Here is a 1122646-nt window from a genome sequence, read left to right on the forward strand (position 1 = left end):
TGTAACAAAACGCTCATCATCCCAGGCATGAAGAAAGGGAACCGCTGCCTTAATGGACACTTACTGGGTTTGCTGTAAACAGGCATACTTGCACCTCCCACAATCATGTAGGGGCACGTGTTCTCTGGCAATGCTGCATTCCGCCCTGATGGTGGTCCCGGAGAGTCATATTCAAGGGGGGAAGGGGCTGCAAGCCGTCCGAGAACCAGAGGATCTACAACCAACCGATGAGGCCCCAGAGTATGCCCTATCCGCGGAGAACAATCAAAGCCCAGTATCCAGAAAATGAAGGTCGTCCAACTACATATCCAAGGCATCCACAGACAGGTTTCGGTTGTTCAATTCCGCTGAAACATTTTTCACCTCCCTCATCCCGAGTATCCAGGCGCGAGCCAACGCAAAATGGCTTCAAATTACGCGCTGGGAGCTGATCCAACTGGCCAACGACACAGAAGAAGGATTCAATGTGATCAAGGTGGAGCTAAGGGCCCTACGGCTAATGACAATGCAGAACAGGTAAGTCCTAGACCTGTTGACGGCCATGGATGGAGGTGTTTGCTGAAAAATATGGAGCGCATGTTGCACTTTCGTACCCTCTGCAGACGCGGACAATGGAACTCTGTCTCACGTTATTGCAGCCGCGCACAACCTGGCCGATAGAATGAAGGAAGAAGGAGGGTACCATGAAGCAAGCTCATGGTTCAATGACATTTTTTATGGGTACCCTCCTGGCTCGGAATAACTGTTAAACTATTGGTACCCATCATAGTCTTTTTGCTCCTTATTTTTTGTGTGTGCCAGCTAGGTCTTCAGTGCTGCGCAAACACAGTCCCCAATGGTGCAATGATGATGGTGACAATGGGCAGCGCTAGAGGAGTGGCACAGATGCCACATGAAGCACAAGTACAAACAAGTGAGGATCCGGGACCCAAATATAGAATGGTAGCATTGTACTATGATGGGAACATAGTGGACAGATTATAACACACTACGATAAAGGAGCCCGGCACACTAGAATGGTATAAGGAGGTATGGGTGGACTTGGAGGGAGATGGGGGGTGTATATACATAACCTTTACTCCTGATGAATATGCAAGAGCAGGAAAGAGCCTCTGGGGAGTGTGTAGGGCCTGGATGCCAATCAAGGGAACACCGACTTGGCGACGAAGCAGTAGCTGATGAGAAAGAACAAAGGAGGATGGGTGAACTGCAATATTTGTTACTTAAGTAATGAAAGGGGGGAATGTATGGGAGGAAAGGTCTTTTAGGGCCCCCATCCCCACCATTCCTCACCAACGTGCAGCCTATGACTCACCCAACAGCTATTCATGCACCTGGGCCCAGGATCCAAGATGGCTGCGGGCCGACACATGGGGCTGCACGGCTCATACTGTAGCATAGTACCAACTCCATTTTGTTACACCCTTAGACTCCATTTTGAAAATAACAAACTTAGACCTCGCTAACGCAAGCAGCTGAAGGGCTGCCCCTCTCCCCTCCTGACCGCACACAGCGAGCCCAGTGCCTCCCTCACCCTCCTCCCCTTGGCGGCTCTGCTGCAAGCCTGTTCTCACAGGAGACCAGGAACGAACAAGCTACATTACAAACACTGTATCTTTCACCTTCCGCATTCCATCATTGACCTGCAGATGACCGGGCTGAAGCTGGGGTCTGAGAAAAACAAGCTGCTTCTATAAAACTTGTCCTGTCCTCTCGCAGACCCCCACATTAATTATATATGCTGTGGATAATCCCCAACCATGTTCCCCGTTTGAAGTGCCAGACATGTATTCTAAGCCTGTGTGCCACCCTGTTTCACCCCTGCAGCTAAGCCATCTGAAGGGACGATAAATTTGCTTCAAGTCCATGAAATTGATTGTACATATTCATATTGAAATAAGATGGCCCTCACCTATCCCAGATCACACACAGAGTTATGAAATGTATGGTCGAGCCTTTCATTACTAATCAAGGATTACTGTTGCTGCACAATACATAAAAAAATGTATGGTATCCATATATACTCTATTATTTCCTAAAAATGTATAAGTTTACAAATAGGCAATAAAGTGTTGTAATATGAATGGTTTTTAAGGTAATGATTGCTGACTGCATAACAGAGTGTCCTTTGTAGTATTTGTTTACCATATGAGCATTGAGTTACGCAAGTCATATTATAAGCAGAACGTTGCAGACTCGTCCCTGTGCCAATGCACACACTAACCTATTTCTACCTCATTTTTAATGCAAGTCTTTTTGTTTGTGTCCCTCACAACGTAGAGAATATACAGCCCAACATGTTACGGGGCCGCTCCTCATCTCACCCCTCTCAGGTACCACCGCGCACACAGCAGCCCCCACCTATCTTCCCCCTCTGGCAGGGCCCGGATGTGAAACCTTAGCCCTGTGATTGATGTGATGCTACAAGACTGTTGTTGATAGAAGTTATTTTGTAACATGGTACTCATGATAAACGAAAACGTGTATTATATACAATGTTCATAAGCTTGCATGATCCTCGATGCACGTGTAACTACACTGACTTAATCCTACCTCGCATTTTAAATGATGTGCATGTAACCCTATAACCAGCCCTCACTTTCCTTCCTGTCTCAGGTCGGACGGATAACTAAAGGCCCCTATTTTATTGATAATGTGATGCTGTAACTGTAACCTCTCACCCCTCCACTAAACCTACGCTCAGTATCAGACCTCCCCTAAGCTCCCAGGACCACAATAAAACCATAAAACATGTTTCACACCCCAAGGCCTTGGTTAAAAGAACTATAGGTAACAAGCCTTTCATCCCGCTGCCTTTTTGATATACCAGCTATGTGCCCTCTTACCCGATAGTCTCCAAGCTCACCCCAACCCCGACTGACCATGATGGTAGTACATCTACTCTTGTACTAACATACTATAAATATGCCCCCCTTAGATCTAACAAAGCAGAATGATGGCGGTATCCCAGACATGTGCCCCCTGATAGAGTACCTAAACTCCTGAAGCAGCCCCTTTATTGTATAGTGTTTTTATGATGATGAAATACGAGCACCCAGAGTTATGTGCTATTTCTCTTGTGATGTTAGATTAACAACTGTTTAGGATTTACAGGGCATCATGACTGATAATGACTGTTGAATGAGTATGTGTGGCCACAAGGGCAAATGTTAGCATAGTCCAATATGTATCAATCAACTATTTCCTGACCAGAGCTCCACCCCGATGACTTCAGCTGACCTGCAAGCATCACGATGACACCTCAAGAAGCCTCGCCAATCGCAGAGCTTTACCCTTAGAGATGTATATGTGCCTCTACCCCATTGCCCAATCTCATCGATTCATGTATCCCTTAGCAACCACGTCATAGGTGACGTGGTTTTGTAACAAAATGTGAATGTTTGCTGATGTTTGGCAGAGCGCTCTCTGAGTTTGCAGAGTTCACTGCTTGCCCTATATTGGTTGGATAAACTTATACCTTTCATCTTCACCCGCACTTGGTCTTGGTCTCATTCCCAATTGGGGTGTGTCCATTATTGACTCTCATTGTGGAGTTTTAAATGCCTTTTTGGGGGACGCTCACTTTCAGAGGGATGGGGAAGTAAAAAGGAATACGGTTAGAGGGAGGTAAGGAAGGAAGGAATGGAAGGAGGGAGGGAAAGAAAGAAAGAAAGAAAGAAAGAAAGAAAGAAAGAAAGAAAGAAAGAAAGAAAGAAAGAAAGAAAGAAAGAAAGAAAGAAAGAAAGAAAGAAAGAAAGAAAGAAAGAAAGAGTGATTTGATTAGGAGCACATTTCTGTGTGAATTTAGGATGTATTGTCCGCATCTTAAGGTGTGCTCTGAAAGGCCCTTTATATCATTTGCTTATAAGCTTGGAATTTGCTTATAGGCTTGGAAGAGGTGGCAGGTGTGCTCTGCTCTCCGAGTGACAGTGAAGTGCAGTGCTCCTGAACCCATTGATTTCTAAGCAGGTTATCGCCACGGCCCTGTCTGCCGTGTATTTACCGATACGCATCTGCTGCCACTGTGTCGGTATCCTCCATATTATGCAATGAATGTTTTCATGCTGCATGAAACTCCAGAGCCCTTTACCTTGGCTTGCCAACGGGAGGGCCGAACAAGATGAGTAATTGTAGTGCTTTGCTCAATGTTCATAGGTATGATACGTCATGTTTGAGTGGCTCCCTGGGTTATCGAAACAGTTCCGAAGGTTACTCTCTACCTGCATGATAATAGCAAGGAGGTGTCTTGATGAAGTGGACGAGCGCATACCTCCCCGGCGGGGAATGAATGGCTGAAAGATCTAATATGGTTAAGCAATACGGACAAGAATATGCAAACCTTTGTGGCCTGCAAAACCGGCCCAAAAATATCTGGAACCCCTTTACTGCATACCTACTAACTGGGGAGAGCCCCTCGGACTGACCCCTTGCTGGGACGGAGGGTACGAGGTCACCAACCTGTGGCATCCCCCTAGGGGGGAGTAGTAGTAACCCCGGAGAGTGGTAAGCTCACCCGAATCCCCTTGTCAAATGTAATATGTCTCCATGATATTCAATGGCTCGCCTGTTTGCTCTATTGGTCGACATGAAAATGTTAAGATGCAATTCTCTGCTAATCAATGTTGCAATGCACGGTAACTATGTATGGCTATTGTTGATGGGATGCGAATCGTTCAATTAAAACAAGAAAAGAAAGTATATTTCGTCCAGATACAGCATTGCCGCTCACAATATGCATGCTATTTAGAAGCAAAAAGCATAACAGCCCTTTCAGAAACTTTGAAACTGTTCTGGGCTATAACATTGTTTTCATCACCCACTGCTAAATGTTTATAAGGCCTATCCCTGTTGCAATGAACATTTTTTTGAAACACCTTTAATTTTGAATACGGGAATGTCTTCAGAGTCGCCGCCCCCCGGCCAGAGCAGCGCCCAGCAAGGTTCAGTGTGCCACTACTGTGCTCGCTCGGCTCGGCTCGCCGGCGTCGCCGCAGAAGCACCAGAGCAGAGAGACAGTGGGTATGCGGGCTGGTCGCATAAAGGCACAGCCCAGCGGGAGATACACTGGGGGGCACACTGGGTACCAGGATGGAGGGGGACGGAGGGTCAAGCATACCCCCTGACGCCCCTCAGTTACGCCATTGAGGAGGATGGAGAAAGAGGGCACAAGTGCCAAAGGCTGAGAGAAGGTGGCCGCAGAGGGGGAAGGCAAGTTTTGTGATAGATTGGGTGCCTGCAGATCCAGCCATGGAGGACCCTAGAACAGGGCGGCAGAAAAAAAAGGAATAAGGTAAGGTGCTTGGAATCAAACGGACTGCCTACATGAGGCCTTTTCAGAGAGCAATAGGGGATCAATGATAAGCAGAAGCAGACGAGAAAATGCGTTATGTAAAAACACTGATAGCGCCGTGGTGAAAATAACGTGGCAGCATAAAACAGCTGCACATAAGCCTTTGAGACAAAGTCAATCACTGTCAAATCTGACATGAAATGTCCTGATGGTATTGCTCACCATGATTAAGAGACTCAATCAGTTTGTTTTTATTTGTTCTCGTGCCTTGTTACAGATCAGATTACTGAAAGCGCAGAAGTTGTGTGTTACTTTGTACGGCTTAGTGTCTGCTAACCGATTTTATATTTTTATATTGCTATTTACCACATATAAATAATTGAATTTGCATGCATATCATGTTGTCTTAATAATCCCAAATTTGTCAATGAATGATTGGTGAACATCCTTATGTTGGGAAAATGTCACGAGCAATAACTGGAACCGAGTTTTACACATAAACAAGTCAGCTGGTTCTGAATTTCAGGACATTACGCTCTCTGTGAAACATACCTTTCCAAGGTAAATATTTTCCTCCTGTGTTTGTTTTTCAGATCAGAACAGACTGTGCAGATATTGACTGGACAGACAAGCTTCTGTGTTGAAGGTGGTTGCCAGAAGCAGGTCAAACAGGCAAATCAAAAGCACACACGTGCACAACGTGAGATGACGTTATTCTCCACGCCGCACGCATTTCTTCTTTTTTTGGATGCATTTGACAAGAGCATTTTGGCCTGCTGCTGTGACGCCTTTCAAACTGTGAGGCGTTTCCTGAGCGAAGTGGGTTTTGCAGATTGGATGCCAAGAGGACTTGAAGTGCAAACTGCTCAAATAAAGAACGGAAAGGGTTGATTTCTCGAAAAATCAGATGGGAACTCACTAAAATTCAATCGACCTCATTACAACTTTGTCGGTGCAGAATGAACGTGCCTGTACTGCCGTATACCGATGCATTTCTGCACCGCAAAGTACAAGTTTGGCGGTGGGGTAGAGGAATTACTTCCAGCTAAAAGCTGGAGGCAATTCCGCCATCATACTAGCAAAAATAGCCTGTATTACCGGCACCAGTAATACCGGCTATTTCTACCGGCACCAGCAATACCGGCTTCCTTATGCAACACCCAATGTGTGTTACATAAGGAAGGGCATTTGATGCTATGTGTCTGAGAAGGGGTGGTGTTAGTATAGCCAGATGGAGATGTGCACAAGTTCTCTTTCCCTCCTGTCTCCTCCACTTCCTTTATCACAATGAACTTCGGGTATGATACAAACAGGCAAAGCCCACTTGCCACAGGGACAGGGATGGGACGGTTAAAGCAGGCTTGCTTTTATCCAATCCACTGTGGACTTTTGTCTATAAAAGAAGAGGTGTCTCAACGCTTCCTTAATTCATCTTTGAACTTCAAGACTACAAGAACATTTTATTTGGACCCTCATGGGAGAGCAGTCCTTTCTCGAGGCCTCCAGTTGTCAGGTGAAGGCAGGTGTTCAAAGGCAGAGGCAAGATCTGCTCCCTAACCATCCCCAAGGTACAATGGGGGGGGGGTCTGCTGCTGTAGCAAGAACTGCCTCTCTGACAACTATACCGGTACCCATGACTTCACTAGGGCTGAAGGATACCTGCAGGTGTTTGCCAGCCTCCCCTGTGTTTGGGAGAACATGAACAATTAACTATCTTGTCCCTGAGCCCCTGCATTGAGACTCAGAACAGCCAGAGTGCAAGATCTGCCAGGATTCCTGTTTTTCACTGTTGAACTGGTTCAAGCAACATTTCTAGCCTGTTTGACACATTTGAACCAATAGGACCAATCAGAGCTCCGTTTGGCACTCTCCCAATTTAGAAACGCTGTGTTGTACATTCAAACCAGTTTGCCGCAACACCCTACCAGCTAAGTGCTTTGTTGCCTCGGCTCGAACAAGAAGCTCATCGCTGCACCTCCCTGGTTTAAACTGCCTTTTCCAACCACCAGCATCTTCGTCACTGATAAATTCAACAGTCAAAATGACCCTGCTGTTCTCATCAAACAGCGATGCTCGAAACACTGCACTGAACAACTGACTTCTTGAACTGCACATCCAGTCACCAGCATCCTCATACCCTCACCAACATCCTCTTTGTTGTTCCTTCGTCGGATCTATGGACCCCCCATATGATCTCTGTGCTTTGTCCTGTCTCCTCCTCTCCCATTAATGATGGCACTCGCTGGGATGTCCTCATGGCTTCTTTCGACTCGTCCAGAGTCATCCTTAATGTCTACCTAAATGGCACTGTCATGGTCCAAGGTCCTCAGGCCAATCTCCTCCTCTTCGATAGGCGTTTCCCTCGCCTCATCAACTTCCTCTCATCTCCAGCTGTCCCCTCCTCTCACTCCCTGGCTACCTTACCCACTTTTTCCTCCTCCTCTGCCACTCTTCAGGCTACCTCCACAACTCTGCAGGGCGTACCTCTGATTTGTACCCCTCCCCGGAAGGTCTTTAAGGCCGGCAACCTTCTTCATCTTGCCACTCTCAACTCTCGCTCTGCTGTCAAACATGCCTCTGACATCTGCTACCTCCTTGAAGAACTGGACCTTGATGTCCTCGGTTTTACGGAGACATGGTTCACGGCTAGCTCTGTCACAAGCTTTGACACCCTACTCTCAGAGGGCTACAAGATCCTCTCCGCACCCAGATCCACTCGACCTGGAGGGGGCGTAGCCCTGATCTTTCCTGAGTGGATTCCTGCCACTATCATTCCCATTCAGATTTACTCCTCTTTTGAATGCCTTGTCTGCAGGCTCTCACTCTCTCCTAGCCACTCTCTTACTGTTGCTACTCTCTACCGGCCCCCCGGGCAAATCACCTCTTTTCTCTCTGAGTGGACCGACCTCTCCTCCTCCCTCGTGGCCTCAACCACTCAACTCCTCCTCCTTGGTGACCTAAACATTCACCTCGATTCTCACTGTCCCTCATCGCTGCTCTTTCGCAACCTCTGCGATACCCTCTCCCTCTCTATCTTCCCCTCTGGCCCGACGCACTCTGCAGGACACACACTTGATGTCTTGATCTCCCCTGGCTCCCCCTCTATATTCCTCTGACCACTCCTCTCTCCTGGAGTGACCACTGCCTCCTCTCCTCCCATCTCTCATTCTCTTCTCCCCAAGCCAACCACACCCCAACACTTCCACTTACCTTCTCGGACATCCGACCTATGAAGCGTGTGTCAGCTGAGGCTTTCGCTGCCACCTTCTCTCCCCCTCCTCCTCCCCTGGCTAACTCACACCCCGACACAACCCTGTCCCTTCTCTACTCTTCCATCTCTGATACTCTTGATGCTCTTGCCCCTGTCATGAGGATCCACTTGAAGTCCAAAGCCAAGTGCAATTGCTGGTATAATTCCGACCTAGCTACACTTAAACGTAAGTGTAGGGTGGCTGAGAGGAAATGGAGGTCTTCTTGCTCATCCTCAGACAAACTGGCCTGTCGCCTGCTCCAAAGGCAATACTGACTCTCTGTCCGCACTAAGAAGAGAGCCCACATTCAAGCCCGTGTCTCTGCGGCATCCAACAACTCGGCCGAACTCTTTAAAATCTGCAAGGAGCTTGCCAACCCTGCAGCAGTCTCCTCCCCTCCTCTTGCCTCCCAGGGTCTCTGCAATGCCCTTGCCTCGCACTTTATCTCTAAAACCCAGGACATCCTGTCCACCCTTGCCTCCCGTCCCCCTCCTATTCCCTCTCAGTCTGTGCTTGGAGACCCCCCTTTAAGGACCCGCCCCACCATCCTTCTCTTCCTTTCCTATTTTCTCCCCTGACGAGGTCGCTAGACAAGTCCGATCTATGAAAGCCTTGTCAAAACAGGTTCATCCCTGTTCCTCCAAAACCATCAAGGACCACATTGACACCCTCGCTCCTGCCCTTGCTGATTTTTGCAACCACTCGTTTGCCTCAGGATCCTTCCCCTCCCATCTGAAGCACTCCATTGTGCATACTCTTCTCAAGAAACCCACAGTTTATCCTTCCTGTCCGGCAAACTATCGCCCAATTTCCATTACCCCCTTTCTGGGAAAACTCCTGGAAAACGTGGCCATCTCTCAGCTTAACCTTCATTCAGATTCTGTTGGTTGTCTCCATGCTCACCAGTCTGGCTTCAGAGCGGCCAGAAGCATGGAAACTGCTCTCCTCAATATCCATGAAGATCTGCTCTCCAACCTTGATTCTAACATTCCCTCTGTCCTCATCCTTCTTGATCTCTCTTCTGCCTTCGACACGGTCAACCACACCATCCTGCTCAACAGTCTCTGTGATAATCTGGGTATCACTGATCAGGCTCTGGCCTGGCTGACCTCTTTCCTCTCTGATTGACCCTCCCAGGTCCAACTGGGGTCTTTCCTATCTTCTATCTTCCTCTCCACCTGTGGGGTTCCCCAGGGGTCTAACCTCTCACCCTGGCTTTTCAACCAATACCTGGCAACTCTCGCTCACTGCATTGCCATTTTCTGCTCAAATTTCCAGTGCTATGCTGATGCCACTCAACTCATTTTCCGGCTGCCCTCGGCCACCTCCTCTCCCTCTCTCATCTCTGACTGCCTAACTGCTATTCAGAAATTGGTGTGCCGCAATGATCTTTGTCTGAATGCCAGCAAGACGGAGATCCTCCTCATCGGCACACCATCTCCATCCTTTTCCCTCACTCTCTGGCCGGCCTCCCAATGGCCCTCCTCCTACCCCTACCTGCGAGACTAAGAACCTTGGCGTCATCTTTGACTCCACACTTTCCTTCTTGGCCCATATCTCTGATGTCTCTAAAAAGTCAAACTTCCTACTACACCTCCTCAGAGGTACTCTGCCTTTCCTCTCCTTCCCCCAGAAGCTCATGGTATCCCAAGCTCTGGTACTCTCTAGCTTGGACTATTGTAACAGCCTCTTTCTAAATCTACCTGCCTCTACTCTCCGCCCTCTACAACTTATCCAGAACAGGACTGCAAGACTTGTCCTTGGCCTCAAGCCCTGGGATCGTATCTCTCCAGCTTTGAAATCTCTTCATTGGCTCCCAGTGGATGCAAGGATTAAATTCAAAACCCTCTGTATTGTGCACAAGGCTTTCTGGAGCCTGGGTCCAAAATACCTTCAGCTATCCCTCCGCAAATACCTCCCCTCTCGAGCTCTTCGCTCCTCTACCTCTAACTCCCTCAGGGTCATCGTTTTTCAAAGAAACGAGCTGGGGGTAGATCTCTATCCTCGGCTGTTGCTTCCCTCTGGAACAGCCTCCCTGCCACTCTAAAACTTGAGGAGAACCATCTCCGGTTCCGGAAGCACCTCAAAACCTTCCTCTTGGCTTCTGCCTTCGCTCCCCTTCTCCCCTGCTGATCTGCTCTCTTGGCACTGTGCACCTGGCCACCCTCTGTCCCCTGGGCCCAGGTACCTGCTCACCCTGCCACCTTCCTGCACTGCCTCCTGGCCACCCCTTGCACTGGGGACTGTATCTGTACCCATACACCCCCCCCCCATTTTTCTTCTTTTCTGCACTTATTCAGACTTACCCAGTCTGCTGCCTTAAACACAGCATTTGCCACTTGCTGGCTGCACTACCACAGTTTGCCTCAATTTTCTATTTATTTTATTTATCTGCTCTCCTTGGCTTCTGCACTTTCCACTCTCCCCCTTCCATGCACTTTTTCCCTTTTCCCTTTCCCGTGCACTTGCGTGTTCTCAATGTCACTGGACCTAGTAAGATCGTTTTTATGTTGTGCTGTGTTCTCCCTTGTTCCCCTCCCTTGCATAGTCGCGCTCTGAAACACTTGTGTACGAGCGCGATACAAATAAAATATCATATCATATCATCTTTGCTGTCAAACCATCAATCGGCTGCCAAACGACCCTGATGGTCCTCGCAATCCACATTCTTCAAACACTGCATCGAACCGCCTCGACCTGCACATTCAGTCACCAGCCTCTTTGCCGCCATAGAACCATCCTTTAACTACTGAATGGGTTCCTTTATTTTGGACTGTTGTACTTTGCTATTTGGGTTGCTACTGGTTCATTCCCCCCCACACCCCTAAGAGTATAGCCTTCCCTCGACGCACGTTACCATAAAAGTTGAATGGCGTATGTCTCTTACATGAGCCTGTTTCTCCATTATGACTGGGATCACTCTTCTTTTGTAGAAGTGTGAGTGCTGAGTAGGTGTTTTAGCCACTGCTCATCCTTGTACTAATGTGGGGCAGAAGTTATTTTGTCACACTAAAATCAGTGGCAACTCCTCAATAATGGGCGAAGGGGCACCAACCCACCAGAACACTTGCCGATTATGGAGGAACCAAGCCAAGACAGTGTAAACATTGAGTGCTCCCCCGGCTGCTTTCTGCAGCTAAGAGAGTACTCTTCAGCTGGCTTAAACTGTGGGCTGGGGAACAAAACTGCCAAAAATCAAGGGTCTGGTTACTGAGGCATAGCATTTTTTACTGAGCATCTTTGGTAAAGCATGCAATCATATATAATTCTTGCCAAGCATGATAAGTGTTATTACCTGGCTAGGCTTGCATTTTGGTGCAGCCAGTCTAGTTATTTCTTTGGCATGGTATTTTTCACTGAGCATCTATGGTAAAGCAAGCATGATGTGTTACTACATGTTTTCATATTGTGACATGACATTTTTAATGGCAAAGCCAACTGGAGTTTGTTCTTAGGTGTGGGTAATGCCATATATTGGCAGAACCATTGTGGACATGTTTTCTTATAGTATCATTACTGGCAAAATGTGAAAAGTAAACATGAGTGTTTTCTTATATGGGAATACTGCCATATATTGGTGAAGCAAGCATGGAAATGTATGGACACAGACAGCGTGAAAATGTGTTTATACTGACATATATTTTGGGAAAAGTCATCATTAAAATGTGTTGGGAAATTCTCCTTTGCATTGTTGGTGACTTGCATCTATTGGATTTTTTCATGAGTTAGCCTGCTAAATTAATTGGGAATTGTCTGACGTTTTACACAATTTGTGACTTAAAGTGAGCTTTAAAATCCACAATTGTAACCCATTATTCAAAAATGTTTATCGTGAGAGAACACACCAGATCCCCCCTTAGTTGGTGCCAGTTCCCTAGCTATGCTCAGTAGATCTGACATATTTGGGGGAAATAAATAATGTCCCTCCAATTAGATAATTCAGCAGCCGCCACTACTGTTTTCAAAATGCAGAATAAACAGAAAAGTTGAATTTCATTTAAAATAAAAGCTTGCAGCTGCATTAAGAGGGACGAGTGTTGAGGCAGGCAGGGACAGTCATTTGGAGTAAAAGTTAGGTCTGGGTTGTGGGGGTGGCTACAGCTTTATGGTATTTTAAAAATCATTTGTTTCAAAAAAATGATCAAGAGCCGAGATTAGCAGGTTTAGATGAACAATTGTGAGTTCTTGCTTGCTCACTTTGCTCAACTAGATTGCTTGCTGAGTCCTAGATGCATTTCTTATGTATGTCTGTACCTTTGTTTTGTCACTGGTCTGTGTTCCATCACAGCACTCATTCATCACCTGATCTTTCACTCAACCAGATATGCAACTCTATTTACTAAGGTTGTGAGGAACCGTTTTGAGGTGCCTAATTGTTAGAACTCTGCGCCCTGTATATTGGTTTTGCACAATCTGATTCTTCAGGTCGCGTCAACCTAGGTAACAATGGATTCCTTGGTACCTATACTCCATTCGGAAGGACATGGTATTTTGTGATGGTTTCACTAAATTAAGCTAATGCGCCCATTTCTCCAAAAGATATTCAAAAGAAAAAATTCCAAAATTTACTTTTTGGATCTCAGCATCTATGTCAAAGACAACCAATTAATGACAAAAACATTCAGAAAGGAAACAGAGGCAAATTCAACACTATTTGCCACGAGTTGTCACCACAACTGTGTCATCAGAAACGTTCAAGTGGGGAATATGTCAGAGCCCGTCGAAACTGCTCTGAACGAGGAACATTTGAAGAAGAATGTCATCTGCTCTCAAGGAGGTTCAAAGCAAGAGGATATGGCACTGAAACCATTATCAAGGTATAGGGTAAAGCAAACAATTTAAAAAGGACAGAAACTTTAACTCCTAAAATCAAGACTACTGACAAAATGAAAGAGATTAGTTTCATCACTACATATTGCACAAATAATGGGGATCTGCGAAAAATCCTAAAAAGGAACTGGCATCTCTTACATTTGGACCCACATGTGAAAAACTACATTAACGATAGTCCATCGATTATTTACAAACAAGTAAAAACTATCAAAATTTTACTAAGTCCATCTTTACTCCCAGAATTGAAAAAGCCCAATGCAACAACATGGTTACCAAAACTGACTAAGGGTTTCAGGAAGTGTGGGACATGCTCAATGTGTAAACACGCCGTTGAAAATACATCAATTTATGAAGACAAATATGGTACCAATTACAATATTTTGGATCACATCAACTGCAAATCAAAATTTGTTCTATATGTCATCATATGCCAATGCCAGAAAATCTATATAGGAAGTACCATAATGGAACTGAGAACAAGAAAACGTGAACATATTTCATCTATAGGAAACCAGAACATGAATTTACCACTGGCTCAACATTGGCAAAAGGAACACCAATGGAATGACAAAGGATCTTTGAGATTTGTGGGTTTGAAAAAAGTGACCCTCTGTCCAAGAGGAGGAAATCATGAACTGAAATTACGGCAGGAAGAAGCCAGAATGATCTGTAAATTCCGCTCAGTGAAGAGAGGCTTAAACCCGGACAATGAGATGTATTCCTTTGTATAACATACATCCAATGTCTGTTTTTTTGGCAAATGCAATATAAGACATGCAATGCATAATTTATATATTTGTTTCTGTAACACACATACAATGTCTGTTCAGTTTGGCATCCCCATCTTTTACGTTAGATAATCTGTTATTGACACACATATCAGTCAGAGTTATGATTAGGGATACCCATTTGTATCAAGCCAACCACACACACAATTATTAGGGTGTTTAAACAGCAAAAAGATTAAATTTGCTTTTTAAATGGAACTAACTATTAAATAGTTACATCCTGCTCCTCAAAAAGTGAACTCACTTTCTGGTTTAGATATGACTAACCCAAATAAAGGTTCGGCCAATCACGTCCAAGGTAATAGTTTTCCTTTTTTCACACGGCAGTTTTCCATAATAAAAAACGTCTATAGCCAAAACATTATTAACCATTTTTGCTTTCTCGAAAAATATTGGATCAAGATAAAAACCTACGCATATACCAGTGCGTTCAATAGCTAAACAGATTAAATTTGGCTTTCAGGTCAACATTTCATTTAGCATGAAGAGTGTGGTCAAAACTACTTATTCTACACGTAATTCAATGTAAACTAGCCCAAAACATGGCGGATGTACTGAAAACTAAGGTAAGACAAGGTTGCCATGCAACCAGAACCAATAACAACATGGAGTCTGTGGACAGACTCGAACGAGGACAGATTTATACAGCACTTTGAAGACAAAGGTAAGGAGCCCACAGACCGTACTTTTTCATTTTATGAGGATTGCTTTACTGAAATAGAAGCACGCAGTTCCTCGTGCATACTGCCCTTATGGACTTAGATCAGTACAAGGGATTCAGTGAACGCGCATAATTAATGCAACACGCGGTTCACAACCTACGGCCACTAACATGAATCAAAATGTAATTTAACTGAGAGCCACAAACCTATCTATGCGTTCGGGAAGAAAATGTTAAACTGACCATTCAGCAATGTTTAAACACACGCATTATGGAAACAGTTATTGCACTAAAGGAGTATATTTAGCATTACTCAACAATCAGGATTAAAGTAGTCAACAGGCATGCACTTTTTGATAAAACAACAGAATATGGACAAGTCCACTTATGCTGTGTGGGTTTTTTTTTCCAAATAGTCTAACAGGGATTATCCCATGACTGGATGGAATAGCTGTGAAGATTATTGGTGTACATAAGACTGGGTAAGACGTCAAAGCACAGTAACAAAAAAAAAATGTTTTGTTTAATTAGAGAAAGTTATTTAAAACCAATTCAACCTTTCGGTTAATCTTATAATAAACATTATTTCTTATTGGTTTTTTTCTCTCTTGTTGAATACCCACAAACCTTCTACTAAAAACCCCCCTCCTAAAAATGGCCATCATTATTTTATTTTATTTTATTTTATTTTATGTTATTTTATTTTTACTGTCAGACAATATTGTGCAATGTATATGGATACACACAATGTGATTTTTCTTACTTTTCTTTCACATTTGAACTTGGCAATGAGTATATTAATTGCGGAAATCATGTTGCAATAATTATTTAATTTATTTTGTGGTACTCTTGTAATCCACTTTGTACTTTTGGTACGTAGCCCTGATTTGAAAAAGATGGTCAATCCGTCATCACCAAAGGGCATTTAACAAGAAATACATATATAAAAAAACACAGAGTGAATCACAAAAAGACTCTTGGAATTTTTTCTTTTGAATATCTTTTGGAGAAATGGGCTTAATTTAGTGTAACCATCACAAAATACAAGATATGCACCTCCCTTTGTAAACGGTACTGTACGAGGGACTGCTTCGACTATGCGTTTGGCTACCTATGTCTGAAATTTCTGTAAGAAATTACATCCCGAATGTTTAATAAATCCAAATAGAAAATAGAAAATACAAACAGAATAACATAAGAGTTGCTTATCTACTTATATTAAACCATGGCATTTTACATTTTCAATTGAATACACTTTTAGAGTATGGTGGATATCAAGTCCATCATTTTCAATTCACAATTTTTTCATTCAAGATTTTCACCAATTCTATTACTGGGATATCGGGTGTCGGAAACGGTAAACTGAGGCAACCTTGTATGAGGGCCATAATGTCCTTAGGTACTGAACACTGCTGTCCCCTGCACACTTTTAGTACTATCGAAAAGGACAGTCAAAATTCAAATTTGTTGTATGAGGATTCAATCTTAGATACTTATTATCAAGCAATTTTAAGAGATATACATTTACTAAGTCAAAATGTAATGGATTTTTCAATGCAATCTCATATGGAGTTGAAATATTAATCACCTGGCTAGCTTGTGCCATGTGCCCTCTTCCCATACATTTTTCAAAGAGGATTATTTGTAAAATGATTTGTTTCACAGTGTGTTGTCATAGACTTGTCTCTAGAAAGGGGAACAATTGCTGATGAGTACTCTTCACAGAAAATTCAGAAGATCAGATATAAGTAGCTTAATCGATATGCTTACCAATTTCTACATTTAAGTGTAACTACTGACAAACGTTTCTCTTCAATAGAGAGGTCAAATCTCGATTACTGACTAAATCTCCATCTTGTAGGGTCAAATTAAAACGGATGATGTTTAGACTCTTGTTCAAAAGTCAGGGCAGTTCTTAAAATCAGGATTAAAATAATCGTCTTTGTAAAATGTATGAGAAGAAGGCACATGGCACAAGCTAGCAAGGTGATTAATATTTCAACCTAAAAATGTAAGAAGTGCACTATATGAGACCTTATTATATCCTAAAAGGTATGAGTGCCTGGATAGATGATGGGAGTACCTGGGCATTTGACAGTTTTCATTATTTGTATTACTTTAGAGCTATATGAAACTGCACCGTATTGTATCACGTCTTTCTTTTCACAAAGGACAAAGACTACCCACGTAGCTCCCTTCAGGTCACACCACCAAAACATAACCTACCCCAACGATCCAGCTTATCTCCACTACTTTTCAACATCTACATGACCTCCCCTTCGGGAAATTGTCAGCAGCTCAGGCCTAACATGCTTCAACTACACAGACAAAACTCAGAATCACCTGCAGAGTAACCAAGGACCCAATGTCATCTATAGTCTGATTTTCAGGAGTCTTTTTAGCAGGATTTTGGTGCTAAAATGTTGAAGGCCATAGAAATCTCCAAAAAGATGAGTACAATTGGCATTCTTGTGTTGACATTTTTTAAGCTGTCCCATACAGAACAAAGGGTGGATTGTGTTCCCCTTAGCGGTCTGGATGCATTCTGTGACTCATGCAAGATGTTGTTGGTGTACATGTGGTCCCAGAGTTGCAGGTGGATTTGTTTTTGGGGAACTTTGTGGATGCGTGTGTGTTGAAAATATGCTGGTAGCTCTACAGGTCATCATGTTTAAATGTCGTTTTTTTAAGTTCCTGTAAAATTGATGCAATCAATTATGAGCCTCTACAACACTAGTACAGCTAGGGTATGTTGGAACCTGACTGGGGACTGTGGTGAACCAGAAGAAAGACTCAGACCAGAAGACATACTTTTACCACAGAAGTTGTATCTAAATTAAAGAAAAAGCCTTACTGACCCTATTGCTAATAGGGAAGCTCCCTACCTAAGAAAATAAACTGAGGATGCTTGTCAAAATTAGTCAAAAGTAATAAACCTTGTCCTCTGTCCAAATCCCAACTTCTACCCTGGCCCTACCACTTGGAAAAACAACTTAAAGGGGAAAGCGGGCAATATAGGTTGCCCACCATGTTCCTTGCTCTGTCGTCACCCAGTGCTTCCAGGAATCTGTTCTATTTTCAGTATTCACAATGATTTAATAGGCGACAGGTCTCCTGACTTTATCAGTTTGTGTTTCAAATAAAGAAAAGGTTTTCCTCAGGTATACAGCATAAACTCAGAGGTCAACATGGGCGGGAACTAAAGGGTATGATGTTCCCTTTTTGGGCAAATAAGTAATTGTTCCCTTACTTTATTTGGCTCAGAGCACCATTCCAGGATGGCAGTGATGGACACCTTTATTTATTTATCTAACATCCCCCTACTGCAGATTTCAATCCAGGTTGTGCTGGTAGCACAACAGTGTCACACCATGCTGCACTTTCTCAGAGGTGCCGTGTTGCTCTTGTTCAGTTGTATAGACTACATGGGACATAACACTCATTGCCAAGCAGTCACAAAGTCCCACTTAGCAGTGATCTCTGTCGTCTGCAATTCATCTTGGATTGCTGCAGACACAAAGTATGTACAGATAATGAGTGGGGTGTGTGACTATAACCCTAGGAGTGTCCCTTAAGAGGTGGTAATTCTGGGTGATTGGAATGGCAAGGCTGCTTAAAGCTGCATACTGTGAGGGACAATGTTTAACTAATGATGGTTATTTATATGCATTTTCATTCCTTGTGATTTTGTCGGTCTTGATAGTATTGTTGTAAACACACCAGTGTGGAGTGGAGAAAAAGAAGGCATGGTGTCTGAATTGTGGGGGGAGGGTTTGAGAATGGGGTCGGTGGGGATGGGAGGGAATTGGGGGGTGGAGAGAGAGTAAAAGGGGGCGGGGCACGGGGAACAAAGTTCCACTACTTTTTTTTACACTTAAACCACTGCATAAACTCTCAAGATCCCAAAAAAATAGTTAATTATCTCAGTGGTCTTAGATGAAGGGATATTTCTTTAATCCTTCTCCACCAACTACGTGGGTCTCTCCCCATGGGATTCCATTCTTGCTGGATTTTCATTTCCCCTTGGGATGATTCATTACTTGCTTTATAGGGCCCTCCAGATTCCCTTGGTTCTCTTGTTCTCGGTTTCTCACTTGATTCATAGGGGTGTGTGTATCCCCTCCTAGTATATCTTTCTCTTGGGTTCTGTGTGTTGCTTTGAGCCATTTGGCTGATTCCAAGGTTCGGTTCTTTAGGGCTCCTATAACCACTCTTATTATTTATGTCTGTCTCCTTCTTTGGACCTGGTTGCCCCTCATAGGGATATAGGATCTTTGTTCCTTCTCCTGTACTCAAGGTCTGGTCTCCATGCCACTCTCTACTGTGAGCATCCCGCTTACATTCTCCGTAGCAGGTCCTGCTCCAGCGAGGTGGATTGGACTCGGTGACACTGGCGTTCTCCCCAGCTCCTGGGCATCGTCTCCTCAACGCAAGCTGGAATGTTTCTTCGCTCGCTGCTATCTTTCTCTCTCATTTGTCATCAGTCATCATTGTCATCAGTTGCTCCGGTTTTGCAGAGTGTGAGCGGGGGACTCGTTCCTCTCTTGCTCGCTGGCTTCAGTGTTGTTTCCTGGGCTCCAGGCCCACCACGTGGTCGCACCTTCCCACTGAGCCGGCTCTACTAGGCTTTGCTGACTCCACACAGCCCTGTGCCTCATCGGACACATTTCTCATTCTCTTGGGCTTTTCTTGTGGTTTCTCTCAGGGTCTCCCTATGGACTTCCTTCTTTGTCCTTCTCTGCGCCACAGTCGGCTCCGCTCAGCAAATTGTTAAACTGATGGAGATGCAGTCTGATGCGCCTACTACTGGGTGGTAACAAGATCCTGTGGCTTTTATTTGCAGATGATGCAATTTTAATTTCATTAACCCCGTTTGACCTTAGAAAGCAAGTGATAGATTTTCAGGATGTTTCTATCCAAAATGGGCTGACAATAAATGGTGATAAGACCAAGTCAATGGTCTTCTGCCCACCACACAAATTAAATCTAGATTACACATAAAGGTGGATGGCCATATTATTGAGCAGGTTGAAAGTTTTGATTATCTGGGTTCTCGATTCATGAATAATGGCAGATGGCTTGTCACAAGTTTCACTTTTTCTCACCTGTTTTTCCTTGCTTGTGGACTTCTTGGATTCGAGTTCCTTCTTTCTCGCTGTTCGAGACTTGTACATGTTGGAGCGCGGCTCTTCGGGTTCCAGCGTGGGTGGCCGGCCGCCTAAGCCGGACGGCGTTCAGTATCCAGGAAGGTAGTCACGGATCCAGGAAGGAGGAGCATGAGCTTACGCTCGGAGGTGTAGGTACGCGGCACCGAAGGTAAGATGGAATTCGGGAAGAGGGAAATGACTTACGGGAACGTAGGAATCTGAAAGAGGGTTCCAGGAAGGAAAAAAGAAAGGTAGAAACTGTAGATAGCACGGATAACGGACTCGAGCACACGTCTAGCAACTCCAAGCAGAAGCGTTGAGACGTGCAGAGCCGCGGGGCGTGCCTGTTTTCTAGAAGGCAGGGTGTTGCGCGTTAAGGCCAGAGCACAGCGTTTCTGACCCATCGGCCATCTTGGAGGAAACACTGAGCTTACGCCGCGGTGCATCATGGACCACGAAGTCCAAAAGGGTCGAATTCGGTGGTTCATGACAGTATGCCTCCTCCTGAACCCAGAACCACCGGGTTTGCCCGGGGGACTCAATGGAATCTTTGTATTAGACGGGGGCATTCATGTTTGCTACTGGTTCCCAGGTACGCTCGCTGGGAGGATATCCTTTCCATTTGACCAAATATTGGAGCTGACCCCGTCTGTATCTGGAATCACATATCCTGGAGACTTCAAACTCAATCTGATCATTGACAAGCACAGGATTAAGTCTTGGAGCAGTTCTGGTGGATTGTACATAAGGTTTCAATAAGGAAGTGTGGAAGACCGGGTGAATCCTCGTCCAAGTTTCAGGAAGCTGGAGTCGAAAGGCCACTGGGTTTATGATTGCCTTAATGGAGAAAGTTCCATAATACTTGGGAGCCAGTTTATTTGGCCGCAGATGTCGAGGCAGAAGTTTTGAGGATAGCCAAACTTTATCTCCGAGTGCATAAGAAGGGCTAAGTCTTCGCTTGGTATCAGCATAGCGTTTGATGTCCATCCTGGCCTTTTCCAGGTTTTCCTTAGCCACTCTAAGTACGTTTACCAGTGTTTCTATCCAGGAATCAACCGCAGGGACCGGGGTAGGATGCGGAAGAACAGATGGTAGAACCGAAGGATGAAATCCTGGACTGCAAAAGAATGGACTTGTTTTGATGGCCGAATGATCAGAATTGTTGTAAGCAAATTCAGCTACAGGTATCAAAAGTGACCAGTCATCCTGGACCTTGGTTGCAAAACAGTGGAGATACTGTTCTAGGGTCTGATTTACTCATTCTGTTATCCCATTGGTCTGAGGATGATATCCCGAAGACAATGCACGCTGGATGCCTAATATTTGGCATAGTTGTTTCCAGAATTGGGATATATACTGGGGTCCTCTGTCGGATATGATCTTGGAAGGTAATCCATGAAGTCTAAATATATGTTTTATGAATATTCCAGCCAGTTCAAGCGAGGATGGCAGTTTGAACAATGGTGTGAAGTGAGTCATATGAGTAAACAAATCGATGGTGACCATTATGGTTGTATATCCTCTGGATGGGGCTAATGCCACAATGAAGTCAGTGGCGATGATTTCCCAGGGGCGTGTTGGTAACGTGGGTTGATGTAGAAGACCTGCAGGTTTCCTGTTGTCATATTTGTACTGATTGCACACAGCACAAGTTTGGATGTAGGTTCTTATGTCAGTAATCATTTTTGGCCACCAGAATTGCCTCTTTATGAGGCGGAGGGTAGTAATGATGCCTCGATGTCCTGAATGGAAGGTGTCATGTCAGAGGTTCAGGATCTTGTCTCTCAGCGTTTATGTGGGTATGGCCAGCCGTTTGTCTTTGAAAAGATAACCATCCTTTGTTACTAAGTTCCATTTATTGTTCGTGGAATATTCCTTCCAGAGATTTGAAGAAGCTGTTCTTGCACGGGTGTCTTCCAGGAGAGAATTTGCTTGTGCCAGAAACCCTGTTTTAAGGAACATCTTCGGAAATGCCCGGGCTTCTACATACCCGTAGTCACGACACCTGGATAAGGCATCAGCAACTATGCTACTAGTTCCAGGAAAGTGATGTATTTGGAATTGGTATTGGGAAAAAAAAGGCCCAACGAGCTTGGCGACTATTCCTGCATTCCAGGGATTGTAGAATTTGTAAGTTACAATGATCCGTTCGTACTTGCACTGGATGTTCAGCACCCAAAAATAGATGACGCCAGTCGGTGAAGGCTTTTCGGATGGCCAATAACTCCTTCTCCAGGACAGAATAATGGCTCTCACTGGAAGTCAAGGTGCGGGATAGGTAGGCTAAAGGATGTTCCATCTTGTCTTCGAATTCTTGTTTTAAGACCGCTCCAATGGTATAGTGGTTATAAATATGCAACTAAGACAAAAAAGAATAACAATTATGTAACTAAAAAACAAACAATTCCTGTAACAGCGCCTCGATGCCCGTGGGCTGTGTGAGCGCTTTAAAAATGTAAATAAATAAATAGTCAGAAGCATCTGTTTCCACCAAGAAGGGTCAATCAATGTCTGGTTGAGCCAGAAGATGACCTTGAGTAAATTTCAGTTTCAATTGTTGAAAGGCCTTTTCCTGAGCTGTGGACCATTTGAATGGTGTATCCTTCTTTAGGAGTGCCACTATGGGATGCACTATGTCAGAAAATGTGGGAATTCATTTTCTGTAGAAGTTTGCAAATCCCAAGAAGGATTCAATTTGTTTCACAGTGGTGGGTGCCGGCCAGGAGAGTATGGAGTCGACCTTGGCCGGATCCATTCCAATTCCATTGGAACTTAGCACAAATCCGAGATAACGAACAGTTTGGGCATGAAAGAGACATTATTCTGGTTTAGCCAGGAGTTTGTGTTCATGTAAACGTTGTAAGACTGCCTTTACATGTTCTTGATGGATCTCGGGGTCCTTGGAGTAATTCAGGCTATCATCCAGGTACACAATGACAAAGACGAACAGCATGTCAGAGAAAACTCTATCCGTAAATTGTTGAAAGACCGCAGGGGCGTTGGCGAGACCGAAGGGCATAACCAGATATTCGAAGTGGCCAAAGGGATTTCTGAAGGCCGTCTTCCATTCATCACCTTCCTTTATTCGAATGAGATGGTAAGCAACCCTAAGGTCGAGTTTAGTGAAGATGACAGCACCACGAACTGCCTCCAGGATGTCAGAAATGAGGGGTAGTGGATAGCGGTCTTTGAGGGTACATTGGTTGAGACCATGGTAGTCCAAACAAGGTTGAAGTTCTTTAGTGTCTTTCTTTGGAACGAAGAACAGAGAAGCACCGGCTGGAGATTTTGAAGGCCGGATGGTCCCATTTGCCAGATTGGTATCCAGGTATTCTCGTAGCGCCTTCTTTTCGGGTTCGGATAATATGAACATTCTTCCGAATGGAATTACGGCTGAGGCTTCTGTGTCAATGGCGCAATCCTCAGGTCTATGGGGCAGAAGAGCTTCAACAATGGCTGTTGAAAACACATCTGAATATGTTTGATAGATCTTAGGCGCTTGGATAATGTTGGACACACTTAAGGATGATTGCTTGTGGTTCTGGGAGCACACTGGAAGGGTTTGCATTGTGTCTTGAGAGAAACAGTGGTTCATACAAAATTCAGAACCCAGAAATAGGGATCCAGCGGCCCAGTTGGTGTAAGGATTGTGCCTCTGAAGCCAGGGCATGCCTAGAAACATGGGATAATGAGCGGGCTTTATGAAGTCAAATCAGAGCCTTTCTTGATGGTTGTTTATAGAGAGTTGTAGTTCCTTGGTTTGGTGAGTAATGGATCCAGAAGATAGTGGTCTGCCATCTATTCCTTCTACAGGTTGAACTATTGCCTTGGGTTCTCAAGGGATGCTATGAGTGACAGCCCAGGCATGATCTATGAAAATACCCATGGCACCGCAGTCCACTAGAGCCAGGATGGGGAAGGATTCTTTCTCAGTAGTTGTCAAGAATGTCTGGAGAATCACTAAGGTATTCTGTCCTGGAGTGTTCAAGGAACGAATGGAAGCGGAGCATGCATCTTTTTCCCGAAGCTGTGCTCCGCTTAGGATCGGGAGCTGGCATTTCCCAAACGTCGGGGTGGCGCTATTGGGTACTCTCTCACAAGATGTTTATCAGAGGCGCATTACATGCAAAGGCCGGTATTGATCCTACGAAGCCTTTCTTGCAGAGAAATTGGGCCACAGAAGGCACTTTATTTCATCATTCAATCCCCTTCGGAAAAGAGTGAAACTGGCTTCTTGAGACCAATCGGCTTCCTTAGCTAATTGCTTGAAGTGGGTCACATAAGTGAGAATATCTTGACTGCCTTGTTGAAATTCAAGAAGTCTTTCTTGTGCACTGTAGACAAGTTCTGGTCGATGAAACATGGCCTTAAGGGCATCCACAAACCCGTCGGAATTATCCAGGAGCGGGTCTTCCGAATTAACTAAGGGAGTCGCCCATGTTAAGGCATTGCCCGTCAGGTGAGATATCATAAATCCGACCTTCGCTCATGGTGTGGAAAAGTAGTAGGGCTTGAAGGTGAAGTGCACTAGACAGGAGTCAAGGAAGGAACGCAGGGACTTTGAAGATCCATCATATTTGTCCACTACTCTTCCTGCCAGGACGCTTTCTTTGACCGTGGAATCTCGGGACAAAACTAGTTGTTTTAACGCTGCGTTTTCTGCCTTGAGGTTCTGTTCCTCTGTAGTTAATTCTGGCATAACTCTCATGAGGTCTTGGACTGCGGCTTCCATGTCTGTTTCAATATCAGGTATTTGGCGTCTCAATCTGTAACAAGTTTCTCTTTTTCTCACCTGTTTTTCCTTGCTTGTGAACTTCTTGGATGCAAGTTCTTTCTTTCTCGCTGTTCGAGACTTGTACAGGTTGGAGCACGGCTCTTCAGGTTCCAGCGTGGGTAGCCGGCCGCCTAAGCCGGACGGCAGTGCTTAAAGTGGGCCGGAGCCTGCCGGGGCCGGGCCCCGGCAGTCTCCAAAAAGTGGGGCTGAGCCGGGGCCCTGCCGGGGCCCCGTCCCACCGCCCGCAACATTGGCAGGATGCATTATCCCGTCGCGGCCGCGGCCGCAGCCGCGACGGGAGATGCATGCGCCTGCCATGAAGTCAGGCGATCTGACAAAAGTGGCAGCCAACCACAGCGACGCTGTTACTGGCTGCCACTTCTGTCAGTCATAGTAACTGCCTCTGGTGACCCCTCGCGCGAGAGGTCACCAGAGGCGGTTACTGTCCCTTTGTTTCCCCAGGTCGCCGAGGCGTCTTTAACCCTCTGCGAACCTGGGGATTCCTCGACATATTTCAAGGTTTATAAAAGATGGCTTTGAAAGTACACATTTCAAGCCATCTTTTATAAAGCTTTGCTGACGGACAATTTTGTCCGTAGTCAAAGCTTTATAAAAGACGGCTTGAATTGTGTACTTTCAAAGCCATCTTTTATAAACCCGAAATGTTTAAAAAAAGATGGCCTGAAAACTAGGCAAATCGTAGGGTATGCACACAAATATATATAAATGTTATATATTTGTGTGCGTACCTTACTATGGTGTGTGTACTGTGCAAGCCATCTTTTCTAAACATAGAGATGTGTTACATATTTCCATGTTTAGAAAAGATGGCTTGCACAGTACACACACCATAGTAAGGTACGCACACAAATATATAACATTTATATATATTTGTGTGTGTACCCTACGATTTGCGTACTTTTTAGGCCACGCCCCTCCCACAAGCCACGCCCCCAAATGAGGGCCCCCCCTCGATTTCTTACCCCACTTAAAGCCCTGCCGGACGGCGTTCAGTATCCAGGAAGGTAGTCACGGATCCAGGAAGGAGGAACACGAGCTTATGCTCGGAAGTGTAGGTACATGGCACCGAAGGTAAGATGGAATTCAGGAAGAGGGAAATGACTTACGGGAATGTAGGAATCTGAAAGAGGGTTCCAGGAAGGAGAAAAGAAAGGTAGAAACTGTAGATAGCACGTATAACGAACTCAAGCACACGTCTAGCAACTCCAAGTAGAAGCGTTGAGATGCACAGAGCAGCGGGGGTGTGCTTGTTTTCTATAAGGCAGGGTGTTGCGCGTTAAGGCTAGAGCGCAGCGTTTCTGGCCCGCCGACCATCTTGGAGGAAACACTGAGCTTACGCTGCGGTGCATCATGGACCACGAAGTCCAAAAGGGTCGAATTCAGTGGTTCATGAAATGGCTAGCCTAACTCGAGAAATCTTTTCTCACCTTCAAAGGGCATAGTAATGCTATGCTGAAATTTCCCTATGAACAGGTAAATTGTGCACTTTCTCCTGCTCTTCAAATATACAGCATGCAGGCTAGGAAAGCTGAAACCTTTGGCACAGAAATATGGGGATACGTTAAATCCACTAGATTGGAAGTAAATGAGAATACATTCTTGAAAAAATGTTTTAACTTACCACAAAGTACCCCAAGCGTAATTTTACATGTTGAAACTAACCAAAACCACATAGCAGATGTGATTGCCTTTAATCCTGTTCCCTACTGGGTTTGTCTTCGGGCATCCTCCTACCTGGGAAAATATAGGGAGGCAGTAGCTGACTTATTTAGAATGGGGGTTAGCGGGCACCGCTTGTTTTCATTTTACTTCTTTATGGATTGATTAAATTGAGGTCTCAAGTACGTATGTTTTTTGGTCCGGTCGCCAGATTCCTCTCCTTTTGCACGATTGGGTGGTTCAAAATAATGAATCACCACCCAGGTCCTTCCAGCTGGCTGGCATAACTAGCCCAGACTTACTTTTGTCAGTAGCTGACTTATTGTCACAGAGTGGCGGTTTAAGCTTGCCCTAGTGTAAACACATGAAATCCATGTTGATGGCTTTGGGTTGTGAGGATTTGTGGCACGACCCTCAAAAGATTCAGTAGTGGTACAAAGAAAATATTACAGCAAGCCACAATAACTTTTTGAAAGAAAAGATTAGCTCAATTCGTGATTCATCTCTTAATGCAGCTGATTACTAGAACTTTAAGTAGTCTTTTGCTTATGACATTTATTTGGGCATGCGCTGGCCACCTTAAGCAAGTCACTTTCGGAAATATTTAGCTTTGGTACATTGCCTTTAGCTGGGCTGCAATATGCCTGGCATTTAGTAACTATGATATGTGTTCAGTCTGTTTTGCAGGCAGAGAGGATATGGCACACTTTTTATTCTTATGCCCCTTTTGTAATTACCTGACAGCACTCTATGTAAAGCCTATTTTTAACACTTGTGCCGCCTAGATGACGCACTTGCACATAACTACTGAGAGCACTTTTGTTGTTTATGCTGTATCTAGATTTATATATAGAGCATGGCTAAAAAGGCTCAAATATGCCACAGTAACCTAATTATATGTCACTGTCCTAGTAAATCAATGCATTGCATTGGTTGAATGGATGAAAAATGTATTGTAAGATTGTCCTTACGCATTGATTTACCAGCCTGAGTTTAAATCTGATCAAGGCAAATCTACGAGTTTATTATTTTATGAACTGGTATTGGAAACATACTTTTTTTACATGCCCATTTTGATTTGTATATGGAATTGTTTTCATGTAATTTATATATTGTATTGTTATGCTGTTATTGTGCTCTTGTTTCTTTTATGGTGTTTTATCCTAAATAAAGCTTGTGGCTTGACTTCAAGTTGAGGCACGATTTAAAAGCTTGCAGGATGATGCTTTGTGCCATCAATGAGTTGAAGAAGAACAGAAAGAGAGTGGCAAGACAAGATTGCCAGATTATGGTCTTGTAGATGTTTGGGGGTATGGGTCTTCAGGTGATCCTGATGGTTTGGTGGGTATGGGTCTTCAGGTGATCCTGATGGTTTGGTGGGTATGGGTTTTCAGGTGATCCTGATGGTTTGGTGGGTATGGGACTTCAGGTGATCCTGATGGTTTGGTGGGTATGGGTCTTCAGGTGATCCTGATGATTTGGTGGTATGGGCCTTCAGGTGATCCTGGTGGTTTGGTGGGTATGGGTCTTCAGGTGATCCTGATGGTTTGGTGGGTATGGGTCTTCAGGTGATCCTGCTGGGATGCTATCATTGACTATGCTCAGGAAGTCTTGCCTTCCGAAGTGGCTTCTAGTGTTAGTACTGAGATTATTTTGGGTACTCATTCCAGAGCTTGGTTGGGTGCTATATTTAGTTCTCTCACTTCCAGGTGGTTTGATCTGTAGGATTATATTGCTGCAGGTGCAGAGATTGAGCTTCAGGGTTGTCGGGATGGAGTAGGTGGATTGTTTTTGTCTCATAGGTTTTTGATTACTTTGATGATTTTGAATATTTATTTCTGAGTTTGTAGTGCAGACTCTATGTGGTGTGTGTAAAGAGCTTTTTTGGCTTTTATCAATTCTGCTTTGTAGGCCCAGAGTTGTGAGTGGTAAGTTGTTTTGACTGTTGGCAGATAGTTTTCCTCTAGGTTTTCTCTCATTTCCTGGTCTCGGTCTTGTGATGGCTGAGTTTTGGGGTGAACCATTTAGCAGCTTGCTTCTTTTGGGAACATTTGAAGGATTTCTTTCGTGCCGGGACATTATGTTTTTCTGAGATCAATTCATCTGGTGTTCCGTTCTGGTTTGAAGAGGAGGGGTGGTTTTGGAAGTTTCTATTTTAGTGAGAGGTTGGTCTAGTTTGACACCGTTCCAAGGTGTGACTGCAATTAAAGGGGCCCTGATACTGTCTGGTAGTGATGAAGGTGGTGTGAAATATTCACCCCACCTGCATCACTACCAACCATATTAAAATTATGATATGTATGGTCAGGTGGTCACCTCAAGGTATGACTTCTGATAGTGATTTGGTAGGTGCATACCCCTTTATTACAACAAAAGGTTAAATACCCTAACTGTGGTAGGGTGCTGTCCATCAAACATATGATTAGCTACCAAATCCATCCAAGTTGTCTGGGAATGTTTTATTTAGAGCACGAGGAAGCTGAACATTGATGCGTGCTACATGGTGCATTATGGAGTGATTTGCAATCTAGGATGGTATCTGATGGTGCTATGTTGGCATCATTTCAGCTTTTCTGCACAATTATTCTACCTTCTACCTTGCCAGTACAGTTGGCGAGTTTAATCTTGTAATCAAAATCAATGGTCTTGTGGTTAAACACTGAGCAGTGATCTATAAGTTAAGATTCTGTATTGAAAAGTAGATTTGTCTTTTCTTCACTGAGCAGGCCACAGTAGGCTGCTTTTTAGTTAAAGAACAGCATTGAAGAGGAGTTATCTAGTGCTGTGGTGTTTTATCTTTGTCATTTGGGAAACATACATGGGGTTTCCCGGACTGTTTGTTGGCTAACGCCAGAGTGACTTTCTTTAATTCAACTTCGATTAGGCCAATCAGGTTTTCTGGAAGTAGGTAGGAGGGGGATGTTTAAAGATAAGTAGCGTCATCTGTGGCTATTCATTGATTGGTGAACTTTCCAGGTTTCTGGGTATTTTTCTGTTGGTCACTGGTTGATGTCCATACTCGATCTGATGTTTTGCATTAAAAAAAAATCTTTGATGGAGGGTGTTTTTTTCTTTAACTTTGGGCAGGCCTTTAATATATAATGTGGCTTAAACCAGGTGGGAATGGGTCTGTTCTGGAATGTTGCAAGTATCTTGTGTGTTGTTTTGAGATATAAGAGGAGAGAGGTCTGATTGGTGAGCTGTTGGTTGCAACTAAGGTTTCTGTTTAATTGATTGGTTGGGGACTCATAATAGGAATCGGTTGACGTTAAGTCACTCCACTGACTTGTTCTGAAAGTAAAATGTTTGAGAGGAAGAAGAGAGACGGGTTCCTTGACTATGTTGTTTTTGTCCATCAGAATGACAGATGGCAAAACACTGAAGTTATGGGGGGGGGAGGACCGAACAGTGTGTTTTACAAGGGAGCAGTGGGGAACAAGTGGCTTGGAGAAGACCTTAGAGTAGGGATACTGGACAGTCAAGGGAGGAGGAGGAAACAGAATCTAAATATCAGTGGGTGTTTCTAGGAGTGTAGTCACACTGGGATGAACCTAGAAAAAGAATTACTGGGGAGGCACTTCGATCAAAACAAAAATACTGTGGGTGGTAGCAAGACCACAGTTGATAACACCTGGAAGCAAAATTGTAGTGGGGAAGCAGTAGGAGAGCAGTTACGTGGGTTGGACATGGAAGTATATTTAACAGTGAAGAAGACCTAGGAGCAAAATCACATCGGTTGTAACTGAAAGTAAAATTACAGTGGGGAACATATAGGAGCAAGACAACAGTGCCAAATGCCCAAGTATTTCTACTATACGCCAGGTTTTCCTACTTAATTCCTTAGCTGACATTGTATGTACTATTTATTACAGCGCTCATCTTCCAGGCACTGCAATTACATGTCCAGGAGTACCCATCACTGTGCAGGTATGTGAGTATACTAACACTTAAACTCTCAACCCTCCCTGCTCTCATTCTGTCATAGGTTTACCATTGGCTTCACAGGGCTTCCTCTCCGCCTCATAGTCTACATGAACGGCCACTGACAAGACTGTGAAGGCCCTGATAGCCACATTTCTGTATGTTTACCCTAGCTGCCCACATGGAGCTTGGAGGCTCATTTTATTCTCACTTTTGCTAGGCACCTTAGGAAGACTTGATATGAATGTTCAGGAACATAATATATTTTGTGGAGTTCCTAACTCAGATAACAGTTTGTTGTTTCCATAATTTCAATGAGAAAGAATGAATTAAGAAACTGTTTATTTAACGCATGTGTGTGAACATGTAAGACATTTGTCAGTATTGCCATTAGGAGGACAAGCCAGAAATATACAGCTCAAAGGCCCAGCAACAAAAATAACTCAAAAGCTATTGTCATCTTAAAAGCAAGTTATCACATTGTCTAAAAAACACATTTTCATTACTGAAATACACTTGATCCATGCCGTTATAACAACACCATTTACTCACTGGGGGTTTGCCTCCACTGTTTGCATCCTTCCTGCCTGGCTTGAAGCTTCCTCTTCTTGTGCTCGCCTCAGTCTCCCTAATGCCGTTGTGGAGAGTCAACTACAAATCGCCATGTGCAACTCTCTGCCCTTGACATGTGTAAATCTATTATATGTATTTGCTGAGTGGGTTTTCAAAATGGAGTCTTATTTACGTAAACATTATGTCACAAATGTTTTTCTAAAGTTATTTGGGATTACTTTTTCGACTCTTTGCCCCACATTGAAAAATCAAAGGTTATATGCACCTTACAATCAGTTAGGATTAGTTCAATGGGGCTTTAGGCACGAGGCACCAAAAACACACACGATAATCAGGAAACGTGTTTCGTGAAAAGTTCAAACCGAATGATCAGTTCCTACTGCTGTATGTAAATGCTTCCCATCCCTCTAATTCCTATGAATAAACAATGAACTAAGCGTATTACTCCCATTTGGCTGTGTGACAATATGTCATTTGCAATCAGCAATGCATAAAATGACATTAAAAAGCATGTGCATATATTGAAAGGTACATATTCAAAAGTACAATGTAATTCACTAATTAAAAGGAGCACGTTCAAAGGTCATAACATAGGTGTCTATGACTAGACGTGTGTATTCAATTTAAATATATGTGCTGTTGCTGTTTATTATGCGTACAAATTTGAGGCCCACATCATAACAAAACCCACTCACAATGTACTATAGTTTGGTCTTGCAAGCAGTTCCCCCATCTCTTTTGCAACTCACTGATGCTAGACTTCTGACTAGGGATGTACTGTAGCCTCTCCCCATCACATGTCCTGTGCTCCCCGCTTGGAGGTACGCTGGCACATATGGCTATGACATGATGGTCAGGACCAACGTTTGGCCTTCTTCACTTGGGTACCAACCTTTTCCTGCTATGCTCTCTCCCATCTCATCGATGCTGCATCAGGCTCTCATCCACATTTGCACTTGAAACATAGGTTCAGCTGCAGATCCAGTCCCTATTCAGTCATGGCAACTCCATTGTCCCACCCCTTCCATCAATATCGCTGCCAGGGGGAACAGGTATGGGGCGTGGGGCACAGTGAGCCATAATTGATTTAGAGAACGGAGAGAGCAAGATGTAATTTGATTCCATTACTGAGTCAATGGAGCAGATAGATGAGGCCTACATCCTGAAGCCTGTATGGGCACTCCGGCTCACTCTCCTTGATGCCGTGCAGTCCCATTCATGCACAAATCCCCACTGCCTGACCACCAATGCTTCGGCATATGTATTCCTCCATGTGCTACAGACTCAGCCCCAACTACTGGATTCATGATCTATGTCCACGCCCCCTTTGGTGCAATATTTCACAGATGGGACATCTCTCTTCATCCCGACTATTCCCTGACCTCCATTTTTGGATTCTCCGAAATGCTCCAATTCGACCTCACCCACTGTGTGGCTCTACAAAGGGCTCCAAACACTCAGTTTTGTGTTTCACTGCCAGTGGCCTTCATTTTGCATTTGGTTATGTGCACAGCCACCTTTGGTGCTCTGCTTCACTTAGGGACCGCATCTCACCTGCCTTGCTTTTCCCGCAACCTGCTCAATGCGGGTCACCTGAGAGTGCTATTGATGACTTTGCTGGAATGGCTCACTCTATTTACTCCTGCCTGCGGTTGAGTCAAGATGGCCAATCACAGGATCCCCCTCTCACCCACGCCTCTGTTGTCAACCAGCTCTTGTATCACCACATCATCTGCTGCATCAGCTCTCACTAGTTTTCAACTTCCTCACCACCTAGTTCCTAACTTGACCACCAGCATCTCAGCCAAGGAAGCCATCAGCTCCTTCTTCTCCTCTGTTCTTCAGAGACTTTCTTACATTTAGCCCGACCTGTGGCGAATGGCCTGCTCTTGGCCCTCCGCGCGTGAGCTTCCTCCTTTGTTCACCTGCTCTGTGGGATCGCTCTCCCTCTACTGATGTGCTTACAGCCCATCAAAGCACCACCATTCTCTTCAACCATACATCATCTCAGCTACCCTTGCATTCCTATTTTCCCTTCTCCCCTGCCTTTCTCCAATATCTCACTCAGTGCCCAACTGAATCAGCTGTCAGGTCATAGCCCTCATGACCATTTCACTTCACCAGCCTTGTTGTGTATTACAGCTAGCCATTTCGCCTGCATTATAAATCTGGCTGCCATTTTTGCCTGATCCTGAGCTTCTCCCACAGAGACCCCTGTCTCTCTCTGACTGTACTGCCCTTTCTTGCTTTTTCTGAAAAAATTCCTGACTTCCATCCTTTTCGTCACATTCATTGTGCCCAGGTGGTCGCTGGCTCCACCATCAGCCTCCGAGACCACGAGGAGGTGGAATCATTTGACCGAGCAGCAGCCACAAATGGTACTGATCTGAGGAGCCGTATCTGCCCGAAATCGCTTTTCTGCCGAATTTGCATTTCTGCACACGAGTGACGCTGCAATTGCCTAGACAGTGAATCTGCCCATCATCTTTCTTGGGCTTTGCCCATGCGAAACACGTGCGGCGAGCGTGTTCCGGGTTTTGCTAGCCCTGGGAAGCCATTTCATCATCCCGAGGCCATACACTTCGATCATGGCCGCCACCACCACTTGCTCTGCAGCTCCTCGACCGCCCACCCTACTGCTGTGGGGATAGGCTTAACCTCCCAGCAAATAGCCAATCCGGGTGCCGGCAGGCATGAGCCGGCCTCCAATAAAGGCGCTGACCAATGCCCACTGTCTGTCCCTGTCAAGGCGTTGGAGGGCTTGGTGGGTCCCGGCCATCTCCTCCCCAGCAAGACCTCATCCTCCACGACTTCTCAGCCTCATGGAACAGCCAAGCAGCATGGAGCCAGCTACCCCATGAACTTGTGCCTCTCCAGCTTTGTTCTCCCACCAAGAATACATGTGAGTCATGTCCTGGACATGGTTATGCCTTCTTACTGACTCACACAACTATTGAACCGAGGTGTGCCTTTGCCATTCTGCCTCTATGCCTTACTATTTCCCTTCTACTTAATGCATTTCTGTGCTTTTAGTAAATTACAATCCTGGTGTGTTTGAACAATTCTACACCCCTATTTTCTGGTACTCAAGTGCTTCTATTGCATCTGTTTTCTCGCTGGCTACTAGGCCGCCAGGTGAGTCTGTGTTCATGCTGTGCAGTCTCTCCTCTAACTTCCACCCTTATCTCTCTGCCACCCCTATGGCACTCACCGTCCTCCCTATCTATTCTAACTGCTATACTATCACCTATCCTACTTCTCTTACAAAGTATGGAAGGAAACACTTTAAACAAGACTTCCTGACCGCTAGAACCAATCTACCCATTGCAGACACCTATGTAGAGCAACTCCCAGACAGATTGTCACTGATATCCTCTTGTCTGCCCCCTCTCCAGATCTCTGCCTCCTCATCTTATCTCTCTTCTCACATCTTCATCCACTAAGGGTGGCTCTAGATGGGAAGTACTTTTAGCAGGCTTCTCATCATCCAGGTGTATCATTAATCGCAATGGCCCTATCATGGCACAGGGTCCTCAACCTTACCTCCTCCTCTTCAACCGGCGCTTGCTGTCCCTCATCAACTTCCTTCCTACACCTGCTACTCCTTCTTCCTCTCTTTCTGTCTCCCCTCCTCCGACCGGTATACCACGCCCCTGTACCCCTCATCAGAAAACCTTGAAACGCAGTGACCTGCTGCATCTAGCCACGCTCAATGCTCGCTCTGCTATCAAAAAGTCTGCCGACATCTGCCTCATCCTTGAAGACCTTGACCATGATATCCTTGCCCTCACTCGTGGTTCAATGCCAGCTCAGTCATTGCTTTTGACTCCCTTCTCCCTAATGGCTACAACATCATCTCCAAGCCTCACAGTAACCGTGCTGGCGGTGGGGTTGCACTGATCTTCCCTGAGTGGGTCCCTTCTTAGCTCATGCCCACCGAGCCATACTCCTCCTTCAAGGGGCTGGTGTGCAAGCTGGTCATCTCTCCCACTTCCTCCCTGACCATTGCCACTATCTACAGGCCACCTGGCTCTATCACTCGGTTCCTCTCCGAATGGGCTGATTTCTACTCCTCTCTCCTCACAATTACCTCTAAACTCCTTCTCCTGGGTGACTTCAACATCCACCTTGACTCCTCAGTCATGGTGTCCACTCTCTTCCGTGACCTCTGCACCTCGCTCTTCTTCTCCAATCTCCCCTCTAGTCCTACCCACTCAGCTAGACACACTCTCGATGACTTGATCCACACTGATCTTTTGCTCTGTGCCCCACTCACCACTCCACTCTCCTGGTCAGACCACTCTCTCCTCTCCTCTCACCTGGGTCCTCTTTGCCGTTTGACCACACCTCCCCCAGCTCTGCCAACCTCGTTCACAGACATCCGCCCAATGAAACGAGTGTCAGCTGCTGCCTTCACATCCACCTTCATCCCCCCTCCTGCAACTGCAGACTATACCTCTGACTCTGCTCTCGGCACCCTCCATCTCGCCATCACTAACACTCTCAACATTGTTGCCCCAGTCATGAGGATCCACCTGAAACATGCCACCAAGCATAACACCTGGTACGATTCAGAGCTTGCAGCCCTGAAACACAAGTGCAGAGCCGCGGAAAAGAAGTGGCAGACCACAGATTAACCCTCCGACAAACTGGCCTGTCGCCGTCTCCAAAGGCAATACCGACTTTCCATTCATTTCAAGAAAAGGGCCCACATCTAGGCCCACGTCTCTGGTGCATCCAACAGTGATGGGAGCCTTCACCATGTTTATCAGTACTCTTCTATCTGAAGACATAAGGTTAAGCCATGCACTATCTAATCTCTACCAATCAACTGGGCTGGTATTTAACCACAAAGGCCTTAGTGATTTGTAAAATATGAAGCAAAGAGTTAAACATATCTTGGTTGAGTTCTTCATTAAATATTCATGAGGCAAAACATACAAACTGTTGTGTTATATGGCATTTGTGTAGGGCCTAGTGCCATTGGTATGGCCTCAAAGCGATGTAGGTGAACGGCCTTCAGGGACCGAAGTCCGAGGTATGAGAAATTGGTAAGAGACTTTTAGAATGTGTGTGTGTGCATTTTAGCGAGTACAAAGGCAGGTAGGGGTGTCTAAGTCCCTGCTAGTGATCCATGGAGAACTGGCTTGTAGATGGGTGCTGTGATGAGCTGTTGGGAGAGTATGCAAGTCAAGGAGACTGATAATGTGCCCAGCTAGACCAAATTCATTTTGTGGGACTTAGCTGCGTTCTAGTGGCAGAGGTGTTGTCCGATATGAGTTTGAGTAGCAGATGATTGCAGACGTATGCAGGTGGGTGGGCGAGCCTTGGGAGTGATGAGACAATCTTCCATTGAGATGGAGTGCGATACATACCAGTGAGTCATGACTAATTTCTAGTTTCGATGAAGGAGTGCAGATCCTATCATGAGGGTATACAGGAATCCTTTCTGTGCGTGCTCGGTACTGTCTTGATGTCTCCTTGTGTGACTCCTTGATGCCCCCACCTACCTCTCTGGGGGTGATAGTTAACCCAAGAGGTGGATTAGGTCAGTAATGATGCAGAAGGGAAGAGCCAGGTCTTGCGTGCCTTCCGGAAGGCGAGGTGATCCTCTATGCATCGGATGCTAAATTGGATAGAGTTCCATATTGTGACTGTTTGGACAGAGAAGGAGGATCTCCCAATTCTGGCTGATCCTGTGAAAGGGATGACAAGGAGGAGAATTGTGCCTGATCTCAGGTTTCTGTTGGATCTGTAGGGGTTGAGATTGTGTTTTCGATATTCAGGACCTGTGTTGTGCAGAGCATGGAGGATGATGCAGATGGCCTTGAAGGTAGACCGTCACCCGACAGGGGCCAGTGAAGGTCAAGGAGGGCGGGCATGATGTGAACTCTGGGGCCTATGGCAAGAAGAATCCTAGCTGCAGTGTTTTGGACCCATTAAAAATGCCTACGTTGAGGTGCAGGGGCACCCAGGTATAGGGTGTTGGCATAGTCTAGGCGAGAGAGGACAATGGTCGTGATTTTGGCAACTCTGAGTGGGTATGTAAGGCAGGAGAAGATGCATCAGAGAATGCATAGATGTAGATAGCAGGATTTTAACACAGAGTTGTTGTGGAGTGATAGTGTCAGATCCGAGTCTATGGTGCATCCAAGGTTCTTTACTGCGCTGGAGGTAGAAGGGAGAGGGCCTAGGGAGGACAGCCAAGGTGTTGGTTGGGGGAGAGGGCAGTCTTTCCCCAGATCATGATTTCAGATTTTCTGGTTTTGAGTAGGAGGTGGTTAGCTGTCATCCAGTGGTCGATTTCTGTGAGGTATGAAGCGATGTCAGGGGGGTGTTGGAAGGGGTCCTTTGGGATCTTGAAGATGATTTGGTTGTCATCTGCATAGTGGCAGCAAGACAGGCTGTGTGAATGGATGATAGCGGGGAGAAGTTAAGGTAGAGGTTAAAGAGCAGGGGAGAGAGAAAGAGGTGCTGTGGTACTCCATTGGTGACAGGGCGTGGAAGAGAAGGAAGAGAAGAGCGGGCGGGTGGAGGGAGGATCGGACAGCCTGGACATGGGTGCAAAGGAGCGGGCAGAAGTGATGCTAATTTAGAGACGATGGTGATGTCTCTTTTCCACAGCTATGTAATGCAAGTGGTCAGAGAGAGTGTCGCAGAGTGCTTGGGTGTGGGATAGGGAGGAGAAGATGCAAAGAGGGTCCTTGAATTCTGAGATGATCTTGTGGAGTTCACTGCTGGTGTTAGGGGCATTGGTGATTCTGTTCCAATAAAAGGGGTTTTGGCCTTCCAAATTTCTGCCCTGTAGGCTTTGATCTGTTGGGTGAACAAAGTTCTATTCTGTTGTGAAGGGCCAGCCCACAATCTGTGTTCCAAGATGTGGTTTGGGATTTTGAGGGATTTGGGGGCAGTGGTGAACCATCTGGGAGATGTTTGTTGTAGGAGAACTTGATAGGGGTGAGAGGGCTAAGAGCTTCAGAGAGCCATTGGTGAAAATGACTGAGGGAGAGCTGATTCGGCTGGAGTGGGCGGGAAGGTAGGGATGCAAGCAGGGAGTCAGCCAGGTCCAGAGTTACTTTGACCTTGTTCCATAGTGGGAAGCGGGAGGCAGCTCCTGGGTTAGTCGAGGGGGATGGAGGGTCTGCTGTTGAGAGGGCAAGGAAGATTGCTGCATGGTCCGTCCAGATTAGCAATCGAGGAGAGAGCATCTAGGGTGTGCCCCGCTGAGTGTGTGGCCTAGTACCAATTGAGTCAGGTGGAGGGATTCCAGGTCCTCCAGGATTGGTCGTCTCATGGGGTTATGTGGGGCGTTGAACCACATATTGCAATTCCCTAGCATGGTGAGAGAGGGGTGAGTAACCAGGATGGGTGCTAAGGAGTCTCTGAGGTTTTCAGCAATATTTCTGGGCCCAGGGGTCTTTATATGAGTTAGAAGATGTGCGTAAGTATAGCAGTGATGCAAAATTTTACTAGGAGGGATTTGCAATCTGAGTCGCATGCTTGTTCCTCAGAGTGTGAAATGGAGAGGTGGGATTGGTAGAGGATGGCAATTCTACCTGTCCTGCTGGTTCTGTTGTGCATGATAAGGGTGTAGCCTGGAGGGAAGGCTGTGTGCGCAATGGGCCAGAAGTCCTGGGAGAAACAGGTTTCTGTGATGAAAAGGATGTCATGGCCTTCAGAGGATATTAAGTTATATATGTTGTGGTGTTTTTTTGTGACAGATCTGGCGTTGATTAGGATGCATGTGAGTCCAGTGCTAAGATGGTGTAGCTATGATGGGTGGAGTAGTAAGAGGGAGACTATGGGGTCGGTGGTGGCTGCCCACAGGTCCAAGGTCCAAAGGTAGAGTAGGCGAGCGGGTAGGTGATGGCATGAGCTGAGATCCTGTCAGGGGAGCTGTGAGGGGTCAGAAACTGTCTCAAGGTTTGCCATATTTATTTATTCATTTATTGAAATTAAATAGGGTTGAAATAAACGCCTATCTGCCCCTACCCTAATAAGAATGTTTGTACCTAGCAAACTAAAACTAAAGAAAAAAGAACTTGTGTCCAAATGTATCTGACCCTCACACACAATACACAAAGCAAATGTGTCTGCCTTCAGTTCCACCAACAAGTGTAAAAGTTCAAACTTATATTTCGCACAAAGAAATCCTTACATCTAAGGTTTGATTCCCTTTCAGTTTAAGAAGACTTTTGAAAGAGCTTAGTTTCAACAATGTTCTATTCAGTTCAATAAAATAAATCTCACCCTGCTTGTCTAAGGATTGCTGGTAGCCCTTCTTCTACCTAGGCTACTGCCACTGATTGGCTGCTGGCTAACCTTAATAGCTAAAGCTACGCCGGCGAGGCGTAAGGCAGCCCATTGCCCTAAGGACCACTGAACCAAGGACAATAACCTGTCCTGTACCTGTCCAGTCCTTCCAGCTGCCACTGCCAAACCCCCTTCCCGATCCTCCTCCAGAGCACCCAGCATGCTGACTAACCTGCATCTGACTTTTCCCACAAGCCGGTAAGACCCTAATATCAAAGTAGAGAGAGATGGATGGCAGAGTAAGTCAATATTATCTTCAGCGCTTGTACCAGTAATTGTATTATTGGTATAGAGGCTGCAGTTCTCTGTGGGGTGTGGGTATACTGCCAATATACTACCACCGAACAGTAATAATTAACAACAAAGGTCCCAGTAACATAGTGCCACTTGGTGCAAAATTTGGATTCCGATTGGGTGTTTATTTTGAATGTTGAGGCAGCCTGACACGTGTTTCGAGCTTTTCTAGCTCTTCATCTGAGGCTTGCATGAGGGATTCAATGGTCCAGTTCTATATAAGGCAAAAAATGCTCTTTCCATAACAGATTTCGCCGCATTTGCGAAGCATCAGAGTTGGTTACAGAACAGGCAATTTTTTGCCTTATATGGAATTGGACCATTAAATCCCTCATACAAGCCTCAGATGAAGAGTTAGAAAAGCTCGAAACACATGTCAGGCTGTCTCAACATTCAAAATAAACACCCAATTGGAATCCAAATTTTGCACCAAGTGGGCAGTGTTACTGGGACCTTTGTTGCTAACATCAAAGTAAACTCATCGACGATATCTCCCAACTAACAATATTATCGTCATCTACCGTCAAGCGACGCTCACATCCTTGCGCCGATCAAATTTTATGACTGCAAACGTGTAACTCACACGAGCCTTGAGCGCCAGATTGACTTTTGAGGAAATATTATCGAGCCCCATTGTTGAAGCCCCACTGTCTGATATAGCGCGCTACCCCTGTTAACCCAAATGACATATTCCTTTAAGCCCCACCTTTCTCGCAGTAACACACTCCTGTTGCCGGTAAGCTTTCCATCGAAAATTTGCAACCTACGTTGCACGTACCGCAAGTAGCGCTACCAGTAAATCGTTTCACCCACTCATCGCCATAATCCACAACTGCTTACCCGCTTGCTTTAAGAGTAACGGACCACACTGCAAACCAATTGAACGTATTATGCATTGTTTACCCCCTGTGACCTATGACCTGTATTATATGCAACGCTTTACATGCAAGTATCATATTATATCTGCTTTGATTGTACTGAAACTCAGCTCACTGCTCTTGCAAATGCCCTTACTGAACTAGCCCATTGATTTGCACCTGCCCATGCTTATGTTGAACTAGCACCTTCTAATCGTATTTGTCCTACACCCACCTTTGCCTATGCTGAATTAGCCTACCTGACCTGTATTTGCCTATACCAATGCTGAATTAGCCTACCTGATCTGTATTTGCCTATAACTATGCTGAATTAGCCTACCTGACCTGTATTTGCCTATACCTATGTTGGACTAGCCCACTTGACCTGTGTTTTCCTATACCTATGCTGGACTAGCCCTCTTGACTTGTATTTGCCTATACCTATGCTGGACTAGCCCACATGACCTGTATTTGCCTATACCTATGTTGGACTAGCCTACCTAACCCGTATCTGCCAATACCTTAGTCAAACTAGCGTATCTGATCAGCATCGACCTATGCCTATGTTGGACCAGTTTACTCCAATTAAATGCACTTGCCCATGTTTACGTTGGACTAGCCTACCCTAATCCGCATTTGCACAGAACTATGTCATCCAGTAAAACGCTGATGACCTCTTTACTAATCATCCTACTGCTAATCTACATAAATATGCCACAAACCAGGCACTCACCCTGTCCACTCCTCAACAGAAATAGTAGACTAGTAGACTTAGAGCCAGATTACCCTGCCTCCATTAGCCCAGAATGAATAACAACAAAAATCTAAATCCCGATCTAGCCTTAACACCCCTATGCCGTGCCATGAGCTGGCACCCAGACCTCGAAGTAATAGCAATAATTCTAACCAGCCTAAACTGACCAACAATGGATCTCAGAAACCAATAAACGTGTCTACTATATCTGGAGCTCTTATTAACGCCAGATCACCAGTGGCTCATGCCACAGAAATTGCTGATCTTCTATCCTCAAATGACCTTGACCTCCTAGCTGTCACGGAATCTTGGCTGCATGATGCAGCAGGTCCAGCTCTCACGCTAGCTATACCTGACAATTACCAAATAATCAGAATGGACAGGCCAAATGCCAGAGGGGACGGCTTAGCCATTATAGCGAAAGTCAACTTTGCCATAAAACTCCCGACTCCATCGCCACTTAAATCTTGCGAATTACTCATCGCCAAATTGCCTATCTCCAATTGCCGCACCCTAAGAATCTACCTGATTTATTGACCTCCAGGACCTATCGGCACCTTATTGTCAGATTTAGGCCACAACATGGCACGGAAACAGCTGTAAATGACCTTAAAACTCAAATAGATGAGCTAAATGAGAAAGGAAAAACTGCCATGCTACTCCTCCTTGACCTGTCTGCAGCCTTCGACTTGGTGGACTACGCAGTTCTATGCAATCATCTAGCGTCGGCAGCCCACTTCTAAAGCGATGCCACAGCATAGTTTTCTCCACGTTGACATCAGCGGACCCGATCCAAACAACATGTGGCGTTCTGCAAGGCACGTGCGTTTCACCAACCATGTATTACATAGTTACCAAGCCCTTATTTGACAAATTGCACAGACTGGGTGTCACCTACACAAATTATCCGGATGACACCCAGATCCTCATTCCTCTTTCGGGCAATTTCGTCACAGATACAGCCTTGGTAAATGAGATATAGCTCATCATTCAGGCATGGATGGCATCCCATGGCCTCTGCTTGAACAACGATAAAACAGAGATCCTTGTCCTTGGGTCTGCAGCCAACCAAAAACGGAACCCTAACTACTCCTCATTCAACACAGATGGCAATATAATTAAAGTAGTCAAAGAAGTGAAAACACTAGGATTCTACCTCGACTCCTCCTTAACCCTAAGGAAACAGGTCAATTCCATGGCTTCATCCACAGCCTACACTTGTAAGCTTATATGGGCATGTAGACCATTCCTAACAAAAGCTAGCTACATTATCCTCGCCAATGCACTAATACTGTCAAAATTGGATTACTGCAACGCCCTATACCTAGGAGCCAATAAATACATCACCGACAAAATTCAAACGCTACAGAACAATGCCCTCAGAACTGCCCTGAACATACCTAACAGAAAACATGTATCTAACATGAGAAGAGAACACCATTGGCTAAAGATTAGCGATAGAATCTTACTCAAAACAGTATCTCCTAACATTTAAGTGCCTCAATAACACAGCTCCCCCCCCATCTATTTGAGAGAATGGTTAGGAGAACTTCGACCCGCCGGGCCAGAGCAGCTAACTCCCACTGCCTAGAGATACCCATATTCAAGCTTAAAAAATCTGGTGGAAGCAGCTTCCCGGTTAAAGCCGCTCAGTCCTGGAAGGCTCTACCACAAATGCTTAGAACTGACCAGTCCAATTCCAGCTTTAGGCATAACACCCTTACCTGGTTACGTTCCAATGATGCATGATGTACAATAGCTCACCTATGTCACTATGTACTTTCCCCATGCCCTTGACTGTATCTTTTTGTATTTGACCTGTTGCCTCGCTGTATCTTTCTCTGTAACTAAGCTGTAAGTATTCTTGTACCTTTGTTGCGCCCAGTTACCTAAGGTTCGGTGCGCCCTACAAATCAAAAAACAAACAAACAAATGTCTTTCCATCCAACACGTCTTTCAAATGAATAATGTCTCCTTCACAAAACACTTCTTCAAAAATCAAACTGTTTCTTCCATGAAGTATTCTTCCCGAAGATGTAAAGTGGTTTAGAGGAATATAACAATACTTTTTTTTGTGGAATAATTTTGTATGGTTAGTCAGGATAATGTAATTAAAATAAAATATTTTCTTTCCACAACACAACCAATTGTCTTACTTTAACGCAACTGTAAAGCAACTGTTCCTTTCCTGGTCTACTCACCTGCCAGGATCAATTCCCACTTCAGACAATGTTGTTCCTTCTCCTGGTATACTCCCCTGCCAGGATCTAAAAGAATCTGTTTCTTCTGCTAGTGACAATGTTTTTTCCAAGCGTCTCCACATCTCATATGAGAAGATTTGTACAATGCTTGCCTCTCTCTATTGTCTTTTCACTGATGGCAATCCGGGTTTCTCCAAACTGATATCTCACAAGTAGAGAATTGCATCCTCTTTGCTCTTTTATCCCTTCCTTATAGTCTCTTGGATGGTGGCAATGTGGATTACAGATTTCCCCAAACTGATATTTCACAGTAGGAGAAATGTACCCTTTGTGCCCCTTTGCTATACCTGTTCAGTATTCAAAATCTGCTTTTCTTTTCAATTGACACCTTCAGAGTGCACCAGGGTTACCTTTGCTGTTAGGCCAATTCACTGGTTTTCCTGGAGTCTCCATATTGTGTCTTGCTGCTGCTGTGCAGTATTGCTGCATTAGGGACTTCAAAACACTGTCAAGCCCTCCTCCAGCTTCCCAGTTGGCCTTCTACCTCTCTGCCTGTAAGGTCGATGCTCTTTGGGTTGACGGTGACAACTCTTCTTCGGCCGTCTTTGTCTGCGCGCAGGACATCCCTGTAGCTCTCCTGCCTCCATCGGGTCTCCTTACACTCCAACTCTTTGGAGGTGCCCTCCGGCTACTCGGGAGTGCCTCTTCCCCCCAGCTGGGCTTCCTTCTGTGCCTTTTTCCACGATTCTACTTCCCGCTCCACATACTCTTCAGTGCCACACAAGTTCTCTTTCAACTCCTGCATCTCTCACCTGCGGATAATTTCCAGCTTTAAATGTCCCGCTTGGTTGATGGAAATAACCACACCTAGACTGCGTGTTCTTCTTAGCAGCACTTTTGATCATTGTCAACTCTGTGTTCTTCTTCCACGTCATAGTACCATAGTCATTATGGGTGTTGAAGTCCATAATGTCTTTACTCTTTTCAAAGGCACTTCGCCTCAATTGTTTGTTAGATTTGAATTTACTAGCATCTTTCTGCTACAGCAATAGTAGGTGCAGTAATAAAGGGTTTTGGATTACGGCCCAAAACAGAACCTTTACAATTAGGGTATATTACATGAGACCCAGAGATCCCTAAGAGGAAATCTTATTCTGTTTAGAGGGATTCGTATATACTGTTCTTTGGGTTTTCTTATGGGATGGACTTTCACAGTGACAGCATGCCATTAGATATTTGGGAATCCTAGGATCCTCATCCTTATAAGAAGAAGAATACTGCGTCCCTCCAATCAGACTCACCACTTCCCCCTAACAGCCATTTCCTTCCATGTGATCCCCCTTATAATGCCACCCCCAGGGTCAGGATCAGGCAGTGGCTACCTTCCCCTGGCCACATGGGAGGAAACATTAGGCTGGGGATCAGTGATGACTCTGCAGGATTCATCATAGTGCCCCATGGGCGATGGCAGTGTGTAGTGAAGGAGGGTTTGGAGTAGAGTTAGGGAGATAATGGGAGGTGAGGGGTCACTAGGAGTGGGCCTTATGCTCTGTTCTGAGGACTGGTGAGGGAGGCTGAGTGGATTGTTGGTGTGTGTGAGAGGTTTGTGTTGGTTAATGGTGGTGGGGGTGTGTGAGTGGGTAGCCAGGTTCTATCCCTGCTCTGAGGTGTGGAAAGGGGTGTGGATGCTGGGTTGAAAGGGGTGTGGATGCTGGGTTGTGGAGGGTGGAAGGATGGTGTGCAGGACAGTAATGCTGGATTCCTGTTTAAAGGGGGAGGTCAGGAAGATGTCTTCTATAGTCGGATACAGGATTGGAGGTTAGGCTTCTCGAGGACCGGGAGGTGTCTGATGTTAGAGCCTGGAGTGTTGTATGATAGGCTGAAGAGGGATTTCACTGGGTTGGGTGACTTGGGGGAGGCCGTAAGGGGGAATGTGAAAGGGGATGTCATGGGTCTGGAGGAGAGATATGGTGAGGTGTGTAGTGATGAAAGAGCCTGGGTCGTGCAGTCGTCTGTGTTTAGGGCATTCTGGGGTGCCCATGATGTGTGCGTGTGTGTGATTGAGGGTCAGTGAGGAAGCGGATTGAGGGATTGTTGCTAGGATGGCCTGGGCACCATTTAGGGAGGGGTGGGTAGAAGAGAGGAGGGAATATGAGAGGGGTCTGGTTGGGGTCTGTGTGAGGAGCAGGTGGTCTGGGAGAGTCTGGCTGGGGGTCTTTGTAGAATGGGTGGTGGGGTTGGTCCCGTAAGACTGGGGGGATGTGTTCACCCTGGGGATAGAGGATGACAAGAGTGAGGGGGTGAGTAGGGGTGGAGTCTGGATGGGGGAGTGGAGAGGATTCTGCTGTGCCAGAGTGCCTGTCTAACTTTGGAGCTGCTCGGCATATCAGAGGAATGAATATCTGATGAAGATTTAGTCTTCATAAATCGGAATACAGCCAGCCAGGATAAGCATAAAGGCTGGGTACTTTTGTATTTCAATTTTCTGGTGGCCGATATACACTGTGTACAAGAAAGATGACTAATGGAAGAGCTATTGTGTTCTAATGAATCTGTGTTACAAAAAAGAGAAAAGGGCCCACCAAAAAGAGGACTGGCCATTCTATATAAACACAAATGAGCTAGTATATTAGAGAAATTGATAACATACAGGGTGCTAATTTGACTGTTCTGCACGGACAGGCTATAAAACAAAGACACTTTAATACTTAGTATATCTTCCTCCTAGTAGTGATAGCAATATATTAGTAGAACAACTAGACTGGGAATTACAATTCATATCTAGAATATATTGCTAGGATGCTATAATAATGGTGGATGACCTTAACACCAGTCTGTCATCAGTGAGTTCTGGCACAGGGTAATAATTGCAATAGATGAATGCTGGGGCAAACCCAAGTGGATTCAAGCTCATGTCAGAATCAATAAGATAAGAGGCCGACAATTGTTGAATATCAATGAGAAATATGACCTATGATGTTTGAAATGAAGAGTTCCAGCAGACCTCTCTGGTAAACTCATTTTTCTAACAGAAGAGACTCACTGGAATATTCACTATATTTTAATTTCTCTGCAGGGATGAGGGAATGTACAACAATGGGGGGCAATCGGGGCATTATTGTCCTGAAGAGTATGCTTAATATAGGGGTTACCCAGAGAGATGCAGTAATAACATGCCAGGGATCATCAACTTGTATTTGAAAACTATACATATAATCAACATAGACTGTTGGTCCTAGAGGATATTTTATATATATCACCTAATGATGATAACATATTGACAAGGCGATGTCTCCTTATTATAATCAATTTGGACATAATTTACTCAAATAGAGGAGAGAAAGCCATATCGAGGAACAAACACACAATAAATCAACAAAAATTGTTCGCAAAGTTTAGGTGTATCAAAAATAACAAAAAAAAGAGAGCTTTATGGGCAGGGCTCATTGAACTGTGTTTTGGAAATATATAAAGAGAAAAAAGATAATATTGAATGCATCCATATATTAAGAAATTATTACCTTGAGTGATATCAGGATACAGGGATCGAGAAAGAGGACATAGATACATCGTTTAAAGCATGAAATAAGTCTCAAGGTCCTTTTGGGATTCCCAACAGAGTTTTACAATGAAATGCCAGGACGTGGCCTCTTACACTGGAACCAGCATTTTGTTGACTATTATAATAGAGGAGCAGACCCAGATTCTTGGAAAGGGAGTATAAAAGAAGGGGTTAAAAACAGATCCCAAAAATTATAGAATGATCGCCCTATTAGATACAACAAGCAAACCTTTTGCACAGCATCTTTTGGACTGCTTTAAGCATTGGTGCGCTGAAAAAAAAGATATTATGGAACAACACAAGGTTCCAAGCTTATCAGAGCACACCCCACAATTGTTTGTTCTTATCTACATGAATCAAGTCGTGTGATGGTGGGAAGACAACAACTGCTTTATTTTGCACATCTGTGGGTTCTTCCACTGCATTGGATTTCATGAATAGATTATCACAGTGGAAGCAATTACCGTTCTTGGGGTTCACCCAATGTTTTATTCAATTTATTATCAAACTCTTTAAAGACACATGGCTTAGAGATAATATAGATGTATTTGTATTTGTAATTGTATTTTATTGAATTTATATAGCCCTTTAATCCAAGGTGCTTTACATGAGAACATGCAAAATACAACAAGCACAAGATGGCAATTGAATCACAACTCGAAAAACAGTATAAAGAACAATTTACAATATTGCAGAGGTGAGGAGGGAGTAGGGAGGGGCAGAGGTGTGTGAGGGAATGGTAGGTGTTAGTGGAGGTAAGAGCGGGAGTAGGAGGGAATGCAAGAATGTGTGAGGAAGAGGAGAGGAAAGAGTAGGACTAGATGAGAGCAGGGGGTGGGGAGGAAGGAGGTAGAGAGGATGAAGAGGGTAAGGAAGAGCAGTAGTAGGAGGTGAGGAATGAGGGGGGGGAAGAACGAGAGGAAACGAAGGGTGCTAGGGAGGTGAGGGAAAAAGATAAGATTTTAGAGAAGAGCGAAAGGAAGGATAGGAGGGGGAAGAGCAGATGTGAAGGGGGAGACGTGTCCAGTGGAAGGAAGCAAGGAGTTGGAAAGAGCAGAAGCGGGAGGGGGCACAGGGAGGTGGCGGAGGAGAGAGTAGGATAAGATTAGCAGAGCAGAGAGAACGATAAGGGGTATAGAAAGTAAGAAGGGAGGAGAGTTAGGGGGGTAAGACCATAGAGGGATTTGAAAACAAGACAGAGGAACTTGAATTTGAGCTGGGAGTGCAAAGAGAGCCAACCTAGAGAGGTGAGAGAAGAGGAGATGGAATCAAGAGGTGAGAGAAGCCAGAGGGAGCGGATGGCAGAGTGGTAGATGGATTTGAGTGGGGAGAGATGAGAGGAGGGGAGTCCAAAGAGAAGGGAGGAACAGTAAAATAGTCTGGAGAAGATGAGGGAGGTAATTAAAAGTTTAGCAGCGTGAAAGGTAAGGAGGGGTCGAATTTTACGTATGTTGTAGAGGTGAAAGTGACAAGACTTGGCAGTAAGAGAAATGTGGTGAGATAGAGAGAGGTGAGGGTCAATATGAAGACCAAGGTTGCGGGCATGGGGAGAGAAGGAGAGCTGGGAGGGGAGAAAGAGAATGGAAGCGGGAGGGGAGGGTGGAGGAAGAGTGTTGGAAGGGAAGAAGAGGAGTTCAGATGGAACTGGACATACGACAGCCAAGATTTCCTCCTATCATGGCCTCAAACAAGGCAGCATTTTAGCTCCCATATTGCCAATTTTATATAGACCAGACATGCCCGAATTGTTAAGCAATGGTATAGTTGAGCCCCAAAATTGGGTGGGAAGACGTGTCAATCTTATGCAGAAGATACTGTCTGGATTTACCTGTCCCTCATATGGGGTTGCAATGGAAATGTAATACTTTACTTGAGTATTGCAAAATTCACAATGGACAAATTAATGTTTCTAAGATAAAAATTATGTTTTTCTCTGAAACTAAGAAGAGTAGACAATACAACTGATATCTTGACTCAAAACAATTAGAAATCATTCAGTTATTTCTGTATTTAGGTATAAAATGTGATTCTCAACTACTAGGTAAATCCCACCTGAAACTGCAGCAAGCAATCAGTTCAGTAGTAATCTCTACTTTAGGTAAATTGTCTACATGTAATGGGATGCGTAGTCTCTCAACCTTGTTGCAGGTTTATTATGTGAAAATCCCTCCTATAATCTTGCATGGGTGCACATGCTTTGGGTTAGGAACATTGCATAAATTGGACATTTTTTAGAGCAGGTCACGAAAAAAAGCCTATTAAACATAACAGTCTTCCACTCTGCATGCCAAATGACTAGAATGGGGACTAACCACACACTTTATAAAAAAAGGGTTAGCCCAGATAATTAAGACTTACGAGTCATTGGTACATAGAGCCTCAAACACTTTTAGGAAACATATACGCCAACCCAGTCTCAATTAAAAAAGTAAACCACAAGGTCTTGAGTCTAAAAATGGGACCTAGGAATAGATAAGGCCTTACTAGCTGGGACATTGTCCACTTGGGTTTTTAAAAGAATGATAAAGGTTCGTTTGAAGTTATCTTGTTTTATGAAGTACTTAGAGCATTGTAAAAAGATAGAGGCAGTATGATAGGCACGTTGTTACTGCTAGGCCTAGCATGATGCAGAGTTAGTTGGAAGAATTATGACACCCGGAAGTGCATTGGTTTTATCTTCATTTTAAATTGGGTAACCTTCTATTAGGAACGGAAACAAGGGTCCTGGAAGGTTACAAAAATATAGGCTTTGTCTTTAAAGTAGAGGGGATTACAAGATTTAACACATGCAATTTGTATTTGCCTGTGAAGGCAAGTCACTGAACGCTCAACCCAGAGACAATACAACCTGCTAGGGAAGAAAGGCCCAATTCGGTAAGGATAACAAGTTTTAATCTCACACACAGATGAGAGCAACAGTAAAGAACTCTGCTGCTAAGAACGTTCTGCCGAAAGAGGGTACAAGCACAGGCTTAAGAGGACACACATCATCATAGTGACGCAAAACATACAGAAAAAACCCATGTGACTGGTTGGTGTGCGCCTATATAGGATCCACCTACCCCATAAGGGATGCCAGGTCATTGGTTCCAGCCCAGTCCGTCCGTCTTCCATCACGTGGGTCCTGCAGGGATAAACTTCTCCTCAATTACGAAGGTCAAAGAACAAATTACCTATACTCCTAACACAATGCTACTTTATCATTATACTGTGCACCTGGAATGCTTTTAGACTGCCACAAAGGAAGGTCTAGGGCATTGTAACCTTCACACACATATTTCACTCACTCCCTTCCGTGGCATCCGTCTCTAAGACCTCCACCCTCTGTTTGAACTATAATGTATCCCTCCCAGCACCTCTCAATACAAATCATATGATTGTAGCTCAAAGACGTGCAATGTCCATACTCTGAACATTTCAGGACTTGTTACTTTGGGGTTGGTAGTGAAAGGGCACCTCGTACTATGGAATTCAAGGATCTTGAGGTTTAGTCAGTTATATGAACAATAACTTGTGGTCACCTGGGGATGGCCCGGGTCATGCTTTAGCCAGTGTGAGATAAGATGCACACCAGGCATCTCTTTATGATTGCGGCCTTGTAGGGCACATTCCTTGCGAGTAGAAAAACATCTTTGCAACACTGTTAGAACAATGAATGAGCTTTATGGCAGGCAGGGTTTGGATTGTCCTCATGGGAGCTCGGGCATAGCTGGAGATTTCCCGCGTATTGAAATTAGGGCCTAGTGCATGAAATGCCACATTCCCCACGCAGGCCTTGTCTCAGAACTATGGTTACTAACATCTACACAAAATGCACTAACATCTATACAAAATGGCAGTCTTGCTCCCGCCTTGGGCTACACTATTTGGGTTGATTATATTGGGGTGTGGTCCTACCATTGACCCCAACCCCGTGGCCCATCATAGTGCTTTGAATGCCACTCTCTTTCCTCTAAAGCGCTGAGGGGGGTGGGACGGGGTCACCCCCTTCTCAACATTCCCCCCTTTCACTACTTCTACAGTAACAAACTACTTAACACCCCTGCCCCCCCGCTGTCTCCTCTCTGCTTCCACATATTGTCCCCTTTATTGGTACCCACGCCCTGCATACTGACTGCAAACACTTCCCCCCTGTGCGCAAATTCCTCAGGTGAGCAAGTCATATAGATGCATCTCCCAGCCCCCGCCCAGTCCACCCAAACCTCTGTATAATTCTCTATTTCCGGGGGTGAAGTAATGATAGTGTGGCATAGGTGGTCAATTTCATTTCCATACAGGATGGAGAGCATTTCATGCTTAGGGACACACTGTGGGAGATCAGTCTGTACTTCAATATTTTGTGTCTTGCAAGGTGCTTTGAAACCCCAATTGATAGCATCATTCTTGCGCTATTGGGTGCCACATTGGCACAATATTGAAGGCCAAGTTGACTGGTGCAGAAAATAACAAGGATGAACACGATGATGGGCATCAACATCTTCATGATCGCTCCGAGCCACGACGGGTCCCAGTCAAATGCCATGGTGGACCAGCAACACTCCTGTACTCCTCCCTCCTTCTTCATGCGAACACCCAGGCCATGGACACAACAAAGATAGCAGGAGCCCCTTTCTAGTTCTGTTTTATGGTTTTTTCCCACTTTGAGAGTCCGCAGCCATCGCTTTTAGCTCACTGTACTTTTGACAAAGGAGTAATATATCTATTTGCATATCAGTCTTTGTCCCGCCTAGAAGGGCAGTCCAGCACCGAAATGCCAGACAAACCTCCTTCGAGCAAGAGTACCAACAGCAACCCAGACACGTGTGTCAGCCTTGTTGGGCATCGTCTGTGAGGTGGAGCTGTACCTCTCTGAGCACAGTGAGCAAGGGTTCAACGTCTGGGTTCCCCCAGGTAACTTAGGGTGACCAAGCCCAAGTTCCTTGCAAAATACAAAAAAGGTAGCAGGCGCCCCTCTCTAGAAAGAACATGGCATGATAATCTGTTCTGTTGCTTTTTCCCACTTTGAGAGTCCCCAGCCATCCCCTTTAGCTCACTGTACTTTTCACAAAGGAGGACTATCCATTTGCATATCAGTCTTTGCCCCGTCCAGAAGGGCAGTCCAGCACCGAAATGTCAGGCAAACCTCTTTTGAAAAAGACTACCAATAGCAAACCCAGACACATGTTTCAGACTTGTTGGGCCTCATCAGTGAGCTGGAGCTGTACCTCTCTGAGCACAGTGAGCAAGGGGTCCATGTCTGGGCCCAGGCCATGGACGGCTACAATGATGTGGGATAACAACATGTTCTCTGCATCCTCTGAAGGCACGGACGTGCAACAGGAATCGCTGAACTTTTTGCAAACCCCACCTTTCATTGCTGTTAACATGTACAGCACATAGCGGTTTTGCATTGCCATGAGTTTCAATGTATGTAACTCAACCATGATCACATTGAACCCGTTCTCTGTATCGTTCGCGAGCTGGACCAGCTCTGAGTGCACAATCGGCAACCATTTGGTATTTGCTGTGCCCTGCACTCCCGGCAACAGTAGAGATGTGAAAAATAATTCTGCTGAGCCTAAGAGCCTGTATTCATCTGATATTACAGCAGGCAATGTGGAAGAGTCTTTGGATATGTAATTTGATATTTTCATCCTCTTTAGTTGTTGGAACTGTCCTTTTCCTGACAGGATGTGGAGCTCTTGTGTAGGCAACAGGTTTTTCTCCTCTTCTTCAAATACGGGAGGGCTGGTCACCTCCACGGCAGGCAGTGCTCCCCCTTCATGTGTTCTTCTGGGTTTATTAGTAGCGCTGAGTGCAGCGTGGCTAGCGAACAACAGCCCCTCCATGATGGCGGGAGGTGCAAGTAAGCTTGATGACCACTGACCGAGTAGTAATCCATTAGAGCTGCCATTCCCTTCTTCATGTCTGCAATCTGGAGAGTCTTATTGCAACGTCATTCGAGCCAACAAAGACTGTACCTTTGCTGTGGAAACATAGTCCATATACTTCTTCGCTGTGCACTCACACCAGCGTTTCCATTGTTTCAATCCTCATCAGCTTTGTGATATGATCAGTCCATATTTGTGCGCAGAAATTGTCCACTCGTGCTATCATGTCCTTGTTATATGTTACCAGTCCTTCTACCAGGCAAGGTAGTGTGGTGTCCTGCCATTTGTTATCGACATGTTTACGTCCTTTCACCTTCAAATAGGGTAACTCCACACACTTGATGTTGTTTGCTTTATCATTGCTCTTCACAAGGTCTGGGCCGACCAATTGCAGTTGCACACTGTGTGCATGGAACATTCCTTTTATTCTGTGTAGCACAGGATGAACTAGGCATTGGGCCTCATTAGAAGGTTGGAGGTAACCATGCCGCTTTTAGCGGCATGGTTGCCTCCATACCGAAATCTGGGCCCGGCTTCCTTGAATGAGGAATTACCGGGCCATCGCAACCTTGGCGGACCCGGTAATTCCCCGTCCGAAGAACCCGGACCCGGTCCATCCCCATTCCCATTCGAGCCCCCATAGGGCTCAATGGGAATGGGGATGGAGCTAACAACGGGCCTGTTAATGACGGGTCCGTTGTTAGCTCCCTGGTCCCCTAGCGGGACCCGGTAAGGACGCCTGGTTTTTCCAGGCGCCCATTGCGGGTCCCGCGAGGAGATCTCGTAATAGGGTGGAACGGGTTTACCGGCACCGGCACCCATTCCGCCAACCTTATAGTGAGGGCCATTGTGCCTCTATAATTGGGACTGCTTGCAGTACTAACACCTTGGGAGCCCCGGACGTGTGGAATGAGTGAACACACATAACAGCTTCCATTCACAACGTTCCTTCCCATGCCACACATTTCACTATACCAAGAGTTGGTAAATTCGGGATGGCGTATATCCTCAATCGCATCCAAAACCAGCCCTTGATATCTATCATACTTTTTTAGTACTTCCCTTTTTATTATTCTGTACATGCTCTTAGGGGTGCCAGTTTTAATAGAACTATCGAAAATATCACCATACAGTTACAAATTCTTAAACAATTCTTGACTTACTGGAATCAACCTCTTCACTATCTCTCTCATTGCCAATTGTGCACACATGCTTGCTGCCATGATGTTCCTGCTATAATCATCACTAACAATCGTATGAACACTATTGCTACTCCAATATGCATTTCCATTATTATTGTTAGCAATCATGTTGCTGCTAATATATGAAAATCCACTAATATTATTAACGTTTATACGTGCAGTCCCATTTAAATATACAGTGCCATTCCCCCCTTTTTAGGGCCTCCCCTATAACATAATCTCCCCAATAAAGCCCCAATAGTGCCATCCATATCATAAATAGACCTGCAATAATGTTCATTCCACAATAGTAGGTATATGCCCATATATTTTCATTTGTGCATCTACACTTTGGATCCCTACTTAACAAACAATCATTTACAGTGAGAGAAAAAGAAAGGGCTAATAAAAAAGAAAAATATGGAGCTAGCAGCTGAGCTTCGGCCCATCAACGGAGTGCAAAACTGCACATGTATCGTGCCTGAACAGGCCGGTGCGGTAGATAGGATCCAGATACAACAGCCCCTCCTTTTAAGATAAATGAAGTGCTGTCTGGAGGTGCCATGCAGACGTAGGAGAGGTGGACCCAATATCGCAAGCACTTTACCTTCACAGTGAGGGTAGTGCAAAACACCACCTCGTAGGGCCCATGGAACAGAGGGTTGTTCCACCTATGCACAAAATTGCAAATGTACACAAAGTCACCAGGCAGCAGCGGTTGTGTGGTTATGCACTCAGGATCTGTCGCTGTCATGGTTGCTATGTCCAGTGTGTCTATCATCTGAATTCTGGGATGTTCAATCGGTCGGGAGACACATTTAATTGCCCACATCAGTGTGGTCAAATAATCTTTGAACTCATCATTTAACACTGCTGCTGCCCTATATGCGTCTGAAGCTCTTCTTACAGGGGCTATTGGGGTGTTCTTATGCTGACTAGTGACCACCTCGTGAGGAGCCAAATGGTGGTCTTTGCTGGGCTGTGTGCATAGACTGAAGAGGGCCAGGGGCAAACAGTACACCCAGTTTTTCTTCAATGTGGTACACAGTTTGGACAATTTGCTTTTGAGGAGCCCATTCATCCTCTCCACAATGCCCTTGGCCTGTGGGTGGTAAATTGAACACATTGGTGCTTAATGCCAAGTAGTGCTGTGATGTGCTGAAACAGTGTATTGATAAAATGTGTGCTGTTGTCTGACCTTAAAACCTTGCACACACCCCATAGAGGGAAACTCTTGCATACAAAAGGTCTAGCAGCAGATTTGGCATCCAGATGTGCACAAGGGCCTGCTTCCACCCACCTTCAGATAGCACAAACCACTACTATGAAATACCTGGAGCCAGTGCAACGCTCACCCATATCAGCATAATCTATGTGTAATTTACAGGACGGCCCAGTAGGGTGGGGTAAGGTGCCCCATAACGTCCATAATGTCATCCCTGTACTGACACTTTGACATGTGGTGCAGTGTATGACCATTTCTGTGATACTCTCCTGAATATTTTGTATAAACCAGTCCTCCTGTATATCTGCTGAAATGTGCTGCTTCGAACTGTGGGATGGGCAATGTGACTGTTCAAAGACTACCGTTAGCTGCTCCCTGGGCATCACTGTCTTTCCGGAGTTTTCTTGCCTCCACAATAAGTCTGTCAGGGATTGCTTGCATCCTCTCTGTAACCACAACTCTTTCACCTTTTCTGGTGCCCTTCCTTGTAATTCAATTATTTGGGGGATAGGCAATGCTGTATAAGGTATTGCATGTTCGCTGGCTGGTGGGGCGGTCACGATGTGGCATTTTATTTGGCAGATATGCCACCATTTTGGCTGCTGCGTCGGTGGCTACGTCGGTGGCTATGTTCCCCATAGATATTTTGTCTGTCCCATTAGTGTGGGCAGGGCACTTGACTTTGCGCAACAAATGGCTGGGATAATGCTTCTATCAGTGTTTCTACAGGGCCACATGCTGCACTGGGGATCCATCCAGCCTCCGAAACACCATCCTCTTCCAGCAGGATAGACTGAAGTGCACAGTTGTTGTGACGTACCCTGAGTCTGAATATATTGTGACCTGTCACTCTTGGGACGCTCTAAACGCTTCAATGAGCTCTATGACTTCCACCACCTGTGCAGAATAATGCATGGGCAATCTTCGCATAACCACTGTCTCGTACTCCCCTTCCTCAAGCAGTACCACCGCTGCCCCTGTATGTCTTTGTCCAACCTCCTGGTCAATTGTGGATGACCCATCGACAAAGAGTACCTCACCCTCCGTCAATGTGCAATCTTTTGCTTTGGGGATGTCATCCTCCTCCCCCTCGTATGTGGCACAGTCGTGCACCACCAGATCTTCGGCATTGGGCATAACCTTTAGAAAGGTGGCAGGATTCACTGTTTTGCACCTAACCACATGAATGTGGAGCTTTGAAATAATAATCTTCTACGCCGAAGATCTCTGTGTAGTCAGGGTGTACTTCGACCTTTCTAGGATGGCAAACAGAGAATGTTCCACATACAACAAAACTGAGCACCCCATTACAATAGTAGAACTTTTTCTACTGCAAATGTAGCAACTGCAAAAGCTTGTTCACATGCAAACTTCCCTTGCATCACTGAATCCAGTGTGCCGCTGTAATAGGCCAATGGCTTATGGCCGATAGTACTTTTCTGTGTCAATACTGCAGTCATGAGCTGGCCATCTGAATTTGAGAACAAATACAATTCCTCTGTGTAATCTGGAGTGGCCAGTATGGGTGCTGAACTAATTACCTCGTTTAGATCGTCAAAATGTTTGATCATATCCACAGTCCACTGTGATTTATGATCCTTTGTTTTTTTGTGCTTGCTTAAGGACTTGCAGAAGTGGTTTTGTGTATGCTGCATAATCTAAGATCCATGCCCTACAGTAGTTGCACAATCCCAAAAAACTTCTGCATTTCTTTAACTGAGGCAGGTCTGGGGGTGGCCCGTACTGACGCTACCCTGTCTGTTAGCATCCTTTTACCATTCGCTAATATGAACGGTCCCAGGTAGAACACCTCCTGTTGGCAGCATTGCAACTTTTCCTTGTCGACCTCATACCATTAGTAGGCCAGCAATTGCAAGAGTGTAATGGAATCTCTTGGCAGTGCTACTCACCGTCGCTACACACTAACAGATCATCCACATACTGGATAATCATGATGGGCACCTGAATATTCCCTAAATCAGCATGCAGTATTATTTTAAAGATGCTCAGGCTCTCACAGTACCCCTGAGGTAACCTACTATGTTTGAAACGCATCTGGCCCTGTGTAAATGCCGTGAGGTATCTCAAGTCAGGATGGAGTGGAATCAAGAAGAATGCATTCTTGAAGTCCGCTAGGGTGAAGTATGTGGATTCTTTGGGGAAACTGCATAAAATTGTTACAGGATTTGAAATTACTGGAAATTCTTTCTGTACCACTTCATTTAGGGGGTGCAAGTCCTGGATCATTCTCCAATTGCGCCATGTTGATTTATTAATGGGGTAAATCGCTGTGTTAAACAGATAGATTGATGGCACAATGATCCCCTGAGCTAGTAGGGCATGTATTGTCTTTCTAATACCCTTGTCTGCCTCCCTTGAAAATGGATATTGTTTTACCATGGGTAGCACTGTACCTGTATCCAGCGTTACACAGGGGTCAAATGTATTCATGCTGCACATTATATCAAATCTACAAATTGAGTTACATATTGTTACTTGTGCGGCTTTATAATATTTTGAATGCTGTAATGACACCATGGTATGTCCAATACACCTGATCTTGGGAAGTGCAAGAACCACTAATTCCAATAAAACCTTCTCACCAATTCACTTTTTCTCTCAGTGCATCTTGTGTCACGTTGGGGAGTGCCCGAACTGCAACTCCAGACATACAGTTTCCTTTCACTTTCGTAGCATGTCCCAGCACTTCCTGCACTCTTATGTTGATGCTGGAACCACGATTCCCAACACACGTTACCCTGGACTCTCTTCCAGTTTTTCAGCGCTCCTGGTGCTCCGGTTTAGAGTGACTGTAACACAATTCCCAGGATGCAGTTCTCATGTACGCTCTTCCAGTGTCTTATTAACTGCTCACACTCGATTGCACTCACTGTTTCCTCTTCTTCCTTGGACACCAGTTCCTCTCCCCTCGGACACCAGCTCATGTCCAAAAAGTCATCTCACCTCTCGGCATTCTTTGTACCATGCGCTCTTGGTAGACTTCATTCACCTGCTCTGGAGGGGTCTGGTGGGAGCCCAGTGATCCTCATTTACTTAGCAACTTAGCACCCCGGCGCTATCTCACATTGTATTCACTACCTGAAAAAAAGGGGATGAAAAGATTGGGATTATGGTTGCGCTATATGGTTTGATGCTACTAACAGCACATTGGTTTGAATCCTTGAAGAAGAGCAGATTGCTTGAACCATCTGTAGGCTGTTTCTCGAGGGATAGGCCAAAATGACCGAGGTTAAAAGGTCAGAGCACCAAAAGTCCGACCCCCATTTGTTCGCTTAGATATATGTGGGGGGGTAAGGGTAATAGAAAATGTATAGGCGTAAGGTGGGGGGCGTGTGGGGGGCCTCCCCCCACATATATATATATGCGTACAAATGGGGAGGGAATTCAGACTTTTGGTGGTCAGATTTTTAAACTTGGTCATTTCACACAGATCCGTTTCTCGCCATGAAAGAATCAAGTATGATGAGTCATACGCAATAATAGTGATAATAAAGGCTACTGAAACAATAGGCTGAGGTATGTTTCTCAACACTAAAAATATGATACATGATGATTCATATGCAATAATAGTGACAACAAATAGCAATGAAACACTGTTACAAATTCAAGTAGAATATTGTGTTCTCTGTAGTACTGTAGCCTTGGGATAATGACCCGCAAGCGAGTTATGTCCCAAGGAAAAGCCAGGGCCATATATTTGTGAAAGGGTTATTATCCCAAACGATAAGGACCCCTGCTGAAGTCTATAAGGCTAATAGCACATAGTTTTAGCAGCAATAATTGTTTTGGAGTTTTGGCTTTTAAGATTGTCTACATGCAATAAGTACTTTAATTGCAAATTTAGTTAAACTGGAGTCTGCTTTTGAAGATAGAATGCATTCAATACCAGTAGTTATTGACTGCACTCTAAACATTCTGATTGTCTGCGAGGTGAATAATGAACTGCTGATATTACTTGCAGGACGATGGGCCACGTATCCACAATACGTTTTATTATTTCGATTTCACATTCAGTTCACCTAAACTCAACTTCATCTTTCATATCATGCTCACCTGACTACAGCACAACATTTGCGTCAGGGACGTCATTTAGGGGTCACCAGAGGTCGCAACTGCGACCTCTGAGGTCTCCCATGCAACCTCTGTGGTCTCCCTTGCAACCGCTAAAAAAGGTTTTTATTTTTTATTTTAATGCACGCTCCCGGGCTGTGGCCAGCACCATGTGGCTCTTTACTTCTGGAGTGGCTGGCTTTCTTGTTCAGGACCCTTAAAAAAAAGAAGAAAAAGAAGAACAGGAGTGCCACAAGTCTAACACTTTCAGCAGTGCCCCTAAAGAAGAAAGATTAGGAATGCCAAATAATGTGTCTTTCTGGAATTGCATAGAATAATTGCTAGACTCATTAAAGGTTTATTTCAGGCACACTTCAGGGGGCGAGTCACTTATTTAGTCAGTTCATAAACGCCTCAACTCAGCCTTTAATCCTTCTGAGGTCGATAAAGGAGTACCAACACAGGTTGGGTTTTATTGGGTGTATATTTTTTCTATATAAAGCGCTTAAGCGTAAGTGCTATATAATAACACATCATTATCATTTGGTCATGGACGTCTGCCTGCATTCACAGTAATTTGGTAATGTGGGCCTATATACAAAGATCTTAACGATACATACGGCGATCCATTCTTGTATGAAATGTACATCACATTATAGTGATATTGTAACCATATTTTTTCGTAGTGTACAATGCTACGTGATACCACTTCCTGTTTTGTCAACGGGTGAAAGGTTGTGTTCCATCGCTTCCAGCCATATCACTTCGGAGTGGGGTCAAATGACATCACTTCCTGTGATGTCATCAGGGGGTCAAGGGTTGTGTGATGTCACTTCCGCTACCCCTGGCATTTTGGTGAAATGACGCCCCTGGTTTACTTTCACTTCATTCTCCTTTTGACCCATCTCAGCATTCTTTTTCATGTTGCTCTCAACTCGCACCAGCCTAACGTTCTCATCTGGTTTCTGCTACACTTTTTTTTATCACTCCCCAGAGTCATGGATCAGGTCATCTAATAATAGCCAGAAACAACAGATTTATGGGTCAGTCTGTCTTTTCTCTGGCAATGACACATCACCACACTACATAATGTACACATTAAGGGCCCGATTCATGGAAATATGTGCGTGGAAAATCAGGGATTTGCATGCCAATCTGCACGCAAATCCCTGTTCGGCGTTTAATGAAACCGAATGTGTGGGACCTTCCCTTGACCGATGAGCATTCCGCCCAGGTATGGCACGCCTCTGCGAGTGGAAAAGCGCCTTGCACAAGTCACCATGCAGACTGTGGCCGTGGCTTGCACAAAGGGCGAGGAAGGGGGAGGAACACCGAAAATGGGGAAGAACATGAGAGAACGTGGGCGTTATGAGGCACAGCCCGCACGCAGCCCACTGCACGCCCACTATTGCATGAAACAATACGTATTCAGGGATCCGACTGTGCAACCTCTTGGCAGGTTAATGGGCATGCAAAGCCCTCATACTATCCGCCACCCGAAGGCAGGCGTACAGACACTTGTGCATAGGAATCACTGCGCAGAGGTAAGATCGGGTGTTGGATTTAGGGGTACATGCACACAGCTGAGGTTCCGATCTAATTTAGGGGTGCTTGTGTTTTAGGGGGGTCTCTAATGTAAATGTTCCTAGTTTTACCCGAGTTATGATGAATTGTACGCATTTTGTATGGGTGTGGCGAACAGTTACAGGGGACACCGCACAGGGTCCTCGAGCGCAGGCCTACTTGCGGGGGGACCCCACACACTGTTTTGAGGGTGCATGTATTCACGCCCGGTGTCTCGCATAGGTTGCTGTTTCTGCTGTTTTTGATTTGCGCTTGGGCGTATTGGGGCATTCTGGCCGCGACTTGCGTATACGGTTAGTTTGCGCGAACAATTCCATAAATACACAGAGCATGCAGAAAAAGTTCTCCGCCCAGGCTCATACAGTGACATTCTCAGCGTGCGGCCGTTGCTGAATTTCTGCACCCTTTTCCATGAATCAGGCCCTAAAACTTTAATGGAGAATGTGTTCAAACTGTCCTTATTTCTCTGAAGATATGAGTACTCACATACAAAAAACATAATTCAAATTTTGTTATCCAGAGACATCTGTATTACATTGATTATACTCATAGATAAAAGAAGCACCGGGATGACTCGCAAAGGTGGACTCAGGATGTAGGGAGAGACATTGACACAAAATGCAGAGACATGGCATTTAAGCTAACGCATCAAATTCTAACTGATCAAAATTTCGTTTTTTGTTTGGAGTAGGCGGTATTTTACACTTGTCTAAATAAATCCAATCGAGCCTTATCAGCAAACTGTCTTGGGTATAACTGGTCTGTGACCATGGTCTGCAGGGCGCCTTTGCTTAACTAACCAGACTGCTCACTTTCTGGACCCATATAATATAAGTGGAGTTACTACCCGTGATGCACATTAGAGTGCTGTGGTAAGAAACAGCTCTTCCATGGCACGTATTGGGATTTTCTTAGATTGTCGTGGCTAGTGCCACAATAGGGACCCCAGGAAAACTGCGTAGCTACAAAAGAGCTCTATAGTATGAAAAAGTAAATCTGTGGAAAGTAAGAGATGCCATATGGAATCGATGCTTTACCTATCTGTGTGAAATGTGAAAGTAATAGGAGGTTTTTCAGGACCACTACTCGTGTATGACTGAAGAGTGCCTCCAAAACAAGCGAGAAGAACCAGTGAGAGAGGTTAAAACAGGCAGCACTACCAAAAATAAGCCCAGGATCACACAGGCCATTGAAAATATGCTCGTGGTCCCACAGAAGAGTTGGAAAGGCTGCAAAAAGAAAGGATTTCCTAACAGTAAGATGGCAGGTTTAATTAAAGCGGAGGCAGAAATAGGGAAGGAGGCACTATTTCTAAATAGCAGCTGTGTTATCACTGCCACATTCATTGCGTGGTCGATGGTATGTACCCTCAGCAATACCCTCAGCAATAGCCACCAGAATGCAGCTCCTGGTCAATACTGCCTCTTTATAAAAACACATCACCTTGATAAAATACCTCCAATGTTTACCTCCAACCAAGTGGACACATTTTAAAACGTCCCTTGTAATGTTTTAATTTGTTTTCTGTAGTGGAACGAAGTGCAAGCACTTACCTTCACTGCAGGAGAATTATTACCGGATTCACACCCTATAAACCATTGTATAATGTAATGCAGAGCAAAAGAGAATGGCCCTTCTCTGCATTATGTACGGTACATGGAATGACCCACTACCTTACATAATCCATTGCCATCCTCTAAAGGAGTGTACACATGGTAATGAAGGTACTAAATGATCCATGCAGATTTACCGAAATTCCGCTGTCGATATTTTGGTACTCCCACATAGGCAGTAGTCCTGTAATCTGTGAGCTACTCAGATTACTTGTGGCAGTAGCAGTAATTTCCGCAGTGTGACGTTGTGCTTCTTTAAGCTCGTGCTGATGTCACATGTCTGTGACCATGTCACTAATGTAATAAAAGGGATGAGTGGTTTCCCGCTCATTAGTCAGATCCACCAGCCTCCTGCCTCCTGTGGTTACTGCAGAACTACGCCAGCGCGGCCTACCAGGCAGAGGGCCTGCTCTGCAGAGCCCTTTCCTATGCCAGGGTCCGTGCGAGGCAACCCTGTCTCATGTCAGCAACAGCAAACACTCTGCATGGCAATTCTGGCTGTGTGTGTCCTCGGTACGCCCAGGCCATGGTCCAGTCGTGTGACCACGACTATCATAGGAGTCCATGTGCCCATGGACAACAAGGTGACCCCTGCAACAGTAATGATGTGTGTCGGCTGGGTGCCCCCACCGAAACCTGCGGCTGGCCTATGTCCCATGCAGACATCTCGCAATTGTCCTGTGAAGTAAGTGTGCTGGGTGCCCCCAGAAAGCGAATGCCTGGACCCTGTGACCCAGGGTTCCAGACATACCATTGGTGACGAGGAGGTCCGAGCACCCGTGGCCGGTGTTGTGGATGCAGCATCCGCTGTCAGGAGGAGAAGGGGGGTCCCGGGGGAACGCAAATCGTTTCCCCCGGAATGATTTTTGGCGCTGCACAGGCCAGCGAGCTTGTCTGCGCATAGAGCGTCCTCTGGGGTATTTAACGGGTCAGGGAATGTTCGGGAGCAGGCGACGGTTGGGACGTGATTTTGACCCAGGTCGTCTGCTCCCGAGCCTTCTCAGTGTGGGGCTGCGTAGGTGGCGTTTAGGAAGTGAGGAAGGCCAGGATAGTTATTTATTAGGGCGGGCAGGTTGATAGCAGTTTAGTTAGAAAAAAGAAAAAAAAATGACATTTGGAAATAGTCGGAGGAGCCGTACATAAGGCACCTCCTCCTAACTTTGGTAGAGCTCTTCTCTGGCTGGGTGGTGGGGACCCGGGGGGTGGGGGTATTCCGTGGGTGAGGGGAGAGCAGCTGCTCCAGCGGGTTTCAGCACTGTTGTGCGCAGATTTTGTCTGTTCGGGCCGGGTTCTGCAAGGTTTCTGGGGGGGAGCGTGGGTTCCGAGCGGTGTGTTTCACCACGCGTGGCAGCCTGCTCTTTCTGCTGCGGCCAGCGCCCTGCGTTTCAGTGCAGTGGTGAGTTGGGGGCCGTAGGTGGCAGTGCTAACTCTCTTAAAGGGGCAGCACTTTGAAGGTGAAGTTTCAGCTTCAAGCAGCGCAGTGACGGCTTCACGCTTTAGGTGACGGTGTTAACAGTACATTGTACAGCATTTCTACAACGTAAGTAAAGTGGGGGTCGTTTGGGGCAGGTTGCCTGCATTTTAGGTAGGTTAAAAAAAATTGAATTTAGGCTCATTAATTAGGGGCAGCCAGTCTGCTGTTGTTATTGCAATAGCGGTATCACTCAGGGTATTGGCCTTCTTTTCTTCTCTTGTGGTCCAGGCAGGCTGTGACACTAAATAAATAAATAGGTTTTAAAGGAAACAACACATTAATTTTGGCGGGCCAGTGAACTTTGCAAGCCAGCCATTTTCAATTGAAAAGTTTGTTGGTTTTATTTAGGGGGCCCTCGGTTGGTATATTATTGTCACAGGGTACCCAGGTGGCCCTGCTCTTTAAAGGGGGGAAGGCTCTGGGCTAGTTAGGGAGTTCAGCGGGGCGTTGCGCAAGTGCGCAGTTGCACTGCTTTAGCAGGATGATGGGGCAGGGAGCAAAAAAGAAGGGACTAGTGGATGCTAAGGCCCCCAGGGAGCATTGGTGACCATTAGTAGGGCATCCAAGGCCCAGCTGGGGGGGAGGGGGCTGTGGTTGAGGTTATGGGGAAGGGGAGGAAGGGTTAGGAAGGCTGCAGCGGAGAGCAGCGGCAGACGAGGCTCTTGCGGCGGTAGTGGCTTGTAGTCCTGCGGCAGGCAGAGGGGAGGTCTGAGAATCCAGGGGGAGGAAGATGAGGAGGGAGATTGACAGGAGAGCATCCAGGGGTGAAATGCATTTGGGCGGGAAGTCAGTTAGGGAGGTGATTAGTAATGACCAAGGGGAGGTAGGGGATGCTAGGAATGTCCAAAAAGGGGCAGGTCAAAGGGGCCATGGCGGTGGGGGTGGTGGTGATGGGGTGCAGATTGGGGTGATAGGACAGAAGGGCAAGGGGGGTAAATACCTGCGGAAGAGCGCAGGTGGGAGATGGAGAGAGAGGTCCCCATCAATTAGTGAGGTTAGGGAAGGGCGCGGAATGGCTCATAGGGAAGTGAAAGCAAAGGAGGGTTCTAAGGAAGCGGAGAGAGAACTGGCCTCACGCCCAAGGGTCCCAGTGACAATTGAAAATTGGACATCAGTATTTATTATTTACGCCAGTGTCTATTGCGAGGAATTTCCGGAGCGATGCGTGGCCCTACTAAAATACATGGATGTGATTAGGAAGGCATTTACAAGTTTTGGGGGTTTTGCGTGGGCGCGTTATAACGAGGAGTTTAGAGCAAAGTTGGTGGAGGACAGTCAGGTGGTTTGGGGGGAAATAGATATGGATCTCTGGTTACAATGGATGGCGCCGACGAGGCCAGCTCCAACGATACACACGGCAAGCGGCTTACCCATGGCTTACCAGCCCTTTCTTGGTCGCCCGCCCTGGAAGGGGAGGGGTTAGGAGGCAGGGGTCAGCCCTCAGCGGCATGTTGGGCTTTCAATAAAGAAGGCTGCATGAGGATGATGTGCAAATTTAAGCACGAGTGCAACAGGTGTGTGAGTCGGCATCCGATTACATATTGTTTTCAGGCAGGGGACAGTGGGACAGGGTAAGGAGCGGGGCAAGGAGGTGGGGGGAAGGACCACATGCCAGTTAAAGTCAGGGGGTTTCTGTAGGTCAGGCTCAGTTAATCGGAAAAGGGGGGGGGCACAAAGTTTGGTGAGAGGTTTTGGGGGTGATCCAAAGGGAGTAGGAGAGGGGTGAGGAGGAAGACGCTTAGGTAGGGCAGGGGAGGGCCGCAGGGTGGATGTAAATGTCAAAATGTTAAGGGGTGGTGGCCGTCGTTTGGAGGGCATGGACGACGGTGGCGAAGCCCTCATGCTTGCCGCACGACAAGGTGAGCAAGCTTTAAGGGGACAAGAGAGGGTTATTAGAGGCACAGAGTACATACAGAGAGAATGACGGAGGTTAAGAGGATATAGCAACTTCGAGCGTGCAGTAGTAGCCCCGGTTCACAGGAGACAGGGCACAGGTTAGGGCGGGAATTGAGTATGCCCAGCACGGGAGGAACTTGGCTCATTTGAACTTTGGTGCAGCTGGGGGGAAGAAGAGAGGTGATTGCATGGATGGGGGTGCAAGGGCAACCCTGGTGCAGTAGGGGGAAGAGATGAGATGGAACTGCATGGACGGGGGTGCACTGGGGCCCCTGGTGCAGGTGGAAAAAATGGGATAACGGACGCAAGGTGCTGGAGGAAGAGTACGTTATATGGATTGGACTGCATGCACGGGGCGTAGGTTTGCCCCTGGTGGATGGGTGGAGAGGAGTAATGAATAAAGGGCCTACATGGACGGGGGGTGCACTAGGGCCCCTGGTGCAGGTGGGAAACATGGGGTAATGGACGCAAGGAGCTGGAAGAGTAAGTTATATGGAGTGGACTGCATGGATGGGGGTGCAGGTTTGGCCCCTGATGCAGTGGCGGAGAGGAGTAAAGAGGAAAAGAGCCTGCATGGACAGGGTACACGTGGGCCCCCAGTGCAGGGTGGACAACACGGGGCCATAGTAGGAAGGTGAGGGTAGGTGGGGGACAAGAGTGAGCAGGAAGGTAATGTAATAGGATAGAGGAGAAAGGGGGTCTAAGTGGGAGTAGGTGCATTGTTTAAAGGAGGGGTGTTAAAGGTGCGAAGTATAGGGGACAGGTAGGAGAGGTGCGGAAGTGTTTCCGTAGAGGGAATAAGGAGATGGCCAGGTGAGGATGGGTTGCCTGAGGAAGGTGTTTAGTAGCGGTGGGAGGAAAGGTTGAGGAGTGTGGAACTCATTGATTTAGAATGGGTAAGGCACCTGAAGGTAGCTGGTCGGGCTTATCGGTTGATAAGGTGAAGATTTCAGGACGGTGGTGGTCTGGGAAGTTCAAAGGGTATATTAGGGCTTGGGTAAAGCGGCTGTTTGAAATATGGTCAGGGGTCTAGGGGAGGGCGGAATGTGGTTGGGTGGTCGTGAGTGGAAAGTGACATTGTAATTTCTTTTTCAGATGCTGCGCGGAGGTCGGGGGAGATGCCACAGAGTAGCTTGTGGGCCACTCTATTGTTAAGTGGGCGGGGAAGGAGGCGGATTAAAGGGTCTTTGACAGGCATATTGGATTGCAGCTACAAAGTGGCATTGGTAAGATGGTCCGGTTTAGGGGGGCTTCGGTGGGATCAGCGGCTGCCTATGTTGGCGGGGTTTGAGGGAACGCTATGGGTCTCCAGAAGGGGTGATCATTCATGCAGGGGAAAATGACCTGGTAAGAGATACAGGAGTGGCTCTTCTTAGAAAAATAAAAAAGGGATTTGGCATGGATTTGGGAAATGTGGCCCCAAGCATGTATAGTTTGGACTAAGTTGTTGCCGCAGAGAGTTGGAGGGGAGCGAGAAGTGAGGGATCTATAGAGAGGGCAAGGAAGGGATAAATAGAGAGTTGGTAAAATTTGGTGCATCGGCGGCAGTAAAGGTTTTGGAACACAAAGAAATAGTTTATAAAGGCTTCATGACCTTCACAGAGGATGGTGTCTATTTGTCAGTTTTTGGGAATAGTTATTATATGGCGGATTTGACCTTGCAGGGGGAAGAGATAGTAAGGAGTTGGAAGTAGAAAGAAATGGTATGGGTGGGGCAGAAAGAACACCTCGGTGGAGGGTTTTTCTGTTGCCGGGGGCATGGCCCCTTTAGATGTGGGGGGAAGGAAGCACAATGGGGGAATAGAGCGGGAAAGGATGGGGATGGTGCTGTTTGCACAAACAGGCTACCCCGGGGGAACAGGTATTGAACCTGGAGGGGTATGGCCCTGGGGAGAAAGCGGGACGCCTTGAGAAGTGGTAAGGAGACGGTAGGGAGCAAGGGATAGTTAGGGAGGAAGTGTTACTATTTAATTATTTATTTGTTGGGGAAAATGAAAGTGTTCAATTATTAATTGGTTATTAAAATATTTTGCTAGTCTGTAAGGCCATGGGAGCTAGGTAAGCGGTTATTTGTAAGCTTTTGCCTGTCACATTAAAGCGATCTGTTCCACTAAAAGTGAGTCTGGGTGTTTTGTGCAGTAAGCCAAAAGTGGTGGTGGGTGGCGCAGCTGAGCATCAAGGAAAGGTGGAGCCTGCTCGCTCTGGGAGCAAGCTGATGATGGAGCTGGCGGGGATCTGTGTCGAAACCAGTGAGCAGCTAGGCCCCAGAGTCCCCGGGCCGTCAAGACGGTGCGTGCCCAGCCCAACGACCCCCCCAAGCAGCACTGTTAGCGGGTGTTTGCTGTGATGTTGGAGCCGCCAGAACAACCCCAGGCCAACCGGAGGGGTGTGTCGGGAGCTCCTATTGTCAGAGCACTTGTTAAATGAATGAATGAAGTTGCGCACTGTCCGTGCACTCCCAGCTAGGTTCCCGGGCGTGTGTACGGTGAAAAGAAAGTGCTCTGTGTAGGAGCAGGAGAAAATGGATATAGCGTTCATGCCAGAGCACCCGGGCCGTGAAGGCGGTGAGTTTTCTGGCATACCCCAAATTTCGAATTCTCAAAGAATAAAATGAAAATGGCCCCTGAAAATCCCGGGCCCATTGGTGGTGAGTTGGAGGAAAAAATAAACTGACAAAATAGAGAAAGGAAGTGGTGAAGTAGCGTGGCTGCCCGCATTTGTGTGCAGACAAGCAGGCTGCATCCAACGAGGTTCCTGGACCCATTGCCAGGGATTAATTAAGCCCTGAAGTCGGAGTTATCATCATAGAGAGATTTCTCCTTCCTAGGCAAACCCGGGCCAGGTGGGCGGTGGAAAAAGAAGATGAACAGAAAATGCTCCATGGTTGGAGTTAGACAAGGAAAAAAAAGTGAAAAGGAGGAAGCGGTACAGCACAAACCACTGCTGCATCAACTGGTGTGAATCTCCTGACTGTGGAGTGCTGGGGGACGGCATCTGCCGCCAACATACCTTGATCTTCTCCAGCCAGAGGGGAGAAAGGAAAAGAGGTCCACCAACCCTGACTGTTACCATCAATGTGTACATAGTGCTCAGTATTTCTTTTATGTCCATAACTGCCTGAGTCTAAGGGTATGTGACTATTGTTTCAACTTACGAGTCTCAAGCTATCCGTTAACTACTGGGCGTAACTGGTGATTCCTTAATGTCCAGTGATATTTGTACTTTGTTTGTTCGTTATGAAAAAGAAGGAATGTTATGTTGTGCCCCTTTAAGGAATAAGGAGTCCCTACTAAGGGCTCATGCTGATGTCACATATCTGTGACCATGTGACCAATGTAATAGAAGCCATGAGCGGTTTCCCGCTCATCAGTGAGATCCACCAGGCTCCTGCCTCCTGTGGTTACTGCAGCGCAGCGCCAGCGCGGCCTGCCAGGCACAGCACCTGCCCTGCAGAGCCCTTCCTAATGCCAGGGTCCATGTCAGCAACAGCGTGGCAACTCTGGCTGTGTGTGTCCTGAGTGCCCCTAGGCCATGATCCACTCGTGTGACCATGACTATCGTAGGAGTCTGTGCGCCCACGGACAACATGGTGACCCCTGCAACAGTAATGATGTGTGTCGGCTGGGTGCCCCCAGAGAACCCTCGGGCTGGCCCATGTGAGGACAGGCCGCAACTGCTCTGTGTAGTAAGTGTACTGGGTGCCCCCAGCAACCGTCTGCCTGGGCCCTGTGACCCGGGGTCCAGACACAACACGCAGCAGTAATCAGGGAACAAATTTGCCTTTGCTGCCATGATGCACTAAGTTTAATTTGTTATGGAATATTGCACTCAAACGCACTTCTCCTGTTAAGCCTTAATAGTGAAATAAGTACAATTTAAAATATAAACATAAAAAGGCTAAGAACAATGTTTACATGTTGCAACATCGGTTCACCTCCGGACTGGTGCACTTTGCCATCGGAAACGTTAAAGCAGAATGTTTTCAGTTGGTTTAGGGGTTTGCAAACTGGGGCTCTGGCTGTCAATCCAGATGAGAGCAAATGGCGCCCATTCAAACTTTTCTCAGACATCTTCATCCAATACGGCGCTGACTTTGAAACGTGCATTGGACTGCAGTGATTTGAGAAGCCTGTTGCATCCCGGCAACTTGAGAAGCATGCTGTACCTCAAATGTCCCCATACCGATCACTTGTGCAGAAGATAGTGATCGCCATTTCTAGAAAAGGCTCCAAATTAGCATGAACTTTGAAGGGGCACAGTCACAAAACATGTGTATGCAAAATGGAGGTGTGGGAAAAGGTGTCATTTTCCCGCACAAACACTACACGTTATTCCTAGTGGGATTTACCAGCGGTTGGGAGCAGCCATCTGGACGGGGTAAGGTTATGCGCATGTGCAAAACTGTACGCAGTCAGAAAATAGTAGAACCCAGCAAAAGTGGCCTTTCCCCTGCTTCTCCCTGGGAGGGGCAATGCACAAGTTGATCAACACCAACAAAGATGTAACTTAATAGGAATTTACAAATATTTCGAAATGCGTTTGCTACAGCCTTCTATGCACTTAGGTTATGCCTGGGTGATTTAGGCGTAATTGATGCAAAACGAGTGGGACAGTTCCACAACAGCTGTCAGATTGGCAGCATTTGTGTTGGAAGTTAAAATATTCTTGGGAAAAATATTTTCGAGCAAGAGAAAACGGTATTTAAACGGTTAGTACTTTAAAAACGTGTTTTTCTCACTGACATGATGCGCAATGTATGCATTACATGACCGTACCCATGTCTACTGCTATTTTTGGTGCACCATTAGGCATATAAACACTTCAGCAGATGTCATAGACAGAACATTGGTGCACTAGAGGTGTTAGGAAAGAGTTCTCTTTTGGCAACTTTGCCTTCATAGTTCTATGGACCCCCAAATGTTGTGCTTTTTTTTTTAACCGGTCCTGACTTTTTACAGGGAAGTGAAGCTTCTCTCCCCTGCAGGGGTCGAAGTGTACAAAAAGAAGTAGTGGAGCTATGTTCCCTGCTGGTTTGCCCCGCTCTCCACAAATCCCATTGGCAGGCCCCTCCTACGCGCAATCCAAACTCCCAAACAAATATGCCTGCTGTTTAAGAGAACTTTCAGGGAAGTGAACTGAAGGGTACGATTCAACTTTCCTGCACTTTTATTTTATAACTAAGCCATTCCGGAATGGTTTCTTTTAAAAATAAAAGTATAGGAATGGTAAAACTTAATTAAAAAAAGAAGAGAAGCACTGCTCCAAACCGCTCGCACCCACTTCGACAAAAGTTCCCCTGGCCTTTTACTCATGCTGGTATGGATAAACTGATTCATGAGTTAGAGTATCAGTACAGGGAAACTATGTTTCTCTTTTGTCTTTTTACCTTTTATCTTTTTGGTAACTTTTTAACAGTGCACACAGCAGTTTACCATGCAGTGCAGTGGGGATAGTTTTGTTTCACCCTAGTCTTTTACGCCTCAGATGTTTGGGTACTTTTACATATGCCTAAAGACAAGCTAGTGGCAGCAATCATATTTTTACAATTTTTGCATTATTTCTAGCGTGCACATTTGTGTTTACCCGTATAGCTACTGAACATAGCTAGTGCCCTAAAATGGCCAGGCCACAAGATCTTGTTCTTTGGCAATATGGTTGTTTGGCCTTCTTCTTGCCTTGCCAGGTCAGGGAATCCTATATAAGGTCATGCACTTTCCAGGGGGCTAGTTATGCCTTTGGGTGTGAGTGACCCAGGGAGGGTCTGCCTGATCCCACTCCACATCTGTGGTGCCTGGGTCTGTCTGATCCCACTCCACATCTGTGGTGCCTAAAAGTCTAAGTGTGCGCACTACTGGCTGTTTCAATGGTTTAGTTCCTTACCATCAGTGGGCTTGGGCTTGCTTCCAGGCAGAATCTTTGATAAGCCATTTCTTCAGAACAGCGTTGGAGTCAAATATTAGGTGTAGAAGAGCAGCTGACTGAAGGTCAATGGACGGTCCCCAAAGAGGTCCAGCATCCCTTCCTGCGTTTGGCCTGGTGAAGCCCTGCTAGGCTATCTGATCAGTGAAGGCCCTGAGCAGTGGTGATTTAACCCTTGGACTGATGGGACAACCAATCTCAACACCTTCTCGAAGATCCAGTCTCCATGAGCCTTTGGAAGTGTCCCTGGAACACCTGGTGGACTGAACAGCTCTCCAGTGGGCTACCGCGCTAGAACCATTGTTGTTCCGCATTCATCACCAGAACATCGGGCGTCATCAGCTTATGGTGTACGTCGCCTTCCTGCCAAATTTCAGCCTACCAGCTTCAAGGGATCCTGCTCTGGAAGGCCTTCTTCAACCGTGACTGTAAGGATTCCCGCCGTCGCCTGTGCGCTTTGGGCATCGCTGCAACTCACCTTCCCCCATCTGGTGAAGTGTCCTGAAGAGGTCTGCATCAGTGCCTTCTGTATTTCTTCAATGCCAAGGGTTGCTTTCTGCTCCTGGAATCGATTGGAAGAATCCTTTCACCCACAGCTCCTGGGCACCTCTCACTGGAACCAAGGTGGGAAATCCTACCTCCAGCAACACTCAGTCAGCCCATCGAGCCCTCTGGGAAAATCGAAGTCAGGGTGGGTAAGAAAAAGCATAGCATTTGCCCCCCCCCCTTGTTTTTCTTAGAATAAACACGAGGTATTCCATTCCAATGCTTTTTGATTGTCGCATCTGAAGCAATTGTGCCTGAAGGATAGAAACACATTTTTACCTACCAGTAACTTTTGTTTAATATCTTCTCTTAAACCTTTCACCAACACATTAACTTTACTTACATCAGACACTTTCTGAGGAGAGGTATTGTGACCTTTGGGCACAAGGCGCCACTCTTCATAGGGATTGTATTCCTGAAGTTAGGACACATTTCGTGTGGCTTGGTTTCATTTTACTATATCACTTACTTACCTTCTTTTGTTACGTTATTGAATACATTCATAAGAACCTATGTTTACTGTACATGTGTTTATAACTGAGTTTTGTGCAATAGTGAACAGAGGATAGCACAGGGGCAACACGCTGTTCTTGGAAGAAAGACCAATCAGAGCAACAGAGGTTTGAATCCCTGATCCACACTTAAAAAACAAACTCAGTTATGGTATTAGGCGTGTTATACAAAAATATATATATATATATATATTGTCACCTGCTTGTTTCCTTTTCTGATGTGTGTTTTGGGACCAGAATAAAAATAGCATGTTTGTACTTACCTATCTAAATTGAATTATTGTGTGTTTCAGGGTGTGGACTTATTGTGGCCCCTGACGCCACTCACATTCTCCTGGCAATAGCCGTGACTGCTCTCTTCTGCTACCTTCATTGGGTTTTGGCTAACCTCTCAAAGTTACCCTCTTTGCTATAACTAGGGTGGCTACCTAAAATGTGGCCACCAGGCCAGATTCTAGGAGTCCATCTTAATAAGGGGTTTAGAAAATGTACATGGGTAATCGAGGAGCCATAGGTGCTGTGTTCCAACCACAGTAGTGATGATCACCTTTGGCCATTTTCTTTTACTTCGGCCATTTAATGAGTTAAAACAAGGGCTCATTAAGTGAAACAGATAAAGCGCTACTCATAAAATATAAAGTTTAAACAAATAAGCACTTACTAATCATTTGGACCTTCAAACCCGACATCGGTGGATCAGTCACAGATAGCACTTCCTGCCCTCCAAGATCAAGTTGTGAAAAATATCCCTTGCTTGCACACAAGTGGAGCGCGCTAGCCATCCCACGCACAGATCAAAAGGTATCTGCTGTCCAAATTTCCTTCTACATAGCCATCTTTGTCATGGAAATCTTTGTCTCTCCAAAAGATAATAGCTGGCACATTCCTATACCTCCCACCTTGCATACCTGCCCCGTAAGGTGAGTGATCTCGTATCATATTTTGGAGAATGGTAGAAAGGGGGGAAGATTTGAAAGCCACTCTGCTGACTGAGAATGCAAACAGTTTAAATAGCTTGTTCTGTGAGAAGGTGCCCACTCAGGAGGGTATAACAGGCAAAATCTACTTGCACCCCACACCACAGCCCGGTGGTTGGACAACTTGTAGGCCTTTGACTTTTTCGTAAGCAGAAAGAAAGGAATGCAGAACGAAGTGTGTTTACATTTGGTTTCACTTAATAGAGAAAATGGGAAAGGGTGATAAAAATACATTAGTTTTAGCAACAAGGCATTTCAATCCAAGCGTTGGTAAAGCAAAGGCCTTGCAGTAGGAGTTGGCATACTGTGGTCGATGCTGCACAAACTCATGGTGCTCAGTTTAGTCCAGCCATCTTTGGTTTCCATTTTTATATCCATCTAAGTTATTGTGCCTATTAATAATGACGGAAACGCACGACAAAGGTGCACTTTTAGGTGGCTGTCTCTTACATTATAGAGGTTAGATTCAGCTGTAAAATGAGCAATTCTAAAGAATACACGCTTCTTAATTTAGTAATTTATCTACTAAAATGTCAACAAGTCAGTGATCGGAAACACCGTCACTGCAGAACTGATGCAGAAGTTGAGCGACTTGAATTATAATGAAGGCTCCACGTTGCTTCCAGCGTTCAATCCAAGAACTGGTCTAAGGGTTTCTGTCAAGTGATCACTCCTAGGACATCATGCTGGTTTACACAGTCTCTCTGTCTCTGTCTCTGTCTCTCTCTCTCTCTCTCTCTCTCTCTCTCTCTCTCTCTTTCTCTCTCTCTACAAATTCAGACCTTGCCCACGGCTCGCATGCGCAACTTTCACATGCTACTCTGAGACATGGGAATTCCATACTTCCTCTTCAGAGGTGTTTTTAGTATTTGACACCGGTCCCAGGAGTAACTGTGCAGCTATTATTCACTATTTGGGGTTTTCGGTCCACAAAAAACTACAAGGAGTTCCTTGGTCTGTTTTGTGCCAATTGCTTCCTGGATCGTACAAAATCTTCTGGTTGTGTTGCTGACAGTAGTTACCTCTTTATTTTAGAGACTCCTTTCTTTTTGGCTTTGAAGTTTTGGTGGCGTTAGCCAACAAATATCGCCAAAGCAATTGCTACAAGAAGAAAGGGGTTCCAAGAAGCAGTCTTCCTGGTTGGCATGACAACTGGAAATGCAAACTCCAATGCACTAAATCTTCATTCCTGTAGTACTACGTGAATATAATCCAATAGTGGCTTGTTTAATGCCTTTTCTCCCAATCAGGAGTACTGTCATGTGTCAGTGTGACTTTCGCTGCAGAGTGATCTGTTTACTGCGTTACACTGCGACACAAATGCATTTACTATGTGTTTTGGTAGGCAGCAGGTTTCTAATTCTCGGGCTGGTGTACCTCCTGACCAGGGAGATGCAGATGTTAGCGTAAAAGGGGAGTGCAGGGCCCACCGCCAAAGCTGCCAGAGTGCCCAAAGGCACTGGCACGGGTGAGAAGTTTCTGCCCCCTTGCAGTGGCAACAGTGGCAGTGATGTCAGAGGCAGGGACCACAGTCGCAGCACACACACACTGCAGAGAGAGTGCCGCCCGGGCCACGCACCATATCACAGAGCCGTTACTGCTCTGTTCCTGAACTTCCTCTGCTAGTATAACGTATCACACAGCGTTCACCACGCACCAGGTGAATCGCTCGTTACTCAGGAGAGGGTCAAAGCAGGATTTATTTCAATGTGTTTCCTTGTTTTGCATACCCACAACACGCTTTATGGCTCTTCTCTGTGTCACTCCCGGGTGAGTGACGCAGCTTCATCTGTGTTTTGCCTTTGAAGGTGCACAAGATTATTTATTCCCACAATGATTGGGCAGCACATCCTGCAAAATGTGAAAAAGATTTATTTGGCACCACTTTCTCCTTATAGATAACATTGGTACTACTGACTACATGTATGTTTTTTTAGTGTCTAAGTAGTCCTTAGGAGACCTTTGGTTATTGTAATCTTTGACTCGAGTGATGATCACTCTAAAACGATGCAGTCATGCGATTCCGCGTGGATAGAAGCAGAGGCGTTGCTAGGGGGTGGCTAAGGGGGCTATAGCCCCTGGTCCTTTGGTTGTAGCACCGGATAGAATCTCAGGAGTTACAACCAAAAGACTAGCTAGCCCCCAGTCCCGACAGTCCCGACAATAGCGTAGCCCCGGATCTTTTCCAGACCTAGCCACACCCCTGGATAGAAGCATGGTGCTACCTAATTCGCAATGCCCTTTGATGCCGTTATTGCGTGTACAGGGAGTGTCTGTTACCCATTATAAGTACCAAAAACAAAGGGGGACAAGTGTTAGACCAACTTCTTAACCTGTTGGATGATCACACGCCAAAGAAGAAATAACATTTGTATAAATCAGGCTCGTTTGCTATCTGTACATACGTTTAGTACATAATTCTATAGGCAACATGTTATAAATATGTCGTGTCTTGTACAGCATAATTTACTGTGACACTTTTGAGGCCGTTAATCCTAATTGCTTAAGACAAAGCTCTTCAGTGTTTTCACTGTTCGGGCTAGTTGAAATATTTCGAGCGAGTCAGCTGGCCAAGCCTCTCCCTTCACTTTGTACAGGGGCTCCACCCACTCTGGAATTTGCAGGCCGGTGTGACTGTTTAAGATCCTTACGAGGCAGTTAATTGGAAACAGTTATGGCTGTGCAAAACGGCTTTTTGTGGTGGGAGCTGTCCGAACCATAAATTTCCTGCAACATGTATAACGATCAGTGCTTTTAGTGGGGTAAGAAACTGAGGGAGCGGGGGCTTTATTTGGGCGGAGGCTTCCATGGTGGGCGTGACCTGAAAAGTGCACAAACCATTGTAATGTATGAAAGCATTTATATATTTGTATGCATACCTTACTATGGTTTGTGTACTTTTCAAGCCACCTTTTATAAACATAGAAATATGTTATATATTTCTATGTTTATAAAAGGTGGCTTGAAACGTACACAATTCAAGCTATCTTTTATAAAGCTTTAAGAATGGACAAAACCCGAGGCGTCTTTGTCCGTTAGCTTTGCCAACGGACAAAGACTCCTCGGGCTCGGTGATCTGTGCTCTGCTCTGAGGCGTTTTTGACCCTCTGTGATCCCTGGGGCTCTGTGATCTCATGGAGCACTCAGGTTCGCCGAGGGTCAGTGACCCGGGGAGGGGAAACAAAGGGACCATACCTTCCTCTTGTGACCCTTTGCACTCACGCGAGGGGTCACGAGAGGAAGTTACAGTGACTGACAGAAGTGCCAGCCAGCCACAGCATTGCTGAAACTGCAGTCAGCAATGCTGTGGCTGGCTGGCACTTCAGGTCAGTCACAAAGCTGCCTGACTTTAAAATGGCAGGCGCATCTCCCGTCATGGCTACGATGTGTCATGCCATGGCGTGGTGCGACTGGGGGACCCTAAAGGGCCCTGGCTCAGCCCCACTTTTTGGAGACTGTTTGGGCCCGGCCCTGGCTGGCACCGGCCCACTTAAAGCACTGATGATGATATATATGCAATATTGAATTATCTGAGCAGTTCAGTGTCCACGGAAATTCGGCATGAAGTATGCAGGAAGTATTTTCTGAGGACTCTCGTGTTTGGCTGTTAGCCGACCTCAGTACAAGCAGGTTTACATGTTGCAAGTGAAACGGATGACTTTGTCGGCGGAGCGCACCTCAGCCACTAGTATGGCTTTGCAGTGCTTCAGCCGGCCTAGCATGCCAACATGAGGAGTTCTTTGTTCCAAGAGGGCTGTAGTCGGACATTGCACTATAAATTACATTTAAAAGAAGTGTTTTTGAGAGACATGGAAGGCATTACAGAAGCATGTGTGCAAATGCGTGGCATACAAGGTGAATTAGAAGGGATGGATGGAGGCATACACATGTGCAGCATGAACGATTATTAGAGGTGTGCAAGGCATGACATGAAAATGGTGAATAAAAGACGTTTGGTTACCTGGAAAGGGCGCATTGGGAGACATGGATTAAACCAAGGACCTAAGAACCATAGGGTTGCCACCTGCCCGGATTTAGTCCAGGCTGACCGTATTTGCCAAGGAACACAGGCAAGGCGATTTTCAGTCATCTAACACCACTGACAAGGATGTTCAGAAGTAGCGCTGACACTTGGGCCTCTGTGGGTGACCATTAGCAGAAGGAATGTTTCCCCTACTGTACGATTATCACCCTGCTCCCATTCTCTCTACCCCACCCACCCTACTGACATTCTCTCTACCATTCCCCCACCCACCCTAGCCCCATTCTCTCTACCGCACCCCATCTTCACTCTCTTCCCCACCCACCTTACCACACTCTCTCTTCCCCCACTCGCTACCTCCACTCTCTCCCCCCGCCAAACCCATCCCCACTCTCTCTACCCCCACCCAAGCTCCTCCACTCTCTCTACTCTCACCCACACACCCTACCCCCACTCTCTCTACCACCACCCACCAAATTCGCTCTACAACTCACTCACCCACCTCACCCCCACTCTCTACCCCCTCTCATCCTTCCTCTCACACACTTGATTTATTGGTTACCCTCTCACTCTCAACCTCTCTCACCCATATTTCCTCTTGCTCATCATCGATAGCACACTCTCTTAATCCTTTCCCCGCTTGCTCAATTCTCCTTCCTTCTCATTCTCTTGCACACCCACGCCCCATATCGGATCCTCCCACTTGACTGCTAAGAAAAATGGGAGATTCCATGCACCTAGGACGAGCAATCTCGACCTTAGCACTTAAGGGGTTAAACCTGTGCCCCCTCCTCCTTGCACCCTGGTGCCTATAAATGCAGTGTGATAAAGATAACATCTTTTCTTGCTTTAATACATCACTTAATAAGTAAGACCTGAGCGCGTCTATAGTAGCCAGGCTCGTCAGTGCACTCAGCAATGAGAATGTATCCCAGCTCCCTGAGACGCCAGCAACTCTGTCCTTAGCCAAGGGGACAGCTGGTGCTGGAAACGCCCCCGGACGCCAACAGGCAACAAGGCCCAACAGTCATCTCCAGGAATGTAGGGAGGGGTTGTGAGGTACAATCTGGCGTCCGTAGGGTTACCCAATAAAATACAACATTACTTTGCCCACATTACTTTTTAACTCAAAGAAACGTTATTACACACCAAACATAATGAGAAAGAGAGTTGGTACACAATGAGGTTTGTCTGCTGTGACCATCAATGTACTAAATGATCGAATGTTGTTAAAGTATGTAAGTCTTTTGAGTAATGTGCCGAGATGTCCACATCAGGAAGGGGCAGCTTTTTGGCAAGGACGTCAGTTCGCCAACATTCTATTGGTAGTGGAAGTGACATCACACACCATGTGACATCACAGGAAGTGAGATCCCATGACATGTATCCATTTTAACATGTCATAAAGTAATATTTTGGATGCCACATAAAGCCAAATATTCTTGACATGGTCACAAATTATAAGTTGCAGTCCCACATGTTCAGTGGCTGCCATCTTTTGCAAATGCAGCCTGAAATGCCCCAGTAATGACACCCAGTGCCAGTTAATGCCTGATGTCCAGGATAAAGTCATTACATTCAAGGCACAGCCTCATGTGTGAAGGTGCTGCTATCATATGAAAAGTACGACTCTTATGCATACAAAATGATATGTAATGCCCGGTAATACCTATGCTTCATGCATGAAATAGCTGAAAAACATAATGTGCATCCTCACATGTCCAGTTGCTTTCATCATATGTCAGGCACAACCCAAAATACCTCAGTGATGCTATATTATGCCAGTTCCTGGCTCAAATGCATACTACAGTCATCACATGCAGGACACAGTCCCACAAGTGTCGATTCAAATCAGACACTTTGGTGTTCACCCCTGCCCCGCCCAGATCATTCACCCACATGGTCTTCCTTTGGCTGATATGGATCCCCGTGTGCAGGTGCCACGTCTCACCATAGCCGCAGCCCACGTAAGAAAAAGCTTCATGTGTGGAGGTGCTTGTCATCTCCACCCCCACCCACAACCCTTCACTTACCTGTGATGAGGTGCGAGGCGTGAGGTTCTGGGTACCAGCGAGCACAATGGGCAAAGTGGTCACCCGCACTTCTGCTCCTTTTTCCAGTCTTTCCTCCGAGTGCACCCGGGCAAACACCGTGCTGAAGCAGTGAGGGTGGGAAGAGGGATCCTCACCAATATCCCTTCCCTGGTCTCTCAGAAACCAGTAGGAAGCTGCCTTGGTGGTATGGACTGTCCCTGTGGCCCCTGAACCAGAGGTCACAAGGTCAGAGCCGAGGGGAGCAAAGGAGTAGCAGCTGGCCCCCTAAGAACTGCAAAATGGTGCTGCTTCTATTGAGGCCTCAGCCAGCAAAGGGGCGGCTGTGCCGGAGCCTGGCCCTTGAGCTCTATGATGAGACTAGCTTTCAGCAGAGGGGGTCATTGTGAATATGGCAGAGGAGTGCTGGGGAGAAGCCTCATTGAGCATGGTTTGCATTGTTCAGAAGGCTCACACTCCTGACTGGGAAAGCTAGTGTCGCGTCACAATGCCTTTGACACACCTACATCTCTCTTTCACTGCTACTGCGAAGATAAGTTGAAAGCTTATATGTTCAAAGGCACTATCTTGAGGCAGATTCATACAATTCACAGAGTGCTACAGAAACTCTGTAAGCTGATGCATTAAGCCATTCTGGTTGTATCAATAACCAGCTGTGACTTAAATGCTTATGTTGCACAACACCCTCGAACTGATAAGCCAATGGAAAAAGGGGTCATTAATCCCTGATTTTAACCATCCAAGAGAGAAATATAGGTGCACACCTATATTCCTCATCTGCTTTATTTCTCGCATGTTCCAAAACACAGTAGTCAGGGACACTGGATGGAGGCTCTTGCGTTTCTGGAGTATAACATTAATTAGATATTGGATTCAAACTTGATCATTCCAGCTTTTATTGGAGTCATGCTAGTGTCATCACATTATTCCGACACCTTTGAGCCCATAGCATCGTGATCTAAATCTAGTGTTACTTAATATATTCATGCTATTAATTGGTGTTATTCTTCTTCTGACTATACCAAATAATATATGTACAATTAATAGAAAATATTATCCTTATAATGCTCTTATTGAGATATCACAACGGTCCGATAATATTATACTCTAGTAGTGACATCACAACTGACTGATTATATTATGACACTATGATTGCAGCTTTTACCATTTCTCTTATTAACCACCTTAATACCACCTTTACCACCTTTAACATTTCTCTTATTAACATCCCCTTCGAGCTCGTACTCCTCGACATCTCAGGCAGACTTTGACACTGTAACCACAGTACACTAATTATAAGATTTGAAGAAACTGGATTTCATAACGCAACTCTACAATGGATAAGATAATTCCCAATGGACAGAACAGAAATAACCTGTCTCCCCCCTTTTAGTTTGAATCCACGACTCATCATTACCTGTGGAGTTCTGCAGGGATCATGTATCCAACTGCTCCATCCCAGCATCTACATAACCCCTTTGATGGAGATTATAAAATACTTTGGGTTTACTTATAACAACTATGCGTTGACACACAAATCGTATACAAAATGACTGATGACGGAAACTTCAGCACCACCCTTAGTAACTGCCTCACACGAATAAACAAATGGATGAAAGCCAACCACCTCAAACTCAACCCAGACAAAACGAAATAATGATAAACTCACCACACGTTACACCTGAAACACTTCTACAATAGCCTTTGAAAATGGGGAAATTGGTAACTTCCCTTGAACATCTAAAGTGATCAAGAACCTGAGCATATTAATGGATAGTGAACTCATACTGAAGCCCCAAGTCAACGCAATAGTCAAAGGTTGCTTCTACGATCTCCCCGGTAATTGACAGATTATGCCCTACCTCGCCTTCGCACTCAGAGCAGTGGCCATCATCTCCCCAATTCTTTCAATAATCCACTACTACGCAAACAGAATAAACCGAGGTAGGTCGAACAACAATTTAAAAAATCTTCAACGGATTCAAAACACAGCCGTTAGACTATTACTCAGACTCAACCAGCTCTCCGATGAATGCATTGGCTACCCTTCCAAAAAAGAACCCGGTTCAAGGCCCTCTGGACTGTTCAAAGAGCACTTGAACGTCAAAGAGCAGAATTCTTTCAAAACCAAATCTCATTCTACCAACTAACCCGAGACCTAAGGTCAAGAAATGGTAGACTATTAAAAACCAGAAGACTTTGCAGAGAAAGACATGGAGGCTCTGCCTTTTCCACGGAGGTGGCCAAACTCTGGAACACTCTACCAAGGGTAAACCGCACCCTAAAGGCCAACCTGAAATTCAGGAAAAGTCTAAAAACCTGTCAGTTCAGTGCTAAAAACCTACACCGATCATTCAATGGAAACAACACTCATCAATAGTTAGAGTTTCATGCGCAGGCACTATCTAAGGAAATAACATAGCAGCGCCCAACTGTCAGCCTAGAACACAACACATGGCCCTCAGAAATCTTTAACTACTGTACATCCTTACTTCAAGGTGGCGCCAAAACCTTAACATAACACCTGCCCTTCCTCCCAGAATATCTAAAACTCAACACAAGAAATCTTCATCAACTCCAAAAGCCTATTAACTTTCACCACAACGCAGCTGCTGGCAAGAGCAATAATTGGAAAGCTCGACAGAAAACCCAAGAATGCTCAACACCTTTGACTAACCCTCAATTCCTCTCCACCTTACTCATGACACAGAAATGCAAACAAGCCGTTCGCACATGGCGCTATATCAAAAAAAATATCTCCAAACTTTGCAGATCACAAACTTACATCTCTAATTACAACCAACCTATACAGCCCCTGGCCAACAAACTCCCAATCTAAGAAAGGCCACCAATCTGGACACAGAGCCTTTGATTACTTTTACACTTCTCACCTAGAAAGCGTACAAGCAAGCAGAGCTCAGGCTATTTCCAAAATGCAACTTCAACACAAAGCACGGCAATCTTGCCTTTCCATTTACTCCAGACTAATCAAACCCATCCACTGTCTTACAGGTGCACCAAAGCGCCTAGCAACCATACAAACGGTAGCAGTGTGTGGTACAAGTCCAACACACATCACATTATTCTCTAGTTCTGATCTCAGTGAAGACTTACTGGTAGGAAGACATTGCCCTTGGTGGTCTGTCTTTTGCTTTCAGAAAAAGCAGCAAGTGTATTCACCCGTCAACAGATGCACTTTCCAAAAACAAAGCACAACCTTTAGCTATGCAAGATTTTGCAAACTTCAGGGCACCAAGAGCCTTCTTCATTTTCATTATAACATCATATGGGATAGCGCTATGTTATGTTGTGTCATACTATGCTAGGAAACATACAGTGTAGATAAGTGCATCTTGGAGCATGTATTCGGATCTGCAGCTGCTGAAGGACATCCGCCCCACCACCTCCGAATTAAGGGAAACAAATATGATTTTGAATAATGCACCAGCAGTGCTGGAAATGGAAAAAAGTACTTGGGGAACCCTCTCCTTCTTGGGGGAGTTTAAGGGGCCTGTGGGGGAGGAGCCAAAGGGCAAGGCCCCAGGCCAGGCCACAACACAGTATCTTCATATCAGAAACCTGCTATTTGCATAAAAGGAAAGAGCATTATGGGAACATAAGAATAACCATAACTTTAAATTTGAAACATGTCTGATAGTGATTCAACGGGAATCCCTTTTGATCAAGTAAAGGAAGTTGGGTTCTGCTCTTATCATTAGTCACAATTGTGATGAATTGCCATCTGGCTTTTTTAAAAATAAAATAATAAAATAATGCGGGTAATTCCATCTCTGAAAGGAAAATCTTCTAATCAGATTCCCCTTGAACAAACTCCATGCTAAAAGCCTGAGCACTTGTGATTGTATGCATCAGCAACCTGATTCGCAGCACCTAATCTACCAGTGGCACAGATCAGGTTCAGAGGCGACAGGTGCCCTCTTGACAGCTGCAGTGACACCCAAGTCTCTGCAGCGCATGGGCTGCATTTAAAATATGCACCCCTGTTCCAAAAACTATATAACCCTGAAGTTGTTGTCCTGGTGGCATATACAACTGTAAATATAAGCCATACCTGAGTGGACAACATCTCTCAGAGTTATTTCAGCCACATTAAATTTATATTGCACATGTGTCAACCCTGTGGCCAAGTTGAGCTGTGGAAGGGTTATGTGAATTCCCCCAGCAGGCTGCACTCGGCCCTAATGGCAGGAAGGTATCCTGGTGGGGTGCCTCTCTTTGTTTGTTTGTAAGGGCAGGTAACACCCTTCTCCCTGGGACAGCCTCTCCACAGGACGCTGGCCTTGGAGCAGAAACCAACAGCACACCAATCTCAACAAGCCAGGCTTCACAACAGAGTGCTGCATTTCTAAAGTCCTTTGATCCTACTGAGAAGGATGGTGGGCGGAGTTAGCAGCCACAGAGAGATATGTACAGTTTTGTGAGGGTTCCGCCATCTTGATTCTCTCTGCCTCTCTTTCTCTTTTCTGTACCCTCCAGTTCCTCTGGTGAAAAGCAATTTCGGTGTGACATCATAAGGGCAAAGTCCACACATTTCAAAAGCAGGGATTATAGCCCTAAAGCAGGCTAGCTTTAGTCCAATTACCTGGGGACTTTTGCCTGTAAAGGAAGGGGTCTTCCACAACATCTTCAAATCATCTGACCTCATCTTGAGCACCCCCTAAAGATTTCATTGGCTCCTGCTAGGAGAGCAGTCCTCTCTAAAGTCCTCCAGTTGTGAGGTAGAGGTTGGTGTTCCAAAGGCAGAAGGCAGCTCTGTCTCCTAAGTCCCCCCAGGCGCCATTGGAGGTGAACACTGCTGCTGGCCCTCTGTGCCTAGGACCTCACTGCTCTGTAGGTACCCCAAAGGTTTGTGCCAGCCTTCCCCGTGTTTGGGAACTCGAGAAACAGACTGATTTTGGCCCTCAAGACCCTCGAGTGGGACTCAGAGCACCTGGACGCCAGAACAGCCAAGATACTGTTGTCGATGCCGACGCTCTCTGAAACATGATTCGATCACATCTCTATGCCAAGCGACCAGAAGCACCAGTCGAAGCTGCCCTTTGGCATCAATTGTTCTCTGAACCGCCTTCCACTGTTCAACCTCATTCGCCACTGCACGCCGACAGCAAAAGTGTGTCATTTCCCTGGCTTGAACTACAAAGTACCACTGCCTTGCCTTGCTCGAGTCGCTGTCCAAAATGCCAGCTCCTTCACTGCCGCTCCTGTGAGTTGACCAACCCAACCCTGGTGTTCCCTGAACCATGACCGCTGAGCCTTCGCATCAAACAGACTTGCCTGCGAATCTTGATAACAGCACGACCGCCGTCGGTCCTCGACCGCTGAACCAGACCTGGTAACCACCCGATCCGCACAGATTGAACAGATGCTTTGAAACCTCAACTCCCCTTCAGTTCAACCCTGCCTCGATGCCAGCTTGCCACTGGGCCATAGCGACAGTCGCATCTGTGACCCAAGCCAACACTGCGTTTGACGCCGAGAAGCCTGGCTCGACACTCGCCAAACCCCAAGACATTTGCCGAAGGTATTTGACTGACATTTGCCCCATGGTCCATATTTGAGCCCTAGAAACGGGCTTGGCCATTTGTATCCCTTTTTGCAACTTGAATATCCTTTTGAACAGTATGGTCTTTTGAATGCCTTTCTCCCCTTGTCTCATCACCCAGAGTGCTGCATCTGTTCTATCTGTGCATATTCTCTTTTCTTTCTACAGTGGTGGGTTTTTACAGTGCTTTCTAGTTAGTTAGTATTGCACTCGGTGTGTCTAATTAAAGTATATATTTTTATAGAACCTTGATCGGACATTCCTTTATTTTGGACTACTATACTTCACTGTTTGAGTTGCTACTGAACCACATACACACCCCTCTTAAGAGCATACCCTTCCCTCTACCCATGTTACCACAAAAGGCGAAGGAGGTATGTCTCTTGACGGCGCCTGTTTTACCTGTAAAACATTGTTGGCTCTTGGTTTGTAGCAGTGTGAGGGATGAGTGAGCGTTTTAGCCTGTACTCATCCTTGTACTCCTGTAGGGCAGAAGTCAATGTGTCACAATACTAACCCTTGCAAAAGCAAATTGCAAGACATATATACCAATTTGGACAGCTGCTAAACAGTATATGAGTCTTTGGCTGTTTCTCTATTCACTCACCCACGAGGACATAGCAGGGAATTTGCTTTGCTAGCTCCTGGGCCTTGGGACACAAAAGGGCGCAAGACAATCCTTGCCAGCTCCATCTTGTTCCCGGCCATTTCCGACCCTGTGGACCCTCTGTACCAGCCGTTACAAGCTGTTCAGGGCATGCCAGGTTGGAGTTACCCACCTAAAGAGACAGCACTCGCTCGGTTTGCAACCTCGTGCTTTAAACGTCTCGGAACTCAACAAAGGCAAATAAGATATCCTAATAAAGTATGTGCCTTTTGGGGCGCGCCGTTCCGTATATTGTGATTCCACTGAAGAAGGACAGATTCTGCTATCTGTGAGGTAGAGTTATATCGCAACATTAGTGTTGCTTCTGTAATACGCAGCAGGCGTTTTATGGTAAGCACTGCTCTCTATCTCTGCTGGGCTTGTAAAATGGAGGTGCGGCTGGTAGCTTCTACAATGTTGACATTGTTCACCTGCCTCTCTTTCATATTCTCGTATTATTGTGGAATACGGCCTGTGCTAAAATAGGTATGTCGATTTAACTGAAAAGTAGCCCACACGTGACGTCTTTTAATGTACATCGGGCCGCAATTTACGCCTGCCCAGTTCTCTCGTGACAGAAAGTTGAGCAGAAAAAGCGGCCCTGAAAATGTTGGTCGGTGCCACAAACTCGCAATAATATGTTACTCATTGACTGATAAAAACATAGTCTGACTTGGAACCAGGCCAGCTGCATATTTCCGGGAACAGTATATTCCAGCCTGTGAGGACAAACACAGGACCTACAATTCAGGTCTTCACACACGGAGCTTGTGGGCATTTTTGTTTTTAGCTCTTTTTAGACAATAGGCAATACATTATTTATCTCCCTCATTTGGGCGAAAATAATGAACAGACTGTCCTCTGATGAATCGGTCTGGCTTGACGAACAGCCGTCCATCTGCTGCCCGAACCCGAGCGATGACGCACAACCCAGCCCCTCAGACAGCACTGGCTCTGTCTTCTTAAGGTAAACTTTGTTTCTTCATTTTACCGCGAATTGTTCAACTAGAATCGGATGACAGCAGTATTCAAGAGCGGGTGAGGGGACAGAGTGATATCGCTGGGGGTGAGGGAACAGAGCTAGGATGAGGGGTTTCAAATCACTTCGCCTTCACTGTTGTATACACGCCACACACAGAAAGCTTAGGCAAGCCGCCTCGTCTACAACTGCCCACGGCGCCCACAGGTCACGAGGCGCTGTATTGGCGGCCGAGCTGTGTGCTGTGGCCAGCCGTACACTGCGAAGTGGCATGGTCTCACGCCAGGGTGACCCAACGGCCATATCTGCTGCTCGTGATCACTGACTGATTTTTTCCAACAGCCATCCCAAATCCACATTAAATGGCAACACAAGTGCACGTTTGTTCTTATGCTTTGTCAGCTGACTAGAAGCATTGAAATGTCCTGTTCAACCTCACCTCAAAAGTGGCACATTTGTAGGTCAGTGATGATGACTTAGTTTTAGAGGTTCAGCATGTGCAGTATAAAATATCACCATTATCGGGGGAAGGCCTTACAAATCAAGTCTCGCTGACCCAATTTTAGCATGCATTTTCCCGGTTTAAGAATGCAAGCATTAGTTATCGCGTGGTTAGAGCACCAGGTTTGATGGCACAAATATCGCCGTATATATGGTCGTCTGGAACAGTCATAGGCGATATTTTTGGGGGGGGGATAATTTTTGGGGTTTTTGGGGGCAGGGGTTGCGGGGGTGTCCCCTGCTCCTTTAAACATAATGTGGGGGTTGCAGGGGTGTCACCCGCAGGTTCCATGCCTTAATATTGCCAGAAAAATATGGCGATATTTTTGTATGGCGATATTTTTACGGGGATATTAATACATGGAACCCTTTAATTGGACGTTAAGTGTAAATGGTGCATGTTCTCCTAGAGTATCTACATGTAGATGATTATTCAATAAATAAAGACATCCAGCCACATCCAGTTGTTAATATAGAGCTGCTGAACCCACATGGTCAGACCATGGATGTAAAACATTACACACAGAAGTAGCGCCGGCCTAAGCGGCGGCAGTGCCCCGGACAGTGAAAGAAAAATGTGGTGAAAGCAGCAGCGTCCTATTGTTATTAAATGCGCCCAGCTCCCACGCTGGAATGCCTGGCGCCAGCACTTGAGCGGGGTGCACCTTCTCCCACCACGCCAGCTCAGGTAGCCCTTGAAAGAGTCATCTGAGCTTGCGTGGCAGGGGACTAATGGGGCCTCGGGCAGTCGCCCGGGCGGCCCTGCCCTAAGGCGGGCACTCGCCCGGGCGGCCCTGCCCTAAGGCGGGCACTGCACAGAAGACAATGCAGTGTTCATGTTAGTTGTTATAAGTGTACCTAGATATCGGAAAGGTTAGCCTTATGTTTGAACAGTCAGGCAACTGGACCCAATTTCCCTATACACGCTTTAATACCTTGCGTGTTACAGGATACTAGATCTTGAAATGCAAGCAATTCATTTCCAGCCTAGACCTCTCGGCTGGAAATCAATTGCTTCCAGTTTCCTGTACGATTTGGTATGGCATAAACTGGAGCAGGGAGCCAGGGATCCAAACCTAGATTTTGGAAACCAAGTCCAAAATGGCCGGTCACAAACAAATCAGTCTCAAACATTTATGCTGCCATGTAAGGCTGCCATAGAGCACGTCGGAGACAATATCAATAGGAGAAAAAGATGGCCTTGTCAACATCCCAAAATCAGTGCTCACTTTGGCAAGTGACAAAAAGACTCTTATACTTATCGAATGTTGGCCATTCTCTATTAAAGTCCCGATCTCAAACAATCCCCCGGTTGCAAAATCCTATCAAGTATTTAGCAGATCCACTATGAAGAAGCAGTCCGCATTTGGTGGCCATTCTGAGAATCCTAGAATTTGCCATTCGTTGCATCTACACAACTATGACCCCTTTGGTTATATGCTTCCAGGGGAAATCTCTAGAAATTCACTTAAGTCAAAACTAGGCAATAACAGCCACCAGTAGAATGAGACACGTGGAAAGGGCCGGTACATTTTCTCAGGGTGATCCGAATACTACAATCATAGAAATAAAGTGTCATAACAAATATGCAACATGTTTTAAACAAATATTCAATGAACTGCCTTTCTTACTTCTGTTTGGTTATCCATAAGAATTTCTCTGTATGAAGCTGGGCTCTGCTCGATTCTGACGAATGTGGCAGTATCGTTAATCAGTTATTCGAAATGTCCTAATCACTATTCGCCTCATAAATACTCCATTCGCTACTCCATAAAGCAGTTATATTCTCTTATCACAACATCTCCTAAAATTGATAACACCTAATGAATATAGATTTTTCTTATAGGAAACAACGTACACTAACAACTACCCTTGAGCTGTACGCCGCAGTTTGGCTTGGTAAATTCAGATTGGCTCCTTGGCATGCAGGAAGCCTTCAGAACCTAATTTGAGACAACCCCTGCCAGTGCCTAAGCCTCAAGGGAAACCAAACGTAATACCCAGACTATCTACAGATTTGGAGAAATCGTCCCATCGTCAATCAAAATTTCAATGGAATATCACATTGTAAAAAACAAAAGGAGTAGCTTTCAATTATGGCAACCCTTTCTGTTCTATCAAGTCTCCCCCCTAAGATGCAGCCTTCTTTGAGACTCAGGCCGTCAAGTGTACGTTTGATTAGCCACCATAATCTGTTCCACCATCGGTGCCCCCAGTTTTAGTGTTAGGTGGTAGTATCTTCAGTTGACTATGGTGTCTAGAGTTAATAAAACTTCAGTGCACACGCGTCATTGAACTGCATCTCTCCAAACAACCGTAACATTAAAAACACCAAGCATTTAGCATAGCACTAGTTAATTCTGAAACGTCTGCACCTTAAGAAAAAAAACAAGAGTTGTAAAGAGAAAATTGAGGAAATCAAGCTTTGTGCCAGGTGAGCTATAGTGTAAAATCTTCCTCCCGGCCAACAGCAGTAAACTGTTCAGCAGTGTCAAATCACTTTCCCCTCAGGGTCCAACAATCAAACACACCCCAGAGTTTCCATCAGTGCTTCAGGAACAGAATCCGCTCCACAGAGTCCCCGTGCTGAGGTGGATTCTCCCATATGCAATGTGAAGTTCTTTAGTTGCATTGCTCCCTCATCAAACCTGGGGATTAGGAACGCTGTGTAGTGTTTAGCACCACCTGCATCTCCAGCTATTCACCACTTCCTTTAAAGCTTGTGGTTTCTCTGTAGGGTGGAGTGGTTCTGAGATATTCCCTAGGGGAATTTCCATCCTTCCTTAGGAATGTGTTCATTACCCCTGTTACTAATAAGCGAACATTGGACGTACGACGTACGACCAATATACCAATTTCAAATGTGTCGTTCATTGTAAATCATATGGAGCCCCTTGCTATTCACCAACTGTAGCGAACAGCAAGTGTGATATGTTAACGGATCAACATCAATCAGTCTTCCGTCCAATGACCCAATTGGGTAGTTTTCAACACCTTTTATTACAAAATTGTTTAACCAGAGGGAGTTCTGGGAATATCTTCTCTGATGCTTGACTGTTAACACAACTTGTTCTTCTTAACACCAACCTGCAGGAGGTGTGGTCCATGTTGGGCAAATTCAATTTCAACTTTATGCTAATGAATCACAGCACATTTGCAACTTGGACAGAGGAGAACGGAGACAGAGGAGAACGCTTTTTTCTCAGCTATGTCTACGCTATATGCGTTAACAATTGCACATGAGGCACCAATAACTGAAGACAGGCTAATTAGTTGGCATTAAATACATCAAAAGCAGACATTGTTCATTTTGAAATCACAAACACATTTGGATGCCCCAATTCTCTCAGTGCTTCGTACAGCAATTGGGGCTCTTTGTGATTCCAATAAGTCTGGTTCACTCCAGGCAGATGTGGTCACTAAATAAGCTCATTATCAGTGGAGTCCACCAAGGAATCTTACCCATGTGTTATGCCAAGCCTGGGGGAACTTTCTGTTCATTTCTAGACTTCACTGTGACAGTTCCCTGTGTATAGAATTTCCCCCGGGGCTGCTTAAGCCCTGCAGCCAGCTTTAAGTTGAAAACTATGGATCACATATAATCAGCCGTAGGAGCCCATAGTGACTCTATTAAAGTTTATTTAAAGATCCTGATCATAGGGCACATAGCTTTCTATAAAGAACAATCCCTTCATTCTAGAGTTTTGAGATGCTGACCAGTCAGGAATGAAATATCCATAATGAGTACCAGGTGGGGGCATGGCTTAAGCCTCCCAGCCAATGAGAAGGCTCAGAACCGGGCTTTAGAGCTGGAGGTTGCAATCTTCCACCGCCGGATCACAGGTAAATACATGCTGCCCATGTCCTGTTACCCTTCTCTCTATCCCCCGCCCCCCTTTTCCACATCTCCTCTCTACACCATCCCCCACCCCACTTACCTTGCACGGCCTGGTCCCTCTCCATGCGCATCATGGACCCAGCAATGGCCACCATGGAAAGGGAGAAGGGACTACATGTAGTTCCCTTCTCCCCAATCCATGGCGGGCATCTTGTTTGTATTTTGAGAAACAGCAAGCATGTTGTTTCTCAACTTTAAAAAAACACTGTTAGTACCCTGGTACAATCTGCCAGGGTACTAATAGCAATACAATCCTTGCATGGGGGGCATTATTGGGACAGGTAATGCCCCACACCACGTAGCCCGGTAATGCACCCCCAGCTCTGGTTATATTGCTTAAACAGTGGCTTGCTGTACATTTTTAAGTCTACCTACATCAGTTAGCTCCAATTTTGAGACCAGCCCCGCTAGTCTAATTTTTTCTGCAAATATCGTGAAGTTCCCTTGAGCTGCAATCGCACCTATATAAATTCACTGTAAAATAACATACACATTACATAGTGATTTACCAAAAGACTAGTTGCAGCCATTAATACATATAGAATGATTAAACAGTTAGGATCATCCCTCTGTCACTGGAATCGTACCATAATGTGGTGACATTACTACAATTGCGCCGGAGCGTGGTATGAAAATCACAACCCCATTACTGCGCCCAAGCAGAACTTAATTTGCAGGGATGTCCCCCGCTCTCCTTAGATGCAGTAACGAGGGTTGAGGTTTGCAGGGATGTACCCCCCTTACCATTACAGTAAGCAGGGGGGATAAGATATATTTTTAAAAAAGGTCCCTGCGGCATCCGCCCGCCACACATAAGTGGGAGGAACTGGCACTGCAGGGGTACAAGAATGTCAGCGGCACACACAGGAGTGTGCCACAGTAAAGGTAAGTGGATGGGTGGTCAGTTGGACCTTTGCAATACACTTGATTAAGCTTAATAGCAGACTTCATGTGGCTCACAACTGATTGGTTTCTGGGGGTAGGAAAAGAGATCATGTCCCGGCTCTTCCAGTAGAGAATTCAGCTCACAATTCTCTGCATCATCTTGAAATGCATCTATGTGGATACTCATGCCTACCTCAAAGGATTGCATCACACAGTATATTCCAGAACGCAATGTTTGGTCTATCGAAGATCAAATTGTTAATCACTAGGATTCTGTTAGATTAGGGATGCAAGACATTAAGTCTTGGGGCCCTGGCTTTGAAATAAATGACCTAATTCTATTTATCACAGAGAAGCTTTTTTAAATGTTTAGTTGAGTGTTGAAGCAGCATCTCCTCAGGCAGGTGTTGGGTATGGATTTCATTGAAGTTTGGATCAGCGAATAGAGGCACTATACAAAGGTTCGAACTGACCAACTGAGAGAAAAGAAAATTAAAAGCATTACAGCGGAGCCTCTTCTCCAGCCTGTTCCACCTGGCTGTCGACCTGCCCCAGCCATAACGCCTCGACACATGTTGTACTATGCGTCCACCACGGAGATCACAGTTCCACTACTTCTTTTGCCACACTTCTACCACTGATGTGAAGACTCACTCCCTACAAAAGAAAATAATGGAGCTTTTCATTAGGCTACAACAAAACCTGTTCTCAAAGAGATGTGAAAGCTGCACATTTATATGGTTACTGAATAATAATCTGTTGGGGCAGCACTGTCTTAAACCTGTCATTGAATGGATAGCCTATTATCAAGCCCAAGGTTAGACATACACTCTGAGGAAAGCTGCCATGCACATTTAACACCCCTCATCTTTCGAGTATTCCATACATGTGTTTACTGGTGTTTTGTGAAACACAGCCGCTGTGTTCACGCTGGAAGGGAGAAGGGAGTTGGAAGGGGAAGTAGAGAAAAAGGAAAAAGAATCAGGAGATCAGAAGCATCTGAAGGATTTATCCAGTTCCAGATTCCTGTGTAGTTGTTTTGAAATGAAGTCTGAGTCCCTCTGTACCATAACGTTAATTTCTTGAGTCCTCATTAGTTAGGATATATCATTATTTAAACTTTTATACAGACCGAGCACTCACCAGAAGGTCTCGGGCCGCTTTACAATGGTCCAAGGCAAGAGGTGAACAAGAAGTTACAATGTTTTCAGAACAGGATAGGAAGGTCAGGATAGATAAAAGATGACCGGGGAGGAGGTAAGGGAGGATAAATTGGGAGAAAGAGGTGCATTTTGAGGATTTTGAGGAAGAGGATTTTGAATTGGGCAGCACAGATGTGGGTGGGAGGACACCCCAGGCATCTCTATAACCTGGAAGACAGATATCGTTAAAATGAACACATTTGATTCTCTTGGGTTCATCTTATTTGGGGGCCATGCAGGGGGTGCATTTGTGATCAGTATTCCCTGCTGTGCCATGCGAGTGGACTGAATGGAGATCTGAGGAAAGGCTGGTTTCGAATACAACTGGGATCAGTGTATTTCCAGTGTTTCTAGAACCTTGTTTTGTGAAGCTGGACTACTTCCTTGCACTTTAATGCGTGTTGTATACATTGTGTGGTGATCTGTTTGAGAATGACCGACATGCACTTTAGCTGTGAATTGTTTAAAGAAAATGTGAACTTCAGTGGGATCGTTGAGTAGTACTATTGTTTACCGCTTTCGTTTTTGTTTACATATGAAGTAAGAACATAAGTAACTCCTGAATAACGAGCAACTGACTGAAGTACTGACAAAGCAGATGTATTGTACCTTCACACCAAAAGTATACTTAGATGCTTGCATTTTCCCCAGTTAATGTCAACCATTACCCTTTGCAGATACATCAGGTCATCAAAGGCAATAATGTCAAGCAGGTGTATTCACTTGGAGAGCGTTGTGTTCCTTGAATCGAATGTGCTTGAAATACGAAGGGTTACTTAATATTCCTTCTTGAAACATGCTCTTCCAATAGTCTTTCTAGTGTGGGACTTGGCAAATCTGAACTATTGCTGGGCACGAAAGGCATTCAACTGCAGCAGAACGATCCAGTTCTGGGCTAATGTGGTATGTCTTTAACACTGGCATGTGCATGGCTGCCTGTGCTGATTACATATGAGATTTAAGACTTAAAAATGATCTTATAGTCTACCCTTATGCAATTTGTCATATAAAATGTAGTTATGTCACATGGAATGATTGTTGAAGATGGACAACAGTTAGAATGTGGTGCTCTTCTGAGATGCTGAGTGGGGCTCGTATAATTCTACTTTTATTTGACTAAAGAAACGCTTAAGTTATTCTTGATATGATATGGCATTTATAACGCGCCTATACACAAGTGTTTCAAGGCGCGACGAGGCAAGGGTGGGAGAACAGAGGGAAGACAGACAACAATCCTACTAGGCCAGGTGTCATTCAGATCGTTCAAGTGCATGGGATTAGGGTAAGGGGAAAGGGGAGGATGCGGGGGGGAAGGGGGAGGGGACAGTGCTGTACATGGGATAAAAGAATAAATAACAATACGTAGCAGTACGGCCAGCAGGTAGCAAGGGTAAGTGCAGACAACATGTGTCGAGTGCTGGTAGTGGGACTGTAGGGATACAGAAACAGTCCCCAAGTGCGGGGGTAGCCAGGAAGGCAGTGCAGGTGTGCGACTGGCGGTGGAGGGGACCTGGGCCCGAGATCAGAGGGTGGCCAGTTAACCAGTGCAGTTTCGGTTTCAGCCAGGATGTCAGCAGGGGAGAGGAGGAGAAAAAGCAGAAGCAAGAGATAGGTTTTGAGGTGCTTCCGGAACCAGAGATGGTTCTCCTCAAGTTTAGGGGAGGCAGGGAGGCTGTTCCAGAGGGAGGCACCCGACGACGAAAGACATCTACCGACAACTCGTTTCTTGGAGAAGCGACTAACCCTGAGGGAGCTGGAGGCTGATGAGCGAAGAGCTCGAGAAGGAAGATATTTAGGAAGAGCGAGTTGAAAGTATTGAGGCCCCAGAAGGCCGTGTGGACGATGCAGAGGGTTTTGAACGTAATCGTCGCAGCCACTGGGAGCCAGTGTAGATTTCAGTCCTGAAGAGATACGATCCCTCGGCATGAGGCCAAGGACAAGTCTTGCAGTCCTGTACTGGATGAGTTGCAGAGGACGGAGGGGAGAAGCAGGCAGATTTAGAAAGAGGCTGTTGCAATAGTCCAGCCTAGAGAGAACCAGAACTCTGGAGACAGTGAGCTTCTGGGGGAAGGAGAGGAAAGACAGAATACCTCTGAGGAGGTGCAGCTGGTAGTGTGACTTCTTGGAGACGTCAGAGATGTGAGGAGAGAAGGAGAGTGTGGAGTCAAAAATTACCCCAAGGTTTTTGGCCTTGCAAGTGGGAGCAGGAAGAGGACAAAGAGAGGCCGGCCAGAGAGCAACAGGAAAGGAGGGAACGGCTGTGCCGATGAGGAGAATCTCAGTCTTACTGGCATTAAGGCAGAGGTCATTGGCGGCACACCACTCCTGGATAGCAGACAGACAGTCAGAGATGAGGGAAGGAGAGGAGGAGGCCGAGGGTAGCCTGGAAATGAGCTGGGTGTCATCCGCATAGCATTGAAAGTTGGGGATGAGAGCGGCGATGCGGTGGGCAAGGAGTGCCAGGTATTGGTTGAACAGTCAGGGAGAGAGGTTAGACCCCTGGGGGACACCACAGGTAGAGAAAAAGATAGTGGAGAGAAAGGACCCAAGCTGGACCTGGGAGGGTCGGTCACAGAGGAAAGAATTCAGCTACACCAGAGCCTGACCAGTGATACCCAGGTTATGACGAAGACGGTTGAGCAGGATGGCATGGTTGACAGTGTCGAAGGCAGAAGATAGATCAAGCAGGATGAGGATACAAGGGGTGTTAGAGTCAAGGTTGGAGAGCAGGTCTTCACAGATGTTCAGGAGAGCAGTTTTCCTGCTTCTGGCAGCTCTGAAGCCAGAATGATGATCATGAAGACAACCAACAGATTCAGTGTGGAGATTAAGCTGGGAGATGGCCAGTTTCTCCAGGAGCTTGCCCAGGAAGGGAGTGATGGAGATTGGGCGAAAGTGGCCGAGCATGAGGGGTCAGCAGAGGGTTTCTTAAGAAGGGGGTGTGTAAAGACTGGTAGGGGGTGTCTGTACTTCCGCTCTCTATATGGTAGAGGAGAGGCACAGAAGACCCCAGCCAAGATTCTCTATTACGGTAGCAATGGCCGAGCAATCAAGGCCTAGCTTCTCAGGAGGTGATGCAGGCTGGTTCTTAAGTACAGTGTAGTCCCCGACCCCCCACAAAGGAATGTCCACACACTGTATTACTGAAAACACAGTCTTTATATAATTAATATTCAAAGGTATGTACACGATCACAATAACGCACTTTGTACTCGGAAGTCAATAATGATAAATATATACAATTCTAAAGTGGTACCACCAATGTTATCGAATCTCATTAAAGTGCATCAACTGTACGGTTAAAATGTCACACAGATCAATAACAAGGACACCAGCAATAGAGATAGGAAGGAACGTAAGATGGTTGAAACAACAGGCAGAATGCTGGCCCCGTTACCTAGACACAGTTCTGTGTGGAGATCCCCCCACCTGGGCAACCTGTAAAATAAAGATATATAGCACAAGCCCAGTCCATATATTGTTCAATAGCCTTATTTCCTCCTATTAAGGTTTTACCCCCCCAATGTACCTGGTGGAGTAGAGTTCTCCGAAGATGCGTCGACCGATCCTTCTTGAGTGACTCCCTTTAAAGCAAGAGCCACGGATCGTCGAGGGGCTTCGAGGAACTCGGCGTTCGGTGAAGAGGAATCGACGGCCCTTCTTGAGTGCCCTCCCTTTAAGGCAGGAGTCACGGGTCGTCGAACGTCCGACGGTGAACAGGTTGAACTACGGCAGTGAAGTGGCAGCTTCGTTCCTAGCGGTGCTCGTCGACGACAAAGCCTTGGCGTCCTGCAAGGAAGAGGCGTGCGGGCCACCTCGGTGACGATAGTTCTGGACTGCAAAGAGATGATGAAGAACTGTGGCCCAGCAAGGGTGTCGAGTCGTCGGCGTCTCTGTGGTCCTTAGGTGGCAGGAATCCCACCGGCGGATGCTCCTCGGCACGTCAACGGTCGGGCCTTCTCCAGCAGGATAAAGCGGGCGACGATGCAGACGAGAGCGTCCGATGATCAAAAGGAAGTTCTTAGGCAAACAGGAGCACGGTAGCTGCGGTCGGCGACGGCAGTCGTCGACAGTGACGGACAACAGTCCAAGTGCTTCTCTTTGAGATTCCGCGGCAGTCCCTGTCTCGGGTCGGCAGCCTGTCACAGGTCTGTCTACCAGGGAGCCTTGGCAAAGATCAGCTGTGCACGATAGTCCCTCGTAGCTCGGGAAGAGGGCGCCTTACCAGGTCCTCTCTGGGTCAGTCCTTGGAGGCACAGCAGCTTTCAGATTGTGAAGGAGAGCAACAGCAATTCTTCTCGTCCAGCAGGGCTTCAAGGTCAAGCTTCAGTTACTTCCAGTTACTCGTTGTAGTGGACTTCAGCTTCTGAACACGATTCCTAGCAGTGAGAGGTCCCCAGATATACTGTTGATCTCCCATTCATTCCGCTGGGTCACATTCAAGCATCCAATCACGACTAAGGGCATTCAGGCAGACAGGCAGCCAATCAGGCACACGAGGTATTCAGGCCATTCACTTCTCTCCAGACACTCACAAGAAGTTATGTGTATGGGGACAAGTACCAAGCCATTCAACACTCCCAACTGCATTCATACCGGTTTCGGGCAGGGCTGTCTCAGTCATTGTGTCAACCACCAGATACTAGACATCCACAACACAGAATGCATATATTCGTCACACACTCTATTCACCCGGGTCCCACCCACAGGAGGTACCCACAACATACATCACCGGGAAGGCTCCAGCTAGTCTGGCTGGGCCTTCACAACAAAACCATATATGGCACTTCCATCCAACAGCCAGTCAGGCGGAAGTGACAGAGTCAGGGCTTCCCAGGACTTTGGAAAAACAAGGTAATGGGTAATAGAAAGCAAGAGACCGCAGGGGCCATTTTGTTTTCCATCCTGAATCAACGGATCCCAATGGCAGGGCCGGGGTATCTCAAAATGGAGGATAGTCCGCGCACCTGTCAATGTCAGCATGGAGCTGCCACCAGCCCATTCCCTGCTCTGCGGGCCACCCACAGGTGCCCAAAAACATACACTAGGGGCACATGGTTGCACCCCCAACCATGGGTGCCATAAGGGTATCCCACGGGTCCGTTCACCAAACCAAAAAGAGAGAGAGCTGCACCACCAGGAGTCTCACATGGACTCCTGCGCAGAAAACACGACAGAACACACAATAAAAACAGTAAAGGACAAGGATACGGAGGCCCTGTCCCTCTGATGCATTTCCAGCATCACAGGGTGCACAAGGGAGTGCTTCAGGGGGGATAGGAAGACTCCGGTGACGAAGGAATGATTGCAGAAATCAGCCAGGGCAGGAGCCAGGGAGTCAATGTGGTCCTTGGTAGTTTTGGAGGAATAGGGGGGAACCTGTTTCGACGAGACTTTCATAGATCGGACTTGTCTAGAAACCTTGTCTGCGGAGAGAAGGAGGGAGGAGGGGTGGCTGCAGAAGGGCCAGAGGAAGAGCAGGGAGTAGGGGAAGGGAGGGGATAGGAGGAGAGTGAGGACAGGATGTCCTGAGTTTTAGAGACGAAGTGAAAGGCCAGTGTCATGCCGAGGGCCTGGGAAGGGACAGGAGAGGTAGAGACTATGACAGGATTGGCCAATTCCTTGCAGATTTTAAAGAGTTCAGCCGAGTTGTTAGATGCCGCAGAGACGCAGGCTTGGATGTGAGCTCTCTTCTTGGTTAGGACAGAGAGCCGGTATTGCCTTTGCAGCAGGCGGCAGGCCAGTTTGTCAAAGGATGTACATGAAGCACGCCATTTCCTCTCAGCCATCTTGAACTCGCGTTTTAGGGTGACAAGGTCTCAGTCGTACCAGGAGTTGTACCTGGCTTTGGGCTTCACGCGGATTGTCCTGACAGGGGCAAGGATATCAAGAGTATCAGAGATAGCAGAGTGGAACATGGAGAGGGCTGTGTCAGGGTTAGAGTCAGCCAAAGGGGTGAAAAGGTCGCGGCGAAAGCCTCAGCTGACACGCGCTTCATGGGTCAGATGACCGAGAAGTTGGGTGGCAGTGATGGAAGTGGCGTGGCCTGAGGGGTAGGGGGTGAGGTGGGAGGAAAGGAGACAGTGATCACTCCAGGAGAGAGTGGTGGAGAGAGGAACAGAGAGGGGAAGGTCTGAGGAGATCAGAACATCCAGAGTGTGCCCTGCAGAGTGAGTCGGGCCAGAGGGGAGAATAGTGAGTGAGAGAGAGTGGCAGAGATTGCAAAAGAGTACAGAGGAAGGACAGGAGACATCCAAGTGGATGTTGAAGTCTCTCAGAAGGAGGAGTTGAGCGGTTGAGGCCAGGAGTGAGGAAGAGAGGTCCTCCCACTCAGAGAGGAAGGAGGAGAACTGACCAGGTGGACGATAGATTGTAGCCACAGAGCCTGCAGACAAGGAATTCAAAAGAGGAGTAATTTTGATATGACGAAGGCATATAAATCAATGCTTGCACCATGGATTAGGAGTGGTAGTTGCACATGGACAAGAAGAGACAATTGCATTTGCTTCTGGCACATTGGTGAAGAAGAAAGATGGTCCATAATATAAAAAGAAGTATTGGCTGTGAAATGGGCTATGGAAAAATGTCATGCATTTATCTGAAGATTGTATTTTGAGGTCAGGACAGATTATAAGGAATTACAGGATGTGCTGATGAAAAAGTGATTGGATAAAGTGGCATCACGCATAACAAATTGGGTGTGCTGTTTACAAGAGCAGCATTATGAAGTGAAGCATGTGCCTGAAAGTAAAGAACAATACAGTTGATATTTTATCATGGTTTATTGAAAACACTTATTAAATATTTAGTGAAATAGTGCCTGAAAGATACCAAGATCTGAATGTCAGTGAGCATTCCTTTGCCAGAAGCAAAATAGTCAGATGACATGAGAGAGGATGATGATCTTGAAGCAGTTGTTGAATTATTTTGGACGGGCACCTTAATCAAGGAATTATATAAAGGCATGGTTAATGAAATTTTTGATATAGTTAAAAAATGAAATTTACCTTGAAAGAGAATATGTGAGGAGAGGAGGGGATAGATTGCTGCCCCAGAATGATAAGGAGTGCAATTATTAATATTTACTATTTTTACATATTGACAACGCCCAAACCCAGGAGTCCCAGCGTTAGTACAGCATAAAAGCGGAAAGGAGGGTACAATAAGAAGTGGGTGCAGAGAACAAACTATTCATACTTGTCAAACAGCCATGTTTTGGTTCGTTTTTTAAGATAATGAAGGATAGCTCTTTCCGGATATGGTCAGGGAGTGTATTCCATAGGGTGGGAGTGGTAACGCTGAAGCTGACTCCTCCAGCTTTTCTTTTCTTAAAGCACGGGGTAAACAATAAGATACTTGAGTTGGATCTGAGCGAGCGTGTGGGAGTCTTTACAGTGATGCAATTGGTGAGGTACTGGGGAGCATCTTTGTGCACACAGCGATGTGTGATGGAGAGTGTTTTGAAGGTTATGAATGACATTAGAGAATTAGTAAGAACAAGCAGGTAAATTAGGGAATGCATCTCATGTCAATTAAGTAATCCAAAGTTGAGCGCAGTTAAGTAAATCACCCATGAGTTGACATGGGTGAATGTCCCAAAATTACCCTGGGAACAAGTCTGTTTAGACATAATTTTACCAATTGATAAAAATGCTGTCTCTGAAGTTCTTATCAAATATTTATCTAAATGAGCTGTAATCATGATTGCTACAGAGATTTAAAAAAATATACATTGCTATTAATTTATGGATAACATCTTTTAAAAAGAAGGCTGTTCTACAATTTTTTGACCAACAATTGTTAACAAAAATATGAATTGTTATTAATTTTATGTATACAATCTTTTAAAAAGAAGGCTGTACTACTATATTTTGACCAACAATTTTAAACAATTATTTTCTAATGACATGTAAGCGTCGTTAAAGGTGAAGGGTACTGTAATGAGCATACAAAGTGAACATTAAATCATCCTCAATCTAGTGGAATTTAAGGAATGTATAATACAATAAAGATACTATACCTTTAGCAAGAGATAAAGGAAAACAAGTAGAAGTAAATAGTTGTTGATGTGGTTGTTGGAAATAGATGTACCTCTCACCCCACAATTGGTGAAGTTGCGTTTGAGATTTTAAGAGGAAGAAAATGAAATATCAAATTGAGTCCAGGATGGGTTAAAAGAGCCAATATGTATGACACTGATTTCAATGCACCATGAACAAGATAATAACTAAAAGCCATTTGATAGGAAGAATTCTGCTAATATTATCAATCTTAAATTGAATAATATGTTAAGGATAAGGTTCCCTATTAGGTTTATTGCCCAAAATTCAAAATGTTCAAACATCTGAAAGTTGTGGAGGAATTCCACCTATCAGTTAAAACATAAGGTTGCAGACTTTGATGTATCGGCAGAATGGTGAAGAGTGACTATCAAATGCAAAGGCAAAGCCTAGGGAGATAAGAGATGGGGAATGTAATGCATGCGTCTCAATTTCAAATTAGCCAGGATGATGGAAACAGCAAAAAGAAAGAAATAAAGAAATAAGGAAGAGAGATATTTAGGTTGCCAGAAGAAGGGGAAACCGAAAGAAACCACATGAGTGGCATACATATTTTGTATAACACTCATCTTATTTTTAGTATGGAGGGGCACAATAAGACGCTTTGTGGATACCTTTACTTTATGCCCTTACCCCGCCCCATACCTGCCTCCAGCTTCCCAGCTCTCCCTGGGTTCTGAGATCCCCCGGTATGTGCTTCACTGAGAAAAGGGGAGGGCAATGAGGGAAATAGGTAACCAAGCGATGTATCTCACCCATATAGAAAGAAACACTAGGTTAAATATATACAAGGCGACAGAAGGATAGACAACTTTAATGCTGGTGTATGGTACCTTTAGTGACAAAGGTTATCTTATTTATGCAAGCGATCTCTGGTACAACAGGACTTTTCTTATCTTATATGAAAAAGGGTAAACAATACACACCAAGATTAATACACACTAATATTAAAGCATATGCCTACCTAAGCAGCTGCATAAAAATACTAAAAGGATACAAATATGATCTCAGTCTATAAAGTGCACTCTATAAATAAACTATGTACATAGTGCCCATACTTGACAGACAACCTGGCCAAGGCTGTCTGGAAGTCACATGTTGATCTGAAGGTGCTCTGTAGTGTGCATGTGTGTTTGATCTTCAATCCCTGGGCCACTTGTGCTGGTGGGCCAGGGCGGAAGCAGCAGGTAACGGGGCCCCAGAGGCCCCACCCGGGTTGCATCTGTCAGGGCAGGAAGGTCCTTCAGTTCCTTTTTAATAGGGTCATGGATGGGTATGTCAATGATGAAATATGTACTGTTCTGTAAACTAAAAACAAAACAATAACATCACATCATACAGAAGTTAATTGGGTGGCGCTGCACTTCAGGTGTGTGGTTTCTGGTGACTCCTCTTCTGGGTCCCTTCCCTCTTTTCCCATATTGTTCCCCCCTGGGTCAAGTGGTCGTGAGGCTTGGCACCACCGACTTGCGCAGGAAATCGTCTCTCAGGTAGTTGTAGGCGTTGGTAGCCTCTGGGGCCTTCTTGTCTGCCCCGTGGGGGTCAGAAGAGGCCTTCGTCTTCCGGGTCACATTACACCCCTGAGGGCCTCGCTGTGGGGCCTTAGTGGATGTGCTCTCTGTTTTCTCAGTGCTTTTTTACCCCTTGGGCCACTGCTTCCACTAACAAGCTCCCCAGTACTTCCCTGAAGCTGTGACCTAGGTCTTCTGCCTTATCTTTCACGCTCCATTCAAATTCTGACATTTTGTATGTCTGGGTGGTTGTGCCTCTATCTGTGTACAGTTTGTGTGGCATGTCTGCGCTGTGGTGCTTTTTATGTGGCCAGCACCTGCTCTGTTTAGTTTGGTCCTTAATTCTGTTCCCAGCGATATGAGGGGTTTGGGCTCACTCTCTCCCTTCGTGCTGGCAGGCTGCAGCGTGTTCTGCTTCTCTGTTTCTCTGAATTACTCTAATCATATGAATAGGAGTATGCAACCTCTCCCTTTTTGTTTGACTCCTTTGTTTATGTATGTAGGAGTATGCAACCTCTCCCCATATCGGAACGAATGGTGCACGAGTTTTGCTGTTCATCCGTCCGAGAGTGTAGCTTCTTTTTCTGTGTACCGCGTACTGTTGCTCACTTCCTCTGGAGTCGCTCTGGTGATGAGCATTCCTGAGGCCCCGCCTCCCAGAGGGAGCGGGCTGTTGCGCTCTTCATTGGCTGCGCAGCGGCCGGCTACAGTCCCTGATCGTGTCGGTAGTGCGACAAGGGACCGCGCCTGCCCCGCTCTCTCTCGACCTCGCGCTGCTCGCGTGCGTCTACCAGGTGGTCTGTCTCACATTCATTGCAACTCTGAGGTATTTATGGTTCTATCTTTGCTACGTACATCATGTCTATGCAACACAATCTAATATGAACACACATTCTCTCAGCTTAGAGAAAAGGCACTTATCTGGCTGAAGAGCAGGAAAAGAAGAGGCGGAGCAAAGGGACAGGAAGGACTAGGGGCAGATGACAGGACATAAGATGGACTACAGAAAGACTGTATTAAAGAGGGATATGTTGTTTTGAAGAAAAAAGAAATACAAATTTGGAAAATTTTGATTTTGTTGAAACTACTGAAGAGAGGAATAAACAGAAGTTGAACCATGATACTCGCCTACGGTCTTGACATAGAATGGGCGTTAGGGAGATCCATGCTTTACTATCACTGGGAGTGTTATGACAGACAAGGAGGAGGGAAGCATCATTCAATGGTTGCTTTCCTTACACATGCAAATGAGGTGTCTTGTGCTAAGTTAACAATGATCTAGGATTTTTAATATTAAGGCTGCGCGCGAGTACTTGCAGCATTGAGCACTCTAAGGGGAAAATTTGCTTTAGACTAAGCCATTTTGAGGATTTTCACTTCGTTATTTTAACCAATTGCTACGTGTTTAGATAGTGCTGTTGGGGCATTTTAGGTGTTATTTAGACAATCTATGTATGCTCTAATGAGGGTAGACTCCATTTACTGTTTACTGCAGGTCATGTTGTGTAGTGTAGGAGTGGTGTGACAGTTGTGGGTGGCTTAGCTGTTTAGCATTAACCTGTTTTTAGTTTAATCTGGTGAGTTGCAGGTCCATCTATTTTTACAACTTGTACTGTTATCTTGTTGCATGCACCTTTGCTAACCTTACTGTTAATAGGTGAATTGAACCACTATGTTGTTGCATCTGACATGATGTGCAGTACGTTGAGAGTGTGACACCGTCTAAGAAGTGAGGCTGTCGGATGGGAATGACAGTCGGATGGGTGTGGCACTGCCAAAGGAGTGGCGTTATTTGAACAAGGAGTTTCTTACTCGTGTTTTAGAGTGTGTCAGTGTCAAAGGAGTGGCATTTGTTGAATAGGAGGTTTCTTGCTGTGGTGTTATAGAGTGGATATTTTACCATTATAGTGTATTGTGATCACATTTATGTATTTGGCTTGCTAGCAATTATTTATGTTTAGTTGCAGACGTCTGCCTTTGTCTGAATTTGAGCTCTACTCCCTGCTCCTTTCCCTAAGCTTAGCTCCTATCGTTAATGAATCTATACCTGATTACCTTGATGCCTAATAAAAGAATTTACCAATCTTACCTGCTGTCTTCCAAGAGTTCATCCTTACAACAGCAAATAGTCATGGAGGAGATGTAGTTGTTCAATTCTGCTGAGTAGTTGTGTAGTAACTACTTTTTCCAAGATTTAGCAAGCAAACAGGCGGTTCCTAATGGGACAGTAGTTGGCCAGGTCATCTGGGTCTAGGGTCAGGTTTATCACAAGTGGTCTAAGGAGTCCAGTATTGAGGATGCCCAGGAATGACCCTTCTGTGGAGGAGGCTTTAATGATGCTGAGTAGTGCGTTAAGCACCGGGCCCATCAATTGCTTAATTCTGGAGGCCCGGATGATATTGTCAAAGAATGAAGTAGGTTTGAGGAAAGCAATTTGTTTTTGGAAGTCTGGGGGAAAGAGGGGAGATAATTTGGTCCAAAGGGGCATTGGGTGTGCTGGAGTGCAAGGGGGACTAATGCTCTATGAGGTTGTTTTGATGATCTGATGGATTTTGCCTATTTTGTCAATGAAAAGGTTCATTCTGTAGCATTCTTCTGGATTTGTTGCAATGAGGAGCATACGTAAACGCTAACTCATTAGTATTCATGAGGTGTACCTCAATGCTCATACCACATTTTTCTTATTCATAATGTATATCACCTGTGCAAGGCAAACTACTTGTCTAATCACAAAACGCAGGGTTGACCCGCACAGGCATCTGGCTTCAGATGTTATGCTCGAAGTTCCATAGAGACAGTGCAATTTCACATTCGCTGTAACTGTTTAAGGCGCACTTATCAATGCTGAAAATTATATTTCCAAACAAGCAGGTTCCTCAGAGAGGCCGATAGTGGTGGAGCAGTGGTAGTTACACAACATGACTCACTGCCCAACATTCCTAACTGCAGTATGCCCTCCATCTCTGTCTCTGATGGTTGTAATGACCCAAATAGCAAGAAATAATTTCAACTGAGACAAATAGATGTTTTTCAGATGAAGAGTGGCCGACTGCCTAGCCCAAGCCAAAGGTAAGTATGCCCTTACCAAGAAAAGCCCCTATTAAAAATGAGTCTGAAATTCTGTGTAGAACCCCTCACATTGCACTCTGTGGGTGCAGTTTAAGACCTGCAGTGCGCACTGCCCTGCACTCATCGTGCTGTTCCAGCTGTCGCCTGTATTCATCGCTGGCTGACCCCTGCGTGCCGTCTGGGGGCTTGAGAGGAGTTTTTCTCTCTATCACCATACCATCACTGCCGGTGTCCTTGTTGGCCTCATCCCCTGACGAGCTAAGTGGTCACGTGTCGTCACATGAACGCTACATCAAGAAGCACTCCTGGATGTCAGAGTTTGTGGTCTGTGGGAGAAAGTTAAGACTTGCAGTTTGCACTTCCCTTCACTCACCGTTGCTGTTCCAACTGCCACCTGTTTTCATCTGTTGGCTGGCCCCTGCGTGCCGTCTCGGGGCTCGAGATGACTTTGTCTCCCTGTCGACATACAATCTCTCTTGTTGGCCCCGTCCCCCACTGACGAGCTGAGCGGTCACATGTGGTCACATGACTGCTACATCAGGAAGCGCTCCTGGATGTCAGAGGTTGCAGTCTGTGGGAGAGGGTTAAGATCTGCAGTGTCAGTGTGCGGGTCCGTGAATTCACCGCTGCTGTTCCAGCTGCCACCTGTTTTTTTCTGTTGGCTGGCCCCTGCTTGCCGTCTCGGGGCTCGAGAGGACTTTACCTGCCTGACACCATTCATTGCATCACTGCTGGTGTCCTTGTTGGCCCCACTGACGAGATGAGCGGTCATGTGTGGTCAAGTGACCGCTACCTCAGGAAGCACTCCTAGGGCGTCCCCGGCCGTGGGTGTCCCATTAAAAGGGCAACCCATAAAAGTGCATTGTATATCACTGTTAGCCCGTGTTCGCCTATGCCAGCCCTAGGTACATTTATTGACGCTGCTGTTTTTGTTGCCAGATATTAGCTATGGCCGGTTTTCTGTATCTATTTGCTATTCTATGTTCCTCTTCCTTTGTAATTGATATGCCACAATGTATAGCTGTCCATTTCTCTGCTCGACCTGCTTCTTATTGTTCATCACGTACTCGTGATACCACTTATTTACTTTATCCTCCCTTATCCCCTACTAATTATTTTCTCTTGTCTGTCTATGTGTGGAACATATGTTCAGCATGTTAAAAATCTAATTCAATCCTTGACACTTTTTGAATTCCAATGTTCTGTTTCTCTGCCTCACCGAAACATGGATTACTCCTGATAATACAGTTACTCCTGCCTCTTTCATTACCACTTCTTCAAACTTTGGACACTCCCCCATAGTCATGTTAGAGGGGGCATCACTTTTCCAGTCCTCATGGTCTCTTGCACCACCAGTCTCACTTCCTTTATCTTTCTCACTTGAGTATCACTTTGCTCAATTCTTTTCTCCACATCCAATTGCTTTCCTAACTCTCCGGGTTCTCTTTCATCTTTCCTAGCGGATCTTGATTCTCTTCTTTCCCATCTTCTTCTTCTTTCCGCTCCATTTATACTTCTTGGTGACTTTAATCTTCATCTTTCTACTACTCATGCTTTTTTGCCTCACCTTCCTCTTCTGACCTCATTCTATTTAGCTCAGCTTCATGGCCATCCTTCTCATAATCTGGATTCTTTGCTTGATTTATTTTTCACCTCTTTTTCTCCAGATACTCCTGTGGTATTTCATCCCACTTATTTATTTGAACATGTTTTACTTTCATTCCCTCGTTTTCACCCAGATACTCACTCGGATCGCCCTCCCTTCTATTTGTCTTTCGCGTCATGATCTTAGTTCTTTCAATTCTACCATCATCCAATGCTCTTCTCTTTCCAGTGACTCTACCTCTGCTCATCTTGATTCAGCCTTACATTCTGCACTTGATCATCTCTATCCATCTTGTAGAACCTTCTGAGCCTTGCTCTCTCCCACACTTCATTCACTCCGTTCTGCCTTGACGTAAGGCTGAACACCGTTGGAAGAAATCCTGTGCTCCTACTGACCTGCTTACTCTATCTTCTCTCCATTCCTCCTACGATTCTTCTCTCCTTGCTGCTAAGAAACAATACTTTTCCTTGTGTACACTTACTCTTTCTCACCATCTTGAAATCTTTTTCAATTATTACACTCTATCCTCCTGACCCTTCCCTTCTATCTCCACTCTTGGCTACTGATTTTGCTGATTACTTTACTTCTTAAGTAGCTTCTCTTTGTTAATCTTTTCCCTCTTATTGCCCACCCTCTCAGTTTCCCTCTTCTATTTCTCCTTCTTTTTCCTCCTTTACTTCCCTTTCTGCTTCTTTTACTTCTCTATTCCTCACCAAGGCTCACCCTATGGCGTCACCTCTGGATCCTATTTCTTCTGCCCTAATTTCCTCTATCTACTCTCCTCTAATTCTCTATCTCACTGTTCTAATTAACTGCTCACTCGGATCTGCGGTTTTCCCATCCTTGTTTAAACATGCTGTTATCATTCCTAGTCTTAAGAAGTCTTCCTTGAACCCTTCCCTCTCCTCAAATTTCCATCCTATTTCTCTCCTCCCTTTTCTATCGAAACTTCTTGAGTGAGTTGTCTATGCTCAAGTTTCTTCCTTTCTTCATCTTCATTCTCTTCTTCCTCCTCTGCAATCTGGTTTTCGTCCTGCTCATTCTACTGAATCTGCTCTATTACACATCTCCAACTCGTTACTTTCTGCTAGGCATGGCAATCAATCTTCCATTCTTATTCTACATGATCTTTCTGCTGCTTTTGATACTGTTGATCACACTATTCTGCTTTCTTCTCTCTCATCTCTTGGTTTATCAGGTTTGGTGCTTAGCTGGTTTAAATCCTATCTTTCCGACTGCACTTATCCTGTTTCTCTGGGGCAGGCCAGTCTTCTTCTTGCTACCCACTCCTCTATGGTGTTCCACGAGGTTCTGTTCTTAGACCTTGTCTCTTTTCTTTATATACAATTCCTCTATCTGACCCTTTTCCTCATTCAACCTGTCTTGCCATTTTTACAGATACAATTCACAAATCTTCTCTTTCTCGTCTTTTTCCTCTCCATAACACTGTTTCCTCCTGGCTGTCTGCGGTCAAGTCCTGTATGGCCTCTTGATTTATTAATCTCAACCCCTCTGAAACTGAGGTTCTTTTCTTTCCTACTTCCTCCACTGCTCCTGTCTCTCCTCTTTTTGGTCTTCCTTTCCCCCGTCCTTTATTTCTTTCTGATCCTCCGCTCGAAATCTTGGTGTAACCTTTGACCCTTATCTTTCCTTTTCCCTGGACATTTCCAATACTGCTCACTCTGCTCGCTTTCATCTGTATAATCTTCAATGTGCCTGGCCTTGTTTATCATTTCAGGCTACTAAACTTTTTGATTTACTCCCTTGTTTATTCTCGTTTAAATATTGCTCAATTCTTTTATTAGGTCTTCCTTAAACTCATCCTACTCCTCTACACTCTGTTGTCAATTCTGCTATTCGATTGCTTTTTCAACGCCCTTTTCGTCCTTCTATTACCCCTTCTCTTCGTTCGGCTTCTATGCTCACTTTTGATCTCTATCTTATTTTTCACCTTCTAGGTTTCATCTACAAAGACCTTCATGGCCTGGCTCCCTCGCATCTTTGCTCTCGTGTTTCTTTGTATTCTCCTCTGTGTTCACTTCGCCATGAATCTCTTTGTCTTCTGTCGGTGCCTACACTGCCTTCTGCTTCTTCCCGGTTTGTTTTTTCTCGCGTCTTGCCCCAAAACACTGGAACGCTCTTCCCCTTTCTGTTCATGCTTCATTAATTTGGTGTTTGCCCTGCGTTGGCCCCATGCAAGTGATGGAACCTGATTCACGTGGGCATGCCTCGTATTATTTGAACATGTGCCGAGGCAATCAGAAGCTGTGGGTGTGCTCCTTGCAGGAAGTGGCGCACACTCACTTTGCACGATAGGATTGTTGGTTTCAAGGAAGCATTGTGCACTCACTGTGGGCGAGCTCTGCGCCCCTTCAAAGGAGAATTTGATTGCACCCTTGATAACCATGTCAGTACTATGGAGCTGTGCTCCCAGCATCAGAGAGGGTGAAAATCAGCAGGTAGCATATTAAGTAAACATGCTGTGCCACTCCCCAGTGCACAATGTGCAGTCAGGATAGGCGTTGTGTTTCGCGTGGTGCAAGGGCCAGTGGCGCCCGACGCAGCATATGTGCAGCGAGCCAGGTGCAACATGGAGCTTGTATAATCCGGCCACTTGTCTTTCCATACAGGCACCCAAATCACTGTATTGAGAACTGGTCTAAAACACATTTCAAGAATTCAGATCTTTAGGGTAGATTAATGTTTCCTCTATAATTGGAATATACTCTTAACCCAACCTCCATCCCCTCAGTAGACTGTGTACAAATGCATACACATATGTCATTGCCTCCTGTAAATTCAGTTGCTTTGCAGCACTGGAAATGCATGGCATTTATTTAGGACTCCAGGTCATCAGTTTAAGCAAGGGCTAGCAGATGCTTGGCCTACAATGCCCATGTTCTCTCGCCATTGACTACGCTGGCTTGGGTGTGTGAAGTGTAGGCCAAAACATCTGAAGGGCGACAGGTTGGCAACCCCTTTAGACCCGTGCTCATCAGCATTTCTGAGGAACTTGGCGGAACGCTGTGTGATACGGGTCGGGTTTTCAGCGGTTTGAGACATTTCGCATCTTCACTGTGTATTTAGTCGCTTCCAGGTGGTTCCAGAAGTGCCCGTAGGACCCCTAGGGTAGACCCTGCAATGTTTCTTTTGGAATTTTAATATAGCAGGAGATATGCAGATCTAAGGTCTCAGTGTTCTTGCGGGGTTCACTCGCTGAAAATCACAGGGATACCCCTTCTAAAAGGCCCCTTTCAAAAGGTATGACCCAATGCAGCGTCACAGCAGAATCTGCTGCATTTCTTACTTTTTCCAATAGAATGTAAGTGCTATTAACAGCGGTAAATACTTAAATCTATGGTTTGACTGATTAGTACTTTTTCTGAGAAAAATGCTCTTACTAGTTTATCTATTAAACTCAAGATGTATAAATGTACTTTTATCTGTGCATATTGATGTACACTCAAAAGCAATATTAACATGATGTGTACATTGGAAACTATCACCAGTGGGTGTTTGTGTTTCCACTGTGCAGGCTTAGTGACGTCAAAGACGAAGGCACATCAGACAACGAGTTTCCAGCCTGCGCCGGAAAACGTGTACGTCACGTGCGAACCTTTCCATGATTTAGCTTTCATTTCATCCTGCGTGCCCTTCACCTCACTGTGTTCGCTTCACTCGCCGCTCCGTTGGTCGAATTTTCCGCCCTGCTGGTTCTTTGCTGGTCTCCTAATTCAACATGCAATCTCCTTTTCCCATCGCAATCAGCTTGCTACTTACTGCCTGTCCCCTTAAAACAATTTTCCAGTCAGTTGAAGGGAGCTTGGATTTATTTGCCTAGATTATCATGTGTGTAATGTTCCAGAAAGAGCAGCAAATAATGGAAAGTCACGTGTTCTCACACAGCTACTAGCACACACCTGGGTGATTTGTTCATGTATATAAAGGTTTGCTATTTTAGTTCAGTGTAATTGATTGTTTACGAAATTCTAAGGGTCCAACCCACCTCGAGTCATTGCAATGTTTTGTCAAGGAACTCATTAGTGACTTGCAATATCCTTTTTATGTATGGTAGGGGATATACCTTATAATACGTGGCTATTCACTGCCATCCCCTTTAACACCTGGCCTCTTGCTTTATGTAATGTGAGAGATCGTCCAGTTGCTGCTGGGAATAATCAATGTAGTATCTGTTTAGTTTATTAAAAAACAACTAATAAACTAATATCACAGCTTCTGTATTGCAGAAATATAAGTTAAGCAGTTCAAATAAATGCATTAACATTTTTTCGTTTTGCCATTTAAGATAAGCCGTACAATGCAGATTCCTGCTCTCAGGTGTTAAATTCCAACAAGACAGAAAATAAGCATACTACCACAAACACATCATCAGTTAATGGCTGTGTCCCACAAAAACTATTTTACAAGAAAGGAATTGTAAAAGCTTGTAAAGGGTTTAATTAGGTGTTGCAATGACTGCTGTAATTCTCCTCTGTGCTGGTTCAAGCAGCAGTCATTGTCATATCACAACTGAAGTGTAATAACTAATTACAGAAGTGATATCATTTTTCTTATTAATGGTCAATAATGATGTCATAAAACCATGTTTGCAGGCTTTTATATAAATTCTGCAGGAGGCAATGTATTTAAAAAATGACGTAGAAAAAGGTGAGCCACACCATTCCACTGTCACACACGTCTAGAAATATAATCCCACAAAAATAATATCTATAATTTACAGATTTTCAAAAACAATAGGTTTATTATTATTAGCATCATAATGTTCATACCACTGATACATTAATAATATTAGCCACAAAAAATGGGTAAGTTATTGCAATGATTTCTTCAAAACGGAACGAGAAAAAAGGAAAATAATCATCAGGTTTACAACATTTCAATTTGTCAAAAATCACAAATATTCAATACAATTCCAAGAAATTAAATTAGGAAAACATTATTTTCTGAAATTGTAGTTCAGAAGGGTTGAACATCAACTTGGTTCATTCAGAGATATTCCTATCCCGTCTTAAGTGGCTGGGTCCATAAGTGGTACATAACTCCATTATCATCTCGATCTTGAAAGGAGTCCTTCGTAAAAACTGGAAGCAATCCAGGTCCATCTGACGATGGAATGACACACTTAACCCAGTGCTCTTTGAATAGCTAGGCTAATATGAAACCTAGAGTTGTGCTTGTGCTGTGTTTGTTAATAGAACGTCAACCAAGGGAGGCAGCCATACCTAGTGCAGTGTGCCTGACAGGGCTATTCTAATGGAAGTAGTCTTGTAGTAAAAAAGGAAAAAATATTCTGGCTTCTATGTCAAATGGATTTGTTACTTGTGTGATCAGTGTTTATTTAAGCTACCACCCCCCCCACACCACCTCTCTGACCCCCATTCATGTGAGGACAGGGCGAGTAATTTTCTGCCAGGCCAATTCCTTCCAGAGGGCCTCTGCAATATCTCAGGGCATACTGCATAGAAGAGCACTAATAGGTTGGGCGAGGAGTGATCCTAGAGGCTCAATATATAGAGAGAAAATTAACTGGAAGAGGATGGAGACCTAAAGTGCTCTGCTTGATACTTGACAGCGGTCTGATCTGAAATGACTCATCTGGAATGTTTGGTGCCTATTCGCTAAGTAAGAGGAGAACCAGCTAAGGACTGTGCAAGTGGATCCCATTCTGTACAACTGAGATCTACTTAGTCAAACACAGCCAAGAGATTTAGTAGGGACAGGAGGCAGCTGTCTACAGTCTATATAATCTGGAGAGCATTGCCAATAACCTACATTTGTGTGTGGAACCAGACTGGTACTCATGGAGTAGCCTTTGTTGAACAATCCTTTCAAATTGTTTCGCTACTGCTTTCTCAATGATTTCATGTATGAATGGTAGGCTGGTGATTGACCATTAGCTTGAGAGGACTTCCAGGACCCATGCTGATTTTCTTTTAGCAGTGGTCGGATTAATTCTGTTTTGAGGGATCTGGGAAAAACGCCCTGTTGGATGGAGGCTTACACAATGTGGAGTGATGGGGTGAGAGTAGTGCCAGATATAGATTTTAAGATGCCAGTGGGTAGAATGTTATCCATGAAGCATGCACGGTTTACTGGTGAGAACATGTCGGTAAGTTCATCAGGGGTGAGGGTCTAGAAGTCTCCCCAGTGTATTTTCTGGGGCTGATTGAGAATGGTATGGCTAAGGTTTGTGAGGCATCAATATGTTCACAAATGTATTTATCTTACAAGTGTCGACCGATTCTGAGATTATTGGCTCAGGTAGTGGATCGCAGCAGTGTTTAACAGCTTTGAATATGGCTCCGCTGTGGTTATTGGCTGCTGCTATTGTTGCAGAATAGTGGGTGGTTACAGCATCTGTGATGCATGTCTGGATAGTACTATGCAGGGCTTTTAATGTTAAGAGAGTGTCCCAATAGTGAGATTTACACCAGTTGTTCTCCTTTGCATGGATGTTTCGATTTCTGTCTATAAAATCCTGAGTTACCATGGAGCGGAGGGCTTTCTTCTGATGCCATGTTATTTTAACGGGGAAAGTGTATCTGCGAATGGTACCATGATTAGGTTAAAAGCTGATAGTAAAATGTCAACACTGGTGTTCTCTGGGTTTGTTGTGGTCAGGGACAGGCTGCTCTAGTTTGGATCATCTTGGGAAAAGTGCCTGAAGAAATGCAGAAGTAGACAGTGAAAACAAGGTTGCGCATGTTGCCTTTAAAGTGGGTCGGTATTAATACAAGTTGATAAATGTGTTAATTGACAAATGTGTTAGGACCACAGTGGAGAGGTCAAATCTATCAATGCAGTAAGAGCATGATTATGAAAAATAGCTCAATCCTATAGAATATCTATGCCCAGAGTCTTTTTTTTGAAGATGGGGTTGCGTACCCTTCCGTTGGCCTAAGTATGCCAGAAGTGGAAATCAGACCAAAGCAATTAATTGGCCTTAATGTAAAGCGAGCGAGAAACACTGAAACATTTTCTATTTCTATGGCCAATATATGAGGATAGGAGACATTCTAAAATCAAATCTTCATAAGGAACTTTAGTATTGGACTTTTGGTCCAAGGCAGAAAAGTATGTTAATCAACAAGTCAGTTGGCTGTTATATCTGATGGCTCTTATTTTCTATTGAGGAGTTTTGACTGAAGGAAACGCTTTTAGATACTGTACTGTGCGCATCCATCTGTTCATTCTAAGTCATGTCTATGAATACAACAGCTCATCAAACTATGGTTAAGAAAAGGTAGGTTATAAGTTTGGTTGATTCGTTTGGGGGAATATGGGTATTTGCTGCAAGTGCTTCGATCCATACTATATTCTTAGATTATACATGGGGGATTGGCTCTATCTACATTTGTAAACTGTATTTTATATCTTGCACTTTAACTCTTAGTCTACAAAGGAGACCTCACTGGTTAACCCAACACTGCATAGAACTGGCAAACATATGAATTGATGCTCGTTTCATTTAAGGTTTATTGCAGGACGTTTTATGCTTTATAGTTTTACTTCCTTTTTAGTAGCAGATGTTTTATTATTTCTATTGACTTTTTTATAGTAAGACAAACTGAGGGCTGCTACGGAATGATGTACCGCTTTACACTGTTCTTACATTTCTTCGTTGTAATATTAAGTATGCATGTATTTAATGAAATAATATTTATTATTATCTAACTTATGCCTTCATGGGACTAAAATCCCGAAAATAAAACTTAAAGAAAAGAAATGCAAGTTTTTTTTATGTTCATAGATTGTGTGCGTTTTTTGAGGGCCTTCCTAATCTTTTGGGTGGCCTGACTTCCAGGAGTACCCTACACATTTTTTTAGCACTTTTTGTTAAAAATATAGATGGTAAGTGGGCGTAGGGGTATTAATAAGACATGTGGGTTGTAGGGGGGGGGGGTGTGGTGGGTCTCCCCCCCGCATTAAAAGTGCTAAAAATCAATTTAAGAAATGACATTTTCGGCCATGCTGTAAAATCTTTGCAGTTAACACATAGATCTGTTCCAGGCAGATGGGAGATGCCAGGGAAGATGTTTGTTGAGTGTTCGAGTGAGGCTGGCATGAAGAGGTCGGTGATTTCATCCATAAAAGGCACACCCATGTTTAGTGGTTGTTAGATCAGGTGGAAGGAGGCAGTCTATTTCTGTGACAGGGGGTGGTAGCAGGTAAAGAGCTCCACGGAGTGTAGTGAAGGCAGACTCGAGATGGTGCCACTCAAGTCTGATTTGTGGATGACTGCAAGGCCACTCCTATCATTCCTGCACAATTGACTTCCTGTATGCTACATCTAAAGTGCGAGACACTGGCAGAGAGAGTCAGGTTTCGGTGATGAAGATGCCATTGAGCTTAATGGGTAGTGGTGAGGGCCACAATATCAGCTGCGTGTAGGATGACAGAGTGGCCGTTGATGAGCGCCACAGTGCATGTAAGAGGATAGGATGTGGTCGCGGTGTAGCGAGAAGAGGGATATATATGTGATTATGAGGATTAGCTGTCTATTGATGCTTCAGGTATGATGCATGTTTACAAGACCCTGGAATCGTAAATGTGCGGGTGGCTGAGGGCTGGGGAAAACGCATGGTGATTGATGTCTGTCCTCGGGATTGGAGAACACCTGCTCTGAATCTTGGCCCTATCCTGGCCCCATCTGGCCCCAACAGGTGAAGTCTTTACCTTCGTCCTTAGCTGAGGAAGTCAGCGATAAATAGGCTAGTAAGGCGTGCGTAAGTAGCGGGTGAGGAGGGGGGCTGGGGGTGCAGGAAGCAGACGTCTCTTAAACATGTTGATAGAATACCCATACCCTTTGTATGTCTAATTATGAGCCAATAGAAAGCGTGCTGTTACACTTTGGTTCACAATATTCGTATTGTTGGCCTATCGCATGACCCCTATTTCCTAAAACTAAAAGAAGTTGTATAATAAAATAAATTACTAATGCCATTCACATGTACATACAGACACAGTGCTTTATTTCACAATTAGTGTAAGAACTCTGATCAGATAAACCTAAATTCAAAGGGAGAATAAAGTAATCTGAAAAACATAGCACATGTTTTAGACTCACATTTATTCACACACACACACACTCTCTCTTTCTCTCTATCACACATACACACACACACATGCCTCCTATTTTCTAATGGACAGTTTTTCTTTAGTAAATGTTAGAATACCCACGTGTTCTGTGTGGTGCACCTCTTTCTTAATGTGTTCTCTTAATCACTAATAAAAGATGCAGAACACAAACACCATCGTGTGTTGATTGTTCAGCAGCTGACTAAAGCCAACTGCATTAACCTGCAGATCAATACATTGGCAAAAATATTCTGTTTAATTGGCCAACCCTAAAAGAAAACCTCTAATGGATCCAAACAAAGAAAACTTAATTGTTCCTTATCCCAAATGCCGCCTTTGAAAGCCATCCATCCATTCCACATTTGCATAATCAATCTCACTAGGAACGAGCCATCCCACACTTCTTCAAGTGCCCCGCAGAGTTACCTCAAATTCAAACACTCCATTGTTCTGGGTTAATCTCTTCATGTTCCAGGCTCCTCCCTCCAAATGTTTCTTCTTCCCCCGCCCTCTCAAATCTGAACCTGGCCTGATGAAGTTCTGAAGACTGCTTAAGACCCACCCCCCCCCTGTTCCACTTAAGCTTTGAAGCTACTGCTGCGTCTGTCACCAATATCATTGCAGACATGCAAGGCTCCAACCCAGATGAAGATCTCTGCACCCCCGTTTCCATCTAAACTCTATCCTTGCAAACCTTTCTGTTTCTCTCCTTCCCCACACCATAAAATGCCATCACTTCGGCGTGTAGGTGTTACAAAATGTCCTTTTACATGATACTGACATATTCATTTCCAAAGGGGTGACTTATCAATGAACTGGAAATGCATCTGCTGAATAGGATTGTATAGTTTCTCTTGAGCTGTAAAATATATATATTTTTTAAATTAGGTAAAAAGAAAGTGAATGAAGCAACAATTGGGCATGCATGTGTGGCATATAATAATATGTAGTTTTTGGCCCCATGGGGCCCAGTTAGTAGGAGCTACATGCTTGTCCCCTAAGGGAACACCTAGAAATAAAGACACGGACACCAGGGTAATAAAAGCATTTTTTTTAATGTGCAGTGTGTTTCTTTATTTACGTGTGTGTGTTTTGGATGAAACTATCCAGCCCACCATGAGTCTGGATGGAATGATAACAGTAGAAAAGAGAAAAGAAAACAAATTAATAGAACTCCACTGTCCAAGAATGTGCAGGGTAAGGGAGAAAAGGGAATCCAGTGAGAATTTAAAAAGCAAACAGTTGTAAAAAGACAGTTGAAACAAAGAGCAGAAAAGAGAGAAGCAGGGGAAAGAAGAAGAGAGGCTTACCTGGGGGGGTGGGGGGGTGGGGGTCGCTGCTTCGAGAAGCCCCCAATGGCATGCATCGATACTACTGGGTGGTGGCTGTGAGAACCCCTTGCAGAGACAAAAACATGAGGTCGAGCTGCTGATGCCAGGGACGGCTCAGCCACCCTGGGGCTGTGGCGGGTGTCGGCTCGCCCGGCAGCCACTCCAGACGGGCCCCAGGTGTAGGGTCAGGACAGATGATACTGACCAGCCGTGTCCCCTGATGGCCCGCCTAGTGGCCAGCGAGGTGGGTCCTTCATAAAAGTGTGTGAGATCCATCCAAAGAGGTGAAGGGCAGCAAATAGCAGTAGGTGAAGATCAGAGGCCCACTCCCTGTATATCAAGAAGCATTGTGGGGGGAGGGGGCGTGTACAGGCAGCACGCACAGCGGTGATCAGTGACAGCGTCATCTGTTGCCAAAGGGATGCCGCCTGAAGCTAAAATGGCCACGGGTGCGGTGGTGAGAGCGTTGCCATCCCTAGGGCACAGAGGACGTTGCCTGAATTAAAGATAGCAACTCAAGGCCCTGGTGGTTAGAACGGATCTATGTGATGCGACCGCGGCTGACTCTCCCGCGGCCAAAAAGTTTTCATGTGAAATGTACGAACCACAAAAGGTTTGTACATTTCCCATGAAAACACATGTTCAAAACCCCTACATACCCACACCCCCACCCACAACACACCCACGACACACACCCCCAACCACACCCTCAACACACCCACACCCCCAACATAAACAAACCCTACTTACCTTTTCTTCAGGCTGTGTCCCTGCGTCGCCTATTCCCTTTCACTTCCGTGATCGGGAACCGGCGCTGTAGGGTCCTTTCCTTTTCTTTTTTTTTTCGGTAGCTGCAGGCGTTTCCCCCGCAACCCCTGCTCACGCGAAGTGTCAAGGGGAACACCCCCGCAGCCCCTGTTTTTTTTCTCTTTTATTTCGGGCCCCCCGCAACACCCCGCTCACTATACCACACAGTATAGTGAGCGGGGTGTTGCAGGGGACACCCCCGCTGCCCCTGCAGTCTTTTGTTCATATACTTACCTATAATGCTACCACCAAAGGTTCAAACATTTGGTGTTCGAACCTTTGGTGGTAGCATTTTTCGGACTTTTCGTACGGTCTGACCTTTTTTTGTACAATTCCGATTAGAACAGGAGGGCCCCACAGCCAACGGGACACCCACAACATCGAATACAGCCATTGGAGTGGTGGTGATCTCAGGTGGGCCCCACAGCCATCGGAGCCACCCACAACATTAAATATAACCGCTGGAGTAGCCCATGTTATCAACTATTTCATTTTGAAGTGCAGTGCCCTTCCCTACCCTTTGGGCCTGGTGAATGGGGGTGGTGATTCCCTGGGTTTGGGGTGAGAGTGGTGCATACCCTTGCGTTTAATAAATGTTGGGGGTATAATTATAGAAGAGCATTACAGCAATACAGCTATCGCTGTCTGGATGAGATGAGAGAAGTAGTAGGGAAGATACAGAACATACTTGGCAAGGTCTTCTTTGGCCACAAGAGTCACATCTAGTCCTCAGTTAACTTTCCCAAAAGTGATCCATTCTGTGAATGTCCAAGAGAGATTTGGATAGTTTCAAGGGTTCACACAGATTATCCTTGTGGCCTGTAACAAATCTTCTTTAGGGGTCATAAATCTTCAGGAAAGTTTGGCAGAAGTTCAGGCAGGATCGGTTTGATTCTTAAGAAAAAGAACGTGCGGTAAAGAACTACAAAGTCAGTACGAAGGGAGAGAAAGGTTAGTGGAAAGGGAAGATGGGGTGAGGATCTGTTTGTGGGGTAGCAAGCGGAAATGGAGCACTGTGCATCTGTAAATGTTCTCCATATAGGACAGCATATTCATATCTGCAGAAAGATATCTCAGTAGGTAAATTCACCTGTTGCAGGGACCTGTGCGTATCCTGCAGTTCACAGGTTTTGAATCTGGGTCTGGCCAACTCAGTCATTTACCCTTCCGAAGTTGATCAAATTAAAGTTGAAGTGGCCAATTGTAAGATTTCGTATCAGGGCAACAGAGGTGGTCACATGTCAGCCATGCCTGGGTCTACTTTTCGTTGTTTGCGAGTCCATGCATTTAGCTTTATTGAGGTTTATAATATTACAGTATAGGGAACTCATAACAGACAGACCTCTGAAAAGGATATATGACTGTACATGAGTCAAACATGAATTAGGTGTGCGTTTATTGATTTATTTATTGTTCATTTGTAAGGCTCTTATACATCAGGAAATTGTGCTTCAAAGCGCCCACAGGGAAAAGGGAAGGGAACAATGGAACGGCAGGACAATGGACTATAATAACAGGGATGAGCAAAACATGGAAGCGGTCTTACTAGGCCTTGTGAACATTTGGATCGTGCAAGTGCAGAGAGCGAGAAGGGAAAGGGGAAGGGGATAAGAGCTGGAAGTTGCATACAGGGTTGATGTGCCAGAGAGCCAGTTGCAAAGGCAGTGACCACTAGATGGAAGAGGGGTCACCAGCCCATAATAAGTGCAGGCCTGTGAGGCAACACAGGCCAAGTGGTGCCCGAAGGCAAGTGCAGGGGAGGACGGATGCTGCAGGTGGTCGGTCGAGAGGCCAGGAGCCAGAAGGACACATAAGGGCCCGTCCACCAATCAAATTGACTAAGGAGTTTAGCATGGGAGGGAGAGAAGGAAGGTGGAGGAGAAGAGGAATGCTTTGAGGTGTACTTGAGACGATCCGGCTTAAGACAGAGAGAAAGGGGGGGCTGTTCCAGAGGAGGGAGGAGCCAGCCGAGGAAAGGGAACGGATGCCCGCTCTTTGTTTAGAGAAGCGCTTGACAAGCAGAGAGTTGAAGCTGGGGGGGATCTTGAAGAAGAGTATTTGGTATGAGCAAGTTGCAGATAACGTGGTCCCCGGCCCCAGACAGCCTTATGGATGATGCAGAGGGATTTGAATTTGATCCTTGCAGCAACCGAGAGCCAGTGGAGAGATTTTAGGGCTGGAGAGATGCAGTCACTGGGCTTGAGGCCAAGGATACATCTTGCAACCCTATTCTGGATTAGCTGGAGGGGGCAGAAAGAAGAAGAAAGTAGATTAAGGAAGAGGCTGTTATAATAGTCCCACCTGGAGTGTACCAGAGCTCTGGAGACATTCATCTTCTGGGAAAAAGTGAGGAAAGGGAGGGTGCCCCTGAGGAGGTAGAGTTGGAAATGGACCTTCTTGGCAAGGTGCAAGAGGTGAGGAATGAAAGAGAGAGAGGAGTCGAAGATAACTCCCAGGTTTCTGGTTTCAGAGGAAGAAGAGGGGGGAGAGCCCAATTTCATTTCTTCTCTCCTCAAAGGGATACTAGTAGTGAGAGTGTTTGCTAATGAAGAAGTCACAGTATCTATGTTCTGCAAGGAGGAGGGAATGGAATATGGATGAACTGAGAAACTCATAAAATCAATTTCCTCCAACAAATCATCCAATGGGTATGATATGATTTGATGTGGCATTTATAACGCGCATGTACACAAGTGTTTCTAGGCGTGACAAGACAAGGAGGGGGAAACAAGGAAACAAGGGAACACAAAATAACGATCTTACTAGGCCTTGTGTCATTCAGATCGAGACGGTTCCGTCGCACATATGAAAGAATCAGAGGAGTTGGCGTCTGGAGAAATAGCAGGCTTGGCTCTGCTTTTGGCTGACTTCCCTGCTTTCACATTCTTTTTCTTATTCAAATAGACATTTATTCATGCTGACTGTATGAGTGTAGTTGTGAGGGTTTGAATGCATTTTCTCAAATGAAACTGAAGGGCTTTTGCGCTTGATTTTTAGTTCTTTGTTTTTTCGTGAGTCTGATTAATTTTATGACTGGGTTGGTCTTATCGAAGATGTTGAAAGTCGGCTTGCAGGTGATATGAATGGGAAGTAAATCTTGATCATGATGAAGCTAAACAACTGGGCACAGCACATTTGCAGTGAGCGTCGAGTCATCTACTTGTTGATTTTGATGTTCATCAGAGCAACTATTGGAGGAAACAGGGACAACAACGTCTGTATGAGTACCTGCAAGACAGTTTGTGACTCTATCAGATCTATTAATCAGACTAGTTAGTAGGTCCGTTTGATTCGCTTTTTTATTATAAATGTTTTTAGGGACAACAAGGCAGTATTCATAATTCCTAATGTAATTTCAATCATAGAAGAATTATTGACTTCAGAGGGTGTTAGTGATTTTATGGCAACAAATATAACAACACTTACCCCAAAACCAGGAAAACATGGGTGGGAATGTGGTTCCTGTAGTCTCATGCAGATCCATTTCACTCCTAAACACAGATACAAAAATGTTTGTTAGGTAGAAAGTACACAGAAAAACCACAGTGTTCCCATCATTCATCATTCCTGAGCAAACTGGTTTCATGCTCAATGAAAGTTCACACTATGACAATGGAAGATCAGCTGACAATATAGCCCTAAGTACGAAAACTAAAAGTATGAGTTATGATTTTAGCGTTCAGTCCAACAAGTGTTCAATAGGCTGGAACAGCGATATACAAAAATGTTACTCCTTGATTTGGAACAAAAATCATTACATTCATAATAACAAAGTTCCAATATCCCAAGACTAATCTGAATGTGAAAAGAAGGTATCACAGACTATTACAAATCCACACGGGGTCAGCACGTTGGCTCCTGTCACCACTCATTTTGGGTTCTCGATGGAGATTTTACTTCAAAACTTTAGAAAAGGGTAACATATTCAGGAGTTGCATAATGATAGCAAATCCCACAAATTAGATTTACACAAAGTATACATTGCTTTCTTCGTGAAAGACAAAAGCTCAGTGATCCCAAATGAAGTTCATGAAGTGGAGCTTTTGAGACAGGGAGCAGGTTTTTTTACTCTACGACTAAAGGGCCAAACATTGTCAAGAGATAGGAATCCTTGTCCGAAGTATAACAAAATTATTGATTTGTTTGGGTACATGGAATGTTAAACTGCTGAAAACTACTAAGAAAGTGTGTCAATCTAACACCACCAACCTCTCAAACAAAATCACAAATTACCCTGATGAAGAGAGCAAGTTGGGGTTTTCCTGACTTAACAAAATCTTATCGAGAAATTAGAGGCATATAACACCAAGACCTCTGCATGTAGTTCAGGACCTTAATGTTAAGAATCTTGGTTTGGAAATATGTATACTTCAAGAGAAGTTCGTTGATTTTATTTTGAACATAAAAAATGCCGCAATTACTGTATAAAGTATTAACGTAATTAATTGTGTTGTGAGGGCTAGGAGTTTCACATGTAGAGAGATACTACATGACCAGACATTTAAAAGTCGGTTGGTAACAACGACATGTAGAAAAGAAGGATAGAGCTAGAACAGAATACGATTAAGACATCATTTGGACCTCCAGCATGCACTATTACCCAGGGCAAGGAATGGACTCTGTGGCTGCAAGGCAAATTATGTCAATATTAATTACCAGAAAATGTAGGTCCGGGTATGTCAAACTATTGGCTTCTAGCAGCCTCTGCTTCCGAATGTGTGATAGAGACAGCGAGGAGCTAGTTACCCAGTTCAAGTCAGACTGGATAACATGGGTATTTGGGAAAACAGGAATATTTACTCCATGCTTGGATGATGTGGCCAAAAGGCTTGGCTAATTCTATGTAGACGAACAACCTCTAATATTTACTGAAAACAAAGAAAAGTTTAACCTACATAAGCCAGAGAAGTTCAGATAGGTGCAATTGAGTCACTGCATAACAAAAACAGAGAGCAAGAAAGGATGTCACTTCAACCCTTCACCACTAGAGCACTTGCTTGGGAAGGGAATGAGACAAAATGGATGCCTTCCCTGTATCACATTTGGGCAATGATAAATGCACAACATGGTTGGGCTTCATGACCAGGTGGATGAAGGAGCTGGGAACAAACATCACAGATGATTCTCAGCAGTTTATTATAAAGAGGGTGCACAAGCCGTCATTGTGCACTACATTAAAAGAAAATATCTATACAATGGGTTTCTGATGATATTAACCCCAAGCTGCCTGAGGACATCTTTCCATAATACACATCCCGTGTGCAGGCACGGCTGTGGAGAGATGGCCAACATACTACATGTTTGTCGGAGTTACCCAGAGTTAAAACTATGCTTGAAGAGAATATTGGCAAAGATCAAAGACATAACCGATAACTTGGTGCTTTCTGAATGATTGGTTCAGCATTTTAGATCTTAATGATTAATTTCAATACCTTGAATGGGCAGTGTTTTAAATGTATGATACTTTAAATGTTACCAGACTCACTCTGATCTGATCCAAAATAGGAAAACAAAAAAGGAGGCACAACAAGAGCAGTGTGGTGTTAAACATTTGGAGTGTTACTGAAACTGAAAATCTATAAGCAACTTTGAAAAACCATGTAACTAAGTATCTGAAAGCATGGCCCCCTCTTCAGTGAAAGGACACAAAGAAATGCTGAACTGGCTATAAACGAAGCCTGCTGAGGAATCTCCATATTCTATACAATGCTGTAGAGTGAAATAAACATTAATCATGAACTTGGCCTGTTGATGCTGTAATCCGATTTCATATTTTAGTGATGTATCAGAGTAGATGTATGGTGGGGAAGTGGCAAATTGTTTAGATGGTCCAGCGTGTTAAATCTATATAGAAAAGTGTGCATTATAACCAGTCTCAATTGTGTTTTCAATAAATAAAATTAGACACATACATACATTTAGGCACATGGTCGGACTGGGGCATAAAATTGTCTCAGGCACAAATGAAAAAGTGGCCCACAGCGGAAAATGGCAATTCATTCCTTTTGTGACAGACTGGGTAGTACCCAAGGGGGAGGTTTTTGATCAAATGTGATGCAAATTGTGCATTTTATTTTAAAGAATATCTATTCAATAACACTGGTCAAAATTACTAGCAGCGTGAAGTGACTTATCAAACTGGCCACTATGGGTCAAAGAAGTGGCCCACTTTAACTCCAAAATCTCACCCACACTAGAATGTTGTGTTTTTGGTTCGGGCATAGCCCTGTGACCTGACCCTATAGGCCAGTCCGAGCCTGTTTAGACGAATGACTCCGGACTGTACAATAAAGGTCCCCAGCATGCACAATTACCAAGGGCAATGAATGGACTACTTTGCAGCAAGGCAAATGTTGTCATGCCTGGCGAAAAACATTACAAGGTGGTTGCACTGGTCATGCACATGCGCACGCAGGAAAGATGTTGGAATGATATTTAAAAAAAGAAAATCTGGTTAGTGAGCGGTAGCTGATGTACATTTTTCTGTTCAATGCACTTTGCGTCTGCACCCAGCAGACAAGGAAAATGTACAATGTAAAAAGAGGTCTTCAATCTGCAACAAATGCATGCACAGCAGTTTGATATGAATGCATGAAAAATGCCCAGACACAATTACAATGATTAAAAGGATGCCTGGATCCTCCCTCTACTAAAAACACATTTAGGATAATTAAAAGCCTTCCAGTTTGCAAACAGCCTGCTCTGCTACTATGTGCTGCCATGGAGTGCTTTTTGCTACTCTGAGTGGTTCTCCGAATATACCTAATGCTCTGTTTTTATCTCTGGTATGTATGGTTCTATTAAACCAGGGGTACTGCAACGTTATTAAAGCATTTGTTTAAGCCAACTCTAGAAATGTCACATGTCAATTCCTCATGGGGCAATTATCCCTCTCTGCCTGTTACACGATGGAGCAGCAGCACAACCCGTAAAAGAATGTCGGTTTCTCAAATCAGCCCAGAGCTCTGCACTCAACCACAATTTCTGTCACAGTTGTTTCATCCTGAGATGTGTTTAAGTCACACTCCATGTTCTTTAATCGTTTAACAACTTTAGAGATCACGTTTACCGTGGTGACTGGCTATGAGAGAAAGAGCAAGGCGTGCCTGCTGAAGTCTCTCACTGAATGAGTGATCAGTGCTCCTAACATCTCCTCTTCTGTGTAGGCATTTTCTGTCTCCGAATCAGTGTCCTCTCCTGCTGAGAGGCTGGGAAGTATTTTGCACAGTGGGGCTGCTGTGAGTAGCAATCTAGATAGACCTCTTGTAAGGGCTGACTCACGGGTAAGCATTATGGTGGCTTTTCAAGTCAGAAAGTATAAGCATGCCCGCCAAAGTAGTCCAGATTCCTTCTGAACGCTAAATGGAGCAGTAACACGTTCTCTCCTATGTCACATATGTTATGAAGCAAAAGTTAAGAGCTCTTCTAGTCAGTTTCTTACCACTATATGTTAGTGTGCTGGGTCAAATTGACAAGGAACCGGACTGCGTTTAAAAGGCAAAGGCGAATGCTTAGAAATAAAGCTTAGAATATACAACTTCGAGGCATGTAAGAGTGTGAAGCGACAACATTCACATGTCTTTCAAGTCAAACCTTCAGGGTGCTGTTTGACGCCACAAGTACATCAGTGCTCATTCACCAAAGCCACCGCGGGTGCGGAGGTGACATCATGCTCCCTTTGTTCTGATTCAATTACTGGAAGGGAATCCACAGGCAATAGATAAAGCAAACACATTCAATGCAATGTTCCGAATTGCACAAGGCCCCGTAGGAACGTTATTGTTATTTTTCTCCTAGCACAGCCCCCCCCCCACCCCCCCAATCTCCCCACCGTCTCCTTTGTCTTGTGGCGCCTGAAAAACACTTTCTCCTGTATAGGTGACATACAAATGTTCAATAAATAAATAAATAAAATGCAAAATAATACATTAACTTCAAAAGCCCACTGAAAGTCTTCCTGTATATAGTGCCACGTCCAGCTTTCCCAGGGCCAATATTAATATGTACCCAAAAATGTATGTCATAAAGAAGTTGAAAAAAACGTTGGTACCATGGAAAATATGCTGGCCATGTCGACATTGTGATATGATGATAAATGTATAGTGCCATAATTTGAAAGTGAAAGGTACACAACAAAGTTAAATGTCCAAGTTGACCACATCTAATGATAAAAAGGAGCATGGCTCCATATAGTCTCATGGAGGGTAGGCATTAGTGTCACATAACGCAAGTTGCTCAATCCCACATCAGCCAAACAATGTTGACCTCCTTTCTCTAGTTTTCACCTCCCTCTTCCAACTCAACTCCTTAACAAGGAACCTATCAACTCCATGCATAATATTCAATCCTCTACCACTGATCTTAAAAATAGAAGTAAACATCACAATACATGTGCTATTCTGCCCAGCGGGTACACAATACTAATCAAAATATAAGAAAGCAAGTTTCCAGAAGGAGTGGAAGATCAAATTCGAGTGCAGACCTGCGATGACACGAAAAGAGGCAGATGTTGGTTGGCTGGTAAACAAGGTTGGCATGTGGCCAAGCAACCTATCAATCACCACCATGCCACAAATAGGTTCTCAAGCTACCCCTGTGAGTCCACACCCAGTCTATGTTGCTTGGCAATCTCACCACCACACTCACACAATAATTAGACACGGGAGCTGACCTGGGAATTGTGACAGAGGCAGCATACATACGTATTTCACTTATTGAGGATTCAGATATTTCAGTGAGAAAAACATGCAAAAGCAATTACAGCCAGTGGGCCAATCCTAAATCAGGTGCTGTATAAAACGGGGCGCAATAAATGATGTCTGGGTGAAGGATGATGAGGGGAATGAGAGGGTTATATACACCGGGGACAGAACGATTTTCCCAAGTACTATGGTGGACTGGTAACCAGGAAAGACAGCTTACCAATACCTTCAGGCCGGGTCCATGGGCTACCCAGACAGGACCACTTTGCTACCTTCTAGCTCTTTTTCGGACCAGCTATGAACTCCTTTATGGAGATGCTCAGTTTTGACCCTGAAAATCAGAGATAGTGGGAAACACTGAGTAAGAGCAAATGGGAACTAAGAGAATGGCAGGGAGAGGAATCACTTGTACTCATTTAACATATCAGAACCTGAATAACACTCACCATATTGGCCTTGTGCTTATTCACTGCCAGAAACTGTTGGTCCACAAAAGAACATCAGGGAAGATCCCGGAAAGATAGCTCAGCGGCAAAGTGCTCGCCTTGGAAACAAAATGACACGAAGCAACACAGGTACGATCCCGGGGTCCGTGCTTAGAAACCCCCGGGTATTAAGCGTGTTATAAATACACAACTAAGAGACATAGTCCTGTAATAGTGCCCCGATGCCTCCGGGCTGTGGGAGCGCTTTAAAAATGCAAATAAATAAATAAATCACTGTCCCGGTCACAACTAGACACAAGACATGTATAAGGGCAAGAGCTCTGCCTGGTTCCAAAATGGCTGCCCGGGCCTTTGAGACCTCGTAAAGGCAAGTGGTCCTTCAGGTAGGACAGACAAATTAAATGAACATATAATCCAATCAGAAAGACAAACATTTTCCTCAACCTAGAGTAGCCAATACTAACCCAGGTTACAAGAACGAGGCACATACAAAGTTGAACAAAATCAATTTAAGTTTGATAGTTCCAGGAGTAATGGCAGCAACAGCAGTTGCGAGGAAAGGGCAGAGTGAGCTGAGTGACTCAGAAGAGGTGGCTGACCTAAGAAATCTGAACTTCCCAAGTCTGCTGAGCTGCCCTAGAGTGGTCAGTGGCTCCTGAAAGCTGAATGGCATGAAAAGGCTGAGGCTTGCGAGAAGTAAGAGGTGAGAGAAGACAGAGAGTAGAGAAGCCTCCGAGATATGAGATTGTGAGAATTCCGAGAGGGTTGAGGGAGGATATCAGACTAGGAATACTCAGAACCGGGTCTTGGGAACCCCAGTAGGAAACAAGCAGACTGGGAGTCCATAGAAACCCTCGACGAGAAAACAGTGTGATTTGACCAGAGGGTGAGAACATCAGGTGGTGGCTGAGAAAGTGAGCAAGGTACTCTATACCCGATAGCGTCAAGCTTAGTGAGGGGTAACCTATATCACTGGGACTGTCAAACAGAGTGAGCCGAACACCCTATCCCTGGAGGTGAGATGGGCACTATATCAATGTACGTAAGCTGGACACTATATCCCAGAGCCAGTCAAGCAGAGTGAGTTGGGCACAATATTCCTAAAGGTTATCAGGGCAACCCATCCCTTGGAGATACAAAAAGCATGCTAGGCACTATTACATAAAGACTGTCAACAAGAGCACAGATGCTTTATCCCTGGAAAAAAACGGAGATTAGACAGAGAATCCGAGGGAAACCAACACCCTACCAGTTAGGAAAACTCTGACACATGGGTTATCCCGTTCCTACACATTCTGTTTAAATAGTTCAGCGATTACAACATCATTTTCTGTTTTAGAGAAACCCCTAGGGCCTGCAGTCATTTATCCCATACATATCATGACAATAATACATTCTGCAGAACCTTATTACGTCAGTTTTCTGTTGGTCCACTACAGAACTCCAAACCTCATACCACCTTTTGTGAGAACTCTCTGCTTTCTTTATCAACAACGTTTCCAGAATTCACCATAATCTCTTCACAGCTAAATCCACTCTTCAGGCATTCATGCCTGACCCTCACCTCCTCCCTTTAACACACTCTTCCAAATTACTCTACTTTAATCTTCTTTGCTCTTCTCGACTGCCAAAACCCTAGAGTCCCTGCTTAATCCATACCACCACATATTCAAGGGGATTGCTCACATCCTTCCCAATAGGCTATGCCTCCTTCTGAACTTCCTGCTGGCCTCTGGCACCGCGCCCTCCTTTTTCAAGTAGGCTATCGACACACTCATCCAGAAAAGCCATACTTGGATCCCTCAGCACAAAACAAATATTGCCCAATTACAGATTTCTTCCTGCCAGCCATACTCCTTGAAAAGACACTGACCCTCCAAGTCCAATCATATCCTGAAGACAACAACATATCACAACCAGGCTGTTGGGCTGGCTTCTTCATCCTACATGGAACTGAATCTGTGATCACCTCTGTTGCTGAGGACTTGGGCATACTAGCCTACGATTGCGCAGAGGGTGCCTTTGTTCTCCTTGACCTGTCCGCTGTTTTTCACACAGTTAATGGCCATATTCTTCTTTCCTGCCTGTATACTGCTGGTATATTGAACTCTACTCTTTCTTGGGTAATCTCATTCTTATCTGCAAGATATAGGACCCTTACTCTTTCCAGTTCCAGCATCAATTACTCTATTACAAAATTCTCCAAGGCTCCTTGCTTTCTCTCCTTCGCTTCACCATTTACCTGTGATCCTGGCATATCATATTTGTTCCATTGGTTTCAAGTTCTATTGCATCGCCAATAACAGCCAGATCTTGAAAGGATTGGAACAAAACCCTGATTCCACCTGGAACAAGCCCTTCAAATTCAGATATAAGTTTAAGCATAAAAATGGACCTCTCACTCACCCGGACCTCTCACTCACCCCCGATTAAATATGAGGATCACCTCAGGACTTGACTATGATGGCAATATCTATCTTGGCCTCCCCTCCTTACTCGGACATCGGCTCCAAAAAGCCTATAGCACTGAGCCAATATCCTTCTTGGCCACAAGAAATCTGACCATATCATGTCAGCCCTCTCAATGCCACACTTGATTTTTACCCTCCAAGCCCATCAAGTTCAAATCACTTTTCATAGTACACATAGGTGTCAACAATCTTGGGCTATGATATGATATGATATTTTATTTATATCGCGCTCATACACAGGTGTTTCAGAGCGCAACCAAGCAAAGGGAGGGGAACAGGGGAGAACAAAAATATGATCTTACTAGACCCAGTGACATTAAGAACGTGCAAGTGCATGGACAAGGGAAAAGGGGGAAAGTGCGTGGAGGGGGAGAAGTGGAAAGTGCGTACAGAGGAAAGAACAGAATAAAGAATAAGTGGGATTAATAAATAAATAAATGCAGACAAGAAGGTAATGCAGCCAAACAGGTGGCAAGTGCATGATTAGTCAGATAGAGTATTTCTGATAAGTGCAGAGGAAGAGTGGGGCACTGCATGGGTACAGATACAGATCCCAGTGCCAAAGGTGGCCCAAAAGCAGTGCAGGAGGGAGGCGGGCAGGGTGCGCCAATCTTTCATTGCCTCCAAGTTTCAGCGCTACTGTACACACAGAAATCTGTTCTTCATTGGATAACATTCTCCATTTGTACCTAGTTCCTTTCCAATTAACATCCTGAACGGTGGGCATTGTCTGGCCCCAGTCCCCAAGTGCTAAACCATCTCAAATACTGGTTTCACTCCATTCATGACAACCTTACCCCTTGCAAGGCCCTGAAATTATGGCTTCTCACATATAGTGTGAAGCTGCTCTGTCCTCTTCATTCTGGTAACAGCAACAGGAGGACATTCTGGTGTTGAGCAATGTGCTATATACAAATCCTTGATGATGGTGACCAGGAGGCCGGTGAGGATGGCTGGTAGATGCTGCATGATGACAACTTTGCCTTCAACTCCATTGTCCCGTTCACCCTAATCTCCTCATATAACACATGGAGATGTTCAGGGATGACCAGAATAACCCCTTCTTCCAGGAAGAGCACCTCCTGGGGTAAATCCAGTAGGGACAGCTATTCTAACCAAAGGATATGGCCAATTCTTCCTCCTCAATAAAGCAAACCCTCACCCCAGGCGAAACAGCAAAGAAGGGTTGTGCCTTCAGAGATAGAGATAGAACGAGACTCACTCGCCCTGGGACCACAATAGCCAGGGAGAGAATGGCAGACCTTCTGCGGGGGTCAACGGCTGGGATGAACAGTGAAGAGCATGTGAGCTGACCTGCATGTGCTGGCCCGTGCACGGTAGCAGTGAAATGATTTATCAGATCCCTGGGAAAACAATCAATTTCACATGCGCGCAGAAATGGTGTTGATTATAGTGCAGGCATGGCCATGCAGGATCCAGTGGAGACTTTGCACATGGAAGAATTCCCAAGAGTCCATTGGTGATAATGCAGCACTGGTCCTGTAGGAACCGGCCTTAGTTCAGGAGGGGAGAAAATGAGATTGGAAGCAAAACGCATTGTTATGGAGCCATCCATGTGTGATAAAAGGTTACGGCTTGTGCCGACCACATGGTCATGTTGACTCCATATAGACTTTCCACTATGACTCATGAACCTGTGAAGAGGATAGAAACGTCCTTTAAACTGATGTGTCTCACTGCAAAGTCTGAACCTGTGAAATCGGAATAAACCCTTGAGGCTGTTAAAACTCACTGCAAACGTCAAAAATACGTTGGACCCGTTTTGGACTTTCTTGTTCTCGGATGTTCTCCTAGTGCTTTCTCGCAGTACACATAGTATCATTTGCGTACAGTGGGCCTGATTCTGAGGCCCATGATAAGTGAGAAAAGTGTCACATCGCAGAATGGCGCTATTCTTATTTATCTTGGAGCTCAGAATCCGGCCTTATTGTCTTAGAGGCCACCACAAATGCAGACTTAAATTAGAACTGTACACCGCTCCCAGCGCGTGCTACTGAAGAGCCATCTAGATAAATTCACGCACCAGGGGGATAAAGCAGGTCTCTGATAACAGAAAGATGATAAGGACGCAATCTCAGGTAACAGGCAGAGGCTTAGATATTGTTGGTGCGAGGAGACCCAATCGCCATGCCTCCCTGCAAATATGGTATTCCTCACGTTTCTGGAGTGCAACTTTGACTAATATTACCCACTTTTTTAACACAAACCTACAGTTGGTAAGTTTGGGTTAGAAGAAGGGGGGTTGGGAGAACGAGGAAAGGCGGATGGTCTTGCCCTGCTTTTTTGTGGTAAAAAAAAGTGGTAAAATCTTCCAAAATAATTTGGCAAAGTTGCATTTGGTGAATAAAATGCAAGGAAACCTCATAGGTCTGCAAATATCTGGGCACATATTCCAAGGACACAAAAATAACAACGTATGTGAATACAAGCCAACACAACTCTGTGAAGAATGCATTACCTACCTTAACCGGCAACATCACTGTGCTAGAAAGAGTAGAATGCAGTGAAAAGCCTGGGGATAATTAATGAATTAATTAAGATCCTTAAAAATGTTAATCAATACATTGAATAATCAGACACAAGACACTGATAACGAAACAAATATGGTTCGAAACAACCACACTGCCAGTGCACAAGAAATCGAACAACGGGTGGGCCAAGAGCGAGAATCAGTGAATCAATCAAGTGCAGGTGACGGATTCACCAAATGGCAATAATGATGTGGAGGGTCAAAGCAGGGTGCCTAGGATATGTTTTCTTTCTGTGTCATATCTAAGAGAATTGACGAAGACAACCGGATAACCCCTCTTGATCAATGGAAATCAGATCTTCGTCATTGGGACTTTGCCACTAGAAATGCAATTAGCACACATAGTGCAGCTACATAACCTAGTAGGAAGTTACAATTTACATTAGCTAGTAGTGTGTTTTTAAGCAGCAAGGTTCATATCTTCTGAACTTAGATTGGACATGTTTGGTTGACAAAAAGGCCTATATGTATAAGGTGGGACCTTAGGAGATACGGCATATTCATTTAACCTGTTGGAAACCAGAAGGATACCCATGTTCTTAGATCTGCCAAAATGATGGGGACGAATAAGGGAAGAAGAGGAAGCCTCCTTGAATGTGATGTTTGGCCAAAATCGTCAATACAAGTAGGGACCAGGATTCAAAGCGGGGAGGTTATTTGGGAAAATGTGGTTCAAATGCAAAGAGTGGCCCCAGAAAACCAGAGTAATGAGGAAATGTGACCTCAGCTGTCTCCTATCATGTGTTGGAAAATTGGAATTGGCAGAAAGGGAATAAACAGTGACAATAAATGACAAGTTCGATCAAGAGAAATCAGATAAAAATTCCCTGCTACCAGATGCATAGTTTAGCTTTAAGAGCGGATGACGGACTGAGAAAAGATAAAGAGCCTCATTACGAGTTGGGTGGTAGCCCTTAAATCTGGGGGTAACAGTATTAGCACCACCAATACTGCTCCGTCGGATCACGACAGTAATCCAGCTGGCGCTATTACAGCTGGGCGCTATTACTGTAATAGCGCTGACAACATAACAGACCTATAATAAGTACAGTACTGGTGCTAATAGCGCTGGAAAATCCCCCGGCTGCCTGCTGGAGGTAAAAGAACACAGGTGAGAGTAATAAAGCCACAGGTGCAAACAATGCACACAAGAGGTCTGCAAAAGACCCACCCAGGGCCCAAACACACTTCCCAACACAATGTTGCCATTTGGAACAGGGAGCTTTTTGACTTCTACATGCTGCACCTGGAGCTACAGAGGCCTGACAATCAGCCCAGGTCACAGGGAGCACATGGGCAGGGGGGATGAGGAGGAGGAGGAGACCAGCCCTAGCTAGGCGTGTAGCCACCCACAGAAGCAGTCCATCACCCTGGGCCCTGACTGATGGCCAGTTGGTAGCAGAATACAGGCTGCACAGTGCCGCCATCACACAGTTGCTGCACACAATTCCAGGGGGCATTGGGAGCAGTATTGCCATCAGCACTGCTGTGCCCCCATTCGTGAAGCTGGTGTCAGCCCTGCAACAACTTGGGACGAGCAGCTTTCAGCATACAGTTGCTATGATGCATGGCATGGCCCAGTCTACATTTAGTCTACATTTAGTGCAGTCCTGCGCCACATGAACCAACATAGGGCATTGCCCACCACCCAGAACAGGTGAATGAATTGAAGGCACAGTTCTATGTGATTGCACAAGTGCCCAACGTGATCGCTGCCCTAGTCTGCACACATGTTGCACTGGGTGCACCCTGGGACAATGAGGCAGCGTACCAGAATAGGAAAAATGTCCATTCATTGAACGTACAGATGACCTGTAGCCCAGACCTCACCATCAGCCAATGTTGCGCTTGCTACCCTGGATCCACCCACGACTCCATGGTTCTGCGCAACAGCACACTGCCAGATTACATGGAGAGGCACAGAGGACTAAGCACATGGATAGTGGGTGAGTACAAACCCTACCTGAAATGCATGAAATGCATGCCAAGAAATTAATGGGGGGGGGGGCAGAGCCACTGGAAGCCTTGCATGCATGCCACCAGGAGCCACAGCCAGCACCATCAGAGCACCAGTACCATGTACGTGGGGCACACAAGGTCACCTGCACACGTTCACCACACCTGGATCCACACAAGGTGATGTCCACACACTGCTCAAAACACTATAACACATGGTACCACAACAACCAGCATGCACCATGTCTGTGTTGCAGTGCTCTTTTACACCCTGACACCCAAGAGTAACCCCACCCAGGGCACCACACAGGAATGCAAAGTGAGAGGAATCCAATACCCATCCCCTAAACCCCTGTAGATGATCAGGATCAAACCCGGACATGTAGCTAAATCTCCACCATCCACTGAGACAGCCACATCCAAATACAAATGACCACTGGCCCTGAACAGCCAGTCATGACGGGACCCTCATACTGAGGGTCTGGATACACCATTGTGCCAATCACACCCAGGAAGCGGTGCAGGTAGAAAGTGGGCTACAAGGGTCATGGTGCTCATTGCAGAGCAAACCCATGGAACATGACTACACCATATTCCAAGTACAAGTGGTTACATGACTGTACTTCATAAGCAGGAATGTCACACACAAACCCATTCACATAGTGCAACATCCACCGGCGCGACTTCAGTCATCCCATGTGCAGAAAACTGTCATCCGCCACAGGACAGCCCATTTAATCACACAGGGTGCATGTACGAGTCAGACGATGCATGGCATGAACGATGATGGATGTATACCAATCAGACAATCACATTGCATATCCCTGTTGCACACAAGGAGGACCACAGTGCATAGTCTATTGGTGCGTAGTCCTTGCACACCCATTGAAGTGACATCGGCCTCATGTACTCATTTCATCTCATCCAGGTGACTCAGGATACCCGTAGCTCACCTGGCTGATGGCTCCTGTGCGCAATCCCCAAACACCAGCAGAGCAAGCATACAACAAAACCCACAGTAGGACACGCATATGTATAGAAAGGACATTTGGATGGTTGAAGGGAAGCTTCAGGTGCCTGGACCGTACTGGAGGGGCACAAATGTATGCGCCCGAAAAAGTTTGGAAGATTGTCCTCACTTATGATATGATATGATATTTTATTTATATCGCGCCCATACACAAGTGTTTCAGAGCACGACGAGGCAAGGGAGGGCTACAAGGGAGGACATACCAACGATCTTACTTGGCCCTGCGACATTGAGAACGCGCAAGTGCAGTAGAGAGGGAAGGGGGAAAGTGCAAGGGGGAAGGGAGCAGCGGAAAGTGCTGAGCAAGTGATCAAAAACAACATCTGCTGCCGAAGGAATGTGCCACTACCCCCTGACGTAGACGAGCAGCCCCCAGGGGATGAGAGTGATGATGAAAATGTGCCCGGTAACAGGGCTATTGCACACAGGGATGGGGTGAGGAAGGGGAGGTTGGCCAGGCAGGTGTTGATTGACAATTTCTTCTAACATGGTGAATGAGCACATTCCACGGGCAGCACTTGTAAAATAAAGAACACTTGTACGCAATCATGAATCTCCTTGCATTATGTCATGTTTGAATGGGCTTTAATGATAGTGGAACTAACCCCCTAACCCCACCAACTTCCCAGTACACATACCCACCTCCCACACCAACTCCCGAGCACACATACCCCGCACTCCCCACACAGTGCACATGGGTCCATGTGCCCGGTCCTCAGGCCAACAGTCCATTGTTTGTCTAACATGGACGTTGACGCTTCCCACGTGCACCGGCTTCAGGTGAGCGGCATTGCAAATGACTCAGTGACCTATGCCTGGGTGACCCCTGTAGGGACATCTTTGTGGGGGTGGTTGAGGTGGATGGCACCGATGCAGTCAAATGCAGCTGCTGGCGGAGAAGATTGTTTGACTCACGCATCTGTTCTGCATGTGCAAATTGCCCCTCGCACAATTCGCAGACTCGCTGTCCAAACTCTATTAGGGCCGCAGGGCATGCCTCCATGACCTTACGTGTGCATGCATTGTCATGCACCATGGACTTGGCCGCCCCCCTTATCGCACTGCTGATGGCCTTGATGTGGCGGTTGTGTTCGGTGGCCATGCCCTCGGTCCTCATCTGGCATACCTCTATCTCATCCAGGCGTGCCATGACAGTGTTGGCAGGACCTGTTCATGTGTCCTGTGTGGGGCTGCTGTGCCAGGCAGGACTGCGCAATGTTGTAGGGCTGCTGTGCCGGGCAGGGCTGCACGGTGTTGTAGGGCTTCTGTGCCAGGCAGGGCTGTGCAGTGTTGTAGGGATGCTGTCACTGGAGGTGGTGGCCTGTCTGGTGGGGCTGCCGTGGAGGGAGGGACTGCCAGCAGATAACCCATATGAGGGTGTGTCGTCATCCGCCACTAGTGTGTGTGCACGGCAGCAGCATGCACGAACATGTGGACTGTGAGTCTCCACATGCTCAGGGGTCCCTTCGGGTGTGATCATTTGCTGCACAGGACTGTGTATCCGTGTCAAGACGGATCCAGCATGCTGCCATTCACCGAATGATGTCCCCTCCTCTCGGGTGGTTGCACTTGTGGCCACTTCCACATCCTGGGAACACCCGGTGGCTTGGGACGGGCTTGGTGAGGTGAACCTGGTGGCTTGTGTGTGCCGAGGAGGTGGGGCCCTAGTAGTTTGTGTGCGTCAAGGAGGTGTGACACTGCTACGGTGGGGTGGGGTGGGTCATCCGCCTTGCCGTGTCCTGCTGGCCCTTTCTGTGGTTGTGGTGCTGTTGGAGACGCATCTGGGTGCACTCTGGGATGGACCTGCTTCCTCATCATCCATGTTGCCCTCGGATAATGCCTGCATGCCTGTAGGTAACATAGGGCATGGCATGAGGACAGAGCACCTCTAATTTTTATCATGCATTTCAGTACTTACAGGGGGGGGGTTGTACAAATCAGTTTCGCTCATGCTTGGGCCTGACCTGTTTTGTTTTGGCAGTGTTGGTATTACTGGGGCATGCTACGTGAGGGGGGACAGAGTTTGGAATTGTTGGCCTAGTCATTTCATGCATATGATGCACATGCACAGCTGGCATGCCGCAGTCAGTGAGGGGGGCTGGTACTAACCATGCCCACCTGACAATGCTGTGCCCTTGCCATGGATGTGTGTAACATGGTGCTGTCATGGGTGCCTGTGGTCGACCCCACGCACTGCACCCACTCACAGTGCTGTCGGGTATTCACACTGTGGATGGAGTGGTGGCCTATTCACAATGCAATTTGCAAGGGGGTGGTGACTCACCTGCAGCCTCCTGGGTGCCAGTGCCTGCCCCTGCTCTTCCCACTCCCTCAATGGATGCCATTTCTATGAGGGCGATGCACTGCTCCTGCCATGGTGCCAGCCCCGGTGACGGTGGCCCTCCCCCGGTCACCATGCTCTCACTCCTGTGCTGTGCCACAGAAGGCCCTACACCCGGACCTGCAGGTCGTTAATTCACTTGCTGCTGTCCTCACCATCCCTGGGGACACGGCCCGCTCCAGTGACCTTCTTGCTGATGTCTTCCCAGATGCAGTTACGCCGCTGTGACCCCTTCTTCTTCTGTTGGGGACCATAGAGTTCATCCTGGTGGGAAATCACCTCCTCCACCAGTATTGTGAGTTCAGAGTCCGAGAACTTGGGCTTGCACAGCCTATCCACTGCAGACTTGCCCCTCACACGCTCCTGGGACATTTATTGCAATTTGTTGGAGTGGATGGCTTCCATGGGCTCCGATTTTAGGTATATTATGATTTCCAAAATGGCCACGCTTTGTTTCCCGTTCCGGTGGCGACGCATTTCCTGCAGTGTTAATACTGTGCGATATTAGCGCATGCTAATAGCGCTTACCACTGGCGTTAACGCAATGTTCTCTATGTTTTGGGATTTCCAGCCACTATTACTGCTGAATGGTATTTGTGTTAATGCCCGGGCCATGTGTGCATGCCCACCGAGTCGTGATGGGGCATTGTCTACGCCACAACTCATGGCATTAATGCAAATAACGCTCTGCAGTAGATGCGCCCGGATACCGCCCAACTCGTGATGAGGCCCAAAGTCTTGTTTAGAACCTGGAATAAAGAACAATGAGATATAGGATGAACGCATCCCTATCAAAAATAATGTGATCTGTGATGTCACCATTGTGGTCACAGTCTGCGCAACAGGTGGCGCAAAGTTAAGGTGGCTTTAACTGAATTTCCAGGGTTTTGTTGCATTAGGTTCTCACCTTAACGTCCCTACAACTTATGTTTTTTCCTTGATTTTCAAGGGTTTTGTTACACAGTATTGTTCACCTTAACTTCCCTGCACCAAACGTTTTTTTACTTGAATTTGAAGGGTTTTGTTATTCCTTACACAAAGTTGCATGTTTTTAAATATTATTTGTAGCCACAGCTACAGCATCAGCAAATGAATTGCAGGATTTTAAATGCGAACTAACATGAGCATTGACTGGAGGGCTTTTGTTTGCAGCTAAACTACTGCCCCTGTTAACAGTGTAACCACGGAAACAAACAGACAATTGGCAGATTTGAATTACTGAAACTGCATAAAATAAATAACAATTTATATTTTTACAATCTGTGTTCAATTTTATCTATTTTTGTAACTTAAAAGGCAACCCTAAAAAGGGCTGTTTCGGGGGACGGAAAGAGGGCGATGGAATAGGGGAGGAAAACACATAAGAATGAAACATCTAACAAAGGGAATTAAAATAAAAAGCAACATATATATATACATAATTAGAGTGAGTAGGGACCACGCGCTCTTGTTGACACGATACGTTTGTGTAACAGTCCAGAAAATGTTTTGATTGAAAGACTTCTTCAAAACTCATGTGTTTGTTTTGAAAAATTAGTTTATTCAAGGTTTGGACAGCCGACACGTGTTTCGACCTCCTGGTCGTCCTCAAGGCTGTATGAGTCCCATATTCCAAATATTTACACATAACTAGACACAATTAAACATGAAAAATCAAATGACAGAGTTATCCAATTCCCAAGTGAAATAACAAATAAACAATAAAGCAAATGATTACATTTCATAGGCATTAGTTCTCAATAACAAAAAAAAACAAAAATGGATACCACATACCAGTTGTAGCAGGGGCGGGTTCCAATGAATGAAGGTCAGAGCCTGGAGTATTTCAAAGAGAAATAATGATAAATATATCAAATAAATTGAGGTCCAAGTAAAATTGAGATTCACAATTCACCAGGTTAAGCAGCCCAAAGTGAACAGGTATAAAACACAAATGTGTGTTGGCAAAGTGAATGATTGTTCCTGAATAGGAACTAGTACTAAGCATCGCTCTATTATAATATGATGGATGGGCCCTGTGCAAAAAGAAAAAGAAAATCAAAACAAAAATAAATGTAAACTCTGTAGGAATTGCCACCTGGAGTGCTTTGCTTGATAGACCAGAAAATGAATTAAATATCATCAGGTTCTGTAAATGTGCGTAAAAGAAAACCAGTGCTGACCAAAAACCACCACACATCCAGCCAAGTTACTTAAAATTAAAAGAAAACATTCTTACTGCAACTGACAATTTCCAGTTCAAATACTACAAATGAATAAAACGTGCATCACATCATGAACTCTTCTGACATGAATGTATAAGCATCAGAGGCTGTGCATATTGTCCTGAAATTGCAAGAAAACCGCAGCATACCTTCAAATTATGTTGCTGTCCCCTCATTCAGGCAAAAGCATAGAATCAATTCAAATGCCAGAAATTATTAACATCCCTCCAGTGGGTTCACAGCGTCAGTACTTCAGACAAAATGAATAACCTAGATTCAGAAGAATGAAGAACCTATATTGGTCTCTAGCAGTCAAACTTGCGCAATATACACGTGCCTTGAGTAATTGTAATCACATATTCCTGACACCATGTGTACATAAATAAAATGACACTGAGTGTTCATACAGAAATGACTCCCATAGCCAGATATTCAACTTACCTGTCAATCGGTATAGGACACAAAGTTAAATGGGCCAGATCCCCGCCATCAAAAGAAGCTCAATCCGCCATTACCTATTAACAAGTAACCGGCCAAGACGTCACAGAAGTGATGTAGGTAACGGCATGAAGTCGCGCGCAACCCGCGTCTGACGTCATGAACGTAAACAAAGAAAGAGCGATTCGAAAATATGTATAAGCACCCATGCATCAGACATTCTTGGATACAGAGTACTTAGCATTTTTCATTATTGACAAGTATACAAGACAAGGGCAAATAATACCTGTCCCATCAGATGAAATGATGAGTATGGTGTTATGAAGAGGCTGGCGCAGACAGGTAAGATATATTAAAGGTTTTATTAGTAATTGACAAAGGAAGAAGACCCCCAACATGTAGAGACTCCTCTCCTTCAGCTCTCTCCCCAACTGACCAAATTAGAACTCTCAGATAATCAACCAAGAACATTGTCATCAACATTCCATGACATCATACTTAGATCCAGCACACAGGAGAGAAACATCATGGAGGGCATTCTCCACTTATCTCTGATGAATCACTACAACACATCTTCCCCTTTTTTTTTTTTAACTTCATTTATATAACCTAACATCCAATCACACCCATAACTCAAAGGTGTCACGTAGATGACCGCAATAACTCACATAAATTGGTCCAGTCCTCACACACATACTACATATGCCCTCTCTTGACCGCAGCAATCCTCTCTTTATTCCATACTTGCCCTCCAGTCACACGTACGGCCCCTTTCATGACCGCCACAACTCTGACTGGATCCGAATAAAGAGACTCTCCTTTCTTCTTCACAATTCCTTTCTTGATCCTAACCCAATCTCCACACTCTACGCGCAACACCTTCTTACCTCTCTTCAAGTTTTCACGCGCCACCCATTCAGACTTCTTTCTCACCAATGACTTTCTTACTTCATCAATAACCAGATCTGTTTCCCGACTCCTGCCAAGCCACGGCGGACACGCCATGGAATAGGGCTTCCTGCCTCTCATCAGCTCAAACGGGCACAAACCTGTCGTAGAATGAGGCGCCATCCTTAGGGCCCAGATCCTATTCTGTATCACAGCCAACTTGTCCAATCCGCATTCTTCCCCCATGCGAATACTCTCCATCACACACCTATTCATCCTTTCAACTACACCATTGGATTCAGGATGATATAATGAAGTCCTTTTATGACGCACTCCACACTTCCTTAAATAGTTGGTGAAATTTCCACCCACAAATTGGGGACCATTATCCGTCAACAGACTCTCCGGTAGACCTTCACTGGAAAATATCTCCTGCAAAGTTTTTATCATGCTTTCTCCTGTCACATCTCTCACAATTTTAAAATTCACCCACCTGGAGAACAGATCCACCACCAGCACTACGAATTTTCCACGTCCATACCCCAATTCCACAGGACCCAGGATATCCATTGCGAGATCACTCCATATCCTGGACGGAAGACCTACGTCCACAAACGGTTGCTTCTTAGCTACCGATCCCTTCCCACTCCTGATACAAAACTGACAATTTTCTAAACAATTTTCTATTTCCCTGTCAAAACCCGGCCACCAATAATCTTCCCTCAATACACTTTTGGTTTTGGTAACTCCTATGTGGCCACTGTGTGCCAACTCTATCACTCTCTTCCTCAATCCAACTGGAACCACAGCCCTTCCCCATCTGAACAATACCCTGCCGATGACCGACAATTCATCCTTCACTTCCCAATACGGCCTCGCGCCTTCCGCTATTTCCACTTTCTTCGGCCATGCAGCAGAAACAACATACGGAACTATTTTATGCATATTCTCATCGCTCCTCATCCCTTCCAACCACTCCTGTTTGGACACTATACCATCTGTGTTGACAAACACCAATTCCATTTCTTCATCTTCCACAACTCCAGAATCACTTACTCTCATCCTCGACAGATTATCAGCCAATACGTTGTCCTTCCCAGGAATGACCTCCATCTTGAAAGAATGTGTTTGCATTCTGGTGACCCATCCTGCCACCCTGCGGGAAACCTTATCAAGGCCCTTGTTCTCAAATATGGCTTTAAGTGGTTTGTGATCAGTCCGAATTACGAACTCTACACCCCACACAAAGTTTTTGAATCGTTCCGCTGCCCAGAAACATGCCAACGCCTCCTTCTCGAGAACAGAATATCTCACTTCCGCTCCCTTGAGGCCCCTCGATGCATGGGCAATCACTTCCTCAGACCCATCGTCTTGTTTCTGAGATAAAACCGCACCTAAGCCACACTCACTGGCATCCACTGTGATGATGGATGGCTTTCTTGTGTCAAAGCAACCTAATGGTTGGGCTAAGTTTATCTCTTCTTTTATACCTTTAAATTCCGCCTCGCACTGACTATTCCATGCAAACTCAGCACCTTTCCTCAGAATTTTTCTCATCTCATGCACCTTGTCAGCATAATTTACCACAAATTTCTGGTAAAATTCTGTCATTCCCAAAAAAGAGCGTAATTCACTCTTATCAATCGGTCTTTCTATCCTCTTTATGGCATTCACCATTTCCTCCTTGGGTTTGATACCACTCCCCGACACTTCATGTCCCAAATAGTCCACTTTAGTCACAGCAAATTTGCATTTCTCCTCCTTAAGTGTGATCCCTCTTTCCTCGAATATCTTCAACACCTCATCCAAATTCCTGTCATGCTCCTCCAATGTCACTCCACTCACCAGCACATCATCCTGGAAACAGAAAACACCCTTCACCCCCTTCAACAAACGATCCATAATCTTCTGGAACACTGAAGAAGCGGATGCTAACCCAAAGGGCATCCTCCTGAATTGAAACACACCTTCATGTGTCACAAACGCCGTGACTTTCCTACATCCCTCCTCCAACTCCACTTGATGATAGGCTGACGTCATATCCAATTTAGAAAAGTACTTCCCTCCACCCACCATGGTTAACAATTCACCCATGTTGGGTAGTGGGTGCCTATCCACCAATATACACTTATTCAACTCGCGCATATCAACGCACAACCTCAGATCCCCTGAACTTTTCTTCACAATGACGACCGGGGAAACCCACTCGACCCCCCCTGCTCTTTCAATCACACCTGACTTGAGAAGTTTCTCCAATTCCTTCTTTACCTTGTCCCTTAAGACTAAAGGGACGGGTCTGAGTTTCGCCACGGTGGGAACACTGCCTCTCTTCAACAATATCTGATGCTGAAATCCCTTCACCCTTCCCAACGTCTCATCAAATACCTTCCCATGCTCTCTCACATACTTGCTATATGTCGAACACCCTTCCGCTACATGTAAAACTTGATCAGGATGGTTTGGATCCAATCTGATTCCCAAATTCTTTTGCTCTCTCCATCCTAGCAAAGATTGGCCCTTCTTTGTCACATACACCTTCCCCTCACAGCATCGTCCTTTAAATTCAAACTTACTCCAGACATACCCCAGCAAATCAATCTTTTCTTGGTTGTACCCCCCTGGACTTATGTCTGGCACCAATAATGTCGACACTGCCCCTTTCATTTCATCCTCAAATGCGCTTTTGGATATCAAAGTGATCTTTGACCCCGAATCAGCCATCATCGACACTTTACATCCGTTCACCGTCACAACAGTATATGGGCGCTCACAATCATCCGGGATATCATCCCTACCAATAACATTAACAGTGTTAACAATGACATTTTGCAAAGTCATTACAGTGTCATCTTCTGATGACCTCCCTTCTTCCTCTTCATTCACATATAGAACTTTCCTTTGATTCATTTGGCCAAATTGATAATTCTTACAGCACGTCCCAAAGTGTCCTCTCCTTTTGCACTTATTGCAGATCGCCTTCCGCCCTGGACACACCACTGAAGAAGCAAAATGGGTCGCACTGGCGCATCTATAGCACAATCTCTCATCCTTTTTATCTTCTCTTTGCGTTGATTCTTGATTTCTTCTTTCTTCTACATTGCTCCTCTCCTTCTGTTTGTTTCTTCCCTTCCTCTTGGTCTTCCCTTCATTCACCTTCAATACTTCCGGCTTGGCTTCTTTAGAATCTCCTCCTTCAGCCTTCGATAGCTTGGCTACACATGCCAACGAATGTTCCACACGTTTGGCTAAGTCCAATACCTCGTCCAAATTCGGCTCGTCCTTCAGCCACAGTTCCTCGCGTATCTTATTAGACCGACAATGCGTCATGAATTGATCGCGAATGTGCTCATCAAAACTTCCTTGAAATTTACAGTTTAGAGCCAGATGACGGAGGGCAGTTACATAGTCTTCCACAGACTCCCCCTGGGCTTGCATGCGCATACGGAAATTGTAACGTTCCAAGATCGTGCTTCTTTTTGGATTGAAATGTTTATCTAGTCTTATCAAAGCTGACTCGAAATCATTCAATTCATCCCCGCTTCCATCACTTGTTAAATGAGGGAGAGTCTCAAAAATTCTTTGGCCTTCATAACCCAGAAAATGAAGTAACAACGCTAATTTCCTTTCGCTGGAATATGCCGTTCCCCCGGCCGCCTTCATATAATGCATAAAACCCTTGCGCCATTGGGGCCAAGCAATCTTTGCCGCTCCCGGCGTGGGCATAAATGTGGGTGGTCCAGATATGCCAGGTAAAGCTGCCATGTCTCAGGGTCACAGTTCTATTTCAGAACAGAGTTTTTTTTTTTTTCTTTTATATGCACTAGTAATTTAAGCCCAGCGCGCTTGCTGTCACAACAGGGTTTTCCTCTTTGATGCAGGGATAACTTTGCTGTCAGGAGCCCCTTTTTGCTTCCACAGTTCACTTTCCACCCACTCAAATGACTCGCAGTAACACTGTGCCCAAAACAGCACTGTATCAGTTGTGGTTTACTCTCTATTACATGTGTTACGGTAGATAAGCTGCCCCCTCCTGATGACCTGTCCCTCTATTATGAGGAATACGGTACTTCAGCTCGAACCGTGTTCATTCCTGCTTGAAACACAAACAAATCGTGGGTTGGCCCGTGCAGGGATCCGCGGCGGCGTGACAGAAACATGCACTTACTTGGCAGTGGCCGCAGGGGTATGGTGGCCGCTCAACGCCTGGGACCAGCGGAGCAAGCTTCCCCCAAGCCGATGACGCCCGGCCAGCACGTCCCCAGACGGCACTTCCACTGGTAGGCGGCCGCCCGATGGCCACGTCGTCCGTCGCGCTGGGGGGCCGCTCAACGCACAGAGGATGCGGAGCAGCCCACAGCGACCCGCGACTTCTGCTGGCTGGGGCGGGACCGTCCCCTCTGTTCACACGGGCTCTGGGGCAGCACGGATCATCCCTCTGCAGGCCACTTCACACCGATGGGCCTCGACGGACGTCCCGTCGTTCGCGCTAGGGCCCGCTCGACGCACAGATGATGCGGAGCAGCCCACGGCGAATCGCGGCTCCTGCTGGCTGGGGTGGGAGCGCCGCTCCTCTTCGCCGGGCTCTGGGGTCTCTCAGGGTGGGTCTCTCAGCGGCCTTCAGGAGCAAAACAAACACGGCTGGCTGCTGGAGGTCTCCTTTCACCTATCCGCTGTGGCCAAATCATCCCATCCTCGTCGCCATTGTTATGAAGAGGCTGGCGCAGACAGGTAAGATATATTAAAGGTTTTATTAGTAATTGACAAAGGAAGAAGACCCCCAACATGTAGAGACTCCTCTCCTTCAGCTCTCTCCCCAACTGACCAAATTAGAACTCTCAGATAATCAACCAAGAACATTGTCATCAACATTCCATGACATCATACTTAGATCCAGCACACAGGAGAGAAACATCATGGAGGGCATTCTCCACTTATCTCTGATGAATCACTACAACATATGGCAAAATCAAAAATTAAATGCACGTGTCCATTAGCCTATCATCTATCAATTACAAGCATGGACCAGATGACAATTCCTATTGTCTCAAAAGAAATATGCTGTACTCTGGAAAATAGGTCGTTATTACACAACAAATAATTGATCACATATCTCAAAGACCCAGACACTGATCATGTGACTATGTGCTTATCCCAAAAGCGCCCAATGAGTATAATGTTCCATTAGTCATTATACTTACTATAGCAAATGTCCCAGATTGTTAATTTCTTCTTTAGATTACATGGAAGTTATACTCCAAATAAGTAAATTGATCATGAATCTGTACCTAAATGACTGGCAGTAAATACAATTATACAAAACATCCCAATATTGTCATGAGAATATATCTGTCATAATAATATTAAGAATCCGTTGTATCCACTGAAATATCTTCATAAATACCATACAAAGGGCCACATCAGGACTTGGGCGGTAACGCCGGTGCTATTAGCGCCGGCACTATTTGCCCTACTGCCGAACTCAACTGGCGCTAATAGCACCGGATCACGAGTTCGGCAGTAATGTTAATCCCCATTCCCCATTGAGCCCATTCGGGAAAGCCCCATTCCCCATTGGGCTCAATGGGGAAATTTCACGCTAATACCACCGCTGGCGGATTCCCCGCCGGCGGTATGAGCGTGAATTTTCGGTGGATTTCCCCCCAGCTCAGAGCTGGAGCGAAATCCGCCGAAGTCCTGATTTGGCGGACCCTTAAATCCGGCAGTAATAGCGCTACCGCCGGATTTAAGGGTTACCGCCAAAGTCGTGATGAGGCCCAAAGTCTGGTTGTAGATCACATGAAAGGTTCTCTACACAGTATTGTAAAGTTGATGCCATGCATCATTAAAATCATGTATTGACGGAATATAGTGATGCTGCCTGGGTAGAGTAACGAAACACATGCATCTCATGGTCAATGTTGAGTCCCCTCTCAGTACATCTCAGAAAACAGATAAGTTTAGATTCCATCTGTCTGAGTCAGAGTTGGATATTACCCCCTCTTTTGCTCCTGTTCGCTTGGTAAACTGTACATTGGCAGCCCAATTCGTCAGTTGAGATTTAGGATCATGGAACACCTAGCCAGTCTCCGGGCTCCGGAGGCCATATCACCTTTAGCCCTTCACTGGCAATTGGTGCACCAAATGAGCGATAAAGCTAGCCTTAGATTTGTGGGTCTAATGCAAGCGAACAGGAGCAAATGTGGGGGTAATATCCAACTCTACTGATAATAAATATCTTTTCATACCTTGTTTTTGACCATGAGATGCATGTGTTTCGTTAATCTACCCAGGCAGCATCACTATATTCCGTCAATACTTGATTTTAATAATGAATGGCATCAGCTTTACAATACTGTGTAGAGAACTTTTCATGTGATCTACAACCAGACTTTGAATGCTATTTATGAAGATATTTCATTGGATACAATGGATTCTTAATATTATTATGGCAGATATATACTCATGACAATATTGGGATGTTTTGTATAATTTTATTTACTGCCAGTCATTTAGGTACAGATTCATGATCAATTTACTTATTTGGAGTATAACTTCCATGTAATCTAAAGAAATGAACAATCTGGGACATTTGCTATAGTAAGTATAATGACTAACGGAACATTATACTCATTGGGCGCCATTGGGATAAGCACCTAGTCACATGATCAGTGTCTGGGTCTTTGAGATATGTGATCAATTATTTGTTGTGTAATAACGACCTATTTTCCAGAGTACAGCATATTGCTTTTGAGACAATAGGAATTGTCACCTGGTCCATGCTTGTAATTGATAGCTGATAGGCTAATGGACATGTGCATTTAATTTTTGATTTTGCCATACTCATCATTTCATCTGATGGGACAGGTATTATTTGCCCTTGTCTTGTATACGTGTCAATAATGAAAAATGCTAAGTACTCTGTATCCAAGAATGTCTGATGCACGCGTGCTTATACATATTTTTGAATCGCTCTTTCTTTGTTTACATTCATGACGTCAGACGCGGGTTGCGCGTGACTTCATGCCGTTACCTACATCACTTCTGTGACGTCTTGGCCGGTTACTTGTTAATAGGTAATGGCGGATTGAGCTTCTTTTACAATTGATGGCGGGGATCTGGCCCATTTAACTTTGTGTCCTATACCGATTGACAGGTAAGTTGAATATCTGGCTATGGGAGTCATTTCTGTATGAACACTTGGTGTCATTTTATTTATGTACACATGGTGTCAGGAATATGTGATTACAATTACTCAAGGCGCGTGTATATTGCGCAAGTTTGACTGCTAGAGACCAATATAGGTTCTTCATTCTTCTGAATCTAGGTTATTCATTTTGTCTGAAGTACTGACGCTGTGAACCCACTGGAGGGATGTTAAAAATTTCTGGCATTTGAATTGATTCTATGCTTTTGCCTGAATGAGGGGACAGCAACATAATTTGAAGGTATGCTGCGGTTTTCTTGCAATTTCAGGACAATATGCACAGCCTCTGATGCTTATACATTCATGTCAGAAGAGTTCATGATGCGATGCACGTTTTATTCATTTGTAGTATTTGAACTGGAAATTGTCAGTTGCAGAAGAATGTTTTCTTTTAATTTTAAGTAACTTGGCTGGATATGTGGTGGTTTTTGGTCAGCACTGGTTTTCTTTTACGCACATTTACAGAACCTGATGATATTTAATTCATTTTCTGGTCTATCAAGCAAAGCACTCCAGGTGGCAATTCCTACAGAGTTTACATTTATTTTTGTTTTGATTTTCTTTTTCTTTTTGCACAGGGCCCATCCATCATATTATAATAGAGCGATGCTTAGTACTAGTTCCTATTCAGGAACAATCATTCACTTTGCCAACACACATTTGTGTTTTATACCTGTTCACTTTGGGCTGCTTAACCTGGTGAATTGTGAATCTCAATTTTACTTGGACCTCAATTTATTTGATATATTTATCATTATTTCTCTTTGAAATACTCCAGGCTCTGACCTTCATTCATTGGAACCCGCCCCTGCTACAACTGGTATGTGGTATCCATTTTTGTTTTGTTTTGTTATTGAGAACTAATGCCTATGCAATGTAATCATTTGCTTTATTGTTTATTTGTTATTTCACTTGGGAATTGGATAACTCTGTCATTTGATTGTTCATGTTTAATTGTGTCTATGTGTAAATATTTGGAATATGGGACTCATACAGACTTGAGGACGACCCAGAGGTCGAAACACGTGTCGGCTGTCCAAACCTTGAATAAACTCATTTTTCATAGCAAACACATGAGTTTTGAAGAAGTCTTTCAATCAAGACATTTTCTGGACTATTACACAAACGTATCGTGTCAACAAGAGCGCGTGGTCCCTACTCACTCTAATTTTGTTTACTCAATTTCACCAGCTCCTAGTGGATGAGCTAGAGGGTGTGGTGATAACACTGCCAGTTATAACAGAATCTTGTCATACTGTTGACATAATTAAGGAGTGGTCAAGAGCGCACAGCTTAACTTTATCGAATCCACGTCTTTTTAATCCTCAACATATATATATATATTCACTGAAAAAACTTTGTTAAAGGGACGTTATGGTTATGTTGGACTAATAAAAACCTATGAAATTCAGTAAAAAAAACTTTGTTAAAGGGACGTTATGGTTCAAAGTAAAACCGAAAAACCCCTGAAATTCGCTAGTTATGGTAAGCTAAGCAACCATAACTCCCGCCACCAACATGCATTGTTAAGACTAACACCCAGGACATCAAAGATGACATCACAAATGTCATTGATGACATCACTGATGGGGAGTAATGTTTTTTAGGACATAGATTCGGAGGATGGCGGTGTTGCAAACCGGGTTGACTACAGGCTCAAAGGACATAGTGAAGTCAAAAATAACCCCAACATTTCGAGACTTTTACAATCGGAATATTCCTACAGTGGACGGTCAATCGAAGGGCAGGGGTGTGTTGATGGACTGGTGGAAAAATCTGATCTAAGGTGGAGGTTTCTGGTTGTCATCCTGTTGAGGATTTAGGAGATGCATGTTGATATTACATTACGGTTCTCCATTTTAGGTCTCTGGCAAATGAGGATCTGGAGATCATTTGCATAACATTGGAATGGGAAGGCAAATGAGGGAGGTGAGGGGTTGCATGTAGATATTGAAAAGCCAGGGCTTTATGACTGACACTTGCAGAAACCGACATGGTGAGCATGTAGGAGGAATATTAGTTCAGTTTTAACGATTTCTGGTTCAGGACCAGTATGAATCATTTGAGAACAGAAACTCCAATTTGGACATTTTCCTGTAAATTGTGAAAAAGGAAGTTGTAATCCACTGTATTGTAGATGTGTGGGAGATTTAAATGATGTAATCAAGGAAAATAAAATAATTCTTTTTGACAGTATTTTAAGAAAAGTTGCATGTACATCAGCAATGGCAACAATGCCTGGACACTATGCTCAATTGTATGTGAAACCATCAATAGCTGGAGAAAACAGGTGAATCGTAGCAGTGTCACGTTCAAGGAAAATACATGAGCGCTCCTCAGGTGAAAAGGCTAGTGAAATTAAGGCTTAATAGGAGGTTATGCTTGACCATCAATTTGGAGATCACTTCAAGGTCACAATATTGAGAGGCCATAATGAGGTTTTCAGTATGAATACATAGCTGGCTACAAGAGCTCTACGAGAAATATTCAAAGGTGGTCATAGATATGACAGTAGATGTTGAAGATGACCAAACTACTGAGCCCACATAATACACATACTATAGAAGCCAATAAGAAAGCCTGCTCTATAGCAACGGAATCCTATGCAGTCTTGAGAAATAAAGACAATAGCCTGCTGCAGTTTTGTGTGATGGAGGGAGTTCTGGTGCCCAACCAGACTCAAAAGTGAAATGATAAACACATAATATTACTATCAAACTGCACTGGCTAAATAAGTATCACAATAATGGTGAACATGATCAAAAACAAGGTATGAAAAGATATTTATTATCAGTAGAGTTTTTCAACACATAGTAAAAAATGAGAGAAACAGCCGACACGTGTATCGACCTGCTGGGTCTTATTCTAGGCTGCCAACACATATTTATATAAAGTGAAATAATTCAATAAAACATCCAAATAAAATGGTTACCACAGAAAAAGTGCAACCTAAAATGTATGGCTGGAAGGTTTTAAACAAATCATACCCACGGGCAAAGGTCTGGGCAACCTTACAGACCATGCTTGTTCAGTCTGCTAAGCCATTACAGAAGGGGAAACACCTGATGCAAATCAGGCATGCCTCCCCCCAAAAGGGCCAGTCCAGTCCAAATTGCTGGGTCACATCCCTTCTGCATCAAACCACAAGCATCCCCAGACAGGTTTTGGCCTTGTTGGGCATCATCAGTTAGGGGTAGCTTGGATCTCTAAGCCCGGCAGGCTCGGGACCCACGTCTGGGCATACCCATCCCACTTGGGTTGACTAAAGCAAAGCCAAAACCTGATGGCTGGAAGGTTTTGAACAAATAATAACCACTGGCACAGATCTGGGCAATCCGCCAGACCATTGTGTTTCAGTATGCTAAGCCATTAGAGAACCAAACTGCATCTCACTGATGAGGCCCAACAAGGCCGAACGAAACATGACTGGGGTTGCTTGTGTTTCTGTGCAGAGGGGACCTGGCCTAACAGTTCAAGCAGGGCTGTTCCCATTGGTGGCAGTACTTGACTGATTTGCATATGACTGGACTCCTTTTGCAATGGTAAAGATGGGCTAAAAAACTGTGGTGTGGAAGGTTGCCCGAAGCAGTGCCAATTTTTTTAGATTAATTCAAAACCTTCCACCCCTGACGTTTTGGGTTATAGTTTGTCTTCCTATGTGAGAGAGGGTATGCCCAGACGTGGGTCTCTTGCTCAGTGCACCATAGGGAACCAAGCTGCACCTCCATGATGAGGCCCAACAAGGCCGATAGATGTCTGGGGTTGCTTGTGTTTTTCTGTTCACAGGGGACCAGGCGTAGCAGTCCAGGCTGGGCTGCTCCCATTGGCAGAAGTACTTGATTGAGTTGCATATGGCGCAGACGGGCTAAAAAACTGTGGTGTGGAATGTTTCCCAGAGCAATGCCAGTGGTTCAGATTTCATTCAAAACCTTCCACCCATCACTATTTTGACCACAGAAAAAATTTGATCAATGTCATAATTAACATTTAACATGAAAATTAAGGAGATTGAAAGCACAAAAAACACATTCATAATAAACAAAATTATAATTGCATTGAAGTGCAAAGAAAAATAAAGTGGGGAGAAAAAAGAAAACGATTAAAGAGAACATCAATCATTATATTCCCAAAATAATCGCAACTCAATAGCAACGGTATCTCTAAACATAAGAGGACAGAGAAAGGAGGAGGAGCCAAGTCGGGGAGCCCAAGTAAAAAAAAATGGCAAACCATCAGACTAAATTGCTTTCTAGAGTTTTATTGACCATCAAGGAGTGTATTGCCAAGGTGTAACAAACACCACAGTGAAATAGGGGAGCAGCAATTATTCGCCGGTCCCAACTCTGATCTAATTCTCTAACTCACGAGTATGCCTTTAAACATCAAAAATGGTAGGGGCAATGTCAGTACATCTTGCAGGGGGCCTATCACTGTGTGTTACACCACTGGAGCGAATTAAGGGGTTTGAGGAGGCGCGAAGTATGAGGGTATGATTCATAGCTAAGAGATTTAATACATGATGGTAGGGGACCCCTTATGCCAGTTCTTGGTAAAAGGTGTCACATCATCAGAAGGAAACTACCACCAATCCTCATGTAGGGTTTACATTGACAGAAAGTAGATATGATATGATATGATACCCAGAGGTTTCTAAGCGCTGACCCGGTGCTGCTCTGTGTTGTCTTGCTTTCAAGGCAAGCACGTTGCCAATGAGCAATCCTCCCGAGACAACCTGGGAAGTCCTGCGCTATAGAAAGAAGTGGATCTTTGAATTATGTAAACCACATCAGCTTTCAGCCACAGGGTGCTGACTGCAGATATGTGTTACTGGTTACTGATAGATGACATCATAGTTTATATTGCAACTGATTGAATTATTGTGGTATTTGATTCTATTTCTCAACAACCAAAATATAATAAAGGTAAAACCATGTCTTGACATCACCGCTCCCTTACTCAGTCCACCTCACAAACGGACTCAGATCCTGCTCTAATGAGCCACACCATGCCACGCAACCGCCAGAAAAGATAATACCTCCTGGAGACCCCGCCATTCACCCTTTCACCACAAACATCCTCAAATCAGAAGCTATGCTTATAATAGCACACTCAACAACCACAAACAGAAGATGTTGCCTTGTGAGCCGCCTGGCACTTGCACACTGTCAAAGGGGTAGGACACAACAGGACTAGCATGCATCCAGTTTCCAACCTTACTATCCTGGAACAAGAGACTACATGAGATTCCAAATGCAACTCAAAAGTGATTTGCAAGAGGACAGGAGGGAATATAACCTGCTGATGATGACAGGTAGGTATATCATAATTCATTCTCACAAAAAGGCTACAGCATGCATGAAGCACACTCCCAGATTTGGAAACGGTGTTTGCATGTGGAAATAGGATATAGCACAGTGGTGGTACTATCCCCTTGCCCTAAGTTCTTTACCTGGAGAGTCATAGGGATTCAGTGTCATGACAGTTTGCATGTTGTTTCATGGCAGTCACCATTACAGATCAACACCAAGTTGTGAATATGATCATTTGCGTTCCATAGCTAGAGGTTTGGTAGTGTAGAGGATAGGACACTCGACTTAGAAAAAAGGAGCAGATTTCAGAGCTTCGTTCGATCCTATCCCACAGCCTGCTAACTTTTTATTTTATAAATGCAAATGCATACTGTCATGACCAAAATCGTTCTACAGATTGGCTAAGATTAAAATTAAATAATAATAATAATATTAGTATGAATAGTTGTGCAAAAAAAACTTTTACACCTTAACCAATACTCAAAGCCAGGAACTTTGAAGACAAAGGGAGCAGCTGTGGGAAGTGGGTTCCAACCACTCCATCAATGATCTTTCTCTGATAGTAATTGAAAGCAAAATGACCGCAATTCAAGTATCTTAGATTATGCAAGACTACGGTTGAACTCTCATGGCACCAATGTGTTGCTGTTGCAACAGCCCTCACCCTGGCTAATTTAGGTAACCCAACACTAAACAAAGAACTATTTCCGGCACTTGTTTCTGCAGATCATCTCAACTACCAAATTGATATTTTTATTAGTAGAAGGTTTCAAGAAATAATATGAATATTAATAAGATAATGTACAATAACAGGTGCTGATTGACATTATTAAGAATTAAGAATTAGTAAAAGGTCGGGATGCGATGATGCCCAGTGCGTACTGATGTACTGTGCTATATTTAAGCTTATAACCGTGTTTGTGTGAAATTCATACCTAGATTATTAGCAGTGAAGAAGATCAGAACCTCCACTTTGAAGGAAGGGACCACCCTAGAAAGTTGAGTTTCAACCTCCCTGCCAGTGCACTTACTTTTTAAAAATGAAATATGAACCCTCCTAAAATTGCCTAAAAATGCCCTACAATTAAAACTTACTGTTCAGATTTGCCCAAAAGCAAAGGAAAATATTGTTGGTCGTCTAGAAGGGGCTGGACTTTGAAAGCTCAAATGGGACCACAAGCACTGTTATCGTGCCTATGTTCTGTAATTCCCTTACGACCATTGGTCACCTATGAGGCAATCAAGTGAATATTGGCTAAATCTAGATATTTGAGCCTTGGCTAATTTTCCTAGTCTAACAAGACCCTGATATTTTATAACCCGTTGATAGACTAAACATTGAAGTGATGACATGCTATGGGTGTTTTCAGGTTTTCTTAGTAAACTATAAGCTGAAAAATAATTAGGGAATACTGAAAAAGCAAATTACTGTTCAAATTGCACAAAGAATTATTCTAATAATTATTGTGGAGGGGAGGTGAGTGTAGCTTAGCAGTTGGAGCGAGCGGATGTAACCCTGCTCTGCTCCCCAAGGACTTCCCAATCCAATGCACCGATTTGTCGCCAAAATCAGTAGATCGTTGATTTTGACCCAGCGCCAGATGTAGGAGACGTGGGTGCAGTTCCTGTATAGAATTTGGGGGAATTATAGTCCAGGACCATCGTTTTGTTTGCTTCAATAGCATCCTCACCCACGGATTCTGAGGCCTCCTATCAAAGATGGCCACTGTAATCCATGTATGCTACGTGTGCTGCGGGGCGAGTGCTGTTCCCGGGACATGGCAGTGATTACCTTTGCTGGAAGGGTGGTCAGAGCAGAACAGTTGACTGACCTGCCTGCACACTTGAGTGCTATGTATTTGGTGCCTTGCACCTTTGTATTGTCGCTTCTGCCCACAGCCTGGTCTGTCACCTCGTTTATGCTGGAAGGGGGTGGAAACATCATTGTAGACCCAGACTTGGATATGCCACAGGTGATGCACCCACAATGTTTTGGTTTGAGCCTGCTGGGTGACATTGATTGCTGCCCTTCCTGTGGTGACGAACATAGGCATTAATATCTTTACTTCCCAAGCCACACCACACTGTACTTATTTATGAACATCCCTTCACGGAAGCCCGCCTCACAGCACAAACAGAGCAAAACTGCGTGTTTTACGCTGAGGGGTCAGTCCCAGAAGACCATGGCCTCACCAGAGTGGACACCACAAACAGCATTAGAGACCCTAGGATACACGCATCATGGTGGATCAGATCAAATGCTACTGGTTGCAATAGCAGCACTAAGTGAGTCACTGGAAATGAAAGTGGGCGAAATTAGATTGGATGTTTCACTTCCGCGCCAACATTTCTGCAACCTCTCAGAGAAAGTTACTACCTAGGAAAAGGATGTCACTGAGATTGTGGCTTTGGTCACCACTCTGAGGGACAGATGATAGAACATAATGGTCACACCAAGACATTGGAATATTGAGCAGAGGATGCTGAGAGCAGAGCAAGGAGGAATAATATATGCATTATTGCCCTTCCGGAGTATGAAGAGGGTGCAGACCCCACACACTATGTGGAGAATTTACTCTTGCCATCAGTAAGGCCTGGGAAATTATCACAAGGGTTCATGGTGGAGAGGGCACATCGTGCACTACTAAAGAGACTCCCACCTGGTGCACCTCCATGATCTATCATCACGAGGACCATGAGCTACAGAGATAAAGAACTGATACTTCAGTACTGACGAGAGGGAGAAGTACTCAGAGGGGGCAACAGGAATGGCAAGTGCAATCAAGACGCAGGACTTTTGAGAGGGTCAAATTCATGCTGAGTTGTGCTCAGATATTGTATGTGCTCCTATTCCTGGCTAAACTCAAGGTATTGCAAGATGAAAAGGCATTATTCTTTGTTACACTGGAAGAAGTTTTGACATGGATGCATCAGCATAATATGAGCACGACCTTTGGACGATGGATCTGAGCAGTCTGAGAGGAGACCTCATAGAGGTGGCAGGGATGTCCCAAATCGTAAGACCACTGCATGGAACATACTGGAAAAAAGACCGGCATGCAAGCATGATCCTTCCAGGAACAAGAACGGATCTGCCTTCCAACACATACATGATGTTTCTGAATCCTTTGTGCCCTCATTGAGAACTTAAATGCTTCTACGTTCAGTATCTATTGGACATGCAGTGGTCCCAATCTGAAAGTACGCTGCCACGTGAAACCATGCCTGGCAACAGCCATTGTATGTGTCACTAACAGTTGGTGGCCATGTGAATGTTACCCACATGTCTCTCGGGGGTGACTACCTCATGCACGCCCGGAACCGCTTACATCCTAAAGGTGGTTTCCCTCGGTCCAAATCATCCTGCCTCCTTGGATTAGTAGTAAATCGTGCACAAGCCCTTGCCTGCAACAGAGGAGAGTATCCTTTGAGCCCCACACAAACCATTTCCCAAATAAGGCAGTCCATCATAATTAATTAATTAATCTTTTATATCACGCTAATTACTGGAGACCAGTCTCTAAGTGCGGGACCGCGCGTCTAACCTGAGTTGCTCTATGTTATCTTCCTTCCAAGACATACACATTCCCTCATAGCTATCCTGCTGGCCATCATAGATTCACCTCTCAGTAAGTTCATTAATAAACAATAACAGCCCGAGAGCCAGTGTCCCACAGTCAGAGATGGATGCTTGCAGCCTCACACCGAACGTTAAGTCTGCATTTGCAAGCCATCTTTCTATGGTGGAAAGTTGTGTCATGCCCCTCCTAACTGCTATAGAAGTGATTGAAAATGGCACGTGGCGTAAGCAAAATGTATAAAAGCCTTTAACGCATTTTGCTTATGCTACGCTGGGCCGAAAATTAGCCCCATTGAGATCAAAACAACAATATAGGACAACTACAACATAAGGCTGCAATTATATCCAACAGATGAACTCCTTGCATGCGCTGTTGCTCCTTTCCCCCTTGTGCTGTCCCTCCTCCGCCATTTGCCACCCCCCCTTGCGCTGTCCTCATAACCCCTTATGCAGTCACTCTGTCCCTCCCTCCCAATTGCACTGGTGCTCCTGCCCCATGTGCTGTCGCTCCATCCCACTTGCGGTGTAGCTCATTCCTGTTGCTCTATCACTCCTCCCCCCTTGCTCTGTCACTCCTTCCTCCTTGTGCTGACGATCCTTCCCCTTTGCGCTGTCGCTCCTTCCCCCTTGTGCTGTCATTCCATCCATCTTTGCATTGTTGCTCCTTCCCCCTTGCACTGTTTCTCATTCCCTCCTTGTGCTGTTGCTCCAGCTGCCTTTGCCCTGCCACTCCTTCAACCCCATTTGCACTGTCACTTGTTACTTTAAATTTACAATGCTCCTTTGTACTGTTGCTGGCCTAGCTTTCATCAAATATATTTTTGTATTCTCTCTTGTTCGGCAATGTATTTCTTTTTGCTCCCCCTACAGTGCTTCTCCCGACCCCTGCCACTGCCCTTCGTTCCCTCTCATGCATTCGTTTCTTATTCCCTGTGCTGTCATTCTTGGGCGTAATTATAGGGGGGACAGGGAGGACAAGTCCCCCCCAACATTTGTGGCCTGCCAAATTGTCCCCACATCTTTTGGCAGGGGAAGGGGGACCACATTGCAGCTGCTGCATAAGTAATTGGACAGTGCGAGCCTGGCTGGGGCGTCCATTAAATTAAGCGGGCAGCAGGTATACCCAGCGGTATACCCAGTGCGGCTCAGTCCCTCACCCTGGCTGGTGGCCTGACAATGTCACAATTCAGTTGCATCATATAAAGCATGCCTTTGTCAAATGATGCAAAAGGTTAGCATATTGCCTTATCTTTTGTCATGATTAAGTCTTCATAGACAGCCTACAAGCCATTCTTTAGACTTTTGTGGAATTGCATTCTGGTATTTGTAGTCTTCAAGATGGGGTGAAAATAATGCAACATTTGTACTCTTATTGTTTGACATATTTCAATAAGGATTCCTATATTGCTGGAGTACTATAAATCAATAAATCAAATAAATAAATAATAATAATTGCAGTGGTGACAAAGATAAGGTTAATAGCCGCCAATTATCTCGAGGCGATCAGCCAGCAGGGAGCTTAAACCCTAAATACCCACTGAAGAGCTCTAAACCCTTCTTTGTCAGAAAGTGGCTGATATGGAGGACCAGTGTTAGAAGGCAATGAGGTGATAACACTTCGGTGTATCCTGTAGGAAGAGAGAATGCACTTAGTAATGCGAGCGCTGCATGCACATTTTAAGCCTCAGAACGAAAATAGAGAGAAATTAATATATTGCTGTGTTACAAGACCGCTGAGTGCTGACTGGCAACACGGGGGCAGTTGCTGGGTGCCACCCCTGATGTTCGAGGTCCCTTCTATTTGAAAAGGTTGAAAGGCCCTGATGCCGTCCATGGTGAATGGGTATGGATTTTGAGTGTGTGTGTGTATGTATGTATGTATATGTGTGTGCGAGAGGCACTTGTCAGGTGCAGCATTTGTTTATGGGCCTCGAGAGGGCAAATATGAAATATTACATAGCTATTCTCAGACTGGCATTTTGGGGCAGCCAGTCTAGCCCTTTCTTACTGTGACTTGACTTTATTCTGGGCATCTTGATAAAGCCAGCATGGTATGTGTTATTAATTGGCTAGACTGTCACTTTTTACTGTTGTCAATGCAGTGAATTCTAAACTTTCAGAAGAATGGCGTGTCTTTAGAATGTAATTTTAAAGATACGCCACCAGTCTTATGCAAGTTATGACAGAGTATCGGCAAGGGACTGTGGTGTCGTACTTTAGCGTTATCCCTCAGAGCCACCATCCACCCTTCCTCCACCCCACCCCTTTTCTTCAGTTGTCATGTCCCCCTCAACAGTTTCAGTAAAGTTACTCCACTGCCTCCACATATCCACCCTCACTATCTGGTATCCTATATAAACAATGAGCCACAGGAGTATGTCGAAAGGAAATATATTCAACTTTAAAATGATGTTCCTTCATTGCCGCCAACCACCTTGCTATGCATGGAGTAGCCAAACCTGAACCCTGAAATGTAATAAGGGTTTGTGATCACCGCTAATGGTGTATGGTAGCCCATGAGAACATTCTATTTATTTATTAGCATTTTTAAAGCGCTCACACAGCCCGCAGGCATCAAGGCGCTGTTACAGGAATTGTTTGTTTTTTAGTTGCGTATTTGTATTTTGGTCTTAGTTGCATATTTATAACACGCTTAAATACCCAGAGGTTTCTACACGCAGACCCGGGGATCGAACCTGTGTTGCTTCGTGTCTTTTTGCTTCCAAGGAGAGCACGTTGCCGCTGAGCTATCCTCCCGGGACGAATATTCTGAAATATTAGCATGCTTATGCTTCTTTTTCTATAGTTGAATATTTGATTTTCCCCCAGAGTTCAAAATGCGATTGCTACAGGAACTTCACCACATCCTCAATCTGGCTCAATACTGCCCCCAACCGCTACACACAGGCATCGTCAGCCACAATTGTTTTAGCCTCCAGATCCAATCAATACAGTGTAGGCGTATTTGCTACCTCTTCCTTTAGATTACAGAATACCTTATCAACTCTTTCATGCCGCTTGAATTCTGTCCCCTGTTACAACAACTCCCTCAAAGCTTCTGCCTTAATTGCACAATTCTCTATGAATTTGGCATTATATTCTATTATGACTAGGAACAATCTTAACTGCTCCTTATTCTTTGGTGTCTCTACTTTGCAGAACCCCGTAACTATTTCTGGCTGGGTTCAGATTCCCTTTTGGGCCCAAAATGTCCCTTTCAATCTCAATTGTGACATATCTTTGAGCCAGTCCTCAATTAGTGGAGGTCTTTTCTAAATCCATTTTAATGCAATGCATCTCCAAGCTAAGAGCATGGCTTGCCTAGCGAAACAATGATTAACTTTCTTGCTCATGCCATGAAGCCCAGCAGGCAGCTAGATGTGGACTGTGTTATGTTCTGGTCTAGCATCCCCCCAGAACTATATCAGTTTGGTCCAGATTCAGGTTCTGTGCAGAGAGACAGCTGGAGCAGTACAGCATTAGAGGCGTTCATCTGATTTGTTCGGGTCATATGTCTTCAGCCTAGCTGGGGTATAACACAGCCTATGCATGAACTTGTAGTGTATCGTCGCTAGCCTCGCACTAAGCAATATCCTTCTCATCAGCCTGCTTATCTCAGACCTTTGGTCCTCCTGCAGAGATCCCTGTTCCACTTTGCCAGGGCTGAGTGTGGCTCTATCTGTCTTTTCTGTTGTATCTAGGTGTACATTTTAGAGATCATCATGGCCATAATGTAGCCTTCAGCCATCTCGTCTGCTATCTGGCATTTGGGTGTCAGTAATGAAAGGTTTGGCCATGTTTTTTTGGGGGCGGATCTGACTCTGTGATAAGATAATGTTTTTCTTTGTATGTTCCCCTCTAGCGGCATAAACATCTCGAGGATGAAGAATTCACACCCTCTGCTAGCATGCCATTCCATGTTAGGATGCCTAGCCTTTTCTACCCCTTCTTTATATATGGGTTCTTCATAGAAGCCATGCCCGGCTCTGCCAGCATGAGAGTGTACCGAGGGGCCCCCGGCCAGCCCATAGAGTCAGGGTTTTGCCCTGCAGTACTTTAAGACGAGATAGCTGCACCTCGAGATGGATGGGGGTGCAGGGTCTCTTACTCCAACACCAATCAATAAGGACAACTCAATGGTTTGACAAAGGAGAGTCCATTTAATGACAAGTACAAAAAAATGGGGAAACAGGGACATCAACAGCAGTGCGACAGCCCTTCTCGCTTCAACTCCCTCGAGCTTCGCACAACACATAACTTTCATACTCAAAACGCATCATAATCTGACATGTAACACTCAAAATTTAACATGCAATTCTATTGTTTGGAAATAGGTAACTTTAATATAGGCGCTATATCTGTATATATGGTAACGGGATGAGGGGATTGGGTAAATAATGTCAGGTGGGCACCTAAGCCTGTTAGGGAGAATTCTCTGTTTAGGCTGAATTTCCTAACCTAGTGAGTCCCCCAGAAGCTTTGCTGGATTTCTGGAGTTTGTTTTTTTCCATCCTGCCAAGAGTGAGACTCTTTTTCTCCCACTCTTGGACATGAATGTGTGTAATTCCTTTGAATGTCCATGTGTTCTATGGGCTATGGGGTCTTTTACTCCATAGGGTCTCATATGTTTTACTATGTTTGTTACAACGCACCTTCCATGCCGTAGCACTGGGGCGTCCTAGCGGACCCCCATCATAGACTCCATAACCGGGGACTGACTACTGTCTCCCCGGGCATGTAGAGTCACCATTGGCTTTACTAGACCTAAATTTACTAACAGAACTAGTACAAACCATCCTATTGTGGACGTACTAGTAGGGGTAATTCGATTACTGCTGGGTCTGTTATTCGAGGGGGCACTGTCCCGTCCCCCCTCGTCGAGTTTTGGCTTGTGGCAGTGGAAACTACTTGTTATATTCGACCCCGAATATAACCCTATGGGATTCTTCCCATTGTTGGAGATTAATACTTTTTCTCTCGTTAATCTCTAACATACCACCGATTTACTTATCTTAAATAGGTCTATCGGATGGTATTTTCTGCCAGAATTCGGTTTGTAAAATGGCGTCTGTGTTCGTCTCTGTGACTCCTAAACCAAAGGTTGAGCCCTTTGTACCACTTTTGGCGGGCTTCTGTACAGAGACCCTCCAAAGTGGTGCCATTCTGTCTGGGTTACCACAGGGGTGTGGGAGGGGATTTAGGCACCCTGGACCGAGTTGCCTTGCCAACTCCGGTCGCACTCTGGTGTGATTGGCCCAAGTGGTGAGCCACCCCGCTAACCACTTAGCGTGTTTTGATTGACAGCTAGGCTGAATGAATGGGGGTTCCCTGCATAAAAGCAGGGCTTTTGGGACTGGATCTTCAGAAGTCGCCACAGAACCTAAGAATCCGACGAGGGTAAGCTGAGCCGACCTGCAACGACGACACCTCCGGTGGAGCTCTGCGGAACCGACTCACCACTTCCTGACGACAGAGGAGATCTCCCTGCCGGAGAGTCTCTTCCCCTGACTGGTGGGAACAACCAGTCCTCTTTGCTTTTTCTTCGCTCCAGGACGCAGTGGTCGAATTGCCCGTGCAGAGCACCTCGGCAACCGGATAGTCACTACCCCTGTACCACGGCCAAAAGGTGGTGCCTTGTGACGGAGCACTCCGCGGCTGGTCTCTTCCCTGGTGGTGCACCGGACTTCACTTTTCTTCGACAACGAGATCATCTCTACTCTTGGCAAAGACCCGACGTGCATCCACCACCAGGAACAACTGCCCCCGCAGGAGCTGTCTCTCCACAAACAAGGTACCGTGTCCGCCTGGCTTCCCTTTCTGCCGGATAGAGTGAGGTGTCTTAATCCTCACCTTTCCATTGGGTCGCCTCCAAGCTTTCTTTAACGTGTTGTTCTGAACTGGTCCAATCTTCCATAACAATTTGCGATAAAGACTCGAAGCGCATTTCCACTGAGACACTTTTTGGGACATATCGCCTTGCCTCTCCCCCAGTGGGCCTGGCCTCTGAACTTTGTGATCTGCAGTAGACCCTGCCTTACTTGCCTTGCATTTGTCCGTAAAGTATTGGTACCGAGTGGATTTCATAACCTGCCTTATTTTTCTCTCCCGTCCTAACGAATACTAGAGTGCCATCTAGGTTAAAGCATACACCTCTGTCTGCAAATAAGTGATGCCGGTGAACCTAGACTTGTCGAACTATTGTTAGGGGGATTGATCTTTTTCTTCGTATAGTAATTGTGAAAGTTGTTTGCTGTATTAGTGCCAGAGTGTTTTCTATAGATGTGTTGTTATAAATAAATACACAGGTTTCCGCCTAACAAAGCCCTTCCTTCACAAATGACTACTGTAGACGTCACTAAAAGTACAATGTCTCATTCGTTCTACTAACTATAGGACCCTAGATTATTTGGTCCATTCTGATTGAGTTGGCATCAACCCCATGCATACATCTCCACTTTGCTTAGCAGCACACAGAACGGTGAATCAGGTGCAGGGTGTCCCCCAATTCACCCTGCCTTCCTTCAATCAATCATCACTTTATGGGCTATGTGTCAATTAGTTCACTGTGGTTGGCCTCAAAACCGCATCTTCTTGTCTCAAAAAACTTTTGATATCTCTGTCTGGGCCGGTGCCAGGCGTAGGTATGAAACCGTGCCTCTTCTCGCTCGGCTGGTCGCGTGCTAGTACACCATGTATTTGCCTCGTTTCTCTCCGTTTAGGCATTTGATTTTTGTTTCACCCTGCCACCTGCATTTGCTTTCTTATCTCGGTTCCTTAGAGACAGGATATTCTGTTCTTAGCTTCAATTAAAAGTAGCTACTGTCTACAGCTTCTATCTATGTGGCCTCGGCTTTCCTGACACGAGCTGCCTCTGCTGAGTTTCGATTCAGTCTTTTTCTTCTTGTTTTTCTTCTTGATGCTAAAACATGAAACTTCTTGCGTTTGACCTGGGATAACCTGGGTTGGTTCTGCTTTTTATGCAAAGTGGAGTCACACTTATACTATCGTGCTTTGTTTAGAGGTAGACTATGTACGATGGCGCTTGCCGCTCTATTATTCTACTGAGCATTGAAAGCCGCACTATTTTCTTCAGCTTCTTGCGGTTCCGAGCATATGTACTGGCGTTAGTTGATTGAATATATTCACCATGCTTTCAGCTTAAGCTCCCATGTGTTTCAACAACGTTCTCTTCTTTTGGGTTCACGATATCTTTATTCATGGCGTTTCGTCTCTTTGTGTCATCCTTGGGTCGTCATATCTTTATCTGTACATTATTCCGGCCCTTTGTGACATCATCATTCGCCCTTCATTAAGGATTTTCTGGCTTCTTCTTGTACAGTACTTAAGCAATCTTCATTTCGTTTCATTTGCTGGTAGAGTTTTCTCAATGGGTACCCCACTGCCCATGGTTGTCTGGCTATTGGTACTTCATTAGATGTTATTCTTCTAATAGGCACTGGGCAGAGCCCCACAGGGGCTCTCTGCTGGTTTATTTGCTCATCATACGTCACATATTTCGGTGTGAACATTCCTGGTACTTCAAAATGGGCGACTGGAGTCCAGACTATATTTGGGACCTCCTCTACAAGAGACTGAGTGGTAGTAGGCGTGGGTGGCCTAAAGCGAGCGCTATCTTATGCCATGCCCAGCGTGTGATTGCAAGTATATTTATGCCTCTGGGCGGTCCCTGATTCCTCCAGTTAGGGTTGTGTTTATAGGGGTTTCCCTGCTTACCACTGTTCATGTCCCAAGTGTGTTAATATGTCTGTGTATGGAAACCAAGCCTTTGTGTGGCTGGCCAACATGGCCAGGCAGTAGAGGTGCATGTTGAGAATGGCGAGTCTTCTGTCATATGGGAGAGTCAGGTCGTTCATGTTCTGCCTCAGATGTCGTCCTCCTCAAATAAGTTTACTAAGGAAGCTAGTACGTAGGTTAAAGAACGTTTTCATGAGGTGAATTGAGATTGCTTGAAAGAGGTATAGGAGTTTGAGCAAAATAACAATTTTAAGTGCTGTAGCCCCGGCTGCCATCGACAGGGGGCACTGGATCCACCTGTCAATCTTCCTGGAGATTTGAGGTGGAATGAGTTCGTAGTAGTACTCGTAAAGGACTTGAGTGGTGGTAGCCACATGTATGCCCAAGTATGTAACCGTGTACTGGCACCGTCTAAGTTCTCCAGTGACAGGGTTTTACGCCGTCGTTTTGGGGGTTAGCAGGAGTCACTCCGATTTATTCCAGTTAATTGTGAGGCCTGCATATTTACTGTATTCCTTAATGTCCGTTATAATAGGGTAAGGTTTACTGAGGGTTGAGTCACATATAATCTCATGTTGCCTGCACATGGCAGTAGTCTGTGTTTTTCGCCAATTAGAACTCCTCTGTCTGTGTGGTTCTGCCTGAGCCACTGGGCTAGTGGTTCTATCACAGACTCAAAAATCATTGGGAACAAAAGGCAGCCCTGTCTGGAGCTCTTGGCGAGACAAAGGGGTCAGAGATGTCAGTGTTTGTTATAATTTTGGCTGTTGGGGATGTGTAAATGATTTGCATCTGGCGCATAATTGGATCTGGTAGGCCGAACCGTGGTAGTGTTTGCTCTATGAATCGCCATTCAATGGAGTTGAATGTCTTCCTGGCATCATGCAGCACTGGAACCGCATTCTCTGCAGGGTAGATATTGGATATAGTGGGGAATAGCTGTGCAGGTTAGTCTGCCTGGTTCTGCCAGGTATAAGACCTGCCTGATCTGAGTGGATCAGGTTGCGGGTGTGTGGAATCCTTCTGTTCGCAAGCGCCTAGGCCAAGATATTGTAGTCTGTGTTGAGCATTGACAGTGGTCTAGAAAACTCACATTGTTCTGGGTCTTCCTTGGCTTTAGGAGGACTATGATGTTAGAAACCACAAAAGAGTCAGGGAGCTTGCCATTTTGATAGGCTTCTTAGAACATACTGAGCAAGTGTGGTGTAATACCCCAGGCGCCCGGGGGTTTGTTAGTGGGCATTCTTCGGATAACCTCCTTAATGCCTTCAAAGGTTAGTAGGGATGATACCATTTGCGTGTTGTCTGGTTGTCGGTTCAGGAGTGTAATTCGGTTTGGGAAGTCGTCTGATTGTTCCGGTTGTAGTGTGGTGTGGAGGTATAGTTTGTAGGAGGACTGAAAAGTTGAATTTGTTCATGCAGAGTTGGTGGTTCTCACATTCTCTGGGTTTATAATTGCCAACATCGTTAGTGGCTTCCTTTCTATCGTAACCAAGCACGTGAGCACTTTGCTGGGCCTGTCTTTCCCACCATAGTACCTGGATAGGTTGGATTTTGATATGTATTTAATTTCTGGTTCAGCTGTCTCAGGAAGGTCCTGCTTTTTTTCTCATATGTGCCGCTTGATATGTTGGGAGGGTGCTTTGGCTTGTCTGTTATGTAGGTCTTTAAGATCCCGCTCCAGTGTGTTGAGTCTGTTGCCTATATCCCTTGGGTGTCCTGTCTCTTTGGCCATACAGATTCTGTATATGTATAGTTTGCACTTTCCCAGACAGTTTACACACAGTCTGTGGATCCCATGGTTTTGCTGAAGACTCCACTGCCGCCGTTCTTATTTCATCACTGAAGATTTGATCTGACAGAGCTTTTGACTTGATTCAGCAGTTTTGTTGCAATCGGGGCCTGCTGGGAGGAGCCCAAGGCCTGAAAGTCTTCGCAGGAGAGGGACCTACCCTGTGATGTAGGAATTTGTAGTCTACATTTGCTGACGTGTCTTGAGCACCTGAGTCGTGTGTGTATTCCTGGAGTTCAGGATTGCTGTGCCTCCAGATGTCGACTAAGTGAAGGTGTTGTATAAGGTCTTCGATGGCATGTGAAGATTTGCTTTTGGGGCGAATGGATCCTCTTGAGCAGTCATGTGATGTGTTCCTGATCATGTTAAAGCCACCTTGTGACAGGGTGACTATGTCTGGGTGGTATGGTCAAGTACTTGCTGCTGTCTCAAAGAAGTCTGGGGAGTCTGTATTGGGGGGAGTAACTGTTAAGTATTTGTATGTGGATTTTACCAACCTCGCCCAAATTTAGGGGTGGCGGCTGACACACACACACGCCCACAAACACTTCCACCCGTGCATGCACACATCATTATACAACTCCTTGCATGCACTCATTCATAAAAACAAACACCACATACAGGCACACACAATCCATACATATACATTACATTTAAAAAACACCTGCGCACCTTCCACACACGTGCCCGCACTGCCACGGGGAGGACCGGATGACCCTCCCCTCCTCTCTGCAACATGAACACGCTGAGTCAGAGGAGAGGAATCGAATCCTGTCCCGCTACCCAGCTACGCGAGTCAGAGGAGAGGAATCCTGTCCCGCTACCCAGCTACGCGAGTCAGAGGAGAGGAATCCTGTCCCGCTACCCAGCTATGCACTACGTCTGTTGCACAGCACAGCCGAAAGGGCTAAATGATACAGACACAAGTTGCCGCTTCCTGGGGCTCTGCTGCACTGCCTTGTGCGTGCCAGCAGAGCCCCTTTTTATTAGAGAGGCGTCATGACGGTGTCATGACGCTCTCTCGCACAAAACACTAGACCCACACATAACAGGGCTCGCCAATAAACAAACAAAAAATGCATAGTGGGGCACAGTCCACCGTGCAAATAAAGCACACAGGGGGGACTGTGCTTCCTGCCACTCAAGGGAGGACAGGGGGTCGTGTGCCACTCAGGCGAGGAGGTGTTGCCCCCCCACCCATATCGCAGGCCGCCACTGGATGGCTGAGAAGATTATGACCTCTGCTCTGTCCAGTCTTAATTGTAGGTTGTTATTCGTTCTCTGTGGACACACCTGAGTGTGGCAGTTGGCGATGGTGATGTCTCTGACCTTCTTTGTGGTAATTTTGAAAATGTTTTGTCCTCAGCTGCGTCATTCTAGGCAGTGAGACTATCTCCTTTTGATGAGTTTTATCAGCAGGGCCATGTATAGGTTGGGCAGAGACCATACACTAGATCCCTGAAGTTCGTCTCATGCCGCGTTATGTGCATTTGTTCAGCAGGTGATAGTCATGACAATTATAATGTGTCCACGAGAAATGGCCTCATACGTTCTAGGGCAGTGTTTCACGGCCCTACTGCTCCCAGTTTCTTTTTATATTTCAATATTTTGTTTTTATCTTAAACTCGTAACAGTCGTATAGGCAGTTATATATCCCACCCCTCAATGCCTCACATCGTGAGTGCAGGGTCGGACTGGGCCATAAATGTGTCTGGGCACCAATGAAAACGTGGCCCACAGCTGTAAATGCCTATTCATTGCTTTTGTGACACTGTTTGGATAGAAACCAAGGGGGAGTTTTTTTATACAATGTGATGAAAATGGTGCCTTTAAAAGAATATTTATTCAGCAACACTGATCATAGTGTAATAACTGGCTCACATTGACCCAAATAAACCGGCCCACACCAGCATTTTGCGTTTTTGGTTCGGGCATGGGCCTATTGCCCTATCGCCCAGTTGGAGCCTGCGTGAGTGATCCATAACGTGCCCATACATTTCGCCAAATGTTACAATATACCGAGAACAGTGTAGCAAAGGATTCAGAGTCTTCCTATCGGGCTCCAATCAATTCCATCACATTCCAGTGCGTTCCCAGCGTTCCCGCGTAAAGCTCCAGCTCTTCTTATCCCGCATTCTAGGTGACATGGGGTTAATTATTCATAGTGGCTGGTCGTCTGGGGAGGGCGTGCGTTTATTCAAGCGTCGTCCCCAGTCCATGCCCCTGCTCCCCCGTTTTTCTCGTTTCAATTTACGTTATAGCACCCAATCTATGGAGGCACGATTACCAGTTTGAAATGCTGCTGACACACAGCTCAGGCACGACTCAAGTCACAAAACGAACGCAGCAACTAAACCCAGTGTCGCCTCGCAACTGTCCAGGGAAAGGAGAGACATTTGGAACTGTGCCCCAAGGTGCTGCTGTCCTTTTACAAACTGGCCCACATTTTCTTGAACACTTCTTGGTATGTGCACCCAAAGAAGCCAAGGTCAAAAGCAATGTTTTCACAGGGAAACATCATCAACCAATGCATATTTGCTTCTGGCGCCCGTGTTTAAAATAACCACTTAAGCAGATTGTGTGGTTAAGCCGGTAAGATAGCTCAGTGAGTTGAGCGCTTAATGCTGCGATCTGAGCGTGATCTGCAGGTCGCAGGTTCGAATCCCAGCAAGGCCAACTCAGCTTTTCATCCTTCCGAAGTCGATAAATGAATACCAATTTCGGTTGGGTGATTTGTATGTAAATATGTGCTCTGTAAAGCGCTTTGGATTAAGGCGCTATATCAAGAACACATCATTATCATTGCTGATGTCATTGCAAGAAAACTGTGGGCAAGCAGAATTAGTGAACAAGTTAAATGAATCTTAGTAACAATGTTTTTGCAGGCTAATGTTTTTTTTTATTAAACAAAACATTGTTTGGTGGGAGAAAAAAAAGTAGTTTTTCCCCTCTGATGAAATGGGGGAGAGGATAGAAGAGAGGGGAGGGTGGAGTTGAAATAATGTTGTCGAAGTGCAAAGGTAGAAGAAAGCCAGGTTGGGGAAAACAATTACAAAAAAAACACAGTAAAAAAAAAACTGAGAAGAAAAGAAGTGGGTTGGATGTGCAGGTGGGATCCAATGGGGTTGGCGGAGGGTTACTTCCCTCCACCTTTATCCCAAGGAACAAGAGAACATGGAAAATGGACTAAGAGTTGCCAGCTGAAAAAGCAATGTTAAAGTAATGGTTTTTTCTACGTTTTCACCCAAAAAAACATAGTGCACCCAAACTGGCTCAGGACCTTCCACCAGATGTAGTCTTTTGTTTCTTTCTAACTCTACACTGGTTTTAAATGGTACACTTGGGTATATCAATCGTCGGCCACAACACGTTGAGGTGTGTACAAATTCCCCACTGCAGTGAGAGGCAAGAATTCATAGGGCAAATGTCCCCTATCCCACCTCCATACAGACAGACCTCCCTTTCCATCTGTTTGCCTATTACTACTCTTTCCGCTAAGCCTCCAGCAATGCACATGCATTATAGCATCCCTGGCAGAGTAACTAAGCCAGAATGGAAATCATGTTCATCTATCACCCTGTGTCATATTGTATGCATGTGTGTCCACCCTGTGCAATATTGGGTGCATGCGTGTTTCCACATCTGACAGCCAAATTGTAACCTTGGGATCACGTTCAGCCATCACCCGCTTCTTCCTCTCTCTAAGCCAGGAGTGCATCGCTGGGCAGCATGCTTTTTCCAGTACACATTAATACTCTGGAGAACACCGCCCGCTGTGACAGTAATTTCACTGGCTGTACACAGTCTTTTGTTACAAGGTAACAACCCCAGCAAACATAACTGAATCGAGGCCACCAGTGGCCACAGCAGAGCAGCAGCCAATTTGTCCACCAGTGGAGTCCAGAATTCATTACCCGTAGATACCTCCACCCAGTGGAGTAACTTTACCGAAAATGTTGGGGGTGGGGGGACATGACAACTGAAGAAAAGGGGCGGGGTGGAGGAAGGGTGGATGGTGGCTCTGAGGGAAAATGCTAAATTACGACATCAGTCTCTTGCAGATGTTCTGTCATAACTTGCATAAGACTGGTGGCGTTTCTTTAAAATTAAATTCTAAACACATGGCAGCCTTCTGAAAGTTATAACACCACCGTGTGTCTTTAGAATTCACTGAATGGACAGCAGTAAAAAATGACAGTCTAGCCAATTAATAACACATACCATGCTTGCTTTATCAAGATGCCCAGAATAAAGTCATGTCACAGTAAGAAAGGGCTAGACTGGCTGCCCCAAAATGCCACTCTGAGTCTAGCTATGTAATTTTTCATATTTGCCTTCTCGAGGCCCATAAACAATTGCTGCACCTGCCAAGTGCCTCTCACGCAAACATATACATACATACATACACACTCAAAATTCATACCCATTCACCATGGACGGCACCAGGGCCTTTCAACCTTTTCAAATAGAACGGGCTTCGGACATCAGGGGTGGCCCCCAGCACCTGCCCCCATGTTGCCAGTCAGCACTCAGTGGTCTTGTAACACAGCAATATATTCATTTCTCTCTATTTTCGTTCTGAGGCTTAAAATGTGCACTTTGCAGCGCTCGCTAAGTGCATTTTCTCCTCCGGAAGGATACACTGAAGTGTTATCACCTCATTGCCTTCTAACACTGGTTCCTCCATATCAGCCACTTGCTGACAAAGATAGGTTTAGTGCTCTTCAGTGGGTATTTAGGGTTTAAGCTCCCTGCTGGCTTGTCGCCTCAAGATAATTGGCAGCTATTAACCTTATCTTTGTCACCATTGAAATTATTATTTATTTATTTATTTATTTATTTAATTTATTGATTTATAAGGCCGCAGACGGCAGGGCGCATAAACAAAAACACAGTGGACAAACAAAAAGACACAGGACAAAAGCGCAGGAAGAACCAGCGCGTCAGGGAAACAGCATTAGTTCAAGGTAGAACTATGGGTGCCTCAGACTGTTTTCACTCTAAGCAGGGGGCCCCCCCAACCATCTTCAATCCTGCCTGCCATCCACCCAGTGACACAATAACATAACATTCACAAACTTCATTCCACCCAGAACATACAAACAATGCATTATTTATCATACATTCAGACACAAAAGTCAACACACCCGAAATGTTGGTCTACGCTGACTTGACCTGGCTAAACTACATTGCCATGGCAGGACAGGACCTGACAAACAGTGCTTGGTGGGGGGGGGGGGGTGCACTTTTAATAAGAGCCTGGCAATTAGTAATAATTTAACACATTTTATTGTTAGCACCTGAGTTTGTATGCATACATTTTAAGGCAATTAAAATCATAATGGGTGACTTGGTACTTGCATGTCAGGGGAGTAGGCAGGGCATGGGAGACAGAGGGCAGCTCATTCTCACAGTTCTTAAGTGTGTTTGATTTGATTTGATTTTCATTTTGAGAGATTTGTAACACGCTCAAAACACACCTAACCGTATAATAGCGCAGATGGTATTTCTTGCTTAAAGTAGATAGCACAGAGTGTATTCATAGGCATATTCTAAAGAGGAATAGAACTCTAGTCACAACTCCATGATCAGATATTATTTGAACAGAAAAGTTTTTAGGGCTTTCGGGAAATCAAGCAAAGAGTCTGAATTCTGCATTTCCCTGCGAAGGCTGTTCCATAGTCTGAGACCGTATACCGAAAATCTTCTATCCCCTCTAGATACAAATGTAGATGAGGGGATAATTAACAGTGCTTGGTCACTTGAACGCAGACATCTGGATGGTTGATAGTGCCTAAACATGTCCTTAAGATAGTCCGGTGCCAGTTTCTGACATGGAGAGTCAACAGCTTTTAACATTTAAGGGGACTAGAATAGTCTCATTAGAATATGCAGATGCACCCACAAACTGTTCCCCTCTCCTGGCAACTCTTGCAGTCTCTAAAAGTTAGCCCCTCACTACAGGGTTAGCCGGCAGTCGGGGCCGGCCCTACGATTTGCGGGGCCCTGGGTGGCAAAAGATGTGTGGAGCCCCTTGCAGAAAATGATATAAATAAATGTGTCATTTATATCCGTAGGGATCAAACAAACTGACGTAATATTATGGTTGTAGCAATATCAGGAGTGTGGCTTATTTTGGAGCAGCCGACCGAGTGAGCGGAATCATATGTGGAGATGGCGATTGCAAAAGAAAGTACTGTGATGAAGAAGAGCAGGACAAAGGATAATGAAGATCACCGGTAAGAAATCCAAACATACCTAATGTGACTGCACGTTCCAAGGATGTAAGGGCAGGGATTGAGCCGGGTCCAGACAGGACAAAGTGCTTTTGCTGCAGAATAGTGCAATCTTAACTAAGCCTATTTACCGGAAAGGTACTGAGGCACTCAGAGGAAGCAAAGACGCAGGTCTACAAATGTCATCAGTAGGGCTCAAGTCCAGAAAAAAGAGTGGGGGATCATTAACATACGCACAGGGACTGAACACATCCTAAAGTGGAATACACACATTTAATTCAACTGACCTTTCCTAATAGAAGAAAATTCAAAATAGAAATGAGCATTGTTGTTCACAAAATGAATAAATAGCCGAAAAAGACAAAAAAACAGCTAGAGGAGATTTTCCAAGAACACTGCTGCAAAGTATAAAAGGTGTGCACCCTTTTAACCTAAAGATCTATATTGAAATAATCTACGGAAAGCAAAATACCAAATGTGCTTTGAAGACACTGTCATGTGGTTTTGTGGGCTCAAATACTGGTGGGCGAAAACTTGAGCAAAGAAGTCTTTTTGCATGCTGGCCTCAAAAACACAGAAGGGGGATGCAGACGCTGTCAACCCACATGTAATCTCAACTTGTACCCTGAAAATCAGCACAGGGCCAGGTAGAACATCTTCAGTTCATCAACCCCTCTTCCCACATCCATGGAACTGGGAAATCATCCCAACAAATGTGCCCCCTGATCCTTTCCCCTCCTCACCACAAAGTTTGGCTTTCAACAATACTCTAAATCGGACCTGAAAAGCACACACCTCAAGATTAAAGTACTCCAGCAATATAGGAATCCTTATTGAAATATGTCAAACAATAAGAGTACAAAAGTTATGTTATTTTCACCCCCATCTTGAAGACTACAAATACCCGAATGCAATTCCACAAAATTCTAAAGAATGGCTTGTAGGCTGTCTTTGAAGACTTAATCATAACAAAAGATAAGGCAATATGCTAACCTTTTGCATCATTTGACAAAGGCATGCTTTATATGTGGAGACTGAAATGTGACATTCTCCCCCACAATAAGTGCGAGCATACGAATGCTATGGATGAATGCTATGAATACCACCCAGTCCAGGACCCTGGCAGTGGCTCCTGACTTTGAATCAGGCCACCAGCCAGGGGGAGGGGCTGAGCCGCGCAGGATATACCTGCTGCCCGCTTTATTTAACGGACAGCGCAAGCCTGGCTGGGCTCCCCATGCAGCAGCTGCAATGTGCCCCCCCCTTCCCCACCAAAAGATGGGACAATTTGGCAGGCCACAAATGTTGGGGTGGACTTGTCCTCCCTGTCTCCCCCTATAATTACGCCCATGTGTGGAGGGAGTGAGTAGGTGACCCAGGTGGAAGCCACAGTATCGGCCTTTATGGGGAGATTGGAGTGGATGACAGAGGTGATGAAGAATCAGGAATTACAGACAGTATTAAACTACATAAGCCAATGATGGGTAGTTAAAGAGGTCAACATTTCACTGTATTTTAATGTCAAAGAGTGGTCGTGCAGATTGGAGTTCAAGGTAACCAGAGCTGAAAGACTAATACCTCAGTCGAGTTTGAGGTGGGAGTTGGGGAAACAAGCACAAAATGGTGGTATAGGAAAGAGTTTAACTGATAGAAGATTGAGGGCAAGATTCTGGTGGCCTGCAATGGATGCAAGGGTGGAAGAAGAGGTTGAGGCGTGTGCACCATGTGTGGTAAGTTATGAATTATTAAAGACACAGTTGGACATAACATCTGTTGGATACAGTATCAGGTGTGAGAGAAGATTGCAATAGATTTTATTATCAATATAGGTATCAGGAGAGTAGGTTTTCTAAAGTGTTGGCAGATTATGCATCAAAATAGTTTGAGGTAGGCTTTGTAGGCATCATAACAACATCTAAGGTGATCCAGTTTATGGAGTAATTAGCAAAAAGTGCACATACTTTGCATGGGTTCTGTAGACAGACATGTTAACACTCTCATCAATTGTTGATAATCACAGAGCAGACATGGAGTGAACGGGAGAATTGGCATGCTGCAGCATGATAGGACCTTCTGTGAACTCCCATCACCTGTCGCCTCACCCTGGCGCAGTGTAGTATGTTGCGTTGCATTCTGGAGCTGGTATTTTGGAAATGCTGGGTCCTAGTGCCTTGAAATGTGGTTTTTGGGGTCCTTTAGGGACCTTTAAGTTTTGTTACGACAGTTAAAATGAGCTTTGTATGGTCCTTCTATGACCACATTGATGTTTTACATGTTACGGTGCAAATATCCCAGAAATAGTGCATCCTAGGGCCTTGAAACGTGTTTTTCAAGTTCTGTTCCTCATGTCCAGACACTTGAAATGAGCTCTGCCCAGTCCTTCTACACCCACCTTGATGTTTCGCTTCTTCCAGGCAACCGTCTCATGTGTGAAGGGGCTGAAATCTGGGAAACGGGGTGGGATGTCCACATGTAATGTAGCCAGTGGGTCCTAACAGGTAACTGTGCAAAAGTCGGTGCAGGTTGGTGGAATGGTGTGAAATTGTTTGAGGAACAAACAAACAAACTGACTAACAGATCTTCTGTTTTATATGTATAGATTTTTAAGGGAAGGATATCCCAGAATAGTTGGGTCAAAAAAAGGTGTTCAGGTGTTATCGCCGGAGATGCATGAATACCTAAGGGTGAATGGGATAGAGAATTGTTGGCACCATTGTACAATGATATGATATGATATGATAAGTCATTTATTACGCACCTGTACACAAGTGTTTCTAGGTGTGATAAGACAAGGGAGGGAAGACAGAGGGAGGACAAGACAAACAATCTCACTAGGCCTTGTGTCATTCAGATCGTGCAAGTGCGAGAACGAGAAGTGCAAGGGGATTGGAAAGGGGGAAGTGCAAGGGAGAGGGGAGGGAAAACAGGGCAGCAATGCTCTGAGTAAGTGCAGCCAGGGCTGCACGGCTCTGGGTAGTGCAAGGAGAAAAAGGGACTGTAGGGTTACAGTTACAGCCCCTAAGTGCATGGTAGACCCGGAGGCAGTGCAAGGGTGACTGATCACGAAAGAGCCTGGTACCCAGTGGGACTCTAATGGTAGCCAAGCAAACAGTCGGTACAGCAGAAAGGTAGGTCAGCAGGGGATTAAGAACTAATGGGTTGGTGGAGCATGTGAAATTATTAAGGAATGCATACAGTTAGCACATGTAAACAGAATGGACGGTAGGAGTACAATAAATTATCGTTTGTTAGCATACAGGGATACACCACGTGTGGCAACAGGACTGGCACTGTTTGTGAGAATGAGAGCGAGATCGATGTGGTCCAAGGTATATTCACACCGGTTGCTGGAAAAAATTTGTTCTATGCACCACAGAAAAAGTCTTAAATAAAATATTATACATTACTGCAGCAGATATGGCAAGGGAAGTAATGGCGAAATCTTGAAGGGAAGGAAAGTCATCGTAGAAGACATTGGGGCTCATTCCGAGTCAGGTGGTCCGGTAAAAAAGTGGTATCCGAGGATACCGGCACTTTACAGGACTGCCCGACTACGGGAGTGCCGGTGGGGCACCTGGGTTATCTCCAGCTAAATGCTGAAGGTAAGCCCGGCGCCCTACCAGACGAAAAAGCCCTTGTAACTGCTATTGCACTGCCGGTGGCAGTAACAATGGCAAATCCGTCATTAAGTCCTTTGGGGATTAAAACCGCTCCGCCGGACCGTGTGCCGGAAACAGTATCCACATTTGCCAGTATCCTGGCTCCTCTACCACCAGGATACCGGCAGGGTCATTATGAGATCCACTGTGAGAGTGAAAAAACCTTTTGCAGTACAAAAAGGGAATTCTCAATAACATGAGCCCATGTAAGTAATTGGTGTAGGGAAGAACCATGTTGAAAACATAAGGGGATGGAGTTAAGGTGCAATATATGAAAGCAAGTGGGTATGCTGACGATGAGTGGTACAAATCAGTGCAAGAACAGAACAGATAAGGAGCGAGGAAGAGTGTGACGGAGAAAGAAGTAGGGGAACCGAAGATTTACAGGGTGCCACTGGTGGTGATGATGTGGGTGTGATGATACAAAGGCGTAATGGAGTAGCAGAGAGGATACAAAGGAGTGAGCAAAGAAGAGAGCTGGAAGGGAGGCCACGTGAAAGTAGAAGACCAGCGTGTTTCTGAGACTATGTATTGTATTGGTCAATTCACAATGGGAAGTAATCTCATTCCAAAGGAACAATAAATAGTTACAGAAAGTGCATATTGTAAAGTGTAGTGTATTAGAAACATTTCATATGCATAGGTTATCTTTAGGTATGTTATATTTTGGGCCAAGCAAGAAATAGAATAAGAGTTAAATATTATAATTGTTTTTAACTTTTCATTGTCCATGATGTGATAGTGGCAGGATTATATTTCTATTCATGGTATACCATAGCGTTTAAGGCGGGGGCATATATATATTGTAGTACTTTGCAAGTGGTGCTTGGCGTGTTCCACTATTCCATCATTCGAATAAAGGGACGGTTGGTGGAAGAAAGGAAGCTGTGACCTGGTAGACAGAGTTGCTCTAATTACTTGGAAAAAACTGTCAATCAACCGAATGTAATTTAGTTATAATAATTACCCACAAGGCTCTTCAGGTTCGAGTTGAATGTATCCAATTAAAGATCATCCCACACAAACTCAAGACAACGCTAAGATCCATAAACTACGCACTCCTAAAAAACGTGTGATACGTCATAAAGGGGCAAAGAGGACTGCCCTTCTCCAACATCACTGCCAAACTTTGGAAATTGCTTCCAAGGGGAATTTGCAAAGTCCAGGATCCCCAAATGTTCTGTAAAAAAAACAAAGACCTGATTTTTCAACACCCCTTAACCAACCAAGGTACTCCATCAATCACCAGCTGGACTCCACACCAAATCACCCCACTGTGCTAACTCCCAGGTACTCAATCTGAATAGTGCACTCTGTTTTGCCCATTGGTGCCAGTATTATTGTGCTACTATGAGTTTGCTGCCAGGTACCCAATGGAATGTTATTTGCCTTTAGAGCACAATCCATTCAGTGCCTTGTTGTGCTTTGCTCAAGAAGCTGAGTGAATGACTCACAGATATCACACCTGGACCCATAGCATATGGAGTAGCTCGCAGGGACCCCACCTGGTCCTCATAGCATAGGGAGTGGCTCACAGGGACCCCACCTGGACCTCACAGCATAGGGAGTTGCTCGCAGGGACCCCAATCGGACCTCATAGTACCCACTGCTGCATGCTTTCCATGTTCTCCCGTCCCACTCTCATTAAGGACCAATTGTTGCAAATGTCCACTGCCAGAGATACCAGCCCATCTTCTCACAAATACCTCTCCTGAACAGCAGTACTACCAAGACACCAAGACATCGTCCAAGGGGCACCCCCAACGAGACGTCACCAGGAACACAATGTATGGACCCTCTAATTTGACAACCAGGCCCTCTACTAACATCCATGCACTATTATTTTCAGCTTGCCGGTCAAACAACCTATAAGCAGATCATCTAAGCCACTCACACACAGCAATTTAATATTCCTCCCAACAGACATCAAGCAACAGAACACTACACTGCTATAACCAAAGCATGGACCATAGCCGCTATTAATGCATCCTAGCACCTTGGGTGCATGCAGCTCACCATTCTACTTCCAGTCTGCATGTCTCTACACAAAAGCAAAATTAGCTTGCATTTTCCCTCTCTCCCTACGAACCAAACCCACCCTCCTTGCTTTCATACCACGCCACAGAACTAAGAAGCCATGCAAATGGACCACCAGTGTGGTATAAAGGCCAGTAACGTGGGCCTCATCACGAGTTGGGCAGTATCCCGGCTGTAATATCGCTCAACTGTAATAGCATCAGAGCCCACCAGTCCAATGATGGGTTGGGCGCTAGCGATAAATCCCCATTCCCCAATGGGTCCATTGGATCCAATGGGGCATTTTCAGCGCAAATACTGCACGCTCATACAGCCGGCAGTAATACTGCCAAAAACAGGGCGCTAAATGGGATTTTCACCTCCAGGAAAACGCTGCAGGTAAAACAGCCCATTTATCGCCCAACTCTTGATAGGGCCAGCCCGTAAATGCGGCGGTAATACCATTACCGCCGCATTTAAGGGCTACAGCCCAACTCGACAATGTTTACACCGTTTATATGATGTAAACATAGAGAGCCTATTATCATATTTGGAGGGGCCATAAATAAACAAGTAAATAAACATAGTAACGCATGCGATGAGTGCCACTCTATCTTTCGTTTACAGGAAATAACAGGAAATAGACAGACTCTAACGAAAGCAAATAGAGCCGGGATGCAGAGAGGGTGGCAGCCAAGCCCTGTGGAAATGAAGCAAACAATTCACAGTGAAAACATAAAAGCATTCTGAAAAATTCTGCAAGTCATGGTGTGTTTAGAAATTGTGCTGAGGGTGTGTCCGGAGAAAACGCACGGTGTGGGTAATTTTCTGCCTCAAAGGGCAAATCTGACATCATTATTACATAACTTTGATTTTAAATACCCATATGTCAGGAATTGACTTTAATACATTAGACAATCTATAGAAATGAACAATTTAGACAAGAGAAAAGGCAGGTGAGTAATTTGAAAATATTCAGATCGGCCCAATGGATGTGATTAGCCCTCAGGTGAACAGTTTATGCGCAGCGGGGACTGTAACGGATGGCCCACACAACCACTCCTTAACTGCACCGGCCTTGTTTCAATTACAAAACAAAGCAAAAGTTGTCATGAAGATGTCCAGATTGAATAACAGCATGACGCCGAACAATTACTGCAACACCATCTGAGGCAGGTGCCCTCAGAACAGGTTATTAACGCTGATCTTTCTCCTGGCGGTAAAAGCACAAATATATAGATAATTATATATTTAGAGCACGGCCTGCTAGTAACCCTTTCTATTCCCCATAGTTCTGAAGCACGGAATTGACTTGCATGTCGAATGCACACAAAACAACGCATGTGCCAAGTGGAACACCCCCAAGGCACGAATGTATGTCGCCGTACCGGTTTCAAGGCAGCGAGCGTGCATTTCCGTCCAGTAACAAAGCTATAATTGCTATGTTGGCATTGCTAATAACTGTCAATCCCTTGGCTCCTAGGAGCAGGCAGTGTGAGGTGTGCAGTGCTGGCCTTTATGAACTGTGTTGATTGTGTATAACTTCCGTGTGCATGTACATGTAACCCCTGGCCCAATTAGTGCCGGGCTAGGTAGGGTTGTATTTCTCACCCCACGATGGAAAGCAAAATAAATGAATTCACGGACACCTGGCCAGGGAAACATACTTCATTCTTTGGATGAATGTTTGTAGTGGTACTTGGACTTACATGTGCTCCAGGACTGCACCATCAAGCCCTTGAAGGGACTACATGGACCCCTGCTGAAAAACAGTCACCACACACATGTGATGTAGTCATTGATGATGTAATTTGTGATGTCATCTTTGATGTCCTGGATATTAGTGTCAGCAGTGCTTGGCAATGGCACGAGTTATGGTTGCATAGCTTACCTTATCTGGCGAATTTCAAGGGTTTTATAACGTCCATTTAACAAAATGTTTCAATTAATTTGAAACGTTTTTATTAGTTCAAATTAACCATAACGTCCCTTTAACACGTTTTCATTGAATTTCATAGGTTTTTGCTAGTGCAACTTAACCATAATGTCCCTTTAGCAAAGTCTTTTCACTGAATTTTATAGGTTTTCTTTAGTGCAACTTAACCTTAACGTCCCATTAACAAAGTTTTTTTCACTGAATTTCATAGTTTTTTATTAGTGCAACTTAACAATAACGTCCCTTTAACAAAGTTGTTTCACCGAATTTCATAGGTTTTTATTAGTGAAAATGTTTCATGATGTTGCATCACTGAATATCAGTTATTAATAATTCCTCTTTTAACATGCATGAAAGAACAATAAACCTCCATTAAAAAACATATTTTTTGCAATGCATACTGATGTGCTACGTTATCAGCAGTGCATGCTGGGAATGGAAATCATGGTTGAATTGCCTAGGGCATGAGGCTCGAATTACCATGGGCTCACTGCCCAGACACCAAAGTTATATCACTATTTTTGTATTAACATTTTGACACTTTTGAAAAAGTAAAACACAGGACAGATTTGCTAAGCCATGCTAGTTCCTTGCTGATGCTCCTCATGCAGGTTTTCTGCAATCCGGTCCAGCGCTTCAGGCTGCAGCCACAAACAGAATCCCTTTCCCATTCAATCCTAGGGCTGCGGCCATGCCGTCTGCCCCAATAAGTAAATCAGAGTAGGCATTTGTCCTTGCAGAGTGCCAGGCCCACTGTGCAGGCACGAAAGTCATATCACTAGTTTTTGTACTAACATTTTGACACTTTGGGAAAAACGTGTCCTTGTCCAGGTACCAAGTTATATCTCTATTTTTTGTACTAACATTTTGACACTTTTGAAAAAGTAAAACACAGGACAGATATGGAAAAGCATGCTTTCAGGCCCTTGCTGATGCTCTTCACGAAGGTTTGCTGCAATCTCATCGAGCTCTTCAGGCTGTAGCCGCAAGCAGGATTTTATTTTCCCATTCAAACCTAGGGCTTCAGCCATGTCGCATGCCCCAATAAGCAAACCATAGTACACATTTGTCCTTGCTCAGGGCCAGGCCCACTGCCGGCAAAGTTATATCACTATATTTTGTACTTATATTTTGACACTTTGGAAAAAATAAGAGACAGAGCAGATTTGCAAAACCATGCTTTCAGAGCCTTGCTGATGCTCCTCGCGCAAGTTTACTGCAATCCCGTCCAGCAATTCGGGCTGTAGCCACGAGCAAAATTATTTGTTTTCTCCTTCAAACCTATCCCAATTTCGAAACACTTTACCACAAAGGCAGGTCCCTGGTGGCCATGGCCACTTTAACCGCTTTGCCAATGCTCCTTGCACAGGTTTGCGGCAAATCCGTCCATGTTTTATTTTTTGAAAAGTGTCAAAATGTGCATACAAAAAATAGTCATATAACTTAGCCCCCACTTGACAAGATCCATGCAAACTTTGCACAAATGTTCAAGTTTGGGTCTATAATTTTTTTGCAAACATTTGTGCAGCTCCGTCAACTGGCATCAAATGTATAAGCTGTTCAGGGGCGCTGTTGAGCAGCCAAGGGAAATGGCTGCCTACCCCTGTGAGCTCCGCACCAAAGCACGAATACCTTGCAAAAGTGGCGGTACAATCCGACTTTATCCATCCTGCTTGATACAGATCGGGACCCTGAGAGGCTGGCAGAACCACTGGCAAATTAGTGGATATTCGGTGGCCCCAGCGGTGACAGGGGTGACCTCCCGCTGTGGGGAGCCAGAGAGCCATAGTGTGTAGCCCTGTGAGCAGGGACAGCCTGAGGCACCAGGAGAGACCTGCTCGCTGCTGCGGCCGACTACTTGAATCCCTGCACTCCGCTGCCTGCCTACTCCATCTGGTGGGCGGGATGACCCATGACTCTGCCCAGCCCGGTCCTTGTGGCAACGGGGAGGAGAGCAAGTCAACCATACCCTGCACAGTGTGAGGCCTGAACAAGTGGTGGAGCCGGGAGGGAGATGTGCTGCTGCCGGCCAGCTGCATCACGGAGATCACTGCACGGATTACACCAGGAGGAGCTGGGGAGGTTCTTCCCTGGGCGCAAAGGCACCACAAGGTGAGATGCTCCAGCCCCCACTGCAGTCATATAACAGGCGATACGTGAGGCCCTCACAGTAAACGGCTCATCCTGGACCATTGGTCAGAGCACAACCTACTCAGAGCGGCCCCCTCTGCTTAACATCTAAAATTTGGGGGAAGCATAGGAGGCAGTCCCTCTGTGCTGCTAGGGCTGGGCAACAGCCTGTGGAGGAATCCCCCACAGAAGCACAGCTGACCCCACTGGGGGTCTGCATACCTGGAACCCTTGTTGTTGGACAACTGACCCAGCCCCTGATAGCTACTGCTGGACAGAACTCTCAAGAGGGCTACCATAACTCACTGTGACAAAATGCGCGGGAGTATGGAACATTCTGCCTGTTGATGAGGAATGTTTGATCACAGATTGTAAAGAGCAGAAGAATATATATTGTACACAAAGAGTCCAGAAAAATCAATGGGAGCAAGGGACGAAGAGTTGCAGGGCCTGAGGGATGAGGGGATTCTCAGAAGAAGGGATGGCACAAATTAACCAAGAATGTGGAAATGTCAGGAAAAAATATCTAAAATATCTGACACGGCTCAAGGAGCCAGAAAAACTTTATTTTTATCTGTGTTTTAAGGGTGATGGCACGATGCCTGTTGGCACAAATGGGAACTAAAGCTGTGCGCTTTGCACCGCTGATGTGGCTGGAGGTACATCTGCACTCCTTTGTGTGTTTTGGTCTTGTGGACAATTTTCCTGTAGACATTTACCTACAGCCTGGTGAAGTGTGTGCAGTCTCACTACGCTGCATGTGCCTATTCTGGTTATCCCTCAGGAACATTTGGTACTTGCCTACCCGATGCCTAAAGTCACATCTGTGCCCCCTCTATCCTCTGTGCCCCTTACGCCCCTTGTGTCATCGTATATATGGACAGATCAAAGACTTTGCTCCATCATGGAGAAACGGAACCATTGAGATGGAGCAAACGCTCTAATGATATATCTGCAACATCTACATTTCTTAGCAGTTCAGTACTGTTCAGTCGAACTGAGATGTTCTTGTTTTTCTCTTGGCCCCCGGTGTTCAGGCTATTGCAAACACAAAGTGGCTATTGCAAACACAAAGTGGCTCCAGGTCACTCGCTACGAACTCTTGTTGTTTGTGAATTCCTCATAGTCAGCTTGCAGTGTAATCAAAGAATAACTGTGTGCCCTGAGGCTCATCGCCTTGCAAAATGAGTACATCCTCGACCTCCTTACAGCTAGGGAGGGAGGGCTCTGTCAGAAAATTGGGAGCTCGTGTTACACTTTTGTACCTCCCAACGATTCAGAGAATGGAATTTTGACTCAGACAATTGTTGCACAACACAAGCTCAGGGTGGCCATGGAGAACAAAGCAGGAATCACAAATGGCCCTTGGTTGGACTCTCTTTTTTCTTGGGTACCTCAGTGTGAGAAACCAGAGTGTGTCTCACCAGGTAGTCCCCAGGGATCTCTCTCTCAGGTGGCCAGGGCACGGCCATCGCCTTTGGATCCAGACCGTGGAGGTGGACCAGTGCAGGAGGTCTTTGGGGAGTGGGGTTGGGGCAGCAGATGATGATATGTAGTATGCCCCCCTATTTTGTCTATCTAGCCCATCCTATTTCTTAGGATTTCCCGAGGTCCTAACCCCCCACCCTTTTTACACAAACAATGGGCTGAGAAAGTGGGTGACTGAGAGTAACAACATTAACTTTCACACATTGTACTGGACATGTCCCACTTATCGTGTCAGGCAAACTTGATTCTAAGTGCATACACCTGATACCAATTAGCTCTCCTCACACGAATAAAAGGCAGAACCTGCAGAAACACTCAGAGCAAGGCGGAACACGAGTAGGAGCAAAAGTTCCTTGGCAAAGGCAAATCTATTGGAGCAGAACAGCAGACCAAGGGACAAGAGCAGCGGGTCAAAATCCCCAAGAAATCCCTACTGGAGGTTGTTGCGAAAGACATGTGAAGAAGGCCAGACCCCACATCAGAAGGCTGCATTGTGTTTCAAGGATGCCAGCGACCCTCCCGGGTAAACGGCAGAGTTGGGGAGGCGTGGTCAAGCCTCTGGCACTAACCTTGACTCGCGAATTGGAAATCGTAAAACCAAGGAAGAAACACACACAGCCGGTGAGTTGGCAAGCGACCTGTGAGACCGGTGTGTGTTTAAGTTTGAAGTAGCAACATTATATCGCAAGTGGAGGCTGCATGCCTGTGTTGAGAGACGAGAAGAAAGGCAGACCTGTGAATGAACTATGAAGTAAGGACAGCTGTGAAATCAGTGATACTAAGTAACGTAGTGGTCTGGTGAACGGAAGTAGCCCACTCAAAGGTTTCCATGAAAGGTACATTGTTTGAAGCGACAAAATGAATGAATGGCAAAAATGAAGCAATATTAACTCCTAGAAAAGAAAGCCACGCAAATTCGAAAGTTTTCAACATCCGCCGCGGTCTGAGCCCAACAGAGGGGAGACCCAAAGTTTAATAGATTTGGGGCAGGAAGGCCCTTCGCAAGTTTTGTTGAACTTTGGTGTGAAAGGCCTGAGCCCAACAGAGTGGGACCTCTGTGAACCTTGTTTTCAGAGGTCTGACCACGAGACAGGAGGACCTATGTGTCAAAGTTCTGAACCCGACAGAGGGGGACCTGCATGAACGTTTGTGGAAACTTTATTTGGAAGTCTGTAAAAGAGACTGGTGGGTCTCGATCCACGTTGTTGAATTGTTTATTCTGTTGAAAACTGAGCCAGAGAGTGTCATCTTGCCTACAGGGACAGCCTTACTCTGTGAGGTCTAAAGTGGGGAGGAGAGATGGTTCAATCACATTTATTCTTTTGAACACTGATTTTCCCTTTGCATACATTTCTCCTTTATACACTTTGTGTACCAGAGATAGGGCAGGCATTAGGTTTTGGTAGAATTGGCAATTTTGATTTGATGAACTCCACTAGGACTGTTTTGTTTATCGTTTGATGTCTGTACTACTCCCATCTTAGTTATAGGGCAACGTAGGAGTTTTTCCAGCCCTAACAACTTCAATAAAGGTTTTTCAAATTGTACCCATTGTGCCAGTGTCATACATGTGAAACCATGCCTCCCCCACAGCAGTCAATACCTTAATGCCAATTTTTTCTTTGCCCTCATTATCTTTTGTTCTTGTCAGAAGTTTTTATGATGCTGTTCTACTAAGATACTGAAATCAGCTGCAATGATGACTGTGACCCTGTCCAAGGCTAGAAGCACTACCATTTTATATCACATGGGTACTGTGATTGAAGCTGTCTTGTGTCCTCCACCAAATTGGGATGATTGGGTGGAGCGGTGGGTATATTGCGGAAGTGGTGGAGGGACGAGTTAGGAGTATGCCCATAGTGGGACTGGGGTGAGAGATGGTTGTAGGGTTTTATTTCCTCAAGGAGATGGGTTTAAAGAACAAGAAATTGGTTTATTGATTGATGTATTAACTAAAGGGGGAATGTCGAGGTAGTCGATAAAAGGTCCCAATGAGAAAGAGGGTTTGCGTTGCGTGTACCATATTGGTGACTGGGTGGGGTGACAGTGATGTTTCCGTGATGCTGCCATTCAGCATGTATCTAGTGTAGTTAATGAGAATGGGATAAGTGTTACTGATACTACAGTAGTATCAATTTTTGTTTAGTTCATACATTTTCGATTCACACGTGTGCAGCAATATAATTTCAAATCTTCTGTATACAATGTAAAACAATAGAGATGTGTGCCATGCCATGTAGTGCCTAAAAGGTGGGCAGCGAGGAGCTTCATATGTGCATGCAAGATAGGAGATTTGCGCATGGAGAACCACTGTGAAAGGACACAGTAATCTTAAACATACATGCACGGACATACATACACGGGGTACATGGCAAAGGTACAAATCTGTATCCTGTGAGTCCTCTCATAGCTAGGGATTGTGCAGGCCCAGACACCTGGGATGGTGAGATGAACTCTGTGTGACCTGGAAAGCTGGTTGAGCAGGGTTGCAGACAATAATAGCAAATGGTCAGCTACGGCCAGGCTCAGGTTTTTATGGCTTAGTACTATTGTGGAAAGGAGATGTAATCTTTTTATTTTAAGTACATGGGAGCCTGTAATTGATTGTCCAGAGAAGTCTGGCCACCTGGTATAGTCAGCTCGGGGCCGCTAATAGACCCAGTGTGAAGGGATGCTTAAGAGCAGAGTTGACAAATGGTTTATAGGTTTCGATCAGGTTCTCAGGGATGACCAGGATTTGGCTAGAGGCCATGCATGATGAATTGTTAGTCGTATAGATTAGTGTGAATTCAACCAAGCTATATATAAAATCATTGGGCCTCATTATGAGTCTGCCGGTCTGGGAACTATGGTACCGGTAAGCTTGCTGATACCGTAGTTCCCGGACCAGCAGACTACGAGTTGTGCTCGCGGGTGCCTGTGTGCCCGGCAGCTAAGACCTGGCGGACACACAGGCAACCGCGAGCACAACACGTCGGATGCACCGGCACCATTCACGGATGGTGCCGGTGCATCCAGCTTCCCCATTCTCATTGAGCCCTATGGGGCTCGAATGGGAATGGGGAAGAATTTTTTTTGGCGCCTTGGAATGGGCAATTACCGGGTCCCCCGTCCCACTCCCGCCCTCCCAACCCCACTTACCTTCTTTTTGATCCTTTTTCGGGAGAGGACGCGCTGGGAAAAAGTGTTCCTAGCGCGTCCGCTCCCGATGGCCGCCAGCATGGAAAGGGAAAACAGACTCCGTTTTCCCTTTCCATGGCGGTGGCCGTTTTCTTGGTCGTTTTTTTTTTCTGTCCCGAAACGCTGCAGCGTTTTGGGACAAAAAAAATGCTTTTAGTGCCCTGATCACGCCCATAATGTGGGCCGGAGTACTAATAGCAATATAACCCTCACGGCGGGGGCATTACCGACTCAGGTAATGCCACGGGCATTCGGTAAGGCCCTCGCTTCGCTCGGGGCCTTACCTATGGGCCCGGGGCATTACCTGAGTCGGTAATGCCCCTGCCGCTCGGTCTATATTGCTTAATTAATGTTCTGCCTTTCTAATTGCTTTCCCCATTCATTTGCCCATTCATTTGCTTTTTTCCATATTTCATTCTTTACACTATTTCTGCTCATGAAAAGTTTTACCAATGTCCTTAACCAGCAAGTCCTACACAGATTGATTGCTGCATTGTACCACCTGTATTTTGTCCCCGCCTGTGCTGACGTAATTTCCAATTTCCACTATTAACATTCTGATAAATGGAAGGCAGCAGATTGTTCTTTGAAAAAGTACACCAAAAACCTTAGACTTACTTCTGTGCATATAGTCGAGATCACCAATTGCTCTAGTTGGAGTTCCAGGCGGGAATCCTGCTATCTGCCTTAGAAATTGGTTCTGTGCGGTTTCTAATTCAGGACATTTGGTATGTCCCCAAACTTTGCATCCATAAAGAACTATAGTTTACAACTTTACTTTGTAAACCTGTAGGCACTTGTCCAGGCCTTCTTGCTCCTTACAGATGATTAAATCCTAAAATACCTTAAGGTTTTGGGATCATCTTTTCAGCAGTATTCTTTATGTTCTTATAGCATTCCCTGTTTGAAGTAAATGTTAAACCCAAGTATGAATAATCTTTCACAATCTCTAATCTGGTTTTATCTAGATGCCAATTGTATACTTTGCCCTTCCACCCAAAAAACTAAATGTTTGATTTAAGCTTATTTGTCTCCAGTATATGCCTACTCAGGTATTCATCAGCATAAGTTAGACCTTTCAGGAGACCTGCTGGCATTAAATCCAAAATTACGGTATCATCAGAGTACATAAGCACGATGTTTGGCACCTATTTCTATTGGGATGGGCACACTCTTCTCCCTGCTGTGTTTTGATCAAAGTCTGGTCAAATCAGAATAACAGCAATGGAGCCAGGAGACAGCCGTGTTTTACTCCTCGTCTTGTGGGGAACGATTCTGAGCAGGTGCCATCTTTCTTTAAACAAACTGAAGTTGTGTTAGCTGTATAGCATAGTTGTACCAGATTCAAAGAGCGTTTTGGCATGACTAGCAAACCTGGTTTACTCCACAACATGGTGTGGTCCACTGTGTCGAAAGCCTTTTCTAAATCAGGAAATGCTGCACACAGATGACCCCCCCTCTCACCCTACTTCTCTATAATGGTGAGGAGGAAGTAGTGATCTATCGGACTGAATCCGCACCTAGCCCCTGCCTGATTTCATGAGCCCAGTGTTCTATTCTGGACTGCAATAGAGGGAGCAAGTATAGAAATTGGTCTGTTACAATGAGGATCATTAGTTCTACCCCTTTGGCACAATTGTGCTTTGCCTCCATGAATCCGGACACCTGCAAATTGCATTAAACATTTTTAACTAAATAGGGGCCCACCAGTCTGCTATCGTACTCCATGGAATGGGAACTTACTGCCATTGCCGGCACCCGTAATATCCTGGTAAAACCTCGATATCGGGTGCCAGTAACAGTAAGGCCGGTTTGCCTGTAACCCGCCGGTAGCACCTGCGGGTTACTGGTAAACTCATAATGAGGGTCATAGATATGATCTATTCAATGTTATGTGCACTTCAACAAAAGAACGGATATCCTGAGATAAATTTAGGCCTCGTCTAACTCTATTTCTAATGTCTCCAGCTTGCTCATTTGTCTTCTGCTCAATAATTCGGCCCGGAATACCTAAAGATTTTCTGGTGCTAGCAAATCCTTTCATTTGTACCAGAAAATCTTGCACTATATTGACGAAGTGCATAAGAGTACATGTCGCATAGAGGCGCTCATACTGATGGCTCTTGCTCCATTGAGCAGAAGGAGCCTTTTCAAAGGGCATCCCGAATTCAGAAATGGTATGCACTTTGAAATGAGCAGAACAATAAAATATACATTGCTCCTGTTTAGAACAGGCACAGGGGAGATGGAATACATGAGAGGGTCATTTCTCTCCCTTCATGCACTATTTATTGCAGTGTGGCAGCAGAGGTATGAACGGCTGCTAGGCCGCTAGGCCTCAAACTGTGTGAAATATTGTTTTCTTTTTTCCACACTCCTGTTACTAAGGGACGCCAGGGGCAAGGACAGCGCATCATTTGCACTGGCGCACATCCCACAGAAACATGCAGGGTATCTTTGTGAAGAAAGTTACCTTTAAAAAGCACTTGCTGTGCACAATTTCTATTTGCCTGATTCTGTTTGATCTTGAAGTGGAATTCCAGTTCTTAGGAATTTCTTTTTTTCTTGCTCACTGCAATTCTTACGACTAATGAACGTTTACAATGAGGCACGCATTCACATTTCATAGTTTCACTAGTAACAGCAAGGGTTGGGTATATGCTTTTTCTTTTAACTCAACCCCACTATGTTAAATATGAATTCCCAAAGGTTTGCCAATGTATTAGTGTTGCACATTACATATTTGTGTTCTAATATTTCAGTAATGCAGTTCCAAAAGGAAAGACCTTGTTAAATTCCTCCAAGCGCCAACGGCATAATTTTTGGCCCAACCTTTAATCAAATTGTGGAAATGCCTGAGGGACCCCTTTCACCAGTCCTTCTGGACTAAATAAAATACCTTGGTTGATGTAGGTCTGTAGCCAAGGTGATTATGAATGTCATCAATCGGCATTCTTCAAATAGCTTACATTCTTACCTTCCTGAACGCAAATGTTTGACCCTGGAAAGGACCAGGGCATGTTAATTCATGCCAGTATCATAATATGCTCAGCTTAAAAGAGTATTTTCTCATTTCATATGGCCTTACCGCTGTGATTTTAGTAGGTCTGTAGGAAAGGACTGTTTCATAAGAAAGCCTTTGCCATCTATACAAAGCACATGAGTATTGTTACTGGCTGCAAGACAGCACCCACTCAGGTTGAAAACGTGTACCTTGTAGTGTACTTTAAAACTGTTGTCCTTCCCTTTTCTTGCCACGGCCTTGTTGGTGACGGCAAGTTAAGTCTATGTACACATTAAGACACAAATAAAAAACCTTTTTACTTGAAATGTACAGAAAACTTTACAAGATACAAATTATTGTAAATAATTTGATTTAAAACGCTCACAAACCTTTGAGCAATTCAACTCCAGTCACGCAGGAATTGGACCATCAATTTTGTCTAATCGAAGTCTTAATAATCGTGACATTCTTATGGAATGCTCATTTTGTCTCTCCATAGAACAGTCAAGCATCCTGGTTTGTGCAGAAGTGAATCTATTCAGATCTGACAGCCCTCTGAGCACCAACATAAAGAATGGAGACTGGGCAGTCAGGTGACAGGCTTGCCCCACACTGAACATGACACCAGTCCCTTTAAAACACAGATAAATAGGGTCAGCATTGTAACAATGTTTGCCCAGCATGTGTTGATGGAAGCTGTGATCCTTTTGGGGGAAATTATATAGAAGTGACATCACACGACCCTTGACCTCCCCAATGGCATCGCAGGAAGTGATATCAGTTGACCCCGCCACTGAGTGACGTCACAAGAAGTAATGTCATTTGACCCCCACCCCCAAGTGACATCACAGGAAGTAGTGGCACACGACCTTTTGCCACTTGACATCACAGTAAGTGGCATCATTTGCTTTCATACACAACTCGAACGACAAGTTGCAAAACACTTGTGCCATAAGAACGCAGCTACCTTTCATAAACATTTTCGAATTGCAGGTACACATAATGAAAGATATATGGGAAAACTACACCAGCATCCCCAGATAAAGTGGGGGTTGAAAGCAGTAGTAGCATCCATTGGGCGGAGTCTGTCAATGCAATGGGCCGATCAAGGGCTAGGCAAGACCAGAAAATGGTAGTTGGGGGCTCATGGTCATGCAGAAGAGTTGAGAGAACCATCTGCAACCCATTGCAGCAAAATCGATAGCCCATACTCCTTTTGCACCATTGGTGGTTTTTGCTGCATGTGGCTCTGAAAGAACAAATGGGGGAGGATTATTAGAGGTATAGTGGGAAAGGCAAATGGTAATATGGTTTTGATGGGCCATGGTCAGAAGTACGCATTTCCTGTGTGTCAAACTGCTTTCTATAGGTTTGGCAGCTAGACCTGGCAGTATGTTATCCACAAGGAAGAACCCCACATTTGATAGGCTATATCACTTTGTGTCCATCTGTTCCGAGATGGGAAGGAATAACCAAAATATATTCCTCAGATGAAGCTGCTCAATGCTTCTTTGACCGAGTCCACAATTTGTATTCCCATCAAACACCTTGACTTCCAGTTCTTCCCAAATCGGACAGGCTCTCTGCCTCCATGCTGCATACGCGCATTGGTCTGCTGGCTGATCTGGCTAATCTCTTGCACTGCAAAGGGAAGCTGGGGAAAAGACTGCATGGATGCAGCTTGGAAACAAATAGGTTCCAACCCAGTAACAATGAAAGTTGCCCTGGCCCTGAAATTCCAAAGGCAAAACACCCTGTTTGGCCAGAAGTGGTCCCCGGTAAGCATATATGACTGTCGTGTCTAGCGCCTTTTAGTCTTATCAGAAGCACAGGGTCTCGAGAAAGACCTATGCATTGGCTTTGTGGAAAAGATGGCCCCTTGTCATCGAATACTCTGGACCGCTTAGGTTTGGTGTCTGTGCCGAACTGTACTAAGAACGCCTCTTGCAATAGTTCTGTGGCAGATCCCTTATGTGCCCATGTTAAAATATCTTTTGCATAAAAGGCTCCACAGAGCCTAACCCGTGTCCATGAGCAATGTCAAGCCACAGGTGGAAAGGTGACTACAGAGTATACTAATACACTGAGCGAGAGAAAAGAGGTCATGTCCTAGCTAAAAGATCAGCTGGACTTGAACAAGTAGGCTTTGTTTGTGTCAATAATCGTTATGCCTGGCTTTACCTCTCCCCTTATGCATGGGTAGCCATAGTTAACGTGGGATGTATCACTTGCCTTGTGTGTTGCATGTTTCCCTGAAGATATCCTCCCCATATTTAATTTTCTCACGCTCCCTTAGCTTCCCTGCTTCCGTACGCTACACCTTAGCTTGTACCGTTTACACTGCTACCATACTGCTACCTGGAAGCCTAGACCCTGCCGATGTTTGGTTGACTTTTATTAGTCCATGCTTGTGATCTGTATTTGATAGACTCCAGAATAGGAAGACAATTAAAAGAAGGTTTGGAGCCGGTTCTGAACAAGTTTATCTTGATGTATGTACTTTTTTGTCAATTATGTTGCATGCATCATTGACTAGCTAGGAATTGCTTGACAAGCATGTTGTGCAGTTCTAGCCTCCCCCACCCGCAGTGAACCCCTAGCTTGGTATCCTCTGAGATAGTTGCTACTAGTACAATCAATGTTACACTAGAAAGTCTAGCCAAAAAATACAGATATTACAAAGGAGGGGGGCAAAATGCCCAATTTCCAAGGAATCCCACAAGCTAGCAGGGTTTGCAGAGATCACAGTTGGCCCATCTTTCCTCACTCTTTAGATTATACTAAGGATGTGGATGCAATCCCTAGCCGATCTTTCAGACTCTTAAATAATGCGCGATGCTCAATGATATTATAGGCTGCGCGGCGATCAAGCAGTTGCAGTTTGTCCCGCATTGGCATCATTCATCAATTCATGATGCACAGATTAAGATACCCAATGTGTGCAAAACCTGTGGGTGCAAATGAAGGAGATGCACTGACACATCCCTTCACGTGCACCCTGAAAAGGAGTCAGAGAGAGATTCTTGACATTGCTGAAGGATAAGTGGATATCCCCCAGAGAAAGCAGTCCATCATACCCGGCCCTCTGTTCCTATTTGAAGGCCCTATTGTGTTGCCTCAGGCAAACACTGCAGCCCCCTTCTGGGCAAGTGCACTCACAATGAAGTGTGACTAAGGAATAAGAACTCCACTTTTTTCCTCGGCTTCTTCGTTATTGTTAAGTCACCTTGGCCATCCGCTGGTTCGGCCCACTGCCTTATCACACCGTATTCCAGGTTTAAGGCTCATATCTATGAGATGTGCACCTTCCCAGATCACTGAGGAAAACATAAATAATTTCTTTTTCTGATGAACCATTTAAAATATTACATATTTTTTTCTTCCAGCCGGTTACCACATTTGCCTGGAGTAGTATGTCTACATGTACTAACCCCCCCCCCCCCAACCACCCCTCCACTCCCCCCCACACCCTGCTGGGTCTTTGGCATCTTTCAGTTTCATTGCTAACTTAATATTGGATGTGCAGTTTCAATCGAGCAAATTGCAATATTTATTTAGAGTTTTTGTAATGCACGAAATTGCACCAAACTGTTTCGAGCCACTAATTAGAATATGTTTAGCATACTACTTCCTGCCGTAGTTGTTATTGGTAAAACAGACCGTAACATAGCAATAACAGATTGAGTAGTTGTTAAAGGCATGGTCTAGTAAAACATTTTATTTAATAAAAAGATAGGCAACATAAAAAAAAAATACTAGCATTCTCTTTTTTAAAACTTCCTATGTAAAATTTTGAGCTATTCAAGTTCACAATTCGCAAAAGCAAGCAGATGGGCGCATCCATTTTGTGAAATGGATGCCCTCCTGTGCTGGCTTTTGCTTTTGCGGCACTAATGAAGGAAAAGCCAGCCAGCTGCTTTCCCCAAATGGGAAAGCAGATTCAGGCAGAAACACAACGCGGTTGTGTTGGAAAACGCTCGGAGGAGCCTGAGAAACTCGGAAAGAAAAACCGCAGCGTTTTCCAACACAATAACGTTGTATTAATGTTTGCGGTCGCTTCAAAAGCGACCGCAAACATAAATACAACATTTTTAAAGCTGCGGTTTTATTTCTAAGTTTTCCGGGCTCCTCCAGCAGCTAGTGTTTATTTTTTTAAAAAAATAAATAGCACTTACCGAGATTCAGCTGCAGCTTTCCTGCTCTGGTCTCCGGTCCCTGTCCTCTGTGTACAGCACTAATGAAGGGAAAGCCACCCAGTGGTAGCTTTTGTTTACTACAGCTGGCTGGCTTTTCCTTCATTAGTGCCGCAAAAGCAAAAGCCAGCACAGGAGGGCATCCATTTCACAAAATGGATGCGCCCATGTGCTTGCTTTTGCGAATTTTGAGCTTGAATAGCTCAAAATTTTACATAGGAAGTTTTAAAAAAGAGAATGCTAGTATTTTTTTTATATTGCCTATCTATTTTTTAAATAAAATGTTTTACTAGACCATGCCTTTAAGAAAATCAAACCGTCTGCTGCCTTTCCTTGAAAGTGCGCGAATTCCAACTTTAAAACCAAAGGGTGGCCATTTCTGCTGGCAAAGCACACTCGTTATTGCACTTTTCTACAATTCCTCGGCATGAGCATCACAGAGTGTATGAAGCTTGTTTTACAGACACGGCCCAAAAGACAACAAGTGAATCAATACCTGACTGGAAGATTAACTTGCACAATAAAGTCAGGGAAGTTACAGGTGCAGATGGCTTCTGCCTGTCCCTCACTGCCCCGGCTCACATGGGAACTCTTCCCAGTGTGGGCAAGTACTGGTACCTGGCAAGGAGAACAAATGTATCCCACACTATCTCCTACTCCAGGCTAAAAAAACAATATTCCATCTGCCCCGGCGCCAAAACATTTCTTTGGGTTTCGAAATTCACCTTGCATTGTAAGAATATGCGTGAGTCACAGGAGGCAGTGCTGCAGCCAAGAGACCACATGCACACCAGAACAAGCCAGATGCATGGAAAAGGATCCCTTACTTCAAGCCTCACATAACCCACAATCAAATTGGTGTCCATCAAGCTGCAGGCTTCACCTGGCTGGTAGAGGGAGGACTGCACAGTGAAACCCAAACACGCCTAGACGGCTGAACAGAACAAACGCCAACAGAGGAGCAGCGGGCAGGGCCATTGGGCCAAAAGCACATTTCAAAACATTTTCAGTGAAAACCTGAGTGGACAGGTGAAGTGAAAGATCAATGGAAGATCAATGCAAATGGAAAGGAGAGGAATAGCAGGCAGGGCAAGGCTATACAAGCCTCACGCTCAGAACCGGGGATGAGGGGTGTTCGAGTGAGGTCAGAAGGAGAGTCAGTGGACCGCCAGATCAGGCGGCGGAGACTGGAAGGTGAAGAGAAGACTGTGGAAGAGTTGGATGAGAGTGCAGGCAAGATATTAAGTGTGAGAGATAGTGGCACCAGGCTTTGAGCGATTTAAGTATTGGTAGTGTATGTGTCAGAGTGTGTGAGGAGAGAACGGTGCTTAAAAGAGGGGAGTGCAAGAGTGGGGGCCAGGTGAGTATAGATAGTGTGGTGTAAGAGCCATACTGAGTGAAAGAGAGGGAGAGAGAGATAGAGAGAGGCGGGTAGTAGGAGAGAGGGAGTAGGTGCAGTGCAGTGGGATGAAGCAGTAGTAAGAGGGGAGGAGAGAGGAAAGGAGAAGGGAGTGAGGAAGGAGTGTGACATGATCAGAGGAAGAGAGAGTAATGAGGGAGTAGGGAGACAGAGAGAGAAGGAGGAAAGGACATTTAGGCAGAGGGTTAACTTAGAGGCAGGTAGAGGACCGAGTAAGATCTGTAGGGGAGGAGGAGAGGGAAAGTACAAGAATCAGTAGGGGCAAAAGAGCAGTAAGAGGAGAGTGAGAGATAGAGAGCGAGAGAGAGAGAGGGGAGAGAGAGAGAGAGTGAGAGAGAGAGAAAGACTGAGACAGAGAGACAGAGTGCACAATTGTGAAAACCCCATAATCCAAACATCCTTGAAATCTGCCTAGCAGGAAATCCATCAGAGTAGGGAACCCTTAGGATGCCCCAGATGGATGAAAATAGAACAGGCTATGATCACCACTAATATCTAGGTTAGAATAAGACAGTATGGGTTACCTATCTCTAGTTGTGCAGCACATGCTGTTCACCTGGGCTAGGAAGAGGGAGACAATTGGATCAACAAGGGTGAGATTAGGGGCCCCTTTAATCTGGCCTGCCTACATCATGCCACCATGTAATCTGTGACATTGACAATAACATGCATACACACAAGTCCTTGAGTAATTGAAGTCGTCTGTGGCAATACCCACACAATTAATGTCGAGAACATTTTAACAATATCACTAAACACAAGAGAATTACATAAATAGCGTGGTCCAACTATTCCCACGTGTACAGCAAAGAACAATAGAGGCATTTGGGAAGGGAGAACATCAAAAAAACAAATATTTATGTTTAAAGGTTGGGACAGACATCAATGACTAATATTTGTGAATTTTACACAAAGTACAATGTTCAAAAACATATGCAAATCACTGCATATCTAGGTTTTGACCTTTACGAATTTGATTTGACATGCCTTCACCAGGACCATTAACATTACTTATTCACCCAATGGGACACTTGCTAAACATGAAGGTAAGAATGGCAGAGACCCAGGTTCCTTCCTCACAGTCAATGGGCAGATCAGGAGGTCACAATAAGGTATTACTGCAATCACTTATATTTCAGGTGATCGATGTCATATAGATATGGCATAACATAGTTCTGCAGATCCTAAAGGTCCCTGAGACACCCATTGTGGACTAATTCAGAAGCAACTCCTTCCAGTCATCTAGTAATGTAATGCTTCACTAACTATGTGTAATGTGGATCCTATGCAGGAGTCCCTTCTATACCTATATACTCATTATAGGTGTCCCAGAAACAGGTTTAATCTATGTACGCTCCAAAAATCGAGTGGTCAAGCAGTCCCATCTTAAGTGAGCGGAGAGCCCGAAGATTTTTCAAAGGACTAAGGAAACATTTGTCAATGGATGCAGCTTACTTTTAAGGTCACCAAAGTCCCCTTGCAGACCCCCATGGTCCCTGATCGTAAACACTGGGGGTCATTACGACCCGGGCGCAAAGGGGTAATCCCTTTGCTCCCTATTCCGAGGTCCCTTTGCGGGTCCTTCCTTAACGCCTGGTTTTAGCATGCGTTAAGGACGGGACCCGCAAAGGGATACCGGGGTGAATAATGGTACCATAATTTGCGGTACCGTTATTGCCACCTTCCCCCTTCCCATTGAGCCCTAAGGGGGTTCAAATGGGAATGGGGAATGGCATTACAAATGGGGATTTACCGGTCCCGCAAAGGGAGAAATGGACCGGTAAGTCCCCATACCACCATGTCGGTGGCGGTACCGGTATTGGTGCTAGTCATGGCGCTAATAGCGCCATGACTAGCACCAACCTCGGAATGAGGGCCACTGTATTAAGACTGATGGAAAGAGTAAGAAGACTTTGTGAACATCCTTTGGTAGACTTATTTGGGCCCCCACTGGAAACCATTTTAATGCGGGCATATTGCTAGCAGAAAACAGTTCTATGTCAAGCTGTTTTTTCCTGTTTCTACCTTTGCCACATACGGGCTTTAAATTATTGTACTATTTTGATACCACCCCTTGTCTTGACCCTAAATTATTTATCAAATGAAAGTTTGGTATTGTGCTTTAATTTTTTCTGGTTAATCCAGTGCGTCAGAATGGGTTGTGCATGGAGATCAAACAAGCTACTAAAAGTGCTTTGATAATGGTGCAGCAGGTGCATAGTTAGGGCATATTAAACCGCTTTGTTTTCTCCTCTTTGTACTCGCCCACTATCTTTCTCACAGAAATGTACAAACTCTTTAAAACTACCTATGTTTTTCAACAGTATAATTAAATTATTTACATCATCAACAAGTTGAATCAATGAGAAATACATCTCATTCCAGGACATAAGGTATGGTTGTCCTTTGTCCCAAGCCACCACTGAAGATGCATCAGAGAACTGCAGAGTAGTCACGGCAGTAGTCCCGCTCTGGAGGACAACGCATTGCACTTACAAAACACAGGACAACAGACTGGATCCAAGCCAAGCTTCAGAGACAAAAACATTACCTTTTGGCATTCTTGTTCTCTTAATTCTTGATTTCCCTCCTTCACAACCGGTTGGAAATTGCATTTCTAAAAGATTGCTGCCACTTTGAGTGCTTTACAGAGGATCTTTGTGAGCTGAGTCCCTCTGTGCGCTACTGCCGCCACGCTGAATACAGCAATACCAACCAATACAACTATTTCCATGTTTTTTTTTATCCCATAGCAGTGAGAATGCAGCAGTCATGATATATGTTGTTGGTTTATGCTCTTTTCAATGAAAAGATCACTGTTGAGAGGGAGAAAGAGCAAGGACTATGAAAAATGTAATTACTATGAATGGAAAATATACTTTCTCTTTCATGCTGCTTTCCCTCCTTCCAAACCATTTGGGACCCAGATCATACATCTTAATTCCATAGAAGAGAGCATCTATGTTCAAATAGATAGCTCGAAAAAAGCATGTGGGCTAACCCCAGTGGCTGCCCTAAAATGTCAGAAATAGTGCCATGTCTCTGAAAAGAAATCCTTGCAGTGAACTGCCTGCTTTGTCCATGGGACCTACCTGCCACAGGTCTGTTACTGGCACTGATACTGACATTGGTACCTCAAAGGACCCATTTATTTTAGGAATTGAGGATCCCATCAAAATATGCGTCTCGTTCTCTACTCCTCTTCACGAGAAAACACAGGGAATAATGGAATTTTTAAACTGTTTTGATAATATAACTGTTGTGATAATGGATGATATTTTAAGGGGTCTAAAAAATGATGTTTCATCGCTGGCTGGCTCACTTAAATCTAATTTGTTGAATAACCCGTATATTAACATCCCCAATAATCTGGTACCCTTGCCCAAGCCTGTTAATGCAAGGGCGTCTGATATTCAGGTAAAACCCCTGCTCCTATTGGAGAGTGTAGTGAGAAATAGGTCGCTGTAGAGTTTGCACAAGTGCATAGCTCCCCCACTCCTGTTGCTAATATATGTGTCCCTTCTACTGTATACAACAGCAATACCATAGAGGAGGAATGTCATATGAGTCGCTGGCAGCGTCACCTCTGGTGTGTGTTATAGTGGGAGTTCATCCCTCATCCAAAGGCTCATTTGAATGATTGGTGCCCCTTATTAACAAGTCAACTCACTGGTTTAACACCAGAAGGGGTTGTCTGTGTGTTAACCCTAAAACCATATTAATGGCTCGTCATGTCAACTGGGTGGGGTTAACAGAGAAATCATAAGTGGAAACTGTATTGTGCGAACACTTTCCAGCCCATTCATTTGCCTGCCAGATAATTAACTTATCCCTGGGAACCCGCACAGTAAGGAACATATTTAGAATTTGCCATACCATATCCACCGACATTGGTATCAAGAAATTAACCGACACACACCACAGCCATGGATGGATTTTCCTTTGGCGCAGTGGATATATATGTCTGGGAGTATGTCTGGGAGTACGAGTACCAAATGTAGGCATATAAAGCCCCAGGATGTGCAGTTGCCCTCACTGACATCAAAGGATACGTTAGCCCTTAATGATATCCTAGTCACCCTCAGTAGATTTGAGTGTCTGTCCAATCTAGAAGAAATCGACTAACTTCCAACACACTTGATTCCGCAAACCAACATCCAGTCTCTCCATGTTGCCCTCCCATTTGCAAGTTTGTATAATACTACTAACTCTGTGCAGGAATGTTCAGAAGTCCCAATATTGAACACCCTATCAATAATAAGCTGGAATATAGCTGGGGCTCGGGAAATATTTATGTCAGCTGAAATTATTATCACATTTTCTAATGTTGATATCATTATTTGCAAGAAACGTGGTCTATAACTGATATTGTATTGGATGGTTATCGTGTGTATCAAATCAATGCCACAAAAATGCACAGAGGTAGACCTATGGGGTGTTGTGTCTCTTAGTGAAATCTTCCATCCACTCCAACAGGATTGGGGAACATAACAATTACAATTGTTATTTTATTTTATTTTTTGGATTTGTAGAGCGCACTGCAGCCCACAGGCATCGAGGCGCTATCAGGGATACTTAAGAAGGCTTGCTTGAGGGTTACAATAAGCGGCACAAGAATAAAAAACATATGACATTTGCTTTAGTCGGCTAAATTACAGAGAACAGTATTTTACATTGCAAATTGTATACAAGTAATCGGGTTGCATGACAAAGAAGACAAAGCGTTTTTGCTAATTAATTGTTATAATACCCACAAAAACATAAGGGTGGTTCATCATCATTGTAAGCATTTTCTGGTTGATCTTGTGATTCAGGACAATTTAATGACTCTTGCATTATCACAGAGGGTGAACTACATTTAAAATTAGTAATGGTTCTCCCCAGGACTTATTCGATCAAACAGATCATTTTTTAATAGGATTGTCAGAACCAAACATGATTGATCCCTGCATGACACCTACTGGCTTGATGTTCTATACCTGTCTTTTAGAATGGGGTTTGAGATCAACTAAGGGTCGTACCCCAAATTACATTCCGGGTAAATACACATTTAAGGGACATCAGAGATTCTACTCAATTGGCTATTTTTGCATCTCATTAATCCGGTGGCCAGAGTTACAGGATTCCTTTGTCCTAGAAAATCTTGGCAGTGACAACCATCAAATTGTGCTCAAAATCAAATGGCAACACAATCTGGGAAATTTGAACATCATAATACCATACTTAAGCCACGTGGAACTGAGTAGTGAAAGTGTCAGGTTGAACTGGTCAGGCATCAATGAAATCCTTCTAACACAACAGATCCTAATCACCAATAAGGATACTATCACTTATCTCCTCTCAGGTGATTATAATTCACCAGAGGTAATTGTAGAAGAAGTGTACACTGAACTGATGAACTACACATCAGACTGTTTTCTTCTTCAAGTAGGTGCCATAACCCTAGATCTTAAACCAGGGGATGGTTCAATGAAGAGTGGTGTACATGAGCTAAAAAACATCTGTTATCCTAACCACTCTAAAAAATTGCTTCATTATCGAAATGAGAGATTTCAACGCCCCATGCTAGATATAAAAATTCCATCCTGACTAGAATAAAGGTTCTAGATAAAACGCCTGGAACTCATTGCTTGCTGCTGCAACTACCAATGACTGCCCCACAAGTTCTGGGAGATTGTTAATAGGGTCCCCCTTTATATGTGAACCAATACTGGTGCAGCTTCTTCTGCCTAGGCATCCCATTTTCTAATCTATATAAAGACAGACACTGTGCAGATAATGCAGAAATCTGCAGTGGTGGATCACTCAATCCCACTGGAAATAAGCCTCTGCCTGCGCTGATTGAGTCCAACCCTAGCAGCTTTGCATTTTCAGTGGAGGAAATCCTAGCCACCATTAGTAAGCAGGCACCTGACCATTGGCCTGGTCCAGAAAGGATCCCTGCTACCCCTCTATAAAAACCTTTGGGAATTTTGGGCTCCAATATTAACTATTGGGTTCAATGCATTACTGAAGAAGGGACAGATCCCAAATAATTGGAAACACACACACATTTACCCAATTTATAAAAAAGGAAAGAGAGATAAGCCTGCGACCTACAGGCCAATCTCACTTTTAGATACCCAATTCAAAATCTTGGGGAGAGCTCTGTTTGGAAAAATTGAAATTGGGTGGAAGAAGATACTATTCTTTCTGACATTCCGTTGGGGTTGTGGGAAGGGTTAGGACTCTCGAACAGGCATTGAACCTATATTTAATAACAACCAATGATGTGCTCATTAGGCAAGAAGTTGTCTATTTAGCATTCATGGACTTGTCTAGCGCTTTTGACAGAGTCAATAGGCCCAAGTTATGGGACAAATTAATACAACTCAATTACCGCAAGGACCCAGTCGCCATATTAGAGAACATCCATACGGATATGGAGGCTTGTGTTAAAAGTGGCGGAGCGGGACACTGTACGCTGTACTTACCAATTGCCACTGTGGTAAGACAGCGGTGTGTATTAGCACCCTGCTTTTCTCCCTCCATATCAACAATCGTTAGAGAGCTCTAATTGAACTGGGAACCGATGTCCCCTAAATTAGGAAGTAAGCAGTTTTCCCCTTTCGGCTATGCTGATGACACAATTTTAATTGCATGTATCCCCAAGGCTCTCCAGAGTCTTATTAATGAATTTACCAATTTAGGGTCTGATTCATGGAATTATTTGCGCCGAAAAACGGGGATTTGTGCGCCATTCTGCCTGCAAATCCCCATTTGTTAAACAGGGATTTGTGGGCAGAATGGCGCACAAATCCCTGTTTTTCGGCGCAAATAATTCCATGAATCAGCCCCTCTATGTTTAATTTAGATCTAGAGGTTAACGCATAAAAGTCAGATGTTCTTGTTTGTATTTGACCAGGGAAAAGAGCTAAAACGCCCCATATTTAGGTGCAATGCTTCCACCAGACTGGTGGTTCAGGAATTTGACTATTTGGGTATCTGTTTTAATAGTACATTATAGTAGTCACTTGGAAAAGCTAACTAGCAAAATGAAACAGGCAATTGGTGGGGTATTTCACTTCTCTAAAAGGTGCAGATTGCAACCACTGCAAATAATGATTGAAATACATAAAGAACAAACATTGTTGGTGGCGAATTACTGGGTCTCGCTTTGGGGGTTTCGGAATCTAACACCATTGCACATCACCAAAAATAGTTTCTTTAAAGGAAATTCTATGCATGCCACCATCTGCACCTAATTATGACGGACACCAAGAACTTGGGATCATCTTTATCGAGAAGGACCTTATGCTGCAACCTGTCCTGCATTGGCTAAGAATTTGAAGTAACCCAAAAGCAACTTTAACTCAAGTCCTAATCAATGCATTGTTAGATTATAGACCTGCAATGGACATACCTTGGTTTAAGCAGATCAAAAAGCATCTTACTAAAATGAATACACAACAGCACTTTAAGCCAAGTCATTTTTTAACTGCATTGAAAGGCTGCACGACAAGCTACAGAGTTCACAAAACTTTTAAAACTGAGACATGTTGCAATTTTGTCTACCGCTATTCAGCAGTATTTAACCGGATCTGCCACATTTATGAACAGTCATTCATAACCCGTATAAGATTCCATTGTCTACCCTTTAGAGGGATTACAGCTACGTGGTCCGGTATCACTGCTGACAGCTCATGTCGTTTGTGTGGTGCCGCTGAGGAAGATCTGTTACATTTCATTCTTTTTTCCCAGCATATGCCCATATCATAGCAACAACAGTGATTCCACTTCTGAGAAACAAGGGCTTTGATCAATGTCGAGTTACTCTTTTTTTAATTACCGATGGTGGATTCTCCACTAGTAGGATGGACAATGCTAACATACCTCAAACACGCAGCTAAGAGTAGAAGGGATGTGTTGGCGTTGCTATGGGGAAAAAAAGCAAAGAAATGTATGAACATGCACTCCTATCAACTGTGATCCTTTGCTGTTACATTTGCACTCCTGGCTCTTTATTAAAATTAGACCTGTAGAATGTGTATGTTATTTAGCAATTGCTTCCTGTTCACAAGTTTCAAATCTGTATTTTGTTCTCTATCACCATGACAAACTATCACCCCCATGCACAACAACACTCATACCCGATAAATGGCGCAGGGAAGCCAGCAGCATTCACGGAGGCACACCGCAATAAACCTTACTCCTCCTCCTATTACAGCACGGATAACGGCAGCGTTCGCATCGGCTCACCTTGACAAACTATCGCCCTGATGCACAACAACACTCCTAACCGATAAATAGACCAGGGAAGCCGGCAGCATTCACTGAGGCACACCGCAATAAACCTCACTCGCCCTCGCTGCTCAGACTTTCGCTCCAGGGAGACCAGGAACAATGAGACCATGCCGCCCACATTGGACAAAGAAAAAGAACATTGCAGCCGTATTACATTAAAGCATACAGTACTTATACCTTACACCACCTCCGTGGAAACAGGCAACAGGCCCGGCCAAACATCCACGCATCATAGAATGCAGCTATGGCTATGCCATTCCGGTCTAGCAACGCACATAGTCGCCCACACTGAAACCCCTGACGTACCTCAACACCTCTGCCACTAGCATACAGCAACTACCAATGAAAATAAAATTCGGTATAGCTGGGCACACATCGAATCTTCAACAATAGAACTCTATCCTAAACCACCAACAGCATCCACCCACATGCCTGACCTTTGGGCTGCTTAGTGGAGCCTAGCTAGAAATCTAAATCCTAAACTGGCGAAAGTGCACACAAGCACCTTTTAAGCTAAACTCTTAGTATCTCCACCTTATCGACTGCGGTCACCGAGGGCGTCCCAATCACAAAGCGCATTGAGGCCATACAAATTGCGAAAGAGCGATATATATATATAAATACCAAATACAATACAATACATAATATAATTTTATGAATTGTGGCCTTTTGCTGCTATACATGCACTACTGGCACTTTACTAAAATCAGACTCGTATCACTTGAATGTTGTTTAGTGGTCGCAAGTTCAGATCTGTGTTTTCCTTGTATGTACACTTTTATGGCGAAGACGCCGAAATAAACAGGCTGATTCATGGAATTTGTGCGCCGAAAAACGGGGATTTGTGCACCATTCTGCCCACAAATCCCTGTTTAACAAATGAGGATTTGCAGGCAGAATGACGCACAAATCCCTGTTTTTCGGCGCACAAATTCCATGAATCAGCCCCAAAGTATCATTGACGAACTGACTGATGAAATCATTGCAGCATGTCCTCTGGTTGGGAGTGCATGAATCCCTCGTAGCACTGGAATGCCTTGCCATGCAAAGAAATCGTATATGCAGGGAACTAGCCTGGAGTCCCTTTGGTGCTTTCTCATCAGAGGCAAGACCATCATGGATAATTAAAATATAATCTGTGTTTCTGAATGGGTTAATTTTCTGGAGGCCGTATTTTAAAGCTCACAAGACATCCAGATTATTCAAGGGGTCATCGGATGTGTTAGCATGAGGACTGGGCTGAATGATCTTGTGATTGAGATGATAGTCGAGGGAATTTTGGGGGATGAAGGGTGCCATGATTTTGAAGAACCATCTCATCCCTGTGAAAATCAATGTAGGGCTCTTTGGGCAAAAGAGCTTGAAATTTGCCAATACGTATGTTTAATGGTATAGTGATAAGGAAAGAGGATAGAAGCCAAGAACACATGAATCCATGTGCTCAAAGATTTTCCATTAAGAAAAATGGAATAGAAGAACCAGACAACACGAAGCCATAGGCTCAAATGATTTATAATACGAAAAACAGGAAAGGAGACCCAGAACACACAAAGCCATAGGCTCAAATGGTTTACAATACGAAAAACAGGATAGAAGACCCAGAACACATGAAGCCATTGGCTCAAATGATTTACAATACGAAAAACAGGATAGAAGACCCAGAACACACAAAGCCATTGGCTCAAATGATTTACAATATGAAAAACAGGAAAGGAGACCCAGATCTCACAGAGCCATAGGCTCAAATGGTTTACAATACATAAAACAGTATAGGAGACGCAGAACACACAAAGCCATAGGCTGAAATGGTTTACAATACGAAAAACAGGATAGAAGACCCAGAACACACGAAGCCATTGGCTCAAATGATTTACAATGCGAAAAACAGGATTGAAGACCCAGAACACACAAAGCCATTGGCTCAAATGATTTACAATACGAAAAACAGGAAAGGAGACCCAGAACACATGAAGCCATTGGCTCAAATGATTTACAATACGAAAAAAAGGATAGAAGACCTAGAACACACAAAGCCATTGGCTCAAATGATTTACAATACGAAAAACAAGAAAGGAGACCCAGATCACACGGAGCCATAGGCTCAAATGGTTTACAATACGAAAAACAGGATAGGAGACCAAGAACACACGGAGCCATTGGCTCAAATGGTTTACAATACGAAAAACAGGATAGGAGACCCAGAACACATGAAGCCATTGGCGCAAAAAACTTACAATACGAAAAACAGGATAGAAGACCCAGAACACACAAAGCCATTGGCTCAAATGATTTACAATATGAAAAACAGGAAAGGAGACCCAGATCACACTGAGCCATAGGCTCAAATGGTTTACAATACGAAAAACAGGATAGGAGACCCAGAACACACGGAGCCATTGGCTCAAATGGTTTACAATACGAAAAACAGGATAGGAGACCCAGATCAAACGGAGCCATCGGCTCAAATGGTTTACAATACGAAAAACAGGATAGGAGACCCAGAACACACAAAGCCATTGGCTCAAATGATTTACAATACAAAAAACAGGAAAGGAGACCCAGATCACACTGAGCCATAGGCTCAAATGGTTTACAATGCGAAAAACAGGATAGGAGACCCATATACACAAAGCCGTAGGCTCAAAGAACTCAGTAATAAGAAAACATGCGATAGGAGATCCAGATCAAATGAAGCCATCGGCTCAAAAAAATGGTTTAACAATAGCAAAAAACAGTATCTGAGTTCCAAGATAAAATGAAGGCATGGTGATCTAGTGAGCCTTGCACCAAGTTCAGGTCCAGTTTCGCAGCAGACAGGATAAAGAAATAGATGCTGTTGAAATGGTGAGTCATTACATTCATTTAATAAAGATAAATGCACTTTAAAGAGTTCTGCAAAAAGGTAATATTTACAAGAATCACTGAAGATCCCTGCACCAGCCAAATATGTCTGGAGTAAGCAGAGGATATATCCTTTTTGATTGGATCACAGTAACACAAACTAAGCCATATACTTGTGTACTATTGCATCTTTCCTTGCTGCAATCATGGTGGCCAGATTGTCCTTCAAAATTCTCAGGTGAGCAAATCCAACAGTACTCTTCATCAACATTTGTAACTTCAGACGACACACAATGGCCCTCATTACGACCCTGGCGGAAATCGAAAAACGATGGCGGAAATGCAATACCGCCATCGAATAGCGCTCGGTGCGATTATGACCCGTCACCGTAAAGTACGATGCCATTAGCGACACCGTAGTGAACGCCAACGCTAACTGCACCAAGTACGCGCACGCGCGCCATGCGAAACCGTAATTACCACCATGGCGCAACGGTACGCGAATTCTGACCCTAGCGGACATATACCTAACGCCATCAAGCATGGCGGAAAGTACCATTCCGCCATGGTGAGAAGTACGGCATCGCGAACCAACCGTAAAAGGCCCTACTGAGTGCCTGTACACCACTCCCTGCCCACATTGCACAACTCCTCGTAGGTGCAATGAAGTCACACAATGCAACCAGTGAAATGTACAAGTCACCCATGCATGCCAACAAACAAATGAATCTAGGGGCTCCAAGTGCCTTGTGAGTGGCCATCCATATTTGCCATGGCACCATTGCCGTACTGATGCAGCACAGGCATGTGAAGGTTCAAGTCCAGCAACATGAACTGAAATATGAGACAAACAAAAACAGGCCCCCCATCGCTTGACACCAGTGTAAGGCAACATTCAAAGCAGTATCCTGAGTGAGACTGCACCAGCCCTGAACTCCTGCCAGTAAACAAACCAACCATCAGCATAAGCATGTACCACACAAGTTGGCAGAGTGACTGAGCAGCCAGGCTCATCTCAAGAGGGGCCAATGGGAGCTGCAGGGCACAGATGGCACGAATACAGAAGCTATTCCAATGGACATGACCTCAGTCTCCCTCCAAGAAACGCACGCAAACACAGGCACCTGTGACCAGCCATATTCTGATAATCACATCATTCCACCAATCCACCTGGCTGACCGGCATCTGTTACACAAAAGCTAATCCCCCGCCCCTGAGCATGACATCATTAAAACAGTCATAATGGCAGCCCCTATCCCTGACCTCACTGGGCTTCGTAGGCAAACGCGGCCAGTACAGTACCACGCAACTATACTCAGAAGCCGGAACCCAATGCAGATCTTCTCACAATACATCGCTCCACAAATAGGAATATGCTACATTACTTGCAAAGAATAACGCTACACGGTCAATATCATTATCAAAATTTCATGCACAACAAAATCACCAAGCCCATACAGCTATTAGGTCATGAACTCCAAAATATATTTCATTATTGTGGGCTGCATCCGCAATAAATGACCAGCTTCTTCTTGTGTGATGCCCTGTTCCTTCATGGTACACAGGGGCTACATTCACGTTCAAAAAGGCAACATGGAAGCGCCTAGAACCGCAGGGCCGTCCCATTAGGTAGGCACTAGTCCAGCTGAAAGGTCGATATGTTGCTCCTAGCCACTAGTACTGCGTAAGGGCATGTGGCCCATTGGCGATTGTCCCATAAGATCGTAATGGTGCTCCACTGATTAACACGAAGTAGCAGGTGTCGGGAGTAAAAGCCATCTGCAGTAGTGGCATACAGATGGCAGCGGCAAAAGGGTAGGAGATACCTGTCACCCAAATTAAATGAAAAAGAATAGTATGGGCATCAGAAATTCATTTGAATTACTCACTTCAATGATCACACTAAATCCACAGCCATATGCATGCTAGCCCACTCAAAAGGATTATTCCCACCCAAAAATCACTTGCGAATCATAACTATATAAATCGAGGTGAAAACACTATTACAAACGAGTCTCTGTGTGCATGCGTCTGTCAAAACAGAATCCATTAGATGGGATTAGTAACGTGCATAGACACAAGTGTTTGAAGGCGCGTCGAGACAGGGAGGGTTCAACAAGGGCAGATAGACGATGGTCCCACTATGGCAGCCCTGCATCACATAGCGCAGGGGAAGGGGATAGATTCCAAAAAGCCCTGTACATGGCAAACTCTCTATTAAATCATCTGTCCATGCATCCATACATCATTCCCTCATCCCGGTATGAAAACGCCTGATTATTTACTCACATAACATGTGAAATTTCCATTGATTCTGTGCATAATGCAGTCTGCAAAATCCACTGTGCTCCAGCCCGGAATTCCAGTGTTGTGAAGTAACATGTATTTGGGAACGTCCTGCCTTATCGTCCACTACGCTATTGCGCATCCCATACTATTCATATCAATCATTGCATTCTCGCCATGGCCCCTGTCCGAAGGACATTAAACAATAGAACGTTATATTTGCAGTCAGACCTGTGGGCGTCTCCTCGCCGCTAGCCGAAAACCGAAAGCGCTGTCCTTCGAATTCCTCATTTGCAACATCACGTCGAAAAGGCATCTGTGACCGCTTGAAATCACAAATCCATCCATGTAGTGCGGCAGTGTGTGAAAACGGCAACTGGCTTCACTCACAAATGGGACGCCCCGCCCGTCGGTGAACCTCGGTACAGTGCTGCATGAGGGTCCACCGTCAATCGAGTACTACATTCCACTGACCCTTCACAAGTTTGTTCGCGACTGCAAAGATAGTATGTGAAACAATGGGACCATAGCAGAATGAACATATGAACCAATATTTCACTGCCATCGGGATTAAATACATGATTGTAATAGCAAGATGCCATGCGTCGAATTGCAGCGTTGTGTGCGGGACGTGCACGCCCAAAGGGGATTGCAGCTTGCACAGGTGGAATGAATCACCACAGGTGGAGGCTATACAGCCTGAAAACACATAAATTGCACACCCAACCCCCTCCCACAACCACACCCACTCCAAAATGCTACCGGCAGGACTAGCGATGTTGGCCCTGGGGGACCTGATAGCACTGCAAGTACTCCAACTTCAAGAAGAAGACGAACACCAACTACTACAACAACCGGCCGCACAGAGGAGACGCAGGAGGAGGAGGAGGGCAAGGCAGGGCCAGCAAGGCCCACCAGCACAGCCACTACCACCACGCAGGCAGCCCGCAATCCCACGCCTCCGAGCACATCCGTTCAACCTCACTGATGAGCAGATCCACACCCTCTACCGTTTGGACCGGGACACCATTACCGCCATTGTGGAAATGACACACGATGACCTTGTCAGCATGATAGATAGCCCAACCGCCATCCCACCCCTATTGAAGGTGGTGTCTGTACTCCACTTCCTGGCCACAGGCACCTACCAGCACACAGTCGGACAGTTGCATGGCATTTCACAGCCACTGTTCTCACGGACACTATTGCAAGTGCTCGATGCCCTCCTGAAGCACGCAGACGACTACATCTCTCTACCGCGCTCGGAGCAGGAAATTACGAACACAAAAGTGGGATTCCATGCACTTGCCGGCATACCGGGTTGCATTGGTGCCATCGACTGCACCCATGTGGAATTGGTTGTCCCACATGCCATGAAGGCCCAGTACCGCAACCGAAAACAATATCATTCTCTTAATGTACAAATGGTGTGTGACTCCAACAGGATCATTACACATTGTTGTGCCCGATTTCCTGGATCAACCCATGATTCTATGGTCTTGAGGAACTCTACCATACCACGCTACATGGAGCGACACGCGGGGAACAGATCCTGGCTACTCGGTGAGTCTCATTTCATGCATGATAATGTGGGGTATGTGATGCGGCAATGACCTGGCAGGAAGGGGGGGGTGCGTACGTAGCAATGTCATTCCACAAACATCCTTTATTGTCCACATACAGGTGATGCCGGGTATCCACTGAAGAGATGGCTCCTTACACCACTCCGGAACCCACAGAACCAGCATGAGGAGGACTACAACCATGCCCACTCACGTACCCGTGTAGTCATAGAACAGGCATTCGGCCTACTGAAGACTTGTTTCCGCTGCCTCAGCAGGTCTGGCGGGGCACTCCTGTACCGCCATGAGAAGGTTGCAAAGATGGTCATGGCATGTGTCATGCTACACAACATGTGCGTACGTAGAAATGTGCCCATGCCCCCTGACGCAGAACTGCAAGCACCTGATGATGGTCATGATGAGGGTGGGGATGTGGCAGCACCTCAAGGAGTCCGCGAGGCACAGGAGGGCCGTGAAATTCGTCAGATTATCATAGATTCATGCTTCTAGCACTCACGCCTGGTGGCTGATACATGGACACGGGACTTGTGGCACTGTGTGTGTCTGGAACATGCACAATATGGACTGTACGCCTATAAAGGCCTCGTACACAAAGATCAATGTCCACACATCTCATTGGATGATTGTGCAATGTTTATAGCATATGTGAAATTATGTTACACACCCCATCGACCCGCCACCCAAGTAAGCCCAACACCCCCCCTCCACCCTCCTACCTCCCCCCCGAACACCAGTGTCCAAAGATGCTCATTGTCAGTGGGCAGACGCTATTGCAAGCCCCCTCTCCAGGTATCAGGGGCACCCCTGCCTGTGGAGCGCAGGTTCCTCCCAGATCTACGTTGGGGGCTGCCCTGGACGGAACTTGCAACGGATGATGTCTCTGCCTGCTCACGTCCATGCATGTCCCTAAGGGTTTGTGAGAGCTCAGTGAGCACACGGCGCACAGCGGCAAGTTCAGCACATACGTCTTTGGACGTCGCATGCAGTTCCCCCTCAGGCTCTCGGTGCTTCTCTCCATTTGTACTCTCAGGCTCTCGGTGCTTCTCTCCATTTGTACCCTCAGGCTCTCGGTGCTTCTCTCCATTTGTGCCCTTAGTGTCTCTGTACTTCTCTCCATTTCTGCCCTAAGTGTCTCAGTAGATGTTTCTATGGCTGCCTTAGTACCCCCACATTCATCAGCATGGTCCTTGAGGAGCGTGGCCAGTTGCTGCTGTTGCACGATCACCTGGTCGAGGGACTGTTGCCTCTGCTGTGCCATGGCCATTTGCAGTGGTGTCACAGAGGGGCTGATCACCTCATGTTGCCTTGCCACAGGGCTTGTGGGGGATGGCCAGTCGTCGTCTTGTGGGTGCCCCTGCGTGGTATCCTCATGGTGTACGGGATGAAACAAACAGGGGGATTGAGACAGGTCATGGATGGATCCTACATCGACATCACCGTTTTCTGTGTCGGAGCATGCTGCCATTAATGCAGTGTCACCTATGGTGCTGCTGCCACCAGAAGCAGTGCCTTCTGTGGCATCCATTGGGGGGACCTGTGGTGGTGCTGTTGTGGGCATGCTGGCTGCTGGGGTGCCTGTTGGAGTCCCCTCCTGTGTGCTGCCACTTGATTTGTGCTGCTGCCGTGTCTTGATCCGTGCAGCTGAGGTGGAGGGTCTTTGGCCGTTGGTCTTGGCCCTCTTTGCAGGTGTGCTGGTAGGGGTGTCCTGGAGCTCGTCGTTTGAATCGGACCCTGTGGTGGAGTAAAGGAGGGCGAGCGTTATTAATGGGTCTGTGGAAATTGGAATGGCAATGTATCACATGCATTGGGGTGGTACCTGAGGGTGATTTGGGTCAGGGCCTTGGAGGTGGTTTCATTTTTGTGTGGATTGAGGATGCAGTTGTTTTGCAGCCTGCAGTTAGGGTGTGCCTGCTGCACGTGTAGAGGGTGTTTTTAGGATTTTTAATTATTTATGTATTTAATGTGAGTTTTAAAGTGCGCTATAAGGCCAATGTATGTGGACGTTCTCCTGGACATGTGTTTCTGTTGCACTATGTGGACACATGGTACTTCACATGATTGGACATTGTGGATTTAGCATTGTTTTATTTGGGCCACCTACCTGATTCTTCGGATGTCTGCACTCCTTTCTCCATCCCTCCGACTCCCTCTATACTCTCCATTCCAATGGTGGAGGCACAGATTTCTTCCCAGGGGGTCAACTTGATGGGTGATTCCGATCCTCCCCCGGTAGCTGTGGCAATGTTACGGTTGGCGGATAGTATGCTCCGTACGCGTATCCGCAAGTCGTCCCATCGCTTTCTGCATTGCTGTGGGTTGCGGGGTGCGGTCCCCACCGCACTTACCCGCTGTGCCACCAGGGCCCATATGGCCTTCTTGTTCGCAAGTGCCGTCCTGGTCATTTGCGTCGAGAAGACGACGGCAGCATTCTCCTGGAGGGTCTCTGTGAGCACGGTGAGTTCCTCACGGGAGAAGTGGACCTGCCGCTTGCGGTCGCACGCTTTTTTCACTACTTTTCCCATTTTTATTGTTTTCACTAGGGTGGATGACGGGTTGGGATGTGTCTCAGGGTAGTATTTTTATTGGTTGTGTGGGAATTCTGATTTTATAGGTGTACGGCGTGCTGTTTCCCGTTCCGGGACCATGTTTTTACTTCCGTTTCCGTATATTTACGGTCACCGTATTTTCCGATTGCCGCTCATTACGGTGACCGCTATGATGGGTGGCGGAATTGCACCTAGGGCGCCGTACGACGGCGGTGAGGGGCGTTTTGGGGGCATTTCCGCCATCGCGGACTTTGCACTTCCGCCATGGCGTAGTGCTCGTGCCCGATGGGTCGGAATTAGCCGCACTTCACTCCGTCGTGCAATGGCGGAAACGCTATTTACGCTATGGCGGTCAGGTCAGTTACTTTCCGCCAGGGTCGTAATGAGGGCCAATGTGCCATTTGCCGCAATGCAATACCCTGCATCTCGGCAAGTCGGCTACTACACATGTATTACTTTTTCCCCAATGTCAGTAAGTGTAAAACTAAGTGCACCTTTCCATGCAAACTGCACTGCCTGTGCACAAGGTTCAGCCATATCATGCATGTTGCATTAGCTACTGTCCTGCTGTCTAATCGCTGCATGCCATCAATGGAGCAAACTGTATGAGCTTTGCAACCAGAACATTCGTAGTGCAGAGGAGTGGACAGGGTCTTTGAAAAAGGAGCAGACATGTGAGCTGCATTCGGACCTCTCTGCTATTCCTCAGCTTATGATCTATTTTTAAACTATAAACTGTTATGACCTTAATATAAGATTATAACCTTAAAATAAGATTCCAATTTTTGTTCTTGTATTGTAATCATTTTATTGGTATTTCAAAACAATAGTAAAGTACAGAATCAAACTGTGCTCTTATCTCAGCTGTTGATAAGTTTCCACATCTCATGGCAGCCATATTGCCGTAATTGAAACAATGAGAAAAGAGCAAAACAACAACACGGAAGCATTAGCAATTCTTCAGTCTCTTAGTGGCGTCCCTGAGCAGCTTTCTGTTTCCCTTGGTGTAATCTTTCACTGGCAGTTCATAGAAAATATTACGGTACGGAGCGGCATAGCGCTCTTAACCCAGCTAGTGAAATTCTCCCAATTCTCGTGAGAGTACAAAACACAAATCTTGAAACAATATAAACCAGGAAAAGCAGAAACAAGGAAGCAGGCCCTAAGTGCTGTGCCCCATATTCTACATTATCCCATGTTATCCATCTGGGAGATTTCACACAAGGCTTACGTGTGTTCCAGTAACTGCACGGCTCTCAGCCTGGGAAGGCAGGTAAAGTCCTTATTATGGGCATGAGCACAAGATAAAAAGCAACCCCATCTCCCGAAGAAGGGCTGAACCTCGTGGTTTGAAAAGTAGATTAAGATCAGAAAGAGATTGAAATGTTTTATGATTTTCTAGAATAATTGGTCTTATTTGTTTTTACTCTCTTTCTTTCTTTCTTAAATAGTGTTATTACCTATTCTTATTATAACACGTTTTGAGCTGTACATTTTTTTAAAAGGTTTTGTATAACCAAATACAAATAAATAAAAAAATTAAAGTAGGTCATCTTTTCAGCTTCCACAACAGGCCAAATGCGAGTTCACCAGTCCTCAGTCGAGGGTATTCTTCGGTGGTCGAAGTGCATGAAAAGAAGTAGTGGAACTATGTTCCTTGCTGGCCTGCCCCACTCGCCACAAACCCCATTGCCACGCCCCCTCCCATGCACAATACAAAACCCCAAATAAAAGTATAGGAACAGTAAAACTTAATTTAAAAAAATTAGAGGATCATCGCACTCTTAAGCACATCCGCCCCCTTCGACCACTGGTATTCTTGGTGACTTCCAGCAGGCCGCAATCATGGCTGTGGCTATAAGGAGCATAGTTCTTAGAAGTGGGATGTTCACACAGTGCTTGACCCCTGAGCTCTTCCCAAAAATCCCCAATAAGCAGATCATATGTTCTAGCGGCAGTGAATCCCAAGTGATTTTGTTAAGCGTATCCAAGATTTCTGTGCAATGACGCGTCAGCTTGGGGCATCTGCACCAAATGTGAATGTAAGTGCCAGCACTCCCACAGCCCCTCCAACACAGCCTTTCCTCCGGCCTCCTAGTGGCATACCTCATCCTATCCAGGGTTAGGTACCTCCTGTCAATGAATTTGAAACCTTCCAGAGGTACATATCAAAGAAACCATGCAAAGTAAAAGACGCTGATGAAGTCACTTAATTTCGTAACAGTTCCATTTGCCTGGATATGCCTCTTACACTGTTCGCCCCGACCCGCTCCCACCCCCCTCCCCCACTTGGAGAAATGTACGTCTTGAGTATAATCATTTAACATGAACATTGGGAGCACATAGTTGGCACAGCACAACATTTGGCAGCACCGTATCAACTAGGAATGAGTCTCCGATCCCTTGCAGTGTTCTTTTGAGTTTGACATCATTAAGTCAGATTTCCGAGGGTTCCTCTGACTGGGAGTCCGTGATAGGTGTGATATATTTATTCTTGAAGTCCATCCATAAAGTTTCGCATTTAGCTGATTTATTATGCAGGGAGGCTGTGATCATTTCCATCACGTAAATGCTCGTGGCCAATTTGATCCATTCGTTCTTTCCTGGGGCCAGAGGAGACTGCCATTTGATCGCTATCAGGGCTCTCGCCACCAACAACAGCTGGGGGGCCAGACCTTTGACCTGGAACCAGTCTTCACCGTCTCTTTCAAGGCCAAACAAAACCAGGCATGGGTCGAGCTCCCTTTGAATTCCACCGATCTCCTTAATCCATCCCAGGACCTCGGTCCAAAACACTGTGATATGCGGGCAGCTCCACCACATGTGCCAGTAGTCAGCATTTGATCCACAATTTCTCCAGCATCGCGGGCTCATTGACTGGAACATTTTAGAGAGTTTGAGTGGATCGTAATGCCACCTATGTAAGAGCTTTATGGCGTGCAGCTTATATTGATTGGACAAGGAGGATTTGGGTGCAGCTCTACACATTAGGTCCCATTGCGCGGGGAGTATCTCTTCACCAAAGTCTTTTCCCTGCCTGGTTCTGAGGGAGTCTGTGGATCCACCACCCGCTGCTATCAGCGTCTGATACATCACAGATATAAGGCCTTTCATTTCCGTTGTGGAGTCTAGTAGCCTCTCAAAGGCGGTAAGGTCTCTTCTCAGTTCTCTCTTTCCACTCTGGTTTCGTTAGCACCCCCTTCAATTGGAGAAAGTGGAATGTTGATAAATTACCTATCCCCAATGCTGTGGTGAGGTCCGGTAGCGTTATGAACAAGTCCTTTCTTTGGAGTTGCCCTACCCTCTCCAGGCCCGCCTCATACCATGACTGAAACCGTTCTAGATTTGGGATGTGGTCGTTTATGCCAGGAGACCACAAGTGACTGAGCGGGGATGGCCAGGTTGTGACTTCTCGCATCTCTTTCCCAGTGCGCCATATGCTCCATATGGTAGTCAGTATGGGGTGGTGTTTAATTTTCCTTTGGACCCGTTGGTAAGGTGACCATAGCCATTCCGCTACAGTGGCGGGGGACATGTAATGATTGTCCATCTATACCCATTGTAAGTGTTTGTGATCCCTAAGGTGTGGGATCAAGACACGTAACTGAGCGGCTTTGTAGTAAGTCATTAGATCGGGAAGGCCCACCCCTCCTCTGTCCTTCGGGAGCACAAGTGTGTCATATGCGATCCTTGGTCTTTTCCCCTGCCAAATGAATCGCATCATGATCTTACGGGCATCTGTGAAGAATTTTTTGAGCATTTCAATTGGAAGCATCTGGAAAGGGTAAAGGAAGCGGGGGAGGCACACCATCTTGACGGCGTTGATACGCCCCAGCCAGGAAATCGTCAATCGACTCCATTTCTCAAGATCTGTCTCGAATCGTCGGAGGAGAAGGGGGAAGTTGGCCTCGTATAGGCCGCTTAAGGTTCTGGTAATCTGAATACCCAGGTATTGCAGTTTCGTATGCTCCAGATGAAGCCCAAGTGAGAGGAACTTGGCAATGTTCTCGTCGGGGGTACCTTGGAGGGGGAAGATTGTGGACTTTGATTTGTTTACTTTAAAGCCGGAGTATTGGCCGAATTCTTCTATTAGGTTTAAGGCATGGTGGATGGAGTTATTGGGTTTGGTTACGTGTAGAAGGATATCGTCTGCATACAGGGGTGCCTTATATTCCATCTCTCCCAACCGTATACCCTCTATTAGGGGGTCTTCTCTAAGTTTTTGGGCCAGAGGTTCAAGGGAAAGCGCAAACAGGATCGCGGAGAGGGGACATCCCTGTCTGGTCCCTCGCTGTAGTGCAAACCACCTGGAATACTCCCCGTTCACAAATATTGATGCTTTGGGGGAGGCATATATTGCACGTATCCCTTCACAGAATTTGGGGCCTATTCCTACCTTCTGGAGGACTGCTCCTAAGAAATCCCACTCCACCCTATCAAAGGCTTTTTCTGCGTCAATGGATAGGAGAACCGGGTCATCTGGTAGATTGTGTGCTGCGTGAATGAGGTGCAAGGTTTCGCGCATGGTGTCCGCACCTTGCCTCCCGAGAATAAACCCGACCTGGTCGGGGTGGATCAATTTGGGCATTAGGGTTTCCAGTCTCGCGGCCAACACTCGGGCATAGATCTTGGCGTCGAGATTGAGGAGGGAGATGGGGCGGTATGACCCGCATAATTTGGGGTCCTTGCCTTCCTTAGGGATGACCGTTATGAGGGCTTTCTTAAAAGATTCCGGAGCGGCCCCAGTGTCCACTATCTCATTAAAGAGCTCTGTGAGGAAGGGGGACAGTTGGTCGCTAAAGGTCTTATAAAAGCCTGCTGTGAAACCGTCTTCACCCGGGGATTTCCCCAGTGTTAAGCGTTTAATTGCATCACGTATCTCATGCTCGAGTATTGGGGCATCAAGGAGCTCAGCCTCTGTGAGTGTTACTGTAGGCATGTCGATTGGGGACAGGTAGGAGGATATGTCAGATTGGGCAGAGATCAGTTCAGAGGTATATAGTTGTTCGTAGAAGCTGGCAAAGCATTCGGGTATTGAGTGGGGAGGGTCGACCGTGGAATTAGTGGTCCCTGTTATCTCTCTCACCTTACGTTCCTCCCTCCGTTCTCTTAGCCTAGCAGCTAATAGTGCGTCGGCCTTGTCCCCCTTCTCGTAGTATGTTTGCCTGAGGAATTGTAGCTTTGTCACCACCTGGCCATGTTCTAACAGTCGCAATTCTTCTCTTTTACGGTGGGCTGTGTCTACTTTAATGGGGTCTACCTCAGCATTATCTCTTACTTCCGCCTCCAGTTGGTGTATTTCATTACGCAGTTTATTTTCTATGATCTTACGTTCTCTTTTTTTAGAGGAGCCCTCGCGTATAAGTACCCCCCTCCAGGTGGCCTTCCCAGCTTCCCAAATCACCTGCTTGGAGACCTCCCCATTGTTGTTCACCTTGAAATATTCTTCGATCTCGGTCTCCATTTCGTTTTTAAACACCGCATCAGTCCAGAGGGACTCATTGCAGCGCCAAGATCCCGCAGCGACAGGTATATTGGTCCAGTTGACATCGGCTAAGACCATATCATGATCAGACCATGTTATTGGGACGATTCCAGAGTAGCTTGTGGACTCTGAGAGGTCGGGAGAGAGGAATATATAATCAATGCATGTGAATGTGCCATGGGGATGTGAGTAAAAGGTGAAGCCACTGTTGTCAGGGTGAAAAGCCCCCCAGACATCCCGTAGGTCGTATAGGTCCATCATGGCGGCAAATTCAGTACGGTCCCCTCTATGCTGGGTCCTCGGGCCCGGCTTGCCTGGCCTCCAGTCCACGGCGGGGTCTACCCACTGGTTAAAGTCGCCACCTAGGATGAGGTGACCCGCGGTTTCTAGTACAATTTTAGGGATCGTTTTCCTAAGGAATGCGATCTGTCCATTGTTGGGTGAGTATATTGTAGCAATTGTGACCTGGACTCGTGCGATCCTCCCCACTATGAGAAGGGCCCGACCACTCACATCGGACCAAGTCTTTTCCAATTCAAACCCAATTCCCTTCTTGACGAGGATTCCGACCCCTGCCTTCCTGAGCGGGCCGGAGCCCCAGAATTCCATGCCCCCGCGCCTTCCCAGAAGTCTCTGCTCCTCCCCCCGTGCAAATTTCGTCTCTTGGATGAGAAGAATGTCTATGTTAGATCTGCAGAATTCTCTGTGGACCAGTGATCTCTTGGTAGGAGAGTTCAGTCCCTTCACATTGACAGTCCCAACTCTCAGGAGACCCTTGCCTTTAGATTTCTCAAGTGATGCCATTGATGGTTCGGGTTCGAGGATCGCTCATCTGTTGCGGCCAGATAGGTATGCAACTTCCCAGTGTCATCTTGACTGTGACATTTTGGAGTGCGCCCAGTGATGTGTGTACATTACCCAAGTGTCCATGACTCCTCTCCTCTTTCCTCCTGTTCCGCCATATCTGGTGGAGCTCTTTTGAGCTTGGGAACTGGAGGTGCTGCCTGGGCAGCTGTTGACGGCGTCCGGTACGGACCGGATGACATTGTGCGGCCCGTTGGCGGACCATCAGTGGGGACCGTTGCATCACGGTCCCAGTCAAATATTCAATCACAACTTAAGGGTGAGCCCCCATCTCAATCCCCCCCCAAAAACATTATACAATCACAACAATAATGGTAACAAACATAATAAAAGTTTAACATTACGTGCGTTCCACGGTCCTCTCGCAAGAGTTCACCTCAACACCTAGTCGAGAGGGGTGCCCCGCCAGCAGTGACACCCCAACGACAGATCTTGCCTTTTCACAACTCTGCGGGGGCCAGTGTTTCGTCCTTCACCGGCGATTGTAGTCTGGCCGGGTCGTACACACTTCCTTCCCTTAATCATTATCAGGCGTGTTGTTTGGGCGTCTGTATTTTCTCGATCCCTTCACCCTCTTGCGCCTTGGGCCCTGGAGCTTCCACTGTGCTCCCGGTTGCTCACTGTCACCTCCATCGCTGCCCTTCGGGCCCGTGCCAAGGAAGTCAGCAATGCAATCTTTGATTTCGTCTTCAGAGCGTAGGACTATTTTTCTGCTCCCATGCTCAAACGTGAGCGAGAAAGGGTAACCCCATCTATAGCGTGTGCCTTGGTCCTTGAGCCATTTCGTCAGGGGGCTGCAAAGGCGTCGGAGTGCCAATGTTAGTGACGATAAATCCTGAAAGATCGTGATTTGGGCGCCCCCCATTGTGAGTGGGCCTCCGGACCTAGCTTTCTCCAGAATCCTGGTTTTATCTTGATAACGGTGAAACTTGGCTAGGACAGAGCGCGGGCCTACTATCTCATTTAGTAGTGTGGTAATGTCTCCTTTGGTGGCGCCAGCACTCGCCTCCGATGTGGCCGTGGTCATAGTTGCTGTAGGCCTGCTCGGCGGGGAGAACGGGTCGTAGGCAAATCTGGCTAGTTTATGAAGCGGGTCCATACAGTGCAACCCGGATTAGAGGAGGCACACGCCCCTGAGTAGGGGGCCCTACCCTCTACGGAGTCGTGCAAGACTGGAGGTTCAAAGCTGTCCGATAATTTTGGTGACTCGTGTAAGTTGACATAAAGTCATCGGAATTTGCGGTATGAGTTCCGTGGGGAGGAGCTGCAAATTCTCCAAGTAGTACTTCCAGAGTTGTGTTCTGTGGGGGGGGGGGCTGGCTGGGGCAGGGTCCGGTACCACGTTCCCAGAGGAGTCACCGTCCGTCGGTAGCGTCAAGGGCCCCAAAGCACACTGCAGAGAATGTAGGGGGCGGTAGCGTGAAGATTATCAGCGTTCCCCGATGAGCAGGGATCAGTGCATAGAGAGAGTTGAGTGGGCAGATTCTACCCCTGAGTGCTCGTTGTTTACTGGCGGTGCAGGATGGGGATTGAGAATGATGGGCCCTGTGGGGTGTACCCCGTGTGTATGCAGTGAGCCCCCAGGGTAGTGGGGCTTCAGTTTTCCGGTCGGGTCCTTCAGCGACCTTTACTTATAGTGCAGCGTCAGTGCACCTTCTGTTCACAGTGGCATCCTCAAGGGGTCTCCTTTTTACCCTGCGCCGTGGCCACCCAGGGCCGAGTTCGTGGTGTAGCACCAGAGACAGCTAGGCTCCAGGTCCCCGGTTGCTCGGATGGACGGAGTGGAATGCGCATAACAAATTATTCTTAAAGTGTTGCTCTTGAAAAGGGGCAGCAATTGTCAAGTCTGCAATCCTGAGCTTCGGACCTCTCCCCCAGTGTCTTGCTCCCGGGGTCCGTGCTTGTGATTGAGGGTACCTCTCACAGGGACACTGTTTTGGTGCAACTTCAGCCTGTTAGACAGTGGAGGGCTTAAAAGTAATTACAATTCTCACAATGTGCGCCATGCCCTAAGTTCGTGTGTTTTCATATCCAACTTTTCTCCCCTGGAGAGGGGGAAGCAGGCTCCTACCCTCGTGCTCTGGCAAATCCATACTGTGGTGGACAATGGTGGGAATATGCTTTAGGGGGCCGGGCGCTTCGCATAGAATCCCGCACCACCCCTGCCAACACCAGCGCGTGTGTTCTCACGTGACGGCAGTGAGGACCGGAGCCGCACAGGCGCTTGTAAGAGGGGGGGCCCGATTCAGTCCACGGGCACGGGGGGCTCCAGTGACAGGCCTCGGCAATCCGAGGCACCTCGGCCTCAGCTGACTGTGCGGGCTGCGCTCGACTGACTGTGCAGGGTGCAGCTTACCTCCCCTCTGACGTTCCGCGGGCAGGAGTGGGGATCCGCACCGGGGGGCCAGCGGAGGCACTCCTACATTAAGGGCTGCAGGCCGGGAGGACACGCCGACGGGCACTCCAGGAGTCGGGCGTCCTCCTCTAGGCAAGCCCGCTCTCCAGCGCAGCCGTGTCGGGTCAATTTAGTTTCACTTTCAGCTTCCGACGAGGTGAAACTTCGGATGGGGTTTTCCTGGGCTTCCCAGCCCCGATTTCGGTCGGGTTTCTTCCTGCTCTGTGGGGAGATGTCCCGACACCTTATTCACGGGTTTGTCACCGTGGGGGGGGTCGCGAAGTGGGGGCTCAACTCACTTCCCGGGCCATCGGCATCGGAGCTCACACGGGTTAGGTGGTCATCCGTGCGCCCCCTGGTGGCCAGTCCCTGTTCCATGTTTTATGTGTTTCTTGTTGTTAAATGTAAAGCGCCTTGGATTAAGGCGCTATATAAAACAATACAATAATACAAATACAATATGGTCCGATAGGGGTTTAACAAGTCATACAGGACTCTCAGTTGCACCACTCTATAATATCGCCTAATATTCAGCAGCGTCATACTACGCTCCTCCCTAGGCCAGTACAGAGTATTCCTAGCAATCCTAGCCTTGCCATTTTTCCCAATATAATCAGTGATATCCTGTTGCATCCTCACCATCGTCCTGGGAGGGATGGCAACTTGGAGGGCTTGAAAGTGGTACAGTAGGCGAGGCAGAATGGTCATTTTAATTGTGGCTACCCTTCTAAAACATGAAATTGCCTGCATCCCCCACAATTGTAGGTCTACCCTAATAGCTTCTAAAAAGTAGTTTGCTTGATATAGATCAGGAAGGATGAACAAGGATTCCCAGATACTTCAGTCTCCCTCTGGCCCATTTAAAGGGGGTTGTCGTTTACAGCGCTGCCTGAGTTTCAGCCCTACCAGAGATATTGAGTGGCTCACTTTTGTTCAAATTTACTTTAAATCCAGACGCCCGCTCAACGGACCCTAGGATCTCTAGTAGTTTAGGAACCAAGGCTTTACACATTTGACAGTGTCATGATCACATCATCTGCAAAGAGCGCTAACTTGTACTCAGTTCTCCTACATGGGAGCCCTCGAACACCCTCTTCCCCCCAATCCTTACTGCCAGGGGTTCCACCGTTTTAGCAAACAGGAGCGGGCAAAGGGGTATCCCTGTCTTCTGCCTCTGGAGAGCGAGAACCATCTGGACAGGTTCCCATTAGCTACGACCCTTGCAAAAATAAAGAGATAAAAAACCTCTCATGAAACCCTCTCCCAAGTTGCATCAATCCAGGACTTCTCTGAGCGAAAGGCCATTCCACCCGATGAAAGTTTGTTCAGCACCCAATCCCAATAATATTGTCGGGCTACCTGTACTATGCACAATGTCAATGAGATTTGTAATCTTGGTTGAACTAAGGATTTGGAGTGACCCAGTTAACTACGCTGCTATTGGGGAATTTGATAAAAAACACAGTGAATCGCATCAGAGAAAAACAACAGTGTCTTTCCCTGGCACACCTATTGACTGGCACAATAACGTGTGGGTACAATGTCTAACCAGATGCCTCGTACTGATTTAACAAAATTGAATCAATGAGAAGGTGAATACTGAATACAATATCGCAACATTATTTGTAAGAAGATGCAAATATTAACTCTTTCTCTGCAATCTCTTTATTGAATGTGGGGTGATCTTGTGCTTGTCAAAAGATTAACTGCTGTGTTTGCTCAGAATACGTTTTAAGATTGCAATGTTTTGGTTACAGGTGCTAAAGAAAAAATAATTTGATGCAACCCAAATGAGTTGGCAGAATTGGTTTATTTTTAAATAAAGAATTGCACGTAATTGTCAGATTGCTTGTTATTCAATAGAAGACTTAATTTTGAATTGTCCTTTTTTTGGTGTGGTTTTGTGAAAACTTGGTGCGTCCTTGTATCTTAGTTATGTCCTTTTTAAGTGTCCTCTGATGATCTTTTATTGTCCTTTGATCCTTTGTCCTTTGATCCTCTGATCCTCTACACGTGTTCACCACTTGGATGTGTCTCTTCAGGAGGAAAAACATTTTTCATTGGATAATGTGATTTTAAGTTGTAGTTAATACCATTAAGCTTTTGTGGAAGCAGAGTCAAATCTAAAGAAAAATGAGAAAATGTAAATTTGTTTTAGTATGAAATGGTCATAATCAATCTGATCTCATTGGGTTGTACGTTGTAATAAACTTTGAGAAGAGTTTCCTCTTCACAAATTGAGCTGTGCTTGATTGGCTTTTCAGGCACATGTAGAAACTTACCCTGCTATGTTATATGCAGGTGATTCCAGAATTCACCAGAATAATTCTCAATTGTGCTGGCGTATCCATAAAAGCTCTTCAATAACTGAAGACAAACACATTTGAAAAGGGAGAGAAGAAAAGTACAAGAATGTGTGTAAGTAGCTTCATCAATCCATGATGAAGAAAACTCGACATGTGATAAATAGTGACGTGACAAATTACCCAATAATAAGGAGGCTGCAGAGCCCAAAGCTTTACCCGTCATAGCTGGCACTCGCTTACCTTTAGGAATGAAGTGGCCCTGGTTCTTTCTTATAATAGGGCGCTACTGGGTTTCATTAAGGATAACCTGCTAAAATGTTCAGACCTAGCAGACCGAGAAGCCAGACTGATGTATCAGCCCGTACAGGCAAGGCGATACGAGGAAGCAGATAGGCCGGGCCGCTTCCTCTCGAATGCCTTCCGATGAGAGAAAAGGACACAACACATCACCGGGATCTTGGCCCAGTCTGGTAACATACTATTCACACATGACAAAATCAATAATGAGTTCCACCAATTGTATAAAACCGTATAGACCAATTGCGATATGTGCTCTGAAGCAGAGTTCACCAGTTACCCAAACGATATCCCACTCCCATCTCTATCATATGAAACACAGCTAGTACTTAATCGCCCACTCGCTCTAGATGAAGTTGTTGAAGCTATAACGGCTCTCCCATCGGGAAAGGTCCCCGGCCCCGATGGTATAGGAATCAAACTATATAAAGTACTCTGACAGATTCTGGTGTCCAAACGTCTGAAGGTCTGGGAAGAGTCTCTGCAGTCCGGTCAGTTACCACCTACACTCTCCGAAGCTGTTATTGCTGTACTGCTGAAATCAAACAAACCAGCTTTGGATATGGCCTCATATAGACCATTATCTTTAATCAACACTGACACCAAAATATTTGCCAAAATTCTATCCGCCTGACTCCTCCCCTTAATGTCAACATTGGTCTAACCAGACCAATCTGGATTCATCCCGCGACGGTCGGCTGCATTTAATCTGTGTAGACTCTTCTATATCATAACCCAAATAGATCCAAGGGCCAAGGCTGTGGCTGACTCGCTTTACGCGGAGAAGGCCTTCAACTGAGTCTCTTGGCGGTTCCTTTTCACGGTACTCCAACAGATGCAATTGGAGAATCACTTCATAAGTTTCATTAGTCTGCTTTATGCCAACCCAACAGCTAGAGTGTGCACTAATGGTACGCTCTCACCCTCCTTTCAATTGAGTTGTGGCACGAGACAGGGCTGTCCGTTATCTCCACTTCTCTCTGCTATGGCTGCCCGTTGTCTCCACTTCTCCTCTGCTCCAAACTTTCCACTCTCCCCCTTCCATGCACTTTTTCCCTTTTCCCATTCCCATGCACTTGCACGTTCTCAATGTCACTGGGCCTGGTAAGATCGTTGTTGTTGTGTTGTGTTCTCCCCTGTTCCCCTCCCTTGCCTAGTGGCGCTCCGAAACACTTGTGTACGAGCACGATACAAATAAATTATATCATATGACGATTGAAGCCCTGGGCTATATAATACGACGCAGACACAACCACAGGGGTCTCCATGTTGCGGTCCCACCACAAATCATAGCTCTCTATGCCTATGACACACTGCTATATATTCGCAACCTGGAACTGAAAATGGCTCCTTTACTCGAATAGATCCACAAATTCACAAAACATTTTGGATACCGAATTAACGAGGCTAAATCGGAGCTGTTCCCATTGACGGATGACACTCATATCCCAACAGATTTAATGGGATTCAGATGGGTGCCCCATACATTTAAATACTTGAGTATACTGGTCTCTCGATCACACCGCTCTTTACTTGCAGAAAACCACGAGACCTATTCAGTCTCATTGGTTGTCAAGCTGCAACTATGGGCAAGCTTCCCTATATCAATATACGGCAGACTCTCAATACTTAAAAATGATCGTAGTTCCCAAATTGATATATTACTTTTGCAATGTTCCTGTATGGCTGGACCGTTCTTTCTTTAAAAAACTGCACTCCCTAGTAAGCAAATACACATGGGAACGGGAACTCCACGAATGAAATGAGAGGGATTGACCGAGCCATTTGAACAGGGAGGCCTGATAGTGTCTGACTTTGAGCTCAACTACATATTATCACAGGCACAATATGCAGGTCACTGGTACACCTCGCATGATACCCCATCACATTTAGACCTTGAAGCATGTAGTGCTCTACCCTCAAACCTAAAATCAAACATCCTTGCCAATCAACACGTCGACTCATGCTCATTTGATCCGGTCCGCACAACAGTAAATGCTTGGTCGAGAATTTTTAAGAGACTGCGGGTCGGTTCCTTTATGGGGATGCCCGGGTCCCCCCCAACTTACGATAAAGATATCCAGAGTATGTGGGATACTGGAGAGGAGCTGTTGCTCCATGACCTCTTCCCCAACTGTACTTTTGTCACATTAGAAGATTTCAAGGCCAAACTGGGAAATAACCCAATTAGGTCACTTCAATACTTTAGAATGCAGATGGCATTCCGATGCCGATGGCCCTCGTTTCCCCAAGAGCCGATCACCTGCACTCCAGTAGAAATTATAGTGACCAGTAAAGACCCTAGAAGACTGTATTAGGAGTGGCAGGCCAATCAAATAACCAACAATAGAGCCAAGGGGAAATTGGAAAGAGATCTGGGTATAACAATACACGATGAGCAATGGCTGCGCTGGTGGTACGGATTGACGAAAGAGATCTCCCTAAATGTCAGTTTTAGGCTAATACAATTCAAGATTCTAAATCAATTGCACTACGCGCCTGCACATATCTCCAGATTTTCGCCAGCAGCTATTGATGAATGTGCAACATGTGGCATGGCAGCCGCAGACACCCTGCATATGTACTGGAGTTGCCCATGGATCTCCCAGTTTTGGTAGTCATTTGCGGTTATCCTATACGATTTTACTGAAATTCCCTCCACAGTGTCTCCCTCTAAGACCCTGCTGGAGGATATTGGGGAGGTTCCTGTAAAAATCAGCAGACTCTTCAATTTGGGTTGATTAATTGCTAAAAAATGCATTTTGAAGTATTGGAAATCCAGTGCAGCCCCCAGCGTCAATGAATGGCTCAGGGAACTGACATATGTTAATGATAGGGAAGAATGCTATATCTCATTAACTATATCTGTCTGTTGACCCAAGGACACATGGGGCCCATTTTGTAACTATCTACATATTTGTATTTGCATTTGTATAGCGCACTTGCAGCCCAGAGGCATTGAGGCTCTGTTACAAGAAATTGTAAGAGGATTTAATTCAATAACAGATGAGCAGTAGCAGGCTTGGTTACAAAAAAGGTGAGCAAACAATGGTGCACATGCAATACAAGGAAGGCAAAACATTTAGGCAGGTTCTGTATTTGTATTAGGGTGTAATCACTAAACAAAAAGTGTAGTTTTTGCGGAATGCTAAGTGGGAGTCAATCATACGTAAGTGAGGAGGAAGAGCATTCCAGTGTGAAGCAGCCATAGTGGGGAAGCTGGAGCCACCCGCACGGATTCTTTGTGTCTTGGGCATGGTGATCAGGTTGGTGTATTCTTTCCTCAGAGGCCTGGAAGAAGAGTATTTGTCAATTCTTTGGACCAAGAATGGGGGTGCCAGATTGTGCAGGTATTTATTTGCGAGTGATAGAGTTTTAAAGATAATCCTCTCCTTGACAGGGAGCCAATGAGCCTCCCTTCTAACTTCAGAGATGTGGTCTTTTCTTGAGGTTCCTGTGGCTGCCTGAAGGGCGTTATTTTGAACGAGTTGGAGTTTAGTGAGGTTTTTGTTGGTGGTCCCAAAAAGGAGGGCATTGCAGTAATCCAACCTTGATCCTATAATTGCCCTAGCAATAGTGAGGCAATTCTGTTGAGATAAGAAGGGCCTGGCTGCATTGAGAACTTTGGAGTAGTATGCCGACGAGGAGGAAATGGCATTGACCTGTCTGTCCATAGTCAGGTTGGAATCGAGGTAGACACCAAGGGTCTTGACATTGTTAGAGACCTTGATGGGTATGTTGTCAATGGTGAAGGCCCTGTATTTCTTATCCAAGTTGCTCAAGATGGTGGGAGATCCAATTAGCAGGAGCTTGTTTTTGGTCACTGTTAAGTCATAACTAGTTATCTGCCATCCAGAATTGGATTGGGGAGTATATATTGGTGAGAGTTTTCATGTCAGCATCGTAGTCCCCTGTGAGTGGGATAAGCACCTGTTTGTCATCAGTGTAATTGGTGTATGAGATACACAAGGCGCCAAGGATGCTGAACAGGGGCCTGGTGAATATGCTATATAGAGTTGAAGCGATACACGAACCCTGTGGTACTCCACATTTGAGATGGCTAGGCGTGGCACATGCTGAGTGGAGAAAACTTTCATGGATCTCTCTTGAAGGAAGGATGTGATCCAGATGCAAGCCTTTGGGGAGAAATTAGCCGCAGTAGAGAGATGGTGGCAGAGTGTGTTGTGATTCACCAGTTCAAATGCTGCAGATAAATCGAGGAGCAAGAGTAAGAGATAAGTAATCGATTTGGTTTTTAAGGTCTAGGAGAGCCATTTCCCTACCATGTCGCGGACAGAAACCAGACTGTCAGAGGCCGAGGAGACGGTTGTCTTCAAGGAAATTTTGGACTTGCAGGTAGTCTGCTTTGTCCAAAATTTTTGTAGGAATGGGATGGTGGTTATGGGCCTGTAGTTCCCCGGAACCGTAGGGTCAAGGGAGGATTTTTTAAGGAGTGGGCATACCTTAAGTCCAGTTGGGACGTGGCCAGACTGAAAGGACGCATTGATGAAGGCTGTCAGAAAAGGAACAAGGATGGGGGCAGAGTCTTTGATGAGTTGGGCTGGACAAGCGTCCCCTTTGCAGTTGGGGGACTTAATTTATTTGAGCAAGGCAGTGACTTTGACTTCAGTCATGTCTTTAAAGTCGAACGGTGTGGAAAGATCTGGCTTAGGGGCCATGGAAGGGTTACTATGCAAGTTAGCAATAAGGTGCATCAGGGCCTTTTGATGGCTTAGAATTTTAGCTTGCAGGATGTTAAGCTTTTCCAGCATGGCGGATTCAATGCTATTGCACCACTTTTCATCCTTAAGTAGCGTGGAGGGGGGAGTGGATGGCTTTTCAAGCTCTCTAAAGATAGTGAAGATTTCTTTTGACCCTGATTTAGCGTTGTCAATCCTGGAGTTGAAAGGGGTGGCTTTAGCCTGGATTATTTTGGATTTATATTTTTTGGCCATGACCTTAAAGGCCAACCTAGTGGCATTCGTGGGGTTCATTTTCCAGGCTGAGAGTGCAAGCCTCTTCTTGGAGCGAAGTTCCATTAGTTCCCAGGGGAACCACACGTTGGCATGTTTGAATTTTTTAGCTTTCTTGAAGGTGAGTGTCTTGATCACTGAAAGAAACCCTAGGTTAACCCCTAGAAAGTCCTGGACCTCTACCATTCTTGGATCGCGGGGAGAAATCAATACAGTGTTGGGGGTAGTGTTAGATAGTCACTTCCTGGTAACTCAATATGGTTGCCTTAGTTAGTTCCTGCAGGTTCTGTGTAAGTCTAGTTGTTTGCCCTCAGCCAGTATTTAAGCCCCTCCCACTGCGAGCTCCGTGCTTCGCGTCTGTCCTGTCCTGTCAAGCAAACGCTTACCACAGCCAGTCCGTGTTGTTAAGATTCAGATTCTCGTTCCAAGCCTTACGAAGGTTAATTCCCTAATTGCCCCTTTTAGTGTTCCTGTCGCTTTTGTTGTCCAGACTCAGTAACAGAATGTATACCAAAATTCAATCCTGTCAGGAACAACTGTCAGCGTGTCGCGCGAACGCTCGTTCCTGTCAGTCGGCATAAGGCAATTCGCATCAGCTGTTCGTCGCTCTTCATTGCATGCCGCAGTATATTATCACAGAGCTCGCCGAACAGCAAGTATCGTTTAAATGTTAAAATTCATTTCTGGTTACAGTTGTCAATACAGTTCACAGTTGCTGGGTAAAGCTTAGGAAGTTTAATGTTGTGCGGAAACGCGTATTTTGTTTCTGTCACCTTACCGCTGCATTTATAAGGCGCATTTATTTCCATGGCATTCTTTCAGAAGCGGGAACGTGTTTAGTAATTCCAGTTACATTACCGCTGCATAGTTAAGGGCTACTTCCACATCATTCTGTTAGCCCTCAACCCTGAACTTAGTGCCCTATAGGTCCACACAGGTGCTAAGCAACGGCAGTTTAAGGTTACAAATAAAAATAATCCAGCTTGTACTTCCGTCACTTGAATCACGCATTCACATGCTACAGATAGAGTTGCAGTGTTTCTTTTTAACTCCATTTTAGTCAGTTAGCTTTTTCTTAATCAATTCCTTTAGTGGTCACATGTTATTCTGAAGTACCTATCTTCTCTTAGTTATTACACCAACCCTGGTTGAGTAGCGCTGTGTTCACATCTTGATCAGTACTCCCAATTTTAGCACTCAGAGTGGTTCTCTTCATTTTCCCCTCCCCCTATGCCCAAGGAAGTTACCAGCGTCACAATTCTTCAGAACTAGAGCCCCTGCACAGATACAGGACGGAGAGCCCACCAAAAAAAGAATGCAAGGTAATGAGAAGGAGAGAAGAGACTTCCTTGCAAGTTATTAATATATTAAAGAAGATTGCAGTAATTACTAATAGAGTGTATCCTTCATGCTAGGAATTCTTCTGTCTATCACATAGGAAAATTGTTACAAGAGAAGTATCTGAGTGTAAAAACAAGGCTAGCTTAGAAGAGCCCTGTGTGAAGAGTTTCTGTGTGTGTGTCCCCGTGGAGTCAAGGTAAGCGTTACGGTGAGAGGGGCTATGGCATCTACCGCTTGGATGATGGTCAATTTAAATGCACTAGCAAGGGTAGAATGGTCTTTGGAGAATGGCGGCTGGAGAGCAGGCACCGTGAGGAAGGGTGCAATGTTTTCAGCAGTAAGTTGACGTGAACTTCTGGCAAGTGCCGCTGGACAAGGGGGCTAGGTTTCGGTGGCATTTTGTTAGTGTTGAGGCTGAATTGAATATAGTGGTGATCAGACCAAGGAATGGGCGTGTTTGCAGTGATTCGCACAGCCCAGTTGTGGTGACTAATCCAGTCCAGGGATCGTCCTTTGATGTGGGTGGGCTCGGAGATGATTTGAGAGAACCCTAATGGTGATAACGCTTTGTTAAGGGAGGAGGCACGGAGATCCTTTGGGTCATTGAGGCCTAGGTTTAGATCAGCCAAGAGCAGGACTTTTTAAGGCTATCAGATAAGGAAAGTATGAGGGTCTTGTGGAATTCTGCGATGGGAACCAGTGATCGGTAGACAATATGCATGGAGATGGTGCCGTTGTGGGAGAAGTTAATTTTGAATAGGTGGTAGTCATAGTTCTGACCTTGCTCTACTTTGACTTCCCTGATGGCATAGGTTTCTCTGGCAATAAGTGCCACTCCACCCCCCTTTGGTGAGTGCGGTTGTGTCTAAAGATCAAGTAGCCGGCCGGGATGGCAAGTGAAAGGGCAGGGCCTGAGGAATCATTCAGCCAAGTTTCTGTGATTATAAGGAAGCTAAGGTTGTCCTTGGTAATTAGGTCATGAACATCTAGTGCATGTGCTGGTAATGAGCGTGCGTTAATAAGCGCACAGTTGAATATGGCCGTCGGTCGGGGTGTACCCAGTGATGTGTCAGGTGGCGTGAGCTTAGAACTATTTGTGGCTGGGGCTTTCTCCTGTGGTTCTGGTACGGACAAGGATGGGTTGCACTGCGCAGGCGATAGGATTGAGTTGGCAATAGTTGCGGGCACAGACACAGAGGACATAATTCCCTTGTCATATGAGGGAATTAGAGGCGACGGCGCACCAATGGTCCTAAGCGCAGACAAAGGGGGGGGAAGTGACACCTTCATGCATGGGTACAACATTGGGCACAACCACCGGAATAGTAGGAATGCTATCAATATCACATGCAGTAGGCACAGGCATAATAGGCATTCCATCAGTGGCACAAGCGAGTGGTGGCATAAGTATAATAGCAGTAGGCACAGGCATAATAGGCATTCCATCAGTGGCACAAGCGGGAGGTGGCATAAGTATAGTTGTAAGCACAGGCATAATAGGCATTCCATCAGTGGCACAAGCGAGTGGTGGCATAAGTATAGCAGTGGGCACAGGCATAATAGGCATTCCATCAGTGGCACAAGCGAGTGGTGGCATAAGTATAATAGTAGGCACAGGTGCTAACATAGTAGGCATACAATCACTAACACAGGCTAGTGGGGCAATAGGTACAGTGGTAAGCATGTTAACATTGTGACTAACGGGTACTTTCCAAGGCGCAACAATATGTATGGGTACAGGCAGAGTCAATGCTTCATAGGCATGTACAGGTGTGCATGCAGCAAGAGCCCTAGGCTGTGATAGACTTTTGACAGCAGGTAACGTCAGGCAATAAATGTTAGTTGTAGGAGAACATTAGGCAAGATAGTGTTATAATTAGTGAGTGAATGTCGAACAGTAAGACTTGTTGTGATATGTAATAACCACGATATGAAACTGCTTTCCCGAAAACTGTTTATGCTGATACAACACGTTGCTGTAATTCTCTTGTTTAAATCGGTGCTATGGGTTACATGTCTATCACTGTACTAAATAAAGTTTTTAAAAAATCACATATGATTACCAAACAATTGTGAACATCATCAGATTCAATTAGTTATCAAATGAAAACGTTTTTCTCCTCCTGAAGAGCCACATTGAAGTGGTGAAACACACGTAGAGGATCAGGATCAAAGGACAGATGATCAGAGGAAAAAAAAGAAAAGAGGTTGACAGGATAGCAAGATCAAAGGATAATAAAAGATCATAAGAGGACACTTAAAAAGAACATAACTAAGATTCAAGGACGTACCAAGTTTCACAAAATCACACCAAAAAAGGACAATTCAAAATTAAGTCTTCAATTAAATAACAAGCAATCTGACATTTACTTGCAATTCTTTTTTTAAAAATAAACTAATTCTACTAACTCCTTTGGGTTGCATCAAATTATTGTTTCTTTAGTACTTGTAACCAAAAGATTGCAACGTTACAACAGTGTTGAATAGTGGATACACTGAATAGGAACAGGTGGAGTTGCTTACGACCATACAATCTATTGGCCTAATCGATATAAAATAATCTCATGAAATTGCTAACATGTGTTGGTCTTGTAGAGACAACAATGACATGTGTTAGCCTTATTAATTTCATAAAGCGTCAATGCGCAGCTCACACGTGTTTCAAGCAACCGCTCTTCCTCAAGGTTGGATGACGACTGCTCCTCACGAGCTTAAATGATAAATATGTGTGTTCAAATAAGCTGAAGGTAGCGCTTGTCGAGCGAGAAAGCAGGTGCCCGGCTGATAACCAGGTTGCCTCTGGCCCTCTGTGTGAGAATGCCTTTCAGCTCATCACAAAGATGGTAAATGCATGCGTATAGAGTAATACACTGAGCGCTAGAATACAATTGTATGCTTAGTCAAGCGTGATTCAGTGTAAGCACACACTTTGTGGAAGTTTCAATCGGAATCCGCAGACCTCTGCGTATGATAGCTGCATAGAAGCCCGTAAGGTTGGTAATCTTCCTAACATTGTCAGCCCCCTGGCAGCCTTGCACAAACCCTGCTTGATCCTCCCCGATTAAAGTAGGCAGAACACAATACATTTTCTCTACGGGAACTTGCCTGTTTTTAGCGAGGCTATCGCCTATAGAATTTCCTCCTTTGTAATTTCTTCATTGAGCTGTTCACGCTGCTCTACGGAGAGCCCTGACCTAGAGCATCCAGAAATTGACCTATCAGGTAAGGGTCCGGCTGCACATATGCATATAAAGAGCTATAGAAGTTGTCAAATTCACATAAAATGTCCTTGTTACTATGAACCAAGTCCCCTTTGCTATTCACAATGCCCATAAGTCTCCATGATACAATTCTGTTTTAATTTCCATGGCAGAATTTTCCATGCTTTGTTGCCCTCCGGAAAGTATTGCTGTTTCTCGAGGATCATGCTATACTCTGCCTGAGAAGATTATATCCCTTCTAGCCTGCTGGAGAGTTCTAAAGGCTTTACGAGAGCCCATGCTCCTGTGCTTAGTATCTTAATTAAGTAGCTCCTGGGTCAGGAGCGTGGTCTGTTCTCTTCTCAATTTGTTGGGAGCCCCTTAAAAACACCTTAAAGGCATCCCGATTTACATCTTCTGGGACCTGGCCTACTGGGTTTGTTAGGACAAATCTCTTATTTCCTCCCCAACCTCCTCCCGCACAATCGGGTCTTGCAGTATGAATCTGTTAAGCTTCCAGGATCCTTGGCCAGTTTCCTCCAGCGGGAAAGAAATGTTCATCAATACAGGGGCATGGTCCAAGAAATATATTGTTCCTAGCCCTATTTCCTTCACCCTTTGGAGTAAGTCCTCCCCCACCCAAAAATAGTCCATTCTCGAGTACATACGAAAAGTGTGGGAAAAGAAGGTGTAACCCCTGGTCCCAGATGAGGATGGCACCATGCATCCACCAGATAAGAATCAGAGATCTGGTTTATAAAGGGTACTTGATGGTTTCACTACCCTCCAATGCGTCCGCTTAGACTCATCCCAGTTGGGGTCCATAGGCTAATTGAAATCCCCTACTATTATAATGTGCCCAGCAGCAAAGCCTAACAATTCACTGAGCACACTGTACATAGGAACTCATTCTGCCCTGGGTTCAGCCAATAGATTGAAGCAAGAGTAACCTGCGTAGTTCCCAGCACCCTTGACACAAACAGGTACCGCCCCTCCTTGTCATATTTTGCCTCTAGCCCAGCCCTCTTTTTTTCAAATGGTGAGTGGAGTGAAATTAATGTGGAAATACCCTACTGTGAAGCCTACCAACATCCACCCTCTGAAGGGGAGTTAAAGCCCCTAACATTATGGGTTAAACAACTCAGCTCCTTATTACTAGTTAACATCATGCATGTAAAACAAAACCTTCAACCACTGCTAGAACAGGCCCATCAGAGACATTGCCACCACTTTTGGCTTCCATCAACCAGCAAAATGCCAAGCCATAACCTTTGACTAAGGTAAACAGTAACTTTCCAAAAAGCGTGAGAAAGTAGTTATGTCCCCACAGGTTGAGAAAACCCACCTGCCGGACAGCCTACTTTAACCACCTCAGGTTAGACACCCATGGCCACCCAGCTGGACATGCTCTGCTCGCCCATATCTACGACACAGCAATGTGTCTGTCTAGATGGTGAGTCATGTTAGGGCAGTGATCCATCACTACATCACAGTAAGACTATCATGTAGGCCTTCTTTTCCCACTTTTCCCTCCTGTGGCCCGAGCCCTTTCCAACCTCCATCCCCTTCCCCCTATTCATCCTGTGGTAATGAGACGTCCAGGACCCTGGTCGCCTCCTCCAGTGCCATACACCGCCATTGCTACCCCTCCCAGGTTAAGAGCAAGCCAAAGGTGAAATTCCATGGTTATGGGATCTTCTCCTGTCTCAATTTCCCCATCACCAGATGAAATGCACAACTCCTCTGAAGCATCAGAGCAGCCACATGCTGGTATATGAACAATTTATGATTGCTGTAGCAGATCTCCACCAAGGATTTGGAGGCCTTTAAGAGTTTTTCCTTGATTGTATACGTGTTGAACTTGATAATAATGTCTCTGGGCGGGGCTCAGGGACCATTCCACAGCAGACCAACCCTATGCACCCGGTCAACGCTGGTTCCATCCATCGCAATATCAGGGAACACCTATTTTAAAAAAACAGAGAACCCAAGCCCTTAAAACTGCTCCCTCAACATTCTCTTCTAGACCTTGGATCTGTAGGTTCTCCATTCTGTGCCTGTTAGTGTCTGATATTGGAGACCAGCTCTACCATTACCTGCTTGGCCCCTGCCAGCTCGCCCTGTAAGTGAATGATATCTTCCTGCAGGAAATTAATTGACTCCTCCATATCGCCTACTCTCAAGCCGATGTGTTTCATGTCAGTCATAATGTCAGTCAGTGATTTCTGGATCCCCTCTGTGGCCTCTGTAACCTCCTTCCTGATTGATAAGGACATTTCTTTTTTAAGGCCGGGTAGGCACTCCAGGAGGTCACCCTTAGTTAGCTGAGTGTCACTTGAACTAACCCCCCAACCTGCCTGCGATCTCCGATTCTGATGTTCTTCCCGCAGTATCCACCTCCCGACATGTCGCTGTGGGGGATCAGCAGAGGGACGTCACTGAGCAGGATTTGTTCTGTGCTTTGAGTGGCAACATGCAGAGGGCGTGCCCTTCCCCCCGCTGACAAATATGTTGTGATTTACTCCCCAAACTGGTCGGAGTGGTGGCTACCAGCATCCCCAGACCAGGAACCCTCCCAGGTCAAGGGCCGCGTCAAGGTACAAGCCGCGTGGGTCTCCAAGCAGGAGTTTTAGCCAACTTCTGGTCACCCAGGACAGCCCCCTCAATACTCCTGTGCCATCCCCACCAACACCACAGGCAGGGCTGCTGCCCCAGCCTTTTCGCTCTCCTTATCTTCTCCCACAGCCCCCCCAGTGGGCTCCCACCAGTGACAGCCTCCTTCTGCAGGCACCACTGCACTCAGCGGGGGAGGCCTCACACTAACACCATTCAGCTGCCACTTCAGGCCACCCGCTCCGCCTCCTTGGTGTATCCTGCAGCCAAGATCTACATGCATCAGTGCTGGAAGGGTACCCCACAGCCACCATCCCTCGTCTGCAGCTCGGTCTTGCATCTGGAATGCTGCTTGACAGGTGGTGAGTAACAGGGAGAGGCCCCACACGATCATCCGGGCTCCATTCACAGCCAATGTATCCCCCTCCCCGGCTCCAAGGATCAGCTCTGATCTCCATTCTGCTCTCCTGAGAGCTTTCACGATTCACAGAGCCTGTGAGCTCATCACTTCACACTGGCCTCCAGTGCCACCCTGCAGGAGAGGCGGCTCTGTCATGCAGGCTGTGGCCCTCTTCGCCTAAGGCCCTGCCTTCTCTCCAGGATTGTACTTCTCTGTAGGGTGGTGTGCTCTGAAGGGGTTAGCCGCCCTCTGGATCACGTGAGGACAGTGACGCAGCGTCACTACAGCTTTAGCCCACTCAAGGCCTGCTCCTCGCTCCCGCACCACTCGGCGGCAGGATCTTAATGGGCCCCTGGAGCCCAGACAAAGCAACCAGTCAGTGCGCCTGGGGTTCCAGGGAGGAGCTTTATTGGGGGATCACTGCAGCGCTCATTCACAATGGTGACACAGGGGTCATATCGACCAGGGCTGGCGGAGGTCCTCAAAAAGTGGCCATCTTGGCCACAGCCAGCCACACCCCCAAGATTCCAATTTTCAAAAAAAATCTTATTGTCTCTTCAACTGCAATATAATCTTCCTGGTGCAGTGGGTGAGGACTTCCTGGCAGGTCCAAGCATCCAACTTGACAATGCATGTGTGACAAATTTACGTCACGAAAACTAATATAAGCTTTTTCTTTATTTATTTGCAGCATGAGATTCACATTAAGGTTCAGTTTCCTACGGTTATGGCATCCTTAGAGCCTTGGCTTTGGCATTGGCAACTCCTTCCCTGGACTGACATGACCTCTTTCACACACTATGCTTTTCTTCCGTTTCCACTCTTTCCAATGTTTTGGTCCTGGATTCAGTAGCAAAGAGACCAGGTGGCGGTAGAAGTAGTTCCATTCGTGTTGGATTGGCCGTCCCTTTGCAGTCAATTGTCATTGTCAAGAAATGATTCTCCCGTTTGACACCTGCCCTCACCTGTGTACTACCTTCTGAATTCAGACATTCTGACATCTATGGCTGATGTATGAAAGATGAAAGAGCAAGGCTCCAATGTTATAACTCGTGCCAACATTTATGGTCCTCACAGGATATCACTAATTCTATTTAGGTATTCTAAAATGTTTCTGTAAGAAAGTCTTAGGATGCACGCTGGTATTCCTTTAAGTCATGCTGTCAGCAGCAGGAATTTTAGCCCTGCAGATGGGAGCCTTCATAAGAACTGCAGACTCCGAATACTTAGATAACATTGCATTCTAGGATGAGACACATCATATGAAGGTCGGTTTCAACCTGCACAGCTTACAGCCCCCAACTGCTACACATTCTGGTAAACCAGCTAGAACCTGGAAACCACTTGCATCCAATAACACATTGCACATTCCACCTGTATCATATGCACAACCTTAGATGTGTAACAGTCTTGAAAGAATTTACAAGACAACATATCTCCCAGTGAGCAATGTTTATAAATGATCACAACATTAATGCAAAGTGAATGTGAATGTAAATGCCAGGGGCTGTGGTTACCGTTAGCCACTCTCATGCAGACAGACCTCTACAGCCCTCACCACTTATCATATAGGTGATGATACTAGCAGTTAGGAAGACCACACAGCATCTGAGGACTACTGCGCCCAATAGCCCATGCACTCAATTGCACTGTATTGTGTCTACTTAGATGTCCTTTTTCCACTGCATTGCACTCTGCAGTGTGTGGAGAGTCCAGGGTGTTTATTTCCCTGCACTGGTTTTCTGTGAACTATGTTTGGAACCAGGCACTGTTCACCGAGGGCCCTTATCGAATTCACCTTGCCTAGTGAATTTGCTTTGTCACAGATCCAATCATTGCCAACGTGAACCTTCTCCTGGACGGACTTCTTTCCCATGCCTGCTTGGCCTGTCATTTATCCTTGTCTCTACATTAAATCTCACAGACCTGTTGCTGCCATTCCTTCTTCTGTTTGAATGGTCTGACTATAACTGCTACATCAGCCGGTCACCCTCTGGCCTCTGATTTCAACGTCCATACTGTTCCTTTAAGCCTCACTATTGATGGTTGACCAGCTGTTGTTTCTTCCAGTTAACCATCCTTTTCCCTCCTTCATCATCACTGCCCCTACTTTCTTTATCATTATTAGAAGGGGTTATATCACTGTGTTTTTGTGTTTTGGTGTTGGTCTACACCAAGCATCGACCCTTTGTGGGGCCTTGTGTATTAATTAGACTCAGATCAGTTCACGTTTATTGACTACCATGGTTTTACCAAATGATTGACAAGTAGAGATACAAGAAAACTGGCAATTCATTATTCTATGCAAAATCCAAAAACATACTAAAAGCACACGCATAAAATACAGCAAATATATTCAGATTATTTCAAAATCGAGCAACAAAACCCCCCCTCTTTTTCCACGCCCTCTACTAGCATTGGCTAACTTCAAACTGCACCACTTCATCATCTGCACACATGCAGAACTGAAAAGCATCCACAGGCCTTCCGATGCCAGGAGCCTTAACAATGGCTACCAACCATAAGATTGGGCCTCATTACGAGTTTGCCAGTCCGGATACAACAGTACCGGTAAGCTTGCTGGTACCGCTGTATCTGGACCAGCAAACTCCGAGTAGGGCTCGCGGGTGCCTTTCATTCCGCCAGGTTTGACTTGGCGGAATGAAAGGCACCTGCGAGCACAGCATGCCTGTAGCACAGGCACTGTAATGATTGGTGCCGGTGCTACAGGCATCCCCATTCCGGCACCCGCGAAAGGGCAATTACCGGGTCCGGCGGGGGCGGAATACTCCAGTAATTGGCCATTCGCGGGTGCCGGATTTTTTCGCAGGTTTGGAGGTAGCCTGGCTGTATTATAGGCATGGCTACCTCCAAACTTGCAATGAGGCCCAATGTGTGGCTCCACAGAAAAAGACACACAAATAAATATAACTAATATAACCTAAGTTGAAGGAGTGCTAAAGTAATAACATGCACCTTGTCATTTGTCAATGGGCCTCATTACGGGTCTGGCGGGTAACTGTGGCGGTAAAACCTGCATGTTGCCTCTGGACCTGTAATTAATTACCGGTGCCTGACTTCTTTAAAAACTGAGCTCAACCGCTTCAGAACGATTAGGATCAAATGGCTGTTCTTATTGTTAACAGTCAGCTTATCTTTTAATATGTTCACTAATGAACGTTTAAACAATCACAAATGATGTAAGAGGCTTAATATATCATATTCCATTCCAATTTCCATATAAACCAACTAAATATACAGAAAAACAAATGCAATACGCATACTTTATTCTTATGAAATGCTAACGGTAGTCTGTTAGGCATACTTAAATAGTCTTATGATAATGTATTCTGTATATTCAAATGTAATCTGTTTACAGTAGAAAAAGAATGCACTTTTTTAAAAATATTACATTACATTTCTACTATACTGAATTATTCTTAGTGTTGGAATTCATACAAAATCTAAATATAAAGGATCATATACCTGTCGTAATCTTTGAAGAGATTCAGTTTATAATTTCCTATTGTGTTCATTTCTTGTTTTTTTTATCTATTTCATCTATTTAACAGCATCTTTACAGATAAAACACAACAAAAGTATACAGAATATTTCAATTGCAGTTATGAATATAAAACTTATATTGTCTAATATATGTTTTGCTTGTAGGTTATCCATAACTAAAATATATTTAGTGAGTAACCTAGATAAGGGTAATATGAATAAAATAATGTATGTAAAAAGTTAACAGTTGTATAAAAGTTGGCTAAATATAGTGTGTGATAGGCTTAAAATATGAACTAAGTTTGAGTTCTTACCTCCATCAAATGTTTAAGGAACCTTTCAGCATTTCTGCGTTATCTGTTCGCTTAAGGAGTGATACTTGTGCTTATTGTCTCTTATAGCCATCTACATTTCTTCAAATCGCTGAATTCAAAATGGATTATTTATCTGAAGAGTTGATCTGTGTTCCTTCCATCTAAAATTGGAAAGCCTTGTATATTGTCCAACATAGTAAATAGCAAATGTCACATGGGCATCATAACGCTATTATATTGTCAGTGTCAAAGGTCGCAAAATCATGCAACTACATTTTCTCTCTAGATCCAGGGTGAAACACAGTATTGTCTTCAGCATCATTATTACAATTAACATAATGCAAACACTAGAATGTGCCTACTCTCCCATTGCTGGTTCAAGACATTTTAATTGTATCAGTTTTGACTCAACAATCCCTCAAATTTGAACACCGATTTTAAGAAAAGACAAGTAACTCACAAAATAACTTCTGAACCTTACAATTACACGCTAGACTATGCCAATGTTTTTGAATACATGCCCTGATTTTGTTACTCTTGATAGCGCATTTGGAAACATTCAGTAAAGATTGTTTTCTTGTAACCTTTTTAGAATGCACCCTCCTGTGTTAAACTCTGTACACTGGTAGAAGTGCACCAACCAAAAAAGTAGTGGAACTGTGACTCCAGCGGGGGGATGAGATATACAAGAGGGAGCAAGCTGTAACACATATTTGAAGGGGTTGTGAATGGCCCAGGTTGGCAGCCACGTGGGTTAAACAGACAAAATTAAGTACTCTGTGATGTTTTTCTTTAGTTTCTCTTTGTTGGTCGGTTAGTTGTTACGTTTATATATGAATCTTGAATATCTTGTGAAATCCGTCACCTTTACTCACTTAGTTTGACTCTGCTGGAACCCATACTTAACACCTACTTGAACAGCAGCTGCTTTAACAGGGGCCTGCCACTAGACAAATGTGTGCTGTAATTAATAGAATTTGGTAATTTATTACAAAACCTAGATAGCAAGACAGAAAGTCTATTATCTCCTCTGGTTGGAAAGACTCTTAGGGATGAATAATCTGCAATCCTGGGCTCTCCCACAGGAGTGCATTACAGGAGTACAAGGGACTAGTCACTGAGACTCTTACTATAACTGCACACGTGTCCAGTGGCAAGAAGGGGTAATCCCATGTGGGCAGCTGATGTTACAACTGCATCATCGATGCATTTAACTTGAGACACAATCTTGACCAATGTTTTCAAAAATCACAGTGACATAGGGTGTCCAGAGAGATAATGTATTAGTGTTACCTGTTAGTGCAGGACCTCCTCCACCTTGTGATAGTAAAGATTAAGACATATAGTTCCCATCTGGGCTGATATGTCATCCCATGACTGTACAGTGAAACAGATTTCAGTTTGGCTGTACCTTGCATAGGGTGGTAACATGAAAAGGTATGGTTTAACTTAAAAATGAACAATCCCGGAAAGGTGAAAGTGTTTGCAAAATAAGGTAGTGGAACTGTTAACAGCAAAAAATGCAAGGTTGCAGTACTCCGCTCCTGATAGTTCCCACTCACTTCAACCCCTGGAGCTGTATTATTCATAGCCACAGATACTTAATTATCAGGGTAACCTCAATGGGTAAATCTTTGTTCATGGTCACTAACAATCCTCTTAACTACCAAGAGCTGGCTATAGGGTACATTTTGATAAATCCAGGTGGATGAAAACTAAGGCAATGAAGAAGATTATTTCTGTAAGTGTGTTTGCGGAATATATTCATGTGATGTAGGGATTATTGCTACAGCCATAAAATGAATGCCAGGAGTGTCAATTCTGTCAGTGAATGATATTCTTGGGACTATCCTATTGACATATTCCAGAAAACATTGTAAATTCTCTAATGGGCTGTTCCAAGTTACAAAGATATCATCAATATACTGCCCCAGTAGTTAGGATACTTATGAGGGGTTTCCCTGCCTCAACAAAGCTAACTAAAGAGATGGTTGTCAGGATGTCCAAGATAAAGGTGCACTGTCCTGTGTCCAAAACCTATTCTGACCCTCACATTTAAATACCACAAACTACCATAGAGGGAAATAATACATTGGCCGTTGTACTGCCACCATTCTTCTTACAGAAACAGTCCTTTCCCTGGATTCCCCAATTGTCAGGGGAACAAGCCCTTCCCTGGTCTTGGTTGTGCCAGGGCAGCGAGCCTTGCCGTGGTCTTTGCTTCCATTTCTCCCACTGTCTATTTGGGTTGTCAGCAATCTTTGTCTTAGGTGTTTTAGGCCTCCAACTATGGGCCTATCACATGTGTTGGCCTTCACTGCATGTACTTGGCACCACAGAATTGTTATACATAAACAAATGTGTATGTTATTTTACTTGTCTCTGGGCCAGTTGGTATCACTTTATGAGTCTTATTCCCAATGGTTACTTCTAGAACTACTGGACCAGGGAGGGGAGAGCGGTTTAGAGGGTGGTAGGCTGGGTATTTCTAATATTAGCCTAATTAATCCCCTATTCTTGCTTGTGTATTAACCACTTTCCCCAAAGTATTTTTGCTGCTCAACACCCACCTAGGCTTCCTTGTTGGATGCTAGCCACACTCGCTCACCGTGCTGAACATGCCTTTCCACCCAGCCTCTTCTGCTTTCTCGAGAGCCTGTTAGCAGGCTTGATAGTCTTGGCCATGTGGCACCTTACCGTGGGTCTTTTCTCCGATGGCAGCACCAGTCCACAAAGCTCCATTCTGTTGGTCTCTCACCTATCTCCACTAGCTCCATTCCTGTTGTCTAGGTCATGTCCTGTTTGCTCCAATGTTTCTGGGGTTGTCTAACAGCAGCATGTGTTCCCTCTTTGGGAGGCGGTGCACCCAGTGTCCCAATGACTTGCGATGAACCCATTTGATCTTTCCATGGCTTGAGATTTATGAGTTGGAGTGACCCGGCACACTCTCTCTGTCCGCACTGCACTTCTATCCTAGGAAGACAGAGACAGGATCACTGCGGGAAGCTCTGGTTTCTGCTGGCTCTCGGGCTCCTGCAGCGGTCTGTCGCCAGTCTTCCTTCTTTGTAAAACAGCTGGTCTTTCGTTTTCTCCCCCTGGTATTCACACCATAGCATAGATGCCTTGCGTGGAAGCATTTTCCCTCTGCAGGTTCAGAGCGCCGTCCACGTTCCTACACCAAGTCCCTGTCTCTCTCACAGGTTGTGGGCTAATTGCTAGCCTTTCAATTTGACTTACTTCAGCTTCTTCTCGTGTTCGATAGTTGCCATACTTAAATGTTTTACTGGCTTTCACTCTCCCGTCCCAGCTCTCACTTATTGCAAAGTTACATGTTCCACTACCACAACTTCTGCAATCACTGCTGCTGCCTCTGTTGCCATGACTTCTCCTGCTACCACTGCCACTACTTCAACCACAACAACACAAGTTCTGTTTTTGGTTTCTTTTTATGGTCGGGTCAGCTTCCTTTATTTTATACTAACTAGAATGTTGCATCTGGTTTTGTATATACCTAAACCAGGTAAAAATATGGCCCCAAAGATTGACTCCTACCTAGGGTCGACCTATCTCTACATCCAGGGGTAGACCGAAAATGTAAGTGTAAGAAAAGAGATAGATACTCTGTGTTCCAAACAATACTCTCTCATAGAGGATTAGTCACATCTGGTTTTGTGCCTCTTCATGTGGCCTCCTCATCCCAGTACCAGACGTGGTTGGTTTTCCTGTTGTTTCTGTTACTGGTCTCATTTCACTGACCCATGATAATGCACATGGCGCAAGAAGGTTAGGTAAAGGAACATTGGGAAAACCCTTTTTGTCAGATTGGATTTTGGCCACGACATTAGTGTTGGTTTGGGTATAACAAGGGACATGTTCCTTGGATCCGTCAGATGTCATAATAAATTCCTTTGATGCACCAATGTGGTCGTCCGGAAGAAGAATCATTCCATTGCTTTGAAGGCTAAATTTTGAGCAATGAAGCTTCTGACTTCTACTGTGAGCAAAATGTTGCCCATATCAAATGTGCATTTGTTTACAATCTATAGAAAACATGTAGTATCCTTAATATATGTGCTGGTCTTCTATATGAATTGCTCTAAAAAGTCAATATAAATACCCAAAAGCTGTGGTAGGCTATTTGTAGCCGCTACTATAGTTCTGCCTAGTGGGTGTGTCGGGTGCTTATGTACTTTTTGAAGTAGGTACTTTAGGATTGTGGTAAATAGAACACTTTTTGTGTTCTCATTAATCCAGTCCTATTCCTCAAATAACTCCAATAGTTATTTCAAGGTGGATACAATCTGATTGGTAGGATCCATATCTAATTTGGCATACCTATTAGAGTACTCTAACTTTCTGGAACGCTGAGTCATATAGTCAGACGAATTTAAAAGTACAAGAGTACCATCCTTATCAGCTGGGGAAATTGTAATACTCTCGTCGCTATTCAAGGTTTTGAACAATCCTAATTCATGTCTTTTAATGTTATGATACCTAGGTTGTCTAAATGATATTTTGTTCAAGTCTCCTAAAATTGATTCATGGAAAATGTCAATGGAAGACACAGTAATCAGTGGCATAAATGTACTCTTTGGTTTGAGTACAGTGTAGTTGATATCTGTTTGTGAATAAATCGCAAAAGATTTACTTTAGTGTCAAAATATTTACTGCTAATGGTGGGACAAACCTAAGTTCCTACTGTAGAGTAGTAATGTCTCTCTGCCTAGCTTTGCTATGTGAAAGATAAATAAGCAAGTCCTCTTGTTCTATAACTTGGTCAGAATTCTGGGATTGCGGTCGCTTTATCCTCACCATGCGTGACCTTTTCCTCCACCTCCTTTTTTCTAAACAAGAAGCAAACTTAGATTGGTGAATATTCTGGCTTTTTTAGGATGACATTTCTTTTGAAGATTGGTATCTGAAAGAGTTGACTTTAAGTGGTGGACAGGATGATCTGCTCTTGTGCCACCTGGTCATTCAAGACTATGGGCCTCATTACGAGTTAGGCGGTATTCTGGCAGTAAATCTGGCAGGATACCACCCAAGGGAATTACTGTTACCACCACTTGGTCTGGAGGATTTACTGCCACATTATAAGTGTTGGTGGCAATGTCAGTTCCCATTAATTTGTTGTGCATAGGACTCCATTGGGGATTTCAGCAGAATTACCACCAGCAGAATTACTGCCACAGTAATTCCACTGATTTTGTTGATTTTTTGGCAGAAAGTGGAAGGATTTACCTCCAGTGTTATGCTGGAGGTAAATCCCCCACACCAGGGCCAAGCTCGTAGTATGGCGGAGAGGGAAAAGTGACAGTAATTCCATTACGGTCACTTTTTTCCCACACTGCCATACTCGTAATGCTGCACATATGTTGTTTTTGAGGAGAATTTGGATAACCTTAGACTTGTCCTTCAGTGGATCCTGTATACCACGATACATTTGGGCATATTGCCCTGGACAATTTTTACCTATCAATTGTTAAATGGTCTTGTCGCAACTGTCCTCACTACCTGAAGGCCGTAGAGGACAAAACATATTTTCTATGTATCTGTCCACTATACAGAAAGGGAGGGCACTATTGGTAGTAGCAAATTTTGTTGCATTTCAGAGTATTCTCAGTTTCAAACACCCTATTACTTTCTAACCTAACAACTGGACCATACGTAATTTTTGGGGTCGGCAAATATGTGATTTGCAGATAGAAGTTAAGGTCCCTTTGCTCTAGAGCGCCATATTGTGAATAGTGGAGTTTTATGAGAGAAAGCCAAGTGCCTTAAAATGCTGCATGGGTGCAGTTTTGTATTTATTATAGACATGTTATCTCCAGATACCAGATCTGAAGTTGCCGTGAGCATTTTAGGCACTTTTTTCACTCTACAAATATAGTGTTAATGAATGTCACATTGCCGCTGATGATCTCTTTTTAATACAAGCATTGGCAAAGCCAATAGTTTTGGCGTTTACTACTGTTGTGTGCATTTTGCATTAATATTTGTGTATTTTTTTGTATTTATTCTGTATTTACAAAGCGCTATATGCCAAAGCGCTGTACATAATCCCATCATCAGATTGCAATAAGAGCCATTACAATTTTATGAAGTCACTGAAAAAGGTGAGTTGCAAAAGCCAAAGAAAAAGTGTATATGAAGTCATAGAATTGGGCTGCACACCAATTGGTGATGCAGTCTCTCTGCAGCCAGTACTGCACTGGCTCAGGCTATGGGGCAATGGTAGAGATTCACTCACCCACAAGCTGATTATCTCGCTGGTTGACAAGGACTTGGGAGGTAGGGTCCCATGGCTGTCCCATATCAAGAAACAGCTGAGGGCGATTAACATGACGCATCTGTACCCACTCTGTAGTATGCTCTCCCGTGGAGAGATAAACCGATGGACTGCCCGCTTTTCTGAGTGTGTGCGCATGAACAGAGAAAGCATGGAAATATTGAAGCCAAGGAACTGAGGGCTAAGGACAATTATGTCCCTGGTTGTCCAGCATTATTTGTTATGAGCAGAGTTTCCGGCAGATTGCGTACTCATATCTAGGGCAAGGTTCAACTGTATCCCCATGCAGGCAATGGTGGCAGCATGGTCCGTGGGAGTGGAGGGGGGGATTGCAGACCGATCCTGTCCTGTGCGCTAGGCGCCTTACGAGGTCTTAGCCCATTTGGTATTCTTCTGTCCTGTTAATGCAAAAACTAGAGGACGGCTTATACGACCTATATTGCAGGAATTGGGCCTTGTACAATATCGGCCTGCCCTAATATACTTGCTATGGGTGGATACACCACGTGTGGGCTGGTGCTTACTCAGATATTTGAAAACATCACTTTATCTTCAGAAACAATTGCAAAGTATACCGCTTTGAAATGAGTTTATGTACACCCACTAATGATCTGTGTTTTGAGATGCTTCTTAGCTGCTATTCTTGTGAGGTTTCTATGATGATGTGTTTTACTGTGTTATGATTGGTATGTATTTTTGTATTTTGTATTAGTTTTATGGATTGTTTTTATGCATATCCGAAATAAACAGGCATGATGATGATGAAGAGAAAGAGTAAGAGAGCGTTCCAATGAAGGGGTGCAAGAAGAGAAAAAGAGCGGAAATGAGACTAAGCACAAGGGGAACAAGGTACAACTAAAAGAAAAAGAGACTGAGAACGAAGTGATCATAAAGGAACACAAAAAGAAACCAGGGAAAAAAGATAAGGAGGGGGCATTTAATGGAGAGATATAAAGACCTTACAGAGAAAATTAAATTTAAGTCAAGAATAAAAAGACATCCAGTCAAGAGATAATAATGAAGATGAAATAGAATCTCTTATAGAAAGTGAGCAGAGAAAACCAACAGAAGAATTAAAGATTGATTGAAGAGGAGCCAGGCGTGAAGCAGGGAGACCAAAAAGGGTACAAGAACAATAGAATAAATGAGAAAAGCAAGAGAAGAGATCAGAGGATTAGCAGAATTAAAAGGGTGAGAGTGACAGGGTAAGAAATGAAGTGAGTGTTTGAGAGGAAGGATGAGAGGGGGTAGGATGGATGGTCGTAGAGAGAGAGGGTAGGTGGTGGATGGGATAGAGAGAGAGAGCAGGTAGGCTGTGTGGGGGTACAAAGAGTGGGGTTGGGTGGGCGTGGTGGTGAGGCTAGAGGTAGGTTGGGTGAGGGTAGAGAGGGTGAGGTAGGGTGGGTGGGTGAGGGCAGATAATGTGAGTGTGAGTGGGTGGCTGGGGGTAGAGAGATTGGGGATGTGTGCCTGGGAAGGGCCGGAAAGAGTGGGAGTCCGTGGGTGGCTGGGGGTAGAGAGAGTGGTGGATGGGTGCTTGGTAAGGAGCCAGAGACATTGCAGGTAGTGTAGTTGGGTGGGTGGGGTAGAAAGAGTGGGGGTAGGTGGAGTAGCTGGGGGTGTAGATAGTGGTGGGAGGGGTAGAGAGAGGGAGGGTAGGTTGGGTGGTTAGGGTGGTAGATAGAGGGGGTAAGGTGTGAAAGTGGAGGTAGGGTGGGAAGGTGGGGATAGGGAGGGGGCAGGTAGGGTGAGTGGGGGTAGAGTGGGCATAGAGTAGGTGTGAAGGGTAGAGAGTGGATGGGGTGGATGGGGATAGAAAGAGGGTGTGTGGTGGTAGAGAGAGTGGGGGATGGTGAAGCTAGAGACAGCGGGGGAGTTGGTGTCTGGGGGTAGAGCGAGTGGGGGTCAGCTAGGCGGTGGTAGTTGGTTGGGGGCAGAAAACAGGAAGAACAAAGAAGCCTCTGGAGGACTCATTGAGACAGAATACCCAAACAAAACCCAACCAGCACATGTAAGGGTGGTGGGATGGGTGGGTGGGGGTTAGAGAGAGTAGGAGTGAAGTGAGTGGGGTTAGAGAGAGTGGGGGTGGGGGTGGAGAGAGTGGGCGTGTGGTAGATAGGCAGCCTCAGGAGGACAAAAAAACAGAGCTGTTGTCGAAAGTAGCCCAAAAACTACCTCATTGTATGTGAAATAGCCCAATATCGCAACCTTACATATCACTGCGTGGCTGGGAAATGAAAAGCCCAGCACCTGGCTTGCTTCTTACAAAGCTGCCTATTGGAGCAAATATTGTTAGGGTACTCCTCATTGGGTAGTACGGTAGAGGAGTTTTGAAAAATAAACTTTTGTGATTCAACATTTCCATGCCATAGCAGTGCCGGTTACTGTGCCAGCCAGATATTCTCAGTTCAGAACACCACTTCCCTCTCTCTTCTGCAGCAATGTTTTCAGCAATTTTGTGGTGCAAGCTCCACAAAAAATTCACCAAAACCAAAAAATGGTAAGTCATATGAACATCTTTAATTGTTTATTTATTTAATATCTAAGATTTTGTATGAACTGCTTTTATGGTTTTATGGGTCAATTCATTGCAATTTGTTTTATGTTGAATATTGGGTTTATTGCCAAAGACCCACGTTAAAACATATGTGATGTTGATGATGAGTTCTCAAACCAACCGTGACAGGGAGTATGGCTTCTATTATCAAAACTCTTAAAGTACACGATCATAATGGATTACAAAGCCACAGATAGACAGATGATCTCAGGTGGGCACTATTTCAGGTGACCCTAGGTATGGGAGGTAAAAGCATCATTGTAGCAGGAGCTATGAATGTGCCCCGGATCCAGTAATAGATAAACATTTTCCGATCGTGCCCCATCACTCGTGATGATGTATAACCTATTGCTTTGAAATGTATGCTGATGAAATCACCTGAGGGAAATCGATTACTCCATTTTTTTCAGCCATGCATAAATCCTTCTCAATAATGGTCTAATTTCCCATAACTAAAGCCCTCGTTGCCACTGGTCATGCAAGCAATATGGGGGCTATTCATATCGATTCACCCTCCACAGACTTTAAACCACTGAACTGGGACTGAGCATAGCATGCAGAAATATGGTGCTTTAATAACTACGTGCTGATGAATAATACATTTGCCTCATCCTGGCAGATATAGATTGAGAAGTACCTCGCCGTTCATATGTGCTAAGTTGCCTCTGCAGCAGGACTAAGGAAACAATCATGGCATTTTGTAGAGGTAATTGATAGTGAAGAATTGTTGCAACATGATGAATAAAACCCTTGGAATGTTAGAAGTAGATTTTCCACAAAAACCGAGCAACTCCAACCTGCGAGAATTATTAAAAATGAAGTGTGACGTTAACGTGAAATATATAAGAAGAGACAAGCGATAGGAACAATATGAACCTATGGAAGCACATAGAAAAGACTTCAAAGTTCTTATTTTACCAGATGAAGCAAAAACAGACTACACATTGCAGGGTTTTAATTGAAGAGAGATCTGTCGCAACAGCTTCAAAAGATGTAATACACCCATCCTCAAGGAGCTCCATTGGCTACAGCTTACACCACCTACAAAGTAGTTACAACCAAAACAACACTTAACCTGGTCAAGAAAATCACCATCTACGAAAGGCCAACGCACCACCAGGAACCCCAGCATCGCCAGATTAGAAAAAAGAACTGCAAGAAGGAAACAAATAGGAACCAGCCCATTTCCTGCCATGTACCTTGTCTCTGGAACAAGTTTCCATCTCAGATAAGACTCGCCCCCTTCTACCCTACAGCTCAAGAAGTATCGAAAGACCATACACTTCATAGACCATATTGCCAAACAATGATCGCTCCACTCAAACTATATTATTGTTACTGCTATTGTTATTTGGGTGTTTATTGAGTGCAGACCTAGCTTGGTTGAAGAAACACAGCACTTTACAAGTTATAGGGGGAAGTACACAGTGAGAGACGCAGACATACAAGGGATGTCGAGCTAACAAAAGGGAACGTGGTGGGCATGTGGGGTCAACAAGGAACTAGGAGAGAAAACAGGAGTGAAAGATCACTCAATCTCAGGTTAGGTGGGTAGTGTGTGCAGACCTAGTTGCTAGCGAGGAGCCATTGGTTGCAGAAAACAGGGAGAAGATTACTCAGTCTCAGTTAGCTGGGGAGTGTGTGTGGACTTTCGCGTTAGGGAAGAGGACTGTCTTGAGCTCTTTCCTGAAATGCAGAAATGATGGGTCAAGTTTTGTGTTGATGGGAGGAGGTTCCAGATACTGGGGACGTAGAAGGTCTGTCTTCTGGTTCTTCCTGCACTGGTGGAGTTCAGGTTTGCATATGTCCTTACTTATGGTGGATCATAGGCCACCAGAGATACAGAGTTTGTCAGTGAGGGATATAGGGGGCTTGAAGGCGATAGCCTTGTAGATGATGCAGCAGGATTTGAAGGTGATACATGCTTGCAGTGGGAACCAGTGAAATTCAATAAGGGTCACTGTGATGTGGTTGAATTTGTGGAGTCCTTTGATGAGTTGTGCTGTAGCATGTAAGACACATTTTGGGATGCCAGGGTGGTCGCCAGAAGGCCTTCTCCCCATCCTGATGTTCCCCTCCTTGCACCCTTTACCCATTTTGGCTACCTCTGCGAGGCACACACACTACCTGTAACCCTCTGCATGTGCCCGCTATGAAAAGTGCTCTGTTGCTACCCATCTGGTTTGTGGTTTATAAATTCCATACAGACATTCTATACAAACATATATGTGCGCTTTGGGACAGTATAACCATCACTTCTGCAATGGTTGTCGATGGTCTGTTTATGGCAAGGATTACATCTGAACAAGCTCCCTAACTGCAGGAGCCATTTAGACAGGAGCTTAAAGAAACACTTAAAGCAGGAACCTGTGACCTTTGGCACTACAGATGTTCTGCACTATGTCTCCCTTGATTCCTCACCATAGGCTATGCTTGCAATGACTGATGGGAGTTGTAGTAAAAACATCTTGAGAGCCAAAGGTAGAAACCCCCTTTATTAACGGAATGCCAAATGGGAGGAGCTGAGGGTTGGGATGACATTTGAGAGGAGTTTAATATTTTGACACATAAAATACAGAGAAAGAGCAGTTGGCTCCCTTGCAGAGGAAGGTCTTGATCACAATAATTCATCAGTGACAGAAGACGGAAAATTACTATGTGAGTTGCCACCCCGTCTTTTGGATCAATGAGGATGCGAAAATGTACTGGTGAATAGGCTTGGAAATGGGATGCAGACCCTGATTGACAACAAACTGGTTGACTTTATTGAGAGCAGGGATGGATAAATTACAATAGGCTCATGCTTGACTTATGAGCAGTAACAGCAAGACACGAACAGTGGAAATTGTACGTGGTGCAGAAAAGGCATTGGTTAGGGTAATCTGGCATTTCATCTTCATGGCACTACAGAACTATGGTATTGATGAAATATTTCTGGGTATGAACAAGGCTATTTATCGGTTGCTGGAGTGTACGTCCAGGTGAATAGGCTGCAATGCAATTTAGTTTAGCTCCAGTAAGGGCCCAGGCAAGGCTGCCGCTATCATCATTGCGCTTTGACCTGGAGACCCTGGATGAAGTCCACACACAGAGTGCACAGATGAAAGGTATGCGGGCTGATAGCAATGGATACTAGGTGGTTCTGTACACTGACCATTTGCTGGTCTTTGCACCAAACTCAGAAATATCTTCCCAGTGTGTCTTGAAGCATTGAAACATTTTGGAAGACTGACTGGCTATAAAATCAACCAGACCAAATACGTGCTACTGCCTCTCTTCTGGAATGTCTTCAGAGACATTTTCCACCCACCCCAAACCAGGCACGCACAATTTTCCTTTATTTAATCAAGTAATGTTTATGAATCTGTGACCCCCAAATAAATAACATTGTTGTACAGAAGGTCTATTTATTAACAAAATAGAAATAATTCCATCAGATCAAAAATAAACAAAGTGTTTCATAATAAAATCCAATAATAAGAAATAATCAGCACACTTGTCACTTCAGTTTTCAATGCTACAGTTATGGAAATAGAGATTTAATAGCACATACATCACCATAGATGCATAGAATTCAGGCGGAGAACGCATACACCATGGATTGAGTGCATGAGAGTCCAGGAGGAATATTTAATTTGTTAAAAACAACAAATAAGTTTAAAATATCCCTGCCTATCCAATTCTCGCTACTTCCCCTGTATTCATAATACCACACCCTTATTCAATAGACATGTCAGAATTTCAACAGCATTTTAAACTCAATTGCAACAAACTACAATGCCTTATGTAGGTGGCTTATAGAAAGGAAAGTACGTTCAACATATATGTAAGCTAGATTCCCTTGCATGATGTTTCTATTTAATTATTGTGTACACGTGTACCTTTCTCACTTTCAATGGGAAACTTTAGACATCGAGAGAATGGGTAGCAAATAATCACACTCTGCCTTTGGTCTAGACCATGTAGCTTTAACAACAGTATTCTTCTTGGTGGTATATTCAGAAATTACTTAACTTATATTCTATTCAGGTATGCACACAGTGAGATGTCCATTTGACTCTGTGATAAATATTCCATGCTACACGTCTTTGCATAGAGAAGGAGTGAGGGTATCTCATTGTAGACACACCATGGACATAGTATACCACTTATATATGTTTTTACAGACACACATACACTTCTGAAATGTTCCCTAACTTCCAGGATACACAATTAATGTATCTATTCCCACCCCTCAGTACTAACAAAGAACAGGGCCAGGATTTAATCTAATTCTCCCCATAGTACACTCCCCACAGAACTCTTATCACTATAGAACATACATATGAATTTCTTTTGGCTTTATCACAGACAGGTGAACACCTTCTTAAGAACTGGTTCAATTCTCCCCCTCTGGGAACAGGTGGGCATCCATCAGCAAGATGGGATAAGCTTTCCTCCACAGCTTGTCTGCTATTTCTTCCCCTGAAGAAGGCCTGGAGGCTTTAACTCCTACTAGGCCTCACGTTCAGGGTGCTGGTAATATTCCAAAATGGGTCCAAAAGGAAAGCAATCTATTCCTGCTCCTTCCTGTTGTTATCAATTCTTCTTTCTCTCCATTATTCATTGAGTAAGCGAGTGAGTCTGTCCGTCTTCCCCTAACTGAGTATGTATTGAATCGTATATAGAATCTTATACAGAATCTTATATCTCAAACTCCTAACTAAACACAACCATAACTATAAGGCACGAAAAACTGCACGCACTTCACTATACCACAACAACGAAACAAACCACACATAGCCTTGTACAACAGTACATAATGGCTACCAACCGAAATACACTCCTACGCACAGTGAGCAGTGTCAACCGAACTGAAGCTGCCAACAGCACACCACAACTCTCTTGCTCCCTTTTCCTACTGAGTCCTGCTAACTTACCCCCTACCACCTTGTGTTACAGAGCCACCAGAGCACCAAATAACCATGCAAGTGGTGAAAGTACACGGTATAGGAACCTTTAGCATAACATAACAGAACAGTAACCCCACCTTTTTAAGGTGTGTATACTTTCCCCAATCTAATTGGCCAATGTATGTGATTGGATGGTGTTCCAAAAGTGACATCACAGTAGATTTACCCATCCACAGTCATTGGGCATATTAATGAAGAGAGCAGTCTGATGGGAGTAACTTCTAAACCCAGTTTCCTTCCCATTTAATGAGATGTCATCTCAGGGATTTCTTGCATTAAACATTGCCACATTCTCATGTAATGAATTCTAGACATATTATCACTTTCCTAATTTGCTCACCAGATCCTTCTTTCTGGCACATATCAATTGTTGCAGTTTTCATCATAATAGCACAAATAATTACTGAGTTATAGATGTTTCCATCTAACTCACTTCTACTTTTATATACAAATTATTTTCCCATATGATATATGACACACTAGTGTGCACCATTTCTTTGTGAGAAAATGCAACTTTGCCTAACTTGCATTTTAAAAATGACCTCATACCATCGAATAGAGAATTTATAGCTGAACATTGCAAAATAAAAAATTTACTTTCTATGAGTTTCTGTTCAGGAATTATGGGTAAAATAATGAATCCTACTGTAAAGAAAATGCATTTTGGAGTATGCAGTTGGATCTGTCACCCACAGAGCATCTGGAGTCTTCAGTTCTTTAGCTGTTTGTTCAGGGCTAATCTTTACGAATTAGAGGCCTAGCTATGATAAGGCCTTTGAAGTTTGGTTCTTCAGGGCTTTATGCCTTTTGTCGCTGCCCCCATTAAGCCAGTTCCCCAGTCTGTAGATTCTTCAGATCAACCTTTGTTTTACCAGATATTTTCTTTTCTATCTGCATGAGGGTCTGGGACATCAGATTAGGCACCACAGATCTGCTGAACCCCCATTAACTGTTCCTTAGCTGATGCTCACCGTACAGAGATGCAGCCCATAAACGCTGGCTTAGGATTTACAGTCGGGTCCAGTTGTTATATTAATGGACCTACACCAGTTCATCTCCATGATAAAGTATAGTAGTGTAAAAATACAAATTCAATGTCCTAAACGTGTGCGCAAGTAAAAGTTAAGACAACTCTTTTGAGGAAGACATTATGCCCTGGTAGTGACGTAGCTGTCATGTATTATTGTGGTGGGACGTGGTATTTAGAGTAGATGTAGCTTTGCCACAGTGTAGAGAGCTTTCATATTGATTGTTGCATGGTAAAAACACATGTGAAGCAAAGCATTTCTTTTATTATATTATATTCTTTTTATCACACTCATTAGATTAAGTTATGTAGTGTGGATTTATTTTGATTCTGTAGGTTGAGCTTCAGTAAGTGTAGTTGTTAGTTGTTGTTTTGAGCAAGAGGTTTGCCATGATACTATAGGTCATTGGTCAAGGCTGCAGTTTTTGCCATTCAAGAGTGCAAAGCTGCATTATTTGAGCTATGGTTATTTAATTAAATCTTATTTCTGCTGCTGGGAAGACAGCTCCAAATAACCAACGTTAGGATGGAAAATGATGCCCAATTGTTTCCAATTCATTGTTGCAAGGGAGGAAGATTTCAGGGGCCTGAAACAAGACTCAAGACAGCAGTTACTTTCCCAGGCGATAGACGAATTAATACACAATGACTTTGAAGGACACAGAGAGTTATGCAATAAGGCCCAAACAGCAGCATTGCTAAGATACAGAACTAGGCTATGACCACAGTGCCCCCACTGAGAGTCAGGACATTTGGTTCAGTGATAAAAGTGTCTTGGTAAAACAAATAAATAAGATGCATTAATTTCCAGGAGAAGGGCCTCGGTCATGTTTCTTCATGCAGCTATTCATTGTGAGAAGACAACGGGAAGGTTGCTTCCAGAATTGGCAGCATGTATCAAGACGGGAGTCACAGTGTGAGCAGGTGTGGGGTCAGGAAGCCAAAAGGCCCAATTATGGGATGGGGATTGTAGTGTTCCATGGGTTGCAACAAAGTTTTGATCTCATTGATTTCCACTCACTGTATCATTGGTCTGTCTCAGTGGGGTGATGCTACTGTCCAATTAAGGTAGAGCATTGTTATCAGTCTCACCATGAATAGTGCCAACCAATCAAACAAATGCATTTTGTACCGACTATGAAAATTACATCATGTTTTAAGGGTGGTATTTTGTCAGTCACAAGAAGGGAACCTCCTATTGAAATGTTTAATGTATAGTGTTCTTTAGGGGCTCAATGATGAATAGCCAATGGGAATGTTAAAGTTAGGATTAATGCTGCATTTGTAGAATATGTTAATCTTGACAGTTTATGCCTTGAATATTGTAGCCCAGAGTGGGTGTGTTGAGATGGTGTTCAGTTCAGTTCTATGGACCTGTCTGATTCTCCCAGTCGATATTTGCATATAAAACTGTCTTTTCGTGCAAGTTGTGCACTCCATTTTGGATTACTTTTTGCATTACTTTTGGATTACTTTGGGGAACTGCACCTTTACAGTATCTGTTTTCACATCTCATTTTGGGGGAGGTGGCATGGGCAGAATTCAAAGGTAAGAGTAGTTCTGGCTTGCTTTAATGTGGTCCCATTCACAGGTTCAGCTTTTAAAATGTACATTTTCCTGTTCCACTTGATTTTACATTTTCTCCAGAAACACAGCAGCATAAAATAAAAATGTGTTTTTCTTTCTTGAAGCTGCTGTTCTCTTTCTACCCAGGTTAAAGAGTTACCTGTTTTATCAACAGTTGTGGGTTACTTTCTGGTACTTGAAATCTTTATCTCAGGCCTTGTCAGTTACAGCCTTATTTGAGTGGCTGCAAAACATTTCACATGTGTTTTTGCGTGTGTTTCCCAACTGCTGTGCGCAGGCCGCAGCTTATGTCTTGTTTTCAAAACTACACATTGCTCTACATCTTTTCTTATGAATTGGACTTCCCTCCTAATGTGGCATATGAGATGGGAGACAGAAAAATGAAAATATTTGGGAATCATCTTCCTGAGAGAAGGGAATGGGATGGTGAAAGCTAATATCAACTCATTCATTGCTAGCATTAAGTTATTGGTGGAGAGTGAACGGGGAAACACCAAGACCACACATAGCTTTCATAGATAGCATTTAGAAGGAACAGCCGCAGGAGATGCCACGCTCAAATGCCCAATCATCCAGTACCCATGGCTGACAAAATTAAAATTATGACATGGAACGTCAGAGGCATAAATAGCTTTGTCAAGCAACGTCGCATCCATGCATATTTAAAAAGGTGCAAGGTTGGGATCGCCATGCTCCAAGAGACCCACCTAAACGCTCAAAAACTCGAAGCAATAGCCAACTTTAATAGGATCCTCTTACTCCTCCTATGCTAGAGGGGTCCTGATCTGGATCAACCCGACCATCCCCCTCAAATTAATTGGCACCAAAACGGACGACGAGAGCAGGATGGCGCTAGCACACGGCACCATAGAGGGAAAAGAGGTATGTCTAATTAGCACCTATGCACCTCACCATGACGCAACAGTCTTCTTTCGCTCACTATACTCACGGTTTAGCCCTTACAGAGAGAGCACCATGTTTGGGGACGCGCACTACCTGCCCAGGGTGCTATCTGACCATTCTCCGTTGGCAATTACCTGGGAGGTGTTCCCACCGAGGCCTCCGATGCCTACTTGGAGGCTCAGAAGTGAGGTTCTGCTTGACACTGCTTTCCGCAAGCAAATAAGAGAAAGCACAGTGGAATATTGGCAGACGAACATAAACAGTGTGCGACACATAGGTACGGTATGGGAGGCATACAAGGTGGTCTTGAGGGGAGAAATGATCGCAACCGTGGGAGGTGCCCAGAGATGCATCATAGCCTCCCTGGAACGCACTGAAAAAGAGCTGGGGGATTTGGAGGGGAGGGCTGACTCAACCCCAGAACATCTGCAGAGGGAGATTGAGCTTAGACAAACCTGCCTAACACAGTGGGAGACTCTGGGGAAATTAAGTCACGCAAAACACATCGAGAAGCCAGGCCCTAGGGGATAAACCTGGCTTTATAAGAGGGAAGCCCCCCGGACACCTATCTGTCACATTTGCAAACCAGATGGCACTACAGTAGACACGAAAATAGAAATAAGCTCAGTCTTCTCTGAGTTTTATCAAGACCTCTACTCCAGCTCCACATCCCCCATGGACATCGAAATAGACGATATCTTGGACATCATTAAGCTACCCAAACTAGACACACAGATGGCAGAAGCCCTGGACGAGCCCATCACCCCTGAGCAGGTGCTGGCTACCATTAGATCCCTTCGATCCGGGAAATCCCCGGGCACGGATGGCCTCCCGGGAGAGTTCTACAAGACATACGAGGTGACCCTAGCCATTACTAGCCCAAGTGTTTAATGAAGCTTACAAAAATGGCACCCTCCCAGAAACCATGAGGGAAGCTGTTATTACTCCCCTACTAAAACCCAGGAAGGACGGTGAGGATTGCGGCTCGTATAGGCCCCTCTCCATGTTAAACGTAGATAACAAGATCCTAACGGCCCTGCTGGTGAAGAGATTGCGTAGAGCAGTCCCCCTACTGATCCACCAGGACCAAACGGGCTACGTGCCTGGGCGCTCCATCACAGAGAACCTGCGCAGGTTGCACCATGTCATATACAGCGCTGAAAACAGGCCACAGAAATACGCACTGGTGTCCCTAGATGCCACCAAAGCATTTGATTCAGTACGGTGCAAATGGCTATATGCCATCATGATAAAAATGGAAATAGGGCCTGCCTTCTTGAAATGGACCCAGCTTGTATACACCAACCCCACTGCCAGGGTACGCACAAATAAAACATACTCCAACAGATGGTCTCTCCACAGGGGCACGCAACAAGGATTCCCGCTATCCTCCATGTTATACATCATGGCCATTGAGCCCGTAGCAGCTTACCTACGGCAGGAATAAGGGGATAGGGGCATAGAGATAGACAGCATGACCCACCTCATCTCAATGTACGCCGACGACACACTTTTATATCTACACAACCCTGAACACCTACTGCCATATTTCCTAGAGACTCTAGACGGATTCTACAGATATACAGGGATCCAGATTATCAAGGACAAGTCTTGTCTCTACCCTCTCGCTGCACTATGTGGCAATGAAACCGGATCCCTCCCCCCCATGGCCCTTCAATGGAGGACAACCTCCTTCAGATACTTGGGAATTACTATACATCAAAACACCAAAACTGAACACATCCTCAATACGATAAGAGCCAAGGACGCCCTGGAGAAATCAATGGACTTCTGGGGGAAACTGCCGCTCTCGATGGCAGGTAGGGCTGGTCTCCTCAAAATGGTGGCGTTACCCCGGCTACTACACAATTTCACCAATGTCCCATTTAATATCCCCCCTCCATTCTTCAGGGAAATAAACAAGCTTTGCAGACGGTTCCTTTGGCAGGGAGGTAGACACAGAGTGGGGTTGGAGATACTAAAGAGACCCTATGAAAGGAGAGGCATGAAAATCCCCAATTTTGAACTATACTACTTGGCAAGTCAACTGAAACATGTAGTGAAGTGGATGGCAGACGAAACCACAACAGACACCCGACTCTTACAACCGGCTCTTTCTCGGCTGCTACTTAGGGACCTACTCTGGGTCCAGACTGGCGCACTACAAAACAGTCCATACCTGCAAGCCTCTGAATAAGCTGAAGGACTTAATATACATAACAGCGGAAAGATGCATAGCCATGGGATGGAAAAGCCTGAAAAACCCAAGCGTGGCACAGTGGTGGGGGGATCTCCTGAGGTGGGTGACAGCCGAAACCGGAGCATGGGAGACTGCACTACAAGAACAGAGGCTAGACACCAGTGGAGACCTGCACCGATGGGTAGCGCTCACGGTGCCATTGCTCCATCCCAGCGCGGTGGACACTACCTCAGACGAAGCAGGCAGCCCAAGCTCGAAAGCTGGCACAATGGAGACTGATGGACAAACAGTGGTCTTGGGGGGGGAGGGGCGGGAGGAAGGGGCGGGGAATTATAAATGAGCGAATTGTGAAAGTTGCACTGATAATGTTGTAAGTTTGGTTCACATTGTTAAAACTAATAAAGACATTTTAAAAAAAGTTATTGGTGGAGAGATGGGAAGAACTGAAAATGTTCATGCATGGCATTGTGTTCTTCTTGCCAGGAATTGTGCAAGCTGAGGGCCATGCTTGTCCAAATCAGCAGTACACTGGGAAAACATTATTTGGCTACAGAGAAAAGTCTAGTGTGGACAGAGGAAAGAAATACACTTTAATGAAGTTCAATACATAAAATAATTATAAACAAGTTTAAATACACTGACAAGTGTCCTGTTCAGATGTAAAAAAAACTATAATACGTCTTGTACTCTTTGCCTCATCCTTTTTGCAGCTCCTGCACACTACAGTCATCAGTCAAACTCTACATCTGAAAAAGAGCAGATATGTCGATTGCATCTCTTATATTCATCACTTTCAGTTGGTTTGACTCTCACATTTGTAAAATATTTTTAAATGTCGTTTCTCTTTCTTCCAACTGTAAGAAAGGCTTGGTGGAATGTTTACAGCGATGCACTAGAGTGTGATGGGACTAGAGAGCGGTGAGGAAGGGTGGGTGGGAGTATAGAGAGGTGAGGAAGGGTGGGTGGGAAGCATAGAGGGGTGAGGAAGGATAGGTAAGGGTTAGAGAAGGGGTGAGGGAGCATAAGTGTGGTAGAGAGGTGTTGAGCAGGGGCGTACCAGGGTTGGGGTGGATAAGGGCAGGATGAGAGCAGAGGCTGGGTTAGAGTGTGAGTTGTGGTAGTGTGTGGGCACTGGAGGGTAGAGTTAAAGTGGCAGGGGGTAGAGAAAGGGTGGCAGTTATAGTGGGGTAGTTAAGAATGAGGGGGTAACAGTAGGGATTGGGACAGTGGAGTGGTGTGGTGTGGGGTGGGTTGGAGCAAAGTGGTGGTGTGGTAGTGGAGTGGTGGCATGGTGATGAAGTGGGGTGTGGAGTGGAGTGGCGGGGTTAGTGCAGTGGTGGTGTGGAGTGGTGGTGTGGCGATGTAGATTGGTGGAGGTACGGGGTGTGGTAGTGGTATGTGGTGTTGGTGTGGACGTTGTGTGGGGTGGAGTGATATTTATTATTTATTTATGTCATTGTTTTTTTTATAACGTGCCTAATACGGTACTGGAGTTCGGTTTCTAAGTGCAGATCCGGGATTCAAACCTCTGTTGCTTCCCAGACCAGCGCATTGCCCCTGTGCTATCCTCCAAGTGCACTGTTTGGTGTGGTTTAGAGTGGCGTAATTGTGTTAAAAGGTGTGGTGTGTAGCATTGTGGAGTGGAGTTGAGGATTGGGGATCGACAAGTAGGGGTGTGGATGTGTAGGGGTGTGATGGTATAGGGGCATGATGGTGTGGTGGTGGTGTGGTGTTGTGAAGTGGTGTAGCATGTACATGCAGGTGTGGTGATGTGAATTGGTGGTGGTGGTGTGGATACGTGAGTGGTGGTTGGAAGCGAGAGGAGCGTGGTGGAGTAGTAGTGTGTAGCAAGGTTGTGTAGAGTGGAGATAAGATACAGCTGTCATCAATTGAACAAATCGACTGACATAATGACATAGATATGTTAGACATGAAGCACATAGACATCCCTGCACAGAGTTAAGCCGATATTTAGTTTTATTGCTGATAGACACGAAGCAAATACTTATGACTCACACAGTTAGAGGACTGACACACATACATATTTTGCTACGCTGAAACTGCAAAATGCATAAGGATACAAATTAACTGCTTGCTGACGCTAAACACAACTAACATGGACAGCCATGAGGATAAAGATGGAAGCCATAGGCACATTGGAGTGAATGGAAAAACCAAAATGAACTTCAGAATACAGGGAAAGGCTGACAGGCTGATCATGCTGAAGCATGCAAACCGGGCTTCCAGAGTGGACACCGTGCACAGCCTTGCCAAGGACATTTAGGGAATTAAAGATTGAAGATAACAGAAGAGACAGGACACCTGCAAGGGATAAAGCGAAAAATGTTCACAATTATAAGCAGGGGAGCTCTGTTCTGTGGTCCTCACACAAGTGATCAAGACACAGCCTAGTAATTCGAGCCAGACTGAGTTCCCATTGAACCGAAGTTTATACGGGTTCAAAGCCCAACGTTCTGTCTCAAGGCCTTGGAGATTGGAGATGGTAACTTGTTGGGAACATGCAGCAGCTTTGGGGTTGTTCCCACTACCTTCAATAGTTGTACTTGGCATGGTAACTGTTCAAGGCTCCAAGGCTGAGAAGATCCTTTCGCCCAATCCCTAACTGCCTTCAATGCTAAGCATATAACGTGTTGCACCAGCCAATCACCTTTACACTAACCTGTAACTCTGTATTAGTGACACATAGAGGTGGTCTCAGGAGGAGCAACCAGATATGGTTTACCCAATGATCATACTAACCCCTTATGGAATACATAAATAGTTCAGTTCACTTTTGAGATGTCACAGGGTAACAAAATGGAATGACAGGCGCCTGTAGAGCGAGAGCACTTGGAGAATTTTGCATTGCTCATATTGCAATCTCTGTCATTTGAATTTTTAATAAAGACAGTGAACTTTGTCCTATGGCTGGGTTTTCCATTCTTGGGGTAGGGGATTTCCAGGGCCCGGTTACTCTTGCATGTAAATGGGGAGACTGATAAGAGTTCCCCTGCCACTCTATTGCATTAGTAGTAGTGGTGGTACTGCGATGTGGTGGTGTAGAGTGGCAAGCAGAGTGGTGAAGTTGAGTTTTTGGTGCAGTGGCATGGTGGTGTGGTGTGCAGTGATGGTGTGAAATGGGTGCTGAGGGGTGTTCTGGTTGTGGTGTGGCAGTGCATGGGTATTATGGTGTAGTTATGGTGGTGTGAAGTGAATGTGTGGAGTGGTGTGGCAAGGTGGAGTGGTGGTGTTAATTGATGGGGGTGTTTACTGGTGGAATGTTGTGGGGTGGATTATTGGATTGGTGGAGTGAAGGAATGTTGTAGATTGGGGTGTGGAGTGCTGGTGGTGTGCTGATGTGGAGTGTGGTGTGAGGTGGTGGTGGGGTTCTGTTATTGGGATGTAGATTCTTAGCAGGTGAAGGTAAAGGGGTGGTAGTGGTGTGGATGTGTGGAGTGGTATGTAGGTGGTGTGGAGTGGGGTGGTGGTGGTATGGAGGGGTGTGGTTGTGTGAATTTATATGGTGGTGTGGAGTTGGGATGTGGTATTTGGGGTGTGGAGGTCGTGGTGTGGAGAGGTGGTACAGAGTGGCTGTGTGGTGTTTTAGTGTAGTGGTGTGGGTGGATGGTGTACAGTGAGGGTATGGGTAGGTGGTGTGAGGTAGGGGTGTAGAGTGGTGTAGTGGTGGTGTGGGCCTGAGGTGTAGTGGTTTAGGTTGTTTTGGTTTAGGTCTATGGAGGTCATGGGGTGTGGAAGTTGCAGGGATTTTAGAGCTACATTGGTGTGCATGTGTATGGGGTGTGGAGATGTTGGGGTGGGGAGGTGTATGGTGCGGTGGTGTGGAGTGATGGTGTAACGTGATAGTGTAGAGTGGTAGTGTAACAGGGTGGTGGTGTGGAGTGGGGCTGTGGAATACTGTGAAGGTGTGGAGTGTGTTTGACTGTGCGGTGGAGTGTGGGTGTGGTGGTTAAGTGTGTGGAGGTGTAGGGGTCTGGAGGTGAAGGTATGTGGTGGTGTTAACGTGGTGGTGGGGAGTGGTGGTAAGGAGCACTGGTGTGGAATTGTGGTGGTGTAAAGTGGTGGTGTGGTTTGGTGATATGGAGTGGTGTGGGGGTGTTGATTAGGGATGTGGGGTTGTGGTGTGATCATGGGGAGTGAAATAGCTGATAGTGAGACAACCAAAAAAAAGGCAGAGCAGTTAATTTGCCTCTCCCTGAAATGGAAAGCTCTGTTGTATGCCTAGAGCCAGGGGTGGGGGCGGGTTTGACGTGTTTTCAGGACTTGGTGTGGGTATCAAGCGATGACATAAAAAAAAAAACAGAGCAGACTCTGCTTCCCACCTCAGTGCTTCTGGGGTGAGGGTTGGAGGACATTTAAAACAAGCATTGACGATGCCAATAGTATTGGCGTTTACTGCTGTTCTTTGCATTTATAGCACCAGGGAGCATGAAGGAGCATGGAAGGTGTTAAAGGAGGATGCAATAAGGGGTGTAGGTGTACAGTAGAGCAAGGGAGGAAGCCATTGAGAGAGAGTGCCATCGATGGGGAGCAAGAGGAAATATGAGCAAGAAAGGGTGAGGGTAAGATAGTAAGAAATAAAGCAAGCGTGTGAGAGGAAGGATGAGAAATAGTGAGGGAGTAAGGTGAGTGGTGGAATACAAAGTGTAGGTGGGTGTTTGGAGGATTAAATATTATAGGGTGGGTGAGGCTAGAGATAGCGTGTGTGCTGGGGGTAAAGAGAGGGGAGGTAGGGTTTAGTAGAGCAAGAGGGGGTAGGATGTGTGGTTGTGGAAAGGGGGAGGGACTGTGGGGAGAGAGGGGGTAGGGCGGGTGGATGGGGTACAGAGAGGGGGTAGGGTGAATTGGTGTGGTAGAGAGTGAGGGCAGTATTGGTTGGTGGCTGGGGGTAGAAAGAGTGTATGGGTGTAGAGAGAGTGGGGGTATGCTGAGGGTTGGGTAGAGAGAGTGTGGGTAGGGTGGGGGTGTTGGGTAGAGAGAGTGTGGGTAGGATGGGTGAGGTTGTAGAGAGTGGGGTTTAGGTGGGTGTGGTAGAGAGAATGGGGTAGGGTAGGTGGGTATAGGTAGGGTGGATGGGTAGGGGTATAGAGAGTGGGGGCAGGGGAATGTAAAGAGAATGGTGGTACAGAGAGTGGTGGTAGAGTGGGTGGGTGGGGGAAGAGAGAGTGGTGGTAGGGTGGGTGGAGTTAGGGAGCGTGGGGGTAGAGAGAGTGGGAGCAGAGAGAGTGGGTCTAGGATGGTGGGTGGGGAGCGGTGAGTAGTGGGTGGGCATGGCCTCGGGGATTAGAATGGCATTGGGCTGTCAACGGGTGGGTAAATACAAACAACTCCCACACGCTGTTTGTGCCTCCTCGCATATCATCTGCCTCCTAGCTGTACTCCAGTACAATACTTTCAGCCGACAGGTGCAATGAAACCTAATAATAGCCAAACTAAAAACAACAATTGACAAAGCAAATAGTTTGGGCTTTTAGAAAACAAATCAATAGACATTTGGAAGTCATGTGCTAGCTATGTATGCCATCATAGGCCCAGGTGTTACAATTGTTCCCTTTGGTGCTCATGTGACAGGCATAAGCCTCAAATACCCTTATTGTATCAATACAAGAGGGGCCATTTTGCAGAATCTACACATCTACACTGTTGCAAGTGAAGTTTCCCATGTTAATAGCACCAGAGGATAAATGGTCCTGGTGCAGAAACAAATTATTCCAATCAACCAGGGCAATATTTGTCATTAATATTAATACTGTTATGTATTAGCACTAGTGCAAACTTTTCCCGTGTCCAAATATGCAATGAAAGAAAACATTTTTTTGCAGTGGGTCAGTGTTTTCCCTAGTGCTAATAGCGTCCAAAATTACATTTGCATGGGTGCAAATTGAACAGGTATGCACACCATTGACCGGTTTCGCTGTCGTTCTTCCAGGTACCCGCACCATTGTCAGGTACTACCATCAAATGTCCATGTACCATCTTCGCTACTAGGGATTGCTATAACATTCCCATTAGTTCACATCCTTGGGTAGGACGTGAGAAGCTAATATGGAAAGTGGAAGCTTGTCTTCAAAGCCACAGCCCATCTCCACCATTTATATTGCAAGGGCACGCCCAGCTTTCGCCTTATCTCCAGGGCCACATACACTACAGCATTCTGTGCTGTGTGTTTAAATTCAATAGCGTGGATGTGGAAGGATACACACTGAATGGAAAGTTTGGGTTGAATCACTTAGTCCAGTGAATCTCCTCAGCTCACCACCACGTACTTGCCATGAATTGGTAACGGATGACTGTGCCACCAATCCGCCAAAACAAAGAATGAAGTCCGCTCTGAAAACGGAATGGCATCGTTAGAAACCACTCACACACACTTTGGAGACCAGAAGGAATATTTATACGGACCCCTTCAAACAGGTATCAGGTAATATTATCCCCACCAAAAATATCACCGTATATATGGTCGTCGGGAACGGCCATAGACGATATCTTCAGTGGGGATAATATTTGGGGTTATTGGGAGCAGGGGGTTGTAGAGGTGTCCCCCGCTCCTTTTAAAATAATATAGCGGTTACGGGGGTTTCCCCCGCAGGTTCCATGCCTTAATATCACCACAAAAATATGGCAATATTTTTGTATGTCGATATTTTTGTGGAGATATTAACACATGGAACCTTCAAACAGCCCTCTTTGCAAAACAAATATTGTACATTAACTTTGTTTGAAGGTTCCCTTGCTTTTACATCCCTATCGGTTATAGGCCCGATACCTTGTGTTTGTAACTTCTGTAGTTATACACAATATTCCTGTCACTTAACATCACTTAATTAATCTTTCGTTATCTATGTTTTTAATAAAACTGCTTTTTTCTTTTCTTTTTTGTTATTTAATATTCGCTAATCACATACACACTCTGTTAAATTGTACATCAGTTCTCCTTTCGTTATTTAGTCAAAAACGGAAATTCATTGGGTCTACTATCTGTTTGCTCTCTAAACCGGAAGGGCACTGAGTAGTCCTTAAATCTTCAAACGTGGCTAGTGACACTCAATCATTCATCCAAGCATTCTACACTCATCTAACTCCCAACATGTTTCATTCCTCATACAATTCATCATCCAATGTGTCCAGGAAATTCATCAGGGGTGTTTACATCAAAAGTCAGTTATGTGACGTGAGCGTTTTTTCTTCTATTAGCAGTAGGTGAGTGATCTTCTGTCCCACTGCCCTCTTTTTTTGCATCTGAGCCAATACGGATAATGGTCTGGAAAAGCAAGTAGAAACAAAGACGGTTTAATTAATAACCTGTCTTCTTATGTTTACATTATTACATAGTACTGTCTTCCAATCACAGGGAAAGGGAACACTTAAATAATTCCTCCTTTCATTTCCTTATCTTACATCTCCTTTACTTGTTCCCAACAGGTTTTACATTTGATGTTAATGTGGTGGCCACAGGTGCTCCTTTTCAGGATAGGCAGATACTCATCTATCTGTTTAGATAGTTAGAAACCACTTCTTAGGTTCTTTGTCATCTAATATTTAATTCCCATGGGTAGTTTCAAAGCAGGAAAAAGAGAAAGGAATAAGGAATGCGATTGGGGAAAAATCGTTAAACCGATGGTTTCAGTGCTTCAAAACTAAAGTCATTTAGCACCAGAAGAACACACAGGTCCCTGCAGTAGTGTACTTCACACTTTTTGACCCACAACCAAGAAATGCAGTCTTCCTCTAAACACAAATGTCCAACTAGAAACGTCCATGGATTGCAGCGGGAATTGCTACCTAGGACCAGAAGGACTTGTATTCCTGTTTGGGATCCATTTAAGAGGGAGGATAGCTTAACGCCAACGTGCGTGCCTTGGAAGCAAGACCACACGGAAGCAACACAGGTTCGATCCCCGGGTCCGCGCTTAGAAACCTCTGGGTGTTTAAGCGCGTTATAAAATATGCAACTAAGACAACAAAAAAAAACAATTACGCAACTGAAAAAACAAACAATTCCTGTAACAGCATGCCCGCGGTCTGTGTGAGCGCTTTAAAAATAAAAATAAAGAGGTGGGGCAGGGGAGCAAAATTGCAGTGTGCTTAAATCAGTGGACATTCATTCCTTGCCACTCAGCTGGAGCTCATTTAATTACAAATAATATTCGTTTGATTTGAGTATTAAAGGATTTTCCAATTGAGGTTCATATTTGTTTCATTTTCATACTCAGAAAAACCTGCATCCATTTTCAGTTACATCAAACATTCAAAGATACATTTTCGCCAGGCACAAGTTACAAGTCACACCAAACGATTGAGAGTCCCGTTTTGCTTTTTCAAGGTGCGATAACAATTCGAACAAGATTGAAAGCAGTCCTATCACCACGGTGAAGAATTACAAACAGACCAGAAAATTATACCCATTCCACGCATGTGCAAATCGCCGCGACGGTAGGAATCTCCTAATTGCGCACTTCAGAAACGCAGGCACGTCACTGAAGGAAGGTTTTCGGCTGTTGCCAGGATCATGTGACTTTGTTTCTAGAGTGGCTGGCATTCTTGTTCAAGCCTCGTAAACAAAAACAAGTGTAAAACAAGTGTAAAACTTTGAGCAACGACCCTAAATAAAGAATAGGAATAACAAAGTTTCTGGAATTCTATACAATAATTGCTAGACTCATTAAAGGTTTATTTCAGGCACACTTCAGGGGGTGAGTCACTGATTTGGTCTGTTCTTAAACACTTCAAATTCACAACGCAGACAAAAACGTCCAAAAAGCATTCAGAGTAGAATAAGCATCCATTTCAGCCTTTTGCTTTTTGGCAAGTTGCAGTTATAACCTGTTTATTTCTGCCATTGTCTCTGTTACGATCATCATCAGACATTCCATCTCGTCTACTCAGTCACTTGACAAAATCCTTGTGCCTAAAAGCTTGTTTACAGTGTAGAAATGTTTGACAGTAGCACATAAAGTGGCCCTTGATTTAATTGTGCCACAATTAAGGCTTTGTTGTAATGTGTCTATCTTTCCTATCTCCATGGCATGCTGTTCAAAATTTTTGTTTGCATGTATGAAGTAACGAGTTCCCAGAGTACAAGTGTGCTGCTTTCCCTGCGCTACTCTAAATTCTTTAATACACAGTTATGAACCCTCCCAATGGCATATATTTTACCAACCTCTGAAGCCTGAAAGTAGATCCACGCAGGCTTGACATGTGGCCGACTTTGCACTAGACCTGCAGATGAACTGGCCTGCTGTTTAATCTCAGTTAACAGTTGAATGGTGTCCACTACAGAGTGTAATTTGCTTTCGGACTTTGAGAACATTCATATATGTAATTGGTCATTATACAATAGCCGGTAAGATAGCTATACCCGATAAGGTAGCTTAGTGGATTGAGCGCTCGCTGCTGCAATGTGTGTGTGTGATCTGCAGGCTGCAGGTTCGAATCACGGCAAAGCCAACTCAGCTTTCTATCCTTCTAAAGTTGATAAATAAATACCAAATGAGTACCAACACAGGTGTGGTGATATTGTATATATAATTGTTCTATATTAAGTGTAATTGCTATATAATAACATCATTATCAGTTGGCCTTGGATGTCTACTTGCATTCACAGTACTTTGGTAATATTGGCCTATACACACTGATATTAACGATAAATATGGTGATCCATTTTTGTATGAAATGTATATCACATTGCAGTGATATCGTAACAGTGTACTTAGGAACAATGCTATGTGATGGCACTTCCTGTTTTGTCAAGGGGTGAAAGGTGGTGTTCCATCGCGTCACATGATTTTACTTCAAGTTGGAGTCAAATGACATCACTTCCTCTGATATCATCAGAGGTCAAGGGTCCTATGATGTCACTTCTGCTACGCCTGGCATTTTGGCGAATTGACATCCCTGCAGAAACAAATATAGTTCATTGATAAGCTAATTAAACATATGATAAAATCTTTCCCAAATGGAAAAGTTGTGGTAATCGATGGCCTAACGGCAGAAGTCTATAAAGAAAATGCAGAGGAAATAGCTCTGTGTCTCCTACTGTCCTCAGTAAACCTAATTTCAGCTAGCTATTCTGCCTGAAACCATCCAGACAGTGCTAGTCTGTGATTTTAAACCCTGATAAACCACCACAAAGAGGTAAAACAAACAGCAAAACAAAGAGGCAGAGGGAAAAAGGGGAGAACACAAGCAGGCTCCCACTAGCACTCTCTGTCTCTTTGGGACTGCTGCTCCTGTTTGCAGGCAGCAAAGATATTTGTGGATTTATGGCTAGCAGGGAGCAACAGTGTGCTATCGATGGTACCTGGAATCCACAGAGCGGCGTGTGACTGGCAACTCTCACCTCACCCGGAGACTTGTTCCCCAGCTCCAACATGACCCGCATCTTCATAGCCATCCTCTACTTGTACAGCGGCTGCCGAGATAATTCTTTTAAAAAATCAGTTGAGTACATCAACCAGCAACGTGATCCTTGTCTGTGCCCTTAGCCTTCCGCCAGCCGTCTCTTCAAATAACTAAAGTTGGTAAGCCTAACTTCTCTCACCCAATGTGGAAAGAAAGAAAGAAAGAGTGCAAAAAGGGGGGTGGTTTTGGGTGGAGATGGGTGGGAATGGGAAGAAAATCCTATAGATTTGATTTAGAGATGGGCGTTAAATGGGTGGGACACATATCCAAAAAAGTACAAATCCATCCTCATATGTCATCTGCATTGAAAAACATTACATACCTGAATTCAAAACCCTTATTTGACGCTCTTATTTTCATGACAATAGTTCAGATTTAAAGGTAGCGCTTTCAGCGCCACCTAATAGCCAAAATAAAAAAACAAGCAGCCATTTCCTTCGTTGGGCCAACACTTGTTCTTGACAGAGCTAGGACCTCAAATAATGTAGCCAGTCCCCCACGCTACCGATTTGGGGATTCGGAATATAGCTTTTCAATGCATCCAGGGGAGCTGGAAGCAAGAAATTCACTATCCCCCTTTGCATATATATATATATATATATGTAGATTCTGTTATTTGGCGATTTGCTTTTGAGTATTTCTTTTTGTTTGATGGTTTGTTTTAATGCTGTAGTGTATTGGAAACTACGCCTTTTTACTGTGGTTTGACATTAATAAACATTAATTGATTTATTTTTGTATATTGGCAGTCTCAAATATGTTCATGCAACTTGAGTTGCACAATTCTTGACCAGCTAGTTTGATTTCTTTATTTTGATTTGATGAGTTATCTTCTAGTGTCTTATTGTCTGATGTTCAAGGCTTCGCCTATATTGAGGATACACTAGAATTGGGATTGTATCTTCCTCATACCTACCTTCTTGTGTTTAATTGGCAAGAAATTCACGGAATGCCCCACGTGGAATAAACATAGGATGTTTACTGAGACCTTGGAATGCAGGCAATCCCAGTGTCCCTGCAGGTCGCAGAGGCTTCCTGATTCTCAGACATTGTTTTACTGATTACATCAAATGCGAGGAACATGGGCGGGCTGAGTTGCCCCATCTGCGTTCGTGGGACACCTGAGCCCATTTGAGCTTTCAGTCCATTCACTACCAAAGGCCATGCTAATCCCTATTGCCAGCCATTCCCACCCACTACCTTGCCAAAACACATCCACTCCTGGGACGTCTTTCAGTTCACTTTACTCAAGCCAATAGCCCCATATCGCCCAAGGTCATCTCAGAGTCAGCCCTCGGCAGCACCAATGGCAAAAGATGTTTTGAGTAAGTGCAGTTCATTACTGCTCGTTCACAGCTCTGCTCAAGTAGGCCACTTTGAAATAAAGTTGTTGCTTAAAAAAGAAAAAAGGGGAGTTGGGGGCTGTGAGTAGTGTCGGCTCATCACACGTCCTCTAGTACTGGAGTGCAAGGTAACCTATTTATGGGAACATCATGACACTAATTTATTTATTTTTACTTATTTTATTGTTCAGTTATACAGCACTTATACACAGGCGGAGTGCTTCAAAGCTCTTCAAGGCGGTAAGAGAACAAGGAAGTACAGTAATCACTCTTAGGCCTTGAAGTTTCAGAGTGATTGACAGATAAACCTGCATACTCGGCCTGACAGCATTTCACCTAGTGCAAGTGCATGAAGTGTTACAGTAACGACCAAGCTAGGGAGAAGGGACACGAAAGGAGGTGGGTGGGGCTTCAGGACGGTATGCAGTAATTATCATGAATACCAAAATAACTAACACTATTTTAACGAACCTAAAATAACGAATTCCAAAATATTACATTTGGAAAAAAATTAAAAATGGGGAGGGGGATAACGGTTTTGGGGGTGGGGGAAAAGTATTAAGAACAAAAAAATTGGGGTTTTTTGGGGTGGAACTCCCTAAGAACAACGATAAAGGAATTTGATATTTGGGAAATGGTTATTATGGTGTTAGTTATTTTGGATTTGTTATAATTACATGTAACCGACAGGACAGACTTACTAACTATTCCTGGTACATTTAGATCATGCATGCGTACTTAGAGGTGCGAGGAAGGGGAGTTTGGGGGGAACAAATTAGTAAAGTCCAGCAGGGCCCTGGGTTAAGTGCAGAGAGGTTGCCTCGCTAATGGAGCGTGATATGAAAGTGCAGTAATGCTAAACATAGTGCAGTGGCCCGGAGGCAAGTGCAAAAGACTGGCGTGGGAGCCTGGGACCTGTAAGGCTCTGGGAGTGAACCAGGCAACCCGTCAGAAAAACTGTACAGAGGTAAGGAGGAGAAGGAGGGTGGATAGAAAAAGAACAGAGGTTAGCAGGGAAAAGGGAGAGAGAAGGAGGAAGAGAAGAGGAAGGTCATGAGGACTTTATGGAATTTAAGGTGCTCCGGCTCAAGACGGAGAGAGGCAGGGAAGCTGTTCCAGAGGGAGGCACCTCCAGAGGATAGAGAACTACCCCCAAATTTCTGTTTGTGAAAGTGGCTCACCCGCAGAGAGTTGGAGGAGGACGAGGGGAGGACTCTAGAGGGAGAGTATTTAGGAAGAGAGCGTTGTAGGCCCCGGGCCCCAGAAAGCTTTGTGGATTATGCAGCGGGTCTTGAACTTCATCCTTGCAGCCACAGGGAGCCAGTGGAGAGATTTAAGCACCAGAGAGATGAGGTCCCTGGGCTTGAGGCCAGGGGTAAGTCTTGTGGTTTGGTTCTGGATGAGTTGTAGAGGACAGAGAGTAGAGGTAGTAAGGTTGAGAAAGAGACTGTTGCAATAGTCCAACCTAGAGAGAACCAGGGCTTGCGAGGTGGTGAGTCTCTGGGGAAAAGTGAGAAAAGGCAGAATACCTCTCAGGAGGTGCAGTTGGTAGTGGGACTTTTTGGAGATGTCTGAGATGTGAGAGGAGAAGGAGAGATGACCCCTAGATTTTTTGCCTCATTGGTAGGTGAGGGCACAGGGCCTAGGGAGGTCGGCCAGTGTGAGAGTGGAAACGTGGGAGCAGGGGTCCCAATGAGTATGATCTCTGTCTTACTGGCATTCAGGCAAAGATCGTTGGCAGCAAACGAAGACTAACCTGCAGATAGACAGTCAGGAATGAGCGAGGAGAAGGCAGAGGGTAGCCTAAAAAAGAGCTGTGTGTCATCCACATAACACTGAAAGTTAGAGGTAAAGGTAGAGATCCTGTGGCCAAAGGAGCCATGTAGCTATTGAAAAACCAGGGGGATAGGTTAGATCCCTGGTGGACACCACAAGTAGAGAGAGTAATAGAGGAGAGAAAGGACCCAATTCCACCTGGGAGGGCCGGTCAGAGAGAATGGAGGTGAGCCACACCAGGGCCTGATCTGTGATGCCCAGGCTATCATGGAGATGGGTGATCAGAATGTTGTGGTTTACCATATCGAAAGCAGAAGAGAGGTTGAGAAGAATGAGGACAGAGGGAGAGTTAGAGTCAAGATTTGAGAGCAGATCTTCACAGGTGTTCAGAAGAGCAGTTTCCGTGCCTCTGGATGCTCTAAAGCCAGACTGATGGTCATGGAGACATGCAACAGATTCAGTGTGGCGAGTAAATTGAGTAATAGCAGAACAAAGGAAAGCCAAACTGTGTTTACTTTACTTATCAGCCAGCATCAGTCATCAATACAAGCAAAGCCTGCTTTGTGCATCCCTCTGTACAATAAGTGTCACACTGACATGAACGCTCCATGCACTGTGAAAGAGTTCCTCTGAATAATAACCCTGCACAAGCATTTAGCTCTCGGTTGCCATTCCTGTCCATCTCTCAACCTGCCATCACCCGCTGCGAGCATGTGAGCAGCTGACACACAACCACATCTGAGAGCCTTCAAAAGGTAGCCAGCCTGCCTGGATACTGTGTACCCGCAACGCGCTAGTGCTCTTGCAGTTTTATGTGAAGAAAGTGCATTGGAATCCATACACAGCAGAAGGCGTGAGCAATGTGTTAGGTGAAGGTAATGTAATGGATTACAGCAATCAGTAACAAAATGGTGACGGTTGGTTGAGAACGGTTAGGACCCGGAAAGATAGTGGTGGGGACGCCAATCTGACAGTTTGCCTAGGGTGGCAAAATTCCTACATCGGCCCTGGCAGCCTCATCATGTAACCGACCATTGGCTGAGATGGAAAACTCCTTCCCGGAATTCTGCCACTGTTTGGAAAGCGCAAAAGGTTGTACCACAAACAGAAATAGATTCTCTTATTGTGACCCCTGCACTCTTTGACAAATGATTCTTCATTTTTGACTCCTGTAACAATCAACTCCACTGTAAAAAAAAAACTTGGTACTGCAAGACGAACTGTGGAATTTTCCCCTGCAAATCTTTTTTCGGCGACTGCCCAAACGACCTTGCAGAAAGATCCACTAGATGCAGACAACTTTGTTTCTTCAAACAACATGTCTGTTTATGTTACCCTACAATCACTCATAAGATTATGCAATGTGTTGAACGAATATCTATAGAATAACTCGAGGATACTGCTTAATAGTTATCAAACTTCTAGACGTTGACTCTAAGATTCTGATTCTGAGTTTGTCTTTGTGCTTAGGAATCCAATTTCTCCTGTTTCAAATCCTCTTCATCCCCAGGAATCAGTGGTCTTGTCTCCTTGTGTGGATGAGCCTGCACAAACGGGAGAAGTTACTTCTGTGGATCTAGCAATGTACTCTTATCGAACACAGCGCCATACTGACCTCCTAATAAATCAGGCAGTCGACATGAATGTATGTGACAGTTCAAGTGACATCAGAGTGGCACCTTTTCTTCACCTCAAAAACTTGAACGTACATAAATACAAAATGTTACAAGAAATTGTGGCAAACAAGAGGAGACACTCGAAAAAGTTTCTGCAGTCTCCTATTCAGGGAGTTTTGAAAGTCATAGCCTTACCTGAGGACTCATCTTCTTTACAATCTTTGTCCCCTGTCCGGAGAAATCTCGAAAAAAGACACCTAAGGCTGCTAAAACAGGAAATCTTTCTAAAGTACCTTGTGGGTAAATTACATTCTCTCTTATTTTACTCCTTCAACTACTCTTCTGTTTCATTTGTCTGGTTTGTCTACCTTAGAAATTCAGGTTGTATTTAATATTTGATCGTGTTCTAGGTTTCTTATTTTGCTTTGTTTTTGTTTTTTCATTTTATTTCTTTCCTTTACCTTCTGTCACCTTACTCCCTGTATTCAGTTCCCCTCTGTTACTTCTTAAAGATTTATTTAGGAAATTATGGGTGAATAAGTATCACCTTGTGCATTTGAGATATTGTATTATGTTCTATTGCTTCTGTAAAGTTCTAAATGTATAAATAAAGTTTTGAAAAAGAAAATGAAAAAAAAGAAATTCAGGTTGTAAATATTTCACAAGAATCTAGTCCCTCACTATCTGAAAAGTTTGTAGAGGTAACAGCATCTGCGTCAACCGGCTTGAGGTTGCCTCTGTTTCTTGCACCAATTCTCCTCCTCCAGAGATCTGCCAAATTCATTGGCACATAAAGTTTCCAGGTACAAACAACCTTAACTATCCGCCTGTGGTGGCAACGATTCGTACAGCTCCTTTAAGGCCTCTTGCTACCAAGGAGGGTCGCAAGTAGAGGCCCATCTTTCTATGCAATGATTCAAATCCATTGCTCATTGTTTTTTAGCGTCTTTTTAAAGACTTACATGTTATAACATTGAATAGAGCGTACATTTTATCTTGATTTGCTTCTATTCCAATATTAAGACTTGTGAACTCATCTGACATTTAGCAAGTAGAACTCACAGATGATCGGGGGCACTGTTGTGTGAGATCCATGATTGCAGCTCCTCGTTAGAGGTCCGACAACCTGGTGCCGTTGGCGGGCGAGAAACTCCTTTCTAGCTGAACTGCTGATCAATAATTTGTTAGGCAAGACCCCCGAGCCTGTGGGCAACATTTAGCACCCAAAACCATATGGATCCTGAGCCCTGGAGAAGAGACGCGACGAGCAAGGGAAGGCCGATACATTAGAAGATAATGCAGACAGGATTTCAGCTGCCTGGGCAGATAGAGCAAGCTCTGGTGTGGCGTTGGAGGTGAGGAGCTGCGGATCTGCGCCAGAGGTCCCCCCAGTGGCACTGAGGACACCTGAGGCTGTGCGCCTGTGCTGCTGTGCCCACTGTGCGGTGGCCTGTGAGGCACGAGGCGGCGGAGGGGCCTGCTCGCTACTGATCTTGGAGATCCCTGCCTCTCTGTGGTCCCTGGGCAATGGCTGTAGGAACTGGACAGTAGCTTTGCCTGCTGTGGTGCTGCGGCAGCGTAGGGGAGAAGGTGCGATCCCTGGCTGGTCTGCTGCGGGTTACATGGGCTGTCACTTCGCCAGCGAATTGACCCCGGTGAGGGACCATTAACAGAGGAGGGACAGTGTGGTTTTACCACTGCAATGCGGAACTGTATTGGGCAGAGCCAATACACGCAGCCCCATTACTCCACCATCTACTAGGCCACCTTGCTCTGATACCCCATGGACATGTGGTGAGTCCACCATAGAGCCATTGCTTGGCTTACCTGGAGCCACCACGCGTGCGTTTATCACTGTGTTCTAGGCCACTCACCCCTGACACATACTGCTGCATCCCGCCGAGGTGATGAAAGGGGGCGTGAAGAAACAAAGCTCCATGAACTTGCATGCCAAAACTGCCCCAAAGAATTCAGATACTGGGATAGCAACTGAGGCCATGGATACTACTGCAGCACCCATGGAACTCTCTGGCACACAGTGCCTGATGGCCTGTATGCAGGAGGGGTTCTCGGGCAGGGCACAGCAAACTGGATGGCATCACAAGCACCATCGGATCGGTAAAGAAGCAGTTAACATCATCTCGAGTGCCCGTCCCCTCACCTGCATCATACTGGAAGAATAGCAGGAAGACTTTGCATGACACCAGGTATTGGCTCAATAGGCGTTATTCACTTGTTATTCACTTAGACAACCATATCGAATGTACCCTCGAACTGATGTGGTGGGAGGGTGTAGGCATACACCATTGCACATAAAAGAGCTGTAAGTGAAATCAGACCAGAGCATAGTGACGTCATGAAGAGGAGACACTAAGACGCACCAAAACGATATGCAAATACTTAAAGAATGATAATTTAACTGAAGTAAGAGAAACATGTATGCAGAGACGAAGAAATCATATACACTAAGAAGATAAATGAGATGAGAAGTAGCAAATATACATATGCAGACATGCATGATAGATAAGATATATAGAGGCCTGTTGCAGTAGAAACTATAACATGAGGAAAGCGGCCATGATGCAAAGATGGACTTCGGATCGTGTTAAAACTACATCAGAGACAAACCAAAGCTGCAAGGCTGAAAGACGCCGAAGAAACAGTTTTGTGCAAGGAACAAAGGATATCTGTTTAGCTGAGACTGAGGATGATACACCAAGAAATAATTGGAAGGTACGGAGGGAGTCAACACGGATAAGCTATGAATGAAGGACACATTTCTCTTAGATTAAGTAGAAGCGAGAACATTTGCAAGTGCCAAGTATTGAACAATCAAGGATGCAGAAAGCATATGCAAAAATTGACAAATTCGTGGTCTACTGACACGTGGTGCAAGACTCAAAAACAAGGCCTATCCACTAAGCTCCAATTGAAGATAGTGATGTACCTATACTCCCTTAAAAGTCCCAGAGAAGAGAACAATCAGCAAGGTCAGCTACAAAGGAGAAGTCTTGACTCATGGTCTAACTGATGAGAGATGGTAGGCTAATTGACCAAAGAGGGCAGTGGTCTGACGTTGTTCCCCACACCTGGGTTTCGTTTTGCTTACGTGCTGGTAACAAGCTGAATGTCCAAGGTTAGGAGAGTACACCAACCAATCATAAGGGGCTAGCTATCAGTTTAACAAAGGAAGTCCTAAAACACCAATCAAAAATAGCATTACATCTTCACCCAATATCACTTTCATGAGGCGAGCATGCATGCAGCCTCTTTGTTAAAAACACTTCCCATGTGTCTCTGCATTAATAGTCAGGCTCGATTCACATAATGTGCAGAAAACTATTTTCGCTTTCAAATTAGCACATTAAAAGTTGCATAGATAACTTTGTCCCACTCACTACCAGCGCGGTGAATAATGGTTTCAGATACACTCTCCATAAATCTATAGTAACAGGCCATATTAGCATGCCATGTGTAATTGTTACATTGGTAGAAGCACAGAGCAGGCATAGCCCAGATATTGGTAATGACCATTTGCGAATGTACCATGCTATATGCAATATTCCCAGCCTCATTTGTACGTACAGAGAACGCTCAAAGGAGGGTTGAATTTTGTCGAAGAGGGTTAGTGAGTTTCCTGTCAATTTACTGCATGGAAACTTCAGAGCATTCTAAAAGGAGGCCCATTGCTCTTCTAGCCTTTCCATAGCTTTCCCCCTTGCCTTTGCTCCGTTTTGGCAGAATTTGTGGATTATCCCAGATGGTTCTCTTGTCCCATGTATATAATAAATGCTTTATTTGGGCCAACCAGCCACAACTCTTTGCCCCTTCCAAAAGTAAACCAATTTTGAGAGCCTGCCGGTATGTTGCCAGGCTCGATACAGACCATAGTCTGACCCAATAAAGTACCGGTTTGAAAGCAATCTGGTTGGCTAAAGAGAAAACACTGAGGCGCGGTAGCACCAGGGATGTCTGGGCACTTGTAGGTAGCAGCAGTAACCTTTTCAGGAAAATATTCTAAGTACTTGACAATGGGCCGATTTAGAATAGCCCCACAGCTCTGCCCCGTAGAGTGCCACTGGTATGGCTGGTTTATCGCATAGTTCTAGGGCTGGGGAAATTGGCCCACTACCATGACTGGAAGAAATAGAGTATATTCCATCGCTATACTTCCCCAGGCTAGCCTTGGCCTTAGTAAGTTGATCAGACCAACCCCCTGACTCATGGAACCAAATTCCCAGATAGTCAAAACATTTGACTTGTTCCAACTTTATGCAGGCCAGGGCCAGCCACTTTTCACAGTTTTTGTAAATTCAGGGCATTTTTGACCTCATCAATCGTAATCGATCAAAGCCCTGGTTGGATTAGGTCAGTCTCATTTTGTCCAGGCTCAGTACCTGCTAGTGGATCTTGGTTTGCATAGTCTGGAGAAATGAGACTGACACTCTTCTGCAGGAATGTGCCAGTGGAGAGCCTGGTCGGGATTCTGCTCCCTTGATGTTAGTAGTCTCCAGAAGGCCACACTATCTCCCTGCTCCATTGCCATATCCAGCCCTTAGTATTAGGGCCTTGTATTTTCCCTGAGGTCCTGGTGCAGTGCTTATCCAAGGCTGCACCAGCTCTTTCTCATGACACAATGCCTTTCTTTGCCTTTCTACAGTCCACATCGTACCAAGCATTTGGCGCTGTGATCTTCTTTTTCAGTAAGCCTGTTACATACATTAGAAAGGTGGCCAATTTCCTGCTTATTACTTTGAATTCTGCGATGATAATTTTGTTAGACAGACCACTATTGTGGATGTTTCCCAGTTTATCTCTAATGGAATCATATACCTCTGACTTTCGGTCTCTTTTTATCCATGTAGCCCAGTTCGTAGTATTCCTTACAATGTCGAGGACTGTCGCGGTTTGGCTCCTGTACCGTTCTGGCTTCAGCAGTGAGCTTAATGCCTTTGCACAGAATTGCAGCACGAGTGGATAATGATCGCTCTCGCTTCTTTCGACTATTTCAAAGCCCAGGACCTTCGACCAGCTAGTGCCTGTAATGAAAATATAATCTATGCGGGACGAGCCATTGTGACCATTAAGTACTTTCGCTGGCTGGTTGCCTGATGTTCTACCGTTACTTTTTGGCAGAGCTGTCTTGAAAATTGGAATAGTCCAAGCTACGTCTTGGTCATCCCAGAGCTTTAATGTTTCTTTCAGAGGTTCAATCTGGAAGTTCATGTCTTCAGCGACCATACAAAATTCTCCTTGGAGGATCAAAAGGATACTTAGTTCGATCAGCTCCTGGAGTTCTGTCATGACTCGCCTATCAAAGTATAGTTTGGGTCGGTTATAGAAGTTAACTAGCAGATTCCACCTCTTTTGTTGCCACCGAGAGGACCTGCATGTCCATTGAGTGGGTCTCCACATTGGTCATCTCCACCCCAGGTTTATATAAATCAAAATCTGTCAGCCCCCAGATGGCCTGCCCCTCGTACCCCCTGTTGCTGGGATATTGTAATTCATGTACACTTGGAGATTCACAGGGCTAAGTGACCAAGTCTCCTGGAACAGCAGCACCTTATGTTTCCTGGCAAAGTTATACCAATCTGGGTCAGATATAACTCTATTGAGCCCTGCTATATTCCAGGAGATAATCTTTGTTGTGTGTATGATCATTTCAACACCACCATCCTGGCTCGGTCAGGCAGCTTGTTCCAGGTTGCTCGTAGCATAGCCCTGGTCGTGATCCAACACTTCGAACTTACTCCCCATCTCATTGTCGTCGTGGCATACCGTCAGTTTAAGAGAGGCTATGTAGCAGCATGCTATACAATGTTGCAGAAGCCAATCCACTGTTATTCTTTCTCTATAATCTGTATTATACGTATTAAGAGGTAGTTCAAGGTGTGCCTAACAGATAAGGGGCAGCAAATGATGTTATTAACACATATACATATTATAGATATATATGTTCTCTTAACCAATCCCTCCTCTCAATAGGTTTTATTATTTTCCATGTAGAATGACATCATAGCTGACGTACATAAGTAAAAAGCCTATGTGTAATAGAAAAGTAACTGAGAGTGAGTGAGCTGCAATTCGTGTGCTCACCAGATTTGCCTACTTTATTTGAGAAGACAATGAAGTAGTCCTTTGCCATAATCTTTGAGTCTGTCTGGTTTTTTAGGTCCGAGATCATGTATTATTTTAATTCCATTCTGCGCATGAGATATGCTCAAAGGTGCTAGTGCACAGATCTATCAAGGCACGACTGGAGAAAACAGATAAGAGGCTGAAGGAGGCCGAGGATAGGATGAGCATGGTGGAAGATGATTTAGCCACCCTAAAGTCTGAGATGGCAGCGCTGTCAAAGCAGGTCCAGGTCTTCACCAAGAAAAACCACAAGCTCGAATCGCGATCTCGCTGCAGTAACATTCCATTTATCGGGGTGCTGCAGAGCAACATCTTGCTCTGCGTGCACATCTAATTTCCACCTTCTCCCCTAACTTCCAGTGTTATGCTGATGACACATAACTCTTTTTCAAACTTCCCTCTGACCCTCTCCCTACTTCCTTCATCATTCCTGAATGCCTACCTGCCATCCAGTCCTGGCGTGCCTCCAATGATCACTGCCTCAATGCCAGCAAGACTGAGATCCTTCCCGTAGGGACTCCTGCTCCCTCTTTATTCCCCACACTCTGGCCACCCTCTATGACTTTGCCCCCTTCTCCTTCATCTGAAGCCAAAAACCTTGGAGTCATCTTCGACTCCTCTCCCTCCTTCCTCCCTCACATCCAGGACCTTGCCAGGAAGGCACACTTTCAACTCCATATCCTAAAAGCAGTCCTTCCTATCCTCACTTTCCCCCAGAAGCTCAATGCCTCTAGAGCTCTGGTGCTCTTTAGGCACCAACTCTCTGCATGTCAAGCGATTCGCTAAACACCAAGCTGGTGGCTGGTCTCTCTCCTCGGCTGGCTCCCTCCTTTGGAACAGCCTCCCCCTTCCTCTTTGTCTTCAGCTGGATCTCCTCAAATTCTGGAATCTCCTCAAGACTTTCCCTTTCACCTCCTCCTCCCCCCCTCCCTCCTCTGCTAAACCCCAAAGTTGCTTAGATTGGTGACCAGGGCCCTTATGTGTCCACCTGGTTCTTGGCCCCCACCTCCAATCGCCCTCAGCCTCTGTTAACTCCCAGAACATGCCTTAGGCATCCATTGGCCTGTGTTATCAGAGGCCTGCACTAAATTACTGGCAACTGAACATTCTTACCAAGTGATCTCTGCCAGCCACTTAACAGCTGCAACTTAACCCCTAGCTTTTCCATCTGTTGTTACTCCTAGTACTTATCACCTTCCCTCCCCATCCAATCTCTCTCTCTCTCTCCCCACTTGCACATTCTGAATGCTCACAAGGCATAGTAGGACACCCATCTCTTTCATTGTTATATTTGCTTTACATTCCCATGTTCCCTCCCCGTTGCCCTGTGGGCGCTTTGAAACACAATTGACTTGATGTATAAGCACCTTACAAATGAACAATAAATAAATAAAAATTAAATACAGGGGCACTGATGTCAACGGAATGGAAGGAGGCCTTAGAGGGAGTTGACATCCACTGAGTGATGCTGAGTACGGATGTCTCCATTAAGTGCCTAATCTTAAAATTGTACCAGGCCTTACTAGCAGCCCAGAGGATGGGGGAGGGGGTGGCAGACCTAGAAATGCACAAGAGGAGATGGGAGAAGGATATGGGGGTTGACTTGGATGTGGAGCAGTGTAGAATGTTGTGTAAGAATGCACACAGAACGTCGACTGCATGCTAACATAAGTTTCACGGCATTAAGTTGTTAAATAGATGGCAGTGGGACCTGTGAGGCTGGGATAGACCACAGATGTTGAGGGGGGTGCGGAAAAAGGGCGGGGAATTGGCAGACGTGGTGGGGGTGTGAGGTGATGCAGAGCTTCTGGAAGGAGGTTCTGGGTGGATACTATCCCTGGATAGAGGAGAGAGAAACCTCAACCCCAGGTTGGTGCTGTTTGGAGTGGAAGTGCTTGATGGGGAGTGGAGGAGGATGCCGCATATGGTCCACTTTCTCCTGCTTGCTGCTTGCTGCTTGCTGCTTGCGCCTGCCTGGCGGGGTGTTGGAAGAGGGCTTTGCTCCCTAGTGAGCGACAATGGGCTGTGACAGCCTGGAACATACATGAGATGCTGACCGGGTTCGCTATACGATCAGAGACCAACACATGAATTGGAGTGGGCGACCTTCCTTAGCAAGTATGGCCCTGACCTTGTGCCGCCTAGGACAGTATGAGGAATGTAAGAGAGGTGTAAGAGGGCGAGGCATGGCATTTCTAGGGGGTGGATGGTATGGATACGTGGCACCCTCAGACTGGACTCCGGACCCGGCCGAAGAACGTGGACCCCCCATTGCCAGTGAAAGGACAACTGTGCTGTGGTGTATTTTGCATCGAATTTCTAATACGCATCACTTAGCTACCCTGAGGGGAGGTTAGTGGGGGTTATGTTGGTGGGGACGGAGGGTTACCTGTTTTTGTTGGGAAAAGGAAAAGGAAAAGGAAAATGGGAAACTTGTTGGAATGTGAAAGCCTATGGTTTCGTTATGCATATATGTGTGTTGTGACACCAGCTACCCCACACACAGATGCACCCCCGCCGAAGCACGGGAACGCATTTATCTTGTGCTGGCCGAGAGTCAGAGGCGACAGGCTTAGAACTTGTGTCACAGACTGGCAATAACAAAACTGTTTCCTATGACTGTCTTTAATGTAAGCATAGGCTCCTTTCACTCTTTACTCACCAACGAATTATAGCACCATACATCACCAATCAGCTGCAGCACATGCAACGCTGCCTGCACTTATGAGCAATTAATGATGATATAACTTAGCCCTGGAATCCGCGAACTCCTCGGTAATAATACTCAAGCTCATAAATGTAAATGAGGCGTGACTTATGACCGTTGGACAGGTGACACCATTTATTTAAAATCCCATTCATGTATTCAACCTGCAAACAATGGGCGCAAATACGGAAGAGGACGCAAGGCAGCAGCCACGTCATGGGCAAAGAATAGCCTCATTTCAGAAATGACTCGACTTGACATGTTTACTTAAGCCTCCTTAGAAACATATCAAGAACACAGTCTATCATAGACTGCAGATGGGCTTTGTCATGAGGTGTGACTCATACATGATGAAAACAATCTTAACTTTGCACGGGTAGTATAGCTCAACTGGAAACAAGACGACAACAGAGCAACAGAGGTTCGAATCCCAGGTCCATGCTTAGAAACCTCTTCGGTATTAAACGCGTTATCAATAAACAATTATAATGAATTATAACTTGAGCTGACAGCGAGACCCTGAGATAAAGATTTTGCTGTCTTGTGTTCATCAATAACTCTGTTACTTGTACCTGTGTTTACAATGGCTACATTCTGCGTGACCGGTTCCACATGATGTTCACTTGCTCCAGTGCATTGTACTCTACGGCCCAATGACATACTGTCATCAGGTGAGTGCGCCATAGCCTGAGCTTTTTTAAAAATAATTATTATAAAATAATGGTGGCAATTCTGATTCTGAAAGAGAGATTTGCTAATCAAATCCCACTTTCATACTGTTATATGGCAAAAGCCTAATGCAAACATGTACCTTGCTCTGACCATCTCTTGCCAGCCCCAGCAGCTGCCCAGCAGCGGTAGTAAGGCAGATTTAAAGGGCACCTGTGCATTTCTGAACACAGCTGCTGGAATTCAAAGTTCTAACAGACAGAGGTCACTTTTTAACTGTCTGCACCTCTGGTTTGAAACATTATAAGGTCTTCTTCCAAAGATTCCAGTGGCTGGAGTGTTGCTTGCAGGGATTTATCTGCTTGCTGTCGGTTATAGTCCTTGTACCTAATTTAAAGGGGCTAGTAGATTGAAAGGTTGGGGAAACAAGATTTGGGCTCTGGCTCCCGAGGAGTCCAGCTAGAATTGTAGGGTCATACTGAATCAGTAGAGTTCAAGTTGTGGTGTTATTCAATTGAAGAGTTCGTGTTACTGCTCTGGGTTCCATTTTATGATGACTGTGGGGTGGTATGAGTGTTTTATATGTGATCCGGAGAAAAAGATGGGACGACTGGCATGACTGGTTTGAGATTTAGAAAGGTCAGATCTTTAAATCGGCCTTCAATTGAAGAGTTGGTGTTACTGCTCTGGGTTCCATTTTATGATGACTGTGGGATGGTATGAGTGTCTTATATGTGATCCGGAGAAAAAGATGGGACGACTGGCATGACTGGTTTGAGATCTAGAAAGGTCAGATCTTTAAACCAGCCCTCACTACCTGCACTTCTCATTTTTACCATATTGAGTACCTGGACTTCTCCAGGATGAAGGAGAGAACTGGTATTCAATTATGGGGGCAGGTGAAAAATAAAACATTTAAGAACAGTGATGAAGAAATAAGCCCCTGCAGCCTTTGTTGTGGAAAGTAGAGCCCGCTTCCTTTTTCTCTCTTATCCACCCACAGTGCCCATCAGGTCTCCTTCAGGGCGCACCATGCAGAACAAAAGGAGAATCAAACATGCAGCTACAGGACTGTTCGTGTGTTTACAAGAGGCGTGCAACACCATTTGGCTAATTGAGCTGTACCTGCCACTCACAGGGCCCTGCAGAGCTTCCAGGTGGAGGATATACCCATGATTACACTATCTGGGAGACCCCCGCACATGCCACACCTTAAGAAGATCCTTGCAATTACATTTGAACCGGTTTATTTTTTATTAGCTGTGCCTTTTCTTATTTGTAAATGTTTAGGTGATTGAAACTGTGGCTGTAATGGGATGTTTTCGTACTGAGTGCCCACTCACCACCCCAGTTACCCACCAAATATTGACCTTCTTACTAGGCCATGAAAGTGAGCAAAACATGTCTTTGTTTTTATCTAAGATGTCTGATAGTTTGGCATGCAACGAAAGAAAGGATTTGCTTTCATGTGGACATTCAAATATTGTTAAGACCATGCATAACAAGAAGCTGTACGTTTTTCTAAAACAATTAATTACGCAGGTGACCTTATCAGAACATTTCTTTTGTGTGGTTTTAAGTTCTGAAAGTAAAGTAGTGTAAAAAAAAAGAGGGGATTTATTTAGTATCGTATTTCTTTGCTTTCTGGGACTTGTAGTTCTCCTTTAGGATGTGTCAAATATAGCTGTGATGATATGATATGGCATTTATAACGCGGCTAGACACAAGTGTTTCAAGGCGCGATGAGGCAAGGGGGGGAACAGAGGGAAGACAGAGACAATGCTCTTACTAGGCCAGGTGACATTGAATCACGCAAGTGCAGGGGAGGGGAAAGGGGGAAAGTGCAGGGAGAGAGGGGGAGGGGGCAGTGCAGAACATAGGATAAACAGTAAAATAAATAAAGACAATCAATACAAAAAATAAAAAGTGCAGCCAGCTGGTGGCAAGTGCAAGGGTAAGTACAGACATCAGGTGAGTGCTGGTAACATACTTATTTATCGTAAGATGTTTGTATATGGATGCATAATGTCAAGTTGCCTTACTATCCCATTTGTGCAGTTTGCAAGTAAACTTCAAAAGATTGTGTTCTTGTAAGCCAAAACCGAAATATTTCCCAGCTACAACTCAGAAGGTATCTGGTCAGGTGCCTGAATTGCACAGTGGATAGAAATTGCATCTTCACAGCTTCACAAACTGTGTATCCCTCAGCAATTCATTTAATCTCATGGTGCCTTATTTGCAAAAATTGGGAGTTCTCAAACTCTCCAAACTTTTGAACATCCAAATACTGGTTCAGGAAAGCTATAAAATCGGTCTGTGATCGACAATCATCTTTGAGTGATTGCTGCATTAGACTGACAATTCAATTTAAAGTTAGATGTTGCTTGGAATTACTGGCTGAGAGGCCTCAGCTCATCATGCTCCCAAGGCCCAGGCTCAGAACAAAGAGGGACTTAGAGAGTTAAAGAGGGGGTGGGAACCAGACTGGAGTTGGGATGTGGGTAGGTACAGAGAGAGACAAATAAAAAGGGACACAAAGTTTGAGATACACAAGGAAAGTTAGAAATAGAAAACTATGCAAATGGACACAGGGTGAGATTAGTAAAAATGGCTCAAGGCGCCCCGGTATGAGCCCAGCGTGAGAGCAGCTTTTGGACCTGCTGGGGTTTAACTGTGACCCACTTAAAGTATAGATTGATGAGTACCTGCACTTCTTTTTTCCTTTAAAACCGCTGTCCGAGGTGTTCTTGATTTAAGTGTTATGCAGAGTCGAATGGCTGCGTCTCTATTTCTTCCTGGTTTGCGAGGCTGGTGCTCTGATAGTTCTTTGTGACTTGGTTAGTGATGGCTTTCGGGGTTCGGAATTGAGGGAAGCTGACCGCTATTTAGCTCCTGCTTGTAGACTAGAAGAGCATGGTTAGCTTGACACCAACAGCTACCAGGAGCTACTTTTAGCTCCTCAAGCCAACTGATGTCGAACAAACGCACCTATATGAATTTTATTCTGTACATTTGGGACAAGCCATGAATACACATAAGGACAAATCTAGAAGATATTTAAAGCAGAAAGGGTCACACATAGTGGACAAGATGATATATTAGGATCTTTTATGGGAGTTAGATTTGCAAAAAACTGTACTAGCTCCTGATTCTCCAGTGGTAGCTCCTGGTCACTGGATCATGCTGGGTGGTAAAATCTGAGTGGTCCGTGCCTTGGGAATTGCAGGATGATCTGGTTCATTTCAGTGGTTCTGGAGGGTCTTAAGCCTGAGCCTGGGGTGGGTAGAGGTTGAAAGGTTTGATTTGTGGGGTTTTTGGAGGAGGCATGCTAGTTTGTCTGTTGCAGTCTAGTGAACAGACAGATTTTCGATAGATTTTCCAAAGGCTAAGGGCCTGAACACAAATTTAGCGGTAGTGCTAAAAAACAAATGGTAATTAGTATTACTGGGTGTTTTACGACAAAATCAAAGTTTCATTTTTACTGGCTATCTTTTTGCGGTGGTAATTACAACCACACAAATGCAGTACCATATGCGATAATCACTGCTTGTAGAAAATAACGGCTCCCATGGACTACCCTGGCACTCCAAAATGGGTTATAGTGGAAAAGTCCACATGACTTGGAATCCTACCAGTGGGTAATTACTACATGGAGTAAAGATAACACGTTGATCATATTACCCATAGTAATATTGCCAAACTCTTAATCGGGCCCTAAAGGATCAACCTGGTTTAGCATCTAACACCGGAAAATGACAGGGTTTGAAAAAGCCCTGTCGTCTGGAAGGACCTGGTGTGAATAGTTCACATGAATGAGTGGTACACAATTGTATTACATATAAGTAGGTGATATTCGATTTCTGTGATTTTCACAAATATATAGTAGAAAGAATCGTTCTTGGTCTTCGATTGGTTTCATATAAAGAAGCATTTATTCTGGATACATAAGCATCATAGTGTTGTCCAATGTATTTCGGTCTCGTGGACCATCTTCAGGGACCCAATTCTATAAGAATAACCAGATACATTCTGTAAGTGTTGCACATAGGCAGGTGTTTACTACATATCATCATGAGGTGTGCAGTTGTCTATGTTACCTGTCTTTAAATGTGTGGCACCTGGGTAAACTTCCTGCCCTGTAATAGGCTATGTACAGGTGGGATACCTTGAGGTCAGGGCAGGGGTGCTGGCCTGGGTTGGTCTTGGATAACCTGTGGTGCAAAGTGGGTTGTCATTGGAAGGTTGCTGGGTTATCTGAAAATATACGTTTTCAATTTGCAGCGTCAATTGGTATACATACCTTGAATGCTTTCAAGCTCTTCTCCCACTTAATATTCTTACATCCTGATGTTCTAAATGGACATTGCAAAAATGGGGGTAAGTGTGCTAAACCCTTTTAGTTTATAGTATCTTTTAGTTGTTACATATGAAAGTTGTCCCATTGTGGTTGCACTTGGGCATGATTCCTCGAAATAAGGTGCTTACCTTGCTATTCTGCTTCATCCAACTTCTCTGGACATCAGGCATTATCTGCTGCAGATCTCTGTGTCCAGAGAGTCGGTTTAAATGGAAATAAATGGCACCGGCAATTTGCGAGCGTGATGATGTCACGGTGGTGGTGACACCATCACGTGCCTGCTGCCATTTTGCTAGTGAAAATGAGTAGAGCGTTCTTGTGGTGATGGTGGCGTGTCTAGTATGGTGTATGTGCGGGGTACCACGTATACATGGCTAGCAATATTTGTCAATAGACGTAACAAATGCATAATTTTGTTTACATTTCTTTTATTTTTTTATAAAAACCTTTCAGAAAAAAATGAGAAAAAGAACAGCTCTCCCAATACATTCCTTTACATCATTTCTCAACATATACTACAAAAACAAGAAAGTTACATCCCTGTTGTGGTACTCCCGTCAACTTCTTCCAGCAAATAGAAGGTCCACCCCCAGCTCTGGTAATTACCAGCAGCAAATACGTTACATCTCAATAATTATAATCCTTCAGAGCCTCCTACTCCAGCCTTAATACTTTTTCCACCAATCTCATAGCTGCCACATTCGTACACACATTAGTTCCCATCAAAAGCATCTCCCACCATTCAGTCGCCCTTAGTGATGGTAAACCTTTAAGAAGACTCTTCAAATAATTAGTTCTTATTATCGTCAGTTTCTTACAATCCACCATCAGGTGATATAATGATTCACTACAGCTCTATGTTAGCAACATCTACAGTAGGACTGTGCTTTCTCTAACTGCTTGCGAAACAGTAGCACGTTGCTCGTTGGGAGAACATTTGATCAAAATCTCAAAAATACATTGCGATAATAGGGCGAAGGAAACTTAGAATGATAAACAGGGAGGTTGTTAATCTTTATCCTGAGTATCTATCCAATAATGTGTCTGCAGTTTGTTCTTAACCTTGTCCGGATTGGCTACTAGCAATTCTGTAGAAGTACCTAGTAGTTTTATCCAACCCAAACATCTTTCTTTTCATTTTTCCAATAAGCAGTCCATCTTAGAAGACTTTACATTCCTTACAATTTCAAAGCGGGGCAAGACAAATGCATAATGTAAGTTTAGGCTTTAACAAGGATACTGGTTATACAAGGTTGAACACAATGCTTTGCACGTTCTTCAGTGTTCATGTGAGTACAGACCGTGATGCTCTTGCTGTACATACAAGGGTGGCGGCATGGTAATCTCTGTTTCATTCGCATAATCTAATAAGGTGCACAGCTTTAAAAGTGACTAGTCCAATATAGTAGAGGTACAAAAGCGACAGTTGCCCGTTTTGTTGTGTAATACATGTTGCTGAACAATGTACATGATTCAACTTGTACTTTTACAGGTGGGACAAACTAAAATGGTGTAAATGTTTTTTTTTGACATAGCTGAATTTAATCAACTTTTCAATGCATTAAATTACATTTCATAAAACAAATAACATTTCCTAAAACAAATAACATCATAAAACAAGTTAATTAGCATTCATTTAGTCTGATGAAATAGATTTCATATTTCATGGCTTGTGTCCAATAGATTAATTAGGAGTTTATGTTTCCTTCTTTGAGTTTTAAGTCATGCAAAAACCCAAATAGATCTAATTCTGACATATGTGAGAAAGCCTGGGTGAATCATTTTCCAGAGGGTTTCAGAAGATTGATCTTTATAGGGCTCCATAGGCTGCTTGAAATGTTTTAAGCGCTGGTCAGACAATGCGACTTATTCTGTCAGCAGGTGTTTCAGAGTCTCTTCTTGTTGAGCTTTGAGGCAGAAACGACAAAAGTTCTCAGAGGGTTTTATGATTTTCCATCGTGCTAGTACCTCTCGAATCGGCCATGGGTTGAATCGCAACCACATAAAATCATTTCTGTGAGCTTGAGATGGTGATTTAATGAGGTACTGCTCTGGATTACTATGTTTTTTGATAGCGAACAACGCAACATAAAAGTTACGATATAGATTACATTTTGCTCTGGTGTTAATCCAATCTCTATAAAAGAGATTGGTTTTAACCTTGAGTGGATTCTGCAAAAGAGTGGTTAGTGAGACATCGGCAAGCGCAAGTGCATGCAATATTAGCTTGCGCCACTTGATGATAAATCTGTCAGTTGATGAGAAAACATAATCTGACAAAATTCCCAGCACAGTGCTGGTCTGAATGGCAAGGAGACACTTTCTGAAAAGAGCTACCAGCTGCCCCATGTATCGAGCGTACACAGAGATCAGTCCCAGCTCATTGAGTAACCATGAGACTGGGGAACATGTCGGTAGCAGTAACAAAGCACGCCACTATCTCCCCTCCAAGTTAGTCCAGATCTTTTCTTGCAGAATCGGTTTTGTTTCTGCCGCAAACACCAGAATCAGTGTGACCTTCTGGGTATAGTAAGTGATGGCAGGAATGATGGTAAATTTACCATATGTGGCTTGTATCATTTTTGCCTGATATATTGAGGTAATCACCTTGTCTTTTAGTAGCTGTCTAAATTGTTCTACACCTTGCTGACTTGAAATTGTTGCACCTAGATAGATGTAATGTTGTACTTTCTGCAACTGGGCCCCCTTAAGAGTCCATATGAAATGTCTCTTGGTGCGTTTTTTAGCCGGATTTATCTGCAAGACCTTTGTCTTCTCTAGATTTATCGTGAGAAGATTTTCATCAGCATACGTTGCTAATGAATTTAGGATATTAGGACTATGTCATCTGCATACATAAGAAGCATCAGTGGTATCCTGGCCAGTTTAGGAGGATCAGTAATTAAGTTTGAAAAAGATCTTCCCAGATCTGAAATAAAACAAATTGAAGAGGGCTGAGGCTAGGGTTCAACCCTGCCTCAGTCGTCTATACGTGTTGATTGGAGCAGACAACCTGCCATCAGCAGTTAATCACACCTGAATGGTGTTTCCTGTGTGTAAGTCTCTTATTTGGGCGAGAATATAAGGAGGACACCTTGTTGCAACAATTTCTTATATAATAGCTCTCTACATATCGAATCAAATGCAGCTCTCAAATCTACAAAAGTAAGATACAAAGGCTGATTTAAACTACTGTGATGTGAAATGATGCAAGTAAGTGTAAATAAATTCACACTAGTTCCCATCCCGGGAATAAATCCAGTTTGAAATGGATCCCTCTTGTGGTGTTCGGGGGTCCATTTATTAAAATCTCTCAAGATGAATTTGGAGAACAGTTTGCCAGGGGCATCCAGAAGTGCGATCGGTATGTAATTACTCGCAAGTGATCGATCGCCCTTCTTGAAGATAGGAACCATCACAGATGAACGCCATGACTGAGGGATTGCATTTGTGGTTATAATTTGATTAAAAATGTTATGTTGCATAAGCATATTTGTTACATAATTTTGGATAAACCTTGCAAGTTAGGGAAAGGTAAATTGGACATAGCATTGAGGTATAAACACTTGGGTAGTATAAGCATGATACATGATACATGATGTTCGTGGATACAAACATGATACATAATATTGGATACACTTGACAAATCAGAGAATGGTAAGTTTGACATAGCATTGAGGTGCAAACACATGTGTGGTATTGATGTGTTTGACTAAAGTAAGAATACATGTGAATATAAATAGGTTGTGGGGTATGTGGTGGACATTTAAAGGAAACATGCAAAGTTGCACTCCTCATTCATGCCCCCTGGGTAAAGGGAATTGAGCCTTTATACCCAGAAGGTTTCTCTTTGGTCCAATAATTTAGAAATATTCCCGCCTCCTTCTCTTTTTTCAATGGTTTCAACACTTGGAGTCTCATTTGAAAGATTTGATATATGGCTTCTTGAAAATGTCGAGTCACTTGGGATTTGGTATTTCCTATGCGGATGTTTGACCGATGCGCTCATTCCAACGCAGTTTAGCTTTTCTTGTAGAATGACCAACATAATATTTGCTGCACAGGCATTTTATGCTGTAGATTATATTGCTGCTTTCGCATGTGGCATAATATTTTAAAAAGATCTTCCTCCCTGTGTTGGGATGATACACAACATCTCCTTTGTGTACTAGATTACAGTTGGTACATTGTAGACATGGCTAGGTCCCACATATTTGGGTTTTTTTGTTTGGTTTTTACAGTCACTCCTGACTAGCTTGTCCCTTATGTTTTTGCTTCTGGTGTCAGCGAATGTTGGAGGTGTTTCGTATAATTTGCCTAACGTTCTATCCTGGGAAAGATAGTGCCAAAGTTTGTTCACAATTTTCCTGATCCTTTTGCTTTGTATTGAGTACTTGGTCACGTAGCTGAGTGACGGTTGGTTCTTTGTGTTACTCTTGGTCAAAATGCTGTCTCTTGTGGTCTCTCCTACTTTATCTAAGGAGCTTGTGGTCCTATTTTCCTGGTAGCCTCTTGCTTTCAACTTGTCAGCCATATCTTTCAATCATCTCCGGCAGTCAGCTTCGTTTCAACAATCTTTTTCACTTCCAAGAATTGACTGTAGAGTAAGCTCTTAGTGGTATTGGATGGGGGAAAGCTTAATATGTGGAGCAGGTTGTCGCGATCTGTAGGTTTCTGGGAAAAGTGTGGTTTCTAGTCTGTTGCCTTTGTGTTTTACAGTAAAGTCAAAGAAAACTACCCTATATTTGCAGTGTATGGTGCTGAACTGTATTCTCTCATCTATACCATTCAAGTAGCAACTAAATAGTGTGAATTCCTCTTCTGTGCCTGACCATAGTCCAAAGAAGTCATCGATGTATCTGCCCCAATATTTGACGTAATTGTACCAGATGGGGTGTTGTAGTATGTTCTCACGCTCAAACTTAAACATAAGGGTGTTTGCGTAATTGGGAGCCATGGTGGCACCCATCGATGTTCCGGACACTTGCATGTAATGTTGTTTTTTATATCTGAAGTAGAAGTTCTGCGATATGAAATCTAGTAGTAGCAGAAGGAGTTCTTTGGATGCTTTCAATTTGTTAGCTTTCAGCAGTGTCCATTCCACTGCTTCTTGTCCCTGGTCGTGTGGTATGAAAGTGTATAAACTCTGTACATTGGCAGAAATAGAATGTTGTTACAATTTGGATAGAGGGTGTTGAGTATATTGAGGAAATGGGTAGTGTTTTTCTGACAACAGGACCAAACAAAAGAGAGAAAGCATACTAATTACTTAAGGTCATAGATTTAATAAGCGGTGCCCACTCAAATCAGAAGTCATTCACTTGGCATCTAACACCTGACATGGATTAATTATAGATGTCTAATTTTACAGCTGGGTTATACATGTGATAGTAACCTACTCTTAGTTATTGCAGCATGTTGTTATGCATGATGTGCATATAGGCAAGAGACAGGATACTTGTAATGAGAAAACATCACTCATAGTTCAACCACCTAATAGTTTGCATTCAGCAAGAGACAATGGCCCTCATTATGACCCTGGCGGAAAGTGACTGACCTGACCGCCATAGCGTAAATAGCGTTTCCGCCATTGCACGACGGAGCAAAGTGCGGCTAATTCCGACCCATCGGGCACGAGCACTACGCCATGGCGGAAGTGCAAAGTCTGCGATGGCGGAAATGACCCCAAAACGCCCCTCACCGCCATCGTACGGCGCCCTAGGTGCAATTCCGCCACCCATCTTAGCGGTCACCGTAATGAGCGGCAACCGGAAAGTACGGTGACCGTAAATATACGGAAACGGAAGTAAAAACATGGGCCCGGAACGGGAAACAGCACGCCGTACACCTATAAAATCAGAATTCCCACACAACCATTAAAAATACTACCCTGAGACACATCCCAACCCGTCATCCACCCTAGTGAAAGCAATAGAAATGGGAAAAGTAGCGAAAAAAGCGTGCGACCGCAAGCGGCAGGTCCACTTCTCCCGTGAGGAACTCACCGTGCTTACAGAGACCCTCCAGGAGAATGCTGCCGTCGTCTTCTCGACGCAAATGACCAGGACGGCACTTGCGAACAAGAAGGCCATATGGGCCCTGGTGGCACAGCGGGTAAGTGCGGTGGGGACCGCACCCCGAAACCCACAGCAATGCAGAAAGCGATGGGACGACCTGCGGATACGCGTACGGAGCATACTATCCGCCAACCGCAACATTGCCACAGCTACCGGGGGAGGATCGGAATCACCCATCAAGTTGACCCCCTGGGAAGAAATCTGTGCCTCCACCATTGGAATGGAGAGCATAGAGGGAGTCGGAGGGATGGAGAAAGGAGTGCAGACATCCGAAGAATCCGGTAGGTGGGCCAACTAAAACAATGCCAAATCCACAATGTCCAATCATGTGAAGTACCATGTGTCCACATAGTGCAACAGTAACACATGTCCAGGAGAACGTCCACATACATTGGCCTGATAGCGCACTTTAAAACTCACATTAAATACATAAATAATTAAAAATCCTAAAAACACCCTCTACACGTGCAGCAGGCACACCCTAACTGCAGGCTGCAAAACAACTGCATCCTCATTCCACACAAAAATGAAACCACCTCCAAGGCCCGACCCAAATCACCCTCAGGTACCACCCCAATGCATGTGATACATTGCCATTCCAATTTCAACAGACCCATTAATAACGCTCGCCCTCCTTTACTCCACCACAGGGTCCGATTCAAACGACGAGCTCCAGGACACCCCTACCAGCACACCTGCAAAGAGGGACAAGACCAACGGCCAAAGACCCTCCACCTCAGCTGCACGCATCAAGACACGGCAGCAGCACAAATCAAGTGGCAGCACACAGGAGGGAACATCAACAGGCACCCCAGCAGCCAGCATGCCCACAACAGCACCACCACAGGTCCCCCCAATGGATGCCACAGAAGGCACTGCCTCTGGTGGCAGCAGCACCATAGGTGACACTGCATTAATGGCAGCATGCTCCGACACAGAAGACGGGGATGTCGAAGTAAGATCCATCCATGACCTGTCTCAATCCCCCTGTTTGTTTCATCCCGTACACCATGAGGATACCACGCAGGGGCACCCACAAGACGACGACTGGCCATCCCCCACAAGCCCTGTGGCAAGGCAACATGAGGTGACCAGCCCCTCTGTGACACCACCGCAAATGGCCATGGCACAGCAGAGGCAACAGTCCCTCGACCAGGTGATCGTGCAACAGCAGCAACTGGCCACGCTCCTCAAGGACCATGCTGATGAATGTGGGGGTACCAAGGCAGCCATAGAAACATCAACTGAGACACTTAGGGCAGAAATGGAGAGAAGCACCGAGAGCCTGAGAGCACAAATGGAGAGAAGCACCGAGAGCCTGAGGGGGGAACTGCATGCGACGTCCAAAGACGTATGTGCTGAACTTGCCGCTGTGCGCCGTGTGCTCACTGAGCTCTCACAAACCCTTAGGGACATGCATGGACGTGACCAGGCAGAGACATCATCCGTTGCAAGTTCCGTCCAGGGCAGCCCCCAACGTAGATCTGGGAGGAACCTGCGCTCCACAGGCAGGGGTGCCCCTGATACCCGGAGAGGGGGCTTGCAATAGCGTCTGCCCACTGACAATGAGCATCTTCGGACACTGGTGTTCGGGGGGGAGGTAGGAGGGTGGAGGGGGTGTGTTGGGCTCACTTGGGTGGCAGGTCGATGGGGAGTGTAACATAATTTCACATATGCTATAAACAATGCACGATCATCCAATGAGATGTGTGGACATTGATCTTTGTGTACGAGGCCTTCATAGGCGTACAGTCCATATTGTGCATGTTCCTGACACACACAGTGCCACAAGTCCCGTGTCCATGTATCAGCCACCAGGCGTGAGTGCTAGAAGCATGAATCAATGAGAATCTGACGAATGTCACGGCCCTCCTGTGCCTCGCAGACTCCTTGAGGTGCTGCCACATCCCCACCCTCATCATGACCATCTTCAGGTGCTTGCAGTTCTGCGTCAGGGGGCATGGGCACATTTCTACGTACGCACATGTTGTGTAGCATGACACATGCCATGACCATCTTTGCAACCTTCTCATGGCGGTACAGGAGTGCCCCGCCAGACCTGCTGAGGCAGCGGAAATGAGTCTTCAGTAGGCCGAATGCCTGTTCTATGACTACACGGGTACGTGAGTGGGCATGGTTGTAGTCCTCCTCATGCTGGTTCTGTGGGTTCCGGAGTGGTGTAAGGAGCCATCTCTTCAGTGGATACCCGGCATCACCTGTATGTGGAGAATAAAGGATGTTTGTGGAATGACATTGCTACGTACGCCCCCCCCCCTTCCTGCCAGGTCATTGCCGCATCACATACCCCACATTATCATGCATGAAATGAGACTCACCGAGTAGCCAGGATCTGTTCCCTGCGTGTCGCTCCATGTAGCGTGGTATAGTAGAGTTCCTCAAGACCATAGAATCATGGGTTGATCCAGGAAATCGGGCACAACAATGTGTAAAGATCCTGTTGGAGTCACACACCATTTGTACATTAAGGGAATGAAATTGTTTTCGGTTGCGGTACTGGGCCTCCATGGCATGTGGGACGACCAGTTCCACATGGGTGCAGTCGATGGCACCAATGCAACCCGGTATGCCGCCAAGTGCATGGAATCCCACTTTTGTGTTCGTAATTTCCTGCTCCGAGCGTGGTAGAGAGATGTAGTCGTCTGCGTGCTTCAGGAGGGCATCGAGCACTTGCAATAGTGTCCGTGAGAACACTGGCTGTGAAATGCCATGCAACTGTCCGACTGTGTGCTGGTAGGTGCCTGTGGCCAGGAAGTGGAGTACAGACACCACCTTCAGTAGAGGTGGGATGGCGGTTGGGCTATCTATCATGCAGACAAGGTCAGCCTGTGTCATGTCCACAATGGCGGTTATGGTGTCCCGGTCCAAACGGTAGAGGGTGTGGATCTGCTCATCCGTGAGGTTGAACGGATGTGCTCGGAGGCGTGGGATAGCGGGCTGCCTGCGTGGTGGTAGTGGCTGTGCTGGCGGGCCTTGCTGGCCCTGCCTTGCCCTCCTCCTCCTCCTGCGTCTCCTCTGTGCGGCCGGTTGTTGTTGTAGTTGCCGTTCGTCTTCTTCTTGAAGTTGTAGTACTTGCAGTGCTATCAGGTCCCCCAGGGCCAACATCGCTAGTCCTGCCGGTAGCATTTTGGAGTGGGTGTGGTTGTGGGAGGGGGTTGGGTGTGCAATTTATGTGTTTTCAAGCTGTATTGCCTCCACCTGTGGTGATTCATTCCACCTGTGCAAGCTGCAATCCCCTTTGGGCGAGCACGTCCCGCACACAACGCTGCAATTCGACGCATGGCATCTTGCCATTACAATCATGTATTTCATCCCGATGGCAGTGAGATATTGGTTCAAATGTTCATTCTGCTATGGTCCCATTGCTTCACATACTATCTTTGCAGTCGCGAACAAACTTGTGAAGGGTCAGTGGAATGTAGTACTCGATTAACGGTGGACCCTCATGCAGCACTGTACCGCGGTTCACCGACGGGCGGGGCGTCCCATTTGTGAGTGAAGCCAGTTTGCATTTTCACACATTGCCGCACTACATAGATGTATTTGTGAATTCAAGCGGTCACAGATGCCTTTTCGACGTGATGTTGCAAATGAGGAATTCGAAGGACAGCGCTTTCGGTTTTCAGCTAGCGGCGAGGAGACGCCCACAGGTCTGACTGCAGATGTAAAGTTCTATTGTTTAATGTCCTTGGGACAGGGGCCATGGCGAGGATGCAATGATTGATATGAATAGTATGGGATGCGCAATAGCGTAGTGGACGATAAGGCAGGACGTTCCCAAATACATGTTACTTCACAACACTAGAATTCCGGCCTGGAGCACAGTGGATTTTGCAGACTGCATTACGCACAGACTCAATGGAAATTTCACATGTTATGTGAGTATATAATCAGGCGTTTTCATTCCGGGATGAGGGAATGATGTATGGATGCATGGACAGATGATTTGATGGAGAGTTTGCCATGTACAGGGCTTTTTGGAATCTATCCCCTTCCCCTGCGCTATGTGATGCAGGGCTGCCATAGTGGGACCATCGTCTTCCTGCCCTTGTTGAACCCTCCCTGTCTCGACGCGCCTTCAGACACTTGTGTCTATGCACGTTACTAATCCCATCTTATGGATTCTGTCTTAACAGACGCATGCACACAAACACTCGTTTGTAATGGTGTTTTCACCTCGATTTTTATAGTTGTGATTCGCAAGTGATTTTTGGGTGGGAATAATCCTTTTGAGTGGGCTAGCATGCATATGGCTGTAGATTTAGTGTGATCATTGAAGTGAGTAATACAAATGAAGTTCTGATGGCCATACTATTCTTTTTCATTTCATTTGGGTGACAGGTATCTCCTCCCCTTTTGCCGCTGCCATCTGTATGCCACTCCTGCAGATGGCTTTTACTCCCGACACCTGCTGCTTCGTGTTAATCAGTGGAGCACCATTACGATCTTATGGGACGATCGCCAATGGGCCACATGCCCTTACGCAGTACTAGTGGCTAGGAGCAACATATCGTCCTTTCAGCTGGACTAGTGCCTACCTAATGGGACGGCCCTGCAGTTCTAGGCGCTTCCATGTTGCCTTTTTGAACGTGAATGTAGCCCCTGTGTACCATGATGGAACAGGGCGTCACACAAGCAGAAGCTGCTCATTTATTGCGGATGCAGCCCACAATACTGGAATGTATTTTGGAGTTCATGACCTAATGGCTGTATGGGCTTGGTGATTTTGTGGTGCATTAAATTTCTATTCTGATATTAACCGTGTAGCGTTATTCTTTGCAAGTAATGTAGCATATTCCTATTGGTGGAGCGGTGTATTGTGAGGAGATCTGCATTGGGTTCCGGCTTCTGAGTATAGTTGCGTGGTACTGTACTGGCCGCGTTTGCCTACGAAGCCCAGTGAGGTCAGGGATAGGGGCTGCCATTATGACTGTTTTAATGATGTCATGCTCAGGGGCGGGGGATTAGCTTTTGTGTAACAGATGCCGGTCAGCCAGGTGGATTGGTGGAATGATGTGATTATCAGACTATGGCTGGTCACAGGTGCCTGTGTTTGCGTGCGTTTCTTGGAGGGAGACTGAGGTCATGTCCATTGGAATAGCTTCTGTATTTGTGCCATCTGTGCCCTGCAGCTCCCATTGGCCCCTCTTGAGATGAGCCTGGCTGCTCTGTCACTCTGCCAACTTGTGTGGTACATGCTTATGCTGATGGTTGGTTTGTTTACTGGCAGGAGTACAGGGCTGGTGCAGTCTCACTCAGGATACTGCTTTGAATGTTGCCTTACACTGGTGTCAGTCGATGGGGGGGCCTGTTTTTGTTTGTCTCATTTTTCTGCTCATGTTGCTGTACTTGGACCTTCACATGCCTGTGCTGCATCAGTGCGGCAATGGTGCCATGGCAGATATGGATGCCCACTCACAAGGCACTTGGAGCCCCTGGATTCATTTGTTCGTTGGCATGCATGGGTGACTTGTACATTTCACTGGTTGCATTGTGTGACTTCATTGCACCTACGAGGAGTTGTGCAATGTGGCCAGGGAGTGGTGTACAGGCACTCAGTAGGGCCGTTTACGGTTGATTCGCGATGCCGTACTTCTCACCATGGCGGAATGGTACTTTCCGCCATGCTTGATGGCGTTAGGTACATGTCCGCTAGGGTCAGAATTCGCGTACCGTTGCGCCATGGTGGTAATTACGGTTTGGCATGGCGCGCGTGCGCGTACTTGGTGCAGTTAGCGTTGGCGTTCACTACGGTGTCGCTAATGGCATCGTACTTTACGGTGACGGGTCATAATCGCACCGAGCGCTATTCGATGGCGGTATTGCATTTCCGCCATCGTTTTTCGATTTCCGCCAGGGTCGTAATGAGGGCCAATGTCCTTTTAACTAAATAGAAATCGCTGCAGGCTCTGCTTCAAATAATATGTACTAAGAGATGGTGGTTGGCAAAAGAGACACCACTCCCAACTCAGCTTCAAATATGCACTAAAAAAAGAGTCAGTCTAACAGAAGAGAACTCACTCAGAGCTCAGTCTCAAATGATAGGAAGTAAAAGATAGCTGAGCCAATTACGAATTTTTCTGTATTACCAGAGGTAATACTGCCAAACTCTATTATCATTACCACATGTGGTAATTACTGTGTGCCCCTGTAGGTCTACATAACATGTTATGCCAACCTTTCCCTTATTTCCCATTTTGGAGTCTAATGGGACTCCATTAGTTCTGGTAATTACGACTCCCAGTATATATTGCATGTGATACTGCTTTTGTGTGGCCTTAATTGCCATCACACAAAGTCAGCTGGTAAAAAGAGTTTTAAAAAAACCTCTGATTTTGGTAGAGCAGTTAAACACCCAGCAATTGTAACCTTTAGGGATTTTTTTTAGGGATTTTACCACTACTGCTATACTCGTGATCTGGCCAAATTATATATCACCCATGGGCACTGATTGCAGGTGGAAAGTGGGCAACTGCATCCTTTGGTCATTAACAATGGAGGCAGAAACCTCACTTTGCCATCATAGAGATGTTCTCAGTTTCCACTTTCTGAATGTGCAGCCCAAATGGCTCTGCACACTCAGTCCAGCTGGAGATATCATATGTTTTTATAACGCGATAACGCGCTTAATACCCACAGGTTTCTAAGCGTGGACCCGGGAAATCGAACCTGTGGTGCTCTGTGCCATCTTGCTTCCAAGGCGAGCACGTTGCCCCTGAACTATCTTCCCGAGATGAAACATCATTGACTTCAAAGTCATGCGCATCAACTGCACTGTTGGTAATAAAGTGCTTTTGAGCACAATAAGGGATCCATATCTGATGTTGAATTCTTAGAATTTAGAGTGATCCGTCCAAAAGTAGAAATCTACCAAGGTAGCTCGGCAGGTTAAGTGACTTGTTGAGATGTTACAAGTTTAAAGCTGGCTGTACATCTTATGGCTTTTTGTAATTCATATAGGTGGTGTAAAATGTACTGTTTGGCCAGGGAATGGGTTGGGCTGGCTACTTGTCAGCACAAAAGAATAATTTACTTTCAAATGAACAGTTTGGTGTGTGCACACAAATCATAAGGTATTTTCTCGAGTAGTGGAATAAAAAAAATTAAAAACTAAACAGTTTCGAGAAAACTGGCAGATTCGGGGAACCAATTAGAGAGGGCTAAAAGGCAATTAGACCCCTTCGGGACGCCTATGGCCGGTGGCCACTTTGTTGAGTATGGCCAAGGTCAAAGCACTCGTGTCATTAGAAGCCTTTATCAAGCATTTAATGAGAGTACGTTTTAATTAAAAGCCCAAGAATCACACTTGCTTAAATGCAGCAGCACACCAGCAAACACCTCTTGTCATTGTACCGCTACAGCCCTCAGTTCATGACAAAAGACGTGCATTTGCTCTTTGCTTAAGCAAACATATTTTTATGGCATCTGGAACGTTGCTGCAGGCTTCTGTGTATTTTTGTCCGGCAAACAGAAGTACTCGGGGATATAAAAGCCTTTATGTTGAAATCAACTTCCTGTGCAGAAAACAATGTATTTACATCACTGATTGAGATCCGTTCTCAGGAGAAATAATGGTGAACTGTCCTTTCAGTGGCAATTTCTTGGCAAAGTTTAAAACATGCTCAGAAATCATGCGAGAATTCCAGAGCCCAGCGTAACGTCAAGGACAGCCAGCTCCAGTACAGAACAAATAAACTGATGTGGCAGTAGTGAGATCCTCACAGCGCTTAGTGTTCTGTAGTGACTGTCTGTGGATGTAGTGAGCTTGTGATGTCACATGGAGTGTTGCTGTGTGCATGTTGGAATGTTGAGCAGAGGGTTCCACACTCAGTCAGATAGAGCTCCCGTGCCTGGGTGATGGGAGCCAGTGCTATGTCCTGTCCACACTCTTGTATGTAACCTCTTGCATATCTGACATAAGTGCTTAGTAATAAAGCTAAGACGTAGCCCCATGAAGCCTGGAAGTCACTTTATAACAATGGCGAGAAGTTGGTCTTGAAAAGCAGAACCTGCGCGCAAGAAGGTGAAGAGGATTGAAGAAACATGCTGCGGGTGGTGCAGGAAAGAGGTGGACAAAGAAAAGGACAACACTGCCCCCACAACCAGTAAGACCCATCACCCAGGACATAAAGGGGGAGAAAGCATAGAAGATAGCCCCATAGATGGCGGGATTGGCTACCGAAGAGGGTCAGTCAAAGCTAAATCCAGGGGCTCGAGACGCTGAAGAAGGGGAAGTACCTGCGCAGAGATAAGGGCTGCTTTAAGGATTTTGTAGTGAGGCTCAAGCAGTGAAGTGGATTGTCTCAAATCCTTAAGGATGTGAAGTGAAGCCCCCTTACATTTGTTAATGAGCTGAAGAAACTGCGCCTATAGATGACAAGGGACGTTGTCCCATAAGCAGAAGAAAAGGGACGAAGTGTCAGGAGGGAAGACTTTCCAAGCAGTAGTAGGAAGCTGCGATGCGAGAAATTGAAGGGAACGTGTCGACCCGTAGCGTGAAACTGAAGGGAACGTGTGGGCCCGTGAAGAGAAAGGGAACATTGAAAACTCCTGTGAAGTAAAGTTGACGCAATGTGCCCAGGGTGGCAGTAATTGGTTAGAAAAGATGCTGTAATGCCTGAAATAGGGCTGAAAAAATGTGCGTTATAAAGACTGTGCTTTATAAAGACTGTGCTTTGAAGTTTATTTGGTACCTGGCAGAGAAGGTGTACCGTGGGGGCAGTTATGGAAGCAGGTGATGTTTCAGCTGCGTGACGGTTGGGAGCTGGAGATCCGACGTGATCCTAGGCCAAGCTGAGCCTGGTGACGTCATTCACAGTGCAGCTGGTGATGGCGAATGTCAAACTCCATTGCTGATGCCCGCGCAAGTGGCCGTTTGCGCTCTGGATGGGGCCAATCAGAGCGTTGCGTAAGAAGATAAATCTAGCCTCGTAGTACAGTTAACGGTAAAGGTCAGCTTGCTGTTTGAGTAAAGGACTTTCATATGAGTCGCGTAGTACAGTTAACGGTGAAGGTCAGCTTGCTGTTTGAGTAAAGGACTTTCATATGAGTCGCGTAGTACAGTTAACGGTGAAGGTCAGCTTGCTGTTTGAGTAAAGGATTTTCATATGAGTCGCGTAGTACAGTTAACGGGGAAGGTCAGCTTGCTGTTTGAGTAAAGGACTTTCATATGAGTCGCGCGACATAGGAAGCTGAGGGCAACGTCCCATAGGGAGAAGGATGCCAGAGAACTTCAGCAGCATCTGACATTTCAGTAGGGGAACTGTATTAATTGGCTGTGCCGCTCAAGAAGAAGTGGAAGCGAAGTGGAGTGGAAATGCAATAGGGGCATGCTGTAGAGACTCAGACTGATGTGAGAGTGCTGTCACGAGGCAAGGGGAGCGAAGCGTGCAGAAGCGGCATTGCAGGTGCCCAGAAAGGTGGAACAATACATCCCTGAAGGCGGAAGAAGAATATATCCTTTTCATCGTATATTTTGTAGCGTTTGTGAGAGAAAGCATTATTGAACATGCATATGACGTGTGATTGTAGATGAAGAACACATATCCAGCAGTATATATGCAGATGTGTAATGCACTGTGAAAGATGAGAAGGAGTAACGGTAATGACTGAGGATGTGACTACGTAACAGTGTGAATATGCGTAGCATGTGTGTGTTGTGTTAGAGTGTTAGAAATAATTCTTTGAGGCATTGCAGCAGTTAGGTTGCTAATAAGCAACACAGACTCGTAGGAAGAAACTGTAGGACACAGTATTAGGTTGCCCAAAGAAAACATGGAGTTATAGGAGGAATTCGTAGGGCGTCATTTATCCTGCGTTAATGGATTAATAGTTTTGAAGTTATTCGTGTTTCATTAGGATGTTGCAATGCAAAATGAACTTTTGAACTGACTTTACTATATTGTGTAATGGGTGCACATGGGTTAGCCTGAAGTATGGTATGGGTCAGAGACGTTGTGTGATGGGTAGCGCCCAGAGTGTGTTTTTGGTATGTGGGTGAGTGCCACGATGGTGTTAGAGTGAGGAAGCGCCTCTGGTGTGGGTTTGTGTCACTATGGTGTTAGAGTGATTTAGCGCCTCTGGTGTGTGTGTCACAATGGTGTTAGTATGAGGTAGCGCCTCCAGGGTTAGTATGAGGTTTGGCTTGTATTCCAAGTGGATGAGTGTCACGCCGGAATGATGTACCTCGCCGCAGTGGGTATAGGAAGGTAGTGCCTTCACTAGAAGCCTGAAGGGGAATAGGAGGTAGCGCCTTCGTCTGTCTGAAAAGGTAGCGCCCTTACCAGAAGTCTGAAGTTGAATGGGAGGTAGCCCCTCGGATTTGATAGAAGGTCGTGCCTCTGTCAGAGGTCTGAAGTGAGTGTGTAGTGAGAGTGGGGTTGTGATATTTGTTTTGAGCCACACCCCTCTATAAAAGGGTGTACCATTTGTTTCCTCGTGTTGCCAGTGTGCCTGTGTGGGATAGGTGATCTGTGTGTTGTGTCATATCCTGTGTATGTGTGTAGGTGTAGGGTGCATCGGTAAGGAGGAAGGTGTGATATGTAGTAGTACCTGTGTGTGTGTTGAGTTTGGTAAAGGAAGGAGATGTGTTATGCAGTGACCGTGCGTGTGTGTTGAGTTTGGAAAAGACAGGAGATGTGTCATGTAGTGACCGTGCGTGTGTGTGTGTTGAGTTTGGTAAAGGAAGGAGATGTGTTATGTAGTGACCGTGCGTGTGTGTGTTGAGTTTGGTAAAGGAAGGAGATGTGTTATGTAGTGACCGTGCGTGTGTGTTGAGTTTGGTAAAGGAAGGAGATGTGTCATGTAGTGACCGTGCATTTGTGTGTGTTGAGTTTGGAAAAGGAAGGAGATGTGTTATGTAGTGACTGTGGATGTAGTGAGCTTGTGATGCCACATGGGGTGTTGCTGTGTGCATGTTGGAATGTTGAGTAGAGGGTTCCACACTCAGGCAGATAGAGCTCCCGTGCCAAAGTGATGGGAGCCAGTGCTATGTCCTGTCCACACTCTTGTATGTAACCTCTTGTATAGCTGACATAATTGCTTAGTAATAAAGCTAAGAAGTATCCCCATGAAGCCTGGAAGTCACTTTATAACACTTAGCTTAAGCCCTGGGTTACTGATTGGATGGAAAAAGTGCACGTTTCTCAATAAATATTGCCACCTTCAACATGGATTGTTGATTTAATTTTTTTTTTACGTTTGCAAATGGCCGATGTGGGTGCTCATGGGACAGGCCTGGATTAATTACAGCTGATGTACATTCCATACTCCTACTCACAGTTCGACCAGCATGCAGAACCTCCGCCTCCAGAGACAACCTCTCAAAAGCAATAGATTCCTTACCCCTAGCCTACCGCAGAAGAGAGGCAAGTAGGCCTCCTCCCGCTTCCAGAGCACACTATGCATTCACCAAACTCCTAAACTGGTGCCAAGGGTGGCAAGATCCCTGGAAGACAGGAGACTGGGAAGCAGTCTAGAACAAGGAAGAGGAGGACTCGTTTCCTCTAAGGAACCTGAACATTACCTTCTCATTCTCTTCCTTGTCCCAGCCCTAGCAATGTGGGTATGTTCGAAGCACCCACCAGTTGCACCTATAAAGGAAGACACTAGGAATGCTGAAACACTTGAGCGCTTTAAATAAAACGCGGAGTCCCAATCGGGAACCCCAAAACCACTGAACCAAAATTGTATCCAACCGATTTCACACTGCGGCACATGAAAGTCTGCAATGCTTAATGAATATTGAGGGGGATACCCAGGTGGCATCTATGATTAAGTCATGCCAGAGAGACACCTCTAACCAAGAAGCCACGATAGCCTAGGTAGAACAAATCTGGTAGCAGAACCCGATGCTGCTCATAAACCAAAACTTCTGTTTGCCCACCCGCCTATTTAAGGTAGAGGTGGCAGGCATCTTTCCTTGATGTCCTGCTTAAAAAGCCACAAACAGGGCATCGAGGGAGCGAAAAGGATCCATTCTAGTAAAATAAACTCAGACTACCCTCCCTGCGCCAGCACAAATGGGACAATGTACCAAGGGATGCATCTAAATGACAGGCAGCAGACAAAAAAGCTCTTGGGAGAATATGGAAATCAGGAGAGTAGAGTACCCAACACTCAGGAAGAAAATGCAGATGGGGTTTAGAAGCCATGAGTCTCACAGGGGTACGTAACCTTTGGCTCTCCTGATAGTTTGGACTACAACTCTCATCAGCCCCACCCAAGAGAGTCATGGTAAGGGATCATGGGAGCTGTAGTCCAAAACATCTGGAGAGCCAGCAGGTTGCAGACGCCTTCCAAAGGTGGAGAGTTAAGTAATGGCCAATACATATGACACTTGAACTGACACATTCTGGGGTCCACGTTTAGAAGGTTTAAAAGGGGCTAACATCAGCATTATAAGCTCAAAGGGGAGATGGCAAGCCAGAACCACAGACTGGGCAGATGGTGAGAAAGAAGGAAATATGGAATACATTAGAGGGATAACAGACCTTAGTGGAGGCCTGAAAAGGGGTCCAAGACAGGAAGTCGTCCAGAAAGAGGTGGATCACAATACCTGCGGTAACAAAAATCTATGTTTTTCGAATACAGGGATGTGGAAGTATGCCCGGTTCGAATCTATTGCAGTCATAATGTTTCCCCATTAGAGGAGCAGTTTTTGGATCATTTTGCAAGTAATTGTCTTAACCGAGAGTTTCACCTTCTTGAGAAGCAGAGCCTGCATCCAATCCGCAAAGTCATCTGCGCTACGAAGAAAAGTGATCCGCCAGATCGGGGCCTTTACTGTAGCGTTCTGTTTGCACTATTCCCTCTGCCCCCTATAGCCTTTTACCTTGATGCTCTGGCTTGCCTTTTTGGGGAGTTTCTCCTGATGGGAGAGTAGTAAGGTAAAACGCAAGGTAACCTGGCATCCTTTCGACCCCTAGCCCCTAGGCGACTATTCTCTTGGGGACCATGCATACCTAATAAGAGGTTTTGAGCCTTTTACGGTTTCTTAGCAACATTGGTCGGCACTAAATGTACCCTGGTAAGGCTGAAGTCTGGAAGAACTTGATCTAATTTCGTTGGGTCACAGTATTTCCCCTCCCGTCTGCACTTGCACGTTCTGAACACTCACAACGCATAGTAGGTTTGTCTCCCCTCCTGTTATTCTCATGATGACTGTTTGTACTAACAACCACAACACTGAAACCCCCTCCCAGCTGATCCACGTGATGAAACGAAGCTACAACATGCTGCTGCAACAACGCTTTCTTTACCAACCCTAGGAGGGTTCAGGGAGCCACCTCCACACAGCCTTACAAACCGTAAGTTGCCCTGATCCTGCTACAATTCGGCAGAATCTACCGCTGCAGACCACGAGGTCCATCCTGAAATGGCTGCGCCATTAATGTTTATGGGGTTGCCTAGCAAACATACGGAAGCCCTTCTGCCCATTGGCCTGCCGCCAACACTTCCTGGGAGAGGCCCTGCTGGAAGGCGCGACCCGGCCCAACCCTAAAGGCACTCCCTCAAGGCACAGGCCTGTCTGTGCCTGTCTAGGCCGGTCGTGCCGTGGACCGTGGCCCCTCCATAACTGTAAGTACCCACCCCTTATACTACCCCATCCTACATGTGCCTGACCAGCCACCTTACACAAGGTTCCCGATCGTATCCTTACTAACTATTGACTCGGTGTGCGCTCGGAACTCGACCTCTGGCCACACTTCTACCATCAAGTCGCCTTAAGAACATTGGTCCACGTGATCACCAGCAGGATTATGAGCACCAAACCCTGACCTGACTGTGTTTTATAGTAGCTTCCAAGCTACAGGGCATGCCCAGAGTATGCCATATGGTAACATCATGCCACACACAATGGTGTATCGAGCCCACTGTGCCCTACTGTAAGGACATTGCATTGTTGACTTAGTTAGCCTAGACCATTGATCAGTGCACTCAACCCGTACCATCATCTTGATGTCCACAGTTCACTGCATTTTGTTAATACCAGCTTGTCTATTTGAGCATTACAGCGCGATAGGTAAATCTAGTTTACAGTGCATTTTGACCATTCAGCCTTGTCCACAGATTGTCACATCTAACACATGCTGCTTTGCTTATTGACCTACCGCATCAAATGCGTACCTACCTGTGCATGGAGCGACCTATTGTGTGCGGCACGAATTAGAATTGTACAATTCACAGCCTAATGTAACGTTGTGTCACATGCTCTGCACTAGCCTTTGCTATCTGATCCTGATACTGCGTTTGCCACACCAGCCTATGTAATTTAAACAAACATGTTACTGCCACATCATGTCCCCAGATATTAGCCTATTCTGTGATATTTGCATTCAGCCTATTCCTTGATAATTGAAATTAGCCTATTCTGTGATATTTGTATTCAGCATATTCTGTGATAACAGAAATTAGCCTATTCTGTGATATCTGCAATTAGACTATTATGTGATAATTGGAATTAGACTGTTCTGTGACAACTTGAGCAGCATACTTTGTGATAACTCTGGCCCAGACTTTTATTTGAATATGAGCAAAATTCAGAGGAACCAGACACTCTTACTTAGGCCTCTACGCCACTATGGCAACCATTACTACCTTATCATGCCCACCCCAGGACAGAAACTTGAAACTTAGAGCAAGACTGTCACATCTCTATGAGCCTAAAACAAACTTCAAACTTACCCAAAACAGTATTCCTAAACGGAATGCCCCCCAAGCCTGTGAACCTTCGACCAGGGCAGGAGGGCAGGCTTAACAACCCTAACTCGGCACATGCCACCACTCCAAAAATTATTAAGAACACCAACACCCCTAAATTAAACGCACACCCACCCTATAGCCCAATCTACCTTATCTGGATTGCTTATCAACACCAGATCACTCATGGCACATCCCACTGAAATTGCAGACATCCTAACCAATGGGGACCTGGACCTGCTTGCAATGACCGAGTCCTAGCTTCATGAGGAAGCAGGACCCGCACTTATGTTAGACATACCTGATGGCTACCATCTACTCAGAGTTGACAGACCTAATGGCAGAGGCGGTGGCCTAGCTATCATCTCCAAAACTAACCTATCCACTAGATTGGCCACCCCACCATCATGTCAATCATGCAAGATACTCACAGCCAAACTTCCCTTATCAAGTAACCGCACTTTAACTATCCATTTGGTATATAGACCTCCGGGTCCACTGGGTACCTTCGAGGAGGACTTAACGAGCCTTCTAGCCAACAACACAAATGATTCCTCTCAGACCTTAATGATGGGGGACTTTAATCTGGCCTTCAACAACATGCCCAATCAGTAGCAACTATACTGACGGATCATGGGCTCACACAAGAAGTCCTTACCCCTACACATATCAAAGGAAGGACTCTCGATTGGGTGGCCGATCTGAATTGTAACATTGTTATCACTAACATTGACCCGCAATCTTGGACAGACCACCATCTAATCCCCTTCTCAGCCACGCTAGATCTCCTTAGCCCTAAATCTATTATCATGGCACCAGCACTCCCAACTAGAAGTAAAAAGGATATCACAGCGGAAACATTATTCCCTCATCTCCTTCCCTCCATTAACAACCTCACCAGCAATGCAGAGCCTAACTTATTAGTAGAGGTTTTTAACATATCCATGACCAAGGCGCTGGGCCTTATTGCACTTATCAAACTTCGCAAAGGTAGACAAAAATCACACCTTAATGCCTGGTTTACACCCCAACCCAAAGAATTAAGGCTCCAAAAAAGAATGCTTCAATCCACTTGGCATCACTCTCCTACCGTTGAGAATAAAACTAAGCTAACTGACCATTCCAAGCTCTACAAAAAAAGAAATAATTAGTAAAAAAAAAAATACCTTCAACGATAGAATCTCAAAGGCTAAGTCTAACACCAAGGAATTATTTACTAGCCTCCGGGAAATGGAAGCTCCGATCCCTCCCGTTGACAACGCCCCAAAAGACAAGCAATGGTGCACCAACATACAAAATGCCTTGTCGAATACAATTGCTTCCCTCCAATCAAAAATAGCGAATAAAAAGGCCTCCTTGCTGCCATCTGAACAGCAACCCACCGACCAATCCATACCGGATAGAACCACCTCACACTGCAGATTCACTAAAATCTCTATCCTCGAAATGGAGAAAGTCATACTCTCCCTAAAACCCTCTAATTACAAGGGAGATAGCTGCCCAGCCAAAATGATAAAGGACGCAGCTAGAGACCTAGCCCCTTTTATCTCAAAGCTTATTTTTATTAATGCCACCTTCAAGACTAATACATTGCCAAACAACCTTAAAGAATCCTGGGTTCTCCCTCTGCTAAAAAAACAAACTCTGGACCTCTCTATCCCGACCAACTACAGACCCATTACTACAGTCCCCTTCTTACTAAAAATAATCGACAGAGTAGCCTACCTTCAAATCCAGGACTCCCTTGAAGCCAACCACCTATTAGGATCACGTCAATCTGGCTTCCGCCCTCTACACGGTACGGAAACAGCCTTAATAGATCTTAAGACCCAAATCAATGAGTTGAAGGATAATGGGAAGACGGCTGTGCTACTCCTCTTTGACCTATCGGCAGCCTTCAATCTGGTGGATCACGCTGGTTTATGCAATCACCTCAGGTTGGTTGCCCATTTCTCAAGTGATGCCATAATCTGGGTTCAGTCCTTCCTAGCAAACCATATGATGAAAGTCTTCTCCCCCGAAGCCCCCGCTGACCCCATACAAACATCATGCGGTGTACCACAGAGATCCTGTGTCTCACCTACTATGTATAACATCTTTACTAAGCCCCTATTCGACAAGTTGTACAGACTGGGTGTCACCTACACAAACTATGCAGATGACACTCAGATCCTCATTCCCCTTTCGGCAACTTTCTCTAGGACACGGCCTTGGTAAACAGGATATACCTCCTCATTCAGGCATGGATGGCATCCCATGGCCCCTGCCTGAATGACGACAAAACCAAGATACTGATCCTAGGTTCAGAGACAAACCTAAAAAAAAACTGAGCCCCAGTTATGATTCTTTCAATATTGATAGCAACTCTATCAAGGTAATGTCGGTAGTTAAAACGTTAGGTTTCTACCTTGATTCCACATTAACCTTGAAGAAACAAGTCAACTCACTAGCATCTTCAACTGCCCACACCTGCAAGCTTATTCGAGCCAGCAGACCTTTTCTCTCCGAAACCAGCTGCATCACCTTGGCTAATGAATTTATAATGTCCAAACTGGACTACTGTAATGCCTTGTACTCAGGCGCTAAAAAATACATCACCGACAAAATCAGAAGACTGTAAAACAACGCCCTAAGAGCAGCCCTAAATATCCCCAATAGAGAGCACATCTCCAAATTCAGAAGAGATGTCTATTGGTGAAACATAAAGGATAGGATCCTTCTCAAAACAGCTTCACTTACCTCCAAGTGCCTGAACAACATAGCACTACCATATCTCTCAGAAAGAATAAACAGGAGAACCTCAACACAACCAACGAGATCTACCAAAGCCCACCTCCTAATGATTCCTAGATTTAAACGAACCACAGCTGGTGGTTCTGGCTTCCCGGGCAAAGTAGCCCTAGCATGGAATGCACTGCCTCTAGACATTAGAACTGAACAACCTTACCCTAAATTCAGATGCAACATGCTGAATTGGTTACATACAAACGACTGTTAACACGCACCTCACCTCCCTAGTACGGTACCAGATACCTATCACCCTTTCTCTGCTCCACTGCCAGCTGGCCGCCTTTGTGTCAGTCTTGACAGTCTACCTTACCCACTGTACCTGTTACCTACTGTACTATCTGACTATTTTATGTAAGATGTGACCTATTGCACCACACCCTCATCGTAACCTGCAAGTTGTAGCAAACTATATCATTGTATGCCTGTATCCATTCCATTGCCTGTAACTAAGCTTAAGTATACCTGTCCCTTTAGCGGCTAGCTACCTAAGGGTTTGGCGCGCATCACCAAATAAATAAACAAACAAACAAACAAACAATTAATTCAATTATTTATCTCTGTTGTAATTCATTGTCTACCTTCCCTGTCCCCACCCTGTTCCCCTGTGGGCGCTTTGAAACTGTTTTTCTAATTGTATAAGCACCTAACAAGTGACCAATAAATAAATAAAATAAATATTCAAGATGCATCGATTGAAGATGGAGCCCTCACAAATTACAGAGGCGCATATTCAACCCTAGCGGCCTTTCTGATGGAAAAGGGGGTGATGTGAGATGGGTGCTGACCCTTCTGAAGAGTCTATAATGATACGGATTGGGAAATATGCACAGGAACTCGGACTCTCCCGCTGGAAGGAGGAATAGGAGAAAGGCCAGAAGGAAACCTATGACACCCATATGAGAGAGGACAAAACGTTACTTGTACTCCTAGCGTGAAATTCAGCTGCTTGCATGACCATATCTCTAGTGTCAAATAATGTGTGCCCCAAAAGGGTATTTTCAATAACAATTCCTACTCAGAGGCAACCCTCTCGTCCAATATTGGCAACTAAACTGACATAAGATCAACATCAATCTATCGTCGCCAGGAGGTTTGAACAGTGCAACCCCTCCTCCAAAGCTGCAGAGAGTCAACATTCTGCATCGGTTCCCTGAGTTCCAAATGTCACATATGTAGAAACACGCCAAGAAAAATGGGATGCTGTAAAAAATTGTCTTTCCTTTCTTTTTTTTTTGTTTCATTTAATCCTTCTTTTCTTCTTTGAATATTTATTTTTCCTTGTTTCCTTTCTTAAGTCTTTCGTCCTTTCTTGTTTTCTTTCCTTTATACCATATTTTCTTCTGTCCATCTTTCATCTTTATTTATTTAATTAGTTAGTTCACCTTCTCTGCGTATTTCTTTCTTTCTTAACATATTTACTGGTATATGAATATCTTTCATGCATTCCACCTTTCCATCTTCACTTGTTTCCTTCATTCCATCTGTCTTTATTTTATTTCCTATTTTCGTCCGTATTTTCTTTCATACTTCCTTCTTTACTTCATTCCATCTGTCTTTCTATTCTTTGTTCTTTCTTCATATCAGTCCATGGTTTCTTTTTTTTAATTTTATTTTTTATTATTACTTGAATTTAATCAAAAGAAAATGATTTTTACAAGGTTTCGAAGAACAGAAAAGACAGGCAGACTTGCCCTTTTAGTGTGGACAGTTCAGCGTTTGTTTATCCACTTGTTTAGTTTCTAATCAGTCGGGTCAAGCGTTTCGTAGACTACTGGGCTGCTTAAATTCCTGTAGACTCTTTCATAGGTTGATTTATAATTTTTAGCGCTAGATTTATTAGCTTAGAAGCTGCTATGGTCCATCTTCTGGTTTCACCAGATATCGGTCTATTCCATACAGAGTCCAAGTCCACCGTTGTAGTATCGATAAGTAACAATATCAGGTAGGTGCAGTGGTTCTGAATTGTCTCCGGGCACACCAGCACCAGGTGTTTTAGTGTTTCTGGACAATATGGCATGATATTTTGGTACCATTTTTTGATATTGTTTAATGTGTCAAGCATATGTATATTTTGATACATATTTTGGAAAAGAAACACTATTAATTACACCCTGAGGACGGCCCAGAGAGGGCTGAAACACGTGTTGGCGTGGCGTTTTTTCAGTGGATTAAAAATTATGGAACTTTAAGAACGTTTGTGTTGTCAGTTCGCTTAAAACATACATATAATTTGTGGAGTTTACCCATACTTTTTGACACATTTCTCTCTACCAACAACCATGAGGAAGGAGAGAGTGAGGCACTCCACACTTTAGTAATCTGTTTCACTCCTCTGTTGACTGGAATTTCCTCAGAAAGGGTGCCTTGTCTGTTTAGTTTTATCCTGATCTGCGTGTCTGCATGAAGGGCGATGATTGGCTCCAGAATCTCTTTTGGGCAGTCCCAGTTTTCTAGTTTGGCCCAAAGCTTGCCTCAGTCGATTTTGTGAAATGCTTTTGATAAGTCCACAAAAGCCAGGTATACTTTTGGTGCCCCTTCTTTCACTTTGTGTTTTAGGATGTTAAGTAACAGAATGTTAACGGCGGTACTGCCATATTTCTGGCAGCCCATTTGACAATGATCGTTACATGGTGCGTTTTTATACCACCTTCTAAAGAGTTCAAGTAGACTTGAGGCATAGATTTTCCCTATGATGTCAAAGAGAGCTATTGGTCTATAGCTCTCCGGGTCTTCTCTTCTTCCTTTCTTGAAAATCGGTACTATGATGGCCCTCAACCAAGTTTTGGGATCAATTTTTTTCTACCACAGTGACTGAAGATTTTGTTGATCACTGCTGCCCAGTCGTTCGGAGATTGTTTCAGATCTATATTCGTCAAACCGTCTGGGCCCGGTGCTCTCAATTTTTTGAGTTTGGCAATCAGTTTTTCGATCTCGTCGGTGTTCGTCACATCTGCCCATGAATTGGTGGATTCCCGGTTTATAATGGGTTGACTAGAATTGGGAAAGTCAAAAAGAGCAGTGAAATGTGACGTCCATTGTGCTTCCGACACAGAATTTGAGATCTCATTTTCAGGTTGAGTAGTCATCGTTTTGATCAGTGACCAAAATTTGCCGGATCTTTTAGTGCTCAGTCTTCTCAACATTTCTTCCGAGTCGTGTTGATATAGTACCGCTCTTCGATGTTTTATCCACCTAGTGTATGTTTTAGCTTCTTCTTCCCAAAGTCTCCAGGCTTCCGAGGTATTCATTTTCATCGCGGTTCTCTTCAGTTTCCGCATGACTTTCCTTTTTTCTACTACCAATTTGTCATATACATGTTTCGGTTGTTCTGTTTGCTTTTTTTGTCCAGATACTGTTACTCTTTGGGCCAGTAAGAAAGGAAGGTAGTTTGGTCTTACATAACCGTCCGATTGTGCCTCCAAAATTCCCTCGATGTTGTAAACAGCGTTTATCTTTTTTACGTCTGTTGTGGTAAGGCGGAGCCTTGATAGCTGGTTATTTATTGCAACATTATATTTGTCTGACTGTTTGAATAGTTGCTTTCGTTGCCAGGCACAGTAAAGTAGGTTATGATTGCTGTGCACAGTTCTCTGTACATTGAAGTTTTTTATGGTCGGAAGTAAATGTGATCAAGTGTGGCTTTGGAGTTTAACCGTTCCCATGTCGGGATTGTATTTTGCTGTGGAAACAGAGATGCTATATTGCGGAGGTTTCTTGGACTTGTTAGACTTGTCCAAGCCTTTCCTCTTTCTGCTGCTGGACCTTGTGGAATCGGGTTCAAGGGATCGTCTGTGGTTTTGCAACAGTTTGCATTCAGGTCCCCGCATATGACAATGTAAATTTTTTCGTGTGTCTCATAGATCTTATCTATTGTTGCCCCCATATCCGAACAGAACGCTTCAGTTGTTATGCGTTGGGGGTTGCAATATATATTTATGACCGCCAGCTGCGTCTGGAGAGCTGCGTCTTTGCTGGTTGTTTTGCGAGTCCAGTTTAGCAAGATAACCAACATATCATAGGATTTTTTCAGTGTTGTGATTATGGTAAAACCCGAGCCTATTTTGATTGCGGTCAAGAGCCCCGCCGACGGGCGGCCCAAGAGACCTTTTGATGCCGGTGATATTTCTACCGTAAAGCCGTCAAGAGACGGTTTTTCTGCCAACCAAGTTTCCTGTAGATGCAGGACGTCAAAATGGCCGAGGTTGACGTCCCCTGTCATCGTTAGGTGCGTGTGTCCTCTTGTTTTCCAGGAACCCAGGGTATAGATGTCTGTGGGACTTTCTGGAGATTCTCTGTGTCCGGAAACCGAGGACATTGATCGTTGCTATTTTTTGCTTTTTGGAACCAAGGTTGATTTCAACCAGTTCCACGGACCCTTTGGAGTAGCTGCTTCTCTGGCCCCATTTGACTTTTCATCCCGGGTTTTCTCATCTCTCTGTCTTTGCCTCTTTGGAGAGTAGGTTGCTCGGGAATTGCCTTGGTTTTCATCCGCTTTGTGGTATCTGCCTCTTACTTGTTGCTTATTGCTCTTTCTATTACCTTCTGTGTCGTCCGAAAACTTTTCATCCTCGACTTCGGGTCTGTAGTGCCAGGGGTGTTTTTCTTCTTGGGACCTGTTGACTTCGGCAGTATGATATCCATTCCGCCCGTGCCACTTTCCACTTCGGTATGACCTACAGAGGTCCTCTGTTCTTGAGATGTAGTGCTGTTTTAGAATTACACCTTCTTTCTTTGTAGAGTGTTTTTCTTCCGATGGCCTCGTATCTCTTATTTCTGACAGGATAAAGCCTAAATGTTCGACTTCTTTGAACACTTCTCTCGACATGTCTTGAATGCTGTTTGACTTCACATGAAGGTATGCTTTTGGTATATTCCCTCTATGGTAGGGTTCCACGAGTTTAAGATCTTCAGTCCTTATTTGTCTCAGTGAGTCCATTTTCCTTGTTATCATTAGGACGTTTTTTCTGTTAAGTATCATATATCCTTCTGCTCGTTTTGATTGCTCAATTTTGAAAATACATACGTCTCCTTTACCTTTTTTGCTCTTTGAAAAATCAGAGTCAGTTTTTTCAAAGGTCTTTCGTGGTTCTACTAATAGTTGTTGCTAATTTTTATTTGTTTGAGTTTTTTCAGAAGGTTCTCTATTGGTCCCTTTGTCATGTTGACGTCTATGGGCGGTGTTGTCAAGGTCGCAGGTGGAGTTAGGGATTTTGTTTGTTTCTAGTTCGCTCATATGTTTTCTTGTGGGTAAATGTGTGATTTTGGCATGTCCCTTCAACAATGAGTTACTTTCCTCCTCCCTATTGGGAGTTGACTTTTCCCTTGTCTTGGGGTCAATTTCCCAATGTTGTGACAGATTCATGAGGTCTGAGTTCACCAGAAATTCGTCCGCTGATCTAGGCGATCTCCGCTAATTTTTCAAGCATTGACACTTTTAATTCCAAGGCTTTCTGTTGGTTGGAATTTTTGGTCTGTGTTGCTGTTATATATCCTTCTATGACCTTCATTTTAGTGTCCATGTTGGTGAGGACAGCAGTGTTATCTTGTACGCTGTCTTTTATCGACTCATAAAGTTTGCAAAATGGAGCTAAGGCAATGGTGATGGCCGACATTATCGTTAACATATCTGTTTTTTTGTCAGTGATTCTTTTGGGGTTGCTGTTGAAATTTCACTAAGACGCCGGTTCTTTGGTGAGGTGAAGGGGTTTGTTTGTCTATTATTGAAGCGAGGCGATTCAGAAGTCTCAAAGATAACTGAAGAGTTTAGTTCTTGTCGGGGCGCGGATACCTGGGCTGCAATCGGCCTCTTGTTGTTATGCTCTTCTTGTGTTCTTGACTTCAGGTCTCCCTTTTGTTCCCATCTGATGTAAGTTTTGTCCTGTGTTTATGTGGGCTTTTGTCCAAGCATAATGTTGGACCATTGCCTGCTGTTCTTGTAAGATGTCCACTTCGTTCGGTGGTGCAGTTTCTTCTGTGAAAATTTGCCTTGGGAGCGTAGTCGCCTGCTCTGGCGTTATTATGTTCTTTGCATTTGGCAGAAAGTTTTCCTTTTGATGCTGCATTTTATTTCAAGCTTTGCTCTTTGCAGATGTGTGGGCCATATCCGGATGCATGCTGGGCTCGATGTTCTACTGGATTTCCCCCGTCTGTGTTTTGTTTACACTAGTTCTTTTCTCTGGCCTGGTAACCTCTGGAGTAGTGTTTCTTTCCCCACCTCTGGAGTAGTGTTTGTTGGAGGGATTTCAAGGGTGGCTTCCAAAACCTCTGCATCCAATAGCTCAGTGTCTGTATCCAGTTTTCTCTTTTGGTAATTAGTGAAGAATGACTTAAGGGGACAAGACAACAGTGGCTTTGGTAGAAACTGTGCCATGGTTGTGCCTTTCTTTTGGGTTTTTTGCACGTGGCCATTGTATTTTTCCTCTTGTTAGAAACTGCTGGTTTTGTGGCGTGCTTCTGCTTGTTTGCTTTCATGTTCGCAAGATTTTGAGATTTCGCTTGTTTTTTCATTAGGTGTTTAGTTTTGGATTTGTCTCCCTGAAGGTTCGCTCTTCGGAGGGTTCGACTACTCTCTGCTTCAGTGTCTGGGTCAGAGTTGTCTTCCTCATGACTCCTCTCTGAGTCACTTTCTCTTCCCCCCTCGCTGACTTGGGCTTCTAAAAGATTCTCTCGGCCACTGTTATTTTAAGGGGATTGCAAGTTTGCTGGGCATGCAATATGCGTGGGTAGATGGGGTTCTGAATGTACCATAACTTTAATGCTAGTTTGATTGCCCGCCGATTGGGCGTTTTGTTTTCTGATGTCCTCCGATGTTTCGCAAATGCTGCTTCTGGTCTTTCTGGTTCAGGCTCCTGCACATGTGGGAAGTCTGCTCCACTGCTGCAGACGTCCCCTGTCCCCGCAGGAGCTCGCTCCTTGACTTTGTTGTTATTTGGAGCATATCCGGAAGCTCCCCCCATCGGAGGCAGCGCCGGCAGAGACCCACTGTTTCCCGACTCCGCACAACCGCATGCCTGCTTAGAGTCCTGCAGGGGCCTCCCTTCGGCCGCCTGTGCCGGATACTCTCTCGCCTCAGTGGTAGGCGGGACGCTGGCCGGTTCTAGATGGCTCACTTCTTTACTGGGCTCCTCGTGTTTCGAGTCTACAACGTTGGACACAGGCTCCACCGCCGTTGCTGCAGGTCGGTCATTTGTTCCCCCTGATTTAGTATGACTTGCTTCCAGTTCATATAGATTCTTGTTGCTCGTTAGACGGCAACGACTTGAATCCACCTCCACTTCATGGGTGGTGTCGGTGGTGATCTCCGGGACTTCGTTTGCCGCCATTGCCGCCATTGTTCGCTCAGCTTTTTTGGTGCTTTAGCAGAGCCGAGCTGGCCGCACTGGGTCTCTGTAAACATGGGATCTCAAGTGCCCGTTCCATTTATCCTGCGTTACCACGGACTGTGGCAGACTGCCTCTCACCTCGCCTCTCAGCTCTGCTCACCGCTCTGCGGTGTGGAGGCAAAGAAATAAGTAACTCCCACAACTGGCACTGTGGAAAGACTGCTGGACTGCGGCAGACTGCCTCTCATCTCGCCTCTCAGCTCCGCTCCTGGTTTCTTTTCTCATTCGTCCTTCCTTTCTTTCTTTCCTTGGTTCCGTCTTTACATCATTCTTTGGTTCCTTCTCTCCATCATCCTTCCATGCGTCTTTCTTTTTTCCTCTCTTTCCTTTCTTTTTTTTCTCCTTCCTTCTTTCATTGGTCTCTTCCTTCATTCTTTTTTCATTGCTTTCTTCATTCTTTCTTTTTAACTTTCCTTCATTGGTTTAATCGTTCTTTCCTTCTTTATGTATTTTCTTCGTTGGTGCTCTCTTTCATTCTTGTGTTTTTTTCTTTGCCTTATTTCTTTCTTTCTTTGGTTTCACCTTCCTTTATATCATTATTTGGTTTCTTCTCTCGTTAATCCTTCCTGGTTTCTTTCTTTATTTCTTTTGTTCTTTCTTTATTTCTTTCTTTCTTGCTTTCTGTCTTTCTTTCTACCTTTGTTTCTTCTGTACTTTATCCTGCCTGATCAATTCTTTGTTTCTTTAGTTGTTTCTTTCTTTCTATCCATGGTTCTTTCTTTTATCATTCCTAGGTTTCTTCTCTCCTCATATTTCCTAACTTCTTTCTTCTTTCTTTCTTTCTTTCTTTCTTTCTTTCTTTCTTTCTTTCTTTCTTTCTTTCTTTCTTTCTTTCTTTTTTTCCTTCTTTCTTTCTTTCTTTCTTTCTCTTTCTTTCTCTCTTTCTTTCATTGTTTTCCTTCTTTTCCCTCATTAGTTTCTATCTTTCTTTCCTCGGTTTCTTACTTCCTTTCCTTGTTTGGTTTCTTTCTCCTTTCTTGCTCTGCTTTCTTGTTTTTCTTTTTCTTTCTAACTTTTGTCTTCTTTGCCTGGTTTCTTCAATCAATCTTTGTTTCTGTCTTGCTTCCTTTTTTGCTTTTTTCCTTAACTCTTTCTTTCCCTTTCTCTCTTTCTTTTTTCTTCTTTTTTTCTCCAAAACTGTTCTGTTATTTTTTTTCTTCCCCCTATCAATATCTTTCTTTCTTTCCCTTTTCCTCTCACATCCATTCTTGTTTTAATCCCATCCATTTTGTTCTATTTCTGTCTCTCATGTTCTTTTTCTGTTTCTTATTTCTCTCTGCATTCTTTCATTCATTTTCGCCATGTCCTTCTTTATTTCCTTTTCTCTGAACTGAAATAACAACTTAATTTCCTGTCCCTAAGCGTTATGATCATAGTAAACTTCCATCAGCCCTTCCTGTGGCTGGTAGCAGCGTCTTTGCAATCTACCACCCTGGAACAAGGTGTAGGCTGGAAGTATTATATCTGAAGGAAGTTCAATGATACAATGGTGACACTGGAGCACACCTCTTTCCTGTTAGCCCCTATTATTATGCCTCCCCTCGTTCTGCCGCCGTGAATGGGCATATGTTCTCTCCATATATCTTCTTGGTTAGCTGGGTCCTCTGCAAAGTCAGCATATACCACTAGCCGCTGTCTACAGAAACCAAGTTCGGAAACGCCATTATAGGACTTTGGGGTGGGGAGCTCAAAATGTACCTCTTTGTTATTTTAAGAGGTTATAAAGTAATTTAAAAACAGAACATCTCATCCAACGCCCCAACACCATAAACATTGATGGGTCTCAAAAATACTAATGGAAAAACCTCTCTCAGGCCCACGAGATGCTGTAGTATTGACCATCTACACAACACAGGTCACAAGTTCAATATTCCTTGATGCGTACACGAGAAAAGAAAAGAGGGAGAAATAGCGAATAGAGGAAGCGTCATCGCTAATAGGAAAGGACTTTGTTAACGGGTTAACTGCTGTCCTATATAATTCATGGCACTTGATATTTGATCCAGTCCATTAATGGTGCATTGTAACAGTAACCATTCGGTCTCGATGATCAGTTGATTTGATTATGGATACTATGCAACAGGAGCAATGGCACACTCAGTGCAGTGGGAAAGATAGCAGACCCCAGGGGTCAGCTGGAGGGAGCCTTTTTGGTACTACTTGATATTTTTGTCTCTTTCTCCAAGGAGCCACAGATGTTTACTTCAATGTTTGAATTTTTTAAAAAATGATAGTTCCCTGTTAATCAAACTCATTATTCGAGATGTCCCCCTTAGTTAACATATGTATGGTTGCCATTTTAAATGTGCAGTTGTAGAATTTATAGTACCTCAATGCCCCTCAATGCACATCTCATTGCCCCTCAAAGCCCTTCCCAGGGTGACAAGAATAACAGGCATAGGAATCTAATAGGCCTCTAAGACGAACCAGGTATTCAAGTTTAGTGCAAAGGGCCTCGGATATAGAGAGCGAGTGTTGCAGAGAATCATTCCTCGTACGGCACATTTTCTGCAAACCACTTTAGCCGATTTCTAGACCGGGCATTCACAGAAATGTATATTTGTTGAATGTAACTGTCGGCCAGGTTTGCAGGAGGGGAACAATTTGGATAGGTATTCTGGGGTACTACCATGTAGAGCTTTGTGGTTGAGTATCATGGCTTTACATAGGCATCCCTCTTGGCCTGCATGCCACTCTAGTGATCGAAGGGTCGGTTTTATGTGGTCATTGCAGTGGGTCTTGCTGCCGAATTCTGGAGGGTTTGCAGTGCATTCATTGAAGGGAAGTTGGCTCCTTCTAGGATGGAGTTACAATATTCCAGTTCCAGTGTAATGAGGGCTGGAGATGCTGCCCGAAGATTTGAGAGGGAAGAGAACACGTGTTATGTTACGATGTAATGTAATATCTGGTAGCAAGTGTGGAAGTCGCATCACTCCAAGACATCTTCCCCTTTCTTAATACAGCATGCTGTCAAATCTACTAAATTCTCTAAGTTAGAATTGGTTCAGATGATCCAGAAGCCCTCACACCTTTTTAAGCTGGGACTTCCCTTCCGTGGCCATTGCTGCCACATCAAACTTCCCCAGTAATCTTTCAATAAACACCTCAACGTGTTCCAAGAGAAAGGGAGCTAGAGAGGGATACACATCAGGAGCCGAGGGAGGCATTCCCAGATAGGTGGGACAAATGGGACCAGATCAACATTAACATAGGCCATCAAGGGGTATACAGGAGGCCGTGGGGTACAGGCACCTATTAAGGAGCCTGATAATGCATCAGTGGTGCCAGAGGACCTGCAAGATGGCCAGGATCTGCAGGCAGCATGGACTCTTAATGGGCTCTTAGGGTTGCTGGAGTGGCAGGCGCTGAACACGAGCACCACAAGAACACTGACCTTGTCTCAAGTGTTTCTATGCCCCCTATGAGATGTTTCTAAGGAAAGGATGAAAGAGTACTTTGTGTTATGCTTCTCCCCTCCATTCAGCAATATTCAATATGAGAACACCACAGCATTGCGAAAACACGTTCTTAATTATTTAATACCTCAGCCCTAATTTATGTAAAACCAGCTGCTGCTGTCCAACCTATGCATCCAACTCACAAGGGATACTGGGGTGCTGCTCGGCCCTACCTTCTAGGCCTGCTGAGCCAGCTCTGCCAGGTACAGCATGTTATCTAAGTCCCACGTCATAAAATCCAGCCACTCGTGGGAAACCGCCTGATATTTTCAAGTGTGGAGCTGCATTCACAAAACATCTTATTGGGCACATCATCCAGGATTGATTCAGCCATTAAAAACACCAGAATGTCAGGGGCAGAAAACACACAGGGTTCTGGGAGATGGAGGAAGCTTACTTGTGCCTCCCAGGAAAAGCAGAGCAGCTCTTGATTGTGTGCAACCCGGGTTTGCAATGAACCCCTTAGATGATAAGTGTGAGCATGTTGATGTTCGTCATGAACCGAATCATTGTAGGCTCTGCCCACTTTCATAGGTAAGTGGTTAAGTCAAACATATATTTGAAAGCTATTGGCTCTGAGAGGGTAGCTCCAGGGGTGTAAGTGCCCTAAGCTGTCAGCACTGAGACGAGGAAGCAAGTCGACAGAATCATATTTAATTTTTTATGTGTATCGCAAAGGGAATGCATTTTCCACTGTTTTAGATCTGGCTGAAGAGGTCACAGATCTCAGAGGACGGTCTGATGTTGTGTCCTATGTGTGTACCTCGTGTGCTTCTTGAATGAAGTGAACAGGAGTCAAGGTAGAGAGCAACTCTGTTGCAGTGAGGGCTGTGACTCTTTATTACTCTGCTTCCAAGTACAGACTAGGACTCCGCCAAATGACACCAAGTAGACTCAAGAGGAAGAATCCCAATGCCCACCTCCCAGATTGTTTCTACAGCTTCTTTCAAATGCCACTGCTGGAATCTCAGACTTGGAATATATGACATCATCATATACATCACATCATTCCACTCATCACTACACACCTTCCTCCTTAAGGACATGGACAAAAAGAGGAGTGGGGAACGCCCTTATCAAAGTGAGCAATTAAAAAAGTAGAAAATATGGAACTAACATCCATCCCATACCCACAAAGGAGTTCAATGGAAGAACTTACTTCTAACACACACCCACATAACATCCCAACAGATTACACAATGCTTAAGTGTAACAACTCCATGACACCCCACCACAGAAAAAGATGATCATGGGCCTCATTACAAGGTAGGTGGTGAGGGATTACCGGCAACGGTAAGGACACTGGTGCCGGTAATCCCTTACCACCCTATTCCAAGGTCCCTTAGCGGGTCCCTTCCTTAACGCCTGGTCTTACCAGGTGTTAAGGATGGGACCCGTTAAGGGACTTCAGAGCTAATAAAGGTACCGCAAATTGCGGTACCATTATTAGCTCCATCCCCATTCCCATTGAGCCCTATGGGGGATCGAATGGGAATGGGGAATGGTTCCCGGAATGGGGACTTACCGGGTCCTCCAAGGTTGGAATGACCCGGTAAGTCCCTATTTCGGGAACTCGGACCCGTAATGCTGTAAGGGGGTAGCCATGGTGCTGATAGCACCATGGCTACATCCTACCTCGTAATGAGGCTCTATGTGTACTAGACTGCAGACACCACACTTCTCCTTCTTAAGGAATCAAAAACAGAAATAACCTATTCTGGATCCACAATCTCTATAAATACACTCTCTAATCAACAGTTTGCGAGAAAAACACCACACAACAAAAACACCATATTCAACCACCAAATTCCAACATAGATCCGTACAACGCATCACCAAATAACAAACCATGTTAAACTTGTCAGGCCCTACGATTGGGCAATTGGGCAAAACACAAAAGACGCGTGTGGCTCACTGGTGACAATGGCAGGTCACGGCTGCCGACTTTGTCTCTCCACTATCCCGGTGCACTTCGCTTCTGAATGCCACCAGCCTGGGAACTTTCTGCGCTGCACTGGCGCACGACCAATTCAAAAACCGCCCACTCCATATGCATCACGATCCGACTGACCCAAGCAACCGTTTGAACCAACGCCCGCCTTGCCCTGGGTTCCAAGATACATACGTGGGCAAGCCACAGAGCCCTGTTGGGTCTCTTCTCTGGGGGCGGTATCATTGGTGCCGCTACTCCCCTCACAGCAGTTTCCAGGTCCTTTCTCCACTCGTCAACATATGTTATGTTGTGTCCTAGGTGTGTACCTCGTGTGCTTCTTAGGTAAAGTAGACAGGAGTCAAGAAAGAGAGCCACTCTGTTGCAGTGAGGGTTGTGACTCTTTATTACTCCTCTTCCCAGGTACAGACTAGGGCTCAAGTCAATGATACCAAGTAGACACAAGAGGAAGAATATCGGTGCCCACCACCCAGGCTGTTTCTCACGCTTCTCTCAACTGACACTGCTGGAACCTCAGGCTTGGATGATGCTCCACAGTTCCATATATAACATCAGCATGTACATCACAGCACTCCACTCACCACTACAGCGGGTCGGTTTAATAAAAAAGGGCTTTTCTACATATGTGTTAATTCAGAAAATAGTGTAAGCCTCCCTGCTCCCTTTCTCCTTCCATCAAATCTACCCATGAGCTTTGCAAAATAATAGCACTGCACATTTATAATATAATACACCAAAATAAATTAATGTATATTTTTGTTAATTGTTGATTTGTTCTATTTTCTATCTTTATCTGGGACCACCACTTCAGGGTAGTGTTCCAACCACTAATTGTATCGTTTTCACTCTAAACTTCTAAAAAAATTGATCAATTTAAAAAATCCACCTTCCCGAAGCGAGATATTAGGTTAATTGCATCTGAGTCACCCACATGACTATTATCGCCTGCTGAGTTGTCTACAGTAAACAAAATGGTGGGTCACTATAACTTTAAGTTACCTTTAATTATCGATGCAGTTGCTGCATTAGGTCAAGTGCAAGATTGCCTCTACCCTTGCATGTCAGGGCTCGCGACAGAGTAAGTGTGGTGGCATTCTTTGCTTGCTGTGTTGGGACATTCCTTGTCTGCTGAAAATTTTGCTTGTTTAAGAACACGGGGACCTCAGTTTCGTGAGCACATTGTGTAGGTTAAACTGTCATATTTCTTGTTGCATCCTGCTTACCGGCATGCATTCATTTTTTATGACTGCTGTGTTTTTTTCATTTCTCTTTATGGCCTCATGCTGTTACTATTCCATTTGGAAGCGTGTCCTGCTGAGTTCCCACTTGGCCGAGTGCTTCAGCATGGAGAGGAGTGGCGGTTCCCTCCATTGCGTGAATACATCTTAATTTCCTTACCTGTACCCTCAAGTTTCCACTGTGTGTCATTGTGTATCTCAACAACTGTTAACAAGGATGGCAGGCCCAGAGTGGGGCAGTTCTCCAAAGAAGGCAGAAGTATGTGAAGATCCTCTCTTCTACAGAATTTCCAGTTACATGACCGGAGGCTGGCCCTCTGCCAAGATGGTAGAACGCAAACTGTTCTCATGGCAGCAGGTTAAAGGAGGAGCTCTCACTGGACAGAGGTTTGTTTCTTAGAGGTCAAAAGCTAGCTCTCCCAATTGGTATGAGGAAGGAGCTCCTCAGGCTCACCCATTCTGGGCACATATGTATATCGATCACCAATAAGTGCCTCTGCACAGAGTACTGGTGGACAAGCATTGGCAATCAGTTAAACCGACTAGTCAGAGAATGTGCTATGCCATTGACATCTGTCGAGTTGCTGGAAGGTGCCTGATCTTGTGAGACAGTTTGACCTTCTTCCCCATCATAGATGATACAGCACCATAATGTTTGATTATTATGGCAAGTCGCCGGAGTGCTTTCATAGATGCCGCCACTTCGGAGAATATCATTATGTTCCTCCAACCTATATGCTGAAGGGAGGGATGCTCTCAATGCATTGTCTCTGGCAATGGGATGTATTTTGTTCAGGGGAGGTGAAGGCTCTTGCAAAGGTGTGGAGTACAACATATAAGAACTTCAGTTTACCATCCCATGTGCAATGGCCAATTAGAGAGGTTCAAAACAATTCTCTGAAAAAAACTTGAAGCCAGTCTCAGCACCAGTAAATCCTGGGAGGCTGCCATACAATAGATGTTATAGAGTTATCGTAGCATTCCACACTCCACAACACGGTGGATCCCTTTTGAGGACAGAAGTGGTGGGAGATACTGGAAATGAAGTTGAATCCCTGATGGCTATTCAGAGAGCAAGGAGTAAGCGCATGTAATGGTGAGGAGGTTAGGGAGAGACTAAGGCAGAAGCAAGCCATCAGCAAGAACATGTATGAACCCACTCCCTTGGGGCAGTGCAAAACAGGAACGCAATGGTTGGAGATTGTTACCTTACTCCCTATGTCCTGGGAAGTTGAGATATTTCTTCCCACTGCTATGAATACTTGAAGTCAGGGGGACCTTGGTCCAGGTGAGCGATGGGAGAATGTGGATCATGGTGAGGGTGGTGCCCATGCCTGCTCCTGCCTCCACATTACAGCCTGAAAAGGGGGTGGGGTGCCCTGGAGCCAGTCCTGAGTCCAGGCCAGGAGAGTCAGTGGGAGCAAGAGTTAGCGAGCCAGAGACTTTCCCTCTGTCCAGCAGGTTCCATTGATTGGTCTTTCGTACTGAGAAGAGAGGTATTACATCATGCTCGCTTCCCTGCTTGCATGTTTTTTGTTGTAATGTTCATTTCTCTGTAGGAACTTATGCAGATGCTATTCCATTTGGAAGTCTGTGCCTGATGAGTTCTTCCTTGGTCAGCTAGTCCAGTGCTTCAGTGAAGAGAGCAGTGTTTCCCTTCATTACCCGAACAGATATATATTTCCTTACCTTGAGCCCCTAGAGTCCTCTGTGCGTCATCATGTATATCCATATATCTCTAATGTGATTGAATCTACTTCCAATAAATCCAAAGACTTATTTTCAACTGTAAAATCATAGAAAACCAACATTGTTGGACCAACACTTGAGGTACTTGTTTTGTGGGATATTTTAATTCTAAGATCATTACAATTTTATATATCAGTCCAACAGTTTCTGTTAAAATTCTGCAGTTTCTTAGAAGTGCCAATGTGCAAGTCCTTCGATATCATTGACTTAGCTGAGATGCAAAAATTGATTAATTGTAGTAAACCTAAACTGACTTTTTATGCTTGTAAAAAAGGTTGATCCTTGTCCTGCTTCTGAGATAATAGAGACATTTATATTTTTGCTCTAAAGTGCCAATCTTCTCTCATCCAAAAGGTTTTTCCCGAGGCCTTGAAAGTGGGGTATGTTATCTGGCTGCTAAAATACATCTTTAGATGCTGAGGGGTTATCAAATCATCCCACTTCCTTTGTGGGGAAATTTCAGGAGGAGGTGGTTTCATCTCAAACTTCTAGAAAAATCTTTTTACTCCTTGTTAGTTTGGATTTCGCCTTGGCTGCAGCATAGAGACAGCTACCCTGAGGAACTTTGAACTGGATGCTGGGTGGTCCTGCCAGCTTGTGCATCTGGATCTCTAGACAGCATTCAAGACAATTGACCGGTAGCTGCTCCTTGATCCCTTGCGCATTGGTTTGACATAGTGGGTTAGGTTCTTGACTGGGTTAAGTCCTTCCTGTCCAAGCAATCTCAAGTGGTCAGAACGAAATCAGCCAGTGTCCTGCTCCTGTTTCCATATAGTGTCCCAGGAGATGGAGCCTTTTTCCCCGTGTTTTTTAATATTTAGGTAGAGGCATTGAGTGATCTAGTGGCCAAGTGGAGGTGGTCTCTATGCATTAGTATGTAGAGGACACACTGCTATATCTGTAGTTGGCATCAGTTAGTGAGTGACACAGGCTCAATGGTTGCCTCATGAAGACTGAGGGTTCGATGGCCAATTATTATTTAATGTGTTCAGGTTTCTATTATTGTGTAGGAGCCAAGCGTTCCATGCTTGTGCACGGAATGCTCGTGGCGATTTGGGGAGGATGGTTGATCGAGGGCAGAGGCCGATGGATGCAATGTGGGGCTGTTAAATAATAAAGAAGCGTTAACCCACCTCTGCATGTTGCCCCTCATACTTCATATTGGCGACAGAGGATGCGGACAGCCCACAGCCAATGTCAATGTGGTAGTTCATGATACTGGCATGATCGCAGGTGGAGCGGAGCAGTGACTGAGGCAATTACTGTTGCTGAGAAGGTACGAGGAAGCAACTTGAGTGGTCTGAACACACGCTCAGAAAAAGAAAATACTTAAAGAAGAAAAAAAATGAAAAACCTAGTGGGCCTCATTACGAGTTTGGCGGAGCTACTAGCTCCATAGCTGCTGCCAAATCGGGCTCCTTTACCGGGTTCCCTGAATGGGGAATTACCGGGCCATTCCGAATTCGGAGGGCCCGGTAACTCCTCCCTCAGGGATCCCGGGCCCGGACCTTCCCGATTCCCATTGAGCCCCTATAGGGCTCAATGGGAATGGGAGAGGGAGCTAACAACGGGCCGATTATGACCGACCCGTTGTTAGCTCCCTGGTCCCCTCGCGGGACCCGGTAACGACGCCTGGTTTTGCCAGGCGTCCTTACCAGGTCCCGCGAGGGGATCTCGTAATCGTGCAGAATGGTGTTAACGGGTCCACATCCATTAGCAGAACCCGTTAACCCATTCCGCATGAGTCATAATGAGGCCCAGTGTCTTTGGGTGTGTGAGCGCCCGCACAGGCTACTAGCTGGGTGCGCAGCAACACACATGTGTAAACATAGGCCGACGATCCAGTGTAGACAAAGCTTAAATGCAGACATTCATCATCCTTGGGCGCTAATTACTAAATAGTATTTAGATGTAGTGTTGTTGCTTGTCTTCACCAAAAAAGTATATTGTGTCTGCCCAATATGTTGAGTGAGTTTGAGGGAAAGAAAAATCTTTGGGAGACTTAGCACCGAATAGAAACTTTCAATTTTTATTTTTTCCAAATGTCTTAGATCAATAAATCATATAAATTCCATGCAGAGTAAATATGGATTTGAACTGTGAACAAATATGTCGCTTAATTCTACATTGATTGAAATAATGGCATTGTAGACTCTTTGGATATTTATTTGTTATTGACCTTGTGTTAGGTTTCAGACCTCTGTATGTGGTCCTTCTTGTTTGACCATTCATTAGTATGTCAGCATTCCTCTCATAATCCCACAAGGATTTGGTTAATTTCTATTCACCTCTTATACCTCTACACATTCTCATGTTTCACCACATGATGTAGCTCCTCAGCAGATTTTGATATGTGATCTTTTGCTCCACCTTTCTCAATATATTTTAAGGATTCTCCTGATATTTCTGGAATGTCTAACATTTGGTTGTAAAAAGGGTGTCTGGAAACAACTGCCCAGATGGTGTCCTTGTCCACGCTCAAACTAATGGCTGACAATCTGTTTCCTCGGCAACGATTAAACAAATGAGTGCAGAGCCACTGAGCTACGAAAGTCACAAAACCACACCCACATAAGTGTGTATACCCGTGTCCATTTATATCATATTAAGAAGGCACAAAGCCACGTCGACATAAGCAAAAGAAAATTATAGAGGGAAAGCTACTTTATAACAGTAGATATGCAAGGATTTACAGTTCATCCGCCAGAATATATTTTCCCACCCTCAGGAACCAGTAATACCTTGGGCAGATTGGAAGGAGTATCTGTCAATTTATTTAAGAGCAGTAGAGCATGAAGGAGTGTCTCCAGAAAAGAAAAAGAAATTGCTTCTGCATGCCTTAGGACCACAAGGCCAAATGAAATTTAGAGAAATTCTATCACAGCAGAGGAAGCATGCAGTGGTGATATGAATATTTATGAGTTGACAAACAACTGGATATTTACTATATGCCAAAAAACAATGTAGCAATGAATACATAGCATTTTTATTCCAGAAAGTAGAAGCAAGGATAAAACAGGTGGCTCTACTCAGATTAGCACCTTCATGCCATTTTGGCACATGCATCACCAGTGATGAGCTTATTAGGGATCAGATAATTATATACACAAAGAATCACACACGCCAAGAGCGGTTGTGGATGTGTGGCGACCCGAGCAAATGGAGAGGTAAGCCCAGCATTCGAAGACTGGAAAGCACTAATATGGGACGTGGTTCACCCGTCGGATGACAAGCCCCTGAACTATTCTGCGTCCACCGAAATGTTATTGAACTAGATATGAAGCTAATATCCAACGAAAACACCAGCAGAACTATCAGATTTGGCACCATCCCGCCAACCCAACACTCTATGAACTCTGATGATTAAGAGACTAAATGAACCTGGGCCGAACCCCAGGCGCATCTAAAATGGCAAGAATATCTGTTGTTTAGTTAGTTTAATTATTGTTTGGCGTACTATATTTGTCTCCCTCACCCCCTTTCTTTCCTATTTGTTTTTTTTTTTACATCCCCATTCCCCCCTGTAATAATGAAGCCATAACAGATTGTTGTGTAAATGTTTGCAAAAGTTAAATGCCAATAAAATACTTTAAAAATAAATAAGTGGATGTGTGGCGACCCTTCCTTAACAGAAACCTTTGCGATTGGAAAAAAAGTAGAACACATGGAATTCTGTGCCAAAGCGTTAAGAGAAAAAAGGAATGAAGTGAAAGATAAAAGGAATAGGAGTGAGTCACAAGTCAACTTAATATTCATCTGGCATCGAGCCAACACGGGAGGGCTGGAGCCCTCTCACGTCGGATCAACGCTGCAATCAACTCAGAGGATTCCACATGAGCAGTAATTCCGTGTTCACTTCATGACCCCTAAGGAATCACCCATGAACACACAGCGCTCTTCGAGGGAGCATGGTTCCATGCATTCTTCCTAAACTGAGAAGTCACATCTGAGGTCCAGTTAAATTTGAATTTCGTGCTTCCTCAAAGATAGCCGCTGCGCTCGATTGTCCTTCCTGAGGTAGTTACCAGCTTTCTTAGGTGGCGCTGATTGGCTTTGCCATGGTTTATCAGCCTATCAGGCCAACCGTCAGGCGGAAGCCGGGACCTGCATCTAAAGGGCCGCTCTTAAGGGCCTGTCGGTGCTGGTTGGCACATTTCATTCATCTGGCGTCGAGCCAACATGGGAGGGCTGGAGCCCTCTCATGTCGGATCAACGCTGCAATCAAGTATGAGGATTCCACATGAGCAGTAACTCTGTGTTCACTTCATGACCCCTGAGGAATTACCCATGAACACGCAGCGGTTTTCGAGGGAGCACGGTTCCATGCATTCTGCTTACACCAAGAAGTTGCATCTGAGGTCCAGCAAAATTTAAATTTCGCGCTTCCTCAAAGATGGCCCTGCGCTCGATCATTCTGCCTGAGGCAGTGACCAGCTTCCTTAGGTGGAGCTGATTGGCTTTGCCACGGTTTATCAGCCTATCAGTCCAACCATCAGGCGGAAGCCGGGACCTGCCTCTAAAGGGCCTCTCTTAAGGGCCTGTTGGTGCCTGTCTGGGCCGTATGGGCCTTGGCCCAGTCACTCTGCCCAGTCGTCAGTGCGCCCATACCTGAATGCTAGCCCACGTTGCATGTGACAGAAGTGAGTAAATTGGTTGTATTATTAATGAATGCTACTGCTCAATTTCACATGTCTCCTATTGTTGCAAAGACGACTTAGATCATTTTATCTCAATTTAGCCTGCCGATGTTGTCTTCTATGCCCGACATGCCGACTGTTACATACACCTCGCTAGCACGATTATGTATTATACGGCTTAGGTCCTCACTATCGGTGGATCAGCCGCGGTACGGTGCTACTCTTATCTAGTTAGCATTGCTGTTAACTTGCTCGCTCACGGCCCTAACGGAATGATTAGCGTTTTTACTGAATACTGAATTACTCTGCCTAGTTTTCTGATCCATTGTACTGCGCTAGTTAGCCCCACCTAACTGAGTAATCGCTGATTATTGCCCCCAGTTACGTTGTGGTCACCATGCCCTCACCTCATCCTCCCTCTACTCACTGGCTAAGTCACTCCTTTCCACGCCGCCATGGTTTTGGAGGTGTCGAGCTACCCACATGTACCCTTTAGATTGCTCACCTCCTATCGATCTCACGACCACCTATGCCAATCACTCTCATGGTGAACAGTAGTAGCTCTGCCTCTCTGCTCACTAGCCATAAAATGTTCACTCAGTATGGATTGTACCCCACGAATTCCAAGGACATTGCATACTATGGCCGGTTTGTCTGATGTAGAATAATCACCCTATCAAAGGCTGAGGTAACCCCCACCATGCCCTCTGGTGACTGTTGGGTGTCCTGACCCACGTTTGAGCTATCATGCTGCAACATTTGGTGCTGTGGGCTTAGAAAATCCAAGATGGCCAAAAAGCCCACAAGTGCGCCAGAATCCAGGAGAACCACGCAGTTTGTACGCGCACCAAAATGGTTACCTAACTTGCCACCCACCAGTGTAAAGAAAGATCTTTTTTAACAAAATCCACTGTTACTGATGTCAAAAAGTTGCTGAAATTTTGACTCATTGGACCACTTTAAAGATTCAACCCTTTTGTGGGGTTCCACATAACCATCTTACTGTAAGGAGCCCCATCAAAACCCCATCAAAACAATGTTAAGCAAGGATTTACTACCATGTAAGAACCATTCCTGTTTGGAATGCATTAATCCAAGAAAAATCCCCAAAATGGTTGCATTACCAGTACTCACCACTATCAGAAAGCCGGCGGTTTAAAACAACACCAGACTTTTTTTTGTGTAAAACTGAATAAATGAACCCAAAGCAGGCCAAAGAAAGACTTACTGAGAGGTGGATCCAATGTAAAGTTATATTCTGAAGTGACTTGAAGGTTTATAACAAGACTGGCTGAGCTGTGGATTTCAGCAGTTTAAGTAAATGTGGACTGAAAGACACTAAAAATCTAAATGTTTAAAAGAAATGAGTGACCTACTTTTGAGTGTCACATAGGTTGCAATTGTTTAAATGTCATAGCTTTAAACTTAAAATCAGCATTCTAGCTGCATATGTAAAATGGTTAGTTTTATTTGAATGCAGAAAACTGGGTAACTAAAAGTGACATTAGCTGGGGCCTGGTTTAAGGAACTGAATTCTGCCCACCAGCTACCCCCGACAGGAGATGAGACTTGCACAACAGCTGTGTTCCCAGGCCTAGCTGCCTTTTGCTGCTCCCACCAAAAGGGATATGACACTTCTCTGATTGAATTACCTGGGCTCTGCAGGAAATTGAACAAAGCCCTGTCCTGACTCAGGCAAATGTTTTATTAGGGGGGCCGTAAAAGTGGCTTCCTCCTGGAAGGAAAGGGGAGGAGCACTGCCTGTGAGAGCAAGCTGGCTTGGCAGAACTGGAAAAACCAGAAATTCAACCTTGTGCTGGGGGGAAACCACACCCTGTAGCCAGAATATGGTTTTAGAAAAAGATGAATAACTCATAGTACGGACTTGTGAAAATTATTTAAATGATACCATAATTCTTGTGATTTTTCTGCCCACATTTTAAGAGGTTTTTAGAATCGGCGGCATGATCTGGGGGCAAACTAGCAGTTAAGAGGGTATTACTTAAAATGTATGCATGTTAAAAATCTGACACTTCATCAAGTAATGTCCATACTCCTTGCGCACATGTGTATAAATTTGGGGTAATGTCCGATATTACGAAACCAGTTAAAAAGTGCAAATGTTGCCATTTCTGAATGCAAGCTCCCAGGAAGAGCAGATTTGGACAGGGTATACCTCCTGTGATATGTGATGGGTGCATGTAATTTTAAACAAATGTGTACCTGTGCAAATATGTCTTTTGGGTCAAAATATAGATTGTGTGTAATTTGACAGGGGTGGGTTCTCTGTACCATAAACAGACCTCATCATGATGACACTTCATTTCATTCCCCCAATCAAGGGGAAGAGGATGAAGTGGCCAATGACAAGTGGAGAGGGGTAGGGCCTAGGAAGCTAGCCTTTCCGCCCATTTTCAAAACACATAAAAGCAGACAGTCAGGACAGATAGGGACATTCTATTCCATCTGCTGCGGGACGCTCTGCCGGGAAAATCCATACTTTACCTCCATCAACCTCCAGAGAGCCAACATAGAGACTTCAATCTATCCACCTTCAGAGACCAAGACTTTACTTCAGAATTTGTAGCAGAGAGGTCAACTACAAGCTAAATCCCTCTTTAGCAGGCCTCAAATCATTGCCATTATCACAGCCAGGCGAGCTGTTTGAATTCTTTGCAAGAACTCTTGCCATTTGCCAGAGAGCAGTCTTGTATCCAGAGAGAGACCAGCTGAACCGGAGACCGCTGTATCCGGACCCACAGACCTGATCAGAACCAGAGACCCAGACCAGCAGAGTAGAGCTGACCCCGACGCTGTGCGCAGAGACCGTCCGTGGCGAGTGAAGAAAACCTGACCAGATCCGTGGCGAGGCCCATTCTATTTCTAAATATATTGTGAGTACCTAGCAGAACTGTGCAGAACCAATATCTTAGTTAAAATAATATAATTCAATCTATTTTAATCTAACCAGAACTGTCTCCTAACTGTCACCTGTCATTTGCAAAGCTGTCACCTGTCATTTTCTAGTTGCTAGCTGTCACTTGTCACTTTGAAATTTAAAATTTCAAATCTGAAAAACGATCTTTACCATATCGCTCATATCTCCGTGACCGTTTGTCTTAGAGACTTGCAGTAACTTTCCTCTGAAAGCTGGGAATCTTGGCTTTTCAACGAACCTAGAACCGCATTCCTATTCCATACACTTTTGCCGCAATCGCGAAAAACGCACTCGCGAATTTGCCGCGATTTGCAAATTTCTCCACGTGTGAAAACAGCAGCTTCCTTGCTTTCCTTGCTAAAAATGTGTTTGCCTCTTTAGAACCAACCCTGAATCATTGCTAGAGTGAGCCTGGACTAATATTAACTTGACACCACTCACCCTGAACCTCTAGAGGGAATTAAAAGCATTTTAGCATATTTTTCACTTCATTGCCAGCACATATAAAAGCATTTTGGGCCTGTGTTTCAAACTTCTGTAGTCTAAGCTTGCTGGGGTGAACTGAATTACATTTGATTGCATTTCTGAGAACTGTGTGCTTTCCTTCCATTTCCTTGCATTGCATAAAGGAGGGAGGGGATTGCCAGAGAAAAGTGATTACATTGTTTTGTTGAAATCATATTGAGTATTTTCTGTATTGCACTTTCATTCAACATTGCATCCATCTGAACTTATATAAAGCATTCTCTACCACCTTATTCTTCTGTCCCTATTTACCAGTGTGCTACCTTATCCATTTCATGTCAACTCCTTAGTGATTATAAAGAAGTGTGCTAGTGCCAGATTCTCCGTTGTTAATCTTTATCATATCAGATTAAGTGTGATATTCAATTATTAATTTATTATAAAGTGTGATATATATATATATATTGTTTAAATTCTCAAATAAACCTTTTAACTTGCAAAACAGAACTACTTCTTGGCTCAGTGGGGTCAGGGGGATTCCAAGAGAGGGGTGTTATATAGGGGTAGTCATCCAGAACGCATGAACTGGACATAAAGATATATCAACAAGGGTTTCCATTCAGTATCCCAGACTAGGCATTGACTTAGCTGTAGTGTTGAATTGAATCCTCTTACATGACGCACTCCAGATTGTCAATGGGCCTCATTCCGAGTCCGGCGGTAAGTAACAGTAATTACCGCCATGGCGTAAATACCATGTACGATGTGGTCGGAAGGCGCTATTTCCACCATATTCCGACTTCGCATGCACGAGTATTCCGCCATGGCGGTAAACTCCCTTGCGGCATAGCGCAAAAGGTCCCGTCAAACCCCTTACCGCCATAAACCTAGACGTAATTAACACCATCGCCTTCGATGGAATCCGTAATTAGCGGAGACCGTAATTTACGTTAACCGTAAATTACGGCCACCGTTTAATACCGGAAACGGAAATAACGTCATCGCACAGGAACGGGAAGCATCACGGCGGCCATATTTAAAAACACAATCCATTGCAATCCTCTCCATACAGGACATACAGGACTCCATACAGGACTCAGATCGACCAAATATACAACAGAGAAGATCATCATGCCTAAAGTTCTGAAAAAGGGCGCTGCGCGCATCCGAAAAGAAAAATTCACCCAGGATGAGTTACAGGTCCTGGTCGACACTCTGCATGAACATGCAGATATCGTATTCTGCAGCGACATGCGTAGGCCCACCATCCTCAGAAAGAAGGAGATATGGGAGTTGGTCGCACAGAGGGTGAGCGCCATTGGGAACACCCCCCGCAGCACAACGCATTGCCGCAAACGCTGGGATGACCTCCGTCTCAGGGTGCGGGCCATCATGTCAGCAAACCGTCAGCAGGCACTGGAGACAGGAGGAGGCCCAGGCTCACCCATTAAAATGATGCCCTGGGAGGAAACATGTGCGGAGATGATGGGCACAGAAGCCATCGAAGGTGTGGGCGAAATGGATTGCGGTGATCCCTCATACGCTGATGCAGGTGAGTGTCATGAGTCCAAACAGTACATGCATCCCTAATGTAATTCACCGCAAAGGGCCGGCCAAAGAGTCACATCATGTTTGCTTCGTAGCCCCCCCCCTGCAACCATGTCGTAACAAGTGGGACCCAGGATGATGTCAGGTGCAAGGCTGACACCCATATTGGCCATGCCACACAGAAAGCTGGTCAATGTCACTCACCACAGTACTCCGCCAACATGATTGACCCCGCCAACAGTATGCTTTTACCATCCAAGCCAAGTTCACTCACCGACCAAAATATCACCAAGACGCTGCTCTCCCAATGTGTTACCATAGGCTTGAAGTCATGATGACCCCCAGATCATTGATCATGCTGTCTCTCTCTTGCCCCCCACAGGTAGCGGTCATGAAAGTGAGGAGCAGGAAGGCTCCCGGCCAAGTACCTCCTGGGACAGGGGCAGGGTACAGCGCATACCTGCTGGCAGACATAAGGCCCATACTACACCACCTGCTCCAGCAACCCCCATGGAGGGTACACAACCCCCACCCGCGCACCTGGACATGGCTGCAGTTCTGCCGGAAACATGCCCCACGCTGCACCCTGAGGAATCCAGCATGTCAGGGGAGAATGCTGCCATGTGCCTCCTTAGTGTGCCAGACAGCCCCACATCCTATTCCGTGGTCAACGTGGAGGAGACCAACGTCTACAGCCCTGAGTCACCATCATACAGCCAGGTTGCACACAGCGACTCCGGGTCGAGTGATGGCCCAGGTCTCACAGGCGAAGGGGTAACACCTGTCTCACATCAGCCCACTTCACCTGCCGAAACACCTGAGAGGCCTGCAGGCCCAATACCGAGCCTGCCAACCACATCCCCCACATCGGCCGCAGAAGCTGTGCACTCCCAGAACCTCAAGGCCATGATTGAGGAGTTTCTCCGGGACAACCGGGAATCAGGGTTGGTGCATCACAATGACCTGCAGGCTCTGGGCGAGGTCATCACTACATCCACAAACCGGCTCTGTGAGGTGCTCGGCAGGATTGCTGATGCCCTGGAGGCAGCAACCCCCAGACCTCAGCCCCAGCAGGAGGAACCCCCCTCCCAGTGCTCCTCCACACAGACTAGCCCGGTCCGCAGGTCACAACGCACAATGCGAAAATGATTCCTCATGCTCGGGGCGTGCCCATTGACTATGAAGCCACACACATGTGGCCTATGTAGTATTGATGGGACCATTGTGGGGCTGTTGTGGGGGGAGTGTGAGGGGGGTGAGGGTGTGCGTGGGAGTTGGGGGGGAGGGGGGTGAGGGTGTGCATGGGAGTTGGGGGGGAGGGGGTGAGGGTGGAGGATTATTTGTACACGTTTTCACATGATTATACAATACACAGTTTGGTGTATCCTGGAAAACAGAGTGGACATTGATCATTGTGCATGTGTCTTTTAATGTCTCACAGTGCATGTAGTACATGTATCCCCACACCCAGTGCCCAATGTCCTGTCATCCTCACCCCCTCAGCTGACTTGTGACTCAGAAATATTGGTCAATCAATGCTTGTCGCACGTGACGTCCCTCCTGTGCATCGGCCCCGTGATGCTGTCCTGCCATTCCTTCCTCCTCCTCCTCCTCCTCCTCCTCCTCCTCGTCCTCTGGTGGTAGCAGACCCACGTCAGGGGGCAGTGGCACGTTCCGATGGATGCACATGTTGTGCAGCATTGCACATGCCATGGTGATCTTGGCCACCTTCTCGTGGCTGTAGATGAGGGCCCCACCTGACCGGCTGAGGCAACGAAATCGTGCCTTCAAAAGGCCGAAGGTCTGCTCTATCACCACCCGTGTACGGGTATGAGATTTATTGTAGTCCTCCTGGTGCCTGTTTTGTGGGTTGCAGACCGGGGTCATGAGCCACGGCTTCAATGGGTAGCCAGCATCACCTGCATGAGAGTGGAATGAAGGTAAGTGTTCGTGCAATCATGGTGGAGAATTGGGCTAATCTGACATTGCAGCAGGTGTTCACTGGCCATGCACACATGTCCCAGGATACAGTCACCCCATTACATCGTACGATGGCGTTGACTGTCCCACCCTTATGCATCTCTCTACCCCACCCTTTACCACCCGGGTGGAGTATGCTGACAGCCTACTCACAGCCCCAATGGACTGCCATGGCCCATTCCGGTTACTCACCAAGCAGCCAGGTACGTCGTTCAGCATGTCGCTCCATGTAGCGTGGTAGTGTAGAGTTGCGCAGGACCAAAGAGTCATGAGTTGATCCGGGGTATCGGGCATTGCATTGTGTGATGGCTTTACTGGCATTACACACCATCTGGACGTTGATGGAGTGATATTGCTTGCGGTTGCGATACGGCACCTCCATGGCATGGGGAACCACCAATTCTACGTGGGTGCAGACGATGGCACCTATGCAATTTGGCATGCCTGCAAGTGCATGGAAGGCAGCTTTGGTATCATATGTCTCCTGGGGAGTCCGGGGGAGGCATATGTAGTCCCTTCTGTGCTTGAGGAGGGCATCGAGCACTTGGTTGAGTATCCGGGAAAATATGGGCTGTGAAATGCCATGCATGTGCCCCACTGTATGCTGGTAGGTCCCTGTGGCAAGGAAGTGGAGCACAGACACTACCTTTAGTAGAGGGGGGATGGCAGTGCTGATTTCTATTAGGCTCACTATGTCGTTATGTATCAGGGCCACTATGGTGGTTATCGTGTCCCGGTCAAGCCGGTACAGGGTGTGTATCTGCTCTGGTGTGAGGTTGAAGGGGGTGGGTCTGATGCGTGGAATTGGGGGCTGCACCGGTAGGGCATGCTGGGCCTGTCTCTGCCTCCTTCTCCTCCTGTGTATCCTCTGTGGTGGGGGCTGTGGTTGCTGTGGTTGCTGTTGTTGATGTTGTCGTTGTTGCTGCCTTGCAAGCAGGGCCTCCAGCTCCATGAATGCTGCGAGAATTGGTATCATCTTGGTGTGGGAGGTGGTGTGGTGTGTGGGTGTGCTCCTTTTGTGCTGTGCCTGACTATATGGACTCCACCTGTGCTGATTGGGTGCACCTGTTCCTCTTTCTGGCACTGTTCTGGGTTGTTAACACCTTCTCTGCGATGCCGGTAACTACGCCATGGCGTTAAGGTACTTTGCGCCCTTGTGGAGGCCGTTTTTACCGTGTCCGCTTTACTTGGGATCAGCACTGGTTTACGCCTTAGCGTTATTTCCGACGTGGTGTCTCGGGCGCGCGACACTGGTCCGCTATTTACGCCGTCGTACTTTACGGCGGCGGTAATTACGGTGTGAAGGGTCGGAATAGTCCACGGCAGAAAAGGATGGCGGAATTACTTTACCGCCATCGTTTTTCCATTAGCGCCATTTTTTTCCATTTTTACCCTTGGTGGCAGCATGCTGCCTACCTAATCGGCCTCACATTATGTGTGTACCTCCAAAGTTATCCTCACCCATCATACCTGTGGTGTTGCCTCCTTCACTCTGGTAAACTCGAATGCTCAGGCTATGCCTATGTCACTGCCCCCTCGTTTCCTGTTGCTGGTGCCTCCTCTATTCACTCTGTGCTAATAGTGCTATTAAGGTTAATGCCCGTACATTGCCTGCTCCTGCTGCCGTTGCATTTGTAACTAAGAAAGCTTCTTGTAATGTAACCAAATAAGTACTCTTGTAATATAACTAAGACAATACTCTTGTAAAGTAACCTAAAAAGCATTCTTGCAATGTAACTAAGAAAGTATTCTTGCTATGTAACCAAGGAAGTATTCTTACATTGTAACTAAGAAAGTATTCTTTCAATGTAACTAAGAAAGTATTCTTGCTATGTAACCGAGAAAGTATTCTTGCTATGTAACTAAGAAAGTATTATTGTAATGTAACTAAGTAGTATTCTTGTAACAGCGCCACAATGCCTGAGGGCTGCTGTGCGCTTTATAAATATAAATTACTTTAATTTTAAAAAATATTTTAAAAAGCAGGATAAGGAAAATGGAAAGGGCAGAGGTAAAAGTAAAGCTCAAGTCATGACTGAAGCGGAAGAGAAGAGCAGGAATGTCAAGAAATACATTTGGTACAATAAAGAAAGGAATAAATGTTTTTGCTGCAGGAGACATAGGCACTTTACAAACAAGACTTCTGTCCCATGTTAAATCAAAGATGTTTTAATTGTGACATGAAAGGTCACTGTCTTCTGGAACACAAAGAAGATTGCAGTGGTTTAAGAGGATGGAATATCAGATGAAGAGGAAAGCAAAGAAGAATGATGATGACATGAAATGCCCAAGTTGTGTGATATTAATTGAAAGCATTGCAATGTCAGTAATGGTAGATAGTAGTTCCCCACATACAATAATCACCAAGGAGAGAAGGGAACAACTGGAGGAAATTGGACTGAAAGTACAACTTAAAAAACTGGCTATTCCGAATCCAAGAGTGTATGAAGGCTCACGCATCACGTTGCTGGGTTATCTTCAAGTGTTGGTAGAGCTCAAAATAGCTTTGCTATAGTCAATATTTGTGGATAAAAAGGGAATAGAAATAATAGCATGGACAGTCCAAGCAGCATTAGAAATAAAGTTGGACCCTACAAAGAAAGAACCAGTATTAACTGTTCAACACAAAATAACATACAGCAGGTATACTTTGAGGGGTATGCCCACAGGAATATTTTGAAACAGAAGTTATCCCAGTGTTGCACATGTTGAAGAACCTACCATTGGCTCTGATGTATGAGGTCAAAAAGAGTTGCAACGGTTGGTGAAAGAAGAGAGAATTGAAGCAATAGAGTCATCTGAGTGGGTGAGTCCGATAGTAGTCACAATGAAAAGGAATGGGAAAAACTGGATGTGCATAGCCCTAAGAGCCATAAATAAAAGTATTTTAGTGGATACATTTCCATTACCTATAATTTCAGACTTGATAAACTATATCAGTGGGGCATGTGTTCACAACCTTGGATCTTTCAGCTGATTATCATCAGATAATGCTAACTGTGGATTGTAGACACTTAACATAATTTACTGCACCATTCAGGTTACTTAGGTATCATCGGATACCATTTAAACTAGCACCAGCATCTACAATATCTCAAAGAACAATGAGCCACATACTAAAAGGGAATGCAGTTGTTATTGTGTACTGTGACGAATCGAGGGAATTCTTTTGACTTTGATGAAGCAATGTGACATACTGGTATATTGGATAGCGAAGGGCTGTCTGAAATGTGGAGATGAAGGATGAGAAACCGAACAAAGATACTAAGTCGGGCAGGCAAAGTCGAGAGACAGACCCGAACAAAAATAACTAATGGTGACGTATTCCTCGAGGTTGTCAGGTAGTGGGGAAAGTGGGAGACCTTGGAGGGAGATGGCTATTCAGTACAAGAGTGTTCAAACTCATCTCAGTGATGATAAAAAGGTGATAAGAGAAGTGAAGTGAAGGAGAATCATTACAAGAGTGTTCATACTCATCACAAGAGTGTTCATACTCATCCCAGTAACGATAAAGAGGTGATATGAGAAGTGGATAATCATTGCAAGATTGTTCATACTCATCCAAGTGACAATAAAGAGGCGATAAGGTAAGTGAAGGACAATCATTACAAGAGTGTTCATACTCATCCCAGTGACGATAAAGCGGTGATAAGAGAAGTGTAGGTAAATCATTACAAGAGTGCTCATACTCCACTCAGTGACGATAAAGAAATGCTCAGAGAAGCAAATAAGAATCATTGTAAGAGTATTTATACTCGTCTCAGTCAAGATAAAGAGATGATTCCAGTGGAAGTAAGAGAAGTGAATGAGAATCATTATGAGAGTATCCATGCTCAGTCCAATAAAACTAAAGAGACGATAACAGTGAGAGAAAGAGAAGTGCAAGTAAAAGAGCATTCAAACACGGCACTGTCCAATTAAAGGGAACATCAATAAGAAGGAAGAGGTTATAAGAAACTACTTGAAAGAGAAGAATGAATCGACATATATGTTCGAAGACAGTTATAACACAGAGTAAAAAGAGAGTGAACAGTATACAAAAGGAGAGAACTTTAAGAGAGGGAATATGAAGGGCTGATAACAGTACCCTAGGAAAAGGAGAACATAAAGCTTTGTAACAAAATAACAGAGACAAGTTTTAGGTGAAAGAAAACCATTGTCAAGGCAGGAGATATCAACGTAGAGTCAACAAAATTCCATTTTGCGAATAAACCAAGGCTTAAGGAATTCTTGTGAGAACTGTATGAACTGATCAAAGAAGTCACGAGAGACTATTTGAAAATGAGCAATTGAACAGAAGTTTGCTAAGGGCAAAATGCAGGAGAAAGGAGTCATTCTCCTGTCTTTAGTTAGTTTAATGGTGGACAAATACGTTTCAGACATCACTGATGAGCACCTTAGTTCATTTTGTTTGGTAGGGAACACCCCATAGAAGTAGGGAAATGTAGGCATTTTCCCTTTTCTTTAATAAAAACACATTTGAAATATCTTGTAAGAGTCCTTGTCATTTTTCTGATCCACCACATATGGTTTCAGTAGTGGGATACTTAGGTCCCGAAAAAGAGCCAAACCCTGTCCTCCTAGAGGTATTTGGACAGACCTATTGATGATCTCCCACCCATTGGATTGTTTGGGGTAAAACCTGCCCTAGGGAACAGAACAATCGAACAAATACTTAAGAGTGGGTTACCTACTTCTCTGACTGCCCAATTACCAGACGATTCCAATTCAGATAAAAGAAAAGAACACATTGTATAAATTAGCAAGAGTTCAGAGGGTTGGGAGGAAAAAGGAAGTGAAAATTCCAAAATCTCTGAGACCAACCATACCGTCGACCTCAATATAAGTACTCTTGAGACACTCCTGCAGTGCCTAGTTAACCACAGATACAGGTGGACCAACACCACCAGGAAGAGCTAGAACTAATAAGGACAGGTACACAACCCAGTATAGTTCCCCATGAGGTGATACATCCTTAAGAAGGGGGAGAACATCTAGGGGCATTCGTTGTAAACTTTGAAAGACTCACCACCCAATTTAATTGGGATGAGGGAGTAAAGACCTGTTATCTTGCACCTCCATTAATAGGGGAGTTACAGGCTTCCTGCCAGAATATGAATCCCTTACGGACTACCCCATTTCTGGAAATTAAAAGAGCTTTATTAGAAGGGGTGTGTCAGACCGAATATTTCGATCAAAGAGGCGATAAGAGAAATTAAGGATAATCATTACAAGAGTGTTCATACTCGTCCCAGTGAAGATACAGAGGTGATAAGAGAAGTGGACAATCATTACAAGAGTGTTCATACTCATCTCAGTGACGATGAAGAGGCAATAAGAAAAGTGAAGGAGAATCATTTCAAGAGTGTTCATACTCCTCTCAGTTATGATAAAGAGACGCTCAGAGAAGTGAATGAGAATCATTGTAAGAGTATTTATACTCATCTCAATCAAGATAAAAAAGACAACCCCAGTGGAAGTGAGAGAAGTGAATGGGAATCATTATAAGAATATACATACTCGACCCAAACTGAAAATATGCTAACAGTAAGAGAAAGAGAAGTGAATGAGAATCACTATAAGAGCATTCATACTGAGCACAGTCCACTAAAAAAGAGAATGTCAATAAGAAGGAGGAGGTTATAAGAAACAACTCGGAAGAGAAGGATAAATCAAAATATATGTTGAAAGACAGTTATAATGCAGAGGAAAAAGAAAGTGAATGCTTTACAAAAGAAGAGAACTTTAAGATAGAGAATCTTAGGGGCTGGATAACAGTACACTGGGGAAAAAGATAATAAAGCTTTGTGATAAAATAACAGAGAAAAGCATACAGCGAAAAAAAACAATTGTCAAGGGAGAAAATATCAGCATAGAGTCAAAGACATTCCATTTTGAGAAGAAATCAGGGTTTAAGGAAGTCTTGAGAGAAGTGTATGAACTGATCAAAGTCAGGAGAGACTATATGAAAATCAACTATTGAACAAATGTTTGCTACTAGGCAAAATGCAGGAGAAGGGAGTCATTCTCCTGTCTTTAGTTGTTTAAATAGTGGTATGCTTAGTTTGATGGTGGACCGATTCTTTTAAGACATTTACCGACTACTGACGAGCACCTTAGTTCGTTTTGTTAGGTACGGAACACCCCATAGAAGAAGGGAAAGGTAGGCGTTTTCTTTTTCCTTTAATAAAAACACATTTGAAATTTCTTGTGAGAGTCTTCGTCCTCTTTTGATGCTCCACACTACCAAGTACTGTTTCAAGTTGTTTAGATTTGGTGGGGCAAGCTTTGATGTGCAGGCTCTGAGTGAAGGGAATGCCCTCCCCCTGCCAAAGCGAATGTCTCCCTCTCTGCTGGCTTTCAAGAAAGCCATCAAGACTCGCCTTTTTAACTGTAATCCTGGTTAAGTACCAGTGTAGCCGACTGCCCTCCTTTTCCTTTGCTTGTGCGTCTGTTTCTATTGTTTTATGTGCACCCTGAGGCCTGCAGACATGTGGAACGGAATAAGTGATTAAATGAATAATTAAATAAAATGATCTGTTGTGATGGAGTGCTAGACGTAGCTTTGCAGAGCTTATCATAAGGCCTGCCTGAGATGCATTTCCGTGGGGGTTGTGAGAAACCAGAGGGTGTCCCCGTGCTAGTCCCCGGGGATCTCTCTCTCAGGTTGCCAGGGCACGGCCACCACCTTTGGATCCAGACCCTGGGGTGGACCAGTGTGGGAGGATCACCTGGGTGAGGGATCTTCAGGGAGTAGGGGTGAGACAGCCGATGGAGAGATGCGGTATTCCACCCTTTTTTGTTCATCTACCCCATCCTACTTTGTAGGATGTTCAGAGGTCCCAACTCCCCAGCCCTTTTACACAAACACTGGGCTGAGGAAGAGGGTGACTGAGAGTAATAAGACTAACTCTCATACATCGTACTGGACATGTCCCATTAATCGGGTCAGCCGAAGTCAGGCACTTGACTTCAAGTGCATACACCTGATACCAATTAGCTCTCCTCACAGGGATAAAAGGCAACACCTAAAGACACACTCTGAGCAAGGCGGAACACAAGTACAAGCAGGCCTTCCAGGGCAAAGGCAAACCTACTGGAGCAGAGCGATGGACCAAGGGACGAGAGCAGCGTGTCGAAAACCCCAAGAGTTGCACTCTGGAGGACATTGCATCCGACAGGCCATGAGGAATGCATGGAGATGGCCAGACCCTGCAAGTGAAGACTGCATTGTATTTCAAGAATGCCAGTGACCCTCTGGGGTAAACGGTAAAGTTGGGAAGGCAAGGCCAAGCCTGTGGTACTAACCTTGATTCGAGATTTGGAAATTCCAAAACCAAGAAAGAAACGCACACAGCCGGTGAGCTGGCAAGTGACCTGAGAGACCGTTGCCTGTTAAAGAAAGTTTGAAGTGGCAACATTATATTGCAAGTGAAGGCTGCACACGAATGGATGAGATGTGAAGAAAGGCAGACCTGTGAATGAACTTTGAAGTAAAAAGACAGCTGTGGAATCAGCGATACCGAGCAACAGAGTGGTCCGGTGAAAGGAAGTAGCCCACTCGAAAGTCTCTGTGAAAGGTGCATTGTTTGTACAATGTAACAATAAAGCGAATGAAGTGCAAAAGCAAAGTAAGTAGAATTACCTCGTAGAGAAGGGGAGAGTGGAAGTTGAATCTTGAACTATAAGTCGAAGTGGTCCTGCGGAGGTCTGTAATGAAAGCTTTGCACATTCGAAAGTCTTCAACACCTGAAAGTGGTCTGAGCCCGGCTGAGGGAGACTCGAAGTGTGATAAGCTTGGGGATGCAAGCCCCTTTGCAAGTTTTGTGGAACTTTGTGATTGAAGAGGTCTGAGCCCAACAGAGAGGGACCTACATGAACAATGTGCTGAAACAGTATTTGGAGGTCTGAACAAGAGACTTTAGTGTGCAAGGCCAGGCGGGCCTCGATCCACGTTTTAAAACTGTTTATTGCACTGAGAACCTGGGCCAGAGTGTGTCATCCTGTCTACAAAGACCACCTATTACGTGGGGAGGAGATCTGATTTAGCTACCTTTATTAATTTGAACACTGATTTATCCTTTGCATATATTTACCTGTTATACACTTTTTGTACAGGAGATAGGGCAGGTTTTATGTTTTGTTAGCATAGGCCATTTTGATTTGACAAACTCTACTGGGACTGATTTGTTTATCGTTTGATGGTTGAGACTACTTCCATCTTAGTTATAGGGCAGAGTAGAAGTTTTCCAACCGCAGAAACCTCAACAATGGTTTTACAAATTGTATTGTGTCTGTGTCATACTTGAGTTACCATGCCTCGCCTACAGGGTCTACGTCCCCCCTTGTCAACTCACCAGGTCGGCCCAGTACATAAGCGGGGAAGGTTGTAAGCCAAAGTAAGATGCCTTGAAAGCCATTAGGAAGTCTCCCATTCCAACAACTAAAGGTGAGGTTCATTCCTTCTTGGGGTTGGTGGAATATTATAAAAAAATAAATTTGTAAGAAAGTTTACAGAGATAACACTACCTTTACTGATGTTACTGAGAAAAACAAAAGATGCTTAATTTTTTTAGAATAAGGATTGTGAGGAAGGTATGAGATTGATAAAGGAAAGTATTTTCAATGCGACTAGGTTGGGTGGAATTAAAATAAATGAGCCTGCGATTATAACAGAACGTGCTAGCATTAAGGGTCTAGGTACTGTGTTATCACAGAAAATAGATGGGAAAGAGAACGTGATAAGTCACGGATCTCAAGCGATTACTGACACGGAGGCTAAATACTCAGTGTTAGAAAATAAACTATTGACTTGTGTATAGGGTGTGCAGTATTTTAGACGGTATGTTTGGGCCGAACATTTGTTGTAAGGACGGATCATAAAAGTCTCATAAAGGTATTATCTGTCAATAGTATGTACAGAGCCACTCCCAGGGTAGGTAAATTAAGTTTAAAAGCTCAGGAATATGATTTTCGAATTACATATGTACCAGAGGTCCAGAACAAAGAAGCTGATATCTTGCCAAGATTTCCCCTGCATATGGGAACAATAATGAAGTAGAAGAGGAACATGAGTTAGTAGCGAGTATCTTGCTACAGAGTAATTGAGTGATTAAGAAGGAAGAACGGACTGATTTGCTGAGGAAGGATGCAGTAATGTTGAAAATAATGGCATTCATAAAAAAAGGATGGCCAGAAAGGAAATCTATTAGTGATCTAGAGTTGCAGTATTATGACGTTAAGGAGGAATTGACATTAGAGGATGGTGTGTTGTTAAGGGGACATCACCTTATTCCACTTCATATTGCATGGCAGAATTTTCTCACATGGCACATGAAAGTCACTGGCACTAAGAGAAAGATTAGCAAAAGATATTGGTCCCTGCGTTGATTTGTTTATAGAGACACAAGCGAGGGAATGTTGGCCACGTTGTAATTGTGACAAAACTATTAAGATTTTAAAAAAACAAGATGTTTTAGCCATTGCGGCTCCTGCTGGAGTGTGGGTGAGAGTAGAGATAGATATTTGAAGGTGCGTACCACATATTATGGACCAGAATTAATCTCATTTGTCAAAATCGCCTGAAATTAAATGAGTCTCTAGGGTAACTTCTGGTGTAGTCCTGGAATATTTGAATGACATATTTAAATGAGAAGGATATCATGAAGAAATAATTAGTAACAAAAGACCACAATTTAAATGCAGAAAGATGATGGAATTTGCCCAGATGAGGGGAATGAGGACATTTCCTACAAATGATCATCCTGAATCGAATGGGTTAGTTGCAAGATTTAACAGAAGGATAGTGGAGAGACTAGAGCAAGTGAGGAGGAATAAATGCATTAGTTGAAATGGTCTGGAGTGTTAAGTCGGCTCCTAATGGTGAGACTAGATTATCTCTATTTGTCTTGATGAGAGGTACACAACTTAATCCCCATTGGGTGAGTGAAAGATGCTGCTAAAAGGATGAGTTTAGGTGAACCTTATGAAGAAAGGAACCATAGGTATGAACACAATGGTTTTGGGGAGCACAAAAGGCACAGGAATATAAATGAGTTTGTCAAGTGGCAAGGGGCAGTCATGAGACCGGTTGTAGGGGAGTTAGCCAGAGTAATAAAATGGAGGGAAGTGGTGAAAGGAACATCAAAATATTCTGAACAATGAAAGTTGTTGACATTTTTACTAATGAGTTGAGTGGGAGGATGGCGCTATTTAGAAACTAGATAGAGTTTATAAGTGTGGCAAGAAAGGAAGCAATGGAGGCAGAATGTGGGAGCAGGAACACATGAGGAAGAAGGTGGATGGTAAAAAGAAAAGATGATTGTGTTGGGGCGATGATATATGGCCGAGTGGCTATGAGAGATATGGTTATGAGCAATGGTCATTGTATAAAAGGAGGGATGAGAGTGAAGGAAACACTTTACTTAAAAGTAACCATCCCCAGCAGATTAAGAATATGACAGCACGATATTAAGTACTATTCCTGGACTAAGTGTTCACATGGCTATGCAAAATATTCTATGTCATGACAGTTGTTCAGTGGGATTATGTGTTGTGTTTTTATTGTTGCGTAGTAGCTAAGCATTCTATGCTTGAAAACGCAGTGCTTGTGGGGATCCGGAGGATGACGGTTGATCGAGAGTATAAGCTGGATGCAGATGGATGTGCTGCATGGCTGTTAAATAATAAAGAAAAGTTAACCCACCTCTGCATGCGTGGCCTCATACTTCCGAATTTGTGGTGGCCCCACTGCATGTGGCCCTATAACAATAGAGGAAGAGGAAGATGTGAAACCTGTCATTCTAATTAGTGCAGGTCAGACGTACCCGAATCCTCGCTGCCGCTCTGATTCTATTGGTTTGGTAACAACACTTGGGAATATCTTTATCTACTGGAGAGGAGCCAAAGATCTGATAAATTGCAGCAATCTTTGTCTGGGTTAGCTACTGATATTGCGGTTGGGGTAGCAGATCCAATAAAGTTAGGTTTGTCAAAGCTCAATTAATGTTTGTGTGGTAACTGATAAATAACTGATAAACCTTAGGTTACCACGCAAGGTAGCTTTGTAAGCGTAGCGTAAAGCAGTAGGAGAGTTGAAAGGTGAATCAATTAGTCAGGGAGAAGAGTTAAGTAGACAAACAAGAGCTACATTTAGTGGGGAAGCACTTGGTGACATCCTCGGAGTGTGTTTGTTGGTACTATCTGGGGAAAGGATTAGGGCATTCCATATGATGTTTATGGTAGTATACATTCTATCCCATTTCGGTTGGGAATCCAACTGAACAAGTTCATTCTCCAATAGTCTTTTGTCAGTGGACTGCATTGTGAATTCCCGGTATGCACATATAATTTTAGAGGTCCCTATCATTTGGTTGACAATGCTGTGAGTAGATGTACTGGTGTATAGTTGTTTGAGGTTTCAGTGCTGGCATCGTGGTGGTTTTTAGCTGAAAAGATTTTGGTGCTAGTATCATGTTTGTTTCAGTTGAATAGCCATTTTATGAAGCTTAGGTGGTTTTCATTTGTGTGAAGGTGCAGGGCACAGAGTTTCCAGAGTTTGGTTGACACGAAGGATAAACACTGTCCTCTGTGACATTGCCAGTTGCAGATTTACACTGTTACTAAGGCGTTGTTGCTGTATTGAAGCAATCTTGATGGTGGGTAGTAGGTGAATTTCCTTGTTTTGGATTCTGTGAGTGGTAGTGTGCAGTCCCCTAGCTACACTAATAAGTAAATTAATAAAAAGCAAACAACGTACCAGCCGGAGGGGGAGTGAGGGGCTTTCCATTTCAGGAATATTTTCTATGGACAACACCGCTTTCTTTTGCCTGTGATATCAGTCCACATCATTTGTTATTTTTCTTCTCTATTCAGTGACTTTGGGTATGTGGAAACCCTTTCCCCCTATTTACAGTGGGAATGTACTGTTCAATATGAACAGGACTGTGCATATGCTACATAACTGCTGACTATGAGCTTTTCAGACCATTATGGGTTACTGAAGCAAGGCCAGTGGATTGCATCGGCATAAGCTGGTTTGGACAATGAGTTGGTCAGTAGGACTGGAAGCAGTGCTGGGTGTGGATGCCCTATGCCCCTAACCCTGATGGGGCAAGACAAGGAACTCCTTCAGGGAGTCCATGTTGAATCAGAAACATTATGAGTGTACATTATTGTCCACCACTAGTAATGAAGTAGGACTAATACCTCCATAAATTGTCTATGTGTGTAAGGATGTAAGGATGGAATAGCATGCCCAAAGGCCTAATCTACATCTTCCAGGACATTCGATTCTCAGATGGCCGATCCCATTTAAAACTACTAGTCTGGAGTGCAGGTCAGGTTACTCAGGGGGGAAAGGGTTAAAGGGTGGGCTGCTGTCTGTTTGTCTTGCAAGTTAATTAATCAATCACTTTTGTTTTACCATCACCTAACGTCACATGAGAGTCTGATTACTCAGTCATGGGCCCCTGCCGTGGAAGAGATGGTGAGCAATGCAAAGAGTGTTGAAGCAAATCCTCCATTTGATCGAGAGCCAATGGCATGTACAGGGGCTGCAGGGATGTGTTTGTGTCTTTTCGGTCACAGGAGCAAGAAGGTATTCCGGGAGATTAAGATAGAGGTTGTTGGTGTAGTTCAATCTTGAGTGAACAAGTGCAATAACTGTGCCAAGATCAAGAAGGGTATGATGTGTCGGATAGCACAAACCTGAAAAAAGCAGTGTCAGACTGCTGTCCATCATCAGATAGTTGTCATGGGCAGATCCCTATTTTATCTGGCCAGGAAAATGGTGTGGAGTTTGGTGGTGTTGTGCCACATGTCATAAGCACTGTTTTGGTTAGGTTGGGTCTGTTTGTGATCATGCAAGAGTCCACATCTGCAAGGCATTTGCTCAGGACCAGTGTGTTCATTGTAGAGTCATTTGTGAGCTTGTCAATTATTTGCTCGCCATCTCCTTAGTTGAAGCATGTGAGACCTGAATTGTTATTGGGTTCCATTAACTGGGTCATGTAGATGTTGAAGAGTAGAGGTGAGAAACTGGACCATTGGAATAATCCACCTGTTAAATTACGAGGACACAAACTGAAAGGGGTCATGTATATTGTCTCAGTACTCCTAGTTAGAAATGAGGTGGTGTGACATAGGGTAATTCTTTTTATTCCAGAGTCCTCTAGTTTTTTTGTAAGCTCTAATGGCTGATAGTGTCAAAGACAGCGACAAAGGTCAGGAGAATGAGTGCACTGGAAAGTTAGTGTGAGTATTGTTTTTAGGCTATTCCTTTTCGAGCAAAATGTGTATTCTGTTCCTCTCATTGACCAGTGGAAGAGATGCTGTTTCTGTCATATTCCCTTAGCTGTTGGTAAACAGATTTCTCAAGAAGTATGATGATTTCATGACAAAAAGTGTGGTGCAGATTGACCAGTAGTTTGCCGGATCATTTGGGTCAGGTTGTAGTTTGGGTTCCTAAATTGGTGGTTTGCAGATGTTGGGATGCAGGCATCTTCCTGTGAGCCTGCTGGATTGCTAATGTAGAGGAAAGTCTGGGTGAAAAAGGATGAATGGCTCTGAGTGTCAAGGTGGGTGGTTTTGTGGGTGCTAGGTTCCCATGTTGGCATGGTGGTATTGATCCTTTCCTGTCTATATAATCTTGGTTTTTAAGATTTATGTTACTAAAGTGTGTGGTGATGGAGTTGCACAGTTCTTTCAATGGTGTTGGTGCTGTGCTGTAGGGTTTAGGAATGTGTTCATGATTTTGAAGTCTTTCTTCTCACTGTGTTGGACTGATTCAATTTGATGTGTGTAATGGGCCTTTTTTGGTTTAAGTTTCCTCTCTGCAGAATGGAAGCTGTCACTTGTAGGTGTGAGAAAGTCATGGTATCAAGAGAGATGACACAGACAACAGAGATGTATTCAAACAAAGCTTTATTAATAATCAAGATGCTATAATGCCTAACTAACCCTATGCTATGGCGTGATTTCCCTGCCTAAAGAAATCTAAGGAAAGTCTGTGTCAATAATTCAAAACCTAAATCTGTCTGTGTCAAAAAACAATGCTTGTTCTCACAACTACAACAAAACTAGTGGGGGGATTACTCTCAACCAAATATAAGTGTTCCAACGTAAATGTTCAATGATTGATAATTTCAGTTCCTCTAAAGTTCTCTGTCTCAAAATCAATACAGTTCCAATGTAGACTTGCGGCAATAAGAACTGATCAAGTTCTGAGGTTGCCCTCTGCCGATTCACAAATATCGCAGTTCACATCACTTGCCGGTCTCAGGGTTCCCTTCCCCAAGTTCCAAAGGTAACACAGTTCACGCAACCCTGTGGTCTTGGGATTCCCTTCCCCAAGTTCCAAAGGTAACAATGTTCACACAACACTGTAGTCTTGGGATTCACTTCCCCAGATGAATATTCTCCATGTTGTGTTCTCAGGGTTTCCGTCACCAAGATTTACTTTCAAAAATGTATTTGTTTCTTCTGCTTACCAGTTGGCAAAAGATCATTGGGTCTACTTGTCCCTTCCTTTGGTTAACTTCACCAATGATTCATCTCTTTGCTGCTTTTCAACCTTTTGTGGTTTTTGGTCTCGGCGCAGTTATCGGACCACACGGCTCACCCATCATAGGTCACGCAAGCAGCAACCACGTATGCTTTGAGTCTTGATGTTGGAAATATATATACTAGGAAACTTTCTGGTCTAGGTGCAGTTACCAGACCGCATGGTCCACCCTTCATAGGTCACACAACCATATGTTTCCCAAAGCTGATGCTTTATAGTTCACAAGACAATACTTTCATTTCCTTGCAGGATTGTCATATGCCTTCCAAAGTGTTTTCTAACCATGAGACAATTCATTTCCCCAGACTTCTCTTGTAGTTGTTAATATTTTGTAATTTTGTTGAAGTAGCAACTTCATGTCATTGAATATATCCAGCATTGCAGCATTCACTTGGTTTCACTCTCACCATGCTTTCCTATTATTCGCTATTCAAGATGTACAGCTTTATGTTGTGTGAGTTCGATATAATGCCTTTCAGACAATTCAGTATGCAATGGATGCACGTTTTACTTGTAAGTGCTCAGCAGGTCTTTTCATCAAGTTCAGCACTCAATATTCGTATGATTGACTTATGTGGGCTCAGCAGTCCCCCAATTTGCAAGGTTTGCTTATGCAGGCTCATCAGCCCCTTTCATCAAGTTCGGTATTCATTATTAGGAAGGTTTACTTGTGCGGGCTCGGAAGACCCCCTCATCAAGTTCGGTATTCAATATTAGCAAGGTTTACTGGCGCAGGCTGAACAGCCCCTCGGAGCGCCCCGGAGTTCCCACTCTCTTTGAGAGCCTTACCAGATTGCTGCTGCTCCGCTCAGCCACTTCCCTCCTCCACATGGGAGAAGTAACTTGCCGGGTCGCCGGCTGCTTCCTTCCAGGTACGTCAGCCTCTGTTCTGGGCCGCCTCCGCTCCTCTGCGGCTTCTGCTCCCTGCCTCCCTCCAGATGGGTTCCCGGTCCTCCTCGGTCCTTTCGGCAGGACTCCTGGGATCTTCAGCGGGCACCTTAGCATTTCGGAATCGAGCCCTGCAGCATGCCACAAACTTGGTTCGGTTCTCGTTCTGCTCCTGCACCACCTGCATCTCTCACACTTCTCACACCTCTCATTAGGCATCCCTGACTTCCACATTTTATACTCTCTTTCATTAATAATGGGCTGCAGGTGAAACAAGATATTCCCAATTGCCTGACCTTGTTTAAGGTCTTTATTGTGACGTGTCATGCCGGACCTCTCTTCTTGGTCACAGTACCAGAGTGGTGTTGGCCATAGGAAATCTGCACTGCTCCTAGATGCCTCTTCTTCTTCTCAGTATTTAAAGGAAACTTACTGGGGATGATAGAATGAGATTGATAATAGCCCATAAAGGCTAAGGCAGGGGAGGGGGAGTCAGTATAAGAAAAGGGGGGATGCCATGTCTCGCCTTCAGGTACCCTCTCTCAAAACCCCAAGGACCCTCCACACAGGTGATCCTGCCTCGTTTGTCCACCCCCAGGGGATCCAAAAGCGATGACCAAGGTAATTTCTTGTCCAGATGTTCTCAAGCAATCAGTTTTCTTTTTTTGATGAGAATACATGTGGAAGTAAACAATTTTTAGTGACTCCTTTCTTTCAAGAGAGTTTGAAGGGCTTTAAAGTTGAATACTGCAAAAACAGAATTGGTCTCATTTGCGATTTATATTGCAGCACCTACAGATCAAACTGTGTCAAGGCGCAGTGCATGTCTTTCTCTAGGTGGCACTAGAGGTATAGATGGTTAAATGAGAAAAATAGTAATAAAAGAGCCAAGACCTTCAAAGCTTTACAAATTGTGGGAATTTGTTTACTATTCAAATAGCTGGGGTAAAGAGTTCCAGAATTGTGGTGCAGCTACAATGAATCTCATGTCTCCACTTTATTTAAAGGTGGGCTTGGGGACTACCAGTATATTTTGATCCATTGACCATAATAGATAAGGTGGTCTGTACCACTGGATTTCATTTTAGAGCTAAGGAGTGACTAGCCTATAAAGGCATTTGACAACAGGCAAAGAACATTAAAGACAATAAGACATCTAATCGAAAGCCAGTGAAGGGATTGACGGAAGGCCATGGTGGATTCTGCATAGAGAAAATAAAATAGTCAATCTTCAAATTCATCAAGGAAGCACCTACAAGAGGAAGGTGTAAGGAGATGCTCTTTGGAGGAGACATATTTTATAACATGAGCTTTTACAGAGTTGATTGATTTGAACATTTATGTCCAAATTGTGCTGCCAGAAACCCCCCACATATTTTACCCAGGGAACAAAACTCATGCAGATATCAAATAAAGTAAGCATCGGCCAACAGTTAGTAGAGACCCACAATTTGCTTTTTGGTCCAAAGCGAAATTTCATCAGGATTCAGTTGTAGGGTGTTATCTAGCACCATAAATTGTATCTGATTATGTCAGCTGATGGGATTATCTAGGTTGAGATGCAAGCTGTCAACTTGGATATAGATTTCAGTGCCAAACATGGTAACAAAGGTCATATTTGATGAAAATGTAATTCAATATTCAATGGTCTGACATAAATGTTAGAAAGTAAAGGGGACAGAAGGAAATCTTGGGTACCCTACAAACAATATTTTTGTAGGAGACAGATATGGTCCCAACTTTACTTGCTGTGTTCTGTCCTCTAACAAAGAACAAAACCATTTCAAAGTTTGTACTGATACGTGAGCATATTTTTCCAAACAGTTAATTAAAATACCATGATCGACCTTATCGAATGCTGCTGACCCGTCAACCATTACCAGGAGTGCCAAACCTCCTTTAGCCTTTTTTTCCAGGATATCATTCCAGAATGAGAGTAAGGCTGTTTCAGTGCATGCCTGGAGCATAAGCCAGATTGAAAATCATCCAGGAGTAAATTAGTCTCAATAATGGCATATGGTTATCCACAGGTGCCTTTGCTGTCTTTGCTGAATAAGATTTCCATACCCGGGGCTTCCGCTAGTTTTCTAGGGTGTGGTAAGGGTTTTTCTTTAGATTGCTCTCTTTTTGGTATTCCACACAATAACATTCTGGTTAAAATGACACATGCACATGGTATTTTTCTTTAAAATCATTTAAAGGTTTCATTTCTAGTTCTACTTTTTATCTTGTTTCTTGGAATTCAGTTCTTGCTAGCCTCCTTCATTTTACTCATATGTGATGGGGTCAGGTCCCACCCAACGGGTGGGAGGCCCAGTCCATGAAACCCGCCATGTGCCACAAATGTCATCAATGGTACCGCTTTTCAGCTCATGATGCCTTGCGGTACTCTTTCTTTCTGTGTTCGCTTTTTTCAGTTTCAGGACAACTCCCAGAAGGCACCTGGGGGCAACCAAGAAAATCCAGACCGAAACCACAAGAATGGAATCAGGAACAGCTAGGGTATGAACTGGGAGTTTCCCTGAAGAAGAGAAATGAGACACCCAACTCCCTACCTGCCAACCCCAGATAGATCCCAGGCAAATGGTGGGGCAACAGAAAATGAACTGGAAGTGAGGAGAGCCTACTGGTGGACAGTAGACACATAGAAACTCTCCTCAAACCAAATTGGTAACAAAGCACACTAGCACCTGAGGAATGCCACGGGGAGAACAAGCAACATGAGTCTCTGGCTGCTACAGCCAATGGAAGGGAGAGGGAGATGAGGGAACTAGTAGCAGCACTGTATAAAGGTAGACAGAAAGAGAGGCAGAGAATGGGTTGCAGTAATGAGGTCAGGAGGTGTGAAGGTGGACTGAGAGACCACATAGAGGATGGACGGAGGACCAGGGTGCTGAAGAGTTGGTGGCAGAATTGTTGCATAGTACAGGTGAGGTATTTGTGAGAGAGAGGTACCAGGGGTAGGTGTGTTTGTGTGTGTGTGTAGCATAGTGTGAGGAGGGAGGGGGTTCTGTAACAGGTTAGTGAGAGAGAAATAAAGATAGAGATAGAAAAGGAGAAGTGTATGGGGAATTAGTCAGAGTGAAAGTGAGAGCGAGGTGGTAGTGGGAGTAGAGGTGTGAGCAGAGTGAATTAGTAAGGGGGTGAAGGTAGTGGTAAAACAGGCAGAGAGACTATGGCAAAACATAGAGAGAGAACAGGGGTGTTGTGAGAGGTAAAGAGAGGACTGTAGTGAGAGGTATGATATGATATGATATGATGAATGTGTTTCAAAGCGCTTCAGGGCAAAGGAGGGAACAAGGGAAAATACAATCACATTCTTACAGGCCATGAACAGTAAGGATGTGAAATTAACTATCGTACTCGGCCTGACGATATTTCAGATAGTGCAAGAGCTAAGACATAGATAAGGAAGGGAGGGGTAGAGTGGGAAGGAAATGGAAACAGACAGGCGACTACCGTACTAGGCCCGATGACATTTCTGATAGAGCCGGATAAAAACAAAGGGTGAGGGGGGGGAGTGCAGAAAGGGATGGGAGGAACAAAACAAGTGACTATCATACTAGGCCTGACGACATTTCAGATAGTGCTGGAGGGGTCGTGGGGAGGGAAAAAACAGTAATGGGAGGGTGGAGGAAACAGACGAAGTTGCGATCATATTAGGTCCAGGAACAATTCTGATATAGTAAGTGCATAAAAGAAAGTAAGGGGAGGAGATAGGAAAAGGGAGAAGGGAAAGGAGGAGAGAAAAGAGAGTAAGCAGTCAAAAAGAGTGGAGAAGCAAGAGTGGAGAGCGAATACAATTGCAGAAGTCAGTAGTAACATATAATGTTGCAAGCCAGGATACAAGATGAAGATGGGAACAGCATGATTCAGAGCCACCATGAGTACAAGATGCAAAGGAAGTCCAGCATGAGAGTTGAGAAAGAGTGACGCACCGTGAATGAATGAAATCCATAAAAGTCAAATCCAGCATTGGCCACAAGACGGTGATGGTGAAGGAAGGCACCAGGTGGGCGGGGCTTGCTAAGTGGTGAAAAAGAGCAGCAGGCAGGAAGGCAGCAGGTGGGCGGGGCTTGCTAAGTGGTGAAAAAGAGCGGCAAGCAGGAAGGCACCAGTTGGGTGGGGCTTTCTAAGTGGTGAAAAAGAGCGGCAGGCAGGAAGGCACCAGGTGGGCGGGGCTTAGGCCAGGTGACCTAGATCCACTTGCACCTGCTCCCCAACTGCAAAGGAAAAGAAGCTGGAGGGCTCCTTAAGTAGGGAAACAGAGCGGCAAGCAGGAAGGCACCAGGTGGGTGTGGCTTGCTAAGTGGTGAAAAAGAGCGGGAAGCAGGAAGGCACCAGGTGGGCGGGGCTTGCTAAGTGGTGAAAAAGAGCGGCAAGCAGGAAGGCACCAGTTGGGCGGGGCTTGCTAAGTGGTGAAAAAGAGCGGTAGGCAGGAAGGCACCAGGTGGGTGGGGCTTAGGCCAGGTGACCTAGATCCACTTGCACCTGCTCCCCATCTGCCCAGGTGAGGAGAGTGGTGTAGTAAGAGGTAGTGAGAGTGATGTAGAGAGGAGGGGGGAGATACGTGAGAGAACAGGGAAAGAGAGAGGGTGTGTGAAGACAAGAGGGAGTGGGAAGGGAGAGGAGATGGTGGGAGAAAAGAAGGAAGTAATATCAGTAAGGGAGCAAAATGTAGTTACTGAAGTGAGACTGAGCCAGAGCACCTGAGATTGGCACTTTGTCCATCAATCCACTTTGGCAATCCTGGGAAGTGTTAGGATAGGGCATCTGTAAAAAAAATCACCAGAGGGAGCCAGATAGATAAGGCTGTTGCCTTTAAGCCCTCTTCACCAGGTAGTCCTTGATAGTAGCGGTTACCTTTCGCTATTTGATAACATCAAGATTTAGCGATGCCTGGGCTAGGGAGGTGGAAGTCCACGTAAGATGAAAGAGGGACGCCAAATAGTATACTCTCCTTCTCCAGCCCAGTGCATTACATTGAAAAAGTCTGCTTATTTTAATCTTGGACAACTTGAACAGTGTCACATTAACAATCAAAAGACTACTACTTAAATGGTATCACATAAAACCCGTGAATCCTCTCCCAGTTTCTGTGAATTATTAAGGCCATCTTTGACACTTACTCCATTGACAGTTACCCTGCATGCTATGGCCAGGTGTGAGGAGCCAAAAATGAGACACGGACACAGAGATGTTTGTGGTTACAAACTTTTCTTAACATAAAAAGGGTTGGAAAATGCCTCACTATCCCTAATCTAGAAGGAATTCCCCTACCTCAACAAAACGAATGAGTCTGTCCAGTGTCAAGAAGCCCAAATAAAGAGGTCTGTCCTGTGGTCATAATCCTATTCTGGACCTCACACGCCAGCTAAATTTTAATATGTAAGGGAATTGACTCTTGTGGTTTCCATGTGCTCAAATGTTCAAGTTCAACACAAAGGTATCCAAAGAGCAATGTTCACAGTTCAAGGAATCAACATCCTTCCCCAGATTCTTTATCTTAAGTTATACCACTTCAAAAAGAATACTTAAGTTCCAAAAGGATAAATCTCTCCCATTTGGGACGTTCGGCTTCTCTTGAGGTATCAGCTCCCATCCCCAAGCGTTCTCTTCCCCTTTTATACGTTGCAAATCCCAAGGGACTGCCTCTTCCTAAAGGCTCTCTTTTTCTCTATACAATTCCACAACAGTTGATTGGTTCAAGGGTATAGCCTTCCTTGAAGTTCTTTACAATAGGTATGTGGTCTTCACCTCGGACACTCTCCCACCAGGTCCTGTCGCACAAATGCCTAACTTTCACTTCACCTGGCGCACCTTCCTACCAGGACTTTATTACACATGCATCAACCGTTACCTGGTATACTCTCCTGCCAGGGTTTTATTATACACACACACTTAGCTTCACGTGGTACACTCTCCTTCCTGGAATTTGTTACACCACTTCTAAACTTCACCTGGTATACCCCTCTGCCAGGACTTTGTTAAACAACTCATACATATTCTATCATGCAGATCCTTAACTTCACCTGGCATACTTCTTTACCGAGACTTCATTATGTGAATCGCTCTTTCTTTCAATCCAAGGTTCAATAACCCATGTGTCACACCGCGCGCTCGCTCGCGGGCGCCACTTACCTGTCCTAGGGTCCCGGGTCCACGGCCGCAGCGGTCTCCTCCTTCATGGAGGCTGTACCCGCGGTGGCGTCTTTCCCCACGCCGACCCGCGGTCCGGATAGGCTCCGTGGACGCCGCCATCTTGCGAGGATCTGCGCATGCGCGGATCATCAGTATCCGACGTCCCACGCATGCGCAGTGTCGGAACATACGTTCCAAGCCTCGCTTTGATGCCGGGCTTTAACAGAGCACCACATACACAGGGACAACGCGTCTCAACACGGTTGTTACTGTGTATGCGCTGCTGGAGCCCTGGCATCCGTGCCTCAGCCGCCCCAGTTCCTTGCTCTGCCTTTTCCTGCCTTGTCCAGCCTCTCCTCCTTGTCCTCTCCCTGCTCCTTAGTCCTCCTACCCCTTGCTTCCCAGTTCTACTTGGTCCTTGCCTGCCTCCTGGTTAAGGGTAAGGGGAGGTCCTGTCTGGGTTCCTGGATTGCTTCCCTTCTGCTATGATAGTAGGATTCCCCTGTCTGTTCTGCTTGTCCTTGCAGACCTTCCTCCTTTACCTGTCTTGTGCCCTGCCGGTACCTGTGCCTTGCTTCCTTCTTGGATGTTCCGGAGTTCAGCTTCCACTATTATCGGTGTCTTCATCAAGCCTTCTCTGCCAGTGGAAACACTGTCCCGACGTCACGTAAATACTGAGAAGTGCCACCCGTGGCGTTGGGAGTTGGTTCAGTGCCATCCTGTCATATATCGTCAGGAGGGTATTGGGCTAATTTCTCGCGCTACCCATTCATCGGCAATAGATACTCCGACAGACTGGCAACCTCAACTCCACGGTCTCCAGGAAGAAAAGATAACCAGCGTTCTCGTGAAGACTCGTTTAACAGATTGAGACGCCTTTCCTTCAGTCTCGACATGGACGACATGCAGGAACTACGTGAAGAAATGCGTGCCATGCGTCTTGAAATGTCCACCCTCCGCCAGGAGAACGACACCCTTCGACAAGCGATGGGCCGGAGTTTGGCTAACCCCTCACAACCAGCTACACCACCTGAGAACTCCATGGCTTACACTACTCCGATGAAGTGATGGTGACCCGCGTCGAGTGGCAGAGATCTGTACACACTGTCGGATCCATTTCCAGTTCAGGTCAAGTCATTTTGGTCAAGACAAGGCTAAGATCGGATATATCCTTGGAAACCTAACCGGCAATGCACTTGCTTGGGCCGCACCTTTGGTCTCTACCAACAGTCCCCTGTTGGGTGATTTCGCTGCTTTCGAGAAAGCCTTTTTGGATGTCTTTAAACCGCCCAATTTGGCAGCCATGGCCCAGAATCAATTAATGGAGATCAAACAAGGATCAGGTGACATAATCCACTACATCAGTCGGTTTCGACAATTAGCAACCGATTCACAATGGCCCGAAATCACTCAGAAAACCTTGTTTCGTCGGGCACTACGAGAAGAGTACAAAGACGAATTGCTGCACATCCCGGAGCCAGAAACGTTGCCTGCGTTGGTGGAACAAGTCTTACGCATTGACCACAGGTTAGCTGAACGACGGAGTGAACGTCGCAGATCTGACAGGTATCACCCGGTCCTTCCGGTACAGAGCCCCGGACCAGCTGTCTCTACCGATGTGGGCCCAGAACCCATGCAGTTGGGTGCCATCCGAGGCCCGTTGTCCGAGGCCGAAAAGAAAAGAAGATGACAGCAAAACCTGTGCTTGTATTGCGGTGGTTCTGGCCATTTTCTAGGCACCTGTCCGCTACGCCCTCTGAAGAAACAGGAAAACTAACAGGCCCGTTGTTTGAGGCGAAGGCAGCAGCGGGCCACCTCTCTGAATCTGACCTTCCTCCTATGAACCCGGTGCCCTTGTTGATCCTGAAAGTCGGTGTTGCCTGGCTAGGGAAGTGTATGAAAACCTGGGCCCTTCTGGATTGTGGAGCATCCGGCAACTACATCGATGCCTCGTTCGCGATTGCCAATGGGATCCGTTTACATTACAAAGAACGACCAACAGTGGTCGAGGTGATCGATGGTTCTGCTTTGTCTTCTGGTCCAGTCTGCCAACAGTCCGATCCCTTGTGGCTCTCTGTGGAAGGGCATCTCGAACGGATTTCGTTGGATGTCATCAAGTCTCCCTCTTTTCCGGTGGTGCTGGGCTTACCTTGGCTGTTATATCACAATCCTCAGGTCGACTGAACCGCTCGTTCCCTGGTGTTCTCTTTGACGCGTTGTCCTCAGGACTGTGGACTTCACGAAATCTTTCCTGCAATTTTGGAGTCCCTCAATCCTGCTTGACGTATCTGCCCGTTTATGTGCCACTCAGTTGGTACCTCAGGAATATGCCGGATACCACAAGGCGTTCTCCAAGCCTGAGGACATACCATTACCGCCCCACCGGCACTTTGATTGTTCCATTGACATCCTGCCCGATGGGGTCATTCCCCACGGCAAGATCTATTCGTTGACTCAACTCGAGAAAGGCGTCCTACAGGAGTACATTAAGGATTGCCTCAACAAGGGCTACATAGTGCCGTCCAAGTCCCCCGCAGGATTCACGTTATTCTTCGTCAAGAAGAAAGAGGGCACTTTGCGCCCTTGTATCGACTATCGTCAACTAAATGAGATCACGAGGAAAGACAGGTACCCATTACCACTCATCCGGGACATCATCGAATCCCTGAAATCCGCACAAATCTTCACCAAGCTGGATCTAAGAGGGGCCTATCACCTGGTGCGGATTAGGAAGGGAGATGAGTGGAAGACGGCCTTCAAAACACCTATTGGTCACTACGAGTACAGGGTGATGCCGTTTGGACTCTGCAACGCCCCGGCCGTCTTCCAGCGGTTCATGGACGATGTCTTTTCGGACCTTATTGGAATATCTGTATGGTTATACCTTGATGACATCCTGGTTTTTTCTGACACTCGTACTGCACACGTTGCGCATGTTCAGGAAGTTCTCCGTAGACTAACAGCTAACGGCCTGTATGCCAAGGTAGAAAAATGTCAATTTCATATGGAAAGCATGGAATTTCTGGGCTATCTGATCAGCAGCACGGGAGTGCAGATGGATCCCGCGAAACTGCAAGCTATACGAGAATGGAAACCGCCACATGGCGTGAAGTCACTTCAAAGGTTCTTGGGCTTTGCCAACTTTTATCGACGCTTCATTCCACGCTTTTCTCAACTTGCCAACAGCCTAACCCGCCTGACCAGTACCAAGGTGCCGTTTCTCTGGGACACGCAGGCCGAGGAGGCATTTCTGGAATTGAAAAAATCCTTCATGTCGGCTCCTGTTCTTAGACATCCAGATGATGAAAAGCCGTTTGTGGTTGAAACAGACGCTTCGGACTACGCAATTGGTGCGGTCTTACTACAGCAAGATTCAGTCACGGGAACAGAGCACCCGGTGGCTTACTACTCACGGAAATTGTCAGCGAGCGAGAGAAACTATGCGGTGATTGAAAAGGAATTACTGGCTATGAAAGCAGCTCTCAAGGAGTGGCGACATCACTTGCTGGGTGGGAGGTACCCGGTGGTGGTTCGCACAGATCACCGTAATCTACAGTTCCTGCGCTCTTTGCAATGCAGAACCTCCCGTCATGCTCGTTGGGCCTTTTTCTTTTCGCAGTTTGATTTCACCGTCACGTACATTCCTTGTTCCCAGAATACGAAGGCTGATGCCCTGTCTCAGTCTCTGGAAAACAACGTTGAAGGTGCCAAGGAACCGGAGCCTCTGATAGCGTCAAAGCATTTTCTATCGATGGTGACTCCCCAGCTCCAACAGTTGATAGAAGCCACACGAACGGATCCCTCAAGATCACAGATACTACAACGCTCTGACATCAGAGAACGTGACGGCTTGTTGTTCTTTAAGGATCGTCTGTACGTTCCCACCTTGGAGCTCCAGAAGATCGTTCTACAGAATTGCCATGATTCCGTCGTTTGTGGTCAACGTGGAGTCCGCACAACACAAGAACTGGTTGCACGGCAGTACTGGTGGCCTGGATGGGCCACGCTGGTAAAGCACTACGTGGATTCCTGTCCTGTATGTGCCCAGACCAAGATTCCTCGCAAAAGGCCCATTGGTCTCCTGAAACCCACGCCTACGCCTCCGTACTCTTGGCATACCATCGCCACGGATTTCATTGTTGACCTGCCCCTGTCTGGTGGTTTCACGTGTATAATGGTGGTGGTGGACTGCTTCACTAAGACTGCTCATTTCTTGCCCTTTCCTAAACTGCCCACTGCCTCCCAGATGGCACAACGTTTTCTACACGAGGTGTATCGTCTTCATGGTCTTCCGGAGAAGATTCTATCGGACCGGGGATCTCAATACATCTCATCTTTTTGGGACCAACTGTGTCGGCATTTGGACATTCAGCGAGCCCTGAGTTCCGGCTATCATCCACAGACCAATGGGCAGACGGAGCGCACCAATCAAACCCTTGAGCAATACCTACGTTGTTATGCCAATGCCACTCAAGACAACTGGTCGGAATGGTTGGACACCGCGGAAGCGGCTTACAACAATGCTGTTCATTCTGCTACCGGACTCAGCCCCTTTTTCTGCTCTACCGGTCTACACCCCAGACTGCTGCCAGTTCGTCCTACATCTTCCAGTGCCGTACCATCTGCAGATGCCCTAGGATCCCTGATCCGCAATCAACATCGCCTGGCTGCCGGTACCTTGGCAGTGGCACAAGCACGTATGAAGGAACAGGCTGACAAGAGACGGAGCCCTGAGCCTGTCCTTCATGTTGGGGACAGGGTATGGCTGTCCTCCAAGAATCTACCGGTACGCAATTTACCAGTGAAACTGGCTTCCCGCTTTTTTGGTCCCTTTCGCATCATTGGGCGTGTTTCTTCTGTTGCCTTTCGTTTGTCTCTGCCTCGTTCTTGGAGGGTCCATCCTGTCTTTCATGTCTCTCTTTTGAAGCCCTATGTTCCCGATGTTATGGGTCGCACCTGTTCCCGTCCTGCCCCGGTTTTGGTTTGGGGGGTCCCTGAGTTTGAGGTGCAGGAGATATGTGATTCACGGATTTGGCGGGGTGCTCTGCAGCTCCTGGTCAGCTGGAAAGGTTATCCTGCTTGTGACCGCACTTGGGAACCGCGCTCCTTCGTGCATGCACCGCGCCTGGTTTGGGACTTCTATCTCCGCTACCCTTGGAAACCCGGTGCTCCGGGGTTGTCCGGGAGGGGGTCTGGTGTCACACCGCGCGCTCGCTTGCGGGCGCCACCTACCTGTCCTAGGGTCCCGGGTCCACGGCCGCAGCGGTCTCCTCCTTCATGGAGGCTGTACCCGCGGTGGCGTCTTTCCCCACGCCGACCCGCGGTCCGTATAGGCTCCGTGGACGCCGCCACCTTGCGAGGATCTGCGCATGCGCGGATCGTCAGTATCCGACGTCCCGCGCATGCGCAGTGTCGGAACATGCGTTCCAAGCCTCGCTTTGATGCCGGGCTTTAAAAGAGCACCGCATACACAGGGACAACGCGTCTCAACACGGTTGTTACTGTGTATGCGCTGCTGGAGCCCTGGCGTCCGTGCCTCAGCCTCCCCAGTTCCTTGCTCTGCCTTATCCTGCCTTGTCCAGCCTCTCCTCCTTGTCCTCTCCCTGCTCCTTAGTCCTCCTACCCCTTGCTTCCCAGTTCTACTTGGTCCTTGCCTGCCTCCTGGTTAAGGGTAAGGGGAGGTCCTGTCTGGGTTCCTGGATTGCTTCCCTTCTGCTAGGATAGTAGGATTCCCCTGTCTGTTCTGCTTGTCCTTGCAGACCTTCCTCCTTTACCTGTCTTGTGCCCTGCCAGTACCTGTGCCTTGCTGCCTTCTTGGATGTTCCGGAGTTCAGCTTCCACTATTATCGGTGTCTTCATCAAGCCTTCTCTGCCAGTGGAAACACTGTCCCGACGTCACGTAAATACTGAGAAGTGCCACCCGTGGCGTTGGGAGTTGGTTCAGTGCCATCCTGTCATATATCGTCAGGAGGGTATTGGGCTAATTTCTCGCGCTACCCATTCATCGGCAATAGATACTCCGACAGACTGGCAACCTCAACTCCACGGTCTCCAGGAAGAAAAGGTAACCAGCGATCTCGTGAAGACTCGTTTAACACCATGAACAACTTGGTTTACAAATGCTCTCATTTCTTTAGCAACAGTGCCATTTCCTTCATGGTGCGTTTTCGAGAAGTGATTCACTTTGGCCGGTAACCCACTTGCTTCCTTCAGGTTCGCCTGTTGTTTCTATAACTTCAGCTGAATGAAATATGTTTGCTGGCAACCCGGTAACCCTTCTTCCTTCCTAGGGCTTACCGATTGCCTCCAGCGGTTCTCTGATTCGGCGAGCTGCTTTGCACACGCCCTGTTGAGCATTGCCCTCCTGTGGTGTCGGCTTTCGCTGTGCAAGGTCCCTGCTGCCATCTCTCTTGCTGCAGTGGACCGCTAAACCCTTGTTGCCCTGATCTTGCGTTGGTTTCACCCCTCAGTCACCTGCCACAACTTGCTTACCTTCAACATAGTGCTGAGCGGTTCCACGGGCTGTGAGGCAGCTCAGCGTATGTAGCTCTCCTCCCTTCGATCAGATGCAGCCGGTTTGCTTTTGAACTTCCTGGCTTGCTTCCTTATTTACCAACAACTAGACTGCTGCGTTGGTCACCCGGTCTTCGTAATCCTCATTACTCTGTTGCTCTTCCTCGTGTCAGTCACTATGGAGTTACTTTCTTATTGGCTTAAAGGACGTGAATACTGAGCCTCCTGGGAATTAATCCTCACTACTCCCTGCATCTTCCACGTCCTAGTTGCCAACACATTCACCATAATGGGAGTTTGGGGATTAATCACAATAGATCTATTAGGAGGTGGGGATGAGTGCAACAATATGCCATTAAGGCATGGGGGACTGAAGAAACATTCCTGAAGGGAAAAGGGGGGTGTGTGCTTTCCTCCGACAATTTCTTGTCACTCTCCTGAGGTGTAGCTCCCACAGATGGTCCCTCCTAATATAATCGCCCCCAGGGTCAGGATCAGGTAGTGACTGCCACCCCTTGGCCATATGGAAGGGGGGGCACCTCAGGGACAGAAGTGAGGACATCATCAGATTCATTGCACAGGCTAATTGTTGGAGCCAGAAAGTTCCATCACATCATCTCCATACTGGAATTGTCTACACTGGCTGTTTCAACACTGAGTTATCTAGCCTCAGAATTATGGATATTATGTGGTCATCGTGGCCTTTGAAGCTAGGAGATCCTCTGGTTGGAGCTCTGTTGACTCTGGTAGTCATAAACCTTCAAGAGGTCATTCAGCCAATTGTGCTGTGTCTGTTAGAACTCTAAAATGTCCTTGTGAAAAACGGTCTCCTTTCTGACCCATTAAAAATCAATGAAGATCTGGTTACAGTTGCAATCATTTGGTTAGATACTTGTAGAGTTTTCTCTAAATACTTGCATAATTTTCTTTTATTGTTTTATAAGGTATTTTATCTTTTCAATTCTTGAATGTAAATTTGGAGAGTATAATCTGTTTGCAAAGCACTCTGATTCATTATTTTCTATCATGGGCCCGCTAAATAAGAAAATTAAAATAAAATAACAATGTTTGTGTTTGGAATTAACAACATAGATGAATTATCATGCAGATGCTTGCGGGTACACAAGCATCCCATTCTTGGGTCTTTCCTGATTTGGAAAAGCGAGCATAAACAATCTACCTGCAGCCCCTTTGGTGGGTGGTGAGGAGGTCCCTCGTATACAAGGACACCCTCATTCGCCCAATGTCTGTGTATTCCTCTAGTTGTGCAAATTCTTTGGGCCCGTAACCATATTTTGCAGGGAGAACACCACTTGTAACATTTCATTCCCTGCTAAGGGTCCTTTATTTTGTTCTCCAGAATCCTCTCAACAGAGAATAAAGTAACAGCTGGGAAAGGATTATTAGTAGATCTGAGTCGTTTTTACTGAGACTGGGGCCTGGTGCCCAGCAAAGCAGTCAGACGGGACAGTAAGCACGGATCTTACTCACTCTGTTAAAAATAATATAACCAAGGAAGGATTGCATCATAAAAATGTTTCTTCATATTCTGAATATTCTTTCGCTCAGCACAAAACAGAAAAATACTTACACAACCCACAAAAACGTCCCTCACAAGGCTAATCTCTTTATTAGTGCCTCCCCATTCCCTGTCCCATTAATGAAGTGCACCCAACTCTTTGCCAAATACTAAATCCTGCTGTTCTACTTTGTATTAGTTTGTACATTAGGCCTTTTCCAGCAACAAACCACAAAAGGACCCCATGCAGGCAAGGCTAGAGTAGCAAAGTAATTGAGTTAATGTGGTGAAGCACAGAATGTCACTTCTTTGCAACCTGCCGTTACAGCTGCCTTGGTTATGTAAATGGACATCACCTTAGAGGTAATGCAAATTAAACTGTACATTTAGAAGGGACGTTCTGCTGAAACAAAATAACTATATAATAATTGTGGGAGACTTGTTTGTTTGTTTGTTTATTTATTTATTTTTAATGCGCGCCAAATCCGAAGGTAACAGGGCGCAACAGTAAGACAATGCACAGCTTACAAGGTTACACAGTAGGTCAAATCATTACAATCAAAACAGGAAATGCATGAAATTACAGGTATGAATAAATGTTAAATAACGACATGGGTACATATATACAGGCAGGTCCTATAGGCGGTATATAGACAGGAGAGCTAAGGCTGGGTGGCAGGGAGAAGAGCGAGGATTAGTAGTCAGTGGAATTGAGCAGGTTGATATAGTTTTTTCTAAAATGTAGGTAGGGTTGATCTCTCTGAGCTCATGAGGCAGGGAGTTCCAGAGTTTAGCAGCTTTCACAGGGAAGCTGTTACGCCCAATCTTGGTAAGTCTGAATCTCGGCACAACAAGGCAGTTGGCATTACCAGTTCTTGTCGGCCTGATGGTCATTTTTCTCTTTAATCTGTCAGAGAGGTAGCTAGGGGCAGCGTTGTTTAACGCTTTATGGGTCAAGGAGGCAGTTTTGAACAGAATTTTATTCTGAGTGAAGATCCATTTGTGTTGCCTTCTAATGGCGGAGATATGTTCTCTTTTATTGACCTACTGCCGATCTTAAGGCGTTATTTTGAAGGGTTTGTAACCTCTGTATGATAGTTTTATTAGCGCCACTGTATAGGGCGCTGCAATAGTCTAACCTTGACAGTACTAATGCTCTGGCCAAGATCATGCAGCTGTTATTTGAAAGGAACGGTTTCCCTGGTCTAATAAGCTTACAAGTGTAAGCAGTAGTGGAGGCCAGAGTTTTCACTTGCTTGTCAAAGGACATAGTCGAATCAAGGTAAAGACCTATGTTTTTTACCTCCTCAGATACTTTGATGACATTTCCATCTATGGTGAATGCAGAGTATTCAAGACCTAATTTGTTGATATTGGAGTGGGTGCCCAGGATTATTAGCTCTGTCTTCTCATCATTCAGACATAGTCCATGTGTGGCCATCCATGCCTGTATGATGAGATATTATCCTATTCTCCAGCGCCAAATCCTTGCCATAATCCCCAGAAAGAGGGAGAATAATCTGTGTATCATCTGCATAGTTAGTGTAGGTGATACCCAGAAGATCCAGATCATCGAACACAGGTTTAGTGAATATGTTGTACAGGGTGGGGGAGACACATGAGCCCTGGGGTACACCACACGTGATAGGGATGGAGTCTGCTACTGCTGAAGGTGAAAAGACCCTCATGGATCTCTCACCCAAGAATGATTCGATCCATTTGATGGCTTCTGTGGAAAAGTGAGCTGCTGAATCCAAATGATTACACAGGACCTTATGATACACAAGATCAAATGCCGCTGAGAGGTCTAGGAGTAGGAGGAGGGCTGTTTTGGCCTTATCTCTCAGCTCATCTATCTCTGTTTTTAAATCAATCAAGGCGGTTTCTGTCCCATGTAGTGGGCGAAAGCCAGATTGCCTTACTCCTAGTAGCTTGTGTAATTCAAGACATTTTTGGATCTGTGTATATGCAACCTTATCCAATATTTTGAGAAGGAAGGGTACCGTTGTGATGGGACGGTAGTTAGTGGGAATGAGTGGGTCTAGGGTTTGTTTCTTTAGGAGAGGGAGTACCCATGATTGTTTTAGGTTGGAGGAGATGGTGCCAGTGGTGAAAGAGGCATTAATCAGTTTAGAAATTAATGGGGACAAGTCTCTGGCAGTAACTTTTATAATTTGAGCTGGGCAGAGGTCACCTTTACAGTTGGGCGGTTTAAGAGATAAGATAACTTTCTCTACCTCTAGGCTGGAGGTTTTAGTGAAGCTGAATCTAGTGGACCTGGTCGAGGGTGTGTCACTGGGGCCGAGGGTGATAGGAGGGTGCTGTATATTCAGGGAGTCTTTTAATGGTTTATTTTATTTTGAAGAGTCTTTACTTTATTGGCTAGAGCATTTTGAATGTCTGCACACCAAGTTTTATTTTTGATGCAGGTGTCAGGTATGGAGATCGGAGACTCAAGTTCTTTTAGTATGATAAAGAGTTCCCTCATACTTGAGTTGGAGTTACAAACCGCTCGTTGTAGGAGTTTTGTTTAGCTAAACAGATTTCATTTTTGTATTGCGTGGAAATTGTAGCTAGACTGACTTTGTTTTTGGTAGATGGGCATAATCTCGAAGTAGATTCACATTTTCTTTTTAGGAGACATAGGTCCTTTAATTGTGGAGTAAACCACTTGTTTAGGTGGGCTTTGGGTTTACTTGGTCTCAGTTTGAGTGGTGCAATCTTATCCAATGTGGTACGCATGATTTTATTGTATTCATGGACCAGGGTGTCAGGGTCTAGGTTGTCGGGCAGTGAATTTAGTACGGGGAGGATGGCAGGATTCACTTTGTCCGTAGTGATGTTCTTTCTATTTCTGGGTAGGCAAGGTTGGACAGTTTGGGCGGCCGTGGGAGGTGGTCTGGTGGTTGATAGTGTGAAGGACACAAGGGAGTGATCTGTCCAAACTAACAGCAAGATGGAGGTGATGGTGGCAGTGCAATTATAGTCGGCTACCCAATCTAGGGTTCTACCTTTGATATGGGTAGGCTTGTTGGTTTTTTGTGAGAGTCCTAATGCAGTAATGGTGCTGGCTATTTCAAGGGCATGTTTGTCTGCCGGGTCATTAAAGCCTAGATTAAAATCGCCTAATAGAAGTAGTTGTGACGTTGTTTTGAGGCTGTTAGGTAGTATACTGTACATATCCTCTTCAAATGTCCCGAGAGGGGTGGTCTGTAGATTAAATGGATAGTGAGTGACTGTGAGTTGGCTAGGGGGAGTTTGGCCGTAAGGATTTCACAAGATTGCAAGGTTTGAGGGGGGCTAGTCTCCGTGAAAGGCTTACTCTGGATATTATGGCGATACCTCCGCCTCGAGTTCCATCTCTGTCTTGCCTAGATATTGTATAGCCAATCAGGGAGTGCTAACATAAGCAATGGACCTGCGGCATTGTGTAGCCAGGACTCAGTAATGGAGAGGAAGTCCAATTTATTATCCGCTATTAGGTCGGAAATGTCTGTGGCATGGGCAACGAGTGATCTCACATTCAGGAGAGCTCCTTTAAGGGAGAGTGCCTCTGTTTGAGCTGTGCCCTGTAAAGGACTAAGAGTGTACTGGTCAATTGGTTTGGGTTTAGGTGGCTGAATGGCATTGGCACAAAGGGCCCGGTCAGATATAGGTTTGTTGGAATTCAGCGGCTTCACACCAGAGGTGCAGGCTGTCCTCTTGTTAACTGGGGGTAAGGATCTCATAAGGGGTTAGTGAAGTTTGGAAAGTCTTGCGCAGAGTTTTGTGTTTCTAGCAATAGTCGTCCCAGGGTATGTTGCAAGTACTCTGGATCCTGAGATATTACAGTGGGTAGGATAGGATATATTAAGGTTATTAGCTGTCATTCTCATAGGTATGGGAGGGACTTGAACAGTCCTGTGTGGGAGAGGCCACCAGTCACTATATTCTATGTCACTGGTTAGGGAAAGTATGGTGGCTACTATAGCCAACAAGATATTATTTTGCAATAGCATATTTAGCAGATGGTAATGTGGTAGGGTTACGCATCTTGGTAGGTCAGGAGCGTTTCAGGGAGCGCCTGGAACTGGGACAGCGTAAAGTGGGCAATATAGTTATATATGGATCACTGAGGGGATAATGATACAGTTCAGGTCGGCTGAGATAAGCACATAGTGGGAGGGAATGGGGTATGTTCTTAGCATCTGTGTATGCACAATCATATGTGTGGGGGCAGTACCATATAGGTGCAGATTGGCTAGATGCAGAGAGTGAATGTCAATAGTTAGGGGGTGGATCAAGAATCCGCCTATTGCAGTAAAGAATCAATGAGTACCTTAGGAAAAAAGTGGGGGCACACATTCCTGGCACAAGTTCCTAGCATCAGTGTATGCACAATCAAACACATGGGGGCAGTACCATATAGGCGCAGATAGGCTAAATGCAGAGTCCAACAGTCAGATAGAGGATCAGGAAGACCGTCAAGGCAATAGAATGGCAGATAAATACATTACATAAAGCAAGAGATTCTCCACGCGAATAATGTGCGCACCAGCAGAATAGGTAAGAGCAATGCAAGATGGCCATAGGTTAGATGTCAAGTCAATCAATAATGCAGTGCAAGTGGCCTATTAGGCAATGGGGTGGCAGGTAGTGCAAAACATAGTGAGGCACGTATTCAATGGGAAGTAGAAACGATGCAGTATACATAACAATAGATGTGATCCAGGTTTAGAGCTGTCATAATATGCAAGGCACTGGGCACATTAGTGCTACAAAGAAAGCATCGGACAGAATTGGGCTAGCATCGTAGGATGGAGCAGGTAGACACGAGTATGCAGAGACAGTAGCTAAGCAATCGGTATACAACGGGGAGAGAGTATAGACTAGATTCGCCCGTGGTGATTTAGTCATGACGTAGGGCAGGGCCAGGTGTTTAATGCAGGTAGTCCTTATGCCGATCAGCTCTGGGTGGATGGAGCCCGCATTGAGCAAACAGCGAGAACGAAGGCCGCATAGTACGCGATTTTCAGATGGGGCATCACATTCAAACTGATCAGAGAAGCAATTAAGATGTATTATGGGGCAATTCAAGAAGTCGGTGGAGGGTGGGTAATATGCTGACAGACTCATCACGCGACATTACAGTTACAATCAGCTAATGCGGCGCATGCAATATATTGTTTTCGGCTTGCTCTTGGGTGAAGACAGTGTAGGTGTTCAATGGCCATTGGCAGCATAGGTAGGATAGCAGTGTAGGGCCAGGGATAAAAGTTACCTTAGTCACGTGTTCTGTGAGACCGGCCACACTGACTAAGGGGGCTGGCCGACGGCGTGGTCGGCTGGTGACAGGCTGTGGACAGGTGCAAGCCGTGATTCCCGGGCCTTGTTGACGTGGGCCGGCTTCCGTCTGCCGGCTCGCAGGATAGTCTGTTCAAATTCGCCTGGAGGCCAATCGGTGGCTCGGGAAGTATGCTGGGCCTGGTTAGGAGGAACAAGGGCTGGCAAAACGGCAGTCGGCCATCTTTGAAGGGGTTTTCTGCCACGAGGTTGGCAATGGGATCGAGAAGCACAGCAGCGCAGGCCTACGGAGCCTGTTCAAGGAAGGCAAAGTGCTAGACTGCACAACGGAGCACTATTATCAATTTTAGTAGTGAAGTCCCGCCATATTGCGGTACCTTGTATTTTTCTAGATTTCTTGTGCGCGTTCATCAAAAGCACTTACCGACGAGTAGACAGCTTCGGATGGGGTCTCCATGTTTGGCCACTGCTCCTGCCTTGAGAAGAAATACGCTTAAATGATGATTCTGATATGTTTGGCAATTTTTTGTAATCTTGTTCAACGAGCGAGGGCATAGATCTCTGCACCTACGGCCGAATCCAGGGATTGCCCCAATGCCCATAACAGACAGGTTATTGAATTTTAGTGACTCACATATGGTATTTGGGTTGGCAAGGAACCACAGTGAATTTAGGTTCCATGAATTACCCATTGCAATGTTCCCAAAGGTTTGCATTGGCACACAGGATGTGTGCACCATGTTGGTGGATCAGTGGACTAATGCATCCACAGTGACCTATCTTTGCACCTTTCTGCATTTGTGTCTGCTGCATTTGCTTCAGCTTTGCTTATTTTTCAGGGAACAAGAAGAACAGCAACACAAATCTTACAGTGATAAAGTCAAATAAGAGCAGGGGATTAACAAAAGAATGCAAATGCAGTAGATGCAAATCCATAAAGATGTAAATGTACAGATGTAAAGACATGGGACTACATCTACTACAGGGATCTGTGTTTGACCTCTCGGTGACAGGTTTAAATCCCAATAAAATTGTTATTACACAGTTGGGTAACAATAAATATGTGTTATCTGACAACAGCACCAAGATACCCCATGGGGGGAGTGTGCACTCTACAAATACACCTGTTTTGTGTGCAAAACCATACATGAGGCCAGTCAGGTTATTTCAGATTAAATATGCAATGTTATTCTTAGGCACATTGTGCATCAAATATTACTTGGAAGCACATTTGTTCATCCGTCTATCATCTGTGAATGTGAATTTTTGGAGAAAGCATCATGTTCAGGCTTCATCTCCAAAGCTGGGGCGAAGGTGTGGACAAAGGATTGAGAGCTCTGCCAGGTGTCTCAAAATAGGAATTGAGATGAATAACGGCTGTGTGTTCGATTTCTTGCTTTCGCTAGGTTCTGTACATGTGTCCAAAACGTATCCTACAGCTGTTTGGATATGATGGATCCAATTTGGATGCCTGATTGCTACCCAGACTGATAACAACACTAAAATCATATTTGTTGATGTCTTTTCTTAACTTGGATTCTTGAAAAGACAAATGTGCCTCCAGTAGAGTTTGTCGAATATAATCTGACGAAATGAGAGTAAAATATGCAGATTCTAAAGGTCTTAGATAAGTGCTCGCCAAATAAAATACAAAATCAATAATTAAGAAAATATAAATTGTATTATTTAATACAGGCAGAAAAGAACATTTCTGATACATAGGGACAGCAAATGGGAACACCACATAAACATCTAATGTGTTGACACAGACTACACATTTCAATGGATAATACACAAAAACGTTAAATCATGAAATTCAGTAACTGTAAAAAAGAAATACACCCCTGCTCAAGCCCAGACCTGCATGTTTCAGTTCCATGTCAGAACAGCACATTTTTTTTATTGTGGGTAAAAACATAAAAACATTTTTACCGATTTTGTTACCGCAAAATCTGGGGTGGTGGCAACACCTTTCCTAGGCTATCCTGCACCCCTGTTTCTATATACCTAACACCACTCCCATATACCTGTTTGCAGTAAAGAATGTGGTTAAAGAAATCATGTTTCGGTCCCTTTTAATACGTTTGCGATCTGCTTCAAGGGCAGATAAGAGTGTAGTGCTGAAAACAGCAACCTAGACAAAAATTAATACTACATAGGGAGAGATTGATATCAATAGGACATACTAAATGTGACCAAATGTAAGAATGTACATTCTAGTGAAACTCTCACCTCATAAATGAGGATTCCTGCCATAGCAAAAAAAGATTGGAATTACTATCACCCACATTGCCTTGAATTAGGACCTAACGGGAAAACTATGATACAGAAAATCAAATAATAAAGGGATAAATATTCGTATCAATTAAATGTAATTAATGGAAATCAGTAACTACTTGATTTCACCAATGCCTACTAACTCAACCTCAGCTGTTAAGCCTAAAGAACCAGTGGTACATGGCTTCATGTTTTGATGGTGGATGTTTTGGCAGTAAACTAGTTACCCACTCCATTTTACCTTTCCTAGGATATTTACCATCTTAAACTACATACAAATATTATGTCAACAAGTCTGGCGGGCAACATTATTTTGAATAACCGCCCAGCTCAAGACAATGTAAACGTAATAAATGCTTTAATCACAGATTGTGTAGGAGAACTCCTTGCATATATTTCATTATATACCCTCAACATGACCCAGGTGATAACATGGGTGAACCTCACATAGAACTCATTGGCAGACCATGTTGACCCAGACACCTGCTGGCCCTCATCAGGGTAAAGGGTGCATGTATCTCCTCCTGGTTTCAATAGAGTCCTGTTCTGCCATCCTCAAAAATGGGTAGTTGAAGATTCTGGAAAAAGCATCTAGCACACTCTCACCTGGCTTTGCATCAGCAGAGTACAGGCCACAGTAATAAGTGACACATGCCAAGCTCATGTCGGCATTAGATGTCACAGAATTCCCCTCATACGTCATTATAGATTCCACTGTTCTTTGCTCCACTTCCACCCTTTTCAAGCTACAGTCTAAACGCCTGCTTGCCCCCTCGCCATATACCGAATATGCCTGCCTAGTGTAAACATACACCCTCCCTCCCTCCTGAGATAGTGTTCCGTTTCTACCCCCATTCTTAACTCATAGTAGGATAGAGTCTTATGGTTACATGGCATAGTGCAGTTCTATGTCCTTTGATTCAGTGTCTAGCCAGAGCCTTCTTGCTCTTGTACTTTTGGCAGCTGTGGTAAGGTGGTAAGAAACAAATAACCTCATCCCTAATTAAAGCTTTCAGCACATCCCAGAACACAAGGCCATCTTTGATAGAATGCGTAATTGAAATACTGACTCTATTATCTCTCCGTCTCGTCAGATAGCAGGCCAGTGTTCAATCTCCATGGCCTAGACCCACCCTTAAATCAAGGGTAATGCGTAAACCGAAAAGACCATGGACATCTTGCGTGAACCACCGTCCACTTTCATTTCATGTCAATTTTATTGACAGAGTGCCTGCTAAACGCGAACAGGCCCAGAAGGCTGTGCTTTGTTTAGTATGTAGGCTCCTAAATATAACCATGTTTCTGCAGCAAAAACCTCCTACATTGGCTTCCTGTGCCAGTGGGCGAAGTAGGAGGGAGCGTGGGAAGAAGTTGTGGGGAGAAGTTGAAACTGCACTGAGCGTTCCCTTAAACAGCAGCCGCATGTGTTAGGGGGTTTTGTATTGTGCGTGGGAGGGTGTGTGGTGATGAGGTTTGTGGGGGGCAGGCCAGTAGGGAGCATAGGGCCACTACTACTTTTCGTACCGTCCTGTGCAGAGGAGAGTGTAATTTGAAATCACGTGTCTGACTTTCAGACTTTCAGATGCTTAAATGGGATGCAGTGCAGTAAAAAAGTGAAGGCAATCCCACTATAAATATCTTGTGATTATTTTTAGATTGGGTAACTATCTTTGATTTACATGCACTGTGAGAAATTGTGTTTAGCAATGGAGTTCCCCCAGCACCTAGAAGGCTGTTTTCTGGAATTTTTTGCGTTTAACGGTTTTCCCACCCCTTCATTGTTCATTGTTTTTTTGCAATTCCATTTCGACCACTTTTACAGCACTGCCGAAGTATACATTTGGCACTGAAGTGGTGGATTTACCAAAATGCCATTACCCCACCCATAATCACCCAGTACATTCACAGGAACAAGCGGCAGTAACCGTAATGGAGTTGGGCAGTCATTCTGTGTAAATTCTGCAAAATGATTGCCAAACTCGAAGTGAGGCCCCGAGTGGTGCCACATTCCCCTCCCTGTACTTTGCGTGCTTGCAAAGTTCAGGCTGTCCTCTAAAGGTGGCCCACTGTGGGCAGTGCAGGCAGCTAAAGCTTGGAATTCTATGACATTTCCCTTTCAGTCTATTCGATTCTGACAAACCATTTTTGTTCTCCTAGGTTCTCAGATGACCAGGGCTGTGAGGCCCATTGGGAAATGGATGCGCTATATAAGTAAGTGTCACAAATCAATCATTCAATCAAGAACAGTGTAGAACCATGTGCAATGATTACCATTGATGCCAACAAGGATTTTGACTGAGTGGGGTAGAAGTAACTGAGATAAACATTGTTAGAGTTGGGAAGCACATGAAGGCATTGATGGACTAAGGTACAAGAGAATACACTTTAAATGTTCTACAGTAGGCGGCCAACCCACTGGATTTAATGTCCTCTCCTGGAACCTCATCCTCAGCTCTCTTATAATTACTGATAAGTTTTAGGGAAAATCTAAACAGGTCAAAGGTTTTTCCAATCTCATCATCCTGGCCAGAACACTTTTTTGAGGTTTGAATATTAAATGGACAGAATGGCGCTGTCTATATTTACTGAAGTCTCTTGAGACACACAGGGAGCTTAGCAGGACAATATTAAAATGCTCATGGAACGTAAACAGTGGAGTAAATTGTTGTTCGTATTGTGGGTAAAATCCACAGTATCAAAATTGCTCTGCTACCTAGAATCCTGTATATTTGTGGATTGGTGCCACTTGTCCTCTTTCAAAAAGACTTCCGTTGATAGAGGATGTCTTTAGGGATCTTTGGTGGGCAAGGAATAACAGATTGGCAATTCATATGCAAATTCTACCAAAAGGGGCAAGGGCAGGGGTTATATATACCCCAATATTAGAAAATACCACAGGGCATTGTCTCTTTGATTCTTGAATGCGTGTCTGGGAATACAGAATCTGGGCTAGCATTGGTTAGAATTGTGGAAGGTGCAGTCTTGTCAATAAAGGTGCTGGTGTTCTTGCCAAGGGACAAAGGGGTTTCTAAGCACATTGCTTTACCCTCTGTAATGTGTGTTATTTCTGAATTTAAAACTGCTATGGGAATTGGGTGGACACTTCCTACTGCTCGGGAGGCCTCACTGTGGGGGAACTGTCTATTTGAAACAAAAATAAAACTGGGCGTTTCCCCACTTTATCCCCGAGCTTGTTTTCAGGTAGGGTCGCTTTCCCACACGTGTTGGCACTGCCTGCGTATACAAATATTTTGGGGTGAACTCATGAGCTGGATAAGGGAGATTGCGGGGGCACAGCTCCTTCTAGACTCCATTCAGATGTTGCTGGGCATTCCAACAAAGGGCAGGGAGGAATATAGATTCCCCAGGATGTAGGAGGCAATGCTCGGGGAGGCTGGCGATTGCCCAAAGATGGAAAACTGAGCATGTCCCCTCCAAGTCAGAAAGGGAGAAAAAGATTTTATGATACTGGGAAAACTAACTGCAAGAATGGGGCCCCTTGATATCCTGCTGTGAAGAGAAAGGAGATGGGCCCCAGGCATAAGGGAAGCACCTTAGGTGGGATCCAGATGTGTGGTTAAGTGTTATGATATGATATGCTATGATATGGCATTTATAACACGTCTGTACACAAGTGTTTCTAGGCGCGACAAGACAAGGGCGGGACAGAAGGAAGGCAAAACAACGATCTTACTAGGCCTTGTGTCATTCAGATCGCGCAAGTGCAGGGAAGTGGTTGGAGGGAAGTGCCAAAGGGGAAGGGGAAGTGGAGAAGTGCAGGTAAGCAAAGTACAGCCAACTGGTGGCTCAGTGCAGGTAAAGGAAACTGCAGCCAACGGGTGGTTCTTAAGCACAGAGAGAGGGGCTGTAGGGTTACAGATATAGACCACAAGTACTGGGCAGGCCAAGAGGCAGTGGGAGGTGCCACTGGACATGCAGAGACCTAGGCCCAAGTTCAGAGGGTGGCCAGGTGACCAGTGCATGGACCAGCTGGGTCATCAGCATGGGAGAGAAAGAGAGAAAGTGGAAGCAAAGTGGAAGGCTTTGTGTTGCTTCCAGAACCAAAGGTGGTTCTGATCAAGTTTGAGAGAGGCAGGGAGGCTGTTCCAGAGGGAGGTCCCAGCCAAAGAAAGAGATCTGCCCCCAACGTTCTACTTGGAAAAGTGACTTACCCTCAGAGAGTTGGAGGGGGATGAGCGGAGAGCTCGAGAAGGGAGATGTTAAGGAAGAGAGTGCTGGAGGTAGTGCGGTCCCAGGCCCCAGAAAGCCTTGTGGATGATGCAAAGGGTCTTGAACTTGATCCTTGCCGCCACTGGGAGCCAGTGAAGAAATTTCAGTGCCGGACAGATACGATCCCTGGGCTTGAGGCCAAGGACAAGTCTCGCAGTCCTGTTCTGATAGGTTGTAGAGGACGGAGAGTAGAGGCAGGAAGATTTAGAAAGAGGGTGTTGCAGTAGTCCAGCCTAGAGAGGACAAGAGCTCTGGAGACAGTGAGCTTCTGGGGGAAAATGAGGGAAGGAAGAATACCTCTGAGGAGGTGCAGCTGATAGTTTGACTTCTTAGATACGTCACAGATGTGAGGAGAGAAGGAGAGGGTGGAGTCTAAGATGGCCCTAGGGTTCTTAGCCACACAGGTAGGAGTAGGAAGAGGGCCCAGAGTGGGCTGCTAGAGAGAGAGGAAAGGAGGGAGTTAGTGTTCCAATGAGAAGGATCTCAGTCTTACTGGCATTAAGGCGGAGATCCTTGGCGGTACACCACTCCTGGATTGCGGACAGACAGTCTGGAATGAGAGAAGGAGAAGAGGAGGCCGAGGGGAGCCTGAAAGAGAGCTGGGTGTCATCAGCATAACACTGAAAGTTGGAGCAGAGAGCAGAGATGCGGTGGGCAATAGGTGCCAGGTATTGGTTGAACAGCCATGGAGAAAGGTTAGACCCCATGGAGAAAGGTTAGACCCCTGGAGTACACCACAGGTATTGAGAGATATAGAAGAGAGGAAGGACCACAGCTGGACCTGGGAGGGTCGATCAGTGAGAAGGGAGGGCAGCCAGGCCAGTGCATGATCAGTGATACCCAGGTTATCATAGAGGTGATTGAGCAGGAAGGCATGGCTGACCGTATCAAAAGCGGAAGAAAGATCAGGGAGAATGAGGACAGAAGGAAGGTTAGGATCAAGGTTAGAGAGCAGGCCTTCACGGATGTTCAAGCGATAAGCTTCTGGGCTTTTGGCTGCTCTGAAGCCAGACTGGTGGTCATGGAGACAACCAACAGATTCAGTGTGAAGATTAAGCTGGGAGATGGGCAGCTTTGCCAATAGTTTGCCCAGGAAAGGAGTGTTGGAGATTGGCAATAGTTAGATGGAGTGGAAGGATCGGCAGAGGGCTCCTTAAGGAGGGACTGCACAACAAGGGAGTTCTTAACGGGGGAGGGGAAGGTACCAGTGGCAAAAGAGTGATTGCAGAAATCGGCCAGCGCTGGAGCAAGGGTGTCGATGTGGTCCTTGATGGTTCTGTAAGAACAGGGTAGAACCTGTTTTGAAAATACATTCATAGATTGGACTTGTCTAGAAATGTTGTTGGGGGTGAACAAGTGAAAGGATATGAAGGAAGGAGGACAGGTGGCCACGGGCAGGCCAGGCGTGGAGAAGGAGGAAGAAGAGGAAGAGAGGGTGGACAGGATGTCCTTAGTTTTAGTGATGAAATGAGAAGCCAATGCCGTACAGAGAGTCTGGGAGGGAACAGGAGAGGCAGAGACTACAGCAGGGTTGGCCAGCTCCTTGAGTTTGGTTGAGTTGTTAGATGTGGCAGAGATGCAGGCTTGGTAGTGTGCTCACTTCTTGGCAAGTACAGAGAGTCTGTGCTGCCTTTGGAGCAGGCAGCAGGCCAGTTTTTCAGAGGGTGCACCTGTAGCCCTCCACTTCCTCTCAGCCACCCTGCACTTGTGCTTGGGGGTGACAAGGTCAGAGTCATACCAAGAGTTGTACTTGGATTTGGGCTTCAAGCGGATCCTCATGACAGAGGCAAGTACATCAAAAGTGTCAGAGATAAAAAGATGGAGGTGAGAAAGGGCTGTGTCAGGATGTGAGTTAGCCAAAGGTGCAGAAGGAAGAGAGAAAGTAGCAGCGAAAGCCTCAACTAACACACGCTTCATGGATCGGATAACCGAGAAGGTAGGTGGCAGTGCTGTGGTCGGCATGGCCTGAGGGGTAGACGGAGAGAGAGAGAGAGAGAGATGGGTGGAAAGGAGAAAGTGATCAGTCCAGGAGAGAACAGTGGTGAGAGGGTTAGAGAGGGGGAGGTCTGAGGAGATCAGAACATCCAGGGTGTGCCCTGCAGAGTGAGTCGGACAAGAGGGAAGAACAGAGAGAGGAAGAGAGTCACAGAGGTTGCGAAAGAGTCCTGCAGGAGGACATGAAGCATCCAAGCGGATGTTAAGGTCTCCAAGGAGGAGAAGTTGAGAGGTAGAGGCAAGGAGGGAGGAGGAGAAATCTGCCCACTCAGAGAGGAAGGAGGCTGCCTGGCCGGGCGGCCATTAGATAGTGTCGACAGTGAGAGAAAGGCCAGGCGAGAGAGAGTGCCTGCAGACCAGGCATTCAAAAGAGGAGTAATCCTGCAAAGGATGATATAAGCAGGGATCCACTCCAGGAAGATCAAGGCTACACCCCCACCGGGACGGTTGGTTCCAGGCGCAGAGAGGATCTTGTAGCCATCAGGAAGGAGAGTGTCAAAGCACGTGGCAGAGATGACTGTGAACCATGTCTCAGTCAGACTGAGTACATCGAGATCGAGTTCTTCAAGGAGATGGCCAATGTCAGATGAGTGTTTGACCCCTGAGCAAGAGTTGAGAGTAGGAATGTGGAGCAGGTTTCCCCCCTTGTAAGACTTCCGTGGAGGGGTACAGATCCGAGGTACGGCCTGCGGAAGTGTTGTAGGTGCCCGAGGATGGGCAGAAGAGGAAGGAGGAGAGGGGAAGGTAGCCAAGGAGGAGGCGGTGGACACCAAAGGGGTGACGGAGGAAAGAGGCAACAGGGTGGCCGGAGAAGCAGCAGAGACAGTCATAGAGGTGGCAGAGGATGGAGGAGGCAGAGGAGCCAGAAAGGGGAAGAGAAGGGACAGCAGGAAAAGAAGGGACATTGATAAGGCGCGTGAAGCTTCTATCAAAAGGAGAATGTTGGCCTGAGGGCCTTCGACCAAGACAGTGCCATTTAGGTAAACATCAATGATGGTCTTGGAGGAGTGCAAGGGAGCCAGGAGGGCCTCCCATCGGGTGCCATCATTATTGGGTGAAGAGTAAAAGGAGAGAGAACAGAGACCATATGGGGGATCCATAGGCCTGGAAAGGGAACGACAAAGAGGATGTCGGTAAGCGTCTGTCTGGAGGAAGCACTGGTGTAGGTATCAGCGATAGGGAAGCCTGGGTTGGAGACCAGGATATCCATTTTGAACTTCTTCCTGCCAGACTTAGTGAGAAGGATAGGATAGCCGAAAGAAAAGCAGTTAGAGACGATAGGAGAGCACCATAGTGGGTGCAGAGGGGAGATTAAGAGGGGGTTAAAGAGAGTGGAGAGTGGTGGGCTAAGGAGCAGGTAGGCGAGGGGACACTAGGGCAGGGGGACACAGAAGGAGGGGGGCACACAGAGGACAGAGCAATGACGGAAAATCAGATGCAGTATATAGACAAATCAGTTGCCCATGGAACATAGAAGTAAAGAATGGACACAGCAGGGATGCAGGCAGTACAATGTAAGAAAAACAACAATGGATAACACGAAATACCAAAAAATAGGACAATCGAACAGGGGACCAAGAGGAAAAGGATGAACACAGCAGGAATGCAGGCAATAACAACCATGGATAACAAAACGCCAACAAACGGAACATTCGACCAGGGAATCTAGAAGAAAACAATGAGCACAGCAGGGATGCAGACAATGTAAAAACGGCCAACAACTGTGTAGAACAAAACCTCAGAAACAGTACACAATAGGTCAGGGGACGTGGCTAGGAAAGGGGAGGTGGCAAGGAAAAGGGGAAGGGGGCTAGGAAGGGGAAGGAGAGGGCCTGCAGGGAATTTGGGGTCTTGCGACTGAGTGGAGAGAGACCTGCCTAGAGTTGCAAGGGGGTGCACGCAGCCATGATGTGAGTGAGCGCATGCAATCTAGGATTGCGAGGGAACGCATGCGGCATAGGATGTGAGGGTGCCACACAGCCTAAAATGTGAGTGAGCACACGCAATCTAGGGTAGCGAGGGAGCGCACACAATCTAGGATTGCGAGGGAACGCACGCGGCCTAGGATGCGAGGGAGTACACGCAATCCCTCATAGCGAGTGGAACACACGTGGCCCAGGATGTGAGGGAACGCACGTGGCCCAGGATGCGAGGGAGCACACGCAATCTACGATTACAATGGGAACGCATGTGGCCTAGGATGCGGGGGAGCACAAGGAGCAGGGGTTGGGGGGGCCAGAGGTCCGGTCACAGAGGAAACCACGCGTGTGCCCGAGTGAGAAGGGGCACCAGGTCAGGGGGGTTGCATGGAGTGAGGCAAGCTAACTCTCACCGCAACTTCTTACCTGTAGCCGCAGACAGGAGGGTGAGGCTGTCCGCACTCACTGTCTATGCTGCAACCCCATCGTTGCCAAACACCTGCATCGCTCAACATTTTGACCTTGTCCTGTGAGGGCTTTGCCGCAGAGGATCCATGCCTCGGTTCTTATAGGCACGGATGCGTGGACGTAGCGAAGCATGCTACGTGTAGTCAGGCAGCATTCTCCTGCATACCTGCATCGCTCAACACCGCAGCATTGTCCTGCAAGTGCAGTGCTGCAGAGGGTCTGTGCCTTTGTTCTTAAAGGCATGGATGCGTGGACGTATTAAAGCGTGCTACGTGTAGTCGGACTGTGTCACCTGCGCACCTACTTCGCTCAACACCAGAGCTTTCTCCTGTGAGGGCTTGGTGTCCTTACCCTAGGCTGAGTGTTGCCCAGATAAGGGATAGTTGTTTGGAATGGGTTTGAGAGGTGGGGTGGTGGGGGTTGACCCATCCTGTAGATCATAAACCTTCATCCCAATGGTGTACTAATTGGGAGCCTATGTGCCTTAGTGTATTTGGAACCTAATGGTCAACCCCATGTGTCTTTTGACTGTTGTGGACGAGAATACGCGTAACCGAACTTGGACAAATGTTTACAGAGGTCTGGGCGGCGGGATGGGAAAGGGGAAAGTCTAACCAAAGTGTTTTTTGTGAATTTATTATGCTTTTATGATACATAAAATGCCAATAAAGAAATATATTTTTAGTTTTTTGTTTTATGAAACTGGTCATTGTGTATAAAGGCTGTTATACATAAAACAAGCAGCATTTGATGCCTAACGTTTATGTGCAACATTCTGCAGTCTGATCAGCATAGTTTCATGACCTAGCTGATAGACACGTGTAAAACAAAAATACAATTACGTACTGCACCTCACCCTTGTATAATAAGCAATTAAATCAAATCTGTCAGAAGATTTATGCTTAGGAAAGTTGTACCCTTAATTGATTTGACATATTCAGAGAACATTTTATTTATATATTCATCTGTTCCAAGTACTGGCCTTGGTGAAAAATATAGCTACATAAGCATCTATTCCAAGCACATGCCATAATCATCTATTCCAAGCACAGACCATGGCAATAGTTTTTGTCATGATGCCTACCTCCAAGGAGCCAGGTCCGACCCAGCAACCCCAGAGGCAGGCATCATTTCCCCCAGGGGAGTGCCAGCGGGCCCAAGCTGGGGCCCTTTGGACGCAGTCCTGGCGCCTTAGGCGCTAGGCTCATGTTGGACCGCCAGGCTCATAAAGCTAGACATGTGTTCAAGTGTTGTAATGTGCACTTACCTGATGCAGACCATGCTGCTACATCCAGGCCCTCTTGAGGCCTGAATGGAACTACTTTACCTGTGGAACTACTTTCCGCCTGGGTGTGGTCGGGGAAGGATACATACCTGATCGGTGGAAGGATACATACCTGGAACTTCTTCCAAAGCTATTTAAACCACACCCGATCAGCAACTCACGCTTCGCGTTTTTCTGCTCCTCGCAGCTGGACGCTCACTGTGTCAGCTCCTGCATCTGGACCTCAGCCACGCCTGTCAGTATCCTGGGTCACCTGCAAAGGGAGACAAAAGACCTTACCTGCTAAATCAGCACCACGGAGACATCACACCGACGATCCAGAAAAGGAAGACATCATTTTTAAAAGCATTTCGCTACGATCGGTGCAGCGCTGCATTTCACTCACCTATCCTGGACGCCTCCATCTTCAGCAGCGATCATCCGGATCCACAGCCACTTCCCAGAGCCTAGAGAGAAAAAGACAAGAACAAGGTGAGAGAAGGAAAGGAATAGGAAAAGCTCAGATTCCTTCTAAGACTTACCTGTTGGGTCATTCCCATTTAATTTCGGGTCTTGCCGCTTCCAGGCATTTTCCGGACCCCGGCCCCTATGGGGAAAAAAGACGAAGACATTGAATGAGCGAATGCAAAGACATTACCCGAGCGCTCATCCAGAACTTACCTGTCATTTACTGGAACTGCACTTCGGGTCGGCGCCATTTCTCCGGCATTCCAAACCCCGGCCCCTAAGGGGAAAAAGACATAAGCATTAGCGCTTGCTGCAACAAGACAATGAACATTATTATTAAGCTTGGACTTTTGAACTTGCAGCAGAACTTTTACAGTGCCTTACCTGAATAGTCAAGCTTACCTGAACTCCCATCAATCCTCAATCCAGTGAAGTAACTGGGTTTCAACGCGCCCCTGCATCAGAAGCAGGATGGAGAGCTCATCCTTCCTGACCCTAAGGTGAGACTTCACGGGGAATCGTGGAAGGGTATCGTGGAGGGTTGGAAGAGAGTGGGAGGCTTGAGCATAACTCAGTCAGTAGGTAATACTCCCTTTTCACGCACAGGGGAATATTCCTGCGAGCCAGGGAAGCCAGAGTAGAGGGGCCCTTCCTGTCCATCTTCAGTGTCCTGCACTTCACCATTGAAGAAGCACCAGCACTCAAAGCCAGACCTGCGCCTCCGTGGGAATCAGGTGAGCGTTACAGAACGCGAAGCCTACCCACAATCTCCCACCCGGGCGCTATGGAGACTTCCGAGACTGACCAGCTGGCCCAGCTTTTGGGGGAATTGCGGGCAGAGGTGCACTCAGCCCGCCAGGAGACTAGCGCTCTCAAAAGAGAACTGATCCTATCCAAGGAAAGAACTGATGACCTAGCCAAAAGGTTATTACAGGCCCAGGCAGGGCACACTCCTTTACCTAATTCCGGAGACATTTCCACATCAATGGGTTTGAATAACCCGGTACAAATCAATCTACCTGGAAACATGCCTTTGGCCCCGCCTGAACGTTTTGCGGGGGATCCCAAGAAATATGCCGTCTTTATGAACCAATGTCATTTACACTTTCTATGCAGACCCGGAGCCTTCCCTAACGACCAGACCAAGGTAGCCTTTATACTATCTTACCTCAGTGGCAGTGCTGCCGATTGGTCTATTCCATTGGTAAATCAGGATGATCCCATTCTCCAGAATTTTCAGGGCTTCCAGGCCAGCATGGAAAGATTGTTCGCTCGACACTCTCAAGGACAGGCCCTTGATAACGAACTGCTATCCTTACGACAAGGTAATCAGGATCTTCTGCCCTACATTGCCACCTTTAACAGACTGGTTGTGGAAAGTGGATGGCCAGAAAACAAAAGGATCACATTGTTTCATTGAGGCCTGCGCGAGAGCTTAAGGATGTTCTCGCTCAGATAGTAAACCCACCCCAGGTCTGCGCAGACTACATAGACTTGGTGGTTCAACTTGATCACAGACTTCAAAACAGAAAAGCAGATCGGTTCAAGTACGAAACCCGAATACCGATCAAAACCCACGCTAGCTCCAAGAGTACCGACGTATCCGAACCTATGCAAATCGGTGGTGTTAAAGGACCATTAACGCAGAAAGAACGAGAGAGAAGGCGGCAAATGCAACTTTGTATGTATTGCGGGACTTCCGGCCACTTTCTTTGAAATTGTCCAGTTAAACCACCTAAGAAGGTGGTTGGAGCTACTGATAACGAATTATTGACACCTGATTTGGGAAACGACCTAGCCCGACAAGCGTAGGGGTCCGCTTGCCGAGCTTGAAGACTAACTCTTTGACCTCGCATTTTGTCATGCCAATGGTGCTCGTGGACCCAAAACAGCCTCAGCAGTTGCATGCTATAAAAGCATACATCGACAGTGGAGCTATTGGAAATTACATAGACCGTGAATTGGCTTCCAGGATTAAGCTTCCTCTCCGCCCGAAAGTAACCAAAGACGTCATTACTACAGTAGATGGAACCGAAATAGCCTCAGGGCCTGTAACGCATTCCACTGTTGAAGTGACACTGGTGGGTCAGGACGGACATCGGGAAGCAATCGTGTTTGATGTGATCAAGGCCCCACAATTTCAAGTAATTCTTGGAATTCCTTGGTTAGAAACACATAATCCCAGAATTGACTGGCGAGCAAAGAAGATAAGTTTTCCTGATTGTGAAACCAACTTGTTATCCAAGTAATCCAGCTATGGGTCTATCCTCAGCAACTTCCACCCCTGTACAGTTACCGTCAGAATACCAAGAATTCCAAGACGTTTTTCAGAAAGAACAGGCTAACACGTTACCTCCCCATCGGTCTTATGATTGCCAAATCGATCTGGTACCCAATGCTCAACTACCTTGTAGTAGGATTTATGCTCTTACGGAACCTGAGAACCTACATTTGCGTCAGTATTTAGATCAGTACCTAGCCAATGGTTTTATTCGCCCGTCCAAGTCTCCTGTCTCTTCAGCTCTGTTCTTCGTGCCGAAAAAAGAGGGTGACCTTAGAACGTGTATAGACTATCGCGCCCTAAATCAAATAACGATTAAGAATCGTTATCCTCTGCCCTTGATCCCTGAGCTTATCGACCAGGTGAAAGACGCTCGTGTGTACACGAAGTTAGATCTCCGAGGAGCTTATCACCTGGTGCGTATAAAAGAAGGCGACAAATGGAAGACTGCATTCCGCACCAAGTTTGGGCTCTTCGAATATCAGGTGATGCCCTTCGGTTTGTGCAATGCACCTGCCGCCTTTCAGTACTTTATGAATGATGTTCTTCGGGAACTTATCGATGTCTGTGTCATTGTTTACATTGACGACATCCTGGTGTACTCTTCTTCAGAATCTGATCACAGAAAACATGTTAGGGCAGTTCTTGAGAAATTGCGCCAGCACAGGCTATTTGCAAAACTCGAAAAATGCGTTTTTCATACCACAGAAGTTGAGTTTCTCTGATTCATCCTGACACCTCAAGGAGTCCGAATGGGCTCGCGAAAGGTGGACGCCATCCTCAAATGGCCATCTCCTAGCTCAGTGAAGGGAGTTCAGAGCATGCTCGGCTTTGCCAATTTCTATCGAAGATTCATCCCGGAATTTTCCCGAACAGTCCAACCCATCACAGCTCTCCTAAAGAAAAACAAACGCTTCGAATGGACTCTTGAGGCCGAACAAGCCTTTCAGGACCTGAAAACCAAATTCACCTCTGCACCTGTATTGAAGCACCCGCACCCAGATCTCCCGTACATTGTGGAAACCGACGCATCCAGTTCGGCCATGGGAGCTGTTCTGTCGCAAAGAGACCCAAAAACTAACCAACTACACCCAGTGGCCTTTTGGTCCAGAAAATTTTCTCCTCCTGAAATCAACTACGCAATTACCGATAAAGAGTTACTGGCCATCAAATCTACTTTCAAGGCTTGGCGTCACTACCTTCTCGGGGCAAGACACACCATCACCGTAATTACGGACCACAGAAACTTACAGTATTTAAAGACGGCCAAAGCTCAATCTTCACGACAACTCCGATGGGCTCTATTCTTTGCGGAATTTGATTTTGTAATTACCTATCGCCCTGGCTGCAAGAATGGAAAAGCGGACGCCTTATCCCGGATTGGCATGGAAGAACCTAATTCGAGCTTAGAACCTGTGCCCATCATACCTGAGCAAAGAATCTTAGGCTTAACTTCATTGCAAACTATTGAGGACATCCAAACGCAAGTAAAACAACTTCTAGACTCTTCAACCTTACTGGAATGGAGTCAAAAGGGTCCTCATTACACCGTTAAGGATGACTTACCCTACTTCCAGGAGCGGTTGTTTCTACCAAGTAAAGAATTGCAAGAACTTGTTATTGCCCATCATCATGAATCTTTAATGGAAGGACACCCTGGTATCGCTAAAACGGAGGAAAAAATCAAACGCCACTTCTGGTGGCCTTCTTGGAGAAAAGACATAAAGTCTTTTGTTCTGTCTTGCGGAATTTGCGCCCAAAACAAAGCTCAAAAGAAAAGGCCAGCCGGCCTACTTCAACCCTTGGATATTCCACCGGCACCATGGCACACCCTGTCAATGGACTTTATAACCGACCTGCCTCCTTATGCTGGTTACAACACAATCCTTGTAATTGTGGACCTATTCTCCAAAATGCCCCACTTTATCCCTTTAAAAGGTTTGCCTTCAGCTTCCACCTTGGCCAAGGAATTCCTGGGGAATATAGTTCGCATACATGGTTTCCCTTCCGTATTAGTCTCGGATCGTGGAAGTCAATTTATCTCCCATTTTTGGAAGAAGAGTTGCCGATTAGCACAAATAGATGTGCGGTTATCCACCAGCCACCACCCCCAGACCGACGGACAAACCGAGAGAACCAATCAGACTCTCGAGCAATATCTCCGGTGCATGTTACACCAATCTGAGTTGAATTGGAAAGACATTCTTTGGATCGCAGAATATGCATACAACAACTCAGTGCATTCTGGAACCGGACAAACCCCTTTTTATACTTTGTATGGTCACCATCCTCGGACCTCTGACCTAGATCCACCTCTGACCCTGGAAATGCCTGCAGTAAATCATCTGCATTCCACAATAACCCGAGCCTTCAAAGAAGCAGCAAGTCATTTACAGCAAGCCAAGAAAAAGTATAAAGAAAATGCTGATTTGCACCGAAGTAAAACTCCTCCTTACCAAGTAGGAGACCAGGTATGGCTAGCAACTAAACATTTACCCCTCAAGGGCCCGCGAACCTTCAATCCCAGATTCATAGGACCTTACCCCATCAAGGCTATAATCAACCCAGTGGCCTTTAAACTGGATCTACCGTCCAACATGCGTATTCATCCAGTTTTTCATGCATCACTTTTGAAGCCAGTACAACCAGGAACCCGATTGTCCAAGCCTCCAGATCCAGTTCAAATTGAAGGGGAATTAGAATTCGAAGTTAAAGACATTTTAGACTCCAAGGTGGTAAAGTCGAAACTTGTTGACTGGAAGGGATATGGACCTCAGGAGAGATCGTGGGAGCCTAGTAACCATGTCCACACACCTCGATTAGTACAAAGGTTTCACCGGAGATTTCCGAACAAGCCAAAACCCCCGGAGGAAAGAACCTTGGGAGGGGCCTTGAGGGGGGGTACTGTCATGATGCCTACCTCCAAGGAGCCAGGTCCGACCCAGCAACCCCAGAGGCAGGCATCATTTCCCCCAGGGGAGTGCCAGCGGGCCCAAGCTGGGGCCCTTTGGACGCAGTCCTGGCGCCTTAGGCGCTAGGCTCATGTTGGACCCCTGTCCTGGCGCCTTAGGCGCCAGGCTCATAAAGCTAGACATGTGTTCAAGTGTTGTAATGTGCACTTACCTGATGCAGACCATGCTGCTACATCCAGGCCCTCTTGAGGCCTGAATGGAACTACTTTACCTGTGGGATTACTTTCCACCCAGGTGTGGTCGGGGAAGGATACATACCTGATCGGTGGAAGGATACACACTTGGAACGTCTGTCAAAGCTATTTAAACCACACCCGATCAGCAACTCACGCTTCGCGTTGTTCTGCTCCTCGCAGCTGGACGCTCACCGTTGTCAGCTCCTGCATCTGGACCTCAGCCACGCCTGTCAGTATCCTGGGTCACCTGCAAAGGGAGACCAAAGACCTTACCTGCTAAATCAGCACCACGGAGACATCACACCGACGATCCTGAAAAGGAAGACATCATTTTTAAAAGCATTTTGCTACGATCGGTGCAGCGCTGCATTTCACTCACCTATCCTGGACGCCTCCATCTTCAGCAGCGATCATCCGGATCCACAGCCACTTCCCAGAGCCTAGAGAGAAAAAGACAAGAACAAGGTGAGAGAAGGAAAGGAATAGGAAAAGCTCAGATTCCTTCTAAGACTTACCTGTTGGGTCATTCCCATTTCATTTTGGGTCTTGCCGCTTCCAGGCATTTTCCGGACCCCGGCCCCTATGGGGAAAAAAGACAAAGACATTGAATGAGCGAATGCAAAGACATTACCCGAGCGCTCATCCAGAACTTACCTGTCATTTACTGGAACTGCACGTTTCACTTCGGGTCGGCGCCATTTCTCCGGCATTCCGAACCCCGGCCCCTGAGGGGAAAAAGACATAAGCATTAGCGCTTGCTGCAACAAGACAATGAACATTATTATTAAGCTTGGACTTTTGAACTTGCAGCAGAACTTTTACAGCGCCTTACCTGAATAGTCAAGCTTACCTGAACTCCCATCAATCCTCAATCCAGTGAAGTATCTGGGTTTCAACGCGCCCCTGCATCAGAAGCAGGATGGAGAGCTCATCCTTCCTGACCCTAAGGTGAGACTTCACGGGGAATCGTGGAAGGGTATCGTGGAGGGTTGGAAGAGAGTGGGAGGCTTGAGCATAACTCAGTCAGTAGGTAATACTCCCTTTTCACGCACAGGGGAATATTCCTGCGAGCCAGAGAAGCCAGAGTAGAGGGGCCCTTCCTGTCCATCTTCAGTGTCCTGGGCTTCACCATTGAAGAAGCACCAGCACTCAAAGCCAGACCTGCGCCTCCGTGGGAATCAGGTGAGCGTTACAGTTTTAGTGTTGACCTCTGTCTTTCCTGTGTGAACGGGGTGGCTTGCCACAAATAACCACGCTCAAGACTGGAAGACGTTCAAAGTGTGTTTATTTAAAATGACAATTGGTTAGTCTAAGGAATTCATGGGTAGGTCTCAGGGCTTAAGAGTTTCTTGGGGAATTTGGCGTTAGGACCGTCCCTCTCTATCCAAACATCCCTGGTCACCCCCACCTCCCTTACCCAGGGGTATGTAATAGGATGTTAGTAGCCAACACCATGGGACCCCTACTGTCTCTTGTTCTTTTTAAGAATAAGTATGACTTCTCTAAGGCGTGGCTACCTGACTCCCGACGGGTCTTCTAATTGTCCTTCTCCTGGCCCTGCTTAGTGTTCCAAGGATGTTATGGGGTGGTGCCTCCTTCCACCCAAGGCCACTTGGTGATCTGGCACACACAGTCTCGCATGATCCTACTCTGCACTTCTATGTCCCAAGATACTGTCCTCCAACCGTACTATTCTGCCTCCAATCTCTCACCCAGTCTTTCCATCTCCATTCTTTGATTTGACTTCTCCTATTACTTCTCAATTCCTTCACTTTGTACTGTTGCTACCTTCTGTTACTGCTTGTTGTTCCCTTCCTCCTTTCTCCCAATCTACTTCCTTGCCTGTTGTTGTTCTTCTGTTATAATATGTTTGAATATACAAAGTCATACCAAAAGCATCCAAAAGGAATTGCTACTAATTTCATTAGGTGAATTAAAAGATTAATTTGAGATAGCCTCTAAAATGTCCTACAATTGAGATACAAGTCTAATCAAAGCCATCCTTCGATAAGACAAACCCATAAAAGTTCAGCAGCAAAGTCAGAATATTCATGTACAAATTTGGAAAAACAGAATTCCTGTAAAATCCATGATATATCTATAAGTGGTAAGAAAATGCTCCATTGACTTGGGTTCATACATTGACTTGCACAATTTACACATTCTATTATCTTTACTGATGTTTAATCTTGGAAACCTAGGTAAGGTGTCTCTGTGTCTAATCAGTAAGGCATATTCACAATGTAAGGTGTAGGAGTTTATGCTTTTCTCTATATCACCTCAATCCCAGTTGCAATATTTCTTTAGAAGTCTGGCTAGGTTTATATGAAAAGTAGAAATATCCACTCCGAAACACTGTAGAATAGTATCGCTCATTGCTGCAAAGTTGTTTACTGAAGCAACAGATTTTGCTTTCATAATAGATCTCACATTTTCAAATAAATAATTTTTTATGAGGATCAAGCATTTTAGTATAGAGGTTTAATGTCCTCTAAATCATGTGGTTTTCCAAAACAATAGACCCATTTTGAATCTTAGAATGCAATTCGGTAACGTTGAAGGTGAAGAAAGCACCCGTTTCCAAATCTCTCCTATGAAACTATTAGGAATTCCTCTGATGTTATCTAGTCTTAATTCTAAACCATTAATGGCATTAGGAAACTTTTTGCAGTGTAGTACTTAAGTGCCTGAATGAGTGAACATGTTGACAGTTTAAAAAATATTCTTTTTTACTTGGGCAGTCAGGTAGTTTGCCTTTTCACTGAGACTTTCTTTAAATTTACTTTTAGGTGTCTTATTGGAAATACAAAAGCCCAAGTAAGACATAGTTTTTACTATTTCAGTCTCACCCTCGGATAGGGACAAACAAACATGGCTTGTCTTCCTAAATCTAGTGAGTAACAACATTTATGACTTGTTTGAATTTAAAACCAAATTATGAATTTTTGCATATCCAGCAAACACACAATTCTCTTTCTAGCCCTATTGGGGTGTGGTGGTAAAAAAAAGAAAATCATCAGCATAAGCCAATCGATTTAATTGCAAATGTCCCAATCTCACTGGGAAGATCCTGTTTTTTCCCCAGAGTTTGGATATATGTGAAATATAAACTTTAAAAGTAAATTGGTGTTAATACACACCCTTGGCGAAGACCTGAAGTAGTTGGAATTGATCTGGACATGATCTCCTTAGTATTTAATATTAATCTTACTTGAATATGTGTGTTCCTGTGTCATAGAATTAGTAGTTTTAATGAGCCCTCACGGATAGACCACTTATTTAATTAATTCCACATGGCATTCCGATTTACCCAATCAAATGTACAAGAAAGATTGATACTGGCCATGTAAATTGTCTGACTTTGTTTCCCTGAAATTGCCAGTGTACTATTTCCAAAAGGATACCATTTAATGTGAGGCCCTTTTTATTCCTGAAACCAACTTGAAATTGTGTTGGTCTCCCTGCCTTTTTAGACCAATTTGCGATCTCCTTTAATATAATCACAGCAAAGATCTTACTTGATGCAGTTTATAAATGGGGGCTAAATAGGCAGTCATTGTGTTGGCAATGGTGGAAAATAGGATCTTCAATAAATATGAACAAAGATAGGGAATGTGTCTTATTGTAACAGTCACTATTTTATCTGGAACAGCTGCTCTTGAATATTTTGTATTCTTAATTGCATGTATCCTCTTGGTTAAAAGAGTCTTGTCAATCCTTTAAGGAGCGCAAATTGACACGAGTTACCTCACCCTCAGGTCTCGCAGCAGTGTATATTTGCATAACATGCGCCACACAAATCTCCTTATCAATTGAATTGAGCAATAATCGTGCTTGGGTAGATGCTTTTCTGTTAAGTAGGTCCCAGAATTTAGAGGAGTTCCTCACAGAAAGAGGGGTCAGTATGTGTTGGCTATCTTTCAAATGCATGTAACATGTGTGACCATTAAGCCAATTTTCGAAATTGTTAGGTCACTCTGTGTTTTTTTCCTTAAAACAAGTGTCCGCCTTCCTTATAGATAATTGAGAGATTCCTCAGTTTTGACCTTTTTTGCCTATTTTTCAAGACTACCTGTGTGTCATATGAGTGTTTAGCATCTATCAGTCTGAGGACACATTGCTCTTTGAGGATCAAATGAATAAGATCTCCCAAACTATTATTCCTGCATTTCGCAATGAACAAGGTTGTTAGAATCCTTCTTTCCTTATAATGAATGTACCTTATTTAAAAGGTCAGTGAACTTATCTATGACTGTGTAATGTCAACGCACCCTACAGCCTCTACCAGAGGGAATAACAAAAGACAACTGGACAGTAATTTCAAGCGAGTTCCTGAGTGGCCTCAATGTATAAGATAAACAGGCTTCATCACTCAGGTACGTGAAGGTAATATATAATGGGGAGCAGTTTTCTAAAAGTGAACTGATTACATATATGTAGTCAATTAACGATTCACTGTTCCCTGTGTGCCAGGAAGTCTAGTGTATAGCATTTTCAGACTCCAAGAGTTTCACATCTCTAAACCTCAAGGGCCCATCAATTTGCCCCAACCTGCCCCACTAGCCTTTACGTCCATCTATGTAGGAACAACTCTTGGTCGTTGTGTAACCCCTAAAGGGATAATGTCTGAGAGGAAAATGCTGTTAAGCTCCCTGCTATCAAAATATATACCCTATTCCCATCCACCAACCACTGATTTTGTGGGGTAATCAGGTCCTCAAAGAGTGCAGAGAGCAAGTGCAAGAGAGCATTTGAGATTTCAAGATTAGATTCCATTAGACATTCAACTAAGTAGTTTGTTGAACAATGACTGATCATTTGTACATATTTCTACATCTAGTAAGCAATCACTTTATCTGTCAATCAGTTCTCTGGAGGCTTTCAAATTACTATCAATTGTCATGGCTAGTCCACCCCTAGGTCCTCCTTTGGGTTCTTGTTTGGCAGGATTCCCACACGTTGCAAAACCTTGAAGGTGGGGTGATGTTGTCGGTCAGGTTTCCTGTAGTAAAATCAGTCCATAATCTGCAAAAGGTCTAAGGGCAACCACGTTTTTCAAAATATGTCTATGCCCCCTAGAGTTTCATGACAAAATTCAATTGACTTTGGACTAAAGATGGCTCATATGTTTGCAATTCAAAGTTGAGGAGGCTAGTGTTGTTGGTAACCACAACCAGTCGGTTGGCAAAGTACCCTCCTTCTTATTACCTATTGAATACGATACATATTTTTCTCCATTTTGGCCAACTTCACACTAGATAATTAAAGTATGCAAGTTGGATGCTCTAACGCTCTATGCACCATATTCCTTTCTTTTGTACACTTGAAAAAGTTCTCTGTGGTTGAAAAAGGGCAATGCCAATCTGTCTGAAACTGTCCGTTTGCTCCCAAACTAGCCAGAAGCTATTTTTGAATAAAAGAGGGCTACCATCCTATCATGCCTGCCCTGTTGAAATTCTATCAGCTCAATGTCAGAGAAATTGGTCATTCTTAAAGCAGCAATGAATGAAAATATTTGTAACAGCTTTGTCCAATTTAGGGACAAATTCATGGCTCTGCAATAGAGCCTCAAAACCAATTATTCGATCATCCTTGGTTCCTTCAGTCAAAGCCCTAGACTGGTTCATGTAGGAAATAGGAGTGGATTTTATAGTTGTTATCTTTACTGTGACAGGAACGTCTACAAGTGGACATTCCATCAATGGTGCAGACATAATCACAACATCCCCCTATGAAGTAGTGTTAGGACTACCTACTTCTGATGTTACAACCAGAGGAAAGAACTTTGAAATATGTTTTTGTTTCATACTTTTTTCCATTTTCTTTTTTTTTGGATTTACACTTTGTCTTCAGATTTGCATCATGGTCATTGCTCGCTTTCCTTATTGATGACTCTGGAAATTACAGCGTTCTTAGAATATTCCTTGATGAACGTATTTTATTAATGTTAGTCTTTGTTTGTGTCTTTGATTTATAACTGATCTAATAAGACCTTCTTTTGAGAGTTCAATAAAATGTACCTTATCTGATTTTTCCATTGTTTTTGAGACCTTATTATTCGGGGAGTTAGACAAATCTGGTGTCATACTCAATCTGTCCAGTTTAATGACTATTGGAAAAGCTGTTTCATTGGTTGTAAAGTTTAAGGGGGAGATGGTCTGATTATTATGTACTTTTTCATCTTCCTGGATTTGGAATGAGGTATTTCTCCCAGTCTCTGCAGGTCCTTCTTTTTGGATAAAGTCAATCTTTGTCATTAAATGGATAGAAATGTAGTGTGAAACTGCACCTCTTCTTTGATATTATTGTATGGTCTTACCAAAGAGTGCAAGACGGAGGATGGGAATAACATAACTGTGAGATGGTTTACTGAAGAATATTCTTCGTAAACAGAAGAGGCCGGGTTCACCAGATTGGGTGTAGCTTGAGCTGATTTTGGTGGAGCGGAGTCCATTGTAGTCAATTACATATTTCTGCACTGCAAGATCACGTCTATGTTATCTGGGTTCAGGTTTGTTTCATTTTCCCTGTAAAGGTTCGCAAATAGTCTTGAAAATGATAAATCCATCTAAGTTGATTGATAATGAATTGGGCGCAATTCCTTTGTTACTGCAGGTACTCTATGGGAGGCATTGTATCACAAGTATGAGACTGACACAAAGGTTACAAGTTTCAAAACCTTTATTAGAATCTTGGGGTTTCGAAAAATTCATACGTTGCCCTATAGCTATGATGGGAGTAGTCTCTACCATCAAATCAAATAATACAGAAAACACAGTCCTAGTCAGTCTATGTCAAATCAAAATGGCCTGTACTAACAAAACCTAATGCCTGCCCTATCTCTTATACAAGTGTGTAAAAGGGAATGTATATGCAAAGGAAAGTCAGCGTTATAACATAAAAGATCAAGGTGGCTGAGTCAGCTCTCCTCCCCACGTTGGATAGCACAGAGTAAGGTGGCCCCCGTAAACAGGATGACACACTCTGGCTCACGTTATAAAAAAAAAAAAAAGGCAGTTCAAAACGTGGGTCGAGGCCCACTTGGCCTTCCACAATAAAGCCACTTATTCCAGCTTTCCATAATTTCTTTCATAGTTCAACAAAAGTTCACGTAGGTCTCACTCTTTCAGGTTCAGACCTCTCAGGGCATCAATAGCTCACGTAGGTCTCCCTCAGTCGGGCTCAGACCTTTCAACCAAAATGTACCTGATTCAACGCAGATCTCCCTCAGCCGGGCTCCGACCTCACAATCACAGCACTTGCAGTGATTCCTTTCCCCAAGCTTCCTTCACATTCATTAGGGGTTCCCTTCCCGCAACCTATTTCATGTTTCTGGTCTCCCTCAGTCGGGTTTGGACCTTTCAGTGATGTCAAAGACTTTCGAATCTCTGAGGCTTTTACCATAGAACTCCACATAACCAGTTTGACTTTCACTTCAGCTCTCCCTTATGTTATTTGCCCCAATGTCTCTTGGTACTGGTAGTCCCATACCACAATCAGAAAAGTTCAAAGAAGTCTTCCTCTTCAAGCAATCACCTTTTAACTTCCCCTTTCGTCAGAGATATTCTTGACCATTGCACATTTCAGAGTTTGTTCACTTTGCTGCTTTATAACAAGACATCAGACATTTTGCAGAGACTTGTGAGTGGGCTACTTCCTTTTGCTGGACCACTCTGCCACTCTGTATCATTGGCTTCACAGTTATCAGTAACTTAAAAGTTCATTACTGTTTAGCTTTCTTTCACGCCTCTTCAGCATGCATGCAACCTTCAATTGTGAGATACACTGTTGCAGCTTCAATCTTTCCTTGGCGCAAACTGGCCTTTCATGTCTTTCATTAACTCACTGGTTGTGTGCATTCCGTTCTCGTCTCTGTAGCTTTGATTCCCGAGTCAAGGTTGATACCACAGGCTTGGCCTCGCCTCCCCAACTCTGCCATTCACCCGGGAGGGTGGCTGACGTCCTTGAAACACAATGCAGGTTTCTTCTTGTCTGGGATTTGGCTTTCTCTGTGTATCCTTCACGTTTTCCCAGAGTAATGACCTCCTGCAGGGATCTTCAGGGTTTCCCTACCCTTCGCTTTCGTCCATCAATCAGTCGTCCTGCTCCAATGGGTTTGCCTTTGCCCCTGAAGATCTGCTCCATCTCGTGGCTCACCTTGCTCAGATAGTGTCTCAATGTTCCCTTTTTATCCGTGTGGGGGGGGGGTTAGTGGGTATCAGATGGATGTGATTTAGGTTAAGTGCCTGACTTTACCTGACCTGATTAACGGGACATGTACAAAGAAATATGAAAGTGTTAGCCTTTTTACTCTCAGTCGCCCTCTTCCTCGACTCAGTGTTTGTTTAGAAGGGGGGGGTTTGGACATTGGAGAATTCTAAAAAATGTAATGGGGTATGGGCACAGGAAAGTGGGGATACTGCGTCTTACCATTGGTTGCCTCACCCCCACTTCCCAAAGATCCCCCACTTAGGTGATCCTCCAGCACTGGTCCAACCCCAGGGTCTGGATCCAAAGGTGATGGACGTGCCCTGGCCACCTGAGAGAGAGATCCCAGAGGACTAGTAAGTGAGACACCCTTTGGTTTCTCACAGTACCGTAATGTGCACTGAGGGCTGCACCATTACAGACTGGGAAATAGAATGTCAATTCCCCGCATAATTTGCCTTACCTTCCATTTTTCTTTGCTGGGTGATCAGGTGGTGAGCTGGCGGAGTCTATCAGGGCAATTTTGCTGCATAGTATATAGAGTGATCTCTGATGGTTTGCCATTGATGTAAGTGTATATGGAAGACAACTACATGTTAGAGGGAAGAATTTGGCTTATGGAGGTTTGTAGCAATAAAAATGAGTCCACTTTTAGCAGCAGCAATTACACTCTTTAAGAAAAAACATTCCTGCCCAGAAAATGCGATCGACTGCGTTTTCTCGCTGCACTTCCTGGACTTTCAATGTATTTGCAGTATTTTTCCCAGAAACTCATGAGAAGTACTCTAGGGGATAACTCTCTATCTCTTCCAAAGCCACTGTTGCTCCATACATCATCATCTCCCCTCTTTAAGCGATGCTCCTCTGAGTACAGCTTTGTCACTCAATAAGCCACTCACTTGAGGTGAAAGCAAAGCAGAGATGCAGCCTGCAGTCCTGAGCGAACAGAGCAGGCACTTAGCAGGGACCCATGCGCAGTAGGAGAGAGTGATTTTATATGACCTCCCCACTCACTGTAGTAGGTTTCTCTATCCGGTGCTCTGTTGGTCTCTTGAACGCACAGCTGATTATTAGTATTATGGGCAATTTATACTGTGCTTAATGCCTGACTCTTTCAGCTTCTAAGACCCGCACAGGTGATCAAACGCATGTTGCATGTCATCATTGTTTTCCCAGAGTAAACGAGTTCCCCTTGACCTAATTTCCAGGCCCAATGACAAGGATTGATAGGTTGCGAGGAGGAACTTGAAGGGAGGTACTGGTCTGCTGCATGCTCCAAAATGGAGGTGGATTTAAACCTTAGGTGAACCCAGCATAACATTGTCCATCATCTGTGTTGGACCCCGATGAGACACATGTTGGGCTTGTTAGAGAACAGTGGACACGGGTTTCATGTGTTTTAGGTTTGTGAGTGTACAGAAGATTTCAGATGGAAGTCCTTGATTGTGTAGAAATTATTGTAGCCTGTGTGATCTCTCAGGTGCCTGACCATGCTGGTGTTGTGAGGTTTCCCTTCCCGGATGGATTTTCCATATAGAATTGGGTTTACTGTGACTTTATTGGGGACAAATATAAAATCCTGAAGGCTTGCACAGCCTTTGCATAGCCTTTGGGTGATAACTGGATTGAGAGCCTATGTCTAAAGAAAATCAAGCCTGAGACATGCGACTCACAGAAGCCAAGGAGCTGTAAGAGGATATATGAGCCCGGTTTAATAGCTTATACATCGAGCTGTTCTTTGCTTTTCTCCTCTCTTTCTCTCCCGCTCCCCTTTTGTTTACACCACACTTGTCTTGTAACATGGTGTTTTATGTTTTGTTGGCAACAGAGCACAGTCATTGTGTCACCTGCCCAACTCCCTCCCTGTTTGGCGAATTGTTTCTCTCTAGGATGTGCAAGGTCAGCTCTGAAGCAGTAACGTCGGAATGTTTTCCGAATCGTTTGTCTTTGTTACTGTGAAAGACAAAATGCTTGTCAGTTTATTGAATTTGACCATGTACTGCTTATGATTGTTCTGTTTCGCTGTTGGAATAATGCTGTTGGTATCTAATGAGGATGGGCTTTTTCCTGATGCTCAAATGTTCATAAATTGTTTTTGTAAAAAATAAATAAGCATAACTACAGGAAGCCACGGATGTTCAAATATATACTGTGCATTCCTCAGCTTTGTACTACCATTATAACACACACTGATAGCAGCCCAGCGTATTGCACCACAGGTAGGTCATTTTGAATGTTTGCATGCTGTCAAGAGAGGTAAGAGACAGAGGAAGCACAGAGAAAGCCTCGCTGTTTTCATTGTGTGCTATTTGACGTAAACACGATTTGAACGACAATCGTAGACTCACCAAAGGGAAGGAAGCAAGAAAGAACCATTTGGTGCATATGATGTGTTCTAGCATGCATCAATATAAGGGAGACAGCATGAATCCTCTTGTAGTAGAAGCAGTGAACATGATAAACTGACCCTCTGCATGATATGATATGATGTGGCATATATAACGCGCCTGTACACAAGTGTTTCTAGGCGCGACAAGGCAAGGAGGGGGAAACAAAAGGAGGACAAAAAACGATCTTACTAGGCCTTGTGTCATTCAGATCGCGCAAGTGCGGGGAAGAGGGAAGGTGAGAAGTGCCAGGGAGGAGCGTAAGGGGGAAGTGCAGTTAACTCACAAGTGTAGCCAGCGGGTGGCTCATAAGTGCAGAGAGAAGGGACTGTAGGGTTGCAGATACAGACCCTTAAGTGCTGGGGAACCCGGAGGCAGTGCAAGGACAACTGGACATGCAGGAACCTGGACCCGAGTTCAGAGGGTGACCAGGTGACCGGAGCAGTCAGGTGCATCAGCAGGGGAGTGGAAGAGAGAAAGCAGAAGTGAAAAGGAAGTTCTTAAGTTGCTTCCGGAACCAGAGGTGGTTCTGCTCGAGTTTGAAAGACGCAGGGAGGCTGTTACACAGGGAGGCCCCAGCTAAGGAGATAGATCTGCTCCCAACTCTCTGCTTGGAGAAGCATCTGACCCTCAGAGAGTCGGAGGTGGATGAGCAGAGAGCTCGAGAAGGAAGATGTTTTGGAAGAGAAAGTTGGAGGTAGAGCGGTTCCAGGCCCCAGAAAACCTTGTAGGAAGCGGGACCGCATACTTTGAGGCCTGGGACTGCATACGCATTCATAATAATTACTCACCTTCTATTGTTTTCCAAACATTTAGTACTACAAAGTAGGGCAAAATGAGATATGATAGATGACCTGGGTTCAGTAATTAAAGGTGGGCAGTGGAATAAGGCTCCCAGTAATATGGCTCTGCATATATGTTAGCTACAGCAAAGAACAGCTTTGGAGTTGAAAGGTAACTAGCTAGAATGTGTAACCTGGGCCTTTCTTCGAAATATGATGGTAACAGAAGTACATTGAGCCTCATGCTGATGGAGTGCTTTAATGGGATGGAACTTTGGAAATGAGAGAGCTGGGTTTAGATTCAAGTATATCCGAGTATCCTCTTCTAGTTCAAGCAACATACTTGTCTATTGCAAGACCTCTATTGCGGCCAAAAGGTAGCTGTTATACTTTATTATTATTTTTTTTTATTTGCCTAATATGGTTCCCCAATACAGATAACCTTTTGCCAGTTTTTTAAATAAACTTAAAACGAACATTTCCATTGCTTTACAGTGTTTTCAGATTAACTATTTCAGTTCTTACTTAAGTTTTTTTTAATGTTGTCAAAGATTTTTAAAAGTAGTTTTACCAGTGCCACAGTCAATGGTATATGGTCCAATCCACCAATGTTCCATTGTTTGAGAACCACTTTAAAAAATATATATATTTTATTGCCATTTTATACATAGATACATATGACTTAAACGTTTCTTTATAAGCAATACAGGTCCATCTTTCGTACTTTAATTACACATCTTTGATAACAGTTTAACAGAATAACAAACACAAACTGACTTCACTTGATGGGTATAATAGACTACCTAGCGTTCCTTCATACAGCACAGATGTTCAGAGGTTCAACTTGAAACACATAGTTCCCACTATGGGGGTGGCACACTTGTCCCTATGTCTATATCGTACGTTAAATAGCATAACAGGAGGTTCTTGCCAACCCACAGATGGCATGCAAACGTTCACGGGGGCTTGTCATCCGAGGGGTGGAACATATCCCAGACCAGTGTTTTCCAGGAGTTGCAAGTGGCACTGGGATTTACCACTGAGCTAGCAGTCACACCGCTCCACACTCTTGTTTCCATTTCTGCCCAAAGCTCAAATTCCCTATGCCAGAGTAGATATTGTCGGCCCTTAGTCGATTTCCACACCATTGCAATGCATCTCTTACGCAGTATGCATGCCATGTCCATGAATTTCATGATGTGTTTGAATTTACCAACCCTAGGGTATTCTCCCAACAAACATTCCTTTGGTTTCCAGGTGTATCGTGTTATCCCTGCTCTTCTGCAGGCCTGTTCTATTTTTGCCCAAAATCCCTGTACTTGCGCACATCCCCAGAACATATGTATTAAATCAGCTTTCGCATCACCACACCAGGGGCATATTGGTTGTGCTCTACTGTTGAATTTAGCTACCTTGTGTGGCGTCATGTAGGTGCGGTAAAGGACATTCAGCTGAATTAATCTAAAACGAGAGTTCCTGGACACCTGCCGGGGTATAGCAGTATACGTTCCCACTCCTTATCGCTAATGTCTTCCCCCAGGTCCACCTCCCAGCGTTCCTTCAGCACCACACTCTTAGGATTAGGTCTGTCTGCCAGCTGGCCATATATTCTGGACACCGATCTCCAGCCATCACCCAGATTATGCATCAGGGTCAGCAAGGGATTTGCAGCTGGTTCCTCTGACCAATCCTCTATTTTCCCCTTTTACTACACTCCTCACCCTCTGGTTCCACAAAAACTGCCCCTTGGCTAGTCATTCCTGCTCAGGCAAAGACCCAAACTCCCTGAACACACACTCCGCATACAGGTCACCCCAGGTATAAACACCCCAGCCTTCCCAGTGTCTAATCCTAACCAAATCCCCTCGGTCCCTGCAGGCATCCGCTGCTATCGGGATCTCAGGTGAGTATGGGTGCTCAAGTTTCAGCAGTTTCAGGGTTCTATGCCATACTTGTCGTCCTAGTGTCACAATAATGGGCGTACTACCCAAACAGCTCAGTGGTAACCACAATATCTCTTTGAGTTGCGCCGGGGCTACCAATAGCTGCAATAATATTGTTTCAGAAGTAGTCTCGTCTGAGAGCCACTAAACTACGTGGCTAAATTGCGCTGCCAGATATTACCTCTCCAGATGAGGTAATTGTACCCCCCACCCCCTCTGTGGGGCAGGCATAGAGTTGTAAGCGCAAATCTTGTGCTATGACATGTTGCAGGCGACGCAAGTTCATGGTTGTACTGCGACCCGGGAAAAACCATTATGGTCCCCGTGTATTATGCCACCGATCACCCTGCGTAGCCGCCCAGACAATATTGTTGTTAATATTTTTACGTCATAGTTTAGCATGGCCAATCCCAGTTATCAGTTGCTTTTCCAGGTTTAGGGATAGGGATAATAAGGGTTTCCCTCATGCTCGCCTGGAGTTTCCCTTTTGTATAAGCTTCCTTGAACACCTCATGTAGCACTGGGGTCACTACCGACGCATACGTTTTATAGAACTCCGGGGGGAGTCCATCGCTTCCCAGCGTTTTGCTAGTAGCCAGTGTCTTGATTAACTCCCCTATTTCCTTGGTTGATATGTCTTGGTCTAGTGTCTCGCATTGTGTTGTACCCAACCGAGGCAGCCTGATTTCTTCCAACGTGCCCAGTATTTCCTCCTGGGGAACCAGGGTTTCGTGCTTGTAAAGTAGCCACAACAATAGTTTGCTCGGTTTGTCCCCCTCTGCGTGTGCCCTGGTGCTTTTGACCATATAGTCAAATTTAGACAGTCTCCCCCAGGCTTCCTGGCAGCTACTCCTGGCTTCGGCCAGTTTCAGCTCCTCAGTCCGGTGTGCGGATGTTCGGGCCTCCATTTGTCGTATGTCCTCCTCGAACTTCTCCAGTTCAACCTTGAGTGTCTTCCGGATACCAGAGAAAAGTGTTGGTAGAAAGGGACGTAAGGAAACTCCAGCGCTTGTACTAGCTAATAAGGTCTAGATTTGGCTGCGGGTGAGTGCAGAGTGTAGGTCGCCTGCCAGGCTCACCACAATAAGAAGTTACAAGTACAAAAGGTTACATTCACACTGCGCACAAATCAAAAAAGCCCATGCATAAGTTGCATATATTTAATTGGTTGCAGATCAGCCTGACACGTGTTTCGAGCTCTAGGCTTTTCTTCTGAGGCAGAAGTCATCATATACAATTGTGTTGTATAATCATACACAATAATATACACAATGGGCAAGACAAACCAAAAGAGCACAATGGCAGGGCAAATGGCCGTTGGTCGCATGAAAACATTTCCAGAAACCAAAAATATCACAAGGGTTCATGCAACAAAACATAAAGTTTACCCATCCATCAATGCCATTACTACAGATAATGCAAAGAGGATATCAGTCAGCGTGTATGCACAACATAGGGAAAAATGGGGGGGGGGGATAATGATGGGTAAAGAAAAACAAACACAGAAAAAGAGAAATCTAGTTAGATGCAAGGTAAAATGGTTCAGTAGGTGTGCTCAATTCAAAGTTCACAAAGGCCACATTATAAACCATGATAATAGAGAGAATGTACCTTATGGGATCCTGAAATCAATCTAAGTCACTAAGAAATATAAATTGAAAAATATGCAGATAATCAACTTTTGCCAATTCCATGTTTGAACAAATCTAACATTCAGGTGGCTTTGAGTTATTATTGCCACTTACCAATTGTTTAATGACTGTCGGCTCACAGTTTATGCAGTCTTTAACTAGAAATAAACAGTGAGCAAGTCTAATTAGATTCACATAGCCACTAAATTATTGTAAACAACAACCTGATATTGGGAAATGCAATTCCACATACCTACATATGCCGTGATTGCATAATTCCGTTAGCTTGTGTGAAATATTTACTGCAATCATGCATCAATTATGCAGCAACAATCCGTCCAGATCCATGTCCAATCATCCGTGGATTGATTATATAGCCCAATTAGTCATGAGAATAAAAGAAAAGAAAAGCATGCTCATTAATTCAATTATCTAACCCCATTATTACCAACATCAAGTGTGAGCAGTAGCCCCCACTAGACCCTCCAGGGGTCGTGCACAAAGATACCTAACCCACCCAGCCTTTCGGTGTAGACTCCATTCTTGATACTTGCTACCTTATAGCTAGACCCAATGCATGGTGCGTGCATGGGAAACAGGGGTATAAGCTCTGGTGGCTGCCATATTGAGTGAGTGAATCTCACCTTGCCGGTCCCAATGCGTGTGGAAAACAATGTGAATATTGATGCGCTTACTCATATTAAAATGTAATTACCAGGTTTCTGTATTACAATTTGGATAACAATAAGCAACTGCTTTAAACCGTGCTGGCATGAGGTTCAAGGAAGTTACTCTAAAACAATGCGAGAGCACGCTGCTTCCAATACAGCATCACAGTTGAGTTCAACCACTGTTTCATGTTGAGCGATATAGGTAATACGGCTTCTGTGCAACTTTGTTTAAACCTAATGCTCTGAACCGTGATAACGTGACATTCAGAGAAGTAAATCTAACACAATTCGAGAGCACGCTGATTCCAAGACGGTGTTGCAGTCTTGGAATTGGTTCATATTAAGTATGGTGTAAGCAATATGCAGCTTATGTGTAACCTTGTAGAACACATCATACATCCCCATCTTACAAGACTCACATGACACCAGAACTGAATATACAGATCATTGTCCACGCATCTTTTAAGTAAAGTCAAGGCTGTTGCCATGTAAGCATGAAGTTATGCATCTCCGACAGACACCAATAGGAGTATGCAAGTCCTCATAGAAACATAGATAATTCATGGTCTGTGTTACGCCTAATCAGGACTGTGCGATATTGGCAGATAAGCCGAGCTTCCAATTGTCTAAGCTTCAGTATAAGGTTACCCCCTCTCTGAGGTAATTAAACTTTTGCCAAACCCACAAATTTGATTGCTTGTTTATCATCCATTTGGTGGACCTTTTGCCAGTGTGTCGCTAGAGGTTATTTCGTGTCTTGATTTGATATAGTCGACAAGTGTTCGATCATTCTGATTTTGAGTGGCCGAATTGTGCTTCCAATATAATGAAGGCCACACAAGCAAATAATACAATAGACACAAAATTAGGAATTGCAATTGATAAAAGAATTCGCATAGTGTGTTCCTAGCCTTCCAAAAATAAACTGTTTTGGTTTCCAGAACATGGGCACACATTGAGCAGCCCCCACATTTGTAAAAACCTGTGTTCTGTGCCATATGTAACCAGGTTGGGCTACAATGTGGATTAGACAAAAAAGATGGACAAAGTATATTCTTCAAAGTACTAGCTTTGTTGTAAATAAAATTAGGGTGTGGGTCCAACCATGTACTGATGTCTTTGTCCAGGTGGAGCAAATTCCAGTGTTGTTTAACAATTAAATATATGTCTGAGCTGTCCGCATTGTAACGTGTATTTGTATTTGTATTTAGTTTATTTGTAAAGCGCAACCAGGCCCGAAGGCATCCGGGCGCTTAATCTTGCATAACACAGTTACAGTACAAGTCAATGGAAGGCAATCTAGCTCCACCTGTTTACAAAATGATGCAGAGGTGAGCTGGAGCTGTGTGATACATTTCAATTTGTTACTATGGGTTGTCTTAATACGTGTGCATGCTTTAGGGATGAGCAGATCCACTCTCTTCATATTGCGCACTGCCTGAACGGCTGTAGTTAAGGTGTGATGATCATATCCTCTTGCTAAGAACCTATTTTTTGTCAATTCACATTCCTGTTTGAAATCACCAATATTGGAACAATCCCTTCTGGCCCTAATGAACTCACCCTTGGGGATATTGGGGATAACTGACTTTTTATGGCAGCTCTCGGCATGTAACACTGCATTAACCAAAGTAGATTTACGAAATATTTTAGTCATAAAGCTTTTATCTGACATAGAGATTGTTAAATCTAAAAAGTTGATGCACGTGTCACTATACATGTGTGTAAATTGGATTCCCCAGTTATTGGTGTTAAGATATGTAACAAAATCAAGCAGGGATTCCACCATACCAGTCCATACTATAATCACATCGTCTATGAAACGTTTCCATACATATATGTGCTTTGAAAATTCCACATTGGTGAAAACAAATGGTTGTTCATATTGGTGCATAAAGATGTTTGCAAGAGCTGGCGCAAAGCTTGCCCCCATGGCAATCTCAATGACCTGTTTATAATAAACATTGTTGAACAAAAAAACATTGTTAGTAAGTGTACATAGTAGTAAGTCCTTAAGCATTTCAATTTGTTCAAAATATGATGCTGAATATTCATGAAATATATAGTCCACACTTTCAACCGCCTTTTGGTGATCACTAGAGGTATACAATGCCTTCACATTAAGCGTGACCAACAAGAGGTTCGAAGTAAACAGTAATTTTTCAAAGGTCTGTAATATGTGCATCGTGTCTCTCACATAGGTAGGTGTTTGAGCAGCCAATGGTGCCAGACATTCATTAATGTGAATGGAGATAGGCTCCATGATGCCACCACCCCCACTCACAATTGGTCTAACCTCCGGAATCCTTGTAAAAGATTTATGTATTTTAGCAAGGTAGTAGGCCGTAGGCATCACTGGTCCATCCACGGTTAGGAACTGTTTTTCCACATCTGTCAATGTGCCTCTAGAGTGCCATTTATTAAGCAATGTATCTACTGTTGCTCGTAGGTGATGAAGGGGTTTGTGGGTAATGCCTGATAACACCCTGGAATGTTAAGATGGTCAAGTCTCATTGTAATGTAACCCACCTTATTCATGATCACCACGTTTCCCCCTTTATCTGCCTCCTTAATTATTAGGGCATGGTTAGATGCTAATTTTTGCATGGCTCTCTGTTCTAGTTTGGACAAATTAAAGCATTGATGGATTAGTTTGCTTAGTCCTATCTGCCAATTTGTGAATATCCTTACTCATAGTCCGATAGAAGGTGTCTTTAATGTTGTCATTTGGAAACACAGGCAGAAACTTAGATTTTTTTTTTGTTAGTTCTTTCATTTTCAAATGTTGCTGTTGAAATCCTTGAGCAAGTCTATTATACTGATTCCCAGATCATGTTCAAAATCTTGTAAAGACATTATTACATGTGTGTTGAGCATGGTTTGCTGTGATATGTCCGATGGAACAGGTATGGTGGGCTTTGTTGTATATCTCTGAATTTGTGTAGAGAAGTATTTCTTCAATTTCAATTTACGAATATGAACTTAAAGAGATCAATTTGTATTTGAACAAAGTTGTTGAAGCCCGATGGGGCAAATGAGAGTCCTTTGTTGAGGACAGAATGTTCCTCTGGAGAGAGTTGGTATGTGCTCAAATTGCAAACTAAATCTATCTGTTCTGGTTCCTCAGCAATTGCTGGTACGAAGCTCTCACTCTGCGTAATATGGGTGGTGCGTTTCCACCGGCCATGTTGGCCACCCCTTGTGCCCCTCGGTTTGGCCCTGTGGTTGAAGTATTTGTGTACCACCCGCACCGGCAATGGCCTCCCACCTCATCACCACTTTCAATGCCTCCCATACTGTGCCCCACTATTCTACACTGCCCACATTCTGCTACAGATACTCCTCCAGCCCGGTTTTGAGCCCTTCCCTGAAAACTTGATCCGTCAAAGCGTCGATGGGCATACGCCACAACGGTATGGAGGTCTGGGACACTGCAATGTCCACTCCATTAGTAGCGGCGAGTGGTCTGGGGCAGCAGAGGAACCCTCTTTTTCGTTTAAGGGTGGGCCTGACTATAGAGGGTATATGGAGAATCACAATTAGAGAACAAGAGTCAAAAAACTACCCCTATTCAGAGACACAATATAAGAATAGGTCTGGGTGCAGCGCAGGGCTAGGTGGAGCAAATACTAGCCGTTAAACAGAGAGGTCGCAAAAGGATTCTAGATCCGTGAGAAAAACTTTAATCAAGAGTTTGACAAACATTTAAAATATACAGGCCTATAACCAAACATAAGGCCATAAAAGTGAAAATAAACCAAAGAGGAGTCATTTCAGTTACACATTTGTCTATACATTCTTGTGATGGGGTTAGTAGCATAGTTATTTGTGCATTTTCATGTACTACTCAAAATAGTTACCCAGGTTATCACAGAGACGGTTGAGCAGGATGGTAAGGTTGACCGTGTCGAAGGCAGAAGAGAGATTGAGAAGTTGAGGACAGAGGGAATGCTAGAATCAAGGTTGGAGAGCAGATCTTCACGAATGTTCAGGAGAGCAGTTTCGGTGCTTCTGGCGGCTCTGAAGCCAGACTGGTGGTCATGGAGACACCCAACAGAATTGGAATGAATGTTAAGGCAACTTTTGGCCAACTTTTCCAGGAGTTTGTCCAGAAAGGGAGTAATGAAAATTGGGCGATAGTTAGCCAGACAAGAAGGATCAGCTGTGGGTTTCTTGAGAAGAGGATGCACAAGGGAGTGCTTCAGAGGGGAGGGGAAGGATCCTGAGCCAAAGTAGTGGTTGCAAAAACCAGGAAGGGTGTCAATGTGGTCCTTGATGGTTTTAGAGGAACAGGGATGAACCTGTTTTGACAAGGCTTTTATAGATCGGACTTGTCTAGCGACCTCATCAGGGGAGAAATGAGGAAAGGACAAGAAGGAGGGTGGGGGTGGCTGAAGGAGGGTCAGCAAGCACAGACGGAGAGGGGAGAGGAGGGATAGGGGTGAAGAGGGTGGACAGGATGTCCTGGTTTTTTTAGATGAAATGAGAGGCAAGGGCATTGCATAGAGCCTGGGAGGCAACAGGATGGGTTGAGACTGCAGCAGGGTTGGCCAGCTCTTTGCAGATTTGAAAGAGTTCGGCCGAGTTGTTAGATGCCACAGACACAGGCTTGAATGTGGACTCTATTCTTGGTGAGGACAGAGAGTCGGTTTTGCCTTCGGAGCTGGCGACAGGGCAGTTTGTCAGAGGATGAACAAGAAGCTCTCCATTTCCTCTCAGCCGCCCTACACTTACGTTTAAGTGTAGATAGGTCAGAGTCATACCAGGAATTGCACTTGGCTTTGGACTTCAAACGGATCCTCATGACCGGGGCAAGAGCATCAAGAGCATCTGAAATTGAAGAGTAGAACAGAGACAGGGCTGGGTCAGGATGTGAGACAGCCAGAGGTGGAGGTGGGGGGGGGAGAGAAGGTGGTGGCGAAAGCCTCAACTGACACACGCTTCATGGGCCGGATGTCCGAGAAAGTAGGTGGCAGTGGTGGGGTTGGCTTGGCTTGGGGGGACGAGTCTAAATGGATATTGAGGTCACAGAGGAGTATAAGTTGAGTGGTAGAGGCCAGGAGGGAGGAGGAGAGGTCCGCCCACTGAGAGAGAAATGAGGTGATTTGACCAGGAGGCCAGTAGATGGTAGCCACAGTAAGAGAATGGGTAGGAGAGGGAGAGAGCCTACAGACAAGGCATTCAAAAGAAGAGTATGTCTGAGTGGGAATGAAAGAGTGAGAAATCCACTCAGGAAAGATCTTATTCCTACTAGACTTAGTGAGAAGGGAAGGATAGTCAATTGAGAAGTGGTTGGAAAAGACAGGAGAAACAGAAAGTACCATGGGGTGGAAGCGAGGAGAGGATGGAGAAACTGGTGGGGCTAAGGCAGGTAGGTGTGGGACAATAGAGAGTGGTGAGGTCACTGGGCTGGCAAGTAACAGAGATGCAACAGTATAAAAGCAAAATACAGAGAATTTAGCAAAAACAGCAAGATATGACTTTCTAGCAAAAACAGCAAGATTTGACTTTCCAATCAGGGATTCGGATGTTAGCACAAGGTTTTAAGAAGCACAGGGAGGACTCCAATTAGCGATCCGGATGCAGACAGGGGCCTTAGAAGTGGGCCTTTGTTAAGAGGGCTGGCTAAAGCCTGTCGGTCCCTGGTTCGATGGAAGAAAACACTCAGCAACTAATGGGAGTGCTGCACAGGGAGAGGGAGTTCAGCCAGCCTGCCTACACAACAAAGAAAACCAAGGCGGCCCTCTTGGAAGGGCCAAAAATCTGTCAAATAAGCAGGCAATAGTGGGAAAACTTGTGCTTTCAAAATAGCAAGGCAGCTTCAGGTATTAAAAAGCTAAAAAAAAAGGGCAGCACAATGAAAATGCCCAACAAAACAGTGATTTTCCAAAAACTTTAAGCAATTTTCATTGTTCTCCTTTCTTTTTCAATTTTCGATTTTTCAGGTTCAATAATTCCCCTGGAGGTGTTGTAATGTACAGAAAGTGCACCTACCTAATGGAGGGGTCAGCAGCCAGGCACAAACTCCACATGTGCAGGAAACAACAGATGGCCAGGAGGATGGAAACAGGACCTCACTCTGAGTGAAAAGCAGATGAAAGAAACCAGATTCGGGCAGTGGGCCTTGCTGAGAGGGCCGGCTAAAGCCTGGCGGTCCCTGGTTGGATGGAAGAAAACACTCAGCAACCAATGGGAGTGCTGCACAGGGAGAGGTAGTTCAGCCTGCCTACACAACAAAGAAAACCATGGTGGCCATCTTGGAAGGGCCAAAAATCAGTTCCCTCCACACATGCACAAGATCCAGATTGTGCAATGCTGCATTAAGCGCCAAGGGTGCCGGCCCCATGTTGTTCACAGATGGAAGTGACCTGTCCAAACCCAAGTCTCTAACACAATTGAAGTCACCACCCCAGATCAGAAAGCTTTCCCGCTATGGTGCTATTTTAACACATAGCATGTGGAGGTGTGATGGGATTCTGTGATTAGGAAAATAGGAGTTGATTATACAAACTTCTACATGCTCTATGTGGCCCCTCAGGATTAAGTACCTCCCATCTGTATCCACCTACACCCCCCACAAATGGAACGGATCAGCTGTATTAATCCACATATATATCCCTCGGGCATACTTGGAGTAAGCCACCCCATATCCCTGTCCCCCACCCAACGTTCATTCACTTTTGCCATTTCACTCTTGGTGAGGTGGGTCTCTTGTATCAGTGCAATGGCCATCTTTTCCCTGTAAAGGAATGATCTCACGTGGTTTCTCGCAAGTATGTGCCCATCCCGCTTACATTCTACATTAATACTTTGATGTTAGACGCAATGGACATGTGCAGTGACTCCCTTCCACCCCCTAGTATCCAGCAACCAATCCCACCTGCCCTCCCAGCCACTCCCCCTACCCCACCTTGGCGTGCTTACCCCTGCCCCTTGATCTGCACTGTGAACTAGACATTCCTTTTCAGTTACCCTTTTGTGTGAAGAACTTAACAACATCCAAACAACAAATAAAACAAAACATTTGCCCCCAGCAGCTGCTTCCTCCTTACAGTGCTCGGGCGCCTCTGCACCCTCGTAGCCCATACAGGCCATAGTGTGCGAGAAAAAAGGTGTTAGCAACAGGCCAACACGGCTTGTGTATGGGGTAGTCCTACAAGCCCCAGGTAGGTGGCTGTCGCCCCCATCCAACATATAATCAGCTGACGCAGTTTCACCCATCGACTGTCCAAACACAGCAACTAAAGGTAATGATGTCTGCAACAACTGGGTACCCCACCCCCAACATTCACCTGAGACAGCACTTTCTTCATGTAACAGGTTCCTCACCACCATCCAGGTTATTGTGCTCCAACCACATATTGGCTGCAGCCGGGGTCTCAAGAAAGGTTGCCTTGCCTTTGTAGATCACCTTCAGTCTCAACGGGTACATAAGCATGTATTTAATATTCAGTTGTCGTAGCTTGGCTTTAAATCGGTACTAAAGTGTTTCTGGTTCTCTGGACCACAAGGGAATAATCCGGATAGATGGCTATTTTGGAATTGTCCCTTTGTATTACCCCTTCTTCCAGGGAGTATTTCAGGATCACTTCCCTGCCCTGAAAATTCTGAATTTTTAGTGATCATTGGGCGAGGGTGTGACCCTGGTGGAGGCTGTTTCTGCAGAGACCGATATGCCCTCTCCTTATGCCCAACAAATCCTTGTGAGAGGTTGCCAGCACCAACTTCCTGTATTAGCAAGTTCTCCACATATCGTGTGAGGTTCGGGACCTCCAACCCTTCGGGAATTCCTAGCAATCCAACATTATTCTGGCGAGACCGCCCTTCCGCGTCTTCAGAACTAAGTTCCAGCACAGTGTTCCTCCTCTCCAGCTCTTTTAGCAGTAGTTCCAGGTCCTTTGCAGTATCGCTGGTTTCCTTCAGTGTGATTTCTGCAGTCGTTACTCCCTCTGCCAGATTGCACACATCCTGTGTCATCAACTGCTTGTCTACTTTGACCTCAACAATTTTTGTCTCAAGAGACGATCTCAGTGCCGCTATTGCCGCCAATACCTGATCGTCTTTGTTGCCAGGCTCTGGCGTCTCCTCCGCTTTCTGTGCCGTAGCGCTCTTCTGCATCGATTCACGTGACCTGGCTGCATTGCCGAAGGAGTCCACGATTGGGTTCTTGTTCTTTCCTTTAGCTGGGGACATGTCACTGTCTGCCAGCATAGAGGCAAGTCTTCAGTATTGGCTCAGCACCCGACTATTATGCTGCTATATTATTTCGAGTCTTCCCTGTTTTCTGCAGCAGTGGGCCGCACAGCCTCCAACTTCTGCTCATGGCAATGATATGTCAGGTTACCATGCAATGCTGTTTGTGGTTCACCTGTGCCTTGGGCCCTCCGTTGTCACGGTCGCCTTTGGGATTGCAGCACTGCCACCAAACTATGCATCAGCACTGCTGCACCCAACTCATATTTCTCAGTCCAATGCACTGACCTTAGATCCAATGATGAAAAGACTCTTTCCAGAACCTCCACTCTTTGCATATTCCAAGAGCAAATCAATGAGAGAACACCTCATTAAAGCAGATTTTTCAGTAGAAAGACACACTCAGGATACCCACAAAGGAACAATTCCTTGCCATAATTGTAACAATTGTAACAACTTAATCATGGCCAATACCATCACTCATCCACATAAAGGTTACAAAATAAATCTCCATCATTCTTCAACCTGCGATTCGAAAAATGTCATATATGGCATAAGATGCCCATGTGGATTATATTATGTGGGGATGACTATGAGGAAGGCGAAAATAAAATGGTCCGAACATAAATCAAACATCAGGACAGGAGCCATTAAATCACCAGTCACTCAACATTTCAAAAAAGAAAGACACAATATTTCACAGATCAGATTCATCATTCTGGATCAGATAAAAACACCAAGAAGAAGAGGAAATCTAAATAAAACTCTCCTGCAAAGAGAAACATACTGGATCGACAAATTGAATTCAATGCAGCCCAATGGTATGAATGCGGATTGGGATCCGAGTTGCTTTTTGTAGAAATGCATAGAAACCATAGACTGAAAAAGGCATGCCTCCTGGCATTTTCACAGTAAGATCTAAAGCAGGGCTCAACACGGTAAATAAACAATAATTAAAAAAAATAAATCAAAGTCACATGGTTTAAAGGACATGGCGAGTCCCATGGAGAACAAGTTGGCTATGTACAGTACACAATGAGGAATCACCTGCTTGGCATTGAAATATGAAGCGCATATACATCTCTTTTCGTGCTCACAACATTGCCCGATTAAGAAATTCCAAAAACACTGCAGCCAACTTTAATTGAACAACAGAGCGGCATAGTTTAATTATTAACCATGAAAGCCATAACAAGATGGCGCCCACGGCGTCCAGATGGACTATACACCGGTTTGCCTAGTAGCAAGCAAGAAAGGACTAGAAGCACGGAGTCCCATAAACAAAAACAAGGTGACAGCGCAGCAACCGTAACGTGATTCACACACTGTGGAGCGAACTGGAGGGAGAGGACTCGGAGAAGACGAGGTGAGAATATCACGCGAAGAAAGAGAGGAAATCGAGTGGCTTGCGGTGGAGCAGAGTTGGAAATAACGTGGCCGCACGCACAGCGTGCCATGGACCCGTTGCCCACAGCAGTCTATTGACACAGGTGAGGCAATATGATGCGCAATATCATACAAGCCAATCAAGACATTGAACAAGGGTTTTGTGACTGGGACACAGAGCTATGTTGTAGCGACTGTTCCCAGCACAAAACCCACCCCCTTATATTCATAAGTCCACATGAAAAATTGATGTTAATTCGTCCGTTACAGATTGGGCAAAACACGCACGGAGCACATAAGAACTGACGAGGCAATAACAGTGAAGCCAAGTTGACAAATATTAGAGATTGGAAGATTGGAGAGATCCACAGTATTTCAGGTACAATGGTCTTTTAACTGAAAAAGGAATCTGTTAAATTAAAAACAATACGAACAACAAGGACACAAGATCTAAATAGAAATATATGTTTAATTTGCAGATACAACACATTGAACTATAGAATTTGGTCGCACCTGATGAAGGGCACAGAGAGCCCGAAACGCGTTGTGCATTAAAGAAAAAGAGACTAAACAACAAACAGTCTTTCTCACCAATTGGGAGAACTTTTGAACCACAAAATCCCTATTAAATGATAGGAAATGAACTGTTAAAGGGACACAACAAGTTATATTGGTTCAAAACAAGCTGTGATAACATCCATATCCTTTGTATGTTAAAAAACTGAATGTAATTTGCGAATACAAGATTACATGAACAGAAATTGTTGAAATGATGGTTATTTTGAAAAATCAACCAAATAGAACAGAGATATCGACAATGTGTATTTAGATATCCTTTATTTATCATTTTTTGATTAAAGAAAAAATACGTTTTGTATGAAACTGCATTAAGAAAATTTGTTTTGCATGATTTCTGCCTAAAAGTGAGCACAGAGTACGATCATTTTTGCTAGAGTGATCTCACAAACCGGTTTATATTGGATTCTGTAGCACAGAATCAGACTCTGTATAGCACCTAAGTTTTTGCGATAACTCCATAAAAAATTACCTGAATTCATATCAAGTCTCATGTTAGCAAGGGGTGCTCCTCTACACCCAAATTTATCTTTGTGCTCCACAGCCTGCCATATCCCTCTATGCAACGGCTAGAGCGCTCGCAGGGGATACACATTCCAGTTAGCGCAGGTGTTCCCAACGTATTGCAAGGGGCACCGGTCGCTCGTGCGCCTGCCTGGACATCAGCCTTCGTCAAGCCATGTGTGTTATCCACCAGTGTCTCACTGCTAGGCCCTGAAGACCCTCTGCACTTGGAGATTATGGCACAATCACCATATACCAGTGATACGACAGACACAAGGTTCGATTTTCCAAGTACTATGGTTTATTGCAAAAATATGCTCAGTCGGCCGACTAGGTCTAACGTCTCGTAACGTGTGTCACCCAGACCTTGTGAGATGCAAAAGAGCGAACATCATACAAACAGTTACATATATACAGAAAAACAGCCTTCAAGGCACATCAGAACCACAAATATTTTGTATCTTCTTCAGCTAGGGTTCGTTGATTGACAATTATGACAAATATGACACATTATGACAAGTTTCTTACTCAATCATCTATTATACTTAGCAACAGTTGCAGACATTGTTCTTTGTTATAAAGAACATAAAGCACTCGTTTAGCAAAGATATTGTGTTCGCAACAGAGACACATTCCAAAGCACCTTATCAACAAGTTTCTATTCATGAACTGGGGGCCAGCCTGTTCTAAGGAAGATATGCGAAGGAAGACCACTAGGTTTTAACTGCCTATTTCTACAGCTTTAGTGAGACAGGCCGGCACCTGGGCCGCTGATAAAATGCTGTTTCTGCTTGCTTTCAAGGACTTCATGAGGGAGGAAAACAATGTATTTCTGTACTGTTTGGCATTCCTGTCTGGGCTGATCTTTCAACATGCAAGCTGTGGCCTCGTACCGTGTATGAGCTTTTCAGAATATAATATGTTTAGCAAAGCATTCGACAGAAGAGCAAAAAGCAAAAGAAAAAACTGCAGAAAATGGCGGATGTTACACAAGATGGACGCCCTGTGGTTTTATTGACGATTCTGTGTTGGCATATGATGCGATTGGTTTATGGCCAACATAATATACCTTCTATACTTGTTTAGGGTCATTTATAAACTTACAAACCCTCCTTTTGGCCATAAGCCAAGAGCATCATCCATACATCTCATCTTCATCTGACCATGTGTTTAATTCTGAACTGTGCATGCTACTGTAATCGTCATCTTCAATATTGATTGACATGAATTCCTTCATTGTTTCCATTTCGATATGTACACCCTTATTCAACATGGGAGTCCTTTTTTTCGTTATAGCATGTACACATTCATTCGTAATTTCAGAGCAAAAGATTGGTAGCCAGTGTATGCAACAACAGCAGAACATGAGGATCCCAAGTAATGTTACTAAAATTGCTATTAGTTACCAACACCATGAACGCAGCAGTTCCCAGAACCATGTCCTTATATTCAGATTCCAACCACCTGTCGGAGCATCAATGTCAGAACTCAGGATGTGCAATTTCTTGATTGCTTCAAAAATCGTAGGGGAGGAGTCACTTACAAATACACAGCATGCTCACCCCACGATTTTGCACACACCTCCACGATCAGCCAAAATTATATCTAGAGCCATTCTATTCTGAAGTGTCATTAATCTAACTGCTTTCTCTTCTAATGTCATGTTATACAATATATCGGTAGTTCCATTTATCGTTTTTTCTAACATCCTGGACAGTTTTCTTATATTCCATGAATCTATTGCTTGCCCCCAGAATGGTATGAATGATTTCGCTATGTCCTCTGCAATTAGTCCTGTCTCATCCCGCCGTGGCCTAGATCTGGATAGTCTAAATATGTCTGATGTTTTGGGAAGGAATACACCAGGGAAAAGGATCCCTAAGTAACACGTCCCTCCCCAATTTATAGGTAACCAGGGATAGGCCTGTTCTCCACATATAAAATAAACGGGATCACCTACATATATTGGTTCTTCTTTCTCAAGTACTGCAATATTCATGCATCTAGTGAATGTTCCTACTGGATAGGAACCCCTTTTTCTGTAAGCAAAATGGGACGGTACATGGACTGTAATTGATAGTATAGGAGGGAGGCACAACATCCTTATTCCCTACTGGATTCATGTGGAAAGTGATTACAGATGATTTATAAGGCACAAAGAGTCTATTTACTGGTTTTACCATCGGTTTTATTATTCTTGCCCTGTTAAATATAGACAACCCACCGGTTCCATTACCACTCTTTCGAACTCATCTATGTTTGTTCCATCCAATTGACCCGCATCACTCTTATTCCATTTCCTAAAGAATAGTGCACTCATTGATGCATAACATGCCGTATTAAGGGGTAATGGCTGTACCTACCAACCCATTCCTTTTCCCCCATGCTGGGGTAAATGGGAGCAGACCCAACAATTTGTCCTATTCAGGATAGTGTGAGTCATATTCATAATCAAAAGCAATGTGTTATTATCATATCCTCTTCTATGTCTTACTTCTAAAGGAGAAAGAGTATAAGAGAGCACATGTATCGGACTGTTTGTCGCAGGAGCATTCGTGGCAGGTAAAAACAAGCTTAAAGGATGCACAGTTTCCAAATACCAAAAGATTGGGACCAGTGTAATAAAGATGCAAAGTAGTGTCATAATAATTAACATATTTTTCCTACAGCAAATTCTTCTAGGTATTCTTTTAGTCTACATCTCTATAATATCATCAGCGTTGGTGCAGGAGGGAGCAGGAGTTAGTATAGGCATTGTCTGCAATGTCTGTCACGGCAATGTTCGTCACGAAGAATTTCTTCACAGCAGCACACGTTGGACAACAAAGCGTTCAAATAGCAGCAAAGCCTTCAGGCCAGTTCTAGTTACCCTGCTTGATAAATAAGTAGAAAGCTTATGTGATTCTGCACAGTGCTCCAAAATGTTAGAGCAAGCAGCAGATGTATTGGTACCATATGCCTCCCTGCTTGTCCCCACGGGCTCGCATTGGCCATTCACTTTCCAAAGGTAGCACCGGGAAGCCCCGTTTCAGAGCTTTCAATTTGATTCAGATTGACACAGCTCACACGCTCCACTTCCCTAGGCCTCCGATTCCCAATTCATCCATGTTGGGAACAGAGGCAAAACAAACACGCAGATCAGATCACTTCCGGTTTTGAGAACGTAGGTTGTACCTTATCGCTCCAGGTACTGTGTGATCAATGAATATTGCATTTTCATTTCCGGAGGCAGGCTTAGTGTCAGCAGCCTGTGATGCAATGTGTGATGATGAAGCAGCGGTTGGGCAAGGCTGAGGCACCTTTGGCCCTTTTATCTTTGTTGCAATCTCCCCAGGCCCTTTCTCTGGCTTAGGAAGCACTTCTGGCAGAGAACTGGCGATGGTGCCTTTGTGGTCGAGTGCAGCTGTTTCTCTTTCGGTGTTCGGATCAGGCAGCTCTTTCAGAGGGAATGGAATTCTTTTCGTATGCGTAGCATGGATCCATTCCTTTCGACCATCCACTCGGACTGCAGTCTGTGTTGCCAGGAGGACCTGATAGGGGCCCTTCCACCTCAGTGCAAGTGAAGATTTTCGCTCAACATTTTTCGTCAGCACCCAATCTCCTGGCTGCAGACAATGCCCCGGGCTATTATATCTGACAGGAAGAGCCTCCTGCACCTGCTGATGAATCAAACGCAAGTTCTGAAATAACAGTTTACAATAAGTGCTGAGCAAGGGGTATTCGATCTCACTTAGACGCTTAGGCTGCGGGGCGCTCCAAATATTTGCTGGTCCTTGCCTGCACAGACCTTCTCATGCATAACAAAGCTAATGGTAACGCATCAGGCCACATCAACTGACTCCCTGAGCATATTTTGCTAAGTTTATTCTTCAAAATAACGTTCTGGCGTTCCATAAGAACGGCACTCATCCGGTGTCTGGCAGAGTGGAATCTTTTATCAATCTTAAGACCTGCACAAATCTGTAGTATCACGGCTACAACAAAATGCGGGCCGTTATATGACCATATGACACGTGGCAGGCCAAAACGGGAATAGTACTCTTTTAGCATCACTTTCGCTGTGCTCATCGCTGTGCAATCTTTAAGCGGATAGGCCTCCACCCATTTACTAAATGCACAGACCACCACAAGGACGTACTTGAGATTTTGACACCTTTCCATTTCTATGAAATGAAAATGGATCACTTCAAATGGCATAGAGGGGGGACCAAAACTACCTACTGGAGTCGTGGTTCCTTTTCCAATGTTATGTTGCAAACAGGTCATGCAGTTTTGGACTAATCTGTCAGCAGTTTTTCTAATGTGCGGATTCTGCCATACTGTGTCTAGATGCTGAATCATTTTCTTAGCACATATGTGTGTGGGGCTGTGGGCCATAGTGACCATCGCTGTTACATAGGCATTGGGCAAAATCCATTTTTTACTTGTTTTATCCACCCAGCACCCCTCTATGTCTAATTCTGCTGTACCCTCAGACCAAGCTTTTATTTCATCTGCAGTTGCTTCTGTTTGCATCTCTTTAACTGTGGCAATTCTATTTTCTACCATGCAGGGTACCTCTTTTGACCTCTCAATACACATTTTCGTATGTAAATAGGTGGCAATTTGTTTTGCAATTTTGTCTGCAAATGCGTTTCCTTTTCCAACGTTACATGTTACTTTTTTATGCACTTCGCATTTCATTATTGCTAATCATTTAGGAAGTGCAAGAGCAGAAAACAATCTTACTATCAAAATGCCATGTTGGATCGTGGTTCCATGTGATATTAAGAAACCCCTTTCAGCCCATAGTCGACCAAAATGGTGTACCACCCCAAATGCGTACTGACTGTCAGTATATATGTTTACATTTAGGTTTTCAGAAATTTCACATGCCCTAGTTAACGCTATTATCTCTGCAGCCTGTGCTGAATTGTATGGGATTTGTTTGCTCTCTACAATACTCTTTAGTGTCGTGATGGCATATGGCTCTTTTTGTGGGGTATCTGTTATATCAATTCTCCCTTTCGTTTCTTGCTCAGTAACCATTAAACAATCATGGGGGAATTCTTTTTCACCCTTTCTTTTATTGGGAGGGGGCCTTAACTCAGCTGGATTCAAAGCACAACATCTCATAATTTGAATATTCAGTGCAAATTTAACTATTTCATATCTCGTCAGCCTGGCTGATGTTTTGCGTCTGTGTTCTATTTAAAAGAACGTCTACTGCGTGAGGCACCATTATGGTTAAAGCGTGACCCAACACCATCCCCTCGGTTTGTTTTACTGATGCGGCAGCCAAAGCAACAGCTCGCAAACAGCATGGTAAAGTGCTTGCAACAGGATCCAGCGCGGAAGAAAAATAACCTCATGGTCTATTTCTCCCTCCTTGGTCCTGGGTTAAGACAGCCAAAGCACAACCATTGTTCTCATGCACAAATAACTTAAAATTCTTTTCATAATATGGTGTGCCCAAAACTGGAGCTGAGCACAATGCATTTTTGAGCAGATCAAATGCTTCTTGACATTCCATGCTCCATGGCAAAGGCAAAGCAACATCCTTCTTTGTCAATGCCACCTTTGGTTTCACAATCATGGCGAAGTTCGCGATCCACTGCCTACAATATGAAGCCATGCCTATTATAGCTCTGACTTCCTTCTGCGTTTTTGGAATAGACATACCAGAGATGCTTTCTATTCTTTCTGGTGTCAGTCTTCTTCCCTCTTTCGAAAGTAGGTAGCCCAAATAGGCCCCCTCCTTTGACAATACTGGAATTTTTTCAATGAAGCTTTGTGCCCATGTGCTGCTAAATGTGTCAACAATGTAACTGTACTCTCTTTCCAAATGTCTTCTGTGACTGCGGCAATTAGTAAGTCATCAATGTACTGTAATAATACATAACCTGTTGGTAGCTCTAGCATGTCTAGTTGTTCTTTGAATGCTCTACTATAAATACTCGGGCTTTCAGTGTAACCTTGTGGAATTCGTGTGAATGTAAATGAACATCCTCCTAGAGTAAAAGCAAATAAATATCTGCAATCTGGATGTACTGGAATGCTGAAAAACGCATTCTTCAAATCTACAACACTAAAATACGATGCGGATGCTGGAATCATAGTTAAAATGGTAGTCATATCTGGGACCAATGGAAATTGGGGATCAACTACTTTATTCAATCCACGCAAATCAATTATGAAACGGTAAGGTATAACATTACCTCCTTTCTTATACACTGGAAGAATTGGACTATTGCAAGTGCTACCTGAAATCTCTTCAATTACGTATCGTTTAAACAAATCCGAAAGAATACATTTCAGTGCTTTCTCTCCTGCCACCGAGATCTTATATTGTGGAATGTGTGGTAATGTAATTCCTTCCTTTAAAACAATTTTCACTGGCTCTACCTTTAAACAGCCAACATCGTTATTGAAGTGGGAGAAGGGGATAACACCCTCGCCCCAATCTCATCCAGACCATGGCATAGGGGATCACGGCCCAGACACCCCCCACGAGGGGAGTTCATCTACTTACCAGATGACAAAGTACCCTGGTTCAAAAACCTACACATACGAGGACTATGCCCACCAGCACACCATGCTTAAACCAACGCCTGCGACATGGATCAGCTCGACTAAAACAACAACCATGAGTATTCACATCGTTAGAGATGCCATGACGACATAGCCAACAGACAAGAACACACGTGCCACCATGCACACTGTTCACTCACACACCAACCCACACGAAGAACATACTTAGTGCTATGACGTAGGTGACTGACACACCCACTGACATGCATCGTTGTTATTTTTCACGTAGGCCTTCTAAAGCACCGAAGAAACGCAAGACGCCTGAAGAGCTTGTGTACATGCTTGCTGATGCTTCTCTCGCCACTCATCCCCATGAGGACACCACCATGTATATCTAACGCTGCCTATGACACTCTGTCGCCCCGCGACCTCCATACTATGGATTATGTACCGCCACCCAGGAACTAGGCCCAAGTAGGTGGCAAGCAAGAGTCCTCAGGCAGGAGCCTCGCAAACGAAAACCCTTCCAGAGCGAAATACAAGTGCTGACCATGCAGAACGATCCCCTAACGAGAGCCCACAGCCAAGGCCACGATGTTGCAACCCGCACGCTGCGCGCCCAGCGACAAGGTTACACCTGCAGGTGCCAAGCCCTCAGAGACAGAATACAAAATCTAATGCTCATAATTCTGCTCCAGCTGCGGTCTCTCCACACGTGACCAAGCCGAACTGACAAGATGCCAAGCTTACGAGACGAGAAGCCGCCAGGGTCCCACGTCTGGGACAAAGGTTGCAACAACGAAGCAGAAAAGGTGGACACCTACAGCGATGGGAAAGACCTGCTCACCAGCCCATAAGGAAACCTGTCCATTGTCCGCACTAACACATAGTTGCACATTGTTTCTAATGTCAGGTACACCGCGGGCTGGTAACAGCGATTGTCCCAGGCTTGGCTCACAGGAGAACCAATCAGAATACAGGGGGCTTATTACTGACGCCACTACTCCTAGCCAATCACCAAGGGTCCCCTTGTAACAATTCCAAAGTAGCAACTGTCAGGGACAGCCCAAGTATACCACCTGACCTGTCCTCCACCACTAATATCTCTCCCCATAGGGGACATATACTAACCCTTCCACTTGGGAAACCAATCCGAAGTGGCAATAGGTTTTGTGATGATTTTTCCCAGGTGATGCAAGTAGCGCGTCATACTGCTGTAAAAAGGGCCTGCAAGCCCCACTAATGAGGAGAGCTTCTCCAGATGCATACGGACTAAGCGTATCCCTGCCGATACTCTAATAAACCACAGTCATTTCCTTGCTCCTTGTGTGTGTGTGTGTGTGTGTGTGTGTCATACTCCTTCTGGGAGGAGTTGAGGCCTCCTCAGCCCAGAGGTCCGCGGACGGCTCTGCCGGCCCCCGGGATAATCACCCCGACATTATCATTCATTGCCCATATACAAGTTGGTACTCTACTAAATTCAGTCGGTAATGGCTTAGACAAGAACTGTGATACTGCAGCTGTCACGACCCTCGCCTAAAACCCCCTCTGGCAAACCCATTGGCGGAGTCAGGACTCAGGCCTCTAGAGCCTGGCATCCTCTTCAAAAGCCCTCGTGGGGCCAGTCCAGGTGTCTATGGCGCCAGGCTCATACACCATGAAAAACAATGTGCCTGGGAACTACTTTATTGTATTGTCAGCCAACATGGAGGCATCCACATAGCTTGGTTCCTAAGAATCAAGCTATGCGGTCTAGTGTTTTGGGTGTGGTAGCCTAGGGACTACTTTACCTGGACTATGTTGTTGGGGCTATTTAAACCACACCTGAGCAAGACAACACGCTTCGCGTTACTTTGCAGCTTACAACGTGACGCTCACTGTGTCCAGCTGTTCCCTCGAACCTCGGAGAAGCAGAACCTGCAAGGAGACAAAAGGAACATCATTAGCAGCAGCATCTTACCTGCACTCTTCATCTTTAAACACTCGCAGCTACTGAGAACAGCTTCCTCGAATCTGCACGCCTCCCCGACAGAATGACCTGAAAGAGGAAGATGGAGGCAACATTAAAGAAAGCGGTAGAGACATTTACAAATTACAAACTGCTCAAAAGGCTTACCTGGCTAGTCGCCTCTCGGCTGTCACCACTCGGACATTCCACTCGCACTGAAGAACACCACGACCTACAAGGAAGGAAAACACAGGTTAGCAAAGGCAAGACTTTGCAGCGCTGCGCATAGCGCTTACTTACCACATCATAGCGCTCTTAATGCCCCATCATTTACCAGCGGGGCTCAACCAAGCCAGTTCGCCGCGCTGAAGCTCTGCATACCTAAGGGAGAAAAAAAGAGACATTTTAAACAAAGAAAGTCATGCAGGATAGCAACAAAACTAAAGAACAGCACTAAGACCTACCTGAACAATATCAAATGGGCCGGCGTCAGTGAAGTAACTGGACCGCACTCGCCCATGAAAGACAATGCGCCCCTGCAAAGAAGGCAGGACGGAGAGCACGCCTAATTCTACCACAAGGCAGAACCTTCCCCGCAGACCACATCAGGGCAAAGCTGAGAAGCATACCAGCGAGTAACCCGGCTGGGTGGCGTCCCTGTGGATACCAGGTGAGCGTAACAGGAGCTTTTTGTGGTGATATTGTGAAATATACTCCATCAGGAGAACAATGAATAACCGCACTCAATTTCTTCAACAAATTTAAACCCAATAAATTTTCACCGCAATTTTGTGTCAGAATAGTGTTATAGGTACTGATTGTGACACTGAACTCATTACTGGTGTACCTGCAAACCCTACTGAGACATTATTTTGTCCTGACAGTGGTATATCTGGAACCAGGTGATGGTCAATTGAACATTTCTGTGCACCTGTGTCCACTAGAAAAGTGTGCTCCGTATTCCCAACCTTCATTTCTACATAGGGCTCTTTCTGGTCTACGGGAATAGATACTGGTTCTAATCCCTGCCTTGGGCTGTCCTAGTAAAACAATACATCATCAGATGTAAAATCGGCAGAGTAATATGCGCTGGCCTGATTATCGAAAACATTTCCATCTCCCGTACTATTCTGCTGCTGCTGGTTTTGGTTCTGATTCCAATTGTGATTCCCCTGGTTATTCTGACTTTGTGGTGCTCTTGGGTTTCTATTCTGTCCTTGTGTTCCCAGGCGACCTCGATTCTGTCTTCTGAGGAAATTCCCAATTTGATTCTGCCTCTGCAGGCACTGTGCTCGCCAATGGCCTTCTTGTCTACAATAGGCACATTGATTGAGTCCAATTGGACCACCGTGCATGTTGGAAAAATTAGATCTGGTTTGTGCGTTCCTGCCACCTATGTTATTGTTTGCTACTTGTTGCATCAATACACTTGTTTTCAAATTCCCTCTGTCCTTTATTTCTTTCTCCTTCTCTGCATTTACTCTATTCTCATAATATTGGGCCATGTGTAATACTTCACTCTGTGATTTTGCTTGCCATGCACTTTCAGATGTCATTATTACATTTTGAATTTTCGCTAACAACCCTCGTACATACTTATCAACAAACAACCTTTTCCTGGGTTCAGTACTCAAATCTTGGACACTAAAATCTGCAAATACTTGTTCAAACCGATTAAAATAATCTGTCGCTACTTCATCTTTACACTGCACGCAAGCCGTTAATTTGTCCCAAACAATTCTTCTCTCAGGTACTAAAATTTTCAATTTCTGTACTATTCGCATGGGTAAGGCCAACATGACCGGCGGCGGTTTCTCGCCAGCTTTTCTGTTCGTATCACTCATAATCAAATTTTACCATGTATAACCCAAAATATCAATGTCATCTGTATTCCTAATCTGTTTCCATATGTCTACAGGAAGAATCACGGGAAATAACAGGTCAATATCACTAATTGTAAAAACAGACGAATTCAAAACGGACTCAATTTCCTTATAAAATCCGGCCCGTTTTTTTCTAAGATCAGGGATTGTTTGCTTAATATTATTTACCTCCTGTCCAGAAAAAGGGACATGCACGAACTGTGCGGCATAATGTGCTTCTATTACCTGCGCTGGATTTCCACCAGCAGCAGCAATCTCTACTTTCGGGACAAACGTAGGGGGCACTTCTCTCATAGGCAATTGTAAACCAGGTGTTTCCTCATCTGTCCGCTTGCTAAGCAATAAAGCTAAATCGAGAGAGAAGGCAGCCTTTCCAGTTTCAGGCAGAAATGCCCTTTTGTATATTGTCAATAAATCAGCGGGGGCAACATATTTTTTTCTTCAAACACTCATCTTGCAAATACTCAACCATTACCTGCAATACCTTCCTCTGCATCTCTAGTGTACACTGACTAAACATATCATGCACTTCTATTGGGGTAATAGTGACGACCGTAATCCATCTCAGCGCCTTTCGCATGCAAATTTTCATTTCTTCACTAACAGGTTTTAACGGTGGCAAAAATCGCTGCTGGACATATGGCACTACCTGCTGTTTCCCTCTCTTCATCTCCTCATTCAATTGATCAAGCTCACTTTTAAACACAAATAGCCGGCCTACATGGTTTTGTATTTCCGACACACTCTCCTGTATGCGAGAAAAAACATTTAGATCCCGCAACTCCTGCGGTGCCAATGTACCAGTCAATTATTTCCATTCCCCCACTAGATACTCCCCCATGCATTCTAACAATACCTGTTGTTCGCCAAGCCTTTTATAGTCATTCATGGAACTCTGCACAAATCCCTCATCGTTGCCTTCAATATACATTTCTGCCCACTCTTTCAGCTGTTCTTTCCTCTCTCTGCTAACAGTACTACGAGTTACTCTGGTGCTTTCTTTTAGCGGAGGCCCCACCTCTATAGGACTGTTTCCTGCAGCGGCTGCTAACTCATGCTCCGTCGGCAGTGGAGGAAATTGTGTCACGTGCACAGGAGGAGCTGGTGCAGACGGAACAACAGGAGTGGGGGTGGCAACTGAGGTGGAGGAGCAATGGGAAGAGGTACAATAGGGTCAATGCTACTCTGAGGACGTGCATTTCTTCGTTCATTCAGAGTTTTGTTTATTAGCTCATTTGATGTATGCAAATCTTGTTGTGGATATATTTTTTGTACGCCTAATTGAAAGGACCTGTCCATTTTGCTTAGATCCTCTGTCACTTTAAGCTCATCAAGTTCTAGCATTTTCTCTGTGTTTGATTTGTGTCTACGTGCATGTTTCTCCCTACTTCTCAGACAGAGATTAGCTTCCTTCCTCCAGTCTCTCATGGCATCGAATGCCGCTGGGCGTGCTTTCTTGCGTAGCAATACTAACTCTAAGTGTTCTATATGTGCCAATTCAAAAGTCCCATCATTAGGCCACTGCAAGTCTGATACATGTCTGGTCTGCGTATGCCAAATTGCGTTAAACATTATTGCCCCTATTCCATACTTCACATACATTTCAAACGCTGGCGACCCTGCGGGTGGCGCAACCTGGCCAGTTTCCAAAGATTGTCTACCGCAGTGGAAAAATCCCACTAGCCAGGAAGACAATTTCCCAGGCATAATTGATGGGAGAATTGATCTTAACTCGTACCTTACCCTGGGCGTTTGATCTTGCAAGAGCAACACTCAATCAATATCAGGGAGATTAAGAATCGGGGCATGACTCACCTGATCAATCAGTTTGTCACTTAAAACATAATTCGTCCCTAAACAGACGCAACCAAGAATCATCGTGACTGTGTACCTGGCTCAATCTGCCTCGTTTCGGGACCCTCGTCTAGATGCTCTCTGGACGCTGCTGGTCGATCAGGGAACGACTGTGTACAGATCTGCAAAGGAGTCTCTCATCACTTTTATAGGGGCGCCCCGAACACCTTTCGATTCCGGCTCGACGGCCTCGCCCTCGATTCGTTTTTGCCTTCTTCAAACTTAACGTATACGGTGGAGCAAAAGGGGGAGGGTCCCTATTCGGGCGCCATTTTTTTGCTAGGCCCTGAAGACCCTCCGCATAAGGAGACTAAAGCACAATCACCATATACCAGTGATACGACAGACACGAGGTTCGATTTTCCAAGTACTATGGTTTATTGCAAAAATATGCTCAGTCGGCCGACGTGTGTCACCCAGACCTCGTGAGACACAAGAGAGCGAACATCATACAAACAGTTACATACATACAGAAAAACAGCCTTCAAGGCACATCAGAACCGCCCATAATGTATCTTCTTCAGCTAGGGTTCAGCTAGGGTTCGGTGATTGTCAATTATGACAAATATGACACATTATGACAAGTTTCTTACTCAATCATCTATTATACTTAGCAACAGTTGCAGACATAGTTCTTTGTTATACAGAACATAAAGCACTCGTTCAGCAAGGATATCGTGTTCACGAGAGAGACACATTCCAAAGCACCTTATCTACTAGTTTCTATTCATGAACTAGGGGTCGGCCTGTTCTAAGGAAGATCCGCGAAGGAGGACTGCTAGAAAAATATAATTCATGTTTTAACTGCCTATTTCTACAGCTTTAGTGAGACAGGCCGGAACCTGGGCCGCTGATAAAATGCTGCTTCTGCTTGCTCTCAAGGACTTCATGAGGGTGGAAAACAATGTATTTCTGTACTGTTTGGCATTCCTGTCTGGGCTGATCTTTCAACATGCAAGCTGTGGCCTTGTACCGTGTATGAGCTTTTCAGAATATAATATGTTTAGCAAAGCATTCGACAGAAGAGCAAAAAGCAAAAGAAAAAACAGCAGAAAATGGCAGATGTTACACAAGATGGACGCGCTGTGGTTTGATTGATGATTCTGTGTTCGCATATGATGCGATTGGTTTACGGCCAACATAATATACCTTGTATACTTGGTTAGAGTCATTTCTAGACTTACATCACCACATGTTGAGTCCACCTACAGTAATACTCAGTGCCCAAGACCAGTGCCCAGTTAGTCTGAGAGCTCTGTGGCGCTCTGTGATCTCAGACCGAGGGCTGGTGCCAATTTGCTTCGCTTGCATAGCCCCGCTTGGCGCACTGGGGATGCTCAGCAGCCTTACTTCAAGCCGGTGCTCCGGTCTCCACCTTCGCCTCTCAATCCGTCTGTCAATCGCATCAGGATTATGCAACCGCAGTTGCTTGTTGAGACTCCACTTCCAGTGCAGCCTTACCACCTCTGCAACCCTCGCTGCAGTGCTCAGGTAGTAGTGTGAACAGTCAGTGGTTTTCGCTTGTTGCATGCCGTTGCCAGCTGTGCGTATCTCTACTGCGCCATCAGCGCAGTGGTACCCAGTGGGTGTCAATGGGCAGTCACCAGTTCTGTGCTTCACACGGGCCCCTGTTGCCCTTGCTGTACGTGAGCTGCCTCGTAGTCTGGCCCGGGTCCTTGTTAATTAGGAGGGGAGGACCCCTTGTTGCTTATGTGGGTGGCTTCTGCCCGCTCTCCAGGACATGCAGTCAAGCCTCCTACAGCGTGACACACATCGTTCCCGCAATATAATTACCTTTCAGGCTCAACCCGCCCTATACCGTCGTTTAACTGCTTTCTGACGTCCACTGCCCCCTCTTTAACCTCTTTCAGCTGCTGTGCTTAGCAGGATTTACTCTCCTTGCCTAATCAGTGACTTTGCTGGGTTGATCTTAAGATCGCTTGTCGCCACATATTTTTGCAGTGCTTCAAGTTGTCGCTGTTGTCCCACTGGTTTTTGGTCTAGCAGAACTACGTCATCTGCATGTAAAATGTGTCTTATCTTGACTGTACCCAATTTTCAGAGGGAAACATCTAATGTCGACAAAGGAGGCTTCAATGTCTGAAACAAACAGATTAAATAATTTGGTTGCCAATGGGCACCCTTGTTTAAGGCCTTTGTTGGTCAAAATGTCCTTCGTCAGCATGCCTAATCTTTCTAATCTCACTTGAAAGGATGTCTCAGAGTAAAGAACTTCGATTACTTCTACTGTATTGTAGAGGAGGAGCCGAGTACCCCCACCTCAACCGTTCCGCCCCTTTTACCTGTACGTTGGAAACCAGAGTATGTGACATACACAGAACAGTTGAACCAACAAAGGGAAGAGTATGGACTCTGTGCGGTACCAGTGAAAATACTGACATCAAAGAGAATCGTGAAGGCAAGGTTCCCATTGAGGAAACTGTAGTAATCTGGCCTTCAGATTAGCTGCGAGTGTGAGGTCATCTGCAGTGGAATGTTTGTGTGGAATGTTTGTGTGGAGGTGTTCTGCTGGTGACAGTTGGAGAGGAGAGTGAAGCAGTGAGCTGAGAAGATGGGTGTGGGGGTGAGCCCGGTGTTTCCCGTGTCATCTTGTGTCCCCTACCATCCCTGTGTCTTGTGGAGGAGTTCAGGACATGGACAATAAAGAACCCGAGAACTTACCTTGAAGTACTGGCGGTCCACCATACCTGCATAAAAGAAAATATGATAGCCATTTGAATGAAATCCCGAAGAAGCAGAGCCAATAAAGGGTAAAGAAGAAAGCTAACGTCACCAACCACTGCCAGTATATGTCACGCAGAGCTGAAATGACATACCTAGAAGAGATGCAGAGACCAGAGAATGCAGATATTCTATAAGGCATCAAGAAAGTATCAAGGATAAGTGACATCTTGGGATCAAGGTGTAGAAGCTTATGCCACAGAAACCTATGAAGACATTAAGTCATTTTACATGTGTACAGGTGCAAAAGAAATGCAAACACGCAAAGTAATCTTGAAAGCTAGCCTCAAGCCTTATAGTGAATAGATTGCGGCAAGTGCCAACATATATATATATACCTATGGACAATTGAAGGATGGATGTTTCCACTACACATTATAGTAGTGCTGGACAGTAGCAAGAAGGCCTCATTTCTAGTGTGTCGCAGTTAAAAAGCAAATTGAATTACAAAGTGAATCTCAGCAGACAGAGCTGGGTGAGCCAAAGAAGCCAAGGTCTTATCAAACTGGAGTAAACTGACATTGGATACAAATTGTGCGAAAGAACAAAACTCCTGTTCAGAAGCCATAACTATAGCAAGGAAAACATCAGAGGTCTATTAAAAAATAGTATTAAAAATGCACCAAAAGGCTTGATTCCATGGTCTCTAGTCCCATGGATGCATGAAGTTGGACGAACGAGATTATCACACCTACGCACGAGGGCAGACCATGCTTTTCACTCCCTAAATTTCTCAGAGCTACTCTCAAGGCCGAGCTTCAAAGCCTAGTTGACAGTAAACCACTGAGGTGATGATGGATTGATATGCTAATTGGTTGGAAGCAATGGTTAAGGTGAGCTTACCAGCACCTGGATGGCCTGCCTGCAGGCTGCTGGACGTAGATGGAAAAGTACTGACGGAGGTTAGAGTGCCAACCAATTGTAGAGGACTGCGTTTTTTAGGGGTCCTATAGTTGTGTGAACCAATTGGACATCATGTATTTAGTGACGGCCGTGGCTTGAGCAGCCATGAAGTAGGACGTGCTTCCCGTGTAGCTCCGGAGGATCCGACAGATGATCCGTAAAAACTACCTTTGAAAGTGCGCCATTTGTTCCAGAATTGATCACACGCGCACGGGAATGTATGCTCTGCTCATTGTATAAAGATCGAGAGAATCGTAAGCGTGAGTCTGGAGGAATTGCTCGACGAACGACGGCGGCAGTTCGGTCCATTGTCACACAAGATGGCCGACAACAAAGGAAACAAAACTAGGGTACCCGAAGAGGACGAATAGCGGCGGTGGCCACGGGGAAAGAACGACAATGGCGAGGTGAAGACGGAACAAAATCCCTGGGGGCTGTGGGCCTTGGGTCGTGGAGGCTTGGGCGCTGGCCTGGACGGCAGGGGCCCGAGGGCAGCAGAGGTGTGAAAATGCAGGCCGCACCACGACAAGCACGAGAAGCGCTCGCTCGGCATTGATCAGCAACTAGCAGCGGTGAGAGGAGGCGGATGTCGCGACTGCCTGGAGATCACCACGACAGTCGGTAAAGAGAGGAAATTATGGTTGGGGAGACACTCGGACGCTAGGGAGACCCAACCGAGGCCGGAAAATGGTGGCGCGAGGGGCCGTGGGTAAGAATAAGAAAAACAACCCCAGATGGATATTTTTGCTAAAACACAACAGTCTCCTGCGGCCATCGCAACCAAAGGCCCGATGGCACAGGCTGAGGGCGTCACAGCGGCTGATAATCATCAGATTTTAGAAGCCATTACGGAGCTGAAGGAATCTTGGGGGGTTGCGATGTTGGACCTACGCACTTCCCTGGAGGCTAAAATTGAAGCAGTGGGCATCGAAGTCTCCCTGCTGAGACAAGATGTTAGGGGACTGGCGGAACGCACAAGCAGCCTGGAGCGTGCGGTGAAATCTAACATGGACACCAGCACCAACAATGCAAAGGAGATCCATGTCCTTAAGCAACAGGTGGCCAACTTGGAGTCTCGAGCAGAAGAAGCAGAAGGGAGAGCGAGGAGAAACAATATTCGTGTGGTGGGTTTGCCGGAAGGTGAGGAGGGCCAGGACCCGACTGATTACATTGAGAACTTACTCCTACAAGGAATCAGGGCCGGTACACTCTCGCAGGGATTTGTGGTGGAGCGCGCACATAGAGCCCTCATGAGGAAGCCGAGACCAGGGGCCCCTCCACGAGGGATATTTGCCAAAATACTGAACTACAAAGACCGCAAGAAAATACTGGAGTATTTTCGGAAAGGTGGAACAATTGAGAGGGCCTCGAGCACTATCACGGCATACCCGGATTATACTATGCTGGTCCAAAGGCAGCGGTACAGCTATGTAACTATCAAAAGGAGGCTGTGGGCGGCTGGGATAAAATATATGCTGCTGTACCCTGCAAAATTGAAGGTCGTGCATAAGAGCAAAATGCATTTATTTAACACTCCGGAAGAAGCAACAACATGGCTGGATCTGCAGGGCTGCCCGGATCAAGACACGGAAGAGACACAAAATGGACGTGAAAAGTGACTCAGATACGGTCTGCTTACTGCTATGGCGGTGAGCGAACATCCCAAGGGCGCCTAGGCGAAGGCTGAGAACGATGGGCCTGGTTGTAGGTGGCTGATATTCGATAACATATTGCTGATTGTGAGAGACTTGATGGACTGGAATATAGTGGGGATTACATATATTTAAATTGTATGGCAATGTGTAGTTATTCGATTTGCTATTGGAGCAGCAGGGCAGAAGTACCCTACCCCCCGAATTATAGTTGTAGTAGGTTGGCCACTAGGGGGGGCCTCACCCTGCGGAGCTTCGAGTACCGGCGAAAGCCGGAAAGAGCTAGATGCGGGGGAGCCTGAGATCCAGGGATGGAGCTGGGCTACAGTTGGGGGGGGAGAGTGTTGGAGAAGGGATGGGTGGCGGGGGGAGAGGGAGTGGGAAGTTTGGTGTGTTTCTGGTTAAAGGGGTTTTGTAATGGGATGCGAGCCTATATGGATTGGATTGGAACTCCAAGTTAAACGGCACGTGGGGGGGAGGGAATGGGATCATACCAGGCCATGGGGGACCTTAAAATACACACATGGAATGTGCGGAAACTTAATAGCTATTTAAAAAGGAACAAGGTTATGCTGTATCTGCGCAGACAGAAAATAGATATTGCATTGCTGCAAGAAACCCACCTCACACGTGAGAGGATGGACATGATTGCGGGAAAGTGGAAGGGGGTGTTGGTGGGCTCATCGTACTCGGCCTACGCAAGAGGAGTACTTATATGGGTGGCGCCACATGTCCCGTTTCAGCGGTTGCAAGTGGTGGCTGAGACAGACGGGAGGATGGTTATGCTGAGGGTATTGGTAGAGAACAGGGAGATAAGTATTGTTAACACGTACGCCCTGAACCAGAACACAGCGGCGTACATTAGGACACTGAGTGCGAACCTGAGCGTGTGTGTGGGAAGCGCGGTGATCTGGGTAGGGGACTTCAACTGCGTATTGAACCCGAGGGTGGATAGATCGGACGGGAAATTGGATAGACCGGCACCTGCAGCCAGGGCGCTACAGACACTGCTTGATGACTTTGGGTTGGAAGATGCATGGAGAGTGTGTAACCCTGGGGAAAGGCAATATTCGCATTATTCGGCCCCACAGCAGTTATCAACGAGGCTGGACTATGTCTTTGCATCACCTGAAATGATAGCGGAGATTGCACACACAGAGTACAGGGCCAGGGTCCTCTCGGACCACTCGCCCCTGATTCTTGCATGGCAATACTGCCCCCCCGAGGGCGAGGATCCCAACATGGCGCCTACGAGCGGAGGTGTTGAGAGACCCCTTCTTTAGAGAGGATTTGCAGGAGGAGATAGTAAACTATTTTGAAACCAACACTGGGAGTGTGGACTCGGCGGGGACATTATGGGAGGCCTTTAAAGTTGTGATCAGGGGGGGCGGCCATGGCGAAATCCAAGGGCCTACAGGGTGGGGTTTCGGCTGAACTGAGGGAGACGGAAGCAAAATTGGAAGAGGCCTTAAAAGCCGGTGACGATACAGCAGAGAAACTAGATTCGATACTTAAGCTACAGCAAAAATGTGGTTGCCAGACATTTGGTCGAAAAAAATTGGTCGACCAGACAAATGGTCGAACCAAATGGTCGAACCAATTTGATCGAAAACCAAATGGTCGAATTTTTTTTAAATTTATTTTAACCCTTTTTTTTTTTTGGGGGGGGGTCCCCCCAACCCCCTTTTTTTCTCTAAAAACCCCTTTTTATATTAAACGAACACCCGAAAAATAAATATATAAATAAAAAAAAAATTTCGACCATTTGGTTTTCGACCAAATTGCGTCGACCAAATTGCAGTCGACCAGTTTTTTTTCGACCAGTTGACTGGACACCCAAAAATGTGCGTAATACTGGGAGAGGTTGCGTAACCTTAATTATAAAAAGTACATAGAGAGACAGCATGCGGGAGGTGATAAACCGGGGAGACTTTTGGCGTGGTTATATAAGAGCGAGACCCCCAGAGCCACAATTAGAACTATAGAGAGGGAAGATGGTAGCATAGAGGACACCCAGGAGGGAGTTAATCAAGCGTTTATTATAAAATGTTATACGGGGAAGATGGAGAAAGTAGCCGTGTAATGATAGAGGAAACGCTTGATGATATGGGGCTGCCCAAGATATGCGAGGAAGAAAGAGAGGAATTGGACTCCCCGATTACCCTGGAAGAACTGGGGAGGTGGTGAGGCAGTTGCCTACTAGTAAGACCCCGGGGACAGATGGGCTCCCAAGCAAATTTTATAAGGTATATATAGAAGAGGTCCTCCCCCCTGCTGCTAGAAATGATAAACGAAGCGTTCGAGATGGGCCACTTACCGGAGTCACTGAGAGAGGCTGTCATGGTACCTCTCCCTAAACCAAATAAACCTGGGCGTAGCTGTGGTTCCGTTAGACCTGTGTCAATGCTGAACCAAGACGGCAAGATATTAACTGCAGTCTTGGAGAATAGACTGAAGAGGGTCATTAGCAAGTTAATACATCCGGATCAAACGGGCTATGTCCCCCATAGAAACATCACCAATAATCATAGGCGACTCCAGAGGATCATTGAGTTTGGCAGTGGAAGTGATGAGGAAATGGCAATCGTGTCTTTGGATGCGATCAAGGCCTTTGACTCCGTCAAGTGGCCGTGGCTGCTGGCGGCCCTGAAACACTATGGGTTAGAGCCCGGATATGTAAGGTGGGCGAAGATTTTGTATAGTGAACTGCTGGCTAAAGTTAAGACAGGATCTGTGATATCAGAGAGGTGGCAGCTTAGCAGGGGTACTAGACAAGGATGCCCGTGGTCTCCTGTGCTCTACATACTGGCCCTGGAACCTCTCCCGATCTATCTGAGGCAACAATATGACACCATAGGCATCGAGGTGAACGGGGAGCGGCATTTGATCTCCCTATATGTGGACGACATGCTACTGTATGTGCGGTTTCCAGAGGAGAACCTCCAGTACATCTTGGAAGTGCTTGGGAGATACGCTGTGCTATCCGGCAAAGCGGTGACCCCCCCAGAAGTCTAGCCTGTTCCCGTTGGGGGGTATATAGGGGTTCCAGTGGAGAGGTCACCGGTTTTACAGGTACCGTAGGCGGTTAGTACTTTTCGGTACCTTGGGATAGACATATATCACACCGTTGGGGAGGAGCATAGGTGTAATACAGAGGTGGCAATCCAAAAAATTGAGAAATGCATGCGGTTTTTGGCGAAGCTGCCTTTGGCGATGATGGGGCGGGGAGTGATGCTAAAGATGGTGGTCCTGCCGAGGCTCCTACATTACTTCGGGAATATACCGTACCTGATTCCTAAAGGGTTTTTTACCAAACTGAATAGCATGTGTAGGGACTTTCCGTGGCATGGCATGCGAAACAGAGTGGTGTTACGGAAGCTTCAGAACTTCCATGACAAAGGAGGAATAAAGCTGCCCAACTACGAAGCGTACTATGTGGCGAGCCAGTTGCAGTATGTTGCCAAATGGCTATCTGATGAAGAGACCTCTGAACTTAGGCTGTTTGGGCGTGATTGTGCACCTTTTTATTTGAAAGACGTTATGTGGGCACCCAGGGCGGAAATGGTGGGGCGCCCTAAAATGATGCTACTAGGGTGGAAGGTATGGCGCAGGGCATGCCAAATGATGGGGGACCCGTCCCCATGCTCACCGCAGATGCCATTGGTTGTATTGACAGGGGCAGACGCTCAGCTGTGACTGATACTCCAGACCCACTGGGAACCGGCTGGGGTGGCAACGATGGGGGATATTTGGCAGGATGGCTCTAGTGTTACTTTTGAGGGGCTGCGGGAAGTAGCTGGGTTGCACGAAGGCCAGTACATTACGTATCACAGAATGGTACAGAGGATTAAGAGAACATGGCCTGAAACTGTGCTGTAGGAAGAATTGGACGCCACCATAGACGTGATACATGATATAGCTGAGGGGGGTCATGAGATTTCCAGACTGTATGAGATGTTGATGTCTAAAGTGGGGAAGGAGGTCACGCAGTTGAGCATGGACTGGGAAACAGAGGTTGCGGCCCAAATGGGAGATGGGATGTGGGAACGGGTGCAAGGGTATCATAAGAAGGTGTCTAGAAACGCGAGGCTGAAACAGATACAGCTGTACATAACACACAGGGCTTATATGACGCCTTGGAGGATATTGAGGTTCGAGAATGCAGGTCGGCAAGCATGCCCCAAGTGCGACGAAGAGAACGCGGGCATGGTGCATATGTTCTGGTCATGCCCGATCATAGAGAGTTCTGGAGGGGAGTAAAAGAGAAACTAGAAGGAAGAGGGGTCAAGATAGTAGTGGATACGGTGTGGGCCTGTCTGCTGGGGGGGTTCCCCAGACCACAGAAACTCAGGCATGTAAGCAAACTAAGGGACCTGGCTTATGTGCTTGCAAAAAGAAGGATTGCCATGGGATGGAAGTCATGCCATGTGCCGAGGATAGAGGTGTGGTGGAAAGACTTGCAAAAATGGGCAGAAGCCGAAACCATGGCATGGCAAGAAGCGTGTAGCAATGGGGGGAGGAGGGGAATGAGTCCCTGATGGCCTGGAAATCACTGATAGCCGGACTGTTTGGGTCATTAGACGACCCGACTGAGCCTGTGGAGGAGGAGACCGAACCACAGGGTGTGGAAACTGAAGGTTCAATGCAATAGACTCGCAAGGGGGGTGGGGTAGAGGGAGTAGTGGTTAGGAATTTAAAAAAGTGCATTGAAACTGTTGTAACATGCACTGTTTGTTTTGTTTTATTGTTTGTTTGTAAAATTTAATAAAAACCTTTAAAAAAAAAATGTATTTAGTGACGTTCATAGTGGGTTTTTTTAGGGGAGGGCTTAGTTGCCCCCCCTGATGTTAAGTAGCCAATCACATATTCCCACTTTTTTAGACTAATATGGATTGTATACTTAGATGTTCACTAAGAGCCAAACATCCATACTCATAGGTTTTTGTAGTTTGCCACATAGGATGACGTTGGTTCATATGTAAGTTAACGCCATTGGTGATGAGTTTTTCGTATAAGATGTCTGTTTTTACCAAGAATGTTTGAGTAAGAGGATCAAACGAGTTCGATGATGTTCGTTATGCTCCCTGTTTTAGATAATTGATATTAAAACAGTCTTCCTTTTGCCAACTACCCAAGTCATTTCGATTATTGATGTATGAATATAAATCTGCACCCCCATCCATCTCCAGGGTAATTGCTACTCATCAAAGTTCACTTGGTAGCAGAGGATGTTTCAGAGCCATCGACATGAGTAAACTTTAGAGTCCCGGCAATATCGAACGACCTTTACCATTCGGCAGAAAGGACGTGAAGCTCCCCGTAGATAGTGGTTAGTGTAATTTGGAAAAAGCCTTGCAAGTTGGGTGTGACAGGTCCCCTGATTTCTGATAGTATCACCTCCACGTCTACGAGAAGCTGATCGATCAGAAGTTTGAAGAGGCGGTAAAAATGGTGTACGATCCCGAGAGTCGGAAGACGAAAATGAGAGCGGTGAGTAAAACAGAGAGTTGGCAAAAGTATGGGTGATGAGTGAAGAAAAAAGTGAGTAACGAAGGGTGGCGGGATAAACATAGCGTGAGGTCAATAGAGTTATATATATGGGGAATGAGATACTGACTTGAGTGTGGCCAAGCAATAAAGTATCGTGAGAGAGTCCACGATAAGAGAATACGCTCTGGCCTCCGTTTTTTACAAACATATCAGAAGAAATGTTAACCTAGAGTCCCGTAGCGGATGACGTAGAAAATGGATTTGATTAAAGGCAAATCTAAAGAGGTTAATTTACACTCCGTATGGAGTATCGTAGAGGGCAAGACAAATCTTAGAGAAGCCTGTAGTGAAGAATACATGTGGCCGGTCGAGTTTGTCTGTTTGTTTTATGTGATTTTGAAAATGATGACATCATAAACGGAAAAATTAAATTGATTGTTTTTAAACTGAACTTGTTTTTTTTTTGCAAGATTAAAGTACAAATTGTGATTAAAAGGATTGGAGCTTGCGACGATTGGTGCTCGCTCATATTATGTTATTTTTCTGAAACGTACTTTTTAAATCTGTGATTAAAGCAAGAGAGTGTCAAACAGGTTAAGAGTAGAAGAATCGAGGATGGAGGATATTACTCCACTTGTGCATCTGTGCAAGCAGTTGCCGAAACATGCAGCTAAGCTTAGACAGTACAGTGCGGAATGGGTTAAAGGAACCGCTGATAAAATGTTTATGCCGTGGCCGCAAGGAGGGTAACTATCGAAGGCAGTGCTGCAGCATATGATGACATATTTGCATGCAGCATACACAGGGAAAAAGCTAGACAAGCGACTAGCTAGCTTACAGCTTTGGAAGATGTACAAGGAGGAGCGAGATGAACCACCTCCTGTAGATTGGATACTTAATGTATGCAAAGAGGGGGGTGAGGAGCCCTCTGCTCCCCCCGCCCCAGCTGAAATAGAAGACAAGAACAAGAAAGACGATGGGGTATACCCACTGAGGGAGCTTAAGGCAGCAACAGGGTATAGCAACCCGGCATATGAGTCGCCTATGCAAAGTAGTGACGAGGGTCCAGAGAAAAGTACTGAGAGAGATGTAATCTCTAAGGTCCCGAGGGACAAGGAGAGACCCGATAAAGAGAGAAGTGATTGAGCAAGCACATCTCTAGATATAGGAAGAGAAATAAAGTGATGCCAGGGAGAAAGAGACAAAGCTGATGAGATAGCGCTCTTACAGAACGAATGGATGGGTGGCCAGATTTTGCTCAAATTCGAAGTAAAGGCATCGAGGATGTAAGACAAAGGGAAGATCAAGACAAGCAAGATAAAAAAGATAAAGAAAGAGAGGAATGATCGAAAGACGAAGGATTGAAATGGAAGGATAGGCAAAGACGAGAGCAGTTATTTCAAGAGGAGCAGTCAAGAAAACAAGAGAGAGCAAAAGGACAGACAAAGAAAACGTGACAACAGACCGAGAGCCTGGAAAAGGAGATAAGGGATCCCGAACCAGAAGTAGCATGGGAGGACATAGAGGAATTATTCCCAGAATACGAGTTATTACCAGACCCGTCTAGAGTACATCCAGTGGACGAGTTTGACTCTAGGAGCATTGGGGAAGCGATCGATAATGTATATCATGAAATGAAAGCTCAGAAAGAATCAAAAAGGGAAGGGAAAAAATTATCGACTCGAGAGCACTGAGTTATAGGACACAGAGGGAGCCTCGTAGTACGAAGCATAAGGAGCTGTCTCTAGATAGACTGACTCTGAATAGAGATGAGGAGGAGAGAGGTTGTACGAGTTGGGCAGAAGACATGTCAAACGAAGACAGGGATATCTTCTGTGGGCAAGAGAGAGGGGATCGTATGTGGTCCTGAGGGATGTTTTTCAATGGATAAGGAAGTAAGATGGTCGGATTTACACGCACCTATACTTAGGGCGTCAGAACCATTGACACAGTCAGACCGACCTAAAGGGCAACTCCATGGTGAGAGGGGGAGTCGCTGCCTTATGTGAGCAGATTAAGATCGCTGATAGGAAGAAGGCGATGTGGGAATATTGTCCTGGCGGTGGACAGACAAATGATGAGAGATGAGAATGAGTTTGGGGCTTTGCAGTTTTCCTTATTGGAAAAAGGAGGAGCCAGACCACAGTATATACCATGGCCCCAGATGGACAAGGATAGTTTAAGGTGTAAACTCCCGAGTTTAACTTCTGGCGCTGGGAAGTGGATACATGAGTTAGAAAAATGACGGGAGTTAACACATTAGCTGTAGGGGAAATTAAGGGACTCCTGATCGCCATACTTAGTGAGAGAGCCGATGACGTATGGACAAGGGAAGGATATGCTGGTGTTACCACAGTTAACACTGCTCACAATGGAGCACCATTCAATAATTGCAGGGCAGCAGTCTGCAAAGAACTTAGAGTACTGTATCCAGACACGTCTGATATGGGAGCTATAATGATGAAAAAGATCCCGGACGGAGATGATCCGCTTGTTTACATTCAGAATCTTCAGGAACAGTGGAGCTTGGAGACGCGTGAATCTTGGGGGAAATCTACACCTGTGTTCGATCATATATTGTGCCAAGGGCTGCCAGACCCTGTACAAAAGCAGCTCAAGAAGTTAGTAGGTATAGAAGCCAAACCGTGGTCGGAGATTCAGCAGACCATTGCGCATTATCATAGAAGGAAAAGAATCGCAAAAAAGATGATGCTAGGAAAAGTGAACAGGAAAGATTAGTAAAAAAGAAACTGTCTAAATATGCCATTGAAGGGGCAATGTCGACTAGTGTAGATGGATCAAATTCACAGCAGATTGTAAATATGTCACAAGTAAATAACCAAAGGCAGTTTGACCAGAGCAATATTTGATTTGCTGCGCGAGGAAGGGGAGGATTTCGAGGAAGAGGTTTTCAGAATAATCAAGGGAACTGTCAGAATAATCAGGGAAGCTTCCAGAACAATCAAGGTGGGTTTCAAAATATGCGGTCACAACATGCAGGATTAGGAGACCACCTACATGTTGGAAATGCAGGATGACAGGTCATTTTGCTCGCATGTGTAGAAGTCAAGGGTTCGTGCAAAACGGCCAGTTTTTAAGAGGAGGGACTTCAAACCTGCCTGCGTATTCACAGCAGAGTGGTGATGGGGTTTCTCAGAATCAAACGCTGCAGCAACAGCAGGCAATGAGAGTTCAGCAGGGCTTGCAAACAAAGCCCGTAGCAGTCAACCCGCCGCAAGGGCAGTTGCAGCACTCGCCCATGCAGATTCAGCAGAGTACATGTACAGGACAGCTAATGACTCCTAGAGTCGGGGGTGTCAATGTCAATGGAGGGGATCCTTTTACAGGTAACGAATGAGGCTGTACCCACAATAGGACAGCTCATTGGGAGGGTTGATGTTTTCAGTACTATCTGTGATGCCGAATCCTCATGAGGAACCGAGGGTGGACGTCAATATAGGACGCAAACGTTTTTCGTAGACACGGGTGCAACACGCTCATGTATACAAGAGGGAACGTTTTCAATGTCTGCCAATGCCAGGAATACTTAAGGTTTTTCAGGAGCTGCAAGTAGAGTTCCTTTCACTGAAGAATTACCAGTCTCTCTAGGAGACTGTGACATGAAGGTGCCATTTCTATATTCAAGGCAAACATCTGTCAATATATTAGGTCGAGATCTAATGACAAAGTTGAACATGACAATTTCGTTTTACTGATGAATGCATAGTGTGTTCAACACCAGGAATGCATTATTTAAACATGAGCGAATTTATTTTCAGGACAGATAGCCATGAGAGCAATACCTTTAGAACCAGAGGTTTTTCATTACGGAGTATGCATTTTATTGACATGGTTACAGGCCTAGTAGGCAGAACGATGAGAATACCTGATGAATTTCTGTTTAGACCAAAAATACCTATGCGTGAAGAAGAGGGACACGTTTTTCCCTTAGAGCTGCATGCAGCCATAGTGTGAGATGAAATGGCTTTGCTTGATGGAAATGAAGACAAAGGCAGACGATGGTGTGCACTAATTGCCATCGGGGAAGGATACAGATTGACTGACGTCACTGATGAAGATCTATTTGGAGATCATCAATCTGATGAAAAAGTGCTATTTGATATGAGTCTTACCTATTGGGCGATACAATGCCACCGAAGAGACTAGATTGCCTTTGGGATTTGTTACGTCCCCTGCTACCCTAGACATGCATAAACAACATGCTGATCTAAAATGCAGCCTTTTAAACGTGCGTTCGCTCGTTGCTCATTCCATGAATTTCTATGATCTTCTATCTGCCAATGATTTTGAGCTCATGTTCATCACCAAAACTTGGTTGAGAGACTCCCCTGGCCCGGCCCTTGTTCAGGCCCTCCCCCCAAAGTGTGCTATAGCTCACCTTGACCGTGTGTCTTCCCATCCTGGTGGTGGGGTGGCCTTGATTTACAAATCCAAATATAAGGTGCTGTGCACCACTCCTTACCATTCTTTCAAAATGGAGTGCCTTTATCGGATTACAGTATGCTTTAATGATACTCTGTCCGTACTTTTAGTCTATCGGCCTCCAGGCACAGATAGCAGCTTCTGTACCATGTTTCCTGCTCTGGTACTTGAACTTCAGACTGTACATCCTGAGCTGATCGTCATTGGTGATTTTAATCTGCCTTTGACTCTTCCTAATGCAGGTCAAGTGGCTAATTTCATGGCCACTATGTTAGATCTAGGCCGTCCTCAGAGTGTCATAAACCCTACTCATATACTTGGTAATATCTTAGATGTCATTTTTGGTCCTGATGGTCTCATTAATATCAACTCTCCGAACCCTGTGGTTTGGTCAAACCACTTTCATGTGCCCTTCTCCTGTGCAAACAAGACTCCTCCTCCCCCTGTCCTAAACCAGCTGCTTTTAAACATAGATGGCGAGGAGTTAGTAACCTTGAGCTTACCACCTCCCTGCTGGCCCATTGCGGTATGGTGAACAGCTGCTCCCTTGTCCAGCCTAGAAGAGGCATTTACTACCACGGCTGACCTATTAGCACCAATGAAACTATCCAAACAAAGAAGCAGCCCCTCGGAACCATGGTTTACCGCGGAATTGCGTACTCTCAAACTTCAGTGTACACAAACTGAGAGGAAAGGGCGTGCCATGGATTCATGCAAAGCTAAATGATTTTCGTAGCACTCTTGCCACCTACCATACTGCCATCAACAATGCTAAGAAAGCCTATTTTGGCCATACGGTGGAAGAGGGTTTACATAAGCCCAAGGATTTATTTAATTTGGTACAATCTCTTTCAACCCCTATATCTAGTCGTCCTGTGGTGCCGTCCTCCCAGGCCACTAAAATATCGGCTATCAGAGATACCATAAATGAGGAGGCTAGGGCTCCCATGGCTAATAGGATCTACGTCGAACCTCCTCCTGCGATAGGAATCTGGTGCACCTTCCCTGTTTTTTCACACTCCGATTCAGTGGTTAAAATCTGCTTCTCCAGTGGATGCCATACCTCTGGCTCTTTTGAAGGATACTTCTGGCAACTTAATTGATCACATCACTTCTGCTGTAAATCTTTCCTTTTCCATTGGAACTATTCCCCCCTCACTTAAACATGCCCTGGTTATTCCTCTGCTAAAAAAAACTCATCTGATCCTGAAGTACTTGCTAACTATCGGCCCATCTCTTTACTGCCGTTTCTCATGAGGGTTTTGGAGGCTTTGGTGTCCCCTCTCCTGTCTACCTTCCTTTAGTCCTCCCAATATTTTGACGATTTCCAGTCCGGCTTCCGGCCGTGAAGAGGCACGGAATCAGTCCTGAACTCAGTATTGAACGATCTTGTATGTTTGGTCGATCAGGGTGGTGTCGGAGCCGTCCTACTACTAGATCTTTCGGTGGCTTTCGACACTGTTGATCATTCCACCCTGATCTCTCGGCTATCTGCTGCTGGCCTGTCAGGCCAAGTTCTAAATTGGTTCTCGACCTTCCTGGCCGACCGTTCACAATCGGCGTCTCTTCCCCCTTTTCGGTCTGCCCCCGTTTCTATTTTATGCAGGGTCCCCCAAGGCACGGCATTGTCCCCCATTTTGTTTAATGTCTACATTAGACTCTTGCTGGTTCTGCTTCAGTCCTATGGGTTTCAATTTTATTCCTATACGGACGATACTCAGATTCTGGTGCGGCTGGACTTATCTCAGTCTGACACAGCAGCCCGCGTAAGGAAGTGCCTGGAAGAGCAAGGAGGCTGGATGACCTCAAACTGGCTCAAGCTAAATGCAAGCAAAACAGAAGTCCTGGTCGTAGGCACCTCCTCTCCTCACCTGTTTTGGACCAATGACTTCTGGCCTTCCTCCCTGTGTCCACTACCTACGCCTGTTGCATCAGTAAGAAACCTGGGGTTAGAAATCGCTGCTTCCCTGACCATGGAGGAGCAGGTGGCAGCAGTATGCAAGACCGGCCCCTTCAAACTTCGGGTCTTAAGGAAGGTTCTTCCTTTTATTCCTGCTGCCTCTCAGGCACCGGTAGTTGCTACTCTTCTCCTAAGTGGAGTTGACTATTGAAACTCACTCTATACCTGCTCCGGCGGCTGTAGCTTCTCCAGAATGCTGCAGCAAGATCTATTCTTCGCCCACCTTTTGGAACGCACATGTCCCCTCTACTGAGACAACTCCATTGGCTCCCGGTGGCAGCTCGAACTATGGCATTGGAGCAGAGTATTTGCAAATGAAATTTGTGCACTATATTCCTACCCGCGCTTTTCGGTCTCATTCCGCTTTTCTGATAGCAGTCCCCCGGTTTAAGCGCACCCGTGTTGGCAGTCGTGCCTTCTCCGTTGTGGCAGCAAAGGCGTGTAATTAACTCCCTCTCGACCTGAAAAAGATTGCTGATCATCTTGCCTTCTGGAGAAAACTAAAAACCTTATTATTCTGAACGCTCCTCTTTGCTGGTATTAAGCTGTTCTGGCTTCTCAGCGCCATGATGCCTCCGGGCGTGCGTGCGCTCTACAAGTCCCATTAACATAACATAACATAACAAAGGGAACAGATCTCCAAAAGAGCTAGTACAGCATCAAAAGCCGTGAGCAAATCAGAGGCACTATTCTTTGTACTAAATAGGGCACTATGGTCACGAGAAAGAATGCACAAGGCCAAATGTATTCACAAGTTGAAAGAATATATAGTAGCAATAACCTTATTTGTCCTGAGCAAGTCCTCAATATTCTTTATCAATAACAATCTGTAGCTGCAAATGTACACATAAAGCATAGAATACTGCTATTGCCATTGGAAATGTAGAGTCATTGGCTCATAGGGTTCCGTCATTTTGCCAACAGTAATTACTTTGCGGTAATTTACCATGAAGTAATTCTAATTTTTTCATCGAATGTATTTTATATTTTTATTTGGAGGGTCCCCACCCATACCTCCCTTACCCCTACTCTAAACACCTCCCTACCCTCTTTTTAGCCCTTAGCCCAAATTTCCACAAAGTAATTAACTTGACGAAACAACAGGATATGGTTTACAGAATGTGTACTTAATCGTTTGTATTTATTATTGGACCAAAAGACAAATGTCCCAAGTCAAAGTTGCCTAGTTTTTAGTGTATTTATTATTGCACCAAAGACAAATGTCCAAATCCCAATTACCAACACGTGTTTCTACTAACTGGTCTTTGTCAAGGCAAATGAATCATTCCAATGTCCCCTTTGTACTGCAAGTTAATAATTAGAAAGCATTTTTGCACTTGTCATAGTATCTCTCATTAATGACCATTGTTGCATTGCTTGGACAGAGTATTTAACTCACAGCTTGTACTTCCTAATGCTTATTGGAGCCTGTGGTGCACTGTCTAATTGCCAATTAACATAGTTCACTTCCTGTGGTGCACTGTCTAATTGACAATAAACTTAGTTCACTTGGTCGTAGATCTGTTGAATGCGTATGCATATATCCATCTTGAATGGAGGGGCGAATGGGTCCGCTGCTGTTTTCAGTGACACTGCATCTCGGATACCCATGTACAACAAGGAACAGTTGGTAGAAACATGTGTTGGCAACTATGACTTGGGGCCTCATTACACGGTACGTGGTAAAAAAACGGCATTTACCGGCATTGCGCTATTAACGTGTCCGCTTTGGCAAGAGGCCGCTAATTGCGTACCATTACGAGTACGTGGACATGAGCATAGCGCCATGCTCGTAATGACCCTACCGCCATGCCGTTAAAGACCCCAAAAAAAACCTTCGCGGCACCGACTGATAGCACTTTCGACCTCCTGCACCACGCAAATAGCGGTCACCGCTATTAGCGGTCACCGTTAAATAGCGGAACCAGAAAATGCGTCATTGCACTGGAACGGGAAAGAGCACGGCGGCCATCTTTAAAAACACAATCCATTGCCATCCTCTGCCCCCCGGACCTGTTTCGACAACTGTGCCATCCCAAAGCCACAAGGATCCCCTCACCATGCCAAAGCCCATTAAAAAAAACACTGACCGCCAGCGCAAAGAGAAGTTTACGAACGAGGAACTCATAATGCTGACAGAGACCCTAGCAGCAAACTCTGATGTGGTATTTGCCAACGACATGCGGCGGGAGACCCTGATCCAGAAAAAGGCCATCTGGGCAGAGGTCGCTCTGAAAGTGAGTGCGGTGGGCACCACCACCCGCACCGTCAGGGAGTGCAGGAAGTGGTGGGACGATCTCCGCCTCCGGGTCCGCAGCATAATGTCTGCGAACCGCCAGCTGGCCATGGCCACAGGAGGTGGGCTGATTCACCAATTAAATTGAAGGAGTGAGAGGAAACCTGCGCCAGCACGATTGGCGTCGAATCAATCGAGGGAGTCGGGAGCATGGAGCATGGTGTGGCCACTACATCCGATGGAGGTGAGTGTACACATGAAACAATGCACTGTGAATGTTGAGGCACCCCCCAAATGTGAGCCCAGATTCACCTCATGGATGCGGCCACAATCATACATACACACAACCCTGCCCATGTGAGTGTCACACCACAACACACACACATGCATGCATCACCACAGACAAGTGCCACACAGACCCATGCATGGATGACCCACTCAACAGCCCCATCACCTGAATCCCCACCAATGAAGTCCCAATGCACAGAACAGCATGATGAACTGAATCTGCATGAAGCACGTTGAACCATCACCAATGCCATCCCCCTCTTTGTCCCCCACAGGCTCACATACAGACAGCGAAGAACCTGCCACTGCGACTCAGGCTCCTCCTGCCAAGAAAAACCCAGGGCACAGGAGACAGGGGACACCCCCACCACATCAAGGGGCACAGGGAGGAGTGAGCCCCTGCAGAGGGTCAAACATCGCAAGAGCGCCACTGCACCAATACCGCAGTCTACGCCAGCAACAATTGCCACACCCACTGATGTGAACCCCCCCACCACAGGTTACACCCACGGAGGGCCCACCCTCCGCTGCCACAAGTTCCACTGGTGAGGCAGCAGCCACAGCGCCTCTGTCAGATGTGGAGGACCCTATAGAGTTCACCATGCAAATGCACCCCCCAGACCCCAAGGAAGCCCTGAAGCAATTCCACGGCCAACACCAGGATCCTGTGTCCATGGCCAGTCTGGCGAGGAGAACACGGGAGGGTGCTGGAGCCCATCGGTGGCCTCACCTGATGTCCGGGATGTAGAGGAAGGCGCAGCAGCCACACCACGAGCTGGCCACAGTGGCCATGACCTGGCCACCATCAGGCAGCGCCAGGAGGACATTACAGTGCTGGTTGGGCAGCATGTGGAAGAGGCTTCCCGTCTCACGGGGGAGATCACAGAGACTGCTAGGCACTCGAGGGAGGCGATGGAAGCCTGTACCAACAGGCTGTGTGTGGAGATTGGCCAACTGAGGCAGGTCCTCACGAGCATAGCGGACGCGATGGACCGCCAGTTCCCACCACCACCACAGGGACAGACAGCCACATCATCTGTGAGTTCAAGGCAGACAAGCAGGCGCACATCATCCCAACCTCCTAATGGTGGTGATGGCAATGGGAAATAGGAACAGCAGGGTCTAGCTGGCACGTGTGCAGCAGGACACCAACATTGTGCAAGCCACACATGGAGTTGTTGTGGGGGGTGGGGGGAAAGGGTGTTTCGGGAGTGGTGTGGGGGAAGGGGGTAAAGGGTGTTTCGGGAGTGTTGTGGGGGTTGGGGTGGGTGAAAGGGTGGTGGGATAGTTGGGGACATGCACTTTTTCATCTCATTATACCTTAATACACTGGTGACTAGTTGAAACACAGGCTTGGACTTCGTCATTGTGTATGTGTACATTATTGGTGACAGGGTCCATTGTGCGCTTCACCACAGACACCAGTGCACTAATACCCATATCCATCCTACAGAGTTAAACCATGTGTCTCAGAATATTTGGTTGATCTGATGCTGTCGCACATCGCGTCCCTCCTGGGCATCGCCTCTTGCATGACCAGCATCCCCGTCACCTCCATCCTCATCATCATCATCCTCATCAGGCAGTGGCACATTCCGTCTGATACACATATTGTGCAGCATGATACATGCCATGGTGATCTTGGCCACCTTCTCATGGCCGTACAGGAGAGCCCCACCCGACCTGCTTATGCACCTGAACCGTGTCTTCAAAAGGCCAAATGTCTGCTCAATCACGATGCGGGTACGGGTATGTGCACGATTGTAGTCCTCTTCGTGCCTGTTCTGTGGGTTCCGTACAGGGGTAAGGAGCCACCTCTTCAGGGGATAGCCGGCATCACCTGTATGGGGGGGAAGAATGGGGACCTGTTACTGTTCACTTCAAGAGCGGCCTGTACATATCAGACAAATCGACTTTGCATTGTGATTGAAATCCACGATTACCAGCATGCATGCAGACGATCTGTGTGACTGCAATGTGCAAAGGTGAGCTCGACCCTGCAAGTGGACATGCCTGATTCATGCCTCCGACAGTAATTGATATGTCCTGGGTGAGGCCAGGTCTTAGGTGTCCCTGGGCCCAGGCAAATTTGGTACCACACTGCTAGTGTACTGCCATTCCGACATCGATGTTGCCATGCTGTGAAGCATCACTTCAGTGGTGCTATAGGTGTGTGCTTCAATGCTATGGCTAGGGGTGATCCCTCTGCATGCATTCAAGGGCACATTGCTGTATTGATGTTGTGCTGCGCTAATTCTGTATAACTATCTTGACGCCATGTTGGTGATTTGTGTATTATGTGGTGTGGCATGATGTGCAATGTGGATGTGGATGGATGTGTAATATTTGGAAACCTGGATTGTTCTCAATGTTGTGCAGCTTCAAATTGCATGTGGGTTCTTCTCAAGTACATTGTGGCCTTCCCTGATGGACATTGGCATACATCTGTATGTCCATTTGTCCTACGGACGACAGTGAACACCCAGATGGAGTATGTATCTCCCCCCCCCCCAATCACACCCAGTTGGAGTATGTATCTCTCCCCCCAATCACACCCAGTTGGAGTATGTAACTCTTCCCCCCCCCAATCACACCCAGTTGGAGTATGTATCTCCCCCCCAATAACACTGCCATGTGCTTGCCCTGCTACTCACCAAGTAGCCACAAACGTTGTCCGGCTTGTCGCTCCATGTAGTGTGGTATGGTTGAGTTCCGCAGGACCATAGAATCATGGGTTGATACGGGAAATCTGGCACAACAATGTGTGATTATCTTGTTTGCGTCACATACCATTTGGACATTGATGGAGTGGAATTGCTTTCCGTTTCGGTAGACTACTTCATTGTGATGTGGGTCCACCAATTCCACATGAGTACAGTCGATGGCCCCGATGCAACTTGGGATGCCTGCCAGTGAATAGAAGCCAACTTTGGTGTTTGCGATCTCCTGGGCAGTCCGTGGCAGGAATATGTGTTCACGTGCATACTTCAGGAGGGCATCGAGTACCTGGTTCAGCGTGCGTGAGAATACTGGTTGTGAGATGCCATGCATCTGCCCCACTGTATGCTGGTAGGTGCCTGTGGCCAGGAAGTGGAGCACAGTCACCACCTTCAGTAGAGGGGGTATGGCAGTTCTGATGTCTATGAGGCTCACAATGTCGTCATGTATCATGTCCACGATGCTGGTGATGGTATCCCGGTCCAGATGGTACAGGGTGTCTATCTGCTCAGGGGTTAGGTTAAATGGACTGGCTCGGATCCTGGGGATTGGTTGCTGCCTCTGTGGTATTACTAGGTGCCCTGGTGGTGCTTGCTGTGCCTGTCTTGCCCTCCTCCTCCTCCTCCTGTGTCTCCTCTTTGCTGCCTGTTGTTGCTGCTGCACTGCAATCATGTCCTCCAGCCCATGTAATGCTGCTAGTATTGGAACCATCTTGGTGTGTGAAGGGGTGTGGTGTGCTCCTTTTGTGCTGCCACAGTCTCCATTGCCTCCACCTGTGCTGATTGTGTCCACCTGTGGCAGGTGGGTCCACTGCTCAGTTCTCTTAACGGCTGTTTAACGATACCGGTATTCCCTTACCGGTAATGTTAATCCCTTACCGCATAACGTGTAATGAGGCCCTTGGACATTTGTCTTTTAGTCCAATAATAAATACACACGCTTAAGTACACATTCCTGTAAACCTAAATTATTCACAGCTCATCATGTTGGAGATGTAATCATCCTCAAGTAGTAGGTTCACTTGAGCATATGATTTTTTACTGCCATAGTCTATCCAAATTCTGGAAAGAGATAACACAGTCCATCATGGACATACTGCAGCAGAAGCCAAATACCACACTAAAGGAATTTTGCATCAACTCCCTTAATAAAGGCAACCCACTAAGCCCCAAGATTACTCAGCTACTAGACACATTGTTAGCATGCATGAGCCATACAGCTTATTACCTCTCATTGGAAAAACCAAGAACCGTCTTTTCTTAGAATTTGGTGGAATTCCATATGCAAATGCCACAGGCTAGAAAAAACACTGTGCTGGGACCCATGCTCTGTAGGGAATCTTACACAAATTTGGAAACCCCTAGAAAACGATCAAAATGCCATTCAACCAAATAATGGTCAAAACATGGAAGTCCGAAAACCCCCTGTAAAAACACCACATGGTACACCATATCACCTGAATGATCCATGGGCGAAAGAACAAGCAACAGGTGTCACCTCTCCCATTCACGGGCGTTGGGCGCAAACACAACAAAACTCATACATCTGCATCCGAGACAGGGTCGGATTGATTGATTGTTTATTTATTATGCGCTTATACACAAGTGTTTCAAAGCGCAACCATGCATTGGAGGGTAAAACATAGGGAAGACAAGGACAAACGTTCTTACTAGGCATGGTACATTCAGATTATGCAGGTGAACAGAAAGGGAAGTCCGTGGGGGAGGGGATATAGGGATAAGTCCGCCCAGTCCCGTCAGAACATGGGTTAATTTCAGGGAGATACCACTCTCATGGGTTGCAACCGAAGTGCAGAAGTTCAGCAGCAAGTGCAAAGCCCGGGGGCAAGTGCAGGAGACTGGCGAGGAAAGCTTGGGACCTGTGAGGCTCTGAAAGGTACATCAGGCAGCCAGTCAGCAAAACAGAGCAGAGGTAGAGGAGAGAGAGCAGAGAGAGGTGGTTAGCAAGTGAGGGGAGAGAACAGGAGGAGGCGGAGAGGAGAGTCTTGACGAGTTTCCGAAATTTAAGGTGATCCGGCTCAAGACAGAGAGAGGCAGGGAAGCTGTTTCAGAGGAAGACACATGCAGAGGACAATGATCTTCCCCCAAGTCGCTGCTTGGGGCATAAAATTGTTGTAGGCACCAATGAAAAAGTGGGCCACAGTTGCAAATGGCAGTTAATTTCTTTTGTGACAGACTGCACAGTACCAAAGGGGGAGTTTTTTGATAAAATGTGAAATGATATGATATATGATATGGCATTTCTAACACGCCTATACACAAGTGTTTCATGCAAATTATGCATTTTAAAGAATATCTATTCAGCAACACTGGTCAAAACAACTAGCCGCAGAGTGAAGTAATAATCAAACTGGCCCACGTTGGCCAAAAGTGACCTACTTTGACCAAAACACTGCCCCAGAATAGCATTTTGCGTTTTTGGTTCGGGCATTGCCCTATAGGACAGTCTGTGCCTAGTAAGAGACTGCAACCGTAAAACGCTTCTAACGGACCTCCATCAAAACTACAGCAAGGAGAAGGGGGGCAATAAGAACAAATTATAAGTGGACCCCGCGCCTCACAGACACACGTAACAGTATCTGCCCACCACAAGCTAATCCACAACCAAGTCCCTTATGTACTTGTGGATGGACCAGGTAGCCCCAGGGGTAGTAACAAATCTGTCACCTGCAGTAAGGCATGTTGCCATTTCTCAGATACTTTGCCCCACGCACCTACCCTCCTTCTCTCTACTTTATAACCTTTCGCCCAACCCATCTTTCCTCGTAAACCCAATAAGCAGGCCCCAATTAAGACCTGAATAGGGCACACAAAGGGTGAGCATCAACATTACAACTTAAAGCTAACCCCAGAATGTAGAGGGTTAGATCGAAACAGTTTCTAAATGTGAAACTCAAGAATCTTTATGTAACCAGAAGTGTTTTAGAGTATTATAACTATCTCTAGTTCAAGATGGTTGCTAAGATTTGCATCAGCTGCACCTCACTAATTACCTGTAAACATGTATATTATAAAAGGTAAATATGGGAGTGGCAGGGCCTTCTAGGAAATTTTAATTGCTTCTTTGAAATACCTCATTAAAAATATTTTTAAATCAAAAGAAGAGTGAAATACGTATTGGGCAAGGGTGTAGACCTGACATGTTCGCGAGAAGTCAGGCTCGACCCCTCGCGAGAGGACATGACTTGGTGAAGCCAGAGCACTGCCTGAGAAGCGACACTGAGCGCGGGTGGCAGACAGATACCACTGCAGCCACATTGATCCTCCTGCCACCAGCCCACCTGCTCTGCAGCCAGTCTCTCTCTCCATCCACTGTACCACTCAATAAGACAATTGTTTACCAACAAAGAGCACAGTACGTTTACAATAACCTTTTTTGTGTACATGTCGGCAATAAAGCCCTGTTACAAGTTACCAGAGTGTGCATCATCCATGTGTGGGCCACAACATAATTGGCGACAAGGATTCACGGATCGCCCACAACCATCAAGATGCAAGGAGCCACGCCACACCCGCCATTTTTACAGGCTCCAGGCAGGCCAGTCAATCCATGGCTTCAGTGGGAGCAACTGTTTCAAATGTATTTGGAGGAGGTAGGTGGGGCTGCTTACCCTGCAGCACAGAAGAAGGCTATGCTGCTCAATGCACTGGGAGTGGAAGGCCAGAACTTTTGTGGGTCTGAAACCCGAAGCTGCGGAATGGGAGGATGACGATGCTTATAAAGAAGCAATAAGGAGGATAGTGAAGAGGTTTTTGTCCAAAAAGAACATAGTCCTGCATAGGATCAGGTTTTAGAGCAGAAAGTAGGAGCTGGCGGCACTTCTGAAGACAGGATTTGCGATATGCTCATTGTGCACACCAACAATCGCAAAGTCCAAGACAAATTCATCCTAGAAAAAGAACTTCAGCAGGAAAAAGCCATCTAGATCCCGAGAACGGTGAAGGAAACATTCTGCAGGCACAAAGAGTGGGCAGTTAGTGTCTCAGTGACTGAGGTGCAAGTAGTACACTACAAAAGGAGGCGAGACAGATGGCAATGCGAAGCCAAGGAGGATACGGCAGGAATACGTGATCCAGTCAAGTACCATAGATGCACCAGCACCACTCACTTGGCAAATAGCAGAGATTGTCCCACAAGGAACAAGGAGTGCTCCAAATGCAGGAGGTTTGGACATTTTGCCTGGGTTTGCACGTGGAGAGGTAAGAAAGTAGTGACATGGTTGCAGAGTGATGGTGGAGAGTGATGAGGACAGAGATTAAGTTTCCTCAGAGGAAGAAGGATGTCCCACAGTCATTATGGTCAATAGCGTCACAGCTCACAGAGAAAACCCCCACTGCACCATCAAGGTGGATGGAAGCGAGACAAGAGTTATGGCAGATTCCGGCTCAGACCTCACCATATTGCCTTTAGACACATACAAAGGCATGTTGGCAAAGTGAAAGAGGAAGTTTGTATGACGAAGAACAACACTACGGTCTTTGGTGGAGTCACCGAATTTACTGGGATATATTCGAACTACCACGGAATTCAAAGGAAGAGTGACGAAGACCAAAGTATACTTTTCAGAGAGGGGCCCGGCTGTATTGGAATGGGATGACCAAGCCAAGTTGAAAATCAGATTGGACCCCAGTGTGGAGGGGCAGGTTTTGTCCATAGCCAGAGGAGGAGCGTCGATCACAAGAGAGGAATTTACAGAACTGCTCTCCGACACACCAGGGAAGATCAGGAACTATGTACACAAGATCCAACTGAAACAAGGCGCTGTTCCAGTTTAACACAAGGGACCGATACCAGCGACAGCAAGAAGTGCACGACGAGCGAAACTCGACAACATGCTGAAGGAGGGGACGATTGAAACGGTAGAGTCATCTGAATGGCTCAGCACAGTAGTCCTCATAGAGAAACAAAAAAACGGATGATCTACGAGTTTGCATGTATCTTCGCAGCTTAAATCTTGAAGTGGTATCAGACAGCTACCCTTTACCAAGCATCAATGAACTAATTCTGTTAATAAAAGAGGCCAACATGTTTTCGAAGCTCAACATGAGAGACACCTATCATCAGATCAGTCTGCATTGCGAGTCAAGACCCCTTACAGCCTTCATAACTCCATTTGGTACTTATCAGTTCACATGAACGCCGTTTGGCCTGTTCTCTGCCGTGTCGGCGTTCCAACGCATGATGGACTCTGTGCTGAAAAGCATAGGAAAACGTGTCATACTTTCGGGACGACATCCTGATTTATGCCGAAGATCAGGAAACGCATGACAAAGTGCTTTGCAAAGAGTACTGGCCAAATTGCAAGAGGCAGGAGTTAGGCTACTCTACAAAAAGTGTGCATTAAAGGCTGCGTAAGTGGAGTACGTGGGTTGTAAGATATCCAGGTCAGGGATCAGCCGGAAAAAGGATCTATTATAGGTAATCGTGAAGGCACCCCACCCAACAATAAAGAAGATCTAAGGTCGGATTTAGGCTTTTCCGAGTACTATGCAAAATGTGTGCCTAACTTCTCAGAAGGGACAGCCCCCATGAGGGAACTACTATGGGATGTTTATCCCATGTACTGCACTTTCCCCCTCCCCTTTCCCATGCACTTGTGTGATCTGAATGATACCTGGCCTAGTAGGATCGTTGTCTGTCTTCCATTTGTGCCCCCTCCCTTGCAGCGTCGCGTCTTGAAACACTTTTGTATAGGCACGTTATAAATGCCACATCATGTCATATCATAACGCACAAACAGGTTAATCAAAGGGGCTGTGCAACTAGCCACAGCAGCGGGACTCATAACACCCCCCGCTTCCCTCATAACACAGTTAAGAAGGCTAGCAACCCATCGTCTGACCCACAATGGGCCCACAAAGATATCGCTATTCCGCCTCCTCAGATGACGCAGAGCAGCCTCCGCCTTGGTCCCACCATGGCTGTCAAAAATAAGGGAAGATGACACTGCGGATATGGAGGAATTAGTGTGGAGATTGAGAAGAAACAAGGAACGCAAGAAACAGTGGAGCGACAGGAGGAGAGCTCCCCTTCGAAGTACCGTACAAGAAGGTGACCTTATCAAAATAAAACTGTCAAGTAGAGACCCCGTGACGGGATCCAAGTTTAACCGATCCGTGAGAGTATGTCAGCGAGGTACCAATCATGTTCGTACCCAAGATGGAAGGAAATGGAACCTGCAACGTTTAACATTGTACGAAAAGAGAACAACAGAGTTGCAGAGTCCAACGATTCAGGAACATGACAGTGTTGAGGAGTTTCAGCGGTGACAAGTCGCTAGCTGAAGCGCGGCCAGAATAAGAGATCGTACCATCAGAAGGAACTCAAGCACAAGAAGGTTACAGTCCAAGGAGGTGTGAAGTACAGTGGAGATGGAAATCTCGCCATGTAGTGGAGAGTTAGAAGTGACTCACCCACAAAGAGAAAGGAGAAGACCCAGACATTTTGCAATCTCTGTGATGGAGTAACTCTTTGTTGCTCAACAAAGGGAGGTATGTGGAGCTGACACGCTCGCGAGTAGTCGTGTCCGACCTCTTGCGAGGGGACACTATTCGGCAAAGTTGGAGCACTGCCCGAGAAGTGACGCTGAGCGCGGGTGGTGGACAAATGCCACTGCAGCCCTGTGTGCTCCTGACCCCAGCCCCGCACCTGCTCTGCAGCCAGACTCTCTTTTCATCTTCTGTAACCACTCAATAAGACAATCGTTTATCAACAAAGAGCACAGTAAGATTACAATATACTTTGTTGTGTACATGTAGGCAATAAAGCCCTGTTCCAAGTTACCAGAGTGTGCATGATCCTTGTGTGGGCCACAACAAAGGATTTTAATAAAATAGCAAATGTGCTCAATTATATAAATATTGTTCAAAACTGAGCACCCGAACTTTATTTAAAAGTCGCCTCTTCATTTAATTGTGCATAGTTTCGATTGTTCTACTTCAATCTGTAGTTAAAGTAGGCGCAACTTCTGGAAACTAAATGCTTTCAATCCTCGTGTACTGTTAGCTTAAAAATGCACGATTTCAATCGCACCCAAATGCCTTTTGATATGGCATGAAGTGTACCTCTTCCGCCCGATTTTTCCTCCCTCCTCCTAGCATGCGTAGCAAGCAACTGGTGCTGGGCAGCCTCTTGTCATCTCGCTCAATTGCCACCACAAGGAGCATGTGCTACCGGGGGACGGGGATGCAAGAAGCATACCCCTTGAATAATTTAGGGCACCCTAGTGACAGAAGCCCCGCCCGCCCATGTTTGAGCCGTCACCGCGGGAGCCGTAGCTCTTCCCCGCTGCCTGCCTCCCGGGGAACTCGTAGAAGTCAATGCTTCGCCGCTGTCCGGAACTCGTCTCCTTCCGCCCCTCTCCCCGGGAACGCAGCGTGAAACAAAGCAAAGCGAGAAGTTTTGTTTCACCTTTTCTTGTAGCACGGAAAAACAAGACCGAGTGCAGCTGCTTCCCGGAGCTAAATTAGACCTCACCCCCCGCTTCCCTCCAGCACCACTCCCCCTGGCAGACTTGTTGAGCGAGGTGTCTGTTTTTTGTGTTTCTCGCTCTGGGTCAGAGGGGAGTTGCTGTCTGACAGCGGGAGGTTCAGGCTGCTCTTGACTGAGCAAGGTGAGCCGCAGCCGGGGCTCTATCTCCCGGCCATGGTGGTAATGACGGAGCCGGTCTACGAGCTGGCGGAGGCCGCTAAGCCCCCAGCCCTCCGCCCCAGGAAAGACTCTAGGACGGTTACTTTCAGGTAAAGCATGCGCCGCGCTGGCCAGCGTGTTACTATTAACTTGCTCTTTCCTGCGCTTCTCCATAGGAACAGGCTTCAGTATTTAGGACGGCGTTGTTGTCTTATTTCTGCTACTTCGCAAAATGCATTCACTTTCACGATGAGTTCCCTCCCCGAGTCGGAGCAAACTGGGCTAATCCTTGCAAATTGAAGGCATAGCGTTCAGTAAGAAGTCTAGGAAGCTGACGTCTCGCATTACGAATCTTCGTGTTTTGCTTGCTGGCAGTTCAGTATAGTTTTATCGTATGTAATATCATAGATCTGCAATCCACCAACCTTAAACAATGGCAAATCCAATAGTTATGGCCTTTTGTGTAGGCGTGCGCCAATCACTACCATAATGGCTCCACCTGCCCATAAGATGGTAACAGCTGGAAAATGGTGTGTTAGATCTGTGCCTGGCAAATGTCCATCTAGTTTAGATGGACATTTGCCAACAGTTTCGGCTTTGTATAAGGATTAGATGATCTAATTCCTACACAAAGCCAAATCTGTTTGATTTTCCAATGCTTGTTTTTAAATGACGTCAGCCCAAGGACACGTACTGCTTATAAACCAGTGGCTGAAGGCACACTTGGTTAAGATGTTTATTGCTTCTGCAACATATTTAGAATTAAGCAATTAAAACCCCCTAACTACCAGGCTATTATGCAAGTCTATGCAAAACTTGGCACTTAAGGTGATGATGCTTTGAAAGGGCACTGGCAGGCCAAAGTTTGATGTTAAAGGGTGAAAGAGATCCCGTGAGAGTGTTGTGGGACACCGGATAGTTCCGGGCCCCCTTCTGCATTCTCAGTTTAGATGCACAGAGCAGTCAGTGAGTTGGTGTTCATCCTGCCGCATGGGGAGCCGTCCAGCACTTGATTTAGTCAATGACGCCATGTTGTGAAACTGCACGAGCTTGGGAGGGGTCCAGACATTGCAGGTGTGTTTTGGGTAGGGAGGGGCTGGTAATGGGTAGGAATGGTCATAGGGATTAGCATGGCCTTAGGCAGTCCATGGGTGGATAAATATACCAAACGCCCATGACCTGTGTTCCCTCCTTAGATCCCACATCCCTCCTACCTGTACTCTTATGCAGTTGTGGCTTAGAGGATACACTTTAGCACCACCTAAAAGCCAAAACTAAAGAAGGCTTTGTTCAAAAATGTGTTTATAATATATGGTAAACCACAACAATATTATTAACATTTTTAGAAGCCCATATTAAATTTTGATTTGACCACTTGTGCCTTTCTATAGCTACCGGGAAGTTAACAATTTCATGCTTTCACAAGAACCGTGTGTTCACTTTTGCCTCTCCTCTCAAACTCTTAGATGGTCATGAAAGTGGGGGAAGCGAAATGTTATTGGAGGGTGTTTGCACTGAAGTTAGAGGGGTAGCCGTGAAACCTTTTTTTGCACTGCATGCAACATTGGATGTGTATTGATTTTGAAGATGATTCGAATAAAGGCAATAGCCTTCCTGTGAGATTGCCCAAAAACGTGATAGGATTTAAAGAGAAAATGCACATTTTTATTGGTAGCTGCCAACATGGTAATGCTGTGATTTTGATGTGGTGTGTGGTTGACTTAGTCAGTTGCTTGTTTATGGTCAACGACTAGCTGCTTTGTACCATTTAAGCCTGAGGGAGGCTATGCTTCAAGTGTCTTCAGGCGGTAGGAAGGAATGCGCTGTTTAAATTGACTACGAATTGTGGACACTGATTTGTGCCCAGGCATAGCTTCAGATGACATAGTATTGTGCAGTTTTACCTAACATAATCTATCCTTATAAGGCATACATGCTGGAGAGTAATGTCTATGACCAGTAGATGCAACCTCCTTTCGGATGTTTACAAAGTCTAAAAGGTTGTTTGCAGAAGATATTATCGGGTGGCCTCCTGGGCAAGGTCTGACAACAATAATCACCTCTAAGGCCTTCTACCTCCCACCCTAACCGACATCATATCTTGACACACAACTCCAGCAACAGAATAACAAAGATTTGACACAGTCGAACATGCCTCACCACAGCAAGAGCATCTGCATTACATTTCCCTAAATATAACCTCACGGTTGATACATCTGCACTCCATTCTGCCAGGAACAGAGCATCGCACAACCAATGCATATTACCAGTTTGGAGCCAGCATTAACCACTACCCCAGACAGCTTGCAAAATATCTACACGTCGTGCAGAGCCCCACCTTTTCAGATCTTCACACATCAACATTGCAGCAAGGCAGCTATTCCCACACTTTAGGCACCCATGTGCTCCCGCGTATCCTGAAAATGACAGTAGGTGTGCAATGCAAGCCAAAGCAACTCTAATATGTGGCTGCATCAGGGCCTGTAATACATTTTAATTCTGCTTTTGTCAGTCTGCTGTATTGGAATCACTGGTGCCATGACTGGCTTGCGAAAACATGTATAGTCCTAAAAAATAAATGATCAAGCATGTAGGCAGGGACTATGCTTCACAAATGCAATTCTAAGCAACATCCTCGTGGGGGTGGGGGTGGGCGGGCATCAATAAGCGGGGCAGGAAGGGGTCAACATTTTGTTCAAACATGTTACACCTGTGCCATTGTAAAAGGAGTCCTCCTCCGATTGGACATAGTAAGATTCAATTGTTTGCCTTCAACGATACAGTTTGATTAAGCAGGCAAGTTAGGTACTTGGCCACATATATTCCGAGCTCCTGCTGGCGCCTCCCTCTGCAACAGCCTCTCTGAAACTTGAGCAGAACCATCTCTGGTTCCTGAAGCAGCTCAAGACTTTCCTCTTTGCTTCTGCCTTCTCTCTTCCCCTCCCCTGCTGATCTCCTGTCTGATACTTCACTGGTTACCTGGCTACCCTCTTAACCACGGTCCCAGGTCCCTGCCCATCCAGTTGCACAACTGCCCTGCCTCCTGGCAACACTGCACTTGAGGCTGTATCTGGAACCCTACTGTCCCCTAGCTTGCACTTATCGCACACTTGTTGTCTTTGCTTAACCCCTGCACTGCCACCTGCTGTCCGCACTTCTTTTTTCTATGTCTTTATCCTATGCGTTGCACTTTTCCTCCTTCTCTTCTCGGGCACTTTTCCCCTTCCCTCTCCCCTGCACTTGCTTGATCTCAATGTCACTTGGCCTAGTAAGATCGTTGTCTTGTCCTCCTTGTTTCCCTATTTTTGCCTTGTCGCGCCTTGAACCACATGTGTATAGGCGTGCTATAAATCATATCATACTCATGCTTAAGTTCAGTTAAGTTTTGTTTTTCTGGAACTACAACAATGCTGTCTTTTAGAGTTCACTTGCAACATACAGAAATCGTATAATAAAGCAACCTGCCAACATATCATCCTTTTAGAAATGTTAAGCCAAAAGAGCATCATAGCTTTATTTTCCACATCCTGAATAGAAGCCTACAAGTCCCAGAATGCAAAGTAGTCTGTTTTACACCACTACACTTGGAGAACCTAGACACATGAGAAAATAAGTAATGTGATGCACATAATCTCCTCCCCCGATGTTATGGATCAGTGGAGTCTCGTGTGAACTTCCCATTGTAAATATTCCATCACAGTTCATTCACTTATAAGAAAAGGTGCTGCTGATAGCAGAGTGGTGTTCCAAATATAATGTCCAACCCCTTGTTAAGTTTCTGGCTGTGAGCGATGTTGTCCCAGACACTTTAGCATCAGGATCCTGTCCGCCTCAAGAAAGTTCTTGGGGGTGAGCAAGTTCTCATGAGCCTTGGCCCACAATTTCAGGAGGGGCTAAAGCCCAATTAGCCCGAGGGTGTTGCATGCTCAGTAATACATGCAAATCACTTGATGGTAAGCACAGTAACCAAGCAAGTGCTCAATAGAACTCACACTGACCTAGAAGAATCCTTTAATTCTCCGAGTAACCCGACTCCATATTACTGATAACCAACCTGACCACGGCTTCATTGTACTCCCAGTAGTAGTTGTGTAGTACCCACAGTAACTAGGGCATCCCTATGAAGCTTGCACTACTGAACTGTTAGCCACTCCTCCCTTGAAGGCTCACTTGGAGAGGGCGAGGCTTTTGACCAAATGCTGAATATCCTTGCCAAGAGGTTTCAAATTGTGAGGAGAAAGCGTGGCTGGAGCTGCTGATATGCTGATGCTTCACACCAGGGGTGTTGCCAGGTCTGGAAAAGATCCCGGGCTACGCTAATTGGGACTGTCTGAACTCAGGGTTAGCTAGGCTAGCCTTGTGGTTGTAACCCTGGGGCTAAAACCAAAATACCCGGGGCTATATTTCCCCCCCCCCCCTCCCCCATAGCAACGCCTCTATTTCACACAATACTTATTATATAACATAATAACCAGGTTTGGGGTTCAGTTATGCTCTGCGCTGTCGCTTCTTTTTTTTTTAAAGGTGGAATTGCTGGACTGTTTTGATTGATTTTAACCCAATTGTTATTGTTTAAAAACGAATCATAGATTATCTACCAAACTCTTATGTCTGCACTACGAATATTAAATTTAAATGTTTTCTTAATCAAAGAGATTTATTCATCATTAGTGCCAATTATCTTGTTTAAGGTAGATGTGAATGTAAAAGAGGAAAAACAACAATTAGGAGTAGAAGTTGTCGCTTAATTGTTTTAAATGAAGAACTGTGTAAACATCATTCCCAAAATCTATTTCTCTTTCAGTAAAGAACCACGTGAACAGCAAAATTCACAATGTTTGTCTTCAAAATTGATGAAGACTATTTTTGCAGACACTTAGTGTTTCCCTTGTGAATGGTTTGGCGAAACAATTTTACAAATGTCACTGGATGCAAAATGATGTTCCTGAATATTGTTTTACTACATATGGCACCAACATGTTCTTTGAACACATTACATTATTAACTAAATAAAACCCCCAAAAAGTCCAAAATAACAAAGGTACAGATGTTTGTTACAAGACAAGTAAAAATAAATATATAAAATTGACTAAACATGAGAGACATATTACAGGGATCGAAACTAAGAGGATATCCAGCATTAACCAGTGGGCAGCAGCTACCACAGAGGGACAATTAGCTAGTACACAGCGTTCAGCAAATCTAACTTCCACAAACGATGCAAAAATGCCATTTTGTCCATTATGTATGACGCCTAATGCTTAAGTGATGTAGAGATGCGTCCTAATGTTTATTTATAGATTGTCCCAAATGCACACAGTGTTTGTTCTGCACAAGTTGGCCCGAGGAGCCAACGGTAGCTCCTGGTAGCTTTTGGTGTGAAGCTAACCAGGCTCTTCTAGGCTACAAGCAGGAGCTAAATAGCTCTCAGCTCCCCTTGATTTCGAACCCTGCCTCATGTTACTTTGAAGCAGGGAAAACAGCTTTTTGGTTATATTGAATGCAGATATAAGCATTTGAGAGTTTTCCATGCATACACTCACTTGTTGGAGACATAACTTAATTGTTAGGATGGGTATGTCTCGTCCTCCTTTTGTAAGCATATCACTGTTCTTAATATTAGCAAGTAACTCTACGTTGGTATAGCCTGACTATTTAGAAAGGAAAATAAAGTACACCAGAGATATGGTTTCTTTGCACAGCATTTTATAATTGTGTTGTTTCTTTCATATAATCCTGTCAATCTATTTAGAATTTTGACTTTTTTCATACAATTTTATATGTGGTATGTTGCCTTGAGTGGGGTCTGCAGGAAACATTCAAACATGTGAACTACTCATTACTGTAGGACTAACTTCCTTCTTTATAGAATCCTTTGTCATTGCGAATAGCATTTGGCTACAGAAATAAACAGTTGTTTTCAAATTGGGCAATGAAGTAAATAGACACAAAGTTATTGAATTAAACTTCACATGTATTCTCTAGGAAAATGGTCTTCAACTGCAATAATGCATGTTGAGGAAAGCTTGCCAATCTAGTTGTTGGCTGTTCATTAGTGTCCAAGTCCCTTTATGGCTAAGTGGTCACAATGAGGATACAAGCTTTTATAGAAAAATGGTTTGAAATTGGTCCCCTTCAATAGGTAAATGTTTGATTCGAAAACTTAAGAAATGTACATAGAGGTTCCAAAGCCTTACTTTAGGGTTTTAAATGCCTGCACTTTCACACCAACTGCGACTCCTGCGTTCGATTGGGGCACATCTTATTCTTTTAGGATGATGGTATGTGAGTAAAAATCAAAACAGTCTAAAAAGTTTGAAAAATATGGCATCCTCCATGTCCAATCAATGGACGGCGCCGTGTTTGTTGTGGATCCGAATTTAAATCGTAGAAATGGGATCTGATCCATCCGGATGCTTCATGTCAATCGTACATGGAGTTTTTTCAAACAATCCTTGATTTCTTTACGTAATCAGTTCATAGAGTAAGAGCAAAATACCCAGTTACCTGCATGCTTGTAATCCTTTTATTACATATTTTTATTTACATAGGAAATCGTGGTTTATTCGATACATTGGATGTATGTAAATATTAAAGTAAGAGTTGGGGTCATTTGTACAGTCCAATTGATTATGTAAGGGAGGAATACATAATCACTTGCACGTTAAGTCTTTTCCGTGATTCATTTACCGTACATATTTATAAATATATTCGCTGTGGCACAAGATGTGTTTTTAAGTAGTTGTGTGACTTTATTGTATAACTCAGATAAAATCACTTGTGCTGCAGTTTTTGTTTCTACATGTTAGCTATTCAAAGAAAAAAGAATCGTTCATTGAGGCCTGCATGATTGTTTTTAGATGAAAAATACCTGGTCTCTTTTTTTTTTTGGTTACATAACTTCTGTGTCCTCCCCTTTCTGTAGCAAAAATGTTATCTAGTCCCATACACCTAATCTTCATAATGCCCATATCTGGATGCTCTTGTTGCCCGTGCTGGAAGTGTGGGGGGGGAGGAGGGGAGCGGAGGTTGAATGTCCTTCATTCTGACAGCATGCATGTCTTCTCAGTCCTGATGTAGATTGTATTACAAATTCATACAGTTGCCTAAAAAGTGCCTTTTCAATTAATACATTTTGTTCCTGATTTCCCTATTGTCCATCGTGAGAAAGTTACATACTGAAGATCGACATTTGTAGAATCCAATTGCATTATCTAAGGGCCAGGTATTTTTTGTCTTTTTCATCGGTTTCATATAACTTGGACATGAATGTTTTTTGAGCGGTTTAGCTTTCTGAAGTATTGTTCAAGCATCCTATCAGTGTAAGGCCGTTAGATCGGGTCTAGTTTCAATATGTGGCCATTTTTATTCAACACCTTCTAGATTTTGGTACTCTGTCCACAATTTTTTGCATGCACCCTTCAAGGAATGCCTGGGGATGACAAACCTAGAAAAGAAAAATACAGCAAAAAACTCCAGTTAGGTTGTAGTACATTACGGCAGTCTACCATACAATTGGATAGCTGAAGGACATTGCTCCCTTACCTCTTGCTTGGAACATAAGCACCTTGCCATTCTTTACACCCTCCCATGTCCAAACCCTAATTTTGGCCCGGGCAGTTACTGCTTTATTGCTGGGGCATGAGTAGCTCTGAGGATCTAAGAGCAAGAGTATCACCCACCTATTTTGCGCAGGCAGAAATGTCCATCTCAAGTTGCCGGTAGTGACCCAGTCTGGCATCGCAACCCCTAACGTGCAGCTCTCCCATTTGCCCCTTGCTTTTTAAGTGCAGCCCCCTTGTGTAGATTTTGTCTCAGCAACAAGCTCTCCCTAAATAATGCATGTTTCCCTCGATGGATGACAAAAGCTGGAGCTGCAACGCTTAAGTCTCAACCTCCGACATGTGGCATTGATCAATGGTTCCAGCACCTTGAAACCCTGAGGGAGCTACAGCATTTCACATAGCCATCCAGGTTCCAGACCTTTCTCTGCAGTTGCCTCTGTGGAATGTGGTACCTGGCACGTGCACAAAGCTGAGCATAAAGGCGGGCTGCCAGCTCTACAGATGACCCGCCCAGATGAGGCCGTCGTTCACCAGTGACAACTGCACATTTTTGTGGCATGAATGATGCAGAGACACACGCCCAAAAAACGTGTGGTCTGAATAAAGACTGACATTCACACTTTTCATCTGATGATTATTTGTGAGATTTGCTCTTAGAACAACTAACTCCCTAAATCTTATCATATGAAGTCCTATTAAGGATGTCATTCACATGCATTTGACTGTGCGTTTTTGAGTGGAAAAATCATCTGTATTACCTGAATGTAACATTTGTTTAGCCATTTAGATCGGTCAGTGACTGGAGCTTGCTGTTGGTTAATGGTCCGGTGTGGGTAGTGGGGTTGGCGCGGTAGGTTCAAATCGCGACCCAGCTCTCTCAGCTTTAGATCCTTCGACAGTAGATACAATGAGTATCCTTAAATTGGACAATACTAACAGCCATTTCTGTCTGCACTGACAACATGCTGCCATAACAATCGCTATTTCAATAAGCATTGACCATGCCAATTGGGCTTGTGTCTATGGGCCATTGTTCTCTGTTACAAAGTGGTTTTCCTACCATTGTTGGATAGCGGCACGTTGTTTTCTAGAGTTTTGATTTTGCTAGTCTTTGGATCTTAAGCCGTGCAGAAACTGCAGCTAACCGTTTAAATGATTCCTTTGATTTTTTAGAAGCATAGTGCATTAATAAACCAGATACAAAGGGCCTGATTCATGGAACGTTTTCCTGTGGGATTGCGCCATTATAAAACACTTCCATGAATCAGGCCCTTAATGTATGCAGTGTTGACTTTAATGTTGGCTGTTTGCTTTGTGTTCTTCATTTACGTGTACCTTTGGTGTATGATTAGTCTGTTCTGTATGGTGTATTCATTTTAAGTTGCATACTGGCACTACATGGAACCTAGTTACAACATGTGCAGAAAGGCTTGTCTCAATTTCATTGTCCTCATTCATTCCAAAGAAAACTTTCTTATACAGTAACATGTACAATAATCTATTATTTAGTCAGTATAAAAATAGAATACAACTTTGTGCCACTAGCCCCTCCCTCATCTTGTTTAGCCCACCGTAAAAAAAAATCTACAGTCCAGTGTAAAATCACTCTCGGGTTCAATACTCGAGGCATACTTGGGAAGAATGCGTCTTACTAAAAGACGCTTCCAGAGCCTTTCTCATGGGGAGAAGATCACCCAAGTGGGAAGAATAAGTCACAAACTAATCGTCCCCATGAACTCATCTCGAAGCTTCTGCCTAAAAGGACCACGACCGTAGTATAGACTGTTTTTGCAAAAACATTCTCAATTGTGTGTGTTTTACTGTTTGTTCCTGTTCAGGTTGCAGATGTTTTTGTATTCCTTAACTATCTCAAATTGTATCACACAACGTTAATCTGAAAAAGGACTCTGTCAAACATTGGTGCATTCGCCTTAGAACCAAGAATTGCCATCACTTGTGTTTTAAGTGAAATTAATGCAATATGCAAAAAATTGACAATTCACAAAATGTCAGTGTTAAAACACTTTCAATGAATCTGTCTCGAAAATGGATAGTGGGCGTGGGCTTTATTCCATCACCACCATTGTAAATAGTGAGTTTATTATTGTTTACTACATTTAGTCAAACAACTACCTAACTCTTAGTCCTTAAAACCTATACTTCCTAATTATCTTTATAGAAATTCTTACAGATCCTCGGAGCAAAAAAAAAAACAGATTGAATATTCTCTGGCATCTGTATTAAAGCAATAGTCCCTCCCGGCTCTTGAGTCCACAATATCCTCGTTGTTTACATCCTAACACCATCTGCTTCATGATACAGAACCCTATGTGGCAATTTGTACGAAAACAGAAAAAAATAGGCAACAATTATTCAGCTCACCCCTATTACGAATACTGATGCACGTGTGTGTTTCTCTAGAACTCCGAACCTTGTGTACGTTAATGAAGCTGCTTTTCCTCCCCTCCCCCCGAAAAAAAACACATGATCACTAAGCCTGTATAATATTCACTGTTTGGTATTTCTCGTCCCGCTGTGTGCTTATTAGTTGGCATCGCTTTTTATGGAATTGGCCCATCAGGGAAATCTTGTTCTTCAACATAGAATGAATCCACTTGGTGAATTTTAATGTCCCCATGTCCCCATTTGTTAGTCCATACCAAAAAAGTGTATAGACTCTTTATTTTTAGCGGGGGGGAGTGGTGATTTGGAAAAAACGCTCCAAGCGGTCTTTCTAAATCTACCTTGCCCCTTACACATAGAGGTGCACGCAGGGGCCAACTGGCACAGCCAAGATGGTCACGGGAAGACAAAAGTTGGCAGTCGGGTAAGTATTTGTCTGTTTGCGTGTCTGTGTCTATGTTGTGGGATAGTGTTTGTAGTGGAAAAGTGCTGGGGAGAAGGGGTGTGTGTCTTTGTGTTTGTGCGTGTGTTTTATATGTGTGGGGTGGTTCAACAGGGATGGCTATGAGGGAGAAGGGGCAGGATTCAAGATGGTGCTTGTGGGGTGAATTCCCCCACACCCTCTCGATTTCAGGGATGAGGTTGGGTCGAGGGGTGAGGAGGGGGGGGGAGATTTTGGATTATAAAATCTGCACCAAATCAGCCAAAAAAGAATCAGTCTTTTTTTTTTTTTGCATGCAGCCTTTAATATGAAAGAATATCACATGGAACCTTGGTATACTCTCTCCTCTTCCTCTCCATCTACCACTTCAGCCCCCTCTCCTGCCGTATCTCTCTTCCTTTCTCCTCCTTCTCCCTGTTCACTCCCGATGATGTTTCTAGACAAGTCCGATCTATGAAAGGCTCGTCAAAGCAGGTGCTCCCCTACCCCTCCATAACCATTAAGGACCACATTGCTCCAGCCCTGGCCGATTTCTGCAATCGCTCTTTTGCCACTGTAACCTTCCACTCGCCCTTAAGCACTCCCTTGTGCACCCCCTCCTTTAGAAGCCCTCTGCCGATCCTTCCTCTCTGGCAAACTACCGCCCAATCTCCATCACTCCTTTCCTGGTTAAACTCCTGAAAAAGCTGGCCATCTCCCAGCTTAATCGACATACTGAATCTGTTGGTTGTTTCCACAACCACCTGTCTGGCTTCAGAGCATACAGAAGCACAAACACTGCTCTCCTGCACACCCATGAAGACTTGCTCTCTAATGTTCCTTTGGTCCTCATTCTCCTTTGTCTGTCTCTCCGCTGCAGTCAACCATGCCATCCTGCTCAATCGTCTCCGTGGCAACCTGAGTATCGGGCCCTAGCCTGGTTGACCTTCTTTCTCTCTGATCGACTCTCCCAGGTCCAACTTGTCCTTCCTCTCATTTCTCTCTATACATGTGGTGCAGTGTTCCCCAGGGCTCTAGCCTCTCTTCCCTGGCTCTTTAGCCCCTACCTGGCACCTCTGGCCCACTGAATCTCTACCTTCTGTTCTAACTTTGTGTTATGCGCATGACACTCGGCTCTGCTTCAGGCTCCTCTCAGTCCCTTCTGCTCCTTCTCTCATACCTGACTGTCTGCAATTCAGGAATGGTATGCCTCCGATTTCTGCCTTAATGCCAGTAGGACCGAGATCCTCCTCATTTGGACACATGCTCCCGCCTTCCCTCTCTCTCACTCTGGCCGCTCACACTGGGCCCTCTACCTGTGAGGCTAAGAACCTTGGTGTCGTCATAGACTCCACCGCTCCTTCTCGCCTCACATCTCTGACATCTCTAAGAAGTCACACTATTAGCTGCACCTCGTCAGAGGTATTCTTCCTTTTCTCACTTTCCTCCCGAGGCTAATTTCTCCAGAGCCCTGGTTCTGTCTAGGCTCTACAGCCTCTTTCAAAATCTGCCTGCCTCTACTCTTGGCCCTTTGCAACTAATCCAGAACAGGACTGCAAGGCTTGTCCTGGCCTCAAGCCTAGGGATTGTATCTCTCCAGCCCTGAAATGTATCTACTGGCTCCCTGTGGCTGCAAGGATCAAGTTCAAGACCATCTGCATCATCCACAAGGCTTTCTGGGGCCGGCACCACAGTACATCCAACTCTCTCTTCTAAGCATCTTCCTTCTCGAGCCCTCCGCTCATCCACTTCCAACTCTGAGGGTCAGACACTTCTCCAGGCAAAGAGTGGGGGGTAGATCTCTGTCCTCGGTTGGGGCCTGCTTTTGGAACAGTCTCCCTGCCTCTCTTGTGCAGGACACCGTAAGGTTTCCGGAAGCAACACAAGACCCTCCTTTTCGCTTCCGCTTTCTCTCTTCCTTGCTGATGCACCAGTCTACTGCGCAATCTGGTTTCTTGGCCACCCGCTGAATTTACGGGACCAGGCTCTTGCACAACCAGTTGCCCTTGCACTGCCTGTGGGCCTCCAACCACTTCGGAATTGTATCTGCAACCCTGCAGTCCCCTGACTCCCTGCACTTATGATCCACCAACCTGGCAGCACTTGCGCGTTCCATTGCACTCTTCCCCCCTCTCTCCCTGGCACTTCTCCCCCCCCCCGCACTTGTGCGATCTGAATGACACAAGGCCCAGTAAGATAGCTGTTTTGTCCTCCTTCTGTCTTCCCTTCCTTGTCTTGTCACGCCTAGAAACTCTTGTGTATAGGCACGATATAAATGGCTTATATCGTACCAAGAAGCTGCTGTTCCCTAACGCTATCTTTTGCCATTGAAAATGTATGATGGAAGAACTTACCCTTTTGTCTCACCATCTTTTTTAAGGTATGGTGTTTTACTTTGTCCTTATCTGTAATTCTGTCTTTCTGGGCCTCGGCGGATGTGCGTGACTGGAAATAATGCTCAGCTTTAGTGTTAAAAGACTTCTGCTGTGTGACGTTGTCTATGCTGTGAAGCATAAAGATCCCTGAGATCTTCAGTCTTTACTTGAATAACTCAGTTGTGTCTACCAATGAAAACTGTGTGTTTTATCTTTTCCAAAACTGCCTTTCAATGATCCACATGATTGTCATTATTTAATAAACCACTACGGTTTACCATTCCTTCAGTAGAACATTGTAGCATTTCAAATTATTTCCTGGCATTAATGGGCAATTCTTTCAGATGTAAATTGATAGCTCCACATCACAAGTAGCCCAAATAAGAACCTTTCAAAAATGCACTTGTTCCAATAAATCACATGATCATCCCATCAATAGCGTCGTCCTTGTATACTAAACTCTCGGGTGTCTTCCATCTTCTAATGCAAGGGGCAGCATTGGCCACCTCAATTCTATACATATGCAGAGCGCACACAATTTATTTGCCAATAGTCAAATATCACTAGCCAATGAAAAATTGTTCTAAATTTCTATCGCAGTCAAATAATGTATATAGTCGTAACTCCCCACATCAGACAATAACACTCTGCTTTAATTAAATGGCCTAAGGGCAGGTATTTGCAAAAACCTCTCAGAATTGGGGTGTCTGCCTACTATTAAATATAGCATATTTTTTAAACCAATGATGTTGTTCACTTGTCCGAATCGCTATCGACCAAGCATGTTTTATGTTCATGAAAGCTAGCCATGTTTAATGATGATCAAAGGTGTGAGTTCCCAGTGATGCTCTTATAAATGTCAACCAGAAGTGGTCCAATATTCTGTATCCCAAGTGTATTTACACACCAGCAAAGGTCCAAGTATACTTGGTGACGTTCTAGTGCCGTCTGTTGCCATTATACTGTCTCGTTCAAATCTCATCTTGGTGTATTGGTTTTAAACAACATGCATCAACTAAGTTAGACAAAAGAAAAAGGTGCATACCCTTTTTTATAACTATTTGTTTCACTAAACAACTGATTACACCTTATTGCGGTTTTCCAGTTTCCACCCCAAGACATTTTAAAATAATTTTCCCATGGAAAACACTTGCATATACTTTTTAAACTGCACTGATTTGAATGATTAACTTCTGCATACAAGACATTTTTCAGTTACTGGGGGCATCATTGAGGAGAGTGAGATACCATTATTGGGAAGATAGTTACAACCAATGAGAGGAGAAATTGTTCTGTGTAAACAACTTGGAACTCGTTGATTTACGTTAGCACTGCTGAGAGGAAAAAGTAGTACATGGGTTCTTTTTCTCAAATATTCTTATAAAGCTGACGCATCCACAACACTTGCAAGGCCCAAAGAAATGGCACCCAAGCAAGAACTCCAATAATCTCTATGTAATGTAGTCTGTCGCGTTCCAATTGTGTAAAGAAGAACATATTGCATTTGCATTCTTGCCTCTGCTTTACATACGTTTCCTCTACCTATAAGAGTACATTGATCGTGCTACCTACTTTGATAAGGCATAAAATGCCGTGCAGCAAGGCAATTTGCTATGCAATTCTATAGATTTGCTTATTAATTTGGCACTTGTGTAGCAAAGCTAGCTATTTAAGTTAACCTGTTCAATGAAAGCACATCTTGCCCTGTACTCTGCTCTTGCCTTCAGGGCTCTCAACACTTCTCTTTTCGCTGCAAGTTCAAAGGGACTAATGAGAAGAGAGTGCATCAGTAATCCTCTCCTCCACTCTAAGCGCCAAAGGCCTGTGTTGGGCGTTGGCCGTGCTAGGCAAGATTTTTGGTTTTTTTTCCAGGTATTTGCAAACCAAAAGTAATCGGGAGGATACTTTCATTAAGCAACCTATATCCTGTCCGACAAAGACAGGTAGGTATGTGCTAACTTAAATATTTTTAAGTCCTGCAATTCCATTCCTAAAAATGTTACATAATGCGTAATTACTTTTTTGCTACTGGAAAACACTGCAGTTTCCTGAAAAACCTAGTTCTGTAACCTGCTGTTCGCATTCATCTGTGTAACTGATGCTCAACCCATAACTGATGCCATACACATAGACATTCTGTCTTATCAACCTGTTGCTTTATGCCAGATACCCTGATTGTGGGATGGCCACACACAACACCATTCCACCTACTTTGCCCAGTACTCTGGCTGCTATGCCATCCACTCTGTTTATTCTCTTACTTTCTTTCCTCTTACATAATGGCTACACAAAGTTAACTAGATGTAACGCAAAGTAGTGATCATAGTTCCATCCATTCTGTACATCTGCAGATCTACTCCACAACCATACACTGTAGTTGGCTTGCAGAACTCTCTTTGCTCTATGATTATGACTCCACTGTATCTAAGCACATGTAGCAGAGAACTGGCTGAACTGTTTTTAGAGCCTTTTTATTATATCTATCTATTTATGTCCGTTCATGCTGCTAACCATTTCCATTTTACAGTCACTCATCCAGGACTTGCAAAATCCCTTAAGCCACTTGCATAGTCGAGTAGATTTTATTAAGGGTGAGTACTATTTGCCAGGGATGTTGACACTTATTTGTTTGCAGTCAATGTCAAAGTTTCACTGTTCATGGCTGTTCTCTAGGTGGCAGCAGTGTGCCAAACGTAAAGTGGGTTTGTGGTTACATGCAACATTTTACAGAAAGCACATTTTTAAATTTGTTGTCATCCGTTGTCGTTGGTTGGGTGCATTTCTCTTAGGCCAAGTAAGTAAACTAAAATACTCTGCCAGTTGGTCTAGAGGAATTGTAAAGAATTTGCAAGGCCTGATTTACTGCATTAATGTCTTTCTTCAGCAGTACACAAAACTGCTCTATCGTTTCTCTTTTTGTGTCTTGGGTACAATTTACTTCTGGTGACATTAAGCATATTAGAACAACATTGCTAATTTAAATGGGTTTGTTTGCTAATCCAGAGCATTTTAATTAGCAAACTCTGATAATCAATTTGTGAAAACTAATTTATGCCTTTGACAATCACCCCCATTTATACCCCGATCCCTCCCTTTTGGGCAATTCAACCAGAAGTTTTTAAAAGTCCAGCCACATGTCTCTATGACGTGAAAATGTTGGTGATGGTAATCTCCAGGACTCCTCCATGTTGTTTGACCATACAAGGTCTTTCATCCTCCGTTGGTGTTTAGCCATCAGAAAACCAAAATGAAGCAATTTCCACTTTCCCTGAGATGTCTCTTCATGGGGTAATCAGTATATTCATTACTTTCCTCAATGTCACAAATATCCCCTGCCAAAATGTAGCCAGCTTGGGACATTCCCACAACATGTGTAAGTCATTTGCAGCCTCAGATCCACATCTGGGGCATCTACCTGTATTCCCGCCACCACAAATACTCATCCTAGCGGGGTGTAGTGCCATCTGTTGAGCATTTCCATCTAAAGTAGCTGGGATCTAGTGTTCAGAGACACATCTCGTGATAGGGAGCACATGGTTCTCCACATGTTGTCCAGTATTTCCATGTCCAGATCTCTGGACCATTTCGTACAAATACGATTGGACTGCTCAGGTATGCGGCCCATCACCAATTTATATAAAGTAGATACTGTTTTTATCTTCTGCACTGAGTATGTATGTCCGGCAGGGGTCTGGTGGTTTGTCTGGGAACTCTCCCCATTTATTGCGATCGAAAAGGAAAATCTCAATCTATAGTATTGTTCTAGAAGTCAGAGCGGGTTCCAGACGCGTCAGGAATGGTGATAAATCTCCCATTGGGATACATGTCCCCTAGTGTTTGGTACTGTAAGAGGACCCTTTGTCGACGGATGTCCACATCAAGTGTAACATTCAGCGAGCGACTCTTACATAGGGGAAATTCCCTGCAATAGGGCTGTGTTACATTTCTTACATGACATAGCTTTCTCCATGCCAGAAGAGTAATCCACACAGGATCCACCAGTATGCCATCAACACATAGGGGTGGTGGGGGCAGTAACCATTAACTGAACAATTTGACGCAAATTATTTGACATGAGGCCCGATTAGAGGGACCAGAAACCTAGTCATCTAAGAAAAACTAATAGCCCAAGCAAGTTTTAGCTTCCCAATTGCACATATGACTAACTTCTAATGTTGTTTGATGTTTATGAAATTCTTTTTTAAGGGTCATCTTCCCCATTTTTGAAATATGTTTTAATCTTCTTTCTTTATAGTCAAAGGATTACCGATTTTAGTATATCCAGTGGTTTGCATTTTTAAGGCTTTTTTTTAGAGATTGCTAAATAATGCACATAGCAGTTTGTTAATGCCAACCAAGCTCTAGTCACCTTTTTATTCTTACTGCATTGGATAAAGTTGGTTACTTCTGCATGGGGCTTTCTGATTGCAAAATGGCTAAAACAAGAGCCTGGCTCTCTTTCCCGCCCCGCTGCGCAAATGCAAATTACAGCCCCAATATAATAGGCGCACGTTCTAATTGCAGAAATTGAGGTGCTTCTAGAATGGATTAATACCCCTAGGCTCATCATCCAAGGAAAAAATAAAAATGTGGCACCAAATCTTGCTGTAATAAATGATCTAACTGCTTGCACTAGCATAACCTAGACAATGAACGCAGAATTCCTTAAATAAAAGCACTGTTGTTAACCTGCATGAGGCAGCGTTTAGCAGAAAGGGCTAGCAGGCCCTTGGTAAAGAAGATGAGGATCCCCTAGCCAGATGCGATCAACCAAAGAACAGACCACCAAGTAGGAGGAAAGAGTTATAAGATTGTCACAGAGATCCATCCATCCCTCCTACGTTGCGGTTCTGCCACTCATGCTCCGAATAAGGACGTAGACGCAGAAACAGTGAATCCGAACAGAGAATCACAATTGTATAATGCTATCAAACTGATTCTCTGCATTGGCCCTACGGCCTGGTGAATCCAAACATAAATCGCAATTCTATAATACTATCAAACTGATTCTCTACATTGGCCCTACGGCCTGGTGAATCCGAACATAAATCACAATTCTATAATGCTATCAAACTGATTCTCTCCATTGCCCCTACGGCCTGGTGGGGAGGCTGTTTCTCCAAATGATAAACTTCCTGTCCAACATGGAGAAACACACATGGGTAAACCCAGCAGAATCTGAGATCATTGTCCCTGAAATTGAAGTGTAATCTATAGTTCTTGACATGTACATTGTAGATGCCAGTTTGCATTCCGAGATCAGGGGGAATCCAGAGAGTCCTGTCATATGTGCTGGCCATCTCCGTCCCTGGGACAGACGCAGGGTTGAGAAGATCTTCGTCACTGTTTTGAATGCAGCCTGTCCACCATTATTTGCTCTATTTGCATTTTGTGATAGCCGTTTCCTGTCACTTATTAGTTCTAGAGCAGCAGCTGCTCGGGTAAGCATGTTGGTTAACTGGTGGGTGGGCACGATGGGTGGGGTTACAGTGACTGACTGTTTGGGCACCAGTGGGAAGGACTTGCAGTAATCCAATGGACACTCAAAAGGGTTAAATGAAAATGGGTTTGCTAATGGATTTTATGCTCTTGGTATTTTCGCCTGTTCCTGGTGCACCACCAGTGCCTTTCAAAGCTTCCAACTACTATTTGCAAAGTGTGCACTACTGAAGGTGCTTCCTTGGAATTTTTGCGAGTGGCACTTGGCGAGGAATGGTTAGAATTGTGAGGTCTTCACAACATTTTACAGATCAACTAGATTATTATTTCGCTATCCATCGTGGTTTGGATAGAAATAGGCAACAAAAACATTGTTTGCAACTGTTCTGAACCATTTGTTGTCAAAAGGATTATGTTTGGCGACAGTTAAGTCATCCCACCATTTTCTTTTCTCTCTCAAGATACCTACCAAAAGCAGGGTAACTCTTAACGCTTGCTGTGCCCGATGCAGCATCTGTTCTGTTGGGCCCTTTCACCCAAGTGCTTTTTTTATTTCGTTGACATTAAGTAGGTTTTTGACTAGCTTGTTGTTCGTCTTTTGAAGGAATCTCGGAAAGAACAAAACTTCTGCACACTGCAACCTAGTGGAGCGCATAGATAATTGCAGGTGCTCTGTAATGTAAAGCAGGAGCTCGCACCAGTCCAAATTTCACTCGCCATTTGCGAGGGGACATTTTGCGGCCTGCGATATCTACCCTAACCCAGGAAGTTATTATTCTGAAAAACATAAGAACATTGGCCCCTATACTGAATTTACAGATGTCTGAAGCAGTAAATATGATATGGTGCAGGATATGTAATTAATCTAATGTTTATTTTCTTAATTGCCTATATGATATGAAATGTGTATACAGTTTTAATTAACCAATTGCACAATGAACTAAATAAAAAAATGTTATAAATATGACGGACCTTACACCATCACCCAACATCCCAAAATTTAACTCCACATCTAGCTTACATCTTTATCCATATGAAAAATCTAAACAGGTTAAGCGCAAATTGAAACAAAGAAAAAGATATTATACATAGATCATGGTACCCTGAACCCCTTGAAAAATGAAGACTAAGCCTTCAGCTCACAAACGGCTATCTTGCGGAGGGACTCTTGAGGACCTACCCACCTAAAGTCTGTTATCCAATTGAAAGCTTGCCGTACTCTTCTACCAATCAAACCCCCATGATACAAATCGGTATGTTACAAACAATACCCAGAGCAAGGGCAGGAATTCGAGGACAACCTTCCAATACCATTAAATCTGCAGCAACCCTCCTGAATTCAAATAAAGGGGGTTCCGCTTCGATTTCCAAATTACGAGCCCAGCCAACCATAACGCTTGAGTTTGATTGTCATCATCTTAGTACTGTAGACTGACCCCTTGGGTCTCACGCTGGAGAAATTATACTTCCTTCTGACCCTCTGTGAATTTTGGCACTAAGAAATATAAAAATTGTCATGAAACATCACTGGTCTGATAAAACGGAAGATCATAATTGACTTGACTTTATCAGATCTTATGATATCCTCTGCCTCCAGGAGACCTGGGCATTGGAGGCAGTTTTTATCGAAGGCTATTTCTATTTCCCAGCAATAAAGTGTGCTAGGGGTCGGACCAACGGGGGACTTGTAAACTGGAGAAGAGCATTGGAAAGTGAGTCTCTGGATGTTTTAGCCATTGTGTTGGAAATATTGGCTGGATCACGCTTGTTAATTATCAACATCTACAACTACGACTGTGGAGAGTCCATAGCATGAACGTTCTGAATGGAGTGGAAAATGATATTAATAAGTGTATTCTGCTATACACGAGCAAAGGCAATGTGATATTTCTTGTTACGTGAAATCTAAATGTTCATTTTAAACCCTTAGGTGTAATTGGGGGAACATCCTACACGAGGAGGGGCACTTCTTAGCCCTAGAGGTAGCTACGCTCTGGCTAAGAATTGGGCTGAGCGCTCTAAATGGCAAGCATAATGATGACGACTCTGCCAGACCAGCGGACAAAGGCCAAGGGCATTCCAGCTATATTGACTATGCCCTAATTCATTCTTCATCTTGGCACTATATGTAAAAACCCCTTAGCAGCTCATGGTTGCTCTCTGGGTGAATCAAGTTTCTATGTACTTCTTTGGGCGTATCCAATATGGTATATATTACCCTGCCGCAACCAACAAATGGTACGTCATTGTATTATTTAAACAATCGAAAGCTGATTAGATGGGACAATTCAGATTTAGAATGTGTTGCCGGGGCTGTATGAGAAATTGCTACGACCCATAGACTTAACATTGTCCCTAGAAAGGGAAGATGCAAAACTGATGCTTAAATCCTTCTGCATTATAGCCACTTCTGTCCAAAACTGCTTTTCCAAGCCACGCTCCGAGCTAAAGAACCGGTTAATCTGCAGGGAAACCTGGTATGAACGGGAATGCAGACTCTGCAAATTATTGGGACTGGTTCAGAAAACGGACCCAAATAAAATGTTTTTACAGGCACAATACAAATGTAGGGAGTTATTCTCCAAGGAAAAAAGAACACGCTGAAGCTAATTGGGGTACTAAAGGATTTGGGGAGTCAGTAAATGGTGGGATAAAAAGAACACACTCATGTGTAGGATTATATACTGAATCTGTCTGGTATCATTATTTCTCTAACCTATACTATGAAGATGTAGACATCTTTCAGCAAAGTCCAGTACCATCTGAAAAATCAAGTGTTTGATCGCCTGTGACATTTTTATTATTTGGAGTTAAAAGGGCAATAATGAGTCAAAGATCTGGGAAAGTGCCATTGAGCATCGGGCCTGGAATGGTATTTGAGAGGCAACTGGTAGATTGATTGCCTCCCAGAATTTCTTTTATTTTTTTTTAAACCTTCCCTTTCTTTTTGTTGGACTGATTGATTCAGTGGTAGCATCGTAACGCAGACATTTGCATAATTTGCTAAATTGTACAACGTGCCTATTTCACTTGGAATAATAAGGGATAGTAATGTGTAATCATTATTTCTTTGGTGAATGCACCAATGGTTGACTGTTGAAGACATTTCCACATAAGGAATGATTCCATTTCAGATCATTGCTTTCTACACATAGATGTTATTGCAATCGAACACAATTGTGCTGTTTTGCTTTAACAGTCTATACTACTTGTTGTGGTTCTTTTTTAGGCATATGCTTTTATACGCCGGAGTTCGAGTGGGTGATTGGTTTGTGAATTACTCCTCCCCCCTACTCCAATTGGTAGAAACATTTCCCACAAGGAAGACTCCAGCAGCACCTTTTTTGGATTCATATCTTAATGCTTTGTGTATTGAGCCTTGTAGTTACTTTAAACATTGTGTACATCTTTAATGGTGGATATATATATACTACACGTGATGGGGGCGGTGTGGGTGGCACAGTTATATTCCCTTTTTTCATATTGCCAGTATAAAAATACAGGTTTGTGTGTGAACCTGTAAACTAGTTTTCACTGTAATGATTGACATGAATAAAAGTGAGGTACACTTGAATGTTGACCTGAGCCAGTATAGTACAGGTGGACCTCCAAAAATTAAGTTTTATATATTTTTTTTTTTTACTATATGAAATCCAAGCAACTTCTATAAAACTCATACTGCATGTGTGCTCTGAAGTGCACACTCACTGGCGTGCACATTTTTAGGCATAGATTTACTGGATCGTATAGAAAATAAAGTAAGGCTGTGGTGCGTTCTGTGCCTTCTCAGGCAAGCATGTGATGGTCTGGGACAGCCCTATGGGTTTTTCTGAATTGCATGTTTGCTAGGCATTACCTTGTTTTTGCCATAGGGCAGCAAGCACTGCTTGTTGAGCAGGAGGGCCCTCAAAGGGTGAGAAATGTGCATAGGTCACTGGTCTCATGTGACCTGGGGTTTAATCCTGGTCCCCTCCAGGTGATCACATTTTGGAAGCATGGGCCAATCTCTTTACAACTGTGCACAGTTCTTTTATCCTATGAATGAAGAGTGCTTAGAAAGGGTTTTAACACCAGTCTGAAAGTATTGAAAATAAATAAAAACAACAATTGAATTAGTGCCCCACCCTGGAACAAGAGCTTCTTTATGTGGTTCATTGAGCCAGGAAGAATAGCTGAAGACCAAGCGCTTGAACAAGACCGCACAGTGAGTGGATATTTCTATACCCCTGTCAAACCTACTCTGCCTTCCAACTTCCTCCCACCCCAGACACCCCAAGTGGATAAATTGTGTACTACTTTGTGGGGGTTGTATACGAATTGTTCGTTTTACAACTGTTCGAATTGTGAAGGTCAATTGTAACATATATGTGGGGGGAAACCCCCCACAACCCCCCACTTAACGCCAAACCCCCCAAAACCTATATATATATATATATATATATATATATATATATATATATATATATATATATATATATATATATATATATATATATATATATATATATATATATATATATATATATATATATATATATTGTGACCCTTTAAATTAGGTCAATTGTTCATTCGAACAATTTGGGTAATACCCTTTGTGGGTAATATTGACTGTAAAAAGGTCAGTTACTAAGTACTCTGAACACGGATTCCCACGGATAGCAGCACTACAGACAACATCAGAATTATTATATTGTTTTATTATTATTTAGTAATATAATTGGTGCATGAAAAAACTTGCTTAGCATTGTTTTTGGGGGAAACAACTTGCACTTTTTTGGTGGTGCTTAAACCCAAGTGGTGGATGTGTTTGGGTATTATATGTGTTTTGACCGGTTTGGCGTTGTTTGATCGTAGGTAAACTGCAAAATGGACTGCATAAGCGTTTAAAAGTTACATTTGCTCGTAAAGAGCACAACGCGCCTTGGTGTTGGCTTTATGATGGCAGCATACCTAGTCAAAATACCCAAACCCCACCAAACTCACTTACCTGCTTGCTTGCCTCTAGGTCCACGGCAACCCTTCAGCTTTGGAGCCGTTCCTCTAATGCGGGTCAGATCTGACGCTGCAGGGACCCCTTTTCATCTTTTTCAAATGTCTTTATTTTAATTTTCTTTGGTCCCGCCTTCCACGCTGATGAAGCGGGGGACACACTTGCATCCCCCAAGGCCAAAAATACTGAACATGGAGAGCGGGGGACACCCCCGCAACCCCTGCTCCACATGTTCAGTATGTTTTATAATCGATTGAATGGTACTGGCCAAATTCGGCCAAATGTACCATTCGATCTATTTATAATTGGGCTAATACCCTTTGACCTGTTGTTGTGTTTGTTTTGTTTTTAATGTAGAACCTGGAAATACCGGTATAGGCATCTGACAGCCTGATTCAGTACCTCCAATATGAACTGTTGCAGAGATGCTTGTATAAGATACACCGGTGTTGACCCCATAAGGCTGCCGTCTTTGTCCCTTCCATGGCATGGCATAAAGGAGGCGGGAATGTGGAGAGTGGAAAATCGGTGTCTCTTTCCTTTTCAGCTGACAGTGGGGACCTGCGTCCAAGTAGAAATTACATACATTCAACAAAGAATCAGGATGTAAAGCTGGAAAGACAGTAGGAGGGCAGTGCCCCCAACTTAACTACAAGGAACTGTTGGTTACAGTGCTCAGAGTGCCCAGCTGATGTCATCCAAAAATAAATATAGAATTATGAATGGATAATTGTGGAAATGGGCATGTATTCCACCAACAGAGTTCCAAGGGACATCTGATGGTTCACAAGAGCAAAGCTCTTGTATGGAAACCCAAGACGACCTGTGCCTTTTTTCCATAGCTGCATCATATAACTTGGTAAATGAGTAGGGACGCGCACCCTCCCTTGTCTTCCATGTGTTGTGGCTTCACATCCTCTTTCCATTTCCCCCCCACCTCGTCTCCAAAGGAATAAACAACTTCACTTCCAGCCACTCATTTTTCAAAAAAGGTAGCAGGCGCTCCTCTTCAGAAAGAACATGGCATGATAACCTGTTCTGAGATGAGTTTGCAGCGCGCACTTTTTGCTCACTGTACCTTTCACAGATGGGGAAATATCCATTGGCATATCAGTCTTTGTCCCGCCCACATGTCAAAATTGACATGAAGCAAAATCATGGGCAAAGAAATCCAACTAGCAACCAGATCTCCTCCAGCCGCCATTAGATCACCCCAATCGCACAGTGAAAACCCCTTTCTGCTTTTCTCAAGTCTCTTAATTGACTGTCCTTGAGACTATCCATTCACTTAAACCCTCAAACTGTAAGGGAGACTCTTGCCCAGCTCAAACTGTCAAGCTTTGTGCGACCACTGTGTCCCACACTATCCCAGGGTTTGTTAATGCCTTCTTCAAGACCAGTGTTCCCAGTATTATCAAATCTGTGTGGATTACCCCACTCCTTAGAAACCATCCCTTGATCCCTCACTACCCACCAACTACTGACCCGTCACCACTGTCCCATTCTTGCTCAGAATTCTTGATCGCATTGCCTGCTTCCAAGTACAACACTTTTAGGTTTTAGGATGCCACCATCTCATAGGAGTAAGACAATCAGGGTTCCAACCAAAAAACGGCACCGAAACATACCAAAATACAGCACCAACCTTAAAATGCACGGAAAGCACATTCATAGCATCCAGGACTTTGGCAGTCTCGCCCTCCTCAATTTGTCAGCAGCGTTCGACTTGGTTGACCATGACACACTTTGCCAACATCTTGCTCAAAGTTTCATTTCTCTGGGATGCCATCGCCTGAGTTAAATCTTTCCTCTGTGAACCCACCTCAAGAATCTTCATTGGGAATTCTGCAGCTGACCCTATCTTAGTTCCACTGGGTGTCCCCCAAGGTTCCTGTCTGTCACCCACTCTATACAATACCTATACCAAGCCACTATTTGACATTCTTTTTTTTTTTTTTTTGCTAAAACATTTTTTATTGTTTTATACCACAGTCACAACAACGACATTTGAGGACTAGTATGTCCATCTATAGGTTAATAACAGTACATGTATCACCAATCACCAAAAGCATTTCCCATGACCATCTACGTATTTGTTCAGAGTCTCACCACCATTGTCCATGGGCTCTAGGGCCCCTCCTCTTCCCACCTCCCCCATATTTTGGAGGCTTTAGTAGGACAGCCTCTTGCATTGTATACTCTACACTCTATCATAGCACATGTGTCCATGTCCATTACCCGTTGTTCCAACGTCGGGGCTCCCCATTTTTGTGCAATGTTGTGCTTCATCAGACCCGCTGCTGTGTTCAAAAGCAGGCTTTCGCACTTATTAAGGACACTCTCATCTGGTATGCCCAGTATTAAGACTTTTGGGTCAGTGGTATAGTGTGGGCGAGGATCCTAATAAGTTCATTGCAACATGCATTCCAGAAGGTACGGATCCGGGGGCATGCCCATAGGATATGATAGAAAGTTCCCTCTTCCTCTCCACACCGGAGACAGTTCTATTTCGGAGCCCTCTTCTAGCCATATAGCATCGTTCTAGAGTAATACATTCTATGCAAGATTTTAAGTTGCACCAGCCGGATCCTAGAGGAGATGGCAACCTACCGGGGGTGCATTAGCACCTGAATCCAGTCTTCTGGGTCTATCTCTCCTACATCCACTTCCCATTTAGCTTTCAAGCTCGTCAGTTCAGGAGTGGCGAAGGACGTGATAGCATTGTATAGAATGGAGGTGCATCTGGTAGGGATGTATGCTGGTAGCATGTTACGTTCTATCAGTGTGTAGTCCGGGATAGAGGCATCTGCAGGTATGAGTTTTCAGGGCATGGGACAGTTGTATGTAATGGTACTGTTCGGTACCCGGGAGTTGGAATTTTAATTGCATGGCTTCAAACAAGGTTAGTTTCCCTTCTTCAAGGATGTCTTCAACTATCACAACCTGGCCCCCACCCATCGAGGCCATGGCTCGAGTTTCCCGATTTCCATTAAGTTGCTGTTTTGCCATAGGGGTTGTGCAGCGGTTTATTTTATTTTTTCCACCCTACAAACACCCTACAAACACGTGTCCTTGTCTCCAAACAGTAATAATGTGTGCCGCGGTTGTTGGCGGGGGGGGGGATCTCGGGGGAGTTTGGAATAATAAGTGCAGTGGGTCCGTATCGTGCATGGCGGCAATTTCAGGAAATATTTCCCGGTCCCCATGAAGCAGGTCTTTGACCACCGCAAGTTGTGAGGCCCAGTAATAAGTTGGAGGCGGGGCACCCTGCCCTCCCAGAACGATCTTTGGAGCGTGGTCAGTGCTATACGTGGTTGGCCTCCACCCCATATGAGTTCCCTGAGGAGGGTCTCTACCCGGTCAAATTCGGAGTCTGGGATCTTGAGTGGAGCATTCTGTAAGACAGAAGTTTCCAGTGGTGAACGTTGCTGACGAAACGGTCAATGATCGGTTGGTAATTGTGTGTTACATAGTTAGTGAGATCTCCTGTTATCCAGATTCCTAACTACCGAAAGCCGAGTTGCTCCACGGTACGGGCAGTCCTGGGGGTTAGCCAGCACTCCGCCCTTCATCGGAAAGAGAACGGATTTCCCCCAGTTAATTCTTAGTCTGCTGAACTCGCCAAAGCAGATGAGCATCTGTGTTACTATAGGGCAGATTTGGGCTGGATCCCCCAAGTATATTAGGAGATCGTTTGCATATAGGGTAGTTCGATCCTCATGCCCCTCAGGCCATCTAAATCCTGTCCAGACTGCGCTCTGGTGGAGCCAAAGGGCGAGTGGCTCAATTGCGATGGTGAAGAGGAGGGGAGAGAGGGGACATCCCTGCCGCGTACCCTTGCCAAGAGGAAAGGACCGGAAGGACCACCCGTTCACCCTGGCCTCTGCCTGGATGTTCGTATAGAGTAGTTTAACGCATCCCAGGAAGTTGTCCCCAAACCCCATGCGTCTCATGATTTCCCAGAAGCTGTCCCACCGGATTGAGTCGAAGGCCTTTTCAAAATCAATTGCCAATAGGGCAAGTGGTGTATCTATAATGGGAGCGCGTTCTAATGCTAGGTGGAGCTGACGCAGATTCATTCGAGTTGACTTGTGTGGCATAAAGCCACACTGGTCCGGGTGGACCAGGGTGTGAGCAACCGATTGCAGTTGGTTAGCTAGGAGCTTGGCAAGGATCTTGGCTTCACTATTAATGAGCTAGATCGGCCAATAGGAGGCGCATCTCTCCGGGGGTTTGTCAGGTTTAGGAATAACTATGATGGTAGCCTTGCACAGGTCTGGTGGGAGGGTGCCCTGTTCACTGGTGCCAAGCAGCATTTTGTGTAAGGGCGGGGGGTGCCAATTTGTTCCCACCTAATTTTTGCCAGGTTTCTGCCGGGAACCCGTTAGGGCCTGGTGTTTTCCCTGCCTGCAGTTGTGTTAGGGCTTCAACTATTTCTGTTTCAGAGGGATCAGAGTCTAGTTGCGCTCTCTGTTGTGTTGACAGAGATGGGAGTGTTATATCGTCTAACAGGGTTGGGTCTAGCGATGAGGTTGGAGCTCGATATAATTCGGCATAGAATTGGGTGAAGGCTTCCGCTATTTCGGCATCCGACTGGCACCTCTCACTTCGCGACGTGACAATCTCCTGGACACAGCGTTGTCCCTCATCCTTCTTTTCCCGCCAAGCTAACATTTTGCCCGCTTTGTCCCCAAGCCTTTTTTCTCGCTCTGGAGTCCCAATGGGCTTGTTTGGCGTTATCCAGCGTCATGTTTCGGAGGCACTCAGTGGCTCGTGTAAGGGACCCCTGAGTCTGAGGGGTTGGATCGAGAATGTGTTTATTCTCCCACTGGGCCATCTCCCTTTCTGCTTCTATTATCTTTTGGAGTTTTTCTTTATGCTCGCTGTCCAGGAGATTATCTCTCCCCACAGCACTGTTTTATAGGCCTCCCATATTATTACTGGGTTGTTCACTGCAGTTTCATTGATCTCAAAATATTCATTGGATACTTCGGTAAGGCGATCAACCATTTCGGGGAACCCGAAATAATAATTGTTGAATCTCCACGTTCTAGGGGGGGTTATGCCGTGCATCCGCACGCCACCATCGGAGGCGAGTGATCCGAGATTCCACGGGGAAGCAAGTCTGCGGACATTACCCTATGTAGGTCTGTGTTCGGGAGAAAAAGGTAACCCAACCTGGAGAGGGAGCCATGGGCTCCCGAGTGGAATGAGTAACCCCTAGTTCCCGGGTGTAGTTCCCGCCACACGTCACGAAGGCCCAAGAAAATTAGACAGCTTTGTGGGGGTCTCTGGGTTTGCGCTGTCTGAGATGGGTGCGATCTATGGCATTGCCCATGACGTTGTTGAAGTCCCCCCCTCTCCCCAATAATCCACCTATTGGGTTGATGTCTTCCCATGAGAGTGGTCAGTTCGTTTAGCAGTTCTTGGTCAGGGTGGGGAGTATATCGAAACAATGGCCAGTTTCTCACCCCAAAGGGTTCCTAGGATTAACACATAGCGACCCGAGGGTCCTGTTCTATGACATGGGAGGCAAATGCATTTGTGTATGAGAATAAGGGTGCTCCTGGATCCCATTGTGTACCCCGCATGAAATGCGGCCCGGTAATTGGTTCTATGGAAGAGGGTACAATGTGATCCCGCCAGGTGTGTTTCGGTTAACAGGGTCACATCGGGAGAGTGTCTGTTCAGCAGTTGCTTAATCAGGCGTCTCTTGATCCCAGAGCCCATCCCGTTCACGTTCCAGGTGAGCAGTTTGAGAGACTTGGGGCGATCAGTCGATAGCGACTGGGATTGTGCTGGTGCCATCTAGAGCATTCCCATTGGTGTGTGTTGTGGGGGTAGGGTCCCTGTGTATGGTCATGTGAAGTAGCTCATGCAAAGGGTTGTGATTGGGTTGCTGTTTGAGCATGTTATGGCCCCAAACTAACAAAGAACCTTAAAGACATATGGAACATACATGGTAGGTGATAGTATCAGGGCTTTCCTGCGGACATCTAAGCGGTCCTAACAATAAACTGTAATTAACAGTCCCTTGCTCTCCCTCCCCATACTCCTCCCCAAATCAAAGTATCTGTCGCCCCAACGTTGCCGGCGTTCAAAAGGAAACTAGTCCGCCAGCTCAAAAAACCTTTTAATGTGAACTGACAACTTACTATACGAAAAGTCCAAGTCCTGGGGTGGTGGCCTTCCAAATTCCTGGGTGGTGGCCTCGGGCGGCCGCTGTCTCTATGGTGGTTCTCTGGTAGCATATGAAGGGCTGGATGATGAGGTGTCTTGGGCGATGTCCCAGTTCGACTTCCAATATTGTGGTTCTGTCTGCACTTCAAAAGGGGGAACCAGGGAATCGGTGCGTGCGTCGTAGCAGTGTGGTTGCCCATAGTGTCACTTGTCTGCTTCATCCCAGTTGTTGCACATCGAGATCTGCTGCTTGTTCCGGGGGCATCAGTTCCTACCCTGCTGGGGGTCTCCCGGGGGGGCACGATCCGGTCGAGGGTGGGATCTTCTCTCCTGTCCCCTCGATCGTGCCGTCCAGTCATCCTCGACATGGGTCTCTGTCCATCTCCAGGCCTCCTGTGGGTCAGTAAAGTGTACTGTGGTCCCTCTATGATAGATCTTAAGCTGAGCCGGAAATAGCAGTCCGAATTTCACATTCATAAAGGATAATTGCCTTTTCAGTGGTTCAAAGGATTGTTGTGCACGTTGTACCTCCCGGGTGTAGTCGGGGGGGGGGGGGGCGGGGGGAGGAGTTGTGGGGGGGGAGGTTGAAAGGCTATCCGGGAGCCATTGTGAGTGATTGCTCCTTTCGTACGGGCCATCTGGAGTAGTGTAACGCTCACCTGGCTCCCACGGAGGCGCTGGTCCAGTCTGGGTTGCTGTGGCCTCTTCAAGCGTGAAGCGCAGAACTCGGTCCTCCGATTGAACAGGACCCCCAAATCTTGCTTGTCTGGCCCGTAGGAATATCCTTCTGCAGATGAGAAAGGGGAATTAACTGTCTGCAGAATAGTGTGCTTGCTTCCCCTTTTGCCCCCCTTCGTTCTTCTCTGACTTCCTCCAAAACCCCCGGTTTAAGCTCACCTTATGGTTTGGAAGGATGAACTCTCCATCCTGCTTCTGGTGCAGGGGCGCGCGTTCGTCCAGTTACTTCACTGGTTTTCAGAATGGCGCTGGCAAAATCCACTTGACTTTTCGGAGCGATACGCCGTAAGTATGAAGATTCAAAAGTTCAAGTGTGAGCCTCTTTTAATGTTGTCTTCCTAACCTGTGATCTGTCCTTTATTTCAGGTGCAGAACGAAGGCGATGCGTTGAGGGGTTAAATTGCCGACGGTAAAATCAGGTGAGTTAGTGATGAGGGCGACCCCTCTAAATGTCTTTATAATTCCCCAGTAATGTCTTTTGTCCTTCCCCCATAGGGGCCGGGGTGCGGTACCTGCCAAAGAAGCGGCGCTGACCCGAAATGTGGAATGGTTCACCACGAAAAGCCGGTAAGTATTATGGCTGAGAATTCGGCTTTCTTCCTGTGTTCCCTCTGCTCACCTTTTGTCTCTTCTTCTCTCCCCTAGGTGCAGAGATGTGGTGACCGGTGCTGACAGCCGCGATGGAGCCGGGAGATGTCTTGAGGACAGGTGAGTGAAGCGCGGCACTGCAGCGAGCAACGCGATGCTTTTAAATGGAAGTCTCTCTTCAAGAATGCTGGCGTGAAGATTCCGGATGCAGGTAAGAAGTTTGAATAAGTTCTTGGTTTTCACCTTTCTCTTCTCTTTTTTTTCCATACAGGTGTTCCAGGTTCGAGGCGGGCGTGGCTGGAGTCCAGGTGCAGGAGCAGACACGGTGAGCGTTCAGCTGCTGGGATGCAGAACAACGCGAAGCACGTGTGGCTGTCCGGGCGTGGCTTAAATAGCCTTGGAAGAAGTCCCAGGTAAGTATTCTTCCACAGCCCCACCCAAGTAACAAAATAGTCCCTTCAGAAAAATAGTCCCTCCTATGCCTCATTTGGCTTGGGTCTTCATGCAGCATGGTCTGCATCAGGTGAGTATGCAGCATGGTCTGCATCAGGTAAGTGCACCAAACACTTTCCTTTATGAGCCTGGCGCCAAAGGCGCCAGGACAGAGTCCAAAGAGCCCCTATAAGGGGCCGCTGGGCTTTTACCCAGGGGCATGATGCCTGCTCCCGGGGGTGCTGGGCCTGGCCTGGTGCTCCGGGGGTAGGCATCATGACAAGTAGTGCGTCTTTGTCTCGATAATTGAGGAGCTTGGCTATTACCGTTCCGGTCGGTGCTCCTGGGATGGGTCTGCCAGATGGCATCCTCTGGGCTCTTTCCACCGAGAAAAACTTGGAAAAGGGGTGTGGTGCAAAGATGTCCGCCAGCCACTGTTCTAGGAAGAGTTCCATGCTGGGTCCCTCTGCACCCTCCGGGAGTCCAAGGATGCGCAAGTTATTGCGTCGTGATCTGCCCTCCCCCTCGTCCACTCTGGCCTCTAGGGTCTTCAGGCGGTTCAGTGTTTGCGACAGCTGTTGGTTGATGTTTCTAATGTTGTCCTCCATCCCTGAGATGTGTTGCCTCTCCTGTGCAAGAGGTAAGCTTTTGTAAGTCGTGGCGGAGAAAGGATACGTCCGCTGCAATGCTATCTATGTTCATTTCCAAGGAGCAACGGGAACTGGCTATGGCTGCCATCACATCTTTTAATGAGAGTGCACCATCCGTATCGGGAGGGCGGGTGTTGGCAGTGGCGCTTGATCCGCTGGCTGAGGGATGCTAGCAGTCGCATATAGGTCCATCCTACTTTGCGTAGTCGCCTTCCGCAGCTTGTCTTTTCCCATCCTGTGAGGTGGGAGGTGGAGGTCTGGCATGCAGAGGTTTGAGATGTTGTGCCCCTTTATCGGGTCTGTCGGATGGCAACCGGGGCGAGCCGGATCAGCTGCAATACGGTTTGGTGCCCTAACAGTCGTCCCATGAACAAACCTCGGGCAGTGTGTGGTGGAATAGTTCTGGGCCGCGGTGCGCCTCCTCAGGCAAATCCAGCCAAAGCGCTGCGTGTTTCCCTTCTCTAGTGCTGCGGTCTTTTGCCCCGTTGCAGAGGGCAGTGTTTCCCATACTACCCTTGTGACCCGACAGTATTGGTTGGGAGGAGTGGGTTCGGTGGTGGATGTCCCCTGGTGCGGCTCCGTGGCCGTATTGCCTCCTATCTGCTGGATCAGGCGCGTTAGCTCGGTTACAGCAGGAGTGTTGTGGGAGGCTACGGTTGGCCAGAGCGTTGGTCAGCTGAGGGATCCTCCGGGTCAGAAGGAGGGATGCAGTGTCCCGCTGCGTTCTATTTTGACCAGGGTTTCTCTGCTGGGCGTCCCCCCCCACCCCAGTGCTAGTTGTGCGATCCGTGCTTTGTTGGAGTAGTGCAGTGCACTCCGTGCAGTGCGACAGTTCTGCAGGTATAGATGGCGTGCTATATGTGGGATCTGCGTTGTCTCCCCCAAGATGGCCGTGGGCTGAGTCAGCCGCAGCCAGTAGTAAGTAATATGGAGAGGGCGTGCCCACGTGAGCAGCAGTCCATGCACTTTATTTCCCCGAGGCAGTGCACGGTGGAATTGTTGGGGCCTGCCGGTGGCACAAACAGAGGAGACGGCTCCCTCCAGGAGATCACGCCACGGCCCAATGGAGTCCCCTTGCTCTCGGCCGGCTCGGTGGAAGAGCACAGGGACACGCTGTCAGGGTTCGGCGGGTTGCTGCAGTATCCAGTCCTTCCAACTTCTGGAGCTTTCCCGCTTTGAGACTGCGGTCCGCCAGTCGTCCGACTCGCCTCCTGCCCCGATCCGGATGGGGGAGCCAGGGGTCTCCGTGCTGGGTGCCACAGGCGTGCGCTCCCATGCCTGTTACTTCCCCTCCTCCCGGGACCCCGGCAGGGGGAGGCTGCTGTTCTTTGCCTGGGGTCTGCAGGCTGGGGGGGCGTGGTGGTGGTGGTGGTGGTGGTGTCTTCTCACCCACACCAGCCCGGCCGCGGACGCGCACCCGGAGTCTGTCTGCAGGATCACAGCGGTCTGGGTCTGCCTCCTAGTCCAGGGCACGAAGTATGGTGAGTCCTCCAAAGCGTACCAGGCGCATCGGTCGGTGCCTCGAATGGGCGCAGATGGTTCCCCACGGCACAGCCCTTGCGGGCAGCGATCCTCTCGAAGTCAGTTGATGGCGGCCATCTTAAGAGGAGGTTTTGCGCTAGCCGAGTGCACCAGGCCGTGTCTGCCCGTGCCGCTGGGTCAGGATCTTGCATTTCTTCTTCTTGCCAGGAATGCTGCATATGTTCCCCTTCAGGACGGTGTGTTTATATCCGGCGTTCATGTACGGAATCAGGATGGATTTGCAGGATATATGCAGCGGCCATGGGAGCTCCGATAGACTCACGTCCTCACAGCTCGCATTTTGGCCACACCCCCCCCCATTTGACATTCTTAACTCACTCGATATTTCATACACTAACTTTGCAGACCACACCCAAATCCTCATCCCCATTACAGGCTGCCACACCAAGGACACCATCGCCATTAACATGATTTACTGCACTATCCAAAACTGGATGGCCACTCATAATCTCTGCTTGAATGACAATAAAACGGAGTTACTTATTTTGGGATCCCCTCATTGCCAACTTGATGCTGCCTTTTCCTCCTTCTCCATCGATGGCACGGTCATCCCAGTTCTCAAACAATTGAAAACCCTGGGGGTCTACTTGGATGCTGATCTTACTATGAACAAACATATCAATGCCTTGACTTCCTACACTGCGAAATTCATCTCCCTGAGGAGACAATGTCTGTCACCGACCAACTGCCTCGCACTTACAAGAGCCATCACCATCAGCAAGCTTGACTATTGTAACTTTCTCATCCTGGGCTGCTCAGCAACCAACTTAGCAAAAGCTTCAACTCCTCCTCCAAAATATGGCACTCCGTGCTTGTCTTGTGCCTGCTTCGGTCTGACCACATTTCTGCTTCCAAGTGTGAAGTCTATTTGCTCCCCATGAAAGCCTGCATTGATTTCAAAACCCTGACTCTGGCATATTGCTGCATCTATAATGCTGCCCCTCTTTACCTGAACAAGAGTTTTTCCCAGACGCACCATCTGCATGTTCTCCGTTCCTCCAGCAGCATTTCTCTTGTCACACCATGCTTCAAAAAGTAGAGTTGGAGGAGTAAGCTTCGCTGTCACTGCCCCCTCACCCAGAAACTCTCTACCCCCAAATATCAAAGATGATCGTTCCTACACTACCTTCAAGAAACTGTGAAAACCTAGCTCTTCAATAAATATGAATAATGACACTCATCGCTGATCATTTACACAATGCACAATACTTGCACAATGAGCAGTCCGGTTTTAGAAGTTTTCATGGCATGGAAACAAATTTACTGGATTTGCAGACTCGTATGTTCTCTATGCTGGAGAAGAGTAGATTTGGGGCTGCTGGTTTTATTAGACCTATCTGCAGCTTTCGATCTGCTGGATCATCAAATGTTGTTGGATAGGCTTGCCTCTGTTGGAGGCCTTTCAGAGGAGGCGGTTAAAATCATTTTTGGAGGACCGAGAGATCAAGGGTCTATTGGGGTGAAAACTCATCCAAAGAGGAAATTACCACATGCAGAGTTCTGCAGGGGGCATGGCATGTTTGGCACCCCTACTCTTCAATATATATATATATATATCTATATATATATATCCTCCCTCTGTGTATAGAACTAGAAAAACTAGGTATTTTCTTTTCTAACTACGCAGATGACTTCCAGCTGTCGCTTGAGATCAGTGGGAATTATGAGGATAACCAGAGAAAGCTGAACCTTGTCTACCAAACTGTAAAGAGCTGTACTGCCTATGCTTAAATGCAGCCAAGATTGAGCTCATGATATACGGATCACAACATGCCAGAGATAACCTGAATCAGGACTTTGATAGCTTTGTGATCGATGAGAGTCAGATAAGAGTCACTTCTATAGTGAAAACTCTTGGCACTTACATGGAGGCTAGCCTTATGGAGGTGCCCGTGTAGAGGTGATAGTAAAAAACACCAGTTATCACCTCAAAGTGCTAAGACAGGTTGCACCACTAGTTTCAGAGAAAAATTGGCCAAAACTAGCAAGGGCAGTGATACTGCCACCCCTGGACTACTGTAACACTCTATTGGGTGGAGCAAATAGAGAGGATATCCAGAAGCTACAAAAAGTACAAAATGCGGCAGTACGTATGGTGTACCGGATGACTCTAAATGAGCCCACCTCAGTTGCTCGGAGGGAGCTGCACTGGTTGCATGTCACGGCAAGGATTCTTTTCAAACTTCTGACAGTATGTCGTAAATGTGTCTTTGGTTCTGCCCCCAGTACCTCAAGGAAAGGGTGAACATTTACCGACCAAATAGGGATCTTAGATCTCCTAAGGCTGGTCGCCTAGAAGTTGACCATATAAGAAGAGCACGAAGAAACGGTTGTGCTTTCCAAGTCCGGGCAGCCTGGAATGTGGTCTTTAGGCTGGGTGATTGATACACATCACTGGGACCATATAGAAGTGGAAGTGTGACTATAGCTGGAGGTTTGGTTTTGGTAAAATAAAGCAATTAAAGAGAGAAATTCAGTTTTAAAGAAAAGACAAATTCCACTTACACTAGATTTAATGGCTAGCAAAGAGGAACGCTACCCGTGAATATAAAAGTTACGCTGCAGTTGTAACCTTTCACGCAGTGTAACCCTTTTCTTTATGGAAAATTAATGTATTTAATCAAAATATTACTAAGGAGTTACAAGAAGGGGTGAATGAAAGAATGGTGGTAACCCTAGGAAAACGAGGACAATATGCACAGAGAATTTGAACAGTTGAAGACAAGTTATCAGGGTAGGAATAGAATTACTTGGAGAGTAGGACAAAGTAAAAGGGTCAAGATGGGGTAGGCTATGTTTTGCTATGGGATGGGGAAATGCTCACAACCCTCTCTTGAGTTAGGGATTTGGGACAGTCAACCGGGTTCTGGACTCAAACTCTGGTCACAACATGGCGGGTGCCCCTCACAGCAAACAGCTGGAAAAGTCTGGTCACTGGATGGCAAGGGTACGGCGGGCATGCAGTTAGTGGCCAAAAAGCCGGTCTGGTCTCAGGATGCTCCCAAAAGGCTACCACAGCTTTTCCCCCCTTTTTTATTGGTATTTTAGTGGGGTTTCTGGATCAATGGCCTTGCTGGGATGGGGCCAACTATGCTTTGGCCGGGCTGGGATAGGGTTAGCTATGCTTTGGGCTGGCAGTAGAGACTGAAATTTTGCAAAGATGGATCTGGAATGTCTGGATAGAGAGGCGCTGGAAATTCAGGAGAGAGTGTCCCTGCCTCTGTCAGACTCTCTTATTTATAAGGCATGGTGACATCAAAGGATCATACGGTGGGGCAGGTTAAGGCTGGGCATGCCTCTAAGAACTGGATTGGTCAGGGGTGATTGTTGCAACCTTGCTGTCAGCCGGTTGGGTTTCTGGGGTATGACATCAGATTTATGATGTAGGCTTTACAATGCAGAGGATCATCCCACAGTTACTTTTGCTCAAATCAGTCTTAACATAAATCACACATTTATACAGTTCTGGCACTCTAGCAAACTACATAGGCAGATTACATATTTCACACGGAGCATGGCAGTCCAATTCTCACGTTTGTAGGACTTCGTTTCATCCGTCTAATACTTTTTTGTAATTTTAGTGAGGACCGCTTCACCCAAAATTTCAGGTGTGTGTACATATTATCATAGGGCATATGCCCATTAATTTTTAACGTTCCATCATATGTTCCTTCCCCATGATTGACATTCTCCTGGCGTTTGTGTCCCAAACATGCTATGGACAGCCACGATATCTTGTTTTAAAGCCATGAAAATCATAGTTAAACTGTACAGCTTTTACATTACTGCGCTGTCCAGTTATAGAATAAACAGTCTTAAATGTTTGTTCATTAAATAGTCTTTTGAGCCAAGTGGGGCTGGCCTTTGTCCTTTAACTGGGACCATTTTTTTCAGGCTGCCAGCAAATGTCACCTTAGCCCAGGGTTGTCGTGGAGTTTTTCTTTGGAGCTTCTTGGTTTGAGTGGATGATTTTTGTCACTTCCAGAAGTCACAAGTGAGTGTCCAGAATCTATAGTCTCAAGCTGCAGCACAGACACAAGTCTGACGAGCGTGTGATATTTCTTTCTCTTGGCCTATTCAGAGTTTCCAAAGGCACAATTAGCACGCAAGTGTCCCAGAATCTATTGTGGCTTTGTTTGGGGGGGAAGGCCTCTCCTGTTGGTAGCCACCCCCAAGCAGCAAACCTGTTTGGCTAGTTCCACAACGCAGCCAATACCTTTAGTTATTTTATTGTTCTGCATCAGAACCATGTCTGTTTAAACAAAACATCCCATCTAGGTTTCTATGCAACACCTCCCTGACATTTCTAGGCAAGGACAGGGCCTTCTTCAAGATTACACTTTTAAAACTGACATCTTTCTCATTTGCAAAAGCACATTTTGACACGTGGTGAATGCTGCTGGGATTTCCCTTTCAAATTCGGTTTTCTCTCCATCTGGATTTCATTGTTTGTAGCCCTAGCCAATTTCTCTTACACCACAGTCTGTACAAGGCAGATGTCCCTTGAAATTGACATGGGCACAGAGAGCTAGGGTTTCTTTTTGCACAGTGTATTTTTGACACTTTGTAGCCAAAAGTCAAGTGCTCTTCCTTACCGCTGAAAGTAAAGTTTCTGGTGACTTCCCAGACCATGCCTGACACAGCCTGCCATTCTGTGACCGTGCTCTCTTTTGCTGGCACAATCTAAATGTGGATGGGCACAGCTAGATCTCCTGGGATCCGAACTGTGTAAGGTTGAACAGATGAGGAAGAGCATCACGGCGCCATCATTATAAATCATTTCCTTTTTCAAGGGGGAATGTGGATCAAGCAACAAAGCAGTGCTGCTTCTCAACTTTCTTCTTGGTGCATGTAACAAACACACTGGCATGCTTTCTCAGTGTGTCCCCTTTGTTCCATCCTGTCCAATAGGTGCTTGCCAAGACAGTGCAGCCATCATTTTGTAATTGCAAATGCAGTTTTTTTGCAAGGCAATGGTGCTTAAAGGAGCCAGCACAGCCATTCTGCTGTTAACTGCTGAGATGCAGCTTGGTGATGTGGGGAAGTACTGCTGAGTGGGTAAATGTATCCCACACTGATCAGAGAGAGGACCTGGCTAGGAGACCTCTCCCCAAGCTACGAGGGAACATCGTGCAAAGGCTGATCTTTATTGAGGTGCCCTGGGAACCAGTCCCGAAAGGCTGTCGACCGGAGAAGGGGTCCACCGAGAATTTTGAAGTAAAGCACCAGGACCTGGAGGATATCGAAGTCCATTGCCATCGACCAAGGCTCAAGGATTTCTGTAACCGCTGGAAGCTAGTCGAGCTGTTGCCCAGAAGTGGGGGCAGCTCGATGCTGTGCTGCTCGATGACTGGAGCTGCAACACGCCCACCTTTTGCAAGGTCTCCCTTGCCAACACTGTCGAACATTTTGTCCTGCCGGCGAAAAGTTGAGGTCGTCGGCTACTGAGGAAAGTCTGTCAGTGGGTTTCCCACCACCAGAAGCTGACAGATGCTCAGAGGACACTGACGACGTGAAGATACGAAGTCCAGCCCATGGTCGAGTCCCGATCGCCGAAGCTGTCCTGAGGTACGTGCTATGGCTACAGTACCAACAGGCCAGAGATCCGCCAAAACATCTTCTGATGCCTGCTGCTGGGCCTACACCCATCACTGAGTCTTCTTTGTGGCACCGAACTCTTTGCAATGAGTTGGACCGCACGCCTCATCTTCACAGGACTTCCACGATCGATCCTCGAAGAGCACCGTGTAGGTCGAAGCTGCATTCTCAACGCAAGTGTTTACTTTTCCTCGAGGAATCTTGACGCCTGGGGCTCCTGCTTTTAATGGGAGTCAACTCTCGAGAGATCAATTGAAAAATCATCGAAGAAATTCATCTATCTCGGGTACATTGGGGTGGCAGAACAGTTTGACCAGGAAACGAGACTATTTAAACATTAATGGCCTGGGCTTGTTAATACTCTTTTGTTAGTGAGAATTCTCAGAAATTTGCTAATTTCCTCCACCTTGGAGACCCCCAGCAACTTTGCTGGATATTGAGGACTTGATTTTTTTTTTTTTTTTTACCTGGAGAGAGTGGATTTTGTACACTGTTTCTTTTGGTTGTAGAGTCTGACAAACTCCATATGCATCATCTTTTGCATTGTGTCACACACCACTTTCAGTGCAGTGCCAAAGGGAAGTCTCACAGATTTCCCAAGGTTTAAATACCTTCTCTGGGATAAACTACTGTTTCCCAGAACAGTAAGGTGAAATTGGATGTATATTTCTTTATGTTCTTATGTGTTTAATACTTAGTGTTTTTATTTTGTTTTCATTTTTTTGTATGTATGAAATTAGAATGTGATATTGTTATTATTTGTAAGTAGAAATATATTGTAAAAACTGATTGAATTCAGTTATATCCATTTTTAAAAATAAATAAATGTGTCTTTACTTTTGTAGCTAGGGTGCTGGAGGGGTTACCTAGTATCCCCTTTGTCTAGCTTCTCATGTAACATTTTTATGTTACCCTTTCCTTGATGAATGGCTGGTGGCAGTGGTTTACGTTTAATTACTGTGGTGTGCATTTACCGTGGGCTGCATTCACAGCTGCAGTAAAGCACCCATGGGTGCCATTTTTGTCAACATGTCCCTGGTCTTCTTTTTTCGCCATTTGTTTGTGGAAAGGTCCTTCTTGAGATTTTCTCTGCGCACCAAACCAGGTTTGATCCCCTTGTTCGCTTTGCCTTCGGTGGGATTCACGAGTGAAGCCTGCTTCTGGCTCCAGAGTTTCTGGGGTGGGCAGGAAGTGAGGCAGGTGCCGAAACTCCCTGTGCTTAGTCTCCTAGGAGACCCAAATGCACTCTGTAGGGATTGGCCGGCTGACTGTCCAGTAAGGACAACCACCCTGCTGGGTGACTGACAGCTGGGCTGGAATGAATGGGAGAGACCTGAATAAAAGCCAAGGCTTTTGGCTTGGAAGGCAGAGTAGACCATTGGATGAAGGAACCAAAGAGGTACTTGAAGAGGACGCCTGCTGCAACTCCTGGACCGTTGGTTTGCCCCGTGAAGCCCTGATGCTGTGCTGAAACTCCAAATTCATATCGTCAGAGAAGCCCCCGCAAGGACGACTTCTCCCCTTGAGTTGGTGGGACCAATCAACTTCAAATTAAGCCACCTGGACATTCCCTCGGAGCTGGTTGAATTTCCAGAGAGTTGCTGCTGGAAACTGAAACGCCAGGGAGAGGAACACAAGATTGTGTGCATTGCTTTTAATCTGGCCAATAACTCCAGGAAGATGCTCTGGACTCCCAGGAAGCAGGATTGCCCGAGCCCCCTCAACAGAGTGCGGGACCCCAGAGGGAAAAAGTCCATCTTGACAGCCAGGAACCTCAGTGTTGCCATTTGTGGTAGACGCGAGGAGCTGAAACACCGAACAGCAACTTGTTTGAAGATTGCCAGTTGCGAGTGGTGACCATCCCATTGCAGTGCAGGAGTCCTCAGAAGTCAAAAACAGTGAGATCTGCAGAGCTTCTCAGGAACAGAAGTCATCTGCTGCACTTTTCTCTTCAATGCAAAGGTACTGTAAAAGTCTGGGAGAACTTGCCTCTTGCTGTAGAGTTGCTTGCACCTTCTGATACTCACAAATGTAACAGCTTGTGGCCCTACATTGATTCTTCTTTTTCCCCCAAAGATTTCTAAAACATTGTGCAAAGACCTTTCTACTTACCTGCAAAGAAGTGCTTCAGCTCATATAGACTTTTACCCATTGACTTTGGCTTAGCCTGTTCCACTGAATGGCTCTTATTGGGGGATCTAAAAGTATTTTCCTTCTTAAGAATATTTGTGGCCTCTTGTATGTTTTATGTATGCCAGGAGTTCAGGGTTGTTGTAGTGCACCCAAAGGGAACTGCATACAATCTTGCCTAACATCTTTATTACAGGTTACCCAGGTGGGGCATCCTCACCCAGAACTGCATATAGGTAACTGGAGAAAGCATTCTGCATTATTTAAACCAACTTGCCTTCCTTCCTATGATCAATGCTGTTACACTCTGCTGCCTGATTCGTATGTGATCTTATAACTGCCAGCAGTTGATGCATTTTAAAGGAGTCAATAGCTAAGTGTGGTACCACATAGACATTGTATATATTTGCCATATTAGAATTGCCAGAGTACAAAGTGTGTTATTAATTGATGTATATATCTTGAACCTTATTTTTATATGAAGAACTGTGTTGGCACATAACCTAATGTGTGGACTTTCCTTTGTGGGGGCTTGGGGACTACACTGTACTTAGGAACCAGCCCTCATCGCCTCCTGAGAGCTTTAGCCTTGGTTGCTCGTCCACTTCTACCATATAGAGAACCTTGGCTGCAGTGCTCTGTGCTTCTACTCTACAATATAGAGAGCATGAGTACAGATACCCCCTCCAGTCTTAACAGGCATGCATAAAATTGGTGAACCAACATCGAACACATGCTGCAAATCTAGTTGCCTTATAACATAAGGCGCCCAATAGATCCTTAAAAGCACTCTCATAATCATGTGGGTCATTTTAAAATGATTTATCAATGCCTGTTTAATTTCACTTACTGTAGTGATCTATTGGTTCCAATACCACTTTTGTTTTTTAAAAACCTCAGTTTGGTCCTAAGTACCAATTGTGTGCTTGATTATTGTTCCTAGAATCGGGCGATATCTTTCCCACATCCGATACTTCATGTCTCTAGATATATCTGGGATGGTCTTCCATTTTTAGTGATACAATTCTTCTGTTCCTGTGGCCCGCTTGTCATTCTGGTGCTTCTCATTGTATTAAAAACAACCTCTGTGTTAATCCCTGCCCCCACAACCTACTGTGAAATAGGCACGAATAGCCAGTAACACTCCAGTGATACATGGACACCAAAATGATGCATTCCTTGCAAATTCTTAAAAATGCCACTAGACCTGCAGTGAGAGTTCCTTAATTGACCTACTTCAGTTAAGAGACGTAGTCCCAAAAAGTCTGTTTTATCCGGATGCACTATGATTTGTTAAGTAGGCCTCTCAGGGCTTCCTTCCCCAAGCACAGGCCTCTTCCAACTTTAAAACACAAAATATATCACGGTTCCTTTCAGGTTTCTCAGGGTGCCCCTCTAATTCCAAACACAAATTCAGCTTGTCAGGATATACCTTGTTTCTATTTACACCTTCTTTTACTTTTCATACAGTAGCATCAGAGGCCTTCGAAAAGCCCAGGCTCTTTGCTTTTCCTTAGCGCGACCACTCTGACCCGTTGCCCCTCTCTGTTTCTGACTTGCACTTTTCCTTGATACCTTTTATCTTCAGGTGTTTATCGTGTCAGCTTGCATTGCCTTCTATTCCTTTTACTTTGTGGGGTACACCTGCACTATTCTTTTCCACTCTATAGTTCTTCTGTGCCTCTTGCACCTTCCTGCTTTATCTGCTTAACTTCAGCAGGAACGTCATACAAGGAATTGACATCACACACCTTCCCAAAATCTATCCCCTTGAAAATTGGTGATTTTAGGACCCTGGAAACTATAAGGTACACTTGATTTAGCAAATGTCACTACTTATATACATGCTTGTGGTTGCACATGCTAATTTATGTAACTTATTTTCTGAAAAATGTTTTTTTCTGATTGTAGAAATACCAACTGATCAAGACCTCTGATGAAGGCATTTATTCTCGAAACGTGTTTGGGCAATTAATTAAAATATAATATTCGAAATTGTGTGTATATATCTGTTTGTAAGAAAAGAATGCCTAAAATGGATATGAATCAATTGTGTCTAAATCTTCTATGGGCTCAGCATGAAATGGTTTCAACAACATATCCATTTGATGATTGTAAAAAGATATACATTTGCATAAGATGTACATCTATTATTGTTTGGATATTTTGGCCCATGACGGTGTGCCAGGGAACGGGCGCTCCCTATCCTTGGCAATTCTTTCTTGCTTTGAATAATGCAAAACTGGCCATACTCCCTGAACCGTATTGCAGGACAAGACGTCTTGCTACATTGGTCATTTTAAAGTGCAGAGGAGAGGCTGTTATTTACGGCTGTGCTTCATTTGTTTGCTCTCTGACCTTAGTTGATAACAGTATCGCCTGCGGAGTATCATTTTATCGCTAACAGCTAAGAGAAATTAATTTGTATTACAAAGCATAATACAGGTTCCGTTTTTAAAAATCCAAAAAGAGAAATAATTTTAAGGACTTTGGATCATGAACCCAAGACTTGGATGTGACATCCTTTCCTATGAATTTGGGGCCCCACAGTCCCCCCTCCTCTTAGGAAGGTGCGTGTTGAACTTGTACTAACTCTGGAACCTCCTGTCTTTAAACCATAGGAATGTAGTCCATTATTTGAGCTTGTAGAACGAAACGTGTGCAGTATGTACCCTTTTATTCGAAATTGATGACTGTGTAGTCCATAGTACGTGAACCTCCACTCCTAATTGGTGAGGGAGATTGTGTATACCAGAGATGACCTGGAAGCTTCCTACTGTGCTAGCCGAAAGCAAACTGATAACCACATTACATGTTTTTGAAAGCTTGGTTTGTGGTGTCCTGACCAATCCACTGTCTTCATGACGTACCGCTGCAAGACAGAGTTTTGGAATTCCTAGCTCCTGTAACAGAATGGGAACTAAAATTTTGAACCGCCAATTCTGGCTACATGTTATCATTGACGGGAAATGCAGGGTGACCAATTGGTAAGGACACTGTTTTGATATGTTTAGTTATAACAGTGGTTATTCATTATGGCAAGTAAATTGTTGTCCACGTCAAGAGCTCTACCATTCAGAAATCTTTTGAAAGAGAGAAGTGATCATTATTTGCAGATACCAATTTTCTGAAAAGGGTCTTAGCATGGAATGGGGTCATGAAACTAAAATAAGATTTGCTATCCCAGTGACTCGCCCGCGCTCACACAATTAAAAGTAGAACAATAATCCTAAGGCAGAAAGGAAAGACTGCTGCAGGTGCCAGCATGTGGGTGAGTTCTGGTGCCCCACCAGACTCGGAAGGTGGCCGGATTCCAATAAACACTGTCTCACTGCGCTGTCTTGCAATTAATTTATTAGCAGGTAAAACAATTTTGGGTAAGGAGCTCAAACATTGTTAGGAAAAAACACTGCCATCGCTGTTTAGACCCTCTGGGTCTTTGTCGAGGCCGTTTGTCCACTGAATGTGATTATTTGTTTTTAAGAGAAGGTCTCTTGTAAGGTGAGCCAAAGAAACCGGAATATTTGATGAGGGAATTTTAGTTGGGAAGCTAGAATGTTCAGTGAAACATTGCACTTCCCTTCATAGCTTGGTATCGCCAAGAGATTTTTGCTACAAGGAAAAGTGATATTCGGGTGATCAAATGGGTTGTGAATCAATATGTTTGCGTTTTTTCTGTGTGTGGAGATGATTTTTTTTCTTTTTGTGGACCATCGAGTTTGGAGCTTTTGAATCGCCTGCTGAATAAAGTTTAGTTTGGGATTTTTTGTATTGGGTCAAAGGGAGAGTTTGTCAAGTTGTTATGTCCGTCAAGGGCATCAACTAGGGTATGTGCTTCATAAGACACTATGATGTGTGTTGCAGACTATTATTTTCATCTATTTTTCCGAAGCTGAGGATTTTTCTTGTCTTGGAGGGCGTTATGATCCTCGCCCTCATTGTTTGTTTTTTATTCATGGACAGTTATACATTCACACCATTACTAGTGCTTCATGATAAAGCAACATGAAACCGTGTGCCGCAGTGAAGTCCTATAGCCCGTGAACAGCCTACCAACTTTTTAACTATAAAACATTTCCAATAAATAAAACCAGGTAATGGGGAGTGCAGGGGGCAAGAAGTCTCGAAGGGATTTTAGCACCCTCTCCCTCGTGGGGAAGAGGGTGCTGGTCTCTGCATCTATTAACTAAAAGGATGCCTAGCCAGGGACAGCGCCACATGTTTTCAGCCTTAAGGGTGCTGCTGCCCCTCGTCGGGCATTCCTTTAGCTAAGAGATGCAGCGATCACCCTACCTAAAGGGATGCTTGACGAGGGGCAGCAACGCCATTAAGACTGAAAAGGTGAGGCAGAGGCCTTTTTCCCTAAAGCTTTTAGCTCCTGCAAGTGAGCAGGCGCTTCAGGCTTTAGAAAAGGGACTCTGCCCTCCTGCTGCCTCACCTTTTCTTCCATCATGATGGCGCCGGAAAACACTACAACATTTTAGTGACTTGCTTTCGTTTACCTTTTTTTTAAAAAAAAAATGTGTACCTTTTTTTTAAACTCATTTTCAAAATGGCCGCATAAAGAAATAACGTCCCCAACAATCGTATGTTGATATGTAGAAGACCGGGATACGTGTAGTATTGAAATATTGAGCCTAGCACCCATTAGTGGTTGTCTAGCGGATACTTGTTCTGAAATGTATTCATTATTATTGAGTGTGGGCGGGTATACATGTTGTCTTAGTGTGGCTGGAACGGAGTATGTTATACAGAGGTCGTGCCACTCGGCTAGCATTATTATGTGCAATGTGTTGCTCTGCGTCTGGTTTCGAGCCGCCGGCCTAGCTGTATGCTGGCTCTTGGCGCGAGAGTTTTTTTATTTTTTAACTGTATTTATCCAGGCCCTACTCATTGGATCCATTTAATGGGTCTAGAAAAAAGTTTCGAACAAAAGAAACAAAATGAAAGGCCTGAAAGGAAAGTGGAGGAGGGCGGTAGCATCCCACATCCGATTACTTGACACCAACCCACCTACTTTTCCGTGAATTCGCGTATCCTTTTTCAAAACAAAACCGTGACAAAGCTTCCAAGTGTAAAATGAGAGCGAGTGGCGGGGTCAGTTTTCCAAAGACGTGAAACGTACGTTTGGGGCCAGCGCCTAAGGCACGTGCTTGCATTGTGTATTCGATGTAGTGTAAAGAAGCGCGAAATATGCCTGAGTGTTTTTTGGTAATTATTCAATAGGCTCTACATTCACGTTAAAGGTTGGTTCACGAGCAGTCGGGTGAGTGTTCTAATGTGCCCCCTGGAGCAGGGGAACTTCCGTTCGCTTTCTCTCGGCATTTGCGTATTTATGGGGCAAATTAGTAATAGATTTGGATTGCTTTTCTATATCTATATATATATATATATATATATATATATATATATGACCACGGAGCTCGTCAGAGTAGTCTTCTCAGTCTGTTGTGATCTGCGTGTGCAATGCACAGTGCTTCCAGAACCGCCGGTCAAGTGGCACAGCGAGTAGAGCGCTCGCTTTGACATCCGTGCAGAGCCTGCTAACGCAGGTTCGAATCCCGGCGGGGCCAATCTCAGCCTTTCATCCTTCCGAGGTCGATAAATGAGCACCACACACCGTGGGTAATAAAAAGCAGCGCTCAGATACCTGAGGGTTTGTAGCGCTATATAAAAGCCTAATTATTATTATTATTATAATGCACAGTGCTTCCAGAACCAGGTTGCGTTGTCGTGACTCCCAGGTGCTGTCCTGCTGGTCTAGTGCCATGATCCACGTGACTGAAAGTCATGCTCCTCTATCAATGTTTCCGTGGTGGCGGCGGCCTCCACTACCAAGGTGTTTAACAAGAGGAGATGATGAATGGTAGGATATCTCGTATTAATGGCAGACCAATTCCAGCGCCTAACATTGTAGCTGCTAGAAACCCCATCCACTGGCCATGCACGAAACCCGTTTTTCCCCCTCACTAAAGTGGGGCTAAAACGTGCTATTCTGCTGTGTCCAATGCAGTACTGTTTTACCAGCCTGTTATTGCCATTTCAAAGCGCAAGCCAACAAGGCCTCACTCTTTAACCCATAAGCCCTGACCAATGCCATGAAATGTGTCGGCACACCGGATGAGTTGTGGCCCTTGGACTTTGCCAGAGGGTGGTAAAACACCAATACTGCAGTAGCGCCCACGTGCACGTTACTACATGGTAAAAAAACAAAACAAAAAAACAGTGCGAATGTGGTGGGTGCGTAAGCCTATACCTCTTGTGACTGGCAGGAATGTCCGTCCTAGCACGAATTATTTATTTTGTGTGCATTCGTTTAGTTGGTTTGTGGAATGAAAACAAACTCAGTTATTTTACTTTTGAAATAATTAACCTTATACGTGGATGAGGTCCTCTTACTGCAGTCCCTGCACTGCCTACCTGCACTACGGGACTGTCTCTGTATCCTACAGCCCCTTCTCCCGGCACTTACCTTGCACTTGCCACCAGCTGGCCCTATTATTTATCTTGTATTCTACTAACCATGTACTGCACTCTCCTTGCACTTGCCACCAGCTGACCCTATTACTTATCTTGTATTCTACTAACCATGTACTGCACTTCCCCTCTCCCCTTCCCCTTGCACTTTTCCCAGTCCCCCTATCCTTGCACTTGCGGGATCTGACTGACACCTGGCCTAGTAGGATCGTTGTCTGTTCTCCCCTTGTCCCCCCCCTGCCTCGTCGCGCCTTGAAACACTTGTGTATAGGCGCATTACAAATGCAGTATCATATCATATCATGCTGCATTCAATGCATGGCTCATCGCATCCTCTCTCGGGCTCCAGGGTTGCTTCTGTGTGCACGCTCCCTTCTGTTGAACCATGGGGAGGCTAGTCCATGGCATCTTGGTTTCAAATATTTGTTTGTGCACTGAGACCTCTGCTTACGTGGAGACCACCCTCCCCACCTGCAACCGCAATTAGATGTCCTTACCGCCACTATCCTCTATTCTCTGCCGCAGCATGCGTCAAATGCGCCACCAGGTCCATCTCTATGAAATGCAAAACTCAACATGTTTAGGGAGATGGCCACTTCAAAAAGGTAAGGGGCGTTTTGGTAAAGCAGCAAAATTGTAGTTCAGTCAATCTGAGTGACTGACATTGCTGCTAGAGACCGAACAACTCCTGTAATCCAACAATGATGACTCGATTTTGTAGGTGGACAAGGGTCATCCAGACTGCTCAGATGGATAGTTGGGAAGCCCTGGCCATGTGTGAGTAATTAAAGAAGCAATCCCTCCGAGAGGGTTCCATTTGAATTCTGTATTTTGGCAACTGAAATTATTCACAATTTAGCTTCTTGTATATTGTGATCAAGTGCTGCATCACCTTTCTACCTGGGCAGTGATGGGAGCATCGCAGCCCACTCTAGTTTGGATAGGCGGAGGCAAGGAGTTGCGTGTCAGATGATTGGTCAGAGATCCATACGAGACTGTGGACTCCACTGAAGTGGCGCGAAGTGAGTTGGCATGCAAAGTGACGAAAGCTCAGTCGGTTCTGCTAGCAGACGGGCTACGGCCTAGGCACTGTCATTTTTTCTAGATTAGGGATCTTCAGTATCACGAAGTTTAGTACAACAGGAAGGGCGCACAAGTTGAGTCATGTGTGAAAAACATGGTACTCTTGCATACTAAATGCCAAGAAGTCGTCCTTTAATGATCCATTGGGTTACACCACTGCTTGAGGGCCAGTTAGTGCGCTGCCTGCAAGTAGCTGCTGCTTTAGGGTATGAAAACCGGCTCGTTTTCTTCACATGTTATCAAAACACACACTCCTCTAAGGTTGTAACACTGCAGAAGAAGAACAGAAGGTATGTACACAAATTACCCAAACGCTCAAGACCCTGCTGTCTTCTTCATAAAATCAAGTCATCTTTATTTCAGCATCAAAGTGCAACACACAACATAGCAGGCACGCACAAATAGAGCGCCATCCCACAAGTTTTAAAGGTCACTCAGCCTCCACCCTATATATATCCAAAATAAAAAGCCTCAATATAATTTGAGTAAATTTAGTCCAAATCGGGTAAACCACCAAGGCACTGTTGCTACTGAACTTGCAGAGATGGCTTTCGGAAAATGATGTCCTTTTTTGCAACTGTGAACAAAACAAAATTTGCTTATGAATGGGGGCTAATTTGGAGTGCCTAATTTTGATCTACATTTCAATCCTTTTGATACTGCCTTATTTATGGGCACACAGAGATATGGGGCCTCATTACGACCCTGGCGCTGATGGAATGAAGTGGGCCGGTATGGGACCGGCCCCCTTCATTCCGTCAGCGCCGATTACGAGGTTCCCTTTGCGGGACCCGGACCAGAAGTCTGGTAAAACCAGACTTCTTTTATCCGGGTCCCGCGAGGGGAAGAGGGAGGTAATAACGGGTCACTTGTGATGTGCCCATTATTACCTCCCTCCCCATTCCCATTGAGCCCAATCGGGGCTCAAATGGGAATGGGGAATGGTTCCTGCAAGGAGAATTTACCGGGTCCTCCTATGTCGGAATGACCCAGTAAGTCCCCATTGCAGGAACCCGATAAAGGAGCCCGGTTTGGAGGCAGCCACGGTGCTGATTGCCTCCAAACTCGTAATGAGGACCATGGTTGCCAAATCTTCTATACGTTTATCTTCCACAGACTCATTATGATTGCAATTGGCAGCATCAGAATTTCACTGGACAAAGAGAATCTTTATCGTTTAATTTGTAGTTTTATTAAGCTTGGTTGCATAACTCTTGATCAATAGATTTTCTACCTAATTGCCGTTCCTTACAGCCCAAAGTTAATTGATTTAATGCATGATATGCCAAAAGGCTAATCCTAAATTGATCTAGACCCAGTTTAGCTTTTATTGACTATTTAAAACCAGATTATGATGCGTCCGATCCAATGAGTGTGAAGGATGATCTTTTTATTGTTTAATAATTGCACTAATTTCCAAAACACATTTCCAATTGCTGGCATCAGATGGTTTTGGAGGCTTATGTATCTGGGCTCCTAATTTCATATTCTTTGCTTGTTTAATGAGCATATCTTGGCCACAGTCGGAGGGTATGCACTAGTGATGCCTTAATTACTGATGGTTATTCAGAGTTGTTCACCAAGGGTGTTGCCTCCATCTCTGGCAAATGTTAGCCAACTCGTAGTGCCAGTGCCGGGATTTCTAAAAGGAAAACAACCTGGGGCCAGACCACACAGAGAATAATACATTCGATTCAGGGGTTACAATTTCAAGTTCCAAGCTACTAAACTGGCATACTGTCACTGGCCCCCTCAATTCTGTACATGCGCACACCACACCATTTGTTGACAATTTGCACTCTCCATTGGCTGGTTGCGAGTGGATATTTTGAACCTTCTATCTATATTAAAGCTCTGGTGAGACCAGGTTCTAAACAAAAATGGAGTAAACTGAATTAAATGCTCAAATTCAAGATCTAGCACAGAGCTTGCAAAATGTACTCTCCCACTCGCATAGTCGAAGATTTTATGGGGGTCAAGTGTCATTTGCATGGTACTCTACCTTACTGGTGAGTCAGAGGCTGTTTGCCATTTACTGCAAATGGCAAAAGTTTCAAATTAGTTTCACTGGGCGTGGGTGGCCTCTGGGGGCGGGGCCATGGGGGCGTTGCACCAAATATGAAGTGGGCTTATGGTGGCCTGTACCATTTTACAGAAAGCACTTGTAAAATTGTTGTCACCTGACACCACACCATGGGTTGAGTGCGTTTCTCTTAGGTCGAGTAGGTACACTAAGTAACTCAATCTGCAGGTCTAGTGAGATTTTAAAGATTTGTAAGGCCTATAGCAGTAATGACCGTTATGATATGGCATTTATAACACGCCTATACACAAGTGTTTCACTATACACTAGTTGCTCTAGACGATTCTGAGGATGTGGAAGCCTCAGAAGATTGTCATAATGGAGCCCTTGAGAAAGTCGGTATTCTCAAACACTAGAGGAGCAACACTCAATGATCGATACTACAGTCAGGGATCCAGTTAAAAAATTGAGGTTTGTGCTATTTTAGTTACTATATTTTGAAGTTCCATTGCGGCGGGTTGTACAAAAGTAATTCCTATTCCGAAATATTGGTTTTTTTTTTTAAGCAAGTAGCAAATATTTTCGAACTATAAAAAAAACGGATTTGTTTTTTTCTTTTTTTTTGTCCGCTCAGGCAGTAATAATATTGGCGCTCCATTCTTTGGCACTTCTCCGCTTGTACTACTGATAAGAACACACCAGTGGAGCTGAGTAGGTGGAAGCATGGGGTAGGCTCCTATATGTCCAATGTTACCTTTTTTCCGGTGTAAACTTACTCCCTGTTTTTGGGGCATTTGCTTGTTTAAACAAGTGCATGTGGTAAATCGTAGCACTGGAAAAGCTGGATTTCACAATTCTTTTTGCTTGCTCAATGGAAAACAGCACAAATGTATAAATGGCGAGCCACCACTCGCACACTATCAACATGATACGATAATAGAAGATATCCCACTTGTTACTGGGAAAATAACCTAAAGGAAAAATTAACCATTTAAGCTTTGGAAAAGTTAGCGGAAATCAACACTTTTGAGAATTGTAATCAACATGGTCCAAATCTTTGATTGTGTATTTTTATTTTATTACAAAGTAGAAAGAGCAACATTTACAGGTCTAATAAAGTGTAGAATTTTGAAAGCGGCTAAAATAAACCTCACTAAGCTGAAATGACTACAAGAAAGTTTGTCAAAAAAATAAAGATGTGATGTGGCAGAGGATGATTCTGTGAAAACTGTTCTACTCGCCCACTTTGGGAAAGAAGTTCTCTTTAATGATGAAAACCGTGCAAAGTAAGGTCTGAAACCAGATGGAAATTCCCATCACTTGTTGGTAGGAGAGAGATCTAATTCTATTACATTCTCAGAAGTGAGTATTATGCGACACTTTCTCAAGCTATCGTATGCAAAGCAAAAAATGCAACTCCCAAAACCACCTAAGAATTGTTTTGTAGTTTAAACCATGGAACGAATGACCTGGCTTCCGATCTGCCTTTGGCCAGCCCCATTACATAGTGTCCTGTTTCTTACTCATTTTCTTTCTGTGATGCGAGTGAATGTCCAGCACATCCCAGAACAGCCCAGCGAGATGGAAACAGCACAAGGATCAGCATAGTGGGAGGAACCGCAAAGATGAGTCAGAAGAAAAAGCAAAACCGGAGAACAACCCAAACATCAACAGGCTCCACTAGTTGGAAGCCTTCTGCTCCAAACCTAGACAGAAAAGGCGTGGGTACAAATAAAGAAATACGCCCGAGCAGTGCATATTGAAACCACAAGCTGGGTATTATGCTAGGTCATAGGTTGTCACTAACCAAGCCACCTCCCTGATGCATTTAACGTAGTATTCGATTAAATATGTGCCCCTGGACCAGTCTACTGCTATCAAGGTATCCTAAAGCCAAGTGCCCAAAGTGAAGGCCTCGGAGTTCCATCGCCCCTGTGGCAGAATGGGTGCCGATTGCCGACCTGAGCCGTAACCTGTTGGATGCAGCGTGTAGGAGTGCCGATGAAACCAGCCTGAATGGTTTGCTCAGCTACACAAGTAACAGGGAATGCACCCCCTGGACTGTTTTTTGGTACTGTTGAACCCTTTTTGTATTCCTTAAGGCAAATGACAACTGTCTCAGATGGCCTCAATAATCCACAGGCGTACTTTTTGGGTTGATCGTGCTTTATTGAATTATTTTAATGCATTCGTCTCACTCCCAGACTCGCTGACAAAGGGAGTGCCTACAACTCGCTCAACCTCCACATGCGTTCCCTCATCCCTAGCCCCCACAACGTCCCCAATGCATTCTAAAGCAAGGTAAACCGTCCATCTTCTCCACCCCCCCGCCCCACTGTCTTTGTCTTCTTGCTCTCGGTTGGTTTTCTGTTGCTCCACCATTTGCCTGGGGCCAGTCCAGGGCTAGTAGGTTAGGTGTTATCCCAGCCCATTCCTTTGCTAATCTGGATTCAATTGCAGTGGTTCTGGTTTTCATGCTGGCCCCAGGTGCATTCTGGGAGTTGCTGTCCTGAAAAAGACAGTCCTCTAGCTAGAAGAGATTCTGACCCATATTGTGGAAGACACAGCGATACCAGCAATCGTCTACAACGCAAACCCTTGTTGCAGCACGGTACGGTTTGGGTGAGAGCGATGGCACTGAAAAGCCCCGGAGCAGCGTTGAGGGTGGACCCGGAGTGCCTTGATTGCAGTTGGCAAAGGGGCTCGCCCGTATACTGAGTAAGAGCACTTTGTTGGAGGCTGGCAGCAGAATAGAGAGGGGTGCTGGGTAGTGCCAGCAATGCAAGTAATTCTGTAATGGCAGGAGCATTTGGGACTCCTGAGAGTGTCCTGGATCCAGCTCTTAAAAAAACGATGAAAAGTTACGTCACACCCCGAATTGGGAAAGATCACTGAATTTTTCCAATCGGTGCCCTGCACATCCACCATGTAGCTGCCCAAATTCAGACCACCTCTGCTCTGATAATGATCATAGAGCAACTGTCTACTTTAAAAGATAGACCGCTAAATGAGATCGCAGATTCCTTTCTCCTATTGTGTGATAGCTTGGAGACAGAAATTACGATTTTGGTTCGCTATCAAATACATGAAGTATCAAGTGAACCTGAAATTCTGCAGCCTTTTGTCAGTCTATACGACAATGCACAAACTCCAGGTCCGGCTCTGGAATACACGCTGGTAGGTCACCTACCGTAGGTTGCAAGAGGGTCGCTGTCCTCTACAGCCCCCCTCCCCAAGACCTTGTCCCCCCAACACAAAGCCATGATTTCCCTAGAAAAATGGGATACAGGACCAATGACTGGTTTGTCTTAGTGCAGTAGAAGATTGTGCAAATAATCCCCTCTGGTGCTAGCATGTCTGGAAATACCAAACGCTCTGACGTCTGATGCCTGTCTGCAGGATAACTGGCACAAAAGCATATCAATTTTGCTAGACAAAGCTTTACAAGAAAAGGAGTAGTTCTCTCCCTAGCCCTCCAGCGTCTTGGGACCAAATGTACTGCCTTCAGCGAGGGATACCTGAAAGTAAGCTGCACCCAAACTTCATTCCTTTTTTAAGCCAGCCAACAAATGGTTCCACCACAGGCATACCAGTCACAAGGTGCTGGCCTGCAGAAGTGGCAGACCTGCACACCCTAGCCCTGAAGGCCTTTCACTCCGCCACCAAATTTGTAATTTAAGAAGTCACCACAGGAGCTGCAACCAGATTGACATCCCATCCCCTACTGCCACCTTGCTTCTTAGTGGTGGAACGGACCCACAAGTCTTGATGAATGATGAAGCTGAAGTCAAATGGCCGGGTGCCCCAAGATGGCCCCAAAACCTGCCAGACAGCTACCTCTAGTGCCCCTTGCATCATCATCTGATGACTCGTCCCAGAGGGAGTCGCTAGGAGATCTGCTCTCTAGGAAAGTTGTATTGGAATATCGGCGGAAAGTGCCAGATAAGTTGGAAACGAGATCTATGTCGTCCAAAAGGAGTGTCACCAGAACCAGTGAACGGCTCTCTTGTCTCCCCTTCGCCAGAACACTTGCTACCATGTTGATGGGGTAAACTCATTGTCAGTCATTGACCCCCAGAGATGGAGGAAGTCATTTGCAGGAGCTCTGTATGTGTTTACCCTCCAGCTGAAAGACCCAGGCAGCTGAGGTTTGATCCTGGAGATGGAACTGTCCCCGTCATTCCTCATGTTATCAGGAGGTTGAGGAAGTTCAGGAAATCTATGATCCTGATTGCTCCGAATCAAGCAAGGAGGACGTGGTACCCAGACCTTCTAGATATGTCCATCTCCCCTCCAATTCATCCTCCCCAAAAAGAGGACTTGTTCTCACAGGAGGGAGGTCACTTTCTTCACATAGAAATCAGAACCCTGAACCTTCACGCCTGGTTTCTGAAAGGTTAAGATATACAGATTGGGACCCTCCAGAAGACGTAATGGAGGTGTTACTTTCGGCCACAAAGCCAGCAATAAAAGCTCTATACCACTGCCATTGGAACAAATTTTGCGGCTGGTGCATAACTAATAATATTGACCCCTTTACCTGCGACAGTCCATCAGTGTTGTACTTCTTTCTAGATCTGACCCATCAGGGGTTGCAGGGTTCGCCTTCTAAGGGATGCCTAGCAACGCTTTCCGTTTTTAGGCGGGCACCTGAACAGGGTTCCTTTTTCAAAGTCCCTATTGTTCAGTTCCTGAAATGTCTCACAAACATCTTTGCTCCGGTCCCATTTATAGTACCGGTCTGGGATTTGAACTTGCTGTTGAAGTTCCTAATGGGAACTCCATTTGAACCTCTGCATTCATGTCCATTGAGAATGCTGACTTTAAAGACCATCTATATAATAGCAATTACATCTGTTCGTAGAGTGAGTTGAGCTTCAAGCTCTTTCTTCCAAGCCACCATTTACAACTTGTTTTAAGGATAAGGCAGCATTGAGGGTTCATCCCGCTTTCTGCCCATAAGTAGTATCTGAATTCCATTTGGCACAAAAAATGGTTGCCTGCCCTATATTCGCAGGAAGTCTCTAACCAGACAAGTTGACGAGCTCTTTGTGGGCTTTTCGGGTCACAAATTGGGACAAGCTGTAACCAAGCAAACCATTTCCCAATGGATTATTTTATGCATTTCTGAATTCTATGGTTTTGCAGGCAAAGATGGTTTGTGAGCGCATTCCACTCGACGAGTGGCTACTTCTTTGCCTCTTCAGAAAGGGGTGCCTGTACAAGACATATGCAGCAACTTGGTCTTCTTTACACATATTACTTCCTGGATTCTGTGTCGGGCCAGGAGGCTAAATTTGGCAAGTCTGCGCTTCACAGCATAAACCAACCATGAATTCTTGATTCCCACCGCTTTTAACATACGGCTTTGGGAGTCTATCAAGGATGAGGAATCCGTGGGAGGACACAATCCATTGGAAGAACCAATCACTTACCCCTGGTAATGTTCTTTCTACTGGATGTACACCTGGTAATGTTCATTCTTCTGGATTTTCCTCCCACAGATTCCTCATCGCCCTCTGAGCGTACCCCTCTAATTGGCGAGTAATTACATTGTTACAACTTCCTCTCTTTCAACGTCTGGTTAATAAACTTTTAGACGGCTGAGCAGAGGTGGGGGGGCACATGAACGGCGACAACGGGTTCCGCACCAGCTACGTATACCAGTGTCGACGCCACGGCCGAGAGCAGGACAGATGCTGTCAAAGGCCACAAGTCGACAATGTATGGCACTGTCTACTATGAAAAATGTTTCCGAAGCTGCAAGCAAACTTAAAAATATATATATTTTTTTTATTAACATTTTCACCAATACAAAGACCGACACCATGCGGATAATCTGCAACGGGCTAGCAGCTGCACACGTTTCAAACAAAGACTGAGAAGCAAATGATCCCCACAGTGCCATCATTGTCTCTATGCATAGTGCATCTTTTAGTCTTTCCTGTAAGCTTGTGTCTGATATACCCTTCCAGGTCAACGCAACCTATGTTTTCCCGCCTGCGTGCAGCTGAGCCGGACTAAACTGCCCAAACTTCTGAACATTTAGCCAACAAAACAAATGCATACCAACCCCTCCCACTGCACGCCTTCCCAGTGGTCTCTTTCCCCCACCAGACCCTATCCCTTCATACAACCATGCCCTCAGACCCTCTACTTCACAGCACAAGCTTTTACGGTGACTTATCATCGGAGGGTGTAAACATCTGCTGGACCAATGCATTCCATGCCGCAACATGGAATGCATTATTATTATTATTATTATTATCAGTGCTGGTTTCCCTCAGACCTCTATACACCGCCCTGTGGCACACCACTGTTTCCACCTCTGCCCACTTCTGAAGGTCACCCACCATGCCTCTATGTGGGCCCCCCCCCCAGTGACTTCCAAGCCAGCGCTATTCTATGCTTTGTCAAGATACAGATGAGGATTTCATCTCCGATATATACACTTCTGCACACCCTCTCGGGAACAGCCCCAGCAAATATGCCTGTGGTGGCCACTCATGCATTGTTATTCCACCCTTAAGGGCTTTATTTGCAACATCCTGCCAGAACACACTGTTTACTGGGCATGTCCAAAACATATGCAACATATTTGCAGATGTGTCCATGCATCTTGGGCAGCTCTGCTCTCCTGCTCACAGGAAACGTGAAATGTCTCTTGGGGTCAAGTAAGCCCTGTGTGTAATGAATAGCTGCAGCTGTTTGAATCTAGTGTTCCTAGACACCCTACGTGCATACATCAATACAGTGGCCCATTCCCCATCCGTGTAGGCCTGGCCCATCTCTTCATCCCATTTGGCCGGATTGTAAAATCTGTCCCACAGAGTGAGTCCGTTATCCAATCATAAAGTCTAGAAATTACATAGCCTCACTCTGTCAGGTCATATAGGGTGTCCAGCGTGTTGTCCCCCGCAAATCCCTCTCTAATATGCATACATTTTGTCACAATCGCCCTAAGCACCCTGTTGTATGTTAAGAATTGCCCTTGTGGTAGGCCATAAGTCCCAGTGAGCTCAGGGAAGCCCAGCATGACCCCCTCCTTGCATAGGTCCCCTAGGGCAATGACTCCTTTCGGCTCCCAATATAGTCTAATGTTGCAGACCAGCTCTTGGCTCACCCCATTGATTGCCGCCAAGGATATACGGGTCTCGCTTGCCCCCCAGTCTCCACAATCTGTCCCACAGTTTCCTGCCCAACGAGACCTATGCCGACGTTCTGACCTGACTAGTACAGTCACCCAAAGCACCTTCCTAAGGAAAAATGGCATAACTTCCCTCTGCAGCAGCTCGGCGTCCACGGAGACCTCATCAGCCAGCCAGGTTACCACGAACTGCAGTTGTCCACTCAGATAGTATCAAGTTGATTTTACCGACACACTGCACGCACACACGAGATAAATTACAGTTGGTATGTGTTTATTTTTATGTGTTTCGAGCACTTGCTCTTCTACTGAGGCTACAGGTTAATGTACATGCAGAATAGGCCAGTACATAGAATTACAGAGTAATGTATTATACATGGAAACAACCCAAACAATAAAGCAAAAAGAGAGTGGCAAGTCACCATACAGTGGCAATCATATTAAACACAAAGAAGCAAAGACATGTCTTTGATTGCTTCTTTGTGTTTAATATGATTGCTTCTGATCTCATAGGACTGATGTGCAATTGTATGGTGACTTGCCACTCTCTTTTTGCTTTGTTGTTTGGGTCGTTTTCATGTATAATACATTATCCTGTAATTCTATGTACTGGCCTATTCTGCATGTACATTAACCTGTAGCCTCAGTAGAAGAGCAAGTGCTCGAAACACGTGTCAGGCTACCTTTTTGGGAAATAAACACATAGCAACTGTAATTTATCTTGTGTGTGCGCGCAGTGTCTGTAAAATCAACTTGGTTCTGTCTTATTGGTGGAGGACTTGGCAAGTCCCCACATCCAGACTCACCCACAGCGCTCCTCACACCATTATTTATAATTCAGGTCCTTGCGCTGAGCCTCGCCGTCCTTGTTTGCCAACCTCGTTCACTCAGATAGTATGCCTCAAAGTATGACCACATACTTCCCCCCCCTCCTTTTATAATCCCTTCCGAGAGCCCCCCAACGATATTCAACACCTCTTCCCTCTCACTGCCAAGTCAAGCTTACAGAAAAACAGTCTCCGAATCTCAAACGATACATTCACAAAGTAATATAACAAGCGCGGTAACACAACCATTTTAAGCAATGCAGTGCGGCCCATCATGGATATCGGGAGCTTCCGCCAACAACCCCATCGATTTCTCGACTCCTACAAAACGGGTGAGTATACAGCTGATGATTTAATTAAAGCTTATCTTAGAAAGTCAAATTGTCAAAAATAATAAATGGTTCAATGGTCAAATGGTTGTTTTACCGCTTCAAAAATTCATTTTGATAGTTCCTCAAAATAACTGTTCCATTTCAAAAGTGCATTTTAATAGTTTTCGCCAAATTGTGCTTAGAAAATCTTTTGTTGTCTTTGTTTAAGAGTTTATTTTGTTCCTCATAGTTCTTATTCCATTTCAAAAGTGCATTGTGATAGTTCAGCATTCTGCTTGGAAAGTCATTTGTCCTGTTTTTTTTTAATTTGGTAACCTCTACATGTGTTTGCCCACTATAACTAAAGTGGATCATCAGGAGGTTTGGTAGTATTTCCTGTATGTAGTTTTCTTGAAAGGATATTTTTGAGAATTCTCTGCGCGATCTTTGAAAAGCGAGTCCTTACTTGTTAGTTGATTTACTTCCTGGACACACAACCTATTTTTGTTTTTCATCACTCTTCTCATTTGAGTGCCACAACGCCTCACCTTAGGGGACAACCCACCTGTTTACGCCTGTCTGGCAGAGTCTGTTACATATGTGCGATACATGCCCATCTGAAAGTTTACTGTCCTCTCCACACTTAAAGGTGGAGATGAATGAAGGCAGAATATGGTGGCAGTCTCTCACTGAACTCTTCTAGGCCAGGGGGTCCCAGGCTGACTAGTAAATAGATCAGGTGTCAGTGCCACTCGCTCTGGCAAATGGACGACCATTTGTTCATGTGTTAGTGTGTCTTGTTTTATCTCTTGGTATGTTACATGACCGGTTTCCTGAAGAGCTATCTCCCTGGCCGACCTCGCTCTGATTTTGATACGGATTTGAGTTCACTTATACCATAATGCTGCGAACAAAGTAAGAACAGGAAGGAACGGCGCCAACAAATAAACGAGTAAATGGGAACTGTGTAATACTAACATCTATGAAAATGCAACTTTATTTCCCCAAGAGTGTAAGCAAGCACTGAACAAGAAGAGGGTTAATTTGTGTTGCGTTATTCAGCTCACATGGGAACATTTCCTTGCTAATGAAATGTTACGTATAATCGTGTCTTTTGAAGCAGAAGTTGGCTTGTTTGGAGGGTGTGTTCCGAATAGTTGTAAGCAAGTTATTGTTCCAGTTGTTGCCCAATTCAACGGAAAGGTCGCATGTTTATTCAGCAAAGCTGGCTTGACATTTAAATGGAGTTCTAAATGTCAGCGTTTCTTTTTTTATTCTTAAAACAGGCTACGCGAGTTTGTGTCGTGCATTTTTGTGCACGGTGTGTAGTAAACAATTAGAGGGTGTTAGCTGTTATAAGGATGCAAGCAGAGTGCTTTGATCGCATATTGAAAAAAAAAAAGAAAACGGGGCCTGCTGCAGAGTCAAATATATGTTTAAACTACACTTGAACTTGCAATTTTGAAATGACTTGTTTTGGAAATGATAACTTATCAGAAAAAAGCTATCAGGGCCTCAACAAGTAAATTGTTTTCAATCATTAGAGAATTATAAACACCTATCCCACCAATAGTGAGCAAAGCCTGGTGTACCACTATTGGGGACGTTCTAGCCTCCAAAGTAAACACTCTTCAAAACAAAATCGCGCTCTAAAGAAAGGCTCTAGCACACACTGCTGAGCTCACCCCCATGCCACTGACCGAGGCCTTAGAAACTATACCCCAATTCCGTTTCAACGCAGTGACCCCCAACCCAGGTTGTTTGAGGGAACACTATAGCCTCCCTCAAACACTACAATTGTAAAGGCGACAACTTCCCTGCTAAACTAGTCAAAGCCTGCACCCACATTCTAACGCCCACCATCATCAAATGTATCAATGCCTCATTCAGCACGAATTCCATCCCAGCTAATATCAAAGAAGCTTGGGCAACTCCCCTCCTTAATAAAATACTCCCTAGACCCCACTATCCCCACAAATTACAGACCCATCACAACAGTCACTTTTTTTGCTCAAAGTCATAGACAAAATAGCGTATACACAAATTCAATCCTACCTAGAAAATAATCTCCTAGTAGGAGACGGGCAATCCATCTTCCGCCCCAGGTATAGCACTGAGACAGCCCTATTGGACCTGAAAAACCAGATGGACGCCATTAGAGAATCAGGAAACCTATGTATACTTCTATTGCTTGACCCATTGGCGGCATTTGACTTAGTGGACCACAATAAACTATGCCTAACACTAGCAAACAACTTCCACTTCTCAAAGGATGCTACATCCTGGATCAAATCATTCCTCTCGGAGCGAACCTCGAGAGTAGCGATTAGTGATGAAGCAGCTGATCCCATTGCCGTCCCTCTGGACGTCCTGCAAGGCTCCTGTCTCTCCCTGACCCTTTACAGCGCCTAAACTAAACTTCCATTTGCAGCCCTAGACGCCACGGGAGTTACATACACCAACTTCGCGGATGACGTACAAATCTCCCATCGCAGGTAACTTGGAACAGGATACTATCTGTGTCAACAAAATCTACCCCCTCATCCAGTATTGGATGGCAACCAATAGTATCTACCGCAATGGAGAGAAAAACGAGATTCACATAGTAGGTGCCCCCTCCCGTCTAAATAAGTTACACCCAGGGTATACTTCCATTGTCATAGACAGTACACCAATCAAAATATCAAAGCAAGTCAAAACCTTAGGTGTATACCTTGATTCTAGCCTCACCGTGTGCAAACACATAAATACACTTGCCTCATCCACGGCTTACACAGCCAAACTTATTTCACTAAATCGACCCTTCCTCACACCCCAAAATTGTATAACTCTTGCAAGAGCCCTCATCCTGGCCAAGATCGATTACTGCAATATACTACTACTAGGAACCTCCAAGAAGAACATAAATAAAATGCAACTCTTACAGAATAAGGCTCTGAGAGCAGCACCAGGTAGAAGCAAAAGAGACCACATCACACACCACAAAAGAGATGCACATTGGCTGCACGTACAAGCAGGAATATTGCGTAAAACTCTTGTGTCACCCTTTAATGCTCGATCTACCTCAATCAATGTCTCACACTCAAAACAACAGCAAGAACTCTCAGATCCAGCTCTAACGTTCATTTACGTGTCCCTAGATTTAAGAACACCAGTACAGGCAACTCTAGAACTCTGGAACTGTCTCCCCTGAAATATTTGTAATGAGCCCTCACACCCACAATTTAAGAAACTGTTAAAAAACGTGGCTCTTTAACAAATACTAACCGTATTGCTCTACTTTGTATACCATGTAACTTCTACTGTAGACTACTATGTAACTATGCCTGTAATTATTACCAAGCACTTCTACCATGTAACCAAGAAGTTTAAAGTATACTTGTACCCATAAGTATGTAAGTATTCTTGTAAAACTATACTGCGATAGCTTTGGGTTTGGGCGCACAATCAAATGCAATAAATAAATTAAATAAATAAAATCTCCTTTGGCTCGAAAGCGTGCTTTACGTGGGCGTCTACTCTTTGGGCAAATTGTATGAGATGGACAAGCCAATGAGTAATAAAACTACTTTCAATAAAAAAATAGGGAAAGGACACATGTGTCTAGATGGCTAGCTCAAGAGTAAAGAGCCAGCTTCTGACATGCTGCCAGTCTGCATTTCCCAAATAAATCCGGCATGGCACCCTTCATATTTTCTGATCAATACGTTGAACACCATTCATATGGTTATTAGTGTGTGTGTCTACTATGCTTGCAGGTTTTAAAAGCGTGAGGTATACATCCTTAATTACTATATAAAAACCACATAAAGTCTATAGTTTAGAATGAAGATTACCCAGGTTTACAGCGCAGGGAGTCCTAATTCTATTCAAGACACAGAGGCAAGCATTATGCTTAAGCTCCTCTGTCACTCTTCAGCAGCCTTCAAAGTCTGTTTTTCCTCAGTTTAAACATATATATAATGCGTTATATAGACGATTTGTTTGTGATCTGGAAGGGTACAGTATCAGGATGGCTCAACTTTGTTGAACATATGAATTCGATCAACCATAATCTAAGATTCACGGAGATACACAGTCAATCACTCATCACTTTTTTGGATGTGAACCTCAGGGTGGTGGATCAGACACTAACGTGCGAACTGCATAGAAAAGCAACAGGATCGAATACCCCCTTGCATGCCACAAGTGGACACCGAAAGAGTTTAATATGGAGTGTCCCATATGGCGAATTCATAAGGATTTGACAAAACGGCACAACGTTGGGGCTTTAGACTCGGAGAGCAGGATTACAGCACAAGGTTTTAAGAAACAAGCATATCCCAAACAAGTAATTGAGAGAGCATTTATAAAGGCAAGAGCACAGGACAGACACATCTTGTTGATATGTTCCCTGAAGCAACCTAATCATGATATGAATAAAGACACCACATGGATGATTCTCACATTTGACAATCAGTCTCTCATGATAAGGTGAATACTGCAGCGGCATTGGAAAATCTTATTGGCAGACAGAGACCTCACAGTCAGTCTGAACAAAAACCCAGACATCAGCTTTAGAAGAAATTGTTCCTTTAAGGTCAATGTGTGCAGATATGCCCAAAACTGCTCATCATTCAAACACCCTGTAACGGTTAAAACCGTGGAAATTCCAAACAAAATCGCATGAAAAACAGAATATGTGGTGTATGTTTTGACTTGTGGCTGCCAGAAATGCTACATCGGAAGTACAAGTGTAAATTAAAGATCAGAATTCAACATGTCGGAGCCATCCTGCACAAAGATCCCATCTACCCCATGGCCAAACACTTGACGGACTTCTATTATAATAATATAGAAAGTTTTTCTTACTTTGGGATTCATGCAATAAAAATTGGTCCGAGGGGACGAGATACAGAGGGAATGCTCCGGCAAAAAGAGACACGTTGTATTTTAGACTTCGAGAGCAAACAACCAAACGGGCACAATATTGATGAAGAACTCTACACTTTCTTAGTACAGTGAAACCATCTATGTGATTGTAGTTGGCATGGTTTAGATATACCCAGGATTGTTAATTGTGATCTCTACCCTTCTGTAGCCCTGAAAACATTGAGTAATGATACCTCACTGACACAAGATAGACAGTTATCAGTGTCTCAGAGTCTTATAATGTTTTTAAAATAATCCTTTGTTGCACTTTTTTCTTTTCTTATAGTGTTAGACTGCACTTTCCTTCTTTCTTGGGTATTTGTCTTTAACACTTGATACTGAGATTGCCATTTTGGTGGCTGATTTTATGGTGTTTTATCTGGATAGGCAGAAATAATGAGGTATGCCATTAAGGCACTAAACGTTGGATAGTTTCTGTGAAACTAGATGAGTTTGTGGCTATAAAGGCATTGGTCATTGAGAAAAAATATTTTTAAAGAATGCATTTTACACTTTACAGTCGGAATGTTTACATAGAAAAATTGCTGCTAGTAACTATGCATTATGCACTTTATAAATGTTTGTTTACATACAAAAACGCTGCTAATTATGAAGCAGTATGCACTTTTTCTGGTTTAATTCAGATGAAAAAATCCTGCTAGTAACTATGCACTTTGTAAATGGTTGTTGACATATAAAGATGCTGCCAATAACGAAGCACTATGCACTTCTGGTCTAATTCAGATCAGAAAATGTTAGCAATAGGTATGAACAGGGAATTGCGATGATTATCATTTAGCACTCTACTTCTCATGCTATGTTGGGCACTAAGCTTTTTTAAAGGTATCATGCGATCAACAGTCTGTTCATGATACTGCACTAAGCACTTTAATGACCATGCGTAAACGCAATATGCAAGCAGTTGTGATAACAAAGTTTAACAATCTATGTTCACAATGGGCAAATACCAATGTAAAAAACTATCAGTAATGGCTGCCACGAACACATACAGAAAATAGGTTCGGGAAGAACAACAGTCCTCTTTCTATCTCGATGTTTGTGTAATTTACCGGATATTTTAATGAGCACTGGGGAAAGGGGCAGTTGGTTGTGAACAAGTGGCAAGTGAGCCGCGAAACGCGCCAACGTTAGGTTTTTTTTGCCACACCATGGGAGCATCATAACTTGGATGATTTAAACTTTTTTATATTTTGCCATTTTGTTCGTGATTCTGGAACGTATAAATGAATAAAGGAAGAATGTTCTTGAATTAAAACGGATCCTGACTTTCATTAGCGACCACGGAGAGTGCGGCTCACCTCACTGATCAGTGGAAAGACATATGTATATATTTGCTTTTTAAAAACTGAACTACTCCGAGGCCTGAACTACAAACCCCATACATTCTCTATTGAGTACTCCGTTCTTCTGCAAATCCACAAATCGGGACTCCTTCACCCCTCTGTTCTATCACGCATGGGCCTTTTCCTCGTTCTTTGTGCGATTCGCAACTCAATGCAGTCCACCTCCTTAAACAAGACGACGAAATCCAAAACGAACTCCAAACATGAAATCCATGAGACACACAGCCCCTTGCTCAAGCCTCAAGGCTGCCAGCCTTAATAGCATACGTCGCTGCTTACCCTTTCTTTTAATCATCCTGGCTTCTAAGGCCTCCAATCTTTCCTGTAAAGGCTTTAAGCCTTGCGAAACTGCGTTTATAAAGTAGTCCCCAAGCACCCTCTTGAAGATTAGGGTTAGATCTGTCTTCTCAGCCACAAAGTCATGGTTGCTACCTTCACTATCAGAAAGTTGCTCCTGCTCAGATTCTCGTATCCTAAGTAGACCTGCCTGTGTCACTACCCCGTGAACTGACAAATAAAGCTTAACAGCTACAATAATGCAGGTAAAGTGATTACGTTTGTGCAAGTAGAGTACGAAGTAAAATATTGATATCGAGAGTGGCTTGGGCTAAAATGCTCAGTGCGCATTCCAGGCGCACCATCTGCTATATACTAGTGGCTCCGGCCCATCGCATGTAGGGGCTCCTGGAGGCAGCTCGCCCGGGCACAACTATGGCGACAAGGTTGCATGCGCGCTCGCAAGCCTTCGGGGAACCCAAAAGGAAACCGCGTGCGAGCTGGCATCCCGGGTTGAGCAGAACTGCTCACGTATCGGGCTCGCACCCGTGTGGGCAACATCACCTTAGTTATCCTTCTGATGACACCCTGCGCACGCCGTTGTCCTCCTTTCCCCGCAAATGGCAAAACGCTGCTGCAAATCTACACAGCTACTGCCACTTATACATTTTCCTGTTCTGCATCAACAATAAATGCCCCATCTCTGACAATTTGTCTTCGTTATTCATACATGTCACTTTATGATACCATCATAAATGTTTTTTTCTCTGAGCCACATGCACACGTTACTTATCTGCCTGAAGAGCAGCAAAGAAAGAGGCACGACCCAGGCAGGATTGACATAGAGGGGTGAAGGAGCCCCGATTTGTGGATTTGCAGAAGAGGGAAGAGAGACAGACTGACTGACTGACTTACTTGCTTATTTTATGGGGTTTTCTAATTCGGGCCTCTTGAAGTAGTCCTGATGTTTAAAGGCTGATGAAGAGTGGCAATAAAGAACCTTTAGCATCATTCGTGCCTCTGGTCTTGCCATGGAATGCAACTTGTTGTAATGTCTGAAGTTCAGCAAGCCATTTAAAAAAAAAATATAGAAACTGCATGAAGTTAAAGTGAGTGCTCACATTTTTCAGGTCTGCAGTAAGATGAGTCTGGGGTAAAACTAGTGCATCGTTTTGTGGTGTGTGTATCATTGGGGGCAACTATCTTTTCCTGAACATTACTGTGGATCTGCTGTTCCCGTTTTATATATCTGGCAAAATACTGAAATGTTGTAGTCATCACTATCCTGATGTGGGTGGAGCCAAGACCCCTCTTACTGAGAAGAAACCTGTACAACAGACTTGCTTCCGCATGGAAAGCAAGTGGCGTTGGCCACTCGCGCAGAAAGCAGTCGCACCTACTTTCTAGGATGGGAGGAGCATATTCACCCATTGGTGGACTGGAAAGTGTGGCTGGTGTGCATTCTGCTTGCTGCAATAGAGAACACACCTTGGCTTCCCCTGCAGGTAGAGATTGCCAAAGAAAAGGGATACTGAATTAGGATTATGTGGAGTTGGGTTACAAAATCGTTGAGACTTGGGAGGTAGGATTTTCATGTACTGCGGTGGGGTAGAGGGGAAAGAAACATTTGGGCAAACTGGGTGAGGAAATCTGACGGCACCTACAAATTAAATCCCTTATATAGTTCTTGTGCCGATGCCTGTCCTGTCCATAGATGCATACTCTCTGGGTGTTTCCCTAGACTTGATAGCTTTCCTCTTGGTCTCCACGGGAGTGTGGATCACTACTTTGGGATGTAGACATTAGACTATGGTTCCGTCCATCTCCTTGCGATCAAAACTGAAATGTGCGGAAGAGACTTACCTAAACTTGAAACTAGGAAGGGCAGCACTATTCAAAATATTGGCTCTCCCACGCTTCCTATACATATTGCAAAACGCCCCACTACACATCCCAATGAATGAATTCAAAAAGATGGACAACGCACTAAGGAAACTCCTTTGGAACAACGGACACCCGCGCATTGTGTTGGGCACTCTTCAGCGCTCCATCTGGGAGGGGGGAATAGGGCTCCCTCGCCTACAGTCCTACTATTGGGCTAGCCAAATGGCAGTAGTCAATGACTTGCTGCACGGGGACACCACATTGCCACACAATAGACTGGGGAGCACCGGAGGACGCGATAGACCTCAAACTGAACTTCTTTACAGGATGATATGTAACTCAAACCCCCAGTCTGTGCTATCACACATCGCCCGAGTTTGGAAAGACACACACAGATTCATCTGGTGGGGTGGGAAAGTCACCCCACTACAACCACTGTGGAACAAAAGGAACCTACCTTAGGTAAATAAGCTTCCGAGGTGGCGTATTTGGCTACAATACGGAATTAAAACAGTGGGCGATATCATCGAGGGGAGCAAATTGGTATCCTTTGAATCCCTGGAATCCCGATTTCACCTCCCAAGCACTGAACGTTTCCAATATACGCAGATACAACATGCTCTACAAGCGCACCTCCCAGCACTGGAAGACCTGGCCGAAAGCACTCCCCTCGAAAGAAACCTAGTCCAGGCAAATATCGAGACTAAAGTCACAACTACCATGTATAATGTAATTACCTCCTTTGCCACCACCGAACTAACGAGCCTGAAAAGCAAATGGGAAAGAGATGTAGGGTTTGTACAACCGGAAGACTGGGTGGGGGCCCTCATGTACCCTCGGGAGGTAGCCATTTCAGCCAGACTTAGGCTTATTCAGCTTAAAATACTGCACAGGATCTATTACCCAAGGGTGATGCTATATCGCTGGAGGAAAACAACTGACCCACACTGTCTACGGTGCAAGAGGCAGGAGGGAACCTTCTTCCACATACTGTGGGTCTGCATACAACAGTACTGGCAAAAATGTTGCGATGAACTTTCACGGGTACTGGGGAGAACGATTCACAGGGACCCAAAGCTGCTCCTGCTTGGGTTGGAGGAGGAGGGAGAAGCGTCCAAATACAAGAAGTTGCTCTTGTTGACGACCTCGGCAATAATGAAAAGGAACATCGCACAATTGTGGGGCTCGGAAACGACACTGCAGTACGAACAATGGGTGACAGACGTCAACATATGCATTGCAATGGAACGAAGAGTGTATACAGCCCGGGGGTGTCAGAAAAAAGAAGACAAAATATGGAATAGATGGGAGGAAGCTCAGTGATTGTACCAATCTGTACAATGGATGATGAAACACAGTGTACAAAAGCAAACCAATTTGACATATAGCGTGAGATACAATGGACATTGTAAGACCCTTTTCTCTCCATTTCTTTTCTTTTTCTTTTCTTGTTCTTCATTCGTTTAACCAAGAACTGTCTAATTGGTCATTGTAGGTTGAATGTTAATATGAAGAATGTATGTTTTGCAATGTTAAAATGATAAATGAATAAAATGTGTTATAAAAAAAAAAAAAACTTGAAGAGGGTGATGAAAAGGCAAAGATGGAGGTGATGATAGAAAGTTGGAAAGGGTGATGGAAAATGGAGAAAGCGGTCTGGATGGGAGATCTGAGCCCCATATCGTTCAGGGGATGCTCTTCAAGTCCATGTGTTTCTTCTGTGCACTGAAACCTGCATTTATAATGTGAAAAGCAACCCTTCTGTCCCAGAATGCAAACAAGTGAAATGTACTGAAGATGCACCCCTCCAACATGTATTTAATGATACTGGGCACGTCGACGAGTGGGAAAGGCTGTGATCAATGGGAGAGCTGAAGGAGATCATGCAAAATGGTGGCACTGGAAAAGATGGGTGATGTGCGAGAGCTGTGAAACTGGAAGAGTAGGAGAGGGTAATCCTATCGCAATGTAATATAATGATTAGTACCATGCTTGTTGACGCACGGGCATCGCAAATCCTGCTTTCCTACACGCTGCTATAATTGGCAGTAATGATCACTAGACCAGAAACGTTTTCAGTTTCTTTAAAAAAAACAAAAAAAAAATAAACTGAAGTGAGCTAGTTATCCGGGCTTCCAAAGGCTGGGAGTTCCAAAACACTGCCATTTGCACGTGCACTTCACGCGCGCAGTGACAACCAGATATGTATTCATTGAACGAAGAGACCTATTCAGTTAAAGCCAAGATGCCTGTGCATTACTGTATAGTCTTTTATGTGCTTTAGTACGAGCCTTACATGTGGTTGTATATACTACTGTGAGCCAGTGGAGTCTCTTGAGAATAGTGGGAATGTGTGAGGTGCCTCCGAGTATTGGTGAGTACTGTTTGCGGTATGAAATGGTAACCGTAGCCGTTTAGTAATGCTCTTCCTGGCACTGAGCAATGTGTAGCAGTAATATTATATCGAACCAATAATGACTCGAAGGATACAGCCACAGTTCTCTTTAGACGAAAGGGGTCGGAGTTGCTTAAGTAACATTAGGTAGTAGGATGAATAACTAATAATGGCATCAGCCACACAACACATAGAAAGGGTTGCATCCTGGGAGACTTATAGTGATTTGCCTTTAGCCACAAGTTTGATTTTTGTGTGAGCAATAGATTTTGCACCTTAGATTTAAGGTGGTTCGTGTATAAGAGAAGAAAACCAGTCTTGTTTTGATTTAGGCTTTGCCATTTAGACTTCCAGAGCCGAAAGGAGAATTTGCAAACCTGCTAAATTTTCCTCTGGATTTCCAGCTGCTCTTAACACAATGCAGGTGTCATTAGTGTAATTTTAGAAACGCACCCCCAACTCTAACTGAAGGTGGAGAGGTTACCGGCTGGGCAATAGTCATGAACGCTGAGGAACCGCGTTTTTTAGGACTTTACTGTTGGGTCCATATTCCTGAACAGCATGCTGCTCTTTTTGAAGAAAAGCACCAAGCCACTTGATCAGAGGTGTTGGGTTTTCGATGTACTGAGAGTATGTCTAGCATTATGTGATGGTCTAACGTGTCAAATGCTGCTGATGTATCGAGCAAAATCAAATGCCGGATCTTTTGGCATCGTTTAATGGCACACATTGACAGCCAACATAGCAATTCCAGTGCTATGATTGGGTCTGAAACCAGGCTGACGATCTCCTAACAACTGGAAGTCCTCAAAGTAATCTGTTCAGTTGAATTGAAGCATCCTCATTAAGTATTTGCAAATAAAAAGGAGCAATTGGAAATAGTCTATACCTAGAAGGTGGGGGGGGGGCGCGGTAAGAGGAAATTGTTTTTCAACAGCGGCGTTACCCCGATTTTTTAAACAGAAAACTGGAATGTAACCCCCCTCAAATGATAAATTATCAGTTTTGGGTACGAGTGGGGCAAAAATATCCAAGTGGGCCTTCATCATTTTAAAGGGAAACAAATCGCTTGGCCTGACTTTGCTGTTAGTGATTTATTTTATCGCGTGGATATTTTTGGTCTGAACTGCGCAGAAAGAGAACCATTTGTGCCTGGCTAGAGGGTTGCTGCTATACGTTGGGTGTTGCACCCTACTGACTTTGACAGAGATCCCAGTTTCGTTAAACCTTTCTGATGTCCTCGATCTGGTTAGTAAAAGATATTGTAACGCAACACACCACTGTTTAGAAGGTAAAGGATCTGCATGTTAACTTGGGGGAAGGGTGGGGTTACGTAGCTGAGTAAGGATTTTTAACAGCGCCTTAGTTGAGGTATCGGCAGTGGATACCTGCTCATTATAGCACTGTTTTGCCTCCATAACAGTCATGTAATAGTCTTTACAAGCAACCTTTAGGTGCTTGTATGAGATGGTGAGGAATGTTTTCATCTTTCTCTACGCAGCTCACACTGGTATTTGAGGAATGGCATTTTCTCATCTGTGTTTTTCTTCGTGTTTTTAACAAATGTAGTTAATGGGGTCAGAGGCTTGGTCCTGATTATATAAGCTGCAAGTTAGGATCAATCATATTGACTCAATGTGTTTGTTTTAAGATTGTATTTTCTTCTTTACAAAAACACCCACTTTATTTTATGTTGTGTTTGTGAGAGTAGGCATGAACCTTACTAGGGGGGGCTGGGACTCTGTAATTTGGGGATGTTGAGGAGTGATGTGATGGACAAAAAGATGTGGGCAACTGGATTCTCAGGCTTTTTGATTTTCAAATGTCTTGTCTGTCCATGAAAATGAGTGCAAAGGATAGGGCATATACATATACAAATAGTACTGGCACAGCATGGTGATTTGGCCGTAGGCCCAAAAAGAAATGCACACGGTAGCCTTCCACCAGAAGCATAGTCCGTTTAGAGGGAGCTTATGCCACTCCAGTGTTGGCTCTGAGCCCTTTATAAGTGGAGCTAAAAATGGCAAGGTCCATAATGAGCTCTAACCAGTTGGACTTTGACTGACCTTGAGAGTCTGTATTGCCAAAGATGGTGTAGCTCGCGCCCATTGAAGCCCTTCATTCCCCAAAACGAGACCGGAGTTTGCACTTTTGAATACCCAAACCAAGCCCTGAGAAATACTGATAACAATGGCTTTATTTAAACAAGTGGCTCTGTTTTACATGATCTGGTTACCTTCACAGCTGTTAGAAATGGACGGGTGAAAGCGATGCATGGACCTCGTGCATTCATGACTAATTCATGGTGCTGGAATCATGGGTGCATTTAATCTACTCTAGTAATAGAGCCAGGAATACATTGAAACGTGCCACTCTATGTAGACTATTATTGGGTCTAAATTAGCGAATTCACAGCCTGTCTGGCTATCAAGTGATAGGCTATGGTGGATCCCACAGAACCCCTCTTCCCCACCACTGAGTAAGTGTGGGGCAATCCTAAAATGGGTGCATGTTCCTGTGCTTCTTTTTTGCTTGTGGCGCTGCCTCCCCCTGTGACGTTGGGGCTTATGTCCCACCTCGAACGGTTTGCTTATCAATCAAAAAGCCAGATAAAGGATATGATATGTTTATTATATAGCACCTATACACAATGTGTTTAAAGTGCTTCAAGGAAGGGGAGAGAACAAGGGAAAAAACAATGACATTCTTACAGGCCATGAACAGCAAGGATGTGAAATTAACTATCGTACTCGCCTGACGCCATTTCAGTGCAATAGCTAAGACATAGATAAGGAAGGGAGGGGGAGAGTGGGAAGGAAATGGAAACAGACAGGCGAATACCGTACTAGGCCTGGCGACATATCTGGTAAAGCCGGAGAAAAACAAAAGGTGAGGGAGATGGGTGCAGAAAGGGAGGGGAGGAACAAAACAAGCAACTATCGTACTAGGCCTGACGACATTTCAGATAGTACTGGAGGAGGGGGGTTGGAGGCAACAAGTAAGCGTAGGGGGGCGGAGACAGACGAGGTTGCTATTATACTAGGTCCAGAGACAATTCTGATCGAGTAAGTGCATAGAAGAACATAAGGGTAGGAGATAAGAAAAGGGAGAAAGTGAGAGGAGGAGAGAACAGAGTAAGCAGTCAAAAAGAGCATAGAAGCAAGAGGGGAGAGCGAATACAATTGCAGAAATCAGTAATGATAATAAACATAATGTTGCCAGCCAGGATACAAGATGAAGATGGGAACAGCATGATTCAGGGCCACCATGAGCAAAGATGCAAAGGACGTCCAGCAGGAGAGTTGAGAAGGGTGACGCACCGTGAATCAATGAAGTCCATAAAAGTCAAATCCAGCATTGGCCACAAGACTGTGATGGTGAAACCAGAAGTAGGCTGGAGGGGATTGAGGGGGGAGCAGGGTAGCAGTATCAAGCAAAACAGGCAGCACCTGTGTGAGAGAAGGGGGGGGCACAAGGGAACAAAGGAGTGTTTGGGTATTCGAGGGGGAGGAATGTAGATAATACGCATTCAGTAATGTAGTCCATTCTCTTAACATTTTGCAGTGTATTTATCACTTACAAATCTAACTATGGCTGGAGTTCTAATATCTCTCAGTTGGAATGCTTACATGGATGCTCCCCAACCCCACAAACCACAGTTTCTGGCCGATTATGTGGTTTTTAGACTAACAGTGCTCTGCCCAAAAACAGTAATCCTGTAGCCCAGAGAACATTCACGTCTTGCCATGAATTGTTCTTTGTTGACGAGTTATCTGTGAAACAGAACGCAAAATGGTTTGCTTTGGAGGCAAACTAGCCTATGATCAGCAAGGGACTGCTCTGAGACATCCATGAACCTCTATTACTCGCGTGCACATTTTATCGCAGCATCTCTTCCTGCCCAGGACGATGGCACTCAATGCTTTTGGGGGATTGCCACATCTGCAAAGCAGTGCAGCAATGAGCTGGTAAAGACCCACCTGCATTGAAGGTATTTCTTAGTCAAGCTTTGTTGTACCCTCACAAACCCCAACACCGAGGCAGGTTGGTCTTCTTCGAACGTCTCACTGTAAATGAGTGTCAACACAATCGGGCATGAGCTGTCTATGTAGGGCCCATAAGACTACAAGCAAATAGACTGAAGTCACCAACTAAATCACTTGCTAAATTCTGGTATATGTAGTCTCAAACTCTCAAAATGGAGCAGCTCAACTCGTATTCCCTCGCCTTGGGCTCAAAGCGTTTTCACCTTACTCCTGGTCAAGCCTCAATGTTTCACTCTAGTAGCAGGGACCATCTGCCCGCTTATGCAGGTGATAGAGACGGATTGGATGCAGTATGGGAATAGTTCATCCTGAAAATTAGTCAATACATGTAAAATATCTATTTAACAGAGTGCACAAAAAACAAACTGTCCTACCATTTAAGCATCAACTGACAAAAAATGTACCCCCCCGTACATAAGGTTTTTATTACTTTACTCATATAAGTTAAGAGATGCGTCTTGGGCATTTGCTACTCTGCTTTTATCTGGACGAGCACTACTCTAGTCGGGCATTGCATTACACTGTTGGCTATAGCTGTGAAAGGAAACATCTCCCCAGTGCTTGCATTTTTTACCTTCCCTCCCTTCCCTCCCTGTTACCAGCCCTATAGAAAGGCAGCATAGTATTTTCGTGTACGCTTTAAAAACAGACAAGTACTCCCAATCAAAGAAAAATAGGGTGTACAAATAATCCAACAAAATATCGGGAACAGACCCAAAGAGCTTGCCCCTGCTTCCGATCAGGACTGTGTGGGTGGATCACTACTGCCGGAATAGCTGTGCCACAGAAAGCAGCTCTACTATTACTGCACAATCGGATAAGGAACTTGAACGTACAAACGTATCTTTTACGTTTCTTGATTTAGCAGGTGTGAGGAAGTATGGATTACAGAAAGAGATCTCCTTTATAATAAAATATATTATTTTACTCCCTAAAATAATTAACTTTATTCCCAACTTCAAGAACTAGGGAGTCAAACATCTTCCCATCACCAATAGCGTATATGTTGCCCTGGTCAATACTTTTTTGAGATGGCCATTTGTGCAACTAAGTAAAAGGAACACCAAAGGCAATATTTAACTTGTCGATCAATTTAAACCTGCATCAAAGAGGATAACGCAAGCAATTTGATAGCAAGACTGTCGGATGCAATGGGATCCATTGGCTAAACTAAGCCGTTCACCCTCACCCCAAACCCCAAATCATCCTTGCTATTATCTCGCTCATCATGTCTAGGAAAAGCTGTGCCAACCGCATCTACCTGCCTACAACCTCCCCAAAGCGCTACAACAGATCCAGAGCATAGAAGCAAGACTCCATCTTAGACTTTGCAAAAGAGAAGACATCACACCAGCTCTAGGATCTCTACACTGGCTACCAGTCCGGAAGACGGGCCTTCATTATCTATGCTTGTAGATCCCTTGCTACCAAGTTGACTCCCCTCCCCCTGCCTGCTCCCTTGTATCTCTGCTTCCCTCAATGTCCCCCGGCACCATGATTTGTGAAGTGATCCATTGCTATATCAAAATGCTTTCAGAGTAAGTTATGGCCAAGGAGCAAAATTCCTGCAAGGGAAAATCTCCATCTACAGACCAAAAAAGAACCCTGAAGGTCTTGCAAGGACATACGCCTTGAACCCAAACGTTACTCGAAAATCAAATAGGGTGAATCAACTTTTTAAAAAATGGCAATGAAACTCTAACCTTGCTCGGGGAATACACACAATAGAGGAACACCTGACCATCAAGAAAACTGTAAGAACATGTCTCCGACATGCTGAACTAGCACCATGTCCAAAGAGGCCGAACATCGTTCACTGCAGCACAATTGGTTTCAGTTAATCAACAAGCTACCTGTGTGACAGTGATCAACCCTATGCCACGACGATCATCCTCTCTTCCCCCCTAAACCATAATAAGACTCTACATACTCCTTCATACACAAGCTAACCAACTATATGGCTCCCATGCATGGCATCTATGATGCCCCCACGCTACACTGACACAAAACAGAAAAATTCCACGCCTCTTCCAATAACTCGTACAATGTCAACATGGCCAATGGAGTCCTACGCCACAGGGACACAAGGCCTCCCATATGGACGCTTGCCCCCACCGATCAGTACCACCTGAAGGCAAACCCACACACACATTGATTTTTTTGATCGTTTTTTTTCTTTTTTAACATAATCTTTCAACATGACAGCAAAAGCACTTGTGCACTTTCCCTCTTTTCCACTCTCCCTCTTCTCCAACTAACGACCAAGACGTTTGAGAAGGTAGGAGTGGGTCAGCGAAAGGGTGCATTGGAATAATACAGTTTGCAATTACGGCCAGAGCCATCATTGGATGTAGGGTCTTTCTGAAAGAGGCGTGATCTAATTTGTCTGAGTAGCATAAGCTTAACTTTCCAAAAAGGGGGAAGGAAACCCAACTCAAGGATGCACTAGAAAAATCAATGAACTACAGAAGGTTGTCCTTCTTGGGGACACTAGTCTAATACTGTACATATCATTAATAATACATTGCAATAAATACTCAAATAGAAGGCAATCGGAGAGGAATTAATAGCTGGAAGGACTAGATATTTTATCCTTTATTTTGAAATAATTGACCTTTGTAAAGAGCACTAAACCGAAAGGTACCTAGGGGCTGGGTACGGTCCAAAGATGCAAAGAAAGATTCCCATAAAAAGTTCTGGCGAGAAGTAGGAGTAGATCAAGTTAGTTAAAAAGCCACATTTTTTGTTGTTTTCTGAGTGCAATTGATAGTAGATATCATTACATTTATTAGACGAGTACATCAGTACTGCTTATTTTTTGATAAAATTATTTCGGAATGAACACAAACAAAATAACACAAAATTCCACAAGTCAGCAATTTCATTAAAAAACTTGTAAGTGAATAGAGACCCGCACCAAACAGGAAGAAATCAGTAAATTAGTATCAAGGATTGCATCGTGCAGGACCAAAAACTCAATCAGCAGAACTGTCTTTATTAATTATGACAGTTGAAATTTGCTAATGAATCTAGTCTATTTATTCAAGTTTTCCTATTTTAAAGAACATGCTTGGGTAACAACTTCAGTTCCACAAACCCGATTGTTACTGTACCTTGATAGAGTTGAGAGCTTCACACACATGCTGTTGAATGTTGAGGTTGAACACCTTATACTGTTGCATAGGAAGGTCTACTGTAGTGTGTGTGTCAATGTTTGTAAACGTTTTGGCATGTAGAGAGAGTGAAAATTGCCTTCCTCGGGACCAATTAAGAAGTGACCCTGTGCAGAAAAAGCGCAAGGTAACACCCAAATACTAACAGCAAGAATTGTCAAAAGTATCACTAAAGGTGAAAAAATGGAAACTACTTGTCAAACACATGCTCGTAGTGGACTTGGGTACATCAGAGGGAGAACGTGCTATATGTACACTCAAAGCAGTAACGTGGTAAAGGCTAATGCTTTAGAACCTGAAAATGTAAAAGAATGAGCACTGACACACTAGCAGCAGACTACCAAGTGTATATATAAAAAAAAAAAACAGCAAGATCCTACCTGTCGTTCAGACCGATGTGACAATTCACTACACTTCTCCCCGAGGTGGATACCCTTTCCATGAGCCCAGGGAGGTGAGGCTGCTACCCGATAGTCCCCTTGGGGTGGTATAAGGTGCGAGGATCTCATGGGGAGGGACTCTTCCATCCCCCTCACCACCCCAGGCAGGATGACTATCGTCTAGGGTATAGCCCTTGTCAGAAGATCACACCTCCACACGCTCAAGCCTCTCCTTTTTCTCGTACCCACTTTGTAGACACTAGACCTATGTACTGTTGTAAGGTAGATTACCTGAAGGGCCTGGAAAGTACTGAGACAAAGACGAACAACGTTAACATAGGTAATCCAAGTACTGGGACGAGGTGGAACACAGGAACAAGGAAGAGCAAATACCAAGAAGCAGTTGAGGGGTATAGACTTCCGTGGAGGCGTTGTTCCTTTATGCCATAAAAACCAAAGGAGGACTGCCTGTCAGAGAGACACAGCCAACGAGGACGAGATACCGTGAAGCACAAAGACTCGGAGAAGGCCAAAATGGAGCTGAGAGCAGCCCGCTCCCGAAGTCAAAAGGACGACTAGGCTCCATTACCCAATGGCGTCCAGGTGGTACATGGAGGCTGGCAGACAATGATATGAACGCAAGAAGCAGTGTCCATACAGTCGCTCCAAGGAGATCTGTGAGGTGAAGGCACTGAGACATGTGTGCAGCATACAGAGTCAGAGAGGGACACCAGGAAGAACCTGCCATGCTTCCCGGGAACAGGGAAGGTAACTGGAGAGGCGGGGGAGGAGGGGACCGGGTGGGGCTGGAAGTACAGGAGGCAAAAACCATGTAAAAAAATAACTAGCAGGACTATTTTTCTCTTGTCTGTACTTGGCAAGCGAGGTAGCCAAGGGGACATGAAGAGAAGGGGAGAAAAACTAGGGTGGAGGAACCAAACCAAGAGAGTGATGCAAGTCCTCATCTTTGTGGCAGTACTTGCCAGGGAAGTGGGTCAAACCAAAGGAGAGAAGCAAGGGTCACGGACCCTCCTAACATTCACAGTTGGGTGCTGTATGTGTGAAACCTAATGAGGAGAAGACCAGGGGAAGAGAGCCATTCCTTCTGGTTGTAAGAGATTGTTTTACAATTACCAGGAGAAGGGAATAATTCTCTTGGTAACTCAGACCAGGAGGAAGGTCCTACATGCCTGGGGAAGGGAGCCATTCCCTGTGTCTTTTTGAGACTGAGATTGAATGCTAGGAGAAGGGAGGCATTCCCCTGGCCCACGAAGCAAATATTATTTGTAACTTTGTGACTTGGGTAAGGGGGTCACTCCCCCTGGCTGTTTGAGACTGAATGCCAGGAGAAGAGAGGCTTTCCCCTGGAAGTAGGTTCCTTTGGCACATCAGCTAGGTTTCCAGTAAGTTGCTCTATTCAGTTGCAATAAGTTACATTAAGATATCACGGTAAGAACCACTGACACCTATCACCCATCCAAGCTCTCTCTAACTGCCTGAGTGTGGAACCTTTACACAGAACCTTCTTTCACTCATACCACAACATTCTCTCTTGCATCACCAGGCTCATGCATCCATCCAAAGCACTATAGAACAGTAACATTGTGTGGAACTTTGACCATTCCCCCTGGACAAGGGAGGCATTCCCCTGGGATCAGAGCAGTATTGCTTTATGCCTTAGTTTGTAGTGTAAGGACCTGAAGTAGGGCTTTCTTGATGGTGGACACTTTTACTTTAATATGCATCCTGACAGTCACCATAGATCTTTAGTGGAAGCATGGAAACAAACCCCTCTTAAGACTGGGCAAAATAGGTTTTCTCTTGCTTTTTTTAATTGATAAGTCTATCGCCCGAAACAACCGCTGATAGGAACCAATAGTGGAATAGAGGGGGCCACCATAATAAAATTGACATAAAGGGTCAGGGGATAGAAATCGCCCTTAGTAGAACAATCTTACCTGAGCACCGAATGCTCACGTGCTGGAGAAATGATGGGCGAGGGAAAAAGAAAGTCTGTGAAACATTTGTGGATATACATGATTCACAATGTCGGAACATGATGTTGTCCTCACGATGTAGCACAGTGAAGTCCCCGCGATGACCTGCGCGCCTAGAGTTAACCTGCACATAAACAAAAGTACAGCTAGTCTACGATCCAGACATGGCCCTGGTAGGAAACAGTGTAAAATTACAAAGAAATTAAAGGCTTGGGCAGCATCAGGGACAAAAACTCCAGAGTGGGCTGCAAAATGGACTGGCCTGAAAAAAAGGGGGTGAGGGAGAATGGGAGACTCTAAATAAAATGACAGCCCGTTGCAGTGGGGTAAAATTATAGAGGAACAAAATGAAGACCTGCGATGGCAAAGTAGAACTCCACGGATGAGGATATCCTATAGAAGAACGTTCTCAGAGAACTGTGGAACACTCAGTGTGTCACAATGAACTAGAGCAGAGGCAAGTAACACTCATTGAGCCCTGTAATGTGTGTGCATCTTGTGTTTCCACCTGGATTATTTATAAAGCAGCAGGTGTTCCACATCCACTACTTATCAAAGTGGGCCATTCTGGTGAGCCATGTGTCAAAAAGAAATCTCAAAGATTTCACAGAACTTTGCAATTGAAATTTAATTTTTCCAAACTGGATGTTTTGGTAGAGGTTTTGCATCCAGCTTACTGAGTACCAATAGGAATACGGTTTTGATTTTGCAACTCCTAGAAACTTAGTTGGTGGTGTTGATAAACAGGCAGGGAGTTTCATTGTTTGACTTTTTTTTCATTATAGCAACTCCACAATGTCCCTAGTCGGTGTACATGCAACACACCATCAAATCGTATAGGCTATGATCCATCAGTATTAACCAACGAACCAAACTAAGCAAATGAGTGTATCAAGGACTAACAAACAGGATTCTCAATAGGTAAGTGGTGTGATGGGGAAATGTACCCTAGGTGCCTTTGCCAGGAGGGCACAGGGCTGAAGCCTCTGCGGAGATACACAAAGACATACCTGATTGTCTTTATTCTTCGCAGAGGGTGTGAACAATTCTCTTTACCTCATATTAGAACTTGTTCAACCATTTACGTGTCATCAGAACCATTAATGTGTGCAATCTTTTTCGGCAAATCCCAAACATATCCAAATAGGCACGGTTCTGGATCCTTTGGCACATCCTCTTCTGTCGCATCTGCCAGCCAGAAGGCATAGGTTGCCTGACAAAATGTAGAAGTGGGAAGTCTTTTACTGCCTATTTTGTAAACGTGGGAGTTTAAAAGTATCTTATTCCTTATGGGAGAGAGATATTTTTTAAACTTTTTTTATTACATTTCCAAGAAAAGTACAGCAAAAAAATGCAATAATCAAGCAAGTAAAAAATACAACAGCATATCAGCAACATTAAACAATCTCTGTATACAAGTGAGTAGAAAGAAGAGAATGAGCAGAGAAAAGAGGGGAGATTTATAGGGGGGAAATTGGCATTAAACATATAATCCATGAAAAAATGTAAAACTTCTCAAACGTCAGAATATGTATCAAGAGTTTCCTTAACCTGAAAATACACCCTACTTGAAAGGAATGACAAATTACATAATCGACAAAGGGCCTGATATCACTTTTCCAAAATTTCAAAATGTATTTTCTTGGCCACTAAAAATGCCCTACAAGCCCAAAGGAGTAAACCAACTGGCAAATAGATGCCGTTCGGCAACAAACCCCGCACATATATCATGAGGTTACGAGGAAGAGGATGACCCAACACAAGATCCGCACATTGGAGGACCTCACCCCAAAAGCGCTGGACTTTTTGACACAACCAATATATATGCAATAAGGTGCCCACCTCCCTCTTGAAATTCCAGCAAGTGTCATGCTGGCTAGGTTTACAATGCTTCATCTTGCAGGGGCACCAGTAAACGCAGTGAGAGATCCGCTGTGGGGTATATCGCAAGTCCAAAACAATTTGGAACCTGGAAGTACCTGCACATATACGACCCCAATCACCATCTGAAAAAACACAACCCAAGTCGGAGGACCACCTAGATCTACCCTATTCTGAAGCAGTTCCAAACTCCTTTGGTATAAGAAGCTTGTACAAGAATAAAGCAGAGCGGCATGCTCTTTGCCAAGTGTAACATCTCAGGCGCACCATGCAAGGAGACGTTCAGGGGTGAAAAGAAAACCCCAACAAGGTCATATAACGCCTGATAACAGGGTGCTTATGAAGACCGCAGTTTGTATTTAAACCGTTAAAACTCAAAGTCCAGCATGGAAACGCCATCAAAGATGTGTCCCAGTTTCCAAATTCCAACTTTCTGACATGAAACCCAAGAAAGGGTGTGATTATTAATCTGCAGGGCCAGATTTCTCCACAAAGCGGATTCCAAGCCCAACAAATATCTCGCACCACAACCCTCGCAGCTTTTCTTCCACTCTTTCAAGACCTGCTTAACAAACGGCAGGGTCCGGTTAACAGCCAGTGTCTCGTTCATACAAAGCAAACAATCCAGGGGCATAGGGCTGTCCGAGTTCCTCTCAATAATAACCCTCTTTGCACAATCCACACTATCATCCCTTTGCCAGAAATAGAAGGTATGCAGTGAAAAAGCAGTATGATGCAGACTAATGTTGGAGAAAACCAACACCCCCCTCAGATGCGCTGTCCTCATAAGGACGTCCTTTGGGATCTTAGATTTACCACCTTCCTCCCCATAGAAACATACGAAAAACCTTATCCGCATCCCAAAGCAGTTTACCTGAGAGGAAAAGAGGAAGCATACTGAAGAAGTAAACCACTTTTGGGAGCAAGGACATCTTAATCGCATTAATTCCCCCCCCCCCTCCCCCCAGATCGTCGAGTTCAACCTCTCCCACTTAAGGCACAAAACCGCAAACTCTGCAATTTAAAGCTGAACAAGTAAAAAAAAGGTTGAACTCCAAACTAGAAATTCGTCTGTAATAAATGTTTCTTTGCACCCAGTTATTCATGCGTATTAAAAGATGTTTTTACCTCTCAGCTCAGGTAGTAATAATAGAGCTTCGTCCTGTGGGTATTCTTGTACTACTGATCTGAACATACCCTTTGGAGCTGTGTGTGAGAGAGCAGGGGAGAGGCTCCCTTGTGTCCATTTCCTATTTTCTTTTTTGTTGAAACTATTTTTACTCCTAGTTTTTCTTTTTTAGAAGTATTTTCCTATTTTTGGTTGGTTAAATGTGGCTGATAGACCCCTTATCTGTAGGGCTGCTACTGTCTATAATGTTGGCCTAGCTACACGTGGCTCTGTAATCCCAAACGTATGCTCATATAAAGAATGATACTAAAAAATAGTATTTAAACTCAGTAACAGTTCTCACTTGTGAGGATGGGGAGCTATTTTGCAATGGACATATACCCCCCTTTTTGACGCATCTATTTCAGTGGGCCAATGAATACAAGAAGGAGCCCATGGTGGTGCGATATAGAGAAGGAGACCAATCACAGGACTCATCTAATTAAAATTGTAGTGTCAAATGATGCTGGAAGGGTGGCCTTCACCCTAGTGAAAGTTTATTGTGCATTTGTTAGGCGCTTATACAACATTGTGTTTCAAAGCGCCCACATTGCAACAGGGAGGGAACATGGGATTGAAACGATGCATACAGTAAAGACACACCTACTAGGCCGAGTGAGTATTCAGAACATGCAAGTACAGAGAGAAGAAAGGAGGAGGGAGTGGGGGTATGTTTTGGGACGTCCGTGCCCATAGGTGAGCAGGAGATGTAAGTAGAAAGTGTAGTAAGTGCTAGGGAACGTTGAGCTGCAATAAGGGGGTAAGTGCAGGCCTACATTGGGGTAGGCCGGTGGGTGCTGAAGCAAGCCCTGTGTGTAGACTGAAGCTGAGGCGATTGAGTGTGGGAGGCCAGGCCCCCAGGATACAAAAGGGTGTTCCTATGGAAGTAAAAGAAAAAGGAACTTGGGTCACTTTCTCATTACCTGCCGACATACACCCAATTTTACTGAAGGAACTTGAAAGATGGTTGGGCCCAGGGAGTTTCAAATCTGGCAAAGGGGTCCAAGGGAAACATTCTTATCTGATTCCAAAGGGATTGTGTACAATCCTATAAACTTGATGCATAGTACAGTGCAAATTTAACCAGATTGCGGCCCCCAAAATGCCTAGTTTCTGTTCAAACAATTTTATTTTACAAACCAAAAACATAAGTGCATTTCTCCCAAAATGAAGTAAAACAGTTAATTTCCTGGGCTTGTGTCAGAATCCCAGGCCTAATGGAAGCTGTGGTTTCTTGATCTGATTTGGCAAATGATTTTAAAAGGCCTGCTGTTTTAAACGGCCATCTTGATACTAATTCCCAGATGTTACAAATTAGAAAGAAGGGGGTCGGGCTTGATGGGTAATCTGATTATGTAAACTGTCTATTACCTTTTTCAAAGAAAGCAAAAACCATTTGAGACTTATCTTTTCTTTCCTCGCAGATCAAATGAAGTCATCTGAATTTTGGTTCGCCCCTGAATATAGTATGCAAGGGCTCAGGATACAGTTTTGAAGTGGGAGTAAAGTTGGGAGTAAAATTATGTTTTTAGGGAGTAAAAAAGTGCCCTTGCCAGTGGGAGCATCATATAACTAAGTAGAAATATGAAATTCTAATGTTTTGGCAATAATCAATTTCTTCGCTCCTAGTTATTCGTGCACATTAAAAGATAGTTTTACCTCTTCTTACCAGGCAGTACTAAAAGTAGAGCCGATTGCTGTGGCACTACATATACTATTGGTGCAAAAATATCCATGGAGGCATGCAGATGAGAGCAAGGGAGAGGCTCCTATTTTTTGGTTGGGAGTTTTCTTTGTAGTCCCCATTTTTCGGCGATACAACCCTTAAATTGCAGGACTGAGTAGAAGAATGCTGTGATGGAAATTCTTTTGTACAGCTTGATCGAATAGTTCACAAAGTTTTGGCTGCTTGTTTGAAATCCTTAATTGCCAAATATGTCTCTTCCAAATTGTTGTTCATATTTGGAAAACCTATTCAGATGTGGATTGTATGGTAAAATACCCGAGCACATTTGCTATACTAACGTTAATGTTAATTAGGTATTTGCACCGCGAACCGTCACCAACGGAATTGGTCCCCAGGCGCTCTGGCGGATCTGCAAGCGAGAAGGTGGGGTGGGTTAGTAAGGAGAAGCGGGAGTAGGAAAGTGAGAGAGATGGTGTCCTGTTGGCAGCTTCAGTTGGGTATACACCGTGCGCTGAGCTTTGGTGCGAGTATCTGATCGATGTGAGTCCTCGTGTGCTGTTGGTGCGCCTTATGTGTTTGTTGTTGCGGTAGTCATTAATTTTTGTTTTTCTGTGTATGGATGTTTGTGCGAATATGTAGTGTAAATTGGATATTTTAGTGAGGCAAATCTAGTCATGCTGTAGTGTATTCAGTGTCATTGCAGTATGAATTAAGTTGCATTGTTTTAATAGGACTTCGACAGTATTGTGACTGGGTGGAGGGGGGGTTTAGGGACAACCTGCATTTCCCTCATTTCATTATTTGAAATGAAAAGAAAATGTTTTGAGTAGATTTACCTGTTTTTGTACCTGGTTCTGGAGGTATTAGATGCGTCATTCCTCCATAATAAACAACCCAATATAAAAGTAAATTTATATGACTTGGGCATTCATTATAAACCTATGGAAAACACTGCCATCACTCGAACTGCCTAATACGTAGCAATGATTTCCATGCCAGCCCAGAAACTAGTGTGTCTGCTTTCCAGGCCAGCCGAGGTCTTCTGAGCTTGGATCTCAGTCTTTTGGTGTGTTTAGAGGCTTTCAGGAACAAGCCAGAGAGGCGGTCCATTCCCCTCTGCGCAATGAGAAAAGGAACTGGGGACCCATCCCTTGAGAATTATTCCAGGGACTCTGCTTCCTTGTCCAGACACCAAGCCTAAGCCATGGCATGCGTATCCTTCCCCATTCTCTTGCGTTTGGGGAGAGAGGAGTTACCCTCACCTGGAGGGATAGAGGGCAATAAGACACCTGAATCTTCATGGCGGGGTGGTGGGATTTCCGATTACAATGCCCTAATTTCCCCTGCTGCCTGAAGTTCTAAACCCTTGCCTCTCACAAGAGCCAACAAAGCTGCTAGATTTCAATGTTTTGGAGGACGTTTCTCCAGGTCAGAGGCGATTCGTATTATTTTCCATGCTCCTATTTTACAGTGCCTAAGCAAAGCCAGATGGGCAGTATCTTTCCCTTGTTTAACCTGCCCATACGCACAGTAAAGTTAAGTTGATCACTGTGGCGCAGATCCGGTTTGCCCTTTGTCAGGGCGACTGGCTCTGTGGAGTGGATCTGGAGGACGCGCATGTTCCCATTCTGATGTGGGCACCTCATCACCACTTTCTGCACTCCTTCCTTGGCAAGAAGCAGTTTCAATACAGAGTTCTGCAATTGGAATTGAATGCAGCCTCCAGGGTGTTTACAAAGATGAGGGGAGGCCTTTGCAGTACAGCTCAGACTTCAGGCAATCCTGGCTGGTACACCCATATATGGACGACTGGTTGATTTGTACCTCCAGTCCTCGGCCAGCATCAGGGAGTCTGCATCTTATCTGGGGCATCCTGTTTCACCTAGCCTCTTGGGGGTTGTTATGGTCAACATAAGAACATCAGTGTTCCTTAAACTTTGTTTTAATTTATTTTTCAAAGACATTTTTACTATAGACAATAAACATACATGGCAATTGGTAATCATTACGAATATATGCACCATATGACAAAATGTATGAACGAAGCATAGTAGTGCAATTAACGAAGAGTGTGCCTTGCTCTTACTTGATTGGAATGTTCCGAGAATGGGCGCGTGTGGCTGGCTTGCATACCCCGGAGCAGACGTGGAGGGGGAGATGCAGCATAATGGTACCTTTTTGTGCGCTCTCCCGACCGGTCACCTCACCTTGGCGTGGTGCAGTGCGTTGCTGTGCAGATATCTCGGAAACGGTGCATCCTAGGGCTTTCAAGCCTTTGAGTTTTGTTTCTGGCATCTAGACGCATAAAACGAGCTTTATCCAGTCTGTTTATGACCACATTGACATTGCGGTGCAAATATCTCAAACGGTACCTGTTGATATGACAATTGACATATGCATTTGCAGTCATCTGTTATTTACTTGCTAATATTTTGTCAATCTTTGGGAATATACAAGAGCTGGATAATGCAGACTCTATTCAAAAGTCAAATTTGTATTTCTTTTAGTTTTTTATTCTCCTGAGTGGGTGTCTTTCCAAAATAAAATTCATCTTGCAACAGAATAAGCAGGGGCGTCATTTCACCAAAATGCCAGGGGTAGCGGAAGTGACATCACACGACCCTTGACCCCCTGATGACATCACAGTAAGTGGTGTCATTTGACCCCACTCTGAAGTGATATGGCTGGAAGCGATGGAACACAACCTTTCACCCGTTGACAAAACAGGAAGTGGTATCACGTAGCATTGTACACTACGAAAAATATGGTTACAATATCACTATAATGTGATGTACATTTCATACAAGAATGGATCACCATATTTATCGTTAAGATCTTTGTATATAGGCCCACATTACCAAATTACTGTGAATGCAAGCAGACGTCCATGACCAAACAATGATGTGTTATTATATAGCACTTACGCTGAAGCGCTTTATATAGAAAAAATATACACCCAATAAAACCCAACCTGTGTTGGTACTCATTTATCGACCTCAGAAGGATGAAAGGCTGAGTTGAGGCGTTTAAGAACACACTAAATCAGTGACTCACCCCCTGAAGTGTGCCTGAAATAAACCTTTAATGAGTCTAGCAATTATTCTATTAAATTCCAGAAAGACACATTATTTGGTATTCCTAATCTTTCTTCTTTAGGGTCACTGCTGAAAGTGTTAGACTTGTGGCACTCCTGTTCTTATTTTTCTTATTTTTTTTTTTTAAGGGGCCTGAACAAGAAAGCCAGCCACTCCAGAAGTAAAGAGCCACATGGTGCTGGCCACAGCCCGGGAGCGTGCATTAAAATAAAAATAAAAACTATTTTTAGAGGTTGCAAGGGAGACCTCAGAGGTCGCAGTTGCGACCTCTGGCGACCCCTAAATGACGTCCCTGAGAATAAGTAAGGAAAAGTAAAACATTACATTACCGAACCATCTACGCGCCTAGCATCCCAGTTCTTGTGACATGTTGCCATTGTTATTTGTTCTACAAATCCGATGCAATTAATGGAGATGCTTTTATTTGCTGTTAATTTATAATTGGTTATTTATAAGGCACTGAATACCCTTCTAAACACGGACCTGGCGATCGAACCTGCGTTGCTCAGCGTCGTCTTGCTTCCAAGGCAAGCGTGTTGCCCCGAGCTATCCTCCCCAGTTAATGTGGTGAAGGTTTCTCGCTATAAAATAAAGACATCGTGTTGCATTTCCTCTGGTCATCATCACACCATAACATTTTTTTTAAAAGGTGTTTTTTGAAAGGGTTCATGTACATCAACAAAATAAAAACGAACTATAATGGAGCAAAACTCACATAAACTGATAAGTGAATTTTGCTAACATCGAAAATAGAGGACGCAAAAAAGGTTTGGGTTAGGTATAGATTGGCCAAATACATTGGAAGTCCAGCACAAATGGTCAAGGGGTCCCCCCTTAAAAACAAAAACGTGCGCATTTAAAGCAATCAAATTCAGTTCAATATTTTTACCGAGCATGCATTTGGGAACTTAAGACTTGGATCACTTTTATAAAGCGCGAAGAACCATTGGGAGGGCTATTAATTTCCAGCACCGAGATTGAGGAAGAAATGTGAGGGGGTTGGTTACTCCGTACAGCTAGAGATTGGACTACAAGTGAGGTGGTTGCATTTTACCCTTTTGAGCCCCAGCGATTCTGTGTCTTTCTACTATTGTATACAAACTCTGTGAAAGCTCACCCCAGACAAGGACATGGATGCGGTGAGAGGCCATAAAACTATTAAAACCTTTTTCTGTGCCGTATAAAGGAAGTTGTTTCCTTCTCCCTCATGTAGTTTGTATTCTGGTTGCTCTTCACACATTACTTTTTTTGTCTTTTTGTTTTTACAGCCCTCTTAGAAGTACCCGTATACTTGTGGGTCCTTTTTAGCCTTCCTACGTAACTTCGCCATACACGCATATATGCTTAACAGTCTAAAGAGTGCTTGTCCATTTGTTTAAATCTAATGGGTCAGTGGACGCTTGCTTCATTGTACGGTCTTCTTCATTTTTTTTTATTTTGTGATTTCGTTTCCAAAACCTTACCCACTTGATAACAAAAGACAATTCGTTATAACGGAAGAAAATAACAATTCCTTATCATAAAATTCATCATAAAATGAGATTGCAGTCCAATATTAATCATCATGAGGTAGACACATTCTAATATTTATACAAGAGATAAAAGAAAAAAAGGGACTATATTCAGGATCATCAATCAATAAGCTTGTATCAATGTTTTGCCTAACATATTATTTAAAAACCTAATGAAGTGTACAAGTGCAATGATAATGGACTTGTTGCTGCCAGCTAAGAGGCGACACCACACAATTTCCCTATGGTTATTGATGAAGCCTGAAGTATATTTGCCCAGCCATCTTTTACTGATGTTAAAGGTCTCAAGACAATCAAGGAGAAGGAGTTTCCTGTTTTCTTTTTTCTGGTTGGAGTCAACCGATTCTATCCCCGAGTGCAAGTCCCCTGCGTGGGCCCCTAGTATCCAATGTGCATAGGTTGTTTAGCTTCAATCAAAGATATGTCACTCGTATTCTTCAATCAGGAAATATGTTAACTACTAAACAATTTATCAAATTATGTGTTTGTAAAGTTTGTGTAATTGTAATCCTGCAATGCAACCTATTGAATAGCCCAGACCATACAATTACTTTAGCTTTCCTTTTGTGTTTGGATTCAAAATTACTTCTTCCAAGTTAGACCCTATATTCTCGATCGCTGTCAGGCACTCCCTATACGTTTTGTTTAAAATGGACGCCGTATCAGCCAAACAACCCGCTTTCGAATCTTCATGTAACGTGTTTTTGGGGGTATTTAGGATTTTATGGAATAGCATCAGACTTTTGTATAAAATTATGGCATCGAGGGATTGAATGCCCAACTGAACCCGAACCAGGGCATCGGAAAATAGAGAGGGAGTGTGATAAAAATGGAGCAGTTTCTACAACAAGGACACCAGCTGGCTCAGGCTCTGTTTAATACGAGGCAGAAAGACCATATGAAGGGTTAATTGAAGCCATCTGATTGGAGGGAGTAATTGACAGGTCATTCGACCAATCACAGAAAAGAATATGGAAATGTAGTGAAATGAAGCTTTCTGAAAACATTTGTCTCTTCTTTGTTTTTTTTTCTCGGTTGCCAGGAGACAGAGGAGGAGGATTTGAAGAGCGACGGTTTTAACTGGGCTTATTGAGATATACCCGAGATGGGATGCTGTGCCGTTGCTCCGAGTTAAATACAAGATTTATTTGACATTATTATTCCAAGTGATCGTTTAAAGTCGCTAGACAATTCTTACAATGTATGTGCGAGAAAAGCTACAGAGAGGGAAAGCCGCGATGAACCAGCTGATCTGTCCAGAAGAATTGTGGAGGGCGGAGCTCGTAGGAGCTGAGGCCGCTCTGCGTCGAGCAGCTGATCCAGTGAGAAGACCGAGGAGGCAGAGTTTCTGTCATCGGGGACCGCGGCGTCGAACAGCTGATCCGCCGCCCGAAAACGAAGAAGGAAGGAGTTGCTGTCATCGGGAGCGTGGAGTCGAGCAGCCGTTACATCGCCAAGGGCATCAAGGGGAGGAGCTACGGTCAGCGGAGGCCACGCTGACGAGAAATACCGAAGGTGAGAAGAGACCTGAGTGACAGAGTGTAAGCCGGGCAGAGCTACGCAGAAGTAAACAGCTGACACCGGGAAGAGTGTGAAGAAGGGTGTAATTTAGGCTGACAGGAGCCGAAACAAAATAGAACAGCTGATTCCAACTGACGAGTCGAGTCAGTATATAAAGGAACATTGGGGAACGTTGATGCCATATGTCTGGTCCATGAAGATATTGGTACAGAACCGAATTTAAAGGAGGATCCGAGATATCCCCTCTCAAGACTTTCTTACATAAAGAGAGACTGGTTAATTTAAATATATATATTAGTGAATCCATGAAAGACTAAAAGGTTATGTTTCAATATCCGATAAACACAGTCAACCTGATTACATGTGAGGAAATAATCAACTTATAGAGACTATAAGCTAAGGTGGCAAAGAATTGAAGTTGGAGAGATTATAGGAGAAAGGTACAAACAACGTGATAGACCTTTAAAGATAGGAAGAAACTAACTTTACCAAAGACTTACCGGAAGTGTTATGAACCAATGAACTAGAAAAGTTCTATCCTCACAAGAAGATAAAGCAAGAAACCACCTGTATCCTTTTTTTTTGAAAGAAAACATAAAAGTTAGAAGTTGTTAATAAAAGTTCCCTTGGGAACAAGTTAATATTCAATCTCAGTCTAACTGTATTTATTTATCACTATTGGTCGCAAACCTCACAGGGAGGCGTAAACCTCTCTTCCATAAGTCTCCTTCAAATATGTCCAACGAAGTCCCATGCAGAATATTTAAGACGTCAAATCTGTACAACAAAGTAGGGATAATTTTCCCTTCTAATATTTCAACGAACGCTTTATCGTGAAAGCACAATATTGGACATAGATTTTCTGCATTTGGTCAGCCAGGTGAAATGATTTAACTTTCAGACTTTCCAAGATTAGTTTTCTGGGTCTTTTGGAATATAACGGGACCCCGCAGTAGACTATATGATCTGAGATTTCATAGAGCTGTTACTTAGTTGCAATTTGAACTTGTTAGGTTTCTTGTCATTTCTGCAGACCATTGCAGCTGATTCCTTTTGCATTTTTCTTCAGACCGTTTTAAGTGTAATTCTCTAGTGTTGGCAAAGAACATGTTTACGCCAATGGGTGCTAGGCCAAAGATCATTATATTGTCCGTTTAATTGTTAGAAGGTTAGTCTTTGCAGAAATTCGTGGTGGGTGGGGATGGCCTTATGGCATCTAGCCAGCTGAACATGTCAGCTAAATATAGGTTGAGGAGACCAGGTGACAGCATGCATATGATTCCAGACATATTTAATCTCACCTGAACAGTGGTATCCACGTGGAGTAAGATCAAGATGTTGAATAGCCCACTTGGGATACCCCAATTGAATAATGTGTCCAAAGGAGTGTCCTATTGACATTCGAAAGCAGATGTAAGGTTGACGCATGATATGAAATGATTGGTTATTTATAACACGCTTAATACCCAGCATGGACCCGGGGATTGAACCCGTGTTGCTCCGTGTCTTGCTTCCAAGGTGAGCATGTTGCCTCTGAGCTATCCTCTCGAGACCAATATATGCAATATATAGTGGGCTACTTTTTTTTTAAAGCGCTTTCTGTTTTAATAGGCTGACAACTAGACCATTCAAGGTAGATCCAATACCTGCCCTAAACCCAATTTGAAATGTATAGATTGCATGGGCTTTGAGGGCCCATTTTTCCAGGTCTCTGAGGACAAGTGAGGCAAGAATGTTGCTACTAGGGTATAAGAGGGCTATGGGGTGAGTGGTCACAAGATTATCCTTCAGCCCGTTCTTATATACCGGGACAGTGTAACTTTGACTCCAGGTTTCTGGAAGTATGAGCCTGGTATTGAGGTCACTGAAGAGGTCACATAAAATAGAGGACCATAGCGACGGATTAGCTTTTTTAGAAAAATTACATAAACCATCCTGCCCCATAGTTCTTTTCTTTTTAAGCCTTGACGATAATGTATTCAATCTCCTTTGGAAAAGTGTTTCTGCCAGCAAGGTGGTTACTTTTGATCAAATATCTTGTTTGTTCCGCGATGGCTGGTACATTTGGCGAGATAAAAGCTGCACCAAGCTGTTTGAGAAATTGGATTTAACTGGGCTAATGCCTGGAGTTTATCCATATGATTGATTCATTACTAAAAGGATTTTGAGTTGTTGCTAATTAGGGCATTAAACATGGCCTCACTATCTTTGGTGTGAAGTAGTATCCTGTGTTTCTTCATCCATTTTAATGCAGGTTTATCTTTTACGTATTCTACGTTGGTTTTACCCCAGGTTTTTTCTAAGATGGGTGTCGCTAGTCACTTGTCTTAATTGTTTTCTCCTATCTTGAACTGCTGCATCAAAGACATGGCACTTTGGAGGTATTTGGATATTATTTTAGATCGATTGTTTGTCTGCACCAATATTCTGCATAATAACCCCAATTGTCTCAATGAAATTACTGGAACTAAATGTAATCCTGTCGCCTTGAGCTAATGTGGACAAATGTGTGTGAAAATGTTATTTTGAAGTCGATTGTATTCGAATTCCCGAGTTTGTGGTCTCCAAATAAGGAGACCGAAGAAAGGGACTGTTTTAAACAAATCAATAGTCCGTTCTGGTTGTGCATGATTATTATATTCAATCCTTGTGATGTATAATGTGTCAGCTCTTTTAAAGAACTCATGCGACAAATATATATACATAGTCCATGCTATTGTGATTTGGTCCTGCAAAACCACATTGGGCGACATGGGTAATCGCTGGTTATACTGCCATTAGTTCTACATGAATCCCACATGACCATTAGGTCCGTACTTGTCTTCCTTCTCATCACTCACGCTTGACAAGTCTCGTTCATGCAATTGCAGTTTAGGTTGCCGTGATTGGATCATGTATGCTATACCAATAATTTTAAGAGCGCTGTGATCTGGGAAAATAGCTGATGTGGCGTCATCCTAATGGGGCTTCAGTAAATGTTTATAAACGGAATTGCATCTCTGTTCCATGACATACTCGCGGCTATGACAGCGCCGCATTGGGTGGGCCATTCAAATGCCTTTAGGCAATGGGCATTATTGAAACCAATTAAAATACAGCCCATAGGTCCTTAGTCAGCGTTTTTCAAGATTAACAAATAGCCATCAAATAAGTGTCAATCAGGCAGACCACTTCAAAAAAGAAGCACGTCATATTGTCGAACATAATGTTTGACTTGGGCCCCATTGGCGAAGCTGTTAATCCGCGAGCATTCCACGACCGTGCGATCACTTTTGTGGTGTTAAAGCTGCTCCGACTCCAGCTTGGGATTGAATTTGGAATTTTAGTTCTGCTATCCAGTTGAGCCTTCGGAACCATTGGATGGCATGCTATTTCATTACTACATGGTCTGGGTGATGATGTCTGGAGTCCGCATTAAAATGAGTGAACACTTGGATTTGCTTTGCATGTGTCCCTTGGATTTCTAAGTAGCACTCAGTGTTTTGCTCCATTTAATCATTGGTGGCCTCTTTGCTAATGACGATATATTGAATGTTTTGCTTATGGTGACCTTCGTTGTCACTCTGCCCTCTTTATGTTATGGACAGATCAATGCAACACTTATTACATGGTGACCTGGGCAACTGATGCAAATGGTGTGAACACCGGGGCGTATGATAGCATGCGTGGAAAATGGTGGCAATACTTTGAAAACAGTGCGATTACCTGGCTCAAAAAGATGACTGTACTTTGCAATGTTGTGAGCGGCAGCCAGGGGTAAAATAAATCAAGTTGCCAGTTAATAGCCAGGCATAAGCCATTTGACCTCTGGCAGGAATCTAGGTCTCATAGGCACAACCACACGCCATTTCCTATTCGCCAAGGCTGAATTATCACGCTTCAATGACTAGGGGCGAGTTACAAATGTTGTTGTGCCCTGAAATGAAAGCCATGTTGCCATATGATGGTACTACATGGTTACAGATGAATCCCCTTCCGTATGGTGAGTAGCCTTCTGTGATATACCTGGGTGTATCGCGCTGTCTGTGTCCTCTCCAGGAGCCGCCAGTGGACCATGGGGGATGAGTATAGCTGCCCCTGGGCAAGTTCTCGCCAACGCCAGAGGCAGGAAATCACTCTGAATTCAGATAATTCACAGTTGCTTTTATTTAATACACCACATGGACATTAGAAACACGTTAAAGCATGAACAGTTGAATTCTGCAACCAAAACCAGCTGAAATGATGTAGCAATATATGAATTATTCTGTAAACCCCTTTTGTAATTTATGCTATATGACTGTATATACATGCACATTGATGTAACTTACGATTCCTTACTCTTGTGATTCCCGTATCAACCCGTCTGTGTAATTTGTAACTTGATCCTTACTTAATTGATTCCTGTAGCTACCTGTTTGTGTAACTTATAACTTGTAAGATTAGCGCCCGGATGCTTTCAGGGCTTGGTTGCGCTTTACAAATAAATAAATACAAATACAATACAATCGAGGTAGAGCTGAAACGGGAGCCTGCGCCCCGATCTCGCTGTTCTGTTTGGTCTCTAGCTATGTACTTGCTCTGTAGTTCCTTTTGGATGGTCTGTCTCTCTATATCCTCTCGCGTGGAGAGAGCCCCTTCATGCTCCCTTGCAATGGGCGATGACCGGCGATCGCTTCTCTGCGGCGCTGTAAAAATCGCGGGTATTCAACACTGGACAGAAAAAGCACGATCCTCCAAAGCTGGGTGTCTCGATGAATTCAAGCAAACCTCCCTTTTATAGTTTTTGCCAACTGTGTAACGATTGAGCAACTTCTAGAAACATCCAGCACCTTCGGAGCAGACACATTCCATCCACTGTCAATAGTGCTAGTGAAGGCCATGCTAAAGCTAAAAATAACAAGCATTGCAAGAGCTAATCTGGCACAAAGATACATTTGTGAAGCCTACATGCAGAGCGTGTGCCGAGAGCTTGCTCAGAGCGTGTGCTGAGAACTTGTCGAGAGCTTGTTTCCCTAAATGTTACAGCAACTGAGAAAACACGTCCCTTCATTGGTTTTACATAACATGCGGCAGCAAAGCACACATACATTATTTACCCTGGTCTCTTTGGCTTTTCACATTCTTTTACCCCTGGTGTAACTCTTTCTGGCACCCTACACTAGAAAATGATGGAATGCCTGGCAATGCAGAAAATGTTTTCCAAAATTGTTGGAGCCGAAGGGGTAAATGACCTGCTCTATGCGGTGGGGCCTTTGAGCGAAGCTGAAGAATCCCTTTTTAGTTCTCTGTACCATACCAGAGGAGAAATATCCATATCCAGGTACGTCTTGCCTCGTCTGCAACGATAACCCACCATCGAAATGCTAGCTAAAAAGTGTATCTTGAACCAATGATATTGTAAGAAAGTTGTCTTTTGCCACATGGTTTCTTAATTTGTGTAGTTCAGCGAACACGAGGAAACATACTGTAGTTTATTGTAGCAGTAACAATCGGGCGGTAATGGCCCGGGACTCAATTTATAGGGCCGGGCGCAGTGAGGGCCTTAACGATGGGCCCTCGTGTCGTTGTCACCCGATACAGCATGTTCTGTGTGATATTCTTGCATTTTATAGCCTGAACACCAAAAAGACACATTTTTTGGGGTCCGTTTTTGTGTCTGCTTTAGAAAGCGGCAATAGCAGTTACTGGCCCCACCCTCTCCTGCTGGTTCTCTTTTTAATCGTGGGGGGGGGTTTAACCCCCAAAACCACCCCATTTTTTTTTCTTTCTTTCTCTTTCTCTCCCCCCCTCCACCCACCCTTCCCTTATACTCCTGCGACGACGACTCTGGGGCTCACAGAGCCTGTCAGCAGCCGAGTGCACTCGTGTGTGGCAGGGACGTGACAGTTCGATTTAGAAAGACCGCTCTGTGCAGTCACAGAGCGGTCTCTCGAAACCAAACTCTGATCCATTTGAAGAAAAAAAAATCTTTTCATTTAGGACCAATCCAGTCAGCGGGATCAGGTGTTATTGCTATTAGCACCCTGGGTTTTCAATCCATAAACCCGGGTGTGCTGTCATAAATGTAATTTGTTTAAATGAACGAAATACTTAAGATGGCTACCATGGAGATGGGTCGGGTTTCATGTGGAGCCCCTCTTCCATTTCCACAGTGACCCGGGAGGATGGAGCAACGGTGGTGGTGTTGACACCAAAGGAAAAGCGGGCAAGTAAGTCGGGTGGGGAGGTTCCCGAGGCGGGCTGGGTGAAGGCAGCCTTTAGGTTGCTCGGGATGCAGGCTTCGAACATAGAAGCCTAATTGGTTGGCTCCACTGCTCCAGGTGCTAATAATCAAGTAAAGACCGAGAAACATCGGAGAACCTTTTGGTCTCTACTCTGCATTTTGGGCCGGGAGGATAGCTTGGAGGCAACGTGCTTGTCTTGGAAGCAAGACAACACTGAACAGCTAGACTCGAGCATGAAGCGCGATTTTATAAAAGCCCAATATACATTTATTGTCTTTACTTTCTAAACATGCAATGCCCATGGGGCGTCCCTGTACCCTCACATGCCAAGATTGTATGCTGGTACCTACATGGTGGTATCTGGAGATGGCCAGGCTTGATCTGCTTATCTTCAGGCAACCCATTAGAGATTTGAGCCCACCCTAAGTGTAATCTCCCCTGCACTTATTGTCTGTTTTCGGTTTTTGGTATTAATCTTTTTAAAGATTGTGTTTAAATCATCCTGCTGCATTATGTTCTCTTGGCACGGTACATGTAATTCGTGTTGCTATGATCAATACAAATAAACATACTTTTGAAAATGGAACCTTAATTAAGTTTGCCAACATCAAATTCCTGAATAGTTTGTTGCTCGGTGGATCGATTCCTTAAATTTAATTCTGCGAAAAGATGTCATCCTCCTTGAGTGTTTAGAGGGACGAAAGATGTTGGAGATCCACTCTTAATCATAGAATTGTGAATCTGTTAACCATATTTTGCAATACATCCATACTTCACTTACACGGAAGTCCTGAAGGTGCAGGATGTTTAGACTAATAAAGGGTCCTAGAACCTTATTTGGTACTGACATAAAACCACAGTCCGTTGTGAGATTTGATGACCTTTTAAAATACGCAAGCGTCAGAAAGGAAAAAATCATATAGTCAGTATTCATCAGTGTACTCTCATGCATGACCTTTAAGAGGTCCTGAAAAAATGGACCTACTTAGTCTTAATATCTTCGTTAAAATCTGTATTTCTTTATTATATAAACATTAGAAGATATATCAAAATATAGCATACAGTACTGGACAATTATGACACAATCAAAATTCCATTCAAGGAAACATTGTGCAAGTCACAAACATAGTGAACTCATAGTACACACACCTCAACTGCCAAGGCAATGGATCACATACATTTGGCTTGGATATACATATTCATATGTATCAACACAAAATTCTGTACCGCCCTACATGTTTCTGTCCCTCTCATGTTTATCCTATGCTGGACATTCCACAGGGGTTGAAATGGTGTTCCTAAATGCAATGTGAAATTCAAACAGCCGGGCTGATCCCGTAGGCTTACTGCATCATAACCCCAATTTGCTTTTTCTCTAGCGAAGTTTGGTAAAAATAATGTAACACAAGCTTAGTCTCAATTCATTCCAACTAAGTCATAATTATAGCTTAAAGAAATTTAGGTGGTTTCCGCCCTCCCCACCCCCACAAAAACACACATGTCAACGCGCGTACTTGGAAACGAAGTCCATGGTGACACCCTGCGATCAAAGTTTGCTGAACACTTTCAAAGTCAATGTAAATTTAATCATCCACCTACCAGTAAATTTGGCTATTCTGCAAAGTGAATACATAATAGGATATTTTTAATAACCAGCTTTAAAACTGCCTCCAATAACTCAACTGATGGGTACCATATTCAAGTTCTGAAATCCTGCCTTCAGACTTCTTGGAGATGTTTTGGGGATACTTCTTCTTTCTTCCGTTTGTTAACATAGTTTACCAAATCAATCTTTCTTTCTTGCTGATCATCTCCTGATTAGTGATTCGAACATTCAAAAATAAATGCATGGTATAAATGGCCAAGTCACATATTCTAAAAAGGGCTATCGCAATATCAATATATTAATCGCCCTGATCAGGTTCTCACTTGTAGTGTAGACAGAACTCCAAAGATTGCAAGTACAAGAAACGCTGTTCTCCAAAAGGTCACACATTAACGATAATACACCCCAAAGCATTTCATTGTCATCACAGGGAAATACACAAAATGTGTTCTCTGCAGAGTGTTGTTCCTAATTCGTGGCACGTGGCACCTATGTCAAAAGACATTAATGTATGTAAATAATACCCACAAGGTAACACCTCCTTGGGAAATGGCCACTAAAGTCCCAAATTCACTATACCACATCCAAGGCAAGCCAATACTTGCCTCGTCCTGAGAAAAACTGCTCTTGTGTGAACCACCCTAAAACTACTGATGGTATTCAAAAGCAAAGTTTAAAAAATGGCTGCCTATAAATTTGGCACGTAACATTCTAACGCGGAATCACGCAGGGATGTCATGAGCTGGTGTGTGCTCTTTTACTGCGCCTCATGTAATTCTGCCACTGGGGCAGGTAAAATGTGTATCCAAATAGGATACTCAGTGTAACTCGATGAACCATAATGCCTAATACACTAATGGCCACTTCTAAGATACAGCCCGCAACATAGTGTCCTGCCAACATGACGCTCTGTGAGCCATGTTAATTTGCTACAGCGTGCTTTACTTTCTTGTTCTCATTAATATGCAGTTTCCCATTTGCACTCGTGGCAATCTCTTTCGGACCTTTGTTACTATAAAGTTTAAAGGAGACTTGTAGGACTAAATGTAACATTTTGGTTCTTGATAAAAAATCGGAGGATCATGAACACCCCATACATAATATTCAACTGCAAAATTGGGGATTACTAAATTAAATTGTGAGAATATATGCTGCATACAATTTGACCATGTATTAGGAAGTAGTCACTGATCAATTATACAAATTAGAAATCGCTTTACTTCAGTGATCAATTCAGAAGCCAAAAAGTGCAGGAAGCATAAAATACTGCTTCAACCAACAATTTACAGACTTATGTAGAATATCTTATCCATAGCACAGGCTCATCGGGCAAGGGCGGTTATATTCAATTAACATATTGTGACATGTTATGCCACTCCACAGGTCCATTCAGACAAAGAATATTACTTCTGATACGAAAATATTATCTTTGTTCCAAATTTAGCAGTTTCCTATTTATCTCAAATATTTGGGAGAATCGCCCAATGGATTTCTGTTATGGCATGTGAACAATTAATAACTAGTGGGGCCTGTTCAATCTTGTTTTTAATACAGCTCCTATGCTCGATGAGCCTTGTTTTACATTTCCTGTTCGTTTTTCCAATGTAATGCAAACAACAGGGACATGCAATTTAAATAGACTACATCTTCAGTATAACAATTCCAATGTTCAGTTATTCCCCATTCTTTTCCAAGCCCAATGTCTACAGTTAAGGTTCTGACCGTGCAAGCACACATGACACAGGACCCACAAGGATAGTGCCCAACCAATGGGTCCAAATCTCAAAATGTAGTTCTCTTCCTCGCCTGATTTTTCTCAGTTTTATCATTTCAAACAATCATGTTGTTAATGTTCATACTCCTTTTGCATCAGTGGCATAACACAAAATGTATGGGCCCCCCCTGCCAGACCCCTCTATGGGGGGCCCCTAAGCTCTCCCCGACATAGTTATGCCCTGCCCACCAAATTAGACCACGCCTACCGCCATATGCCCCGCCCATTCCCATTTTCTCCACTCATAGCCATTTGTCCGACTCATACATACTCGAAGGGAAATATTTAGGTAAAAACGCATTGAGTGAATGCCATTCATTTCTTTGCAATTGCAATACTGACAGCACCTGGATACCATTTAGCAACATGGTGATAGTATTTTAGGTCCCTTGAAGAAAAGTGTGCCAGCACCTTTACTTCTGCAAGTGGATAAAGCTTCTGCAAGGGATTGCAGAGGTTGCTACTGAAACATGTAAATATTCCACCCAAATCATGGTCCGATAAGTGCCCTGTGTAATAGTCCGAGGCCTTCCAACACATATTGGGCCCCAATGCGGATCTGACAAAACCAGAAAGTGTAATGCAAACCTCGAAAATTGACACTGATCTGGAAGACCGCTGAAGATGGAAAATAACCAACCACTCGCCTCATAAGCAGCTAATTAAACAGGAAACTGGAATGCAACTGGACATCTCTCAGCTTAACCTTCACACTGAATCTGTTGGTTGTCTCCATGACGATCAGTCTGGCTTCAGAGCTGCCAGAAGCACGGAAACCGCTCTCCTGAACGTCCGTGAAGACCTGTTCTCTAACCTTGATTCTAACCTTCCTCCTGTCCTCATTCTCCTCAATCTTGCTTCTGCTTTTGATATGGTCAACCATGCCATGCTGCTCAATCACCTCTGCGATAACCTGGGTATCGCTGATCAGGGCCTGGCCTGGCTGGCCTCCTTTCTCACTGATCGACCCCCTCTGGTCCAACTGGGGTCCTTCCTCTCTTCCATTTCTCTCTACCTGTGGTGTTCCCCAGGGGTCTAACCTTTCTTAATGGCTGTTCAACCAATACCTGGCACCTCTTGCCCACCGCATTGCTTCTCTCTGTTCCAACTTTCAGTGTTACTGCAGATGACACCCAGCTCTCTTTCAGGCTTCCCTCGCCCGCCTCTACTCCTTCTCTCAGTCTTGACTGTCTGTCCGCAATCCAGGAGTGGTGCGCCGCCAGTGATCTCTGCCTTAATGCCAGTAAGATGGAGATCCTACTCATCAGAACACCAGCTCTCTCCTTTACTCTCTTTGGCTGCCCACTCTGGGCCCTCTTCCTGTTCCTACCTGTGAGGCTAAGAACCTTGGGGTTATCTTCGACTCTACCCTCTCTCCTCACATCTCTAAGAAGTCAAACTATCAGCTGCACCTCCTTGGAGGTATTCTTCCTTTCCCCCAGCAGCTCACCGTCTCCAGAGCTATGGTGCTCTCTAGACTGGACTACTGCAACAGCTTCTTTCTAAGTCTTCCTGCCTCTACTCTCCGTCCTCTACAATGTATCCAGAATAGGACTGCAATACTTGTCCTTGGCCTCTAGCCCAGGGATCGTATCTCTCCAGCCCTGAACTCTCTTCATGGGCTCACAGTGGTGGCAAGGATCAAGTTCAAGACCCTCCCCATTGTCCACAAGGCTTTCTGGGGCCTGGGACAACACTACCTCCAACTCTCTCTTCCTAAACATCTCCCTTCTCGTGCTCTCCGCTCATTCACCTCCAACTCTGAGGGTCAGTCGTTTTTCCAAGCTGGGATTTGGGGGCAGATCTTTCTTTGGCTGGAGCATCCTTCTTCGGCTGGGGCATCCTTCTGGAACAGCCTCCCTGCCTCTCTCTGGAAGCAACCTAAGACCTTCCTCTTCACTTCTTCCGTTTTCTCTTTTCCTCTCCTCTGCTGATGACCCATGCCCTGGTCACCTGGCCACACTCTGAACTTGGGCCCAGGTTTCTGCCTTACCTGTTACACCTCGCACTGCCTCTTGGCACCCCCAGCACTTGTGGTCTGTATCTGTAAACCTACAGTCCCTTCTCTCTGCACTTATGAGCAACCCGATGGCTGCACTTTCTAATTACCTGCACCGAGCCACCCCTGGCTGCACTTTTTGATTACCTGCACTATCCCCCACCTCCTTGGCACTTCTCCCCTTCCGAGCACTTGCGTGATCTGAATGACACAAGGCCTAGTAAGATCGTTGTTTTGTCCTACCTCTGTTTCCCACTGCTTGTCTTGTCACGCCTAGTAACACTTGCGTACAGGCACGTTATAAATGCCATATCACATCAATGATTTGCACCTCGGATCACGAGACGCATGCTTTTATGAAAAGGTTGGTACCCACTGAGAGAAAGTTGCTCATCTGGCCTCTCCCAAAGTAACTAGTTATGGGAAGAGAGAGCAAGGACTGGCCACATGTACTCTGAGTACAAATCAAGCATAAACTACCAGCTTCTCCTCCACAGCAATATAAAAAGTATCAGATTTGGCAGCCTTTTCTCGTTTCTGTGCCAAGAAGCGGTTTGCTGAGAGGGGATATGGGCTTCAAATCAGTACACCAACAAAACGAAGCAACAAGGAGCAGATTCAGGCGTTTAAAACACAGGGGTTCTTCTTCTACCCTTAGAATTATCCCAAAACACACCAGCAACTCCATCAGGGCAGATTGCATAGTAGTAGACAGCCCCTCCACCCCATGCCCCTCAACTGGTGAGGTCAGCGAACACTCCCCATCCTCACCCCGGTGGTAGCAGAGCTGTAGACCGGAGATGACTGTTACCTCCTCTCTGCAGAAGCTTAAAGTGTTTAATTCAGCCCATCTTCCCATTCAGAAAAATATGACCGGTAATCAAACTAGACATGGAACCTGAGTTGTCCCGTAAAATCCAGTGGCAAATACGAATTTGCCAATGGGGCACGAGGTAAGGGAGTGAGTGGGCGTAGGGTGGGTGGCTGACAGCTGAAGGAACAGAGGTGCAGTGGCGTAAGAGAAGTTGCTAGGCAAACCAGAGGCCTGGAGAGGAAGATGGAGCAACCAGTGTGATATAAGCGCATAGAGGAATTGTGAGGTGTGTGCTCAGAGGGAGGGAGGGAAGGGCAGGCCCCACAAGAAAAACACGAGGACAAAAACCTCCCGACTCAGAGGGGTGGAGGTGGGGTCACAAAGAGAGGCGTTTGGTGGATGAGAGAATGACTTACTGATAGCGTGGTATTAGATGGAGGTACACAGACCTGTTGCAGTCGAGCAGAGCTGAGGGAAACTCATCTCTGACTCTACTGTGGAAAAGAGCTTTATCCGAGTGCAGTGCGCACATAAAATGGCAACAGAGGCAGCAAAGACTAGTTCAGAATGCAAGGAAGAAATCCAACAAGATCACGTGAACACTGAGTCATGTCGAAGATATGTTGGGTGAACGCGTTCATTCTAGTCAAAGTGCATGGAATTTCACCATTTCTATCATAACAAAATTGTTAAATTGTTTCAAGCTACATATATAAGAGGCAGGAGATGTTGGTCAGGAGTCAGGACTTTACTTAAAGGGTTCATCTAGAGAGTAAAAGCATAGGAAGGACTCGGTGAAACCCCAATCGGACATCAAACCGAAAGAAATTGTGGAATTCTAATGGTTGGTTGATAGTTTTGCAGGACTATTTACAGAGATGTTGGGGAGCAGCGTCTAAAGGCCGCTGTTTGCTTATACATACCAGCGGTGCTCACGGGATAGGCCACAGAATAACTTCACTCCAGCAGGTCTCGTTATTGCATGCTGAAATGCAGGCCGGCACAAAGAGAAACCGAGGGCAACATGGATAGAAAAACTTGTGCTCTGCCTGCCCCAAATCCGAACCTCCCATCAGTAGCAGAACACAAAATATACACTATACTAGTACATCAGATGCTTTGTGTAACTTTTCTGCCTTGGAAAACATGGACCTCGATACTAAAGTCTTAACTAATTAAGAACAGCCTTTCATAGTTAGGATTTAATTGCCATGTGTAATGTCTTTAAAATGCTTTTAAAAGTGCAGGATCAGTTGTTTTTTTATATGAGGTAGCCTATCGGCAGGACCTCTGCGCTCTTGGCAGTAAAGGTGTTTCTGGCCCTCTGAATTATGACAATGATATCCTTCTATCCGAATTTAGGAATTTTGAGGACACTACCTTGGGATACCTTATTTTACCAGATAAAGCATGTATAATATGCTGTGCTGAATGGCTGATCTCCCTTTTAAGGGGTGCCAGGAGGTGGGGGGCAGTTTCTTCATGCATCTTCTGGCTTCAACCTTCATGACCATCACTAATCTTTCAAAAGTGTTTTAACGAACCCTTGTGTGCTTTTGCCTTTTTAATAAAGAATCGGTATACAGGTTTGTTGGCTCGTGGTCCTGGATCTTTTTTCGTGCCCTTTAATTGGGTTTCGTAAGCTCTTACTGCTACCCCCACGTGATGGACCCATTGCAGGCAATGCAATTTCTTGCAATGTACAGCCTGAAACGCCCTGTTACCATTATGTACAATGTAAACTTCATATAGGAAGAGACTGGCATTGCATGCCAAATACGCATCTGCAGCCCAACATGCTGAAGTAGTGCCATCGTCTGTGGAAAAAGAGACAGTAACAAAGGGCAAATAATATATAGGATTTTAAGAAATAGCAAAGTTAGATAAAAGTTCAGAAAAATCAAAAGAAAGTTATAGATCGGTCAAATCATGTGGTCAATACTAAAACTTGTTTTGCATGTTGTCATAAATATGGAACACCTGAACCCTTCCCAGTGAGACCGATGACGTTCGTTCCTTCGACGTCACTCCAGCTTTTGCATGCATTCCTCTGCCCATCCGTCTGGTTTCCTGAACGCGTGCTTGACTTAATGCATCACTCGGCATATGCTGCACACAGGTCTCCTGATTCACTAAGGTGAAGGGACAGGTTGCACGTGGGTTGCAGCAGCCTCCCCTCCATGCATATGCAAGTATCGCGTGAACCCCCCAACTCTCAGGTATGCATTGATAGCTCTCCACCTATGTGGGTGGAGTGACAGGTTTTACATTGTTGCCCAGGTTTCGGTGGTGGAAATGGAAAATAAAAAGAAATTCTCATGCCGGGGAAGAGGCTTTCTTCTTGAAGTACAGAATGCAGCCAGGGGGGTGTGAAGACGGCGGTCTCCTTTATTCATTCCCCTTCGCTTGCAAACTGGCAATTCCGGGGGAATGGTCCTGCAAAGGGAGAGGCCCCGCGAGATCCAGTCTCATTGTGAATCAGAGGTATGCTCTGGGATATGATTTTCACCCCCTCCCCATCCCCGCCTGACCCCCGATGCTCTCGTGACACAGATTCTGTGGGCGCAACATAATGTCGAAAGGAACTTGCACAGTTCCTCTTTTGAGAATCCATCCACTCACCGCAGTGTTTTTCTCCACTTTGTGTGCACTTGGCACGTGCAGCTTTTGTGGATCTGCCGCCATGTGGCAAATCTGTGATGAGGAACTGAAAGATTTTGTCTGAAAACTTGTCATAAGGGATTGGCCAAGAAAAGGTTGCTTCTCACGGATTGTTGGAATTTGGCAATCGACAGCCGCACACCCTTCCTACACAGGTGATGGAGACATCCTGTTGATAACAGCAAAGTGAGAGGAGATACCGAGGCAAGGTTATTCTACCTGCCACAAGGAATACACTGTAGTGTGCTAGGGTGGCATAGAAGTGCTTGCAAAAATCCCAGCTCTTTATCACTTTCTTCGGCGTCGCAGGTGACTGTTGTGGGCCTGCAGAGATCAGAGCACACCCCCGGGCCCCGCTACCAGCCACCCAAGTTAGATTTTTTCTCTTATTTATTTTTTGTGGGCTTTCCACTCCCCGACCCTCTGCCCTGTTTACCTCCCTCTGCCCGCTTCCCATCCCGCCCCCTGTCCCCTGATTGGTCACCAGAAACCCACTTAGAACACACTTCCAGGGCAGCCCTGCCCGTTCAGCCCCTGTGGTAAAGGACCCAAGCTAAAGGACAACAGCTCCTGAAGAGGCATGTCCAGACCGTGTTATCCAGTAGTGCCGGCAGCCGTCAACCAGCATCAACCGACAAGGTAGGGGCGAGAAGAACAGTATGGATTCAGCAATTACTGCTCTTCTGTAAATTGCCCAATCCCAACAAAAATCATTCTAACCCTGATTAAGTCCTGTCTTAGCTAGATAGACCCACAGCCAAATAAAGCCCCTATGTAGTTTATGCCAAATAGCCATATCTTGCTAAAACAACCTTCATTCCTTAGTCATATATTACTTTAGGATAGACTGTCTAATCCAGCAATAGATTGCACTGAGAGTGCCCAGGCAAAACATTGCTTTCAGTAGATTGTGCCCCCTGCCACTTTGGCCACAAAACAGCTTCTCATATTTAGACTGCTTTCACTGTTGTGACCCCGTGTTGGGCCCTTTCTCCCTCTATTCAGATGTTACTAGTCTAGGTGCTGCTATTACATTTACTGTTATTGCATTCACTGTTGTGATACCTTGTTAGGCCATTTCTCCCTCTATCCAGGTGTCCCAGATCTATGTACTGCTCTAGGTACTGCTATCGTATTTACTGTTATTACACTCACTGTTGTGACCCCGTGTTGGGCCCTATCTCCCTCTATCCAGGTGTCCCAAATCCAGGTACTGACATTATGTATTCACTGTTGTGACACTGTGTTAGGCCCTTTCGCCCTCTATCTAGGTGTCACTAATCTAGGTGCTGCTATTACAAATCTAGGTACTGCTATAACATTTACTGTTATTGCATTCACTGTTGTGACCCTGTGTTAGGCCCTTTCTCCCTCTAACCAGGTGTCCCAAATCTAGGTGCTGCTATTGCACTTGTTGTTATTCCATCTACCGTCATTACATTTACTGTTACTGCTTCCACTGTCCCTGCATTTACTGTGGTGCCCATGTGGTAGGCCTTCTCCCCCTCTACCCAACTGTAGCTACTGCTATTTCATGATCGCTCTCCGGACTCCCGCTATCCTAGTCTTGATTGCATCGAACCTGATACCTTCCATCCTAGCCCTATATACACCCAGCCCCTCTCTGACGCTCACATCCCCCACCTGCTGCACTGCACTCGCCCCCAACCATGACTGACTTTCCTTTCCTGATAGGGATTCCACGACAACAAAGACCGCCTACCCCCCGCACAACCCTGGCCCTTCTGCACCACACCCATCCCCCTGCCAGAGCATAATGCACCCCACCTGGCTCATGTCCTCCGTACTAGCCCCTTCATTCATGACCCCCCTGCAAACCACATTAGATCGCCATCTCTGACCCCTGCACCACAACACACTTACTCCCCAACCCCATTCCCCCGCCCCCCAATCACCATCCCGTCTCTAACTCTAAAATCAGAGGAGCACTCTGGCATGCAAAACACAAGCACCTCCTACCCTCATCCCGCTCACTTGAGCCCAACCCCCCCTTTTCGCCCTCCCTCGACCCTCAGGCATCTATTGAGAATGACTGCCTGCCCCGACCCATACACCCCGTGCTACTTCCAACTCTCAGGTCAGAGGAGCTCTCTGGCGCTCCAAACAAGAGCACCCCACTACTACAGTGACATCCAAAGGGGCCTCGCAGGAACTACCCCCCCAAACCCGCCCAAGACCTTGGCCTTCAACGCCCGAGAAAAAACTCCTTTGCCCCTGTACTAACACTCGCCCACTCGTGTGAAGCTCCACGCCCCACCAATTTTTTCATCCCTCCACCAATCCCATCCCCCATCACCAGTCCCACACCTCCTCTCCACCAACACCAATCCCAGCATCTCCTTGACAGCACAGACCCACGAAGACAACCGCACCCGCTGAACTCCGCACCACTCAGCAACTCCCCCTCTTCACCTGTCAAACCCTCTCGCCCTATCAACCACACAACCCAGTCCCCGCTCAACCTACCCCCATCCCCATACCTCTGCGTCAAACCCTTTCCCCTCTTTCAACGCACCACATCTCTCTCCTTTCTAAAACCGTTGCCTCATCACCTTCTCTCTCACACCCCTCTTGCATCCCAACGCAATAAACGCAGAAAAGCAGACCGGCCCTCTCTCTCGACTCCATACCTCACCACCTCTTCTCCAGTCAAACTTACCATCTTCATCAGCCCCCCCCCAATCTCTCCCAGTCTACACCCCCTTGAACTGAACCTCTCACCCAGTAAACCCAAACCCTCGGCGCCCACCGGACTTGATCCACAAGCAACAACTTCCCTGACCCCGCAGACCACAGGTGCACCAATCGCCACCCCCTTCCCCTCCCCACCACATCTCCCGCATACCAACGACCGCCCACCTACTCTTCCCACTCCCCATCGACCTAACCCTCTCACCCCCTACCCCTCAAAGAGCACTTCCTTTCCCATCCCCCACTTCCACCTAACGGTCAGTCTCAACCACTGAGACTGAACCAACCACACCTTCCATCACAACGATCTCCCTACCCCCTGCATCTCAATCCAAACGAGCCCTCCCAGCCAAAAGCGTCAACAAAACGACCACACCTCACAAAGTCACCTGCCTACTTTTCAATGCCTGTTATGTGGTGAGAAACAGACACAGAATCTTCGACCTCAGACAATCCTGGCCTCATTTTCATCACTGAAACTTGGTTCACAGACAAGTTTGCACCAGTTGCGCATGAGGCATTCCCTCCCTGGCTACTTGCCTTACCGAAACCGAGACCTGCAACGCTAACTGTGAATCCCTTCTAGTAAAACTCTTATCAACCCTCACTAACCGCTTCCGACTCATACACAGACCCCCTGGATATGACTGACATTTTGCCAACAATGTCTGTGACTCGATAGCTACCATTCAAGTAAACCACCCAACACTCAAATTACTGGGGGACTTCAATATCTGGTACGATGTGCCCAACAACCCATGACCATACCCTTGATGCAATCTTCAGCTCCTATGACCTCATCTCTGTATCTAGTTCCTTACCGTTCATCTGGACAGACCACTCCACCATCCCTTTCTCTGTCCATGCACCAACCCCTCCACCCATGACTCTCCCTGTCCTCTCTCATGATCACAAATGCTGGAACAAAGTCAAGGTACTCCTTGATCTAGCTGAGGCCCTTCTTCAGAGTCTCCCAGCACGGCCAACCTCAGATAGAGACGAGGAAATGCCAAGACACACTGCGCCGAAAATGCAAATTTTTGAAAAAACAAAAGTGTATTTATTAATGTAGAATGGTCAGCCTGACACGTGTTTCGAGCCAAATCCGGCTCTTCATCTGAGGCTGATAAGTATTAATTGTGAGTAACACATATTGCAACAAAGAATTAAGCAAACCAAACATTCATAGTTGCCATGACAACAAGTACAAAGGGGCACAGGGGGCAGTAAGTGAAACAAGGCAATTAAAAATTCGAGTTGCAAATCAGATTCTAAAATAAATAATAAAACCAACTAATTAACCAACAAAATGAAGTTCCAATAATGTAATGGTTAAACAGTAGTGTATATGGGATTAGGAAGGAGGGGGGATAAGGAGACAAGCGAGGAAGGGTAAAGGAAAAAGAAAATTTGACAACAATCCATTAGTATGGCATAAGAGTACAGCGCGAGTAGTAACATTGAATGCCAAGTATCAAGGAGTTAAAGTCAATTTAAAAGCGTACCTTATTGAAGGAGGAAGGGTACAAAACGTAGAGACATAAATTGCCAATGTACTTCAGAGGGAAGATGGGGCAAAAAAAAAGCCAATTAGTGGGAAGCACTTCTTTTACACGTAAAGAGATGCGAGTATGAATTTTAACAATAAAGGTCACATACCTCTAAAGCTTCGCAATTGCGCAAAGAAAACTATAAAGGAGGATAGAGCGTAGCCACTGTTAGCCAAATTAGAGAAAAAACCAATGTAGGATTAAACAATTGGCAATAAGGCCTCACACAATCCCAATATTGTACAGTTAAGTAACCAAACATTAATCTGTGCAATGTCACTCAGTGCAATTACAAGGGGGTATAAAGAATCTTTCCAACAAAAGGGCCACTAATTGATTCATACAGTGTTTGACTAGTATACTGGTAACAAGAGTAACAGAGGCCAAGTACAGCTTTATATTGGTGAGTGATGTTATATATTAATACGGACTGCAGCGCCAGCGTGCCGCGAGCGCAGCCGCAATCAGTAATAGTTGTAAAGAACACAAGGGGTCGTGGTAAAACCACCTTACCTGGCCGTATACAGAAGGACAAGAAGAAAAAATGGCTCAGACGCGGGACGCGAGAGCACAGGGTCAATAAAAAACAAACCCCAACAATTAGAGAAAGGACTAGACTTAGGTCAGACAAAGTCAGGCGAAACCATGAGCGCCATTTTGAACTAGTAGAGAAAGGATTGAAAAGCATGCGAGGCAACAGCTAGAACTAACCAAAATCAGAAATTAAAATCGAGATTAGGGTAATGAGGCCGTTTGGTGATGAAAGGCACTGAGGAAAGGTAATAAAGATAAAAAAGATAACTCTTTAAAATTAGACTTAATCAATTATCATGTACTAAAAGGCAGCCTATACTTGCCAATTAAATGTACTGAGCTTGCGCTGTACTGCATATTTGACAAGTGTTGTTACACAATAAAATAAAAGTTAACTAGAAACAAGCTCTAAGGCAGCCGGATGTACTCTTGACTCCCACTTTCTCATTAGAGATACAATGCATGTTCTTGAAATTCTGCATAAATTGGACTTTGACCCGAACTGTTGGCTTGTAACTCTTGACGTGAAAGCCTTGTACACGTCCATTGACCATCAAAAAGCAATTGATTGTGTTCATATTTATTTCGGGAAACTTCGGCATCTCATTTTTAACACGTAGAAAAGGTCAAATAATTGCTCTTATTTACATGGCAACATAATGTGTTCGTTCCTCTTTTAATAATGTGTACTTCAAACAAGTGATAGGCATTGCAATGGGGGTTAGTTTTGCCCCAGCATTAGCAAATGCCTTTATGCATCATTTTGAACAGTCATATTTAGCAATTCTACTTATTGTCCTTACATACGTCCCTGGAAACGATACATCGATGATGTGATTTTTATATGGTCTGGTACCTGCAATACTCTCCAAGAATTTGTTGATTTTGTTTTTAACAATAATGAGTGGGGGATTCAGTTTACATCTACTTGCAGCCAATCTAAAATTGATTTACTTGACCTCACCATTCATCTGACTGACATTGGTTTGTCAACCACCACATTTCGTAAAAGTACATCTGTCAATGCCACTCTACACGCAGAAAGCTGCCATAAAAAACACATAATTAAGAACATCCCTAAGGGTGAATTCATCTGTGCAAGGAGAAATTACACACATTTGTCCGATTTCACAACAAAGTAATCTGATCAAATCACGCTTCGTAGCACGAGGGTATGATATTAACTGCCTCATAAACCTGCAGAGACAGTTTGTCAGCTGGACAGAGTTGAACTGCTCAGTCCCAAAGTTCGGACTACCTCATTAGCGGCTCAGAAAATTTGTCTCATTACTAAATTCAACTCTGACAGTTCCAGAGTTTACAACGTTCTCAAGAAACATTGGCACTTGCTCCACTTGGACCCGGACATTGCAAAATGGGTTGATCCAAACCCATTATTACACTTAGTAAAGGCACAAGCCTGAAAAACAAACTTTGTCCTTCTTTCATGAAACCTCTCAGTTCAGCATCAACTTGGTTACACGCAGCACGTACTAACGGATTCCGTAAGTTTGGCTGTTGTAGCATGTGCAAATATGCACTTGAAACCAAAATTATTTCCTTTGGGTCAGTGGGCCAACATACTGTGAACTCTTTCAATAATTGCAACTCAAATTTTGTGGTCTATTGCATAATTTGCACATGTGGCTTAAAATATATAGGTAGCACAATTGGCCCACTTAAGATTCGCATCAGGGAACATCTTGCCACCATCGGCAGCCAAGAATCAAAATATCCTTTGGCTGTCCACTGGCAAGCCCAGCATCAACTTGACAGCAAGGACCTTATTCGCTATGTGGGGCTAGCCAAGGTCCCCTTGCCCCAACGAGGTGGTAATTTACAGCTTAAGCTACGTCAATTAGAGACACGTTTTATCTGTAAATACTGCACTGTTTATAATGGCATCAAAATTCTGATCATGAATTTGCGGTGTTTCTTTAAATATGCATGATGTTTTGCAAAATACCTGGGTCTTTTTGTGCTGCTTTGGGTGCCCTAGAATTGCATCGTTGCGTTGTAATATTTTACATGTCAATGTTTGGACTTGCAGAACTTGCACCATATATATTATGTCTGCCTTAGAGCTTGTTTCTAGTTAACTTTTATTTTATTGTGTAACAACACTTGTCAAATATGCAGTACAGCGCAAGCTCAGTACATTTAATTGCCAAGTATAGGCTGCCTTTTACTACATGATAATTGATTAAGTCTAATCTTAAAGAGTTATCTTTTTTATCTTTATTACCTTTCCTCAGTGCCTTTCATCACCAATCGGCCTCATTACCCTAATCTCGATTTTAATTTTCTTGTCTGCTCAATTAGCTTTCTCTATCTCAAAATTCTTCATCTATTTCCTATCCTTTCTGATTTTGGTTAGTTCTAGCTGTTGCCGCACATGCTTTTCAATCTTTTCTCTACTAGTTCAAAATGGCGCTCACTGTTTCGCCTGACTTTGTCTGACCTAAGTGTAGTCCTTTCTTTAATTGTTGGGGTTTGTTTTTTATTGACCCTGTGCTCTCGCGTCCCGCGTCTGAGCCGTTCTTTCTTGTCCTTCTGTATACGACCAGGTAAGGTGGTTTTACCACGACCCCTTGTTTTCTGTACAACTATTACTGATTGCGGCGGCCGCGCTCGCTCGCGGCACGCTGGTGCTGCAGTCCGTATTAATATATAACATCACTCACCAATATAAAGCTGTACTTAGCCTCTGTTACTTTTGTTAACAGTATACTAGTTAAACACTGTATGAATCAATTAGTGGCCCTTGTGTTGGAAAGATTATTTACACCCCCTTGTAATTGCAGTGAGTAACATTGCACAGATTAATGAATGGTTACTTAAGTGTACAATATTGGGATTGTGTGAGGCCTTATTGCTAATTGTTTAATCCTACAATGTTTTTTTCTCTAATTTGGCTAACAGTGGCTACGCTCTATCCTTCTTCTTTATAGTTTTCTTTGCCGCAATTGCGAAGCTTTAGAGGTATGTGACCTTTATTGTTAAAATTCATACTTGCATCTCTTTACGTGTAAAAGAAGTGCTTCCCACTAATTGACTTTTTTTTGCCCCTTCTTCCCTCTGAAGTAGATTGGCAATTTATGCCTCTGTTTTGTACCCTTCCTCATTCAATAAGGTACCCTTTTAAATTGACTTTCACTGCTTGATACTTGGCATTCAATGTTAGTACTCGCGCTGTACTCTTATGCCATACTAATGGATTGTTGTCAAATTTTCTTTTTCCTTTACCCTTCCTTGTTTGTCTCCTTATCCCCCCCTCCTTCCTAATCCCATATACACTACTGTTTAATTATTACATTATTGGAACTTCATTTTGTTGGTTCATTCGTTGGTTGTAGTATTTATTTTGGAATCTGATTTGCAACTCGAATTTTGAATTGCCTTGTTTCACTTATTGCCCCCTGTGCCCCTTTGTACTTGTTGTCATGGCAACTATGAATGTTTGGTTTGCTTAATTCTTTTTTGCATTATGTGTTACTCATAATTAATACTTATCAGCCTCAGATTAAGAGCCGGGTTTGGCTCGAAACACCTGTCAGGCTGACCATTCTACATTAATAAATACACTTTTGTTATTCAAAAATGTGCATTTTTGGCGCATTGTGTCTTGGCATTTCCTTGTCTGTATCCAATTAACGTGGGATTGAATTGGCAGTCCACGCACACCCCCTAGACACCCGCTGTCTTCTTGCTAACTAAAAGTTTACATACAAGCGCTGTGGATATTATTGACTTTTACTGCCAATTGTTACTTGCAACCTCAGATAGTCCCTTAACCATTGAATCCTTTGACTCCTGGCTTAATGAATCACTACTTCCTCTCACCCCCTGCACCGTCTCTCAATGGACCGTCCCCAGGGCTTTAAGTGGGGTAAGAAATCGAGGGGGGGGGCCTCATTTGGGGGCGTGGCTTGTGGGGGCGTGGCCTAAAACGTACGCAAATCGTAAGGTATGCACACACATATATATGCATGTTATATATCTGTGTGCGTACCTTACTATGGTTTGTGTACTTTGCAAGCCATCTTTTCTAAACATAGAAATATGTATTTCTATGTTTAGAAAAGATGGCTTGCAAAGTACACAAACCATAGTAAGGTACGCACACAGATATATAACATGCATATATATATATGTGTGTGTGCATACCTTACGGTTTGCCTACTTTTCAGGCCATTTTTTTTTTTAAACATTTCGGTTTTATAAAAGATGGCTTTGAAAGTACACAATTCAAGCCATCTTTTATAAAGCTTTGACTACGGACAAAATTGTCTTAAAAAAAGCTTTATAAAAGATGGCTTGAATTGTGTACTTTTCAAGCCATCTTTCATAAACCTCGAAAAATGTCAAGGAATCCCCAGGTTCGCCGAGGGTTAAAGACGCCTCGGCGACCGGGGGAAACAAAGGGACAGTAACTGCCTCTGGTGACCCCTCGCGCGAGAGGTCACCAGAGGCAGTTACTATGACTTACAGAAGTGGCAGCCAGGCACAGCATCGCTGTGGTTGGCTGCCACTTCTGTCAGAAAGCCTGACTTCATGGCAGGCGCATCTCCCGTCGCGGCTGCCACCGCGACGGGATAATGCATCCCGCCAATGTTGCGTGTGGTGGGACGGGGCCCCGGCAGGGCCCCGGCTCAGTCCCACTTTTTGGAGACTGCCGGGGCCCGGCCCCGGCAGGCCCCGGCCCACTTAAAGCCCTGACCGTCCCCCAAATGGTAACACTTCCAAAAGCCAAAATAATTCTCTTGCGCGCAAATGGTCAACATCTAAAACCACTCTCAGCAGATATATGTTTGCACACCAGCACCGTAATTACAAATCCAAGATCAGAAAGGTGAAAAATGCCTATTGCAATAAACGAATCCTGAACTGTTGCAAAAGCGGCAAAGAGCACCACAGGGTCATCTCAGAATTCGTGACGCCTATTTGCACCACCACCCGGACCTCACCCACGCAAACACTCTGCGATTCCCTCTCACTGTATTTCTACAACACATCACTAGACTGGATAGCAACACTTAATACCAGATACCAATACTCTCCAGCCTCTCCCCCTGCCCCACAATGGCCCCTCCTGATCCCATTGATTCAACTACCGCAATCCCATCTTTCGACTCCTTCAACCCCATCACGAGAGATGAATCCCTTGATCCACTATCCGGCAGCAGACCCTCCGGATCCCCCTTGACCTCTCCCCTGCCTCTCTCCTAAAACAAATATTCTCCTCGACTTGTGCAGGAGAACTAGCAAGGTCCATACTAAATGACCCCCCCACCGCTGGGATCCTTCCAGAAGCGTTTAAAATAGGACATGTCAAACCGCTTCTAAAAAGGCATCTCTCGACCCCCTTGACCCTAAGAATTATAGGCCAATATCCAACACCCGATTCCTGACCAAACTCATGGACCGAGCTGCGTACTCTCAACTTAACCACTTCATAAAATCCAACAAACTACTCGACCCCGCTCAATCAGGCTTCAGGCCGCTCCATGGAACAGAAACCACTCTGATCTCGATCTGGGATGATCTCAAAGTTGCGGCGGACTCTGAGGGTTGTGCAACGCTGGTTCTCCTTGATCGGTCAGCAGTCTTTGATACTATGAAGCATCCTATCCTCCTTGACTGACTCGACTCCCCAAGAATCTGAGGCTCGGCAATCAAATGGATTGCCTCCTTCCTCAACAACAGGAAAAAAATCACTTTCATCTCCCCTTTTGTCTCAACCGCTTGCTTCATGAACACTGGAGTAACCCAAGGTGCCTGCCTCTCTGCTCTCCTTTTCAACCTTTATCTTCCCACCCTACCAAGGATCATCCGCGCACACAACCTCACCTGCTACGACTACACTGACGATACCAAATGATACTGAGAATACCCAAACAAGCCCTGACCTTGAAGACTGCCTCAGATATTGACCAACGGATGACGAGAAACCGCCTCCTTCTAAACCCAAAGAAAACTGAAATCGTGGTGTGCGGCAACACTGCCCTTCTCCCACAACCTCTCCCATGGCCCCCTTCCCTTGGCATCCCTCTCCAACCTCCAATATAGTCAAAAACCTTGGCTGCAATATGGACTCGGGCTTAACTCTCGCCCAGCAGATCAACAATGTATCAAAAGCCTGTCATTACCACCTCAAACTCCTGAGACGCATCTTCCCTTATCTCACCTACCCCATCAGACTTACTGCTTTTATGTCCATTGGGATGTTGAGACTGGACTATGCCAATTCCTTATACCTGGGTGCACCGGCATACCAACTTAAACTCCAAAGAGCCCAAAACGCTGCCACTTGACTCCTTCTTGCTCTGGGACACGGGGACCACATCTCCCCTGCTCTCTGCACCCTTCACTGGCTCCCTGTTAGACAAAGGGCCACTTTCAAAATCCTCTGCATTACCCACTGAGCGGTGCACATGACCGACCCAGCTTACCTATAAGAGAAGAGTAAACCCTACCTCCCATCTTGCACCTTGAGGTCAAGCACTGCCCTCCTACTAGCGATTCCAGCCTCCAATTCAGCCAGGATTGGAGGGTCCGCCTTCTCGGCTTTGGCTCTGACTCTGTGGAACTCACTCCCTCCGCACATTCAACACACCCAAGACTACATAGCCTTCTGCAAAGCTCTAAAAACCTGACTCTTTCCGTAAACGATGATTAGGTCCATGTAGGGCCAGTGAAACCCACCGACATTATGATTCATTACTTCAGCGACATTACTCTGGAAATTTCTACAGCTGACCGACTAATGTCACGGCCGACTGACCAATGTCCAGCCTGTCCTACAGCATCACTTCCTCAGTGTGACCATGTCGGTGTGAGATCTCTCCTGTCCTACAACCAAATATCCTCCCAAGACCGACTCTGCTACCCACCATAAACCACAACCAGAGACCCGAAAATGGGGTCCAAACACTCATAATGCTGAGCCTATGAATAACGACCCTCTGACCGAGAAAAACATAACTTACCACGGTCCTACCTGTGAATCCTCCTCAGAGTGACGCTACCGCAAAACCCGAGGGCTACCACTCCCAGCTCGTCCAGCTCCAGAAAGTAATCCAGTAACGAGTGGACCCATATGCAGGCAGACTGATAACATGACCTGGGAGTGAGAAACCTTTTCCCCCCAGGTAGTACACAAGAGCATTGGGTGAGTGTTGGCAATAAAAGGCCATGAGATTTTATTGCACAATTATGGTCCTAACAAAATATAATCATAATTACAGTAACCATAATATTCTGTACCTTGGGCATCAGGTCCCGAGGTTACCCCCTCTGGCCCGTGCTGCCTTTCTTGCCCCACGACCGTGTAGTCACCTTACAGCGACCTGTCTTCTTCCTCTTCCTTCTCGCCCTTTTTCTAGGGTGGGAGGGTTCTGGGAAAAAGAGACTCTGCATGCCCAAAGTACTCTTTTGTTTGGATCCCTGTGCAGGGACCCAAACTGGATCGCTTGGGTCCCTGTGCAGGGACCACAAACTGATTCTGGTTTTCTGCTGCAAAAGCAGGTCCTTATATTGGACCCAGTGGCTGGCCCTGGGTCCTTGTTGTGTCTTGTGTGGGGGATGTGGTTCCAGCCCCCAGGCCGGCAGGCGCAGACTGTCTCAGCACTCAGGGATGCTTCTCTATGTTGTGGCCCTGCATCCTTGCTTCCCGCCTATCCTGTGCGCTTGGCACCTATTTTGGAAGGAAGGGCGAGGTGTTGTGGCAGTGGTGGGGGAGAGGTAGAGCGCAGCCCCGTTTGTTGGGCTGCTGCTCTCCCCTCTCCCCAGCCTGGCTGCCATGGGGCACAGGTTACCCGGCCTCGCTTGGTGCCTGGCAGCCTTTCCCAGAACAATGGGCTCCTAAGAGTACAATTCCAATCCAGACACTCGCCTCTAATACTGCTATGTTCACTCTCTACTTTACAACAACACACAACAGAACGCAGCTATATCCCTTGATCAGTTTTGACCTAGCTGCACACATACAAACAATACTCCATGAGCACCTGAACATCCTGCTGGAACGCAGCTATACCCCACGAAGAAATCGGCCTAAATGCACACATAAACGTCCTACACAGGCCTAATGTCGCCAGAATGCAGTCTCGGAGACCAAACACCTGACTGCACACATTTGTCTGATCTCTCACTTTGGGAGGATAGCACAGGGGCAATGGGGCAACGTGCTCTTCTTGGAAGCAAGACGACACAGAGCAAAACTGGTTTGATCCCCGGGTACGCGCTTAGAAAACGCTGGGTATTAAGCGCGTTATAAATAACCTGTCATATCGTATCATTACCCCACTTAATGTTAGGATTCAGCTACCATCAGGCAATCCCACTTGCTGCACACATACTGAGTGCACCCAAGCACCCTATACTACACTACTCTCTCGACTGACCTGGACTGCGGCCACCAAGGGTGTTCACCCCAGAGCACTTTGAGATCATACCAATGATATATAGGGTGCTATATAAATGCTCAATAACAATAACTTGGTTGGTTGAAAAGCGATGCGATCATGAAAGAGCAGGACTGGTCTGCAAACCAACAGATCAGGCCATGAACGGTCAGCCTATGTTAAGTGATGTCCAACCCAGTGCCATGTTGTGCCGGAAACCACTGCTTTCCAGTTACACACATAAAGGACTAGGTGTTTTAATTTTGAATAAATCCATGCATTTCCATCCTGTGTTTCCGTGCAGTTTAAAATGGTTCCCGTTTAACAAAACCCTCTGTGTACAACTTTTCATTAGTGTGTTTGCTGGTGCCTCCTTAAGACAATTTCGATTACCTGACTGAAGCATTTCCCACACTGCTTCCAAGTAGGTTTCTCTCCTGTGTGCGCTCGCCCGTGCGCGGACAGATGATTAAGATGAGTGGCAGACATGAGGGTCGGACTCGCAACTCAGTGGTAGACCGGGAAAGACTGTAGCTCACCAGGCTCTGATCAGGACGGGGACAGCAGCAAGGCATCGCAGACGGAGAAAGTGAGGGTCAGTAGGAGACGGTGCTAGAGAGCCAGGGAGGGTAGGTTGGGAAACTCGAAGAGGAATATACTAGCCTACTTAGTTACTTACCTACGAGTCGTCAGCTGGTGAGTGTTCACCGTGGGTTTCCCATCTGCTAGTTTAACAGGCCAGGCAGGATAAAGTATTCTTTTTTTTAAAAAAAATTCGGACTCCGTCGGGGCGATGCCTGCTCCTCTCTGACTCAGACGACCCTTGTTGGTGTCTGGATTCGGCTCAGTCTGTCAGGCAGGGCCTGTGCAGAAGGTGCAGGCTTGCCTTTTGCTGCTTATACGTCCACTGGGCAGCATGCAGCGCACGCATGCGCAGCAAATGTGCAAGGCAGGCAGCAGCCCTGCCTGACCCAACTCCGGCCTCACGGCTACCACCGTGGTGGGTGGTGGTGCGTTTGCCAGCAGTGCGGGCGGTAGACACAGGCACTGCACTGCATCAAGGTCATCGAGGCACACTCCTGACCCACATAGGCCAACCCGGGCCACTGCAGAGAGCAGCCACTGAGAGGGAACAGCAATGTTGCTGGGTGGTACTTATGCCTCCCCCCTGCACCCTCGGCAGGGGCTCCCGTTACGCTACTGTTAGGGGTGCTTATAATCTGTTTATAGTTCGTCAGGGAGATGAATGGAAGATTGTCTTTTGCACCAGGTACGCCCTCTGAGGCCCTTGTGATGCCCTTTGTCCTCTGTAATGCCCATGCCACTTTTCAGAACTTTTTGAAAGACATTGTTTCATGACATCCACGATTACTACGAAGTGGAATACTTGGATGACATTCTAATTTATTGTCCTTCCTATGAGGAACACGTCACTCATGTTTCTGAGGTACTGAGCAGGCTACAACACTCATTGGGAGGATAGCTCAGCGACAACGTGCTCGCCTTGGCAGCAAGACAACACGGAGCAACACAGACGGGTTCGATCCCCGGGTCCGCGCTTAGAAACCTCTGGGTATTAAGCACGTTATAAATGACCTATCATATCATATCATTGTATGCCAAAGCCGTAAAGTGCCTCTTTTACGTCCAGGAAGTAGAATTCCTTGGATATGTGCCATCTGCTCTTGGTATAACCAGAAGTATCTGCAAGATTACAGCCATTTTGAATTGGATTGTTCTCAAAACAGTAAAGACCCTACAGACTTTCCTTGGACTTGCAAACTTCTATCGTCGTTTTATCCATAGCTTCTTTGCAATAACGGCCCCTTTAACAAGATTGGCCTTTTCCTGGTCTCCCAAGCAAGAAGAAGCCTTTGACTCTCTGAAAACAGGCTTTACCACCGCCGCAGTCCTGCAGCATCCCAATCTCCCATTGCTGGTTGAGGCTGACGCCTCCTCTTTTGCTCTTGAGGCTATTCTTTCTCAGGGATCTGTTGGACCCTGTGGCATTTCATTCACAAATGTTCAAGGACTCTGAGCTTCATTATACTGTGACCGAGAAAGAGCTCCTCTCGATCAAAGATGCTTTTCACGTCTAGAGACCTCATTTATTGGGTGCCAACGCACTCTGATCGCTGCAACATCCTAAATATGGCGTCCCTTAAATGTGCAAACAACCAGCAGGTACATTGGCACCTTTTCTCCCCATTTGACTTTATCAAACACTGCCCCGGTTCACAGCATGGTAAAGCAGCTTGGTTATCTCGCCAGTGGGGGTAAGGTGGAAAGGGTTTGGTCGGGTTGCAGGATTGTCCAGAAACCATGCTATGACCCTCACATTTTGTTTGCCTGTGTACGTCGCTGCCTGACCAAATTGATATGGTGAGCGAATGGGTTTTACACCATCCTGTTTCTCTTAAGGAATGGAATGTAGAATATCGAGAAGGCCCACCTTTTTTCTTCAAGGGGGTCCGTTTCTCCCCTCAGACCAAACACGGCAGTTGTAGTTACAATGGTCCCATGCCGCTAAGATTTCTCTAGGTCAAAGTAAAACGCTGGCACTTTTGCAACGCTGGTGTTGGTGGCCGAAAATGAAACCGGATACTGTAGACTACATTATGTCCTGTGCTGTTTGTGGTCAAGGTAAAATCTTTAGATGCAATCCTGCAGACCGCCTACAACCAGTGCCCATTCCGCACAAACCATGGTACATGGTGGCCATGGATTTAATTACAGATCTCCCTTTACAGAAGAAGCGGAACACCATTTGGATTATAGTAGACAGTTTCATGAAAATGGCCCACTGTGTTCCCTGCTCGGGTATACCCTCGGCCCCCATGTCGGCTGACCTATATTTCTGTGATGTCCTTTGTTTGTTTGATCTCATTATCATATCAGGAAGAGTATCCCATTTGACCTCTCGCTTTTGGAGGGCTTTGACCTTCTTGTTGGGCATAGATGTATGGTTCTCGTCTGCCTACCACCCCGAGACGGATGGACAAACATAACAGGTAAACCAGACCCTCGAGCAGTACCTACAATGTTTATATTTACAGTATCGGGATACTTGGCTCAATATGTTCAGCACCGCTGAATTTGCCTAAAATGCCCTCCATTCAGCCACTGAATCATCTTTTTTTTTTTTGTTTTTTATGGTCAACATCCATGCACCCTCCTTTGGTCGATCACTCTTCTTGTATACCCGCCACTGAAGCATGCTAAAGAGACCTTCAAATTGTCCACAACCGTCTTTGTTTACTGAATTTATTTGTTTGGTTACTGATTTTCCCCTTCTTTTCACAGCTGGCGAGTTCCTTGCGGCACTCCAGTTTGTCCTTCCCTTTTGTTCCATTGACTGGCCAGGGAGTAATATTACTTTCTCTGACTGGTCTATGGAAAAGGTCTTTTAGTTCACCTTGGACCGTTCACGACAGTCCTTCAGTTATGCGCTTCCACTCCAGAAAGTTGGCTGGTACCCACAGAGGGTCCTGCACGGTGCAGGTTCCTGGTTCTAGTGCGATAGGAAGCATAGGGGACTTGGTGCACAGCAGTTTATCCCCATTGTGCCTGGAGATGGGAAGGAAGCAGAGCATGCCAAGGCCTTCTGTCTTCACCTCTGTGTGATGGAATTTGAGACCCCCCAAAAGAGGTCCAGTAAATCATTCTCTGACTTGAGAGTCCAAAGATGAATCAAAGCAGGAAGGGATTCCTCCTCCTTTTTAAAGGGAAAATGTCTGTGGTTTGGCCCAAAGCAATCCTGCTGTAAGGGGTCCAATACAGACTGTTGTAACAAGCAAGGGCCTTCTGACATCCTACCCAAAGTGCCTCGTCCTGCAGGAAATGAAGGGGCAGAAGGTTAGAGAGCCTTGGCAGAAACCAAGAAGGTGGAATCTCTCGCCCAATCTCCCTCTCCCCTCTGGTCATTCTAACCCCATCCCCTTCTCGAGCCTGCTACCTTTAAAGGGAATGCCTCTGATCAGCACCCTGCTGCCTTTGAAGCACTGGTTCCCAGGAGATGTCCTGGGGAGGCTTCCTGTGCCTTATAGGAACGCGTTGAACGTTTTGCAGGAGTATGTTTTGTCCCACATGGCGTGGAGACATCCAGGCCAGGTGGCTAATGCACATCGGCTCTATCCTAGCTGATGCCCTGCCAGAGCTGACACTTGTATGTCAGATTGTTGTGGCTGTATACATTTGTGACTCTATCTGCCACCACCAGGGCATGGATTATTTTCAATATTAACATGCAACCAGGCTGACTAGGTTACACAGTGTCTAATTTGGAACAGGTGTGAAAGGGGCCCTTAGGGGGTCCCTTGCGAAATGGAAACAAGGCAATAACCATACACGAAAGGATGCACCAGACACAAGGTTAAAATTCCCAATGCTAGGGTTTATTGCAAGCAAAATAGTCCCAATTGGCCAATTGTGGTCTCGCGCCCCGCGACGTGTATTCTCTAGACCTCGAGGGACGCAAGAGAGCGAATTATGTACATCAGTTACATATATACAAAATGCATATCATACAATCAGCTATGATATGTTTAACACCCCCCTTTTATTGAGTTTCTTTGAACTCGGGATGATGATGGACATTTCCGACGAGTATGACAATTATGACACTTTCGATGTCTATTCTAGTAACAATGTGCAATTAGAAAGTGCAGAGGCATCTTCTAGTTGTTGAACAGAACACGGTGCTTCTGTTCTTGGAAGCAAGCTGCACGCGGGGGAAGAGTCACATTCCAATCTTTGCTATCTATGAGGTGCTATTCGTGTCCTGGGAGCCGAAACGCTCTAAAGGGTTTTGTGAAGGGGGGGCCCTAAGAAGAGCATAATTCAAGCCTTTAGCTGCTTTATTCTAACATATTCTACCACAGTACGAGACTGGCTGGGAGCTGTGAAACGATTAAATGCCCTGCAGCTCTCCCTCAAGGCTACAGAGAGGGAGCGTGGGCATTCCTTTCTGGGCTGCTCATGAGGAGTTTCAAAGAACTCCTCAGTCCTGCGGCCTTGCCCTTTCATATTCAGACAACAATGTCAACAGTTGAGCAGAGTAAGCAGAATTCGCAAGAATTGCAAGCTGCAAAGCAGTTTAGACAGAAAGCAATGAGCAATGGTTAACAAGCAAAATGGCGATTCTTGCTACGTTTAAAATGGCCGCTTGTTGGTCAAGCATAGCAGTCTGTATTTCTATAATTCTGTGCATAAGACGGTTGGCCTTCGGCCATCAAGATACGTCTTTCATCCAAATGAAGGGTATTCACTTTTCCAGATTGACAGGTGTGCTGTTGGATAAAAAGACACTTCTGCATACTGTCACTTTGTATTCCAGCAATACAGGAATACACATTTGACCTTTGAACCTGCCCTGTGCCACTGAGTGTCTGTAGACCATCTCAGCACCGCACAAGTGTGTTCTATAATTTTGGCATGGAGCATGTTAAGAAATGAGCATCTGATGAGCAGCCCTTCCTTTTCTGAAATAAAAGTATCCACATTTTATATAATATAAATCAAAAAAGCGTGGCCTCTTCGCCCCCACCAGATAGACATTCTGTCACACACCCTCAACCAATAGCTATCCTACGCTCCTACGCAAAGACCCACTGGAAACAATCAGTCAAACTGACATAGTATACCGAAGATTAACTGCTTAGGAGATTTTACAATATAAGTCATTGGGGCTAGAACCAAAAAACCTACTGTACCAGTCTGTAGTAAGCACTGTACCCCATGTATAAGAGAGCTCTGTTGGCAGTAAGTTGGTGGAGCCATCACTTCTTCACTTTTGATGGTCTTCACTTTTGATGGTCAGAGCCCAACTGAAGAGGGGGAAGCATTCTATCTGGGGCGCTATTTAGGCTCAACACTCGCAATCTCCAACACCATGTTTATTTGGAGAAATGATTCAAGGAACATCCCTTCCTATTAAAGAAAAGGAAGTGATTATGAAAGTAGTTTTTACGGATAGACTTACAAATGCTTCAGATTGAAAGTCAATAGCGTTCCCTTTATTAATGGTTGGCCCACACGAATGGGGAGTATGCTCATGTGTAAATGGTTGGCCTCTACTTTACAAGGTAGGCTCCCTAAATGATTTGCCATTAGGGTGTTGCTTTTGGAATATGTTAACACGATTTACAGACATTATGCGCATGCCACGATTGAGAGCATCGTGACTAGTTGGCAACTGGTGTCACTTTCTAGTTGGGCATTGGTTTGGTTTTCATTGCATTATTTGGCAATTTGGCCTTAATAGGGTGAGAGGGTAGCGGGGGTGGAAGCAGTGAATATTTACAATGCAACATCACAAAGGAATGTATTTTTAATGTCTTACATTGGCAGAACGAAGATAATTTATAATGGTGAGTCTGGTATTTTAAGGTGAACGGATTGCGTTTGTGTTTTGGCCTGTATATCTTTATTTAAACTTCAACTTCAAATTAAGGATACGTTTTTATGATTTTGATAGCGTAGTTCCTTTTTTCATTTTTGTGTTCTTAGATTTTTATAAACCTGCTATCATTTTCACTAATATATCTTCTCATTTTTCAACATTGAACTCGTTTCAATTCACATTAATAATATTTGGGCTACAAAAAAAGAACTATCGGAAACCATTAACTGCAAGAATACCAACCCCACAAAACGGACACAACCACCTGGACCCCTTCACTAACGTATTATACGCATGCTCTGACAACACCTCAATCAAGATACGCAGGCAATTGGACTGTTTTTCAATAGTCTCTCCATTAGCCGACAAGAATTCAAACGGATCAATCTAGTATTAAGCTTCAGTAAAAGAAGTCCTCATTAATCCCAAATCACCCAACTTCCACACTACACTCGGACCACATCGCACATGGCAGGTTCATGCCTACTAATACCAGATTAACCTTGTGAGCAACGTAAGAACACAGATCTTTACCTGGTTCACGCCACTCCTACCATACCAGATGATATCTCGGTGTCTCAGCTGTGACAATTAATCGATCTTCAATTCTCCCCTCCGGATAAAACACATACCCAAGTGTCACTGCCACAAACCATAGAGAACCATGCACTCAGGACTCTGGTACTTCTGGCCTGCATGTTTCACCTCAGAGTGGCCACCCTCCCTTCCACTAACAACTATTCTTGCAAATCCAAAATGGCGTGCCATGCTTTAGAAGACCACTGAGCCGACCAATATATGTTTATACCGTAAATTGAATTGCACTCAAAACATTTTGCACCTCCAGCTCCAGATAATGCCGCTCCTCCATCCAAGCTGGGTTGACAAGCGCCTACCTGAAACTCAATCCCATGAAAGTGTAATTTGTCCTACTAGGCCATCCAACAAACATGTGGCCATCCAAGGGTGGCTGAATTACTTGTACCTTAATGGATTCACTCTGGTTCATTATTGGCTGCAATCGCTACTTCAGACAACATAGCAGTGAAAAATCCCAAATTGCCTGTCATAAACTAGCACTCCTCCAGAGTGTAAAAACCTTTCTCCCATCTCAGGATTTCAGAGCCGTGGCCCAGGCCCTGGTAAGCTTGCACCACAATGAAAGGAGCCATCTCACCCTGGCCACACACCTGGACGCCACTTGAGGATATTCAACACACGCTCTGCATGCCTCATAACGGGAACTGAGGAATTTAACCATATCTCTTCCACCCTAATCGAATTACACTGTCTCCCCATCCCAGACAGGATACTCTTCAAAACCACCAGCATCGCATTTAAGGCAACTACTGCTTGGCCACCGGACTACTTGGCCAACACACCCATGGTTTAAGGTGGAACGCACTCCTCTACAAGCCAGACCAATGTGAGGCTCGAATAAAATGGCATTCTAAGAGGGAACCAGTTACTGAGGCCTTCACTTGCTACTTTCCAGCCTACTCGAACACCACCCTTGCCGCATCACTACTGCACAAATGCCGCTATAGTTCAAGAAGGAACCCATGACCCTGCTCTTCAGAGGATAAACTGGGGTCCTTTAGGACCTGCTACTTGTAATCTAATACCACCCTTGTGTTAAGGGATGCCCAAGCTATCATAACCTGCAATCTCCCATTTTAGCTGCCTATATTAATCGCACATTATTTGTACACTGCTCTATTACTACTTGGGTAGGTTTTGGTTTGTGCTATGCAGACCCAAATAGAAATAGTTTACACTATGTTCTAAACATTAAACCTAGTGGAAAAACCATCTCATCCCCATCTCCTATAGCTGTCCAAAGCTGATTGGAATACTGCCAACCACTGTCCCAGAGGTAAATGAGAGAGCAAGAGATGCATGGTTTGATGTTTGCCGAGCGAAGTCTGAAGGCGCTGGTATGTGTTCCCCATGCCTGCTACAAGGAAAAGGGCAGATTTACTTTAACACTTTCTTCAAATAATCTTCTGTGAATGTGTACGTGGTAATGCCTATGTTAAGCAGGCATTGGCAAAGCCAATAGGTATGTCATCTCAACTGGAGATTTCGTTTTTTGTCATGTGGACAGCAGGTTTTTTTGTTTTGCCTGCATTTAAAAAGCCAGGCCTATTGGCTTTTGTAATTTTTCTTTTTTATCAGATGGCTATAGAGACCGCAGCGCATGAGGAATGTGTGGTTCATTAGACATGTGATGGGCACATATAAAAAAACGATATCCCCATCCACCTCCCAGTTTGTAGCTAACACATATTTTCTTCCACGTTAAGATATTCAAGTGACTGCAAAGTAAACACCCTTTTTAGTAGCTCCACCTCTAAGCCTAAACGAATGCATAGGAGTACAGGTAGGAGAGATTGCAAGTGAGGAGGGTGTGAAACATACAGCTTGTGGGTGTTTGGTTGTTTACCCACCCATTGACTGCCCATAGCCATACCGATTCCTATGGCCAGTCCCACCCACTTCTTGCCGCTCCCCACCCCGAACACATCCTCCTTGGATCTCGTTGAGCCCACGCTATCAAGCAGTAGCATCAAACGTTAGCCTACCAGGATTATTTCTGAGCAGTCTGAGAGTTGATGACTTAATTGCAACTGCAAATGGCTACTGGTGTAAGAATGCATTTGCCAAGTGTCGCTTCATTCACTTCATGTACATCTTCTCCTTGCACTGACCTCTTTTTAAGCACAAGCGAAAACAAGTTTTGGCTTGCGGTATTACATAGGCATTTGCCAGCTACTGCATCATATAACCAGGTAATCGCTCAAGTTTTCAGCTTTGGCCATTGTATGGCCAGGTAGTACCATTACATCAGTGCCTAGCAAATGCCTATCCGAAACCTATAGAAACCAAGCTGTTGGCTTTGCCATTGCTCATTTAATTTCGGCTATCGAGTGGTGCTGTGGGCGCTTCCAATCAGCCGCAACTATTGTCCTGGGAGGTGAAGGTTGTAGAGAATTGCTGTGAGCAGTGGCACACAGCCTAGAGGGGGAAGTTTGGTTATTTACCCACCCACTGACTACCTATGGTCTTGCTAGTACCCAACATGCCATTACCACCCACCGCCTGCCACTCCTCGACCAGAACACGTCCCCTGGCATCTCTTCGAGGATAGATCTTTTTGGACAGCCTTCTGAAAGGTAATGGCTGAATTTTAGCTATAAATCAGCTCCTGGTATAATAAAAGCAGTCTTCATCCACTTGATTTATAAGCTGTGTGTTTCCTGACCTCTTTTCTTGCACTATATTCCTGTTAAAAAACAATCTTTGGCAAAGGAAACCGTTGTGTCTCTTGTGTATAGACTTTAGACAAGCATTTGCTGGATACTGCCATAGTTCGCTAGCTGTTGCCATCTTGTGGGCAATCAGAACGGAAATGGCGGCGAATGTACGATCCTAGCTTAAAAGTGTGCTACAAATTATGTGCCACAACTTACTTTGCAGACATTTTGGCTGCAAAGAAAGCTTTTTATACTCACAAAATTGAGACTTCCATCTGGCAACTCTTTGCGGTAGTGAGATCTCTCTCATCCACTGCCAGATTCTCCCCTTCTATTCCACCCACCCAGGATCTCTGCGATGGGCTGGCTGGCTGGCTCATTCATTGCAAAGATTGACATGATTTGCGCCATGATTGCCAAAACTCTAATGCAAAACGCCAATCTGGCTTCTTGTTCTTTGGCTGACCCTAATACCATCCCTAGACCCTCTACTTACATAGACCAACCATGCTCTGAGGAATGGTCCGTATTTTCCAATTTACTCAATCAAATGTCCAATCTGCTACTCTCGCATCAAGTCGGGGGGTCTCTCTCTGATGCTATTCATTTACTTATCATGAAAGATATTTCCTCTGAACTGTTGGCTGAGTTCACGATGGCAGTGAATACTTCCTGCCAAACTAGTTCTATCCCCTCTGAACTTAAAGCTGCCACAGTAAACCCATTGCTAAAAAACACCTCACTTGATCCCTCAGTGTCCTCCAACTATCTCACTTCTGCCGTTTCTTATGGAACTTCTTGATTCACTGGTTTCCCCTCTGCTATCTTCCTTTATGGAGTATACTGGGCTTTTCGACCCTGCCACTCTGGGTTCAGGCCAGGTCGGGGGACAGTGTGTGTTCTGGTCTCGGTCCTGGACGATATGGCCATGCTGGTTGACAACAGGGGGGGTGGGTGCCCTGATTTTATTAGATCTGTCAGCGGCTTCCGACACTGTCGATCACCCCATCCTGCTCGACTGCCTGACCCAAGCTGGAATCTCTGGCCAGGTTCACGCTTGGTTTGCCTCCTTCCTGGCCGACAGAACTCACTCTTTCACTTCCCTCATTTCTTTCTACTATTTATCCCTCTTCTTTGTGGTGTCTCTCAAAGTTCTGCCCTGTCCCCCATTCTCTTCAATATCTACATCTGGCCTTTTGTGTGCCTCATCCGCTCCTTCAGCATCAGATGTTACTCCTTATGCCGACGACACCCAGATCCTGATCCGACTGGACATCGATCAGGCTGAGATGTCGTCGTGCCTGAGGGGATGTCTGACAGCCGTCAGAGACTGGATGAACCAGAAAAGGCTCAAGTTGAATGGGGATAAGACTGAAGTATTGGTGGTGGGATCCCCCCTGACCTTTCACTTTGGGTGTCTTCCTTTTGGCCTTCCTCGCTGGGTGCCCTTCTGATTCCAGCTGATAAGGTTGGGAACCTGCGGGTAATAATCTCTGCCACTCTCTCCATGGAGCCCCAGGTTGCTGCTGTATGTAAAGCAGGCAACTTTCACCTGCATATTCTCAGGAAGGTTCTTCCCTTTGTTCCTACTCCTCTTCATCCGCCGGTGGCGGCCGCTATTCTGCTCAGCCGCTTAGACTATTGTAACTCCCTTTATGTGTCTCAGCCAAAGGGTCTTATTCAGCGGCTGCAACGGCTACAGAATATGGCTGCTCGGATTGCCACTGGTTCCCCTTAGGGTACCCACATATCCCCGGTGCTGCGGACCCTTCATTGGCAGCCAGTTGGCCAGCGCATTGTTTTCAAAACCCTCTGCCTGGTTCCTCGTGCCCTCCAGTCTCAGGGGCCGGAATATCTGTGTTCTATGTTCCTACGCTATGTTCCATCACAGCCTTTGCGGTCGGCCTTAACTGGCTTGCTTGCTTGTTCCCACCTTCACGTTGTGGTGGGTGAGCCTTTTCGATTGCAGCACCCCGTCTTTGGAATGGTCTGACGCTCCATCTAAAAAATCTGAAAAATCACCTTGCCTTCAGGAAGTGTCTTAAAACTTTTCTGTTTTAATACTGCTGCAGTGTTCCTCTCCAGAGCCAAGATGCCTTTGGTGAACGTGCGCTTAACAAGTATGCATAACATAATAGGTAGTACCATTATGACGGTGCCTGGGAAAAAATACGGATCCCATGCCTACACAAAAGCCAAAACAGTTGGCTTTGACAACACTTGTTTGAACTTTGAACATGTGTGTACTGTATTTCTATGACATCTGTTTGTTTCACGTTCAAAGAATGTGTGTTCTTCGTTGGACAGCACTTTTCTTTCACATTATTCATAAACACAGCATGTATGTCTGTGTCGACCAATGAGTAGGCACAGAAGTGACTTCATGGCTAAGACTCGTTTCGAGTGGCTTTCGTTTTAAAAGTGTAATCCAGTGGAGTTCAAAGATCTTATGTTGGCTGTAAGATGAGCTGTCCTAGCTTTTAGGCTCCCCTCATTTTACAGCCTGTTACTTGTGGTACTGTATTTGCAGTCGGTTCTAAAACTATTGAAAAGGAAAGTTAAACTACAGGAGCTAAAAAGAAAGCAGTGGCTTAACATCTCACACCTGACCAGCGACAACCATAGAGAGCTGTGCACGTTTGACACTGTAGGTGAGGCTAGTTGACAGTAAGAGGTTTGTCAGCGTTCCTACCCCTAGTAAGCTTCAGAGTTCTCTCTCAGCAATCGCTTTGTGTATAGAAAAAGGGGACTCCTGCCCAGTCCTACTGATACGTATCGTACCGACGACTTTTACTTCCTAAAAACAGGCAAATACTCCCAACAAACAAGCATTGGCAATGCCAACAGTTTTGGCTGTTGTGTCAGCATACTAAAGTCACTTAATGGCCAATTATTACCACTACAACAGTGCCAATTAAGTCATTAACTCGGAAGGCTACTTTGAAAACACACTGGCAAGCACTTCGAGTGCAAAGTTTGATGGCAAGGCTTCATTAAGGCGAGCTGAAAGTTTCCATAAATTAAGTGTTTTGGGCAGCGGGGGGAGCAGGAGCTGGGTGGGAATATCCATAGGGATTAGCATGGCCATGGGCAGTCTATGGGTGGGGAAATAACCAAGCACACCTTGTGCCTCTCCTGATATGCCATTTCTCCCCACCTGTATTCAAATACAATAGTTTGGCTTTTAGTTGGCTTTGCCACCAAATAGCCTACACAAAAAAGGGCGTAAATACTCCCAACATAACATGAGGGATAATGGGCACATAGTGGCACGCTTCCACTCACGCCCACTTACACAAACACACACCATGATGTGTGCGAATCGGGGTTAACAGCGGAAAGCAAGAGTGCCACAGGAAACGTTTTTTTTTTTTTTTTTTGCTTCAATTTTTCTCTTCAGAGTAATAATTTTAAAAACTATCTTTTAGTTTGCATTAAATACTAGGTGCAAGAAAGGATGGATTACTAAAAGCTACCTGTTTAAACAAGCATTGCCAATGCCAATAGTTTTGCAGTGTACAACTGTTTTTTTTTCTTTGCATTTTGCACATGTAGGCACCAGCGTGCAAGGAGCAGAGTGCAAAGTTTGAAAGGAGGATGGGGAAAAGGGGTGGGGGCGTGGAAGAGGATGAGAAGGAAGGAGACAAGAGCAAGGGAGGAAACGATAAAGGGAGGATGATGAGCAAGAGGTTGGTCCTTTTCCCGTCAGGCCCCGCTGTTGTGGAACTTCATCCCCCACATATAGGGGACATCAGCTGACATCTAGCTTTTATGAAAACATGGAAGAATTGGCTTTCCCCTCCTGTTGCCTTGCTCGTATTCTGATTTTTGTCTCGGCTGCCAACACCATGAAGGCACGTTGCTAACAAATGGTGCCCTTTAGCAAGGGTGATAATGGAAGACTGTAGGAGCTGAATTCGGACATGTAGAAATAGTGATGGATCCATTATAAACTGGGCATGCCGTTTAACTGCCGTCAAGTTGTGTGAATGCTTTTGGTAGTGGAAGCTTTCAATGCCCAACTAAATAGCAAGCAGGAGCCTGCAAACTTTGGCTCTCCAGATGTGTTGGACTACACCACCCATGATCCCTCAACATTGACAATGCTGGTTAGGACTGATGGGAATCCTAAACACCTGGAGAGCAAAACGTTTCAGACCCTTAGGATAAGATGAAGGATTTTCCTGGAGCCGTTGTCGGGGGCCACCGCTGCCCAAACCAAAGTGCCGGTTTAACACACCTTCGAGGCCATTGCTGATGTGTTTAGAGCCAAAAGGCCACACCCTGCCGGTGGCAGGCAACTAATATTTAGAAGTATACAAATGCAAAGCCCATGAAATACTTTCTAAAATCACTGCATTTGCGAACACAAAAAACATAATCAACTAACCTGGCGTGTATTCAAATGGACACACTATCGCACATGGTGGATTTTACCAAAACAGACCTGAATATGCATTCGCAAGGCTCTAGGCGTAATGGGTTCACTGTATGCAGCCTTCATATTTTAAGTGCCTTGTGTTCAGCCGCCACTGCTTGCAATCTGCGCGTGTGTTTGCAGTGCTCAGAGGGCACCCTGCAGTATCTGTGTAGTATTTGTAACGCCCTATGTGGGTGCAGGGTTTGCATCGAGCAGCTGGTGACGAATGTAGCGTCCGTGCAGTGAAGAGTGCTACATGTGCATTACGTCCCGGTAGTTCGTGTGTGCTGTGAACGCAGGGCATGCATTGTTTGCAATCCGAAATTAATGCAATGCCTTAACCAGCAGTGCCATGTGTGCAATGGATGCAGTTTATATAGTTTTTGCAGGTCGGTGTATGTAATGCAAATCATGTCTGCCAGTCAGTATAATGTGTGGTGTCAGCACTGTGCTCTTTGTGCAGTGTATACAGTTCAGTCTATCCTACAAGTCGCGTTTCCCTAGTAGTGGCAGGTGTTAGGAAAGATTTCATAATTGTATGTAATTTTCCCTCCATGTGTCAACCCCCAAACTTTTTGCTGTTGTTTTACACCCTGATCTAGACTTTGCCAGAGAAGCGCCGCCTTCCACCACACTCCTCTGGGCTTTCGCTCAATTCTTATAGGGAAACTGATATGCCCTTAAGACAGTCAGTACTGGGAGACTTCGTTTTCCTTAGTTCTTTCCTCATGTTGCAGCTTTTGTGCAACATGAAACAAGAGTGCACCGTAATTTACATTACTGCACTTTTGGGTCTCTAGGCATTCCAAAGGCCCTAGAAACTCTTGCTGGACTTATTATGAACTGTGCAAGTGTGTCACGGACGGGACTGGTGGCAGCTATCGTTTCTCTTGTGTTTTGAACCCTTTTTTGCCATGTTATCCGCGCTTACTGCGTTTGGCACAAATGAGTGGCCTGGCTCCAAAATGGCCATGCCACGAGGTTCTTTGTCCTGTCCGCTGACAGTCTTGCCCCTTCACCTTCCCCCAGGTCGAGCCGACCCGGGGCAGTCCTTATTTGGTCATGCACTTTCCCGCAAAAAACAACGCTTTCGCGGGCTTCTGCATGCCTTGTGTGTGCCTCCAGGATGTAGGCTGGGATGTCTGTTCCCAATACACATAGAGAGTCTAGAGTGCCCTGAATGCCTGGGACCACTGTGGTCCGTGATAGGTCCACGTATGGTGTGAGCAGATCGCGCCAAAACGGAGAGGACCCAATGGGAGAAGGGAACTTTGGATAAGAGGAGGCTGGAAACACCACTACCATGTCGATCTCCTGAGTTCACACCGAACAAGGGATAAGGAGCCAAGTATCCTGCAACGAGAAGCTGAGTCGAGGGACCGCTGGTGACCCGCTGAAGGTTTGGCACCCTGAACCGCTGCCATCCTGCGAGACCCCTCTGCATCTGATCGTCCTAGAAGGTCTGCAAAGGCGCTTCGACCCATCGGAATAGTGGGATCAACTATTCCCGGCACCTTCATCAAACCCTGCAAGTAAGCCTCTTCGGAAGTGTCCCTTGGCCAACCAGTGGGCTGACCAGCTTACGCAGGACGCTTTGCTCTGTCACCGCCGCCGTTTCAGGGAAGCCCTCGAAACTTGGTTTACTGCTTGTTCTGCGTCCACGGCACCCTCACACTGAATTTCGTACACTTGGCATTCCCAGGTCTGAAGTGAGACGAGTACGCCTGGACCAGAGTAAACGTGGTTGCCGTGTTGCCCTGCTGTGGTAACAACCTGTGCATGTCCACTGCATTTGGGACACCCTCTACCCTGCATCCTGCTATGCAGAATCTACACAGTGCCGAGACGTCCTGATCATCGCAGCTGAACCTGCCAGCAACGTGAACTGAACTGGAGAAGTCTGGATCTGCCTGCGTCGGGGACCGGTGAGTAGTCCACACCCCAACCAGTGGCCCCTCGCGCAGGAGCCCGTTTCTTTTCTACCGCTGTTGCAAAATAGCGACTCTATCCCGCACTCTCACCCTGCCTCTGCCCACAAGTGGGGGCCTTGCTTGAGTAGTGGGGACTTGTTCTGCATCGCTTCATTCACCTTCCTGAACTGCCTGATATCCTCGAAGAGGCTCTCTTTTGTCCATTGGCACCAGAGCGTGCAGGTACTTCTGAACATAAGGCTCCGCTCTTTGTAGGGCTCGGACTTCCTCCTAGTCAGATGTATTTCAGATGTCGAACTGGGTCTAATGATTACTTGAACTGCCTGTTTTCCTCCCCATCTAGGTGGTTTACATATTACGTGCTCCTAACTCCTTAGACCCCTCGGTCATGTATATATATTGTATTGATTGTGATGTGTTGGTTTACTTTAGTATTATTGTGAATCTTTGCTATGGTCGGTGTTACAAACGCCTTGTAATAAATGTGTCTATATTTTTAATATAACACCTGTCTGGAGTAATTTGTAAGTGTCCTTGCTTTGTGTGCTCATTGAGGTCTTTCCGTCACCCTTACCCCCTCTTGAGACTTATTCTTGACCGCCGCCATCGCTACCCTGTTTGGTCTGGCTTGTCCAGAGGTTACTCTGTTCCAAGAAACTAGGCTGGCCTTCTGAACTTCTGCCCCTCCAGGTCCGAGTTCAGAAATCCATCTTAACACCAGGTTTGCAGGTACTCAAGATTTCTGAGGGTTCTGGACAGCTGTGGCCATTTTGATACAATATAATGCACTCCGCTGCAGATTCCCGGCTCTCACCGCCTGTTGCATAAGTGCCTTACAAATTACCAATAAATAAATAAAATAAAACCAAAAAACATATCGTCATATAGTCCAAAAACAGTTGTCTGCTATTTTATAATTTTCCCATTTTAAATTTACTGAGGGATTGCCAGGGTTCAGAAGAACAAAACCCTGCCCACATATATTGAAAATGGGGGGCGTTTTGAATGGTACTGATCACAAACCCCAATGAAGCAAAAGGACGTCAGATTGTCGACCAACCTGGAGAACTTTCTGCCCTCCCCATACAATTATTTATGCCAAAAGACCAATGAACATTCCGAAAACGACAGGGGGAGCACATTCTGCTTATTACAATGGACCCTTTCCATCTTCACAAGGCACTGGTTGGTCTAATCCATTATAATAAGGTAGTGCAGGTCTACAGACCTGCCCCTAAGCAGTCAGCTGAAAGGTCTAGAGCCAATGTTAGAGATACTCTTGCATGTGGGTACCTATTTGCAGTTCTCTCCCCAATATGTTCACTGCAGACCTGTATACACTCAGGCAGGTAAGTGTCCATATGAAGCCCCCCCCTGCCCAAAGGGATCACCATGTTATCCGTCCGCTCCCCATTGTAACCGATCCAGACGGGAATGGCTGGGTGTGGAGACCTGTTACAGAATGTGACCCGCACAACTGCTGGGTGTTTTTTTAAAAATGTATTTATTATTTATTCACATTTATAAAGCACACATCAGCCCTCGGGCATCGTGGCGCTGTTACAGAGATACTTGCTGGTTACAGAGGATACAAAATACTTAATTAGATGATCTACATTGTTAAAAAATGGACAGGAACAAACATAGAGTAAGAGAGGCGGTGCAGGGAGAGAGCCCGGGTAGAGGGGGAGGATGAGGGAGTTGATTGAACAGTGTGGTTTTGAGGGTTTTGCGGAAGGTTGAGAGGGAGGTTTCTGCTCTCGGTGCGTTGGGCAGGGCATTCCAGAGTTTGGGTGCTAGATGAGGAAAAGCGAGGCCTCCAGCGTTTGCCCTTTTAATGGGGTATGCAGAGTTGGGTGGCATGGTGACTTCTTTTGGGGTGCGTGGAGGCGTCTCTGATGATGGTGTCAGATAAGTAGGATGGGGCAGAGGGACTGAGGCATTTGTGCATTAATGTGAGGATCTTGAAGTTGACACTCTCTTTAACTGGGAGCCAGTGGGTGGCTCACATAGCCTGCGTGACGTGGTCTCTTTTGGGGATGCTGAGGGCTGCTCGAAGTGCGTTGTTTTGTACTATTTGGAGCCTGTTTAGATTTTTTGCTGAGGTGCCTGCAAGGAGAACATTACAGTAATCCAATTTTGCTCCGATAGTGGCTCGGGCGATGGAGAGGCAGTTTTGACTGGTTAGAAAAGGTTTTATTGCATTTATAAGTTTGGTGGTGTAGGCAGAGGCGGAGGCAATGGCACTGACCTGTCAAATCATCGAGAGGGTGGAGTCAAGGAAAACTCCAAGGGTCTTAACAGAGGAGGAGACTGATATGACAGTGTTGTCAATGGTAAAGTTGTCATATTTTTGGTTGAGTTTGGGCAGTATTTCTTTGGGACCTAGGAGGATGATCTCTGTTTGTCCCCATTTAGGCATAGACATTTGGCAGCCATCCAGGTTTGGTTGGTAGTGTAGATTTGAAGGAGGGCTGCTACGTCATGGTCGTATGAGCCAGTGAGAGGGAGGAGTACTTGCGTATTTTCGGCATAGTTCGTGTAGGCTATGCCGAGCGAATCCAGTTTGTCAAAGAGTGGCTTTGTGAATAGGTTGTAGGTTGTAGGTTGTAGAGGGTAGGTGCAGTGCAGGATCCCTGGGGAACTCCACAATGGATGGTGGTGGGAGCTGTGTTAACCTGATCGGAGTAAACCATCTTGGCTCTGCCCTCTAGGAATGATGTTATCCAGGATTTGGCCTGTTCAGTGAAGTGGGCAGCGTTAGAGAGATGGGAGGTGAGGATGTTGTGATCAACAAGATCAAATGCAGCAGAGAGATCTAGGAGTAGCAGGAGGGCTGGTTTGCCCTTGCCCATTATCTCAGTGATTTGTGTTTTTAGATCTAAGAGGGCGGTTTCTATGCCATGGCCTTTGCGGAAGCCTGATTTTCTTTTGCCTAGGATGGCGTTTGAATCAAGGTAGTGTTGGATCTGGACATGGGCAGCTTTATCTAGAATTTTGAGGAGGAAGGGGACGGTGGTGATGGGCCGGTAGTTGTTGGGGCATGAGGGATCTATGGATTTTTTATGAGGGGGCGTACCCAAGCTTCTTTTAGGTTTTGTGATACAATTCCAGTGGCGAAGGAAGCATTGATGAATGCCATGATGATCGGGGTCAGCACATCGGCGCACTCTTTGATGATGGCCGGAGGGAAGATGTCACCTTTACACGTGGATGGTTTGGTGTGTTGGATGAGCTCTGAGACTTCTGTTTCTGTGACATCTCTGAAGAAGAGGGGTAAGGGGCTAGTGAGGAGAGGAGATGGGCATAGACATCCTGTCAGGTTTCGGTAGTGCTTTGCGTTGTGATTGAATTTTATCTTGGAGAAGTTTGATTTTGTTTCGGAGGGCTGCCTGAATGCTAGAGCACCACGCTTCGTCTTTAGTTATTTCGTCTGGGTTGGTGGATGGGGTGATGAGATCTCTGAAGATGGCGAACATTTCCTTGGATTTGGAGTTGGCTGTGGAAATGCATAGGTTGAAGGATTCAGATTTGGCTTTAAATGTGGCTTTTTTGAAAGTCGATGAGATTTTAAATTCTTTCAAGGTGAAATCATTGAGCATGGATTGCCACTTGGCTAGAGCAAGGCGTTTGTTCCTCAATTGGTCTATAGCATCAATGGCTTTAGTGAGGGTGTGGGAATCGATGTTGGCGAGAGAGGAGGAGTTGTTGGCAAAGGGTGGTTTAAGTTCTGGGATGTCTAAGAAAGGGAGGAGGTTGAGTTTGGTTAGTTTGTTGGAGCTTCTGACTTTAGCCGGGGCAGCATATGCGAGTACTTTGGAGGAAGGTTTAGTAGGGATCATGAATTGGATGCAATTATGATCCGTCCATGGGTGGGCTGAGATAGTGGTGATGGAAGATGAACAGTTGTAGTCTACAATCCAGTCAATGGTGCAACCTTTAAAGTGAGTTGGCTCTGTGACTCTATGGGGGAACCCTAAGTCAACAAGCTCTTTGGCTACTGAGGAGGCTGCTTTGTCCTTTGGGTCATGCAGTCCTAGGTTGAGATCCCAGAGTAAGATTTTTTTAGTGGAACTCTTTTTTTAAGTTGTTTCCCAGGATTTGGAGGAGGTGCCTTTGGTAGTCTGGGGCTGTACCTGGTGGTCTGTATGTGACAAGTATATTTATGGTACAGTTGGGACATAACGACAGTTTGGCGTAGAGGAGGTCAGCGTTATTTTCCCATGCTTGGTTGCAGAGTCTAATGGAGAGTTTCTCCTTAGAGATGAGAGCTACACCTCCGCCTCTGGATGACTTAGAATCCTGTCGCAGGATGGTGTATCCTTGGGGGAGGGCGAGAGAGATAGCTGGGCCTAATGCCTCATGGAGCCAGTTTTCTGTGATGGCAAGTAGGTTGAGATCATGGGAGGTGATGAGATCATTGATCTCGAGGGCATGCGTGGGGAGAGAACGAGAGTTGATGAGGGCGCATTTGAGGGTGGGAATGGGATGATGAGGAGTGGTGGCAGGGCTGGTGGTAGGAGTTACAGTGGAGCGGGGGGGGTGAGTTTGGTGCTGGAGGTACTAAGCAGAGGGGGGATTGGGGTGGGGTGAACCAAGGGGGGTGGCTGGCGGGCTGGTGTCTGCTGTGGGTGCAGGTACTTAGTAGTGGGGGTGTGGGGAAATGCAGTGGGAGTGCGGGAGCATAGTCAGAGGTTTCTGTCGTTTGTAGTGAGAGGGAGGCTGGGCTGCGATTTAGGCTCCGAGCGTGCCTGGAGAGCCTTGTGTGTAGGATGACATGACCAGCTGGTTTGGTAGAGTGGTAGCTGGGCATGATGGCCTTGGCTGGGATCGTTCGATGCTGGAGAGGTAGTGGTGCAAGGTGTGTATATGCGGGTAGCCTTGTAACTGAGTTAGAGAGAGGCTAAGAGGAGGGTTAAGGAGATGAGGAGCTGTAAGAAGGTGGTACCAGGAGTGTGGGGGGAGTGCGTGGATGAGCTGGCCTTAGAGTTGTGAGGGGATACATTTGTGGGTGAGGGTAGTGCACGGAGTATAGATACAAGGATTAGTACACAGTGTGAGAAGAGGAGAGAGTGAAGGTCTAGGCGTGGTGCAGTGGAAGGCACAGAGCAATCACAATCAATATTTTTCATAGCGTGATAAGAGGTACAGACTGTGTCAGGCTTGGTGCAGTGGGGGCATAAAGCATTTATTAACAGTTTTTACTTTTCCAGCTAGTGACGACGAGTCCGATCAGTGAAAGAAGGAAGTAGGTTCAGCGTTCAGAGGTGTGGAAAGGACGGGCGTGTGTAAAGTTAAGAACAGGAACCTACCGATGAAGCGTGGTAGGGTGCAGGGGTAAGTGGCGCGCTAACAGGCACAAACAGGGTCTTATCCCCCATGGGCCTTTACCAACATGGGCAGGCTTCCGCCTGCTGGCGGAAATGCTGCAAACAAAGAGGGTCAGCGTTGCTAGGCAACGCAGTAAACGGCCTCGTTCCCACTCGAGCGCTGTATCAGGCGGCCATTAGGGATCAAGATGCCTTGTTGTGGATGGATGGTGGTGCGTGTTGACAGAACGGAGCGGCGGCTCTGCCTCAGGCTGGAGTTGAGGTTCAGGCATCATTCCAGAAAGCACCCCAACTGCTCCAGCCTGGCTGCCAGTTATTCGAATGTTGTGTGGTGCCAGAAATTATGTAAGTTCATAGAGGGTTGTCTGACTTATGCTAATGGTGCTGGTCTTATGTGCTAGCTCAGGGCGGAGGTTTAAATATTGAGAAACACATAATCTAAACAAAGAGCACACGTTTTAAACATGCCATAATATGGACTTATTTGTTGTAACTGTAATATAGTATTATAATACATTAGCAATATAAGCAAGAGCCAATCATTTAGAGTGCTTTTTGATATTTTATAACGGCACCCGTTTCATTAAACAAACGATTTACTACAAGATGGCCGCTCTACTCTCTTGCATCAGAAGTAATGTGGGATGGTGTCTCACGGTGCCCTTGCGAGAAGGGAGGCCTGCATCAGTCTACAACTTAAAAAGATATCACTCCGTCAGAACTCTGCAGCTGTTTGGAGTAAGCAATGGCTTGTCATGGTGACAAGAGAACTCGAGCACTGTCAAATGGATAAAAAACAAGGCCAAGTAAATGGGGTAAAAAAGAGATCCAGCTGGTGCTTCGCCAAGCGTTGGAAAGTTACCATGCCAACGCCATACACTGCTCCCGAACTCCCCTTTTCCTTTTACAGTACCAATGTTTTGGCATTATTTTAGTGATTACACCACCAAAATGCACCAAAACCAAAAATTAAAACACATTTTTACTTGCCTACAAAGCACCCCTAATGATAATGCGGATTACTGTTTTACTCCCCAAGTCTTTTTACTCCCAACTACAAAAAATAGGGAGTTAACTGCCCGAAAGCAGAGGCATACTGGAAAGAGGGAACAAACCATATAAGGAAATTACCGGATTGTCCATCCCCTGGGACCCTGGCATAATTCTCTTGGGCGAAATAGGGGGAGGGGCGCTTCTGATTTCGGGCCCTATGCCTCGCCTGTGCACGCACCTCCTCCTGGCAGCAAAAGTCGCGATGGCCCGGCTATGGAAAAACGCAGACGGCCACTCAGTAGCACTGCGGTGGACCAAATGTTGGGACATAGCCGTCGCCGAAAAGGTTACGGCAATCCGGTCCGGCTTCCTGAACAAAGCTCTAAACATCTGGCTCCATTTATGGACTATGCAGCAAAGTATCCAGCCCTTACCAGAAGACTTCCATTAACCAGATGGCTCCAAGGTAGCGCGCTTTATTAAGCTAAAGAAGCAGGAAGGGAGAACCCAGGGCAAGTGGGCCCGCCCTTGGCATTGTGAAAAGACATGGACATGGACAAATATGAACAGTGCCCCAGCCATCTAAATGAGCTTATCCCTTGGCGTAAACGCATTACTGTATTGGTACTATCACTGAATATTGCAATATTGCAATGTTGTTGATGTTGTGTACACTTGTAAAACCCAATAAAATGTTATGAAAAAAAAATAGGGAGTTAAATGCTCAAATACTCCCACTTCAAAATCTTACCTGCTGCCTATCTGTTGGAATCATTATATGCCACAGGGTGCATACTAAACATGAATATCCCTGGGTCTGTGGGACACACATTGATTTGTGCCCAAACATTTGGGATGTGTCTTGAGTTCTGTGCAGCCTGACCCAACCCATAATCCTTGCAGGGTCAATTAAAAGAGAACCTTGGAATTAGCAAATAGTAGCAACTGTAATACTTAGCGCTATGCTATGAAAGTGCGAAGCTGTGGTAGCAAACTATATTTTACAATAAATAGTTTACATTTGAGAGCTGAGGGTGGGAATTGGGGTAGAAGATCAAGGCAGAGAAAGTTCTCATTCAACTCCGCCCGTTGCTCGAAGAGCTGACCAGCTGCGACGGTAGAGTGTGACATTACTGGTTGGGGGGTAGGGTGTGCTAGGTGCTTGAAACCACATTTCTTGTTCAGGGCCACACCCAAATCTTTCACAGACCTGCGCTACCTTCGCCATGTTCATTGGGAAGTACTGGGCAAGCAGGTGACCACAGTGCTCCATCAGGACCCTGAAAGAGGGGGATGTATGCTTCCAGATCTCGGCTATTTGTTTGACCCTGTGCTTGCAGCTCCCTCGTCACCTGGAGTCCACACAACTGCCTTGCTTGAAAGGATTACAAAACAATCTCGGCTTTAGGGTGGGCATTTATATTGGTCGCTTGACAGCGCCCCCTCACCAACAACTTCTCGCGAAAGCCATTCTATTGTTTTAGATACTTGAACGTAGCCAGTCTTTTGCTTTTCACTTTATGAGTTTGTGTTTGCATCTTGTAAAAAAATTGCGTGTGTGGCTTGGCTTGTAAGTATTGTGCAGCCGTGAGAGCGAGGTAAGTCATTCGGAATTGCAGTATAAGCAAAATGATTAGCAGCACAAAAGAGTTGTTTGGCGAAGTGTGCTATTGGAATGAAGACTGGAAACTAGGTCTAGCGATTGTTGCCAAGTGATGAGCCATAGCCTCGTAACGCGCAAACATTATCAGGCCGATTCATGGAAATAATGTGCGCGGAAAAATCGGCGCACTCGTGCGAAAACGTGCGATTCGCAGTGGCACAGAAAAAATCGCAGAAAATCGCACGGAAAACAGCGCACATCCATTCATGGAAGCACGGGCACGCGCGAAATGTGGGCTGTGCGCTGAGAAAGTGCGCGGCGCACGCTGGCGCACAGGTCATCGAACACCGTGCGATAAGGCCACAGCGAATTCGCACATAGCGCGGCGCACAGAACAAAAGTAGGCGTAACATGGGGCGTCACACGCAGAATGGGGAACAACTCGTGAAAATGTGGGCGTCACGGGGGGAAGTACAGGAGGCAAGTGCGCAGAACGCCCACACGCTCACCTACAACACGTATTCATGGAATCGAATCGGGAAAAACAGCGCACGGCCAAAGACGCGCACAGGCCCATACCCGTACGCCACAGAAAGCAGGCGGTAGCGTCCCAATACATGTGCGCTTAAAAAATACCGTATACACAGCTCAGCGATTGTGCCTGGGGGAGCGTGTGCGTGCATTCCAGGGGTGCGCGCGAAGTCATACACGCGTTTTGGCTGGGTGCGTGTACATCAGGGGTGCGCAAGAAGTTTCACATGCGTTTTGGCTGGGTGCGTGTATATCAGGGGTGCGCGAGAAGTTTCACATGCGTTTTGGCTGGGTGCGTGTATATCAGGGGTGCGCGAGAAGTTTCACACGCGTTTTGGCTGGGTGCGTGTATAACAGGGGTGCGCAAGAAGTTTCACGCGCGTTTTGGCTGGGTGCGTGTATATCAGGGGTGCGCGAGAAGTTTCACATGCGTTTTGGCTGGGTGCGTGTGAAGTTTCACACGCGATGGGGCCTGGGGGAGCGGGGTGCGTGTATTCCAGGGGCCTGCGGGTGGTTTCACACGCGATGGGGCCTGGGGGAGCGGGTGCGTGTATTCCAGGGGCGTGCGGGTGGTTTCACACGCGATGGGGCCTGGGGGAGCGGGTGCGTGTATTCCAGGGGCCTGCGGGTGGTTTCACACGCGATGGGGCCTGGGGGAGCGGGGTGCGTGTATTCCAGGGGCCTGCGGGTGGTTTCACACGCGATGGGGCCTGGGGGAGCGGGTGCGTGTATTCCAGGGGCCTGCGGGTGGTTTCACACGCGATGGGGCCTGGGGGAGCGGGGTGCATGTATTTCAGGGGCCTGCGGGTGGTTTCACACGCGATGGGGCCTGGGGGAGCGGGTGCGTGTATTCCAGGGGCCTGCGGGTGGTTTCACACGCGATGGGGCCTGGGGGAGCGGGGTGCGTGTATTCCAGGGGCCTGCGGGTGGTTTCACACGCGATGGGGCCTGGGGGAGCGGGTGCGTGTATTCCAGGGGCCTGCGGGTGGTTTCACACGCGATGGGGCCTGGGGGAGCGGGTGCGTGTATTCCAGGGGCCTGCGGGTGGTTTCACACGCGATGGGGCCTGGGGGAGCGGGGTGCGTGTATTCCAGGGGCCTGCGGGTGGTTTCACACGCGATGGGGCCTGGGGGAGCGGGTGCGTGTATTCCAGGGGCCTGCGGGTGGTTTCACACGCGATGGGGCCTGGGGGAGCGGGGTGCGTGTATTTCAGGGGCCTGCGGGTGGTTTCACACGCGATGGAGCCTGGGGGAGCGGGGTGCGTGTATTTCAGGGGCCTGCGGGTGGTTTCACACGCGATGGGGCCTGGGGGAGCGGGTGCGTGTATTCCAGGGGCCTGCGGGTGGTTTCACACGCGATGGGGCCTGGGGGAGCGGGGTGCGTGTATTCCAGGGGCCTGCGGGTGGTTTCACACGCGATGGGGCCTGGGGGAGCGGGTGCGTGTATTCCAGGGGCCTGCGGGTGGTTTCACACGCGATGGGGCCTGGGGGGAGCGGGGTACCACTCACCGTCTGCCTTGCATGTAGAAGAACGCGTAGCCAACACCCGCTGAGAAGTAATAGCGAGTGAACCCCAACGGATGGAAAACACACACACCGCACGAAAAGCACATACAGAGAAGCCCTGCCAGGGCAACGCCCGTGCGCGAAACTGCACAGACGCGCTTACGCTGTAAGGGCCTTTGGTCCAATGAAATCGCGTACGCGTGCTGACGCGCTTAGGCGCCAAGGCCCTTTCCTCGAATTTCACGCTGACGTGCAGGATTTTCACGTGCCAAATCACTCCGTATCAAGCTGGCCACGCGAAAACACACGGAAGACCACGCTCCTGCCCAGAAGGCCATATTACTGCCCCCCCAGAGCCCCGAGCACGCTCCCACCTGCCATCTGCTGCTGCCTGACTGACTGCCTGCTGCCCACGTGCCCTGCCATTTGCTGCCTGCACATCAGCCAGGGGTGCAGTAGCTGTGACCACCCCTGCTGGTACCAAAGACTCCCGACTGGAGTACCATCTTGCTCCACAGCCCAGCCCCAGGACACACTTGCCCACCCACTCCTGCCTCTGGGGTTGCCATGTCGGGCCCACCACCATCTGGCAGCACTGGCAACCCCCAGCCGAGGAGGCAGAGGGGCACCAGCTTCAGTGCCACCGAAGTTGGTGTCCTGGTGGAGCATGTCCTGGGGCATTATGATGCCCTCTTCGGACCAAGACGCGCCAACAGGGAAGGACGGGATAGGATCTGGGCGGACATCGTGACTGCCATCAACGAGGAGGGGGTGGCAGTCCGAAGATTCCATCATGTGAAGAAGCGCTGGGATGATTTGAGGTCCAGGACCCTCCTGAAGGCCCGGCGCCTCGTGGAGGGGGGCCGGGGCAGCATCAGTCCCATCCAGCTGAGGGTCCTGGAACGTATAGACCCAGCGCTCCACGCCCGGATCCTTCCGAGGCAGGCCCGTCTGGAGTTGAGCGGTAAGTGGTCAGGCATTGATGTGTGAGACGGGGCATGTTGCAGTGTGCTGGTTGTCTGATACTTGCCTGTATGTGTGACATAGGCCATGTACGTATGTGTGTATGCTGGGACATGATGGTCATGCATGTGAGACCAGTAATGTGTGAACCACATGGCTGGTGCATGTGTTCAACAGCAACATGGGGAGCTCTATGCAGAATGGACACATGAAAGCATGCCAGTCTCTGTTCCTGGACATGGGTGGGGGTGAGGGATGGGTGCTGATGGCGTGTACATGTATGGTGTCCATGTCTGTGTGTCTGACCTGCGTGTCTGTGACTTGTAAATGCCATGGATGCATGACACATGTCTGTGAGAATGTTCCGAATCACTGATGCAGCCTAGTAATCCTTGTATCCACTGTGTCTGGGGTGTACGAGTCCAGATGGATGGAACTACGGTGAGGTGTGTGCATGTGATAGGCATGAGCCATGATGCATGTGAGTCTCAAGACAACATTGTATGTTTCAAGAGTCCCTCGGACATGTATGCTAATATCCATAGCATGCGCCATGCCTGTTCCTGCATGTGTTTTGCCTGCACTGACCCATGTGTTGTGGAGGGACATGTTGGGAGTGATGTATGACAGTGCCACTCATCTGCTATTGCTTCCGGTCTAGGGAACCATTGTACAGTACCCTGATGCTTGTGTTCTATGTATCCCTCTACACAGCGCAAGGTGAAGAAGAGGGCGGAGACGGCGCTGTGGAGCCAAGCGGCGGGGATGCCCCCACGGCTGCAGCGGAAGGGGTGGGTGAGCTCCCACAGGGGCTTGCAACGGCGGAACACAGCGTGGAGACATCCAGGTTGGTGGTTTCCACGGAGGAGGAGGCCGTCACTTAGCCGCACATGGGGCCTGGTGGGGGCATCCCTGCTGGTGCAAGTGGTGCAGTCCAGGGCCAGGGGCAGGAGGCAGCACAGGTTGCCGTGGAGGTGCCTGTGCATGTCACTGTCCCTGACACTGTGACTGCACCACCATGCACCAGCAGGGATGCCCCATCCCAGGCGGACACTCTGGCGGCCCTCTCCTCCTCTGTGGAGACTATGCGCCAGTCGTGCTCCATGTCGTCTTCCGGCCCAGATGCCACCAGGGCCCCCTGTGGACCTGCCCCGACCAATGCAGCCAGCTCGGTGGGGATCCCATCCCTGCCACAGTCGGGAGTCGTAGGTTCAGCAGGGGTGGAAACCCCAGCAACTGCACCCCAGCAGATGGAGGATGTGCAGGCAGCAGGAGGCAGGGCACAGGCACAGCAGCAGCAGCAGGAAAGTGGGAGCCATGATGGCTCGGGGCCTTCGTCATCGGAGGGGCAGGCATTGGCCGGAGGGCAGGGGGACCCAGGACAGGATGTGTCTTCCGTGTGGCAGCGGTTGTGCCAGCGCATAGATGCGGAGCGGCAGCGGGCGGAAGAGGCACGGCTCACCATGGTCGGGGCGGAGTTCGCCATGCGTCGGGCGTTGAGGCGGGCTGAGTGCCTCGAGGCATCTCGCAGGGAGTTGGAGGTGGCCATGGCGTCGTCCCTGCGAGACCTCGGGGCCAGGACAGAGTCCCGCCTCCAGGACGTCGACATGGAGTTCGAGGATGCCCTGGCCCACAACATCACGGAGTGAGCCGCAGGACTTGCCCGCTGCCCTTGTAAATAGTTCTTGTAAATAGTTCTTTAGTGTTAAGTTTCCTTTCATTTTTGATTTCTTTTGGTTGCGCTTGGACAATGCACCACGTATTTTTATTTCTCTTTTTATTAGGTAGTTTTTGTTAGGTTTCCTTTCCTCAGTTGTGCTCATGGACACTGGATTGTTGTGAATAGTTCTACATTGGATTCTTTTTTTTTCGTTTTACATCACCATGGAGGAATGCTTTTCCGTTTATTTTCATAGTTGATTTTGATTTGTAGGCCTGTGACTTTGGACAACATAACTTTTGGATTTCTCTGGATTTTGATTTCTGGTTCTTAATTGTTTCACTGCCATCCAGCTTTTCTTATTATTATTCCCATAGTTGTTTTTTTGATTTGCATTGCTTTCATTTGTGTTTAATACATTTCTGCAGTCATACTTCAATGTGTGGTGTTCTCTCATTGGTTTCATGCATGTCAAGATGTGGGTTTTCACATTCACTTGCATCCATTGTGTGTGGGTGACGGCCATGTGTTCATTGACATACTTGCCATTGGGGTTGTATCATGTAGTTGCCTTTACTATGGGGGTGGTTGTAATACTTGGTGGGGTCTTTGTGCTGGGTGGGCTGGCCATAAGGGACATGATTGAGGATCGTCATGTGCTGGGGGAAGGGGCACATGAGTGGGACATGTGTGGAGGCCTGCTGGCAGGTGCCCCACACTGCTGGGGGGTGGGGGTGCTGGTGGACATGGGTGGGGGCCTGCTGGCAGGTGCCCCACACTGCTGGGGGGTGGGGGAGCTGGTGGACATGGGTGGGGGCCTGCTGGCAGGTGCCCCACACTGCTGGGGGGTGGGGGTGCTGGTGGACATGGGTGGGGGCCTGCTGGCAGGTGCCCCACACTGTTGGGGGTGGGGGTGGTGGGGAACATGAGTTGGTGATTATTTGTGCAAGGAGACATGTGCCTTTGCTGGGGGGCATGCCCATGTTGGGTGGGCTGCCTGCGGGACATGGCCAGGGATGCAGGGTAGTCCCCCTGTGGTGTGGGCTACCTGCAGGGGCCGTGGAGGGTGTACAGGGAACACCTGGGAGGACCCACACTGGCAAATCACATGTAGGACTCCCCGGCACCCCTGCAATACACGTACCGTGCTGAAATCGTGTGTAAAACTTTCTGCGCACCCCTGAATTACACGCACACGCTCCCCCAGGCCCGATCGCGTGTGGAAGCACCCGCGAGCCCCTGAATTACACGCGCCCAGGCCAATCGCGTGTGGAACTTCTCGTGCACCTCTGATATACACGCGCCCAGGCCAATCGCGTGTGGAACTTCTCGCGCACCCCTGAATTACACGCACACGCTCCCCCAGGCCCGATCGCGTGTGGAGGCACCCGTGAGCCCCTGAATTACACGCGCCCAGGCCAATCGCATGTGGAACTTCTCGTGCACCTCTGATATACACGCGCCCAGGCCGATCGCGTGTGGAACTTCTCGCGCACCCCTGAATTACACGCACACGCTCCCCCAGGCCCGATCGCGTGTGGAAGCACCCGCGAGCCCCTGAATTACACGTGCCCAGGCCAATCGCGTGTGGGACTTCTCGCGCACCTCTGATATACACGCACACGCTCCCCCTGGCCCGATCGCGTGTGGAAGCACCCGCGAGCCCCTGAATTACACGCGCCCAGGCCAATCGCGTGTGGAACTTCTCGCGCACCTCTGATATACACGCGCCCAGGCCAATTGCGTGTGGAACTTCTCGCGCACCCCTGAATTACACGCACATGCTCCCCCAGGCCCGATCGCGTGTGGAAGCACCCGCGAGCCCCTGAATTACACGCGCCCAGGCCAATCGCGTGTGGAACTTCTCGCGCACCTCTGATATACACGCGCCCAGGCCGATCGCGTGTGGAACTTCTCGCGCACCCCTGGATTACACGCACACGCTCCCCCAGGTCACGTGTGTTACTTCTCGCACTGGTACAGGGTTGGCGCAGCCCTTTGCGATGGTTTTGCGATCTTGATGGCTTTTCCTTGCGCGAGGGCGTTCTTGGGGGCGTAACTGGCGCTGCTGCAGGGTCGCTGCGATACTCTGCGCCACGGCTTGTTTTGGAGGATTAATCCATGAATACGATGTGCGCTGAAATGGATTTTATCGCACGCGGCTGGCGCAGACATTTGCACGGGAACACTCTGCGCCAGCCACGTGCGATACTTTTGACTGTATTTCCATGAATCGGCCTATATATGTTTTAGGTCTGTTTTTCAATGGTCTAACCCGAGCAATCTTGTTTTGCATCCCATGACTGACGCACCGCATGTTACTAGGAAATCCTGCGATTCATTCCGTGCAATTTAACATGAATTACGCCTCTTGCGCGGCAGGAGCAGCGGCGGATAAAGAAATGTTTGTTTCAAAAGAAACCCCAGTGCAAACCAGGAAAACAACTGCCCAAGACCATAGTCTGCTCAAGAAGCAATGGACTCTTGGCCGCATTTCAGTCTAGGCTGCGCAACCCATTTTTATGAAACGATGCACGTGGGTGTGAGGTCTGGCCAGCAGAAACGAAGACTACAGAGGCCAGAGGTACATTTCCGCTGAAGAAGCCGGCCGTTTCAGTTTACCGGCTTCATGATATGTCGTGTGTGCTTTTAGCGCCGCATCCTCTGCCCACACGGCAAGTCGGGATCTTAGATGGGCGGATGGCCAGATAAGACTGGCCTCTTCTCTCCTTCACTCCAGGAAGCCGCCCAAGGCTCCTCTCTTCAAGGGACAACCTGTCGCCCTTAGACCGCCCTGGTAGCACCTCTCCCAATTCCTTCTCTCCAATGTCTTTGTGCAGTGCGCCGCTCCTTGCTGGTATGTTTGCACTATATAAACCACGGCACAGACGTAGATACAAATGGCGGGGAATGATTCAAAATGTGTACATACAGATACAGTGGAGGGTCGGATGCGTTGTACCTTGAGAAGCGCAGTCTGAAGAGAAGCGCATGGCCAAATGTACCAGAGGACATCATTTATAAGACGCTGCGTTTATTTCTCTTGTAGGCCCCCTCGGACAAATGGTTTTGCAGCACTTCAGTGCGATTCATTTCTGCAGCCCTGGCATCAATCTTTGCGTGCATGAAGCTAATGGAAAAAGCACAAAAAAGTTCAATTCATTTTTTTGTTTCTCAAACGTAAATCCATGAAAATTAGCAAATGCCAGGTTGTGGTCAATGTCTCAGACGCTCAAATATACATAGGGTTGGATTGGCAGAGGTTTGGTTTGTACAAGAGCTTTTAGATCTAGCACATCCCAACAAATAATGATCCAAAAACGGTTTGTGTTTTTTTAGAGCGTGCGGGAGCGCAGTGATTCAGGAAGTTCCTTCAAAGGCAAAGTTACAAGGGGGTTCCCAAATCTTGGGCTTACGTCTAGACCTGCCACGAGTGACTTTTTCTCCAGCTATGGAGCCTAAGTATGTCCGAGCTGTGGCAAGGCTCGTGCACTCTTGGCCCAATTGAGCTCCAAACCAGAGCTCATGCCAAATTCTTCAATGCGCTTGACAACTTGGGTAATCTTCGCCATTGGAACCCGGACATTTACATCTGCATAAAGTGAAATATTATATGCCACCCCCTTGCTTGGAAGGCTTCTTTGCTCAGCCACCTGTCAAGAACTCCCACTAGGAATTTCAGCGGCAGGGTGGAAATCAATGGTGAAAGCAGACAGGCTACACAGACTAATTTCCAGACTGCTTTAGACACCTGGCCAGGGCCGGACTGGGAACAAAAAGTGGCCCTGGAAAATGTTTTCAAAGTGGCCCCATATTTTGCTGAACGAGTGAGCACAGCATGTGGGCCCAACCATTCTATCAAGCGATTATCAGTATACCCCGAAAAAATCTTGACTAAAATTAGTCAAAATGAGTGCACTTAAAGCATGTTTTAAACATACACGGATTAAAAAGTCATGTTTTAAATAAGTTATTGATCTCTCAAAGTAGATCTTCAGTGATAGAGGGACCTGGGACGTTTCACATTTTGCAGATGAGAAAAACAAATTCAAGCGTGTTTAAAGGTGCCCAGACAACCTGCATCCCTAATCCATTCCCTGATCCATTTCACCCTATTCCCGTGCTGGGAAGGGCACACAGATAAAAAGCCTTCAGAAACGAGCATTGGCAATGGCAAAAGTTTTGCCTTTTGGGTAGGCATGCCAGGCACTGCCACATTGATGGTAGCAGCTGCAAAGTGGTGAGACTACCTGGGCATAAAATAGCAGTGCCTGGTGAATGCCTAATATTGATACACAAGCTTAAACTGTTAAATTCTTGTTTTTAACAGGACTTCAGTGAGGGACAGGCATAGTGCTTATAAATGGAGTGCCCGAAGGCAAACCCGGTTGACATTTTTATTTCACCAGTAGCACTTTTATAGCTCCATTTCAGTCATTAACTCTCAGAAGACTGCTTTAATAAAAAACTGGCAAGCACTTACAGCACACACTTTGATGCTAAGGATTGATAAAGCTAGCACAAAAACATCCCAGGGGGACGTGTTTTGGGTGGAGAAGGGCAGAAAGCAGGTGGAAATGGCCATAGGGATTAACATGGCCATGGACAGTCAACGGGTGGATAAATAACCATACAAGATGTACAGGCTTTGTGTGCCAAAAGGCACCATAGGGTCAGAAAGTAGATAGTAGGATTCAGGGAATTCATTTTGGGAGGGCGCGAAGATCGTCCAGACAAGATCTGTGAATAAAATGTAGAGACCAGTACAATAATGATACGAGAGATGCTATGGTTCATACACTGCACATCTGTATACGTATACAATGAGATCCACACAGTCCACAATGTAAATCTCAATAACAAATATCCATGGCATGACTCTCCCCAGCTCCCCTCTCTCCATGATCCCGCTGTGTCTGCCCAGAATTTTGACCCCATGCTTTGCTGGAAAGTCTACATTTGAAGATTTATTTATGCAATGTCCTGGCCAGCACCACCCATCCCCGCTTCATGGTGATGGGATTTTTCAAAATGGAGGTAGGGAAGGAAACAGTGACAAAATACAAAATATCAGAGTAAGAGAGACACAACTCATAAAGGAGCAAAAGAGAAGGAGAATGTGTGAGAAAAGGGATGAAGGGAGGAGAGACAGATTCTAACAGAGACGTGAAGTATAACAAGAGAGAATAGTACATTGGAGAGATACAATCAGAGAGCAGAGAAAAAGAGATTGTCAGGGAGAAGGAGGTGAATAAGAGAGACATGTTTAGAGAGGCGTGAGTATTAGAGGAGTGGTAGAGGCCATGTGGAAGACAACAACAGAGTGTGCAGGAGAGAGAACAGGAACGAGGGAAAGGGATGACACGATAAGGAGTATTGGATTCTGCCTACTACACTAAGGAGGTTGTAGGTAGCACAGAGGATTGAGCAATGAGGTGCGAGGTGGCTGGTGTGTCCCCAGCATTCTACTTCTTGCAGTGATTGTTTGCTGTGCTGCCGAAACTTCATTTCTCCTTCAGAGGCTACCTTTCTTCTTTTCCAGCAACCTGCAGGCTACCCCACTGCTCCAGCAGCAGTGCCCTGCCACCATGCCACTCTGAAAATGTGAGCAGCAATATTTGCCTTTGACGTTGGTAATATAGACGCATCACTTAAGTGTTAATGTAATGCATTTAAGTGACAAGGATTCATTCATTTGTTGCTGGCAGCTGAAGAATGGTGAGTTGCATTTCCTTGGCATGTCCACAGCACAGTAGTCGATATCAAAGTTACAAGTCCACAGCCCAATCACAAAGACCCAAAAGTTCTGCCATCAAATACTAGATGCAGCCTCATTTGGCGAGGCACTGCCATCTTATGACAGGTTCAGCCTGCTTTGCCTGGCTGCTGCCAAGTAAACATCATTGTCTGCCAGGTATATATGATACAGGGTACAGCATCAGAGCACAGCAATAAGTACGTCAGTACTACCGCTAAGAGAGATCTTGGGGAAATTGAAGTAATAATGGGGAGAGAGAAGTAATGTGTAGAGAAAATAGTCTGTTTGGCAGGTTTCTGACTCTTGATGGAATAGCAAAACCCTTACAAGTTTACTGTTTTGCAGCAGGGAGGTGGCTGGGCAAATGTAGCTCGGGAGGTTGTTCCATAAGGCAGGGGCCGCCGCTGAGCACGCTCTGCCTACTCAGTACCCTCTGCCTACTCAGCATGGCTATCGGGAGAAGTTAGGAACAGTGCATCAGTCAGATGGTACCATGTGCCTAGGTATTGCACATGCATTACATATGCTTATGCTTTGACCAAATGCGTATATGGCGTTTGCAGGCTGCCATGTGTTAATATACTGGGTCGGGCAATCAGGGTTATGCCAGATGTTGCACTCCAGCTATTATGGCAAGTATTGAAATCCAGCGTTTATACCGGCTAAGGATCGAGTCCTGCATAACTGCACTCATAGGCAAACACTCCAGCGTATGGGGGCATCTAAAGTGCAGCTAGTGTGGCATAGGTGAAACGTAGTAATATCTTGGGATGAGTGGAGCTTAGATAGGGGAACTAAATATATCCTATTTCTGTGTGTTATTGAAGATGAGCTGCTCGTTGCCTTCAGACCAGGTGTGAGTAGACCATCTGTGCAGAACTACAAGTCCCACAATGCAATGCTAATAGAATACAGACCTGTGTGAACCACGTGCACCTCATCGTGGCCCTGCCTCGCTCCTGGACATCTAAGAGGGGCATGGTGCAGTAAAAAATGAAAAGACAGATATTCACAATTCCAGCAGAAGGACAGAGAACGACGCTTCTGCATGAGGATAGCTGTCATTATGCTGTGCAATTTCATACCATATGTATACTTGACTGTGTGAAGAAGGATGAGCTTCACTCAGGCTTGTTGAGCACCCTCATGAGAACTGCCAGCGTGCACAGTCCTCTTCAAACACAACTTTGGAGCCTCTCTTTAATATTAAGAAAAGGGGCTCCGGCAGGTGAGAGGCGCTGGCCTGGCCCCCTTTTGGCGTCACCAATTCACCTCACTGTGAATGCCCTGGGCTGAGAGTGGCCTTCCTTCATTCACACCAAGTGCCCACGCCTGCTCCATCATCAGGAGCCCATTGCAGGCAGGCAAACACATACTGAAGTTTGCTGCTGCCTTATGCAAACACACGGATAATATAATACAGCTGCATGATCCATGTTACATGTTAAATGGATCATGCAGCTGCATCATGTAGAACAGGTCTAAGGGCAGATATTTGAATCGGCATACATTTAGAGACGATTCGCACCTGAAATGGCAGTACCTGGTCCTGGACTCAGTCGTCGAACACTCAGCAGCACTGAGCTCGGTACTGGAGGCCCAGAGTGCGCAACCTGTGCTGTCTCCCGCCACTAAGTCAGCTGCTCCCTCAATTATCTAATTCTCACCTACCTTAGTGGTCGTCGATGTCGATTCGTTGGAAAGCACAAGCAGGTAGGCTGCCGCCTGGCTGTGGCCGGCTGCTCCCCTGCCTACTCTGCAGTGCACTTTAGCCACCCGGCTGCACCTGACCTGCGCAATGTGTGTTTAGCAGCAGGCAGGGCGCGTGCGGTTCCCAGGCACTCATCATCATGCGCAGGTGCGAGCTGCTGGGGAAGAAAAGCAATACGCCAGCATCACGTGCCTCGGTCGGTGGTGGCAGCAGCCAATTCAATGCAAATCCCCCAGGCAGATCATGCACGATCGTTGCTCCTCTAATTTTGTATCCTTCCGCTCCTCGCCAAAGAGGCCTGTGCCCAGAGGCCTACCGGGGGATGTCCCACCGGGACACCGGGCCAGTCCAGCCCTGCACCTGGCCCTAAAGAACCTCAAACAGTTTGGATATGTTGCCAATCGGTTGTATCCAGGGGTTGCGTGTGTGTCGAAACTGGCTGCTGCTAAGGGTTCCTTGCTACCTTCAAATTCATCCATCAGCAGCATTTCTTCACAGACTAACTGTTGTGTTCTTTGAGGGTTAAGTTGTGCTTGATACTCGTTCAGGCGTTTCGCTATTACAATTCCCAGCTTGGAGAGAGTTACGCTTGCTCATCTCCTTAATAGGCTTTAGTAAAAGGCTGAGCAGTGCCTCTCAGACCAAGAATGAGTGCCCATCTCCAGTACTTCATTACAAACTGCCCAGATATTGGGGGGGGCCAGGGCCCCACTGTAGTCACCATAAAACGCCTCCGGTAGGCCATTTCTGCCCTGGTGCCATCCGGCAACCTAGGTTATCGATCGTCCATTCAATTTCCGCCTCCGAGATTGGCTTCTCGAACACTAGCCTATCCTCAGAAGGTAGCAATGGTAACTTGGCTTTCTCTGACAATTCTGTAACCTATTCCTGGCTCATCCTAATGTGTCCCCTATGCAGTTAACTGTAGTACAAGCAACATGCCTTCTTAGTCTGCCCATGCATGACCTTACTCTCTGCTCTGCTCATTTCTGTAATAGTCTGGGAGCCCATTCCCTATTCACTACTCGAGCCTGGAGACGCCCTATTTCTAGCCTTGCTATGTCTTGTAGTTATATATGCTAAACAATCCAACCTTCTCCTACTCTAAGATCTGTTCACATACCCTCCATCTTTCAGCTCCACCTCTGGCTAGCCTCTCGTGTTGCTCCCATTAGGCCACTTGCATCTCAAGCTTGTTGAGATTATTTACAAATTGCTTTAACCTCAAGTGACGAGATGAAAAGGCCTTACCTCACCACCCTGAAGCAAATGTTCTCCTGGCTGCTCAAACCTTCTCTGCATAACACGTGGTGTATGTCGAAGACTTCACTTGCTCCTCTAGAAACTTGTGATGCTATGTTGGCCATTCATTGTGCCTTTCACATGCCCGCCAGGCCCTAAAACGACCGTTTGCAAGCACAGATCGGAATTATTTTCAGAAGCTCCAGCCATACAAAAATGATCTTCATATCATGGCGTCATCTTTTGGGATTACTGTAGACCGTGCAGTGGCGGTCCCAGAAATCGTATCTGTACCCTTTGTCCATGGGCCCCACACCCCTTTTTATTACAAAAAAAAGCAAAGCTTAACCTTTGAGGGGAGTACAGCACCCTTTTAGTCCCCTCTATTGTGGACTAACAAGAAAACCAAGTTATATTAAAAATGCATCTCTAGGGCATTGCCCAGATCTCTGATGGTGTCTCTGGCTGCCAGCATTTCAGAAGAAAACCCACGATTTATTTCAGGACCGTAGAGACCACTTTTTACAAACCACCAGCTTTACATGCATTTACATCAGGACAGATTCTCGCAGGTTATTCAAGGGGAATGGAAGCCCTGTTGAACTTGAAGCTTGGATTGGTTACCAGGGTCATTTTCACTTACTTAAGCAATCAGGCCAAATATTGTAGATTATTAGTTCACAAACGATTTGAAAGCGTTCCCCATGGATTCCAGTGCATACTAGATAGCATTCTATTCATGCATCACCATTTTATATAATGTGTAACTTATAATTATTTATTTATAAATAAATAACTATAGAGATGTTGCCTGACTTTTCAAAAGATATTGTTTTCTGGGCTTGTATGCCTTCCTTTTGTTCTTAGCAGGGCACGTGATCCCCAAAATGTAAGTGTCCGGATTTTTAGGGATTGGAAATATTCGTTTTCCTAACTGACAGGAACTTTCTTTAGACAAAGTGCTTTTCCGTTACCCGTCCCTTCATGGAGCTACTTGGAGCCACTGACGGTTGGTGACAATGTTGGTGCACCTTTGATAGGTGCTTGTGTGCAGGGTTCAGGAGGTGTTCGGTACGCACCAACATTTGAGATTGTTGCCCTGCTCGATGGCACTTGCAAGACCATTCTTCAAGTGCCTTTGGCTTGCTTCTCAAGAGCTAACTGCAAATTGAAAATGTAGAGTAAATTGATTGTTGTCTCCACAACCCAGGTGGCTCATCCGATCCCTGTGCAAATGGTATAGAATGGTAGTGTCCAATGACGAGAAGCATGTGCTCTTCTGACAATTGTTTACTTGTGTGCTTGCAAGCAAAATAAAGTTCAATTTCTTCTTTTCTACTTAGCTCCGAAGCAGAAAACGGTGTGGATGAGAAAAGGAAGAATGCAAAGGTGACCCCTACTGTCAATCTTCCCTTGAGCAGCGATGCAGACATATTTGATAGCAAGAAGAAAACCACACCAAGGTAATGTCTGCAGTGTTGCATGTGCTGTTTAAGGGATCAAAATGAATATTTGAGCAGGAGCTAAAGACAGACCTTTTGGTATGAGGCATCGCCCAGTAATCGGGAGCTCTAAGGGAAGATGTTGCTAGCACAGGGTGTCTTCCATATGGACTGCTAACTAACTTCTTGCCCATTTTATATGCAGCCCATTATGCTTCGTGTCTTCTTGGTGTGTCCTGACACCTCTTTATACAAATTTACAATTGTCGAGTTAAAATTGCACAGATATGTTTGGATGGCACCATTTGGCAGGCGGAGTCAGAAGTAGCTTCTGTTAGCTGTTGGTGTAAAGCTGACCAGGCTCTTGTATGCAACAAGTGGTGGCCAAATAGCTGCCAGATGCTGGAATGCTTCCCCCTCACAGGTTGCGTATAGGATACCTGCCACATTATTGATGTGAGGGGTGGAAGATGTGTATCTGTGGTACAACTGAATTATTATTTAGATCTCTGTAAATTAATGGGCAGAAAAATTGTTCATTGCTGCCATGGTCAACTCTGACAAAAAAACCACACTTGCTGCAGATATCTGGTCAATGGTTTGGATAGCGCTGTTACACAGCATTTCTAAGTTGATAAAAAGAGCACCTCTTGGTTGTGTAATTGCCACTCTCATTATCCAGTCTGATTTGCCAAATAAAAACAAGATTGTTTTATATAGGCATTCTTATTATTGGTGTGTATGTAAGGATGTGTGTTGGGGAATTGTCTTCTACAGTGTCTGTCTGTTGGTGCGGCTCACCAGTAAGAGCAGGGCAGCATGTCATTATGACGGTTTTCCATATGTCGTAGGGCAAATAGATTTAACATTTTGGTAAGTTGCTTCCTCAAAACAATCTTACATCACTGGGTTAGGAGATCCTCATTCTATGCTATTGGTTGGTGATATTTGCCTCTTGGTGAGTAAGAAATGATGTACTGTGTGTATCTATAGAATTGTGGTTGCAAGTGACTTTTTTTTGTTTTAAGGCCATCTAGTAGCTTGCAGCTTAAAAGTATGCCCCCTGTTAACATATTGAAAATATTTGCACGTCCCTGGATTGAAATTGGCAGGCAAGACCAATGCTCTGCATTCTCCCTTAATTTTGTCTGGATCGGATCTAAGTTTTCCACAACAAAACACTACCCCTAGTGCCTACTTGCATTCCCAAAAAGGACCAGTGTATGATATGCAGTGGGCAATTTCCTGAGATTGCCTCGTTTTTCTCTTCACACATGAAATAGTACTAATTTCTTCGAGTTAATTTTGAAACCACTGTACTTGCCAAGTTCCTCCGATATCCATAAACCGTTTATTCACCCAGGAGAATCTACAGTTTGTCGGGTATAATGATATTCGATCCAACCACCCTCCCGGCCTTTCAAACCCTTTAAATACGGCTCTCAAAATAAAAGTGGGATCAGTGGGCAGCTCTATTGATACCCCAGTTGTAGTGATTAACTTGGACTGTGGCCAGTTGGTTAGCACATATCAACTTTACCCATGAAACCTACTTGTTCCCAAACCCTAGCTTTCATATCACCGCCCAGACATCTTTCCACCATATTGAGTCAAAGACCTTTTCTGAATCTAAGGCTGTATAGCGAGGGGTCCCTGCAAAATTGTCACCTTTCAGAGTGCAGTGTACACCCTTCTCAAATGTATATTCTTGTGGCCCTCTGTGAATAATCTCACATTGGTCTGTATTTTGTGCCCGTGCAGTAACTGCTCATCACAAAGGCTATCGTTAAGGTAGCGTCTCCTAATGTACAACCCCCCTCACAATTCTGGAAACATCAACAGGCTTTATCAGGAATCAAAATGTTGTTTTATTCAAAGAAAATCACTTGACAGATGGTCCCATAAAGTTATGCTGGGGAAGTGGCTACAATATCGGCACATTTGTCATTGGGTGTGCAAATCTCACTATAAACTGTGCACACAGTCACTCATATATATTCATATAGCAAATAATTATTATATTTATAATCCCGAATAATACAATGTAACCAATAAGCAGCACATTTAAATCTGACAACATTGCCACTTATTGGCCAGTGTATTAAAACAATTTTCAGTTAACCACAGCTCAATTTGTATTAAATGGCAATTTTAACTTTTTATTTACTGCAATATCAATAACAAGTATTGATATCGGAGAAAGGTTACATGGAAAATCAACATGATATATGAACCGTATTTAGTGTGTATTCCTCCTTAGTAATTTAATCTCATGTAAATATGGTACTGTCGGTTTCTAGCATGTGCATGGAAGCAACATGCAAACTATATGGTAGGTTGCATTAGGGTCTACAGCCATGTTTTAGGACACTGTAGTATCAATTTAGAAACCACACTGAAGTGGTTCATTCATTGAACATAAGCATATCATTTTATTATTTTCTGATGAATGAATACCTCACCAACATTACTACACAGATTGGGTCCCAATAGTGCATGTCCCTCCCCCTGCTGTGCAATGTTGTGTGAGGAGTGAATGTAACTTGCTGTGACATCATTTCGGATGGAACTGGAAGTTATGCAGCATCCCCAATCTGTTTTTTTAAATACCTATGGTTTTCACAGGTCTCAAATTCTCAATCAATCCTGGAGATGTGGAAATGTGCACACTTTCACAAATCTGGTTTCGGACTACCCCTGTGTAAATCAGCAGGGTTTAATTTGATGGGCTTTGGATTTACAAAGAGCTGCTCTTTATCTGTACAATACTAAAACAAATGTAGCTTGTTTTTTTTAATTTATTTTTTAATACAGTGATAAAGCAAAGTACAGTTCCCACTTTACATGTTCAAGCTTTCTATTTTGAATGAGCTCCCCCTAGTGGAAGTTATCTCCCTATCCACCCTCTCTTTGGACTTAACAGAGAAATGGTTCTAGAGGGAATATGTCCAATTACATTACAGGATTTTCATGCTCTTTTGAATAATTCTTAAAGGCTCAGACGCAGAAAGGGGCCATTAAGAGTTTTCAAAGGAACTCCATCATCTAGCCATCTCCTGGTCTCTTTCTATCTCTAGGGAAGCAGGTCTGCTTTGGGTACAACTTTCCTCAAAGATAAGGCCTCCTGAACTCCAGATAAATATTCAAGCTCCACTCTCATCCATTTGGAAGAGGGATTCTCTAGCGTTGGATCTTTGATAGATTCAAATGCTGTTAAATATTCCCAGTTGTCCGCCTGGGAATCCTCTGCAATATTAAGCATTTTCCAAGATGTACAAGAAACTGTGTTCCCTTTAGTGCTCTCTTAGTGATATTTGCCCTTCAGCCAGAAGGCAGTGCCTCCCTTAACTCCACCTGTAGAGGCAATCTTCAGTTTATTTACCACAGTTTGAGAGTTGGGGGTCATCGCCAAAGTTCTTACTTTAGTCAACATTTTGTCCAAGGATCATTATCAATCAGCTTTACTTTTGGCATTGTTTGAAAGCTAAAGATAAGTATGTCACCAATGTGGGGTGGCTTGGTGCAATGAAGACACTGTGGACTTTGACTATGCTTCAATGAAGAGCTGTGCTTCGCTGCACCATAACAGGCCCCCAAAGAGAGCTCCCTCTTCTAAGAGGTCAAGAACCCATGTGGGAAAAGGGTGACCAAATACGTAGTCCACCTATGCTCCGAAGGACCCCGCTAGGCCATGCCTGACAAGTCTACTTCATCACACAAACCGGCCCCCTCATCAACACCTGCCCCCTTGTCAGCAAAAACCTTTTCGAATGCCTGGTCTATGAAATCCTTTCCAATGGTCGCATCTTCGAACTTCACCATTCCTCAAGCATTGACGACGGCCCCCTGCGACCAACAAGCCTTTGTCCACAAAGCACAAATAGCCGACCACTCAGTGGACCACCTCATGGCAGTGAAACCTCCTCTGCCTCCTCAGGCGACTAACACAACATCCAAATCTACGTGCCTCTCATCCACACACGTCACTAAGGTGAGGCCTAAACATCCCCCTTTCACACTTCAGCTTTTTGTTCCGCCCGTTGATAGACTTTGAGGGCCCAGGAGGGGTGTTTTCCAAGCATGAGGAGGAGGTATCTGGGTTGCCTCTGGCACGGCTCTCCTTACACCAGTTATTCGAAAGCCAACACTATCTCCAATGGACCTAGCAGGCCCCTGTAAGGAAGGCATGGTATCAAAGTAAGATTTTACAAGTGACCACAGTTCACGGGTGTTTATTGAACTTTTTTCAAGGGTGTAAAAAACACCTATCCAAACCTAAATCTAAGATGGGAGCAAGCTACGACCATCAAATAATACTGTCCTAGGTGAGTCTCGTCAAATAAAAAGGGCCGATGCTAAAAATAAAATATTTCCAATCCTTACAGCTAATTTACAAATAGTGTGGGGGTAATGTTAACAAAAAAGAAAAGTGTTCACAAAATGATAAATCAGGATGTTCAGGCCATTGGCCTCCCTTCCCCATGTTTTTAGCACGGGACAAGGCGGTTCACTCGCGCATAGCACAGTCTTGGGCTTCTTCGGCATGAGGACACAGTTCCTTTTACCAACATCAGGGCCTTCTGTGCCCAAGTCTCTTGCGTTCAAAGTCACTTGATTCAGAGGGCCTGATGTACCAAAAACAATGAAAAATAGTCCTTTCCAAATATTCAAGTCGGGCAAGTCACTTCGCCCTGGACCCCCCTCATCCGGGCTCGGATCCTTTTTATACAATTAGCCTCACTCAGCCAGGCCAGACCAATTTCACTTCATTGACTATCAAAGACTTTCGAATGTGCACAGGATTTAGCTTGACCCGTTGCAGGACCACTTCGATTTCACAGTTCAATTATTCTCACATGCATAGTTGGATACCAAACCAAGACCTTCGAGTGAGCACCCACATGATGCCAGACCACTCTGTATCTGGTACCTATTTCGGTTTCATTAAGTTCAATCACATACAAGTAATCTTTTCTTCATACAATGTTGCTGCTTGCAACCTTGTGCATAACACTGTCCAGTCTGCTATCAGTCTCTCCGACTAACCGGCTGTGCCGAATTCACTGGCGTGGCTTTGTTGTCGGAGCCAATGACAGTAACACCGCAGCAACCGCTTCTTCCTGCCTTGGCTATCTATGCGGCACGGCCATGTGTACCTTTGACGCACACTGCACCTTTCTTCAGTGGAAACTCCTGGTCTTATGTTTCTTTTCCTCAAGGCCTCTTGAAAGTCGCGGTTGTTCCCCGAAAAGGTCAAGGGAAATTTCCCCCTTGCAGCCCTCTCTAGTCTCGCCGCCTTTCTCCTCAGTTTAAACTGCCAGCTCGGAATTGTAGCTTTCTCGTGCATTTTGCTCTGTTCAGTGTGCTTTCGTGCTCTGCCTTTAATCCGTGTAGGTAAGTGTGATGAAGTCAGGTGTGTGTATTTATCAGTAATTGCCTGACTCTTGTGTTGTGACATGTCAGATATACGGCTCTAGTGTTAGTCTGTTGTCGCTCACAATGAACTGTCCGTGAGAAAGTGTTTGTGTCAGGAAAGGGGGGTGAGGGGTTGAGCTTCTAGGTATCCTACCTGATAAAATGGGAGGGAAAAGGTGTTACAGGGAAGGGGATACCACGTCTCACCTTTTGGTGTCTGCGTCCCACTTCCATTCCCCGAAGACCCTTCATCCAGGTGATCCTCCCGCACTGGTCCACTGTTACGCTCACCTGGCTCCCACAGAGGCGTCGATCTGGACTGGACTGCTGCGGTCTCCACCAATGTGACGCGTAGGGCCGAGATGACGGACTGGACTGGCCCACCTAGCTTTGTTTGCTTGCCCCGTAGGATGATTCTTCTGCAAGTGGAGAAAGGGAATTAACCACCCGTGGAGTTGAGCATAAATCCCCCCACCGATCACCTTGGATATTCCCTCTTATAGTCTCACCTGATGATTTGAAAAGATGAGCTCTCCATCCTGCATTGAGCGGAGGGGCGCGTAGATAACCAGTTGCTTCACTAGCTCGAAGGAATTGGTCAGTTCCAGGGCAATATTGACTCCGATATTCCCGGCAAGACGCCGTAAGTATGTAGTTCGTAAGAGTTCAAATGCCTGACTTTCACTCTTGTCCGATTCCTTGCAGGTTGCAGCTTGACCCTACTGAAGAGTTCCTCGTGGCAATCGGTAATGTTCTGGTAAGGATTTGTATTATCCAACACAGTTCGATAAAATAATGTCCATATGTAACCTGTTGCTTTCTCCCTTATTCAGGCGCTGAGAGAAAGTATGAAGTCTCGGAATAATCCTCAGGCGGTAAAATCAGTTAAGTCTTTTGTGGTGAGGAGGGTTTCCCTTGTTAGTCCCTTGTTTCACCTTGCTGTCTGTCCTTTTGTTTCCCCTTAGGAGCCGGGGTTCGGCTAGGATGCAGTGAAAGCTGCGCCGACCCTTGAAGAAGAACAGTACCCCCGATGGTAAAATCAGGTAAGTCTATGGGGGTATTCCTCTGTGTATTCCCTTGGCTCACCTTGCTGTTCTTGTCTTCTCCTTAGGTGCCGCGGTGCGGCGGTAACATGCAGGAGGATGCAGTGAAATGTGAAGATGCTGAGAAGGCCGGTGAGTTCAGCGCGGCGCTGCAGCAGGCGAGGCGATGCGCATAAAATAACTTCTTTCTTCCAGCTCAAAGGCGCGATGGATCGGGAATTCAGGTAAGGATCCAAGGTATTGCTCTTGTTCTAACCTTTTCTCCTTCTTTCTCCCTTTTTCTAGGAACTCCAAACTCGAGGCGGGCGTGGCGGAAGACGGGATGCAGACTTGCAGGCACTGTGAGCATTACGCTGCTGGATGCAGAATAACGTGAAGCGTGTGCTGCTCTTCGGGCGTGGTATAAATAGCCTCCAAAGTAGTCCCAGGTAAGTATTCCTCCCCAGCCCCCCCACCCCCCGAGTAAAAAAAAATAGTCCCTAGGTAAAATAGTCCCTTCCAAGCCTCGTTTTGCTTGGAGCTCTTGCAGCATGGTCTGCATCAGGTAAGTTTTAATCTATGAGCCTGGCGCCTATGGTGCCAGGATTGACTCTCCATATGATCCTGGCACAATAGGCGCCAGGACTGCACCCAAATAGCCCCTAGCGGGGGTTGTTGGACTTGCTTGGGGTTACTTGATGCCTGCAACCGGGGTTGCTGGACTTGGTCTGGGTCCCCGGGGGTAGGCATCATGACATTCACCCCCAGGAACTGGATCCAATAGCAATGGCTGTGTCCTGGCCACCTGGATGGCAAATCCCTGGTGACTAGCGGGTGGGACACCTTCAGGTTTCTCGCACCCCTCACTGCCAAGGTCTGCCGTGCTCTACCTGTCTATGGACATTTTGTGCACCTTTCAAAGTCTTGTGGCTGAGCACCAGACAAGGCTCCAAATATCCCTCCTCAGTTTGGACCCAGCACCCTGCTATGCTACCCCAGCCTCTGGTACCACACAGCCAAGCAGGACCGCATCAACCAGAGGAACAACCTCACCAACCGATGGATGACTCTGCATCCGGATACAGCCTCCACTCACTCTTCCTGAACGGGCAAGTTTGATGATCTTGTACCTGTTGATGGAGAGCCAGAGGAGCTTCTGCCAAGAGATTTGCCTCCGGATGTGATCAGAGCTTTCCATTTTGTCTTGACAAATCCAGGAAAGCTGTTCAACCTCCTCCCTACTGAACACAAGAAAGTATTCCTTTTCAATGGCGGGTGATGTTAACAGAGGAGAGTGGTATCCATGCCAATCTTGGGTGACATTTGGGAAGACCAGCTAGTTGATATGAAGAATCCCTTCATGTGGCAGTCGAAGTACTGATTTGATTAAATAAAATGTAGGGCACTGGATGATGCCCCATTATGCCTGCACATTCAGCAAATCCCTGACTCTGTTTTCTCATCGGCAGTACAAAAAAAATCAGCTACTCGTCCATCGCCCTGTAAAGTTTCCTTTCACAAGGAAGGCAGGCAACTTGATGCTTTCCACAAGAGTTGTCTCCTCAGCGGCAATGACAATCAAGACAGCCAACTCGCTCGCCATCTTTGGGAGGTATGAGGTTAAATTCAGTCCCATGCTTGAGTTCCTCCCTAACGCCAAGATACAAGATGCTTTCTGTGGCTGTTTATATTGCTGATATTGTATTGCACCAAATGGGCAACGGCATAGACCTGCGACAGCAAGGTTGACTGAAGGCCACACATTTTTAAACCTGAGGTGCAGCCAAAGGTCTGAGATGCCCTTCAATGGGGCAGATCTTTTTGGCGATTCATAAAGACAAACAGTCTTTATGGCCAGTTCCTGCAGCAAAGGCAGCCCATTAAGTTCTTTCAATCTAAGCAACTGCTTTTCATGATCCGGGAGACGCTCCTGCTCATCATACCACTCCCAGTCATTCAAGGGGAAATCGTACATCTCATACAACCAGTATTCGGCCCAATCGCAACCTTGCAGAGGTGCCCAGAGGTGCTGCAGCTGTTCTCAGGCCAAGCCAACAAGCAAGCTGGGCTCCTGCCCAGCACCACCCTTTGGTTTCAGCACCCCTGTGGGAAAGCAGCTGCCTTAATTCCAACATTCCAGCATCAGTGCAAGCAAACATCAGACAAATGCGTGCTTTCTATAGTGGCCTACGCTCATGCCTTTGAGTTTGTACAAAGGCCGCTGCAACCCTTTCTGCCGGCAAGCCGGAGGAACATCTTCATGAGCTTCAACTAAAAGTACTATTGCTCCTGTCCAAAGAAGCTACAGAGCGAGTCCCTCATTCGCAGAGGAATCTGGGCATCTAGATCTGTAAAAGGTAGGGTGGATGGAGGTCCATCCTCTACCTCAAATTCCTCCGATTGCAGTAGTTTCAAATGGTCACACAACAAATAATTCTCAACCAACTTGAGAAGGGAGACATTTTAGTGTCCATGGACATGTAGTCCTGCCTATTTCCACGTCCTCATTCACCACCTTCATTTCAAATATCTGGATTTTGCGGTAGAAGGGTGCCACTGCCAATTGAAGGTGGTCCTCTTTGGCCTCCAGTCTACCCCAAGGGTGATTACAAAATGATATGCACAAGCCATAGCGCATCAGAGTATGGGATCCAAGTCTTCCCATATTTGGACAACTGGCTGATCAGAACCCCATCCCTCAAACAATGCCTGCAGCAAAAGAGAGCCATGGAAGCCTGTCTAAATTTCTTAAATTTTTTTAAATTTTTTATACGGTTTATACAAACCTTTCAAAGAACAAACATACAATAAAACCCCTCCTCCCCATCTCAGTCTTCCCGCTTACTCATAGCAATCCATTCGTACCACTTATTGTATCTCATAACTCCTTAACAGTCCAGACTGAGTAAGGAACAGAGTGACTTAAGTAGTCCTTAGATACAATGTACAATAACTGCTGTTTCCTTGTCAATTATGCTGTCTTTCAAACATTTTTTCAATTCATCAAGAAATATTACTAGAGAGAACATAAGTTTACGGTTTGATCCATCAAACATCCGTTTGCACCAGTCAGCAGCACACATGGTCTGATATTTCAAGATTACAGGGCCAAGGGTACGAGTTCTCAGTGTACGTAAATTTGGGCAAAAAAGAGTTAAGTGTTCAAGAGTCTCTTTACCAGATTCACAAAAACGACAAGACAAATCTGTATTTGGTTTGCGTATACTTAAACGTTCTTTAGTATCCATTAAGTTTAGTCTAAACCACATATACAATGTTCTCGATTTTTGATCTGGAAATTGAGTCAAGTACGCTTGAAGATTCCCACATGCTCTTGCCTCACCTGGTACTTCAGATAATAGTCTTGTTTTGCGTCTTTGTTCGCATGTTTGGTGCCAGTCCGAGCTCCACAGTTTTTTTGTTGTTGCTAGCTCTGGATTTTCCAGCAACATTGATAACTTGATGTCGTGCACTTCCAGAACCTCCATGCAGAACTTGTTCCACATAAGTAGGGAGGTACAGTCGGACTCCTTCCTTTTAATATCTCAAACTGCAAGCTAGGTGTCGATATTTTGGTTTTCCTGAACAAACATAGTAAGTTCCAACTCACTCTAGCGTGCATTGAGAGTAGCCCCAGTTCATAACGAATGCAAGCAGTTGCAGTACCTCTTGGCAAGTGCAACACTTTCACCTAGAAGAGGTTTTCCAATGTGTTCCAAACGTCATATGAACACCCAAGTGCATTTTCAGCACCATAGATTATGGCTGGAACAGCTTTTTGTTGGTAAAAGGCTATGGTTGGTTTTAACGACAATTTCCCATACTGCCTATTAATTATGGCGGCTTGGCATGCCAGTTGCCGGCATTTAGATTTCGGTAGCTCTGCCCATGGAGCATCATCTGTATGAATTTATTCTCATGCCAAGATATCTTGTGTCGCGTGGAGTGTTTAACTTAGTCTTTTCGAGAAACCACTCTTGTTTCTTCTGGTTTTTCTTTACCATCCATAGGTTTTGCATTTTCAGTATCTCACACTTTTGTTTGTTAATGTGCAAGCCATTCTTACCCACGTAAACTTCTAGCGCATTAAGTTTGCGTTGCAATCCGATGGAAGTCATGTCTAGAAGTATTAAATCGTCGGCATACACAAGCCAACTCACGTGGGCGCCGTTTATCTTGTGTGGAAAAGAAGATATTTCACTGAAGATTTCACCAACATCTGATAGAAACATGTTAAAAATGATAGCGGCCAATGGACAGCCCTGTTTCACGCCTTTAAATGTTTCTATAGGCTTGGAAAGAGTCCCATTTCGGTCTAACCGAATTCTGATATTTGTATTGGAATGAAGGTCTCTAATTGCTTCCATGAGACTCGCAGGGCAGTTCCATGCCTTCAGTTTTTTCCAAAGAATTCCTCGATCAACGCTATCAAAAGCATGAGAAAAATCTAGAAGTGCCAGATGTATTTTTGTGCTTGTTCTTATGGCTTCCATTTTTAAAAGATTCAGTAGTAGATTGAGACCACAGCCCACACCTTTCACAAATCCAGCTTGTCTTGGATCTACATGGTTGCACTTACTGGCCCACTCCAGCAGCATCTGCTGCAGTTGAGTTGCATAGATCTTTCCTATAACATCAAGAAGGGCAATAGGTCTATAATCCTTTGGATTAGACCTATTGCCCTTCTTAAAAATCGGGACTACAATGGCTCTCTTCCCATAGGTCGGAGAATCTTGTTTACCCAATATTCTTTCGAATAGTGTCATACATAAATTAGTCTAGGCTTCTGGATTCCGCTTGATGGTATAATTCGTATGGCCATCAGGACCTGGGGTTCTAGATGCGTTGACTCTTTTTATCGTGCTTAACATGTCTTGCCGATCAAACTTCAAATCCCAGTGAGCCAATTTCGAGGAATAACATTCCTCCACACAACCCTCTTTACTGAACATGTCAGTATAGAAGGAAATCCAAGTGGCTTCAGAGATTTGATTTGCTTGCAGTGAGTCTTGAGGCGCAAATTTGTTGTTAATAATTTTCCAGAATTCTGAACTCTTATTCGTCATTTTAGTCCTCATGCTCTCGAGTCATTCTGCAAAAGAATGGCTTTTTGGGACTTGCACCAGTTCCTATGGGTTTGTCTGAGTATTTTTTTCTTTGAATCCAAGGCCTCCTTGTTTCCCTTCGATGGATTTCTTAGTTCTTGTCGCATTTATCTTTTGCACTGTTGTACTTGCAAATCAAATCTATGCTTATGAACAAATTCTTTGTGTTTCAAGCCTTGTTTATGCTCGGTAAACTCTGTTAGTAGATGACAGTATTCAACTTCATTGTAAGCTTGATTTAGATTAGCAACCATTTTTTTGTTTTACTTCTCCGTCTCCAAGTTCGAGACGTATTCTGCTCGAACGAACAGACACAGCATGAGACCAAGATGCAAAGGCTGATGAGCTTAACATGTTAAGGCTCATTATCAACATATCGTGGTCACTATGAGCCATCTGTTTGACCTCTAACCGAGTTGCTTGTGTGTGCACTACATCTGTCACAAACATATAGTCCAAGACTGAGTGTTGATTCAATTTTCTCCAAGTTGGATTTGCAGGGATGTCACCTGCCATGTTGCCATTTAACATAGACAAACTTCTGGATTCCATTGTACAACACCATTTGACAGCAGCTTCTTTACAAGCAAGGGTTGCACCTTTCCGATCAAGTTTCAAGTTTACATGCTTCACGCAGTCTGTGTTAAGATCTCCGCAGATGATCAAATTTGGAGCTTCAGCATCTTCAAACAGGGCATCTATTATTGTAGTTATCTGATCAATAAATGGTGTTGTTCCTGTCACTGAATGATTCCAGTAAACGTTAATGATGTTGAGGACATCAAGTACCCAATTTGTTTCACGTAAGGGCAAGACCTTTGCTGTCTGAATGAAAGGGGAAACGTTAGTAGAAGATTAAATTCTGAGGCCAATCGATTTCCTTACAGCGATCATCAAACCTGCCATTGGTCTTCCTTTGGATTGTTTTATTGCAGGATTTAGCGCAGTTTCAAAGTCTTGTAAGATAGGACAACCAGACAGCCATGTTTCTTGCAAATAAACCAGATCCACATCTTGAAGCCAGGGTGTTTGAAATAGATGGCCAAAACCTCTTGTGTTCCATGAACCCACCTTGAGGGTGGTCTTTTCTCCTGACACCTGGCATTATTGGGTTGAATTGCAGTTTAATGCAGACGCAATCCAAACCCAATCACTTATCTGATTGGAACTTTCCGGCTCAGCTCATCGATGGTAATTTTTATTTGATTTCCAAATTTCAGCGAGATGTCTTCATTCCGTTCAGTAGCGATCACGTCTTTCGGTGCGCATTCTGGAGCCTCAGTTACGATAAGTGGATCCGGGATGAAACTGTTGCGCACGTACTTGTAGTCGATAGAATTCGTACGGGCCTCCACTTCCAAGCACCTGTCTACGCTCTTATAAGTGTCAAACCCAAGAGATAGCAAGACGGGACTAGCTTCTAGTAAGACGTTGTAGATTATTTTAGAGTATGTGTGCAAAGTGACTTTATCATCTCTTTTTTTCATCACAGAATACCACAATTCTCAGGTCTTCTGAGGCAATCCTTCTTAGACTTGGAATTAGTTGGAATAAACGTAACACGTTGTGACGATTTAGGATCAGATTATCTGCGTTGTCAATTCTTTCTAAAGTCACTTTGTGGAGGTTCTCAGTCTGCATTTTGTTGATGACCGTGTTGGGGACATTCTTTATAGTCTAACGGGGACTCTGCGTGTTGCGACATGTTACCTGATTGTTGGCCTTTACTGAGGTCTGCAATTGCAGTTTTGACACTTCCATCTGCTTGTTTTTAAAACCTGTATGTTGATTATTCTCTCTAAAATTGGATGTATTCCGAGCTATAGAAGAAGGAATTACGTTCATAGGTTTAATAGGATTTACAGTCACTCAAGTTCTGAGCAGCTGATTGCGTTTGGCCTCCAACGTCAGAAATATGGGTGAATTAGACACTACTTCTTCCATGACAGAAACAGGATCTTTAATCAGCATACATGTTCGAGGACCTTTGGCCAATGTCGCTACATTTGGATTGTCAATTACAATCTTTTTTGGTGAGTCTTCCTCAGGGCTCACATTATTTATCTGAACAGCAGCAGTGGATTCTTTTAAATCCATTGATTTCTCGTCATCATACGTGGATAAGTTGGTCAGATCAATAGACTCCTCCTGTGCTTCCTTTGCTGGAACTTCGTCGCTTAAACAATTTTTTTTAACAGCTTGAGCTTGCCCTTTCCAGCTATTTGTGCTCACGGTTACATTTACTGTTTTTATGTTTCGTAGAAATGTTCTCTAATTATTTCCTTGTCTTATTTTTTTCAAAGGTTGATTTTTTTTAAAACATTTTTTGTCGTGGTACTGTTTGAGGCAGGCTTCACAGATTAAGAACTCAATAGTCCAGAAACATTCTTGAAGATGTCAAAATGTCAAATAAAATTGGATGATCTGCACTAGCCTTAGGCTCAGGGCACGACAAGCCAGATGCACTTGGGGACATCACAGTCGGGTTGTCTGCGACTGGAGCCGCTAATAACTTAGGGGTGACTACATGAGAGAAACCCGCGTTGTTCACCAAACCTGTAGCTCCGGCAAAAGTCTGCTGCCCCTACTTTGTTTTGGACAAAGAGGAGGCGACCTGACGATTGGTAAGAGCCAGATTCACAGTCGACAGACTACTCTTCAATACCTCAGCAAATTAACTAGATTCTGTGTTCTGTAAGGGATTAGTTTCCTCACTACAGCCAGACGTACCTTCAAAGTCCAATGTTGCCCCCTCCACTTCACCAACTCTCGCCGCTTGGTTTTTCCGTTCCACAGTACAAACTTGATTGTGGGCTGAGACTAGAATGACATTGTTTGTCTTACATAGATTGCCACTAACTTTGCTTGAAGTCTCAAACGTTGATAAGTCCCCTTGGCAAGCCGTACGTTGTTGTTTTTTTAGCTGAGTAGTTATTGAGTTCGACATAAAATCATGCTTAAAAGAGAGTTCCTGTTGTGCATCTTTAAATGAGTTGCAATTTGTCTCAAGACTAACACATTTTGTGTTCAGTAAGGCCACTAAGGTGGAAAGATCCTTGGTATTCTCATTTAAGTGTTCGTACAACTTCATAAATGGGGCCAAGGAGATGGCCATGGAGGATATTATGGTTGACTGTATCTCACTTAGCCAGTTATCATGATTGGCAAGGGTTTTGACCTTCCTAACACAAGCCCTCCTTTCACATGTGGGATTTCGGACCTTTTGGATATGGCCGCTCCATTAGCGAGGACTCTTCCAATGAACAGTCGGTAGAAGACAAAGAAAAAGTCACATCTTGAATAATAGGTGTCTGACTCTGCTTTAGATTTTCCGTTAACTTATTCTTTAGAGGGATGGACTGTTTTAGGCTGCAGTCCCATTTAGGTTTTTTTCTCTGTGAGCATCTTGGACTGAGCGAACTACTCACCTCCATTCTTCTACGTTTTATGAGGGCCATTCGTTGAGTTGTATTTACTAATGGACACTCATTACATGTAGATTTGTCATTAGTTTTTTTTTGTGTGCAGACAGTGGGCTGGTTAATAGAGCCCCGTTTATACCAAGCCGTGAGGCTCGGGCCTTGTTCAGCCAAGTTAAGTCAGACAATAACTTGTTTACCACATCAAGAGAATTGCATCGATTTACATTTACACATTGATTATGAAGAAAATCCTGAGACCTGGTATGTTTGGCATCCATTGACATACTCCGTAGGGGTGCGTTACCACACACATCATCGGTGAATTGAGTAAACACCTCCTCTTCTGAGGCAGTTGCAGATCAAGCACCATCCACCCTGCACGTTGCAAAATGTTCATTAGGGGCATCAGTGGCACTATAATACAAGGATCTCTTTCCATCTGTACCTCTTAAGGGCGTGTCTGTAGGCAAACGGTCTTGGGACCCCTGATTAAACAAAGCTTCATGCTGTAAACGCAACTGAATTGCATGGACTTTACTTTGGTCGCCGACATTGCCTGTTAATGCTTTAAAGGGTGGCCAAGCCAGTTCCCGTAACTGAGGGATCTTGGACGGACATACACACATCAGGTTACTCGTCACAAGCCTGTGCAGGCTATATTTAACAGAATTAATAAACTCCCCCGCTAACTCCACAGCAGACACTGCGGCTACAGCACACGGAACGTCTTTTTCGAAAGCCGCAGCTACACTAACCACAGACGGTAGCAGGGAACCTTTGATTGGAGGGGATGACAAAGCAAAATCTTGTGAGATTGCACTTTATCTTAGCACCTACTGCTCCATTTGGAGCCAAAGCACGTACTTTGTTCACCTCACTTGACGTTGCTTCCAAAGACCGCTCTATTGACAACTGCAGCCTATTTTCCTCTGCAGACGACAAGTTATTCACGATTGCATTAACACTTTTGGTTAAGAGCTGTATCAGCACAAAGAGCCCCTCCATTGGCATCCGCGTCTATGTCAGGTACAGAGTATTCTGCAGTGTCTGACTCATAAGGGTAAGAACCACTTACTTGATCTGACGCGGCTCCAAGTCGCAATGAAAATACATCCGAGACGGCTCGAAGGACTTCTGACTGTCCCCCTTTCTTAGTTTGGGCACGAGTCTTGAAAAGTTTTGCCAGGGGGGCGGCAGGCATCTCAGAGCGGCGACTCATTTTCAAAGGCTTTAGGCACTTGGCACTCAGCAGTAGTGGCAAACCGAGATCTGGGTCCGTCCACTCCGCAAACACGCAAAACAGCACAACAGCAGTACCTCGCCCTTTCACCAAGGGCTTACGCCGCAAGGGCGTTTAGGCGGCCTTAATGTAGCAGCTGACTCTCCTTAAAGGCACACGCACCTCTTGCAGATTGTAGATTGCAGTTCCCAATGTGAACAAATTAGTAGCGCTGTTTGGACAGCTCAGTACTTCACTTCAGCTTCCTCTGCCACACACAGCAACACAACAGCAGTACCTCACCCTTTCACCGAGGGCTTACCTTGTCTAAAATTCTTAGCCTTCTCAATTCCAAGAAGTCCTCTATAATTCTGTCTCAATGGATGCCGTTTCTTGGGGCACACTTGATACCATGACTTCAACTGCAACCTAGTCTGTCGGCAGGGTCAACACAGTGCTATCCAAGGTTCAAGCGTTTCCTCAAACTGGTTTCCTCTGTATGAGTGTCCTTTTTGGGCATGATGTCCTTGTGCATCCCACTCAATAGAAAAGACAGGCTCCACATGCGTCCCCTGCATGGATTTCTGGATGCCCATTGGGATCAGATCGCCGGACATTGGGTTAACAAGCTCTTCCTCACCAGTCCATTTACAACGTTCTACGTTGGTGGAGGGACATCACCAAACAGTGGTGTGCCTTTCACAGTCCTTAGCCATCAAGTAACTGTGACAAGACTCCTCCAATTAAGATTTGGGGAGCCCACACTACCAACCTTCACGCCAGAAGCCTCTGGTTCGTGGAGGAGACATCTATGCAACTTAGGGCAGTGTTCTGGACACTCAAGTCTTTCCTGCCCCATCTGCAGGGGGAAGTGGCGAGTTTGTTCACTGAAACCACGACCATCATGTTCTACATCCAATAACAGGAAGAACCCGAACGCTGATCCTATCCTTTGAGGCACAGGCACTGTGGAAATGAGCTCTGTCCTAAGGAATCTTTCTTTTCCCCCATTCACCTTCCGGGAATACGGAACACTCTGGCAGATTCTCTCTGCAGAGAACTCTGCTCCTGCCACGAATGAGAGCTTCTCCAAAGCCAAGTGGAAGTCCTATTCTGAACATCGAAAAAGCCTGATTTGGACCGGTTAGCCACAAAGGACAACTGCAAGTGTGACTCCTTTTGCCTGCAGGTCCCCTTAACAAGCCAACCTGAGAGAAGTATTCATGTTTCCGTGGAATGGGAGGTTCCTATATCCTTTTCAGCAGTGTTCACTCATTCCAAAGGTCCTGATAATTTCCAGAGCTTCCATCTCTGTCTGCCGCACCCATTAGGCTGCTGCCAGTGCACAACCTGCTTTCCAGGGACAATTTAATTGGTTATTTATAACATGCTTAATACCCAGAGGTTACTTAGCGCAAACCCGGGGACCGAACCTGTGTTGCACCGCATCGTCTTGCTTCCAGGGCGAGTGTGTTGCACCTGAGATATCCTCCCTCCCGAGACAAGAGCGAGATACTCCACCATGACCCATCCTTGGTCAACCTCACATAGGGGCTCCTACGTCCCTAGAATCTGATTTGACTAAATCTACATGCCCCAAAGCTGCAGGGATGTCCTCTCCAAGGCTCAACACCTTCCAAAATCTCTGTTATAGCAAAAAAGGAAGAGGTTCCCTGTTTGATGTACCAGTCGTGAGCTGGATGCCCTTAACCTCCAACTGCAGCAAATACTGCCATACTTGCGCTCCTTGACTACCATTGACCTTTCTCATTCTTCCATCTAAGTTAGTTTGTCTGCCATTTCCAACACCACAAGCACATTGATGGCACCTTCGCTGTGGTCTTGCGACTGCTGAAGGAATTTATGAAGGGTCATTTTCAGACATTCCGCCTGTACGCAAGCCTGCGAATGTAATGTTGTTCTCTCTATTGATGGGGGCCCTCCAGTCTAGTAATTGTATAAGGCCAGTATTAAGTTAGTCTCGTGGAAGACCGCGTTTTTAATTTCCATCCTCTTTGCCAAGAGAGTAGGTGAGATTCAGGCCCTTAATTTACAGCCACCTTAGCTCCCTCTCCACAAAGACCAGGTCCTCCGGCAGACCAATCCTAAGTTTATACCCAAGTTGCCATCCTTTTTTTCCACCACAAGGCCTTCTTCAGCTCTCCAATGACACCTGCTGAACCCTCTTTTCACTACCTAGATATCAAGAGGGCATTAAAGTACTACGTCCGAACGGTTTGCATGCTGCTGCTGGCAATTACCTTTCTAAAAATCTCCATATCCAGAAGGCTCTCTGCTTGTATCACTTTTTGCCATCTGCTTGCTAACAGGCCTCTTCCTGGTTGGTCTCTGCATATCCTATGAGAGCAGTCTTATGCCGCTCTTCTGGCAGGAGTGCCGCTGATGGACATCTGCAGAGCGGCTACATGTTGGGCTACACATAAACCTTCAGAGTTTGTGTATTGAAAAACCCTCTGCTGTGGAGTCTAGGAGTGGGAAAATGGTCTTTCTAAGCCTGTTCGCTGGAGGTGAGCCATCTCCCCCTCCTTGCGTGCATGCATGTGCATATTGATGCATTTTTACTGTTTTGTAATCTGTTTAACAGCATGTAAATCTATGAAAGATCCAATGCTGTAGAAGGAATGTTTGTTACCTTTAACTCCTTTCCTCCAGCACTGTTATCTTTCATAGATTCACATGCAACCCAACCACCCACCCTGCATGTGACTCATCTTTTCACTATTAAGTGCATTGTGCAAATCTGTATATGGCCTCCAGGGGTGGAGCTAAGGGAGTCGCTGCATATTGGCTGAAGGTTAATTGACTCAAAACAACACTATGAGAACACTAAAATGAATGCAGTTTCTTGTATTTCATTGAAACTGCTTAATGTTTCTGAGGATTCCCAGCCCAACAATGGAGAACATTCAACAGCATGTGAATGTAGGAATGATACCAGTGCTGGAGAACAGAAGCTACAGGTAAGTAACATTCCTTCTCCTCTTCAGCCTGCAAAATCCAGAGCGTTTTTCATTTCCTTTGAATTTCCATTTTTGTAATTGGAGTTCTTCCCACCCTGTCATTGTGACCTTGCACATGTTTCCATTGGCTTGCCTACTAGGCACACCATCTCAGAGCATTTCTCAGAGGTTGATCATATTTTTTATCCTATGAAAGGAGGCCGGGGGGGGGGGGGGCTGTATGCTCGGGACACTTTGGAATTCCATATCATATTTTAGTCCATATTTCACCATGGCAAACTGACACATTGATAGAATATGGATTTCTGGATTCACAGGGTCCCTGCAAATTCAGGGATATGCAGCATGAATGTATGCAATAAAATGAATATTCTTGATAATCCTACAAATCCTGTTTAAACTCCTGATAGAGGAGAATCAGTAGCAGCACTTTTCTTTTGATTCTAGGTCATATGGATTTGTAGTTGTGTGGAACATTGTTTCAAAATGCATTTCTGGTACTAATTCAAAGTTTCATTTCCGTGAAGGATGGAGCTTTGTGAAAGCAAAATGAGTCATGCAAACAGCGCTCAGAGGCCCCTTTTGTCTGAACTTCCTTCAATTGAACATCTGGTAGACTTTATTACATTGGGTAATGTCTAGAGGTGACATTCAAAGTGCATTCTGGCTCTTTGAAGCTGGAGAGTTTGGAAAACAGAGCTCCAACTATGTGGTCCGTTCAGATTCACAGTTTGATGCCTACGATTTTGAATTTTATTTCAGCTATTATACTGCATTTGGGTGAGCAAGGTCTAAGGTTACAATAACTCCATCTTATGTGCCCCTTACATCCGATGTAAAATAAGTAAGCCTGGTTTGTCTTTAGATGGTCACAGTAAGTAATCTGCTCCATTCATCTTGGCCTGATTACAGTGCTAAAATCTACCTGCCACGGCACAGTTGGCTCCCTCCAAAAGGGGAGGTAAACCGGGATGCCTCCAGACCAGACATTGCTCCCTCCCACTGCTAATTGCACTGGAACATTGCACTTCTGTTACCCTACTGTCCTCGAGGCATCATGCCGCAAGCTTGTTTATGGGGCCTTCAGAGCGCGTCCTCGAGTTCAGTTGGGTTCCTTAGCTGAAACTTTCTCCATCCGCTTCAGGTGGCCTCATGCACGAAGAGGCAAACCCGGACTTACAGCAGCTCCCTGTCTCTCGCAGACTGAGTCGGCATGGCGGTCCGGAGAACAGGGGCGATGGGCGGCAAAGGGGCGTAGGAATATGCCAAAAACACACATGATGACTAGTGTAAACGAGTTGGAGCGCAGCATTTCGCTGCTCTCCAGTGCACCCCACAAATCCTTTCTTGGTTGTACCCCCTAACTACCTCTCAAGGCTTTTTCTTCCATGTTACCTGGCCAAATACCAGAATTCAGCAAACTTGAACCTACTTCAAATCCACCATGCGGAGTACAAATGGCTCGGCGGTAGAAAGACACGCAAAGTCTTCCATTGGTTGGGCCACCTTCTCTACACTTCAGCAAGCTGAGTCAGACTTCCCAAATTTTGGAGAAGTGTAAAAACGTCCCCTCATCCAAAAGGCATGTGTTGTAGTAGCACTATAATTCAACAATTGCACCTGTCTTGAAACTTTCTGGACTTGATGCTTGCGTTTCCAATCCCCTAACAGCTAGTCCCAGTCCGGTAAAGCACCCAAGATCATTTCCAACATGACATAAATTGGTGTTGGATCCTGATAGTTGCTTTACTTAAAGGCTTTTAGCGTTGACCTACAGAACAGACTGTAATCGCCACTCTGTGGCAGCGAGCCAAACCGTTTCGGCCCAGCTGATTGGGCAGTGTCTTCCACAAAAAGGGCACCCACTCTTGTTGTGCAACTCCCTCCCCGCCTGGCTGTCGCTTTCAGGCCCACAGTGCGGTATGTAGTGATTTCCGATGCAAATAAATACATGGTAGGATGATCTCCCTTCAATTCCTCTCCACTAGATGATCACTTTGGCATGTGACAAAGGATGCCAGTGGCATATGGTAAAATGCCAGCGGCCCAGCCAAGGTAATCACAATCCCACTGAACCCTGCCGTTTCAGGGAAGATATTGCTGTCTGATTGCTATTGTACCAGGTGACAGTCTGTTTTAAACCAAATTTCTTGTCAGTGGGGCTTTAAATTAAGTATGCATTTCTCACTTGACCTGATGTGCCTAGATACAATTAAGTGTGTGATGTTACGTTAAAAAGGCCATAAAATAATTCTCAAAATGTAGATGGTAACGGTCAGTTCAAAGTTATGTAGTTAAATATAAGTATGGTTCAACATTTAAAACTGAAATCAGAATGTTTTATTTAAAAAAAAATGTAGTGCATCAATACTGATGTGTGGTTCGGGGGTTGACTTGATATTTTGGTTAGTGTGAGTTAACCTGGGAAGCACTTAATAAAATAATTTAAATAAACTTGCCAATTTAATACAACTGAGGATATGTGTACGAGTGTGTTGTTTTTATTTTTTAATCCTTGTAAAATACCAACTTATTGAAGAGAAGCTAAAATTGCCTTTTTATTTTATACTATTGTGTAGAGGTGGCTAGAGTGTGAAGAAGCAATATAATTTTATTTTTGTTGCACTTAATTGGTTTTGCATTTGCTAGTTTTATTTCAGATACCGAGAGCACCCATCCTGGAATTGGTATCCTACTGTTCTAAAGCGAAGAGCAGAGGAAGTGCATCTTCCTTCCCTTCACTTCTGAATTAAAAATGAAAGCTGGAACCCGACGGGAGGAGGGGCGGTTTCTACTTTGATGTCCATTTATTAAAACGACTCAAACCAATAAAAGCTACTAGGGTGACACTGCGAAGCCAAGTGATTTCAAGGTTCAGGCTCCCTCTTGCAGAACCCTACAGCAAGCTACACAGGAGTTTATGGAATCAGGGTAAGACCAGCTCAGCTGTTTTGAAACACAGACGTTGCTTTGCCTCCCTGCCAGAGAACATCAGTTTTATTGCAGGGCAACGCCAATGCACAGTTGGTCTCATTTGATAATACATATGGAGGTTCAGATTAAGTAAATTAACCCGGCAACTACTAAATAATGCCAATTCGTAGTGAAAGAGTTACATTTGGAGCTTTTGCATTGCATGCAAGCTTGATTACTGCACCATTTGCCATTACGATGGCTCGGTCTGGAATGTACCCCAGCCCAGAAGCCTGTAGCTCATGACAGTCCCTAGTTGGGATGTACCCTTACAAACGTGATCGAATAAACTAGCATGTTGTTGGAAACCAGCATCTAGCATACATTGCCCATTTCATTTGGGAGATGGTAGTCCAGTCCTGTGTTTTTCATCATCTTCTGGGACTTGTAGTCCTGACTTTATAATGCAGTACCTGAGTACAAGTTTCAGAAAGCAAATAAAAACTGCCCATGTGACCTAGAGGCAATTCAGTTTGTGGTGTGCACTATATAAAATGGTCGCCGTTGCTAGATCTGTCTGGGTCTTCCTAGGGAAATTATTCATGTGATTTCTAAAGATTCAAAAGGAAGCACCTGGCATAGTGTTGGTAGTTCCTAATTTCGATCTTATGTGCCCAATTGTACAACAGCTCAGTTCTCTCCCTATGGAGGTAAATACTGCGCTTAATGTTGCAAAACTCCTTTAAACAATGCTGCAATTCTAGCTCTACCAGATACGTGAAGACCACTTGAATCCACCACTACAACTTACAAAACTGTCCGTGTGCTCATGAAAAAGACTCCTGGCTCTTCTGCGTTGAAAGAAATTCTCTTTAGGAGGAATGAGGCTTTCACTTCATGTTGTATAAACCTGGAACTCCTCCAACTGTACCTCAATACAGAAACAGTCTTTCCAGAATGAACAATAATTCACTGTTCAAATCTAATAGGCCAAGAAACTTAAAACCTACTTGTTTGAGTCACAGGACATCCGCCTGAGGTGCTCATTGATCCTTGCTCCATATTTTGAGTGTCAAGGATAACACTTTAGTGCAATATAAGACCTATTGAAATGAAATCAAGACCACATATGATTCACAATTGTCTACATGAAGAGGAAAACACTTTTGAATACACTATGCTTATGTTTCCAAGGTCAATGCTATTGTTGTTGGATCAGACTAGAGAGAGCGTTCTAATGCACTGCTTATAAAACATTTTCTTTTTTTTTTAAAAAAAAATTTTTTTTGACGGCAGAGGTTCACAAGGCACACACATAGGCAACCAGTGTATATAACAGTTATAACATGGAGCAGCACATTGGTCAGAGTACAACAATCACAGCATTTACAACAGAGCATCATGAAGCTCTATACCCTCTCTTCTCATGTGAAGTAGGATTAGATCCCGATGGGGCAGGGGACAATGCAGACTCGGGTGTACCCTCGCTTTGTCTGTTGAGATAAGTGTTGAATTCAGCCTAGATGTTCTTGGGGCGAGAATGGGCGGGAAGTGTAGTCAGGTATTCCTCCTCACAGTTACGTGACCAAGTGAGCAGGCGCAGCCATTTTTGAAAGGCCGGGGGGGAGGAGCTTTTCCAACACTGGAGTATACACTTTTTGGCAATCGTACAGCTTACGTTTAGAAATTTAGCCAGGCGTCTAGTTTCATCAGTTTTCCAGGCCCCAAACAGGACTGCCAGGGGATCAGGGTCAACCACAGTTTCAATTATTGCAGTGAGTGTTTTCAGAATGCTTTCCCAGAAATCGGATAGCCCATTGCAGGTCCAGAACATATGTAGGTGATCAGCTTCTTCTGCACTACAACGAGGGCATAGGTGTACCGTGGTGCGGGTAAACCTCGAGGTCCTGTGTGGGGTGTAATAGAGCCTGTTTAGAAGTTTTTACTGCATGTCGCGGTGACGGAAATTGAGGGAGACTTTTTGGGTGCGTAGGCACATTTCCCCCCAGGTCTCGTCAGATATTTCTAGGCCCAGTTCATTTGCCCATTCATCGAGTGCCCTGAGAGCTGGGGCCATGGAAGTGTCCTGTAGGATCTTGTATAGTGAGGAGACGACGCCGCGAGCGCCGCCAGAGTTGGCAATATATGCGATCACTGGATTATCTGGGGGCTCATCTAGAAATGAGGGCCATCTAGTGCGGAATGCGGCCCGGAGTCTGTAATATTGGAGGGTCTCTAAGGCGGATCTGGTGTGCCCTTGTCTCCATGTTTGGGGATCAATGAACCTGCCTTCGGGGTAGAAGTCGGATAGCGCCTGGTACCCCAGTGACCCCCAGTGACGGGCCAGAGCTGTGTCATGTGTGGGTTCCAGGCCGGGGAAGGCCCACACAGGGAGCCATTTATAGTATGGGAAGGGCTCAGTTGTTGGATATAGCACACGTGTCCAGGCGTGAATGGTCGCATTGATTGGATCAATAGGAGAGTCAGGTGCATAATGACGATGCAGTATAAGAGACATGATGTTGGTACCAGCGGCTGCAAGTCGCTCTAACTTGACGTGCAGTCGCGCTGGAGAACCAGGGTACCAGTGAGTGGGGTGTTGGGCTTGGGCCGCAGTCCAGTAGAGTGTCAGATCCGGAGCTGTGAATCCCCCTTGTTGGTATGGAAGCACCATGTCCGTCCACTTCTTACGCACTGCACCGGAATGCCATAGGAACTGTGCGCAAAGTGTGTGTAGTTTAGCGAAGTACTCCCTCCCCGGCCATATAGGTATGTTGCTGAAAGTTTAGAGGAGCTTGGGGAGCAGAATCATTTTGATGAGGGCGAGCCGACCAGCCATGGACCGCGGGAGAGAACTCCACCGTGTTATTTTAGCATCAACTGTTTGTGCCACCGCCGTGTAATTATCGGCGAGTATGGTGGATTTGGTTAGGGATATCTGCACTCCCAGATATCTGACACTATCCGGGGACCAGCATAGGGGGTACTCGGTGGTGGGTTGTTGAGTAGATTTAGTAAGTGGGAAGATTTCAGACTTTGAGTAGTTGATTGTGAATCCGAAGTAGGTGCCGATGCGAGTGATATCTCTTAATATGGGGGTCAAGGTGGGTTGTTGGCTCTCTAATGTATAATAAAACGTCATCCACGTATAGGGATATGATTTCAGGGTCATCTTTCTGCCTTATACCCTTGCGGGCATGGCGTGCACGGACATAGTCTGCCATCGGCTCTATTGCCAGTGCAAAAAGAATCGGTGAGAAGGAACATCCATGTCGGATACCCCTGGAGAGTGTGAAAAGGTCCGATGTCAATAAATTAGCTCTTACCCGCGCCACAGGGCAGGTGTATAGTAGTTTGATGAACCCAATCATGTTTGGGCCGATGCCCATTGTCTCCAGCACCAGCCACATGTAGCTCCAGCACCAGCCACATGTAGCTCCAAGAGACCATATCAAAGGCCTTCTGGGCGTCCAGGGTGACCGCTACAGCCTGGACGTCCTGGTCTATACGGGACATAACATTAAACAATCTCCTGATGTTGTGGGAAGTGGACCTACCAGGGACGAAGCCTGCCTGGTCCTCGTGGACTAGATATGGCATAATGGGCAGAAAGCGGTTCGCTATGGTCTTTGCAAAGATTTTGGTGTCGAGGTTCATGAGGGAGAGAGGCCTATAGGACCCGCCTTCGTCATCAGGTTTACCAGCCTTGAGCAGAACTTTAATGACAGCTTCATGCTTGGAAGGGGGGAGGATGGAGACACGGAGTGCTTCGTCCCAAACTTCGAGCAGTATGGGGGCCAGTATGGCAACGTGCTCCTGGTAAAATTCGGTGGCGAGTCCATCCGGGCCCGGCGCCTTACCTTTGGGCAAGTCCGAGATGGCCGTCACCACCTCGTCTAATGTGATTGGGTAGTCCAGCTGGTCCAGTGTGGGAGGGGAGATCTCAGTAGTGGGGATCTGGTCAAGCAACTCGCGTATGTGTTGTTCAGTGTGTTCGGCAGGTTGGGAATAGAGGGACTTGTAGAAGTCAGTATTGCCAGATTGATCTTTGATGGAGGTGATCTGGGTCCGGCAGGATTCCCTTCTCACCAGTATCGCTAGTGTTTTCCCTGGTCTGTCTCCCTCGCCATATTTTCTGGCGGCCTGTGGGCAGCTTAAGTACTGGACTTCGTTGGCAGCCAGCGCTTTGTATGCCTGGAGTTCGTCGCTGATTTGGGCGAGTATAGCAGGGTCAGCACCTGTGGGGCATTGCAGCTCTAATTGCTTCAGTTTGGCTTCGGAGGGGCCAAGGGCGGCTCTGATTGCTTTGAGTACCCAGCCTCCCGTGAGATAACCATACCCCTGATGTATACTTTGAAGGCATCCCACCTCACCGCAGCTGATGTGCCCTGGAGGGAGTTGTGCTCAAAGAAGGATTCGATGTCTGCCAGGATTTCGGCCTTGAACACTATATCTTTGAGGGCCTCAGATTTGAAGCGCCAGGTGCTGAATGTCGGAGTGGGCATACCCAGCCTCACAGATAGTGTAATTGGACCATGGTCTGAGAATGTGCGAGGTAGGATCCAGGACCCCTCCACCCTGCCCATGGTTTCACTAGACACAAGGAACAGGTCCATCCTAGATGAACTGTCATGCACGGATGAATAGTAAGTGTACTCCCAACGCTGGGGGTGTAGTGTCCTCCAGACATCACAAATGTTAAGTGTCCGCATGTGGCCGTGTAGCCTGCATGCAGCACTGGACCGGGCTCGAGTGGCAGGGCCAGTTCTGCTCAGGACAGTGTCCAGAATAAGGTTCAGCTCTTCCCCCCCCCCCATATAGTCTGGATTCCTATGTAGCCCAGCAGTATGGCGGATACAGCGTCAAAGAACTCGGGGGAGTCCACGTTGGGGCAGTAGGTATTGACAAGTAGGTACTCTTTATTAACTAGTGTGCAGTGCAGTATGACATAGCATCCTTCAGGGTCTATATAGCTTTTATGTAGTATAAATTTAATTGACTTATGGATCATTGTGAGGACACCACTGGATTGGGAGGAATAGGAAGTGAAGACTCTGGCCGTGCCCCATGTCGGCGCCATGGTACTCGGAATGTGGCCATTGGAGTGTGTTTCCTGTAGAAATAGTACCTTACAGCTGTGCCTATTAGCAAAGGCCATTATCTTACGAGACTTGGTGGGATTGCTTAGCCCCCGGATGTTCCAGGACATTATGACGGCGGACTTTTCAGTGACAGATATCTAGTGCCATAGTGCACATGGTCCAGCAATGGTGTGAGCTCCCAGAGTTAGAGTCGAGAGTATGCTCATGGCTACAGTGCGCGCGCCGTGAAACCTTGTGTGCCTTGTTTTTTTAACACCCCATTCCCACCCACCACCCTCACCACCAACTCAAGATCAGCAGTGTAAACATCACCCACCCTCAACTGTACGCAGCTGACCCGTCCCCAACTTGGCCCAGTCTGCACAGGAGCTCAACTGGGGCTGACCCACAACAGAAGTGAATACAAGAACAGTGCAATCGCAGTAGGGTGCGCCATTGCCGTGCACAAGCACGCTTGGAGCCGATTGGCTCCGTTACAAAACGAGCAGTGTAGGCGGTCATGTAATACATGTCCCTGCTTTTCTAAGTGAGAAACAGGGATCTGCATGTGAAGCATAGCAGTCCCGTTGTCCAGCAGGCAGATTTAGCAGTTATGTGTTGCTTGACCCTGTAGCAGCTGATGAAAGGCAGAGGCCTGCCAATCAGAACATTAGAGACTTACATCCTGGACAACCAGAAGTGACAAGAGAGGAAGGAAAGTGGACTGGTATTGCATTAGCTCCCAGGTGCATATATGTATAGGATGCCAGGTGAAATGTGTGTAGTGGAGCTATGCACCAGAGTGAATACAAAAGCATGGTGGACCATGGATGCAACAGTGATCGGTGAGAGTCAAACAGCAAATAAACTTAACATTTAAATGGTACAGGGCAAGCATAAAGTTCAATCATTGCCCATGAGGTCGACAGCAGGAGGCTGCAGGGGTATGTGCGCTTCTATGAATTTCACAGCTTTGAACGGCACTGTGAAAAAGTACAGTTTGTTGTTGAACGTGAACTTCAAGCGTGCAGGGAATAGTATGGCATGGGGGATGTTCCTCTCTCTGAGGAGTTTCTTCACTCTGAGAAATTGGTGACGTTCCTGCTTCACTGCGGTGGAGAAGTCGGGGAAAATTCTGATCACCTGTGAGTCCATTCTTAGCTCTCCCTTCTCCCGTGCAAGGCGGAGAATGTGATTGCGATCTTTGAAACTCAAAATCTTCGCAATGATGGGCCTCGGTAAGTCTCCAGGTTTGGGCCGCGGCGACCGCGCTCTGTGGGCCCTTTCAATGGTGAAGAAGGGAGACTGTCGGGATTGCCCAGTAAATCTTTCAAGAGGTTCTCCACCGCCAGTTCCAGTCGACCCTTCAGAGCATTCTCAGGGACACCAATAATGCGTATATTTCTGCGTGATCTGGATTCGACATCACATTTGGCCCTGACCGCCTTCATGTCTGTGACCAAAGTGGATACAGTACCCTGGAGTGTGGCTACATTATCTTCGTTGGTTCCAATCCTGCTTTCAGCCTCTGTGATTCTCATTCCTTGCTGGTCTAGTTTGGCTCTGAGTGACGCAACGTTGGCGTTAATGTCAAGCTTTTCGTGGAAGGCCGCAAAGTTTCTAGCCATTGATTCCATCATCAACGTCGGGTCTGTGGCGGGTGCTTCGGCAGGGGGCGTGTCGTCAACTTGATTGCCTGATGTGTGGGCCGAGTCAGACCGTGGGGTGGCCCTAGTGAATTTATCCATGGCCCCGGATTTATTGGCAGTCTTGGATTTATTGGGCATCGTGGAGAATGGTATTTGAGTGCACAGCGCTCAGAGCAGGGTCTCGTACGAGCGTTTTACCCCAGGAGGCCGCGTGGTGAAGGGTGGGAGCCCCTCTCGAGCACCTCAGTAGAGGAGACACAAGTCAGTGAAGCAGATCACCAATCCACAGTGGTGTAGACGGATTTTAGGCGGGGGCGGTAGGGCCACCGGCATAAGGAGGGTGTGGGTATGGTGCTGGGGTGGTGTCGTCCTGGTGAGTGTGACCAGTTTATGGGCAGGTCTGAGTCTCTGCAGCAATCCGGGTAGGCAGCAAGAGCGCAAATTCAAAACGGTTTGTACAGGGAACCACAGCGTTTAAGCCCTGTTCGGTGTGGTAACGGCGATGTCAAATAGTGTCCCAGAGTCACGCCGATGCTGAGGTGCCAAGTTGGAGGGCGAGTACCGCGGCAAGTAGAAGACGCCGTGGTGGGGCTCCCCCTGGTCAGGGCGGCACCCTTGTCAGTTGACCCGCCGTGGGACCAGCTCGGCTGAGCGAGAGCTTATTCACCTGGAACAAGGGACCAGTGGCGGCAATGCAAGAGGGGGGAAGCAGAGGCCTGCCGGGATGCGGCTGAACAATGGTGCTTATGAGTGTGGCCACAACAATCGGTCAGTGAGCCTTGGGAGTGCCACTGGGCTGCAGCGCACGGGGATCAGCCCCAACTGGGAGGCGACCGGTGTCCGCTAGGGTGGGGGGGGCCGTGGATTTTAGTGTTCAATGTTCCCAGCAGCTCCTCACCTGCGTCGCGGCCGGCAGCCGGTTCCTCGGGAAGTCCTCAGGGGGGGGGGGGGGTTACCGCGGGAGATGGATGGTGCACTCAGCCTCACCGATGGAGCCGCGGAGGACGTGCCGCACAGGTAACAGCTGGGCGGTGCGGGCGCCGGACAGCTGGGAGCTTCCTCGGCTCCAGGCGTCTCACGGTGCAGCCCGGGCGTAGCTCTGCCGGGCAGTCCCGGCAGCAGTGTGGAGGCCCAGGGCAGCGCAGGCCCAGGCAGCGCGCAGCCCAGGCTTCAGTTGCCGGCAGTGCGGGGGCGGCCCGGCCCACGGTGACTCCAAGCAGCATGGGTCGCGCGCAGCACCCGTGACACGGGTCTCCAAGAGGAGAGGTCCGGCAGACACAGCAGGGGGATCGGGCCGGTAGGCAGTCCAGGCCTCAGCAGCGGGGCGACACAGGCAGAGGCATCTGACTCACTGGGCTACGGCGCGGCTCGGCAGCCTCGGGGGAGCGCCATGCAGCAAAGTAAGCCACGCGGGCCGTTCGTCGGCTCCCGAGGTCCGATTTGCGCCCAGATTTCGTTGGCACATAGAGGCAGGGGGTCAGGAATACAGGCACAAAGGAGAGGTTGACCGCAGATGTCCTTGGATGTATAGTGGCAGTGCTCGGAGCTCAAGAGCTAGGCAGCCATCTTGACGGCTGCTCAACAGCGCCCCCTTATCTAACTTGTGTCAATGAGAGCGTGAATCGGAAGAGCATTGGGTAAATTAGCAGTGCAGCAGTTCGCCAATGTCCTTGGGCCAACCACCTTCACAAGTATTTGAACTCCTTCTGTAGTAGATTCTCCTCTGCTGAGCAACTTACCAAATTGGCATGCATGTAGCCTGCTTATAGTGAGGTGATGAATTCCACCTAAACACTTTGGAAGGAAGTGAAATAAATTTCACATCTGAGTGCACAACAGTAGGAAATGTGGTCCTGTGATGTTTTCTTGCCTGGTGGCGGAGCGCTGCCACCATACTAGGCTTAAAACATGAGCAGGGCAATCCAACATTGTCTCTCCCACCCACACCCCCATTAGCTATGTCACTTAGGGGTCCCCCTACCAGTCTATACGTTTATTTGGTTTCCAGGTTTGTTGTTTGGGGAAGCGTTGTTCCTTATACAATTCCACACCGTTTCACCAATCTGCTCCAAATTTTGGCCAGTTACCTGTACCTATGAGGGAATGAAAGCATGGGCAATGGCGGGTAAATCTGCTAGTCTTGTATAATTTCTTTTGACATGCAACCCCGATTGATAAAACTATAGCCTGAATAGATACGCTCCTGATAGTGTTAGATTCACAGCCCCGCTCAGACTTTGGTGGCTGTAGGGGAACACTCCTTGTCCGAGGGTGCCTCTGTTGCTACAATCTGTGGTCAAAAGCGAGGAAGTTAGGATCTTCTTCTTCACTCTGTGAGAAATCTGAGGGTCTGCTCACATCTACTCTCCTGGGGTCAGGTGGCCAGGGATGGGCCATCGTTTTTGTTTCCCGACCCTGGGGGCGGACAAGCGATGGGGGAGCCACCTGATTGGAGGGTCCTTGGGGATTGGAAGAGGGTACCTGAGGGCGAGACATGGTATCCCCCTCCCCCACTTTCTGATAGTGACCGACCCTCCATCCCTTTATGGGCTATTGTCAGTCCTATTCCCTTAACCCCTGCGACTCTCCTCGAAATACTGAGACGAAGAAGAGGAGGTCTAGAGGAGTGCAGACTTCCTATGAAAAACACCACTATGGTACTGGGACGTTGGAAGATGCAGATCAAGGCACATCAACTTCCCCAATGGACCTGTCCCACTAACGAGGCTAGGCAGGGTCAGGCAATTAAGATGCTGTATGTGGGCATAGTTGAAATTAAGTACTCTGGTGAATATAAAAGGAAAACACGTGCTTGGAAATTATATTGAGCTGGATGGCGAGCAGGAGAGGTACCAGAACAAGAGCTGGGCAAACCAATGCAACAGAGAGCGAGACGGCGGGACGCTGTAAAACTGCCGGTGTAGTAGGAGAAAGCGCAGTGAGAAGGTTGTGTGTCAAGGTCGTTTATCCAGAGAACCAGAGGAATTGCCAGACGGGAGGCGTGGGGTGTGCCATTCCCGTACTTCGTGTGGCCAGAGAGGTGCTTGGTCCCCTGGGTAAAGCAGAAAGCCCAGAAGGGGCTGAGGGGCAGGTGGAAAGACCCTGACCTCAGGCCGGAAAGCCGCTGAAGGAAGGAGCAGCGAAGTCCATGACCAGTGAGTTTCTGAATGAGAAAGAAACCTGGCATCAATTGAGAGAGTACTGTATGCTTTGTAACAGTGTGACTGCGAGTGAAAGAGCCCTCGTCCCCGCAAGCCATCTGGACACTGATGAGATGTGGACAATAATAAAGAAGGTATGAAAATATATAAAGTAGCAAAGTGGTCCTGTATAACATTATACGCATTCGAAAGTCTCTGTGAAGGAAACCAGGGGAGCTGTGCACGAGTGAAGTGTGAGCGAAATAGAAATCCTTTTATAAAATCTCCATGGAAGTAGGGGAGCTACACAAAAACTGAAGTAAGAGCAAAGTGGCAAAAACTGACTATGAGAAACTGTGACTGAACTAAGAGTTTTGAGAAGCATTGGGGTGGCTCCCAGGAAATGGCTGAACCAGGAAGGGCCAAAGAGACCCCACCTTAAGAACCAAACAAGAGACTTAAGCAAAGCTAGGCACCTTGTTACACAACCTGTAATGGGTGGACTGTGTAGTCTGCAAGCTGTGCCACGACCAGAGGGTGGGCCTAGGTGTGAGAAGGAATCACTTGAGATACTGAAGTTGAAAGTCAGAAACGCTTGGCTTTGCATGGGGAAGGAAGTCCCGCAAGCAACACGTGAAGTGATATTTTCTGATGGAACTTTTAGGAGTTATACTTTTGTGTTTGGAAAAGAGGTAACGTTGAACATTGGTATGTTGAAGGATGACCAGGAGGGTCTAAGCTCGAGGCAAGGGGCCCAAGAGACCCTGTGAAGAAATAAATCTAGATAAGGAAAAGTTACTGTGAATTTTGCCAAGTGAATCATGAGCACTTGTGGAACTTTCTTTTCTCCAGTATGTGGTCCAACATGGATTCACATGCTCATGAATATTCCCTGTCATCAGGCTGGAAATCCTCGCTAAAACAAACAGTTTCACTTTCACTTTAAAACTGTGTTTCTCCTTTAAACCAATCACTGTCCTCTGGGTCATATTGACCCCATCCAATGACAGTCCTCTCCCTTAGCTCCACCCCTGTTGGCCATCTTCAGATTTGGTAAGTGTCACAATGCCTGCCCCCAGACATCCGGAACAGGTCCGTCTGTCCAGGGAACAGGCACCCAAGAAGACACAGGAATTCCCAAAACCCCGCCTAGGGGCTATATGGGTTCAGTCCTGGCGCCGTAGGCTCATATTGCCAACTTTAAACTATGCAGGTCATCCTGCAAAGAACTCATGTACAGGCCATCTTGAGGCCATGAAGGGACTACTTTCCTTTAGGAACTATTTTGCTGCTTGGGTGTGGTACTGGAACTTCTTACCTGGGAACTACTTTTTTGATGCTATTTAAACCACGCCCGAAGAGCAGCACACGCTTTGCGTTATTCTGCATCTTAGCAGCGTAACGCTCACCGTGCCTGCAGTCCAGCATCCAGTCTACAGCCACACCCGTCTTGTGTCCGGAGCCGATCCTAGAGAAAAGGAAAGAAGAAGAGAAGGTTAAAGCAAGAAGATTTCCATTTGGTCATCATCTTTTCCTGGAGCAGCCGTACCTGTGGATAAAGGAAAAAGACATTAAAATAAACTGCGTCGCATTGCCAGCTGCAGTGCCGCGCCATACTCTCCTGTCTTCAGAGCATCTCCACGACCCGGCGCAGCACCCGTTGAATCGCCGCCCGAAACATCAGCATCTGAAAAGACAAGAACAAACAAAAGGTGAGCGGGGTTCTGCCAAAGACATCCTTTTACTTACCGCAAGATACTTACTCGGAATTTTACCGCTCGAGGCATTGCTGGTCACCATCCTACGTTAGACATTTTCGGCAAGGCGCCGCACCTGCAAAGAAGATAGAGAACTATTGGTTAATTACATTTGGAACAATATTACTTGCTAGACAGTGCTTGGTACAAACTGACCCTTACCTAGGCGCTACCTTCATCCATCGAGGCAAACTCACTCCTTGGATCATGCTGCAAGGGAAAAGGTATGAAAGGAGCAAGAGTGAATTAACAGACATTTGAACTCTAAAAAGAACTATACATTCGGTTTACACACTACTTACCTCGGAGTCATTGTTGTCTGGAACTCTGCCAAATACCTTCGGATCAGTGAAATAACTGAACTTCTACGCGTCCCTGCACTCCACGCAAGATGGAGAGTTCATCCTTCCAAACAATAAGGTGAGACTTTATGAAGGGCAATACTGGAAGTTTTCAAGGAAAATAGTGTTAGTGTAGCCTCTCTACCACGGGTGGCTAATCCCCTTCACTGCTTTTAGGAAAATATTATTGCGGGCCAGGCAGACGAAACTGAGTGGGCAAGTGCAGTCGATCATCACTTCGCTACGAGACACACTGGTGGAGACAGCAGCAGTCCAGCTTCGTTCGACGCCCCTTTGGAATCCAGGTGAGCGTAACAGTAAGCATGTAAAGTGGCAGTGCGAACCAAGAAGCCACAGAGGGGATGGCGGAAGGGTTTGCATGTGAAGCCATGCCAAACCCCTGCTGGAGAACAATAGTTACAGGAAAGTAACTTAGACCTTCTTCAGCATGGGGTCTGGCATGGATTCACTTGCTGATGAAACAGCAGTACAGATGCGCAACCACAGGAGGTGGCAAGGCTCAACAGAAGCAATAAACATTCACTTCTGGAACAGACTCGCCTCAAATAAATAGTTTGCGTAGCACCGCTTGGCTGTACTGCCCCATCCAATGACAGTCCTCTCCCTTCGCTCCACCCCTGGTGGCCATCTTCAGATTTTTACCACACTTTTCAGTGTTGGGAGTCCTCAAATTGCTCTATGAGCCAATTTCGTGTGTTTTCTGATTTTTATCCAAATAGTTTTGACCGATTTTTGCTTAATTATCTTGAACGAAGGATAGAGGCCGGCAGCGGGGATCCACTAACAGCGAAGATCTTCATCCACCGTCTGATCGCCATCGAAGTTTTGAAAAGGCCCGGCTTTGGGCCTACTTCATGCCTTTCAACCATGAGTGAAGAGAAGATGGACAGTCAAAGCCTCTTCAATCTCAGCACGAAGTGTGGATTAAGGAACGTCTTAGTGGAAGATCGGCATCATAAATGCTTATGTTGCCTGCATCCGGACCACCATGTGGATGGAGGCGAGGTATGCCGTGGGTTCTCAAAGAAAACCAAAAAAGACTGCTACAGCAGACTTTCAGCATGGCTCAAGTCGAGCAAGGCCATGGACTCGGCCACGGGGCAGAGTTGAGCCTCATCTAGGACCGGCTAGTTTGAGGAGCAAACTTCCTGAGGTCGAGATCCTTTGAGGATGCCCCGCTTGTGGGGTTCCAAGAGAAGGCCAAGCTCCATGACGCTATCGCTGCTTGGTTCGCCACTGATGCGGGTCCCGCGTCGGGCAAAAGGTGATCACCATTGGCATCTACGGTGAGCCAACCAACGAAAGGGTCCTCTTCAAAGAGGAAGTCCCCAATCCTGGCAAAACTCTGTGTCCACAGATAAGCTGATGGACAAGTCCGAAGAGGACTCGACGAAGCTGGCGAAGATATCGTAGCATGCCAGGTCAATGGAGTAAACAATGGCATCATCGACAAGTGGCGACGAGCTAATCGTTGAAGTCAACGACGACTGCTGCGATAGCACTGAATGAGAGGGGGGCCACTCCACAGGTGTCCTTACTCCTGAGGGGAGATACAGCTGAGGAAGTAGCGACGAAAGAGGCGGCCACTCCAATGTCAGGGATGGACCTGCAACCGCACAGACCTAGCAGCCTCCTGAGAAGGAGAGACGGACGGTCCCTCAGGGGGAACTCCCCGGGAACATGTACCTCCCACCCTGTCTGTCTGTCTGCACTTGCACAATCCGAATGCTCACAAGGCCTAGTAGGACAACCTGTTCATTATTGTATTCAATTGCCTTTGTCCCATGTTCCCTACCTTTGCCCTGTGGGTGCTTTGAAACACAATGCCTTGCTGTATAACCGCCTTACAAATGCACAATAAATAAAATACTATATATTATTTTGCCTTCTCCATCCCCCCTCTTGTCTTGATGCATTTGAAACACAATTTTGGTGTATAGTGAGCATTACAAATGACCAATGAAATAAATAAAATGCAGTGAATAAAGTGAGGAAGAGCAATGGTTGAGTGTAAATTCAAAGGAGGGAATCTGACAGTTGGGAGGGTTGGGGGGGGGTGAAGGGTGTTTGAGATGGTAAGGTGGGAAGAAAATAGGTGCCCGACACCACTGCCTTTGCCCATCAGACGAGCCGAATAAGCAACGTAAGTCAATGATAGCAAGAAAATCAAGGGGAGGAGAGCTTGTGTGAACGTAGTCTTCGATGTATGAATGCTTTTTGCAAACAGACTGGCATTCCAAAGTGCAATGCAGTTGATGGGGCAGGGAGGAGTAGAGCAGTTTAGTTTCAAAGTAGAAGTTCTGAACCATGTCGCTCTCCCTGCCCCACTTAAATCCCATGTTGCTGTGTGCCCAGTTGATCCACAATCTGTCTCACCGGCAGAGTGTGCAGGGGTCTTGGGGCCTCCCAGCCAATCGGGAAGCTCGGAAGGCACCATGATATTTCCTGCATTCCGAGCCTCCTCAGAAGCGGAAGGACGCCATCTTCCCTGCCAAGTAGGTAAACCCTTGGTGCCCCATGCTCCCTTCCATACACCCTCTCTTCATTCCACAACACCCCACCTCCTCCACTTACCTGGTGCCACCTCTTCCCTTGCTGGCTCCCGGAACACTCTTATCTCATCCTTCCCCTCTGTGGTAATAGCCGCCAATGAAAGGGAAAAAAGGTTATATGGCTACCTTCTTCCAATGTCCAAAGTGGCCTTTTTGTTTTGTCGTTTCTTTTTAATTTGAGAAACGGCAACCGCAACATTTCTCCACTTAAAAAAGTGGTCCATTTGGCACAAGAGGCAATAAATCCTCCTACATTGATTACTTTGCATCTTCCTCTAATTTGCTTCATCTTTGTGAGCAGCAATGTACCATTTCTCATGGTCTAGGTGACCATTAAATGATAGCTCTCTATTAATGTTGCATGTCCAATGTCTGGAAAAAATACCTGAGTGGTGGGCACCACAATGTTTACTCACTTCTATTCTATGTGTAAATCTCTCAGTTAGTTTTCAATAATTTTAACCTGGACCTGCCAGTTTAAACTGGTCCTATAGCACAAGGACCTCGATAAACCACAAAAAAACGAAAACAAGGCAACTTTGCCTTATTATAACTGGCGCTTCTCAGTTGGCCGCTAGAGAGGGCTGCAAGTTCCCAGAATATTTATGTCCAATGTTCTAATAAAATCAAAGCATCAATTAAATCTGTGCAGTTTTGGCCAGGAATGTTTTATTCACATTCCTGTTTTTGTAATAAGATTTATTCTTAATGTTATCTGTTGGGCGATCATATGTTGCCATCAATATACATTTAGCCAATGCATTTCAGTGAGAACCTTCATCAGGGCTGTATATAGGCTCCTGATTCCATCATCAAGCTGAGCATAGTAATACATTTGTCAATACAAGTACGTTAAATGGTTTATATACAATACATAAACAAATTCACACATACCATTTTGTTTGTCCCACGAGTATTCAATTGGTACGCCAGAAAAAATAAATGAAAAACAGAAATTGCCATTTAGTATCAGCATTACAAACTCTATGTACACAGTTTAAGGACAGAAAAGTGTCCTACCTGATCGCTTTCAATGCGCTATCTCTGTCAAATATAATAAGCCCCAAAAGCTTTTATTTTGCAACGCTCACGGCTACATCCACGTGTGTTGCAGATGCATGGCGAAACTCATGTCAATTGTGTCTCTGTGAAAGAAACAGGCTATTAGACAGCCGTTCTAACATGTCTTTTGCGATTGTTTAGATCAAAGCGGTGAATGTTCTCCGACGCTTACCTTCAGTTCCTGCGTTGTTCTGCCTTCTGCAGAGAGACATGCTCGCGCATGCCTCTTAGTTCTAATTAAACTTTGCCTTGGAGACGGTGGCGAGGCGCCGTGGTCCGACAGGAATGCCGGAGCACGTACGCCTCGCGTCCCACCCCTTGGCGTTTACCCTGGGGCGGGGATGTCTCCATGACAACTCGTGAAACGCTATGTATAGCCAAGCTGTCAGCGCCGTTCTCGTGTGATTAACATTAGTTTCGGTCTGTTACTCTGAATGCGAGTGCATTGTAGCGTGATTGTATGGATCTGTAAATGAGTGTTATAAGTGTTGTATTATTTGTGCTGTTCTAAATTTCTCATTATCGCGGATAACTAGGTATAGCTACCCCTTTGGCGTCTACTAGCAAATGCATACTGGTTATGTACAAAGCTAACTATCATTAGTTATCATTATGTGTTGTATTTATGTCTTTATTTACGGGTTTCAAATGATAGGTCTTGATTCAACAGGCACAAGTGTAAATATAAAAATAAAAAAGTAGCGTTTACAATAAAAAGTCACGTAAGATTTTTGTCCAATGTCTGACACTTCTCGCCATTTAACTTTGTTGGAAACTGATCGTCCATACCTCTGTTCGTTGGAATTCTTACCTGTGCAACAAGCTTATGCATATGCTACATAAAGACATTATTACAGATGCTTCTGTTTCAAATTGTGGCTTAACCATTCTCGGGTAGAAAAGTGGAATAATTCTATCATTCAATCTATGCTGCGAAAATGGACGTGTAATCATGTTCCCACACATCCTCGACATGCTCATGCCTATAGCTCTGAGGTTCAGGCCCCTAAACGTTTCAAAAATAAGTCACAGAGATCTTAAATTGCACGAAAGTCTTGCGTCTTCTATATGCGGATGTCATTCTAATAGACCAAAAGGAGATAGGCCTCCAGCGTCAACTAAACAACTTGGCAGCCTCTATAAAGGAAAATTATCTGGAGCTAAACAAAGACAAAACTAAAATCATGTATTTTGAAAAAACAACAAAGAAAAATGAAAAACAAAAATGGTACTTACAAAAAATACAACTGGAAAGGGTGAAAAACTTCACATTTCTGGGCGTAACATTAAACAGCCCACTGGAAAACGAAATGCAGTTCACTCTGCATGAAAAGATTAAAACACTAGCCTCTCAGACCAAAGCGGTTGACTAGATGTTTCGATGTTTTTCACTGAGACCTATCCTGTACTTTTATAAAGCAAAAATTACTCCAGCAGTGACTTATGGAGCAGAGGCAATGCCAAAACTACAAGCAAAAATTTGGCAAAAGCTGGAAGGATACTTTTGGCGAAAAGTACTGAACTTACCAATGCCCATAGCCTTTATTCGGCGAGAACTAAGCTTAGTGTCACTAAAAGCGGTAGTGGACCAAAACACCCTAATGCTGTAGAGGAAGACCTTACTTCATCTATGACCGAAAATCCTAGAGATTATCCACAGAGAGATGGAAGGAGGAAAAAACAGCATGCTCACAAACTGGACAAAGATGAAGAAACCCAAACGAAGTGAAAAAGAAATTAGAAGAATGGGATTGGATACATTAGAGGCAGCATCCAAAAGCAAATTAACCATGAACCTCCCGATGAACGTAAAGAAGGTAAATCCAGTCTTGGGATACGTGGCCAAATTCCCACACAAAGTATTGCGCACCACTTTTATGCGAGTCCGCCTAAATCTCTTAAAAACCAATGAGATTCTGGCGATAAGAGGCAAATCCAGCACCCAAAAAGTGCTGCTACTGCAAGAAAGAAGACCAAGTGGAAACAATTAGACATCTGCTGCTAACCTGCCTTGGAACAACTGAGGCGAGAAACACCTACTTAGGAGGCTTATTTGCAGACATACATACGAAGAAGCTTGGTGGTCTCGCCTGATGAGTTGGTGAGAAGACATCCTGGGATCCTGGGTGATCGCAGTAGCAGAGTTCCTTCAGAACATTGATTTAGAGAAAGACACTGAGTCAGAAAGGAACAAAAGATGAGCAACATTGACTCGGGAAAATATCCTTGAAAGATCATCATACTTGTCTTGTAAAAATTGTAAACCAAGTAAATAAATCTTAAATTGCTTTATTTATCTATTCCAGTACACTTATATAGAAAAAACAGATCTGCAATACGCACAGAATCAGGTGTATAAGTATGAAACCTCTATTACATACCCTGGACAATCAAAAGATGATCCTGTATCTGTGTCGCAACAACAAAAGATCTGTATGAGCACACTTAAGGAAAGTTTCCTCTAATTATACAGTAAACCTAACCTCGTCTGTTTCGCGGGAGTATGGGCATCCTACTTTACTGATATATATTCAGTTTGCCTTTTCATTTTAGCAAAGTGGAGTATTTGAATCGTATAAGACTTATCACTTCCTCATGCGAATGGTCCGCAGCATATGTGGAATGGGCCATAATGAAATTAAAATGCTCTAAAGCTCCAGGCCCTCATGGCATCCCAGCTTGCGTCCTTAAACATGATCCTGGCTTGTGGGCCTCAATATTAGAAATTAAATTTGATACCATCTATCAGTCCAACATAGTAACTCAATCTTGGCTGACTTCCATTATTGTACCAATTTTTAAAAAGGGCAATCCAGCAGATCCTGGGAATTTTCGGCCCATTGCTCTCTTGGATGTCACAGCAAAAGTATTTTCTATTTTGATTTTAAGAGAATTAGAATCATACCTGAAACATAATATTCTGTCTCGTTTTCACATCGGATTCCGAAGATATATGGGGACTGCATTAAATGCCACCATCCTAGTCCATATACTTGCCCGGATTAAATTAGTAAATGGTGATCCTGTATACTTGCCATTTCTCGATTTGTCTGCGGCATTCGATTGTGTGATTCGCAATTTTTTATGGGGAAAGATGCTCACACTTGTTTTCTCTTCTCAACTTATTCTCTTACTCTCCAAATTGCATTCGAACACGACATATATGGTAAGAGTTGATGAACGTGGTGCTCTCACTGAACCTGTTAAGCAGGGGTGCAATTTAGCCTCCACGCTCTTTAATATTTACCTGAGCGATTTGAATAAGCTTTGGCACCATAGTGTCAGCTTTCCCATTAAACTTGGCAAACTGCACCTGCATTGGCTCGCCTTAGCCGGTGACGTTCTTTTGTTTGATAGAACACATTTCGGACTACTGGCAAAGTTGCAACTACACGCTCAATATGCACAGGATTTAAATCTTCACTCCAACGCCACCAAATCTATGATCGTCATTTTCAATAACAGGAAAAAAAAAATCTCTTCCTTTACTTGGTAGACTTATATCTTAGATTTAAACTTAATCAATTTTGGACTAATGATAGAATTAAAAATTGGTACAAAAACTAACAAGGAGGCCCTACTGGTTCTTATCGTTTGTGCTTCGTCTCAAATTGAAACTCTAAAACATTTGGTCATCTTTTGTGAGCATTTTGAAGACCAGAGAACGACAGTGTTTGGTAAAACCTACATTGGCAGCACAGTCTCGTCCAGAGAATGGCTTTGGATTAGTTGTGTGTGGGGAACCAATATTATTTTAGTTCTGTCCTTAACTTGGCTACTGACAATTATCTGTGATGCACTCTCTGCAAAAATGAATCGGATTATAAAGGAAAAGAATAAACTTTGGGTTTATGCTTAACTTTTTAATATTTACTTATTTTTTTATATTTACTTAATACAGAACAATGTTTCTGGGAGAATTTTAACCTTCTATATTTGCACCTTATTCAGTAATAACATGGGTGCGCTAATTCAGTTAGTGATTATGGACCTACTTGTATACTGGATCATAATCAGCTGTACTTTTTAGCCTTTGTAATATGGCTGTAGCCACATCAAAAATCTTAATTTCATGTGTTGAACTCGCACACCCCTGCTGTTTGCATACATGAGAAGTATAGTAATGATTTTGTGTTTTTGTAAATTTTTGCTATTTGCACAGATCAGTAGGATTGGATTGTTTCTTTTTCTTAAATTTTATTTTTAAGGTGATTGTATGTGATCTGTTGCAAATCCTTTTAATGTGTTTTAATCTATTGTAAATCCAATCTTGTTACAAATGCCTACTACATATGTAGACATAATGGTGCTTCGGTGTATGTTTACAGTTTTGTGATTCTTAAGTTGTAAAGGTTTGTTTCAAACTAAATACAACTAAATAAAAAAGATTTATTTTTTAAAACAGCATCCCAGAAAGTATTCCTGGGTGCTAATAGCAATGCAGTGCTCTGTGGGAAGGTATTACCGGTCTGGTAATGGCACGAAGCATACATTAAGGCCCTTGCTTTACTTGGGCTTATAACTCTGCCACATACCATTACCTAACCTTGTAATGCCCGCACATGTCGTGTTTTATTGCTTAAATGTACTCCTTTTTTAAGTCCACTAAGCAAAAGGGCCAAACAATTTGATGACTGGTTTGTGGGCACAGAACTGAAGCACATGGCACCTACTCATCTCCCATGTAGGAATTCAGACAAGGAATGGATAGGGCGGCTGGCATTTGAGTGCATAGCACCTCTAGTCAGTCCCATTGCCACCTAAAAATGAAAGCCCGAGAAAGTGACCCTTGTTGCCATGTAAAATACTTGACACATGTAGAGGGGTATAACTTTTATTTTTTTTAGGCCTCTTATGTCAGCACAGCATAAAAAGCAGGTTAATTCAAGCTCTTCTGATGCAATTTGTTCAAGTTTTAAGGCTCTTCCACTAGAACCTTCAGTCGTGTACATATTGCATGAGTGCAACACTTCACTGCTCAGGTCTAGCGTTCAGAAAGAAACTCAAACCCATTCTTTCACGCAAAATAACCCTCTTCCTCCCCCCACACAACAGCATCACCCTGAACTAAACTACACTGTGCTTGTAAATATGCCTATGCAATATATGCCCCGTCACACCAAGTGTAACCTTCTCTGTAAACACCTAAGCATGTACATGTGACCTTCACAGCTCTGGCTGTAACCCACCTTGAGTGTACCATTTAAATCGCTCTGCCTCCCTTCAGGCGAAGTCCGTCCTATATAAATACCCAAGATAAAATGATTAAAATGGATCTATTCGTGATTTAGATAGATTTTAGCAAATAATCACTGCAAACAATTTCCCTTGGACAGGACTGTAACCGATTTAATCTGTGCATGAATTTGACCTTGCAGTTCTTCTTTCCGAACACTGTCCCTGGCTACCACCATAGCAATCTGTAACCACGGAAACCTGGAAGCAGCCATAGCCATACACAAAAACTCAGACCCAGTAAGTACAATCTAATGGCTACACGCAAAGGCGTAAACTAATATCCTGTTCCCTACAGCCAGGCAATATTTTAACAAATGATCAGAGATTAGTGTTCAGATTTTTGAAATGATGTATACCTGGTTGAGGTTTATTTGAATGCAATTACTTTACACATATTTACAACTTCACCCACAGAATAGTGATTTGTCCTGAAAATACACAATGTTGGTGTAAGTGCTGAAGTCTTGGTTAGAGGATTAGTGTCAATATTCTGAGGTCTTAAAAAGGGGGGGTGCCTGGCTAATACCCTGATCCCCCAGGCTCCTTTACAAAAAGACATCACAAGAAAAAGATCAGGGTGAATTTTAGATGGACCATTCAGGTTAACTGTATTATTCCAGAACCAACATATTATAAGAAAACAATTTCCAAGTCAATCGTCATCATATACAAACTTGATATCTCAAAGAAATTCGATATACATATTGCACATAGTTATAAACATATAGGACAACCCGAAGGGAAACTTTCACTTTTACATACAATTGACAACCTGGGATGCACAATGGACACTGACCTGACTCTTTCACAACACATAAACACTGTCTCAAACTCCTGCTACCTATATCTCCGGACACTGAGACCCATTTTCCCTTACATCAGCTACCCCCACAGCGTGAAAGCAATTATTTCCATTGTCCTTTCCCGACTAGACTATGCAAACTCTATCTGGGCGCCCTGCCTACCAACTCAGAACCCTTCAAAGTGTCCAGAACTCCACAGCTAGGATGGCACTTGCCATCGGCCGAAGAGAGTACATCTCCCCAGCCCTTTGTACCCTCCACTGGCTCCCAATCAGACAGCAGGTCACTTTCAAAGTCATGTGTATTACTCACCAAGCATTACACAAGACCCTAAATACCTGCAAAAGGAAATCGCCCTCTATCACCCAACCAGAAACCTGCGATCGGGCACTGCCCCCCTTTTGATGATTCCCCCTTTCAAATAATTCTGAATTGGAAGCACCACTTTCTCCGTCCTAGCCCGGGGCCCCCACTTTCTGGAACTCTTTGCTGCTCAACATCCGACGCATAGAGTACTACCTGACCTTCCGGAGGGCCGTCGAGACATGGCTATTCCCCTCCGCACCATGAATAAACCTGGCTCAACCCCTACATTCTTTACTTAATCACAGAAGGACAGCAGAATTAACAAATCAACCCCGACTGATGAACCACTGTATTGTATTTGGATGAAATGTGATGGTGGCTTACATAATGCACTTGGATGAACTGTGAGGAAGGACAGTATGGTGCATCTGGGTGAACTTTGGATGTTGCTGGCGGATTGGATTGCGGATAGATTTCAGGGGTAGCCTAGATGTTGCATCTGGCTGAATTGTGAGGGTAGCTAATGTATTGTATTTAATTACTTTTTGATAAATTGGAGAAATATACAATGTACTGCATTTAAATGAATTTTCTTGGCGGGTAAATCTATTGCATTGTGAGAAATCTGAGGGGAGCAAATGTATGGAACGAAGACACTTAAATGTATTACATTTAGATGAATTTTAGGTGCGGCAAGGTATTGCATTTGGATTCATTTTTAGGGTAGCCAATGTATTGCATGTAGATTAAAAGTTTAGGCTGGTCTACCTGGGACTGCCTCTCAGCAACCTCCACTACATGCACTACCCTAAGGCACTCTGCACAACACCTCCACCTTTAGAAGGCAGCTATCACCCACAATTGAATTCGGTCTATCTGCACACATAATCTCTCCTGCGTCACATATTTTTCACAACACCTCTGCCACTAGAATGCCTCTACCCCCCACGATTAGAATTCCGGTCTAGCTGCACACATGAATGTCCCTCCTGGCTTTACATATTTTGCACAACACCTCTGCAATTAGAATGCAGCCATCCCCACACATTAGTTGATGATCTAGCTGTACACATAATGCCTATCTTGCATACACTCCAGACTATCCCCAGCACCAAGGCATTAGTCTAAAGCATATCGCACAACACCACTGCCATTAGAATGTAGTTATCCCCCATGTTAAAATGTGGTCTAGCGGCACACATAATGTTTCTCCTATTTCACATACTGGGCACAATACCTCTGCCATTAGAAGGCAGCTATCCCCCACAAGAAATGTGTTCTAGCTGCACACCATATGTCTCCCATGCTTCAAACAATTTGCACACCTCTACCATAAGAATGTAGCTATTCCCCATGATAAAATAGATGCACATATCTCACTCTCCATACTACCCCTCTGCACCCACCTTCTGCCAGCTCAACATGGATGACTTGCAGGGACTGGGCTATTCCTACCTACCTTAGTATTGGCTAAAATGCACACACACATTCTAGAACTCTGACAAATTTCCCATACCTTTACTTCGGACCCAAAGGATGTTCATCCTACAGCACGTTGAGACCATACCAATGGCGAAAGGCGCCATATAAATGCCCTTTACAAGTATAAAAAACACATTTAGAATTGCAACACTCTAGCCTACACAGGAATAGACCTTGTAAGGAAGGCATGGTATCAACAGTAAGACTGGCACAAGTGACCACAGTTCAAGGGTGTTTATTGAACTTCAACAAGGGTATGATAAACGCCTATCTAATCCTAAATCTACAGATGGGAGCAAGCTACTGCCATCAAATAATTATCCAGTCCTAATGGTGTCTTGTATAAATAAAAGGGCCTATACTAAAAAAACCTATTGCCAATCCTTTCCTCTGAATACAAATAAAGTGTTCACAAAAATGATATGTCAGGATGTTCAAGCTGTTGGCCTCCCTTATCCATGTTTTCAGCATGGGATAAGGCGGTTCACTCGAGCCTAGCACAATCTCTGGCTTCTTCAGCACAAGGATACAGTTCAATCATTCACATCAGGGCCTTCTGTGCCCAAGTCTCTTTGCCTATCAAAGTCTCTTCATGCAGAGGGCCTGGTACAACAAAGCAAACAAAGTTATTTTCTTCTTATAACTACTCGATTCAGGTAATTCACTGTTCACCCCAAATCCCTCTCAGCTGGGCTCGGTTCCCTTTAATACAATGATCGTCACTTTGGATCCCCTATTCCGGGCTCAGATCCTCTTTCACAATTTTCATAGGATATTCTTTCTCGGTTGTCTCATGGTTCACCTCTGATCTCCCTCAGCTGGGCTCAGATCCCCTTAATACAATTAGTCTGCCTCAGCCAGTTTCGGACCAATTTCAGTGAGCATCAGGTATCGAATGTACACAGGGTTTGAATGGACCCATTGCAGGACCACTTTGATTTCACAATTCCTTTTTACATTTGCCACCTTTCCGTTGGATACCTAACGGAGACCTTCGAAGGAGCACCCACGTGGCACCAGACCACTCTGTTTACGGTATCTGTCTTGCCTACAAATGTTCAGTCACTCATCTGCTGTTTAATTATATTAGCGTCGCTTGTCACATACGCTTCACACACTGTTGTCTTCAGTTATCGCTTAAAAATGTTGCTGCTTAGAACCATGGTACTATTCTCCCCAACTCAAGGCTGCGCTGACTTCACGGATGCTGCTTTGTTGTGGGTGCCAAGGACAGTAGCACGGCAGCAAGCAATCCTCCCCGCCGTGGCTATTGATGCGGGAGAGCCCCGGGTACCTCCGACACAGTGCAGGTTTATTCAGCTTTGATTCCAGGTCCTCCGTTTCTTATTTTCGAAGGGTCTTGAAAGTAACGGTCTCTCTCTGAAAAGTTCAAGGACACTTCCTTCCTTGTAACCCTCTTCGGTCTTGCCATCTTTCTCCTTGTATTAAATTGCCATCTTGGAACTGCTGCTTCCTCGTGTGCTTTGCCTTGCTCAGAGTGTTCTTTCGTACTCTGCCATTTATCCGCTTGGGGAAGTGCAGTGGAAGTCAGATGTGTGTAATGATCAATAATTGCCTGACCCCGTAGGACCATTGTATTGGGACATGTCAGGTAGACGGCTCTGATGTTAGTCTGTCTTCTCTCATAGCTGTCCATGAGAAACTGTTTGAGTTGAAAAAGGGGGTGGGGGGTGGAGTTCCCAACTATTCCCCCTGGCAGGATGGGGAAAAGGTGTTACAGGGAATGGGATACTGTGTCTCGCTGTCAGGTGTCCCACTTCACTCCCCAAGGACCCCTCATCCCAGTGATCCTCCCACACTGGTCCACCCTCAGGACCTGGATCCAAAAGCAATGGCCGTGCCCTGGCCACCTGGATGACAGCTCCCCGGGGACTAGCGGGTGAGACACCTTCAGGTTTCTCACAACATACAAACATTAATAAAGGGAATTGTTGTGTAGGTTGAATCACATTGTTACCTTACACCATCTCATCTTGTCACTACGGGTGATAAGATGATCTCAATCCAAAAATGTACTTATTGAACAATGTATTCACTTGACATTGTGAACAAAAGAATGTCAATACAGTGTTTCAACCCCCCAGAGATACTTCTGTGCTCCATCTCTTAATATTGTTGCCTTCATGAGGACTGAAGAGATTTGAGATGTGCCATTAGTGGATTCCTGTGAGTGCCGTTGTCTCTAGAGCAACAGAATAGAAACTATTGTGACTGAATCACCATAAAGTAAGTTTGTTTCTTTATTTTATTTATATAGCGCACCTGACCCAGAGGTACAGTTACATGGATAGGCATTGGTTGGTACATACATCAGTGCTAGACAGTTTAGCAAAAGGTGTTAGTCTATACACATACACAGTGGTTATTTAGTTCTTGCTGAGTAGTCATGCTATAACGCTGCCCCTGAAGTGCTCAAATACTTGTAGGGTCCTGATGTCGGATGGGAGGGAGTTCCAAAGTTGGGAGGCTAGTACGGGGAAGCTAGAACCTCCAGATCTTTTTAGGTTAAACCGAGGGACAGTCAGACAAGAGGTGTCTGTAGATCTAGTGATGTGTATGGAAGTTCTCCAAGTGAGTTTTTCTGTGAGATAGGGAGGGGCTGTGTGGTTTAGTGCTTTAAAAGTCAGACATAAGGATTTAAGTTTGATCTTATCATTGATAGAGAGCCATCCGTGTTGTATTCGGGTTTCAGAGATGTGTTCATTTCTGGGTATATTTAAGGCGGCTCTAAGAGCGTTGTTCTGCATAGTCTGGAGTTTGTTAATCACTGTTTTGTTGGCGCCTAGGTGATGCCTGTTGCAATAGTCTAATTTAGAGCTTATAAGAGCTCTGGCTAGCATGAGGTAGTTAGCAGTAGATAGCATGGATCTACAGGCTCTTATCAGTTTGCCTGTGTAGGCAGTGGATAAGGCAGTCATGTTAACTTGTTTACTGAGGTTAGAGGTGGTGTCAAAGTAGAAGCCAAGCGTTTTTACAGCTTTGGCAATGTGGATATTATTCCCATCTATATTGAAGAAATTGTAGTTGGGGTAAAGTTTGTTCGAATTGGCTGGGGAGCCCTCTAGGAGTAGTTTTGTTTTATCATCATTCAGGCATAGGCCATGGGTGGCCATCCATGCCTGAATGATTGTGTAGATTTCGTTTACCCAAAGTACGACTGTGTCATATGAGCCTGTCAAGGGTAGGAGTATCTGGGTGTCATCTGCATAGTTGGTGTAGGTGACATCCAGACGATCCAATTTATCAAACAACTGCTTTGTAAAGATGTTGTAGAAAGTGGGCGAGACGCAAGACCCTTGGGGCACGCTGCAGGTGATCGGTATGGGGTCAGCTGCTGCGGTGGGTGAGAATACTTGCATGGTCCTTTTTGTTTAGGAATTATTGTATCCATGTGATTGCAGATTTGGAAAAGAAAGTTGCTGTTTCCAGGTGATCGCAGAGTACCTTATGATCGACCTGGTCGAATGCCGCAGACAGGTCTAGGAGTAGCAGGACGGCCAATCTACCTTTTGTCCTTCAGGTCATCAATCTGGCTTTTTATGTCAACTAGGGCGGTTTCTGTCCCATGTTGAGGTCTAAAACCAGATTGTCGCGATCCTAAAAGTTTGTTGGCTTTGAGATAGTCCTGGATTTGTAAGTAAGCAACCTTATCTAGACTCTTTAGTAAAAATGGGACCATAGTGATCGGTCTGTAGTTGGTTGGAATCGTGTGGTCGAGAGTTTGTTTTTTGAGTAGTGGGAGTACCCAGGATTCCTACAGGTTGCTAGGTACTACACCGCTAGTGAAGGAGGAGTTGATGAGGTTAGTAATAAATGGGGCCAAGTCTCTGGCTGCATCCTTGATAATCTGTGCTGGACAACTTTCGCCCTGGCAGTTGGATGGTTTCAGAGAGGCAATGATTTTTTGTACATCCGGTACAGATACATTAGAGAATTTGAAGCCATGAAGCAATGGGGGTGGGGTTGGGTGGTTCTGTACTTCCATGAGGTGTTTAGTATTTGTTTGGTTAGTAAGTTGTTTGCGTTTGTATGCTATTTTGGTCTGAAGATTGGTAATTGTATTGGTCAACGCACTTTGAATGTTGGTACACCAAAGTTTGTCTTTTGTGCATATATCTATAGGTGGGTTGGGTGTCTCCATTTCTCTCAGGATGGTGAAAAGTTCTTTAGTTCTAGAGCCTGCTTGATTTATTCTGTTATTATAGGTCTCTCATTTGGTGTGGATTATCTCATTTTTGTATTTAGTGGATATGGCGACTAGGTTGGTTTTTTTCTCATGGGAGGGTGTGCGTTTCCAGAGAGTTTCTTGATTTCTTTTTTCAGTGTGGAGCACTTTTAATTCAGGGGTAAACCATGAATTCACATGGGCTCTTGGTTTGCTTTACGCATTTTGAGAGGTGCTATTGAATCAATAGCTTTGATCATGGATGCATTATAGGCATCTACAAGGACGTTGGGGTCGCTTTTGTTAGGTAAGGCATGAAGAGTGGGGATAACAAGGGACGTGATTGCCTCAGCCGTAATGTTCCACTTGTTTCTTGTGGGGCATGAAGGTGCTATGAGACAGGTTTTGTTGTTAATTGGTACTGTTGTCATCTCGAACTGGATAAGGTAGTGGTCTGTCCAGGTTTGTGGCAACAAGGTCTATTTATCCATTTCTGTCTAGTATATAAAGTGTGGTTATTCATAACACCATTTGTGGGACATGGCCAATTACCTTGAGGTAAGGTCATGCTGGTCACCACTATGTGGACGTCCTTGCAGATCTTTGCCCGTTTTCTTTTTTTTTTATACTTTATTTTTAATTTTGCATCAACCACATAAAGAGTCTGATCCATCCTGCGACCTACCCTAGGCAGAATACAGTATGTACCAGCAATGAATTTTACATAGTTTGTTCGCCATTCCATACTAGATTCTTATTCAGCTGCTGTAATCCAGTATTGTACATATGGAGCCGAGACCTCAGGTGGCCGGGCGTGAAGCAGTAAAGTTCGAATAAAAGCAGTTTCTACATCATGACTGTATGCAACACAACCCCCACGTGGGAGACTGTTTTGGGAATAAGGTGAATAATGCCTTGAGCGCGTAACGCACCCGGAATTACAAAAAGATCTGCAGAGCGGAGTCCACCCCCTCTCTCTCTTTTGCCTGCTGTAGGGAAAGAAACTCATGTGCAATAAAAACAAAATATCCCCAAACATAACAATGCCCAGCTTTGCCACCCACCGAAGATGGGCTTGCTCCCCCGATATAGCCAGCCCTGCCACATGCCAAACAGGTTGGAGGAGTGAGTATAGTGTGCAAACACCCATCTTTCCCGTGACGACCTTCCAGATCGCACAGGTGATCTTAATGTTCAGGGAGCCCTGAGGACCACAGAATGCAGCAGATCCTGGGTGTCCAGCGCCCTTTCCACTTGTACATGAGTTTGAAAGAAGTGGGTGGCATACCAATGTGCCAGGAAGTGTGCCTGCACTGGCCAATAATAACGTTCCAAATCCGGCATAGCCAGCCCCCCGCCTCCAAAACGTTTGTGTCAGCATATAATACGGCACCCTCGCCGGCATACCCGCGATAGCAGATCGAGAGTGAGCCCCCATAATCTTAGGAAAACGCTGCCAGATAGAAACCGAGGGACATTGAGGAAAAGGTATAAGAGTTTGAGAAGTGCAATAATTTTTACAATCGAGATTCGGCTCAACAGTGTGAGCGGGAGCGATCGCCATCTCGCCACCACCTCCTGGATCACCCAACCATCTGCCCATAATTGACTCAAAACAACTCTTCGACTATGTGACACCTCCACCCCCAGGTACCGGACCCTGGAAGACTCGCACCAGAGGCCGAATTAGTCCCCAATATCTCTCGTCCTCTCCATAACGGGAAAGACTCAGAACCTGAGCACCTCCTGCATCACTGGGTCCAGGTTGCATGCTGGGCCGCTGATGAAGAGGACTACATCATCCGCATATAAAGAGATGATCAGCCTATGTGGTCCCAGCCTCCGCCCCTCTCTCTCAGAATCGCTGCCAGTGGCTCCATCGCTAGAGCAAAGAGGAGAGGGGGAAGCGGACAGCCTTGCTGTGTTCCCCCTTCCCATATCAAAACTTTCAGATCTCGCCCGCCCTACCACAATCCACGCTGTTGTGTTAACATATAGTAGAGATACCAACACTATAAAGAGGCTGGATATCTGTGAATAAGTATGGCCATTCAACGGAGTCAAATGCCTTTTTGATACCTAAAAAAACTGCGGCAGCCTGCGACTCCTGCTCAAGTGCTGCCAGGACCCCAAAATGACAGCACAACCCATATGTCGTGTTCCTTCTCGGGACAAACCTGGCCTGATCTGCCAGCACCAGACGTGTCATCTAGGGGAGCAGCCTATTAATGAGCACCTTAGCGAATAACTTATTATTCATGTTAATTAAGGAGATTGGCCGTTATGATGCGCAGTTCTCGGCCGTGTGAGAAACCTGAAGGTGTCTCACTGACTAGTCCCTGGGGATCTGTCATCCGGGTGGCCAGGACACAGCCATAGCTATTGGATCCTTTTCCTGGGGGTGGACCAGTGAGGGAGGATCACCTGGATGGGGGTACACGGGAAGTCTCAGGGGGACACTCCCTCTGCCCCCCCCCCCCTTTCTGATAGACGACGGACAAACACCAGAGCCGTTTACCTGACATGTCTGTGGTGTGTGTGAAAAAAATGAGCTAAAAAACATGGTGCCGACACACGGCCATTTTGGGTATTCACTTCCATGACCGCAATAAAAAAAGCAATGAAAGAAGAGGCAAGGTCGCATATTGATGTCAGATGAACTAACTGTGGAGAATAGTTGTATTGTCGGCCGAAGGACAAGCCAGACAGGGAGTCGGAGCGCTCTGCAGGTGCAGTGATACGGCACACTGGGAACGAAAGCAGGGGGAGAATCTGGGTTTTCTCCACTTCTAACTGGAATATTCCACTCTTTGCCCCCCATGCTTATTATCTGCTCTTCGGGAGCATTCTGGTAACCCAGGAGGGGCGGGGATCGGAAGTAGCCCCATAAAGAGAGAAGGTAGTTACTGGAACAGTTCAGTTAGAATTTGGACCCCGGGTGTTGCAGTCTCACTGGGAGGGAGGTGTTACGGTCACCTGGTATCCACGGGGGCGCCACACGATACTGGATGGAGATCTAAGCGCTATCCCGGACCCCTCTCTGCTTGGTTATGTGCCAGACGTTGGGTAGCGCCTATAACGGGAGAATGGAGGGTTAAGATACTGGTTCTGTGATGGGTGGACTCCCACCTCCCTCTTGTCCAAATCCCCTCCCTTGGGGTTATTGCTCACCTTAGGTTTTTGTGCGTTGAACACTCCGTCCTGCGTCTCTGTGCAGGGGCGCATGGTTGGTGCGGGCGTTCCGTGGACCTAGTTGCTTCACTGGTCCGTGTGCCCTCATGTCTGGTCCAGACCGGGTGTTACTCCGACTCCGCTTGCTGTCTTCCAAGTGAGTTATAATGTCTTTTGCGTCTTTATTCTGTTTCTTTCTTTCCCTCCGTTTTCTCTGTCTTCTCTGCATCTTGCTCCACAACGCTGTTCCCTAACATTGTCTTTTTGTTTTCGCAGGGATGGTTGCTATCTCCGAGTTGCCGTGCTTATGGCGAAGACCACAGTGAGTTATTGATGCGCAGAGCGCTGCACTGTTGATTGGGGTTAATTGCTAACCTTATGTTCCGGAGTGATGAGCGATCCAAGCGCTACTTGCCCAGGTAAGTGCTTTGTTAATGCTGACCTTGTTCCTTCTCCCTTGCAGGTTGCGGTGAAACCCAGAGATGGGCGAGTTAAGAGAACCCCAGAGTGCTGCCAGGACTCGCTGCTTCCCCAGGTAAGAATTGTTATTAATGCTGTCCTTGTTTCTTTACCTTTGCAGGTTGCAGCAAACTCCGGAGATGGGCAACGTAAGCGAAGCGCAGGATGGATTTAAGACCGATTACTTCACAGTTCTTGCTCGCTAATGCTGTTCTTGTTCTTCCAGGTTATTAATGGAATCCAGATCTAGGGCTTCAGGATCAGGCCGCCGGAGAAGCAGATGAGCAGGAGCTGGACATGGTGAGCGTTACGCTGCAGGAGTGCAGAATAACGCGAAGCGTGTTCTGCTGTTTGGTTGTGGTTTAAATAGCCCAGGTAAAGTAGTTCCAGGCCCAGCCACAACCAAAACACTAGACCGCATGGCTTGGTTCTAAAGAACTGAGTTGTGTAATAGGCCTCCATGTTGGATTAAGGTCCAAAACTGGTATTGCTTTATTCCTGATAATGAGCCTGGCGCCAAAGGCGCCAGGACTGACTGCATGTATGTTTCTGATGGAGTTTTAAGGCCCTTGGGGCCAATGTGAAGGGCTTTAGCCCCACTGCTGCCAGGGGGCTGTTATACCTTAGGGGGTCAGGGGCATGGATTGTGACAGGAGGATGCTCCGCTCTATACCCTCTTAGGGCGAGTGATCTCTTTGCCTACCTGCTCTGGGACTAAGTGTTGTTGTGGCCGAGTTGAAGGTGTCTTCTGCAGCAATGTTAACTTTAAAGCTATTCTTATATGTTTTGTATTATTAACTATATGTTTATTTTTCCTTATGTATGTTATATTTGAATAAAGTGCTTATAACGAGCCATTCATATAACTTTTATAGCGAACGTGTTATGTGAGGTTATTTGCCTATGAGTCCAATCATTGATTTTCCAAAGGGCCGGGGAATGCAAGTGCTAGCTCTCCTCACGTGGCCAAGATAAAGCAAAACTATGTTCCAACACAAGGGTCAGGCGAAGTCGGGCAATTGACCAGAATCGCACACACCCAAAGGCACTTTCCCTTCCCCCACAGGGATAAAAGGTGGAGCGCAAGAGCACAGGACGAGCAAGGCAAACCGCATGACGAGAGAGCTATCCAAGCTCGGCAGTTCAAGAGGATGAGTAAGGTGCCGAGAGGTGAGAGACTGACCAGGAGAGCAGCGACCTTGCCCCTTCCGGCCCAAATCCACAACCAAACAGCAGAAAACGCTTCGCGTTATTCTGCACTCCTGCACTTCTATAGAAGTAATTGTAAGACTGCAAACAATAGCCCAAGTGTTTTGCAGCAGGTGTCAACGTTACACAGAGCGTGCCTAAGCTGATAAGCAGGACAGAGGGAGACGCCTGCTACCGTGGTACCGGCCTTGACTCCAGACATACTGAAAAGGAAAGCGGTACATCACAGCCAGTGAGTCAACGGGAGAACTCATCAGAAACCGAACTGTGTTGAATTAAAGTCGCAAAGTGTCACATTGAGGAAAGTTCAAAGAACTGTAAATTGTTAAGGGAAGACCAGCTGCAGAGGGGATCGGCACCACATTTGTGCTGACTCGAGAGACTCTGGTTGATCCCGTGTTGATAAACTACTGATTCCAGAAGGCCGTACGAGAGCTGTCAAAAGTCAAAGTGGTCATACAGGGGTCTATTAAAATCCCTGTACAGTCAAAAGTCTTTGATCGAGAAACCGTTGAGAAACGCAAGGGAAGTTAATCCCACAGCAAAAGAAAACAAAAGAAATTGTAAGGTGACAAGAGTGAACCCGGCAGAGGGATGCCAATAAAGAGGGGCAAAGTCAAAAGACCCAAGAAACAGTGTGTTGACAAAAGTGAACCTAGCAGATGGATGTCCACGGAGAACTGTTTAAAAAGACATTAAGATTTGTGAATGCCAGGGAGAAAATATCTTGGCAAAAGCCAGAGTGAACCCGACGGAGGGAAGCAAACGTTTGAAAAGGGTCTGAGCCCAGAAAAGGGAGATCCAGAGGTGAGAATCCATCACCCAAACGACACCTGAATGCAATCGAGAAGTCATTTTGAATATGGGCCAGAGTGAACCCGACGTGAGGGAGGCTGATATTCAAGAGGAGTATGCGCCCGGCAGAGACGACCCAGGGCTGAAGAATCGTCACCACAACTTCTTTTGTTGTTTGAACCTATCAGATACTCAGAAGCGGGAAAAACAACCTCCTGATATTGGTAAGAACTGTTTGAGGGGTCTGCGCCCGGAAGTGGGGGACCCACGGCTGAAGCAATCACCCAATTTACATTTGAAACTGAACTTCTTTTGTTTGTTTATTTTGAAACCCATCAGGTCCTTGGGGCAAGAAACTTTTTTTGTAGAAAAGAGACTTTACCACCGAAAGGTCCTGATACGTGAATCGGAACTGTTGTCTTGTGCTGGGAAAGCTTGAGAGTGTGCTCTGCTCAGGAGTCCCGCCTTGTCCTGTGCTCAAAACGTGGGGAAGGGAGACCCCTGGCTAACGCATCCTGACTTATCATTTGTGAACACTTCTTTCTTTCTTGTGAAACCCAATCACACACCCTTTTTGTATTTAGCGTAAGGAGTGGCAATAGGTTTTTCTTAGTATAGGCCCTTTTATTGACCTGATGCCACTAGGACTGCCTTATTATTATTTGATGGTCTTAGTTGCTCCCATCTTAAATTTAGGTTTAGATTAAGCCTTTTTTCCTCCACCCTACCTATACAGTTTAATAAACTCCCTGGAACTGTGATCACTTGTGTCTGCCTATTATTGATACCATGCCTTCCTTACAGTCATAGCAACTTAAATGTTTAGGGTTACTATGTGTACTGTTGTAATGTAGGGTTTGTCACAAGTACTTTTTAAAAATGTGGACTTTAAAAAATAAAAATAAAACTTTGCAAAAGGTATTTAGGCAAATTTGTTGCACACCTTTCTCTGCACAGCTGTCATGCCATCTTTAAAAACATAGTTTTATTTATTCACAGTTCAGTGTTGCTCTGCTTGTATACAGAGACCCTTCAAGAAGGCCAGTAGCAAGGCAGAGGCGGTAGAAAAGATAAGGTGTGGGGAGGCTACTAGGAAGCAAATGGGTGTCATTCAACACTTAACTCTTCCAGAGCCCCAACATGAGATTATCCTTTAGATCAGAATGTTTAGTGGTGGAAATGAGGTAAGGAAGGGTCAACTGAACAGCATTGTTAATGCGCTTGTGAGCCTATGGTAGTTGCGCTCCTGTGCGAGTTTCGTACGCAAGGTACTAGACCATTAACACTGTCTTGTAAAGAATTTAGACTTATTTGATTTATAGGTAGAAGATAAAACACCCAGAAAATGTGCTAAAACCGGAGTTCTACTCTGCTTAAGTATGAAGCAAATGCAACCATGTAAGAAGTGATTGGAAAATGTATTGAAAACCTAAAGCCAGTGGTTACGCATAAGGAAGCTGCCCTACAACCACGGCAAAATCAAAGGGACCAAATATCCCCAAGTGTATGTTAATGTTAATGTTAAAGGTCATTTGTACCGCGCACTATCGCCACCGGAGTGGTCCCCTGGCGCTCTGGCGGCTCTGAAAGAGGGAGGGAGGGGTGGGTTAGTGGGTGGAGGCTGGAAAAGTGCAAGATTGCAGTGATGTGCTGTTGGCAGCTTCAGCCCGGTGGTTCCGTCGGCTGGGCCTGGGGTGTATGCGGCCGGTAGTCGTCGTGTGCTGATGTGCGAGTCTGTGTGTTTTGTTTTGTTGTTGCAGTGTAGTGAAGTTCTTGCGGTTTGCTGTGCTAGAGGTTTGTGGTTGTGTTTGATTTGGAGTTTGAGAGGTGTATGCAGAGAAGGAAATTGTTAGTGGTCTTGGTTAGTTGGTATCTCTATCCTGGATTGAGCCAGTTGGGCTTGTGTAATCTTACACGACGGGATGCTTGTACGCCCTGTGCCTCAGGAGGTATGTGCCCATTTTTGCATTCGAGGCCGTTTGAGGATTTAGCTGTCCCCTCCGCCCGCTCCCTTAATAACTTTGCATGCTCCTCACCCCCCCCCACATGATTAGCGCAGCTGCTAGTGTCCATACTTCCGATTGTGGGGTGATTGGTGGTATCTCGTCCGTTCCACAGCCCTGTGGTACCTAGTTGTGGCTGTACGGGCGGTGGGGGATGGTAAGGGTTGGCTGGAGTCGTTGCTTCCGTCTCCCTGGGTCTCGCGGGTGGACCCCTGTGTCCAGCGTCAGCCCTACTGGTGCTCGGAGTACTTCTGTCGTTCTAGGGGTTTGTCAATGTCCTTTTTTGAGTCGTTTGTCTTATTGTTGTTTCGGTTTTAGTCTCTGGTGTTGAAGAGGTAGGTTATTAGTAATTTTCTGAATTTAAGGTGATCTGTGGTGTTCCTTATTACTTTTGGGATGTTGTTCCTGGTTTTCGCGGCTAAGTGGTATAAAGCGGTGCCTCCGAGTTTCTTCTTGATGTAAGGTTTTTGTTCCAATCGGATTTCGGATTGTATGGACAATCATTCTAAAAAGAAAGGGATAAAAATGAATATAGATGACCGGTTTACTTTTGTACTTGTTAACATTCTATCCTTGTTTTCGTTTGTAATCTTTCAGAATCTTATTTCAGGGGTTACAATGGCAGACTGCAAGCTACTAGCCAGGCACTGAAAGCCACTCAACCTCTGCATTCAATACATGTACACAGCACACCATTTTCTACTCACCAATGGCTAAAGGGTACTTCAGATTTGTACAGTGGTTGAAGTGTACGAAAAGAAGTAGTGGAACTATGTTCCCTGCTAGCCTGCACCCACTCCCCACAAACCCCATCACCACACCACCTCCTGCACACAATACAAACCCCCAAACCCATGCACCTGCTGTTTAAGGGAACGTTCTGTGCATTGCACTGAAAGTGCAAGTTTCAACTTCTTCCTACACTGTTATTTTAAAACGAAACCATTCCGGAACGGTTTCGTATAGGAGCAGTAAAACTTAATTAAAAAAAGTAGAGGAGCACCGCTCCCACTCACTTCGACCACTGGATTTGTAGGCCTTTAGAATCATTAGTACACGTTTAGAGGAAACATTTAGTCATATTTCAAAGAAGAATTGTAACACTTTAAGATGGCCGAGCCCCTAATGTTCAGATGTTCTGTTCTCCTTACTGTTGATTACATACATGTTGGACCTAAAGGTGAAAAGTGTTCTGCTTAAAATGTATGCACATGTCTTCTGTCTATTCATGAACACAAATTATTCACCGGCACACTCTGGGCCCAGGCTTCTAGCAAACAACCACACAAGTTTGCATTCTGGTATCTTTTGATAGGCTTAGACAAGAACATGGAAGGGGAAACATCAATAAATCAGATGTTTCCCTTATGCCTTCTTTTAAACCTGATTGCAATCTTCTAACCTGTTTCGAAATGTGCATACTGGGCACCCTTGATCAAAACATGACCTTTATTCATGAACTAAACAAAAACAATGGGGACTATTTTTGGGTATTCAGACTGTGTGTTGCCCAAAATCTTTTTCACACTAAGGAAGACACAGTTCGACGCTCGGTGTGTAGACACAGGGTGTTCTTGGTGTATAGCTAAACTTAAAGCTGCAACGCCATGGGCGTGCAGCCTCACACAGTAGAATCACCAAATTTGGTTCAAGTAGATAGCAAATGTTTTGCTGTATGTAGCTTTCCCGACACGATGCACCAATGCATCATAGCTGACAGTAATCAGTGTCTTTTGGCCCCCAGGTTCCGGGCCGTCTCACCCCCCCCCCCGGGCTGAGTTTCCAGACCACACCGAGTGGGTAAGCCTTCTCCCCTCTGTTTTGACTTAGAATTGCAGTGTTTTCAGATAAACCTATCACAAAGGTTTTATAATGGACACTTACCCATGCTCCATCTCTCTCCCCTCCCTCCTGTCACCCCTACAGGGAGAGGTTTTGAAGCTATGCAGACACTGCTGCCAGACATGAATTACAGCAGGCACACACTAAGATGCCTTGCCAAGCCCTGATGAATGTGGCCCACCAATTTTGTCCCACAGAAACCGGTCGGCTATAGAACGGCTAAACCTAGTGCACAGTATTACCCGCACAGGTCATTCTCGTTCTGACAAAGGACCCCCAGCCCAAACACCTAGGGGCTCTTCCTGTTTGAGGTGAACTACCTCCAGAGAGAACATCTACTGGAGAAAGTTCTTCACTGTTTTAAAAAAAAAAACTTAACCTGCACCTGCCCATACAGAGAAAATCCATTAAAATTGACGTTTATCTTCATCTGTATGGCAGCTCACACATGCTTGAACCAAGGCGGTATAGCATGTGTCTTTTAGCACAACACAAGTGCACTAGAGAGGACTCTGAAAGCGCAATCAGACCCATTGGCTTTTTGCAAATTCGTCCCCAGTCTTTATTCATGAACCCCATGAATGTCTGCACCCGCACGCCTGATTATACCCGACTGTATCTGGATCCATTGGCAGGTTGGCAGTCCTCCTGTAAGTCTGCCAGGTGTGTTCTGAATATACAGAAGCTTTCTTGTTTGCAGTTTGGCTGGTTGTTTCATTTGTACGTGAATGGAGGAGCCAAGAACTCTGTCCACCAGGTGTGCTCTGAGCAGACCTGTGGCTTGATTAAAACAGTGAAAACAAAAGGATTTATCTGCACATTCTAAATGCTCCATTATGCCACACACTCACTATGTCATCAGTCACCAGCGAAGGGAGATGTCTTTTAATGGCTTAGATTTATTGTGCGGCAAACGTATTAAATGTTGCAAGCCCGCGTTCTTCGTAAATGTCAAAACTTTCATTACCCGATGAAGCCAGTGAAGAGATTGCATGACCGTGAATGTGGTTTTCTGCACACTGACAATTTGCTCAGAAAGGTGTTGATCTATTAATGTACTGCTTTTTCGTTTATTTTCTAGATCGGCAATGTTAACACCAGACATCATTAATTCCTCTAAATTGGAGAGGAAAAAATCCAGCTTTAATCAGGTATAGTGCTTGCTTAACAAGCCCAGCTAAAACTGCATCATTTTATAATGCTTTTTGTGGCATACTTGTTTTTTTAAAGTTTCTTTACTATTCTGTTTTCGATAGCGTCAAGATGTCTAGCAAGAGGTTGAACAGCCCATAATTTATAGTTATGCATGAATCCTTTAATTTGTTCTATGACAATCGTGCAGTTTGAACATCCACCCCAATTGGATATCGGTTCATTGATCATCTAAGAGAGGGCATGGAATTGTGCGTCTAGTCGTCTTCGAGTGTTTCTTTGAATTTGTCTCTCTTCATTTCTCAATGTATTCTATTAACCAGTACTTTGGTTTACACAAAACCTTATACTGTAATGTAGAACATCATGTACAGTTACACAATTCCAATATCTTTACAGAACATTATAGTTGCAATGATTTAAGACCTCTGCTTACCATTCCCAAATCCTATTCCAAATGAGATCCTCCCTAGTGCTATTGCTCATTAATGCACAATTTTCAGAATGTTTGTTGCAAAGATCATGCAGTGCTAAACATACAATCGGATGATGTTTCTTTCTGATTTCTCTCGTTTACAATATTCGCAATTTCGAGATAATGACATTTTTTATTCTTAGCTCCCAGAAATTCGCCAGCGGACAATCAATTTAATCCAAATTTAAAAAAGACGTTCTGGCAACATTTCTCTGAATTGTAGTATATATGATTGGAAAGCCCTATACATAGGGTAAAAAATGTTAGTAGCCGTAAGCTATTCCGCTTTCTTAGGTGTTCAAATTGCTTGACCCTTTCCCAGAGAGGAACTTTTTTAATCACATTTTCCATAAAAATCCCTTCATTTATATTCGCCCCTTCCACTCCCCACTTTCAGTCTTTCACAAGCGCTTCTGTATTTTACCAAAACTATGTTAAAACCTATCTTGATGGCATTGTTTAAAATGCCATATAATTAATTTGCTCAAGTTAATAATCTTAAACTACATCAACTTTTTTTGTACAGCTATTGCATATAAGGATTTTATATTAATTTAAAGTCTAATGGCCTCCACTTGCAATCCCTGAGGCAGTCCAAAGAGACAGCATAAAATATTTCTATCCAATTTAGACAGCCATCTCAAATTCCATTCCATTAGCATGACTATGCCTTATAATGTAAGCAGCATCACTTTTAATTTATAGGACATACTTAACTGGTGGTAGCGGGACGAAGCACCCTCTGATCCATTTTCCTTTAAGAGCTGGTCTTACTTTATTTGCCTTTCCATGTTAATGGTAGGAGATTTCTTTTTTTTTGCCGAAAAGTAATCTTTCACCTCTTTTTGCCAAAGGACATAATTCCTTTTTTCATATATTGTTTCTGTATGTGGGCAATGGTAGGATGCTCCTTGTAGTAATAGAATCTGGATATTTGTGAATGTTTTCCAATACTATGGTTAGAAATGTGGGGAGGAAGACCAAGCGGTTATGTGTTCAAAATGTACATCTACTGTGCATGCCTTTACAATTTTATATTAAAAAAAGCAGAACCTCTAAATTAAAATAATGCAGGGCAAAGGTATGTTGCCTAATGACGTGCCTTGTTCTGACTAAGCAGGCAGTGATGGATACAGTGAAGTCCCCATTTCACAGAATGATGCTGCGGAAGCTGCTGTTAGGGGGTTGGGGGAGGTTAATGTGGGCATTGTGGGATGCCGAAGGAAATGCAAAACAGGGAAATCTGAGACTCCCTGCTTTATTGCATTGTCAAACAATGTATTCAAACCTTTTTTTCATTGAGTCTCGTTTTTTCTTCTTTCGGGATATGATGTACTGTGAAGGGATCATGAAGTAAGACAGAGACAACAGATTCACTTTTCTAAAATAAAATGGTTTATTTCTCAAATGTCAGGATAATAGTAAGGCCTAACTTGCCCTATGCGAAGGTGGGATTTCCCTACCTAAAGATACTAAGGATAGTCTGTGTCATTAAGTTCATCTCAAAGGTCCGTCTGTGTCCAAAACCTATACTTGCCCTCACAACTAAAGATCTACAATGTGTAGGCATGTCAGCAACCAAAGAAAGAGTTTTCAAAATAAAGTTGTGAGCATCCTCAAGCTCCTGGCTTGCATTTCAGCTTCCCCTTCCCCAAGTTCAACACAGTTCCACAAAAAGGCCTCAGGGTTCCCTCCTCCAAGTTCAACTCAGTTCACAAAGTCTTGGGGTTCCCTTGCCTCATAAGGCAGCTCTTCTAGTTTCCAAAATCAGTAAATTCAACCTTCTCAACTTTCACTTTGTAACTTTTCAGGCTTTTCAACGGTTCACATACCCTGATCCTTTCTTCAATCACTTTAGCATGTGTAACACACCACAGCCTCTGTATCTTGACTTACTTTGATTCTCTCCAAGTAAGGGTTACTCGGTCTAGGCGCAGTTGTCGGACCACATGGTCCACCCATTACACATCACGCAACGGATAACCCATGGCACTTTATGTTCACTTGTTCTCATTGGACTTCCTCTCTGAACCTGTGACATTAGACAACTTTCATTTCTTTTTCTCCTTGGCAGTCTCTTGACTCTGCCACAGCTTGACTTTCACCCAGTTCACTTTATTTGCTTTTCAATTGTTTCACAAGCTCTCATTACTGGTTTTCACTTGGCTCATACTTCCACGTGGTGCATCAAGGCTTATTGCTTTCTTTTTACTGTGTTCATAAATGCACATCACTTTCTTTTCACTCTTGTGGTATTTTGCATATACTTTGCATAACTTTTCCTTAGTTTGGTATTCAAGAACTCATAAAGTACTTTGCAGTTTGATCAGTATTCAATAATGTCCCATTTGGTTTCCAGACCCATTCATTAAAAGGTTTTATTCAAGCGACCTCTTCCTGTACCCAAATCCAGCCCCTGGAGCTCCCCCCGCATTAGTGCCCCCCCGCCTCCTCTGTCACTCACCAGTCTGTGGCCGCTCCTCCGGGTGCCTTTTGTTTCTTCTCCGACTTTCTTTCGCTCCCCCTTCACTTGTCAGGAGCTCCGGTGAGCAGCGCTCGCCTCTTCAGAAACCTGCTGCTGTGGTCTGCGAAGTCTTAGAGTCTTCTGTGTCCCACAGCTGAGCTTGTGGACACACAGCACAGGGTTCTGCAGAGCTCTCAACCCTTGTGTGGCCCGTTCTGGCCTCCGCATCTTTCTTGCACTTCTGCAGTGCTTGGTGTCCTTTTCACCGGCCCCTCTCTAGCCTGCTCCACATCGGATCGCCGCGTCCTCATTCCCAGGCGGGTTTCTACTTTCCTCTCGCCTGTTTCCCTTTTTGTACCTCTCAGTCCTTTGCCTGACCACAATTCGCCTTCTTAGTGGGACTTGCCTGACCATTGTAGTCGTGCTTCAGTCTTCTCACTACCATAGTGGTGTGCACTAAGGGAAGGGTGCATTACTCCCAGTTGCCTCTTCCTCGTCCCAGTCTTAAAGGAATATGAATGTGGGACAGTTTGTGTGTGTGTGTGTGTGTGAAAGAGGGCCAGACTGATAACCTAAAAAGACAGTGGGGGGAGGGGGCATAAGGTGCATTTTGACAAGGGAAAGGGGGATTCCAGGCCTCACCTAAAGACATCCACTCCCCAGGGTCCCACTACCCAGGTGATCCTCCCTCGCATATCCACCCCTAGGGTTGGGATACAAAAGCGATGGGCTGTCCCTGGCCACCTGAGAAGAGGACCCAAGGGGAGTAGATGGGAGGGGATGCCCTCAGGTTCCTCACAGTACAGAAAGTGCAAAGTGCTGAGGTTTTAATTTCAGATAGTATATTGCAAATAAGTTCCCCAAGTGACAAAATGCTTTGAAGCAATTTTAAAGTGTGACAGTTCAAATGTTGTTTCCTATGCAAATTGGCTAAATACCTTCAAGTTTGAGAGTGGATTCAATTAGTGTTTTTACTAAATCTGGTGGTTAAAGAAGTCTCCATTTGTTTTTCATGAGATTAAGAACTTCAGATGATCAGTTTACCATTAAACTAGTACCCTGTGTTTAGTTACGATAGCAATACAATAAAGTAAAGACACTGCCTTTTGTTTTTGACAATACCATTTGATGCTTTACAAATATTTTTGTGGCAGTCGATCCAATCCATAGTGAGGTGGTTCAAACTTCTCTCGCTTACTCGCAGGGCAGTACTTGCCAAAGCACTCCACTGTCTATGGACCAAACTGTGCAACAGCCTTCTTTATTTTATTTGTATTGGCAAGTTTTGTTGATTAAAAATGAGACTGTATAAACATCACACATAAAAAGGGAAAAATGTGTCAATTTTGAATTACATGATGCTGGGGATAAAAACTTGGTCGCGTTTTATGGGGCTAATGAAATTGTAAGTGATAATACCTGGCAACTGGACGTCGACCAAGGCTTGGTGAATATACTTATTCGTAAAGCCAGCAATCGAAGGGCTCCAGACCCTAGCAGACTTTCTAATAAATTGTTTAAAAAAAACACCTGGACATGTGGTTAACTGCATACAGATAGTCATACTCCACAATTATATGATTAGGCAATTACAAGTCTCGATTGACAATTTTTGTGCTGCACCGTGTCTTACATAAGAACCTCTCCCTCCCCCCTCCACCTTAACCCAACTAGCCTTAATATAATATCTTTCCTCTTCTTCCCGTCACTTTGTCCGTGTACCCATCTCTTTTATGAGTCTTAACTCTTCTTGATCCTCTTGGCACCGTTCTCCCGCGTGCCCTGGCTTAAATAAAGTTAGTGTGAGTTCTGTCCAATGTAGCCTATCCTCCCCAGGGTATTGCCATACCACAGTCTCAGCTATTGTCCATTTTTGCAAATCCCTCCACCACACTTCAACAAGCGGGCCTGCCCCTGATTTCCAGTTCATGGCTATGCAGCGCTTAGCCAACATATTTGCTAAGTCCTTCAGTTTCCACAGCGTCCTCCTATTCTTGCTCCTCTGGAATATGCCCAATATGCAGGCTGCCGGGGACTGGCCGTCCAATTCTATTTCACCTTTAGACATCTTTTGGGGAATGTCCGCCCAGAACTTCTTTATAGTTGAGCATTGCCAAAACATATGGTGCATTCCAGCATTATTAGTATTACATTTGGGGCAACTTTGTCTATCTGCACCTTTTGAATCCCGCTATTATTCTCAGTGTTAAGTAAGCTCTGTGTTACATGCAGTTGCAACAGGTGCAGTCTCGCATTTCTGGAAACCCTCTTATGATAATATAGATCCCTCAACCATTCCTTGTCTGTAAAGGACTTGCCCAACTCCGATTTCCTATTCAACCTAGTTTGCAGTTCCTCTCCTGAGTGATTTTCTAATAACAATTTTATAATCTTGATATAGCATGCCCGCCCTCTGAAATATTTATTATTGTTTCCACTGCATCACATCCTATCCTGTGTCCCCCAACTGATGGCCACCTTTTCTTAACTGTTTCCAGAATAGTTTGATGCAGGAGGTATTGACCTACATGTATTCCTGATATCTCCTGTAACTCTCGAAAACTTAGTAGGGTACCATTTCCCCCTCAGATCCCCAATTATAGCAATCCTACACACCTCAATAAAGTTGCACGCTGGCCTTAAAACCTCTGCTATCCGTCATTACCGCTGCCAGTGATATATTTGGTGATACTGAGTCTTTGATCTTTAGTTTCTTACATGTTCTACGCCACACTTGCATGCCCAGTTTCACCAAATGTGGGTATTACTTCGGCTCTGGTGGGGTTACCCATAGTAGGTCTTTTAAGTGTAGGTGTTTTATTGATGGCTGTAGGAGAGCCGTATCCGATGTAGGATTGTCCGCAAGCAAGCCTACCACATACTGCAACTGACATGCAAGGTAATATAGCTCAAAATTCGGTATTCTCAGCCCTCCTTTCTCATAGGGCCTCTGAAGTGTACTCGGCGCTACTCTATGCCTACCACTTTGCCACAGGAAACTGTCTAGTCTTACAAAGAATTGTTTGGGGGATGTTATAGGGGATATTCCCAATAGAATCTAGGTAGCGCCACTATTTTTGATAATGCTGCTCTCCCCATTACAGACAATGGTCTCTTACCCCAAAATTTCATTGAATTCACTATACTCTCCAATGCCTTCAGTGTGTTGTGCGTGTGCTCCTGCTTTGGGGTATGATAAATATCCAGCCCCAGGTAGCGGAAGGTGTCTGTCTCCGATGTGAGTGATGGGGCAGGTAGTTCTTCACCACCCCTATCGGCGAGCTTGGCTAGCGGGAATAAACAGGATTTTCCTTTGTTGATCTTGATCCCCGACAGCCTGCTATAGTTATTCAGCACATCTAATATGTGGTGCAGATTCACTTCAGGGTTTGGTACAGAGTGTCATCCGCATACATGGACACTACATGCCATGAACCTTCTATTCTGATTCCTGCTTCCTGGTATTCACTTAATGCAGCTATAGGCACCATTGCCAGGATATAGAGCATCGGGCACAGTGGGTAACCTTGTCTGGTGCCCTTCTGTAATTCCCATTTGTCAGAAAAGATGCCGCCTGTTCCGACTCTAGCCATTGGTTTAGTGTAAATCAGTTTCACCTATTTTATGTTCTTTGGGCCAAAGCCACATTTCGCCATTGTTACAAAGAGCCAATCCCAATGGATGGAGTCAAATGCCTTCACTGCATCTAGCGAGGCCACCGCACAGTGCTCATCCCAGTCTTTAGTTCTGCTAATAACGTGATGTAACCTCCTTTGAATCCAGGAAATGTTCCTGCCAGGCACATATCCCGTTTGGTCAGAATGTATCCGTGCGGTTATTACTTTCCTGAGCCTATTCGCCAATAGTGCTATAAGAATTATATTCTCCTCATTCAATAGGGACAGGGGCCTGTAGGAGCCTCAGTCATTTAAAAAAAATGTTTTTATAGGGCTTAGGTAATGGTATTATTACTGCTTCTCTCAGACTTCCAGGGAGCGTTCCTGTAGCAATGCTATCATGGACACTCTTAGCATGACCGGTGCAAGGGTATCTGCATATTCCTTATAGAATTCGCCTGGCAGTCCGTCCATGCACAGTGTTTTACCTGAGGACAATGTTCTTATTATGGCTAGCACCTCATTAACTGTTATAGGTTCTTCTAACATCTGCACCTATTCTATGTCTAATCGTGATAACTTTATACGGTCTAATACTTCCTGCAGTTCTCCACCCCACCCCTCGCAGGTATCCTAGTACAGTGCACTGTAATATTCATAGAATGCTTTGTTCACTACTGCCTGCGTGTTGCACAAGCTGCCCTCTTTATTCTGTACTGAGTGTATTGATGTCCTGCTGTCACTCATGTATAACCATGCTAAAACTTTGCTTGGTTCATCTCCTTCTGTATGCATTTTCTCCAAATGCTTTGCATAATTGAATTTGCCCAGTCCATCCCATTGTAATAGACAATTTTGTCTTAACTCTATTTCTTCCTGTAAATTATCTTCTCCTGCGCTTTTCTTTTCTTAACCCCAACTAATTCCATTTCAGTTCTGTTTAATTCTGAAGTGATTGCTTTGCGTACCCCTCCTGATCTGGCAATCATCTCTCCCCTTCTCACAACTTTGAATGATTCCCATAACGTACCTACTGATTTTACACTTCCCTCATTAAGCATAAAACATTCTTCTGTGTGTTACTGCATATGTTCCTTAAACGCTGTGTCTAGTAGGGACTCGCTTCTAAGTCTCCAAATTGGTATTGCCGGTCTAGGTGCAGCTATAACCCACTTCAGTCCTAATGGGGCATGATCTGACAAAACTCTTGCGCTATATTACTCGAATTCCCTCATGTGTTCCGCACCTGTAAAAAGGTAATCTAGTCTTGTATAGACTTTATGTGAAATGGTGTGGTGAGAGTAGTCCCTCTCATGTGGGTGGAGTGTCCTCCATATGTCTACAAGATCAAAAGATTGCAGGAGAGTATTCAAGACTTTTGCAGGCGGTGCTGGCCTTCTAAACTTGTAGTCCGATCTGTCCACCATGGGGATTAATGTAATTAAAGTTTTCACCCCACAATAGAACTCTATTTCTGTAAGGACCTTATCTAGCATATAGAGACTGGAAGAAAGTCATAGCATCATTTTGTGCGTAAGTGTTCACTATACATATCTCCCTATTTCCTAGGGTACCGTGGATCAGTAACATTCTGCCTTAGTCATCCTTCTTAGTGTGTAGTATCGTCAGTGGGACTGTCGGGGTCACCAAAATAAGAACCCCTCTAGCATATGCCGAGCATGTATATACCACTACCAGGCACCCCCATTTCTGGGCTAGCGTATTTTGTCTAGTCTTGGTGAGGTGCGTCTCTTGTAATAGGGCAATACCTATCTTGTTCCTGCGCAGGTATGTTATTATTCTGTGTTGTTTCACATAGTTATTAAGAACACAGATGTTCCAGGTCATCAACTTAATACTACCCTCCATTATATACGTGTGTAGTTATTATCTGCTTTTGTATCACTGTAAGCTTTTTATTTCTCAAAGATAAGCCTCCCTGTGTGACAGGACTTATTAGTACCGTATCAAGCTCTACCCCAGTTCCAATTAACAAAACTCCTCCCTCCCCTTTTCCCAACTGTCCCTTCCCCAACCATAACCGCCCAGCTATGCAACGTATGCTTAGACAAGCCTGCTTCTGCCCCCTCCCTTCCTAGTCAACCGACCAGGCGTTCAAGGCCCAACAGGTGAGTACCTAATAATAAGTACCCTAAACAAAAATTAGGGGGGCGTTAGGGTGTTACAAAGTCTAGTACCACCCTACCTCTGAACATTGTGTCCTTACATCATGTACTCCTGTTCCATAGCCACTATTCAGAAAAGCGACCGTTGTGCTTGGTCCCGGGTTCGGTCACAGTATCAGCTTTAAACCGCTGACCCTAACATGGGGTTCTCTGAGAACCTATTTCATGTCTTTGTTATCTGGCTAGCAACCAACATCAAGCGATTGTCATGATCTCTGCTTCCAAAAGATCAGGACTTGCCCGACTCCCTTGGAAGCAGACCCATAACCCCGGTTCCGAGTGCCAGCCAGTCCCAATTGGGACCTTTTGGACCCTGTCCTGGCGCCAGTGGCACCAGGCTCATAAAGATGCCCAGTCCCAGCGCTGGAAGCGCCGGGCTCATAATGCTTGGGTGGACTTACCTGCAGCAGACCATGCTGCTTACTTACCTGCCAGTTGAACCCCTGATCCTCTTCTGTTTGGGACTACTTTTCCTGTTGGGTGGGGCAGGAGCCACTCCCTAGGTTCAGAACGCTGGAACTCTTCTGGAAAGCAGGAACTCTTTTCTTACCTAGGCGTGGCTGTGGAAGGAGACACCTAAGCACTACAGGAGGCTATTTAAACCACACCCGATGGATGAATCTTGCTTTGTGTTATTCTGCATTCTCTGCAGCAGAACGCTCATCGTGTCTTCTGCTTCTGATCCTGGGCCTAAGGGAACAAAGGCTTACCATCCTGGAATCCAGTCTTCAGCAGCACCTGTAAAGACAAAGAAAGAACAGGTTAGCACTACGGTCTTCAGTGGCAGCGCATCTCTTACCTGGTCCATCGGCTGTCACCAACGCCTCGCTCTGCATTCCGGCATCTGAAAGACAAAGGCTTACCTACTCTTCGCAGGCTCCGGAGGTCTTCGCACTGCATTCCGGCATCTGAAAGACAAAAGCTTACCAGCTCTTCGCACGCTCCGGAGGCCTTCGGCGCTGCATCCCGCATCTGAAAGACAAAAGAAGGTGCGTTTAAAGACATTGGGCAACTTTATTACTCACGTGCCATTACTCCTTCCCACGCCGAATCCAGTGGGTATTCCAGCACCCTTCAGCTTCTCTAAAGCTCCGAACTTGTACCTGCAAGATAAAAGGGACAGTTAGTGCGCATCGTGAAGCAGGCTACAAGCGCTTACTTACGTGCTTCCAGGCGCTTCTATTCCTCACGGGGGTTCGATCCTCAACTCTCATCAGCCCGCCATCCGCCATCGCCGGAACCCTGCAAAACAAGAGATATCATTACAAAAGACTTAAGACATTTGAAGTGCCCAGAACTTACCGTTCGTGCAGTTAACGACGGACAGCAGTCCTCTGAGGTCAAGAGGCCTGCACCCTTATCCAGTGAAGAAACTGGTTACGGTACCCTGCCCCGAGGCAGATGGAGAGCTCGGCGTTCACTTACCTAAGGTGAGGGCGTTAACCTTTGGGGTTCTACAGGAGAAGAGAAAGGGAAGAGGAGAGAGGCACCCAATAACCCCAGTTCATTAATCCCATATTTTCTATCTGCAGACATCTTACTCTTCGAGTCAGACATACAGTGCACAGAGGTCCAGCCCAAAGAGCCAACCGTGTGTTACACATCACCTTTGAAGATACGGCATTCACCCAGTCAAGACCGGCGCCTCTGCGGGAATCAGGTGAGCGTTACAGAACACAAAGCCTACCGCAAAACTCCCACCCAGGCGCTATGGAAACCTCGGATACCGACCAGCTAGCCCAGTTACTTGGGGAACTAAGAGCAGAAGTGCATGCAGCCCGTCAGGAAACGAATGCTCTAAGAAGGGAACTGATTATTTCCAAGGAGCGAACAGACGATCTCGCTAGACAATTGCTACAGTCACAAGCCGGACAAACTCTGTTACCCGCATCAGGGGCAAATCTTCCTTCAACATCCTCTACGAACCCAGTGCAGATCAACCTACCTGGGAATGTACCTCTGGCTCCGCCCGAACGATTTTCTGGTGACACAAAGAGGTTTGCAGTATTTATTAATCAGTGCCGGTTGCACTTCTTATGCCGGCCAGCAGCCTTTCCAACTGATCAAGCTAAGGTAGCTTTCGTGCTTTCGTACCTTAGTGGCAATGCGGCAGACTGGTCGATCCCTCTAGTTAATCAAGATGATCCGGTTCTCCATGATTTTCAAGCTTTTCAGCTCAGTATGGAAAAACTGTTTGCAAGACATTCACAGGGGCAGGCCTTGGACAATGAGCTCCTTTCATTGCGACAGGGTAATCAAGACCTTTTGGCTTATATTGCGTCTTTCAACAGACTGATAGTGGAAACTCGATGGCCTGAGGACAAAAGGATTACGCTGTTTTATAGAGGTCTACGTGGAGAGCTCAAAGATGTGTTAGCCCAAGTAGTGAATCCCCCACAAGACTGTTCGAACTATATTGACTTAGTCGTTCAAATTGACCACAGACTGCAGAACAGGAAGGCCGATCGTTCCAAGTTTGATGCTCGAGTATTTTCCAAACCACCAACTCCTACCAAAGGAGTAGACTCCGGGGAACCCATGCAAATAGGGGGCCTGAAAGGACCACTAACTCAAAAGGAGCGGGAAAGGAGAAAACAGCTGCAATTATGCCTCTATTGCAGAAACTCGGGGCACTTTCTTCGAGACTGTCCAGTGAAACCAGCCAAGAAGGCAGTAGGAGCTGCAGTTACCAGGGTCACAAACTCTGAGCAGGGAAACGACCTCGCCCGACAAGAATAGAGGTCCTCTTGCCGAGCGTTAAAACCAGTTCAGTGACCTCGCATTTCGTGATACCTATGGTCCTCATTAGCCCTGAACATCCGGATCGATTACATGCGATTTGAAGCTTACGTCGACAGCGGTGCCATCGGCAATTATGTGGATCATGAAATGGTTTTGAGGATGAATCTGACTCTTTGTCCAAAGGCTGTAAAGGACGTCATTACTACGGTGGATGGTACGGAGATAGCCTCCGGACCAGTAACGCATACCACCCAAGAAGTGACGCTAGTAAGTCAAGATGGACACCACGAGAAGATCGTGTTCGATGTGATCAAGGCCCCTCAGTTCCAGATTATTCTAGGAATTCCTTGGTTAGAGAAGCACAATCCTCAGATCGATTGGCGAGCAAGAACGTTTCAGTTTCCAGAATGTGTCTCTACTTGTCACCCTCAACCTGGTGTTGCACTGGCAGCAATTTCCTCGGAGGCTCCCCAGTTACCTCCTGAATACCTAGAATTCCAAGATGTTTTCCGGAAGGATCAGGCTAACTCTCTACCTCCTCATAGGTCTTATGACTGCCAGATAGACCTGATACCTGGATCTACTCCTCCTTGTAGTAGAATTTATGCCCTCACCGAGCCTGAGAATCTTCACCTCCGACAATACCTGGATCAATACCTAGCGAATGGGTTTATTCGTCCTTCCAAGTCCCCTGCTTCCTCAGCTTTGTTCTTCGTTCCAAAAAAAGAAGGGGACCTTAGAACTTGTATAGATTATCGCGCCCTGAACCAGATCACCGTTAAGAATAGATATCCGTTACCTTTGATCCCTGAACTCCTGGACCAAGTCAGAAAAGCATGCATATATACAAAGCTGGATCTTAGAGGAGCCTACCACTTGGTACGAGTAAAAGAGGGCGATGAATGGAAGACGGCCTTCCGCACCAAGTATGGGCTATTTGAATATCAGGTCATGCCCTTCGGACTTTGCAATGCCCCGGCCGCCTTTCAATATTTTATGAACGATGTCCTCAGAGAGCTCATAGATGTGTGTGTTGTTGTTTACATTGACGACATCCTCGTTTATTCTTCATCGGAAACTGAACATCGGAAACACGTGAAAATGGTCCTCGAGAGATTGCGTCAACACAAACTTTTCGCTAAGTTGGAAAAATGTGTTTTCAACGTGACTGAAGTTGAATTCTTGGGATTCATATTATCACCTAGCGGAGTGCGTATGGATTCAAAGAAGGTCGATGCAATTCTCAAATGGCCATCGCCATCCTCCGTAAAAGGTGTTCAAAGCATGTTAGGCTTCGCTAACTTTTACCGCAGGTTTATCCCCGAATTCTCTCGAATAGTCCAGCCCATCACCGCCTTGTTAAAGAAAAACAAACGTTTTGAATGGTCTACCGAGGCGGAACAAGCTTTCCAGAATTTGAAGACTAGATTTATCTCTGCACCGATCTTAAAACATCCTCGCCCAGAACTCCCCTACATCGTTGAAACTGATGCTTCGAGCCTTGCCATGGGGGCAGTTCTATCACAAAAGGACCCAGTAACCAATCAGTTGCATCCCGTGGCATTTTGGTCCCGCAAATTCTCGCCTCCTGAAATCAATTACACGATTACTGACAAGGAACTTCTGGCTATCAAGTCCGCCTTTAAGGCTTGGCGGCATTATCTTCTGGGGGCCCGACACACCGTTACTGTGATTACAGATCACCGAAACCTGCAATATTTGAAAAACGCAAAAGCTCAATCCTCTAGGCAACTCCGTTGGGCACTATTCTTTGCCGAGTTTGACTTCATAATTACCTATCGACCTGGTACAAAAAACGGTAAAGCTGATGCCCTTTCTCGGATGGGAGTGGAAGAACATTTGATCAATCCTAAACCTGTACCTATCATTCCCGAACAAAGAATTCTAGGTGTAATCGCCACACAATCCATAGAGGAAGTTAAGGATAAAGCCAGGCTACTGGTAACTCCAGCAGACATACAGAATTGGCATCTGCAGGGAAAGGACTTTACGGTGAAGGACAACCTATTATATTTCCAAGAACGGTTATACCTGCCCAGCACAGATTTACAGAAAAAGGTAATCTCTTGTTATCACGATTCTTTAATGGAAGGACATCCCGGTATGACCAAGACCTCGGAAACGATCAAGCGCTACTTCTGGTGGCCGTCTTGGAAAAAAGATATCAGAGACTTTATAATGTCCTGTGGAGTATGCGCCCAAAACAAGAATCAAAAGGAAAAACCAGCCGGCCTCTTACGCCCTATTGACATCCCACCTCGCCCTTGGCATACGCTTTCTATGGACTTCATCACCGATCTACCTCCATGCTCCGGATACAATACGATCCTAGTAATCGTGGACCTATTCTCCAAGATGGCGCATTTCATTCCACTCAAAGGCTTACCAACAGCAGCAACTCTGGCCCGAGAATTTCTCGAAAACATCGTCCGACTGCACGGTTTTCCTTCAGTTCTAATTTCGGATCGAGGTAGTCAATTTATTTCTCATTTTTGGCGAAGTTGCTGTCGGTCGGCTCAAATTGATGTGAGACTTTCGACCAGCCACCACCCTCAAACCGACGGACAAACCGAGAGGACCAATCAAACTCTGGAACAGTATTTGCGCTGCATGCTACAACAAACTGAAAAAACTTGGAAAGATATCCTTTGGTTAGCCGAATATGCCTACAATAACTCTGTCCACTCGGGAACTGGGAAGACCCCGTTTTTTCTTTTATACGGTAGTCACCCTCGAACTTCGGAGTTGGATCCACTCCAAGATCTTGGAACACCAGCAGTAGACCACCTGCATTCTACAATCACCCAAGCCTTTAAGGAAGCCGTTTCTCACCTTCAAAGGGCTAAAGAACAATACAAGAAAGGAGCAGACCAACATCGGAAGGAAGCCCCCAAATATCAAGTAGGAGATCAAGTCTGGTTATCCACCAAATATCTACCTCTAAAAGGACCACGCACATTCAACCCAAGATACCTTGGTCCCTATTCCATCACTACCATAGTAAATCCAGTAGCGGTCAAGTTGGACTTGCCCCCTCACATGAAGATACATCCAGTCTTCCACGTCTCTCTATTAAAACCCGTGCAACCTCAAACCCGACTAACTACATCTCCAAAACCTATTCTAGTTGATGGAGAACTCGAGTTTGAAGTCAAAAGCATCCTGGATTCCAAGATCTCCAAATCTAAACTATTTTACCTGATTGACTGGAAAGGCTACGGTCCCCAAGAAAGATCCTAGGAACCTGCAGAATATGTCCACGCGCCTCGTCTAATCAAAAGATTTCATCGAACATTTCCTAACAAGCCCAAACCCCCGGAGAAGCCCGGTTTGGGAGGGGCCTTGAGGGGGGGGTGCTGTCATGATCTCTGCTTCCAAAAGATCAGGACTTGCCCGACTCCCTTGGAAGCAGACCCATAACCCTGGTTCCGAGTGCCAGCCAGTCCCAATTGGGACCTTTTGGACCCTGTCCTGGCGCCAGTGGCACCAGGCTCATAAAGATGCCCAGTCCCAGCGCTGGAAGCGCCGGGCTCATAATGCTTGGGTGGACTTACCTGCAGCAGACCATGCTGCTTACTTACCTGCCAGTTGAACCCCTGATCCTCTTCTGTTTGGGACTATTTTTCCTGTTGGGTGGGGCAGGAGCCACTCCCTAGGTTCAGAACACTGGAACTCTTCTGGAAAGCAGGAACTCTTTTCTTACCTAGGCGTGGCTGTGGAAGGAGACACCTAAGCACTACAGGAGGCTATTTAAACCACACCCGATGGATGAATCTTGCTTTGTAAGACATTTGAAGTGCCCAGAACTTACCGTTCGTGCAGTTAACGACGGACAGCAGTCCTCTGAGGTCAAGAGGCCTGCACCCTTATCCAGTGAAGAAACTGGTTACGGCACCCTGCCCCGAGGCAGATGGAGAGCTCGGCGTTCACTTACCTAAGGTGAGGGCGTTAACCTTTGGGGTTCTACAGGAGAAGAGAAAGAGAAGAGGAGAGAGGCACCCAATAACCCCAGTTCATTAATCCCATATTTTCTATCTGCAGACATCTTACTCTTCGAGTCAGACATACAGTGCACAGAGGTCCAGCCCAAAGAGCCAACCGTGTGTTACACATCACCTTTGAAGATAAGGCATTCACCCAGTCAAGACCGGCGCCTCTGCGGGAATCAGGTGAGCGTTACAGCGATATTAGCTTGCTAACTTTGTGTTTTAATCAGTCCATTTCTGGTGTTGCCACTCTCGCGTTGTCCATCCAATCTTGAGCTTCTTCTGGATTCTCAAAAAACAATGCTCGGCCGTTATGTAGTATCTTCAGCCTAGCTGGGAAAATGTACATGTATTTCAGCCTTGCTTTTCTCAATCTCTCTTTTGTGGGAATAAATTGGGCCTGGCGTTTCTGCACTTGAAAAATGTAATCTGGGTATATTGCCAGTTTGGCCGATGCTCTTTGTATAATTCCTCCAGTTCTCGAGAATGCCAATATTTTCTCTGTCCTTGGAATACTTTGGCGATGATGGGCCTCGGGAGAGCACCTGGCAGTTGATTCGTAATTAAGGATCGGTGTGCGCGCTCCACCGTGAATCCTTGTGTGAGAATTCCTGGGTCAATTTCTTGTAGCTGTAGGTTTTCAATGTAGTTGGTGGGGATCAGCTCCCTCCATTCCTTCTGGCAGGCCCAGGATCCTGATGTTCCTGCAAGTCTGGCCTTCTGCTTGATCAGCTCTGTCTTTCAGTAATTTTACTTTCTGCTGCAGTACTTTGATGTCTGCTGTTGCTTGTGTCACATCCTTGGTGTTATCCTTCACTTGTGATTCAATTTGTCCCGTACGTTCTGCTAATGAGTGCACGTCCTGCCTCAACAGCCCCACGTCCACCATCACTCCATCAATCTTGGCCTCCAACACGGTCTTCAATGCTGCTATAGCGGCTAGTATTTGCTGATTCCCCCCCCCCCCCCTCCGTCCAGTGCTTCCACCATACCTTAAGCAGGTTCCATCGACATTCCTCGTTTTGGCCCATTTTGTCACTTGGTATATGATTCCATGGTGGTCTGTTTACCTTTTGCTTTGTCTTTGGTCGCCATCTGAGGTGAAGACCCCTCCCTTATCCGCAGCTGCCTTATACAACTATCAGCCTGATGTGCCACTAAGTGTTCTTAAACTTCTTAGCTAGGCAGACTTTTTAACCCTGCACGCTGTGTCTGGTTTGCGCCGCCTGCGCAGAGAGTTGACCCTCCTGAATCCGCCCTTCAGGCCTTTCCGTGTTATGGGCAATCCTTGATCTTGGATCTTATTGTCTACTTGCATAAACTTGCATGTCTGCCTTGCCTCCGTGCCGACATCATCTTGGCTTTGTTGCTTATTGTCTGCATTATTCCCGTCTTCGGGCTACTGTTTGGCCTGTTGCTGATATAGGCAGCTTCCTTTACTACCTGTTGTCTTTCCTTGCTACACATGCCTTCTCCTTTTTTCCCTCACGTATATCTCTGTCCATGCGCTGCCTTAACGTTAGCTCGCCCCCTTCCTGCGTACCTTGTCTGTCGTGTTTGCTTTTTTCTGGTCTGGTCGCAGCTGGTCGGCCATCCGGATCCGAGGCCTCTGCGGGGTTCGCAACACCACGCTTTTCCGTCACAAGCCTTTCCAGCCTCTTACTGCTCTTTGTTGCAAGGGAACTCTTCTACTCTCCTTGCGGCAATGGGGCTTCTGAAGTCACCAGCACTCCCAGCGAGCAGGGCTACTCTTCTTACACACACAGGTCTTTCACCATACCCTTAGCTTCTTCTCGGGAGTGCCTGCTGTGCTATCTTACTCCGCTAGCCACCATCTTGTTTCGCTTTCTCAGTCGCTTGCGACCGGGGAATATTCTTCTTTACGCACTGCCTTGATCTCGGAGCGCTTCACAAGTTGCTCGCTGCTGCTGTCTCTGTTATGGTGCGTGTTCTTGTCCCTCAGTATTTCTTTGAAGTAGCTTTTTACTACGGATCAATGCAGGATCCAGCAGGAGCTGCAGACTGCACGTCTTCACTGCATGGCAGTTAGCCATGCCACCTTGGTCCTCAGTTCTGTCTATTCTTCTTAAGGAAATTGCCCTGGGTGCTCACATTCCGCAGTTCTGGCATAATGCCTATGTTATGCCTATGTTATTCCTATCTTTGAGAGGGGTGCGAGGCACGACCCCAGAAATGACCGTCATATTACATTTCTGGATGCATAGGGAAAAATCTTCGCATCCCTCGTAAGACATCTAGAAAGTTGGGCAATCGAAGCCAGTCAATTTAATTAAAAAAAAAAAATAATAAAAATAATAATAATTTTAAAAAAAGACTGGCTCTAGAAAATCTCACAGTACTACCATCAACGGGATCATTATAAGGTGTCTCCAGGACTTAGCAAGGTCAGGCAAATATGACTGATTTAGTTGCTTCAATAGATCTGTCTGCATCGTTTGAAACATAACAAAGGAAGGCCCAAGTCATAATAATGCAGCTCGTTCAATTTTTGGCTTACTACTCTCATGGTTCTCCCTTAATTTCCGCTTACTTTCCCACTTGGCTTCCTCTTCGCCTGCAGTTGATCGTTGCCTTTTTAACTCTGCCTCTAGTTAATTTTCTGTCTTTAGTTCGGGTAGCAGGACCATATTGTCATTCATTCCAGTTTTCGGGCTGCACATAAGGACTGGTGCGCCTTCTCATTCCTTGCACCTCCCCATGATTTAATATCTTGTACTGTTACTGTATTTTTCCAGAAGATTAAGGCTAAGATCTTCTCCCAGGCTTTTAGCAATGGTTTGATCTGGCTTGGTTCTAGTAGCAGGTACTTTGGTATGGCCCAGCACCAAAAAGCTACATTGGTATGTATGTTCACTTTACAAAATCGGATAGTATTACTGGCACGCCCTGTGTCGACGCCCATTTTCGAGTTTCGAAAAACAAACTGTAATACTCCGCAGCTTCCACTAGATGTCGGCCTATGCACAGCATGTGAATCTAAGCAGATACAAGCATCAGAAATACGATTACGGTGAGTAATGTATATGTATATATATATATATATATATATATGATGGTATTCGGCCCCCTGGGCACCTGTTGTGAACTTTTGCTTGCATAAGGAATCACTGATATGTGTATGCTCAGTGTTAACCACATGTAACTTCCTTCGAAATGCATTCTTGTCACATGCTTGAGCCCTGTAGACCAACCAGACAACGCTCCATATAATTTCATGCAATGATGCAAATGATCAGCACTTATGCGCTATCCTATGTAAAGATAAAAATGTGGCCAGTTAGACTGATGAGTGTTCAGGAGGGCCGGTTTCCAAAGTCCAATGCAGCTGCCTAGCCAGACATACGCACACACTCGTAGACGTGCACACAACCACGCGAACACATTTTGAATGGATAAAGCTTAAGGAATTTTAAAAAAGACTATTCCAGTGCTGAACAAATATAATTGAGAAAATTAAATGTAAGAAAAGACTAATCGACCAAACAAAATGCTGTACAATTGCAATGTTCATAAGTTGGAAGTACTGTGTAATGTATTTGAATATTACAAGGCTAAATGATTGGAGGGTGGTGCATAGGTTTGGGTGTTCGTCCCCATTCCTGTAACGGAGAAAGGCCATTTAGAAATAGAGGGGAAAATTAGGGAATGAAGCCAGGTGATTTCACAAAGAATACCTTTTCAACGTGTGTTTATCCACCACTGTGTAGCATTTCTGACTCACTCAGCATTGTAATAAAATGGCGCCCAGCCATGGCATCCTCTTTCTGACTTCACTGTGTCCATACGGCTACAACATTCTTGAGGAGCCGACTACGTCAAAAATCAAGGCCTTCGTGCATGTGTGTTGGTTTGCTAACACCCAAAGCAGATACTAGCAGCAGGAGGTTTCGGGCTAGTAATCAAGGTCTTGGACACTGCAAACAATGCTTTTTTGTGAGACTTCAAAAGCACTTGGCCGGTACAACTTCCTGGTATAAATGTAAGAAATGTTCTATTTATTCTTGGGACGTGTCTATAAGCTTTAAATCTGGTAGGATTCTGAATACTCTTAGCATATATTAGTTGTGAAGCCTTTCTTTTTAACTGGTTTAGCCCTTGAGTGTGGTACAAGTGTAATTTCTTTTGTCTGGGTTATGCGCTATATAAAGGGCGCTATGCTTGTGGTGGGATGGTGGAGGGTTGCAGGTCCTGTAATCAAGCTGAAGGCAGGCGTCCTTGTAAAGTGTAAACTGTGATTTAAGCTACCTGCAAGAGAAGAACAAGCAAAAGGCGCTATGCAGGTTCAATGCAGAGCTTTTTTTTTTTTTTCAACACTTCTTTATATTGCTTTTGTAAGAATAAGGAATAACAAAAAATAAAAAGGAAACATACAGCTTCCGACATGTCATCGGATCTAAGTTTACATTAAAGCTTTGTTTCAACAAACTGGCAAAACAGTAGAACTGAAGTCAAAAAAGGACACAGTGGGAGGGGGGACAGGGGAGACACAGAGAACATCAGTATTCACAGTAGGCTGTATCGAGAGTCTCTTTCTTGATGCAATATCTTCGGGGGGGGTGTACTCTTGGCCGGAGTTTGCCTAGCGACCAGGGAGGTGGGGGTTTATCTGTGTTGGGCTCAGGCTTGGCCTCGGGAGTACCTACATCTGATCTGCCACCGTCGGGTATCATTAGTCGAGTTTCTCCATCCATCGCAGGGTTGGGGGCTGTCTTGCCACCCCTGGGAACTGCTGCGTATAGTCCAGAAAGGGGGCCCAGATTTGGTGGAATTTGCTTCTGTTGTCGAAGCGAATGGCTGTGATTTTCTCTGCTGCCACGATCTCCCAACATTTGGCCCACCTCATTGGGATTGATGGGCCCTCGGGGGTGGGGGGGGTAGGAGGGGGTTCCATAGCCTGACGATTTTTTCTGCCGTTAGGAGGTGCGTGCAAAGATCAGCTAGGCGCACGGTTAACGGGAATTGTCCTTCGCCTGTCGCCCCCAACAGGATGATTCAAGGGTCCCACGGGATTGTGAGGCCTGTAATTTGATTTGGTCGAGGACAGTCCTCCAGAATTGGGACCCTTTAGGACATGCGCATAGTAGATGGTATAGTGTGCCTTTGTCTGAGCATCCTCTCCAGCAGTGCATCGGAATGGAAGGGTTGCATTTGTTGAGAATCTCCGGGGTTCAATACCATCTGTAACATACCTTGAAGGCTCCTTCCTTGTTGGTAACGCATTTGGAGCTTTTGTGTACTTGGGACCAAATACGGTTCCATTCCGTCAAGTCGATCTCTGCCTATGTCCTTTTCCCATTTTATCATGTAGGGTTCCTCTTTTAGCTTTGGTCCGTTTTATCGAGTAGCCTGTACAGAGTGGCCACTTTGCCTTTAGGGGGAGTTGCTGTGAGAGTTCTCTCTAGGGCTGATAATTCTCTACTTCCGCCTTGCTTGACTGCTTCGCTTGACAGCCAATGCCTAAGATGTGCGTATCTGAACCTTTCTATTTCCAGGACCCGGAATTTGGTCTTGCAGGCTTCAAAGTTCAGCGAGTCACCGTTTTCAAAGAATTCCGCAATGACGCGCAGTCCTCCCGTTTTTCACTTGTTGAAGCTGTTCGGTGTGACGCCTGGGGAGAAGTCTGGGTTGTCCCAGATGGGGGTGAGCAGGCCTATCGTGGTTCTGCGGTTCCATTGGTGGGCTGCTTTCTTCCAGCCCGTCACCGTGTTTCTTGTCGCCGTCAGTGGCCCCTCATCAGCGGGGTAGCCAGGGCTTCTCATGTGCGGTAGGCATTCTATCGCCGACTGGCACCAATTGTCCTCCAGTATCAGCCAACGAGGTCGAGGGTCCTGTAGTTTCCATGCAAAGGCATGGGAGAGCTGAGCCACAAGGCAGTATCTGTTAACGTCTGGGACCCCTAGGCCGCCCATCGCAGTGCCCCGGAGCATGATGCACCTTGGTATCCGTGGCTTTTTTCTTTCCTTCCCAGACGTATTTTAGAATGTCTGCCTGTAGCTTTTGGATGGCTATCTTTTGGACCGTTACTTGGAGGGCCATGCAGCAGTGGTACAGCAGTCTTGGGATTAAGTTCATTTTTACAGCAGTGATCCTTCCGAACCATGAGATTTCTTGCTTTTGCCATCTGGCTAGGTCCTTTTCGGAGTTCTTGCGAATAGTGGGCGGAAATTTGTTTTGTAGATTATTTCCGTTTTATTTGCCATTTAGACCCCCAGATAGGTGAGGTGCTGCTTTGCCCATGGGATCGGGTATTTGGCACTCAGGGAAGCCTTGCGTTTCTTTTGCACATTGATGCTCATTACTGCGGATTTTGTAAAGTTTACCTGAAATCCTGCTGCTTCTTTAAACTTTTCTAATTCCTGCCAGATCGCTTGCATGGATTTTTCTGGTTGGGTGGATGTCAGGAGTACATCGTCTGCATAAAGGGCTACTTTGTAGGACTCTCTTCCGACTGAGCGGCCGTGGATCGCCGGGTTCGCTCGTATTCTCTGGGTTCCATGGAGAGCGTGAATATGAGGGGGTTAGGGGACAGCCTTGCCCGGTGCCTCTTGTGATAGTGATTCTCTCAGACTTGATCCCATTCACCCTGAGGTGTGTGGAGGGGTGTTGGTAGTTGGGTAAGATCCATTTGGTAAAGTTTGGGCCGAATTTATAATGTCTTAGCCTTTCCTTGATGTAGCCCCAGTCCAGCATGTTGAACGCCTTGTGTGCATCAAGCAACATGACTATCAGTTCCGACCCCATTATATTAGCTGACTCGATTGTATTGATTGTTTGCCTGCTGTTGTGTGTGCCGCGGCCCGGGATGAAACCAGTTTGGTCTGGATGGATTATACTTGGGAGAGTCGGTGCCAACCTATTCGCCAGGATCTTTGCAAACAGCTTGGCATCGTTGTTTAGCAGGGTGATGGGTCTGTATGTGGCGCACTGGGCCCGGTCTTTTCCTGGTTTTGGAATGAGGACCGTCACTGATTCTTCCTTTGACGGGGTTGTGGAGCCCGTCTCGAGGAATGAGTTGAATAGAGTTGCTAGTTGTGGGGACAAGATGTTGGTGTATTTCTTATCAAATTGGGCTGTGAAGCCGTCCGGCCCTGGTGCCGTGTTTGTCAGTGTGTGGATTGTTTCACCCACTTCCTCTGCTGTGGTTGGGCGTTCCAGTGTTTCCAGTTGAAGGTGTAAAGGCGCTCTTTGGACAGGTGCCAGGAAGCTCAGCTGCGCCAGTTTGGATGTTGGGGGTCCGGACATGGTTTCTCTGTGATGTTGTGCCATGAGTTCGAGGATGTCCGGCTTTGTGTAGTGTAGGTTGCCATTCGGGTCTGCCAGGCATTGGATGTTATTCCGTGAGTGTAATTTTTTCAGCTTGTGCACCAGTAGGCGGTTCGCTTTGTTGCTTTTCAAGTAATAGAGTTGCTTTGTGTAAAACAGGGCCTTGGCTGAGCGGTCCGCCAGGTGCATTTTTAATTCAGATTTCGCTCTCTTTAATTCCCGTCCGGTTGCTTTGGCTTGGTGCTTTTTGAAGGCATTCTCCAGTTCATTGACCCTTTCCTCCAGCTTGTCCTGTTGTAGTTGGTTGAGTCTCTTGAGCCTCGATGTGCAGTTGATCGCTACCCCGCGGATCACGGGTTTCATTGCGTCCCAGATGGTTGCCTTTGAATTGTCATTGGTCGAGTTCTCTGCGAAGTAGTTTGTAAGTGCTTTGGCTATTTCCGTTCTGCAAGCCACGTCCGCCAGGGTTTGGTCTTGCAATTTCCAGGGTCATCTCGGGGCTTCTGGCATTCCCAGGGTTCGTAGATGCATAACGATTGGAGCATGATCTCAGATAGCTCTCAGGCCAATTTGGATATCCTCTACGCAGGGGAAGAGCTCACTGGAGGTTAGTAGTAGATCGATGCGTGAGTGAACTCTGTGGACGTACAAGTAGAATGAGTAATCCCTCTCCTTCTTGTTGACCAGCCTCCAGGCATCTATGGTTCCGGTTTCCCTCAAGAACTCTGCCATGGCCAGTGCTTTAGTGTAATCCTCCCTAGTTGGGGGGAGTGTTTTGTCCAGGTCGGGTGTTAGGTTAAAGTCTCCACCGATTAAGAGTTGACCCTTGGAGAATGCCCCATTACTGGTAAAAGATTGCGGAGAAAACGGTCTTGGGCGCTGTTCAGGCAATAAATCGCTGCTAGGGTGATGGGGAGGTTGACGAGAAGGCCTTTCAGTAGTAGGTAACGACCTTCCAGGTCCCTGTGATCTGGGTCAGTGGCAGGTTGCGGCTGAGGAGGATGGCCAGAGGAGGCGAAGTAGCGTTGGGTGGCGGAGGAAGGATATCCGATTTTCATCGGCGGCTAGTAGGTGTTACGCTCACCTGGTTCCCACAGGAGCGTAGATCGAACCCGGACAGCTGCGGCCTCCACTAGCGTGAAGCGTACGGCAAAGATGACCGCCTGGACGGACCCCCTCAGTCTTGTAAGCTTGACTCGTAGAAGTATTCTCCTGTAGATGGAGAAAGGTATTTAGCCCCGTGGATGTGAATGCAGACCTCCCCTCCCTGCTCCCGTTCTTCCCACTTGCCACCTCCGATATTCCCAGTCAGTGTCCTCACCTTATGTTTTTGATTGGTGAGCTCTCCATCCTGCGTGGCATGCAGGGGTGCGTAGATACCAGTTACTTCACTGGTTTTAGGTGTTGGGGTTCTGGACGGTTATTGAGTCCGGAGTTTGGCAAGTTTTTAAAGAGTTAAAAATGTCCAAAGTTCACTCTTGCACTCCCCTGTTGATTTGCGGCGGCAAATTCTGTCTGGAGGTGGCTGGCGGTGTTCAGGTAAGAATCTGTATTACCCAAAACTATCCTGTAAAGGTGCGTGAGATTAGCTCACTGTCTTTTCCTTTTTTTCCTAGATGCGGCGTACGGAAGGATGAAGCCTCCGGTGATAGCCAGGTAAGTCTTGTAATAGAAGTGATTGTCTTTTTAGTCTCTTTAGGCTCACCTTGCTTTTTCTTGTCTTTTCCCCAGGTGTTGAAAATCACCGAAAAAGTGACGGAGGCAGCGCTGAGTCGGAGATGCTGTGGGCTGGTGAAAATGGAGCGGCGCTGCAGCTGGGATGCAACGCGTGCCGGAAGAATGACCCTTCAGGCTCGGAGTCATGCAGGATCCGAAATCAGGTGAGGAATCGGATTAAAGTCTGTAATCTAACCTCTTCTTCTATTTTCCTTTCTCTCCTACGGGCTCCGTGTTCGATGCGGGCGTGGCAGAAGGCTGGATACAGGTTTGCAGACACGGTGAGCGTTACGCTGCTAAATGCAGAATAACGCGAAGCGTGTGTTGAAGATCGGGTGTGGCTTAAATCGCTTTGAAAGTAGGCCCAGGTAAGAAGTTCCAAGAACCACATCCGAGTGAAAAGTAGTTCTTGTGGAAAAATAGTCCCTCCAGGTCTCACGTTGGCCTGGATGCATGTGCAGCATGGTCTGCCTGAGGTAAGTGATGACTATGAGCCTGGCGCCTTAGGCGCCAGGACTGATTTCTACTATGAAACTGGCGCCTAAGGCGCCAGGACTGAACCCAGATGGCCCCTAGCCGGGGCTTCTGAGGTTTAAACATATGTCCGGATGCCTGCTTCCGGGGCGGATGGGCTTGGTCCAGCAGCCCGGGGGGTAGGCATCATGACAGCAGGTACGTTTCCTGTAAACAGACGATGTCCGCTGATGATTGGGAGAGTTTTCGCTCCACCGATTTCCTCTTGCCTGGGACGTTCAGACCTTGCACATTCCAGGTCAACATGGTGAGTTACCCATCTGACATAGCCATTTGGGTTGAGTGCAGTTGCTGATTGGGGCAGCCCCCCTATTGATGTTTGTATCTTGTAGCTTAGCTTGTGTTTCTGTGGTTCCCAATCCCTTCGAGGGAGGTTCCCGTCTCCGCAACTCCATTCTCCCACTTTGAACAAAAATGTGGTTTTACGGTCCAGCCTTCGACCAACGGGGCCGACGGCCGGGCCAACGCAGCCATCTAGGTTGGGGGCGATCACGCCTCTTGTGTTTCCAGTGTAGCGAGAGGTTTTCCCCACTGTGTAGGGTTTGAGTTCTTTTGAGTTAGGGTTCCTGCTTCTGTGGATCTCTGGGATTGTTCTTGTGGGGGAGCACCCGTTTGTTGGTTAGTCCGGGGGAAACTTGGTGCCTGGTGTCATGATCCCGGCAGGGACGCAGGCTGCGGGGCCTCCAACCGAACTTGGGTGAGTGGGGGTTAAAGCGCTGCTGGTCCATGAGCTGTCCGAGGGCTCATCTCACTGATTATTCGTTGTCTTGTTCTTTGGGGCAAGCCCACGCATCCTGCGGCGACCCTCGACTCGGGACCACGAGTTCAAGGGTTCTTGTCTGGCATCTCCGGGGTCGGCTGCTGCTCTGCCGGATTCCTCCTCCCCGGCCTCGGGGTTCATGAAGTTTTCTGCTTCTCTAGGGGAGGAGATCTGCTGTGATCTTCCCTCCCAGGTGATGGTCAGGGCTGTGGGGAAGCTCCACCGGTATGTTATATTCTTTTCCCGGAGCCATTCTGCCATTGGCTTTAGGGCTTTCCGTTCTGCTAATGTTGTTGTCGCCAGATCCTGGTAAAGAGATATTGCAGCATCTCTGAAGTGAATTCGGGCTGAACTCCTGGCCTCCCGCATTATCTCCTCCTTGACTCGGTAGAAGTGCACGCTGGCCAGGACGTCCGGGGGAGTGCAGGGATTTTGTCTCGCCCGGGTTCTATGCACCCTGTCGAGTTCCAGGGGGGCCTCATCCGGGAGGGTTATGATGAAGTGAAACAGGTCTTTCACATAGTGGGCCAGATCATCGTCCGAGACCGAGGTAGGGATCCCCCTCAGGTGGATGTTGTTGCGACTCGATCTATTTTCAGCATCCTCCTGTTTGGCTTCAAGGGCGTTACATCTATTCTCCAGAGCTGTGATCCTGTCCGTGCCTGCCCCGATTTCAAAATTTTGCTCGTTGATGGTGGTTTCTATTTCTTCGGTTCTCGCCTCAATTTCACCTCTCTTTCGTCCAGGGATGAGATTTTGCTTTTTCACTTCATCTGTCCCCCTTTGGTATTCCTTGGTGATGGCTGTGAGAAGGTCTTGAAGATTGGCTTTTGTGACTGTTTGCGTCATTGGTTCCGAGGCCACTTCAGGGGGAGGGCCTGCTGTCATGCCTTCGTTTCGCGCTCTCCCTTCTTGGATTTCTCTGCCATTGTTGTGGTTAGCAGGGCCGCAATGTCTGCTTGTTTCGATGGCTTAGGGTTTCTGGGCATTTTGATTCGATCGCTCCGAATTATGTGGTGGCGGCTCTGAGTCAGCGGACCACCTGGGGGGCTCGTGTTTGCATTTAGGAATGTTTCTCTCCCCCTGCCCTTTGAGGTGACGGCTATAGGGTGCTTAGGCGTGGGCCTTGCGGGGGTAGGATGGACTCCCCGGGGGGAGTCTTAAGTTCAGTGCTAAATTTGGGCTGCTGGCTCCCTTGTCTCGCTCCAGGCGGCCAGGTAATGCGGATTCGCGGGGTTTGCAGGCTGTGGTTGCTGGGGGAGGAAGTCTCTGAGCCTGGTGGGCAGGGCGCTTTGGATAGTCTCTCCCGGCGAGCCCCCAGCCCAGCCGCTCTCCCACTCCTCTGCGGGAAAGCCCCCCCTGTTGAGTTCAGGTTATGGTGCCCTCTTGGGTGTTTATGTGGGCCCCTCGAAGTCTGTGGTGCCTGTTCTTGTTCCCCTTAAGCCCCCACCTGGGTAGGGTTCAGCTGGTGGGTGTCCTGTAGTGTGCACACCCTGGCATGGCAGTTGCAGCCTTACCTCATGTCCAAATTGCGGGTTCGGGCTCCGGCTGCTGTGGGGGGTGCAAGGGGGCTGGGCTGTTCACCAGACGCCCAGGTCTCTGCCCACCGCTGGGGCTGTGTGCATTGCTCTGAGGCTGTCAGCCCTGTGGGGGGGAGGGTGCTCCGGTCCACAGTGATGGTCCCAGGTGCTCCAGTGCCGGCGGATGCAGGCTCCAGGGAGGGGGGGCGTTGATCAGGGCCAGAGTGTGGAGGGAGATGGGGGCTGGAATCTGGGTTTGCCTGGCCAGTCCACGGGACCCCCAGTGCGCATTCCCGCCCGCGGCTCACTGGTGGCAGAGAGCCCGGTCACTGCAGGGACCGGAGGGGATGCTTGTGCCTCGGGCAGTTCTTCAGTCAAGCCTCCCGCCCACTTGGTACTATGGTGGGGGGGTGCAGCGTTTGGGTTGCTGTTCCTCACGGCCCCGCCGCAGCAATATCGGATTCCCCAGAGGAGGAGCGTGTGGGCCGTGGAGGCGGGCTGCCTCGGAGCGCTGCTCTGCGCCCCAAGTGCGCACCGCACACAGGCAGCGGGGCAGCCCAAGGGCGGGCGGTGGGAGGGTGATGATGGCCATGGCCTCTGCAGAGCACGGTCCAGGGGATGGGACAGCTGAAAGAAGTCTGTGGGCTGCTTGTGCTGGGCGGCCCCCCGGAGCCTTGGCGGAGGGAAGATACCCAGAGGCGATGGATCCGGCGTCAGCCGCTGGTTGAGCCGGAGGCTGGGTAGCTGCAGCTCTCTGCGTTGAGTTGTCTGGGTGCTGGCAAATGGGGTTGTCCGGGTGCTGGTCACCTGCCTCCGAGGCCTCTGGGGACCCCTGGCCTTGGGGATATACTCTTCTGTCGGCTGGCGCGGGTCCTACATGGAGCCGATGGCCATTTTGGGATTGGGGCCCGGTGCCATTTCCCGCCTCACCACAGTCACCTGGAAACCTCGGGATCCGCTCAGTGACGGGTTGTGCCTTACCCCTTTGGCATCGGGCTGCCGTGATTTTTGTTCGGCTGGTCGGGCTCTCACTGGGGGATTGCTGGTGGCTGCGTGGCCTCGGTCGGGAGCTCTCACAGAGCCTGTCCTTCCGCCATGGCTCCAAGCCACGCCCCTCAATGCAGAGCTTTTTTGTGTTCTCTGGTTGCATCGAGTCATGCGGGTGGAACATTTAGAGGAGACAACCCCTGTAAACAAATCAGTGTGGAAAATGTGAAAATGTCACCACTGAATGATGGAGAAGCAAACCTGTAACTAATTGGAGGGCTATGTATTTGTATTAACCCTGTGCACACCCCCTTCCATTTCTGAACTTTAATCCCCAATGGTAATAGAGGCAGATTTCCTCCAAGAAATGCTTCACTTAACAAATTACATAAATATAGATCGTTCAAGATTAATCCACATGAATACATGCCTAGGCGCCCATACTCGCACAAATAAATGGCATAATTAATCCCAGTAAATGGGTTGATAAACAATTCAGTAGATATTACACTGACTGTGCCCCTGTACTTTGTTCAAATCACACTCCAACTTACAAATGCCCTTCGAAAGGTGAACAAAGCAATGCACACACTTTCCTTTGCAAAGTTATTTCATGTCGCTCTCCTAGCTCTTACGAGGCTCAAAAGAACATTCTCATTGTATAACGGCAACGCTGACCCTCGTTCCACTTGGCTTACTTTCCCAGATTTTTAGTAAACATTTAATTGGTTAAAAAAAAAAATGACCGACTTTTCCCAGTTCACTTTGTGACCAAAAAGTTTACCCACTTTATCAGCTAGAGGAAGATGTATAACTGCTAAAAGGTATAGTTGTTGGATTAAAAAGGCTTTAATAGTGGCAGTGAAACACATTTTGCGATTGACGAAAACTAGGAAAAAGGCACACGTGGAAGATTGGGTCAATGATATGCAGTTATCAGATGTTGAAAAGTATATGTATTATAGGAGAAATCAGGAAGAGATTTATTTGGATATCTGGTCAAATAAATTGGCTGCAAGGCTCTTTCTGCAAAGCTTCCTTCTTGCATCCATAATTGCACACATCTGAGTTTATGAAATTAGCTGCAAGGCACTTTCTGCAAAGCTTCCTTCTTCCATCCATAATTGCACACATCTGAGTTATGAACGGTCCGTGACCATCCACACCCAGCCAAGCTAAGCTAAGCATTGACTGATTTTGAGAGTAGTACCTGCCCCAGCCCGGGCCAACGCAAGCGAGCCAGCACATTTTTCTAATTTTCTTTGCATTTGTTTGTTCACTGATTCACACACACACACACGTTTATTAAAATATTGATTGAATAAGCAGGCCAGTAGCCAGCCCACCCGCCCGGTGTGCTGCTACTGTGTCTGACAGTAACTCCCGACCTGAACGAAGTGTGCCCTGTGCGTACGGCCGGCCGGTGGCTGGCCCGGCCGGCACATTGGAATTAATGCCATGATGGTCGAAGGCACAGTGGCCCAGCGTGAGCTGGTGTGAAGCCAGGGGTGACAACAGCACCCGCCGCCCCTCCCCTGGCTCAGCCACTGATTTGTTCGTTTACTTAACTCTGTTATGCGGAGTATTGCCTCTACAGCTGTTTCGCGGTATACAGGCTAAAGCACCCCAGTGCCCTTATGGCTTTCCCAAGGCTCACCGGTTCTTGCCGGTGACTTCTGCATCTTCCGCCGTGCAAGGGCTGCGTGCTGAGCCTTCTCCTTCGCATGACGACTGTACCAGCCCCTTTAGGTCTGGTCACTGTTTCGGCCTTTACTCTGGAGCTTCCCCTGCTCCCATCCCAGCCTTGCCAACACAGACTCCCCAACTCAGACTCTTCGCTACAGGATTTCTTCATCTTTCTCGCGTCTGTCCCTCCACACCGTGCCATTGCTGCTTCAGAAACTGCATTGGGATCCAAGAGACTCGGACCCTGATTCACAGAACATTTTCCTATGGGATTGCGCCATTAAAAAATACTTCCATGAATCAGGCCCTCAATCTTCTCCGATCTCTCAGGTTTTTGAGGTTTGCGGTATTGATCACATGATGGAAACAACTAGTATGCACCAGCGGGTTATCTGAGGGAGTAATCTTCATGACTTGGTTAATCATCCTTGTCTCTGTACGTTTTCCCTGTCACATATAATCACAATCAAGGTTTTAGCTTACTTCTAACACACACCATGACATGCATACATGGAATAGTGTACAGTTGTCATTCTGATCCAGAGGGAAATTGTATGTGAACTGTCTTCTTTCCAGGCTCGGTCTCTTCCCAGATGTTCCTCCCACACATAGCCACCCCCAGGGTTGGTGTCTGGTATCTTCTGCCCTTCCCTGGACACCTGGCAGCAGACTTTCCCTGATAGGTTAGTGATGTTAGTCAAGTTCATCACAAAAGCAACAGACTAAAGAACTAGTACTTGGTAGAGCCATTTTTCTCTCACCTCACCACCCCTCAACCGGGAGTCATGGCGGCCAATGGGTGTCTGGGCTACAGCAAACTTGGCACAGGTCTTGGAGCATGGTTACTGGGTAGGAAGCCTTCCACTCCCCACAGTCTCCTCAGCCAAACTTTCTTGGTGCTCACCTGATGGGACTGGGTTTTAGCAGTCCTTCCCCCAAACGTGAACCTTTCCTCAGTCTCTCCGGAGTTGCTGCATGCCAATTTCTTTCATTGTGCAAAGTGGGACCACATCCTTCTCCGTGTCTGTGGAAGGGACATTCTTCAATTTTTGCCACATTGTCTACTTGTCCCATGTGTTTCGGCACTCCTATAGTGGCCATCACATACAATGTGCCCTGATAAAGGTACCGGATAACAAAATGTAGCCTCTTCATTTACAATGCCTTACTGGGTATTTTCAATAGGACAATTTTGCACTGCAACATACAGTACAATTGATGACTTTAATAAACAGTGTATTACATTTTGTCCAATAGTATGGACATCATGTGTATTTGTAATGTTTTTTTAAATGTCCTTTTATCCACCTGTTTGATTTAATAAAGAAAATGTTTCCTTAGATGGGCATGAGTCTTTCTGTATTTTTCTGTGACATCAGATATTCTACATTCATCCAGGTTTTATGCATAATATGGTTAGTGTTCAAACAGTTGTGATATTTAAAGTGACAGAAAAAGGTTTTGTGGGTCTTCTGTGGGTGATTTTATATAAGGCCATGATCATATCTTTCCACTTGATGGGAATCGCTTAAAGCGGTTTTGTTTCAAGAGTTGCAAAACTCCAAACAAGTGGCATATGCACACTGCACTGAAGCACAGAGGTTTGTATAATAAAATACAGGTCTAAAATCACCTGTAAAGAGGAAATGCCAATTGTAACAAATTGGTCTTACTACAGCTCCAGACCCGGGACCACTTTGGTGTGCTGCTTCGCTTGGGGAACAAAACATTACATACAAAGTTGTGTGGCTGCTGTTGAGAAGATTTGTCCTCCAGAGATTGTGTGGAAAAAGAAAAACAATCTTCCACATGACGAGAAGTATCCTAACGATCTCATGATGTGTGCATTTTGGTTTGGGACAGAAGTGCAGATATGTTTGACTTGGCACTTTACCCATGTTTCCCTGCGCCGCGCATACTGATGATGCCATTTCTGCAGCATCACAGGCCTTAACTGACTCGCGTCACCGCGAGGGAAGGCTAGCCTGAGCAGAACTGTTACATTTATGCTATGTCAAGACCTTTTGTATGTTATATGAACTAAAAGATACTAGCTGGCCCTGATCCTGTTCAGTTTTAGTGTCCTTGCCTATATTCGTTTTTATCTTGCTATTAGGTTCGGTTTTAAATTTTCAGGAATTGTTATACATTTATATAAGTGTTCAAATTTGGGGGCTTAAAATTGGGTGGGCTTTCTGACAGAAGCCCGGACATTCTACCCCTCATGTACTTTGCCTGTATTATTTCCACATATTGTGCTCCGCTTTCTTAAACCTATTTTTGACTTTGATGCTTTGTACACTATATTACCCATATTTCCCATTGTTGTGCTACCGATGGCGCCCTCTCTGCAGGACCACAGGCCTTAGCTGACTCGCGTCTTTCAATGGTGTAGGTAAGACCATGAGAAAAGGTTCAAGAAAGACTATGACTAAGCTCTGTAGGAAGAAAGATCTTGTCTTGATTTTGGAGCTGAAACTAGCCCACACTCTAGCATCCATTAACACCTCATCAGGATGTGAGTTTTTTTGATCTTGGGACCAAAGAGCTGGAACTAATCTGTGATGCATACGTTTCTTTTAAACCCAGATCAATTAAGAAACAGTCAAACCCATGGAACTCCCAATCATTAGCCGTGATGAAACAACATTGTTGGAAATTGGAAGACAATGGAGGAAAACTACTAATACGCTCTCCTTTAATAAGGTGAAACTTGCAATCAAAAGATATAAAATCGCTTTCTTTGAGGCTAAAACAAGAGTTTCTCCATACGAAAATCCAACCTCTGTTGAACAAACCCAGAGAGCTCTTTGCAACCATTGCAAATTTCCATCTTCCTGCTGCATTACCGCGGGACCCATGCTATCTTTGGCTGAAGCACATACCTTTTAATAAGTTCTTTGTCGAGAAAATTACTTCTATTCAGGAAAATATCGATCAGGCGCATGGGCTCTTAGAATTCAGGTAATTTATTACCTCGCAGGAGGTAGCACACTTTGATTTCAGCCCAGTCTCTCAGGAGTCTGCAACTGGAAAACCAAGTAATGACGGGTTATATGCTATACCGGCTTGGGTTGCACAAAAACATGCCATGGCTGTTGCCCGTTTATTACAGTGTTTGATAGATCATCTCAAGATCAAGGCATTGTCCCTCTGGAATTGAAATTACTGTCTCACATCTATTGAACAAATCCTTTGCTTGATACAGAGCACATGCAAAATTACCATTCTGTGGCTTGCCTTTCTTGGCCGGCCAAAATATTGGAAAAAGTTGGAACAGGCGAGCTTCAGACACATGTGGAAAAACATGCATGCTTGACACAGATCAGTCGGGTTTTCGTCCAGCCCATGGAACCGATATCGCTGTGCTGGCAGTCAGGGACGACATTGTCTAAAAAGCTGACCATGGTAAGTTATCCATGTTGGTGATACTAGACCTCTCAGCGGCCTTTGATACGGTGGATCATGAGATATTGCTGTCTTGATAAGTATCCATGGGAGGAGTATCTGGCCATGCTCTACAGTGGTTTGGATCGTTTCTCCCTAATGGAGTGCAGCAAGTTAAAATTGAAGATCACCTGTCTAATGTACTATCTTCGATTGCGGAGTTCCTCAGAGATCTTCGCTGCCCTCGCTTCTGTTTAACCTATATCTTCAGTCTCTGATGGGTACATTCAGGAAATTTGATTTGAGTTGTCCTATGCTGATGACACCCAGATTTATGTTGGAGTTAATGAGACAGCAGAGTCACTACACAAAGTACTACAATGCCTATAAGAGGTAAGTCATTGGATGTCCATATATCGACTCCAGTTCAACTCCACTAAAACACAAATGATTATGCTTTGGCCTAACCATTTCATAGCAGATCAATCTAAATGCCTGCCGCCCCCCTGCTTCCTTGGTTTCCAGCTGACATTTGCTTCAAAGGTTAAAAACCTGTGGAGTATTTGGCAGTCTAATCTTGGTAGTGAACAGATTGGGGCCAAGGTGCAGGCTGCGTTCTACTCACTTCGCCTTTTGCGCCGTGTCCTTTCTTTTATTCCCCAGAAAGATCATGCCCCTGTGGTCGGATCCTTGATTGACTCGAGACTATATTATGGCAATGCATTGCTGGCTGGGACCCCGACAAACAAATGTCCGGTCTTCAGCGGGCACAGAACCCAGCAGTGAGACTTCCTTTCCAGGCTCCCAAAACAGAAGCGATTTCGCCCCTTACAAGATCTATTCATTGGCTCCCTGTCAAGCAGAGGATCACATTTAAGATACTTTGCTTGACCTTTAAGGCTATTCATGGTCTAGCCCCTCAGTATATTTCCGAAAGGCCTACTCGTTATGAGCCAGGTCGAACCTTGCGATCTTTGGAATTTTGTTAATTGGTTATACCACCCTTGAGATATGTATATCAGGGTGACGGGCATTTTTCGGTGTACAGACCAAGACTGTGGAATGCGTTGCCATTGGATATTCGCAGCATTACACAGTATTTGCGGCTCCGGAAGACCTTAAAGACTTTTTTTTTTATTTAGAGTTTGACATTCCTTGTACAGGCCTTCCCAGCTTTTCTTTTTCTTGTACTTCATGATTTTGGCCTCCACTGAATACACCTGCACTTAAATGCAGTTTGTTCTGCCTTATATGCTTTATAAATGCAAAATCAAATCAAAACAGCCTGCTTACCTTCAAGAGACTAATGACCAGAATGGCCAACTTGTACTAATTGGTAGCCAGTGTAGATGAGGCAGAACCAGGGTAACCTGTTCAAAATGCAAAACATGTTGAAGCATTCGCGCCTTCATTCTGCACTCGCTGGAGCATTCATGCTAATCGTACAGATGCTCCTGCATACAGTGCATTGCTTTAATCCGAAACATCCATACAGGGGCATGGATCAGTGATTCTAAGCCAGCAGACTTGTGGGAGCCCATAGAACACTGAATGGATTGAGATGAAAATATGCTGTCTTAATCACTGCAGCAACGTATGTATGCTTGGTAAAGATGTCAAATTGGGGGAAGATATTGGGCACTTGCGGAGCAAGAAGCGGTGCATGCCATTGACTAATGGCCCTGAGCCGCATTTTTTAACCTAATTTGTCTTGCCTGCTTCTAAGCAGTTTTTCTCCACGAAGTGTCTTCAGACAAACAGATTCTTGGTGACTGGAGCGCGATCTCACGCTTGTCTTGCAGTGAGACCTAGATATGGGCATTGCCAACATGCTAATGACATTGCAGACCTTGCTTGTGGATTAATTATTTATTACCTGCTTAATACCTTAGACCAGTCTCTAACAACTGGACCAGGATTCGAACCTGTGTTGCTCTGCTTTGTCTTACTTCCAAGACAAACTCACTGGCCCAGAGCTATCCTCCTGGATGATCTTATTTCTGGGTTTACATACACATTAAGCAAAAGAGGGGAGATGTCCGCTCCTTGTAGGACTCCAGAAAGGATGGTGACCTGACGCGTTACATACACGCTTTATCCCTCAGGAAAGTGATCCCTTGTAGGCCCCGGAGACGTGACAACTGCCCTATATGATCAGTGGTGTCAGATGCCGCAGGTCCGGCATGTACCCTGTTTTCGGCCACTTTCTACACCGTCTGAAATACTTTAGGGAAGGGTTTGAAAGGAAATAGTCATCAAAAACAAACCTCAAATACGTGTGTGATTTTATTTTTTTCTATTTTTTTTAAAAACTTGTATCTGGACCGTTCTCACTGATGCTGTGATCAACCTAGTCCAGCAACATTTTAATATCCGCCAACTACAGTGCCATTGTTCCAAAGATCTTAAATGCACTGAAAATATTTCTCTCCCTTAAATTAAATTCTGGTGTGCTTGTTAAACAAGTCTTTAATAATGCACATGCCAAGGTTATGGTTTCCTAGTATTCAATTGCAAGTAACGCGCTCCCATGTCATTCCAAAGAATCTTTGCATCTAATACATGGTTTTCTTTGCATTCTGATTCTTGGAGTCCTCGATTCATAATGGGGAAAGGCAAAACTACAGGTACCTAATTGCAAAGAATAAAACAGGACTGGATGAGCGTCTCTCGAACGACAAAGGGCATGTGCCATGTATGCACCCGTGTTGCTTAGTATGTGTTGAATGGTGTTTGTTACATTGATAGTAGAGCGGTTCTGTAGGAAGGCTTAATCACTGGCAAGCTTCTCTCTGGCATTTGAGTTGGTGCGCCCCAATAGGAAGTTCACATTTAAAAGAGCAGGTTTTTAAATTCAGTTTTAACCAGTTATTTTAATATTTTCTATTATGTTTGGATTTGTTTGTCTACAAATTTACATTTGCTCATCTAGAAGTGCATTTCCTTAAACATGCGTAGTACTAAAATCTCTTTACGGCCTTTTGATTTCTGACTGTCATGTTCTGCATGACCACTGCACCCCACACTATCGTCGTCTTGTTCCTCCACTCACCCCTGAGTTTGTGTGCTCCTTTTCCACTATTGGAATGCTGCTTTTGGAATGTTGATGAATATGTAATCAAGTTATCAGTGATGATTTCTGACAGATGTGTTTTTCTGTTTTAGTTCTCCAAAACAAACGCTCAATATCACAAGCTCTTCAAGGATGTCCCAAAGGAGGAACTAGTGAAACAGAGTAAGAATTTCCTGAGCTTAGTTTCTCCAGTGTTCCTCGTTTTGTTTAGACAATTGTTTTTTTTTTAATTCTGTAATAATTCAGTAAGCCACTACATTGCAGTTTTAAATGCTCAATTACTCGTGCAATACAATGGTCTGGTGTACATTGATAAAAGAACATGCAATGACTGCTATTGATCAGCAGTTCCTACGTTCGATGACTACCAAAAGTTTTAAGTTTCAGGAGTGGAAGTACGCTTTTATCGCAGGTGATGTAGACTGTTGCTCATGGTAATTGGTGTAGAGTTAGTTTGAAGAGTTCCAGATCAGCCATGCCTTGAATGGGTTGGTTGTAGCTTCTGTTTAAGGATGCTAACACTGGTGCCTCAAAGTATTGAAAACCCTATGTTCACCTTTCCGGTATGTTAGAAGTTGTCTATGCCCAGACAGTTGGTGTTGAGTGACCGCAATGGTTCTTGTTTTGGTTGTGAGCAGTGGATTCCATTGTTGCTATATCCATGTACAAGAACTGTGTGATCCTTGTTATGTGATTGATCATGCCCCTAATGTTAAATGTACTGTTCCAGCATATTAATCATTTAAGCAACTGACTGCAACCCAGGAGGTTTCAGAGGCTGCAAGTGGTACATCTATTTGGAAATTACATTGGGCTCGCTTTGGCCGAACCGTATTTAGCTTTGAGTGCACAAATGTGCCAGCAGTCCCCGCCTTTCTATTTTGATTCATTTTAGTAATGGGTGTAATTTTAAAGTGGCACTCCAGGCAGACCCAAGTCTGTGTGGGTTTACATCTTTTGCCAAAAGGAATCGTAAATGTCGCCTGCTGGGTCAGTGCCTGGCAGGAGGCAACAAACAAAGATTCCAAATGATTCCTCAGCAGCGCCATTCCATCATATTCCAATGTGGAGCAGGTGAAGATGGGTTTGTGGGGTCTATGCGGCTGGCACATTCAGTATTTATGATCTGTGCACTCCCTCCACCACAAAAATCAAGGAATGCTGAATTGGATACAAACAAAATGCAGCACAAATCTGTACATTCCTGAAAAGAGGGAGGGATGTTTGATGGGTAGATGATCATCTACATGTCTCTTCTTTTCCTGCTCACTTAACGTGGATCTCCACTTCATCTCTGTTCTTGTCCTATCTGAAGATGTAAGGTTGCATGTGTTTTGACAGACATAACTTTTCAAAGCTGAGCAAGCCACGCTTTATCTTACACTTGGAAACGTCCCCTGCGTCTCTTTGACTGTAAGCTCCAAAGTTTAAGCAAAGTGTTTTATAATCGCTATAGGTAGTTTTGGATTTGGGGAGCAAATCATTAACGTGTGAGTCCTAGTTTCCATTAATTCGCAAGGTTCTTAAAAACATTCCTATTGGAGTCTTTAAGCAGGCAGCACTGATGGATTTAACCCAATGCGACCAGCTACTCCCGTCTGTGCTGGGATATGGTCACATTTGAGAAGTAGGATGAAAGCCCTTGTTTGTATTATGCTATAAGAGTGCAGTTTCCAAATCATGATCATTTTCACACCATGACAGACTCTAAATAACTTTCATTTCACTTCTCCAGCATTGGATCTTTTATGGATTCACATGCTGTTTATTTTCCCTGTCGCCAGGCTGGGAATCCCCAGTTACCTTGATTTAGTAATTTTCCTATGGAAAAACTTGACACCTTGAGTGTCCCATCGATGACGTCGTGGGTGCTTTTGGTCCCCATCAATAGGACGTCCAGTGTTTAGCTCTGCCCCAGCAGCTTCCCATCAGATTTCAACCGTCTTTCAAGCTGGTGCCGTTCTTCCCTCCTCTGAGAAAATTACATTCTTCAAAAAATGTACATTTCTTCAACTTTCTCCAGCAGGAGCAACCGACGACTACATTCATGGTTCAGTTTATGGCCATGGAGACTCCTGGACCAAAAAAGTCCTTATTCATGCCTTGCGGCCTAAATAATTTGTATGAAGGCGATAGACATCTAGAGTGTCTTTACTGTCTTTACCCTAACCATTCCACAGAGGGCTGTGACATCTGCCAGGGTTTCTCACAATAAACCCTTAAAGACAGAAACGGTCATCTAATCTGTTGTCTCAATGAAGGAGCGTACCCGGCATCAGAAGTGGGGTTGTCACGGAGTGGGAGAGCTACCACTCACTCTGACAAGAGGTCGCCATCACGTCAGGGATCCAGGTCCGAAGACCTGTTGGTGTAAAAACAGGTGAGCCAAAATCGTCCATGAGTCACGATAAGGCCAAACACTCCTCTCCTCTAAAAAAATCAACAGGAAGCGGTGAGGGGGTCCCATATTGGGTCTAAACACTCGGCCAAAGTCCCGTCGACAAAGGCACCATCGGAAAAACCGAGGGATGAAGATCACGCTCTTCGACAAAACACTCGTCCAGGAGGTCCCCTCTGACGACGGACAAACACAGATCCAAATCGCGTCGTCTATAAAGAAAAAATGAAACGCCATTCATCATTGGAGTCTCGCAGATCCTCCTCGGGGCAAGAGTCCACGAGATACCTTCCTATGACCAAATCGTCGTTGAGATCCACTCCGACAATGACATCGATGACAACAATATCGTCTGACAACAGGACATCGCTCATCGATGAGCACCTCGTTGACAACCAAAAACATAAATCGCCCGGAAATGAGCCTACACAGCCGTCTACACCATTGACCACCATCAAATCTGAGACTACGAAGTTACCTCTACAGGACAGTATATTGTCCCCCAAGGGTATGCTTAAAACCCCAACAAGGGACACAGTAGAGCATGGCAGGGTTCCTCTAGGAATGTCTCCTATAGGTTACCCAGAGATCTTGCCAGAAGAGATTTTACAGCATGAAATCACTTCAGATTTTGAGCCTCCACCTGAAGAGTGTCCAGGGGTCACGGACTCTGATCCTGAGGAAGATACTTCCCATCCTCCTATTTAAGAACCGTCAAGAGGGGAGGACATGCCTCTTAAGAATTCAGACACCTACTCTACCACCTGCGGCAATGGGAGGTATGAATCCACAATACCCCCTTATAAACCCGCAATACTTGCTCTCCCTACAAGCGCTTTCCATAATACAATCACTATTGGGACAGCTTGATGCCAGGCTTCCACTTCCGCAGCCACAGACAATTCTGGCATATGGAGAAGACCAAGGTACACCGCAGCGTCAAAGGGTGGGACACAAGCTCCACCACCTCTTCGTCTCCTCACAGAGCAGACACGTGGGACACAGATTATCGTGACCAAGGTATGCAGGGTAGTCCTGCTCAGCCCTCACCTCCAGATGACATTGGGGCCTTCCTCTCCATGATGTCTAAAGCATGCCAAAAGTTTGGTTTAATTCCTGAAGAGGAAAACGACTTTTTCCTCTTTTTCGATACCCATCCTGGATCATGTTTGGCAGGAGGGCCTCTGTACTCTAAAATATCCATTTACAGAGCCGGCAATTGAAGGTAGACTGAATAAAAAGTTTAAGGCACCCAACACAACACCAAAATGTCTCACAACCCGCTTCAGTGTCAGTGGTATCAGCGGCAGCAAGTCGCAAGGCTTGTACGGAGCACAAATGCACCACTCTTCCAGACAATGAGAACAGAAAAATGATGCCTTTGGGGGAAAAAAGGTGCTCCCCATTGGAGCAACAACGGTCCAAGCAGCAAATGCCCAGGCAATATTTGCTCGATACGATCGAGAAATGTGGCATCGGTTCGCTCCTGTATTAGAACACTTACTGGAGCAACAGAGGAAGGAAGCCATGACGCTGTGCGTGAAGGGGAGGAAACCTCAAACCACAGCATTAGCATCGCTGTAGCTCTCGCTGAAACAGGGTTTAAACAGATTGGCAATGGGCTAGTCCTTCGACGGTAAGCATGGCTACGTTGCACCGATTTTCAGCAAGAGGTACAGCATAAGGTAATCAATATGCCATTTGAAGGGGAAAATATGTTTGGAGACGAGATTGATGAAGCCCTAAAAACAATGAAAGCAGACTCACACTGCTAGATCTCTTAAAACCCTACAAGGCGAACAGTCCTTTTGCTCCTTTCAAGGAGCCTCGGGTAATTCCAGATTCTTGTCCTCAAGGGACAACAATAACTACATTAGACCCGGATACTACTCGCAGGGCTACAAGATAAATTACCAGTCCTCCCAGTGCAACAGGGAGTACCACCAAGGACAGCAAAGCGCGGATCGGCCACCTCTCAAAGAGGTAGGCAGAACAAGGCCCAACAGTGACTGCCTCAGGGGCAGATAGTTGGGGGAAATGTGACATTCTTCCTCAGCGAGTGGCTAGCTAAAAAACAAAGGACAGGTGCGTGCTAGATGCCATCCAACACGGCCACTTGTTGGAATTCAAACACGCACAAATCCCATTACATCCTGTAAAAAGGTATTGCACCTGCAACTTAGAATTTTACAGCAGGAGGTGTGTCTAATGTTAAGAAAACGGGCAATCGAAAGAGTTCCTCATTCGGCAAAAGGAAAAGGAGTATACTCCAGGTACTTTGTCATCAAGAAACCAGACAGGAAATGGTGTCTTGTCCTGGACTTGCGAAATCTAAACAAAAACATCAAAAGGCAGAAGTTCAAGATGGTAACACTTCAGGATGTCATAAAGGCCATCTAGCCTCGCAAATATTTGGCGCTGTTAGACCTCAAAGATGCTTACTTCCACATTCCAATACATTCAAGACACTGAATGCCATTACCAGTTTCGAGTTCTTCCATTCGGCCTAGAATCGGCACCCAGGACGTTCACAAAATGCCTAGCACTAGTAGCAGCTTTTCTCCGAAAACAGGGCCACCACGTCTACCCATATATAAAGGAATGGTTGATTTGAGGGCCAACAGATCTGCAAACCATGTTTTCTCTGAGACAAACGGAAGCCCTTCTCCAACAATTGGGATTTGCAATAAATTACACCAAATATTGCACAGTTCCTTCAGAAAATATGGTGTTCTCCAGCATTGGTCTCTTTCATGGATTCACATGCGCCCTCCAACCTTCCCCTCTACAGGCAAACTTCCTCTACAAGGGGATATCCTCCAGCTAGAGTGGTTAAAATCTGAGGGAAAGCTGCTGGGGCAGAGCTATACACTCAACATCTTATTGGTGGGGACCAAAAGAACCCACAAGGATGTTGATGGGACACTCCAGTTGTCTTTTCGTTAGGAAAATTACTAAATCAAGGTCACCTGGGATTCCCAGCCTGACGACGGGGAATATTCACAGCATGTGAATCCATGAAAGATGCCACCGCTGGAGAAATGGAGTTACAGGTAAGAAACTACTCTCTTGTTAGGTCATGTGACTTCATATTTGGCTGGCCAGGCTTTGTTGCAGCTGCATTAATCGTAAATGATGCTCTTTAATTTTAGCTGCTTCATGTTGCTTCAATAACTTGGTTTTTCAGAATGCTTTCCTTATGACTTTGGGTTCATTGAATCATGAATTTCAAGAGTGCGGATGAATGTAATTCAACCGGCGTGTGCCGATCTCGAGTTCAATTAACAGTGACTGTGCTGCTTTGACTGGGCCAGTTATATTTGACGTGGGCATATGTCCCCTCGCTGCTGGCCTACCTTCACACCTCTGATCTGACTCCCATCCTTTGTTTACTCTCTGTAGCATTAACCACTGGATCTAGAAAATGTACTTTGAGGGCCATTTGAAATCAGCTGATTGTTAAATTGGCAGGCCTTGATCGTCTCATAACCACTCCTGGTTAGAAGACTTCTCTGGTTTATACTTCTTTCATCACTGAAAGAGGGGCGGGGCTAGAAGGATAATGCTTAATGCCTAGAAATGTTTGAAAGTGGCATACATGGTGTTTCCCAAAACCAGTGTCGGTTCAAAGAATGACTGCTATTTACGATTGTGTAATCCATAGACACAGAATACAGATGCACCAGGAGAAATGAGTTGTTCTTGGTTTTCAACAAATAGTAATGAAAATGTTGTAACGCAACATGAAATCAAAAGGAAAATTCCATAACCTAAAGGAAATAACAACATTAAATGTTTGACCGTGTTTTTCAAACATGACTTCAATACACATTACTCAATTAATAATAAGATGGGGAAACCCACTGGTTTGCCATAGCATTCTTCCAATCCCCCCACTATCTACACTCTTGTTTTTTAACAATGCTGTCAATTTTATCCCCTCCTTAAAACCTATCCACAATCACATTTCTCTCATCCATCCCCTGTTCTCCCATCTACTCCTCTCTTTCATTGGTTTCTCCTATTCCTTTTTTCCTAGTTGCCAGCATGCATTGCACTGCTCTGAGGCACAACTGTGCGATAAAAGGCACCCATATTCTTCCATTTTAAATTAAGTCTAAACCATATTCTTCTCAGAATTGTAACTAATTATTTAACCTAAACACATTTTTTGTAATATAATCTTTTCACAGTTTTAAAGTGGGAGCTAAACGCCCACAGGTAAATACAATGACATACATTCTTAATCCTCTTAAATTAAATTAGCCATCTCATTTATAATTTGTTTGTCATTTTTCATTGTGTTTAAATTTTAATTCAAAGGGAAAGGGGATATCTGTCACTAAGGCAATTGTAAATCGCTCACCTTAAATGTGCGACTAGCCAATACTTTATAAGTTCAAATCGTGACAGAGTGACTAAGCCTTGAGGTTCCATTTAAAGTTGGGCTCTATCGGCAATTGGAACCCAGGTTGCTTTGAATAACCAATCTGGTTGCTCAGATCACTGGCTTGGTCGACTGCTAGAAATCAGTAATCCATGCAAGCTGGTCATGGTCAGGCCACTCAGCTATGCCTCCCCTCACCCCCACATTAAACTCTCTTGAAGCAAAAGGTTCAATGTTTCACTCGCCTCCACCCTCGCACCTGCCTCCCGCTCCTCTGCGGTGACCATCATAGAAATTGACGAGGGGTGCTGAAGTAAATCGGAGACACTGAAAGCGCATTTTAGTAGAAGCTTTGTTTGTATGTGAGACGCGGTTCCCTGCCTGCGTCCATCGCCTCTCTAACTTCGCCTCCCCGTCTCCGACTCTCTTTCCATCCGAACCCCCAGACACTTTCCAACATAAACATTCCCTAGCTCGCAGATGCAGCCTCGTGTATAAATAATAACTTGACCTCATATTGCATGTTAAAGATACTACAGGTGCCTCTTTTGTAGTTTTTCATTGTGGCAAAAATGGAGGCCATTCACACCCTGAAAGTTACCCTGGGTGTAAATGGCAATAAACGCCTCCATGGCAGGCTGTACTGGCCAGTAACAGCCCTTAGCCCCCATAATGGCCCTATGCAATTCCCTGTATCTCTGGCTTTACTGCCATATTACAGCATTTGGAAACGGAAGGAATTGAAACAACCCACTGTAACTAAACGCGATGGTATAATGTGTCCTAATTAGAAAATGCCACGTTTAGTTTTCAAATTGTTTTTAAGAAGTATATAAATCATTTTTGTTCTTAAAAAGAAAGTGTTGAAACAAAAGCTCCCTAAAGGGAAAATGACTTCAAGCTTGGGAAAGGTGTCTGCGGGGGCAGTGAATGCGCACTGTGTTTTGCAGGTGAGATTTCTTGGACATGAAAGGGAAGGCAAGTTTGTAAAGGACCATTCTTGCTTGTCTACCACTTTTGGAAAAGTGTGTGGCCTTGAGATGCTCTGACAGACTGTGCATGCAGTGTCGTAGGTTTCCAAGGAAACAGCCGACTGGACTACAGACGGAGTGTTGGTTGCTTCTAAAGTTCTTAGTGTTTTTGTGTGTGCATTACCAACCACCCTCTTCAATTTAGCCAGCAAAGTACATGTGGCAATTGTGTAAGTCAACTCTGTCCCATTATCTGTCTCATGCTCTAAAATGAGTGCGTTTCTTCTTGGCGTTCATTAAGAGAAATGTGTTGCCCCCATGAACTCTACAGAAAATAAATGGCGACAGGGTAACACTTAATGGTTTTTCCATGTTTACACCAATTGCTTCCTGCTGTTACTCGAATTATTGGGCGCTTTGAAACAGAATTGACTCACTGTGTAAGCGTCTAACAAATTAACAATAAATAAATAAATATGAATGATTTCCAAAAGACTGGACAGTGGAATCACAAACCCGGCATTACAGGGTGCAGTCTTCTATAGTGAGATGAATGACCACCTCAGACATAAAATACATATTGACCCTGCATGTAAGCAGAGGAGAATGTCGGCAAAGTTAGTGGCTTAGAGACAAGACGATCATTAAATATAAACAAATCAAGGCTTCAGTTCTGCATGGTAATGGTTTGCCCCTAATGTTACATGGTAAGACATGTGACTCCCCACTAGGAGCACACATGTTTGGATGTGTGATTAGCTGTATCGGGGACTGTAGCACACACAGGTCTGGTTTTGGTAAGGTATACGAAGGGTCCAACCTGCAACACTCCCGTTTTTTAATCTATTATGTCACATTTTATTTTTGTACCTTTTTTGCTTTAGGTTTCACCTGCGCCCTTCAAAAAGAGCTCTTGTATCAAGGGAAGCTGTACATATCTGAAAATTGGATTGGATTTCATTCCAAAGTCTTTGGAAAGGACACTAAGGTTGGTTTAAGATTGTGTTATGCATTACAGGGATGGTGTTTGGAAAGCAAGTCATATATTCTTCAAGAATATTTATAATTACCTGGGTTATTGCCAACACTCCTGGCCATGTGCATAAATAATGCTATATTGCTGACCTGTTCGTGTTAATGGATTGTGGAAGCACTAAGTAGGTACAACCGGTGTGGAAACATTGGTCAGTGTTTTGGGGAATTGGATAAACGAGGAATTGTAAAATGTACTATACCTAAACAGCCCTTTCTAGCTCCATGGTTGAATGAAGGGTGCTTCCAATCGAACAGAAAACCTCTGTGCACTTCCTCATTTTTACCAGACAGTCTGTCAGCGATGTGAAAAGGTCATCCACCAGGCCCACCTGTACACAGGCCGATCAATAGAGCTTCTCCAGTGCATGACTGCTTCCGGGAATCCTGTGTGCTCAATTTGGAGCATGTAGAATCAAATAGCTTTTCTAGATCACTCAACAGGTAGTTTAGGACCCATTGGAGGCCCTAAATCTGCACTATTTTCCACTTGGGATAACCACAAAATCGAAGTTGGTGGCCTCACCACCTCGGCAGTCATACTCCAACATCTCAGCAGCCTTTAACACTGATAATCACAGTACATTGATTTGAAGGTTGGAATGAGAAACTCCTAACACAACACTACAATGGATGTAATGTTCCTGTAAGGGACAGAACAGAAATCTGGCTTGCTCCTTTCAGTTCGAACCCACGACCCATTACCCGTGGAGTTCCCGGGGGATCAAGCCTCTCACCACTCGACTTCATCTATATGACCACTTCAACGAAGATCTTAAATTGGTATGGGCTTGCCTGTTACATCTATGTGGATGAGCACCAAAATCATATACAAAGTAATAGATGAATACCCCAGCTCCACCCTCCGCAACTACCTCATGCAAATTACACGAATGACAGCTAACTGTCTTAAACTCAACCTGTACAAAACAGAAACCATGATAATCTCAACTAATGTCGTACCTGAAACATCTATACCATGGTCTTTGGAAATGGGTAACTGCTCTAAACCATCTAAAGTGAGCACGAACCAAGGCATATGTATGGACAACAGACTCGCACTAGAACCCCAAGTCAACACAACAGTCAAGAAGTGCTTCTACCATCTCGGCTCCTCGGCTCTCACAGATTAAATGCGCTACCTCTCCTTTGCACATAGTGTTGTCATCATCTGTCATATTCTTCCAAGAATCGACTAAGCAAACAGCATTTATCTAGGCATGCCAGATTATCTCAAAACTTCAACGAATCCAAAGCACAGTAGCTGGACCCCATCTCAGACTGAAATTCAATAGGAGGGAACTCGCAACAGTAGCTCTCAGAGCACTCCACTAGATAGCAATACAAAAAAATCAAGTTTAATGCCCTCTGCATCGCTCACTGAACACTCTACCAACCAGAGACCTAAGATCAAGAACAGTGGGGGCTGCTTATTTATGGCGGGGGGCGCCGCCCTACCTCTCCACGGGAGGGAGTGCAGAGAGAGTAACTTATTCTTTCTTATGTGTGCATTCATTTGTGACAAGCAGCGCAGCATAACTGCAATGTTTACTGTTAAATAAATATCTCACAGCATTGTCGGGGTCGCTTTATGGCTGGGCTTGACAGGTTAACACTGAGGGGCACGTCCCAGATCACGCAGTTTTTCAATTTGGTAACCCGCATCAAGCTCATAGGATCAAGCTGTTTACGTAATGATTTGTGACCAGAGGCTGGCGGGGTGCTAGAGCTGCGGCGCCGCCATAATAATTTGTGCGCAAACAACACTGTCAGTACATTCTTTCTGTCACTATGCTACTTAGTAACATAGTAACAGGATATCCATTGGCTGTTTCTCAGCCAATAAAGATCGTTAGGAAGAGAGTGTGGGTGAATGCGCACATGTGCCACCTCACAGCTCTTCATGTTGTTGGTGGCAAAGTCCGGAGAGCCAGGGTGTGGTCATGCAGTGCGGCCATGCCTACGTTTCCCTTTGCTTTTGCAGTGGTCCCGAGTCTGACTACACCCGGACGGTAAGTGCTAGTAACTTAAGTACTGTAAATTTGGAGAACGGTACGGACTCCAGTGCAAAGGTAAGATGGTGAGCTCCGGAGCTTCCCGCTGCCAGCCTCTGGCAGCGGGGATCGTCCAGAGCTCACCAACTAGGCTGTTGTTACCAGCTCTTGCTGCTGTCCGCCGCCGCCAGTCTTACAGCAAGACTTGCGTTATGGACAACCCGGCTGGGCATGAGCTTGGATTTTCATTTTTCCCGCAATCCAAGCTCATGCCCATAAGCCCATTTCTTTCGAGTCATGCTAATTATTTACGTTTTGTGCAGCAGAGGTCTCGTCTGAGACAGGACCTCTGCTGTGCAAAACCTATTTTATATAACCGTCTACATTTCAAGGGTTTAATGGTCACATAGCACATACTAACACCCTTTACTGTGTCACACAAACACCAGGTCAACATGCAAGTCCCTTTCTTCAATGTTTCTAACTGTAACTGCAAGAGTTAACATTGACCTAGCCCAGCGTATTCCACAAGAAGCAGGAGGCACCATTATTTTTCAAACAAAGAGCCATGTGATACGCCATTGTGAAAAGTGCATTGGAGAGTATCTTAGTGAGCATGGTGACATTTGTGTTGTCTACTGACATTGTTTAAGGGATCTTCATAGCAATTTATATTTGTGAGGCTGGGAATAATCCTTTTAGGGCCGAGCTGCAATTTACCACCGTCAATAAAAGAGTGCGCTACCAGTAGGTTGCAAAGGTTGAAGTTGAGATGAAAATCCATAGTGCAAATATGCATAGATTCTGCATTGGCAGAAAGCGTTGCTAATTGGAATGACATGTGTAGTTCACTCTGTCTCATGTAATTAGATGGATTTTTAGGTTCATTTTATGTTTCAATCTTGAGAAATAAAGTATGATTTTATTGTTCAACTAGGTTCATTTTTACGTGCAGGTTTTTCAACAAATCACGTTTTTTCCAGTTCTTGAAAATTAAGTCTTGCTGTGTGTAATAGTCCTGCAGATCAAGACTGAGTACCAGGTACTTCATATTCCCTAAATATTGGGTTAGAGGGCCATGTCATATGTCCCTATCGCCAAATTGCTTTAGAAAGCTAAACAAATGAAGAGGGTGCAGAACAGTGTGCAAATATAATGGCTTTCAATGCCGCCCCCCCTCCCCGGCCCCCAGTTAGAATACTCTCATACAAAAGTGTTTTCCTCTGAGATAGGATACTCGGAACTCGCTGCAAAGAGACATCCGTACCCTTAAGGACCACCTGAAACTCAGGGAGGCAAGAGGGGGTCAGAGAGCTTTTCTCTCTCAACTAAACAAACCCACACATTCTCTTCCAAAACTGCCAGAGCACCTGAAGACTATGCAAATGGCAGTTGCGCGTTGTGTTAAAAATCCTAATAACACAACATAACCTTTGTGGCCTCGGCCGACAAAGTAAGTAGAACAAACAGGGCACAGTGCATACCTAGTGCTGCAAATCAACTAAAGGAACTGTTCAAATAAATCTGAATCTCCTATGTGACATGCGGCTTACAGGGCGACCAAGGTGTGAGACCGGAATACACTTGGAGCCAGACGATGCCACCTACTGCAGGATGCAGCCCCTGAAGGTGGCATGTGGGGGATTGCCAAAGGCCCTGCAGTCCCCTTTAACACACTGGCAGCATATCCCATGACCACTCCAGCAAGGACATCTCCCTATTGTGCAGGAGGTGCCATGTAGGTGGGAAGCTGTGCACCATTGAGCTCTGCTGCATAGGAAGAAGTTGGTAAGCACTGTAGAGAGTCTGCTGCTCTTCTTTTACTCGATCCCTGACCCACTTGTGTATCTGGCAACCCACAGTCCGAGAGAGCTTGCAGTGGAGCATGGATGGAGTACTTACAGGCCTGGTAAAATAAATGTCTTAGGCCGCAGCGCAGTATTGTTGAAAACAAAAGAACATGTTTGAATGCAGGACATTCAGCCCACCATATTAGTTCTACTTGATGTCAAGTATGTCTGCATTGTTTTTGGGCCCACAGACATAATTTCCCTGGGTACTAGAGAAGGTAGCGCGTTCAACGCACAGCATTTGATTTCAATAAAAGAAAGTGGCAAACAGTTGGAGAGGAGGGGAACCTTGAAGCGCAGATGAAGAAACTGACCACTTATCAGAACTTATTTGCGGCAGGCCCACGATCTATGGAAAACGAGGACAAAACTGCCATGCTGTGTGCATTGGCATCATTTGCAAGATAGTTGCTGTATTGACGGTGAGGGCAGCGAGCGGATAGAACCACAGGTGACCAAGTCAAATAACCCAACCCAGGGAGCGATTAGAAGGTAATGAAACTTTGCTGCAGGAAGCCTACTTGAGGCTTTTATCCTACAGCTGACCAGAGCCAGAGACCACTGACAAAGAGCAGTGTGAAAAGACTACTGAGGGCTACAACCCAGATCCTACTGGTAGCCAGAAGACTACTGGTATTGGGAAAGAGGGAGGCTTTGATATCATACTGGGGATGGAGTCTGTCGGGTAGTAGAAACTTGGAGAACCGGAGAAGACCTGACAGGCTCAAATCCTGGAAGGTGAATCTTGGCTTGCGGTGTTGTACTTATTGCAGCCAGAGTAGGGCCCATGTAGCAGGGGAGACAGTCCTACCCAAAGAATACCCTACAGTAAGGGGACTTCCGTCTTGCCTCTGTAGGAGAGAAGTGAGGCTATAGCTGCAGATTCATAGAGGGCAACTCCTATTTTTGACACGATTTCAAAAGGGAAGCATCGGGGGAGATTTAAATCCATGGGGTTGAGTTAACTGAAGGATATCCTTGCATCAAGTTAATTATGCCTCCATCCTGACACTGTTCCTTAGTGTATTTGTTTTTTAGCTGCTAATGCCAGTTCCTGTAGCAGTTTCTCTCATCCGAACACTTGACACATGCTCGTTGGCGAAGTTCAGACTCACTTTACCGAACTGCAGTTTCAAGACAGCAGTTTACCGATTGTCCTTATTTTGTCCACCCTCCCGACTGTTTTGTCCCCCCAACTTCCTCCCACACACTTTTCTAGCAACCCCGTTTTTCTTTCTTTGGGATATTTTTCAATGTTCACAAATGGCATTCATTACCATTACTGCATTGTTATTCTTTCATATCCTGACCCTCTGATCCATGGTCAAGTTAACCTTAAGGGAAGACCTTTGGAATTCTGCTAGAGCCATGTGTCCAATAAGAACCCCAAAGAGTGCTTTTCTGAGAGGGGGTTGTTTTTCTTGTACCTCCTATATTCCTAATCCTGGTCTGTGTGACAAATCTGGAGGTTTTGTCCCTTCTTATTTGGAGGGAGCCACCCCCTTTGAGTTTAGGGAGGCGAGCTCGCTAAGCAAAGCCCTCCCTAGGGATTTCATAAAGTGGGACCTCACTGGGAGTGACTCCCCACCAGGGGACAGGGACTCCCTTTCCAGTAAGGAACTCCGCACAACTGAGACATTGTCTGAATTAATGAGAATACCAAAAGTGGATCTGACTTTCAGCTGTGGAACTCCAAATAATGTAGAAAGTTCATCCTAGATCTCTCTGAGGGGGTGTACCAGGGCCAGAGCGTGAGATGCACATAAATAATAGTAGTGGTTAAGGGAGCCCTAACAACCCAAACCTTTGAATTGCCTAAAATGTTCAAATTCACACTGAAAACCAAAAAGATATGCGAGGAGGAGATGCACATACTGCTACAAATCAAGTGAGAAACTGGAAACAAGATCTAAGGCAGCCTGCAGGGCCCTATAAAGCAAGTAAGGAATCGTCCAAAGGGAAAACCTGAATCATGCAAGACTGGAATCTCATGGGGAGAGACCCACATAGTTGGTGGAGGAGGGTTAAGTAAATATCCCTGTATCTACGATCGCTGAGATAATTTACTTTATTTGGAATTTGAGTTTATGCTATATACCTGAGGAAACCTTTTCTTTGTTTGGAACTCTGATAAGATGGACACAAACTGATAGTCAGGAGACCTGTCTCCTATTAAATAATTGTGGTAACTGAAACTAGGAGAGATTCCTGGAAATATTGAGAAATGGCAGAGTAAAGAACACTGAGGGCAGCCTGTATTGCCCGCTTTCCCTTTTAAGTTGTTTTTCTAAGTGGTTGAGCAAGTTTAGAAGTTTGGGTTTAGACGGAGGACAAGATTTATGATTTTTGACTCCTTTTGATGAGCACCCTTAGTTTAGTTTGCTAGGTAGGGAACTTCCCTCTTAGCAATAGGGTCTGTAAGGTATTTTCTTTAATTTAACAAAACTCCTGTAGTAAAAAATGGCTTCCAACTGTGAAGATTTAATTTCCTATCACAATATACTTGGTGTTCCTCAAGGCTCTGTCTTGGGCCCTTTCCTTTTTTCTCTTTATAACTCTCCTCTTGCCTCAATTATTTCTTCATTTGGGTTGTCTGACTAATATGCTGACGATACCAAATTATTTCTATCTTTGACGAATACTTGGATGCCGTCACTTCTCCACGATGGGGAGCCCCTTTCCATGAGGCCAGGGAGGTGAGGCCGCTGCTCTGTGGTCCCCCTTAGTGGACTGCTACTCAGTGGGAGGGTCTCATGGGGAGAGACTCCCCATCTAGAGACAAGGACGACCATCCATGGGGAAACGTGGTATGCCAACCCTTCATTACCGCACTCATTTCCTACATAACCTCCTATCCGTTCACGCAACCCTCTGTAGCCCACACTTCAATTTCTTTCTGTGATATTGACATGTTCCAACACAATGGTCAGGCAGAGTCTGGCAATTACTGATCATTACACACACGCACCTGACTTCAATCACACTTCCCCACACGGATAAAAGGCACAGCACGAAAGCACACTCTGAGCAGGGCAAAACACACGAGGAAGAGGCAGTTCCAAGATAGCAGTTTAATGCAAGGAGAAAGATGGCAAGACCAGAGAGGGTTGCAAGGAGGGGAGTGCCCTTGAACTTTTCAGAGGAAAACCTTTACTTTCATGAGCCCTCGATAATAAGAAACATAAGGCAAATAATTAAAGCTGAAGAAACCTGCATTGGGTGTTGGAGGTACCCGGGGCTCTCCCGCGTCGATAACCAGGGCGGGAGGAGTGTTTGCTGCATGGTTCTGTCCTTGGCTCCTACAACAAAGCAGCACCAGTAAAGTCGGCACAGCCGGTGAGTTTGGCAGACTGATAGCAGACCGGTCTGTGTTAGAACCAAGGTTGCAAGCGGCAACATTGTATGAAGAAAATCTGAAGAGAACAGTCTGTGAAGCGTATGTGATGAACAACGCGAATATAATTGAAAATTAAAGGAGTGACAGAACATTTGAAGCCAAAATAGATACCGTGTACAGAGTGATCCGGCGCCACGTGGGAGCTCATTCAAAGGTCTCTGTTAGGTATCCAGCTGAGAGGTGGCAAATGTGAAAAGGAATTGTGAAATCGAAGTGGTCCTGCAACGGGTCAAGCTAAACTCTGTGCACATTTGAAAGTCTTCGATAATTAATGCAAACTGAAATTAGTCCGAGCCTGGCTGAGGGAGACTAATTTTGTAAGAGAAAGGATCTGAGCCCGGCTGAGGGTAATAAGGGTTGAACCATGAGTCACCCAAGAAAGAATATTCTCTGAACATTGGAGAAGGGGATCTGAGCCCAGAAGAGGGGAATCCAAATTAGCGATCGTTGTATGAAAGGGATCTGAGTCCGGGTGAAGGGGATCCAGGGTGAAGAGTGAATCAATGAAGTACTTGTAAGAGGAGAGGAACTTTGTGTTTGTTTTGGTACATCAGACCTGCTGAATCAAGAAACTTTAATAAAGAAAGAGACTTGGGCACAGAAGGACCTGATGCTGGTTATAAAACTGTATCCTTGTGCTGAAGAAGCCAGAGAGTGTGCTATGCTTGAGTGAACCGCCTTGTCCCGTGCTGAAAACATGGGGAAGGGAGGCCAATGGCCTGAACATCCTGACATATCATTTTTGGGAACACCCCTTTCTTTTTCATTAACACTACCCCATACTATTTGTATTTAGAAGTAAGGATTGGCAATATTTTTTTTTTAGCATAGACTCCACTAGGACTGCATTATTACTTGGTGGTCGTTGCTTGCTCCCATCTTTAGATTTAGGATTAGATAGGCGTTCATCACACTCTTGTTGAAGTTCAATAAACACCCTTGAACTGTGGTTACTTGTCTGTTTTACTGTTGATGCCATTCCTTCCTTACTTTACGCACTCTAGTTATTTTGATAATTTGAAGATAAAAACCAACAAAGGACTTACCAAAGGGAGAAACCCTCACTGGAGGAACCGTGAGCAAGGAAGCGGTTCTGCGGAGCATCCGGAAGAAGCCAGTCAGTGCAGCATGAACGAGGAAACCGAGACGTCCCTGTTGGCTCTCGCGAAGAGGAACACGACCGAAGCCTGGACAGGAGAAGGTCCTGCGGCGTGAAGAACCTGCACAGTGTGCACAAACCCTAATGCACACGTGGAAGGAAGAGGCATGCTCTGGGAACGGCACAGGCCGTCGGATAAACAGAGAAGCGTGGGGCAGGCCGAAGCTCTGAGTTCCCCAGACCAACCTTGAGGAAGCCAGCATGAACCCAACATGTATCTGAGTTGCTGGGAAAGTTGGTGGGGGTGCAAAGGAGCTGTGGGAAACTCCCAAGACTTCTGAGCTGGGGTGAGGAGGGAAACCCTAGGAAAGAAACCCAAATACGGGCCTGGCACTCGCACCCAAAAAGAAAAAAATCATCAAAGTCATCATCCTCATCCTGGCAGTACCTGGCAGTAAAGTGAACCAGGTCTGCCAAAACCTAGAGGAACTTTTGAAAACTATCTTCGTGACAGTGCATTAATGAGAAAGGCCAGGGGAAGGGAAACATTCCCCCCTACGGTAATGAACTGTAACAAGAAGCCTGAGACAGGCAAAGGGAATTGAGGCATTCCCCCAGCTGTGGCAAATTGTAAAAAGAAACCGGAGGGAGGCCAGAGGAAGGGAGTCATTCCCTCTGGCTGTGTGTGGAGGAAAAATACTGAGAGTCAAACACATTCTCTGGGAAATTGAGCTACAAGATACCTGGAGAAGGGAGACTTTCTCCAGCAACCCGATAGTGAAGAAGCAAATATGGGCAATGAGGGATGTTTTTGGTTGAGATGGAAATTTACCCTTTTAGGTTGAACTGAAATTTTGCTGCTTGTTGACATTTCCACCTGGAACTTTGTTTTTGCAATGGAAATTGATTGAAATATTTACTTTATTTGTATAGCGCCTCAAGCAGGCCTGCATGCATAGGAGCGCTAACACACAGACATAGGGTCTCATTCCGACCTTGTAACACTGTTTCCGCTGCCTGATATCTTGTTGCCGCCGGGATATTACATGTCCCGGCGGCCCAGGATGTTAGATGGCAGCAACTGTAACTCCCCATTCCCGTTGAGTCCCATAGGACTACACGGGAATGGGGATATGGAAGCACCGGCACTGTTGCTAACGGTGCCGGTGCTTCAGTTAAAACCATGCCTGCAGGGGCTGGTGCACATCTATCTCCTTTATACTATGAGGTGCCTTTGGGGCGCCAATTGGGACCATCATCCTTGCGCTATTAGGCACTACTTTGGCACAACACCGGAGAGCCAACTGGCATGTGCAGAAATTAACAAAACTAACACAATGATGGGTACCAGCATCTTTACCAGTGTCCCAAGCCAGGATGGAGCCCAGCTAAAAGCAAGCGAAAACCAATCCTCCTTTCTTCATTTTGGCATCTAGATCATGCACTGCAGCTATGAAGTGTGACAATGTCCCATTTTCAGCATCTTCAAACAGTACGAACTCTGATATTTTTGCACACGCCACCTTCCATTGTCTTCAGCATGTCCAGGACATACCTGTTCTGCGTCGTCATCCGTCTCAGGGCTCGCAGCTCGACCCTTCTGCTGTTGGAATCTTTTTTGGGGTCGTTTGTCAACTGGATCAATTCCCAGTGTACAATCTGGAGCCATCTGGCATTGGCTCGTGCTTGCACACTGGGTAGCATTAATGATGCAAAACAATTCTCTGCTGTTGTGAACAGTTTATACTCTTCAGGTATTTGTACGAGTAACTCTGCTGGAGAGATAATTGGTTGCTCTCTTTTTCCTATGCAGCTGGTCATATGGTTCTTTCTGTGGGAGACTGCGAATGTCTGGTGGTGGTAGCGTGTGTTGTTCTGCAATCATCGGGGGCACTGTTGGTGCTTCGTCTGGCAGTGGCCCTTCTTTCAGGTGTTCTTCTGGGACTACCAACAGGGCTTAGTGCAGCGAAGGTAGTGAACAATAGCCCCTCCTGGATGGTGGGAGGTGCAAGTAAGCATGTTTGCCACACACCCAGGAGTAGTCCATCAGTGCCGCTGTGCGCTTTAGATCTGGAATCAACACTGTTCTGTTACATCGTTCATTCGAGCCGACAAAGACCGTTCTTCACTGAAAAAGCACAGTTCATCAGTGCCGCTGTGCGCTTCTTTAGATCTGGAATCAACACTGTTCTGTTACATCGTTCATTCGAGCCGACAAAGACCGTTCTTCACTGAAAAAGCACAGTTCATAAGTCTTTTCTTGATGCACTTTTTTTTCATACTTTTTTTTTATTTTCAAGAGCCAACAGAGTTACATTTCGTTAGATAGCACAATCTCACTTGTATGTTGCTATAACTATTATTCCAGCATAGTTTTGTGATTGTGTGTAGTTCCAATGCAACCTTTGTAATAAACTTCACAACACCCCCCCCCCCCCCACTGTTTTCTCCCTCCCCCATAACTGGAATGGTTCCGACTGGTTCCGACTCCACATCGATGGTTGCTGTTAGCTGTGGCTAGGCCATCTGTTCAATTACATTGGTCTTGCTTATAGGGCCGTTCCAACTCTTGCTCACCTGAGGAGCTTCACTTCAGAATTGTTCTCATCAGTCTTGGTCTGAAGTAACATGCCTCTCTCTCTTTGACAAAGTCTATGAATGGGACCAAGGTTGCCACAAATTTGTCTTCCTTCAGGGCTCCCAATTTCTCCATTGCTAAAATGTTCCAAAGTTTAACCCACCAGCATGCTATCACCGGACCCTCTGAGTTTTTCCAGGGTCATCCTCGCCGCCATTAGTAGGTGAGTAATGAGGGTGGCAGTGTTACCTGTTGCTCCTGATGCACTTTTACTGGTTTCTCCATTGCTGCAATCCATGTCAGTGTTGTAACATGCTCTGTCCATGTTCGTGAGCACGTCTGTTCCATGAGGATCACAGTCTTTTCTGGAAACGCCATGAGTCCTTCGGCTCAGCAAATGAGGGTTGTTTCTTGCCACTTGTTGTTGATGTACTTTGCTCCTTCGATCACCAAATATGGTTGCTTTAGACATTTGATGTTGGTTAGACTGGTTTTACACTTCGGGGCATCCAAATCGATAAGTTGAAATGTTAGTTGCTTGCTGGAAGGTGCCTTTGAGCCTACATAGTGCACGATGAATCGGGCATTGTGCCTCTATAATTGGTACTACTTGTGGTACTAGAACTGCTTTTAGTTGTTTGCCTACCCACTGCACTCATGCCGGAGTACCAACTGTTCGGGATGGCGGATATCTTTGACCGCATCCAGGCCTAGGCCGATGTATGCGTCATATTTGGGTTTGCGTGCTTGCCTTTTCGATATATAATGTCTTGGTAGTTTATTCCTGTCAATTGTGGTGTTACCACTGCTATTTGTGCCACAAAAGAGGTTTTTAATAGTTTGAAGTAATATCTCAAGCATTGTACTTGTGCATGCAGTAATACAGGTACTGGCGTTCGCTTGGGACGTACTATACATATATACAGTTGTGTTTGTTCAGTTACACTAAAGGGCGGCCTTTTATTCACATTCAGGTTTTTGTTCAGGTTTGGCTCAAATTACAAGGAGGAGGACAAGTTTTTTTTTTTTTTTTTTTTTTTTACATGCACCTATATATTTATCATTAAGCTAGGTGAGGTAGACTGGTTGTATTTATCTTTTAGGGTACTCGTGTAGAATTTGGTGGGGCCCTTCGAATGTCTGAGAGGTGCCTCCAATAGCGAAGCCCCTTTACCTTCACAACGAGAGGGGTGGAAAACACAACCTCGTAGGGCCCATGGAACCTGGGATTATTCAATGTTCACACAAAACCTCTGACATACAGAGGTTGGGTGGGAGCTACGTCAGCCTGCTAATCTCTTGTGTTTTGTGCATCATCTGGGTGGCGTGGTGCGATTTGTCGTAAGACGCATTTGATTGCACGTGTTAGATTGGTTCGATATGCCTTGAAATCTTCTCCTAGAATTGTCGCAGTCCTGTGGGCCTCCATAGACTTCAAGTATTACCACTACTCAGCCGCACTACAACATGCAGTATCGTGGTGGGATGCCACAACCAGGGGTGGTCCGAGTAAGATGTTGATGGATTGAACAGCGGAATGTCATTTGATCAACATACTTTGCTCTGATGACCCCAAGGTTAAAACATTCCCAACTGATTTACACTATGTTAAATATGGGCTTACCTAGAACCCCACAGGAATACAGCCGCATTGACAATGCAATACTTAACCACGTTGGGGCAACAATATTCGGCGGCCCATTCAGTGAATTCAGACACAAGTCTGGGAGAAATTGGGTTACACTACATTGAATGAACTACGCATGGATGGGGTAGTCGCCCATTTCATGAGTTTTGCAATCTGTTGCATGCACAGAGTGGCCAATTTTTCATATATTCTGCTACAATTGCTATGCTATGCAAAACATGGCCTGACTTAACCAGAATCCCTTCCAAGCACAACCGCACGACCAATATCTCTTCTCTACAAAGCATGCATGTCCTCCAGCACACCTCATGAGAACAGAATCAAATTCAAATGGGAGACTGACCTGAACACCACAATAAATGACTCTGAACGTTGTTAAAAATATCTATGCATGTTAAACAAGTTTCAACTAATGCCAGGCTGACGCTAATTCAATACAAGGTTGTCAACTGAGTGTGCATAACCCCTTCACAAACCCATACATTTGTACCTTGCCGTAGTTCCACTTGCCCAAGGTGTGCTCAGAAAAATGCTAACTTTCTACACCTGGTTTGGGTCTGCGGTTGAATTCAATCATCATGGCAGAAAATAGTTTCTCTCCAACATTACACACTGGAATCTGGCAGGCACCCCTTAGCTCTGTCCACTCGGAGGACTCCCCTTCCTTGGACTTGATAGATTAATCCCTACATTTGGGGAAGGGAGACCCCATCCATAACATCCTGACTTTGAACACTTCTTTCTTTTCTTGAGAACATTGCCCTACACTATTTTGTAACTTAGTTTTAAGGATTGTCAATAGTTTATTTTAGTATAGGCCCTTTTTAATTTGACAAGACGCCACTAGGACTGCCTTATTATTTTTTGATGGTCGTAGCTTGCTCCCATCTTAGATTTAGGTTTAGATTAGGTGTTTTTCTCACCCATTACACAGTTTAATAAATACCCTTCAACTGTGATCACTTGTCTGTCTCTACTGTTGCCACCTTGTGTTCCTTACAGAACGCAGACAGGACAGTGTCCTACTCTATCTGGAACACCTTTCTGTACTCCATTGATTACCCCTATAACCTGATGCCACCTTGATCTATACTTCGGCGGCTCTATGCATTGGCTCACAGTTATCTGCTTGTGTAATAGCATGCATATTTTCTGTTACCCAGTCATGCATGTATTGGTCTGATGGTCCCACACAAGCACAATCCAAAGGCTGCCCATGTCCACTACCTCACCTTTTTCTCCTTTTTTGTTATGTTGCTACTACTGTTGTTGCGATCTTTTTTTCTCTTCATTTGAAAATCAATAAAAACATTTAATAATTAAATTTTGGACTTGATGAGTAGTAGAGGCAGGGTGAAACATTTGCACTCACCACTATCCATTGGCTAGTAATATTTGGATGCTGGCAAGCAAGAAATGGTCTGCTGTGTGTATGTATAGAATGCAGGTGGTGAGTGACTTTTTTTTATGGCTGACTAGAAGTTTGCAACCTGAATGTCCCCTGCCGCCTCCCATCCCCCGGTTGAGGCACTAATATTGCAATTGCGTTCTAGGCACCATGATTCTTATCTCCAGCACTCTCAATTGGTCGCTCTGCCCCTCTTCTTTTATTCATTTATTGCATTAAAATTGTACAACAATTGTTTTAGTAATATTCTTAAATTAATCATCAATCAATGAAACAGAAGAAAAAATAAACAGTACGTGAAATAAAATTAATAAGATAGTAACAATAATAATGATAGTTTAGAATAAAAAGAACTACTAAAGAACTTTAGATCAGAGTCGTCAATCAGGTTTCTCCGACAGGGCCTGCATCAAACGGAATTTCAACAAGAAATTGAACAAGTGCAATTACATTTTTTGTTCTATGTCCCTGTATTAACAAGTTCCACCAAAGTCCAGTATCGTAGGCTATGGAATCCGAAAATAGAGGTCTAAAGTATTTTGTGCATAGCTCTCTCAAACCCGAGCATACCGTTACAGTGTGCACCAGGGAGTCAATCTTGGTCGTAGCACTACAAAACCGACAAAGGTTTCCTTTAGACAAACCCCTGATGGCTTGAATCTCATTAGTTGGATAGAGATTCAGACGGGCTCGCAGAAATTGATCTCTAATTCTTTTATCAAGAAATTGTTGCAGGTAAAGGCAGACGATATTCAGCTTGTGACCTTCTGATGGTAGGTGGGCTACTGAATGGTAACCATTAGCAAGTTCCAATGTGTGTATCCAATCGAGGGTCTTCAATTTTACTTTTACTCGAATTGGATTGGTCGCCAATTGGTCCAAAGAACTTCCAATTTCTTCCAGGCGTGTCATCATTTCCAAGCGCCAATCCCGCAAGGCTAGGTTAGCATCCTGCATCATTTTGTTGTAAATCATTTCCATGATGGGTGGTCTAGGAGTCAAACAACATTTTCCAAATAGGGCTAATGTAATTCAGATGACAGTACACCTCAAAGAAGACAATCCCAACTCTCTTCAGATGATGGCTATTGGGGTAGATTGAGGGATACCGATCACCTTCTTCCAAAAGACCCCCTCTAGGCAGGTCCAAAGGGTCTCTGAGATGGTGAACATGCCAGCGGTTCCATAGGCTACAGCTGGTATATCTTTAGCTTTTTAGAATCGTACAACAGGAAGGATGGAAAAACACCCACATTTTCTATTGCACAGGACTGGCTGGTTAATGCTCTTTTTTCAAAGAGGTGAGATAATATGGGAGCTTCTGACCTTAAATTACTTAGCCAGACACCTAGATATTTAAAGGATTCTACATGTTCAATCTTCTCATAGCCGATATGCCATAAGAGACGATTCTTAGCCCTCACAGATGTCCCAAACCTCATGGTCTTGCTTTTAGCTTTGTTGATTTCAAACCCATTTGTTTCTGATGTAATTTCGAAGGGCATCAAGTTGCCTCTGTAGGCCAACCGGAGACTGGTCAATGAGAACCACATCATCAGCATAGAACAAACGTGATGGCTGAGAGCCACCCACCTTGGGGGGAAAATGATCTTATAGTCTGGAAAGCTTCAGGCATGTCTTCCAAAAAGAAATTGAAGAGAGCCGGGGCCATTGGGCATCCCTGTTTCACACCTCTCAAATTTACAATTTTGTTGGACAACATCCCAGCGCGACTTAGTCTCACTCTCAGTGAGGTTTCAGAATGCATAGGCTTGATTGGGTGCAGAATTGTCAGAGGTGGGCAGTTCTTCTCCATCTCCATTTTTGACCAGAGCCCGGTCTACCCGGTAAAAAGCCTGGACTAGGTCCACAAAGACTAAATGGATCTTGGTTTTTCGTCGCTGTGCAATTTCTTTCAAGGTTTGTAGCAGGATGATATTAATCACGGTGCCCAGGACCTTCACAAACCCAGTTTGGAAAGGGACAAAACTCTCAATAGACAGACACCAGCCATGAAAATCGTCCAGGAGAATACTGCTGTATAATTTGCCAATAACGTCAAGGAGAGCGATAGGGCTATAGTTCTTTGGGTCATTAAGATCACCTTTTTTTTATAAAGCGTGACCACGATCGCTCTCCTCCACGAACTGGGCACTTGATGGCAAGTTGCAATCTGCTTAAACAAGACAGCTATAAACACTGCCCAGTCTTCCGGATACTCCTTAAACATTGAGTCAAACCATCTGGGCCTGGCGCTCGGGAGACCTTCAGCCTCTTTATTCGATCAACAATCTCAATGATGCCGGTGTGCATAACCCATTAACCTGCACACTTGGAACAGTCCTCATCTACTTCTATGGCCATGGTCGAGGTATAGAGCCTACCAAAATGGGCAGTCCAAATTGCCTCACTTATGGAATTAGATTGATCCTTTTTCAAGGAAGACTCGTCCATCTTAATCCGAGACCAAAATTCTCGTGGATCTTTACCGGCTAAGACTTTCAGCATGGCCTCTGCATCATTTTGGTATCTCTGAGATTTTGATGTGCAGAGCCAGTTCTTTTATCCAAGTTGCGCCATCCTGGCTTCGTTCAAATCGTTAGGCAATCTTGTATTTTTGGCAACTCAGGGCAACTTTCGGACTTGTCTTCTCTTGGCCACCAATACTGGTTCAAAAGTGTTTAGTATTCTTATCCAAGAGTCTTTTGTTTTTGGATGATAACTAAACTTCTCCAACAATGGTGAATATTCGACCAAAGACTCAATTTTCTCAAAATTTGATCTTAAAATTCTGATTTTATTAGCTGACAGTCTGAGATGTAGGCCCTTGTTACATGAATCTACCATTATAGGCGTGAAGTTCTGGCCGGACAAGCCAGAAGCTCTCCATTTCAGCTGGAGAAGATGGTCGCTGTGGTGTCTTAATCACGTGGAAACTATTCACTAAGGGGAGAAAATTGGCAGACACATAAATATAGTCCAATGTTGAAGTGAGGCCCATATTTTCCCATGTCGGCTGAGCTGGCAAATCGCCTTTGGTAAGTTCCACATATCTTGTCTTGCATGCCGTGGATCGTTATAGTTCCAGGCTTGAGCTTCACTTGATTGGACTAAGTCAGGGATATTAAGATCCCCACAGTTAATAATATAAGTCGACTGCTGGGTGATAAATGCGTCATCGAAATGAGTAGTAACCTGGAAATCAAGACCGGGTTCCAATACACATTTATGATTATGATTTTGCTGAATTTTTCAACTCCAACCATAGCTGAATAAGATTCCCATCCGATCACATCCTCTTGAATTAACAAATTCGAAGAAATGGACTCCAGGAGATTCAGGCGGTTACCTAGTTTCACCGCTGTGAGGAGTACTGCTGACGGACGTCCAAGACTTCCTTTCACTGCTGGAATGATTGACATCTCAAAACCGTCCAAGATTGGCGGCTTCCTCAGCACGTCTCCTGAAGACTAATCAAATCATACTCTCCCCAGTTAATTTCACTAGCTTTTAACAAATGAGAGAACCCCCCTGGTATTCCAGGAGGCCAGTTTCAGATAGGCAGGTTGAACTAAGGATTATACTGTGTAGAGTTCCCGTCGTTGATTCGTGATTTCACTGCTGGGTTGCTAAGACGAAACATGGGGCACCAAGGAACCTCCCAGCCAGGACTAGTCCGATGTTACAAGGTTGGGCCTCCTTGTGGGTTTGTTAGGGTTGATGTTACCCACCTGGCGAATGGAGGATTTAGCCTGAAAGGTGACATTTATTTTCAGGTCAGGACCTGAAGGGACCCTTCCCACATTCAGAGGGTCCAGATATACTGGTGGTATCTTAAATCCATCTGGCCCTGTATCCCCCTGAAATGGGGTCAAGTCATTGCAAAAGGTTTTTAGAGGTGGTACACATTGTGATTGATGTGACAATGGCTCTTCCGCCCCGTTGATGCACGTCAAATGATAACCCAACAACAGCAAGCTTTCTATCGAGTCCAACAGCAAATTTTTAACTACTGGCGATGGGATATGGAGAAACACAGAATCCAAACGTTTGTCGTCGTAAAATTCAATACGTTCAAATTCAATAAGTTAAAAGTCTGATGAACGTAACGGACGCAGGTTAGGAATGAAGTGGAATAATTCTAGAACCACGCTCCGGTTTAGTACATGGCTATTACTATGATCCAAGACTCTTTCCCATTTCAAAGAGCGAGTCAAGGGATTTATCTGCTTTGGTCTCACTCATACATAATCTGAGTGGTTCCCTCTGATGCCTTGTCGCCGCTCATATTCCAGCCTACTTTGGCGTTCATCATATTGATCCAGACCTTTTGAGTTGATAGATGGGTGGCCTATGTGCCGCTTTGATTGTCCGTGTTGTAATCTTCAAGCGGCCCAAAACTGTGTCTTTAGATCCCTTAAGCTTTTATCCCCAAATTCGTGGATGGGAGGTTCGTAGCGTCCTTGCTTGGACCCAAAGGGTTCCTAAGCTCACTTCTCTCAGGCGATCGTAGTGTAGCCCTTATGGGCGTAGAATCCTCAATAGATGAGCCCAGTTTGGGTGGAGGAGTGAGTGAAATGACATCAGATGCCATCAGGATCGGCGCCGGGTCAGGTGTCGCGCCCATATGACCCGGGCTCTCCATCAGTAGTTGAGGGGGATGGAGAACATTGACTGGTATCATACGATGGATTATGGATTTGTGCCTGAATCATGAGAGGCCCTCCAGGCACAAATATGAGCACAGAGGTAGCCTCACCTTCCGTTGGTGGTTCAGCTCCCTTTTGGGCGCTATAGTCTCCAGTGTCTTCTCCTCTAGCCCGCAGGTGGCTGAACAAAGAGCACCCTTCTCCAAATTAGGAGACGAATTGTCAGATGAATAGGGCGCCATCATGCTGCGCAAGGGAGCGACAACGGTTGCCGAGCTAAATATTAGATGCTCGGCGTTTAAATGGACCAGTTCAAGGGAAGGTGTCAATCGAGACGACACCCCCGTATCCCAAAGGGCATCTCGTGACGTCTGTGTGTCAAATATGTCCTGAGATTTTTTTACTGGCCAGAATGGCCAAGCGTCCCACAATCTTAAGTGGGTGGGATACTAGAATAGATCCAGTTTTTGTGGGTGCAATGTTATTACTCACCACCTGTTCATCAGGGTCATCTTCCATAAAGTCTGGGGAAATCCTGTGCATAGGCTGCTGCGTTTGTGGACAGCTCCTGTAATCACTCGAGGTCTGGTGTTTTGAGCTCCGTAGAAGCATGGCCTCGTCCATCGGCCACCGGACACCAGGCGTTCTACTGCACTCTGCTACGCTTCGCTTCCGGCTGATGTTTTGGGAGTGAGCATGAGCAGGAGGCGGAGCATCAGCAGTAGACAAGGCAGACAGACTCTGCGAGTCTCAGCGAGTCTGCAAATGTACACTGTAACAGCCAAAAGTCCTCATTTGTTGCAAATAATAAAAGCAGGTTGAGGGGGGCGCTGTAGCGCACTCGCAAAACGGCCCGTCTGAGACCCAAGCTCCTCTCCGGGACAAATCCTGATTAGGAAATATCCTATTTCGAGGCCACCCACGTTAGCTGTGCTGTTTGCCTGCACCTCCAGGTGCCTCCGGTCAAAATCACGGGGAAAATCGAAATCGTTTCGATCCAGAAATAGCCTCACAAGATACGGCGGGCTGGTCCCACATCATGGACTGAAGGAGAGAACCGCGCAATTGCTATGGGAGACCGCTGCTTAGGTCGCCTGCAAGTGCCCTGGCGGGGGCAGAGCTACACTCCAACATACAAACACTAGTGTCGCACCAGTCCCCGTAGAGCTAGAAACATTGGGAGACGGACTGTTGGTGCTGAGGACTGGGTACGAACTATTGAGGGGCAACGACAGTGTCTGCCGACTTGGAGAACTGGAGACTCGGGACATGGACACTGACCAAAGCCCCGTCCCACAACACGCAGAGACGAACAAAGCAGAGGCATACGGTGAATTGTACGTGAAGCGGTGGCAGCCGTAACCGGCACCCCCACCAGCGCTGAAGGTACGTTCCCAGTGACTTCCGAGCCTGCCTGCCAGCATAACTCTCTCCCTGTGGTGACGAGGCTGACCGCGACGTGACCCGCCCGGCGGAGCCACTACACCGCCAACCCTCGTCTTGATTCCCCCATGGCACTATCCTGATTCTGATTCACCTCCCCCATCCATGTACTGACGGGCAACACACCGCAGGGGTGTCACCCGACAAATGTTCCCGGGGAACCGCCATCTGAGGAACCCACGCCCGGAACGGGCAGGAACATCTAAGGCAGAATCTCCTTGCCCCCTGACCGAGACATCTGCTCTGCCCCGGCCTCTATACACCGAGACCCAGAACTGCAACACACGGCACGATATATAAATGGGGAGAGGCAGCTGAAACTAGACGTTCCACTGCTCAGAGGAATAAAGCCTAATACATTTCGATCAATGTGAAATAAACACACGGTGTTGGAGCTAGAATTCACCCCTAAGCACACGTGTTCGACCCCCAAGGACCACAGTCCTAATCAACCACTACCTATACAGGGCATACACCACCCGAAATCTGGTGGTTCACACCACCCGGCGCTACAGACTATATTGTGGTTACACGTGGGAAATCACAGTCCATCCTGCTAATAATAAAGCCATACACGGCCCCCGCCAACCAAGCAGGTGGTACCTGCCATTAGAATTGGATTCACCCCTCAACCCCTGTATGTACAACTGTAGCTCAATTGAAGCAGAGATCGCCCTGAAGTAGCCACGCATCGGCCCACAATACAGACTACGCAAGGACTACTTCTATGATCACGGCTAAATGCGGCACCGATGATTGTACTCTACACCCCTGCTCACATACAAATCGCATCCTCGTGCATGGTCCAGGTACTGTTAAAGGAACAACCATGTGCATTGTTCAGACCGATTAGAACACGCGGGCGGCCGTAGGTTGCCCTAAATTTACCACCAGGCGATGCCAAGGGGCACCAGTGCCAAGAAGAAAACGGGCCCGATGGACTCATACACAAGTTCCCAATCCTCGGCCTGCACGCCGAGCCCAGTGTCTGCGACACCAATGGATCCCCGGGGGGAGTCCAAATTTGATCACCTCCTTACCACGGTACAGAATGGCTTTCTCGCGGTAAACGTCAAGTTGGATGGCATCGTCTCCACCATAGGTTCGCTCCAAGCCCGAGTTGACAAGGAAAGTGCGAGAATTACAGACGCAGAAAATAGAATTGGACCAACGAAGATGCAATTGGGCAAAACACCTGTGATATATCCCTAATGAAAAACGAAATGTCTAAACTGCACACTAAATGCGACAATTTGGAGTCCAGATCACGTTGCAACAATATCCGTATAGTGAGAATCGCCAAATCCTTCTGTAAGGGCCCCATGGAACTGCATATTGAGTCTTTACTAAGGTCTCTTTTCGGTGAGAACTCCTTTGCAGAACACTTCAAGGTGGAGAGAGCACACAGCACCCTGGCCCCGTCTTCTAAATCAGGTGCCCCACCCCGCACTGTCATTGCCAAACTTCTCAACTGCAGAGACTGGGACGCAGCACTCCGCCTGGCAAGGGAGATGGGCCCACTGCAACACGGAAGCAACAATAACCATATATATCCGACTTTGCTGCAGGAGTACAGACACAAAGAAGATCTTATGATCCGGTAAAGAGACAACTCAGACTGCGAAAGGTCCCATACGCCTTACTGTTTCCTGCAAAACTACAGATACAACACGGGGGCCGTTCACATTTCTTCGAGCATCCATCAGCGGCAATGAACTACATTGAAACATCCATCCCCCTGCCACCGCATAGGGATGACCCCGACCAGATTGACCACCAAATGATGACATTAGAGGCCCCGATGATTGAAAGACAGCACAGCAGTATCCTTTTGCAAGTTCTATTCTCAAATGTGGGTGGACGGGTGGCACCGTCCAAATATAAGTTATGAACCCGGATGAGATGCGCTTGGTCACAGGGACCGTGGCAACAGCACGCACTCCCAAGGGATGTTCCACAAGTTAATGGGTAGGGTTCATCATCAGGTTGGGGCTGATGGTGCGGAGTAAAGGTACATAACAATGTCATGAGTATCTGGCGTTGGGGAGGTAGGGATGGGGGTATGAGGTGGGGTTCCCATCGACACCTGTTCAAGTTCAGGTGAGAATGTTAAATGTTTAAAATTGGAGAGTATTATTGCATCGAACACAGCTGAAACAGCAGTTTTGTCTGATTGTTCAGGGCACAGAACTGCACTCCTAGCGGAATATGACGCGGGGTAGAAAAGGAATAACTGTTAACCTCCTTTCTTGGAATGTCCGAGGTCTGAACAACCCAATCAAGGCCCGGAAAACTGCAGCCTATGTCACTAGACATAACCCCCAAATTGTATTGCTCCAGGAAACGCACGCACTTGGCCAGGTTTGCACTATTTTCCTCCCGAAATGGGGATAATTACGATATTGCACTGAGTACTCCACGCAGGCCGGGGACAGGGGGGTACTCACATTAATCCACCCGAAATTGGGATTCCGACCCAGAGATTCCAAAACGGACCCCCACGGTAGATATGTGCTGGTTTGGGGGGAGGTGGCGGAACGACAAGTAGTGATCATCAACACCTATGGTCCCAATATAGATGACCCTGAATTTTATAGTAGCATACACGGCATGTTAACCATAACTGATGATCCAGCAGTGATATGGGGGGGTGGGAAGGGGAATTTTAACACGATTCTTGATATAGATCTGGACCGGTCCTCTACCACCCCCCGATCCCCTACCAAAGCTGCACTGACCATACAGCAGATAATGCATCAAATGTCCATAGTGAATATATGGAGGGAAACACACCCACAGGAAAGGCGGTTCACTTACTATTCATCGGTACATGATTCCAAGTCGCGTATCGACTACTGGCTCATCAGCTCGAACCTCTCTGATATGGTATCAAACTATGAGATGCACCCCTGCACGCTTTCGGACTATTCTCCAGTATTAATGACCCTAAACATATGCAATTCCACACCGCAGACTAGAAGGTGGAGGATGCCCCCCGCCATACTGAGGGATCCCTGCGTGTGCGAAACCCTTCACACTGAAATTGAGTAATTTTTCCAACTTAATGAGGGATCGGTGAAAAGCCATACTACGCTATGGGAAACATTCAAGGTATGGGTCCGGAGGGCCATCATGGCCAAATCCACTGGGCTCTTGAGATCTGTCAGGAGGGAGTTGGACACAACGGAAGCAAAAGTTGAGCTATTGGAATTCGATTACACCATCACACACAGTAAAGAATCCCTTGCAGATATACATACAACACTGAGCAAATTTAATAGATTAGCTGATCGTGAAATCCAGTGTATGGCCACCCCAGCACGTGCCCGACAATATGGGGAAAGCAACAAGGCTGAGAGATTTCTGGCTCAGAGCTGAAAACAATCATTGTCCCATTACCAGTGTACGGACACCCCAAGGAACAATGGTGAACCGAGATCAAGATATAAATGACACCTTTGCTGAATTTTATAAAACCCTATATTCCAATCGTGACACGAAGTCAAAGGATGAGATAGCCAACTACTTACACATGTTAGATCTCCCAACGCTCACCCCGGAAACAAGAATAATACTGGACACCCCCATCACATTAGATGAATCACTGAGGCAATCAAAGCCCTAACTTCAGGCAGAGCCCTGGGATCAGACGGTCTGGGACCCGAATTGTACAAGGAATTCCAAGGCAAACTAGCCCCCATTCTATTGAAAGTTTGGGAAGAAGCCATGGAGCGGGGAACACTACCCGAGTCCATGTGTGAGGTAGCAATAATAGTGCTTCTTAAACCCCACTGACCAGCGCAAGACATGGGCTCATATATGCCACTATCGCTCATTAATACAGACGCAAAGGTTTTTGCAAAAATCCTCACAACTAGAATGCAGCCCTACATGCCCATATTAATACACCCGGACCAAGCCAGCTTCATGCCAACCAGATCTACAGCCCTAAATCTACGGCGACTCTTCGGAGTCATGGCACAATTAAATCTGACCGCCGAAAAGGCCTTTGACTCCGTCTCCTGGGCTTACCTGTTTTTGGTTCTCGAGAGGTTCGGTTTAGGCCAATATTTTGTTAAATGTGTCTGTTTACTCTATACGAACTTAAGTGCGAGGGTGCTAACCAATAGTATTTTGTCACCTTCCTTCTTGCTTAATAGAGGCACCAGGCAAGGATGCCTCTCCCCTTCCCCCATTCTATTTGCCTTAACGATGGAACCCATGGCTGAATCTGTGCGACAAAACACGCACTCAGAGGACTCAGAATGACCGGAACCCCGCAAATAATATCCCTTTATGCAGACGATACCATATTGTATGTCCGAGATCCGTTAGAGAACCTGGGGCCCATCATGGCGGATAGAGAGGTGTTTTCCAATTACTCGGGGATATAAAATTAAAGTTTCCAAATCAGAACTGTTCCCGCTCAACCCCAACACCAAAGACGTGTCCGACATAAATGGGTTTAAATGGTTCCCCGTACATGTCCGCTATCTGTGAATAATGATATCCAGAGCTAAAAATACACTGTATGCTGAGAACTATGGGGAATTTTTGCAATCTCTGTCCAAGCTCCAATTATGGACTAAATTACCTATCTATGGACAAATAGCACTCCTTAAAATGATAGTTCTCCCCAAATTACTGTACTACTTCTGCAACATCCCGATCTGGCCGGGTAGAGACTTCTTCATAAGACTTAAGACATTAACCACCTCTTTTGAATGACGGGGGCAAAACAGCCAGGCTAGAGTGGGCTAAAATGACAGAGCCATTTTCAAAAGGTGGGATATCTGCGCCAGACTTTGAGCTATATTATTTAGCATCACAAGCACACTTCGCAAGGCATTGGTTCGACCCAGACGATACAGCAGCACACATTCCCCTGGAAAAATCTGCCGCCTTCCCGACAGACTTACGGTCCATCATGTTTGACCCCAAGCACAGGGACTCCTGTAAGTTTGACCCCGTTATCACCACCACCCACGCCTGGTTTAGGATATATAAGAGAATCGGCCTCTCCACCCCATATGACCCAGAGATATCACTATGGAACTTGCCTGGCATAGCACCCACATGGCATGGGACCCAAACAAATGTTTCAAAATGCGTGACATGTTCCCAGATTGCAAGTTCTGTGAGCTGGGAGATTTTGTTGATGCGGTGGGGGGAGGACATCCCATACGCTTCCAGTTCCACCGACTGAAAACAGCGTTCGCCGCCAAATGGCCCACATTCCCGGCGGAAACCCCTATTCACGAATGTGTTAGTGCAATGACAGCAGTGTATGCTCAAGTGTCTCCCTATTGTACAATTTGGTTCATACACACTCTAAATCATGCAATAAGATCAGAGAGGCTTGGGAATGGGACCTAGGGGTGGAACTGAGCGAAACTAGCTGGTTGCGTTGTTGTCTACTAACAAAAGGTGTCTCCATGAATTCGGGCCTGAGACTAATCCAATTCAAGGTATTAAATCAACTCCACTACACACCCGCCAAGCTAGCTAAGTTAGTAGTTGGCCACACAGGCAAATGTCCCAAGTGCGACGCCCCTGGGGCAGATGCATATCGTACATATTGGGCATGCCCCTTGGTGTCCCAATTCTGGGGGGGAAGTGGCAGAAATCCTTGAAGATATCAACGACATCCGAGCCACACTTTCCCCACTGAAACATCTGTTCTGAGATATTGGTAAGGTAGCCGGGCCACCAGGCGGTTATTCAATATTGCATGTGTCGTGGCTAAGCGAAACATCCTGAAATGCTGGAAATCCACAGATGCTCTCAAAAAAGAAAACGTTCTGAAAGATTTGTCGGTGATAAATTAATGTGAGGAACAGTTTGTTGTAACTGTACTGTCGACTTGCCGACCCAAGGACACATGGACTCTTTCTTTCACCTTTACCTGTGTAATATGCTCCCTGAAGAAGACAATATCACACTGTGGCCAACCTAACTGACTATGATTATGTAATGTAACAATGCATAAAACAAAACTAACTGCCATGCTACCCTACCAACTGTTTTGTAATATATGTTCGATGTAACTCTCTTTGAAAAATAAAAAATATTTTAAAAAAAAGAAAAGCAGGTTGCAGGAGTGTATTCCAAGTATTGCAAAAATGTAGCTGGCGCTCCTCTCCAGAAAGAACATGGCATGATGACCTGTTCTGAGATGAGTTTGCAGCACACGCTTTTTGCTCACTGTAGCTTTCACAGATGGGAAATATCCATTTGCATATCAGTCTTTGTCCCACCCACATGGGCATTCCAGCACCAAAATGCTATGGCAATTCCTCTCTGAACAAGAGTACCAGCAGCAACCCCATACACATGTTTCAGCCTTGTTGGTCCTCATCAGTGAGGTGAAGCTGCGCCTCTCTGATCACAATGGGAGTATTCCAAGTCACGTTCCCTCCAGCACACCAGGCACTCTCCTGCCCCTCTTCATATGACAGCCACATCCTGTAACTTGTGGTGTCCTTCAGTGTTCAGTTTTTTTCCTCCCTTTTGATATATTTTGACTTGGTTCCTATTATTCATTCGTTTGGACTAGGCCATAACCATGCCAATGACAACCAGATGATGCAGAGGCTGTGTGGGACAATTTGCGTGGAGGGGTATCTGCTACCTTTGCATTTTTGCCTAGGGAGGTTTTAACATTTGCACGGCAGAGTGCAAAATGAAAGAGCAAAAAGGTGGCCCACACGCCTGCACGCCACCCTTTTGCATTATGCTGTGCAAATTGAGTAAATAACGGATGCTTTTTCTTGGTGTAAAATGCAGGCAGACTCTATAGGAATCCTCAATTTCCTCCAGCATGAAAATACATGCTTGCACAAATGCGTGGTGTATTTGTATGGCGGAGAGGAAGGGGAAGGCAGAATCATAATTTGTGATCTCCCTCTCTCTCTGCCATACAAATGAAAGAAAATCAGTTGAAAAGAGAATTCAAAGCACAAAAATATTACGCATTACTTTTACACTTTGTATTCATGTTCCACCAGGAGCGCAATGAGCTTCATTGTCGCTAATTTTAATGGTTGTGTTTATTTTGCATCTCATTAATTGAAACTCTGCTTTTTGATTCTGATTCATTTTAATTATTTCGAAATTGGGTTCTTGAAAATTACATATACAGTGACGAATCTGGGGGAATCGTCACCTCTCCTCAAGGGGAACCATCCCCTTTGGGACTAGCGCCAGCTATGCTTAACACCCCCTGGGGGACAGGGTAAGCAGGATTCCTCTGGGGTGACTTGCCCATAGTTGACAGGAACACCCCAGAAAGAAGTAAGTCACCATCCAATCTGCTCAGATGATAACGTTATGAGATTTATAAATTTATATAGGGTGTAGGTGGTATGAAAACCTATATATAACCTTTTATCATGGCTGAGACTACTTCTGACCATAACTGCCCAAATGGGCCTTCCTCCTGGAGGAGCTGTCCGAGAAGAACCAATCGGGAGACAGTTTTGGCAGGTCCCTGCGGAGTCCACTTACGTCAAGGAGATTACAGGACATGCAGCAGTTGAGAGAGCGAGAACGCCAGTCTCAAGGTGCAGCGCTGCAACGTGCACTGGAAGAGTTCTGCAAGGCAAACAAAAGACTTAAACAGTCTGGAGTTGTGGCGAGGACCAAGCTACTGAGACGGCCGAACCCCAAGGCAACAGATACCGCTTACACAACCCCACACTAAGCGAGCGGGAGGAAGGACTTGCCAGAGGCCAGAGTGAATTCCAGTTGAAGATTTGGGTAAGCGGCAGCAGGAAACCTGACCAGACGCACATCCCAAGGAGCGTCGCTTGCAGCAACCAGGTACGCAGTGGTTCCTGTGAAGAGGGAGGTGGCTGGCCAATTAAGAGAAGCCCCGGATTGGTGCGTGAGAACAAGTGAATCCCATTGGATTAGGCGTAATAGGATTCTGGACTGAGGGCCTATTTATGTATAGGTATCCTGACAAGTACCCCATTTGACTTTGTTGATCTAGAATAGGGCTCGGTCTTCTAGAATGGGGAAAGAATAGGCTTTGAATTTGAATGGAAGAAAATAACATGCTTGAACCATGCCTCGTTGTCCAAATCCAGATTCTGCTCTACCACAAGAGTTTTGGCATTGTAGGCTAGAATCCTGTGATGGTTCCCTACACCAATGGGGGTCTCAGCACCTGTTAATAAGAGATGTTGTGTTGGGGAAATTAAGTATATTTGCTCCTCCATTTGCAAAACTCTAAATCCTATGACTACGTAAGCATGTCTGTATTCTTGATCCTCCATTTGTAACATATATTTCCTGCTTTCCCATACTCTTATCTTCTCCTTATTTCCTTTAATCCGAAAACAAATGTCCGGATACGCTCAATATCACAGACAAGCACAGGCAGTAAAACTACGACAGTAGTGATATGTCTATTAATATAGCTTGAGAGATTGCTGGAGAATGTGTGCATATATGCATTGCATTCTGCTATGGTCCAGTGTCAGCGGTTTGATAGAAAGGTGAAGTCTCTGCAATGTTCAGGGCCAAGTGGAGTTGCCATATTCTTCAGGATTTATGGACCAGGAGGTGCATTTCTGCCACCTTCCTACCTATGAATTTCGGAGGTGTGTGTGCGTTCAGATCATATTTAGGCTTGAGTGCAGCCTCGGGTTGTTATTCATCCCCAAACTTTGGGGTCAAATGCATATTTTTTTCATATTTCCTTGTGAAATAACGAGAGTGCATTTCTTTATTTTCAGGCCTTGAATACCTCTGCGTCGTTTGGGTCTTTGCTCTGAAGAGTCACTGGGAAGTACTTTTTCTGGTATGCATGGCTCTATGGCATGCATCTGCTTGATTGTGATGAAATAGAAATATCATATTTTGTGCACTGAATGAATGCAAAACTCCTGCTCCGCCAACAGAAATTGTGCTCAAGTATACATTCAATGCTGATTAAACAATACCATAGAAAGCTTTCCAAGATGTCTGGCACGGGCACGCAAACATTTTGTACTGAAGGTGTTACGATCTTCTATCAAAAGGGCTACACAATGTCAGGGATTTTTCTGTGCAATGAAAATCAATATATCTGTTCATTCATGCATCATCTTTAATTTGATCCTATTGTGGAATCTTAGCTATACGCTAATACGAGGCACTATAAACATTACTGATTTATCAATGGATGAAATCGCTAGTTTGGCTAATCAGTCCTGTTTTCGAGGAGTGGAGGTGTTACTTGTTAGGGGCACGACATAGTCATTATTTATACCGACCATAAGAACTAGGACGTCATCAGGTCAGCCAAGTGTGGTAATGCATGCGAGGCAAATTTCAGAACGTAGATACCATCTTGGTGGATAGTTTCACCAAGAACTGACACTTCGTGCCTTGTGCAGGTCTTGTTTCAGCTCCTGCTTTAGCACAAATCTTCATCCAGGGTGTTTTTCATCTACATGGATTGCCATCATTGATGGTTAATGATAGCAAATCACAGTTCACAGCACGGTCCTGGAAAGCCTTTCTCTGACTGTTTGCCATTGATCAGTCTATTGTCTGCATAACATCCGCAAACTGACGCGCAGACAGAGCGTCATCATCAGACACTAGAATAGTATCCAACGTGCTTTAGTTTACAGAACCAGGTCGAATGGCTGTCCTTGTTAACATAGGCAGAGTTTGCATACAACAACACGTAACATTGCTCCATGGGATATCGCCATTCTTCTAAAGTTATGGCCTTCAAACCTGCAGACAACTGGTCAAGGGAGCAACACATACAGCAGGGCACACCCCAGGTGCAATATTTTGCAAAGGAAACCTGGTCACGACTGCACCGCCAATGCAGATCCTTTGGAGCACCAACCTCATAAAACCCTGATCCACACGCCAACGTGAAAACTAATCTCCCCAAAAGTCCTCCAATATTTAAAATAAACTGGTAATCCATGAACTTTTCGGAGCTAACCAGCAGACTGGAATCCACAAAACAATCAATGACCATCTTGGACTCATCCAACATCAAAGAAAGAACTGAGATAATCAAAAAATGGGTGACAATAACGCTAGGTGACAAGGCACCGGAAAAAAACATTCACCCCCTCACTACAGAAAACAATGGCAAGATGGTTCACACCCCACCTCAGAGCCCTGAGGAAACAGTAAACTAGAACAAGAATGGAGGAAAAACTACAATCGACAGAAAAAATCAAATACTCAAAGCCTAAATGAATTTACAATGAACGTATCCCAAACTGAAGCAACACCCAGAAAGGGAAGTTCAACATCGAGCTAAGAAACCCAGCTGCCTGTAACAACACACCCACACTCTCACAAAAACTTTGCAATGACCTTGCAGACCACTTCAAAAACAAAATCACAAACATGCAGCAAGTCATCAAGAGCATGCCCAAAAACCAACACCTCCCCTAACCAGGCAATGCCAGAACCAACTACAAGACTAAAATACTCTCGCCAATTTTGATGGAAAATTTCACGAGCCTAGTGACCAAAAGCAAGAGAGCAGGCACGCCAGCAGATCCTTACCCACCAGACATGTACAAGACCATCCTCACCCAAAGAACCCCTGCAGAATACTTACACAACCTCTTCAACTATTTACTAGCAACAGGAAGTGTGCCACAAGCCTTCAAATCAGCATACATCAAGCCATTCTTTAAAGATGAATCAAGAAACGTAGAAGATCTAACCAACTACCATCCAATTTCAAGCATCCTGTGCCTGGCAAAACTATTAGAAAGCTATGTGTACAAACAAATCCTGGAATATATCGAAAACAATCAGATACTAGACCAAGCACAAGTTGGCTTCAGACTTATGAGACAAACTGAAACAGCATTACTATCTTTATGGGAGCATCTTAAAAACCAACGCAGATTCAGTCACATTGGCACTAATACTGCTAGGTCCATCAAGGGCCTTTTACACAGACCACCACGAAACACTCATCAAAAGACGCAAACAAATCGGAATCTGCAACACAGCAATACTATTGTTAAAATCCTTCCTAGCAGAAAACACAGAAACAACGTGGCTAAACCCCTTCAACTCGGCACCCAGCACAACATCCTGCAGAGTTCCACAAGGCTCACCGCTCTCACCACTACTCTTCAACGTCTACATGACCCCTCTCATGAACCTCATCAAAAGACATGGTCTCACTTACTATGCAGACGACACACAAATGCTCTACAAAATCAACACAATTGTGAACCAGACCCAACCCTCGTCCACTGCCTCACAGAAATAAACAATTGGATGAGTACCAATAGCCTTAAACTCAGCCCGGACAAAAATGAAATCATGAGCAAACTCAACACCATGTCAAATTAACACCACATTCCATGGACTACCAGAAGGGCAAATCGACAAGAACCTTCCAAAGTGGTTAAAAGCCTTGGAATATTAATGGACAACGACTTAACACTCGAACTGCAAGTCAACGCAGTAGTCAAGAAGTGGTTCCTCCACCTACATACAATCAAGCAGATACTACCTAGCGTCACCTTCCCACATAGCACACATAGCACACTCGCCATCATCTCCCTCATGTCATAAATAGACTACTGTGAGGAGTCCGGAAGGAATGTTAGCCATGATTTTGGTTAAAGACTTTATTGAAAACAAACAGGGTTGGGAAAATGCCTCTCTGATATTGCTTTAAGAGGAATTTCTCTCGCAGTATAAACTAAATTCTAAGGTAAGGCTGGAAATGACTTTAACCTTGGGTGGTTTAGAAAAGTGTTCATAAAGGAAGAATGAATGGCTCTAACATTCTTCAAGTATAAACGGTAATTGCTCTAGATGGTGGTTCCCTTCCCCTGTATTTCTTTTTACTCTATTTCCAAAAAAACAGTTCCTTGTGTCTTTCTTGGCCATCAACAACACTAATACACAAAACTGTTTGGATCGGTAACTTTGTTTCTTTCAGAATTCCTGGTTACTTTTCTGCCAGGGGTTTACTCCTCCTCTCCTGGTTAACACAATACATTTTCCTAGTACTGATGTTCGTTCTGAGGCCCTCTTTATTTCTGATGAACAGAATCCTTGTCATTGCCTGGAATACTCTCCTGCCAGGAATCTGTTCATATGGGGTCTCCACCCGCTCCCAGAGTTGCACATATGCACATACTTTGTTGCATAATGTATCTTCTTGATATATTATCCTGTCCGTTTCCCCATGTACTGCACTGTATACATTCACATTTTTGTAAAGGTTTTGCTCGTAGTTAAATTCCCCCTTTTACACGTCCTTTTGCTTCTTCTCTCCTGCTTACTTTGTTTACAATTATTTGCATTCGGCGTGGTTGCCAAAACACCCAGGTGTACCCGCTGTCAGTGAGTGGGCTCACCGCTCTTGTTGGCGTTCCTGGATTCACCTGGGGTCAGCCGGTGAAGGTTTTCAATCTGCTTCTTTCTTGCAACCACTTCCTCTTCGTTTTCTGGTCTCTCATGACTTTTACTTGACATGCTCTGCTTCGTTCCAGGCTCCGATAAGTGAAGTACTGCTTTCTGTCACCTGCGAATGCCCAGGAGTCTCTCGTTGGCTCCTGGCGTTACCGCAGAGTGTCCTTTTCATGCAGCAGCTTCTCTCCTTTGTCGGTGAGCCGCTTGGCTCCATCACTCCAGTCTTTGTCTTTTAGTCTCTCGATCCTCCTATAGATGCGCAGCACTCTTCCGCCAGCAGCAGACATCAACTCTCTGCTTCTGCTCTTTAACTTTCCCAGGCACAGGTGTATACGAGCAACAACTGGAGCACTCACTGGCATTGTGGCCTCCTTCGCGCTGCATTTCTCAATTCCTTTTCGTCATCACAGAATTTGATTGGAAGAACTTGCGTAAACATTCTCAATGATTTGAATTGGCAAGTCATTCCTGGATGATTGATGGGTGGAAGTGGAGAAGGCTGTTTTATAATTTTCAGAATTATTGTTAAAGTTGGCCTATATGTTTATGGAAAAGATTTTCCCTATTTTTCATCATAAGAGGATGAGTAGATGTATGACAATAGGCAATGAGGGTATTAGATATGGGAGGGTTATCTTCAAGGGAAGATGGGGGATATACCATGTCTTCTGATGACGCCATGACATTGCCCTGGAAGTTGTCTCTTCCTGTGTGATCCTCCCGCATATAGCCACCCCCAGGCCAGGGTCAGGTAGCGACTGCCATCCCCTGGCCACATGGGTGGAGTTCACAGCCAGGAAATCAGTGACTACTCTACTGGATTCATCACACTGCGCTAACAGCATCTATCTCAGAATGCCGGACTAACTTACTAAAAAAAACTACAGCGTATACAGAATGCAGCAGCAAGACTACTCAGACTCACTGAGAGAACACATCACACCAGCACAAAGAATCAAAAAATAATTTTCTTTAAAGCACACTGCATAACCCACAGAGCAATCCACAGCCAACAAGCAGAATTCATACAGGGGAAAAATCTCCCTCTACAAACCAAGCCGCACACGAAGGACCAGCAACATTAGCCTCGAACCAAAACGATACTCAAAGCAGAAAGTTGGTGGATCAGCTTGTCCTGCATCTCGACAAAACTTTGGAACCCACTCCTGAAGGAAATACGAACAGAAGACCAGCTGAAATTCAGAAATTTGCTAAAAACATGGCTCTTTAACTCACTGAGCTAAACGGTAAACACTGTCAAAGTGAAACCCGGATGCCCCAACAAAATAAAGCATTTTAACACAAACCACCATAGACGAATATGAAGCCTGCAAGACCAACATGATCACCGCAGAGAAGGGCACAGACTACCATCACTAACCCTCCTAAAAACTATCTGATATCCTGCATGGTCACCGTCAAACACCAAACAAAACTCACACATACCTCTACCGCAGCAGAAACCCAAAGCCACCACAAAATGCACATACTCAGCAACACCCAACTAAACATAACACACCACAGAAAACTAAACCAATTACACACACAAATCATTCCACCCACATTCATACAACAAACACCACTTAACCCTTACCAACGAAAAACAAACTTAGCATGCACTGACCATTTTTTCCTAACTGAAGCTACCAACAGCACATAAAAGCGCTCTAGCGCTTTCCCAATCTATCCCACTAACTAAGCCCTCTTTTTTTTAGATTGCAGGAACACCTAGAGACCATATAAATGGCAGCAGTACGCTGTATAAATCACAATAACATGTTACCGGTTGACATCACACTGCAACCCCAGCAGCCAACAAATTAGTAACCTATACATCACAAATACAGAAACGAGTGCTAGTCCATCTACGTCTTGCCCAACAGTGCACTAAAACCCAAGCAGATGGACACTGCATCCCTGCACCCTCATACTGTGGGTTTGTGAGAGTGGTTATTGGCCAAGCACTTGTACTTAGTGGGATCTAAGATATTGCTGCCTAAATATGTTGGGCCCTACACTGTCCTTAGAGTGATCAATCATGTAGCTATGGAACTAGGATTACCTAATACGTGACGGATTCACACTGTTTCATGTGGCCCTCCTTAAGGAAGTAAAACCAGGGACACATCTTCCAGATTGTCCAGCCCCTATTTGTATCCAGGGAATGACGAATATGAGGTTAGGTATGTAACAAACCAGGTAGGTGTTCCCCAATTTACAACCTCAAATACCAGGGTTGGTCATATATTTTTTACACAAATGGTGTATGTAAGGTTGCCATTAATTGAATGAATCGCACAACTCATTGTAAATAAAACATGTTAATTTTTATCAAAAAGCCATATGGAATTAGGCCAATCCCTCATGACACAAACTTTTATACATGTGATTTGAATACATCAAAACAAATATTCATACAAATGATTTAGATACACCAACACAGTATTGGTCCCAATCAGAATACAGAAGACAATTAATTGATAACATGTGCTTCTCCAAATTTAATCCGGGATAGAGACGCCATACAGAAATACAAAACAATAATAAACACTGGTCTGATTCTTATTGTGTCCAGACTTCACAATAATGGATGCTCAAACAAGTTGGTAATCTATATAGTTGTAAGGTCAACACCTCAATATAACAAGAACAAAAGCAGAACATGTTGCAATTTCTTGTATTCAAAAACAGTAGTCTACTAGACGAGACCATAAGCAATATGGTCTTCAGTCTGAGCTTGGACAGGGCCCTAAGGCCTAGGTATACTGTACTAGTTTCAACCTTGTCCCTTTTGGGGACTGGTTTTCCTCAGGACTGGAATTTTCAATGAGGCCCACAATAGTTCTCATGAATCAAAAGGACGTAGGGCAAAGGACATGCCTTGTGGTACCATGATGTACTCCTTAATGATGACCCTATGCGGGTTCACCGGTTTATAGAATTTGGGGACCACTTATTAGGCGTTACATCAGGGTACCATGAGGCATGTTCTTTGCCCTACGTCCGTTTGAACAAAACTATTTGAAAAAATAAACAACCCTACATTTCAAGAATTGTGTTGATCTGAATAAAAGTAGTCTGTGATTACTCTAAATTTGAAACATACTACTTAGCAGTGATGGTCTGCTATAGAAAATCTAACTAGTCACTGACCAGCCTCATAAACGATCTACAGTAACCTTCCTTAGAGCACAGGCAATGAGAGGATTGGTATATACATTTGGAAACCTTACATTCTTTAAGAAAGTAACATTGAGAATGATTTGGAAAAATCTCTAGTTTGTGGGAAATGTTAACATAAAGAATTTGTAGTAAATAAGACGCCCTATTAGGGGCGAAATGGAAAATGTATTTTTTTAGAGATGTTAAATATTGGAAAAGCACATTGGAATGAGGCTATGAATATGAAAGTGAGATTAAATTAAGTTGACCACTTTACTGAATAACTAAAGAAAATAGAAGGGACCTAAACGACTGACTTTACAGTATTAGCCAGCAATACAAATACAATCCTTTTTGCCAGATCAGTATTAATGGGAGAAAGGGCTCAAGGAAAATGGAGGCTGTAATAAATACAACTATGGTAGACAGACCAAAATGATGCAACGTTATCAATTGGTTATGCACGAGACATGTATAGAATGATGGTTACAAGAAGAAATGAGATAACCGGTGGGAGAAGAAATTAGATGGGGGGGGGGGAAGCTGCAAGATGTGCACCTAACTAGCCTTATCTTGATGGTGGTTTACAAATGTAATTGTATTTAGATAATAACCATTTCTCAACTGTTATAAAAATGATAAAGTAAGGCGTTTATTGTGACGCATGTTCTAACCAAAGCATTGGGGTCTAAATGGATGAGGTCATGGGGAGGCCTTATTGCCCAAATATTCAAGCAGACCTGTCTGTGCACAGAAAAGCACCCTAGTATCTTTTGCCAGTTCTCTTGACACCAAAAAGGTTTTTGGGGCATTCGATGCTACACCAAATACAATGAATGAGTGGACATGCCATCCTGTTTTACGTTTCACTTTTGTTTCATAAGAAATTAAACTCTGTTGAATTTCTATAGGCTCCTATACCGATCACTAATTTCTTTTTTGTAATGCTCTCATTTCAGATTACCATTCCAGTGCCTTCTGTAGTAATGATCAAAAAAACCAAAACTGCCCTGTTGGTGCCAAATGCTTTGGTAATTTCAACAGCCACTGACAGGGTGAGCATGCTTTCCCTCCTTGCAGTGTTCCACAACCCGTGAATTGCCTCGGGTTCCTGACGCGGTGCTTACTAAGACTAATGCACATTGCAAATGGTCTGGGAAGCGGGAATGCCTGATAACCTTGTACAGAAGCCCCAAAAACACTATGTGCTGATCTTACTGACTATTTACATTTGTCATTTTGGTTTTATTTTGCAGCATATATTTGTCTCGCTCCTTTCCAGGGATTCCACTTATAAGTTATTGAGATCTGTCTGCACCCACATTGAGGTCAGTGTTTAAAATACCTTTTTATTTCTTTCACAAATGTTAGATTTTTAAAATATGGCTTTTTCGAAGTGAAGTGTGTGTCTCAACAAGTTACATTTTGACACTTGTAACCAAACATAGCAATGATGCGTAAGGGATCCCAGTTCTAGACTAACACTGCATTTGTGCTCATAAATAGGGGTTTGCCCCAGAGAGATCCCCAGAGTCTGGAGCAGCTACATCACCGCCCTTGGAAAAAGGCGGTGGGGGGGGGGGGGGGTCAGAGTCTGCAGCCCCTACCTCTTTGAAGTCCTTTTGCTCTTGATCCTCTCTCCATCGGACAAGCTGCATCCTCTGGCTATGCTACTTTCTGTTAGTTTACAGGAGGGGCAAATCTGGCCTTTGTGGGGTGGTAATAGGCCTCGCTTCAAGCACTGAGCGGACACTTGCGTGATGAGATTAGCGCTGGATCCTGACTTTTCATTCAATAGCAGTGGTAAAGCGTGAGCTGGCGCCTTGGTGAAGCGGTGGGGTTGTGTAATCGGGATATCTTGTCGAAGGAGTTCTTAAGTCATGACTACAGGGCTTACTGTCTCCTTAATGGGAGACATTGTTTGTTCTCATCCACATTTATCAGGAGGGATTCAGCCGAGACCCCCAGAGCATGCAGCCACTACTGACCCATCATAATTGAGCCACTTTCAGAGGAGATTAACATGTCTCAACTTGGGGGTGGGGGGGCAAGGGGGCCTGAACTGCATAAGGGGGATCATTTTACTTGCACCCTTTGCAGCAAAAGTGCCCTTAAAAAAATTACAGGCTATCCTGTTTTTATCCTGCAGAGGTCTTCAGGCAGTTTAGAGACTGTACCCCTGCAGTGTGCAAACATGTCATGATCATTAGTGACTTACCCATCAAGAGGCAACATTCTGTTTGCTACCTCGGTATGTGGAGTGCTAGGCGAGCTTGGATATATTGCCATGCTACTAAGAAAAGTACATCCCCTAGGGTGTGTCAGTATGGAAGGTTTGCTCCCTTTGCCAATGCTAACTTGTGCTTTTTCCTGTTTAAAGGGAAATGCTTGCTGTGAGGTAGCCTTGCGGAGAGCGAATGTTTGCATATGTTGCTTGATATGCAGTCTTTTCCTTTCTGGACGGCAAATATCGAGGCAACATAGAGCGAGGTGGAGTACACTTTAGCCTTCAAAAACATGTTTGGGGCGGGTATCACTCTACTAATATAAGAAGCATCAAAAACCCTTTCTGATGGTCTCTGCGAGCTAAGCTGGCGGCATGCCATGGGAGTCCACATTAATGAATGTCATGAAAATGACCCCCAAATAATAGTGCATGTAAATGTCTTTGCTCGAGCATGGTGACCTCCATGTAGCCCCATACTTTTTTTCTTTCCCCAGTCATTCCCAAATACCAAAGGCTTGGCTTCTGCTAGGCTCGTGTTCATGGTTGTGTATTGCAAGTTTTATAACATTTCTGGAGCAGTTGCAATCACTCCATAGCCTTGGAGGACAGGACTGTATTTTAGCATGTATATTTGCTGTGTTGTCCACGTATTTACCATGAAGGAGTAACACGAGCACACACATCCTTATTGGAGACAATTTGCTTTGCACATCTTTTCTCGCAGGATTGTAACCATTAATCCCAGAAGAGCCTGATTAAATCGCAACCTTGAATGCCTTAACCCTAGCAGTGTCCTGTCCATTGCATCAAACTCTGACATAGCCAAAAACGGTAATGGAATTTTGTATATACTTTTGCCGACAGCCTTTGATGTTGAGATTTACGAAATCCAGTTTGGGTCAAATAAATCATTCTCTCTTCTTCCACCCAAGTTTCTAGACGGGGCAGTAAGATTCAGCAGAGGAAATGTTTGCCTCTGCATCTCACATTGCTAACGTGCAATAGGGGAGGAGGGGTCTGTTTACTTCTCCTGCCTGCAGGTGGGACAAATATCCTCCCGTTCAATGATTCAGAGAGCACCAGTACTGTGTGCCTGCTTTTATAGCTGCCAACACGTGTCTGTTGGTTTTGATGTTCAGTTAGTAGTCCAGCATGCGGGGCAGGGTTTGTATTTTTTACTAATCCAAGTATTTTCCTATGGCTTGGTTTGAAGTCCTTTGGGAGGAAATTGATTGCTAATGGTGCAATCTGGTTCCCTTCCAGAGAAGCCCAAGTGCAACATCTCCATACAGATGTTTCACATGTTTTATCGGTATCGGGTAATAATGTCCCCATACACAATGTCGCCGGAAAACACCGTTGGCGACATTATATATGGTGACATTATGTATGGCGGCGGGTTGCGGGGATGTCCACTGCTTCCCTTGTGAAAAAAAAAGAAGAAACGGCATTTGCGGGGGGTGTCCCCCACATGTTCAATGGAATAATGTCTCTGCAAAAAAACTGCGACTTTTTTGTCCGGCGACATTTTTGCGGGGATATTATTATACGGAACCGTTTTATCCTCTAAATTGCTAATTGCTGGTGCCGTTTGTTTATTAAGTCTTTGTCCCTGATCATTGGATGCAAATACCTCATCTGGTCTTTTCTCCTTTTAATTTCTAACATTGGTGTTGACATTTTCCATGTGGTTTTCTTTATCTTTTCTTTAGAGATACCAGATTTCAGTATTCCCTGTCATCTGTTGGCCGTTCACTGTATCTTGCTGCCAGTTACCGGTTTGCTCTTCTAATTCCCTGGTTAAATAAAGTGTTTGACGTTTTTTTTATGTCATCTTTATCAACCATTGATCCTTTTCTTACGTATTGAATTTCATCACATTGTCCAGAGAACATTCCTAGATTTCTATCTGGATATTGCATTTGACCTGGGATATCACCTCAGCTCATACGTTTTTATCCAGGCACTATTTCTATCATTCTCTTAAGTCAACCATAGTTTATCCGTCCAGTGAAAGTTAATTTGAATTGTTTCCCCATTTCTCTTCCAGGTTATTTCAGGGGCGATGTTTAAATATTTAATGAAATCATCGCTCCTGGCATTAGGAGTATCCTGAAAGCTTCATGCCTGTGGAAGTATTTACAATTGATCAAAACATTACCAATGAAGGGAGTAATGAGTTAGTGTCCCAAAGAGATCATTTTCCGACTGACCATTGAAGACCTTGTTGTAACGCTTTTTACCCTCGCCATGGTTGGTCTAAAGAAGGAATTCATGACAGAGGAGCTGCGGCAGACTGCCTGGGGTATACAACTTGACCCCTTGAGGGTCTGAAAGAAAGGCATGGTCAGCCTACCTAATTTTAAGAGGGCAGGGAATAAATTCCTCTAACCTAGCTTTTGACAAGACAATTGCATGGATACAATATGCACCTTTTATGGACAATGGCAAAAGTAAATGCTTGGCCAGTAAAATTTCTCGCATGTAAACCAGTAAATGTGGGTAAACATGAAAAAGAAATGCATCCTTAAATATTCACCTCTCAAACACCCTATGGGGCCCCTTTGGCCTTTAATGTTCTCTTACTATAAGACGTTTATTTAATTTGGAAAGGCAGTGTAGTGCAGATGTCTGGAAATGTGGGGGACAGGCTTGTGATGTGTAGGGAACAAACAAAGATGCAAAAAACGTGTGCGCCGTAGGTGCAGCCTGCGACCCATCAGAAACAAATGGCAAGGGTGATGAAATATAGAAAGGCTCAAAATGGTGAAACATTGGAATCTTTGCCAAAAGGCTTCTATTGAAGAGGATGGAAGCCGGAGATGTTCTAGAACTCTCCCAGCATGTTCCCATGTCATTGCTGTGCATTGCATCATGGGGGCATAGATTCTAGCTGGAAGCAAATAATTTTTATCAAGAGGATTCAAACTTTTAACATTAACTATTCAACAAGGTTATGCCAAAGAGTATTGATCATGAATGTATTGAAGAATTGTATGCCCTCTGTATGACCAACAAAGGTCTCAAGTAACATCCATCCCCATTGCTTTTTTTTTTTTTTTTTTTATCGTGAACTACACCAACCTTGCAATTTTGACTTGATTTCAGAATATCAGTGTTGCAAACAGTCCCGTACCTTCACCTGCTGAAACCAGCTTTCGGGTGGAGCGGCCGACATCTTTGGCTTTGGTAAGTCACATTGTGCTTATGAACCTATTTATTACCCAACCTATATCACGTTCTCCCCAGTAGTTGGAATCCCCTCTCAATAAATCAATTTACCAAACCATCTAACCACTAAATACCTCTTTGCAAGCTAGCTTGGTCCATTTAGACTCAAGTTGGGCAAATGCATGCTTCCACATGCTATGATGTGCACAAATTGAAGTGGAAGCAAATCTGTGCTGAAACACCCTGTAAATCCTTAATGCTGTCAAGCAGTTCAGTGGATACAAGTAAACCGCGTTCTTCGAAAGTGGGGGATTCTACTGCACTCTTTTTATGGACAAGTAAAATGAATCTCCGAAGAGTCTCACTGGAGCTATGCAGTGTTTAGCATTTAGTTTAATTGCATGTGCTTTTCTTTTTCAAAACTGTCTCTGTTGCCATTGGTTTTCAATTGTACTTTTGTGTAAAAGGTGGATTTCTGGAAAAGGAAGCATTGCTTATATTTATCTGTAAGGACATGTGCACACTTGAACTCTGCTAGTGCAGGAAGGAGAGAACCATGAGACGGGCCTTCACTGCCTACGCCCGAAGACTCTGGAACCTACTCACTGTCAACATCGGACTCACCCCCCTCGCTTTTACAGTTAAAAAAAAGAACGTGAGAACCTCCTGTCGAACACCTAGGCCCACACACCCTCAACTCTCCACCATACCTCACACATGGTGATCTGCTCACCACTGTGTTTCCCCTGTTACTTGCCCTTGCCTGCCAAATTGCCCACCCTGCTCCTGCCCTTTTGCTAGCCCCCCCACTTCCTGTTTCTCTGCTCCCTTCACCATGTTCTTCCTCCTTTGATTGTAAAGCGCTTGATTGCTTCCTGAAGCTAGGTTTGTGCACAATAAATACTATAATAATAATAATAATAATAATAATAATAATACTCTGTAGCAAATATATTTTAGTTGTCAGAAAATATTGTTTCCTATCATAAATTCAAGGTTACCACACTAGAGAAGGTCATACCACCATTGCCGGCTGGGGGCTTCATGAGACCCACCGATCTATATGATGCATTCTTTCCTGCACCAATAGAGTCCATGCAAAAAATTATAGTTCAAGATGGTAACATTCAACAAAAAAATGCTATTCCATGTTTTTCACAGATAAGTGGACAACTTGTCAGGAGTGTAGGACATTTGAATTCCTACAGGTAACTGTGGACTTCATCCAAAACATGTCATGCCCATTTTCACAAAAAGGTTCCCTTGCTGCACACAGTGATGCACAGTCGGTGTGAAAATAGTCACGTGTGTTCCTAAGCCAGGGCAAGAACTGTGTAGAGGAACTTCTAAATATCTTACCTTACCACCGTTGCTAGACGTCCGGAAAGGGTATACAAATGGGCGATGGAAGGACCTTATGAGTTGTGTGGTGGGGGGGGAAAGCGGCGGTAATACCATTACTGCCGCATAACCACACCGCCCAGCTACGAGTTTGGCGGAAGGTTGGAGGATTGACCTCCAGATATGAGCTGGAGGTAAATCCGCCACTAACAACGTCCACACCACTTATGATCCTGCGGTAATGGTATTACAGTTTGGTGGAATGCCCCAAGATTATGGAACCTCCTACCCGTCAGCATCAGACTTGCCCCCACGCTCCTACAATTCAGAAAATGACTCACCCACCTCTTTAAGGATTGTCTCCTCAACATAGGCGTAGACTGGGTAGGGCCTGAGCTGGAAAGGCCTGCCCAAAATCTGTAAATGCACATTCAGCAGTGCTGTGTGGCCATTTACAGTTATTAATGTCACTGCAGGAGGCCCAACTACATGTGCTTCAGGCCCCATTGGTTAGACAATCCTGGCTACACCTCTGCTCCTCAACACCTATGCCATCACATCTCCCCCTCGCCACCTGACTCACTAGACACATCCGCACCTCTCCACCACCCTGTACAGCTGTACCCCTCCACTGTGCCCCTATGCATCCTACCCTCAACTGTATATCTGTTCTGTTACCTCCGAAAAGTGCTCAGTTGTGCATCTGTACTGTTGAATACCTCTGCAAAGCGCTGAGTTGCTTCTCAAAGTTAGGCCGCACTCAATAAATACCATAATTATAAAGTGGTATCTTGACGGATTTTCTGCCAAGATATTGGCAAACTCGTAATGAGCCCCGAAGTCTCAATAGTCAAATGCGAGGGTGTACTGGGAGGATCAGTAGTTTGCAGGTGCAGAAGTGTTCATATCACTAAAAGGATGGACCCCGTACAACGCATTACAAGGGTGACCATTCAGTGTACAGGACCTTCAGATGGGATGAGGAGACTGTTTTGACAGAATTGATAGTGCAGGACACCTGGACTTTCCTTGTAGCTAGTGATAATCATTACTTTTGGTTATGTTATTACTCAGGTTTCTTAGCACATTTAGGACCATTAAAAGCTGGCTTTCAACCACCCCCACATTGATGTTGGCTTAATTGGCTGTTAATTGCATTTGCTTTTGACCATTCAAAGGAGCAAGAAAACCTAAGCGGAGTACATTCTGATCTCAAGAAAGTCATGTGCATGGATTTCCAACATTTAAGTCATTTTATAGGATAATTTGTTGTTCGCCTATTCAGAATATCTTAGGAACTCGGTTGTGTTATTATCATTAATACTGTAGGGATGTTAATATAGAACGATCAAATAACTGAGGTAGCACTAAGGGTTCTGCTGCTGATCACCTTATAGCCCCTGACTTCCTAAGCACCTGTGAGTTACACTATATATGCAGCAGGAGTCCCGGATAAGTAAAGGAGAAAAGGGAGGAACAATTGAAATAATCAAGGCACCCTCAGAATTCAAACTCCTGACAGAACCTTGCCTTGTTCCTGTGCACAGGAGAGCAAAGGCATTAGGGACCGAATAAGCGGCTGGTAACACAGAGAATGCTGTCAAAATAATACATTTGGGAAACCCTGAGGGAAATGAGGCAGTGTTCAGAGACCAGACTGGGTGCAAACTGAATCATGAGCAGAGGAAAACCTGACCAGCATGTTAAGTTGGCACGCAAAACAGTAGAATGCTGCTTGTCGTCTTACATGATCATACTCTATATTAATCCAAAAGTGAATTAGTAGATTCTGTACTGCATCCATTGATGAACTAGTGTGAGGATTTTTAAAGATGTGCACCAACTTCACTGGGAGCTTTGGTTGCTTTCCTGAACATGCGCCATTTTGAAGTAGGCAAACGAGCCCCTCTGTTCCCTGGTGGAAGCCAGAGCAACTTGTTTTGCTGATGAGCCAGAAATGTATGTTACACAGAGACTTGGGACTCAATCCCTGTCCTAGACATCACCACCTGCCCAGCAATCCCTGCCCTAAAAGTGTGCAGGTCACTGATACATTTGGAGACCCACTGCTGTATAAGCGAGCAGAATGTGTTACTTGTACTTCAGGTCTAAATCAATCTGAGTGCATACTACACATTTGTGACTTCATAATGAGGTCCTCCTTATGGTGCTGGGCAATGATGGAGGCAGCTTTTAGTGCCAGGGCGTGTGGGGTATCCTAAGGGGGCATATGCAATATAAACTTTTGTCAGTGGTGGCTGTTTTTTTCCATTTGAGGTGCATTCATAGTTTCCCCCAAAATTAGTGAGCAGAGGAGTAAAGTCCAAACAAGGGTAGTGAGTTTTGAGGGATTAACCCTTCCATATCTCCACCGCTCCACAATGAATTATTTTTAAAATAATGAGGTTAAATGGTGCATTTACAGCACAGTTTGGTAGAACATGTACAATTGGTTTGGTGGAGTAAACTCATGGAAACAATGCAATTGATATATGCCAGGTCACCAATGCTACAATGATGAATCGCACAACATTTTCATGGTACTTGTGCCCACAATGTATTCCAGCATTGCAACTGTAAAACACGTTCATGGTGGGACCGACACCATCAGCAACACCCTCTAAAACACTTTATCATGCTATATACTTTTATATTCTGCATCATCATTAAAGTGTTTTACAGCAGCTATACTGCCATGTTTGCTAACATGCCAGTAAACCTACTATAAACACGTTCATAATACTCACACTGTCGGCAATGCCCTGTTAAAGCACTTTCTCATTGGACTTGTGCCCAAATAGCCCATGTTCATTATTCCTGTCTAACCAAAATCTATTCCAGCATTACACCTCGAAATGCTTTTCAAGCTTCCTGTGCCCAAATATATGTATTAATTGCTACTGTGAAACTCTTCATTGATGGTGCCCACATATATTCCAGGAGGGCCACTGTAAATGGTATTCACTTTCCTGGGACTGGCCCTCATGTTCCTGGTGTGGCAGCCACCATGTCTAACTGGATGTTGAGCAGGGCCGGTCTTTGCATCAGGCAGTGTAGGTGGCTGCCTGAGGTGCCAGGCTCTAGGGGGCGCCAGTCTGTCTCCATTATTAGTTTAATTACATTTGAACACAGACATGAATAGCCAATTCTTTGCCGCGCTCTGGATGTAACACAAGCACATCAATGTATAAACATCAAGCATTTTAATTAAGAGTGTAAAATAACCTGAAATTGCTTCTATTTAATATTAATAAATAAATAAATATTGGGCAACCAATATAAACAAAATAGAGGAACGGGCGTTCGGAATGTGGTATTACTCTCTAATACCACAAGGTAAGGTTAGGGTTGCAGACTGCAGAAGCAACAATCTATGTTTACAAGTCCACCATTTACATTTCTGCCTCACCATCTCAGTTGTCACTGAAATAATGCAATCAACTTGAAAATTAGTGAAGGTTGCAGGCTAAAAGCACTGTCCAGAGAAGCGATACAGCACCCACATGCGGTTATATATTTTGTGGGTCGTCTTCGCTTCCCTAGCACTCTGCAATCAGTCTTAAATGTGCCCCAAGCCAGGCTTCCCCATGCTGCTTGCTTTTGCTAAGAAACTGCGCAGGACACACACAGACACAAAGCTGCACCCATCATTGTGTTGCACACAGTCATATGCCGAGGCACAAATGAGAGGGTGTGGATAAATGGTGGGCACAGCCACCGGTTAGAATGAAAATGTCCACCCAACCCCTCACCTTGAGTGAATCAAGCAGAGCCCAGCCCAATACCCATGATCACCTTCAGTGATACAAATCTGAGAGCTGGAATCTTAAGCAAAACACATCAAACCCCATGACCCCCTCCCTTTATCTTAGTAAGACATTTTCGACTCCAGCGATCACACCTCTTCCGTTCATCATGTTTGGTAAGACGAACAGAGACAAAGAAGGACAAGGCACGGAAAATAAATGGTGGTGGTAGCAACACATTTAAAATGACTGGCAATTGACAATGTAAAACATTTTATTGTTAGCACCTGCAATCGTATGCATACATTTTTGGGCAATTGAAATCAGATGGGTGTTCATTCTTGCATGTCAGGGTAGTGATTGTAAATGTAGGGGCAGGAGGCCGTTAATTTTCACAGCAGAGCTTAAGTGTGTGGTTTCTGAGTGAACGAGAGCTATAACTGATTGTAACATTGAAGCTGCATTGTAACTGCCAATATTTTGGGGGGGTGCCAATGATGATTCCTGCCTGGGGTGCAATCTGGTCTAAGACCGGCACTGATGTTGAGAATTTGTGGATGCAGTTGTCTGTACGCAATAACGTTTGAACATGAGCACGATGTCAGTGTGTGTAAAGCGTGCAACACATGCACGCTTTACACACACACACGCTCAATAAAAATGTGTTGGGCAAACACAACTGCATTCACATATTTACATATCCGTGCAAACGCTTGTTTCCCCCAATTTTGTAAACATACCTTTTCACTGAGATGCTGTGTTCTTGGCTGTGGGCCGCCCTGCACTCTCCAGCAGAACAGGAATTGGGGATGCATGCCGTGGGGCAGCGTACAAAAAGTATGGCGCCGAGCCGAGTACAACTAGTAGCACAGACAACATAATCCCTTGGGGAAGAGGATGCTGGTCTGGCACAGCAGATGCTGTACAAAACAATGGAAACAAAAGCTTAGAAGTTCAGTGATCCTTGCTCGCTGAAAGCGCATGGCTCGGCAAGGAAGAGCTCGCAGCATGCATTTTGATTTACAAAATGTGTGATATTCCCACATATGTTTGCAAACTGCAATGCCAATGTTACCGCAAAGGGCAAGCATTTTGACTTGCCCACCTTTGCCCCAGCACCTCTACTGGTATAGGGATAAGAGTACAATCATGTGGTCTTTTAACCACTTTATTTTAAAATGCCACCGCAATTTGGAATTGCCTGGAATATTTACTCATTGATGTGCATAGAGAAGGTATTGAAAGGGGTAAAAAATAGTTTTTTTTACCCCATGCAGTAAAAGTCCAATGTGATCAGATCACATATCTAAGGTGGTATTTAAAAAGAAAAAAGGGTAGGGAGGTTTAAAATGCATGTTTATACTTATCCCACCATAACCCAAAAACCCCAAAGTGGTATATGCAGTGTTTATTTTCCCCTGCATTTCAATAATACACACATGAGGAGGTGCCCTCTGTTAAATGGATGTTTTAGTGAAGAGAGTGTGGACCAAAGTGAATGTTCTGGTCCTAATGCTTTTTCCCATGTCAACAGGATTTCAATGTGGACTTTTCAGAGCTGGATGGCATTGTTCGACATAGAAGACAAGAGCTGGAAGAATTTAGCAGCACTGGTTCTCAGACTCCCGAGTCCGAAAATTCCCAAGGTCTGCATATACACTTTGCTTTTTCCAGAATTTTCTGTAATTCTAATAGTGGGCAAATTAAAACATTCAATTTATAAAGATTATTTCTAGACTTTGAATAGTGTCTGTACACTTAAGCCATCTTGAAAGCGTATAGACGTTCTCATCGAACCATCCATGTTTTCCTTCACCAACTCCCTACTTGGCAAACTCTAAACCATGCTTTGTTTTTATTGGCTGCAAAGTATATGAGGCGTCTTTCTCATTATCAACTCATGGAACATTTGAGCTGACTTGAGGACCAAAAGCTGTGCTTGTATAGACCCGTGGGAGCTGTGTGTTGGCTGACATTCTGAATGGCTGCTGTTTACTACATATGTGTTCCCTGTCCATCCCCTCTGCTAATTATTTTTTCCCCTGCAAACTGGAGATCATTGGAATATGTGCTAGCTATGACCAACTTTTCAGCATAATGCTCCTTACATTAATGGCAGCTTTATCCCCCTTTGTTTATTTCTTTTCTCCACATACTGTAATCATGGTTCTCTTTCCATTTGTAATACTGTGCAGCAAGGATGATGTTTGCTTCAATTTAGGAGTGCTGTGAGGTCACTCTCCTGACAGATCAAGAAGAAAATTGAGGCTTATTACACTCTGCTATATCTCCCATGAACCATACAAAATAGAATTTAGCCAAAGGCAGTTGTTGCACCAAATGGAATCTTACAAAAGGGGCTGAGTAAGTGGTAAACTAGTAGCACAATGCAGGATTGCACACCTTTTTGAGATCATTTTCACTCCTAGAGCTTCCTAAACATTAGCACAAGAAATTGCACAGTTTGGGTGTGCGGGGCTTAGACACAAAGCTCAGCTGTGAACATCCTTAAAGCATGTTCAGGCTTCATTTGGTCTTCTCTTACAAAGAAGATCAAAAGGAGAAAAATCAAATCTTTTCGGAGTAGCAGTATATAGGAGGTGAGACATTGTTTGGAAATGGCTGGCATGTCCAAGTTTTTTTCAAACATGTTTTTATTAAGTAAACTAATTACAAAATGCAAGCAGCGTTTGGAGAGCCTGAGCCTGAAACGATCCGCAGCACTTTGGAGTGTTGCGGTGTGTTTTGGCAGGCGTAGGAGCAGGAACTGTGAAGCGAAGCGAAGTGAAGGCACGGCGCACCAGTGAAAACACGAGGCAAGGAAGCGCGGAGGCGTGATGGAAGGTGGCAGAGTTGGGGGCCTGTTCCACCCACATGGGGAGTGCCACACCCACACATGAATAGGCATTACACGCCTATTGAGCGGCTCCCCTTACCCCCACCTTGACAAGAACCTGACCAAAGCAGTGAGTGCATCCGGCACCCTGCAGAGGGAAGGGACTTGTCTTGATATGTGTGTTGACAGAAGGGTTGGGGCATGTATAGTGGGAGTGAGCAAACTGCAAATAGCTCCCGGGGCCTAGGTGATAGAGTGCTGTGTGAGTGTTTTCTGAGTCCGGTGAAGTCACATCAAAGGTCCATCTGCCCGACCGACAGCATGAAACTGGGTTCCATAGCGTGGGACACAGTTGGTGCAACACCTTCTGCAAACAGGCGCTATGCTCGATATCCAGTTAAAACGCAAATGTGGACGTATTCCCTAAGGAGTGGGGCAAAGCATCATATAGCGAAATTGGCACTCAAAATGCAAATCTGGATCTGATCACACCCATAACTCAAAGGATGATTCTACCGCTGTCTGACACAGCAATCCTGCAGCGAATCTGCCTAAACACAATCGGCAACATGAACGAATATTCCCAGCATGCAGAGGGTGGGTTAGGTAAGGTTTGCAAGTTTGCCTCGCTAGAGGTAGATTCTTTACAAAACCTGAATACAGAGGAGCAGCAAATGTATATCTCTGGGAGTTTTCACATGACAAAGAGGGATTGATAAATCTGCACACCTCAATTCAAGACTGCGTTAACACAAGGCTCTGCTCTTTCTGCGTTAAACTTTACTTTGTCACAGATGGCAAACTCCTTTGATCAAATTGTGGAAGAAGTGCGAGAACAACGCAACCTCTTATCCACAATGTCTTTGAAACTTACTTTCCCGGAGGGTTTTATTGATTTATTTTTTATTTCTTGGGCGCCAAGACAACACTGGAAAAAGCAACTAAAAAGACAGGACAGGTGACCAACGTGGTCAAGAGCGTCTAAGCGGGTGGGTTCTATTCAGAGAGGTATGGCTGTAGAGAGCGTTAGTTGAAAAGAACAGTTTTCAATCTCTGGCGAAAGGGATTGTACTCCTTTAACAGCATGAGCTCCTCTGAAGGCAAGGCATTCCAGATTTTCACGGCCTTGAAGGCAAGGCTCTGCCTAGACAACTGGAAAGAGCAAATTTAGGGATGTTGACCAGCACCAAGGCCGAGGAGCGCAACTTCCTTGGTGGCTCATGAAAGGATACAGTTCTTGAATATAGACTGGGGCAGAACCATATAAAGCTCTATGGGCTAGAGAGACAGCCTTCAATTCCAGCCAGGAGGCCACAGCGAGCCAATGGAGATCTTGCCTACTATCAGAAATATGATCTCTTCTAGCGCTCTTCGTGATAATGCAAACTACATCATTTTGAAGAGTCTGGAGGGAATGGTTGTTTTTCTTGTTGGCCCCAATTAATAATGCATTGTCATATTGCAATCTGGACATCAGAACCACACGGGCCACTGAGCAGCAACTGGATGCCGACAGAAAGGGACGCAGGTTTCTCAGCAGCCTAAGGTAGTACAAACCATTTCTTACTATCTGGTTGATATGAGCGTCTGCACTAAGCAGGGCTAGATAGAAGGCCAGAGTTTTAACACTATGTGAGACCGGAATTGGACAACGGATGCCGACAGATAGGGAGGCAGGTTTCTCAGCAGCCTATGGTAGTACGAACCATTTCTTATTATCTGGTTGATATGAGCGTCTGCACTAAGCAGGGCTAGATAGAAGCCCAGAGTTTTAACACTATGTGAGACCGGAGTTGGTCAACCACGAATGGAAAACGATCGATAGCTGGGATCTAATTTTGCTAGAACATGCTTGGTGCCAAAAACCAACAGCTCAGTCTCATCCCCATTCAAACACATCCAGTTGTTGCTCATTCAGTTCTCAGCACGAAGGTAGATGGTCTGAAGGACAGCGTTCTTGGCATAATCCCCTGATAACTCAAGAATTAGATGGGTGTCATCAGCATAGTTTGGGAAATACACTCAAAGCGCATCCAACAGTTAACAGAAAGGTTCAATATAGAGGTTGGAAAGAAGGGCGGACATGCATACTCCCTGAAGGACCCCACAGGAAATGGGGGAAGAGGGAGAAGTGGCCTCACCCCAACATACTCGAGGTATGATTCTGGAGAAATGATCTCACCCATAGGATTGAGTCAGGAGTGCAGCAACCATGTTTCTCTAAGGCGAGCAGGAGTTGGTCATGGTCAAGAAGATCAAAAGCTGCTGATAAATCCAACAGAACCAGCATGCCAGAGCGACCTCCATCCGAGATTCTCAACATGTGCGTCTGCAGATCTAAAAGAGTGGCTTCAATACCTTGGAGGGTCAACGCCAGACTGTCTGGGATGCAGGATGTTCGTATTCTCAACAAAGGCTTGTAGTTGGTTAGTAACACATCTATGAAGCACCTTGAGTAGAAAATGTCACTTGGGTCCAGTCATGGTTTTTTAACCAGAGGGGTGATGGTGGCTTTCTTTATGGAATCGGGGACTTGATTACTGACAAAAGAGGAGTTGACAAATCTTATCAAAAAGGGTGCAAATATATCCTTGTAGTCCAAGAAAATGTTAGAGGGAATGGTGTTGTCTGGACAATGTGAGAGGCGCATAGTCGAGAGGGGGGCCATCAAGTCGGCAAGAGAGATGGGAGCGAAGCTAAAAATATGCTCTGATCAGAGCAACAGGAGGAGGACAGAAAGGTAGATGTTTATCAGTCAAGAGTTTAGCTCTAATCAGCACAACTTGGTCCATGGGAGCTATAGCGATGAAAAGAGTACTGGGTTTCTCTAATTCACAATCTCAAAACATTTTTAGAATGGTTTGCTTCCCCCATTTGTTTGTTATAAAAAATCTTTTAGCTTCTTTATTAGCTGTCCTGTAGTCTTTGTGGAACATCTTCCACTGGGGTTTGTTGTCAACTGAAGGGCATTTAAGCCGTTTGGTCTCCGCCTGCCGTTTCTGAATTTTCATTTGGCATAGATCCTGTGTGAATCATTTCTGGTGAGAAGGATTGTCTCTAACCAGTTTGCTCCTAAACGGCGACACATGATTGAGTATGGAAACCATAAGGTTATTAAAGATATTGGTAACAAAAGGAGGGTCCAGATCAGATGTGGCTGACATGATGCTGCCAATGCAGTCGTTCAGGTCCAGCTGCATAATCTTCTTAAAGTTCCGGTTTATAACAGTTTTGTGAGGGTTTAGTGGTTTAGGAGATGGGCCAGGAGTAAGGATTGTAAAGGAAACCTGATAGCGGTCGAACCAGATGCAAGGCAAGGTGTCCATCACATTGACTTCGAGATGATTTACTACAACCCAATCAAGGGTGTGACCCCTAATATGAGTGGGAGCACTATTAAGGACATGGAAGTCAAGGTTATTTAACGCCTTCTCTAGAATGGTTGCTTGCTGGTCGGCAACGTCATTACGCCAACGGTTGACGTCCCCAACTAGCAAGGTGTAGCAATTGGGTCCTTGTAATTTATTGAGAAGGTGGAAGAGATCTTCATCAAAATTAGGTGTTACAGCTGGAGGACGATAAATCAGGACAAAGTTAATGCAACTATTCATTGACGGTGTCACTTTGAGATGCAAAACCTCACAATCCTTAAAGGAACAAGGTGATTGAAAGAGATTAAGGCAATTTTTTCCTATAATAGCTACTCCCTGCCCGAAAGGTGGTTCTGACAGAAGGTGCTGTAGCCATCAGCTCAATCAGTGGGCCACTAACTTCATTTAGCCATGACTCTGTGAGGCACAGTAAGTCCAAGTCTCCTTCCAGAATATAGTCATGCTTAGAGAGTGAGCAGGTGTTAAGCAGAGCACATTTCAGATTTGCTTTGACCGTATTGATGTTTGCAGACTTGGCAGGGGTAATTCCACTGGGCAGCACAACCAGAGTCGAGAGGCACATGCCACATTTAAGTCGGATCCTAACCTTTGGGCAGTCTGTTTATATGTACTCTTTTGTGAAATAATAAAAACAAAGATTTTTCCTTCTTGGGAAAAAAGCAAATATTGTTGTAATTTACAACAAGAGTGACTGGGCACTTCCATCTAATTACCGCCCTATTTCTCTACTTGACGCATCGAGTACGATTTTTTTGGACTATAATTCTGGATAGATTACAGATGTGGGCAAAAGAGAAAGATTTCATCGACAAATTTCAATCGGGTTTATCGGATGGGACTGAGCACATCCCATAAATGCTTTGTGATATATCTTTTGCAAACTCTGGCAAAAAAACTAAAGATGCCACTTTACTGTGCCTTTCTTGATATCTCTCTGGCATTTAATAAAGTAAATAGGAAATATTAGTGGGCAAAACCTAGGAAAATGGTATGCCCAGTGGCCTTGGTCAATATACTGACCGCGTTGCATACTGACACCAAGTTACGGGTCTGTTTAGACCAAGACGAAAACTATACAGGGTGGTTGAGTAGCCGCTGTGGGTTGCGTCAGGGTTGTGTGCTAGCCCCTTTCCTGTATAGCCTATATACCTGTGATTTAGGTGAAGCATTCAAAAACATTAGAAACTTTCCCACAAGGCTAGGAAACCTGCAAATAAATTACCCGGCCTCTGCCGACAATATTGTTCCTTTTGATCTAACAGCTATAGGCCTTGAAAGAGCATTGGTAGCATAAAATTTATATTTTTTAGCTCGTAGACTTGCAATTTAACGTGAGAAAATCTAAAGTTCTAGTGCTAAATTATGGCGGAAAAATCATGCCCAAATTCAGATGGTCTATAACTAAAGAACAACTGGAAGTCGTCCAATCCTTTGAAGTATTTGGGCAGCAAAGATATTGAGTCAAAAAGATCAAATCACTGTTACTGCAGTCGGCTGACCACAAAAGCGAGGCTGAACACTACAGAAACATTAGTATTTGACAGGAAGTTTAGGAGATATTCAGCTGTCACGATTATCAAATATTACAACCAAAAGGTTGTTCCATGACTGTTGTATGGAGTGGAGTCAGGCCTCCTAGCAAATACTTGGGATAAAGTGGAGTCAAGTGGAGGGGAGGGGCTACTTCCACTCCCCAAGGGGACACCTAGGTCCGTTATTAGGCACGAGGTTGGACTGGTATCCCTAACTGGCAGACTTGAAACAATTGCAATTATGTAGGGCCCTCTTGCTCCCTCCAGGGAATTGTTTTCTTGCAGAACTTCAAATTCAATAGTACTTCAAGAGTTCTGCTAGAAGGGTTTTAAACGTGTGTAAAATTACTAAGTAACTATGTCTTAAACATAGACAAGCTGATAGCGGCCCATGTAAATAAAAAGACCATTATTTTCAAAATGGATTGGATTAGAAATAGAGAGGCAGCACTGAATTGCCATCTATTTTACAATCTACACTATGAGACAAGAGCACATAACCTTTCCATCTAAAAGAAACATCCTTCTAGGAAGCATCACTGTGATATGTTACGTTTCAATCGAAATGTACTGTCCACTGGGGGAGTCGAAGGTGCAAGAAAAGGTATTGAGCGATCCTTGAGAACGTGTAGACACTGCTTTCAGTATATTGAAACGAGTCGCCATCTCCTGTTGGAATGTTCTGCCCTGGCTGATCTTTGCTTTAACATCTTTCAGCGCTTTGTGCAGGATGTGGACTTTCTCAATTCAGATGGGTTCCGGGCCAAGATTTTAAATGGCCATAATTTGGCTTTAGATGTGACAATTTTAAGATTCTGGGAGATTGCTCTGTGAAATTTGGAATTAATCAATGAATACGACGGGTTGGTGGTTTTTAAATGTTCTTAATGTGTATGCTTTTAAATCAGTTTTAAATCTGTTTAAAATGTGTTGAATGCTAATAGTGATTTGTGCTCAAATGTGAAATATGTGTAACTTCTTTTTTCTTTTATCTATTTCTGAAAAGGTTTATCTGTTAACCAAATGCAAATATACAATATATATTTAAATACAATCATGGCAAGTCCACAACAATCTCTCCTGAGACAGTTGATTCCATTTACAACAGAATCCTGGCTAATGCACACTCTTATTATGTCATGGAAATCACATGCAGGATTTTCTCGGGTGAGGTGTCTGTCTCTTAGCTTTAACAGCAGCGCTGCAGGTGAACAGAGACGAGAGCATGCAGGTCCCCCATGCATTCCAAGACTGTGTTTCCCCACCTACCAAATCAACCCGTTTTTATGCACTTTTTGTCCCTTTGACTTGTCGTTGACGGCATATTCTATGACCTCATCGGGGAGAGTTTTTGTATTTCCAAATTAACACAAAAACATACTCTCTGAAGCCAGTCAAATCCAGACATTTAAAGTCAATGCTGAGCCTCCAAGAGACCCTTTGCAGCTGCATGCAGCAAAAGCAGAGTATTAAGATTCCCCTAACTGTCGCCTGCAAGCAACCCTGTCAGTGCACATTAATATCTTTTTGACAGGTAAGTGTTCCTCTAATTGTGCTGATGCACCAGTTGCAAAGTGTCAATAAAAATTGTTCATTGCAAAGCTATTAGTTTTCATTTGGCCAGAATTCACATTATTAAAAATGCATTTTCATTCTCAGATAATGTGAGGTCTAATGCTAAATGGACGCTTTCTTCTTCTCAATTGAACACACATCTTATTACATTATATAGACTTAGTTATGTTTCCCATCAACATTCTTTTTTCAAAATGTTTTTATTTTTTTATAACTTTCAGTTGGTTCACATCCAGTACAGGTAATGCCATCACACCAGCATTGAGGTAAATCCTTATAAAGTACAGAGTACATACATTCATAAACAAGTCAAAGATGAGCAGCCGTATGTATCCTAGCCTCTAGGGCCGTCAGCACATCACACACCGTAGGAGTGGCTCAGCCATAAGTGTTCTGTTAACATTGTGACTTACTGGCAGCCACATGCTGCACGCCAAACCATTCCCATCAACATTCTTAATGCATATCTTTCCTGACACCTATTTTAAATGACCTGGTTCCCTTAGTGTTTAAGATTATCATTTAGTTGCTGTGCAGGATCGGTGTGACTACTCAGCCCACGTGGGAGAGGTGCCAGCTAATCGGGCGACCTGGAATGTGCGGGTGAATCCAAACATTGAAGCCCATGTTCCATCCTGACCACTGGCACCTCTCCCACAAGGGACAATATTTTGGAGCCTGTTTACCCCCTGTAATGTTCCCTTCTCCCTTCCTCCAGGATTCCCGCACTCCTTGTCCCTCCCACCCAAAACTACTGATCTGCCCCCCTCAGCACAGTCAACCTGCTCCTCACTGGACACCTGCAGCATGCAACGGGAGAAGTAAAGGGACCAGCTCCCTTTACTATTTGCAACAGCTGTCTTGGTTTTTAGGGGCCTTTTTAAGAGGATATCCGCTACTGGGTAAAAAAACATTCACAGCCCAGACTTTTGCCCGGGTGATTGTGGTGGTAGGACTTACTAGGCAGGTAAGGCTGCAAAGGCCAGGACCGTAAACCCTACACCCTGGCATTAGGGCTGCATTACCTGTTAATCAGCCACATCCTGGGAAGGGAAGCCCAGTTTTGCACCCAGCCATTGATTGTTCAATAAATTATCACCTATAAACATGTAAGGAGACTTAAACCTCTACATAAAAGCACACTGGGGTTAATCTAGATTGGCCTACATCTTTGGTGGTTGGCGTGATAGAATGCATTTGGTGAGGCCTGAATTCATATTTTATTATTTTTATTAATAAAATGATGTGGGTAGCTCTGTCTCTGAAAGTGGTGTCCGCTAATAAGAACCCCTTTATAATGCTCCATAGTAGAAAAGCATAGTGCACATGTAACTTTGCTGAGCTTGCCTACTGACATTGCTCAGCAACTGCCTTGTGATTTGACAGTCCCAAAGTGACATGCTTTCCTGCCAGCAACTGTTGAAACCAATCGTCCAGCATGTCCGGGTCAGCCTGGAACTGTGAACAATCCTGACCCTAAATTACATTCTATAAATATGTGCCCCAGGATATGGTGCCAGGTGACAAACCTAAATATAACCTATGTCTGGTTATGACGTTGTGATCTCTGAGACTCCACAATTCTGTTAGCCAAAGCATGTGCATTGTTTTATAAACTAGGTTTCTGGTGACCCTGCTAGTCGGGGCCTCCTGTATTTACTCCCTCGCTGTCTGGGACTGTGTTCTGATCAAAACCAGCCACTTGGGCTTTGTCCCATCATAAGACATTCTATTTCCTGGGAAGGGGTCGTTACCTGGAGTCCAGTGCTTCAAAGGGCAGGCCATGCCAGGCCAAAGAAGTAAAACCAGAGTGTTAATTAACAGAGACCATTTTTTTCTACGTAGCAGAGCAACGGGTTGGATCAGAGTAGCCCAGGAGAGAACTGTCCCATTGGAGAAGGGCTCCACCACTTTGTATCTTCCCAGGGCTCTAAACCTCCTATTCCCCTCCCCATTTCCTGCAGACAACACACTCTGGGTATGGCATCACCGGGTAAGACGATTCTGAAACCGCAGTCAGGATTGGTCTCCTTACAGAAGGCAGCAGAGGTCACAATTTGCTGCAGACATTTGCCTATATATTTATCTTTGGACACTTGAAGCAGGATACATCGAAAGCCTGTTTGGGAGTACAGTCTGCTCCAAAATCATCTGGCATTTAGGTGAAGACCAATATCTCCAAGGGAGATGCAAGCCTTTCCGCCTTCCCGCAACCATCCCAAGGGAATGTTATGGATGACCATCTGGACAGACCAGGACTACTGCATCTGAAACCACTGGTACTCAGGAACCTGCTCACTGTACGTGCCAGAAATCTGCAAATGCGCTTCTTTGTTGGGAAGTGCAGATGAAAGTACCTTGCCTTTGGATACCCTGGACAGCCAGCACGTAGAAGTCCAGCACCAGCTCTGGGCACTGTCTTCCAGCTTCAATCCAATCGCTCATATTGGTCTTGACAATTGCTGGTTCGTTAATCCGCCCCAGCATTTTAAAGCCAATCTCCATTGAAGATCTGCATTGCATCGTGGGATCCTTTAAAGCCTAGTCGAACAATCGCTGTCTTGTTTCTTAATGCAAATTCAAGCCAATCACCCTTTCAGGACTGTACTGCATCGTTGGTCCGTCTCTTGCCAACTGGACTGTCTTGATATCTGTGACCAGTGGGATTCCTCGAATAGAGATGTCTCCATGCTGATTCGACCCATTAAAAGCGCCTAGAAGTCTGACTCAAGTGCAACACAAAATGCCAAAGACAAGGATTTAAAGGTACTTGAGTGTTTTGTCTCCATGGCCCACCTTAAAGGACCCGAGTGACCACACTCTCTCTCAAGGCATCAAGACATTGTTTGTGACTATAACAATTGCAGCTGAAGTCATTGCAGGTGCACAAGTCTTCAAACCCAAAGTCACAATGTATTCCAAGGTCTGCATTCTTTGTGTTTTCCTTTACATGGTGGGTCATTCGTATTTTTATTAGGACCCAATTTATTTTTAGAAGTTTGGTTGGGCTTTCTTTTATTTTAATACCACAGTACTATTCTTTTTTGGTCTTCTTCTGTACTAGATCACATCCCTCCTGAAGTGTACAGCTAGTGGGGTTAAGGCAGGTGTGTAGACGGTGGTGGGAAGTGCAGCCTGGAAGTACCAGAATCTGGAGTATCGGTTCCAAGTGGTTCCTGGCAGTTTCCATTTGAGTATGTGTTTTATCTGGAGGGGGAAAACGTATATACTAATGGATGCCATCTTTCATCTCCTGACAATTGGGCACTTTTTTCCATTGTCCGGCTATTGTATTCCTGATTTGGAGCTTCATTTCGCATTGTATTGAGTGTCATCCAAGATGCCCAGTCTGTGCAACACAACCCTCCCAAATATGGTTTAAGGCAGGTCTATCAGAATTTCTGTCCACATCCAGTTGACAGAGGATTCCCAGCATGTTGGCAATGAGATGGAGTGCTTTGTATGTTCCTTGGAGAGATCTAGCTTTTTGTGCTCCTCCAGGGAACAGACTACAACATGGTTGCTATGTAGGAATGCTACATTTCCTGTGTTGTAGATCAGCAGGGTCAGTTACCAACAGGAATTTTCCTTTTCAATTAACTATTACTTTTGAATCTAATGCATGTCCTCTTGCGTGACTGGCTATTCCAGAAATCTGTCCCCTACAACCTTTGCCTGCCATTTCCATGGCTTGCGCCTAGTCCTATTCAAAGCAACCAGTTTCGTTTAAAGGGGTGTTTTTGTACCTATAAGTGAAACACGAAAGGTGCTAAACAAAATGGGCTAGTAGCAAGATCAGTTTATTGCATCCCAATGTGACTGCTTGGCATCGTATTCATTGTACAGCTCTCCATTTTAATAAATAAGAGTGCAATCTTCCAGATCTACTTTGGCCATCCTTTGGTATCATCTCAAGTGTTTAGTGTATCGTGATCGCCTCCCAGGCAAGGGGGTCTCAATCAAGTGAGGAAATTACTACTGCCATGCAGGAGCACAAGGATCAGTAGTAGCAAAATGACCTACTCAACCAACAGGTGTTCCCAATCATAAAGGTGAAGCAGGCACAGTGAAGAGAAATACCCCCTTCACTTTGTGTGGTAGCGTGGGCTGAAAGCATGCTATGCTCTTTAAAGGGGTGTGAATGTCATAACAAAAGCAACCAAAACAGCAATGGTGTAACAGTGCAAAACAAGGAATGTCCAATAAAGGTTCTATAATGTATATAAATATATATATTTGAACACACCAATAAGCAATAATTGTCTATAAAAACACTACACTAACCCACCCTTGTGGAAAGGACACAGAATATGCAGATGATGCAATCACTCTGGGTAATGTAGCAGGCGTGAAGGGCAAGACATTGCAACAAGGTCACTCAAAAAGATAGGTCTTGGCATAAAAACGTACGCATGGGTAGCTATGAGTCTCTAGTGTCACAAACGTGGACCATGGGGGCTGCCCCCGTCCCCAAATATATCTGCATCTGTTCTTAGGCGGTTCAACATCATCAAAGCAGGATTCTCAGCATTGTGTGCGCATGTCAAACCCGGTTCAGATGTGGCAAGTCTCTGATCGATGGGCAGTTGGCACCGATTATGGTTCGAGATGAAGCTTGGTTGTGGTTCCATGAGGTGTTCGAGTGATGCAGTTCAATGAGGCCACCAGGGTCGGTCCAATATTCGAGCTTGGATTGATGACAACGTTGCTGGTGGTTCAATGCACTGTTTGTGACGTGATGGCTCATAGGCTTCCGCAGCAGCAAGCTTCTTGTTCGAGCTGGAGCAGGTGACGTGCGCAGCTTGTACAATGTGGTGGCAAAATGGTTCGGTGAATCAACAAAGCCGTTGTATGTTTAAGAAGTGCCTGAAAGTCAGCACAATGGGTCCTTATAATTCGAAGGCCTTCGAACACGATCGACTCGTTCAGGGGATGGTTCAAAGCTGCAGAAAATGGGAATTCAGCTGTTTTGCTTTTGGTGCTGCAAGCCTCAATCCATGGGCTCAGATAAGATTGGTTCTTTCCGGTGGGGAGGGTAGCATACATCTACCGGTGTCCTTGGTTGCCGGTGCAGCTGGCAGAGTGTGCAGGGCTTGATACAGCAGCAGTTATCCCTAAGGTTTCCAGTGGGCGGGGCGGAGGGAGGTTGTTGAGGTACACAGCTTGCGTCTGCTTTGGCACACCTGCATCACCTCACAACTGGAGGACTTTTTGGAAAAAAGGCAGCTCTTTCAACATGGTCCAAATTAACACTTCTGGTCTTTTAGGTCCAAGAGGAATCATTGGAGGAGTGGGCGACACCCTTCCTTATAAAGGCAAAGGCCTATTGGGATTGGATGAAAGCAAGCCTGCTTTATGGGGTCCAAAACTTGTCAAGGAAACAAGTGACTTTTGGCTTCTTGCATCATACCCAAAGTACTCTGCAGAAAGTGTAGATGGGAAAGAAGGACAAGTCCACAGAAAACCAAGATGAAGGAACCCTGGCTGTCCAATCTAAATCTTCCCCCTTCCTAAGCATGCAGCTTCAAAGCCCTTTGGTATCGATACCATGGTGTGAGGCTGGCCCCTTTGCTGTGGGTGTGCCTCCTTGAAGCTTGGTTGCCAAGAGTCCTTCTGCTGGGAGTATCCTTGGCTGGAGAGTTGCAATCCAACCTCCCAAGAGATTACAGGAGGCACAGCCTTCCTACCTATTGTCCTGCTGGCTGAACAGAGACCGGCAATGGGACTAGAATCCAAATAGCCTTTTGATGTCTGGCCTGGGCTCAGTGTTGACTTGTGATACAAATCTGATGTGGCTTTAATAATTCGGCTTCCATACCTAATCCCAGGAATGTTTAATTGGAGATGACCCTGCAACTAAACTAATGGATCAGAAGTGCAGATTTAAATCCACCCTCTGTCTGCAGTGATTTTGCTGTCACAGGACCTGTCCAACGGCACCTGCAATCTTTGAATCTAAGTGCGCTGAAGATCAGGAGCTGCAGCTGATGAAGATGCATCATGGTACAGGTCTACAGTATGCCTATTGCATGGAGCTTTCTGATCAGGGAGATTGTTTAGCAGACCACCCCTTCTGAGATGGAATTAGCTGCATCATTTTATTATTTCATAAAAATCAAAAAAGCTAGTGCTTTCACACCCTCACCAGGTGGCAATTCCTTACATTGAGAAAGAAAGATTTGCTAATTCTGGCTCCTGCCTTCTTGGCCAGTTCACTCATTGTTATTCTTTTCGACTCCTCATTGCTTTTTTTACTGTATTATTTAGTCGTATCCTCCCCTCTTGTTTATCGTTTATTTTTTGTATGAGGTGACCTCATTTTGTATTTCATTTGCTCATTATTGTTGGACTTTTTTCTCAGTCTTGTTAGTTTGTGTAATTTTTGTTGTTATTGGTTTCTTTTGTCTTCCTTCTGCTTTTTCTGTCCTCTTTGTGTATTTTTTCTCATTTGATGTTATTGTACCATCTCACTAACTATTGTCAAGCGCTTTGGCATAAAGCGCTATAGAAACAAAATAAAACAAACTAGTACATAGTGCCACTAATTAAATGGGCACGTAACAATATACAATTATGTGTAACAAACAAAGGGTTAAAGACTGAGAGACAAAGGAAAACTGAAAAGAAATTAAGACTAAAACCAGGAGTAGTGTTAAGAAACAAAGTGGGCTTAATTACAACATTTATTGGGGCCAAAACAAATTCACAAAGTGGAAAACTTTTTTTCAGGGAAAGAAAAACATGGAAGGTGTATAGGTTTTGAATGTCATGGGGAAGGGAAGGGCAAACTCCACTTGAAGTATTCTGCTTTCCACCCATCCCCTTGCCTTCTCTGGGTCCGAGCAGTAATTGCACCGAATGTTCATTCTAACATGGCGTACTAGTTTTGCTAAGGATTCTTCTGCTACAGCTATGCCTCTCATTCAGTGCTCTAGCAGGACGACGCGGACTGTGTAGGCTCCTGCAGTATGGAGTAAGAGTGGTGGTGGTGTTTTGCTACATGCTTGCATGGGAAGTGCTTGCGTTCACAGCTCACATTATCGTTGTCCGCCACGTGTCCTGCCAGTTTTTCCATTTGAAAACCATTGAGTTACACACCCTATTTTATGATGATGTTGGTGTATTTTTGGAGGAGGCTCCCAAGGTAATTTGTGTGCAGGCATCCTAGAAAATGCCTGTAGCTTCAAGGCTTGAGGGCTGACTTGGCTTCTTGATTCCATGTTATTACACATGAGCTTTTTCATTTTCTTAGTTTGAGTACTGCTTATGTCCGTATGATGGACAAACGTACGTACGCACAACCTACGATCAATACAACTTCTATATAGTTGTGAACATCCATCCCCCTCAGCCACAACTTCCTTTATAGCTGCCCAACTATTATGCAAGTCTGTGCAAAAAGGACAAGCATACTCCTCTTTGGCCCTTAAGGGGTTAAATCTGCGTCATGCTGATCATCACATACAAGGTTTCTACCTTGAAAGCAAATGAAAACGTACCTTTGAATTGCAACCCGCTTGAAGGTGGCAGACTTCCTCGCTTACTACATGTTGCCTTGTTTGTTCGTGATCCGAGATGTGGACCCATCTGCTTGGATTGTCATTCTTAAAGTTGCATTGGCTTTGCCACATTTACATACTGCTTGTGTGCAATTGTCCTCTGTTCTTCGGTGTCCCAGGAAGACCGTCCCACGGAAGAACTGTTGGTGACTAGGTCACGCACTGCTGTCAAGAGAAGAGGTTGCTGTCCATGAAAACATAACCATCTGCTCCAAGAATTTCAGCTGGGCGTTGTTCGCGTTGGTAGGATTGTAGCACAGAAATACTTTTAAGTTGTCCTTGCCTCTTAAAGTACACCTCGTACGTTACATAGCTTTATGTTCACCCCTGTTTGGTGCAATGAGATGATATAAGTTGGTGGGTCTTGAGGCTGGGTTGCATGTACAAATTCTAAACTATACATTTAGGAAAACATTGGCCTTCATTTTCCTAGTCTATTTGTTCAAAACATTGGCAGCATCCACACACTCATCCTACTACCTATAATTACTGGGGAAAGACTGAAGAGACCTGTGTAAACTGAAAACAATGCCGAGTTGGCATGAATGGGTGATACACTAGGACCTGATGCAATACATCTGTGTTTTAGCCATTCATAGCAGGATGGCCTATCCCTGTTCTAGATGTGCACACCATGTTCCTTCCTTTTTTCCATGGTCAAACAACTGAGTACTGTAAATAGATTTGTATTTCCTGCTTATGCATTTCATTTACCGCTCTTTTCTGACAGAATTTCCCATGCAGGCACAGTCCGTTCTGAAAGTTACCAAGGCGGAGAAGACACCTATACACTCCGACATCCACATTAAACATACACACGAAGGAAAACACAGGGATACTGCGCGACAGGGTAAGGCGATGCACCCAACCTCATCCAGCGAGTTTTTCAAGTAAATCACTTTGTGGCTAACGTGTTGTCACTCTTCTCTCTAGCTGGCAGCTCCAGACTTCAAAGGCTCTACCATCGCACAACATCCCAGCAGCTGATGTCCCTGAATGTGCTCCTTGTTTGCTATGCAATTCTGTGAGTATCCAGTGATTTTCTTTTGACTTCCTTTTTTCCTTTCTTTTTTTTAAACCAGCCATGTTTTATTTAACTGTTGCAGCACAAAGTAATACAAAGCAGATCACTAGTACCTACTGTGACGAATCCTGTGGTGTCGTCACTGCTTTAGATGGGGGGGAAAAACCTTTCCATGAGGCCAGGGAGGTGAGGCCGATACCAGATAGTCCCCCTTGGGGGGTGGTACTCATCAGGAGAATCTCATGGAGAGGGAGGACCCCATTGAGAGTAGTGACCACTTCAGGAGAAGTAAATCAGGTAAGGCCTATGACTCGACCTCTGGGAATGGTCATGCTTCCCCCAGGACCGGCCGGTCCCACGATCGAATTCCCTCCAGTGAGGATGCCTCACCCGCGGTTGTCCTAAAGAAGTCAAAGCTGCATGCCACTGAACTCCCCCTTACCCACTCAACCCCCTTGGGTTCGCAGCGGCAATGGGTCCCAGCTCAGGAAGGACAATGTCACCATCGCCAACCACATCCATGACGAGCCTACTGGTGAGGGGCGCCCCCCTCTAAGGGAAAGTCCCTGACTGCTTCGAACCTTTGCTTGCCATCGGCAGACAAGGCTACGAAGGAGAGATCCAAAGTGGGCCCTTCGCTGCCTCTATCAGCGACGCCATCAGCTGCGGCGTCTCAACCAGCCAAGATAACATTGTCATCAACTGCCACATCATCGTCATCAACAACGACGACTGCTGTTGGCACCCCGTTGAAGACTCTGTCGACGGCCTTGTTGACAACAACGAATTGTTCACCACAGTCACAGCGACGGCTTCCCCACGGGTGGCCCTGCCGGCACGGTGTGAGGTAACTGCCATGGTTTCCGCAAAGACCCCTGGAAGGGGAACAGCAGCCGCTTCCTGCAGAAGTCCCATGAGAAAGGAAGGAGTAAGGCTTCTACGACCCCTAGGAGGGGTACAGAACAAGGGGCTGAACAAAGAGTGCCCATGCACATCTATACTAGCTCTGATGAGGGCAGTAAAGAGGGCCAGGCGCCCTTGTTGGAAGGTGGCTCACCACGGGGGTGAACCCTATCGTCTACCTCTCCAGAAGAGGCGTACCAGCCCAAACCTCCCCCTTTTCATTCCTTCTACACCTCAGCCCAAGGACGTTTTGTTGGACATTCTGACCAAGCTGGTATCAGTTTCAGCAGAGACTGCCGCCCAGGACCACGTTCAGGAAGACCACCATGGCAAACGCAGGTGAAAGGACCCTGCTGGTTCAAGACACCAACTGACACCACTGCTAGCGTCGTCTCTACCTCAGGCATTGACCCCAACAAGGGATCCTGCCACGCACACGGATACGGCAGCTGTAGCGACGGAGACTGAAGAGGCTGATGACTTTGTGCCAGTGGACAGAGCCAGCAGGCATGGATGACCTGCACAGGGCACCTCCACCAGATGTGGTTGGCTCCTTCCACTCAATGATGTACAGGGCCTCTGAACGTATACAACTGGTGCATGCAGAAGTGAGAAAGGAAAGGTTCCTTTATCAACTTCATGGGTCCAGGCGGAAAACCATCATGTCCGTGCCCTTGTTGGACGATATCTTGGATGAAGGCCTAGCGCTGTTGAATAATGCAAGCACCGCCCCACACAAGCGGTATCGGCTCCAGAATAAGTACAGAGTCCCAGATTCAGCCCCCAAGTGCCTGAGGTCCCAGCCTTCACCTGACTCTGTGGTCTCAGCCAAGGCCACGAAATGCTCTGTGAACCCATCATCCTCTGACCAGGACCAGGAGGGGAAGGAGCTGGATGGCAGGAGGAAGAGGATTATCTATACGGCTGCCTGCACCATTAAGGGTGCTAATGCCCTGGCCATTTTGTCCCTTTATGCCCTACAGCTTTGGTATAAGCTGTGCCTTGTTCCGGACTTCCTACCGGATGACAAGAAGTAGTTGAGCTGTTCGAGGAAGGGGGAAGTGTCCTCAGACCACACCATCAGAGTGGCGGTGGACACCGCGGACACTGGTTTCCGTCAAATGTGAAATGGAGTGTCTCTTCGTCAACAGGGATGGCTGAAAGACACCAATTTCAAGACGGACGTTCAGTCTAAAGTGTTGGACATGCCATTTTATGGGGGAAAACCTGTTTGGCAAGACAGTAGACGAGTCTCTTCAAATCATCAAGACTGACACAGACGGAAAGTTCGCTGGGTACCCTGCAGCAAATTCAGTCGTTGTTCTTACGCTCCTCAAGGGGAAAACCCCGACATGTCCTCTAAGGGCTACACCACCCCTTATCGGCAGCCTTCCCGCTCCACAACACAAAAGGCATACAGAGGTCACTCGCAGGCATACAGTGGTGGACAGCGTCGGCGCTGCCAACAGGGCAGGGCCCCGACACCGAAACAGGCCTGAACCGGCCATGGACTCTGGGCCCCAACTTGTGCACCCCAGTGGGAGGCCAGCTGGCTAAGTTCATCAGTGCGTGGAATACCATCACCACCAACAGATGGGTGCTATACGTTCTCGGACAGGGGCACACCTTGGAGTTCCAACGCTGGTGTCCTTGTATCCCCCGTGGCTCGACAGAACAGCACGTGGCTCAGCTGCTGCTGGACGTCCACGCGATGTTAAAGGGGGCGATGGAATCCGTCCCCCAGCACCTCCGGGGTGCACTCCAGATACTTTCTGGTCCGAAAGAAGACAGAAGAGTGGATGCCGATGGTGTCCGGTCAAAGGATCGACTCAAAAGGGTCAAATGACAAACGGCTTGAGTCAATTCGACCGAAATCAAAAGGATCACATTTTTTTAAAAAAATGTGTGTGTGTATATATATATATATATATATATATATATATATATATATATAATTTTAATTTTTTTTTTTTTTTTTTTTTTTTTTTGCTTTAGTATAGGTAAAAAACAGGGTTTTGGGGGGGGACCCCCCGAAAACCCCCAAAACATTTGACCCGTTTTTATCGGTCGAATTGGCTCGACCCTTTTGTCATTCTACCCTTTTGAGTCTAAACTTGGACCTATAACTGATGCCGATCCTGGACCTGCGACACCTCAACAAGTACTTGAAGTCCCGGAAGTTCAGGATGGTCATGTGGCAGCACGTGCTCGGCCAACTGGAGGAAGGCAATTTCCTGGCGTCCCTGGACCTGAAGGACGGCTACTTCCATGTCTCCATCCATCGGAAGCACTGCAAGTTCCTCTGGTTTGTGGTCCAGGGGCGACGTGATCAGTTCAAGGCACTTCTTTTCGGCCTGAAATCGGCCCTGTGGGTCTTCACAAAGTGCTTGGCTCCGCTGGCAGTGCACCTTCATCTCAAAGCCGTCCACATCTTCCCTTACCTGGATGATTGGCTAGTTGGATCCCGCTCCCATGCTCTGACGATCCAGCACATGGCAAGGACTGTGCGTTTGCTGATGGATCTGGGAATCCTCCATAAATTATCCAAAGTCCTGCTTGGAGCCATCGCAGAAAGCTCTGTTTCTGGGAGCCCGACTCAACATGGTGACTTGCCCGGCATCTCCCTCTGAAGAGAGGGGGTAGCCATCCTAGGGAAGGTGCAGCGCCCATCGTGGGTGTGGTCGGCTACTGTAAGGGCCATCAAGTCCCTGTTGGGCATGATGTCCTCCTGTATAAACCTCGTCCTCCTTTGTAGACTGCAGATGAGGCCTCTCCAGAAGTTTCTGGATGCAAGGTGGCTGCAAAACTCGGGATCCTAGACGGACATGCTCACTCACAAGGAGAGTTCCGATGAGCAATACAGTGGTGGGGGTGTGCACTCGTTCACGCAAGGGGCCCCATTCCAAGTCCCTCCTTACTAGGACACATTCACCACGGATGCTTCTCTGGAAGGTTGGGTAGCGCTCAACGGACAGTTGTACGCCAGAGGCCTTTGGCTGCCAGAAGAAAAAACACTGCACTTCAACGTCCTGCAGCTCTGGGTCGTCTTCTGGGCCCTTAAGTCATTCCTGCCATCGCTGAGGGCCAAGGTGGTGAGGATCTTCAAGGACACCACCACCACCATGTTCTACATTCGGGAGCAGGGCGAGACGTGCTCTCCAGGGAGGCCCAGGATCTGTGGCACTGGGCCATTCGTCAGGACATGTTTCTCGTCCCTTTTCACCTGGAGGTCACCAAGAACACCATTGCAGACGCACTCAGCAGGGAGCTACGTTCTTGCCACAGGTGGGAGCTTCGCCAGGACCAGGTGGATCGTCTATTCCACGAATTCCAAGTGTCAGAAGCTCGCCAGCAGGTTCCTGCAGCCAAGGAGCATGGGGAGTGCATTCTCGTTCCCGTGGGAGGGACTTTTCCTATGCACTTTTCTTCTGTTCCCACTCCTCAAACAGTATCACTGCAGAATGACATCCGTTGCTTCGGCGTGGCCACGACAAATCTGATATCCAACCTGCTACGTCTGTCGGCGGCTCCGTTTAGTAGCCTGCCACAATTTCCGGACCTTCTCTCTAGAGAGGGAGGGGCGATTCTACATCACGATCCATCGTCATTGAACCTCAGGGCCTGGCTCCTGCAGCCCTAGAAATTCTTCACCTGCAGAGTGTGAGGACATCCTGGCATCCAGAGCTTCGTCAACGTTAACGTGCTACGGTCATAAGTAGAAGTGTTTCTTCGTGTGGTGTCGGGCTCAGAAGATTACCCCTCTGCGTGCCACAAATCCGCAACTCCTGCCATATCTGCTTTACTTGGCCAAGGCTGGACTGGCTCATGCGTCTATCAAGGCGAACCTGGCTGCCATATCTCGTTACACCTGGCCACCGGGTAGGCTTTCCCTGTGATCGCAGACTTGTCAAGGAGTTCCTCAAGGGATTCTTCAGGACTTTTCCACCGGTGAGGGCTACTGCCCCGGCTTGGGAACTCAATGTGGTATTGACTAAGCTGATGGGGGCGTCCTTTGAGCCGATGCATCAGACCCTGCTCAAGTATCTATCGTGGAAGATTGCCTTCCTCTTGGCGATCACCTCAGCCACGTGGGTCGGGGAGATGAAAGCCCTGTCGTGCAAGCAACTGTACTTGTCCTTCCAGACTTAAAGGGTGGTACTCGGTACACACCCACCTTTATGCCGAAGGTGCCATTGGAGTTCCACCTCAACGAGCCTTTGGTGTTGCCTGTTTTCTTCCCGAATCTGTTTTCATTCTCTGGATGTTGCTCGTGCCTTGAAGTTTTACGTGGCACGCACAATGAGCTTTCACAGGTCCAAGGTTAATGAACAGCTCAGATGTTTTCTGAATCACGGAAAGGCCTTGTCGAAGGCTTCCATCTCCAGGTGGCTCTCCGGCTGCATCATGCATCAACTGGCTACCAGGCCGCTTCCAGGCCGGCCGCGAGCCCACTCCACCAGAGCCATTGCAGCAATGACATCATTGCACTCTGGTACCCCGTGCTCGACCTCTCTAGGGCTTCTGCGTGGAGGTCCATGCACAACTTCACAAGGTTCTACTTCGTCGACAGGGATTCCAGGGAGGCGTCCAGAATCGGCCAAGCGGTGCTAAGCAACCTGTTCATTTGAGGCGAGTCTGTTCCAGGGATGAATGCTTATTGCTTCTGTTGCCTTGCCACCTCCCGTGGTTGTGTATATGTACTGCTGTGTAATTGTTGTTCATGAGTATTCTCCCATGCTGGAGAAGGTTTAAGTTACTCAACTTAACTATTGATCTCCAGCATGGGTTCACATGGTATATATGCTATAAGTCATTTATAACGTGCCTGTACACAAGTGTTTCTAGGCAAGACAAGGAAGGGGAAGACAAGGGGAACAACAAAACAATGCTCTTACTAGGCCTTTTGTCCTTCAGATTGTGCAAGTGCAGGGGGAAAGGGAGAGGGTAAGTGCCAGTGGGATGGGGAAGGGAGAATGCAATAAGTAAAGCTCAAGAAAGTGTCGCCGGGGTGGCTGGTTCAAGGTAACTGCTAGGAGGCAGGGGACTGTAGGGTTGCAGATACAGTCGCTAGTCACGCTGTATGCCCGGAGGCAGTGCAAGGGCCTACTGGTCGTGAAGGAGCCTGGTCCCTATAAGGTTCAGAGGGAGGCCAGGTAACCAATTAGTGCAGCAGACAAGAATATCAGCACGGCAGTGAGAGCAGAAGTGAAAAGGAAGGTCTTGAGTTGCTTCCGGAACCTGAGGTGGTCCTGTTCAAGTTTGAGCGAGGCAGGGAGACTCTTCCAGAGTGAGGCACCAGCCGAGGAGAGAGATTGACTCCCCCACTCAGCCTGGAGAAGCGTCTGACCCTCAGAGTTGGAGGTGGATGAGCAGAGGGCTTGAGAAGGAAAGCGAGTTGGCTGTAGTGTGGTCCCTGGCCCCAGAAAGCCTTGTGGACAATGCAGACGGTCTTGAACTTAATCCTTGCCAGCACCGGAAGCCAGTGGAGAGATATCAGGGCTGGAGAGATACGATCCATGGGCTTGAGGCCAAGGATAAGTCTTGCAGCCCTGTTCTGGATTAGTTGCAGAGGGCGAAGAGTAGAGGCTGGCATATTTATAAAGAGGCTGTTGCAGTAATCCAGCCTAGAGAGAACCATGGCTCTGGAGACAGTGAGCTTCTGGGGGAAAGTGAGAAAAGGAAGAATACCTCTGAGGAAGTGCAGCTGGTAGTGGGTGTTCTTGGAGACATCCGTGATGTGAGGGGAAGAGAGGGTGGAGTTGAAGATGACACCATGATTTATTGCCTCACACGAAGGCGCAGGTTGAGGGCCCAATGAGGGTGGCCAGAGTGAAAGGTAAAGCGGGTGTAGGGGACCCAATGAGGAGGATCTCAGTCTTACTGGCATTCAGACAGAGGTTGTTAGAGGCAGACCATTTCTGAGTGAATGAGCAAGAGAGGAGAGCCTGACGGAGAGCTGTAGGTCATCATAACACTGAAAGTTGGCAGAGAAGGTAGAGATGAGCTGGGCCAGAGGTGCCAAGTAAAGGTTGAAGAGCCAGGGTGAGAGGTTAGAACTCTGAGAAACGACCCATGTGGAGAGAGATGTGGTGGAGAGAAAGGACCTGTGAGGGCCGATCAGAGAGGAAGGAGGTCAACCAGGCTTGAGCCTGATCCATGATGCCCAGGTTGTCGCAGAGATGATTGATCAGGATGGCGTGGTTGACCGTCTCAAGACCAGAGGAAAGATGGAGGATGAGGACATTAGAAAGGCTAGAGTCGAGATTTGAGTGAAGGTCTTCACGGTTGTTCAGGAGAGCAGTTTCTGTGCTTCTGGCTGCTCTAACACCAGACTGATGTTCATGGAGACAACCAACAAATTTGGTAAGGAGAATAAGCTGGGAGATGGGCAGCTTTTCCAGGAGTTTGCCCAGGAAAGGAGTGATAAAGTGCAGGCGGTAATTTGCTGGAGAGGAAGGATCAGCAGAAGGCTTCTTCAGGAGGGGCTGCACAAGGGAGTGCTGTACAGGGAGACGAAAGTTTCAGTGGCAAGAGTGATTGCACAAATCGTCCAAGGCTCGAGCGAGGGTGTCGATGTGGTCCTTGATGGCTCTTGTGGAACATGGGAGCACCTGCTTGGACAATACTTTGAGAAAGACTTTTTCAACCTTAGAAACAGTGTTAGCGCTCTGATGGAGAAGTGTAGCTAAATTGAATATGAAAAAAAGTAGAGATGCTGCAAATGGAGGGATGCCACAGAGGTTGACCTGGGCTTGGACAAAACTAAAACGAAGAGAAGCCCTCCTCTAGCGCTTCTCCAAAATTAAATGTTATAATATAGAGACTTTCTCGTTTTTAGGTTCCATTTGTCATTTTTATTCAGAATTCTATTGTGCTGTAAACAAATAGGGATTCCTTTTTACATCTTGAACATAACATATAAGTTGATGGGAAGACAAAAGAATGCAAAATTTAAATTGGTTTAAAGTTTTTCGTTGAGTTCACTAAGTTGCTGTGTCCCACGTTGTCACTTGAAAGTTGCGAAGCCTTAGTATAATTCACTCGACATTTGGGTTGATGGAGAGACAAAAGAATTCAAAATTTAGATTGGTTCTAAGTTTTTAGTTGAATTCACTAAGTTGCTGTATCCCACGTTGTCACTAGAAAATTACGAAGCCCTAGTTTAATTCACTAGGCAGTATTGGCCTCAATTTGAATTGGTTCAAAGTTTAGTCAATGTTGTCTTCACGTTGTTGCTCGAAAATTGCGAAGCCCTAGTTTAATTCACTAGGTAATATTATCCTCATTCACTAGGTAATATTATCCTCAACACGTGTTTCTCCGCCACATGGTTTATGGCGGTTCTTCAGGAGGAATTTGTAGGTAGATAGGCAAATGGAAAGATAACTAAATATCAAATCTTGTTCATGTATATGATGGTTCCTTTGATGTAGGTAATATTATTAATTCCATCCGGTTTGGTCATGTGAACGGTGTTTTCCTCGCTCTCTCGATACTGTCTGATGTGGTCAGTGAACTCCACATGTTGTGAATGGGTTTCACATAGAGTCGCGTGCGGAGTGACGTCATGCGTGTGTCGCGTGCGGAATGACGTCATTCGCACGTTGCATCACGTGATGACTTCACGCGCACGTATCTAATGGTTGTTTATATTTTTAAGAGCGCCATATTTGCTTGATCCAATTCTAGTGTTCCTGTAGCCTTGTATTTGTTGCAAAATTTACAAAGTAATATAGAGGTAAATATCTCTTATTATGATTTACAAAAAATGACATATCTCCTGGTCTGTGTTAAGACCTGTATGGCAAGTGTCCATCATACAAATCCATCTTGCTTCTTGTTGTCGAAGTCTTAATTGTAGATTCCCTCCTCTTGGGGCCGGTTTCAATTTTACTATTCCGTAGAATTTTATCTGACTGATCTGAGAAGGATGATGTGATTCTGTGAAATGATTGGCTATTGGTGATCTTGTATCTCTGTTGGTAATAGCCCTGATATGTTCACTGATTCTTGTCTTGAGTTTTCTGATCGTGCTCCCAATGTATAATTTTTTGCATGCGCACTGAATGATATATATAACAAATTGACTATTGCAATTGATCAGCTGTTGTATGGTGAAGTTGGTGCCGTTGGGTTTGATGACGGTTGTTTTACCATTTTCTGCATATTGGCACATGGAGCATTGACCACATTTGTAATAGCCTTTGATAGGTTTTTGAAGCCACATTGTTTGTATAGTGGATTTTTCATCAGGATATTTCAACTCAAAATGTGACGGACTGAGCATTTTTTTGAGATTGCTTGCTTTCTTGAAAGTGATGGTAGGTTTGACTTCCAGGATCGGTGTAAGGTCAGAATCTGATTTAAGGATGTTCCAGTATTTGCTAAGAATTTTCCGAATGATTGAATTGTTAGAACTATAGTTCGTGGTAAAATTGATGGTTCTGTGTGGATCGATCACAGTTTTGTCGATTTTGGGTCTTACTTGTAACAACGATTGTCTGGTCCTAGTTGAAGATTTCTGATAGCTGTTTTTGATAAGTTTGTTTGGGTATCCTCTGGAGATGAATTTGCTCATTGTGGATGTTACTTTCTGTTTGAAATCATCAGTTTTTGAACAGTTTCTTTTGACCCTTAGTATTTCACCATAAGGTATATTGTAGATGATGTGTTTGGGGTGGCTGCTTGAAGCATGTAGTAGACTGTTAACAGATGTAGGTTTAGTGTACAGTGTTGTACAGATGGTATTGTTATCGATATAGAAGGTGATGTCCAAAAAGTTGATTGAAGTTTGACTGTATTCTGTGGTTAGTTTCAAATTATAGGTGTTGTGATTTAGATAGTTGAAATAATCTTTAAATGCTGTTAATGGTCCGTTCCAAATCAAAAAGATGTCATCAATGTATCTGGCCCAAAAAATTATGTTGTTTAGGTGTGTGAATGATTGATGTTGCCAGGCAAATTCTATCTCAAAATGGCCCATGTAGAGATTGGCATATGATGGCGCATATTTTGCTCCCATGGCTGTGCCTTGTATTTGTCGATAGAGAGTGTTGTTAAAGATGAAAATGTTGTTTTGAAGGGTAAATTGCAACATTTCTAAAATCATATTGTTGTGATCGTTGAGAGATATAGATCGTGTTTTCAAGAAGTATTCTGTAGTTAGAAGTCCTTTTTCATGCAAGATGCTTGTATAAAGTGCTGTTACATCCATTGTAACTAGCCAATAGTTGTCATTCCAAGGTATATTGTCGATCAATTGGATAATGTGCGTGGTGTCTCTGATGTATGATGCCAATGAATTTGCTAATGGTTGAAGCTGATGATCTATATATTCTGAAATGTGCTCTGTGATTGATCCAATACCATTAATGATTGGTCTGCTTGTTGGTAGGTTGATGTATTTCTTATGAATCTTAGGTAGAAAATATATTGTTGGAGTAATCGGATTAGTTGTGATCATATATCGGTATTCATCTTCATTAAGTAGTTCCAAGTCTTTCCAATGACTGCTCATGGTTTTCCATTGTTCGCTGATTTTGATGAATGGGTTTTCTTTGATTTTTTCATAACATTTATGATCTTTTAGATGGGTGAGTGCCATGTGTATATAGTCTTCTGTGTTGAGTAGCACAATGTTTCCGCCTTTGTCTGATGATTTTATGGTAATCTCAGGATTGTTCTTGAGATTATTTAATGCTTGACTTTGGTTGGGTGTGAGATTATTCCTTATCTTGAGTTTTGCATGTTGGTTCATTTTATTGTTGATGTAGATGTCTCTGAGTTCTTTTTGAACTACTTTGCAGAAAGTATCAATAACATTTTCTGGAGGTAAGATTGGTGTGAATTTGGATTTTTCTTTAAATTTGGTTTCTTGTGCTAATCCCAATGGTATATTTTGTTCTTCCATGAACTTCTCCTTAGTATAGGGATCTGTCTCATCATTGATGTTAAGAAGATCGACTGTGAGTTCCACATGTTTAACTGTTAATTCCGATGGTACTGGTGTAATTTCAGTGGTGTGTCTTTTGATTTCCATATTTGCAAAATATTTCTTTAGTTTGAGTTTTCTACAAAAACTGTGGAGATCAACTACTGTGTTGAAATAATCATAATTACGACCTGGACAAAAGGTGAGTCCTTTATTAAGTGCTTGAATTAGTGGTGTCGTTAGTTCCAAACTTGAAAGGTTGATGACTAGGTCTTCCGTTGGGGTAATGGGGTCTGAGATCTGGTCTGTACTCTTGTTTTTTCTTCTATGTTTGCGTTTGATTCCTCCTCTCTTGCCACGTTTGGTTTTGGTAGAAGAGTCATAATAGGGTTTCTTTTTCCTGGTGCTGAATAATTCCTCATATATTTTTGTTGTTGAAATTCCTCTAAAAAAGAGGAAGAGGATCCAAATGAATTGTATTGGGATTCTTTGTTCCTGTTGGGAATTGTCATTTGAGATGCAGTGGGCAAGATTGATGGAGGTACGCTTCTTTCTTCCAATTCACTATCACTCACTGTGTCCGTATCTGAGGAAAGAGGAGTTGTAGCTGTTTTTTGTAGCTTGATGTATGCTGATCTGCCCCTTGATGTTGTTGTAGGTCTTTTATTGAATGTATAGACTCTTTTGAATTTATAGTCTAGTTCATCTCGCAAAAATTGTCTCTGTTTTTTAATCTTGATATCTGATGCGTATTTATCTATGATTTCATCTAGAATTTCATAATTCTTAAAAGTTTTCTCAGGAATATTTAGTTTTTCAATATTTTCTTTCACTTTGGTGATTTCTTGTATTAGCCGAATATGTTTTACTTTGGCATATTTGATTAATCTATGTATCATTTCGTTGGATGTGGTGGTAAGTAGTTGTTCCCAATCTTTGATCTCTTCTATATCGTCGTCTTCAAATGGAGGAAATATACAGACTCTTAGTCCTCGTGGTATGCGTCCTATCTGAAGGTATTTGTCTAAAGATTTGATTTCCCACCAGCAAGTAAGTTCTTGTTTGAGAAGTTTTTCTTGGGTTAAGAATAATTGTCTTAATGATGTATTATTGCTATCCGGTTTGGTTGTTGGATTTTCTGATAATCCCGAAAAGATGAGTTCCGCTTCTTCCTCTCGTTTTTCATAGTTCCTAATCATAGTGTCCTGACTGATGATATCGCTTATTGAGTTTCTCCTTTTAGAGCTGCCCACTGCTGACAGAATATATTGAGAAAGACTTTTTCAACCTTAGAAACAGTGTTAGCGCTCTGATGGAGAAGTGTAGCTAAATTGAATATGAAAAAAAGTAGAGATGCTGCAAATGGAGGGATGCCACAGAGGTTGACCTGGGCTTGGACAAAACTAAAACGAAGAGAAGCCCTCCTCTAGCGCTTCTCCAAAATTAAATGTTATAATATAGAGACTTTCTCGTTTTTAGGTTCCATTTGTCATTTTTATTCAGAATTCTATTGTGCTGTAAACAAATAGGGATTCCTTTTTACATCTTGAACATAACATATAAGTTGATGGGAAGACAAAAGAATGCAAAATTTAAATTGGTTTAAAGTTTTTCGTTGAGTTCACTAAGTTGCTGTGTCCCACGTTGTCACTTGAAAGTTGCGAAGCCTTAGTATAATTCACTCGACATTTGGGTTGATGGAGAGACAAAAGAATTCAAAATTTAGATTGGTTCTAAGTTTTTAGTTGAATTCACTAAGTTGCTGTATCCCACGTTGTCACTAGAAAATTAATAATGTCGAGTGAATTATACTAAGGCTTCGCAACTTTCAAGTGACAAGTAAATTTTGCATTCTTTTGTCTTCCCATCAACTTATATGTTATGTTCAAGATGTAAAAAGGAATCCCTGTTTGTTTACAGCACAATAGAATTCTGAATAAAAATGACAAATGGAACCTAAAAACGAGAAAGTCTCTATATTATAACATTTAATTTTGGAGAAGCGCTAGAGGAGGGCTTCTCTTCGTTTTAGTTTTGGACAATACTTTAATTGAACGGACTTGTCTAGAAACATCATCAGGAGTGAATGCTGGGAAAGAGGAGAACGGAGGAGGCGAGCAAGAGGGGCCAAAAGAGGTAGAGGAGAGAGAGAGATAGAATGGACATAATGTCTTTTTTAGTGGTGAAGTGAGAAGCCAATGCTATACAGGGGGGCTGAGAGGGAACAGGAGAGGTGGAGACTGCAGCAAGATTGGTCCGCTCCTTGCAGATTTTGAAGAGTTCTGCAGTGTTAGAAGCCACAGAGATGTGGGCTTGGATATAGGCTCTCTTCTTGGAAAGGACAGAGTCTGCATGGCCTTTGGAGTAGGCAACAGGCCAGTTTGTCAGAGGATGCGCCCTTCACTTCCTCTCGGCCCCCCTGCACTTGCGTTTAAGGGTGGCATGGTCAGAGTCATACCAAGAGTTGCACTTAGAGGTGGGCTTCAGACGGATCCTCATGACTGGGGCAAGGACGTCAAGAGTGTTAGTGATGGAGAGATGTAGTTGGAGAGGTCTGTGTCGAGTGTGAGCCAGCCACAGGCGTAGGAGGAGGCGGGAAAGTAGCAGCGTAAGCCTCCACTGCCACCCGCTTATTGGCCGGATGGCCGAGAAGGTGGGTGGCCGTGCTGGAGTCGGCTTCACCTGGGGGGCAGAGAGCATCAGGTGGGAAGAGAGAAGAAAGTGGTCGGTCCAAGAGAGGAATGATGAGAGGGTTTTTAGAGGGAGATGTCAGAGGAGATGAGAACATCCAGGGTGTGCTTGGCGGAGTGTGTCTTGCCATAGGGTAGGATATAAAGATAGCGAGTCACAGAGATTGTGAAAGTGCCCCGAGGAGGGGTTAGAAACATCAAGATGGATGAACAAGAAGTTGAGAAGTAGAGGCAAGGAGAGAAGAGGAGAGGTCAGTCCACTCAGAAAGGAAGCGGGCAGCCTGGCCAGGTGGCCTGTAAATGGTTGCCACAGTAAGAGAGAGGCCAGGAGAGATGGAGAGTCTGCAGACCAGGCATTCAAAGGAGGAGTAGGCCTGCGCATGAATGACAGAAGCAGGGAACCGCTCCGGGAAGATCAGAGCTACTCCACCTCCATGACAGTTGGTGCACAGTTCGGAGAGGATCTTGTAACCATCGGGAAGAGGAGAGTGTCAAAACTTGTGACAGAGCTGGCCGTGAACCATGTCTCTGAGAGACCGACAACATCCAAATCATGTTTTTGAGGAGTCGCCAGATGTTGGAGGAGTGTTTGACAGCAGAGCAAGAGTTGAGAGTAGCGAACTGAAGCAGATTGCCACATTTGAAATACTTCTGTGGAGGGATACAGGCCAAAGGGACACCATGTGGAGGAGGTAGAGGGGCCTGAGAATAGGCAGAGGAGGAGGAACGAGATGGCAGAGTAGACAGCGAAGATGAGGAGGGAGCCAGAGTGGAGGCAGAGGAAGAAGGTAGCAGAGTAGCTGGAGAAGATGAGGGGGGTGCCAGAGAGGTGGCAGAAGAGGGGTGTCGTGGAGGAGCCAAAAGGGTGTAGGTAGGAGTAGCAGAAGGAAGGAGGGAAGTTGATAGAATGTGGGAAACGCATATCGAAAAGGAGATCGGGCTGAGGGCCCTGGACCAAGACTGTGCCTTTCAGATAGACATTAATGATGGTCTTGGAGGAGTGGAAGGGGGTCAGGAGAACCTCCCACAGAGTGCCACCATTAATGGGAGAGGAGGAAAGAAAGGTGAGAAGAGAGACCATATAGGGATCCAGAGGCCTGGAGAGGGAACGAGAAAGAGGATGTCAGTAAAGATCTGTCTGGAGGAAGTGCTGGTGTAGGTATCGGCGATATGGAGGCGTGGGTTGGAGACCAGGATGTCCCTTTTGAACTTTTTCCTACCAGACTTGGTGAGAGGGATAGGAGGTAGAGTAACAGTTGGAGAAAATGGGAGAAACAGCGAGCACCATAGAGGGTGTGAAGGAGGTAGGATGGAGGACCCGGGCCCGAGTGAAGAGGGAGACTCTCAGCCCTGTGGCACACAACTCTGGATGTGCAAAGGTGGGGGGCGGGGTCACAACAAAGGGAGACACAGATGGAGAACAAGCGACACACAACAGTGAACTGCAAGCCTTGTGGGGGGGGATCTAGGCTGGGAGGGAGCCTAAAGGGATCCAGAACAGTGCCAGAGATAACGGAAATGCAAACACCCATGAACACTCTCCCTCCTTCCCCTCTGTGGCTCTTCATGGTTCATACTGCCACTTTACGTGCTTACCAAATCTGAAGATGGCCACCAGGGGTGGAGCTTAGGAAGATAACTGTCATTGGATGGGGCAGTATGACCCAGAGGACAGTGATTGGTTTAGAGGAGAAATTCAATTTTCAAGTGAAAGTTAAACTGTTTTTTCTTTTACTGAGATTCCCAGCCTGATGACTGGGAATATTCATGAGCATGTAAATCCATGCCAGGCCAATGCTGGAGAACAATAGTTAAAGGTAAGTAACTTAAACCAAACAGAACATCTGCATATAAAGAGATACTCTCGCCCGACAACCATTGCTAGTCCTTGGTGGGCATGCAGTCGTCTGATCTTAATAAGGTTCGATGTCGATTGCAAAGAGAATTGGTGACTGGGTTGTAATTCGACCCAAGTTTAAAGGAGCTGAGCAGCTACCCATTGCAGGGATCCTGGTTGATGGCTCTGAACATAAAAGCCATACGCAATCCAAGAAGTAGCCCTTCAGGCCCATCACCTCTAGTACAGTAAACAAAATGTTCAGTGATAAAAATAATCCACTGCTTTCTCAGCATCCAACGGTGCTGCAACTGCATGTGTTTCGGTATCAATCTGATCCATTACTGCAAACAGACCTAGTTAGGTTGAGGGCCATTGATCTACCTGGCAGGAAACCTAATTCAAGAGATATGGTCTTGTATGAGGTGTAAGATTCGGGGTATTTGTTTGGATTTACAATGAGCATGAAATCAACTTGCTAATCGGAGGCACTGGGCCCATTAAGAACACCTCTTCCCACACTTTCAGGAGATGAGGTGCCAACATGAATGCATACTCCCTATAAAATCCAGCATTTAAGCCATCGAACCCAGGGGTTTAGTTCAGAGATCGCAGATTGCTGTTAGAATTTTCGGATCTATGATTGTGGAATGTTTAGTGCATTGTTTATGGGGATGAGCACCTGACAGGTAGCTGGGGATTTCTGGTTGGGATTGGTCACCATTGCCATTTTATGGCTTTGCATGGTAATGGTGCAGTGCTATACGAATATTGTCTGGGATGTCTAAAGGACACCATTGACATCTCTCGGGGGGCCTAATTCCTGTGCAGCCTTGCTCTCCTAATCAACCAGGCTAATGCACAGCCAGTGTGCTCGCTTTCACCAGATCTACAAGCTAGAGTGGAGGCATATAAGAAGTGGACTTCCCTTTCTGAAGCAAGCCTGAATTGGTCAAGCTTACTCTTAAATGGGTGACTCTAGGGTTTTATCATTCGTTTGAGCTGTAAGAACTTTTAGTGATTTGATGTTGCCGTAGTAATTTGATGTTGCCTTCAAGGTTCGACATTGAACACCTAACTGCATGCAAGACTCCCATTTTAGCTAATTATAGTGTATTGTTCTCTCATACTGAACAGTTACTGCCGATGTCAAATAAAGGAAAGCATCTTGATTCGAATATGTCTGCTCTCCCATTACTACTATTAAACACTTGCTCTCTCACGGCCCGTGCGGCTGAGGTATCGTTCCTACTGACTGAGCGCTGTCCAGCACTCCTGGTCCTCAGAGACATGACTCCAGGGGTGATCAGCACTATGAATGTTGTATTAGCGGTTGTATTAGCTAATAAAGCCTTTTTCTCTTTTCAGTCTGCCGAGCCCATGGTCTGGACTGATCATTATTTGGTGACCTGCTCTCACTCTTGATGATCCATGGATTCAGCTGATATCTTAGGCGAAAACACACAGCTGCTGTTAACACTTCCTGCCGGTCTGGGATTATCCCCCCTGAACTCAAAGCGGCTTTGGTCATCCCCCTGATGAAGAAACCTTCTCTGGACCACACTCTACTTTATAATTTTCGCCCTATTTCTCTTCTTCCATTTCTAATGAAACTCCTGGAATCACTGGTCTCTCCCATTCTGTCCTCCTTTCTCGAATCTTCCAGTTTCCTTTTCCGGCCCAGTCTGGTTTTCGTCCAGGCAAGGGCACGGAGAGTGTCTTTGTCTCCATACAAGACGATATGGCCAGGCTGGTGGAAAGGGGCAGGTGTTGGGCCCTGATTCTTTTGGATCTCTCAGCGGCCTTCGATACTGTAGATCATGCCAACCTGCTCTCCCGCCTGGGCCAGATTGGTATCTCGGGTCAGGTTCTGGCTTGGTTTGTTTCTTTTCGGTCAGATAGAGCTCAAACTCTCTCTCTCTTCTCCTATTTACATCTAAGGCCTGTTACCTCGGTTGTGGTGTTCCTCAAGGTTCTGCTCTGTCCCCCATTCTTTTCAACATTTATATCTGTTGGTTGCTGCACCTCATCTGCTCCTTTGGCATCAGATGCTCTTTGTATGCCAACGATACCCAGCTTCTGAGCCGTCTTGACTTTGATCAGGCTGAGGTATCATAGTGCCTACATAGGTGCCTGTCAGCCGTGGGGGAGTGGATGGGACACAACTGGTTGAAATTGAATGGGGACAAAACCGAGGTATTGGTGGTGGGTTCCCCTCCTGATCCCCTCACTTTGGATTTCCTCTTTCTGGCCAGCTTCCTTGAGCCCGCTCCCTGTGCCCTCGAGGAAGGTGAAAATTCTTGGGGCGATTATGTCTGACAATCTGTCCATGGCCACTCAGCTATCTGCGGTCTTGCAGACAGGGCATTTTCAATTGAAAATCCTAAGAAAGGCGCTCCACCTGATTCCGACAAAGCTACGCCTCCCAGTGGTGGCTGCCATGATTCTGAGTAGGCTGGACTACTCTAATTCCCTTTATCTTGCTCAGCCTAAGGGCCTGGTTGGCCGGCTACGTCTCCAGAATCTGGTGGCCCAGGTGGCAACAGGTACCCCATATGGGTTTCATATCTCTCCCATATTGCGTTCCCTCCATTGGCTTCCAGTAGCCCAGCAAATTCAAATCAAAGCACTGTGCATTGTTCACCGTGCTCTCCGTGAACGGGGAGCTGAATATCTGGTCGTAAAGTTTATGCGCCATATCCCGAACCGCTCCCTGTGGTCGGTGAACGCACCCTCTTTTCGACTTAATCGGTTGGGGAGTGGGCTTTTTTGATTGATGCAGCGCAGCTGTGGAACACTCTCGCACTATTTATGAAATCATTATCTAACCATCTGCTCTTCCGGGAGGCTTTGAAAACCCATTTATTTTGACATCTCTGCACTCTGGGCTGATTGTGTTTTCTCCTGTTTCTGGTTTTTTGCCTCTCTAGAGCCTGATGCCTCTGGGCGACTGTGCGCTCTAAAAGTGACTATAACATAAAATAACATAGTCAACCTACAGTATTAACTTGCACTTAGTGCTGAGACTCATTTTAAGAAAATGTATTAAATCATGCATTGGAACTATAAAACCAAATCATGCTCCGAGACACACAGCCCAACCAAGCCAAGCAGTAACAAAACCCAAAACATTATGTCTAAAAAGGTGTGCGCTTCATCAGGTCTGCCAAAAAACGTTTTTTGCCATGGACCACTCTTACTCTTGAAGGAAAAAGCATGGCGTACTTGATGCCTTTGTCTCATAGTCTGGTTGACAGCGTCTACAACATATATTTTGATTACTATTTTAATTCTACATTAGGAGGTCATCACCGATATAATGCCTTCTCATATATATATATAGTCCTCCTCCACAATTCTTGCAATAAACAGGTGGTTTGCTCAAAATTCGAATTTTTCAAAAATAAAATAAAAAGTTAAATCTTATATGGTATGCAGCTTTATGAACAGTCACCACAACATTTCACCACCACAAGCAGCTTTTAAATGAAAATGTACTGCCTGCATCTCACCTCACTATTTCTCACATACAAACACTAATTTCTTTGATCAATTCCATTTGTATTAACATCTTAATAGTACGATCGTTGTGAGGCATCTGACGGTATCCTCACCTTTTTCCCCTTCATAGCATCTTGTCGGGTGGCCAGGGAAAGGCCATCACTACTAGATCCTGATCCTGGGGGTGGAGATGTGAGGGAGGATCACCTGGCTCCTTGGGGTTTGGGAGAGGATGTCCAAAGCTGAGACATGGTACCCCCTTTTCCTTGTAATAATCAACCTTACCCGCCTCCCTGCCTTTATAGGCTGTTGACAGTCACGTCCCCTCATTTTCCCCCATTCATACCACTATAGTACTGGGACGAGGAAAACGGGACTAGGAGTGGTCATTTCACCACTCTAGTACTGAGACGAGGAAGAGACCTGCAGACTGTTGTGAGGGTCAGGCTTGTCCAGAGAACTCTACTAACTGTGGTCAGACAATTGTGCTTGAGGACTCACTCCTGCAACTTGTCCAATAGTTGCAGGTGTATAAAGGGAGAGAGACCAGCAGTAGAGCATCTAGGCCAAGCCGTTCAGGCCTGAGGGAAGAGAAATCCTGTGGAGAAGGAGGCTGCTGAGGAGGCTCCTGTCGGGGAAACCAGGACGCTGGGTAGTTCCCAGAAGAGACCGGTGCCGAGGCCCGGGCGGGCCGTGAAAGGGTGACAGTGATGGCAGCCTCCCTGGTCGGGTGCATGTCGCAGGAGCTGCAGGGCACAGAAGGAATCCAATTGTTGCAAGCTACCGGCAGCATCCACAGGAAGCGAGCAGAGCTGCCAGCAACCCACAGAAAGATGACTTGAGTGCGAGGGGGGCTTGCAGCAGAAAACATATTTGCGCAGCCGAAGAGGAAAGCAGCTGCCCAGAGGACCCGTCAGGGACTGGTGAGTGTATAGGCGCTATATAAATGCCATATCATATATCATATACAAGGAACACTCGAACCAGGGCACTCCTGGGAGCTGTTAAAGGGCAAAAGTAACTGCCGAATAAATGGAGACGTGCAAGATGCTGTGAACCCAACGTGAAGGGTTGTGATGAACAATGCGAATAAGATGAAATATGAGCAAAAGAAAAATAGTTGAGCATTATTGAATAGCAAACTACAAGAAAAGCTTTTGACAAGCCTGTGAACGCTTTTAATAAGCCGTTGAACAGAAGATACGTTTTGTGAAGTACACGTACAATATATCAAAAGCAAAGAATGGCAAAGAACAAATCTTATGAAATGCCCTGACAAGCAAGTATTTAATATTACTGAAGAGTGTGAAAGTAATGTGGTGAAGGAAAAAGAGCACCACAGAGTGAACTATATGGAAGAACACGTGGCAAAGCCAAAAGGCTGGCAAGGAGAAAGCCAAGTGAATGTGATCCAGAACACTGGGGTAGTTACAAGAGAACCTGTGGGGGCAAGAAAGCCTAGGGTTACCGGCTGCGTGTCCTGTAATTGGTGTACCGTGTGGTCCAAGAACTGCACCTGGACTGAGTTACCCTATCTGTGAAAGCCAAGGAAACATACGAAAGCCTGTTCAAATGTATGTAAGAGATTGCTAAAGTGACGCAGAAGAAAGCAATCTTTTTGAACTGTCAAGAGACCAGAAGGAGTGTAAAGATGACCTGGAACTGGTCTTGAATATTGAGAGACTCAAAGTAAGTATAAGTTGGCAAGCTGGAAAAGCTAACGTCTTGGGAAAGGGAACCCTAAGATCTTATGAACTGTGTCTTCTTGGGGAAAGGAACCCAGAGACTTTGTGGAACTGTCTTAAACTTGGGGAAGGTGAGCTGGAAATCGGGCCCAGACCTGGAAGAAGCTCAGAACATTATTTGGAACACTATTTCTTTTGTTGCTGTCATCCCTACATATTGTTTAGCTTAATTTGTGAGACAAATGTATAGGTTATGGGTGCAAACAGACCTTTAAGTTGAACAGACTGACTCCGACTTTGCTTAGTTTCTTTAGGTAGGGAAATCCACCTTAGCATAGGGCAAGTTAGGCCTTCAACCATCTTAGCACTTAAGTTACTAAAGCTATTTTTATTTTACTTTGAAACTGCTGTCTGTGTCTTGCTTCATAATGCCTTCATAAGGTTCTAATTACACTTCTGATGCTTGTCTGTTAATATCTCAAAATCCTTCACATAACTGTAAGACATTTCCAAATTACATTTGTAACTGATGCAAAAAATGTGCTTTCCCAAATGACACCTGCAATTTATTTAATCAATCGGAGAACTGCATGTCTTACAGTTCCTCGCATAAATGTAGCGCTGGGTGTTTCCAACGTGTGTACGTTTTTTCAATAATTGTACACAATCCAAGAAGGCAAAAAGAAATACTTCGATAACAGAATCACAGAAGCACTGAAAATACAAAAATAACTGTTTACATTCATACACGAAACAAGAAACCCTCCAGGCTGCAACAACACGGACACCCTCAATGAAACTATGGAACAACCTTGCAGACCACTTCAAAAACAAAGTCAACACCATACAACAGACCATACAAAGCAAACACAGCCACCCCAACATGTGACCCACCAACACACCCGAGGACCTCCAGAACAAATTTCGAAGCTCTCCCCAAATATCAGCTGAGACTTTCGTCGAGCTGGTAAAAATAGCAATAAAGTGGGCTCCCCAATGGAACCCTGTCCGCGCGGACATATACAAATCAATCCTCCCTTCAAGGAACACCAGTGGAATACTACAGAAACATTTTCAATCAATCTCGTTAGGAAAAGTACTGCAAGCCTTCAAATCAGCATACATCGAACCGCTCCTCAGAGACATCGGGCAACGTGGAAGACCTTGCAAACTGCAGACCCATCTCCAACATCCCATACCCAGCAAAACTACTTGAAACGTACATCTACAGAATAACTCATTTCATAGAAGAACACCTACTGCTAGACTAAGCGCAATTAGGCTTCAGACCAATAAGAGGAACAGAAGCAGTGCTCCTCTCAATCTGGGACGATCTGATGACGAACGCAGACTCGGACTAACACAGCGCTGATACTTCTGGATCTCTCAGCAGCATTTGACACAGTCAACCACAACATCCTGTTTGAGTAATTGGAAGAATTAGGCATCACTGACCTGCCCCTACAACGGATTAAATCCCTCCTAAGTAACAGAACAGAAACCGTCTGGATCAAACTTTTTGAATCCACCTCAAGACAACCCACCTGCGGAGTCCCACAAGAATCATCCTTCTCTCCTCTGCTCTTCAACATATACATGGCTGCACTTACCAAGCGCATCAAAATCCATGGCCTCATATGCTACAACTATGCAGACGACATACAAATGGTCTACACTTTACAAGACGCGCAAGAAGGAAACACAGCATTGGAGAGCTGCCTACAAGAACTCTATGCCTGGATGAACTCAAACAACCTCAAACTTATCCCGGGAAAGACTGAAATAATGATCATGTCCAAAAGAGAGCGAATAACCACTACATCCCGTGGCCAACGGAACTTGGTACAGCGCCTGCCCCTTCAAAGATAGTGAAGAACCTGGGAGTTTTGATGGACAACAAACTAACGCTAGAACACAATAAATGCCATAATAAAGAAATGTTTCTTCCTCCTACGTGTAGTTAAAAGAAACCAACCATACCTCTCTTTTGCCCACAAAACGCTGACCATCATCGCGCTTGTGTCCACATTAGACTATGCCAACAGCCTATACCTTGGAATGCCGGAACGAGCACTAAAAAAACTCAGAACGCATCCAAAACCAGAAGCCAGACTCCTGCAAAAAATACCACAAAGAGAACATATTACACCAGTGCTAAAAATGCTACACTGGCTACCAATAAAACATCGAATAAGGTTCAAAGCAATGTGCATTACGCACCGAGCAATCCATGGCAAAGGAGCTGAGTTCATAGAAAAGAAAATAAACGTCTACCACCTAACAAGACCACTCAGATCAAACAACGACATCCACCTCGAACCAAAACCATACATCAGAAGAAAGTTCTGAGGATCGTCCTCCTCCCACCTAGCACCGGAATGATTTACTGAAAGATATGGAACACTGGAGACCACCTTCAGTTCAGAAAATGACTCAAAACTTGGCTCTTTGCCCCTGAACCAGAATAAAATAACCAGGAAACGAATAAAAAGGAAACCCACGCCCCAGGCATCATATCTTACATTTCCCCCCTGAAAAAGAACAGAGTAGTTCACAATTTCAATGGGCGTATGTACAAGCCAAACAGTCTAGAATTTCTCCTGGAGAATATTTCTGATTTTTTACAGTGTTTTTTTAAAAGAAATTATTTATTGGTTTTAACAATTTATAACCAAACCTATAACATTATCAAAGCGCACCTGAATACATGGTACACCCCGGAGCTCAAAACTCTCCGTCAACAAAAAAGTAAACTTGAAGCACTATGGAAATCAGTGCCTTCAGTAAACAACAAAACTAATCTCGCTAATATCTCCACTCTCTACAAAAAGGAGATTACACGCGCTAAGAAAGAATCTCTCAACACTAGGATCTCCCAGGCAAGCTCTAGCACAAAAAAGCTCTTTAACATCCTAAAAGAACTAGAAAACCCCACTCCTTCCACTGACTCTTGCACCAAGGATAAATCCTGGTGCACAGGGATCCAAAATGCTCTTGCTAACAAAATTTCAGGGCTCCAAACTAAAATTGACTACAAACGACAACAACTCACTCCTGGTTCTACCTCCAGTTCTACCCCTCTTCCCCCCACCGCCACCAGCTTAGGCTTTACCTTCAAAAAGGTATCCATACTGGAGGTACAGAAAATTATAGCATCTCTGAAACCCTCGAATTGTAAGGGGGATAGTTGCCCCGCACAAATCATAAATGATGCAGCCAGGGATCTCTCCCCCTTCATTACTAAATTAATAAACCTGTCTTTCTCCAACAACCTGGTCCCCAGTAATCTGAAACAATCCTGGGTCCTACCACTACTAAAAAAAAAAACACTCTCGACCCGGACATACCCACTAACTATAGACCCATTACTACCGTCCCATTCTTACTAAAGATTCTTGATAGAGTGGCCTATCTACAAATCCAGGATTACCTTGAGACTAACCATTTACTAGGAACTCGCCAATCTGGCTTTCGACCACAACATGGGACAGAAACGGCCCTTGTTGACCTCAAGTGCCAGATAGACGAACTCAAAGATAAAGGTAAGGCTGCCATTCTCCTTCTCCTCGACCTTTCCGCTGCCTTTGACCTGGTTGACCACAAAATCCTGTGCAACCACTTGTCATCGGCAGCACACTTCTCCCATTCTGCGGTCACATGGATTCAATCCTTCCTGGATAATAGGACCATGCGGGTCTTCTCACCCCTAGCAGCGGCTGACCCTATTCCCATTACTTGCGGTGTCCCACAAGGTTCCTGTGTCTCACCTACTTTGTATAATATATTTACAAAGCCCTTATTCGACAAACTGGACAATCTGGGTGTCACCTACACGAACTACGCAGATGACACCCATATACTCCTCACCCTATACGGTAATTACAACGCGGACGCCAAATGGATCAATGAAGTCTTCTCCATCATTCAGGCATGGATGGCCATACATGGCCTCTGCCTGAATGATTATAAGACCGAACTGCTTCTTGTCGGCTCACCTAATACCATCCGGAAACTCTGCCCCAGCTACACCAGCTTTACCATTGACGGCATCACCTTACCCATTGCCAAGAGTGTAAAAACCCTCGGTTTCTATTTAGACACAAATACCAACCTAGCCAAACAAATTAATATGACTGCCTCAGCCACTGCCTACACTGGTAAATTAATCAGGGCCTGCAGGCCATTGATCTCCCCCAACAACTGCCTCACTTTAGCCAGAGCACTCATTCAATCTAAATTGGACTATTGCAACAGCCTCTATGTAGGCGCCACCAAAACAGTAATCAACAAACTGCAAGTCTTACAAAACAACGCACTCCGTGCCGCCCTTAATATTCCCAGAAGAGAACATATCTCTGCTACAAGAATCGCTTGCAATTGGCTCTCCATCCAACAAAAACTTGACCTAAAAACCTTATGCCTTACATACAAAGCTCTTAACCATCTAGCCCCACCCTATCTCACTAACAAATTTACATTAAGACAGAACACTAGAACCACTAGATCCTCTAACACACTACAACTGACGGTGCCCAAATACTCCCTCAAAAGAGCTGGTGGATCCAGCTTCCCAACTCTGGCCTCACAACTTTGGAACACTGTTCCACTGGATATCAAATCCACACCTACCTTCCAACCCTTCAGAACTAAGGTCATGACTTGGTTACTCAACAAATAACCAACCATGTATGTATGCATTCCTAATGTACAAATGTTTCTTATTATGCACTAACTGTCTATCTGTTTACTCTGCCTCATTACTACTGTACTATTGGTCCCTACTGCTGCCTGTAACTTGATGCTCTAAGCGCACATATACCCCTGGGTCAAGAGCGCTATACAAATAAATTATCAAACAAACAAACGTTCATGATTCACACATCTTTAATTCCCTTCACTTCCCTCCATCCTCTCCCTCCCCCAAGACCACTGCCTGTTCATCAGTCCTCATTGTGCCAGCCATCGAGCCTGGGCTATCCGCTTCATCTAAGGTAGCGCCTGACGCCTTGGGATGGAGCAGTGGCACTGTTAGCGCTATCTATCGGTGCAGGTCCTTGCTGGTGTCTAGCCTCTGTTCTTGAATTGCGGTTCCCCATGCTCTGGTTTTGGCTACTATCCACCTCATGAGGTCCCCCCACCACTGTGCCTTGCTTGGATTTCGGGTACTCTTCATCCCATGGCTATGCGTCTCTTCGCTGTTATATATATTATCTCGTTAAGCCTATTCAGTGGTTTGTTTTTTCTGCTGTGTTTGTGTCTGCCCAAGATGCAGGCCGCCGGTGTTTGCACTTCCACTTCTATGCCCGCTCCTGCCACTCTTGCCTCCACTTGCGCCCAAAAACCTTGTATCACTAGGCAACCCCAGAACATGTGGGTCATTCCTGCCCTGGGTTTGTTGCATTTGAGGCATACCTGGGTTCCTGCACCCTTGAACTTTTATGGCTTCTGGTGTGAGGTATGCTCTATTAGTGATGTAGAGCTGGGTAAGTTGTAAGCAGGCGTTTCTAGAGGTTTTTTTATGATAGTGGATTATTTTCCCCCATTCTTTGTCTTCAAATTGTAGGCCCAGTTCGCTCTCCCACCTCGCCCTGCATTTGAGCTCATTTCTGGTCGTACCCTCCATTAATGCTTCGTAAAGTCGTGAGATTTTGTGGCCCCCTTTGGCTGTCTAGCATTGTTTCTATGATCTTGTGCTCCGTAGCCAGGGTGGCGGTTTCGAGCCATCTGTCCCTCATACCCTGGACCACCGCACTATGGAGCAAGAACTGTCCTGTAGGTACCCCTGTAGTTTCCTTGAGTTCGGTGAACATTAGGATCTCCTGTTCTTGTACCAGGTCTCCTAGTGTAGCTACGCTGTAGGGCTCCCATTGGGTACACATTTCCATTTGTCCCCAGGGGCTGTTTGCCATGATTGCTGCTATGGGGATTTGTGGGGAATACGGGTCCACTATCCCCATAGTCCTGCAGGCACGTTTCCAAAGCTGGGTCCCCAATTTGACGAGGTATGGACTATTTTGTAGTGCACCCACCTGAACCCAAAGTAGGTCCCTGAGTAACAGCCGAGGCAGAGCCGGTTGGAGGAGTCGGGTGTCTGTTGTGGTCTCGTCGGCCATCCATCGCACCACATGCCTCAGTTGACTTGCCAGGTAGTATAGTTCAAAACTGGGGACTTCCCTACCTCCCTTCTTGTAGGGTCTCTGCAGTGTCTCCAACGCCACCCTGTGTCTGCCTCCCTGCCAGAGGAACCTTCTGCACAGTTTATTTCTCTGAAGAATGAAGGGGGGGGGACATTGAATGATTGAATGGGACATTGGTGAAATTGTGTAGTAGGCAGGGTAGTGCCACCATCCTGAGGAGACCCACCCTTCCAGCCACTGAGAGCGGCAACCTACTCCAAAAGTCCATTGATTTCACAAGGGCATCTTTGGCTCTAACCATGTTAAGGATGTGTTCTGTTTTAGGGTTTCGGTGTATAGTGATTCCCAGGTATTTGAAGGGAATTGTCTGCCATTGAAGGGCCAAGGGGGGTGGGGGGACCCAGATTCATAGCTATGTAGTCCAGTGAGGGGGTAGAGGAAAGACTTATCCTTGTTGTTCTGGATCCCCGCATATCTGTGGAATCCATCTAGGGTCTCTAGGATATAAGGCAGGAGGTTTCAGGATTATGTAGTTATAGTAGTGCGTTGTCCGCGTACATGGAGATAAGGCGGGTCACGCCATCTATCTCAATGCCCCCATCTCCGTATTCTTGCCTAAGGTAAGCCGCCACAGGTTCAGTGGCGATAATGTATAACATGGGGGACAGCGGGCATCCTTGGCGGTTGCCTCTGTGGAGGGGCCATCTATTGGAGTATGTTTTATTTGTGTGAACCATGGCAGTTGGATTGGTGTATATTAATTGGGTCCATTTAAAAAAAGCGGGTCCTATCCCCATTTTCACCATGGTGGCGTATAGCCATTTCCACTGTACCGAATCGAAGGCCTTAGTGGCGTCTAGAGATGCCACTGCGTATTTCTGAGGCCTTTTCTCAGTGCTATATATGATGTGCTGCAACCTGGGCAGGTTCTCGGTTATGGAGCGCCCTGGTACGTAGCCCGTTTGGTCTTGATGGATCAGTAGGGGAACTGCTCTACGTAATCTATTCGCTAGCAGGGTTGTTAGGATCTTGTTGTCTACATTTAACATGGAGAAGGGCCTATAGGAGCCGCAGTCTGTTCCGTCTTTCCCAGGCTTTAGCAGGGGGATAACGGCTTCCCTCATGGTGTCGGGGAGGGTGCCGCTTTCGTAAACCTTGTTGAACACTTGGGCCAGTAGTGGGGCCAGGGTCTCCTTGTATGACTTATAGAACTCTGCCAGGAGGCCATACGTGCCCGGGAATTTTCCGGACGGTAGGGATCTAATGGTTACCAGTACTTCGTCAGGAGTGATGGGTTCGTTCAGGGCTTCTGCCATCTGTGTCTCTAGTTTGGGCAGTTTACTGATGTCCAGGACATCGTCTATTTCGGTGTCGGTCTGCTGGAATAGAGGTTTTGGTAAAACTCTGAGAAGACAGAATTAATTTCTTTTTGCGTGTGTGCAGTGTTGCCATCTGGTTTGCGTATATGACAAATGGGTGTCCGGGGAGTTTCCCTCTTATAAAGCCAGGCTAAGAGTTTCCCCGGTTTATCTCCTAGGGCATGGGTTCTCTCTGTGTATTTAGCATGACTTAATTTCCCCAGGGTCTCCCAATGTGTTAAGCAGGTTTGTCTGAGTTCGGTCTCCCTTTGCAGGTGTTCCGGGATTGAGTCAGGCATTCCCTCCAGTTCTCCAGGCTCTCTTTCGGTGCGTTCTAATGAGGTTGTGATGAAACTCTGGGCGCCTTCCACAGCTGCAATCATTTCTCCGCTCATAACCACCTTGTATGCCTCCCACGCCGTGCTTATGTGCCTCACACTATTCAGGTTTGTCTGCCAGTATTCCTCTGTGCTCTCTCTTATATGCTCTCGAAAGGATGTGTCGAGCAGGCCCTCAGCCCCGAGCCTCCAAGTAGGCATCAGGGGTCTAGGTGGGAACACTTCCCAGGTAATTGCCAGCGGAGAATGGTCAGACAACACCCTGGACAGATAGTGTGCGTCGCCAAACATGGCTTGTTGTTCTTTGCTCACGAATATGTAGTCCAGCCTAGTGTGGACAGCATGCGGTGGGGAGTAAAAGGAGTATTCACATTGTTCTGGGTGTTGTTCCCTCCACAAGTCTTGGAGTAGGAGCTGTTGTGTTAGTGTGGCTAATATTTTGGCAGGAGGGGATGGGCGGGTGTGTTTGTTATCTGATCTGTCCCGTAGGGGGTCAAGGGTGCAATTGTGATCTCCCCCCCCCCCATATCATGGTGCTATCTCTGTAAGGGCTAAGCAGTGAGTATAGAGAACGGAAGAAGATTGTTGCATCATGATTGGGTGCGTAGGTGCTGATTAGACATAACTCTTTTCCCTCTATAGTGCCATGTACTAGCGTCATCCTTCCCTCGTCGTCAGTTTTGGTGCCTATTAGCCTGAGTGGTATGGTCGGGTCAATCCAGATCAAGACCTCCCTGGCATAGGAGGAGTAAGAGGAACCTATTAGGGTTCACCGCCAGGTCTTGGCTATTGCTTCCAGTTTCTGCGCATTCAGATGAGTTTCTTGGAGCATGGCAATGCTAGCTTTGCACCTTTTTAAGTATGCATGGATGTGGCGCTGCTTGACAAAGCTGTTCATGCCTCTAACGTTCCATGTCATAACTTTTAGTCTTTCAGCCATGGGTATTGGGTGGTCGGGCATTCGTGTCCGGCATCACATGAGGTTGTGTTGCTGGTATACTGCATATGAGACTTACATGTGGGCTTGGTGTTTCCCGGTTCCGGTTCCCAACTTTAGTGTCAACTCCCATTTTCCCTCCCCCCGATAACTTTAAACTACCCAAACTAAGAACAGGTCCAGCAGGGTTTCCCCTGTTATGACTATCCCATTTCCGCTCCGTTTGACCGTACATCGGTCTTCTGGTGCCCTAAGGGTGGGTATGTGTACCCTAAAAATACTTCTGGGGGTAGAAGGATGTTCGTCTCCATTGTCTCACTATAAAGAATCCTTCCAGCTGCACTTGCACTTAGTCATTCTGTTGTCGAGCTAATATAGGTCCACGAACTTGCATACTGCCTTTTGAAGTTGGGCTCAGCGCGGCTTTCACCTCTTTTCATCAATGTCTGGAATCTGTTCCCTATCCATCCAGTCACGGGCTTCTGCCGGAGTGTCAAACAGGTGGGCCTTGTTGTTATGTATTACCTTTAATCTAGAAGGATAAAGGAGCATGTAGCGCAGTCCCACTGTTTTCAATCTGGCTTTAGTGTGTATGAATTGTGTCCTTTTCATTTGGACCTAGAAGGTGTAATCTGGGTAGATGGTTACTTTTCTGGAGCCTCTTTGGATCTGGCCACCTGATCGTGAATAGGCCAGAATGGTCTCTCGGTCTCTGTAGTTAAGTACTTTTGCTATCATTGGTCTGGGTGGGGTGCCAGGGGGGCTTTTTTAGCAAGAGATCGTTGGGCCCTTTCGGTTGTGAATCCCTGCGAGAGCTTCTCGGCACCTATTACCTGCAGCAGGAGATTCTCCACGAAATTCGTGGGGTCAGATCCTTCGATACCCTCCGGCAGGCCTAGAAGTCGGATATTGTTCCGGCGTGCCGGCCCTTCTGCCTCCTCGGCCCTATCCTCCAAGTTCTTCACTCTTTGCTGTAGCACATCTACATCTTTTAGAAGTTGAGTTTTGGCTTCCGTATTTTCTCAGACCTGGATTTTCAGTGTTTCGGTCCTGCAGGCCAAGGAGTGAACGTCTTGATGCAGAAGGCCCAGGTCTATGGCCATGGCGTCGATTTTGTTTTCCATTGTTGTTTGGAACATTTTGATGGCCTCCAGGATCTGGGTGGTGCTAGGTTCGGCTGTCACTGCAGTGGGGTCAGGCTGCACCTCTGTGATTGCCTCATTTGAAGTTTCAAGTCCTGTGGGCCCTCCGGCCGTGAAGGTGTCCATGGTGGTTTGGCGCTGTTTGGACCTTGCCCCTTTTGTAGACATCTCGCCCAGTTACTGGTGCTCAGTCGTCCCAGATGCAGGTCTGTTAGCTTAAAGACGGCGAGAATGCAGGGTAGTGCAGTATCGCGTGCACGCCGTTGTTCTAGTTATGGCCTCGCTGTGTTGGAGTGCTATAATATTCCGAGCTGTACAAAACGCTAAGGGAGGCCTGCAACCTCAACACAAAGGTCCCTGGCCTTCTCAATTTGCCAGCACAGGCCCACGTTAATCAAATGGATTTGTCTGTTATTGCCTGCTTGTACTACTATGCAATCATATACAACTGAAGCACTCGCCTCTGCCACTCATTCACAGTATCCTGTTTCATGTGCAAATCATGTCATTGAGGAAGAGAACGCTGTGCAGGCTGTGATGCAATCTATGCTCATATTTCAAACCGCATCTCTTTACACAATTATTGTCCTTTGCAGAATGAGGTACCAAACAGTTTACCGACTTCCAGTTATAGAGTGAGCAGAAGTTGCTGCTTGAAGTGTTTTGTCAGGTGTGAGAAAGCCTAGATGTCTTGTAATATGGGCCCTGTGGACCTCCCGTGTTTTGCTGCTTGTTTCCCCCCTTTGCCCCCTTTCTTCTTTCTTTTTGACCCCCCCCCCTTGCCTGCCCAGCTGATGGAGGATCTGGAGGTGGTCTCTGCGGGGTGGCTCGTATCCACGCTGGGGCCTATCTGGCTCTCAGGGCCTGAGGGCCGGTGCTTGAATCACCCCACTCGCCAGCCTTCCGGATGGGCCGTCGAGTGGATGGGACTCGTGCGGGTAGCGCCTCCTCCCTCTGTCTCTACGGGGCGATCCGCTTTGCTCGCCCCCGTGATTAAGCTCGGTGCGAGGGAGGGGTCGGGCGGCACCTAATTTTAGGCTGCCGGTGTGCGGGCTTCCCCCCCACCCCCCGGCTCACCTCTTCAGTGTTGCCTCGGCTCAGCTCGCCGTTGCGGTTTCTTGTCTCCTCCGAGCAGGTCCCGACAGCAACTTCACAGCCTCAGGGCACCCGCTTACTCCAGCAGGCTCCTCTCGTAGCAGGCAGGGTGCCGCCTCGCCGTCGCTCCTTCTCCCATCGGCGCACTTGGTCGTGTGGATCCTCCGTGGGCTAGGTTCTCAGAGTGCACCGCTCCCGCTGCAGATCGGGGTAGAGTGGGCGCTCTCACAGGCCCCCTTGTGCGTTCTTTGGTCTCCGGTCTGCCCTGCAGCCGCTGGGCTGGAGCCCCAGTGCCGTTGCAGCGCTCAGGCTGCTTCGAGGGCTAGCGCGAGGGAGCTGTCATTTTAGACTCGGGTCCGTGATTTCTTGGCGTGAGGTTTCAAGTTCATGCAGGGCACTCACGATCGTGAAAAGGGAGCGTGAAGCTTCCAGATGGTTTCCACAACGGGTGTAGTGGCTCGTGGGCTTCAGAGGCTTCCCCAGTGCATTAGAAAAACAGCTTATGATGGTCTCATCGCACGGAGCACACCCAAGACGCGTCCCCTTCACATGGCGGTCAGCCACGCCCCCCAGATTTTTTACAGTGTCGTTTTTAAATAATACATACACAATTTCTGAAATTAGTACACTTCACCATTAGGTAGCAATTTCATATACAGTTTATTAAAACAAATAGTGTGGCCCAATGCGTTTCGAGAAAGTTCTCTTCTTCAGGGGCGAATAATCTGTTCAAATATAATCTATAGAAAAAGTCAAACATAAATTTCAATTACAATTGTGTCTCTATCATTACAACAGTTCATAGTATTTTCAGATTGCTGTACAGTTGCAATTGTTTGCAAGTAGGTTTTGGGAGCATTTTTTGAACATCATTTCCAATCAGAAGTTCCAATGACCCCTATCCTGGACCTTGTGGTCTGTGCCAAAAACATCACTTATACTGTCTTGTCCTGGCTGGGGGTCTGATTTCGAAAAGACTCAGAACAAAAGAGAAGGGGGAATATATTTGACATTTTTGCATATTAGCCATCTTCAACATTCTCAAATACATGAATCACTATGTATTCTAGTGTCCCAGTTGTTCCTGGTACAAGGTAGTTTTTTACAGCAATACAGTATGCCTTATAATACTCTTAATAGCGCATAACTTTCTAGTAGTATATAACATGTACATAACCTTTATGGCAACAGAATGCCCTAATAGAATACATTCAATTACAATCTTGTAGAGCTACCAGTTTGTACCATCTGTCAAGAACGTATTCCGGTGTGATCCATACCTTCTAGACTGTTGAAGAGTCATAATACTTTGGGAATTAGATGACCTCATAAGTCAACTTTGGTAAGATTGTTTACTATCTTTTTCTCAAACCTAGTACTTACCTTATCCATTGCCACAGGTTAGGACTCTAAAATCAATCTATTTTAAGAAAGCAGTAACAGATTCACACTGAGACCGATTAAGGCATACCTAAATAAATCTGGTCTTTCACTAAATCTTGCCACCAAGAATGAATGAAATAGCTTGGGGTGGCTACTGTATGTGGACGCAGAGAAACCTTGCCCTTCTGCAGAAGTATGTCCGCTAAAATGATTTAAAGACCAATGCAAAAAAATCGGAGATCATAATTCTGAAACTTGAAAGGGAGGAAAACAAAAATGCAAAGTTGGTCGTTGAGCGAAAACCGGATTAGACCTGTCGAGCACATTAAATATCTAGGAGAACCAATAAGTGCCAGTGTCTTTGATGCCCCATAGGCTAAATGCTTAAAGGAAAAAGAAAAAAAAATGTAACAGCGCAGACCATGGTGACTGGGCGCAAGTACTGTAAGTTCTCGCTTGTCCCAATCATAGTTTTACAATCAGAAGGTAGCACCATGCTCACTTATGCAGCTGAGGCCGGTCTACGACGCCCCTGGGAAACCTAGGAAGCCCTGGAGGGTTACTTCTGGAAAAAGGTCTTGACACTACTGTTGTGTGCTCCCAGGGCGATAATTAGGCACGAAGTGGGCCTTCTCTTGCTTTACGCAAGAGTGGTCTGGAACTTGCTCCTATTATTCAGAAAGATAAACCTCCCTACTTGTCCACCACAATTTAGAGTACTGGTCGTAAAACAACCTGGAAGCTAAGACCCAATATTAAATGCATGGCAGACGCAATGTCAAATGATTCTATCAAACTAAGGTGCGTCTATGGAAACACTGTGCAAAAACCCTCTACTGGCAAGAGAGATTCTATGGGGGACGACTGGCGGGAAACAGAACAAAAAAGATAAAACTCAAAATTGCACACGCTTTCAGGAATCCTAGTAGCCTCTCTGAATGTGACACCCCTTTATCTGACAAGATTTCCCAATGTGAAACAAAGAGACCTATTCCTCAGGTTCCATCTAAACATCTTACGCACAAAGGTAACCCTTCTTAGATATGGAGAAGAGGTGCAGGATGATCGATGACGCCTGTGTAATATTGCCCAGGAAAGTCTAAATCACTTTTAAGGTCTTTACTAACAGTTTCGTTAAATCCCAGCATAAGAAATTGCCCATGCGCCGAATGAGTGGAAACTATAACAATTCTCTCTCTTTACTAACAGTGTTTCTTTACGGATGGATGAGCAGACAATATGGAATGGATGCAGGGCCTTGTGCAAGGTCCTGTATGGGGGGGGGGGACAGATGTTAAACTTAACTTCGCTCTTGTGAAATTTTGGAAATCACTTTGAAAAGACTGGGAGAACCTGATTTATGAAATATTTCTCGTCTCTACAACCTCTTTTGCATCCCTGGGCATCTGCTCTGCCTCTACTCTTCCTTCCTTCTTTCCTAATTTCTTTTCCCTGCTTGCACTTGTTTATGCCACATGTTTTGACGTAACTTACTTTCGTGCGCTCATATGATTTTATCGGATTGACGTTTTTTTTTTTTTTGTTGGATCTGGATGAAAGAGATTGGCAAAAGTTTAAATAAACTAAATGGCAAATAAATACAAACACATTTTTTAAACCATATTTGTTGACAAATTTGAGCTCCTAGATAGATGTACACAAACTGTTCTCTGAAAGCAATTGATTTGCACAGAAAACTGTCTTGAAATCAAAGTTACATCTCAAAGTAAGTTTTGGAAGCAGGAGGCCTCCAGGTTATAGTTATTAACATTTGTATGTCAAGCAATTCAAGGCAATTACATTTTGTTTCGCCATGATGTAGTGGAAGTATCACGTCTTTGTGGATAGACCAAGTGCTAGGTAAATGTATATAGTTCACTACAAGGATGATAGTTGTACACCCATGAGAAGAGCATACATTAGCACATTTATTCTGATTTCTCTTATAATTAACTGATGATACTTGGGATAGTTATTAGTCTATATACAATTGTTAAATGTATCTGTTGGAGAACCATCCCCTGGCACCGTTGAAGACAATAAAGTTAGAGGGGGGACTAAAAAGTGTAGACTCCTGGCTCCAGCTACTGCTCGATTTCATATCCCCACAGTATCCTACTTTAAAATTCTGTTTTAAGATATAGGGATAAGAGGGCTAAACAAACGAACGTAGAGCCCCACCAACATCGTGTGACAATGTGCAGTCAGGAGCCCTGCGCCCCAGTGTGGAAGCATGGTGTGTTCGTGAAAGGCTGAGAGGAGAACGTACCGAGCATACACTGTGGACACAAGATGGGGGAGGACAAAGGACCTGCAGCAGCAACAGCAGGCACGGCGAAGCAGTGCCAAGATTGGGATCAAAAGGCTTGAATATTTACACATGTGCAGGGGATCTGGCCTTGTCCCTGCGCTTCCCACTGGATTAATACTATAGGCTCACACACCTGAGTGCCTTGCCGCCTGTGGGATTTGGAGCGGCGGGCAGACAGCGCAGCAGACAATGTGGGCACGTTAGGTGGCAGCTAGAGGTGGTGGTTTTGTTGCCCCAGATGTGAACGGTCGCATGACTGCGAAAACAGCTACTGACAGGGCAAGCTAACCTGCGCTGAGGGGCCCGGACGACACCAGATGTGGAGAGACATGTTGCCAGGAACAATGGCCTACATATGAGAACTTTTGCACAAGCAGTAACAAGATGGGGCCAAGAAGGGGTCAGGACGGTTGTTAGATGGCAGAACATGCTGGGACTCAGAATTGAGTAGGCTGGATGCAGACGCTGCCGGGCAGTTCCCCTTAAGGCGAATACACCACGCCACGCACTACGGAAGCCCGAGGCATGGTGTTTCCGGCAGAGAAGGCGTGCCCATTGGCCTGTAGGAGCAGACTTAGGAGACATTGCCTTCAGAAATACGTGGGAGGACACAGCCCATTCGAAACACAACCTTGTAGGCCACCACACATCGTAATGCTCCGAAGGAGATGTCCCAGCACCTAGCTGAACTGGTGGATGCACGATAACGCTGAAGGGCTGGAACCAGACGCGCGGGAGTGTTAGCACAATGTCAGTTAAAGGATTGAGGGCCAAGAGCAAGCAACCCACAATGGAGACCTTCGCCAACGCAGCGGACCGCCCCCTGCCCCCCGACCCCGGTGCAGAGTGGAGCAGCCGCTTCCGTGGAAGGTACCCCGCAAAAGGATAATCTACAGGTCCTAGCCGCCATAACAGAATTGAGTGCCAAATGGGGGTCGGCTATGGCAGATTTGCGGACAGCCTTGGAGAATAAAATGGATGCAGTGGGGATCGAAGTTACCCTGCTGCGACAGGATGTCAGAGCACTGGCGGAAAGGACGAGTGGCCTGGAAAGTGTGGTCAAGACTTAACACGGATGTAAGCATGAAGAATGCGAAGGAGGTCCACATATTAAAACAAGTTGCTAACCTCGAAAATCGAGCGGAAGAAGCGGAAGGAAGGGCAAGACGGAACAACATCCTTGTGGTCGGCCTGCCGGAGGGTGAAGAGGGCCAGGACCCCACGGACTATGTCGAAAATATGATTTTGCAGGAGATGGGGTCAGACAAGCTCTCGCAAGGGTTCACGGTTGAACGCGCACATCGGGCCCTGATGAACAAGCCACAGGCAGGGGCCCCACCGCGGGCGATAATTGCGAAAATGTTGAACTATGAAGACAGGAAGAAGATCCTGGAGTATTTTCGTGAAGGTGGAACGATGGAGCATCCTCCAACATCAAGGCGTATCGTGACTACACTATGCTAGTGCAAAGGCAGAGGTACAGCTATGTGGCAGTCAAGAGGAGACTGCGCACGGCTGGTATCAGGTATATGCTCCTGTATCCGGCAAAGCTAAAGGTGTTTCACAAAAACAGAGCGCTCTTTTTTGACACCCCAGAGGAAGTGGCGAAATGGCTGGACTTGCAGGGCAGCCCAGAACAGAATGAGAAGCAGGATCCGCAGAAACACGACGAGTGATGAGAAGGTATCGAGACCACGGGTGGATGAGAGGGAGGGGGGCCCTTACATGAGGCTTCTGAACATTAGAACTACATGGTGTAGCCTATGGACTCTATAACCCTGTTGGAGAGGAATATAGCAAATTAAATGTGCAACGAACTGGGTAGCACTAGGCGTAGGAAATTCAAAATAAACAGGAGTGGCAGGATGGAGGCAACCTACCCCCAAGAACTAGTAGTAAGGCGGCCATTAGGGCGGCTTTACCCTGCTGAGCCGCGAGTACAGGCTTTGCTAGAAAGGGCTAGATTCCGGCGGTGCCTGAGATCCAGGGATGGAGCTGGGCAACAGTTGGGGAGGGTGCTGTTGGGGAAAGGTAGGGAGGGGGGGAAGGAGGGAGAGTTTGTTGTGTTTGTAGTTAGGGGAATTTTAAGTTGGGGTACGAGCCTGCATAGACGGAGTAAGCGATTGGAGCCGGAATCCATAGGTGAGGGACTTTGACATGCCATGGGGGAGCTTCAAATAATCACTTGGAATGTCAGGGGACTTAATAGTTACCTGAAGAGAAACAAGGTCATGCTGTACCTACGGAGACAGAAGATAGATATTGCCTTATTGCAAGAGACACACCTAACACGAGATAAGATGGAGATGATTGGGAGGAAATGGAAGGGAACCGTGGTGGGCTCACCATATTCGGCTTACGCTAGGGGTGTGATCACCTGGGTGGCACCACACGTCCCATTTCAGCTGTTACAGACGCAGGTGGAGACGGACGGGAGGATGGTGATAGTGAGGGGACTGGTGGAGAACAGGGAAATAAGTGTTGTCAATACGTATGCCCCGAACCAGAACACGGCGGCCTACTTTAAAACTCTGTGTAACAAGCTTAGCATGTGTGTGGGGAGCGCAGTGATTTGGGGAGGGGATTTTAACTGTGTATTAAACCCTAAGGTACACGGATCAGATGGAAAGATGGATAGGCCTGCCCTGTCGGCAAAAGCGTTAAAGACGCTGCTGCATGACTTTGGGCTGGAAGATGCATGGAGGGAGCGTCATCCTCATGAGAGGCAATACTCTCATTACTCTGCCCCACAGCAATTGCACACAAGGCTAGATTATATCTTTGTCACTCCGGACATACTGACGGAGATCACACAGGTGGAATATAAAGCGAGAGTCCTTTCCGACCACTCGCCCCTGCTCCTTGGATGGCAGTGTTGCCCCCCAAGAGCAAGAATTCCGACATGGCGCCTCAGGGCAGAGGCGCTTAAAGACCCCCTCTTTAGGGAGGACTTTAGGGAAGAGATTGTTAGCTACTTTGAGACGAATACGGGCAGTGTGGAGTCGACAGGTACATTGTGGGAGGCCTTTAAGGTTGTGATGAGGGGGGTGGCCATCGCGAAATCTAAGGGGTTGCAGGGTGGGATCCTGGCGGACCTGCAGAACACTGAGCGAGAACTGGAAAGGGCACTGAAGGGAGGGGACAGTACCAGCCAAAACACTGATCTGATACAAGAGCTGCAGCAAAAGTGCACAGGGCTCTGGGAGAGGTTGTGTAACCTTAACTATAAAAAAATACATAGAGAAACAGCATGTGGGAGGAGATAAACTGGGACGGAGTTTGGCATGGTTATATAAGAGCGAAACCCCCAGACCCCCGATCAGATCAATAACGAAAGAAGGCGGAGGGGTGGTGGATACCCAGGAGGCGGTTAATCAGGAATTTGTAAACTATTACAGGCAGCTGTATGGGGAGAACGGAGAGGATAATTGGGTAATGATAGCAGAAACATTAGAGGACATAGGACTGCCGCAGATCAGTGCTGAGGAAAGGGAGGAACTGGACGCACCGATCAACTTGGAGGAATTAGGAGAGGTGGTGAGACAGTTGCCAACCAGTAAGACCCCAGAGGCAGATGGTCTCCCAAGTGAATTTTATAAGATCTTTAAGGATGAGGTGCTCCCCCCGCTGCTAGATATGCTGAATGAGGCGTATGAGCTAGGCAGATTGCCAGAGTCACTTAGAGAAGCGTTTATAATACCGCTTCCTAAACCTAACAAACATGGGCATAGCTGCAGTTCTTATAGACCCCTGTCGATGTTAAATCAAGACAGTAAAATTTTAACTGCCGTTCTGGCAAATAAGTTGTGCAGGGTCATAGGCAAATTGATACATCCGGATCAGACGGGTTATGTCCCCAATAGGAATATATCTAATAATCTTGGAAGACTCCATAGAGTCATTGAATATGGTAATGAAAGCGAGGACGAATTGGCGATTGTCTCGCTGGATGCAATAAAGGCCTTCAACTCTGTCAGATGGCCATGGCTGTTGGCATCTCTGGCTGGCTATGGGATGGGTCTGGGATATTTGCAGTGGGCTAAAATGTTATATAGCGAACCGCTGACCAGAGTAAAAACGGGGTTGTGATATCGGAGAGATGGAAGCTTAAAAAAGGAACCAGACAGGGCTGTCCATGGTCCCCCATGCTTTATATACTGGCTTTGGAACCCCTAGCGATCGATTTAAGGCAGCAATATGACACGATAGGCATCCCTGCGGGAGGTGAACAACATCTGATATCCCTATACGCAGATGACATACTACTGTACTTGCGACATCCAGAGGAAAACCTCCAATATATTTTGGAAGCGATGGGAAGGTATGCGGACATGTCTGGTATAGTGGTGAACCTTCAGAAGTCTAGCATGTTCCCATTGGGGGTGTATAGCGGGATTCCCCTAGAGCAGCTACCAGTGTTGCAAGTACCATGGGCGGCTACCACATTCCACTACGTTGGCATAGACATATACCACACGGTTGAAGAAGAGCACAAGTGTAATACAGAGGTAGCCATCAAGAAAATTGTGAATTGCATGCGGTTCTGGGTAAGGCTGCCTTTGGCAGTGATGGGACGTAGTGCGATGCTAAAGATGGTGGTTTTGCCCAGGCTCCTGCATTATTTTGGGAATATTCCATATTTTATACCAAAGAAGTTTTTCAACAGACTGGACAGCATGTGCAGGGACGTCCTGTGACACGGCACATGGAATAGATTAGCCCTCTGGAAGCTGCATAATTTTCATGAGAAGGGGGGTATAAAATTGCCAAATTATGAAGTTTATTATGTTGCAAGTCAACAACAATATGTGGCCAAATGGCTCTCGGAAGAGGTAACCACCGAAACCAGGTTGTTCGGGCGGGACTGCGGCCCGTTTTATCTGAGGGAGGTTATGTGGTTGCCCCCAGCAGTAATGGGAGGGCACCCTGAGATGATGGTACTGGGGTGGAAGATGTGGCGTAGGGCTGGTCAATTGATGGAGAACCCATACCCGTGCTCCCCACAGGTGCCACTGGTTGCGCTGGCAGGTGGGGAAGAGCAGTTATGGAAGTTGATTAGGAACCACAGGAAGCCGGTTGGGATAGTTACGATTGGGGACATTTGGCAGGATGGGATCATAACAGACTTTGAGGAGCTGGGGATGGGAACTGGGCTACACAGTGGCCAAGATATCACATATCATAGATTGGTGCGGAAGATCATGAGAATGTGGCCTGAACTGGTACTGGAAGGAGAACCAGATGCTATTATAGATGTAATATATGATATAGCGGAGGGGGGCCATGAGACATCTAGGATATATGAGATGTTGATGACTAAAATGGGCAAGGAGGTGACGCAGCTGAGACTGGATTGGGAAAACGAGGTGGGAGCCCCGATGGAAGATGGGATGTGGGAACGAGCGCAAGGGTATCACAAGAAGGTGTCGAGGAATGCCAGACTCAAACAGATGCAACTGTATGTCACGCATAGGGGTGTACCTGAAGGATAGCCAAGTTCAAAAATGCAGGACGACAGGCATGCCCTAAATGTAATGAGGAGAATGTGGACATGGTGCATATGTTTTGGTCATGCCAGATTATTGAGAGCTTCTGGTGGGAGATTGAACATAAGTTCGCGGAGAAGGGTATCAAGATTGTGGTAGATACAGTATGGGCCTGTCTGTTGGGGGGCTTCCCCAGGCCACGTAAATTTGGGCACGTAAGCAAACTGAAAGATCTGGCATATGCGCTTGCGAAAAGGAGAATAGCTATGGGATGGAAGACATGTCACAAACCACGTTTGGAAGTATGGTGGAAAGATTTACAAAAGTGGGCGGAGGCGGAGACCATGCTATGGCAAGAGGCTAGTAGTGTTGGGGGGGGGGGGGGGAGGCTGAGACCTTGATGGCCTGGAAACAGTTGATAGCAGAACTATTTGGGTCAGTGCAAGACCTACCAGAACCCTCGGAACTAAATATTCCATACAAGATGCAGAATAGAACATTAGTAGAAATAGGCTCGTAACGGGGGGTGGGATACGGGAAGCAGCGCACGCGATTGAAGAAATATATAACTGAAACATTATTGTGTATGCTGCAAGTTTGGTTTGTGTTGGTTGTTTAACATTAATAAAAATTGTTTTTAAAAAAAAATGTTCTGCCAAGCATAATTTGTACACAGTTAAACTATTTTGTCAAAGAATAGTTAAGAAATATTAATATTGACACAAGACTTGGGGCTCATAAAGTTTCCAATTGAAGGTCTGAGTAACGTGTATTATTTATAACATCCAGGTGAATCTCGCTTGATTGAAGACATTATGGATTCTGAAATAAAAATATCTTCCATTTAATCTGGGACAGGCTCCTGCTCAAAGGGTAGCAGGTGCTTGAGACAGGAAGCCTATGGAAAATATTGGATCCTATCCATCATTTGTTTGTATGTCCGTTTTTTTACAACAAAATAGAACATTCCCCAGATCACCCCCACCCATCTGCCAGAGGTACTACACTTAGATCCATTCCGTGCCTATACCACATTGCACTCAAACTATGTCCATAATCTGTGTACTGTGTGGACACCATTTCTTCATATAGTCCTTCTGGAGAGAAGTCAGCACACCATCCCAGTCCTGTGTGAAGGTGGCTTGCTCTTCCTGAAGTACATACAAGGCCTATTCCATTGATAAAAAGTTCCATATCTTCCGAAGCCAAACCTGATCTGTAGGTATTAGTGCTTTTTTACACCTTTGTGCCACCTCAGCCACTCTGAGCAGGACCACAAAACTGCATTTCTGCGTTTTTGTACATGTCTTCACTTTTGGGTCCCAAAGGCCACATAACCACACCTCGATTTCTATGGAACTCAGATCCTGAAGCATTCCCTCCAAATGCACTTTACCTCAACCCAGAACGGTTGCAAAATTGGACAGTCCCACCAAGTATGTTTCCAATCCCCCTTGACTTTGCAGCCCTTCCAACTGAGAATTTATGTGGTTGGATACATAGTGTTAAGTCGCTCAGGAGTGTAATGACATTGGTGTATCACCTTATACCACATTTCCCTTATTTGGATGGAGCAGGTTAATTTTGGTATGATTCCCCAAAGGTGTTCCCATTGTTCTCTTGACGTGACCTTTCCTAGTGTGGTGCCCCACCTTTTTTATAAATTTCCATTGTACCTGGGTTGTATTGTTGTTTAAAAATCTGTACAGTATCGAAACTATTTATCTCAAACCCATATGTATCATAATATGTTTCAAAGGGCATCAGATGTTGCAGGGCCGCAGTTTTAATGCCCGAGCTGGATAGCCAATGTTTCATTTGGCTGTATTGCAATCTATCCTCTCATGTTATGCGATATTAAGGTCACAATCCTCAAATGTTCTAATTGTTACTGGAGCATGTCTCTTATTTTCGCACAGCCTGCTTCCTTCCATTTTGTGAAAGCTCCTCGTTCCATACATCGGAAGGAATGGAGATGGGCTCGGGGAAAGGGCCGCCTCGTTCACTGCTGAGTCCCACACTTCTGTCACTAAGCCCACTATCTTGCTGATTCGTACATTGGGTGGTCAGTATTTCCCCTTAAGCCATAATAGTATGGCAAGGGGTACACCCACTACTGCCCTTTCCTGTCTTGCCCACACCCTTCTGCCCTTCCCCTGCAAACCATTCCCTTATTACTCTCAATTGTGCCGCCACATAATACCTATAAATGTGCGGAAGCGCCAGCCCTCCCCTTTGTCTTGGAGCCATCATGGTGCTCATCGCTATCCTGGGGGGGTTTGTTTTGCCATATGTAGGACGAAATGAGCTTCGTAAGGGATTTAAAGAGGGTTTTCGGCACATGGAGCGGGAGTGCCTGAAAGTGATACAATATTCTGGGAAGGATCACCCTTTTTATTACCTTTATCCTCACTAGCCAAGAGACCACTAGAGGGTTCCACCTCTGCAGATCATTTTTAACTTTTGTCAGTAATTGGGGATCATTTGCTCTATATCTTTGATCTAGTGAATTTGCCAACAAAAACTCCTAAGTAGGTATTACCCTTCTCTGCTACTTTCAGCTGAGAGGGAGCTCTCAACCTCTCCAAATCAACAGGGTTGGGCAATAAATTCAATATTTCAGATTTCTGTCTATTAATTTTTAGACCTGAAACCACACCAAATTCCTCTAGTTCTGCCCACAGTGACGGTATTGACTTTTCTCGATCTGCTATTGTAATTAGCATATTGTCTGCGAATGCCATCGCTTTATGCTCTTCCCAAGCCATGTCTATACCTTTAATCTATTCCATATCCTGAATCCTCGCTAGGAGAGGTTCCAAATAGAATAGAAAAAGGTGGTTTCTGCACTCCTCTATTACTGCGCCACAGGGAGTTCGGTATCAACCAACACCAATTTCTCTTAGTTCATCATATATTTATTTATTTGATCGCCCATAAGGATGACACATGTTTCGGCCCCCTACATGTGCCTTTTTCAAATCTGGGCATAGATTGTTTAATAAACTGTGTACAAGATAGCAAAAAATAATAAACATAATTGTGAGACAATTCTTATATGTCATGTCAATAGAACAGATTCAATATTCATATCAATCATATTATCAAGCATATGACCCAAATGAATTAGCAATTTTTACAGAAAAACAAAAAATCACAAGTTAGTTTCCACACAATCACAATTAAAACAAATCGAGTGTAAACAGAATCACAAGTTTGTATCCACATAATAACAATCAAAACAAATCAAGTGTAAATCCATTATGAAAACATACCATCATGGCGCCCAGTTGGGTTGATCGGACATAAGAGAATATCGTGGAAGGAGGAGGAAGGGAAACATTGTGATATATAAGGGGGGGAAAGAAAAAAGATATAATGGACATAAGCTCAAGTTAGGTTAATTTTCATTTGCTAGTTTAACTTAATTTATATCTGCCTTGAGATGGGGCTTATGTATCATCGGAGTACAAATAGCTCACTGATGTCGTGTTCTCAGAAAGAGTCCCATCAGACTCACAAGCGCTGCACGCACTTAATCCATATAAAAGAAAACAATGGAAAAATATATTATTTTCCTGCGTAATGCAGAATTTCGGTCATAAGTCTACCATGTCAGGGTTCGGGTTTCCACTATTTCTACGTTCATTGTGGAATTTATGATATACAAATAATCGTTATCGGAAAGCGATTGGCAATAACTGTCTAAAAAGTATTTCTTGTTGCATACATATCTCGTATTGCACATGTATTTGTGTGTGCATTCGTAAAATGATTGTCGTCACAAAACATAGCGGCAACTAGAAGCCTGCCTATTTTCTGCGGACCTTCTTTCAATTGGGAGGCTAACAGGGTGGGCTTGCGCCGGCCCTCAGGGCTTACCTCAAAATTCTGGTTTATGCTTCACGCGTCGGGTTCTACTGTGAGCCCTCTCGGGCAGCCATGAAGTGTTTATATAATGTTGTCTATGTCTTTTTTGACAGTTATTGCCAATCTCTTTCCGATAACGATTATCTGTATATCATAAATTCCACAATGAACGTAGAAATAGTGGAAACCCGAACCCTGACATGGTAGACTTATGACTGAAATTCTGCATTACGCAGGAAAATAATATATTTTTCCATTGTTTTCTTTTATATGGATTAAGTGCGTGCAGCGCTTGTGAGTCTGATGGGACTCTTTCTGACAACATGACATCAGTGAGCTATTTGTACTCCGACGATAGGTAAGCCCCATCTCAAGGCGGATGTAAATTAAGTTAAACTAGCAAATGAAAATTAACCTAACTTGAGCTTATGTCTATTATATCTTTTTTCTTTTCCCCCCCTTATATATCACAATGTTTCCCTTCCCTTCCTCCTCCCTCCACGATATTCTCTTATGTCCGATCAACCCAACTGGGCGCCATGATGGTATGTTTTCATAATGGATTTACACTTGATTTGTTTCAATTGTTATTATGTGGATACAAACTTGTGATTCTGTTTACACTCTATTTGTTTTAATTGTGATTGTGTGGAAACTAACTTGTGATTTTTTGTTTTTCTGTAAAAATTGATAATTCATTTGGGTCATATGCTTGATAATATGATTGATATGAATATTGAATCTGTTCTATTGACATATCATAAAAATTGTCTTACAATTATGTTTATTTATTATTTTTTGCTATCTTGTACACAGTTTATTAAACAATCTATGCCCAGATTTGAAAAAGGCACATGTAGGGTGCCGAAACATGTGTCATCATTATGGGCGATCAAATAAATAAATATATGATGAACTAAGAGAAATTGGTGTTGGTTAATGCCGAACTCCCTGTGGCGCAGTAATAGATGAGTGCAGAAACCACCTTTTTCATTTACTACAAACGGAGTAGGGGAACTCTGTGTCTTCGTTCTCTGCATGCATCAGTGCGACACTGCAATACTATCATGTTGTATCAAGTCGCGGAGGTCTAAGAGTGACTATAAAAAAGTTCCCCAAGTCATATTGTTCCAAATAGAATAGATAGCATGTAAAAGAGGGTACAGGGGGGCATCCTTGTTTCGTCCCACAGGTCACAGCTGTCTTGTTAGATAGAGATCCGTTAATTGCCAATCAAATCAGAGGAGCCTAGTAATTAGCTCAGACCATATGCAAAAAACCTAATCCAAGCGCTGTTTGCCACAGTTTGAAATAATAGTTACCACTCGACTCTTTCTGCAACTAGCGAAATCAATAAAGCCGGTGTCTATGTAATGGGCGTTTCTTTTATCAGATGGCAAACCCTGCAAATTTCATCGCTAGTCTGTCTCCTATGTATAAACCCCCAATTGGTCTGGCCCTGTAAGTGTAAGCAGGAGGTCCATCAATCGATTCGGCAGTATTTTGGCATACGCTTTGGCATCTGTATTTATCAACGCTATAGGCCTGTACTACCCCGAAAGTGTCAGGTCTTTACCTGGTTTTGGCAGCACAATCAACCTGGCCTCATTCATTGTGTCAGTGATCATACCCTTTTGTCTGAATGAGTTAAATAGGTTCGTAAATCGTGGAGCGAAAGTGTCTAGGAGTTTTCTTTATAGAAAATCGTAGGGTATCCATCTGGACCTGGTGCCTTCTTTCTCAGAAGCATCCATATAACCCTCCTTCCTCCTGTATATCCTCTTCTACTCTCTCCCTTTCTTCCTGGGTGATTCGTGGCAATGGGACCTTGTTCAAATATGTTTCTTGTCTACCCCCCTCTGGGTTGTTCGTATGTATACAGGGACCCACAATAGTCCTGGAATATACCCAGGATGGTTTCATTAGTCGCCGCTATCCCCCCGTCGTTCTTTTTGAACTTCAAGGGTGTACTTGTGCGAATTTCCCTTTTTAGTTGTCCAACTAACTTATCTGCCTTGTTCACTTTTATATAATAATATTGCCTCATAAACAGTAGGGTTTTTTCAGCTTGCTTCATGGGAAAAACCTCCAGGTGAACCCACGCCTGTTTCAATGCCCTTTGCAGAGTCCTATTGGGACATTTATCCAATTCCTCCTGTATCTCTTTCACTTTATCCACTAGTTCCGCCTCTTGTGATCTTCTTTGTTTGTCCCTTGCTGCTTTTATCGCTATCAGATTCCCGCCTTGAAGGCATCTAACAGCACTTTCTCGGCCATTCCCTGGGACTCATTCTCAGCAAAATCTATATTGATGTTGTCCTTTAATGTTCCTGCTAAAATGGGATCTTGCATTATGTCTGTTGGAAATTTCGACCTCCAGAGGTCCCCAGCCATGTTACCTATTGTATGTGCATTAGCAGTGCCGCATGGTATAATAGGGAGATAACTCCCAGTTCCATCTGTTTGACCCACAGTGCTTTGGATGCCACCTGTGTGGCTCCCGCGCTCCTATCCACCTGAGGGACCCATTCTCTCCTGCTAATATTATGTCCCCTTTAGCAAATCCCTCCAATTGTGAAAGCGCCCCTCTTAAGAATCCATCTTTTCCCGTGTTGGGAGCATATCAATTTGCCAAAATGTAAGTTTGGGGCCCAAATGTTATGTTGAGAAAAACGATCTCCCTCCTGCGTCCATTCTAGTGTCCAGGACCTGTACCATTAATCTATCACTTATTGCAATAAGCACCCCTGTCATTTTGTCTACAGCATTAGCCAGATATAGCTCGGAGTAACCTTTAAGCCTTAGTTTCCCAATTCCCATTTTTCAGATGCGAGTCTCTTGGTACATTAGGCTATCAGGTTTCACCCCTGTCATATCTCTCGAACTTCTTCCTTTTTACTGATGTGTTCATGCCTTTCAAATTATAAAACAAGACTTTGACTGTTGCCATTGTGGTTTAGTACTACATATGTCCCATTATACTGCATGTAAAGATTCTCCACCTCATCCCCGTGCCAGATCTCTTCCTCCCACCCCCCTCATTAATACCCATAAACCAACCCCCAGTCCCAACAACCTACTAACCTTCACTTTCCCTGAGGAGAGCTAACGTTCCTATGAATGCCCGGATGTAGTGGGGCATCCTAAACCCCACTCTCGGATTCCAAACAGCCAGCCACCGTGCAGTGGCCCGCATGGGCTGCCTTCTTGTTTATTTGTAATGCGCACCAAACCCAGGGGTATCAGGGCGCAGAGGATACACGAATGCTTTCAGCTTAAAGTTACAAAGTTACATAATAGGATTACAGTGTTACACAGAAATAGCTACAAGTTACATAAAAGAATATAAACATTTGCAAATATTATATAGTAGGAAGACTGTGCGTCATACATGCGAAAGGAAAAATCTTTGCATAAATTACAAATTTAAAGAGTTAATGTACAGCATAAAATAAACTTTATCTATTTACAGCAAGGTCTAGTAGGTAGTAAGGGACGTGAAGAGAGAGTAGGTCAGTCATTGGCGAATTAGTGGTCATTTTCTCTAAGCCATTTGTTGATGTTATGTCTGAAGTTCAGGAACGTTTGGTCCGCCCTTAGGAAGGGGGGAGCGAGTTCCATAGTTGAGCTGCTTTGACTGGGAAGCTACTCCCTACAGCTTTGGTCAATTTGAACCTGGTAACAATTAGACCATTTGTGTTGGCAGTCCTAGTAGGACGGCTGGAGATTTTTCTATTAATTCTTTCCATAAGGTATGGAGGTGCAGCGTTGTTCAGGCATTTGTGGATTAGCGAGACCGTTTTAAGCAGGATTTTGTCACTGGTGGATAGCCATTTATTCTGTCTCCTTACCTCTGAAATGTGCTCTTTTCTAGTAATACTCTGTGCAGCTCTCAGAGCATTGTTCTGGAGAATTTGGATCTTGTTAACAATGACCTTGCTAGCGCCCAGGTAAAGGGAATTGCAGTAATCCAGTTTGGACAGAATTAAAGCTCGGGCAAGAATGGTGCATCTATTCTTGGATAAGAATGGTTTACCATCTCTGATCAATTTACATGTGTTTGCAGAAGCAGATGCCATGGTGTTAACCTGTTTAGCAAAGGTGAGGGTGGAGTCTAGGTAAAAACCTAGAGTTTTTACCTCTTTGGCAACTTTAATGATGTTGCCATCGATGTTAAATGAGGTGCATTTGTCGCCAAGTTTATAGAGGTTTATAGCAGTCCCCAGAATAATGAGCTCGGTTTTGTAATCACTCAGGCATAGTCCATGGACGACCATCCTTGCCTGGATGATGAGGTAGATTTTGTTTACCAAGGCCAAATTCTTGTCATAATCCCTGGTGAGCGGTATGAGAATCTGGGTGTCATCTGCATAGATGGTCTAGATAATCGAAAAGGGGCTTAGTAAATGTTGTACATTGTGGGTGAGACACAGGAGCCCTATGGCACACCACATGTGATAGGAATGGGGTCTGCTGCCGCTGAGGGCGAGAAGACCCTCATGATCCTATTGCTCAAAAAGGACGGAATCGAAGCTATGGCATACTGTGAAAAATGGACTGCTGAGTCAAGGTGATTACATAGGACCTTGTGGTCCACCAAATCGAAGGAAGCCGAGAGACCTAGAAGAAGTAGTAGGGCTGCAATCCCCCTGTCCCAGAGTTTGTCGATCTGTGCTTTGAGATCAATCAACGCGGTTTCAGTGCTGTGTTGGGGCCTGAAGCCTGATTGGCAAATTCCCAGGAGCCGGTTGGACTCTAAGTACTACTGTATCTGGAGATAGGCCACCCGGTCTAGGATTTTAAGTAAGAAGGGCACTGTCTTAATAGGCCTGTAGTTGGTGGGTATGGATGGGTCTAAGGATTGTTTTTTATGGAGGGGTAGGACTCAGGACTCCTTTAAGTTGTTTGGGATAGTGCCAGTTTTGAATGAGGCATTTGTTATTTTAGTTTTGAAGGGGGCGAGGTCCCTCACAGCATCTTAAATCATTTGGGCTGGGCACTTATCTCCCTGACAATTTGAGGGTTTAAGGGAGAGGATAATTTTTTCAACCTCAAGGATTGAGACTTTAGAAAAGCTAAAGCGTTGTTCTGGTTTATGAGGGTGCGAGGGGGTACTGACAGGTATGTCTGTATTGAGTATGTTTGCTTTTTTGTTGACAATTTTGCACTGAAGAAGGGTGACTTTGTTAGTTAAGGCCTTCTGAATGTTGGAACACCAGAGTCTGTCCTTCACACAATTGTCTGGCACTGGGACCGAAGCTTCAAGCTCTTTTATGATTACAAAAAGTTCCTTTGTGCTTGAATTAGCTTGTAAAATCCTGTGGTTGTACGTTTCTTGTTTGGCAAGTCATATTTCTTTCTTATATAGGGACGAAATGTTGATGAGATTGGATTTGTTTTCATCGGAGGTTAAGAGTCTCCAGGCGACTTTGCATTTTGTTTTTTCAGCCCTTATAGTTTTGAGGTGCAGAGTGAACCAAGAGTTCAGGTGAGCTCTAGGTTTACTTTTCCTCAATTTTAGGGGGGCAATGCTATCTAAGGCTTTGGCCATAGTTTTATTGTATGCATCTACTAATAAGGTAGAGGGGTTGTTAGTATCTGGCAGTGAATTAAGGGTAGGTAGTAGTAGCGGTATAAGCTTATTTGTTGTAATGTTCTTTTTATTCCTGCTTAGGATAGATAGTAGAGATGTCCTCCTCAAATGCACCAATGGGGCCTGTAGGTCTATAGATAAGATGAATAGTGAGCGTTTGTGAGTCAGATATGGGTAATTTAGCGGTAACAGATTCGCAAGATTTGATGTCAAGAGAAGGGGCAAGTCTCATATTTTCATGGGTACCAGGCAGGTAGTTGGGGCAAGTTGGGTGGAGGCTTGGCAGGCCAAACAGGAAGTGCATGACCATTCATGAGCTCTCTAGTGTTTGGGTGTGGCTGGCTATATAAGCCACAACCAAGATCCTTCCAGTGCTTCTTGTTGCTTACTGTGAGCTGCATCAGCCACACACTTGCCGTGCTTCAGATCCACCTGCTTCTGTTTACCTGCTCAGGACCATCTTGCTTCTGCTTACCTGCTCTGGATCATCTTGCTTCTGCTTACCTGCTCCGGATCATCCCGCTTCTGCTTACCTGCTCCGGTTCTACCCTTGTGCTTTCTCTACGCCGCAGCCTTCTCCGGTCAAGAGGAGAATCCTGCACCGGCACCTGTAAGCACAAAGAAGAACTTTGTTAGCGCGCGCACTTCCATAACGCTGCGCATACTCACCGAATCTTCTCGCTACGCTGGAATCCAGGTCAGTGGTCCGAGCGCTCAAAGCCCTGCAAAAGAAAGAAGAGACATTATTAATTGCGCTCGCTCCAATAACGCAGACATTATTCACTGCGCACTCTCTAATAACGCTGTGCATACTCACCTCAGTTTCTACTTACCAGACCACCAAGTCTCCAGAAGCGCTGATCCCAGTCTCTAGGCACTAGCACTCCATAAAGCATTCCTGCAAGGGAAAGGAGAGACATTACCAGGTGCGCTCGAACCAGTGACGCTGCGCATACCTACCAGCGGCTGACTTCTACACGCAGCACTACTCACCCAAAACATACCTTGGCAAATAAGGACAATACGGACAATTCCGGACACTCAACATCCACTGTGCAACGTTCACTTTGTGGAAGGACTATTTAGCTAGTGAAGAAACTGGCACATTGGACAATCTGCCTCGCTGTGAAGGCACATAACAGCGTGAGGCATCAGAACTCAGCCAACCGATATTGGCACCACCTCTACGAGTGAATCGCGCCCCTGCGAGTGCAGGATGGAGTGCACACCTTACTAAAGCTCAAGGTAAGCCCTTAAGGGACATCACAGCACAAAGAGAGAGAAGGGAAGGGCCCATGCATGAAGAAAGGGGACGAGTGTAAGACTGTGTTCCGTACCCGCTATGGCTTGTACGAATACCAGGTCATGCCCTTTGGGCTTTGCAATGCCCCGGCTGCGTTCCAGCACTTTATGAATGATGTGTTACGGGAACGCCTCGATGTCTGCACAGTCGTCTACATCGATGACATTCTGATTTACTCCACCACCCCCCAAGAACACGTAACCCATGTGCGAGCTGTACTTTGCAAGCTGCGTGAAAGCCAACTGTACGCAAAACTTGAAAAATGTTCCTTCCACGTCACCGAGGTGGAGTTTCTCGGATATGTACTGACCCCGCAGGGAATCAAGATGGACAATAGAAAAGTGGAGGCAATCCTCGCCTGGTCCTCACCCACGTCTGTAAAGGGAGTGCAGAGTTTCCTAGGTTTTGCGAATTTCTACCAACGCTTCATACCAGGATTCTCACATATTGTACACCCAATTACATCCTTGCTGCGCAAACATCGAAAGTTCGAATGGATACCAGCGGTGGAAGAAGCCTTCCGAGCCCTCAAAGAAAAATGTACCTCAGCCCCAATACTGCAACACCCACAGCCTGATTTACTGTACATTGTGGAAACGGACGCTTCAAGCATTGCCATGGGGTCCGTATTGTCTCTACAAAATCCCGAAACCGATGCCTTCCTCACATTGCCTTTTTGTCAAGAAAAGTCTCCCCAGCAGAATTAAACTATGCGATTTCTGAGAAAACTCCTAGCAATCGAGAGTGCACTGTGCGAATGGCGACATTATTTACTGGGAGCAAAACACACCATCACAATAACGGATCATCGGAACTTGCAATACTTACGCTCAGCAAAAGCTCAGTCTTCAAGACAACTCCGTTGGGCCCTATCCTTAATGGAATACGACTTTGTGATCACCTACCATCCCGGAGTTAAGAATGGGAAAGTGGATGTGTTATCCTGCATTGGCACATGAGAGGAAGTCTACAATGCCTCTAACCCGGTGGAGATCATACCCAGCCATAAAATTCTCGGCTTCTGCATGAGCCCATCTCAGTTAAACACACTGCAGGAAACAATAAAAGAAAATATGTCTGAAAAAGACCTAGAGGCTAGTGACTCGAAGGGAGATCAGTTCAACATTCAAGACAAACTACCATATTACCAAAAACGTCTCTACGTTCCAATTAAAGATCTGCAACAAGCAATTATATCGGACTACCACGACTCGCTATTAGAAGCCCATCCAGGTATAGCCAAAACCATGAAGAAAGTGAGCAAATCTTATTGGTGGCCAACTTGGCATCAGGATATTGCTACCTACATAGGTACTTGTGAGGTGTGTGCACAACACAAGACATCCAGGCAAAACCCAGCCTGCCTCCTTCAGCCAATACCCATTCCACCAGCGCCCTGGCACACAGTCTCAATGGACTTTGTCACTGACTTACCTCCTAGCTCAGGTTATAATACCATCCTCGTAGTAGTTGACCTCTTCTCCAAAGTGGCCCATTTCATAGCTCTGAAAGGTATTCCCACTGCTCAGACTCTGGCGCAGGTTTTTCTAGACCGAATCATCAAGTTACACGGATTCCCCACCATAATTGTTTCTGACAGGGGCAGCCAATTTGTATCTCATTTCTGGAAGAAATGTTGTGCCCTGGCAAGAGTATAAATCAGTCTGTCTTCTATCACCATCCTCAAACGGACGGCAAAACCGAGCGCACAAACCAGACCATGCGCTGTCTATTACACCAAACATGCCAAAGCTGGACAGAAATACTATGAATGGCAGTGCATGCCTACAACAATTCAACACCCTCATCAACCCAAGCAACACTCTTCTTCACTATATATGGTCGAAACCCCAGAACATCTGTCTACGACCCGCCAGAAAACATTGAGATGCCCGCAGTAAATAACCTGCATGCCAGCATCTTGAAAGCAGCCAGAGAGGTCAGTAAGAACCTGCAACAAGCCAAAGAAACACAGAAAAGGAACGCTGACCGCCATCGACGAAAAGCCCCAGATTATCGAGATTCGGTCTGGCTGGCAACTAGACACATTGCTTTAAAAGGTCCCAAAATATTTCAGCCAAGATACATTGGCCCATATACTATTGAGGCAGTGATTAATCCAGCAGCCTTGAGACTGGCGTTACCACAACATATGCGTATACATCCCGTATTTCATGTGTCACTATTAAAACAGCACACCCAGGAACTCGAACTTCCACACCTCTCGCACCCATTCAAGTAGGGGAAGAAGCACCAGAATATGAGGTAAAGAACATATTAGATTCTAAACTAGTACGAAAGACTCTGTATTAATTGATTGGAAAGGGTACGGACCCCAGGAAAGATCATGGGAACCCAGCACACACGTGCATGCCCCTCGATTGGTGCGGAAATTCCATCGAGACTATCCGGATAAACCAAAACCCATACACACAAAATCGGGAGGGGCCTTGAGGGGGAAGACTGTCGTGGGTACCAGGCAGGTAGTTTGGGCAAATAAGTTGGAGGCTTGGCAGGCCTGGCATACCACTTCCCGTTGCCAAACAGAAGTGCATGACAATTCATGAGCTCTCTAGTGTTTGGGTGTGGCTGGCTATATAAGCCACACCCATGATCCTTCCAGTGCTTCGTGTTGCTTACTGTGAGCTGCATCAGCCACACACTTGCCGTGCTTCAGATCCACCTGCTTCTGTTTACCTGCTCCGGATCATCTTGCTTCTGCTTACCTGCTCCGGATCATCCCACTTCCGCTTACCTGCTCCGGTTCTACCCTTGTGCTTTCTCCACGCTGCTGCCTTCTCCGGTCAAGAGGAGAATCCTACACCGGCACCTGTAAGTAGAAAGGAGAACTTTGTTAGCGCGCACACTTCCATAACGCTGCGCATACTCATCGAATCTTCTCGCTACGCTGGAATACAGGTCAGTGGTCCGAGCGCTCAAAGCCCTGCAAAAGAAAGAAGAAACACTATTCATTGCGCTCGCTCCAATAACGCGGAGACATTATTCACTGCGCACTCTCTAATAACGCTGTGCATACTCGCCTGAGTTTCTACTTACCAGACCACCAAGTCTCCAGAAGCGCTGAACCCAGTCTCGAGGCGCTAGCACTCCATAAACCATTCCTGCAAGGGAAAGGAGAAGACATTACCAGGTGCGCTCGAACCAGTGACGCTGAGCATAGCTATCAGCGGCTGACTTCTACACGCAGCGCTACTCGCCCAAAACATACCTTGGCAAATGAGGACAATTCCGGACACTCAACATCCACCGCGCAACATTCACTTTGTGGAAGGACTATTTAGCTAGTGAAGAAACTGGCACATTGGACACTCTGCCTTGCTGTGAAGGCACATAACAGCGTGTGGCATCAGAACTCAGCCAACAGATATTGGCACCATCTCTACGAGTGAATCGCGCCCCTGCGAGTGCAGGATGGAGTGCACACCTTACTAAAGCTCAGGGTAAGGCCTTAAGGGACATCACAGCACAAAGAGAGAGAATGGAAGGGCCCAGGGGAAAACGGGTGAATTCTGGTCTGACTGTACATCTTGTATTTGACAGATGTCCCTCCGGGCGAAACGGGGGAAGTGAAATCTCGGGTCAAAGGAGGCTTATCCATCGCTCCTGCAGAGACACAGGTGAGTGTAACACATATCTAGATTCGATTTGGCTATGATAGCTATGCCTCCTCCACGTGCATCGACCCTGTCTGCTCTGAGAAAGGAATAATTATCAGGTACAGCGAGCATTAGGGCAGGGCCTGCTGCTGCATGTAGCCATGATTCTGGCTAAAAAGTAAGTCTTCCGCTCGTATTAGGTCGGCTATCTCAATAGCGTGAGCCACTAGAGATCTGGCCTTTATTAAGGCACCCTTGAGGTCTGGGACAGGGTTTTCTTGCAATGGGTTAGGAGAAGTACCCTTACTTCTTCGTCAGGTAACGTAGAAAGGGGTTTATTCTGATGTTTTTTATAAGTAAGACCATCAGTTTTGGTTGTGGATGAAGTAGTAGCAGGATTATGTTTGGATTTAGCATTTTGAATGTTTGGTGGGCATTCTCTCCTATGGCCTATATTGGTCCTAGTGGCAGGTTGTTTGTAGAGTCTTATCAATCTGGATCGGAGTCTAATATTTCTAGCTAATGTGTGGCAGGCAAGGTAGGTTCGTTTTGGAGAAACCCTGGGTAGGATTATGATTCACCGGGAGTCGTTGGTCCGAATAGTAGTGGTCAGAATGTGATTTTGCATATGTCATATTCCCTGCAGGATCTTTAGTAACTATACCATGTTGGAAGTTAAAGTTCTGTTGGGGTGAAGAGGGGGTGGGGGGGTATTGCATTCATAGTGGATGGTGAGATATTAGTCATGGTAAGGTGAGATGCGATTATGGTAGGGTGACCTATGGTACTGATCTGTTGACTTAATACCAGTAGGGAACACGATAGGAGTGGATATATGGCAGTAGTGACATACATAGTGTACTCAGAGTCAGTTACTGAGTCGTATGTCTAAAGCAAGGATACTTTGCTGCACATTTGTACCCCACTGATAGATGGGCTGATAGGAACCATGTAGGGTTCTCTTTATTTTATAGAGATGGCGTTGAGCACTCGTTATTCCTCGGTTACCTCGAGATGCACAGTGTCGGTGCTAGAGGTGTTGTGGTGTGAGAGGAGGAATTCAGATGGGTCCCTGTTAGTACTGGGCAGGAGTGGGCATTAGGTACTGCACAAATTACATATGCACAGGTTACACAATATCAACTTTCAAACTGCGCATGCACCGTAAGAGGGGGCTTGGGGTGTAAAGCGAATTAGCAAGTTACAAGCATAGAAGTATACATCAGAGTCTGCTATATTCCAAATATTGTGTAGCCGTCTACAATAGCGGATATTCAGGTGTGCCTAAGCGTTCAATATTGGGTGTACAATAAGAACACAATATTACAATACACATGACTAGTAGGCAATGTTCCTTCATGGCACTATTGGTAGTGTCTTTAGCATATAGTGTGCACTAAAGCAAATCCATAAATGGCAGTATGTTGATCACAGAGATATCTACACTTGGCAATATCCGATGTCCACAGGAATTAGGATAGAGAATACATTTATAGTTCAGCATGAGACTAGGCAAGGCAATGAGCACTTACCAGGTAATAATGGGCATGTAACTAGGCACAGTATGGTATGAATATGTAAGGTAACGGGAGCTTAAAGATACAGAATACAGATGTGAGTCAAATATTGGCGCTAGACGGGGAAACATTTAAAAAGCAGGCACAGTCAGGTGCAGTAGGTAGATGCAGTTCAGCGTTCGGACTAAGCAGTCTGGGTAGTATTGAGGCCGGACCGCAACATTAGTCAAAACGTAGTAAGCAATTCGCCATTAACATGCACATTGGTCCCGTAGGCTGATTGACTGCAGGGGTTTGCGCAAGGTAGAAAAGTTACTAGGTAGTTTAGTAGCAGGGCAGCTGTACTATATATAGTCGTATCTGATGCGGTATGCAAACAAAGAAAAGGGATATCGGGAGAGGGTTTACGAGACGAATAGATGGACTGTGACTCTTACCTCACGTTGAGGCTGCAAAACATGGTGGAAAGGGTTTGAAGGACTGATCAAGGAGGTTGTAATCGGAGAGTGTAGACTGTAAGGTATGTGGAGCAGACCTCCGGCACTCCTGGCTCGGACAGGGTAGCCTTTGTTTAAAATGCCTTTGTTGTAGATGCCGGCTTCACCTACCAGTGAATCCTGATTGGCTCTTAAGGCTCTTACTTGATATGTGCATCACCTCATCCTGTGAAAGTCTAAAATTTCTCTGCCGAGGCCTCTGGTATTCCAAATAGCAAATCCCTTTTGTTTATTATTGAAGTCTATGCAAAAAGGACGAGCATACTCGTCCTTGGCACTTAAGAAGCCTGCATCAATTTTAGGAAGAGGCGTATGTTCACAGCCTTCCCTTCCCGTTGCCCTTGCTCGTTGCCGTCTTCCATCCCGAAGGCTTCATGCCCTGTCTTTCCAGTCGGTCAGATGTTCTAATGCTGTCGTGACCACTGATTTCATCCTGTATTTGCAAAATATGCTGTCTCTCCTCACAGGTCATGATCTTGTGCTACCTGCCCTCCCATGTGAAGAGCAGTCTGAATGGAAACGTCCATTGATATCGGATTTGTTTTTGGGCAAGAATCTCACCACAGGGCCCATGGCCCTTCTCTTTTGAAGCGATATCTGGGCCAAATCTTGGTATAACTGGACTTCACTGTAGTTAACCTTAATCGGGCCTGAGGTTCGCGCTGCCTATAGTATGGATTATTTTTGGCAAAAAGAAGTAACTGTCGTCAGCACTTCTCTAGGTCACGCACCCGGGCCTGCTCTTCTTGGGTCAACTCTGTATGCTCGATTCAATTAGACAGTCTCATCTCTGTCCCCTGAGAAAAGGTCCACAAATAGATTCTGCACTGTAGCCGTCAGGTCTTTATCATCAATGGATTCTGATAAGCTTTTAATTTGTATGTTGGATCTTCGTGATCGATTTTCTAGATCCTTGCACTGAATTTCCAAATTGTGTGAGAGGCGAGAGAAGTGTTCCAGGACCTCATTGTTTTTATTAGATTCACCCTCTATATCCTGTAGTGTCAACCCTTTCTTCCAATTTTGCCACATTGGTCTTCAACTCCTGCAAGGATTGTCTCATTTCAGCTTTCCATTTGGGCAAATTGGGATTGGATAGTTATCATGAATTGGTCCTGGAATTCTTTGAAGCACTGTGCAGATCTTCTTTGCGCATTGCAATGGCCACTAAATCTGGACTTGCCTGCAATGGTATTGCCTGATCCTCCGTGCCTCCTGAGGCGATGTCTCTGGCCCCCACACATTTTGAATGCTGCTAGCCTTGTTTTTCGTTGGGGGTTTCTGTCCTGCCATCGCTGCCTTTCCCTTACTGTTGGACATTGGGAGCATTTGTGTGCTCGGGCGATGTGTTACCTGATATACACTATCTGAGGAGAATATGAAAATTGCTCTGCTCTATGTTCCCTTTTTCACTGTTCCATAATGTTCCTCCATGTGCTAATGGGTAGAGATCCAGGGGTAAATTGTCCCTCCTGGCCCGTCACTTTCCAATGCTGAGGCTACGAGTGAATGGGATTGTAATTCGTTCTCTCTTCCTCTGCTAATCGTAACTGCATTCCCCTTACTTTCGTTCACAGTTACTTGTTCCCCGCTTCGTGGGGTGCCTCCTCAGTCCCTTTTAGAAAACCTCAAGAAATTATAGACGCTCCACCACCTCTTGCCAAGATTCTTCCGGTGTCTTCCCCAGTTGGATGGGGCAGCTGTATCCCGGGAGCGTGTCAGGCCAGCGGCATGCACCGTCTCCTCCTTTTCCTTAAGTCTGGTAGCCCGCACGGAACTTCAAGGTGCGTAGGGTTTAAATTTCCCTCACCTTTGTATCCCGCTTACAAGACCATCTGCGCTTCCAGGCACCCCGGCATTGCTGCTCCGGGGCGTTCAATTCCAACACCCCGGCTGCCATTTTACTTTGGGTACATTGCCGGTAACTGGCCCACCAAGCCTCCTGTCCCCATCTGTGTCCTGGTCCTGGAGGGGATGTCCTGCGCGATACGCACACCTCTTGCTCCCTTGGCTCTTGTCTCCTTGCGTCGGATCGCCAGTTCCAGCAGCACTGGGACCTGTCTGAGTGTGGATCGCTCCCAGTCTTCTCTCGACCCTCCACACCAGCCCCTCCTGTCACAATCTCCTCCAAGTCTCGATGCTCTAGGTGTGTACCGCCAATATTGGAGTGCCCCCGCGGCCATTCTGATCACACGTCACTTCTCACTCATGCTTATTGAGTGGCTCGGTGGGGACGAGGCTGCTTGCGCACCTTCGTCTCCAACGGCGACCATCTTTGAATCCCCCAATGACCTTTTTTTAAGAATTAATTTGAAAAAATCCAATATGTTAGTCAGTAAATGCATATGTTGGTGGTACTTAAGGAAGGCAATTATTTCTTCATACTGTGTCTCTATTTTTAAAAGGACCTTGTATCAGACATTGGACCAATGGGGAATTTGTACTATTAATGAATGGCAGAGAGCTGAAGATAATTGTGTTTTTTAAATATGTTTTACCATTGTAGTGTATTTAAGGCGAAAGCCAGACAACAACATTTTAACTTTGGCTGAATGCTGTCCTTGTGTACAAGTGTGCATACTTCAGAAGTTTGAAGGTTTATCTCAAATAAACTTGAGTGTAGGGTGTTTTCATTTTATTTCTGCTATTATGTTTGTTGATGTATTTTCTGTGCTACATGTTTGAAAATGTGTCCGTCCTTCTCTCCCCTTTCCTACATCAGTGTCTGTATCCTAATGTTTTCAACTTTCTACATGAGATCGAAAATAATTACCCTGGAGGAACGTCTCTCAACAATGGGTCCCTTTTTTATGGCAGAGTAAGTAGTTGTCAACTTATTTGATGAAAACTATTGTGTGGCCGAATGTTGATTCATGTCTGCTTGGTGTGGTCAGCGTGTTAATATTGATGCACTGACTGTGAACACACACCATTACCGACAGCAGTTGTAAATATTTGCCAGAAGCTTTTATCATGCCTATAAGGACAGTCCAATTAAAAAGGTTATCAAAGAATAAGACCTCAGACACCATTAACAAACAGTTTACTTTCACTTGTATGATTAGGTGCTAAAATAGCCAATTTGATTACAATATAGATGTATTGCGCGACTCCCACCCTATCCTTTTCCTTCTTTACAGCTGTGTAGTAAGGCATCTTATCCTAAACATTGATGCAGGTTACAGTAACTGGCTTCAATGTACTTATGTCTTTGCCATTGTGGGAAAGCTCCAGAAGTGGTAAGTGAGCAGGATAATTCCTCTGCCGTATGAGTGCACTGTAGATTGGAAGGAATTAAAGCATGATGCATTCACGGTTGGAAATGAAGGGTTGGGCATGTTTAACCGGAGAGGATTAGTTTCCAAGACCAAATACTAGCAACAAAGCGTGACCAGAGATGAGTTTGGATGAAGTGGTGAGCTGTTTGAGACATAGGCAGTAGAGATTGACAGACTTGGAAATTTAAATGTTTTGTGAAAGTGGTAGGGTTTTTCAATCAATTGAAACTAAAAAGACGATTTATTCATTAATGATTAGTCATTCCATAGGTATACTGGTATGTATGTGTGGGTGTATTTCCTTGAGATATTTGCCGATTCGGGCAACATATAGCTAGTAATATGAAGGTGCTCCAGAGCGGCAGGCTGTTTACAGTGAGCAGACAAAGTATATATATATATATATCTAGTCAAAATGTTTGTGGTGGAATTTGTGGCCAAGAGTTTTTCCTTGTACGATTCCACACTGTTTCACCAATCTGCACCAAATTTTGTATAGCTACCTGTTAGGACCCTCCAGACGTTACTGGCTACTTGATATTTGGACACCCCACCCAGTTCCAGGGATTTCTGCCTGTCACAATGTGTTTGTGGCTTTGCGAAGCGCGGTTCCTTATACAATTCAACATTGTTTCACCAATCTGGCCCACATTTTACATAGTTACCTGTTAGGACCCCCTGGGAATTACTAGCTACATGACATGTGGACACCCCACCCCTTTGCTTGGATTTTAGTACCTTCACACATGGTGTGGTCGTAGAAGGGCCCGTCCCGACATGAGGAACACAACTTGAGGTGCAGACCCAAGGACTTATGGAGGTGCGGTTTCCACGATATTTGCACTGCACCATGCCAGGGTGAGGAGACCTGTAGTTAGAGAGCACAGAAGGTGCCAGTATGCAGCAGCACACCAACTCTTGGCTCCCTCCCACCCCCCCCCAACGGGGCATGTCAGCCAGCCACATGCGCCTATTCTCAGTGCAGTTTACTTCTGGGTGCAAAGCACATCAAGTGATAAGCGAATCAGAACAGCAACCTACAGGATCAGTGTTATCATGTCTCTCTACAGAACCTGTTCCAAGAATGGTACTTATGCTAGTCAGGTAATAAATTGGTCAGACAGAAGCCACAGAGGTAAAAGCTGCTCAAATTTGGGAGTAAGAGGGCTGGTGTGTGAAGTACAGTTCCTTATACTGATTTGAGCAAAAGCTCCTATTATGACAGCATATAGTATGTGCACTCTTAAGGAATACGAACATGTTAATTTCAGCAATGCCTGGGAGACTGGCAACCATAAAAATGTCTAGGGTGGTTGTTCCAGGGCCTTTCCTTGAGGTGTTCCAGCCTCGCAGGTTCCTAGCTATGCTAACTAGTTTGTGAGTAACTATGAAAAGAAATGGAACTTAAATGTTTTTGTTTGGGATGGGGCCAAACAATAGGGTTTCACGTGTTTTTACTGCTGCTATTTTAACCTTTGGCATTTTCACAGCAGAGTATTCACCACTGCCGTTTTGACCACATTTATTTATTTTTTAAATAGGGGTGGGTCCTCCCCACCACCTCACACTGCCACCCACCACCCACTTACGCCCACCCCAAACGCACAACACATTTATATATAAATATATATTCAAGGAAAAAACTTTAGTTGAATGGACGTTAAGGTGACAACGCAACAAAACCCCTGAATTTCAGCCAAACCCACCTTAACTTTGTGCCCCCTGCTGCACACCCTATGACCACAATGATGACATCACTGATGACCCCACTAATTACATGTTGTATGAGAACACTAATGACATCACAAATAGTATCACTGGTGACCGCACTAAATGTAAAATCGTTTTAGCTGTGCCTCCTTGCTGCATTGATAGTACCTGGTGTATGAAATTAGTTTGTAGCTGTGACTCCATTTGACTTGTTTGATCTTACACCTAAAACCCTTCTGGCCTATTGATATGATATGGCATTTATAACGTGCCTATACACAAGTGTTTCAAGTTCAGAACCGTACTTTGCAGCATGCACACCCCCACCTCACCTCTCACTTCTCTCTGCGCTCTCCATCTCCCCTATCTTCTCCAACTGCTACACCATCACCTATCCTCCCTCTGACTAAATCTGGTTGGAAAAAGCATTAAAAAAGACATCCTTGCTGCTAACTGAGGCCTACAAATTGCACACACCTTTGTCAGTGCATCCTCAAGAGGAATCTTCACTCGCATCCTCTTTTCGGTCCCGTCTCCTTACCTATGGACCTCTCCCCTCACTGCCACTCTCGCACCTTATTCTTCAACTTCCATTAATGATGGCACCAAATGGGAAGTCCTCCTCGTGGGTTTCTTCTCTTCTCGATACTGTATCAATGTTAACATCATGGGCACAGTCCTGCATCAAGGCCCTCAGGCCGATCTCCTATTTGACTGGCTCCTGCTTTCTCTCATCAACTTCCTTCCATCCCCTGCCTCTCCCCTTTTTCCCCTTCCACTCGACCTCTACAGACGGATACCCCACATCCTGGCACCCCTACTCAAAAAACATTCAAAGACAGCGACTGTCTCCATCTGACAACCCTCAACTCACGCTCAGCCCACAAACATTCTGCTGACATCTGCCTTCTCTTTGAAGACACTGACCTGGACATACTTGCACTCAAGGAAACTTGGTTCAACGCCAGCTCAGTTACTTCCTTTGACACTCACTCATCCCGGACGGCTATCAGATCACCTCCACAGTGCTGGTGGTGGAGTTGCCTTAATCTTCCTAGAGTGGATTCCTTCTACCATCCTACCCACTCAACAGTATTCGTCCTTTGGGAGCCTAGTGTGCAAATTGGTCATCTCTCCTTCCTCCACCTTGACCATTTCTACCATCTATCGGCCCCCTGGCCAGAGGCGGTGCTAGGGGGGGGCTAAGGGGGCTATAGCCCCTAATCTTTTGTTTGTAGCCCCGGATAGAATTTCAGGAGCTACAACCAAAAGGCTAGCTAGCCCCCAGTCCCGACAGTTCTGACATCAGCGTAGCCCTGGGTCTTTTCCAGACCTAGCAACACCCCTGCCCCTGGCACTTCTATTTTCCCATCTGAGTGGGCGGACTTCTGTTCCTCCCTACTCTCTGCCACCTCCAACCTGCTACTACTAGGTGACTTAAACATCCACCTGGACTCCCCTTGCACAGCAACCACCCTCTACACTGACCTCTGCTCCTCCCTATCCCTATCCATTCTTCCCTCTGGCCCTACCCATACTGCTGGACACCAGCTAGATGCCATCATCCACTCCAACCTCACTCTCTCTTCTCCCCTGGTCACCACTCTCTCTGTAGCTCCCATCTGGGTCCCCATGGCCTTGTGACAACTCCTCATAAAGCTCTGCCAACCTCGTTCACGAACATCCGTCAATGAAACAAGTGTCAGCTGCTGCCTTCTCTTCCACCTTCATTCCCCCTTGTCCCACCCAACACTGGCATTTCTGCTGATTCTGCCCTCAGCAATCTCTGTCCATCACCAACACCCTTGACATTTTTGCCCCAGTCATGAGGATCTGCCTGAAACCTGCCTCAAAGCTCAACACCTGGTACGACTCAGATCTGCAGACCAAAAACGTAATTGCAGGGCTGCCGAACGGAAGTGGCACACTTCGGGCGCACCCTTTGACAAACTGGGCTGCCTCCTGATCCAGAGACACTACAGACTCCATCTGTGCCAGAAAAAGAGCTCACACTTAGGCATAAGTGTCAAATGCATCCAACAACATGGCCTAACTCTTCAAAATCTGCAGGGAACTTGCCAACCCATCCGCATCATCCTCTGCATCACAACCCTCCCACCTCTGCCCCCTCCTACCATTCACCGTCCTCCATCCCCTCCACTCCTGTCTCCTCTGAAGACATCATCTCCATGAAGGTCTCATCCAAACAGGTTGCTCCTTGCTCCTCCAGAACCATCAAGGAAAATATTGCCTCTCGCCCCTGCTCTGACCGATCTCTGCAACCATTCCTTTGCTACTGGTTCTTTTCCATTTTCTCTGAAGCACTCCCTTGTGCGCCCCCTCCTTAAAATGCCTAGCGTACTTCTGCCCCATTTCCATCACCCTCTTCCTGGGAAAACTGCTTGGGAAGCTGGCCCTCCCCAACTCATCGCAAATTGCGAACTCGCTGGCAGTCTACATGACCATCAGTCTGGATTCTGAGCACCCGGAGGCACGGAAACTGCTCTTCTGAACCCCCGTGAAGAACGGCTTGCATCTCTTGACTCCAATTCTGCTGCTGTCCTCGTCCTCCTAGATGTCTCTTCTGCATCTCGGAGCGGGCACTGGACTGGCTTAACTCCTTCCTAACTGACCGTTCCTCCAAAACCATTCTTGGCCCTTTCTCCTCCCCTTCCTTCTCCGCTACCTGTGGCATCCCCCAGGGCTCCATTCTTTCCCTCTGGCTCTTTAACATATACCTTTCTCTAATGGCATGACTCATTTCCTCCTTCTCCCCCAACTTCTAGTGCTACCCTGCCGATACACAACATTTCTTCAAACTTCCCACTGATGCCCTTGCACCCTCCTTCATCCCGGACTGCCTCTCTGCCATCCAGTCCTGGTTCACTGCCAATTACTTCTGTCTCAAAGCCAGCAAAACTGAGATTCTCCCTATTGGGTCCCCTGTACCATACTACTTCCCTGCATTCTGGCCTTTTTCCATGGGTTTTCCCCACCCCCCTCTACTGTAGCTAGGAATCTGAGTCATCTTCGACTTCACCCTTTCCTTCATCTCTCATATTTAGGACATTGTCAAGAAGTCCCATTTTCAGCCCTTCCTTCTCAGAGACTCTACCCTTCCTCACCTTCCCCCAGAGACTCAATGTTACACGTGCCCTGGTTCTCTCCAGGCTAGACTACTGCAATAGCCTCCTCCTTAATCTTCCTTCCTCCACCCTGCGACCCCTCCAGCATACCCAGAATCGGGCAGTGAGACTTAACCTTGGCCTGAAGCCCAGGGACTGCATCTCTCCTCCCCTACAAAGACTTCACTGGCTCCCAGTCTCAGCACAAATTAAATTCAAATCCTTCTGGATCATACACAAGGCTATCTGGGGCCGGGGGACCACTCTATCTTCAATGCTTCCTGACCAAATACTCTTTCTAGGCTCCTCCGGCACCATCTCCCTGTGCGATAAGCAATTTGCCAAACAGAGAGCTGGTGGGTGATCACTTACCTCTGTATTAGATTTGTTTGAATACATTTGGCCGAATGGTACATTTGACCAAATTTGGGCTTTACAGTTCGACCGAATATATTTGAACAAATTGGCTAATACACACCGATCGGTGTCCTTGATATTGGAGGCGGGGGACGGGGAAAAAAAGAAAGAAAAAGGGATCCTGCGGCATCGGAGCCAACCCGCGTTAGAGGGACTGATCCGACGCCGCAGGGCTGAAGTGGACCAGTCGACGGGAATAAGGTAAGTGGGGAAGATGGTGAGGGTGATGGGTCGGCGGGGTGGTTGGTTTGAGTGTGTTTCAGCCTCTTCGAACTAATCGCATACAGGCTGTTTTCTTTCGATCAGTTTGCCGTGATCAGTTGTCAGATGACCAAATGTATCTGAACCCTTTCCTTGGCTGGCTCGCTCCTGTTGAACAGCATCCCACCCCCTCTGCGTCTTGAGCAAGACCTTAAGTTCCGAAAAAGCCTCAAGACCTTTCTTTTTACCGCCTCCTTCTCCTCTCTTCAGTGCTAATCCCACAGCAGCGTGACTGAGGTGCAGGGCCCTTATGTGTCCTTGGTGCCTTGACCCACCACATCTCCCATCTCAGCCGCTATCTTTCCTTCTACTGCACTTACTTGGCTCACCCACTCATTGACGGTTGCACTTATACTCTTCTCCTCTCAGCACTTAACCTGAGCACTTCTCCATGAGCATCAAAGCACCTTGTCCCTCACCCCTCTCTTCCTCTGCACTTGCACGTTCTGAACACTCACAAGGCATAGTAGGTTTGTCTCCCCTTCCCTCAATTGTCAATATTTGTTTGTAAAATAAATGCAATTATTTATCCTTGCTGTAATTCATTGTCTGCCTCCCCTGTCCCCACCCTCTTTGCTCTGTGGGCACTTTGAAACAGTTTTTCCTATTGTGTAAGGGCCTAATAAGTGACCAATAAAATAAAAATATAACAGATTACATCAATAATCGCATTAGATATAACATCATTAATAGGTTAGCTCATAAAAACTTTGATTATCTTAATAACAATGTAGGCTGTGGACTAGGCCATGACGAAGGCTGTGGTCACTGGCCGTCACCAAACACCATAGCTAGTGGTCACTTAGTATTGTAAAATACCAATGTGCATGGTTAAAAGCCATGCCTAGTGGCCGTCACTGTTTTAAAATATACAGAGGGCAAGGTTGAAAGCTGTAGTCGGTGCCCATGGCTAATGGCCATAGCTAGAATGTTAGAATGTACAGTCGGCACGGCCAAAGGCCGAGGCCACTGGCTAGTATTGTGTTTAAGGCCATGGGTAGTAGCTGGTTAGTGTATATGATATACACCGGGCACGGCCGAAGGCAATCGCCAGTGGTTGGTTAGTGTTGTTTCATACATACAAAGTGGGTATTTTCGAAGGTCCTAGTTTATGGCATGTTAGTATTTTTAAATATACAGTTGGCATGGGCAAAACATGTACAAACTGCTCATGCTCACTAGCCATGGCTAGTGGCCTATTTATCTGTTAGAATATATAGTGGGGACAGTCAAATGCTGTGGGCACTGGCTAGCATTGTTCTAAATCCCATGGTTAGAGGTTGCTTAGTGTATATAATATACAGTGGACACAGCTAAAGGCTGTAGCCACTGGTGAAGGACAAAGTTTATGGTCTGTTAGTGTTTTAAAATATACAGTGCACATGGCTGAGGATTGTGGCCAGTGTCCATGACTTAAGGCCATGATTAGTGCCCATTAATGTATTCAAATATATTTTGCCATGCACACTGACCATGGCTGAAGGCCAGGTTTAGTGCCGGGTACTGTTGTGATGTCATTAGTGATATCATCATTGTGGTCATAGGCTGCGCAACAGGGGGCACAAATTTACGGTGGGTTTTGCTGAATTTCAGGGTTTTGTTTCGTTAAGTTCTCACCTTAATGTCCCTGCAACTAAAGTGTTTTCCTTGAATTTCAAGAGTTTTTGTTATTCCATAGATTTTTCCCACACATGGCCAGTGGCCACGGCATATGGTCGTGCCCACTGTATATTTTAGAATACGAACAGACCTTTAGACATGGGCTGCGACCATGACCAAACACTACGAGACCACTAGCCATGGCCTTTGGCCATGCCCACTGTCCATTTTAGAAAGAAGTGCTTGTGGTCTTGTAAGCGTCTGCACTGGGAAATGACAACCCAATTACAATCCTGGTAGCCAAATACTTGAGCAAGCTTGCCAATTTAAAAAAATCCCAAGCGGTTGCGTCAACCCTCTGAAAAAAAAGTTTTGCTGTCCACCCATATCTGTTCTTTACTTGTGCCATGAAAAGCAGCCACAATTCGGGGAAAATAACTGCACCAGTATCCGCAATTACAAACTCTCTTGCCACATCATGGGCAAATACTCATGACTTACTTGCCCTCCCATCATTTCCCCTTCTCTGCTTTATAAAGATACATTGAAAAGTACACATACCATAGTGTCACTCAAATATATAAATCCTTATAGTACTATTTTAGGCAGAAAGTGTACAATTGTGGCATTATTCCCCCCATCTTAACTGGGAGACTACAAATACCAGAATGCAATTCAGCAAAAGGAAAAACAATTGAGTGCAAAACGTTCAAGAACTGAGAGTAGCACAGTTTTTTAAAAGAATAATGTGGGTGCTGTGTGTTATGAGATATGTAAAACTAAGAAAACACATGGAATTCGAGACTGTGGACTGTCTACCGTCCATGCAGTAACCAGGACCGACTTTCCTTAGCTTCAAGTGAGGAAGGATCCAGCCCCCTCAGGCCATGTTGCTCTAAGAGGTCTTGTAACGTGGGCTCATATATTAGGCAATATGGCCTTGAGGGTGTTGGCCCTTTCTTCGCTTTGAACCTAAGCAGGGTCGGTCTGGTTACTGCATGGATGGGAGACCTAGATGGCTATCATGTCACCCGCGATGTCACTATAGCTGTAAAAGTATCTTTTAAAAAATAACTATAACCGTGGGTACGGAACTTCACATAACCTCGGCTATCAGTAGTCCTTTATAGCTGTCAGAAAAATAGCAGTGAATATCTGGAAAAATGACCAGAAAAAATGCTTTCTGAACCTCCCCAAGTGTCCCCTTTATCTGTGCCAGCTCCCCCATTCCACAGGTGGCCTCCTCACCTCACCTCGCGATTGAAGCTCTGTGCGCAGCACATCATTCTGATATTGGGGACCTGATATGTCACACTGTACATAACTGTATATCACTACCTTATGACTATGCAGAAAATATGTACCCTGTTACCCTTTGTTCCTTGACCCTGGCCTTACCTTGTACTTACCTGCCTATATTGTAACATTGTTGTCTGTATTTTTTTCCTACTTTTCATGTACTTGTAACTAAGTTGAGCATATCCTTGTCTGTTTGCGCCCTGATGCCCCAGGGTATGGCGCGCCATATAAATAATAAACTAAACCTCCCCTGCCCTCCCCCTTCCCCCCAGTCTTTACAGAAGAAGGATCTAGACCATCCTGGTTAATTGGTTAAGCCACATCAATAATATGAACCTTCTCAAAGCCGGTGCAGAAGATTGCACCAGATTTTTTTTTTTTTTACCAACTTTATTTTTAATCGGTTGCAGTCTTAGAGCAAATACCATCAATAGGACACAGACCTATATTAATGCATAATGTGATGAACTCTTTGGCTAATCCCCCCTCCCCCCACAACATCCAGCCCTATCCCCGTCCCCTCTCAAGCCCTGGCAGAACCCAGCGAGGCACATGTGACATTAACAATTGTGTAGGAATATCCCCTCCAAGTTCAAGTCATACTCTAGGATAGGGGACCAAATGTCTGTGAATCGGCGTAGCACCCCTTCTTTGGCCACTGTGACCTTTTCCGCCAACAGAATGTCCCAGATATTGACCCACCGCAGAGGCACCAGCGGACTTTCGGGAGATCTCCAAACTTGGGAAATCGGGATCCTTGCAGCCACGAGGGGCTGGGTAATTAGTTTAGCCGTACCCCCAGAACTCTGGTATATCCAAGGACACCCAACAAGTTAACCTCGGGCTCCATTGGAAGTCTGACCCGGCCTCAATTGAGTCACCCACATTCTCGCAAAAGGTTCGAGTAAGGGGGCACTCCCACCACATATGCAGATATGTCCCTTGAGTCCCACATTTCCTCCAGCAAGCTGGGTTTAGCGAACTCTGAAGCGGTGTAGCCGCTCTGGGGTGTAATACCAACAATATGTTAGCTTGAGGGCACCTTCCTTGTTAGTCACGCACTTGGAGGAGGAATAGGTTATTGTCCACCAAAGTTTGGTCCTATAGGATGACGTAGATCCTTCTCCCACTGGGGCATGTAGCTGTGTCGAAGCGTCCACATATCACCCTGCATTAGCCTATACAATCTAGAGATTTCCCTCCCCCTTCGAGAGACCTCTAGCAAGGAGAGCTCAGTGGAGCCCAGGTCACGCGTGGCCCCCTGTCTCATCAGGGGGTGCACTATCCTGTGCCGGATTTCAGTATAGGTGTAGCTCTCTCCCTCAGACAGGGAGAACCTTTCTTGCAACGTTCAAAGGTCTGGGATGATCGAAGAGTTGCAACAGAAAATGTAACCCCCCCATCCCCTTATCCATCTCCTGCATTTGGTGGGCCAACGGCCTGGGGAAAGTCTGGGTTATGGAAGATTGGAGTGCGCGGGCCTACACCTTTCAGTATCTCTGCATTTCTCATTACCCAGTGCCACGTCTACACTGTTGTTTTCATGGAGAATAGTAGACCCTGCCAGTGTTTTCTTGCTGAGGGTGGGAGGGGGGGGGATATGGCAAGGAGTTGAAGGGAAGTCGCACCCTGGACTGTTAAATGTCTACCCATTAAGGGGGGGGTCAGTGGGTGTGAGCCAGGCGAGAAAATGTGTTTGCTGTGCCTCTGCATAATAATTGTGTAGGTTTGGGACCCCCATTCCACAAATTCTGGTATTACCCTCCATCACTTGTCTAGGAATCTTAGGATTTCTCACTCAACATATAAATTGGAAGATCTGCTGTAATTGGAGGAGGGGAATTTGCAGGATCTCCACTGGGAGTACAGAGCAAAGGAAAAGGATTCTTGGGAGCAGATTAACAGACTGTGATCTGACCCATTAGAGAGATCTTCTGGCCCAACCATCTTTCGAGATCAGCTTCCAGCTCTCTAAAATGTTGCTGGAAGTTAGCCGCATACAGCTCCCTCGGGAGTGCTGAGATATGAACCCCCCATTTCTCATTGCACTTAATCGGGAAGGAGTGCCTAAGGGCCTCCACCTCTTCTGATGTCGGCCCCACCCCAAAGGTCCCAGATTTATGATGGTGACCTTCAAAACTGACTCCTTTTTTTAATATTCAGTGTTCAGTGTCGCACTGGTTTTCTGTACTCCAGAAATGCACAACGTTCTGGATGACACATGTTTTGTAGTAAATGTGTCGTTGAATATGAAAGAAACATGTCTTGTATTTGTTTAATCCTTGTTATTTGATTGGATGGTACACATCTGTACTACAAATTTGAAAGCTACAGTGTCCTGTTTGGTTTTGGTTTTTACTTATAAAAAATTGGTATGTTTATTAAATAACCCAGGGTCAAAGCCTTTGTTGACCTAACATTAAAAATTGCATTCTGTTTTTGTGTAGGAGCATATGAAAGGACTTTGTGTGTGATCTCTCAACCCTGATTGTTCTGGATTACTCAATAGTCTGGGTTTATCAGGGCAAAGAAAGTTGAACATTTGTGAGGGTGAGCATCACTTCATCCACGTAAAGGGACAATTTATGTTTGCCACCTATTCTTACCCCCTCAATAGCGGCATTGTTAAGTATCCGTTGAGAAAAGGGCTCCATTAACAGCACGAAAATTAGCAGGGAAAGAGGGCACATGAGTGAAATGGTATCTGTCCGCTTTCGTTTCACTCGCAAGGAGGTTCTCAGTGACCTGTAGTTGGCCAGGAACATCCTATGGAACAGAGGCCCAAAGTGAAATGCTTCAAGGGTAAGTTCCATAAAGGACCAGTCTACTTTGTCAAATGCCTTAGTGGTGTCTACCGCAATCCGTGCCAGCTTGCACTGCTCTAAGGTTGCAATTCTCACTAGGTTTAGGGCCCGGCTGATACTGTTGGCCGCCGTTCTGCCCAACACGAAACCTGTCTGATCTCCATTGATTAGTTTGAGGAGGACCATGGCTAGATGATTGGCCAAGACCTTGGAATAAATGTTAGCGTCAATATTGAGTAACGGGATTGGCCTATAGGAGGTGCAATCTCTAGGGTCTTTCCCCGGCTTTAACAACAGGATGGTTGAGGATTCCTGCATGGAAGGGGTTCTACAGCCCATTTGTCAGGAGTTGAACAGATCTGTGAGGGGGGCTAGGATTGTGGCCCAGAAGAGTTTGTAAACCATAGGAGTGAATCGGTCAGGTCCTGGGACTTTTGCCTTCAAGGATCTGATTATAGAATCCACCTCCTCAGCCGTGATTGGTGTGTCCAAGGCATCCCTATCCACCTCACTGAGGTGTGGGACAGCTGCCCGCTCTATATATTGCCTCTGGTCTGCAGCAACGCCGGAGTGGCTGACATGGTTTCAGTTAGGTGGGTCGCTGCTAGCTGCAATTTAGTGTCTTCTGCATATTGAATTGTTGCCTGTGAGTCCTGCAAGCCCACTTTGGTGTCTCGCCGTTGTGTTTTCACCAATTTTCTAAGCAGGAATTTATTGGCCTTGGCATAGTATCTCCATTTCGTTTTGAGGAGGGTCTGTGCCGTTTCTTCGGCATAGTGGGCCTTTTATTCCGGGCCACCTGAAGGGATCGGTGAGCTTTGGGAGACCAGCCCTTTTTATGCCTACTTTCTGCCTCCACTACCTCCCTCTCCAGCTGAGCCTGACCTTCAAACCGGCGGTCGGGTAGGCCGCCGCATGGGCTATAAGGTCCCCCTGGTTACCACTTTCATGGCCTCCCATATGACCTAACCTGGCATGAGCGCTCTCATGCAGAAGACGATGTTTAACGCTAATTATGTGCAAACGTCTAAATAATGGTTCTTTAGTGCCAGATAGCTATACCAGCCTCTAGGCTATGTTGCTCTCACGAAAGAGCATTGTTAGTGTGACTATCAGAGTTAGGTTTGAGCTGCTAGGACTAACTCCAAAAACTCGTGATTAAAACATAGATTGAAATTCCAGATGTGAGGATAAGCCCATGACACTCGGAAAAAGACATTATTATATGGTGTTGTGTCTTTCAAAGGCATTTCTGTGACCTAAATCTGATATTTTATTGAATGAAAGTTGGATAGGGAGATTTCTTTCTGCTCTCCCTTTTAGATAGGCGGTGCATCATCCGTCTCTTAGGGAGAGAGTCATTGTGATAGGGACAGGGTGTCCTTCATTTTAGGGACAGTCTGCATGTGTGTTTCACAGAATTCACAAGAGGATTGATTCATCTAATTTTTCATTGTGTTCTCCAATACCCTTCTTATGTGTTACGCTCCCATATGGTCACCATCGGCATTCACCCCGTGAAATTCTACTGAAAGTAATTTTGGATGGCCTTTGCGATTCCATCTCGGAGTGCCATATCATTAAGGATCGGATCATATAGACTCCAAGTGGGCCTGTGGAGGCTCATGGTCATGAATTTGGGCCGTTAGGAAGACCGGGCATGGTCAGACAGAGTCCTCGTTCCTATAGCCACCTCACCGACATATGACATAAGCTGAAGGTTGGCTAAGAGTAAGTCTATGCGGGCCGAAGTGCGATGTACGTGAGTGAAAAAGGAGAAATTATTCACCCCCAGGTGCCAACACCCTCCAGGTATTGACCACCCATAAAGACTTAAACGGGCACAGCAACCCTAGAGCAACTTTAAAATCGTATGATGTGGGTTTATGCGTTTTATCGACCTGGGGATCCAACATCCCATTAAAGTCCTGCCGCACCCCCTTTTACCACCTGACCCTCGATGAAGGGAAGCAGTTCGGATTCCAGTCCCAGTAGGAACACTCCCTGCCCCTCATTGGGGGCAGAAACCAAAACCAGGCTATGAAGCTGTCCATATAGCATACCTTTGGCCCCCATGTAGCTTCCCTCCGGGCAGTGCAGTGTCTCCAGCTGCACGAAGGGGACCTCTCTCTAGAAGGATCGCTGTGACTTCTTTTTTGGTTCTGTTGGATGAAAGCAATTGCTTAGAAAAGTCTCTGCTGTGCAGGTGGTCAAAGTCAGGCGGGATCAGGTAGGTCTCTTGCAAAAATACCACTGAGCTATTCAGGTCTTTCAGGTGCTGTAGGGTTGGTTTACGGTTAACTGGAGAATGTAAACCTTTTACGTTAAGAGTTACAAATTTGAGCTTCTGGTGGAGGGGGGTTCCACCTGGGGAACAGTTTCCGCCATGGGGAGTGGAGGGATCCGGGCGAGTGTAAGCCTACATCTGGTTTCATTATCGCTTCAGCTTTTTTGGAGCAACCGGGTTTTCAACTTTTTTAACCCAAACTCGAGCTTCAGCAACAAAACTAAAGCATTGATTGGCTTGTAGCCCCAATGGCCTGTGAGTGGCATTGTGGTGTGGCAGCAGTGGGAAGACCCTCTCCAGTTAACATCTGGGTGTTTTGTGAAAAGGATCAGTATTGGGTACCTCAGTGTAGTGCACTGGTGGTGTGTCCAGATTATACTTACACAGTACACTGTTATATTTGATTACTAATGGTGAGGAAGAGGAGGAAAGTGAAGCTTCTTGACTTCTGTCTGTCACCACCTCAGATGCTGAGGCTCTTTTTGACCTGGAAAAGGAGAAGCTCAGGCTTAAGGAGAAAGAGCTTCAGTTTAACATGGATGGCCATGTTAGAATTTGAGAGAGTTGAGAGGCAGAAGGACAGAGATCAGCATATGGAACTTGCCAAGATGTATGCTTCACAAGGTTCTTCCAGAGGATCTGGAGATGGTTCTGGGTCCTCTTCACATCCTAGATTCCCAGAAGATCTTCTTGGTGTTTATGAAGATAAGAATGACATAATTGATTGGCTTGTGACTTTTGAGTATGCCTGTGAAGTACAAGAAGTGGGTGATGCTGATAGAATTGCATAGTTGCTCAGCAGACTGCCCCATTCTGGCTGCAGTGCAATTATGGAAATGTCAAAAGCTGACTGGCAAGACTTTGCAAAACTTAAGCAAACTCTCATCTTAAGGTTTGAGACGACACCGATCCAATACTCAAGGAGATTTAGAGAGTACAAGAAAAAAGAATGTATGACTTGTATGACTTCTGTTGCAAATTCCTTAAAACACGTGTGTGGCTGGGTAGAGGGCTATCAAGTAAGTACCTTTTGAGGGTATGATCAACTTGAACAATTTTTTTGCCTCTTGTTCCCGAGAGCTTAAGCAGCACTTGGCAGACTCCAATGAGTTAAATCCAAAGAGACTGGCTTTGCTGCTGACTTATGGGTCTTGCATAGTGTCCCATAAGTACAAGCCTGCTTCAGGTAAGCAGGAGGAGGGAAAGAAGTAAAATCACCAGAGTCGGGTCAGGGTAGTGGGACTAATCATGAGTGGTTTCCCAAGCATGAGTGGTTTCTCTAAGCCTCCCCATGTGCTAAGATCCAATGAGAGTTCTTACACTTGTGGAGCCATTGACCACAAGAAGGGGGACCCCAGGTGTAGTGTAGTCCACTCTGCAAGTCTAGCCTTCTCTCAGTATGTGGTAGAAGAGATTGGAGGGGTGTCCTTTCCTTTAGATTCCTTCCCCACAGGTGAAGAGTCTGAAGGTAGTCTAGATTCTTTAGAAAATAGTAGTGCTGGAGCTTCCGCTCCCATCCCAGACATGCCCCTTAGTCATGTGTTCTCTGACGATAGTGTTCAGGTAGTAGGTGTACGTACCTCTACTGTTACGAACACTAGGCCCAGTCCTACTGAAGTAGCTTCCTGAGTGGTGGTAAACCCACAGAGCCTTGCCAGAAGTCCTGTGGGGGATACTCAGTTGACTGGTAAGCCCTCTCTCAATGTTCCAGTAGCACCTGTCAATAGTGCTGTGAGTAGTGAACTGTTCAGGGCATCTGTCAATGTTAAGAGAGCTGTTACTAGAAGAGTTCTGGGTGAGCTTAGTCTTCAAGACTTAGGTCCTGATAGACACTCACCCGACTCCTCAAACACTTGGTCTCAGAATCAGGCTGCCTTGTCCAAGCCTAAGGGAAAGCCTAAGCCTAAGGGGAAACCCATGGCCAGAGGAGTCGGAAGAAGACGCAGAGGGAAAAAGAATATTCCCCCTGTCCTACCTACAACATCTGTTGAGTTTGTTGGGTAGAGTCCCTATTCCAGGTTTGCAAGAAAGACTCCCAGAAATCCTTGGATCTTACATGACTCCTGAGCTATCTAGCATGCTGGTAGAGGAGATACCCAGGGATGAGATTAGTATGGGCTAACAAAGAAGGAAACAATCATACCTAGGCCTGTGGAGAAATGCCTGCTTCCAGTGGGAGGGTTTCCCTCCAGTGAAGGAAAGGATACAACAGAAAGGTGTGTTACTGGAAAGCAAGCCCACAGATCCCACCAGAGAAATCCTTGAGAGGTTCGAGGTTTCTCGGGATGTGAGGCCCTTCCTCCTGCAGGTGGGGTGTGACATTCCCCTAGTGGTTCATCCTAGTGTCAGTATACCACCAGAGTGGTCTCAAAATAAGAGTCCCAGGATAAACCCACTTCAGGGGTGTACCTCTCTGTCACCAGGTTGACGTAAGTGAAACCAGTATTCACATACTCCAGATTTCACTTTTAGGAGTGGATTCATTTGTACCAGAGGCAAGGCCTACTTTGTTTAGCCCTTTGACCCTGGAGACCTCAGGCAGTAAGTTGCAATTGGTGGTTGTTGATCACAACACCATATGCCTTAACGCCAGTGCAGTGAAAATGACTGCCAAGTTGGTCATTAATGCCTTACTGAATAACAGTCCCAGAGGTAGCTCCTCTACAGACCCAGTGGAAGGAGGATGAAGTGACCTGTCAAGTGCCACTTAGCCGTCATCCACAGGGAGGTGGTCTGAGAGAGAGAACTGTCAGTTCTCTCCTAAATTTGATTGAAGTATTAAGTAAGCTCCACAGGAGGTGGGACCTTCTCCTTTCAAACTTACTTTGTAAATCCCTGAACACCTGAGAGTGGTCTTGGCCTTGCCATGTTTCACAACTTGGCAAGGTGAACTATTTAATAGGCCTTGGTGGACCTGTCCAGGTTGCCATAAAGTGTACTATGGAAAGTATGGAGGATCCTATCTTGATGGATAGAATTGGAACCCTGCTAATGGCTACAGAGAGGGAGCCAGAAACATCTGTATTTCTCCCTACCCTGTTCCAAAGCAGCCCTTCTGATGTCCTCAGTGAGAATGACCTAGTGTCTCCTCACCTGACCCCACATCAGCAGGGTGAGCTGGATATTTTGCTGAGGAAATCTCCCTCCTTGTTGTCACTAGGAATCCTTATAACAGATTGGTGTAAACCAGACTGTATTCTGGGAGTTGGTGAACCCACCAAGTTTGGGTGTTGTGGTGGTTCAGAACAGAAGAGAATTTCTGACAGTTGGTGTGAGATCCACTCTGTTTTGGCACAAGGAGTATTTGAGCACTCAAGATGTCTAGAGTCCAGTTCTGATGATCTGGAAGAACATACAGGTAAATCCAGTTTGAAATTCTGCATGGACACTAGAGCTCTGTATTCTGTCCCCAAGACAGATGCCTACTCCCCACTAAGAGATAACAACTTGGTGGATCAGCTCTGTACTGAAAAGTACAGGTGCCTTTTTGATCTCTCTGCAGGGTACAGAAACATCTCTTGCAGGCTATGCTAAGGAGGAGACAGCAGTTTTGGCCTTTTCAGATCCTTGCTTGAGTGTTTGGACTACTGGATTGGTGGCTGCAACTGACACCCGTCAAATGAGATTAGACCCTGTTCTAAATGGGAATGAGGATCTCAGCAATGCATGTCTGGATGACATGGCAGATTCAACCCCCACTTGGAAGGATCTGGGAATAACTCAAGAGACTGGGTGTCGGTACCTTCATCAGGCCAACTTGTTCTGCGAGACAACCAAGTGTCACACTAGACAAGAGCCATTGGCCTTCCTTGAGCATAAAGTTGGTGTATGTGGGGACAAGAAGCAACCTCTTTTTAGTGAAGTACTTCATGTACAGAACTGGGCAACCCCCACTACCCAAGCCCAAGTGCTGACTTTCCTAGGCCTCACTGGAAAGCATAGGAGCAAAGTGGCAAGCGATAGCAATATCACTGCCCCTCTGACTGCCCTCACTCCTTCAAGGGGGCCTAAAGAATGGTAATGGAACCTTCAGAGGATTGGAAGAGACGTTTCGTAGTGCAGGCAGATGCCTATGACACTGTGATAGTGGAAAACTTTCAAACCTGGATGACAAAGGTGAGGAACAACCTATATGTCACATCAGCTACCAGTTTAGGCGTGGAGAACGGCGGTGGCCCCAGGTGGAGTAAAGATGTTTTTCCATCATATGGTGTCTTAAGAAGTTGAGGTCCTACCTCCATGGGGCTCACCTCACTGTGTATGCTCACCTTATGCCTTTGAAATGTTTGGTGGATATTAAGGAAGAGAATCCAAAGTGGCTCTGGTGGTTCATGAGTCTTCAGGCCTTGAACTTCACTATTGGGACTAGGCCAGATCCCAAATTTAGCAATTCTGATGGGTAACTGACTGGAACAGAGTACCAATCCAGGGGTTGATTAGTTCCCCTGTCCCTTAGGAATGACGTCTCTTTACTGCACCTTTCCTCCCATTTTTAATTGACCCTCAAACGTTTTGCTTTTTATTGTTGAATCTGACCTACAGTTTTACAGTACAGTGAAACCTTAAGCTTCACTACACTGTCTTATGTTCATCAGTTATGGGGAAACTGACAGGTCCTTCAGGCTGTCAGTACTGGGAAACATTATTACCCTTAGCCTTGATACTGATGTTACTACTTTGGTAACTTTTGTATCACTTTTGTAACTTGTATCATTGTACAAGGCATCTTACAATGCATTACAATGGGGTACACGTTTGTTTTTGCCCTAGACTAACACTCAGAGATTTTTGGGTTCTCTAGGTGTGCTAAATGGACAAACTGGTGGCAGCATGAGGTTTTACCATTTTTTGTGCTTTTCGGTTCAGCCTTACCGCGTTTACCGCGTTTGGCTACGAACTGTGGCTAGTGACCAAACATGGCTATGACATCAGGTTTTTTGCTTGTCCTTTGACCATCTTGTTTTTTAGCCTTCTTCCTGGCCTGTGAGGCCAAGAAAATTCTTATATGGCAGAGGCTTTTGGCGGGCTACTGGAGGGCTATGTGCATTTGCTGGCAGGATGTTGGCCAAGGACGTCATTTAGGGGTTGCAACTGCGACCCCTGAGGTCTCTTGCTGCTCCTGTGGTCTCCCTTGCTACACCTTTTAACAAAAACAATTTTTAAAAACAAATAAAAGACTAAAAAGGACAGGGCTTCCACAAGTCTAAGACTTTCAGCAGTGACCCGAAATAAGAATAGGGATACCAAATAATTTGTCTTTCTGGAATACTATACAATAATTGCTAGACTCATTAAATGTTTATTTCAGGCACACTTTAGGGGGTGAGTCACTAATTTAGACTGTTCTTAAACACCTCAGCCTTTCATTCTTCTGAGGTCGATAAATGAGTACCAACACAGGTTGGGTGATATTGTATGTATTATATATATATAAAGCGTTTAAGCGTCAGTGTTATATAATGACACATCATTATTTGGCCATGGACGTCTGCTAGCATATACAGTAATTTGGTAATACGGGCCTATACACACTGATCTTAATGATGCTTATGGCGATCCATTCTTGTATCAAAGTGGGGAAAAAAACACAACAGGTTATCATGCCATGTTCTTTCTGGAGAGGGGTGCCTTCTACCTTTTAAAAAAAATTGTATCAAATGTATATCACATTATAGTGATATTGTGACCATATTTTTCATACTGTACTTAGGAACAATGCTATGTGATACCACTTCCTGTTTTGTCAAGGGGTGAAAGGTCGTGGTCCATCGCTTCCCGTAATATTCACTTGGGCGTGGCGGTCAAAGGGCATCACTTCTGGTGATGTCATCAGAGGTCAATGGTAATATGATGTCACTTCCGCTACCCCTGGCATTTTGGCGAAATGACGTCCCTGATGTGGGCTGGGACAGTCTGGTCGCAATCCACAAACTGGTTTCAGTGTGTGTGAGTCCGAGTGTTATGCATGAGTTCCTGCCACTGGTCCTGATTGGACCACTGCCGGGGTGTATGCGGGGCTCATTCTGCTATTGGCTAGTGGGAGTTTCTGCTCTTACCTGGCTTTTGGGATAAGACGAGGACCCCTGCACGCACTCTACAGAGATCCTGGAGAAACCTGAAGGAGCCAGGACTTCTGTTCAGCTGGAAGACCCGTGAGGAGACCAGATACCTGTCTCAAGGAAACCTGGCGACCAACTTCTGCTGCTGTCCTGGAAGAGCCCTGTCTTGCTGTCGATCTTTAGCAGTCCTGCGAGGGAGCTGCGACCCGTGGAGTGGAGGGAACATCCATTCCTGACGTCTGCTCGGTCCCCTGCGAAGAAGATCCTTCGAAAGTGCCCTGGACCGCCCCGTGGCTGACCAGCTTTAAGTTTGGGGTACCCTGCTCCCTACGCCGCTGTTCCGAGTTGAGGCCTGCAACCTGGGGGATCCTCAGCTTGTCCGACAAGACTTACCTCTGTGAAATCTCGGAGTTCTAGCATCAAGGGGATCCACGATGGGAGAGAAAGTCTGACCGTGACAAGTGAGTCCCTTTGCGTCGCCGTGCTGCAGTGACCGCCGTCCAAAACAGCTCACCTGAGTTGAGTCTAGTCCTAAGAGGGCTCCTGCATTCTGTTTTGCTGCATTCTGCCAACGAGAGGTCTTGCACCAGCCAAATACATCGACCAGAAATCTGCTCGAACCTGCAACCGCTGCAAATCAAGGGCGGAGGCAGACGGTGGGAAAAGTAACCTCTGACCATCTATCAACCTGCCAAGTCAAGTGAAGAACTGGAGTATGGGGGGTGAGTTACAGTGGTTGTTACCTGCCCCTTAAACTGCCTTTAAAAGTTTTGCTAACTTTTATAACACAATGGCTTTGCCATTTCTTGCTTCCACAAACCTTCCCAAAGTTGGGGAAACTTTAGTTGACAAGTATAACTTGTCCTCTAACCCCTGGAATCGTTCACTGGACACCAGAGACCCTACCTTCATTTTTTTCCAGCGTTACAAACTGTCAGAACTTTTTCTGAACTTTTGGGCATAACGCCCTAGACAACTTAGGGAAGGACTTTTGAAGCTGGGGCTAATTCTCTGTGGACCTGTAGTGCATAAACTAATCTATACTTTCCTTTACAGGGGTTTGATCTGTATTATGCCCCACTCTAGTGACTGAATATATGTATTTTATTATTAGTGTTGTGATGTCCCCTAGTAAGATATCCCCTCTTGCGCTGATCTCCTATTTAGTTGTGAAAAAGTGGACTCGAGTGATCACGTCTGGAGAAAAGTCTGAGGACGAGCCTCTGCGACCCTGCAGCTTGTGAGTGCGGTCCAGCAGTAGCAGTGTCCTGTCCGGATGCATCGGGAGCGTCTGGAAAATCCTGCCCACGGAGTCGCTCAGGGCCTGGTCTGGGATCGAGAAGGGCACTCCTTTAATCCGTAGGTTATTCCTGCACTGGTTATCGGTCGAGGGCCTAATTAAGTTTAAAGTAGCATGTCTGATCTACAAATGTCTCAATGGCCTTGTCCCAGACTACCTCAGAGCAAAGGTATGCCTCTATAATCCGGCCAGAGCACTGCGCTCAAGAGACAGAGTTGTTGGATATCCCACGTTCCAAACTTGTCTCCAGAGGGGATAGGAGATTGAGTTTTTGGATCTAGGCTCTGGAACCATCTCCCATTGGAGATTAGAGCCTGCCAATCACTGGACCAGTTCAAAAAAGCTTTAAAAACCCACTTGTTTAGGTAGGCCGCTTGACTTTAGAGATACAAAGACATGTGTTTTTGACATTTTTTAATTCGGCTGTTTGGACCATCTGCGCCTGGATACAGTTGAGTCTGTCTTGGAGTGCAGTATAAATAATCAAAATCAAATCCACATTTAATGGCCTCATGATGGGTCACGCACCCCAGCTGGGTGTCCTCCACGTGTTATGCTGGAAATCACCCCGGGGGCGAGGCATCGCCCTCGAGGGACCAGAGTCTGGCGGGAACCCGCCCCCCACTGCTCACCTCGCTCGCCGGCTGGTTCCGTTGCAGCTAGTTTGGCACTCCAAAAAAATACTTTTAGGTTTTTAGTCTAGCCGAATGCTCATGGTTTCATTACCAGTGCCATTCTTTTAACTAGGCAATTAATTCCTATGTCAGAATATGATAGTCCAAGTAATTGTTCCAACTTGTTATATTCTCTAGTTCCGACTCCTCAGGGACCTTCATGTTTGTGCCAAGCGGGGGCACGTGGGATCTTCCATCCCTTTTATACATGAGACCGCTCTGCATACATACGTGACCAATCAGAGGTCAACCCCAACTACGATCTTAGTACTTGGCTAGGCGCATGATGTGCTAGCCCCAAGATTTCCCTCCATATGTTCCCCTCGGCTTTAGCCAACTCATATTGGACTTGTATTTTGGCTTCTAAACCATATATTATCGCAGGTACTGCGCTTTGTCTATGCACCATTATTACAACTTCTAAGCTATAGCCTGCCGTTTTTCTACAAATGTCTTTGCTGTTGCAATAAGGGCATGAGTGTTTGGCTCTAACCATGTCATTGGCTCTATACATTTTGTTTTATCATAATTTATGACCACAGAGGCATGCTGTTTGAAATCGTTTGCCGACCTAGTCAAAACCCCTAATGTGTGGTCCAGCAGTACCACGTTGCCTGCATACGATATCCAAGGAACATGATGCCGCCCTATTTTAGGAGGGAAACTTCTGGCCACTACCAATCATCCTGTGAGGTCTGCCAGAAACATGTTGAAGAGCATGGGCTAAGCACGCAGCCCTGTTTCCACCCTTTTGATGTATATCTCTTTAGTGCAAGCGTCCATGCTGTCCAACCTGACCTGTACACTTGTGTCTATATTATGTTATAATTTATATTTGGTTATTTATAACGTGCTTAATACCCAGAGGTTTCTAAGCGCTGACCTGGGGATCGAAGCTGTGTTGCTCCACGTCGTCCTGCTGTCAAGTGAATGCTTCAATATACACTGAAGATCCTGCGGCATCCCCACTGCTCGCGCTTGTTCCGTGATCTTAGTCTATCCATCGCATTGAACGCCGCTTTAAAATCGGTATACGTCAAATGTGGGGGTATTTTTCTTTCGTGCCTTGTTGATTAGTGTATTTAATAATGTGCAGTAGCCGAGCCTGCTCTGAATCCCATTTTGGAAGGTGCCCAAATTATCATCAACCCAGAGTTTGAGCTCTTCTAAAGCAATAGAGGCAGAAACCTTGCCAGGTGCCACCAACAAGGATAGTAATCTATAGTTTGCCGGCTCAGAACGCTGTTTTTTTAGTGTGAATGGGAATCTTAATGGCTTGTCTCCAAGAATCCCGGATTCAGCCATCTTCAGACTTTTTAAAATGGTGACAGTAGTATTTCACCCCCAACCTCCGGGTTGCTGTTCAGCACCATTTTAGAGTGGCCATCGGGCACCGTCACCCTAGATTTTTTCAATCTATTTATCTTCGAGATTATTTCCTTTTTATATAATATCAAATTGAGCAGAAGACCTTTAGTGCGCTCTTTCCATACACAGATATTACAGTTCCTATATATTGAGATATACACTACACGCTGAAATCTATCAGCTAAACACTGAACTACATTTCAGACAGCTTATATTACATATTGAACTATGTATACACTGCGCACACATTTTGCAGAGATTTATTTACAGAATATTTAGCATTATATATTGAAATATATAAGCACATACATTGTACAATTAGATACATCATGTACATATCGTATACTTACTCTAATCGACTACTTCCTCCCACGGATTTCTCATCAATGATGTCCATCTACCAGCGCTCTTCGCAAAACTTTCTACCAACAGGGGGTGCAGCACGTCTCCATGTCAGTTCAGCCTAATGTCTGTGCGCTACTAAAAACATATGAAATTCTGTAAAAAAAGCTTTGTTAAAGGGCCGTTATGGTTCCAAGTAAAACCAAAAAACCCCTGAAATTCGCCGGTTATGGTAAGCTAAGCAACCATAACTCGCCCCACCACCGTGCACTGCTAAGACTAACACCCAGGACATCAAAGACGACATCACAAATGTCATTGAATTTCAGGGGTTTTTAGTAGCGCAACCTAACCATAATGTCCTTTTAAATGGATGAAGTCCATTAGCACCCTAGGTTCCCAAAGCGGGAACCCGGGGTGCTAAAAAAAAGATTTTTCTTCCGACACCGGTATGCCGGCAGCGTCCTGGTGTAGGAAAGAAAATCCTTTACCAAGATGGCCACCATGGAAAGGGCCTCTCTTCACTTCACAACACGTGTGCGAGGTCTTCGCAGCTACGTGTTTTCAACAGCGCGTGTGCGCAGTTTTCACTGCTACGTGTTTTCCGTTAATGCCTGTGCTTTCTGCGAGTTTTTCTTCAGTGCATGGTCGGATGAGGCACATGTGAGCTCGGATTCATCTGTTTAGAGCGCGTGTACGAGTTTGAAAAAGATACACTGATACGTGCTTCATTCAACGCGTGTACGTGGTTTCTTAGCGACGTGTTATCTACAGCGCGTGTGCTTGGTCTTCGCAACTACGTGTTATCTACAGCGCATGTGAGCGGTCTTCGCAGCCATGTGTTTTCTACAGCGCGTGTGCGTGTTCGGATGAGGCGCGTGTGAGCTCGGATTCATCTGTTAAGAGCGCATGTGCGAGTTTGAAAAAGATACACTGCTACGTGCTTCCTTTAACGCGTGTACGTGCAGTTGTGTTATCTACATCGCGTGTGCAGTCTTTGCAGCTATGTGTTTTCTACAGCGTGTGTGTGCGGTCTTCACTGCTACGTGTTTTCCGTTAACTCCTGTGCATGGTCATCATTTCTGCCTGTTTTCTTCAACGCGTGTTCGGATGAGGCGCGCGTGCGAGTTTGAAAAAGAAAGTGTCAGGATATGTCAAAAGCGGGTAAAGTAGTTGTGCGCGTGCGCTTTACTGCGTGAGCGTGGTCTACACCGCTACATGCTTTCTTCGTGTTCGGATGATTTTTAGTTAACATGTTTTTTTGCTTCTTGCAGCGATATTCCATCCCATCCTCCTCGCCACTCACCTCCCCAAACATTATTTGATAAGTTTGACGAGTGCAATGTTGTGTTTTTTAATGTTTTACCGCGATGTCCGCGGACACTGGACGAGAATCCAAAATGGCGGGCGTCTCCAAAAATCTGACGCACTTCACGCTTCACCCCAGCCAATCGGAGAGCACGTCGCATGTCCGCGGACATGACGCACGCCATTTGGCCAATCCGTGTCCTGTCCGCGGAGCGAACAGGGAAGTGCGTCCGCGGAGCAGACGTAGATATCACAAATTTTTTTGCCTTGCGTCCTAGTCATTTAAAAAAAAACTACTGGATGGATTTACACCAAATTAATAAAAGCACGCCTTTGGTACCAAGCCGCTGCTCCTGCTGCAGATTTGGTGAAAATCCGTCCAGCGGTTTGGGCTGTAGGCGTGAGCAATGTTTTTTCCCATTATGTCTACGGGAAAAACTGAAGTTTTGGGACGCCCCCCTATAACTTTGCCTCCCCCCTCCACCCCACCGGACCAAACCTCTGCAAACTTTGCAAAATTGCAACATAATTCAGAGTGGGCCATATACTTTTTTTGCAAAGTTTGGCGAGGATTCGTCCAGGGGGAACAGAGTTATAAGACGCCCAAAAAGTGTTCTTCCTATGGAAACAGCAACTTAACCATAACTAAGCGGCCACTACTGTGGCTGTGTTAAATATATATATATATATATATATATATATATATATATATATATATATATATATATATATATATATATATATATATATATATATTGGTTGGTGACAGGTGTTCAGGGTTGAATCCCTCTGGGAGCAGCAAGGAATTCTGGTATCTGTAGTGTAGAGCTAGCCAGGATCCAACTCTCCCCCGACTTTATCAAAAGAGAGCACACATCCACCAGGTAATTGACCTCTCCAAGAATAGAAACAATCTTGTGTGGCCCTGTCCATTTGTCTATAAAGCGCCAGGCGTTATAGTTTCCATGAACTGGTCTGATTGAACATAAGCCAAATAAATCTGCAAGGCTGTCTGGTTAAACAAGTGCTTCATCAAGTCATTTCCAGCCTACAGATTATGGTTTGCCTCTGCCATCATTTGTGCCAACCTCCTCCGAAGGGCTAGGCATAGATCACCAAATTCAGGATAGGACTGGGGTAGGATGTCTCCTACCTTTCTTTCACCGTTGCCAAATGGTCTCTGACTTGATGGGCAAAAGGTCATTTAAAGAGGCATTGTAAAAGGAGATCCTGCTTACTTCCGGAAGGCTGCTCCTAATGGTTTGGTTGAATCTTTTAACCAATTTATTAGTGTTTGGGTGATCAATGGTGGGGAACCTACAAGTAACTCAAAGTTCATTTCACATAGCCTTCATGAAGTTAAACATGAAATTGTCCCTCCTATCAGAAATAACTTCCTTAAGGAATCTAACCTGTCTAAAATGTGCAGTCGGGCTCTTGCAACTGCCTTCATAGTGACAGTCCTCCATGAGATGTCTTAAGGTGTTGTAGTCCTCTACCACCAATTTTAGCTTCCCAAAGAAGTAGGTGGCTCAAGGGGACCAACCATGTCAATCTCTACCTTCTCAAAAAGAGCTTCCACTTTCCCTAACATGGCATTCTACTTGGTCCCCCATCTTAGCCAAGAAGTGAAGGGAAGTGACTGACTCTCTTTGGTTTTCTTCACACCCAGGTGACTGAGCCAAAGGCATTGGAGGACCAACTAGTAGGAAGGGTCTGAATGTGCAGGGACCCCAACCTCTTGTTGTCTTAAACATCAGTCCCTGGGTTCACTAAATAGGATCCCATAATTTTGAAAGATGTTCACCCTCATGCTGGGAACAAGGCTACCTTTCCAGGATTTCACAGTAGGGGAGACTCCCTTATATCCTTCTAAAATTCCTTCCTGGAGAATCTATCCACACCAAGAAGACCTTGCACTTCACGGTGGTCTTTGGGGTTCAATCTCTCCTGGTCCATTTGAACCTCTGGCTCCTCTCCATCTATGGAGCAGGTTCTGTCCCCCCAGGTGAAATATGAAGTGTTGCATGATGTGTAGACTATATCCCCCTTCCAACCTTAGGTTCCCCCTTCCCTTTGGTTCAGTCATTGACGCAGGCAGAAATCTCCTGATTGTGGCCTAGTGGCCAGAGTCTTGTATGGATCTCCAGTGTTAAAGACACCAGCCCAAATGTATCTAGGCCATTCCAAGCAAGATGGAGCCTGAAACATTTTCCTGAATGCTAACTGGAAAGGTTGCAGTCATGCCATTCATTGACAAAGTCGCAGGTAGACTGGGGGTTAAGGGGCACTACTGGTCTAATGGTTCTCAGAGAAGCCTTGGCAAGGTCCTCTATGCTGATTAGGGTTTTCTTAACCACTATCAAGCTTGCCCGTGTCGCTCAGGGTTGTGATTTCACTGCCTGTGATGAGGACCCTACCCTTACATTATTTTCTAGTGTTGCTAGGGATTTGAGTGTTGTGCCTTGGCTTCATAAGTTTCTACATTTACCCTGGCCTGTTCACTATTGGGTTCTTCGGCAGATCAGAAGGAAACACTGGCTTCAGGACAGAAAGTAAACTGATGGCTTGGCTCCCCAGGGATTTGTCCTTATATCTTGTGTACCGATCCCATGGTTAATGGCCTTGCATATCCAGAAGATACTGAATACTCTAGTTGGGGGAGGCTTACTTTTACCAACCTCTAATCATATTGCCTCCCCCATGGTTCTTAGCCCCTTTGTTTAGGCTCTTGCTTGGACGGCCTATTTGCTTGGGAGTAGCCCCCTTGACTTTGGAGATCGCCATTTGGGGCACCCACAAATCTGCAATTAGGGCTAACGTTTTGTAATCCAATACTTTGGAGTCAGTCAAATTCTGTTTACAATCGGAAATGGAAGATTCAAAGTTCTGTTCCAGCATTAATTAATGGATCATGCCCTTAAGAGAACACTTTGTGGCAATCTACTCAAACATGCAGGTTCATAAGAGACTCACACCTTACCCAAGTTCAGTTAACATTAGAAGAAAGATTGTACTTGGAAAGTGCCTTCCCAAACTTAAAAATCAAGGCCTTCTTTATGATGCATATCTTTTGCTCTGCAACATTCAACTACTGAATCGCCTCAACCACTCTTGGGAATCCTTCTCACATGACAGTTAGCCTGTTCTTTGCCATTCTCTCTATGCACCCTGCAAGCCATATCAAATGAACTTGGAGTGTTATTGCCCTCCTCACAATAACACTATATACATTCTCATGCTTACTCTTTTGGGAACGTAGGACTGATGACCCAGAGCCATTCCCATTCCTCGAGGCATTAGATCCTGTTGTCTTGGTTGCCTCAAGTTCCAGTTTAAGTGCTAGTTAGGTGAACACTGCCTTTCTTGGGCGGCCAACTGTTTGTCCTTAGTGGCTATCTAATTAACTCTTCCTCCTTTTCTGCTAATTCTGCCTCGAGTTTCTTGAAGGATAACTCCTGGACATTTCTATCGGTTTCGATCTGAACTCTCTTCAAATAAAGTTCAATAGACTGGAGTCTGACTCATTTTATACCTCTAAAAGTGGCTTTCTACTAGACGAAGTAATAGAAGCAATCAAGGCCATTTGCTGTGAATAGAGGGGTGGTGCGCCAGGGTTGTGTTTTGGTGCCCCTTCTTTTCCTGCTCTACATACATGGCATAATAGATGCATTAGAAAAGGGCGCTCTTGATGCCCCTAGAATTGCGAATAAGAAATGGCCCACCCTCTTTTATGCTGACTATGCGGTCATACTGGCTACATCTCCAAGTGGACTTGAGAAATTGTTGGCCATTTTCAAGAGTAAGTGTAGCAAGCTTGGCCTGGAACTGAATGCAAACAAAACTAAAGTTTTGGTCTTTAAACCTTCTTCTGCGAAGAATATTCCCTAGAGAATAATGGCAGATGGTATAAAGTTGGAACAAGCCTACCTGCAAATTAGGTTCCATGAGTCAGATGGCTGGTCTGATCAACTTGATAAGGCCAAGATTAGCTTGGGGAAATATAGTGGTGAAATACTTTTTTTTTTTCTCTAGTCATGGCAGTGGGGCAATTTCACCAGCTCTGGAGTTATATGATAAGCAGGCCTTGCCAGTGCCCCCTTATGGGTCGGAGCTGTGGGGTCACTCTAAATCTGTCCCATTGTCAAGTATCGAGAACACGTTTTTGACGAGATTGCCCTTAAGCCTGTGCTTTATTGGGTTAGACTGTGGTCTTCCCTGGGATTTTCAACATACGAGGAGGCTCTGACGAATTTTCTACTTTTGGAGGGGGAAAAGAGCTGCTGTTGGATGGGCCATGTAAAACATTTATTATATAAGTGGGACGCGAGAGCACTCTGGGATAATCCCTTGAACAATGGGAAACTCATTGAGCCTCCTGGATGAAATCCACCCCCCTTCTGTGCGTTCTTTGTGTGTACGAATGAGGATGGAGATATAGCATAAAGCACGGTGTTACAGGATCATGGTCAACCCTGGGATCAGGACTATGTCCACCGTGTGATTTTGCTAATGAAACATTAATACATTACATGTTAATTTGTCATGCCACTTTGGATCTAAGGAGATTGTATCTGAAACCAATTATTTAACGCGCAAGGAGTTTGTAACAAAGCTATTCATTTTTTATTGTGTTCAGATGATAGGAAGGTTGTTTTTATATCTGCAAGGTATGTGCATCGACCTTGGTTAATGAGGAAGAAGAGATATAGGGGAACTGTTTTTAAAAAAGACTGCGAGCGTGCTCTCTTCATAAAAGTGACATTAGATGACGATGTAATATTTGCAGCAGGGCTCCTTGCTTTGTTTTTACTTTACTTTTTCTTTTTACTTTTTTTTTACATATGTATATCTAATTCATTGTTCAGTAAATATATAACTCTTTGAATTTATAAAAAGTTTTTTTTTCCAAATTGGTTTTATTGATGTACTTAATTATTACAAAATATATCATCAATAATTAGCATTTCAATTAAAGCTTCATCAATTAAAGTTTTGGCATTTTCTCCCTTTCGAATAAGAAAACTTTTAAACTCCCCACCCCCCCACCTCCCTCCATTCCCAACCCCCTTCCTCCCTTCCTTCCTTTTCATCATCTGCAGTCTTGGGATCGTTACTCCAAGGGTGCTTTTGGAGTAATACCAAGTCAGTGGTCCAACTTCCGTGTCTATCCGTGCCGTCATTTATCATGAGTCCTTGCATCCTAGTTAGTCATGAGGTCCAGTTCTCCACCTCAGGGCCCAGCATTGGGCGCCCACCAAAGTTCATTCCGTTTTCCTCTATTCATCTTCATTCCACCCTTCCTTGATCAGATTGTTCAGCCCTTTTGAGGCTATTTATCTGGGATAGTGTATGTAGCCTGCACTGGCGTTAGTCTGTGAGTTCTACCCTTTAACTTCTCATCTCCTTTAAATGTTTCCTCCCCATCCGTTTCCCTCTGCTGATTCTCCAGGTCATACCTTTCAAGGAATGGTTCCGATGCCCTCATTCGGGGCAGGTCATGTACTTGTCTCTCCATTCTATACAAATCTAGGGCCTTCGCAGCCCATTCTTTTTCACTCAGAAGCCCTTCCCTCTTCCATCACCTCGCCAGGCATGTTCTGGCCACCAGTAGTAAGTAGTGTGGGATGTGCGGGAGTTTCACCCAATTCCCCTCCTCATCTTCATTCCAAACAGTACTAACTGGGTGTCCAACCTCCTTTCCGCTCCATCTATGCCCTTTATCATCCCAGAATTTCCTTCCAGTACTGCTGCACCCTGTCACACCCCCACCAAATGTGCCAGTAGTCCACCATTTGCCCGCATTTCCTCCAACAGTGAGGGTTCGCCCCTGGAAACATCTTGGATATTCTAACCTGGGTCCCACTGCCTCCTGTATAGGAGTTTTGAGCCCATGTAGTTTATATTGGCAAGCCACCGACATACGGTGTGCATTTACACATAACCTCTCCCACTCTCTCGCTTCCATATCCATTCCCATATCTTTCTCCTAGTTCTTCTTATGTGTGTCAATTACTCCCCCCTGTGCCTCTAATAGTGCCCGATACATTTTGGAGATAAGTCCCCACGTTCCTCTTTCTATATCCAGTATCTTTTCCGTATCTGTTCACTCTCTTTGCAGTTTTACCTTCCAGTCTTCTGACATTAGTACACCTTTTGAGCTGCAGATATTGGAACGCTGAGATTTTTCCTATGTTTAGTATCTCTTCTAGCTTCTCTGTCTATAAAAGTATCCCCCTTTAGGACCTGACCCACTCTCTCCAGTCGTCCCACGTCAAGCCAGTCCTGGAACCTCTCATGACCCACTATACAGTCACGTACCGGGGGAGGCGGTGCTACATATTGCTCAGTGGCGATGGCCAGGCCGTAACTCCTTCCATCTCCCTGCTCACCCTCCACAACCTCCAAAGTGGGCCAAGAATCCTCTGAAGGTGTACTCGTTTGGGGGATGCCTGGGCGGGCGTCCAGAGCCATTCTCTCAAAGTGACCGGCCTAAATTGTGGTTCTCTGTTAACCCACTGCTTATCCCTGTCCATATGCAGGTTGGGAATCGGGGCTTGCAATTGGGCTTCCCTGTAGTAGACGCGCATCTCGGGGAGCCCCACTCCCCCCACCCCCTTTCTTTGGGCTGCACAAGTAATCTGTAAGCCACCCGTTGCTTTTTCCCTGCCACAGGAATCATACCATTTTCTTTCTTGGGTCTACAAAGTGCGAACCTGGTATCGCTATCGGCAGAGCCTGGTATAGGTATAACACCCTGGGGAGTAGCATCATCTTTAGTGCATTCAACCTTCCCAGCCAGGAGATTGTTAATTTGGACCAGGCTTCAAGGTCATTGATGAGCCTGTGCAGTAACGGGGGGGGGGGGGGGGGAGTTAAGTACATATCATTTCTGTAGGTTCGCGGATATCCTTACCCCGTTGTATTTTATGCTATCTTTTTCTACTGGTATCCCTAGTCCTCACCAGTCCCTTCTTTGCTCCTCTATTTGTTCCCATAGGGGGAGGAGAGTTGACTTGCTGACGTTCACCTTAAAGCCCGATGCCTTCCCATAGTCTTCTAGTATCTCTAGTGTTCTCCTTATCAATCCCCTGACATCCGATAGGTAAAGTAATATATCATCAGCGTACATGCTTATCTTTTGGTTATCTTCCCCCACTGTAAATCCCTTTACCTGGTGGTCTTCCCATTTACCACTACCCGTGCTGTGGGCCTTCAGTAAATTGCCCTATTGCGCGACACATTCTTTCCCCCACTCCTATCTTTCTTAACATAGCGAAGAGGAATCCCCACTCCCCCCTATCGAAGGCCTTTCCCGCGTCAAGTGTTTGGTCCTCTGGGTTCCCCTTTTTGTGTTCTCTGAGCCCTAATGTCTTTCGAATCGCGTCCGGGCTCTGCCTACTGCTATAAACCCCATTTGGTCAGGATGTACCAAGCGATGCAATTTCTCTTCGAATCTGGTTGCTAGGATCCTCGTGAATATTTTCTCATCGAAATATTCCCCTAGTAACTTAGGGTGAGACCCAAAGTTACTTAATTATGCAAATTGACAAGGGGGGGTCCTGGTTCTGTTGGTACTCGTGTTCAGAGGAGAATTGCCTAGCATTTTGGTGCTGGACTGCCCCAAGGCAGGACAAAGACTGATATGTTTGGGATATTTCTTCTCTGTGAAAGATAGTGAGCTAAAGACTCTGGGTAAGTCTCTCGTAACCAGGACTAATGTCTGGCAGAGGGACTCCTAGGACCCCCCTTGTTAATTTGCATATTTAAGTAACTTTGGGTCTCACCCTAAGTTACTAGGGAAATCGAGACGTGGACCCCTTGCTCACTATTCTTAGAGAGGCACAGATCCACCCCACTGATGAGGTCCAACCAGACCGAAACACGTGTCTGGGGTTTCTGTGAAAGATAGTGAGCTAAAGACTCTGGGTAAGTAACCAGGACTAATGTCTGGCAGAGGGACTCCCAGGACCCCCCTTGTTAATTTGGCTATTCGACTGGAGACTGGGCCTGAAACACAGGATTTGTAGAGTTTAACTCCCTATTGTCTCTGTGTGCTTGAAACCCTTCTTCCCCGGGGTCCAACCCTTCCCTGTGATCCACAGCTCACCTTGTTTTCTTAGATAGTGTGCTCTCCGTCCTGCTTTCAGCGCAGGGGCGCGTTGATTGATGCGGGCTCGTTGCTGCCTAGTTACTTCACTGGCAAGAGTCTGACAGGTAAGTATGAGTCTTTTGAACAGTTCTCTAACTTCGTTCCTTTCCTTCCTTAGATGATGGCCGGCGTCCAGGGATGGCGGCGTGCTGCTGAGATGAGTAGCGCTGAAGGTGAGTGAGAGCGCGATGCGCAATGCACCCCTTTCGTATTTGCATTGAACTGAGTTATTTTTCTGTGTCTTTTAGGTGCCGCAACGTTTTCAGCGTGGATGCCGGTTATGAAGAACAAATGCGGTGGGTAAGCGCGGTATGCGGCGCCTCTAGATGTTTCCACGCTAACCTGGAGTGCGTTTCCCTCTTGCAGATGGATGAGAAGTTCCAGAGACCGAGTTCCCCCAGAACGGCTGGGATTCAGGTAAACGATTGAAGCTTGTACAGTATTTAAAAATAAGCGAAGATTTGCACAATGCTTATTAATGCCTTTTTTCTGTTCTTTTCCCTTTTCCTTCGGAAGCGGCGTGCCGGGATGGGAATGACACTGCCGAAGATGCCCGCAGAACAGAAGGAGCGATGAATGATGGGCAGAAGCGCCGCAAGGTAAGGCTGTTCCTAACAGTGTTCTTGTTCTTGCGGGAGCTGAGCGCAGAAGAAAGATGCAGGCCTACTGGAGACCGATCCGAACACGGTGAGTGTCACGCTGCAGGTGCAGAAAACGCAAAGCATGTTTCTCAGCCTGGGTGTGGCTTAAATAGCCTCTGGGTTCCCAGGTGTCTCTGGGCTGAACCACACCCAAAAGACTAGACTGCACATTCTGGGAACTGAAATTTGTGGAGGCATCCATCTTGTCCCCATCAATGCAATACAAGTCCAATCCCCAATGTTATCCTATGGGAGTGAGTGAGTGAGTCTGGTGCCACAAGTGCCAAGTCTGACTCCAAGTGGGTCTTTGGAGGGATGGAGAGGCCCTTGAGGGCCATGTAGGTGATCGTGGCCTGGCTCCAGCCTGACATCTTGGAGGGCTGGGGACATGAGGGGAAGGAATCATGACAGGTGTTGACTCCTCCGTGTGTTCACTAGACCTCGCGTCTCCAATGTCCTACCCCGGTGCCCCAGCTTGCCCTCCCCACTTTTCTGTCCGTCACCCTTTGCCTTTCTGTCCAGGCTTCATTTGCCTAGGAGTTTAAATCCTGTCCTAAGATATACAGGTCTGCTTCGATGTTTTGTATTGCATTAAATGCATTTAGGAGGAATTCCTCCTGCCATTGGTTGGAAGCATATATTGCTGCCAGCAGTACCTTAGCTCCATCTAGGCTACCCAGTAGTATCAGCAATCTGCCCCCCAATAGGTTTGTGGGTATGCACTCTTGCAACCTGCGCTGTTTGTGTAGGGCAATGCCCACTCCTCCTTTTTTGGTGTTCTGGGTTGCCCAATGAATCTGATCTATTCCCCCGCCTCTCAGTGGCCGCTCCTCCCCACTTATCACACACGTTTCTTCTAAGAAGAGTATGTGTAGCGAGGCCTTACAGAATTCCCTTACCACCAGTGATCTTTTGGTAGGGGAGTTGAGACCTTTCACATTTAGTGTGCCCACAGCTAGGCCCTTCCTAATCTCACTCCTTCCCATTATGGATGTACCCTCCTTACCCCCGTTTCTATCTTTTCCTGGCTAAGGACTCATCCCTGTTCTCATCCCCTTTCGCACATAGACTTCTTGTCCACCAGCCAATGTTTGCAATCCTCGAGCAAATCCCTTGAACTAATTCACAACCTAACTTTATAACTGTTAACACCACAAACTTGTTGTCTGAAGTAAGTTTCAGAGACGCCCTCTCTCTCACAGTGAGTTTTACTGACTCCCTCCAACAAATCCTTTGCATTTTTGTTTCCGTCAACTCTTCATAGTGGTTCTCATTCTGCCCTCGCACAGTCCGTACTCCGGAGCCTAATTCTGGCTGCTGTTCCATCATCTTGGGTACTTTGCGAGTCTGTCTATTCTCATGTATTTCCTTCTTGCTGGCCCGCTTCTTCTCCTTTGTGGGCCTGGCACAGGTCTTGCACCTTCTCTGCTCACGGATGGTCCTTGTGGGCTCCTTGGTATGGTCTCGACATCCGCCGTGAGATGACCCAAGGCCTGTTCTGCTTCTTACGCCGATGTTATTCTGTAGTCCACCCCCTCCACTTCAAATTGCAGCGATAAGGGGTGGCCCATCTGTACCTATCTCCTTTTTGTTCAGCCATTTTGTAAGAGGCCTGCAGGCTCTAGAATTGCCAAGGGTGAAGTTCGAGAGTTCTTGAGAGTTCCATGATTTTGGAACCTTCAAAGTCTATTTCTTGTTGTTTAGCCCTGTTCATTACATCCGTTCCGTCTTTATAGCTCAGGAACTTGACCACTATGGAATGTGGGCCACTTCCATAGGGCTTGCATTCTCTGTAGACTCTCTCAAGTTGCACTGCCTTTCCCCCTTTTGCTTTGAAGAGATGTGCTCTATACCTTCAACTTTGCTGTCCACCATTGTCATTCTGCCAGATAGGTCAGCTAGTGAGGCTTGTATATCCCCTCTGAGTGCTTTTATTTCAGGCAGGATATGTCTCGAGTCTTCTTTTGTTGAGAACATAGATATGTCCATTACAGGCTTCATTGTCTCCCCTGGGGACTTCTTAGCCACCTCTTCTTGTTCCCCTGTATGTGGTGCCTTTCCAGCCAGCTCCGTCCTGCCTATCAGTGCAGGAGCCTTCGTTACCCTTCTCATGGTCTTCAACCCCCTTTTCCTGTCTCGTATGGTCTTTGACCTCTGTACCCTTTTGTTCTCTTGACCATTTCCGTGGGTCCGAGTCTTAGCCCAGGCCCTCTTCTCTACAGATCTCATTCCTCACCACTTGTCTCTAGCTGCGCTGATTTTCTTCTCTTTCCCCACTTATCAGTGCCTTCACCCCCGTTTCACAGATCTGTTGCTGCCCTCCTCTATTCCCGCCTTCAGTGCCGGGGCCTTCCTATGTCTCCTCAGGCTGTGCAATGAGTACACCTTTCACTCCTGAGTGTCTCTGTTTTGGTTTTTACTGCGGGCGTCCAGTGACACCCCTCCCCCTGCCCATATAACTGAGCTTCAGTTGTCACCCCAGTGCCCATTCCGCTTCACCTGCGGTGGGCGAGGGTTCATCATTTGTGGAATTGCCACAGTTCCTCTCAGTTTCACCGCCCCAGAGTTCGCTTTCCTTGTTTATTCGCTCTTCCTGTCTGCCGCTCTCATCTCTGCATGTCTCTGTCCACTTGTAGCTGGCGGCCCGCTTCCGGTGTGTCTGTTTCGGCACCTTGCTCTGCTCATGTGCCTCCCCGCTGTCACCATGGTGACAGCGGGGAGCGGGTCACTCAGGTTTGCAGGGTCTCGATTGGGGTTCTCCCCTGACCCACACTGCGCTTATCTGTCCTCCACCACCTTACTCATGTGGAGGGTTCCTTTGTTGGTGGGCTCCTCTTGCCCTTCTAATTCAATTGCCCTGCACCCTTCCTTCAAGTCCTCTCCCCCGCCAACATTTTGATTCCGTCGGCTGCTGTCCCTGAACACGGGTGTGGCACATGTGCGCTACGCCCTGAGGGTCGGGGGAACGTCTGGGGAGCTTCTACCTCCCGACTATATTATGTTCTCCCCAGCGGGGATGAGGGTGGGGATGGCGGGTCCAGCAGTAATCTTCAAGCGGGAGGTGTCTCCTCCTACTCAGTTCCAGACTTACCCCGGTTGCCTTGCTTCCCGGAGCCTCGCACAGTGTTTCTAACACGTGTCTATGGGCTCAACAGGGGGACTGAGCCTACCTGCTTCATCCACCGGGACCTCTGCTCTCGTTCCGGATCCCCCACTTGGCGCCTGCTCCAGTTTCTGTGCTGCGAGGGAAGGCTCCTCCGCACCGAGGGCTGCCATCAACTTATCCCTTGTGTGGCTGCTCCTCCCTCTCTACTACCAGCTCTACTGGTTTTCTGTCGGTCCGCTCGGCGTACCTGCTCACATGCTTTCCACGGTCCGCCCTTGTCACTTCAGTGAATGATCCTCCGAGGTCCCTCTCAAGGGTCTGCTCACGACGTCTGCTCTTGCGTCGAATGCCCCTCGGCCCAGCCTCAGTCTTCCAGGGGGCAGCGGGAGGTTGTCTTCGCCGTCCGTGGGTTTGCTACGCACTTGAGTCATGGCTTGGCCTCGGCAGCCAGTTACTGATTCCGGCCCGCGCCTCTGTTGAAATTCAAAGCAGGCCTCTTGCGTGGCATGGTGCTTGTATCTCCTGTGCCGTCTGCCTTATCCCTTCCTACACGGCTCCAGTTACTCTCCCAGGTTCCATCTTCTTTTGGACGTGTCTGGGCTTCCATCTGTCGGGGAGATCTTCTCAATATCATCCCCTTTTTTCTGGAGGGACTGGGAGCTACGTGGCTATGCGACCATCTTCTCCTGTGCCCCCTTGTGGTCTCCATGCTAAATGTTTTTAAGCCAAATAAAGCTATTCAATTGAATTGAGAAGCTGGATTGGAAGGGGTATAGGCAGCACTGCCGTCTTGGTCCCCTCTCCTTAGCAGGAAGAGTATCTTGATAACCAGGATTGCTTTTGTAAACTGCCTTATTGTCAGTTACACTTGAACCCCTAGCTGTACATTCTACCTTATGTTTGTCAACCGTGACCTCGGCTAAGGACTCTGCTGTAAAAAAATATGCATGTTTTAACAGCAAAGAACCTCTGTAGATCTTTACTTTAAACACTTATAGCCTAGGTCTCTTATTGTGGGGATCACTGAATCTTTATACCATGAATCACGCCAATGCCACCATTTCAAGGTTTTTCTCAGGTCCTCTAGTCAGGGTTCAGTGAGACCAACCTCTAGTGTGTGCAAGTGGATTGCACCAATTTAGTCCAAACGCCCACTGATGAAAGTGGCAGAGCAGTCTGGCTTCACTCTAGGGACTGGAGGGGACTGGTATAGATCACACACAGACATACCAAATAAAATGGTCTAAACATGATTTATTGTAAAAAATAAATAAAAAAATATTCTTTGCATAGCAATAAAGACTACAGGAAAGTATTTACAAAATAGTACTGAATAAAACGGTAAAGGTGTCCAAGGACTCTGCACAGGCAGCAGACTTCCCAACGAGAGCAGCTGTGCCACAAAGCAACCTTTCCAACATTTCAGTCAAAACAAAACTGATCCAGATACACCAATGACCCCACCACCCCCCTCAGGATAAGAACAACTTGGTTGAAGCCGTGCAGGACTGTGAACTGGCTGTTCTTGCCAGTACAAAGATGGGGAATATCTTAAAGAAGGTTCTCCTGTTAATGTTGATCGAGAACATTACTTTTAGGAGGGGCCCAGGAGCAGCGTAGCATCCAAATGAGCCCTATGGTCTCTTAGCTCCCTTTGGATCAGATCAGGTGTTAGACTCAGGGGTTACACACATCTGCGGGGCGCTGGGTCACCCAGCTATCGAGTAACTCCCAAAGCACTATTCAAAGTGAAATATTTGTCAGCCATCTAGACCTCTATGGGCAGCCAAACTCCATAAAGGACACAAAACCAACCAAGGATGATGTGGATTAGAATGTCTTGTAGACACCTATGCTGCTCAAACTGGAGCCCAATCATGCAGTGGCTTCCTGTGCCTACTCTGTCAAGAGCCTGCTAGAGTGGATGCCCCAATATATGCATCACTGACAATAAAAACAATGGGAGACAACCTACAAAGTCAGTGGTTTGGATTCCAGAGCTTAAAACAGCAACATAGGCATTTTGGCAACTATACAGACCAAGGAGGCTAACTGTACAGTAAAATAAAATATCGACATGGCAATGCCATCCTGTAAAAGAAGACACTGCCCCAGTCTGCACCAAACACACTGCCTGGATGTGGAGGTAATAATGGGGGCAAACTTTAGTTGGGTAGTCAGTTGGATTTAAAAAGAACCTTACCTACCTAACAACAAATACCAGATTCCACATAAACCAACAAAAATACTTGGCTGCCTAACAAAGTGAATACAAAAGCAGTATAAAGAAAAATCTTAGCAAACGTGGAAACAAAGCCCCTGTGGAGAAACCAGGAATGCAGTGGTGCCCTTATATTTGCAATATCACTATCTCTCACAAATGATGCTATGTTAGGGACAGGGGAGACAACTCTGTAGTTGGCAAGCATGAACTAATGAAAGAGGGAAAATAAGTGGCTGTAGTCGCTCCTTATCGCGCAAGTTTAATGGCAAAGGAGTGCGTTTTCAGATTCTTATATCTGAGATGGAAATGCTCATATTTTTTTTTATGAAACCTGAAAATTAAATTAAAGTGATTTTCAAGAAAATAGGAAGATGTTACTTAAAAGAAGCCATTCGCTGCCCCCTACCTTCCCCATGTACACATGCAAACCATTTCTTACCAAGAGTCCTTTATTGCTAGGAAATGGCCAGTGATATGTGTACATTTTGAGATCTGCTCTGTTCCTTTGACGAGGTCAAGCCTTGATAGCTGGTCCATGGCATTCTCTTTCATGTTTGTGGAACACTTGCGTCCCATGCACACTCAATGGGATTCGCCAAAGACAAACAAAGTTCAAATTGAGTCTCTGTGTGATAAAGTACAGGCGTCAATTTAGAACATAGTGGGGTATCCCACGTTTTGCATGATTGTTACAGTAAGGTATTCAAAGCAATCCGCTGTCAGTAATGAACTTTCAGACTTGTATTCAAAAAAGCATTTATTTTATATTGTATTGATATGGATAGACAATATTCATCTCATATTGTACTTACACTGACAATTCAAAGGAATCAAAATACAATAAGTTTGACTGTAAAAATATTCAGGAAAAAAGAACCGAATCAAAAAAAGTTTTTTGTCTTTGGACAACCACATAGTGTGCATGGCACTTGAGTGTTCCACAGACCGTGGACACTGTTTCTCTTCGTTTTGTTAACCACGACCCAGGTATACACTCCCCTGCACCTCACTACTCACAATACACTAGTTACTTTCTTTGAATTAAAAGGTGTACAACTCTACAAATCCTTTTCACATTCTCTTTCATGTTTGCCAGCTTCTCGTTTCACCTCGGTCTCACGTATTTCTCTTCCCTATCTTCAGGCAGAATCAAGAAGGCTCATCTATGAGACCGTTGATCCATGTCAATGCTGATACCATCTGTGACGAGCTGACGACCAACCTAGCAAAACTTGACAAGGTACGGTTTGCTGTACTCCAGACATTGACAGTCCACTTTCTCACCATGTCAAACAGCTCAAACCTGTAGGGCAGTAAAACCAAGGGTATCCTTTTTTGATTCAGGTGCACGCTTAAATATTTTTTCATGCAATATAAACCTGGAAGATGTTCACCTATCCAAGGCGACTTTTATTTGTGTGCCTTTTTGCTCATATTTTAATCAGCTGGAAACATTCTTGCGCACAAGGCATTTATTACTCATGCTTCAGAGCATTTAGTGATCATCATATCAAGTGTTTATGTTGAGTGAAATCTGGCATGCTAGCCAGAGATGGACCCTGGTTACGTTGCTGTACTGCGAGGATGGAGCTCTGAACCTGCTGAATAGAACTTTTTTTTTTTGTTGGTCCTTAAAACAAATTCTAAATTAAAATCTGACCTTTGCTTCAGGGCAAAGTCATTTTGACCAAGACTTCAGTTTGAATCAGATTTTAACTAGATTTTTTCTATTGCCATTGCAGTTTGTACTAACTCTTCTCTTAACATGCAATGTTCTTCTTGTTTGAACTTATTTGTTTCATTGTCAGTCCTGGACTCCACCTTCTTGAATCATTACCTGATGTCAGAAACTTTAGTACTTGGATGTGTGGATATCCCAAGTTGTTTGTCTTTGTACACCTGCCTACTCTTCGAAAAACTGTTTCTTCAGTATCTTTTTAATGCTATCTTTGTTATTGAACCCTTTTACAAGTTGTTTTGTTTTTGGATTATCTACTTCAATACTAGGTCCATTGTGCCCCCTTGTCTGCTTAGCCAATATGTAGTTGTATGTATGTTTGGGTTTTTATATAGTATGAAGCTGGGACGAATAGTAGCACTGTGGAATGCATGGGCAAATGCCTCAAAATATACATTGGCGAGGTGGAGTCTGCAAGCGACAAGCTGCCAGTTGCTCTATTGGTTATAACTCGTAGAGGAGCTTTCCGAACAGTAGGGGCTTAAGTCCTTTCCTGAGCTGTAGTGACATTGGACCTGAGCCGATGTCTGTTGGGATGTTGTTCGACAGTGCAGAAGCGCAACAGGAAGTCTGTTTCCTGGTGTGCTCTTAATTGTGGTTTTCAGTTTCTCGTTAGTGCGGCTTCTGGAATTGTGCTGACCCTTGTAAGTGACCAGCTTTCGATGTTCACATTGCCCTGATTGTAATGCAAGAGATTTTGTAGATGATCCAGGCTCATATTGGTGAACAGTGTATATGCTTGAGTGTGTGGAAGATGGGTGTAAACTACCCGATACCAATGATTAATCTTGCTGTAGTCTTTTACATAATACCTCTTTAGTCGTGGAAGAACTGATGTAGGGCACCCAGCTAGAGTGTGTTCGTCCCCCGCCACCTCTGCCTAAGTGTGGCAGTATTAATGATGACAACTGTGGTACTGAAGTCAGGAATTGGTAGGAAGGTTTTTATACTGTATTATAGCAAAATATCTGTCATTACAATTTTCATATGTAATTAGACAGTACCCATTACAATGTTACACTCCAAAATACAGCTTTATCAACACTTGCCAATCAACATACAAATCCCACTGCATCATCATGTATATAACTTCCCAAATCATGCCTATACACACAGCATTCTAGACTGCACTCATGATATCTGCCTTATAGACAACTATTAGAGTACAGTAAACAATCCCTAACTCCCCTGTGCCTCCGATAGTTGCACTTTCCATCAAATCTTCATCAATAGCAGAGTATAGAGTTCTTATAACATAGGTCAACAGAATACTGCATGGTAATTATGAAGTTGCCAAATCACCCACAAATGCAACCTGGAGAACCATCAGTTAGCTTCTCGCCTCTTGTTTTTCTTATATGAAACATCCCGACCCAAACTACAGCATGCAGTACGCACGATAGGTGATTGTTTTCTTTTCCAAAATTGGTTCAGCAAATTCCCTTATTTCTTTTGGGCGGATAAGTATCTAACAGCAAGTACAATGCTCTCAAACCACCCCATTCCAACATGGTAACACCACCTTGAAATGATACCATTAACGTTCTATAATAGTGCCAACTCTGTCTTGGATCAGGATGTTAAATCCATCGCCCATTTCTCATACAATGGGCCTCTAGTAGATTTTCATTATTAACAACTTTTCTTCTTGGCTAAAATGATTGCCATTTTTAAACCTAGCCAAAACTTGCTCCGTTTTCTTCCAAGTAATTAAGGAAAGGATGCTGGCTTTGGGACTTTCCAACTTCCTTCTCCTAATAACTTCCACAATTTGGTATCGCAGAAAGGGCCTGCTTTGGAGCATGTAAAATATCTCATCGGTTTGGTGTTGTCAAGCTTTCTCAGCATATAGCCTGTAGATTATGGGCAATGAAGGTAATTCAACTGTTGCCTTAAATATGGCATTTCTACAAACCCCTCTTAACCCAATGCATGCTGTGTCACTGCTCATCAGTCAACACAACTCCTGATTCCTGACTCTGTCTTGCTCTAGCCTTCATCAATACTGGGGAAATGTTAGCTTGCATTTTCATATATTGGGTCCTCCCACAGCTCCAAAAAGGTACTTAAAACACCATAGTCGGTAAATTGGCATCCGTGGCCAGTGTTTGCAAGCTTCAATTCCCTCCGCAAGATCTCAAAGATGATTAACTCATCTCATCTAAAATCATATGACCAATCATAATGCCACCAACATTTTTCTACCTAGAGACAGCCGTCATTGGAGATGCATTCTGAAAAATCCCCATATTGGAGTTTTCTGCAAATGGAGTTTCCCATTTCAATCTCTACATGATGCAGAGCCATACTGCTTTGGCATTGGCAATTTCTCTAGACCCACTACATCCAACTTTACCCTCAGGCAGATAATCCTAATTTTTCTTTCCTGTACTATTAGCTAGGAGCGCAATCTCTGGCTGTGTGTGGATGCCGAGCAATGACACAAGTGAGGTAGGTGTAAGTATCTACAAACGAGCCTTTATTCATGTTTTTTCGGGATGGGGTTGGTGAAACACCTGCACGGTTTAGGGGGATTGACTAAAAACCAAACAGAACTGCTATGACCAATGTTTCTGAGATGGACCAACACAAAGTGAGGGGGCCAAAGTGTTCCCAACTTCAAATGAGTTTATCAAAAGAACCTAAACCTATACTTAATCAGACCTCCTCCCTCCAGGGACACCCTGTGCAATGGCCAACCAAAATATTCCAAAACCTAATCTCAAACTAGCCTATTATCCCCCAGGCTAATCCTAATCTAAAAAAAGGTCCACCACTCTGGCGGACAAAAGATCCACAACCTATCACTACAATGTTCAGCCTTATACTACAAAAGAATCCAAAACCCAGTGCATCAGCCTCTCTTCCGGGGAGTACTCGCAACTCTAAGGGGGGTCTTCCCAGTTGATGGGCTCTCCATGCTTCTTGTCCTTTCACCAATGGTCTCCTTCAGGTTTCCACCAGAATCCAGCTCTCCAGACCGCTGGGTTTCTGTTTGCTTCCAATGGACTCTAGACTCCTAGCAGGTTTTTAGTACTTTCCCGCCTAGCCTTTAGATGCCAATTTTTATTTCTCCCACACTTCCACCATCTCCCTGGGGGCGTCTCTTTTCTCTTTTGTAGTACCAGAATTCTCTACCTCTTTCTGGTAAGCAATCCTCAAAGGCTACCTCGTCAGACAGCAGTCTCTCTTCCAGGCAGGGAGCAGCGGTAGAGGAGTCTACCTCCTCTAGGTTTGAGACACCAAAGGACTGCCTACTGCCTCTCTCGTGCACGAGTATGTGGGCTTTCCTGTAAGCCTCTTAAGCTTCTTGGTTCCACAAATTGGGTAAGGGTCAGTTGAGCCTTCAGGTGTTATCCTGTTACCTCTTGGTGAGGTTTTTAAAATGTTTGCTGCTTCTGGCATCATCTTGGTTTTCTTTGGATGCTGTTTGGTGGTGCCACCCTTCTATGCCCTCATGAAAGGTGCCTACAAGGATGAATTCAGCTTACAGCACTACTTGCAAGTTTAAGCAAGCCAATCACTAGCGCGTGTCTGTTTTATCTGCGACTCCTGTCCGGTTTTGTGTTTTTATATGTCGGCTTGGGCCAGCAGCATTGGCTCTGTTATCCAAAATGTTTCAAGTCCCCAGTGGTAGCTGTGACTTTCAGCTCTCCCCCATATATAGGATGGTAAGAAGCTCTGACTCACCACTGAAAGATTTTATCTCATTGACAGATATGTGGTCTTCCAATCCATGTGGTCTTCCAATCTTGCTGTCATCAACAATGTTCCTAGAGATATTCAGTTATTTGTTCACTATCTGGCAGTGGTGATTGTGATTAAAACTGCTGATTGTACACCTTAAAAGTAGCATTGATGGTGTGTTGTGTCTTCTGTAGCCGCCTTCCCCTATCCCTCAACCTTATAACCAATGACAACAAGCTAGTCTCCTCCTCAAAGAAGCAGGATTACTTCTGAAGAAAAAGCCAGCTGTGTAAACGTTTGGGGCGTAGTATTAATTCAAACTGGCCTGCTCTCCATTTCCCACACAATCCCCATCATCCATCCTTGGTCATCTACAAAGCTTAGCCACACAGAGAAGAACTTAATTCGCTGCCTAGATTAATACTCTCTTTCATAAGAATATGTAAAACCATGAATCTACCCGTTCCATTGCATGGCTAGTGCACAATGATCCCTTTAAACATATCTTTGAGAGAACTGCTAAATGTACCGGTGGTCTACAAAGATATGGACCTAATTCGCACCCTCTTCTTTAGAGTTTAAATCCCAGACCTTCGAGGTGGCCAAGTTCCGCTTTTCCCACCGGAAGTGTTCATTCTTAATCCATCAACTACATCTCTCTGCCCTTTTACATACGCTAGTTTCCAAAACCTGCCAGATCCTACGAGGTTTCCTTTCATCCATCCACATTAGACTTGCACCATCCATGCTTATGAACAATCAGCTGTGCAGTCATCATATACCCTATCGAACTGCAACTTGGAACTTTTCATAAAGCTAATAACCAAATCCACCAAAAGAGCAATAGAGCAACCGGGAAAAGTAATAATCGCATACATAGTGTGCATCGTTTCATCAGGGGCGGGCAGGAGCCCTTCCTCCACTGTCTATCGGCTTCAGGAGAAGCACATCTAGGAGAATCGAGCCGGACCCTGCATCGCTCCTCATGCCTACTTGAGGTATCGATCATAGCATTTGAAAGCAGCAACCAGGTCCCTCAGATATAACAGATCTATGCTCCATCACATGGCTGATATTTTAGCCGTGCTATCATTTCCGCTTACGCCGTCTGAAAATGGCCGCAGCACTTTTGTCGCTGTCCAGTTGCTAAGCAACCAAATGCCAAAATCAGACAGCTGATTGGTCGCTGCATCAGATTTGTGCAGGCCAGCCTCACCAGAAGGCGTCAGCCGGCCTACATCCTAAGGGCTTCCTCAAAAGGGCCAAGCCTGTCTGCGCCTGTCGTTCTCCGGAGAAGCTGAGAGCCCATTACCTTGTTCCACACCCCCTCACAACTACAGGGTAAGAAGTATCCTAAATGTACCATACAACCTGCCTGATCCCATTTGAACATAACTCTAAACCTGCATCACATCACGTAGCTCTGCCAACACACCTACCGAGCGAAATAACCGTGTCGCTGATAGTCCTTCGAAAGCCTTGTACGAACATGTCTGCTCAGATGCAAGTCGAGCGTGCGATGGCATACACACCATAAAGTTCTCTCACCTATTTAAAGCTGAGCAACCGAACATTTCATATATTGTATCTTGTTCTGTTTGGCCATTGCCGCATGGTGCCCAACACCCCTGCTCTACATCCGCTTCATATCAATCTTCGCTCTTGTCCATTGAACCATGAGTACATGTGCATGTATGCACGAGCCTCTGAGCCCACACTTCCGTTCGCAATAATCACTAAGGTGTCTACATTACATCTTTGTTATAAGCTCTGCATTCAGATGTTTCATCAAGCCTTTTGTCTAATGATGTCGTAATACTATTGAGTCGCGATACTTGTCTTTAACGTGCATTTTTTAACATGCACTCCCTCTAATGCTCTTTAGTACACCCCAGCTGGATATTTACTCATTTTTAATGCGTGTATATGTATATGTATATATATATATATATATATATATATATTGCTAATTTCTTTTTTTCAAACACAATTTATTAATTTTCACACAAACATAAATCTCAACAACAATGTCTCACAATAATCAGAAAGAATGAAATGTACAGAATAACAAAAGCATCACAAATAGTTCAGACCAATAAATGACCAACCCTAGTGAAACAGTCAAAGTAACAGGAATACACAAAAGACACCACAAATGGGAAGAAGAAAGAAAAATAAAAGGGGGGGGACCCCACTCACCTTACCACAAGCACCATAGCTATCAAAGCAACCCAATCTTCACCTCAATCATAAAGCGCCATAAATGGACCCCATAGCTTCTTGCAATCCTCTTCCTTATCCTTATTACGATATGAAACCCTATCATATTGTGCCAAAATATTCAATTCTGTCAACCATTCATCAACATTAGGTTTTTTCCTCGATTTTCCAAATCCTGAGTATTAACTTAATCGCTATCATAATGGCCCTATCAATCCAGCAAGAATGTCTCCCAGCTCTTCCACCCTTATCTTTATGGGCAAGTAAAATTATATTAACTGCCGATCTCTGCAAAACAATACCAAAAATCAAATCTATCCTATCAATGACTGCCGTCCAAAACGCCTGCACTCTCGGGTAATCCCACAGTAAATGCAACAAAGTACCCCTATCAACATTACAACACTAACACAGATCGTTAGGCCGCAGCCCCAATTTAAACATCTTAACTGGCATCCAACTTCCCAACAACTTTTTGACTAATTAAACGTAAACCCATATCAGGTCCCAAATCCAAATTAACCTTCAGAATAGGTTTCCAGTCTACTTCAGAGATTACCTCCTGAACATCATCTGCACATGCAACTTGGAATTGCTCATCAATAGGCATGAATTGCATATAAGTACGTACACTGTATTCCGGACCCTCTAACAATTTACTAATCTCCGGTTTTTTGCCAATAGAACTATCAGTCATTTCCATCCTGCTATTTACCATAGTCCCTAAAGTCACGTATCTATTCCTTTCACTATGCCTCAAACTGTACCTCTGCTGTAATTCCACAAAACTCAACAACCGGTCCCCATCCATCACATCCGCCAGTCTCAGAATACCTTTATTTATCCAACTAATCCAATTCAAACATTTATTATCAATCTGCGATGCTTCGTTATGCCATAAAGAAGCATCAGAACTGAAACCATAACTTAGTCCATTATCTCTAAACCAGGTCCCGATCAACTGTCTAGTTGCCACTATCAGAATTAACTTCAGTCTCTTTCTGGGTAATTTATCCAAACTGTATAAATTCCGTAGGTCAAATAGAGCACAAATTTCCCTTTCCATGAGCAATCAAATTGGTTCATTTGCATTCCATTCTCTAAAGTAATATTTTTAAGTAAAAAAGCTTTGTAGTATTTTATTAAATCGGGGAATCCAAATCCCCCATCCTCAACTTTTTGCACCAGCATGTACTTTGGAACATGAGGTCTTTTTCCAGGACCCCACAAAAAAGAAGAAAAAAGTTTCTCAATTTTTAATAACTGTTTTTTATATAATATTAACGGGATGGACTGGAGAACATATAAGAGCTTCTGTAAGAGGACCATTTTAATCGCATTAATCTTGGCCCACAGATTCAGTGCCAATCTCTCCCATCTCTTAATCAATAATGACATATTTGTGTTTACCAAGTCCAAATTAAATTGGAGCAACTTTCTCAAATCACCAATAATATGAATCCCTAAATATGTAACCCCCCTCCAGGTGACCACTTACAATTCCACAAACGCAAAATATTACAAGCCCATTGGCTAGAAAATGGAAAGACCTCAGTTTTATCCCAATTCACTTTATGCCCTGATAATTCACCCACTTCCTGAAACATCGATTTTATTACATCACCACACACTTCAGGATTTGACAACATAAGAAGCATATCGTCGGCATACGATAAAACTTTAACCTCAACTTTCCCAACCATTATTCCTTTAATAATCTCACATTGTCTAATATAAGCAGCAAGTGGTTCTAACGCCAAATCAAACAAAAAAGGTGACAACGGACAGCCTTGTCGCGTGCCCCTCAATAGCTGAAATGAATTTGAAATCACCCCATTAACCAATACTTGGGCCCTAACATCCCTATGAATACATTCTACCATTTTCATGAAAATTGGGCCAAATCCCATTTTCATTAAAGTGCATTCCAGAAACTTCCAGTTAACCCTATCAAAGGCTTTTTCAGCGTCAAAAAACCCTATAACTTCATTCGAGTCTTTACCAAAACACTCACCAACCACATTCAACACAGTTCTGATATTGTCATAGCCATACCGCCTTGGAATGAAACCCACCTGAAACCCATCAATCAGATCACCCACACATAACCTTAACCTATTGGCCTAAATTTTAGTAAACATTTTAAGATCTACATTCAACATTGAAATAGGTCTGTAATTTCCACACTTAATATGATCCTTATTAGGTTTCGGGATCACAACAATCAAAGCTTCACTCATAGAATCACACATCATTCCCGATGCTATAAAATCGTTATAAAGGTCACACAAAATAGGTGCCAATTGAACATCACATTTTTTATAAAATTCCGAGACTATACCATCTGGACCCGGCAATTTTCCGTCTTTCATTTGTGATATGGCCGTACTAACTTCTGCAACCTCAATTGCAGAGTCAAAGAAAGTCTGCTTCTCTAGAGCCGATTTAGAGAGTGAGATTTTCTCAAAAAACGCTTTCAATCTATCAACAGTAGGATCACTGTCCTCCCTATACAGTTTTTCATAAAAATCCTTGAAACAGTCACAGATGTCCCTATTTCTATGTAAAGTCAGCCACCATCAGTTTGAATAGAAGTAACACAGGTATCGGTCACCAACCCCCTAAGCTTATAAGCCAAAAGTGTACCATTCCGATCACCAGATTCCCAAAACTTCTGTTTCGAATAAAACATACTTTTATCAGCCAGGTTTTGTACGAGTCCTCAATTCCGCTTCTAATGTATGCAATTTCAGCTTATTACAACCTGACTCATCATTAGCACAAATCCTCTAAATCTTTAATCTCCACCTCCAGATTATTAATTACTGCCTGATTATTCTTCTTTGCATGGGCAAACCTACTTATCAGTTCACCCCTTAAGACTGCCTTAAAACAAGACCAGCCAAATCTATATTTTCCTCAAAGTAATGTCCAATAAATGCATCCAAGCCCTCTGTAACCAAATTATCCTTTAGTGTGTTAGCTTGCATTCTCCATCTCCTTGATTTAGCACCCACATTGTCCAATATTAACTGCAGATCCAATAAAGCATGATCAGAGATACCCCTTTCTAGTATATTCGTGGACACAGTCTGACTACTCAAAGTATCACTAATAAAGAAATAATCATTCCTGGAGTATGAGTCATGGACAGGTGAATAAAAGGAGAATTCTTCCTCATCGCGATGAAGTTCCCTCCATATATCAATAAGTTTGTATTTAAACACAAACGCCTTCAACTCCTCACCAATCTTCTCATTGTAATACCTACATTCAGATTTACGATCCAACCTACTATTCATCACTAAATTAAAGTGACCTCCTAACACAAATGATTCACCCTCCATACCATCCAGCAAAAGGCCCAATTGACCGAAAAAAGATACAGCTGGCGAGCACGGTGCATATACAGTACCAATCGTCAACTTTTTTCCATCATAGAGTATGTCAAGCAATAGGATTCTACCTTCCTCATCCGCAACTGTCTTTTCAATCTTAATCAATAGGCCTTTCCTAAACAATATACTCACCCCTCTATATATATAGATTCGTAGCAATTCGAGACAACCCTAGAGTATTTGGAATGGGTCAAGTATTTTTCAGTTTGTTCATCTAAATGAGTTTCTTGAAGGAAAATCACATCAGCTCTACTCGTCCATAATCTTGCCAAAACCTTGTGTCTCTTCACAGCATTAACAATTCCCTTAACATTCCACGAAACAAAAGTCAATACAACCATAACTCTCTATTCAGGTTAGTACAATACATGCAGTATTTATCAAGGTCAAAGGCCGGGCCCCAAAAAATGAAAAGTAACAAGTAAGGGAAGGAGAGACCCAATAACAAAAGACAAAGACACATATACAAACAAACAGAAAACAAAATGTTTTCAACATTTTCCCAGTGCGATAAACATCAGACTTAAAATAAGCATAAATGTATACAACAGATGCAACATTCTGAACTATACCCACCAGAAACGAAACTCTATGCCCAAACGTTTAAGTATAACAAATAATATTGTCCCTATCATATTAAACTGTAAAATGTATTCATGTTAACCCTCTCAATGCCAAAGAAATGTATACTAATGGAGCAAACTCAAATTGCAATGTTTCTCACCAAACTCAATAGTACAACTCACATCACAACTATCTAAAAGTAACCATTAAATATAGAAGTTCTATTGTTCTACTGCTCAACCACAATCCCTCACCTTCCTGAACGTGAACAATATATACCACCCCTTAACCCACTAACCCCAAGGCCCTTACCATTCAAACCACTAATATGTAATTCTCCATTGAAATATGATCTCACGAATCCATCCTCCCTCCAATATGTAACCAAGGGGGTCACGTCATATAACAATGAAAACTATCAATGCATAAAGATAGAAAGTCTGGTTCCCCCAAATAGATCTGCAGTACATCTGAAGCATCCAGCACATAACATTCACAAATAGGGCTAACTACGCACTACCCCATCCCCCTTTCAAAGCTTCCAAAAAAAAGCAATCTATGTCCACAGCAGCGCCAGGTTTAAAAAAACCGAACTTCAAATTACCCCATACAACTGCCATTTGAACCTTAATGTGGAAAGTTTATAAAGGGGAAGGATGGCGGGATCGAAGAAAAACAGCAGATGGTACCACAAAGCCATTCCCAAGACAGCATGGAAAATAGGCCAAGATCCTCCCGCAATCATTAGAAGCAGTATTCTACAAGTTTTTTGGTTTCCCTTAAATGAACATTGATCCCCTGGATCAATTAGACTTCAATCCCTTTCAAGATCTTTTTTGCATAGACCCCCACACCACTAGACCATGGACATGCATGAGGTGTAAACGACCTCATGTCTTTAAAGATACACATCAGTGTAATGCCTACAGACCGCGTCATGCACCGACATAGGTGCATTTAAATACTGCAAAGGACGGTGTAAGCTCACAGAATTTCCGAGCCCTCTTGTTCTAAGCCCACAGGATGGGGAATATAATAATAATATAGATTTGCACGAAGGAAAGCATGCAGTGGTGGTTTAATAAAGACGAGAGGGGATGACTTCGCAAGCAGCCAGAATCATCCTCCAACCCCCATAATACTTAACATCAATCCCCCGCCCCAATGCAATATGTACATCATCTTCTACAGTATGACCGCTGACAAGCGCATGAAAGTCAAACAGCAGGGGCGTAGCATTAGGGGGTCCTCACAGAGAAGGGACATGCAAGCAAGCACAGTATGGGGCTCAAATCGCTACAATCATACAAAGAGACATAGGGTTGTTTTCAGTTCCGCTCCCGTTAGAATGCTGGTACTCCTACAAAGTCCCGGACAGTCACTTCACATCCTACTTGCAGCGAAACTTTGTACTGTCAACAAAAAACGTAATGTTGGAGCAGGCAGTTCGCTCAGTAATCATTAACAACAGGAGGCTCGGGGCCCCGGAGACCACAGAGAAATAAATTGAAAACAGTGCTTATTAATGCAGCCAAAGCAGTATGAAGTAACGCGCAAGGTAGGATAGCAGGGAAACCGTACATGTGTGGGCTGCAGACTGGAATGAGGTCAGGCCGCACTGTCTCCAGAGCGTCGCTCGCGGTGGGTGCTCCAAGGCCACGCAGGGCTGCCATAACGAGTGCAAGGCACCAGGTGATTGGCCCACTGATTATTGTGCGCTGCTAGCAGTCAGGGCCCACCTCCCCCACGCCTCATTAAAACTCTTCCACACACCTCCCCGGACTGAGAGGACGCCTCCACGTCCAATGGCATTTCCCCGTTTCGGGTTCCCCTTTCCAGTTGATTAGGGGGGTGGGGTAAAGGCAATGGGGAGGCCTGTGGAGCATAACCCCGGGCACAATACGATCTATGGCAGCAGCATTGCTTACCCATGTTCACATTGTAGAAATCCCAAAGGAGCAGACGGGGGCAACAACACCTTACGCTCGAACAGAACAGCGGACACGTTGAAGCATTGAATGCCGTATAAACCACCGTCATCTGAAATTGAGCTCATCAAAGACGGTGTAGGCTCACAGACTGACAGCCACGTATTCCGCTTCAATCGTACTGCTTGGATGGCTCACAGCAAATAAAGGGGGTGTGGCCAGCCGGGAGTGAACGCGAAGGCTGCAGCTTCTCCGTTACGTTCCATGTAACATGACAATTCAACAAGGTGCTTTCCTCCATACCAATAACACGGAAAGTTCAGGGCAATCATGGCGTATCTTCAAGAAACATAAACATTCCAATTCCGTTGTGATTAACGATGAATATGCGGCAGCCATTTTCTTCAATGCAAAAAACCATTGCAAACGTAAAAAATTATTGAAATAACAATTAAAAAACAAAAATGTTCAACAGAGCAACTACACAGGACGACAGTTTAATGTAAATCAGGTCTTCCTTTTTTCTTCCTCAGCCTGGCATTGGGCTCCAAACCTGATGATGTACCTTCCATTGGGTCCAGATCTAAATCCGTCAGAAAAGTCTCTGCCAATTTGCTCTCAGTAAAATAATGTAAGCAACCTTCTACTACTACCCTCAAAATTGCAGGATGAATCATATAGTATTTCAGATTTTTTTATCACGGGCTTTAATTTTAGCCCCAATAAAAGCTTTCCTCTTATCCATCACATCTTTACTCAAGTCTGCAAACACCATTATTTTATTGCCTCCCCAGGCAAGATCTTTCAGCTCCCGAGCGTTCCTCAACACTAACTCCTTCACAGGGAATCTCAGGAATTTGGCAATATGTCTTGGCCTCTCTCCCAGGGCTGGTTTAGGTCCAAGAGACCGATGAGCTCTCTCAATTTCCAAAGAAATAGCCACATCTATATTCAGCAATTTAGGCAAGTTCTTATTCAGAAAGTCGATTGCATTACCTCTTTCAGCATTTTCTGAAAAGCCAGCAAAACGAAGATTATTCCTCCGTGAAAAATGTTCTTGTGCTGACAGCTTCAAGGTAATCTTCTCATTAGCCACTTTCAATTCTCTGATTTGGTCCATCAGTTTTAGTCTTTACATCCACCACATTCAAATGTTCTTCCACTGAATCCACTCTTCTGACAACTGTGGTAAACTTTTCTTCTGACTTCAAAAGAGCTGCCTTTATCTCACCAATATCCCATGTCATTTTGCTCAGCATATCAAAGAGTTTATCCTCTCTGCTCTCTCCATTATCTTCTTTCTCTCCACCTTTTTGTCTTTTAGCATCTGGAGTAGTAGGAGTTGACATTTCCGGGATAATATAGTATATTTTTTCAGGGAAATAATTCAGGCATAGGAGCACAGCAGTTAAGCTGCCATCCCTGGAGCTGACAGTTCTAGAATTCCCTATAATGCTAAATTTACTATTGTTAATTCCTGCTCGCATGCACGTTGCGCGCCACATTATCACTGCCGCCATTGCATTATGACCAATGTTATTTAACACTGCCTAGCCTCTCTAAGAACGAAACTGTACACTGCCTTGCTGGAGCTCCCTTTACATGAAATGTAGGCAATTTAGCAGGCATCTTAGTCTTTGATCAATGCATATCGAGAGCTGCACTGTTTTAAACAGGTTTAGCCATATCTGATTCTAGACTCCGTATACATCTCGGTACTCACTTTGAGTTGTGCACTGTTAGCTACTACCAACTCAGCCTTGCCTCGTTTATTGCATCTCAACATAAGATAATTTGACAACTGGTATATTAAACACTAACTGCCTATGTATAACATGTATAGAACATTTATGCCTATATATAACATGCTTGCCTTGGATATGATCACTTTTACTGCAATTAGGCCCCATCTGGTCTCCCCACCAGTACCATTCAACCTCACTCCTAGCATTTACGCTCTACTGCTGTCTAACCATGACAAAAACCTACCTCCCACAGCCAGTGATCAGGCTCACTCCATTCATACCATCACTTTAACGTAACCATCCAGACGCCTCAATAAGACCTACTAAATTCCTACCTAAGCTATGGCCAGATTCCAAGATTCCAAACAAGAGTTCCTCTGATTGCTGCTAACCTTCTGGTACTGCCAACCAACCAATGCACCAATGGCCACTCCATCTAGCCTACACCTATCGGACTCCCATCCCCTACTATAATCAGAAATCATAGACTCCATTCTAGATTAGTAACTGATAACAAGCCCGTGCTCAGTGCCTCACTTAAGAAATCACTACCGATCTCTCAAAAACTTCTCTGCATCGGGTAAAATCCTACAAAAACCTTTGAACAACCACAATAAGACGCCAAAACAGGCGAAACTGAGTGTCACTCCTACCAACACCACCATCAAAACTATTAAGGGAGCTTTACTAAATGCTAGATCCATGGTAGCCCATGCGACGGACATTGCCGATCTAATTACAGCTGAAAATCTCTTCTTCTTCGCCATAACTGAATCTTGGCTACATGCAGCAGCAGGACCCTCACTCTTACTGGCCGTACCTGATAACTACTCGATCATAAGAGTTGACAGGCCTGACTCCAGAGGGGGGGGACATTTCCATCATATCTAAGACTAACCTAGACTTAAGATTAGCCACAGCTCCATCATTCTCTTCCTGCGAACTACTCACAGCCAAATTACATGTCTTTACAGGTACCATAACGGTCCACTTAATTTATAGACCTCCTGGGCCTCTAGGATCATTTGAGGAGGACATGTCAATTCTACTTTCAGACAACACTAAAACATTCTTGCAAATACTAATACTAGGAGATTTCAATCTAGGTTATAATGACCCCAACGATCACCAAGCATTAACAATAGCGAACACCCTCATGGAGCATGGCTTTAACCAAAAACTCATCCAACCTACCCATGACAAAGGGAGGACTTTAGACTGGGTAGCCAATCCCATAGCGCCACCTTGCCCCACGAGAAATAAACGGAACATCATAGCGAATGCCATCATGCCACATGTGATCCCTTACGCTAAATTCCTTAGAGAACATCACTGACCCAAACATATTAGTGGACGCTTACAACAATTCAATGACTAAAGCCTTAGACATCATCGCCCCTCTTAAAATGCGTACAGGTAAACCAAGAGCTTACCTGAACTCGTGGTTCACCCGAGAGTTAAAAACTCCATGCACCGAAAAACAAAAACTAGAAACCTTATGGGGGCACATCCTATCTCCAGAGAACAAAACCAACCTGGTGAACCTATTGACTAAATATAAAGATGAGATACTTCGTACTAAACGTGAGATGTACAACAATAGAATTAACCAAACTAGCTCCAGTATCAAAGAACTCTTCATCCTTAAATAAATGGAGACCCCCCCCCCAATACTCCCACAGATCCGTGTCTAAAAGAAAAACTTAGGTGCACGAGCATTCAAAATGCTCTCCCTGATAAAATAGCTACACTGCAAACCAAAATTGCTGACAAACTTCAGAACTTTCCTAATACAGCTACACCACATCTTAGCCAAAAGTCATCCACTAAACCTTCCAAAGGCTTCAAATGTTCTAAAGTCTCCATCCCAGAGGTACAAAAAATGATTGCTTCCCTCAAGCCATCAAGGTGCCAAGGCAATAGTTGCCCGGCCCAAATGATCAAATACGTAGCCAGGGACCTGGCGCCATTCATAGCCAAATTAATGCCTCATTCAGGTGTCTCACCCACTAACCTAAAGGAATCCTGGGTACTACCACTCCTTAAAAAAACAATTGTTGGACCCCACAATTCCTGCTAATTACAGGCCTATCACCATGGTCCCATTCCTATTTAAGATCTTAGACAGGTCGCATACGTGCAAATACAGGACTACTTAGAGGCTAACCAGCTCCTAGGGATTCGGCAATCTGGTTTTAGACCTCAACACAGCACTGAAATGACACTGATTGACTTAAAAAGCCAGATTGACAAACTCAAAGATAAAGGGAAAATTGCACTACTACCACTGTTGGATCTATCATCCGCTTTGACTTGGTGGACCACAAAGTACTTTGCAATCACTTGGCCACAGCAGCTCATTTCTCCCAGGATGCAATTACATGGATTGACTCCTTCCTAAATAATAGAACAATGAGATTTTTCTCACCATCCGCAGCAGCTGACCCAATTCCCATTACTTGTGGAGTACCCCAAGGCTCTTGAGTGTCTCCCACCATGTAAATTATTTTCACAAAGCCTTTATTCGATGAGCTAGATCTTCTAGGTGTCACCTACACTAATTATGCAGATGACACCCAGATCCTTCTACCTTCATCGGGTAACTATGATACTGACGTGCGGCTAGTGAACACAATGTATCTAATCATTCAGGCATGGATGGCGACCCATAACCTCTGCCTAAATGATGATAAAACTGAGCTTTTGCTCCTAGGCTCATCAACCAACTTAAACAAACTCAATATAGACTATACCTCATTCAACATGGATGGGAACAATATTCCCATGGCTAAAAAGGTAAGAACACTGGGTCTCTACCTAGATTCCACACTATATTTACATAAACAAGTCAACGCTACTGCCTCAGCCACAGCCTACACAGGCAAATTAATAAGGGCCTGTAAACCACTGCTTTCTACTGAAAGTTACCTTACCTTAGCTAGAGCCCTCATCTTGTCCAAATTGGACTTTTGTAAAGGACTTTATTTAGGCGCTGGTAAGTTTATTCTCAATAAATTACAAATCATGCAAAATAATGCACTTGGGACTGCTCTAAACATCCCAAGGAGACAACACAACTGGCTATCCACCAAGGATAAAATTCAGTTGAAAATGATGGCTCTTACATTTAAATCCCTGAATCATGCCGCCCCACCCTACCTAACCGAGAAATGTACCTTCAGATCCACTACAAGGGTCGCCAGGTCCACCAACACCTCCAGCCTGGTAGTACCGAGGTACAAGCTAAAACAAATCAGGGGGAGTTGTTTCCTAGTTAGGGCTGCCAAGCTATGGAATACACTCCCACCATCCTTAAAATGCCACAATCCTTCAAAAGTTTCAGGAGAAAATCTATCACCTGGCTAACAACAAATGACCAACCAAGATAACAGGAGCCCAATACGTCTAAGGCATCCCTTGGACACTAACTCCTTTGCCACCATCCATAGCTTGACCCTGTTCCAAGTTCTGTAACTGGTGTCCTGTCTATATGCAATTCCTGCTACTTGTAATGCACCCATTCTTAAATGTATATTACTATATTTTATAATGTGCGACATGCTTACTGTAATATTGCTCTAACTGTTCTGTATGATTCTAATTGTAACTGTAATTTTGTTCTAAATGCGTCCAGATGCCTCCGGGTTAAGCGTGCCATAGAAATAAACAAACAAACATAGTTATATGAACGTACCCTCTCTGTTTAACATAGTCCCTTACCCATGTAGTCATGCCCTATGTTATCGCCTCGTCCACCACACCCAGGTCAACCAAATACCTGGGGCTTGCGGCATAGCCCGAAAACCGATATAAAGGGAACAAGCACAAAGCAAAACATTTTCCCCATTATGTCAACTTGCATCTTTACTGCTGAATACACCAAGTCATTTATTTCAGGATGGTTGCTTGACATCTGTCTACATGTTTTGCTTCAAATGTTGGAGCATCATTCTAATCCCAGTCATGCAAGCCATCAGATTAAGCAAGACAATAATAAACTATCTGCATCATCAATAGCACATATCTGATAGCATGTCAGTCCGTAGACATATCCCTTCCTTGGTTGCCTTCCAATTCAGAGTTCTCTGTCTTGTTCTCATGTTCCATCTCTAACACATGTGAAGTTGTTGTGCTTCCTTGTCAGCGTGCATTCTCTTATTATGTTTCACATTATTTCCACCTTCAAACCTTGCCTTATGCCTTTCTGCCCAGTCTCTGGTCCCTTGTGGTGTTTTAAAAAAAAAACCAAAAGAAAACAGGCTCTATCCTCCAATCATACCTTAAGTTTACCCAGACATAACAGCTGATATTTAATTTGCATATTTCTCAGTTTACTTTTCACCTATTCAAAAGTTCTTTTCTGTTTCTTTAATCCGGGAAGGTCTCAACTATTCAGAGCCTTAGCCAGCTGGCCTTCTCCTCCTTGAAGCCTGCAATATTGCATCCCTTTCCTGAGAATTCAGACTCCTAGCATGGCAGACAGTAGGTTGTGCTCTAGTTGGAGGCTTTTTGCCCACATCTTGTGTCCCCGCTATATCATGAAGGCAGGGGACAGTTACTCGGGACTCGGGTATTCCTTATGCCATGTTCCCAATAAGGCTTCGACATCCAACCCCTCAATCTTCTGTTACACAGACCACTCTTATTTACTTGATTTTCACTTGGCCTCCTGTATACTTATTTCAGGTTGTCGAGTGAGCTTGGATAAATCTCCCATCATTTGTGTTTCTTCTGCAGACTTCTGTAACTCAGTAAGATACTTTATGCAGATCATGTCTAGCAGTGACACTTTGATTTACCCCCGCCCCCAACCAAATTGATTTTAGCTTCTAGGGACTCTTTGGAGTCCTTCATACTGCCAATATTTCGAAGGTAGATGATGTTGCCGCTGAACCTGCTCTTCGCGAGGGGGACTGCTCTGCAAGTAGGTCATATTCTGAAGAGAGCTGGAGTCTGCTAGGACAATTCAGTGGTAGTGGCAGCTTTTGGTCCCGGGGATTGCAGATGGCTCCTATTTGGGGGGAGAAGAGGGGACCAGGATTCTGAAGGATTTTGCAGTTAGTATAAAGCTGCTAAATATATGAAGTGAAGGGGCCTTAAAGGAATGGTTCGGTCAAAAATTTGTATTGTCCCTACGGGTCGGCTATGTGTTTTTAAGCCTAAATCTCACGATTTTACAAAACTTTCCTATGGACCTTACCCGAGTTTTCATCCATTAAACGCATGCAAAACCGGGCACCAGGGCGCTGCCATTTTGTGATAATCCTATCACTTGCCCCATCGCCCTGGCTGACCTGCTTTTGCGGTACTAAATCATATCCCCTGCCCCTGAGCCTGTCATCAGCAGATGCGTACCGCCCATTTCACAACGCCAAAGCACGTCTTGTGTCAACAATCGCTGCGCTTCAGCTAATGACGTGTCGCCATGGAAACGGCAGGAAGCCTCTTTACTCAATAAGTATAAACAGACCGTTTCACAACACACAGCAGCAGATTTTCGATTCCATTCCTCTCTCTGTGTTACTTTGAGTATTCTGTGACTCGTTTCTGTGCTCTGATCAGCTACCTTCGTTGCTTGTATCCCATGTGAACAGATACCAGTACCACCGCTATAAATTATTTTCGTTTTTGTTTACCACACAATGGCTACAATAATGCCCTACATGTACGAGCCAGAGTTTACCGAGGAGGAACTACTGGAAAGGGAAGCATGCGAAAATGATGGGGCTTCGGACGGCAGTTGGCAGGACGAATCAACGGATGAAGACACTGGACCTAGTCGCATGGACGGTGTTTCCACCTGGTGCACATGCAATCGGTGCGAGCTAATGCCAACCGAGGACAAGAACTGCTGCTGCTGTGAAAACTCGGGGTGCGTGGCCTACATTTCGGAAATCGAGCCACATCCGCAATGCGTCAACGAGCTGCCAGACTTCAGGGCAGCCTGCCTCACACGGTCCATGTTGAGGATAATGATGGTGCTTATGCACGAACTTCGCAACTCAGTAATCCGAGTAACGAGTAAGTATACTCTGCTTGTGATGCCACTCCTATTTCATGGTCTTCTACTATATCCAAAATTACATATACATATCATGATAACGCATGAAAGTCGTTCAATAATGTGCAGTCTCTAGATAGCATATGTCCAAGCAGAATGCCATTAGTTACAAGAATTGTCATCGACAACAAACGTTTAATAAACTTATCTTGTTCATTTAAAAACAGTTTGTATCATTCTTTTTCACAGGTGGTACCGGCTGTGGTTCCTTTACATGGTGGCTTCACAGGAGACTTGGACACCGCGTTCGAAGAGTAATACCCGCCTGTGCCGTTCGTGCCATAAGAGAAACTTTCCCGAGTGACAGCGGTCAGTACAGGGGATTTTCCCTCGCTGTGCTGCAACCTGACCTGTACAATGTGTAAAGTCTTGTATTTTTGTGCCATCAAAATAAGATACAAAATAAAACACCACATATATTTCAACAACGGTTGTTTCGATTTTTAAATTAATGAAGGAATTGTGTCTCCATTCAAGGATGAACGTCAGACATCTGTGCTCCGAATGGGTGAAGATCAGGTCGCTGTGAAGCGGGGTGCTCACTATCTAAGCTAACATAATATATTATCAATAATGCATGCACTAAATAACACTTGTTCAAAGTCCTTCAGTAGGTTATGTCTCTATAAAAGTCACACATATATCTATACTATCAATTAACATTGGATTATACAGGCCTTAGGTTAAGGGTCTTGACCACTATAATACACTGGTTGAAGTGTGGGTCTGTGCTCACAAGAATCTCCGGTATGTGTCATTTGTTATTGATAGGCAACAATATACTGTGGTGGGGGTCTAATTTTAGTTGGGGATCTGCTAGGTGGGCATCATGGCGTGGTCAGTGGTTTGGCACATGAAGAGAATACCTTGCAGGGACACAGGGTCAGAATGGGAGTAAGTTTCCACTGGCGAGGGTGCGTGGGCAAGGACACGTTTGTGGAGATGAACGAACTATGTGCTTAGTTCAGGCTGGTTCACATGCAGGACTGTGATCTCAGAGGAAGAGTGATGTGTTACATTTATTAGCTGTTGTAAATGCCTCTGGAGTTTTCCAGTCAGAGTGGGAACGAGGGTGGGGGCCATGTGCTCTGCGTGCTGTACTATCGCAGTGAGGCCTGGTCACCAAGATTGAGTCGAAAGGGGGTACAAAAATGGATGCCCCGTGTCCTGGTCAGTGGTCCCATCTACGCGAATGTCAACCAAAGTTAACATCACATAAGGGCAAGGGGCGAACCCACTACTGGAGGCACTTGGTCCGAGTTTCTACTGAGAAGTAAAGGATGAGAGGGGCCTGATGGCCCCTCACTCCCACACACTTGCCTGCACGCCCACCAGCCCATCCATCCACCCCTATCAAAGGCATTTCGCACCCGTGGATGAGCGCTGCCATGGTGTGCTGTCAGGGGCGATAACGGCCAAGGTGCCAAACACCATGTACACTTCAAAAGGTATCCCACGACAAAGGGGCAATCGCTCACATGGCCTCCTCAGACCCTGTGTCTCCAGGCAGGCCAAGCCTGACGCTGGCCGCCCCCCTGCAAACCACATAATACCACGACATACACACGTCATTCATTCACAAACACACCCCTGTTTCTAATACTTTATAACCACTTTGATATGTCTCATGAGAACATCTTTGTGCTTTGCAAGTCAACTCCTGAACGTTCTACCTGAGAAGCACTGAGATCTATGCTAATCTGCTCATCGTCCTGCCATCTGTGACCGCTTCGAGCAAACTCTTTCAGTGTGCTACCTGTGGCCATCTACCTGTTCTCCTGCAACATACTGCTCGGCCTCCTGAATCCAACTGTTTGTTGGTCAAGGTAAGGCCATGTATCCTAGTCATATTTCAGTCATTTTTAAATTTCGATCTATTTGCGATTAGAGTACCCAATAGTGCTGTGTTCATTTGGCTCATTACTATTGACTTGAGTTTCAATTGTTATGCTATCGATAGATCTATTTATTTTCATCTGTGTCAATTGTTATCAAATTGCATCCTTCGTGGGTCCAGTCTATAATGTAAGCATGTTTCCTTCTCGTGCAAGACAGAACATCCAAGGGACGAGTCACATGTTCAGAGTTTAGTCACATCATTTACAAATTTCTACAACTTATGCAAACACTAAGCCGCACATGATGAACTGGTATAGTTCCGGCGAGTAAAACAAACTTTGCATTGAACATTGTATGGTTCATTTACTTTTCTATCACATTTTTATTCATCAAGATTGTTTAATAATGTCGATATTTACTTTTCATAATTTTCAACAATGCCTGCCTGTTCGATTAGAAGTTGCCCTTCGAAGACCCATGCTAAATCTGAAGGCACTACAATGCATGTATTCCCGAAAACTGTTGATCGAATAAGAGAATGGGTCAGACATTGCAGATATCCACTAGATGAGCTTGAAAGTAGAGTCCAACAAGTCTTACAGGACAAGAGGGGTGATCAATACCGCATCTGCAGCCGGCACTTTTCCTCGAACATGTACGCCACATCTTGGGTAACAAAGAAGAATAAACGGTGAAAAACACAAATTGCTCGCAAACGCTATTCCCACTCTATTCGTCCACATTCCGCCACTGGTGAGTCAAGTGTCCGTTTTTAGCTTTAGGCCTTGCGGTAGTGTGTAGGTAGCCGAATGGATTAATTGATATTTTAGGTGTTTTCAATTTGTAATACTTTCGACATTGATATGAGTGTATAGCTTTTTGAATAATGACATTTATCAATATATTATTTTTAGATTTCATAACCCACAAACTAAATCTATAAATGGGCACAGGGAACTGTGCTATATTGCGCATTTTCAATAGCATTACTCAAGTATTCTGTCTCCTTACATGGCAATTTTAAATATTGGCATTTCATTATCAAACAATAATTTACCTTTACAACTGCTTGACTATCCCTTGAATCTGAAGCAAGAGCATTCTACTTCCGTGATGTGCTCGCAATTATCAACCACTTCTAGCGCGTATCAGGTAATCTTACTTGGCTATTTCGCTACAGACTTGTTTTATGCATGTCAAGTAATAGATTTTATGTATCATGTGATTATTTTACCAATTGTTTGGTTAGTGCTTACCAATTGATATACACCTTAGTTGTCATCCCCTGGGGTTTTTTTCAGTTATAATTGGTGTTATCCATACTAATACAAGTACTGTCTTTCAGGGGGATGCTGAAGCGTCCACCACATAGACAACAGCCTAGATGTTCTTCAGCAGCACGAGGTATGTATACTGATAGCTCCATCGACCGTGATCATCAGGACTGTAACACTTGTCGTTTGTTCTACACCATGTTTCATTCGTGGTTAGCTACTGAAATGTGCCTGCGCGGTCGACCCAAGTGTGTGCTATGTTTTCAATATTGTAATCCTTACTAATGCAAATACTATGTTTCAGGCAGTTGTTGAAGCGTCAACCCCCGCACTTGATGCTGAGCCTGACATTCAAGTAATTCCAGGGGAACTGGAAGCGGGACCATGCGGATACGAATCGGCGCAACAGCTTTCGGAAGTGCGCACTACATTTACAACATCCCTAGATATTCTTCAGCAGCACGAGGTATGGATACTGACAGCTCCATCGAGCGTGATCATATAACGTGATTCCATTTGCTATACTTTCTTCCCTATTAACGCAAGTACTGTGTTTCAGGGAGACGATGGAGCTTCCACTACTATCACAACATCCCATTTAGATGATGCAGATGTAAAGAAATCGGAGAAATAAGTCTATTAAATCTGATCATATTTAAATATTCCTTGATTCTTTTAGACAAAGCATCATTTGTGGTTCTCTTTATATGTACCTGTGCCGTCGACCCCAAGTGTGTGTATGTTTACAATATTAAAAACCATACTAACGCAAGTACTGTGTTTCAGGGAGTTGCTGATGCATCCTCTCCAATACAATCATTCATGGCAGTCCATGCAGAGCCAGAGGTATGGATACTGACAGTTCCATCAAACTAGGTCATCAGAGCTCGAATACTTGTCGTTTGATTGTTCTACACAGTGTTTAAATCGTGTTTAGCTACTGAGATGTACCTGTGTGTTCGTCCTCACATGTGTTTTATGCTAACAATATTGTGATACATAGTAATGAAAGTACTGTGTTTCAGGGAGTCGATGGAGCCTCATTCCATGCTGTCTATGCGGATACAGAAAATATAGTTGTTGCAGCGCAACAGAAGGGAAGAGATGCGGAAACTAATCGGAGCTACAGCATGCAGATGTTGACGGTCGAGTCAAAAAAGTTGCAAAGAATCAAAAATACGGTTAGTTATAAACAGTTCATAACTTAAGAAATGTTTTTGTGCTTGGGACTAGTTAATGTTTTTTTCCAGTCAATTGTACTATACTTTATCTTGTGTTTAAACTGAACATCTCTTTTCCAATCTGTCCTCTAGTTACCCGTGGGTCTATGAACTATACATACACAGACAGTGAAACGAATGAGAGATGTTGCTTGCCAGACCATTTACACTATGGAGGAACTATTAATTCAGACGCCGCGTGTTGAGACTAGAGATGCTCATGTCCACTGGCCAGAACATGAAATGAATGTGTCCGGAGAATCCAGTAAAGTTGTAATGGACCATTGCTACAGTGCGACTGCAACACCACAAGAAGATGATACTGAATGTATTGAAGATAGCTCTGAAGTAGTTGCAGATCAATTCACACAGTCTACGCCCGCCAAAAAATTGCCACCAAAAAAGCTGTCGACATTGTTGTGTTCTCCCATCAATGTTGAAGTAACAGATGTTGAAATGACAGAGAATGAACCAGCAGCAGCATTCACTGATGCATCAGAACCTGATATCAGCAATATTTCTTTCAATTCTGCTGGTATGTCTGCAACAATGCAGTCTGAAACAAGTGTGATGCCGGATGACAGTCTAATGAAAGAGGGCAAATACATAGTATTTGACAGTTGTTTGATGGATATTATAAGTATGCTGAAATGTGGGCATTCCGTCAGAGGGAAAGTATGTGGGAAGCCATTGATTCATGTGACTCGTCAAAACAAGGCAGTAACGTCACAATACATGCCGCCTGTTGATTAAATCATACGTTCTCATGGTCTGCACAACCGATGCTGGGGAAACTGCCAGCAGGCAATCTACTGTGTGCAGCTGCATCACTTTTTAGTGGCTCCAGTTTTAGAAAGTTAGAGTCTTTCTTTCAGTTTGTGGGACTCCATTTCATTTCTAAAACGCAGTACTACAAATTCCAACATGATTATCTATTTCCGGCCATTAGTGATGCTTGGAAAATTGAACAATTGCCTCTAGCAAGTACATTCGAAGGCAAACGATTCAGGCTAGCCGGCGATGGACAGTGCGACAGCCCTGGATTTTCTGCCAAGTACTGCACCTACCACTTTCATGACATGGATAGTAACAAAATTGTGAGTTCGGTGGTCGTGCAGGTGACCCAATGTAAATCCTCAGTGGCCATGGAGTAGGGTTTATAAAATCGGTGGAATATCTACAATCGAGGGGAATGCACATCGACCTCATAGCCACGGACAGACACGTTTCAATTGCCAAGACAATGAGAGAGCAGTTATGATGCCTACCCCCTGGGACCCAGACCAAGTCCAGCAACCCTGGAAGCAGACATCAAGCCATTCCAAGCAAGCCCAACAACCCCTGCTAGGGGCTATTTGGGTGCAGTCCTGGCGTCTATGGCGCCAGGCTCATATGGAGAGTCAGTCCTGGCGCCATAGGCCAGGCTCATAGATTTAAACTTACCTAATGCAGACCATGCTGCAAGAGCTCCAAGCCAAAAGAGGCTTGGAAGGGACTACTTTACAGAGGGACTATTTTTTACTCGGGTAGGGCTGGGGAGGAATACTTACCTGGGACTACTTTGGAGGCTATTTAAACCACGCCCGAAGAGCAGCACACGCTTTGCGTTTTTCTGCATCCAGTAGCGTAATGCTCACCGCACCTGCAAGTCTGCATCCAGTCTTCTGCCACGCCCGCCTCGAGTCTGGAGCTCCTAGAAAAAGGGAGAAAGAAGGAGAAAAAGTTAGAACAAGAGCAATACCTTTGATCCTTACCTGAATTCCCGATCCATCGCACCTTCGAGCTGGAAAAAAGAAGTTATTTAATGCGCGTCGCCTCGCCTGCTGCAGCGCCACGCTGAACTCACCGGCCTTTGCAGCTTCTTCACATTCCACCACATCCTTCTGCATGTTCCCGCCGCACTCCGGCACATAAGGGGAAGACAAGAACAGCAAGGTGAGCCAAGGGAATACACAGTGGCAATATTAGTTACCCCCCATAGACTTGCCTGATTTTACCACCGGGGGTACCATTCCTCTTCATGGGTCGGTGCAGCTTCCACTGCATCCTCGCCGAACCCCGGCCCCTAAGGGGAAACAAAAGGACAGCAAGGTGAAACAAAGGGACAAACGAGGGGAAACCTCCTCACCACAATAGACTTACTTGATTTTACCGCCAGAGGTATTATTCCCCGAGACTTCATACTTTCTCTCAGCGCCTGAATAAGGGCGAAAGCAACAGGTTACATATTGACATTATTTTATCGAACTGTGTTGGATAATACAAATCCTCACCTTATATTACCGGTTGCCACGAGGGATTCTTCGCTAGGGTCAAGCTGCAACCTGCAAGGAATCGGACAGAGTGAAAGTCAGACATATTAACTCTTACGAACTACATACTTACGGCGTCTTGCCGGGAATCTCAGTCCATATTGTTCTGGTACTCGCCAATTCCTTCGAGCCAGTGAAGCAACTGGTTATCTACGCGCCCCTGCACTCAATGCAGGATGGAGAGCTCATCTTTCCAAACCATCAGGTGACACTATAAGAGGGGACATCAAAGGTGATCAGTGGGGAGAACAGCGGGAGTAGGGGGGGGTTAACGCTCAACTCCACGGGTGGTTAATTCCCTTTCTCCATTTGCAGAAGAATATTCCTACGGGCCAAGCAAACGAAGCTAGGTGGGCCAGTCCAGTCCGTCATCTCGGCACTACGCGTCACATTGGTGGAGACCGCAGCTGTCCAGTTCAGATAGACACCCCTGTGGGAGTCAGGTGAGTATAACAGAACGCTAAGCCTACCCACAAATTCCCTCACGGGCGTTATGGATACCTCAGAAACTGACCAATTGGCCCAATTACTAGGGGAACTGAGGGCTGAAGTGCATTCCACCCATCAAGAAACCAATGCTCTTAGGAGAGAACTGATTTTGTCAAACGAGCGAACTGATGACCTTGCTAGGCAACTACTGTAAAGCCAGGCTGGACAAGCACCCCTACCAAGTACTGGGGAAATCCAGCTCCTGTGTCATCGAGTAACCCTGTGCAAATAAACATACCAGGAAATATTCCATTTGCGCCGCCCGAACGCTTTGCCGGAGATCCCAAAATGTTTGCCGTGTTTATGAAGCAATGCCGCTTGCACTTTTTATGCAGACCTGGAGCCTTCCCAAACGATCAAGCCAAGGTAGCCTTCGTATTGTCATATCTCAGCGGCAGTGCAGCTGATTGGTCAATTCCACTAGTTACTCGGGATGACCCAATTCTGCGGGATTTTCAGGGCTTTCAAATGAGCATGGAAAGACTATTTGCCTGGCACTCCCAAGGACAGCCCCTGGATAACAAACTTTTGTCCCTATGACAGGGTAACCAGGACCTTCTATCCTACATTGCAACCTTTAATAGGTTGATGGTGGAAACTGGATGGCCTGAGGTAAAACGAATCACATTATTTCATCGAGCGCTTCGAGGAGAACTCAAGGATGTCTTGGCTCAAGTCGTGAACCCACCTCAAGACTGCGCTGAATATATAGACTTAGTGGTCCAGTTAGATCACAGACTTCAGAACAGAAAGGCTGATTGAGCCAAGTTTGAGAATCAGTTGTTGGTGAAAACCTATGCTAACCCCAAAGGAGCAGATGCTTCAAAACCCATGCAAATCGGAGGGGTTAAAAGACCCTTAACCCAGAAGGAAAGGGAGAGGAGATGCAAATGCAATTGTGTTTATATTGTGGAACTTCTGGGCATTTTCTACAGGATTGCCCTGTAAAACCACCCATGAAGGTGGTAGGAGCTGCTGATAAAAGCCATATGGATTCAGACTCTGGAAACGACCACGCCCGACAAGCGTAGAGGTCCGCTTGCTGAGCTTGAAGAAGGATACTCAGACCTTGCATTTCATCATACCAATGGTCCTCGTAGATCCAAGGCAGCCATCGCGTATGCACGCAGTAAGGGCATACATTGATAGCAGGGCCATAGGAAATATGTGGACTACAAATTGACTTCCAGGATGAATCTACCTCTCTGCCGAAAAACCACCTCAGATGTCATCACCACAGTCAATGGAACTGAAATTGCCTCTGGGCCTGTAACTCATTCCACCGCAGAGATGACACTATTGGGTCAGGATGGGCATCGAGAGACTATTGTGTTTGATCTAATCAAAGCCCCACAGTTCCAAATAATACTGGGGATACCTTGGTTGGAAACATAATCCTTGTATTGATTGGCGAGAGAAGAGAATAACCTTCCCGGATTGTGCACAAACCTGTTACCCAAAGAAAAATATGAACGCAGGCCTGGCCACAGTAACCACAGCAGTCGTGCAACTACCTCCAGAATACCAAGAATTCCAGGATGTCTTCCAAAAAGAACAGGCGAACACCTTACCACCTCACAGATCGTACGATTGTCAAATCGATCTCATACCCGGTGCACAACCCCTTGTAGCGGGATCTACGCCCTTACGGAACCTGCAAACCTTCACCTACGACAATATTTAGACCAGTACCTTGCTAATGGCTTCATTCGCCCATTCAAGTCCCCTGCATCTTCAGCTTTGTTCTTCGTGCCCAAAAAGGAAGGTGACCTCAGAACGCGCATAGACTACCACACATTGAACCAGATAACTGTTAAGAACCGATACCCATTGCCTCTGATCCCTGAACTACTAGACCAAGCGAAGGACGCTTGCATATACACTAAGTTAGATCTCCGGGGGGCATACCATCTGGTACGTGTAAAAGAGGGTGACAAATGGAAGACTGCTTTTCGCACTAAGTATGGGTTATTCGAATACCAGGTGATGCCTTTCAGGTTGTGCAATGCACCAGCAGCTTTCCAATACTTCATGAACGATGTCCTTCGTGAACTCATTGACGTTTGTGTTGTCGTATATTGATGATATTCTAGTATACTCCTCTTCAGAATCTGACCATGTGAAGCAAGTCCGAGCAGTCCTTGAGAAATTGCGCCAGCACAAACTATATGCAAAACTGGAAAAATGCGTTTTTCGTGCCGTGAAGTTGAATTCCTTGGGTTTATCCAGACCCCAAGAGGAGTCCGAATGGACTCACGAAAGGTGGACGCAATCCTTAAGTGGCCATCACCAAGTTCAGTTAAAGGAGTACAAAGCATGCTCGGCTTTGCCAATTTCATCCCGGAATTTTCACATGTTGTACATCCCATCATAGCACTCTTGCAAAAAAAAAAACGCTTTATGTGGACTGAAGAAGCTGAAAATGCCTTCCAAGAGCTGAGAGTGAAATTCACGTCTGCACCTGTAATAAAGCACCCGCGCCCTGAACTTCCATACATAGTGGAAACTGATGCATCCAGTCTAGCCATGGGAGCTGTTCTGTCTCAAAAGGACTCTGAAACTGGCCAGCCTCACCCAGTAGCATTTTGGTCCAGAAAGTTCTCGGCACCCGCGTTAAACTATGCGGTTACCGACAAGGAGTTATTAGCCATTAAATCCGCCTTCGAGGCTTGGCGGCACTATCTTCTCAGTGCCACGCATACCATTACTGCGATCACCGGAACTTACAGTATTTAAAGACAGCGAAGGCCCAATCGTCACGCCAACTCTGATGGGCATTGTTCTTTGCCGAGTTCGATTTCGTGATAACCTATCGACCAGGTTGTAAGAATGGTAAAGCAGACGCCTTATCCCGAATAGGGATGGGAGAGGCAAGTGAACCCAAAACCAGTACCTATAATTTCCGAACAAAGGATTCTTGGCATGACTACTCTACAGACACTAGAGGACATTCAGGTAAAGATCCAGCAACTCTTTGATCCTACAGCTCTGCAGGACTGGGTAAAGAAAGGCCCGGACTACTCTGTCACCAATGACCTGCCTTATTACCAAGGGCGGCTATTTCTGCCACACAAGGAACTACAAGAGCTAGTAATTTCCCGTTATCATGATACCCTAATTGAGAGGCACCAGGTATTGCAAAAACTGAAGCTAAAATTAAGACAATTCTGGTTTTCCACCTGGCGAAAGGATATTAAATCATTTGTGATGTCTTGTGGCATTTGCACCCAAAACAAAAGTCAAAAGAAAAAACCAGCCGGACTCTTACAACCTTTAGACATTCCGCCTACACCATGGCTCACCTTATCGTTAGACTTTATTACTGATCTACCCCCATGCAATGGATTTAACACCATTCTAGTTATTGTGGATCTTTTTTCCAAGATGGCCAACTTTATTCCCTTAAAGGGATTACCTTCAGCTTCAATCCTGGCCAAGGAGTTCCTCGAAAACATTGTTCGCATACACGGATTTCTGTCCGTATTGGTCTCTGACCGGGACGGTCAATTCATTTCACATTTTTGGAAAAAATGTCAATTGGCGCAAATCAATGTGAGGTTATCGACCAGTCACCACCCCCAAACCAACGGTCAAACGGAGAGGACCAACCAGACTCTCGAACAATACCTGCGTTGTATGTTACATCAGACTGAGAGTAATTGGAAAGACATTCTTTGGATCGCTGAACATGCATACAATAATTCAGTACATTCTGGAACTGGACAAAGCTCCTTTTATACCTTATATGGGCATCATCCTCGAACCTCAGACCTTGACTCACCCCAACACTTAGAAATGCCCGCAGTGGACCATCTGCACGCTACGATTACACAAGCCTTTAAGGAAGCAACTGCACATTTAAAACAGGCGAAAGGAAAAATACAAGAAAGATGCTGATCGGCATAGAAGTGATACTCCACAATACCAGATAGGGGAACCAAGTATGGTTAGCCACAAAACATATACCTCTAAAGGGAACACAGACCTTTAACCCCAGATATTTGGGACCTTACTATATTAAGGCCATTATCAACCCGGTGGCTGTCAAGTTGGACTTACCTGCTAATATGCAAATTCACCCCGTCTTTCATGTGTCACTTTTGAAGACAGTGCAACCAGGGACAAGACTAACCAAGCCACCAGACCCCATCCTTGTAGACGGGGGAACCCGAATTTGAAGTTAAGAACATCCTGGACTCCAAGCTGATAAAGTCAAAACTTTTTTATTTAATCGACTGGAAAGGTAACGCACCACAGCAAAGGTCATGGGAACCTAGTGACCACGTTCATGCATCCCGATTGGTGAAAAAATTCCACCGAGATTTCCCAGACAAACCGAAACCACAGGGAAGAACGACTCAGAGTCAATATTGTTCTGGTACTCACCAATTCCTTCGAGCCAGTGAAGCAACTGGTTATCTACGCGCCCCTGCCCTCAATGCAGGATGGAGAGCTCATCTTTCCAAACCATCAGGTGAGAGAGATTATAAGAGGGGACATCAAAGGTGATCAGTGGGGAGAACAGCGGGAGTGGGTGGGGGTTAACGCTCAACTCCACGGGTGGTTAATTCCCTTTCTCCATTTGCAGAAGAATATTCCTACGGGCCAAGCAAACGAAGCTAGGTGGGCCAGTCCAGTCCGTCATCTCGGCACTACACGTCACATTGGTGGAGACCGCAGCTGTCCAGTTCAGATCGACACCCCTGTGGGAGCCAGGTGAGCATAACAGCAGTTCCCACAGATTAAACATCAATTTGATGTATGGCATCTTGCTAAATCAATCAATAAGAAAATCTCGGCTGCAGGGAAAAAAAAGGTTTGGAAAGTATTTCACAGTGGTCCCAGTCTATCAGCCACCATCTTTGGTGGAGCTCCTAAACTTGTGAAGGGTCAGTGGAAATCCTATTTGAAAAATGGCGGTCACTGATGCACCACTGTACCAACGTTCACCGCTGGACAGAAAACCTACATTTACACCACTGTGAACATGGCCCTTTGTCCCCAGAGGAGGCACGGAAGAAGTAGTGGTTGGTTCCATCTTCACCCACACACACAGCCATTGTGAAGATTGTTTTCGATAAAACTCTATCAAGAGATTTGAGGGGGCTGACAGAATTCTGTCACACAGGAGGTTTGAAGTGTTCCACCATATGTGCCTAAAGTACAGGCCAAAGCGCTTGCATTTCAGCATGCAGGGCATGAAACATAGGACTCTACTTGCGGTCTTGGCCCATAACGAGAATGTGTGCCGTGAACAATCTAGAACTACAGGTAATGTAGGGATGCTTCGCTACACTACGGCCTTTGCAAAAAGAAGTAAGCAATGGGTGATCAAACCAGTCTATGATGAAATGGAGTTCGACTTTGTTAAAGGCCTTATTGTTGCTGTACTCGAGAACCACAGATAGGGAATTTTGAGCGTTTCTGTGCAGAGCACTGATGCATTGCCACCAAACATTGCCACTGTGCCTTGTCCACCCAAAGAAGAGCTTGTTGAGAAGTACAAATCCCAGTTTAAATCATTATAATCTGATTGTCTTTTTGTGAAAAAATGTTATTGTACAGTGTACATACAAAGTATGCAAACCCTAACCCCTACCTTCACCATCCTGGGTGGCGAACAACCTGGGTGTCATCTTTGACTTCTCTCTCTATTCATCGCATATTGCTGACCTTGTCAATATGTGTATGTATATATTTTTGTTGATGTAACAAAGTTTCGCAATCTCATGTAAATGCTGCGCACTGTTAACCCAGGGGAGGCTTGTGTATTGCAAATAATAAAACAAACAAATCTCACTTTTAACTCAACTCCTCGGGCACTTTATACTTTCCTTGACCTTCCCCCAAAAAGTCAATATCTCCATAGTTAAGGTTCTCTAGGGCTGCAAAGCTCGCGGACAACGAGGACAAAATTAGGGGCCTTAGAACGTGCCAAGCGAGCCGTTGCAGATGGAAGAGAAGCCAGTTCGCATTTGCACATTGAGGCCCAGTACATAGATGGATTCGAAAATTCAAGTTCTCACAGATGGCTTTACTACGGGATGTTGCAAAGTAAGAATGTATGCTCATTTCGAGTGAAGGTCAGCAGCTTTGATTTTCAGCTTGCGGCCTGAAGAGGCCCACAACTCGCACTGGCAGTATAAGGTTCTATTGTTTTTTGACCTTGAGAGACGGGGACCATGCCGAAAGGACTTCATTTGAAGGAGGGGTGCAATAACGTTAGAGACGGTAAGGCAGAAAATTCGGAAACTAGACCGAGTTTCATGTTAGTTCAGTATACGAAAAATTGTTGTCACGAGCACAGTGGGATTTACGGACTGCATTACGCAGAGACACAATGGAAATTGCAAATATAATGTAAGTAACTCTTTAGACGCTTTTATACCGGAGTGAAGAATTAATTAATGGATGAATGAATGAAGAGCAAGTAAAACGTTTGTGGGATCTTCTTTGTAACGGGCACATGGGCATGCAGGTCCACATTCCACACGCATGTAGACAGTCGTTTCTCATTGTGTGTTAACCTCGATTTATTTTGTTAGTTTTCGCATTGATTTTAGAGCCGAACATACTCCATTGCACTATCCTTGCAAGCAAATAGTTTCTGATCGGCCGTAATAAATAAAATGAATAATAGTAATAAAGATCGGCTGGCGAGACTATTTATAATTTGTATGTTTTCAAAACAGGTATATCCTACCCTACTGCTACTGCCACCAGTTTCAGATCCTGGCAGATGGTTTTTTCATCCGCCAGCTGCAGCTTCTTGTAAACAATTGCACCACTTTGACGATCTTATGGGACGATCGCCAAGGGCCCATATGCCCTTACGCGGTAATAGCGGCTAGAAGCAACATGTCAACCTTTACACTGGCCTAGTGCCTAGTTGATGGAACAGCCTTGCGGTTCACCGTGCGACCAAAGTGCTTCTTTTAACGAAAACCAACACCCTGTGTACCATAAAGGAACAGCGCGTGACTCACGATAAACTTTTACGGATTTGCAGATCGAGAGAAAAGAAAAAAAATTCAATTCCGATTTAATATGCCAATTGCTGAATATTCTCTAAACATTTAATGTCAAATAAATGTACTTTACCAAATGTACTGTATTGCTGTTTGATTTTAAAGTACAGTTTCATATTCCGAATTGTGGCGCGCTGTGTTGTGAGTTGATCTCTGTTGGTTTCTGGGTTCTGTGTGAAATTGCGTAGAAGACAACTGGGCGCGTTTGCCTACGCAGCACAGTGACGTCACGGAGAGAGGCGGGGAATATGAATGTTTTGATAATGTCAGGCTCAGGGGCGGGGGATATGATTTAGTGATGCAAAAGCAGTTCAGCCAGGGCGATGCGGCAAGTGATAGGATTATCACAAAATTGCAGCGCCCTGGTGCCTGTTTTCGCGTGCGTTTAATGGACGAAAACTCGGGTAAGGTCCATAGGAAATTTTTCAAAAATCGAGCGATTTAGGCTTAAAAACACATGGCCGACCCGTAGGGACAATAACATTTTTTGACAGATACATTCCTTTAATATTCCCCCAAATTAGCAAGAGCGAATGAGCTAAGCATGGGAGCCCAAAATAATGTAGAATGGGTCAAGGAAATTCTCCTTCTCCACCTTATACCCTCACCCGGTGAACACTTTGTGTTAAAATGGAGCATTTTGCAACACATTGCCATACAATTTGTTCTCCCAGGAACCCATGAGAAATTCTAGTAAATGCCATGTTACCAGCAGTACACATGCATTTTACATTTTCATGAGGCTGTGACGACAATCTATGCCAGTAGTGGTCACTGTAAATTACTTGCATAAGGTTGCTGCCACAATAGAAATCTGCATTGCTGCTGCCCACCACCATACAGACACATGTATGCTTTGCATTTATGTTCACACGTATACCGAGACACTCACACAGAGTCTCACACATGCTGGCGCACACACAAAGTGTCACTAACATACTTACTGGGCTACCGACTCACTCAAATCTTGAACTCACTGCATGCTTTACAGTCAAACATGAATGTATACAGAACAAAACACTTTCCAACACTTTTTATTTTACACTTTCAAGCCAACGTGAGTGATTGGGACGCTGCACTTTTCAGGTGGGATTGAAACCCAGTGTTTCAGGAAAGGGACCTCCATCATTTACATCCACTTATTTGGAACACTAAAATGGATGCGATTAAGGGTCTGCCCTGTTTTGAGAGAGGCTCGTTGTGGGCCTGAATAGTTGTCAATTAAAAAGGGCTCTCCCACGGGAGAATTATGATCTGAACTTCTGCTCCAAGTTGTTTCATTATCTTGTAACTCAACAACTAACAAGTGTGGCGCTGTCATTGTGTAAAAACCCCATTAAAAATTCTATTAAAACCTTGGAGGCGGGGTAGTGGTTCCTCCGTTCTTGCTTTCACACCGACACGACACCTGCAAATTGCACATCTAAAAGGGCGCAAGACCTAAGAGGTTGACCATCAAAAACTACCCCACCCTTAATTGCATGAATGTATACAGCACAACACACTTTCCAACAGGTCTTCTGCTCCACAGAGAATCTTCTCTTGTAGCAGAGGAGGGGATCGGGCACCAGGTGGGAGCAAATGCATTTAACACTGACACCTCCTAGAAGGACTACAGCACGCAGGGGCTGTGCTAGTGCCACAGACAACATTGTTGGGTAGGAACTTGGGAGCAAGCATGCGTGCCCATCACAGCATTCATCCTTTTTCTTATAACCAAATCTGGGCACCAGCCCTGCAGAAGGCAGGAAAGCAAACCAGGCATAGAGGAGGGACTCAGAAATGGGCAACTGACAAGCCCCCTAGGATTTATCTATTTTCGTTTGCTGTGATGACTGGGCTTGTTTTTGTCTGGTCATAATGTTCTGATATGCGATTTGCCTTTTCACCATTGGGCCACTAACACTAAACTACTGGAATCACTGAGCCACTTGGTGCCCCCCTCACCTCCTTCCAAGGAGGCTTAGAGCAGGGGTTTTACCATGTGGTAAAGCCCTCATTCTGAGCCTCCTGATTGGCTGGTCGGCTGCCCGTACGCCCCACTGGGTACTAAAGTATTGTAATACCCAGGTAGATTGCTGCTGTTTTTGCAGGGTTCTGTGGTTCCCGTACTGTTTCCATATTAACAATAGTATTATGGGAAGATGGAAGGTAGCTCTCCCTAAATGTGGCCACAACATATCTTCCGGAAATTGCAAAGAAATACTGTTTGCCACCATAAAACAACAATTGTTAGGTTTTCCGTTATTGGTTTCCTGCAATGCTGCAATTATGGGACTGACACGCCCTTCTCTTTAACCTAGGTTTCTGTCCTTGCGACAGGGATGGATCAATGCCTCTGTGCTTCTAACAGTAGTGCAGGGGTCTGCAGATGTTTTGGACAACTCCCATCATCCCTAGCCAGCTTATTTAATGGTGAGGGATCACAGGATTCATAGTCTAAAATATCTTGAGCGCCACAGGCTGCAGATCACTGCACTAGAGTTTTTTAAACCCTGTACACATTATGTCTCGAGTGTTCTTCCTCTGGGGCCAATCAACCTTTCTTCCAATAGCCATACACTCCATGCACCCTTTGTCGTTACCTTTTGTAAATCCTCTTTTCAATCCTCCTCCACAGTGCCAGCCGGCGGTTGCAGTTACACCGTTCCCTTCAGCCAAACCTTGTAACCTGGTTTGAAATTTCACATCATCTTTCAGAAACCCAAGTGTGTATTGTGTAGCAATTATTAACATTTCTTTATATAACATAATGACAGGATGCATCTTTAAGTGTTCATTTACAAAAGTGAGAAAAGGCCTAAGCCGAAAGCCCAAAACTAGCACAACAAAAGTACAAAATGTACAGTAAGAGTTGGGAAGATAATGGGCTGAATGGTTCATTTGAGTGCTGTTAAAATGCTTATGAACACTCAATGAAGCCCTTGTGCACAGGCATTAATTTGTTTGTAAGCCATATTTTTTCATGGACCCCTCACTGCTGATTCCTCCTGCCACAACTTTCACCAGCATGTTGATTTGCTTCCGTGTCCTACTTAATGATTTGCATAGTCGAGGTAAAATAGTACTGTCCGCGGGGAACAAACTTATTGTACCAGTGATTGCAATACTAGGACATTAGTAACATATGCGTAACATGCCATCAAATGGCAGGACCCAAAAACCTCTTTAACCAAAGTTGTGTATAATCTGTGTACATGGCACACAGCCATACCTCCTTCCCTCGCACAATTGTACATCCCGCTTCAATTCCCACATTGATGAAGAGGGTTTCAGGATCCTAAAACCACCCCGCCCCCTCCCACCAAGTTAATGACTAGACGGAAGGCCAGAAAAGCTTGCAAACACCCATTTTATTTCAGACAAATCCCAAACGCACCAATGATTAACAAATACACTGAGAGGTAGCCTCTCAGTCAACCATACACAGACCAAGTGCAGTACAAATCTATCCATGTGTTAGAGAAGAACCAGTGGCCGTCGTCAGACACCTATATGGTCAGCCTGGACTAAGCACCAAGAAGCCATGTTGCTGACATGATTAGAGACACCACGACATAACAGCGTTAGACATGAAGCACGTGTGCAGTCCGCAGCACCACACAAACACACACCCAAATACATGAAAAACATGAGTGCACAGTTGAATGGTTAGAGGACAGATACATTGCTTTTATTATTTTGTCAGGTGCCAAATGTAGTAACGCAGAAACAGCAAGGTCAAGAGATTCAGAGCGAGCTTGCTGGTGCTTAAAGCCCATAGTCGAGTAAATTATGGAACCTGATCAAACCACATATAGCAAACCCATGGGGAATGTAGCATAACATGGACAATGTAGAAACCACATAAGGTTTAGAAAAATTACAGCAGGCCTCAAATCATTGAGCAGGAGACGTATGAGACGGGGCCCACAGCCAAGGTCAAGAGATATGGAGAGACATTTCAATCCCCAGATGACAGAAGGACCAGCTGGAGAGAAACAGAATAAATCCTCATAATTGGGAGTGGCTGGAAGAGCTCGATTTTGTGGTCTCTAAACAATGGACAGTCTTCCAGGGTGGGAAGAAGTTGATCCCAGCAGCCAGATGCAGACCGCTACAAGTGTTGCTATTGTTAGGAGAATATTCTCATGAGTCAAAGGTGGTGTACACAAGTTACAATACAGACACATAATTGCTCACATTACCATGAAGAGGTACACCATGAGCTGAGAACTCGTTCGAGTCCCAGGCCTTGGGAGGGGCGGGTGGGGTGGGATCAGCTCTAGCCAGCTACAGTTTAGAATTCCAGGGATGTGTAGCAACAGACCAATGGATAAGTCCACTAGTTATAGTTAGTGAATTGGGGATGGGAGAGGCCAGCCACCTGACATGTAAGAGCCAGTAGAATAACACGTATGAGTGATTGTATAGGTTATCAGACTCCCGATGGCCAATCCCTTACATCAATATATTTTTGGAGAAAGGCCCAAGTAGTGACGGAGCGGTGATGTCATTCTATACCAAAACTGGCCTGTGAGCTAGGAGACATCCGAGAAGTACTCAAATACACCTGTGTTCTTGCATTGATCCCTGTTTGTTTTAGTCGTAAAACCGCAGTTTGAACTTGCCGTTGACTGAGTCCTCTGTGTATACTTTCGGAACGAGTTGGACCCTGCAAGTCCGCAGACATCCAGCATCGTTCTGGCATACCTGGGAGTTCTCTCCAACATTGAAGTATCTGACAGATGACACAACGGTCATTGGAGGGGGTTGTGAAACATGGTTTAGAAGCAACATTTTGACTTTGATAGTAATCGTGGCTTTAGCATATTACTATAAAAAGTTATAATTTTTGACATATCAATTTACTTCCCAGTGCCTCAATTTGTAAATTGTTGCTCCTAGGTGCTATATATTCACTAAATGAAATGTAAAAATCATTTGACTTCCCAGTCAAATTGCAGGCAAGGACTAGAGCAGGCAATGAATTGCAGGAATAGTGCCTGTTGAATGCATGCGGTGTAGCCAAAGTAACTTGCTTAGAAATGTCCTAAACTAGTACAGGTTGGATAAATGCCTATATGCACAGGGATTTATTTAGAGCATAACATAAACTTACTCCACACAAACATCAAAAAAGGACGAATACAGTGTGAAGAATTTCTCGATTACAGGGATATTGTCTCCCCCAGGTTCTGCAAAGCCCAATGTTGTCTTTGGTCTATGGGGCAGCTTTCCTTTTGAAACACAGTCCCAAGTTTACGGCATCCCACTGCACTTTGGTTCAGCTTTACAAATGGAAATGGGTTTTGGTAGAAGCCTATGGGGTTTTAGAGCATCCTCAATAACCAAACCGAGATTGCCACCTTGAGATTGGTCTAGATCATCAGTTCCAGAATAGGGTATATAATAATATTAAGAGTTTTCTCTGCAAGGGACTATTGGTCTTTACCATAGTCTTTAAAATACAGCAGTCTAAAGGATATACCAGGTTCACGAGGGAGCATGGAAATGAGGCTGTGAGGGTATCTCTTGAGGTTTACAAGCCAGGTAAGCGGCGATTTATGGAGCAGAGCTATGGGGTAGGTGAAGTACCGGGAGCCTTGCAACAGTAGAGCACACATTCATAAAGAACCTGCTGGCATTACCATTCAAAGCACCAAATCTTCAAGTTTACTTGGAGACAAATTTAGAGAGCACTAGCTGGGGTACCAGTGTCCTGATAGAGTGTTGTCTCATGTGCTCTTGTCCTCATGTCAGCAAGTCTTGCTTCAGTTTGCTCTGGCATCACGTTTGCACTGGAGTATGTTGCTCTTGTCCTCTGGTCAGCAAGTCCAGCTGCTGTTTGTTGTTGTGTTCCTGAAGCTCTTGATATTGATTTTTCGCTTTGCATCAGATGGAGCTTTTCCGAGTGATGTTCGTTTTTTGTGTGGCATGTTTCAGTCACTCATTGGCTTCAGCACATTTGAGAAAGTGTCCAAGAAAGATTGATTGATTGCGCTCTCTTCTTGTGAATGAACTTTAGTAAACTGTAACCTTGCCATTTCCCATATTTGGAGTGGTGTAATAAAACGTTTTTTGTTGTTGTATTCCTATTAAAAATGCTTTAATAAACACTTTTGAACTGTATACGGTAGTAATACATTTCAGAGGAACAACCAACATATCAAACCTTTTGTTCAGACGCCTTTCCAAATTTTGCCTCCTAGTACCTACTGTAGTGAATCAGGGTGAGCATCAGTAAATGAGGGTGTCTACGGAGTGAATTATTTGCATCCAAACATAGACTATGATCTTGTCCTGCCCCAGACAAAAGACAAATCCATGCATAATTTGGTAGACGTTGGTTCAGGGGTGTGGATTTGTATAGCCGGTGAAACCTACACAAATACAGACTTTCAGTTTACATATAAAAATTACTTTGATTTGGGAAGTAAAACCTGTCTACTATTGGGCAATAGATTTGACGAATCACAACCGAGGTAAATACAGGGAGGCCCTGAAAGATGGCATGGGCCAGGAAGCGGGCAGGCAGCTGCCCTGGTTGTGCATTTGAAAAAAGATCTCCACGACATTGGGATGGGGGATTTGTGGCTTAATCCCGAACGCTTGAATAGGAACTCCAAAATCCAAATTAAAAACGCCTATTCGCTAAAAATGGAAGCTGGAGTAATGTCTAGGATTACCCAATCTATTTAATTCTCGAGATAGTGGCCAGTGAAGCAGGCGCGTTGGTATGAGGCTTACCTGGATAACATGTACCCCAAGCAGATGAGACCATTGTACACAATCACGCCTGGGGAAAGTGCCAGTGGCGAGCTTAAGAAATAAATGGAACAGCAATGTCTCGCCAATGTGTCCCTTTTGCCAAAATGAAATTGAGAGCATTGTGCATTTAGTTTTAATCTGCCCTTATTACCTGGAGATAAAGGAAAACCTGGTGAAAGCACTTTTTTAACTTCGCTCTGTCAGATCCACTATGGAGACAATGCTGCTCTGCAGTGCAGCCAAGGATGCCCTCGCAATCCATCCAACGGAGAATGAGGGCTAAGTGCATGCCCAATTAGACTGGGAGGTGAGATATATTTTGGAGAGATTTGTGTGCGACAAATTTTGCGTATCCATGTGCAAGCTTTAGGCTGTTTCAATATGTCTGATGGTGAAGAGATCAAAAACGTTTAAAGCAAAACTACTACGGTGCACATGGATTTTATGAATTTTAATGCATATGTAATGTATTTGATTTCTTTATAATGGAACGGTATGTGAAGCAGGACATTGTAATGTGTATTTTTGTAGGAGGAACCTGGATATCAGGAATGGTCCGATCACGTTTTTGACTTTTTCACTCATGTACTCTGCATTTTAATGTCAACTGTTGGTGTATTTATTTTGTATGGCTTTTATGGCACGTTGTTGTCGAAATAAAGTACAACATAAAGTAACACCCCTACAAAATCATCCGCCAAGCAAGATATCCCACAAACCATGGATCGCTGTAATATTTTACCCATTTTGAGACCAAGTACAGATTCACTAAGCAAACAAGCATATCCATTTAAGGCAGTTATAGGAATTCTCACTCTGTGTTTCAGGCACATTATTCTCAACCGCTTTGGCCAATCCGACTTGCATCGCTGCCCCACACATGACTATAATGACATCTACATTTACGACACTGGTGATGGTTAGGAATAATTGGCAATCAAGTGAATTTGCAATGTTTGCCAATGGCAAAATATGAATAAAAATGACAGCTGTCCGGGGATTAGCAACAATGATCCTGAGGCAGTGTCAGCAATACTGATGAGCAGGCCGGGGATTTGCTAAAACGATCATCTGGTAGGCAATTAGGAAAAATTAAGAGCAGGCGAGGGATTTGCAATATTATACTTGTAAACTATTATTATTAATACTATTACTTTCATTGTAAACCTAGCCTTACCCTCCAGCAACTCCACATGCACGTCACTCCAATTAACGGCATCCAGACAAATTACAACTCTACCCACTCCCTATGGGCTGTTTCCTCACCCTAAAAGGGAAAAGCACCACCAACCAGCCAATCCTTCACAGGCACATCCCAAACATTACTACACACATGCATTCACCCATCTGTCCCTTAAAGGCACATCACTTTAGATTTAGGAATTGGGATTGGACTATAATAATGGATACAATGTTAACATAACATTGCTGCTTGCAATCACTCTACACTGCTTTACAATTCTTCTGATATAACCGAGCTGACTTGTTGAAAATGTCTGTATGCCTTTTAACTTTGATAGTTTTGGTAGTTTAGATAGTTTTGCCAATTCAACAATCTACAGCTTCAGATTTTGTATGAATATTGTTAAACATATATTGGTCCTCTGGTGGAGGACCATTTCATATCCTTTCCTGTGAGATCATTGATGGGTCAGACGCTGTGCAATGTCCGATCAACAACTTCTATGACCTTGATGAAACAATGCATCTGATTCTAATCGTGATATCTGCATTTGTCTAGATTGTGTGGTCTTGGGCAAATATTGTTCCCCTCTGCTTCAGTTTTCTTATCTGAAAACTGTATTAATGCTTATTAATAAACTGGATACCAGTATGACTGGTTATATTTTATGCAAATGCTTGACACAGAAAGGCAATTGAAGTGAGTTGGTCAAGTGCCAAGAAGGTGACATTCGTACCTGAATATGCAAACCCTAATCGTGGCTTCCAAACTTGACCGAAATTGTTTGATCTTGTGCAAATCACTGTCCCCCTTAGATTCAGTTTACTACTCTCAATTTTTTTTGTTTTCCTCCATAAAAAATCAAACTTACTATTTTTTTAAAATTGTATTAGGCATTTGATTGGTTTAAAATAAAACCTTTACACCTGTACAAAACATTTACAGACAATACAATGTACAATGTATTTCCAAATCAATACTACAATGTTTCCAAATCCTAAAACATTATTCATATTGCTGTCTTTAAAACTTAAGTCAAACTCCTATTTTCATGTCCGGCTTTCCATAAAGTGACTATTAACGGTTTCCCGTTCATACATCTAATCCAGAAGTTATTTCTGTAGTTACAGACCTTTCCATTTTTTCAGTAGCCGGTCATGACAATAAACAGTGTTTCACAGTTTCCAGCTTTAAAGAATTATTACATAAACTACAGAAACACCCACACTTATTTTCATTCTTGGTCAGATTACTTATGAGTTCAGTAGATTAAATCTAAACAGCATACAAATCTGTCTAAATTCCATATGAGGGATTCCTTTCACATGTGGGAGAATGTTATAACGCTTACACAGAGGGTTTAGTTATTCCTTTGTTCATTTTAGTCCCGTACAATGAAGATCGCCCATGTTAACTGCACTGGTCAGTCATGATTCTATTAAAGACAAGGAGGCGGGCATTATGCTTTACTCTTTTATTGCCACCAATACAGCTATTCAAAATTTTAAACTTTTAAACTAACATATTTTCTGTTTGAGTTAGCAAAAGGAAAGCTTTTCCAGTTTAAAGGTTTTATCATTAGTTCGAGAGGCTCCAAACTGCCTAAACCTGCAAGTCCCATGAGCCTCTCCCTTTTAGGTAGTCCTGAGGCTGTACCATCTCCACCAACCCGTTGCCTGCCTCCTATATAAGAACCCCCAACACAAGGTTCATTCCTTTTTCTTTGTCTGAACACAGTCCAATGTCCATGTAAACTTCAACAAACTCTTGAACTCCTCAGCGAGGCAACTCCGATCACTCGACCGGCGATCCTTGCGTTCCAACGGGACAACTGGTTCCATCACGACATTAGGTTGTTGCGACTTCACGCGGGTTTCTGCGAGAGAGACAAAACATATCATGAGGGTGGGAATGCGGAGCCTTGTCACAAAACAGAAGGCATAATCAACACACAATGCTGTAATTCCCACTTTAATCGCATTCAGTTGGGGTGGATATAATGCTCCTTGTCTTTAATAGAATCAAGACTGACCAGTGCACTTAGTATGGGCAATCTTCACTCTATGGCAAGACGGAGGCGAGCATTATGCTTGTTCGAAGCTTGCCACCACCCTATTAGCCATGTCTGACACTGGTTTAAAATAGAACATTTTAAACGTTGATTCTGAGGACCAGTCCGCTGCTTTCATGATGTCCTGCAAGGATACTCCTGCTGAGAATGCCTTGGAAGCCATTGTGCCCCTTACAGAATGCGCGCCAAACAAGGTAAAATCTATGCCTGCCCATTGCATGACTTCCCTCCCCTACCTAGCTATTGTTGCTGTGGCTATCACATGATGGGGCTTCGTACGCGCAATCAGTAGCTGTGTAACGCTTTGCAGCCTGATAAGCGTGGTCGCAGCCTCATAGTCTTTAATGCATTGCGCCACACACAGTTTCAGGAAAGTAAGGATAAGAAATTACTCTTGAATCAGTTTTAGTTCTCTTTCACACGAAAGTGAGTGCGTCCCCTGCAAACACCTTTAAAACATAGTTCGGGTTGCACGCCCATTTGTACCCTTAATCTAAATGCACTGACTATAACAGTGGAAAATAGCACAGAGTGTAGGCAGAGGTGCGTGCGTGCAATATATTATGCATTAACTTAGCTCACTTTAACACGCCTCCTGTAGACGCCCCACCTGTGTGCAGTGCAAACCCTTCCGGTCAATGGCACTAATGCAAACAGGACCGACTCCAGCTTTCAACCTTCTAAGGTCAATCAATAACATGGCTGCCATTTCCTTCCTTTGGGCACCACTTGTTCTTGACAGAGCCAGGACCTCGAATAATGTAGCCAGTCCCCCTTGCTACCCATTTGAGGATTCAGAATATAGCTATTCAACGCATCCAGGGGAGCTGGAGGCAAGAAGTTAACGGAATGCCCCACGTGGAATAAATATGGGATGGTTACTGAGAACCAGAATGCAGGCAATCCCACTGTCCCGCGGAGTCTTCCTGATTCTCGGACATTGTTTTAGTGCTTACAAAAAATGCGAGGAACACTTGTGCCCGTTTGAGCTTGCAGTCCTTTGACTACCTAAGGCAATGCTAATACCTATGGCTAGCCACTCCCACCCACTTCCTGCCCAAAACGCATCCACTCCTGGGATGTCTTTGAGCTCGCTTTACTCAAGCCAATAGCCCTATATCGCCCAAGGTCATCTCGGAATCAGCCCTCGGCCCCATCAGTCAGGCTGCACCAACGACAAAAGATGTTTTGAGTAAGTGCAGTTCATTACTGCTCAGTCACAGCTCTGCTCAAGTAGATCACTTTGAAGTACAGTTTTGCCTAAAAAAGAAAAAGGGGAGTTGGGGGCGGTGAGGAGTGCTGGCTCATCACACTTCCTCTAGTACTGGAGTGCAAGTTAACCTATTTAAGGGAACATCATGACACTTTATTTATTTTTACTTATCTTATTGTTAATTTATACAGCTCTAATACACAGATGGAGAGCTTCAAAGAGGGAAGAGAACAAGGAAATACAGTAATCACTCTTAGGCCTTGAAGTTTCCGAGTGATTGACAGAAAAACTAGCATACTCAGCCTGACAGCATTTCACCTAATACAAGTGCATGAAGTGCTGCAGTAGCGACCAAGCTAGGGAGAAGGGATAGAAAAGGGGGGAGGAGGGGGGACAACATGCAGTGATTATCATGAATACCATTGTAACGAACCTAAAATAACTCATTCAAAATATTGAATTCGGAAAAAAACAAAAAAGGGGTTGGTAGGGGGGATGGTGGTTTTGGGAGGGGAACAAAAAATGTGCGGTTTTGGGGCAGAACCACCCCTCCCCCCAAAACGACGATAAAGAAATGTGTTATTTGGGAATTCGTTATCATAGTATTCGTTATTATGTTGTTAGTAGTTTTGGATTCGTTATATTTGCATGTAACCGACAGGACAAACTATCTAGCCCTGGTACATATAAGGTCATGCATGCATACAGACGGAGGTGCGAGGAAAAGGGATCTGTGGGGAACAAATGAGTCCAGTCCAGCAGGACCCTGGGTTAAGTGCAGAGAGGTTGCCCCGCTCATGGAGCGTGATCAGAAAGTACAGTAATGCTGAACATAGTGCAGTGGCCCAGAAGCTAGTGCAAAAGACTGGAGGGGGAGCCTGGGACCTGCAAGGCTCATGGAGGTCAACCATGCAACCAGTCAGCAAAACTGAACAGAGTTAGGGAGAAGAAGGAGGAAGGGATTTATTTCAGAGGGAGGCACCTGCAGAGGATGGAGATCTACCCCCAAATCTTTGAAAGTGACTCACCCGCAGAGAGTTGGAGGAGGATGAGTGGAGGACTCGAGAGGCACATCGTTTAGTAAGAGAGGGTTGTAGATAGTGCAGGCCCCGGCCACCGAAAGCCTTGTGGATTATGCAGAGGGTCTTGAACTTGATCCTTGCTGCCAGGGGTAGCCGGTGGAGGGATTTCAGTGCCGGAAAGATGCTGTCCCTGGGCTTGTGGCCACGGATAAGTCTCGCGGTTCTGTTCTGGATGAGTTGTAGAGGACAGAGAGTAGACGTAGGAAGAATGACAAATAGACTGTTTCAATAGTCCAGCCTAGAGAGAATCAGAGCTTGCGAGGTGGTGAGTCTCTGGTGGAAAGTGAGAAAAGGCAGAATACCTCTCAGGAGGTGCAGTTGGTAGTGGGACTTTTTGGAGATGTCCGAGATGTGAGAGGAGAAAGAGAGATTACCCCCTAGATTTTTTGCCTCATTGGTAGGTGAGGGCACAGGGCCTAGGGAGGTGGCCAGTGTGAGAGTGGGAAAGCAGGAGCAGGGGCCCCAATGGGTACAATCTCCGTTTTACTGGCATTCAGGCAAAGATTGTTGGCAGCAAACCAAGACTGACCTGCAGATAGACAGGAATGAGCGAGGAGGAGGAGGAGGAGGAGGAGGCGGAGGCGGCGGCAGAGGGTAACCTGAAAAAGAGCTGCGTGTCATCCGCATAACACTGACAGTAAGAGGTAAAGGTAGAGACCAACGGGCCATGTAGATATTGGAAAACCAGACCAGGGGAATAGGTTAGATCCCTGGGGGAACACCACAAGTAGAGAGAGTAATAGAGGAGATAAAGGACCCAAGTTCAACCTGGGAGGGCCGGTCAGGGAGAAAGGAGGTGAGCCACGCGAGGGCCTGATCAGTGATGCCCAGGCTATCACAGAGACGGGTGATCAGGATGTTGTAGTTTAACATATCGAAAGCAGAAGAGAGGTTGAGAGGAATGAGGACAGAGGGAGAGTTATAGTCTAGATTTGAGAGCAGGTCTTGACGGGTGTTCAGATGAGCAGTTTCCGTGCCTCTGGATGCTCTAAAGCCAGACTGATGATCACTGAGACAACCAACACATTCAGTATGGAGGGTGAGTTGAGTGATAGCAAAACAAAAGAAAGCCAGACTGTGTTTACTTCGTCAGCCAGCATCAGTCATCAATACAAGCAAAGCCTGCTGTGTGCATCCATGTGTACAATAAGTGTCACACTGACATGAACGCTCCATGCACTGTGAAAGTGTCCCTTTGAATAATAACCCTGCACAAGCGATTAGCTTTCGGTTGCTGTTCCTGGCCATCTCTCAACCTGCCATCACCCGCTTCGAGCATGTGTGCAGCTGACACACAACCACCTCCGAGAGCCTTCAGAAGGCAGCCAGCCTGCCTAGATATAGTGTACCAATATATGCTGGTGCTCTTGCAGTTTAATGTGAAGAAAGTGCATTGGAATCTATACACAGCAGAAGACGTTAACAATGAGTTAGGTGAAGCTAATGTAATGGGTTGCAGCAATCAGTAACAAAATGGTGACGGTTGGTTGAGAACGTTTAGGACCCGTAAAGATCATGGCGGGGGGTGCCAATCTGACAGTTTGCCTAGGGTGGCAAAATTCCTTGCACCGGCCCTGCAAGTAACATGTTATGATTTTCGTCACATCAATGAATTGTTTATGAAAGTTATCCTATAATACAGCCGGCTATGCTACACTGGTTTTGTTTTGGTGGCCAAAACATAGCTTGGACAGAAAATATGCATGGTATAACTTTGTCTTTCTCACGCTTTTATGTAAAGTAATTTTTTATATTGTTGACCTGTTTAAAAAAAAAAAAAAAAAGAATTTCCAACAATGCCTGCATGTACGGTTTTTGGTTGCCCTTCTAAGACCCATTACAAATCTAAAGGCACTACAATGCATGTATTCCCGAGGAATATAGATCCAATAAGAGAATGGGTCAGATATTGCAGATTTGCACCCGAAGAGCTTGAAAGTAGAGCCCATAAAGTCTTGGAGGACACAAAGGGTGATCAATACCGCATCTGCAGCCTTCACTTTGCCACGAATATGTACGACCAATCCAAGTACACAAACAAGAATCGACTCGGAACGACTCGTAAATTGCTCCCAAATGCAATTCCGACTCTATTCATGCACAGGCTACCTCAGGTGAATCACGGTTCCGGATTCAGCTGTAGCCCTTGGGGTAGTGAAATGGTAACTAAATGGACAGATAGGTGTTTTAGGTGTAAATGTCCCTTATAATACTTATTCATAAGATTGTTTTGCTTTATAACTAAACCCCATTTTGCCAAACATCTGTATTTGGTTTTAGGAGCATCATAGAAAATGTTTTATGGGCACAGATAACTATAATATAGTGCACTTTGAAATAAGCATAATCTTTTCGTAATCTGTCGCTTTACATGCCAATTTTTAAGATTAGCATTTCTAAATCAAATAAAATGTTCCCTTTACAACTCCATGACTATGCACTGAATATGAAGGACCAAGATTCTGCATCCATGTTTTGCCTGGAGTCAACAACAACTTCGAGCGCGTATCAGGTAGTCTTATTTAGCTATTCAGTTCTGAAAATGTTTTATGCATGGAATTTGAGATAACATGATCATATTTACGTATTGTGGTGTTCATTTACACAATGTTTCATTCATGTTTTTTTATTGATATGTACCATTGTCTGCATCACATTGTGTGTGTTCAATTTCATTTTTTCATCCATACTAAAACAAGTACTGCATTACAGGGAGATGGTGAAGCTTCGACTACAATTACATCATCCCTCATAGTTGATCCAGAGCCAGAGGTATGCGTACAGACAGTTCCCTCGAACGAAAGAAAGTAGGTCCTAGATCTGATACTATTACAGTGACATTATCATAAACTAGAAGTTTTTGCAAATTGTTTGATTGCAGCATTTTGATCAGTGTGTTTCGCACAGTCAGTAAACAGCCATCGATCAGGTGAAATTCAAAATTTTATTTTTTGACTAAATGACGTACATGGTGTACGAGTGTATCTGTGTAAACCAGGTGTGCGATGGAATAATTTGATTTCTAATACGAATTACATATTTTTAATGGATACCCTTTCCTAGGGATGTACAATAGATCGGGTTATAGAAGAGGAGGCACGTGGATCCGAGTCGGTGGACCAGCTTGCTGGTGCTTTCGTTACAGTAAAGAAGGTTTCACAGAAAAGCAAGAAAGAGAAGGTAATTTACCAAACAATTTCATTTTTAAAGTGTTTTGTGCTGGTGCCTTCATAACATGCTTTTTTTTAATGAAAATTGTCCAATATTGTATGTTGGATTTACATTGAACATCTTTTTCCAACCTGCCTTCTAGTTGCCCGATGGTGTACGAACTATGCAGACACAGACAGCTACAGAAATCAGAGATGCTGCTTGCCAAACTGATTTCACCATGGAGCAACTATTATTTGAGGCACAGCGTGTTCAAATCAATAAGCAGACTCGAGATGCTTTTGCCCAATGGCCAGAAAATGAATTTAATGTGACCGGCGAAGCCAGCGAAGTGTTGTTGGACCATTGCTACAATGCGACTGCTCCACCAGATGAAGATGAAACTGAATGTAATGAAGATGCTTTTGAATTAGTTGCAGACCACTTGACAGTCGACACCCGCCAAAAACGGGCCACCCAAAAACCAATTGACATTGATGTTTTCTCTGATTCATGTTCAAGTAACAGACGTTGAAATGAGAGACTGAAGCATCAATACAATTGACCGAGGAACTAGACCACGATCTCTACTACAGTATGTTCAGTTTGGCTGATATGTCAACCACAATTCAATCAGAAACAACATTAAAACAGGATGATAGTCTAATAAAGGAGCCCAAATACATTGTATTCGACAGCTGCTTGATGGAGATTATAATGATGCTGAAATGTGTGCGTTCAGTGAGAGGGGGGAAGTATGTGGGAAGCCATTGGTGAATGTGACTCGTGTATCACAAGGCAGTAACCTCAAAATATATGCCACCTGTGAAATGCTCCATGAAAAATGTTCATGGTCCGCTCAACCAATGCTGGGGAAATTGCCAGCTCGGAATCTGTGTGCAGCTGCTTTGCTTTTCAGTGGGTCTAGTTTCAGTAAGTTGTCCAGTTTCTGTGAATTTGTGGGACTTCATTTCATTGCTAAAACACAGTACTATAAATTTCAACGTCAATATCTATTCCCTGCCATTAGTGAAGCTTGGAAAATTGAACAAATGTCTATTCAAAGTACATTTTCTGAAAAACGGTTCAGGCTAGCTGGCAATGGACAGTGTGACAGCCCCAGATTTTCAGCAAAGCACTGCACAAAACCACTTTCAGGACATGGAAAGTAAAAAAGTAAAATAATTGTTGCGTTCGGTGATCGTGCAGGTGTCCAAATGTAAATCCTCAGTGTCCATGGAGAAACTTGGTTTTAAAAAATCACTGGAAGATCTCCAATCGAGGGGAATGTAAATCGACCTCCTAGCCACAGATGCATGTTTCAATAGCCAAGACAATGCGAGAGCAGTTCCTAAATATTCGTCATCAATTTGATGTATGGCACGTTGCCAAATCCATCAATAAAAAAATCTCAGCTGCAGGGAAAAAAAAGATTCAGAAAATATTTTACAGTGGTCCCAGTCTTTCAGCAACCATCTTTGGTGGAGCTCCAAAACTTGTGATGGGTCTGTGGAAATTCTACTAGAAAAATGGCGTCACTAATGCACCACTGTTCAAACGTTCACTCTTGGACAGAAAACCAACATTTCCACCAATGTGCACATGGCCCTTTGTCGCCGGAGCAGGAACGGAAGAAGTGGTTGATTCCATCTTCACCTCCACACAAAGCCCTTGAGAAGATTGTTTTTGATAAAACTCTATCCAGACATCTGTAGGGACTCACAGAATTCTATCACACAGGAGATTTGGAGGTGTTCCACAATATGTGCCTAAAGTACAGGCCAAAGAGATTGCATTTCGGCGTAGATGGTATTGTCATGATTCCTGCCCCTCATGTCCCCAGCCCTCCAAGATGTCAGGCTGGAGCCAGGCCACGATCACCTACATGGCCCTCAAGGGCCTCTCCATCCCTCCAAAGACCCACTTGGCGTCAGACTTGGCGTTTGTGGCACCAGACTCACTCACTCCCATAGGATAACATTGGGGATTGGACTTGTAGTGCATTGATGGGGACAAGATCGATGCCCCCACATATTTCGGTTCCCAGAACTGCATGTGCAGTCTAGTCTTTTGGGTGTGGTTCAGCCCAGAGACACCTGGGATACCCAGAGACTATTTAAGCCATGCCCAGGCTGAGAAACATGCGTTGTGTTTTCTGCACCTGCAGCGTGACACTCGCCGTGTTCAGATCGGTCTCCAGTAGGCCTGAATCTTTCTTCTGCGCTCAGCTCCTGCAAGAACAAGAACAACGTTAAGAACAGCCTTACCTTGCGGCACTTCTGCCCATCATTCATCACTCCTTCTGTTCTGCGGGCATCTTCAGCGGTGTCATTCCTATCCCGGCACGCCGCTTCCTAAGGAAAAGGGAAAAGAACAGAAAAAAGGCATTAGTAAGCATTCAGCAAATATTCACTTATTTTTTAAAGAATGTACGATCTTCAAACGCTTACCTGAATCCCAGCCGCTCTGGGGGAACTCTCCAGAACTTCTCATCCATCTCCAAGAGGGCAAAGACACTCCAGGTTAGCGTGGAAATATCTAGAGGCGCCTCATAACGCGCTTACTCGCCGCATTTCTTCTTCATAAGCGGTATCCATGCTGAAAACGTTGCGGCACCTAAAAGACACAGAAAAAAAACTCAGTTCAATACAAATACGAAAGGGTCGCATTGCGCATCGCGCTCTCACTCCCCTTCAGCGCTACTCATCTCAGCAGCACGTCGCCATCCCTGGACGTGAAATAAGGAATAAGGAATAAGGAAGGAAAGGAACGAAGTTAGAGAACTGTTCAAAAGACTAATTATACTTACCTGTCGGAATCTTGCCAGTGAAGTAACTAGGCAGCAACGAGCCCACATCAATCAACGCGCCCCTGCGCTGAAAGCAGGACGGAGAGCACACTTTCCAAGAAAACAAGGTGAGCTGTGGATCAAAGGGAGGGGTTGGACCCCGGGGAAGAAGGGGTTCAAGCACACAGATACAATAGGGAGTTAAACTCTACCAATCCTGTGTTTCAGGCCCAGTCTCCATTCGAGTAGATTCCAGGGAAGGGTTTGAGGTCGTAAGAGGTCAGACAGGCTGAGTGACGTCCCCGTGGATACCAGGTGAGCGTTACAGGTATGAAATATAGAACATTACTAGCGGTATTAGCGCATAATGATAATGTAGGGCATGAACAATCGGGGACTGCGGGAAACTTTGGGATGCTACGCTACGCAATGGCCATTACGAAAAGAAGCAAAAAATGGGTGGTCAAGCCAGTATATGAGGAAGTGGAATTCGATTTTTTGTGAAAGATCTTATAACTGCCGTGGAGATACATGCTCAAGGAATCGCGCGCAATTTTGTTCCGAGTACACGTACATTGCCACAAAACATTGCCAACTTGCCTTGTCCACCTAAAGCAGAGCTCATGGAACAGTTCACATCCAGGTTCAAATGATTACCATCTCTTTTTTTGATCAACAATGTTTTTATGAAGTGTCCAAATAAAGCATCCAGTTTGTCTTTTGAAATCTATCCTCTTTGTCAATCATTTTTTCAACAAGTTCCATTTTTACGAATGCCATACAATGTAACTCTGTGCTTTCACACTTCCCAGTTTCGTCGACCTACTGTGGGACATTCACTGATCAAAGTGGGTTGTTGGTGAGAAATAGCTGCACTCTGACCAATATATCCATGGGGACATGTGTTTGGGGTTGTTGCTAATGTAAGGAAGGAGTGGGTCGTTTTAGCTCCCGCACCCATACATTATACGCAAAAGTGACACCCTGCTCTTGCACTCGTCGGGGGGCGCATCCTTTGCCCTTCTGCTGCCATGGGGAAGAAGGCCCTGATATAAGCAGAGGTGGGGCTATTGCTCGACACACTTGGACTCCATTTTCTGTACCCTCGACTACAACTTTGGACTAGGCCACATTCTGTCATTGCGAAGTTTCCCCTACCCCTCAGCAGCGCAAAGAATAGCTAGCACTGACAGCCCCCACATTTTTCTTCCTGCGCCTATGCCTCACAAGTCCCTTTCTCATGGATGCGCCGAGACAAGATGTTGCAAACTAAGAATGTATCTTCATTCTGAGTGAAGGTCAGCAGCTTTGATTTTTTTTGTTTTGCTTGCGCGCTGAGCAAGCCCACGCATCGCACACAGTATAAGGTTCAATTGTTTTTCGACCTTGAGAGAAAGGCATGATTCCCCAAAGGAATTAAGGGAGGGGTGTAATAACACCAAATTTGATAAGGTTCACCATTCCAAAACTGGACAAAGGATCATGCAATTAAATTTTATGAAAAGGCGTTGATCTGAACGGTGTCTCTGCGTTACGCTGAGAGAATGGAAATGCCGAATATTATGGAAGTTTTACTTTCGGCCATTTATATAGATGAACTACTCAATTTATCATTAGCCCACCGTTATTGCTAGGTTACATTGTACTGGGTTGTTCTTTGTGACAAATTGCAATGACACGCAAGTACAACCTGTGTGTGTACTTGTCTTTGTTCCCAGGCACATGGGCAGTCCAGCATCGAGATGCTTGTAGACCACCACTCGATTCCCCCAGGTTCAACGCTAATATTTCATTAAAATGCTGTCTGTGTTATTTGAATTGTAGCATCAGCTTCCGCATCCCATTTCGAGCTGAACATACTCCATAGCACTAACCTCTGAATATAATTGTGGACTAGTTTTCACGTTGTTTTCTCTGTGTTGCCATTGCTTCACGTCTGTGTTCATTAGTTTTAACACGGGGCAGAATTAATCAGTAAAATGATACATTTTAATAAAGATCGGCTATTGAGTCACATTTCTGTTATGTTTTCCAAACCGCTACATCGTGCCTTTCTGCGGTTTCCATCGATTCCAGATCCCAACAGACAGGGTTTTCAACTGCCAGCTGCAGATACTTTTGAATGGCTGGGTCACAGTGACCCTTTTTTGGTATGATCGACACAGGCCCATATGCCCTTAAGCTGTACCAGCGATAAGGAGCAACCTGACATCGTTTACGGTGGACTAGTGCCAAGATGATGCCCAAGCCTTGCTATTCAAGGTGCGTCTAATGCGCTTCTTGTACCTACCCAAAAGGAACACTGCGTGACTCACGACAAACATTTGTCGACGGAGAAAAAAACGAGAAAAAATTAAGAAATTACCCATTTCATTGAACATGGCAATCACCGGATGTTGTCGAAGCGTTGATTGTTAAATAAAAGTACTTTTAAAATTGTACTGTTTTGCTACTTCCTTTTTAAAGTATAGTTTTGTATTCCGAATTGTGACACACTGTGTTGTGGGTTGATGTGTGTTGATTTCTGGGTTCTGCGTCACGTCACGTAGTTGATGACTGGGTGTGTTTAGCTACACTGCCCAGTAACGTCATGGAGATAGGCAGAGAATATCACTAGGTTTGGTGATGTCCGTATCAGGGACAGGGGATATGATTTAGTGCCGCCAGGGCAGTCCACCTTAGGTGATGCGGCAACTGAGCCGATTATCACAAGATGACGCACCCTGCTGCCTGATTTCGCATGTGTACAAAAGAGGAAAACTACGGTAAGGTGCATGGAAATGTTTGTGCGATCAATCAACGTATACTTAAAAACACATGCCCGAACCCTTGGGACAATAATATTTTTGAGCGCACTAGTCCTTTAACTGATAGAAAGATGTAAAACGGTCGATTTGATACCCGCCACACGCATTGAATATTTTCATTGGATGTTGCTGTACATTCTAACTTTAAGAATGAATAAACTCCAGGTATTGAACATTCTGAGTTACCATCCTATTGTAGTAAATAAGCCTTAGTAATGGCTCCAAAAAGATGGCATCACCAGATCTGCGACGTAGGCCCCAGAGGAAGTACATGGAGGATTCCTCCAACAGCTCCAGTCCATCTCCAGCCTTAAATTCCCAGCCTCCTTCCCACACACACACTCCTAGGTTGTCCCCGTTTTGCAGCCCTGAAGCAATAAAGGTTGATTTCCTGTTAAGTGCGTGGACCAAATGCTGTGACCGGTGAATAAATGAGGTTGAAGTACCAGATGCTGGAATAGTCACAGATTCCTATTCCTTGACTTTAAGGTACTATGTTAATCTTAGCTGCACTAGAAGAAATGAACTGAGTCCAATAAACCCCAGGCAACATAGAGGTCCCACCTGAGCAAATCCATTTTTTGGCTTGGCAGCACCGCTCATTAATTTCAGAGAGGCACCATTGTAAGAATGATGTAAGGTTCAGACTTTACCCTAAATTGGGGGAACCTGTGAAGTTCATAAGAAAAGATACCATGGACTTTGGAAGGTACAAACACAATATCATTTGTGGTGAGTTCAGGCCACCCGCCGTGCAGGTCTCAGAAAGGACTTTATCTGATGATTCTGCCGGCCAACGGACCTGCAGCTCACGGATTTCATAGAGCTTGGAACATAGATGCAGGAACGTGCTTCACAAAATGTCTGAAATCAACAAATGTTTTTGCATGTCTGCTCAATAGCCCTACCCAAGGAAGCTCACAGAGCCCCACTTGAAATAGAAAGTCTAATTGAAGTAACAAGGGAATAGAACCTCGGTGGGTGCCAGCAAACACGGCTGCCAGTGAACTGAGATCAAGATGGCTCCTAGACTTGATGTATCCTTGGTGAGTTGGCCCATGCTGTGTCCGACTTGCAAATGGGTAAGACATTCACGGTTTGTAGTTCCCACAGACAAAGGCCAATAACACAACATACTCATGTAGGAACCAACGGGCAATATCTTTTTTTTTTCCAGTATTCAATGCCCAATACAACAAAACACTTGAGCAAGTGTCAACATAATCAAACCTCCCGTCAAATCCATCCCCTTCCCCGTCGCTCCCCCCAAATGCAAATATTCCAATAGACTACATTGGTCAACCAGCAATTTTTAAACAATCTGTCTGTACATGGACAGATACAATGGAGGAAGGAAGGAAGGATATGGAAGTGAGGATTTGGAGCTCCAGAGGAGAGCAATGTATGGTGGAGCGATGAATAAGAAAGCTATCGCAGCAGGCATCAAGAGTTGGAGGTGTTGAGTAGTAGTTTGTTGGAAGGGAACCTTTTGGGAGGAGAATAGTAGTATGGAGGAGCAGAGGCAAGAAGGTAAGAGGGATGTGTGGATCAGTTTGGAGTAGCAGTAGTGAAAGTGTTCATAGCAAAACAGCAGCAGAAAGGAGGAGGTGGAGGAGAAAAGAACATCAGATGGGATGCGGTGGCTTCGGAAAAAACAAGTTACAAGAGCAGGAGCATGGAACCTCTGAGAGGAAAAAGAGAGGAGGTGGCAGACTTTAAAGAGTAGTCTCGAGAAAATTGCAGTGCGGAAACTGGAAGAGAAGCAGCAGATCTGGTGACAAAGTTGAGGAGCATTCAGGAGGGGAGAAAGAAGGTGCTTTACACGGTTTCATCCGAAAAGACCGCAAATATATGTCCAAATGCGTGATTTGGGCGAATTTCGGCCATTCAGAATTTTTCGCCGGCCTAAATCGCGCATTCGGTAATGGGGATTGCGGGGGGGGGTCCCCTGCACATTTGCTCACTATATTGTCCCCCGCAGTCTTCCCCCCCCCCCAAAAAATAAAGGGCTGCAGGGGTGTTTCTCGCAACCCCTGTTCACTGTATAGCATAGTGAGCGGAGGTTGCGGGGGACATCCCCCACAGCTGTCCCAACAGAAAAAAAGGAAGGGGAACAGGTTTCACAGGGACCAGCAAGTCGGAGGCCAGGTAAGTAGGGGTTTGGAGTGTGGCGGGGGTGTGGCCATGGGTTTGGCCAAGTCAGAAATGTTCAGGGGAGAAAAGACCGAAGGTTATTTCGAAAAAATTATCTTTGGTCTTTTCTCCCTCGAAGATTCCTACCTCCGTCATTCAACCCTGAACCCTTTAGAGTACTCCAAAAGAGAGGATCAGAGAAAGGGGTCAATGAAACACTAGTGCTTTGCAGAGAATCAAGGAAGAAAGAAGCAAATGGGAGCATTTGGTGAGGATCCAGGTGAACAGAGTGTAAAGAGGGGACCAATGAAAGATACTAAGTGAGAGGAGGGCTAGTCGAGAACCGGGTAGCTATGTAGTCTTTTGTCTTGGTTACCTAAAGCGGTCTCAGATAGCCTGTCAAGGGAGTAAGCCTAAGAGCCTTGTGGCCCAACAAAACCCTGTAAAGGCCTCGGAGTCTAGACACCTGGGCACAGTCCAGATGACCGAAGGACCCAAGGTTGGTGGTTCTGGTTCGGTTTCTTGCAGGTGAAGGGCGAATCCTGACATGAACAAAGAAACTGCAAGCTACTGTAACAGCCCTGAAAGAAGTTACAGGATACTTAAACTTGTTGGTTCCTGCCAAGAGGCAAAGCCCAACTGAGAGGGGAAGACCTGCAGGCCATAGTCTTCAACAGAAACATTATTGGCTGTGTACGGTCCTTCTCCTGCAGTGATTTCAGTTAACTCTTTTTTCTAGTTTTTTGCAGTTGTAAAATATCCCTTTTGAAACCAACAACCTGGTCATTTGTTGATCCCCTGGCCATGGCAGGGCCTAATTCAGGGTTGAGGGATCCCATGTCCAACCATCCTGACCTCAAAGGGAAAGTGTTCAGCAAGAAGTATTACATTGCTTAGGTCAGTACACAATTGAGGGGCATTATCTGCTACATACTGCCACAAGGAATTTTGCAGTGCCAGCTTTATAGCCCTGGTAGGCTAGATACCCTGTGTGCTGCTGTGGTCCCTACTTGGCTGGTGACAAAGATGGTGGTCGCATTTCGTCACAGTTGTCAAAAAAATTATTAATATAGATTACATATAACCACGTGGCCCCATCATGGTAAATGTAGTTTCTGTGCACTTCCCAGTTGCTGCTGCATTAGTGTTGCTTTATAGTGGAATTGCATGCTGAAATACATGTTTGTTTGCCAACAGGTGCTTTAATTCAAAGAGTGTACATATGCAAATGCACAAAGCAATGGATGTGTGCATATGTTTGTAAAAGTAGCAGTATGGTAAATGTTTCCAGCCAGTAGCTATGATATGGCAAGCATGCTTGTGATCTGATAGGGTTTTCTGACTTAAGAAAATGACCTAATTTCATTTCAGAAAAGTCCTAATAGTGATCAATTAAAAATACGTCAAGGCACGTTGGGATTTGATGGGGTAATGTATAATGGTAAACTGCAAACGAATCATTACTTGAAAATTAAACCACCACCAGTCTGCTCTAAAAGATGACTGTAATAAACATGTGATTTCTCTGGAAAAATAAGTTGGTTGGCATTCAAGAAAGTTCTCGATATTCAGGACTAATGGCAGAATTGAAGCATTTAGTATAGATGTAGCAAACCAGAGGGAGTATAAACTAAAGATTAGAGCACACATAGTTTGCAAAAACTAGCGATTACCAACACTTGGAGGGTATAAAGCAAGTTTGGTCTTCATGTATGTGTTGCAAATCTTCAACCAATACTTGTAACCCAAGCAATGTTTCCCTCCCTTTAGATCCAGAAAAACCTGGAGAGGCTGCTTGAAGATATGGTGTGAACATTTGTCGTGCTCTAGTCCTGCATCATACACCCTGTCCACGTAGAAGAATGTCCTGGAAGACTCTGCTGGACAGAGTTGGTCTACTATCATTCTGGATCTCAAGTTACATTTGTATATATGTTTAGCCCTTTGAGAGAGTCTGGATCATTTATGTGCAATAATATAAATGTTTATTTTTGTATGGGATGGCGGGTGTCCATTTTCCTACTCTCGATTGTGAAATGAGACTAGAAGTACTCTGAACCTTGAGGAGCACACTTTTAGCTGGCATGGAGTCCCGACTGTCTTAGTGTTGCATTGTGGGACATTTGTTTAACTTCTGCACCTTACTATATGACTATGGACGCACGCACCAGTGCATTTGCAAGTGTGGACTGGAGGTTTAGAAAGGTGGGCAATGCCCCAAAATGATATGTTGAAAGGTCAACGTATTTGGTTCTTCTACTACTATTGACATTTCATATGTTCTTCTTGCATCTATGTCAATGATAGTTTCTTCTTAAAATAGTTTCTTTATCACGTTGCAGTATCGGCCAGAGTACTGCTCACATTAGGGCATTGAAGTTCTATTTCATTGACGCGCCATCATGAAATATGTTGAGATTTTTGTGTGCATACCTAAGCGTGAATGACTTGATGGTCCAGTCATCCCTTTATGTCCCAATATTGCCAAGGGTACTTCAGTGATCTTTTCTAACGTACTGTTTGATGTTCATTTGGACTGTAAGTTTAGAGGCACTGGGCTATCTATTGTGATGTCGATAATAAATGTTATAAAGGTTTTGGAGGAATACAATGTTTTTATCCAAAGCTCATCTATCATGGACAGGACACATGTTTCCAAGTACTAACAACTCTCGGAGTGGTTGTTAGTATTTCTTCAGATATAATTTTACTTGTCTCTTAAGTTGATGGTTTTCCAAAGATTCGTAACTGCTCAAGAAGCATAAAATAAAATTATCTTTTTATATTTCAATTTTTCTAATGCATATTTACAGTGTATCTTGAATTGGCACCGACCAATTTGAACAGACATTCCTAAAAACTTTGGGTATATTTGTGGTAAGAAGATTTTAGTGTTGCACTGAAACTGACTGTTCTGCCTACTGACAGTTTGGTGTAATCACAATCTAGGGAAAAGGCACCAAACAAGGAAAACTTTCTGACCACTGTAAAAGAATGCTGACATTAGATCAGTAGTTAACTGGTAAAACCCACAAAATTAATTGAATGTTAAAATGTGAACCTTTCACTTCCTCCTTTATTTAAGCGTTCTTTAAATTCCTTCCGCTGATATGGGCCACAAGACCTAGTGACGCTAGGCATAGATGTTTAGTTTCTGATTTCTGGGATTCTTGATTGTATTTCTACATATCAGTGGAGTTATTTGTGTTGCACTGTAATCGACGTACTGCTTTTCTATGTACATTAAAAAGAAATCCACAACTGAATGCCAAAAATGCTCTCATTGGTTTAGGAATTAAATATCCTATTTTTTGTTTTTATTTTTGTTTTACAAATCTTAGGTCAAGCAGGAGATTGTGTAATTGGGGCAGACTATGCAAATCTGTGTCCGTTTAAGGGAGCCAAGGGCAATGAATTGCAGACAGAGTGACTTCTCTGCATAACAAATACCTGCCTTCTTTAAGAACTAGTTGCTTCTCCTAGTACGTGTTGTAAAAAAGAGTGACTTTGCCTGCAAATAAGCCATAGTTTACAGCATGCATAGAACATGTCATGGTTTATGATCATTTTCCTTAAATGTGGAAAGACACATGTCTCAGAATGACTCAAAGCCAAAAGGTATTTTCCCTGTTGTCACATTAAGCAGACGTTCAAGTGTGATGAGGTTTAGAAAATCCTCACTAAAACACGTGTTATAAACATATAATCGCTATGCTTTAACTACCTCTATTAAAAGTGCAACTTATCAAATGAATGTGAAAATCAACAAAATGGTGTTTAGGTTTTCAACTGTTATTAAAAGAAGAAATTCAGGCTTGGGCATTAATAAACTAAGATGCTGATTTACTTGCATTGAACTATGAAGTATATGGTGGGTACTAAATGGGCTACTAGTCCTAATGAAAGCCATATGGTTTCTTAGTATCCATATTGGTAGGGTAAATCCTCTCATATTTTAACCATTTCTGTGAAATGTCTGAAATTTTGGTAAGAAATAAAACAAATCAATGCAGGTGTGTGTGTTCGTGTTATTTGCAGTGAATTCAAGTAACGATATAACAAGGTGGTTCCTCGCATTGTAATTTTTAGTTTGTGTTCTCAATGGTTCACTTGTCGTTTATAGATTTTCATGAAGGCTAGTACGAAGTCTACATGTGATATGGTCTTCTAGGCGCACCCCATAGATATTGATACATACACTGTTTTCCCGCCACATAACCAGTATTTGTCCCACTGAGGCAACAATCACAACAGGACACAAGTCCTATCAAACGATTGTCCAAAAAGCTTGAGATTTGTATAGTTTAAATTGCTGAGCATCCTACCCACCAGGATCTTGGAACAACAATCACAAAAATATGGGGCTCCAAGCAGAAAGTTAAACAAAAAACAATGCATAGAACAAAAGCAATTCATAAACCACATTCTATCTAAAGATGAGTTGGAAAAATGGTGTTATTCAAACTGATGCTTCTCTTAATGCTGGAAACCGAATATTGGCTAAAGTTTAGAGTACAATTATAGTAGCATACATTATTCTCAAAATGCATTTTTCTATTGGATATAAATATAATTAAAGCTATTATACTTAGACAAATTGAGATACTTTCACAGGGCATGCTTTGAAGCATTTTCAAGTACATGCATACTATGAACAAAAATACATTGCATTTGACTTGATCAGAGATACAAAATATTTGTGTGCGTGTAAGGTGGCGGTCGCGGCCCTATAGTTAAGGTGAGTAGTGAGTTACATAGTAAATCAATACAATGAATAGCTAATAACCTTTGACTCATGCAGCGGATTTTTCTGACATTTTGCTGACAATTTTGTACACCTGTAAACCTTCCCCAAACACTAGTCTACAAAAGATTTTTAAAAAAATAAAAACAGTTATTAAAATTTAAAAAGCACTTTCGGCCTACCACCCATTAATTTCCCCCAAAAAAAGGTCAAAATGTGCTCCACAACAGAGCAAAAATGTGCTGGTTGGATTTCGACCAGGTCCAAAAGAACTTGGGCACAAAGCGATCATTTTGTGGTTTGGTGTTAATCTGTCCAGTAGTTTTTGAAATATGTGACGGAGATGGGGGCGCCCCCTTCTCTCAACATTATACTGATAGCCCCATGATGAATTGCGGCAGAAAGCCTTTTCAGAAATGAATAAGTCACCATCTTTTTTCTGTTGCTAGAGATACCCGCACGTATCAGGGGGGAGGGGAAGCAGAAAAATGCCATTTGGAGGCATACAAACAGAGAAATGGCATTGGGGGCTCAGGGGGCGGAGAGGACACCATTTGAAATTTGGCAGTTCGAGGTGGGCTAAGGACCGAGTTTCTGCACAGTTTGCCATAGCCGCAAATATTCAGGATACCCGCGGCAACCGGAGAAGACGAGATCGTCAATGAGTCACTCGGAACAAGTGTTTGAGGGGATATGGCAGAGCACTAAGAAGGCAAATTGGAGTTTGTGGGAGTGGGATGAACTTGCCATAACAAGAGGGTCATTTGGTGAGTGAGTGGGGGTGCAGGGTAAACATTTTTTTCCCACTTTCTTTCCTGATAATCACGGATATCCGAAACTACTGATAATCGCAGCTATATGTAGGTCATTTTTATGATAGATGCTGCTATGAGTCCAAAAAAAGGATATTTATACAGCTACAGTGAAGTCAGGGGTGAAAAAACACTAGCCATGGCCAGTGGCTTGGTAGCCTTTAAAATGGCTGAAATGTTCAGTGGGCACAATCAAAAGCTGTGGCCAGCAGCCTATTAGTGTTTTAAAAAATACAGTGGACACGGCCAAAAGGCAGTGGCCACTGGCCATGGCTAGTGGCCCGTTACTGATTTAAAATATCCATTGGGCAAAGCTGAAGGGCCAGTGGCGCTGAATAAAATACAGTGGGCACGGCCTGAAGCCAGTAGTGCAGAAACAAAAACAGTGGGCACGGCCAAAGGCCATGGCTAGTAGCGTCGAAAAAAAAGATTGTATAGCAAAACCCTTGAAATTCAAGGAAAAACTTTAGTTATAATGGAGTTAAGTTGACTAAACATAACCAAGCCAAAATGTCCAGTCTAGGGGTGCCCGTGACAAACTTTCTCTTGGCAAAATATCACACAAACCCGTCATGCAAGTGAAAGGTTATTAGCAATTAAATGTCCAGGTTTCGTATGGAACTTGATACTCAACTTAACTATAGTGCGGCAACCGCCGCACTATAATATAACAATTTGTTTGTGGCGGGATTTATGGCAAAGCGTTGTTCCTTATACAATTCCACACCGTTTCTCGAATCTGCATCAAATTTTGCATAGTTACCTGTTATTACACTCCGGACATTACTGGCTACATGACATTTGTACACCTCACCTCTTTCGCCAGATTTCAGCACCTTAACACATCAGACGGTTGCCTGAAATCGGCGAAACATGAATGTGGTCATAAAAGGACTGGTCCCGACATGAGGAACAAAACTCAAAGTCCATGCCTGTCAGGAATAAGGGCTGGTGCCGCCGGGGAGTAACTAAGTTTGCTTATTAAAGCATTGGTAAAGAGAACTACATTTCCCAGCATTCCGGGGAGGACCTGTAGTTCAGCGCAAGTTGCCGCGCGTTGCCAGCTGCAAGTAATGAAGGGCAGCATAAAGCCAACACGCTCGCGCCCCCAGGTGTGGCTTATTTTGTGTTCCTGGATGGGTGTGGTCAGAGCGAGACGTGAGCGAAGCTTTCCTTAAAGCCCGTAAGACTTTGGAGCAAGACGAAGCTGGCAGACTGGCTGGCAGCTGCTACAGCGTTTTCTTCAGACTCCGAGTGATCCCGTGGGGCCGCTCGAAGCTCAGATAAGTAACGGGCACATTACGCTGGTAAATACTGGGGAGCAGGATGAATGCGGGCGGGCTGGCTGACAGTGGTTACGGCATTTTCTTCAGACTCCGATTGGTCCCGTGGGGCCGCTCGGAGCTCAGATAAGTACTGGGCACATTACGAGTTTACAGCAAAGTGTGTGTTTTCAGTGAATCCTTGTTAAGGACTTCGATGCTTAATACTCGTGTGTTTAAAGGCACACGGCAGAGTGCGGAAAATGTTTAGGGTTGCTAAATCGGCAACATACAGTACAGGACATTCAGGGTTAGTGTCTGTTTGGGCACAACAGTGATCTGGTGTCCCTGTCTGGGCATGTACATTATGGCTATATGTGTTCAGTGTTGCTTCAGCTTGCCCAACGGGCCATGTGTCATGTATTTTATGTATGGAATCTAATTCCATTGTTGGTGTTCATCTATGCTTGCTATATGTTTATCTTGTTACATGTTCACACGTATTAAGGTGTGTTTATACGAGTTAGAGGTAGGCTGGAGGCAAGATTAATAGCGCATACCCTATGTGTTTGGTTTAGTAAAAGAACTAGATAAGGAGGTTTTTTCCCTGTGCTTCCCCTTTCCTATCCACCTTAGGAGTTCCCTATCCCTCTATCCGGTGTTCCTACATCCCTACCCTACCCTATCCACAACCTCTTCCTAACTCCTCTTCCCCCCATTGGCTGCCACGTGGTGTCCTGTGTATATAATCAGGCGCCTGTGCCAACCACGGGTGGAGGGTCGAATTTATTCGGCTTCTGTGGTTCGGGGGAGAGTGTCGATTCCTCTCCTCCATTATTGTGTGCAATCTGACAATGCCCTAGGATGCATGGTTTCCAAGATATTTGCACCGCAACTAACTGCACCATGGCAGGATGAGGCGACCGATGGCGTAGAGCACAGAAGGTGCCAGTATGCAGCAGCACACCAACTCTGGCCTCCCCCCAACGTCTGCTCTTGCGTATGTCAGCCAGCTACACGCGCCCATTCTCATTGCAGTTTACTTCAGGGAGCAAAGCACATCAAGCGATAAGCAAATCGGTACACTGACCTACAGGATCAGTGTTTATTTTATTTAGGTATTTCTAAAGCACCGAAAGCCCGAAGGCTTTGGGGCGCTGTAACAATAACACAAGACAATCCATTTAACATGGTACAAGGTAAGTAGAATCAGGAGGCTCGGTGAGTAAGAACTGAAGGGTAGGTGCGCTGGAGTTATAATGGTGTTATCATGTCGGTCTACAGAACCCGTTCGGAGAACGAGTACTTTTGCTGCTAGTGTGTGTGTATGTATGTATGTATATATATATATATTCAGTAAAAAAACTTTGTTAAAGGGATGTTATGGTTAAGTTGCGCTAATAAAAACCTATGCAATTCAGTAAAAAAAGCTTTGTTAAAGGGACGTTATGGTTCCAAGTAAAACCGAAAAACCCTTTAAATTCGCCAGTTATGGTAAGCTAAGCAACCATAACTTGCGCCACCACTGTGCACTGCTATGACTAATACCCAGGACATCAAAGATGACATCACAAATATCATCCATGGCTGCTATTGCTACATCAGCCTCAGCACCACCCCCAAACACTCCACCACCCCCCCCCCCCAAGGGCCTGCAGAGGGAAACACGCATGAGGATGTAGAGAATGATTATGAAGAGAATGAGGTGGAGGGACGCCCTACTACCAGCACTCCCTGGGAGTCTTGGGTGTGGCAGTTGTTTACCGTTTATGGTAACGCACCTGTCACGGTTCATGCTCCAAAACATCAGGTGCACACCAACCTGCCCAGGGCATCAGCATCCATAGGGGCCTTTAAGGCCCCAAAGGATCCTTTGGGGGCTTCCTGGACTCGGTCCTCGCGCTGTTGGCGCCAGGCTCATGCTGCCATCACCGATATGGAAGTTTCAAACAAGTGAACCAAATGTAGAACAGTCTGAGGCAGGCTGGAGGGACTACTTGTCTGGGGAACTGTTTGCTAGGGTGTGGTTGCTGGGACTAATTTACCTGAGGACTACTTTCCGAAGGTTATATAAACCACGCCCTCAGTACAGAACACGCTTCGCGTTATTCTGCACTCCTGCAGCGTAATGCTCACCGTGTCTGTTACCTTCAGGCCAGTCTTCAGCTACTCCTGTTCAGTTCTTCTCGAGCTACCTGCAAAGGAAGGAAGAGAAAGGTGAAGAAACAGAACTAGACTCTTACCTGAAGCTCCGTGTCTTCGTCTGCTGAGCTGAAAAGGAAAAGACATCAGGTTAGCCGCGCAGAACGAGAAATCCACATCTCTATCCTGGGCATTGTCAATACTTACCTGAGGGCTGCTCATTCCGGCGATCATTCGCCCGCTGCTTCGGAGTCGCTGCACCTGTTGCACATAAGAAAAAACATCAGGTTAGCTGCGCATTGGGAAAAGCCCGCATTGGACATTAAATTCTTACGCAGCGCATTACTCACCTGAAGGCTGCTTTTCCTAGCGGTCCCGCAAGGCTTCCCCATGCGATCCATCCCGGAGATACAGCACCTGCAAAAATACAAAGAACAGCAGGTCAGTCGCGCAGAAGGACAATAGCGCATATAAAGACTTACCACAGAACTTACCTTGGAAAAACAACTCCGCGTTCATATTTTCGCACCAAAGGGAAACCTATAGGAAAAAGGCACAGAAGTGAACTTGGGCATTTTGAACTCTACGTCAAACCATATCATTGGTATTGGACTTACCCATTTGAGTCAATGTAGTCTGGACTTCTACAGGATCAGTGAAGTAACTAGATCCTTGAACTCTACGCACCCCTGCATACTGTTGCAGGATGAAGAGCCTGGCATTCATAAAACTAAGGTGAGGCATAGCAGAGGGGTGTATTAGAAGACCACGGGAGGTGGGAGTAGGCCTTCCACCTTACAGTTGGGTAACCTTTCATTTAGCCTTTTAGGCGCACCTTGTGACAGAAGCAGATTCAGAGGGGGCACGCGAAACCACTAAACATCGGACCAGCCAGTCCCGTTTGGCGCCTCTGTGGAGACCAGGTGAGCGTAACAGTACCAAAAGCACGTGCGGACAAGGTCACCTGTAACCAGTGCAAATTAGTGCTGAGTCGTGGGAGACGTGGTGCATACAGCTTTGGTATGACATCCATGAAACGACACCTAACTTCATTCCACGGTGCGGACATTCTCAAGGTTGTACCTTGTGATGAACGTAGTAGGTTGAGTTCCTCCACAGCAACCTCCGTTTCCGCTCCTCTCACCACAAGAGACATCCCTCCAACTGCTTCACAGGCCATTCGCAATGCTGTTGACACTTACCTTTTGAGGGTCACAATAGTGTGTATATACTGTGATGGAGTACTCTGCAGGGGGGGAGAGTCTTCTAAGTGCTTTCGAGACTACCGTTACGGAGCACCAGAAGACCTACCTACCTAAGCAAGGCCCACCCTACATCTTCCTCTCTCCACCTGCGCTTTCTTATCCCCGTGGTTGATGTCCCTTCCTTACCCTCCTTTCCCCTCCTCTACTTGTGTGTTTTGTGTAAAAAAAGCCAATAAAATATAAAACAACAAAAATCCCCCCCAAAAAAGGCTCTTTTCAGAGCCGTCTTTCTCAGTTTAAAAATAGAACTATCAAATAAACAGTGCAGGTCCTTGCGCATTTTTTAAAAGTCTGCAGACAGTCTTAGGACAGATAACATTTTGGGGTGCTGCCCTAGCAAAACCAATGCACTTTTCTCTGGGAGTAAGTGGTGGCTCTGAAAAGAGCCTTTTTGCGGGTGTTTTGTGTGTTTGAAAAACTTGGAGTCGTCACCATCACATGCAAAATAGATTAATATAATTCCATTTTGTAAATTTCTAAGAAAAATCTGTTTGCCAGCATATTAAGATGAGCTCCATCTCTGCAAAAAATGAATGTGCTACGAAACATATTTTCATTGTGAAAAGAGGACATGCCAACATCTCTTAGAAAGGCACAAACAGCCTTATTGGCATTGCGCCTCGCTTTCTCCATTTGTGGACCAAATAAAGAAGAACGCAGCCACATTTGTCATTGCGCAATACGAGCAAAAAATTACTTTGGAATTTGGAAACATGTCCATGACCGTCTCAAGTCCTTTTTTCATTGCAAATTGTAAAGAAATTCCAGGCACATGTCCTAAACTGTTCCCTCCACAATGAATTATATTTGTCAGGATGACGCTCTGTCTGTAAAGTAGCACAGAGCGGTACCAAGTCCAGCCACTTCATTCCACGCACTCCATGCGAGTACACTTCCACATGAGGGAATCCAAGATCTGCAGATACACTACAACGTTCTGCATGCACCTCCAACCAATGTATCCATGAGTCTCCCAAAATCCAGATAATCTGTTTTCGAAAACGCACAGCCATAGCTATCTGTTCGTCTCTCAAGAAAAAGACATCCTCACTAAATCTCTCCTTACACAACACACCCACTAAACTTTACTGACCAATCCCTAGCTCAGTTCATTATCATTTGCATTCCTCTCCACCCCAGAATGCCCGTATGGAATACGCGCTGTCCGCAGACTACCGCCATGGGCGGGGGAGGGGGGTTTCTTCTTATTTTACAACTAAAATCTTCACAGAACCTGTTCCAAAGCATTCCAAAAGAACATGGCATTTCCCAAAAAAGATAAACAAACACCATCTGCTTCAAAATAAGCAGCATTACTCGAAACAATATTCTCGTTATAGAAAAACATTCCAGCTCTTAGCATGAAAGCACGCATGCCGCGATTGATTGCACACCTAGCAATGTTTTGCTGAGGACAAAACACAGAACTGTTGTCCCACATTGCTCTAGACAGTAATACAGAAAAAAATATTTTCGCATTTGGGCAATATTGATTACTACTTGAACCAACTATTCCAAATCTGCCAACAAAGTAGGGGAACTCACGTAGGCCAAATGGAAAGCACCATAGTGCTAAACTACCACAAGTGGACTGTTCATCCTACGCAGATCTCTACAAACTTGGATAATTGCCTCTGCATTGCAGTCAGTCACAGCGCTCCACACCACCTCCACTCCGCTAACATCGAAATTGTTTGCCACATGTCTGCATTGAGAATACTGCTGTAAACCATGGACAAACATATCTCCCAGCACCAAAACCCTGACGTTCTGCACCTCTGCCATCTTCACTACACACACACTCTTTCTGCAAAATTCAACAACGTCAACATCTGATTGGCTGATCCCTACAGTCCCCTTTCCATGCTGGATTTGCTGGAAAACCCTGTATGTGGCACGCCCTACCCGCGGACAGCCTCAGTGTCCGTGTGGCACGTAACTCTTAGCCAGCCCTTCTACCCTTTCCACATCACTCTTGGGTCCATTCCCTCATTGGATATAGCTAAGCAGTCACACAACCATCCACCAATCACATCCAAGACCTCTACATCTAACTCCATCATCAGAGTTCCGCACTTCAAATGTACTATTGATCACTCTGAATACAAGTCTCATATCATTGGAAAGCACCTACTACAAAAACTACTGTACAAGTCTCGAAGATTTCTACTTACAGCTCCATGCATATCCACATGCATGATTACAAAGTACAGGAATGCATATTTTATTCAGAGTACATGTACAACTCTTATGATTCCATATAAACAAAGTAATGCCACTAAATCTGCATAGCCAATACATACATGCCAATGCTCCTGATTTATCCGCGAGACTCCCAATTTTTCATTGAAAAATCACACTATTTTTTACTGTCTCCCGTATGACCTATACATACATTCCAACCCTCCCGATTTACGCGCAAACCTCGATTTTTCATTGAAAAATGTCACCATTTTTTACTGTCTCCCGCCTAAATTAATGCTAATCCCAATACAATCGTATGAGAAAAATAAATGTACCCGGTTGCTGTGGTGAAATCTCCCTCTCAGGTGCTCCCGATTGTTCGCATGTCTAGTTATAATATGAAATTATTCAAATGTTTCCCATCTACTATAATGAACTATCACTTCCAAACCTCTCCATCTACAACACAGCTGTAAAAAAAAACAAGTGAATGTCATGAACTTAAAATTCTACTCATTTGCGAAGCATGTTGAACTAACATACTGTAAAGGCTGCACATAGTGAAATCAAATGCATGCATACAATATGTTCAGATATCAAACAAGAATACTACCACAAAAACATAAAAATCAACGTGTACATTAACATCAGTGCTATAAACACTATAAACACACAAAATTACGAACTTCTTCCTTTTACAATTGCAGTGAAGACCACTCCTGAAAATCAGCAGCATCTAAACTACAAACATATCCGAAGAAACCTGCTCATTCCACAAAAAAAAGTAGAATACTACCTTTATATTCTTACTTTTCCTCAAAGACAGTGTGGTTCATTCATGTAATTTGCGCACCAAAAAAAACATTGATTCCTAAACCATTCTGCCCACAAATCCCCATTTATTAAACCGAGATTAGCAGGCAAATGGCACACAAATCCCTGTTTTTTTGGAACACAAATAACATACTCAACCCTTAGAATGTTAGTACTACAAAACAAAGAACAGTTTTAATTTTACACCATTACGTTTACTATTAATGCTTCTCCTCACCACTCGCTCACTTTCTACTCTTAGCTGAACCGCAGTGTAGTAACATACAAACAGAAGAATAGCCTTCCCAACTCATGGTAATTGCCCAATGCATATTCACACACCACCACATACATCTTCCCCATCAAACTCATACACGCATGCACACAGCACACATACATTGCAAAACTGACCAACCCATAACTTCTTTTTTTTATAACAGACCCCAAAGAATGCCTACCAAAAAGCAAGTCCGTAGAGAGCCACGCAGAAATAGAGCAAATGAAAATAAGTGTCCAAAATAAGCATCCATCTGTACCAGAGTTTGTACAACACGTTCAAACAAAACGGCTAATGCAGTCATTTAGCAAAACAAAAGAAGCTTCTAGTACAGAAACTTTGCCTCCTCTATCGAAATGTAAAACGAAACAGACTAACAAGATTTCAGCTATCACTACTGCTAACACTGCTCCTATAAATCTTGATGTAGTGGCAAGTAACCATACCAAAAAAAGTATTTTAGCAAAAATGTTCTGCCACAGAGTCCTTCAAAATCTTATAAAAACAGGAGCGAAATCATGCACAACCCTTAAAACCTACCGTAGAAAATTATTCCTGGAAGCTCTCGTAGACAGTGCAATCCTTCTCAAAAGGAAGTTATTTATTTTAGTTTTAAACAGGGTGAAACCACTAACAAAAATAAGTACTAAACTACAAAAAAAACTTCTCAATAAACGAAATGTCAACAAAAATAACTTCTTAAATATCTGTGGAGGTGAATGGAGTCGCACCACAGCACCATATTTTAATGAAGAAGCATACAAACAAAACCTAACAAACACAATTGCCATCCATAGCAGTGGACGAGGTTATGAAAAAATGAATAATACCATTATGGAACAAGAAACACTGCTTACAAAAATATTCCCAGAAAACCAGAACGTCCAGTATACAAATGGCCGTGCACGTCACTGTTTAACATTCCCAACAAATCTTTCAAATCTTTACGGCAGTTCCTCAATCAGTATGAGAAAGGTAAAGACACAATCAAAATGTTAGTGCTTCAAAATATGGATACCTGTCCAGTGCGCAAATGCACAGGACTACAAATACATTTGTTAGCCTGCATTTCAGGACCTATTTGCAAAAGCATTTTCCATGATATCAAAATGATATCAAAACATCATTCAACTGTAAGAAATCTAGTCTACAAACTGTACTATGCTAAAACTCCTGCTTTAGAACTAGCCAATTTAAATAACACTCTTCTACATGGTACACCCAAAGACCTACAACAAGAAATCGACCGTATCCAGAGAAAATATTTTGGAAGTGAAAGCTACTAACAAAATGCAATAGCTTTAGAGCAGACTAGCAACAATTCTGCACATGGCAACCTTCTACTACACACATCCAAACAGAAATACTAAAATTTAAAAGTACATCTCCTGAAGTACCAAACCATGAGTGTGTGTTGCCGCAGAACTTTTTACAAAAGTAACACAAAAACTATAGACGTAACATACAAAATGGAAGACAATGAAGATTCCAAATGGTTTGAATTAGCTATCTACCTTGTAGCAGAGAACAAATACAAAATAGGTGACCCCTTAAAAATGTGCAGTTACTGCACTACAAAACTTGACAACAACCAAACTCCTTCACGTGCTATCACAAATAACTTGGAATTATTTCAACTAACAAAATGCCTGCAACAACTCAATTTGTATGAGAGCATCATAATTCAAACAGTGCAGCCATTTCAAGCAATAATACGCCTTCAACCAAAAACAGCAAAATTACCTCCCTCTGAATTGGTGAAAGGCATTTATGGCAAAGTAGTTTATTTACCATTAGATCTGACAGAAAATGTGCACACTCTAGGAGTGCAACGTCCAATAGAGCAATCTTTAATTGTCTTTAGTAAATGGTGTACCAACAAAAGACGTAAATAATTTGCCAACAACTTGTGGACTTGAATAAAGTTAGACAAGCCTTGAAATATCTAAAAGACAATAATGAATACTACAAAGAAATAAATATTGAAAACAACTTAAGGGAACAACTGAAATAATTCAAGACTCACCAGAAACTAGTCAATTTGAACTTCTGGATCCTGCTGCAGTATCCAATATTTTAGGCCATTATACAATTCATCCATTGCACTCTAATGACAGCATAGATGATGCACTAGAAACTTACCAAATGCGACAAACCAAAGGTTCACCAATAAGCATATGGGAGAAAAGTATAGAAGCATTGGCTTTTTATGTACTATTTCCTACTGGCAAAGGAGGAAGGCACGATGATAGACCCACTCAGATAACAGCATAAGAATACCGCTCATTACGAATGTATTCTGAAGATCCCAGATTTAGACAAAATGTGGAATACATATTCCACCTACTCTTTGAAAGTGAACTAGCAACTCTGCGTTACGGAGTTTAACACATATTGAAATCGGGAACCCACTTTCAAAATATGTCGGCTATGCAATTAATACAAAAAGTGCAAGAAAAAGATGAGGTTTTACAAACAAGCATTACAAATCTGTTTGCAAACATGCGTGGTACGAAAGAATACTGGTTCCGAAGTCACAGAGATATAAGTTGTATGATCATAAACCTTGGACCACCCACTTGGTTTGTTACATTAAGTTGTGCAAAATATGCATGGGAAGATTTATTTTTTATTTATTTAAATTTATATAGCGCGCAAGTAACCCATGGGCATTGAGGCGCTGTTACTTGTAAGAGCTTAGTTACAGGCAAAGAGGCATTCATCAGTACATTATGTATTCAACAGGCATAGAGCTGCTGTTTTGGTTGGTACAGTTGGTCATTAAAAACAGTTTATGCACTGGAACATAGGAGATGTAATCAACTGGTGCGAGGAATCTTATGTGAATAAGATGGTTTTTATGGATTTGCGGAAGGTGCAAAGGGAGGCCTCACCTCGGATTATAGGAGGTAGGGCGTTCCAGTGAGTGGGTGCGAGATATGGGAAGCTGGAACCGCCAGCTCTGGCTTTTTTTTACTAATGGCACAGAAAGCATGTTAGTATATGGTGATCTGGTTGGCCTTGTAGAAGAGACGGGGTGGATCCTTTGGGAGAGGTAGTCGGGGGCAGTAAGGTGCAAGCACTTGTGAGTCAGTGTCAGCGTTTTGAAAATGATCCTTTCTTTTATTGGAAGCCAGTGTGCTCGTTTTCTGGCTTCCGAGATGTGTTCTCTTTTGGCAATGCCTTGGGCTGCCCTGAGAGCGCTATTCTGTATGATTTGTAACCTCTGTAGGTTTTTGTTGGATGTAGCTAGGAAGAGTACATTACAATAGTCAAGCCTAGATCCAGTGATGGCTCTGGCTATGTTAGTGCAGTTCTCTTTGGAGAGAAAGGGCCTGACTGCGTTGATTAGTTTGGCATGATATGCAGCTGCAGAGGCTATAGCGTTGACTTGTTTATCCATGGATAGGTTGGAATCGAAGTAGACGCCAAGTGTTTTGACTGATTCTGAGACAGGTATTTTGATGGAGTCTATGGTGAAATGACTAAACTGGGAGTCAAGATTTTTCAGCGTGTCGGGTGAGCCTACCAGGAGGAGTTCAGTCTTGTCTGAGTTGAGGCATAGTCCATTGTCTGCCATCCAGGCTTGGATGGTGTTGTAGAGGTTGTTGAGGGTCATGGAGTCAGTGTCGTAGTTGCCAGTGAGGGTGAGGAGGATCTGTGTGTCATCAGCGTAATTGGTGTATGAGATGCCCATGGCGTCAAGGATGAGAAAAAGGGGTCGTGTGAAGATGTTGTAAAAGGTGGGTGAGAGGCAGGAGCCTTGGGGCACACCACAGAGTATGATAGTAGGTGAGGCGGATGCTAGGTCCGAGAATACTTGCATGGTTCTGTCTTCTAAGAAGGAAGTGATCCATGCTGTGGCTTCAGGGGAAAATTTGGCCGTAGAGGCGAGGTGGTGGCATAGGACGTCATGATCCACGAGGTCGAAAGCCGCGGATAGGTCAAGAAGTAGGAGAAGTGCTGGTTTGCCCATGTCTCTGGCGTCGTCCATTTGGTTTTTCAGGTCAAGTAGGGCGGTTTCGGTCCCGTGACTGGGGCGGAAGCCTGATTGTCGGAGTCCTAGGAGTTTGTTCTCTTCAATGAAATGTTGAACTTGCAGGTATGCTGCTTTGTCCAGTATTTTGAGGAGGAAGGGGACACTGGTGATAGGTCTATAGTTGTTGGGGGAGGTGGGGTCGAGGGTAGGTTTTTTTAAGAGGGGGCGGACCCAGGCTTCCTTGAGGGAGGCAGGGGCTTTCCCTGTAGCAAAGGAGGCGTTTACAAAGGCTGTAAGGAAGGGAGCTAGTGCTTCGGCGCAGTCTTTGATAATGGTGGCTGGGCATACATCACCTTTGCAATTGGAGGGTTTGATGTTCCTCATTATGTTGGTGATGTCTTTTTCTAGAATGGGTTTGAATGAAAAGGGTTGGGGGGGGTCCGGGGCTGGTGGTGGGACAGGGGTGTGTGTGTTGGGTAGGGCTTGCTTGGTGGCTAGTATTTTGTTTTGGAGCAGACTCAGTTTATTTTTCATGGCTGCTTGTATATCATCACACCAGGCCTTGTCTTTGGTGAAGTTCTGAGGGGCAGGCGCGGGTGTCTCTAGCTCCCTGAAAATGGCAAAGATTTCTTTGGTGCTGGATTGGGCTTCAGAGATTCTGGATTCAAAGGATTTGGCCTTAGCTAGGGTGATTGCTTTTTTATATCTAGTGGAGCATGATTTAAAAGTCATCTTGTCTTTGTCAGAATGAGACATTTGCCACTGAGTGAGGGCATCCTTTTTTTCAGTGCGGAGTGCGAGGAGGTCTGGGGTGAACCAGGAGTTGGAATGGGTGGTGGGTTTGGCTTTACGGGGTCTAAGGGGGGCAATGGAGTTAATGGCTACTTTGATGGCAGCTTCGTAGGCTGTTGCGAGTGTTTCTGGGTCTGTGGAGAAAGGGGGTCTGAAGGCTGGGCCTTGGAGGAAAGGCAGTAGCCTTTCCTTAGTGAGTTGGCGGGAGCTTCTGGCGAGGCAGGGTGGCAGTGGTTCGGGTGGGGGGGGGGTGGTGGAGTAGGTGGTGAGGATGCTGAAAGTGATGATGTGGTGGTCTGACCATGGGCTGGGAAGGTTTCCAGTGATGATGAGTGGGCATTTACATGATTTCCTATGCATATCAAACAAAAACAAAACACACATAGATATACTAACACCTGGAGAACTTTGCTCTCTAGATCCTGTTAATGTTTCAAGATATTTCCACCATCGTTTCATTGCTATGCTACACTTTGTTTGTAATAAAACTGTGCCTCCCCTCGGAGAAGTACAACACTTCTTTTGGAGAAAAGAATACCAGGCCAGAGGAGCACCACATATCTACATGCTTTTATGTATTAAAGATGCTCCTAAATTTGGTCAGGACAGTGATGCCACTGTTTTGCAGTTCATCCAAAAATATCACTTGTGAAATCCCTTCCCAAACGAGACATAGTGACCTTCATGCACAAATTGTACAATTTCAAAGACACAAATGTGGCAAATATTGTCATCGCAAATACAAAAACAAAGGGAAATACTACACCAAATGCCGCTTTGGTTTCCTTAGACCAGTTACAGAAACAGGTGAAGTGAACAACTTAATGTCTTCAGTTAGACATAGTGTTAAAGGTAAATCACCTAAGAACACGTATTACATAAAAAGAACAGAATAATCAAAATATATCAATGATTACAATGCAGTCATTGCCCTCTTATGGAATGCAAACATAGATGTGCAGTACATTGCAGGCAATTTCACTGCAGTTGCACGATATGTTACAGCCTATTTAACAAAAGAAGAAAAAACAGAGCTTCAAGACCTCTGGAATGACCTATCATTCGACAGAACACTATCTCAGAAATTGTACAGTTTAGGCATAAAGACATTCTCTGATAGAGAATGTGGCGTCTACAAATTGTCACGATTCCTGCCCCCAGCCATCCGGCATACCAGGCTGGAGCCAGGTCACAGTCACCAACTTGGCCACTAAGGGCCTCTCCATCGCCCCAGAGACCTACTTGGACTCAGACTTGGCACCTGTGGCACCAATCTCACACACAGCCCTAAGATCCACTTAGCATTGGTCCTGCAATGCATTATGGGCCAATGGATGCCCCCATGTAATTCAGTTCCTTGAACTAAATGGGCAGTCTGGCCTTTTGGGTGTGGTTTAGCCCAGAGATACCTGGGATACCTACAGACTATTTAAACCACGCCCGGCACGAGAAACACGCTTTGCATTTCTCTGCACCTGCAGCGTGACACTCACCGTGCTCGGATCTCTCTCAAAGAGGCCTGCTTCTTTCTTCTTCCTCAGCGCTCCTACAAGAACATCATTAATAATACTCACCTTGAAGAGCATCCCGCTTCTCCCTAGCTCTCCTCCAGCCTTGCGGGTTCCTACGGCGTGGTCATCTCCATCTCGGCACGTCCCGCCCTACGAAAGGACAGAAGAACAGAAGAAGAGCGTTGGTAAACTTTCTGCAATGCCTTAGCTTTCTCTCGAAAACAGCAAGGAGAGTTAGACCCTTACCTGAATTCCACTGATCGGACAACTTTGGTTCCGGAACATTCCGCCGATCTGAAAAGGGGAAAAAAGATCATCAGGTTAGCGCAAAAACACTTAAGAGGCGCCGCTCATCGCGCTTACTCACCGCAGCTCACCTCCTTATCTCGCTTCCACGCGGAGTTACTGCGGCACCTAAAAGGATATAGAAAAGATAAACATTGGTTAGAATGAAAGAAACCAACTAGCAACACGCTCCGCACTCCTGCTCACCTCAGCAGCGCGTCACCATCTGCAAGATCTTCACCACCTAAGGAAGGAAAGACACATAATTAAAGAGACTAGAGCCATCAGAAACTTTTGCAAGGCTCATCCACTTATCGGTCGGGCTGAAGTCACAGCAAGCCCTGTCAGCCGGGCCCGTGCCAGTGAAGCAACTAGGCACCTTCCAGCCCGCATTACCCAATGTGGCTCCGAAGGCAGGACAGAGAGCGGCCCACATCAGAAAACAAGGTGAAAAGACAACCAGGGGGGGAAGGTTGCCACCCATGGAAGAAGGGGGGGGCCAGGCAAGCAAAACCAACAGGGAGTTGACCTCAGGCAATCCTGTGTTTCAGACCCAGAGTTCACTGAACAGATTCCAAAGAGGGGTTTGAGGTGGTCGGAAGCCCAGACAGGCTGAGTGACGTCCCCGTGGATACCAGGTGAGCGTTACACAAAGCTGCAGATCGTTTAACCGGTACTGCTTTGTATGGAAAATATGAAAATATAGTATGGCTAAGTCTTGGTCCTGCTAAATCTAGAAAGAGTTCTCGAATCATATGAGGACATAGAAACAATAGCCAAAAATTATCCCAACAGCCAAGAGATTTTGAAAAACAATTTACTAGACACAAACTACCTGAACAGGAGTACCACTTTGGAAACCATGTGTCTATATCACATATCCCAAAACTTTGCATACAAAAATAATATAAAACCCGATGAAAACAAAGGTAGATATATAGTGACAGATTGTGAAGGCAGCTTAGTGAAACTTACCAAACGAAGCTTAATTAATCATATCAAATTGTCACTAAAAACTCCTCAAAAGAAAGAACTATATTGCATGTCCCTGCTACAACTTTTTAAACTATGGAGAAAAGAGGAAGAGATACTAGATAACTATGACTGCTATGAAGACTTTCAAAGCAAATGAAAGCTCTATCACCGATGTGAACTTTGCGCAGTACAAAACAATGTTGCACAATGAAAAGCAACACGAAGAAGAACTCCAGGCCCAACTAGATAAGGACACTCCCGACAGTAGTCAACCTTCTGTAACAGGAAGCCAAGAACCACTGGGACAGCCACTAATAGCAAATGAGGCAGAATTGGCTATGACAGAAGTAGAAAACACCATGTGTCACTATGAAGAAGGTACAGAAGACTTAACTGTACTACAATCAAAACTTAAAGACCAGTGCACCATTTTTGAAGAAGTAACAAAAGAAATTGCACATGGTGTACAACACGAAAATAAACAATGTACCTGCGAAAATTACAAACCTATACTGCTATATGTCAGTGGTGCAGCTGGTTCAGGCAAAACATTCTTAAACTCAACAGCAAGTTCCTTCAGCAATTGACAAAAAACAAACTGTCAGCTGTTGTAACTGCCCCCACAGGTATAGCTGCCTACACCATAGGCGGTGTCACTTTACACTGATTACTACTCCTTCCAGTAGAACACAAAACAAATTAGACTATTACAAACTTTCTACAGAAGCTGCAATGGAACTATGCAGAGTGTTAAAACAAATGGAAATGCTACTAATAGATGTTGGCTAATAATAATGTTGGCTTTGATTCACCTCAGATTACAAGAAGTACTTAAAACAAACTACGAAGAGCTCTTTGGAGGAAAACACATTATTGTTTTTGGAGATCTTCTTCAATTGACACCAGTGAAAGGTGAACCTATTTTTAAAACTTTAGGACACAAACTCTGCCGTAAAACTGTTGGCAGCATAGGAAATGTCAACCTTTGGAAACATTTCCAATACAGAGAATTAACAGAAAACATGCGCCAATCTGCAGACCTCACTTAAGCAAACATTTTAAAAAGTATTAGAGTTGGTGTACTATCTCAAGAAGCACAAGAAATATTAAAAACCTGGCACATCCATGAACTTTATGGCGATAACTCATATGCTACTGATGTTATGGAACAATTGGGCACAAAAATGTCAATTGTATGGCCTTAATACCAACTCTTGCAAGATGTTCCAAATTCAATGAAACCATGTTGAAAAAAGAAATGCAACCAATAATTGAAATTTGCTCCACAGACAAACTGGACGTACATGGTATGACACTACCCATGTGTCAACAAGCCACAACAAGACTAAATACCTTAGAAAATTCTATCTCCAAAACAGCTGGGTTGGAGAAAATATTAAAATTATCCTTAAACTGTAGAGTAATGCTTAAACGTAACCTTGGCGTGGAGCAAGAACTAGTTAATGGAGCACTGGGTACAGTTGTTGGCTTTCAAACATACCCACGTGACAACAACATTTAGTTTGTAAATATTCTCTTCGACAAACTTTCAGAAGTAAAAAGGATAGGGCGCTCAACAGCTCGATTCCTTCTCTTCAAAGACATGTAGGTACGCAGAGAACAATTTTCTCTAACTCTTGCATATGCAGTCACCATTCATAAATCCCACGGTCTTACCCTAGAAAAAAGCATTGATAGAAGTTGATAACAGTCTTTAAAGAAGGCATGAGCTACGTAGCATTATCACGCTTACATACACATAACGGTCTATTTCTAATCAACTTTGATGCAAGTAAAGTAAACGCTGATATTCCTTGCATTTTATAATACAAAAGACTATGTTCACTATACACCCCCCACCTAAAATCACATCCTGTTCCACAAAAAGGGAAAACGTTGTAAAAGAAAACTAATTCAAACTGAAATGCAACAGGATCTGACTACAAATCCTGCAAAGAGAGCAAAAGAAGCTAATACTTCATCAATTACCACAACCAAAGAAGAACCTATTAGTCAAAGTAACTCGGTACTTCTTCAAAGAAGCAACACACACTCCGAAAAAATTACTTGGACACAGAACTATCTGGTCCATTCAAATTTTCAAATGTAACTGGTGTAAGTTGCTACGCAAATGTAGCAATGAATATTCTATTTCAATTGCCACCAATTGTTGACAACATTTACTTACACAATACACACCAATTGTGTTTGCAAATGTTAGTCCTTCATAGAAGTGCAACAAACAATCTTGACAACAAGTATAGTGTTCACGGAATAAGACAAGAATTGGACTACTGTGCTAGAATGGTGAAATTCACTATACACTCACAAGAAGATCCACAAGATTTTCTAATGTACTTACTACAAGTACTGGAAAACAAAAACATACCTATAAATGAAATCTTCCAGATTTCATACAGGTGGAAAAATACATGCACTCTCTGCAACAATGTGACACAGGAACAAATCCCTAATGAGCGCTTTGTTTATGTATCCATACCGAATTGTGAATCCATTCCATTTCAGCAACTTGTACAAAATGCAAACCATGGCAGATTATGTACTACCTGCAATTCAGATAATCGCTCGACCTTACTAATACAAACACATAGTAACTACTTAATACTAATGCTTCTACGTTACAATGCAGATGGTACCAAAAACAACTGCAAGCTGACTGGATTCACACACGGTCAAGTATCACTTGGTAAGAAAACGTTCACAACAATAGGTATAATCTACCACGCAGGAGCCACAACCAATTCAGGTCACTACACTGCATATATTAAAAAGAAATGTGGATGGTTTGAATGTAATGATAGTAGCATAACTCTAAAGCAGAGATTACCATCAAATCTTACAAATGCTTATTTAATCTTCTTAAAACCAAAATGTAATAACTAATCTGTACTTCAACACTAACAAAAAATCAATTAAAAAACTATAAACCGTTAGAATACGCCAACGGGTATCTAACTGGTCCAAGATTCTATAATGACCAAACGGATAAATGAATACCACTAAATTGTAAGAAAAAATAGACAGAATACGCCAACAGGTATCTAACTGATTCAGAAATCTGCAACAAGCCAACATTAACCAGAAACAAAAAGTGAACACAGTAAGGAAACAAACAAATAGACTGTAGCATAACAAAAAAACATTTTTTTAATCTGACAAGGATTTTTTTTCTCCCAGACCCAATGATTTGAAAAACAAGCACAGAAACTGAGCAAAATGCACAGTACACTGCACTAAGTATAATTTCAAACATTTGATTGGTATTCGAATCTATAAGTTTCATTTATGGCTGTGATATGATGTGGTGGTTGTGGCCAGGGCCTAGAGTCTTGGGTGTATAGCCTACAGCCATGCACCCAAGACTCTACATCCTGGCCACAACCACCACAGTATATCAAACCCATGGTGGCTTATAACTTCACTGCTTATAACTCCGGTCTTGGGTGCATGGCCTATGGCCTGCGGCCATGCACCCAAGACTCTAGGCCCTGGCCACAACCACCACAGCATATCACACCCATGGTGGCATATAACACAGTATCAAACCCATAGATTGAAAAAGTTTAACTGCGACATATACTCAATTTTAAAGTCTGCTGACACCACGCGTGTCCTTCGAACAGTTTCAACTTGCCTGCGCACAGCACGGACGGGAATACTATCCTTTGGACACCCCTAATTTTCAGTAATTAAGAACATGCCGGACAGCGCGACCACAGCTAATACATCATTAGCACCTGCCACCTAAACAAATTAAGTGTTTGAGTCATCTCTTCCTCTCTAAACCTCCCCAAGCACTCTTGCACACCAAAACACTCCCCAAAACTGCATTTCTCCTCTGTTCGCCGCCGCGCTGTCAGCGGATCTAAGATGTCGGGCGCATTGGAACAATCTGACGCACATTACGCCTCACTTCAGCCAAATCCGCGAACACGTCGCGTGTCCGCGAACATGACGCGAGGCCATTAGCCAATCGGTCTCCTGCCCGCGGAGTGAACAGGGAAGTGTCTCCGCGGAGTGGACATAGATATCACTAATTTTTTTAGACCTACTTTTTGGTCGTTTTAAAGTAAACTACTGGATGGATTTTCTTACAAAAGCACGCTTTCGGGACGAAGCCCCTGCCGTAAATTTGGTGAAAATCCATCCAGCGGTTTGGGCTGTAGGCGTGCGCAAAGTTTTTCCCCCATTCAGTCTATGGGGAAAAAAGTTTTGTGACCCCCCCCTATAACTTCGCCCCCCCCCGGACCAAACCTCACCAACTTTTGGAAAAAAAGTATATGGCCCAAAAGAGTATATCTGCAAAGTTTGGTGAGGATTCGTCCAGGGGGAGCGGAGTTATAAGCCGCCTTAAAGGGCTCTTCCTATGAAAACAGCAACTTAACATAACTACACGGCCACTACCGTGGTGTTGTGTGTGTGTATGTATATATACATATTACATGGCCACGGTAGTGGCCATGTAGTTATGGTTAAGTTGCTGTTTCCATAGGAAGAGCCCTTTTTGGGCAGCTTATAACTTCGCTCCCCCTGGACGAATCCTCACCAAACTTTGCAGATATACTCTTTTGGGCCATATACTTCGCAAGAAAATTGTATGGCCCACTCCGAATTGTTTTGCAAAGTTTGGTGAGGTTTGGTCCGGGGGGGGGCAAAGTTATAGGGGGGGTCCCAAAACATTTTTTCCCCCCATAGACTGAATGGGTGAATGGTGAAAATTCGTCCAGTAGTTTTTAAAAAAATGAACAAAAAGTAGGTCAGAAAAAATGACCATTCACCCCCACCCCCACTCATGCCCGTGTCTCCCCTGTTCACCCCCACCCCCCGCTCATGCCCCGTGTCTCCCTTCTTTCCCCCCCACCCCTGCTCATGCCCCATGTCTCCCTCATGTTCCCCCCACCGCCCGCTCATGCCCCGTGTCTCCCTCGTGTTACCCCCAACCCCCGCTCATGCCCCATGTCTGCACTGTTCCCCCACCCCCCCGCTCATGCCCTGTCCCCCTCCTGTCCCCCCACCCCCTGCTCATGCCCCGTGTCTCCCTCCTGTTCCCCCACCCCCGTTCATGCCCCGTGTCTCCCTCCTGTTCCCCCCACCCCCGCTCATGCCCCGTGTCTCCCTAGTGTACCCCCCGACCCCCCGCTTATGCCCCGTGTCTCTCCCTTGTGTACACCCCAACCCCTGCTCATGCCCCGTGTCTCCCTTCTTTCCCCCCACCCCCTGCTCATGCCCCGTGTCTCCCTTCTTCCCCCCACCCCCGGTCATGCCCTGTGTTTCCCTTCTTTCCACTCCCCACCCCCTGCTCATGCCCCGTGTCTCCCTTCTTTCCCCCCACCCCCCGCTCATGCCCCGTGTCTCCCTTCTTCCTCCCACCCCCCGCTAATGCCCTGTGTCTCCCTTCTTTCCACCCCCCACCCCCGCTCATGCCCCGTGTCTCCCTTCTTCCCCCCACCCCGCTCATGTCCCGTGTCTCCCTCGTCTTCCCCCCTCCCCCGCTCATGCCCCGTGTCTCCCTCCTGTATTCCCCACCCCCTGCTCATGCCCTGTATCTGCCCTGTTCCCCCCGCTCATGCTCCGTGTCTCCCTCCTGTTCCCCCCACCCCCCGTTCATGCCCCGTGTCTCCCTTCTGTTCCCCCACCCCCTGCTCATGCCCCATATCTCCCTTGTGTACCCCCACCCCCGCTCATGCCCCATGTCTCTCTCCCTCATGTACCCCCCACCCCCCGCTCATGCCCCGTGTCCCCCCCACTCCCGTTCATGCCCCGTGTCTCCTTCCTGTTCCCCCCACCCCCTGTTCATGCCCCGTGTCTCCTTCCTATTCCCCCACCCCGCTCATGCCCCGTGTCTCCCTTCTTTCCCCCCCACCCATGCACCATGTCTCCCTTCTTTCCCCCACCCCCCGCTCATGCCCCGTGTCTCCCTTCTTCCCCCCACCCATGCCCCGTGTCTCCCTTCTTCCCCCCACCCTTCCCCCCCACCCCCCGCTCATGCCCTGTGTCTCCCTTCTTTCCCTCCCACCCCCGCTCACGCCCCGTGTCTCCCTTCTTTCCACCCCCACCCCTGGCCTGTGTCTCCCTTCTTTCCCCCCTGCTCATGCCCCGTGTCTCCCTTCTTCCCCCACCCCCCGCTCATGCCGTGTCTCCCTTTTTTCCACCTCCCCCCGCTCATGCCCCGTGTCTCCCTTCTTTCCCCCCCACCCCCTGCTCATGCCCCGTGTCTCCCTTCTTCCCCCCACCCATGCCCCGTGTCTCCCTTCTTCCCCCCACCCTTCCCCCCCAACCCTCGCTCATGCCCTGTGTCTCCCTTCTTTCCCTCCCACCCCCGCTCATGCCCCGTGTCTCCCTTCTTTCCACCCCCACCCCCGCTCATGCCCTGTGTCTCCCTTCTTTCCCCCCCGCTCATGCCCCGTGTCTCCCTTCTTCCCTCCCGCTCATGCCCCATGTCTCCCTTCTTCCCCCACCCCCCGCTCATGCCCCGTGTCTCCCTTCTTCCCCCCACCCCCCGCTCATGCCCCGTGTCTCCCTTCTTCCCTCCACCCCCGCTCATGCCCAGTGTCTCCCTTCTTCCCTCCACCCCCTGCCTCCCTCCTGTACCCCCCACCCCTGCTCATGTCCCGTGTCTCCCTCCTGTACCCCCCACCCCCGATCATGCCCCGTGTCTCCCCTGTCCCCCGCTCATGCCCCATGTCTCCCTTCTTCCCCCACCCCACGCTCATGCCCTGTGTCTACCTCCTGTCCCCTCTAACCCCGCTCATGCCCTGTGTCGCCACTGTCCCGCCACCCCCCGCTCATGCCCCGTGTCTCCCCTGTCCCCCCCACCCCCCACTCATGCCCCGTGTCTCCCCTGTCCCCCCCACCCCCCACTCATGCCCCGTGTCTACCGCGTGTCCCCCCCCACCCCCGGCTCATGCCCCGTGTCTCCCTCGTGTCCCCCCCACTCCCGCTCATGCCCCGTGTCTCCCTCGTGTTACCCCCCCCACCCCCGTTCATGCCCTGTGTCTCCCTCCTGTTCCCCCCACCCCCGCTCATGCCCCGTGTCTCCCTCGTGTACCCCCCACCCCCGCTCATGACCCATGTCTCCCTTCTTTCCCCCCACCCCCGCTCATGCCCTGTGTCTCCCTTCTTTCCCCCACCCCCCGCTCATGCCCCGTGTCTCCCTCGTGTTACCCCCCACCCCCGCTCATGCCCCATGTCTGCCCTGTTCCCCCCACCCCCCGCTCATGCCCTGCCCCCCTCCTGTCCCCCACCCCCCGCTCATGCCCTGTCTGCCTCCTGTTCCCCCCACCCCGTTCATGCCCCGTGTCTCCCTGTTCCCCCCACCCCCGCTCATGCCCCGTATCTCCCTAGTGTAACCCCCGACCCCCCGCTTATGCCCCGTGTCTCTCCCTTGTGTACACCCCAACCCCTGCTCATGCCCCGTGTCTCCCTTCTTTCCCCCCACCCCCCGCTCATGCCCCGTGTCTCCCTTCTTCCCCCCACCCCCCGCTCATGCCCTGTGTCTCCCTTCTTTCCACTCCCCACCCCCTGCTCATGCCCCGTGTCTCCCTTCTTTCCCCCCACCCCCCGCTCATGCCCCGTGTCTCCCTTATTCCTCCCACCCCCGCTCATGCCCTGTGTCTCCCTTCTTTCCACCCCCCACCCCGCTCATGCCCCGTGTCTCCCTTCTTCCCCCCCACCCCGCTCATGTCCCGTGTCTCCCTCGTGTTCCCCCCGCTCATGCCCCGTGTCTCCCTCCTGTACCCCCCACCCCCTGCTCATGCCCTGTGTCTGCCCTGTTCCCCCGCTCATGCTCCGTGTCTCTCTCCTGTTCCCCCACCCCCGTTAATGCCCCGTGTCTCCCTTCTGTTCCCCCACCCCCTGCTCATGCCCCATATCTCCCTTGTGTACCCCCACCCCCCGCTCATGCCCCATGTCTCTCTCCCTCATGTACCCCCCAACCCCCGCTCATGCCCCGTGTCCCCCCACCCCCGTTTATGCCCCGTGTCTCCTTCCTGTTCCCCCCACCCCCCTGTTCATGCCCCGTGTCTCCTTCCTATTCCCCCCACCCCGCTCATGCCCCGTGTCTCCCTTCTTCCCCCCCACCCATGCACCATGTCTCCCTTCTTTCCCCCCACCCCCCGCTCATGCCCCGTGTCTCCCTTCTTCCCCCCACCCATGCCCCGTGTCTCCCTTCTTCCCCCCACCCTTCCGCCACCCCCGCTCATGCCGTGTCTCCTTTCTTTCCCCCCCACCCCAGCTCATGCCCTGTGTCTCCCTTTTTCCCCCGCTCATGCCCCGTGTCTGCCTTCTTCCCTCCCATGCCCCATGTCTCCCTTCTTCCCCCACCCCCCGCTCATGTCCCGTGTCTCCCTTCTTCCCTCCACCCCCGCTCATGTCCCGTGTCTCCCTCCTGTACCCCCCCACCCCCGATCATGCCCCGTGTCTCCCCTGTCCCCCGCTCATGCCCCATGTCTCCCTTCTTCCCCCACCCCACGCTCATGCCCCGTGTCTACCTCCTGTCCCCTCTAACCCCGCTCATGCCCTGTGTCTCCACTGTCCCGCCACCCCCCGCTCATGCCCCGTGTCTCCCGTGTCCCCCCACCCCCCACTCATGCCCCGTATCTACCGCGTGTCCCCCCCACCCCAGGCTCATGCCCCGTGTCTCCCTCGTGTCCCCCCACTCCCGCTCATGCCCCGTGTCTCCCTCGTGTTACCCCCCACCCCCGTTCATGCCCTGTGTCTCCCTCCTGTTCCCCCCACCCCCGCTCATGCCCCATGTCTCCCTCGTGTACCCCACCCCCGCTCATGACCCATGTCTCCCTTCTTTCCCCCCACCCCCCGCTCATGCCCTGTCTCCCTTCTTTTCCCCCACCCCCCGCTCATGCCCCGTGTCTCCCTCGTGTTACCCCCACCCCCGCTCATGCCCCATGTCTGCCCTGTTCCCCCACCCCCTGCTCATGCCCCATGTCTCCCTTCTTCCTCCCACCCCCGCTCATGCCCTGTGTCTCCCTTCTTTCCACCCCCCACCCCCGCTCATGCCCCGTGTCTCCCTTCTTCCCCCACCCCGCTCATGTCCCGTGTCTCCCTCGTGTTCCCCCCTCCCCCCGCTCATGCCCCGTGTCTCCCTCCTGTACCCCCCACCCCCGCTCATGACCCATGTCTCCCTTCTTTCCCCCCACCCCCCGCTCATGCCCTGTGTCTCCCTTCTTTTCCCCCACCCCCCGCTCATGCCCCGTGTCTCCCTCGTGTTACCCCCCACCCCCCGCTCATGCCCCATGTCTGCCCTGTTCCCCCCACCCCCCGCTCATGCCCTGTGTCTCCCTTCTTTTCCCCCACCCCCCGCTCATGCCCCGTGTCTCCCTCGTGTTACCCCCCCACCCCCTGCTCATGCCCCGTGTCTCCCTTCTTTCCCCCCACCCCCCGCTCATGCCCCATGTCTCCCTTCTTCCTCCCACCCCCGCTCATGCCCCGTGTCTCCCTTCTTCCCCCCACCCCGCTCATGTCCCGTGCCTCCCTCGTGTTCCCCCCTCCCCCCGCTCATGCCCCGTGTCTCCCTCCTGTACCCCCCACTCCCTGCTCATGCCCTGTGTCTGCCCTGTTCCCCCGCTCATGCTCCGTGTCTCCCTCCTGTTCCCCCCACCCCCGTTCATGCCCCGTGTCTCCCTTCTGTTCCCCCACCCCCTGCTCATGCCCCATATCTCCCTTGTGTACCCCCACCCCCCGCTCATGCCCCATGTCTCTCTCCCTCATGTACCCCCCAACCCCCGCTCATGCCCCGTGTCCCCCCACCCCCTTTCATGCCCAGTGTCTCCTTCCTGTTCCCCCACCCCCCTGTTCATGCCCCGTGTCTCCTTCCTATTCCCCCCACCCCGCTCATGCCCCGTGTCTCCCTTCTTCCCCCCCACCCATGCACCATGTCTCCCTTCTTTCCCCCCACCCCCCGCTCATGCCCCGTGTCTCCCTTCTTCCCCCCACCCATGCCCCGTGTCTCCCTTCTTCCCCCCACCCTTCCCCCACCCCCGCTCATGCCGTGTCTCCTTTCTTTCCACCCCCACCCCCGCTCATGCCCTGTGTCTCCCTTTTTTCCCCCCGCTCATGCCCCGTGTCTCCCTTCTTCCCTCCCGCTCATGCCCCATGTCTCCCTTCTTTCCCTCCCACCCCCGCTCATGCCCCATGTCTCCCTTCTTCCCCTACCCCCCGCTCATGCCCCGTGTCTCCCTTCTTCCCTCCACCCCCGCTCATGCCCAGTGTCTCCCTTCTTCCCTCCACCCCCCGCCTCCCTCCTGTACCCCCCACCCCCGCTCATGTCCCGTGTCTCCCTCCTGTACCCCCACCCCGATCATGCCCCGTGTCTCCCCTGTCCCCCGCTCATGCCCCATGTCTCCCTTCTTCCCCCACCCCACGCTCATGCCCCGTGTCTACCTCCTGTCCCCTCTAACCCCGCTCATGCCCTGTGTCTCCACTGTCCCGCCACCCCCCGCTCATGCCCCGTGTCTCCCCTGTCCCCCCACCCCCCACTCATGCCCCGTATCTACCGCGTGTCCCCCCCCACCCCAGGCTCATGCCCCGTGTCTCCCTCGTGTCCCCCCACTCCCGCTCATACCCCGTGTCTCCCTCGTGTTACCCCCACCCCCGTTCATGCCCTGTGTCTCCCTCCTGTTCCCCCCACCCCCCGCTCATGCCCCATGTCTCCCTCGTGTACCCCCCACCCCCGCTCATGACCCATGTCTCCCTTCTTCCCCCCACCCCCCGCTCATGCCCTGTGTCTCCCTTCTTTTCCCCCACCCCCCGCTCATGCCCCGTGTCTCCTTCGTGTTCCCCCCCACCCCCCGCTCATGCCTGCCCTGTTCCCCCCACCCCCCGCTCATGCCCTGTGTCTCCCTTCTTTTCCCCCACCCCCCGCTCATGCCCCGTGTCTCCCTCGTGTTACCCCCCACCCCCCGCTCATGCCCCATGTCTGCCCTGTTCCCCCCACCCCCCGCTCATGCCCTGTCCCCCTCCTGTTCCCCCCACCCCGTTCATGCCCCGTGTCTCCCTCCTGTTCCCCCACCCCCGCTCATGCCCCGTGTCTCCCTAGTGTACCCCCTGACCCCCTGCTTATGCCCCGTGTCTCTCCCTTGTGTACACCCCGACCCCTGCTCATGCCCCGTGTCTCCCTTCTTTCCCCCCACCCCCCGCTCATGCCCTGTGTCTCCCTTCTTTCCACTCCCCACCCCCTGCTCATGCCCCGTGTCTCCCTTCTTCCCCCCACCCCCCGCTCATGCCCCGTGTCTCCCTTCTTCCCCCCACCCCCCGCTCATGCCCTGTGTCTCCCTTCTTTCCACTCCCCACCCCCTGCTCATGCCCCGTGTCTCCCTTCTTCCCCCCACCCCCCGCTCATGCCCCGTGTCTCCCTTCTTCCCCCCACCCCCCGCTCATGCCCTGTGTCTCCCTTCTTTCCACCCCCACCCCCGCTCATGCCCCGTGTCTCCCTTCTTCCCCCCCACCCCCGCTCATGCCTCGTGTCTCCCTCATGTTACCCCCCACTCATGCCCCGTGTCTGCCCTGTTCCCCCCACCCCCCGCTCATGCCCCGTGTCTGCCTCCTGTACCCCCCACCCCCTGCTCATGCCCTGTGTCTGCCCTGTTCCCCCCACCCCCCGCTCATGCTCCGTGTCTCCCTCCTGTTCCCCCCACCCCCGCTCATGCCCCCTGTCTCCCTCATGTTCCCCGCACCCCCCGCTCATGCCCGTGTCTGCCCTGTTCCCCCCCACCCCCCTGCTCATGCCCCTGTCTGCCCTGTTCCCCCCCACCCCCCGCTCATGCCCCGTGTCTCCCTTCTTTCCCCCGCCAGCCCCGCTCATGCCCCCCCTTGTGTCTCCCTTCTTCCCCCCCACCCCGGCTCATGCCCGTGTCTCCCTTCTTTCCCCCCACCCCTGCTCATGCCCTGTTTCCCTTCTTTCCCCCCACACCCCGCTCATGCCCCATTTCTCCCTTCTTTCCCCTCTCCACCCACGCTCATGCCCCGTGTCTCCCTTCTTTCCCCCCACCCCCCGCTCATGCCCCGTGTCTCCCTCCTGTACCCCCATCCCCTGCTCATGCCCCGTGTCTCCCTCCTGTACCCCCCACCCCCTGCTCATGCCCCGTGTCTCCCTCCTGTACCCCCCACCCCCTGCTCATGCCCCGTGTCTCCCTCGTGCACCCCCCACCCTCCGCTCATGCCCCATGTCTCCCTCGTGTACCCCCCACTCATGCCCTGTCTCTTTCCTGTTCCCCCCCACCCCCCGCTCATGCCCCGTGTCTTCCTCCTGTTCCCCCTCCGCTCAAGCCCTGTGTCTTCCTCTTGTCCCCCCTCCTATGATGCCCCTTGTTGACCTCTTGTTCCCCACACCCCCCGCTGGTGCCCTCTTGTGTTCTCTTTATACACTCCACCTTCCCTTTCCATGGTGGCCATCTTGGTAAAAGATTTTCCTTCCTACACCGGGATGCCGCAGGCGTCCCGGTTTGGGAAGAAAAATCCTTTTTTTACCGCCCGGGATTCCCACTTTGAGGACCTAGGATGCTAGTGGTCTTCATCTATTGAAAAGGACGTTATGGTTACGTTGCACTAACAAAAACCTATGAAATTCAATGAAAACACTGTGTTAAAGGGACGTTATGGTTCCAAGTAAAACCGAAAAACCCTTGAAATTTGCCAGTTATGGTAAGCTGAGCAACCATAACTCGCGCCACCAACTTGCACTGCTAAGACTAACACCCAGGACATCAAAAATGACATCACAAATATCATTGATGACATCACTGATGACATCACATGTCTAGCCCCTTCTTTTTTGTTCACTGCCATATCTAGGCCAGGTGGGTTTATTTACTGACATTCAGAAACTTAACTTTCTAAAGATATTACATTTATAGATATTGCTATTCTCACATGTTCTTACACTACTTTCCTTATAATTTAATCGCATCTTATGATGTACATATATAGGGGTAGAAGCAGGCCTGAAACACAGCAATCATTTTTGTGTGTGAATACAATCATGTAGATTATACACATTTGCTAATGGTACTGCCTCTTGTTTGCTCACTTTACTCTCCATATATAAGCCCCATATTTGTATGCATTGTAGTCTATTTATGTTTTGTGTGTATTAGTAGAAATATGTAGTAAGTGATGCATTATTAGCTATTTAGTACATGTTTCACAGTACGGACAAGTCTGATACAGAAGCATTCACCATTTTATTATATAACTTTGGAAAATTACAAATATAGCACCTCTGTGGTGTATGCTGCAGCCAATACCTACATTTCTGTTTGGGTAGGTTCCTGTACTAGAAAGAACACTGCAATGGAATGTTCTTTAGAACGCTACATTGCGTGATGAAGTATGTAATTTATTACACATCTCCCGATAATCCCTGATACTTTTTTGCCATTACACATTCACAACCCCTTGTATGAAAAGTAAATGCACATGTGATGTCATCAGTGATATTTGTGATGTCATCTTTGATGTCCCGGGTGTTAGTCTTAGCAGTGCACAGTGGCGGCGCGGGTTATGGTTGCTTAGCTTGCCATAACTGGCGAATTTCAAGGGTTTTTCGGTTTTACTTGAAACCATAACGTCCCTTTAACAAAGTTTTTTCACTGAATATATATATAATTTCAGTGAAAGAAACTTTAGTTAAGGGACAGTGTAAGGTGAATAAGTTAATTGGAACAAAACCCTTGAAATTCCGTGAAAAAACTGAATAAGTGACTTCATAGGTGATGTCATGTCAGTGATGTCATGGGGTGCTTATGGCTGCGCAATGCGGACCTCATAGTTAAGGTGGCATAGCTTCCAGAACCTGCCAAATTTCAGGAGTTTTGTGCATTAAATCTGCACCTTATCGTGACTTCAACTAAGTTTTTTTTCTGTTAATTTCAAGGATTTTTTTGCATCAGATTGTTTCACCTTAACAGTGCTTCAACTAAAGTTTTTTCCTGAATTTCAAGGGTTTTGTTACTATTCCTCCTGCAACCTTTAATTCTGTCTTTTTTCCGAGACCATACCTGATGACATATCATTTGTTTTCCATATCTGTTCTTTTGCTAGGCAACATCAGGTTCAAGTATTTCATCTTTTTTTTTGTCCACTAGATATGTGGGGGCTAGTAATGGTGTGCTATGATGAGAAAGAGTGAGTTGGTGGTAGTGGAGAACTGGGACAAGGAAGAGTGAGGTGGGGTAGTTGCATGGGCGTAGGACATGAGGGGATGGGGGGACAAATCCCCCCCCCCACAATTTTAAGTGGGGGGATATAATAGCTTTTATCCCCCCCAGAATTTCTTTCTCTAATATACACTTTTTTAAGTTAAATTATTTAATGGTGTGTTTTGTGGCTATTTTCTGTGTTCAGGATCCGAACCCTGGTTGTCCCAATTGAGGGCGGGGAGCTTGGCTGCTGTGCCATGTGGAGCTACTTGTAAATATGCCGACAGATGTCAGTATCATGTTCTGCTTCTGCAGGCCGCTTTAGTACCACAGTTGGCCTTGTGCGCCCCCACGACACAGTCTTGCTTAAGCAAGCAGCTCTTGTTTGCCAGAGATGTCGGAGGGGCTGGGGTGGGATCATTGTGACCACGCAATGAAAATATCACAGTAGCACTGCCGCTCGCCTGGAAATGTTCAAAATAATATTAACAAAAATTGTGCAATTTCTTTCATGTGGCTTCTTTCCAAACTCCACACTGTACATTTCAAGCGATCCATAGACACTGTGTACAGTAGAAGCCTTTCAGGGTAGCTCAGCAGGTTGACAGACCGATGCTGAGATCTTATATATTCAAAACTACAGGTTGTTAATCGTATGACTTTTTGCAATGCCTTATAAAAAAAGTGTTATAAAATGTGTTTGGCCAGCGTATGGGTTGGGCTGGTTGCTTGCTTATATTCAGGGCAGAGGTGGGGCTATTTCTGCATCTGTAGTGAAAATCAAAAGTTGGCACCCATGAACCCACTGTTTAATTTCCTAAAAACTGCTGTCAGCACAACAGAAGCATTTATTTGTGATTAACCAGTTTGACAAGCGTATAGCATCTTTATAAATATAACCTGTGCTAAAACACAGTGGGGCACACAAAATAAGAGTATGTGGGGTGTCTGACAAAAAAAAAGCATTTCAAAGAAAACTAGTGAACGCAAGCAGCATTTTACAATTAGGAAATTACTTTTTTTTTTTAATGGAAGTGTGAAATGCACATTTGGAAAACAATAGTGTGCCTAGCGTGTAGAAAGCCTGCATAAAATGCAAAGGAAGGGGCACAAAAGTTACAGGATATTTGTGTGGTAGTCCAACAAATATCTCTTTTTGAGACAGCTACTAATAAATAATAATGCAACAAAGAGGTTTTTGAAGTTCTTAATATAATTGTGAAGGCATAAAGGTTGGAGACCCCTGCTCTAGCGACTTCACCTCAATGCCACGTTTGTGTGTCTCATTCCTGCAGTGCCATAAAACACCACACTGGGTCCAGGACCAGAACGCCCCCGCCCCTTTCCCGCAGTAACAGAGCACCTGGGTTTTCTCCCTGCTGCGCAGTGCCAGAACACACACACACCTTTTCATCCAAAGTCTTTGTCACTGTAGTCCTAGGTCAAGGGCTGTTGCGAGGAAGGGGGCGCATTGCTGGCTGCCCCCCATTCACATTCGCTCCATCTTACTTGCTGGTATGCAGTGGCAGACCACAGCCTTTTTTTTCCCCACCGCTTCCAATGCCCCAACAAAACCCATCTTTCTTTCCACAATGCATACAGTGCCAGCACACACACCATATAACGTTCTTCCCTCAATGCATGCAGTGTTAGATCACCCATACTCCCCAACATAATGCATGCAACGCCTAAAGAAAGCACCCCCAGAACCCACGCACCCTAGCTCACTTTGACACTTGCATGCAGTGACGAAACACAGCCCATCTATTTCACTGCACCCCACTACACGCACTGTGTAAAGACACACCCTTTCTCCCCCCCTCCTCAAGCGCATGTAATGCCAGAACACACACCCCTCTGACTCCATAAACCCTAATGCCCCATTGTTGGCCCTGTCTCCTCCCTTCACCCCTTGGCCACAATGCATGCACTGCCACACAAGGTGGCTCGCTCCCCGCTGCATGCAGTGCCACAGCGGCACCCGTGTGCCCTTAAACCCCCCTTTCACTGCAGTGGTGCCACCCTTGCCCCTCCCCGGGCTCTCCATCACTTCTGCATGGAGAGCTGCATGTGCCACTGCCACGGATGCCATTACTCCCTTGGCCGGTCAATTCCAGGGTACGCTCTTTGTCGCCAGGCCGCCGTGTCAGTGTTGCTGTCCCTTCTTGGCCACATCAGTCAACATCCCGTCACTCTGTGTGGCCTCCTGTGAGATTTCCGGAAGCATTTTATAACAAATTATTCACCTTGAAAGGTGGACCTAGCCCCAAAAGAAAACATCTTCCCCTTGTGGCGATATTTTAGCACTTTTGTATATTCCTGGCACTCTACAATACTCCATCCAATATTTGGAGAACCAGCATACGCTGCCTTGTACAAACTGGGGGCGATACACGGCCGGGAGAGAGAAGGGGGGAGGGGATAATGGAACTACAACACAGTGCTGGTAGGTGGAGGGGGTGTCGAATAAAATTGAAATGTGTGCATTTCTTATGCTGTTGTTGAAAGGCAGAGCTGGGGGAGTAGAGGCAGTCATGTGTCAGGTGGGTCGGGTGCGTCCATGTATCTTTCTGCGGGCAGTAAAAGAAAAACAGATAATATTCCAGAAGTATTATAGATGCTGGTACTTCAGAGACTGTGCTAGGGCAGTTACATGTTGATTGTGCCTACATAAACCTTCTCTTCTTCTGACGGCCATGAAATGACTGCCACAGAATTGTGTAATGTATGAATGCATGGGTATTATAAAGCATTAACCTATGTGGAAAGCAGCCCTGTACATAGGCGATGCACCCAGGCGGCTATTATTAAGCACCGGTCCCCCTTAAAGACCAGTAGAGAAGAGAAGTCAATCACATGTCACATGTGCCCAACAGAGCCCTTTATCTTGCTTAGAACAGTAAAATGAGAGACATTGAAATGGGGAAGATTAACATCTGCAGGCTTCCTACAAGGTAGTACTTAAGGGCATTCTCAAATGGTGCCAACTAGAATGGCTTCATTGCGCGCCTGACAAACTGGTCAAAATATGATAAAGATTTCTCCAAAATGTGTTTACGCGAAACGCCAAAAGTAAGCCACACACCTCTCACATCAACCTCATTTGAGGGGTGCCACCCTCCTTGGGATCAGCTTCACCCTCACAAAAAACCAAAGGTTTTTCATAATCTAGAATAGGGTGGGCGGACTAGTAATCCCTCATCACCGCCAGAATATATGTGATCTAATTTGCTTTTAATGGTATCACCACTACCAACATCTGAATTCGCCCATCTTGAAAGGTCAGGTGGTTTAGCTGTCCCTGGAGCACCAGGCAAGTATCTGCAGCGTGTAAAATACAATGTCAGCTTACAAAAGTTAAAGTAGACTGTCTGCAACTTCTTTTGCGGTGCCCCGCGCCTGCGCATAATGAACGTGCCCAGGCCGGGAGACAAACTGCACGTGCCCTGCCTGCGCAGCCTCAGCCTTTGTTTTTCCTGAACGAATGAGAAGCCAAGCAGCGACACATGCTTCAGTTACTCTGTGACAGCGTGTGTTATTGAGGGAGACAGAGTGAGGCAGACTCCTAGTCCGACTGCGACTCTAGCTCCACCTGAGTCCTCAGCTACCGTAAGGTAAGTCAAGTGGCGTGGCCCCTCCTCTCCCAGGTACAGGGCGCCATGGGGAGGATTTATTAGAGAGAATGTGCCATTGCCAATGTCAGGTATACAGTTTCTAAGCACGCGTGGCACGTTGCAAAACTGATCAGGAATCCTGGCCTCTTAATGTTTCATGATGAAACATTAAGAGGCCAGGATGCCCTGATCAGTTTGCAATGTGCTGCGTGTGTTTAGAAACTGTACAGCTGATGTTGGAACACTTTCATGAATTGAACATCGAGGCCCTGCCGCCCTCAGGTTTTTCAATTTTCAGTTCTTCAAAGTGTGCCCCAGCCAAAGAGGAACATCACATTGGAATGGCTCTTCCTTACTGATGGGCAGCCATGGCTCATATTTAAGCTCCAAGCATTGGCCAGCACAGGCTTGCAAGGCTGCACAAACAAAATACGGAGGCCATTCACCAATACAGCAGAGGATCAAGGGTGCACAATGGGAGCCGCTATTGACATGTACATGCAGTTTCTATACAAATGCCAGGCACAACACTGTTTAATTTATTATGTATTCCCTTTTTTAAGGAGAAGGGCATCATGATTAATTTTGCTGCTTACACTAGTGCCCCTAAACCGTCAGGTTACTTTGAGATTGTTTCCAGTTTTTTTCCTTAGAGTTTGATCAAGCTGGCCGTACCGGACACGTTTCTCTGCAAGAAAACATAAAAAATTCTATGAATGAATCTATAACTGCTTCCCATAATGAGACCTGATCCCCCAGCTGGAGGTGACATCTATTGCTGTGACACTTTGTCCCTCTTCGCACTCACTCAACATGCTTAGCATATATGGAGCAACAAGAAACTCTGTTAGAACATTTACAATTGAGGCATTTCGTTATAGTGTACATTGCCAACTGAGTCACTTCTAGGTGATCCTAAGTAAACATATAGAGAAACGAAATGCACAGAGGGGAGGTCACACGATTCGCCCAGGATCACACAATCTGGCAAAGACTGGATTTCCTCCAAGATGTCCCTGTACCCCAGGCCTGGCTTGCAAAGTGCAGACACTGCCAGAGATATCAGCCTGACATAGCATACGAAATCCTCATGAAACCATATGAAGTAAAACGAGGATGAGCCAATCTCAAGAAGGGCCGCTACGTGACATGTGTGCTCTTTTCCATAGTAATGTCAGTAAGGTAGGCAAGGGAAAACACTTGATGTATACTCTAATATCAGTAGGACTCACTTAAGGCACACCCCTCCACCTCTTCCCACCAACTCACACCTGCTTGAAGTTTGAATGGTACCACACCTAAAGCTTGGTCTCTGCCATGAGGGCTATCTGCATTTCTCTAGTTCAAACCCAGCAGCAGGGTCCACTTAACCTTTCATAAATTCAGTGCTGTTCAAATGAGGGTAATAATACTTGTTATTACATTGCCTAGAAGCTGAAAGCATATAGCATGAAGCGCTATGACCAAAGTGTTATTATATTCCATAAAACAAAATACTACCAGCACAGACCTGAACTCTGTCCCTGCCCAAAAATAAACCATTTGTTGGTGGCCATCCTGCTCATCACTCAAAAGAAATCAAGCGCAAACCTTCTGTAGGTCTTGGCTAAACTTCACCCTGTTTTATTCATCCTGGTTGTTTCTGTCAGCGTACTTGGGTGGTCGCAGTGCAATCAGATTTTGGGGGTAGAGCCTCGGCAGTATGTGGAATTAGTGACTTCTCTGTCTTTCCCCCCTCCCAAATATCCATGCTCCTGACTATTTAAGAGTTAATGCTTGCAGGTATCAATGGTCCCTTTAAAGGTCATGGATCTGGCATGCCTGTCAGGGCCAGTGCAAGGAATTTTGCCACCCTAGGCAAACTGTCAGATTGGCGCCCCCACCATGATCTTTACGGTTCCTAAACGTTCTCAACCAACCGTCACCATTTTGTTACTGATTGCTGCAACCCATTACATTAGCTTCACCTAACTCATTGTTAACGTCTTCTGCTGTGTATAGATTCCAATGCACTTTCTTCACATTAAACTGCAAGAGCACTAGCATATATTGGTACACTGTATCCAGGCAGGCTGGCTGCCTTCTGAAGGCTTTCGTAGGCGGTTGTGTGTCAGCTGCACACATGCTCGCAGCGGGTGATGGCAGGTTGAGAGATGGCCAGGAACAGCAACCGAAAGCTAATCACTTGTGCAGGGTTATTATTCAAAGGGACACTTTCACAGTGCATGGAGCGTTCATGTCAGTGTGACACTTATTGTACACATGGATGCACACAGCAGGCTTTGCTTGTATTGATGACTGATGCTGGCTGATAAAGTAAAGTAAACACAGTCTGGCTTTCTTTTGTTTTGCTATCACTCAATTTACCCTCCACACTGAATCTGTTGGTTGTCTCTGTGACCATCAGTCTGGCTTTAGAGCATCCAGAGGTATGGAAACTGCTCATCTGAACACCCATCAAGACTTGCTCTCAAATCTTGACTCTAACTCTCCCTCTGTCCTCATTCCTCTCAACCTCTCTTCTGCTTTCGATATGGTAAATTACAACATCCTGATCACCCGTCTCTGTGATGCCCAGGGCATCACTGATCAGGCCCTCGCGTGGCTCATCTCCTTTCTCTCTGACCGGCCCTCCCAGGTTGAACTTGGGTCCTTTATCTCCTCTATTACTCTCTCTACTTGTGGTGTCCCCCAGGGATCTAACCTATCTCCCTGGTCTGGTTTTTCAATATCTACATGGCCTGTTGGCCAACAGGATCTCTACCTTTACCTCTTACTGTCAGTGCTATGCGAATGACACGCAGCTCTCTTTCAGGTTACCCTCTGCCGCCTCCACCTCGCTCATTCCTGACTGTCTATCTGCAGGTCAGTCTTGATTTGCTGTTAACGATCTTTGCCTGAATGCCAGTAAGACATAGATTGTACCCATTGGGGCCCCTGCTCCGCTTTCCCACTCTCACACTGGCCAACCTCCTTGGGCCCTGTGCCCTCACCTACCAATGAGGCAAAAAATCTAGGGGGTCATCTCTCCTTCTCCTCTCACATCTCGGGCATCTCCAAAAAGTCCCACTACCAACTGCCCCTTCTGAGAGGTATTCTGCCTTTTCTCACTTTCCACCAGAGACACACCACCTCACAAGCTCTGGTTCTCTCTAGGCTGCACTATTGCAACAGTGTATTTATCAATCTTCCTACGTCTACTCTGTCCTCTACAACTCATCCAGAACAGAACCGCAAGACTTCTCCTTGGCCACAAGCCCAGGGACCGCATCTTTCCGGCGCTGAAATCCCTCCACTGGCTACCCGTGGCAGCAAGGATGAAGTTCAAGAAACCTCTGCATAATCCAGAAGGCTTTCGGTGGCCGGGGCCTGCACTATCTACAACCCTCTCTTCCTAAATGATGTCCCTCTCGAGTCCTCCACTCATCCTCCTCCAACTCTCTGCGGTGAGCCACTTTCACAAACAAAGATTTGGGGGTAGATCTCCATCCTCTGCAGGTGCCTCCCTCTGAAATAAATCCCTTCCTCCTTGTTCTCCCTAACTCTGTTCAGTTTTGCTGACTGGTTGCATGGTTGACCTCCATGAGCCTTGCAGGTCCCATGCTCCCCCTCCAGTCTTTTGCACTAGCTTCTGGGCCACTGCACTATGTTCAGCATTACTGTACTTTCTGATCACGCTCCATGAGCGGGGCAACCTCTCTGCACTTAACCCAGGGCCCTGCTGGACTGGACTCATTTGTTCCCCCCAGATCCCTTTTCCTCGCACCTCCGTCTGTATGCATGCATGACCTTATATGTACCAGGGCTAGATAGTTTGTCCTGTCGGTTACATGCAAATATAACGAATCCAAAACAACTAATACCATAATAACGAATACTATAATAACGAATACTATAATAACGAATTCCCAAACAACACATTTCTTTATCGTCGTTTTTGGGGGGCGGTTCTGACCCAAAACCGCACATTTTTTGTTCTGAATACATTTCCCCCACCCCCAAAACCACCATCCCCCCTTCCAATCCCTTTTTTGTTTTTTTTCCGAATTCAATATTTTGAATTCGTTATTTTAGGTTTGTTATAATGGTATTCATGATAATCACTGCATACCGTCCTGCGCCCCCCCCCCTTTTCTATCCCTTCTCCCTAGCTTGGTTGCTACTGCAGCACTTCATGCACTTGTATTAGGTGAAATGCTGTCAGGCTGAGTATGCTAGTTTTTCTGTCAATCACTCGGAAACTTCAAGGCCTAAGCGTGATTACTGTACTTCCTTGCTCTCTTCCCGCCTTGAAGCACCCCATCTGTGTATTAGCGCTGTATTAATTAACAAAAAAATAAGTAAAAATAAATAACTTAGTGTCATGATGTTCCCTTAAATAGGTTAACTTGCACTCCAGTACTAGAGGAAGTGTGATGAGCCAGCACTCCTCATAGCCCCCAGCTCCCCTTTTTCTTTTTTTAAGCAAAACTGTATTTCAAAGTGACCTACTTGAGCAAAGCTGTGACTGAGCAGTAATGAACTGCACTTACACGAAACATCTTTTGCCGTTGGTGCAGCCTGACTGATGGGGCCGAGGGCTGACTCCGAGATGACCTTGGGCGATATAGGGTTATTGGCTTGAGTAAAGCGAGTTCAAAGACATCCCAGGAGTGGATGCGTTTTGGGCAGGAAGTGGGTGGGAATGGCTGGCCATAGGTATTAGCATTGCCTTAGGTAGTCAAAGGACTGCAAGCTCAAATGGGCACAAGTGTTCCTCGCATTTTATGTAAGCACTAAAACAATGTCCCAGAATCAGGAAGACTCCGCACCCTGCAGGGACACTGGGATTGCCTGCATTCCGGTTCTTAGTAAACATCACATATTTATTCCACGGGGGGCATTATGTGAACCTCTTGCCTCCAGCTCCCCTGGATGTGTTGAAAAGCTATATTCTGAATCCCTAAATGGGTAGCGAGGGGGACTGGCTACATTATTCGAGGTCCTGGCTCTGTCAAGAACAAGTGGTGCCCCAAGGAAGGAAATGGCAGCCATGTAGGCCTTAGAAGGTTGAAAGGTGGAGTCGGTCGTGCTTGCATTAGTGCCATTGACCGGAAGGGTTTGCACTGCACACAGGTGGGGCATCTATAGCAGGCGTGTTAACAAAGTGAGCTAAGTTAATGCATAATATATTGCACGCATGCACCTCTGCCTACACTCTGTGCTATTTTCCACTGTTATAGTCTGTGCATTTAGATTAAGGGTACAAATGTGCGTGCAACCCGAACTATGTTTTAAAGGTGTTTGCAGGGGACGCACTGACTTTCATGTAGTGAAGTGTGAAGGAGACACAGGGCACACACGAGCATGCAATCTGCACAGTGTCAGTCTCCTAGTGTGGCACAGGCAGTACAGCAGAGCACACATGTTAACACAGGTACCAGTTCCTGCTAGGGGGATTTTGAGAGGAGGAGGGAGTGTGCGACGGAATCAGGGTAGATCCTATCAAGTCAAGACAGTATACAATTAGTGTGGAGTTCTCACCTGCGTGACGTCGGACTGTTCTCAGCACAGGCTCCAGTACAGGCAGGGCACAGCCCCAGGGCCGCTCTCACAGCACAGAAGGGGCCGCCGCATCCAGGACGGGTGGCCTACGTGACAGGTACTCACTGGCCTGGCGCACCGCACAGCCAAAGGCTGCTGCCGGCCTCCAACCAGGGTGCACAGGCCACCACGTCTGATGGACGGTGGACCGATTCAAGTTAACAGGCTCAGGGAAGGGAGCTCAGCCAGGGTGCACAGTGCACTGCAGCATTCCCTGAAAGAATCACACCATGACCATCACCACGGTCGGTCAAGACTCGAGGGGGCACGTATGGTGCTTCGTTCATGGCCTGGCACGTGGAGTGTGAAATGTGCAGGTGCCAGACCGTGCCAGCGCTGGCACGCCCATGCCACTCGTGACCCTGACCCGACCCCAACCTGTGCAGCATGGCGGCGCCCCCTGGTCTGCTGCTGCTGCAACCAGCCTCAGCCTACAGAAAGTCAGGGCCCGTGCTATCACAGGCAAGACAGTTAGTATACAATTAGTGTGGAGGTGTTAAAGCAGCATTTTGCCGCTCTAACATTTCCACATATAGGCAAGTGCCTAAACTTGCCTAGTGATAGCACCGGCCCTGATGCCTGTTCCAACTTATTCTGAGAAGCTATATGGAGTGGTTGGTCATGCAAGGCATGCAAGAGAAAACATGTGAAATGTAAACCAGGATATTGAGGGTGCTCTGAAGACTGAGGAGAAAGTGCTGAGTAAGTGTGCAGATGATAGTTGTGGGGTGCTGGCCATGGGGGAATGGGAAGGGAGGGACTGGGGTGCACTGGCCATGGGGGAATGGGAAGGGAGGGACTGGGGTGCAGTAGAATGTGGGACTGCAAAATGAAAAAGGGTAGAAAGGGTGCAGAGGACAGAAAGAGAGATGAGCAAGGGAGGGGAGAGATGGGAACAAGAACGGAGTGCAGATGAAATATAGGGATGGTTTGCAGCATAGGGTGACCAGTGTGTGCAGTGGAGAGAGGGGTTCAGGAAAGACCAGAATACAGGGAGAGTGGTGTAGGGCAGAAATGGCATACGAGGTGCTTCAAGTTTTGCAAATGAGAGAGAAGTACAGACAGAGAGGCGCATCTCGGGCAAGTACTGAGTTAAGTACCGCTTGGCTGCGGTGTTTGTTGCTGCTCGATTCCGTTCGATTCTGCTGCTGCTGCTTACCATTGCTGAGGATTGGTGTTTTCCTGTCAGCAGTGAAGCTAATGCAACAACACCAGGCTGATTTACAGAGACAATTGGCCCGCCTTTGCCGCACAGGGATTGGCCAGTTTTCTTGCCTTCCCCCATTGGACGTGTGTATTTGAATCCAATGCACACGCATCAGGCGCGCGCCTCTCGGGCAATTACTGAGTTAAGTACCGCTTGGCCGCTGTGTTTGTTGCTGCACGATTCCGTTCGATTCTGCTGCTGCTGCTTACCATTGCTGAGGATTGGTGTTTTCCTGTCAGCAGTGAAGCTAATGCAACAACACCAGGTGAACAGATTGTGAACACTGTGCACGAGCCTAGACTTGAACATTTGCTGACTCTATTTTGTCTCTATCCCTTAGGCTGATTGACAGAGACAATTGGCCCGCCTTTGCCGCACAGGGATTGGCTGGTTTTCTTGCTTTCCCCCATTGGACTTGTGTATTTGAATCCAACGCACGCGCATCTCGCGCAAGTACCGAGTTAAGTACCACTTGGCCGCTTAGCCGTGCAGCCACAGAGCGACGGTAGAGCTGAACTCATTTAACATTTGGATTACTGTGAATATGCACTAAAATTACATTTTCTTTTCAGGTTAGGCAGGCCGCAAAATATATATTTGCTTTGGTCTCTTGTACAAGCTTTTGTTATTGTTTTATTCTACCTCATAGTATACTGGTTGATCATTATACTTTATCCTGTTTTTGTAACTTTATCTTTCACTAATGACCGCTTATACCTCTTATAAGCTAACAATTAACATGCCTCCCATTGTGCCGTTGTCGCTAGCAACTCAATCCAACCTATTAACACACCCATCACCACTAGACTCTGCCTTGTTACCTCAAACTTTCTTTTCTGCCACCCCACGGTCTGCTAATAAGCAAACAAGATTTCCATTCAATCTTCAAAGTAGCAGATCTGGCACATCGCCTCTTACTCCTGTTACTATTTCATCATGCGAGGTACACACGCCTTCCCCTCTGACAATCGGGAAAGTTAATGCATCCCAATGCACGCCCTTGAGGCGAGTTAACACTCAACCGATTTCAGATATGACCATGATGGAATCTACTAAAAATTGTCATATTGTGCATACTTCGAAGTTGTCTATTTCTCCAATTGCATTTCCCCAACTATTTTCAGATTCAGTTGCGCTTTCAATCCATGCCAGCACACGTGAGTCTGACCTCTCCCCTAGAGGGGTTGAATGCATATCTAGTGTTACCTCTGAAACTTGTGCCTCTCCTCATGTGAATGAATTGCCTATTCTCAAGTCTTTTGCACACCCATCACGACGAGAAACACCAGATTAGGCACCCACACTGCACCACTACCCCATACTAAAATGAGCATAGGCACTGCCCCTCTCCCCCCACCACCCCAACATGCCTCTACACTACTTCACACTAAGACCCTCACTACCACACACCACAACAAGCACACTTCACCCCATACTAGTACAAACAAAAACATCAAAGGCACACAACACCCACCTCCTAAATGTGCACTACTGAACGTACGCTCCCTACCTGCACATGCCCTCGAGATAAACGATCTACTCTCCACACTTAATCTGGACTTACTTTGCATCACCGAATCCTGGCTCAATGATGCCTCCTGCCCAGCCATCGCACTAACCCTACCCACAGGCTACACCATCCTTAGGCAAGATTAATGTGATAAGATTGGAGGGGGAGTCACCCTTATCCACAAAGACTCACTATCCATCAGATTAGCAGACCAAAGTACATGGGGTGGTAATGCTGATATCCTATCAGCCAAGCTTACGCTCTCCCCCAATAATCTAATCAACATCCACATCCTATACAGACCTCCCGAACTCCCAGCTGACTTCCAAGAGCACCTCTCCCATCGACTCAGCAACAACATTAAAAAGTCCTCCAAAATCCTTCTATTAGGAGACTTAAATTTAGGATACAATGATCCTAAGGATAAATCCGCCGCAACCCTAGCTAAAGAACTCGCAGACTTAGGTTTCTCCCAAAGAGTCCTCACCCCCTACTCACTCCAAATGCCGCACCCTTGATTGGGTCATGGATCACAACTGTGCATCCAACATTACCTCAAACACTGCCCTTCCTTGGACGGACCACACATGCATCGAATTCCTCATCCCCACCAACCCTAAACCTAAGACTCTCACCCACGCACCACCTGCCACAATAAGAAGTTCTAAAAAACTCAACGCAGACAACTTGCGTCCCCACCTTAAAAGCCCCTGCCTAGCACCACCTTTCTCTCAGGACCCAAATATACTATCAGCTATCTTCAATGATACTCTCACCAATGCCATAAATTCTATAGCCCCACTTGAAAGCAAGAAGGAAAAAAAAAATAATTTCACTGCAATTCTTGGTTCTCGGAAGAACTCCATACCCTCCGAGCTCAAAAGCACCAGTCGCTATAAAACTGGCAAACGGATCCGAGTGATCTTAATAAGAGCCTCTTCAAACAAATAGCCCTCCAATATAAAAAAAGCCATTTTAGCAGCAAAATCCAACTCCTTCAATGATAGTATTTCTCAAAGGCCAACTCCCAAGCTAAAGAACTATTCACAATCTTTAATGAATTAGTCACTCCTCCGGCTACCGCTGACGAGATAACTAAAGACAAAGCCTGGTGTGCCAGCATTCAGTCCGCCATGCTCAACAAAATAAAACTCCTCCAGAACAAAATCCAAAACCACTGCAAAGCCCTCCCAAACCAAAAAACCAACCGCCCTACACAAGACAAGCGTAGTAATCTCAATCACGCTCAATTCTCCTTCAGAAACGTCACTGAACCCGAGGTCCTTAATCTCATCAAAAACCTCAAACCATCCATCTGCAAAGCAGACATTTGCCCTCCCAAAATCATCAAGGAATGCGCCAATGACCTAGCACCCCTGATTACTGCCTTCATTAACGCATCTTTCCAAACAGGAACTGTCCCAAACAATCTCAAGGAAGCCTGGGTGCGTCCACTTCTAAAAAAGGCCACACTTGACCCAGCGCAACCCAAAAACTACAGACCGATAACGACAGTCCCATTCCTCCTAAAAATCCTGGACAAAGCAGCTCACATCCAGATCCAATCATACATAGAAGCTAACTCCATACTAGGCAAAAGACAATCTGGCTTCCGTGTCGGGCATGGAACAGAATCCGCCTTATTAGACCTAAAAAATCAAATCTCACAGATCATGGACAAAGGCAAACCTGCCTTGCTGCTTTTGACCTGGTAGATCACCAAACACTCACCACCCACCTCACCCATGCAGCCCATTTCTCTAATCAAGCAGCATCCTGGATCACTTCCTTCCTTGAAGGAAGAGCCATAAAGGTCTACTCTGACACAGCTAATGCAGATCCTACCACTATAAACTGCAGTGTCCCCCAAGGATCTTGTACAGCCCCCACCCTCTATAACCTCTTCACAAAACCCCTCTTCGACCTACTTGACTCCATGGGTGTTGCATGTACAAACTATGCAGACGACACTCAAGTACTTTTACCCCTATCTGAGCTCTATCACCAAGACGCCACAGCCCTTCACAACATCTCTGCCACTATCCAAGCTTGGATGGCAATCAAGGGCCTCTGTCTTAACGGGGAGAAGACTGAAATTCTCATCCTGGGCCAGTCAAACACATTATCGAAACTAAGCCCCCAATACAACAACTTCAACATAGACAACTCAACCATCTCCGAATCATCCTCTGTCAAGACTCTAGGTGTTCACATTGATGCAAATCTATCGATGACCAAACAAGTCAGCGCCATTGCCTCTGCCTCAGCGTTCAGCACCAAACTCATCAATGCCATTAAACCCTACTTATCCACCCCCAACCGCTTGGCCATAGCTAGAGCAACTATAAGAGCCAACCTCGATTATTGCAACACCCTTCTAGCTGGCACCTCCGCCAAAAACATTCACAGACTGCAAACCACACCGAACAATGCCCTCAGAGCCGCCATGAGCATCCCTAGAAGAGACCATATATCCCACACCAGACGTGAAGCCCGGTGGCTCCAGGTCAAGGACTGTATTACTCTGAAAATCCTCACCATCACTCACAGGTGCATCAACAAAACTGCTCCAGCATACCTATCTGAAGCAATATCAAGGACCACATCCACTCGCCCCACCAGAGCTCAGTACACCAACCAGCTACACATACCACGCATAAAGAGAGCCACAGCGGGAGGTCTAGGCTTCTCCTATATTGCACCAAAACTCTGGAACTCACTCCCTGCCAACCTTAGAGCTGAAACTTCCATCTCTGTCTTCCGCAACAACCTCAAGGCCACTCTCCTCAACTAGCAAGTGGAGGACTGCCTCCTCCACTTCTGCCATGTATATTGTAATATAACACAAATGTAATATAACTATATTGTAACCTTTGTATATACTGCTAATGACTATGTAACTATATTGCAACCTGTATATATATTGCTAATGACCATGTAACTAAGTAACTAAGCTTTGTACTGTAACAAGTGCCACAATGTCCTCGGGCTGTTGTGCGCTATATAAATACGAATAAAACAAACAGAACAAACCAAACAAACGTCCTAACAACCCTTATCCAATTGACAATTCGGCGCAAACCATATTAATGATTCGACCAGCTCTCACAGCAATTAATACCACTGTGTATAGTTTGTGTAAACTTTTTGAATCATTAGACTCTAAAGTCACTCGTCAAGCTCTCCAATTTGAAGAATTGATGAAATGGCTGTCTTCACAACAGTTGTCTAAAGACTTCCAAAGCAATGATTCCCCCCGATGAGTCTGTTATCTTGATCTCCTGGCACTTGGATGTCTGTAATAAAAACGTGTCCAATGCACAAATACCGACCCAAATTCCACTGGTGGCAACTCCCGTTGTTTTGGCTCCCTGTCCTCTTCCGCCAATCTCGGGCATAATAGGCCCCGTGGCATCTCATGTGGAGAAAACTACTTCTCTGTTACCAATTCCAATCTTGTGTGACGATGCTCCCCCTCGACTTGTGGAGACACCAAATTTGCAACCCTTTGTGACCGATGGGCAAAGTCATCTACAACAACTGAAATCCAGAAATCCCAAACTCAACAATAACAAAAAAACTCTGCCATCCTGATCAAAAAAACAAAAAATATGATTGGAACGAAAAAACCCAAAAGTACTCCCAACACCTTTTTTAAAGCATTTGGCAAGTCAACAACTCTGCCTGTAGCACCTCAATCTACTGCTACGGCCCCTGGCGAACCAGAACAACCCAAGCCAGCGGGAGTAACCAACCAGTCCTCACTACCAACCTCTAATACCAGTGCAAACCCAAAGTCAATTGCGACACTTTCTCCACTATCGCAATTGGTCCACTCATTGCGTGAGGTGCAAAAAATTCCTTTTCACGAACCAAATACATTTCTTATTTCCTCTGCGTGTGGCAAGGTAATTTTGAACACTGATCGACAAATGTCAGCAAAATCTGGGTCCCTGGACACACCAGTGCCACCACAACTGACAATGGTTCCTTCGACTCAGCCAAAATCGGTATCCTCTGCCCCTCCATCGCAACAGCCTCATTTATTGGATACCACCGTGCCTCAGACTATAACTGATGAACTTAAAAAAAGAGTGGACAAATACTTAGCCATTAATCTTGCAAAGACATTTTCTCAAATAGTTGGCCAGCCTCCATGTCGGCTAATGTGTCCCGAGGTGTTAAAAATGTGTCTGGCTTTCCTCAATCTACCCATTCAGTCAATTCCAGGGATGTCCAGATGCAAAGGAATGCATGGTCATCTGAACTCCCTGGCACTCCGACCACTCCTAAATGGACATCCCGTAAATCTTAAATCCGGCTGCCCTCACGACATTTACATCCACAACGTGCAAAGTTTCATACATTGATTCTAAAATGCAGAGAGGGATACCACCCTGTAGATGACCTAAATTGGCAAAGTGTCCTGAACATATGTGGTGAAATTGATGATCTGTGTAACATCTCTACGTTGGACATAGATCAGATTGAATTTTTAACTGATTCACCGCTCTCTATAGTCAGACTTTGGATTCCCTCAGGTGTGGTTTGGCACTCAATATGGCGCAGCAAAATGCTCCTATTTGATATGGGATTCCTGCTAGTGGAGGACCCGGAGAATGCCTTACCGAAATCTAAACCATCCACCACAATGCCAAAGATCTATCAAGGAACTCGTTGTGAAACCAGAGAGAATTGGGTGACTGAGAGCTCACATCAATAACCATTAAAATGCAATACCCCAACAAAATTAAGTGTTGTCAGCTGGAATTCTAGGGGTCATAGCCATCTATCCATCTCATTTAGAGAGATGTGTGAACCTCACCACATCATAGCGTTGCAAGAGACATGGGTAACTAAACCTCCACTCTGGGACAATTATGAATTGTCTTTAATTCCAGCCATCCCTACGGGAGGGAGACCATCATCGGGACTTCTTGTTGCTGTAAAGAATAAAGCAGGTCTCTCCATTGTGCCATGGGCTTCCGTGGGAATACATATACAGCTAGTTAAGATTACCCATGGTGAGAAAGTCTTTGCAGTGATTAATATATACAGAAATGTTAGCATACCTGACGAAATTTGTTTTGCTGGCCTTCGCGACATGCTCCAGCTTATTGTATTAGACAACTCGATTATACATACCATCTTACTGGGAGATTTAAATCTAGATTGTTGGAAGCATAAGCCACAAAGCCAAGCAGCGTCTAAGTGGATGGCACTCATGCATGAGCGAAATTATTACATGGTGAATGGTTCAGTTCAGGGTGACGTCCCAGCCCATTACACATGGCATCCCGGTTCATCTACCAGTATAATCAACTACATTTATGTTGACATTAAACTATTTCAAAGGATTGAATTATGAACCATCGAAGATCACCCAAAGAGTGATCAAAGCATATTTTGCTTTGATGCCAAAACGAAGCGATGCCTATTATAATGGTAATCTGGGAATCAATAGTTCATGCACACGACTCAGATGGAACCTGAGTACATTGAACCAGTTTGAGCATCTGCTTACTGATAATTCGAAGATACTCGAGAGAAATGAGTATAAAGACTTGTTACACTCCTTTGCTCACACAGTCACAATTCCCCAGTGTAACATCATCAGACATCTGCATGCCTTTGACTCTAATATCTAAAAAAAAAGAGCTGAATTTAGGATGATCAAAAAGCAAATTCTAACGTCAACGTCAGCATTTCAGTGGGTGGAATTAAAATCTATTAAATGCAAATATAAAAATTGGTTGCGTGGCCGAAAGTCAATTCTATTTCAGCAAGACAGCGAAGCCATGGCTCACGCAATGCATAACAAAAATTCCTCTGGAATGTGATATTTGTTAAATATTCACACTTGCCATCAGCAGGCAGATGCTCATCTTAATGGCGTGTCGGAGCAAGCGGTGGGTTAAACATTTTTCAACTCTATATGCTGACTCAAAGTATGCTGAATGCATCTATGAACCAGTATCCACATCCACCTGGCAGGTGGAAGCTTCCTACGAAACAATTTACAACATCATACAAAAGATCAGTTTGTCGAGGGCAGAGGTCCTGATGGGCTATCTAATCAAATGTTCAAAACATTTCCACAGATATGGGCCCATATATTGTCAACAATATTTAAAGACATATTACATACACGCATCATCCCGTTGTCATGGAAGTCCTCCATAATCATTCCCATATTTAAAAAAGGCGATCGAACAGTCCCAATGAATTATCGCCCAATAGCGCTACTAGACGCCCCAGGTAAGATCTTCACCAGGCTGGTACTTTGTGAATTTAACAGCTGGACAGGGACCTGCCACTTTCGCGACGCCAACCAGACAGGGTTTATGGCGGGAATGGGAACGAACATCAACCTATTGACCCTCCATGCCATTAAAGGCCAATGTCAGGAGATTAAGCAACAGGTCTTTTTTGCGTTTATTGATCTAAACGCAGCTTTCGATTCAGTCAGCCGCCTTCTACTAATGAATAAGTTAAAAAGAGACAATTGTCCGACTCCTCTGCAAGACAGTATTCATTCATTACACTATGCAACATTTGTCAGAATCCAAATAACCCTGGATGGACTTCTGTCAGAAATAATTCCCACATTTCGGGGACTAAAGCAAGGGTGCTTGTTGGCCTCTGCAGTCTTCAACTATTATATACATGATGTTAAAGAGCCTCTGTCAAAGGTCATCTCAGATTCCCCCGAGCTGAATAACCATCAAATACAATCACTCATGTATGCCGACGACTTGGTCTTAATCTCTAGGACTCAGGTTGGATTACAGCGCTTACTTGATGCGTTCCAAGAATATGTTCATCTGAATGAACTATCAATTAATCCAACAAAAACGCATATTGTACAATACTCCCCTGGACGCGTAGGGCCCCTGTCGTTTGTCTGGACCATTGGCTCGACCCCGGTTGGGGTAGTACCAAATTACTGCTATTTGGGTATGATCTTTGAAGGGAAGTTGAAAGCACAGGGCCAGTTGGAGCAGGTGGAGACCAAGTTAACCTCAGTTATATCTCAAGCTCGCATTATCATGTATAAATATGGTAAATTTTCAATCTTGCCGGCGTGGCATTTCTGGACCAAGAAAATCGTTCCAATATTGCTATATGGCCTAGAATCCATGCCAACTGAGTCCCCCTTTAAATTCATTCAATGGGAAGCCAAATTCTGGCGTTCAGTGCTCCACCTGCCCCAATGTACACAGATACCATGGTTGAGATATGAGCTGGGGTTGCTTTCACTCCAGGCGCATTACAGCTGGCGTCTGTGTTCTTTATTTAGGAAATGCCTGCTGTCCACAGGGGAAAATGTATTGTTGAAAATCCTTTCACACTATTCTTTACTCTTTACAGCTAAACATGCATTTGTAAATACCTGATTGGACAAAGTTTATCATACTCTAGCTAAAGCCGATATAACTATCGACCTGCTGTTGTCCTATCCCGATAAAGCAAAACTGAAGATTCAGCAAACCGATTGGATTAACACTTGCGACCTTTGTCTAACCTTTTGTGATGGTGACATGGCCCGCTTTCCACCGAAAAAGGTGGGCATTCTGCTACCACATTTGATACGATACCCTTCACCTAAACACTGCCATGACATACTATGCCTTCGCTTTAACCTGTGGGTCACAAGTGACATAAAAGCAAGGCGCTGGCTTGTACGTGCAGATCAAAATTTATGTTGTTTCTGTAAAGTTGACACAATTCCCGAGACTCTTGTTCACCTGATCACAGAGTGTCCAATGTTAAGATCGAAAAGAGAACTTGTATTCACAAGACATTGTGAATATTTGAGGAATAGATCCCAAACTGAATGCTGGGCGGCTCTATTGTGGTGTAACAACATGGCAATACAACTTGCTGCTATTAATTTTGAACGCAGCCTAAATTTAGAAGAGAATGTGGCACTATAACCATAACTGTCAATGGCAGATACCAGGGAACCCAAGGTTAATTGTTTGGCAATAATCTAATCGAATTGATCATTTTATTTTGGTTGAATAATATATGTATTTGAGTTTGTCCTTTGGAGAAAGTGCAGAGAGAAAGTGCAGAGGGCAGTGTGTCAGAGGAGTGACTTGGTGTGGGGTGCAGGGATGGGACTTGGGGAAAAAAGGGTGTACAGCAGACAAGAATGTGGAGTAGAGAAGGGTACAGAGGGGAGATTTGTACAAGGAAGAATGTTGTCTCGCCTGATTTTCACAGATAAAGGGTGCAGTCACAAATGCATCTTCTTCTAACGCTTAATCCATGCTCACGAGGCCTACACGAGAATGATTAGAGGTCGTTTGTTCAAATAATTGCAGATATATGCACTACACCATACCTGTCTGCACATTGATTGGGCTTGATAATACACAGAGTGGCCCCCCTCTCCCAGGTGCAGGCCGACATGGGGAGGATTTATTAGAGGGAACGTGGGAGCTCAGGCTCAACGCTCTCCCACTGCCCCAGTGTCATCTGCGCTCCTGTCTTGTTCCTCTCCAGGAAGAGACAGTCACAGCAGGAGGTTGTTCCTGCATCAACTCCCTTTTCACTCAATCCTACCTGCAGCCTAGGTCTGAAGTCAGGACTATCGTTAAATGAGGTATATATTCACCTCTGACCTGTCCTGTAGTGGGTGCTGGTGCCAGGGTGCTTGGAAACTTGCCTTGCGACACAGCGTCATGTTATTTGGTCTATCTTGGCAACTTTCATGGGTTTTTGGTGGATGGATGCCACACGGGCCGCAGACTCCTTTTACGCCATAACCTATTCCTTTAAAAAAAACACTAGAATGTTCTAAAAAGGTCACATAAAGTGCCAGTTCTGGTTTAGATAAAGCCACTGACTTAGGGATGTTTACTACAAAGCCCTGTGTAGGTAATAACTTAATTGGAGCTGCGAACATACAACTAGTGTAATACAAATGTCAAACTGAAAACCGAATCGGAAAGGGATGAATGAACTGGACTCGGACAACCCCCAGTACAGACTGCGGAGGTCTCCCTATGCGAATAAGCTCCCACGGCACCTGGACGAAGGACGCCGGTTAGAGGGGAACACAGGTGACACCCCAACTGAGACAGAATAAACTCCCCACCCAACAACTGCACTCGTCCATAAGTTGCCACCGGGTACCACAGCATAAGGGAATTATCGGGATATTAGCAATCACCACAATATATGAGCTGTGGACATGGGCATGTGCGCTAACAGTATGGGTGGGGAGGAGGACAGAGGTGAAAGGGACCTCGAAGGCTGGACGGACCAAGATCTAGACAGGGGATCCGGGGCGCTCCCGAACCCCACCTGGGGAAATTAGCCCCACGCCTCAATTAAGGATAAAGATGCCAACTAACCAATTGCACTAACAATTTCCCCCTCTGCATACACCTCTCAAACTCCAAACCAAACACAACCACAACCCTACAGCACGACAAACCGCAAAAACTTCATTACATTGCAACAACAAAACAAAAAACACACATAGACTCGCACAACAGTACACAATGACTACAGGCCGCAAAACACCCCAGGCACAGCCAACGGACCCACCGGGCTGAGGCCGCCAACACCACATCACTGCTCTCTTGCACTTTTCCAGCTACTTCCTACTAACCACCCCTCCCTTCCTCTTTCAGAGCCACCAGAGCCCCGGGGGACCACTCCAGTGGTGATAGTGCGCGGAACAAATATCCTTTAACATTAACATTAGCCAGGGATGCCTTCATCCACTCTATTAGCACTATGCATGTCCTTCACTGAAGTCCTGCTAAAAAACAGCAATGGCAAGTGTTTGCTTGTGTATATATATTGGGCATTTGCCAGGCACTACTATTAAATGTCCAGGTACTTGCACCATTTTGCAGCTGCTACCATCAGTGGGTACCTAATACCGCTATGGCAGTGCTTGGCAAGTGCCTTTTCCATGCCTACATTAAAGCCCAAATGGTTGGCGTTGCCAATGCTTGTTTTAAAACTGCATTTTTACCCAATACCAGCTAACTAATGCATTGTAGACAAGTTTTAATAGCGGCTACCATAAGCCATCTTGGTGACCCAGAAAAAAATAAAGCAGAGCCTCGAGATTCAAAACAGCACTTGTTCTGCTATCCATGTAAATCCAATGAATACCTTGGTGCCAAGGTATGATTGCAGCCCATACACTACTGTAAAGGGGATCAAGTGGAATACGATAGGATGGGCTGGCGATAATCCATCAAGCATCTGCACTTAAAGCGCAGGTGAGAGTATTATAAAAGATGTCTCTAAATGTCCATCGCTGGGAGGATTTTATACTCTGAAACTGCTTTTCTTTTTCTTAATTTTCTTCGGTTTTCTTTTCTTCTTTTCCCTTATTTTATACAGGGATGATATATGTAATTTACTACAAACTGCTATTTTAATTTTGTGAAAAGTCGAGTTCTTTGACTAAAACACAATAAATAAATTTAAAAAGCAAAGTCCCCAAGGTGTCCCCTATGATCCCCAGATTTTATGGGTCTGACTGAGATGAAGAGAGGTCGAGTTGGTGGGGTACTGCGATGAGGAAGAGTTAGTGGGTACTATGAAGAGGGAGTTGTAGTAGTGGGGTACTGTGATGAGGAAGAGTGAGGTGGGGTATTGCGATGAGGTGGGGCACTGGGGGAACTAGGTCTAGTGAGGTGGAGTTCGTGGGGGACTTCGAGGAAGATGGATGTACGATCATGTATGTGTTTCATTGCACACTTTTAAAGCAAAAATAAGCTTAATTAGCACAATAACCCGCCGGTGCTTCTGGCAGGTTGCTGCCAACCCTGTAACACTGTTTCTGCTGCATGACATTCCGGTGCTACCGGGATATCATAGGCAGCGGCGGTGGAACTGTTATTTCCCATTCCCATGGAGTACCATAGGACTCCATGGGAATGGGAAACCCGAAGCACCGGCACTGTTAGTAACGGTGCCGATGCTTCAGGGAAAAGCATTCCGGTAGGGGCCTGAACTCCCGGCAGGTCTGGCCTTCTGGGAGGTCTGTGCCCTACCAGCAGACTCGGTCTGGTGGTCCGGAATGGGTGCTGGTATGTTGCTACCAATACCGCAATTTCCTGACCACCAAACTTGTAATGAGGCCCTATGTAAAAACCTTTATCAGTTGGGGCACCAAGTCTTTAAGAAATTATAGGCCACACAAGGCCACCTAAACAAACCAAATAGCCCACTGTAGTTTGAGGGTAGATGATGCGAAGCCCCCATAGAAACCATCCAATAGAAAAGCTGTTTGTTTAGTAGGGTGACAGTAGAAGGGATGTAACTTTTTTTAAAACTATTCTTGAAAGCCTCTCCAATGATGTGTGCATGCTCGATTTGTGGTTGTGCATTTACATCCTTGTAATGCCAAAGCAGCCTCACATTGCAAACCTAGAGTCTTTAAACCTTGCCGCTCATCCGTTAAGCAGAGAGGCTGAGCTGCAACTACTTCCATCTCTGTAATAGAGGCAACCTGAGGGTGGGTGGGGTTGATATCGACATACAGAGAGCCTACAATCTTTGACAGCAACTTGGAAATCAGAGGATGGAAAAAAGTCATAGAGAAGTAATTTGGGACAAGGAATAGACATAGATCCATGCCCACTGCACCTGCATCCCGAATTCTGCACAAAAAAAGGAGGAATAACATTATACGAATGGCAAAATCTGTCACCAAAGAATATTAAGATCTGACTAGAAGCTTTGCGTGAGGGGCGCAGATCCATCGATGATGGGTGTTGCCTGTTCACTATTAAATTCAGTAGAAACTTTATATGGACAGAAGGTTTGCCTCTGTGCAACTGAACATTTGTTCTGCGATATCCAAAAGATCTCTCAATTTTGTTAAAAGATTCACATCGATCTATGTCAGTGCCATTGGTATGGACCCAAAAGCCCTTTGTTTTTATTAGAGAATATAATGCCAGATGTGCCTGATGCTCAGCTGCAATTCCACTGGTTGGATGAGATGCTGCTCTTTTAACCGGACCATTGGCCGTGGGTTGACCAGTCCATCGGGGTAGCTCTACAGCCCTCTGGGCTGCCATCTATAGATCGGGTAGTTGGGCTCTGCGAATCCAATCATACACCCACTTCAAGGTGTTCTAGTGCAAGCTACCATTTAAAGTTTCATCCTGATGTCCTTCCTTTGTATTCCTTCTGATCTGGTTTTAAGCAACTCATGGCATGGTTAATCTGGCATTTTACTTGAAACCAAGGCACCACAAACACTGTTACCATCATATCCCTCTGGGCTCAAAACCATTCCCTGACTGTTGCGTGTGGTACAGGTGAGCAGTTGAAGGTACCTTTCCTTCACCCTCTGTGCTCACCTTGGTGGGAGCAAACGAGGACTCGCATCTGCTAGTATTGAGGCACCAATGAAATACAAATGGATGCATCTCCTCTGTGAAAGTTGCAGTGGGCGGGCACCTTCCCATATTACAGGTTATTTGGCTATGTTCGTTCTCGGCAGAGGGGCTTTCAGACCTTTTTGTAAACCACTTGAATACATCATCTGAACTGGGATCAGCAGAGTATAAGGAATCCCAATGTCTTCACCAACATAAAAACTATTAGTATGACTCTACTCCTGTTCAGACCTTGGGACCAGGATAAGCCAGTATTCCATGTTTGGATGAATGTGAATACCATTCAAATGAAGGAAACCCCACTAACAGTTCTATGAACTTTGTAAATATCCTGTGCATTGTTTGAGTCAGAAGGGAGGATGACATAATGAGAATACTGCCTTAAAACAGCACACTGGAGATACTACTTGCGATCCCTGAGAAAGTATATAAACATTAGAATCCTGTAGGTCCAGTGATGTCCTGATGCATTAGCGGTAGGATTTTCTACAGTGTTTCCATCATGAAATGAATGAATCCAGCTGTTGAGCTTATTCGGGTTCAGGAACACTCAGCCACCTCCTGTCGTCTTTGGGACCATGAAGACTAGACAGTAGAAGCCTTCCTCTTCCTCCGGAGGGACTGTGACATTAGCCTTCTTTTGTAACAGCTCATCCAGAATGGTCTGTAATGCATGTTGATGAATCCAAGACTTCAGAGTATATGTCCACAACACTACAGATCTTACAGGAATAAACAAAAATTCTATTGGGCATCCACTCCTCCTTATCCGATAAGTCCAACTATCCTTCACAACGCTCTTCCAATTCCAAGCAAATGCATGTAGGCAGCCACCCATCGGGTGCACCTTCCGCAAGGCCTTGCATTCCTGGTCTGGACTGCTGGTTCTTTGGTGCAACCAACGGATTGGGACTTGCCGTTGTCTCCACTGGCCAGATGTTCTCTGAGCCCTTGGAAATCCTCTCATTGAAAATGGATGCAACAGTTGTGTTCTAGGGAACACCTTCTGAGGGTGCTTGTCCACCCAGCAGTGACAACTAGGAAGTACCATCTTCATAGGACTTTTTCACCATCTTGACAATCTTCAGAATGAACAGCCTGCTCCTTTTAAAAAAGGCAAATGAATAGTTTTGCATAGCTGGCTGTCAACAACCTTCCTATCTCTTATTTAGAGGTTGATTCTCCCAGAACTTCCTAAAATTGGGAATGGCAGGACAATGAAGGAAATCATCCCAAAAGCAGAATTCTTTCCAAAAGAAGGAGGTGACTCCACTAAGGAAGCAGACAAAGGTCCATTCTGTGGTTCCTAACCATACTGGGAAAGCGTCTATAGCAACTAAAGTCATGACATCAAGAAATAAAGTTGATCTTTCAAGAGAATTTCTGCAATGTGATCTTTCCCTTAGTTTAGAGAAATGGGCTTAAGGGGAAGTTAAAGAAATTCCTCCCCTGTTCTGGACAGTTGGAGTCTTTTTCCACTGCTCATCTTGCAGGTACATGCTTTGGCATCGCATAAGCACTGCTGTGATCTTATGCGGATTAAATAACTATGGGCAGAAGATCTAGATCCAGATATTAGACCGTCTTCAATGCTAATAAACATAGACTATATGGTTAACAACTTTAGCAACTGGCTAGCAAAATTCAATACCCCACACTTACCTGCCACACTTCATACAATTTCAGAGTGCCGTTTTGCACATCTCTCTCAATGAGTTGCACCCCTTCTGACATCATCAGGGTGCAGAGGTGTAACCACTTTATCGGCACCTGCTCTGGAATATGCATATCAAATGTTTTCGCAGTGTCTATCTCCCTCATGGAACAGAGGTACATCTGGAGGCAAGTGATGCCAATTTCATCATTGGGAAAAACCTGCTGTCACTGGGGACCAAAGACCTTCCCTGGTCCATGGTATAATCAGCTGCGAAAGGATGATCTCGCCCATTAATTCACCCTTGTTTTTTCCAGCAAGGGAGCACATCTTCTGTACACCAACATACCCAGCTATTGGTGAGCCTCTTCGTCATGCATGAGCAGAAGAAAAAAGCAGGAAGAGGGTATATCTTCAGGTCACCTTGATGACCCATAGGTGAGGAGAGCATAATGAGGAGGAGGCAGATGACAAAAACATTTAAATTCTTTACCAGATACTATTGTGAGATAAAGAGCACCTCTAAGTGTGTGGAAGTTGATGAGGCAGGTGAGTCGGGGTGGGGGGGCTGTTGGGGGATTAGTACAATATTTGAAAGCGGAGCAGATTCCATTAGAAAATAAACAGTACTGATCTTGTGAGGACAGTAGATGAATCAGAGTTTTTGAAATCATTCTGGCAATAACTTGCTTGATTATACATGATCCGGATATACACTGGTAGGATTGTTCAGTATAATTATAATGACATCCAAGCAATGCAAGAGTAGACCTACAGGAAGACGCAGAGGCTAAGGCAGCCTTGGTATGTGCTCAAACTATATGCTGCCAGGGGTAAGCAGCATTGTCAATAATGAGCTGACAGCAAAGTACAGATAGGCCAATAAGTGGGGGTAAGTAGTCTGTTAATTCTCCTAGTTGAGGAACGTTTTTAGTTGTCACCTGAATTACACATCTCTTAGGTGGGCTCCCAACATCTGTAGTAGTATTCAAACAATGTCACACTGTATAACTGTGAGTAATAAAAACATAGTTTCTTAGAAGAATTTTAGTAAATCAAAGAATGATTAAGGATACATAACTAAAGAATAAAGAGGAGGTTCATTGTAATACCAAGAAGCCTTAGAAGCTTAATTTGATATATTTCCCCTTGCAGTGGGTGGGGGGGGGACACATTCGTCTTTATAAATGTGGACATATAATGGATATTGTATGGGTCAATTTTATTTCGCCTTGGTGTAAAGCGCTCTATAAATCAATCAATCAATCAATCAATTAATGGACTCTAAATATATAGGTTGCTATAAAAGAAAACATGATAGCTATACATACACTAAAAAAACACCTCTCAGATAAAGGAGATACTCATCGGTGTTCACAATACAACAATAGGTGTATCTTGAAATTATGTGCAACAAAACATCACATAGTTACATGGAACAGATCAAACATATTTCAAACCAAATAATACAAAATGGAATACACTTCATCATTTGAAGTGCAAGTTCTGTTGATCAGATTATGCAGGCAGTGATTCCAGGCTGGACCACTACCTATCTAGGCTGACTGTTGAACTAGATTACAATGCAGGTCTTTTCAACCTGCATCAAGCCAGGTGGGTATGTTGAGATGGATTGTTCCAGATTCGAGGTGCATAGCAGAAAAGCAGGTTCTTTCTTTTTCACCTTTTCGGCGTTCCAGTCTTGTGATGGTGTTGCAGCAGATAGATCACTGGCTGCCTCTAAGATTGAGGTTGCTGCTTTGGTGTTCTGTTTTGTGAGGGTAGTGTAAGGCTTTGGATCAGGGCACAACCACCATCAACGTGGAAGAGCACTAGGGTCTAGAATAGGAATGAAAGTTAAAAAGTGGTGTTGGGGGGTGCTTTTGTGTGCCGATGAAAATGGCCGCCTAAATGAAGAGCTCCGCACTACATAATATCATGTTGATAAAATCCTGCAGATTGAGGGAACACAGAACCTAGAGATTGCAGCGGAAAACCATCAGAACATCACTGCCCTTGTTGGTTGAAGCTGGAGGCGCTCAGCACCTCGGAACACAAAGATCAGGCACAACTGTCTGTTTCCCGTGCAGTGGCAGTGGACCGGACGCGTGCCAAAAGGAGGCAGACCACTCTGGGAGGTTTGTGAGCTGCCCAGGAGGTTGAACAATGTGGGACGGCTACGCCGAGACTTGCACGTGCTGCGCGACTTTCCGGAGGTTCCCTGGGTCGCAGGGGAAACTTCTTCCATCAAACTTGACAAAACTCAGATAACCGCCGGTGGGCAGCTGGAGGCAGACAGCAGCCTCAGGCAAACCGCAGAGGAACCAGGTACGTGGCTGAATCCCCCTGCCACAAAACCTCTACTAAATGGTGCGGCTGGCACGCAAAGAGTGCCCCGCCACCTGATCCAGGTGGCAGACACTGAACACGGCGCCCAGCATTAACACTAAGCAGCCATCCTGCATTGCAAGCCTGATACACTGCCATAGTACTCGCTGCACAGTGTGAGCAAACACTTTTAGGGGGAAATCATCCATGGCTGTAACAGCAATACTTGCAGGAAGAGGAGAAAAGAGCCAAAGGAGCAATACTGACAAACCCCATAAATGTAAGGCCGCTACTGACATAAGATTTAGAACAGAGCCATAGTTTTTACATCGGCAAAGTAAAGTAAACCGCCGGAAATTCTCCCTATGTGCAAAAAATGACCCGCAGTGGCACAAAAGGAGGTAAAAACGGGCCCATGGATGCATCCACCAACATGCCACGGCCTGATGAGGACACTGTGGGCTCCCCAGACCTCCCTCCTCCCCCAATGACACAGGCACTTACCAACAAGGGCACGGATCCCTACATGGTGGCAATGCAGACAGGGTTCACGGCGGTGAACAATAAGCTAGACAACATAGGCAAAAACATATCCTCAATAAGAGCAGATCTACAGAAAGAAAGCGCTCAAATTACTGCAGCAGAAAATAGGGTGGGGGATTTTGAAGATGCAGTAACCGTACACGGAAAAGACATTGAGGAAATTAAAAAGGACTTAAAAGCAGTCTGTGTAAAGTGTGAAGACTTGGAGTGCCGATCTCACCACAAAAACATCAGGGTGGTGGGTATGACTGAGAACACCCTCAACATCCCCATGGAAATGTTCTTGGAGGATGCACTGTGAACAATATTCCCGGAGGCATAATTTTCAGCCCAGTTCCTCGTAGAGAGAGCACATGGGTCCCTGGCTCTGCCACCCAAACCAGGAGCTCCACCACGGACAATTATTGCCCGACTACTAAACTACTGGGACCAAATACTCCAGCTGGCACATGAAAAAGGCACCCTGCAATTCGATTCGACCAGAATCTACATATACCCGGATTTCTCCACAGGAGTACAAGCGGCCAGGCGTAATTTCGACTAAGTCAAGAAAGCCCTCAGAAAACAGAAGATCCCACATGCCATGATGTGTCCAGCCAAGTTGAGTGTGCAGCATGCCGGCAGAGCCCACTTTTTTGAATCCTATGAAGACTCCATCACCTACATTGAGCAGAATATCTCGGCTCCACTGGGCGACGGCTGACACTAGCTACATACTTTTATATATCCTCAATGATCACTGCGGAACAACCTTGTCAGGCATAATCTGAGAAGGCCCTTCAAACTCGACTGAGCCAAATAGTGTGGCTTGTACCTGTTAAATGTTTAATGCTACCAGTTGGGGTCACACGTTGCCTCCTACTGTTTCAGACTGGGTGTTCAAGAAGGGGTATACACTGTCAGGTTGGGGCAATGGCGGGGGGAAGTTGGGCAAATGAAAAAAGGAAAAGATGACAGTCGATCATGGGAAAGTTGTACTAGTTTGGATCTCGTTTGGATCTCGTTTGGACACGCACTTTAACACAAGACTCACCGGAGTGATGTCTGGGCCAGACCACACTATTGAACTACTCACATGGAACATTGGGGGATTGAGCAACCCAATCAAGGCACGAAAAATACAAGCCTTTGCTAAAAGGCATAACATTTGGATCTTGATGTTACAAGAAACCCATGCCCAACACAAGGTGGTGGACTCTGTTGCTCATAGCTGGGGACCTCTGAGACTAGGCAAGGACTATTCGATGCAGTCAAGGGGCGTCATGACCCTCATACACCATACCCTAGGTTTCCAAGTGACTAAGTCCAAAATTGACACAATGGGGAAATATGTGATCATATGGGGACCATACTGGGAAAACCCACTGTCCTGATCAACACATACGGACCAAACATTGACGATCCAGACTTTTATGTATAAATAATAGAGCTCATATCCACACTGGATGCCGCTAAAGAAATATGGGGTGGTGACTTCAACACCAGTCATGGGTTTGCAAAGATGTCAACAATGCCATGAATAATGAGCCCAACAAACCCGGTTTTCATGCTTTGCTTGCTGATTGATGTACATTTCTTTGGCATTTATGCACATAGGACTACATGTACTAGAATGCAAACCATAAAAAGGACAAGGTGAAGTTCTGACGCATCACATGGGATAATTTGAGAGCCCTTCTGACTTATGAGAATACAATTTGCGTCTTGTAACATACTTCTAAAAACACCAATAGAACAATATCCTCTTTTCTTTATTGCAGGAGGCTCATAAGCACAAAACCGTTCAATATATCAGCCGTGGCTCCACTGTGAGTCTTATGGCAAGGGCTGTGACTTATTGGTGTGGAATGGGATCTACAAAAGGGCTCACATTTGTTTTATTTTGTATTTATTGGGTATTTATATTGTGCCTACAATGTGTGTCAAGTCGCAACAAGACAAGGGTGGGGGAACAGGGATGACCCACATTTTTTTCCTACTAGGCCTTGTGACATTCGGATTGTGCAAGTGCAGGAACAAGAAGTGTGGGGGGTATGTCAGTCGGAAAGCGCGTGCCAGGGGCGGCCAGGTGGACAGAGCAGACGAAAGTGCGGGGAAAGGAAGGTCCATGTGCTAAGTGCGAGGTAAGGGACCGGAAGGGCTCAAGACGTACAGTCCCAGCCAGGCTGGTGGAGGGGGCCCTTAAGGGCAAGTGCAGGTTGAGGAGGAGGAGGGAGGGGGTCAGGGAAGACCAAGTGCAGGGGAAGACTGGACGAGGAAGGCCTGGTGCCCTGTAATAATCTGAAGGAACCAGGGTTCAGCGGAGACAAAAAGCAGGGGAAGACGCGATGAGGAAGGCTGATGCCCTGTAAGAATCTGAAGGAACCAGGTAGTCAGTCAAGCGGCAGATGGGGGACATTAGCGGGGGAGTGGGAAGGAGTAAGAGAAAAGGAAGGTCTTGAGATACTTCCAGAACTTAAGAAGATCCGTCTCACGTCTGAATGAGGGAGGGAGGTCATTTCAGAGGGAGGCACCTGCGTAGGAGAGAGAACTACTCCCCACTCTCCTCTCTGTTTTGAAAAGCGTCTGATCTGCAGAGAGTTGGAGCTAGAAGACCAAAGGGCTCTAGCAGGAAGGTATTTAGGGAGAGAGAGAGTTGGATGTTGCGGGGTCCAATGCCCCAGAAAGCCTTGTGGATGATGCAGAGGATCTTGAACTTGATCCTCGCAGCAACTGGGAACCAGTGGAGAGATTTTAGGGTTGGAGAGATGCAGTCCCTGGGCTTGAGGCCAAGGATAAGTCTTGCAGTCCTATTCTGGGTTAGTTGAAGGGGGTGAATGGAGGAGTTAGGCAGATTAAGGAAGAGGCTGTTGCAGTAGTCCAGCGTGGAGAGGACCAGAGCTCCGAAAACATTGAGTTTATGGAGGGAGGTGAGGAAAGGGAAAATGTCTCTGAGGAGACACAGCTGAAAGTGGGCTTACTTGGCAAGGTCTGGGATGTGAGGAGATGAGGGTTTGAAGATGACACCAAGGTTTTTTACCTCACAAGAGGGTGAGAGGACCCATGGAGGGTGGCCCGAGTGTGGGAGGGAAGGAGGAGTCAGGGGTGCCAGTGAGAAGGATCTCTGTCTTACTGGAATTAAGGCAGAATTCATTAGCAGTGCACCATATCAGACAGGCAGTCAGGAATGAAAGAGGAAGAGAAGGAGGCATAGGAGGGAAGCTTGAAGTGTGTGTCAACTGCACAACACTGCAAGTTATGAGAGAAGGTTGAGATCAAATGGGTTAAAGGGGCCAGGTAGATGTTGAAAAGCTAAGGTGAGAGGATGGAGCCCTGAGGGACACCGCAGGTGGAGAGTGAGATGGAAGAGAGAAAAGAGCCCAGTTGAATCTGGGAAGGTCGGTCAGAGAGGAAGGAGGACAACCAGTCCAGAACCAGGTCTGTGTCATGACCCTTGCCCCTGGCCCTCACTGGCAAGTCAGCCTTCCAGTTATGGCCAGGTCAAAGGCCTTCAACCTCATCCAAGACTCTCTTGGAGACAGTCCTGGCACCTTTGGTGCCAGGCACATAACCATCATGAAGACCAACATTAGAATGGGACTATTTACTTGGGACTATTTAACTTGTGGGGGTTCAGCCAACATGGAAGCACACACATAGCTCAGTTACAAGGAACTGAGCTATGCGGTCTAGTCTTTTGGGTGTGGCAGGCCTCGGACTACGTTAACTGGACTACTTTGGGTGTGGCAGGCCTGGGACTATTTTACCTGGACTTCTTTACCTGAGACTATTTAAACTGCACCCAAACAGCAGAACATGCTTTGCGTTATTCTGCTGTGGGCAGAATAATGCTCACCGTGCCCAGTTCTTTGATGCCAGCTTACCTGAAACCAAGGACCTGCAGAAAGAGAAAGAACACTACGAAACTTCAATCCATCGCTGACTTCAGTTCCACTCACCCGAAGGTATGAACTCCATCATCCGGCACCACATGCATCCTGGAATACCATAACCTGGAAAGAGGAGAAAGAAAGACAGCATTAGTAAGCGTTTACTCACGTTTCCTCCCGAATGAAGAAAGCCACACAATTCTTACCTGGGTAGGCATCTCCTGGTCAGTATCATTGCTGGAACATTACGGCGCTCAGCGAGGAACATCGCAACCTTCAAGGAGAGAAAAGACACAGGTTAGCAATATAAAAGGCGAAACAGTGCCGCGCATTGCGCATTACTCACCGGACAGCATCGAGCACACCGCACTTTCGCCTACCGGCCCATGCTCATCTTCTTAAACTGCATGACAACACCAAAATACCTTTCCATACCTAAAAGGAAAGAAGCAAGACATTATTATTCGAACTAAGAGGAACATAAGAACTGCATATAAAGACTGTAAAGCAGCAAACCTACAGAGTCGCAGCAGGCCTGGATTCCCACAGGGGGCTTGCTCCAGTGAAGTAACTTGGTCGCTGCTCACCCCCACATCCACGCGCCCCTGCCACGAGGAGCAAGATGGAGAATCCACCTTTTACAATATTAAGGTGAGGAGAAGGCCCAGGGGGAGGAAGGAGTTGAGGCCAAGGGAGGTGGGAAAACATAAAGACAATCTGGTATTGAATCCAGCTCTCCTATATTGCAGACCCATCTTTAACCAGAGGCCTTACCAAGGGACCGGGAGAGGGTTCGAGAGTGCAAATCATCCAACCAGGGCTGGGTGGCGTCCCCGTGGATACCAGGTGAGCGTAACAGGACGCAAAGCCTCAATAATATTATCCACCTGGGCATCATGGAGACTTCAGAGATTGACCAGTTAGTTCAGTTGTTGGGACAATTACGCGCTGAAGTACATTCAGCCAGGCAAGAAACCAACGCTCTTAGGAGGGATTTGATAGTTACTAAGGATCATACCGATGGAATAAGTAGACAATTGCTCCAATCACAGGCAGGACAGACCCCATTGCCTGGTAACATTCCGCCAGCACCTGTACCAACTTCTTCCACCAATCCAATTCAAGTAACCCTTCCTGGGGCAGTTTCTTTAGCTCCACCTGAACGATTTACAGGGGACCACAAGAAGTACGCAACGTTCATGAACTAGTGTCGTCTTCATTTCCTTTGCAGACCTGGGGCTTTTCCCAACGACCAAGCACGGGTTGCTTTTGTCTTGTAATATCTGAGTGGTAGTGCTGTGGATTGGTCGGTACCATTGGTAAGTCAGGATAACCCGTTGTTACATGACTTTGGGGGTTTCCAGATGGAAATGGAAAAACTCTTTGCTCGTCATACCCAAGGCCAAGCATCAGACAACAAACTTTTGTCACTCCGTCAAGGAAGTGAAGACTTGCTTACATATATAGCAACATTTAACAGACTAGTCGTTGAAGCTGGGTGGCCTGAGGAAAAAAGGACCACACTATTTCATCAGGGTCTACAAGGGGCACTAAAGGATATCCTTGCCCAAGTGGTTAACCCACCTAAAGACTGTGGAGAATTCGTCAATCTTGTGGTGCAATTACATCACAGATTACAAGACCGAAAAGCGGACCGGATAAGGTTAGACACTCGAGCTGTCTATGTCCGGTCAAAGGATAATGTTCCACGTACATTGGAAAACACGGTAGAACCCATGCAAATCGGAGGTGTACGGCCCCCTTTAACTAAAACTGAAAGAGACAAGAGAAGGCAACATAAATTATGCTTATATTGCAGAAAATCAGGCCACTTCCTCAAAGAATGTCCAGTGAAACCACAAAGGAGAACTGTTGGAGCCACAGAGAAGGAAGATAATAACAAGGAGTCGGAAAACAACCAAACCCGGCAAGCGTAGTGGTCCGCTTGTCGAGCGAGAAGGAAGAGCCTCAGACCTCACACTTTGCATTACCAGGAATTATGATCAATCACCAACAACCGTCTTGGATGCATGCTGTCGAAGCATACATAGACAGCGGAGCAGTTGGGAATTATGTAGACCAAGATCCGGCAGCAGAAATGGGGCTTCCCTTATGCTTTAAGTTGACTACTGAAAAAGTTACTACTGTTGATGGGACAGAAATAGCTTACGGACCAGTAACCCAATGTACAGCAGCACTAATCCTACTGTGCCAGGATGGACACTGAGAATCTATTGCATTAGATCTCATCAAAGCTCCACAGTTTCGACTAATCTTAGGGATGCCATGGTTGGTAGCTCACAACCCTCTAATAGATTGGGGTGCTAAGAAGTTGGCCTTTTACGATGATTGTGCTTGCACCTGTTAGTACCAAGAAAAGGGGAAAACAGAATTATGTACATCTGCTACTCCTAGTACAGCGGCGATTGTACTGGATGTGACTAGTACTCTAACAAATTAATACCAAGATATTCAAGACGTGTTCCAGAAAGAACAAGCCAATACTCTACCACCGCACAGGCCCTATGATTGTCAGATCAAACTCATACCTGGTGCACAAATTCCTTGTGGTCGAATCTATGCACTTACTGAACCAGAAAACCTCCATTTGAAATCTTATCTTGATCAGTACCTGGCAAATGGATTTATCCGTCCATCTAAATCACCGGCAGCCAGTCCCTTATTCTTCATACCAAAGAAGGAAGGAGATTTGAGGACTTGCATCGACTATCGCACATTAAACCAGATCACAGTAAAAGACCGTTATCCACTGCCCCTTACTCACGAATTCTTGTGGCAAGTCAAAGACGCCCAAATCTATACCAAACTGGACCTTAGGAGGGCGTACCATCTTGTTCGAGTGAAGAAAGGAGATGAATGGAAAACTGCCTTTCGCACCAAATATGGCTTGTATGAATACCAGGTAATGCCTTTTGGACTTTGCAATGCTCCTGCTGCATTCCAGTACTTTATGAATGATGTTTTGCGGGAGTTAATCGACGTTTGCGCCCTGGTTTATATTGATGACATCTTAGTGTATTCTGCTACAAAAGAAGACCATGTCAGGCGTGTCCGCTCCGTCCTTACTAAACTCCACCAACATAAACTGTATGCTAAACTCGAAAAATGCTCTTTTCATGTCACCGAAGTGGAATTCCTCGGTTTTATCCTCACACCAAAAGGTATCGGAATGGATAGGCGCAAGGTAGATGCCATTCTTAACTGGCCGTCACCAGCTTCATTTAAAGGAATCCAGCGTATGTTGGGCTTTGCAAACTTTTACCGCCGATTCATCCCAGATTTTTCCCAAATAGTCCATCTAATTACATCACTATTGAGAAAAAAACAATAAAAAGTTCCATTGAATCGAAGAAGCAGAGAAGGCCTTTCAAGAATTTAAGAATAAAATCACTTCTGCTCCAGTTCTACGGCATCCTCGCCCAGACCTCCCATATATAGTTGAAACAGACACCTCTAGCATGGCTATGGGAGCTGTTCTCTCACAAAGGGACCCAGGAACTGGCCAGTTACACCGTGTGGCCTTCTGGTCACGAAATTTCTCACCTCCCGAACTCAACTATGCTATCACAGACAAAGAACTCTTGGCTATAAAATCAGCTTTCAAGGCATGGGTACACTATCTCCTTGGTGCTAGACATACTGTCACGGTCATAACCTATCATCGAAACCTGCAATACCTAAAAACAGCAAAGGCTCAATCATCCCGTCAACTGCGGTGGGCTCTTTTCTTCACTGAATATGACATTGTGATCACCTACCGGCCAGGAGTCCGAAACGGAAAGGCTGACGTCTTGTCCTGCATGGGTGTTGATGAAAAGGTATACATAACTCCAGATCCAGTAGCCATCATTCCAGAAGACAAACTCCGGGGTCTTACGACAACATTGACACAGGGTGAACTCCAAAACAAGATCCAACTCTTAATGGATCCCACTTTCTCACAAGAGTGGTGTACTCAAGGAGAACATTACAACATTAAAGACCAGTTACCATATTTATACTTGCCAAGTAATTATTTACAAGAGGAGGTTATTTCGGGTTATCACGACTCCCTGATTGAAGATCATCCTGGAATTGCCAAAACTCTAGCTAAAGTAAAACGAAACTATTGGTGGGCCACATGGCGTAAAGACATCATACAATGTATTCAATCTTGCAGTGTTTGTGCACAAAACAAGTCCCAAAAGCAGAAACCAGCTGGTCTTCTCCAACCATTGGAAATTCCTCCCGCACCATGGCACACACTGTCCCTTGATTTCATTACAGATCTACCTCCCAGTCAAGGATTCAATACCATCTTAGTAGTTGTAGACTTGTTCTCTAAAATGGCACACTTTATTCCTTTTAAGAGTCTTCCAAATGCATCCAATTTAGCAAACGTATTCCTGGAGGAAATCGTACAGCTACATGGCTTTCCATCGGTCTTAATCTCAGATCGAGGTAGTCAGTTTGTATCCAACTTCTGGAGGAAATGCTGTTCAATGGCCCAAATTGACATTCGACTATCCACAAGTCACCATCCTCAAACAGATGGCCAAACAGAAAGATCAAACCAAACCCTCGAGCAATACTTACGTTGCATGTTACATCAAGTGGAAAGACATTGTAAGGACTTGTTATGGATAGATGAATATGCCTATAATAATTCATTACACACCAGCACTGGACAAACCCCTTTCTACACTATATATGGTAGACATCCACGTACTTCAGAATTGGATCTCCCAACCCTTTGGAAATGCCAGCGGTTAAAACCCTACATAGGACTATTTCCCAGGCCTTCAAAGAAGCAGCAGAACATTTACTCAAAGCTAAGAACAGACAAAATAAATTTGCTGACCAACATCGTAGTAAAGCCCCCGAATATCAAATTGGCGACAAGGTCGGGTTAGCATCAAAATATGTGCCCACAAAAGGGACTCGGACCTTTCATCCCCGATAGCTGGGACCTTCTATTGAATCCATAATAAATCCAGTGGCAGTTAAATTAGCCGTACCACCCACTATGCAGAATCATCCTGTGTTTCACGTATCACTCCTGAAACTGGTACAACCCGGTACTTGGGTTACAACACCACCAAAACCAGTATTAGTTGACGGAGAACCAGAGTTTGAAGTAAAGGATATCCTAGACTCAAAATACACCAGATCTAAACTATACTAGTTAGTTGATTGGAAGGGATACAGCCCTCAAGACAGATCATGGGAACCTAGTGAATACATCCATGCACCTCGCTTAATTAAAAAGTTCCATCAGAATTACCCAGCCAAACCAGGACCAGGCAGAAGTGCCACCGTGAGAGGGGCCCTGGGGGGGGAGTGCTGTCATGACCCTTGTCGCTGGCCCTCACTGGCAAGTCAGCCTTCCAGTTAGGGCCAGGTCAAAGGCCTTAAAACCTCATCCAAGACTCTCTTGGAGTCAGTCCTGGTGCCTTTGGCGCCAGGCTCATAACCATCATAAAGACCAACATTAGAATGGGACTTTTTGCTTGGGACTATTTAACTTGGGGGGGTTCAGCCAACATGGAAGCACACACATAGCTCAGTTATAAGGAACTGAGCTATGCGGTCTAGTCTTTTGGGTGTGGCTGGCTTGGGACTACTTTACCTGGACTACTTTGGGTGTGGCAGGCCTGGGACTATTTTACCTGGACTACTTTACCTGAGACTATTTAAACCGTACCCAAACAGCAGAACATGCTTTTCGTTATTCTGCTGTGGGCGGCGTAACGCTCACCGTGTCCAGTTCTTTGATGCCAGTTTACCTGAAACCAAGGACCTGCAGAGAGAGAAAGAACACTACAAAATTTACCTGGAACAGTATCCTGTCTTCAATCCATCGCTGACTTCAGTTCCACTCACCTAAAGGTATAAACACCATCATCAGGCATCGCATGCATCCTGGAATATTATAACCTGGAAAGAGGAGAAAGAAAGATAGCATTAGTAAGCGTTTACTCACGTTTCCTCCCGAATGAAGAAAGCCACACAATTCTTACCTGGGTAGTCATCTCCTGGTCAGTATCATTGCTGGAACATTACGGCGCTCTGCGAGGAACATCACAACCTGCAAGAAGAGAAAAGACACAGGTTAGCAATATAAAAGGCAAAACAGCGCCGCGCATCGCACATTACTCACCGGACAGCATCGCGCTCACCTCGCTTTCGCCTACCAGCCCATGCTCATTTTCAATCTGCATGACAACACCAAAATACCTTTCCATACCTATAAGGAAAGAAGCAAGACATTATTATTCGAACTAAGAGGAACATAAGAACTACATATAAAGAATGTAAAGCAGAAAACCTACGGAGTCGCAGCAGGCCTGGATTCCCACAGGGGGCTTGCACCAGTGAAGTAACTTGATCGCTGCTCGCCCCCCCATCTATGCGCCCCTGCCACGAGGAGCAAGACGGAGAATCCACCTTTTACAATATTAAGGTGAGGAGAAGGCCCAGGGGGGAGGAAGGAGTTGAGGCCAAGGGAGGTGGGGAAACATAAAGACAATCTGTTATTGAATCCAGCTCTCCTATATTGCAGACCCATCTTTAACCAGAGGCCTTACCAAGGGACCGGGAGAGGGTTCGAGAGTGCAAATCATCCAACCAGGGCTGGGTGGCGTCCTCGTTGATACCAGGTGAGCGTAACAGTCTGTGATGCCACAGGTATCACAGAGCTGATTTTATAAGGGTGGCCTAATTGACCATGTCAAAGGCAAAGGAAAGGTCAAGAAGGGTGAGAATGGAATGAAATTTGGAATCAAGATTAGAGAGCAAGTCATCACGGGTGTTCAGGAGTGCAGTTTCCATGCCTCTGGCATCTCTGAAGCCAGACTGGTGGTCATCGAGACAACCAACAGATTCAATGTGGTGGATAAGCTGAGAGATGGCCAGCTTCTCCAAGATGTCGCATATGAAGGGGGTAATGAAGATAGGGTGGTAGATAGCCGGACAGGAAGGGTCAGCAGAAGGCTTTTTGAGGAGAGGATGTGTGCTTGAGGAGTGAGAGGAAAGATCCAGTGGCAAAGAAGTCCTTGCACAAATTATCCCAGGCCGGCCCTAGGGAGACAATGTTGTCCTTGATAGTTCTAAAGGAGCTGGGGAGCACTTGTTTGGGTGAGATTTTCATAGAGCAGACTTGTCTAGTAACCTCATCAGGTGATATGGGAGAGAAATAGGTGAGTAGGAGGTGAGGGGGCCAAGGGAGGCCTGAGAACAGATGAGGGAGAAGGGAGTTGTGTAGAGGAGAGTGGGGACCGGATGTACTGAGTTTTAGTGATAAAGTGAGAGGCCAGTGCAGTGCAGAGGGCTAGCGAAGGCAGAGGAGAAATGGAGACTACAGTAGGATTTGCAAATTCCTTGCAGATTTTGAAATGTTTGCTGTGTTAGTGGCCCCAGAGCTGAAGGATATAGGCCCTCTTCCTCAAGCAGGTGGAGAGTATATATTGCCTTTGGAGCAGGTGGTAGGCCAGTTTGTCAGAGGATGTGCTTGAAGCCTGCCACTTCCCCTCAGCTTCTCTTCACTTGCGTTTCAGAGAGGTCGGGTCGGAGACATACCAGGTGTTGTGCTTGGAGGCAGGATTCATGCAGATCCTTATGACCGGGGCAAGGATGTCAAGGGTGATGGAGAGTTGAAGGTTAGTAAGGATTGTCTCAGAGTGAGAGTCGGAGGAAGGAGTTTGGGGTTAGGGGGAATGAAGGTGGTGGCAAAAGCAGCAACGGCACTGCTCTACAGATCATGTTTAGTGTGCATCTATGTTCCCGGCCATCTGATGGGAGATTCCTGTCCATACGATGCCATTCCAGCACTGCAACACCAAAAAATACATTTCCTGGAAACACAATCCACATTACAAAACAAACATATCCCAAACCACAGATCCTTCATTTGCTGGCAATTAAAGCACATCTATACCAGAGAAAATACACTTAGAAATGCCATACCAATTGGCTTTCCTAAAGCGTGTTTACTATGGCTCTTAGACCGTCTGTGCTGGTTCCAGGACAGGGGCGCCACCAAGGGGTGGCCAAGGCCACCCTTATAAAAATGCTGCCCCCCACCAACATCGGCAACCCCACGAAAAAGCAAAAAGTATTTTCTTTAACTTTTTTGCTGTGCCCCGGGGTCAGAGAGCCAAGTATGATGGTGGCCCCCCATTGATGATTTATCGCACATGCTCAGTCAGTGGACCCTGTGCACTAGGAAATAAACGCAGCCTGAGCCTGGATGCGCGCATTTCTGCTTTGGATCGCGCTTCCAGCCAGGCTGTGTTTATTTCCGGGTTTCCATTCTCGGCTGCATGTAGGTTATTGTGTGCAAAAGGCTTTTAGGAACAATTGGGCAGGGTCGGGCCAGTGGTTTAAGTCTTCGGTTCGCCATCGCCAGAGGTAGAGGTTTTATTTTGTTATTGAATTGAAAATAGTGTTTCTGTAACAATATGCATTTTACTGAATACATGTGTACAGTTTCATGAGCTGAGCAGAGCTGTCATAATCTGGATATCTTTTGGTGTGGTAGCAAGTGCTTGCTTATGGCAACTTATTCTAAAGGCACTTCCATGGTGCCTCCAAGTATCAAAGATTGATGATACGCCTTGAAATGTCCTTTTCTGTGAAGTCACTTCTGTTGATGCAATCCATATGCACATTTGGAAGTTGGCATATATTTTGCCCCAGAGAACCTGTTTGGAGCTTTGATAGATGAGTTTCCCTGCATCTGTAATGATTCTGCAATTTTCTTTTTTTTGTTATGTGTTAAAAATACCATCTGCCACTAATGTTACCAAAAAAGTAGATTTGGGCAGGTGTGGAGGTGTGAATGAGAGCATATGGAATTGAGCGCACTGCATTTGGGGGAAAGTAGCAGGACTTTTTTAGCGGCTCGCCCCCCACTCTATCAATGCTGAATACTGACCACCATCATAGAATATTCTCTTGCCTCATCCATGTTCACTATGTTCACTCGATCTTTCGGTCTGGGTTGCTTCCTCCCTGAATAATGTGATCGAGACACTTTAGCAAACTGTCCTTTCCTGCTAAATTTCCAGCACACCCCTTGTATTGCTAAACAATCTGGGTCCGACACCATGTGACCTATGATTTCACATTTGGAGCTTGTTCCTACTGATGAACTTCCTCGAGCACTTGGAACTTTGTTCTTCTTAGTCACCACTGCTTTGATACCCTGTGCTGCTGAAAGTGGATCCGGGGTATTCTTAATAACGCTTACTGCCTCTTTGCCCGGGCAGTTCATTAATGTGGTATGTTTGTGTCCATCCAAAAATGTGTTGCCACTCATTGCTAGTAAATAAAACTTGAACAAGTCTTCCCACTCTGTAATGGGTTCTCCGGGACTGTCCAAGAACATGGCTGGAGGTGTTATTCCCAGACTCGCCATTCTGTGTTCCTTTTCTGCAACTCTCCCTTTCCACAAAACAGGATAATTCAGCTGTTCTCTTCCACAATCTTTACTCCACATGCAACATTCTCTGCTAGCTGGGTCTTTAGTGGCACCACACTTACCGTGTACACTAAGTACATCTACCTGAGTAGCCACTTAGATTTGGCTGGGCTCTTCCTGATGCGGTAGCAACATGTAACATCTGTATGGTTTTGTGTTATGTTTTGTGAATTCACGATGACTAGTTGCACATATGGCATATCACATGTCTTTGGATGGGCTGGGCATGAATACAAGAGAAGTAACTATGTGGATTCCCTATTAGTGGTACCAAGGGTTGTTATAATTTAGTTAATTTTTTGATGTATGATGTATGTGTGTGTGTGGAGTGGTTTGCTTGTAGCATAAGGATTTTTAGAGGTTGGTGTCTCGTGGGCTATATTTTAGGATTGTCTGCATGCTTGAATGTGATACTGGTATTAGTCTATGCGCAACAGATAAATTGGTTAGTTACTGTTAAATAATGGCACTATATCAATATGCAATTCCTTAACTCTCATATATACATACTTTTCAACTGGACTATGTACTACATCGGCTAGATTTCCTGAAATTCAGTTGTGTTTGTTTTGGTCTGCGACCCCAAGATTTCATGTGACCTTATCAGGCCACCCCTATGAACAATGCCTGGGGGTGCCACTGATCCAGGATGAGAAACGGGTTCTTTGATACCGTTTTGATAGTGGGAATTTCAAATACCTGTGGTAACGCAAGCCATTTTGTCTGAAAGAGTGGGAGGGAAAGGGTGCAGTGCAATTCTTTTAAACGTAAAGGATTGTGCAGTGAGCACACAGGGGGGTATGCAAACTACCACACATTGTGGCCCCAGAGTTAAAATAAACACAAGCAGATCGGTGAAGGCAACATGAGGAAAGTAGCTCCCCCAGTCATACATAATGCACTGCATGGACACAAAGCAGTGTGTATCCCTTACATGAACAATTAAAACGCTCTATATTTACATACGTGATATCATTTATTGAAGACCTTTCACAATGGAGACTGTATCGATTACACTCAATCTGTAATAGTTTAGTCCAAGGAATCAATGTATGGCCCGTGCCCTTTCTGCCAGGGTGCTTGTGTGTGCCGTGCTACACAGAGGGCATGATTCATAGAGATACTTATTGGAGCAAACCCTACGGAGCACATCCGACCGGCACCTGCTTCCTGATTCATAGAGGCGAAATCTGGAACAAATCCGGAAAAGTCTGGAGCATTTCCGTGAGGACCTTTGTCAATTGCATTCCAAAGATGCTCGAGGGATTTCTCGATTCATTATGGAGCAGGCGGCCCAGAGGCGTTGCTACTGGTGCTGGGGTGGGTGGGGCTATAGCGTCGGGGTCTTTTGGTTGTAGCCTGGATAGAAGTTCAGGTGCTACAACCAAAATGCTACAGCTAGCCCCGAGTGCCGCCAGTCCCGACATTCACTTAGCCCCTGATCTTTTCCAGACCTAGCAACGCCCCTGGCAGGTGCAAATCAAAGATGCTCACGGGAATCGCATTTGCTCCATTGTAATTCTGCGGGACTCCAGCCCAAAAAGGTGCGACTGGAAAAATTGCACAGCTGCAAAGAAGTAGATGCACCTTTTGAAAAACAGGGGAACTTTGTATGTTGTTTAAGAACTCAAAGGCATCAGCAGGGATGAAGTTCATAATGCAATACATAGTAAGGTTTCATATTAAGCCTGAGGGCACGATTCATAGAAAAAGCACAAATTCCCTGCAAAGCAATCTGCCCGTAAAACTACGCTGCGCCTTCCTGCACGCGAAAGCATGTTCTGCACGTTCTGCATACGCATGCAATTTTAACCTCAAAGTAACCCAAGGCGCAAGTAGCGCCCGGTATGCCGACGACACGCCCCCACGCAAAGCAAAACCAGCGACATATACCGACCTTTGCGCCGACTTTATCCGCACCATCACCCATCCTGGCAGAACTGCGGGCTGTCCACTTGCAACCAAGGCATCACCCCGGCGACGCTGCGTATGAACCCTTGTAACCTAAAACTGCACCACAATAATCTGCGTACCATTTTGCGTAGCTCAAGGGAGCGGTCGGTAAACCTGCGTGCAAACCCCTGTAATTCAAGTCTGGACCCCTCTAATCTGCATACGAACACCCCTAACTCCAAGCAGCATTTCAACTACATGCCATCACCCCAATTTGCTATGCAAACCTCAACTTTGCACATTGGATCCTATGCTCACAGTATTTGTATTTTATTTATTTGTAGCGCGGCCCAGGGGCAACCAGGCGCGAAAACTTAGAAGGCATATTACATATACTACACAGCATACATATTAGTTTTTTGTCCTATTTACAAGTATTACAAAGAATGTACAGCACCATAGACGGGCTTACATTTACAGTAAGGTACAACAGTGATATTCTGGAGCATGTACAAGCCAAGAGTCAGACACAAATTAACAATAAGATACAACATGTGCCCACAGTTTGAAATTGGCATATGAACACATTAGGTAGGACACGATTGTGAGTCGACAAAAGGCTCCGGCAAATACCCCAGGGGGGGGGCTCCCTCAGCTTTGAGCAAAAAGCCAGGTTTTGGTTTTTCATTTGAAGGAGTTGAAAGAAGGCTCTGTCCTAATCTCGTATGGAAGGGAGTTCCATAGCTTTGAGGCCAGAACAGGGAAGCTTGTGCCCCGGGCAGTTTGGAGTTTGAATCTAGGTAGGATAGGCAGTGAAGCTGGGCAGTTCTTTGGGGTAGAGAGGACGTATGCAGGGAGAGGCGGTTAGAAAGGTAGAGGGGAGCCTTGTTGGTCAGGCATTTATGGGTAAGGGCAAGTGATTTCAGCGCAATTCTATGTTTGACGGGGAGCCAGTGGAAGTTGGTCCTAATATCGGATATGTGTTGGTTTCTTGGAATATTTAGCGCCCCTCTCATGGCGTGGTTTTGGGTAATTTGTAGTTTATTCAGGTTGGATTGGCAAGTCCCCAAGTAGAGAGCACTGCAGTAATCGATCTTAGCCATAACAAGCGTTCTAGCTAGGATAACACTGTTGGGGGTGGTCAGGAAAGCTCTGTAGGCAGCAATGAGTTTGCATGTATATGCCGACGCTGATCTAACAGCATTAGTTTGTCTTGTCAGGGACAAGGTGGAGTCAAGATAGATGCCCAAGGTTTTTGTATCCTTGGACACTTTAATGACATTTCCATCAATGTTGAAGGATTGATAGAAATGATCTAGTTCATGCAGTCGTTGAGCAGAGCCCAAGATGAGGAGCTGCGTCTTCTCGTCATTAAGGCAGAGTTCATGTTGGGCCATCCAAGCCTGGATTACCGAGTATACTTCGTTCAGAGCCTTGGTATCTGCAATGTGATCACCTGTGATGGGGATGAGTATCTGGGTGTCATCAGCATAGTTAGTGTAAGATACACCCAGATAATCAAGGACATCGAAGAGTGGTTTAGTGAAAATATTGTAGAGTGTGGGAGACACACAAGGGCCTTGTGGGACCCCACATTGGATTGGGGCTGGATCCGCTGCCGCTGAGGGGGAGAAAACCCCCATATATCTGTTGTTGAGAAAGGAGTTGATCCATGCAGTGGCTGAATCAGAAAAATATGCGGCGGAGCGGAGGTGCTGACACAGGATTTTGTGATTAACCAGGTTAAATGCTGCCGACAGGTCGAGGAGTAGTAGTAAGGCTAATTTCCCATTATCTTTCAGGACTTCGATTTGAGTTTTCAGGTCTAACAAGGCTGTTTCTGTCCCATGCCTGGGTTGGAAGCCAGATTGTCTTAGTCCTAGGAGGTTGTTGAGTTCCAAGTAGTCTTGAATCTGCAGGTAGGCTGCGCGATCAAGAATTTTAAGCAAGAACGGGACCGTTGTAATTGGCCTGTAATTGGTTGGTATACTCGGGTCTAAGGAAGGGTTTTTTAGCAGTGGGATCACCCGGGCATCCTTAAGATTGTCAGGAACAGTACCTAATTTAAAGGAGGAGTTGATGAATGCTGTTATGAAGGGGGCAAGGTCATGCGCCGACTCCTTGACGATGGGGGCAGGGCAGGAGTCGCCTTGGCAGTTTGACGGTTTAATTCTATTGATAATGGCTTCCATTTCAGCAATGGTAAGTGGGGAGAAGGCAAACGGTTTGATAATAGGTGCTGCCGCGCAGTGCTCTGGGCCTCCTATCATGTGGCTGCGAGTCCACCAGGTTTGCATGTAACTTTTCCCGACATGAGGTTGCACGTTGGGTTCCATGAATTCGGTTAGATTTGTGCTTGCTGGGCGTGAGATTTCACTCTGTGGCCCGTCCCTCAACATGCCCACATTATTCCTCATGTTGCCTGCAAAATGGGACTATGCATGTTCTGCCCCCTATTTAGTTCTTTGTGTAGGCCCTTCCCACACTTTGCATTGAGTGTCACACAAAGTGCTGGACTGCACGGAGAGACGTGATGGACCTGCGCAGTCCCATCCATAAATCGCTGAAAGAAGCTTTGCGCGCTGAAAAGTGAACAAGGTCACTTTTCATCACGCAAAAAATTCCATGCATCAGGCCCTAAGACTTTTGTCTTAAATCAGAAAGGGCACACTTTATGAATACATGAGCTATGTGTAATTGCAAACTACATAAACACCAGTGAAATAGACAGTGGTACTCATTACAAGTGTGCCGGTCTGGAAACAACGGTGCCGGTAAGCTTACCGACACCGTTGTTTCCGGACAGGCATACTACAGGTCTGCATGCCGGAACCGCTGTGCCCGGCAAGTCTGAACCTGCCGGACACAGTGGCCACGGTAGGCAGACCATCACGGAAGCACCTGCACCGTTAAAAACGCAGGTGCTTCTGTGTTCCCCATTCCCATAGAATCCTATTGGACTCTATGGGAATGGGGAATTATAATTTACTGGCGCCTGACATTCCGGACCGCAGGGGTTGTAACCCCCGGTGTTACCGGGAAGTCAGGCGGCGGTAAATCATTACGGGTCTGGCAGCAACCTGCCGGTAGCACTGGCACGGTTACCACCGGACCCGGAATGACGCCAGTATCTGCAACATACTGCATGCGAATGCTGTCACTCGCAATACTTAAATCGGAATTCCTAATCCAAACTAAAAATAGCTTTTACTTCGGCGTCCTCTCCAGGAAGATGATGGCTGGTGTTTTCGCAGCTTGGGCCTATCTGGCACTGTTTCTTCTTCTATAGCCAATACAAAGCATCTGGCCATGTTATTATGTTACTATGAAAGTATAGATGGAAATGGTTGATTCCCATACATAGTCAGATCTTGTATTACTTTAAAAAGCAACTTTGGCACTCATTATATTTGTGCAATGGTTTTGTGTGTGGGGGGTGGGGGGCACGTGTGTAGCGAGTATACTGCCAGAATCATAGTAACGTTCTTGTATTCCGGCAACCTTCCAAATACCTTGACTTGCTTTTTCAAACCCATGGCACACTCACTCTTTCTTATTTTCATGTCTATATGTGTTTCTTATTACGTACCATTGTTTTATGTTTCTCCTAGAACCGTGTGTCTACCATAACCTTTTCCTTCTCAGCTTGGACATTATAAATATATTATCATTTGTAAACATGCCATTATGAGACCGCATCCAGTGGGGTTGCTGGTACATCCTTTGAGGCGTTATTTATTAAAAGCAATGGTACACTGATGAATGGGCCAGAGCGCACGAGACGCTTGGCTGATGATGCCCAGATGGCTCTTTGAGATCCAGGCGCTGAGAAGTGTCAAGCGGTCTGGACCAGAGGAGTTACTGGCGGGCTGAGGGGGGTATAGCCCCAGGTCTTTTGGTTGTAGCCCCGATAGAAGCTCAGGGACTACAACCAAACGGCTAGCTAGCCCCCAGTCCCGACATTAGCTTAGCCCCTGATATTTCCACACCTAGCAACACCCCTGTTCGGCACACTTCAACAATGGACTTCTGTGGGGCACTTAACGCGAACCTGAAAAGTTACTGGCATGGGAGGAGGTGGGTAGCTCAAGGTTAGCCCCGGGACGTTACCTTTCTAGAAGGTTCCAAGTCGGGTGATCAGCATGGCAGATTCATCTGCATCGATGATGGACTAGTGCAGGAATGGCAGACGGACTTATTGTGAGACTGTGCTTCCTAAGCAGAGAGAGGCAGCTGCCCAAGGATTGTGAAGGCTGTTATTTGTGTTTCTTATATTCGGATTCAGTTTCCAAATTGTGGTATCAAGCTTCATCAGGTAAATCACACTCGGGGCAGGAGTCAGGTAAATATAAAAGGAAGCTTGTTTATTAGTTACAGGGTTTCAGTCTAACGGTGAAACCTGGAACATCTAGGCTCCTCAGGTGCCATGGCTCACAGGCCAGTCCATTCTATATTACAAATGCACTTGGCATACTGCACTACTGCTCACCGTTCTGTAACCAATAAAGGTCAGGGTATGGGGGTGGGAGCAGGTTACTGCCAGAAGGAGGAATTGCTGTCAGTGTATCCTGTTCTATTGCAATGCAATGCAATCACATTCTCTGTCCTTTGCTGCTCTTATTGTATTGCGTGAGCTTTGTTTCTCGGAATTTGGTGCCGAGCCACAGGCCTGTTGCTGCTCGAAGAGAGAACCGGCTGTTTGCGAACCTTCTTCCTCAAAGTCCTCGTGGCAGCAAAATGGAGAAGTAAAGAGTCCTTTTGAAAACTCTAGCAGGGTAGTTGGGAGGAGACTGACTGTAAGTGAGGATTTGCTTTGAGCTGCACAAAGGGCTGGATGTTGATGGAGTAGCAAGCTCAGATGCAGAGGGGAATCTATGGGAAGTGCAACAGGTTCAATAAAAAGGCACAGGTGTCTGTAATCTTGAAAAAGGGGTATCTGTAAAGGGTTGTGCTTGGTCGGGATTAATAAATGCACAAGGGCCTAGCATCTAAACATATTACATGACACAGCCAGTCAATGCATGCAGTTAGTTATTCAGCAACTGGATAGACAGCCAGTGAGCCACGGGGACTCACTATAGTCAGGCAGAAAAATTGGACATTGCTCCCAGTAGCTAGAGGGTGGGAGCATGAGCCGGCAGGGGGCAGCCCCTGGAGCCATGTGACTGGGATATGAGCAAGTCTTTCTCCCTTCCATATCTGCTGAGGTTTGCTATGCATGAGTGTTTCCTTCCCTCTTCAGGGCCATTAGCTTTTTCTTGTCACCAAACCTTTCCCCTTCACAGTGTTTTATAGTCTGGGAATGTGTGTGGTTAAAGAAGTTCAGAAAAATTGGCTCCCTAAAACGATTTAATAGCGGGGCGATAAGTGCAAAGGTCAGCAGATCTAGCCAGAATCATGGGTAATAAGTGACAGTCCGAAGAGGTGGTGATAACATCAATGATAACCCCAGCACACTATGTGTACAATAAATACAGTAGCAGAACATCTAGGTATTTATAAGAATGGTATGCAGCTCCTGCTGGAAGGTACTTTCCATATCAATGAATCGTTGAATCTGAAGCATTCATTAGAACTTAAGAAGGGTAAGGTGTGTCCAAAAATGGGGTGCTTATTCTGATTGGCACGAGGACTCATCAGTCAGGCAAAACACATCTAAATTAAGGGGATTAAAAGATTCTGATGAGAAACTAAAATGGCAAATTAGAAACCTGAGGAGAAACAGAAAACAGAATTGGATAAGGGGCTAGAACCCATTCTCAATTAGTAAATGATAAGAGAAAGAGAAGACAGCAGAGGATATAATCATATTTTTTTTACTAGTGTCCAATCGAATACTCGAAAATGATCAGCCCAGTTCCCTAGGTTCACTGAAGTCAACTGCTATGCAGTCTGGTCAGGCTGACCAGACTTCAGTTTTGCAGGGTTAAAGTTTATCTCGGACCCACAGGCTAGCTGCACAACCAGTGCCCATTTCCCAATATCCATCTTTGATTTTCTGTATTTCCTGAATCCACCCTTAGTGACAGAACCACCACCACATTCTCCTACTCTGGAATCTAGGAAGTTGGGCTCCCTAAGGATTTTAAACAATTCCTGCTGCATCCCCTTTCCCATTGTCCATTACCTGGTGAGTGACCAACTACAGAAGGGAGACAACTTCCCTTAATGCAACAATCGGGGCTTTCCACGTATGGAGAAGAGAATGTGTTCACTATGCATGCCCTGTGGTCCCTGTTAGACCTAAGAAGTCTAGTTAAGGAATTCCCAAACATAAGAGAGGAGCCACATAGGTGTGCGGAGGAACTGAAGATGGTCATGCAGTGTTATAACCGGTCATGGGAAGAAAGGAATCAGCTACTGCAAGTGATTATGCCAGTATGCCGGCTTGTACAACAATGTGTTTAGCTTATGGCTGAGCCGGGAACAAGAACATACTTGGTGCAAGCAAGCGAAAGACTGTTGAATTCAGTTTCCGAAGTGTGCCGCTGAAAGACAGATATGACAAAAATAGATAACTGCAAGCAGAACAAAGGGGAATCTACAGCAGATTTTCTGAACAGACTCAACCTTGATTGGACTAAGCATTCAGGGACAACAAAACCAACAGATACTGTAGTAGTAGTGAATGCCTTTGTTGTGGTTAAAGTTGCAACAGCAGCTCAAAGTGATCTCTGTTGGGTGGTAAACAAAGCCCTTATCTGAACGAGTTACAATAGCAAATCTCTACCTAAAGTGCCGAGAACAGATTTAAGAAAACACAGAGAACAAACTCATGGTCTTGCAGGGGAAGTGGTACGGGTGTTGTAAAAGATCCCCCAGGAAAATGGGTTTGTGAGTCATACAGCTTGTAATTATTGTATGTAGGAAAGTCACAGGAAGAGTAAATGCCTTAATCAACACTAATAGAATTTTCAGCCACCACTCCCAGATCTGCCCCCATTCTCAAACCTGAATACATGCCCCAAACGAGGACCAGTACAGAGGCGCCATAGAGAACATTGTTATGAATCCACTGTACAATGTGATAAATCAGGGATTTTCATCCCTTCTCCCCAAGGGGGGAGGAGGGGTGCACCCCCTTTGAGGCTAGGGTGGTGAGCCCGCTCGCAAGACCCTCCCTACGGGTCTGGGCAAGTGGGACCTCACTGGGAGCGATTCCTCCTTAGGCAACAAAGACTCCCGTTCCCATGGGGCACTCCCTAGGCCAACCACCATGCCTGCATATATGGGACTGCCTGGTGGAAAAGAGTACTCTGGAAAAGAGGGAGAAGACCATCAGAACTCTAAGTTAAAGAGTGGAAAGAGCACTCCCTGATAAAGTGTCCAATGTGTTGTGAATTAAGACTGTCAAGTGAATATAATATGGAGGGACATAGGCCAATAGGAAGATCCCAGGAGAAGGGACCTCCTAATGTAAGTCAAAGTATACAGAACCTAAGAAAGGTTGAACCGCAAGAAATCCCAAGGACAATCCATATTGTAAAGTATGCAGAGGACTTCCTTGTAGCTTCACCTTTCAATGACGACTATATACAGGATTCATCAGTATTATAGACAGTGGCGCCACCTCGCCTGACTGACAGGCAGAACAGTTCCCCGTCTCCTTTATATTAATGGGGAACTGTGCTGCCTGCCTCTCTCCATGGATGTGTCCCCCTCTACGCTATTTCTTTTTGTTTCAAACGTAGCTGCGAACAATCCGGCCCTCCCCATAGCTGTGGGGTGCATGTGGATGCATGCAGGCAAGGTAATTGTATTTATTTTATGTGTATGTATGTATGCATGCATGTATGGATTGTATGCATGTATTTCCTTGTGTGTGAATGGTGTGTGAATATGCGGGTCAAAGTGTTTCTGTGTGTTGCATGTGTGTGTGTCAGCCGCCACCCCTAAATGGCATTCATTTTTGCTTTACCCTGAATGCACAAAGTACTGTGCATCCAGGGTAAAGCAAAAAAGGTAACTCAAGTGTTATTGCGTGGATAGGCCGGCCTACATTAAATGTAGGCTAGTCTAATTATGTAATAACACTTATCTTTGCTTTACCCATGACAATAATAATACGTTTTTATATAGCGCTACAAACCCACAGGTATCTGAGCGGTGCAATAACAGTTATTATCCCACTGTGTGGTACTCAATTTAACGTTAGAACGAGCGCTCAACTCTCTGTCCATCTGACTGGATGCTAAGTTACTGTCCATTGAGGGTAAAGCAAACATGATTTGGCTAGACTTGCCTACTTTAAATGAGACCGGACACTTCAATGCACCATGTTAAAAAAAGACACTGACCGTAGCACCCTGCTCCACTACACAAGTTATCACCCAACCACTCTGAGAAACAATCTACAGTATGGGCAGTGTCTAAGGGTTCACCGTAATTGTACCTCGATAGAGGATCATCATGTGCATGCACAGAAGCTAGATGCCAGATTGAAATGAAGGGGGTATCCCAAACAAGTTGTGAAACATGCCCGCAAAAGAGCTAGATGTACCCCTACGGAAGTTCTGCTGGCCCCTAAAGCTAAAAATCAACAAGACGGACTGAACTGTGGCCATACGTACAACCATCAAACCACGAAAATAAAGGCTATGATCAAAATATTCTGGCCACTGGTTCAAACCGTACTTCCAAAATAACCTGCATGGGCGTAGGACATGGGGGGAGGGCAGGGGAGACAAACCCCCCCACAATTTTAAGTGGGGGGGATACAATGGCATTTATCCCCCCCCCCCCAAGTTTGTCTCTCTCTGCAACGTTTAAAATACGGTCTGCAGCGGCAGACTGTCTGTGCAGTGATGCATGAAAACTTCAGACTGTCTGCAGGCTGCAGCAGCGGGTAAACCAAAAGCTTTGCTCGCTCATGCGTGCCCCCTACCCCCGTGCCTGCACATTAGGAGCATGCCCAGGCCGCGGAACAACATACTTCATGTGTCCAGAGTGCGCAGTGCACTGCTGCGCAGCCTTAAGCGGCTTCCAGAACGAAGGAGATTGGAGAAGCAAGCCAGGCAGCGACGCGTGCTCCGAGTCCTGAGCGACTGACAGCGTGTGTATCGAGGCAGGAGAGAGACATAGTGAGATTATCCGACTGCTGCGATTCGACCTCCTGAGAGATTTCAGCAGGCTCAGTTTAGCTACTACCATACTTTTAAGGTAAGTCAAAGTGGCCCCTAAACCCTCTCTGCTCAGGTGCAGCACCCCAAGGCCGCGAGTGCAGGGGGTGGATGAGAGGGGCACAGCCTCTGCTCCATTTGCACATTGTTAAGTATAAAAATGTTGCAGGCTGATTACAATGCAGGGGGTTAATGCGCTGCGTACACGTAGTCCCCATTCTTCTGTGTCTCTGTTTATCAGCACACTTTGCCTCATTCCTGCACCTCGTCGCACAAAAATACACATAGCAATAAAGGTCTAGTGCCCCTGCCTGGTTTAAGGTGGTGGGCTGCGGCGCAGGGCCCGGGGGAGTTTAGGCATTGGTAAAACGTGGCCCACCACCATGTTCGCTGTGAGCAGTAGGAGTTAGAGATGTCTGAAACGAGTGGGTTGTGAGAGGTGGGAGGGCCGGTTGTGGGTGGGAGACCAGGTGTGATCTCTAAAGGTTCTGCAGTGGGGGGGGAATTGGTAAACCAGACTAGCCTGGCTTAGTGGTATTCTCCTAGGTCATGGTGCAGAGTGTGTCTCATTCTTGCCTTAATGGCCTCGAAGTGGATTTCATATTCCATAGCCATTGGGTGTATGGGGGGGGGCTCTATGTTGATACTGAAAGCAACAATACACTATTAAAGGTTACACATCTCTCTTAAGAAAATATTGCACCGCCCATTTAAGTACAGCAGTAGCCCAGCTCACAATGGCTAGCACCGCCCCGTTACAATTATGGTTGCAGCAGTTCTGCTGAGACGTAAGACTGTTGCCCCATTAAAAGACTAAAAGCCCAGTTGAAACATGCAGAACTGTCTCAGAAAGACTAGAGGGATTCTGCTCACAAGTGCTGAAGCTGTGCCTTTAAAAGTATATACCTGATCTGGACATCCCATTCAGCTCCAGGTTTGGAAGAGGCGCATGCTGGGCATACTACCGCATTTGTGTCAATTATGACTCTTTGCACAGCCCACCCACCAAAACTGCACAGAATGCACAAAACAACCCAGGTGTTTCCTCCAATCTAAATGGCTAACATGTGCTATAAGATAAACATGGTGGTTGTAAATCTGACTGGCCAGAGCACCTATGACTGGGCGACATCAAAAGGAGCAGAATGTGATGCATTCCATGTTGGTAGGTGGAGCAGAATGTGATGCATTCCATGTTGGTAGGTGGAGCAGAAAGTGTTGCATTCCATGTTGGTAGGTGGAGCAGAATGTGATGCTTTCTGTGTTGGTAGGTGGAGCAGAATGGGTTGCATTCCATGTTGGTAGGTGGAGCAGAATGTGATGCATTCCATGTTGGTAGGTGGAGCAGAAAGTGTTGCATTCAATGTTGGTAGGTGGAGCAGAATATGATGCATTCCATGTTGGTAGGTGGAACAGAAAGTGTTGCATTCATGTTGGTAGGTGGAGCAGAATGCGATGCATTCCATGTTGGTAGGTGGAGCACAATGTGTTGCATTTCATGTTGGTAGGTGGAGCACAATGTGATGCATTCCATGTTAGTAGGTGGAGCACAATGTGTTGCATTCCATGTTGGTAGGTGGAGCACAATGTGATGCATTCCATGTTGGTAGGTGGAGCATAATGTGATGCATTCCATGTTGGTAGGTGGAGCAGAATGTGATGCATCCCATGTTGGTACGTGGAGTTGAATGTGATGCATTCCATGTTGGTAGGTGACACATAGTAGGGTGCATTCCATGTTGGTAGGTGGAGCAGGTTGTATTGCGGGTTCAACTCCTCTACCAGCAGACGGTGCCACATACATTTACCATCCTTAAATGTGGTAACATCGCTGTGACGTGTTGCTTTTGTCCCAGTACATGGCATCAGCATTAATGTGCTATTGAATTCCATGAAGGACTGCTGGATAACTGGAAGGCACGTCGGCTCGGCTGGGTTTCAACCTTTAGCCTGCATATTAAACATATATCTCTGTAGAGACACACAAAAGGTATATCCCCCAGCATTGGAACTTAGGACTTGCAGGTTAAATGTAGATCTCTGCAGCAGGTGCATTTACCCCCTGAGCTGTATGTACAAACTGGCTTGCGCTGCTGGAAGGCCCCTAAGGTTGAAGCAATGCCAGTAGTAAGCAAGGATTCCCTGACTTTTGAATGGCTGTGCATCAGCATTACTGGTGACTTAAAAGAATATCCCATTCAGGAATCAGGAGATCAATAAACCGGCCGTGCCTCTAAAGCACTGGTAGGCCTAAGGTCTGACACAGTAATGCAGGCTACACACACTGCCCACCATTGTACAACATACATGCCCACACAGGGGGACAAATCTATTCAAACACTGTTCCTGTTTAGTGTTTTTGTTCTCTTCTTGGCATCAACTGTTGGTTCTGCGCCAATACAAGCATAGGAGATCTTCTGAGAAGTGCAGGTACTGTTCCTACGATTATGTACACCTGTCCTGCTGGAAAGTGCTGGTACTTGAGCAGCATTCCTTAAAAATTCTTTTGGCGTTCATATGTTCTTTGCATGTTGCATTTATAGGCACCAGGGTGCAAGGAGGTGAGCGCAAAGTTTGAAGGCAGGATGCGGTAAGGGGTGCTGGATGAGAAGGGGAATAGAGCAAAGGAGGAAGCCATTGATATAGGGTGCCACTGATGATGAGCAAGAGGCAATATGAGCGAGAAAGGGTGCAAGTGAAAGGGTAACATATAACGCGAGTGTGAGAGGAGGATGAGAGAGAAGAACAAGTTACTTCTTACCTTGTAACGTTCTTTCGATGGGATGTTCCTCCGAAATATTCCTTATCTTTGATAGATCATCTCCCAGCTTGCTGGCCTCGGAATTTTTTTTTCAGTAGAGGGCGCTGCGCGTCGACGTCCCTCAAGCCGATGTCCCTCGACAGCCTCCGTATCGGCGCCGACGTCACCACGCGTATAAAAAGACTCGCGCAGCGTCCGTTGCTCAGTTCCATTTTGACGTTAACAGTTGTTTTACATGAATTGGTTATAGACCTTGAAGGAGCGTAGGCTGCAACCACAAGGGAAGTATTAATGCGGGGATGGATGGGAGGGGCGATAAGGAATACTGCGGAGGCACATCCCATCGAAAGAACGTTACAAGGTAAGAAGTAACTTGTTCTTCGAAGGGATTGTGTCCTCCGACGTATTCCTTATCTTTGATAGACTCCCATAGCAGTGGTGTGCAATTGGAGGTGGGAGTAAAACGCCATGTTTCCTTTTAGGAATGAACCGAATGTAATACTGCTTTGCCAAACCTAGTCTCTTGACTAGGGGAGGAATCCAGGTTGTAAAACTTGTGAAGGTATGTGCGGACGACCATGTGGTAGCCGCACATATGTCTCGAACCGGAACCCCTCTTTGGAGGGCCGAGGAGGCTGCGATACCCCTGGTTGAATGAGCCCTAAGATTTTGAGGAGGCTCTTTCCCTGGTAGTTTGTAACATTCCAGGATGGCCAAAATAATCCACCTGGAAATGTTTTGTTTTGTTATCGGTAGTCCTAATTTGTGCCCTGAGTAACCTACGAACAGTTGGTCTGCTTGCCTAATCCTAGCAAGTCTGCTGATGTAAAAACTTAAAGCCCGCTTTGGGTCCAGCATATGTAGCCTTTCTTCCTCTTTCCCCGGATGGGGAGGCGGATAGAATGAAGGTAAGGTAATTTTCTGAGTGATGTGGAATTCAGAAACCACCTTTGGGAGACAATTAGGCTTCACCTGTCGGACAACTTTGTCTTTATGAAAAATTGTATGAGGGGGTTTACAAGATAGAGCTTGCAATTCGGTCACCCTTCTAGCAGATGTTAAAGCCACTAATAAGACAGTTTTAAGGGTAAGAAATCTTAGCAAACAAGAGTGGAGTGGTTCGAAAGGAGTACCCATCAGGAAATTTAAGACTAAATTTAAGTCCCATAAAGGAACCTGGAAAGGTCTTGGAGGGTAGACATTAGTTAATACCTTTAGAAATTGAATTACTAAGGGTAATTTGAAATACGAAGGCTCCTCTGCAGTGCGCTTGAAAATTGATAGTGCTGCGAGATAGCCCTTGATAGTGCCAACTTGAAGGCCTGAATTTGCCAAGTAGAGTAGAAAGGATAACACCGTTGGTGTACCACATGAAAAGGGGTTGATATTCTCTTCTCTACACCAGCTGCAAAATTTGTTCCAACGGCAGCGGTATAAAGACTTTGTTGCTGGCCTTCTGGCCGAAAGCAACACTTCCATGACGTCATCAGGGAGGTCCCAATCCTTGTATCTCAACCTTTCAGAAACCAGGTGTGAAGGTTGAGGGTTCTGATCTCTGGATGGAGAACCTGACCTCCCTTCTGTGAGAGAAGATTCTCCTTGAGTGGAAGACGAATTGGAGGGCAGATGGACATGTCCAGAAGGTCCGGGTACCACGTTCTCCTGGCCCAGTCTGGGGCAATTAGGATCATGGTTCTCCGGAATCTTCCCAACCTCCTGATCATTTGAGGAATGACGGGGACTGGTGGAAACGCACACAGGAGTGGAAACTCCCAGTCCACTACGAACGCGTCCCCTAGAGCTGCTATTGGGGGAAATTTCCTTGAACAAAACAGATCGCACTTTCTGTTGGCAAACAGATCCACTTGAGGGGTTCCCCAAAGGGCGAAGATCTCCTGAAGGACTTCCTGAGCCCTGCCTGCTCAGAGCGTCTGCCGTCAACTTCTTCTCTCTGGCTAGGTGAACTGCCGATAGAGAGATTCCTTCTTGAATTGCCCAAAACCAGAGCTGCATTGCCTCTCTGCACAGTGGCAGTGATCCTATGCCTCCTTTTTTGTTGAGGTAGTGCATGGCCACTGTGTTGTCCGTTATTATCAGGACATTTTTCCCCTGTACAGATGGCAGAAAAGCTTTCAGCGCTAGTCTGATTGCTCTCAGCTCTAACAGGTTGATATGTAGTCTGGACTCCGATGGAGACCAAAGACAGCTGATGGTCAAGTCTTTGGTATGGGCTCCCCACCCCGTGAGTGAGGCATCTGTGACTACTGTTATTTCCGGCCATGGTTGCCAAAACAGTTCCCCCTTCAAGATGTTTTTCTGGCAGGCCCACCACTGAAGGTCTTGGGCCACCTTGTCCGGAATCTGAAGGAGGTCTGTCATTCTCCCTGAGAATTGCGACCACTGAGTTCTCAGTGCCCACTGAAGAGATCTCATTCTCAGGCGAGCCTCTGGCATAAGGAAGATGCAGGATGCCATGAGGCCTAGCAACCTCAAAAAGGCGAAGTCTGGGAGACATTGGGCATTTTGAAACTTGGTGACCATCTGCAGAATATCTTGAGCCCTCACCTCTGGTGGCGAGGCTTTTCCCAGGGAAGTGTCCAGGACCGCTCCAATGAACTGGAGTCTCTGTGATGGTATCATCTGTGACTTCTTTAAATTGAGGGAGAAGCCCAGTTTGTGAAGGAAGTGGTAGACATAATCTAGCTGGATCTGAGCTTGTTCCGAAGATACAGCTCTGATCAGCCAATCGTCCTGGTAGGGGTAGACGTGGATCCCTTCCCTCCTTAGACTTGCAGCCACTACCGACATTAGCTTGGTGAAGACCCTCGGGGCAGAGGTCCGCCCAAATGGCAGAACTCGAAATTGATAATGAGAGCCGCCAATTGCGAACCTCAGGTATTTCCTGTGCTTGAGATGGATTGGCACATGGAAATAAGCATCCTGGAGGTCCAGAGATACCAGCCAGTTCTGGAGCTGGAGGGCCTGAAGGATCTGAGGGTTACTATCTTGAACTTGTCCTTCCTGAGGAACTTGTTCAATTCTCGTAAGTCCAAGATAGGTCTCAGTCCTCCGTCTTTCTTCGGTATGAGAAAGTAGGGGGAGTACCAGCCCTTGTTCCTCTCCGCTACAGGTACCGGTTCTATGGCACCTTTCTCTAGCAGGTCTACAATTTCCTGCAAGAGGAGCGGATCTGGAACTTTCAGAGAGCTGTTCCCTGGTGGATGACTCTGAGGGATGCGTAGAAAAGGCAGGCAGTAACCTTGGGCAACTGTCTCCAATGCCCAAGCATCTGACGTAATAGCCTGCCATTCCGTCAGATGTTGAGTTAACCTGCCCCCTACTGGTGTTTTGTGAAGAGTCTCCTCATAGCGGTTTGGAGGCGGCTGATGCAGATGCCGAGGGTAAAGAGGCACCTGCTGCTGCTGCAGGTTTTGTATTTTTACCCCGTCCACCTCGGGTGAATTTTTTCTGACCCCTTTGAACCGGCTGTCCTCTGCCTTTTCCGAATGTGGAATAAAAGCAAAAGGACTTACCTCTCCAAGAGATTTCTGAGGGGCGATATGGTGTCTGGCGGATTGCAGCTCCTAGGGATTTTGCTGCTGCCTTTGATGTTTGTAGTTTTTCTAAACTGTCATCCGCCTTCTTACCAAACAAAGAAGAGCCGTCAAAGGGCATATTCAAGAGTCTGCTTTGCACATCTGGAGCAAAACCAGACTTTCACAACCAAGCAAATCTCCGGGTTGTTGTACTTGCCGCCATTGGCCCTGCTGATGCTGTCAGCAGAATCGATGCCAGTTTGAAGAGATTCGCACATAGCATCTTTACCATCCTTGATGATGTTTAGGAACGCTTCCCTTTCTTCTCCCTCCGGGAGGCAGTCAGCCGCTGATGAAGCACACTCCCAAAGTGTGTGGCTGAACCTTGCGAGCGTACAAGTAGCATTGATGGATTTCAACGCCATGCTACATGCGGAAAATACTTTTTTGGCCATAGAGTCATATCTCTTATCATCCCTATCCTGTGGAACAGTAGGGTAAGCCGATCTACTACCTGCTGAAGTAGCTGCCTGAACAACCAGACTCTCTCCGGAGTTGGGTGTTTGGATAAATATTCAGGGTCAGCAGAAGACACCCTATATTTATCTGATATTTTTTTGTTAACTGCCGAGATTACCTCAGGTGTTTCCCAGTTTGCCAATATTCTCCTTTGTAATGCCGCATGAAATGGCACCACAGGATCCTCCTGTGGACCTTTGACCAAGATGTCTGTGAGGTCGTCTTGCTGAAAAGCAGGTGAGGGTGTGGACCACCCCATAAACTCCATTATCCTTGCCATCAAGGTTCTATAGGGGGTTTCAGCATGTTCCCCTGGGTCTGGTGTGGCAAATTCCACTTCTGGGGAAGTGTCCAACCCACTTGCCTCCTGTAGGGATTCATGGAGGTCTTCCAACCTACCTTCCTCAGAGGTAAATTCCTCTGGTGCAGGAGTTGCAGATCCCTGCAACTCAAAAGGTCTTTCCTGATCCGAATCTTCCCTCTTCTTCATAAATAGAAGATAAGACTCTGGAGTGATCAGGTCTTGAAAATGGTATAAATCCCATTTCCAGAGCAGAAGGAGCCAAATTTGTCATGATTGGCTGAGAAAATGTCGACGTCGTCGACGCGGACGTTAAAGGCTTCGAAGCCATCGAAGCCATCGAAAAGGCGTTGAGAAATGTGGTAGAGGCCTCAATGAACTCGAGAGTATCGGGATTCTACTTGAGGTTGTCGACGACATTCTCGTGCTCGAGGCTCTGGGTATGGCCACTGGCTGTGAGGTGGCCGTGGGTTTATCCTTTCTCGGCATCGACGTCAGCGTCGAAGACGGCGTCGACTCGACTGACCTGTGCGTCGAAGAACCCCTTCGATAACGGCGTCGATGTCGCCGATCTATGTGTCGAAGACGCAACTTTGCCTTTACTCGAGGGTTCGTGACGCTCTCGAGTGGCTTCTTTCGCCGGGTACTGCGACTCTTGGCTTTTTGATTTTTCGGGTCTTTCACCCAGGGTATCACCCTCAGCAGTCTTCGAGGGGGTTGAGGCCGCTTTCGCAAAGACGCTTAGCATCTTTTTCCTGAATTCCTTCCACTCAGCCTGAGAGCTATGTTTTGTGGGGCAGGAGACTCTTATTGGGGAAGTGGAAGAAGACAAAGACGAGAAAGGGGATCTTCGATGTCTCTTTTTTGAATGCTTAGATCTCGAAGAGTGATGGGAACTGCTTCGAGACCTAGAACGAGAATTTCTTTTGTGATGGCGAGGAGACGAATGTCTCGACTCCGCCGAGGAAACTTTCGAAGAAGTTTTAACTACCTTACCTCTCTCGAGCTTCCCCTTACGCTCCTTCAAGGCTTTCGCCGTCATGGACATGCAGTCCTCACACTCCGAACATTGGTGCTCGATTCCCAGGCACTATAAACAGATCCAGTGAGGATCCGTCAACGACATTTTGTTTCCACAGTCTCGACATTTTTTGAAGCTGGACCGTGGAGTCGTCGGTTCGGGTGAGGAAGCCATCGAGTACGAGTCGGTATTCGCAAGGAATAATGATATATTTGACTGAAGAACTGAGCAACGATATTCCGAGGCCCCACGAAGCGTGGAAAAACACAACTGAGCAACGGACGCTGCGCAAGTCTATTTATATGCGTGGTGACGTTGGCGCCAATACAGAGGCTATCGAGGGACATCGCCTCGATGGACGTCGACGCGCAGCGCCCTCTACTGAAACATTTTTTCCGAGGCCAGCAAGCTGGGAGATGATCTATCAAAGATAAGGAATATTTCGGGGGACACAATCCCTTCGAAGGTAAGGTACGTGGGTGCGAGAATACAGGGTATAGGTTGGGTGGGGCTAGAGAGCTAGAAGGGGTAGGTGTGTGTGGGTGGGGGTAGCTATGCCAGAAAAATGCACCAAACATCAAGAAGTAAAGCATCACTGAAATGCTACCTTCACACTGCACAGAGCTCTGCTTCTAGCCTACTCTGCGCCTGGACCAGCATTGCCAGCTGGTTCGGTACCTCCCAGGAACTGGGAAAAACAAGTATTGGCAAGGCCAACAGTTTGGGCTATTGTAGAGGCATGGGAAATGCACTTGCCAGGCACTGCCATAGTGGTATTAACTGGCCATTGATGGTATCCTGTGCGAGTACTTGGGCATCTAATAGCTGTGCCTTGCAAATGCCTAATACTTGTATGCAAGCCAAAACTGTTGGCTTTGACAATGCTTGTTTATTCATTTGTGTGAACAAACTGGGTGTGGGTGTGCTGCTCTGCAACCTTTTTCCACACATATTACTGTCTCTTATCATGCATCTAGGATGTTTAGAGCAGGATGTTACAATGATTTTCATGGTGTGGGTCGTGGCAGTATCACTTGACACAAAGGGACCAAGGGGGGGTCTCATGCCTGAGTGTACCCTTATGTATTCGCACAATAGCAGACTCAGGTTGATCAGTTCTGTGGGGGATATTGTAGTCAAATATTTAATTTTTAATTTGGGTTCGCCATCTTGTGAGGTACTTGGGATTGCTTAAAAACTGCTTCATAGATGAAAAAAGATTTGTTTAATGAGGTTTCTCTATCCGCAGGGTATAAAAAGAGAATACATATATCTGTATTTCTATTGGATACTTGTATTCATTTTTCAAAATTTCCTAGAGATTCAGATCTCCCATACTGTTTCTTCTGCCCTGGTCTTTTTCATAATTTTTTCAGAGTCCAGATAGGGATATTAGTGATTCCCATCTTTTTTTGTAGCGGTCGTGGCAGGTCATCTTTTGCTAGATTACAAGCAAGGGTAAGCAGGCCGGCATGGGTTGGGAGGATTTATTAGAGGGAACGTCATATTTATACATTTAACACGCGTGATTTGCAAATGGAAGTTGAAACGGAGAAGAAGCTGCTTCCTCTGTCATTATCCAGGCAGACAGTACATGCACCACTGTGTCTCGACTTCACACAGTGCTCTGTGTAAACGAGAAACATCAACACAATGAAAGACTAAAACACAATAAATAAGTTAAAAAAAGCAATGTAAAGGTCAAAAGATCTATGGAAATATCTGACTCATTCCTGCTTTAGAAGCCCATCGAGAAGGACCACATTGTGCAACTTGAGACCCATTGGAACATGTGAAGTTTTAAATTCACTAAGAAAATGCCAGATTTTTAAATAAACACCTTTCGAACTGCAAAACAGCCAGTGTTGTTTACTGTACCCAGTGTCCCTGCGGGTTAAACTATGTAGGCCAAATAACACGACCTGTGCACAAGAGAATCACTGAGCACAGGTCGAGGATCAGATGCAGGACCATGTCAGCACCCTTGGTGTCACACGATGTTCAAAATCAACACACTCAGGGTGACATCTAGTGGTGTGTGCTTGAGGTGGTAGTGAATGCACGCAATGCAAGTGCCAGATGTGTAGCTGGATCTCGGGATCCAGCCAAAGTCAGCCCAAAACAACCCATGCCAGGAGAGCTCTGTGTTAGGCAGAATCACATGCATTACCCTTGGGGAACACTACCTGCAATTAAGTCTACAAGTGCCAGTACAATTTCACCTTTGGTACAAGCCTGTACTACACAGTAATGTGGTAGCAGTGGCTGAGCACCCAGATGTATCTCAAGAGAAAAGTGAGCAGTAGAACAAGTTACACAAAGGACCAACAAATACAGTGATTCAAACAAACACTTACTCAAGGTTTCTTGGTAAAAGAATATACATTTATTTACACAGTAATTTGGAAAACATTACACTAGCAAGAGCAGCTCAATATCATATACTAATATACTACAAATACACAACCAATAGGTTACTGAACAAGTTCAGCTCCCCTGACTCCCCTGAAGTGGGAGCAAAATGGCACTTCAGTTACTTTAAAAAGGGGTAAAAAGACAAGGTTATAAGAAATGAAGCACAAATACTTTCATAGGCAGGGCAAAGGGTTTCAATGAACTACAACCAGCAATTAAGTTCATAGGCCTGGGCCAAAGTCAATGGTTCAGAGCCTTTGTATAGGATAGCACAGTTCTAGTAGTAAACGGTTAATTCTTTGCCACGGATCTTAGAAGAATTCGGTCAGACGAAAAGTTAGATGTTGGTTTAAGGAAGGACAAGCCTACGAAGTCAGAAAGTTTTGAAAGGGGCCCCTAGGGGTCCCTCGTGCTATGGAAACAAGGCAATAACCAAAAACGAAAAGATGCGCCAGACACGAGGTTCAAATTCCCAATGCTAGGGTTTATTGCAAGCAAAAATAGTATCAATTGGCCAATTCTGATCTCACGCCCCGCGACGTGAGTTTCCTAGACCTCGAGGGACGCAAGAGAGCGAATTACGTACATCAGTTACATATATACAAAATGCATATCATACAATCAGCAATGTCATGTTTAACACCCCTCTTCATTAAGTTCCTTTGAACTCGGGATGACGATGGACATATCCGACGAGTATGACGATTATGACACTTTCGATGTCTATTCTAGTAACAATGTGCAATTTAGAAAGTGCAGAGGCATCTTTTAGTTGTTGAACAGAAAACAGTGGTTCTGTTCTTGGAAGCAAGTTGCACACGGGGGAAGAGCCACATTCCAAGCTTTGCTATCTATGAGGTACTATTCGTGTCCTGGGAGCCGACACATTCTAAAGGGTTTTGTGAAGGAAGAGCACAATTCAAGCCTTTAGCTGTTTTATTCTAACATATTCTACCATCGTACGAGACTGGCTGGCAGCTGTGAAGTGATTAAATGCCCTGCAGCTCTCTCCCAAGGCTACAGAGAGGGAGCGTGGGCATTCCTTTCTGGGCTGCTCATGAGGAGTTTCAACAAACTCCTCAGTCCTGTGACCTTGTCCTTTCAAGAATTGCAAGCTGCAAAGCAGTTTTAGACAGAAAGCAATGAGCAATGGTTAACACGCAAAATGGCCATTCTTGCTATGTTTAAAATGGCCGCTTGTTGGACAAGCTTAGCAGTTTATATTTGTATAATTCGGTGTATAAAATGGTTGGCCTACGGCCATCAAGTTACAGCTGCATTCAAATGAAGGGTATTCATTTTTCCAGATTGACAAACCCTCCTTTTGGCCGTATGCCAAATGTCTTATTCATTCATTGTATCCTCCTCCGATGAGGATAAATCTGGGGTATCTATGTCTGAACCATCTTCATCATTAATGTCTATAGCCATGAATTGTTTTACTGTTTTTGTTTCCTCAGTGTCTCTGTTATTTCAGCCATGCGTTTGTTTTCCTCTCGACACCACGTGCATACATCCCTTAGTACATCCATCAGTTATTTCAGTGCAAACTATTGGTAAGCATTGTATGCAACAGCAGAATGTTATGAATATCCCAAGTACCATCAGTAGTATCGAAATTAACTTCCATCCCCAAGACCGCAATAATCCCCAAAACCAGGATCCTATCCCCCAACCCCCTTCTTCAGTAGAGTGTGTGGAACTTATGACGTGTAATTTCCGGATCGCTTTAAATATCGTAGGGGAGTAATCATCTATATACACACAGCATGCAGTTTTTACGAGTTTGCAAACTCCCCCACGATCAACTAATATTATATCGAGAGCCATCCTGTTTTGAAATGCCATTAGTCTTATTCCTTTTTCTTCTAACGTAATATTCAATAAAATATCCGTTGTTGAATCTATTGTTTTTTTTATATTCCAGACAGTTTTCTTATATTGTAAGAATTTTCTATTTGGGACAAGAATGGTATAAATGATTTGGCTATATCCATTGCTATCATGCCATCCTCGCTACTCCTTCGAGTTCTACCTTTTGTTCGTCTGGCTACTTCTGCTGTCTCCAAGAGGAACACTCCTGGAAACCGTAGACCTAGGTAGCATATACCTCCCCAGTTCCTAGGTAACCATGGATATGCTTTTTCTCCACATATAAAGTAAACAGGGTCCCCTACGTACACAGGTTCTATTTCATGTTTTAAAACCACTGTGTTCAGGCAGTTGCTAAACGTTCCTACTTTATAGGAACCCTTTTTCTGTAGACATAGGGGAGCAGTTTTGGGGCTGTGATCCACTGTATTGGCAGGGGGCACAGCATCTTTATTCCATTCATCCCTCATTCGAAATGTCATTACTGATGTTTTTTCTGCTGGCGGGGTTGGTCTATTTTGCCTATGTAATCTATCTAGTCTTGTTATCTTTCGTGTATTCTTCATCATGGGTTCTAGTGAAAACACGCAAGATCTTTGGAATATGGAACAACCCACAGGTCTCATGATCACTTCCTCAAATTCATTCATATTGGTCTCATCTAGCTGACCCGTATTACTCTTGTTCCATTTCCCAAAGAACATTGCACTTAATGTTACTTCACATGAATAAATCAATGGCAACGTTTGTACATACCAGCCTATCCCTTTCCCACCGTGCTGTGGTAAATGGGCGCAAACCCAGCAATCTTTTTTCTTTAAAACCGCATGGGTCATGTTCATGATAAGCAACAATGTATTGTTGCCGTATCCGTCTCTACGTCTCTCTTCCATTGGGGGCAAAGTACCAGTGATTACATGAACCGGGCTTTCAGTAGCTGCTTTTGGCAAAAGTGTTTCTAATGGGTGCACGTACTCCAGGAACCATAGTGTAATAGCTGTTATTGTTGGTACTACCATACTTAAGAAACACAGGACCAATGTCCAAATCAGTACCTTATTCCTTTTACCATGCTTTTTCCCTAAATTTACAGTCTCTAAATCTATCATCTTTTCAGCAGGGGTACAGGAGGAGGCTGAAACCGGTCTTGACTTGTTCTTCATCGTCATTCTTCTTGCTGGCAAAGTTCGTCGCAAATGTCTCTCGTTCTTGATGCCAAAAAAAAGTTCAACGAAAAATGTCACAGTTCAATTCTACCAGCCTTTTCACAGCCTAGATCACTTATCCACTCCGAGCAAGATTAGTTGTTCTTTCTCCCACTGCTCAGACGATTTCTGAACAGTTCTTTATTGATAGAGTACTATGTGCATCCAGCTTGTCCCACTCTGGCTTAGGACACATGTACTCTATCAGCCTTAGTACTTATGTGCGTCCAGCTTGTCCTGCTCTGGCTCCTGACACATGTACTTTTATAAGCGCACTGAGGAGCCGTGAGTCTTGAATTCTCCGACTTGCACAATTCTCACACTTCTCTCCTCTACGCCCCTGGCTCCTACTCCATCCGTGAGTGGAACCAAAGGCAAATGAAAAGCACCAAAGATCTGTGGATCACTTTGCCTGGCGAGGCCGCAAATTATACCGATTCACTCCTGGTATTGTATGATCCGTGAATAGTGCCGTTGCATTTTCAGTATCAGGCTCAGTGTCAGCCTGTGGCACAATGATGGGTAGCGATGAGCGCTGTGGCAATGATGTAGTTTCTTTCTTTGGCTTTTGTGCATTTGCAGAATCTGGTGGGCGCCAAAGGGGTACACGCGTTGTTTCTGCTCGTGTTTGCAATGCAGGGTTTGTGTCGCTCGGCAGTGATGTTTCTGCTGAGCAACGTTGGGGCACTTTTTGCCCTCTCTCCTTACTGGCAGCCTCCTCAGGCTCTGTTTCGAGTTTCACTTCTCGCTTGCACTTTGTTTCAACTTTCACTTCTCGCTCAGGCTGATCCTGTGGCAATGGACTGCCAACAGTTTCTTTCGTTTCCGAGACCGTTTCCTTTCTCTGGTCGTCGGAAGTTGTCAGCAGTCCTGGGAATCTTTATGCATGTGTTGCATGGATCCATGCCTTCCGTCCGTCTACTCGGATGGCCGTTTGTTTCGCCAAAAGTACTTGGTATGGGCCGCGCCACCTGGGTGCTAATGCTGTCTTCCGTTCAAAGTTCTTTATTAAGACCCAACTTCCAGGCTCCAGCGAGTGCCCCAGTCCGGTATATCGCACTGGTAACGCCTCCTGCAACTGCTGATGAATCAAACGCAAGTTCTGCATTAAAAGTCCACAGTACGTGCTTAACATAGGATGCTCGACCTCACATAATCTTTTGGGCTGCGGTGCGCACCATACATTTGCTGGTCTCCCCATTATAATCTCATAGGGGGAGAGCCCAGTCTTAGCCTGCACAGACGTGCGCATGCACAATAGCGCTAGGGGTAATGCATCCACCCAACTCAACTTGCTCCCAGTACAGATTTTTGCTATCTTTGACTTCAAGATACTAACACATATTTGTAGTTCTGGCACCTTTCCATTTCTATGAAATCAAAATGGATCACCTCAAATGGCATAGAGGGTGGGCCAAAACTACCTGCTGGAGTCACGGTTCCCTTCCCTACATTGTGTTGCAGGCACATAATACAATTCTGCACTAGTCTTTCTGCATTCTTTTTTATGTGCTCATTTTTCCATACTGTGGATAAATGCTGTACCATCTTCTTCGCGCAAATGTGGGCAGGACTATGCGCCATTAAAACCATTGCAGTCACGTAACAATTTGGCAACATCCAGTTCTTTGTTTCCTTGTCCACCCAACATCCTTCCAAATCTAACTCAGCAGAGCCCTCAGCCCACCCCTGAATCTCTTCGGTCGTGGCCTCAGCCTGCATTTCTTTGACTGTGGCAACTCCATTCTCTATCATACAAGGTACTTCCTCAGTCTGTACTGTCATCATTTTATTTCCCAAATCTGTGGCTGTTTGCTTCGCAATCCTGTCTGCAAATGCGTTTCCCTCTCCCATTTTACATGTTACTATCTTATGCGCCTCGCACTTCACTATAGCTAGGCGCTTTGGAAACGTGAGTGCAGACAACAATCACACAATCAAAGGGCTATGCTGAATCCGGGCCCCATGTGATGTCAAGAAACCCCTCTCAGCCCAAAGTCGGCCAAAGTTATGAACCACCCCAAAGGCGTACTGGCTGTCAGTATAAATATTCACGTTCAAATTCTCTGAGAGTTCACAGGCTCGGGTCAGTGCTATTATTTCTGCGGCTTGCGCCGAATTGTAGGGGATTCTTCTGCTTTCTACAACACTCTCTAAGGTAGTAATTGCATATGCGGCCGTTGATGTGCCATCAGGTAATTTAAAACAAGAGCCATCACAAAATAACTCCCCATCTGGCTCTTTCTGTGGGATATCGCTCAAGTCAATTCTTCCCTTTGTTTCTTCTTCAGTGACCATTAAACAATAATGGGGTGGTGTTTCATGGTCACCAATTTCTGCTATGGGCAGTGGCATTAATTCTGCAGGATTCAATGCGCTACACCTCATAATTTGGATGTGGGGTGCAAACAAGATGAGCTCATATCTTGTCAGTCTAGCTGAGGTGAGGTGTTGCGTCTGTGTCCTATTTAATAGAACGCCTATAGCATGTGGCACCATCAGAATTAAAGTGTGCCCCAATACTATTCCTTCCATTTGTATCACTGACGCAGCAGCCGCTGCGACAGATCGCAAACATCGTGGTAGTGCGCGCGCTACAGGGTCCAACGCGCAAGAAAAATAGCCACACGGCCTATTTCTTCCACCTTGTTCCTGTGTCAAAACCGCCAATGCACATCGTTCACTCTCACTCACAAATAGTCTAAAGATCTTTTTATAGTTAGGAGTGCCTAAAACTGGCACAGCACACAATGCAGCTTTCAATTGCTCAAACGCTTTCTGACATTCCTCATCCCACTGTAAAGGCATCTCTGCATCCTTTTTAGTCAACTTTATCATCGGCTTCACAATCAACGCAAAATTACTGATCCACTGCCGACAATAAGAGGCCATGCCTATTACAGCTCTCACTCCTTTTTGAGTTTTTGGAATAGGCATACTAGAAATACTTTCTATGCGTTCTGGTGTTAATCTTCTCCCTTCTTTCGAAAGTAGGTAACCCAAATAAGACACTTCCTTCTGATTATACTGGAATTTCTTCAAACTTGCCTTGTGACCATGGGTCGCTAAGTGTGTCAATAGCAATATAGTACTTTCTTTACAGATCTCTTTTGTGTCAGCAGCTAATAACAAGCCATCTATGTACTGCAAGAGTACGCAACCTTTGGGTAATTCTAGCATGTCTAGCTGTTCTTTTAGCACTCTGCTGTAAATGCTTGGGCTTTCTGTATATCCTTGTGGAATGTGTGTGAATGTGAATGATCGACCTCCTAGAGTGAACGCGAACAGATATCTACTGCTTTTATCCACTGGAATGCTAAAGAACGCGTTCTTCAAATCAACTACACTAAAGTATTCTGCAGTGGCCGGTATCAATGTCAGTATTGTTGTGACATCTGGGACCAAAGGGAATTGTGGGTCTACCACTTTGTTTAATGCGCGCAGATCAATTATGAAACGATAGGGTACCTCGTTGCCTTCTTTCTTGTAAACTGGAAGAAGCGGGCTGTTGCACGTGCTACCTGCAATTTCCTCAAACACCCCCAATCTCACCAGGTCAGTAACAATGCTTTTCAATCCCTTCACACCTTCAACAGAAATTTTATACTGGGGCATTCGTGGTAGTGTGACACCTTCTTTCAAAGTTATTTTTGCTGGCTCTATTTTCAAGCATCCTACATGGTTATCATGCATTGCCCACAGACAGGTTGGTACTCTACTTAGCTCTTCTGGCAACTCTTTTGACATAAATTCCGTCACCGGTTCATCGTGAAGCCACATCGTGAGGAACACCCCGTCTGCCGTACAATGTATGACTGCCCCCAATTTTCTCAACAAATTTAACCCTAGCAAGTTCTCTCCACAATTTTCTGTCAAAAGAAATGGACACTGTTCCGTAAATGGTCCTATTGTAATTGGGACAGCTTCGGACATGGGGTTAATTACTGGTATACCTGCGAACCCTACAGAAACATTCTTCTGCCCCGACAGTGGTATCTCCGGAACCAAGTGGTGGTCTATCGAGCACTTCTGTGCCCCTGTATCTACAAGGAAACGGTGCTCCTTATTCCCGACTCTCATTTCTACGTAGGGTCCTCTCTGATTCACGGGAATAGACACTGGTTCCGACCCCTGCCGTGGGCTGTCCTATCGCGAAAATAACACATCGTCCGATGTGTAGTCACCGCTACTGCTATAATATGTGTTTGGCTGTGTATCAAAAATATTCCCATTTCCCCCTCGATATCCTCCACTCTGATCATTTCTCTGTTGGCCCTTCCCGCCCTGATTTTGGTTCGAAACACTTTGGTTCAATGCCTGGTTCTGTTGAGCTTGGTTTTGACCATAGGATTGGGTTTGAGTACCTCCATTGGTATTTCCCTGCTGCTGCTGCATGCTATTTCTGCTTGGGCCGTTTGACCCCTGATGTCCTCTATAAGGCCTTCTCTGACCAAACCCACCTCTATTCTTTAGGTGCGGGCATTGCGCTCGCCAGTGTCCTTCCTCCTTACAGTACGCACATTGATTTAATCCCAATGACACCCCATGCATATTATTCAAATTTCCTCTGCCTTGTGCATTTCCTTTACCTCTATTGTATCCAATGACCTGCTGCAGTAACACCCCTACTATCGTTCGCATTGCTTCTTTTCTCCTCTCCAATGGGTACCCATTACATATCTCACTTACTTCCTTTACTGACGTTCTTTTGTTCGACATCCATCGCATTGTTTCCCCTACCCATACCTGCAATCTTTGTTTATCACCTATTTGTCCCGGTACCGGCAAATGCTTTATACCACCTGGAAAAACTCTCGGCCATGATTTTTGCATATACAACCTTGACGCCTCCTTCCTACCTTTCTTAATATACTCACTACTATATTCAGGTGTAGCAAACATCTCAGCATATCTTGTCTTCCATTTCATTTTTTACTTCAATGAGTTTGTGCATATGTTTTCTTACATCCTCATCTCTTTGCTCACTGCATGCTAACTTATTCAAATCTAACAATCGCTGTGGCGGTAAATTCCCGAGTATCTTTTTCCATTCTCCCACCAAAATTTCCCCCATGCATACCAACACTACCTGTCTCTCGTCGCTTCTTCGGTACCCATACAATGAGGCTAATGCTGCCGTCCCATCGTTTCCTTCTATGTACATTTCTGCCTCTTACCGTAATTCAATCTTTCTTTCCTTGCTGATCGCGCTGCGAGTTACCCGTCCAAATCCTGTTCCTTCAGCCCCGCCTCTCGCCTCCCCGGTCTCAATTTCGACTTCGGGAGGGGCGGATGGTGCTAAATCTGTCTCTGGAGCGGGAGGTGCAGATGGGACAAGTGACACAGGTGGCCTCTGTGAAGGGCCTTCCTGGATGCTGGGAAATTGTGTGTCCGCGGTCTGCACTTGTGGGAGTGCACGCGTTGTGGGTGGGGCTTGGGTTAATGCTTGCGTGAGGGGAAGTGCTTGGGCTACGGGAGGGGGTATGAGAGCTACTGGTTGGGCCTGCGCAGTCACTGCTGGCGTGTTTGGTTTCGATTCTGGTTTTGGGCCTCGACCCGTGTTGGTTAACAAATGTTCCATTAATTTGTCTGCTATGTGTAGTTCCTGCTGCCGGTATATTCTTTCTATGTTCATTTGGTCACGTCTCGCTTCCCGTCTTAGACTTGCCGTCCACTCCTCCTCTTCCTTTTCTTCTGCTACCTCAAGCTTCGTTTTGTGCCTACACGCATGCTTCTCTCTACTCCTAAGTCGGAGCATTGCTTCCCTCCTCCAATCTTTGACAGTCTCAAAAGCTGCAGGTCGCGCTTTCTTTCTAATTAGCACCCTTTCTAGGTTATCTATCCTTCCAATCTCAAAACTACCATTAATCAGCCACTGATGGTCAGGTTGCTTTCTAGTTTGCCTATGCCAAATTTCACAAAATATTATCGCACCCACACCATATTTTGCATACATATCATAAGCCGGCGTTCCCCCAGGCGGTGCACTTTGGCCATATTCCAAGGACTGTCTACCGCAGCTGAAAAGCCCAGCTAAAGTGGACAGTACTCCAGGCATGTTTCTTTAACCTTCCCCTTTGGTTAGCTAACTTTTACCTGGACATTTGAATTTGCAATATCAACACTCTACCAAAAATGTGGTTTTTCTTTGAATCGGGGAATGACTCACCTGATAAAAACAAGTCGCCTGTCCTAACGCAACCTCTCCCAACGTCGTATCTGCGCTTCTCTGGCTTCTGCCTCGTCTCGAGACCCTCGCCTCCTTTGCCCTCTGGCCCGGTACGTCGATCAGGGATCAGATGTGTGCAGATCTGCGGAAGGAATCTCTCCTCACTTCTACAGGGCGCCCCGTACACTTCTTGATCCCGACTCGACCGTCCCATCCTCGCCGTTCTTCCGCCTTTACTCCGTTACAACGTATACGATGGGGCAAGTGGGGGAGGGTCCCTGTTCGGGCGCCAACTTGAAAGGGGCCCTTAGGGGTTCCTCGTGCTAGGGAAACAAGGCAATAACCACACACGAAAAGATGCGCCAGACACGAGGTTCAAATTCCCAATGCTAAGGTTTATTGCAAGCAAAAATAGTATTAATTGGCCAATTCTGATCTCACGCCCCGCGACGTGAGTTTCCTAGACCTCGAGGGACGCAAGAGAGCGAATTACGTACATCAGTTACATATATACAAAATGCATATCATACAATCAGCAATGACATGTTTAACACCCCTCTTTATTAAGTTCCTTTGAACTCAGGATGACGATGGACACATCCGACGAGTATGACGATTATGACACTTTTGATGTCTATTCTAGTAACAATGTGCAATTTAGAAAGTGCGGAGGCATCTTTTAGTTGTTGAACAGAACACGGTGGTTCTGTTCTTGGAAGCAAGCTGCACACGGGGAAGAGCCACATTCCAAGCTTTGCTATCTATGAGGTACTATTCGTGTCCTGGGAGCCGACACGTTCTAAAGGGTTTTGCGAAGGGGGGCCGTAGGAAGAGCATAATTCAAGCCTTTAGCTGTTTTATTCTTACATATTCTACCATCGTACGAGACTGGCTGGCAGCTGTGAAGTGATTAAATGCCCTGCAGCTCTCTCCCAAGGCTACAGAGAGGGTGCGTGGGCATTCCTTTCTGGGCTGCTCATGAGGAGTTTCAACAAACTCCTCAGTCCCGCGACCTTGTCCTTTCATATTCGGACAACAATGTTAACAGTTGAGCAGAGTAAGCAGAATTCGCAAGAATTGCAAGCTGCAAATCAGTTTTAGAATTAAAGCAATGAGCAATGGTTAACAAGCAAAATGGCGATTCTTGCTATGTTTAAAATGGCCGCTTGTAGGTCAAGCATAGCAGTTTATATTTCTATAATTCGGTGCATAAAACGGTTGGCCTACGGCCATCAAGTTCCGTCTGTCATTCAAATGAAGGGTATTCATTTTTCCAGATTGACAGTTTCACAAACTTTCACCGTGGCCGAAAAGATTTCCGTACTGCGTTTGCACAGTACCTTTACAGTGGAGAAGAGCTGTAGCTGAGTCAGTTGTTCCTGGCAGTTTGAGCAGATCGTGCTGTTCCTGAGCTTCAGTCATGGGGACAAGGAGGACGTCGGGAGGTTCCTGCACTGCCCAGGAAAGAGGCCACAAGCTTGGCAAAACGTTGGTTTAAGGTGTGAGTGCCTTAAAGACCACAAACTGGTATCCTTCCCACTGGCTATCTGGTTTTCTACAGCACTCTGTAGAAAATTCGACCAGGAGGGGACGGTGTCCAGGCGGCTTGCGAGTTGGTTGTTCTCACCAAACTCAAGGGAAGAAGTTAACCTTGAAGGGCTTCTCTGTCGATGGTGTTTCAGGCAATTCGGACCTACAGCAGGGCTTTACTGGTCATTCAGGAGTTGCAGCAGTCGTCTTCCTTCAGCTCGTCTTCGGTTCTTTCGTTCCAGTGGTCGACTCTGCTTTCCAAGTCCCAGGGACCTTCTTTTAAACAGTTTTCCCCCATTCATTCCAGCCTGGCTGTCACCCACACAGCAGGGTGGCTGTCCTTGCCGGACAGCCAGCCGGACAATCATGCCAGAGTGCATTCAGGTCTCCTAGGAGACTAAGCACAGGGAGTTTCGGGCACCTCACTCACATCCTGTGCATCCCAGACACTCAGGTGCCAGAGGAGGGCTTTAGCACTGAAGCCCGCCAAAGGCCAACAAACAAATGGACCAAACCTGGTTTGGCGTGCAGAAGCAAACACAAGAAGACCCTTTCCAAAAAGAAATGGCGAAAAAAGTTGACCGGAGTCTGTTTTTACAGATAGGCCTTGGGCGCCATATTGAAAAACATGGCTGACCCGATTTTTAGCTACCGTTGCTCGCGGTTGGGAACAATCATGGTAGTTTGATCTACACCACTGCCACCAGTGATTTCAAGTAGGAAAGGGTAACATTTGACTGTTACATGAGTGTTTTGACTCAGGGGATGCTAGGCAACCCCTCCAGCACTCTATAGGAAGATAGTGTGTGCTGGGTCTGTACATGTAAAGGGACTAGTAAAGTCAATTTAACTTTACATGCTCTGGGAGACAGTAGTCAGTCCCAGAGAAGGTATTTAAACCTTGGTAAGTCTGAAAGACCTCCCTGTGCCGCTGCACTAAAGGTGCTGTGTGACACACAGAAAAAGATGATGCATATGGAGTTATTTCAAATCTCCATAACCAAAGAACACAAAAGTAGAACACATAAAAATACATGGAAGAGTGGGGAAAAAAGTCTCACATTCTTCCCAGTTAGAACAATCAAATCCTAGAAATCCAGCAAAGGTGCTTTCTTTAGGCCTTCAAATGCTAGAGTGCAGTCCTCATTCCACCGGACCTTTTTAGGGAATTTGAGAGAGGAGACCACATTCAAGGGAGAGGCCATCGTCCCATAGTTCTCTATGAAGTTCCTATAGTAACCAGTGAGGCCTAGGAAGGCTCTCGCTTGGGTTTGAGTAGTAGAGGTAGCCCAGTTTTGTACAGCTTGTACTTTGCTTAGCAATGGCCTGATTTCACCTCCTCCTACCTCATGCCCAAGGTAGACCACTTTACTCTGACTGATTTGACATTTACTTGCCTTTATGGTCAGTTGGGCCTGCTCAAGAGCCTGCAAAACATATCCTAAGTGGTCAACTTGTTCTTTCCAAGTAGGGCTGAACACTGTAATGTCATCCAAGTATACCATGCAGAGGTCCTCCATCCCATTCAGAACCTGGTTAACCATCCTTTGGAATGTAGCAGGTGCATTCTTTAGTCCAAAAGGCATTACCTTAAACTGGTAGAAGACTGCTGGGGTTGAGAATGCAGTTTTCTCCTTGGCATGGTCTGTCAGTGCTATTTACCAATAGCCTGAAGTGAGATCAAATGTACTGAGGTACTTGGCTGAACCAAGTTTGTCCACCAGTTCATCTGCCCTGGCTAAAGGGTGGGCATCAGTCTTGGTGACTGCATTAAGAGCTCCATAGTCCACATAGAATCACAACTCCTTGGATCCTGCCTTTGGTACTAGAACAACTGGACTAGACCATGGACTGGTAGAGGTCTCTCTTACCCCGAGATCAAGCATCTTGTTGACCTCCTCCTTTATGTGGGATCTTACATGATCTGACATCCTGCAACCTCTACTTTTATCAGGTAAACAGTCACCAGTGAGAATATCATGCTGGCCCCAAGGGGTCAAGCCTGGTGATAGTGAAAACAGGGAGGCAAACTGATTTAACAGAAACTTGCACTCCTTCTGTTGTTCATGTGTCACATTAGAAGAGAGATTAACTCCTTCTATGTTCTCATCTAAACGCTGGCTTCAGAGTAGGTCAGGTAGAGGTTCACTCTCCTCCTCCTCTTGAGCTGAAGCTAGAAGCAAAGCTCCCAATTCTGGTCTTGAGACATAAGCTTTTAGACAGTTGGTGTGAAAGACTCTGGGAGCCTCCTTAGGATTGCACCAGATAGTTGACCTCTCCAAGTTTGCCCACAACCTTGAAGGGTCCTATCTATTTGTCCTGTAAGGCCCTCTGCCTTGTAGGTACCATAACTAGAACTAGATGGTCTTGAGTAAACTCAACCATGTTGGCCTCCTGGTCATGCCAATGCTTCACCAGAACCTGATCTGCTTTCAAGTTATCTGATGCTTCTGTCATCATGTGTGACATTCGCCTCCGGAGATCTATCACACAGTCAGTGACTTCACTGGCTTGGGGGAAGAAGCACTCTCCAACCCCTCCTTAATCAGGGCCAAGGGGCCTCTAACTGGATGACCATGGAGAAGTTCAAAGGGACTAAATCCAACTCCCTCCTGAGGGACTTCTCTATAAGCAAATAGAAGGCATGGCAGTAATGGCAGTAGAAGGTCCCACTTTCGTCTAAGGGGTTCCTCTAAAGCATCTATCATGCTCTTCATTGTATGATTAAACCTCTCTACCAATCTATTTGTCTGAGGATGGTAGGCAGTTGAGAACTTGTAAGTTACTCCCACAGTTTTTCCACATGGCCTGCATGTAGTGGGACATAAAATTGGATCCCCTGTCAGAGATAACTTCCTTAGGAAAACCTACCCTGGTAAAGATACCAAGTAGGGTCATAGCCACAGCCTGAGATGTAACAGTTCTCATAGGTATGGCTTCAGGATACCTAGTAGCACGGTCTACTACAACCAGGATAAACCTGTTTCCTGAAGATGTTGGAGGATATAAGGGACCAACAATGTTGATTCCTACCCTCTCACAAGAGACTCCCACCACTGTGAGAGGCACCAAGGGTGCCACATTCTTGGTTCCACACTTGCAAGAGATTTGGCAAGTGTGACAGCTCCTACAGAAATTATCTACATCAGACCCCAATTTAGGCCAGTAGAAATATAAAGAGAGTCTTTCCTTGGTCTTCTTAAAACTTAAATGACCAGCCAATGGTATCTCATGGGCTAACTGTAGGAACTGGAGTCTGCTTTCAAGAGGCACTACAACTCTTCTGTAGTCCCCTGTGATAGGCTGAGTCAGTTCACTGTAGAAGAGGCCATCTTCCCAGTACAACCTATGCTTCCCTGGCTCTTGCTCATCCAGCTGGGAAGCTGCCTGTTGGCGAAGACTTTCAAGAGTACGACACTCTCTTTGACCTCTGCTGAAGTCTGCCCTACAGGGTCCACCTTCTGTCAGGAAAGACTGCAGCTCAGGATGGTCTGTAGGATCCAGATCCCAACAGGAACAAGGTCCTCTTCCAGCTCTTATTCTTCAGCAGCTGATTCAACCACACAAGGTTGTTCCACACACTCAGCCTCAGCTGGTGGAGGAGTCCCAGGTGTGACTTTGGACAGTCCTTGTTGGTAGCACAGGAGTGCTGGCTGGTTTCTTCCTGGAGGTTTTAGGTTTCCCCTTTTCCTCCTTGTTCCTGGACATTGCAGTCAGTAAATCCTGTGGACTGGGAGTTAGAGTTTCCTCTATAATCTCCTCTTAAGAGCCTTTTAGGGTACTCTCTCTGGCCTTCCTAGTCTGCTCCTGTTTCCTTTTGCTAGGAGGCCTGGGGGTGCTTGATACAACTCCAAGAGTTTTTAAGTCATTCCCCAATGGGACTCTCCCAGGTACTTCACTCTGCACACTTACCAGATCTCATCCAGTGACATGACTGTCAAGATACCTGTAACTGTAGAAGCATTTGGACAGGGCCTCCAGCAAGCTTAGTTAGGTATTTAGGTGCCTTAGCAACATCCTCTACCTTGAAAAATGATTCATCAACTACAGTAATGCTGTCCCCAGTCTCTGATGGCAGGGGTCTCCTGACCATTCACAAGAACACTGTCTCTGTAATACTCTTTAGTATTGTCTGGAATGGAATTGTAAACATCTAAGTTCTGCTGTTCCCACAGACTTTCATGGGTCCCTCAGCCAGTAAGTGAATGTTTCCACTTGCCATTGGTACTTCATCCTCTGGGGAGAAGGCTATGGAGACAGTGTGGATCCCTGAAGGTTTTCCCTTACATCTGGGATCCCCTTTCACATGGTCAGTTGACCCACAAGCATAACATTCACCAAATGTCTTTATGAATGGGGGTTTGTTCTGACCTCCCTCTGGTTTGGCACCAGGAGGTACACTAGCCTGATTTGGTTTCCCTGGTGGCTTACCCTTGCTATGTTTGGAGCCTTCTTTTGGAGTGGAGGTATTGGAATTCTCTTTATCTTTCTTGTGCTGCTTTCCCTCTCCTTATTATGAGTTGCCCCAGAATCCTTGTGAGTAGCCCTGTTGGCAACCCACAAGTCAGCAGCCCTTGCTAACTTCTTTGGATCAATTTCCTTAGAGTCAGCCAAGTGCTGTCTCAGCTCAGGAGAGCAGGCATCATAAATAGATTCCAACATAAACAGATTTCTCATACCTTCATAAGTGTTAACTCTGTAACCCTTAACTCGCCCATCTAGGTTTTTCAAACATTCAGTCACCCAGGTAGCCCAAGGGGTACCATCATGCTTTTTGAGGGTTCTAAACCTCTTAAGATACTGGGAAGCGGCCTTCCCAAACCTAGCTATCAAAGCTAGTTTCACACTTTCATACTCCTTTCTGTCTATATCCCCCATCTCCATTACCACATCAGTTGCAACAGGGGGTAGCCTAGAAAAAAGCCAAGGAATCAGCTGATTCCCTGTAATGTCTTGAATCCCATGGTTATATTCAAAAACAGCCAACCAATCCAAAATATCAAGCTTAACCTCATACATACACTGCATCTTTGGGCATGCGAGGCCTCTTAGGACTGGAAGACCTAGAAGACTCTGGGAGAGAACCAGTTTCAAGAGACAACTTTTTCATTTCAAGTGCATGATTCAACTCCATTTCTCTGAGTTTAAGTTCTTGATGTTTGCTTTGAGTTTGGGCTTGGATTCTTTTAAATTCTAACTCAAGACTCATTCTTTCCAAAGAGACAAATTCAGGACTGTAAGCAGGTAAAGGTAAAACAGGGCCTACATTTTGAGACTCTTCTGCCTCATCTAACTCATCCATAACATTTGAGCTGGGCTCTGAAACATTATCATACTCATCAATATTTTCCATATTTGCTGCAAGGGTAGGGGTTTCAGACCCACTCCTCAGACTTTGATATTGCAACAATGTTTCTATCAATTCAACCTTTGTGCCTTTTACAGTGAGGGTCCTAGCTTTACACATATCTCTCAATTGATCAACTGTTTAAGTGAGTAAGGTCTCCTGTCTGTAGCTTTCCATATCAGACATGATAAAACAATTGCTTCTTGTAATAATGGAGGAGGCACACACTGGATGAGGGAAGTACCTTTATTGGTAACCAGCCTGAGCCCAGCAGTACTCAGCCTGTGTTGATCAACCCTCAACTCAAAGACACCAACTGTTCCTCATGGAACACAGAACCCCCAGCAGAAGAAAACAACAGGTAAGAAGCCAATGTAGAATTATACACGTAGAATTTCACACTGAAGCAACACTGATTATAACACTTCTCTAGTGCTGTTTAGCCTTGTGAGGGTTATTTGAATAAAGGTAAGAGTAGCACTCTAAATGTAACAAGTATACAATAGAGAACCATTTATTCAAATTAGTGGATTTTATTTTCTTTTTCTGTTTTAAGTGGAGCCAATTCTTCAAAGGCTTGATTGGTAGCTTTCTGAATGACTGGGTGAAGGTGTCTAGTGACATATGTTGATGTAGCGAGGGCAGAAGGGGATAAACCTTTTCCTTAAAAGCCTTACTAGTTACTGCCTTCCTGTTAAGCCAGGTTCCCAGGGATTTAGTCCTAGCCAAGTGCTGTGACTGTATGTCAACAGTATGGCATATAAAGTTAACCATGTAGTGATCATACCAAGCACATTCTAGAATTGATGTAACTATTATTTCCTGTTTTTTTTTGCCAGTATCCAGTCAAGTATATTGCCTGCATTGTGGGTGGGATTTCTTACTACCTGTTGGAAGTTAATAGCCTTGAATGAAGCTTTCAGCTCCTTTGCCGTTATGTCCTGAGGGTTGTTATCCCATAGGTTCAAGTCCCCAAGAACAACAAATGCTGAAGTGTCCTTCGAGATGTTACCAATACTGGCCATTAACTGTTCGTCAGATTTTGGGGTTTGTCTGGGTGGACGATAAAAGAATAAAAAGCTTATGGAGGACGCATAGTTAACATTGAGTTTAATGTGAAGAGATTCCCAGTGTTTCAAGTCAGGAGTACTGGAAGTGTAAATATTTAAGTACTTTCGCTGTTACAAGATGGTAAAGTTTCAGTGTTACAAGATGGTAAAGTTTTTGATGTGTACTTGGCGATGGTGATGTGAAAAGCCATGCAGTGTGGGCACTGGGTGCTGGGCTTACATACTGTCAGTATTGAAGTGGATAAGGTAGAAGCGCACCTTAAATGTGCTGGGTTACTATGCTGTGTGCTGATTTGTTGAAGTAGGGCCAATGTTGTGAAAAGGTTGTGGGTAGGTTGGTAGTGACACAATACTTTGTGAATGGGTGTGGGTAGGGATGGTGGAGGCTCTGGTATGTTTGTGAATCTGCTGATAGCAACCTCTTTTTGTGAATGGGTGCAAGGCAGAGGTTCAGTATGTGATTGGTGGATGCGTGTGCAAGTTGGGTAGGAGTGCTGGTGGCAGTGGTGTGTATGTGGATTGGTGTACTTGGTGATATGGTCGCATGCATGGTGCCATTAAGTTGCAGTGCCTGTGTTTAAGGCCTAGCCTATTGGGCGCATGGCTGAATGTCGTAGGCTATGCATTGAAGAGCCTATGACTTGAGGAAACCCACGTCACTAATGCAATTTTGACTGTGCATCTGGTAGAGGGTTGTGACCTGTAAAGAATGGTTGTGGAGTATATTTCAGATGCCATAGAGCAGTAGAAGTGAGCTGGCAGGTGTGTATGTTTGGTTCCGCAGGTGAGGTCGCTGGTAGAAAATGGTAAAGTGTTGGATGTGTGATTGGAGATGGTGCAATGAAAAGTCACGCAGTGTGGGTACTGCGTGCAGCAGGGGAGTTGCTAGGTCTGGAAAAGACCTGGGGCTACGCTGATGTCGGAACTGTTGGGACTGGGGGCTAGCTAGTCTTTTGGCTGTAGCTCCTGAGATTCTATCCGGGGCTACAACCAAAAGATCAGGGGCTATAGCCCCGTTAGTCCCCCCTAGCAATGCCCCTGGCGTGCAGTGTGTGCATACTGGCAGTATGGTAGAGGGTATGGTTGAAGTGCAGCTTCTATGGGTTCTTTACTATGCTGTGTGCAGATTTGTTGAAGTAGGGCCAATGTTGTGAAAATGTTGTGGTTAGGTTGGTAGTGACACAATACTTTGTGAATGGCAGTGGGTAGGGGTGATGGAGGCCGTGGTATGTTTGTGGATGCTGCTAATTGCGACCTGTTTTCGTGAATGGGTGCTTTATGGTGTGAGGGAGTTGGGTTGAAGTGCCTCTATGTATGTTACGTTAGCTGCCCACATGTTTGCATGCATGGATTTATAGTGTTGTGCTGGGTGTGGGCAAAGGTGGACTGTTGTGTGCATGGCGAAAGGTGTGCTGGGTACGCTGCAGGATCATTGTGGATGCTGAAATAGGGCATCCTGAAGGAAAAGTTTCTGGTGGAGGGGCTTTGTAAGCAAAGGGAATGTGTTCTCAGAGTGTTTAATGGGAAATGTGGAGTTGTGTACAGAAATGATAGTGTGCAATGCCGAGGTTCAGAGTGTGATTGGTGCAGGCGTTTTAGAAAATGTCATAGTCGCCAATAGGTGCCACTAAGGGAGTGTTGGAAAATTCAAGTGCAAAGGGAAGAAGTATTGTGTCTTCTTTACTGTGGTGTGGCCTTAGCTGTAGCTGGGAAAGCACACGTGCCACATCATGGCCTTCTGAGCATGGAGCTTTCGCAAATGGAACTGTGGGGATTCTCCAATGAGGATTTGAGGGTTTGGTTCACCGGAAGGGGCAGTGACATATTTACCCAAAGTTCGATGCATTGAGGTTGGCAGGGATGGACAGACAACGCGTGCTTATAGTCGGAGATCCCTTTGTGCATGATCTGCACAGGTATGCCGCGGAAAGAGGTTTCGATACTGACTTTCAGGAAGGAGTGCATTCTTTTTGGGGCACAGTTTATGAGTGGGGTTTCGGGTGCATGGATCTCCTTTGCAAATGTGTGGCCTCTGGTGGTCGTGCATTTTGGAGGACTACATTTGGGGCACATGACGTGGTCACGTTCGCTCGCTTACTTAAAGAAGTTGATAACAGCTGTGATGTGGATAGTTCCTTCTGCAAAGGTTATTTTTCCATAGATGACACCAAGAAGACAATGGGAGCTTGGCAGTGTAATTTGTCCACAGCCACAGGTTTGGAGAGATGTTGGATAAACAGAAGCATGTGCAAGTTTATGTGCAGTCCTGTGATGTTCTGCACCGACTATGAAACCATTAATAACCAGCAAGATTTGGAGTGGTTCCAAGGAAAGGCATTTTTTTTTACTTCTATTGGCAATGCTGTTGTGTTTCCCACTCTGCACGAAGCGTTGCAGAGAATCCTGTAGAAATGTAAGATAAGCGTTCATCTTCAGTCCAGAAACATGTTAGGAGGAGAAGCAAACAGACAGTGAGCAAATGAGAGAAAAACAAGAAAAAAAATGTATGAATGTATGTACATAACAAAAACACGACAAAAAGAAAAAAAATGTTTTAGATACAATCCTAAAGACACAATACCCACCCCTGTCTTACATTGCCCCCCCCCATTCCCCACACCCTCTGAACCCCCTCCAGTTTCTAGCACTGTAATGCCATCGATTCTGCGGGACTTTGAGGATTAGACGTGGCACATCTGGGTGTTTTTCGGATGGCAGCTATAGCATTGGCACAGTGGATGCTAAGCCATTGGCCAGTGTGGTGGCTGGTTATGGTGTGTACACAAACACTGTGACAGAAAGTCAGTTTGTGCAGATAAATGTAGGAGGGTATGGTGAAAGTGTGCAAGGTAAGGGGCATGCATCCTGTTTGTATACATGCACTGCACGCACTTACTTAACGTTGCTAATATACATTCCCTGCTGCGTTTGTGGGATGTCTTTTCCGACATTTGTAGTACATGCATTACAATGGGAAGACCATATTATGAAGTGTACAAGGTACGTGGCAGGCATCATGTTGTTATGAATGCAGTGTGTGCATCATATGATATGATGTGCTATGGTATTTTGTGCCATTTGTATCGTGCCTACATACAAGTGTGTGAAGGCGTGCCGAGGAAAGAGAGGTGGAACAGAGGTCACACAGAGACATTGATTCCTCTAGGCCAGCTGACATTGAGAGTGTGCAAGTGAATGGGAAGGGGGGAGGGCAAAGTGCAGTACATGGGAACAATAAAAAAATTGAAATACATGCAACTACGGCCGGTGCTGGCAAGTGCAAGGATAAGTGTACACATCAAGTGGTGGCTGGACTGTTAGGGTTCTAGAAAACAGTCCCCAAGTGCGGGGATTGGCAGAAAGTCAGTGCAGTGGTGGAACTGTAGGGCAGGAGGTGGCCTGCGGCACAGATTATGGAGGGGAAAAAGAAGCAGCACATGGAAAGGTTTTCAGGTGCTTTCAGAGCCTACAATGCTTCTCCTCAAGGTCCAGGGAGACAGAGAGCGTGTTCCACAGGGAGGCCCCAGCAGAAGAAACACATCTACCACCATCTGGTTGCGTGTAGAAGCAACTGACCCGCAGAGAGTAGGATGCAGATGAGGGAAGAGCTGGAGCAAGCAATTATTTAGGAAGTGAGAGTGCAAGGTATTGAGGTCCCAGGGACCAGAAGGCCTTCTGCATAATGCACAGGGCTTTTATTTTATTTTTCGCAGCCACTGGGACCTATTGCAGACATTTTAGTCCAGCAGAGATATTATCCCTGCCGTTCAGGCCAAGGACATGTTGCGCACTCCTCTTATGGATGAGTTGCTGAGGGCGCAGAGTAGAAGCTGGCAGAATTAAAAAGAGCCTGTGGCAACAGTGCAGCGTACAAAGCACCACAGCCGTGCAGACACTGACCTTTTGGAAAGTGATGGTAGGTTGCTAAGATACATTCAGTGGTGGCTTTAGTGGCTTCTTTTTATGAGTTATGTAGTAGGTGGGTTAGTGGGGAATACTTTTCGTAGCATTGTGGGAAGGAAAGAAAAGAGTTCCTGTTTCGCTAATATAGTGAATGATATGGGTAAATGAAAACATTGCAATCACATACCAACAAATTGCCACTTCATGGTAAGAGATTGGAGGTACAACAGTATGCTTTTTAAACACGTAGTAGACGCTTAGAGGTAGATATCGTGCGCAGAGGCACTTATAACAGAGTTGTGAACATAGTGCCAAAAAAATGTTATACATTTCTTTTGTGGTGATGGGTGCTTATGTGGATGAATGTGCATGTATAACTCCTGGAATGTTTCACTGACCTTTCCACTGGACAAGCTTTCCAATAACAGCACACGTGCAGGCTGATTTTGTAACGGTACATAGGAAGTCTTGTGGAGAACTAACATTGTAAGATGCTGAAGTCTTGGAGGGCATTGGTGGATGCGTGTGCGAGTACTTAGCAATACCTAATAAGGGTGTGGTGGGAAGAGGATAATGGAAAGGGAAGAAGGACTGTTCATGATTTACTGGGGCACGGCTCTCACAAATCTTTAAGATCCGCACGTGCTACATTCTGCACTTTTGAACATGCTGGCCAATGGAAATGTGATTGTTGTAATTGTCCAATCAGGAGGTTAGAGTGTGCGTCACAGGAAAGGGCGGCCATATTTTGTTTCATTACTCTGTGTAGTGAGGCTGGCAGAGATGGCGAGATGCATAGTTTTCATAGTGGGTGATCGCTTTGTGGTAGCTCTGCTCCAGTACGCCGTGGAAAGAGGCCTTATTGATAATTTGAATTTGGATGAAGTGGAGGGTTTGTGGTGCAGTGTCCCTGTCCGTACTTACGACCATTTGCTTGCAGAAGTGGCCACTTTAAGTACTGTACACGTTGTGGTAGTGCACTATGGAGCATTGCTTTTGGGTTCCATAGATTGTGCAAATGAGTACTATCAAATGAAAAAGATGATGAAAGAAGTGCAGTGCATTTCTGCCACTGCGAAGGTGCTTTTCTCATGTATACCACCAAGTCCAGTATATAACTATTCCAATGAATGTTGTCGGCAGCCAGCGGTGGGAAGGCGTCTTATCAACAGAAGCATGTGTAAATGTGTGCATGCTTCTGGGATGTACTCCTGTGAGAATGACAACATTGGTTATTGATATGTGCACCTTCTCAATGGAAATGGCATTTCATTGTCGCCCAGTGGCAATGACATTTGGTTTTCCAATCTACATGCTGCACTGAAGACGCTATCGTAAGAATGTGAGGCGCAGTGCAACAAATAAAAACTACTATAAAAGCCCGAAAAAAGAGTTGTTACTGTGGAAGCTGTTTAAAAAAAAATTAAAACTGCTTTTTTAAGAGCCACCACTACAAAGGACATCCCCTACCTTGGTTAACATTTATTCCCCTACTCCCATGCACGCACACCTGGAAAAGTCAGCGGACATCGCAACAGTTGCAGGGTTGTATGTGTAACATTCGCGCCTTTTGCACTTGGCCTTCTTATATTTGGGACTGTGGAGGACATGGGATTGCGCAATAAGCTTTCTGGGTGTGGAGTGCACGCACAAACTGTGGTATAGAGTATATTTGTCAACCTAAATTCAGAGGATGAGCTCATGGCTGTGTGTTGTACGAGTCACAGCGTATGCTTTGTGAGTGAATTGCACATACATTACTTGACAGTGAATGGAAAAAGAGTGCGGTGGGAGTTATGTGTGGAGTGTATCATGTTGGTTTGTACAAGTAGTATGGAGCACCTACAATGAAGTGATTGCTTTTAGTTTGTCTGTGTGAGACTTTGGTGACGCTCGATCCCGACGATATTATTGTTGTTGATTGTGGAGGGGCAAATGCACACCATGTAACACGATTTTCAGTGCGGTTTGTGCTGAGGGAGGCAATAGGCCAGGTAATGCTTCTGTTGCCAATCTCCTGCATAATTTTGTATCCCAATATGTAGACACCCATGTAGGTGCGTTATTTTTTTATTTGGTCCGGAAATGGGGAAAGCGCAGTACATTGTGAAGAAGTGTATTTGTATCTTTTTACAACTTGTGCCATTGTCGTGCTGTACAAATGGGAATCTATCATTTCACAGCACAAACAGCTTTCCCCACAAATAACGTTCTTTCTGATATTACTGCATTTCTGAATTCTGCACGATCTACACACATTGCCTTGCTACCCTTTTTGGAAGAATAGGAATAATGTTTGTGCTTAATAATAATTTACAAGACGATTCCTGGTAACATAATGGAATAAACCAAAACATTTTTTTAAATATACTGGAATAAACCAAAAGAATTTTAAGAATAAACCACCAAAAATCTTTTATAAGCGTCCGGAATCAGCAATGGAGCACGAAGAGGAGGTAAACATAAAATGTATCTGTTGTAATATGATCACAACCAAGAGACTAGATTTACAGAACAAGGTCTAATTGTTCATTCAAACCAATCAAATGGCTTTTAGTTAGGAATATTAACCTAATTTCCTCTTTCACCAGAGTACTTCTAATTGTGTTACAGCCAGTTGCAGTGTGTATCTTCTTTAATACTGTCCATTCTGGATCATCACAGTCATGGCTGTTCGTCAAAAAATGACCGACCATAGGCGCTGCAATGTTTTTATTCCTAATGCAGCTCTTATGTTCAGTAATGCGGGTCTTCACTTTGCGTTCGGTTTTTCCAATATACAATTTAGGACAGGAACACCAAATGGCATATATCACTCCATTGGTATTACAATTTGTGAAGGCATGCTGTTGCCAAGGTGTTGTAAAGCCTATATCCACAGATGTGGTACGTTTGGTAGATGAACAACATTTGCACATGCCACACGGGGCATGGCCACTTGGTCTACCAAAATGGGCATCCTAACCGGTCAGTGTTCAAGCAATAATGGTTTGCAAAAGTGTGAACAGATGCCCAAGTTGCTGCTTGGCAGAGGTCTTGAGCTTGAAGCCCCTTTTGAAATGCCAACGGGGTGGCTACTCCTCTAGTTGAATGCAACCAGAAACTATCAGGAATGTCCTTTTCTGCTATAGAGTACCATTCAGGGAAGTACAACATATTCCATTTAAATAGGGTCTGTTTCTTTACACCTTTACCTGTTTTAGGACGGTGTGGCCTACAAGAAGCTGATCATCTGATCTGAAGCTGTTTATTCGGGTGATGTAAAAACTCAATGGGGGTCATTCCGAGTATGGTGGTAGCCATGGAGAAATTAGCTCCATGGCTGGCTCCCATACCGGTACCGAATCCGGTTTGGTTCAATGGGGACTTACCGGTCCATTCCGACCCTGGAGAGACCGGTAAGTCCCCATTGACCAAACCATTCCCCATTCCCATTGAGCCTCCATAGGGCCCAATGGGAATGGGGAGTGTGCAAATAACGGGCTTGCGAATGGCAAGCCCGTTATTTGCGCCCTGGTCCCCTAATGGGACCCGTAAGGGACGTTTGATCCGACCAAACGTACCTTACGGGTCCTGTTAGGGGACCTCGGAATCGGGCGGTAGGGGATTACCGGCACCGGTCTCCTTATCGGTGCCCGGTATTTCCCTACCGCCCGACTAGGAATGAGGCCCAATGCCCTTTTTGGGTCTAACTTGTGCAGCCTCTCCTCTTTGGATGGATGAGGTGGACGATAGAAAGCTGGGAAACACATTTTTTGTGTAGCGTAAAAACTCGGACACCATCAAAAGGAATGGTATACCCTGAGCTGACCTTGTACCTTGAGAAGATTGTGAAAGGTGGTTTACACGAGAGGGCTTGAAGCTTGATTTTCCCTGCATGCAGATGAGATAGCTACGAGGAATGCATTTTACCACGTGAGGGGCCCAAGCTGGCAAGAAAATAACGGCTAAAAAGGTACTCCCATTAGGAAAGTAAATACTAGATTAAGGTCTCAAGCCGACACTACGAAAGGGGTCAGGGGAAAAGTATTTGCCAGACATTTTAGAAACTACATCACAATTGGTAACATGAAAAATGAGCCCTGTTTGTACGTGTACTTGACGATGCAAAGCGCTTCCAAATAGATATTTGACGGTTGCGACCTGTAACCTTTGCTTGTCAAGATGCAACAGGAACTACAGTACCTTTGAATTATCGCACAAAAACAGATTAATGCTTTCAGCCCTGCATCAGCTGTAATATGTCTTTCCTTGATTTTAAAATTTCTTTCGCGCAAAACCCTAAGGACCAAGCAGCAAGCTGCAACTAGGCGCAGATCTTGTCAATTGAGAGTAGAGAATACGGTGCAGTGGCTATTCAGATTTACACCTTGGCAGCAGTACAGAGCCTGTGCCACTTGTCTTCTTGGCGAAAGCAACATCTCTGTACCTTAACCTTTCAGAAGCCAGGCGTGCAGGTTTAGTGGCTGAAAGCTCAAGTAAAGGACTGCACTGCAGGCCGGCTCCCTGAAGAGGACAAAGTGGAGGACAGATGGCCATGTCCTCCTGGCACATAACCCGGAGCACCTAGGATCATGGTTGTTCCGTACCTACTTGACCTCCTGATGACTTGACCGGTACAACAGAGATCAGGGGGAACACATACAGAAGTGTAAAGTTCAAGTCCACTATGCACACATCCACCAGTGCTCCCCTCGGGGGAAATCACCTGGAGCAGACCAGCTCGCACTTCCTGTTGGAATTGGATGTGAACTGATCCACCTGAGCAGTTCCCCAAAGGGTGAAGATCTCCAAAATACTTCCTGGCACAGTTGCCAGTAACAAAAGACTGAGCCCTGTTGGCTCAGGGCGTCCGCCATCATGTTCTCCATCCCAGCTAAGGGAACTGCTGACAATGGGATATTCTACTTTAACACCCAAAACCAGAGCTTAATTGCCTCCCTGCAACGAGGGAGTGACAGTACACCACCTCCCTCGTATGTGTAGTGCATAGCCACAACGTTCTCCATCGTGATTGGGGCAGTCTCCCCCTGTATTGAAGACAAGAATGTCATCAGTGGCAGTCTGAGGGCCCTCAGCTCCAACAGGTTTATATGGATCTTGACTCTGCTGGAGACCACAGCGCGCTCACCGTCCACTCGTTTGCGTGAGTGTCCCAGCTCTTCAAAGAGGCCTCCGTAATCACAGTTTACCATGTCCATGGTTGCCAAAAGGGTTCTTCTGCCATCAAGTTCTCCTTGGGAATGGACCACAGGAGGCCCTGTGAGACCCTGTTCAGGACTTGAAGTAGGTCAGTCAGGCTGCTTGAGAACTGTGACTGTTAAGATCCGAGGGCCCACTGAAGAGGGCCTCTGGCACTACAAAGATACAGGATGCCATGAGATCCAAAAACTGGAAGAAGACCAGGGCGAGCAACATGTGGCCGTTCTGGAATTTGCTGACCATTTGTTGAATGTGCAGCGCCATGTCCTCCAGAGAAAAATCCTTCCCGGAGGAAGATTCCAGAACCGCTCCAATGAACTGGAGCATTCAAGGTGTCACGTGTGACTTCTTGAAATTGAGGGAAAAGCCCAGTTTGTGCAAGATATGGCAGGTGTGGTTGAGAAGGCCCAGAGCTTGTTCCTGAAAGCAGACTCTGATCAGCCAATCGTCCAGCTAGGGGAAAATGTGAATTAATCCCTCCCTTTCTCAGACTGCCACCACCACTGCCAACAGCTTGGAGAACTCCCTGGGGGCAGAGGTGAGCATGAAAGGCAGAACTCAAAACTGGTAGTGAGAACTGCCAATGACGAACCTAGGGTACTTGCCATGCTTCGGATGGATCAGCACATACAAGTAAGCATCGTGAAGGTCCAGCGCCACCAACCAATCCTGGAGCTCCAGGGCCTGGCAGATCTACGAGTGTTACCATCTTGAACACCAAGGAACCTAAGACAGACCTTGTGAGAGTCCGTTAGCGGCGTCGCAGTCCTGAAACTTTTTTAAACCAATGCTTCCACCACCATTTTACACATCCCTTTGCACTCTGCAGAGACAAAGATGAAAATTGACCGCAGTGAATCTGTTGGTATTTAGGCGCAAACGTAAGCTGTGTCTGCTGGTCAATTTACACATTTTTGAAAAATGTGCTTGTGTGTACAGTCATTCAGGTATTTGCACTCTTAACATGAGGTATTTGCCACCAAAGCCCTCTGCCAACTGAGTGCATCATAATTGTGATTAATGAAAACATTGGATTTTTAGAGTTATTCTAAATAGCTCTCAGACATTTTAAGACTGAAAGGCTGCAGGCAAGAAGGTATTTAACATTCAACAGCTTCATTGTGCAAGGACTGCCAGCAAAGGTTCAATTTCTGGTAACTGAGCCCACACGGATATATAATCTTCAGAGAATGCGCCAAGCACTGGCTTCTACATTACACGCTGCTGTGGGGTGCATTACCACATCCGCAAATAAAAGGTTACTCGATTGATAAGTGCTCACTTTCTATGAAGTGTCCGTTTCAATAATGGCATACGAAAGGCATATGTTGACTTAGCACTTCAATAAACAGCCTCACAGGTGTTGTGCCTGTTTTAATATGTACATATCTTTAACTGCTAGTGTTTGCAAGTACGACTGGAATGCAGATTCTGGCGGTTTGTTGGTATGCGTTTATTCTGTTCCATTAGTGTTCTAAGGCAAGAGACTTTGAATTGGCTAATTTCGCAATGTACTTAAACATGATATAAAATGTCAATAGGACGTTTTTCTCTGTGCAATATTAAGTATTGCAACAGGTGCTGTTTTACAATAAATGTTTACATATTATGGGCAGATGCCTCAGTAAAGAGGTTGCCTGCCCCTAATTAAAACAAAGCCACACCCAATTCTGCAAGCAGAGGTATATTTTTCTTGAAAAGTAACGGATGAATTGTAGGGAATTAGGTAATATTCTCTGAAGAATACAGTCTTTCCCCCACAAATCCCTCATCTTTTACATAGCTTGAGGCAGAGACTGGATTCACCATCTGAAAGTAGCCACTAAGGTCGTCAGAGCGACACCTGCCTTACTTCCTCAGAGTGACATGGAAGTCACTGGCTCTGGAAGTAATGTCCTATGTAAGGAGCAAAACGGGTCTGAGATCCCTAAACACTGCACCCCCCCACCTCCCACCCCCAACGTGGCACAGGCCCCAGGCTGGGAACTAAACCGTTTTTTTCGTCTTCTAACAATCCTTTTTTAAATGATATCCCTAAAGAGTTTGGGATTGAAGCCTTGCTGGAAGGTACGGTATCAACAGTAAGACAGACGCAAGTGACCACAGTTCAAGGGTGTTTATTGAACAGGAAAAAGGGTTTCTAATCCTAAATCTTCAGATGTGAGCAAGCTATGACCATCAAATATTAATGCAGTCCTAGTGGTGTCTTGTCAAAATAAAAGGGCCTATACTGATAGACCTATTGCCAATCCTTACCTCTAAATACAAATATTGTGAGGAACAATGTCAAGAAAAGAAAGAAGTGTTCAAAACATTATATGCCGGGATGTTCAGGCCGTTGGCCTCTCTTCCACACGTTTTCAGCACGGGATAAGGCGGTTCACGCAAGCTTAGCACAGTCTCTGGCATGAGGATACCATTCAATCCTTAGCATCAGGGCCTTCTGTGCCCAAGTGTCTCTGTCTTTCAAAGGGCATCATCACGAGTTGGTCAGTATCCCAGCTGGGATACCGCCCAACTTTATTTGCGTTAGCGCCCACCCATCTGGCGGTATTACTGCAGGATCACAGGTTGGGTGCTAACTGTTACTCTCCATTCCCCATTGGACTTAATGGGGAATATCTGGTGCAATTACTATGCGGTAATAGCGCTGGTGGTAATTGCACCAAAAATGGGCATAAGCTGGTGGTAAACACACCAGACTCGAGATTGGGCGGACTATTAAATGCAGCAGAAACACTGCTACCACCACATTCAAGGGGTAACTCGCAACTTGTGTTGAGGCACAAAGTCTCTACATTTAAAGGGCCTAATGCACCAAATAAACGATAAGTTCTTCTCCGCTTTTAGACTTTCACAAGTACTCAATTTCTTAGGCAATTCACTATTCACCCTGGATCCCCTTCAGCCAGGCTCAGATCCCTTTTAACACAATAAGTCTCCCTCCTCTGGGCTGGGACCAATTTCAATTTGAAGTGTAACTCGTAACACAAACTTGCTTTAACAAAAGCTCTTAGTTGATCTCCCTCTGCCGGGCTCGGACCAACTTCACCTGCTTTCTTTAAATTCTTACTATCGAAGACTTTCGAATGTGCCCAGGGTTTTGCTTGACCCGTTGCAGGACCACTTCGATTTCACAATTCCTTTTCTGAACACATTTTCACCTTGCGGTTAGATGCTTAACAGAGACTTTCGAATGAGCATCCACGTGGTGCCGGACCACTCTGAATATGGTATTGTATCTTGGCTTCAAAGTTCAACCACTTATCTGCTATTTAATTATGTTTGTGTCGATTGCCCCATACGCTTCATACACTGTTCTCTTCAGTTATCACTATACTATGTTGCTGCTTGCAACCTTGGCTTCAACACAGACCGGCCTGGTATCGGTCTCCCCAACTCACTGGCTGTGCTAACTTCATTGGCGCTGCTCTGTTGTAGGAGCCAAGGACAGTACCACAGCTGCAAACGATTCTCCCCGCCTTGACTATCGAAGAAGATCCCCGGGTACCTTTGACACACAATGCAGTATTCTTCAGCCTTAATTCTGGGTCTTACATTTCCTATTCTTGAAGGCTCATGAAAGTAACAGTTTTTCATTGAAAAGGTCAAGGACACTTTCCTCCTTGCAATCCTCTTCGGTTTTGCTGTCTTTCGCCTTGTATCAAACTGCCATCTTGGAACTGCTGCTTCCTCGTGTGCTTTGCCTTGCTCAGAGCGTGCTTTCGTGCTCTGCGTTTTATCCGTGTGGGGAAGTGTGATGGAAGTCGGGTGTGTGTAATGATCAATAATTGCCTGACCCTGCCAGACCATTGTATTGGGACATGTCGGGTATACGGCCCGGGTGTTAGTCCGTTTTGGCAATAAGATTTCATTAAAGGAACCCAGAACCGAAAGCACATAAATGCTTCACTAAAGCCTGGCCCGATCCAAACCAGGGACCACAGGAAGTTGAAGACTCTACTTGCAAGTTTGAACAAGCTGGAGAGAAGTGTGAGGGAATCCACTGGTTGCCCCTTGGCAGACTTTCACAACAGAGGTGCTTCCCATGAAATTGCAACTGTAAATATCCCCCGGAAGCAAGAGAGCAAATTCAGATGGATAGCCTGCTCTCTGATAGGGCTTCTGCGGGAAGCCAGACTGATATTTTAAACATCTTGGTTGACCAAACTTGCCCACACGAAACCAGGATACCCCCTCCGGTTGTAAGGAAACGAGAAGGAAAACCGACAATTTCACACACTGGTGCACCTGGGAGAGCTGGAGACTGTCCCCTAACACAAACTAATAGGGGGGGGGGGCAAAGGATAGAAAGAGGCATAGGGATGAGTTAGTTTCTGAAAGTTCTACTGAGGAGTTTGCTCTGACCCACCCCTCTGACATAAACCTCGATCTAAGCTTGGCTGTGGCGCAGCAGGAAGAAGTAAAAAAACAGGTGCGCAAAGGTAGCAAGGCCAACGACGATTCATCAATTAATGCCAACTCTATGGCCACACTGTCTCTGGTAAATATGGCATCTTTCATGAAACTTTGAGGCAATTGACTATTTAAAGGACCAAACCACCCTAATTGCCATGTTACACTCCAGAATTACATTCGTTGAAGGGTTCGTCTCAGCGCTCCAAGGAAAACTGGACACGAACAAAGAAGATACAACAAATTTACTACACCAAATACTAGATCCAATTATTGAGAAAAAAAGACTGAGACGTTTGCTTCATGAAAAAGGAAACGGAAGCATGGACAGTCTTACTGAAGTAGAACAACCTCGATCTTGGTCAAACTTGGACTCTAACCCCCACAGACAGGGCGGGGCCACGTTTACATAACAGAGCTGGTGAAAAGGGGACCAAGTACCCCAAAGCCAGAAATTACATTATTCAACTCGAAGATTTGCGTAATGCTGTGGATAAGGAAGAAGAGCGGTCTGCCAATCCCAGAGAGGATGATGAGGACATAGTAAGAACAGGAGGAAGTTGTCAAGTAAACAAAGAGGTGTTGCCCAATCTCAGGTCAGATGGACTCCTCAGGATGTCTTGCCCCCTAAACCTAATATCGATTATCCTTTATTTACAAACTTGAACAAGCAAAAAAAAGACTACAAAAGCAAAACTACAAAGTCAGACGGATAAGCAAAATGAAAACCTTAAAGGAGATGCAGTACATACTAACGCCAAGTCAAACAGTTCTCGTCAATATTTTTAGAAATGAACCCTCCCGAAAGCCCAGAAAGAACTTAGCCACTTTCTGGAGTAAAAACCCCAAGAGGCCAAAAGGACGGCACTTGAAGCACCTAAGACTTCCCCACACAAGTACAGGGAATACTCCTTGGGAGAGGATTCGATCATGGAATGGATATTAAATTACTCCACATACTCTGATGAGATCAAAAGGTAGACCCTGTTATTTGTACAGCAGATGATATTCAGGGAGACGTCTCGAATACCCTGGGGCTTTCAACAAATAAAAGAGGCCCGGCACTGTCTGGAACGGCACAGTGGAATGCCTTTAGGAGCAGAAGCGCCTAGCCTTAGTTTCCAATGCAGCCTTGTGGAGCCTAGAATCTCCCATAACAAGTTTCAGGGCATGCCCTCCCCAAATGTCTGTCCACCTTCAATCAAGTCTGACAGATCACAGGAGGGCTCTAGAGTTGCCAAAAGGCCCAACGAAGGGGAAAAGATAAACAAAAACAGTTGCAATTGGGATCCCAGCTTTACCCTTGAAGGGACTTCCCAGATAAACGATGGTCTAACTCTGAATAGAGCACACATCCTCAGAATGCTCCATCGGATCCCAAAATTAAGAGGCAATACAACAGATGATATTGCTGGTTTGCTTTTCCCATGTGAGGAATGACTGTATACATTTGCAATACATTTGGAAGACGACTTAATAAGAGATGCAATCTTCGAGAAAGCATTGCATATCTCCACTATGGGCTGCACTCTATCGGAAACCTTGGCACCAGTTCTAACTGGGGGAATAAAAGGGTGTTCCCTAAAGCTTGGAGGGATGATCGGACATCATATGGAAGGGGGTGAACTTAAAACGAAGTCAAACTGAAATAAACTCCAATGACACCAACAAAGAGAAAAAGAGCAGATGGGGGGGGGGGGGGTGGGGCGGTGAGAGGTCACCCCTAAGTATCTCTGTGGATAATTCCACCTTAGCTGAAAGAAGAGTTACCATACAACAGGATCGGGAAACCCAGTGGGCACAAGAATGAATCATGGGGCTGGTTGGCAGAAGCCCTGGTGGTAAAAAAAAAAAAGACGAGCCTAGCCACCCTCCATCCCCTTCCTGTTTGATTGGGCCTTTGGCTCCTGAAACACCAGGGGCTTTGGTCATTTATTTGGCAAGGAGGAAATCAGAAACATGGAATTTAAATCAATTTAGGCAAGTAATTCTGATTAAAAGCTTGGGGATAAGAACCAACAAGCCAGAATGGTTGATACTATGTAATGTCTACTGGAACTCAGTGGAGATAGAGGATTCTGTATTCATCAAGGAGATCATGACGCTGCTAGACAATTGAACAGAACTGTTACCGGACCCACTGATTGTCATATGTGGGGATTTCATCATCTAGAGGTCTCAAATAGGGTTGTCTTCTGGCTCCATCTTTGTTTAGCCTCTCCTTGTCGGACCTCACAGCTACATTGAAACAAATTAAGAGCAGCACCAATTAAATGCCCAACTAATGGGCAGAGGATTCAGAGTCCAGTCACCTGCACTTGCTGAATCGACAAGTCAGGGGAGATATCCCAGCTTGACCTACCTGGTAGCAGGGTGGTTGCTTGAAGGTGCTCGACTACTTTTTCGGGTCAGTAAACCTTCTCCCATGGGTAGCATCTCTTGAAATAATTCTGTCACTCTTGAGTGACGATAACATAATCAAGCTATCCTGTACCGGAGTTCCCTGTCCTTTGAAAGAACATTACTCCTGCCCAGTAGGGATTAACCAAGGTCATAATCGTCTTAAAATTGACACGTCAAGAATTGGGGAACTGACTGATGACTTCAAAGCACTCCAAAACAATGAGAATGGAGTGGGAGGACTTTGCTTAAAGTACCCAAAACTCTTTTTGGCGTTTGAGGAAAAAGGGAAGGTGGGCCCAAGGTGTGACTTCCGGCACAAACACTCATTCCAATGGGACCTTGTTGCCAGGAGGAAAAAGATTAGGCTGGACATAAAAAGGATCAAAGTGGAAAACCCCTTGACATCATCTGATTTGATTAAAGTTAGAAAATCACGCTATAAAATCTGGGTAAAAACGTATAAATACAAAATGATCCAGGAAGACACTGAATTAATGCTGCAAAAAATCTCTAAAAAACAGGTGAAATTTGGAAATTCCAAATTCAGCAAACACCCCTATAGCGGCCTTGCAATGCAATGCAGTAGCTGAAGAGGAATGGATATCTCACTTTACAAAAGTGTTTAACGAGCCAGAAGAGGCTGCATCCACTGAAAATTCTAGCAATGGTATAGAGCGGTCCTTCTCTACCGAAGAAGATGAAATCTATTTGCTCATTTAAAAAGCTAGTAGTTGGAGAGCGCCAGGGCCTGATGGCTTGACGAATGCTATCCTCAAAGAGGAACCAAAACTCTGGGCAACATTTCTGGGCTCTCTATTTGAACGTGTAAAGACATTTTAAAAACTGCCGGCAACCTGGAAAAAATCTATAGTGGTCCCAATATTTAAGAAGGGCGACAGGACAAACCCCATCAACTATCGTCCCATTGCATTGTTGGACGTGATTGGAAAGGTGTTCGCTAAATTGGTTCTGGTGGCTCTGGACTTGTGGATACTCTTATTAGGGAAGCTGGACACTAGGCAGTCAGGCTTTGTAAGGGGAATGAAAACATCATGGAATGTGTTCATACTTAACCTATTGAAAAGCGGTTCATTAGTCTCCACAAGAAGATGTACTTTGCCTTCATCGACCTATCACAGGCGTTTGATTCAATAAACCGGAACAAGTTGTGGAACAAACTGGCCAAATGGGGTGCCCCTTGGACATACTAGAAGCCATTAAAGACATGCATACTGACACGGAGCTGCAGATAAAGATGGACCAAGGGGGCACCCTGTCTCGCTCAATAACAACATCTAGAGGTCTCAAACAGGGTTGCCCTCTGGCTCCATCTTTGTTTAGCCTCTTCTTGTCGGACCTCACAGTTACACTGAAAAAAATTAAGAGCTTCCCCCCCAAACATTGATGGGGCTCCTATTGACCATCTGATGTACGCAGATGATTTGGTCCTGATAGACCAAACTCCTATGGGATTACAGCACCAATTAAATGCCCAACTAAATGCCGTGAAACATATGAGAATGGTTTGAAAATCAACATTAATAAATCAAGTGTTCTGACGATTCAATCAGCAAGAGGTAGGAAACCGTGCAACAGAGCATGAAACATAGAGAATGAGAGGTTAACACAAGTGACATTGTTTATATAGTTAGGCAGCTGTATAAACACGTCCCTGAGAGAGGTCCACCAGGTAAACATGCTGAGGTCCAAAATACAGTCCCTTATAAATCAAGGAAGGCTGATCGAAAAGAAATTCAGCAAATTCTCAATCATCCCAACCTTAACCTTCTACAAAATGAAGGTTGTTTCGACAGTGACTTTTGGGACTGACACCTTTGGTGAAATTCCAGGAAACACATGGGACACTTTGGAAGCGCACTTCTGGAAAAAGTGTGGAAAATCCCAAACTGTGTGCCATCATCCGTGATAAGACAAGAACTAGGCTTGATCTACATGTACGCACAGGTCATCGGGAAGAACTTGAATTTGTTTCGTAATTGTATCTTGGGTGTCCTTGTACAAGGCTTTGGTGTATTAAAAGAGGCAATTGTGGGTGGCCGTGACAATGATCTACAAGAATGGAGAATATCATGCTGTGACGTTTTAAGATATCTGGGCATGACTGAAGATCAGCCACTGACTAATCCCACTTCAATAAAAGTCAAGCTGTGGCAACAGAATTGGATTTGGACCCAAGAAAAAGCAAGCAGAGTGAAATGTTGCCATCAGGAAGTTGTTGTGTGTAGGCCCTATAACGTCTTACCAAAATATCTGTTTCCGTGCCCAAGCAACTGGATCAGATCCAAATTCATGCTATTTCGCCTGAACTTGCACCCTACTGAGGAAATATTGACTGCACAGAACAAAGATGGTCCAATAAACACTGACTGCAGACTGTGCAAAGTAAAGAACGAAAAAGAAACACTCAAACACCTAGTCTTGTTCTGTAGGGTGCTGACTGCGCACTGAACGAATGGTGAAGCTGCGAGTGTTTTTCGAAGAGTTCAGAACATGTGATGGCAATGAATGGTGGCAGTTTTGTATCCAGGGGGAAAAGATGTCACTAATAATTGCTTTGGTCATTTGTTTGGAGAATGTATTAAAGCACATTAATGAAAACAAGTAAGACCTTCTGAGACAGAAAGAAAAGAGAACTGTATTTAATAAACTCTTGTTTTCCTTTTTGATATGTCTGTTGGGAAATGTAATGTACATTCTGTAAAGGTCAAAGACTTACGATAAAGTCATAATACGTTTTAAATACCCTTGATATTCTTGCCCCAGTCATGAGGATCCACCTGAAAAATGCCTCCAAGCGCAACACCTGGTACGACTCTGAACTTGCAGCCCTGAAGCGCAAGTGCAGAGCTGCAGAACAGAAGTGGCAAACCTCAGGCTCACCCTCTGACAAACTGGCCTGTCACCTGCTCCAAAGACAATACAGCCACTATATCCACACCAAGAAAAGGGCCCACATCCAGGATCGCATCTCTGGTGCATCCAACAACACGGCTGAACTCTTTAAAATCTGCAGGGAACTAGCCAACCCTTCTGCAGTCTCCTCTTCACCTCTTCCCTCCCAGGTCTTCTGCAACGCACTGGCCACACACTTCACTGCAAAAACTAAGGACATCCTGAGCATTCTTGCCTCCCCCGCTTCCTATGGCCTCTCACCCGCCCTCTGCCTTCTCGCCTCCTTCTCTCCTATCACACCTGATGAGGTCACCACAGTTGTCTGCTCCATGAAGGTCTCCTCCAAATAGGTTTCCCCCTGCTCCTCCAGAACCATTAAGGACAATATTAGCTCTCTTGGCCCTGCACTTGCTGACTTCTGCTACCACTCTTTTGCCACTGGATCTTTCCCTTCCTCCCTCAAGCACTTACTTGTGTGTCCCCTCCTGAAAAAAACTTCTGCAGACCATTCTTGTCCAGTCAACTACCACCCCATATCTATCACCCCCTTCCATGGGAAACACTTGGAGAAGCTAGTCTTCCCCCAATTGACCCCGCACACTGAACTTGTTGGTTGCCTCCACGACCATCAATCTGGATTCCGAGCATCCAGAGGCACGGAAACTGCTCTCTGCTCTTCTGAACACCTGTGAGGAACTGCTCGCATCTCTTGATTCCAACTCTCCAGCTGTTCTCATTCTACTTGATCTCTCCTCTGCATTTGATACGGTCAACCACTCCATCCTCAAAAAACGGATCCAGGATACCTTAGGTATCTCGGAGTGGGCACTGGACTGGCTGACCTCCTTCCTTAATGATCGTCCTTCCCAGGTTATTCTGGACTCTTTCTCCTCCCCCACCTCTATCTCCACCTGTGGTGTGCCCAAGGGCTCCAACCATTCTCCCATGCTCTTAAACACATATCTTGCCCCCCTTGTACACCTCATTTCCACCTTTTCCCCTAACTTCCAGTATTATGCAGATGACACACAACTTCCCTCTCCCTACCTCCTCTATCATTCCTGACTGCCTATCTGCCATCCAGTCCTAGTGTACTTCCAATGATCTTTGCCTCAACGTCAGCAAGACTGAGATCCTTCCTATTGGGACTCCTGCTCCCTCTTTCTTCCCCTCTGGCCATCTTCGATGGGCTGGACCCCCTTCTCCTTCATCTGAAGCCAGAAACCTTGGAGTCATCTTCAACTCCTCTCTTTCCTTCCTCCCGCACATTTAGGACCTTGTCAAGAAGGCCCAGTTTCAACTTCACCTCCTCAAAGGAATTCTTCCTTTCCTCACTTTCCCCCAGAAGCTCAATGTGTCTAGAGCTGTGGTTCTCTCTATGCTAGAGTACTGCAATAGCCTCTTCCTTAACCTACCCTCCTCCCTATGACCCCTCCAGCTAAACCAGAATAGGGCTGCAGCAACGGGGATTCACCCCCTATCCCTGGCCTCAAGCCCAGGGACCGCATCTCTCCAGCCCTAAAAACACTCCACTGGCTTGCTGTTGCTGCAAGGATCAAAATCAAATCCCTCTGCATCACCAATAAAGCTGTCTGGGGCCGGGGAGGATGCTACCTACAACTTGTTCTCATAAATACTCTCCCTCCAGATCTTTACGTTCCTCCGGCACCAACTCTCTGTGTGCCCAGCACTTCGCTAAACAGCGAGCTGGTGGCCGATCCCTTTCCTCAACAGGCTCCCTCCGATGGAACAGCCTTCCTCTTCGTCTTCAGCCAGATCTCCTCAAATTCCGAAAGCTCCTCAAGACTTTCCTTTTCACTTCCTCCTTCCCTTCCTCTCTCCTCTGCTAAACCCCACAGTTGCTGAGATTGGTGAACAGGGGCCTTATGTGTCTTCTTGCACCCTGGCCTCTCACACCCAATTGACATCAGCCTCCACATGCTCCCAGCACTTGCCTTGGCACCCACTGGCCTATGCTACCACAGTGCCTGCACTTATTTATTGGCAGCTGACCACTCAGCACTTACATCTGCTCACTCTCTAGCACTTCCCGCCTTGTACATCTACCACTTACACCCCCCTCACTCCCTCACCCTTTCTCTCTCTCTGCACTTGCATGTTCTGAATGCTCACAAGGCCTAATAGGTCCGCCTCTATCTTTCATTGTTCTATTTTTATGACTTTAATTCCCATAATCCCTCCCTGTCGCCCTGTGGGCGCTTTGAAACACAATTTACTTGATGAATAAGCGCCGTACAAATGCACAATAAATAAAATAAATTAATAAAGAGCAGGGATGGGACTATTTGCTTGAAAATCAGTAGACTAGGCATTCTGTATGCTTGCAACTCCACTGTCCTGCAGTTGATCAAGATCAAAGGTACTTTGCCTTAAATATTTTCCTGATCTGCAAGACCCATTTGGATTCCAGGATTGGTGTCTAAAAATGCGCTTCTTTGTGCTTGATGTTTTGAGGAGGAAGACTTGCACTTAGAACTGGACCTTTTTAATCTGCAGCAAAACCTTTCAAAGGCGCCGCCAAGTAGGGAGTTTGACGTAGGGGAATTGTGAACTGCTTCCTCTAATTTTCGGTTTGTTCTAATTTTGTTTGGCCTTGGGGGTTTATGGTTTCACATGTGGTTTCAGTGTCATGATTGAGACCCATACACTGTGACACCACTAGGACTGCGTTAATATTTGATGGTCATAGCTTGCTCACATCTGAAGATTTAGGATTAGATAGGTGTTTTTCAAACCCTTTTTCCTGTTCAATAAACACCCTTGAACTGTGGTCACTTGCGTCTGTCTTACTGTTGATACCGTGCCTTCCTTACAGGGCCCAGTTGGGGTCCAGCAGTCTAGCAGCTGCAGGGAACTGCTCCCACTCTGCTTCGTTCCGCGAGTGAGGCAGAGTACTTAGGGGTTCCTCCTTTTCCAAAAGAGAGAACAGCAAAGTCAGACTCACAGCGGTCTGTACAACACGGCACAGCACAGGGATCAGGGAACTTCTCTCACCCTCACTCTCTTAAGGGTATTAGCAATGGCAAGACAGAGGTAGAGACTGTAGTGGGGAAAGAGGGGGGATGAAGGTGGATGCAAAGGCAGAAACTGGCACTTGTTTCATCACAAGGTTGGCAGGGCTGGGGGCGGTGCGGTCAGCGGGCTGAGAGGACCTAGGAGAGAAGAGAGGATAGAGTGGTCTTACCAGGAGAGTGGGACAATCAGTGGGGAGGAAAGTGAAAGATCAGTTTGGATGAAGGTATCAAGAATGTGTCCAGATGATTGGGTAGGACCAGAAGGGATAATGGAGAGGGAGAGTGAGGAGCAGAGGTCACGGAAAAGAGTGAATGTCATTCTTGAGGAGTCAAGGTGGATGTTGAAATCGCCTACAGGAAGGAGTTTAGAGGTGTTTGTGAGAGGATGAGAAATCAGCCCATTCAGAGAGGAACAGGGTGGTAGAGCCATGTGGCCTGTAGATGATGGCAATGGTCAGAGAGAAGGTGGGAGAGATGACCAGCTTCCAAACTAGGCTCTCGAAGGAAGAGTAAGCCTGGGTGGATAAGAGGGAAGAAGGGACCCACCCAGGGAAGATCAGAGCAACCCCACAGCCAGCACGGTTAGGGCGAGGCTTGGGAATTATCTTATAGCCATTAGGGAGAAGGGAGTCAAAAGCAGTGACTGAGCTGGCCTTAAACCACGTCTCAGTAAAAGCAAGGATATTGAGGTCAAAGTCTTCGAGGAGGAGGCAGATGTCGGCAGAGTGTTTGATGGCAGAACAAGCATTACGTGTGACCTTTGAAGGTTTTCCGAGGAGGTGTACAGGGGCATGGTACACCAGTCAGGGGGAAGGAGGGGTGGGAAGAGACAGTGGAAGATGGAGTAGCGGGAGTGGGAAGGAAGTTAATGAGGGACAGCATGTGCCTGTCAAAGAGGAGGCGGTTAGGTTGAGGACCCTGAACTAAGATAGTGCCAGTATGGTCGACATTAATGATACACCTGGATAATGCGAAGCCAGCCAAGAGGACTTCCCATTTAGTGCCACCATTAATGGGTGAGGATTAGAGAGGAGAGAGAGTAGAGATGAGGATTAGTCATCAGGGTGTCTTTTTAAAGTTTTTTTCTTCCAGACTTTGTTAGAGAGGGAGGATAGGTAATAGTGTAGTAGTCAGAGAAGACAGGGGAGATGGTGAGTGCCATAGGGGCGGGGGAGGATAATAGGAAAAGGGGGGGCTGTATAGCACAGTTCAAGCACAAACCCACCAGGTGGCCTAGTAGCCAAGGTAAAGATGCACCGAGAATACTTTAGTACTACAGATGGGTGCAGAAATGTTAAAAACACACCAGGCTTTGAATTTGCAAAAAGCCGCAAAATGCAGAGTCGTACCAGGTGTTGCGCTTGGAGGCATTTTTCAGGTGGATCCTCATGACTGGGGCAAGAATATCAAGGGTATTTGAAACGTATTATGACTTTATCGTAAGTCTTTGACCTTTACAGAATGTACATTACATTTCCCAACAGACATATCAAAAAGGAAAACAAGAGTTGTCCAATTATTAAATACAGTTCTCTTTTCTTTCTGTCTCAGAAGGTCTTACTTGTTTTCATTAATGTGCTTTAATACATTCTCCAAAGAAATGACCAAAGCAATTATTAGTGACATCTTTTCCCCCTGGATACAAAACTGCCACCATTCATTGCCATCACATGTTCTGAACTCTTCGAAAAAAACACTCACAGCTTCACCATTCGTTCAGTGCGCAGTCAGCGCCCTACAGAACAAGACTAGGTGTTTGAGTGCTTCTTTTTCGTTCTTTACTTTGCACAGTCTGCAGTCAGTGTTTATTGGACCATCTTTGTTCTGTGCAGTCAATATTTCCTCAGTAGGGTGCAAGTTCAGGCAAAATAGCATGAACTTGGATCTGATCCAGTTGCTTGGGCACAGAAACATATTTTGGTAAGACGTTATAGGGCCTACACACAACAACTTCCTGATGGCAACATTTCACTCTGCTTGCTTTTTCTTGGGTCCAAATCCAATTCTGTTGCCACAGCTTGACTTTTATTGAAGTGGGATTAGTCAGTGGCTGATCTTCAGTCATGCCCAGATATCTTAAAACGTCACAGCATGATATTCTCCATTCTTGTAGATCATTGTCACGGCCACCCACAATTGCCTCTTTTAATACACCAAAGCCTTGTACAAGGACACCCAAGATACAATTACGAAACAAATTCAAGTTCTTCACGATGACCTGTGCGTACATGTAGATCAAGCCTAGTTCTTGTCTTATCACGGATGATGGCACACAGTTTGGGATTTTCCACACTTTTTCCAGAAGTGCGCTTCCAAAGTGTCCCATGTGTTTACTGGAATTTCACCAAAAGTGTCAGTCCCAAAAGTCACTGTCGAAACAACCTTCATTTTGTAGAAGGTTAAGGTTGGGATGATTGAGAATTTGCTGAATTTCTTTTCGATCAGCCTTCCTTGATTTATAAGGGACTGTATTTTGGACCTCAGCATGTTTACCTGGTGGACCTCTCTCAGGGACGTGCTTATACAGCTGCCTAAGTATATAAACAATGTCACTTGTGTTAACCTCTCATTCTCTATGTTTCATGCTCTGTTGCACGGTTTCCTACCTCTTGCTGATTGAATCGTCAGAACACTTGATTTATTAATGTTGTTTTTCAAACCATTCTCATATGTTTCACGGCATTTAGTTGGGCATTTAATTGGTGCTGTAATCCCATAGGAGTTTGGTCTATCAGGACCAAATCATCTGCATACATCAGATGGTCAATAGGAGCCCCGTCAATGTTTGGGGGGGAAACTCTTAATTTTTTTCAATGTAACTGTGAGGTCCGACAAGAAAAAGCTAAACAAAGTTGGAGCCAGAAGGCAACCCTGTTTGAGACCTCTAGATGTTGTTATTGAGCAAGACAGGGTGCCCCCTTGGTCCATCTTTATCTGCAGTTCCGTGTCAGTATGCATGTCTTTAATGGCTTCTAGTATGTCCAAGGGGCACCCCATTTGGCCAGTTTTTTCCACAACTTTTTCCGGTTTATTGAATCAAACGCCTGTGATAGGTCGATGAAGGCAAAGTACATCTTCTTGTGGAGACTAATGAACCGCTTTTTCAATAGGTTAAGTATGAACACATTCCATGATGTTTTCATTCCCCTTACAAAGCCTGACTGCCTAGTGTCCAGCTTCCCTAATAAGAGTATCCACAAGTCCAGAGCCACCAGAACCAATTTAGAGAACACCTTTCCAATCACGTCCAACAATGCAATGGGACGATAGTTGATGGGATTTGTCCTGTCGCCCTTCTTAAATATTGGGACCACTATAGATTTTCTCCAGGTTGCCGGCAGTTTTTAAAATGTCTTTACACGTTCAAATAGAGAGCCCAGAAATGTTGCCCAGAGTTTTGGTTCCTCTTTGAGGATAGCATTCGTCAAGCCATCAGGCCCTGGCACTCTCCAACTACTAGCTTTTTAAATGAGCAAATAGATTTCATCTTCTTCGGTAGAGAAGGACCGCTCTATACCATTGCTAGAATTTTCAGTGGATGCAGCCTCTTCTGGCTCGTTAAACACTTTTGTAAAGTGAGATATCCATTCCTCTTCAGCTACTGCATTGCATTGCAAGGCCGCTATAGGGGTGTTTGCTGAATTTGGAATTTCCAAATTTCACCTGTTTTTTAGAGATTTTTTGCAGCATTAATTCAGTGTTTTCCTGGATCATTTTGTATTTATATGTTTTTACCCAGATTTTATAGCGTGATTTTCTAACTTAAATCAAATCAGATGATGTCTAGGGGTTTTCCACTTTAATCCTTTTTATGTCCAGCCTAATCTTTTTCCTCCTGGCAACAAGGTCCCATTGGAATGAGTGTTTGTGCTGGAAGTCACACCTTGGGCCCACCTTCCTTTTTTCCTCAAACGCCAAAAAGAGTTTTGGGTACTTTAAGCAAAGTCCTCCCACTCCATTCTCATTGTTTTGGAGTGCTTTGAAGTCATCAGTCAGTTCCCCAATTCTTGACGTGTCAATTTTAAGACGATTATGACCTTGGTTAATCCCTACTGGGTAGGAGTAATGTTCTTTCAAAGGACAGGGAACTCCGGTACAGGATAGCTTGATTATGTTATCGTCACTCAAGAGTGACAGAATTATTTCAAGAGATGCTACCCATGGGAGAAGGTTTACTGACCCGAAAAAGTAGTCCAGCACCTTCAAGCAACCACCTGCTACCAGGTAGGTCAAGCTGGGATATCTCCCCTGACTTGTCGATTCAACAAGTGCAGGTGACTGGACTCTGAATCCTCTGCCCATTAGTTGGGCATTTAATTGGTGTTGCTCTTAATTTGTTTCAATGTAGCTGTGAGGTCCGACAAGGAGAGGCTAAACAAAGATGGAGCCAGAAGACAACCCTATTTGAGACCTCTAGATGATGAAATCCCCACATATGACAATCAGTGGGTCCGGTAACAGTTCTGTTCAATTGTCTAGCAGCGTCATGATCTCCTTGATGAATACGGAATCCTCTATCTCCACTGAGTTCCTGTAGACATTACATAGTATCAACCATTCTGGCTTGTTGGTTCTTATCCCCAAGCTTTTAATCAGAATTACTTGCCTAAATTGATTTAAATTCCACGTTTCTGATTTCCTCCTTGCCAAATAAATGACCAAAGCCCCTGGTGTTTCAGGAGCCAAAGGCCCAATCAAAAAGGAAGGGGATGGAGGGTGGCAAGGCTCGTCTTTTTTTTTTTTACCACCAGGGATTCTGCCAACCAGCCCCATGATTCATTCTTGTGCCCACTGGGTTTGCCGATCCTGTTGTATGGTAACTCTTCTTTCAGCTAAGGTGGAATTATCCACAGAGATACTTAGTGGTGACCTCTCACCGCCCCCCCCTCCCACTCCCCATTTGCTCTTTTTCTCTTTGTTGGTGTCATTGGAGTTTATTTCAGTTTGACTTCGTTTTAAGTTCACCCCCTTCCATATGATGTCCGATCATCCCTCCAAGCTTTAGGGAACACCCTTTTATTCCCCCAGTTAGAACTGGTGCCAAGGTTTCCGATAGAGTGCAGCCCATAGCGGAGATATGCAATGCTTTCTCGAAGATTGCATCTCTTATTAAGTCGTCTTCCAAATGTATTGCAAATTTATACAGTCATTCCTCACACGGGAAAAGCACTCCAGCAATATCATCTGTTGTATTGCCTCTTAATTTTGGGATCCGATGGAGCATTCTGAGGATGTGTTAGAGTTAGACCATCGTTTATCTGGGAAGTCCCTTCAAGGGTAAAGCTTGGATCCCAATTGCAACTGTTTTTGTTTATCTTTTCCCCTTCGTTGGGCCTTTTGGCAAACCTAGAGCCCTCCTGTGATCTGTCAGACTTGATTGAAGGTGGAGAGACAATTGGGGAGGGCAGAGGGCATGCCCTGAAACTTGTTATGGGAGATTCTAGGCTCCACAAGGCTGCATTGGAAACTAAGGCTAGGCGCTTCTGCTCCTAAAGGCATTCCGCTGTGCCGTTCCAGACAGTGCCGGGCCTCTTTTATTTGTTGAAAGCCCCAGGGTATTCGAGACCTCTCCCTGAATATCATCTGCTGTACAAATAACAGGGTCTACCTTTTGATCTCATCAGAGTATGTGGAGTAATTTAATATCCATTCCATGATCGAATCCTCTCCCAAGGAGTATTCCCTGTACTTGTGTGGGGAAGTCTTAGGTACTTCAAGTGCCGTCCTTTTGGCCTCTTGGGGTTTTTACTCCAGAAAGTGGCTAAGTTCTTTCTGGGCTTTCGGGAGGGTTCATTTCTAAAAATATTGACGAGAACTGTTTGACTTGGCGTTAGTATGTACTGCATCTCCTTTAAGGTTTTCATTTTGCTTATCCGTCTGACTTTGTAGTTTTGCTTTTGTAGTCTTTTTTCTGCTTGTTCAAGTTTGTAAATAAAGGATAATCGATATTAGGTTTAGGGGGCAAGACATCCTGAGGAGTCCATCTGACCTGAGATTGGGCGACACCTCTTTGTTTACTTGACAACTTCCTCCTGTTCTTACTATGTCCTCATCATCCTCTCTGGGATTGGCAGACCGCTCTTCTTCCTTATCCACAGCATTACGCAAATCTTCGGGTTGAATAATGTCATTTCTGGCTTTGGGGTACTTGGTCCCCTTTTCACCAGCTCTGTTATGTAAACGTGGCCCCACCCTGTCTGTGGGGGTTAGAGTCCAAGTTTAACCAAGATCGAGGTTGTTCTACTTCAGTAAGACTGTCCATGCTTCCGTTTCCTTTTTCATGAAGCAAACGTCTCAGTCTTTTTTTCTCAATAATTGGATCTAGTATTTGGTGTAGTAAATTTGTTGTATCTTCTTTGTTCGTGTCCAGTTTTCCTTGGAGCGCTGAGACGAACCCTTCAACGAATGTAATTTTGGAGTGTAACATGGCAATTAGGGTGGTTTGGTCCTTTAAATAGTCAATTGCCTCAAAGTTTCATGAAAGATGCCATATTTACCAGAGACAGTGTGGCCATAGAGTTGGCATTAATTGATGAATCATCGTTGGCCTTGCTACCTTTGCGCACCTGTTTTTTTACTTCTTCCTGCTGCGCCACAGCCTAGCTTAGATCGAGGTTTATGTCAGAGGGGTGGGTCAGAGCAAACTCCTCATTAGAACTTTCAGAAACTAACTCAACCCTACGCCTCTTTCTATCCTTTGGCCCCCCCTATTAGTTTGTGTTAGGGGACAGTCTCCAGCTTTCCCAGGTGCACCAGTGTGTGAAATTGTCGGTTTTCCTTCTCGTTTCCTTACAACCGGAGGGGGTATCCTCCTTTATAGCTGGTTTCGTGTGGGCAAGTTTGGTCAACCAAGATGTTTAAAATATCAGTCTGGCTTCCCGCAGAAGCCCTATCAGAGAGCAGGCTATCCATCTGAATTTGCTCTCTTGGTTCCGGGGGATATTTACAGTTGCAATTTCATGGGAAGCACCTCTGTTGTGAAAGTCTGCCAAGGGGCAACCAGTGGATTCCCTCACACTTCTCTCCAGCTTGTTCAAACTTGCAAGTAGAGTCTTCAACTTCCTGTGGTCCCTGGCTTGGATCGGGCCAGGCTTTAGTGAAGCATTTATGTGCCTTCGGTTCTGGGTTCCTTTAATGAAATCTTAATGCCAAAACGGACTAACACCCGGGCCGTATACCCGACATGTCCCAATACAATGGTCTGGCAGGGTCAGGAAATTATTGATCATTACACACACCCGACTTCCATCACACTTCCCCACACGGATAAAACGCAGAGCACGAAAGCACGCTCTGAGCAAGGCAAAGCACACGAGGAAGCCACAGTTCCAAGATGGCAGTTTGATACAAGGTGAAAGACAGTAAAACCGAAGAGGATTGCAAGGAGGAAAGTGTCCTTGACCTTTTCAATGAAAAACTGTTACTTTCATGAGCCTTCAAGAATAGGAAATGTAAGACCCAGAATTAAGGCTGAAGAATACTGCATTGTGTGTCAGAGGTACCCGGGGATCTTCTGCTTCGATAGTCAAGGCGGGGAGAATCGTTTGCAGCTGTGGTCCTGTCCTTGGCTCCTACAACAGAGCAGCGCCAATGAAGTCAGCACAGCCGGTGAGTTGGGGAGACCGATACCAGGCCGGTCTGTGTTGAAGCCAAGGTTGCAAGCAGCAACATAGTATAGTGATAACTGAAGAGAACAGTGTATGAAGCGTATGGGGCAAGCGACACAAACGTAATTAAACAGCAGATAAGTGGTTGAACTTTAAAGCCAAGATACAATAACATATACAGAGTGGTCCGGCACCACGTGGATGCTCATTCGAAAGTCTCTGTTAAGCATCCAACCGCAAGGTGAAAATGTGTTCAGAAAAGGAATTGTGAAATCGAAGTGGTCCTGCAACGGGTCAAGCAAAACCCTGGGCACATTCGAAAGTCTTCGATAGTAAGAATTTAAAGAAAATAGGTGAAGTTGGTCCGAGCCCGGCAGAGGGAGATCAACTAAGAGCTTTTGTTAAAGCAAGTTTGTGTTACGAGTTACACTTCAAATTGAAATTGGCCCCAGCCCAGAGGAGGGAGACTTATTGTGTTAAAAGGGATCTGAGCCTGGCTGAAGGGGATCCAGTGTCAGTATGCACACAATAATGGAGGAGAGGAATCGACACTCTCCCCCGAACCACAGAAGCCGAATGAATTCGACCCTCCACCCGTGGTTGGCACAGGCGCCTGATTATAGACACAGGACACCACGTGGCAGCCAATGGGGGGAAGAGGAGTTAGGAAGAGGTTGTGGATAGGGTAGGGATGTAGGAACACCGGATAGAGGGTTAGGGAACTCCTAAGGTGGATAGGAAAGGGGAAGCACAGGGAAAAAACCTCCTTATCTAGTTCTTTTCCTAAACTAAACCCATAGGTTATGCTCTGCCTCCAGCCTACCTCCAAAATCGTATAAACACACCTTAATACGTGTGAACATGTAACAAGATAAACATATGGCAAGCATAGATGAACACCAACAATGGAATTAGATTCCATACATGAAATACATGACACATGGCCCGTTGGGCAAGCGGAAGCAACACTGAACACCTATAGCCATAATGTACATGCCAAGACAGGGACACAGAACACTGGTGTGCCTAAACAGCCCCGAACCCTGAATGTCCTGTACTGTATGTTGCTGATTTAGCAACCCAAAACATGGTCCACACTCGATCGTGTGCTTTTGAACACACAAGTATTAAGCATCGAAGTCCTTAACAAGGATTTACTGAAAACACACACTTTGCTGTAAAACTCGTAATGTGCCCGGTACTTATCTGAATTCCGAGCAGCCCCACGGGACCACTCGGAGTCTGAAGAAAATGCCGTAACCAATTTCAGCCAGCCCGCCCGCATTCCTCCTGCTTCCAGCATTTACCAGAGTAATGTACCCATTACTTATCTGAGCGGCCCCACGGGACCACTCAGAGTCTGAAGAAAACACTGTAGTCAGTCCGCCAGCTTCGTATTGTTCCAAAATCTTACGGGCTGTAAGGAAAGCTTCGCTCACGTCTCGCTCCGACCGCACCCATCCAGGAACACAAAATAAGCCACACCTGCGGCTGCAAGCGTGTTGGCTTTATGCTGCCCTTCATTACTTGCAGCTGGCAACGCGCGGCAACTTGCACTGAACTACAGGTCCTCCCCGGAATGCTGGGAAATATAGTTCTCTTTACCAATGCTTCAATAAGCAAACTTAGTTACTCCCCGGCGGCACCAGCCCTTATTCCTGACATCCAGGGTGAATAGTGAATTGCCTAAGAAATTGAGTACTTGTGAAAGTCTAAAAGCGGAGAAGAACTTATCGTGTATTTGTTGCATTAGGCCCTTTAAATGTAGAGACTTTGTGCCTCAACACAAGTTGCGAGTTACCCCTTGAATGTGGTGGTAGCAGCGTTTCTGCTGCATTTAATAGTCCGCCCAATCTCGAGTCTGGTATGTTTACTACCAGCTTATGCCCATTTTCGGTGCAATTACCACCAGCGGTATTACCGCATAGTAATTGCACCAGATATTCCCCATTAAGTCCAATGGGGAATGGGGAGTAACAGTTAGCACCCAACCTGTGATCCTGCAGTAATACCGCCAGATGGGTGGGCGCTAACGCAAATAAAGTTGGGCGGTATCCCAGCTGGGATACTGACCAACTCGTGATGATGCCCTTTGAAAGACAGAGACACTTGGGCACAGAAGGCCCTGATGCTAAGGATTGAATGGTATCCTCATGCTAGAGAAGCCAGAGACTGTGCTAAGCTTGCGTGAACCGCCTTATCCCGTGCTGAAAACGTGTGGAAGAGAGGCCAACAGCCTGAACATCCCGGCATATAATGTTTTCAACACTTCTTTCTTTTCTTGACATTGTTTCTCACACTATTTGTATTTAGAGGTAAGGATTGGCAATAGGTTTATCAGTATAGGCCCTTTTATTTTGACAAGACACCACTAGGACTGCGTTAATATTTGATGGTCATAGCTTGCTCACATCTGTAGATTTAGGATTAGATAGGTGTTTTTCAAACCCTTTTTCTTGTTCAATAAACACCCTTGAACTGTGGTCACTTGCGTCTGTCTTACTGTTGATACCATGCCTTCCTTACAGGGCCCAGTTGGGGTCCAGCAGTCTAGCAGCTGCAGGGAACTGCTCCCACTCTGCTTCGTTCCACGAGTGAGGCAGAGTACTTAGGGGTTCCTCCTTTTCCAAAAGAGAGAACAGCAAAGTCAGACTCACAGCGGTCTGTACAACACGGCACAGCACAGGGATCAGGGAACTTCTCTCACTCTCACTCTCTTAAGGGTATTAGCAATGGCAAGACAGAGGTAGAGACTGTAGTGGGGAAAGAGGGGGGATTAAGGTGGATGCAAAGGCAGAAACTGGCACTTGTTTCATCACAAGGTTGGCAGGGCTGGGGGCGGTGCGGTCAGCGGGCTGAGAGGACCTAGGAGAGAAGAGAGGATAGAGTGGTCTTACCAGGAGAGTGGGACAATCAGTGGGGAGGAAAGTGAAAGATCAGTTTGGATGAAGGCATCAGGAATGTGTCCAGATGATTGGGTAGGACCAGAAGGGATAATGGAGAGGGAGAGTGAGGAGCAGAGGTCACGGAAAAGAGTGAATGTCATTCTTGAGGAGTCAAGGTGGATGTTGAAATCGCCTACAGGAAGGAGTTTAGAGGTGTTTGTGAGAGGATGAGAAATCAGCCCATTCAGAGAGGAACAGGGTGGTAGAGCCATGTGGCCTGTAGATGATGGCAATGGTCAGAGAGAAGGTAGGAGAGATGACCAGCTTCCAAACCAGGTTTTCGAAGCAAGAGTAAACCTGGGTGGATAAGAGGGAAGAAGGGACCCACCCGGGGAAGATCAGAGCAACCCCACAGCCAGCACGGTTAGGGCGAGGCTTGGGAATTATCTTATAGCCATTAGGGAGAAGGGAGTCAAAAGCAGTGACTGAGCTGGCCTTAAACCACGTCTCAGTAAAAGCAAGGATATTGAGGTCAAAGTCTTCGAGGAGGAGGCAGATGTCGGCAGAGTGTTTGATGGCAGAACAAGCATTACGTGTGACCTTTGAAGGTTTTCCGAGGAGGTGTACAGGGGCATGGTACACCAGTCAGGGGGAAGGAGGGGTGGGAAGAGACAGTGGAAGATGGAGTAGCGGGAGTGGGAAGGAAGTTAATGAGGGACAGCAGGTGCCTGTCAAAGAGGAGGCAGTTAGGTTGAGGACCCTGAACCAAGATAGTGCCAGTATGGTCGACATTAATGATACACCTGGATAATGCGAAGCCAGCCAAGAGGACTTCCCATTTAGTGCCACCTTTAATGGGTGAGGATTAGAGAGGAGAGAGAGTAGAGATGAGGATTAGTCATCAGGGTGTCTTTTTAAAGTTTTTTTTCTTCCAGACTTTGTTAGAGAGGGAGGATAGGTAATAGTGTAGTAGTCAGAGAAGATAGGGGCGATGGTGAGTGCCATAGGGGTGGGGGAGGATAATAGGAAAAGGGGGGGCTGTATAGCACAGTTCAAGCACAAACTCACCAGGTGGCCTAGTAGCCAAGGCAAAGATGCACTGAGAATACTTTAGTACTACAGATGGGTGCAGAAATGTTAAAAACACACCAGGCTTTGAATTTGCAAAACGCCGCAAAATGCAGTGCAAAAAGGTGTGCTAAGATGTTAAAAACACACACCAGGCTTTGAATTTGCAAAAAAGAGACACAAAGGTGATGAAAGAAGGAATAAGTGAGATACATAAGGCAGGAGGCTGAATGGTGGAGGCACACTTAGAGGGGAGGCAGTGAAAGTGTTCAGCCATCATTCACGGGTAATTCGGCAGTGTGTGTAGAGTTTCACAGGCCCAAGTTTGTGGTGTAACAGGTTGCCTTCCAGGGGGTTGTTTCATGGTTTGCTCCGGTGAAAAGGGAGGCGGGGGCCCTCTGTGCCCTCCTAGTCCCAGACTGGGCCTTAGTTGGGGGTCTTTGTGTCAGGGGCCATTACAGCGTGCCAGCTTCCGACTGGTCCTATGAAGGAGTGGAAGACCAATCAGCATGTGGCAAGGAAGGCAGCAGAGCACTCTGGTGCTACAGGGAGGCGGGCATTTTAGAAGGTGCTGGTCTCAAAGCACCCTGTAGCAAAAAATTGCCACAACGATATTTAGCAGGCCTCAGCCCTGTGAGTTTGAATGCAGTACAGAGGCACTGAAAAGACAAGCCTAGGTAATAGTATAATAGTAGGTGATAGGTCTGGGAGGATCCTCATATTCCTGATGTAGGTTGCCAATCTATTTAAGCAAGTAAGCCCTTGATAGCGGAGTCAGCCTCCTCAAAGCGCTGCCATCCCAATGCTCTGGTCTGCTTTCCTCCCGGTGTCCTTATCATCGGGCCGGCACGCCCGTGCCAGCCATCCGCTCACCTCCTTCGCCCGGGTTTCCACCACTTAGAGGGATTTCAGGGGACCGCTTCCACTTGTCGCCACTCTCTAGAGGGCCCACTCCCGATGCAGATCATAGCTTCCCGCTGCCACTGTCTCATTGCAGATCCTTGCAAGGGACTGCTCCCTTCTTCCTTTGTACCGTGGGTCTCGGCGTGGAATGGCAGCTCTCCTCTGATTCACTCCCCCGACAGGCAGGCTCTAGAGCACTGCAGCCCTGAATGCAGCAGGGCTGTGTTCCGAACAGACTTGTGCCCCACGGTTGCTTTGGGATGTGGCGCCTCTCTCTCTTCTTCACCGTCATAGGTCTTGCACTCTGGCTTAGCCTGCAAGCAAGTCATCGGGCCGCAGGACCTCACAGTAGTACTTAATGGGCAGATGACTCGCAGGTTGCACATGGGTCGATCCGGTTCTGTGTACTCCCCGGCGGGCTGCGGCCCACTTCCTCTGGCACTTCTCGTTACCTCAGCTGCCCCCTTCATGGGAGTGGCATAATGGATACACAAGGCTCTCTGGATCACAGAATAAGATCCCAAAGTGAGCACAAGCCTCGCTGCCTCCTCTCCTTTACCCGAAGCCAACATTTTGACATGGTGTTCTGCTTTTCAGAAGCATGCAATGAACTTAGAATTACTCACCCCATTACACAGACTAAAAGTTCTTGGACATAGGAAGGCAATAATGCACACTCAGACCATTAGTTACAAAATATTTGGCTCTTTACAGGCCCTTTAGTCACACTAAAATAAGCATATATATATATATATAACTGTAGAATAAATACAACTGATTATACATGAATACATGAACAAGGACAGGTATGATAGATATATATCACCATTAGTGCAGTTGTCAGAGAAAACCTACTCTCGGCCACGCCAACACTACCCAGTCCCAAGGGTGGTAGGCAGAGAGATCACGCCTCAAATAACGGAGTCTGGAGCAGAGTATCCTCCCTCTCAGCGAGACGTCATCAACCGGGGTTCCTATTCTCTGTCTCCTATCAGGATACCTGTCTTCTTAAGGGGAACAAATCCCTCCCCCTCATAAATTGCTGACTGCCCCTGGCCGAAGGACAGACTGCAAGCATGGGAGGCAAGAGCGGAAAAGTCCAGACAGTGGTGGAAAAACCCAGCTCATCTCTCGGGCACTCGTTCCCAGCACCCCTTATCAATGCACCTACACATCTCTGACTCCCCTCTCGGCTCATCCTTGAGTGAACAATGTGAAAACTGTCCTCCATAATAAGCTCATCTGCTTCACACTAAAATATCACAACCATTGCAGAACACATGTCTGCCTTCTAACTGAGCTCACAGAAACCTAGGCTTTCATTGCAGTTTGGAAGTGAATGATCAAAATAGCAGCGCCGGCGCCATGTTTTAACTTATTTTCGCACACGCAATGCACATAGTATTACTCAATTATGAGTTTTTGTGTCGGTGATGCCGTCACTGAACTCAACTCCAAAGTGGGCACTAGACTCCACAGAAGACTATGGTGGTTCAGCTTTTGTTACCGCATGTTGGACCATACGCTCTTCCAGTTCATCCTAGCGCTCCATAGGACAAAAGAAAGCAGGCCTTGGTCTACTCTGACAAAATATTCAGCACTGAATCGAATCTCTAATCTGGCTTTGAGAAGTTTGGATCAGCCTCTGCTGTCCAGGATGAGTATCGAGGGTGCAGGCTGTGGTGTAGCTTTTGGGTACCTCTTGAGACCTTGAGGGACAAAATATTAAAAGGGACATCAACGTTTCTTAATTCAGATCGTCAAAGTCGCAAAACCACCTGAGCATTATATGAATTCTTCCAGAATACATTAAACAAGCTCAATGGAATATCCAATCTAAGCTCATTTGGCAGCAATGGGCAGGTGACAGATAGGTAGGATGCCCAAGGGTCAACAGGATAGAAAAATACTGTTGTGCCAAGGAATCGAATTTAACAATGCTTAGAGTTGGATGGCCTTTCCACTCCCAATACCTTTTCTGAATGGTTGCACAGGCATCCTTGATGGCATTTGTATCAAGGGCTGTCTAGTCATTCGAACCCATAACAAAACCCTTTCTTTACATAGGACAACCAGGGAATTAACAGGTGTTTTAAGTCCTAGTATTTCTAGCAAGGTACATTAATACACCTCTACATAGGAATTGGAGCAGAGAAGAAGACAGTACACACACTGCTTAAATGCATCCTGCAGTTGGATTCCCAATTCACACCGTACAGGGCTCATAGAAGTTCCTACAGGCAGACCAATAAGTTGGCGGAGGAATTTATTTTCCGTTTTTTATTTTTAACTTTATTTATACCTGAGTTTGGTTTCTAAGTGTGGATCCGGGATTTAAACCGCTGTTGTTCTGCGTGGTCTTGCTTCGAAGACCAGCACGTTGCCGCTGTGCTATCCTCCAGATGGCAAGAGTGACATGGAATTCACATGACCTCAAAGTTCAGCACCTTAAAGTGCTGCTGAGAAGGCATTTGCCTTAAGTGCTTGATCAATCAGCGTAGCCCAAAACTACAGACTGCACATTCTGACCTCCCCCACCCCGCAGCCTGGAATGATGTGACAACCAAATTCCTGAGCTGGGGCAGCCAAGAAAGGGAATCTGTGTACCTGGTAATCAAAGGCCGTTACCACCCCCAAGATACTAGCACTGATAATACTGGGTCTCCTTAGCGGGCCCCTCCTCCCAGCCAACAGGATCTTGGATTTAGGGACATTGATGATTAAGCCCTTCTAGTCACACTATAAACTAAAAGATCCCAGGAGGTGATGAAGAGCAAGATCTGTGCAAGCAAAAATCACAGCATTAGCCACACAAAGTAGACCGGGACATCCTAAACCATCCCTCTAGCATAGTAACGTCCAGTAATTCAAGAAAAGTCACAGCCCCTGTGAACTGGAGGCTTTCAGCCCTTTTAAAGATGAGTAGTGGTACCCTGGAGATAGATGGGGATGCAGATTATAATCAAATATAAATAATTAAGACGACACAAATAGTTTGGCATAAGTTTGTCTCTTTTAATGCAAGTATTTAAAACAAGGAGCGAAACGAACATCAGCAATCGCTCGATACTCTGACTCTCAACTACTTCATAAAAAAGATGGGTTCTTATACCCATAAATGGTCATAGCTGACGTGTTGACCTGCGTCATTACCAACGTCATCCTACGTGGCAAACTACAGAAACGTATCGGGAAGCGGGATTGGTTCTAAGGGAATAACTAAGCATAGGTTCTATATCTGTATGGAGCAACGGAGAGAGGTAATAGGATAGTTAACATCAGGTGGGGCAACTAAGACCTCCCTTCATAATGGCCACTATGAACGTCACTAAATGTATGACGTCCCATTGGCTACACAAACTATAGGACCCCCAAACTACGTGGTCCTCTACAATTGGTTGGCTACTAACCCCCCTCAGTAATTTTCCACCTTCGTGAACAGCATGTAGACCTAACAACCAGGTGCGGGTAAGCTTGTCTTGATACCAGCTTCCCACCAATTAAAAATGTGATTCATCATCACCTCAATAGTCCAGTGTCAATTAGTGCTTTGAAGTTAGCCTTGAGTCTGTACTGTTCTCTGAGAATTTTTAAAGGCTTATGGGTACTACCCAGCTTCCATGCGTGGGTGTGATCTTATCTGTTCAACTTTCTTCCATCACTTGACTGGACACCATGAATTGAGACATATTGTGCATTTGATTTTATTCTTCAGTAGTCCTCTGGCGTCTTTTGTTTTTGCTTGACCTTCTTGAACAGGAGCTTCTGTTCTTTCACGTTAATTTTAACCAATGTCAGCCAACTCCAGTTTGATAAGACCTTGGCTTTCTTGGCTCAGTCATCTCCTTAGCTGTACTTTTATTCTGTTTAGTTCAATGGCTTTTCTCAACTGTGACACTAGAATGAGGCCTTCCTCGTTGTTCAGTACCGCTTTATGCGTAGTGGAAGCATTCATTCTTTACTTAATCCATATGTATCTATGAGTTATATAGGCATATGTTGGCACTTGCCGCGGTCTAATCTATTTAAGCATGTGGCTAGCTTCATGATTGCTTTGCTACTCTGTACACGTTCAAACTAAGTTTCTTCATCAGGTTTGTGACATAAGTTTCTTCAGCTTGATCCCAAGATGTCACTCATGCTTAGTACTCTTTGTTCTTTATAAATCGTCTGCCTCTCTGATCTGGTTATCTTTCTATATGGGTGTCCATTCAGCTTTGTATAACGTCACCATTCATCCTGGTCATTCAGTTTCCTTGTTTCATCAGGAATCTCGTTCAAATGGCCATCATATTGTCTTGGATGCAAGTATAGTTTCCTCAATGGGTACTTTACCTCGCATATTCTCTTGGGTATAGGTACTCTTATGGGTACTGCACATAAACCAGCAAGGAGAAGAGCATGGACTAACTGTTCAGTATATGTCACATATTTTGGTTCATACATCCCAGGTAATGTAGGCGGGGCAGATTTATTAACCACTCTCACATCATCTTCAATACCTAGACATCCTGGTCTGAAGAAATGCCTCTTAGGGACCCATATTTTTAGGACTCCCTTCAGGCATCCAGCTGACTTCACATGCTCATCCTTGTTTCATGTCATGAGCATGCACTGTCCACTTGGCCTGCAATAAATCCATCTTCCCACATACTACTTATAGTCCTTTGGATACAGGAACTTTGTTACCTCGGGTGCATGGATGCTGGTCTTGTAAAAGTCTCAGATTGCTTCATCAGTTAGATCTTTAGGCTTCCATCCTGGTTCAAAATCAATCATGATTTTCATCCCTATGGCTTTCTTTGCTGTCTTCTTGCATTGTGGGATTATTATCTTAATCACACAGAATCCAAGCATCACTAATAATAATAAAGCTCCTAAAAACTTGAACATATCTGCCATCCATTGTGGAATTCATGTGAAGAGTGATCCAAACTAACTGTCATCAGCAATGTCTTTGACCTCTTCCATCATCTGGCCATGTAGCTGCGTTAGCATATCTATGTCCTCTGTCAATGTTCCGTTCTCGTAATCATGAGAAGGTATAAATGTGCAACGTGATTCCCCAAACTTGGAACAAACACCTCCATCCATTCCTGTGATCATGTCCAGGACGTATCTGGTCTGGAGGGTCATCAATCTTACAGCTCTCAGTACTTCTCCGATTGCATTGAATCCCTTTATGGTAGTATTAATCATCTGTAGCAGTTCCCATCTGGTGATCTGAAGCCACTTGGTATTTGCTCCAACCTGGATCCTTGGCATAAAGATCACCGTGAACACTGAAGAAGTCTGGCTGAACAGTCTATGTTCATATGGTATAGCATGAAAGGCTTCTATTGATTTAGCTAAAAAGTAATCTCTCTTCATTTGATTTATCAGTTCCACAGATATGTTCTTTCTTAGATGAGCATCTGGTTTCGGGAAACTATTAATGTTCAGGTCACCTTTAGGAATCACCAATGCAGGAACACGGACATTCACCAATGTGCAAATTCCTCCCCAATCTTTTGGCAGTCTGATATAGGCTTTGGGGCCGCACGCCCAATAATGATCCATAATTACTGCTGTTCCGATATTCATTCCTGGTGCATCGAAGATTCGTTCACAGTTCTGATTTTCCCCCATTTTTCTTGTACCATTGTTCCTGAAGCACAATTTAGAACTTTCCATTGGTACTGGTCCTCCTCTGTCTTCGACCCATGTCAGGAGTTTAGCAAGTTTTGGGCACAATGGCTTGCATAACATTTGTGCATTCTCAATTGTTGGTTGGTAGTGACCCATTATTAGCCAGTCTCTGCAGATCACTACTCCTCCTTCCCAGCCATCTGGTGATAAGACAGTTCCCCAAATCTGCATCTGGCCTCTGTTTTTCCATCTGCGGATGTCTTCCGTAGAGTGTCCTGGAACTTTCCGTTTTTTATTCAATTCTCTTCTTCTGGTTCCTTTTACTACAGGTTTCTCATATCTCATCACAAAGTTCTTTGTCTTAGCATTGTTTCTCGTCTTTATATCTTGAACATATTCATCTTCATTCGGATCTGTTCCTTCAGTTGCCCATTTGAGAGAGGATGTTCGACCCATGAATTAGCCTCTGGTACTACAGAAAGCTAGGTGCACTATGCAGTGTGCAGTTAGGACATCTATTTCAATAGCTATGAATATCTTTGACTTCCCCATGCTGTATGGCAGGAGTGCACATACGAAACATTCTTTATCTGACAATCTTCTTCCAACTTCTTTAATGTGTTGGTACCATATGTTATTTCCCAAGTGTCCTGTGCTGTCCAGATAATCATTTAGTTCATAATTATCTTCTTGAGTACTTCTTTTGGTTCTCAAAGTCTTCATGTAGTTGTCCATCACTACATTTTTAAATGCATCTACATAGCTTCTTCTGGCTGGTTTGTTTGTAGGTATATCCATCTGGGTTCCCTGCCTAGCAGAAAGATCAGCAAGTCTTTCTTTATCCATCTGTCTTTTTCTGGCAATAGTTAAAAATGCCCACATAGATTCTGCTATAATCTCTGCACGTGATCTTTCCGTGGGACCTGTGCTTGGGCCTTTTGTTGCTGGACTAGGTGTGTCTTCATGCATTATCTGTGTAGGTCCAACCTTTATCAACCACTTTGTCTGAATCGCCGACCCTGTTTCTGGCATTTAAAAGCAGTATTTGAAGCGAGTGCTGTGTGTGATGTATTACTGATAACATCCATTTCAAGTTCAGGTATGTATCTTCCCATTTTTCTTGGGACAGGAATGACTATGTAGGGTCTAGACTGCCTTGTAGTTGCCACGCTCACCTTTTCCTTCTGCTCAGAAACATAAACAGGAATCCTTGCATCATGTGCTCCTATATTAAAATCAGTTCTTACTGTCAGTGAAAACAATATGAGTATGAATATAATACATGTGTCTATGATGCAGTGGTAAGTAAGCCTGCAGAATCTGCTTCTGGGACAATTTGTACGTCTGTCCTCATGGGGCAACACAATATTGCTACTTTGGTTTCCCATCTCGAACATTTGATGTTAAGGAAGGAAAAACAACTTTAATGGCTCTGCATTTTTAGATTGTTTCTGGAAGCTGTTGTCTTCTTTTAGTATTCATCCTTGATCAATTATCTGCTTTCTGTATGCTTTAAGAAGTGACTTATCTTTCTCTCTTGAATCAGTTTTTTCACCAATCAGGATGCAAATGTTCCTTTATCGTGAAGAAAAGTGTCCTCGGTAAACTTCTATGAAATCTGCTTCTTTTACTAGTTCCCAATCAATGCCTCGAATCTCCTTCAGTCCAGATGACATGTTGCTTCCCTGTTAGCATGAACAAAGAGTTTTGTCCTTCATTCAATTCCTCGATCCGTCCCTCGGAGGAAAGTTTCTACAGAGCTCTGTGATTTCTTTCAAAATAGATTGCCACCTGGATGATAATTCCTTCCAGGATCACATTCAAATTTGCAGTATTTCTTGGATCTCTTAGGAAAGTTACCACGTCTGTGTGTCTTCCAACGAGATGCTGGTATTCTTCAATTAGACAAAAGAACACCTCACTGACTAGTCTATGTGCTGCATCGGTTGATGAGGGCATTTGTGTTTTCCCCACTGAACTCTGGCAACTTCAAAACTCTTCAGTGATGATTATGAGCAATCTTCTTATGAGCTTTTCATTGTCAGGATTTTGAATATACTCTGTAATACGGCAAGTTCTCCCCATCAACGTAGGATAAGAACGCAACACCCACTCAAGATAAGCAAGTATTAACCTAGAAAGGTCATCAATGGGTAACACCATGTAAAAGGTGAACTCTGTGTAAAAGGAATCAGGGTACTGTACCCTCTTCCAATTGCTGTGTCCACAATCAAAATTTGGCATATCCTTATTCTTATCAAGGCTTAAGTATGCCTCAGTCCAAAGTCAATAAACTAGTGTGGCTTTTAAGAATGCAGATGATCTTTTACTCTGCAACTAAGATGAACAGAGTGTTCAAATGTGTCCTTTTACCCTTTTATTTGTAGTTAAGAAGGGAGTGTCCAACTTAAGACAGTCCACTAGTAGGTAGTAGGTTCCTTTCTTTCCACTTGTCGGGTTATGCATCCTTCTTCCTCGTCATAGATCTCGTCTGCACGTGCTGTGGTTCTTCCCCGATGTTTGTAGCTTCTTCGCGGTGGGGTACAGGCAGAGGGGTTTCTCTGGAGTAGATCTTGATATCTCAGAGGAAGATCCAAGCTCGCCTACCCTGCAATTTGACAGCAGATGGTGTCACATCCTCAACAACAAAAAGGACAGTTGAAACAGGGCTCGGCCCACTTCTTCCTTGTGTGGTTACGAATTAAGACCTTATCTCCTGGGTAGATTCTTGGACGTAGAAATTCAGGAGTTTTGGGTTGTTGAAGCATCTCCTTCTGTGTTCTGTACTGCCCTACACCCTCTTCTCTGCAACGGTCCTTAAATCACAGAAAAACTAGATGTTAAACAGTGCAATTAGTTCTGCAATTCAAGTTCTAAAATTTCTGACGTTGGCCGAGCATCACTTCTAACTCGGGATGGAGGCATTAAAGGTATTCTCATTCGCCTTCCTGTCACGATTTCGTGTAACGTAAGATGGTGGTCAGAACCTGGTTGGTTCCTCAATGCATACAATGCCAGTGGTAGGCAGTGCAACCACCCTTTTTTCAAGGTATGCTTCAATTTAGCTATTCTTTCTTTTAACAGGCCATTGAGCTTTTCACAGCACCTATTTCCTTGTGGATTATAAGCCGAAGAAAACTTGTGCTTTATACCAAGCAATGAGGTGATCTGCTCGAAAACAGTATTAACAAAGTGAGGTCCATTATCTGATCTCATTACTTAGCACACTCCCCATCTTGGAAACACTTTGTGCACTAAGAATTTAGCTGCACTGGTAGAGTCTGGGTGCGTACATGGACCTGCCTCTATCCATCTAGAGAAAGGACATACTACTATAATATGTATCTATATCCATTGCAAACTTGTATCATGTCGGCATAGTCGATATGCAAGTGCTTAAAAGGGCCATTGGGTCTTGGGATGAGTCCCCTCACTATGCGCAGTGTATGCCCAGCCATGAATTGTTGGCAAACAATACAATTTACCATAAAAAATGCAACATGCTCCATTAGGTTCGGTACAAACCAATCCTCAGCAATGTTACAGCAAAATTCTCCCTAGTTGTAAGCGCTGGGTAGTGCAATTGTTCTAGCGCTACCCTTAATAAGGCTATAGGCATCACTGGTTTACCAGTGCTGTCTTGCCACCACAATGCTTCAGAGGGGTTTAAAGAACACCCTCTTCGCTCCCACAAGTTCTTTTCCTCTTGCAGTGCCTCTCCTTGAAGCTCCATTATCTGTGTTTTAGACATAGGATTATATCCCTCATCCACAATCATCATCAGTCATTCTTTCATTCACATTAATGGTTTCAATATTCATCATCCCTGTATCTGTATTTGCAATGCGCTTGGCTTCAGAGTCTGCTGCTTGATTTCCGCGCCAGATCAAATCTGTCCCTTTCGTGTGAGCTGCGCATTTAATGACTGCTATGCCCACCCAGAGTTGTAGTGCCTTAATAAGCCTGTCCAATAAGGCTGCATGCTGCACTGGCGTGCCGTCCACTGCTGTCATAAAAGTACCATCTGTATGCGAGAATAAAAATAATTCCTCTGCATTATTGGGGATCCCTAGAACTGGGGCTGTGCAAATTGCTTTTTTCAATTCATCAAACCCTTCTTCCTTGCCTCAGTCCACACAATTTTTTCTTTCGTTGCCTGTGCTGTTTTCAAGGCCTGTAAAAGGAGCCTTGTATATGAGCTGTAGTCAAAGACCCATGCTCGGACATAATTACATAGTCCTATAAAATTCTGCATTTGTTTTATCGTGTGTGGCTTGGCTGTTTTTAAAATAGCCTCAGCTCTTTCAGGGGTGACCTTCTTTCCCTCGTATGAAATCAATTGACCTATATGCAACACTTCTTGTTGACAATATTGTAACTTTTCCTTGTCAACTTTGTAACCTTTCTCAGCAAGTATAATCATCAGCTAAACAGAATCACGTCTGCACTCTTCCTCTGTGGTACTGCAAACTAAAATGCCATCTACGTATTGCAGCACAGCGCTTTCTAAAGCAATATTGCTCAAATCCATCTGGAGGACTCTTAAAAATTGATGGGGACTCACATTACCCCTGGGGAAGCCTTGTGCTTTTTAATCGCACTTGTCTAAAAGTAAATGTCGTCAAATCTTGTGAGTCTTTGTGAAATGGCATTGAGAAAAATGAATTTTTCAAGTCCATCACCGTGAAATATTGTGCATCAACATGTATATTACATAAAATTGTAGCCGGGTTGGGGACTAGAGGCAAGTCGGCTTGTACAATCTTGTTTATTGGGTTGAATCTTGAATTAGTCTCCAAGCTCCCCCCCCCCCCCTGATTTTTTAATAGGATAAACTGATGTATTACATGGTGACTCTGAGGTCATTAAGATACCTTGGTCCATCATGGCAGAAATTCGTCTTAAAAATGCCTTCATCTGCCTCTCTAGACATGGGATATTGTTGTGTTTGAAGTAAAATTGCTCCTGGTTTCAATTAAAATCTTCACTTCCCCAACTCCTTTCAGTAAGCCTACGTCATAGGGGCCAGTAGTCCATAATGAAATTGGCACTTTCGCCATATCTTCATCAAAATATTCAGGACGCTTCTTTGCTAGCATCATTCTCTGTGGGACTTCTCTCTTAATCGCCTTGACCCAATAAGTAATGCACATTTCAAATATCACAAAATCGTCAGATCTGTCATCTCCAAACAAGTCGTCATCAGTGACGTCAGTCACTCTGCAACCTTCCTCAATGGCAATTCTTGTACACCATCGTCTGCCTTTATCATCAGTTGCATCAAGAAAAGCCATATTTCCTCAGACTATAGCTGTTTCTATGTCTAAGGGGAAAATGTGTCCCTCCTCTTCGTCCATGGGTATCTGAGGTCTAAATAGAAACTCACCTGGTATTCTCATGGTTCTGCCTACTAGACCTGGCAGCCATGTTAACAAAAACACGCATCTCAGAATGGAACACTTCGGGTTCCAACGGTATCGCTCTAGGCGCTATTTGCCCTGATCATTTTGCACAAGTTAGAAACAAAATGGCCATATTAATTTTCATCATTAAATCTCGTCCTAATATGTTGACAGGTGTTTGCCGCGAATAAAGCAGTGGAACCGTCATATGGCATTCTCCTATGGAGACTGGTAATTTTTTTGTAAAAGGAACACGACTCGCTGCTCCTGTAAAGCCCAGAGTATTCATTGCATCGCCAGACATTGAAAATTTGCCCTCACGTATGCACGAGCGCGTGCTAAGAAGGAAAAAGCTTTGCTGCCTATAATTACGTCTACCCTTGGCGCCTCATGAGGATTCAGCGTAATAGATAGGACTGAACGCATCAGGTCTCCCAGTGAGCTGTCCTATTTCAGGTACAGTCTCACTCCATCACTCATAAATGGATTTCCTCCATCAACAGTAACACCTCCTATTCTACGCGTCATAGACGGTTCTTTATTCGTGTTCTGCTGATGTTGCATAGGAGATTGCTGAGATTGTCCTTGCGGTGGATTACCTGTTACTTGCTGTGATAGCAAGCCTTCCTGCACTCGGCACTTGCTGCTGCACTTTATCTTTCGCAAATCCATTTCCGCCCTGCTGCGAATATGCAGGTGCATTTGGCGTTCCCTGTCTTGAAAATTGATCATTCTGTACCATCGCTTGGCTTCTGCACATACGAGCTATGTGCCCTTTAATTCCACATGTCCAACATACAAGCGGTTGTCTTCCCATCTGCCCATATTGCATGTTCTGATTACCATTTTGCATATTATGGAACCCTCCCTGATGATTCTGCCAATACCCTTGATTACCTTGCCAACCTCTCCCTTGATATCCCCTTCCTCGTGGAGCATATCCATTATTTGCCTGATCAAACTGTCTTTGGTTATTTACTTGTGGCATGTGCACTGCCTGCTGCGAATTTGATCCGCCTACGTTAGTTAATATCGCCCCTTCAATGGCATACTTGGATAACTTTTTCTGAACTAATTTTGCTTCTTCACCTTTTCATCCTTTTTGCAATTCTTTTCCTGCAGGAGTCTGAAATAATGTGCAATGGTTAACTGGATTTCTGACCACGGTTTAGCTTCAATCCCCACTAATTTCTTGAGCTGTTTCTGTACCTGTTCTAGCAGCCCTTGACATAATATATGATAAAATACAGGTATAGACTTTCCCTAAGCCTCATGTGTTTCAAGCATCCGTGCGTCTTAAAAACTTTGAATGTACAGCAACGGGTCCGCTCCTTGCTTCATTTTTCTCACCATTATAGCTACCATATCAGACGTCTCTGTATTTAGCACTCCAAGCGCTTTCCAAATTGCTGCTCTACAATTGTTAAATGGTGCTCCATCGTGCGCAGTGTTAACTGTAGTCACACCAGGGTAACTTGCCCATGTCCGTACGTCATCAGTTCTCTCACCAAGTATGGTGATCAGATGACCTTTAATATCGCCTATAACTAATGTATTCCCTCCTGTCATTTTTCCTAACTCATGTATCCATTTTCCAGTACCGGGAAGTTAAATTTGGGAGTTTCCATTTTAATTTTTCTCTGTCCATCTGGGGCCAGGGTATATACTGTGGCCTGGCTCCTCCCTTTTCCAACAAGGGGAACTGTGATGCTCCAAACTCATTTTCATCTCTCATCATTTGGCCATCTACCGCTGGAGTGATATTCCCACATCGTCGTATACCTGGCAGTGATCTTAGCCTGCTTACATAAAGTGGGTACTCCCCCCCTCGACCATGGGGTTGGCCCTTATGTCAATCTGACTGTCAGTTGCTCTGATGCTTTAGACATAGGAATTTCTGAATCTGACCATTTTACTCCCTTATCCATAGGTGAACATCCCTCTGGACCACATATATCACTTTTCTTTTCCCTCTGGAAGGTTTCCCTTTCTTCGTCGGATACTTCTTGTGCCCAACTCATGCAACTCCTCTCATCATCATCTCTATTTAATGTTAGTTTGTCTAAAGACAGCTCTTTATGACTCGCACTACAGGAGGCTTACTCAGTCTCATACAACTGAGTGCTCTCGAGACCATCATTTTTTCCTTTCCCTTGTTTTTCTTTCTGGGCTTGCATTTCATGGTAAACTTTATCAATCGTATGCCCAATGTTTCGTGAGTCAAATTCGTCTTCTAGATTTACTCTTGACGTACCTGGTAATGACTCAGACTCGGGAAATAATTCCTCTATGTCTTCACATGCTACCCGTGGATTGGGATTTCTTCTCTTTGCAAATACTCGAGATCTCGTGCTCTCTACCTTCTTTTACGTACCATGTCGTCCTCGACTTCTCTGCGCTTTCTCGCTTCTTATCTTACTCTTTCATATCCCTTCGTTCATATGCCCTTCATATTTCCTCATCCCTTCGTCTCTGTATTCTTTTCTCATCTGTTCCTGTTCATCAGCTGTTCTCCTTTTATCGCGTTTTCTTTGCTCTTCTGCTCTCTTTTTTTAGCTTGTTCATCTTGATATGACTGTTCTTGTCTTTCACTCCTTCAAGTTTCAATCGTTCCTCCCTTTCTTTGTCTTTTCTGTCTTGTTCATCTTGATCTCCCCTTTGTCTTACATCTTCGATGCCTTTACCATCGAGTTTAAGTCAAATCTGACCTCCCAACCATTCGTTCTGTAAGAGCGCTATCTCATCAGTTTTATCCTCATCTCCTTTCCATCTCTTTATTTCTCTCCTTATGTCTAGAGATATGCTTGCTCGATCACTTCTCTCCTTATCGGGTCTCTCCTTGTCCATCGAGATTCTGGAGATTATATCTTTCTCTGAGTTTTTCTTTAGGCCCTCGATCTCTACTTTACGCTGGTGACTCATATGACGGCTTGCTATATCCCGTTGCTGTTTTAAGTTCTCTTAATGGGTAGAACCCTTCGTCTTTCTTAATCTCGCCTTTTATTTTTAACGGGGTGGGAGCAGATGGCTCTTCACCCCCTCTTTGCATATATTGAGTATCCAATCTAAAGGAGACTCCTCCTCCTTCTCGTGTTCATACATTTTCCAAAACTCTAGACTCGCTAGGCACTTTTCTAACTTTTTTCGTGTGCACGCAGCATGCAAATATGTCATATGCTACAGAACTGCTCTCGATAATGGCCCACCTTGTGGTCATGGCATGAACATTTTATCTGCGGTCCCTTTAGCCCATTCTGCACTGTATGCTTTAAGTTTAAGCGCATGCTTTGGTAGCTGTTTACAAAGATGCACTAATGGCGTAACTTCTTCCATTTCTTAGCCTTTACTTTTCTCTTTGCTACCACTCTGCTTTGCTTTAGTTACAGTTTTCAGTTTTACGTCTCAATCAACATACATTTATGAGCGAGCACCAACCTTCACAAGCTCCAATCCCGTCACAATACAATTTTGTACTTTAATCTTGATAAAAAACCACCATCAAAGTTTAATCTTAAAGCAATCAATTTTCACGTCTTAACTTCCCGTTTTTCTATTACTTAAAATATTTCTTTTTTCAGCTCTGCAGTCATCACACCTTACAACCACATAAATCAAAACAGACAGACTTGACCGGCCACATGTACGTGCTACTCATGATCTTCTAAGGCTCGTCTTACCCTCTAGATCTGCTCCGATTGGAACTTAAGCTAATTCCTTTAAGAAAGTCTTCCACCAATCTCATCTCCTATATGCCCCTCGTAAAGGGGGCTCTGAATTAAAAGCTACTGCTAGCACGCTTTAAAGTCTAGGAACATGGCATATCCTCATAGCATGGCTACACTAACAACTATTTTTCCTCATATATTACTTGGCCACACTGCGGTCAATAAATGTCTTGTTTCCCGTGTACATATATATTACACTCTTACTCTTGCATTATATTTTATCCCGCTTCCCTCCGTTACTACGCATGCATTCCTTTGCCATACTTTTTGGTCTATTCACTCACTGTTCGCATGTTTTTCGTCTTCGGACCCTCGGGATCACCGTCTGTGCTACGGTCTCTTCCAGCCGTTTTCTGATCCGCTTCTCATAGATGTGGGAGGGGCTTCTATCTTAAAATAGGGGTCCCATCAAACCTTTCCTTGCAAGGATTTTTCCTGTTCTAACCACTATCTATGGGGAGCTTCACGTCCCATCAGCGAATTGCAGAGGTCATGCGATATTGCCGAGACTCAAAAATTACTTATGTCGACGGCCGATGGTATTTTATCTAACAATCAATCTCTGCTACCAAGTGAACTGGAGCTTTCCAGCCCTTTAAGATGAGTAGCGGTACCCTGGAGATAGATGGGGATGCATATTGTAATAAAACATCAATAATTAAGATGACACATAGTTTGGCAAATGTTCGTCTGTTTTAATGCAAGTATTTAAAACAGGGAGTACAACGAACATCAGTAATCGCTCGATACTCTGACTCTCAACTACTTCGTAAAAAAAATGGGTTCTTATACCCATAATTGATCATAGCTGATGTGTTGACCTGCGTCATTTCCAACGTCATCCTATGTGGCAAACTACAGAAACTTATCGGGAAGTGGGATTGGTTCTAAGTGAATAACTAAGTATAGGTTCTATATCTGTATGGAGTAACAGAGAGAGGTAATAGGATAGTTATCATGTGGAGCAACTAAGCCCTCCCTTCAAAATCGCCACTATGAACGTCACTAAATGTACGACGTCCCATTGGCTACACAAACTATAGGACCCCAAACTACGTGGTACCCTACAATTGGTTGGCTACTAACACCCATCAGTAATTTTCCACCTAAATAAGCAGCATGCAGACCTAACAACAAGGTGTAGGTGAGCTTGTCTTGATACCAGCTTCACACCAATTAAAAATGTGATCCATCATCACCTCAATAGTCCAGTGTCAATTAGTACTTTGAAGTTGGACTCGAGTCTGTATTGTTCTCTGATAATTTTTAAGGAGTATGGGTACTATCCGGCTTCCGTCCGTAGGTGTGATCTTCTCATCCATCCAGCTGTCTTCAAGCACGTGACTGGACACCATGAATTGAGCCTTTTTTGGTGTATTTGATTTTATTCTTCAATAGTCCTCTGATGTCTTTTGCTTGACCTTCTTGAACAGGAGCTTCTGTTCTTTCACGTTAATTGTATCCAATGTCAGCCAACTCCAGTTTGATAAGACCTTGGCTTTCTTGGCTCAGTCAATTCCTTAGCTGTACTTTTATTTTGTTTAATTCAATGGCTTTTCTAAACGGCGACACTAGAATGAGGCCTTCCTTGTTGTTCAGTACTGCTTTATACGTAGTGGAAACATTAATTCTTTACTTAATACATATCTACCTATAAGGTATATGTTAGCGCTTGCCGCGGTCTAATCTATTTAAGCATGTGGCAAGCTTCATGATTGCTTTGCTGCTTTTTATTGCACCAGTACAAGTTTAAACTAAGTTTCTTCATCAGGTTTGTGGCATATCCTTAGTACTTCTTTGTTCTTTATAAATTGTATGCCTCTCTGGTCTGGTTATCTTTCTATATGGGTGTCGATTCAGGTTTGTATGACGTCAACATTCATCCTGGGCATTCAGTTTCTTTGTTTCATCAGGAATCTCATTCAAATGGCCATCATATTGTCTTGGATGCAAGTATGGTTTCCTCAATGGGTACTTTACCTCCCATATTCTCTTAGGTATAGATACTCTTCTGGGTACTGCACATAGTCCACACTCTTCTCTTTGCTGGTTTAACTGTTCAGTGTATGTCACATATTTTCTTTCATACGTCTCAGGTAATGTCGGCGGGGCAGGTAGAGTGGGGGTACTTGGCTCCTCCTCTACAAGTGTGAATGCCTGCTTTCACAGGAAACCAACTAGTAAACGCCCCAACTGGACCACATGCCAGATTGTCTTCGTGAAGAACCATCAGGCTCCTGATCATAGTTATGCATAACTGCTCCCCAAAGCGCTTGCCAAAGGAGGGGGCAATATGCAGATACATTTTTTGTTAAATTCCTAATTTGATGGCAGGGAGCTGTTGCGTTAGTACGGCAACGTAGAATGCTCCCCACTACCAAATTTGTCATATGCACAGCGTAGTGCAAACATCCAGGGAAATGGCGGCATACACATGTGTACGCTGCCTTTTGCCCTGCACTTTTGCATTCTGCCATCTAAAGAGAGTAAACGCTGCCTGGCATAATCACTTGCATGATCAGCAACATTTGGAACCCTGCTCAAAATCCCTCATCCCAGTGTGACAACCAACCTGGGCACAATTGATAATGTTATGCTACTGCTCCCAAAGCTTGATTCAGAACAAGAGGCATTATCCAAAAAGCTTAACTGTGCCACCCAAAAGAGAGATGGGATGATAGCTCCAGGGGTGGCTACTCACTTTTTAAAGATGAAAATAAGGGAATTTATCGAGGAGGGTAGAAATAAGCCACAAACAGCACTGGCACCCTGGTGAAAGGATCGTGGTTAAACAGGTTCAATAGGTAAAAACTGGGGCTGGGTACCTTTATTGCTCTATGACTACAGTACGGTGCCCACTTACAGGTTAACGGCCGTGAGCAAATAACTACTCTCCGCTACATCCACACTAACACCACCCCCTGACATGACAGATTCAAGTTTTGAATAGTCCTGGATGGAGATGTATGATGAATCCAATGGTGCCATCACTCTTTTCCTGGCAATGACCGCTACCTGATCCTGACGCTGGGGGTGGCTATATGAGGGAGGATCACATGGGGGGAGAACCTCTGGGAGAATAGCAGGGCGCCATCAGATGAGACATGATATCCCCCTTTTTCTTTAGAGGACATCCCATCCATGCCTAGTGCCTTAATGGCATACTGTTATACCCCTCATCCACCTCAGAAGGATGCTGAAGACCTCGTAATGAGAGCTGTACGTGATTCGTCAAAATCTGACTTGCCCTCTAGAAATGAAGAGAACATCTTCTCAGCCTCTACTAACAAGTCAGCCACAGCTGACTTAACTGTAAAGAACAATTACCTGGACTTTACCTGTAAAAACAGAAAGAATGGACTTCTATTCCCATACTACCAGAAAACTGCAATGAGGAAGATAAACAGAAATGCAGATCGACCAAGGCTGTGCTCTAGTGGTTGGGAGCGCAAACCCGTGACTGGGAGATTTAAACAAATGGAGCACCTGACTGAATTACACTGCTGGAAGGAGAGTTTACAGGTGGTTGAAGGCAGCCTTCGACACAAATAGAAGAGCCCAGCAGGGACGGCGAGAGGCCAAGAAGCCGAGAAATGAATGCGGCAACCGAGAGGGAAAGGCTGAACGACCATAACCGGCTTGCCGTGGGAGAAGTAGAATACGCCAGCCAGAGTCAGTGAGTCCACCCAAGGGAAGCCAGGACGCCAGGGTGTGTCGGCAGGCATGCCAAAACCGTATGAATATTAATGAAGAAGCATATGAGAAAGAGCTAAAGAGTATTTCTTTGGAAGAAGGAACAGAAGTGAAACACAAGACTTTCAACTTTGTGAGTGTATGGAATGCACATGTAAAAGGTCCTGGCAGGATAATATACCAGGCAGATATACCAGGAAAAGGACGCGAGTACCCAGTTAGGAGTGTGCAGAATCCACACAAGAAAAGCCCTTGCAGGGAAGTATACCATGCAAATTAAAGGTGTAAGAAAGATACCTATATAGGAAGCCCTGGCAGGAGAGTATACCAGGCAGTTGCAAGTGTGTGTATAAAGGAAATCCATGGTAGGGAAGTACACCAGGCAAGGACAATTTGAACATTGTATAGGAAATGCATGACTTGAGGTCCTGAGAAAGATGGATCAGGATTAGTAAAAAAGGCTGGCTTTATCATAAGAGGAGTGAAACCCTGGCTGTAGAGTACACCAGGTATCCTAACAAGACAGAGAGCCAAGTTGTTTTGTATATCAGTTGAATCATTTATCAAGAGAAAAGCAAGCAACTGATATTGTTGAATAAGCAACAAGGGAAGAGACATCCTGGGGAAGGCAACCACCCTCTCGAACAAGGAACTCTTTCCTGTTGAAACTTTTGTGTTGGAGTTACGCATTTTCCTTTTTAACGTCTATGAACCACTCAAGGCCAAAGACATTACCCTTTTCACTTTAGAGTTTCTTTTATTAGAATGTGAGGGCCAGAATATTACTTTGGACATGGGACGGTTTTGCTTTGGACATTCTGACGCCGATGGGTCCTTAGTTTTGGTTTTAAGTTGGGAAACACCTCTTAGAGCAGGGACAGAGAGGCATTTCCCCAACCCCTAAAAGTCTTTGACCAAAACCATGACTCCTTTGTGTCCGAGTCTCATTCCTATCAGGGGGGGACTTGATGTTTGATAGGGAGTTTATAAATGGGACATCCAGGTTTCAGCATTGATGTACGAGTTCACAGGCAATGCAGAAACATAATCCCCTAGTGTTTAGTCTTCCCAGCATTCAGAGGTTCCTCCAATCCGCACCGGTGGACTGCCTTTTTTTGGATTTATATGAGGCTTGGTAATGGGCGATTATAGGAGAGCTGATTGGCCCAAATTCCTGTTCTTTCATTGACATTTCGTGACATCTTTAGCAGAAATGCACCCTGCGTTAAACCAACAGGGGCGCCACCAAGGGCCACCCCGCGAACAAGCAAGCAAATCAAATTAATGTTTTTTTTGTTCTCGCACTGAACTGTGTATTCTAGCCCATGATCCTTGTGTGTGTGTGTGAAGAATCTGCTCGAATGCAGTCAATGAACAATTCAGGCTTTTCTGCCAGGAGCAGTCTGTTAAAACTCCCTTCCATTGGAGGTACATAAAGTTGGACATTGGGACACCACCCAGTTCCTGATCTGGAGTTGTTTTGGCAAGGACATTTCTGTCCCTACACAGCTGCCTGGCCCGTATCAGACCTTTCTCCCAATGAGATTGGAATCAGAGTGGTTCATGGATTTTATCCCTAATCGGGGGAACCCATAAACTGCTAAGGAGGGAAGGGGGAGTGGAGGCCAGGTGGTCATTTCTTTTGCCACCCCAGTTTTTCTCCATAAGGCCCCACAACGTGGCCAAAACGGGAGTGCTTCCCACCCATCTGGAAGCTGCTTGTTCGGTAACCATAACCATTCCCCAATGGTAACCAGGGACAGCAAATCATTTTCCAGGTCAACCCACTGCTTTTCTTTGTTATCTCTCAAGTGGTCCAGGAGTACCCTCAGTTGAGCCACCCTGTAAGATTCCCATTGGTCTAGGAATCAACTTCACCCCCATCCTTTGGTAGTATCAAGGTGCTATAGGCTACTTGCACTTTATTTTTATTATCCCAGAGGAAGCTTAAGAGTTTTTTTTTACTAGATCGAAAAAAAGTCTGGGGGACTTCGACTGGCAATGCTTGGAATAAAAATAGGAGAATGTTCACTTTCAGGGCTGTCAGTCTTGATATGTCTTTCTTAATAGTGGACCACAAGGTAGGGTGGTTGGCATCAAATAATGCTGTCATGCCTCTCTGTAGGGAAACACCCAAGTATTGCAGACTGTTGATCTATGTGCAAAAGGCATTCTCAGTTATTTGTCCAAGTAATTCTGGTGTGTGTACTGTCAGGGGGAGTATTTCAGATTTTGTTAAGGTTATTTTAAATTACCCCTCCCCCCACCGCTCTAGTAGGAGCCATATTACTTTACCGTTTCAACTAGCTTGGGGAGAGAAGTGTCTGGGGAGGTGATGTATGCCAATATATCATTGGCAAACAGACAATTTATATTCCCTTCCAGGTCTTATTAGTCCTCGAATTGTCTCATCCTTGCGGGCGAGTTCAGCAAGTGGTTCTAGGGCCAGGGCAAAGAGTAGGTGAGAAAGCAGACAACCCTGCCTAGTGGCCCTTTGCAGGGGGAACAATTCAGAGGAGATTCCATTTACTGTTACCTGAGCCCTTGGGTTCTTATATATTGCTAGGACTCCCTCGTTCCAAATGAGAGTCCAGTCCAACCCTACGGAGGACCGCTTTGACAAAAGGCCCTTCGACCCTGTCAAAGGCCTCCTCTCTGCATCCAGTGAGATCAATAATGGGACTATCTGTAGGATTTATGGTGGCTATTAGGTACACAGACCTATGGATATTGTCTGATCCTTGCTTCCACTAATGAAACCCACCTGTTCGTCATGTACCAGGTTGGGCATCAGCCTACCCAACCTTTCCACCAAGAAATGGCATACATTTTTGCATCCACATTCAGAAGAGAAATGGTGCGATAGGAGCCACACTCAAGCTTATCTTTGCCTTTGCTTGGATTCAACACTATCCTAGCCTGAGTGAAGGAATCAGGGGCAGGGTTCCTGTCCATTACATCATTAAAATGTGATCTGAGGAATGGGGCCATTATGGCTCTGAATCTTTTATACAAAGTTCTTTGTATAGCCGTTCGAACCTGGCGCAGAGCCAGGCTCCAGCTTGTTGATGGCTTGGTGAACCTCCTGGGGTTCAATTGAAGCATCCACTGAGCTACATCACTATTGTGAGTCTGGAGTTGAATGCCACTGAGGTACCCCGCTATCTTTTGGACATCAGCGTTCACTTCACTAGTGTAAAAGACGGCATACAAGTGACCAAATCTCAGCACTATACCCTCCGTGGATGTCAGTTGTTCCCCCCCCAAATATCACTTAATTGGTTCACTAATCTCTCAGTTCTCTGCTTCCCAAGTCTGGTTGCTAACAGAGTATGGGCTTTGTCTCCTTTTTCAAAGAACTTTTGTTTCAGGCAGCGAAGTTGATACATCGCTGCTCCCCACCAAAGGTTGTTCAATTGCTGCCTCAACTCAGGCACTATTTTCTGTATTTCCTACTGGTCAGTTTTCTCCTTCCGCAGGAAGCCCCTCTTGGGCTTTAATTAGTTGTCTGCGCTCTTTGTCTCACAGGGCTCAGACTCTCTTCTTTGCTGCCCCCTCAGATTAATAGACCTAGGAGAGTCACTTGTCCCAAACCATGAGTCTCTGAACTTCCCTTTTGTCATTGGTCTTAAAGAAGTTTCTCATTTCCCCCTGAAATGTTTCTCGGAATAGCTCATCACTGAATAGGGTATCATTACAAGTCCATCGTCTATCTGTTGCGGTCAGGTGGCCCAAATCAACTGTGATTGTTGCCATGCAGTAATCAAACCATGCCACCACCGTAATGTCCAAACCAATTATATTGTGTTTTTCTGAATCTAGCAGCATGTAATTGAGTCGTGTGTATGTCTTGTGTTGTTTATATGCCCCACGGCCTGGGTGTCTTGCTCTGAATGAGTCTGTCAGATGATACTTGCACAAGAGTCAGGTAAGAGCAACGCCCTGACCACTCATAGGCAATGTTGCTCCCTCTCGGTGAGAGCCAGTGAGTTAAGATCTCCACCACAAATCAATAGGCCTCTCTTTCATACCAAGTGATTCTTCACAAAAATGTTCGGTTGATTGTGCGCGTACAGCACACAAAGTGTCACTTCAATCCCATTAAGTTTCCCCCTAACCGGTAGGAGTCTGCCATCTTTTCCTTCCTTAGTCTGCAGGATTTGCAATCTCAACAGTAAGTAGGATTCACACTCCTGCCTTTCTTTCTGTTCCGAACCCCCACACAGTTGCCCCCCATCTCATTTCACCTTAGGGTGAATTCTTCTTTTTTGAATTTAGTTTCTTGAAAGAATAATATGTTAATCCCCGATTGTCAAAATTCTGTCTGTAACATGGATCGTTTATGGGGAGAGTTTAGTCCCATAACATTCAAGGACCCCACTAGCAGTATTTTTTTCACGTCATCAAATGTCCATTGACTAAACACCCCCTTATGCCACCATCCCTTCTTTTGTAAGAGGGTTCTCATGTTCAAATTGTTGGCAATGCCAGTGTAATATGCAGTTGTTGCATCAGGTTTTTTCCCTTTCCTAGTTGTCCATACCCGTTGATCTCCTTCTCAGTTCCCTCCCCTCGCCCCTCAGTTCCCCTCCGGTCCAACCCAAACAACACTTTCCAGCTCCGATTTTGGAGATACCCCTATAAAGAACAACGATACTGTAAAGACAACACTAATGTGGTACCCCCAGGTTAGTCTGATCAAAACATCTCAGTGACCAGTAATACAACAGGATCAACTGGAACACCTGTGAATTAGTACGAATCTGTTTCTTAAACAATGAGCAATTGGTGTACTCTGGGTCCAAACCCTGAGGTCATATCAATAGTGAGAGACTTCCCTCAAGGAGCATTTAATTTGCGAAACTTTCTGGACCCCTGTTGCCTTCCTTTCCGTGGGTGATGTGGTTTTCTCGTCAGATGCGGCCCCGTTTGCTCTCTGGTAAGTCTTGTTTCTTGTGGCTAGTTTAAGTGATGCAGGGCACCCTCTGCTTCCTCGGTCGTTATGCAGTAGTCTTTCGTCTGGTATTCGAAAATGAGAATGGGATCCCCCCATCTATAACGAATCTCATGGTCCCGTAGCCACTGTGTTAATTGACGGCACTCTTAGTTTAGTTAATGTAAGATATATTTGTATCTTTGATCCTTCATGGACAATTGGACCTTTCTGCCTTGCTTTGGTAGGGATCACCATCTTCTGTCTGAAGTAATGGTATTTAGCAAGGACAGAGGGCGGCCCTCCTGGTGGACCATCTCTTCTATGCATTTTGTCAAAGGTATTGTCAGGAGGTTCAGCCCCTTCAAACAAGGATGCTATTAATTTTGTGACTGATTGTTCTAAGGACATCACTGTCCCTAGAACCTTGTGGTTCTTTTAGGCCCATTATCCTTAGATTGTACCTTCTTTCTCCATTCTCCAGGTCGTCAATTTTCATGGCCAGGTCATATTCCCCGGATTCCAGGTCTTGAAGTCTTGCGTCAATTTTCATGTCAACCAGATCCATCGAGAGCTGGTTAGAGTACCTCCATTTTATCTTTGAGCTTTCCCATTCTTCACTTCAATTCCGCCATTGAAGCCTGGCCCGCACTCCTCATCGATTTAATTTTGTCCAGTAGTAGTTGAACATCTGCCTTAGTGGACCCCTTGGCCATTCCACCAGATGCCCCTTGGAGCGGTTGGTTTGCGATGCTTCCATTGTTGCGGGGGACCAGGCGAAGGCATGTAGGATACTCGGTGTGGCTAAGTGTAATGCACGTTCCGCCAGTCTTGCAATTAGCCAAGTGTGCTTGATCGTCTGCTCGGGTGACGATGATAGGAAAAGGTTGAATGTCCAGTCGTGTGCATGAACGGCTCCTTCACGCAGTCCCCCTAGCCTCCGGATCCCCCAGCATGGCAGAATGGTGTGTACCTTTGTTGGGGGGTGCTTCTTAAGCCCTATGGTGCTGCAGCTTCCACCGATGAGGGTTATCTTATGTGGCGGTGGTTCTGGCTTTTGTGGTTTTCCAGGCTTTGTTTA

At 45.4% G+C, this 1122646-nt stretch overlaps 1 protein-coding gene across 6 annotated transcripts; it reads left to right on the forward strand.

Annotated features, from left to right (window-relative positions):
- The first annotated feature begins 86768 nt into the window (after window positions 1-86768).
- Window positions 86769-951713, forward strand: GRAMD2B (GRAM domain containing 2B). Of its 6 annotated transcripts, none has more exons than XM_069625593.1 (15): window positions 86771-86976; window positions 380933-380986; window positions 620244-620363; window positions 680598-680667; window positions 717199-717268; window positions 725747-725850; window positions 762493-762588; window positions 762790-762861; window positions 766869-766949; window positions 773553-773664; window positions 789643-789762; window positions 789846-789936; window positions 849790-849885; window positions 890165-890261; window positions 949472-951713. In XM_069625593.1, the coding sequence occupies exons 1-15, from the start codon at window positions 86855-86857 to the stop codon at window positions 949511-949513; spliced, it is 1347 nt and encodes a 448-aa protein (XP_069481694.1). In that variant the 5' UTR covers window positions 86771-86854; the 3' UTR covers window positions 949514-951713. The 6 variants fall into 6 exon arrangements, with proteins under 6 accessions (XP_069481695.1, XP_069481698.1, XP_069481694.1 ...); XM_069625598.1 differs by lacking the exons at window positions 86771-86976; window positions 380933-380986 and adding exons at window positions 462182-462200; window positions 642156-642437; XM_069625594.1 differs by lacking the exon at window positions 890165-890261 and having other exon boundaries at window positions 86769-86976.
- Window positions 951714-1122646: the final 170933 nt, after the last annotated feature.

Source organism: Ambystoma mexicanum, chromosome 6p (genome assembly GCF_040938575.1).
Source record: "Ambystoma mexicanum isolate Mex_15411 chromosome 6p, UKY_AmexF1_1, whole genome shotgun sequence".
Taxonomy (NCBI): domain Eukaryota; kingdom Metazoa; phylum Chordata; class Amphibia; order Caudata; family Ambystomatidae; genus Ambystoma; species Ambystoma mexicanum.

Excerpts from the sequence above, each read along its gene's own strand:
- GRAMD2B (XM_069625593.1), top strand. The coding sequence starts at position 86,855 with ATGAACAGACTGTCCTCTGATGAATCGGTCTGGCTTGACGAACAGCCG. Across the intron at positions 766,950-773,552 it reads GGCCGACATCTTTGGCTTTG|GATTTCAATGTGGACTTTTC; the intron begins GTAAGTCACATT and ends CCATGTCAACAG. Across the intron at positions 789,763-789,845 it reads CAGGGATACTGCGCGACAGG|CTGGCAGCTCCAGACTTCAA; the intron begins GTAAGGCGATGC and ends TCTTCTCTCTAG.